The following is a 1017124-nucleotide window of genomic DNA, read 5'->3' as shown; positions in this document are numbered from 1 at the left end:
TCAATTCAAAACAGGAAATGGTCTGTTACAAGCAATGAACAGGCATCCCTAGCATCACCACAAAAAATAATTTGGTGAGCACACTCCTTTTATTGGCATCCTTCTGAAATACACCCACTGTAGAAGCATAGTGGTACTGAAGTTGCCAGGAGACCCAACAAATAGGGATGGAGCAGAGCACATGCAATTTCCCACCCGAGAAATTATCAAAAGATGGAAGGCCCCAGCTTAATTTCTGACCCAACACCACTGACACACTCACAAAATAGACAGACCGATTTGACTCCACCCCAAATACTCCACCACCTGACTCTAAGATCAACTCAAATATGAGTCTCATTCGCAATCTGCCCTCCTAACCTCATATTTGAAAGCCTCATCCTTTTAAAGTTCAGATCCAAGACAAATGACATAAATAAAGACGTGTATTTCCTTTTCAAAACCACAACAAAAGTTAAAAACAAGCACCCCCAATCTTGTCGACTCTGCAAAGTCCTCCTCACTAACATCTGGGGACTGGTGCAGTGTGTAATATCTACAGAATGCACAAGGAGAGCAAGCGGATGGGGCCATCAACTCCAAGTTCCACTCCAAGTCACACACCAATCACATTAGGACATATATCACCATTCCTTCATCATCGCAGCATCAAAATCGTGGCGCTCTCTACGAACAGCACCGTGGGAGTAACTTCATCACAGACTGTAGCTGATGACTCAGCACCACCTTCTCAAGGACAAGCAGGGATCCAGCCCTGTCAGCAACACCCACATTGAGAATGAATAAAAAGACATTGAATGACAACTATCTCAGCCCACTTTAGAAGTCCAATTCTCTCTGGGCAGAAGAGTCACACATGATCTTCATCCTCATAACGTCACCCCTAAGCAACAACTTGCATTCATACAGCACCTTTAACATAAACAAAAATCCAACAGCACTTCACAGGAGCGTTACGGAACAACATGAGACATTGGGCCAAATAAGGTGATAGTAGGCCAGATGAACAAAGGGTTGGTCAATGAGGCAGGTTTTAAGGAGTGTCATAAAGGAGGAAAGAGAGGAAAAGAGGAAGTTTTGGAAGGAAATTCCAGCACTTAGTGCCTTGGCAGGTAAAGGCACAACCACCAACAGATAAGTGATTAAAACCAAGAATGCTCAAGAGGTTAGAATTAGCAAAGTGCAGAGATCTGGCAGGGAGCAAAGCAGGGGGGGGGGGGGCAGGGAACTGCAGAGCTGGAGGAGGTTACAGAGATAAAGGAGGGGCGAGGTCATGGAGGGATTTGTAAACAAGGATGAGAATTTTAAAAATCAAGACGTTGCTTTACCGGAAGCCAGTGAGCATAGGAAAGATGGGTGAACAGGACTCAGTGCAAGTTAGAATGCAGCAGCAGAATTCTGAATTACCTCACATTTACAGAGAATGTGAGGAGGCCAGTCAGGAGTGCATTGGAATAATCAAGTCCAGAGACAACAAAGGCATGGATGAAGCTTTCAGCAGATGAGCTGAGGCAGGGCAGAGTCAGGCGATCTTAACGAATGGTGCCTGTGGATGGATGGTAGGAAGCTCATCTCAGATTTAAATATGACACTAAGGTTGCGAACAGTCTGGTTCAGCCTCAGACAGTTGTCAGGGAGAGAAATGGAGTCGGTTGCTACAGAATGGAGTTTATGCTGGGGACCAAAGACGATGGCTTCAGTCTTCATAATATTTAATTGGAGGAAATTTTTGCTCATGCACTACTAGACATTGGACGAGCAGTTGGACAATTTAGAGACCAAGGAGGGGTCAAGAGAGGTGGAGCAGAGGTAGAGCTGGGTATCATCAGCATACATACATAGAAACTGATACCATGATTTCAGATGACATTGCCAAGAGGCAGCTTGTAGATGAGAAAATTGGGGGGGGCAAGGATAGATCCTTGGGGGAGGTAACGGTGCAGGAGCAAGAAGAGAAGCCGTTGTTGGTGATTTGCTAACTACTACAGAATAGATGAGAATGGAACCAGGCAAATGCAGTCCCACCAAATGGACAACAGCATAGAGGCATTGGAGTAGAATTTGGAGATCAACAGTGTCCAAAGCTGCAGACAGGCCGAGAAGGATGAGGAGGGATAGCTTACCTTTGCCACAGTCACATAGTAGAAATAGGATCCAGAGAACAAGTAGGTTTCATCACAAGAGCTTGGAGAGGGCATGAGGGAAGATGGGAGAGAAACTAAAGATACAAGTTCAGGGTTAGGGCAAAGAGGCACCTGAGAGGAAGTTAGGCCTACTGAACTAGTGCAAGGGAAGGAAGCAGTTGAACAGATGGTCTCTATTTTGTAACATAAAACAATGCATGGGATCATCACACTTATTGTCGGAGGTGGAGGGGGGCGGGGGGGAGGCTAGGTGTTATCTTTGCCTTTAGCAATGTTCTTTGCAAAAGGGAGCAGTTTTAGTGATGGACAGCAGGTCTAGCCAGATCTGGCAATGAATGGTTAAACCCAGTGCTCACTCATGATGCTCAACTGTGTTCCTTAGACTTAAGGGAGCGGTGATGAGGGGTATGCCAGTAGCAACTATTAGGGTGGGAAACTGATGTCTTTGTCCCTACTAGAACCATTACTAAGGTGGTAGAGAAGAAGTGATTTAGAAAATCAATAGTTGCAAGATGTCTTGAACTAAAGGCCAGAGACTAGAGTTGGGAATTTGGACAAGCAGAAGTGAGTGACTTTGGGGAGTTTTATTTCCAGGATCAGACACAAAAGACAAGTGAACTTAACTTCAGTAATTACATAACAGCACACATATTTTCATAAATACTATCTGTTCAATGCCCAAGCCCAAACAGGGAAGTTAGCTTGGCTCTTACTTCTCAATCTCCAAGGCTGCCACTTTCCTTTTCTCATAGAGCTTATCATTGAGAGCCCGCACAATGTTGGAGGTGAGAGGAGCGAAGTCTTTCTCAGCGTTCATCCTGTTCTTAGAAAATTCCTGAATACTGGATCTTGTTCTTCACAAGCTGAGACAAGAAAAGAAAGAAATTAATGAGAAGGGAAACATGGACAGACATAAATGGGGAAGAAGGCAAGTCAATAGGTATAATACAAACGGGACGGCTTTGAAGAGTGACAGAAGGGACAACATGGAAAATATGAGGGAGAGATGAGATGTGGGGGGGGGGGGGGCGGTGGTGGAAGAGATGGGAGGGGGGGGTGAGGGAAGAGATGGGGGGGGTGAGGGAAGAGATGGGGGGGGTGAGGGAAGAGATGGGGGGGGTGAGGGAAGAGATGGGGGGGGTGAGGGAAGAGATGGGGGGGGTGAGGGAAGAGATGGGGGGGGTGAGGGAAGAGATGGGGGGGGTGAGGGAAGAGATGGGGGGGGTGAGGGAAGAGATGGGGGGGGTGAGGGAAGAGATGGGGGGGGTGAGGGAAGAGATGGGGGGGGTGAGGGAAGAGATGGGGGGGGTGAGGGAAGAGATGGGGGGGTGAGGGAAGAGATGGGGGGGGTGAGGGAAGAGATGGGGGGGGTGAGGGAAGAGATGGGGGGGGTGAGGGAAGAGATGGGGGGGGTGAGGGAAGAGATGGGGGGGTGAGGGAAGAGATGGGGGGGGTGAGGGAAGAGATGGGGGGGTGAGGGAAGAGATGGGGGGGGTGAGGGAAGAGATGGGGGGGGTGAGGGAAGAGATGGGGGGGGTGAGGGAAGAGATGGGGGGGGTGAGGGAAGAGATGGGGGGGGTGAGGGAAGAGATGGGGGGGGTGAGGGAAGAGATGGGGGGGTGAGGGAAGAGATGGGGGGGGTGAGGGAAGAGATGGGGGGGGTGAGGGAAGAGATGGGGGGGGTGAGGGAAGAGATGGGGGGGGTGAGGGAAGAGATGGGGGGGGTGAGGGAAGAGATGGGGGGGGTGAGGGAAGAGATGGGGGGGGTGAGGGAAGAGATGGGGGGGGTGAGGGAAGAGATGGGGGGGGTGAGGGAAGAGATGGGGGGGGTGAGGGAAGAGATGGGGGGGGTGAGGGAAGAGATGGGGGGGGTGAGGGAAGAGATGGGGGGGGTGAGGGAAGAGATGGGGGGGGTGAGGGAAGAGATGGGGGGGGTGAGGGAAGAGATGGGGGGGGTGAGGGAAGAGATGGGGGGGGTGAGGGAAGAGATGGGGGGGGTGAGGGAAGAGATGGGGGGGGTGAGGGAAGAGATGGGGGGGGTGAGGGAAGAGATGGGGGGGGTGAGGGAAGAGATGGGGGGGGTGAGGGAAGAGATGGGGGGGGTGAGGGAAGAGATGGGGGGGGTGAGGGAAGAGATGGGGGGGGTGAGGGAAGAGATGGGGGGGGTGAGGGAAGAGATGGGGGGGGTGAGGGAAGAGATGGGGGGGGTGAGGGAAGAGATGGGGGGGGTGAGGGAAGAGATGGGGGGGGTGAGGGAAGAGATGGGGGGGGTGAGGGAAGAGATGGGGGGGGTGAGGGAAGAGATGGGGGGGGTGAGGGAAGAGATGGGGGGGTGAGGGAAGAGATGGGGGGGGTGAGGGAAGAGATGGGGGGGGTGAGGGAAGAGATGGGGGGGGTGAGGGAAGAGATGGGGGGGGTGAGGGAAGAGATGGGGGGGGTGAGGGAAGAGATGGGGGGGGTGAGGGAAGAGATGGGGGGGGTGAGGGAAGAGATGGGGGGGGTGAGGGAAGAGATGGGGGGGGTGAGGGAAGAGATGGGGGGGGTGAGGGAAGAGATGGGGGGGGTGAGGGAAGAGATGGGGGGGGTGAGGGAAGAGATGGGGGGGGTGAGGGAAGAGATGGGGGGGGTGAGGGAAGAGATGGGGGGGGTGAGGGAAGAGATGGGGGGGGTGAGGGAAGAGATGGGGGGGGTGAGGGAAGAGATGGGGGGGGTGAGGGAAGAGATGGGGGGGGTGAGGGAAGAGATGGGGGGGGTGAGGGAAGAGATGGGGGGGGTGAGGGAAGAGATGGGGGGGGTGAGGGAAGAGATGGGGGGGGTGAGGGAAGAGATGGGGGGGGTGAGGGAAGAGATGGGGGGGGTGAGGGAAGAGATGGGGGGGGTGAGGGAAGAGATGGGGGGGGTGAGGGAAGAGATGGGGGGGGTGAGGGAAGAGATGGGGGGGGTGAGGGAAGAGATGGGGGGGGTGAGGGAAGAGATGGGGGGGGTGAGGGAAGAGATGGGGGGGGTGAGGGAAGAGATGGGGGGGGTGAGGGAAGAGATGGGGGGGGTGAGGGAAGAGATGGGGGGGGTGAGGGAAGAGATGGGGGGGGTGAGGGAAGAGATGGGGGGGGGTGAGGGAAGAGATGGGGGGGGTGAGGGAAGAGATGGGGGGGGTGAGGGAAGAGATGGGGGGGGTGAGGGAAGAGATGGGGGGGGTGAGGGAAGAGATGGGGGGGGTGAGGGAAGAGATGGGGGGGGTGAGGGAAGAGATGGGGGGGGTGAGGGAAGAGATGGGGGGGGTGAGGGAAGAGATGGGGGGGGTGAGGGAAGAGATGGGGGGGGTGAGGGAAGAGATGGGGGGGTGAGGGAAGAGATGGGGGGGGTGAGGGAAGAGATGGGGGGGGTGAGGGAAGAGATGGGGGGGGTGAGGGAAGAGATGGGGGGGGTGAGGGAAGAGATGGGGGGGGTGAGGGAAGAGATGGGGGGGGTGAGGGAAGAGATGGGGGGGGTGAGGGAAGAGATGGGGGGGGTGAGGGAAGAGATGGGGGGGGTGAGGGAAGAGATGGGGGGGGTGAGGGAAGAGATGGGGGGGGTGAGGGAAGAGATGGGGGGGGTGAGGGAAGAGATGGGGGGGGTGAGGGAAGAGATGGGGGGGGTGAGGGAAGAGATGGGGGGGGTGAGGGAAGAGATGGGGGGGGTGAGGGAAGAGATGGGGGGGTGAGGGAAGAGATGGGGGGGGTGAGGGAAGAGATGGGGGGGGTGAGGGAAGAGATGGGGGGGGTGAGGGAAGAGATGGGGGGGGGTGAGGGAAGAGATGGGGGGGGTGAGGGAAGAGATGGGGGGGGTGAGGGAAGAGATGGGGGGGGGTGAGGGAAGAGATGGGGGGGGTGAGGGAAGAGATGGGGGGGGGTGAGGGAAGAGATGGGGGGGGTGAGGGAAGAGATGGGGGGGGTGAGGGAAGAGATGGGGGGGGTGAGGGAAGAGATGGGGGGGGTGAGGGAAGAGATGGGGGGGGTGAGGGAAGAGATGGGGGGGTGAGGGAAGAGATGGGGGGGGTGAGGGAAGAGATGGGGGGGGTGAGGGAAGAGATGGGGGGGGTGAGGGAAGAGATGGGGGGGGTGAGGGAAGAGATGGGGGGGGTGAGGGAAGAGATGGGGGGGGTGAGGGAAGAGATGGGGGGGGTGAGGGAAGAGATGGGGGGGGTGAGGGAAGAGATGGGGGGGGTGAGGGAAGAGATGGGGGGGGTGAGGGAAGAGATGGGGGGGGGTGAGGGAAGAGATGGGGGGGGTGAGGGAAGAGATGGGGGGGGTGAGGAAGAGATGGGGGGGGTGAGGGAAGAGATGGGGGGGGTGAGGGAAGAGATGGGGGGGGTGAGGGAAGAGATGGGGGGGGTGAGGGAAGAGATGGGGGGGGGTGAGGGAAGAGATGGGGGGGGTGAGGAAGAGATGGGGGGGTGAGGAAGAGATGGGGGGGTGAGGGAAGAGATGGGGGGGTGAGGGAGAGATGGGGGGGGGGGTGGGAAGAGATGGGGGGGGTGAGGGAGATGGGGGGGGTGAGGGAAGAGATGGGGGGGGGAGAGGGAAGAGATGGGGGGGGTGAGGGAAGAGATGGGGGGGGGTGGGGGGAAGAGATGGGGGGGGTGGGGATGGTTGGGGAAGAGATGGGGGGGTGAGGGAAGAGATGGGGGGGGTGAGGGAAGAGATGGGGGGGGTGAGGGAAGAGATGGGGGGGGGAAGAGATGGGGGGGGTGAGGGAAGAGATGGGGGGGGGAGGGAGGATGGGGGGGTGAGGGAAGAGATGGGGGGGGTGAGGGAAGAGATGGGGGGGGGGGAAGAGATGAGATGGGGGGGGTGGGAAGAGATGGGGGGGTGAGGATGGGGGGGGTGGGAAGAGATGGGAGGGGTGTGGGAAGAGATGGGAGGGGGGGAGGGAAGAGATGGGGGGGGTGGGGGGAAGAGATGGGAGGGGGGGAGAGTGGGATGGGATGGGGGGGGAGAGAGATGGGAGGGGGGGGGAAGAGATGGGAGGGGGGGGGAAGAGATGGGAGGGGGGGGGGAAGAGATGGGAGGGGGGGGAGAGAGAGATGGGAGGGGGGGGGAAGAGATGGGATGGGGGGGGAAGAGATGGGAGGGGGGGGATGCGATGGGAGGGGGGGGGCGGATTGGCGGAGGGGGGGGGAAGAGATGGGAGGGGGGGGGAGAAGAGATGGGGGGGGAAGAGATGGGAGGGGGGGGAAGAGATGGGAGGGGGGGGGAAGAGAGAGATGGGAGGGGGGGGGAAGATGGATGGAGGGGGGGGGAAGAGATGGGAGGGGGGGGGAAGAGATGGGAGGGGGGGGGAAGAGATGGGAGGGGGGGGAAGAGTGGGGGGGGAGAGATGGAGGGGGGGGCAGAGATGGGAGGGGGGGAAGAGATGGGGGGAAGAGATGGAGGGGGGGGGAAGAGATGGGAGGGGGGGGGGCCGAGATGGAGTGGGAGGGGGGGGGAAGAGATGGGAGGGGGGGGGAAGAGTGGAGGGGGGGGAAGAGATGGGAGGGGGGGGAAGAGTGGAGGGGGGGGGAAGAGATGGGAGGGGGGGGGAAGCGATGGGAGGGGGGGGGGAAGAGATGGGGGGGGGGAGATGAGGTTGGGGGGTTGGCGGGGGGGAAGAGATGGGAGGGGGGGGGGAAGAGATGGGAGGGGGGGGGGAAGAGATGGGAGGGGGGGGGAAGAGATGGGAGGGGGGAGGGGTGGGGGGGGAAGAGATGGGAGGGGGGGGGGAAGAGAGATGGGAGGGGGGGGGAAGAGAGGAGGGGGGGGGGAAGAGATGGGAGGGGGGGGGAAGAGATGGGAGGGGGGGGGAAGAGATGGGGGGGGAGGCTGGAGGGGGGGGAAGAGATGGGAGGGGGGGGGGAAGAGATGGGAGGGGGGGGGGAAGAGATGGGAGGGGGGGGGGAAGAGATGGGAGGGGGGGGGGAAGAGATGGGAGGGGGGGGGGAAGAGATGGGAGGGGGGGGGGAAGAGATGGGAGGGGGGGGGGAAGAGATGGAGGGGGGGAAGAGATGGGAGGGGGGGGAGAGCTGGGAGGGGGGGGAAGAGAGGAGGGGGGGGGAAGAGATGGGAGGGGGGGGGGAAGAGATGGAGAGGGGGGGGGCGGAAGAGATGGGGGCTGGGGGGGGGGGAAGAGATGGGAGGGGGGGGGGAAGAGATGGGAGGGGGGGGGAAGAGATGGGAGGGGGGGGGAAGAGATTGGGGGGGAGGAGGGGGGGGAAGAGATGGGGGGGGGGAAGAGATGGGAGGGGGGGGGAAGAGATGGGAGGGGGGGGGGAAGAGATGGGAGGGGGGGGGAAGAGATGGGAGGGGGGGGAAGAGATGGGAGGGGGGGGGGGAAGAGATGGGAGGGGGGGGGGGAAAGAGATGGGAGGGGGGGGGAAGAGATGGGAGGGGGGGGGGAAGAGATGGGAGGGGGGGGGAAGAGATGGGAGGGGGGGGGAAGAGATGGGAGGGGGGGGCAGAATGGGAGGGGGGGAGAGAGGAGGGGGGGAAGAGATGGGAGGGGGGGGGGAAGAGATGGGAGGGGGGGGGGTGAAGACGCCGGTTTGGAAACACGGGTCTCCGCCGCTTTCAGACTGAAAAGGTTTTATTGCCCGACCCGAGAGCGGGGACCCGGATGCAAACGTCATCTATCTTACCCCCTGTCTGTCTGTCACTCCCTTCCCTCTCCGCTTTATCCCGCTCTCACCCTTGAGCTCTGCCGCGTCTGTTGAACCACCATCGTGAGTTGATCACATGACTCCGACAGGCCTGAGCAACTTACCCGGAAGACATCGAACTGTGAGAGGAGAGCAATCGAGCGCCGCTAGACAGGAGACCAGAGTGGGAGAGACCAGAAAGAGAGTGATGAAATGGGAGGGGTCAGATGCGAGGAGTGGGAGAGAGGGTATGGTTGGTGGGGGCTGGGGGAAATGGGGAAGGTTAGAGAGCCGAGAATGGGAGGGACCAAGGAGAGGGATAGTGGAAGAGTTAGGGAGGCGGAGTAGAAAGGGCAAGAGATGCAGTGGGAGAATTTACAGAGGGTAGCATGAGGGTTCTGGTAGGTCTTAGAAGGAGAGGTGGGGAGGCGGTTATTGAGAGTGTGTGGGAGGAGTTAGAGGTGAATGGGGGTTAGAGAGGGTGTGCGGGGGAGTGGGAGGTGTTAGAGTGGGGAAGTGAGGGGTTAGAGAGGGAAAGTGGGAGAGATGAGAGGGGTGGGAGAGGTCTGAGAGGGTTTGTGGGAGGAGTTAGGGACAGTGGGTAGGGGTCAGTGTAGAGGAGCAGGGGGTTGGGGGGTGGGAGCAGTTTGAGAGGGCGAGTGGGAGGGGTTTGGGAAGGGGAGGGAAGTGTGAGTGGTTTGAGAGGGGGCCTGAGAGGGATAAGAGAGAGGGGGGAGGGGGGGTGTTTGAAGAAGCATTTGTGGCAGGAGTTAGAGGGAGCAGTGCAACGAGATAGAGAGGAGTGGGAGGGATTAGAGAGAGTTTGTGGGAGGAGTTAGAGGGGGCAGTGGGATGGGTTGGTGAGGGGGTAGGTGGGGTTTGAGAGGGAATGGGAGGGATTTAAAGGGGGAGTGGAAGGGCTTTGAGAGGAGGCATGGAATTGATTAGAGAGAGGGGAGTGGGGGGGGGGTTGAGAGAGGGAGTAGGAGGGATTGCAGTGGCTGGGCGAAGAGATGAGGATGTGGGGCGCAAGAGTGGGGGAGTGGGGGAATGGGAGGGGGCAATTGTAGGGGAACTAAGAAAGGGAAAAGGAAGGAGCAAAAGAGAGATGGAATGGGAGGAGTAGAAAGGGGCAATGGGGAGGGAGGAATGGGTAGGGAGAATGGAAGGAGGAATAGAGGGGGATATGGTGGGACAGGGCAGCAAGAGGGGGAGACTGTGTATAAATCAAACTCCATTCTGTCCTCACTGGACCTCTCCATTCATAATAACTGCAACAGGGGCCACTCAACCTTCGGGAAACTGAAACAAACTGTCGTCCCCTCAACAACACCTGGGCAATGCCAGCAATAAGCTTATGCTGGGATAGAACCATGGACATTCCTGCCTTATGTGGCTCTGTACCTTGGTTATCATCTGGGGAATATTTAAGCATCTATCTCTATCCCCCACTCAATAATCTTCAATTCCTTACACGACCAGGTACTAATCGTGTCCCAAGTACTGTTAAATAACCTGCTCGCGCGTAAGTTGCATTTAACGCATTCGAAAGATTGAAGTTTGGTTCATCCATTCTCAATTAAAATTTTGTGTTTGCATGACAGAGTCACCTTCTCCCTTCTATGAATACCTTTAAAGGGGGGAAGATGGCAAAGCAGTTTCCCTTTGTTATAAATGAGAGATGCTTGAATTAGGTACCTAATTTTGCTTCTGTATAAACTTTTCTCCATCAGTAATGTTTGTATTTTAACCTGCCTATGTGGTCTGTCAGCACGATTCTTTTCAGTCTGTCTGAGAAATCTGCAGAATACAGAGCAGGCCGTACTATTTCAAATGGATGCAGCCAACAATATAAGGGTTTATTGTGCATTTTCATGCTCATGTTCAAATCCCTCCATGGCCTTGCCCCTCCCTAAATCTCACATCCTCCAACACGATCACCCTCTGAGAACTCTGCATTCCTCCAATTCTGGCCTCTTGTTGATCCACCACATTCCCCTCTCTCCCCTTCCTACACTCTACCGTTGGCGGCCGCGCCTTCAGCTGTCTAGTCCCCAATGTTACGACCAGGTGAGAAAGGTGTCTAGGGGTCTTTTTACTGTCTTCACCTGGTCTTATTGTAACAGGGTTTAATTTTAAACACACAGTGTTTTGAGCTCCCCCTTTGTGAATCCTTGTTCACAGCTTTCAAATTATAAGGCAAAGAAATGAGCACCCAGGTTTTCTTTAGGTTTAAAGAAGAAAAGTGAAATTTATTAATTAATTAACTCTAATCCGGTTAACGCCTACGGATATACGACGCGCCCACACTTGCATGCACACGCAATACACACGTGCAAATAGGGACAGAAAAGAGCAGAAGAAAAATAAAATGGAGAGGTTAGAGGCAGTCTCTAAAATGGGGTTTCTTATTACTGTTGCTTTCTTTCTTGCTCGCCATAGAGTCCATGATTGTAGACAGCTCTTACATTTTTTGTTGGGGCCCAGTATTCTTCTTAAACCTTGTTCACTGTAGGAGATTTTTCTCTATTGGGGTTCATAAGCCTTCAATAGTTTCCGAAGCTGGTGAGAGCGAGATGAGAGCAGACAGGAGAGACGTCTTCTCCGTCCAGGAGAAAAGTGTTTTCTGAGTTCAAAATTCCTGTTGGAAGTTCAAACTCAAAAAAAACGCCAACTGTCATGTGACCAAACTGGCCCAACTACGTCTGTTTGTGTATTCAGCTATCTTAGTAGTTAACCTGGAATGCTTCAACGTCTGGTAATCAAAAGTCCATTGTGGATTAAATTGGAGCAGGCAATAGCTTCTTTGTCCTTTGAAGTACTTGTCTGTTGATATGCTAATGTCTCTCTCCAGCCAAAGTCTCCAATTATTTTTTAAAGCAAGTTCTTTCTTCACCATCAATAGTTTAAAATCAATATTCATGTGACAAAATTAATTTTCCTCATTCTTGGCAGGTGGGGGGCTTGCCTGACACCAAGCTCTGGAATTCCCTCCCTAAACCTCTCCACATCTCTAACTCTCCTCCGTTAAGATGCTTCTTAAAACTTACCTCTTTGACCAAGCTTTTTGGTTGCCTGTTGTAATATCTTCTTGTGGCTTGGTGTCAAATTTTGTTTGATAACACTCCTGTGAAGCGCCTTGGGATGTTTTGCTATGTTAAAAGGGCTATATAAATGCAAGTTGTTGCTGTTCAAGACGCTGTATAAATGCAAGTTATTGTTGTTGTTGCCTTGAACCCAGAAAACACACCAAAGCACTGGGAATAGAAGTCCATTTTTTTGTGCACTGCTCTGTGTCTTGTGATGTGGAAGCACTCAGTCATTCAGTTTTTCATGAACAACAAACCAAACTAAGCTCCACCTCAATCCCAGCTTTGTTGTCTGATTTTAGACTTGGCACAAAATAACATCTCCAGTAATAAGCTGATCCTCACTGAACTGTAAATTACTATTCCTTCTGTTTGAAGGAGACTAAGCATTGCAAAGCATGTTCAATTTGTGCTTTGTTCCGTAAATGATACAATTAATGTGCCCTGGATTACAGAAGATGTCAATCAGCATTGCACAAATTACTTGTCAGAGGTTTATAGGTTGCAAAGGGATGATTCCTAAAAGGGTTTACAACATAAAATTATCTACTCGACAGTGAAGATGTGACTTTTTATATCTGATAATTTTGCATCTAATTTCTAAGGCAAGAATAGTTTGTTCTTTTGGGGATGTCGGTAATATTCACATTGAATCACTGGGTGTTAAGGTTGGTTTAACATGGACTTCACACAGGGGTATTTGTAGCACTGGACTAATTGGTTATAACTATCTGGAAAGATTGAACTGGCTGTGGCTCTTTGTCTAAAAAAGAGAATACTGAGGGGTCACCTGTTAGAGGTCTTTAAGATTATGAAGCATTTTTTCATTCATTTGTGGGATGTGGGCATCGCTGGCTAGGCCAGCATTTATTGCCCATCCCTAGTTTCCCTTGAAAAGGTGGTGGTGAGCTGCCTTCTTGTACTGCTGCCGTCCATGTTGTGTATGTACACCCACAGTGCTGATAGGAAGTGAGTTCCAGGATTTTGACCCAGCGACAGTGAAGGAATGGTTCCAAGTCAGGATGGTGTGTGGCTTGGAGGGGAACTTGCAGGTGGTGGTGTTCTCATGCATCTGCTGCCCTTGTCCTAGGTGATAGAGGTCGTGCGTTTGGAAGCTGCTGTCAAAGGAGCCTTGGTGAGTTGCTGCAGTGCATCTTGTAGATGGTACACACTGTTGCCACTGTGCATCGGTGGTGGAGGGAGTGAATGTTTAAGGTGGCGGATGAGGTGCCAATCAAACAGGCTGCTTTGTCCTGGATGGTATCAAGCTTCCTGAGTGTTGTTGGAGCTGCACCCATCCAGGCAAGTGGAGAGTATTACATCACACTTCTGACTGTTGCCTTGCAGATGATGGACAGGCTTTGGGGAGACAGGCAACTCGCTCACCACCGAATTTCTAGCCTCTGACCTGCTCTTGTAGCCAAAGCATTTAAGTGGCTGGTCCAGTTAAGTTTCTGGTCAATGGTAACCCCCAAGATGTTGCTAGTGGGAGATTCAACAATGGTCATGCCATTGAATGTCAAGGAGAGATGGTTGGATTCTCTCTTGTTTGAGATGGTCATTGCCTGTCACTTGTGTGGCACGAATGTTACTTGCCACTTATCAGCCCAAGCCTGGATATTGTCCAGGTCTTGCTGCATATGGACATGGACTGCTTCAGTATCTGAGGAGTCACGAATGGTGCTGAACATTGTGCAATCATCAGCGAACATGCCCACTTCTGACCTTATGATGGAGGGAAGGTCATTGATGTAGCAGCTGAAGATGATTGGGCCTAGGACACTATCCTGAGGAACTCCTACAGTGATGACCTAGGGTTCAGATGATTGACCTCCAACAACCACAACCATCTTCCTTTGTGCTAGGGATGACTCCAACCAGCAGAGAGTTTTCCCCGATTCCCTTTGACTCCAGTTTTGCTAGGGCTCCTTGATGCCATACTCGGTCAAATGCTGCCTTGATGTCAAGGGCAGTCACTTTCACCTCACCTCTTGAGTTCAGCTCTTTTGTCCATGTTTGGACCAAGGCTGTAGGGAGGTCAGGAGCTGAGTGGCCCTGGCAGAACCCAAACTGAGTATCACTGAGCAGGTTATTGCTGATTATTATGTAAAAGGAGGTAAGCATCAAATGAACAAGAATTGTGTGTGGCTCACTGCCCCCTACACCTACTGCACGATGCTCTGGGATCAAAATTGGTCTTGGGCAGTAGTGGAGAAGAGGCATAGGAAGGTAGAAGTTGCCGGACGAAGAAAGACCATGGTCCAAGGGGGCCTGGCATTGAAACACTGACACACTGATTGGCAGCATGCATGTAAATGAACAAGGCTTATTCTTAAGAGTGAATTCATCTAAAGAGATTAAATCTGAACTAAAGTGAGTCTCAACAAATGAGTGGGAGTTTATAGACCTGATGAAGGTCACCTGTGTCCAGTTCCAATTCAAGATAAAGAGCTAAAAAGCACAGCCTAAGTTGCAGGAGATTGGTTCACTCCAGGTGCTGGGCAATATGATATGTTCCTTCGGTGGGATTTTGCAGTAGGTTCATAGTATCATAGAATCATACAGCACAGAAGAGGCAAATCAGCCTTTCATGCCTGTGCTGTATCTTTGAAAGAGTTATTCAATTAATCCAGCTTCCCTCCTCTTACCCCATAGCCTTGCAAATAGTTCCCCTTAAGGTATTTATTAATTTTTTTTGATTCTGCTTCCACCAGCCTTTCCGGCAGGTTGTTTCTGATTGTTGAGGAAATGTGGCCAAACTCTGGGAGGGTGAGAAGGGGTGACACAAAGCTAGCACAATGAAAACAACACTCCAGCAAGCAGAGGTGTGTTGGGGGGGCGTTGGGGGATGCGTTTTATAGTATATGTGCACCTTGGTAAAATGCTCTGTCCCAATTAAGGAACATTAAGATCTAATCACCTACATCTCATATAACTTTTCATAGAAATCAGAAAATGTACAATGCAGAAGGAGGCCATTTGACCCATCGTGTCTGTGCCAGTCGACAAAGAGCTACCCATCCTAATCCCGCCTTCCTGCACTCGGTCTGTAGTCCTGCAGGTCACAGCTCTTCAAGTAGACATCCTAACACTTTTTAAAGGTGGTGAGGGTTTCTGCTTCTACCACCCTTTCAGGCAGTGAGTTCCAGGCTCCTACCACCCTCTGGATGAAAAAAATGTTTCCTCATTTCCCCTCTAATCCTCCTTCCAGTTACTTTAAATCTATGCCTTCTGCTTTTTGATCCCTCTGCTAAGGCAAATAGGTTGTTCCTATTTACTCTATCTAGGCCCCTCATAATTTTGTACACCTCAATTAAGTCACCCCTCAGCCTCCTGTGTTCCAAGGAAAACAACCCCAGCCTCTCCATTCTTTCCTCATAGCTAAAATTTTCCAGTCCTGGCAACATTCTCGTAATTCTGCTCTTCACCCTCTCCAGTGTAATCACATCTTTCCTGTAATGTGGTGATCAGATGTAGTCTCAACACCCACTGTCAACTTGTAACCCACTCGCCAGGTGTTTCCTCCAATCCCGATCTCAGAAAGGGAACATGGTGCAGCTGTTGCCCTAGAGATGGCCACGGGCAATGAAGACCATGCTGGGTTGTCACAGTAACTGTGTGGGAGGGAGTCATGACAACCTAATAAATCCCCCAACAGTCCTGAGTGAGCTCTGGTGACGTATTTGTTCAGCCTAGAATTTTTACTTACCAATCAGGGCAGAGTCAATGCTTATCAGCTCAGGGATTTAAACTCTGAAAGCTGGAAATCTGATCTAAAACCAAAGAATGTGACAAGTTGGAGTCAATGCAGAGTGAAATGGGTCAGGGTGTAAAACTGGCTTTTGACCAAACCAGTCCCATTCCTGCTGGCAGGTTAGGTTCAAATTGGGCCTTCCATTCCACTTGTATAAAAGAGCACAACATTTCACTCATCTCTTTTTCTGTCCCATCTACTTCCCTTGCTTCCCACCACTATTTTGTTCCCTTCCTCTCCTTGTCGCCGACGCTACTTCTGTAAAACAGGCAGGTTTGTGTTTTGGGTGCTGATCCTTCATGAATTTGTCGATGCTTACATGGCTATGGTAGGATGACATTCACTCTCTTGTTCCTCCCAATGCCTCTTGCTCATATACACACTCCTCTCCTCTCTGCATGATAGTGTTGAAATTAAAACTCTTAACATTTCCTCAAAACTGGAATTCCTGCGGGTAGTTTTCACTTCAGATGATATTGATTCACCTGCCATTGGTGTGAGTAGAACTGAGGATCTGGAAAGATGTATGACAGGCAGCTGAATTGCCATCAACAGTCTTGCACTGTTACCCAAAGTCACAATTCCACCCCCCACCTCCCCACCTTATCTTTCCTTCCACCTCCAGTGCTCAGGCATTTACAACAAAGCTAGATGGTGTCATCTAATCACTTCTTCCTGATTTATCTCATCTACACTTCTCAACCTTGATCATCTCCTGCCGGGGGGAGAGGGGGAGGATCCGGATATCCCCAAGAGAAACAAATATGTCTTTATTTATCCCTTTGGATGGCACAGGCTTGTGCTGTAACAGTTGATTCGCAGCTCAGGGTAGAAGATGACCGTAGAGCGACTGCTTCATGTTCTTTGTGCCGTTTGGCCCTAGGGCACGCTCCAGTTTTGCTCAAGGAGCAGACTGCCAGATCAGGAAGTACTCGAACACAGTACAGAGTCCCCTCTCCGAGCAAAGCAATGATGGTAAATAGTACCAGGAATGGGCTGGTTGTTAACATATGTCATTTTACCTCCAAGGTTTTGGGGTTGCTGTACTTTCTATTCACCAGTTTCTACAAAGGAAGAAAGACTTGCATTTATATAGCGCCTTTCGTATCCTCCGGACATGTCAAAGCACTTCACAGCCGATCAACTACTTTTCAAGTGTCATCACCTGTAATGTAGAAAACACTGTGTTCAATATGCACACAGCAAATCTCTACAGACAGCAATATGATAAATATTCAGTTAATAGTTGAGGTGTAAATACTGGTTAGCACACTGCAGCAAGCATTATCCTTTTGCATATGCTGATCCCTAAGCCAATCCTTCCCAATTGGTCCCCATAATACCTGGGCCTCCAATCTCTGGCCTGACCCCCAGACCCTCCCCAACATCTGAACCTGACCCCTTGCCCTGATCCCAAACCTGACCCCCAGACCCTGGTCCCTGGCCCGACCAATTCCCAGCCCGGACCTGACCACTAGATCCACTGTCCTGAGGGCAGTGCGATGTTAGCATATTGCCCAGCTCTTCCCCAATGTAGTTTATTGTTCATTTGATGCCACTGTACATGCTTGGTAACATGTACAGTGTGCCACGAGAGGGAGTTGATAAAGTTTCAGTTTACAGCAGCAATCCAGAAGGTAGTGCTGTGTGTTTCTTCCAGAGATTTACAATAGCAGATCTACACAGTGAGACCTGACTATGACTATGAGGACGGGATGTGCTTTTACTTTATAGTCAGGTATAATTCACTGTGCTTTTAGTCGTAAACTCCAGGTAATGCAGATTGTCAGTTTGGGACAGTGTTGGGGTTTGTGCACCAGATCTTGTATCTTTGTGTAGATAATGCAAGACAGCCATTTTGTCTCATACACCAATGCAAGGGTAGTTTGGTCTGCTTAAACCTTATAGAATAATTTATTGCAGGATTGGAGCCCCCCACTTCTTCCACCTGTCATTATTACTTTTGATGATGTCTGAGTGATTGTCCCTGCGGGATGCTATCCTGGATCCTTGGTCACACACTATCACTGCACTGACGATCAAGATGGCAAAGGCTATGCCCAGCCTGTCACATTTTGACGTGCACTCCGAGCCCTCATCTGTGTTCCCTCATTGGCAGAAGTGGCTTCGACGATTCGAAGGTGCAATGTTGGGCTTTGGATTCATCATTGATAAAAGAAAAAAGACCTTGCTTCTTCACTATGGAGGTGAGTAATTGGAAAATATTTTTGAGACACTTATGCCTGTGCAATACAACTACAACTCAGCAAAAAATGCACTATCAACTTATTTCACACCCAAGAAGATTGCAAAATAAGAAACAAGTACTTTACGATGAACCAAGCAAGAAGCAAATGAGACAATTGATCAATATTGCACATGATTGAAACAACTGGCAACCAAATGTAACTTTGATGATGTTGAACATGTCAAATGGGAAATCAAAACACTAATAATTGAAGGTTGCCTCTCCAGTCAAATACGCAGAAAAGCACTCGAGAAAGACAGAAAGCTGTCAGAGCTGCTGGGGTTAACAAGATCGCTATCCCTTTCAGAGTCCAGAGCTGCTGAAGTTGAGGCTACCAACAGATCTGCTACAATTCAAGATCGTTAATGCTTGCAGAACAATGATATTCGCAAACCGAGAGAGAAGTATTGTCAATCACATGGAGCATCCTACACTTTCATCTTACTTGTATGGAGCGAGTTTGAAATGATAACCGATCATAGGCCGCTAGTGAGCCTGTTCAACAATCCGCATAGCAAGCTACCTACTCAAATAGAGCATTGGATAAAACTTCAAGAGTATCCATTCCCTGTTGGGTATCAGCCAGGCAAGCTTAACCCAATGGATTACCTTTTGCGCCATCCTTTGCCGACAATCAGTCCTATCGGTCATGAAGAACCAGCTTCTGAACAACATCTTAACTATGTGAGCATAAATTTTGGTGCCAAAGTTGCTGAAATTAACTGACATCAAAGTGGCAACAAAACTAGATGAAGCATCACAGCTATGTATGACAGCTATGGAATCACAAAACTGGAAAGACATGATTGAGAGAGTGTCTGCAAACAAAATCGCTCACACACTACAAGGTCTTCACAATGTTCAAAATGAGCTCACAGTTGCAACCACTTCTGATCTCAGGTTACACAGCAATTGCATCATCATTCCACAGTCATTGAGAGAATGTGTAATGTGTTGTAGAAACAGCACATGAGGTCACCAGGGAATTGTCAAAACCAAACAACCTCTACCGGAAAAGTTATAGTTCCTGGGAATTGACCACATGGTGGAGCACAAAATCAGTCAGTGTTTGTCAAGCAACTATAATGTCAAATCTTTGTGAGCCACTCAACATGTCTGAGCTACCTGCAGGCCCATGGACTGAAGTTAGCGTAGACTTCGCAGACTTGCCCACTGATGAGCACTTGCTTGTTGTCACTGATGACTGCAGCAGATCCCAGTCTTAGGAATAGTTACATTTACCTGAGTCAAAGCCGTCGTCCTAAAGCTTAACCAGATTTTTGCTTTGTTTGGAGTCCCTCAAATGGTGAGACAATGGACCCCCATTCAACAGCGATGAGTTCAGTAAATTCGCGAACTACCTGAGCTTTACTCACTGAAAAATCACACCCTGTTTGCCAAGAGTTAATTGAGAAGTTGAGAGATTCATGTGTACCTTGACTCCCTTGAGGGGAGTCCAGAACCAGCGGTCATAGTCCGAGGATCGGGGGTAAACCTTTCAGGAATGAGGTGAGGAGAAATTTCTTCACCCAGAGAGTGGTGAGCCTGTGGAATTCGCTACCACAGAAGGCAGTTGAGGCCAAAACATTGTATGTTTTCAAGAGGGAGTTAGATATAGCTCTTGGGTCTAAAGGGATCAAAGGGTATGGGGTGAAAGCGGGAACAGGCTACTGAGTTGGATGATCAGCCATGATCAGAATGAATGGCCGAATGGCCTACTCCTGCTCCTATTTTCTATGTTTCTATGAAAAAGTGATCCGTGCAGCTACTGCTGAGAGCAAGTCATAGAAACACGAGTTGTATTGTTTTCTTCGCAATTGCAGAGTGACTCCTCACTCAACCACTGGAAAGCCTCCAGCTACGCTCATCTTCGCACATCCTATGTGCACATGTCATCCTGAGATACCCCGCAAAGCTAATGATCAACACGTATGTTAACGAGATCCATGACAGAAAGATCTCATGAAAGCAAAAGCAGAGCAAAACATGACATTCAGAACTGCACATCTAAAGCGAAGAGACAAAGTGCTCGAAAAATGTGATGGTAGTGTTGGAAAGCAAACAACCCTCTATGACATCCAGCCATTTGGTAAGACCAACACAAAAGGATCACTGTTCAATGATAAGTGTGATTCCAAAACATCAGACGAAATGCGTCATTCTTCAAAGTGTTGCAAACACATCTGCAAGAGTTGCCTCCGATCCAGACCGACACTTCAGATCAAGCATGAGTTAAATGACTGTATTGGTAGGAGTGACCACCGCACAGTCCTTGTGGAGATGAAGTCCCGCCTTCACATTGAGGATGCCGTCCATCGTGTTGTGTGGCACTATCACTGTGCTAAATGGGATAGATTTCGAACAGATCTAGCAATGCAAAACTGGGCATCCATGAGGTGCTGTGGGCCATCAGCAGCAGCAGAATTGTACTCAACCACAATCTGTAACCTCTTGGCCCAGCATATCCCCCACTCTACCATTACCATCAAGCCAGGAGACCAACCCTGGTTCAATGAAAAGTACAGGAGGGCATGCCAGGAGCAGCACCAGGCATACCTCAAAATGAGGTGTCAACCTGGTGAAGCTACAACCCAGGACTACTTGCATGCCAAACTGCATAAGCAGCATTCAATAGACAGAGCTAAGCGATCCCATAACCAACAGATCAGATTTAAGCTCTGCAGCCCTGCCACATCCAGTCGTGAATGGTGGTGGACAATTAAACAACTAACTGGAGGAGGTGGCTCCACAAATATCCCCATCCTCAATGATGGGGGAGCCCATCACATCAGTGCGAAAGATAAGGCAGAAGCATTTGCAACAATCTTCAGCCAGAAGTGCCAAGTTGATGATCCATCTTGGCCCCCTCCTGAAGTCCCCAGCATCACAGATGCCAGTCTTCAGCCAATTCAATTCACTCCGCGTGATATCAAGAAACGACTGAAGGCACTGGATACTGCAAAGGCTATGGGTCCTGACAATATTCCAGCAATAGTACTGAAGACCTGTGCTCCAGAACTTGCCACACCCCTAGCCAAGCTGTTCCAGTACAGCAACAACACTGGCATCTCCCCGGCAATGTGGAAATTTGCACAGGTATGTCCTGTACACAAAAAGCAGGACAATTACTGCCCCATCAGTCTACTCTCGATCATCAGCAAAGTGATGGAAGGTGTCATCAACAGTGCCATCAAGCAGCACTTGCTTAGCAACAACCTGCTCAGTGATACCCAGTTTGGGTTCCGACAGGGCCACTCAGCACCTGATCTCATTACAGCCTTAGTTCAAACATGGACAAAAGAGCTGAACTCAAGAGGTGAGGTGCGAGTGACTGCCCTTGACATCAAGGCAGCTTTTGACCGAGTATGGCAAGGAGCCCTAGCAAAACTAGAGTCAATGGGAATCAGGGGGAAAATTCTCTGCTGGTTGGAGTCATACCTAGCGCAAAGGAAGATGGCTGTGGTTGTTGGAGGTCAATCATCTGAGCTCCAGGACATCACTGCAGGAGTTCCTCAGGGTAGTGTCCTAGGCCCAACCATCTTCAGCTGCTTTATCAATGACCTTCCTTCAATCATAAGGTCAGAAGTAGGGATGTTCACTGATGATTGCACAATGTTCAGCACCATTCGTGACTCCTCAAATACTGAAGCAGTCCATGTAGAAATGCAGCAAGACCTGGACAATATCCAGGCTTGGGCTGATAAGTGGCAAGTATCATTTGCGCCACACAAGTGCCAGGCAATGACCATCTCCAACAAGAGAGAATCTAACCATCTCCCCTTGACATTCAATAGCATTACCATCGCTGAATCCCCCACTATCAACATGCTAGGGGCTACCATTGACCAGAAACTTAACTGGAGTAGCCATATAAATACCAAGTTCAGGTCAGAGGCTAGGAATCCTGCGGTGAGTAACTCACCTTCTGACTCCCCAAAGCCTGTCCACCATCTACAAGGCACAAGTCTGGAGTGTGATGGAATACTCTCCACTTGCCTGGATGGGTGCAACTCCAACAACACTCAAGAAGCTCAACACCATCCAGGACAAAACAGCCCACCCGATTGGCACACCATCCACAAACATTCACTCCCACCACCACCGACGCACAGTGGCAGCAGTGTATACCATCTACAAGATGCACTGCAGCAACGCACCAAGGCCCCTTAGACAACACCTTCCAAACCTGCGACCTCTACCACCTCGAAGGACAAGAGCTGCAGATGCATGGGAACATCACCACCTGCAAGTTCCCGTCCAAGTCACACACCATCCTGACTTGGAACAATATCACCATTCCTTCACTGTCGCTGGGTCAAAATCCTGGAACTCCCTTCCTAACAGCACTGTGGGTGTACCTACCTCACATGGACTGCAGCGGTTCAAGAAGGCAGCTCACCACCACCTTCTCAAGGGCAATTAGGGATGGGCAAAAATGCAGGTATTGCCAGTGATGCCCACATCCCATGAATGAATAAAAAAAATGAAACAACACCTGATGTCATATGTCGATATCCTACTCGTGAGTGGAACCATCTATCATACCTCAGCGGTTATGTTACAAAGTGAAGTAATCAGTGGATGGGTGTTTTTCTGAATGGAGGAATGTGACTAGTGGTGTTCTGCAGGGATCAGTGCTGGGACCTTTGCTGTTTGTAGTATATATAAATGATTTGGAGGAAAATGTAGCTGGTCTGATTAGTAAGTTTGCGGACGACACAAAGGTTGGTGGAGTTGCGGATAATGATGAGGATTCTCAGAGGATACAGCAGGATAGAGATCGGTTGGAGACTTGGGCGGAGAAATGGCAGATGGAGTTTAATCTGGACAAATGTGAGGTAATGCATTTTGGAAGGGCTAATGCAGGTGGGAGGTATACAGTAAATGGCAGAAGCCTTAGGAGTATTGACAGGCAGAGAGATCTGGGCGTACAGGTCCACAGGTCACTGAAAGTGGCAACGCAGGTGGATAAGGTAGTCAAGAAGGCATATGGCATGCTTACCTTCATCGGTCGGGGCATAGAGTATAAAAATTGACAAGTCATGTTGCAGCTGTACAGAACTTTAGTTAGGCCACACTTAGAATATTGCGTGCAATTCTGGTCGCCACACTACCAGAAGGACGTGGAGGCTTTGGAGAGGGTACAGAGGAGGTTTGCCAGGATGTTGCCTGGTCTGGAGGGCATTAGCTATGAGGAGAGGTTGGAAAAACTCGGATTGTTTTCACAGGAACGACGGAGGTGGAAGGGCGACATGATAGAGGTTTACAAAGTTATGAGCGGCATGGACAAAGTGGATAGTCAGAAGCTTTTTCCCAGGGTGGAAGATTCAGTTATTAGGGGACATAGGTTTAAGGTGCGAGGGGCAAAGTTTAGAGGGGATGTGCGAGGCAAGTTTTTTACACAGAGGGTGGTGAGTGCCTGGAACTTGCTGCCAGGGGAGGTGGTGGAAGCAGATACGATAGCGACGTTTAAGAGACATCTTGGCAAATACATGAATAGGAAGGGAATAGAGGGATATGGGCCCCGGAAGTGCAGAAGGTGTTAGTTTAGGCAGGCATCAAGATCGGCGCAGGCTTGGAGGGCCGAATGGCCTGTTCCTGTGCTGTACTGTTCTTTGTTCTTTTTGTTTGTTAATGTGCCAATATTGTGCCAATAGGAGTCGATAATAAAAGTTCAGTTTACAGTAGCAATCCAAAAGGTAGTGCCGTGTCTTTCTTCCAGAGATTTACAACAGTAGATCTACAATGTAAGATCTTACACCAAGTGGGCTCCATTATAATGAGGCTTGTGGTCCGATATCTGGGGAGCCTCAGGCCTCACCATTCAGGTGCAGGGAATTTACCTTGTACCCGCAGCACAACCAAACATGGGCACTCCAAAATATCTGGGCCCATAGGGTAAAAGTCACCTTTTCCTTCCTGAGTTTACATTTGTCACAGGTCATGCCTCAAATTACTCATTTATCATTCCTGAGCATGAACATACAGATACAACTGCTCTGTTCTATTGAAAGGCCAGCAACCTGATTTGTTAACTCTGTTTCTCTCGCCACAGATGCTGCTTGACCTGCTGAGTGTTTCCAACATTTGCTGGTTTTCGTCCTCTCATTCTAGATCCCTCAGCCATTGGAAACAATCTGTTTCTATCTCTTCTGTCCTGTCGCTTCATAATTTTAAATACCTCAATCAAATCACCCAATTCATCTCCTCTCTTCATGAAGTAAATATGAATTCCAATAATAATTCTGAACGGTAACTGTTGGTGATGATTTTGCTTTTCCCATTTACACCTCTTCTAGAACCATCTTTTGTTTCTTTATTTCTCCCATTGCTGCCACTTTTTGCCTTCCACCACCCTCCCTTTTGTCATTTAATCTGTCCTTTCTTGTACCCGATCACACACCTTCCCTTTTGTTCTTCCCCCTTCCTCCTTTCTCGGCCTCTATACTTGCTTCAAACCTGTTACATTTCTAACTTCCAGTTCTGATGAAAGGTCATCAACCTGAAATGTTAACTCTGTTTCTTTCTCCACAGATGCTGCCAGACCTGCTGAGTAGTTCCAGCAGATTCTGTTTTTATTTCAGATTTCCAACATCTGCAGGATTTTCCTTTTGTTGTAGTCGTGGATTATGTTTAACAAGTCGGACTCCAAACCACTTGGGTATTCCCATTGCATTTAGTTGGCTGATGTCACCAATTATAATATCCATCGTTCAGCCCTTTTATTCCTTCATAGAGGAAGTCGCCTTCCTTCTTAATCTCACCTGGCAGTCTCTAGCACCCTCCCTGGTATTAGTTTTACATATTTCACATGAAAGAGGGGAGATGAGGAGCAATTCTTTTCTGGCTGCACAGACACAATTGGCCGAATGACCTCCCTCTGTGCCATAAATTTTCTATGTTTCTGTGTCTTCCATTTCACAAGCACAGGATGTCTCAAAGCACTTTATAGCCAATAAAGTACTTTTTAAATGTAGACACTGTTGTAATGTAGGGAACACGGCAGCCAATTTGCACACAGTAAGTCCCCACAAATATCAATGCAATAACGACCAGCTAATCTGTTTTTTGTGATGTTGTTTGAGGGATAAATGTTGGCCAGGACATCGGGGATAACATGCCTGCTCTTCTTTGAATAGTACAATGAGATCTTTTACGTCCACCTGAGAGGACAGACAAGACCTCGGTTTAATGTCTCATCCAAAAAACAGCGAGCTAGGTGATTGTGATTAATTGGATAGCTCTTTCAAAGAACTGCACAGGTAGGTTGGGCCAAATGGCCTCCTCCTGTGTTGTATGATTCTATAATTCTATGAAAGATGTCCAGAATAACTCATGTATAAGTTTTCACCTCTCATGAGAATCACTTCTTTGACTTAACAAATGTCCCTGCACCACCTCCTTTCCTGCATACTCTATCTTTTCTGAGTACTCTATGCCTGTGTATGCCATTTACATTCCCATCCTCTGGGGCCAGTGTGTTTCTGATATTTCTGTTACATCCTGCTTCTGCATTGCCACAAGAGCATCCTGTTCAGGCATTTTATTCCTGATGCTTCTCTGAACATAGGAATTGTGAGTTGAAAAATGACCACTGTCCATCAAGTTCGCCTTCTACCACCCTGATAGTTGTGTGGATAAATGATAATGGAGTTATTGACTAATCACAGCAACCAATCTCTATTAATTATTCTAGAACAGACCCAGACATGACGTGAGGATAACCCCAGTGATGGAGAGCTTTGGGAACCATAGGTCCAAAGTCACCTGTTCCTCCCAGGTATGCGACACTTACCAGATGCTGTGTCTCAAATTACTCCATAATCTATCCTTGATTACTTTCTGAAGGAAATCTATCTGTTTACATTTCAATGAATCAATACTAATTGCTTCTACCATCTCTCTAGGGAGTTTGTTCCACAGATTAACCATTCGCTCACTGAAATATTGTTTCTGCAGATTAGTTTTGAATTTACCCTTGTGTCCTCTGGATCTACTGTTTATTTCCTGATTTGTGTTTAAACGAGGGTGTAACATTTGCAATTCTCTTGCACTACCCCTCCTCCCGTATCTAGGGAGGATTGGAAGATTATGGCCAGTACCTCCTCACGTCCCTCAGCAATCTAGGATGCATCCCATTTGGACTGGGTGACTTATCTACTTAAGGGCAGCCTGCCCTTCTAATACTGTCTCTTTATCATTTTTTATCCCATTCAGTGTCTCAACTACCTCCTCTTTTACTGTATCTTCATCCTTGGTAAAGACAGATGCAAAGTATTCATTTAGTACTTCAGCATTGCCCTCTGCCTCCATGTGGAGTTCTCCTTTTTGAGTCTTAATCGGCCCCACCCCTCTGCTTACTACCCTTTTATTATTTATATGCCTATAGAAGACTTTTGGATTCCCTTTTATGTTAGCTGCCAGTCTCTTCTCATACTCTCTCTTTGCTGTTTTTATTTCTTTTTTCACTTCCCCTCTGAACTTTCTATATTCAGCCTGGTTCTCACATGTATTATCAACCTGACATCTGTCATATGCCCTTTTTTCTGCTTCATCTTACTCTCTCTTCCATCATGCAGGGAATTCTGGCTTTGGTTGCCTTACCTTTCCCCTTTGAGGGAATGTACCTTGACTATACTTAAACCATCTCCTCTTTTAAAGACTGCCCATTGTTTGATTCCAGTTTTGCCTACCAATCTTTGATTCCAATTTACCTGAGCCAGATCCATTCTCAACCCACTGAAATCAGCCCTTCCCCAATTAATTATTTTTACTCTATATTGCTCCTTGTCCATTTCCATATCTAATCTAAACCTTATGATACCATGGTCACTGTTCCCTAAATGTTCTCCAACTAATGCTTGCTCCACTTGACCCACATTATTCTCCAGAACCAGATCCGGCAATGCATCCTTCCTCATTGTGCCAGAAACATACTGATCAAGAAAATTCTCCTGAGCACACTTCAGAAACTCTTCCCTCTCTTGCCCTTTATACTATTACTTACATTAGGATAGTTAATGTCTTCATTATAACTACTCTATAATTCTTGCACCTCTCTGCAATTTCCCTGTAAATTTCTTCCTCTATATCCTTCCTACTAGTTGGTGGCCTATAGGATATGCCCAGTAGTGTAATGGCACCTCTATTGTTACTTAACTCTAACCAAATTGATTTTGTTCTTGGTCCCTCTTGGACATCCTTTCTCCCTAGCACTGTCATATACTCCTAATCAATACTGCCACCCCTCCTCCTTTCTTTCCTTCCCTATCTTTCCTGAACACCTTGTATCCAGGAATATTTAGCCCCAAGTCCTGCCCTTTTTAAAGCCAGATCTCTGTTATCGTCACAAAAATCCCATGTGGTGTTTTGTGCCTGCAGCTTACCAACCTTATTTTGTGCGTTTAAGCACATGCACTGAAAACCTATCCTAGGTCTTCCTGTATTCCCTCTTACTCTGAGCCCATTCAATATCTTACTATTTTTTACTCTAGTGCTATCTGTCTCTCCGAATCGTTTGTGCTTCTCCTTTCTAATGCTACATCCTGGTACCCAACCCCCTGCCAAATTAATTTTAACCCTCCCCCACAGCACTAGTGAACCTCCCCATGAGGATATTGGTCCCAGCTCTTTTGAGGTGCACCCTGTCTGGTCTGTATAGGTCCCTCCTCTCCCAGAACTGGCCCCAATACCCAGGAGTCTAAAGCCTTCCCTCCTGCATCATCTCTGCAGCCACGCATTCTGTTCTAGCCTCCATTTTCTGTACTCACTACTGCATGCCACTGGAAGAAATCCGGTGATTGCTATCACTGAGGTCCTGCTTATTAATCCCTTTCCTAGCTCCCTAAACTCTGCCCGCAGGACCTCATCCCTCTTTCCTGCCCGCAGGACCTCATCCCTCTTTCCATCCATTAGCACTGATATGGATCATGAACTTTGGCTGTTCACCCTCTCACCTCATAATGTTCTGCAGCCACTCAGTCACATCCTTGACCCTGGCTCCAGGGAGGCAACGCTACCTTGCTGGATTCATATCTGTGGCTGCAGAAACGCCTATCTGTTCCCCTAACTATAGAATCTTCTATCACTATTGCTTTCCCGATCTTCTTCTTCCTCCACCCTATACATCTGAGCCACCCATAGTGCCAGGGTCCAGGCTGTATTCCCTAGGGGACATCATCACCCTCACCAGAATGAATTATGGTTAGAGAGCAAGATGTAATCAGGGGACTCCTGCACTACCTTCCTGGTCCTCCTTTCCTGCCTGGTGGTCACCCATTTCCTATCTGCTTGCACACTCTTGAAACATACTATCCAAGTAGCTGTCAGCCTTGCAGATGCACCACAGTGACACCAGCTGCCACTCAAGCTCTGAAACCTGCAGCTCAAGCTCCTCCAGCTGATGACACTTCCGTGCAAATGTGATGACATGAGAAGCGGCCTGGCGTTCCCACATAGCACAGGATGTGCATTCCACGGAACTGAGGTGCCCTGCCATACTGCTATGTATTAGACTACTAACTTAACATATCAGAAATAAAACTTAAGACTTAAAATGCCTAATAATTAAAACTTAAAACTTCACACTTTTAAACCTAGTTTAATTATTCTAGTTCCTGATCTTAGATCATAATCTCAATTTTTACACTCAATCACAATCTTAATTTCCTTGGGCTCAGCCCCTGCTCCTCGGTTATGATTTCACTTGTTCACTTTTTCACTCTGTGAAGATGAAAAGAATGACTTTTTAGTTGCAAAAGGGGATTCATTTGGGTGATTATAAAAGTGTCATTTTCTCAGTGTTTTGGAAAATGTAAATAAATCATTTCAATCATCTCCCTTTTTGCCTCCCGAATTCCAACTAGACATCAGCCTTGAAGAGAATGGTATGCCTAGAGTGGAAAACAAGCAAAGGGAATGAGATGTAGTTTTTTTTGACTGTGGGAATGATTTGTGTTTGCTGGGGTGGGGGATGGGGGGCAGTGTGTTCAGCATTGCTTAGCTTTCACACTCTCAAGTTATCTGAACTGTGCCTGGATGAGTCTGTCATGGGCTTCTAGGTGAATGGCTGTAGGCATCCTGGACACATCAGGCTCCTCCTCATCTTGCTCCTCCTCCTCTTTCTCCTCCTCTTTCTCCTCCTCTTCTTCCTCCTCTTCCATGCAAGGCACAACTGACCACTACCATTCTGGACACCCTTGCTGGTACGTTCTGAAGGGAGCCAAGAGATCTGTCCCAGCACCTGAATTGCATCTTCAGTAACTCAATGGCTTACTCATTGATCATCCTTGTGCTAATGTGGCTTGGATTGTAACTTTCCTGTTCATCAGTGGTAGGGTTCCTCACAGGTGTCATCAGCCATATCCTGAGACAGCAGCCCTTATCTCAAAGGAGCCATCCACTGGCTCCACTTGGAGGTACGAAGACCTGTGGGAGATGTGACTGGCGGAGACTGAAGGCATCATAGCAGCTTCCAGGATATCTTGCACAGACTTGCATGAAAACCTTCCAGTGGTCACAAATCAGTTGAACATTAATGGAGTGGAATCCCTTCAGATTGACAAAGACAGCTAGTTGATCTGAGGGTGTCTTGATTACCACATGTGTGCAGTCTATGACTCACTGTCCCGGTGGGAATCCAGCTACAGTAGCAAATTTGAGAGCTTTCTTGTTCTGATTGTCCTTGTCAGTGTAAAAATAGTGCCAAAAGTGGCAGCCCTGGCAAACATGGCAATGGTCACCTGGGAGATATATTTGTGGGCAGCAGTTTGTGAAATCCTGCAGATGTCACCAACGTATTTCTGGAAAGAGCTGGAGGCGAAGAAATTCAGGGCTATGGTCACCTTGACAGCCACTGGCAATGCAGGTCCACCTGGTCCATTGGGAAGGAGGTCTTGTTCTAGGAGGCTGCAGAGGTCAGCAATGACCTGTTTTAAAACCCTGAATCTCCTCGAGAAAGCTGATCCTCGATCTGTATACCCAGTGCGGAGGGTATCACCTTATTCGAGCTGGAGCTCTCTGTCATTTGGAGGGGCATGTGGCTAAGGAAAATGCAGCTCCTGCTGCTGCTGGTGTTGCTTCTGCTGTTGCTGGTGTTGCTTCTGATGCTGCTGGTGTTGTTGATGTTGGTGTTGTGTCTCCTCTTATGCCTCATCAAGGTAGAACTGCATCAGCTGTTCCCATGTTGCACTGAAGGCTGACAGTGGGGAACTGAAGATCAAGGTGAGTAAGGTCCAAGCTAGCACAAATGACTTCCAAAATGTTGGAAATTACCTGTGAAACAGTGAAAGCACACTTTCAGAACAAGTCCTGTGAGCACAAGCGTTTTACTTGTGACAGGGAAGCAGCTGTGCAGTTTCAGTCTTTAAAGGCTTTTCAGCCTGTCAATTTCACAGAGCAATGAATTTCCATTGTGCTCTTGCCTTGTTAACCTTCCCGCATACCATACAGCTCAGGAAACCCGTGCGCTGGCTATTAAAGCCAGAATACTGGGTTAAAGCCAGAATTAACTGGCTCTTTACATATTTAAATGAGACACCTGACATCTCCTTGAGGGTTTCCCATGCAACTCCAACCGTGCCCCTGTAGAAGCTGTAAATGAGTAGGATCATATCAGGTTTCTGACATGCCGGCAGTTTTGGGGATTTAATCACCCTGCCCACACCCAAACCCACCCCTGCCCATTATTTTCGCAAATTAGTATTGAATTTTCTCCCATCAATCACAGGCCATGTCCTCTGGTTCTACTGTTGTGGACAAGGTGAAATAGCTTGTCATGGTCGACATTATCTAGTTCCTTTAGAATCTTAAAAACAGCAAGCATATAATTCATGTATACATTTATGGAGAGAATGTTAACCTGCCAGGGTGGGTGGCGTCAGTATGTGTGGAAGGTTAAAACATCAAAAAATGCCAGTGTGTTAGAAAGTTGGCAGGAACCTGGACCACATTCATGAACACGCAGGAACCCCCGGGGACAGGTGAGTCTGCTATTAACATATGTTAAAACCAACTGATTGCATCTTCAACCATGGATTCCAGCTTAAACTGCCAGCAGATAGGTTTCCCCAGCTTCAAGGTTGAACAAGGTGAGAAGACAGTGAGGATTGACAGAGCTGAGCAACTGACAGGCTGTAAAGCCTTTTAATACAGAGGTACGATAGCTGAAGGACCACACACCAGCTCCTGACCTCCTCAGTCACTACCAGCCATGCCTGCTTCATCTTTGAGACAAGCTTCTTCCTCCCGTCTGCAGGGAACAGAATCTCTCTGCGGGTGCTTACAGCCTGCAATATGATGTCCAAGGATGCATCAGAGAACCATGGGGCAGCTTTCCCTCATTGAGATTCCATCACTTAAGTAGTTGTCTATCTCTCTCGACAGTTGTACAATGGATCCGTCCTGAATCTTGCAGGGTCCCTTTAAATAATGAAGCTTCAACAGTTAGGTGTGAGTCATCGACACGCCCGCCTGCTCTAATCGGTCAGGAAACCTGGAAGCGGGATGCTAATGATGTGGCTCAGTTAAAGAGCCACTGAAAAGCCCACTCCTCGATCTTGCGAGTCCATGGCCCGCTGCCGGCCTCCCACTGTGATCGGGTCCAAGAGTTAAAATTCAGCCTTATGTATCCCCAGTATCTCCTTGTCTCTGGTATCAGTCTCTCTTTGAGTTTCTGTGGCCATTTCCACTTGCTGACTACCTTCCAGTCTCATCCGGGATCTGGTTTTCTTCCCAACAGCCCCATTTGTCCAGTTTGAATGATTCTTAGCAGCTGCTTCCTTGTACCTGTTTGTTTAAGTGCAGAGACTGGATTGCCACAGTCCTTCAAGTCCTGAAAATGATCTTTGTTACTGAAAGTGGCACATTATTTGCCCATTAGATTGCCAGCCACTTATTTGCAGCCTCAGCTTTCTTGGCCAAATACCAGTAGTATATCTGAGAAAATTACTTTGAGCTTTGAGAAATTCTTCTTCTGCCTTTGTCATTTACCTCTACTTGGAGTATCAGCATTGTGTCCTCTGTGTCCCATCGTCTTCAGCAGCTGTTCTTCATGGACACTTTTCCAACCTGTGGGTGCCATTGAGACTTTGTTTGAAGTGACTGACTCATTCAACTTGCGTTCTCTTAAATTAAGAGGAGTTAGAAACTTTGAGGGAGAAATTGCCTGTGTGAGCTGTGGGCGCAGTTAGAGGCATAGTGTGTTTATGTGAACTGAGGAAAGACATCTTATTGTGAATATTTATAGTATTTGTAGAGATCTGTCTCTGTTCTTGTCCTGAGTATCAGACTATTGATCTCTCTTTCTCCCTCTCCTCTCTCTCTGAGTTTCTATGTCCTTCCTATCAATGATCAGCCCTGTTTGGTTCTCCCTCACTTCAAGCATTTCTGAATAATGGGTGGGTTGAAGAGCCAACACGTGTCCATGAACTGGGCTTATGTCTGAGAAATGCACCTGTGAAGCTGGATAGGAAATTAATCTAAGGGGAGGGCGAGTGACTGTTCAGGCAGTTTTGGGGGAATTGATGAAGAATAATCCTGGGGCATTAAACAATAATTTTTCCTTTTTTAACATTTTCATCTAATAGTTATAAAAATATTGGAGAATGATAAAAACAGGCTGATTGATGGAATGGGGTGGTTGGAGGTGGGAGATCATGTGATGAAACCTCTACAAATGCATCCAACTAAAGTTGGCAACCTCAGGCCTGGGTAATCTGTTGGATACAAATATAACTTAATGTTCCCGTAAAATTTTACATTCAATTAAAAAATCAGCCCTTCATGAAGCAGACAAAATAGTTTTAAAATGACCATTTGCAGCACAAAAATTAAAATTTTTTCAAAGGAGCGTGTCCTCCTTAGAAAAGAGCATATAATGGACAGGGGCAGGATGGGTGGCTTATCGCGTTTGGAAGGTGTGTGCAGAACTTTAAATTTAAGACCTACACCAATGTGTCCTGCACTGAGGCAAAAACCACCCGTTCCATTCAGCACAGAGGACACAGAGCCCCCCCCCCCCAGCCTATCCACCTCCCCCAGCCACAGTGAACAGGTTTGAGAAGTGGAATGGGTTTTGAAATGTGAAAAACTCTGTCGAAGTTGCATTGGCAGCTGCTTCCAGGAGAGGGAACTAGTACAACAGCTAACCAGAGTGAGGTCCTGCTGACCAGGAAATGTTAGTGCACAGCACGCTACATGAGCACATTTCAATCAAAGTTTGCAGCTGCACAGCTTAATTAAGGGGACAAAATGCAAAGCAGGGAGATGTTTAAAGCCAGGAAACATATCACTTGGAGAGACCAATATCCCACAAATCCAATATTTGTCACAGTACTTGAAATAAACAAATAGACAGTTGCAACAAATGACAGGTCTAATTTTTTTCCCCTCACGCCTTCCGACAGTATCTTGCGCGTGGCCCAAGCCCAGATTGTGAAGCGCAGGGGTCATCACAGCTCAGCCTGGTACTGCCCTCACCTGACATCCCATGTAGGCACTTTGCAGCCGACAGTGACCTGGATCTGGTTGATGCCCTCCTCTGGCTGAGGGGCAGAGGTGATGTAGAGCAACCTGGCTGACTTCAGTGAACACGGCACACACCAGATGCTGGTCATTGAATCTTCTTGGTTTGTGTATCATATCAGGCAGTGCTTTTCCACACCAAGTCACCAAGGCAGGCAAGATCAATCATCCTGACCCAAACGTTATTCCTGTAAACCAGGCTGATCACCTCAGATGTGAGTAGAGCATCTTCTGGGATCCAGAGAATGACAATAAGTCTTTGAAAGTACGAAATTGATGTCGCCTAAAGAGATGTTTCTTGTGTCAGGTTTTGCACAGTGCATCTACTTCATCGGGTCAGAAAGCTTGACAAAGAGGAAACCATATCAAATGCCACATGTTTGGAAAACAAAATAACAGTAAAATGTTGCAGTACACCTGTAAATTTAGGTGTATTTTTATAATTTTATGAAATGTCGAGAAGCATTACATGATCGTTAATTCAGTCAGCAAAGTATGACTGTTAATCTTATCTGGAAAATGTCATGATGTGGTTGTTAAATAATGTGGTTAAGCAAGCTATGATAAGGACAAAAGTTGTTAAATGTTTGACAAACTTAAACATGGCCTGTCTGACACCTTATGCTGAAATAGCAATTACATAGTATTGTGGTTTATAACGTGTTGAAGTTTAAGGGACAAATCATTATGTTGATAAGCGAATAATGGTCTGAGGTTACATATCTTGTAAAATGCTTAGAATGTGTTGGACTAGGAAACACTTTGAAATGCTATACAGAATTGTGACTTTTGGAATCGTTTGCAAGAACAGCTAAGAAGAACAGGAGAACCTGTAAGGCTCTGTGGACTGAAATGTAAAGAGATTATGACATCAGACTAAGTCAATCATGTTAGCTTGATTATTGTAAATCTAATTCAATCATGTTAGTTTAAGGTCATGGGGGAACAATGATATAACCCAAATCTAATCACGTTCATATGACAAGGTAGCAGCACCCTCAAAAGGATAAAAGTGAGACGCTTCGAGACATCGCTGCACACCAACAGAAGAAGAATCAAAGATCATCAATCACAGTGGTGTGACCCTAAACCTTCTAACTGTTTTTCTCCCTTCTTTTTAAATCCACAAAAAACAATATAAAAATGAAATCCGAAGAGTTCGAAAAACTGACTTTGTCTTTTAAAAATAAACTTTTATTTTAGAAAGTGAACAATGGTCCAAAATGGCTGTCAAAGAGAAAAGGGATTGGCCTTTGTGGATTCAAACTGTATGACAGGGACAAAGGAAAAATCTTCAAAGCTAAGAGGTGTCAATTGCACCCGTCCTAAAACGTTACAGCATTGAATGTCTTCTCAAACAAAGAAGATGTGAAGTAGCCATGTCCTGGGCCATTGTGTGATGACCATGGGAAGAGACCAGAGTGTCTCCTACCAGGAGGTGAGAAATAACACAGCTTTACCTTAAAAAAAGACAGCCTAGAGAGAGAGACTCCAGAGAGGAAGAGAGAGAAGAGAAGCAACATCCAACAGTTTTTTTTCCAACACACCAGAAGGCATGTGCCCTGCTGCAGAATCTTACATCTATGCTAGATAGTAGTGAACCAAAAGTGATCCACCATCTTTAACTGCACTTTCAAACAAGAGAGAAACTTACAATCATCTCAGGCCTGCACCCAACAAGAACTCCATTTCCAAGAGAATTCAACAGGTTTATCGTGACCCCCCCCCCCCCCCACCCCACTAAAAATCGCTTTCCCCTTCTTCCCTCTCTATCTGTCTCTTCTTGTGTTTTTACACGTGTGTGTGCGAGCGAATGCATGAGTGGATGCCGTTGTGACAATTTCGGGACAAGGCTTATTGATCAATAAACAAGTGATTTTTCTGTTTTAAACCTACAAGAAAGCCTGTTGCTGTCTGTTTATTTGAAAAGTAAAACACCAAGGAGCTAAACCCTAATAACAAAACACACTTGCTGCGGTCAGGTGGGGAGTTGAACAGTGGGAACCTCCCATATCTCACCCCGTGGCCATAACACGTGCCAAAGAAGATCAGACCCCCATGGACCAATGTTCAACTGAACTGACTGTATACCACTGCCTTTGTTAAGTATCACGCTTTGTACTTATCGTGAAATATTTCAATAGATCTGTTGGGCTTGTTTCAGCTCATCTGTACCCAGAATAGTCTGTGGTTAGGCACAAATGGTCTTTAGTCCGGATTTAGCAGGAAACTTATACACCACTGGTATACAGTGGCTGCAATATCTACTGGATGCGTTGCAACAACCTATCAAGGTTACTTTGAAAGCACCCCACAGCCTGTGACCCCTATCATTGGGGGTCAAAAACAGCCACCTCATGGGAACACCATCACCTCCAGGTTCCCCTCCAAGTCACACAGTCTTCTGACTTGGATATATATCACTGCCACTCCTTCACCAACGCTGGGTCAATATTTTATAATTCCCTATCTAACACCATTGTGGAAGCTTCTTCACCACATGGACTGCAGTGGTTCAAGGAGAAGGCCCACCATCACCTTCTCAAGGGTAACGCAGGATGGGCAATAAATGGTGCCTACATCCCGAGAATGAATTAAAGAAATTAATTGCTCCTATCTGAGGATGACCGAGATTATGGAGGGAGATTGTAAGAATTAAGAATGAATCTCAGGAATGGATGGTCTGTCACAGGAAGAGGAAAGCCCCAGATTGCTGTGTATTTCAACACTGGGGATGAACTCAGGGTGCAGGATGGACAGATTCAAGGGAGATCATCAAGTACGTATAACCCTCCATGTGACAGTGGAGTTCATTCAAGTCAAGCCAGAACCCAGTGTGATCTTTGGAGAGCAAGGGAAGTAATTTAAATACCTCTGCTGAACAAGGACGTAGAGACACATGTATGAAGGGGTGATATGTTCCAGCAGCTTCAAACCAAACAGTAATAATTGTTTATTAGTCATCGACTACCAGAATGGCCCTGAGATAATAAAGGGTGGAATCTGTTTGAATTGATGTCACTCAGGCTGTGAGTTCAGCCATTGCTCTGTGGGTAGCTCTCTTACCTCTGAGTCAGAAGGCCAAGGGTTCAGTCCTACTTAAGTATGAAAGTTGACACTTCAGTGCAGTACTGAAGGAGTGCTGCACTGTCTCGAGGTCCTGTTTTTGGATTAGACATTAAACCAAGGCCCTGTCAGGTGGGCCATGGCACGATTTTGAAGAAGAGCAGAGGAGTTCTCCCCGGTGTCCTGACCAATATTTATCCCTCAATCAACATCACAAAAACAGATGATCTGACCATTATCACATTGCTCTTTGTGGGAGCTTGCTGTGCACAAATTGGTTGCTATGTTTCCCACAGTGGCTACCCTTCAAAAGTACTTCAAGCGCTTTGGGACATCCCAAGGATATGAAAGGTGCTATATAAATGCAAGTCATTCTTTTCTTTCGATTAATCTGATTTTTTTGAAATAAACAGATTGATAAAAAGAAAAGTTAGAATGAAGATGAAAGCTGTTTTTGTACTATGGTAATCCAAATAACTTTCTATCAGACAATGGGTGACCATTTAAATAGAGAGACCTCTGACAGCTTGAACAGTTTGAGTTCAGACACATCACTAGCTCACCAAGATATTCACACTCAAATGGCAAGACAGAGAACGCTGTTGAAATTCCAAAAGCACATCGAGAGAACGCACACGTGTCTGGCACTGACTCTGACCTCACTGGTCCTGACTGGTAAAGACCTGAGGGAAGTCATAGATGGATAAGCAGAATGGCCAGATCGGTGAGAGGTGGAACAACAGCAACTTGCATTTATATATAAACATCCCAAGGCACCACCATTAAAATTCACTGTAGACAGTACATAAAGAAACACATTGTTGAAGGATGAACTGCGAAAGGAAACCCACCTTAAATGGTAAGATTTTAAATGGAGTAGAGAAGAGCATAGGAAGACAGGAACAGAAGTAGGCCATTCAGCCCCTCGAGCCTGTCCCGCCATTCAATGAGATCATGGCTGATCCGCGGCCTAACTCCATATACCTGCCTTTGGCCCATATCCCTTAATATCTTTGCTTAACAAAAATCTATCTCAGATTTAAAATTAACAACTGTTCTAGCTTCAACTGCTGTTTGTAGGAGAGAGTTCCAAACCTCTACCACCCTTTGCGTGATGAGGTGCTTCCTAACATCTCTCCTGAAAGGTCTGGTCCTAATTTTTAGACTATGCCCCCTAGTTTTAGAATCTCCAACCAGCGGAAATAGTTTATCCAGCCTGTCTTTTCCTGTCTTGAAGACTTCAATCATATCACCCCTTAACCTTCTAAATTCTGGCGAAACAGGCCTAATTTGTGTAATGTCTCCTCTTAACTTAACCCCTGTAGTCCAGGTATCATTCTTGTAAACCTACGTTGCACTCCCTCCAAGGCCAATATATCCTTCCTAAGGTGTGGTGCCCAGAACTGTTCACAGAACTCCAAGTGGGGTCTAACCAGGGTTTTGTACAGCTGCCGCATAATCTCTGTGTCTTTATACTCCAATCCTCTAGATATAAAGGCTAGCATTCCATTAGCCTTTTTGATTATTTTCTGCACTTACTCGTGGCATTTTAAAGATCTATGTACCTGAACCCCCAAGTCCTTTTGGACATCCACTGTACTTAACCTCTTTCCATTTAGAAAGTACCCTGCTCTATCCTTTTTTGGTCCAAAATGGATAACCTCACACTTGCCCGCATTGAAATCCATCTGCCACAGTTTTGCCCACTCACCTAGTCTGTCAATATCTCTTTGCAATTTTATGCTATCATCAAGACTGTCTACAATGCCGCCTAACTTTGTATCATCAGCAAATTTGGATATATAACTTACTATGCCATCAGAAGAAGAACTGTAAAGGTGGCAGCACAGTAGGAAAAAAGCCATTAAAAAGAATCCTGTATCTAGAGGCTTAGAATACAGAAGCAAGGAGGTGACGTAGAACTTGGATAAGACCTTAATTAGGCTGCAGATGGAGTATTGTGCAAAGTTCTGGGCATCACTGGGAGCTTATAGAAGTAATGGAAAGGGGGCAGTGCAGATTCACGAGGATGTTATCAGGGATGAAAGGTCATGGATGGAAGGAGAGAATTAAGAAGTTTGGGCTTTTTTGTCACTGACAACTCAGAAGGTCTACAATGACCTGATAGACGTAGTCAAGATTATGGAGAGTTATGATAACAGACCCCCAGCCCCTCTGACCCTGGTCAAGGACAGACCCCTCTTGCCTTCAGGTCCTGACATCAGACAGAATGTTCCACTCACTGGTGCCAATCTTGGACAGACCCTGCCCCCTCCCAATGACGTCCCCAAACCTTCTAAACCTTCTGACCGATGGGGATCATTCCCTCGGTTCCAGCCTGCCACACCCTGCCTCTGGCTCGTGCTCCTGCCCGCTGGCCAGGCTGGCAATCAGATCGGCTGTTGGGCGGGAGACTGCAGCATTTCATTAAAATGAGGTTCTGTTGTTGAGGTTGGCAGGGTCTCCACGTCCTTGGCCTTTTCTGAGCTCCTTGGCCGATTATTGTCTCCCCTGCATCCTGCCCTGTAAATATCACAGCCTGTGTCGGCAAATTGTTTTAAAAGAGAATTAGAGAGTAGCTTGAAGAAAGAGGAATATTAAAGGGTATGAGGAGTAGAGATTGGGGTTAGACTGGGTGACTTGGGAAGAAAAGCACAGCCACAAGCTTTATGGGCTTTTTCTGTGCTGTGCTGTCCTGTGATTCTATACTCCGCTCCAATCTGACATGATTAGATTAGATTAGAGATACAGCACTGAAACAGGCCCTTCGGCCCACCGAATCTGTGCCGAACCTCAACCACCCATTTATACTAATCCTACACTAATCCCATATTCCTACCAAACATCCCCACCTGTCCCTATATTTCCCTACCACCTATCTATACTAGTGACAATTTATAATGGCCAATTTATCTATCAACCTGCAAGTCTTTTGGCTTGTGGGAGGAAACCGGAGCACCCGGAGAAAACCCACGCAGACACAGGGAGAACTTGCAAACTCCACACAGGCAGTACCCGGAATCAAACCCGGGTCCCTGGAGCTGTGAGGCTGCGGTGCTAACCACTGCGCCACTGTGCCACCCTAACATGAATGCCTCCTTAGTGTACCAGTATGACATTTTTCTGTTTCCCACTCTGACTATCCTGAGGCCAGTGAGGCTGCCAATTTGTGTTGTGTTATGAGCAGTTTCATTTTGACCTTTTGGATCTGCAGTGACTATAATTGTGTTGACGTGCCCCAAACCCAATCCATTCTGATGTCCTTCCAGCCAGCAGACATTCATCCCCAGGTCTGGGCTGGCATCCTGAGATATGAATGAGCATTGTTCTCATCCACTGTCCCTTCAAGTGCAAGAAAGTAGAAGTCATTGATCACATGACTGGCAGGAAGTTATTACACAAAGTTTGTATAGTTAAGGATGGGAAGTTTTACAAGTTATTTTCACTGAGCAATGGTCTTGGCCAGAACAGAGTTCTATTTTCATAATACATCAACTCATTGACAGACATGGAAGGGAATGCAAAGTGAGAGCTGAGATGTATATTACATATCTAGAAGCTATCAGGATACAGATAGCATGAAGCTGAGTGATTGATAGTGGAGACATAAGCCCAAACTCATTACTGTAGAGTAATTCACTGCAAATGTAATCTTTAGCTGCATTGCAGGTGACCTTCGTGCCTGGTGTGTACCTGAGCCCGCAGCTTGGTCTGGTCCTGGCATGGTGCCAGTGAACGGACCTCAGCTGGGGGTGCTATATTTGACGTCAACAACCCTATGTTACAGGGAAGGATATCAGCCACGATTCCCACCCCTGATTGATGCCTGGTAACCCCTACCCAAAGTTCATGTGTGTGGTCACCAGACGAGGACAGGGTTGGGCTCCTAATGGTTAGAATAGTCTGCCAGCACTCAACATTAAGAATAAAAGAACTTGCATTTCTATAGCACCTTTCACTGCCTCAGGACATCCCAAACCACGTTCCAGAGACTTACATACATTTGAAATGCAGTTACTGTTGTAATGTAGAAAACACAGCAATTCTCACCCAGCAAGATCCCACAAACAGCAAGTGATAATGACCACATAATATTTTTAAGTGATGGTGGCTGACTGATAAGAATTGGTCAGGATACCAGGGAGAATTTTCCTGCTTTTCTTTGAATAGTGCCAGGGGATCTTGCACATCCAGCTGAGAGGGTAGACAGCCTCGGTTTAACGACTCAGCTGAAAGACGGCACCTCTGACAGTGAAGCACTCCCTCAGTACTGCTCTGGTGTGTTAGCCTAGATATTGCACCCAAGTCTCTGGAGTGGAAATTGAACCTTCAACCTCCTGATCCAGAGCACAGAGTGATATCATTGAGCCACGGTTGACATTCAATAAAGGCTCACACGTAGGGTATGGGCAGTTGGGCGGGAGCTGGCATGTGTAAAACCATACGCAACAAAGAGTCAACAATTTCAGTCAAGGAGGGGAGCAATTGTGATTAATACATAGCCGATTATTAACACAAGCTGGTGATTCTCCAAACAGCAAATTTCTAATCTCGAGGGAGGGAGAAGAATGAGAGAAGGGACATACCAAACAGAGGCCATGCTGCTTCCTCTGTATCAGACAGACAGTCTCCCTCCCTCCAGTAGGTCCCCATCCCCCAATCCATGGTATTTCCGACAGAGGTGTCTGAAAATCTCTGCAATGTCAACCAAACACCAATAGTGTTCGCAGTTTAATTTTCTGAACAGTTCCTTTCTGTTTGTGCTTGTAGGTCTTTGTAACGATTGAGGAATGGAGAGCCAAATCCGTGTCCTTGTTTGACGACCCACTGTGCGTGGGTACGGCAGCACCAAGTGGGTAAAATGGGGAAGTCGACAGGCAGCAGCAACCGTAGCTACAACTTGCCTAAAATTCCTATCACTGTCATGGGGGACTCACAGAGGAACAACGCTACAGGCTGGGGCAAAGTCTCCCTTGACCTCAGAATTGACCCGTAGAACACTCAGAATGAAATCCACACCATCAGAATTGATTTGCTGTCATTTTAGGGTGGAGGGATCATGATTCACGATTAGCCCGTGCCTGGTCCTGTTGAGGCAGGCAACAGGAAAACTTTGTGCTACCTCCTCATTTCCATGATTGTAGTGCTCAGCCACCTACAACCTGCACAGCTGGCTGTCTGAATGCTCAACAGGGGGACCATAAGTGTGTGTGACTAGCCTGCACCTCTTAAAGGCAGACTGCTCTTCTTAAAGGGAAGCTGCACTGATGGTAAGAAAGCTGCTGCTGACTGTCTCCGCAGGAATTGGTTGCAAAGAGAAGCACCCCAGATGCGTCTGCCATTCTGAGGGCCTCTGACTTCCGCAGCTCCAGCAGCACTGTGGAGCTGAATTTTGCAGTTCATAAATCTACTAAAAAAATTCCATCAACCTTACAATTAAATTCACCACAGTCTAATTTATTACAAATCCATTCCCTCTGAAGCAAATGCTTCAAAAACATTTCATTCACACAGTTCCTTGTTTTGCCCCCTTATACTTAGAAGGTGGGCGTTTTGGAGTCGGGTTTTTGAACGGTCTGGCCCATGGTTCATTTAGTACAGCAGCACAGGTTAGATCATGATTCAGAAATAATTTGAGGGATTATGGATCCTGCTACAGCTAAGTATGATCATTTCTCCAGTTGTAACAAAAATGTAGTTTTGCACGGGTGAGTGATAGAACTGAATAAAAACATAAGAAAGCATTTAAAGAAAACAGGCTATTCACCCCATCAAATCTGGGCCTTTGCCAGGCTGTGGCTATTCCCTACACATTTAATTTCCTGGGGAAAGGATCTACATCCCCAAAGGTTTTCTGATATAATCTGGAATATTGTTCAATCCCCATTATTTCAATCCTGGCCTCCTTTCCCTTACATGATAAATCCATCTCCACAGGCTGGCAGGAGTAAAGCATCGTGTGCAACCTGATCACTTTGGGCTGTACTCAATCCCTACAAGCATCAATCCTGGATCACTATCCAATTTTCCAGCTCCTCCTTAAATGAGCTAATCATCTCGATTTCAAGTGCTATTGCTGGAACTCAGTTCTGCATTCCGATCTTCTACGTGAGAAGTGGAGGGGGAGGGGAAGAGTTTCTAGTCTTTATTTTCTTTTAAGTTGCACCCTCCAGTAATGCTGGGGAGAAACCAAACAGTTTCAAGATCAGGCAGAGGAGGAGGTGAAACAACAGAAAGGGCACTCGCCTCATGTTTATAATCATGATTATATTTAACTTTCTTGCTCCTGGTCTGTGCTGATGTCAATTCCAAAGCAATGACAATTGACCTGATGTCCTTTAGTAAGGAGAAGGAAAGACCAGCTGTGATTCCTACTCCTGCTCACTACCCAAAAGCCCCAAGTGGAAGTGGAATTGAGTGAGTAGTGGGTGCCGCCTAGCGAGGATCAGCTCTGATGACCCACTCCATAGTTTCACAGAAGGCACCATGTAATGGCCACTTGAGCAAGGTATCAGAGGCACCTGTCAGATCCCATCCCAAAAACTCCTTCAGGGTACAGAAGGGGAAGAAGTTGGCAAGAAAGTGATAAGATATTTCATTTCTTTAGACTTTTGTCAAGAAAACATTATATACCAAATGAGAAATATAAATTAATTGTTTAGAAACTTGCATTAGACTTTTAATGGAGAAAATCTTACAGGTAACTTAAAAAAAATACTGGCAGCCAAGATGGCCACCACAATTTGCATCTGAAACACCTTTGCAAATTCTAAGGCCCAACTGGAGCCAGAAGTCTAACAAGAATCCCAGCCAGGACAATACTTTGGTTAACTGAGTAGATTATCAGATCAAGAAAACCCTGAGCGCAGTGGACCAGCTACAAAGTACACTTTGACCAGCCAAGGACTTAAAGAATACAACTTCAGCCAGAAGACCACCGAATCATACAACCCCACCAACAGTGTATTTAACTTTTACTTATTCCAGACTTTCATCCAATCAAAAAACCTACTTTCCACTTTCTAATCTATTTGTGCGTGTGTGATCCTTGTGTGAATGTGTGCATGAAAGTGTACTGTATATTATTATTTTAAATTAGATTTAGCTTGTTGAGTATAATAAACTTACATCTTTCTTGTTTAAACTCAAGAAAACCTGTCTGATTGGTCCTTTCACGATCACAGTAAAGGTAAAAGGTAAAACACTCGCTGAGGGGGTAAACACAACCACTGCTAAAAAGGAATAAACCCTGTTGCGGTCAAATAAGAGGAAGGGCAAGAGAGGCGACTGTGACCCCCACATCACCTTGGCCGTAACACTTTAATTGAATAAAAAAGCAGCCTTGGAGTCAGAGTTTAACTGTCAAACATCTTTATTGATATTAATACAGAACTAGTACCGTATGAAATTAATTTACGTACAAAACCTCAGGAAAGAAAAGAAAAACAGCTAAAGGGATCAGCAGTAACCACACAAGACAACAAAGCAAGTGTTTCTCAATGAACACAAAACAGTTATACTCAAAACATCACAATTCAGTCAAAGTTTTGGAACAAATTGAAAACAAGCCACAATCTTGGCTCCCATCATTATGATCTTACAGAAATCCTTCCCTGGTTGCACCGCGCAAATCTCCAATCCAATTGGAGTGTGAGGTCATTCTAAGCTGGTTCTTTATGAACTGGTAACCTGGATTGGGTAGTGTGGAAATCTGTGCTTAGCCAAAGAGTTGTGTTCAGAGTGCACAACATGGGGGAGAGTGACAACCTCATTCATAAGCTTATTGAAAGTCTCTTTCTCTAGTGTCTGGTTTAGGCTGATTCCACATTATATATTTCAATTATGCAACAGTTCCAAATGCAAATGGAGACACCAGTTCTACTGTTTGTTCCACTGAACACAACAAAAGCTGGACAGGATGTTCCATGGTGTCACAAGTGACCTGCTGAAAGATCAGAGCAGATGATGACATCAGAAAAGACCTATCCTCATATACCTTTATGTTGTAACCCCCACCAAGGTTACCTCCACACATTTGCCAGAAGGAGCCATTCTTGAGTCTCACCAGTGTTCAAAAACTTCATGATGCAGATTGCTAGTTGCTCCCTCAGAGAGGAGGGTACCATTTGCAGAAATAAAGGAGCATTGTCAAATGCGTCATAACTAATGTTGCAATTCTACCTCCAACAGTCTGCCTAGTATCAACGTATAGTGCAAAGTTAGACTTCTCTTACCAATATCGGGGCTGCCATTTTCAGGTGGGAGGCCAAACAGACAAACCTTGAACTCCAGACCCCTCCTCATGGACCCATTTTACTTACCTGGTCTAGCAGAAGGTTGCAATATACACTGCTAAAGCCAGACAGAGTTTGAATCCTTTGGATGGGGAAATAGATGTTGCCAATTCCATATTTCCCTGCTCTATGGGGAAGGGATAAGTGTGAAAGTTGGGAAAAGAGTTTCTGGCCTTTATAGTTCCTCACTGTTTTCACATATGAAATCCAACTCTACCCCCATGGGGGTACATTAATTACTCAAATAACACACCAACAGGTCCTTAGATAGGCACAAAACTCGGTGCCTACGTGAACAGTTACATACTCCAGATTGGAACCAATCCTATTGACTGTCTTGGATCAATTCACAGATGGGAGCTCTCATTTCTAATTATCTTTATTGTGCTTTGATAAGGTTCCGCACAAGAGATTAACAACAATAAGAGCACATGGATTGAAGGTAACCTTGTGACATGGGTTGGTAATCGGTTGGGAGGTCAGAGATAGAGAGCGGGGATAAAGGCTTTGTTCTTTGATTGTTAGGATGTGACAAGTGGTGTTTCCCAGGGATCTGCACTGGGGCCTCAGATTTTCATTATATTTATTATTGACTTAGATGAAATAATAGAGAGCAGCATATCCAAGTTTGCAAATGACACTAAGATAGGAGACACAGTAAATGATGTGGAAGTTAGAAAGGGATAAAGACAGATTAGTTGAATGGATAAAACTATGACAGATGGAGTTCAATATAGGGAAGTGTAAGTTCATCCACTTTGGATCTGAGAAAGACAAATTGGAGTTTTTTTTTTAATGTTGAGACACTGCGTCCTAGAGGAACAAAGTGATTTCGGTATCCATGTACAGAAATCACTAAAACCTAGTACACAGGTACCAGTAATCAAAAAGGCGAATGGAATATTGACCTTTATCTTAAGGGGATTGGAATATAAAGTGGAGGAAGTTATACTATAGTTGTATAGAGCCTTTATTAGATCCCATCTGGATCCCATCAGTTTTTAGCACTGATCCTCAGAAATATTGGCCCTGGAAAGGGGTACAGCACAGATTCACCAGAATGATAGCAGAATTTAAAGGGCTACATTATGAGCACAGGTTATATACACTTGGCTTGTGCTCCCTTAAGTTTAGAAGGCTGAGGGGAGTGATGCCAAAATGATAAATTAATTTTATAGGATAGATACAGAAAAACTATTTCCTCCAGTGGAGAGAATCATAAGAACATAAGAAATAGGAGCAGGAGTAGGCCATTTGGCCCCTCGAGCCTGCTCCGCTATTCAATAAGATCATGGCTGATCTGATTGTGGCCTCAACTCTACTTTCCTGCCCGCCCCCCATAACCCTTGACTCCCTTGTAGATCAAAAATCTAACTCAGCCTTGAAACTATTCAAAGACCAACCACCACTGCTCTCAGGTGAAGAGAATTCCAAATATTAATGACCTTCTGAGAGAAGAAATTTCTCTTCATCTCTGTCTGAATGGGGGACCCCTTATTTTGAAACTGTGCCCCCTAGTTCTAGATTCTCCTGCAAGAGGAAGCATCCTCTCAGCATCTACCCTGTCAAGGCTCCTCAGAATCTTAGATGTTTCAATAAGATCACCTCTCATTCTTCGAAACTCCAATGAGTATTGGCCTAACCTGCTCAAAGTTTCCTCAGGAATCAATCTACTGAACCTTTTGTGAACTGCCTCCATTGCAAGTATATCCCTCCTTAAATAAGGAGACCAAAACTGTATGCAGTACTCCAGGTGTGGTCTCACCAATGCCCTGTACTGTTGTAGCAAGACTTCCCTACTTTTATATTCCACCCTTCCTTGCAATAAAGGCCAACATTCCATTTGGCTTCCGAATTACTTGCTGTACCTGCATGCTTTTTGTGATTCATGTAAAAGGACACGCAGATCCCTCTGTACCACAGCATTCTGCCATCTCTCTCCATGTAAATAATATTCTGCTTTTCTGTTCTTCCCACCAAAGTGGACAACCTCACATTTTTCCACATTATACTCCATCTGTCAAATGTTGTCCACTCATTTAACCTATCTACATCCCTTTGCAGTCTCTTTGTGTCCTCCTCACAACTTGTTTTCCCACCTATCTTTGCATTGTCAGCAAATTTGGCGATAGTGCAAGTCATTAATATAGATCGTAAATAGTTGAGTCCCCAGCACTGATCCCTATGGCACTCCACTTGTTACAGTTTGCCAGCCTGACAATACCCCATTTTCCCAACTCTCTGTTTCCTGTTCGTTAGCCAATCCTCTATCCATGTTAATATATTGCCCCCAACACCATGAGGTGTTATATTGTGTATTAGTCTTTTATGTGGCACCTTATCGAATGCCTTTTGGAAATCCAAATACACTACATCTACTGATCCCCCTTTATCTACCCTGTTTGTTACATCCTCAAAGAACTCTATATATTTGTCAAACACGATTTTCTTGTCACAAAACCATGTTGACTCCACTCGATTGCATGATGATTTTCTAAATGTCCTCCGACCACTTCTTTAATAATAGATTTCAGCATTTTCCGAATGACAGATGTTAGGCTAACTGGCTTATAGATTCCTGCTTTCTGTCACACCCTCTTTATAGAATGGAGGTGTTACATTTGTAGTTTTCCAATCTGCTGGGAGAATTTCAGAATCTGAGGAATTTTGGAAGATTAAAACCAATCCATCTACTATCTCTGCAGCCACATCTTTTAAGACCCTAAGATGTGGGCATCAGCTCCAGGGGACTTGTCAGCCTGTAGTCCATTAGTTTTTCTAGTGCTTTCTCTCTAGTGATAGTGCTTGTTTTAAGTTCTTCCCTTCCTTTTGCCACTTGATTTTATACTATTCTTGGTATTTTTTTTGTGTCTTCTTCAATGAAGACAGATACAAAATAATTGTTCAAAGTCTGTGCCATTTCCTAGTTTCCCATTATTAATGCCCAAGTCTCATCCTCTAAGGCACCAATGTTTACTTTAGCTACACTCTTCCTTTTTATATACCTGTAGAAGCTCTTACGAACAGTTTTTATATTTCTTGCTGGTTTACTCTCATTCCAATTTCTCCCTCTTTATTACCATCCTTACTTAGCCATGGATGGTGCATCCTTTCTCAATGGTATATATCTTTGTTGAGAGCTATGAAATATCTCCTTAAATGTCTGCTACTGTTTTTATACTGTGTTACCTGTTAACATATTTTCCCAGTCCACTGTCATCAACTCTGTCTTCATACCATTGTAATTGCCTTTATTTAAGTTTAAGACACTGGTGCCAAACACAGGTTTCTCACCCTCAAACTGAATGTGAAATTCTATCATCTTATGATCACCTGGAGGATCCTTTACTATGAGATCATTAATTAACCCTGTCACATACCACAATACCTGGTCTAAAACAGCCTGTTCCCGGGTTGGTTCCGGAATGTATTGTTCTAAGAAACTGTCCCGAATACAATCTATGAACTAATCCTCAAAACCACCTTTGCCATTTTGATTTGCCCAACTGATTAAAATCACCGTCGATTATTGCAGGACGTTCCTTACAAGCCCCCATTATTTCTTGATTTATATTCTGTCCCACAGTGTGGCTACTGTTAGATGGCCTATAAACTACTCCACCAGAACACAGTGACATAATCTTAGAATTATTAGAGCCAGGTCATTTCGGAGTGAAATTAGGAAGCACTTTTTTACAGAAAAGGTAGTGGAAATCTGGAACTTGCTCACCTCAAAATGCCGTGGATGCTGGGTCTATTGGAACTTTCATTTTTTTTTGTTGGGTAAGGGTATCAAGGGATATGGAGCTGAAGTGGGTAAGTAGAGTTGAAGTACAGATCAGCCATGATCCAACTGAATGGTGGCAGAGGCTCGAGGGGCTGAAAGGTCCATTCCAGTTCCTATGCTCATATTCAGGACACCATGGAGCTGCAGCCACTGTGCACTGAGGTGAGATGAAGGACAGAGACAATTGGTGGGTCAGGCTAGTGTTTGCTGTGAAGATTGTGTGTGTAACTGTTGAGGGGTATACATTGGGTGAATAGAGTAGCCTTAACATGCAATGGCACTTGCATCTCATCTATCATCATTTCAGTTAAATTTTTACCCTTCAAGTCATTATCGTTGGATGACAAAGAGTTATTCAGGCGATTTTAATTAAACACCTTGTTACTGAGCTAGAATTTATTACAAACAAATAATATGACTACAAAAGCAAAAGTGAATTGAACAAAAAACTTTCAAGGACAAATGTGAGTACGGACGTCACCCCATCAGAACCAGCATAGAAGAAGGATGAATAAGGAAAGATCTGTGTGCAAACAGAACCATTAAAATTGTGAACACTGCTCAGCAGTGGCACCCAGCATTTGTACAAGAGTGTGTGGAGTGTCTAGGATCTTGCAACAGGTCATTTGGATTGTGGAAATTGCAGTTTAGATCCGTAAAACCCAGATTCCATCACCTTATTTGAGATGCTCCATTTTGCATGGGTCTTCCCAGATTCCTGCCCTGAGTTAAAGCCTGGACACAAGTATCCTGGGGCCTCTACAGGGTTGCTGAACCTCTGGAACTGTCCTGGATTCTTTGGAAATTGAAAATTAATCTCCAGGACACTGCTGGGAGCAAAGCCAGGTGAAAAATTATAGGGTGCTTTGAAGTAAATTGTAGGGTTGTTTCATTTTATTTTTGAACACTTTTGTTTATTAGTTATAAAAATATTGGACATGGGCTGCTTAACTGACAGTCGAGAATCATCCAATCATGTAATGAAGAGTTTGTTTGCTTGCCAGTTGGCTTGGAAGGTAGTGCACCATGATATGTGACCAATGGCAGGAGTGCGGGCTGGGAATGTTACAAAGGCCATGTGATGAAACCTCCAGGAATATGTCCAACCACAGATGATGAATTAGGCCCTTATGTAATGGGAGCTGGACAAGAATGCACAAAGCCATTTCACATTGGACCACTGAAATTAGCAGAGTGCAGAGAATGCTTTCCCATTAATCTGGGCTGTACTGTGATTTTTTTTTGGAAAATAGTTCTTTTGCAAGCAGTCTTATAAGAATAGCTGAATGATCTCTGGCTGGTCGACATTTACTCACGCTCCAGATGTTCCCAGGTCACAAATGAAGCATTCTGATCAGAAATGGGAAGTATTCAGGGCGGCACAGTGGCGCAGTGGTTAGCACCGCAGCCTCACAGCTCCAGGGACCCGGGTTCGATTCCGGGTACTGCCTGTGTGGAGTTTGCAAGTTCTCCCTGTGTCTGCGTGGGTTTTCTCTGGGTGCTCCGGTTTCCTCCCACAAGCCAAAAGACTTGCAGGTTGATAGGTAAATTGGCCATTATAAATTGTCACTAGTATAGGTAGGTGGTAGGGAAATATAAGGACAGGTGGGGATGTTTGGTAGGAATATGGGATTAGTGTAGGATTAGTATAAATGGGTGGTTGATGTTCGGCACAGACTCGGTGGGCCGAAGGGCCTGTTTCAGTGCTGTATCTCTAATCTAATCTAAAATCTAGATCCAAAGTTTATTATAGCAAAAGGGTGCCCCGAGAGTCTCGGCAGCTCGCAAGCTTTAGGTGGGTTGAGCTGAGGAGGGGAGGAGGGTGGGGAGGGGCAGGGGGATGAACCACAAGCTAAAACAAGCACTTCAAAACTATAAATAGTAAACTAAAAGGAACCAACACTGAACAATATAGTACATTCAAGTACACATAAAACATGTGCTCTGATTCCACACCTCCTCCTCCATGGTGTCACCCTGCTGTTGATTACAGCTAAGAACATGGTGGTGTTTAGACAAGAGAGCAACCTTATTCAGAGAAGCTATTACATTTTACAACTAGAAACTGTGGACCAAGTTTCAAAAAAAACTTTAAAATGGAAATCCTCAGCAAACATCTGGTCATATTTTTAATGACTCAGCTGCATGCCTTATTGTTCAATCCTTTGGCTCCTTGATTGGTGCTCTGAGATACCTGATCCTATCCAGCAAAATATACAACAAACTCCAAGTCAGTGTGACAGAATTGGTTTATCAATATCATTAAAAATCTTCTACCTGCAACAAGCCTCTCCCATTGCTGATTGGTCTGTGGTAATCACATGACACCCATGGACCGATTACATTATGTTGGGGGAGAGTGTGAGGTTTTTAACCCATGTTTGATGCCATGGACCCTGGGTATTTTGCCAACTCAGTTCTTCATCCGTCCCTTTCTCCCATTCAGCCATCCTGCTCTGCTACACAGTTTCACCAACACCGGTGCCTTCCCTGAGGTCTCCAGTTCCCACTCATTCCTACCTCCCAGGGCCATCCTGGGCGCTCCACTCTGTGGTGTGCTGATATTACACTAACAGGGGAAGTCTTTGATCAAGGACCCTCCAGTTGTGTACAGCATACAGTTGAGATCCATAGAAACTCCAGTGCCAGGCGAGAATCACTGATGGGAGAAAGAGTTAAATGCAATCATTTGACTCAAATACTGCCCAGCACTGCACTGGCTTCCCAGGCATTGCTTGTCACAGAATTTAAGACAAAACAGTATAGAAGCGGCCTTTCAGCCCATTGTGCCCTTGTCAGTGTGCACCAACAAGTCAAACTTGCACAGTAAGGTACTGTCAATATAGTGCATGAATATATGCTTGAGAAGGGATTGAAAGGTTATTAGAGCAGCAGGTGTAAACAGCTGGAAAACCTCAATCCCTTTATTACCACCATTACCTTACTGCTCGGCAAGACTGTGGTTTTTGTGCTTTTGAAAGAACATTTTTCCCCCCTGTATTATTGTATAGAATTTTGGTTAGATCCCATCAGGAGTACCATATTCAAGTTTGGGCACTGCACCTCAGGTGACTGGCCTTGGAAGGGGTGCAGCACAGATTCACCAGAATGCTACCGGGTAAAATTAGGAGGACAGGTTGCATAGACTAGGCTTCTATTCCCATTAGTATAGAAAATTAAGGGGTGATCTAATTGAGGTGTTTAAAATGATTCAAGGATTTGATAGTTTAGATAGAATCTATTCCCGCTGGGGGTGGAATCCAGAACAAGGGAACATATCCAATTAGAGCTGGGCCATTCAGGGGTGATGTCAGGAACTATTTACTCACACAAAGGGTAGTGGAAATCGGAAATTCTCCGTGCCTCCCAAAAAGCCATTGAGGCTGCGGGTCAATAGAAAATTTCAAAACTGAGATTGATAGATATTTGTTAGGTAAGGGTATTCAGGAATTTGGAACCAAGGCGGGTAAAGAGATTTGTGATACAGATCAGCCAGCATCTAATGGAATGGTGGAACAGGCTCAAGGGGCTGCATAGCCTTCTCCTGTTACTACGTTCCTTCCTCTTCCTTTCCTGTCAGTTTTCTCCCCTCATGAAGCTGCTCCGGTTGGAAATCCTGGGTTCTTGGTGTCGCTTCCAAGATCGTGTCATCTATGCGTGTGCTTCTACCACTGCACGGTGATCAGGAAAGGTAAGCGTGGCTGATATTAGTTCCCCCACCCCTCCCCAAACCAGGTGGCACTGAGGGCCAATCCCCGCCCACTTTACTGCCAGCCCACTAACAGTGCAGACTGAGGTTTAAACCTGGGGCCTCCCTGCTCCGTACAGCTCAGCTAGTTATCGCCTGAACTTGCTGAGACATCATGAAAAAAAGCAGAGCTCATTAGGAAGTACCAGCTGCCTGCAGAACACAGCCTTCATTGCCATGCAATACATGCAGCACCAAGCTAGCAGTCAACAAGAGGCCAGAAACATCATTACACAGAAAAAAAAAGACTTGCATTTCTATAGCATCTTTCAGCACCTCAGGAAGTCCCAACGCACTTTACAGCCAATTAAATACTTTTTGAAGTGTCGTCACTGTTGTAATGTTGAAAGCGTGGCAACCAATTTGTGCACAGCAAGCTCCCACAAACAGCAATGAGATAAATGACCAGGTAATCTGTTTTAATGATGGATGTTGAGGGACAAATATTGGCCAGGACACCGGGGAGAACTCCCCTACACTTCTTTGAAATAATGCCATAGGATCTTTTACATCCACCTGAGAGGGCAGATGGGGCCTCAGTTTAACATCTCATCTAAGAAACGGAACCTCCTATACTGCTGCACTCCCTCAGTACTTCACTGGAACTGTCAGCCTAGATTATATGCTCAAGTCTCTGGAGTAAGGAGCTCTCGACTTCTTTGTCTTTTTTGATTCATGCACCAGCTCTGAACACACGGAGGAGGAGGAGAAGATGCCCAAACAAGAAACAAGACAGCTAAAAAGGTTTCTTTTGTAAAGCGTTACATTCTCTCTTCACACCTACTTCTGAAAATGTCCCCAGTCCCCTACAAACCTAGAATGGTCATCATTGAAAACAAAACCCACAGGGACCAGGGAAAAAATTTTACAGCTATAATACAAGTGGGACGTTGGTCCTCCCAAACACAGTCGAGATCGGAAAAGGAAGAGGCGGAGTTTTCAGAAAAAGGCAGTGCGTGCCTCGCAGCTGAAGGTGAGTCGACATCAAACTGTCCAGAAGCTTCCGGACTCTGCCTTGTTGAGTGGAGTTGATGAAAGCTGCAGCTGCCTTTTTGCTTGTTATCTTGTTGTTGTCTGGTTTCCCTGTTGGCTGTAACTCACTGTAAACACAAGAGGGACAGTGACTGTCAGTGAATGGAAGTTTTACATATGATGGGAGGGAGAGAGAACATAGTGTTGTACCAGCAATGAAGATACTGCTGTGCCTTTTGCATCACCTTGTGTCACACAAGTTATGTTACTGATATATAAAGTCTGGTTAGACTCCAGCTGAATTGTTACATTCAGTTTTGGGCACCGCACCTTAGGAAGGATATACTGGCCTTGGAGGGTGTGCAGCGCAGATTCACCAAAATAATTCCTGGGCTAAAAACTATGAGGATAGATTGTATAGACTAGGCTCGTATTCCCTTAAATACACAAGATTAAGGGGATATCTAATTGAGATATTTAAGATGAAAGGTGGCGCAGTGGTTAGCACCGCAGCCTCACAGCTCCAGGGACCCAGGTTCGATTCTGGGTACTGCCTGTGTGGAGTTTGCAAGTTCTCCCTGTGTCTGCGTGGGTTTTCGCCGGGTGCTCCGGTTTCCTCCCACATCCAAAGACTTGCAGATGATAGGTAAATTGGCCGTTGTAAATTGCCCCTAGTATGGGGGATATGGGAATAGGTGGTAGGGTTAGTATAAATGGGTGGTTGCTGGTCGGCACAGACTCGGTGGGCTGAAGGGCCTGTTTCAGTGCTGTATCTCTAAAAAAAAATGATTCAAAGATTAGATTAAGCAATAGAGAGAAACTATTTCTTCTGGTAGGAGGAGTCTAGAACAAAGGGACATAACCTTAAAATTAGAACTAGGCCATTCAGGGGTGATGTCAGGAAGCACTGCTTCACAGAATGGGTAGTGGCAATCTGGAACTCTTCCCCCAAAAAGCTGTTGCACAAAGTCAATGGAGTATTTCAAAACTGAGATTAATAGATTTTTATTGGGTATGGATTTTAAGGGATATGGAACCAAGGCAGGTAGATAGGGTTAAGATACAGATCACATATGATCTAATTAAATAGTGGAACAGGCTCGAGGGGGCTGAATGACCTACTCCTGTTCCTATGTTGTACTAGCACTGAAGATACTGCTGCGCCTTTTGTGTCATCTTGCGCCAATCGGAGAGCCTTTTTCTTGTCAGTGATTGTTGAATAACGTTGGGGATGAGTGACAATAGCGAGCAGTTGTGCAGAATGATAGTGAGAAACAGAACTGAGCTGCAAATGCTGTCAATTGCCCTCACAACTCCTCAATAGTAACTGTTCTCTCCTTGAAATCATGTTGTTTTTATCCTCTTCCTTTCCTGGGCATACGATTGTTATACTTTTCTCCTGCCCCTTTGAGCTGTCTCATTCCCTGGCTGTGCCAATGGCACTTGGTAATGAGCTATATACAGGAGAGAAGAGCTGTCCCTGATGACTCACCACCCCATGACCTTCCTGAATTTAATAACAACAGGTTGTACATTGCAGACACAGAACATGGCTCTTATCTTTCAGTAGGACAATCTTATCAACACTCCCAATTGATGTCTATTCACCTGCCTGTCCTGGGGGTAGCAACACTTCTCCAAATTAGACCCCGCAGTCACCCCATGCAAGGATGAATCAAGCTTGGACATTCTGATGGCCAGGATTCCCCTCCAAAGACTCAATTGATCATGTTACATCTGTACCACTTGATTTCATACATGGAAAAGTTACGCAACACTGGATGGCAATCAAAAAATGGGAGGAGAGTCCCAGACACTAGATTGTCCAAGCTTTATTCACCCTGGCACAAAAGTACTGTGGGATCTCATTTATCAAAGCATTACTACCCCAGATCCAGACGCAACCTGGGAAAGCAGGCGGGGTGGGGGGGGGGGGGGGGTGGTGGGGGGGTGGTGGCGCCATGTCCTCATACAGTGACCAATAAGGGATTGTTGCTGCCTGGGACCCATGGCACTGAACACACATTCTGAATTCAGACAACTATGGGCTGAGCTAAGATTAACTGAAGGAGTCCTCAGCCTCAGCAATCACATCTGACTTGGCTGAATGACATGGAACTTGTGTGTTCAGGCTAAACCAGAAACTAAAACTCAAAAATTTAATCAAACTTCTTTGCAACTCTAGGGCCTAAAGGGAGGACTTAAATCTACCAATGACCAAAAAGCAAATTTGATAGATGGCAATTGCACTTTTCCTAATTTGGGAGATAATAAAACAGGAGAGAGAAAGGATCTGCCTTTGAACAAAATGGCGCAACAGGATCACTCAAGCACCTAGGCTGTGAATTTGCTTAAAAGAAAAAGTCTGTCCTAGATAGATATTGATACTGGCAGCTTCTGCACCTTCATAATTCACAGCCTAAGAGCGCATCGCAAGCATAAAAGCAGAAAACGTGAAGTGTGGTGCTGTGACCCGCGTTATAATATATCTAAACGAGAGCACTTGGGACTAGGAGGACAGATCACAGGAAGTGTCAAATAGCGCAAGATAACTTGGGTAACAGCGATCTTATGGTAGGAAATTGGTGGAAATGGTGTCTGATTTTAATTATTTGAACAGAGAGAAAATTCACATTGCAGCACTGTGTATGGTTTGGTTCAATCCAGATATGGAAGAAAATGATAACAAATTCTTACATTTCCATAACACCTTTCATGACCTCAGGATGCTCCAAAGCGCTTTATAGCTAATGAGGTACTTTTGAAGTCACTGTTATAATGTAGAAAACGTAGCAGTCAATTTGCACACTGCAAGCTCCCACAAGCAGCAATGTGATAAATAATTAGAAAATCTGTTTTAGTGATGCTAATTGAGGGATAAATAGTGGCTAGGACACTGGGGATAACTCCTCTGCACTTCTTCAAAATTGTGCCATTGAATCCTTTACATCCACCTGAAATGGCAGCCGGGGCCTTGGTTTAGCATCTCATCTGAAGGACAGCACCTCCGACAGTGCAGCACTCCCTCAGTACTATACAAGACTGTCAGCATAGTCTATGGGCTCAAGTCTCTGGAGTGGGACTCAAGCCCACAATCTTCTGACCACCAAGCCAAGGCTGACATCTAAATATAAGGGGAATTATCCAGTAATTATTTAGTGCAACTGCATGGCAGTCAGTAGTTTTGCAGATTAATTAAATGAGCAATTCTTGGATACAGTTCCCACTTCTTAATTAACTTATCCTTAGTGATTTACTCATCATCTCTGAATGCACTGACGTGTGGGGTTGAATTTTAAGCAGCCCTCAACACCGTGATCCATGGCGGGGGCTGGGGGCCTGAAGGTGGCTCCAGATGAGACCCACCACGGACCTCGCGCCAACAGGGCCTGGCCCGAACCTCCTGGCGGCGGCAAGACTCTGTGGCGGACCCCTGCCACTGGGCAATGGGAACCACAATTTGAATATTTAAATGGATAAAATTAATTAATTTAAATACACTCACTCACGATCTTGAGGGCATGGCAGCCAGCACTCCCACGCCATTAGATCCCCGTCCGGGGAAATGAGGTGCGATACTGATGGAGAGGGGGTGGATGAGGTAAGTTTATCAATGCGGAAGAGGGGGTGAGCGGGGTCAAATAAATGTCATGGGTGTAGGGAATGGTGGGGAGGGTTGTACTTTAAACTTTGTGCAGTTTGTGGGGGAGGGGGAAGGTCAGATGTTAAGGCTAAGTGTTTTTGGGAGGGGGGGAAAGGCCAAATAGTTCATGTAATTGTTATTTGGGGGGGTTAGGAAAGGAGCGTTGGAACTTTATTTGTGTAATTCTGGGAGGGCTATGTCTTTAAAAATTTAAATATCTTGGCAGGGCTGACTGCCCTTTAAAAATGGCGTCAATGTCTGCGCAAAGGCAGCTGGCGCCATTTCTGGGGATGGAGAGATCGTCCCCTCCACGTGATTGGGGTGGGGGTGTGGTGGGGGGGGGGTTGGTGAGCCACCCCGGCTATTTAAATGAGCCGCCGCGTTTAAGATTATGGCAGGTCGTTGGCGTGCCATTTTTTACGGCGAGTTCATAGCATAGTTGTTTGGATATGGGCTGGGCTTACTCCAGAATTGTGAGTGGGCTTACTGCTAACTTTCCCCATCTAATCTGGAGAGACTGGGGCCCATTGTTGCAGCGTATTCATAAGCCAGGTTGAGATCAAAATAACCATGGTGAGTCCTTTCAACTTGTTTCAGGGTTTTGCAAGGTCACAGAAGTACAACACCCATGAGATGCCACTTACGTTTTTATTTACTGACGAGAAGTAAGCAGAACTAATCCATCCTCATCCCTTTTATTTTCATGTGTTACCTTATGAAGCCACTTACTAGTTTTAGATTTCTAGTTTTTTTTTTAAAGTTGAGGTCACCTTCTCAAACAACTGAAGTCACATTCTCCAGACTATTAATGCAGGACTCTAGGTTAGTAGTCCAGCATCATCATCAGTACACTATTGTACTCTTGATTCTGGTTTTCTATCCCTTAGTTCTCCTCATCTCCTTTGTTCTGTTCATTTATAAAGAGCCTGAACTATCCTTCGTGAAATAAAAACAGAAAATGCTAAAAAATGCAGAGAAGGTCAGTCAGCATCTGTTGTGAGAAAAGATGGGTTAAGGGCATTTCGGGTGTGTACGTAAGACTGAAAATTTCTAGTATTTGTAGTTGTTTGGCGATGTTGACTGATTTCCTGCTTCCAGCACTTTTCATTTCAGAGCTCCAGCATCTGCAATTTTTTTTACTTCAATCAGTGTGCTTTGCTCAGGCTCATGCCTAAAAGATGGACACTTGGGCATGGAACTGAAGGACGTTAGGTGCCCATGCACTGGTACTCAGTAATGAGGCAACACCTTCAGACCCAATGGCTTTGGCATTACATGGTGGTTCTTCAACAGCACCTTCCAAACCAGCAACCTCTACCACCTAGAAGGACAAGGACAGCAGACACATGGGAACACCACCACCTGCAAGTTCCCGTCCAAGCCACACACCATCCTGACTTGGAAATATATCGCTGTTCCTTCACTGTCGTTGGGTCAAAATCCTGGAACTCCCTCCATAACTATGGGTGTACCTTCAAGCACACAGACTTCAGCTGTTCAAGAAAGCGGCTCATCACCACCTTCTCAAGGGCAACTAGGGATGAGCAATATATGCTGGCCTAGCCAACAACACACCCACCATTTAGTTGGAATTATTTCTGTATTTACATTCAACTAAATAGAGCTTACAGCACAGAAACAGGCCATTCACAGAATCGTAGAATGGTTCCAGCACAGAAGGAGGTCTGTTGTGTCTGTGCTGGCTCTCTGCAAGAGCAACTCACCTAATCACACTCCCCAACATTCTCCCTGTAGCCCTGCAAATTTTTTCTCTTCATATAATTACCCAATTCTCTTTTGAAGGCCTCGATTGAATTTGCCTTCACCACATTCTCAGGCAATGCATTTCAGAGAAAAAAGAGTTTCCTCATGTCGCTTTTGCGTTTTTTCCAGTCACCTTAAATCAGTGTCCTCTGGTTCTCGACGCTTCCACCAAAGGGAACAGTTTCTCTCTATCTATTCCATTCAGACACCTCATGATTTTAAACGCCTCTATCAAATCTCCTCTTAATCTTCTCTTCTCCAAGGAGAACAGCCCCAGCTTCTCCAACCTATCCACGTAGCTGAAGTTCCTCAGCCCTGGAACCATTTTCGTGAATCTTTTCTGCACTCTCTCTAATGTCTTCACATCCTTCCTGAAGTGTGGTGCCCAGAACTGGACGCAATACTCCAGTTGAGGCCAAACCAGTGTTTTACACAGGTTTATCATAACTTCCTTGATTTTTTATAAAGCCCCTTTTTATAAAGCCCAGGATCCCATAGGATTTATTAACTGCTTTCTCAACCTGTCCTGCTGCCTTCAATGATTTGTGCACATATATCCCCAGGTCCCTCTGTTCCTGCACCACCTTTAGCATTGTACCCTTTATTTTATATTGCCTCTCCTCATTCTTCCTACAAATATGAATCACCTCACACTTCTTTGCATTAAATTTAATCTGCCGTTTGTCTGTGCATTCCACCAGCCTGTCTATGTCTTGAAGTCTATCACTATCCTCCTCACAGTTCACAATACTTCCAAGTTATGTGTCATCCACAAACTTTGAAATTTTGTCCTATATACCCAAGTCTAGATCATTAATGTACATCAAGAAAAGCTGGGGTCATAGCACTGACTGTGGTTTATGCTCCATTTAATCCTCCGTCCACTCTAACTCAATTAATAGATCTTTCTATTCCTTTCTCCCTCATCTAGCTTCTCTTAAATACATATATGCTATTCACTTCAACTACTCCATGTGGTAGCAAGTTACACATTCTAACACACACCTGGTAAAAAAAAAGTTCCTCCTGAATTCATTATTGGATTTGTTAGTGACTGCTAGTTATGACTCCTAGTTTTGGGCACCCCCACAAGTGGAAACATCTTATTCACGGAATTCCGGGTTTAGAGGACTCTGAAGAAGTGAGGAAAGAAGACATTGACTTTGAGAAGGTCTGGGAGACCCAACCCATTGCAACTTGGAGGGGTTTGGGACTTTTAGCTGCAAGGATTTTACTTCAAGGAGGAATGTGTAACGTATAAATGTGATGTGAAGTTTTGAAGTGTTTTACTAAGTGAAGAAAATACCTTTCTCTATAATTTGGAGTATTAGCCACTTGCAAAGTACTATTTAGTTAATGGTAATTTTTTAGTTTAACTGTTGGAATAAAAAGTCTTAAAATGTGAAATCTTGTTGTGTGATTGGGTGGAGGCAGGTTCAATTGAAGCATTCAAAAGGGAATTAGACTGTTATATGAAAAGGAAGAATACGCAGGGTTACGGGGAGAAGGTGGGGGAATGTCAGAAGTTGAAATGCTCATTAGGAGAGCTGGTGCAGACACGATGGGCCAAATGGCCTACTTCTGTGCTGTAACAATTCTGTGATTCTGTAAAGTACATATCCAATTCCCTTTTATAAGTTACTACTTAATCTGCTCACACCACCCTTTCAGGCAGTGCATTCCAGATCATCATAACTTGGATCCATTTTTTTCCCTCATCACCCTGCTGTGCTTTTTGCCACCTATCTTAAATCTGTCCTCTAGTTGGCGACCCTTCAGCCGGTTGAAAATGCTTCTCCCTATCTATTCCGTCAAAAGCTTTCGTAATTTTGAACACCTCTGTTAAATCTTCCCTTAACCTTCTCTGTTTTAAGGGGAACAATCCCAACTACTCGAAATCTTCTAAATAACTGAAATCCTTTATTCCTGATACCAATCTAATAGATCTCTTCTGCATCCTCCCCAAGGCCTTGACATCCTTCCTAAAGTGCAGTGCCCAGAATTGGACACCATGCTCCAGTTAAGGCTTAGCCAAAGTTTTATCAAGGTTTAGTATAACTTCCCTGCTTTTATACTCGATCCTTTATTTATAAAGCCCATGAACTTGATGAAAGAATTATTGGTTGAAAGATCTTCCGAGCACATCTTCTGTAGGTGGCTAGTGTACATTCAAATAACAGAAATCCTTCCCTATCTCAGGCCTGGATGCAGAGAATGTCTACATGGACCAGGTATGACAGGCCAGCCAATGCCAGTTGAGGTGGACTGCAGCATGTGACAGAGTGGTGGGAGGGGAGAAATGGCAAGGTAGCAGCATGTTGCAAGGCCAGCCACCTACCTCTGTAAACTTCCCTCACTGGATCGTTTGTGGGGTGCATTTTAACCTATTTCAACAATAATGTCATTGCTTCCAGTGTTTCAGAGGAAATAGAACTTTATTTAGATATTATTTTGAAACCTATTTACTGAAACGTTTGCTGAAAGTCCACTGGGAGCCAGGTAAACATACAAAACAATTATAATGCTGGAAAGCATAAAGGCTTCATTTGGATTGCATCATGAATATTCATATGTATTATTAAATATAAAACATTCTTTGCATATTTATGCTTCTTACAGGATAAACAACTTGTAGACGTATTCTATTTCACCCTGTCGGAGGTATTTAAACTTGATTCTAAAGTGTTTACAGTATTCGTAGAGAAACACTTCCTAAATTCAAACAAGGTCCCATGACAAATAATTGGCCTTTTTGGTTTTTAAGGCTGGGAAGCAGTGAGGTGCTGCTCCCATTTCATTGCTGCTGGTTATACTAGCAAAAGTATCCAGGCCAGCAAAACGATATTTCCGACTCTTGGTCAAGATAAAACCAATGCCTTGAGTATTTCATCAAAAATCACAAGCAGCATCAGTAAACAGAGTTGTTGTTGGAGTCATAGAGTTATACAGTACAGAAGCAGGCCCTTCGGCCCATTGTGTCCATGCCGGCCATCAAGCACCTATCGATTCTAATCCCATTTTCCAGCACTTGGCCTGTAGCCTTGTATGCTATGGCATTTCAAGTGCTCATCTAAATACTTCTGAAATGTTGTGAGGGTTCCTGCCTCTACCACCCCTTCAGGCAGTGTGTTCCAGATTTCAACCACCCTCTGGGTGAAAACATTTTTCCTCAAATCCCCTCTAAACCTCCTGCACCTTACCTTAAATCTATGCCCCCTGGTTATTGACACCTCCGCTAAGAACAAAGAACAAACAAAGAACAGTACAGCACAGGAACAGGCCATTCGGCCCTCCAAGCCTGCGCCGATCTTGATGCCTGCCGAAACTAACACCTTCTGCACTTCCGGGTCCCATATCCCTCTGTTCCCTTCCTATTCATATATTTGTCAAGATGTCTCTTAAACGTCGCTATCGTACCTGCTTCCACCACCTCCCCTGGCAGCAAGTTCCAGGCACTCAACACCCTGTGTAAAAAACTTGCCTCGCACATCCCCTCTAAACTTTGCCCCTCGCACCTTAAACCTATGCCCCCTAGTAACTGACTCTTCCACCCTGGGAAAAAGCTTCTGACTATCCACTCTGTCCATGCCGCTCATAACTTTGTAAACCTCTATCATGTCGCCCCTCCACCTCCGTCGTTCCAGTGAAAACAATCCGAGTTTTTCCAACCTCTCCTCATAGCTAATGCCCTCCAGACCAGGCAACATCCTGGTAAACCTCCTCTGTACCCTCTCCAAAGCCTCCACGTCCTTCTGGTAGTGTGGTGACCAGAATTGCACGCAATATTCTAAGTGTGGCCTAACTAAGGTTCTGTACAGCTGCAACATGACTTGTCAATTTTTATACTCTATGCCCCGACCGATGAAGGCAAGCACGCCGTATGCCTTCTTGACTACCTTATCCACCTGCGTTGCCACTTTCAGTGACCTGTGGACCTGTACGCCCAGATCTCTCTGCCTGTCAATACTCCTAAGGGTTCTGCCATTTACTGTATACCTCCCACCTGCATTAGACCTTCCAAAATGCATTACCTCACATTTGTCCGGATTAAACTCCATCTGTCATTTCTCCGCACAAGTCTCTAACCGATCTATATCCCGCTGTATCCTCTGACAATCCTCATCATTATCCGCAACTCCACCAACCTTTGTGTCGTCCGCAAACTTACTAATCAGACCAGCTACATTTTCCTCCAAATCATTTATATATACTACAAACAGCAACGGTCCCAGCACTGATCCCTGCGGAACACCACTAGTCACATCCCTCCATTCAGAAAAACACCCATCCACTGTTACCCTCTGTCTTCTGTGACTGAGTCAGCTCTGTATCCATCTTGCCAGCTCACCTCTGATCCCGTGTGACTTCACCTTTTGCACCAGTCTGCCATGCGGGACCTTGTCAAAGGCTTTACTAAAGTCCATATAGACAACATCCACCGCCCTTTCCTCATCAATCATCTTCGTCACTTCCTCAAAAAACTCAATCAAATTAGTAAGACACGACCTCCCCTTCACAAAACCATGTTGTCTCTCGCTAATAAGTTCGTTTGTTTCCAAATGGGAGTAAATCCTGTCCTGAAGAATCCTCTCTAATAGTTTCCCTACCACTGACGTAAGGCTCACCGGCCTATAATTTCCTGGATTATCCTTACCACCCTTCTTAAACAAAGGAACAACACTGGCTATTCTCCAGTCCTCTGGGACCTCACCTGTAGCCAATGAGGATGCAAAGATTTCTGTCAAGGCCCCAGCAACTTCTTCCCTTGCCTCCCTCAGTATTCTAGGGTAGATCCCATCAGGCCCTGGCGGCTTATCGATCTTAATGCTTTGCAAGACACCCAACACCTCCTCCTTTTTGATAATGAGATGACTGAGACTATCTGCACTCCCTTCCCTCGGCTCATCATCCACCAAGTCCTTCTCCTTGGTGAATACTGATGCAAAGTACTCATTTAGCACCTCACCCATTTCCTCAGGCTCCACGCATAGATTCCCATCTCTGTCCTTGAGTGGGCCAATCCTTTCCCTGGTTACCCTCTTGCTCTTTATATACGTATAAAAAGCCTTGGGATTTTCCTTAATTCTGTTTGCCAATGACTTTTCATGACCCCTTTTAGCCCTCCTAACTCCTTGCTTAAGTTCCTTCCTACTGTCTTTATATTCCTCAAGTGCTTCATCTGTTCCTAGCCTTCCAGCCCTTACAAATGCTTCCTGTTTCTTTTTGACTAGGCTCACAATATCCCGTGTTATCCAAGCTTCCCGAAACTTGCCAAGCTTGTCTTTCTTCCTCACAGGAACATGCTGGTCCTGGATTCTAATCAGCTGACGTTTGAAAGACTCCCATATGTCAGATGTTGAGTTACCCTCAAACAGCCGCCCCCAATCTAAATTCTTCAGTTCCTGCCTAATATTGTTATAATTAGCCTTCCCCCAATTTAGCACCTTCACCCGAGGACTACTCTTATCCTTATCCACAAGTACCTTAAAACTTATGGAATTATGGTCACTGCTCCCGAAATGCTTCCCCACTGAAACTTCGACCACCTGGCCGGGCTCATTCCCCAATACCAGGTCCAGAATGGCCCCACCCCTAGTTGGACTATCTACATACCGTTTCAAGAAGCCCTCCTGGATGCTCCTCACAAATTCTGCCCCATCCAAGCCCCTAGCATTAAGTGAGTCCCAGTCAATATAGGGGAAGTTAAAATCACCCACCACTACAACCCTGTTACCTATACATCTTTCCAAACTCTGTCTACATATCTGCTCCTCTACCTCCCGCTGGCTGTTGGGAGGCCTATAGTAAACGCCCAACATCGTGACTGCACCCTTTCTATTCCTGTGCTCCACCCATATTGCCTCGCTGCATGATCCCTCTGAGGTGTCCTCCCTCAGTACAGCTGTGATATTCTCCTTAACCAGTAATGCAACTCCCCCACCTCTTTTACATCCCCCTCTATCCCGCCTGAAGCTTCTAAAGCCTGGAACATTTAGCCCTTCCCTCAACCAAGTCTCTGTAATAGCAACAACATCATATTTCCAAGTACTAATCCAAGCTCGAAGTTCATCTGCCTTACCTGTTATACTTCTCGCATTGAAACAAATGCACTTCAGACCACCAGTCCCGCTGTGCTCAGCAACATCTCCCTGCCTGCTCTTCCTCTTAGTCCTACTGGCCTTATTTAATATGTCCTCCTCATTTACTTCACTAGCTGTCCTCCTGCTCTGGTTCCCACCCCCTTGCCACACTAGTTTAAACCCTCCCGAGTGACGCTAGCAAACCTTGCAGCCAGGATATTAGTGCCCTTCCAGTTTAGATGCAACCCGTCCTTCTTGTACAGGTCCCATCTGTCCCTGAAGAGAGCCCAATGGTCCAGATATCTGAAACCCTCCCTTCTACACCAGCTACTCAGCCACGTGTTTAGCTGCACTATCTTCCTATTTCTAGCTTCACTGGCATGTGGCACAGGGAGTAATCCAGAGATTACAACCCCAGAGGTCCTATTTTTTAACTTACTACCTGACTCCTTAAACTCCCCCTGCAGGACCTCATCACTCTTCCTGCCTATGTCATTGGTACAGATGTGTACCACAACCTCTGGCTGTTCACCCTCCCCCTTCAGAATGCCCTCTGTCCGTTCAGAGACATCCTTGACCCTGGCACCAGGGAGGCAACATACCTTCCTGGAGTCTCTTTCACGTCCACAGAAGCGCCTATCTGTGCCCCTGACTATAGAGTCCCCTATAACTATTGCTCTTCTGCGCTTTGTCCCTCCCTGCTGAACAACAGTGCCAGCCGTGGTGCCACTGCGCTGGCTGCTGCTGTTTTCCCCTGATAGGCCATCCCCCCCCAACAGTATCCAGAACGGTATACTTGTTAGAGAGGGGGATAGCCACAGGGGATTCCTGCACTGACTGCCTGCCCCTTCTAGCGGTCACCCATCTATCTGCCTGCACTTTGGGTGTAACCACTTCTCTAAAACTCCTGTCTATGACACTTTCTGCCACCTGCATGCTCCTAAGTGCATCCAGTTGCCGCTCCAACCGATCCATGCGGTCTGTGAGGAGCTGCAACTGGGTACACTTCCTGCAGATGTAGTCCCCCGGAACGCTGGAAGTGTCACAGACTTCCCACATCTCACAGGTGAAGCACTTCACCCCTCTAACTGACATTTCTATCACTAATTAGTTAATTGATATAAAATAAATAAATACTTATTAAATCCTTACTAAATTATGATACACTTCACTATGTGGTCCCTGGTGCTAGATTTCTACAATAAATATTAAATGCTGTCTAAATACAGTAATCTCCTCCCTCTGGTTTAGTTACTCTACTTATTAATTAGTTAATTAGTCTTTTAATCAATTTTTATCAGTTTTATTTTCAAATTCGGTACAGATTCCCTACCAGCCAATCAGGTCACAGCTTTCCTGTGACGTCACTTTTTCAGTTTTTTTTCCCACCCGAGGTAACTTACTCTGTAAACTCACCGCTCTGAAACTCCGCCCTCCGAGTCTGCTCCGAGAATCCCCGAGGTAAGTTTTTTTTAATATACTCACCGCTCTGAAACTCCGCCCTCCGATTCTGCTCCGTGAATCCCCGAGGTAAGTTTTTTTATATACTCACCGCTCTGGAACTCTGCCCTCCAAGTCTGCTCCGAGAATCCCCGAGGTAAGTTTTTTATATACTCACCGCTCTGGAACCCCGCCCTCCAGGGGGAAACGTTTCTTCCTATCTACCCTATCTATGCCCCTCGTAATTTTCTATACCTCAATCAGGTTTCCCCTCAGCCTTCTCTGCTCTAAGGAAAACAACCCTAGCCTATCCAGTCTCTCTTCATAGCTGAAATACTCCAGCCCAGGCAACATCCTGGTGAATCTCCTCTGCACCCTCTCCAGTGCAATCACATCCTTCCTATAGTGTGGTGACCAGAACTGTACACAGTACTCCAGCTGTGGCCTAACTAGCTTTTATACAGCTCCATCATAACCTCCCTGCTCTTATATTCTATGCCTTGGCTAATAAAGTCAAGTATCCCATATGCCTTCCTAAACACCTTATCTACCTGTGCTGCTGCCTTCAGTGATCTATGGAATTATGGCAGTATAATTCCAACATTCGATAGGAGAACAGGAGATTTACTGGAGGTGGGGAGACATTTTCCATTGCACATTGACTGAAATTAAATTGCAAATTTATTTCTGAACAGCAGATTTCTGGTTTTTTGGCACAGGGAACACATCTCCATGGAGATTTGGTAAAATCTGGGGAAGCATCTCACCCTTAAATTTTTATTTATTTTTTTGTTGGAATTTTGCAGCCAAGATATTAGTGTCCTGGGATTCTGGGGACATACTGTCAGCATCGAACATTCTCAGGGCAAGTACAGCACAGGTTACATACAGAGTTTTACGAAAGGGAGATAGTGTTTGACAAATTTATCAGAGTTTTTTGAGGATGTAACTAGTAGGGTAGATAAAGGGAAACAAGAAGTAGTATACTTGGATTTCTAAAAGGCATTCGATAAGGCGCCACACAAAAGGTTAATAGGCAAGATAAGAGCTCATGGAGTTGGGGGTAATATATGAGCATGGAAAGAGGATTGGTTAATGGACAGGAAGCAGAGTGTAGAGATAATTGGGGCATATTCAAGTTGGCAGGCTGTAACTGGTGGAGTGCCACAAGGATTGGTCCTAGGGCTTCAGCTACTTACAATCTATATCAATGACTTAGACGAAGAGATAGAGAGTAATGTATCTACGTTTGCTGATGATACAAAGCTAGGTGGAAAAGTAAGCTGTGAGGAGGACACAAAGAGGCTGCAAAGAAATAATGAACAGCTTAAGTAAGTGGATAACAAGGTGGCAGATGGAGTATAATTTGGGGAAAGGTGAGGTTATTCACTATGGTAGTAATAGAAAAGCAGAATCTGTTTTAAAAAGGTGTGAAACTTGTAAATGTTGATGTTCAGAGGGACTTGGGTGGACACATACAAGGAACACAGAAAGTTAGCATGCAGGTACAGCAATCAATGAGGAAGGCAAATAGCATGTTGGCCTGTATTACAAGGGGATTGGAGTACCGGAATAAAGAGGTCTTGCTACAATTGTACAGGACTTTGGTAAGACCACACCTGGAATACCGTGCGCAGTTTTGGAGTCAGATTTTCAAAGGGCCGCGGGGTCGGGAGTTGGTGCGGACGCGATTTGAGGTTGTCTCTGGAATCTGCGCCTCTGGGACAGTGTGAAATTTCCAATGTCAGGGTGGGGGGAGGGGGGGGTGGTGGGGGTAGTGGTGGGAGTGGGGGTAGCGGTGAGGAAAAGGGGGAAGCCGCTCACCTCCAGTTATCGTCTGATTAAGCCAATGAAGGAACTCGTTAAGGGGCTGGTGGTGGCAATGGCAGTCCACACTGCAATTTTACAAGTGGTTCCAGCGAGCCCAACCAGGCTGGGGTATGACAATGCACAGTTGTCAGGCTCACAGCAGGCAAACTTTATTTATGCAGGATGAAATGTTTTGGGCCAACGGGATCTTGTGCTGGGCCAAGCATAGGAGTTTTTTTTTCCATTCTGGAATCGCTGCCTCACCTCTTTATTCTGCTGGCCCTCTTTGGAGCTGCCTGCTCAGAGGCATAGCAGCAGCAGGCCACAACACTCGTCACTTTGTCACTCGTGCTCTGCAGGCAGCTCAGCGCCACTAATTGGTCATCGAGCTCACCTCCTGCTCAATGAGGGCATTACCAGTTGAATATCGCATTGCGCTAATGACGCAGTTGAGGCATGGGGTCGGGACCTGGAAATCATCGCGTTCCTGACTCCATTTTGAAAATTCAGCTCTTGGTCTCCATACTTCAAAATATACTTGCATTGGAGGTGATATAGCGAAGGTTCACTAGATTGCTCCCTGGGCTGAGAGGGTTGTCCTATGATGACAGAATGAGTAAATTGGGTCTACTGTCTCTGGAATTTGAAAGAATGAGAGGTGATCTCATTCAAAATACAAGATTCTGAAGGGGCTGGATAGCATACACTGAGAGATTGTTTCCCCTGACTGGGGAATCTAAAACACGGGGGCAACTCACCAAGGCTCCTTCGACAGCACCTTCCAAATCTGCAACCTCTACCACTTAGAAGGACAAGGGCAGCAGATGCAGGGGAACACCACCACCTGCAAGTTCTCCTCCAAGTCACACACCATCCTGACTTGGAATTAGATCGCCGTTCCTTCACTGTCTCTGGGTCAAAATCCTGGAACTCCCTTCCTAATAGCACTGTGGGTGTACCTACCTCACATGGACTGCAGCGGTTCAAGAAGGCGTCTCACCACCACCTTCTCAAGCGCAATTAGGGATGGGCAATAACTGCTGGCCTAGCCAGCGACGCCCACATCCCGTGAAAGAATGAAAAAACAGCCGAAGGATAAGGGGTTGATCATTTCGGACTGAGATGAGGAGAAATTTCACTCAAAGGATTGTGAATCTTTGGAATTCTCTACCTCAAGGGGTTGTGGATGCTCCACGGTTGAATATATTTAAGGCTGAGATACACAGATTTTTGGTCTTTCAGGGAATCAAGGGATATGGTGACATGGCGGGAAACTGATGAAGCCGAAGATCATCCATAATCGTATTGAATGGTGCAGCAGGCTCAACAGGTTGTGCGGTCTAAACCTGTTTCTATTTCTTGTGTTCTAAGAGCAAAGTTCCTTCAACACTGTCCCACCAAACATTCCTAGGGCAGGTACAACACCTTCCGGTCGCGACACCATAATCGAGAAAAATGGCAATCAGGTATCCTATGGCAGTTGGCCTGCGCAAAGGTCATCCTGTTACCAAGAATGAGACCAGCCCAAGGCAGTGCCGTAGAAGAGGGCGCCTGATCAAGCACACCAAGTTTGTCAGAGATCTGATCCGTGAGGTCTGTGGTTTTGCTCCCTATGAAAGGCGTGCAATGGAATTGTTGAAGGTCTCTAAAGACAAGCGTGCACTCAAATTCATCAAAAAGAGAGTTGGTACGCACATCCGTGCCAAGAGGAAGACAGAAGAACTCAGCAATGTGCTGGCAGCAATGAGAAAGGCAGCTGCGAAGAAAGATTAATCTGTACAAAGTTGCTACCATTAAAGTTATTTTAAAGTTAAAAAAAAACTGGGTAAATGCAGACTAAAGCTTCCTCTACACTGTCCCATCAAACACTCCCAGGGCAGGTATAGCACGGGTTAAATGTAGAGTAAAGCTCCCTCTACACCAGGGATGTCCAACCTTTCCATGTGGGGGGGCCACATTACAATTTTTGTCCTATATAGGGAGCTGGTGAGCAAATTTCGAAAAGATAAAGGCATTAAAAAATTATCTTACTATTACTCAAAACAACAACAAATGTGCATTTTTGTGAAGAAGCTTTAAATGAAAAGACTAATTTATTGACTTACTTTCTCGTCACTATATTGAATACTGATTTAGTGACATACCTAGCATTGTTTTTGCTTGCATTAGTACTCAATCTCTGCCTGCAAACTTGATGTACCGATGCGGAGTATTCCAGAGAGATGCCCATCTGTCAGGAGAGATCTTGATCTCTCTCCCCTCTCTCTCCATGCAGCCCCTGAGTGTCTGCCTCTCTTTCCTCCCTCCCTCCTTCCCCCTGCCCTCTCACACCCTCTCTCTCTCCCTAACCCCTCTCCCTCTCCTCCCCCACTCTCTCTCCTCCACCCCCTCTCTCTCCACCCTCTCTCTTTCCTTCACCCTCTCTCTTCCCTCCTCTCTCTCTCCTATCCCTTTCTCTCTTCTTCCTCTCCCCCACTCTCCCCTCCCTCCCATCCTCCTCCATCTCCCCTACCCCCTGTCTCTCTCCCATCCCCTCTCTTGCTTCCCTCCCCCTCCCTCTCCCCATCCCCTCCCTCTCCCCATCCCCTCCTCCCTCCGTCTCTCTCCTCTCTGCCTCCCTCTCTCTCTCCCCTCCCCTCTGTCTCCCCTCCTCCTCTCTCTCTCCATCCCCCTTCTCCGTCTCTGTCCCCCTTCTCTCTCTCCCCCCTTCTCTGTCTCCCTCCCCACCTTTTCCTCCCCCTTCTCTGTCTCTCTTTCCCCCCCTCCTCTGTCTTTCTCTCCCCCCCCCTCTCGGTCTGTCTGCCTCATTCTCTGTCTCTCTCTTTCTCCACCCCCCCCATCTTTGCCTGTGTCTCCCTCACTCTGTGCTCCCCGGTCCGTGCTCCCTCACTCAGTGTTCCCAACTACCTACTCCCAGCTCCCCATAGCAGCCATTCCTACAACTGGATACCTACAATGCCTGTATTATTTAAGTTGGGGTGAGTGAAGGTGGGAACCTGCCCAGTGTGCAGGATACTGGACATTTAGTAAACCGTGCAAAACCATCAGGGGCAGCCAATCCCAGGGCGCCTGCGCCCCATTTCACCAATCAGTGCTAACCCCGCCCAGGCAGCGCGTCTGTCACAGGGAGTGACCAATTACAGACAGGGGTCCCCTGCTTGTCAGACACAGGTACCGCCTACCTCCTCTACCTGACATACAGGGGAGCCATCGATCAGAGCCGAACCATGGGCAGATTGGTGGGCCGGATTGTGGCTCGCAGGCTGTAAGTTGTTCAACCCTGCACTGTCCCATCAAACACTCCCAGGACAGGTACAGCACGGGTTAGATACAGAGTAAAGCTCCCTCTACACTGTCCCATCAAACACTCCCAGGACAGGTACAAAGAAAGAAAAATGGTTTAGATACAGACTAAAGCTCCCTCTACACTGTCCCCATCAAACACTCCGAGGGCAGGTACAGCACTGGGTTAGATACAGAGTAAAGCTCCCTCTACACTGTCCCATCAAACACTCCGAGGGCAGGTACAGCACTGGGTTAGATACAGAGTAAAGCTCCCTCTACACTGTCCCCATCAAACAGTCCCAGGACAGGTACAACATAGATGGGTTAGATGCAAATTAAAAATCTTTCTATCTGTGCCTCAGCTGCAACTTTTTAAGAGTGCTCCTTACTGTAGCAGTGTAAGATTCCCATCTCTGTAGCAGCCATCCTGTGTGCTCTCTGGATGAGACCGTTGATATGGTGTCAATTATCACTGAATGAGTGGCAGTTTTGTGCTGTGACTATGAGGCCTGTGACCAGCCGACTACTCAAACTCATTCTGCATGTCTCTCTTGCAGCCAAGTGACAGCGAAGAAGTCCCGCAGCAGTCTGGGCTGGATTTGAAGCAGGGTCAAAGGCCAGTGTGCTATCCAGTCCCCACAAAGGCCTGTGTCATAACACAGCCACTTCCAATATCTTTATGACAGTCTACCCCAGAAGAGTTTTGCCAGACATTCGCAATTCATATACTTCTAATTGGTCCTTTAGGGATGTCAGTTTATTCATTGCTTTGTGCAGAGTCTCTCCCCTCTCTCTCTCCTGAACTACTATTTTGCTGGGGTTCCAAGGCGTCCAGTGCCTTGGACAACGAGCCCTTCTTCCTGTGGAGGCTGCAACAGTGCTCAAAGTCCATTCCACCATGAGGACATGACATACATACAAATATACGAATATTCAACTTAGGAGCAGTAGTAGGCCACTCGGCCCCTCGAGCCTACTCTGCCATTCAACAAGATCATAGCTGATCTGATTGTAACCTCAACTGCACATTCCCACCTACCCCTGATAACATTTCACCCCCTTGCTTATCCAGAACCTATCTACCTCTGGCTTAAAAATATTCAAAGACTCTGCTTCCACCGCCTTTTGAGGAAGAGAGTTCCAAAGACTCACGGCCCTCTGAGAGAAAAAATTTCTCTTTCATCTTAAATGGGCTACCCCTTATTTTTAAACAGTGACCCCCTAGTTCTAGATTCTCCCACAAGTGGAAACATCCTTTCCACATCCATCATGTCAAGACCTCCTAGGATCTTATCTTTCAATGTTATGTTCTTATGTTTCAATCAAGTTGCCTCTTACTCTTCTAAACTCCAGCGGATACAAGCCTAGCCTGTCCAATCTTTCCTCATAAGACAACACGCCCGTTCCAGGTATTAGTCTAGTAAACCTTCTCTGAACTGCTTCCAATGCATTTACATCCTTCCTTAAATAAGGAGACCAGTACTGTACACAGTACTCCAGATGTAGTCTCACCAATGCCCAATATAACTGAAGTAAAACCTCCCTACTTTTGTATTCAATTCACCTCGCAATAAACAATAACATTCTATTTGCTTTCCTAATTACATGCTGTATCTGCATACTAACCTTTTGCGATTCATGCACTAGGGACACCCAGATCCCTCTACATCTCAGAGCTCCGCAACCTCTCACCATTTAGACAATATGCTTCTTTTTTATTCTTCCTGCCAAAATGGACAATTTCACATTTTCCCACATTGTACTCCATTTGCCAGATCTTTGCCCACTCACTTAACCTATCCATATCCCTTTGTAGCCTCCTTATGCCCTCTTCACGGTTTATTTTTCTATCTATCTTTGTGTCATCAGCAAAGTTAGCAACCATACCTTCGGTCCCTTCATCCAAGTCATTTATATAAATTGGAAAAAGTTGAGGCCCCAGCACAGATCCCTGTGGCAACCGCTCATTACATCTTGCCAACCAGAAAACGGCCCATTCATACCTACTCAGTTTCCTGTTAGCTAGCCAATCTTCTATCCATGCCAATATGTTACCTCCTACACCATGAGCTTTTATTTTCAGCAATAAACTTTGATGTAGCACCTCATCAAATGCCTTCTGGAAATATAAGTACAGTACATCCACTGGTCCCCCTTTATCCACAGCACTGGGCGACACAGTGGCGCAGTGGTTAGCACCGCAGCCTCACAGCTCAAGTGACCCGGGTTCAATTCTGGGGACTGCCTGTGTGGAGTTTGCAAGTTCTCCCTGTGTCTGCGTGACTTTCCTCCGGGTGCACCGGTTTCCTCCCACATGCCAAAGACTTGCAGGTTGATAGGTTAATTGGCCATTATAAATTGCCCCTAGTATAGGTAGGTGGTCGGGAAATATAGGGACAGGTGGGGATGTGGTAGGAATATGGGATTAGTGTAGGATTAGTATGAATGGGTGGTTGATGGTCGGCACAGACTCGGTGGGCCAAAGGGCCTGTTTCAGTGCTGTATCTCTAAAACTAAAGCTAAAAACATGTTACTACTTCAAAGAACTCCGATAAATTGGTTAAACATGATTTCCCTTTCACAAAACCATGCTGACTCTGCTTAATTACCTTGAATTTTTCTAAATGCCCTACTATAACATCTTTAATAATAGCTTCTAACATTTTCTCCGAGACAGATGTTAAGCCAACTGGCCTGTAGTTTCCTGCTTTGTGTCTTCCTCCCTTTTTGACTAAAGGAGTTACATTCGCAATTTTCACTAAGGGCTGTGATTTTTCTTTTAGAATTCTTTACCCTAGTGAGCTGTGGATACTCAGTCACTGAGTATATTCAAGACAGAGGTCGATAGATTTTTGGATACTAAGAGAATTGAGGGATATGGGGATAGTGCAGGAAGATGGAGTTGAGGTAGATGATCAGCCATGATCATACTGAATGATGGAACAAACTCAAAGGAAGACAGCCACGTCTGATCCTGCTCACGCTTGGCATTCATAGATGTGCATTTAAAGGACTTGGAACTTGCATGTATATCATGCCTTTTACATCCTCAGGATGTCCCAAAGCTTCACAGCCAATGAAGTATTTCTGAAGTTTAATCAGTGTTACAATGTTGGAAATGTAGCAGCTACTTTGCACAGCAGGATTCCACACAACAGAAAATAAGATAAATGACCAGATTATCTGCTTTTTGGTCATGTGAATTGAGGGATAAATATCGGCCAGGAGACTGGGAAAACTCCCCTGCTCTTCAAAATAGTGCCGTGGGATCTTTTACATCCACCTGAGAGGGCAGACGGTGTTCTCATTCGAAAGACAGCTAATTTAGCACAGTCAGTTAAAGATGATTAATCCGCTCGCACGTTTCAAAATTAGCCACAGCTCTTGGAATCTGCAAACAGCACACAGACCAGCTAACTGACAACAGGAAGATGACACAAACCTGAACCCTGCTGCTCACAAGGCCTGTATTTATTGTGTGTCTGATGTATCCGAAGTGTGATTATTCATCTAGAAGAAAGAAAAAATGAGGGGAGGATTGGAAAAATTACACACAGGTAATGCACAGGAAGAATCAGAGAATATGTGAAAGGAATAATTTGAGTGTAAATTCAGGACATTCCAGCAAAATCATGCAACACTGAAGCAGGAGAGGTGCATGTGTGGAAGCAGAATTGTATCTTTCTCAGGGTGATCATTGTTTCCCTTCCATTTACTCCCCTCCTCTCTTGGCTGGAAGTGTAAATTCCCACTGAGACATGGTTTGTTTTGTTGCTGGTAGCTTCCTGATACTTTGCTTGAGGGGCCACGTCACATGGCAAAGATGGCAAAGGAACAGAGGGGAGTGGCGATTTCCTCTGGTAGCTGACCAGAGCAGCCTCAACAGGAGGCTCCAACTCTCCCTGGGTTACAGAGGGCCACTCCTGACCACCATCCAATCACCAACCCCCACAACCCTCACCGCACAGGGGCCTCAGCTGAGAATAGGAATGGCACCCGGCTTAGAGGCTCCAGCATGACGAGGGGAGACTTTGTACTGCTGATGACACCTGCAGAACTACACCTCAGTGAGAGTCAGTACCTGCAGAGAGGGGAAGGAGAAAACTGGCAACAACGAAGTAAAACTCGCGAAATGTAACAGTTAAATGTCGACCAAAGACGGAATAAAATAGCAATTAAAATAAACCTCACACAGGGGGGAAAAAAACATTTAATTTTAGTTCATGCAATACTTTACGGCCCTACTTCTCATCAGCCAGGAAGAACAATTTCCTCTTCAAATTGCCCTCATGATGAAAGCTTAGCTTTAATAGCCTCAGGCTGCAAATTCCAACAGCGTATGTAAAACAGAGCTTATGGTCCAACAGATAAATCGCAGGAGAACCATCAAAGGCAAACATTGGCCCTTTATTAAATTCTTTTTAAATACCAACTGGTAGTCAGTGCTCATGCTGACTCAGTGTTCAAAATGTAAGTAATTTACAACTTCATTGGAAGGATTTAAATTAACACAACTGTAAGAGGATCTCATTCAGCTCCTCATATAATACTCCACTGAATGGAGGCTTATCTATGCTCTCCAGTGCGGGTGAACATGGAACACACTGACAATACTGAGGGGGCTGAGGACCTCTGATGTCGAAAAGGTTTTGATAATGGTTCCATGATGGCCCAATTGATAAAGGCAGTTTGTAAGACACAAAGCAGAGTGCTCTCTGGTTTGATTCTCGCTGGAATGTTGAATCAGTAGGTGTGTGGCCTCAGTGGCGCCAGAGCTGAGGAGGGGAAAATAAAAATATGCCAGGCTCCCTGCTCCTGATCGCTGACCAGCAACTTCCCTGGAAATGCAAATTGTGTGTTGCCAACTCAGGAGGGAACGCGGTCTGGCTGTAATGCACAGTCCTATAGTCGACTGTCTGCTCACGCTCATTATTTGGGTCTTGTGTGTCATTTATCTCTTGTGGGATCTTTCTGTGTATAAACTGGCTGCCGCATTTCCCTAGATCTCTATGACAGCACTTCAAAAGTGCTTGAATGGCTGTGGAGCATTTTGGGATGTTCTGAGGTTGTAAAAGGCGCTATATAAATGCAAGTTCTTGCTTTCTTTTATGTGTGAAAAATGGACTCTTGGATCAGTTACTTCAAGAAAGAACCAATGACCTTGCATTTCGATAGTGCCTTTTGCAACCTCAGGACATCCCAAAGCACCTTAGAGCCAAGTAAGTACTTTTGAAGTGTAGTCACTGTTACATAAGAAATAAGCGCAGGAGTAGGCCATTCAGCCCTTCGAGCCTGCTCCACCATTCATGCAATCATGGCAAATCTTGTACCTCAACTCCCACCTTCCTGCACTATCCCCACATCCATTAATTCTCTTAGTATCCAAAAATCTATTGATCTCTGTCTTGAATATTTTCAATGACTGAGCCTCCACAGCTCTCTGGGGTAGAGAACTCCAAAGACTCACAACCCTTTGAGTGAAGAAATTTCTCCTCATCTGAGTCCTAAATGGCGACCTCTTATCCTGAGATTGTGTCCGGAATTTTACTGGTCGACTAAGAGCACGGTTGGAGGTGTGGGGGTGCGGGGGGCTGGTGAGGGGGGTTCCGTTAAATGCGGTTGGGACACGTTGGCCTCAAGTCCAGCATCGTGATGTTGCTTCAGATTTTACCAGTGGTGGGAACCATTGGGAAAGGACTTCTGACACTTCTGTGGCCGTACATCAATTAAGGTATTTAAAAAGGGCAATTAACTCGGATTTTACTGTATTTCCAATTTTCTCAACGCGTATGGGACCATGGGGCTGCAGAGCCCCGTCTGGCCTAAAGGAGGCGGCAAGGAGGCGAGAGTTTAGTGCTGCCTCCGCCAGCCAGTCATCCAGAGAGCCAACATGCAGTGGAAGGGAAGGTGGTGAATGGAGGGTATCGCTGGGCGATGGCTGAAGGGGTGTAAAGGTGCCAGCACGGAGGGGGCAGCTGCAAGGGTCACAGAGGGACAGTGGCACTTGCTCCCATGGGACTAGCCAGGGAAAGGTGAAGGGGAAGGTGGGCTGGACAGAACGTGGAGGACTAGGAAAAAGCCCACCTGCTATTGGCCTAATCTGCCCAATCTTCGTGGCCTCCTCTGAGGAAGAGGAGCAGCTGAAAGGGAGGGGGGTTCCAGGCACTTGCGGGGCATATCAGGAATGTCAGGAGCAACAAGAGGGCCAGCGACCAGGCGGGAATGCCAGAGAAGCGTGTAGAGGGGTGCACCATTTGCCTCCTGTGCAAAGAAGGGCTAATCCTTGGAAGATAGTCTACCGTGCAAGGCTGAACTATCTCCAGATGTCTGAGTGGCTGTGTCAGCGCAGACCGAGGCTCTCCAGGGAGACAGTCACCATCCTCGGTGCCATGCTTCAGGATGTGCTGAGACCTGCGGGGGTTGGTGAACACCCAATGCCAACGGCTCTGAAGATCATCGTGGTTCTCAACTTCCATGCCTATGGATTTTTCCAGGGATCTACTGGGTCATTTGTGGGATCTCCCAAGCTGCAGCCCATTGTTGCATCAGGGAAGTGAGCAACACTCTGTTCGAGATGACCGCAACAATGTGTGCTACCGAACCAACCCAGATAGTCAGGTGGAGAGGTCCATCAGCTTCGGGGTCATCGCTGGATTCCCCCAGGTGCAGGCTGCCATCAAGCGTCCCATTGACCAGCCAGCGACCTTTATCAACAGGAAGAGCTTCCACTCGTTCAACGTACATGCGACCATTGAAAACGGATCCTTCAGGTGCGTGCAAGGTACCCAGCCACGACGCATACATTCTTCGGCAGTCCCAGGTGCCAGAGCTGTTCCAGCCCCCTGCAGGCCTTTAGGGATGGATTCTCAGGGGACAAGAGCTACCCATTGAAGACATAGCTGCGCACGCCTGTGCAGAACCGTCACACTGCAACAGAGTAGAGGTACAATACCTGCCATGGGTCTACCCGAGCAACGATTGTGACCCTGATGCCCTTTCACAATCAGTGCAATAAAGCCTCACTTTTATGTGGACCTGTTGTCACCACCTTCATCTGGCACTCCATCACCCAGCGCCCCAGTTCACAGTGCACACCGGCAAAGCTGAGGAGCTTACCAGATGTGGCCGAGTCCAACACTAGCAGCCTACTGAGGGAGCAAGGCTGCAAGAAATGAAAGGGTGACCAACAGCAGTAAGTAAAGCATTCATTGAGTGGCACAACAGAAGCAAGTCTTCATATGTACAAAATGTAAACACCTGTGACCCCCAAGTGCAGCTAGGTGCTCTTCCTAACGCTCTCACGGGTGCTACTACATGGTGCTCCCCCTGCACTTGCAGCTGAGGTGGAGGCAGGCTGCTGATCGTGCTGCCCTGTGGTTTGAGATGACCTAAGTGACCGTCCTCTATCTGCCTGAGGTGGAGAGGGGCCCAGCATGCTGAGGGGCTCCTGCACAGATGTAGAACTCTCCTCAGTCGTCGTGGTTACTGGAGGTGCAAGGGTCACTGGCAGAGGGGCTGAAGAGCCACTGTCCACACTCAGAGCGTCCTGAGAGGAGACCCCAGAAACAGATGTCAGCTGCTCTGTCGCCCTTGCAAGGCACACTTGTATCTCCCTGCTGACCTGAGAGGATGAGGACCTGGTACAGACTCCAGGTGCCTCATCCCCCTCTCACCTTGTCACTGCTGCTTTGAGCTCATGGACAAGGAGATGGCATGTAGGTCCACCCACATCTTCAGCATCCACTGAGTGGTTTGCTGGATCTGGCTCTCCATGAGTGCTGCCAACCTCTTGATGGAGGTAGCCATGCATGCACACACCTGAGACATGGCAGCACTCATGGCCTGGATGGACATCATCGTTCTGGCAGCTCCGCCAGATGTTCCATCACCTCCTGCTGCAGCTGCGGAAGTTGCCGTGTCTGGCCGACTCCAAAGGCATTTCATCAGCCTGGGGCTCAGGATGGGCCCGGTTTCCCACAATCCTCTGAGTGTCAGTGGCCTCAGCTGTCACAACCTCCGCAAGCTGCTTGGGCACATCTGTGATGTGCTCACCAGCTTGTGACCCTGAATCTAATTGCAAATGTATTCCCACCGACATGAGAGTATCTGCATTGGTGGAGGGTGCAGGGGGGAATGATGTGATGCTGCACCCTCTGAGGATCCCTCCTCCTCCACAGAGGTGGCCAGCTGGCCCCAGTCTCTAGAGTTCCGCGTCCTTCAGGAAGACCGAGACCTACTTGAGAGAACACAAACATTGAGGGATTAAGAGCTTCCCAACTCCTCATCCCAACCATGCCTGATGTGGAGCTCCATGTGTCTAGTGGTAGACACATGAGCACTGTGCCTCATGTGTGGCCCTGCACTTGTTCACTCACTCTCCTGTGATAACACTCCTGTTTCATCATCAGGGCTTGAATGGCTGCCCTGAGACCCAGACAGTGCCAAGGCTTCCTCCTCCATCAGGGTCAGGATATGCAGGTCCAGAACCTCTCCACCGGTCTTGATCCTCTCACTGCAGTTGTGTGCTCAGTTCTCCTGCAAGCACAAGGAGGAACACTGTTAACTTCCCCACAAAGACTAGCGCAATACCTATGCTGGTGGCAGCGCATTGGTCCATGATCGGGGCACATGAATGCCTTCTCCATGCAGCTGCTCGCGAGGGGCATTGTGGGGGTCACCAAAGACAGACGGGCACCTCTTGCCAAGATGCAGTCATGCCTCTGACAGGATATGCCACTTCCCAAGCCCTTTGCCACCTACTGGGTGCTCACTCCCTTCCCACCAAGCGCACCCTCTTGCATTTCTACATGTAGGCCCAAAGAAGAAAGCGGTATGGAGAACTCACCTTAGTGGAGTGAAGGAGATCATTGATGCATTTGTGGCACTGCACCCAGGCTCAAGGGGTGACCCCATGGCTGCTGACCTTCTCTGCAATCTCTGTGCAGGCTTGTTTGCTCAGTCAGGGCAGTCTCCTCTTGCTGTCCCTTGGGAAGAGGACCTCTCACCTTGCCCTGGCAGCCTGGAGGAGAACCTGCAGGGAGGCATCGCTAAACCATGGGGCCACCTGGGGTCTTCCTTCTGCCATGGTCGCTGCAGGCTGCTGTTCAGCTCCATGAGTGTCAGCTGTAATCTGGCAGGCAGAGGGGTCTTCAGGTCAGTCAGGCAGGCACTCCTTCAAACCAGGCAGCAGTGAATGCAGAATTGGCAGGCCTATAAATATGGTGCCAGTACCTGACATGGAGTCAGCTGACGCCACCATTGTGCCTTGTTTCCCGCCTCTGATCTTTAGTAGACAAGCCCTGCGCCTCTCCTAAGTTAATTGGCTGGCCGCCGCGTGATTGCATTCAGCTGGCCACTCAACGCCTGAATGAAAGCAGCACTCACTTCCGGTGCTGCTACTGGGGACCTGCGGCCTTGCAATAAAATTCAACCCTATGACTCTATGTTCCGGACTCCCCAGCCAGGGGAATCATCTTCCAGGAATCTACCCTTTCAAGCTCCTTAAGAATTTTATAAGTTTCAATGAGATCACCTCTCATTCTTCTAAACTCGAGGGAATATAGACCTAGCCTACTCAATCTTTCCTCATCGGACAATCATCTCAGCACAGCAATCATTATTGTAACATAGAAAACGCAGCAGCCAATAAGCGGACAGCCTGGAATGCGACTTAAACCCACAACCCTCTGACTCGGGTGGGAGTGAGCCAAGGCTGATATGTCAAATTGAAGCCAATGGAAAGGGAAATTGGACGGGTACATAATGGACGGCCAATTGGACATCACTCAATATGGGCTATTGCTGAAAGTTAAAATTACCCCAAGTGCCTGAAGGACAAAAACTCCAAATACAGGCATCATTCTTAATCATGAACTAATAGCTTCAGCCCTGCATTCACCAACATCCACCCGCCTCCCACCCTCCACCCCCGCCCCCTCCCCGCCCCGATTTCACACCCATGAGTAAGAATACCAGGAGCAGAAAAGCTGTCTGTACAGATGTCTATTACATGGTTCTTTTGATGTGACGTGAAATGCACTTGAATTAATTTCAAACACGTTTTCTATCAGGAACTGTTTCAACCAAGCCAACTGAAGATGCTGCAAAATTGACCTCTGTAACCCTTCCAACACCTCCTGGGTGGGCATCGGCACCTGTTAATTGAGTTGATTGCATATTGACTGCAGAGGCCACTGTGAAGTACTGATGCTCCATAATAACTGCAGGCAGCTAAAGCATTCTTGGAAAGGTGACATGCCATTGTGTCCTTTTTCTTCCCCCTTGGTGCCTTATGATAGGGACGAGTTAATAAGATTTTCAATTGGTTCCTATCAGCAACAATGTATGAATCAGAACTCAGGCCCCTCAGCCCTGCCTACCTCTCCATAATGCCTCCCCTGCTGTTTTGGACTGGCAGAAGGGCGGCAACTGAATGGTCATGGTACGGTGCCCGGATTACATTCGACATCAATTTAAAAATGGGCTTAGCTATCATCCTGATACCCCGTGACGTCCAGCACTTACCAGCTCATCTGTGCCTTCCTCATCAAAGTCATCCTCCACTCCGTCACCTTCCTCAAGAATCTCGTCTCCCTCCAGTTCTCCGCCATCCACCGTGTCGCCCTCCGTCTGCTCATCTGCTGTTGCATCATCAGCATTATCCTCCACTGCTTCGGTGAGGTTGCGTTCTGTCGTGGCTGCGCTCCCTGCCTTCACCTCTGCAAAGTGACAGCTGTTATAATTGATTTCCAGTCCCTCATTGCCTGAGACAGGCACAAAACCCATTACTGATAATAACAGAATTCCCGCCTCACAACAGATGAGCTTCAGTTTCAAAGTTCCAGCTATGCCAATGTCAAAAAGCTACTTCTGTGCTTATAGAGTTATACAGTTATACAGCCCAGAAATGGCCCTTCGGCCCATCATGTCCATGCTGGCCATCAAGCACCGATATATTCTAATCTCATTTTCCAGTACTTGGCCCGTAGCCTTGGAAGCTATGGTGTTTCAAGTGCTCATCTAAATACTTTGTCAGGCAAACCCCCATCTTCCAAGACTCAGGCACACATTATTTCGCCACATGAATATTAAAACTTTAAAAATTGCAATTTCTGATTGGAAAGACATTTCCATGGTAACAGACCATGCTGAAACAATGGAGACTCTGCAGTTGCTCTCCAATACACAGAAGTGGTCAGACTAGTTTTAGTCACATGGCTAGCAGAAATTTGAGCCTCCAACAAGGGATGTGAAGAGACTGTTCCATATAAGGAACTCGTCACATGACTAACCTGCTGAGCACCCTGGGAGCTTTTTGAATTTGAACTCCCAAACAAAGGAATTGCCAGGCAGAACACAATGTGCTCTCCTGGAACTAAGAACAAATGCAAACTCATGATTCTGAAAAACATTGAAGGAAGTGGAATAGAAGATTCAAGCGCTCCTAACAGTACACTGGACAGCGACAGATAACTTGCATTTGAATTTAATATCGTTGATTTATGAATATTAAAATTATATACCTCCTGCCCGCCTATCTCTCAGGGAACTGAAACTATTGAAGACAAGTGAAACACAAAGAGAGAAAGGTTTGTCACGTGAACAAAGTTTTAAGAAGATTACTGGGCCCCAACAAAATGCAAGAATATAATTTCAGTCAAGGACTACAGCGAGCTCGAAAAACAGTAACAAGATATTTCCTCAACTGTTCTACTTACCTCTTCTACTCTTTTCTGTCCCTATCTTGCATGTTTATATCACGTGTGCATGCGAGCATGAGCACGTCGTATATCTGCAGGCGTGAACCATATTAGAGTTAAGTTTAAAGTATCTTTCTGCTTTAAACCAAAGAAAGCCTGTTTGTACTCAGTTATTTGCCTGATAATTGGAAACTGTGAACACGGATTCACAAAAAGGGGAGCTCAAAACACAGTGTGTTTAAAATTAAACGGGAGAGCAACTGAGTAGATACTTAAAACAAGCTGCCACACTTCAAAGCCGGGTTGGTTTACCTTGTTTAATTAAGATGCTTGCTGAAATACGTAAGTTAATTAGTGTGTGGAAGTAGAATAGAAGTTACCTGTTACAATAAGACCAGGTGAAGACAGCAAGAAACCTCGGGACACATTGCTCACCTGGTCGTAACAGAAATTGGGTGCTAGCATCCGGATTGTTACCTACAGACAAATGATTCCCAATCAAAAAGAGCAAATTAATACAGGTTTTCTTGTGGTTATGTGTGATTGTATACTAGCATGTCTGCAGCTGAAACAAGTAGCTCTCCAAGCCAGGGTGAAGTAACCTGGGATCAGTTAAAAGCATTGTCTATGGAAGAGTTGAGAAGAATGGCTGAGCAGTGTGGGATCACTGTACGTGGCAAGGCTAGGAGGTCTGAACTCCTAAGGCTAGTAGCTGGCCATTTTTCCCTTGAATCTGATGAAGAAGAAGCAGGGTTAGAAGTAGACCCAGACAGGGTACTGCTAGCAAAGATACAACTGGAAAAGGAAAATTGAGTTAGAGGAAAAAGAGAGAGGCAGGAGAGGGAGAAATAAAGAGCCTTCCAAATGGAACGTGACGAAAAACAAAGACAGGAGAAAGAAAAAGAAAGACTGGAGAAGGAAAGAGAGAGAGAGAGGAGAGTGAGAGAAAGGAAATTCCAGAAAGAATGTGAAGAAAGGGAGTTACAGAGGCTTGAGTTAGCTAGGGGGCAACAGAGTAACCCTAGTGAAAGCATGGCCAATATGGAGGATCAGAATTCAGGCTTGGGTATAAGATTGCCAAAACTCGCCCAATTGATTCCAAAATTCAATGAAGAAAATGTGGAAGCGTTTTTCATGTCTTTTGAGAAACTGGCAAGGCTGTTCAAATGGTCAGCTGAGATCAAGTCTCTTTTACTGCAAAGCAAATTAACTGGAAAAGCCCATGAGGTCTATTCCTCGTTGCCAGATGAGAGTTCGTCAAACTATGAACTGAACAAAAATGCTATCCTCGGGGCATATAAATTAGTACCCGAAGCCTATCGCCAGAAGTTTAGAACCCTCAAAAAGCAAGCCAAACAAACTTATCTGGAGTTTGAAAGAAGCAAGCAGATGGCTTTTGACCAGTGCTCAGGGCTTTAAAAATACAGCTCAGCTATGAGACTCTCAGAGAAATAATCCTGTTAGAGGAATTTAGAAACTCTCTCCCATTCTCAATAAAAACTCATGTCGAGGAGCAACGGCTTCAGGGAGCCTGGCAAGCAGCCGTTCTGGCCTATGAATTTGATTTAATTTATAAGTCAGTTTCCCAGGGGAGAAGCTTTCCACATCACCCCCATAAATCCGAAAAGGACAAAGGGTGGGAAGGTGATATCCACCCAGGTAGTCCTGGAAGAGAAAGGAAAGCAGGAGACACAGGGAGCCCTCCTCCAGCCAAAAAGGAAGGTGCTGTGAGCAAGAGTGAGACCCGGGTGGCACAGTGGCGCAGTGGTTAGCACCGCAGCCTCACAGCTCCAGCGACCCGGGTTCAATTCTGGGTACTGCCTGTGTGGAGTTTGCAAGTTCTCCCTGTGTCTGCGTGGGTTTCCTTCGGGTGCTCCGGTTTCCTCCCACATGCCAAAGACTTGCGGGTTGATAGGTAAATTGGCCATAATAAATTGTCCCTAGTATAGGTAGGTGGTAGGGAAATATAGGGATAGGTGGGGATGTGGTAGGAATATGAGATTAGTGTAGGATTAGTATATAAATGGGTGGTTGATGGTCGGCACAGACTCGGTGGGCCGAAGGGCCTGTTTCAGTGCTGTATCTCTAAACTAAACTAAACTAAACCCAGAGACCTGTGCCCTTCCACTGTAACAAGGCAGGGCATTTAAAAGCTGACTGCTGAAAATAACAGGGGAAACTGGTAGAGTTAACCAGGGCACACCCGCTCAGTGAAGACGAGGGCCTGATGGAAAACACGGAACGGGCTGTGGCTTTTACTGCAGTAAGGGTGCAACCCATGAAGCGTACAACGGCCAGTGCAGGAAAAGTTAATAGGATTCCTGAAGGTTATCAGGGTTTTGTATCAGAAGGGAAAGTAACTCCATATCCTTCGAGTGGGCCAAGCAAGCCCATAGTGATTCTCAGGCACACAGGGCCACTAGATCCCTTTTACTGGGAAAAGGCCTGATCTTTCCCCCAGAGAGTGCAGTGAGCACCAAAATGGTGGTGAATAGTATTGCAGGGCAGTGTATGCCTGTACCTGTACACCGGGTGCACCTGGTGTGCGACCTAGTTTCAGGACCGGTGACTGTAGGGATTGTCCCTAGTTTGCCCGTGGACGGGGTTGACCTGCTCCTAAGTAATGATCTGGCGGTGGTGAAGGTGATAGCCCCCCCAGTAGTGAAAGAAAGACCGCAGGAGGTCAGAGAGACAGGGCAGTGACAGCAGACGGTCTCCTGCAGTATCCCTGAATGTGTAGTGGGTCAGGCCATGATCAAACTAGCTCCCTCAGAGGAGACTGAATTAACACTGCAGGCAAATGACCATGAGGTCTGCCTTTGAGACTTTCTTTAGAAAGTTAGGAGACCCAGCGAATTGATTAAATGGATTTTCTCTAGCTGAGGCTCAGTGAGCTGACCCAGTATTGTGAGAGTTAGCACAGGCTGCCCAATCTGAAAGTGAAGCAGAAGGAGTCCCTGATTGCTACTATTTAAAGAATGAGGTACTGATGAGGAAATGGAGTTCTACTCACAGACCTGAGAGCAAGGAGTGGACTGTCGTTCACCAGTTAGTGGTGCCACAGAGGTACCGGGGAGAAATTTTAAGAAGGGCCCACGAGACTACAGTAAATGTACATGCCGGTATACGAAAGACCAAAGCCCGTATAAGACAGCAGTTTGACTGGCCAAAACTCCACAAAGATGTGGTGGAGTACTGCAGGAGTTGCAACATGTGCCAGGTTGAGGGGAAGCCCCCACCTACAGTGGAACCTGCACCCCTAAGTCCTGTAACAGTGTTCGGAGGACCCTCCAGCAGAGCGCTGGTGAACTGTAAGGGACCCCTGCTGAGAACAAAAGGGGAGAGGCAGGCACTTGGCTGGCAAAAGTTTAGAAAGTGGGGGGGGGGGGGGGGTGGGGAAGTGACCAAGAGGGCAGGTTAAAGGAAGTCTGGGAAGAATCCCGGATGAAAACTCCAACGGCCCAGTAAACCAACCTAGCAAAATGTGAAAAATTAGACCCCACATCCTCCTATGTAAATGCAGACTCTAGAAGCACCCCACCAGAGATGCTAACAGCGTTCACAGGAACCTGCAGAGACAAAGCGAGACAAAGAGGGGGCAGAGAAAGGGTGAGGGCGATGCCTCATCTAGTCGAAGGGTCACCGGAAAATGCAGTTAAGTCTGCATAAATACTGCAAGTAGGAGTGCCTCAGAGAACAAAGGAGAGATTAACACAGACTCCTCCCCCACAGTCAGAGGGAAAGGGAACCAAAGTCAAAAGTCTTTGCATGAATCAGGGAGTTCAAGATTGAACCACCACCACCACCCCACCACCCCCCCCCCCCGACTCTCCTGGAGAAAAAAAGGGGGAAATTAAAGTGGTCCTGGCACCTCCCAGAACAGACCATTTTTAATGAGCTTCAAGAGTGGGAATGAATTAAAATGAATGAGAGAAATGCATGGTTTTCTTTCTGTATCTTACATTTCTCTCAAACTCTGTAATGAAATGTGCCATTTACTTCAAATCGCATTTCATTTCCCTGGGTGTGGAGGTGTCAGGCAAACCCCCACCTGCCAAGACTGAGACACACGTTATTTCACCACATGAATATTGAAACTTTGAAAATTGCAATCTCTGACTGGAAAGACATTGCCCTGGCAACAGACCATGTTGAAACAATGGAGACTCTGCAGGTGCTCTCCAATACACAGAAGTGGTCAGACTAGTTTTAGTCAAATTAAAGGCCACCTCGAGTCTGCAAATGAAACCTGACCCGAGCCCGACAGAACCACATCTGACCCGAGCCCGACCCAGCCTGAGTCCTTCCATTTTCTCCCGCACACGACCCGACCTGACCATCAGTTAACCTACCTTCTGTTTTACACTTTGTTGCTTATCTTCACAAGCTTAAAATAACTGTAACAAAACCACCTTTCAAGCCCGAAAAGTAAATGAACATTGGAGCCACTTACCTGAGGTTGTGGTAGAGCGTGTCCGATCCAGCCCGACCCGAGCCCGAATGCCAGACCCGGAAGTGCGACCCGACCCGATCCAAACCCGACACATGTCGTCAGGACCCGACAGGCTCGGCTCAGGTAGCCGGCCTTTAAGGCACATGGCTAGCTGGCTGGGGCAGAGAAATTTGAACCTCCAACAAGGGATGTGAAGAGACTGTTCCATATAAGGAACTAGTCACATGACTAACCTGCTGAGCACCCAGGGAGCTTTTTGAATTTGAACTCCCAAACAAAGGAATTGCCAGGCAGAACACCGTGTACTCTCCTGGAACTAAGAACACCTCCTGCCTGCCGATCTCTCAGGGAACTGAAACCATGTGAAACACAAAGAGAGAAAGGTTTGTCATGTGAACAAAGTTTTAATATGATTACTGGGCCCCAACAAAACGCAAGAATATAACTTCAGTCAAGGACTACAGTGAGCTCAAGAAACAGTAACAAGATATTGCCTCAACTGTTCTACTTATCTCTTCTACTCTTTTCTGTCCCTATCCTGCATGTTTATATCGCATGTGCATGCAAGCGTGAGTGTGTTGCATCTCTGCAGGCGTGAACTGTATTAGAATTAAGTTTAAGGTTTAATAAATTTCATTTTTCTGCTTTAAACCAAAGAAAGCCTGTTTGTCCTCAGTTATTTACCTGATAATTGGAAACTGTGAACATGGATTCGCAAAAAAGGGAGCTCAAAACACAGTGTGTTTAAAATTAAACCCTGTTACAATAAGACCAGGTGAAGACAGCAAGAGACCCCCTAGACACATTACTCACCTGGTTGTAACAACTTTTTAAATGTTGTGAGGGTTCCTGCCTCTACCAGCCCTTCAGGCAGTGTGTTCCAGATTCCAACCACTCTTTCGTTGAAAAACCCTTTCCTCAAATCTGCTCTAAACCTCCTGCCCTTTACCTTAAATCTATGCCCCCTAGTTATTGACACCTCTGCTAAGGGAAAAAGTTTCTTCCTATCTACGCTCATAATTTTTTATACCTCAATCAGGTCCCCCCCTCAGCCTTCTCTACTCGAAGGAAAACAACCCTAGCCTATCCAGTCTCTCTTCATATCTGAAATGCTCCAGCCCAGGCAACATCCTGGTGAATCTCCTCTGCACCCTCTCCAGTGCAATCACATCCTTCCTATAGTGTGGCAACTAGAACTGTACACAGCACTCCAGCTGTGGCCTAACTAGCGTTTTATACAGCTCCATCAAAACCTCCCTGCTGTTATATTCTATGCCTATTTATTTATTTATGCTTATTTCCCTTAATTACAGGAAGGTGGATGGGAGATAGTTACTGTGTATTGTTACGACCAGGTGAGAAAGGTGTTGATGGGTCCCTCTCAGGCTTCACCTGGTCTTGCTGGTATAATTTTAAAGACACCGTATTTTGAGCTTCCCCTTGGCAAATCCTTGTTCACCACTTTCCAATTATAAGGCAAAGAAATGAGCACAAACAGGCTTTCTGAGGTTTAAAGAAGAAAAGTGAAATTTATTAAACGTAAACTCTAATTTGGTTAATGCCTACAGATACATGACGCCCCCACACTAGCCTGCATACGCGATACACACATATAGATAGGGACAGAAAGGAGAAAAAGAAAAGATAAAGTGGGAAGGTTTGAGGTAATATCTGAAGAGTTTGTTACGGTTCTTTGAGCTCACTGTAGAGTCCTTTTGTAGGTTGATCTTGCTTTTCATTGGGGCCCAGTATTCTTGTTAAACCTTGTTCACTGTAGGAGACTTTTCTCTCTTGGGGTTCATGGGTCCTGGAGAGATGGGTGCAGACAGGAGAGGCTGCGGCAAGCCAGCCATGAGAGATCTTCTCCAGTCCAGGGGCAAACAGCTTTCTGAGTTCAAATTCTTTGTGGCAAGTTCAAAAAAACCCTGCAACAGCCAGTTAGTCATGTGACCAGCTGTCCTAACCAGTCCTGGCCCTTGTGGATTGTCTTGTCCGAGCAGACCTTCGCAGGTGGGGGTCTGCAGGACAGTATTATTGAATAATAACTTCTAGCCCTTGTGCAAGGGATTGGTGACTCGTGAAAGGTATAAACTTTCTCCAAATGTGAAAAATATGGCTCAGCCCCCATCAGCCAGCAATTATACAGAATTACTTCGAAATTACAGCACAGAAGCATGTCTATGTTTGTGTTTATACTTCACATGAGCCTCCTTCCACCTTCATCTAACCCTATCACCATATCCTTTGATTCCTTCCTCCCTCATGTACTTACCTAGCTTTCCCTTAAATGTATCATCAACAGTGCCATCAGGCGGCACTTGCTTAGCAATAACCTGCTCAGTGACGCACAGTTTGGGTTCCGCCAGGGCCACTCAGCTCTTGACCTCATTACAGCTTTGGTTCAAACATGGACAAAAGGCTGAACTCAAGAGGTGAGGTGAGAGTGACTGCCCTTGACATCAAGGCAGCATTTGACCGAGTATGGCATCAAGGAGCCCTAGCAAAACTGGAGTCAATGGGAATCAGGGGGGAAACTCTCTGCTGGCTGGAGTCATACCTAGCGCAAAGGAAGATGGTTGTGGTTGTTGGAGGTCAATCATCTGAGCTCCAGGACATCACTGCAGGAGTTCCTCAGGGTAGTGTCCTAGGCCCAACCATCTTCAGCTGCTTCATCAATGACCTTCCTTCAATCATAAGGTCAGAAGTGGGAATGTTTGCTGATGATTGCACAATGTTCAGCACCATTCGTGACTCCTCAGATACTGAAGCAGTCCATGTAGAAATGCAGCAAGACCTGGACAATATCCAGGCTTGGGCTGATAAGTGGCACACAAGTGCCAGGCAATGACCATCTCCAACAAGAGTGAATCGAACCATCGCCCCTTGACATTCAATGGCATTACCATCGCTGAATCTCCCACTATCAACATTCTAGGAGCTACCATTGACCAGAAACTGAACTGGAGTAGCCAAATAAATACCATGGCTACAAGAGCAGGTCAGAGGCTAGGAATCCTGCGGCGAGTAACTCACCTCCTGACTCCCCAAAGCCTGTCCACCATCTACAAGGCACAAGTCAGGAGTGTGATGAAATATTCTCCACTTGCCTGAATGGCTGCAGCTCCAACAAAACTCAAGAAGCTCGACACCATCCAGGACAAGGCAGCGCGCTTGATTGGCACCCCATCTACAAACATTCACTCCCTCCACCACCGATGGACAGTGGCAGCAGTGTGTACCATCTACAAGATGTGCTGCAACAATGCACCAAGGCTCCTTAGACAGCACCTCCAAATCCGCGACCTCTACCAACTCGGAGGACAAGGGCAGCAAATACCTGGGAACACCACCACCCGCAAGTTCCCCTCCAAGTCACACACCATCCTGACTTGGAACTATATCGCCATTCCTTCACTGTCGCTGGGTCAAAATCCTGGAACTCCCTACCTAACAGCACTGTGGGGTGTACCTACCCCACATAGACTGCAGCAGTTCAAGAAGGCAGCTCACCATCACCTTCTCAAGGGCAATTCGGGATGGGCAATAAATGGTGGCCTGGCCAGCGACGCCCACATCCCATGAATGAATAAAAAAATATCTATGTTCTTCACCTCAACTACTCCATTTGGTGGCAGGTTCCCCATTCTAACCACTCTGTATAAAGAAGTTTCTCCTGAATTCCCAATCTGATTTATTCGTGACTATCTATATATATGACACTCAGTTTTGGTTTCCTCCACAAGTGGAAACTTTTTCTCTACGTCAACCCTAACAAACTCCTTCATAATTTTAAAGACCTCTATGAGGTAACCCCTCAGCCTTCTCTTTTCAAGAGAAAACTGCCCCAGACCATTCTGTCTTTCCTTCTAGTTACAGTGATAAACAGATAAACATTCGACTGCAATGGTAAAATTAAATATTTCAGAATCCGGTTTAAATTTCTACATGAATGAAAATGCAGAATGCTTTTCAGGAAGCTTAGGATAAGATCCCACACAAGAGACTCATTAACAAGAATTAAGTCATGTGATATTAGAGGGCATGTCACTGCATAGATAGAGGGAGCACTAAGGGAGACAATGTAAAGGGTAAATGGATTTTTTTTCTGATTGACCACATTTGGATATTTGACTGGTGGGCTGACAAACTGTGGCAAAGACTGCAGGCGGAGATTGAAGGAAGTCACACTGGTGAGTGCAGTGGGCAGATAGGTGGCAGATGCAGTTCAAAATGTTGACAGAAAGAACATTGAGAAGAGATATAGGTTAAATGGTAAGACTCCTAACAAAGAGACCCAAGGGGTATAAATAGATAATTGAAACAGAAAATGCTTGAAACACTCAGCAGGTATGGCAACATCTGTGGGCAGAGAAACAGAGTTAATATTTCAGGTCTGTGACCTTCCATCAGAACTAGAAAAAGTTAAAAATGTAATAGGTTTTGAGCGAGTGAAAGGGGGGAGTGTGGGAAGGAGAACAAATGGGAAGGTCTGTGATAGGGTGGAGGGCAGAAAAGATTAAATGACAAAAGGTTTCATGTTGAAAGGCCAATGTGCATGGCAATGGAACAAGTAAAGAAGCAAAAGGAGGAGGTGTGAATAGCAGGATTAGCTGTCTTCTGAGCGCAAAGTGAAGGAAACGAGACAAATGAAAGAAAAAGAATCAAAGAAAAATGAAACAAAATCGGGGCGGAGGTTATGATCTAAAATTGTTGAACTCAATGTTGAGTCCAGAAGGCTGTAAAGTGCTCAGTTGAAGGATGAGATGCTGTTCCTTGAGCTTGTGTTGAGCTTCATTGGAACACTACAGCAGGCCAAGGACAGAAAGGTCAGAGTGGCAGCAAGGTTGACAACTAAAATGACAGGCAACTGGAACTCAGAGTTACACGTTTGGACTGAACAGAGGTGTTCCACAAAGTGGTTACCAAACCGTTGCTTGGTCTCTCCAATGTAGAGGAGACAGCATCATGAGCAGCGAATACAGTATATTAAATTGAAAGATGTACAAGTAAATCGCTGTTTCATCAGGAAGGAGACAGATCTTTAAAGACAGCAGAAAGTACATAAAACATAAAACAGGATTCTAGGTTTTATAAAAAGCACTTTGAACATAAAAGCAAGGAAGTGATGTAGAATTTATATGAGACACTGTCTAGACCACATTAGGATTGCGGCTTGCACATTTGGGGACTGTATTAGAGAAAGGATATTGGAAGTCTGGAAAGTGAAAATCCACTGGAATAATGTCAGGAATGAAAGTTACAGTTATGAAGGAAATACCGAAATGTAACAGCATGCAATGGAGGTCATCAACGTTCCGAAAGGTTTTGAGAGGGTATATAATGAAAAATTATTTCCACTGGTTGGGGAGTTGATAATGCAGAGATTGGCACTGGAAGAATAAAGAGAAAGTTAGAAGAGTTTATTTTTTTACATCGAGGATTAAAAAAATGGAATGTTTTACCACAAGTGGCTTTTGAGACAGAGACTGCAGCATCATTTAAAAAGATGCTGGATAAGTTTTAAAAAGGAGAAATATCAATGGATATGAAGAATGGGTCAAGGAATAGGGTTAGACAGCTCCAATGGAAGCATTAACACCAGAATAGGCATGATGGACTGAACTGCTTTCTTCCGTGCTGTAAATTGTCAGATTTGATGACCTCCCTTCATGATATGAACATATGAATTAGGGGCAGGAGTAGGCCACTCAGCCCCTCAATAAGATCATGGCTGATTTGATTGTAACCTCAACTCCACATACCCGCATACCCCCGATAATCTTTCACCCCCTTGCTTATCAAGAATCTATCTACGTCTGCCTTAAAAATATTCAAAGACTCTGCTTCCAACGCCTTTTGAGGAAGAGAATTCCAAAGACTCACGACTCTCTGAGAGAAAAAATTTCCCCTCATCTCTGTCTTAAATGGACGGCCCCTTATTTTTAAACAGTGACACCTAGTTCTAGATCCTCACATAAGAGGAAACATCCTTTCCACATCCATCCTGTCAAGACCCCTCAGGATCTTACATGTTTTAATCAAGTCGCCTCTTACTCTCCTAAACTCCAGCGGATACAAGCCTCGCCTGTCCAACCTTTCCTCATAAGACAATCCGCCCATTCCAGGTATTTGTCTAGTAAACTTCTCTGAACTGCTTCCAATGCATTTACATCCTTCCTTAAATAGGGAGACCAATACTGGACACAGTACTCCAGATGTGGTCTCACCAATGCCTTGTATAACTGAAGCATAATCTCCCTACTTTTTGTATTCAATTCCCCTCACAATAAACAATAACATTCTATTAGCTTTCCTAATTACTTGCTGAACCTGCATATTAACCTTTTGTGATTCATGCACTAGGACACCCAGATCCCTCTGCATCTCAGAGCTCTGCAATCTCTCACCATTTAGATAATATGCATCTTTTTTATACTTCCTACCAAAATGGACAATTTCACATTTTCCCACATTATACTCCATTTGCCAGATCTTTGCCCACTCACTTAACCTATCTATATCCCTTTGTAGCCTCATTACGTACTCGTCACAACTTACTTTCCTACATATCTTTGTGTCATCAGCAAAGTTAGCAACCATACCTTTGGTCCCTTCATCCAAGACATTTATATAAACTGGAAAAAGTTGAGGCCCCAGCACTGATCCCTGTGGCGCACAACTCATTACATCTTGTCTACCAGAAAATGACCCATTTATGCCTACTCTCTGTTTCCTGTTAGCTAGCCAATCTTCTATCCATGCCAATATGTTACCCCCTACACCATGAGCTTTTATTTTCCGCAATAATCTTTGATGTGACACATTATCAAATGCCATCTAGAAATCCGAGTACAGTACATCCACCAGTTCCCCTTTATCCACAGCACATATTACTTCTTCAAAGAACTCCAATAAAATGTTTAAACATGATGCCCCTTTCACAAAACCATGTTGATTCTGCCCAATTACCTTGAATTTTTCTTATGCCCTGCAATGACGTCTTTAATAATCGCTTGTCACATTTTCCCTAAGACAGATGTTAAGCTAACTGGCCTGTCGTTTCCTGCTTTGTGTTTCCCTCCCTTTTGAATAAAGGAATTACATTTGCTATTTTCCAATCTAACGAACCTTCCCTAAATCGAGGGAATTTTGGAAAATTAAACCAATGCATCAACTATCTCACTAGCCACTTCTTTTAGAACCCCAGGATGAAGTCCATCAGGACCTGAGGACTTGTCAGCCTGCAGCTCCAACGATTTGCTCAGTACCACTTCCCTGGTGATTATAATTTTCTTGAGTTCCTCCCTCCTTCCATTTCCTGACTTACAGCTATTTCTGGGATGTTACTTGTATCCTCTATAGTGGAGACTGATGCAAAATACCTGTTCAATTCATCTGCCATCTCCTTATTTTCCCTTATTAATTCCCCAGAATCACTTTCTTTACAACCTATGCTCACTTTGTTAACACTTTTCTTTTTACAATATCTATAGAAACTCTTATTATCTGTTTTTATATTTCTAGCAAGCTTTCTCTCGTACTCCAATTCTTCTCTCCTTATTAATCTTTTAGTCATTCTTTGCTGCTTTTTATATTCTGTCCAATCTTCTAACCTGCCACCCATCTTTGCACAATTATATGCTTTTTCTTTAGTCTGATACTATCTTTCACTTTTTTTAGTTAAACATGGATAGTGGCTCCTCCCCTTGGAATTTTTCTTTCTCGTTGGAATGTATCTATTCTGTGTATTCTGAAATATCCCCTTAAATGTCTGCCACTGCATCGCTGTTGACCTATTCCTTAACCTAATTTGCCAGTTCACTTTAGCTAGCTCTGCTTTCATGCCCTCATAATTGCCCTTATTTAAGTTTAAAATACTAGTCTTGGATCCATTCTTCTCTCCCCCAAATTGATTGTAAAATTGAATCATATTATGATCACTGCTACCTAGGGATGCCTTCACTATGAGGTCATCAATTATTCCTATCTCTTATGCAAAAGCAGGCCTAGTATAGCCTGCTGTCTGGATGGCTGCAGAACCTGTTGTTCTAAGAAACTATGCCAAAAACATTCTATGAACTCCCCTTCCTTTGCCAATCTGATGTTTCCGGTCTATATGTAGATTAAAATCCCCCATGATTATTGCCGTACTTTTCTGACAAGCACCCATTACTTCTTCCTTTATACTCTGTCCTACCGTGTGGTTACTGTTAGGGGGCCTATACACCAATCCCACGAGTGACTTCTTGCCTTTATCATTTCTCATCTCTACTCAAACCACTTCTACATCCTGGTTTCTTGAACTTAGGTGATCTCTCTCTAATATGCTAATACCATCATTAATTAACAGAGCCACCCTGCTACCTTTTCCTAGCTTCCTGCCCTTCCTTTATGCCGTATGTCCTTTAAGAGTCAGGTCCCAATCTATGCCATTCGGCAGTCATGTGTCTGTAATGGCTGTAAGATTGCGTTTATTTATTTCTACTTACACTATCAGTTCATCTGTTTTGTTTCGAATGCCAAGTGCATTCAGATACAGAGCTTTTAGTTTTGTCCTTTTATTATTTTTGTAACCTCTAGCCTTATCTGTTGATTTACTCTTAGATTTGTATGCTCTGCCCCTTCTTGTCACGGACTGTTTATCACTTCCCATATTAATACCTTTTTCTCTTGCCTTGTCTCTACTCTTTGATTTCCCACATCTTCCCAAATTTGATCCCTTGCCCCCACTATTTAGTTTAAAACCCTCTCTGCATCCCTAGTTATGCAGCTTGCTAGAACACCAGCCCCAGCATGGTTCAGGTGTAGACCATCCCAATGGTACAGCCCCCACTTTCCCCAGTACTGGTGCCAGTGCCCCACAAACCGGAATCCACTTCTACCAAACCAGTCTTTCAGCCACGCATTCATTTCTATAACCTTATTTGCCCTACTCCAATTTGCACGTGGCTCAGGTAATAATCCAGAAATTATTACCTTTGAGGATCTGCTTCTTAATTTGGTACCTAGCTCCTCATACTGACTATGCAGAACCTCCTTCCTTGTCCTGCCTAAGTCATTGGTACCTACATGGATCACCATGACTGGATCCTCCCCCTCCCACTGTAAGTGCCTCTCCATCTCTGAACAGACGTCCCAATGATGCTTGGATGGTTTATGTAAGTGGGTAATACCGGCCTTAATGCACTAAAGCAGCAACTGGAAGGCAAAGACAGAAGGTAATGTCACAACTGTCAATTATGTAAAACATTATTTCCTTTGATCATTCCACTGGATAAGGCAGTGAGGTAGTGGAGCCATCCAGATCAAGGAGGTTTGATCTAAGCGCCAATTGGTCTCAGATCACCTACATTAGGGAGGGAAAAATCAGCCAGGGGTCCAACCACTACTGACTGACTGTTGCTGGGTAGTGCGCATGTGAACACTGGCTGAGGAGAGGGGTGGGCTCAGTTGCAATGTCAAATAGGCTGTTGACGTTCAATGTATGGGCTCAGACTTTAAAGGGATGGATTTTGTAGTCCCGCTGCTGGGAGCGGCGGCGGGCACAGAACATGGCGGCTCTCCCGCACGGGACCCACGCAGCTGCACCTTCGCGATGACGCGGCGGGTGACCACTTACCATATTGCCGGAAGCCACCTCCACCACCCCCTCCCCCGCCCCCACCCCCGAATCATGTGGCAGGGGCGACATTGGCGACGCCGTTCATGGCATCACCTGATGGAGGAACAGGTGCTGGCACCATTTTTAAAAGACTGCCAGCCCTGAAAACAAAATGCAGGGTTGCCCCCTTCCCCGCCATCCATAAAATAAAGCAGAGTATCTTCCTTCCCTGCCTCAGTGGCACCAGCTTCTCGAGGACGGGAAGTGTAGGCGCAAGTGCCACACATCGAGCTCAAGATCAGGAATGGACAGGAAGATCGTGGCGGATTAAATTGGGATGTATGCAAGGGGGTATTTGTTTTTTATTCATTCATGAGATGTGGGCATTGCTGGCTAGGCCAGTATTTATTGCCCATCACTAATTGCCCTTGAGAAGGTGGTGGTGAGCTGCCTTCTCGAACCGCTGCAGTCAATTTGGGGTAGGTATACCCACAGTGCTGTGAGGAAGGGAGTTCCAGGATTTTGACCCAGCAACAGTGAAGGAACGGCGATATAGTTCCAAGTCAGGATGGTGTGTGACTTGGAGGGGAACTTGCAGGTGGTGGTGTTCCCATGCATTTGCTGCCCTTGTCCTTCGAGGTGGTAGAGGTCGCGGGTTTGGAAGGTGCTGTCTAAGGAGCCTTGTTGAGTTGCTGCAGTGCATCTTGTAGATGGTACACACTGCTGCCACTGTGCTTCGATGGTGGAGGGAGTGAATGTTTGTGGATGGGATGCCAATCAAGTGGGCTGCTTTGTCCTGGATGGTGTCGAGCTTCTTGAGTGTTGTTGTACTCTCCAGGCAAGTGGAGAGTATTGAACATATTTAAACTAGGGTCCGATCGCAGAGTGGCAGAGGTGCTGCCATGGAGCTTCCCCACCCCCAGGAAGATCGGGCCTGGCATTCCCAGCGCTGGGTTCCGTGGTGGCCACTTCCTCTCTGATTATCTGGCCATCGCCGCAGCTCTCCCCGCATCCCACCTTACCACGGAACCCACCGTTGGGAGAACAAGAAGATCCAGCCCCAAGAGTGGCCATTTAGGAAAGGTTCTAGAGGGGAGCCTTTGTAAGAATTGAACACTCAGTTGAGTTGAGGGTGGGCAGAAAAAAAAATCAGAGAAGAAGTAAAACAAAAGCTGTGGGCAATTGTTCAGGCACAAAAAGTAAACTGGGGCTGTACATTTATCTGCGGCTCAGTGGTTGAACTGTCTCTTCTGAGTCAGACGGTTGTGGGTTCAAGACCCACTCCAGAGCACATAATCCAGGCTGACACTCCAGTGCAGCACTGTCAGGAGGTGCCATCTTTCAGATAAGACGTTAAACTGAGGCCCAGTCTGCCCTCTCAGGAGCACATAAAAGATCCTATGGCACTATTCTAAGAAAAACAGGGGTGTTCTTCCTGGTGTTCTGGCCAATATTTATCCTTCTATCAATAGCATTAAAACAGGTTACGTGGTCATCTAACCCACTGCTTATTGTGGGAACTTGTTGTGCACAAATTGGTTACTGCGTTTCCTACATTACAACAGTGACCACACTTCAAAAAATTTCTAATTGGCTGTAAATTGCTTTGAGACATCCTGAGATCATGAAAGATTCTGTAGAAATGCAAGTTCATTCTTTAGTTTGTGTCCTCTTTGGGAAGCTATTCTATCTGCCATATATATAAATATGCTTGTAATATTCCTTCACTAGGTGGGTCTGACTTAAAACAATGAAAAATGTGAAAAAATTACCATACTTCCAAGCCACAAGTTTGCACGTGCTCAATGAGAGAGAAGCATAAAGTACGTACTCTCAATCGGACAACAGTCAGTTTCCATGGTGACGTGCAGTACCCAGTATTCCATGTCAGTTAAGCAAGGATGACCCAATTTTGAACTGCAGTGAGGCAATGGAATTAAATATTTTAATAATTATTTTGTCTGTATTGTTTCTAATTTATTGCTTCAGACCTACACTCAAAAGCTGGAACTAGTTCAGAGTCTTGCCACGATACATTGGCATACTTAACCTCCAGGGAAACACCACTTCTTAAGAATTGCTCCCATGCTACAAGTTGTTATCTGAGCAGTAGCAAGGTGTCTTTGCGTACTGGTATGAAAATATACTTTTATCTGGTCTCAGCTGAGGCAGCAGTAATGAGACATTTGGCCTTCATGTCCCAGTGCTAGTCTAGATGTGTTGCACCAAGTCCCATTTGCACATCACTCCTATCCTTGTTGATCTACATTGGTTTCAGTCCCTCATCCCTTCCAATTTAAAATGATCATCCTTGTCCCTCCCTATCTCTGTAACCTCCACCAGCCCTACAACCTCCCAGATGTCTTCATTTCTCTGGCCTCTTGTGCATTCCCCCTCCCTGTGTACCGCCAGGAGCGGCTATGCCTTCAGCCATTTAGATACTGTGCTCTGGAATTCCCCCCCCCCCCACCCCCCCAACCATTTGACCTCTCCAATTCCTTCTCAAGACCCTCCTTGAATCCCAACTCTTCGAGCGAGCCATTGAGCACCCCCTTTCCTAATATTTCCTTTGGCTCAGCATTCATTTTTGTCTGATCATGCCTCTGTGAAGTATTTTGGGATGTTATAGGTGCTATAACATCCAAACCCGCGACCTCTACCAACTAGAAGGACAAGGGCAGCAAATACATGGGAACACCACCACCTGCAAGTTCCCCTCCAAGTCACACATCATCCTGACTTGGAACTATATCGCCGTTCCTTCACTGGGCCAAAATCCTGGAACTCCCTTCCTAACAGCACTGTGGGTGTACCTACCCCACATGGACTGCAGCGGTTCAAGAAGGCAGCTCACCACCACCTTCTCAAGGGCAATTAGGGATGGGCAATAAATACTGGCCTGGCCAGCAACACCCACATCCCACGAATGAATAAAAGAAATATATATATGAATGCAAGTTGTTGTTCTTGTGTGGAAAGATGTCAGGGGTATTATCAGGCTCAGATGCGATTTCCTCCATCACCCCAGTCTGCCAACGCTCTATGCTAAGGGTCAGAACCTGAAAAGTGGCTACTTGAATGGAAGACATCAGGAGACTGCTGGTGTCTGTGGAGTCAGCACATTGACAAGCGGGATGGGAGAGACAAGCAGGAGAAAAACTGTACTTCATTAGATCTGAGTTATAAGTAATTGACACATTAGACACAATAAATTGGAAATTGAGTGTCGTTTGTGAGCTATTTGTGTGTAAATGAAAAGATCCTGCCTGCAGCAAACACCAGCGTGTGCTCCACATTCAAATTAATTTCAGCAATGGAACATTGTTTGAAACACGAAAACTGAAGGCACATTGCAGTGTTAGGGGGTAGCGTGGTTTAATGGATTAATAATCTGTTCTTACAGTTGTAAGAAAAAAAGGCTTGCATTTATATAACACCTCTTGCACCTCAGGAGTTCCCAAAGCGTTTCTTAGCCAAAGAAGTACTTTTGAAGTGTAGTCATTGTTGTAATGTAGGAAATACAGCAGCCAATTTCCATATCACAGGATCCCATAAACAGCATTGAGATAATGACCAGCGAATCTGTTTTAGCGATATTAATTGAGAAATAAATATTGTCCAAGACACTGGTGAGAATTCCCCTGCTCTTCATTGAAATAGTGCCGAGGGATCTTTTATGTTCACCTGTCCAATCTGGGTGAGCATCCAGAATTCACCCTATTCCACAGCACAGAGACCCCATTCATGAGCACGGAGATCCCTATTTGAGAGCACAGAGATCCTTATTCCAGAGTACAAATACTCTATTCCAGAGCACAGACCCCAAGTCCAGAGCAGAGTCCAACTATTCCACAGCACAGAGTTCCCTATTCCAGAGCATGGAGGCTCTATTCCAGAGGATGGAGTCCCACTATTCCAGAGCACAGAGACCCTATTCCAAAGCACTGAGACCCCTAATCCAGAGCATGGAGGCCTCTATTCCAGAGGATGGAGTCCCACTATTCCAGAGCACAGAGACCCTATTCCAGAGCACTGAGACCCCTAATCCAGAGCATGGAGGCCTCTATTCCAGAGCAGGAAGATCCCTATTCCAGAGCAGGAAGATCCCTATTCCAGAGCCTGAAGACCCCTGTTCCAGGGCAAGAAGACTCCTATTCCAGAGGACGGAGTCCCCTATTCCAGAGGATGGAGACCCCTATTCCAGAGCACGAAGACCCCTATTCGAGGGCACGAAGACTCCTATTCCAGAGCACGAAGACCCCTATTCGAGGGCATGAAGACCCGTATTTCAGAGCACGAAGACCCCTAACGAGGGCATGAAGACCCGTATTTCAGGGCACGAAGACTCCTATTCCAGAGCACGAAGATCCCTATCGAGGGCATGAAGACCCCTATTCCAGAGGATGGAGACCCCTATTCCAGAGCACGAAGACCCCTATTCGAGGGCATGAAGACCCGTATTTCAGAGCACGGACTCCTATTCGAGGGCACGAAGACTCCTATTCCAGAGCACGAAGACCCCTATTCGAGGGCATGAAGACCCGTATTTCAGAGCACAAAGACCCCTATCGAGGGCATGAAGACCCGTATTTCAGAGCACGAAGACTCCTATTCGAGGGCACGAAGACTCCTATTCCAGAGCACGAAGACTCCTATTCCAGAGCACGAAGACCCCTATCGAGGGCATGAAGACCCGTATTTCAGAGCACAAAGACCCCTATCGAGGGCATGAAGACCCGTATTTCAGAGCACGAAGACTCCTATTCCAGAGCACGAAGACCCCTATCGAGGGCATGAAGACCCCTATTTCAGAGCACGAAGACTCCTATTTCAGACCACAGATAATCCTTTTCCAGAGCACTAAAACACTTCTTCCAGAACAGTTGGACTACACAAACTGATGGGAATAAAACATCAGCCAAGTGACAGAACAGAAAGCGAGTAAATTGTTTGTATTAGGGAAAATAAAACGTGCCTTCTGTGGATGACTACCGCCAATAGATTCCAGCCTATGGATGAAGATGTTCACAAACCAAGATTCACAACTTCACTGTGATCACAGCAAGCTCAAGATCACTGAAAAATCACAGCAGCTTATTGGGAATCCCAATAGCCAGTATTTATAATAGAGGTATAAATGAACAGTACTACTAGCATGTACTTAATACAACAGCTTTCAATGCTACTGTAACTCCAGTGAAGTCTCACGCTGGGAGCATGATATCTTTTACACCATGTCCTTTTCAACTCTGAAAACAACCAGCAGTACAATTACAATATCTGTCTTTTAAACTTGGGATGTGTCTGCAGAGAGTATTTTGGGTTGCATAAACACTGGGATCATACTGGTGCTGATAGTATGCGAAGCAATTTCAGATTTTGTTTTCAGATGAAGAATTAAAAGCACACACAAGTGCATTGAAGTAACATTAAAGCATACTGGCCCACAAGTGTGATTTTTCTGATAAAACATTGGAACTGATACAAATAAATAAGCCTGCTGACATCAAAGGAGAGCAATTTTGGCTTTCAAAAAAACACCCACCTCACTGGTTGCTATCTATGTGGAACAGACAATAAATAAATAATTGGAGTCATAGATTAGAATTAGAAGATCAGCATTTGTATATAATGGGAGTTAATGGAAATGATGGAATCAAACCTGTTACTTGCATTCGTATTAGCATTCATTAGCATTATCTTCAATTATATGTCAATTACAGTTAAAGAGGCAGCTTGGAAGGGTTCAAAAGGTTCCTGGACCTGGCATCAAATTCAACTCAGACTAAAGGGATGCAAGTTTCTTCTCTTTGCTGACAGGTGCGAAGTGAAATGAGTTTGCCAGTCTCTATATAGTTCCCAAATGGGCAAAACTTCCCTCTAAACCAGCACTGAATGATAACATCACGCAAAGAGGCACACGGGAGAGCTGGCATGGGAAAAGGAAGAAATGTCACAAATACCACAGTCAGGAGATGAGGAATCTCATCAGGTGAATGGACAGATCATGGATAACTCAAGCAGAAGGGTGAGAATATAAAATTTATAAAATTCACCAAGGCAGTCATGGATAGTTTTGTCATACAACAGCTGAGGCAGGATAGTAGAGTGCAAGTTGTATTGGGCTTGGTGTTTAACAATCAACCTGAACTGTAGTTATGTGATAAGCGCCTGAGATCTTGTGATCATTTCATGGTTATATTTGATATTAGTGACAAAGTTAAGGCCAAAAACAATGATGTAGTAGTAGATTTTGAGAAATGACAGTATTAATCTGGAAACCACACTGACATGTAGAATCAAAGGCAAGTGGAATGTATCTCAGACATATTGCAGAGGGCAAAGAGAGAAAGTATATTCTGTTTAAAAGAAGAATGAGCCAAAGGAGTTCAAAAGATACAAGAAAACACAAGGTAGAGAGGACTGGGATTCCTACTAAAGGTAACTTAAGATTGTTAAAAGGAAGCATTAGGAATATCTAAAAGGGACAGAGATACAGATCACAGAAGACAAAAAGAGGGACTTAAAACATTACTAGCAGAAAGAAGGTCAAAGAACAGGTGGGTCTTAAGGAAAATAAATGGGGTGAAATTATTATAGATGACACAGTGGCACAGTGGTTAGCACAGCAGCCTCACAGCTCCAGTGACCCGGGTTCAATTCTGGGTACTTCCTGTGCGGAGTTTGCAAGTTCTCCCTGTGACCATGTGGGTTTTCACCGGGTGCTCCGGTTTCCTCCCACAGCCAAAGACTTGCAGGTTGGCAGGTAAATTGGCCATTATAAATTGCCCCTAGTATAGGTAGGTGGTAGGGGAATATAGGGACAAGTGGGGATGTGGTAGGAATATGGGATTAGTGTAGGATTAGTATAAATGGGTGGTTGATGGTTGGTGCAGACTTGGTGGGCTGAAGGGCCTGTTTCAGTGCTGTATCTCTAAATAGATAAATAAATGATCAGGATATGGCAGAAATTCTTCATGTCCTTTTTTTCAAAGGACTAAACTTAGGGCTGAGACACAGTGTTGGGATAGAGCAAAGCAAGCTGTACTTCCTATGTAGTCATGCTGTACTTGAACTGGGACTGCTGGGTGATGACTCTAGTTGCCTGAAATAAGCATTCCTCTACTGAGCACTAATATCCTCCACTTGTTGAGTATAATATTCACAAAAAATCTAGAGCAACAATGTAGTAGCTCAGAGCAAAATTAGTGAGTAAGATTATTTGTGTCTCTCCTTGCGTTCGCTCTTACTCACCTGGTGGAGATTTGCGCTGTTTCTCCATCCTCTCCAGACTGTCCAGCAAACCATCGATGCGATACTTTATCTGGGTCAGCTCTTTCTTTATTGTCTGCAGGTCATCAGCTTTCACTGGAAAACAAATAGCAGCAAACATCATGGCTAAGCATCTTCACAGCAAAGTGGCTACATTTTTTTTAAAGAGCCCATAGCCCCGGAGCAAGACTGAAGATGGGATATATAAAGACACGGTGGTCAGCTAACACCAACCTTGGCTTTGAGGAGCCGAGAGGTTGAAGGACAAAAGCAAGGTTGAGAGAATTATGGCATTCCACGATTTAGGGAACCTGGATGAGTGAAGGCAACAGAGTCAAGGGGATTAGTCCTGATTTCAACACAGTGAGGATGTGGAGGGGAGGGAGAATATGTAATAACACCTGAATGATATCACTATGATTGTGGCTCACACTCCTGGGCAGTCTGAAATTCAAAATCTCTAATCGTAAGCACATGCCCTTTTGCAAAAGGAAAGCCTTATCCATTAGGGCAAGTGCAAGTCCAGGAGGGCAAGTACAAGTACAAGAGGGCACATACAGGTAGAGGAGGGCAAGTACAGGTACAGGAGGGCAAGTACAGGTACAGGAGGGCACATACAGGTACAGAAGGGCAAGTACAGGTACAGTAGGGCACATACAGGTACAGGAGGGCAGGTACAGGTAGAGGAGGGCACATACAGGTAGAGGAGGGAACGTAAAGGTACAGGAGGGCACATACAGGTAGAGGAGGGAATGTACAGGTACAGGAGGGCACATACAGGTAGAGGAGGGAACGTACAGGTACAGGAGGGCACATACAGGTAGAGGAGGGAACGTACAGGTACAGGAGGGCACATACAGGTAGAGGAGGGAACGTACAGGTACAGGAGGGCACATACAGGTAGAGGAGGGAACGTACAGGTACAGGAGGGCACATACAGGTCGAGGAGGGAACGTACGGGTACAGGAGGGCACATACAGGTACAGGAGGGCACATACAGGTAGAGGAGGGCAAGTACAGGTAGAGGAGGGCACATACAGGTAGAGGAGGGAACGTACAGGTACAGGAGGGCACATACAGGTAGAGGAGGGAACGTACAGGTACAGGAGGGCACGTACAGGTAGAGGAGGGAACGTACAGGTACAGGAGGGCAAGTACAGGTAGAGGAGGGAACGTACAGGTACAGGAGGGCAAGTACAGGTAGAGGAGGGAATGTACAGGTACAGGAGGGCACATACAGGTACAAGAGGGCACATATACAGGTACAGGAGGGCAAGTACAGGTAGAGGAGGGCATATACAGGTAGAGGAGGGAATGTACAGGTACAGGAGGGCACATACAGATACAGGAGGGCAAGTACAGGTAGAGGAGGGAACGTACAGGTACAGGAGGGCACATACAGGTACAAGAGGGCACATATACAGGTACAGGAGGGCAAGTACAGGTACAGGAGGGCACATACAGGTAGAGGAGGGCACATACAGGTAGAGGAGGGAACGTACAGGTACAGGAGGGCACATACAGGTACAGGAGGGCAAGTACAGGTAGAGGAGGGAACATACAGGTACAGGTGGGCACATACAGGTACAGGAGGGCAAGTACGGGTAGAGGAGGGAACATACAGGTACAGGAGGGCACATACAGGTACAGGAGGGCACATACAGGTAGAGGAGGGAACGTACAGGTACAGGAGGGCACATACAGGTACAGGAGGGCACATACAGGTAGAGGAGGGAATGTACAGGTACAGGAGGGCACATAAAGGTAGAGGAGGGAACGTACAGGTACAGGAGGGCAAGTACAGGTAGAGGAGGGAATGTACAGGTGCAGGAGGGCACATACAGGTAGAGGAGGGAACGTACAGGTACAGGAGGGCACATACAGGTACAGGAGGGCACATACAGGTAGAGGAGGGAACGTACAGGTACAGGAGGGCAAGTACAGGTAGAGGAGGGCACGTACAGGTACAGGAGGGCACATACAGGTAGAGGAGGGAACATACAGGTACAGGAGGGCACACACAGGTACAGGAGGGCAAGTACAGGTAGAGGAGGGCACATACAGGTAGAGGAGGGAACGTACAGGTAGAGGAGGGCACATACAGGTAGAGGAGGGCACATACAGGTACAGGAGGGCACATACAGGTACAGGAGGGCAAGTACGGGTAGAGGAGGGAACGTACAGGTACAGGAGGGCACATACAGGTACAGGAGGGCACATACAGGTAGAGGAGGGAACGTACAGGTACAGGAGGGCACATACAGGTAGAGGAGGGAACGTACAGGTACACGAGGGCACATACAGGTACAGGAGGCCAAGTACAGGTAGAGGAGAGCAAGTACAGGTAGAGGAGGGCACATACAGGTAGAGGTGGGAACGTACAGGTACAGGAGGGCACATACAGGTACAGGAGGGCACATACAGGTAGAGGAGGGAACGTACAGGTACAGGAGGGCACATACAGGTACAGGAGGGCACATACAGGTACAGAAGGGCAAGTACAGGTAGAGGAGGGAACGTAAAGGTACAGGAGGGCACCTACAGGTAGAGGAGGGAACATACAGGTACAGGAGGGCACATACAGGTAGAGGAGGGAACGTACAGGTACAGGAGGGCACATACAGGTACAGGAGGGCAAGTACAGGTAGAGGAGGGCACATACAGGTAGAGGAGGGCACATACAGGTACAGGAGGGCACGTACAGGTACAGGAGGGCAAGTACAGGTAGAGGAGGGCACATACAGGTACAGGAGGGCACGTACAGGTAGAGGAGGGCAAGTACAGGTAGAGGAGGGAACGTACAGGTACACGAGGGCACATACAGGTACAGGAGGCCAAGTACAGGTAGAGGAGAGCAAGTACAGGTAGAGGAGGGCACATACAGGTAGAGGAGGGCACATACAGGTAGAGGAGGGCACATACAGGTAGAGGAGGGAATGTACAGGTACAGGAGGGCACATACAGATACAGGAGGGCAAGTACAGGTAGAGGAGAGCAAGTACAGGTAGAGGAGGGCACATACAGGTAGAGGAGGGAACGTACAGGTACAGGAGGGCACATACAGGTACAGGAGGGCACATACAGGTACAGGTGAGCACATACAGGTAGAGGAGGGAACGTACAGTTACAGGAGGGCACATACAGGTACAGGAGGGCACATACAGGTACAGAAGGGCACATACAGGTAGAGGAGGGAACGTAAAGGTGCAGGAGGGCACATACAGGTACAGAAGGGCAAGTACAGGTAGAGGAGGGAACGTAAAGGTACAGGAGGGCACATACAGGTAGAGGAGGGAACGTACAGGTACAGGAGGGCACATACAGGTAGAGGAGGGAACGTACAGGTACAGGAGGGCACATACAGGTAGAGGAGGGCAAGTACAGGTAGAGGAGGGCACATACAGGTAGAGGAGGGAACATACAGGTACAGGAGGGCAAGTACAGGTACAGGAGGGCAAGTACAGGTAGAGGAAGGCAAGTACAGGTAGAGGAGGGCACATACAGGTAGAGGAGGGAATGTACAGGTACAGGAGGGCACATACAGGTACAGGAGGGAACGTACAGGTACAGGACGGCACATACAGGTACAGGAGGGCACATACAGATACAGGAGGGCAAGTACAGGTAGAGGAGGGAACGTAAAGGTACAGGAGGGCACATACAGGTACAGGTGAGCACATACAGGTAGAGGAGGGAACGTACAGGTACAGAAGGGCAAGTACAGGTAGAGGAGGGAACGTAAAGGTACTGGAGGGCACATACAGGTAGAGGAGGGCACATACAGGTACAGGTGAGCACATACAGGTAGAGGAGGGAACGTACAGGTACAGGAGGGCACATACAGGTACAGGAGGGCACATACAGGTAGAGGAGGGAACGTACAGGTGCAGGAGGGCACATACAGGTACAGAAGGGCACATACAGGTAGAGGAGGGCACACACAGGTACAGGAGGGGAAGTACAGGTAGAGGAGGGCAAGTACAGGTAGAGGAGGGCACATACAGGTAGAGGAGGGAACATACAGGTACAGGAGAGCACATACAGGTACAGGAGGGCAAGTACAGGTAGAGGAGGGCAAGTACAGGTAGAGGAGGGCACATACAGGTAGAGGAGGGAATGTACAGGTACAGGAGGGCACATACAGATACAGGAGGGCAAGTACAGGTAGAGGAGAGCAAGTACAGTTAGAGGAGGGAACATACAGGTACAGGAGGGCACATACAGGTACAGGAGGGCATATACAGATACAGGAGGGCACATACAGGTAGAGGAGGGAACGTACAGGTACAGGAGGGCACATACAGTTACAGGAGGGCAAGTACAGGTAGAGGAGGGAACGTACAGGAGGGCACGTGCATATCCACGAGTGCAACTGCATGTCGAGGAGGACAAGTACGTATTGAGGAAGGCAAGTATGTGTCCAGCAGGCAACAGCATAGGGTGGGAAAGCAATTTGTGTGGAGGACACAGAGAGTGTAAAAGGATATAGATAGGTTAAGTGAGTGGGCAAAAAATTGGCAGATGGAGTATAATGTGAGAAAATGGGAGGTTGTCCACTTTGGCAGGAAAAATAGAGAAGCAGAATATTATTTAAATTGAGAGAGATTTCAGAAAACTGTGGTACAGAGGGATCTGGGTGTCTTTGTACATGAATCACAAAATGTCAGCATGTAGGTACAGCAAGTAATTAGGAAGGCAAATGGAATGTTTATTTTTATTTATTTATTAATGCAGCACTGAAACAGGCCCTTCGGCCCACCGAGTCTGTGCCAACCAACAACCACCCATTTATACTAACCCTACAGTAATCCCATATTCCCTACCACCTACCTACACTAGGGGCAATTTACAACAGCCAATTTACCTATTACCTGCAAGTCTTTGGCTGTGGGAGGAAACCGGAGCACCCGGCGAAAACCCACGTGGTCACAGGGAGAACTTGCAAACTCCGCACAGGCAGTACCCAGAATCGAACCCAGGTCCCTGGAGCTGTGAGGCTGCGGTGCTAACCACTGCGCCACTGTGCCGCCCCATTGGGCTTTATTGCAAAAGGGGATGGAGTATATAAGTAGGGAAGTCTTGCTACAACTGTACAGGGTGTTGGTGAGACCACACCCAGAGTACTGTGTACAATTTTGGTCTCCTTACTTAAAGAGGGATAGACTTGCAATCGAAGCAGTTCACAGAAGTTTCACTAGGCTGATTCCTGGGATGAAGGGGTTGTCTTATGAGGAAAGGTTGAGCAGATTGGGCCAATACTCATTGGAGTTTAGAATAATGAGAGGTGATCTTATTGAAACATATAAGATTCTGAGGGGGCTTGAAAGGTAGGTGCTGAGAGGATGTTTCCCCTTGTGGGGGAATCTAGAACTAGGGGGCACAGTTTCAAAATAAGGGATCTCCCATTTAAGACGGAGATGAGGTGGAATTTCTTCTCTCAGAGGGTCATTAATCTTTGGAATTCTCTATCCCTGAGAGCAGTGGTGGCTGGGTCATTGAATATATTCAAAGCTGAGTTAGACAGACTTTTGATCTACAAGGGAGACAAGGGTTATGGGGGACAGACAGGAAAGTGGAGTTGAGGCCACGCTCAGGACAGCCACGATCGTATGGAATGGCGGAGCAGACTTGAGGGGCCGAATGGCCTACTCCTGCTCCTATATCTTATGTTCTAATGAGGGTGACTGCACTATTGCAAATTCAAGCATCTATTTGACCCTTGAATCAGGAGATGGTGTGTGACATGGAGAGGCTATAATTAAGAAGAAACATATCTTTTTTTTTAATAAGTGGAACAGAGAGGGAGTGGGCCAATGACACTTGCCACTGTTGCATAAAGTCGTCAATCAGACAGAATTGAATATTCATCTGATTCCACATGTGATGAACATGCTCACAGTGCATTTGACAGCTACAAAATCTTCCTCAGCTATGCAACAGACTGCATTATAAGCTAATATTATGTGTCTACATCTGAATATTACCTATATGAAAAGATGGAATATGAAACAAATGCTCAGGGTGTGCTTGAAGAATAATAATGGACCATTATGCCAAATAAAAATTGGATCTGAAAGGATAACCTTGATTTCATCTGTCTACGCTCCAACCCTGTCCCAACTTCGCAGCACAATACTTGGAAGGAAGATACAGATTTTGTAAACATCCAAAATGGAAATGTAAGCTATTCCCTGTTAGCTTTAGCTGTTGGGTGTCTGACAGATATTCTGTTCTAAGAAGAAGATGCTGGTCTGGAGGTAAGTGACAGCAAGATAGCCTCCTCTCAGCTGCTTCTCTGCTTTCTGCCTCAATCATGTGGTTTGAGGGAGTGGTGAAACACAAGTGGCGGGTAAGCAGGCCCCCAGACCAGCTGGAATCAGTAATCGCAAGTATAAGGGCTTGTATCTACCCATGGTAGCAGTAAACTGCTTGGCAGCTAATCCATTGAAATGTTGGGGTGAAATTGGTCTTTGGTGGCAGCAGAAAACGGGCAACGGGGAATCAGCAGCTAGTTTTACATTCCGAGTAGTTTTCTCTCTGTTTACTTTAATTGGGCAAGCTATAGAATGGGCAATCGAGTCATAACTGCCTGTTTTGCGGTGCCAACCAAGACCAATTTCACTCCCTTTCGCTTAAATGAAATGCACAGACACTATAAAAATCTGTGAAAATAATTGACTACTATGTAAATACTGAACTGATCAGTGTTGTTTAAATGGGTCTGGAAATCATTTTTTTTTACCTCTGCTCCAGAAGGCACTGACGTTTGCTGGGATAGGGTCTGTGACCTCTTCTCCTAGAGACCCTGAACTTTTGCTATATTACACCTTGCCAAAGTAACTGTTATAGAGTCATTTACGGCACAGAAGAAAACCATTCGGTCCATGTCAGCTCTCCACAGAGCTATCTGTCAGTCCCACCTCTCTGCTCGATTCCTTTAGCCCTGCAAGTCTATTTCCCTCAAGTGTGAATCCAATTTCCTTTTCAACTCATTGATTGCCTCTGCTTCCACCACCCTTGTAGGCAGTGAATTCCAGGTCACTACCACTCACTGTGTAAAAAAGTTCTTCCTCACATCCCCCTGCATCTCTTGCCCAAAACCTTCAATCTCTGTCCGCTAGTTCTTGCACCATTTGTTAATGGGAACTGCTTTTCCTTGTCTAACATATCTAAGCCTTTCACAATCTTAAACACTTCTATTAAATCTCCCGTCAATGTCCTTTGTTCTAAGGAGAACAAACCCAGCCTTTCCAATCTAACTTTGTTAAAATCCTTCATCCCTGGAACCATTCTTGTAAATCTCCTCTGCACCCTCTCAAGGACCCTCACATCCTTCTTAAAGTGTGGTGACCAGAACTGGATGCAATACTCCAGCTGGGGTCTAACTTGAGCTTTATAAAGTTTCTTCAGTGTGAGCTGCGATTTCAAGTGCTGGCCAGCTTTTCAAACATGGGAGGCGTCACAACTGCATTTGATACTGTCCTTATTGAACACCCACATGCACTTTGCGGAAAGGCTGCTGGATAATGATCTGGCCTGGAGTTTTCTGTGCCTAGCCTAGGGTTGCTCAGGCCAATTGGAACAGCCTAACTGCTGCCCAGCTGAGATCGATTTACTCAGAGCAGACTGAGGATCAAACCTACAGCATTTCCCTTTGTGCAGTATAGTGCTTCATCAAGCACTACTTTTAGCCACTGAGAGCTGGATTGCAGTTGTTTTGACATCCCTCACATTTCCCTGATCATAATGGAGCAAGCTCCCCTCTTACTGGTACAGTTTCACAAGCATTGCCAATCCTTTGAAACTTCACCCAAGGGACCATCCTTCACATGTGAGCCCAAGCAGATAGGCCAATAACATTTTAAAGGAGAGCGCAGTTCAGTATATTGGCTATTTACTTTACAACAGCCATCTGTTTTGTGTAGCCCGGAGGTTTCCTTCAAGTCCAATTAATGATGCGCTAGAGTGATTTAATTCAAGCTGGCAGTATACTGGGTGTCCAGCATAGTGTGTTGAAACACTGAGAATTGGGCTTAAAACTAAACAGATGGGGTTGGTTTTCTCTCTTGAATGCCATTAAGCCAGCTTTCAATGGGCAAAAGTCCAGAGAATAGAATTAATGGCCCTTAAAATATATTGCATTACCTTTTTTTGGCAATATAAAAAGAGCTTGAAGTAAAGGTTCACTGGAAATCTTAAAATTAAACCATCCTAGGTAGAAAGGTGTCTGTCATGCCATAACATGCTTTGTGCAATACGGGCACTGGTATTTTGCCAATCTAAATACCTCAGCAGGGAATGGCTGACATACTGAAGCCTCCAAAAACAGCCCCAACTATAGGTGGGCAGTCTGCACTACATTGCAGGGTGGAAGATTTATTTTATTTTTTTATTGTACAGATACAGCACTGAAACAGTCCCTTCAGCCCACCGGGTCTGTGCTGACCATCAATCACCCATTTATACTAATCCTACATTAATCCCATATTCCTACCACATCCCTACCTTCCCTCAATTCCCCTACCACCTACCTACACTAGGGGCAATTTACAATGGCCAATTTACCTATCAACCTGCAAGTCTTTGGCTGTGGGAGGAAACTGGAGCACCCAGTGAAAACACACACAGGCGGTCACAGGGAGAACTTGTAAACTCCGCACAGGCAGTACCCAGAATTGAACCTGGGACGCCAGAGCTGTGAGGCTGCAGTGCTAACCACTGCGCCACTGTGCCACCCTTCAAAACAGAAGAGCAATTTAGAAGAGCAAAATACTGCAGATGCTGGAAATCTGAAATATAAATAAACAGTGCCTGACCTGTTAGGTATTTCCCACATTTTCTGTTTATATTGAAGATTTAAGAAGCACTGACCCTGAAATCCCTTGTGGGTGCTCCTGATCTCCTACTGTAACTTCAGCAGGAGATCAATGGTACCTCCCAAAGAGATGGACTCACAATTTCACCATGGGAGATTGGGAAGAAACACTGTTGAATTTCCTGGCCACGGTATTTTTCCCCATTCCCTTAAACCTTTCTTTTTATAACATTATAGTGGTTGTCAGAAAAGAGAGGAATGGTCCATTTTGAAAATAGCTCCAACCATGAATAAACCTGATGTGCCAGTGTTCCAAACGGGACAAAAGGTGTGGAAAGCAAGAGACCAGTGTTTGAACTTAAATGGGAAGTCTAAGGAAGTACTTTTTATTCAAAACAAAACCCCCTTCCCATTATATTGAAAAAAATGCTTTTTCTAAAAAAAATTGCTGGACTTTATTTCTTACCCTGCATGCAGGCTCACTCACTGGCCTAGATTTTTTGTAGATTTAGTGCCCATTTTGAGGCCAAAATGGGAGAGGTGCCAGGTACCCATTCTACTAGTTCCGCATTCTCCACTTCCTCCCAGGATAATCCTCTGGTGTCCACAGTGTTTGTTGAATGTTCCACCCACTGGTAGGGGTCGCCAATTCTGCTAGGCATATTCCTTGAGGTTTCATCACATGATCTCCCGCCTCCAATAGCCCCTCCCACCCTCAGCAGTCAAACAGCCTTTTATCCCCATCTCTCCATTATTTTTATAACACTAAACAGAAAGTCCTTAAAGAAAATGAATAAAACACACACTTTCATCTTTCCTACCCCAAACTTTGTTCTCTCAGAGATTAATGTTTAACTCCTGGGCCACTCTAGGACAGTATGGTGTGTGCTACAGATTGAATAAATGTTAAAAATCTTCCACAGGATGTGGGTGTTACTGGAAAAAACAGTTTTTTTTTCATCCCTAGTTGCCCTTGAGAAGGTGGTGGTGATCCTTCTTCTTTAATCACTGTAGTCTGTGTGAAGGTACTCGCACATTGTTGCGAGGTGAAGAGTTCCAGAATTTTGAGATGGTGTGGGTCTTGGAGGGCAACTTGGAGCTGATGAGTTCTGACAAGGGTCATCGACCTGAAATGTTGTCTGGATTTTGTGCAGGAGGTGGGGAACCGAGCCAAAAAGGAGAGGGGAACCCCGCCTTGGCCTTTTCATGCCACCCCAGTGCAATCCTCCGTTGTTCCGGAGGTGAGGCTTCTGGTGCTGGGATCTCCATCCCTGTAAAGATGGGGATCCCGCCACCATGAGCTGCTGGCCAATTATGTTTTCACTGGAACGACGGGGGTGGAGGGGCGACATGATAGAGGTTTACAAAGTTATGAGCGGCATGGACAGAGTGGATAGTCAGAAGCTTTTTCCCAGGGTGGAAGAGTCAGTTATTAGGGGACATAGGTTTAAGGTGCGAGGGGAAAAGTTTAGAGGGGATGTGCGAGGCAAGGTTTTTACACAGAGGGTAGTGAGTGCCTGGAACTTGCTGCCAGGGGCGGTGGTGGAAGCAGATACGATAGCGACGTTTAAGAGACATCTTGACAAATATATGAATAGGAAGGGAATAGAGGGATACGGACCCCGGAAGTGCAGAAGGTGTTAGTTTAGGCAGGCATCAAGATCGGCGCAGGCTTGGAGGGCCGAATGGCCTGTTCCTGTGCTCTACTGTTCTTTGTTCTTTGTTTGTTCTATGCCGACAGCTCAGGAGTTTCGGCAGCACCACCGGGAACAGTGGCCAGTGCTGGTACTGCAGAGGCTTTGGATCCAGACCTCAGGTAAGTGAGGCGGGGTTGCCGGGGCCAAACCCGAAGGCCCCGGTGAGCAGCGGGGGGGTAGGGAGGTGGTGGTGGAGTGGAGTGGTTGTAAAGTCCAGGAGGAGGGGTCCTGGGAGGTGCATTGTTTCCTGGCCGTGGCCCACCGTGGGCCAAAGACTGCCCAAGGAGGAAGGACCCTTCCCAAGCCCGCAGAGAGGGCGCCTCATTTTACAAGGCATCCTCCCCGCGTGGCGGAGGCCTGCCCACCCCCCCCCAACCTCTGCCGCTGGAGAAATCCCAGCAATGGGGGGTGGAGGGGGGTTGAAAATTGGTCTCTAGGCGGGATGGCTGTCGGCTGCCTATCCTGCCCCCGGGAAAATCGCTTGGTAAGGGGTGGCGACTGGCTCTCCGCCCCACCACCTGTCGTGATTCTAGGGCCTCCACGCCTCCAATCCGGCCTCGGGGTGGGGGGGGGCCACAAGATCCAGCTTGTTAACTCTATTTCTCTCTCCACAGATGCTGCCAAACCTGCTGAGTATTTCTAACATTTTCTGTTTTTTTGGAGGTGGTAGTGTTCTCATGCTCTTGCTGCCTTTGTTACAGCCAGGTGAGGAGGAGGTCACAATTGCCCCTCTTGCCCTTCCTCTTATTTGACCGCAACAGGGTTTATTCCTTTTTTTAAACAGTGGTTGTGCTTACCACCTCAGTGAATGTTTTACCTTTTACCCTTAATGTGATCGTGAAAGAACCAATTGGATAGGTTTTCTTGAGTTTAAACAAGAGGTAATTTTATTATACTTAACAAGCTAAACCCAATCTAAAATAATGAAAAGTACACGACACATTCATGCACACATTCACATGAGGATCACACACACGCACAAATAGATTACAAAGTGGAAAGTATTTTTCTTTGTTTGGATTGAAGTCTGAGGTTGCATGATTCGGTGGTCTTCTGGCTGGAGTTGTATTGTTGAAGTCTTTACCTGGTCAAAGTGCACTTCTTGGCCGGCCCGCTTGGCTCAGGTTTTTCTTGGAGGCAGTCTTGTAGGTGGCTCGCTTCCCCTGGTCTCTGTAGCAATCTGTAGGCTTGGAGGGTCCACAGTTCCAGATTGTTTTCAAACTTGATGTTTTCTGGAGAGAGAGGGAGGGAGAGAAAGGGAAGCACACAGCCTTCTCTGCTGCTGCAGTCTCAGTTATTGTTTATCTCTTTGTATGTAACAGAACTCCCAGTTTTACACAGCCTGGGGAGATGGTCACGTGGTTCTCTCAATCCCTTTTGTTTTTAATGAGGTCCAAAGTCTAAAACCCAAGACCTCTCTCAGGTGGTATTGTCAGTGTCTACCCCTGGAGGGATGTCTCCACTCATGAATGCCTCAAGATGGCTTTGAATGTCCCGCTAATGAGGGTGATCTGGCCAAAGCATTGTCCTGGCTGGGCTTCTTGTTAGACTTCTGTCTCCAATTCAATCTCCTGGTATTTCAGATGCAAATTGCAGCGGCCATCTTGGTTGACAGCTTTTTTTTTCAAAGTTAACTGCAGGATTTTTTCCATTAAAAGTTTAATTTAAGTTTCCAACTGATAAATTAATATTTCTCATTGGGCCATATTGTACTTTCTTGACAGTGGTATAGGTCACGAATTTGGGAGGGACTGCTGAAAAAGTCTTGGCAAGTTGCTGCAGTGCATCTTGTAGATGGTACTCACTGCAGCCAAGGTGCACTGGTGGTGCAGGGAGTGAATGTTGAAGGTGGCGGATGGCATGTCAATCAAGCGTGCTGCTTTGTCCTGGATGGTGTCCTGGATATGCACTCATCCAAGCAAATGGAGGGCATTCCATCATACTCCTGACTTAATTGTGCCTTGTAGATGGTGCACAGGCTTTGCAGAGTGAGGGGGTGAGCACTTGCGATAGAATTCCCAGCGTCTACCTGCTCTGGTAGACACAGTATTTTTGTGACTGGTCCTGTTGAGTTAATGTTGGGAACACTTTCTCATACTTTACGTTACTAATGCCTGGGGCAATGCTGCACGCCCGAAATGCCATTGTGCTAACGGTGCCCAGCACTGAGAAGGCACCGGGTGGGTTAAGAATTCAAATTTAAAGGACAGCCTTGCTTGGTGCAATCGATCAATCACAGCAGAGCAATTCACGACATGAGAAAAAGTGGAAGATTTTAACATAATTATGTGGTGTGAAGTGGGTGGCCACCACTGTTCAACTCCCCACCTGACTGCAAGTGTATTTGTATTAGAGTTTAGCCCCTTGGTTTTTATTTTTCAAATAGACAGCTGCAGGTTTTCTTGTAGGTTTGAAAAAAACAGAAAGTCAATTGTTTATTGATCACTACGCCTTATCCTGAAATTGTCACAACCGCATCTACTCACGTATTCGCTCGCAGGCACATACACAAGAATAAACCGATAGAGAAGGGAAAGAGGAAGGTGGTTCTTAGTGGGGAGAAAGGTTGTGATAAACCCGTCGAATTCTCTTGAGAATAAATTTCTATATGTATGTAGGCCTAAGATGTTGTAGATATCTCTCTTGATTGAAGGTTCTGTTGAAGATGGTGGGTAACACCTGGCTTTCAGTGCTGTATACTGTAGATGTCGGAATTTTTCAGCAGGGCACTTTGTGCTTCCTGGTTTGGCTGAAACTCAAGCTGTTGCAAGTAGCTTCACCTTCTGGGTCAGTCTCTCCCTCTCTCTTTCTGGCTTTCTTTTTTTAATGTAAGAATGTGTCACCTTTCATCTCCTGGTAGGAGACATTCTCCTTTCTTCCCCATGGTGATTGCACAATGGCCCAGGACATGACTATTTCACACCTCCTTTGTTTCAGAAGAAGACATTCAATTCTGCAATGTTTTTAGGATAGGTGTAAGAAGGGTTCCATTTACCACCTTTTGGCTTTGAAGATTTGTCCTTTGTCTGTCAGACTGTTTGAATACACAAAAAACCAATCCCTTTTTCTTCGGCAGCCATTTTGAACCATTGTTCACTTCTAAAAATAAAGGCTCATTTTTGAAAAGACAAAGTCCATTTTTCATAACTCTTCAGAGTTAGTCCATGATTGTTGTATCATCGCACTTCTGGTGTGTGTGACAATAAATAAAACCAAACAAATACATTTTTGGTCTAACAGCGGGCATTGGCAGCCATTCCATGTTGGTGCCACAACAACTTACTTCCCCCTACCCTGTTACAGGCAGTCCTGCTGGCAGCACAAATTGCACCAATTGCACACAATAGGCTTGACCCTGGCACATCTGATGGGGACTCGGATGGAAGGGCACACAGCCTGCCCCTAACCACCAATCCCATGGAATTCCCACCAGATCAGAAAATCCAGGCCAAGGGTGTCCTCGCATTTTGGATTTCTCTGTTATTGGGGATAAACCCCACTGTGCCTCTATTGACAGTAGAGGGGAGCAATGCTCATGGTCTGGGATTGAGAGCTGACCTTGACTATTTGACCAGTAGGGTTGCCAGCCTTCTAGAATTGTCTTGGGACTCTCCAGGAACTCAAGATTAATGTCAAGGATTCTGCTGCAAGCAGCCTGGGAGAAAAGAATCACAGAGCCATTAAAAAAATGTGTTTTTTTTCGTTTGCTTTGAACATTTTCATTTATTTGTTGTAAAAATACTAAGGATAATAAAAAGATTATTGGACTGGTAGTCAAGAATTATCCAATCGGTACTGAGGAGTCTGTTCACTTTCCAATTGGTGCAGGAAGGCAGGATATTCAGCCTGCAGCGCGTTTCGTTGAGGTCGATCGACTACAGATCAACTTGGGCTTGTTGAAGCAGAGCTTCTGTTGCAATTGATGAAGTCGGTAGAAGATGCAGCAAATAATCCATCAGTAAGAAGGCCTGAGGTGGGGCCTGTGTTCAGGCTAAGAAAATAAACGGCAGCAATATTTCATTAACTTCCACTGGCGATTCTGGAATTGCCACCATTTGTTCAAATTCTCTTTCCACCTGTTTATTTCTAACACTACTGTGCTCCAAGTGTTAACTATTAGTTTATTTTAAGCAACTAAATAAAAAATAGCTGACGTTTCTCCATTTTGCTATGCGCTATTAATTTTGTATAATTGCATTTCATAATAGATTTCTCTAAAAAAACACATGGATGAAAGTGAACATTTAATGAACGCACCATCTGGTTTCTCTGCAAGTGCACAGGAGCTTCTAATTAAGCCTCTTAAATTCCCATTTCAATTATGCAGCCTGAGTAAATCTGAAGTGCCACAGTTTCAGCATCGTGTTACAGATTCAATGAGGAAGGAAGAAGGTTGTTATAATGTAAATGGTTTCTTCTTTTGGGTTAGATCAGCAAAAGGTGCACAAAGTTTGAAAAAGCAAGGGCACTGAGGTAACTGCTGGTCAGAGGACTGGGTAGCTCAGTGGGTTAGAGACACTGGCCATTCACCTCTGGGACCCTGTGTTAAATCCAGCCCCAGCTGATGGAATGAAAGCCTTCTTCCTCAGTCAGCCAGCTTTAAGGGTTTGCACGTGAGCTAAGTCTCAATCCAGTTCCTCAGGATATGGCCCAAGAGGGTGAAGGTGCCCAGCAGCCCCTGCTCTCAGAAGTCAGGAAAAGCAACAACAGAAACAGAGAACTTTCTGAAAACTATAGGTGGGAGTGGTAGCGAGAGGGTTGCTCTGGTTGGAATGTATTCCTGGAGTTTTCATCACATGACCTCCTGCCTCCAAACTGCCCGCAGACTCCCGCCCTCATGGCACACCGCCATCCCAGGCCAATAGGAAAGCAAACAGACTCTTTGCTACCCGATTGGATGATTCTTGACCGTCAGTCAAACAGCCTTTTTACCCATTCCCAATAATTTTGGAACTGATAAATAAAAGTGTTCAAAGAAATTGAAGGAAAAAAAAACATTTCTTTGGTGATATTTCTCCCAGAGTTGCTCGCAGCAGTGTCTGGGACATTCATCTTAATTCTTGGAGACTCCAGAACAATTGTGGAGTATTGGCAACCCTTACAGGGGGAGGGGAGTGGGGGGAATGATAACTGATGTTATCGTGCAGGACCTGGGGCTTTAGACAAGGCAGGCAGCAGGGTATTGAGTTAAGAAATACAGAGGGATCTGTCAAAATATCGGATGCACACTAGGAAAGCAATCAATAATGAGATTAGGGTTGCCATCTCTGGTCGGGTGTATTCCTGGAGGCTTTATCACATAACCTTCCATCTCCAACAGCCTCGCCAATATTTTTGTTTCATAATTAATCAAAAGTGTTCAATGAAAATTAAAATTTAATACCCCTTAGATTTTTCTCCCAAGTTGCTCGTAGCAATGCCTAGGAGATCAATCTTTAATTCCTGGAGAATCCAGGACTACCCTGGAGGGTTGGCAACCATAGATGTGGTACAGAGTCAACTTAGAGAGGTTTGCAGCATTTGCAGGGCTGTAATTATGGGGGCTTCAAAAATCCTAAGGTAGGTCGGGGTCAGACAAAGTTGTGGTCAACACTAAGGTGCGGGGGAGTGATACAATACCTATTTTAGAAGTGGACATCAGGGACAAGATTTGTTTTCTAAAGGGTCAGTGAGAATGGCTCCCTCCTGATCTTTATCACTTACAGCAGACGCGTGACATATACACAGATATTTTATGATGTGTACACTACTTCATTATGTACAGAAAAATGGCATTTAATTAAAAGACACAAAGCTCATTCAATGAGTGCCTGAGCCATCAGAAGAGGATTATTGGCCAATCTGCCAATCCTAGGCCACCTACCAAGAACCAACCAACCAGCAGCAGCCGATCACCTGAATGTAGTCAATCAGCAGACACTGGCCAGCCTTAGTCAGCCAACCACGTATCAGGAGTTAGTCACCAGGAACTAATCAACCAACTGACGGGAACTAATCAACCAACCCCCTAGAGCTGATCAACCAACCGACAGGAACTAGTCAGCTCATAGTCATCCAGCCACGAGCAACTAACCAGCTACTCTGAGATCACTAGCACAAGTGGTTTGGGGCTCTGGTTTGTCAGGTTTGGGAGCAGGAGCAAGCGAACATTATGAGAACCAACTTTCTACATGTACATTCTGCTTCTCTCTCTTTCCCTCCTACTAGTTCTACCTGTATACTTGTCCTCTCCCTCCTGCCAGTTCTCTACCTATAGTTACTGCCTCCCCTACTCTCGCTCCTGCCAGCTGGATTTTTTTTGTTGCTGTTGGACCATCTCTTTATGTATCCCTGTGCTCAGGTTGGTCTTCACCTGGTGAATCTATTTCAAGGTGATTATACAGGAAGAATTGAAACAGATTGCCTTACATTTTGTCCCAGCTGATGGAGTTGGGGCAGCACTTGTCCGCGGGCCACTCTTGACAGGGAAGCTGCCCTTGCTTCTGCGTGGAATGGAGACCATGACACGCTGGCGTTTGACAGCTGGCATTGCCCGACTTGGTGGGGGGACTCTGTGGTAGTCGTACATCCTGTGAAATGAAAACAATGCTGAATCAGGGAACACTGGAACATGAGCAGAGAGCATAAAAGCTGAAAGGAATTGTCAGCCCAGGTCCTGGTAATTCAGGGCATAAATACATTAGCAGGACACCTTACAGGCCAGGCCACAGTCAGGTTGGCAGTAGCATAATGGGCAATCAGGAGATTATAACAGTGTTTCAATACACTGATGCAATGGCATACATGTATTGCACCTGAAATAGGACAATATGAATCATAGTACTCTCATATATATAGCAGCTGATCACACTGTGACATCTCAAAGCACTTCAAATGACAGATTCCTTTTTAAGCAAGTAAGCATGGCAGGCATTCGGAATCAGTATGTTCTCAATCAGCACTTTGCCAAATGGGCAGTTGATTCTTTTTTTTGGGTGGTGTTGATCAAAGGAGGAATGTTGGCCTCGATCTGCTTGCTAATACCTGTTCAACAAGACCTGCCAATCCTCCCACCTTCAACAGGTGATTTGTGCTTGAGAACATGTCTCATGACTGTATGACTGACTGTATGGACTGACTGTATGACTGACTGTATGGACTGACTGTATGACTGACTGTATGGACTGGCTGTATGACTGACTGTATGACCGTATGGACTGACCATATGGACTGATTGTATGACTGTATGGATTGACTATATCACTGACTGTATGGACTGACTGTATGACTGACTATATGACTGACTGTATGGACTGGCTGTATGACTGACTGTATGACCGTATGGACTGACCATATGGACTGATTGTATGACTGTATGGATTGACTATATCACTGACTGTATGGACTGACTGTATGACTGACTATATGACTGACTATATGACTGACTATATGGACTGACTGTATGATTGACTGTTCGGACTGCATTGGCTAATCTGGCACTCTGTTCTATATGTTTCCTCTCGCTGGAGAAATTAAGACAATCCGAGCCTCCACACTCAAAGCAAAAATCCTCCATTAAAACTCAAATTTTAATAGAGGGCTTTCATGGCCCCTTTGGGTGCTGGGACTTCCATTGTAACAAGAGAAAACACTCGGAAATTGTGACGCCAGATGCATTGTAAAGATAAAAAGGGAAGAATCTAAAAGGAGGAAACGGGGAAAAGAAAAAGAAAAAGATGAAGAAAAGGGAGTACAGTGGTACATGTGACAGACATTGCTTTTTTTCTTTAAACACATTCATATAGTATATGTCCTAACTCACACCGAGTCCCATTCACCCATCACCCCGTGTTTGTTAACCTACTCTGGCAATGCCTTGATTTTAAAATTTGCATCCTTGATTTCAAATCCCTCCATGGTCACGCCCCTCCCTATCTCTGTAATCTCCTCCAGTCCAGCCCGATAACCCTTTGAGATATCTGCACTCCTCCAATTCTAGACTCTTGTGCATCCTTGATTGTAATCTTCCATCATTGAAGGCTGGGCCTTCAGCTGCCAAGGTCCTAAACTCTGGAATTCCCTCCCTAAACTTCTCTGCCTCTCCCTCTCCTCCTTTAAGACAGTCTGAAAACTGACCTCTTTGACCAAGCTTTCGATCACCTGCCCTAATATCTCCTTAAGCGTCTCAGTGTTAAATTTTGTTTGGTACTGCTCTTGTGAAGCACCTTGGGACAATTTACTATGTTAACAGTGCTATATAAATACAAGTTGTTGTTGAGACTGAAAATCTGGGGCGTCCTCCAGATGAGATGTTATCCTGACTTGCCTGTTAGGAGCATGGGAGCAGGAGTAGGCCATTCAGACCCTCAAATCTGTTCCGATATTCAATGAGATCATGGTTGATCTAACTCCATCCACCCACTTTGGCTCCTTATATCCCTTAATACCCTTGGCTACCAAAAATTTATCAATCTTGGATTTAAAGTTATTAATTGAGCTAGCATCTACTACTTGTTGTGGGAGAGAGTTCCACACTTCTATCACCCATTGCATGAAGACATATTTCCTACTTTCTCTCCTGAAAGGCTCTGATTTTAAGGTTACGAACCTTGTCCTAGACTCCCCCATGAGCACAAAATGTTTCTCTCTATCTACCATATCAATTCCTTGAATTGAGATTACAAGCGCAGTTTATATCATCTCTTCCCATAATTTAACCCTTGGAGTCCTGGTAACATTCTGGTGAATCTGCACTGCACTCCTTCCAATACCAATACATCCTTTCTAAGGTGCTTTGTTCGGAACTGTGCACAGTACTCCAGTTGTTGTCTAACCAGAGCTTTGTAGAGCTGTAGCAAAACTTCCTCCCCTTCATATGCTGGCCCACTAGTTATAAAGGCTAATACTCCATTTAAGTTGAAGTTCACATCAGCAGTACAATTGAAGAAAAGCAATGAGTCTTCCTATACCTTGACCAACACTACCTCCTCAAACAACACTACCAAAGAAAAGAGATTACCTGGTCATTCATCTCGTTGCTGTTTATGGCTAATTGCTTTACATCACAATCAACACACTTCAAAGGAACTGATTGTACTGAGGCATTCACTGAACTCGCTGCATGATCTAACATATAAAAGCTACTCTTTGGATAACTCCAACTTCTACAGGTTAACAAATTTAATTCAAATATACAATTTTTTTTTCTCAGCCCTGCACAAAAAATGGTCACTTAGATTTTACTGAAATGTGAATGAATGCAGACTCGGTGAGAAATAAGCTGTTATAATTAGGGTGAGTGATGTGGTGCAGACTGACGTCCCATGACAGATTGTATGAATTTTCATGTTTGTTACGAGTTTCATTGTGTGATTTGTTGCTCCAGTGCTTCAACTCGATATACAGACCTCCCAGAGGCAGGCAAAATGCTGCTTTCAGAGTGGCTGTGAGCAATGACAAATTCCTTGCCTCGCTATAGCCCCAGGGGTTTAATCAGAGGTGATTTGGGGGCTGTAGGTTTGTGGCTAAGCAGTGACATTCAACACATGGCCCTGATTAGACTTGGAACAAAATGACTAAGTAATTTAAGGGAGTAAATGAAGGGTAAGTCATGGAGGGCAGCTCAGCAGCATAGAGTGCTCCTCCTGTGCAATGTGGGCAATCAGGAACACTTCCATTGTCCAGGGTGAATACGTGTGCAGGAGGTGTCTCCAACAGTAGCGACTGGAAATCCGCATTTTGGATCTGGAGCGGCGGCTGGGGACACTGTGGAGCATTCACGAGGCTGAGATCATCATGGATAGCATATACAGGGAGCTGGTCACATCGCTGGAAAAGGGAATGGGTGACCACCAGTCAGAGTAGAAGAAATAGGCAGGTGGTGCAGGAGTCCCCCGGGTCCATCTCCCACTCTAACAGATTTTCCGCTTTGGATACTGTTGAGGGAGATGGCTTCTCAGGGGAATGAAGCAAGAGCCTAGTCAGTGGCACTACGGGTGGCTCAGCTGCACAGGAGGGAAGGAAAAAGAGTGGGAGAGCTATAGTGAAAGGGGGTTCTATCGTAAGGGGTACAGATAGGCGTTTCTGTGGCCGCAAACGTGACTCTGGGATGGTATGTTGCCTCCCTGATGATAGGGTCAAGATGTCACGGAGCGGCTGCAGGACATTCTGAAGGGATAGGCTGAACAGTCAGAGGTCGTGGTTCACATTGGTACCAACGACATAGTTAGAAAGAGGGATGAGGTCCTGCAATAAGAATTTAGGGAGCTAGGTAGCAGATTAAAAAGCAGGACCTCAAAGATTGTAATCTCTGGATTACTCCCGGTGCCACGTGCAAGTGAGTATAGGAATAGGAGGATAGAGCAGATGAACGTGTGGCTGAAGGGATGGTGCATGTGGGAGGGCTTTAGTTTCCTGGATCACTGGGTCTGTTTCTGGCGAAGGTGGGACCTGTACAAGACCTGAATCCTTGCAGGGAGGATTGCTGGTGCTGTTGGGGGCGGGGGTGAAACATATTTGGCAGGGGGTTGGGATACAGAGTGGAGGTACAGTAGGGGGTGATGCACAGCCAAATATAGATGAGAAACTAAGTCAGTCTGGAAGGCAGAGCAAATATAGAGCTGTTAAGGTATAAGCAAATAATACAAGGCTGGATTGCATCTATTTTAAAGCAAAGAGTCTTACAGGTAAGGCAGATGAATTGAGGGTGTTGATTAACACATGGGAATATGCTATTATTGCTATCACAGAAACATGGTTGAGGGAAGGGCAGGACTGGCAGCTCAATATCCCAGGGTATAGAATCTTCAGGCATGACGGGGTTGGGGGGGGGGGGGGTTGTAAAAGAGGAGGTGGCATTGCACTATTGATCAAGGAGTCAATTACTGCAGTAAGGAGGGATGATATCTGAGAAGGTGCCTCAAATGAGGCCATATGGGTAGAACTTAAAAACAAAAAGGGGGCAATCACTTTGCCGGGAGTGTACTACAGGCCTCCAAAAAGTCAGGAAGAGATAGAGGAGCAGATATGTAGGCAAATCTCAAAGAGGCGTAAAAATAAAAGGATAACAATTGTAGGGTATTTCAACTTCCCCAATATTAACTGGGATAGTCTTAGAGCAAAAGGCTTAAAGGGGGTGGAATTCTTAAAGTGCATCCAGGAGAATTTTTTGAGCCAGCACGTAGAATGCCCGACAAGAGAAGGGGCAGTACTGGACCTAATCACAGGGAATGAAGCCGGTCAAGTGGTAGAAGTGTCAGTGGGGGAGCATTTCAGGGATAGTGACCGTAACTCTGTAAGATTTAAAGTAGTTATGGAAAAGGATAAAGATGGACTGAAAATAAAGGTACTGAACAGGGGCAAGGCTGATTTCAATATGATAAAACAGGATCTGGCCAAAGTGGACTGGAGCAACTACTTGTAGGAAAGTCTACATCAGACCAGTGGGAGTCATACAAAAAGGAAACAGTGGGAGTTGAGGGCCAACATGTCCCCATAAAGGTGAAGGGAAGGAACAACTCCAAGGAACCCTGGATGTCAAGGGATATAGAGGATTGGATAAGGAAAAAAAGGAGGCTTATGGCAGATTCAGAGTGCTGAAAACAGCGGAGGCACTAGAGGAGTATAGAAAGTGTAGGGGGGTACTTAAAAAAGTAATTAGGAGAGCGAAGAGGGGGCATGAAAAAACACTGGTGGACAAGATAACGGAAAATCCCAAGGCGTTTTATAAGTATATTAAGGGCAAGAGGATACCAGGGAAAAAGTAGGGCCCATTAGGTAATCTGTGTGTGGAGCCGGAGGATGTAGGTGAGGTTTTGAATGATTACTTTTCATCTGTGTTCACTATGGAGAAGGACGATGTAGGTGTAGAAATCAGGGAGGGGGATTGAGATATACTCGAACAAATTAGCATTGAAAGGGAGGAAGTATTAGTGGTTTTAGCGGGCTTAAAAGTGGATAAATCCCTAGGCCCAGATGTGATGTATCCCAGGCTGTTATGTGAGGCAAGGGAGGAGATTGTAGGGGCTCTGACACAAAGTTTCAAATCCTCTCTGGCCACAGGAGAGGTGCCTGAGGACTGGAGGACAGTGAATGTGGTACCATTATTCAAGAAGGGTAGCAGGAATAAACCAGGTAATTACAGGCCGGTGAGTCTAACATCAGTGGTAGGGAAACTATTGGAAAAAGTTCTGAGGGACAGGATTAATCTCCACTTGGAGAGGCAGGGATCAATCAGGGACAGTCAGCATAGCTTTGTCAGGGGGAGATCGTGTCTAACAAATTTGATTGAATTTTTCGAGGAGGTGACTCGAGGTGCAGATGAGGGTAAAGCAGTTGATGTAGTCTACATGGAATTCAGTAAGGCTTTTGATAAGGCCCCGCATGGGAGATTGGTTAAGAAGGTAAGAGCCCATGGGATCCAGGGCAATTTGGCAAATTGGATCCAAAATTGGCTTAGTGGCAGGAGGCAGAGTGTGATGGTCGAGGGTTGTTTTTGCGATTGGAAGCCTGTGACCAGTGGTGTATGGCAGGGATCAATGCTGGGACCGTTGCTGTTTCTTGTGTACATTAATGATTTAGATGTGAATATAGGAGGGATGATCAATAAGTTCGCACATGACGCGAAAATTGGTGGTTTCGTAAGTAAAGAGGAGGAAAGCCTTAGATTACAGGATGATATAGATGGGCTGGTAAGATGGGCAGAGCAGTGGCAGATGGAATTTAATCCTGAGAAGTGTGAGGTGATGCATTTTGGGAGGACTAACAAGGCAAGGGAATATACAATGGATGGTAGGACCCTAGGGAGTACAGAGGGTCAGAGGGACCTTGGTGTACTTGTCCATAGAGCACTGAAGGCAGCAGCACAGGTAGATAAGGTGGTTAGGGAGGCATATGGGATACTTGCCTTTATTAGCCGAGGCATAGAATACAAGAGCAGGGAGGTTATGATGGAGCTGTATAAAACGCTAGTTAGGCCACAGCTGGAGCATTGTGTACAGTTCTGGTCACCGCATTATAGAAAGGATGTGATTGCACTGGAGAGGGTGCAGAGGAGATTCAGGTTGTTGCCTGGGTTGGAGCATTTCAGCTATGAAGAGAGACTGGACAGGCTAGGGTAGTTTTCCTTAGAGCAGAGAAGGCTGAGGGGGGACTTGATTGAGGTATACAAAATTATGAGGGGCATAGATAGGGTAGATAGGAAGAAACCTTTTCCCTTAGCGGATGTGTCAATAACCAGGGGGCACAGATTTAAGGTAAGGAGCAGGATGTCTAAAGGGGATTTGAGGAAACATCTTTTCACCCAGAGGGTGGTTGGAATCTGGAACACACTGCCTGAAGAGGTGGTAGAGGCAGGAACCCACACAACATTTAAGAACTATTTCGATGAGCTCTTGAAACGCCATAGCATACAAGGCTACGGGCCAAGTGCTGGAAAATGGGATTAGACTAGATGGGTGCATGGACACCATTGGCCAAAGGGCCTGTTTCTGTGCTGTAGAACTCTATGACTGAGCTACATCTTGTCATGCTTATGAGAAGTTCACTAATGTCCTTTCGGGAAGGAAATCTGCAGTCCTTACCTGGTCTGGCCTACATGTGACTCCAGACCCACAACAATGTGGTTGACTCTTACATGCCTTCTGAAATGGCCTAGCAAGCCACTCAGTTGTATCTAACCGCCACAAAGTCAATAAAAAAGAATGAAACCAGACGGACCACCCGGCATCGTCCTAGGCACCAGAAACAACAACGGCAAATCCAGCCCTGTCGACCCTGCAAAGTCCTCCTTACTAACATCTGGGGATCTGTGCCAAAGTTGGGAGAGCTGTCCCACAGACTAGTCAAGCAACAGCCTGACATAGTCATGCTTACGGAATCATTCCTTACAATGTCCCAGACACTACGATCACCATCCCCGGGTATGTCCTGCCCCACAGGCAGGACAGACCCACCAGAGGTGGCGGCACAGTGGTATACAGTCGGGAGGGAGTTGCCCTGGGAGTCCTCAACATCGACTCTGGACCCCATGAAGTCTCATGGCGTCATGGTCAAGGAAACCGCCTTCTGATTACCACCGACCGCCCTCCCTCAGCTGATGAGTCAGTACTCCTCCATGTTGAACACCACTTGGAGGAAGCACTGATGGTTGCAAGGGTGCAGAATGTACTCTGAGTGGGGGACTTCAATGTCCATCACCAAGAGTGACTCGGTAGCACCACGACTGACCATTCTGGCCGAGTCCTAAAAGACATATCTGCTAGACTGGGTATACAGCAGGTGGTGAGGGAACCAACAAGAGGGAAAAACATACTTGACCTCGTCCTCACCAATCTGCTACAACACAGGACTACTTGCGTGCCAAACTGCGTAAGCAGCATGTGATAGACAGAGCTAAGCAATCCCATAACCAACAGATCAGATCTAAGCTCTGGAGTCCTGCCACATCCAGCCGTGAATGGTAGTGGACAATTAAACAACTAACAGGAAGAGGTGGCTCCACAAATATCCCCATCTTCAATGATGGGGGAGCCCAGCACATCAGTCCGAAAGATAAGGCTGAAGCATTTGCAACAATCTTCAGCCAGAAGTGCCAAGTTGATGATCCATCTCCGCCTCCTCCTGAAGCCCCCAGCATCACAGATGCCAGACTTCAGCCAATTCGATTCACTCCACGTGATATCAAGGAACGACTGAAGGCACTGGATACTGCAAAAGCTATGGGTTCTGACAATGTTCCAGCAATAGTATTGAAGACCTGTGCTCCAGAACTTGCCGCACCCCGAGCCAAGCTGTTGAGGTACAGCTACAACATTGGCACCTACCCCGCAATGTGGAAAGTTGCCCAGGTATGTCCTGTACACAAAAAGCAGGACAAGTCCAACCCGGCCAATTACCGCCCCATCAGTCTACTCACAATCATCAGTAAAGTGATGGCAGGTGTCGTAGAAAGTAATATCAAGCGGCACTTGCTTAGCAATAAACTGCTCAGTGACGCTCAGTTTGGGTTCCACCAGGCTCCTGACCTCATTACAGCCTTGGTTCAAACATGGACAAAAGAGCTGAACTCAAGAGGTGAGGTGAGAGTGACTGCCCTCGACATCAAGGCAGCATTTGACCAAGTATGGCATCAAGGAGCCCTTGCAAAACTGGAGTCAATGGGAATCGGGGAAAAACCCTCTGCTGGTTGGAATCATCCCTCGCGCAAAGGAAGATGGTTGTGGTTGTTGGAGGTCAATCATCTCAGCTCCAGGACATCACTGCAGGAGTTCCTCAGGGAAGTGTCCGAGGCACAACCATCTTCAGCTGCTTCATCAATGACCTTCCTTCAATCATAAGGTCAGAAGCGGGGATGTTCACGGATGATTGCACAATGTTCAGCACCATTCGTGACTCCTCTGATACTGAAGCAGTCCGTGTAGAAATGCAGCAAGACCTGGACAATATCCAGGCTTGGGTTGATAAGTGGTAAGTAACATTCGCGCCACACAAATGCCAGGCCATGACCATCTCCAACAAGAGAGAATCTAACCATCGCCCCTTGACGTTCAACAGCATCACCATCGCTGAATCCCCCACTATCAACATCCTAGGGATTACCATTGAACTGGAGTAGCCATATAAATACTGTGGCTACAAGAGCAGGTCAGAGGCTTGGTTTAAACATGGACAAAAGAGCTGAACTCAAGAGGTGAGGTGAGAGTGACTGCTCTTGACATCAAGGTGGCATTTGACCGAGTATGGCATCAAGGAGTCCTAGCAAAACTGGAGTCAGTGGGAATCGGGGGAAAACTCTCCGATGGTTGGAGTCATACCCAGTGCAAAGGAAGATGGTTGTGGTTCACTGCATCACATCACTGCAGGAGTTCCTCAGGGTAGTGTCCTAGGCCCAACCATGTTCAGCTGCTTCATCAATGACCTTCCTTCAATCGTAAGGTCAGAAGTGGGGATGTTCGCTGATGATTGCACAATGTTCAGCACCATTCGCGACTCCTCAGATACTGAAGCAGTTCGTGTAGAAATGCAGCACGACCTGGACAATATCCAGGCTTGGGCCGTTAAGTGGCAAGTAACATTCGCGCCATACAAGTGACAGACAATGACAATCTGCAACAAGAGAGAATCTGACCATCTCCCCTTGACATTCAATGACATTACAATCGCTGAATTCCCCCACTATCAAATCCTGGGGGTTACCATTGACCAGAATCTGAACTGGAGTAGCCATATAAATACCGTGGCTATAAGAGCAGGTCAGAGTCTAGGAATCCTGCGGTGAGTAACTCACCTCCTGACTCCCCAAAGCCTGTCCACCATCTACAAGGCACAAGTCAGGAGTGTAATGGAATACTCTCCACTTTCCTGGATGGGTGCAGCTCCAACAACACTCAAGAAGCTCGACACCATCCAGGACAAAGCAGCCCGTTTGACTGGCACCCCATCTACAAACATTCACTCCCTCCACCACCAACGCACAGTGGCAGCAATGTCTACCATCTGCAAGACGCACTGCAGCAATGCACCAAGGCTCCTTAGACAGCACCTTCCAAACTCACCACCTCTACCGTTTGTCGCTGGGTCAAAATCCTGGAACGCCCTTCCTAACAGCACTGTGGGTGTACCTACCTCATGTTGTCTGCAGTGGTTCAAGAAGGCAGCTCACCACCACCTTCTCGAGGGCAATTAGGGATGGACAATAAATGCTGGCCTAGCCAGTGATGTCCACATCCCATGAATGAATTTTTAAAAAGTGCAACGATGAAAAAAACTCAAACTAACTTTACCTTTTTAAAAAAATGGACAATGCTGCAAAAGATGGCCGCATGGAACCATAGAAACGTTACGGCATAGAAAGAGGCCATTCAGCCCATCTTGTCTGTGTCAGCTGAAAAAACTAGTCACCCAATCTAATCCCACCTTCCAGCACCTGGTCCGTAGCCTGGCAGGTTACAGCACTTCAGGTGCATGTCCAGGTACCTTTTAAATGAGTTGAGGGTTTCTGCCTCCACCACCGATCCGGGCAGGGAATTCCAGACACCCACCACCCTCTGGGTGAAAAAGGTTTTCCTCATGTCCCCTCTAATCCTTCTACCAATCATCTTAAATCTATGCCCCCGGTAATTGCAAGGGGAAACAGGTCCTTACCATCTACTCTATCTGGGCCCCTCATAATTTTGTACACCTCAATTAAGTCACCCCTCAGCCTCCTCTGTTCTAAGGAAAACAACCTTAGCTGATCCACTCCTTCCTCAGAACTGCAATTTTCAAGCCCTGGCAATATTCTTATAAATCTCCTCTGTACTCTCTCCAGCCCAAGTATGTCCTTCTCTAATGTCATGACCAGAACTGTGCACAATACTCCAGCTGTGGCCTAACCAGCATTTTATACAGTTCCAATATTACATTTCTGATTTTGTATTCTATACCTCGGTCAATAAAGGAAAGCATTCCATATGCCTTCTTCACCATTTTATCTCCCTGTCCTGCCACCTTCAGGGACCTGTGGACATGCACTTCAAGGTCTCTCACTTCTTCTACTGCTCTCAATATCCCCCCCGTTTATTGTGTATTCCCTCGCTTTGTTTGCCCTCCCCAAATGCATTACCTCACACTTCCCCGGATTGAATTCCATTTGCCACTTTTCCGCCCTCTCAACCAAACCATGATATCATTCTAGAGTCTCCAGCTATCCTCTTCACTATCAGCTACATGGCTATTTTTTGTGTCATCTGCAAATTTCCCAATCATGCCTCCCACATTTAAGTCTAAACCATTAATATATCACAAACAGCAAGGGACCAAACACTGAGCCCTGTGGAATGCCAATGGAAACCACCTTCCATTCACAAAAACATCTGTCAACCCTTTGTTTCCTGTCACTGACCCAATTTTGGATCAAACTCACCATATTCCCCTGTATCCCATGGGCTTTTATTTTTCTGAATAGTCGGCCATGCCAAATGCTTTACTAAAATCCATGTGGACAACATTCACTGCATCACCCTCATCAGTCCTCCTTGTTACTTCCTCAAAAAAATCAATTAAGTTAGTCAGTCACGACCTTCCTTTAACAAATCCATGCTGACTATCCCTGATTAATCTGTGCCTAAGTGATAGTTTATCCTAACTCTCAGAATTGATTCTAATAATTTGCTCACCACCAAGGTCAGGCTGACTGACCTATAATTATTTGGCCTATACTCGCACCCTTTTTAAACAATGATGCAGCATTCACAGACCTCCAATACTCTGGTACCTTGTCCCTGTATCTAGTGAGGATTTGAAGATCATTCTCAGAGCATCTGTTATTTCCTCCCTGGCTTCCTTTAACAGCCTGGAATACAATCCATCTGGTCCTGGTGATATATCCACTTTCAAGGATGTCAGACCCTCTAATACTTCCTCTCTCATTATGCTTATTCTATCTAATATTTCACACTCCTCCTCTTTAACTACAATGTCTGCATCTTCCCTCTTCTTTGTGAAGACAGAGACAAAAAACTCAGTAAGAACCCTGCCCCCATCTGCTCCATCCACTCATAAGTTCCCTTGTACATCTCTGATAGGCCCTATCCGTTTCTTTGTTATCCTCTTGCTCTTAATGTACTGATAAAACGTCTTTGGATTTTCCTTGATTTTACCTGCCAATATTTTTTCATGTCCTCTCTTTGCATTTCTAATTTCCCTTTTAACTTCACCCCTGCACTTCCTATACTCCTCTAGCTTTCTAAAGTATTACATTTTTTGTGACTGTCATAAGCTTTCGTTTTCTGCTTTATCTAACCCTGTATGCTTCGAGATAAGACAGGGGGCTCTAGATTTGGCAGTACTACCCTTTCTCTTTGTGGGGACATGTCGACACTGTGCCCGTACAATCTCGCTTTTGAATGCCTCCCACTGGTTTGCCACTGATTTTCCTTCAAGTAGCTGTATCCAGTCCACTTTTGCCAGATCACCTCTCAGCTTCATAAAATTTTCCTTCTCCCAATTTAGAACTTTTACTCCTGTTCTATCCTTGTCCTTTTCCATAATAATGCTAAGTCTAACTGTATTATGGTAACTAACTCCAAAATGGTCACCCACTGCTACTTCATCCACTTGCCCAGCTTCATTACTGAAGACTAAATCTAGAATTGTGCCCCCTCTCACTGGGCTTGTTACGTGCTGGCTATAAAAGTTCTCTTGAATGCAGTTCAAGAATTTTGTGCCCTCTGTGCCCTTCGCACCGTTTGTCTCCCAGTTGATATTAGGGTAGTTGAAATCCCCAACTATTATTGCCCGATTGTTTTTGCACTCAGAAATTTGCCTACATATTTGTTCTTCTATCTGCCTCTCACTATTTGGGGGTCTATAGTACACTCCTAGCAGTGTGGCTGCTCCTTTGTTTATTTCTGACCTCAACCCATATGGCCTCATTTGATGATTCATTTAGCATATCATCCCTCCTCACAGCTGTAATTGATTCTTTAAGCAATAATGCTGCACCCCCTCCTTTTTGTAATCCCCTCTCTATCCTGCCTGAAAACTCTACATCAGGGATGTTGAGCTGCCATTTTTGCTCCTCTTTAAGCCAAGTTTCCATTATAGTAATGATATTGTGTTGCCATGTGTCTGTCTGTGCCCTCAGCCCCTCGGCTTTATTTACTATACTCCTTGCATTTAAATAAATACCTTTTAACACTGCCAAATTCCTGTGCTGCACACTTTTTAACCTTTGCTTCTTCTGTCTTTCAGAGTCACAAGCTAATTTTCTGCCTCCCGTTCCCTGCTCTGAATTTGCCCTACTTGAAACTGCCCTCAGGTTCTCACCCCCCTGCCAATCCAGATTAAACCATCGCCAACAGCACTAGCAAACCTTCCTGAAAGGATATTCATCCCAGTCCTGTTCAGGTGTAGACCGTCCGGCTTGTATAGGTCCCACCTTCCCCAGAAATCTGAACCCTCCCTCCTGTACTATCTCTCCACCCATGCATTCATCTGGTGTATTCTCCTATTTCTCACCAGCACATGTGTATTCGAACATTGCCACACTGTCTGTTTAGAACAAAGGATGCCGAACTCGGTTGAGAGTGTCAATTACACCCATCATGAAACATTGCTGAATTGAATGGGTTCTACTGAAACAAAGAAGGTATGAAGTGGAAACATCATAACCAGATTATTCTCATCCTGGGCCGTTGTGTGATCACCATGGGGGAGATGCCAAGCGTCTCCCACCAGAATCTGATGTGACAACCTTTTACCTTAAAAGGCAGCCCGTGAGAGAGAGAGAGATCCAGAAAGAAGCATCAAAAAGCTTGTCCAGCTATGAGCTGGGAGGAAAATCCAAGAATCCAAGAAGGGAGGTACCCTGCTGTAAATCCTACATTTTTAACTTGTGCAGCAGTGAAGTTGGATGTAATCCTTACCTTCAAACTGAACTGTCATCCAAGAGAGAAATCGACAAACACCTCAGGCCTGCAACCAACAAGAACTTGACTTCCGAGAGAATTCACCAGGTTTACTGTGAATCCCAAAACCCTATCTCATTTGAAAACCACTCACCCCTTTTCCTCTCGATTTGTCTCTTCTTGTGTGTGTGTATGTGTATGTGTGTGCATGTGTGAGTGAATGTGGTTGGGACAAAGAACAAAGAACAAAGAAAATTACAGCACAGGAACAGGCCCTTCGGCCCTCCAAGCCTGCGCCGATCCAGATCCTCTATCTAAACATGACGCCTATTTTCCAAGGGTCTGTATCTCTTTACTTCCTGCCCATTCATGTATCTGTCAAGATACATCTTAAAAGACGCTATCGTGCCCGCGTCTACCACCTCCGCAGGCAACGCGTTCCAGGCACCCACCACCCTCTGCGTAAAGAACTTTCCATGCATATCCCCCCTAAACTTTTCCCCTTTCACTTTGAACTCGTGACCCCTAGTAATTGAATCCCCCACTCTGGGAAAAAGCTTCTTGCTATCCACCCTGTCTATACCTCTCATGATTTTGTACACCTCAATCAGGTCCCCCCTCAACCTCCGTCTTTCTAATGAAAATAATCCTAATCTGCTCAACCTCTCTTCATAGCTAGCGCCCTCCAAACCAGGCAACATCCTGGTGAACCTCCTCTGCACCCTCTCCAAAGCATCCACATCCTTTTGGTAATGTGGCGACCAGAACTGCACGCAGTATTCCAAATGTGGCCAAACCAAAGTCCTATACAACTGTAACATGACCTGCCAACTCTTGTACTCAATACCCCGTCCGATGAAGGAAAGCATGCCGTATGCCTTCTTGACCACTCTATTGACCTGCGTTGCCACCTTCAGGGAACAATGGACCTGAACACCCAAATCTCTCTGTACATCAATTTTCCCCAGGACTTTTCCATTTACTGTATAGTTCACTCTTGAATTGGATCTTCCAAAATGCATCACCTTGCATTTGCCCTGATTGAACTCCATCTGCCATTTCTCTGCCCAACTCTCCAGTCTATCTATATTCTGCTGTATTCTCTGAGTCCCCTTCACTATCTGCTACTCCACCAATCTTAGTGTCGTCTGCAAACTTGCTAATCAGACCACCTATACTTTCCTCCAAATCATTTATGTATATCACAAACAACAGTGGTCCCAGCACGGATCCCTGTGGAACACCACTGGTCACACATCTCCATTTTGAGAAACTCCCTTCCACTGCAACTCTCTGTCTCCTGTTGCCCAGCCAGTTCTTTATCCATCTAGCTAGTACACCCTGGACCCCATGCGACGTCACTTTCTCCATCAGCCTACCATGGGGAACCTTATCAAACGCAGTTTCGGGATAAGAAATATTGTTCAATAAATAGTTAATCTTCTGTTTTTAAACCTACAAGAAAATCTGCCACTCTCCGTTAATTTGACAGATAAAACACAAAGGGGTTAAACCCTAAAAACAAAAACACTTGCTGTGGTCAGGTGGGAGTTGAACAGTGGGAACCACCGACACTCCTCACCACATGGCTGTAACAATCTTGATTGCCTTCTGGGGCACAGTTGAAATCATAAGTTAAAGCAATTATGAGGTCTGTTTTCCTACTGCAAGAGATGGTACACACCTCGTTTAAATGAAGGACTGAAGATACCAAGAGGCCATTTTAGTGTTCATAATTGGACAGCACTGAAACAAGCAACAACTCCTGGACAACTCTATAGCAAGATTTCAACATTTAATTGTTACATTGCAACATAGGAGTTGTTAGATGAAACAACAATAATGGAGTTATTGACCAATCACAGCAATTGATCTCTATCAATTAGTCAACAACAGATCCTGACAGAAGGAAAATTCCAATGACGGAGAGCTTTAGGAACCATAAATCCACTGGTAAAGTCACCTCTTCTGCCTGAACTGAAATGCTTCAAGATTAATTTGGAAAGGCAATAAACAGAGTTGTTAATGCAACGTAAATGCCAGGTGTGAGATTTACTTAAGGCATCACCTTGCACCAGGCTTGGTTAAATGCCGTCAACTACATCCATCACCTTGCACCAGGCTTGGTTAAATGCTGTCAACTGCATCCATCACCTTGCACCAGGCTTGGTTAAATGCTGTCAACTGCATCCATCACCTTGCACCAGGCATGGTTAAATGCCGTCAACTGCATTCATCACCTTGCACCAGGCTTGGTTAAATGCTGTCAACTGCATCCATCACCTTGCACCAGGCTTGGTTAAATGCCGCCAACTGCATCCATCACCTTGCACCAGGCTTGGTTAAATGCCGTCAACTGCATTCATCACCTTGCACCAGGCATGGTTAAATGCTGTCAACTGCATCCATCACCTTGCACCAGGCTTGGTTAAATGCCGTCAACTGCATTCATCACCTTGCACCAGGCTTGGTTAAATGCTGTCAACTGCATCCATCACCTTGCACCAGGCATGGTTAAATGCCGTCAACTGCATCCATCACCTTGCACCAGGCTTGGTTAAATGCTGTCAACTGCATCCATCACCTTGCACCAGGCATGGTTAAATGCCGTCAACTGCATCCATCACCTTGCACCAGGCTTGGTTAAATGCCGTCAACTGCATTCATCACCTTGCACCAGGCTTGGTTAAATGCTGTCAACTGCATCCATCACCTTGCACCAGGCATGGTTAAATGCCGTCAACTGCATCCATCACCTTGCACCAGGCTTGGTTAAATGCCGTCAACTGCATTCATCACCTTGCACCAGGCTTGGTTAAATGCTGTCAACTGCATCCATCACCTTGCACCAGGCTTGGTTAAATGCCGTCAACTGCATTCATCACCTTGCACCAGGCTTGGTTAAATGCCGTCAAGTGCATCCATCACCTTGCACCAGGCTTGGTTAAATGCTGTCAACTGCATCCATCACCTTGCACCAGGCATGGTTAAATGCCGTCAACTGCATTCATCTTCTTGCACCAGGCTTGGTTAAATGCCGTCAAGTGCATCCATCACCTTGCACCAGGCTTGGTTAAATGCCGTCAACTGCATCCATCACCTTGCACCAGGCTTGGTTAAATGCCGTCAAGTGCATCCATCACCTTGATCCAGGCTTGGTTAAATGCCGTCAACTGCATCCATCACCTTGCACCAGGCATGGTTAAATGCCGTCAACTGCATCCATCACCTTGCACCAGGCATGGTTAAATGCCGTCAACTGCATCCATCACCTTGCACCAGGCTTGGTTAAATGCTGTCAACTGCATCCATCACCTTGCACCAGGCTTGGTTAAATGCCGTCAACTGCATCCATCACCTTGCACCAGGCTTGGTTAAATGCTGTCAACTGCATCCATCACCTTGCACCAGGCTTGGTTAAATGCTGTCAACTGCATCCATCATCTTGCACCAGGCATGGTTAAATGCCGTCAAGTGCATCCATCACCTTGCACCAGGCTTGGTTAAATGCCGTCAACTGCATCCATCACCTTGCACCAGGCTTGGTTAAATGCTGTCAACTGCATCCATCACCTTGCACCAGGCTTGGTTAAATGCTGTCAACTGCATCCATCACCTTGCACCAGGCTTGGTTAAATGCCGTCAACTGCATTCATCTTCTTGCACCAGGCTTGGTTAAATGCCGTCAACTGCATTCATCACCTTGCACCAGGCTTGGTTAAATGCCGTCAAGTGCATCCATCACCTTGCACCAGGCTTGGTTAAATGCTGTCAACTGCATCCATCACCTTGCACCAGGCATGGTTAAATGCCGTCAACTGCATTCATCTTCTTGCACCAGGCTTGGTTAAATGCCGTCAACTGCATTCATCTTCTTGCACCAGGCTTGGTTAAATGCCGTCAACTGCATCCATCACCTTGATCCAGGCTTGGTTAAATGCCGTCAACTGCATTCATCTTCTTGCACCAGGCTTGGTTAAATGCCGTCAACTGCATTCATCTTCTTGCACCAGGCTTGGTTAAATGCCGTCAACTGCATTCATCTTCTTGCACCAGGCTTGGTTAAATGCCGTCAACTGCATCCATCACCTTGATCCAGGCTTGGTTAAATGCCGTCAAGTGCATCCATTACCTTGCACCAGGCTTGGTTAAATGCCGTCAAGTGCATCCATCACCTTGATCCAGGCTTGGTTAAATGCCGTCAACTGCATCCATCACCTTGCACCAGGCTTGGTTAAGTGCCGTCAACTGCATCCATCACCTTGCACCAGGCTTGGTTAAATGCCGTCAAGTGCATCCATCACCTTGATCCAGGCTTGGTTAAATGCCGTCAAGTGCATCCATCACCTTGCACCAGGCTTGGTTAAATGCCATCAACTGCATTCATCACCTTGCACCAGGCTTGGTTAAATGCCGTCAAGTGCATCCATCACCTTGCACCAGGCTTGGTTAAATGCTGTCAACTGCATCCATCACCTTGCACCAGGCTTGGTTAAATGCCGTCAACTGCATCCATCACCTTGCACCAGGCTTGGTTAAATGCCGTCAAGTGCATCCATCACCTTGATCCAGGCTTGGTTAAATGCCGTCAAGTGCATCCATTACCTTGCACCAGGCTTGGTTAAATGCCGTCAACTGCATCCATCACCTTGCACCAGGCTTGGTTAAATGCCGTCAAGTGCATCCATCACCTTGATCCAGGCTTGGTTAAATGCCGTCAAGTGCATCCATCACCTTGCACCAGGCTTGGTTAAATGCCGTCAAGTGCATCCATCACCTTGCACCAGGCTTGGTTAAATGCCATCAACTGCATTCATCACCTTGCACCAGGCATGGTTAAATGTGGCCAACTGTATCCATCACGCGAGCAGCCAAGAAACTGCTCCTCTCCGCTTCCTATTTCTTGCTCCCCCTGTTGTTACCTCTGAGGTGTAGGTCGTGGGTATAAACTCCATTCCAGACTCTTGAGCACAAAATCCAAGCTGACACTCCCAGTGCAGTTCTGAGGAAGTGCTACTCTGTCAGGCAGGCCCTCTTTTGGATGAGACTGCCCTCTCAGAGATCCCATGGCACTCTTTCGAACAGGAGGAATTCTCCTTGGTGTCCAGGCCAATGTGTATCCCTCAACCAGCATTACTAAAACAGATGATCTGGTTATTATCTCATTGTTGCTTGTGGGAACTTATTGTGTGCCAATTATTTGCTACTTTTCCTACATTACAAGAGCTACGAAACTTGAAGAGTACTTACTATGCTATAAGGTGCTTTGGGACATCCTCGGAATGTAGAAGGCACTATGTAAATGCATGTTCTTTCTTTCTTCTGCGCCACCCATGGTGAGGTTACAATGGTGGTACAGGAGCAGCTTTGAACAAATTCCCATCCCTGGTTTCTGCCTAAACAACTAACCCTGGAAGTGAGTTCCACAGATTCACAATTCTCTGCGTGAAGAAGTTTCTTTTGGTCTCTGTTCTAAATCTCTTGTATTAAATCTCTGGCCCCTCGTTCCAGTCCCCGCAACTACTGGAAGCATGCAGCCTGTCAAGCCCCAAATGCCTTTATGTAGAAGGTGTTCAAGGTTGAGAAAAGCAGGGGAGAAGGTAGGAATAATTAGCACTGCACTTCCACTGAGACATGGGGGGAGCAGTATTCCCCTGAATTCGGTCACTACTGCTTCTCGTGTGAAATAGTACCACGTTTGGAAAGGATGAGGAGGAAGTAGAGGACGTGCACAGCCAGAATAAAGCTTAACAAGATTAAGAAGGAGGAATTTTCATAACACTGCTGAAAATAAAATGCCTTTATTCCCCAAGCACTGGCTTCCTCTGACATCTCAAATGCCTCAACACATCTGACAAGTCTCCCCAGTGACTGTCAGAGAATGGGTTCAACAACTTGTTATTGAATATATAATATACATGAATTAACACATAAATAGCACAAACTGTCAGGCCTATGATCCACACAATTTCTTAAAAAGGAACAGATTGTCTCTTTTTGATTTTTCATTAAAATAGGAAAGTATATACTTATATGCTCAATGAAGTAAAGTTTGTTAAGCAGTACTTAGAGGCACACACTGGGCTGGATTTTAACAGCCTGCCGCCAAAATCAAAAGATGGTGGCCCGCACGTCCGTGTCGCACGCCAAAGAGCTGCCGCAATGTCCTGCCCAGCATCACAGTTAAATAGCAGGGGCAGCCCGCCTGCCGTCCCCCCCAACCAATCATGCAGAGGGGTGGGCTGTCTGTTCCCAGCAATGGCGTCAGCTGCCTGTGCGCAGGCACTGGCACCATTTTTTAAGGGCAGTGAGCCCTGCCGGCAGTTAAAATTTTTTAATGCTAAATGCCCCCAAAATTTATCAAATAAATTTCTAATGCCTTTTTCCAACCCCCCCCCCCAACCACCCCCCGCCCCCCGCAATAACAATTACATTAACTCTTTGCCCTTTCCTCCCAAAACACGTACCTTTTAAATCTGACCTTCCCCCCCACCACAGATCGCACAAAGTTCAAAGTTCACTCCCTCCCACCATCCCGTACACCCATTATGTTTATTTGAGCCCAATCCTCCCACCTGCGCACTGAGAATCCTATCTCCTACCCCCTCCCCACCAGTGTCACGCTGGCTTTCCCCAGATGGGGAATTGAAGGCACGGGAGTGACGGCCACCGCACTGAGGATCATGGTGGGCCCGGAAGCTGGAAGGTCGGATTATTTAAATGTATTCATTTTATTGACATAAATATTGAAATTCAGGTCCCGTCGCCCAGTGGCGGAGAGGGTTGCCTGCCACGGAGCCTCACTGCCGCTGGGTGGATCGGGCCGGGCCCTCCCAGCATTGGCCACTGCCGGACCCATATTCTGGCTCCCCCTGCCACAGAGCCCGACTTGGTATAATCTAGCCCACTGGTTGTGTTCAGATTATTAGTACATCGTGCCAATCAATATGGAGGGAGAGAACAGAGTGAGGCCTGGCCTGTATTTGTATTAATATGAGGAACAGCACCTCATTTACCGATTAGGCACACTACAGCTTACTGGACTGAACATTGAGTTCAATAATTTTAGAACATGACTGGCCCCCTTTTTTTATTTTTATTTTATTTTATTTTAGTTTGTTTCATCTCTCGAGACAAGGAGGCCAAAGAAGATTTTAGTTTGTTTCATCGTTCAATTTTTTTATCATGTGCCTGCTCACTTTTCTTTTCATGTTTGTGCTTTTGGCTAGGGCTTTCATTATTCTGTCATTTAACACCATCTCTGCTCTAATACTTCGTCTTTCACCACACTATTAACATTCCCTTTTCCCCATGACCTCCTTGTCAGTTATTCTCTGTGACCCTCTGTCCTATCAACACCTTCCCTTTTGCTCTCTTTTGCCCCATCCCTGCTTTATTTGCTTAAAACCTATTACATTTCTGACCTTTGACAGTTCTGATGAAGGGTCACTGACCTGAAACGTTAACTCTGCTTCTCTCTCCACAGATGCTGCCGGACCTGCTGAGTATTTCCAGCACTTTTTGTTTTTATTTCTAGAATTCCATTAGCTTTGGTTTGAAAAATGACACTATTAACCTCATCTGCTGTCTTTAATGTCCTGTAAACCTGTACGCAATGCTCCCGCACTCACCCTGCTCTTCCATGGCATACATTTGCTCAGAGCATAATTATTCTTTTTTAAATGAAAATGTATCACCTCACACTTACTGACTGCATTCCACTTGATTTTTAGCCCATTTTCGCACCTTATCAGTATCTTTTTGCTGCCTCCTTTGGTTTTCTACAGAATTAACTACACCTCCTACTTCAGTGTCATCTGCAAACTTAGACACCTGTATCCTTCAGGCCTATATCCAAGTTACTGAGCTACAACAACAACTTTTATTTATATAGTGCCTTTAACACAATAAAGCATTCCAAGGTGCTTCACAGGAGCATCATAAAGCAAAATTTGACACCCAGCCACATAAAGAGATAGTACAGCAGATGGCCAAAAGCATGGTCAAAGAGGTAGGTTTTAGGGACAGTCTTATAGAAGGAAAGGGAGGTAGATAGTCTGGGAGGTTTAGAGAGGGAATTTCAGAGCTTAGGGGTCTTGGCAGCTGAAAGCACGGACACCAATGGTGGAGTGATTAAAATTAGGGATGCTCAAGAGGCCAGATTTAGGTGAGCACGGATATCTCGGAGCACAGTGGGGCTGGAGGAAATTACAGAGACAGGGAGAGGGATGAGACCACGGAGGGATTTGAAAACAAGGATGAGAATTTAAAAAAATTGAGGGGTTGCTTGACCGGGAGCCAATTTAGATCTTTGAGCACAGGGGTGATGGGTGAATGGAATTTCGGTCACGTAAGGACACGGCAGCAGAGTTTTGGATGACCTCAAGATCTACATAGAAAACAGAACTGGCCCCAGAACTGAATCCTATGGGCCACCACTACCACTTTGAAAAACTATCTTTAACTCTTACAGTCTTGCTTTCTGACTTCCAACCAATTTGTAATCTAGTTTGCTATCCACTCCCTAATACCATGCCTTTTAGTCTTCTCCAGTAATCTTCCATATCAAAGACGTTCCTAAAATCTACAGACACAATCCTCTGCATTTCCCTCATCTACCACATCTGGTACCTCCTCAAAGAATTCTGTGAGGTTTGTCAAGTGTGATTGTCCTTTTGAAATCTGTGCTGGCCACTGCGATCTATTGTCTGTATCTAAATTTTAATGAAGATATTAAACGACACAAAAGGCAATTCAATGGGTAAATTTAATCCAATTTTAAAATATTTTAAAATAGTTTTTTGATGTTTTACATATTTTAAATCCTATTTTGGACATTAGAATTTCAGTTCCCGAGAAACGAGGCAGCCATAATTTTTTTCAAGCAGTGTTTTGTGTAAATCGACAGCTTCAACCTTTCATTTAATAGACAGGATCTCACAAACGGCCATTCAGAATGAGTAATTTTCTTAGTTGTAGTTTCTGATTGGCACCTTTTTAGTTGCTTACCTTATGATCGATGCCGACATTCCCTGCTTGATCTGTTCTGGTTCACTGTATTTTACTTTGAACCAATTACACTTTTACAGCAAAGTGTTACAGCAAACATATGAAAAATAGGAAGTGAGCACTATATGCAGATGTTTTAATATATTATCAATAGTTCGATATGAATGATTTTAATGCATGTTACATATTTAGATTAGAGATACAGCACTGAAACAGGCCCTTCGGCCCTCCGAGTCTGTGCCGAACATCAACCACCCATTTATACTAATCCTACACTAATCCTATATTCCTACCAAACATCCCCACCTATTCCTACATTTCCCTACCACCTACCTATACTAGTGACAATTTATAATGGCCAATTTACCTATCAACCTGCAAGTCTTTTTGGCTTGTGGGAGGAAACCGGAGCACCCGGAGAAAACCCACGCAGACACAGGGAGAACTTGCAAACTCCACACAGGCAATACAATCAGATTAGGATGATCTGATGAGCGTTGAAAAGTGATACTTTTTTTTATAAAAGAGCAAGATTTTATTCCCACTACTGGAGCCTTCAGCTGCCTAGCTCCTGATCTCTAGAATTTCCACCCTAAACATCTCCACCTCTCTACTTCTCTCTTTCTTCCTCCAAGACTCTCCTTAAACCAATCTCTGTGACCAACTTTTGGTCACCTGTCCTGATTATCTCCTTCTGTGGCTCGATGTCAACTTTTGATTAATAACACTCTTGCAAAATGTCTTGAGAAGTCTTGTTACTTTAAAGGCACTATATGAATGCATGTTTTTGTTGTTGGTTTTGGTCCTTGTGGTTTACACCAACATGAATACAACACTTTATTCCGTGGAGTTATGTGCCACCAGATGGAGCTTTAAACAATAACTGAAGTGTGCTATGGAGAGACTGGTGATATGCCAGACTTCTAGGAATAAGTGGACACACATATCACAAGTACTTAAACTGGCCCTTCCCAAGGCTGAGACATAGACAAAGCCATTATTCTTCATTGTTATTCGTCCTAACGTTCAACTAGTTTAATGTTACTTTTCACTAACTGAAATTTATACACTTTGGTGCTTGGTAAGCTTGATTCTTGGTTTACCTTATCTATACCATGTAATAGTTTCTATACCTTAGTGAGGTCTTCTTTCTATACTGCAGAGTTTGACTTTTGCTAATCTTTCCTCATAATTAATCTATTTTGGTATCATCTTGTTTGTTGCTCTTTGCACCATCTCTAATCCCTGTGAGCAGAATTTTACACAGTACTCCAACTGTGTGCAGCTTGGCATAAACCTCCGCAAACTTTATGCTGCTAGGGTGTGGAGGTATAGCAGCATAGTGGTTATGTTACTGGGCTTATAATCCAAAGACCCGAACTAATAATATACATTCAAATCCCACTATGGTAACTTGGGAATTTAAGTTCAGTTAATTAAATTAAAAAGCTAGCACCACTAATGGTGATAATAGAACTACTTGATTGCTGTAAAAACCCATCTGATTCATTAGTGCCCTTTAGGGAAGGAAAGCAACTGTCATTGTCTGACCTAGCCTGATACCATCCAGGACCATGCAGCCTACTTGGTCAGCACCTCATCTGCCATCTTAAACCTTCACTCCTTCCACCATCAGCGCACTACAATAATGAGACTGTGTGGATGAAGTCATAGCTGCATTTTACATTTAATGACGGTGGGTCAGGTTTCCCAGGGCTCAGGAAACGCAGCAGTTGAAGGGAGGTGAGAAAGGCCAGGTCCACAGGACTGCTTGTGGGTCAAAGGAGCAGGAGTGCTGCCTCCCAGCCCTTCAAGCTAACCTGTCCGCGATCAGACTCCACATTCTCTCCCACAATTGGACCTGCAAGGTCTATGCACAGGCCAGTACGATCTCTCCAGCCAGTCATTCCATGGCCCAAAATCTACCCATGAACACAGACCCTACTCCACCTCACTCCAAACTTGGTGTCTCCAGCCCTCAGCTGATCTGTCCTCAGCTTCTAAGCTTTGTGCCAGCTGTGGCTCAGTTGGTGGCATTCACACTCCAGGACTTGAGCACAAAAATCAAGGCTGACAATCCAGTACAGCACTGAGGGAATGCTGCACTGTCAGAGGTGCTGTCTTTCAGATGAGACATAAAACCGAAGCCCTGTCTGCTCTCTCAGGTGGATGTAAATGATGCAATGGCACTATTTCGAAGAAGAGCAGGGGAGTTCTCCCTGGTGTCCTGACCAATATTTATCCCTCAATCATCGCGAAAACAGATTATCTGGTCATTATCGTATTGCTGTTTGTGGGATATTGCTGTGTGCAAATTGGCTGCTGCGTTTCCTACATTACAACAGTGATTACACTTCAAAAGTACTTCATTGGATTTAAAATGCTTTGAGACGTCCGGTAGTTGTGAAAGACGCTATATAAATGTAGGTCTTTCTTCCTTTTCATGAACCCTCTGCCCCAATCTCTCCAGCCCCACCCCTCGATATCTCTAGCCCTCCACCGACTGGCCATCCAACAGACACCCTGTTTCAATAGAATGGAAAATCACATGGGGTGGAGAACCAGCAACCCCCAGCTCACCCCACCCCCCACACCTCATGTCGACACTGCCTTACAATAGAGCAAAAATGCACACGTGTGGTTGAAGCTAGTTGCAAACTTGCACTTGGCCCCAACATCTATACTGCTTAACAAACCTTGATCTTTTTAGATGGTTTCTAAGGAGGAGAAATCTCTGCTGCAGCTCATTTCAAACTGAATAAAACATACTAAAGTATATTTGAGCTGACAGGTAAATATTCAAGCGTAAGAACAAGAGCTGTAACATAAATTGCACATTACAGCTTTAAAAGATGTGTCTTTATTAAGATGAAGCAGCCTAATGGCTAAGAGTTTCATGAAAAATGGATTATGGCACATGCGGGATTTATTAGCAGACTCCACTGGATTGTGCCAATAATCAACACATCACCTTTTCCATTAGGGTGATGGTGAGATGAATAAAATATGATGTGGAGCCAAATGCGTTTATATCTCCAATTATTTGTGACCAAAGGCAGCTCCTCTGGCACACCATCCGTCTCTTGTCCAAGTGGGCATCATTCAATGTGTGAGTGTATGCTGGCAAGTTACTTGGCTTTGAAGGGCATCAGAGTCTGCTTCTGTCACCAATCAATGCCTACTCAGGAACTTGCCAGCGGGATTCACAAGGTAGCTCTGAGGAGCAGGACCCATACCAATACTCCTCTCCATAGTAATGGAAATTGTGGCTCAGTGTCGCACCTCCGAGTCAGAACGTTGTGGATTCAAGTCTCACGCCACAGCATTGGGCCTTAAAATCTAGGTTCATTCCAGTGCAGTACTGAAGGCACGCTGCAGTGTCAGAGGTGCTGTCTTTCAAATAAGATGTAAAGCTAAAGTCCTGGTTAACCTTTCAGGTAGACATAAAGAATGCCATGGCATTATTCAAAGAAGAGCAGTGGAGTTTTCCCTGGCGCTCTGGCCAATATTCATCCCTCAAATCAACATCACAAAAAAAAAAAGACTATCTGGGCCTTATCACCTTGCTGTCTGTGGGAGCTTGCTGTGCATAAATTGATTGCTGCATTTCCTAGAATACACCTCAAAAAAGTACTTCATTGTCTGTAAAAAGATAGCGAAAGATGATATATAAATGCAAGCTTTTCTTTCTCCAGAACTGAAAGGCACTGAACCAACTGCAAAGCTCTTCCAATCATGGTGAAACCTGCCGAGACTATGGCTCAAATTGGGGATATTTCTGGTCTGCATGACTCAGCTGTCCACTTCCTTAAAACAGCGGCGTTATCGGAAAGCAGATCCAAGTAACTTAATTCTAGAATTAAGATGCAGATTTTTTAACATGGTGGCCATTTTAGGCATGTGGGCTTTTATTATGGGTTAATGTAAGCTCTTCATAAGAGCATGAACATGTATAAAGCAGTGAGGCAGTAGCCTCCAATGTTCCAATACACCAACAAGGCACTGAGATACTGCTGGGACCACGGACAAACTTCACATATGGTACTTTTGATCGACGCTGTATGAAACATTAGGGCAATATCACCAATGTACAAATCCTGTAATCTACTAAGAGTTGAAACAAATGGCACGAAACAGGCAAAGACACCTTGAGAAACAGCTTCAGAGCACACAATATCGTCACTGTTGACCAGGAGATGCTGGCAAACATTAGTGCGACAGATTGGGACCATCCAAACCACCTACCACTGTGAAAAGCGCTAGAAGAACAGTGCTTTCTGGATCAGGCTCATCAGTCACCAGGAGAGAGATCGGAGGACCCGAAAACTTTCCACGATCCAGTCAGTATTAATATGAGGGATAACCAGATGTGCAATGTACGCCTACTGGCCCCAATTGGGCTGCTGCTTTGGTCTAGTTAAGAAACAAGATAAGAAGTTGCTCATAGTCAATACCAAGCATCTTTGGTACTCAAAGGAGCTAATGGAAGGAACCGTACAACAGACAGACAAAGTGATAGAGCAAATGCCACTTTCTCAGACAGATTGACAGACTAGTCAAACAGCTGTGAGAATTCAATTGCTCTAGATGTGGTGTGAAGATGGATTAAGTGAGCTGAATATAAGTCATATTGATTAGCTGCCCAGTACGAAGACAAATATGCTGATATTGGAAAAACTTGGGTTGGCATCAATACAGCACTCAGCAAACACAAAGGGACATAAACTGCAATCCATCTCTAAAGCTCACACCAACACGGCCTACTCCATATTCACTGTTCCAGTGATCCCACTACCTGGCTTATTTGTGCAGGAATTGTAAATACACAGCACATATTTGAACATTCGTTGGGAATCGCACTGCATGGATTTATGGCTACAGACCAAGACAACCATTGTCGGTCATAAATACATCATGGGGTGGGCGGTGGGGGTGGGGGGGAGGGGGCTTGGGGAGGTCTAAACATTACATCGTTGCACCTTTTTTAGGGCCTAAATCGGATACAACAATAACCAATTTAGGAGGGCAGAGGCCTGCACCTAATCTACACGGGCGTTTCCAGGAGATTCCGGGTCACTGATTTGAGAAGCACTCATAGAACTTAAAGCCGATTCCTGCTCACAGAGACCTTAGTTCTCAGTGGCACTGGGACCTGGGCCTTGGGCTTAGGCTGGTGAATCATGTCGGGTCGAGAGTGAAGGCTTGAGTTGTCCTGAGAGAACCAGTTTTTAAATTTCACATGTACTTCACAAAATTTAATAACTGTAACGTTTTCAAAAGTACTTAATAAATTTAAAAGTTGGGTTCCTGCTCAAAGCAGCAGCCTAGCAAGGGAGCCAGGATGCCCAAGAGGCCAAGGTTAGCACATTACATCCTACCTGGGAAACGCAAAGTGGGCAGAACCTCATACAGTACCACAGTGGCACTTATATTGGAGATGGACACTGCAGTTACAAAATCAAACATTAAATGAACAGGAGTAAGGTCAAGCATTACAGAAAAAGCAGAATGAGAATAGGTGAAGTCCCCAGTAAACATGTTACATGCACAAGAATTGCACACGTGTGCAAGACTTTTTATATATTCAGTGGAGAGGTGTGGATCCCCCTTAGTGTTGCTCATGATAAATAAAATTATACACTGTTCAGAAGGGTAGATGTTATTCCACTAGTGTGATTCCACATTATATTATGCTGCCGCTCAACTGGATCTGTATCGCTTAAAGGTCACAGTGTGCAAGGTGTCAAATAAACAAAGCCTTCTGTCAATCAGAAGTCATACAGGATTTGGACCAAAATAAGAGAGCGTGAAAAGCTTTGGTCCAGCCTGGTTTGGACTTCTGTGTCCAGTTTTAGCTTCCCCATCACAGGGCCAACATCATGCCTCTGGAGAAGGTGCAGAGAAGAGTAACATGAAGTTCCCCAGTCTCAGAATGCTGAGCTATGGTTTTATACTAGCTGCTGAGACAGAGACTTAGAGGGGATCGGAATCAGCTATTTATAATTAATAAGCATGTGAAAATGATGAAGTATTTAATGTGATGGAGTGGGGTAGATCAAGGAGCCATCTTACAGACTGAAGAAGCAGGAAGTGAGATTGGATCTCCAGAAGTTTTACTTCTCCGAGAAGGTGGCTGCCTTGGGGAATAGGATACACCAAGGAGGTGATGAAGATTGATTTATTATAGTTCTTCAAGACATCAACAACAACTTATATTTATATAGTGCCTTTAACATAATAAAACATCCCAAGGAGCTTCACAGGCGCATTATAAAACAAAATATGACACCTAGCCACAAAAGGAAGTATTAGGTCAGATGACCAAAAGCTTGGTCAAAAAAGTAGGTTTTAAGGAGTGCCTTAAAAGGAGGGAAGCAAGGCGGAGAGATGTACGGAGGGTATTCCAGAGCTTAGGACCTTGGCAACTGAAGGCGCAGCCACCAATGTTTGAGTGATTCAAATCAGGGACACACAAGAGGCCAGAATTAGAGGAGCGCAGATATCTTGGAGGATTGTGGGGCTGGAGGAGATTACCGAGATAGGGAGAGAGTGAGGCCATGGAGGGATTTGAAAAAGATGAGAATTTTAAAATCAAGATGTTGCCTGACTGGAAGCCAATGTAGGTTAGTGAGCACAGGGTTGACAGGGGACAGGACTTGATGTGAATTAAGACACATGCAACAGAGTTTTGGATAACCTCAAGTTTATGGAGAATAGAATGTGGGAGACCAGCCAGGAGTGCATTTGAATAGTCAAGTCCAGAAGTAACGAAGGCATGAATGAGGGTTTCAGCAGCAGATGAGCTGAGACAGGGGCAAAGTCGGACAATGCTATGGAGGTAGAAAATTGGCAGTCTTAGTGATGGCGTGAATATGAGGTCAGAAGCTCATCTCAGGGTCAAATGTGACACCAAAGTTGCAAACAGACTGGCTTAATCTCAGACTGTTGCCAGGGAGAGGGTGGGAGCTGGTAGCTAGGGAACGGGGTTTGGAGCAGATACCGAAAACAATAGCTTCAGTCTTCCCAATATTTAATTGGTGGTAATGGTAGTGTTGTGCTCGCTTCTTAAGTCTTCATTAAATGATGACCACAGGCTTTATAATCATATTTAACACAAACACTATTTATTGTCTTACTTATTTAGATTGCATGATTTCAGGTCCCGGTCTTTTCCTCACTGGTATGTGCCTGTTATCTGCAAAGCCATGTGCTGAGTGAGTCTCTCAAAATGGTATTTCCTCCTTATATATGTCTGATGATGTCATCAGTTGCATCAGTGGCCTGATCTCTTAAAAGTAAAGTTACCACTGCACTACATTACATTACCCTTTTTTTAAATTTGAAGTTCCCCCTTTTCTTTAAAAATTAACAATTACTCTCTAGCTACATAATTATGCAAAATTATTGTGAACAAAACTAGGTTGGGCTGAAGTTTGAAACTTGGAGGGGAGAGGTTTCAGGCACGTCACCCTCAATACCGGACTTTGTTCCCGCCTGGCTCCCTTCATCATCGATACATGACAGTCTTAAATCGACAGGTAATCGGTGAGGTCTTGATAATCTTCTCTGTGGATCTTGCAGTATTGATCTCCGCTGTGCTTGATTTGGCAGAGCTGCTTCTTGAGTTGTCGCAGGCATGAAATGATCAAAGTCATCTTTGTCACTTTCTTCTGGAATTGTTATAGTATTGATTTTTTTGAAGAAGCTTACATTTCTCTGCAGGATGTAGTTACCTCTCTTCGCTATGATCATGTTGCCGTTTCTCTGAACTACCGTAAGCACTTTCGGATCAAATGGTGAGCTAATTTTCGATGTTTTCTCTTGCCAAACCAAGGCTTTGTCTCCTTCTTTTATCTCGCTCTCTTTTGCGTGCATTCGTTGGTCTGCATGTGTCTTTATCTTCTGTTTTTGACTCATCTCTATCCCTCAAGCTTTCCGTTGAGTGTGTGTAGGGTTGAGTAGGCGTGAAATGTGGCAGTTCGCGCTTTCTCTATCTTCCGTGTAGAGTGAAGCTTGGTGATATATTTGTGGTTGAATGAAGGGTTGCCCTGCAGGCTCTTAGAAATCTAAAGAATCGTTGTTTCCAGCTCTTTCCTTCAGTGTGAGCTGTTCATATGGTTTTCATTAGGATGCGACTAAAACGTTCTACCTCTGCATTCGCTCTTGGCCATAAGGGTGTGATTCTTCAATGGGTGAATCCTAAATGGGTAGTAAATTTGACAAATTTGTGACCGTTAAATGGCGGGCCATTGTCTGTTCTTAATGTATCGGATATCCCTGTCTTGTGAAGACAGCATCAAATTTGGGTAGAGTTGCTCTTGCAGATGTCAATGCCACTATTTCTCTCTCTGGATATCTGCTGTAATTGTCTACTTTGATTAAAATGTATTTACCAGAGGGAAAAGGTCCTAAAAAAAAATCAGCTTCAATTCGCTGGCAGTTTTGAAACTTAGCAGATTTCCCTTGCTTCAGTCTATAACATGGAACTCAGTCTGACATGTGGACCCATGGGAGGATTTGAGAGTAACTTGGATCATCCCTAGGACTGGTAGAGGGGTATCTGATCCGTAGGAGAAGATTTTAGGTATCGGCTTGTTCAACTGCAGTTTCTGTTTTCTCTGTAACCTGTGGAATGTTGGGACATCCATTACGTTGACTGTTGCTCCTGAGTCAATTACTGCAGAGATTGCTGAATTGCCTATAAATACATCACCTCCAGGCGCGTATCCATTGTCTCTCGAGATAAGGAGGCCCAAAAGACAGAGACATCACACATGGGCAGGCGTCAGTACTTGTGGTTGTGAGCAACAAAAATCTTCTCTTGTGCTGCGAAGATGTAATCTTCCTTCTGGCATTCAACTCTATTAATGTCTTTTGCAGACTTCGATTGTCATACTCTTGCGAAATATCCCATTTTTCCAAAGGCATTACACTTGCAGAACAAATTTTGTAGTGAGGCTACGCACCACCGCAATGATTGCATGTTTAAATGTGAGGTGATTGTAATCTGTCTTGGTCGTCCTTGATGTGCCTTGGACTTTTCTCCGGGTTTCCTTTGTGCCCTTGTGTTCAACTGGTAAAACCTTCCTCTTGTGGCCTTCATGGATTCTGTTGCTGATCCTGACCTGGCCTCAGGGGATTCTCATCTTACGTTATTTGCCTCTTTCCCTAAGACATCAGCTTGTCTTTTGCTGGCTTCCAGCATTCTGCCAATATCGAGTAACCTTTGCAAGTTCAACGATTCTCCCTCTCTAAGAGCTTGCCTTCTTAATTTTGGTGATTGGCAGGTCATAATGATCTGGGAGATGATTTCTTTGTCCACGTCTGTGAAGTTGCAATTCTGGCTCAGATTTCTGAGTCTCGTCACGTAGTGGTCAAAGGTCTCACACTTACCTTGTTTGGCTTGCCTGAAGACATAAATTACCAAGTGAGGATTTGCCCACAGTTGAAAATATCTTGTAAGAACATTCTTCGCTGCAATCAAATCATCGTCTGTTCTGATGTCTGTCAGTGTATCGAAGATATTGCCAACTTTTGGGCCAGCATAGTGTCGGAGTAACTCTCTGTATCCTCGTGATGTAATGATATTGAGTGCCACCATTAGGCATTTGAATCTTGCTACCCATTTGCTCCAGTATGGCCCTGGGTTGCTTTGTAAAGGTTGGAAAGACTGGCAATTTTGCACACAGATGGTGATTTTTTTTTTTAAATCTGGAATCGTCAATGCAAATCTTCTGAATGCTCCTGGGTCGTCTGTGTAGTTTTCCTTCTCGTAAACCTTTTTTTACTTAAAATGGCTAGTGTGTTCAGGTTTGCGCCCTTTTAATAATTAATTTATGGCTGCATCACATTTATTTTCCTTATTTCTGTGTAGCTACAAAATGTTTTTATTTCCCTGTTTCGGCCTGGGTTTTCCTCTGCTCCAGCCCACAATTTCTCTCTGATCCAGTCCTGGTTTTCTCTCGACTTTTTTTTAGCCGGTCTTTGTTTTCTTAAACTTGGAACCTTCTGTGCTTCCTCATTTCTTTTTCTTTCTTTTTTTTCCTCCTTGTTGCCGGAAATTGTAGTGTTGTGCTGTGTTCTTAAGCCTTCATTAAATGATGACCGCAGGCTTTATATTTCAGTTCAACACAAACACTATTTATTGTCTTATGTATCTTTGTAAAACCATGTGCTGAGTACGCATTCAAAAATGGTGTCTCCTTATATATGCCTGATGATGCCATCAGTTGCCTGATCTCTGTAATGTACAGTTTCTTAAAGGCAAAGTCAGCACTGCACAACATGACAGAAATTTCTGCCCATCTGGCACTGGATGTCAGATAAGCAGTCTGATAATTTAGCAATAGTGGAGGAGTTGAGAGAAGTGCTGGTGACATAGAGCTGAGTGTCATCAGCATACATGTGAAAACTAAGACTGTGCATTCGGATGATGTTGCCAAGGGGAAGCATGTAGATGAGAAAGAGGAGGGGCCAAGGATAGATCCTTGGAGGACACCAGTGGTAATGTGTGGGAGCAGGAAGAGAAGCCATTGCAGGTGATTCTCTGTCTACGATTAGATAGATAAGAATGGAACCAGGTGAGAGCAGTCCCACCCAGCTGGATGACAGTGGAGAGACGATGGAGGAGAATGGTGTGGTCAACCGTGTCAAAGGCTGCAGACAGGTCGAGAAGGATGAGGAGGGAAAGTTTACCTTTGTCACAGTCACACAGGGTGTCATTTGTGACTTGGATAAAAGAGCTGTTTCAGTACTGTGGCAGGGGAAAAAACCTGATTGGAGGGATTCAACCATGGAGTTCTGGGAAAGATGGGAATGGATTTGGGACACGAGAACTCATTCAAGGACTTTGGAGAGGAAAGGGAGGTTGGAGATGGGATGGTAGTTTGCAAAGGTGATGGGGTAAAGGGCTGATTTTTTGAGGAGCGGTGATGACAGCAGATTTAAAGGAGAGAGGGACAACAGCCGAAGAGAGAGAACCGTTTACAATATTGGCTAACGTGGGGCCCAGGAGGGGAAGTTGGGTGATCAGCAGTTTAGTGAGAATAGGATCGAGGGAACAGGAGGTGGGTCTCATGAACAAGATGAGCTCAGAGAGGGCATGAGGGGAGATAGGAGGGAAACTAGAGAAAGGTGCGAGTACAGGCCGAGGGCAGGGGGAGCTTTAGATGAAGTTTGGCCAGGTGGGCTAGTGGAAGGGAGGGACTTGGCAGAGGCAGCTGATCAGCTGGTCTTGATCTTAGTGACAAAGAAGCTCTTGAGCTCCTCGCACTTCTTGTTGGAGGAGAGGGTGGAAGCGACAGGGGCTTAAGAAGATGGTTCACAGTATAGAAAAGAAGCCGGGGGTTATCTGTGCATTCCAAGATGATCCTGGAATAGTGAGCAGTTTTAGGAGACAACAGCAGGACTTGATAGTGCTTTATGTGGTCCAGCCAGATCTGATAGTGGATGGCTAAAGCAGTTGACCACCATATCCTTTCATGTCTGCATTCAAGGAAATTAAGGGAGCAGAGATGAGGACCGTATCGGGGTGAGAGAGAGAGAGACATGAGATGGATTTCTCCAAGACACATGGACGGCAACAGCAACTTATTCCTGGATAATAAATGGTGGGTCTGGGATACCCTGGGGTTAACCTTATTGTTTATAAGGGGTTGGAGAGGAAATTTTACCAGAGGACTCCGAAATTGGCTAAAGGACTTTTGCCTCTTCCTGAAGATGGTGGTGGTGGGCATTGAGGTGGTTGGGGGGTAGAATGTTTGGTGCATGGGGATGGACTCAGCCAATGGATGGGAGCGAGTATGTATGGGCCTCATGACCTTTTCTTGTCCAGGATACAAAAGACAAATATAGATGAAGGTTTTCTCCAGCCCTGCCTCAGCTCATCTGCAGCTGAAACCCTCAACCATGCCTTTGTTATGTCCAGACTCCATCATTCCAATACTCTATTCTAATACGGCTGGCCTCCCACTTCCGCCCTCTTCAAACTTCACCTCATCCAAAACTCTGCTGCCCATATCCTAACTCACCCTTGTGCTTGCTTTTATCTGATTACACTCCTGTAAAATGCTTCAAGACATTCTACTATTTTAAAGGTGCTATATAAATGTAAGTTTTGTTGTCTTTCCACAATTAGGTTCTGTCCACAGAAAGTATTTTGACCATCTCACACTGGGTGAAGTATTGAGGTTTACAGCCTGGTCATTGGCAATGGTGGAAGCCATCTGAGTTGATGGATTAAAAGTATTGTTTAAGGTGTATAGGAACAATTTTTCCTGGATACTTTAGGTGCTAAAGAGCCCCCAAGGTGGGGCCTTAAGCTGAAACAGCTTGTGTTTAGCGCAAGATACCATCTTAGTAAAGGAGTTGAAGCTTGCACTGGGAATGGCTATCTGGATGATTGTTAAGCAGCCAACTGCAACATAAATTGCCTGCTAATGTTTATTAATGCACTTGCACAACATTTTGACCTAATGCCCTCTCCTAACAGCAGCCAGCTGATTGGAAATATACTAGTTGTTACAGAGGATGGCAAGATTTGTCATCTTTTGCTGTTCACTTGCTGCTGGAGGTTTGAACAGGACTTTTGAAACACATTGGGAGGCTTTCCGGGCCACTTTGTCAAGACTTCACCGACACTCTTATCGACATTCATTCCAGAAATTCTCTGAAGATTTCCCTAAAAAGAATAAGTGCTGTTTTACTCTACATTATTGGACACCTTACAGGAGTTACCAGGGGAAAAGGAGTGCTTGGTCACTGGCATCTTGCTGGGAGTCCCCCTTGATCTGGATGTGGAATGGGAGGAGAACATGAGGCTAGACAGAGCACATGAGCTGCTGCAGGACAGAGGGATGGGATGGAGAGGAGGGACAGGTAAGGACTCCCACCCCTCTGCTGGTACAGGACGTCCCTCCTCCTCTGGGCCTCCTTCACCAGGACCTTCATAGCTGCACCTGAATGCTAAACCCTGCTGGCATATTTAAATCATGATAGTCATCAAATCAAATCAAAAATTGCACGTTAATTCCACACTTTCAAACAGGCATTTCTTATTAACACAGAACCATTTAGCGCCTGTTTTCATCCTTCAGTCAAAATAAGGCCCTTTGGGTTTAAGCCTAAGTTTCCTTGCAACATATTCTCTCAGATGTGTCAAATGTAGCAAGCGACAAGACTGAGGCGCTGTGAAATGAATGGTAATGCAAAGAAACCTGACCAAGTCCAATGAAAAGAGGAATTGCTATCCTGATACTAAGAAAAGAAGCAGTGGTTCTAAATTCACTTTGGCTTGTAGCACGAAGTGGGTGATACGAATTGCCAGCCTGTTTTATTACCCCTCTCATTATCTTCTCCATTGCCATCAACTGGATGGGATATAAAAGGGGTTGATGATTCATCCAAGGTTAATTCATTCCCAAAGACTGGACCAAGGTTTATTTATCTATATTGAAGTAAATGATGCTTAACTAATTTAACTACCATTTATATCTAAAATAAAAATGAAAAAGATACAGCTTTAAAGAACAGCTGCATGAACCGAGACTTTTCTGCATCGACAGGATAATGCACAAGTGTCAAATATCTATTTGAATGTAAATGACCAACACAGTAGCCACTTTTGAGTTCAAAGCTGACCCTCACCAGTGAAATACAATGGCCTTTTTCACTGCAGTTAAAGTTTTCTAAATAAAATAAGCCCAAAATCTTATATGTATATGTGAAATTAGACTTTGTTTTGTTGGGAAAGAGGCAGCATGGTGACCTAATTGATACTTTTTAAGAAAAGATTATGAAGTGAACTGACAAAGATGTTCCAAGAAAATTGTTCAGCAGGGCGAATGGTTCAGATGCCTGGAGCCATCAGTTCAAAATGAGGATGTTAGGAGTAAGAATGGAATCAGGCGAAAATGTTTCACCCAGAGGGCAGTAAGAGTTGGAGACTAAGGTGCTAAGGGAGGCCATTGAAGCAGACAGTACAAATAGGTTTAGGAGATAATTGGATGTGTTGGAGGTGCCATCGTTCAGATGAGATGATGTCAAGCTGAGGGCTAGGAAAGGTGGGGGGGGGGGGGGAAGGGAGGGGGAGTCAGTAAGGTTTGCCCACTCTTGATCACGGCAGTGCAGTGCTTGCAAGTCTGGTATCAAATGAACAAACAATTGAGCTGAGCTGTGGTGACTCTCATGGTTAACCCGCTAACAGCCACTGTCTAGCCTCACACATGAATAAAGGCCGTGCGGGGTTACGGGTGGGGAGAAAATGCCAGGGCCCGCTGAATCCCAACCAAATCAACATGCTTCAGGAAAAGGAGGAAGGAAAGTTGCAGATTGAAAGAGGAATTGCAGAAATATCAGCTCTACACTAAACAAGGATGTTTCATTAGAGCCAAGGAGATATTGTGAGAAACATAAAAACAGGAAGGAGGTTATTCAGCCCCTCAAGTCTGTTCTACCATTCAATTAGATCATGGATGATCAGCATCTTAACTCCATTTACCCACCTTGGTTTCATAACCCTTAATACCCTTACCGAAGGTGTCATCTTCAGAAACAGAAGCTTGTCAGGGAAAAAAAATACTCAGTACATTTTTACTTCAAAGTATTAAGCAGGAAAAGCACCAGTCCATGTAATAATCCTCAGTGCCCCTCCTTCACACACACACACACATACAGATTTTAATAAGAGTATTTACATAATTAACATTCAAGTGCCAGGGACCACATTAATGCCCAATTATTGAACGTCCTGGCACTGCCTGTTCAGCAGCATCCTTCCAGAGGCATCAAGTGTGCTGTCACGCACCATTAGGAACATCTTACAGCACATCATATTTCACAAGAATATGCTCGGAGACAGACTGTCTGGTAAGGGCCCTGGGACAACTGGTGCTAATGCAGCTCATTTCCACAAGCACAGAGGGTACATTCAATGTGCAAAAGCAGCGAGCAGTGCTTGGGATCTTGTGGTGGTCGTCGGAGAAGGGTGCGGTCGCTCTGACCTTCGCCTGCTGCCTCCCGGGCACTGATGAGTAACCTTTCCCTTGACAGTCTCCACACTACAAAAGCGACGTAGAAACACACGGTACTTTTAGCTTCTGATTATTATTTCCCACATCCCGTTCTGTGTGGCACACAAGAAATTACTAACTCGTGCAATATCCCTGCCCATCTGTCACTGTAATCATTGCTGCAAACCAAGATGGATTACAGCTGTAAAACCTCACCCAGATTAAACATCAGATTTTAAAAAAATTTGTTCATGGGATTTGGGTGTCACTGGCAAGGCCAGCATTTATTGGCCCATCCCTAATTTCCTTTGAGAAGGTGGGATTGAGCCACCTTCTTGAACCCCTGCAGTCAACATGGTGCAGGTATACCCACAGTACTGTTACGAAGGGAGTTCCAGGATTTTGACCCAGTAACAGTGATGGGACGATGATATAGTTTCAAGTCCGGATGGTGTGTGACTTGGAGGGGAACTTGCAGGTGGAGATGTTCCCAAGTCGGCAGTCCTTGTGCTGTCGAAAGAGGCGTGGTGAGTTGCTGCAGTGCATCTTGTAGATGGTACACACTGCTGCCACTGTGCGTCGGTGGTGGAGGGAGTGAATGTTTGTAGATGGGGTGCCAATCAAGTGGGCTGCTTTGTCCTGGACGATGTCGAGCTTCTTGAGTGTTGTTGGAGCCGCACGCATCCAGGCAAGTGGAGAGTATTCCATTATACTCCTGACTTGTGCCTTGTAGATGGTGGATAGGTTTTGGGGAGTCAGGAGGAGAGTTACTTGCTGCAGGATTCCAAGCCCCTGACCTGCTCTTGCAACCACGGTATTTATATGGCTACTCCAGTTCAGTTTCTGGTCAATGGTAGCCCCTAGGATGTTGATAGTGGGGGATTCAGTGATGATAATGTCATTAAATGTCAAGGAGAGATGGTTAGATTCTCTCTTATTGGAGATCATCATTGCCTGACACTTGTATGGGGTGAATGTTACTTGCCACTTATCAGCCCAAGCCTGAATCTTGTCCAGGTCTTGCTGCATATGGACATGGACTGCTTCAGTTACTGAGGAGTCACGAATGGTGCTGAACATTATGCAATCATCAGCAAACATCCCCATTTCTGCCCTTATGATTGAAGGAAGGTCATTGATGAAGCAGCTGATGATGGTTGGGCCTAGGACACTACCCTGAGGAACTCTAGCAGTGATGTCCTGGAGCTCAGATGATTGACCTCCAACAACCACAACCATCTTCCTTTGCGCTAGGTATGACTCCAGCGAGTGGAGAGATTACCCCTTGATTCACATTGACTTAATTTTAACGAGGACTCCTTGATGCCACACTCGGTCAAATGCTGCATTGATATCCAGGGCAATCACTCTCCCCTCACCTCATAGTTCAGCTCTTTTGTCCAAGTTGCCTGTAATGAGGTCAGGAGCTGAGTGGCCCTGGTGGAACCCAAACTGAGGAGGTTATTGCAGCTTAAGTGGCACTTGATAGCACTATCGATGACACCATATGTCATTTTGCTGATGATCCTGAGTAGACTGATGGGGTGGTAATTGGCTGGATTGGATTTGTCCTGCTTTTTGTGGGATAGGAAATACCTGGGCAATTTTCTACATTGTTGGGTAGATGCCAGTGTTGTAGCTGTACCTCAACAGCTTGGCTCGGGGTGCAGCTAGTTCTGCAGCACAAATCCTCAGCGGTACAGCCGGGATGTTGTCAGGACCCATAGCCTTTGCAGTATCCAGTGCCTTCAGCCGGTTCTTGATATCACATGGAGTGAATCGAATTGGCTGAAGTCTGGCATCTGTGATGCTGGGGACCTCAGGAGGAGGCTGACATGGATCATCAACTCGGCACTTCTGGCTGAAGATGGTTGCAAATGCTTCAGCCTTATCTTTTGCACTGATGTGCTGGGCTCCCCATCAGGATGGGGATATTTGTGGAGCCTCCTCCCCCTGTTAGTTGTCTAATTGTCCATTCACGATTGGATGTGGCAGGACTGCAGAGCTTAGATCTGATCCGTTGGTTGTGGGATCACTTAGCTCTGTCTATTGCACGCTGCTTCTGCTGTTTGGCATGCAAGGAATCCTGTATTGTAGCTTCACCAGGTTGACACCTCATTGTTAGGAATGCCGGGTGCTGCTCCTGCACTCCTCCTCATTTAAATGGCAAGAATAAAAATTCAGCTGCAAATTATAGGAGAATTCCAATTTGTCACAACAATCAAGGCTTTCTTCTTTAATGGTCTGTTGAAGAGCTTTTCTTTCCCATCTTTCTTCTCCTATTAATGCGATTCTTATTTGGCCACAATTCCACTGGCATCAGCAGCCCTTCGAGCTACTAGACCTTTAAGAGTTTCGTAGTTGGTTCTAATTTAGTCATCGTTGACAGCCAATCGGGTGATAGGAGAGTGATCAGGAGCAGATTTTCCTCCCCTTAGCCAGAAGCTCTGAGGTGAATTCTAGTAGACCCAATGTTACCCCAACAGATATCAGCCAACTTGGGACAGACCAAAGACTGAAATCCAAAACACTTCTGATGAAAGATTAATGACCTGAAACATTGGGCTGAATTATTTCAATGGTCCATGGTGGCAGGACTGGAGGTGGGGGTGGGGCCTGGAAACAGGAGGGAAATCCTGTCGGGCTGGCTCCCTGACACATTCCCACCTCCATGGGATTATGGAGGAGTTGAATTGACAGTGAGAATGGTTACCGACTGTGGCGGGTCACCAAGTAAATCCTTATAAGGGTAATATAAAAGCAAAATACTGCGGATGCTGGAAATCTGAAATAAAAACAAGAAATGCAGGAACCACTCAGCAGGTCTGGCAGCATCTGTGGAAAGAGAAGCAGAGTTAACGTTTCAGGTCAGTGACCCTTCATTGGTTACGATGAAGGGTCACTGACCCGAAACGTTAACTCTGCTTCTCTTTCCACAGATGCTGCCAGACCTGCTGAGTGGTTCCAGCATTTCTTGTTTTTAAATCCTTATAAGGGCTTAATTATGGGCACTCTCCCCATGCCGACTGGATTTTCGATCTGGTGCAGGGGCACCTGTTGCGTCAGGAGGCTGTCTATGAAACTGTGGTGGACAGACATTGGAGCCAGAGGCTCCAATCTATTTGGAGGCCTCCGCTCTGACAATCGACAGCAACCACGGCAGTGCCCATTACTGTGTGGGGTTTTTCCCCTGATTTCCAAAGGTCCTAACCCTCCTGGCCTCCTTACTTACCTGATTTCTGGCCGCTAACCAGGAATGGAGATGCTCTTGCCTCCCTACATACTTCAGCAGTTGCCACCTCTGACAGTGGGGCTACCAATCTTTGACAGCTGGAAGTCTCCTATTGGCCCTTCAGACCTGGGAGCCCGCCCCCTGTGCTGAATTGGATGGGGCTCCCGCAGGCGGCCACTTATTTGCCCGCCACCTTCAAAGTCGCCCTCTGGGTCCTGCCGCCAGCACCTATGGGTCTCCGACACACATTTCATCCTAACAGCGGGATCGGGACCCCCAGAATGAAAACTCAGCCCATTAACTGTTTCTCTCTCCACAAATGCTGCTGAACTGCTGAGTATTTCCATCATTTTTTATTCCTATGACTGAATTTGGGAGCTTCTGATCAGTAACTCTCAGTACTACACTGAGCTCCACTGGTACAATTTGTAGTGTAATACTGAAAGAAAAACTCTAAGCAGAACTATGACAGTGAGTAAGGAATAATTTTCAGATATTCACGAATGTAGGATAGGGGTATGCTGCAAATTATCATGACTTTTTTAAATGTAACAAATTTACAGCTTTTCTTGAAATTTCTTTCATAAGGAGTTTGGGGAAGTACTTTGGAAATAAAATACTCTCCTCAAACTTATCTTCTTTTAGTTTTCTGCTTCAGTTGTGGAAGTGATCACAGATCATAGAAGGATGCAGCACAAAAGGAGGCCTCTTGGCCTCCGCCAGTTCTTTGGGAAGAGCTATCCAATTCTGCTCACTCCCCTGCTCTTTCCCCATTGCTCTGCATAATTTTTCCTTTTCAAGCGTTTATCCAACTCCTTTTTGAAAGCTATTTCGAATCTGCTTCCACCATCCTGTCAGCCAGTGCATTCCAAATCACAACCACTTGCTACATAAAAGAAGATCTTTTCACCTCTGGTTCTTTTGCCAATTACCTGAAACCTGTGTCCTTCTGCCACTGGAAATAGTTTCTCCTCATTTACTCGATCAAAACACTTCATGATTTTGAACACCTTCAGCAAATCTCCTCCTAACCTTCCTTGCTCTAAGGAAAACAATCCACGTAACTGAAGACCTGCATCCCTGCTACTATGCTAGTGAATCTCCAGACATCCTCTCAAAGACTTGACATCCTTCCTAAAGTGTGGTGCCCAGAATTGGACACAACACTCCAGTGGAGGTTCAGCCAGTGATTTGTAAAGGGTTCACACAATTGTTTTGCTTTTGTACTCTATTCCTCTCTGGATAACAACTTTCTCAACTTGTCCTGCCACCTTCAAAGCATTGTGTTCATACACCCACAGGTGTCTCTAAGATCTCTTTTACATTCACTTATTCCCCCTCATTTCCATTTTAGGTCTCCTGCATTGTTCCCTAACTGGGGAGAGAGAGACAGCAGGTGTGCTCTGCACTTCGGGAGGGTCAAAAGAGTAACTGCTGTTAACAGGGACCTGAGTGCAGGTGGGGGAGTACTGCTCACCATCACTAGCTTCTCCTCCCTCTTTTGCCTTGAAGGACGTGAGATGCTCCCCTCTCCACTTCCTTCAATGGACCAAGCCTGGCAGGGATTGCAAGTGCTGATCTACGTCTGTGGCTCTGTGCAGTAGGTGTCGGCCCCTTAGCAAAGAAGGTTCAGCATTCTCAACTGCAACAATGTGCATTTATATAGCACCTTAAACACAGTAAAATAACTCAAGGTGTTTCACAGGAGTGTAGCGAGACAAGAATTGACATCAAGGTGACCGAAATCTTGGTCAAAGAGGTAGGTTTTTAAAGAGTGTCTTAAAGGGGGAAAGAGAGAGTGGCAGAGAGGCTTATGGAGGAAATTCAAGAGCTTAGGGTCTAGGCAGCTGAAAGGATGGCCATCAATGGTGAGAGATTAAAATCAGGGATGCACAAGAGGCCAGAGTTGGAAGGCGCAAAGATCTCAGAGGGTTGTAGGACTGGAGGAGATTACAGAGAAAGGGAGGGAATGAGGCCATGGAGGGATTTGAATACAAGAATGAGAATTAGATGGTGCAGCACATAAATGCACTGTATACACCTTCTTCTGGCAGGGCAGGGATCCTGAAGAACCAAGACAGCATGGAGTGGGCTTCGCCAAAAGAAACTCCTTGCTCAGCATGATAGAGCCTCCCTCAAATGGCTCGGAACGCATACTGTCCATCCGACTGCTCACCACCTCTGGTCCAGTACACCTACTCAGCATCTATGCTCCAACACTCTGCTCCCCACCTGAAGCTAAAGATCAGTTCTACGAGGAACTCCATAACATCATTAGCAGCATCCCCAACACCGAACACCTATTCCTGCTGGGAGACTTTAATGCCAGGGTTGGGGCCGACCATGACTCATGGCCCTCCTGCCTTGGGCGCTATGGCATTGGAAGGATGAATGAGAACGGGCAGAGACTGCTTGAGTTGTGTACCTATCATAACCTCTGCATCACCAACTCGTTCTTTCACACTAAACCCTGTCACCAGGTTTCATGGAGGCACCCAAGATCACGTTGTCGGCACCAGCTAGACCTCATTGTCACAAGGCGAGCCGCCTTAAACAGTGTTCAAATCACACGCAGCTTCCACAGTGCGGACTGCGACACCGATCACTCCCTGGTGTGCAGCAAGGTTAGACTCAGACCAAAGAAGTTTCATCATTCCAAGCAGAAGGGACACCCGCGCATCAACACGAGCAGAATTTCTCACCCACAGTTGTTACAAAAATTTCTAAATTTACTTGTAACAGCCCTTCAAAACACTCCCACAGGGGATGCTAAGACCAAGTGGGCCCACATCAGAGACGCCATCTATGAGTCAGCTTTGACCACCTACGGCAAAAGTGCGAGGAGAAATGCAGACTGGCTTCAATCTCATAATGAAGAGCTGGAACCTGTCATAGCCGCTAAGCGCATTGCACTGTTGAACTACAAGAAAGGGCCCGGCGAGTTAACATCCGCAGCACTTAAAGCAGCCAGAAGCACTGCACAAAGAATAGCCAGGCGCTGCGCAAACGACTACTGGCAACACCTATGCAGTCATATTCAGCTGGCCTCAGACACCGGAAACATCAGAGGAATGTATGATGGCATGAAGAGAGCTCTTGGGCCAACCATCAAGAAGATCGCCCCCTCAAATCTAAATCAGGGGACATAATCACTGACCAACGCAAACAAATGGACCGCTGGGTTGAGCACTACCTAGAACTGTACTCCAGGGAGAATGCTGTCACTGAGACTGCCCTCAATGCAGCCCAGCCTCTACCAGTCATGGATGAGCTGGACATACAGCCAACCAAATCGGAACTCAGTGATGCCATTGATTCTCTAGCCAGCGGAAAAGCCCCTGGGAAGGACAGCATTACCCCCGAAATAATCAAGAGTGCCAAGCCTGCTATACTCTCAGCACGACATGAACTGCTTTGCCTGTGCTGGGACGAGGGAGCAGTACCACAGGACATGCGCGATGCCAATATCATCACCCTCTATAAAAACAAAGGTGACCGCGGTGACTGCAACAAGTACCGTGGAATCTCCCTGCTCAGCATAGTGGGGAAAGTCTTTGCTCGAGTCGCTTTAAACAGGCTCCAGAAGCTGGCCGAGCGCGTCTACCCTGAGGCACAGTGTGGCTTTCGTGCAGAGAGATCGACCGTTGACATGCTGTTCTCCCTTCGTCAGATACAGGAGAAATGCCGTGAACAACAGATGCCCCTCTACGTTGCTTTCATTGATCTCACCAAAGCCTTTGACCTCGTCAGCAGACGTGGTCTCTTCAGACTACTAGAAAAGATCGGATGTCCACCAAAACTACTAAGTATCATCACCTCATTCCATGACAATATGAAAGGCACAATTCAACATGGTGGCTCCTCATCAGAGCCCTTTCCAATCCTGACTGGCGTGAAACAGGGCTGTGTTCTCGCACCCACACTTTTTGGGATTTTCTTCTCCCTGCTGCTTTCACATGCGTTCAAGTCCTCTGAAGAAGGAATTTTCCTCCACACAAGATCAGGGAGCAGGTTGTTCAACCTTGCCCATCTAAGAGCGAAGTCCAAAGTACGGAAAGTCCTCATCAGGGAACTCCTCTTTGCTGACGATGCTGCTTTAACATCTCACACTGAAGAGTGCCTGCAGAGTCTCATCGACAGGTTTGCGGCAGCCTGCAATGAATTTGGCCTAACCATCAGCCTCAAGAAAACAAACATCATGGGGCAGGACGTCAGAAATGCTCCATCCATCAATATTGGCGACCACGCTCTGGAAGTGGTTCAAGAGTTCACCTACCTAGGCTCAACTATCACCAGTAACCTGTCTCTAGATGCAGAAATCAACAAGCGCATGGGAAAGGCTTCCACTGCTATGTCCACACTGGCCAAGAGAGTGTGGGAAAATGGCGCACTGACACGGAACACAAAAGTCCGAGTGTATCAGGCCTGTGTCCTCAGTACCTTGCTCTATGGCAGCGAGGCCTGGACAACATATGCCAGCCAAGAGCGACGTCTCAATTCATTCCATCTTCGCTGCCTCCGGAGAATACTTGGCATCAGGTGGCAGGACCGTATCTCCAACACAGAAGTCCTTGAGGCGGCCAACATCCCCAGCTTGTACACACCACTGAGTCAGCGGCGCTTGAGATGGCTTGGCCATGTGAGCCGCATGGAAGATGGCAGGATCCCCAAAGACACATTGTACAGCGAGCTCGCCACTGGTATCAGACCCACCGGCCGTCCACGTCTCCGCTTTAAAGACGTCTGCAAACACGACATGAAATCCTGTGACATTGATCACAAGTTGTGGGAGTCAGTTGCCAGCGTTCGCCAGAGCTGGCGGGCAGCCATAAAGACAGGGCTAAATTGTGGCGAGTCGAAGAGACTTAGTAGTTGGCAGGAAAAAAGACAGAGGCGCAAGGGGAGAGCCAACTGTGCAACAGCCCCGACAAACAAATTTCTCTCCAGCACCTGTGGAAGAGCCTGTCACTCTAGAATTGGCCTTTATAGCCACTCCAGGCGCTGCTCCACACACCACTGACCACCTCCAGGCGCGTATCCATTGTCTCTCGAGATAAGGAGGCCCAAAAGAAGAAAAAAGATTTCTGGATGAGGATGGTTTAATTTATTAGTCAATGCTAAGTTAGCTGATCTGAGAACAGTGAGCAGTTGGAGGAGTTACAATCAGCTTCAGTATGCCTGGGTCAAGGATCGGAAAGCAAATGGGAGAGATTCCCATTCCTGCTCGCTAGTCAGTGCTTCCTGATGTAAACTGTGTGTGTTCGGACATTGAGCATTGAACGGCAGTGTTGGAGATTATGCACTTGATGGTTAAACACCCCACCGACGCTCTGTAACTTAAAGAAGGGGTCGGAGGGTTGCCCGATACCCTTGGAACTTTACCCCAGCAAGAGTCACTGGTTTCAGGGGAGGAGGGATTAACAAAAATAGTTCTGCACTAAAATAAATAAAAAGAAAGGCTTGCATTCATATAGTGCCTTTCACCACATTAGGATGTCCCAAGGTGCCTCACAGCCAATAAAGTACTTTTGAAGTGTCGTCACTGGTGTGAGCTAGGAAATGTGGCAATCAATTTGTTTCAGTAAGCTTCCACAAAAAGCAATGAAATAAGGTGACGTGAGAGTGACTGCCATTGACATCAAGGCAGCATTTGACTGAGTATGGCATCAAGGAGCCCTAGCAAAACTGGAGTCAATGGGAACCAGGTAGAAATCTCTCCACTGGTTAGAGTCATATTTAGCGCAAAGGAAGATGGTTGTGGTTGTTGGAGGTCAATCATCTCAACCCCAGGACATCACTGCAGGAGTTCCTCAGGGTAGAGTCCTAGGTCCAAACATCTTCGGTTGCTTCATCAATGACCTTCTCGCCATCATAAGGTCAGAAGTGGGGATGTTCACTGATGATTGCACAATGTTCATCAACATTCACAACTCCTCAGATAATGAAGAAGCCCGTGTCCATATGCAGCAAGACCTGGACAACATCCAGGCTTGGGCTGATAAGTGGCAAGTAACATTCGCGTCGCACAAGTGCCAGGCAACGACTATCTCAAACAAGAGAGAATCTAACCATCTCCCCTTGATGTTTAATGGCGTTACCATCACTGAATCCCCCACCATCAACTTCCTGGGGGGTTACCATTGACCAGAAACTGAACTGCTGTAGCCACATAAATACTGTGGCTATGAGAACAGGTCAGAGGCAGGGAATTCTGTGGCGAGTAGCTCATCTCCTGACTCCACAAAGCCTGTCTACCATCTACAAGACACAAGTCAGGAGTGTGATTGAATACTTTCCACTTGCCTGGATAGGTGCAGCTCCAACAGCACTCAAGAAGATCGACACCATCAAGGACAAAGCAGCCCACTTGATTGGCACCTCATCCACAAACATTCACTCCCTTCATCACCGACGCACAGTGGCAGCAGTGTGTACCATTTACAAGATGCACTGCAGCAATGCACCAAGGCTCCTGAGACAGCACCTTCCAATCCCACAACCTCTACCACCTAGAAGGACAAGGGCAGCAGATGCGTGGGAACACCATCACCTGCAGGTTCCCCTCCAAGCCACACACCATCCTGACTTGGAAATATATCGCCGTTCCTTCACTGTTGCTGGGTCAAAATCCTGGAACTCACTTCCTAACAGCACTGTGGGTGTACCTACCCCACACGGACTGCAGCGGTTCAAGAAGGCAGCTCACCACCACCTTCTCAAGGGCAATTAGGGATGGGCAATAAATGCTGGCCAAGCCAGCGACACCCACATCCCATGAACAAATAAAAAAAAATGCTCTTGGTTGAGGGATAATTATTGGCTATGACACTCGGAATAACTGCCACACTCTTCTTTCAATATTGCTGTGGGATTTTTATGTTCACCTGAGAAGGCAGACAGGACCACTGTTTAACGTCTCATCCCTCTGTACTGCACTGCATTGAGAGCCTGGAGCTTTGTGCTCAGGCCTCTGGAGCGAAATCACGATCTTCTGACTCAGAGGTGAGGGGATGACCCACAAAGCCACAGCTGACACCTTTTATTGTCACAAGATTGGAATTTGGACTTGCTTGATTGACTGACAATATTTTCTCCCAACGTCTTTTCCAATTTCACGTCACGGCAACAACGGAAAATTTCTTTCAAAGACATTGTAAGAAATGTGAGGGCACTTTGCAAAAGGCTCAAGCGATTCATTCCTCTGCACCATGCTGTGAACAGTTGCTCTGTAATTGCCTGCTCACCCAGGCTGCTCTCAGCAGAGGCTGTTTAACATCACTCAGCACAGCTGTCGTGAACAGTGTGCAGTAAGCAGAATATGTCTCAACAAGGCCGCGACCTCATCTAGTCGCTGTCAGCACCTCAAAGTGATGAGACAACATGGAGGAGGGGAGGCAAATCAGCCGGGCTCCTTGTCCTATTGAACTTTCCCATACACACAAATATAGAATCAATCTTGGAAATGGGAACCAAATTGTTTTACTTCTTTTGCAATCTGACACTCTTGTTACAAAAGGATTAAATATTCTGAATTGAGTGCCCTTTTAGTTTAACATTGGAACACTTCTGTGCAGACAATCACGTTCTTCAGCATTTTCCAGCTTTTAAAAAAAATTTGCTCACAGTATGTTGGCATCGCTGGCTAGGCCAGCATTTAATGCCCATCCTACTTGGCCTTGAGAAGGTGGTGGTGAGCTGCCTTCTTGAACCGCTGCAGTCCGTGTGGGGTAGGTACACCCACAGTGCTGTTAGGAAGGGAGTTCCAGGATTTTGACCCAGCGACAGTGAAAGAATGGCGATATAGTTCCAAGACAGCATGGTGTGTGACTTGGAGGGGAACTTGCAGGTGGTGGTGTTCCCATGCATTTGCTGACCTTGTCCTTCTAGTTGGTAGAGGTTGCAGGTTTGGAAGGTGCTGTTTAAGGAGCCTTGGTGCGTTGCTGCAGTGCATCTTGTAGCTGGTACACACTGCTGCTACTGTGCGTCGGTGATGGAGGGAGTGAATGTTTGTAGATGGGGTGCCAATCAAGCGGGCTGCTTTGTCCTGGATGGTGTCGAGCTTCTTGAGTGTTGTTGGAGCTGCACCCATCCAGGCAAGTGGAGAGTATTCCATCACACTCCTGACTTGTGTCTTACAGATGGTGGACTGGCTTTGGGGAGTCAGGAGATGAGCTACTCGCCACAGGATTCCTAGCCTCTGACCTGCTCTTGTAGCCATAGTATTTATGTGGCTACTCCAGTTCAGTTTCTGGTCAATGGTAACTGCACAACCCCCCACCCCAGCATGTTGACTGTGGGGGATTCAGCGATGGTAATGCCGTTGAATTTCAAGGGGAGATGGTTCGATTCAGTCTTGTTATAGATGGTCATTGCTTGGTACTTGTGAGTCGCGAATGTTATCAGACCAAGCCTGAATATTGTCGAGGACCTGCTGGATGCAGGCAGGGACTGAGGAACATCTGAGGAGGTGTGGATAGAACTGAACACTTTGCTGATAAGGCTGAAGCATTTGCAACAATCTTCAGCCAGAAGTGCCGAGTTGATGATCCATCTCAGCCTCCTCCTGAAGTCCCCAGCATCACAGATGTCAGACTTCAGCCAATTCGATTCTCTCCGTGTGATATCAAGAAACGACTAAAGGCACTGGATACGAAAAAGGCTATGGGCCCTGACAACATTCCAGCAATAGTATTGAAGACCTGTGCTCCAGAACTTGCTGCGTCCCTAGCCAAGCTGTTCTAGTACAGCTACAACACTGGCATCAATCTGGCAATGTAGAAAATTGCCCAGGTATGTCCTGTACACAAAACAAAGGACAAATCCAACCAGGCTAATTACCATCCCATCAGTCTACTCTCGATCATCTGTAAAGTGATGGAAGGTGTCATCAACAGTGCCATCAAGTGGCACTTGCTTAGCAATAACCTGCTTTGTGACGTTCAGTTTGGGTTCCGCCAGGGCCACTCTGCTCCTGACCTCATTACAGCCTTGGTTCAAACATGGACAAAAGAGGTGAACTCAAGAGGTGAGGTGAGAGTGACTGCCATTGACATCAAGGCAGCATTTGACCAAGTATGGCATCAAGGAGCCCGAGCAAAACTGTAGTCAATGGGAATCAGGGGGAAAATCCTCTGCTGGTTGGAGTCATACCTAGTGCAAAGGAAGATGGTTGTGGTTGTTGGAGGTCAATCATCTCAGTCCCAGGACGTCACTGCAGGAGTTCCTCACCATAGTGTCCTAGGCCCAACCATCTTCAGCTGCTTCATAAGATCAGAAGTGGGGATGTTCACTGATGATTGCACAATGTTCAGCACCATTTGTGACTCCTCAGATACTGAAGCAGTCCGTGTAGAAATGCAACAAGACATGGACAATATCCAAGTTTGGGCTGATAAGTGGCAAGTAACATTTGCGCCACACAAGTGCCAGCCAATGACCATCTCCAACAAAAGAGAATCTAACCATCTCCCCTTTACATTCAATGGCATTACAATCACTGAATTCCCCCACTATCAACATCCTGGGAGTTACCATTGACCAGAAACTGAACTGCAGTAGCCATACAATAACCGTGGCTACAAATGTGGGTCAGAGGCTAGGAATCCTATGGCAAGTAACTCACCTCCTGACTCCCCAAAGACTGTCCACCATCTACAAGGCACAAGTCAGGAGTGTGATGGAATACTCTCCACTTGCCTGGATGGATGCAGCTGCAACAACACTAAGGAAGCTTGACACCATCCAGGACAAAGCAGCCCGCTTGATTGGCACCTCATTCACAAACATTCACTCTCTCCACCACCGATGCACAGTGGCAGCAGTGTGTACCATCTACAAAATGCACTGCAACAATGCACCAAGGCTCCTCAGACAGCAGCTTCCAAACCCACAACCTCTACCATCTAGAAGGACACGGGCAGCAGATGCATGGGAACACCACCACCTGCAAGTTCTCCTCCAAGCCACACACCGTCCTGACTTGGAACTATGTCACCGTTCCTTCACTGTCGCTGAGTCAAAATCCTGGAACTCCATTCCTAACAGCACTGTGTGTGTACATACCCCACATGGACTGCAGCGGTTCAAGAAGGCAGCTCATCACCAACTTCTGAAGGGCAATTAGGGATGGGCAATAAATGCTGGCCTGGCCAGTGACGCCCACATCCCATGAACAAATAAAAGAAAAATCATCAGTGAACATCCCCACTACTGACCTTACGATGGAGGGAAGGTCTTTGATGAAGCAGCTGAAGATGGTTGGGCCTAGGACACTACCCTGAGGAACTCCTGCAGTGATGTCCTGGGGCTGAGATGATTGGCCTCCAACAAACACAATCATCCTCCTTCGTGTTAGGTAGACTCCAACCGGTGGAGAGTTTTGACCGATTCCCATTGACTCCAGTTTTGCACGGGCTCCTTGATGCCACGTTTTGGTGAGTAAATGAAGCCCATAGAAAGACTTCAAAAAGGGATGATTTTAGTGCTACCCACCTGGTGGAACAGGGCACTTAAACTGGCTGTGGATACTTATCCACTGCCTTATTGCGAGTTGGAATATTTGTCATGCCCTTTTGAGTGAGCGAGCAGGGTATTGCTTTAAGTGTGCCAATTGGGCCTGGATGAAATTATTGTGGCTTGATTGTAATTTTAACATGAGGTCTGAGGGGAGAGATCCCAGACCAGCCTAGCTGCAAACAGGAACAGGGCCAGAAGAGGCCAGTAAGGTGAGTGAATTCAATTGTTTTTTAGTTTCTTTGTGGACCAGGAAGAACAGGGCTGCTCCCCTGGGCCCCACAAAGAGACCTTGGGCCTCCTCTGGCCTTGAAGGTTTCCCAACCCTCCCAGATTAGGCTGGAGTCTGTCAAAATTGGAGGCTCCCCTCCTGAGTGCTGCGGCTGATGACACGGAAGAATGGTATCGCCGGTTTGTGCACATGCTTCGGCGCTGCAGTCTGTCCCTGTACAAGGTGAATAAACGCTGGGTCAGTGCTCTGTAAGAATATCGATATGTTTTTACAATGCTTTTGGTTTTAATAGAGGAAAGGATTTGTTTAAATTGCATTCTCAGAAAGTCTGCCTTTTCACATCTTGTTCTCAAAAACCCTTCTCGATACGGCTCATAAGAAAAGCTTTTGAGACACAGGCTTTTCATCAAAGCAGCAGGTAGTACGAGTGCATGCATTCAAGGCTGGCTCACAGCAGAGCCATGGTCTAGGCAAACAATAATAGGAACTAACAGTCTCATGTGAAAAGCACGGGGCTTTTCAACTCTGTCTGGCGAATGATTCAGCCAACTGGATAGATGCAATTCATGCAATAGGGTTGCATCTACCAGGAAGAGAACCATAAAACAAAGGATGATAAGAGAGATGCCATGTTTTTACCTAACTAGGAAGGAAGAAATTTCTTGCCACCTTCAAAACCCTGCAGTGTGAACAGGCTTGGAGAAGCCATTTTCACAATTTCTCACTAAATCCACGCAGAGTAAGTTTTAGATGCAGGGGTAAGGTGTTCTACTCTGTATGGGAGTTCAGTATATTAGGATCAATGTTTTGTCAATAATAAATGATGCGAATTATCAAACATCTTACTGTTTCTGGTTTTACAAATCTATTTAAAGGATGAGGTAGGAATTATCCAGCGAACTCTACCTCCCCTTCAGCTTTTATTTAGCTTCCGATTGTACTGGACGCTACAGTGTGCTGGAGTCTCTGGCCTGGTGACATTGGCCCCACCCACCTGGGGAGCGGGGGCTCAGGGAGGAGAGGGGGATACTGGGGAACAGGGCTGGGAAAAGAGATGGAGACGGGGGGCTGTGGGGAGTGGGGGTTGGGGTTTAGGCCTTGAGTGGAGGGCAGAGAGGGAGACTGGAGAATGAGTTGGACATAGGGATCAATATTTTCTGAAGAGCTGGGTGCAGCAGCAACGACATGGAGACTGAGAGCGACACAGAGGGAGAGGAGCCGGTAAAATGAGTGAGTGAAACCTTAAGGATGGAGACTGAGGATTGGCAGTGGAAGAACCAAAGGGGAATGGAGAAGCAACATTCTTGCACTCAAGGGTATTAAGACCATGGGATGTTTCACACAGCTATTAAGGCAAAGGAATTGGATAAATGTTTTAACGGGAGGATCTGGGAGGAATGGGGTGACAGGAGAGAGCAGCAGCACTAGGGACTGAATTCTACAGAGAATCTCCTTTATTGAAACTAAGCTCAGGGAGTGGTTTCGAAATGTTGGTGCGGAGCTGAGTTCAGGAAGATGTGCCCTGTGAGAAGTGGCCCAAACACTGAGCCTGCTGTCCTTTTTGTGATCTCTTGGTATGGTTCAGGTCAGTCTGAGTTGGCTGATTTTGGTGTGTGAATTCCAAGCATAGATTTGCTCTGACTGAGGTTCCAATTCAGAGTCATCACCTTCACATGGAACTGGACTCCAAACCAGCATCCAAGGAGATAGGGAGAGAGATCGGGCCTGTTAAACATGGCATCAACTGGGGAGCTTGACAACATCTTGGGCAGCGCAGGGGGCTTCCAGCTATGGTTTCAGAGTGAATAGCAGCAGATTATAGGATTACTAATAGTTACAGGGAGGATGTTGGACCATTACATCTATTACTACGAGTTACTTATAGACCATCAGTACATTATTTTTTATTATTGGTTATGAGGGGAATCGGTTTTCAATATTACCATCAGTTACTAATGGAATCAAAGTTTCTTCGACCTCTTGTTTCCCCACTGTGAATCACTCACCTGTCCTCGGTTTCTCCTCTTCACCTGCTGGGGTTGACCTACTCGTTCTCACAAAACCACAAGCAAATATACTCAACTATAGTGGACCCAACCGTTATACGGTAAATGCAGTAACATTTGTAGATGTCACGTGATCAAGCATCCTGTGATCTAACCTCCAGGAATGCTTCCAAACAAGTCGGCAACCAGCCTTCCCTTCCTCTCCCACTTGATCACGATGCCTTCCCCCTCTCCCTAACACTTATCTGACTCTTGGGGACTGTTCTGTCTGGTCCCCAGCGGTGGACTCCTGATGATCAAAATCCTGCTCCCGTCTGCTGACCAGATTTGAGTGGGAGACTGACATGGGCCATGCAGATGAGGCCCGAGAGTTAAAATCTTCCAAGGAAGGGCCAGACTATGTCCAATCTGTCTTGCTCACCCTCCTGCAAAATTCCTGCTGCAGCCAAAATCATGGCTTAAAAGCATATGGGATCCTTGGCTTTATCAACAGAGGCAAAGAGTACAAAAGCAAGAAAGTTATGTTAAACCTTGATAAAACACCGACTAAGCCCCTGCTCGTGTCCAGTTCTGGGCACCTCACTTTAGAAAGGATGTTCAGGCTCTGGAGAGAGTGAGAAGGAGTTTTACTAGAATTGTACCAGGATGAGGGACTTCAGTTATGCAGACGGACTGGAGAAACGGGGATTATTCTCCTTAGACCATAGAAGGTTAAGGGGAGATTCAATAGAAGAGTACAAAATTGTGATGAATTTTGATAAAGTAAATAAGGAGAAACTGTTTCCAGTGACAGGAGGGTGAGTAATCAGAGGGCAGAGATTTGTAAAATATGGAGTGATCAACAATATGATTTAGTGACACTGCCCAGCCATTATGTTTCCTAAATCTGCAATATATTTTTAATATTTTAAAGATCTTGCACTGTGTGCACTCCCTGTAAGTGTAACACTTAATTTATTCACACTTTGCACTTATCCTGCACAGTCACTCTTAATCATAGTCAAATGTATCATAACTATACCCAAATTTATTCTAATCTACCTGGATTTCTCTTACCTTATTGGCTGAGACTAATGTGATTAACTCACATCCCTGCCTTCCATTCTTTTGAAGAGCTGCAGCAGATTTGAGGTAAAACAAACTAAAAACTAACTGAGCAGTCTGAAGTGAAGATTTGCTGCAGAGAAGCCAAAACTTTCTAAATAATGTATTTTTACAATCAGGATATCTCAGTTTCTGCTTCCTGCACTTGACTGTCTCTCTTACAGATACAAAGCAATCTGAAATTGCACTGCTTCAGCACACACTCTCCAGCAACATACCGGTTCCACTGTCTCTATCGTGTTAATTAGCCTGTCAGTCATCCAAGCCCAGGATTATGATCTGCAGCCCGACTTAACCTGACTGCAGCATTCTTTTCAAGAACCCAGAACCTTAAAGCAACAAACGCCGATAACAACAACAGTAACTTGCATTTCTATTGCCCCTTTAACACAGTAAAATGTTCCAAGGCGCTTCACAGGACCGTTACCAAACAAAAGTTCACACTGAGCCACAAATGTAGATATTAGGACAAATGACCGAAAGCTTGGTCGATGATCTAGGTTGTAAGAAGCATGTTAAAAGAGAAAAGAGAGGCAGAGAGGTTTAGGAAGGGAATTTCAGAGTTTAGTGCCTAGGCAGCTGAAGGCACAGCCACTATTGGTGGCCTAGGCTCTAAACGTTGTAATTCCCTCTCTAAACCTCTCAGCCTCTCTACCTCACTTTCCTCCTTCAAGACACTCCTTAAAACCTACCTCTTTGACCAAGCTTTTGGCCATCTAATGTAATACCTCTATGTTGTTTTATAATGCTCCTATGAAGCACCTTAGAATGTTTTACTACATTAAAAGTATATAAATCCAAGTTTTTGTTGTTGACTGTCAGTGTCAGGGAAGTACAGTGTGTGACGTGGCTGTGACTGAATGCTTCACCTGTGCAAAGAGGACTTCCCTGCCTGAAATGAAAGAGACTGCTGAAGGGCAACTGCAGATTTTCACCTGACAAGATGTTATGAACTCTGGACTTTATAGTGTGATTATATTTGAAAAACTGTGATTTTAATGTATTGTAAAAAGGATTCAGAAGGTACATGACAGGAATAGTGCCGGAAGACTGGAGGATAGCAAATGTTGTACCCTTGTTCAAGAAGGGGAGTAGAGACAGCCCTGGTAATTATAGACCTGTGAGCCTTACTTCGGTTGTGGGTAAAATGTTGGAAAAGGTTATAAGAGACAGGATTTATAATCATCTTGAAAAGAATAAGTTCATTAGCGATAGTCAGCACGGTTTTGTGACGGGTAGGTCGTGCCTCACAAACCTTATTGAGTTTTTCGAGAAGGTGACCAAACAGGTGGATGAGGGTAAAGCAGTGGATGTGATGTATATGGATTTCAGTAAGGCGTTTGATAAGGTTCCCCACGGTAGGCTATTGCAGAAAATACGGAAGTATGGGGTTGAAGGTGATTTAGAGCTTTGGATCAGAAATTGGCTAGCTGAAAGAAGACAGAGGGTGGTGGTTGATGGCAAATGTTCATCCTGGAGTTTAGTTACTAGTGGTGTACCGCAAGGATCTGTTTTGGGGCCACTGCTGTTTGTCATTTTTATAAATGACCTGGAAGAGGGTGTAGAAGGGTGGGTTAGTAAATTTGCGGATGACACTAAGGTCGGTGGAGTTGTGGATAGTGCCGAAGGATGTTGCAGGGTACAGAGGGACATAGATAGGCTGCAGAGCTGGGCTGAGAGATGGCAAATGGAGTTTAATGCGGATAAGTGCGAGGTGATTCACTTTGGAAGGAGTAACAGGAATGCAGAGTACTGGGCTAATGGGAAGATTCTTGGTAGTGTAGATGAACAGAGAGATCTTGGTGTCCAGGTACATAAATCCCTGAAAGTTGCTACCCAGGTTAATAGGGCTGTTAAGAAGGCATACGGTGTGTTAGCTTTTATTAGTAGGGGGATCGAGTTTCGGAGCCACGAGGTCATGCTGCAGCTGTACAAAACTCTGGTGAGACCGCACCTGGAGTATTGCGTGCAGTTCTGGTCACCGCATTATAGGAAGGATGTGGAAGCTATGGAAAGGGTGCAGAGGAGATTTACTAGGATGTTGCCTGGTATGGAGGGAAGGTCTTACGAGGAAAGGCTGAGGGACTTGAGGTTGTTTTCGTTGGAGAGAAGGAGGAGGAGAGGTGACTTAATAGAGACATTTAAGATAATCAGAGGGTTAGATAGGGTGGATAGTGAGAGTCTTTTTCCTCGGATGGTGATGGCAAACACGAGGGGACATAGCTTTAAGTTGAGGGGTGATAGATATAGGAAAGATGTCAGAGGTAGTTTCTTTACACAGAGAGTAGTAGGGGCGTGGAACGCCCTGCCTGCAGCAGTAGTAGACTCGCCAACTTTAAGGGCATTTAAGTGGTCATTGGATAGACATATGGATGAAAATGGAATAGTGTAGGTCAGATGGTTTCACAGGTCGGCGCAACATCGAGGGCCGAAGGGCCTGTACTGCGCTGTAATGTTCTAATTCTAATTCTAATTCTAACTTGTGACCAACTCTGCCTAGAGACAAGAAAGGGATCTTGGTTACCATGACCACAAGGAACCCAGAGCAAAGACTCCTTTGAAAGCAGGGTGCAAGGTTGTAACACCTGACGGACAATGGGTTTCGCTCTCCCAGACTCTCAGATCACAAACAGGGAGCCGGGGCACTGACAATGCAAATTCAAGTTGCAATTGCTAACACCTGGAAACAAAGGAAGGCTCGGGTGGTTTTTCTATAGCCAGGCTTATGGGTTGGGATTTTATCTGGGCGACAGGGGTCTCAACGTCTGGCAAAAGCGATGTTGAGAACCCTGTTTTGCCTCTTCTGTGGGAGACCCACCGAATCATGTACTAATTAGGCACTTAACTAGACAGCAGCGGGCCTTCCATGGAATCAAGGACCCTGGCAATGGAAGTCCCGATCTCTGAGAGTTTCTGACCAATCAAAGGCCAGCAGCTCTTTAATTGAGCACCTATCCAAGACACAGGAGCAGCGCTGGACTCAGTCTACATGTAGGTCAGGGCGGGAGGGGTCTCAGGGGGTGGGGGTCTCATGGGGGAGGGGTGTGTGGGGAGTGGGGGAGTTGGTAGCAAGGGCAGGGGGTGGCTCTCAGCAAGCCCTCTCCTTCCCGATGCTGGGTCCCTCGTTCAGGAACGAAGTGCCTTTTAACGAGGCCCCTCCCCACACCCCACTAGAGCCAGCCAGCATGGTTTTTCCTGTTGTGCTTCCCATGCAGTGACAGGGCCGCCTGCTGCTCGGCTAATTGCAGTGCGGTGGATGACTCCCTTAAATGGGCATTAATTGCCCAGTTAAGGGCTGCAATTGGCGGCGGGGCGGGAAAGCAGTTCACCCCCCCATATCACCGCCCCCATCTGATTATAGGCTCTCCCCGCCTCCAAACTCGCGGCGGGGGAGAGCATAAAATTCCCCCCCCCCCCCCCCCCCCAAGGCCTCTGAATAGTGAAAAAGGCAAATGACTATTGACTTTTGTTGTGGATAAATTCAACAGGCTTTCCTATGTCTGACAGACTGTAAGGAAGAAAGGAAGACACGAAGACCAGCAGCGGCAGCCTCAGAAGAAAGAGAGAGAGAGAGAGAGAAAACTGCTCTCAGATCATTGCTGCAGCAAAAGGCTGATAAGACGTGAACCCGGTTCAAAGCTCGAGATTTGCGGAGGAGAAAAGACCAACAGGGTCACCAGAGATTGCCTTATTAACAGAAGACCAGTCGAGTGTGCATGGAAGAAGTGAGCGAAGAAGACATTGGCTTTGTTAAGGACACTTAACAACCTGTTGCAGCTGGCAGGAGTTTGGGACTTTCAACAGCAAAGATACCGATACGATGAGAAGACTGTAATGTACAAATGTGGTGTGAGGTTTTCAAGTGTTAATAAGTTAATGGAAAATACCTTTCTCTGTAATTTAGTATATTAGCTATCTACTAAGTACTGTTTAATCTCAATATTTAGTTTAGTTGTTATAGTAAAAGTCTTAAAACATGAAATCTTGTAAATTGGTCTGGGGAGTTCACATCTCTTGTTTTTAAGTTAACTGTCTCAACTGAGGTTGTAACACCAGACAACTGGGAGGCAGAGACCTTGACAGCTTTTCAGGTTCATAAACTGCTGTTTGCACCTCGGGTCTGCTCGTCAAGCTCAAAAGTGGCCAACCTTGGGGGGAAATTGACCAGGAGTCAAGTGTAACAATGGCCTGTTTCTGTGCTGTGAATTCCATGTAATATGTTAACTATTGTATCAAGCTAAATGCTCTGAGTGCTTTTTCAGATGAAGTGTTGACAACGGTTCGAGTAAAAGCTCCTTTGTGGAGGGCAGCTGTCTGATTGAGCTAAAAACAAGAAATGCTGGAAATAGCAAGTCTGGCAGCATCTGTGGAGAGAGAAGCAGAGTTAACGTTTCAGATCAGTGACCTTTCACCAGGCCCTGCCTCCTGTAAGGACTCCATTCCATTCTCCCAGTTTCTCCATCTCCGACGCATCTGCTCTGATGATGCAACCTTCCACGACAGTAGCAGTGGAAGGGTGCATTTCTGAATGAAGGGATGTGACTAGTGGTGTTCCGCAGGGATCAGTGCTGGGACCTTTGCTGTTTGTAGTATATATAAATGATTTGGAGGAAAATGTAGCTGGTCTGATTAGTAAGTTTGCGGACGATACAAAGGTTGGTGGAGTTGCAGACAGTGATGAGGATTGTCAGAGGATACAACAGGATATAGATCGGTTGGAAACTTGGGCGGAGAAATGGCAGATGGAGTTTAATCCGGACAAATGTGAGGTAATGCATTTTGGAAGGTATAATGCAGGTGGGAAGTATACAGTAAATGGCAGAACCCTTAGGAGTATTGACAGGCAGAGAGATCTGGGCGTACAGGTCCACAGGTCACTGAAAGTGGCAACGCAGGTGGATAAGGTAGTCAAGAAGGCATACGGCATGCTTGCCTTCATCGGTTGGGGCATAGAGTATAAAAATTGGCAAGTCATGCTGCAGCTGTACAGAACTTTACTTAGGCCACACTTAGAATATTGTGTGCAATTCTGGTCGCCACACTACCAGAGGGACATGGAGGCTTTGGAGAGGGTACAGAAGAGGTTTACCAGGATGTTGCCTGGTCTGGAGGGCATTAGCTATGAGGAGAGGTTGGATAAACACGGATTGTTTTCACTGGAACGACGGAGGTGGAGGGGCGACATGATAGAGGTTTACAAAGTTATGAGCGGCATGGATAGAGTGGCTAGTCAGAAGCTTTTTCCCAGGGTGCAAGAGTCAGTTACTAGGGGACATAGGTTTAAGGTGAGAGGGGCAAAGTTTAGAGGGGATGTGCGAGGCAAGTTTTTTACACAGAGAGTGGTGAGTGCCTGGAACTTGCTGCCGGGGGAGGTGGTGGAAGCAGGTACGATAATGACATTTAAGAGACATCTTGACAAATACATGAACAGGATGGGAATAGAGGGATACGGTCCCCGGAAGTGCAGAAGGTGTTAGTTTAGGCAGGCATCAAGATCGGCGCAGGCTTGGAGGGCCAAATGGCCTGTTCCTGTGCTGGACTGTTCTTTGTTCTTTGACAGCGCTTAGACCTGCTGAGTATTTCCAGCATTTCTTGTTTTTATTTCAGATTTCCAGCATTTCCAGTATTTTGCTTTTATTCTCGTGTTTGATTGAGTGCTGGAGCACCAATGCACTGGACGATGAGATATATGTTTGCAATCAATTCCCTCAGTCAGCTACCGACTTTATTGCAGGAAAGAGAACTCAATGGGCAGCTGAATCACCCTCCCACACCTCCTGGCTGCCACCTATACAGCACCATGAATAGAAGCCTTGGGGTAGGTGTTAGCAGCAAAAATAAAAATACATTTCAACAAAAAAATAAAAAAAAGCACCTTCTTCAATTCCAGAAGATTCTAGTTAATCATCCGCACTATAAGGTCTCAGCGTTCTAAACAATTAAGGGCTTCCTGAGTGTAATTGCTTGTGATGGAAAGTATTTGAATAAGATACCTCTATGTAATTGTGTATGCAATATTTGTAGTTATACTGATTAGATTTTTTTTTTAGATTAGATTAGAGATACAGCACTGAAACAGGCCCTTCGGCCCACCGAGTCTGTGCCGACCATCAACCACCCATTTATACTAATCCTACACTAATCCCATATTCCTACCAAACATCCCCACCTGTCCCTATATTTCCCTACCACCTACCTATACCAGTGACAATTTATAATGGCCAATTTACCTATCAACCTGCAAGTCGTTTGGCTTGTGGGAGGAAACCGGAGCACCCGGAGAAAACCCACACAGACACAGGGAGAACTTGCAAACTCCACACAGGCAGTACCCAGAATCGAACCCGGGTCCCTGGAGCTGTGAGGCTGCAGTGCTAACCACTGCGCCACTGTACCGCTGTACTGAAACCAAACACTAGAAATGTATGGAAAAGTCTAATGTTTGTCAGATGAAGAAACGATCAATGAGAGTTTCTGGAAATGTAAATTTGAACAATTTGAATTGGTGGCTCGCAAACAAAGCCATTGTGATTTTTTTTAACTCTGCAGAATTGAACACACAATGATAGCACACGGTCTAGAAGTATATTAATGAACCATGCTATTACATGGAATTGGGGGCAGGATGCAATATGTAAATGAAATGAATGATCTAAATGATCCACTGCAATATACACCCAGTTGGTCTGTGGCAACAAAGTGGCTGATAGTCATCATCGATGCTCAAGAATGAACTTGCCGAATGGGCGTATAATTGGCAAATGAATTTTAACACAGATACGTGTGAGGTATTACATTTTGGTAAGAAAAATAAAGTCACATATTACTTGGAAAATAAGACTCCAAATGGGGTTGCCATGCTAGGCTCCCACCTGCCAAGAATGAGGCACATTAACTTTGTCATGAACATTGATTTTTAAACTGTTCCTGGAGCGAGGAAATGACTTGTTCAACAGATCAGTCGTGTCTGGAAGAGACATTTGCACATTAACAGACAGTGCTTGGAAGGACAAAGGACCATTCCCTGACACATTCAACACATAATGGACCTTGATTACCAGGTATTTTGTGTAAGAGGTGCATTCCAGAGACTGTTAAGGTGACACAATCCCGGACTGGTTAGACCAGCTGGTCACAGGACTAACTGGCTGTTCCAGGGTTTTTTGAACTTGCCACAGCCAGTTTGAACTCAGAAAGACTGTTTGCTCCTGGACTGAGAAGATCTCTCCTGTCTGCTCCCATCTCTTTCTCATAAGCCTCTGAATCCACTGAAGACACATGACTCCCAAGGGAGAAAAGCCTCCTACAGCGAACAACGTTTAAGAAGAATACTCGGTCCCAACAAAAAGCAAGATCTACCTACACTCAAGGACTCTACAGTGAGCTCGAAGAACCGTAACAACAGCTCTTCAGATATTGCCTTAAACCTTTCCACTTTATCTTTTCTTCTGCTCTTTTCTGTCTCTATTTGCATGTGTGTATCATGTATGCATGCTAGCGTGGGTGTGTCGTGTCTCCGTAGGCGTCAACCGAATTAGAGATTAAGTTTAATTTTAATAAATTTCAACTTTTCTTCTTTCAACCTAAGAAAACCTGTTTGTGCTGGTTTCTTTGCCTTATAATTGGAAAGTAGTGAACAAGGATTCAATAAGGAGGAGCTAAAAACACAGTGTGTTTAAAATTAAACCCTGTTACGGTAAGACCAGATGAAGGCTGAAAGGAACCCCGAGATACCTTTCTCACTGGGTCGTAACAGAAATTTGGGTGCTAGCGTCCGGGATTGACCCACAGACAAACGAGAGAAATTGGAAGTGGGAAACTAAATTGTTCCCAATCAAAAAGAGCAAGATTAATACAGGTTTCTTGTGGTTGTGTGTGATTGAATACTAACATGTCTGCGACTTAAGGTAGTAGCTCCCCAAGCCAGGGTGAAGTAACTTGGGATAAGTTAAAAGCACTGTCTATGGAGGAGTTGAGGAAAATGGCTGAGCAGTGTGGGATCACTGTATGTGGCAAGGCTAGGAAGTCTGAACCCCTAAGGCTAGTAGCCAACCATTTTTCCCTTGAATCTGAGGAAGCGGGAACAGGGTTAGAAGTAGACCCAGACAGGGTATAGTTAGCAAAGATACAAATTGGAACAGAGGAAACTTGAATTAGAGGAGAGAGAAACAGAGAGACAGGAGAGCGAGAAAGAAAGAGCCTTCCAGAAGGAACGTAAAGCAAATGAAAGGCAGGAGGGAGAAAAAGAACCTTCCAGAAAGAATGACAAGAAAGAGAGCTGAAGCAGCCTGAGTTAACTAGGGGATGACAGAGTAAACCCAGTGAAAGCATGGCCAATATGGAGAAGCATATTTCAGGGCTGGGTACAACTAATCCCAAAATTCAATGAGGAGGATGTAGAAGATTTTTGTGTCCTTTCAGAAACTGGCAAGGCAGCTAAAATGGCCAGCTGAGACCTGGTCTCTTTTATTACAAAGCAAGAAAACTGGAAAAGCCCAAGGGGTTTATTCCCTGTTGCCAGATGAGAGTTCATCAAATTATGAACTAACTAAAAATGCTAACCTTGGGGCATATGAATTAGTACCCGAAGCTTATCACCAAAAGTTTAGAACCCTCAAAAAGCAAGATCATCAAACTTATCAGGAGTTTGAAAGAAGTAATCAGCTGGCTTTTGACCAGTGGCTGAGGGCTCTTAAACTACAGCTCAGCTATGAGACTCAGAGAAGTATTTCTGTTAGAGGAATTTAAAAACTCTCTACCACTCTCCATAAAGACTCATGTGGAGGAACAGCGGGTTCAGGGAGCCCAGCAAGCGGCCATTCTGGCCGATGAGTTTGCTTTAATTTGTAAGTCGGTTTCCTGGGGAGAACCTTTCCTAGTCACCCCCACAAATCCGAAAAGGACAAAGGGTGGGAAGGTGATAGGAACCCATGCAGTCCTGGGAGAGAAAGGAAAGCAGGAGACTCTAGTCAAAAAGGAAGGTGCTGTGAGCAAGAGTGAGACTTGGAGACGTGTGTTCTTCCATTGTAACAAAGCAAGGCATTTAAAAGCTGACTGCTGGAAACTAAAGGGAAAACCGGTAGGGTTAATCAGGGCACACTGGCTCAGTGAGGAAGAGAACCTCATGGAAAGCACAGCAGGACAAGCTGTGGCTTTAACTGCAGTAAGAGTGCAACCCAGGAAGTTTACTACTGCAAGTGCAGGAAAAGTTAATAGGATTTCTGAAGGCTATCAGGGGTTCGTGTTTGAAGGGAAAGTAACCCCATACCCCTCGAGTGAGGCAAGCAAGCCCATAGTGATTATCAGGGACACAGAGGCCACTAGATCCCTTTTACTGGGAAAAGGCCTGATTTTCCCCCAGAGAATGTAGTGAACACCAGAATGGTGGTGAATGGTATTGGAGGGCAGTGTATACCTGTACCAGTACACCGGGTGGACCTGGAGTGTGACCTAGTTTCAGGACCGGTGACCCTCGGGATTGTCTATGGACGGGATTGACCTGCTCCTAGGTAATGATCTCGCGCGGGTGAAGGTGGTAGCCCCCCAGTAGTGAAAGAAAGACCGCAGGAGGTCAGAGAGACAGGGCAGTGGCAGGAGACGGTCCCCTGCAGTTTTCCTGAATGTGTAGTGCCATGATCAGGCCATGATCAAACCAGCTCCCCCAGAGGAGACTGAATTGGCACTGCAGGCAAATGATCAGGTCTGTCAGTCTGAGACTTTCTTTGGAAAGTGAGGAGACCCAGGGAATGAATTAAATGGACTTACCCTAGCTGAGGCTCAGCGAGCTGACTTAGCACAGGCTGCCCAGTCTGAAAGTGAAGCAGAGGGAGTCCCTGATTGCTACTATTTAAAGAATGAGATACTGATGAGGAAATGGAGTTCTCCTCACAGACCTGAGAGCAAGGAGTGGACAGTAGTTCATCAGTTAGTGGTGTCACAGAGGTACTGGAGAGAAATATTAAGAAGGGCCCATGAGACTACAGTGGCTGTACATGCCGGTATACGAAACACCAAAGGCCGTCTAAGACAGTAGTTTGGCTGGCCAAAACTCCACAAAGATGTGGTGGAGTATTGCAGGAGTTGCCAAATGTGCCAGCTTGAGGGGAAACCCCAACCTACAGTGAAACCTACACCCTAAGTCTTGTACCGGTGTTAGGAGGACCCTCCAGCCGGGGGCTGATGAACTGTAAGAGAACCCCCGCTTAGAACAAAAGGGGACAGACAGACACATGGCTGGAAAATGGTTAGACAGGGAAGGTGAAAAAGTGACCAAGAGGGCAGGTTAGAGGAAGTCCAGGAGGAATCCCAGATGAAAACCCCTACCGTCTAGTCAGCCAACCCTAAAAAATGTGAAAAGTTAGACCCCACATCCTCCTATGTAAATGCAGACACTAGAAGCACCCCACCAGAGTTGCTAATAGCATTTACAGGAACCTGCAGAGACAAAGAAAGACCTCTAGGCACCAGAGAAACAATGAGAGTGATGCCTCACCTAGTCAAAATGCCACAGGGGGTGCAGTAGAGTCTGCACAAATAACTGCAGGCAGGAGTGTTCCAGAGAATAAAGGGGAGATTAACAAAAAATCCTCCCTCACAGTCAGAGAAAAAGGGAACCACCCAGCCCCTGAAGTCAAAAGGTTTTGCATGACTCAGCAAAGCACTGAAAGAGAGTCCAGGATAGACCCGCCCACTACTAACTCTCCTGAAAAAAAAAATTACCTCAGCAGGAACAAAGGCCCTAGACAGTCATGGAAATAGGTGAACTGAAGAAACACTTGCCCAAAGAACCACATGTTTACTGGGATGCCAAAAAGAGGACAATTAAAGTAGCACTGGCACCAAGAAAAGACAGGCAATTTGAATAAATATTAGGATTTGTGAATGAACGAGAGAAATGCATGTTTTTCTTTGTATCTTATATTTTTTTCTCGATCCTTTTAATGAAATGTGCCTTTTCTCAAACTGCATTTCATTCCCCTGGGTGTGGAGATGTCCTGCAGGCCCCCACCTGCCAAGAATGAGGCACATTAATTTCACCACATGGACATTAAATTTCAAATTGTTGCTGGAAAGAAGAGAAGGCCTGTGACAAGGAATTGCCAGGCCCCCTGGCTGGAAAGACATTTTTGCATATTAACAGACAGTGTTGGAACAAAGGAGCTATCCCCTGCTCTGAAACAATCCACAAACAGACGCAGTGAAACCAGTTAGTCACATGACTAACCTGCTTGGCAGTCTGGGTTTTTTTCTGAATTGTACAGTGGTTAAACTGGCAGAAAGCCCTTTGCTCCTGGATTGAAAAGAACTCTCCTGGCTGGCTCGCCACAGCCTCTCCTGTCTGCTCCCATCTCTTTCACATGGAACTCCAAAACCCACCGAAGACACATGAACCCCAAGAGAGAAAGGTCTCCTACAGTGAACAAGGTTTAAGAAGAATACTGGGCCCCAATGAAAAGCAAGATCCACCTACAATCTAGGACTCTACAAGGACTCTACAAGGTCTGTCCCTATCTGCATGTGTGTATCGCATATGCATGCTAGCATGGGCGCATCGTGTATCCATAGGCGTTAACCGAATTAGAGTTTAAGTTTAAGTTTAAGAAAATTTCACCTTTCTTCTTTAAACCTAAGAAAGCCTGTTTGTGCTCATTTCTTTGCAGGAAGCAAGGATTCACCACTGGGGAGCTAAAAACACAGTGTGTTTAAAAAAATACCCTGTTGTAGTAAGACCAGTTGAAGGCTGAAAGGGAACCCTAGACCTCTTTCTCACCTGGTTGTAACAATACGTAGGCACTGGAATGGGAGAAAAAAAGATTCAGAAGGACGATACCAGAAATGTGAGGTTATACTGATCAGAAAAGATGAACAGGTGGTGTCGCTTTTTGCTTGAAAAGAGAAGGCTGAGGGGTAACCTGATAAAAGTCTTTAAAATTATGAAAGCTTTTGATAGAGTAGACACTCAGAGAATGTTTCCACTTGTGGGGAACAGTATAACCAGAAACCATCAATATAAGATTGTCACCAAGAAATCAAATGGGGAATTCAGAAGAAACTTCTTCACCCAGGAAGTGGGGAGAATGTGGAATTCCTTACCATATGGAGTGATTGATGTGAATAGTATATATACATTTAATGGGGAGCTGGATAAACACATGAGGAAGAAAGGAATGGTAGGTTATGCAGATAGCGTTAGATGAGGAAGGATGGGGGAGGCCCGAGTGGAGCATATATGCATGGACTGGTTAGGTCAAACGGCTGTTTCTGTGCTGTATTTTCTGTGTAATTCTCTGACACATAACTAAAACTTTCAATGATTTTACGAACTTACGAATTCGGAGCAGGAGTAGGCCACTTGGCCCCTCGAGCCTGCTCCGCCATTCAATAAGTTCATGGCTGAACTGATTCCTCCACATTCCCACCTAGCCCCGATAACCTTCCACCCTCTTGCTTATCAAGAATCTATCTACCTCTGCCTTAAACATATTCAAAGACTCTGCTTCCACCGCTTTATGAGGAAGAGAATTCCAACGACTCACGACCCTCAGAGAAAAAAGTTCTCCTCATCTAGGTCACTAAATGTATTAAAGGAGGAGGTAGATAGGTTTTTGAAATCTTGGGGAGTCGAGGGTTATGCGGAGCAGGCCCGAAAGAGGAGTTGAGGTCTGGGACAGATCAGCCCTGATCTTATTGAATGGTGGGACAGGCTTGAGGGGCTGAATGGCCTACTACTGCTCCTATTTCTTATGTTCTTATGTTAAATGGGTGACGCCTTATTTTTAAACAGTAACCCCTGGTTCTAGATTCGCCCACAAGGAGAAACATCCTTTCCACATCCACCCTGTCAAGACCCCTCAGGATCTTATATGTTTCAATCAAGTCACTGATTACTCTTCTAAACTCCAGCAGATACAAGCCTAGCCTGTCCAATCTTTCTTTATAAGATAGCCCGCCCATTCCAGGTATCAGTCGAGCAAACCTTCTCTGAACTGCTTCCAACACATTTACATCCTTCCTTAAATAAGGAGACCAGTACTGTACACAGTACACCAGATGTGGTCTCACCAATGCCCTGTATAACTGAAGCATAACCTCCCTACTTTTGTATTTAATTCCCCTTGCGATAAACGATAACATTCTATTAGCTTTCCTAATTACATGCTGTACTTGCATACTAACCTTTTGCAATTCATGCACTAGGACACCCAGATCCCTCTGCATCTCAGAGCTCTGCAATCTCTCACCATTTAGATAATATGCTTCTTCGTTATTCTTCCTGTCAAAATGGACAACTTTGCATTTTCCCGCATTATACTTTATCTGCCAGATTTTTGCCCACTTACTTACCCACCTATATCCCTTTGTATCCTCCATATGTCCTTGTCACAACTTACTTTCCTACATATCTTTGTGTCATCAGCAAATTTAGCAACCATACCTTTGGTCCCTTCATCCAAGTCATTTATATAAATTGTAAAAAGTTGAGGCCCTGGCAGTGATCCCTGTGGCACACCACTTGTTACATCTTTCCAACCAGAAAATGACTCACTTATACCTACTTTCTGTTTCCTGTTAGCTAGCCAATCTTCTATCCATGACAATATGTTACCCCCTACACCATGAGCTTTTATTTTTTGCAATAACCTTTGATGTAGCACCTTATCAAATGCCTTCTGGAAATCTAAGTACAATACATCCACTGTTTCTCCTTCATGCACAGCACATGTAACTCCCTCAAAGAACTCCAATAAATTGGTTAAACATGATTTCCCTTTCACAAAACCATGTTGACTCTCCCTGATTACCTGCAATTTTTCTAAGTGCCCTGCTAAAATGTCTTTAATAATAGCTTGTAACATTTTCCCAAAGACAGATGTTAAACTAACTGGCCTGTAGTTTCCTACTTTTACTATGAAAGGAACAGTGATGGAATCTGGGATCACTTTCTCAATAGTAAACGTGGAGAGGCAATTCAGTCACTTCACTCACTGCATTATATTCATGTCAGAATGCTCCTCAGAACAGTGAGGTATTGCCGGTCCAGTCAAATAACCAAAGTGACTGGGGCTATAAGTCACAGCTTCAACAGCGTAGTCACTTAGGACTCAATAAATAGCAAGTGAAGAAAATGTTCTTACAATGTCCACTTTGAGCTTTGAAAAGCACCAAACAGTACAATTGTAGATTTCATCCTTCTGAACTGGAGTTGTGTCTAAAGGGAATATTTTGAGCTACATACCATTAGGGCAAAGAACGAATTAAGAATTGCGCACAACAAGTGTGCCACACAATGTTAAAGTGTCCCGGATTAAGTATGGCTTTCCCTAAAGTGAATTGGCACCAATACTCAGAACAAGCTTTGTGAAGACACTGGTCAGTCCAGTATGTGAATGCACCTGTCCCACTTGTACTGCAAGCACCCAGGGCGGAGGAGAAGGCAGTTACAGGATTGAGCTTGTTACTGCTTTATTTGAAGGACAGATGGAGAACTGTTCAAATGAAGAAATCAAACCGTTGTTTGTTGTTCGTGCTACATGGTCTCTGAATGGGGTCTGATCAGGAGCCTACCCAGTCATGAAGTTGGGATTGATTCTGTGTGCAGAATCTGAAGGGATTCCAATAGGAATCACAGGCTGAACCTTGGACTTGCAATTTCTTGAATCAACAGGGAACATGATAATTTATCAAATATATTAAGAAATCTGGTATTTACTAAATTTGCATTGAAAAGTAATGGCAAATTAATACTGAACCAATCATTCTTCTGACTGTCGGGTCAGGCTATCCAATTTGAATACTTTTAATCTTGGCTAACTGTACTCATCAAGTGTCCCCTTATGTAGAGATGGTGGATTCCACACTAATGGGGTTGCACTGTAGCAGAAATGACTTCTTGCATTTTCAACTCATACGAAGAGCGAGTAATTCATTTGAAGCTTCGGAATAGCACTGCACATCTTGCTGGTATATTGCAAACTAAACTGAAGACTGATGAATGGAAAATCGATGGAAGTACACCAATGATTTCCTGATACGTGTTTCTGTCATGTTCCGGTGCAAAACTGCCATTAAATATTGTGTTTCACTCTGTACCTTTCTTCCCCTAAGCTCCCTCTGCAACACACTGTGTCTTTCTTCATCCCTCTGCTTCGTTGGCCCTGATATCACCGGGAAGGTGGGAAGAGTGCAGAGGAACCTGGTAGTGGCTTGAGGAAGTGGAGGCTCTGCCAGTCTTTAAGGCACCTTTAAATAAATCATGGCAGACTTCACCCAGAAAGACTGCCTGGCCAGTAGGTGGCGGGGCAGATAGTAGCAGCAGAGGGTCACATCCAGGGTTCCATGGGAAGGGTGACCTCTAAATTTCCACGTCGGCCTTCTATAAACTCCAACTCATCAAAAATATGTTGGCTGCATTCTCTCCCACACAACTCCCGCTTGACCATCACCTCACATACTGTAGGATCAGAATCCCCTCTCACCCCAACTGAACTTTAAAACTGGACTTTGTGGAGTATGGGGAAAGAACCCCAACCCCCATGGACAATAGTACTGTGAATGAGAGCCAAACCTCAACACAAAGCACACAGAGGAAGGCTGCATTCCAAGGGGTCAATTTCAAACATTCCAACATCACAACAGAACTGATACTGTTAAAGGACTGGAATTTGGGACATTATCATAACAGTGACACAGGATAACTGTCATCATGTTAAGTAATTGGAGAGGTCATTGTTACAACTAACCAGTCCCAGATCACAGCATTCACTCCTGTCAAGACAGGACAGAAACCTTTGTCATGTATATCAGCTCTGGAGCCTGGGCTACCTCACCTTGGTTGAGTTCATTGTTCTCGTAATGGAAATAACATCAGCACTGAGTGGATCTATCTGGACCAGGCAGGTAACAAAGGAAAGAGATTAAAAGGTGCTAAGTGCTGACCATCCAGCAGGATGGCTTCAGGTGATGTGTTTATGATATTTCGATAAGGATCATCATGAAAAGGACAAGATCGAAGGGTTTGGCTCTGCAGTTATGTGAAGAAGGACAGGGACTGGTCATCTCAGGTCCAGGCCTACAATCAACATTGGTAATGACCAGCCGTATGGGAGATTGTAAGTTTTTCAGTCAAATCTTGAAGGGGTTTGTACTGTGGGGGCTGCAGGTGGAAGAAGGGTCGAGATTGGTCATCTTGACTCAGGACCTACAATCAACACCAGGACTGACCGGTCGTGTGGGTGATTGTAAGTGTTTTCAGCCAAATCTTAGTGATCTTGGCCTGAGGGATTGGGACAAAAGCATAGTGTTTTTGCCTGAAGTTTGTAAGTTTGAGCCAAGTCGTAGTGACTTTGTTTTGGGTAACTGGGAACAGTGGTCAAATCGCTGAAGGGTTCAGCTCGGAATTGGGGTGCCAATTTTAAGTTACTGCAGGAGGCTTTGTATGGAGGACAGTTTTGTTTTATTTCTGTTTCAAATAACCATGAGGTGCCTACATTAGGGATATTATTGGATTCAATAAAACAACAATTCATGGTTAAGCCAAACCCTGTGGCGTGTGCAATTTTGTTCTTGTAATCCCTGAAGTCCAAGAATTGCAGTACGTGGGTACAGGAATGGAACCTCTTACAAGTCTCAGTGATCTACACTGGCTCTCGGACCCTCAACACCTCAAATTAAAAATGTCCGCATCATCTTTAAAGCCTCCCATGGCCTTGTCCCCTCTATTTCTATAATGTCTTCCAGCCCACATTCCCTTGAGCTCTGTTCTGAAGTTCTGAAGAAGGGTCACTGACCTGAAACGTTAACTCTGCTTCTCTCTCCACAGTTGCTGCCAGACCTGCTGAGTATTTCCAGCATTTCTTGTTTTGATTATCCCCTTGAGCTCTGTTTCTCTGACTGCAGCCTCCTGTATAGCCCCCCTCACCTTCACCCCACCATGGGCCTTGAACCATTTCAGTTTCAGATGCTGGAATCTCCATCATAAACCCCTTTGCCTCGCCTCCTTCAAGCCACTCACCTTATCCATCAGCCCTTCTATTCTCACCTTCTTTGATATGGCATAGGTTTTCCTCGCATGTCTGTGAAGTGCATTGGAATGTTTCTGTACATTAAGTTTGCACTTTGTTGTTGCGTCACCATACTGATCCATTGTAACCTCCTAAATAACCTCAATGCGGAATTATGATTATTCTCAGACTTCTAAAACTGATTCAAGAGTAGAGAGTACAGGGAAACAAAATGGCCTTTGCTCCATCATGATTCCATATGCGGGGAGTACTACCTCACAGGAAATGTGTAATATGTTGCAATCTTAAACGAGACACTGTCTAATCACCCCTCTGTTCACTTATTTACATCGGCTTCCGGTCTGGCAATGCCTTGAAGTTAAAACTCGTCTCAATGATTTCAAATCCCTCCATGGCCTTGTCCCTCCCTATCTCTGTAACCTCCTTGAGCCCCACAACTCTCCGAGATTTCTGCACTTCTCCAATTCTGGCCTCTTGCACAACAGGAAGGTTGGTGGGTGGGGGAGGGGGTTGCGGGGGTGGGTGGGTGCAGTGTGGGGGGCAGGGCAGTGAAGAGAAAGAAAAATAAGATTCTGAAGCAGCACTGCCTTTTGGGAGGGGGCTATGGGGAGTGGGGGGAGGGCAGAGGGTGGGGGGAGCATTTCAGTACATTTGAGAAAGGCCAGACTTTTCATGAAGCTTTGAGTTACTGAGAGTAATTGTCACTGTCACATAAAAAAGCCAAAACAATTCCAGAAAAAAAAAGTGATGGCAAGCGGCTAAAAGGATCAAATTACACACAGGCAACATACCTGTCATAGAATCCGTCTCTGTAATAGTCGTAGTCAAAGTCATAGCCACTTCTGCAGAAAGAAAAGAAGCCATTCAGTTTGGAGCTAAGCGAGTGCTGACAGCATCTTAAATAATTCTAATGATTCCATGACAGCAGTTGTTATTTATCTTGATTCAGGTTAGCTGGCAGGCAGCACCAGTCCTGAAGCCCAGGCCATTGAGAAAGGAAACAGTCGGGAAAAGGCAGTAATAAGGACTGTGCAGAGCATCGAAGTAGGGCTCTCGGATCCCAGCTCTGACAGAATGCCTTCTGCTGTTGTTGAGCTCCAAATCAACTGCACGTCCAAACAAAACAATGACCGATCAGTCTGCACTGCCTTATATTTTTTCCAAATTAGAAATGACACCAATATTTTCTTCCATATTTTAAAAAAAATTCATTCTGGGGATGTGAATCTCGCTGGTAGGGCTGGCATTTATTACCCATCCCAAGTTTCTTTTGTGAAGGTGGTGGTGAGCCACCTTCCTGAACCCCTGCATTCCTTGCTGTATATATCACGCAGCCCATCTAGGGAGGGTCTAGATGGCACCCGCAGCCATTTTGTGCCAGGCATGGTCTCGTGCAGAACTCATTGTCGAAGGTTTCAATGGGAATTGCTTGCCTGAGAAATTAACTCCTTCCTGTGCTACAATGCATTTAAGATCAAAATAGTTCTCTCAACATTCAAAAGAAAAGCCCATTACTTTTGATAGAGTTAGGAACATAGCAACATTTACAAAGGGAGAATACCCTTCAACCAGTCGAGCCTATCCCATCATTCAATTAGATCACGGTTGATCTGCACCTCAATTCCATTTACCTGCCTTTATTCCATTTCTCTTCATACCCTTACAGGTTGAGACTGAAAACACACAAATGAATCCCATTGTAGAGGGTGTGATGACAATATTCCGGAGGGAAATGTGGCGAGGGCCAATGGCTGGTAATAGTTCAGCAGGGTCCGGGGTCAGGAGGAACATCACAGTGCTGTTAACCAATCAGGGAGAGATGCAGGCTCATGGAATTCCGGCTTACGTTCTGCACTTTTTATTTATTCATTCACGGGATGTGAGTGTCACTGGCAAAGCCAGCATTTATTGCCTATCTTTAATTGAGAAGGTGGTGGTGAGCCACCTTCTTAAATGTCACTGAGTGGCTTGATAGGCCATTGCAGAGGGTAGTTAAGAGTCAACCATGTTGCTGGAGTCACATATAGGCCAGACCGGGTAAGGATGGCAGATTTCCTTCAATTAGTGAACTAGATGAACTTTTATGATAATCTAATAGTTTCATGGTCATCATTACTGATAGTAGCTTTTGGATTTATCTTATTAAACAAATTTAAACTCCCCAGCTGTCATGATGGGATTTGAACTCATGTCACTGGATCATTAGTCTAGGCCTCTGGATTACTAGTCCAGTAACAAAACGATGCTCCTGTTACCCCCTCCCAACCCCCGCCCCTCCACCCCGTGTTTTCTGGGTTTCAGAACACTGGGTAAAATAGAAGTCCCTTGCCCATTTCAGATCCGTGGTACAGAATATCCCTCACACAAACATAGGAAACATGTTCTATACCCTTCAGAGCGTGGAAAAGTCCATCAGAGTGATTCTAGACCTCAGTACTGCCACGAGATATAGTGAATATATATAGAACCAGAGTGGGTAGCTAGGGAAATTTTCATGTGACTTCACTTAGCTGTGAAAAACATAGGAACAGGAGTAGGCCATTCAGCGCCTAGAGCCTGTTCCTCCATCCAATGGCTGATCTGCACCTCAATTCCATTTAGCTCCATATTCCTTAATACCCTTATGTCAGGCAAACCCCCCACCTGCCAAGATTGAGGTACACATGATTTTGCCACATGAACATTAAAACTTAAAATTGCAAGCCCCTGACTGGAAAGACATTTGCATAGTAACCGACAGTGTTGGAACAATGGGGACCCAGTTGTTGCTTCCCCAACACACAGAAGAAGTGGTCAAACCAGTTTTGGTCACATGACTGACTGACTGTTGGAGGTTTTGAATTTGAACTTCCAACAGAGGATTTGAATTCAGAACTCCTGGTTTGAGAACATCTCTCTCCTGTCTGCTCTCATCTCTCTCGCATCAGCATTGGAAATTTTGTGAAAACACACAAACCTCAAAGACAGAAAAGTCTCCTTCGTGAACAAGGTTTAAGAGGAACATTGGGCCCCGACGGACAGCAAGACTACCTACAATCAAGTAAGCTTGGAGCACAGTAAACAGGAAACTCTTCTGATATTGTTCAAACCCCTCTCGACTGTATTTTCCTCTCCTCTTTTCTGTCCATATTAGATTAGATTAGATTAGATTAGATTAGAGATACAGCACTGAAACAGGCCCTTCGGCCCACCGAGTCTGTGCCGACCATCAACCACCCATTTATACTAATCCTACACTAATCCCATATTCCTACCAAACATCCCCACCTGTCCCTATATCGCCCTACCACCTACCTATACTAGTGACAATTTATAATGGCCAATTTACCTATCAACCTGCAAGTCTTTTGGCTTGTGGGAGGAAACCGGAGCACCCGGAGAAAACCCACGCAGACACAGGGAGAACTTGCAAACTCCACACAGGCAGTACCCAGAACATTCAGCAGGACCGTAAATATGCAAGGACACTAGTTTTTTCTATTTTAAATGTTGTTTATATCTTAGTAGTGTTTAGGAATTTAGTTTTTCTAAATAAACAGTTAATTTGTTGATCAAAAGACACCTGGTTTGGTAAGCCTCATTTGGGGGTTAATGGATGGTACAATTTGGCTGGGTCTTTCTTTATTTTGGAAAGTTTGAAAATGATATGTTAGGCGATCTGTGGAGGGGCGGGATTGAATTAACAGTGCGTTTTTTCCACCACAATCCGAATTGTATATTTTGATTGGGGGCTTTGACTTGAGCAGTCGGTCGTAACAGACCACAACAGTGTTTATTTCTTTTAAACAGTGGATATGATTACTAATTCAGTGAGTGTTTAACCTTTTTATGTGCTATGGTCATAAAAGAGCCAAACAAACAGGTTTTTTTGAGTTTAAAGAAGAGGTTAGTTTATTTTACTCAAAACCAAAACCCGATCGAAGTAAAATAATAAACTATGCTCCAACTTTCATACACACACACACAAATAGGTTACAGAGTGAAGAAGAATAGATTGGTTGGATTAGAGTCTGGAACAATTCAGTTGTTTTCCTGCTGAACTCGTGGTCTTGTAGTTTCTGGCTGGTAGAGGTGGCCAACTGGTTCAGGTTTTCTTGCAAACAGTTATGCAGATAGTTTTCTTCCAGGGGTCTCTGCTTGCAGCAATGATCGACTTGGATGTCTGCAGCAAGCAGGCAGAGTTTGAACTTGCAGGGTGGCCTGAAGGGAGAGAGAGAGACAGACAGAGCCCAGTTGGGTCCTGAACTGGTCAAACTCAGGCTACTGTAGAGAGAAGGAACTGCAAGTTTTCACACAGATGGAGGGTTTGTCACATGATGGCCCAGTGTATTTTCTCTTTTGCATCTTAATTAGATCAGGTCGAAGAATTCCTAATCTCTCAGTGTCCCATTGTTCCAGGATTGCCCTTTGAGTGGCTTGTCTCCACCAGTATTAATGTTCCAAGTTTGTCTTGAATGTCTTGTTATTGAAGGCAAGGCAGGTAGCTCATTCAAACTGCTCAAGCCATTGTTCTGGTTGGAGATTTTACCATACCTATGTCTCCACCTCAATACATTGGTATGTAGATATTTAGATGCAAATTGTGGTGGCCATTTTGGCTGCTAGCAGTGATCATTTTATTAGTTTTTGTTTCCTGCTTTCTTTTGAAAGTTTAGCTCAAGTTCCTTGTCTCCTGCTTTCTTTTTAAAGTTTAATATTTGCATCTGTATATTGTGTGTGCATGCTAGCGTGGGCAGGTCATATATCCGTAGGCATCAACTATATTACAGTTTAAGTATAAGTTTCAATAAATTTCACTTTTCTCCTTTAGACCGGAGAAAACCTGGTGTGTTGGTTGCTTTGCCTTATAATTGGAAAGCTGTGAACAAGGATTCACAAAAGGGGGAGCTCAAGGCACTTTGTGTTTAGAAATCAAATCCTGTTACAATAAGACCAGGCGAAGGCTGAAAGAGACCCCTAGACACCTTTCTCACCTGGTTGTAACACGTAGCTAACAAAGATCTATCACTCTCAGTCTTGAAAGTTGCAACTAATCCCCACCACTCACCATCTTTTAGGTGAGAGTTCCATATTTCCACTACCATTTATGTGAAAACTTGATTTTGCTCCTGAATGGCCTGGCTCTGTTTCTAAGATTATGCTTCCCGGTTCTTGACGCCCGCCCCCCCCACCCCCACCAATGGATATAGTTTCTCTGTATGGACTCTATCGAATCATTTTACCATTTTAATTACCTTGATCAGATCACTCCTCAAATCTTCTAAACTCAAGGGAGTACATGCCAAGTTTATGCAAACTGTCCTCATAATTTAACCTTCTCAGTTCCAGAATCATCCAGCGGTACAACTTCAGCTGTCCTTTGCATTGTGTCTAGAGTGATTATTCCAAACTATATTAGAGTATGCAAAGGTGTTACTGCTCTGGGAACAACATGGCGTTGACAAACTGGGAACTTCACACAAGAAGCACATCACACCACATTGAGCCAACATTATGGGGGAGGCTTTGAGGTCTCTGCTCCTGGGGGAGGAAAATGGTGAGGTATGAACTAACACCCTGTACTCACCAGCAGTGTGGCCTTCCCTACCTTCACCAGAGCCTATTGCTGGGCGGTTAGAGTCTCGGTTAGGCAGTAGCGCCTTTTAATATGTAAATTTGGATTAATCATCAACAACAACAATTCAGGAACCTAAGATGCACACAGAACCCTGATCATCATATTAGGACAGGACTGGGCAGAGTGTGTGTCGTATTCGCTCTGCTCAGTATCAGAGGAGACCAATGGGTAAGTTTTAATTTATTTTCGTGGACTGAGAGGGGCTGGAATGTTCCTTCAGGCTTCAAAAAATCAACCTGCAGCCACTATCACTCCAGGTTCCCTGCCTACCACCACCCCTGCCCCCCTCCACCACCATCCAACCTAAGTCCCTGGGTGCCTGGGTGCTTGATTTCAGTCTGCTGAATAATTAAGTCACTTTTACATTGGCCTTCTATTAATTCGGATTCTGTGAGCCAGCTCGCCGTGTATATACTGTTAAATCCAAGTTCTGTAGACTACTGGCTAACTCAGAGTCCAGTTTGAAAGAAAATGTGCATTTATATAGCGTCTTTCACAACCTCAGAACATCCCAAAGTGCTTTGCAGCCAATTAAAGTACATTTGAAGTGTTGTCACTGCTCTATTGTATGAAACGTGGCAGCCAATTTGCACAAAGTAAGCTCCTGCAAACAGCAATGAGATAATGACCAGCTAATCGGTTTTCACTGATGTTGGTTGTGGGATGAATATTGGCCGGGACACCAGGGAGGACACCCTGTTCTACTTCTATAGTGACATGGGATCTTTTACATCCACCTGAAAGGGAAGATGGGGCCTTGCTTTAACATCGCACCCAAAAGACAGCACTGCTAACAGATTATGTGCTCAAGTCTCTGCAGTGGTACTTGAACATGCCATGAAGATTGAGTCTTCTGACTGAGAGGTGAGTGTGCTACCAACTGAGGCATGGCTGACCAGGGAATTAACGAGGATCAGACAAAACAGATTTAAACACCATAGGCACTGGCAACATGCTCACAGAGGCCAATTCCCAGAATCCAAATTAATCAAGTATATATCCAATTCCTTTTGAAAGTTATTTTTGAATCTGCTCCCACCATCCTTGCAGGCAGCGCATCCCAGATCACAACAACTCGCTGATTAAAACAATTTCTCCTGATTGTGCCCCTGGTTCTTTTGCCAATTATCTGAAATCTTAATCTCTTTACTTTTTCTGAAATGGGTCAGGACAACACCTCATAACCCCGTTCCCCAGCCCTCCCACCTCCAGCATTACATTTCCACAAGAAACTTGGCATTCAAATCCCTGGCCAATAAATGGAAGTATGGGAAACCACACCTGATTGTGGCCAATGGGAATTGTGGTGTAGCTGAACCTGGAGGAAGGTTTTGGATAACTGAATGGCACTCTCTGTTACAGATGCCATTAAATATGGATATCTTGGCACTTAAATCAATTTGGAACATAGTGTCAGTATACTGGGCCACTGCCAGCAATTGATGATATTGCGATGCTGCTTCCATGGATTGCAACACTGAGCTGTGAGATGCCACCAATCCCACAGCCATTCGACCCAATGAAAGGAAAAGGGTAGTATGTTGGCCTCCCAACGCTGAGTGCCATCATGAGGCAGCATGCCAATTTGAACCCACTGCTTCTCATGTGCCAAGCTCCTGCCTTGGGCATGCTGTCAGGGGAGAAGGTGGCGAGCAGATGTGCCTGTGTGATAAATCAAATCGAATGGCCCCTCTCATGCATCTCCTGAAAGCAGACTAAATAGCAGAGTCACAGATACACCTCTCAATCAACCTGTGATGCTAGTAATATCAACAATATTATTGGGATCATCTATCTTACCAAACCATTTTCAATGAGCTACCTTCCAGGATGGCAAATTTGCAACCACCGAGCATGTTGGGTGAGTACAAAGCTCCATTTTTGCAACTTCAGCATGCTGGGCACGGATCTTCCCTGCCATCAGAAAAGACTTCCACTAAATCTCCCCTAAACCTAACCAACTAAGTCATCTAATTTACAGCTTACCCCTATATCCCAAGAGCTTTCACTTTTGGCACAAGTCTCTTGTGAGGGAGCTTATCAAACGCTTGTGTAAATTCCTGATACATTATCAGTCATATTTGTCATCATGCACCGATTCTCTGCATCGACATTAGGTTTGCCAACCGTCCAGGATTGCCCTGGAGTCTCCAGGACACTGCTGCCCAGCAACCCCGGAAAAAAAAATGAAGTTTTTGAAACCAAATTTTTTTGAACATTCTTTTGTTCACTAGTTATAACAATATTGGAATGACCATCAAGTAACAGCTAACTGGGTAATGAAGACTCTATTCACTTTCCAATTGGTGTGGGGAGTGGTGCACTGTGATGATTGACATGTCAGGTGACCAATGGTGAGAGTGGGGGGGTGGGGGGTGGGATGTTTGGAGGCAGGAGCTCATGTGACAACACCTCCAGGAACATGCCCAATCAGAGTTGGTGACCCTGATTGACAGAGTTCCAATACATATCTTACACATGACATGTCTTTTACAAATGCGGGTTGGTTTATAATTATTGCTTTAGTTTTTGTTAAATGAGCTTGAATTGCTTCCTTTGGAACAGGCGATGATATTTTTACCAAGATAAATATGAAGCTAACAGACCTGCAATTCCCAGGACCATATTCCTGACCTTTGAAGATGAGAATCACATTAGATTTTTCCAGTCCTCTGGCATCACCTCTGGTGCTCAATGAACTGCAAAAATATTTCTGCAACTGCTCCCCACACTGCACCACCCCCCCTCCCCCAGCTTATCTCCACTCTCATTTCCCTAAGTACCTTTGGAAGCTTGCCATCTGGTGTACATGGCTTATGAATATTGAAGTGGCCCAGCTTTAGAAATGGGTGGTCTGTTTTCTCTATCAGAACATGTGTACTCTGAAATTCCTAAAGGCCTTTGAAGGTATTCAACTCTTGCACCTAAATCCCACATGTTGAGACTCCGTGCATTGTAGGATACAAAGGTATTAATGCTTGATTTAAGCAGTCAGCAGAAGAGGACTGTTGACATAGTATGAAGTATTGAAATAAATAGGGGAAAATTTTAACCTTCCTGTCAGGAAGCTGACTGGATCGGGTGCAATGATGTTTTTATGCCCTGCCCAGTTTCAGTCAATTAGAGAGTAATATTGGGCAGGATGTAAATCACACCAATAAACTTGGTCTCCAACCAGACCAGATAAAATTGCCCCCATTGATGACACTGTGGGCTGGATTTTAAGAGCCCGCCCAATCACGTGGAGAGGGTGGGCTGCCCACCACTGGCAATGGCGTCAGCTGCCTGTGCGCAGGCATGACGCCATTTTTATAGGGCAGCCAGGCCTGCTGGCAAATTTGAATTTTTAAAGTGAACCCCCACCCCAAAATTTACAAAATAAGATTGTAACATCCCTTTCCAACCCCCCAATAAAAATTACATTAGGTATTTGCCCTTCTCCCGCAAAATATTTACCTTTTAAATCTAACCTTCACAACCCCCCCAATGCACAAAGTTTAAAGTTCACCCCTTCCCACCATCCCCTACACTCATTATGCTTATTTGACCCTGTTCCCCCATCCCAACACTGAAAATCTTAACTCCTACCCCCTGCCCATCAGTGTCATGCCGGATTTCCCCAGATGGAATTGAAGGAGCAGTGAGGATCATGGCGGGCATGGAAGATTGCAGGTTAGTTGATTTAAATTTATCCATGTCATTAATTTAAATATTGAAATTGAGGTCCCGTCACCCAATGGCGGGGGGGGTGGGGAGGGACCACCAGGGAGCCTCGCTACCACCAGGACGGTCGGGCCAAGCCCTCCTGGCATCAGGCTCCATGGCGGGCCTCTGTCGGAATGATCTTCTGCCCCCCCACCCCCCCCCGCCATGGAGCCTGATATTGTGAGCTTGGTAAAATCCAACCCTGTGTGTGAAGACCCCTCTATATAGATCCAAATGTCTCAGGTTCACTTCCTGATCTACCAGTTAGTTGCCGAGTTACGAGTGACGCCGGCATCTCCAGGACAGGAGAGAAAACAGCCAAGGTTTTGGCCTCTGTTTGTTTTCAAGAGGCTCTGTCTGACTTCTCAGTGGTTGTAAAATATCCCACGACACTATTTAGAAGAGCAAGCAAGTTCTCCCTGGTATCCTGGCCTGGCCTAGATTTATTTCTCAACCAACATCACAAAAACAGATAATCTGGTCATTTTCATGTTGCTGTCCCTCCTGTGCATAAATTCGCCACCACATTTCCTACATTACACCAGAGACTATGTTTCAAAGTACTTCACTGGATGTAAAGTACTTTGGGATGTCCTAAGATCATGGGAGCTGCTATATAAATGCAAGGTCTTCCTTTCTTTCTGAGAGTGGTTAAATATGGATGTCTGGTGAGGAGAGGGTGGTTTTGGCTGTGGTGCCCCTTACGGGGAGATTGATGGCTAAAAATAGTTGTCTCACATGTGAAATTTGGATGAGGTGTTGGGAGCAGTAGCACGAGCCATGGAATCAAAGCTCAGCATTAGTGAGCACCTTAATGAGAGATGGGCAGAAGTGGGGAAAAACAGAAAGTGCTGAATTTTCCCACCGAGGCGGGAAACAGGAACCGGGTTTAGCTTCAGGTGAGGAACACCCCTCCAGTGGGAAACTGATTAAAGTCACCATTTTCATGTGGGTGAGCTATGGAGACAGACTCCCTGGGCAATTAGAGTCAATGTGGGTGGGAATGGAGGTGGGTCAGATGAAGTGTGGGACTGATTTGGACTCCCCTCAGCAGCCACGACTGAGGCTTCTGGTTGTCCTGAGGGAGAGATCTGCTGATTGTGCTAAAGCCTTCCACTGCACCAGAGGGAAGTGGGATGTCACAGCGTAGCCAGAGGCTTGGCACCTGGGACAGGGCAGACCCTCACTTCATCGATGCTGACCAGGATCTAGTGTTGGAGGCCATGAGGGAGGGTGGGTGGGTGGTCCGCTTCCTGGAGGGTGGCAGGAGGAGGGCAACAGATGAAACCAAAGAGGCTTGGGTCCAGATTGCTGCTGCCAGGCAAGACTAGGCGAAACAGGATTCAGTGCTGTAAAAGGCTCAACAACCTCAGACATTCTGGAAAGGTGAGTGCCACCCCCAGCTCCAGGTTAGTGTCCTAGGCCCAACCATCCTCAGCTGCTTCATCAATGACCTTCCTTCAATCATAAGGTCAGAAGTGGGGATGTTTGCTGATGATTACACAATGTTCAGCACCATTCGCGACTCCTCAGATACTGAAGCGGTCCATGTAGAAATGCAGCAAGATCTGGACAATATCCAGGCTTAGGCTGATAAGTGGCAAGTAACCACACAAGTGCCAGACAATGACTATCTCAAACAAGAAAGAATCTAACCATCTCCCCTTGACATTCAATGGCATTACAATCGCTGAATCCTCCCTATCAACATCCTGGGGGTTACCATTGATCAGAAACTGAACTAGAGTAGCCACATAAATACTGTGGTTACAAGAGCAGGCCAGAGGCTAGGAATCCTGTGGCAAGTAACTCACCTCTTGACTCCCCAAAGCCTGTCCACCATCTACAAGGCACAAGTCAGGAGTGTGATGGAATACTCTCCACTTGACTGGATGGGTGCAGCTCCAACAACACTCAAGAAGCTCAACACCATCCAGGCAAGTGGAGGACAGGACAAAGCAGCCCACTTGATTGGCACCCCATTCACAAACATTCACCCCTTCCAACACTGACACACAGTGGCAGCAGTGTGTGCCAGCTACAAGATGCACTGCAACAAAGCATCAAGGCTCCTTAGACAGCACCTTCCAAACACATGACCCCTACCAACTAGAAGGACAAGGGCAGCAAATGCATGGGAACACCACCACCTACAAGTTCCCCTCCAAGTCACACACCATCCCCACTTGGAACTAAATCGCCGTTCCTTCACTGTCGCTGGGTCAAAATCCTGGAACTTCCTTCCTAACAGCACTGTGGGTGTATCTACCCCACATGGACTGCAGCGGTTCAAGAAGGCAGCTCACCACCACCTTCTCAAGGGCAATTAGGGATGGGCAATAAATGCTGGCCTGGCCAGTGACGCCCACATCCCTGAATGAATAAAAAAAAAGCTCTAAGGGCAGGTCTCAGGGCTTGCACCCTCCAGCAGGCACACCAGCTGAGGAGCCCTCAGGGTGCATGCTGCTCCTGAACATGGAAGGGGTGTGTGACCAGGGCACTTACTCACCCCCTCAGAATGGCTCACAGCCAAAGAGCTGCCGAGGACCTGTCACTACTGAGACACACAGCTCCTAATGCATAGGCACAGATGACAGTAGACACAGATGACAGCAGCACCTTATCTCTCTCTCTTTTATCCTTGCAGGAGAAATGGGTGCACGATCCAAGGAGCGGGCCCAGATGAGAGGAGGGGTTCTGTTCCTCTACTGCATCACCCCGATGTAGCAGACAGCAATGGAGAGAGCCAGGATAGTGGAAGAGGAGGAAATCGGCCCTGGCGAAACAGGAGCTCATGGTGATTACAGAGGGCAAAATGGTCGTTAAGGAGTGCAGTGCACTCACTCCATCCAATAGCATGTTGCACACTGAGTAACATTGGGTAGCCTCAACACTGCAAAGGTTTCTATTCTCCTAGGCTATTCATCATCGCTTCATGTGTCTCCCACGGGTGCAAATGTCCAACCTACAGCACCCTGTCCCCGTCACTCCATGGGCCCAGAGCAACAAGGAGATGAAGAAGCACTGTCACATCTTAGAAGGGGAAGCAATGGTGTAGTGTCAATGTCACTGGGCTAGTAATCCAGAGCCCAAGTTAATGCCCTGGGGACATGGGCTTGAATCCCACCATGGCAGATGGTGAAATTTAAATTCAATTAATAAATCTGGAATTAAAAGCAAGTCTAATGGTGACCATGTCGATTGTTGTAAAATCCCATCTGGTTCACTATGTCCTTTACGGAAGGAAATCTGCTGTCATTACTTGGTCTGGTCTACATGTGACTCCAGACCCATAGCAATGTGGTTGACCCTTAAGTGCCAAATGAAATGGCTTAGCAAGCCACTCAGTTCAAGGGAAATTAGGAATGGGCAACAAATACTGGCCTTGCCAGCAATGCCTACATCCCACAAACAAATTTTTAAAAGTGCACCGTCCACCAGCACAAATACACACACCTCAGTGGGTTCTGGCGCATATGTAGATAGGGTGGCACAGGGTGATTGATGATCATTGCACTAGTGGGCAGGAAGAGGAGGCAGATGGTGCTGTGGACAGTATCCGTTGGAGGAAGGAGGACAGATACAGCCCTGTGCAGCTGGGACAAGGCGCAGGGCCCTCAGGAGTCACTGGAGAGGAGGCTCCACCTTGAACAGGTGCAGGAGATGTGTTCCCACATGTCAGAGTTCTCTGAAACAGTGTGGGATCTTGGGTGGGGGGTAGAGGAGTCTATCCAGCTATTGTGCACCACCATAGCTCAGGGTTATGGGCGCAGGAGTTCCTCCATAGAGTGGCCAACCTCTGGGTGTGCATGCAGGAACTGCGCAGTGATGTCTATAGGATGCATGAGATGCTGGGTCGTGTGTGGCGCTGGTGACACAGAGATCTTTGGAGGGGATGCCAGCTATGCCCAGCTGGTGTCCTCTGCCAGGCATCCGGAGCATCCTCGGTTCCTCTGAGTGAGGGGCCATCTGTGCAGCAGGGCCTAGTGGGCTGCCCCTGCAATGCTGCAGGTGCACAGCCTCTGGAGATGCCTCCATAATGAGGACGACCACCACATGCATCTCAGCCGTAAGCCAAGACAAGTCAGCAGGCTGCCCCCACCTCCTCCGAGGCCACTCCTCCGGGTCGGGGGACTCAAGTGAAATGTTCCTGAATCAGGAGATCCCTGACATTCGTGGCATCCTCACAAACCCGTCGCACTCCGAGCTGTGCCCGGCCACCTCTTTGTGCAGCATCATCTCCCTCTGCCTCCACTTCCTCCTCCTCTATTAGCTCATCGGGGGAAGAGCAGGAGCAGGAAGTGTCTCCTTCCAGGGCCTCAATGACCTCAAAGTCCACACCTCTCTGAAGGGCCATGTTATGGATGGTGTAGCGGAGCACCACAATGACCGAGTCCCTTGCAGGATGATATTGGAGGGCATTACCTGACTGGTCCAGGCACCAGAAGCGCACTTTGAGAAATCCAATGGCTTGTTCAATGGTTATCCCAGTGAGTGTTTATAACCTGTGCTCCCCTTTCAAAATTCCAACCTCCACCTCTAACAAGCTCTTAACGAGCTGTTTAAGTACTTTAATTGGCTTGAATCAGGAGGCGGACTGGATCGCTGTCCCAAAATTGACATGCTGCCCGGCTCCCCACCCCCTATTTTTGACCCCACCCCCACCCACCTCCATTCCTAACCTTGAGGGGCCTGAAAATTCAGACCAAAGAGTTCAACAAACATTTGCCTAAGTCACAGATCTGGTGTTCATTGGTGTTCAAGAGTTCATTGAGGCTTCTTCTGAGAAATGGCACGACTTTTAAACCTAGTTGCTACATTTCTGTTAAATATCCTTTTACACTGCTCACACTTCCTCCCTTTCTTAAAACATTTTATTTCACAGGTTTATGGTTGCGATTAGTTACTACATTTTTGTTAGGCCAAGGTATTGAGGGTTATGGAAACAATGCATGTAGATGGAGTTAAAATGCAGATCAGCAATGATCAAATGAATGGCGGAACAGGTTCAAAGAGCTGACGGGCCTCCTCCTGTTCCGACGTTCCTACCATTCTGGCCATACAGGAAAATTTTTCTTGATGCTGACAGAGACCGGATTAAATGTTAGTCATGATGTTGGGTCTGTTATGAATGTCCTCTCGGGGTCAGTGGCCTAAATTACTCCTATAAACACTTGTAGGGTAATATTTTTAAGGGAGCTGACGCTCACTCTCTTATATCTACTGCTACAATAGCAGAGTCTAAGGATGTAAGAGTAACCGCTTCTCTTCATCTGGGCTAGATACCTGATCAAATGTTTCTTCAATATCTCTGAAGGAGTACTGGATAAACACGAGGCAACACAATGCAAGCTTGGTTCAGCTAATTCAGCTGATCACGTTACCAAGCTCACAACTTTGGTCAGTTTGGATCTTGAACAACTGAACGTAACGTAAACAACTGAACTCAATTTTTTATCCACTGGCTGCCCCCATTATCCCCACCTTCAACCTCCTCCTGACCTGGAGTCAGTGACTGAACCTGTGATACTGTATTCATACAGAGGAGGCTAGTCAATCCTCCCGAGTGAGCCTGGACAACATTGGAGCCACTGGCAATAGGCTCAGTCTTACCTGGCAGATAGGGCAGAATCTTCCCGGTTCCGCAGGGGCGGGCTTGGAGGCAGGACCATGAGAAATTTCACAGAAGTTGGTGTCAGGTCACCAGACTAACATGATCCTGCCTCTGGGTGATCTTCCTGGAGGTGAGTCATCAGCTGCAGAGGCTACCCACCCAGCAATGGCGGATAGCCAATCTGCATAATTATCTGCCCACTTGTGAGCTGATTGGGGACTCCATGGGATCTTCCCGGCAGCAGCCAGGTCCCCCCGCTGAAGGCCCAGCAGGTGCCAGGAGGCTGGAGGTGGCTTGCCATTGGCTGGCTTAGGGTCCCGTGAGGCCTCCTACACTAACATCTCCACTGGAGCCGCAGCCATCAGTGGGCCAGAGCTGCTGCTGCTGAACGTCCTGTGGTGGCCTGGCAGCTGTGGTCACTGTTTATTTTAAACAAATCCAAACTGCTACAAGTTGGAGGCACCCTCACGGTCTCCCTCCTGCAGCAGCACTGCCCATCTCTGGCAGTGGGGCTGCTGTCCTTCCAAAGCTGTAGGCCCTCTGATTGGGCCTGCAGCCTTTAGGGATCTGCCTGCCGTCCTTAATTACACAGCGGATCCGCAAGCAGCCTCTTAACTGGCTGCCTCCGGGTAGATCTCACAGACAGGCATCCTGACAGAGCCGGGTCAGGACCTGGCAGTGGTCCTGAATCACTCTCATAAGAGCAGAAGATTTCACCAACATCAACCCTGCTGCGTGTTAGATTAGGGGCAGGAACCCTGGTCGACCTTTGGCCTTTAGTACAATATCAGTGTGTAAAAATAAACCATGGAGGGTGGGTAGGGGTGAATTGCCACTTTTCCGCAAGGTGGAAAATGGAAATGTAAATCGGACAGGAGGTCGATCTCCTTACTGTGACACTAAAAGTGAACATTTGCCCCAGGGCAAGTATTTGACACCAGATGTACTAAATGCTCTTTCAAACTAGGGTTAGGTCGTTTTGAGCTAGTCCATTGGAAGCCTCTAGTGGCCACAGTCACTTTCCCAGGACTTGTTACAGCCTCACACTCTCTCTCTTTATCTATCTCATATGGAAGCAGCAGAATTTTGGTTATCTAGGGTTCATTTCATTTACTGTTTAGAGAATATTTTGCTTGCCAACATCAACAGATAAACAGTGATAACATGTGAATTTGAGCGCACAGCAGGGATCTGAACTTATCCATTTCACACCAGGTCTATTATCAATCAGCCATACGATAAAAACCCAAGGCAGCAGGTACAAGAAGCAATGTGGAGCCAGTCAGCAAGATCAGGAAATAGGATCAGGAGCTGAGCAAGCAAGTGGAGAGCGAGGATACCGGGACCAACAGTGGGAAAGGTGGAATTTCATTCCAAGAAGGTAACTAAATATCAAGGAGAAGGATGAAAAAAAGGGAATGGAGGAAGAAGGAAAAGAGATTGAGTCTACAGTTAGATGACATAGTTAGAAGATGGGGAGTGCATCATTTTGGATCGATACTGCCCCAGTGTAACTTAAAGGCCCCTGTATCACCTTAAAGAACTCAAAAAATAAAATAATCTGACACGAGATGCACGGAGATCTTGTCTGTGAACTGCAACTTCATTTTTACAGGTGAAATGCAAGACTGTGACCGCCAGACATCCGATAACTACAACAAGCTGTATTTATATAACACCTTTAATGTAATAAAACATCCCAAGGTGCTTCACCGAAGCATTATAAAGCAAAATATGACACTGAGCCACATAAGGTGAGTTTAGGGCAGATGGCCAAAAGCTTGGTCAAAGGGGTAGGTTTTAAAGAGGGTCTTAAAGGAGGGGAAAGAGGCAGAGAGGCTTAGGGAGGGAAATCCAGAGCTAGGGTCTTGGCAGCTGAAGGCACGGCCACAAATGGTGGGGCGATTATATTTGGGGATACTCAAGAGGTCAGAATAAGAGGAGCATAGATATCATGGATGGTTGTGGGGCTGGAGGAGATTACAGAGACAGGAAGGGGCGAGGCCATCGAAGGATTTGAAAACAAGGATGAGAATTTTAAAATGGAGGCATTGCCTAACCAGGAGCAAACCGAGGTCAGCAAGCACAGGGGTGATGGGTGAACAGGACTGGTGTGAGTTAGGACAAGAGCAGCAGATGACCTCAGATTTAGGGAGGGTAGAATATGGGAGGTCAGTCAGGAATGCGGTGGAGTAGTCAAGTCGAGAGGTAACAAAGGCATGGATGAGGGTTTCAGCAGCTGATGAGCTGAGGCAGGGGTGAAGTTGGACGATGTTATGAGGGTGGAAAAAGGCTATCTTAGTGATGGCTTGAATATGTGATTGGAAGCTCATCTCAGGGTCAAATATGGCACAAGTTTGCAAATAGTCTGGTTCACCCTCAGACAGTTGCCAGGGAGAGGGGTGGAGTCGGTGGTCAGGAAACAGAATTTGTGATGGTGACCATTGGCAATGGCTTCAATCTTCTCAACATCTAAGTGGAGGAAATTTCTGTTTATCCAGTACTGGATGTCAGACAAGCAGTCTGATGATTTACACACAGTGGGTAGGTCAAGAATGGTGGTGGTGAGGTAGAGCTGGGTGTTGTCACGCTGATGGTAAATGCAGTGATGGAAGAACAAAAACAAAGCGGAGTTATAAAAAAAAACTATTTAAAAAGACTGGTACACTTGCCTTCAACAAGATGGAGGACAAAGTCACATGATACATACCTCCTCCTGCATTGAAATACACATTCACGTCTGCTAGAACTGAAACTCAATAGCTTCATCTGCATTGAAATCATAGCTTATCACACATATGTGAGCTATCCAAAAAGTGAGCTAAAACAAAGGCATTAGCAGATGCTCTATCTCCAGCTACAATTACTACGATAAGGTGTTAACATCACTCATCGTATCAAAATGGGCTGAGATCAGAAGCCATTGTACAGCCCCTCAGGAACCAAAAGCCTAAAGTCACATGGGCAAAACTAACCCTTTATGAATTTACCTTTAAAGGTAACTTTTTTGGAGAACAGAGGGAGTCATCAGTCATCAAAACATCAGAACAGTCTGTCTGAGATCTCCAGCCAGAGAGAGAGAACATCAAAAGCCATCTTGAATTCCAGCACAAGGCTGACAGAGAGAGATATATATCAATTTCAGCCAAGACTGTTGAACCCTGCTGAGACGAGTTGGCAACCAACTACAGCAGAGAAATAAGAGAGTCTCCTCTGACCAACTCCTCCACATGTGGAAATTTAACAAAGAAATACCAGCACTGTCTTAGAACTGAAGTGTTGACTGCCAGAAGACTACAGCAACCCAGCAAGGATAAAGCAACCAGCAAACAGGCCTGCAACTTTAAAACTTACCTTCCAAGAGGATCCCACAAGTTTTTCCTGAAAACAGACTTTTACACCTTGAACTCTTAAAGCCTTTTAACCTTTACCATCTATCTATCTACTCTTGAGTGTGCATGAGAGAGTAAATGCATGCGTGGGTGATGTTGCAAACATTTCGGGTGATTATTGTTCACTAAATATTTAATCTTCTGTTTTAAATACATTAGAAAACCTGTCACTGTCTGTTTATTTGGCCAGTAAAACACAGAGGCTGAAACATTAATTTAAACAAAAACACTATCTATGGTCAGTTAGGAAGTGACCAGTGGAAAGCAGCCACACCATTTCCCACCTGTCCATAACAGTGTCATCGGCGCAAATGTGAAATCTGATGTTGTGCTTTTGAATGAAAATCCATAATGGTTATTTCTTGCCCACCCTACATTCCCTCTGATGTCACCAGCAGGCTCATTCTGTACAGCAAGTGGAAGGCCCATAGTCCACGAGAGACCTGTGTGTGCTTGCTTCTGCTCAGACAGCCAAGGTTAATGATAACAGTGTTTGTGTTCCACACAGTGCAGCTGCAATTGGGAAAAATGTACAAGTGGAGTCACCTGATCCCCATTACATTGATCAAGATTTGATTCAGCACCCCTCCTCCCCCTTCCCAATCAAATGCAGTACCTAAAAGCATGAATTTGCTTTTTGCTGTGTTAGGTCATTTATTCTGCAATAACTGAATGCAATTTACACATTTGGAGCATTAGGCACAATGCAAAATATTTGTAGTGGTAGGTAATGGTGAACTGATTGACTGTATTAGCAACGCACCATTAGCATAACATCAAATGACTTTCGCAATGCTTCGAGCAGCTACACAGGGCTGACAGCATACCCATCAGATCTGTATCCAAAATTAGCTCAATGAATAATAATAAAAACCTTTTTGAATGTCCCTAGCCAACTGATAGAACTTTCATTAGAAATGATTAGGTTGGAGCTTGACTCAGCTGGGACTGTGCAGCATTTTCATAGATATTAGGGCACGCACTGTTAGTCTTGTTCATTTTTACCAGCAATTTTCTTCCTGTGAGGGCATTATCAGGGAATTGGTCAGGGGATGGAACACGGAACTTTTTTTTAAAAAACAGAGTGATCAGTGATGAGATCGAGGAGGTACAGAAAGAGTCGTACAGCAAATGCAAAACAAAACAGAAAACGCTGGGAATATTCACAGGGCTTGTCAGCAACTGAAAAGAGGAAAGTTAATTTTGTGGGTGAACACCCTTTTTTGGAACAGTACTTACCTAATGGGTCAACTCTTTAGTGCTGAGTGCACCAGTTGTGCATTTGCCATCATTTCCCATTACCTTTTGGAAGAAAAACTGAAGGAACTTATTCACTTGAGGCCTGTTAGGGCTTTTATTTCCCCCACTCCAGAGACTTGAGCACTTAATCTAGGCTGACTCCCCAAGTGCAAAACTGAGGGAGTACTGCATTGTTGGAGGTGCCGTCTTTTGGATGAGATGTTAAACAGATCTCTCGTCTGCCCTCTCTGTACTATTTTGAAGAAAAGGAGGCGAGATCTATCCTGATCAATATTTATCCCCCCACAACCAACATCACAAAAACAGATTATCTGGTCATTATCACATTGCTGTTTGTGGAGCTTTGCTGCGTGAAAATTGGCTGCTGTGTCTCCTCCATTACAAACAGTGACTACACTTCAAAAGTACTTCATTGGCAGTAAAGCATTTTGGGATATTCTGAGGTTGTGAAAGGCCCGATATAATGCAAATCTTTCTTTTTTTTACTAATTAGCTCCTTGTCTATTTGTGTAAAAATGCTGAAATTTTCCATCGCACAGCAGACATCACAAACCACCAACTCATCACAACTGAAAATAAGTGTTTAAAAGGGGAAAGGCACGGCACTCAAATGATTCTGTGTTGCTTTTTCTAACCTCCCTATAAGCACGGCACAGACTCGATGGACTGAATGGCCTCCTACTGTGCTCTACAATTCTATGATTCTAGAATTAGGCAGTTGCCAATCGAGAGGAACTTGCGATGATCATCATTATTCTCTGAAAGAAAAGCAAGCTGCTGCGAATTTGAAATAAAAACAAGAATATGCAGGAAACGTTCAGCAGGTCAGGCAGCATCTGAGGAGAGAAAAACTGAGTTAACGAGTGGAGGGGGATAGAGGGAATTTTTACTGGTCAGTGCGCTAGGAGCAGTTGTGGGTGGGTGGGGAGGGGTGGGGGGCTTGGCGTTGCTTTCGGGTAGCGTGTGAGAAAACCGGATGTTTCTCCGCATGCAGTGGAGTTTTGGACCTGACAGGTTTGTTGCCTCGATGTCAGCCTGACTGGCAAGTGGGTGGGGAGCACCCTGGGGGAGGCCACAGAACCTGGTAGATCTGATCTCAGGCCCTGGGAAGTTGGGGGTGGGAGGGGAGAATCTGATCCCAAAGGGGAGCTATCCCCAACCCTGAACAGTAGTATGATCCTGAAGAGCAGCCATCCCTGACTCCGGGGAAGGGACAGTGTATGGAGAGGGTATCTGATGATGGGGAGGATCTTGGTGTGTTTGGAGGAAGCACCTCCCCCTCCTCCTGGCCCACAAGTAGTACTGTGAAGGCACTTGCCTTCTCCCCAAGACTATCTTTGACGTACTGCAGCTGCCGGCTTTCCAGAGGCCTGGGAAACACAGCCGGCCACAGTTAAACATGCTATGCAGGTTAAATCCGAGGCTTCCAGCCTCATTAACTGAGTTAAAATGCCCATCCACCTCCTGGGAGCAGATGGGCTGCCCATCCTCTGTCCTGCCGCAGTGAAACATGGAAGTCAGTGGGGTGCAGCCAGGTTCCTGTGGCGCTCACTTGCACCCAATCCTACCCGCTCCCCCATGTTAAAAACCCACAATGTTTCAGACCATCGACCTTTCGTCAGAACCTCTAATTGACTACAGGATCTAAGTTGACTTCCTTAGAAGGAATGTCTGAGCAGTGGCCTTAAAGGAACAGGCCAGCGTTAGCACATAGACATTATAGCCTTTGATCCAAATCCTGGAATTGACAGGAAAGCAGTGTACATAACTGTACATCAGCCCTGGCCCAATGAGCAGCATTCTCTCCTCTGAATCAGAAAGTTGTGTGTTAAAGTCCCACTCCAGAGACTTAAGCACATCATCTAGGTTGATACTCCAGTGCAGTACCGAGGGAGTGCTGTACCATTGGAGCTGCCGGCGTTCGAATGAGAGGATAAACCAAGGCCCCATCTGCTCTCTCAGGTGGATGTAAAAGATCCCGTGGCACTATTCGAAGAAGAGCAGGGGAGTTATCCCCCACTGTACTGGCCAATGCTTATCCCTCAGCCAACATCACTGAAGCAGATTATCATGTCATTATCTCATCGCTGTTTTTGCTGCTGCATTTCCCACATCACAACAGAAGCTACATCTGAAAAGTTCATAATTGGCTGTAAAGTGCTTTGGTGACATAGAAGGTTTTTTTCATTCATGGGATGTGGGCATCGCTGACAAGGCCAGCATTTATTACCCATCCCTAACTGCCCTGGAGAAGGTGGTGGTGAACCTCCTTCTTGAACTACTGCAGTCCCTGTGGGGTAGGTAAACCCACAGTGCTGTTTAGAAGGGAGTTCCAGGATTTTGACCCAGCGATGGTGAAGGAATGGTGATATAGTTCCAAGTCAGAATGGTGTGTGGCTTGGAGGGGAACTTGCAGGTGGTGGTGTTTCCAAGTGTCTGCTGCCCTTGTCCTCCTAGGTGGTATAGGTCGCGGGTTTGGAAGGTGCTGTCAAAGGAGCCTTGGCGAGCTGCTGCAGTGCATCTTGTAGATGGTACACACTGCTGCCACTGTACATCAGTAATGGAGGGAATGAATGTTTAAGGTGGTGGATGGGGTGCCAATCAAGTGAGCTGCTTTGTCCTGGATGGTGTCGAGCTTCTTGAGTGTTGTTGGAGCTGCACCCATCCAGGCAAGTGGAGAGTATTCCATCACACTCCTGACTTTTGCCTTGTAGATGGTGGACAGGCTTTGGGGAGACAGGAGGTGAGTTACTCGCCGCAGAATTCCCAGCCTCTGATCTACTCTTGTAGCCACAGTATTTATATGCCTGGTTTCTGGTCAATGGTAACCCGCCCCCCCCCCCCCCCCCCCCCCCAGGGTGTTGATGGTCGGGGATTCTCTCTTTTTGGAGAAGGTCTGTCTTTTGTGTGGTGTGAATGTTATTTGTAAGTTCTGGAGAAATGCAAGTTTTTCTTCCTTTTAAAGAATTGTGATAACCTGTCAACTTAATGGCTATGATGGATTCAGGCTTGATGGTTAGAATGAGCCTAAAAATGGAAGAACATGATTCTGGTAGTGACTAGTTAAATAACAGTTTATACTTTTGCTCCAACATTTCATGGATAAAATGCCTGGGTTAAGGTGTTGCTGTAGTTATGGTATTGGAATACATGGTTTCAAATCCCAACATTGGCAAGTTGTGAAATCAGATTCAATAAATCTGGTAATTTGCTGCAAAAAAAATCCAACCCTCAATCAACGACAGAAAAAAAGATGGACTGGTCATTGTTCTTTTTGGGATCTTGCTATGCACAAATTGGCTGCCACATTTTCTACACAACAGTGACTACATTTTAAAGGCATGTTAACTGGCTGTGTAGAGTGCTGGGATGATTTGTTTTTGATGAGAAGGGAGCCTGTCATCCATACCCAGTCTATATGTGGCTCCAGTCCCACAGGGCCTGGTTGACTCTTATTAACCTAGCAAGCTAATCCGTTGCAAACAATTGCTTCAAAGTTCAAAAATAAGGAAAAATAATCAGGTAGACAGATGAATGTACAAAAATGTCAGGCATTGGGCTCATCTAATGGCTCACAGTACAACACTCCCCACCCACCCAGAACTATGCAATCTCCTGACCTAGCATGCCCAGGCATCGTACCTTAAGGCTTAGGCAGTCACAACTCAATCAACCCTGCAGTGTTCTCAGCTCGGGAGAACTGAACCATAAACTAGTCAAGCGATATCTTGACACAGCTATGACTCTGTCAGTACACCTATCAGCCAACGTCCCAGACCTCTCCATTACCATCCTTGGGTACGTTCTGTCCCATTGACAAGGTAGACTCACTAGAGGTGGGAGTGCAGTGGTATACATAGTGGAGGGGTCCTGGAAGTCCACAACATTGAGTCTAGACACCATGAAATTTCAAACAAGGTCAAATTTCATGGTGATCATAACCGACCACCCTCTCTCCCACTTGACTGATGGATCAGTATTCTTTCATTTAGAATATCAGTCAGGCGAAGCACTTGAGAGAAGAAAGGATACAAAATGGACTTTAGCTGAGAGACTTCAAGGTTCACCATCAAGAGTAGCTCAGTAGTGCCCCTACTGACCCAGCTGACCAAGTCCTGCATGACTGAGTTACCAGACTGGACCTGTGCCAGGTGATGAGAAAGAAACTACCTGACCTTGTCTTCACATCGGGACATGGATCCAGGGCCAGCAGAAGCCCAGCAAGGAAGTTAATTCTAATGTTTTGTACTTTCCTTGTGAGTCCTGGAGTAGTTTTTTTTATTCAGTTGTGGGATGTAGGCATCGCTGGCTAGGCCATCATTTATAGCCCATCCCTAATTGCCCTTGAACTGAGCAGCTTGCTAGGCCATTTCAGAGGGCAGTTAACAGTCAACCACATTGCTGTGAGTCTGCAGTCTCATGTAGGCCAGACCAGGTAAGGACAGCAGATTTCCTTCCCTAAAGAATATCAGCGAACCAGATGGGTTTTTACAACAATCGACAATGGTTTCATGGTCACCATTAAACTAGCTCCTTTGGGCCCTACATGAAGCCACGGGCCACATGAGCAACCCCCAACCTCTGTGTTTGGGCTTCAATTCCCCTGTCCCAACCCCCGTCCTGATCACTTACCTCAGTGCCGGGGACCATTCCTTTATGTCCTCCACTGTGGCCACCTGCTGCCTTTACTGGTTGGGAAATTGGCCAGTAGCATAATAACAAGGCCTGGCTGTTAACATCAGCAGGTCTCCTTGCTTGCTAGGCTGCATTCCTGCCTGGGAGCTAGGTACACAGCATAGATATGAAAAGTGAAAATGGCTAGTCTGTCCAGCAGGAAATTACTTCGGTAAAGTCTCACCTGATACTTGCTTTCCAAATAAAGGAAAAGCAAAATAACAGTTGGGAGTAATGATACCAAGGGCACATCTAGACTACAGCCAAAGGACTATGTTAAATTTTCTCTTGTGGGAAATGTAAATACATGAGGGGTGAAAATCATCTTGGAAAACAAAATGGGGCAGTGTGTAAAACGGACTGTCGATTTGGCATTGCCCATTTCATGCTACGGCCCATGACAACTGTCACCCCCATGGCCTTTCATAAAAAGTTTATGGAAAATGATTTTGGCCTGCCTATTTAGACTACTGAAAGGGAATAAGGAGAGAAAGATGGCACTCTCTGTTCCGCAGCTGTACTGGTGGGACAACTCACAAGGGCACAAAAGATACAATGGATAAACATGTCCTTTCCATTATATACTGTACTATCAAATATGCTTAATCCATAGAGCACCGTTGAGTGGATGATTTCCTTCACTATTCTCTTGCTGCCTGACAGACTGGACAGATTTAAACAATTCACTGTAAAGAAAATGGTCTATAATCAGTTGGAAGTGATTGTCCTTCAGTAGTTATACTTAAATGGTCTTTGACTCCAATTACTTGAAAACCCTTACAATCACAAAGCCCTACACCTTGTCCAAAATGATTCAGTGCAAACTGAAACTGCTGAATATAGAGTGAAATTAGAGCAAGATTGGGAGCTGTAGAGTGCCAGGATTCATATTGGCAGACAGATGCTCAGTGTTTGGTCAAAATTCTGGAACTCCCTCCCTAACAGCACTGTGGGTGTACCTACACCACTTAGACTGCAGTCAAGAAGGTGGCTCACCACCACTTTCTCAAGGACAATTAGGGATGGGTAATAAATGCTGGCCTTGCCAGCGATGCCCACATTCTAAGAATGAATAAATTAAAAAATTAACTGAGATAATAGGCATTGCTTCACGGGAAATGCCCAAAATGCTTGACCAAGGCTGACTGCAGCTTAACAGCAAAATCACAATCTTTTGTCACACGAAGAGTTTATGCTGATGTGCCCTTGCTCCTTTGATCTGGTTACCATACTCGATTTCAATTAAAAAAACAGCAAGCTTCTGATACTTCACTAGACTTCAGTAGGCTATTTGGCCTTGGGTTAAAAAGCAAAGAAAGACTTGCATTTCACAATCATAGGACATCCCAAAGCATTTTACAGCCAATGAAGTACTTTTGAAGTGTAGTCACTGTTGTCTTGTAGGAAATGCAGGCAGCCAATTTGTGCACAGCAAGCTCCCACAAATAGCAATGTGATAATGACTGAAGAATCTGTCTTTAGTGATTTTGGCTAAGGGATAAGTATTGGCCAGGACATTGGGGAGAACTCCCCTCTTCTTTGAAATAGTGCCATGGCATCCTTTATATTCACCTCAGCAGGGAGATGGGGCCTCGATTTAACGCCTCATCCAAAAGATGGCACCCCCGACAGTGCAGCACTCCACTGGACCGATTATGCACACCAGTCTCTGGAGTGGGAACATGCCAACACTCACTGTCAAGGTTCAAATATGAATACCTTAACTGAGGGAATGGTGGTTATAAAACCAAGCAAGGATCCAACGGCTTCAGAAAGCAGAGAAGACAGGAAAATTAAACATAAAATTTCTTGGCTAAGCTGAGATCTACCATGTCAGGTTTCCTCGCGTCTTTGCTGCTCTGCTGAAGGTCAGGAGCTCTGTGAGACTGAGAGTAGCTCCACTGATTGTAATGGAAACCTCAGCTTGGTTGGGGAATTTATCCTGGGTCTCCCAACCCTCAAAAGATGCGCTCCCTCAGGATACAACATTCAACATTTTTGAAGAATTGTTATTCTTTTTGAATGTGAAATGGGAGATATTTGAATAAAAAGTGATCCCCAACACGTTCACTCTTCTCTGATGGCCTACAAGACACATAGAGCTTAGCTTTGCCACTTATTACCTCAGGTACTTTCTTGCTAAACCTGCATAATTAAATCACAATGCCAATCATCTTGGGCAGTATTTAATGGAGGCGGCAGGGGTTTTGTCCGCTGACTGAAGAACCAGCCACAGCCCCACATTGCCTCTTTTTGGGAAGGCCCGCCGCATTACATGCCAATCAAACACTGACTTGGGCAGCAGCAGGACTTTCCTGGGATCAGGACCTTGGGGACCTTGAGAGCTGCCAGCCAATCAGAGGCTGGCGGCTCTTTTACTGAGCAGTGCCATCATGGAGGCAGTAGCTGCTGCCGGAAATGCACCCAACCAAAGCCCAGGATCGTCGATGGACCCAGGCCAGTGGTGAGCAATGGCGGGAGGGGTTTGGCAGGGTGGGGGTCATGGGGGAGGAGATTGTAGAGGTCTCTCGATCAAGCACTAAGTGTCTTTGAATGAGGGACCCTCACCCCGGGAGACCAAAAGCAACCTGCACGCGTTTGCATGTTGTGCTCCCCACGATGTGGCAACAGGCTCGCCTGTCACTTGGTTAATACCAACAGCAGGGGGAAGAGACCCTTAATCAGGCATTAATTGCCCACTTAAGGGCTTTAATTGGCGGCGGGTGGGAAGGCCGTTCGCAGACCATCCTGCTGTGGACTTAATTGGGGGTGGAGCAGAAAGGTGGCAGGGTCTCCACCTGCCATCATCCCACCCGATTAAATGCTCTCCCCTCCTCCAAACCCGCCACAGGGGAAAGCATTGAGTACAGCCCCTTGTGTGAACATCACCACACATTTATGCAGGAAGAAGAAGAAGAAAAAGAAGAAGCAGCAACAAAAACTTGCATTTATATAGTGCCTTTAATGCAGTAAAATGCCCCTGTGCTCTTCACAGGAAGTCATCAGACAAAATTTGCCACCAAGGATCAGCCATGTAAATGCATGGGAATTCTGTGTGTCTGGCTTACCCCCCGACTCCCTAAAGCCTTTCCACCACCTACAAGAGACAAGTCAGGAATACTCTCCACTTGCCCGGAAGGATGTAGCTGCAACAATACTCAAGAAGCTCATGGCCATCCAGGACAAAGTAGTCTGCTTGATTGGCATCCTATCCACCACCCCAAACATCCACTCCCTCCAACATCATTGCACTGTCGCTGCAACGTGTACCACCCTCAGGAATTACTGCAGCCACTTGCCTGTGTTTCTTTGACAGGGCCTCCCAAATCCAGAACCTCCATTACCTAGATGGACAGTACAGCAAGCAGATGGGAATACCATCACCTCCAGGTTCCCAACCAAGCCACATCCCATCTCGACCTGTGATTCTGTGAGACACAAATCACCATTCCTTCATCATCAGTGGGTCAAAATCCATAATTCCCTTCTTAGCAGTACTGTGGGAGCACCTTCACCACATTGACTGCAGCAGTTCAACTAGGAGGCTCACCACCACCTTCTAAAGCACAATTAGGGATGGGCAATAAATGTTGACCTTACAAGTGACACCCATAGCCCAGGAATGAATTAAAAAAAAACACATGTTCCTTCTTTCTTTCAATTATCTCTCATTATCAATAGTTTATCAGTTTGCCACCATGTAACACACTTTTATACATAGGTTACAAAAATATAGTTCCCTGAAGGCAACAAAAAACAGATGTTTTTACAATGTTATTTTTAAAATTATAGTTTAATTGAATTTGTGATATGATTTTGAACAGACTCAATGGGCTGCTTTCATTGAGTAATGTAGTTTTTGCAAGCTTCTGGGAAATAGTTTATAAATTGTTTTTTTTTATATAAAACTCATTTTTAGAACATTTTTGTCCTGGGGGAAAATCACTATTTCTCCGACTGGTTTCAATCAAGTGCAAACCTGACTTCTAGCCAAAAATGTTGGTTTTGGGTAGAATTGTTTGCCAGTTGTATTGCCTACTTCATCCAAAGCCGGACAGCAAAGTGGATGATGTGTTATAACTCTGTCCTGTCCATATTCTCCACCACAAGGGGTTACTGCCCTCAATGTCTGTAGGTCTGTCCTATTTGCTTCCCTCAAATGGTTATGTGCTGTTTAGAGGGGAATTAATGGCCTAAAAACAGAGAACCATCCTTAATCTCTGCCTGTTTTCAATGTGGAGGTTTTTAAGTGCTGTACCTCAAGCATCAAACCTTGGTCCTTTGTAACCTCGCTTTCCATTTTATCGATGCTATTCTGTAAACACATGAAAGGTCCTTCTCCTCCTGTATCTTTACTGTACTGAAATCGAAACTCATCACAAGTTCACAAGATAATTAATTATTGACGAGAAAGGCAATTCAGCCCACCTTCATTCATCCACTCAGAGATCCTAACATCCCCCCCATTGTAGCATCCGATAGTTGCTTCAATGAATTCCAAGGTTTATGCCCTCCTCTAATCCACATGATGATCACTCTCTTTGGGGAGGAATTGCTTGATATCCGTCTTAAAACTATGCTTTTCCAGTTTGAACCTGTGTGCCTTGATCTTGAAATTTAGTTTGAAGTAATATTCTGGGTTAAATTTTCGATATACCCTGATAAAAGCCCCCCTCAGAAACCTCCTTTTGCAGTCTGACAAGCCCGGGTTTCTCCATTTTCTTTCCATAAATCGTATACCTGACTGGAATCTGCCTTGTGGCTCTTCTCTGCATTGCCAATGGTACTTGAATGCCCCTCTTGTGTCTTCATGACTAGAACTGATGCAGGTGTAACCAGAGCACTATAAGTTTGATCATTACTTTCCTGTATCTCATAATATACTGTTTTGCTGATGTAGTTCAACATCCTATTGGATTTGCTGATTATTGCTCTGCATTGATTAGACCTGTTTAAGTGTCAAGTCTGTGAAGACTCCAGGATTGCTTGGAGCTTCGTTTTTAGCCTGTGTCTGGCCTCAGCATCAGCTGCCCACTTCTCCGATGGCATTGACTCATTGCCCAAGTATGGCCCCAGAGCACCAGATGTCTTCCTCTCCTAAGACCGCTGACTGCTTCTGCAAGTATAGCCCCACAGCACTGTGTTTCCCTCCAATAACTCACCCCAGTGGCCATTCTTCACGTGTGACCCCAGATACTGAACGTTTGCAAGGGGCTTCATAACTGAGCCTGCCCTCATCCAGCACACACACAAGCGCAACGCATGGACTTCCAGCAAGGATGGCAAAGACCAACAGGGCTTCTGGTTAATTTTTTATCTTCCTAGTTCACAAGTGCAAAGGTCAAATACAGTGCTGTTATTTCAGCTCCAGTGAAATCAACTAACCCTGGAGGTACTTGAAATAGAGGCACTTTTAACCCGGGGAGGAAATATATACTATTGGGGAACAGCTCTGGTTTTCTTCCCTCATGTTGGCCAATATTTTGTAAACTGTTGGAAGGATTTATTTTTCACGTTTCTTGCCCTGTCCAGCCATGCTTTTTATTACCAGTCTCACAATTTGCAGGGCAGGGAATGGGTTCATTGAATGATGGGGTTACAAGGCATTGGCTAGTTGAGATAACCTAATCAAGAGTAGGCTCTGCATTTTCTGTGTGATGGGCGCACCATGTGTGGCTGTGTGATCATTATACAATTTATATTGCGAAGAAACAGATGAACGGTAGCATATACCTTGGAGAATTTCTGCACTAATATTGGAGATAAAGCAGGAGTCTATTTATTTCAAGTATAATATATGTAAAGCTACATCAAAATGGCACAAGCCTCTTTCTTTCCTCCTTTCCAAGGCAGACTTGCTTCCATACCCATCTACATAAAGACAGAGAATACTAGAAATACGCAGCATGTTTGAAAGCATCTAACAGAGAATAGAATGAAAAGTTTCCACATGCCTTTTCTCTTCCAAATGCTGGTTGTATGTTTCCAGCATTTGAAATTTTCTGCACAATCTGCACTCTGCTAATTGGTTGGAGAGTAGGACCATGCAGTCCAAGGACATTTCCTTGGACAATGTCCACACCGCTCTTCAGTGAAGCCAACAAGGAGTGCTTTGGAAAAAGGACTTATGTGGCTGCCTGTCCGGGTGGTTTGCCATAGATTCAATAGAATCTGGCCAACTTGCCCTACAGAGAAGGCTAAGCCATGATTGTGGACAGTGCAATTCAAGTCATATAGAGGAGCAGTAACAACTCCCAAGTTGCTAGGAAGTGCAATTTGGTTCAGTATATTCTTGAAATATAAGGCATTGAATGCTGAAGAGAAATCTAAGTGCAGCTTTAACCCTACGTACCCAGTAGATATTGTTCTGGCGGGTAGTTAAAATGAATCACTCTGGAGCTACCAGAATCCTATTCTCTTAAGCAGGCAGTAAGGCCACCTGCTGAAATCCGAGTGAGGTCCTTCTTTACGTTTTAATTCACTGAGCAGGGAAGCAGTTTTGTCTCTCCAACTGGAGAGCATCAGCACCAGAGGAGGTTGATAAAGGTCAAGTGTTTTCCTTGCCTTGGTAAGGCCATGGGGAGCAGGAGACACACAAGGAAAGCTGAGTTTTCTGTCTCCCTCCAAACCCCTACAATGCACAGTCCTTGCCCTGACCCTTCCCACTTCCTGAACCCAATTCTCCCATCCCCTGCCCAGAATCCAATATCAACAATCAACCAATCTTGTGTTGGCCAGTGGCCTCTGGACTAGTTTTTCCACTGCTTCCTGACAACTTCTAGCTTGAAGAGGAGGGAAGTTGGCCAATGCAATATTCAACGAAGCCTGGTTGTTAAAACCAGCTGGGCCTCATCCTGCCGTGGCTGGGCAGAAAGGAACTCGTTAGCATAGATTCGCACCGGAAACCCACTGACAATTAAAATCAAGGCTGCGCACGTACCAGAAACCAGAAGAGTTCTTTCAATTAAGTCTTTTTCCTGCACGCTGAACCAATCCAAAGGTATGCAAACCAGTGAATTTTGATGCAAATGGAAAGTGTCAGCTGTGACTCGGTGGGCTGCACTCTTGACTCTGAGTCATAAGGCTGTGGGTTTAAGCACCAGTGCAGAGAACTGAGCACATAATCCAGGCTAACACTCCAGTGCTGTGAGTACTATTGGATAAGATGTTAAACTGAGGTCCCATCTGCCCTCTCAGGTGGATGTAAAAGATCCCATGGTAATAGTTAAAAATAAAAGCAGTTCTCCCTGGTGACTTGGCCAATATTTATCCCTCAATCAACACTTTAATACAGATTATCTGGCCATTAGCTCCTTGCTGTTTCTGGGACCTTGTTGTGCAAAACTTAGCTACCTGTGTTTCCTATATTATAATAATGGCTACACGCAAAAGTACTTTGTTGTGTAACGTGCTTTGGGAGGTCGTAAAAGCACAAAATAAGTGCAAATTTTTACATTTACACCAAGGTAACCCTTCAATAATATCACAGAGATGTGTTCAGACACCCTCTCATGATTATGGTAACCACAGATGTTGCTGGGACCTAAACCCAAACTGTACGTCCTGCACCAGAATGACAGCAATCATGAAAAGGCTGCAGCCACTAATCATGAGATGTGGTCTACAACATACTTCAGCAGGGATATCAAATGTCATCATTTGCCAAACTTGCCTGATGATCAGTGAAAAGAACTGCATTCTATCCCTGCATTCATGAGCTGGCTGGCAGCAGCATCACCTAGCCACGTGCAGAGACGAGAAAGTACATTTTAACTCCAATATGAAGGTGGTTACACAACAGCAAATTATTCGAATAAAAGCAAAATACTACAGATGCTGGTAATCTGAAATAAAAGCAGAAAATGCTGGAAATACTTAGCAGGTCTGGCAGCATCTGTGGAGAAAGAAGCAAAGTTAATGTTTCAGGTCAGTGACCTTTCATCAGAACTAATTATTAGAACTCCTTTAAAACCTCAAGCTCTGCTCTGTTCTGCCTGAACACAATGAAAGAGATTCAAATGGCTGCAATCAAAGAATCAATGTGATGTGTACTTGGGCTCGACTGAACCTGGCACTTGACCCTAGTATGGCAATATGGGTATCTGATGTCTACTATTGTAGGCGACCACCATCCAACCCATGAACTGTATATAACCTGGTACGTGGGGAAGTTGTGTGTGCGGCTAAAAGTGGTAAACAAGTCCACAGCAGGGACGTAGGATATGTGGTGAGATAGCAATGTGGTGTTACTGAACTGCTGAAGGGGAAGTGGATGTACTAACACCTGCGAGGTCTGATGAAGACATGTCTAATTTGCTGTTAAATTTGTAACAGATACGCCATGTGGGCTGGTTGCTTGGAGACCGGGGGTCGGCGGAGTGAAGTAATGCCTTGTTATCAGACTAGGGCTGGAGAACGGAGAACTAACTATGCAATGTGGTCGAAACTTGAGAGATGAGGCGACCAAAGATGTCAAAACCGGTGAAAGGTTGACTGACTGTGGTTGACACCCACGACGTTAGCAACAGCTGACCGACCAATCACTGTACATCGGGTAGTCAGGTCTGGCCCATCCCGAGCTGATCACGCAGGCAGCATGCATGAAACAGGGTATAAGAAAATGTGCTCCGCAGTGCTGGCTAGCTAGCTCAGTACTAAGTAGTCTGATCAACTACTTGGAGAATCAGAAGAAGGACTGATCATCTGCTCCGTTTTGACTCTTGGATAAACCTAAGTAACTTAGCTTACGTGGACGCATGAGCATAATCTCTGTTGAAGATAAGATTTTGAAACGCTGAATAAGCATGCTATGTGTGAACAATAATTAGTCTTGAGTCGTTGATACCCAGAGTAAACCTCCGGACCGGTAGTGGGGATAGACTACACTACCAGAGAACCTACATAGTACCAACTGGAAGGTAGAAAATCTTCCTTTACTGATTGTATACTTCAAAGAGCTCTGGAGAATCACTGGCTTTGAAAGGCTTTGAAATGGAAATAAAATCAATTTGAGAGTATCTGGGCTGCTTTGATAGAAACGTGTAGGAGGAATTAATCCAGTCTTGTTGTGGGGCTGCGGTTGACTACCCGATTCATTGCACAAAGCCTGAAGAACAAGGCTGTTCTGGCAAGAGTGTCAATAACAAATCAACTTTTCTTTTCTATTGAAGGTGAGTGATAGGACACATTTTTCTCCTCTCATAGTATGCAAATCAACTCCATTCTGTATCCAACCACTGACCACAAAACAAAAACGGTTACAAGACTATTCCAAGTAATTCTAACATGGAGATACCCGCACTCCACTCTGATTATTTATCTTTAAAACAGAGTGCACTACCAGCTTTTTAAAGGGAATAGATTTCCAAAAGAAAAAGCCTGTCTCTTATCCTCTTCAGCTTGCCCTCTGTTCTCCCTTTCCTTCCTATGTTTTGGTTAGTCCTTTGTCAATCGATCCTCCCTCTCGCCACTGGTTTTTATCTCACAGTTCTTTGTATGGGATTTTGCCCCTTCTACAGTTGTGAAGCCATCTAACAGCAATCGTATGACTATGCGCGAAATTTAGAAAACGGAGGACTTGCCCACAAGATGGCTCAGCTACCTTGACTTGGCTGTCTGGAACAACTTCAGATTACTTATCTGTAAAGAGCAGGAGAGTAGAACTAATTGAACAGCTCTTTCAAAGAGCAGGCACAGGCACGATGGGCTGAATGGCCTCCTTTTATGCTGTAAGTTTTTCTGATTCTATGAACTCAGGGCTGTTTCTCTTTTCCCTCTCTTAAGGGTCTTGGGTTGAAATTTGGAGTTTGCATCCAATTCAGAGTCAATCCTTCTATTACAATCTCCTTCGCTGTAGCTTTCAGCATCGATATATGCTTAATTGTCCCAATTGGCTTGTGCTGGAATAGACAGCAGGCACTTAGATGAATGACAATCTACAGCAAGATTTTACAGGTTAACAATTGTATGCATATCGTTCAAAGCCAGCGTTGTCAGTACTTTTATCATATCGGTGTCAGGATATCATGGGGAAAAATCACACTGAAGTCTGTACATTTTAACATTGTGCCTTAAGTCTGATGTTTTTAATTCACTACCTCAAATTTCTCCCACCACTACTGTCACTGGTGACAGATCTGTAACCATCAATGCTTCAGCCTGGGGTTACACAGCTCAAAATGCTCTTCCTGAGCTTGGAGAACCTAGCAATGTACTTCTGTTTGGTTTCTCGGTTCATTTGGACTTGGTATGAGAATTTCAGACTTTTATGCTGGTTTCAGTGATATGCAGAGTGCAAGTCAGTGCCTTTAAAGGGTCAAGTCACTCAGCACCTTTAGACCCACAAGGAAAACGCTATTTACTTAACTCCTAACCCGGCTACCGGAGCCAAACACATGAAAAGCACTGCACAGCATGTGGCCGAGTACTATTAGGAGCTGCCAATTAATGGCTATTGAATTTAAGCAAATCAGGATCCGTACAGGCAAATTAACCCTCCGAGTACAGAGTATTTGCTTCAGGATTCATAATACATTGCTGCTCTATTGCAAGCTCCAACTCGATGATAAAAAAAATGCTGGCAGAAGGCATCTTTAAGAAATATACAGAACTGGACTAGCCAGTGTTCAAATGTGCCTCCACAAAGGAGCGTCACTTGTAATTTCAGTGCAACCCTCAAACTGTTAATAAACTGTGGAACTATCCATTGTCTTTTTCTGTCCTTCAGTGAAAACAAGCTGATGCATTTGCTCGATAGGACTGTGTACTGTGTCTAATGCTTGTAAAGATTTCAGTCCCTGAGATCTGCTTCTTCACGAAGAGCTGGGCACCGTTCAGTTCAGCAGAATGCACCAGGCACTGGGTAATAGTCATTTTGCACATTAAAGAAAAAGTAAATCTCGTGATTTTCAAATTTCTTGCTGCATTGATAAAGCCACACATTTGCCTGAATTCACACATCAGACATTTGCCAGAACTATAACCGACAGACATTCAAAACTCCCTTACTCCGGCTAATAACCTACCTTATCTTCCGATTGTCCATTAGGCCGTGTAATGAGAACTGCCCCATGCATTCAATTGTGACTGTGGGTCAGCAGGCAGAGTCTTGTACAGAATTTATCTCTAAATCGTTCACGGGATTGCTGCAATAGATTCACACACACATGGGCTTGTGTTCAAAAAATGCTGTCTGGCAGAGGACTTGATCTTGTGATGCAGTATGCTTTACTGTATTGGTGCCACAAAATTAGGGGGCGGGAGGGAAGGACAGGGAGGGCCAGATGAAGTGATGGAGGAAAACGAAGGAATGGGGATGGGAAAGGGGAGAGAAATAACAAATCCCTATCCCACGCCAAGGCTTTAGGGTTTGGAAATACACCGGCGATTGGAAATTTGTTATACACAACAGCTGATAGTCAGTCCATTGCTGTTTGTTACCATTACCATCAAGGCTTGAACTGCTGGTGGCAAATACCAGTTGAGACAACTCGCTTGTGAGGAACAGGAGTAGGTCATTTGGCCCCTCGAGCCTGCTCTGCCATTCATTTAGATCATGGCTGGTCTGTATCTCTCCTCACCCAGTCAGCTACCAGGGGTCTTTGTGGGAGCCTCTGAATGACTGAGGTACTCGAAGGTCCACCGTTCTGAACCACCGCTCACCAGGGTTTGATGGCACAGCAGAGACTAGAACATGGTACACCCTCCACGGAGGAGCAGCTACTCTATATAGATATTATATATATAGAAAAAAGTAGTTGCCTCCAATGACTTCGGTGTTACCTTATTGTCTCTATAGCAAGAGCTGTGTGAAAGTGAACAATCTACACATAGACAGATTCATCCTGTCTGCTTTGTGAATTCTAACTAGGACTGTTGGGGGCTCAGTTTTTTTCCAGCAGATTTTGTCCCACTGTTGGGCGACCACACAGAATGTAAGGACCCAGGATCAAGCTTATTAGCCATACCATTCATTTTTAAACAAATCTGAAGAGAAAACCTGACAAGTTTTTGCTGCAAATTAAAAGGAATGAAAAGGTACCTTAAGTGAGAAATACCAAGATGTCTGACCGATAATCACCAGTTGTGAGTTGGAGTGAGTTCCAGCAGTTCTTGTGCTCTGTGGAAATCTGGAACTCTCTCCCCCTAGAGAGTGCAGATATTGGGTCAACTGAAATTTTCAAGACTGAGACTGATAGATTTTCTTTAGACAAAGGGCTCAAGGATATGAAGAGGGGCCAGGACAATGGAGCTGATAACAGATCATCCATGATCTCATAGAAAGATGGAACAAGCTCAAGGGCAAATGTTGCTCTGATAGTGATATGATCCTTAGGAACACCTTGTGCTCCAGGGAGAGAATATGAAGCCCACTCGTAAAGGGGGTTCATCATAGGTTGGTATGTAAATACCTTTGGTGAACTGCTTAGCCATACATATCAGGAAGGTGTCAGCTTCAATGTTCAGTCTGTGCTGAGTTAACTAATCTCATCCAGGAGAGCAACAGGGGGTAGGACAACTTGCCTCAGCATGCTTGGAGTAGGGAATGAGAAACCAAACAGCCTCCATTTTTGATTTGGTGTAAGCCATAGCTCAGTTGGTAGCACTCTCAGCTCTGAGTCAGAAGATTGTGGATTCAGGTTTCACTCCAGGACTTCAGCATAAAAATCAAAGCTGACACTCCAGTGCAGTACTGAGGGAGTGCTGCAGTACCAGAGGTGCTGCTTTTCATATGAAATGTTGAACTGAGGCCCCGCCTGCCCTCTCAGGTGAATGTAAATGATCCCAAGGCACTATTTGGAAGAAGAGCAGGGGAGTTCTCCCTGGTGTCCTGGCCAGTATTTATCCTTCAACCAACATCACAAAAACAGATTATCTGGTCATTATTACATTGCTGTTTGTGGAATCTTACTGTGTGCAAACTGGCTATCGCATTTCCTACATTACAACAATGACTACACTTCAAAAGTATTTAATTGGCTGTAAAGTGCTTTGAGATGTCCTGAGGTTGTGAAAGGCGCTATATAAATGCAAGTCTTTCCTTTTTTTATTGTTATCCAGTGACTATAGCTGGGAAGAGTGTGCGTGTGTCTGGCAGGGATCTTGTGGGGGTGGCAGGACTCCCGGCGCCGGTCTGAAAAGGTGGAGAAACGCTGCTTTAGCCTTTTCGCGCTCCCCCCCACCCGTCCCCCCCGCCGAACGCCAGCCGCCCCGGCGTGATCCTCCGTTGTTCCGGAGGCAAAGTTTCTGGTGCTGGGATTTTTGTCCCTTGTCAGAGCCCATGGGATTCCTGGGTAATTTGGCAAATTGGATGCAAAACTGGCTTAGTGGCAGGAGGCTGAGGATGATGGTCGAGGGTTATTTTTGCGAGTGGAAGCCTGTGACCAGTGGTGTACCACAGGGATCAGTGCTTGGACCCTTGCTGTTTGTAGTGTACATTAATGATTTAGACATGAATATAGGAGGTATGATCAGTAAGTTCACAGATGACATGAAAATTGGTGGTGTTGTAAATAGAGGGGAGGAAAGCCTTAGATTACAGGACGATATAGATGGGCTGGTAAGATGGGCAGAGCAGTGGCAAATGGAATTTAATCCTGAGAAGTGAGAGGTGATGCATTTTGGGAGGACTAACAAGGCAAGGGAATATACAATGGATGGTTGGACTTTAGGAAGTACAGAGGGTCAGAGGGACCTTGGTGCACTTGTCCATAGATCACTGAAGGCAGCAGCACAGGTAGATAAGGTGGTTAGGAAGGCATATGGGATCTTGCCTTTATTAGCCAAGGCATAGAATATAAAAGCAGGGAAGTTATGATGGAGCTGTATAAAACGCTAGTTAGGCCACAGCTGGAGTACTGTGTACAGTTCTGGGCACCACACTATAGGAAGGATGTGATTGCACTGGAGAGGGTGCAGTGGAGATTCACCAGGATGTTGCCTGGACTGGAGCATTTCAGCTATGAAGAGAGACTGGATAGGCTAGGGTTGTTTTCCTTAGAGCAGAGAAGGCTGAGGGGGGACCTGATTGAGGTACACAAAATTATGAGGGGCATAGATAGGGTCGATAGGAAGAAACTTTCTCCCTTAGCGGAGGTGTCATTAACCAGGGAGCACAGATTTAAGGTAAGGAGCAGGAGCTTTAGAGGGGATTTGAGGAAAAATATTTTCACCCAGAGGGTGGTTAGAATCTGGAACACACTGCCTGAAAAGGGTGGTAGAGGCAGGAACCCTCACAACATTTAAGAAGTATTTAGATGAGCACTTGAAACGCCATAGCATATAAGGCTACGGGCCAAGTGCTGGAAAATGGGATTAGAATAGATAGGTGTTTGATGGCCGGCACGGACATGATGGGCCGAAGGGTCTGATTTTATGCTGTATAACTCTATGGCTCTATGAAAGACAGGGAACCTGCCTCCAAGAACGGCCAATCAGGGCCGGCAGCTCAGCAGTATCGGCAGTACCACTGGGAGGAGTGGCCATTCCCGGTACTGCAAAGGCCTTAGACCCAGGCCCAGCACTGGAGACCTGGACCTCAGGTAAGTGAGGGGGGTTGCTGGAGGAGTCTGGAAGGCAAGGGCAAGGGGGTGAGAGGGTGGGCATTAAGTCCGGGGGAGGGGGGGGTTCCATGGAGGTGGATGTTTTGCTGCCGAGGGTACTCTGTGGGTCACAGATTGCCCACGGAGGAGGGATTCTCCCCCAAGCCCACAGAGAGTACGCTTTGTTTTATAAGGTGCCCTACCTGTGTGGTAGAGGCATGCCCCTCGCCCCATCACTGGTTAGATCCCAGCGGCAGTGGGAAGAGGCCCTTAAATGGCTGTTAATAGGTCACTTAGGGGCCTCAATTGGCCTTTGCACGGAGGGCCATCGTCAGCCTATCCCACCCCTGGCAAAATCGCTTGGCGACGGGGTGGTGACAGGCCCTGCGCCCAACCATCCATCACGATTCTATGGGCCCCCCCCACCACCTCCAAACCTGCCTCAGGAGGGCCCTAAAATTCAGCACTCTGTGTGTGTGTGTGTGTGTGTGTGTGTCACAAGAAAAGATTGGGTTTTGTTGTACTTCACACTGCTGACACGGAGTATCAAAAACTCTCATTTGGACAAGCCACCAAGGACTGTTGGTGCTGGTGGAATTGTACATCAGCAAGTGATTTCAGGAGAGGAGGAGAGAAATCAGGGGAAAATATGTATATTTTTAAGTACACGGCATATTAAAAGGTCAAAAAAACATACCATTTCTATATCAGCAGCACGAATTCTGTATCTGTCAGCAAGAGTTTCTGGTCTTAAGGCAATTGTGCATGTCAATATATGATTTATGATTTATTAACGTTTGTAACATTTGTTCGACTGAGTTTCTATCCATATCTGAGTGCAATCCCTTGGTTCCCTCAAGTATGACAGAGCTATTTGGCAAATACCTCAGGTTCTGTTGCACACAAGCAAGTCCTAATAGCTATTATATCCAGTAGCAAAAAGCTGAAATTGCTGCACTCGTCCCACTTCTGACAGGTCCACCGAGAATACTGGGAAGGATCATGGCATAGGGCAGGTGAGGAGTCCCTTACACAGAGCACTTCCCTCTCCAACCAAAGGATGTCACATAGAGGTGGGGGAGAAAGAGAAATACAACACTTGTAACAAGTGTGAAGTCCTGCATTTTGGAAGGAACAGCATGGAGAGGCAGTATCATCTAAATGGTGGGTTGCGGGGGGGGGTGGGGTGCGGAGTGTACAAGAACAAAGGGACCTGGGAGTCCTTTTTCACAAGCCTTTGAAGGTGGCAGGGCAAGTCGAAGGTGGTTAAGGAACACATGGGATATTTTGTAAATAGGGGCAATGAGTAGAAAAACAAGGAAGTCATGCTAAACCTTTACAAATCACTGGTTAGGCCACAGCTAGACTACTGTGTATAATTCTGGGCACCACACTTTAGGAAGGATGTCCCAACTCTGGAGAGGGTACTGAGGAGATTTACCAGGATGGTACCAGGGATAAGGGACTTCAGTTATGTGGAGAAACTGGAGAAGCCTGGATTGTTCTCAGAGCAGAGAAGGTTAAGGGGAAACATAATTGAGGGCTTCAAAATTATGAGAGGTTTTGACAAAGCAAGGAGGGAGAAAGTGTGTCCTCTGGCAAGTGGGCTGGTAACCCTTGGGCACTGATTTGAAATAATTGACATAAGAACTCGTGGGAAAATGAGGAGAATTTTTGGAACGCACTACCTGAAAGGATGGTAGAATCAGATTCCGTGGGAACTTTCAAAGGACAGTTGGACATATATTTGAAGAGGACCAATTTGCAGAGTTATGGAGAAAAAATGCTGTGGTGTGGGACTAAATTGGACAGCTGTATTAAAGACCTAGCACAAGCATGATGGGCCAAACGATCGCCTTCTGTGTTGTAAGATTCTTTGATTCTATAAATGATTCTCTCTCTATGGTCTACGTAGCTGATTATTAGTAGATTACAGGGCCACCATCAATAGCTGTTCAAGTTCAGTGCCATTACTGGAATACATAGGAAGTATCAGAAAAGATGTGGGCCATATAGCCCCTTCAGCCTATTCCATTGTTCAATTAGATCATGGCTGATCTGTACTTCAACTCCATTTATCTCATATCTATTGATTATCAATTGCATATCAAAAATCTATCAATCTCAGTCTTAAAACTTTCGCTTGAAACTTTCACTTTTCTGCGCAGGCTTGGAGGGCCGAATGGCCTGTTCCTGTGCTGTACTGTTCTTTGTTCTTTGAACCCCACAGCTACGGCCTTTTGGCAGAAAATATTTCCAGATTTCCAGGGTAAAAAAAAGTGCTTCTTGATTTTGCTCCTGTATATCTCAGCTCTAACTTTAAGAATGCGCTCCCTTGTTCTGGATTGCCCAATAGTGGAATTTGTTTCTCCCTTATCAAATCCCTCTAACATTTAGGATACCTCGATTAGATCACCCCTCAACCTTCTAATCACAAGGGACTACAAGCCAAGTTTATGCTAACTGTCCTCATAAGTTAACCCTTTAAGCCCAGTATCGTTCTGGTGAATCTGCACTGTACCCCTTCCCAAGGATAATATGTCTTTCCTGATGTCTGGTGCCCAAAACAGAACATGGGAGTTCAGATGGCTCTGTACAACTGAAGTATAACTTTCTCACATTTGTATTCTACTAACCCACCTTGAAATAAAGCCCATCATTCCATGAGCCTTTTTGTAACTGTGCACTAGCTTTTAATGATTTTGTATCTCAACACCTAAATCTCTTACTTCCTCCACAGTTACTAGTCTCTCACCATTAAGAAAAGATTCCAGTTTCTCTTTTTTGGATTCAAACCATACATTTCCCCATGTTGATCTCCATCTGCCACAGTTTTGCCACTAACTTAGTCTGTCTATATGCATTTAACACCATCCTTCCATCTATATATCTTATTGTACATCCTAACTTATTGTCATCTAGAAGAATTATTTGCATTATATAGCAGCATGGACAACCTCAGGATGTCCCAAAGTGTTTCACAGTAAATGAAGTATTTTTGATGTGTAGTCACTGTTGTAATGTAGGAAACACAGCAGTCAATTTGCACACAGCAAGCTCCCACAAACATCAATGTGATAATGACTAGATCATCTGTTTTTGGTGATGTTGCTGGGAACTATTGGCTAGGACACCAGGACTACTGTCCTGCTCTTCAAATGGTACTGTGGGAACTTTTACATCCACCTAAAAGGGCAGACTGGTCCTCAGTTTAACATCTCACCCAAAAGATGGGGGAGGTGATGGCGTCGTGGTAATGTCACTGAATTAGCAATCCAGAGGTCCAGGCTAATGCCCTGGGGACACGGGTTCGAATCCTACCACAGCAGCTGCTGGAATTTAAATTCGATTAATTCATAAAAAGTCTGGAATTGAAAACTAGTCTCAGTAATGGTGCCATGAAACTATCATCGATTGTTGTAAAAACCCATCTGGTTCACTAATGTCCTTGGGGGAAGGAAATCTGCTGTCCTTACCTGGTCTGGTCGACATGTGACTCCAGACCCACAGCAATATGCTGACTCTTAACTGCCCTCTGAAATGGGCTAGCAAAGACACTCAATTGTTCAAGGGCAATTAGGGATGGGCAACAAATGCTGGCCTTGCCAGCGACACCCACATCCCATGAAGGAATAAAAAAAAATGTCCAACAGTGTAGCATCAGTACTGCACTGGAGTGTCAGCCTGGATCAAGGCTCTGAACCCACAACCTTCTGACTCAAAGTGAGAGTGCAACCCACTGAGCCACAGCTGACACTGCAGCTGAAAGCTTTCTATTTCTTCAACTAATCATCAATAGAGAAAGGCCCAGTTCAGATCCCTGAGGAACACCACTTGTCACAGCCTGACAATCAGAGAATGTTCCTTTTAGTTCTACTGTCAGTCTCCTACCTTCCAAGTAATTACCAACACAAGTCACAAGGTTACCTGCAATTCCATGTGCTCTCATTTTTGCGAATAATCCCTTCTATGGATTATTGTAAAAACCTAACTGGTTCACTAATGACCTTTACAGAATTAAATCTTCCATCCTACATCTGACTTCAGTCCCACTCCAGTGTGGTTGACTCTTAATGTCTCCCTAAAGTGGTCTAGCCTGCCACCCAGTTGTACCAAAATGCTAAGAAGGATATGGACTGTAGCGATTTCAGAAGGCGACACAGAATCACTTGTGAAGAGGACATAAGGAGGCTACAAAGAGATATAGATAGGTTAAGTGAGTGGGCAAAGATCTGACAAATACAGTATCATGTGGGAAAATGTGAAATTGTCCACTTTGGCAGGAAGAATAAAAAAAGAAGCATATTATCTAAATGGTGAGAGATTGCAGAGCTCTGAGATGCAGAGGGATCTGGGTGTCCTAGTGCATGAATCGCAAAAGGTTAGTATGCAGGTACAGCAAGTAATTAGGAAAGCTAATAGAATGTTATTGTTTATTGTGAGGGGAATTGAATACAAAAGTAGGGAGGTTATGCTTCAGCTATACAGGGCAGTTATGAGACCACATCTGGAGTATTTAAGGAAGGCTGTAAATGCATTGGAGGCAGTTCAGAGAAGGTTTAATAGACTTATACCTGGAATGGTTGGCCTGTCTTACGAAGAAAGATTGGACAGGCTAAGCTTGTATTTGCTGGAATTTAGAAGAGTTAGAGGTGACTTGATTGAAACATATAAGATCCTAAGGGGTCTTGACAGGGTGGATGTGGAAAGGATGTTTCCCCTTGTGGGAGAATCTCGAACTAGGGGTCTCTGTTTAAAAATAAGGGGTCGCCCATTTAAGACAGAGATGAGGAGAAAACTTTTCTCTCAGAGGGTCGTGAGTCTTTGGAATTTCTTCCTCTTTGAATATTTTTAAGGCAGAGGTAGATAGATTCCTGATCAGCAAGGTGGTGAAGGGTTATCAGGGGTAGGTGGAACTGTGGAGTAATCAGTTCAGCCATGAACTGATTGAACGGAGGAGCAGGCTCGAAGAGTTGAGTGATCTACTCCTGCTCCTAATTCAAATGTTCGTATATACCTTCTCAGAATAATTAGGGATGCGCAATAAATTCTGGCCTTGCCATTGACGCCCACATCCTGGGGTATGGATGTTTGAAAAGGTGAATGAAGCATCAGATTCCCAAAGTGTACTACCTTACTGACTTGTATTATCACCTTCCCCCAGGAAGCTGAGTACTGTGACTGGATACAGGAGTGGACAAAGGGAAAGATGACAGTACATTAACGCTTTCATTGATGGCATTACTTTGAGAGTTGGAGAAATTCCTTAAACATGACATTAACCGACTGATACTGCAAGCTTCTCTTTGGCCAGAATCTTCTTAGTGCAGCAAGGGCCCCGACAATGGGCCTGAAAGTTGAAGGCAACACTGCCTTGGTTGTTTGTGGGACCCCTGCCGAATTTTTCGGCCATCCGGCAATTAATTAGTTTCCATCAGCACTCTTTTCCCTTTAAAGGACCCCCCCCCCCCACCCCCATACCCTGCCCCCAGGGGCTGCCAGCCTAATGGAGGGCCAGCAGCTCGGCAGTCTCAGAAGCACTACTGTGAGCAGTGGCAACTCCTGGGACTGTGCCTGGAAGAAGAGGACGCCGTGGAAGCAAGCAGACCTCCCAACCAGGTAATTGGGGTCTGGGGGTGCCAGGCCCAGTAAGGCAGGCCCAATTGTGGGGGCTGGTGATTGGTGAGGGCAGTGGGGTGGGGGTGGGGGGGGAATGGAGGTTGCTGCAGGGGAAGCCATTGCTGCTGGAGAGCCCCTCCGTGGGCCACAGAGTGCCTGAATAGGAGGCCCCCCCCCACCCCCCACCCCAAGCACACAGGGCAGCTGCCAGGGTTTACCAGGTGGTCTCCCCACACAGTGGTAAAATGCCAGTGGCGGTGGAAAGAGGCCCTTAATTGGCTACTTTGTGACTCAATTGACCTGTGGGCATGAGGGCTGTCCTCCACATCCCCCGCCACTGGCAAGATGGCATGGCGGCACAAAGAGGACGGGTACTCTATCCCCTGCCAGCCCTCGTCATTTTACAGGAACCCCCCTCCTCCCCTCCCAACTCCCAGCTGGTAAAATAAAGCCCTCTGTGCGAAATCTACAGCACTTCACAGCTGTGTCACACTCAATGAGTGAAGATTACATGCAATAGAAGCAGTTCAATCAAGACAAATAGACGTTCGCTCAGATTGGATTTCTTGTGACTTTCTGATTTGTATTCAGCTCCCTTTTGTGTTAGTATGCTGATTATTTTGCACCTTAGTCCTATTATTCATCACTAAGGAGCTTCTCACTTGTGGAGTAAAGTCCCACGGCTGCAATCTAGATTTTTATACATTGCTTGTGGCCTCTGGGACAGTTTGATAAAAATACTGTGAGACCACTGGGGTTCCCTTTAGTCTTTGCAAGTTGTGCAACATGACTACATTTCACTTTATTGCTTTCACTCTGAAGAATCAATTTTTTTTAAAAAGAAGAAGCTCATGAGGGCTGCATGGGTAAATGACCTGCCCAACGTAGCAGCAAGCCAGACAACAACCCCCATTTAGGTAGCGTCATTTACATTAAAAATGGCCCAAGGTGCTTCACAGAGGTTGTGTGGGTAACAGGTAGATTGTAACATTTGTTAGACTGAAGTTCTGTCCGACCTAGTCGGGAAACGAAAGATTAGGAAAAGTGACAGGAGATTTCAGGCTTTTAAAGGTGGAGAGAGGGTTGCAGAGGTGGAAGGGTTTCAGGAGAATAGGACCCAGGTGGGTAAAAGCTGTGCAAGAGTCTGGACGGAGAACTCAGAGAGCAGAATATAAAGAGGTATGTGGCAAGGGAATGGAAGGATTTAAAAATGAAGAAAAGAATTGAAACTTGAGGTATTAAGGGACAGGGAGCAAAATGTCGCTTCACAATGATGGGTGAGCAGCTTAGCGCAGGAAAGGAAATATGCAGAGTTTCGAGTTTATGCGGAAGATGGAAATAGGGAGGTCAGCTAGCTGGGCATTGCAGTAATTCAGTCTAGATTTGCCAAAAGTGTAAGTGTTTCAGCAGCAGGGAGTCTGAGGTAGCTTTGGACTTGGGCAATGTTGTGGAAGCAGAATTATTCAGTCCTTGTGATGGAAATTGTACACAGTCAGAAGTTCATCTCAGGGTCAAACAGGACATCATGGTTGCAAGCAGTCTGGTTCAGGTTGAGAATGACGTTTGAGTAGGGCTGGGGATGATGGTTTTGTTCTTTGCAATGTTAAGTCGGAGTTAAGACTCTTCCAAGACTGGATGCCAGAGACGCAGTCTGACAACACAGAGACAAGTGAGTGGTTGAAAGGTGTGGTGAAGAAATGGTGTCATCAACTTAGCTGACCTTGTGTTTTTGGATGGTAGCATGTAGATGACGAAGAGAAGGGAGCCAAGGATAGATGCTTGGCAGACCCAAAAGGAGACATCGAGGGAGTGGGAAGAGAAGTTAGTGCTACAGATGCTGTGGCTACATTTGGATAGACAGGAGTGGACCCAATCGAGGGCAGTTACATGGAGCTGGACAACAGAGGTGCTGGGTTTGAGAGCATCAAACACTGCACAGAAGTCAAAAAGGTTCTGTAGGAAATGTTGTTTGTGACTTTGGTACATACAAACAGTCTGCACTGGATTAGCTGATCTTACACAGGGCAGCAGTATGTGCCTCAACACCCTAGGCCAGAGAGCATAATATCAGCAACAACAGCAAGGATTTATATAGCGCCCTTAACAGAGAACCATCCCAATCTACGTAATCAGATAATAGTCAATGGCAAGACAAAGAAGGAGATATTAAGAGGGTTGGCCACACATTTAATTGAAGAGACTGGTTTAAAGAAAAATCTTAAGAAGGAGGAGAGAGAGGCAGAGAGGTTTAAGGAGGGAAATAGAAAGCATGGGGCCTAGACAGATGATAATAATGGGGTGAACTGAGCGGGGGATGCACAAGACTGAAGTTGGAGAATGCAGAGTTCTCAGAAGGCTGAAAGGCTGAAGAGAGTTAGAGTGATAGGGAGGGTTGAGGTCATGAGGTGATTTGAAGACAAAAATAATTTTAAATTTGAACTGTTGGGGGAGTGGAAGCCAATGTAGGTTAATGAGCAATAGGGGAATGAGTGATCAGGACTTGGTGTGGGATAGGACATGGGCAGTAGAGCTTTGGATGAGTTTGAAATGGGCTGAGACTGGGATGGAGACATGTGATTTTACAGACATGGAGGTAGGTTGTTCTTGTGGTAAGGGGATATGGGGTCTGAAGCTCAGCTTGGGATCAAATAGGATGCCACGGCTGCAAACACGTCTGGGTCAACCTAAGACAGTAGACATGGAGGGGGAAGGAATCAATGGCGAGGTCATGGAAACAATAAGCTCAGTCTTGCTGTTGTTTATCGGTCAGGATCCCCATGCAAATTGACTGATGCGCTACAATGACTGTATTTTTAAATTGGCCTTAAATTTTAAGTTCTGTCGTCAGCTTGGAGTTTGCTGCTGAATTCAATGTTTATCGCAGGTATAACACTGGCCAGATTGATTGCCTGCATATTAGATTCGAAATTGCAGCATTTATCAGTCTCAATAACAGATATATATTGCACACAGAGAGATCAAGTCCTGTGTAAATTGTTGACTCCTGTCAGGCTAGACTTGGTGTTTGGGTGGCAGGGTGGGGAAGGGGGAACAAAAGCATGAAAATACCTCCCAGGCAAAGAAATATTTCTCATTGCAAAGGCCCGAGGGGAATGGGTGAGTTGTTTCAGGAGGGCTTGCCAGGAATTCAACTTGCTTTCTAAAAACTCACTTCCCAGGGGTTATATAAATAGTGCCGTTCCCCCACCTGTTCTGCCATCTTTTTTTAGAGGCGAACATAATATTTCTGTTATGTAGATGTTCTGGCAAAGTGAGGGTGCATGTGGTACTGAACTTACATTGCTCACTGAGGCATATGAGTACATCTGTGACACTGTCAGATGATCCTGCTTCTGCTGGAATGCAGTCTACTGTAGTCTGACGATGTATGTCACAAAGAAAGGTCCGTGTTAATGGATTCCTGCTATAACTAATCAATCATGAACAAGAATCAATTGCCCATTGCTCTGATTTGTTTTAAAATCTGGGCCTGAAAATGCGGGAGTGCCCATTTTGGAGCGTTCCGGAGGTGGTGAGGTGGTGATGGTTTGCAGGGTATGATTCCCATAAATTAATAAGGAGACCCAAAGCACCCCTACCCCCGATATTCAGTTCCATAGAGCCAGCAAGTTGCATAGAGCTGAAGCCAAAGAGAAGGGAGCCAGATAGCTGCTTGGCAGAGACAAAAGGAGATGGTGAGGGAGTGGGAAGAATTATGGAGGCCTTCCTGTCCACCATATTGGGAGCTGAGCAGGCTAGTTAGCGACTGCTTTTCATGGGCACATTTCTAGCGCCTGATTATTTTTCTCTGCAATCTACAGTTTTCATGCATGCCCTGAAAGCACTGATTCCTGATCAAATAAAACTCCGATGGGATCTGGTAGGCTGCTGGTTCCTCATCCGAGTAATCCTTCTTCAAGGGTGAATCTGTATTGGTCGGCTGTTTGACCATGAAAGGCATCACCGCAGAGCCAAATCCTGTCCTCACACATCATCTACACTTCTGTATGTTTGCTAGGCAGTCTCAGTAGACAGATGTTTTTACCTGGCAGGGGCGAGACCATGATCAGTGGCCTTTGATCCTGTCCCAGGTATGCTTTGAGTAAAATGGCTGGAACCAATTCTGCAGCTTCAGGCCAGGGAGTGTGTAACACCGTTCGGGTGGTGGTGAAGGATAAGGAAGGAGGTGTTGACCGTACCTTCTTCATCAAGAAAATCCTCATTGATTGGTGTGGATTCCACGCTATGGACATCTTCTGTCTGCAGGACGTCCCCAGCAGTGGATATTTCGATGTGACGTTCAAGAATGTGGCGGGATGCATCAAGTTCCTGAAGGTGCTCAAGGTGAAGGGAAACCAGGCACCGCTGTCGATCCTCACAGTGGAGCCACTCTTCACATTGCCGTCACAACGGGACCGGGTGGTGACGATTCACCTCTACAATCCCCATGTTCCGGTGGTGGATGTACTCACCTTTCTCGCCAGGTGCGTCAAGGTGGCCGGCAGCAGCACTGATGTCAAGGACCCCTTTGGGATTTGGACCAGCAAGCGGCAGGTCAAGGTGACCTTGAAGGTCAATACCAACAGAGCCACCATCCACCCTCCCTCCAGCTTCGCTATCGGGGCAAGTCGAGGCTTCTTGGTCTATGCAGGGCAGCCCAGAGTTTGTCGTACCTGTGGCAAATCTGGTCACATGGCAGCTGACTGCAGCATGGTTGTTGGCAAGAACTGCAAGGAGGAAGGCTATCAGACCAAGGACTGTAAGCAGATTAAGTGTTGCAACTTGTGCGGTGCGGCAGGCCATCTCTACAAAACCTGCCCCAAACGCTGCCTCAGTTATGCTCAGGCGGCAAGGTCCAAGGAAAGGCCGGGAGAAGGAATAATGAATACGTCTGGTGCTGGGAAGGAGAGAAGCAACCCTCTCCGCAGCGAGGAAAGTCTACCTGAGAAGGAGAAGAAAGGGGAGGCAGCTGAAACCAGCAACCCAGCACCTACCCTGTGCCCGGAAACCCCTCCTCCACAGACAGAATCAATGGAGGAGGAGGCAGCAGAAGGACAAACAGGTCAGTGGCAAGTGATACAAAGAAAAACCACAAAGAAAAAACCTCCAAAAACGGAACAGGCCACCACCCAAACCAGTGGCAAGAGGAGACTACCGTCTGAGACAGACTACAACAGCTCCTCCTCACTGGACGAGCAAGTGCTGGAATGACGGCACCTTCAAAAGAGGCAGCAGAACTCAAAGGAGCTGGAAGATAAAGCCTCCCAGCCCCCGGGCACTGGAAGCTGTGATGGGCCCGGCATGCCCCAACCCCAAAGCGCCAAACCTAGTGACATGCCCATCGCATCCCAGCTCCGGAACACCGAGAGCAACGACACGTTTGGCGCACCTCAGCTCCGAGAAGCTGGGAGCAGTGATGTTTTCGAGGAGGAACAGATGGGAACAGGAGAGGACAGCCCAATCCTTGCTGCCTACAAGACCCCCACCGACCCCGATGCCACCCCAGTGGAACAAACCCTGCATGAAAAACCAGGAGGGGTTTCTGAGCCCAATGATCGTGAAACAGCTTGCGTACACTATGGGTTTGCAGGAACATCCCGACTGACTGGGACTAGCAAGGACAACTGGTATGGGAAGCAACAACTAACTTAAAAATGGATATAGAGATTGCTTCGATTAATATACGTAGCATTAAATCTACTACGCAATGTGTTTCAACCTTGGACTACCTCACCAAGGTCAAAACCGACCTACTGTTTCTGCAGGAGTGTGGAATACCACACCTCAGCACCTACAGGCAATGGTTGTGATGGTGGTCCCATGGGCCATCGATCTGGTCAGGGGGTAATGATTCCTGTTCCTCCGGCCTGGGTATTCTGCTGCGGGGAGGTAACTTCGCCATCTCTGAAGTTAAGGAGGTGGTGGGCAGTCGCCTCCTCATAGCAGATGTAATGTACAACAATGCTCCGCTCCGGTTGATCAACGTGTATGCCCTGGTACAATGCAGCGAGCGGCTGACTGTCTTCCAGCAGCTCCCACAGCTGCTGGCGATGTCCAGGCCAGTCATTCTAGACGGTGACTTCAACTGCATCATCGATGCAGCTGGACGATCCGGCAGTGACGACAGCAAACTGGACGCTACATCCAGATTCCTAATGGAAACAGTTAAAGATGCCAAACTGCACGACGTCTTCAGCAAACCTGCAGACGGAGCGCAGTGTAGATACACATGGTCAAGATCGGACGGGTCTGCCCGTTCCAGGATTGACTTCCTGTTTGTGTCCCGTGCTGTCACGGTCGGATCCACCGACTTCAAGCCGGTGTTCTTCTCTGACCATTGCCTCTTACTGGCCAACTGTCACTTACAGGATGACCAGCAGGTTGGCAGGGGGACATGGAAGCTCAATGCTACACTGCTAACCCCAGAGAACGTTGAGGAACTCAAAAGGGATTACAAAGGTTGGAAGACCGTGAAACCCCTCTTTGAGTCTCCAGTTCACTGGTGGGAGACGAGCAAGGAGAACATCAAGAGGTTCTTCATCCACAAAGGTGTTCAGAGGGCGAGAGAGAGACAGAGAGAAATGTCCCGACTCCAGAAAAGTATGCAAAATCTGCTCCGGCTGCAATCGATGGGGGTTGAGGTCAAGGAGGATCTCCATGAGGTGAAGAGCCAGCGGGCCTCGCTCTTTGCCAGGGAGACCTCCAAGATCATCTTCCAGTCCAGAGTCCGCTCCGTTGAGCAGGATGAGACGTGCTCGTGTTACTTCTTCCAAAAGGTACACGGAGAGCTCTGTGATCAGAAGCCTGAAGGGAGAGGATAACTCGGTAACGTCTTCGCAGTCCGACATACTAAGGATCAGCAAATCATTTTATGCTGGGCTGTATGACATGAAGCCCACAGGCAACAGAGCCTCCCAGTCCTTCCTGTCATCCATCACAGAGGTCTTAGATGACAGCATGAGGGAGAGACTGGACAAGCCACTAACTCTGGATGAGATGACAAAGGCCGTCAAGTCCTTCGAGACGAGTAAAACTCCCAGAAGCGATGGCTTACCGATTGAGTTGTATTCAGCCCTGGGGACTGGGTCGGCTCGGACCTGCTGGAAGTATACGAGAGTATGCTCCTGGCCGGCAACATGTCAGAATCCATGAGAAAAGGCATCATCACCCTCATTTACAAGCGGAAGGAGGAGAGGGCAGAAATCAGAAATTGGCGGCCCATCTCACTGCTCAATGTAGACTACAAGATTCTGTCCAAAGTCATAGCCAGTTGGGTCAAGTCTGCTCTGCAGTTGGTGATTCACCCTGACCAGACCTGCACTGTACCCGGTAGGAAGATCTCTCATAGTCCCGCACTACTCAGGGATACGATCGCCGATGTACGGGACAGGAGGGTGGACACCTGCCTCATCAGCCTGGATCAGGAGAAGGCTTTTGAAAGGATATCGCACACCTACATGATGGATGTGCTTTCCAAAATGGGGTTTGGGGAGGGAATCTGCAATTGGATCAAACTGCTCTACACAAACATCAGTAGCGCAGTCTCAATCAATGGGTGGGAATCGGAAAGTTTCCCGATCAAATCTGGAGTCAGACAGGGCTGTCCTCTCTCCCCAGTCTTGTTTGTTAGCTGTATTGAACCCTTTGCTGAGTCTATTAGGAAGGATGCGAGCAAAAGAGGGGTGACAATCCCAGGCAGTGGAGGCACTCAGGTCAAAACCTCCCTGTACATGGATGATGTCGTCGTCTTCTGCTCGGACCCGCTGTCCGTGCACAGACTGATGAGCATCTGCGACTAGTTTGAACTGGCCTCGGGAGCCAAAGTTAACCACGGCAAGAGCGAGGCCATGTTCTTTGGGAACTGGGCTGACCAATCCTTTGTCCCCTTCCCCGTCAGGTCAAACTACCTGAAGGTGCTGGGGATATGGTTTGGAAGGGCTGGCCTGGAAGGAGCGAGTAGCCAGGGTACACCATAAACTGAACATGTGGGGGCAGCGATCTCTCTCCATTGTGGGTAAGAACCTGGTCATCAGGTGCGAAGCGCTCACGTTGTTGCTGTACGTGGCGCAGGTCTGGCCCATACCCCACACCCCGTGGCGGTCACCCAAGCCATTTTCCGCTTCATCTGGGGATCTAAAATGGACCGGGTCTGGAGGGACACGATGTTCAAACCTCTGGATAAGGGTGGGAAAAATGTACCCAACATCGCCCTCATCCTGATGACCACCTTCGTGTGCGGCTGCATCAAGCTGTGCGTCGACCCCCAGTACGCAAACTCCAAGTGTCACTACGTGCTGAGGTTCTATCTGTCCCCGGTGTTGTGAAGGATGGGCCTGGTCACATTGCCGCGGAACGCTCCATCCAGTTGGACCGTGCCGTACCACCTATCCTTCGTGGAAAAGTTTCTGTGGAAAAGCAGCTTTGACCACCAATCCATCAGGCAGTGGTCTGCACGGAATGTCATCAAGACCCTACGGGAAAAGGAGATGGTGGATCCTGTCGGATGGTTCCCCGAGCAGACTGCCAAAGTCATTTGGCGGAATGCCTCATCACCAGAACTTTCAAACAAGCACCAAGATGTAGCTTGGCTGGTGGTGAGAAGAGCCCTCCCCGTCAGATCCTTCCTGCACGCCCGAAGTCTCACCCCCTCCACACAATGCCCCCGTGGTGGCTCTGGTGGGGAAGAATCAGTTGCCCACCTCCTTCTGGAATGTGTCTTTGCAAAGCAGGTGTGGAAAGAGATGCAGTGGTTTTTGTCGAGGTTAATTCCAAGCAGCTCTGTAACACAGGAGTCTGTCCTCTTCGGGCTGTTCCCAGGGATGCACACCGAGATAAACATCAACTGCTGCTGGAGGACTATCAATTCGGTGAAAGATGCCATTTGATCTGCCTGAAACTTGCTGGTCTTCCAGCACAAAGAGTTGTCCACGACTGAGTGTTGCAGACTGGCACATTCCAAGGTCCAGGACTACGTGCTAAGGGGCACACTAAAGCTTGGGGCAGCCATGGCAAAGGCTCAATGGGGAAAGACCACTGTGTAAGGTCCCCCCCACCAAGGTGAACTGAGGGGCTGGATCCATGGGAAACCCCTCGAACTGTGTCCAGAACATATGGGTTTGTTGCAAAATATACATGGCATGTTGACTTGGTGCTGTTTTGAAGTGTTTTGTATTGTATTTTTTACAAATTTTTATGAATAAAGTATATTTTGGGAAAAAAGTTTTTTCTCTTCCATGGGGTGTTGAAGCCAATTGTGATGCAATGAATGTCATTGTGGCTGATATTGGTTCATTCAGCACAGACCCTAATCAAACCTGGAACCTTCCAGTTTATATGGATTGGTGATACACTTGCTGCTCTTTTAGCAATGAAGGATTGTATAATACTCCGAGACTGAAAAGCAGTTCCTTTCAGAGACAGAACTGTCTGCTGAACTCTTTTGACAACATCAGGGATATTTATGTAAGAAAACTTACAACACCAAAGTCCTGATTCTTTTGGGCCTCCTTATCTCGAGAGACAATGGATACGCGCCTGGAGATGGTCAGTGGTTTGTGAAGCAGCGCCTGGAGTGGCTATAAAGGCCAACTCTAGAGTGACAGGCTCTTCCACAGGTGCTGCAGAGAAATTTGTTTGTCGGGGCTGTTACACAGTTGGCTCTCCCCTTGCGCCTCTGTCTTTTTTCCTGCCAACTACTAAGTCTCTTCGACTCGCCACAATTTAGCCCTGTGTTTATGGCTGCCCGCCAGCTCTGGCGAACGCTGGCAACTGACTCCCACGACTTGTGATCAATGTCACAGGATTTCATGTCGCGTTTGCAGACGTCTTTAAAGCGGAGACATGGACGGCCGGTGGGTCTGATACCAGTGGCGAGCTCGCTGTACAATGTGTCTTTGGGGATCCTGCCATCTTCCATGCGGCTCACATGGCCAAGCCATCTCAAGCGCCGCTGACTCAGTAGTGTGTACAAGCTGGGGATGTTGGCCGCCTCAAGGACTTCTGTGTTGGAGATGCGGTCCTGCCACCTGATGCCAAGTATTCTCCGGAGGCAGCGAAGATGGAATGAATTGAGACGTCGCTCTTGGCTGGCATACGTTGTCCAGGCCTCGCTGCCATAGAGCAAGGTACTGAGGACACAGGCTTGATACACTCGGACTTTTGTGTTCCGTGTCAGTGTGCCATTTTTCCACACTCTCTTGGCCAGTCTGGACATAGCAGAGGAAGCCTTTCCCATGCACTTGTTGATTTCTGCATCTAGAGACAGGTTACTGGTGATAGTTGAGCCTAGGTAGGTGAACTCTTAAACCACTTCCAGAGCGTGGTCGCCAATATTGATGGATGGAGCATTTCTGACGTTCTGCCCCATGATGTTCGTTTTCTTGAGGCTGATGGTTAGGCCAAATTCATTGCAGGCAGCCGCAAACCTGTCGATGAGACTCTGCAGGCACTCTTCAGTGTGAGATGTTAAAGCAGCATTGTCAGCAAAGAGGAGTTCCCTGATGAGGACTTTCCGTACTTTGGACTTCACTCTTAGATGGGCAAGGTTGAACAACCTGCCCCCTGATCTTGTGTGGAGGAAAATTCCTTCTTCAGAGGACTTGAACGCACATGAAAGCAGCAGGGAGAAGAAAATCCCAAAAAGTGTGGGTGCGAGAACACAGCCCTGTTTCATGCCACTCAGGATAGGAAAGGGCTCTGATGAGGAGCCACCATGTTGAATTGTGCCTTTCATATGGTCATGGAATGAGGTGATGATACTTAGTAGCTTTGGTGGGCATCCGATCCTTTCTAGTAGTCTGAAGAGACCACGTTTGCTGATGAGGTCAAAGGCTTTGGTGAGATCAATGAAAGCAATGTAGAGGGGCATCTGTTGTTTGCGGCATTTCTCCTGTATCTGACGAAGGGAGAACAGCATGTCAACGGTCGATCTCTCTGCACGAAAGCCACACTGTGCCTCAGGGTAGACGCGCTCGGCCAGCTTCTGGAGCCTGTTCAGAGCGACTCGAGCGAAGACTTTCCCCACTAATCAAACCTGAACCTTCCAGTTTATATGGATTGGTGATACACTTGCTGCTCTTTTAGCAATGAAGGATTGTATAATACTCCGAGACTGAAAAGCAGTTCCTTTCAGAGACAGAACTGTCTGCTGAACTCTTTTGACAACATCAGGGATATTTATGTAAGAAAACTTACAACACCAAAGTCCTCATTAATTCAAAGGTTACTGGGAACGCTTCATTTCAGTTGAGTCTCAGACGGCAGTGCAGATCAACAACCAAGGTTGTAAAGAGTAGTAGGCAGATCACAGAGTGATGATTAGGTGGGACCGACCTTGGATTTTAAAAGGATGAAAATTTTAGAAAGGAAAGGTTGAAGGAGGAAAGCAGTTTTGAGGTCCTGGGAAATAATGAGTTGGAGTTGATGACTGTGACAGGCTTTCAATTCAGCGAAGTGAAGAACGGGGATGAGGACGAACTTATTTGCAGGTTAGCCGGAAAGAAGGAGGAGATTTCAAAAGACCATGTTGGTAAAACAGAGACCAGGAAGAAAGGTTTCAAGGTCCTTCACTAATTCTGCTTTATAACTCGAAACATTGCAGGAAATCCCTTTTTGTCAGTAACTTGGAAACTGCAAAGATGTCCTGTACAAAGGTAAAGGAAGGTCGGGGCCAGGGGACACACACTGCTGACATCTTGCACCCTGAAGAACAATTTTAAGCAGTGGTTGAAACTGCATTTAACTGCATCCGCCCTAGATTACAACAGTGACTACACTTCAAAAGTACTTTATTGGGTGTGAAACACTTTGGGGTGTCCTGAGTTCATATATGGCACGATATAAATGCAATTTCTTTCTTTACTCTTATTTCAGTTCCCTTTGTTGTTTTTTCCAGTGGTTATGATCATGACCTGTTTGATGATAGGGGGCTAATTACCCTTTCAGGGAGCAAGGCGAAAGGCAGTGGGTCACTGCAACAGCCTAACTGTTACCTAATCCATGCCCAGGCTAATTGCAGGGTGTTGGCACAAGGAGAGTGTTCGCAGTGTGGCACCATTAGGGCTGATGGATATGTAACTGAGGATGGATCTGTGGGTGGAAGAGGGCAGTGGATAGGAAGGATGCAGAGTTGAAGGAGTGAAGCTGGAGGAGACTGCAGAGGTAGGGAGAGACTAGACCAAGGAGGAATTTATAGATGAGGAAAGGGGTATTGAATGTGACGCATTGCGGGAATAGGGAACCGATGGATGTAGCGAGTAAGGGGTTAGTACAGAATGGGATGCGGGCGGCAGAGTTTTGCATGAGGTCAGAGTGAGATTGACAGGGAGTTGGGAAGAGGCCAGAGTGAGAATGACAGAATTGGGATGAGGTCAGAATTAGAATGACAGGGAATTGGGACGAGATCAGAGTGAGAATGACAAGAAATTGGGAAGAGGTCAAAGTGAGAATGACAGGGAATTGGGAAGAGGTCAGAGTGAGATTGACAGGGACTTGGGAAGAGGTCAGAGTGAGATTGATGGGGAATTGGGAAGAGGTCAGAGTGAGAATGACAGGGAATTGGGAAGATGTCAGAGTGAGAATGACAGAATTGGGAAGAGGCCAGAGTGAGAATGACAGGGCATTGGGAAGAGGTCAGAGTGAGAATGATAGGGAATTGGGAAGAAGCCAGGGTGAGATTGACGGAATTGGGAAGAGGTCAGAGTGAGAATGACGGAATTGGGAAGGTCAGAGTGAGAATGACAGGGATTAGGAAGAGGTCAGAGTGAGAATGACAGGGAATTGGGAACAACCAGAGTGAGAATGACAGGGAATTGGGAAGAGGTCAGAGTGAGATTGACAGGGAGTTGGGAAGAGGCCAGAGTGAGAATGACAGAATTGGGATGAGGTCAGAATTAGAATGACAGGGAATTGGGACGAGATCAGAGTGAGAATGAAAGGGAATTGGGAAGAGGTCAAAGTGAGAATGACAGGGAATTGGGAAGAGGTCAGAGTGAGAATGAAAGGGAATTGGGAAGAGGTCAGAGTGAGAATGACAGGGAATTGGGAATGGGCCAGAGTGAGAATGACAGGGAATTGGGAAGAGGTCAGAGTGTGAATGACTGGGAATAGGGAAGAAGTCAGAATGTGATTGACAGGGAATTGGGAAAAGGTCAGAGTGAGAATGACGGAATTAGGAAGAGGTCAGAGTGAGAATGATGGAATTGGGAAGAGGTCAGTGGCAGAATGATAGGGAATTGGGAAGAGGCCAGAGGGAGAATGACGGAATAGGGTAGAGATCAGAGTGAGAGTGACGGAATTGGGAAGAGGTCAGAGTGAGAATGATGGAATTGGGAAGAGGTCAGTGGGAGAATGATAAGGATTAGGAAGAGGTCAGAGTGAGAATGACAGGGAATTGGGAACAGGCCAGAGTGAGAATGACAGGGAATTGGGATGAGGTCACAGTGAGAATGACAGGGAATTGGGAAGAAGTCAGAATGTGATTGACAGGGAATTGTGAAGAGGTCAGAGTGAGGTTGACAGGGAATTGGGAAGAGGCCAGAGAGAGAATGACGGAATAGGGAAGAGGTCAGAGTGAGAATGAAGGAATTGGGAAGAGGTCAGAGTGAGAATGACAGGGAATTAGGAACGGACCAGAGTGAGAATGACAGGGAATTGGGAAGAGTTCAGAGTGAGAATGACAGAATTGGGAAGAGGTCAGAGTGAGAATGACAGGGAATTGGGAATGGGCCAGACTGAGAATGACAGGGAATTGGGAAGAGGTCAGAGTGTGAATGAAAGGGAATTGGGGAAAGGACAGAGTGAGAATGACAGGGAATCAGAAAGAGGTCAGAGTGTGAATGAAAGGGAATTGGGAAGAGGCCAGAGTGAGAATGACGGAATTGGGAAGAGGCCAGAGTGAGAATGACGGAATTGGGAAGAGGCCAGAGTGAGAATGACAGGGAATTGGGACAAGGTCAGAATGTGATTGACAGGGAATTGGGAAGAGGTCAGAGTGAGGTTGACAGGGAATTGGGAAGAGGACAGAGTGAGAATGACAGGGAATTAGAAAGAGGTCAGAGTGAGGTTGACAGGGAATTAGGAAGAGGCCAGAGTAAGAATGACGGAATTGGGAAGAGGCCAGAGTGAGAATGACGGAATTGGGATGAGGTCAGAATTAGAATGACAGGGAATTGGGAAGAAGTCAGAATGTGATTGACAGGGAATTGTGAAGAGGTCAGAGTGAGGTTGAAAGGGAATTGGGAAGAGGCCAGAGTGAGAATTACGGAATTGGGAAGAGTTCAGAGTGAAAATGACAGGGAATTGGGAATAGTTCAGAGTGAGAATGATAGGGAATTAGGAAGAGGCCAGAGTGAGAAAGACAGGGAATTGGGAAGAGGTCAGAGTGAGAATAACAGGGAATTTGGAAGAGGCCAGAGTGAGAATGACAGGGAATTGGGAAGAGGCCAGAGTGAGAATGACAGAATTGGGATGAGGTCGGAATGAGAATGACAGAATTGGGAAGAGGTCAGAGTGAGAATGACAGGAAATTGGAAAGTGGTCAGAGTAAGGTTGACAGGGAATTCGGAAGAGGCCAGAGTGAGAATGACGGAATTGGGATGAGGTCAGAATTAGAATGAGAGGGAATTGGGACGAGGTTGGAGTGAGAATGACAAGGAATTGGGAAGAGGTCACAGTGAGAATGACAGGGAATTGGGAAGAGATCAGAGTGAGAATGACAGGGAATTGGGAAGAAGTCAGAATGTGATTGACAGGGAATTGGGAAGAGGTCAGACAGAGAATGACGGAATTGAGAAGAGGTCAGTGAGAATGATGGAATTGGGAAGAGGTCAGTGTGACAATGATAGGGAATTGGGAAGAGGTCAGCGTGACAATGACAGGGAATTGTGAAAGGGCCAGAGTGAGAATGACAGGGAATTGGGAAGAGGTAAGAGTGAGAATGACAGGGAATTGGGAAGAAGTCAGAATATGATTGACAGGGAATTGGGAAGAGGTCAGAGTGAGAATGACGGAATTGGGAAGAGGTCAGAGTGAGGTTGACAGGGAATTGGGAAACGGTCAGAGTGAGAATGACAGAATTGGGATGAGGTCAGAATGAGAATGACAGAATTGGGAAGAGGCCAGAGAGAGAATGACGGAATTGGGATGAGGTGAGAATTAGAATGACAGGGAATTGGGAAGAAGTCAGAATGTGATTGACAGGGAATTCTGAAGAGGTCAGAGTGAGGTTGACAGGGAATTGGGAAGAGGCCAGAGTGAGAATGACGGAATAGGGAAGAGGTCAGAGTGAGAATGAAGGAATTGGGAGGAGGTCAGAGTGAGAATGACAGGGAACTGGGAATGGGCCAGAGTGAGAATGACAGGGAATTGGGAAGAGGTCAGAGTGAGAATGACAGAATTGGGAAGAGGTCAGAGTGAGAATGACAGGGAATTGGGAATGGGCCAGAGTGAGAATGACAGGGAATTGGGAAGAGGTCAGAGTGTGAATGACAGGGAATTGGGGAGAGGACAGAGTGAGAATGACAGGGAATCAGAAAGAGGTCAGAGTGAGGTTGACAGGGAATTGGGAAGAGGCCAGAGTGAGAATGACGGAATTGGGAAGAGGCCAGAGTGAGAATGACAGGGAATTGGGACAAGGTCAGAGTGAGAATGACAAGGAATTGGGAAGAGGTCAGAGTGAGAATGACAGGGAATTGGGAAGAGGTCAGAGTGAGCTTGACAGGGAATTGGGAAGAGGACAGAGTGAGAATGACAGGGAATTAGAAAGAGGTCAGAGTGAGGTAGACAGGGAATTGGGAAGAGGCCAGAGTGAGAATGGCGGAATTGGGACGAGTTCAGAGTGAAAATGACAGGGAATTGGGAATAGGTCAGAGTGAGAATGATAGGGAATTGGGAAGAGGCCAGAGTGAGAATGACAGAATTGGGATGAGGTCAGAATGAGAATGACGGAATAGGGTAGAGGTCAGAGTGAGAATCACAGGGAATTGGGACAAGGTCAGAGTGAGAATGACAGGGAATTAGGAAGAAGCCAGAGTGAGAAAGACAGGGAATTGGGATGAGGTCAGAATTAGAATGAGAGGGAATTGGGACGAGGTTAGAGTGAGAATGACAAGGAATTGGGAAGAGGTCAGAGTGAGAATGACAGGGAATTGGGAAGAGGTTAGAGTGAGAATGACAGGGAATTGGGAAGAGATCAGCGTGAGAATGAAAGGGAATTGGGAAGAAGTCAGAATGTGATTGACAGGGAATTGGGAAGAGGTCAGACAGAGAATGACGGAATTGAGAAGAGGTCAGAGTGAGAATGATGGAATTGGGAAGAGGTCAGTGTGACAATGATAGGGAATTGGGAAGAGGTCAGCGTAAGAATGACAGGGAATTGGGAACGGGCCAGAGTGAGAATGACAGGGAATTGGGAAACGGTCAGAGTGAGAATGACAGGGAATTGGGAAGAGGCCAGAGTGAGAATGACGGAATTGGGATGAGGTCAGAATTAGAATGACAGGGAATTGGGAAGAAGTCAGAATGTGATTGACAGGGAATTGTGAAGAGGTCAGAGTGAGGTTGACAGGGAATTGGGAAGAGGCCAGAGTGAGAATGACGGAATCGGGAAGAGGTCAGAGGGAGAATGATAGGGAATTGGGAAGAGGCCAGAGTGAGAATGACAGAATTGGGAAGAGGTCAGAGTGAGGTTGACAGGGAATTGGGAAACGGTCAGAGTGAGAATGACAGAATTGGGATGAGGTCAGAATGAGAATGACAGAATTGGGAAGAGGTCAGAGTGAGAATGACAGGGAATTGGGAAGAGGCCAGAGTGAGAATGACGGAATTGGGATGAGGTCAAAATTAGAATGACAGGGAATTGGGAAGAAGTCAGAATGTGATTGACAGGGAATTGTGAAGAGGTCAGAGTGAGGTTGACAGGGAATTGGGAAGAGGCCAGAGTGAGAATGACGGAATCGGGAAGAGGTCAGAGTGAGAATGAAGGAATTGGGAAGAGGTCAGAGTGAGAATGACAATGAATTGGGAATGGTCCAGAGTGAGAATGACAGGGAATTGGGAAGAGGTCAGAGTGAGAATGACAGAATTGGGAAGAGGTCAGAGTGAGAATGACAGGGAATTGGGAATGGGCCAGAGTGTGAATGACAGGGAATTGGGGAGAGGACAGAGTGAGAATGACAGGGAATCAGAAAGAGGTCAGAGTGAGGTTGATAGGGAATTGGGAAGAGGCCAGAGTGAGAATGACGGAATTGGGAAGAGTTCAGAGTGAAAATGACAGGGAATTGTGAATAGGTCAGAGTGAGAATGATAGGGAATTCGGAAGAGGCCAGAGTGAGAAAGACAGGGAATTGGGAAGAGGTCAGAGTGAGAATAACAGGGAATTTGGAAGAGGCCAGAGTGAGAATGACGGAATTGGGAAGAGGCCAGAGTGAGAATGACAGAATTGGGATGAGGTCGGAATGAGAATGACAGAATTGGGTAGAGTTCAGAGTGAGAACGACAGGGAATTGGAAAGTGGTCAGAGTGAGGTTGACAGGGAATTCGGAAGAGGCCAGAGTGAGAATTGCGGAATTGGGATGAGGTCAGAATTAGAATGAGAGGGAATTGGGACGAGGTTGGAGTGAGAATGACAAGGAATTGGGAAGAGGTCACAGTGCGAATGACAGGGAATTGGGAAGAGATCAGAGTGAGAATGACAATGAAATGGGAAGAAGTCAGAATGTGATTGACAGGGAATTGGGAAGAGGTCAGACAGAGAATGACGGAATTAAGAAGAGGTCAGAGTGAGAATGATGGAATTGGGAAGAGGTCAGTGTGACAATGACAGGGAATTGGGAAGAGGTCAGAGTGAGAATGACAGGGAATTGGGAAGAGGTCAGAGTGAGAATGACGGAATTGGGAAGAGGTCAGAGTGTGGTTGACAGGGCACTGGGAAACGGTCAGAGTGAGAATGACAGAATTGGGATGAGGTCAGAATGCGAATGACAGAATTGGGAAGAGGTCAGAGTGAGAATGACAGGGAATTGGGAAGAGGCCAGAGTGAGAATGACAGGGAATTGGGACAAGGTCAGAGTGAGAATGACAAGGAATTGGGAAGAGGTCAGAATGAGAATGACAGGGAATTGGGAAGAGGTCAGAGTGAGGTTGACAGGGAATTGGGAAGAGGACAGAGTGAGAATGACAGGGAATTAGAAAGAGGTCAGAGTGAGGTTGACAGGGAATTAGGAAGAGGCCAGAGTAAGAATGACGGAATTGGGAAGAGGCCAGAGTGAGAATGACGGAATTGGGATGAGGTCAGAATTAGAATGACAGGGAATTGGGAAGAAGTCAGAATGTGATTGACAGGGAATTGTGAAGAGGTCAGAGTGAGGTTGAAAGGGAATTGGGAAGAGGCCAGAGTGAGAATTACGGAATTGGGAAGAGTTCAGAGTGAAAATGACAGGGAATTGGGAATAGTGCAGAGTGAGAATGATAGGGAATTAGGAAGAGGCCAGAGTGAGAAAGACAGGGAATTGGGAAGAGGTCAGAGTGAGAATAACAGGGAATTTGGAAGAGGCCAGAGTGAGAATGACAGGGAATTGGGAAGAGGCCAGAGTGAGAATGACAGAATTGGGATGAGGTCGGAATGAGAATGACAGAATTGGGAAGAGGTCAGAGTGAGAATGACAGGAAATTGGAAAGTGGTCATAGTAAGGTTGACAGGGAATTCGGAAGAGGCCAGAGTGAGAATGACGGAATTGGGATGAGGTCAGAATTAGAATGAGAGGGAATTGGGACGAGGTTGGAGTGAGAATGACAAGGAATTGGGAAGAGGTCACAGTGCGAATGACAGGGAATTGGGAAGAGATCAGAGTGAGAATGACAGGGAATTGGGAAGAAGTCAGAATGTGATTGACAGGGAATTGGGAAGAGGTCAGACAGAGAATGACGGAATTGAGAAGAGGTCAGTGAGAATAATGGAATTGGGAAGAGGTCAGTGTGACAATGATAGGGAATTGGGAAGAGGTCAGCGTGAGAATGACAGGGAATTGTGAAAGGGCCAGAGTGAGAATGACAGGGAATTGGGAAGAGGTAAGAGTGAGAATGACAGGGAATTGGGAAGAAGTCAGAATATGATTGACAGGGAATTGGGAAGAGGTCAGAGTGAGAATGACGGAATTGGGAAGAGGTCAGAGTGAGGTTGACAGGGAATTGGGAAACGGTCAGAGTGAGAATGACAGAATTGGGATGAGGTCAGAATGAGAATGACAGAATTGGGAAGAGGCCAGAGAGAGAATGACGGAATTGGGATGAGGTGAGAATTAGAATGACAGGGAATTGGGAAGAAGTCAGAATGTGATTGACAGGGAATTCTGAAGAGGTCAGAGTGAGGTTGACAGGGAATTGGGAAGAGGCCAGAGTGAGAATGACGGAATAGGGAAGAGGTCAGAGTGAGAATGAAGGAATTGGGAGGAGGTCAGAGTGAGAATGACAGGGAACTGGGAATGGGCCAGAGTGAGAATGACAGGGAATTGGGAAGAGGTCAGAGTGAGAATGACAGAATTGGGAAGAGGTCAGAGTGAGAATGACAGGGAATTGGGAATGGGCCAGAGTGAGAATGACAGGGAATTGGGAAGAGGTCAGAGTGTGAATGACAGGGAATTGGGGAGAGGACAGAGTGAGAATGACAGGGAATCAGAAAGAGGTCAGAGTGAGGTTGACAGGGAATTGGGAAGAGGCCAGAGTGAGAATGACGGAATAGGGAAGAGGTCAGAGTGAGAATGAAGGAATTGGGAGGAGGTCAGAGTGAGAATGACAGGGAACTGGGAATGGGCCAGAGTGAGAATGACAGGGAATTGGGAAGAGGTCAGAGTGAGAATGACAGAATTGGGAAGAGGTCAGAGTGAGAATGACAGGGAATTGGGAATGGGCCAGAGTGAGAATGACAGGGAATTGGGAAGAGGTCAGAGTGTGAATGACAGGGAATTGGGGAGAGGACAGAGTGAGAATGACAGGGAATCAGAAAGAGGTCAGAGTGAGGTTGACAGGGAATTGGGAAGAGGCCAGAGTGAGAATGACGGAATTGGGAAGAGGCCAGAGTGAGAATGACAGGGAATTGGGACAAGGTCAGAGTGAGAATGACAAGGAATTGGGAAGAGGTCAGAGTGAGAATGACAGGGAATTGGGAAGAGGTCAGAGTGAGCTTGACAGGGAATTGGGAAGAGGACAGAGTGAGAATGACAGGGAATTAGAAAGAGGTCAGAGTGAGGTTGACAGGGAATTGGGAGAGGTCAGAGTGAGAATGACGGAATTGGTAAGAGGTCAGAGTGAGGTAGACAGGGAATTGGGAAGAGGCCAGAGTGAGAATGGCGGAATTGGGACGAGTTCAGAGTGAAAATGACAGGGAATTGGGAATAGGTCAGAGTGAGAATGATAGGGAATTGGGAAGAGGCCAGAGTGAGAATGACAGAATTGGGATGAGGTCAGAATGAGAATGACGGAATAGGGTAGAGGTCAGAGTGAGAATCACAGGGAATTGGGACAAGGTCAGAGTGAGAATGACAGGGAATTAGGAAGAAGCCAGAGTGAGAAAGACAGGGAATTGGGATGAGGTCAGAATTAGAATGAGAGGGAATTGGGACGAGGTTAGAGTGAGAATGACAAGGAATTGGGAAGAGGTCAGAGTGAGAATGACAGGGAATTGGGAAGAGGTCAGAGTGAGAATGACAGGGAATTGGGAAGAGATCAGCGTGAGAATGACAGGGAATTGGGAAGAAGTCAGAATGTGATTGACAGGGAATTGGGAAGAGGTCAGACAGAGAATGACGGAATTGAGAAGAGGTCAGAGTGAGAATGATGGAATTGGGAAGAGGTCAGTGTGACAATGATAGGGAATTGGGAAGAGGTCAGCGTAAGAATGACAGGGAATTGGGAACGGGCCAGAGTGAGAATGACAGGGAATTGGGAAGAGGTCAGAGTGAGAATGACAGGGAATTGGGAAGAAGTCAGAATGTGATTGACAGGGAATTGGGAAGAGGTCAGAGTGAGAATGACGGAATTGGGAAGAGGTCAGAGTGAGGTTGACAGGGAATTGGGAAACGGTCAGAGTGAGAATGACAGGGAATTGGGAAGAGGCCAGAGTGAGAATGACGGAATTGGGATGAGGTCAGAATTAGAATGACAGGGAATTGGGAAGAAGTCAGAATGTGATTGACAGGGAATTGTGAAGAGGTCAGAGTGAGGTTGACAGGGAATTGGGAAGAGGCCAGAGTGAGAATGACGGAATCGGGAAGAGGTCAGAGGGAGAATGATAGGGAATTGGGAAGAGGCCAGAGTGAGAATGACAGAATTGGGAAGAGGTCAGAGTGAGGTTGACAGGGAATTGGGAAACGGTCAGAGTGAGAATGACAGAATTGGGATGAGGTCAGAATGAGAATGACAGAATTGGGAAGAGGTCAGAGTGAGAATGACAGGGAATTTGGAAGAGGCCAGAGTGAGAATGACGGAATTGGGATGAGGTCAAAATTAGAATGACAGGGAATTGGGAAGAAGTCAGAATGTGATTGACAGGGAATTGTGAAGAGGTCAGAGTGAGGTTGACAGGGAATTGGGAAGAGGCCAGAGTGAGAATGACGGAATCGGGAAGAGGTCAGAGTGAGAATGAAGGAATTGGGAAGAGGTCAGAGTGAGAATGACAATGAATTGGGAATGGTCCAGAGTGAGAATGACAGGGAATTGGGAAGAGGTCAGAGTGAGAATGACAGAATTGGGAAGAGGTCAGAGTGAGAATGACAGGGAATTGGGAATGGGCCAGAGTGTGAATGACAGGGAATTGGGGAGAGGACAGAGTGAGAATGACAGGGAATCAGAAAGAGGTCAGAGTGAGGTTGATAGGGAATTGGGAAGAGGCCAGAGTGAGAATGACGGAATTGGGAAGAGGCCAGAGTGAGAATGACAGGGAATTGGGACAAGGTCAGAGAGAGAATGACAGGGAATTAGAAAGAGGACAGAGTGAGGTTGACAGGGAATTGAGAAGAGGCCAGAGTAAGAATGACGGAATTGGGAAGAGGTCAGAGTGAGGTTGACAGGGAATTGGGAAGAGGCCAGAGTGAGAATGACGGAATTGGGAAGAGTTCAGAGTGAAAATGACAGGGAATTGTGAATAGGTCAGAGTGAGAATGATAGGGAATTCGGAAGAGGCCAGAGTGAGAAAGACAGGGAATTGGGAAGAGGTCAGAGTGAGAATAACAGGGAATTTGGAAGAGGCCAGAGTGAGAATGACGGAATTGGGAAGAGGCCAGAGTGAGAATGACAGAATTGGGATGAGGTCGGAATGAGAATGACAGAATTGGGTAGAGTTCAGAGTGAGAACGACAGGGAATTGGAAAGTGGTCAGAGTGAGGTTGACAGGGAATTCGGAAGAGGCCAGAGTGAGAATTGCGGAATTGGGATGAGGTCAGAATTAGAATGAGAGGGAATTGGGACGAGGTTGGAGTGAGAATGACAAGGAATTGGGAAGAGGTCACAGTGCGAATGACAGGGAATTGGGAAGAGATCAGAGTGAGAATGACAATGAAATGGGAAGAAGTCAGAATGTGATTGACAGGGAATTGGGAAGAGGTCAGACAGAGAATGACGGAATTAAGAAGAGGTCAGAGTGAGAATGATGGAATTGGGAAGAGGTCAGTGTGACAATGACAGGGAATTGGGAAGAGGTCAGAGTGAGAATGACAGGGAATTGGGAAGAGGTCAGAGTGAGAATGACGGAATTGGGAAGAGGTCAGAGTGTGGTTGACAGGGCACTGGGAAACGGTCAGAGTGAGAATGACAGAATTGGGATGAGGTCAGAATGCGAATGACAGAATTGGGAAGAGGTCAGAGTGAGAATGACAGGGAATTGGGAACGGGCCAGAGTGAGAATGACAGGGACTTGGGAAGAGGTCAGAGTGAGAATGACAGAATTGGGAAGAGGTCAGAGTGAGAATGACAGGGAATTGGGAATGGGCCAGAGTGAGAATGATAGGGAATTGGGGAGAGGACAGAGTGAGAATGACAGGGAATCACAAAGAGGTCAGAGTGAGGTTGACAGGGAATTGGGAAGAGGCCAAAGTGAGAATGACGGAATTGGGAAGAGGCCAGAGTGAGAATGACAGGGAATTGGGACAAGGTCAGAGTGAGAATGACAAGGAATTGGGAAGAGGTCAGAGTGAGAATGACAGGGAATTGGGATGAGGTCAGAGTGAGGTTGACAGGGAATTGGGAAGAGGCCAGAGTGAGAATGACAGAATTGGGATGAGGTCAGAATGAGAATGACGGAATAGGGTAGAGGTCAGAGTGAGAATCACAGGGAATTAGGACAAGGTCAGAGTGAGAATGACAGGGAATTAGGAAGAGGCCAGAGTGAGAAAGACAGGGAATTGGGATGAGGTCAGAATTAGAATGAGAGGGAATTGGGACGAGGTTAGAGTGAGAATGACAAGGAATTGGGAAGAGGTCAGAGTGAGAATGAATGGGAATTGGGAAGAGATCAGAGTGAGAATGACAGGGAATTGGGAAGAAGTCAGAATGTGATTGACAGGGAATTGGGAAGAGGTCAGAGAGAGAATGACGGAATTGAGAAGAGGTCAGAGTGAGAATGATGGAATTGGGAAGAGGTCAGAGTGAGAATGATGGAATTGGGAAGAGGTCAGAGTGAGAATGACAGGGAATTGGGAAGAGGTCAGAGTGAGAATGACGGAATTGGGAAGAGGTCAGAGAGTGGTTGACAGGGAATTGGGAAACGGTCAGAGTGAGAATGACAGAATTGGGATGAGGTCAGAATGCGAATGACAGAATTGGGAAGAGGTCAGAGTGAGAATGACAGGGAATTGGGAACGGGCCAGAGTGAGAATGACAGGGACTTGGGAAGAGGTCAGAGTGAGAATGACAGAATTGGGAAGAGGTCAGAGTGAGAATGACAGGGAATTGGGAATGGGTCAGAGTGAGAATGATAGGGAATTGGGGAGAGGACAGAGTGAGAATGACAGGGAATCACAAAGAGGTCAGAGTGAGGTTGACAGCGAATTGGGAAGAGGCCAAAGTGAGAATGACGGAATTGGGAAGAGGCCAGAGTGAGAATGACAGGGAATTGGGACAAGGTCAGAGTGAGAATGACAAGGAATTGGGAAGTGGTCAGAGTGAGAATGACAGGGAATTGGGAAGAGGTCATAGTGAGGTTGACAGGGAATTGGGAAGAGGCCAGAGTTACAATGACGGAATTGGGAAGAGGTCAGAGTGAGGTTGACAGGGAATTGGGAATAGGCCAGAGTGAGAATGACGGAATTGGGAAGAGACCAGAGTGAGAATGACAGAATTGGGATGAGGTCAGATGGAGAAAGACGGAATAGGGTAGAGGTCAGAGTGAGAATCACAGGGAAGAGGCCAGAGTGAGGATGACAGGGAATTGGGAAGCGGTCAGAGTGAGAATCACAGGGAATTGGCAAGAGGCCAGAGTGAGAAAGACAGGGAATTTGGAAGAGGTCAGAGTGAGAATGACAGGGAATTTGGAAGAGGCCAGAGTGAGAAACACAGGGAATTGGGAAGAGGTCAGAGTGAGAATGACAGAATTGGGATGAGGTCAGAATGATAATGACAGAATTGTGAAGAGGTCAGAGTGAGAATGACAGGGAATTGGAAAGAGGTCAGAGTGAGGTTGACAGGGAATTGGGAATGGGCCAGAGTGAAAATGACGGAATTGGGAAGAGACCAGAGTGAGAATGACAGAATTGGGATGAGGTCAGAAGGAGAATGACGGAATCGGGTAGAGGTCAGAGTGAGAATCATAGGGAAGAGGCCAGAGTGAGGATGACAGGGAATTGGGAAGCGGTCAGAGTGAGAATCACAGGGAATTGGCAAGAGGCCAGAGTGAGAAAGACAGGGAATTTGGAAGAGGTCAGAGTGAGAATGACAGGGAATTGGGAAGAGATCAGAGTGAGAATGACAGGGAATTGGGAAGAAGTCAGAATGTGATTGACAGGGAATTGGGAAGAGGTCAGACAGAGAATGACGGAATTGAGAAGAGGTCAGAGTGAGAATGATGGAATTGGGAAGAGGTCAGAGTGAGAATGATGGAATTGGGAAGAGGTCAGTGTGACAATGACAGGGAATTGGGAAGAGGTCAGAGTGAGAATGACAGGGAATTGGGAAGAGGTCAGAGTGAGAATGACGGAATTGGGAAGAGGTCAGAGAGTGGTTGACAGGGAATTGGGAAACGGTCAGAGTGAGAATGACAGAATCGGGATGAGGTCAGAATGCGAATGACAGAATTGGGAAGAGGTCAGAGTGAGAATGACAGGGAATTGGGAACGGGCCAGAGTGAGAATGACAGGGACTTGGGAAGAGGTCAGAGTGAGAATGACAGAATTGGGGAGAGGACAGAGTGAGAATGACAGGGAATCACAAAGAGGTCAGAGTGAGGTTGACAGGGAATTGGGAAGAGGCCAAAGTGAGAATGACGGAATTGGGAAGAGGCCAGAGTGAGAATGACAGGGAATTGGGACAAGGTCAGAGTGAGAATGACATGGAATTGGGAAGAGGTCAGAGTGAGGTTGACAGGGAATTGGGAAGAGGCCAGAGTAACAATGACGGAATTGGGAAGAGGCCAGAGTGAGGTTGACAGGGAATTGGGAATAGGCCAGAGTGAGAATGACGGAATTGGGAAGAGACCAGAGTGAGAATGACAGAATTGGGATGAGGTCAGAAGGAGAATGACGGAATAGGGTAGAGGTCAGAGTGAGAATCACAGGGAAGAGGCCAGAGTGAGGATGACAGGGAATTGGGAAGCGGTCAGAGTGAGAATCACAGGGAATTGGCAAGAGGCCAGAGTGAGAAAGACAGGGAATTTGGAAGAGGTCAGAGTGAGAATGACAGGGAATTTGGAAGAGGCCAGAGTGAGAAACACAGGGAATTGGGAAGAGGTCAGAGTGAGAATGACAGAATTGGGATGAGGTCAGAATGAGAATGACAGAATTGTGAAGAGGTCAGAGTGAGAATGACAGGGAATTGGAAAGAGGTCAGAGTGAGGTTGACAGGGAATTGGGAATAGGCCAGAGTGAGAATGACGGAATTGGGATGAGGTCAGAATTAGAATGACAGGGAATTGGGAAGAAGTCAGAATGTGATTGACAGGGAATTGTGAAGAGGTCAGAGTGAGGTTGACAGGGAATTGGGAAGAGGCCAGAGTGAGAATGACGGAATCGGGAAGAGGTCAGAGTGAGAATGAAGGAATTGGGAAGAGGTCAGAGTGAGAATGACAATGAATTGGGAATGGGCCAGAGTGAGAATGACAGGGAATTGGGAAGAGGTCAGAGTGAGAATGACAGAATCGGGAAGAGGTCAGAGTGAGAATGACAGGGAATTGGGAATGGGCCAGAGTGAGAATGACAGGGAATTGGGGAGAGGACAGAGTGAGAATGACAGGGAATCAGAAAGAGGTCAGAGTGAGGTTGATAGGGAATTGGGAAGAGGCCAGAGTGAGAATGACGGAATTGGGAAGAGGCCAGAGTGAGAATGACAGGGAATTGGGACAAGGTCAGAGTGAGAATGACAAGGAATTGGGAAAAGGACAGAGTGAGAATGACAGGGAATTAGAAAGAGGACAGAGTGAGGTTGACAGGGAATTGGGAAGAGGCCAGAGTAAGAATGACGGAATTGGGAAGAGGTCAGAGTGAGGTTGACAGGGAATTGGGAAGAGGCCAGAGTGAGAATGACAGAATTGGGAAGAGGTCAGAGTGAGAATGACAGGGAATTGGGAATGGGCCAGAGTGAGAATGACAGGGAATTGGGGAGAGGACAGAGTGAGAATGACAGGGAATCAGAAAGAGGTCAGAGTGAGGTTGATAGGGAATTGGGAAGAAGCCAGAGTGAGAATGACGGAATTGGGAAGAGGCCAGAGTGAGAATGACAGGGAATTGGGACAAGGTCAGAGTGAGAATGACAAGGAATTGGGAAAAGGACAGAGTGAGAATGACAGGGAATTGGAAAGAGGACAGAGTGAGGTTGACAGGGAATTGGGAAGAGGCCAGAGTAAGAATGACGGAATTGGGAAGAGGTCAGAGTGAGGTTGACAGGGAATTGGGAAGAGGCCAGAGTGAGAAAGGCGGAATTGGGAAGAGTTCAGAGTGAAAATGACAGGGAATTGGGAATAGGTCAGAGTGAGAATGATAGGGAATTCGGAAGAGGCCAGAGTGAGAAAGACAGGGAATTGGGAAGAGGTCAGAGTGAGAATAACAGGGAATTTGGAAGAGGCCAGAGTGAGAATGACGGAATTGGGAAGAGGCCAGAGTGAGAATGACAGAATTGGGATGAGGTCGGAATGAGAATGACAGAATTGGGAAGAGTTCAGAGTGAGAACGACAGGGAATTGGAAAGTGGTCAGAGTGAGGTTGACAGGTAATTCGGAAGAGGCCAGAGTGAGAATTGCGGAATTGGGATGAGGTCAGAATTAGAATGAGAGGGAATTGGGATGAGGTTGGAGTGACAATGACAAGGAATTGGGAAGAGGTCACAGTGCGAATGACAGGGAATTGGGAAGAGATCAGAGTGAGAATGACAGGGAATTGGGAAGAAGTCAGAATGTGATTGACAGGGAATTGGGAAGAGGTCAGACAGAGAGTGACGGAATTAAGAAGAGGTCAGAGTGAGAATGATGGAATTGGGAAGAGGTCAGTGTGACAATGACAGGGAATTGGGAAGAGGTCAGAGTGAGAATGACAGGGAATTGGGAAGAGGTCAGAGTGAGAATGACGGAATTGGGAAGAGGTCAGAGTGTGGTTGACAGGGCATTGGGAAACGGTCAGAGTGAGAATAACAGAATTGGGATGAGGTCAGAGTGAGAATGACAGGGAATTGGGAACGGGCCAGAGTGAGAATGACAGGGACTTGGGAAGAGGTCAGAGTGTGAATGACAGAATTGGGGAGAGGACAGAGTGAGAATGACAGGGAATCACAAAGAGGTCAGAGTGAGGTTGACAGGGAATTGGGAAGAGGCCAAAGTGAGAATGACGGAATTGGGAAGAGGCCAGAGTGAGAATGACAGGGAATTGGGACAAGGTCAGAGTGAGAATGACATGGAATTGGGAAGAGGTCAGAGTGAGGTTGACAGGGAATTGGGAAGAGGCCAGAGTAACAATGACGGAATTGGGAAGAGGCCAGAGTGAGGTTGACAGGGAATTGGGAATAGGCCAGAGTGAGAATGACGGAATTGGGAAGAGACCAGAGTGAGAATGACAGAATTGGGATGAGGTCAGAAGGAGAATGACGGAATAGGGTAGAGGTCAGAGTGAGAATCACAGGGAAGAGGCCAGAGTGAGGATGACAGGGAATTGGGAAGCGGTCAGAGTGAGAATCACAGGGAATTGGCAAGAGGCCAGAGTGAGAAAGACAGGGAATTTGGAAGAGGTCAGAGTGAGAATGACAGGGAATTTGGAAGAGGCCAGAGTGAGAAACACAGGGAATTGGGAAGAGGTCAGAGTGAGAATGACAGAATTGGGATGAGGTCAGAATGAGAATGACAGAATTGTGAAGAGGTCAGAGTGAGAATGACAGGGAATTGGAAAGAGGTCAGAGTGAGGTTGACAGGGAATTGGGAATAGGCCAGAGTGAGAATGACGGAATTGGGATGAGGTCAGAATTAGAATGACAGGGAATTGGGAAGAAGTCAGAATGTGATTGACAGGGAATTGTGAAGAGGTCAGAGTGAGGTTGACAGGGAATTGGGAAGAGGCCAGAGTGAGAATGACGGAATCGGGAAGAGGTCAGAGTGAGAATGAAGGAATTGGGAAGAGGTCAGAGTGAGAATGACAATGAATTGGGAATGGGCCAGAGTGAGAATGACAGGGAATTGGGAAGAGGTCAGAGTGAGAATGACAGAATCGGGAAGAGGTCAGAGTGAGAATGACAGGGAATTGGGAATGGGCCAGAGTGAGAATGACAGGGAATTGGGGAGAGGACAGAGTGAGAATGACAGGGAATCAGAAAGAGGTCAGAGTGAGGTTGATAGGGAATTGGGAAGAGGCCAGAGTGAGAATGACAGGGAATTGGGAAGAGATCAGAGTGAGAATGACAGGGAATTGGGAAGAAGTCAGAATGTGATTGACAGGGAATTGGGAAGAGGTCAGACAGAGAGTGACGGAATTAAGAAGAGGTCAGAGTGAGAATGATGGAATTGGGAAGAGGTCAGTGTGACAATGACAGGGAATTGGGAAGAGGTCAGAGTGAGAATGACAGGGAATTGGGAAGAGGTCAGAGTGAGAATGACGGAATTGGGAAGAGGTCAGAGTGTGGTTGACAGGGCATTGGGAAACGGTCAGAGTGAGAATAACAGAATTGGGATGAGGTCAGAATGCGAATGACAGAATTGGGAAGAGGTCAGAGTGAGAATGACAGGGAATTGGGAACGGGCCAGAGTGAGAATGACAGGGACTTGGGAAGAGGTCAGAGTGAGAATGACAGAATTGGGAAGAGGTCAGAGTGAGAATGACAGGGAATTGGGAATGGGCCAGAGTGAGAATGATAGGGAATTGGGGAGAGGACAGAATGAGAATGACAGGGAATCACAAAGAGGTCAGAGTGAGGTTGACAGGGAATTGGGAAGAGGCCAAAGTGAGAATGACGGAATTGGGAAGAGGCCAGAGTGAGAATGACAGGGAATTGGGACAAGGTCAGAGTGAGAATGACAAGGAATTGGGAAGAGGTCAGAGTGAGAATGACAGGGAATTGGGAAGAGGTCAGAGTGAGGTTGACAGGGAATTGGGAAGAGGCCAGAGTGAGAATGACAGAATTGGGATGAGGTCAGAATGAGAATGACGGAATAGGGTAGAGGTCAGAGTGAGAATCACAGGGAATTAGGACAAGGTCAGAGTGAGAATGACAGGGAATTAGGAAGAGGCCAGAGTGAGAAAGACAGGGAATTGGGATGAGGTCAGAATTAGAATGAGAGGGAATTGGGACGAGGTTAGAGTGAGAATGACAAGGAATTGGGAAGAGGTCAGAGTGAGAATGACAGGGAATTGGGAAGAGATCAGAGTGAGAATGACAGGGAATTGGGAAGAAGTCAGAATGTGATTGACAGGGAATTGGGAAGAGGTCAGACAGAGAGTGACGGAATTAAGAAGAGGTCAGAGTGAGAATGATGGAATTGGGAAGAGGTCAGTGTGACAATGACAGGGAATTGGGAAGAGGTCAGAGTGAGAATGACAGGGAATTGGGAAGAGGTCAGAGTGAGAATGACGGAATTGGGAAGAGGTCAGAGTGTGGTTGACAGGGCATTGGGAAACGGTCAGAGTGAGAATAACAGAATTGGGATGAGGTCAGAATGCGAATGACAGAATTGGGAAGAGGTCAGAGTGAGAATGACAGGGAATTGGGAACGGGCCAGAGTGAGAATGACAGGGACTTGGGAAGAGGTCAGAGTGAGAATGACAGAATTGGGAAGAGGTCAGAGTGAGAATGACAGGGAATTGGGAATGGGCCAGAGTGAGAATGATAGGGAATTGGGGAGAGGACAGAGTGAGAATGACAGGGAATCACAAAGAGGTCAGAGTGAGGTTGACAGGGAATTGGGAAGAGGCCAAAGTGAGAATGACGGAATTGGGAAGAGGCCAGAGTGAGAATGACAGGGAATTGGGACAAGGTCAGAGTGAGAATGACAAGGAATTGGGAAGAGGTCAGAGTGAGAATGACAGGGAATTGGGAAGAGGTCAGAGTGAGGTTGACAGGGAATTGGGAAGAGGCCAGAGTGAGAATGACAGAATTGGGATGAGGTCAGAATGAGAATGACGGAATAGGGTAGAGGTCAGAGTGAGAATCACAGGGAATTAGGACAAGGTCAGAGTGAGAATGACAGGGAATTAGGAAGAGGCCAGAGTGAGAAAGACAGGGAATTGGGATGAGGTCAGAATTAGAATGAGAGGGAATTGGGACGAGGTTAGAGTGAGAATGACAAGGAATTGGGAAGAGGTCAGAGTGAGAATGACAGGGAATTGGGAAGAGATCAGAGTGAGAATGACAGGGAATTGGGAAGAAGTCAGAATGTGATTGACAGGGAATTGGGAAGAGGTCAGACAGAGAATGACGGAATTGAGAAGAGGTCAGAGTGAGAATGATGGAATTGGGAAGAGGTCAGAGTGAGAATGATGGAAATGGGAAGAGGTCAGTGTGACAATGACAGGGAATTGGGAAGAGGTCAGAGTGAGAATGACAGGGAATTGGGAAGAGGTCAGAGTGAGAATGACGGAATTGGGAAGAGGTCAGAGAGTGGTTGACAGGGAATTGGGAAACGGTCAGAGTGAGAATGACGGAATTGGGAAGAGGCCAGAGTGAGGATGACAGGGAATTGGGAAGCGGTCAGAGTGAGAATCACAGGGAATTGGCAAGAGGCCAGAGTGAGAAAGACAGGGAATTGGGAAGAGGTCAGAGTGAGAATGACAGAATTGGGATGAGGTCAGAATGAGAATGACAGAATTGTGAAGAGGTCAGAGTGAGAATGACAGGGAATTGGAAAGAGGTCAGAGTGAGGTTGACAGGGAATTGGGAAGAGGCCAGAGTGAGAATGACGGAAATTGGGATGACGTCAGAATTAGAATGACAGGGAAATGGGACGAGGACAGAGTGAGAATGACAGGGAATTGAAAGAGGTCAGAGTGAGAATGACAGGGAATTGAGAAGAGGTCAGAGTGAGAATGACGGAATTGGGAAGAGGTCAGAGTGAGAATGACGGAATCGGGAAGAGGTCAGTGTGAGAATGATCGGGAATTGACAAGAGGCCAGAGTGAGAATGACGGAATTGGGATGAGGTCAGAATTAGACTGACAGGGAATTGGGAACAAGTCAGAATGTGATTGACAGGGAATTGTGAAGAGGTCAGAGTGAGGTTGACAGGGAATTGGGAAGAGGCCAGAGTGAGAATGACGCAATCGGGAAGAGGTCAGAGTGAGAATGAAGGAATTGGGAAGAGGTCAGAGTGAGAATGACAATGAATTGGGAACGGGCCAGAGTGAGAATGACAGGGAATTGGGAAGAGGTCAGAGTGAGAATGACAGAATTGGGAAGAGGTCAGAGTGAGAATGACAGGGAATTGGGAATGGGCCAGAGTGAGAATGACAGGGAATTGGGAAGAGGTCAGAGTGTGAATGACAGGGAATTGGGGAGAGGACAGAGTGAGAATGACACGGAATCAGAAAGAGGTCAGAGTGAGGTTGATAGGGAATTGGGAAGAGGCCAGAGTGAGAATGACGGAATTGGGAAGAGGCCAGAGTGAGAATGACAGGGAATTGGGACAAGGTCAGAGTGAGAATGACAAGGAATTGGGAAAAGGACAGAGTGAGAATGACAGGGAATTAGAAAGAGGACAGAGTGAGGTTGACAGGGAATTGGGAAGAGGCCAGAGTAAGAATGACGGAATTGGGAAGAGGTCAGAGTGAGGTTGACAGGGAATTGGGAAGAGGCCAGAGTGAGAATGACGGAATTGGGAAGAGTTCAGAGTGAGAATGACAGGGAATTGGGAATAGGTCAGAGTGAGAATGATAGGGAATTCGGAAGAGGCCAGAGTGAGAAAGACAGGGAATTGGGAAGAGGTCAGAGTGAGAATAACAGGGAATTTGGAAGAGGCCAGAGTGAGAATGACGGAATTGGGAAGAGGCCAGAGTGAGAATGACAGAATTGGGATGAGGTCGGAATGAGAATGACAGAATTGGGAAGAGTTCAGAGTGAGAACGACAGGGAATTGGAAAGTGGTCAGAGTGAGGTTGACAGGGAATTCGGAAGAGGCCAGAGTGAGAATTGCGGAATTGGGATGAGGTCAGAATTAGAATGAGAGGGAATTGGGACGAGGTTGGAGTGAGAATGACAAGGAATTGGGAAGAGGTCACAGTGCGAATGACAGGGAATTGGGAAGAAATCAGAGTGAGAATGACAGGGAATTGGGAAGAAGTCAGAATGTGATTGACAGGGAATTGGGAAGAGGTCAGACAGAGAATGACAGGGAATTGGGAAGAGGTCAGAGTGAGAATGACGGAATTGGGAAGAGGTCAGAGTGTGGTTGACAGGGAATTGGGAAATGGTCAGAGTGAGAATGACAGAATTGGGATGAGGTCAGAATGCGAATGACAGAATTGGGAAGAGGTCAGAGTGAGAATGACAGGGAATTGGGAACGGGCCAGAGTGAGAATGACAGGGACTTGGGAAGAGGTCAGAGTGAGAATGACAGAATTGGGAAGAGGTCAGAGTGAGAATGACAGGGAATTGGGAATGGGCCAGAGTGAGAATGATAGGGAATTGGGGAGAGGACAGAGTGAGAATGACAGGGAATCACAAAGAGGTCAGAGTGAGGTTGACAGGGAATTGGGAAGAGGCCAAAGTGAGAATGACGGAATTGGGAAGAGGCCAGAGTGAGGATGACAGGGAATTGGGACAAGGTCAGAGTGAGAATGACAAGGAATTGGGAAGAGGTCTGAGTGAGAATGACAGGGAATTGGGAAGAGGTCAGAGTGAGGTTGACAGGGAATTGGGAAGAGGCCAGAGTAACAATGACGGAATTGGGAAGAGGTCAGAGTGAGGTTGACAGGGAATTGGGAAGAGGCCAGAGTGAGAATGACGGAATTGGGAAGAGACCAGAGTGAGAATGACAGAATTGGGATGAGGTCAGAAGGAGAATGACGGAATAGGGTAGAGGTCAGAGTGAGAATCACAGGGAAGAGGCCAGAGTGAGGATGACAGGGCATTGGGAAGCGGTCAGAGTGAGAATGACAGGGAATTGGGAAGAGGCCAGAGTGAGAAACACAGGGAATTGGGAAGAGGTCAGAGTGAGAATGACAGAATTGGGATGAGGTCAGAATGAGAATGACAGAATTGTGAAGAGGTCAGAGTGAGAATGACGGGGAATTTGGATTAGGCCAGAGTGAGAAACACAGGGAATTGGGACTAGGTCAGAGTGAGAATGACAGAATTGGGATGAGGTCAGAATGAGAATGACAGAATTGTGAAGAGGTCAGAGTGAGAATGACAGAATTGTGAAGAGGTCAGAGTGAGAATGACAGGGAATTGGAAAGAGGTCAGAGTGAGGTTGACAGGGAATTGGGAAGAGGCCAGAGTGAGAATGACGGAAATTGGGATGACGTCAGAATTAGAATGACAGGGAAATGGGACGAGGACAGAGTGAGAATGACAGGGAATTGGGAAGAGGTCAGAGTGAGAATGACAGGGAATTGAGAAGAGGTCAGAGTGAGAATGACGGAATTGGGAAGAGGTCAGAGTGAGAATGACGGAATCGGGAAGAGGTCAGTGTGAGAATGATCGGGAATTGACAAGAGGCCAGAGTGAGAATGACGGAACAGGGAAGAGGTCAGGGTGAGAATGACAGAATTGGGAAGAGGTCAGAATGAGAATGACAGAATTGGGAAGAGGTCAGAGTGAGAATGACAGGGAATTGGGAAGAGGCCAGAGTGAGAATGACGGAATTGGGATGAGGTCAGAATTAGAATGACAGGGAATTGGGAACAAGTCAGAATGTGATTGACAGGGAATTGTGAAGAGGTCAGAGTGAGGTTGACAGGGAATCGGGAAGAGGCCAGAGTGAGAATGACGGAATCGGGAAGAAGTCAGAGTGAGAATGATAGGGAATTGGGAAGAGGCCAGAGTGAGAATGACAGAATTGGGATGAGGTCAGAATGAGAATGACGGAATAGGGTAGAGGTCAGAGTGAGAATCACAGGGAATTGGGACAAGGTCAGAGTGAGAATGACAGGGAATTAGGAAGAGGCCAGAGTGAGAAAGACAGGAAATTGGGATGAGGTCAGAATTAGAATGAGAGGGAATTGGGACGAGGTTAGAGTGAGAATGACAAGGAATTGGGAAGAGGTCAGAGTGAGAATGACAGGGAATTGGGAAGAGATCAGAGTGAGAATGATAGGGAATTGGGGAGAGGACAGAGTGAGAATGACAGGGAATCACAAAGAGGTCAGAGTGAGGTTGACAGGGAATTGGGAAGAGGCCAGAGTAACAATGACGGAATTGGGAAGAGGTCAGAGTGAGGTTGACAGGGAATTGGGAAGAGGCCAGAGTGAGAATGACGGAATTGGGAAGAGACCAGAGTGAGAATGACAGAATTGGGATGAGGTCAGAAGGAGAATGACGGAATAGGGTAGAGGTCAGAGTGAGAATCACAGGGAAGAGGCCAGAGTGAGGATGACAGGGCATTGGGAAGCGGTCAGAGTGAGAATGACAGGGAATTGGGAAGAGGCCAGAGTGAGAAACACAGGGAATTGGGAAGAGGTCAGAGTGAGAATGACAGAATTGGGATGAGGTCAGAATGAGAATGACAGAATTGTGAAGAGGTCAGAGTGAGAATGACAGGGAATTTGGAAGAGGCCAGAGTGAGAAACACAGGGAATTGGGACGAGGTCAGAGTGAGAATGACAGAATTGGGATGAGGTCAGAATGAGAATGACAGAATTGTGAAGAGGTCAGAGTGAGAATGACAGAATTGTGAAGAGGTCAGAGTGAGAATGACAGGGAATTGGAAAGAGGTCAGAGTGAGGTTGACAGGGAATTGGGAAGAGGCCAGAGTGAGAATGACGGAAATTGGGATGACGTCAGAATTAGAATGACAGGGAAATGGGACGAGGACAGAGTGAGAATGACAGGGAATTGGGAAGAGGTCAGAGTGAGAATGACAGGGAATTGAGAAGAGGTCAGAGTGAGAATGACGGAATTGGGAAGAGGTCAGAGTGAGAATGACGGAATCGGGAAGAGGTCAGTGTGAGAATGATCGGGAATTGACAAGAGGCCAGAGTGAGAATGACGGAACAGGGAAGAGGTCAGGGTGAGAATGACAGAATTGGGAAGAGGTCAGAATGAGAATGACAGAATTGGGAAGAGGTCAGAGTGAGAATGACAGGGAATTGGGAAGAGGCCAGAGTGAGAATGACGGAATTGGGATGAGGTCAGAATTAGAATGACAGGGAATTGGGAACAAGTCAGAATGTGATTGACAGGGAATTGTGAAGAGGTCAGAGTGAGGTTGACAGGGAATTGGGAAGAGGCCAGAGTGAGAATGACGGAATCGGGAAGAGGTCAGAGTGAGAATGATAGGGAATTGGGAAGAGGCCAGAGTGAGAATGACAGAATTGGGATGAGGTCAGAATGAGAATGACGGAATAGGGTAGAGGTCAGAGTGAGAATCACAGGGAATTGGGACAAGGTCAGAGTGAGAATGACAGGGAATTAGGAAGAGGCCAGAGTGAGAAAGACAGGGAATTGGGATGAGGTCAGAATTAGAATGAGAGGGAATTGGGACGAGGTTAGAGTGAGAATGACAAGGAATTGGGAAGAGGTCAGAGTGAGAATGACAGGGAATTGGGAAGAGATCAGAGTGAGAATGATAGGGAATTGGGGAGAGGACAGAGTGAGAATGACAGGGAATCACAAAGAGGTCAGAGTGAGGTTGACAGGGAATTGGGAAGAGGCCAAAGTGAGAATGACGGAATTGGGAAGAGGCCAGAGTGAGAATGACAGGGAATTGGGACAAGGTCAGAGTGAGAATGACAAGGAATTGGGAAGAGGTCAGAGTGAGAATGACAGGGAATTGGGAAGAGGTCAGAGTGAGGTTGACAGGGAATTGGGAAGAGGCCAGAGTAACAATGACGGAATTGGGAAGAGGTCAGAGTGAGGTTGACAGGGAATTGGGAAGAGACCAGAGTGAGAATGACGGAATTGGGAAGAGACCAGAGTGAGAATGACAGAATTGGGATGAGGTCAGAAGGAGAATGATGGAATAGGGTAGAGGTCAGAGTGAGAATCACAGGGAAGAGGCCAGAGTGAGGATGACAGGGCATTGGGAAGCGGTCAGAGTGAGAATGACAGGGAATTGGGAAGAGGCCAGAGTGAGAAACACAGGGAATTGGGAAGAGGTCAGAGTGAGAATGACAGAATTGGGATGAGGTCAGAATGAGAATGCCAGAATTGTGAAGAGGTCAGAGTGAGAATGACAGGGAATTTGGAAGAGGCCAGAGTGAGAAACACAGGGAATTGGGACGAGGTCAGAGTGAGAATGACAGAATTGGGATGAGGTCAGAATGAGAATGACAGAATTGTGAAGAGGTCAGAGTGAGAATGACAGAATTGTGAAGAGGTCAGAGTGAGAATGACAGGGAATTGGAAAGAGGTCAGAGTGAGGTTGACAGGGAATTGGGAAGAGGCCAGAGTGAGAATGACGGAAATTGGGATGACGTCAGAATTAGAATGACAGGGAAATGGGACGAGGACAGAGTGAGAATGACAGGGAATTGGGAAGAGGTCAGAGTGAGAATGACAGGGAATTGAGAAGAGGTCAGAGTGAGAATGACAGAATTGGGAAGAGGTCAGAGTGAGAATGACGGAATCGGGAAGAGGTCAGTGTGAGAATGATCGGGAATTGACAAGAGGCCAGAGTGAGAATGACGGAACAGGGAAGAGGTCAGGGTGAGAATGACAGAATTGGGAAGAGGTCAGAATGAGAATGACAGAATTGGGAAGAGGTCAGAGTGAGAATGACAGGGAATTGGGACAAGGTCAGAGTGAGAATGACAGGGAATTAGGAAGTGGCCAGAGTGAGAAAGACAGGGAATTGGGATGAGGTCAGAATTAGAATGAGAGGGAATTGGGACGAGGTTAGAGTGAGAATGACAAGGAATTGGGAAGAGGTCAGAGTGAGAATGACAGGGAATTGGGAAGAGATCAGAGTGAGAATGACAGGGAATAGGGAAGAAGTCAGAATGTGATTGACAGGGAATTGGGAAGAGGCCAGAGTGAGAATGACAGAATTGGGATGAGGTCAGAATGAGAATGACGGAATAGGGTAGAGGTCAGAGTGAGAATCACAGGGAATTGGGACAAGGTCAGAGTGAGAATGACAGGGAATTAGGAAGAGGCCAGAGTGAGAAAGACAGGGAATTGGGATGAGGTCAGAATTAGAATGAGAGGGAATTGGGACGAGGTTAGAGTGAGAATGACAAGGAATTGGGAAGAGGTCAGAGTGAGAATGACGGAATTGGGAAGAGACCAGAGTGAGAATGACAGAATTGGGATGAGGTCAGAAGGAGAATGACGGAATAGGGTAGAGGTCAGAGTGAGAATCACAGGGAAGAGGCCAGAGTGAGGATGACAGGGCATTGGGAAGCGGTCAGAGTGAGAATGACAGGGAATTGGGAAGAGGCCAGAGTGAGAAACACAGGGAATTGGGAAGAGGTCAGAGTGAGAATGACAGAATTGGGATGAGGTCAGAATGAGAATGACAGAATTGTGAAGAGGTCAGAGTGAGAATGACGGGGAATTTGGATTAGGCCAGAGTGAGAAACACAGGGAATTGGGACGAGGTCAGAGTGAGAATGACAGAATTGGGATGAGGTCAGAATGAGAATGACAGAATTGGGATGAGGTCAGAATGAGAATGACAGAATTGTGAAGAGGTCAGAGTGAGAATGACAGGGAATTGGAAAGAGGTCAGAGTGAGGTTGACAGGGAATTGGGAAGAGGCCAGAGTGAGAATGACGGAAATTGGGATGACGTCAGAATTAGAATGACAGGGAAATGGGACGAGGACAGAGTGAGAATGACAGGGAATTGGGAAGAGGTCAGAGTGAGAATGACAGGGAATTGAGAAGAGGTCAGAGTGAGAATGACGGAATTGGGAAGAGGTCAGAGTGAGAATGACGGAATCGGGAAGAGGTCAGTGTGAGAATGATCGGGAATTGACAAGAGGCCAGAGTGAGAATGACGGAACAGGGAAGAGGTCAGGGTGAGAATGACAGAATTGGGAAGAGGTCAGAATGAGAATGACAGAATTGGGAAGAGGTCAGAGTGAGAATGACAGGGAATTGGGAAGAGGCCAGAGTGAGAATGACGGAATTGGGATGAGGTCAGAATTAGAATGACAGGGAATTGGGAACAAGTCAGAATGTGATTGACAGGGAATTGTGAAGAGGTCAGAGTGAGGTTGACAGGGAATCGGGAAGAGGCCAGAGTGAGAATGACGGAATCGGGAAGAAGTCAGAGTGAGAATGATAGGGAATTGGGAAGAGGCCAGAGTGAGAATGACAGAATTGGGATGAGGTCAGAATGAGAATGACGGAATAGGGTAGAGGTCAGAGTGAGAATCACAGGGAATTGGGACAAGGTCAGAGTGAGAATGACAGGGAATTAGGAAGAGGCCAGAGTGAGAAAGACAGGGAATTGGGATGAGGTCAGAATTAGAATGAGAGGGAATTGGGACGAGGTTAGAGTGAGAATGACAAGGAATTGGGAAGAGGTCAGAGTGAGAATGACAGGGAATTGGGAAGAGATCAGAGTGAGAATGATAGGGAATTGGGGAGAGGACAGAGTGAGAATGACAGGGAATCACAAAGAGGTCAGAGTGAGGTTGACAGGGAATTGGGAAGAGGCCAGAGTAACAATGACGGAATTGGGAAGAGGTCAGAGTGAGGTTGACAGGGAATTGGGAAGAGGCCAGAGTGAGAAACACAGGGAATTGGGAAGAGGTCAGAGTGAGAATGACAGAATTGGGATGAGGTCAGAATGAGAATGACAGAATTGTGAAGAGGTCAGAGTGAGAATGACAGGGAATTTGGAAGAGGCCAGAGTGAGAAACACAGGGAATTGGGACGAGGTCAGAGTGAGAATGACAGAATTGGGATGAGGTCAGAATGAGAATGACAGAATTGTGAAGAGGTCAGAGTGAGAATGACAGAATTGTGAAGAGGTCAGAGTGAGAATGACAGGGAATTGGAAAGAGGTCAGAGTGAGGTTGACAGGGAATTGGGAAGAGGCCAGAGTGAGAATGACGGAAATTGGGATGACGTCAGAATTAGAATGACAGGGAAATGGGACGAGGACAGAGTGAGAATGACAGGGAATTGGGAAGAGGTCAGAGTGAGAATGACAGGGAATTGAGAAGAGGTCAGAGTGAGAATGACGGAATTGGGAAGAGGTCAGAGTGAGAATGACGGAATCGGGAAGAGGTCAGTGTGAGAATGATCGGGAATTGACAAGAGGCCAGAGTGAGAATGACGGAACAGGGAAGAGGTCAGGGTGAGAATGACAGAATTGGGAAGAGGTCAGAATGAGAATGACAGAATTGGGAAGAGGTCAGAGTGAGAATGACAGGGAATTGGGAAGAGGCCAGAGTGAGAATGACGGAATTGGGATGAGGTCAGAATTAGAATGACAGGGAATTGGGAACAAGTCAGAATGTGATTGACAGGGAATTGTGAAGAGGTCAGAGTGAGGTTGACAGGGAATTGGGAAGAGGCCAGAGTGAGAATGACGGAATCGGGAAGAGGTCAGAGTGAGAATGATAGGGAATTGGGAAGAGGCCAGAGTGAGAATGACAGAATTGGGATGAGGTCAGAATGAGAATGACGGAATAGGGTAGAGGTCAGAGTGAGAATCACAGGGAATTGGGACAAGGTCAGAGTGAGAATGACAGGGAATTAGGAAGAGGCCAGAGTGAGAAAGACAGGGAATTGGGATGAGGTCAGAATTAGAATGAGAGGGAATTGGGACGAGGTTAGAGTGAGAATGACAAGGAATTGGGAAGAGGTCAGAGTGAGAATGACAGGGAATTGGGAAGAGATCAGAGTGAGAATGATAGGGAATTGGGGAGAGGACAGAGTGAGAATGACAGGGAATCACAAAGAGGTCAGAGTGAGGTTGACAGGGAATTGGGAAGAGGCCAAAGTGAGAATGACGGAATTGGGAAGAGGCCAGAGTGAGAATGACAGGGAATTGGGACAAGGTCAGAGTGAGAATGACAAGGAATTGGGAAGAGGTCAGAGTGAGAATGACAGGGAATTGGGAAGAGGTCAGAGTGAGGTTGACAGGGAATTGGGAAGAGGCCAGAGTAACAATGACGGAATTGGGAAGAGGTCAGAGTGAGGTTGACAGGGAATTGGGAAGAGACCAGAGTGAGAATGACGGAATTGGGAAGAGACCAGAGTGAGAATGACAGAATTGGGATGAGGTCAGAAGGAGAATGATGGAATAGGGTAGAGGTCAGAGTGAGAATCACAGGGAAGAGGCCAGAGTGAGGATGACAGGGCATTGGGAAGCGGTCAGAGTGAGAATGACAGGGAATTGGGAAGAGGCCAGAGTGAGAAACACAGGGAATTGGGAAGAGGTCAGAGTGAGAATGACAGAATTGGGATGAGGTCAGAATGAGAATGCCAGAATTGTGAAGAGGTCAGAGTGAGAATGACAGGGAATTTGGAAGAGGCCAGAGTGAGAAACACAGGGAATTGGGACGAGGTCAGAGTGAGAATGACAGAATTGGGATGAGGTCAGAATGAGAATGACAGAATTGTGAAGAGGTCAGAGTGAGAATGACAGAATTGTGAAGAGGTCAGAGTGAGAATGACAGGGAATTGGAAAGAGGTCAGAGTGAGGTTGACAGGGAATTGGGAAGAGGCCAGAGTGAGAATGACGGAAATTGGGATGACGTCAGAATTAGAATGACAGGGAAATGGGACGAGGACAGAGTGAGAATGACAGGGAATTGGGAAGAGGTCAGAGTGAGAATGACAGGGAATTGAGAAGAGGTCAGAGTGAGAATGACAGAATTGGGAAGTCAGAGTGAGAATGACGGAATCGGGAAGAGGTCAGTGTGAGAATGATCGGGAATTGACAAGAGGCCAGAGTGAGAATGACGGAACAGGGAAGAGGTCAGGGTGAGAATGACAGAATTGGGAAGAGGTCAGAATGAGAATGACAGAATTGGGAAGAGGTCAGAGTGAGAATGACAGGGAATTGGGACAAGGTCAGAGTGAGAATGACAGGGAATTAGGAAGTGGCCAGAGTGAGAAAGACAGGGAATTGGGATGAGGTCAGAATTAGAATGAGAGGGAATTGGGACGAGGTTAGAGTGAGAATGACAAGGAATTGGGAAGAGGTCAGAGTGAGAATGACAGGGAATTGGGAAGAGATCAGAGTGAGAATGACAGGGAATAGGGAAGAAGTCAGAATGTGATTGACAGGGAATTGGGAAGAGGTCAGACAGAGAATGACGGAATTGAGAAGAGGTCAGAGTGAGAATAATGGAATTGGGAAGAGGTCAGAGTGAGAATGATGGAATTGGGAAGAGGTCAGTGTGACAATGACAGGGAATTGGGAAGAGGTCAGAGTGAGAATGACAGGGAATTGGGAAGAGGTCAGAGTCAGAATGACGAAATTGGGAAGAGGTCAGAGTGTGGTTGACAGGGAATTGGGAAACGGTCAGAGTGAGAATGACAGAATTGGGATGAGGTCAGAATGCGAATGACAGGGACTTGGGAAGAGGTCAGAGTGAGAATGACAGAATTGGGAAGAGGTCAGAGTGAGAATGACAGGGAATTGGGAATGGGCCAGAGTGAGAATGATAGGGAATTGGGGAGAGGACAGAGTGAGAATGACAGGGAATCACAAAGAGGTCAGAGTGAGGTTGACAGGGAATTGGGAAGAGGCCAAAGTGAGAATGATGGAATTGGGAAGAGGCCAGAGTGAGAATGACAGGGAATTGGGAACGGGCCAGAGTGAGAATGACAGGGACTTGGGAAGAGGTCAGAGTGAGAATGACAGAATTGGGAAGAGGTCAGAGTGAGAATGACAGGGAATTGGGAATGGGACAGAGTGAGAATGATAGGGAATTGGGGAGAGGACAGAGTGAGAATGACAGGGAATCACAAAGAGGTCAGAGTGAGGTTGACAGGGAATTGGGAAGAGGCCAAAGTGAGAATGACGGAATTGGGAAGAGGCCAGAGTGAGAATGACAGGGAATTGGGACAAGGTCAGAGTGAGAATGACAAGGAATTGGGAAGAGGTCAGAGTGAGAATGACAGGGAATTGGGAAGAGGTCAGAGTGAGGTTGACAGGGAATTGGGAAGAGGCCAGAGTAACAATGACGGAATTGGGAAGAGGTCAGAGCGAGGTTGACAGGGAATTGGGAATAGGCCAGAGTGAGAATGACGGAATTGGGAAGAGACCAGAGTGAGAATGACAGAATTGGGATGAGTTCAGAAGGAGAATGACGGAATAGGGTAGAGGTCAGAGTGAGAATCACAGGGAAGAGGCCAGAGTGAGGATGACAGGGAATTGGGAAGCGGTCAGAGTGAGAATCACAGGGAATTGGCAAGAGGCCAGAGTGAGAAAGACAGGGAATTTGGAAGAGGTCAGAGTGAGAATGACAGGGAATTTGGAAGAGGCCAGAGTGAGAAACACAGGGAATTGGGAAGAGGTCAGAGTGAGAATGACAGAATTGGGATGAGGTCAGAATGAGAATGACAGAATTGTGAAGAGGTCAGAGTGAGAATGACAGGGAATTGGAAAGAGGTCAGAGTGAGGTTGACAGGGAATTGGGAATAGGCCAGAGTGAGAATGACGGAATTGGGAAGAGACCAGAGTGAGAATGACAGGGAATAGGGAAGAAGTCAGAATGTGATTGACAGGGAATTGGGAAGAGGTCAGACAGAGAATGACGGAATTGAGAAGAGGTCAGAGTGAGAATAATGGAATTGGGAAGAGGTCAGAGTGAGAATGATGGAATTGGGAAGAGGTCAGTGTGACAATGACAGGGAATTGGGAAGAGGTCAGAGTGAGAATGACAGGGAATTGGGAAGAGGTCAGAGTGAGAATGACGAAATTGGGAAGAGGTCAGAGTGTGGTTGACAGGGAATTGGGAAACGGTCAGAGTGAGAATGACAGAATTGGGATGAGGTCAGAATGCGAATGACAGGGACTTGGGAAGAGGTCAGAGTGAGAATGACAGAATTGGGAAGAGGTCAGAGTGAGAATGACAGGGAATTGGGAATGGGCCAGAGTGTGAATGATAGGGAATTGGGGAGAGGACAGAGTGAGAATGACAGGGAATCACAAAGAGGTCAGAGTGAGGTTGACAGGGAATTGGGAAGAGGCCAAAGTGAGAATGACGGAATTGGGAAGAGGCCAGAGTGAGAATGACAGGGAATTTGGAACGGGCCAGAGTGAGAATGACAGGGACTTGGGAAGAGTTCAGAGTGAGAATGACAGAATTGGGAAGAGGTCAGAGTGAGAATGACGGAATCGGGAAGAGGTCAGTGTGAGAATGATCGGGAATTGACAAGAGGCCAGAGTGAGAATGACGGAACAGGGAAGAGGTCAGGGTGAGAATGACAGAATTGGGAAGAGGTCAGAATGAGAATGACAGAATTGGGAAGAGGTCAGAGTGAGGTTGACAGGGAATTGGGAAGAGGCCAGAGTGAGAATGACGGAACTGGGATGAGGTCAGAATTGGAATGACAGGGAATTGGGAACAAGTCAGAATGTGATTGACAGGGAATTGTGAAGAGGTCAGAGTGAGGTTGACAGGGATTTGGGAAGAGGCCAGAGTGAGAATGACGGAATCGGGAAGAGGTCAGAGTGAGAATGATAGGGAATTGGGAAGAGGCCAGAGTGAGAATGACAGAATTGGGATGAGGTCAGAATGAGAATGACGGAATAGGGTAGAGGTCAGAGTGAGAATCACAGGGAATTGGGACAAGGTCAGATTGAGAATGACAGGGAATTAGGAAGAGGCCAGAGTGAGAAAGACAGGGAATTGGGATGAGGTCAGAATTAGAATAAGAGGGAATTGGGACGAGGTTAGAGTGAGAATGACAAGGAATTGGGAAGAGGTCAGAGTGAGAATGACAGGGAATTGGGAAGAAGTCAGAATGTGATTGACAGGGAATTGGGAAGAGGTCAGACAGAGAATGACGGAATTGAGAAGAGGTCAGAGTGAGAATGACGGAATCGGGAAGAGGTCAGTGTGAGAATGATCGGGAATTGACAAGAGGCCAGAATGAGAATGACGGAACAGGGAAGAGGTCAGGGTGAGAATGACAGAATTGGGAAGAGGTCAGAGTGAGAATGACAGGGAATTGGGAAGAGATCAGAGTGAGAATGACAGGGAATTGGTTAGAAGTCAGAATGTGATTGACAGGGAAGTGGGAAGAGGTCAGACAGAGAATGAGGGAATTGAGAAGAGGTCAGAGTGAGAATGATGGAATTGGGAAGAGGTCAGTGTGACAATGATAGGGAATTGGGAAGAGGTCAGTGTGAGAATGATCGGGAATTGACCAGAGGCCAGAGAGGGAATGACGGAACAGGGAAGAGGTCAGGGTGAGAATGACAGAATTGGGAAGAGGTCAGAATGAGAATGACAGAATTGGGAAGAGGTCAGAGTGAGAATGACAGGGAATTGGGAAGAGGCCAGAGTGAGAATGACGGAATTGGGATGAGGTCAGAATTAGAATGACAGGGAATTGGGAACAAGTCAGAATGTGATTGACAGGGAATTGTGAAGAGGTCAGAGTGAGGTTGACAGGGAATTGGGAAGAGGCCAGAGTGAGAATGACGGAATCGGGAAGAGGTCAGAGTGAGAATGATAGGGAATTGGGAAGAGGCCAGAGTGAGAATGACAGAATTGGGATGAGGTCAGAATGAGAATGACGGAATAGGGTAGAGGTCAGAGTGAGAATCACAGGGAATTGGGACAAGGTCAGATTGAGAATGACAGGGAATTAGGAAGAGGCCAGAGTGAGAAAGACAGGGAATTGGGATGAGGTCAGAATTAGAATAAGAGGGAATTGGGACGAGGTTAGAGTGAGAATGACAAGGAATTGGGAAGAGGTCAGAGTGAGAATGACAGGGAATTGGGAAGAAGTCAGAATGTGATTGACAGGGAATTGGGAAGAGGTCAGACAGAGAATGACGGAATTGAGAAGAGGTCAGAGTGAGAATGACGGAATCGGGAAGAGGTCAGTGTGAGAATGATCGGGAATTGACAAGAGGCCAGAATGAGAATGACGGAACAGGGAAGAGGTCAGGGTGAGAATGACAGAATTGGGAAGAGGTCAGAGTGAGAATGACAGGGAATTGGGAAGAGATCAGAGTGAGAATGACAGGGAATTGGTTAGAAGTCAGAATGTGATTGACAGGGAAGTGGGAAGAGGTCAGACAGAGAATGAGGGAATTGAGAAGAGGTCAGAGTGAGAATGATGGAATTGGGAAGAGGTCAGTGTGACAATGATAGGGAATTGGGAAGAGGTCAGTGTGAGAATGATCGGGAATTGACCAGAGGCCAGAGAGGGAATGACGGAACAGGGAAGAGGTCAGGGTGAGAATGACAGAATTGGGAAGAGGTCAGAATGAGAATGACAGAATTGGGAAGAGGTCAGAGTGAGAATGACAGGGAATTGGGAAGAGGCCAGAGTGAGAATGACGGAATTGGGATGAGGTCAGAATTAGAATGACAGGGAATTGGGAACAAGTCAGAATGTGATTGACAGGGAATTGTGAAGAGGTCAGAGTGAGGTTGACAGGGAATTGGGAAGAGGCCAGAGTGAGAATGACGGAATCGGGAAGAGGTCAGAGTGAGAATGATAGGGAATTGGGAAGAGGCCAGAGTGAGAATCACAGAATTGGGATGAGGTCAGAATGAGAATGACGGAATAGGGTAGAGGTCAGAGTGAGAATCACAGGGAATTGGGACAAGGTCAGAGTGAGAATGACAGAATTAGGAAGAGGCCAGAGTGAGAAAGACAGGGAATTGGAATGAGGTCAGAATTAGAATGAGAGGGAATTGGGACGAGGTTAGAGTGAGAATGACAAGGAATTGGGAAGAGGTCAGAGTGAGAATGACAGGGAATTGGGAAGAGGTCAGAGTGAGAATGACGGAATCGGGAAGAGGTCAGTGTGAGAATGATCGGGAATTGACAAGAGGCCAGAGTGAGAATGACAGAACAGGGAAGAGGTCAGGGTGAGAATGACAGAATTGGGAAGAGGTCAGAATGAGAATGACAGAATTGGGAAGAGGTCAGAGTGAGAATGACAGGGAATTGGGAAGAGGCCAGAGTGAGAATGATCGGGAATTGACAAGAGGCCAGAGTGAGAATGACAGAACAGGGAAGAGGTCAGGGTGAGAATGACAGAATTGGGAAGAGGTCAGAATGAGAATGACAGAATTGGGAAGAGGTCAGAGTGAGAATGACAGGGAATTGGGAAGAGGCCAGAGTGAGAATGACGGAATTGGGATGAGGTCAGAATTAGAATGACAGGGAATTGGGAAGAAGTCAGAATGTGATTGACAGGGAATTGTGAAGAGGTCAGAGTGAGGTTGACAGGGAATTAGGAAGAGGCCAGAGTGAGAATGACGGAATCGGGAAGAGGTCAGAGTGAGAATGATAGGGAATTGGGAAGAGGCCAGAGTGAGAATGACAGAATTGGGATGAGGTCAGAATGAGAATGACGGAATAGGGTAGAGGTCAGAGTGAGAATCACAGGGAATTGGGACAAGGTCAGAGTGAGAATGACAGGGAATTAGGAAGAGGCCAGAGTGAGAAAGACAGGGAATTGGGATGAGGTCAGAATAAGAATGAGAGGGAATTGGGACGAGGTTAGAGTGAGAATGACAAGGAATTGGGAAGAGGTCAGAGTGAGAATGACAGGGAATTGGGAAGAGATCAGAGTGAGAATGACAGGGAATTGGGAAGAAGTCAGAATGTGATTGACAGGGAAGTGGGAAGAGGTCAGACAGAGAATGACGGAATTGAGAAGAGGTCAGAGTGAGAATGATGGAATTGGGAAGAGGTCAGTGTGACAATGATAGGGAATTGGGAAGAGGTCAGCGTGAGAATGACAGGGAATTGGGAACGGGCCAGAGTGAGAATGACAGGGAATTGGGAAGAGGTCAGAGTGAGAATGACAGGGAATTGGGAAGAAGTCAGAATGTGATTGACAGGGAATTGTGAAGAGGTCAGAGTGAGGTTGACAGGGAATTGGGAAGAGGCCAGAGTGAGAATGACGGAATTGGGAAGAGGTCAGAGTGAGGTTGACAGGGAATTGGGAAACGGTCAGAGTGAGAATCACAGGGAATTGGCAAGAGGCCAGAGTGAGAAAGACAGGGAATTTGGAAGAGGTCAGAGTGAGAATGACAGGGAATTTGGAAGAGGCCAGAGTGAGAAACACAGGGAATTGGGAAGAGGTCAGAGTGAGAATGACAGAATTGGGATGAGGTCAGAATGAGAATGACAGAATTGTGAAGAGGTCAGAGTGAGAATGACAGGGAATTGGAAAGAGGTCAGAGTGAGGTTGACAGGGAATTGGGAATAGGCCAGAGTGAGAATGACGGAATTGGGAAGAGACCAGAGTGAGAATGACAGGGAATAGGGAAGAAGTCAGAATGTGATTGACAGGGAATTGGGAAGAGGTCAGACAGAGAATGACGGAATTGAGAAGAGGTCAGAGTGAGAATAATGGAATTGGGAAGAGGTCAGAGTGAGAATGATGGAATTGGGAAGAGGTCAGTGTGACAATGACAGGGAATTGGGAAGAGGTCAGAGTGAGAATGACAGGGAATTGGGAAGAGGTCAGAGTGAGAATGACGAAATTGGGAAGAGGTCAGAGTGTGGTTGACAGGGAATTGGGAAACGGTCAGAGTGAGAATGACAGAATTGGGATGAGGTCAGAATGCGAATGACAGGGACTTGGGAAGAGGTCAGAGTGAGAATGACAGAATTGGGAAGAGGTCAGAGTGAGAATGACAGGGAATTGGGAATGGGCCAGAGTGTGAATGATAGGGAATTGGGGAGAGGACAGAGTGAGAATGACAGGGAATCACAAAGAGGTCAGAGTGAGGTTGACAGGGAATTGGGAAGAGGCCAAAGTGAGAATGACGGAATTGGGAAGAGGCCAGAGTGAGAATGACAGGGAATTTGGAACGGGCCAGAGTGAGAATGACAGGGACTTGGGAAGAGGTCAGAGTGAGAATGACGGAATTGGGAAGAGGTCAGAGTGAGAATGACAGGGAATTGGGAATGGGACAGAGTGAGAATGATAGGGAATTGGGGAGAGGACAGAGTGAGAATGACAGGGAATCACAAAGAGGTCAGAGTGAGGTTGACAGGGAATTGGGAAGAGGCCAAAGTGAGAATGACGGAATTGGGAAGAGGCCAGAGTGAGAATGACAGGGAATTGGGACAAGGTCAGAGTGAGAATGACAAGGAATTGGGAAGAGGTCAGAGTGAGAATGACAGGGAATTGGGAAGAGGTCAGAGTGAGGTTGACAGGGAATTGGGAAGAGGCCAGAGTAACAATGACGGAATTGGGAAGAGGTCAGAGCGAGGTTGACAGGGAATTGGGAATAGGCCAGAGTGAGAATGACGGAATTGGGAAGAGACCAGAGTGAGAATGACAGAATTGGGATGAGTTCAGAAGGAGAATGACGGAATAGGGTAGAGGTCAGAGTGAGAATCACAGGGAAGAGGCCAGAGTGAGGATGACAGGGAATTGGGAAGCGGTCAGAGTGAGAATCACAGGGAATTGGCAAGAGGCCAGAGTGAGAATGACAGAATTGTGAAGAGGTCAGAGTGAGAATGACAGAATTGAGAAGAGGTCAGAGTGAGAATGACAGGGAATTGGAAAGAGGTCAGAGTGAGGTTGACAGGGAATTGGGAAGAGGCCAGAGTGAGAATGACGGAAATTGGGATGACGTCAGAATTAGAATGACAGGGAAATGGGACGAGGACAGAGTGAGAATAACAGGGAATTGGGAAGAGGTCAGAGTGAGAATGAAAGGGAATTGAGAAGAGGTCAGAGTGAGGTTGACAGGGAACTGGGAAGAGGCCAGAGTGAGAATGACGGAATCGGGAAGAGGTCAGAGTGAGAATGATAGGGAATTGGGAAGAGGCCAGAGTGAGAATGACAGAATTGGGATGAGGTCAGAATGAGAATGACGTAATAGGGTAGAGGTCAGAGTGAGAATCACAGGGAATTGGGACAAGGTCAGAGTGAGAATGACAGGGAATTAGGAAGAGGCCAGAGTGAGAAAGACAGGGAATTGGGATGAGGTCAGAATTCGAATGAGAGGGAATTGGGACGAGGTTAGAGTGAGAATGACAAGGAATTGGGAAGAGGTCAGAGTGAGAATGACAGGGAATTGGGAAGAAGTCAGAATGTGATTGACAGGGAATAGGGAAGAGGTCAGACAGAGAATGACGGAATTGAGAAGAGGTCAGAGTGAGAATGATGGAATTGGGAAGAGGTCAGTGTGACAATGATAGGGAAATGGGACGAGGACAGAGTGAGAATGACAGGGAATTGGGAACGGGCCAGAGTGAGAATGACAGGGAATTGGGAAGAGGTCAGAGTGAGAATGACAGGGAATTGGGAAGTCAGAATGTGATTGATAGGGAATTGGGAAGAGGTCAGAGTGAGAATGACGGAATTGGGAAGAGGTCAGAGTGAGGTTGACAGGGAATTGGGAAACGGTCAGAGTGAGAATGACAGAATTGGGATGAGGTCAGAATGAGAATGACAGAATTGGGAAGAGGCCAGAGTGAGAATGACGGAAATTGGGATGACGTCAGAATGAGAATGACAGGGAAATGGGACGAGGACAGAGTGAGAATGACAGGGTATTGGGAAGAGGTCAGAGTGAGAATGACAGGGAATTGAGAAGAGGTCAGAGTGAGAATGACGGAATTGGGAAGAGGTCAGAGTGAGAATGACGGAATCGGGAATAGGTCAGTGTGAGAATGATCGGGAATTTACAAGAGGCCAGAATGAGAATGATGGAACAGGGAAGAGGTCAGGGTGAGAATGACAGAATTGGGAAGAGGTCAGAGTGAGAATGACAGGGAATTGGGAAGAGATCAGAGTGAGAATGACAGGGAATTGGGAAGAAGTCAGAATGTGATTGACAGGGAAGTGGGAAGAGGTCAGACAGAGAATGAGGGAATTGAGAAGAGGTCAGAGTGAGAATGATGGAATTGGGAAGAGGTCAGTGTGACAATGATAGGGAATTGGGAAGAGGTCAGCGTGAGAATGACAGGGAATTGGGAACGGGCCAGAGTGAGAATGACAGGGAATTGGGAAGAGGTCAGAGTGAGAATGACAGGGAATTGGGAAGAAGTCAGAATGTGATTGACAGGGAATTGGGAAGAGGTCAGAGTGAGAATGACGGAATTGGGAAGAGGTCAGAGTGAGGTTGACAGGCAATTGGGAAACGGTCAGAGTGAGAATGACAGAATTGGGATGAGGTCAGAATGAGAATGACAGAATTGGGAAGAGGCCAGAGTGAGAATGACGGAAATTGGGATGACGTCAGAATTAGAATGACAGGGAAATGGGACGAGGACAGAGTGAGAATGACAGGGAATTGGGAAGAGGTCAGAGTGAGAATGACAGGGAATTGGGAAGAGGTCAGAGTGAGAATGACGGAATTGGGAAGAGGTCAGAGTGAGAATGACGGAATCGGGAAGAGGTCAGTGTGAGAATGATCGGGAATTGACAAGAGGCCAGAGTGAGAATGACGGAACAGGGAAGAGGTCAGGGTGAGAATGACATAATTGGGAAGAGGTCAGAATGAGAATGACAGAATTGGGAAGAGGTCAGAGTGAGAATGACAGGGAATTGGGAAGAGGCCAGAGTGAGAATGACGGAACTGGGATGAGGTCAGAATTAGAATGACAAGGAATTGGGAACAAGTCAGAATGTGATTGACAGGGAATTGTGAAGAGGTCAGAGTGAGGTTGACAGGGATTTGGGAAGAGGCCAGAGTGAGAATGACGGAATCGGGAAGAGGTCAGAGTGAGAATGATAGGGAATTGGGAAGAGGCCAGAGTGAGAATGACAGAATTGGGATGAGGTCAGAATGAGAATGACGGAATAGGGTAGAGGTCAGAGTGAGAATCACAGGGAATTGGGACAAGGTCAGAGTGAGAATGACAGGGAATTAGGAAGAGGCCAGAGTGAGAAAGACAGGGAATTGGGATGAGGTCAGAATTAGAATGAGAGGGAATTGGGACGAGGTTAGAGTGAGAATGACAAGGAATTGGGAAGAGGTCAGAGTGAGAATGACAGGGAATTGGGAAGAAGTCAGAATGTGATGGACAGGGAATTGGGAAGAGGTCAGACAGAGAATGACGGAATTGAGAAGAGGTCAGAGTGAGAATGATGGAATTGGGAAGAGATCAGTGTGACAATGATAGGGAATTGGGAAGAGGTCAGCGTGAGAATGACAGGGAATTGGGAACGGGCCAGAGTGAGAATGACAGGGAATTGGAAAGAGGTCAGAGTGAGGTTGACAGGGAATTGGGAAGAGGCCAGAGTGAGAATGACGGAAATTGGGATGACGTCAGAATTAGAATGACAGGGAAATGGGACGAGGACAGAGTGAGAATAACAGGTAATTGGGAAGAGGTCAGAGTGAGAATGACAGGGAATTGAGAAGAGGTCAGAGTGAGGTTGACAGGGAATTGGGAAGAGGCCAGAGTGAGAATGACGGAATCGGGAAGAGGTCAGAGTGAGAATGATAGGGAATTGGGAAGAGGCCAGAGTGAGAATCACAGAATTGGGATGAGGTCAGAATGAGAATGACGGAATAGGGTAGTCAGAGTGAGAATCACAGGGAATTGGGACAAGGTCAGAGTGAGAATGACAGGGAATTAGGAAGAGGCCAGAGTGAGAAAGACAGGGAATTGGGATGAGGTCAGAATTAGAATGAGAGGGAATTGGGACGAGGTTAGAGTGAGAATGACAAGGAATTGGGAAGAGGTCAGAGTGAGAATGACAGGGAATTGGGAAGAAGTCAGAATGTGATTGACAGGGAATTGGGAAGAGGTCAGACAGAGAATGAGGGAATTGAGAAGAGGTCAGAGTGAGAATGATGGAATTGGGAAGAGGTCAGTGTGACAATGATAGGGAATTGGGAAGAGGTCAGCGTGAGAATGACAGGGAATTGGGAACGGGCCAGAGTGAGAATGACAGGGAATTGGGAAGAGGTCAGAGTGAGAATGACAGGGAATTGGGAAATCAGAATGTGATTGACAGGGAATTGGGAAGAGGTCAGAGTGAGAATGACGGAATTGGGAAGAGGTCAGAGTGAGGTTGACAGGGAATTGGGGAACGGTCAGAGTTAGAATGACAGAATTGGGATGAGGTCAGAATGAGAATGACAGAATTGGGAAGAGGCCAGAGTGAGAATGACGGAAATTGGGATGACGTCAGAATTAGAATGACAGGGAATTGGGAAGAGGTCAGAGTGAGAATGACAGGGAATTGAGAAGAGGTCAGAGTGAGAATGACGGAATCGGGAAGAGGTCAGTGTGAGAATGATCGGGAATTGACAAGAGGCCAGAGTGAGAATGACAGGGAATTGGGAAGAGATCAGAGTGAGAATGACAGGGAATTGGGAAGAAGTCAGAATGTGATTGACAGGGAAGTGGGAAGAGGTCAGACAGAGAATGAGGGAATTGAGAAGAGGTCAGAGTGAGAATGATGGAATTGGGAAGAGGTCAGTGTGACAATGATAGGGAATTGGGAAGAGGTCAGAGCGAGAATGACAGGGAATTGGGAAGAAGTCAGAATGTGATTGACAGGGAATTGGGAAGAGGTCAGAGTGAGAATGACGGAATTGGGAAGAGGTCAGAGTGAGGTTGACAGGCAATTGGGAAACGGTCAGAGTGAGAATGACAGAATTGGGATGAGGTCAGAATGAGAATGACAGAATTGGGAAGAGGCCAGAGTGAGAATGACGGAAATTGGGATGACGTCAGAATTAGAATGACAGGGAAATGGGACAAGGACAGAGTGAGAATGACAGGGAATTGGGAAGAGGTCAGAGTGAGAATGACGGAATTGGGAAGAGGTCAGAGTGAGAATGACGGAATCGGGAAGAGGTCAGTGTGAGAATGATCGGGAATTGACAAGAGGCCAGAGTGAGAATGACGGAACAGGGAAGAGGTCAGGGTGAGAATGACAGAATTGGGAAGAGGTCAGAATGAGAATGACAGAATTGGGAAGAGGTCAGAGTGAGAATGACAGGGAATTGGGAAGAGGCCAGAGTGAGAATGACGGAACTGGGATGAGGTCAGAATTAGAATGACAGGGAATTGGGAACAAGTCAGAATGTGATTGACAGGGAATTGTGAAGAGGTCAGAGTGAGGTTGACAGGGATTTGGGAAGAGGCCAGAGTGAGAATGACGGAATCGGGAAGAGGTCAGAGTGAGAATGATAGGGAATTGGGAAGAGGCCAGAGTGAGAATGACAGAATTGGGATGAGGTCAGAATGAGAATGACGGAATAGGGTAGAGGTCAGAGTGAGAATCACAGGGAATTGGGACAAGGTCAGAGTGAGAATGACAGGGAATTAGGAAGAGGCCAGAGTGTGAAAGACAGGGAATTGGGATGAGGTCAGAATTAGAATGAGAGGGAATTGGGACGAGGTTAGAGTGAGAATGACAAGGAATTGGGAAGAGGTCAGAGTGAGAATGACAGGGAATTGGGAAGAAGTCAGAATGTGATTGACAGGGAATTGGGAAGAGGTCAGACAGAGAATGACGGAATTGAGAAGAGGTCAGAGTGAGAATGATGGAATTGGGAAGAGATCAGTGTGACAATGATAGGGAATTGGGAAGAGGTCAGCGTGAGAATGACAGGGAATTGGGAACGGGCCAGAGTGAGAATGACAGGGAATTGGGAAGAGGTCAGAGTGAGAATGACAGGGAATTGGGAAGAAGTCAGAATGTGATTGACAGGGAATTGGGAAGAGGTCAGAGTGAGAATGACGGAATTGGGAAGAGGTCAGAGTGAGGTTGACAGGGAATTGGGAAACGGTCAGAGTGAGAATGACAGAATTGGGATGAGGTCAGAATGAGAATGACAGAATTGGGAAGAGGCCAGAGTGAGAATGACGGAAATTGGGATGACGTCAGAATTAGAATGACAGGGAAATGGGACGAGGACAGAGTGAGAATGACAGGGAATTGGGAAGAGGTCAGAGTGAGAATGACAGGGAATTGAGAAGAGGTCAGAGTGAGAATGACGGAATTGGGAAGAGGTCAGAGTGAGAATGACGGAATCGGGAAGAGGTCAGTGTGAGAATGATCGGGAATTGACAAGAGGCCAGAATGAGAATGACGGAACAGGGAAGAGGTCAGGGTGAGAATGACAGAATTGGGAAGAGGTCAGAGTGAGAATGACAGGGAATTGGGAAGAGATCAGAGTGAGAATGACAGGAAATTGGTTAGAAGTCAGAATGTGATTGACAGGGAAGTGGGAAGAGGTCAGACAGAGAATGAGGGAATTGAGAAGAGGTCAGAGTGAGAATGATGGAATTGGGAAGAGGTCAGTGTGACAATGATAGGGAATTGGGAAGAGGTCAGTGTGAGAATGATCGGGAATTGACCAGAGGCCAGAGCGGGAATGACGGAACAGGGAAGAGGTCAGGGTGAGAATGACAGAATTGGGAAGAGGTCAGAATGAGAATGACAGAATTGGGAAGAGGTCAGAGTGAGAATGACAGGGAATTGGGAAGAGGCCAGAGTGAGAATGACAGGGAATTGGGAAGAGATCAGAGTGAGAATGACAGGGAATTGGGAAGAAGTCAGAATGTGATTGACAGGGAAGTGGGAAGAGGTCAGACAGAGAATGAGGGAATTGAGAAGAGGTCAGAGTGAGAATGATGGAATTGGGAAGAGGTCAGTGTGACAATGATAGGGAATTGGGAAGAGGTCAGCGTGAGAATGACAGGGAATTGGGAACGGGCCAGAGTGAGAATGACAGGGAATTGGGAAGAGGTCAGAGTGAGAATGACAGGGAATTGGGAAATCAGAATGTGATTGACAGGGAATTGGGAAGAGGTCAGAGTGAGAATGACGGAATTGGGAAGAGGTCAGAGTGAGGTTGACAGGGAATTGGGGAACGGTCAGAGTTAGAATGACAGAATTGGGATGAGGTCAGAATGAGAATGACAGAATTGGGAAGAGGCCAGAGTGAGAATGACGGAAATTGGGATGACGTCAGAATTAGAATGACAGGGAATTGGGAAGAGGTCAGAGTGAGAATGACAGGGAATTGAGAAGAGGTCAGAGTGAGAATGACGGAATCGGGAAGAGGTCAGTGTGAGAATGATCGGGAATTGACAAGAGGCCAGAGTGAGAATGACAGGGAATTGGGAAGAGATCAGAGTGAGAATGACAGGGAATTGGGAAGAAGTCAGAATGTGATTGACAGGGAAGTGGGAAGAGGTCAGACAGAGAATGAGGGAATTGAGAAGAGGTCAGAGTGAGAATGATGGAATTGGGAAGAGGTCAGTGTGACAATGATAGGGAATTGGGAAGAGGTCAGAGCGAGAATGACAGGGAATTGGGAAGAAGTCAGAATGTGATTGACAGGGAATTGGGAAGAGGTCAGAGTGAGAATGACGGAATTGGGAAGAGGTCAGAGTGAGGTTGACAGGCAATTGGGAAACGGTCAGAGTGAGAATGACAGAATTGGGATGAGGTCAGAATGAGAATGACAGAATTGGGAAGAGGCCAGAGTGAGAATGACGGAAATTGGGATGACGTCAGAATTAGAATGACAGGGAAATGGGACAAGGACAGAGTGAGAATGACAGGGAATTGGGAAGAGGTCAGAGTGAGAATGACGGAATTGGGAAGAGGTCAGAGTGAGAATGACGGAATCGGGAAGAGGTCAGTGTGAGAATGATCGGGAATTGACAAGAGGCCAGAGTGAGAATGACGGAACAGGGAAGAGGTCAGGGTGAGAATGACAGAATTGGGAAGAGGTCAGAATGAGAATGACAGAATTGGGAAGAGGTCAGAGTGAGAATGACAGGGAATTGGGAAGAGGCCAGAGTGAGAATGACGGAACTGGGATGAGGTCAGAATTAGAATGACAGGGAATTGGGAACAAGTCAGAATGTGATTGACAGGGAATTGTGAAGAGGTCAGAGTGAGGTTGACAGGGATTTGGGAAGAGGCCAGAGTGAGAATGACGGAATCGGGAAGAGGTCAGAGTGAGAATGATAGGGAATTGGGAAGAGGCCAGAGTGAGAATGACAGAATTGGGATGAGGTCAGAATGAGAATGACGGAATAGGGTAGAGGTCAGAGTGAGAATCACAGGGAATTGGGACAAGGTCAGAGTGAGAATGACAGGGAATTAGGAAGAGGCCAGAGTGTGAAAGACAGGGAATTGGGATGAGGTCAGAATTAGAATGAGAGGGAATTGGGACGAGGTTAGAGTGAGAATGACAAGGAATTGGGAAGAGGTCAGAGTGAGAATGACAGGGAATTGGGAAGAAGTCAGAATGTGATTGACAGGGAATTGGGAAGAGGTCAGACAGAGAATGACGGAATTGAGAAGAGGTCAGAGTGAGAATGATGGAATTGGGAAGAGATCAGTGTGACAATGATAGGGAATTGGGAAGAGGTCAGCGTGAGAATGACAGGGAATTGGGAACGGGCCAGAGTGAGAATGACAGGGAATTGGGAAGAGGTCAGAGTGAGAATGACAGGGAATTGGGAAGAAGTCAGAATGTGATTGACAGGGAATTGGGAAGAGGTCAGAGTGAGAATGACGGAATTGGGAAGAGGTCAGAGTGAGGTTGACAGGGAATTGGGAAACGGTCAGAGTGAGAATGACAGAATTGGGATGAGGTCAGAATGAGAATGACAGAATTGGGAAGAGGCCAGAGTGAGAATGACGGAAATTGGGATGACGTCAGAATTAGAATGACAGGGAAATGGGACGAGGACAGAGTGAGAATGACAGGGAATTGGGAAGAGGTCAGAGTGAGAATGACAGGGAATTGAGAAGAGGTCAGAGTGAGAATGACGGAATTGGGAAGAGGTCAGAGTGAGAATGACGGAATCGGGAAGAGGTCAGTGTGAGAATGATCGGGAATTGACAAGAGGCCAGAATGAGAATGACGGAACAGGGAAGAGGTCAGGGTGAGAATGACAGAATTGGGAAGAGGTCAGAGTGAGAATGACAGGGAATTGGGAAGAGATCAGAGTGAGAATGACAGGAAATTGGTTAGAAGTCAGAATGTGATTGACAGGGAAGTGGGAAGAGGTCAGACAGAGAATGAGGGAATTGAGAAGAGGTCAGAGTGAGAATGATGGAATTGGGAAGAGGTCAGTGTGACAATGATAGGGAATTGGGAAGAGGTCAGTGTGAGAATGATCGGGAATTGACCAGAGGCCAGAGCGGGAATGACGGAACAGGGAAGAGGTCAGGGTGAGAATGACAGAATTGGGAAGAGGTCAGAATGAGAATGACAGAATTGGGAAGAGGTCAGAGTGAGAATGACAGGGAATTGGGAAGAGGCCAGAGTGAGAATGACAGGGAATTGGGAAGAGATCAGAGTGAGAATGACAGGGAATTGGGAAGAAGTCAGAATGTGATTGACAGGGAAGTGGGAAGAGGTCAGACAGAGAATGAGGGAATTGAGAAGAGGTCAGAGTGAGAATGATGGAATTGGGAAGAGGTCAGTGTGACAATGATAGGGAATTGGGAAGAGGTCAGAGTGAGAATGACAGGGAATTGGGAAGAAGTCAGAATGTGATTGACAGGGAATTGGGAAGAGGTCAGAGTGAGAATGACGGAATTGGGAAGAGGTCAGAGTGAGGTTGACAGGCAATTGGGAAACGGTCAGAGTGAGAATGACAGAATTGGGATGAGGTCAGAATGAGAATGACAGAATTGGGAAGAGGCCAGAGTGAGAATGACGGAAATTGGGATGACGTCAGAATTAGAATGACAGGGAAATGGGACAAGGACAGAGTGAGAATGACAGGGAATTGGGAAGAGGTCAGAGTGAGAATGACGGAATTGGGAAGAGGTCAGAGTGAGAATGACGGAATCGGGAAGAGGTCAGTGTGAGAATGATCGGGAATTGACAAGAGGCCAGAGTGAGAATGACGGAACAGGGAAGAGGTCAGGGTGAGAATGACAGAATTGGGAAGAGGTCAGAATGAGAATGACAGAATTGGGAAGAGGTCAGAGTGAGAATGACAGGGAATTGGGAAGAGGCCAGAGTGAGAATGACGGAACTGGGATGAGGTCAGAATTAGAATGACAGGGAATTGGGAACAAGTCAGAATGTGATTGACAGGGAATTGTGAAGAGGTCAGAGTGAGGTTGACAGGGATTTGGGAAGAGGCCAGAGTGAGAATGACGGAATCGGGAAGAGGTCAGAGTGAGAATGATAGGGAATTGGGAAGAGGCCAGAGTGAGAATGACAGAATTGGGATGAGGTCAGAATGAGAATGACGGAATAGGGTAGAGGTCAGAGTGAGAATCACAGGGAATTGGGACAAGGTCAGAGTGAGAATGACAGGGAATTAGGAAGAGGCCAGAGTGTGAAAGACAGGGAATTGGGATGAGGTCAGAATTAGAATGAGAGGGAATTGGGACGAGGTTAGAGTGAGAATGACAAGGAATTGGGAAGAGGTCAGAGTGAGAATGACAGGGAATTGGGAAGAAGTCAGAATGTGATTGACAGGGAATTGGGAAGAGGTCAGACAGAGAATGACGGAATTGAGAAGAGGTCAGAGTGAGAATGATGGAATTGGGAAGAGATCAGTGTGACAATGATAGGGAATTGGGAAGAGGTCAGCGTGAGAATGACAGGGAATTGGGAACGGGCCAGAGTGAGAATGACAGGGAATTGGGAAGAGGTCAGAGTGAGAATGACAGGGAATTGGGAAGAAGTCAGAATGTGATTGACAGGGAATTGGGAAGAGGTCAGAGTGAGAATGACGGAATTGGGAAGAGGTCAGAGTGAGGTTGACAGGGAATTGGGAAACGGTCAGAGTGAGAATGACAGAATTGGGATGAGGTCAGAATGAGAATGACAGGAAATTGGTTAGAAGTCAGAATGTGATTGACAGGGAAGTGGGAAGAGGTCAGACAGAGAATGAGGGAATTGAGAAGAGGTCAGAGTGAGAATGATGGAATTGGGAAGAGGTCAGTGTGACAATGATAGGGAATTGGGAAGAGGTCAGTGTGAGAATGATCGGGAATTGACCAGAGGCCAGAGAGGGAATGACGGAACAGGGAAGAGGTCAGGGTGAGAATGACAGAATTGGGAAGAGGTCAGAATGAGAATGACAGAATTGGGAAGAGGTCAGAGTGAGAATGACGGAAATTGGGATGACGTCAGAATTAGAATGACAGGGAAATGGGACGAGGACAGAGTGAGAATGACAGGGAATTGGGAAGAGGTCAGAGTGAGAATGACAGGGAATTGAGAAGAGGTCAGAGTGAGAATGACGGAATTGGGAAGAGGTCAGAGTGAGAATGACGGAATCGGGAAGAGGTCAGTGTGAGAATGATCGGGAATTGACAAGAGGCCAGAATGAGAATGACGGAACAGGGAAGAGGTCAGGGTGAGAATGACAGAATTGGGAAGAGGTCAGAGTGAGAATGACAGGGAATTGGGAAGAGATCAGAGTGAGAATGACAGGAAATTGGTTAGAAGTCAGAATGTGATTGACAGGGAAGTGGGAAGAGGTCAGACAGAGAATGAGGGAATTGAGAAGAGGTCAGAGTGAGAATGATGGAATTGGGAAGAGGTCAGTGTGACAATGATAGGGAATTGGGAAGAGGTCAGTGTGAGAATGATCGGGAATTGACCAGAGGCCAGAGAGGGAATGACGGAACAGGGAAGAGGTCAGGGTGAGAATGACAGAATTGGGAAGAGGTCAGAATGAGAATGACAGAATTGGGAAGAGGTCAGAGTGAGAATGACAGGGAATTGGGAAGAGGCCAGAGTGAGAATGACGGAATTGGGATGAGGTCAGAATTAGAATGACAGGGAATTGGGAACAAGTCAGAATGTGATTGACAGGGAATTGTGAAGAGGTCAGAGTGAGGTTGACAGGGAATTGGGAAGAGGCCAGAGTGAGAATGACGGAATCAGGAAGAGGTCAGAGTGAGAATGATAGGGAATTGGGAAGAGGCCAGAGTGAGAATCACAGAATTGGGATGAGGTCAGAATGAGAATGACGGAATAGGGTAGAGGTCAGAGTGAGAATCACAGGGAATTGGGACAAGGTCAGAGTGAGAATGACAGAGAATTAGGAAGAGGCCAGAGTGAGAAAGACAGGGAATTGGAATGAGGTCAGAATTAGAATGAGAGGGAATTGGGACGAGGTTAGAGTGAGAATGACAAGGAATTGGGAAGAGGTCAGAGTGAGAATGACAGGGAATTGGGAAGAGATCAGAGTGAGAATGACAGGGAATTGGGAAGAAGTCAGAATGTGATTGACAGGGAAGTGGGAAGAGGTCAGACAGAGAATGACGGAATTGAGAAGAGGTCAGAGTGAGAATGATAGGGAATTGGGAAGAGGTCAGCGTGAGAATGACAGGGAATTGGGAACGGGCCAGAGTGAGAATGACAGGGAATTGGGAAGAGGTCAGAGTGAGAATGACAGGGAATTGGGAAGAAGTCAGAATGTGATTGACAGGGAATTGGGAAGAGGTCAGAGTGAGAATGACGGAATTGGGAAGAGGTCAGAGTGAGGTTGACAGGGAATTGGAAAACGGTCAGAGTGAGAATGACAGAATTGGGATGAGGTCAGAATGAGACTGACAGAACTGGGAAGAGGCCAGAGTGAGAATGACGGAAATTGGGATGACGTCAGAATTAGAATGACAGGGAAATGGGACGAGGACAGAGTGAGAATGACAGGGAATTGGGAAGAGGTCAGAGTGAGAATGACAGGGAATTGAGAAGAGGTCAGAGTGAGAATGACGGAATTGGGAAGAGGTCAGAGTGAGAATGACGGAATTGGGATGAGGTCAGAATTAGAATGACAGGGAATTGGGAAGAAGTCAGAATGTGATTGACAGGGAATTGTGAAGAGGTCAGAGTGAGGTTGACAGGGAATTAGGAAGAGGCCAGAGTGAGAATGACGGAATCGGGAAGAGGTCAGAGTGAGAATGACAGAATTGGGATGAGGTCAGAATGAGAATGACGGAATAGGATAGAGGTCAGAGTGAGAATGACAGGGAATTTGGAACGGGCCAGAGTGAGAATGACAGGGACTTGGGAAGAGGTCAGAGTGAGAATGACAGGGAATTGGGAAGAGATCAGAGTGAGAATGACAGGAAATTGGTTAGAAGTCAGAATGTGATTGACAGGGAAGTGGGAAGAGGTCAGACAGAGAATGAGGGAATTGAGAAGAGGTCAGAGTGAGAATGATGGAATTGGGAAGAGGTCAGTGTGACAATGATAGGGAATTGGGAAGAGGTCAGTGTGAGAATGATCGGGAATTGACCAGAGGCCAGAGAGGGAATGACGGAACAGGGAAGAGGTCAGGGTGAGAATGACAGAATTGGGAAGAGGTCAGAATGAGAATGACAGAATTGGGAAGAGGTCAGAGTGAGAATGACAGGGAATTGGGAAGAGGCCAGAGTGAGAATGACGGAATTGGGATGAGGTCAGAATTAGAATGACAGGGAATTGGGAACAAGTCAGAATGTGATTGACAGGGAATTGTGAAGAGGTCAGAGTGAGGTTGACAGGGAATTGGGAAGAGGCCAGAGTGAGAATGACGGAATCGGGAAGAGGTCAGAGTGAGAATGATAGGGAATTGGGAAGAGGCCAGAGTGAGAATCACAGAATTGGGATGAGGTCAGAATGAGAATGACGGAATAGGGTAGAGGTCAGAGTGAGAATCACAGGGAATTGGGACAAGGTCAGAGTGAGAATGACAGAGAATTAGGAAGAGGCCAGAGTGAGAAAGACAGGGAATTGGAATGAGGTCAGAATTAGAATGAGAGGGAATTGGGACGAGGTTAGAGTGAGAATGACAAGGAATTGGGAAGAGGTCAGAGTGAGAATGACAGGGAATTGGGAAGAGATCAGAGTGAGAATGACAGGGAATTGGGAAGAAGTCAGAATGTGATTGACAGGGAAGTGGGAAGAGGTCAGACAGAGAATTACGGAATTGAGAAGAGGTCAGAGTGAGAATGATAGGGAATTGGGAAGAGGTCAGCGTGAGAATGACAGGGAATTGGGAACGGGCCAGAGTGAGAATGACAGGGAATTGGGAAGAGGTCAGAGTGAGAATGACAGGGAATTGGGAAGAGGTCAGAGTGAGGTTGACAGGGAATTAGGAAGAGGCCAGAGTGAGAATGACGGAATCGGGAAGAGGTCAGAGTGAGAATGATAGGGAATTGGGAAGAGGCCAGAGTGAGAATGACAGAATTGGGATGAGGTCAGAATGAGAATGACGGAATAGGGTAGAGGTCAGAGTGAGAATCACAGGGAATTGGGACAAGGTCAGAGTGAGAATGACAGGGAATTTGGAAGAGGCCAGAGTGAGAAAGACAGGGAATTGGGATGAGGTCAGAATTAGAATGAGAGGGAATTGGGACGAGGTTAGAGTGAGAATGACAAGGAATTGGGAAGAGGTCAGAGTGAGAATGACAGGGAATTGGGAAGAGATCAGAGTGAGAATGACAGGGAATTGGGAAGAAGTCAGAATGTGATTGACAGGGAAGTGGGAAGAGGTCAGACAGAGAATGACGGAATTGAGAAGAGGTCAGAGTGAGAATGATGGAATTGGGAAGAGGTCAGTGTGACAATGATAGGGAATTGGGAAGAGGTCAGCGTGAGAATGACAGGGAATTGGGAACGGGCCAGAGTGAGAATGACAGGGAATTGGGAAGAGGTCAGAGTGAGAATGACAGGGAATTGGGAAGAAGTCAGAATGTGATTGACAGGGAATTGTGAAGAGGTCAGAGTGAGGTTGACAGGGAATTGGGAAGAGGCCAGAGTGAGAATGACGGAATTGGGAAGAGGTCAGAGTGAGGTTGACAGGGAATTGGGAAACGGTCAGAGTGAGAATGACAGAATTGGGATGAGGTCAGAATGAGAATGACAGAATTGGGAAGAGGCCAGAGTGAGAATGACGGAATTGGGAAGAGGTCAGAGTGAGAATGACGGAATCGGGAAGAGGTCAGTGTGAGAATGATCGGGAATTGACAAGAGGCCAGAGTGAGAATGACGGAACAGGGAAGAGGTCAGGGTGAGAATGACAGAATTGGGAAGAGGTCAGAATGAGAATGACAGAATTGGGAAGAGGTCAGAGTGAGAATGACAGGGAATTGGGAAGAGGCCAGAGTGAGAATGACGGAATTGGGATGAGGTCAGAATTAGAATGACAGGGAATTGGGAACAAGTCAGAATGTGATTGACAGGGAATTGTGAAGAGGTCAGAGTGAGGTTGACAGGGAATTGGGAAGAGGCCAGAGTGAGAATGACGGAATCGGGAAGAGGTCAGAGTGAGAATGATAGGGAATTGGGAAGAGGCCAGAGTGAGAATGACAGAATTGGGATGAGGTCAGAATGAGAATGACGGAATAGGGTAGAGGTCAGAGTGAGAATCACTGGGAATTGGGACAAGGTCAGAGTGAGAATGACAGGGAATTAGGAAGAGGCCAGAGTGAGAAAGACAGGGAATTGGGATGAGGTCAGAATTAGAATGAGAGGGAATTGGGACGAGGTTAGAGTGAGAATGACAAGGAATTGGGAAGAGGTCAGAGTGAGAATGACAGGGAACTGGGAAGAAGTCAGAATGTGATTGACAGGGAATTGGGAAGAGGTCAGACAGAGAATGACGGAATTGAGAAGAGGTCAGAGTGAGAATGATGGAATTGGGAAGAGGTCAGTGTGACAATGATAGGGAATTGGAAAGAGGTCAGCGTGAGAATCACAGGGAATTGGGAACGGGCCAGAGTGAGAATGACCGGGAATTGGGAAGAGGTCAGAGTGAGAATGACAGGGAATTGGGAAGAAGTCAGAATGTGATTGACAGGGAATTGGGAAGAGGTCAGAGTGAGAATGACGGAATTGGGAAGAGGTCAGAGTGAGGTTGACAGGGAATTGGGAAACGGTCAGAGTGAGAATGACAGAATTGGGATGAGGTCAGAATGAGAATGACAGAATTGGGAAGAGGCCAGAGTGAGAATGACGGAAATTGGGATGACGTCAGAATTAGAATGACAGGGAAATGAGACGAGGACAGAGTGAGAATGACAGGGAATTGGGAAGAGGTCAGAGTGAGAATGACAGGGAATTGGGAAGAGTTCAGAGTGAGAATGACAGAATTGGGAAGAGGTCAGAGTGAGAATGACGGAATCGGGAAGAGGTCAGTGTGAGAATGATCGGAAATTGACAAGAGGCCAGAGTGAGAATGACGGAACAGGGAAGAGGTCAGGGTGAGAATGACAGAATTGGGAAGAGGTCAGAATGAGAATGACAGAATTGGGAAGAGGTCAGAGTGAGAATGACAGGGAATTGGGAAGAGGCCAGAGTGAGAATGACGGAATTGGGATGAGGTCAGAATTAGAATGACAGGGAATTGGGAACAAGTCAGAATGTGATTGAAAGGGAATTGTGAAGAGGTCAGAGTGAGGTTGACAGGGAATTGGGAAGAGGCCAGAGTGAGAATGACAGAATCGGGAAGAGGTCAGAGTGAGAATGACAGAATTGGGATGAGGTCAGAATGAGAATGACGGAATAGGGTAGAGGTCAGAGTGAGAATTACAGGGAATTGGGACAAGGTCAGAGTGAGAATGACAGGGAATTAGGAAGAGGCCAGAGTGAGAAAGACAGGGAATTGGGATGAGGTCAGAATTAGAATGAGAGGGAATTGGGACGAGGTTAGAGTGAGAATGACAAGGAATTGGGAAGAGGTCAGAGTGAGGTTGACAGGGAATTGGGAAACGGTCAGAGTGAGAATGACAGAGTTGGGATGACGTCAGAATGAGAATGACAGAATTGGGAAGAGGTCAGAATTAGAATGACAGGGAATTGGGAAGAAGTCAGAATGTGATTGACAGGGAATTGTGAAGAGGTCAGAGTGAGGTTGACAGGGAATTGGGAAGAGGCCAGAGTGAGAATGACGGAATCGGGAAGAGGTCAGAGTGAGAATGAAGGAATTGGGAAGAGGTCAGAGTGAGAATGACAATGAATTGGGAACGGGCCAGAGTGAGAATGACAGGGAATTGGGAAGAGGTCAGAGTGAGAATGACAGAATTTGGAAGAGGTCAGAGTGAGAATGACAGGGAATTGGGAATGGGCCAGAGTGAGAATGACAGGGAATTGGGAAGAGGTCAGATTGTGAATGACAGGGAATTGGGGAGAGGACAGAGTGAGAATGACAGGGAATTAGGAACGGGCCAGAGTGAGAATGACAGGGAATTGGGAAGAGTTCTGAGTGAGAATGACAGAATTGGGAAGAGGTCAGAGTGAGAATGACAGTGAATTAGGAACGTGCCAGAGTGAGAATGACAGGGAATTGGGAAGAGGTCAGAGTGTGAATGAAAGGGAATTGGGAAAAGGACAGAGTGAGAATGACAGGGAATCAGAAAGAGGTCAGAGTGAGGTTGACAGGGAATTGGGAAGAGGCCCGAGTGAGAATGACGGAATTGGGAAGAGGCCAGAGTGAGAATGACAGGGAATTGGGACAAGGTCAGAGTGAGAATGACAAGGAATTGGGAAGAGGTCAGAGTGAGAATGACAGGGAATTGGGAAGAGGTCAGAGTGAGAATGATCGGGAATTGACAAGAGGCCAGAGAGAGAATGACGGAATAGGGAAGAGGTCAGAGTGAGAATGACAGGGAATTGGGACAAGGTCAGAGTGAGAATGACAAGGAATTGGGAAGAGGTCAGAGTGAGAATGACAGGGAATTGGGAAGAGGTCAGAATGTGATTGACAGGGAATTGGGAAGACGACAGAGTGAGAATGACAGGGAATTAGAAAGAGGTCAGAGTGAGGTTGACAGGGAATTGGGAAGAGGCCAGAGTAACAATGACGGAATTGGGAAGAGGTCAGAGTGAGGTTGACAGGGAATTGGGAAGAGGCCAGAGTGAGAATGACGGAATTGGGAAGAGTTCAGAGTGAAAATGACAGGGAATTGGGAATAGGTCAGAGTGACAATGATAGGGAATTGGGAAGAGGCCAGAGTGAGAATGACAGAATTGGGATGAGGTCAGAATGAGATTGACGGAAAAGGGTAGAGGTCAGAGTGAGAATCACAGGGAATTGGGAAGAGGCCAGAGTGAGGATGACAGGGAATTGGGAAGCGGTCAGAGTGAGAATCACAGGGAATTGGGAAGAGGCCAGAGTAAGAATGACGGATTTGGGAAGAGGTCAGAGTGAGGTTTACAGGGAATTGGGAAGAGGTCAGAGTGAGAATGACGGAATTGGAAAGAGGTCAGAGTGAGAATCACAGGGAATTGGGAAGAGGTCAGAGTGAGAATGACGGAATTGGGAAGAGGTCAGTGTGAGAATGATCGGGAATTGACAAGAGGCTAGAGTGAGAATGACGGAATAGGGAAGCGGACAGAGTGAGAATGACAGAATTGGGAAGAGGTCAGGGTGAGAATGACAGGGAATTGGGAACGGGCCAGAGTGAGAATGACAGAATTGGGATGAGGTCGGAATGAGAATGACAGAATTGGGAAGAGTTCAGAGTGAGAACGACAGGGAATTGGAAAGTCGTCAGAATGTGATTGACAGGGAATTGGGAAGAGGTCAGACAGAGAATGATGGAATTGAGAAGAGGTCAGAGTGAGAATGATGGAATTGGGAAGAGGTCAGTGTGACAATGATCGGGAATTGGGAAGAGGCCAGAGTGAGAATGACAGAATTGGGATGAGGTCAGAATGAGAATGACGGAATAGGGTAGAGGTCAGAGTGAGAATCACAGGGAATTGGGAATAGGGCAGAGTGAGGATGACAGGGAATTGGGAAGCGGTCAGAGTGAGAATCACAGGGAATTGGGAAGAGGCCAGAGTAAGAATGACGGATTTGGGAAGAGGTCAGAGTGAGGTTTACAGGGAATTGGGAAGAGGTCAGAGTGAGAATGACGCAATTGGAAAGAGGTCAGAGTGAGAATCACAGGGAATTGGAAAGAGGTCAGAGTGAGAATGACAGGGAATTGGGAACGGGCCAGCGTGAGAATGACAGGGAATTGGGAAGAGGTCAGAGTGAGAATGACAGAATTGGGAAGAGGTCAGAGTGAGAATGACAGGGAATTGGGAATGGGCCAGAGTGAGAATGACAGGGAATTGGGAAGAGGACAGAGTGAGAATGACAGGGAATCAGAAAGAGGTCACAGTGAGGTTGACAGAGAATTGGGAAGAGGCCAAAGTGAGAATGACGGAATTGGGAAGAGGCCAGAGTGAGAATGACAGGGAATTGGGACAAGGTCAGACTGAGAATGACAAGGAATTGGGAAGAGGTCAGAGTGAGAATGACAGGGAATTGGGAAGAGGTCAGAGTGTGATTGACAGGGAATTGGGAAGACGACACAGTGAGAATGACAGGGAAATAGAAAGAGGTCAGAGTGAGGTTGACAGGGAATTGGGAAGAGGCCAGATTAACAATGACGGAATTGGGAAGAGATCAGAGTGAGGTTGACAGGGAATTGGGAAGAGGCCAGAGTGAGAATGACGGAATTGGGAAGAGTTCAGAGTGAAAATGACAGGGAATTGGGAACAGGTCAGAGTGACAATGATAGGGAATTGGGAAGAGGCCAGAGTGAGAATGACAGAATTGGGATGAGGTCAGAATGAGAATGACGGAATAGGGTAGAGGTCAGAGTGAGAATCACAGGGAACTGGGAAGAGGCCAGAGTGAGGATGACAGGGAATTGGGAAGCGGTCAGAGTGAGAATCACAGGGAATTGGGAAGAGGCCAGAGTGAGAAAGACAGGGAATTTGGAAGAGGTCAGAGTGAGAATGACAGGGAATTTGGAAGAGGCCAGAGTGAGAAACACAGGGAATTGGGAAGAGGTCAGAGTGAGAATGACAGAATTGGGTTGAGGTCAGTGTGAGAATGATCGGGAATTGACAAGAGGCCAGAGTGAGAATGACGGAACAGGGAAGAGGTCAGGGTGAGAATGACAGAATTGGGAAGAGGTCAGGGTGAGAATAACAGGGAATTGGGAAGAGGCCAGAGTGAGAAAGACAGGGAATTGTAAAGAGGTCAGAGTGAGGATGACAGGGAATTGGGAAGCGGTCAGAGTGAGAATCACAGGGAATTGGGAAGAGGCCAGAGTGAGAAAGACAGGGAATTGTAAAGAGGTCAGAGTGAGGTTGACAGGGAATTGGGAAGAGGCCAGAGTGAGAATGAAGGAATTGGGAAGAGGTCAGAGTGAGAATGACGGAATCGGGAAGAGGTCAGTGTGAGAATGATCGGGAATTGACAAGAGGCCAGAGTGAGAATGACGGAACAGGGAAGAGGTCAGGGTGAGAATGACAGAATTGGGAAGAGGTCAGAGTGAGAATAACAGGGAATTGGGAACGGGCCAGAATGAGAATGACAGGGAATTGGGAAGAGGTCAGAGTGAGAATGATGGAATTGGGAAGAGGTCAGTGTGACAATGATCGGGAATTGGGAAGAGGCCAGAGTGAGAATGACAGAATTGGGATGAGGTCAGAGTGAGAATGACGCAATTGGAAAGAGGTCAGAGTGAGAATCACAGGGAATTGGAAAGAGGTCAGAGTGAGAATGACAGGGAATTGGGAAGAGGTCAGAATGAGAATGACAGAATTGGGAAGAGGTCAGAGTGAGAATGACTGGGAATTGGAAAGAGGTCAGAGTGAGATTGACAGGGAATTGGGAAGAGGCCAGAGTGAGAATGACGGAATTGGGATGAGGTCAGAATTCGAATGACAGGGAATTGGGAAGAAGTCAGAATGTGATTGAGAGGGAATTGTGAAGAGGTCAGAGTGAGGTTGACAGAGAATTGGGAAGAGGCCAGAGTGAGAATGACGGAATAGGGAAGAGGTCAGAGTGAGAATGAAGGAATTGGGAGGAGGTCAGAGTGAGAATGACAGGGAATTGGGAACGGGCCAGCGTGAGAATGACAGGGAATTGGGAAGAGGTCAGAGTGAGAATGACAGAATTGGGAAGAGGTCAGAATGAGAATGACAGGGAATTGGGAATGGGCCAGAGTGAGAATGACAGGGAATTGGGAAGAGGACAGAGTGAGAATGACAGGGAATCAGAAAGAGGTCACAGTGAGGTTGACAGGGAAATGGGAAGAGGCCAAAGTGAGAATGACGGAATTGGGAAGAGGCCAGAGTGAGAATGACAGGGAATTGGGACAAGGTCAGACTGAGAATGACAAGGAATTGGGAAGAGGTCAGAGTGAGAATGACAGGGAATTGGGAAGACGACACAGTGAGAATGACAGGGAAATAGAAAGAGGTCAGAGTGAGGTTGACAGGGAATTGGGAAGAGGCCAGAGTAACAATGACGGAATTGGGAAGAGATCAGAGTGAGGTTGACAGGGAATTGGGAAGAGGCCAGAGTGAGAATGACGGAATTGGGAAGAGTTCAGAGTGAAAATGACAGGGAATTGGGAATAGGTCAGAGTGACAATGATAGGGAATTGGGAAGAGGCCAGAGTGAGAATGACAGAATTGGGATGAGGTCAGAATGAGATTGGCGGAATAGGATAGAGGTCAGAGTGAGAATCACAGGGAATTGGGAAGAGGCCAGAGTGAGGATGAAAGGGAATTGGGAAGCGGTCAGAGTGAGAATCACAGGGAATTGGGAAGAGGCCAGAGTGAGAAAGACAGGGAATTTGGAAGAGGTCAGAGTGAGAATGACAGGGAATTTGGAAGAGGCCAGAGTGAGAAACACAGGGAATTGGGAAGAGGTCAGAGTGAGAATGACAGAATTGGGTTGAGGTCAGAATGAGAATGACAGAATTGTGAAGAGGTCAGAGTGAGAATGACAGGGAATTGTAAAGAGGTCAGAGTGAGGTTGACAGGGAATTGGGAAGAGGCCAGAGTGAGAATGAAGGAATTGGGAAGAGGTCAGAGTGAGAATGACGGAATCGGGAAGAGGTCAGTGTGAGAATGATCGGGAATTGACAAGAGGCCAGAGTGAGAATGACGGAACAGGGAAGAGGTCAGGGTGAGAATGACAGAATTGGGAAGAGGTCAGGGTGAGAATAACAGGGAATTGGGAACGGGCCAGAATGAGAATGACAAGGAATTGGGAAGAGGTCAGAGTGAGAATGACAGGGAATTGGGGAGAGGACAGTGAGAATGACAGGGAATTAGAAAGAGGTCAGAGTGAGGTTGACAGGGAATTGGGAAGAGGTCAGAGTGAGAAACACAGGGAACTGGGAAGAGGTCAGAGTGAGAATGACAGAATTGGGATGAGGTCAGAATGAGAATGACAGAATTGGGAAGAGGTCAGAGTGAGAATGACAGGGAATTGGAAAGAGGTCAGAGTGAGGTTGACAGGGAATTGGGAAGAGGCCAGAGTGAGAATAATGGAAATTGGGATGACGTCAGAATTAGAATGACGGAATTGGGAAGAAGTCAGTGTGAGAATGATCGGGATTTCACAAGAGGCCAGAGAGAGAATGGCGGAATAGGGAAGAGGTCAGAGTGAGAATGACAGAATTGGGAAGAGGTCAGGGTGAGAATGACAGGGAATTGGGAACCGGCCAGAATGAGAATGACAGGGAATTGGGAAGAAGTCAGAGTGAGAATGACAGGAAATTGGGGAGAGGACAGAGTGAGAATGACGGAATTGGGAAGAGGCCAGAGTGAGAATGACAGGGAATTGGGTAAAGGTCAGAGTGAGAATGACAAGGAATTGGGAAGAGGCCAGAGTAAGAATGACGGAATTGGGAAGAGGTCAGAGTGCGGTTGACAGGGATTTGGGAAGAGGTCAGAGTGAGAATGACAGGGAATTGGGAAGAGGACAGAGTGAGAATAACAGGGAATTAGAAAGAGGTCAGAGTGAGGTTGACAGGAATTGGGAAGAGGCCAGAGTAAGAATGACGGAATTGGGAAGAGGTCAGAGTGAGGTTGACAGGGAATTGGGAAGAGGCGAGAGTGAGAATGACGGAATTGGGAAGAGTCCAGAGTGAGAATGAGAGGGAATTGGGAAGAGGCCAGAGTACGAATGACGGAATTGGGAAGAGGTCAGAGTGAGGTTGACAGGGAATTGGGAAGAGGCCAGAGTGAGAATGACGGAATTGGGAAGAGTTCAGAGTGAGAATGACAGGGAATTGGGAAGAGGTCAGAGTGAGAATGACAGGGAATTTGGAAGAGGCCAGAGTGAGAAACACAGGGAATTGTGAAGAGGCCAGAGTGAGAATGACAGAATTGGGAAGAGGTCAGAGTGAGAATGACAGGGAATTAGAAAGAGGTCAGAGTGAGGTTGACAGGGAATTGGGAAGAGGCCAGAGTGAGAATGATGGAAATTGGGATGACGTCAGAATTAGAATGACAGGGAATTGGGTCGAGGACAGAGTGAGAATGACAGGGAATTGGGAAGAGGTCAGAGTGAGAATGACAGGGAATTGGGAAGAGGTCAGAGTGAGAATGATCGGGAATTGACAAGAGGCCAGAGAGAGAATGACGGAATAGGGAAGAGGTCAGAGTGAGAATGACAGGGAATTGGGACAAGGTCAGAGTGAGAATGACAAGGAATTGGGAAGAGGTCAGAGTGAGAATGACAGGGAATTGGGAAGAGGTCAGAGTGTGATTGACAGGGAATTGGGAAGACGACAGAGTGAGAATGACAGGGAATTAGAAAGAGGTCAGAGTGAGGTTGACAGGGAATTGGGAAGAGGCCAGAGTAACAATGACGGAATTGGGAAGAGGTCAGAGTGAGGTTGACAGGGAATTGGGAAGAGGCCAGAGTGAGAATGACGGAATTGGGAAGAGTTCAGAGTGAAAATGACAGGGAATTAGAAAGAGGTCAGAGTGAGGTTGACAGGGAATTGGGAAGAGGTCAGAGTGAGAAACACAGGGAACTGGGAAGAGGTCAGAGTGAGAATGACAGAATTGGGATGAGGTCAGAATGAGAATGACAGAATTGGGAAGAGGTCAGAGTGAGAATGACAGGGAATTGGAAAGAGGTCAGAGTGAGGTTGACAGGGAATTGGGAAGAGGCCAGAGTGAGAATAATGGAAATTGGGATGACGTCAGAATTAGAATGACGGAATTGGGAAGAAGTCAGTGTGAGAATGATCGGGATTTCACAAGAGGCCAGAGAGAGAATGGCGGAATAGGGAAGAGGTCAGAGTGAGAATGACAGAATTGGGAAGAGGTCAGGGTGAGAATGACAGGGAATTGGGAACCGGCCAGAATGAGAATGACAGGGAATTGGGAAGAAGTCAGAGTGAGAATGACAGGAAATTGGGGAGAGGACAGAGTGAGAATGACGGAATTGGGAAGAGGCCAGAGTGAGAATGACAGGGAATTGGGTAAAGGTCAGAGTGAGAATGACAAGGAATTGGGAAGAGGCCAGAGTAAGAATGACGGAATTGGGAAGAGGTCAGAGTGCGGTTGACAGGGATTTGGGAAGAGGTCAGAGTGAGAATGACAGGGAAGTGGGAAGAGGACAGAGTGAGAATAACAGGGAATTAGAAAGAGGTCAGAGTGAGGTTGACAGGAATTGGGAAGAGGCCAGAGTAAGAATGACGGAATTGGGAAGAGGTCAGAGTGAGGTTGACAGGGAATTGGGAAGAGGCGAGAGTGAGAATGACGGAATTGGGAAGAGTCCAGAGTGAGAATGAGAGGGAATTGGGAAGAGGCCAGAGTACGAATGACGGAATTGGGAAGAGGTCAGAGTGAGGTTGACAGGGAATTGGGAAGAGGCCAGAGTGAGAATGACGGAATTGGGAAGAGTTCAGAGTGAGAATGACAGGGAATTGGGAAGAGGTCAGAGTGAGAATGACAGGGAATTTGGAAGAGGCCAGAGTGAGAAACACAGGGAATTGTGAAGAGGCCAGAGTGAGAATGACAGAATTGGGAAGAGGTCAGAGTGAGAATGACAGGGAATTAGAAAGAGGTCAGAGTGAGGTTGACAGGGAATTGGGAAGAGGCCAGAGTGAGAATGATGGAAATTGGGATGACGTCAGAATTAGAATGACAGGGAATTGGGTCGAGGACAGAGTGAGAATGACAGGGAATTGGGAAGAGGTCAGAGTGAGAATGACAGGGAATTGGGAAGAGGTCAGAGTGAGAATGATCGGGAATTGACAAGTGGCCAGAGAGAGAATGACGGAATAGGGAAGAGGTCAGAGTGAGAATGACAGGGAATTGGGACAAGGTCAGAGTGAGAATGACAAGGAATTGGGAAGAGGTCAGAGTGAGAATGACAGGGAATTGGGAAGAGGTCAGAGTGTGATTGACAGGGAATTGGGAAGACGACAGAGTGAGAATGACAGGGAATTAGAAAGAGGTCAGAGTGAGGTTGACAGGGAATTGGGAAGAGGCCAGAGTAACAATGACGGAATTGGGAAGAGGTCAGAGTGAGGTTGACAGGGAATTGGGAAGAGGCCAGAGTGAGAATGACGGAATTGGGAAGAGTTCAGAGTGAAAATGACAGGGAATTGGGAATAGGTCAGAGTGACAATGATAGGGAATTGGGAAGAGGCCAGAGTGAGAATGACAGAATTGGGATGAGGTCAGAATGAGATTGACGGAATAGGGTAGAGGTCAGAGTGAGAATCACAGGGAATTGGGAAGAGGCCAGAGTGAGGATGACAGGGAATTGGGAAGCGGTCAGAGTGAGAATCACAGGGAATTGGGAAGAGGCCAGAGTAAGAATGACGGATTTGGGAAGAGGTCAGAGTGAGGTTTACAGGGAATTGGGAAGAGGTCAGAGTGAGAATGACGGAATTGGAAAGAGGTCAGAGTGAGAATCACAGGGAATTGGGAAGAGGTCAGAGTGAGAATGACGGAATTGGGAAGAGGTCAGTGTGAGAATGATCGGGAATTGACAAGAGGCTAGAGTGAGAATGACGGAATAGGGAAGCGGTCAGAGTGAGAATGACAGAATTGGGAAGAGGTCAGGGTGAGAATGACAGGGAATTGGGAACGGGCCAGAGTGAGAATGACAGAATTGGGATGAGGTCGGAATGAGAATGACAGAATTGGGAAGAGTTCAGAGTGAGAACGACAGGGAATTGGAAAGTGGTCAGAGTGAGTTTGACAGGGAATTCGGAAGAGGCCAGAGTGAGAATTGCGTAATTGGGATGAGGTCAGAATTAGAATGAGAGGGAATTGGGACGGGTTTGGAGTGAGAATGACAAGGAATTGGGAAGAAGTCAGAATGTGATTGACAGGGAATTGGGAAGAGGTCAGAGTGAGAATGATGGAATTGGGAAGAGGTCAGTGTGACAATGATCGGGAATTGGGAAGAGGCCAGAGTGAGAATGACAGAATTGGGATGAGGTCAGAATGAGAATGACAGAATTGGGATGAGGTCAGAGTGAGAATCACAGGGAATTGGGAAGAGGGCAGAGTGAGGATGACAGGGAATTGGGAAGCGGTCAGAGTGAGAATCACAGGGAATTGGGAAGAGGCCAGAGTAAGAATGACGGAATTGGGAAGAGTTCAGAGTGAAAATGACAGGGAATTGGGAATAGGTCAGAGTGACAATGATAGGGAATTGGGAAGAGGCCAGAGTGAGAATGACAGAATTGGGATGAGGTCAGAATGAGAATGACGGAATAGGGTAGAGGTCAGAGTGAGAATCACAGGGAACTGGGAAGAGGCCAGAGTGAGGATGACAGGGAATTGGGAAGCGGTCAGAGTGAGAATCACAGGGAATTGGGAAGAGGCCAGAGTGAGAAAGACAGGGAATTTGGAAGAGGTCAGAGTGAGAATGACAGGGAATTTGGAAGAGGCCAGAGTGAGAAACACAGGGAATTGGGAAGAGGTCAGAGTGAGAATGACAGAATTGGGTTGAGGTCAGAATGAGAATGACAGAATTGTGAAGAGGTCAGAGTGAGAATGACAGGGAATTGTAAAGAGGTCAGAGTGAGGTTGACAGGGAATAGGGAAGAGGCCAGAGTGAGAATGAAGGAATTGGGAAGAGGTCAGAGTGAGAATGACGGAATCGGGAAGAGGTCAGTGTGAGAATGATCGGGAATTGACAAGAGACCAGAGTGAGAATGACGGAACAGGGAAGAGGTCAGGGTGAGAATGACAGAATTGGGAAGAGGTCAGGGTGACAATAACAGGGAATTGGGAACGGGCCAGAATGAGAATGACAGGGAATTGGGAAGAGGTCAGAGTGAGAATGATGGAATTGGGAAGAGGTCAGTGTGACAATGATCGGGAATTGGGAAGAGGCCAGAGTGAGAATGACAGAATTGGGATGAGGTCAGAATGAGAATGACGGAATAGGGTAGAGGTCAGAGTGAGAATCACAGGGAATTGGGAAGAGGGCAGAGTGAGGATGACAGGGAATTGGGAAGCGGTCAGAGTGAGAATCACAGGGAATTGGGAAGAGGCCAGAGTAAGAATGACGGATTTGGGAAGAGGTCAGAGTGAGGTTTACAGGGAATTGGGAAGAGGTCAGAGTGAGAATGACGCAATTGGAAAGAGGTCAGAGTGAGAATCACAGGGAATTGGAAAGAGGTCAGAGTGAGAATGACAGGGAATTGGGAAGAGGTCAGAATGAGAATGACAGAATTGGGAAGAGGTCAGAGTGAGAATGACTGGGAATTGGAAAGAGGTCAGAGTGAGATTGACAGGGAATTGGGAAGAGGCCAGAGTGAGAATGACGGAATTGGGATGAGGTCAGAATTCGAATGACAGGGAATTGGGAAGAAGTCAGAATGTGATTGAGAGGGAATTGTGAAGAGGTCAGAGTGAGGTTGACAGAGAATTGGGAAGAGGCCAGAGTGAGAATGACGGAATAGGGAAGAGGTCAGAGTGAGAATGAAGGAATTGGGAGGAGGTCAGAGTGAGAATGACAGGGAATTGGGAACGGGCCAGCGTGAGAATGACAGGGAATTGTGAAGAGGTCAGAGTGAGAATGACAGAATTGGGAAGAGGTCAGAGTGAGAATGACAGGGAATTGGGAATGGGCCAGAGTGAGAATGACAGGGAATTGGGAAGAGGACAGAGTGAGAATGACAGGGAATCAGAAAGAGGTCACAGTGAGGTTGACAGGGAAATGGGAAGAGGCCAAAGTGAGAATGACGGAATTGGGAAGAGGCCAGAGTGAGAATGACAGGGAATTGGGACAAGGTCAGACTGAGAATGACAAGGAATTGGGAAGAGGTCAGAGTGAGAATGACAGGGAATTGGGAAGAGGTCAGAGTGTGATTGACAGGGAATTGGGAAGACGACACAGTGAGAATGACAGGGAAATAGAAAGAGGTCAGAGTGAGGTTGACAGGGAATTGGGAAGAGGCCAGAGTAACAATGACGGAATTGGGAAGAGATCAGAGTGAGGTTGACAGGGAATTGGGAAGAGGCCAGAGTGAGAATGATGGAATTGGGAAGAGTTCAGAGTGAAAATGACAGGGAATTGGGAATAGGTCAGAGTGACAATGATAGGGAATTGGGAAGAGGCCAGAGTGAGAATGACAGAATTGGGATGAGGTCAGAATGAGATTGGCGGAATAGGATAGAGGTCAGAGTGAGAATCACAGGGAATTGGGAAGAGGCCAGAGGGAGGATGACAAGGAATTGGGAAGCGGTCAGAGTGAGAATCACAGGGAATTGGGAAGAGGCCAGAATGAGAAACACAGGGAATTGGGAAGAGGTCAGAGTGAGAATGACAGAATTGGGTTAAGGTCAGAATGAGAATGACAGAATTGTGAAGAGGTCAGAGTGAGAATGACAGGGAATTGTAAAGAGGTCAGAGTGAGGTTGACAGGGAATTGGGAAGAGGCCAGAGTGAGAATGAAGGAATTGGGAAGAGGTCAGAGTGAGAATGACAGAATTGGGAAGAGGTCAGGGTGAGAATAACAGGGAATTGGGAACGGGCCAGAATGAGAATGACAGGGAATTGGGAAGGGGTCAGAGTGAGAATGACAGGGAATTGGGGAGTGGACAGAGTGAGAATGACAGGGAATTAGAAAGAGGTCAGAGTGAGGTTGACAGGGAATTGGGAAGAGGTCAGAGTGAGAAACACAGGGAACTGGGAAGAGGTCAGAGTGAGAATGACAGAATTGGGATGAGGTCAGAATGAGAATGACAGAATTGGGAAGAGGTCAGAGTCAGAATGACAGGGAATTGGAAAGAGGTCAGAGTGAGGTTGACAGGGAATTGGGAAGAGGCCAGAGTGAGAATGATGGAAATTGGGATGACGTCAGAATTAGAATGACGGAATTGGGAAGAAGTCAGTGTGAGAATGATCGGGATTTCACAAGAGGCCAGAGAGAGAATGACGGAATAGGGAAGAGGTCAGAGTGAGAATGACAGAATTGGGAAGAGGTCAGGGTGAGAATGACAGGGAATTGGGAACCGGCCAGAATGAGAATGACAGGGAATTGGGAAGAAGTCAGAGTGAGAATGACAGGGAATTGGGGAGAGGACAGAGTGAGAATGACGGAATTGGGAAGAGGCTAGAGTGAGAATGACAGGGAATTGGGTCAAGGTCAGAGTGAGAATGACAAGGAATTGGGAAGAGGCCAGAGTGAGAATGACGGAATTGGGAAGAGGTCAGAGTGCGGTTGACAGGGATTTGGGAAGAGGTCAGAGTGAGAATGACAGGGAATTGGGAAGAGGACAGAGTGAGAATAACAGGGAATTAGAAAGAGGTCAGAGTGAGGTTGACAGGAATTGGGAAGAGGCCAGAGTAAGAATGACGGAATTGGGAAGAGGTCAGAGTGAGGTTGACAGGGAATTGGGAAGAGGCGAGAGTGAGAATGACGGAATTGGGAAGAGTTCAGAGTGAGAATGAGAGGGAATTGGGAAGAGGCCAGAGTACGAATGACGGTATTGGGAAGAGGTCAGAGTGAGGTTGACAGGGAATTGGGAAGAGGCCAGAGTGAGAAACACAGGGAATTGTGAAGAGGCCAGAGTGAGAATGACAGAATTGGGAAGAGGTCAGAGTGAGAATGACAGGGAATTAGAAAGAGGTCAGAGTGAGGTTGACAGGGAATTGGGAAGAGGCCAGAGTGAGAATGATGGAAATTGGGATGACGTCAGAATTAGAATGACAGGGAATTGGGTCGAGGACAGAGTGAGAATGACAGGGAATTGGGAAGAGGTCAGAGTGAGAATGACAGGGAATTGGGAAGAGGTCAGAGTGAGAATGACAGGGAATTGGGAAGAGGTCAGAGTGAGAATGATCGGGAATTGACAAGAGGCCAGAGAGAGAATGACGGAATAGGGAAGAGGTCAGAGTGAGAATGACAGGGAATTGGGACAAGGTCAGAGTGAGAATGACAAGGAATTGGGAAGAGGTCAGAGTGAGAATGACAGGGAATTGGGAAGAGGTCAGAGTGTGATTGACAGGGAATTGGGAAGACGACAGAGTGAGAATGACAGGGAATTAGAAAGAGGTCAGAGTGAGGTTGACAGGGAATTGGGAAGAGGCCAGAGTAACAATGACGGAATTGGGAAGAGGTCAGAGTGAGGTTGACAGGGAATTGGGAAGAGGCCAGAGTGAGAATGACGGAATTGGGAAGAGTTCAGAGTGAAAATGACAGGGAATTGGGAATAGGTCAGAGTGACAATGATAGGGAATTGGGAAGAGGCCAGAGTGAGAATGACAGAATTGGGATGAGGTCAGAATGAGATTGACGGAATAGGGTAGAGGTCAGAGTGAGAATCACAGGGAATTGGGAAGAGGCCAGAGTGAGGATGACAGGGAATTGGGAAGCGGTCAGAGTGAGAATCACAGGGAATTGGGAAGAGGCCAGAGTAAGAATGACGGATTTGGGAAGAGGTCAGAGTGAGGTTTACAGGGAATTGGGAAGAGGTCAGAGTGAGAATGACGGAATTGGAAAGAGGTCAGAGTGAGAATCACAGGGAATTGGGAAGAGGTCAGAGTGAGAATGACGGAATTGGGAAGAGGTCAGTGTGAGAATGATCGGGAATTGACAAGAGGCTAGAGTGAGAATGACGGAATAGGGAAGCGGTCAGAGTGAGAATGACAGAATTGGGAAGAGGTCAGGGTGAGAATGACAGGGAATTGGGAACGGGCCAGAGTGAGAATGACAGAATTGGGATGAGGTCGGAATGAGAATGACAGAATTGGGAAGAGTTCAGAGTGAGAACGACAGGGAATTGGAAAGTGGTCAGAGTGAGTTTGACAGGGAATTCGGAAGAGGCCAGAGTGAGAATTGCGTAATTGGGATGAGGTCAGAATTAGAATGAGAGGGAATTGGGACGAGTTTGGAGTGAGAATGACAAGGAATTGGGAAGAAGTCAGAATGTGATTGACAGGGAATTGGGAAGAGGTCAAAGTGAGAATGATGGAATTGGGAAGAGGTCAGTGTGACAATGATCGGGAATTGGGAAGAGGCCAGAGTGAGAATGACAGAATTGGGATGAGGTCAGAATGAGAATGACGGAATAGGGTAGAGGTCAGAGTGAGAATCACAGGGAATTGGGAAGAGGGCAGAGTGAGGATGACAGGGAATTGGGAAGCGGTCAGAGTGAGAATCACAGGGAATTGGGAAGAGGCCAGAGTAAGAATGACGGATTTGGGAAGAGGTCAGAGTGAGGTTTACAGGGAATTGGGAAGAGGTCTGAGTGAGAATGACGCAATTGGAAAGAGGTCAGAGTGAGAATCACAGGGAATTGGAAAGAGGTCAGAGTGAGAATGACAGGGAATTGGGAAGAGGTCAGAATGAGAATGACAGAATTGGGAAGAGGTCAGAGTGAGATTGACAGGGAATTGGGAAGAGGCCAGAGTGAGAATGACGGAATTGGGATGAGGTCAGAATTCGAATGACAGGGAATTGGGAAGAAGTCAGAATGTGATTGAGAGGGAATTGTGAAGAGGTCAGAGTGAGGTTGACAGAGAATTGGGAAGAGGCCAGAGTGAGAATGACGGAATTGGGAGGAGGTCAGAGTGAGAATGACAGGGAATTGGGAACGGGCCAGCGTGAGAATGACAGGGAATTGGGAAGAGGTCAGAGTGAGAATGACAGAATTGGGAAGAGGTCAGAGTGAGAATGACATAAATTGGGAATGGGCCAGAGTGAGAATGACAGGGAATTGGGAAGAGGACAGAGTGAGAATGACAGGGAATTAGAAAGAGGTCAGAGTGAGGTTGACAGGGAATTGGGAAGAGGTCAGAGTGAGAATGACAGGGAATTGGGAAGAGGTCAGAGTGAGAATGACAGGGAATTGGGAAGAGGTCAGAGTGAGAATGATCGGGAATTGACAAGAGGCCAGAGAGAGAATGACGGAATAGGGAAGAGGTCAGAGTGAGAATGACAGGGAATTGGGACAAGGTCAGAGTGAGAATGACAAGGAATTGGGAAGAGGTCAGAGTGAGAATGACAGGGAATTGGGAAGAGGTCAGAGTGTGATTGACAGGGAATTGGGAAGACGACAGAGTGAGAATGACAGGGAATTAGAAAGAGGTCAGAGTGAGGTTGACAGGGAATTGGGAAGAGGCCAGAGTAACAATGACGGAATTGGGAAGAGGTCAGAGTGAGGTTGACAGGGAATTCGGAAGAGGCCAGAGTGAGAATGACGGAATTGGGAAGAGTTCAGAGTGAAAATGACAGGGAATTGGGAATAGGTCAGAGTGACAATGATAGGGAATTGGGAAGAGGCCAGAGTGAGAATGACAGAATTGGAATGAGGTCAGAATGAGATTGACGGAATAGGGTAGAGGTCAGAGTGAGAATCACAGGGAATTGCGAAGAGGCCAGAGTGAGGATGACAGGGAATTGGGAAGCGGTCAGAGTGAGAATCACAGGGAATTGGGAAGAGGCCAGAGTAAGAATGACGGATTTGGGAAGAGGTCAGAGTGAGGTTTACAGGGAATTGGGAAGAGGTCAGAGTGAGAATGACGGAATTGGAAAGAGGTCAGAGTGAGAATCACAGGGAATTGGGAAGAGGTCAGAGTGAGAATGACGGAATTGGGAAGAGGTCAGTGTGAGAATGATCGGGAATTGACAAGAGGCTAGAGTGAGAATGACGGAATAGGGAAGCGGTCAGAGTGAGAATGACAGAATTGGGAAGAGGTCAGGGTGAGAATGACAGGGAATTGGGAACGGGCCAGAGTGAGAATGACAGAATTGGGATGAGGTCGGAATGAGAATGACAGAATTGGGAAGAGTTCAGAGTGAGAACGACAGGGAATTGGAAAGTGGTCAGAGTGAGTTTGACAGGGAATTCGGAAGAGGCCAGAGTGAGAATTGCGTAATTGGGATGAGGTCAGAATTAGAATGAGAGGGAATTGGGACGAGTTTGGAGTGAGAATGACAAGGAATTGGGAAGAAGTCAGAATGTGATTGACAGGGAATTGGGAAGAGGTCAGAGTGAGAATGATGGAATTGGGAAGAGGTCAGTGTGACAATGATCGGGAATTGGGAAGAGGCCAGAGTGAGAATGACAGAATTGGGATGAGGTCAGAATGAGAATGACGGAATAGGGTAGAGGTCAGAGTGAGAATCACAGGGAATTGGGAAGAGGGCAGAGTGAGGATGACAGGGAATTGGGAAGAGGGCAGAGTGAGGATGACAGGGAATTGGGAAGAGGCCAGAGAAAGAATGACGGATTTGGGAAGAGGTCAGAGTGAGGTTTACAGGGAATTGGGAAGAGGTCTGAGTGAGAATGACGCAATTGGAAAGAGGTCAGAGTGAGAATCACAGGGAATTGGAAAGAGGTCAGAGTGAGAATGACAGGGAATTGGGAAGAGGTCAGAATGAGAATGACAGAATTGGGAAGAGGTCAGAGTGAGATTGACAGGGAATTGGGAAGAGGCCAGAGTGAGAATGACGGAATTGGGATGAGGTCAGAATTCGAATGACAGGGAATTGGGAAGAAGTCAGAATGTGATTGAGAGGGAATTGTGAAGAGGTCAGAGTGAGGTTGACAGAGAATTGGGAAGAGGCCAGAGTGAGAATGACGGAATTGGGAGGAGGTCAGAGTGAGAATGACAGGGAATTGGGAACGGGCCAGCGTGAGAATGACAGGGAATTGGGAAGAGGTCAGAGTGAGAATGACAGAATTGGGAAGAGGTCAGAGTGAGAATGACATAAATTGGGAATGGGCCAGAGTGAGAATGACAGGGAATTGGGAAGAGGACAGAGTGAGAATGACAGGGAATTAGAAAGAGGTCAGAGTGAGGTTGACAGGGAATTGGGAAGAGGCCAGAGTAACAATGACGGAATTGGGATGACGTCAGAATTAGAATGACAGGGAATTGGGTCGAGGACAGAGTGAGAATGACAGGGAATTGGGAAGAGGTCAGAGTGAGAATGACAGGGAATTGGGAAGAGGTCAGAGTGAGAATGATCGGGAATTGACAAGAGGCCAGAGAGAGAATGACGGAATAGGGAAGAGGTCAGAGTGAGAATGACAGGGAATTGGGACAAGGTCAGAGTGAGAATGACAAGGAATTGGGAAGAGGTCAGAGTGAGAATGACAGGGAATTGGGAAGAGGTCAGAGTGTGATTGACAGGGAATTGGGAAGACGACAGAGTGAGAATGACAGGGAATTAGAAAGAGGTCAGAGTGAGGTTGACAGGGAATTGGGAAGAGGCCAGAGTAACAATGACGGAATTGGGAAGAGGTCAGAGTGAGGTTGACAGGGAATTGGGAAGAGGCCAGAGTGAGAATGACGGAATTGGGAAGAGTTCAGAGTGAAAATGACAGGGAATTGGGAATAGGTCAGAGTGACAATGATAGGGAATTGGGAAGAGGCCAGAGTGAGAATGACAGAATTGGGATGAGGTCAGAATGAGATTGACGGAATAGGGTAGAGGTCAGAGTGAGAATCACAGGGAATTGGGAAGAGGCCAGAGTGAGGATGACAGGGAATTGGGAAGCGGTCAGAGTGAGAATCACAGGGAATTGGGAAGAGGCCAGAGTAAGAATGACGGATTTGGGAAGAGGTCAGAGTGAGGTTTACAGGGAATTGGGAAGAGGTCAGAGTGAGAATGACGGAATTGGAAAGAGGTCAGAGTGAGAATCACAGGGAATTGGGAAGAGGTCAGAGTGAGAATGACGGAATTGGGAAGAGGTCAGTGTGAGAATGATCGGGAATTGACAAGAGGCTAGAGTGAGAATGACGGAATAGGGAAGCGGTCAGAGTGAGAATGACAGAATTGGGAAGAGGTCAGGGTGAGAATGACAGGGAATTGGGAACGGGCCAGAGTTAGAATGACAGAATTGGGATGAGGTCGGAATGAGTATGACAGAATTGGGAAGAGTTCAGAGTGAGAACGACAGGGAATTGGAAAGTGGTCAGAGTGAGTTTGACAGGGAATTCGGAAGAGGCCAGAGTGAGAATTGCGTAATTGGGATGAGGTCAGAATTAGAATGAGAGGGAATTGGGACGAGTTTGGAGTGAGAATGACAAGGAATTGGGAAGAAGTCAGAATGTGATTGACAGGGAATTGGGAAGAGGTCAGACAGAGAATGACGGAATTGAGAAGAGGTCAGAGTGAGAATGATGGAATTGGGAAGAGGTCAGTGTGACAATGATCGGGAATTGGGAAGAGGCCAGAGTGAGAATGACGGAATAGGGTAGAGGTCAGAGTGAGAATCACAGGGAATTGGGAAGAGGGCAGAGTGAGGATGACAGGGAATTGGGAAGCGGTCAGAGTGAGAATCACAGGGAATTGGGAAGAGGCCAGAGTAAGAATGACGGATTTGGGAAGAGGTCAGAGTGAGGTTTACAGGGAATTGGGAAGAGGTCTGAGTGAGAATGACGCAATTGGAAAGAGGTCAGAGTGAGAATCACAGGGAATTGGAAAGAGGTCAGAGTGAGAATGACAGGGAATTGGGAAGAGGTCAGAATGAGAATGACAGAATTGGGAAGAGGTCAGAGTGAGAATGACTGGGAATTGGAAAGAGGTCAGAGTGAGATTGACAGGGAATTGGGAAGAGGCCAGAGTGAGAATGACGGAATTGGGATGAGGTCAGAATTCGAATGACAGGGAATTGGGAAGAAGTCAGAATGTGATTGAGAGGGAATTGTGAAGAGGTCAGAGTGAGGTTGACAGAGAATTGGGAAGAGGCCAGAGTGAGAATGACGGAATTGGGAGGAGGTCAGAGTGAGAATGACAGGGAATTGGGAACGGGCCAGCGTGAGAATGACAGGGAATTGGGAAGAGGTCAGAGTGAGAATGACAGAATTGGGAAGAGGTCAGAGTGAGAATGACATAAATTGGGAATGGGCCAGAGTGAGAATGACAGCGAATTGGGAAGAGGACACAGTGAGAATGACAGGGAATCAGAAAGAGGTCAGTGTGAGAATGATCGGGAATTGACAAGAGGCCAAAGTGAGAATGACGGAATTGGGAAGAGGCCAGAGTGAGAATGACAGGGAATTGGGACAAGGTCAGACTGAGGATGACAAGGAATTGGGAAGAGGTCAGAGTGAGAATGACAGGGAATTGGGAAGAGGTCAGAGTGTGATTGACAGGGAATTGGGAAGACGATACAGTGAGAATGACAGGGAAATAGAAAGAGGTCAGAGTGAGGTTGACAGGGAATTGGGAAGAGGCCAGAGTAACAATGACGGAATTGGGAAGAGATCAGAGTGAGGTTGACAGGGAATTGGGAAGAGGCCAGAGTGAGAATGACGGAATTGGGAAGAGTTCAGAGTGAAAATGACAGGGAATTGGGAATAGGTCAGAGTGACAATGATAGGGAATTGGGAAGAGGCCAGAGTGAGAATGACAGAATTGGGATGAGGTCAGAATGAGAATGACGGAATAGGGAAGAGGTCAGAGTTATAATCACAGGGAATTGGGAAGAGGCCAGAGTGAGGATGACAGGGAATTGGGAAGCGGTCAGAGTGAGAATCACAGGGAATTGGGAAGAGGCCAGAGTGAGAAAGACAGGGAATTTGGAAGAGGTCAGAGTGAGAATGACAGGGAATTTGGAAGAGGCCAGAGTGAGAAACACAGGGAATTGGGAAGAGGTCAGAGTGAGAATGACAGAATTGGGTTGAGGTCAGAATGAGAATGACAGAATTGTGAAGAGGTCAGAGTGAGAATGACAGGGAATTGTAAAGATGTCAGAGTGAGGTTGACAGGGAATTGGGAAGAGGCCAGAGTGAGAATGAAGGAATTGGGAAGAGGTCAGAGTGAGAATGACGGAATCGGGAAGAGGTCAGTGTGAGAATGATCGGGAATTGACAAGAGGCCAGAGTGAGAATGACAGGGAATTTGGAAGAGGCCAGAGGGAGAAACACAGGGAATTGGAAAGAGGTCAGAGTGAGAATGACAGAATTGGGTTGAGGTCAGAATGAGAATGACAGAATTGTGAAGAGGTCAGAGTGAGAATGACAGGGAATTGTAAAGAGGTCAGAGTGAGGTTGACAGGGAATTGGGAAGAGGCCAGAGTGAGAATGAAGGAATTGGGAAGAGGTCAGAGTGAGAATGACGGAACAGGGAAGAGGTCAGGGTGAGAATAACAGGGAATTGGGAACGGGCCAGAATGAGAATGACAGGGAATTGGGAAGAGGTCAGAGTGAGAATGACAGGGAATTGGGGAGAGGACAGAGTGAGAATGACAGGGAATTAGAAAGAGGTCAGAGTGAGGTTGACAGGGAATTGGGAAGAGGTCAGAGTGAGAAACACAGGGAACTGGGAAGAGGTCAGAGTGAGAATGACAGAATTGGGATGAGGTCAGAGTGAGAATGACAGGGAATTGGGAAGCGGTCAGAGTGAGAATCACAGGGAATTGGGAAGAGGCCAGAGTGAGAAAGACAGGGAATTTGGAAGAGGTCAGAGTGAGAATGACAGGGAATTTGGAAGAGGCCAGAGTGAGAAACACAGGGAATTGGGAAGAGGTCAGAGTGAGAATGACAGAATTGGGTTGAGGTCAGAATGAGAATGACAGAATTGTGAAGAGGTCAGAGTGAGAATGACAGGGAATTGTAAAGATGTCAGAGTGAGGTTGACAGGGAATTGGGAAGAGGCCAGAGTGAGAATGAAGGAATTGGGAAGAGGTCAGAGTGAGAATGACGGAATCGGGAAGAGGTCAGTGTGAGAATGATCGGGAATTGACAAGAGGCCAGAGTGAGAATGACAGGGAATTTGGAAGAGGCCGGAGGGAGAAACACAGGGAATTGGGAAGAGGTCAGAGTGAGAATGACAGAATTGGGTTGAGGTCAGAATGAGAATGACAGAATTGTGAAGAGGTCAGAGTGAGAATGACAGGGAATTGTAAAGAGGTCAGAGTGAGGTTGACAGGGAATTGGGAAGAGGCCAGAGTGAGAATGAAGGAATTGGGAAGAGGTCAGAGTGAGAATGACGGAACAGGGAAGAGGTCAGGGTGAGAATAACAGGGAATTGGGAACGGGCCAGAATGAGAATAACAGGGAATTGGGAAGAGGTCAGAGTGAGAATGACAGGGAATTGGGGAGAGGACAGAGTGAGAATGACAGGGAATTAGAAAGAGGTCAGAGTGAGGTTGACAGGGAATTGGGAAGAGGTCAGAGTGAGAAACACAGGGAACTGGGAAGAGGTCAGAGTGAGAATGACAGAATTGGGATGAGGTCAGAGTGAGAATGATAGAATTGGGAAGAGGTCAGAGTGAGAATGACAGGGAATTGGAAAGAGGTCAGAGTGAGGTTGACAGGGAATTGGGAAGAGGCCAGAGTGAGAATGATGGAAATTGGGATGATGTCAGAATTAGAATGACAGGGAATTGGGACGAGGACAGAGTGAGAATGACAGGGAATTGGGAAGAGGTCACAGTGAGAATGACAGGGAATTGGGAAGAGGTCAGAGTGAGAATGACAGGGAATTGGGAAGAGGTCAGAGTGAGAATGACGGAATTGGGAAGAGGTCAGTGTGAGAATGATCGGGATTTCACAAGAGGCCAGAGAGAGAATGACGGAATAGGGAAGAGGTCAGAGTGAGAATGACAGAATTGGGAAGAGGTCAGGGTGAGAATGACAGGGAATTGGGAACGGGCCAGAATGAGAATGACAGGGAATTGGGAAGAGGTCAGAGTGAGAATGACAGGGAATTGGGGAGAGGACAGAGTGAGAATGACAGGGAATTAGAAAGAGGTCAGAGTGAGGTTGACAGGGAATTGGGAAGAGGTCAGAGTGAGAAACACAGGGAACTGGGAAGAGGTCAGAGTGAGAATGACAGAATTGGGATGAGGTCAGAATGAGAATGACAGAATTGGGAAGAGGACAGTGTGAGAATGACAGGGAATTAGAAAGAGGTCAGAGTGAGGTTGACAGGAATTGGGAAGAGGCCAGAGTAAGAATGACGGAATTGGGAAGAGGTCAGAGTGAGGTTGACAGGGAATTGGGAAGAGGCGAGAGTGAGAATGACGGAATTGGGAAGAGTTCAGAGTGAGAATGAGAGGGAATTGGGAAGAGGCCAGAGTGAGAATGACAGGGAATTGGGTCAAGGTCAGAGTGAGGTTGACAGGGATTTGGGAAGAGGTCAGAATGAGAATGACAGAATTGGGAAGAGGACAGTGTGAGAATGACAGGGAATTAGAAAGAGGTCAGAGTGAGGTTGACAGGAATTGGGAAGAGGCCAGAGTAAGAATGACGGAATTGGGAAGAGGTCAGAGTGAGGTTGACAGGGATTTGGGAAGAGGTCAGAATGAGAATGACAGAATTGGGAAGAGGACAGTGTGAGAATGACAGGGAATTAGAAAGAGGTCAGAGTGAGGTTGACAGGAATTGGGAAGAGGCCAGAGTAAGAATGACGGAATTGGGAAGAGGTCAGAGTGAGGTTGACAGGGAATTGGGAAGAGGCGAGAGTGAGAATGACGGAATTGGGAAGAGTTCAGAGTGAGAATGAGAGGGAATTGGGAAGAGGCCAGAGTACGAATGACGGAATTGGGAAGAGGTCAGAGTGAGGTTGACAGGGAATTGGGAAGAGGCCAGAGTGAGAATGACGGAATTGGGAAGAGTTCAGAGTGAGAATGACAGGGAATTGGGAAGAGGTCAGAGTGAGAATGACAGGGAATTTGGAAGAGGCCAGAGTGAGAAACACAGGGAATTGTGAAGAGGCCAGAGTGAGAATTACAGAATTGGGAAGAGGTCAGAGTGAGAATGACAGGGAATTGGGAAGAGGCCAGAGTGAGAATGACGGAAATTGGGATGACGTCAGAATTAGAATGACAGGGAATTGGGTCGAGGACACAGTGAGAATGACAGGGAATTGGGAAGAGGTCAGAGTGAGAATGACAGGGTATTGGGAAGAGGTCAGAGTGAGAATGACAGGGAATTGGGAAGAGGTCAGAGTGAGAATGACGGAATTGGGAAGAGGTCAGAGTGAGAATGACGGAATTGGGAAGAGGTCAGTGTGAGAATGATCGGGAATTGACAAGAGGCCAGAGTGAGAATGACGGAATAGGGAAGAGGTCAGAGTGAGAATGACAGAATTGGGAAGAGATCAGGGTGAGAATGACAGGGAATTGGGAACGGGCCAGAATGAGAATGACAGGGAATTGGGAAGAAGTCAGAGTGAGAATGACAGGGAATTGGGGAGAGGACAGAGTGAGAATGACAGGGAATTAGAAAGAGGTCAGAGTGAGGTTGACAGGGAATTGGGAAGAGGCCAGAGTGAGAATGACGGAATTGGGAAGAGGCCAGAGTGAGAATGACAGGGAATTGGGTCAAGGTCAGAGTGAGAATGACAAGGAATTGGGAAGAGGCCAGTGTGAGAATGACGGAATTGGGAAGAGGTCAGAGTGAGGTTGACAGGGATTTGGGAAGAGGTCAGAGTGAGAATGACAGGGAATTGGGAAGAGGACAGAGTGAGAATGACAGGGAATTAGAAAGAGGTCAGAGTGAGGTTGACAGGAATTGGGAAGAGGCCAGAGTAAGAATGACGGAATTGGGAAGAGGTCAGAGTGAGGTTGACAGGGAATTGGGAAGAGGCGAGAGTGAGAATGACGGAATTGGGAAGAGTTCAGAGTGAGAATGAGAGGGAATTGGAAAGAGGCCAGAGTACGAATGACGGAATTGGGAAGAGGTCAGAGTGAGGTTGACAGGGAATTGGGAAGAGGCCAGAGTGAGAATGACGGAATTGGGAAGAGTTCAGAGTGAGAATGACAGGGAATTGGGAAGAGGTCAGAGTGAGAATGACAGGGAATTTGGAAGAGGCCAGAGTGAGAAACACAGGGAATTGTGAAGAGGCCAGAGTGAGAATGACAGAATTGGGAAGAGGTCAGAGTGAGAATGACAGGGAATTAGAAAGAGGTCAGAGTGAGGTTGACAGGGAATTGGGAAGAGGCCAGAGTGAGAATGACGGAAATTGGGATGACGTCAGAATTAGAATGACAGGGAATTGGGTCGAGGACACAGTGAGAATGACAGGGAATTGGGAAGAGGTCAGAGTGAGAATGACAGGGAATTGGGAAGAGGTCAGAGTGAGAATGACAGGGAATTGGGAAGAGGTCAGAGTGAGAATTACGGAATTGGGAAGAGGTCAGAGTGAGAATGACGGAATTGGGAAGAGGTCAGTGTGAGAATGATCGGGAATTGACAAGAGGCCAGAGTGAGAATGACGGAATAGGGAAGAGGTCCGAGTGAGAATGACAGAATTGGGAAGAGATCAGGGTGAGAATGACAGGGAATTGGGAACGGGCCAGAATGAGAATGACAGGGAATTGGGAAGAGGTCAGAGTGAGAATGACAGGGAATTGGGGAGAGGACAGAGTGAGAATGACAGGGAATTAGAAAGAGGTCAGAGTGAGGTTGACAGGGAATTGGGAAGAGGTCAGAGTGATAAACACAGGGAACTGGGAAGAGGTCAGAATGAGAATGACAGAATTGGGAAGAGGTCAGAGTGAGAATGACAGGGAATTGGAAAGAGGTCAGAGTGAGAATGACAGGGAATTGGAAAGAGGCCAGAGTGAGAATGACAGGGAATTGGGTCAAGGTCAGAGTGAGAATGACAAGGAATTGGGAAGAGGCCAGAGTGAGAATGACGGAATTGGGAAGAGGTCAGAGTGAGGTTGACAGGGATTTGGGAAGAGGTCAGAGTGAGAATGACAGGGAATTGGGAAGAGGACAGTGCGAGAATGACAGGGAATTAGAAAGAGGTCAGAGTGAGGTTGAAAGGAATTGGGAAGAGGCCAGAGTAAGAATGACGGAATTGGGAAGAGGTCAGAGTGAGGTTGACAGGGAATTGGGAAGAGGCGAGAGTGAGAATGACGGAATTGGGAAGAGTTCAGAGTGAGAATGAGAGGGAATTGGGAAGAGGCCAGAGTACGAATGACGGAATTGGGAAGAGGTCAGAGTGAGGTTGACAGGGAATTGGGAAGAGGCCAGAGTGAGAATGACAGGGAATTAGAAAGAGGTCAGAGTGAGGTTGACAGGAATTGGGAAGAGGCCAGAGTAAGAATGACGGAATTGGGAAGAGGTCAGAGTGAGGTTGACAGAGATTTGGGAAGAGGTCAGAATCAGAATGACAGAATTGGGAAGAGGACAGTGTGAGAATGACAGGGAATTAGAAAGAGGTCAGAGTGAGGTTGACAGGAATTGGGAAGAGGCCAGAGTAAGAATGACGGAATTGGGAAGAGGTCAGAGTGAGGTTGACAGGGAATTGGGAAGAGGCGAGAGTGAGAATGACGGAATTGGGAAGAGTTCAGAGTGAGAATGAGAGGGAATTGGGAAGAGGCCAGAGTACGAATGACGGAATTGGGAAGAGGTCAGAGTGAGGTTGACAGGGAATTGGGAAGAGGCCAGAGTGAGAATGACGGAATTGGGAAGAGTTCAGAGTGAGAATGACAGGGAATTGGGAAGAGGTCAGAGTGAGAATGACAGGGAATTTGGAAGAGGCCAGAGTGAGAAACACAGGGAATTGTGAAGAGGCCAGAGTGAGAATGACAGAATTGGGAAGAGGTCAGAGTGAGAATGACAGGGAATTAGAAAGAGGTCAGAGTGAGGTTGACAGGGAATTGGGAAGAGGCCAGAGTGAGAATGACGGAAATTGGGATGACGTCAGGATTAGAATGACAGGGAATTGGGTCGAGGACACAGTGAGAATGACAGGGAATTGGGAAGAGGTCAGAGTGAGAATGACAGGGAATTGGGAAGAGGTCAGAGTGAGAATGACGGAATTGAGAAGAGGTCAGAGTGAGAATGACGGAATTGGGAAGAGGTCAGTGTGAGAATGATCGGGAATTGACAAGAGGCCAGAGTGAGAATGACGGAATAGGGAAGAGGTCAGAGTGAGAATGACAGAATTGGGAAGAGATCAGGGTGAGAATGACAGGGAATTGGGAACGGGCCAGAATGAGAATGACAGGGAATTGGGAAGAAGTCAGAGTGAGAATGACAGGGAATTGGGGAGAGGACAGAGTGAGAATGACAGGGAATTAGAAAGAGGTCAGAGTGAGGTTGACAGGGAATTGGGAAGAGGCCAGAGTGAGAATGACGGAATTGGGAAGAGGCCAGAGTGAGAATGACAGGGAATTGGGTCAAGGTCAGAGTGAGAATGACAAGGAATTGGGAAGAGGCCAGAGTGAGAATGACGGAATTGGGAAGAGGTCAGAGTGAGGTTGACAGGGATTTGGGAAGAGGTCAGAGTGAGAATGACAGGGAATTGGGAAGAGGACAGAGTGAGAATGACAGGGAATTAGAAAGAGGTCAGAGTGAGGTTGACAGGAATTGGGAAGAGGCCAGAGTAAGAATGACGGAATTGGGAAGAGGTCAGAGTGAGGTTGACAGGGAATTGGGAAGAGGCGAGAGTGAGAATGACGGAATTGGGAAGAGTTCAGAGTGAGAATGAGAGGGAATTGGGAAGAGGCCAGAGTACAAATGACGGAATTGGGAAGAGGTCAGAGTGAGGTTGACAGGGAATTGGGAAGAGGCCAGAGTGAGAATGACGGAATTGGGAAGAGTTCAGAGTGAGAATGACAGGGAATTGGGAAGAGGTCAGAGTGAGAATGACAGGGAATTTGGAAGAGGCCAGAGTGAGAAACACAGGGAATTGTGAAGAGGCCAGAGTGAGAATGACAGAATTGGGAAGAGGTCAGAGTGAGAATGACAGGGAATTAGAAAGAGGTCAGAGTGAGGTTGACAGGGAATTGGGAAGAGGCCAGAGTGAGAATGACGGAAATTGGGATGACGTCAGAATTAGAATGACAGGGAATTGGGTCGAGGACACAGTGAGAATGACAGGGAATTGGGAAGAGGTCAGAGTGAGAATGACAGGGAATTGGGAAGAGGTCAGAGTGAGAATGACAGGGAATTGGGAAGAGGTCAGAGTGAGAATTACGGAATTGGGAAGAGGTCAGAGTGAGAATGACGGAATTGGGAAGAGGTCAGTGTGAGAATGATCGGGAATTGACAAGAGGCCAGAGTGAGAATGACGGAATAGGGAAGAGGTCCGAGTGAGAATGACAGAATTGGGAAGAGATCAGGGTGAGAATGACAGGGAATTGGGAACGGGCCAGAATGAGAATGACAGGGAATTGGGAAGAGGTCAGAGTGAGAATGACAGGGAATTGGGGAGAGGACAGAGTGAGAATGACAGGGAATTAGAAAGAGGTCAGAGTGAGGTTGACAGGGAATTGGGAAGAGGTCAGAGTGAGAAACACAGGGAAGTGGGAAGAGGTCAGAATGAGAATGACAGAATTGCGAAGAGGTCAGAGTGAGAATGACAGGGAATTGGAAAGAGGTCAGAGTGAGAATGACAGGGAATTGGAAAGAGGCCAGAGTGAGAATGACCGGGAATTGGGTCAAGGTCAGAGTGAGAATGACAAGGAATTCGGAAGAGGCCAGAGTGAGAATGACGGAATTGGGAAGAGGTCAGAGTGAGGTTGACAGGGATTTGGGAAGAGGTCAGAGTGAGAATGACAGGGAATTGGGAAGAGGACAGTGCGAGAATGACAGGGAATTAGAAAGAGGTCAGAGTGAGGTTGAAAGGAATTGGGAAGAGGCCAGAGTAAGAATGACGGAATTGGGAAGAGGTCAGAGTGAGGTTGACAGTGAATTGGGAAGAGGCGAGAGTGAGAATGACGGAATTGGGAAGAGTTCAGAGTGAGAATGAGAGGGAATTGGGAAGAGGCCAGAGTACGAATGACGGAATTGGGAAGAGGTCAGAGTGAGGTTGACAGGGAATTGGGAAGAGGCCAGAGTGAGAATGACGGAATTGGGAAGAGTTCAGAGTGAGAATGACAGGGAATTGGGAAGAGGCCAGAGTGAGAATGACAGAATTGGGAAGAGGTCAGAGTGAGAATGACAGGGAATTAGAAAGAGGTCAGAGTGAGGTTGACAGGGAATTGGGAAGAGGCCAGAGTGAGAATGACGGAAATTGGGATGACGTCAGAATTAGAATGACAGGGAATTGGGTCGAGGACAGAGTGAGAATGACAGGGAATTGGGAAGAGGTCAGAGTGAGAATGACAGGGAATTGGGGAGAGGTCAGAGTGAGAATGACAGGGAATTAGAAAGAGGTCAGAGTGAGGTTGACAGGGAATTGGGAAGAGGCCAGAGTGAGAATGACTGAATTGGGAAGAGGCCAGAGTGAGAATGACACGGAATTGGGTCAAGGTCAGAGTGAGAATGACAAGGAATTGGGAAGAGGCCAGAGTGAGAATGACGGAATTGGGAAGAGGTCAGAGTGAGGTTGACAGGGATTTGGGAAGAGGTCAGAGTGAGAATGACAGGGAATTGGGAAGAGGACAGAGTGAGAATGACAGGGAATTAGAAAGAGGTCAGAGTGAGGTTGACAGGAATTGGGAAGAGGCCAGAGTAAGAATGACGGAATTGGGAAGAGGTCAGAGTGAGGTTGACAGGGAATTGGGAAGAGGCGAGAGTGAGAATGACGGAATTGGGAAGAGTTCAGAGTGAGAATGAGAGGGAATTGGGAAGAGGCCAGAGTACGAATGACGGAATTGGGAAGAGGTCAGAGTGAGGTTGACAGGGAATTGGGAAGAGGCCAGAGTGAGAATGACGGAATTGGGAAGAGTTCAGAGTGAGAATGACAGGGAATTGGGAAGAGGTCAGAGTGAGAATGACAGGGAATTTGGAAGAGGCCAGAGTGAGAAACACAGGGAATTGTGAAGAGGCCAGAGTGAGAATGACAGAATTGGGAAGAGGTCAGAGTGAGAATGACAGGGAATTAGAAAGAGGTCAGAGTGAGGTTGACAGGGAATTGGGAAGAGGCCAGAGTGAGAATGACGGAAATTGGGATGACGTCAGAATTAGAATGACAGGGAATTGGGTCGAGGACACAGTGTGAATGACAGGGAATTGGGAAGAGGTCAGAGTGAGAATGACAGGGAATTGGGAAGAGGTCAGAGTGAGAATGACAGGGAATTGGGAAGAGGTCAGAGTGAGAATGACGGAATTGGGAAGAGGTCAGAGTGAGAATGACGGAATTGGGAAGAGGTCAGTGTGAGAATGATCGGGAATTGACAAGAGGCCAGAGTGAGAATGACGGAATAGGGAAGAGGTCCGAGTGAGAATGACAGAATTGGGAAGAGATCAGGGTGAGAATGACAGGGAATTGGGAACGGGCCAGAATGAGAATGACAGGGAATTGGGAAGAGGTCAGAGTGAGAATGACAGGGAATTGGGGAGAGGACAGAGTGAGAATGACAGGGAATTAGAAAGAGGTCAGAGTGAGGTTGACAGGGAATTGGGAAGAGGTCAGAGTGAGAAACACAGGGAACTGGGAAGAGGTCAGAGTGAGAATGACAGAATTGGGATGAGGTCAGAATGAGAATGACAGAATTGGGAAGAGGTCAGAGTGAGAATGACAGGGAATTAGAAAGAGGTCAGAGTGAGGTTGACAGGGAATTGGGAAGAGGCCAGAGTGAGAATGACAGGGAATTTGGAAGAGGCCAGAGTGAGAAACACAGGGAATTGTGAAGAGGCCAGAGTGAGAATGACAGAATTGGGAAGAGGTCAGAGTGAGAATGACAGGGAATTAGAAAGAGGTCAGAGTGAGGTTGACAGGGAATTGGGAAGAGGCCAGAGTGAGAATGACGGAAATTGGGATGACGTCAGAATTAGAATGACAGGGAATTGGGTCGAGGACACAGTGTGAATGACAGGGAATTGGGAAGAGGTCAGAGTGAGAATGACAGGGAATTGGGAAGAGGTCAGAGTGAGAATGACAGGGAATTGGGAAGAGGTCAGAGTGAGAATGACGGAATTGGGAAGAGGTCAGAGTGAGAATGACGGAATTGGGAAGAGGTCAGTGTGAGAATGATCGGGAATTGACAAGAGGCCAGAGTGAGAATGACGGAATAGGGAAGAGGTCCGAGTGAGAATGACAGAATTGGGAAGAGATCAGGGTGAGAATGACAGGGAATTGGGAACGGGCCAGAATGAGAATGACAGGGAATTGGGAAGAGGTCAGAGTGAGAATGACAGGGAATTGGGGAGAGGACAGAGTGAGAATGACAGGGAATTAGAAAGAGGTCAGAGTGAGGTTGACAGGGAATTGGGAAGAGGTCAGAGTGAGAAACACAGGGAACTGGGAAGAGGTCAGAGTGAGAATGACAGAATTGGGATGAGGTCAGAATGAGAATGACAGAATTGGGAAGAGGTCAGAGTGAGAATGACAGGGAATTAGAAAGAGGTCAGAGTGAGGTTGACAGGGAATTGGGAAGAGGCCAGAGTGAGAATGACGGAAATTGGGATGACGTCAGAATTAGAATGACAGGGAATTTGGTCGAGGACACAGTGAGAATGACAGGGAATTGGGAAGAGGTCAGAGTGAGAATGACAGGGAATTGGGAAGAGGTCAGAGTGAGAATGACAGGGAATTGGGAAGAGGTCAGAGTGAGAATTACGGAATTGGGAAGAGGTCAGAGTGAGAATGACGGAATTGGGAAGAGGTCAGTGTGAGAATGATCGGGAATTGACAAGAGGCCAGAGTGAGAATGACGGAATAGGGAAGAGGTCCGAGTGAGAATGACAGAATTGGGAAGAGATCAGGGTGAGAATGACAGGGAATTGGGAACGGGCCAGAATGAGAATGACAGGGAATTGGGAAGAGGTCAGAGTGAGAATGACAGGGAATTGGGGAGAGGACAGAGTGAGAATGACAGGGAATTAGAAAGAGGTCAGAGTGAGGTTGACAGGGAATTGGGAAGAGGTCAGAGTGAGAAACACAGGGAACTGGGAAGAGGTCAGAATGAGAATGACAGAATTGGGAAGAGGTCAGAGTGAGAATGACAGGGAATTGGGAAGAGGTCAGAGTGAGAATGACAGGGAATTGGAAAGAGGCCAGAGTGAGAATGACCGGGAATTGGGTCAAGGTCAGAGTGAGAATGACAAGGAATTGGGAAGAGGCCAGAGTGAGAATGACGGAATTGGGAAGAGGTTAGAGTGAGGTTGACAGGGATTTGGGAAGAGGTCAGAGTGAGAATGACAGGGAATTGGGAAGAGGACAGTGCGAGAATGACAGGGAATTAGAAAGAGGTCAGAGTGAGGTTGAAAGGAATTGGGAAGAGGCCAGAGTAAGAATGACGGAATTGGGAAGAGGTCAGAGTGAGGTTGACAGGGAATTGGGAAGAGGCGAGAGTGAGAATGACGGAATTGGGAAGAGTTCAGAGTGACAATGAGAGGGAATTGGGACGAGGCCAGAGTACGAATGACGGAATTGGGAAGAGGTCAGAGTGAGGTTGACAGGGAATTGGGAAGAGGCCAGAGTGAGAATGACGGAATTGGGAAGAGTTCAGAGTGAGAATGACAGGGAATTGGGAAGAGGTCAGAGTGAGAATGACAGGGAATTTGGAAGAGGCCAGAGTGAGAAACACAGGGAATTGTGAAGAGGCCAGAGTGAGAATGACAGAATTGGGAAGAGGTCAGAGTGAGAATGACAGGGAATTAGAAAGAGGTCAGAGTGAGGTTGACAGGGAATTGGGAAGAGGCCAGAGTGAGAATGACGGAAATTGGGATGACGTCAGAATTAGAATGACAGGGAATTGGGTCGAGGACAGAGTGAGAATGACAGGGAATTGGGAAGAGGTCAGAGTGAGAATGACAGGGAATTGGGGAGAGGACAGAGTGAGAATGACAGGGAATTAGAAAGAGGTCAGAGTGAGGTTGACAGGGAATTGGGAAGAGGCCAGAGTGAGAATGACGGAACTGGGAAGAGGCCAGAGTGAGAATGACACGGAATTGGGTCAAGGTCAGAGTGAGAATGACAAGGAATTGGGAAGAGGCCAGAGTGAGAATGACGGAATTGGGAAGAGGTCAGAGTGAGGTTGACAGGGATTTGGGAAGAGGTCAGAGTGAGAATGACAGGGAATTGGGAAGAGGACAGAGTGAGAATGACAGGGAATTAGAAAGAGGTCAGAGTGAGGTTGACAGGAATTGGGAAGAGGCCAGAGTAAGAATGACGGAATTGGGAAGAGGTCAGAGTGAGGTTGACAGGGAATTGGGAAGAGGCGAGAGTGAGAATGACGGAATTGGGAAGAGTTCAGAGTGAGAATGAGAGGGAATTGGGAAGAGGCCAGAGTACGAATGACGGAATTGGGAAGAGGTCAGAGTGAGGTTGACAGGGAATTGGGAAGAGGCCAGAGTGAGAATGACGGAATTGGGAAGAGTTCAGAGTGAGAATGACAGGGAATTGGGAAGAGGTCAGAGTGAGAATGACAGGGAATTTGGAAGAGGCCAGAGTGAGAAACACAGGGAATTGTGAAGAGGCCAGAGTGAGAATGACAGAATTGGGAAGAGGTCAGAGTGAGAATGACAGGGAATTAGAAAGAGGTCAGAGTGAGGTTGACAGGGAATTGGGAAGAGGCCAGAGTGAGAATGACGGAAATTGGGATGACGTCAGAATTAGAATGACAGGGAATTTGGTCGAGGACACAGTGAGAATGACAGGGAATTGGGAAGAGGTCAGAGTGAGAATGACAGGGAATTGGGAAGAGGTCAGAGTGAGAATGACAGGGAATTGGGAAGAGGTCAGAGTGAGAATTACGGAATTGGGAAGAGGTCAGAGTGAGAATGACGGAATTGGGAAGAGGTCAGTGTGAGAATGATCGGGAATTGACAAGAGGCCAGAGTGAGAATGACGGAATAGGGAAGAGGTCCGAGTGAGAATGACAGAATTGGGAAGAGATCAGGGTGAGAATGACAGGGAATTGGGAACGGGCCAGAATGAGAATGACAGGGAATTGGGAAGAGGTCAGAGTGAGAATGACAGGGAATTGGGGAGAGGACAGAGTGAGAATGACAGGGAATTAGAAAGAGGTCAGAGTGAGGTTGACAGGGAATTGGGAAGAGGTCAGAGTGAGAAACACAGGGAACTGGGAAGAGGTCAGAATGAGAAGGACAGAATTGGGAAGAGGTCAGAGTGAGAATGACAGGGAATTGGAAAGAGGTCAGAGTGAGAATGACAGGGAATTGGAAAGAGGCCAGAGTGAGAATGACCGGGAATTGGGTCAAGGTCAGAGTGAGAATGACAAGGAATTGGGAAGAGGCCAGAGTGAGAATGACGGAATTGGGAAGAGGTTAGAGTGAGGTTGACAGGGATTTGGGAAGAGGTCAGAGTGAGAATGACAGGGAATAGGGAAGAGGACAGTGCGAGAATGACAGGGAATTAGAAAGAGGTCAGAGTGAGGTTGAAAGGAATTGGGAAGAGGCCAGAGTAAGAATGACGGAATTGGGAAGAGGTCAGAGTGAGGTTGACAGGGAATTGGGAAGAGGCGAGAGTGAGAATGACGGAATTGGGAAGAGTTCAGAGTGAGAATGAGAGGGAATTGGGAAGAGGCCAGAGTACGAATGACGGAATTGGGAAGAGGTCAGAGTGAGGTTGACAGGGAATTGGGAAGAGGCCAGAGTGAGAATGACGGAATTGGGAAGAGGTCAGAGTGAGAATGACAGGGAATTGGGAAGAGGTCAGAGTGAGAATGACAGGGAATTTGGAAGAGGCCAGAGTGAGAAACACAGGGAATTGTGAAGAGGCCAGAGTGAGAATGACAGAATTGGGAAGAGGTCAGAGTGAGAATGACAGGGAATTAGAAAGAGGTCAGAGTGAGGTTGACAGGGAATTGGGAAGAGGCCAGAGTGAGAATGACGGAAATTGGGATGACGTCAGAATTAGAATGACAGGGAATTGGGTCGAGGACAGAGTGAGAATGACAGGGAATTGGGAAGAGGTCAGAGTGAGAATGACAGGGAATTGGGGAGAGGACAGAGTGAGAATGACAGGGAATTAGAAAGAGGTCAGAGTGAGGTTGACAGGGAATTGGGAAGAGGCCAGAGTGAGAATGACGGAATTGGGAAGAGGCCAGAGTGAGAATGACACGGAATTGGGTCAAGGTCAGAGTGAGAATGACAAGGAATTGGGAAGAGGCCAGAGTGAGAATGACGGAATTGGGAAGAGGTCAGAGTGAGGTTGACAGGGATTTGGGAAGAGGTCAGAGTGAGAATGACAGGGAATTGGGAAGAGGACAGAGTGAGAATGACAGGGAATTAGAAAGAGGTCAGAGTGAGGTTGACAGGAATTGGGAAGAGGCCAGAGTAAGAATGACGGAATTGGGAAGAGGTCAGAGTGAGGTTGACAGGGAATTGGGAAGAGGCGAGAGTGAGAATGACGGAATTGGGAAGAGTTCAGAGTGAGAATGAGAGGGAATTGGGAAGAGGCCAGAGTACGAATGACGGAATTGGGAAGAGGTCAGAGTGAGGTTGACAGGGAATTGGGAAGAGGCCAGAGTGAGAATGACGGAATTGGGAAGAGTTCAGAGTGAGAATGACAGGGAATTGGGAAGAGGTCAGAGTGAGAATGACAGGGAATTTGGAAGAGGCCAGAGTGAGAAACACAGGGAATTGTGAAGAGGCCAGAGTGAGAATGACAGAATTGGGAAGAGGTCAGAGTGAGAATGACAGGGAATTAGAAAGAGGTCAGAGTGAGGTTGACAGGGAATTGGGAAGAGGCCAGAGTGAGAATGACGGAAATTGGGATGACGTCAGAATTAGAATGACAGGGAATTGGGTCGAGGACACAGTGTGAATGACAGGGAATTGGGAAGAGGTCAGAGTGAGAATGACAGGGAATTGGGAAGAGGTCAGAGTGAGAATGACAGGGAATTGGGAAGAGGTCAGAGTGAGAATGACGGAATTGGGAAGAGGTCAGAGTGAGAATGACGGAATTGGGAAGAGGTCAGTGTGAGAATGATCGGGAATTGACAAGAGGCCAGAGTGAGAATGACGGAATAGGGAAGAGGTCCGAGTGAGAATGACAGAATTGGGAAGAGATCAGGGTGAGAATGACAGGGAATTGGGAACGGGCCAGAATGAGAATGACAGGGAATTGGGAAGAGGTCAGAGTGAGAATGACAGGGAATTGGGGAGAGGACAGAGTGAGAATGACAGAGAATTAGAAAGAGGTCAGAGTGAGGTTGACAGGGAATTGGGAAGAGGTCAGAGTGAGAAACACAGGGAACTGGGAAGAGGTCAGAGTGAGAATGACAGAATTGGGATGAGGTCAGAATGAGAATGACAGAATTGGGAAGAGGTCAGAGTGAGAATGACAGGGAATTGGAAAGAGGTCAGAGTGAGTTTGACAGGGAATTGGGAAGAGGCCAGAGTGAGAATGATGGAAATTGGGATGACGTCAGAATTAGAATGACAGGGAATTGGGACGAGGACAGAGTGAGAATGACAGGGAATTGGGAAGAGGTCAGAGTGAGAATGACAGGGAATTGGGAAGAGGTCAGAGTGAGAATGACAGGGAATTGGGAAGAGGTCAGAGTGAGAATGACGGAATTGGGAAGAGGTCAGAGTGAGAATGACGGAATTGGGAAGAGGTCAGTGTGAGAATGATCGGGAATTGACAAGAGGCCAGAGAGAGAATGACGGAATAGGGAAGAGGTCAGAGTGAGAATGACAGAATTGGGAAGAGGTCAGGGTGAGAATGACAGGGAATTGGGAACGGGCCAGAATGAGAATGACAGGGAATTGGGAAGAAGTCAGAGTGAGAATGACAGGGAATTGGGGAGAGGACAGAGTGAGAATGACAGGGAATTAGAAAGAGGTCAGAGTGAGGTTGACAGGGAATTGGGAAGAGGCCAGAGTGAGAATGACGGAATTGGGAAGAGGCCAGAGTGAGAATGACAGGGAATTGGGTCAAGGTCAGAGTGAGAATGACAAGGAATTGGGAAGAGGCCAGAGTGAGAATGACGGAATTGGGAAGAGGTCAGAGTGAGGTTGACAGGGATTTGGGAAGAGGTCAGAGTGAGAATGACAGGGAATTGGGAAGAGGACAGAGTGAGAATGACAGGGAATTAGAAAGAGGTCAGAGTGAGGTTGACAGGAATTGGGAAGAGGCCAGAGTAAGAATGACGGAATTGGGAAGAGGTCAGAGTAAGGTTGACAGGGAATTGGGAAGAGGCGAGAGTGAGAATGACGGAATTGGGAAGAGTTCAGAGTGAGAATGAGAGGGAATTGGGAAGAGGCCAGAGTAAGAATGACGGAATTGGGAAGAGGTCAGAGTGAGGTTGACAGGGAATTGGGAAGAGGCCAGAGTGAGAATGACAGAATTGGGAAGAGTTCAGAGTGAGAATGACAGGGAATTGGGAAGAGGTCAGAGTGAGAATGACAGGGAATTTGGAAGAGGCCAGAGTGAGAAACACTGGGAATTGTGAAGAGGCCAGAGTGAGAATGACAGAATTGGGAAGAGGTCAGAGTGAGAATGACAGGGAATTAGAAAGAGGTCAGAGTGAGGTTGACAGGGAATTGGGAGGAGGCCAGAGTGAGAATGACGGAAATTGGGATGACGTCAGAATTAGAATGACAGGGAATTGGGACGAGGACAGAGTGAGAATGACAGGGAATTGGGAAGAGGACAGAGTGAGAATGACAGGGAATTGGGAAGAGGTCAGAGTGAGAATGACAGGGAAGTGGGAAGAGGTCAGAGTGAGAATGACAGGGAAGTGGGAAGAGGTCAGAGTGAGAATGACGGAATTGGGAAGAGGTCAGAGTGAGAATGACGGAATTGGGAAGAGGTCAGTGTGAGAATGATCGGGAATTGACAAGAGGCCAGAGTGAGAATGACGGAATAGGGAAGAGGTCAGAGTGAGAATGACAGAATTGGGAAGAGATCAGGGTGAGAATGACAGGGAATTGGGAACGGGCCAGAATGATAATTACAGGGAATTGGGAAGAAGTCAGAGTGAGAATGACAGGGAATTGGGGAGAGGACAGAGTGAAAATGGCAGGGAATTAGAAAGAGGTCAGAGTGAGGTTGACAGGGAATTGGGAAGAGGCCAGAGTGAGAATGACGGAATTGGGAAGAGGCCAGAGTGAGAATGACAGGGAATTGGGTCAAGGTCAGAGTGAGAATGACAAGGAATTGGGAAGAGGCCAGAGTGAGAATGACGGAATTGGGAAGAGGTCAGAGTGAGGTTGACAGGGAATTGGGAAGAGGACAGAGTGAGAATGACAGGGAATTAGAAAGAGGTCAGAGTGAGGTTGACAGGGAATTGGGAAGAGGCCAGAGTAAGAATGACGGAATTGGGAAGAGGTCAGAGTGAGGTTGACAGGGAATTGGGAGGAGGCCAGAGTGAGAATGACGGAATTGGGAAGAGATCAGAGTGAGAATGAGAGGGAATTGGGAAGAGGCCAGAGTAAGAATGACGGAATTGGGAAGAGGTCAGAGTGAGGTTGACAGGGAATTGGGAAGAGGCCAGAGTGAGAATGACGGAATTGGGAAGAGTTCAGAATGAGAATGACAGGGAATTGGGAAGAGGTCAGAGTGAGAATGACAGGGAATTTGGAAGAGGCCAGAGTGAGAAACACAGTGAATTGTGAAGAGGGAGAGTGAGAATGACAGAATTGGGAAGAGGTCAGAGTGAGAATGACAGGGAATTAGAAAGAGGTCAGAGTGAGGTTGACAGGGAATTGGGAAGAGGCCAGAGTGAGAATGACGGAAATTGGGATGACGTCAGAATTAGAATGACAGGGAATTGGGTCGAGGACACAGTGTGAATGACAGGGAATTGGGAAGAGGTCAGAGTGAGAATGACAGGGAATTGGGAAGAGGTCAGAGTGAGAATGACAGGGAATTGGGAAGAGGTCAGAGTGAGAATGACGGAATTGGGAAGAGGTCAGAGTGAGAATGACGGAATTGGGAAGAGGTCAGTGTGAGAATGATCGGGAATTGACAAGAGGCCAGAGTGAGAATGACGGAATAGGGAAGAGGTCCGAGTGAGAATGACAGAATTGGGAAGAGATCAGGGTGAGAATGACAGGGAATTGGGAACGGGCCAGAATGAGAATGACAGGGAATTGGGAAGAGGTCAGAGTGAGAATGACAGGGAATTGGGGAGAGGACAGAGTGAGAATGACAGGGAATTAGAAAGAGGTCAGAGTGAGGTTGACAGGGAATTGGGAAGAGGTCAGAGTGAGAAACACAGGGAACTGGGAAGAGGTCAGAGTGAGAATGACAGAATTGGGATGAGGTCAGAATGAGAATGACAGAATTGGGAAGAGGTCAGAGTGAGAATGACAGGGAATTGGGAAGAGGCCAGAGTGAGAATGATGGAAATTGGGATGACGTCAGAATTAGAATGACAGGGAATTGGGACGAGGACAGAGTGAGAATGACAGGGAATTGGGAAGAGGTCAGAGTGAGAATGACAGGGAATTGGGAAGAGGTCAGAGTGAGAATGACAGGGAATTGGGAAGAGGTCAGAGTGAGAATGACGGAATTGGGAAGAGGTCAGAGTGAGAATGACGGAATTGGGAAGAGGTCAGTGTGAGAATGATCGGGAATTGACAAGAGGCCAGAGAGAGAATGACGGAATAGGGAAGAGGTCAGAGTGAGAATGACAGAATTGGGAAGAGGTCAGGGTGAGAATGACAGGGAATTGGGAACGGGCCAGAATGAGAATGACAGGGAATTGGGAAGAAGTCAGAGTGAGAATGACAGGGAATTGGGGAGAGGACAGAGTGAGAATGACAGGGAATTAGAAAGAGGTCAGAGTGAGGTTGACAGGGAATTGGGAAGAGGCCAGAGTGAGAATGACCGGGAATTGGGTCAAGGTCAGAGTGAGAATGACAAGGAATTGGGAAGAGGCCAGAGTGAGAATGACGGAATTGGGAAGAGGTTAGAGTGAGGTTGACAGGGATTTGGGAAGAGGTCAGAGTGAGAATGACAGGGAATAGGGAAGAGGACAGTGCGAGAATGACAGGGAATTAGAAAGAGGTCAGAGTGAGGTTGAAAGGAATTGGGAAGAGGCCAGAGTAAGAATGACGGAATTGGGAAGAGGTCAGAGTGAGGTTGACAGGGAATTGGGAAGAGGCGAGAGTGAGAATGACGGAATTGGGAAGAGTTCAGAGTGAGAATGAGAGGGAATTGGAAAGAGGCCAGAGTACGAATGACGGAATTGGGAAGAGGTCAGAGTGAGGTTGACAGGGAATTGGGAAGAGACCAGAGTGAGAATGACGGAATTGGGAAGAGGTCAGAGTGAGAATGACAGGGAATTGGGAAGAGGTCAGAGTGAGAATGACAGGGAATTTGGAAGAGGCCAGAGTGAGAAACACAGGGAATTGTGAAGAGGCCAGAGTGAGAATGACAGAATTGGGAAGAGGTCAGAGTGAGAATGACAGGGAATTAGAAAGAGGTCAGAGTGAGGTTGACAGGGAATTGGGAAGAGGCCAGAGTGAGAATGACGGAAATTGGGATGACGTCAGAATTAGAATGACAGGGAATTGGGTCGAGGACAGAGTGAGAATGACAGGGAATTGGGAAGAGGTCAGAGTGAGAATGACAGGGAATTGGGGAGAGGACAGAGTGAGAATGACAGGGAATTAGAAAGAGGTCAGAGTGAGGTTGACAGGGAATTGGGAAGAGGCCAGAGTGAGAATGACGGAATTGGGAAGAGGCCAGAGTGAGAATGACACGGAATTGGGTCAAGGTCAGAGTGAGAATGACAAGGAATTGGGAAGAGGCCAGAGTGAGAATGACGGAATTGGGAAGAGGTCAGAGTGAGGTTGACAGGGATTTGGGAAGAGGTCAGAGTGAGAATGACAGGGAATTGGGAAGAGGACAGAGTGAGAATGACAGGGAATTAGAAAGAGGTCAGAGTGAGGTTGACAGGAATTGGGAAGAGGCCAGAGTAAGAATGACGGAATTGGGAAGAGGTCAGAGTGAGGTTGACAGGGAATTGGGAAGAGGCGAGAGTGAGAATGACGGAATTGGGAAGAGTTCAGAGTGAGAATGAGAGGGAATTGGGAAGAGGCCAGAGTACGAATGACGGAATTGGGAAGAGGTCAGAGTGAGGTTGACAGGGAATTGGGAAGAGGCCAGAGTGAGAATGACGGAATTGGGAAGAGTTCAGAGTGAGAATGACAGGGAATTGGGAAGAGGTCAGAGTGAGAATGACAGGGAATTTGGAAGAGGCCAGAGTGAGAAACACAGGGAATTGTGAAGAGGCCAGAGTGAGAATGACAGAATTGGGAAGAGGTCAGAGTGAGAATGACAGGGAATTAGAAAGAGGTCAGAGTGAGGTTGACAGGGAATTGGGAAGAGGCCAGAGTGAGAATGACGGAAATTGGGATGACGTCAGAATTAGAATGACAGGGAATTGGGTCGAGGACACAGTGTGAATGACAGGGAATTGGGAAGAGGTCAGAGTGAGAATGACAGGGAATTGGGAAGAGGTCAGAGTGAGAATGACAGGGAATTGGGAAGAGGTCAGAGTGAGAATGACGGAATTGGGAAGAGGTCAGAGTGAGAATGACGGAATTGGGAAGAGGTCAGTGTGAGAATGATCGGGAATTGACAAGAGGCCAGAGTGAGAATGACGGAATAGGGAAGAGGTCCGAGTGAGAATGACAGAATTGGGAAGAGATCAGGGTGAGAATGACAGGGAATTGGGAACGGGCCAGAATGAGAATGACAGGGAATTGGGAAGAGGTCAGAGTGAGAATGACAGGGAATTGGGGAGAGGACAGAGTGAGAATGACAGAGAATTAGAAAGAGGTCAGAGTGAGGTTGACAGGGAATTGGGAAGAGGTCAGAGTGAGAAACACAGGGAACTGGGAAGAGGTCAGAGTGAGAATGACAGAATTGGGATGAGGTCAGAATGAGAATGACAGAATTGGGAAGAGGTCAGAGTGAGAATGACAGGGAATTGGAAAGAGGTCAGAGTGAGTTTGACAGGGAATTGGGAAGAGGCCAGAGTGAGAATGATGGAAATTGGGATGACGTCAGAATTAGAATGACAGGGAATTGGGACGAGGACAGAGTGAGAATGACAGGGAATTGGGAAGAGGTCAGAGTGAGAATGACAGGGAATTGGGAAGAGGTCAGAGTGAGAATGACAGGGAATTGGGAAGAGGTCAGAGTGAGAATGACGGAATTGGGAAGAGGTCAGAGTGAGAATGACGGAATTGGGAAGAGGTCAGTGTGAGAATGATCGGGAATTGACAAGAGGCCAGAGAGAGAATGACGGAATAGGGAAGAGGTCAGAGTGAGAATGACAGAATTGGGAAGAGGTCAGGGTGAGAATGACAGGGAATTGGGAACGGGCCAGAATGAGAATGACAGGGAATTGGGAAGAAGTCAGAGTGAGAATGACAGGGAATTGGGGAGAGGACAGAGTGAGAATGACAGGGAATTAGAAAGAGGTCAGAGTGAGGTTGACAGGGAATTGGGAAGAGGCCAGAGTGAGAATGACGGAATTGGGAAGAGGCCAGAGTGAGAATGACAGGGAATTGGGTCAAGGTCAGAGTGAGAATGACAAGGAATTGGGAAGAGGCCAGAGTGAGAATGACGGAATTGGGAAGAGGTCAGAGTGAGGTTGACAGGGATTTGGGAAGAGGTCAGAGTGAGAATGACAGGGAATTGGGAAGAGGACAGAGTGAGAATGACAGGGAATTAGAAAGAGGTCAGAGTGAGGTTGACAGGAATTGGGAAGAGGCCAGAGTAAGAATGACGGAATTGGGAAGAGGTCAGAGTAAGGTTGACAGGGAATTGGGAAGAGGCGAGAGTGAGAATGACGGAATTGGGAAGAGTTCAGAGTGAGAATGAGAGGGAATTGGGAAGAGGCCAGAGTAAGAATGACGGAATTGGGAAGAGGTCAGAGTGAGGTTGACAGGGAATTGGGAAGAGGCCAGAGTGAGAATGACAGAATTGGGAAGAGTTCAGAGTGAGAATGACAGGGAATTGGGAAGAGGTCAGAGTGAGAATGACAGGGAATTTGGAAGAGGCCAGAGTGAGAAACACTGGGAATTGTGAAGAGGCCAGAGTGAGAATGACAGAATTGGGAAGAGGTCAGAGTGAGAATGACAGGGAATTAGAAAGAGGTCAGAGTGAGGTTGACAGGGAATTGGGAGGAGGCCAGAGTGAGAATGACGGAAATTGGGATGACGTCAGAATTAGAATGACAGGGAATTGGGACGAGGACAGAGTGAGAATGACAGGGAATTGGGAAGAGGACAGAGTGAGAATGACAGGGAATTGGGAAGAGGTCAGAGTGAGAATGACAGGGAAGTGGGAAGAGGTCAGAGTGAGAATGACGGAATTGGGAAGAGGTCAGAGTGAGAATGACGGAATTGGGAAGAGGTCAGTGTGAGAATGATCGGGAATTGACAAGAGGCCAGAGTGAGAATGACGGAATAGGGAAGAGGTCAGAGTGAGAATGACAGAATTGGGAAGAGATCAGGGTGAGAATGACAGGGAATTGGGAACGGGCCAGAATGATAATTACAGGGAATTGGGAAGAAGTCAGAGTGAGAATGACAGGGAATTGGGGAGAGGACAGAGTGAAAATGGCAGGGAATTAGAAAGAGGTCAGAGTGAGGTTGACAGGGAATTGGGAAGAGGCCAGAGTGAGAATGACGGAATTGGGAAGAGGCCAGAGTGAGAATGACAGGGAATTGGGTCAAGGTCAGAGTGAGAATGACAAGGAAGTGGGAAGAGGCCAGAGTGAGAATGACGGAATTGGGAAGAGGTCAGAGTGAGGTTGACAGGGAATTGGGAAGAGGACAGAGTGAGAATGACAGGGAATTAGAAAGAGGTCAGAGTGAGGTTGACAGGGAATTGGGAAGAGGCCAGAGTAAGAATGACGGAATTGGGAAGAGGTCAGAGTGAGGTTGACAGGGAATTGGGAGGAGGCCAGAGTGAGAATGACGGAATTGGGAAGAGATCAGAGTGAGGTTGACAGGGAATTGGGAAGAGGCCAGAGTGAGAATGACGGAATTGGGAAGAGTTCAGAATGAGAATGACAGGGAATTGGGAAGAGGTCAGAGTGAGAATGACAGGGAATTTGGAAGAGGCCAGAGTGAGAAACACAGTGAATTGTGAAGAGGCTAGAGTGAGAATGACAGAATTGGGAAGAGGTCAGAGTGAGAATGACAGGGAATTAGAAAGAGGTCAGAGTGAGGTTGACAGGGAATTGGGAAGAGGCCAGAGTGAGAATGACGGAAATTGGGATGACGTCAGAATTAGAATGACAGGGAATTGGGTCGAGGACACAGTGTGAATGACAGGGAATTGGGAAGAGGCCAGAGTGAGAATGACACGGAATTGGGTCAAGGTCAGAGTGAGAATGACAAGGAATTGGGAAGAGGCCAGAGTGAGAATGACGGAATTGGGAAGAGGTCAGAGTGAGGTTGACAGGGATTTGGGAAGAGGTCAGAGTGAGAATGACAGGGAATTGGGAAGAGGACAGAGTGAGAATGACAGGGAATTAGAAAGAGGTCAGAGTGAGGTTGACAGGAATTGGGAAGAGGCCAGAGTAAGAATGACGGAATTGGGAAGAGGTCAGAGTGAGGTTGACAGGGAATTGGGAAGAGGCGAGAGTGAGAATGACGGAATTGGGAAGAGTTCAGAGTGAGAATGAGAGGGAATTGGGAAGAGGCCAGAGTACGAATGACGGAATTGGGAAGAGGTCAGAGTGAGGTTGACAGGGAATTGGGAAGAGGCCAGAGTGAGAATGACGGAATTGGGAAGAGTTCAGAGTGAGAATGACAGGGAATTGGGAAGAGGTCAGAGTGAGAATGACAGGGAATTTGGAAGAGGCCAGAGTGAGAAACACAGGGAATTGTGAAGAGGCCAGAGTGAGAATGACAGAATTGGGAAGAGGTCAGAGTGAGAATGACAGGGAATTAGAAAGAGGTCAGAGTGAGGTTGACAGGGAATTGGGAAGAGGCCAGAGTGAGAATGACGGAAATTGGGATGACGTCAGAATTAGAATGACAGGGAATTGGGTCGAGGACACAGTGTGAATGACAGGGAATTGGGAAGAGGTCAGAGTGAGAATGACAGGGAATTGGGAAGAGGTCAGAGTGAGAATGACAGGGAATTGGGAAGAGGTCAGAGTGAGAATGACGGAATTGGGAAGAGGTCAGAGTGAGAATGACGGAATTGGGAAGAGGTCAGTGTGAGAATGATCGGGAATTGACAAGAGGCCAGAGTGAGAATGACGGAATAGGGAAGAGGTCCGAGTGAGAATGACAGAATTGGGAAGAGATCAGGGTGAGAATGACAGGGAATTGGGAACGGGCCAGAATGAGAATGACAGGGAATTGGGAAGAGGTCAGAGTGAGAATGACAGGGAATTGGGGAGAGGACAGAGTGAGAATGACAGAGAATTAGAAAGAGGTCAGAGTGAGGTTGACAGGGAATTGGGAAGAGGTCAGAGTGAGAAACACAGGGAACTGGGAAGAGGTCAGAGTGAGAATGACAGAATTGGGATGAGGTCAGAATGAGAATGACAGAATTGGGAAGAGGTCAGAGTGAGAATGACAGGGAATTGGAAAGAGGTCAGAGTGAGTTTGACAGGGAATTGGGAAGAGGCCAGAGTGAGAATGATGGAAATTGGGATGACGTCAGAATTAGAATGACAGGGAATTGGGACGAGGACAGAGTGAGAATGACAGGGAATTGGGAAGAGGTCAGAGTGAGAATGACAGGGAATTGGGAAGAGGTCAGAGTGAGAATGACAGGGAATTGGGAAGAGGTCAGAGTGAGAATGACGGAATTGGGAAGAGGTCAGAGTGAGAATGACGGAATTGGGAAGAGGTCAGTGTGAGAATGATCGGGAATTGACAAGAGGCCAGAGAGAGAATGACGGAATAGGGAAGAGGTCAGAGTGAGAATGACAGAATTGGGAAGAGGTCAGGGTGAGAATGACAGGGAATTGGGAACGGGCCAGAATGAGAATGACAGGGAATTGGGAAGAAGTCAGAGTGAGAATGACAGGGAATTGGGGAGAGGACAGAGTGAGAATGACAGGGAATTAGAAAGAGGTCAGAGTGAGGTTGACAGGGAATTGGGAAGAGGCCAGAGTGAGAATGACGGAATTGGGAAGAGGCCAGAGTGAGAATGACAGGGAATTGGGTCAAGGTCAGAGTGAGAATGACAAGGAATTGGGAAGAGGCCAGAGTGAGAATGACGGAATTGGGAAGAGGTCAGAGTGAGGTTGACAGGGATTTGGGAAGAGGTCAGAGTGAGAATGACAGGGAATTGGGAAGAGGACAGAGTGAGAATGACAGGGAATTAGAAAGAGGTCAGAGTGAGGTTGACAGGAATTGGGAAGAGGCCAGAGTAAGAATGACGGAATTGGGAAGAGGTCAGAGTAAGGTTGACAGGGAATTGGGAAGAGGCGAGAGTGAGAATGACGGAATTGGGAAGAGTTCAGAGTGAGAATGAGAGGGAATTGGGAAGAGGCCAGAGTAAGAATGACGGAATTGGGAAGAGGTCAGAGTGAGGTTGACAGGGAATTGGGAAGAGGCCAGAGTGAGAATGACAGAATTGGGAAGAGTTCAGAGTGAGAATGACAGGGAATTGGGAAGAGGTCAGAGTGAGAATGACAGGGAATTTGGAAGAGGCCAGAGTGAGAAACACTGGGAATTGTGAAGAGGCCAGAGTGAGAATGACAGAATTGGGAAGAGGTCAGAGTGAGAATGACAGGGAATTAGAAAGAGGTCAGAGTGAGGTTGACAGGGAATTGGGAGGAGGCCAGAGTGAGAATGACGGAAATTGGGATGACGTCAGAATTAGAATGACAGGGAATTGGGATGAGGACAGAGTGAGAATGACAGGGAATTGGGAAGAGGACAGAGTGAGAATGACAGGGAATTGGGAAGAGGTCAGAGTGAGAATGACAGGGAAGTGGGAAGAGGTCAGAGTGAGAATGACGGAATTGGGAAGAGGTCAGAGTGAGAATGACGGAATTGGGAAGAGGTAAGTGTGAGAATGATCGGGAATTGACAAGAGGCCAGAGTGAGAATGACGGAATAGGGAAGAGGTCAGAGTGAGAATGACAGAATTGGAAAGAGATCAGGGTGAGAATGACAGGGAATTGGGAACGGGCCAGAATGATAATTACAGGGAATTGGGAAGAAGTCAGAGTGAGAATGACAGGGAATTGGGGAGAGGACAGAGTGAAAATGGCAGGGAATTAGAAAGAGGTCAGAGTGAGGTTGACAGGGAATTGGGAAGAGGCCAGAGTGAGAATGACGGAATTGGGAAGAGGCCAGAGTGAGAATGACAGGGAATTGGGTCAAGGTCAGAGTGAGAATGACAAGGAATTGGGAAGAGGCCAGAGTGAGAATGACGGAATTGGGAAGAGGTCAGAGTGAGGTTGACAGGGAATTGGGAAGAGGACAGAGTGAGAATGACAGGGAATTAGAAAGAGGTCAGAGTGAGGTTGACAGGGAATTGGGAAGAGGCCAGAGTAAGAATGACGGAATTGGGAAGAGGTCAGAGTGAGGTTGACAGGGAATTGGGAGGAGGCCAGAGTGAGAATGACGGAATTGGGAAGAGATCAGAGTGAGAATGAGAGGGAATTGGGAAGAGGCCAGAGTAAGAATGACGGAATTGGGAAGAGGTCAGAGTGAGGTTGACAGGGAATTGGGAAGAGGCCAGAGTGAGAATGACGGAATTGGGAAGAGTTCAGAATGAGAATGACAGGGAATTGGGAAGAGGTCAGAGTGAGAATGACAGGGAATTTGGAAGAGGCCAGAGTGAGAAACACAGGGAATTGTGAAGAGGCCAGAGTGAGAATGACAGAATTGGGAAGAGGTCAGAGTGAGAATGACAGGGAATTAGAAAGAGGTCAGAGTGAGGTTGACAGGGAATTGGGAAGAGGCCAGAGTGAGAATGACGGAAATTGGGATGACGTCAGAATTAGAATGACAGGGAATTGGGTCGAGGACACAGTGTGAATGACAGGGAATTGGGAAGAGGTCAGAGTGAGAATGACAGGGAATTGGGAAGAGGTCAGAGTGAGAATGACAGGGAATTGGGAAGAGGTCAGAGTGAGAATGACGGAATTGGGAAGAGGTCAGAGTGAGAATGACGGAATTGGGAAGAGGTCAGTGTGAGAATGATCGGGAATTGACAAGAGGCCAGAGTGAGAATGACGGAATAGGGAAGAGGTCCGAGTGAGAATGACAGAATTGGGAAGAGATCAGGGTGAGAATGACAGGGAATTGGGAACGGGCCAGAATGAGAATGACAGGGAATTGGGAAGAGGTCAGAGTGAGAATGACAGGGAATTGGGGAGAGGACAGAGTGAGAATGACAGGGAATTAGAAAGAGGTCAGAGTGAGGTTGACAGGGAATTGGGAAGAGGTCAGAGTGAGAAACACAGGGAACTGGGAAGAGGTCAGAGTGAGAATGACAGGGAATTGGGAAGAGGCCAGAGTGAGAATGATGGAAATTGGGATGACGTCAGAATTAGAATGACAGGGAATTGGGACGAGGACAGAGTGAGAATGACAGGGAATTGGGAAGAGGTCAGAGTGAGAATGACAGGGAATTGGGAAGAGGTCAGAGTGAGAATGACAGGGAATTGGGAAGAGGCCAGAGTGAGAATGATGGAAATTGGGATGACGTCAGAATTAGAATGACAGGGAATTGGGACGAGGACAGAGTGAGAATGACAGGGAATTGGGAAGAGGTCAGAGTGAGAATGACAGGGAATTGGGAAGAGGTCAGAGTGAGAATGACAGGGAATTGGGAAGAGGTCAGAGTGAGAATGACGGAATTGGGAAGAGGTCAGAGTGAGAATGACGGAATTGGGAAGAGGTCAGTGTGAGAATGATCGGGAATTGACAAGAGGCCAGAGAGAGAATGACGGAATAGGGAAGAGGTCAGAGTGAGAATGACAGAATTGGGAAGAGGTCAGGGTGAGAATGACAGGGAATTGGGAACGGGCCAGAATGAGAATGACAGGGAATTGGGAAGAAGTCAGAGTGAGAATGACATGGAATTGGGGAGAGGACAGAGTGAGAATGACAGGGAATTAGAAAGAGGTCAGAGTGAGGTTGACAGGGAATTGGGAAGAGGCCAGAGTGAGAATGACGGAATTGGGAAGAGGCCAGAGTGAGAATGACAGGGAATTGGGTCAAGGTCAGAGTGAGAATGACAAGGAATTGGGAAGAGGCCAGAGTGAGAATGACGGAATTGGGAAGAGGTCAGAGTGAGGTTGACAGGGATTTGGGAAGAGGTCAGAGTGAGAATGACAGGGAATTGGGAAGAGGACAGAGTGAGAATGACAGGGAATTAGAAAGAGGTCAGAGTGAGGTTGACAGGAATTGGGAAGAGGCCAGAGTAAGAATGACGGAATTGGGAAGAGGTCAGAGTAAGGTTGACAGGGAATTGGGAAGAGGCGAGAGTGAGAATGACGGAATTGGGAAGAGTTCAGAGTGAGAATGAGAGGGAATTGGGAAGAGGCCAGAGTAAGAATGACGGAATTGGGAAGAGGTCAGAGTGAGGTTGACAGGGAATTGGGAAGAGGCCAGAGTGAGAATGACGGAATTGGGAAGAGTTCAGAGTGAGAATGACAGGGAATTGGGAAGAGGTCAGAGTGAGAATGACAGGGAATTTGGAAGAGGCCAGAGTGAGAAACACTGGGAATTGTGAAGAGGCCAGAGTGAGAATGACAGAATTGGGAAGAGGTCAGAGTGAGAATGACAGGGAATTAGAAAGAGGTCAGAGTGAGGTTGACAGGGAATTGGGAAGAGGCCAGAGTGAGAATGACGGAAATTGGGATGACGTCAGAATAAGAATGACAGGGAATTGGGACGAGGACAGAGTGAGAATGACAGGGAATTGGGAAGAGGACAGAGTGAGAATGACAGGGAATTGGGAAGAGGTCAGAGTGAGAATGACAGGGAAGTGGGAAGAGGTCAGAGTGAGAATGACGGAATTGGGAAGAGGTCAGAGTGAGAATGACGGAATTGGGAAGAGGTCAGTGTGAGAATGATCGGGAATTGACAAGAGGCCAGAGTGAGAATGACGGAATAGGGAAGAGGTCAGAGTGAGAATGACAGAATTGGGAAGAGATCAGGGTGAGAATGACAGGGAATTGGGAACGGGCCAGAATGATAATTACAGGAAATTGGGAAGAAGTCAGAGTGAGAATGACAGGGAATTGGGGAGAGGACAGAGTGAAAATGGCAGGGAATTAGAAAGAGGTCAGAGTGAGGTTGACAGGGAATTGGGAAGAGGCCAGAGTGAGAATGACGGAATTGGGAAGAGGCCAGAGTGAGAATGACAGGGAATTGGGTCAAGGTCAGAGTGAGAATGACAAGGAATTGGGAAGAGGCCAGAGTGAGAATGACGGAATTGGGAAGAGGTCAGAGTGAGGTTGACAGGGATTTGGGAAGAGGTCAGAGTGAGGTTGACAGGGAATTGGGAAGAGGACAGAGTGAGAATGACAGGGAATTAGAAAGAGGTCAGAGTGAGGTTGACAGGGAATTGGGAAGAGGCCAGAGTAAGAATGACGGAATTGGGAAGAGGTCAGAGTGAGGTTGACAGGGAATTGGGAAGAGGCCAGAGTGAGAATGACGGAATTGGGAAGAGGCCAGAGTGAGAATGACAGGGAATTGGGTCAAGGTCAGAGTGAGAATGACAAGGAATTGGGAAGAGGCCAGAGTGAGAATGACGGAATTGGGAAGAGGTCAGAGTGAGGTTGACAGGGATTTGGGAAGAGGTCAGAGTGAGAATGACAGGGAATTGGGAAGAGGACAGAGTGAGAATGACAGGGAATTAGAAAGAGGTCAGAGTGAGGTTGACAGGAATTGGGAAGAGGCCAGAGTAAGAATGACGGAATTGGGAAGAGGTCAGAGTAAGGTTGACAGGGAATTGGGAAGAGGCGAGAGTGAGAATGACGGAATTGGGAAGAGTTCAGAGTGAGAATGAGAGGGAATTGGGAAGAGGCCAGAGTAAGAATGACGGAATTGGGAAGAGGTCAGAGTGAGGTTGACAGGGAATTGGGAAGAGGCCAGAGTGAGAATGACGGAATTGGGAAGAGTTCAGAGTGAGAATGACAGGGAATTGGGAAGAGGTCAGAGTGAGAATGACAGGGAATTTGGAAGAGGCCAGAGTGAGAAACACTGGGAATTGTGAAGAGGCCAGAGTGAGAATGACAGAATTGGGAAGAGGTCAGAGTGAGAATGACAGGGAATTAGAAAGAGGTCAGAGTGAGGTTGACAGGGAATTGGGAAGAGGCCAGAGTGAGAATGACGGAAATTGGGATGACGTCAGAATAAGAATGACAGGGAATTGGGACGAGGACAGAGTGAGAATGACAGGGAATTGGGAAGAGGACAGAGTGAGAATGACAGGGAATTGGGAAGAGGTCAGAGTGAGAATGACAGGGAAGTGGGAAGAGGTCAGAGTGAGAATGACGGAATTGGGAAGAGGTCAGAGTGAGAATGACGGAATTGGGAAGAGGTCAGTGTGAGAATGATCGGGAATTGACAAGAGGCCAGAGTGAGAATGACGGAATAGGGAAGAGGTCAGAGTGAGAATGACAGAATTGGGAAGAGATCAGGGTGAGAATGACAGGGAATTGGGAACGGGCCAGAATGATAATTACAGGAAATTGGGAAGAAGTCAGAGTGAGAATGACAGGGAATTGGGGAGAGGACAGAGTGAAAATGGCAGGGAATTAGAAAGAGGTCAGAGTGAGGTTGACAGGGAATTGGGAAGAGGCCAGAGTGAGAATGACGGAATTGGGAAGAGGCCAGAGTGAGAATGACAGGGAATTGGGTCAAGGTCAGAGTGAGAATGACAAGGAATTGGGAAGAGGCCAGAGTGAGAATGACGGAATTGGGAAGAGGTCAGAGTGAGGTTGACAGGGATTTGGGAAGAGGTCAGAGTGAGGTTGACAGGGAATTGGGAAGAGGACAGAGTGAGAATGACAGGGAATTAGAAAGAGGTCAGAGTGAGGTTGACAGGGAATTGGGAAGAGGCCAGAGTAAGAATGACGGAATTGGGAAGAGGTCAGAGTGAGGTTGACAGGGAATTGGGAGGAGGCCAGAGTGAGAATGACGGAATTGGGAAGAGATCAGAGTGAGAATGAGAGGGAATTGGGAAGAGGCCAGTGTAAGAATGACGGAATTGGGAAGAGGTCAGAGTGAGGTTGACAGGGAATTGGGAAGAGGCCAGAGTGAGAATGACGGAATTGGGAAGAGTTCAGAATGAGAATGACAGGGAATTGGGAAGAGGTCAGAGTGAGAATGACAGGGAATTTGGAAGAGGCCAGAGTGAGAAACACAGGGAATTGTGAAGAGGCCAGAGTGAGAATGACAGGGAATTAGAAAGAGGTAAGAGTGAGGTTGACAGGGAATTGGGAAGAGGCCAGAGTGAGAATGACGGAAATTGGGATGACGTCAGAATTAGAATGACAGGGAATTGGGTAGAGTTCAGAGTGAGAATGACAGGGACTTGGGAAGAAGTCAGAACGTGATTGACAGGGAATTGGGAAGAGGTCAGTGTGAGAATGATCGGGAATTGAGAAGAGGCCAGAGTGAGAATGACGGATTAGGGAAGAGGTCAGAGTGAGAATGACAGAATTGGGAAGAGGTCAGAGTGAGAATGACAGGGAATTGGGGAGAGGACAGAGTGAGAATGACAGGGAATTAGAAAGAGGTCAGAGTGAGGTTGACAGGGAATTGGGAAGAGGTCAGAGTGAGAAACACAGGGAACTGGGAAGAGGTCAACTTGAGAATGACAGAATTGGGATGAGGTCAGAATGAGAATGACAGAATTCGGAAGAGGTCAGAGTGAGAATGACAGGGAATTGGAAAGAGGTCAGAGTGAGGTTGACAGGGAATTGGGAAGAGGCCAGAGTGAGAATGATGGAAATTGGGATGACGTCAGAATTAGAATGACATGGAATTGGGACGAGGACAGAGTGAGAATGACAGGGAATTGGGAAGAGGTCAGAGTGAGAATGACAGGGAATTAGAAAGAGGTCAGAGTGAGGTTGACAGGGAATTGGGAAGAGGTCAGAGTAAGAATGACGGAATTGGGAAGAGGTCAGAGTGAGGTTGACAGGGAATTGGGAGGAGGCCAGAGTGAGAATGACGGAATTGGGAAGAGATCAGAGTGAGAATGAGAGGGAATTGGGAAGAGGCCAGAGTAAGAATGACGGAATTGGGAAGAGGTCAGAGTGAGGTTGACAGGGAATTGGGAAGAGGCCAGAGTGAGAATGACGGAATTGGGAAGAGTTCAGAATGAGAATGACAGGGAATTGGGAAGAGGACAGAGTGAGAGTGACAGGGAATTTGGAAGAGGCCAGAGTGAGAAACACAGGGAATTGTGAAGAGGCCAGAGTGAGAATGACAGGGAATTAGAAAGAGGTAAGAGTGAGGTTGACAGGGAATTGGGAAGAGGCCAGAGTGAGAATGACGGAAATTGGGATGACGTCAGAATTAGAATGACAGGGAATTGGGACGAGGCCAGAGTGAGAATGACAGGGAATTGGGTAGAGTTCAGAGTGAGAATGACAGGGACTTGGGAAGAAGTCAGAACGTGATTGAGAGGGAATTGGGAAGAGGTCAGTGTGAGAATGATCGGGAATTGAGAAGAGGCCAGAGTGAGAATGACGGATTAGGGAAGAGGTCAGAGTGAGAATGACAGAATTGGGAAGAGGTCAGAGTGAGAATGACAGGGAATTGGGGAGAGGACAGAGTGAGAATGACAGGGAATTAGAAAGAGGTCAGAGTGAGGTTGACAGGGAATTGGGAAGAGGTCAGAGTGAGAAACACAGGGAACATGGAAGAGGTCAGAGTGAGAATGACAGAATTGGGATGAGGTCAGAATGAGAATGACAGAATTCGGAAGAGGTCAGAGTGAGAATGACAGGGAATTGGAAAGAGGTCAGAGTGAGGTTGACAGGGAATTGGGAAGAGGCCAGAGTGAGAATGATGGAAATTGGGATGACGTCAGAATTCGAATGACATGGAATTGGGACGAGGACAGAGTGAGAATGACAGGGAATTGGGAAGAGGTCAGAGTGAGAATGACAGGGAATTGGGAAGAGGTCAGAGTGAGAATGACAGGGAATTGGGAAGAGGTCAGAGTGTGAATGACAGAATTGGGAAGAGGTCAGAGTGAGAATGACGGAATTGGGAAGAGGTCAGTGTGAGAATGATCGGGAATTGACAAGAGGCCAGAGAGAGAATGACGGAATAGGGACGAGGTCAGAGTGAGAATGACAGAATTGGGAAGAGGTCAGGGTGAGAATGACAGGGAATTGGGAACGGGCCAGAATGAGAATGAAAGGGAATTGGGAAGAAGTCAGAGTGAGAATGACAGGGAATTGGGGAGAGGACAGAGTGAGAATGACAGGGAATTAGAAAGAGGTCAGAGTGAGGTTGACAGGGAATTGGGAAGAGGCCAGAGTGAGAAAGACGGAATTGGGAAGAGGCCAGAGTGAGAATGACAGGGAATTGGGTCAAGGTCAGAGTGAGAATGACAAGGAATTGGGAAGAGGCCAGAGTGAGAATGACGGAATTGGGAAGAGGTCAGAGTGAGGTTGACAGGGATTTGGGAAGAGGTCAGAGTGAGAATGACAGGGAATTGGGAAGAGGACAGAGTGAGAATGACAGGGAATTAGAAAGAGGTCAGAGTGAGGTTGACAGGAATTGGGAAGAGGCCAGAGTAAGAATGACGGAATTGGGAAGAGGTCAGAGTGAGGTTGACAGGGAATTGGGAAGAGGCGAGAGTGAGAATGACGGAATTGGGAAGAGTTCAGAGTGAGAATGAGAGGGAATTGGGAAGAGGCCAGAGTAAGAATGACGGAATTGGGAAGAGGTCAGAGTGAGGTTGAAAGGGAATTGGGAAGAGGCCAGAGTGAGAATGACGGAATTGGGAAGAGTTCAGAGTGAGAATGACAGGGAATTGGGAAGAGGTCAGAGTGAGAATGACAGGGAATTAGAAAGAGGTCAGAGTGAGGTTGACAGGGAATTGGGAAGAGGCCAGAGTGAGAATGACGGAAATTGGGATGACGTCAGAATTAGAATGACAGGGAATTGGGACGAGGACAGAGTGAGAATGACAGGGAATTGGGAAGAGGTCAGAGTGAGAATGACAGGGAATTGGGAAGAGGTCAGAGTGAGAATGACAGGGAAGTGGGAAGAGGTCAGAGTGAGAATGACGGAATTGGGAAGAGGTCAGAGTGAGAATGACGGAATAGGGAAGAGCTCAGAGTGAGAATGACAGAATTGGGAAGAGATCAGGGTGAGAATGACAGGGAATTGGGGAGAGGACAGAGTGAAAATGGCAGGGAATTAGAAAGAGGTCAGAGTGAGGTTGACAGGGAATTGGGAAGAGGCCAGAGTGAGAATGATGGAATTGGGAAGAGGCCAGAGTGAGAATGACAGGGAATTGGGTCAAGGTCAGAGTGAGAATGACAAGGAATTGGGAAGAGGCCAGAGTGAGAATGACGGAATTGGGAAGAGGTCAGAGTGAGGTTGACAGGGATTTGGGAAGAGGTCAGAGTGAGGTTGACAGGGAATTGGGAAGAGGACAGAGTGAGAATGACAGGGAATTAGAAAGAGGTCAGAGTGAGGTTGACAGGGAATTGGGAAGAGGCCAGAGTAAGAATGACGGAATTGGGAAGAGGTCAGAGTGAGGTTGACAGGGAATTGGGAAGAGGCCAGAGTGAGAATGACGGAATTGGGAAGAGTTCAGAATGAGAATGACAGGGAATTGGGAAGAGGTCAGAGTGAGAATGACAGGGAATTTGGAAGAGGCCAGAGTGAGAAACACAGGGAATTGTGAAGAGGCCAGAGTGAGAATGACAGGGAATTAGAAAGAGGTAAGAGTGAGGTTGACAGGGAATTGGGAAGAGGCCAGAGTGAGAATGACGGAAATTGGGATGACGTCAGAATTAGAATGACAGGGAATTGGGACGAGGACAGAGTGAGAATGACAGGGAATTGGGAAGAGGACAGAGTGAGAATGACAGGGAATTAGAAAGAGGTCAGAGTGAGGTTGACAGGAATTGGGAAGAGGCCAGAGTAAGAATGACGGAATTGGGAAGAGGTCAGAGTGAGGTTGACAGGGAATTGGGAAGAGGCGAGAGTGAGAATGACGGAATTGGGAAGAGTTCAGAGTGAGAATGAGAGGGAATTGGGAAGAGGCCAGAGTAAGAATGACGGAATTGGGAAGAGGTCAGAGTGAGGTTGACAGGGAATTGGGAAGAGGCCAGAGTGAGAATGACGGAATTGGGAAGAGTTCAGAGTGAGAATGACAGGGAATTGGGAAGAGGTCAGAGTGAGAATGACAGGGAATTAGAAAGAGGTCAGAGTGAGGTTGACAGGGAATTGGGAAGAGGCCAGAGTGAGAATGACGGAAATTGGGATGACGTCAGAATTAGAATGACAGGGAATTGGGACGAGGACAGAGTGAGAATGACAGGGAATTGGGAAGAGGTCAGAGTGAGAATGACAGGGAATTGGGAAGAGGTCAGAGTGAGAATGACAGGGAAGTGGGAAGAGGTCAGAGTGAGAATGACGGAATTGGGAAGAGGTCAGAGTGAGAATGACGGAATAGGGAAGAGGTCAGAGTGAGAATGACAGAATTGGGAAGAGATCAGGGTGAGAATGACAGGGAATTGGGAACGGGCCAGAATGATAATGACAGGGAATTGGGAAGAAGTCAGAGTGAGAATGACAGGGAATTGGGGAGTGGACAGAGTGAAAATGGCAGGGAATTAGAAAGAGGTCAGAGTGAGGTTGACAGGGAATTGGGAAGAGGTCAGAGTGAGAATGACGGAATTGGGAAGAGTTCAGAATGAGAATGACAGGGAATTGGGAAGAGGTCAGAGTGAGAATGACAGGGAATTTGGAAGAGGCCAGAGTGAGAAACACAGGGAATTGTGAAGAGGCCAGAGTGAGAATGACAGGGAATTAGAAAGAGGTAAGAGTGAGGTTGACAGGGAATTGGGAAGAGGCCAGAGTGAGAATGACGGAAATTGGGATGACGTCAGAATTAGAATGACAGGGAATTGGGACGAGGCCAGAGTGAGAATGACAGGGAATTGGGCAGAGTTCAGAGTGAGAATGACAGGGACTTGGGAAGAAGTCAGAACGTGATTGACAGGGAATTGGGAAGAGGTCAGTGTGAGAAAGATCGGGAATTGAGAAGAGGCCAGAGTGAGAATGACGGATTAGGGAAGAGGTCAGAGTGAGAATGACAGAATTGGGAAGAGGTCAGAGTGAGAATGACAGGGAATTGGGGAGAGGACAGAGTGAGAATGACAGGGAATTAGAAAGAGGTCAGAGTGAGAATGAGAGGGAATTGGGAAGAGGCCAGAGTAAGAATGACGGAATTGGGAAGAGGTCAGAGTGAGGTTGACAGGGAATTGGGAAGAGGCCAGAGTGAGAATGACGGAATTGGGAAGAGTTCAGAGTGAGAATGACAGGGAATTGGGAAGAGGTCAGAGTGAGAATGACAGGGAATTTGGAAGAGGCCAGAGTGAGAAACACTGGGAATTGTGAAGAGGCCAGAGTGAGAATGACAGAATTGGGAAGAGGTCAGAGTGAGAATGACAGGGAATTAGAAAGAGGTCAGAGTGAGGTTGACAGGGAATTGGGAAGAGGCCAGAGTGAGAATGACGGAAATTGGGATGACGTCAGAATAAGAATGACAGGGAATTGGGACGAGGACAGAGTGAGAATGACAGGGAATTGGGAAGAGGACAGAGTGAGAATGACAGGGAATTGGGAAGAGGTCAGAGTGAGAATGACAGGGAAGTGGGAAGAGGTCAGAGTGAGAATGACGGAATTGGGAAGAGGTCAGAGTGAGAATGACGGAATTGGGAAGAGGTCAGTGTGAGAATGATCGGGAATTGACAAGAGGCCAGAGTGAGAATGACGGAATAGGGAAGAGGTCAGAGTGAGAATGACAGGGAATTGGGGAGTGGACAGAGTGAAAATGGCAGGGAATTAGAAAGAGGTCAGAGTGAGGTTGACAGGGAATTGGGAAGAGGTCAGAGTGAGAATGACGGAATTGGGAAGAGTTCAGAATGAGAATGACAGGGAATTGGGAAGAGGTCAGAGTGAGAATGACAGGGAATTTGGAAGAGGCCAGAGTGAGAAACACAGGGAATTGTGAAGAGGCCAGAGTGAGAATGACAGGGAATTAGAAAGAGGTAAGAGTGAGGTTGACAGGGAATTGGGAAGAGGCCAGAGTGAGAATGACGGAAATTGGGATGACGTCAGAATTAGAATGACAGGGAATTGGGACGAGGCCAGAGTGAGAATGACAGGGAATTGGGCAGAGTTCAGAGTGAGAATGACAGGGACTTGGGAAGAAGTCAGAACGTGATTGACAGGGAATTGGGAAGAGGTCAGTGTGAGAAAGATCGGGAATTGAGAAGAGGCCAGAGTGAGAATGACGGATTAGGGAAGAGGTCAGAGTGAGAATGACAGAATTGGGAAGAGGTCAGAGTGAGAATGACAGGGAATTGGGGAGAGGACAGAGTGAGAATGACAGGGAATTAGAAAGAGGTCAGAGTGAGAATGAGAGGGAATTGGGAAGAGGCCAGAGTAAGAATGACGGAATTGGGAAGAGGTCAGAGTGAGGTTGACAGGGAATTGGGAAGAGGCCAGAGTGAGAATGACGGAATTGGGAAGAGTTCAGAGTGAGAATGACAGGGAATTGGGAAGAGGTCAGAGTGAGAATGACAGGGAATTTGGAAGAGGCCAGAGTGAGAAACACTGGGAATTGTGAAGAGGCCAGAGTGAGAATGACAGAATTGGGAAGAGGTCAGAGTGAGAATGACAGGGAATTAGAAAGAGGTCAGAGTGAGGTTGACAGGGAATTGGGAAGAGGCCAGAGTGAGAATGACGGAAATTGGGATGACGTCAGAATAAGAATGACAGGGAATTGGGACGAGGACAGAGTGAGAATGACAGGGAATTGGGAAGAGGACAGAGTGAGAATGACAGGGAATTGGGAAGAGGTCAGAGTGAGAATGACAGGGAAGTGGGAAGAGGTCAGAGTGAGAATGACGGAATTGGGAAGAGGTCAGAGTGAGAATGACGGAATTGGGAAGAGGTCAGTGTGAGAATGATCGGGAATTGACAAGAGGCCAGAGTGAGAATGACGGAATAGGGAAGAGGTCAGAGTGAGAATGACAGAATTGGGAAGAGATCAGGGTGAGAATGACAGGGAATTGGGAACGGGCCAGAATGATAATTACAGGGAATTGGGAAGAAGTCAGAGTGAGAATGACAGGGAATTGGGGAGAGGACAGAGTGAAAATGGCAGGGAATTAGAAAGAGGTCAGAGTGAGGTTGACAGGGAATTGGGAAGAGGCCAGAGTGAGAATGACGGAATTGGGAAGAGGCCAGAGTGAGAATGACAGGGAATTGGGTCAAGGTCAGAGTGAGAATGACAAGGAATTGGGAAGAGGCCAGAGTGAGAATGACGGAATTGGGAAGAGGTCAGAGTGAGGTTGACAGGGATTTGGGAAGAGGTCAGAGTGAGGTTGACAGGGAATTGGGAAGAGGACAGAGTGAGAATGACAGGGAATTAGAAAGAGGTCAGAGTGAGGTTGACAGGGAATTGGGAAGAGGCCAGAGTAAGAATGACGGAATTGGGAAGAGGTCAGAGTGAGGTTGACAGGGAATTGGGAGGAGGCCAGAGTGAGAATGACGGAATTGGGAAGAGATCAGAGTGAGAATGAGAGGGAATTGGGAAGAGGCCAGAGTAAGAATGACGGAATTGGGAAGAGGTCAGAGTGAGGTTGACAGGGAATTGGGAAGAGGCCAGAGTGAGAATGACGGAATTGGGAAGAGTTCAGAATGAGAATGACAGGGAATTGGGAAGAGGTCAGAGTGAGAATGACAGGGAATTTGGAAGAGGCCAGAGTGAGAAACACAGGGAATTGTGAAGAGGCCAGAGTGAGAATGACAGGGAATTAGAAAGAGGTAAGAGTGAGGTTGACAGGGAATTGGGAAGAGGCCAGAGTGAGAATGACGGAAATTGGGATGACGTCAGAATTAGAATGACAGGGAATTGGGACGAGGCCAGAGTGAGAATGACAGGGAATTGGGTAGAGTTCAGAGTGAGAATGACAGGGACTTGGGAAGAAGTCAGAACGTGATTGACAGGGAATTGGGAAGAGGTCAGTGTGAGAATGATCGGGAATTGAGAAGAGGCCAGAGTGAGAATGACGGATTAGGGAAGAGGTCAGAGTGAGAATGACAGAATTGGGAAGAGGTCAGAGTGAGAATGACAGGGAATTGGGGAGAGGACAGAGTGAGAATGACAGGGAATTAGAAAGAGGTCAGAGTGAGGTTGACAGGGAATTGGGAAGAGGTCAGAGTGAGAAACACAGGGAACTGGGAAGAGGTCAGAGTGAGAATGACAGAATTGGGATGAGGTCAGAATGAGAATGACAGAATTCGGAAGAGGTCAGAGTGAGAATGACAGGGAATTGGAAAGAGGTCAGAGTGAGGTTGACAGGGAATTGGGAAGAGGCCAGAGTGAGAATGATGGAAATTGGGATGACGTCAGAATTAGAATGACATGGAATTGGGACGAGGACAGAGTGAGAATGACAGGGAATTGGGAAGAGGTCAGAGTGAGAATGACAGGGAATTGGGAAGAGGTCAGAGTGAGAATGACAGGGAAGTGGGAAGAGGTCAGAGTGAGAATGACGGAATTGGGAAGAGGTCAGAGTGAGAATGACGGAATAGGGAAGAGGTCAGAGTGAGAATGACAGAATTGGGAAGAGATCAGGGTGAGAATGACAGGGAATTGGGGAGAGGACAGAGTGAAAATGGCAGGGAATTAGAAAGAGGTCAGAGTGAGGTTGACAGGGAATTGGGAAGAGGCCAGAGTGAGAATGATGGAATTGGGAAGAGGCCAGAGTGAGAATGACAGGGAATTGGGTCAAGGTCAGAGTGAGAATGACAAGGAATTGGGAAGAGGCCAGAGTGAGAATGACGGAATTGGGAAGAGGTCAGAGTGAGGTTGACAGGGATTTGGGAAGAGGTCAGAGTGAGGTTGACAGGGAATTGGGAAGAGGACAGAGTGAGAATGACAGGGAATTAGAAAGAGGTCAGAGTGAGGTTGACAGGGAATTGGGAAGAGGCCAGAGTAAGAATGACGGAATTGGGAAGAGGTCAGAGTGAGGTTGACAGGGAATTGGGAAGAGGCCAGAGTGAGAATGACGGAATTGGGAAGAGTTCAGAATGAGAATGACAGGGAATTGGGAAGAGGTCAGAGTGAGAATGACAGGGAATTTGGAAGAGGCCAGAGTGAGAAACACAGGGAATTGTGAAGAGGCCAGAGTGAGAATGACAGGGAATTAGAAAGAGGTAAGAGTGAGGTTGACAGGGAATTGGGAAGAGGCCAGAGTGAGAATGACGGAAATTGGGATGACGTCAGAATTAGAATGACAGGGAATTGGGACGAGGACAGAGTGAGAATGACAGGGAATTGGGAAGAGGACAGAGTGAGAATGACAGGGAATTAGAAAGAGGTCAGAGTGAGGTTGACAGGAATTGGGAAGAGGCCAGAGTAAGAATGACGGAATTGGGAAGAGGTCAGAGTGAGGTTGACAGGGAATTAGGAAGAGGCGAGAGTGAGAATGACGGAATTGGGAAGAGTTCAGAGTGAGAATGAGAGGGAATTGGGAAGAGGCCAGAGTAAGAACGACGGAATTGGGAAGAGGTCAGAGTGAGGTTGACAGGGAATTGGGAAGAGGCCAGAGTGAGAATGACGGAATTGGGAAGAGTTCAGAGTGAGAATGACAGGGAATTGGGAAGAGGTCAGAGTGAGAATGACAGGGAATTAGAAAGAGGTCAGAGTGAGGTTGACAGGGAATTGGGAAGAGGCCAGAGTGAGAATGACGGAAATTGGGATGACGTCAGAATTAGAATGACAGGGAATTGGGACGAGGACAGAGTGAGAATGACAGGGAATTGGGAAGAGGTCAGAGTGAGAATGACAGGGAATTGGGAAGAGGTCAGAGTGAGAATGACAGGGAAGTGGGAAGAGGTCAGAGTGAGCATGACGGAATTGGGAAGAGGTCAGAGTGAGAATGACGGAATAGGGAAGAGGTCAGAGTGAGAATGACAGAATTGGGAAGAGATCAGGGTGAGAATGACAGGGAATTGGGAACGGGCCAGAATGATAATGACAGGGAATTGGGAAGAAGTCAGAGTGAGAATGACAGGGAATTGGGGAGTGGACAGAGTGAAAATGGCAGGGAATTAGAAAGAGGTCAGAGTGAGGTTGACAGGGAATTGGGAAGAGGTCAGAGTGAGAATGACGGAATTGGGAAGAGTTCAGAATGAGAATGACAGGGAATTGGGAAGAGGTCAGAGTGAGAATGACAGGGAATTTGGAAGAGGCCAGAGTGAGAAACACAGGGAATTGTGAAGAGGCCAGAGTGAGAATGACAGGGAATTAGAAAGAGGTAAGAGTGAGGTTGACAGGGAATTGGGAAGAGGCCAGAGTGAGAATGACGGAAATTGGGATGACGTCAGAATTAGAATGACAGGGAATTGGGACGAGGCCAGAGTGAGAATGACAGGGAATTGGGCAGAGTTCAGAGTGAGAATGACAGGGACTTGGGAAGAAGTCAGAACGTGATTGACAGGGAATTGGGAAGAGGTCAGTGTGAGAAAGATCGGGAATTGAGAAGAGGCCAGAGTGAGAATGACGGATTAGGGAAGAGGTCAGAGTGAGAATGACAGAATTGGGAAGAGGTCAGAGTGAGAATGACAGGGAATTGGGGAGAGGACAGAGTGAGAATGACAGGGAATTAGAAAGAGGTCAGAGTGAGAATGAGAGGGAATTGGGAAGAGGCCAGAGTAAGAATGACGGAATTGGGAAGAGGTCAGAGTGAGGTTGACAGGGAATTGGGAAGAGGCCAGAGTGAGAATGACGGAATTGGGAAGAGTTCAGAGTGAGAATGACAGGGAATTGGGAAGAGGTCAGAGTGAGAATGACAGGGAATTTGGAAGAGGCCAGAGTGAGAAACACTGGGAATTGTGAAGAGGCCAGAGTGAGAATGACAGAATTGGGAAGAGGTCAGAGTGAGAATGACAGGGAATTAGAAAGAGGTCAGAGTGAGGTTGACAGGGAATTGGGAAGAGGCCAGAGTGAGAATGACGGAAATTGGGATGACGTCAGAATAAGAATGACAGGGAATTGGGACGAGGACAGAGTGAGAATGACAGGGAATTGGGAAGAGGACAGAGTGAGAATGACAGGGAATTGGGAAGAGGTCAGAGTGAGAATGACAGGGAAGTGGGAAGAGGTCAGAGTGAGAATGACGGAATTGGGAAGAGGTCAGAGTGAGAATGACGGAATTGGGAAGAGGTCAGTGTGAGAATGATCGGGAATTGACAAGAGGCCAGAGTGAGAATGACGGAATAGGGAAGAGGTCAGAGTGAGAATGACAGAATTGGGAAGAGATCAGGGTGAGAATGACAGGGAATTGGGAACGGGCCAGAATGATAATTACAGGGAATTGGGAAGAAGTCAGAGTGAGAATGACAGGGAATTGGGGAGAGGACAGAGTGAAAATGGCAGGGAATTAGAAAGAGGTCAGAGTGAGGTTGACAGGGAATTGGGAAGAGGCCAGAGTGAGAATGACGGAATTGGGAAGAGGCCAGAGTGAGAATGACAGGGAATTGGGTCAAGGTCAGAGTGAGAATGACAAGGAATTGGGAAGAGGCCAGAGTGAGAATGACGGAATTGGGAAGAGGTCAGAGTGAGGTTGACAGGGATTTGGGAAGAGGTCAGAGTGAGGTTGACAGGGAATTGGGAAGAGGACAGAGTGAGAATGACAGGGAATTAGAAAGAGGTCAGAGTGAGGTTGACAGGGAATTGGGAAGAGGCCAGAGTAAGAATGACGGAATTGGGAAGAGGTCAGAGTGAGGTTGACAGGGAATTGGGAGGAGGCCAGAGTGAGAATGACGGAATTGGGAAGAGATCAGAGTGAGAATGAGAGGGAATTGGGAAGAGGCCAGAGTAAGAATGACGGAATTGGGAAGAGGTCAGAGTGAGGTTGACAGGGAATTGGGAAGAGGCCAGAGTGAGAATGACGGAATTGGGAAGATTTCAGAATGAGAATGACAGGGAATTGGGAAGAGGTCAGAGTGAGAATGACAGGGAATTTGGAAGAGGCCAGAGTGAGAAACACAGGGAATTGTGAAGAGGCCAGAGTGAGAATGACAGGGAATTAGAAAGAGGTAAGAGTGAGGTTGACAGGGAATTGGGAAGAGGCCAGAGTGAGAATGACGGAAATTGGGATGACGTCAGAATTAGAATGACAGGGAATTGGGACGAGGCCAGAGTGAGAATGACAGGGAATTGGGTAGAGTTCAGAGTGAGAATGACAGGGACTTGGGAAGAAGTCAGAACGTGATTGACAGGGAATTGGGAAGAGGTCAGTGTGAGAATGACAGAATTGGGAAGAGGTCAGAGTGAGAATGACAGGGAATTGGGGAGAGGACAGAGTGAGAATGACAGGGAATTAGAAAGAGGTCAGAGTGAGGTTGACAGGGAATTGGGAAGAGGTCAGAGTGAGAAACACAGGGAACTGGGAAGAGGTCAACTTGAGAATGACAGAATTGGGATGAGGTCAGAATGAGAATGACAGAATTCAGAAGAGGTCAGAGTGAGAATGACAGGGAATTGGAAAGAGGTCAGAGTGAGGTTGACAGGGAATTGGGAAGAGGCCAGAGTGAGAATGATGGAAATTGGGATGACGTCAGAATTAGAATGACATGGAATTGGGACGAGGACAGAGTGAGAATGACAGGGAATTGGGAAGAGGTCAGAGTGAGAATGACAGGGAATTAGAAAGAGGTCAGAGTGAGGTTGACAGGGAATTGGGAAGAGGCCAGAGTAAGAATGACGGAATTGGGAAGAGGTCAGAGTGAGGTTGACAGGGAATTGGGAGGAGGCCAGAGTGAGAATGACGGAATTGGGAAGAGATCAGAGTGAGAATGAGAGGGAATTGGGAAGAGGCCAGAGTAAGAATGACGGAAATTGGGAAGAGGTCAGAGTGAGGTTGACAGGGAATTGGGAAGAGGCCAGAGTGAGAATGACGGAATTGGGAAGAGTTCAGAATGAGAATGACAGGGAATTGGGAAGAGGACAGAGTGAGAGTGACAGGGAATTTGGAAGAGGCCAGAGTGAGAAACACAGGGAATTGTGAAGAGGCCAGAGTGAGAATGACAGGGAATTAGAAAGAGGTAAGAGTGAGGTTGACAGGGAATTGGGAAGAGGCCAGAGCGAGAATGACGGAAATTGGGATGACGTCAGAATTAGAATGACAGGGAATTGGGACGAGGCCAGAGTGAGAATGACAGGGAATTGGGTAGAGTTCAGAGTGAGAATGACAGGGACTTGGGAAGAAGTCAGAACGTGATTGAGAGGGAATTGGGAAGAGGTCAGTGTGAGAATGATCGGGAATTGAGAAGAGGCCAGAGTGAGAATGACGGATTAGGGAAGAGGTCAGAGTGAGAATGACAGAATTGGGAAGAGGACAGAGTGAGAATGACAGGGAATTAGAAAGAGGTCAGAGTGAGAATGACAGGGAATTGGAAAGAGGTCAGAGTGAGGTTGACAGGGAATTGGGAAGAGGCCAGAGTGAGAATGATGGAAATTGCGATGACGTCAGAATTCGAATGACATGGAATTGGGACGAGGACAGAGAGAGAATGACAGGGAATTGGGAAGAGGTCAGAGTGAGAATGACAGGGAATTGGGAAGAGGTCAGAGTGAGAATGACAGGGAATTGGGAAGAGGTCAGAGTGTGAATGACAGAATTGGGAAGAGGTCAGAGTGAGAATGACGGAATTGGGAAGAGGTCAGTGTGAGAATGATCGGGAATTGACAAGAGGCCAGAGGGAGAATGACGGAATAGGGACGAGGTCAGAGTGAGAATGACAGAATTGGGAAGAGGTCAGGGTGAGAATGACAGGGAATTGGGAACGGGCCAGAATGAGAATGAAAGGGAATTGGGAAGAAGTCAGAGTGAGAATGACAGGGAATTGGGGAGAGGACAGAGTGAGGTTGACAGGGAATTGGGAAGAGGCCAGAGTGAGAAAGACGGAATTGGGAAGAGGCCAGAGTGAGAATGACAGGGAATTGGGTCAAGGTCAGAGTGAGAATGACAAGGAATTGGGAAGAGGCCAGAGTGAGAATGACGGAATTGGGAAGAGGTCAGAGTGAGGTTGACAGGGATTTGGGAAGAGGTCAGAGTGAGAATGACAGGGAATTGGGAAGAGGACAGAGTGAGAATGACAGGGAATTAGAAAGAGGTCAGAGTGAGGTTGACAGGAATTGGGAAGAGGCCAGAGTAAGAATGACGGAATTGGGAAGAGGTCAGAGTGAGGTTGACAGGGAATTGGGAAGAGGCGAGAGTGAGAATGACGGAATTGGGAAGAGTTCAGAGTGAGAATGAGAGGGAATTGGGAAGAGGCCAGAGTAAGAATGACGGAATTGGGAAGAGGTCAGAGTGAGGTTGACAGGGAATTGGGAAGAGGCCAGAGTGAGAATGACGGAATTGGGAAGAGTTCAGAGTGAGAATGACAGGGAATTGGGAAGAGGTCAGAGTGAGAATGACAGGGAATTAGAAAGAGGTCAGAGTGAGGTTGACAGGGAATTGGGAAGAGGCCAGAGTGAGAATGACGGAAATTGGGATGACGTCAGAATTAGAATGACAGGGAATTGGGACGAGGACAGAGTGAGAATGACAGGGAATTGGGAAGAGGTCAGAGTGAGAATGACAGGGAATTGGGAAGAGGTCAGAGTGAGAATGACAGGGAAGTGGGAAGAGGTCAGAGTGAGAATGACGGAATTGGGAAGAGGTCAGAGTGAGAATGACGGAATAGGGAAGAGGTCAGAGTGAGAATGACGGAATAGGGAAGAGGTCAGAGTGAGAATGACAGAATTGGGAAGAGATCAGGGTGAGAATGACAGGGAATTGGGGAGAGGACAGAGTGAAAATGGCAGGGAATTAGAAAGAGGTCAGAGTGAGGTTGACAGGGAATTGGGAAGAGGCCAGAGTGAGAATGATGGAATTGGGAAGAGGCCAGAGTGAGAATGACAGGGAATTGGGTCAAGGTCAGAGTGAGAATGACAAGGAATTGGGAAGAGGCCAGAGTGAGAATGACGGAATTGGGAAGAGGTCAGAGTGAGGTTGACAGGGATTTGGGAAGAGGTCAGAGTGAGGTTGACAGGGAATTGGGAAGAGGACAGAGTGAGAATGACAGGGAATTAGAAAGAGGTCAGAGTGAGGTTGACAGGGAATTGGGAAGAGGCCAGAGTAAGAATGACGGAATTGGGAAGAGGTCAGAGTGAGGTTGACAGGGAATTGGGAAGAGGCCAGAGTGAGAATGACGGAATTGGGAAGAGTTCAGAATGAGAATGACAGGGAATTGGGAAGAGGTCAGAGTGAGAATGACAGAGAATTTGGAAGAGGCCAGAGTGAGAAACACAGGGAATTGTGAAGAGGCCAGAGTGAGAATGACAGGGAATTAGAAAGAGGTAAGAGTGAGGTTGACAGGGAATTGGGAAGAGGCCAGAGTGAGAATGACGGAAATTGGGATGACGTCAGAATTAGAATGACAGGGAATTGGGACGAGGACAGAGTGAGAATGACAGGGAATTGGGAAGAGGACAGAGTGAGAATGACAGGGAATTAGAAAGAGGTCAGAGTGAGGTTGACAGGAATTGGGAAGAGGCCAGAGTAAGAATGACGGAATTGGGAAGAGGTCAGAGTGAGGTTGACAGGGAATTGGGAAGAGGCGAGAGTGAGAATGACGGAATTGGGAAGAGTTCAGAGTGAGAATGAGAGGGAATTGGGAAGAGGCCAGAGTAAGAATGACGGAATTGGGAAGAGGTCAGAGTGAGGTTGACAGGGAATTGGGAAGAGGCCAGAGTGAGAATGACGGAATTGGGAAGAGTTCAGAGTGAGAATGACAGGGAATTGGGAAGAGGTCAGAGTGAGAATGACAGGGAATTAGAAAGAGGTCAGAGTGAGGTTGACAGGGAATTGGGAAGAGGCCAGAGTGAGAATGACGGAAATTGGGATGACGTCAGAATTAGAATGACAGGGAATTGGGACGAGGACAGAGTGAGAATGACAGGGAATTGGGAAGAGGTCAGAATTAGAATGACAGGGAATTGGGACGAGGACAGAGTGAGAATGACAGGGAATTGGGAAGAGGTCAGAGTGAGAATGACAGGGAATTGGGAAGAGGTCAGAGTGAGAATGACAGAATTGGGAAGAGATCAGGGTGAGAATGACAGGGAATTGGGAACGGGCCAGAATGATAATGACAGGGAATTGGGAAGAAGTCAGAGTGAGAATGACAGGGAATTGGGGAGTGGACAGAGTGAAAATGGCAGGGAATTAGAAAGAGGTCAGAGTGAGGTTGACAGGGAATTGGGAAGAGGTCAGAGTGAGAATGACGGAATTGGGAAGAGTTCAGAATGAGAATGACAGGGAATTGGGAAGAGGTCAGAGTGAGAATGACAGGGAATTTGGAAGAGGCCAGAGTGAGAAACACAGGGAATTGTGAAGAGGCCAGAGTGAGAATGACAGGGAATTAGAAAGAGGTAAGAGTGAGGTTGACAGGGAATTGGGAAGAGGCCAGAGTGAGAATGACGGAAATTGGGATGACGTCAGAATTAGAATGACAGGGAATTGGGACGAGGCCAGAGTGAGAATGACAGGGAATTGGGCAGAGTTCAGAGTGAGAATGACAGGGACTTGGGAAGAAGTCAGAACGTGATTGACAGGGAATTGGGAAGAGGTCAGTGTGAGAAAGATCGGGAATTGAGAAGAGGCCAGAGTGAGAATGACGGATTAGGGAAGAGGTCAGAGTGAGAATGACAGAATTGGGAAGAGGTCAGAGTGAGAATGACAGGGAATTGGGGAGAGGACAGAGTGAGAATGACAGGGAATTAGAAAGAGGTCAGAGTGAGAATGAGAGGGAATTGGGAAGAGGCCAGAGTAAGAATGACGGAATTGGGAAGAGGTCAGAGTGAGGTTGACAGGGAATTGGGAAGAGGCCAGAGTGAGAATGACGGAATTGGGAAGAGTTCAGAGTGAGAATGACAGGGAATTGGGAAGAGGTCAGAGTGAGAATGACAGGGAATTTGGAAGAGGCCAGAGTGAGAAACACTGGGAATTGTGAAGAGGCCAGAGTGAGAATGACAGAATTGGGAAGAGGTCAGAGTGAGAATGACAGGGAATTAGAAAGAGGTCAGAGTGAGGTTGACAGGGAATTGGGAAGAGGCCAGAGTGAGAATGACGGAAATTGGGATGACGTCAGAATTAGAATGACAGGGAATTGGGACGAGGCCAGAGTGAGAATGACAGGGAATTGGGCAGAGTTCAGAGTGAGAATGACAGGGACTTGGGAAGAAGTCAGAACGTAATTGACAGGGAATTGGGAAGAGGTCAGTGTGAGAAAGATCGGGAATTGAGAAGAGGCCAGAGTGAGAATGACGGATTAGGGAAGAGGTCAGAGTGAGAATGACAGAATTGGGAAGAGGCGAGAGTGAGAATGACGGAATTGGGAAGAGTTCAGAGTGAGAATGAGAGGGAATTGGGAAGAGGCCAGAGTAAGAATGACGGAATTGGGAAGAGGTCAGAGTGAGGTTGACAGGGAATTGGGAAGAGGCCAGAGTGAGAATGACGGAATTGGGAAGAGTTCAGAGTGAGAATGACAGGGAATTGGGAAGAGGTCAGAGTGAGAATGACAGGGAATTAGAAAGAGGTCAGAGTGAGGTTGACAGGGAATTGGGAAGAGGCCAGAGTGAGAATGACGGAAATTGGGATGACGTCAGAATTAGAATGACAGGGAATTGGGACGAGGACAGAGTGAGAATGACAGGGAATTGGGAAGAGGTCAGAGTGAGAATGACAGGGAATTGGGAAGAGGTCAGAGTGAGAATGACAGGGAAGTGGGAAGAGGTCAGAGTGAGAATGACGGAATTGGGAAGAGGTCAGAGTGAGAATGACGGAATAGGGAAGAGGTCAGAGTGAGAATGACAGAATTGGGAAGAGATCAGGGTGAGAATGACAGGGAATTGGGGAGAGGACAGAGTGAAAATGGCAGGGAATTAGAAAGAGGTCAGAGTGAGGTTGACAGGGAATTGGGAAGAGGCCAGAGTGAGAATGATGGAATTGGGAAGAGGCCAGAGTGAGAATGACAGGGAATTGGGTCAAGGTCAGAGTGAGAATGACAAGGAATTGGGAAGAGGCCAGAGTGAGAATGACGGAATTGGGAAGAGGTCAGAGTGAGGTTGACAGGGATTTGGGAAGAGGTCAGAGTGAGGTTGACAGGGAATTGGGAAGAGGACAGAGTGAGAATGACAGGGAATTAGAAAGAGGTCAGAGTGAGGTTGACAGGGAATTGGGAAGAGGCCAGAGTGAGAATGACGGAATTGGGAAGAGTTCAGAGTGAGAATGACAGGGAATTGGGAAGAGGTCAGAGTGAGAATGACAGGGAATTAGAAAGAGGTCAGAGTGAGGTTGACAGGGAATTGGGAAGAGGCCAGAGTGAGAATGACGGAAATTGGGATGACGTCAGAATTAGAATGACAGGGAATTGGGACGAGGACAGAGTGAGAATGACAGGGAATTGGGAAGAGGTCAGAGTGAGAATGACAGGGAATTGGGAAGAGGTCAGAGTGAGAATGACAGGGAAGTGGGAAGAGGTCAGAGTGAGAATGACGGAATTGGGAAGAGGTCAGAGTGAGAATGACGGAATAGGGAAGAGGTCAGAGTGAGAATGACAGAATTGGGAAGAGATCAGGGTGAGAATGACAGGGAATTGGGGAGAGGACAGAGTGAAAATGGCAGGGAATTAGAAAGAGGTCAGAGTGAGGTTGACAGGGAATTGGGAAGAGGCCAGAGTGAGAATGATGGAATTGGGAAGAGGCCAGAGTGAGAATGACAGGGAATTGGGTCAAGGTCAGAGTGAGAATGACAAGGAATTGGGAAGAGGCCAGAGTGAGAATGACGGAATTGGGAAGAGGTCAGAGTGAGGTTGACAGGGATTTGGGAAGAGGTCAGAGTGAGGTTGACAGGGAATTGGGAAGAGGACAGAGTGAGAATGACAGGGAATTAGAAAGAGGTCAGAGTGAGGTTGACAGGGAATTGGGAAGAGGCCAGAGTAAGAATGACGGAATTGGGAAGAGGTCAGAGTGAGGTTGACAGGGAATTGGGAAGAGGCCAGAGTGAGAATGACGGAATTGGGAAGAGTTCAGAATGAGAATGACAGGGAATTGGGAAGAGGTCAGAGTGAGAATGACAGGGAATTTGGAAGAGGCCAGAGTGAGAAACACAGGGAATTGTGAAGAGGCCAGAGTGAGAATGACAGGGAATTAGAAAGAGGTAAGAGTGAGGTTGACAGGGAATTGGGAAGAGGCCAGAGTGAGAATGACGGAAATTGGGATGACGTCAGAATTAGAATGACAGGGAATTGGGACGAGGACAGAGTGAGAATGACAGGGAATTGGGAAGAGGACAGAGTGAGAATGACAGGGAATTAGAAAGAGGTCAGAGTGAGGTTGACAGGAATTGGGAAGAGGCCAGAGTAAGAATGACGGAATTGGGAAGAGGTCAGAGTGAGGTTGACAGGGAATTGGGAAGAGGCGAGAGTGAGAATGACGGAATTGGGAAGAGTTCAGAGTGAGAATGAGAGGGAATTGGGAAGAGGCCAGAGTAAGAATGACGGAATTGGGAAGAGGTCAGAGTGAGGTTGACAGGGAATTGGGAAGAGGCCAGAGTGAGAATGACGGAATTGGGAAGAGTTCAGAGTGAGAATGACAGGGAATTGGGAAGAGGTCAGAGTGAGAATGACAGGGAATTAGAAAGAGGTCAGAGTGAGGTTGACAGGGAATTGGGAAGAGGCCAGAGTGAGAATGACGGAAATTGGGATTACGTCAGAGTTAGAATGACAGGGAATTGGGACGAGGACAGAGTGAGAATGACAGGGAATTGGGAAGAGGTCAGAGTGAGAATGACAGGGAATTGGGAAGAGGTCAGAGTGAGAATGACAGGGAAGTGGGAAGAGGTCAGAGTGAGAATGACGGAAGTGGGAAGAGGTCAGAGTGAGAATGACGGAATTGGGAAGAGGTCAGAGTGAGAATGACGGAATAGGGAAGAGGTCAGAGTGAGAATGACAGAATTGGGAAGAGATCAGGGTGAGAATGACAGGGAATTGGGAACGGGCCAGAATGATAATGACAGGGAATTGGGAAGAAGTCAGAGTGAGAATGACAGGGAATTGGGGAGTGGACAGAGTGAAAATGGCAGGGAATTAGAAAGAGGTCAGAGTGAGGTTGACAGGGAATTGGGAAGAGGTCAGAGTGAGAATGACGGAATTGGGAAGAGTTCAGAATGAGAATGACAGGGAATTGGGAAGAGGTCAGAGTGAGAATGACAGGGAATTTGGAAGAGGCCAGAGTGAGAAACACAGGGAATTGTGAAGAGGCCAGAGTGAGAATGACAGGGAATTAGAAAGAGGTAAGAGTGAGGTTGACAGGGAATTGGGAAGAGGCCAGAGTGAGAATGACGGAAATTGGGATGACGTCAGAATTAGAATGACAGGGAATTGGGACGAGGCCAGAGTGAGAATGACAGGGAATTGGGCAGAGTTCAGAGTGAGAATGACAGGGACTTGGGAAGAAGTCAGAACGTGATTGACAGGGAATTGGGAAGAGGTCAGTGTGAGAAAGATCGGGAATTGAGAAGAGGCCAGAGTGAGAATGACGGATTAGGGAAGAGGTCAGAGTGAGAATGACAGAATTGGGAAGAGGTCAGAGTGAGAATGACAGGGAATTGGGGAGAGGACAGAGTGAGAATGACAGGGAATTAGAAAGAGGTCAGAGTGAGGTTGACAGGGAATTGGGAAGAGGTCAGAGTGAGAAACACAGGGAACTGGGAAGAGGTCAGAGTGAGAATGACAGAATTGGGATGAGGTCAGAATGAGAATGACAGAATTCGGAAGAGGTCAGAGTGAGAATGACAGGGAATTGGAAAGAGGTCAGAGTGAGGTTGACAGGGAATTGGGAAGAGGCCAGAGTGAGAATGATGGAAATTGGGATGATGTCAGAATTAGAATGACAGGGAATTAGGACGAGGACAGAGTGAGAATGACAGGGAATTGGGAATAGGTCAGAGTGAGAATGACAGGGAATTGTGAAGAGGTCAGAGTGAGAATGACAGGGAATTGGGAAGAGGTCAGAGTGTGAATGACGGAATTGGGAAGAGGTCAGAGTGAGAATGACGGAATTGGGAAGAGGTCAGTGTGAGAATGATCGGGAATTGACAAGAGGCCAGAGAGAGAATGACGGAATAGGGAAGAGGTCAGAGTGAGAATGACAGAATTGGGAAGAGGTCAGGGTGAGAATGACAGGGAATTGGGAACGGGCCAGAATGAGAATGACAGGGAATTGGGAAGAAGTCAGAGTGAGAATGACAGGGAATTGGGGAGAGGACAGAGTGAGAATGACAGGGAATTAGAAAGAGGTCAGAGTGAGGTTGACAGGGAATTGGGAAGAGGCCAGAGTGAGAAAGACGGAATTGGGAAGAGGCCAGAGTGAGAATGACAGGGAATTGGGTCAAGGTCAGAGTGAGAATGACAAGGAATTGGGAAGAGGCCAGAGTGAGAATGCCGGAATTGGGAAGAGGTCAGAGTGAGGTTTTCAGGGATTTGGGAAGAGGTCAGAGTGAGAATGACAGGGAATTCGGAAGAGGACAGAGTGAGAATGACAGGGAATTAGAAAGAGGTCAGAGTGAGGTTGACAGGAATTGGGAAGAGGCCAGAGTAAGAATGACGGAATTGGGAAGAGGTCAGAGTGAGGTTGACAGGGAATTGGGAAGAGGCGAGAGTGAGAATGACGGAATTGGGAAGAGTTCAGAGTGAGAATGAGAGGGAATTGGGAAGAGGCCAGAGTAAGAATGACGGAATTGGGAAGAGGTCAGAGTGAGGTTGACAGGGAATTGGGAAGAGGCCAGAGTGAGAATGACGGAATTGGGAAGAGTTCAGAGTGAGAATGACAGGGAATTGGGAAGAGGTCAGAGTGAGAATGACAGGGAATTTGGAAGAGGCCAGAGTGAGAAACACAGGGAATTGTGAAGAGGCCAGAGTGAGAATGACAGAATTGGGAAGAGGTCAGAGTGAGAATGACAGGGAATTAGAAAGAGGTCAGAGTGAGGTTGACAGGGAATTGGGAAGAGGCCAGAGTGAGAATGAAGGAAATTGGGATGACGTCAGAATTAGAATGACAGGGAATTGGGACGAGGACAGAGTGAGAATGACAGGGAATTGGGAAGAGGTCAGAGTGAGAATGACAGGGAATTGGGAAGAGGTCAGAGTGAGAATGACAGGGAATTGGGAAGAGGTCAGAGTGAGAATGATGGAATTGGGAAGAGGTCAGAGTAAGAATGACGGAATTGGGAAGAGGTCAGTGTGAGAATGATCGGGAATTGACAAGAGGCCAGAGTGAGAATGACGGAATAGGGAAGAGGTCAGAGTAAGAATGACAGAATTGGGAAGAGATCAGGGTGAGAATGACTGGGATTTGGGAACGGGCCAGAATGAGAATGACAGGGAATTGGGAAGAAGTCAGAGTGAGAATGACAGGGAATTGGGGAGAGGACAGAGTGAAAATGGCAGGGAATTAGAAAGAGGTCAGAGTGAGGTTGACAGGGAATTGGGAAGAGGCCAGAGTGAGAATGACGGAATTGGGAAGAGGCCAGAGTGAGAATGTCAGGGAATTGGGTCAAGGTCAGAGTGAGAATGACAAGGAATTGGGAAGAGGCCAGAGTGAGAATGACGGAATTGGGAAGAGGTCAGAGTGAGGTTGACAGGGATTTGGGAAGAGGTCAGAGTGAGGTTGACAGGGAATTGGGAAGAGGACAGAGTGAGAATGACAGGGAATTAGAAAGAGGTCAGAGTGAGGTTGACAGGGAATTGGGAAGAGGACAGAGTGAGAATGACAGGGAATTAGAAAGAGGTCAGAGTGAGGTTGACAGGGAATTGGGAAGAGGCCAGAGTAAGAATGACGGAATTGGGAAGAGGTCAGAGTGAGGTTGACAGGGAATTGGGAAGAGGCCAGAGTGAGAATGACGGAATTGGGAAGAGTTCAGAATGAGAATGACAGGGAATTGGGAAGAGGTCAGAGTGAGAATGACAGGGAATTTGGAAGAGGCCAGAGTGAGAAACACAGGGAATTGTGAAGAGGCCAGAGTGAGAATGACAGGGAATTAGAAAGAGGTAAGAGTGAGGTTGACAGGGAATTGGGAAGAGGCCAGAGTGAGAATGACGGAAATTGGGATGACGTCAGAATTAGAATGACAGGGAATTGGGACGAGGACAGAGTGAGAATGACAGGGAATTGGGAAGAGGACAGAGTGAGAATGACAGGGAATTAGAAAGAGGTCAGAGTGAGGTTGACAGGAATTGGGAAGAGGCCAGAGTAAGAATGACGGAATTGGGAAGAGGTCAGAGTGAGGTTGACAGGGAATTGGGAAGAGGCGAGAGTGAGAATGACGGAATTGGGAAGAGTTCAGAGTGAGAATGAGAGGGAATTGGGAAGAGGCCAGAGTAAGAATGACGGAATTGGGAAGAGGTCAGAGTGAGGTTGACAGGGAATTGGGAAGAGGCCAGAGTGAGAATGACGGAATTGGGAAGAGTTCAGAGTGAGAATGACAGGGAATTGGGAAGAGGTCAGAGTGAGAATGACAGGGAATTAGAAAGAGGTCAGAGTGAGGTTGACAGGGAATTGGGAAGAGGCCAGAGTGAGAATGACGGAAATTGGGATTACGTCAGAGTTAGAATGACAGGGAATTGGGACGAGGACAGAGTGAGAATGACAGGGAATTGGGAAGAGGTCAGAGTGAGAATGACAGGGAATTGGGAAGAGGTCAGAGTGAGAATGACAGGGAAGTGGGAAGAGGTCAGAGTGAGAATGACGGAAGTGGGAAGAGGTCAGAGTGAGAATGACGGAATTGGGAAGAGGTCAGAGTGAGAATGACGGAATAGGGAAGAGGTCAGAGTGAGAATGACAGAATTGGGAAGAGATCAGGGTGAGAATGACAGGGAATTGGGAACGGGCCAGAATGATAATGACAGGGAATTGGGAAGAAGTCAGAGTGAGAATGACAGGGAATTGGGGAGTGGACAGAGTGAAAATGGCAGGGAATTAGAAAGAGGTCAGAGTGAGGTTGACAGGGAATTGGGAAGAGGTCAGAGTGAGAATGACGGAATTGGGAAGAGTTCAGAATGAGAATGACAGGGAATTGGGAAGAGGTCAGAGTGAGAATGACAGGGAATTTGGAAGAGGCCAGAGTGAGAAACACAGGGAATTGTGAAGAGGCCAGAGTGAGAATGACAGGGAATTAGAAAGAGGTAAGAGTGAGGTTGACAGGGAATTGGGAAGAGGCCAGAGTGAGAATGACGGAAATTGGGATGACGTCAGAATTAGAATGACAGGGAATTGGGACGAGGCCAGAGTGAGAATGACAGGGAATTGGGCAGAGTTCAGAGTGAGAATGACAGGGACTTGGGAAGAAGTCAGAACGTGATTGACAGGGAATTGGGAAGAGGTCAGTGTGAGAAAGATCGGGAATTGAGAAGAGGCCAGAGTGAGAATGACGGATTAGGGAAGAGGTCAGAGTGAGAATGACAGAATTGGGAAGAGGTCAGAGTGAGAATGACAGGGAATTGGGGAGAGGACAGAGTGAGAATGACAGGGAATTAGAAAGAGGTCAGAGTGAGGTTGACAGGGAATTGGGAAGAGGTCAGAGTGAGAAACACAGGGAACTGGGAAGAGGTCAGAGTGAGAATGACAGAATTGGGATGAGGTCAGAATGAGAATGACAGAATTCGGAAGAGGTCAGAGTGAGAATGACAGGGAATTGGAAAGAGGTCAGAGTGAGGTTGACAGGGAATTGGGAAGAGGCCAGAGTGAGAATGATGGAAATTGGGATGATGTCAGAATTAGAATGACAGGGAATTAGGACGAGGACAGAGTGAGAATGACAGGGAATTGGGAATAGGTCAGAGTGAGAATGACAGGGAATTGTGAAGAGGTCAGAGTGAGAATGACAGGGAATTGGGAAGAGGTCAGAGTGTGAATGACGGAATTGGGAAGAGGTCAGAGTGAGAATGACGGAATTGGGAAGAGGTCAGTGTGAGAATGATCGGGAATTGACAAGAGGCCAGAGAGAGAATGACGGAATAGGGAAGAGGTCAGAGTGAGAATGACAGAATTGGGAAGAGGTCAGGGTGAGAATGACAGGGAATTGGGAACGGGCCAGAATGAGAATGACAGGGAATTGGGAAGAAGTCAGAGTGAGAATGACAGGGAATTGGGGAGAGGACAGAGTGAGAATGACAGGGAATTAGAAAGAGGTCAGAGTGAGGTTGACAGGGAATTGGGAAGAGGCCAGAGTGAGAAAGACGGAATTGGGAAGAGGCCAGAGTGAGAATGACAGGGAATTGGGTCAAGGTCAGAGTGAGAATGACAAGGAATTGGGAAGAGGCCAGAGTGAGAATGACGGAATTGGGAAGAGGTCAGAGTGAGGTTTTCAGGGATTTGGGAAGAGGTCAGAGTGAGAATGACAGGGAATTCGGAAGAGGACAGAGTGAGAATGACAGGGAATTAGAAAGAGGTCAGAGTGAGGTTGACAGGAATTGGGAAGAGGCCAGAGTAAGAATGACGGAATTGGGAAGAGGTCAGAGTGAGGTTGACAGGGAATTGGGAAGAGGCGAGAGTGAGAATGACGGAATTGGGAAGAGTTCAGAGTGAGAATGAGAGGGAATTGGGAAGAGGCCAGAGTAAGAATGACGGAATTGGGAAGAGGTCAGAGTGAGGTTGACAGGGAATTGGGAAGAGGCCAGAGTGAGAATGACGGAATTGGGAAGAGTTCAGAGTGAGAATGACAGGGAATTGGGAAGAGGTCAGAGTGAGAATGACAGGGAATTTGGAAGAGGCCAGAGTGAGAAACACAGGGAATTGTGAAGAGGCCAGAGTGAGAATGACAGAATTGGGAAGAGGTCAGAGTGAGAATGACAGGGAATTAGAAAGAGGTCAGAGTGAGGTTGACAGGGAATTGGGAAGAGGCCAGAGTGAGAATGAAGGAAATTGGGATGACGTCAGAATTAGAATGACAGGGAATTGGGACGAGGACAGAGTGAGAATGACAGGGAATTGGGAAGAGGTCAGAGTGAGAATGACAGGGAATTGGGAAGAGGTCAGAGTGAGAATGACAGGGAATTGGGAAGAGGTCAGAGTGAGAATGATGGAATTGGGAAGAGGTCAGAGTAAGAATGACGGAATTGGGAAGAGGTCAGTGTGAGAATGATCGGGAATTGACAAGAGGCCAGAGTGAGAATGACGGAATAGGGAAGAGGTCAGAGTAAGAATGACAGAATTGGGAAGAGATCAGGGTGAGAATGACTGGGATTTGGGAACGGGCCAGAATGAGAATGACAGGGAATTGGGAAGAAGTCAGAGTGAGAATGACAGGGAATTGGGGAGAGGACAGAGTGAAAATGGCAGGGAATTAGAAAGAGGTCAGAGTGAGGTTGACAGGGAATTGGGAAGAGGCCAGAGTGAGAATGACGGAATTGGGAAGAGGCCAGAGTGAGAATGTCAGGGAATTGGGTCAAGGTCAGAGTGAGAATGACAAGGAATTGGGAAGAGGCCAGAGTGAGAATGACGGAATTGGGAAGAGGTCAGAGTGAGGTTGACAGGGATTTGGGAAGAGGTCAGAGTGAGGTTGACAGGGAATTGGGAAGAGGACAGAGTGAGAATGACAGGGAATTAGAAAGAGGTCAGAGTGAGGTTGACAGGGAATTGGGACGAGGCCAGAGTGAGAATGACAGGGAATTGGGTAGAGTTCAGAGTGAGAATGACAGGGAATTGGGAAGAAGTCAGAACGTGATTGACAGGGAATTGGGAAGAGGTCAGTGTGAGAATGATCGGGAATTGAGAAGAGGCCAGAGTGAGAATGACGGATTAGGGAAGAGGTCAGAGTGAGAATGACAGAATTGGGAAGAGGTCAGAGTGAGAATGACAGGGAATTGGGGAGAGGACAGAGTGAGAATGACAGGGAATTAGATAGAGGTCAGAGTGAGGTTGACAGGGAATTGGGAAGAGGTCAGAGTGAGAAACACAGGGAACTGGGAAGAGGTCAGAGTGAGAATGACGGAATTGGGATGAGGTCAGAATGAGAATGACAGAATTGGGAAGAGGTCAGAGTGAGAATGACAGGGAATTGGAAAGAGGTGTGAGGTTGACAGGGAATTGGGAAGAGGCCAGAGTGAGAATGATGGAAATTGGGATGACGTCAGAATTAGAATGACAGGGAATTGGGACGAGGACAGAGTGAGAATGACAGGGAATTGGGAAGAGGTCAGAGTGAGAATGACAGGGAATTGGGAAGAGGTCAGAGTGAGAATGACAGGGAATTGGGAAGAGGTCAGAGTGTGAATGACGGAATTGGGAAGAGGTCAGAGTGAGAATGACGGAATTGGGAAGAGGTCAGTGTGAGAATGATCGGGAATTGACAAGAGGCCAGAGAGAGAATGACGGAATAGGGAAGAGGTCAGAGTGAGAATGACAGAATTGGGAAGAGGTCAGGGTGAGAATGACAGGGAATTGGGAAGAAGTCAGAGTGAGAATGACAGGGAATTGGGGAGAGGACAGAGTGAGAATGACAGGGAATTAGAAAAAGGTCAGAGTGAGGTTGACAGGGAATTGGGAAGAGGCCAGAGTGAGAATGACGGAATTGGAAAGAGGCCAGAGTGAGAATGACAGGGAATTGGGTCAAGGTCAGAGTGAGAATGACAAGGAATTGGGAAGAGGCCAGAGTGAGAATGACGGAATTGGGAAGAGGTCAGAGTGAGGTTGCCAGGGATTTGGGAAGAGGTCAGAGTGAGAATGACAGGGAATTGGGAAGAGGACAGAGTGAGAATGACAGGGAATTAGAAAGAGGTCAGTGTGAGGTTGACAAGAATTGGGAAGAGGCCAGAGTAAGAATGACGGAATTGGGAAGAGGTCAGAGTGAGGTTGACAGGCAATTCGGAAGAGGCGAGAGTGAGAATGACGGAATTGGGAAGAGTTCAGAGTGAGAATGAGAGGGAATTGGGAAGAGGCCAGAGAAAGAATGACGGAATTGGGAAGAGGTCAGAGTGAGGTTGACAGGGAATTGGGAAGAGGCCAGAGTGAGAATGATGGAATTGGGAAGAGTTCAAAGTGAGAATGACAGGGAATTGGGAAGAGGTCAGAGTGAGAATGACAGGGAATTTGGAAGAGGCCAGAGTGAGAAACACAGGGAATTGTGAAGAGGGCAGAGTGAGAATGACAGAACTGGGAAGAGGTCAGAGTGAGAATGACAGGGAATTAGAAAGATGTCAGAGTGAGGTTGACAGGGAATTGGGAAGAGGCCAGAGTGAGAATGACGGAAATTGGGATGACGTCAGAATTAGAATGACAGGGAATTGGGACGAGGACAGAGTGAGAATGACAGGGAATTGGGAAGAGGTCAGAGTGAGAATGACAGGGAATTGGGAAGAGGTCAGAGTGAGAATGACAGGGAATTGGGAAGAGGTCAGAGTGAGAATGACGGAATTGGGAAGAGGTCAGAGTAAGAATGACGGAATTGGGAAGAGGTCAGTGTGAGAATGATCGGGAATTGACAAGAGGCCAGAGTGAGAATGACGGAATAGGGAAGAGGTCAGAGTGAAAATGACAGAATTGGGAAGAGATCAGGGTGAGAATGACTGGGAATTGGGAACGGGCCAGAATGAGAATGACAGGGAATTGGGAAGAAGTCAGAGTGAGAATGACAGGGAATTGGGGAGAGGACAGAGTGAAAATGGCAGGGAATTAGAAAGAGGTCAGAATGAGGTTGACAGGGAATTGGGAAGAGGCCAGAGTGAGAATGACGGAATTGGGAAGAGGCCAGAGTGAGAATGACAGGGAATTGGGTCAAGGTCAGAGTGAGAATGACAAGGAATTTGGAAGAGGCCAGAGTGAGAATGACGGAATTGGGAAGAGGTCAGAGTGAGGTTGACAGGGATTTGGGAAGAGGTCAGAGTGAGGTTGACAGGGAATTGGGAAGAGGACAGAGTGAGAATGACAGGGAATTAGAAAGAGGTCAGAGTGAGGTTGACAGGGAATTGGGAAGAGGCCAGAGTAAGAATGACGGAATTGGGAAGAGGTCAGAGTGAGGTTGACAGGGAATTGGGAGGAGGCCAGAGTGAGAATGACGGAATTGGGAAGAGATCAGAGTGAGAATGAGAGGGAATTGGGAAGAGGCCAGAGTAAGAATGACGGAATTGGGAAGAGGTCAGAGTGAGGTTGACAGGGAATTCGGAAGAGGCCAGAATGAGAATGATGGAATTGGGAAGAGTTCAGAGTGAGAATGACAGGGAATTGGGAAGAGGTCAGAGTGAGAATGACAGGGAATTTGGAAGTGGCCAGAGTGAGAAACACAGGGAATTGTGAAGAGGCCAGAGTGAGAATGACGGAAATTGGGATGACGTCAGAATTAGAATGACAGGGAATTGGGACGAGGTCAGAGTGAGAATGACAGGGAATTGGGTAGAGTTCAGAGTGAGAATGACAGGGAATTGGGAAGAAGTCAGAACGTGATTGACAGGGAATTGGGAAGCGGTCAGAGTGAGAATGACGGAATTGGGAAGAGGTCAGAGTGAGAATGACGGAATTGGGAAGAGGTCAGAGTGAGAATGACGGAATTGGGAAGTGGTCAGTGTGAGAATGATCGGGAATTGAGAAGAGGACAGAGTGAGAATGACGGATTATGGAAGCGGTCAGAGTGAGAATGACAGGGAATTGGGAACGGACCAGAATGAGAATGACAGGGAATTGGGAAGAGGTCAGAGTGAGAATGACAGGGAATTGGGGAGAGGACAGAGTGAGAATGACTGAATTGGGAAGAGGCCAGAGTGAGAATGATAAGGAATTGGGAAGAGGTCAGAGTGAGGTTGACAGGGAATTGGGACAAGGACAGAGTGAGAATGATATGGAATTGGGAAGAGGACAGAGTGAGAATGACGGAAATTGGGATGACGTCAGAATTAGAATGACAGGGAATTAGAAAGAGGTCAGAGTGAGGTTGACAGGGAATTGGGAAGAGGCCAGAGTGAGAATGACGGAAATTGGGATGACGTCAGAATTAGAATGACAGGGAATTGGGACGAGGCCAGAGTGAGAATGACAGGGAATTGGGCAGAGTTCAGAGTGAGAATGACAGGGACTTGGGAAGAAGTCAGAATTAGAATGACAGGGAATTAGAAAGAGGTCAGTGTGAGGTTGACAGGGAATTGGGAAGAGGCCAGAGTGAGAATGACGGAAATTGGGATGACGTCAGAATTAGAATGACAGGGAATTGGGACGAGGCCAGAGTGAGAATGACAGGGAATTGGGCAGAGTTCAGAGTGAGAATGACAGGGACTTGGGAAGAAGTCAGAACGTGATTGACAGGGAATTAGAAAGAGGTCAGAGTGAGGTTGACAGGGAATTGGGAAGAGACCAGAGTGAGAATGACGGAAATTGGGATGACGTCAGAATTAGAATGACAGGGAATTGGGACGAGGACAGAGAGAGAATGACAGGGAATTGGGAAGAGGTCAGAGTGAGAATGACAGGGAATTGGGAAGAGGTCAGTGTGAGAATGATCGGGAATTGACAAGAGGCCAGAGTGAGAATGACGGAATAGGGAAGAGGTCAGAGTGAGAATGACAGAATTGGGAACGGGCCAGAATGAGAATGACAGGGAATTGGGGAGAGGACAGAGTGAGAATGACAGGGAATTAGAAAGAGGTCAGAGTGAGGTTGACAGGGAATTGGGAAGAGGCCAGAGTGAGAATGATGGAATTGGGAAGAGGCCAGAGTGAGAATGACAGGGAATTGGGTCAAGCTCAGAGTGAGAATGACAAGGAATTGGGAAGAGGCCAGAGTGAGAATGACGGAATTGGGAAGAGGCCAGAGTGAGAATGACGGAATTGGGAAGAGGTCAGAGTGAGGTTGACAGGGATTTGGGAAGAGGTCAGAGTGAGGTTGACAGGGAATTGGGAAGAGGACAGAGTGAGAATGACAGGGAATTAGAAAGAGGTCAGAGTGAGGTTGACAGGGAATTGGGAAGAGGCCAGAGTAAGAATGACGGAATTGGGAAGAGGCCAGAGTGAGAATGACGGAATTGGGAAGAGTTCAGAGTGAGAATGAGAGGGAATTGGGAAGAGGCCAGGGTAAGAATTACGGAATTGGGAAGAGGTCAGAGTGAGGTTGACAGGGAATTGGAAAGAGGCCAGAGTGAGAATGACGGAATTGGGAAGAGTTCAGAGTGAGAATGACAGGGAATTGGGAAGAGGTCAGAGTGAGAATGACAGGGAATTTGGAAGAGGCCAGAGTGAGAAACACAGGGAATTGTGAAGAGGCCAGATTGAGAATGACAGAATTGGGGAGAGGACAGAGTGAGAATGACAGGGAATTAGAAAGAGGTCTGAGTGAGGTTGAGAGGGAATTGGGAAGAGGCCAGAGTGAGAATGACGGAATTGGGAAGAGGCCACAGTGAGAATGACAGGGAATTGGGACAAGGTCAGACTGAAAATGACAAGGAATTGGGAAGAGGCCAGAGTGAGGTTGACAGGGAATTGGGAAGAGGTCAGTGTGAGAATGACAAGGAATTGGTAAGAGGTCAGAGTGAGAATGACAGGGAATTAGAAAGAGGTCAGAGTGAGGTTGACAGGGAATTGGGAAGAGGCCAGACTAAGAATGACGGTATTGGGAAGAGGTCAGAGTGAAGTTGACAGGGTATTAGGAAGAGGCCAGAGTGAGAATGACGGAATTGGGAAGAGTTCAGAGTGAGAATGACAGGGAATTGGGAATAGGTCAGAGTGAGAATGATAGGGAATTGGGAAGAGGCCAGAGAGAGAATGACAGAATTGGGATGAGGTCAGAATGAGAATGACGGAATAGGGTAGAGGTCAGAGTGAGAATCACAGGGAATTGGGAAGAGGTCAGAGTGAGGTCGACAGGGAATTGGGAAGAGGACAGAGTGAGAGTGACGGAATTGGGAAGGGGTCAGAGTGAGGATGAGAGGGAATTGGGAAGCGGTCAGAGTGAGAATGACAGGGAATTGGGAAGAGGCCAGAGTGAGAAAGACACGGAATTTGGAAGAGGTCAGAGTGAGAATGACAGGGAATTTGGAAGAGGTCAGAGTGAGAATGACAGAATTGGGATGAGGTGAGAATGGGAATGACAGAATTGGGAAGAGGTCAGAGTGAGAATGACAGGGAATTGGAACGAGGTCAGAGTGAGGTTGACACGGAATTGGGAAGAGGACAGAGTGAGAATGACGGAAATTGGGATGACTTCAGAATTAGAATGACAGGGAATTGGAAAGAGGTCAGAGTGAGAATGACAGGGAATTGAGAAGAGGTCAGAGTGAGAATGACAGGGAATTGGGAAGAGGTCAGAGTGAGAATGACGTGGAATTGGGAAGAAGTCAGAATGTGATTGACAGGGAATTGGGAAGAGGTCAGAGTGAGAATGACGGAATTGGGAAGAGGTCAGAGTGAGAATGACGGAATTGGGAAGAGGTCAGTGTGAGAATGATCGGGAATTGAGAAGAGGCCAGAGTGAGAATGACGGATTATGGAAGCGGTCAGAGTGAGAATGACAGGGAATTGGGAACGGGCCAGAATGAGAATGACAGGGAATTGGGAAGAGGTCAGAGTGAGAATGACAGGGAATTGGGGAGAGGACAGAGTGAGAATGACTGAATTGGGAAGAGGCCAGAGTGAGAATGACAGGGAATTGGGACAAGGTCAGAGTGAGAATGACAAGGAATTGGGAAGAGGTCAGAGTGAGGTTGACAGGGAATTGGGACAAGGACAGAGTGAGAATGATATGGAATTGGGAAGAGGACAGAGTGAGAATGACGGAAATTGGGATGACGTCAGAATTAGAATGACAGGGAATTAGAAAGAGGTCAGAGTGAGGTTGACAGGGAATTGGGAAGAGGCCAGAGTGAGAATGACGGAAATTGGGATGACGTCAGAATTAGAATGACAGGGAATTGGGACGAGGACAGAGAGAGAATGACAGGGAATTGGGAAGAGGTCAGAGTGAGAATGACAGGGAATTGGGAAGAGGTCAGTGTGAGAATGATCGGGAATTGACAAGAGGCCAGAGTGAGAATGACGGAATAGGGAAGAGGTCAGAGTGAGAATGACAGAATTGGGAACGGGCCAGAATGAGAATGACAGGGAATTGGGAAGGTCAGAGTGAGAATGACAGGGAATTGGGGAGAGGACAGAGTGAGAATGAAAGGGAATTTGGACAAGGACAGAGTGAGAATGATATGGAATTGGGAAGAGGCCAGAGTGAGAATGACGGAATTGGGATGAGGTCAGAATTAGAATGACAGGGAATTGGGAAGAGGTCAGAGTGAGAATGAAAGGGAATTGGGCAGAGTTCAGAGTGAGAATGACAGGGAATTGGGAAGAGGTCAGTGTGAGATTTATATGGAATTGGGAAGAGGCCAGATTGAGAATGACGGAATTGGGAAGAGGCCAGAGTGAGAATGAGAGGGAATTGGGACAAGGTCAGAGTGAGAATGACAAGGATTTGGTAAGAGGTCAGAGTGAGAATGACAGGGAATTGGGTAGAGTTCAGAGTGGGAATGACAGGGAATTGGGAAGAGGTCAGCGTGAGAATGATATGGAATTGGGAAGAGGCCAGAGTGAGAATGACAGAATTGGGATGAGGTCAGAATGTGAATGGCACAATTGGGAAGAGGTCAGAGTGTGCATCACAGTGAATTGGGAACAGGCCAGAGTGAAAATGATCGGGAATTGGGAAGAGGTCAGAGTGAGAATGACAGAATTGGGAAGAGGTCAGAGTGAGGTTGACAGGTAATTGGGAAGAGGTCAGAGTGAGAATGACAGGGAATTGGGAACGGGCCAGAGTGAGAATGACAGGGAATTGGGAAGAGGTTAGAGTGAGAATGACAGGGAATTGGGAATGGGCCAGAATGAGAATGACAGGGAATTGGGAAGAGGTCAGAGTGAGAATGACAGGGAATTGGGGAGAGGACAGAGTGAGAATGACAGGGAATTGCGAAGAGGCCAGAGTAAGAATGACGGAATTGGGAAGAGGTCAGAGTGAGGTTGACAGGGAATTGGGAAGAGGTCAGAGTGAGAATGACAGGGAATTGGGAAGAGGACAGAGTGAGAATGACAGGGAATTAGAAAGAGGTCAGAGTGAGGTTGTCAGGGAATTGGGAAGAGGTCAGAGTGAGAATGACGGAATTGGGAAGAGGTCAGAGTGAGAATGACGGAATTGGGAAGAGGTCAGTGTGAGAATGATCGGGAATTGAGAAGAGGCCAGAGTGAGAATGACGGATTATGGAAGCGGTCAGAGTGAGAATGACAGGGAATTGGGAACGGGCCAGAATGAGAATGACAGGGAATTGGGAAGAGGTCAGAGTGAGAATGACAGGGAATTGGGGAGAGGACAGAGTGAGAATGACTGAATTGGGAAGAGGCCAGAGTGAGAATGACAGGGAATTGGGACAAGGTCAGAGTGAGAATGACAAGGAATTGGGAAGAGGTCAGAGTGAGGTTGACAGGGAATTGGGACAAGGACAGAGTGAGAATGATATGGAATTGGGAAGAGGACAGAGTGAGAATGACGGAAATTGGGATGACTTCAGAATTAGAATGACAGGGAATTGGAAAGAGGTCAGAGTGAGAATGAAAGGGTATTTGGACAAGGACAGAGTGAGAATGATATGGAATTGGGAAGAGGCCAGAGTGAGAATGACGGAATTGGGATGAGGTCAGAATTAGAATGACAGGGAATTGGGAAGAGGTCAGAGTGAGAATGAAAGGGAATTGGGCAGAGTTCAGAGTGAGAATGACAGGGAATTGGGAAGAGGTCAGTGTGAGATTTATATGGAATTGGGAAGAGGCCAGATTGAGAATGACGGAATTGGGAAGAGGCCAGAGTGAGAATGAGAGGGAATTGGGACAAGGTCAGAGTGAGAATGACAAGGATTTGGTAAGAGGTCAGAGTGAGAATGACAGGGAATTGGGTAGAGTTCAGAGTGGGAATGACAGGGAATTGGGAAGAGGTCAGCGTGAGAATGATATGGAATTGGGAAGAGGCCAGAGTGAGAATGACAGAATTGGGATGAGGTCAGAATGTGAATGGCACAATTGGGAAGAGGTCAGAGTGTGCATCACAGTGAATTGGGAACAGGCCAGAGTGAAAATGATCGGGAATTGGGAAGAGGTCAGAGTGAGAATGACAGAATTGGGAAGAGGTCAGAGTGAGGTTGACAGGTAATTGGGAAGAGGTCAGAGTGAGAATGACAGGGAATTGGGAACGGGCCAGAGTGAGAATGACAGGGAATTGGGAAGAGGTTAGAGTGAGAATGACAGGGAATTGGGAATGGGCCAGAATGAGAATGACAGGGAATTGGGAAGAGGTCAGAGTGAGAATGACAGGGAATTGGGGAGAGGACAGAGTGAGAATGACAGGGAATTGCGAAGAGGCCAGAGTAAGAATGACGGAATTGGGAAGAGGTCAGAGTGAGGTTGACAGGGAATTGGGAAGAGGTCAGAGTGAGAATGACAGGGAATTGGGAAGAGGACAGAGTGAGAATGACAGGGAATTAGAAAGAGGTCAGAGTGAGGTTGTCAGGGAATTGGGAACAGGCCAGAGTAAGAATGACAGAATTGGGAACAAGTCAGAGTGAGGGTGACAGGGAATTGGGAAGAGGTCAGTGTGAGAAATGATAGGGAATTCGGAAGAGGCCAGACTGAGAATGACGGAATTGGGAAGAGGTCAGAGTGAGAATGACAGAGAATTGGGAATAGGTCAGAGTGAAAATGATAGGGAATTGGGAAGAGGCCAGAGTGAGAATGACAGAATTGGGGTGAGGTCAGAATGAGAATGACGGAATAGGGAAGAGGTCAGAGTGAGAATCACAGTGAATTGGGAAGAGGTCAGAGTGAGAATGACAGGGAATTGGGAACGGGCCAGAGTGAGAATGACAGGGAATTGGGAAGTGGTCAGAGTGAGAATGACAGAATTGGTGAGAGGTCAGAGTGAGGTTGACAGGGAATTGGGAAGAGGTCAGAGTGAGAATGACAGGGAATTGGGAACGGGCCAGAGTGAGAATGCCAGGGAATTGGGAAGAGGTCAGAGTGAGAATGACAGGGAATTGGGAAGCGGTCAGAGTGAGGTTGACAGGGAATTGGGAAGAGGACAGAGTGAGAATGACAGGGTATTAGAAAGAGGTCAGAGTGAGGTTGACAGGGAATTGGGAAGAGGCCAGAGTAAGAATGACGGAATTGGGAAGAGGTCAGAGTGAGGTTGACAGGGAATTGGGGAGAGGACAGAGTGAGAATGACAGGGAATTGGGAAGAGGCCAGAGAAAGCATGACGGAATTGGGAAGAGGTCAGAGTGAGGTTGACAGGGAATTGGGAAGAGGTCAGAGTGAGAATGACAGGGAATTGGGGAGAAGACAGAGTGAGAATGACAGGGAATTTGAAAGATGTCAGAGTGAGAATGACAGGGAATTGGGAAGTGGACAGAGTGAGAATGACAGGGAATCAGAAAGAGGTCAGAGTGAGGTTGACAGGGAATTGGGAACAGGCCAGAGTAAGAATGACAAAATTGGGAACAAGTCAGAGTGAGGGTGACAGGGAATTGGGAAGAGGTCAGTGTGAGAATGTTAGGGAATTGGGAAGAGGCCAGACTGAGAATGAAGGAATTGGGAAGAGGTCAGAGTGAGAATGACAGGGAATTGGGAATAGGTCAGAGTGAAAATGATAGGGAATTGGGAAGAGGCCAGTGTGAGAATGACAGAATTGGGATGAGGTCAGAATGAGAATGACGGAATAGGGTAGAGGTCAGAGTGAGAATCACAGTGAATTGGGAAGAGGTCAGAGTGAGAATGACAGGGAATTGGGAACGGGCCAGAGTGAGAATGACAGGGAATTGGGAAGTGGTCAGAGTGAGAATGACAGAATTGGGAAGAGGTCAGAGTGAGGTTGACAGGGAATTGGGAAGAGGTCAGAGTGAGAATGACAGGGAATTGGGAACGGGCCAGAGTGAGAATGCCAGGGAATTGGGAAGAGGTCAGAGTGAGAATGACAGGGAATTGGGAAGCGGTCAGAGTGAGGTTGACAGGGAATTGGGAAGAGGACAGAGTGAGACTGACAGGGAATTAGAAAGAGGTCAGAGTGAGGTTGACAGGGAATTGGGAAGAGGCCAGAGTGAGGTTGACAGGGAATTGGGAAGAGGTCAGAGTGAGAATGACAGGGAATTGGGAACGGGCCAGAGTGAGAATGCCAGGGAATTGGGAAGAGGTCAGAGTGAGAATGACAGAATTGGGAAGAGGTCAGAATGAGAATGACAGGGAATTGGGAATGGGCCAGAGTGAGAATGACAGGGAATTGGGAAGATGTCAGAGTGAGAATGACAGGGAATTGGGGAGAGGACAGAGTGAGAATGACAGGGAATTGGGAAGAGGCCAGAGTAAGAATGACGGAATTGGGAAGAGGTCAGAGTGAGGTTGACAGGGAATTGGGAAGAAGTCAGAGTGAGAATGACGGAATTGGAAGGAGGTCAGAGTGAGAATGACGTAATTGGGAAGAGGTCAGTGTGAGAATGATCGGGAATTGAGAAGTGGCCAGAGTGAGAATGACGGAATAGTGAAGAGGTCAGAGTGAGAATGACAGCGAATTGGGAAGAGGTCAGAGTGAGAATGACAGAATTGGGAAGAGGTCAGTGTGAGAATGATAGGGAATTGGGAAGAGGCCAGACTGAGAATGACGGAATTGGGAAGAGGTCAGAGTGAGAATGACAGGGAATTGGGAAGAGGTCAGTGTGAGAATGATATGGAATTGGGAAGAGGCCAGAGTGAGAATGACAGAATTGGGATGAGGTCAGAATGTGAATGGCACAATTGGGAAGAGGTCAGAGTGAGAATCACAGTGAATTGGGAACAGGCCAGAGTGAAAATGATCGGGAATTGGGAAGAGGTCAGAGTGAAAATGACAGAATTGGGAAGAGGTCAGAGTGAGGTTGACAGGGAATTGGGAATAGGTCAGAGTGAGAATGACAGGGAATTGGGAACGGGCCAGAGTGAGAATGACAGGGAATTGGGAAGAGGTCAGAGTGTGAATGACAGAATTGGGAAGAGGTTAGAGTGAGAATGACAGGGAATTGGGAATGGGCCAGAGAAAGAATGACAGGGAATTGGGAAGAGGTCAGAGTGAGAATGACAGAGAATTGGGGAGAGGACAGAGTGAGAATGACAGGGAATTGGGAAGAGGCCAGAGTAAGAATGACGGAATTGGGAAGAGGTCAGAGTGAGGTTGACAGGGAATTGGGAAGAGGTCAGAGTGAGAATGACAGGGAATTGGGAAGAGGACAGAGTGAGAATGACAGGGAATTAGAAAGAGGTCAGAGTGAGGTTGACAGGGAATTGGGAACAGGCTAGAGTAAGAATGACAGAATTGGGAACAAGTCAGAGTGAGGGTGACAGGGAATTGGGAAGAGGTCAGTGTGAGAATGATAGGGAATTGGGAAGAGGCCAGAGTAAGAATGACGGAATTGGGAAGAGGTCAGAGTGAGGTTGACAGGGAATTGGGAAGAAGTCAGAGTGAGAATGACGGAATTGGAAGGAGGTCAGAGTGAGAATGACGTAATTGGGAAGAGGTCAGTGTGAGAATGATCGGGAATTGAGAAGTGGCCAGAGTGAGAATGACGGAATAGTGAAGAGGTCAGAGTGAGAATGACAGTGAATTGGGAAGAGGTCAGAGTGAGAATGACAGAATTGGGAAGAGGTCAGTGTGAGAATGATAGGGAATTGGGAAGAGGCCAGACTGAGAATGACGGAATTGGGAAGAGGTCAGAGTGAGAATGACAGGGAATTGGGAAGAGGTCAGTGTGAGAATGATATGGAATTGGGAAGAGGCCAGAGTGAGAATGACAGAATTGGGATGAGGTCAGAATGTGAATGGCACAATTGGGAAGAGGTCAGAGTGAGAATCACAGTGAATTGGGAACAGGCCAGAGTGAAAATGATCGGGAATTGGGAAGAGGTCAGAGTGAAAATGACAGAATTGGGAAGAGGTCAGAGTGAGGTTGACAGGGAATTGGGAATAGGTCAGAGTGAGAATGACAGGGAATTGGGAACGGGCCAGAGTGAGAATGACAGGGAATTGGGAAGAGGTCAGAGTGTGAATGACAGAATTGGGAAGAGGTTAGAGTGAGAATGACAGGGAATTGGGAATGGGCCAGAGAAAGAATGACAGGGAATTGGGAAGAGGTCAGAGTGAGAATGACAGAGAATTGGGGAGAGGACAGAGTGAGAATGACAGGGAATTGGGAAGAGGCCAGAGTAAGAATGACGGAATTGGGAAGAGGTCAGAGTGAGGTTGACAGGGAATTGGGAAGAGGTCAGAGTGAGAATGACAGGGAATTGGGAAGAGGACAGAGTGAGAATGACAGGGAATTAGAAAGAGGTCAGAGTGAGGTTGACAGGGAATTGGGAACAGGCTAGAGTAAGAATGACAGAATTGGGAACAAGTCAGAGTGAGGGTGACAGGGAATTGGGAAGAGGTCAGTGTGAGAATGATAGGGAATTGGGAAGAGGCCAGACTGAGAATGACGGAATTGGGAAGAGGTCAGAGTGAGAATGACAGGGAATTGGGAATAGGTCAGAGTGAAAATGATAGGGAATTGCGAAGAGGCCAGAGTGAGAATGACAGAATTGGGATGAGGTCAGAATGAGAATGACGGAATAGGGTAGAGGTCAGAGTGAGAATCACAGTGAATTGGGAAGAGGTCAGAGTGAGAATGACAGGGAATTGGGAACGGGCCAGAGTGAGAATGACAGGGAATTGGGAAGTGGTCAGAGTGAGAATGACAGAATTGGGAAGAGGTCGGAGTGAGGTTGACAGGGAATTGGGAAGAGGTCAGAGTGAGAATGACAGGGAATTGGGAACGGGCCAGAGTGAGAATGCCAGGGAATTGGGAAGAGGTCAGAGTGAGAATGACAGGGAATTGGGAAGCGGTCAGAGTGAGGTTGACAGGGAATTGGGAAGAGGACAGAGTGAGAATGACAGGGAATTAGAAAGAGGTCAGAGTGAGGTTGACAGGGAATTGGGAAGAGGCCAGAGTAAGAATGACGGAATTGGGAAGAGGTCAGAGTGAGGTTGACAGGGAATTGGGGAGAGGACAGAGTGAGAATGACAGGGAATTGGGAAGAGGCCAGAGTGAGGTTGACAGGGAATTGGGAAGAGGTCAGAGTGAGAATGACAGGGAATTGGGGAGAAGACAGAGTGAGAATGACAGGGAATTAGAAAGATGTCAGAGTGAGAATGACAGGGAATTGGGAAGAGGACAGAGTGAGAAAGACAGGGAATCAGAAAGAGGTCAGAGTGAGGTTGACAGGGAATTGGAAACAGGCCAGAGTAAGAATGACAGAATTGGGAACAAGTCAGAGTGAGGGTGACAGGGAATTGGGAAGAGGTCAGTGTGAGAATGATCGGGAATTGGGAAGAGGCCAGACTGAGAATGACGGAATTGGGAAGAGGTCAGAGTGAGAATGACAGGGAATTGGGAATAGGTCAGAGTGAAAATGATAGGGAATTGGGAAGAGGCCAGTGTGAGAATGACAGAATTGGGATGAGGTCAGAATGAGAATGACGGAATAGGGTAGAGGTCAGAGTGAGAATCACAGTGAATTGGGAAGAGGTCAGAGTGAGAATGACAGGGAATTGGGAACGGGCCAGAGTGAGAATGACAGGGAATTGGGAAGTGGTCAGAGTGAGAATGACAGAATTGGGAAGAGGTCAGAGTGAGGTTGACAGGGAATTGGGAAGAGGTCAGAGTGAGAATGACAGGGAATTGGGAACGGGCCAGAGTGAGAATGCCAGGGAATTGGGAAGAGGTCAGAGTGAGAATGACAGAATTGGGAAGAGGTCAGAGTGAGAATGACAGGGAATTGGGAATGGGCCAGAGTGAGAATGACAGGGAATTGGGAAGAGGTCAGAGTGCGAATGACAGGGAATTGGGGAGAGGACAGAGTGAGAATGACAGGGAATTGGGAAGAGGCCAGAGTAAGAATGACGGAATTGGGAAGTGGTCAGAGTGAGGTTGACAGGGAATTGGGAAGAGGTCAGAGTGAGAATGACGGAATTGGAAAGAGGTCAGAGTGAGAATGACGTAATTGGGAAGAGGTCAGTGTGAGAATGATCGGGAATTGAGAAGTGGCCAGAGTGAGAATGACGGAACAGTGAAGAGGTCAGAGTGAGAATGACAGGGAATTGGGAAGAGGTCAGAGTGAGAATGACAGAATTGGGAAGAGGTCAGAGTGAGAATGACAGGGAATTGGGAAGAGGTCAGAGTGAGAATGACAGGGAATTGTGAACGGGCCAGAGTGAGAATGACAGGGAATTGGGAAGAGGTCAGAGTGAGAATGACAGGGAATTGGGGAGAGGACAGAGTGAGAATGACAGGGAATTAGTAAGAGGTCAGAGTGAGGTTGACAGGGAATTGGGAAGAGGCCAGAGTGAGAATGACGGAATTGGGAACAAGTCAGATTGAGGATGACAGGGAATTGGGAAGAGGTCAGTGTGAGAATGATAGGGAATTGGGAAGAGGCCAGACTGAGAATGACGGAATTGGGAAGAGGTCAGAGTGAGAATGACTGGGAATTGGGAATAGGTCAGAGTGAAAATGATAGGGAATTGGGAAGAGGCCAGAGTGAGAATGACAGAATTGGGATGAGGTTAGAATGAGAATGACGGAATCGGGTAGAGGTCAGAGTGAGAAACACAGTGAATTGGGAAGAGGTCAGAGTGAGAATGACAGGGAATTGGGAGCAGGCCAGAGTGAGAATGACAGGGAATTGGGAAGTGGTCAGAGTGAGAATGACAGAATTGGGAAGAGGTCAGAGTGAGGTTGACAGGGAATTGGGAAGAGGTCAGAGTGAGAATGACAGGGAATTGGGAAGAGGTCAGAGTGAGAATGACAGAATTGGGAAGAGGTCAGAGTGAGAATGACAGGGAATTGGGAATGGGCCAGAGTGAGAATGACAGGGAATTGGGAATATGTCAGAGTGAGAATGACAGGGAATTGGGGAGAGGACAGAGTGAGAATGACAGGGAATTTGGAAGATGCCAGAGTAAGAATGACAGATTTGGGAAGAGGTCAGAGTGAGGTTGACAGGGAATTGGGACGAGGTCAGAGTGAGAATGACGGAATTGGAAAGAGGTCAGAGTGAGAATGACGGAATTGGGAAGAGGTCAGGGTGAGAATGACAGGGAATTGGGGAGAGGACAGAGTGAGAATGACAGGGAATTAGTAAGAGGTCAGAGTGAGGTTGACAGGGAATTGGGAAGAGGCCAGAGTGAGAATGACGGAATTGGGAACAAGTCAGAGTGAGGGTGACAGGGACTTGGGAAGAGGTCAGTGTGAGAATGATAGGGAATTGGGAAGAGGCCAGACTGAGAATGACGGAATTGGGAAGAGGTCAGAGTGAGAATGACGGAATTGGGATGAGGTCAGAATGAGAATGACGGAATAGGGTAGAGGTCAGTGTGAGAATCACAGTGAATTGGGAAGAGGTCAGAGTGAGAATGACAGGGAATTGGGAACAGGCCAGAGTGAGAATGACAGGGAATTGGGAAGTGGTCAGAGTGAGAATGACAGAATTGGGAAGAGGTCAGAGTGAGGTTGACAGGGAATTGGGAAGAGGTCAGAGTGAGAATGACAGGGAATTGGGAAAGAGCCAGAGTGAGAATGCCAGGGAATTGGGAAGAGGTCAGAGTGAGAATGACAGAATTGGGAAGAGGTCAGAGTGAGAATGACAGGGAATTGGGAATGGGCCAGAGTGAGAATGACAGGTAATTGGGAATAGGTCAGAGTGAGAATGACAGGGAATTGGGGAGAGGACAGAGTGAGAATGACAGGGAATTGGGAAGAGGCCAGAGTAAGAATGACGGAATTGGGAATAGGTCAGAGTGAGGTTGACAGGGAATTGGGACGAGGTCAGAGTGAGAATGACGTAATTGGGAAGAGGTCAGGGTGAGAATGATCGGGAATTGAGAAGTGGCCAGAGTGAGAATGACGGAATAGTGAAGAGGTCAGAGTGAGAATGACAGGGAATTGGGAAGAGGTCAGAGTGAGAATGACAGAATTGGCAAGAGGTCAGAGTGAGAATGACAGGGAATTGGGAACGGGCCCAAGTGAGAATGACAGGGAATTGGGGAGAGGACAGAGTGAGAATGACAGGGAATTAGTAAGGGGTCAGAGTGAGGTTGACAGGGAATTGGGTAGAGTTCAGAGTGGGAATGACAGGGAATTGGGAAGAGGTCAGCGTGAGAATGATATGGAATTGGGAAGAGGCCAGAGTGAGAATGACAGAATTGGGATGAGGTCAGAATGTGAATGGCACAATTGGGAAGAGGTCAGAGTGTGCATCACAGTGAATTGGGAACAGGCCAGAGTGAAAATGATCGGGAATTGGGAAGAGGTCAGAGTGAGAATGACAGAATTGGGAAGAGGTCAGAGTGAGGTTGACAGGTAATTGGGAAGAGGTCAGAGTGAGAATGACAGGGAATTGGGAACGGGCCAGAGTGAGAATGACAGGGAATTGGGAAGAGGTTAGAGTGAGAATGACAGGGAATTGGGAATGGGCCAGAATGAGAATGACAGGGAATTGGGAAGAGGTCAGAGTGAGAATGACAGGGAATTGGGGAGAGGACAGAGTGAGAATGACAGGGAATTGCGAAGAGGCCAGAGTAAGAATGACGGAATTGGGAAGAGGTCAGAGTGAGGTTGACAGGGAATTGGGAAGAGGTCAGAGTGAGAATGACAGGGAATTGGGAAGAGGACAGAGTGAGAATGACAGGGAATTAGAAAGAGGTCAGAGTGAGGTTGTCAGGGAATTGGGAAGAGGTCAGAGTGAGAATGACGGAATTGGGAAGAGGTCAGAGTGAGAATGACGGAATTGGGAAGAGGTCAGTGTGAGAATGATCGGGAATTGAGAAGAGGCCAGAGTGAGAATGACGGATTATGGAAGCGGTCAGAGTGAGAATGACAGGGAATTGGGAACGGGCCAGAATGAGAATGACAGGGAATTGGGAAGAGGTCAGAGTGAGAATGACAGGGAATTGGGGAGAGGACAGAGTGAGAATGACTGAATTGGGAAGAGGCCAGAGTGAGAATGACAGGGAATTGGGACAAGGTCAGAGTGAGAATGACAAGGAATTGGGAAGAGGTCAGAGTGAGGTTGACAGGGAATTGGGACAAGGACAGAGTGAGAATGATATGGAATTGGGAAGAGGACAGAGTGAGAATGACGGAAATTGGGATGACTTCAGAATTAGAATGACAGGGAATTGGAAAGAGGTCAGAGTGAGAATGAAAGGGTATTTGGACAAGGACAGAGTGAGAATGATATGGAATTGGGAAGAGGCCAGAGTGAGAATGACGGAATTGGGATGAGGTCAGAATTAGAATGACAGGGAATTGGGAAGAGGTCAGAGTGAGAATGAAAGGGAATTGGGCAGAGTTCAGAGTGAGAATGACAGGGAATTGGGAAGAGGTCAGTGTGAGATTTATATGGAATTGGGAAGAGGCCAGATTGAGAATGACGGAATTGGGAAGAGGCCAGAGTGAGAATGAGAGGGAATTGGGACAAGGTCAGAGTGAGAATGACAAGGATTTGGTAAGAGGTCAGAGTGAGAATGACAGGGAATTGGGTAGAGTTCAGAGTGGGAATGACAGGGAATTGGGAAGAGGTCAGCGTGAGAATGATATGGAATTGGGAAGAGGCCAGAGTGAGAATGACAGAATTGGGATGAGGTCAGAATGTGAATGGCACAATTGGGAAGAGGTCAGAGTGTGCATCACAGTGAATTGGGAACAGGCCAGAGTGAAAATGATCGGGAATTGGGAAGAGGTCAGAGTGAGAATGACAGAATTGGGAAGAGGTCAGAGTGAGGTTGACAGGTAATTGGGAAGAGGTCAGAGTGAGAATGACAGGGAATTGGGAACGGGCCAGAGTGAGAATGACAGGGAATTGGGAAGAGGTTAGAGTGAGAATGACAGGGAATTGGGAATGGGCCAGAATGAGAATGACAGGGAATTGGGAAGAGGTCAGAGTGAGAATGACAGGGAATTGGGGAGAGGACAGAGTGAGAATGACAGGGAATTGCGAAGAGGCCAGAGTAAGAATGACGGAATTGGGAAGAGGTCAGAGTGAGGTTGACAGGGAATTGGGAAGAGGTCAGAGTGAGAATGACAGGGAATTGGGAAGAGGACAGAGTGAGAATGACAGGGAATTAGAAAGAGGTCAGAGTGAGGTTGTCAGGGAATTGGGAACAGGCCAGAGTAAGAATGACAGAATTGGGAACAAGTCAGAGTGAGGGTGACAGGGAATTGGGAAGAGGTCAGTGTGAGAAATGATAGGGAATTCGGAAGAGGCCAGACTGAGAATGACGGAATTGGGAAGAGGTCAGAGTGAGAATGACAGAGAATTGGGAATAGGTCAGAGTGAAAATGATAGGGAATTGGGAAGAGGCCAGAGTGAGAATGACAGAATTGGGGTGAGGTCAGAATGAGAATGACGGAATAGGGAAGAGGTCAGAGTGAGAATCACAGTGAATTGGGAAGAGGTCAGAGTGAGAATGACAGGGAATTGGGAACGGGCCAGAGTGAGAATGACAGGGAATTGGGAAGTGGTCAGAGTGAGAATGACAGAATTGGTGAGAGGTCAGAGTGAGGTTGACAGGGAATTGGGAAGAGGTCAGAGTGAGAATGACAGGGAATTGGGAACGGGCCAGAGTGAGAATGCCAGGGAATTGGGAAGAGGTCAGAGTGAGAATGACAGGGAATTGGGAAGCGGTCAGAGTGAGGTTGACAGGGAATTGGGAAGAGGACAGAGTGAGAATGACAGGGTATTAGAAAGAGGTCAGAGTGAGGTTGACAGGGAATTGGGAAGAGGCCAGAGTAAGAATGACGGAATTGGGAAGAGGTCAGAGTGAGGTTGACAGGGAATTGGGGAGAGGACAGAGTGAGAATGACAGGGAATTGGGAAGAGGCCAGAGAAAGCATGACGGAATTGGGAAGAGGTCAGAGTGAGGTTGACAGGGAATTGGGAAGAGGTCAGAGTGAGAATGACAGGGAATTGGGGAGAAGACAGAGTGAGAATGACAGGGAATTTGAAAGATGTCAGAGTGAGAATGACAGGGAATTGGGAAGTGGACAGAGTGAGAATGACAGGGAATCAGAAAGAGGTCAGAGTGAGGTTGACAGGGAATTGGGAACAGGCCAGAGTAAGAATGACAAAATTGGGAACAAGTCAGAGTGAGGGTGACAGGGAATTGGGAAGAGGTCAGTGTGAGAATGTTAGGGAATTGGGAAGAGGCCAGACTGAGAATGAAGGAATTGGGAAGAGGTCAGAGTGAGAATGACAGGGAATTGGGAATAGGTCAGAGTGAAAATGATAGGGAATTGGGAAGAGGCCAGTGTGAGAATGACAGAATTGGGATGAGGTCAGAATGAGAATGACGGAATAGGGTAGAGGTCAGAGTGAGAATCACAGTGAATTGGGAAGAGGTCAGAGTGAGAATGACAGGGAATTGGGAACGGGCCAGAGTGAGAATGACAGGGAATTGGGAAGTGGTCAGAGTGAGAATGACAGAATTGGGAAGAGGTCAGAGTGAGGTTGACAGGGAATTGGGAAGAGGTCAGAGTGAGAATGACAGGGAATTGGGAACGGGCCAGAGTGAGAATGCCAGGGAATTGGGAAGAGGTCAGAGTGAGAATGACAGGGAATTGGGAAGCGGTCAGAGTGAGGTTGACAGGGAATTGGGAAGAGGACAGAGTGAGACTGACAGGGAATTAGAAAGAGGTCAGAGTGAGGTTGACAGGGAATTGGGAAGAGGCCAGAGTGAGGTTGACAGGGAATTGGGAAGAGGTCAGAGTGAGAATGACAGGGAATTGGGAACGGGCCAGAGTGAGAATGCCAGGGAATTGGGAAGAGGTCAGAGTGAGAATGACAGAATTGGGAAGAGGTCAGAATGAGAATGACAGGGAATTGGGAATGGGCCAGAGTGAGAATGACAGGGAATTGGGAAGATGTCAGAGTGAGAATGACAGGGAATTGGGGAGAGGACAGAGTGAGAATGACAGGGAATTGGGAAGAGGCCAGAGTAAGAATGACGGAATTGGGAAGAGGTCAGAGTGAGGTTGACAGGGAATTGGGAAGAAGTCAGAGTGAGAATGACGGAATTGGAAGGAGGTCAGAGTGAGAATGACGTAATTGGGAAGAGGTCAGTGTGAGAATGATCGGGAATTGAGAAGTGGCCAGAGTGAGAATGACGGAATAGTGAAGAGGTCAGAGTGAGAATGACAGCGAATTGGGAAGAGGTCAGAGTGAGAATGACAGAATTGGGAAGAGGTCAGTGTGAGAATGATAGGGAATTGGGAAGAGGCCAGACTGAGAATGACGGAATTGGGAAGAGGTCAGAGTGAGAATGACAGGGAATTGGGAAGAGGTCAGTGTGAGAATGATATGGAATTGGGAAGAGGCCAGAGTGAGAATGACAGAATTGGGATGAGGTCAGAATGTGAATGGCACAATTGGGAAGAGGTCAGAGTGAGAATCACAGTGAATTGGGAACAGGCCAGAGTGAAAATGATCGGGAATTGGGAAGAGGTCAGAGTGAAAATGACAGAATTGGGAAGAGGTCAGAGTGAGGTTGACAGGGAATTGGGAATAGGTCAGAGTGAGAATGACAGGGAATTGGGAACGGGCCAGAGTGAGAATGACAGGGAATTGGGAAGAGGTCAGAGTGTGAATGACAGAATTGGGAAGAGGTTAGAGTGAGAATGACAGGGAATTGGGAATGGGCCAGAGAAAGAATGACAGGGAATTGGGAAGAGGTCAGAGTGAGAATGACAGAGAATTGGGGAGAGGACAGAGTGAGAATGACAGGGAATTGGGAAGAGGCCAGAGTAAGAATGACGGAATTGGGAAGAGGTCAGAGTGAGGTTGACAGGGAATTGGGAAGAGGTCAGAGTGAGAATGACAGGGAATTGGGAAGAGGACAGAGTGAGAATGACAGGGAATTAGAAAGAGGTCAGAGTGAGGTTGACAGGGAATTGGGAACAGGCTAGAGTAAGAATGACAGAATTGGGAACAAGTCAGAGTGAGGGTGACAGGGAATTGGGAAGAGGTCAGTGTGAGAATGATAGGGAATTGGGAAGAGGCCAGAGTAAGAATGACGGAATTGGGAAGAGGTCAGAGTGAGGTTGACAGGGAATTGGGAAGAAGTCAGAGTGAGAATGACGGAATTGGAAGGAGGTCAGAGTGAGAATGACGTAATTGGGAAGAGGTCAGTGTGAGAATGATCGGGAATTGAGAAGTGGCCAGAGTGAGAATGACGGAATAGTGAAGAGGTCAGAGTGAGAATGACAGTGAATTGGGAAGAGGTCAGAGTGAGAATGACAGAATTGGGAAGAGGTCAGTGTGAGAATGATAGGGAATTGGGAAGAGGCCAGACTGAGAATGACGGAATTGGGAAGAGGTCAGAGTGAGAATGACAGGGAATTGGGAAGAGGTCAGTGTGAGAATGATATGGAATTGGGAAGAGGCCAGAGTGAGAATGACAGAATTGGGATGAGGTCAGAATGTGAATGGCACAATTGGGAAGAGGTCAGAGTGAGAATCACAGTGAATTGGGAACAGGCCAGAGTGAAAATGATCGGGAATTGGGAAGAGGTCAGAGTGAAAATGACAGAATTGGGAAGAGGTCAGAGTGAGGTTGACAGGGAATTGGGAATAGGTCAGAGTGAGAATGACAGGGAATTGGGAACGGGCCAGAGTGAGAATGACAGGGAATTGGGAAGAGGTCAGAGTGTGAATGACAGAATTGGGAAGAGGTTAGAGTGAGAATGACAGGGAATTGGGAATGGGCCAGAGAAAGAATGACAGGGAATTGGGAAGAGGTCAGAGTGAGAATGACAGAGAATTGGGGAGAGGACAGAGTGAGAATGACAGGGAATTGGGAAGAGGCCAGAGTAAGAATGACGGAATTGGGAAGAGGTCAGAGTGAGGTTGACAGGGAATTGGGAAGAGGTCAGAGTGAGAATGACAGGGAATTGGGAAGAGGACAGAGTGAGAATGACAGGGAATTAGAAAGAGGTCAGAGTGAGGTTGACAGGGAATTGGGAACAGGCTAGAGTAAGAATGACAGAATTGGGAACAAGTCAGAGTGAGGGTGACAGGGAATTGGGAAGAGGTCAGTGTGAGAATGATAGGGAATTGGGAAGAGGCCAGACTGAGAATGACGGAATTGGGAAGAGGTCAGAGTGAGAATGACAGGGAATTGGGAATAGGTCAGAGTGAAAATGATAGGGAATTGCGAAGAGGCCAGAGTGAGAATGACAGAATTGGGATGAGGTCAGAATGAGAATGACGGAATAGGGTAGAGGTCAGAGTGAGAATCACAGTGAATTGGGAAGAGGTCAGAGTGAGAATGACAGGGAATTGGGAACGGGCCAGAGTGAGAATGACAGGGAATTGGGAAGTGGTCAGAGTGAGAATGACAGAATTGGGAAGAGGTCGGAGTGAGGTTGACAGGGAATTGGGAAGAGGTCAGAGTGAGAATGACAGGGAATTGGGAACGGGCCAGAGTGAGAATGCCAGGGAATTGGGAAGAGGTCAGAGTGAGAATGACAGGGAATTGGGAAGCGGTCAGAGTGAGGTTGACAGGGAATTGGGAAGAGGACAGAGTGAGAATGACAGGGAATTAGAAAGAGGTCAGAGTGAGGTTGACAGGGAATTGGGAAGAGGCCAGAGTAAGAATGACGGAATTGGGAAGAGGTCAGAGTGAGGTTGACAGGGAATTGGGGAGAGGACAGAGTGAGAATGACAGGGAATTGGGAAGAGGCCAGAGTGAGGTTGACAGGGAATTGGGAAGAGGTCAGAGTGAGAATGACAGGGAATTGGGGAGAAGACAGAGTGAGAATGACAGGGAATTAGAAAGATGTCAGAGTGAGAATGACAGGGAATTGGGAAGAGGACAGAGTGAGAAAGACAGGGAATCAGAAAGAGGTCAGAGTGAGGTTGACAGGGAATTGGAAACAGGCCAGAGTAAGAATGACAGAATTGGGAACAAGTCAGAGTGAGGGTGACAGGGAATTGGGAAGAGGTCAGTGTGAGAATGATCGGGAATTGGGAAGAGGCCAGACTGAGAATGACGGAATTGGGAAGAGGTCAGAGTGAGAATGACAGGGAATTGGGAATAGGTCAGAGTGAAAATGATAGGGAATTGGGAAGAGGCCAGTGTGAGAATGACAGAATTGGGATGAGGTCAGAATGAGAATGACGGAATAGGGTAGAGGTCAGAGTGAGAATCACAGTGAATTGGGAAGAGGTCAGAGTGAGAATGACAGGGAATTGGGAACGGGCCAGAGTGAGAATGACAGGGAATTGGGAAGTGGTCAGAGTGAGAATGACAGAATTGGGAAGAGGTCAGAGTGAGGTTGACAGGGAATTGGGAAGAGGTCAGAGTGAGAATGACAGGGAATTGGGAACGGGCCAGAGTGAGAATGCCAGGGAATTGGGAAGAGGTCAGAGTGAGAATGACAGAATTGGGAAGAGGTCAGAGTGAGAATGACAGGGAATTGGGAATGGGCCAGAGTGAGAATGACAGGGAATTGGGAAGAGGTCAGAGTGCGAATGACAGGGAATTGGGGAGAGGACAGAGTGAGAATGACAGGGAATTGGGAAGAGGCCAGAGTAAGAATGACGGAATTGGGAAGTGGTCAGAGTGAGGTTGACAGGGAATTGGGAAGAGGTCAGAGTGAGAATGACGGAATTGGAAAGAGGTCAGAGTGAGAATGACGTAATTGGGAAGAGGTCAGTGTGAGAATGATCGGGAATTGAGAAGTGGCCAGAGTGAGAATGACGGAACAGTGAAGAGGTCAGAGTGAGAATGACAGGGAATTGGGAAGAGGTCAGAGTGAGAATGACAGAATTGGGAAGAGGTCAGAGTGAGAATGACAGGGAATTGGGAAGAGGTCAGAGTGAGAATGACAGGGAATTGTGAACGGGCCAGAGTGAGAATGACAGGGAATTGGGAAGAGGTCAGAGTGAGAATGACAGGGAATTGGGGAGAGGACAGAGTGAGAATGACAGGGAATTAGTAAGAGGTCAGAGTGAGGTTGACAGGGAATTGGGAAGAGGCCAGAGTGAGAATGACGGAATTGGGAACAAGTCAGATTGAGGATGACAGGGAATTGGGAAGAGGTCAGTGTGAGAATGATAGGGAATTGGGAAGAGGCCAGACTGAGAATGACGGAATTGGGAAGAGGTCAGAGTGAGAATGACTGGGAATTGGGAATAGGTCAGAGTGAAAATGATAGGGAATTGGGAAGAGGCCAGAGTGAGAATGACAGAATTGGGATGAGGTTAGAATGAGAATGACGGAATCGGGTAGAGGTCAGAGTGAGAAACACAGTGAATTGGGAAGAGGTCAGAGTGAGAATGACAGGGAATTGGGAGCAGGCCAGAGTGAGAATGACAGGGAATTGGGAAGTGGTCAGAGTGAGAATGACAGAATTGGGAAGAGGTCAGAGTGAGGTTGACAGGGAATTGGGAAGAGGTCAGAGTGAGAATGACAGGGAATTGGGAAGAGGTCAGAGTGAGAATGACAGAATTGGGAAGAGGTCAGAGTGAGAATGACAGGGAATTGGGAATGGGCCAGAGTGAGAATGACAGGGAATTGGGAATATGTCAGAGTGAGAATGACAGGGAATTGGGGAGAGGACAGAGTGAGAATGACAGGGAATTTGGAAGATGCCAGAGTAAGAATGACAGATTTGGGAAGAGGTCAGAGTGAGGTTGACAGGGAATTGGGACGAGGTCAGAGTGAGAATGACGGAATTGGAAAGAGGTCAGAGTGAGAATGACGGAATTGGGAAGAGGTCAGGGTGAGAATGACAGGGAATTGGGGAGAGGACAGAGTGAGAATGACAGGGAATTAGTAAGAGGTCAGAGTGAGGTTGACAGGGAATTGGGAAGAGGCCAGAGTGAGAATGACGGAATTGGGAACAAGTCAGAGTGAGGGTGACAGGGAATTGGGAAGAGGTCAGTGTGAGAATGATAGGGAATTGGGAAGAGGCCAGACTGAGAATGACGGAATTGGGAAGAGGTCAGAGTGAGAATGACGGAATTGGGATGAGGTCAGAATGAGAATGACGGAATAGGGTAGAGGTCAGTGTGAGAATCACAGTGAATTGGGAAGAGGTCAGAGTGAGAATGACAGGGAATTGGGAACAGGCCAGAGTGAGAATGACAGGGAATTGGGAAGTGGTCAGAGTGAGAATGACAGAATTGGGAAGAGGTCAGAGTGAGGTTGACAGGGAATTGGGAAGAGGTCAGAGTGAGAATGACAGGGAATTGGGAAAGAGCCAGAGTGAGAATGCCAGGGAATTGGGAAGAGGTCAGAGTGAGAATGACAGAATTGGGAAGAGGTCAGAGTGAGAATGACAGGGAATTGGGAATGGGCCAGAGTGAGAATGACAGGTAATTGGGAATAGGTCAGAGTGAGAATGACAGGGAATTGGGGAGAGGACAGAGTGAGAATGACAGGGAATTGGGAAGAGGCCAGAGTAAGAATGACGGAATTGGGAATAGGTCAGAGTGAGGTTGACAGGGAATTGGGACGAGGTCAGAGTGAGAATGACGTAATTGGGAAGAGGTCAGGGTGAGAATGATCGGGAATTGAGAAGTGGCCAGAGTGAGAATGACGGAATAGTGAAGAGGTCAGAGTGAGAATGACAGGGAATTGGGAAGAGGTCAGAGTGAGAATGACAGAATTGGCAAGAGGTCAGAGTGAGAATGACAGGGAATTGGGAACGGGCCCAAGTGAGAATGACAGGGAATTGGGGAGAGGACAGAGTGAGAATGACAGGGAATTAGTAAGGGGTCAGAGTGAGGTTGACAGGGAATTGGGAAGAGCTCAGTGTGAGAATGATAGGGAATTGGGAAGAGGCCAGACTGAGAATGACGGAATTGGGAAGAGGTCAGAGTGAGAATGACTGGGAATTGGGAATAGGTCAGAGTGAAAATGATAGGGAATTGGGAAGAGGCCAGAGTGAGAATGACAGAATTGGGATGAGGTCAGAATGAGAATGACGGAATAGGGTAGAGGTCAGAGTGAGAAACACAGTGAATTGGGAAGACGTCAGAGTGAGAATGATAGGGAATTGGGAGCAGGCCAGAGTGAGAATGACAGGGAATTGGGAAGTGGTCAGAGTGAGAATGACAGAATTGGGAAGAGGTCAGAGTGAGGTTGACAGGGAATTGGGAAGAGGTCAGAGTGAGAATGACAGGGAATTGGGAAAGAGCCAGAGTGAGAATGCCAGGGAATTGGGAAGAGGTCAGAGTGAGAATGACAGAATTGGGAAGAGGTCAGAGTGAGAATGACAGGGAATTGGGAATGGGCCAGAGTGAGAATGACAGGGAATTGGGAATAGGTCAGAGTGAGAATGACAGGGAATTGGGGAGAGGACAGAGTGAGAATGACAGGGAATTTGGAAGATGCCAGAGTAAGAATGACAGAATTGGGAAGAGGTCAGAGTGAGGTTGACAGGGAATTGGGACGAGGTCAGAGTGAGAATGACGGAATTGGGAAGAGGTCAGGGTGAGAATGACAGGGAATTGGGAATGGGCCAGAGTGAGAATGACAGGTAATTGGGAATAGGTCAGAGTGAGAATGACAGGGAATTGGGGAGAGGACAGAGTGAGAATGACAGAATTGGGAAGAGGACAGAGTGAGAATGACAGGGAATTGGGAATGGGCCAGAGTGAGAATGACAGGTAATTGGGAATAGGTCAGAGTGAGAATGACAGGGAATTGGGGAGAGGACAGAGTGAGAATGACAGGGAATTGGGAAGAGGCCAGAGTAAGAATGACAGAATTGGGAAGAGGTCAGAGTGAGTTTGACAGGGAATTGGGAAGAGGTCAGAGTGAGAATGACAGGGAATTGGGAACGGGCCAGAGTGAGAATGACAGGGAATTGGGAAGAGGTCAGAGTGAGAATGACAGGGAATTGGGGAGAGGACAGAGTGAGAATGACAGGGAATTAGTAAGAGGTCAGAGTGAGGTTGACAGGGAATTGGGAAGAGGCCAGAGTGAGAATGACGGAATTGGGAACAAGTCAGATTGAGGGTGACAGGGAATTGGGAAGAGGTCAGTGTGAGAATGATAGGGAATTGGGAAGAGGCCAGACTGAGAATGACGGAATTGGGAAGGGGTCAGAGTGAGAATGACTGGGAATTGGGAATAGGTCAGAGTGAAAATGATAGGGAATTGGGAAGAGGCCAGAGTGAGAATGACAGAATTGGGATGAGGTTAGAATGAGAATGACGGAATCGGGTAGAGGTCAGAGTGAGAAACACAGTGAATTGGGAAGAGGTCAGAGTGAGAATGACAGGGAATTGGGAGCAGGCCAGAGTGAGAATGACAGGGAATTGGGAAGTGGTCAGAGTGAGAATGACAGAATTGGGAAGAGGTCAGAGTGAGGTTGACAGGGAATTGGGAAGAGGTCAGAGTGAGAATGACAGGGAATTGGGAAGAGGTCAGAGTGAGAATGACAGGGAATTGGGAATGGGCCAGAGTGAGAATGACAGGGAATTGGGAATATGTCAGAGTGAGAATGACAGGGAATTGGGGAGAGGACAGAGTGAGAATGACAGGGAATTTGGAAGATGCCAGAGTAAGAATGACAGAATTGGGAAGAGGTCAGAGTGAGGTTGACAGGGAATTGGGACGAGGTCAGAGTGAGAATGACGGAATTGGAAAGAGGTCAGAGTGAGAATGACGGAATTGGGAAGAGGTCAGGGTGAGAATGACAGGGAATTGGGGAGAGGACAGAGTGAGAATGACAGGGAATTAGTAAGAGGTCAGAGTGAGGTTGACAGGGAATTGGGAAGAGGCCAGAGTGAGAATGACGGAATTGGGAACAAGTCAGAGTGAGGGTGACAGGGACTTGGGAAGAGGTCAGTGTGAGAATGATAGGGAATTGGGAAGAGGCCAGACTGAGAATGACGGAATTGGGAAGAGGTCAGAGTGAGAATGACAGAATTGGGATGAGGTCAGAATGAGAATGACGGAATAGGGTAGAGGTCAGTGTGAGAATCACAGTGAATTGGGAAGAGGTCAGAGTGAGAATGACAGGGAATTGGGAACAGGCCAGAGTGAGAATGACAGGGAATTGGGAAGTGGTCAGAGTGAGAATGACAGAATTGGGAAGAGGTCAGAGTGAGGTTGACAGGGAATTGGGAAGAGGTCAGAGTGAGAATGACAGGGAATTGGGAAAGAGCCAGAGTGAGAATGCCAGGGAATTGGGAAGAGGTCAGAGTGAGAATGACAGAATTGGGAAGAGGTCAGAGTGAGAATGACAGGGAATTGGGAATGGGCCAGAGTGAGAATGACAGGTAATTGGGAATAGGTCAGAGTGAGAATGACAGGGAATTGGGGAGAGGACAGAGTGAGAATGACAGGGAATTGGGAAGAGGCCAGAGTAAGAATGACGGAATTGGGAAGAGGTCAGAGTGAGGTTGACAGGGAATTGGGACGAGGTCAGAGTGAGAATGACGTAATTGGGAAGAGGTCAGGGTGAGAATGATCGGGAATTGAGAAGTGGCCAGAGTGAGAATGACGGAATAGTGAAGAGGTCAGAGTGAGAATGACAGGGAATTGGGAAGAGGTCAGAGTGAGAATGACAGAATTGGCAAGAGGTCAGAGTGAGAATGACAGGGAATTGGGAACGGGCCCAAGTGAGAATGACAGGGAATTGGGGAGAGGACAGAGTGAGAATGACAGGGAATTAGTAAGGGGTCAGAGTGAGGTTGACAGGGAATTGGGAAGAGCTCAGTGTGAGAATGATAGGGAATTGGGAAGAGGCCAGACTGAGAATGACGGAATTGGGAAGAGGTCAGAGTGAGAATGACTGGGAATTGGGAATAGGTCAGAGTGAAAATGATAGGGAATTGGGAAGAGGCCAGAGTGAGAATGACAGAATTGGGATGAGGTCAGAATGAGAATGACGGAATAGGGTAGAGGTCAGAGTGAGAAACACAGTGAATTGGGAAGACGTCAGAGTGAGAATGATAGGGAATTGGGAGCAGGCCAGAGTGAGAATGACAGGGAATTGGGAAGTGGTCAGAGTGAGAATGACAGAATTGGGAAGAGGTCAGAGTGAGGTTGACAGGGAATTGGGAAGAGGTCAGAGTGAGAATGACAGGGAATTGGGAAAGAGCCAGAGTGAGAATGCCAGGGAATTGGGAAGAGGTCAGAGTGAGAATGACAGAATTGGGAAGCGGTCAGAGTGAGAATGACAGGGAATTGGGAATGGGCCAGAGTGAGAATGACAGGGAATTGGGAATAGGTCAGAGTGAGAATGGCAGGGAATTGGGGAGAGGACAGAGTGAGAATGACAGGGAATTTGGAAGATGCCAGAGTAAGAATGACGGAATAGGGTAGAGGTCAGATTGAGAAACACAGTGAATTGGGAAGAGGTCAGAGTGAGAATGACAGGGAATTGGGAGCAGGCCAGAGTGAGAATGACAGGGAATTGGGAAGTGGTCAGAGTGAGAATGACAGAATTGGGAAGAGGTCAGAGTGAGGTTGACAGGGAATTGGGAAGAGGTCAGAGTGAGAATGACAGGGAATTGGGAAAGAGCCAGAGTGAGAATGCCAGGGAATTGGGAAGAGGTCAGAGTGAGAATGACAGAATTGGGAAGAGGTCAGAGTGAGAATGACAGGGAATTGGGAATGGGCCAGAGTGAGAATGACAGGGAATTTGGAAGATGCCAGAGTAAGAATGACAGAATTGGGAAGAGGTCAGAGTGAGGTTGACAGGGAATTGGGACGAGGTCAGAGTGAGAATGACGGAATTGGGAAGAGGTCAGGGTGAGAATGACAGGGAATTGGGGAGAGGACAGAGCGAGAATGACAGGGAATTAGTAAGAGGTGAGAGTGAGGTTGACAGGGAATTGGGAAGAGGCCAGAGTGAGAATGACGGAATTGGGAACAAGTCAGAGTGAGGGTGACAGGGACTTGGGAAGAGGTCAGTGTGAGAATGATAGGGAATTGTGAAGAGGCCAGACTGAGAATGACGGAATTGGGAAGAGGTCAGAGTGAGAATGACAGGGAATTGGGAATAGGTCAGAGTGAAAATGATAGGGAAATGGGAAGAGGCCAGAGTGAGAATGACAGAATTGGGATGAGGTCAGAATGAGAATGACGGAATAGGGTAGAGGTCAGTGTGAGAATCACAGTGAATTGGGAAGAGGTCAGAGTGAGAATGACAGGGAATTGGGAATAGGTCAGAGTGAAAATGATAGGGAAATGGGAAGAGGCCAGAGTGAGAATGACAGAATTGGGATGAGGTCAGAATGAGAATGACGGAATAGGGTAGAGGTCAGTGTGAGAATCACAGTGAATTGGGAAGAGGTCAGAGTGAGGTTGACAGGGAATTGGGACGAGGTCAGAGTGAGAATGACGTAATTGGGAAGAGGTCAGGGTGAGAATGAGAGGGAATTGGGACAAGGTCAGAGTGAGAATGACAAGGAATTGGGAAGAGGTCAGACTGAGAATGACAGGGAATTGGGAAAGAGCCAGAGTGAGAATGCCAGGGAATTGGGAAGAGGTCAGAGTGAGAATGACAGAATTGGGAAGAGGTCAGAGTGAGAATGACAGGGAATTGGGAATGGGCCAGAGTGAGAATGACAGGGAATTGGGGAGAGGACAGAGTGAGAAAGACAGGGAATTGGGAAGAGGTCAGAGTGAGAATGACGGAATTGGGAAGAGGTCAGAGTGAGAATGACAGGGAATTGGGAATAGGTCAGAGTGAGAATGACAGGGAATTGGGGAGAGGAGAGAGTGAGAAAGACAGGGAATTGGGAAGAGGCCAGAGTAAGAATGACGGAATTGGGAAGAGGTCAGAGTGAGGTTGACAGGGAATTGGGACGAGGTCAGAGTGAGAATGACGTAATTGGGAAGAGGTCAGGGTGAGAATGATCGGGAATTGAGAAGTGGCCAGAGTGAGAATGACGGAATAGTGAAGAGGTCAGAGTGAGAATGACAGGGAATTGGGAAGAGGTCAGAGTGAGAATGACAGAATTGGCAAGAGGTCAGAGTGAGAATGACAGGGAATTGGGAACAGGCCAGAGTGAGAATGACAGGGAATTGGGGAGAGGACAGAGTGAGAATGACAGGGAATTAGTAAGGGGTCAGAGTGAGATTGACAGGGAATTGGGAAGAGCTCAGTGTGAGAATGATAGGGAATTGGGAAGAGGCCAGACTGAGAATGACGGAATTGGGAAGAGGTCAGAGTGAGAATGACTGGGAATTGGGAATAGGTCAGAGTGAAAATGATAGGGAATTGGGAAGAGGCCAGAGTGAGAATGACAGAATTGGGATGAGGTCAGAATGAGAATGACGGAATAGGGCAGAGGTCAGAGTGAGAAACACAGTGAATTGGGAAGAGGTCAGAGTGAGAATGACAGGGAATTGGGAGCAGGCCAGAGTGAGAATGACAGGGAATTGGGAAGTGGTCAGAGTGAGAATGACAGAATTGGGAAGAGGTCAGAGTGAGGTTGACAGGGAATTGGGAAGAGGTCAGAGTGAGAATGACAGGGAATTGGGAAAGAGCCAGAGTGAGAATGCCAGGGAATTGGGAAGAGGTCAGAGTGAGAATGACAGAATTGGGAAGAGGTCAGAGTGAGAATGACAGAATTGGGAAGAGGTCAGAGTGAGAATGACAGGGAATTGGGAATGGGCCAGAGTGAGAATGACAGGGAATTGGGAATAGTTCAGAGTGAGAATGACAGGGAATTGGGGAGAGGACAGAGTGAGAATGACAGGGAATTTGGAAGATGCCAGAGTAAGAATGACAGAATTGGGAAGAGGTCAGAGTGAGGTTGACAGGGAATTGGGACGAGGTCAGAGTGAGAATGACGGAATTGGAAAGAGGTCAGAGTGAGAATGACGTAATTGGGAAGAGGTCAGGGTGAGAATGACAGGGAATTGGGGAGAGGACAGAGTGAGAATGACAGGGAATTAGTAAGAGGTCAGAGTGAGGTTGACAGGGAATTGGGAAGAGGCCAGAGTGAGAATGACGGAATTGGGAACAAGTCAGAGTGAGGGTGACAGGGACTTGGGAAGAGGTCAGTGTGAGAATGATAGGGAATTGGGAAGAGGCCAGACTGAGAATGACGGAATTGGGAAGAGGTCAGAGTGAGAATGACAGGGAATTGGGAATAGGTCAGAGTGAAAATGATAGGGAAATGGGAAGAGGCCAGAGTGAGAATGACAGAATTGAGATGAGGTCAGAATGAGAATGACGGAATAGGGTAGAGGTCAGTGTGAGAATCACAGTGAATTGGGAAGAGGTCAGAGTGAGAATGACAGGGAATTGGGAACAGACCAGAGTGAGAATGACAGGGAATTGGGAAGAGGTCAGAGTGAGAATGACAGGGAATTGGGAATAGGTCAGAGTGAAAATGATAGGGAATTGGGAAGAGGTCAGAGTGAGAATGACAGGGAATTGGGAAGAGGTCAGAGTGAGAATGACAGAATTGGGAAGAGGACAGAGTGAGAATGACAGGGAATTGGGAATGGGCCAGAGTGAGAATGACAGGTAATTGGGAATAGGTCAGAGTGAGAATGACAGGGAATTGGGGAGAGGACAGAGTGAGAATGACAGGGAATTGGGAAGAGGCCAGAGTAAGAATGACAGAATTGGGAAGAGGTCAGAGTGAGGTTGACAGGGAATTGGGACGAGGTCAGAGTGAGAATGACGTAATTGGGAAGAGGTCAGGGTGAGAATGATCGGGAATTGAGAAGTGGCCAGAGTGAGAATGACGGAATAGTGAAGAGGTCAGAGTGAGAATGACAGGGAATTGGGAAGAGGTCAGAGTGAGAATGACAGAATTGGGAAGAGGTCAGAGTGAGAATGACAGGGAATTGGGAACGGGCCAGAGTGAGAATGACAGGGAATTGGGGAGAGTACAGAGTGAGAATGACAGGGAATTAGTAAGGGGTCAGAGTGAGGTTGACAGGGAATTGGGAAGAGGCCAGAGTGAGAATGACAGAATTGGGAAGAGGACAGAGTGAGAATGACAGGGAATTGGGAACGGGCCAGAGTGAGAATGACAGGGAATTGGGAAGAGGTCAGACTGTGAATGACAGAATTGGGAAGAGGTTAGAGTGAGAATGACAGGGAATTGGGAATGGGCCAGAGGAGAATGACAGGGAATTGGGCAGAGGTCAGAGTGAGAATGACAGGGAATTGGGGAGAGGACAGAGTGAGAATGACAGGGAATTGGGAAGAGGCCAGAGTAAGAATGACGGAATTGGGAAGAGGTCAGAGTGAGGTTGACAGGGAATTGGGAAGAGGTCAGAGTGAGAATGACAGGGAATTGGGGAGAAGACAGAGTGAGAATGACAGGGAATTGGGGAGAGGACAGAGTGAGAATGACAGGGAATTGGGAAGAGGACAGAGTGAGAATGACAGGGAATTAGAAGGAGGTCAGAGTGAGGTTGACAGGGAATTGGGAACAGGCCAGAGTAAGAATGACAGAATTGGGAACAAGTCAGAGTGAGGGTGACAGGGAATTGGGAAGAGGTCAGTGTGAGAATGATAGGGAAATGGGAAGAGGTCAGAGTGAGAATGACAGAATTGGGAAGAGGTCAGAGTGAGAATGACAGGGAATTGGGAATGGGCCAGAGTGAGAATGACAGGGAATTGGGCAGAGATCAGAGTGAGAATGACAGGGAATTGGGGAGAGGACAGAGTGAGAATGACAGGGAATTGGGAAGAGGCCAGAGTAAGAATGACGGAATTGGGAAGAGGTTAGAGTGAGGTTGACAGGGAATTGGGAAGAGGTCAGAGTGAGAATGACAGGGAATTGGGGAGAAGACACAGTGAGAATGACAGGGAATTAGAAAGATGTCAGAGTGAGAATGACAGGGAATTGGGAAGAGGACAGAGTGAGAATGACAGGGAATTAGAAGGAGGTCAGAGTGAGGTTGACAGGGAATTGGGAACAGGCCAGAGTAGGAATGACAGAATTGGGAACATGTCAGAGTGAGGGTGACAGGGAATTGGGAAGAGGTCAGTGTGAGAATGATAGGGAATTAGGAAGAGGTCAGAGTGAGAATGACAGAATTGGGAAGAGGTCAGAGTGAGAATGACAGGGAATTGGGAATGGGCCAGAGTGAGAATGACAGGGAATTGGGAAGAGGTCAAAGTGACAATGACAGGGAATTGGGGAGAGGACAGAGTGAGAATGACAGGGAATTGGGAAGAGGCCAGAGTAAGAATGACGGAATTGGGAAGAGGTCAGAGTGAGGTTGACAGGGAATTGGGAAAAGGTCAGAGTGAGAATGACAGGGAATTGGGTAGAAGACAGAGTGAGAATGACAGGGAATTAGAAAGATGTCAGAGTGAGAATGACAGGGAATTGGGAAAAGGACAGAGTGAGAATGACAGGGAATTAGAAGGAGGTCAGAGTGAGGTTGACAGGGAATTGGGAACAGGCCAGAGTAAGAATGACAGAATTGGGTACAAGTAACAGTGAGGGTGACAGGGAATTGGGAAGAGGTCAGTGTGAGAATGATAGGGAATTGGGAAGAGGTCAGAGTGAGAATGACAGAATTGGGAAGAGGTCAGAGTGAGAATGACAGGGAATTGGGAATGGGCCAGAGTGAGAATGACAGGGAATTGGGAAGAGGTCAGAGTGAGAATGACAGAATTGGGAAGAGGTCAGAGTGAGAATGACAGGGAATTGGGAACGGGCCAGAGTGAGAATGACAGGGAATTGGGGAGAGTACAGAGTGAGAATGACAGGGAATTAGTAAGGGGTCAGAGTGAGGTTGACAGGGAATTGGGAAGAGGCCAGAGTGAGAATGACAGAATTGGGAAGAGGCCAGAGTGAGAATGAGAGGGAATTGGGACAAGGTCAGAGTGAGAATGACAAGGAATTGGGAAGAGGTCAGACTGAGAATGACAGGGAATTGGGAAGAGGTCAGAGTGAGGTTGACAGGGAATTGGGAAGAGGACAGAGTGAGAATGACAGGGAATTGGGAACGGGCCAGAGTGAGAATGACAGGGAATTGGGAAGAGGTCAGACTGTGAATGACAGAATTGGGAAGAGGTTAGAGTGAGAATGACAGGGAATTGGGAATGGGCCAGAGGAGAATGACAGGGAATTGGGCAGAGGTCAGAGTGAGAATGACAGGGAATTGGGGAGAGGACAGAGTGAGAATGACAGGGAATTGGGAAGAGGCCAGAGTAAGAATGACGGAATTGGGAAGAGGTCAGAGTGAGAATGACAGGGAATTAGAAAGATGTCAGAGTGAGAATGACAGGGAATTGGGAAGAGGACAGAGTGAGAATGACAGGGAATTAGAAGGAGGTCAGAGTGAGGTTGACAGGGAATTGGGAACAGGCCAGAGTAAGAATGACAGAATTGGGAACAAGTCAGAGTGAGGGTGACAGGGAATTGGGAAGAGGTCAGTGTGAGAATGATAGGGAAATGGGAAGAGGTCAGAGTGAGAATGACAGAATTGGGAAGAGGTCAGAGTGAGAATGACAGGGAATTGGGAATGGGCCAGAGTGAGAATGACAGGGAATTGGGCAGAGATCAGAGTGAGAATGACAGGGAATTGGGGAGAGGACAGAGTGAGAATGACAGGGAATTGGGAAGAGGCCAGAGTAAGAATGACGGAATTGGGAAGAGGTTAGAGTGAGGTTGACAGGGAATTGGGAAGAGGTCAGAGTGAGAATGACAGGGAATTGGGGAGAAGACACAGTGAGAATGACAGGGAATTAGAAAGATGTCAGAGTGAGAATGACAGGGAATTGGGAAGAGGACAGAGTGAGAATGACAGGGAATTAGAAGGAGGTCAGAGTGAGGTTGACAGGGAATTGGGAACAGGCCAGAGTAGGAATGACAGAATTGGGAACATGTCAGAGTGAGGGTGACAGGGAATTGGGAAGAGGTCAGTGTGAGAATGATAGGGAATTAGGAAGAGGTCAGAGTGAGAATGACAGAATTGGGAAGAGGTCAGAGTGAGAATGACAGGGAATTGGGAATGGGCCAGAGTGAGAATGACAGGGAATTGGGAAGAGGTCAAAGTGAGAATGACAGGGAATTGGGGAGAGGACAGAGTGAGAATGACAGGGAATTGGGAACAGGCCAGAGTAAGAATGACGGAATTGGGAAGAGGTCAGAGTGAGGTTGACAGGGAATTGGGAAGAGGTCAGAGTGAGAATGACAGGGAATTGGGTAGAAGACAGAGTGAGAATGACAGGGAATTAGAAAGATGTCAGAGTGAGAATGACAGGGAATTGGGAAAAGGACAGAGTGAGAATGACAGGGAATTAGAAGGAGGTCAGAGTGAGGTTGACAGGGAATTGGGAACAGGCCAGAGTAAGAATGACAGAATTGGGTACAAGTAACAGTGAGGGTGACAGGGAATTGGGAAGAGGTCAGTGTGAGAATGATAGGGAATTGGGAAGAGGTCAGAGTGAGAATGACAGAATTGGGAAGAGGTCAGAGTGAGAATGACAGGGAATTGGGAATGGGCCAGAGTGAGAATGACAGGGAATTGGGAAGAGGTCAGAGTGAGAATGACAGGGAATTGGGGAGAGGACAGAGTGAGAATGACAGGGAATTGGGAAGAGGCCAGAGTAAGAATGACGGAATTGGGAAGAGGTCAGAGTGAGGTTGACAGGGAATTGGGAAGAGGTCAGAGTGAGAATGACGGAATTGGAAAGAGGTCAGAGTGAGAATGACGTAATTGGGAAGAGGTCAGTGTGAGAATGATCGGGAATGGAGAAGAGGCCAGAGTGAGAATGACGGAATAGTGAAGAGGTCAGAGTGAGAATGACAGGGAATTGGGAAGAGGTCAGAGTGAGAATGACAGAAATGGAAAGAGGTCAGAGTGAGAATGATAGGGAATTGGGAACGGGCCAGAGTGAGAATGACAGGGAATTGGGAAGAGGTCAGAGTGACAATGACAGGGAATTGGGGAGAGGACAGAGTGAGAATGACAGGGAATTAGTAAGAGGTCAGAGTGAGGTTGACAGGGAATTGGGAAGAGGTCAGTGTGAGAAGGACGGAATTGGGAAGAGGCCAGTGTGAGAATGAGAGGGAATTGGGTCAAGGTCAGACTGAGAATGACAGGGAATTGGGAAGATGTCAGAGTGAGGTTGACAGGGAATTGGGAAGAGGACAGAGTGAGAATGACAGGGAATGAGAAAGAGGTCAGAGTGAGGTTGACAGGGAATTGGGAAGAGGCCAGAGTGAGAATGACGGAATTGGGAAGAGGTCAGAGTGAGAATGACAGGGAATTAGAAAGATGTCAGAGTGAGAATGACAGGGAATTGGGAAAAGGACAGAGTGAGAATGACAGGGAATTAGAAGGAGGTCAGAGTGAGGTTGACAGGGAATTGGGAACAGGCCAGAGTAAGAATGACAGAATTGGGTACAAGTCAGAGTGAGGGTGACAGGGAATTGGGAAGAGGTCAGTGTGAGAATGATAGGGAATTGGGAAGAGGTCAGAGTGAGAATGACAGAATTGGGAAGAGGTCAGAGTGAGAATGACAGGGAATTGGGAATGGGCCAGAGTGAGAATGACAGGGAATTGGGAAGAGGTCAGAGTGAGAATGACAGGGAATTGGGGAGAGGACAGAGTGAGAATGACAGGGAATTGGGAAGAGGCCAGAGTAAGAATGACGGAATTGGGAAGAGGTCAGAGTGAGGTTGACAGGGAATTGGGAAGAGGTCAGAGTGAGAATGACGGAATTGGAAAGAGGTCAGAGTGAGAATGACGTAATTGGGAAGAGGTCAGTGTGAGAATGATCGGGAATGGAGAAGAGGCCAGAGTGAGAATGACGGAATAGTGAAGAGGTCAGAGTGAGAATGACAGGGAATTGGGAAGAGGTCAGAGTGAGAATGACAGAATTGGAAAGAGGTCAGAGTGAGAATGACAGGGAATTGGGAACGGGCCAGAGTGAGAATGACAGGGAATTGGGAAGAGGTCAGAGTGAGAATGACAGGGAATTGGGGAGAGGACAGAGTGAGAATGACAGGGAATTAGTAAGAGGTCAGAGTGAGGTTGACAGGGAATTGGGAAGAGGTCAGTGTGAGAAGGACGGAATTGGGAAGAGGCCAGTGTGAGAATGAGAGGGAATTGGGTCAAGGTCAGACTGAGAATGACAGGGAATTGGGAAGATGTCAGAGTGAGGTTGACAGGGAATTGGGAAGAGGACAGAGTGAGAATGACAGGGAATGAGAAAGAGGTCAGAGTGAGGTTGACAGGGAATTGGGAAGAGGCCAGAGTGAGAATGACGGAATTGGGAAGAGGTCAGAGTGAGAATGACGGAATTGGGATGAGGTCAGAATTAGAATGACAGGGAATTAGAAAGAGGTCAGAGAGAGGTTGACAGGGAATTGGGAAGAGGCCAGAGTAAGAATGACAGAATTGGGAAGAGGTCAGTGTGAAGTTGACAGGAAATTGGGAAGAGGTCAGTGTGAGAATGATATGGAATTGGGAAGAGGCCAGAGTGAGAATGACGGAATTGGGAAGAGGCCAGAGTGAGAATGACGGAATTGGGAAGAGGTCAGAGTGAGAATGACAGGGAATTGGGAATAGGTCAGACTGAGAATGATAGGGAATTGGGAAGAGGCCAGAGTGAGAATGACGGAATTGGGTGTCAGAATTAGAATGACAGGGAATTGGGACGAGGTCAGAGTGAGAATGACAGGGAATTGGGAAGAGGTCAGTGTGAGAATGATATGAAATTGGGAAGAGACCAGAGTGAGAATGACGGAATTGGGAAGAGGTCAGAGTGAGAATGACGGAATTGGGATGAGGTCAGAATTAGAATGACAGGGAATTGAGACGAGGTCAGAGTGAGAATGACAGGGAATTCGGAAGAGTTCAGAGGGAGAATGACAGGAAATTGGGAAGAGGTCAGTGTGAGAATGATATGGAATTGGGAAGAGGCCAGAGTGAGAATGACGGAATTGGGAAGAGGCCAGAGTGAGAATGACAGGGAATTGGGACAAGGTCAGAGTGAGAATGACAAGGAATTGGGAAGAGGTCAGAGTGAGAATGACAGGGAATTGGGAAGAGGTCAGAGTGAGGTTGACAGGTAATTGGGAAGAGGACAGAGTAAGAATAACGGAATTGGGAAGAAGTCGGAGTGAGGTTGACAGGGAATTGGGAAGAGGTCAGTGTGAGAATGATATAGAATTGGGAAGAGGCCAGAGTGAGAATGACGGAATTGGGAAGAGGTCAGAGTGAGAATGACAGGGAATTGGGAATAGGTCAGAGTCAGAATGATAGGGAATTGGGAAGAGTCCAGAGTGAGAATGACGGAATTGCGATGAGGTCAGAATTAGAATGACAGGGAATTGGGACGAGGTCAGAGTGAGAATGACAGGGAATTGGAAAGAGTTCAGAGTGAGAATGACAGGGAATTGGGAAGTGGTCAGTGTGAGAATGATATGGAATTGGGAAGAGGCCAGAGTGAGAATGACAGAATTGGGATGAGGTCAGAATGTGAATGGCACAATTGGGAAGAGGTCAGAGTGAGAATCACAGTGAATTGAGACAAGGTCAGAGTGAGAATGACGGAATAGTGAAGAGGTCAGAGTGAGAATGACAGGGAATTGGGAAGAGGTTAGAGTGAGAATGACAGAATTGGGATGAGGTCAGAGTGAGAATGACAGGGAATTGGGAACGGGCCAGAGTGAGAATGACAGGGAATTGGGAAGAGGTCAGAGTGAGAATGACAGGGAATTGGGGAGAGGACAGAGTGAGAATGACAGGGAATTAGTAAGAGGTCAGAGTGAGGTTGACAGGGAATTGGGAAGAGGTCAGAGTGAGAAGGACGGAATTGGGAAGAGGCCAGTGTGAGAATGAGAGGGAATTGGGTCAAGGTCAGAGTGAGAATGACAAGGAATTGGGAAGAGGTCAGACTGAGAATGACAGGGAATTGGGAAGAGGTCAGAGTGAGGTTGACAGGGAATTGGGAAGAGGACAGATTGAGAATGACAGTGAATGAGAAAGAGGTCAGAGTGAGGTTGACAGGGAATTGGGAAGAGGCCAGAGTGAGAATGACGGAATTGGGAAGAGGTCAGAGTGAGAATGACAGGGAACTGGGAATAGGTCAGAGTGAGAATGATAGGGAATTGGGAACAGGCCAGAGTGAGAATGACGGAATTGGGATGAGGTCAGAATTAGAATGACAGGGAATTAGAAAGAGGTCAGAGTGAGGTTGACAGGGAATTGGGAAGAGGCCAGAGTAAGAATGACAGAATTGGGAAGAGGTCAGAGTGAGAATGACAGGGAATTGGGAATAGGTTAGAGTGAGAATGATAGGGAATTGGGAAGAGGCCAGAGTGAGAATGACGGAATTGGGTGTCAGAATTAGAATGAGAGGGAATTTGGGACGAGGTCAGAGTGAGAATGACAGGAAATTGGGAAGAGGTCAGTGTGAGAATGATATGGAATTGGGAAGAGACCAGAGTGAGAATGACGGAATTGGGAAGAGGTCAGAGTGAGAATGATAGGGAATTGGGAAGAGGCCAGAGTGAGAATGACAGAATTGGGATGAGTTCAGAATGAGAATGGCAGAATTGGGAAGAGGTCAGAGTGAGAATCACAGAGAATTGGGAAGAGGTCAGAGTGAGAATGACAGGGAATTGGGAACAGGCCAGAGTGAGAATGACAGGGAATTGGGAAGAGGTCAGAGTGAAAATGACAGAATTCGAAAGAGGTCAGAGTGAGGTTGACAGGGAATTGTGAAGAGGTCAGAGTGAGAATGACAGGGAATTGGGAACGGGCCAGAGTGAGAATGACAGGGAATTGGGAAGAGGTCAGAGTGAGAAAGACAGGGAATTGGGAATGGGCCAGAGTGAGAATTACAGCGAATTGGGGAGAGGACAGAGTGAGAATGACAGGGAATTGGAAAGAGGTCAGAGTGCGACTGACGGAATTGGGAAGAGGTCAGAGTGAGAATCACAGGGAATTGGAAAGAGGTCAGAGTGAGCTTGACAGGGAATTGGGAAGAGGCCAGAGTGAGAGTGATGGAATTGGGAAGCGGTCAGAGTGAGGTTGACAGGGAATTGGGAAGAGGTCAGAGTGAGAATGACAGGGAATTCGGAAGAGGCAGAGTTTGAATGACAGAATTGGAAAGAGGTCAGAGTGAGAATCACAGGGAATTGGAAAGAGGTCAGAGTGAGGGTGACAGGGAATTGGGAAGAGGCCAGAATGAGAGTGACGGAATTGGGAAGGGGTCAGAGTGAGTTTGACAGGGAATTGATAAGAGGTCAGAGTGAGAATGACAGGGAATTGGGAAGAAGTCAGAGTGTGATTGACAGGGAATTGGGAAGAGGTCAGAGTGAGAATGACAGGGAATTGGGACGAGGTCAGAGTGAGAATGACAGGGAATTGGGAAGAGTTCAGAGTGAGAATGACAGGGAGTGGGAAGTGGTCAGTGTGAGAATGATATGGAATTGGGAAGAGGCCAGAGTGAGAATGACAGAATTGGGACGAGGTCAGAATGTGAATGGCACAATTGGGAAGAGGTCAGAGTGAGAATCACAGTGAATTGGAAAGAGGTCAGAGTGAGTTTGACAGGGAATTGGTAAGAGGTCAGAGTGAGAATGACAGGGAATTGGGAAGAAGTCAGAGTGTGATTGACAGGGAATTGGGAAGAGGTCAGAGTGAGAATGACGGAATTGGTAAGAGGTCAGAGTGAGAATGACAGGGAATTGGGACGAGGTCAGAGTGAGAATGACAGGGAATTGGGAAGAGTTCAGAGTGAGAATGACAGGGAGTGGGAAGTGGTCAGTGTGAGAATGATATGGAATTGGGAAGAGGCCAGAGTGTGAATGACAGAATTGGGACGAGGTCAGAATGTGAATGGCACAATTGGGAAGAGGTCAGAGTGAGAATCACAGGGAATTGGAAAGAGGTCAGAGTGAGGGTGACAGGGAATTGGGAAGAGGCCAGAATGAGAGTGACGGAATTGGGAAGGGGTCAGAGTGAGTTTGACAGGGAATTGGTAAGAGGTCAGAGTGAGAATGACGGAATTGGGAAGAGGTCAGAGTGAGAATGACAGGGAATTGGGACGAGGTCAGAGTGAGAATGACAGGGAATTGGGAAGAGTTCAGAGTGAGAATGACAGAATTGGGACGAGGTCAGAATGTGAATGGCACAATTGGGAACAGGCCAGAGTGAGAATGATAGGGAATTGAGAAGAGGCCAGAGTGAGAATGATAGAATTGGGAAGAGGTCAGAGTGAGGTTGACAGGGAATTGGGAAGAGGTCAGAGAGAGAATGACAGGGAATTGGGATCGGGCCAGAGTGAGAATGACAGGGAATTGGGAAGAGGTCAGAGTGAGAATGTCGGAATTGGAAAGAGGTCAGAGTGCGAATGACGTAATTGGGAAGAGGTCAGTGTGAGAATGATCGGGAATTGAGAAGAGGCCAGAGTGAGAATGACAGAATTGGGATGAGGTCAGAATGAGAATGACAGGGAATAGGGTAGAGGTCAGAGTGAGAATCACAATGAATTGGGAAGAGGTCAGAGTGAGAATGACAGGGAATTGGGAACGGGCCAGAGTGAGAATGACAGGGAATTGGGAAGTGGTCAGAGTGAGAATGACGGAATAGGGAAGAGGTCAGAGTGAGAATGACAGGGAATTGGGAAGAGGTCAGAGTGAGAATGACAGGGAATTGGGACAAGGCCAGAGTGAGAATGACAGGGAATTGGGAAGAGGTCAGAGTGAGAATGACAGGGAATTGGGGAGAGGACAGAGTGAGAATGACAGGGAATTAGTAAGAGGTCAGAGTGAGGTTGACAGGGAATTGGGAAGAGGTCAGAGTGAGAAGGACGGAATTGGGAAGAGGCCAGTGTGAGAATGAGAGGGAATTGGGTCAAAGTCAGAGTGAGAATGACAAGGAATTGGGAAGAGGTCAGACTGAGAATGACAGGGAATTGGGAAGAGGTTAGAGTGAGGTTGACAGGGAATTGGGAAGAGGACAGAGTGAGAATGACGGAATTGGGAAGAGGTCAGAGTGAGAATGACAGGGAACTGGGAATAGGTCAGAGTGAGTATGATAGGGAATTGGGAACAGGCCAGAGTGAGAATGACGGAATTGGGATGAGGTCAGAATTAGAATGACAGGGAAGAAAGAGGTCAGAGTGAGGTTGACAGGGAATTGGGAAGAGGCCAGAGTAAGAATGACAGAATTGGGAAGAGGTCAGTGTGAGGTTGACAGGAAATTGGGAAGAGGTCAGTGTGAGAATGATATGGAATTGGGAAGAGGCCAGAGTGAGAATGACGGAATTGGGAAGAGGTCAGAGTGAGAATGACAGGGAATTGGGAATAGGTCAGAGTGAGAATGATAGGGAATTGGGAAGAGGCCAGAGTGAGAATGACGGAATTGGGTGTCAGAATTAGAATGACAGGGAATTGGGACGAGGTCAGAGTGGGAATGACAGGGAATTGGGAAGAGGTCAGTGTGAGAATGATATGGAATTGGGAAGAGACCAGAGTGAGAATGACGGAATTGGGAAGAGGTCAGAGTGAGAATGATAGGGAATTGGGAAGAGGCCAGAGTGAGAATGACAGAATTGGGATGAGGTCAGAATGAGAATGGCAGAATTGGGAAGAGGTCAGAGTGAGAATCACAGAGAATTGGGAAGAGGTCAGAGTGAGAATGACAGGGAATTGGGAACGGGCCAGAGTGAGAATGACAGGGAATTGGGAAGAGGTCAGAGTGAGAATAACAGAATTGGGAAGAGGTCAGAGTGAGAAAGACAGGGAATTGGGAATGGGCTAGAGTGAGAATTACAGGGAATTGGGGAGAGAACAGAGTGAGAATGACAGGGAATTGGGAAGAGGACAGAGTGCGACTGACGGAATTGGGAAGAGGTCAGAGTGAGAATCACAGGGAATTGGAAAGAGGTCAGAGTGAGGTTGACAGGGAATTGGGAAGAGGCCAGAGTGAGAGTGACGGAATTGGGAAGGGGTCAGAGTGAGGTTGACAGGGAATTGGTAAGAGGTCAGAGTGAGAATGACAGGGAATTGGGAAGAAGTCAGAGTGTGATTGACAGGGAATTGGGAAGAGGTCAGAGTGAGAATGACGGAATTGGGAAGAGGTCAGAGTGAGAATGACAGGGAATTGGGAAGAGATCAGAGTGAGAATGACAGGGAATAGGGAACGGGCCAGAGTGAGAATGACAGGGAGTGGGAAGAGGTCAGAGTGAGAATGACAGGGAATTAGAAAGAGGTCAGAGTGAGGTTGACAGGGAATTGGGAAGAGCTCAGTGTGAGAATGATAGGGAATTGAGAAGAGGCCAGAGTGAGAATGACAGAATTGGGAAGAGGTCAGAGTGAGAATGACAGGGAATTGGAAAGAGGTCAGAGTGAGAATGTCGGAATTGGAAAGAGGTCAGAGTGCGAATGACGTAATTGGGAAGAGGTCAGTGTGAGAATGATCGGGAATTGAGAAGAGGCCAGAGTGAGAATGACAGAATTGGGAAGAGGTCAGAGTGAGAATGACAGGGAATTGGAAAGAGGTCAGAGTGAGGTTGACAGGGAATTGGGAAGAGGCCAGAGTGAGAATCACGGAATTGGGAAGAGGTCAGAGTGAAAATGACAGGGAATTGGGAAGAGGTCAGAGTGAGAATGACAGGGAATAGGGAACGGGCCAGAGTGAGAATGACAGGGAGTGGGAAGAGGTCAGAGGGAGAATGACAGGGAATTAGAAAGAGGTCAGAGTGAGGTTGACAGGGAATTGGGAAGAGGCCAGAGTAAGAATGACAGAATTGGGAAGAGGTCAGAGTGAGGGTGACAGGTTATTGGGAAGAGCTCAGTGTGAGAATGATGGGGAATTGGGAAGAGGCCAGACTGAGAATGACGGAATTGGGAAGAGGTCAGAGTGAGAATCACAGTGAATTGGGAAAAGGTCAGAGTGAGAATGACAGGGAATTGGGAACGGGCCAGAGTGAGAATGACAGGGATTTGGGAAGTGGTCAGAGTGAGAATGATAGAATTGGGAAGAGGTCAGAGTGAGGTTGACAGGGAATTGGGAAGAGGTCAGAGAGAGAATGACAGGGAATTGGGATCGGGCCAGAGTGAGAATGACAGGGAATTGGGAAGAGGTCAGAGTGAGAATGTCGGAATTGGAAAGAGGTCAGAGTGCGAATGACGTAATTGGGAAGAGGTCAGTGTGAGAATGATCGGGAATTGAGAAGAGGCCAGAGTGAGAATGACAGAATTGGGAAGAGGTCAGAGTGAGAATGATAGGGAATTGGGAAGAAGTCAGAGTGTGATTGACAGGGAATTGGGAAGAGGTCAGAGTGAGAATGACGGAATTGGGAAGAGGTCAGAGTGAGAATGACAGGGAATTGGGACGAGGTCAGAGTGAGCATGACAGGGAATTGGGAAGAGTTCAGAGTGAGAATGACAGGGAGTGGGAAGTGGTCAGTGTGAGAATGATATGGAATTGGGAAGAGGCCAGAGTGTGAATGACAGAATGGGGACGAGGTCAGAATGTGAATGGCACAATTGGGAAGAGGTCAGAGTGAGAATCACAGGGAATTGGAAAGAGGTCAGAGTGAGGGTGACAGGGAATTGGGAAGAGGCCAGAATGAGAGTGACGGAATTGGGAAGGGGTCAGAGTGAGTTTGACAGGGAATTGGTAAGAGGTCAGAGTGAGAATGACGGAATTGGGAAGAGGTCAGAGTGAGAATGACAGGGAATTGGGACGAGGTCAGAGTGAGAATGACAGGGAATTGGGAAGAGTTCAGAGTGAGAATGACAGAATTGGGACGAGGTCAGAATGTGAATGGCACAATTGGGAACAGGCCAGAGTGAGAATGATAGGGAATTGAGAAGAGGCCAGAGTGAGAATGACGGAATAGGGAAGAGGTCAGAGTGAGAATGACAGGGAATTGGGAAGAGGTCAGAGTGAGAATGACAGGGAATTGGGAACAGGCCAGAGTGAGAATGACAGGGAATTGGGAAGAGGTCAGAGTGAGAATGACAGGGAATTGGGGAGAGGACAGAGTGAGAATGACAGGGAATTAGTAAGAGGCCAGAGTGAGAATGACGGAATTGGGAAGAGGTCAGAGTGAGAATGACAGGGAATTGGGAATAGGTCAGAGTGAGAATGATAGGGAATTGGGAAGAGGCCAGAGTGAGAATGACGGAATTGGGTGTCAGAATTAGAATGACAGGGAATTGGGACGAGGTCAGAGTGGGAATGACAGGGAATTGGGAAGAGACCAGAGTGAGAATGACGGAATTGGGAAGAGGTCAGAGTGAGAATGATAGGGAATTGGGAAGAGGCCAGAGTGAGAATGACAGAATTGGGATGAGGTCAGAATGAGAATGGCAGAATTGGGAAGAGGTCAGAGTGAGAATCACAGAGAATTGGGAAGAGGTCAGAGTGAGAATGACAGGGAATTGGGAACGGGCCAGAGTGAGAATGACAGGGAATTGGGAAGAGGTCAGAGTGAGAATAACAGAATTGGGAAGAGGTCAGAGTGAGAAAGACAGGGAATTGGGAATGGGCTAGAGTGAGAATTACAGGGAATTGGGGAGAGGACAGAGTGAGAATGACAGGGAATTGGGAAGAGGACAGAGTGCGACTGACGGAATTGGGAAGAGGTCAGAGTGAGAATCACAGGGAATTGGAAAGAGGTCAGAGTGAGGTTGACAGGGAATTGGGAAGAGGCCAGAGTGAGAGTGACGGAATTGGGAAGGGGTCAGAGTGAGGTTGACAGGGAATTGTTAAGAGGTCAGAGTGAGAATGACAGGGAATTGGGAAGAAGTCAGAGTGTGATTGACAGGGAATTGGGAAGAGGTCAGAGTGAGAATGACGGAATTGGGAAGAGGTCAGAGTGAGAATGACAGGGAATTGGGAAGAGATCAGAGTGAGAATGACAGGGAATAGGGAACGGGCCAGAGTGAGAATGACAGGGAGTGGGAAGAGGTCAGAGTGAGAATGACAGGGAATTAGAAAGAGGTCAGAGTGAGGTTGACAGGGAATTGGGAAGAGCTCAGTGTGAGAATGATAGGGAATTGAGAAGAGGCCAGAGTGAGAATGACAGGGAATTGGAAAGAGGTCAGAGTGAGAATGTCGGAATTGGAAAGAGGTCAGAGTGCGAATGACGTAATTGGGAAGAGGTCAGTGTGAGAATGATCGGGAATTGAGAAGAGGCCAGAGTGAGAATGACAGAATTGGGAAGAGGTCAGAGTGAGAATGACAGGGAATTGGAAAGAGAAAAGAGTGAGGTTGACAGGGAATTGGGAAGAGGCCAGAGTGAGAATCACGGAATTGGGAAGAGGTCAGAGTGAAAATGACAGGGAATTGGGAAGAGGTCAGAGTGAGAATGACAGGGAATAGGGAACGGGCCAGAGTGAGAATGACAGGGAGTGGGAAGAGGTCAGAGGGAGAATGACAGGGAATTAGAAAGAGGTCAGAGTGAGGTTGACAGGGAATTGGGAAGAGGCCAGAGTAAGAATGACAGAATTGGGAAGAGGTCAGAGTGAGGGTGACAGGTTATTGGGAAGAGCTCAGTGTGAGAATGATGGGGAATTGGGAAGAGGCCAGACTGAGAATGACGGAATTGGGAAGAGGTCAGAGTGAGAATCACAGTGAATTGGGAAGAGGTCAGAGTGAGAATGACAGGGAATTGGGAATGGGCCAGAGTGAGAATGACAGGGAATTGGGAAGTGGTCAGAGTGAGAATGATAGAATTGGGAAGAGGTCAGAGTGAGGTTGACAGGGAATTGGGAAGAGGTCAGAGAGAGAATGACAGGGAATTGGGAACGGGCCAGAGTGAGAATGACAGGGAATTGGGAAGAGGTCAGAGTGAGAATGTCGGAATTGGAAAGAGGTCAGAGTGCGAATGACGTAATTGGGAAGAGGTCAGTGTGAGAATGATCGGGAATTGAGAAGAGGCCAGAGTGAGCATGACAGAATTGAGAAGAGGTCAGAGTGAGAATGACAGGGAATTGGGAAGAGGTCAGAGTGAGGTTGACAGGGAATTGGGAAGAGGCCAGAGTGAGAATCACGGAATTGGGAAGAGGTCAGAGTGAGAATGATAGGGAATTGGGACAAGGTCAGAGTGAGAATGACAAGGAATTGGGAAGAGGTCAGAGTGAGAATGACAGGGAATTGGGAAGAGGTCATAGTGAGGTTGACAGGGAACTGGGAAGAGGACAGATTGAGAATGACAGGGAATTAGAAAGAGGTCAGAGTGAGCATGACAGGGAATTGGGAAGAGGCCAGAGTAAGAATGACGGATTTGGGAAGAGGTCAGAGTGAGGTTGACAGGGAATTGGGAAGAGGTCAGTGTGAGAATGATATGGAATTGGGAAGAGGCCAGAGTGAGAATGACGGAATTGGGAAGAGGTCAGAGTGAGAATGACAGGGAATTGGGAATAGGTCAGAGTGAGAATGATAGGGAATTGGGAAGAGGCCAGAGTGAGAATGACGGAGTTGGGATGAGGTCAGAATTAGAATGACAGGGAATTGGCACGAGGTCAGAGTGAGAATGACAGGAAATTGGGAAGAGTTCAGAGTGAGAATGACAGGAAATTGGGAAGAGGTCAGTGTGAGAATGATATGGAATTGGGAAGAGGCCAGAGTGAGAATGACGGAATTGGGAAGAGGCCAGAGTGAGAATGACAGGGAATTGGGACAAGGTCAGAGTGAGAATGTCAAGGAATTGGGAAGAGGTCAGAGTGAGAATGATAGGGAATTGGGAAGAGGCCAGAGTGAGAATGACAGAATTGGGATGAGGTCAGAATGAGAATGGCAGAATTGGGAAGAGGTCAGAGTGAGAATCACAGAGAATTGGGAAGAGGTCAGAGTGAGAATGACAGGGAATTGGGAACGGGCCAGAGTGAGAATGACAGGGAATTGGGAAGAGGTCAGAGTGAGAATAACAGAATTGGGAAGAGGTCAGAGTGAGAAAGACAGGGAATTGGGAATGGGCTAGAGTGAGAATTACAGGGAATTGGGGAGAGGACAGAGTGAGAATGACAGGGAATTGGGAAGAGGACAGAGTGCGACTGACGGAATTGGGAAGAGGTCAGAGTGAGAATCACAGGGAATTGGAAAGAGGTCAGAGTGAGGTTGACAGGGAATTGGGAAGAGGCCAGAGTGAGAGTGACGGAATTGGGAAGGGGTCAGAGTGAGGTTGACAGGGAATTGTTAAGAGGTCAGAGTGAGAATGACAGGGAATTGGGAAGAAGTCAGAGTGTGATTGACAGGGAATTGGGAAGAGGTCAGAGTGAGAATGACGGAATTGGGAAGAGGTCAGAGTGAGAATGACAGGGAATTGGGAAGAGATCAGAGTGAGAATGACAGGGAATAGGGAACGGGCCAGAGTGAGAATGACAGGGAGTGGGAAGAGGTCAGAGTGAGAATGACAGGGAATTAGAAAGAGGTCAGAGTGAGGTTGACAGGGAATTGGGAAGAGCTCAGTGTGAGAATGATAGGGAATTGAGAAGAGGCCAGAGTGAGAATGACAGGGAATTGGAAAGAGGTCAGAGTGAGAATGTCGGAATTGGAAAGAGGTCAGAGTGCGAATGACGTAATTGGGAAGAGGTCAGTGTGAGAATGATCGGGAATTGAGAAGAGGCCAGAGTGAGAATGACAGAATTGGGAAGAGGTCAGAGTGAGAATGACAGGGAATTGGAAAGAGAAAAGAGTGAGGTTGACAGGGAATTGGGAAGAGGCCAGAGTGAGAATCACGGAATTGGGAAGAGGTCAGAGTGAAAATGACAGGGAATTGGGAAGAGGTCAGAGTGAGAATGACAGGGAATAGGGAACGGGCCAGAGTGAGAATGACAGGGAGTGGGAAGAGGTCAGAGGGAGAATGACAGGGAATTAGAAAGAGGTCAGAGTGAGGTTGACAGGGAATTGGGAAGAGGCCAGAGTAAGAATGACAGAATTGGGAAGAGGTCAGAGTGAGGGTGACAGGTTATTGGGAAGAGCTCAGTGTGAGAATGATGGGGAATTGGGAAGAGGCCAGACTGAGAATGACGGAATTGGGAAGAGGTCAGAGTGAGAATCACAGTGAATTGGGAAGAGGTCAGAGTGAGAATGACAGGGAATTGGGAATGGGCCAGAGTGAGAATGACAGGGAATTGGGAAGTGGTCAGAGTGAGAATGATAGAATTGGGAAGAGGTCAGAGTGAGGTTGACAGGGAATTGGGAAGAGGTCAGAGAGAGAATGACAGGGAATTGGGAACGGGCCAGAGTGAGAATGACAGGGAATTGGGAAGAGGTCAGAGTGAGAATGTCGGAATTGGAAAGAGGTCAGAGTGCGAATGACGTAATTGGGAAGAGGTCAGTGTGAGAATGATCGGGAATTGAGAAGAGGCCAGAGTGAGCATGACAGAATTGAGAAGAGGTCAGAGTGAGAATGACAGGGAATTGGGAAGAGGTCAGAGTGAGGTTGACAGGGAATTGGGAAGAGGCCAGAGTGAGAATCACGGAATTGGGAAGAGGTCAGAGTGAGAATGATAGGGAATTGGGACAAGGTCAGAGTGAGAATGACAAGGAATTGGGAAGAGGTCAGAGTGAGAATGACAGGGAATTGGGAAGAGGTCATAGTGAGGTTGACAGGGAACTGGGAAGAGGACAGATTGAGAATGACAGGGAATTAGAAAGAGGTCAGAGTGAGCATGACAGGGAATTGGGAAGAGGCCAGAGTAAGAATGACGGATTTGGGAAGAGGTCAGAGTGAGGTTGACAGGGAATTGGGAAGAGGTCAGTGTGAGAATGATATGGAATTGGGAAGAGGCCAGAGTGAGAATGACGGAATTGGGAAGAGGTCAGAGTGAGAATGACAGGGAATTGGGAATAGGTCAGAGTGAGAATGATAGGGAATTGGGAAGAGGCCAGAGTGAGAATGACGGAGTTGGGATGAGGTCAGAATTAGAATGACAGGGAATTGGCACGAGGTCAGAGTGAGAATGACAGGAAATTGGGAAGAGTTCAGAGTGAGAATGACAGGAAATTGGGAAGAGGTCAGTGTGAGAATGATATGGAATTGGGAAGAGGCCAGAGTGAGAATGACGGAATTGGGAAGAGGCCAGAGTGAGAATGACAGGGAATTGGGACAAGGTCAGAGTGAGAATGTCAAGGAATTGGGAAGAGGTCAGAGTGAGAATGACAGGGAATTGGGAAGAGGTCAGAGTGAGGTTGACAGGGAATTGGGAAGAGGACAGAGTAAGAATGACGGAATTGGGAAGAAGTCGGAGTGAGGTTGACAGGGAATTGGGAAGAGGTCAGTGTGAGAATGATATGGAATTGGGAAGAGGCCAGAGTGAGACTGATGGAATTGGGAAGAGGTCAGAGTGAGAATGACAGGGAATTGGGAATAGGTCAGAGTGAGAATGATAGGGAATTGGGAAGAGGCCAGAGTGAGAATGACGGAATTGGGATGAGGTCAGAATTAGAATGACAGGGAATTGGGACGAGGTCAGAGTGAGAATGACAGGGAATTGGGAAGAGTTCAGAGTGAGAATGACAGGGAATTGGGAAGTGGTCAGTGTGAGAATGATATGGAATTGGGAAGAGGCCAGAGTGAGAATGACAGAATTGGGATGAGGTCAGAATGTGAATGGCACAATTGGGAAGAGGTCAGAGTGAGAATCACAGTGAATTGGGAACAGGCCAGAGTGAGAATGATAGGGAATTGGGAAGTGGTCAGAGTGAGGATGACAGCATTGGGAAGAGGTCAGAGTGAGGTTGACAGGGAATTGGGAAGAGGTCAGAGTGAGAATGACAGGGAATTGGGAACGGGCCAGAGTGAGAATGACAGGGAATTGGGAAGAGGTTAGAGTGAGAATGACAGGGAATTGGGAATGGGCCAGAGTGAGAATGACAGGGAATTGGGTAGAGGTCAGAGTGAGAATGACAGGGAATTGGGGACAGGACAGAGTGAAAATGACAGGGAATTGGGAAGAGGCCAGAGTAAGAATGACGGAATTGGGAAGAGGTCAGAGTGAGCTGACAGGGAATTGGGAAGAGGTCAGAGTGAGAATGACAGGGAATTGGGGAGAAGACAGAGTGAGAATGACAGGGAATTAGTAAGAGGTCAGAGTGAGAATGACAGGGAATTGGGAAGAGGACAGAGTGAGAATGACAGGGAATTAGAAAGAATTCAGAGTGAGGTTGACAGGGAATTGGGAACAGGCCAGAGAAAGAATGACAGAATTGGGAAGAAGTCAGAGTGAGAATGACAGGGAATTGGGAATAGGTCAGAGTGAGAATGATAGGGAATTGGGAAGAGGCCAGAGTGAGAATGACAGAATTGGGATGAGGTCAGAATGAGAATGACGGAATAGGGTAGAGGTCAGAGTGAGAATCACAGTGAATTGGGAAGACGTCAGAGTGAGAATGACAGGGAATTGGGAATGGGCCAGAGTGAGAATGACAGGGAATTGGGAAGGGGTCAGAGTGAGAATGACAGAACTGGGAAGAGGTCAGAGTGAGAATGACAGGGAATTGGAAATGGGCCAGAGTGAGAATGACAGGGAATTGGGAAGAGGTCAGAGTGAGAATGACAGGGAATTGGGAACAGGCCAGAGTGAGAATGACAGGGAATTGGGAAGAGGTCAGAGTGAGAATGACAGGGAATTGGGGAGAGGACAGAGTGAGAATGACAGGGAATTAGTAAGAGGTCAGAGTGAGGTTGACAGGGAATTTGAAGAGGTCAGAGTGAGAAGGACGGAATTGGGAAGAGGCCAGTGTGAGAATGAGAGGGAATTGGGTCAAGGTCAGAGTGAGAATGACAAGGAATTGGGAAGAGGTCAGACTGAGAATGACAGGGAATTGGGAAGAGGTCAGAGTGAGGTTGACAGGGAATTGGGAAGAGGACAGAGTGAGAATGACGGAATTGGGAAGAGGTCAGAGTGAGAATGACAGGGAACTGGGAATAGGTCAGAGTGAGTATGATAGGGAATTGGGAACAGGCCAGAGTGAGAATGACCGAATTGGGATGAGGTCAGAATTAGAATGACAGGGAAGAAAGAGGTCAGAGTGAGGTTGACAGGGAATTGGGAAGAGGCCAGAGTAAGAATGACAGAATTGGGAAGAGGTCAGAGTGAGAATGACAGGGAATTGGGAATAGGTCAGAGTGAGAATGATAGGGAATTGGGAAGAGGCCAGAGTGAGAATGACGGAATTGGGTGTCAGAATTAGAATGACAGGGAATTGGGACGAGGTCAGAGTGGGAATGACAGGGAATTGGGAAGAGGTCAGTGTGAGAATGATATGGAATTGGGAAGAGACCAGAGTGAGAATGACGGAATTGGGAAGAGGTCAGAGTGAGAATGATAGGGAATTGGGATGAGGCCAGAGTGAGAATGACAGAATTGGGATGAAGTCATAATGAGAATGGCAGAATTGGGAAGAGGTCAGAGTGAGAATCACAGAGAATTGGGAAGAGGTCAGAGTGAGAATGACAGGGAATTGGGAACAGGCCAGAGTGAGAATGACAGGGAATTGGGAAGAGGTCAGAGTGAGAATGACAGAATTGGAAAGAGGTCAGAGTGAGGTTGACAGGGAATTGGGAAGAGGTCAGAGTGAGAATGACAGGGAATTGGGAACGGGCCAGAGTGAGAATGACAGGGAATTGAGAAGAGGTCAGAGTGAGAATAACAGAATTGGGAAGAGGTCAGAGTGAGAAAGACAGGGAATTGGGAATGGGCCAGAGTGAGAATTACAGGTAATTGGGGAGAGGACAGAGTGAGAATGACAGGGAATTGGGAAGAGGACAGAGTGCGACTGACGGAATTGGGAAGAGGTCAGAGTGAGAATCACAGGGAATTGGAAAGAGGTCAGAGTGAGGTTGACAGGGAATTGGGAAGAGGTCATAGTGAGGTTGACAGGGAACTGGGAAGAGGACAGATTGAGAATGACAGGGAATTAGAAAGAGGTCAGAGTGAGAATCACAGTGAATTGGGAAGAGGTCAGAGTGAGAATGACAGGGAATTGGGAACGGGCCAGAGTGAGAATGACAGGGAATTGGGAAGTGGTCAGAGTGAGAATGATAGAATTGGGAAGAGGTCAGAGTGAGGTTGACAGGGAATTGGGAAGAGGTCAGAGAGAGAATGACAGGGAATTGGGATCGGGCCAGAGTGAGAATGACAGGGAATTGGGAAGAGGTCAGAGTGAGAATGTCGGAATTGGAAAGAGGTCAGAGTGCGAATGACGTAATTGGGAAGAGGTCAGTGTGAGAATGATCGGGAATTGAGAAGAGGCCAGAGTGAGAATGACAGAATTGGGAAGAGGTCAGAGTGAGAATGACAGGGAATTGGGAAGAGGTCAGAGTGAGGTTGACAGGGAATTGGGAAGAGGCCAGAGTGAGAATCACAGAATTGGGAAGAGGTCAGAGTGAGAATGATAGGGAATTGGGACAAGGTCAGAGTGAGAATGACAAGGAATTGGGAAGAGGTCAGAGTGAGAATGACAGGGAATTGGGAAGAGGTCATAGTGAGGTTGACAGGGAACTGGGAAGAGGACAGATTGAGAATGACAGGGAATTAGAAAGAGGTCAGAGTGAGCTTGACAGGGAATTGGGAAGAGGCCAGAGTAAGAATGACGGATTTGGGAAGAGGTCAGAGTGAGGTTGACAGGGAATTGGGAAGAGGTCAGTGTGAGAATGATATGGAATTGGGAAGAGGCCAGAGTGAGCATGACGGAATTGGGAAGAGGTCAGAGTGAGAATGACAGGGAATTGGGAATAGGTCAGAGTGAGAATGATAGGGAATTGGGAAGAGGCCAGAGTGAGAATGACGGAGTTGGGATGAGGTCAGAATTAGAATGACAGGGAATTGGCACGAGGTCAGAGTGAGAATGACAGGGAATTGGGAAGAGTTCAGAGTGAGAATGACAGGAAATTGGGAAGAGGTCAGTGTGAGAATGATATGGAATTGGGAAGAGGCCAGAGTGAGAATGACGGAATTGGGAAGAGGCCAGAGTGAGAATGACAGGGAATTGGGACAAGGTCAGAGTGAGAATGTCAAGGAATTGGGAAGAGGTCAGAGTGAGAATGACAGGGAATTGGGAAGAGGTCAGAGTGAGGTTGACAGGGAATTGGGAAGAGGACAGAGTAAGAATGACGGAATTGGGAAGAAGTCGGAGTGAGGTTGACAGGGAATTGGGAAGAGGTCAGTGTGAGAATGATATGGAATTGGGAAGAGGCCAGAGTGAGACTGATGGAATTGGGAAGAGGTCAGAGTGAGAATGACAGGGAATTGGGAATAGGTCAGAGTGAGAATGATAGGGAATTGGGAAGAGGCCAGAGTGAGAATGACGGAATTGGGATGAGGTCAGAATTAGAATGACAGGGAATTGGGACGAGGTCAGAGTGAGAATGACAGGGAATTGGGAAGAGTTCAGAGTGAGAATGACAGGGAATTGGGAAGTGGTCAGTGTGAGAATGATATGGAATTGGGAAGAGGCCAGAGTGAGAATGACAGAATTGGGATGAGGTCAGAATGTGAATGGCACAATTGGGAAGAGGTCAGAGTGAGAATCACAGTGAATTGGGAACAGGCCAGAGTGAGAATGATAGGGAATTGGGAAGTGGTCAGAGTGAGGATGACAGCATTGGGAAGAGGTCAGAGTGAGGTTGACAGGGAATTGGGAAGAGGTCAGAGTGAGAATGACAGGGAATTGGGAACGGGCCAGAGTGAGAATGACAGGGAATTGGGAAGAGGTTAGAGTGAGAATGACAGGGAATTGGGAATGGGCCAGAGTGAGAATGACAGGGAATTGGGTAGAGGTCAGAGTGAGAATGACAGGGAATTGGGGAGAGGACAGAGTGAAAATGACAGGGAATTGGGAAGAGGCCAGAGTAAGAATGACGGAATTGGGAAGAGGTCAGAGTGAGCTGACAGGGAATTGGGAAGAGGTCAGAGTGAGAATGACAGGGAATTGGGGAGAAGACAGAGTGAGAATGACAGGGAATTAGTAAGAGGTCAGAGTGAGAATGACAGGGAATTGGGAAGAGGACAGAGTGAGAATGACAGGGAATTAGAAAGAGGTCAGAGTGAGGTTGACAGGGAATTGGGAACAGGCCAGAGAAAGAATGACAGAATTGGGAAGAAGTCAGAGTGAGAATGACAGGGAATTGGGAATAGGTCAGAGTGAGAATGATAGGGAATTGGGAAGAGGCCAGAGTGAGAATGACAGAATTGGGATGAGGTCAGAATGAGAATGACGGAATAGGGTAGAGGTCAGAGTGAGAATCACAGTGAATTGGGAAGACGTCAGAGTGAGAATGACAGGGAATTGGGAATGGGCCAGAGTGAGAATGACAGGGAATTGGGAAGGGGTCAGAGTGAGAATGACAGAACTGGGAAGAGGTCAGAGTGAGAATGACAGGGAATTGGAAATGGGCCAGAGTGAGAATGACAGGGAATTGGGAAGAGGTCAGAGTGAGAATGACAGGGAATTGGGAACAGGCCAGAGTGAGAATGACAGGGAATTGGGAAGAGGTCAGAGTGAGAATGACAGGGAATTGGGGAGAGGACAGAGTGAGAATGACAGGGAATTAGTAAGAGGTCAGAGTAAGAATGACAGAATTGGGAAGAGGTCAGAGTGAGAATGACAGGGAATTGGGAATAGGTCAGAGTGAGAATGATAGGGAATTGGGAAGAGGCCAGAGTGAGAATGACGGAATTGGGTGTCAGAATTAGAATGACAGGGAATTGGGACGAGGTCAGAGTGGGAATGACAGGGAATTGGGAAGAGGTCAGTGTGAGAATGATATGGAATTGGGAAGAGACCAGAGTGAGAATGACGGAATTGGGAAGAGGTCAGAGTGAGAATGATAGGGAATTGGGATGAGGCCAGAGTGAGAATGACAGAATTGGGATGAAGTCAGAATGAGAATGGCAGAATTGGGAAGAGGTCAGAGTGAGAATCACAGAGAATTGGGAAGAGGTCAGAGTGAGAATGACAGGGAATTGGGAACAGGCCAGAGTGAGAATGACAGGGAATTGGGAAGAGGTCAGAGTGAGAATGACAGAATTGGAAAGAGGTCAGAGTGAGGTTGACAGGGAATTGGGAAGAGGTCAGAGTGAGAATGACAGGGAATTGGGAACGGGCCAGAGTGAGAATGACAGGGAATTGAGAAGAGGTCAGAGTGAGAATAACAGAATTGGGAAGAGGTCAGAGTGAGAAAGACAGGGAATTGGGAATGGGCCAGAGTGAGAATTACAGGTAATTGGGGAGAGGACAGAGTGAGAATGACAGGGAATTGGGAAGAGGACAGAGTGCGACTGACGGAATTGGGAAGAGGTCAGAGTGAGAATCACAGGGAATTGGAAAGAGGTCAGAGTGAGGTTGACAGGGAATTGGGAAGAGGTCATAGTGAGGTTGACAGGGAACTGGGAAGAGGACAGATTGAGAATGACAGGGAATTAGAAAGAGGTCAGAGTGAGAATCACAGTGAATTGGGAAGAGGTCAGAGTGAGAATGACAGGGAATTGGGAACGGGCCAGAGTGAGAATGACAGGGAATTGGGAAGTGGTCAGAGTGAGAATGATAGAATTGGGAAGAGGTCAGAGTGAGGTTGACAGGGAATTGGGAAGAGGTCAGAGAGAGAATGACAGGGAATTGGGATCGGGCCAGAGTGAGAATGACAGGGAATTGGGAAGAGGTCAGAGTGAGAATGTCGGAATTGGAAAGAGGTCAGAGTGCGAATGACGTAATTGGGAAGAGGTCAGTGTGAGAATGATCGGGAATTGAGAAGAGGCCAGAGTGAGAATGACAGAATTGGGAAGAGGTCAGAGTGAGAATGACAGGGAATTGGGAAGAGGTCAGAGTGAGGTTGACAGGGAATTGGGAAGAGGCCAGAGTGAGAATCACGGAATTGGGAAGAGGTCAGAGTGAGAATGATAGGGAATTGGGACAAGGTCAGAGTGAGAATGACAAGGAATTGGGAAGAGGTCAGAGTGAGAATGACAGGGAATTGGGAAGAGGTCATAGTGAGGTTGACAGGGAACTGGGAAGAGGACAGATTGAGAATGACAGGGAATTAGAAAGAGGTCAGAGTGAGCTTGACAGGGAATTGGGAAGAGGCCAGAGTAAGAATGACGGATTTGGGAAGAGGTCAGAGTGAGGTTGACAGGGAATTGGGAAGAGGTCAGTGTGAGAATGATATGGAATTGGGAAGAGGCCAGAGTGAGCATGACGGAATTGGGAAGAGGTCAGAGTGAGAATGACAGGGAATTGGGAATAGGTCAGAGTGAGAATGATAGGGAATTGGGAAGAGGCCAGAGTGAGAATGACGGAGTTGGGATGAGGTCAGAATTAGAATGACAGGGAATTGGCACGAGGTCAGAGTGAGAATGACAGGGAATTGGGAAGAGTTCAGAGTGAGAATGACAGGAAATTGGGAAGAGGTCAGTGTGAGAATGATATGGAATTGGGAAGAGGCCAGAGTGAGAATGACGGAATTGGGAAGAGGCCAGAGTGAGAATGACAGGGAATTGGGAAGAGGTCAGAGTGAGAATGACAGGGAATTGGGAACAGGCCAGAGTGAGAATGACAGGGAATTGGGAAGAGGTCAGAGTGAGAATGACAGGGAATTGGGGAGAGGACAGAGTGAGAATGACAGGGAATTAGTAAGAGGTCAGAGTGAGGTTGACAGGGAATTTGAAGAGGTCAGAGTGAGAAGGACGGAATTGGGAAGAGGCCAGTGTGAGAATGAGAGGGAATTGGGTCAAGGTCAGAGTGAGAATGACAAGGAATTGGGAAGAGGTCAGACTGAGAATGACAGGGAATTGGGAAGAGGTCAGAGTGAGGTTGACAGGGAATTGGGAAGAGGACAGAGTGAGAATGACGGAATTGGGAAGAGGTCAGAGTGAGAATGACAGGGAACTGGGAATAGGTCAGAGTGAGTATGATAGGGAATTGGGAACAGGCCAGAGTGAGAATGACCGAATTGGGATGAGGTCAGAATTAGAATGACAGGGAAGAAAGAGGTCAGAGTGAGGTTGACAGGGAATTGGGAAGAGGCCAGAGTAAGAATGACAGAATTGGGAAGAGGTCAGAGTGAGAATGACAGGGAATTGGGAATAGGTCAGAGTGAGAATGATAGGGAATTGGGAAGAGGCCAGAGTGAGAATGACGGAATTGGGTGTCAGAATTAGAATGACAGGGAATTGGGACGAGGTCAGAGTGGGAATGACAGGGAATTGGGAAGAGGTCAGTGTGAGAATGATATGGAATTGGGAAGAGACCAGAGTGAGAATGACGGAATTGGGAAGAGGTCAGAGTGAGAATGATAGGGAATTGGGATGAGGCCAGAGTGAGAATGACAGAATTGGGATGAAGTCATAATGAGAATGGCAGAATTGGGAAGAGGTCAGAGTGAGAATCACAGAGAATTGGGAAGAGGTCAGAGTGAGAATGACAGGGAATTGGGAACAGGCCAGAGTGAGAATGACAGGGAATTGGGAAGAGGTCAGAGTGAGAATGACAGAATTGGAAAGAGGTCAGAGTGAGGTTGACAGGGAATTGGGAAGAGGTCAGAGTGAGAATGACAGGGAATTGGGAACGGGCCAGAGTGAGAATGACAGGGAATTGAGAAGAGGTCAGAGTGAGAATAACAGAATTGGGAAGAGGTCAGAGTGAGAAAGACAGGGAATTGGGAATGGGCCAGAGTGAGAATTACAGGTAATTGGGGAGAGGACAGAGTGAGAATGACAGGGAATTGGGAAGAGGACAGAGTGCGACTGACGGAATTGGGAAGAGGTCAGAGTGAGAATCACAGGGAATTGGAAAGAGGTCAGAGTGAGGTTGACAGGGAATTGGGAAGAGGTCATAGTGAGGTTGACAGGGAACTGGGAAGAGGACAGATTGAGAATGACAGGGAATTAGAAAGAGGTCAGAGTGAGAATCACAGTGAATTGGGAAGAGGTCAGAGTGAGAATGACAGGGAATTGGGAACGGGCCAGAGTGAGAATGACAGGGAATTGGGAAGTGGTCAGAGTGAGAATGATAGAATTGGGAAGAGGTCAGAGTGAGGTTGACAGGGAATTGGGAAGAGGTCAGAGAGAGAATGACAGGGAATTGGGATCGGGCCAGAGTGAGAATGACAGGGAATTGGGAAGAGGTCAGAGTGAGAATGTCGGAATTGGAAAGAGGTCAGAGTGCGAATGACGTAATTGGGAAGAGGTCAGTGTGAGAATGATCGGGAATTGAGAAGAGGCCAGAGTGAGAATGACAGAATTGGGAAGAGGTCAGAGTGAGAATGACAGGGAATTGGGAAGAGGTCAGAGTGAGGTTGACAGGGAATTGGGAAGAGGCCAGAGTGAGAATCACAGAATTGGGAAGAGGTCAGAGTGAGAATGATAGGGAATTGGGACAAGGTCAGAGTGAGAATGACAAGGAATTGGGAAGAGGTCAGAGTGAGAATGACAGGGAATTGGGAAGAGGTCATAGTGAGGTTGACAGGGAACTGGGAAGAGGACAGATTGAGAATGACAGGGAATTAGAAAGAGGTCAGAGTGAGCTTGACAGGGAATTGGGAAGAGGCCAGAGTAAGAATGACGGATTTGGGAAGAGGTCAGAGTGAGGTTGACAGGGAATTGGGAAGAGGTCAGTGTGAGAATGATATGGAATTGGGAAGAGGCCAGAGTGAGCATGACGGAATTGGGAAGAGGTCAGAGTGAGAATGACAGGGAATTGGGAATAGGTCAGAGTGAGAATGATAGGGAATTGGGAAGAGGCCAGAGTGAGAATGACGGAGTTGGGATGAGGTCAGAATTAGAATGACAGGGAATTGGCACGAGGTCAGAGTGAGAATGACAGGGAATTGGGAAGAGTTCAGAGTGAGAATGACAGGAAATTGGGAAGAGGTCAGTGTGAGAATGATATGGAATTGGGAAGAGGCCAGAGTGAGAATGACGGAATTGGGAAGAGGCCAGAGTGAGAATGACAGGGAATTGGGACAAGGTCAGAGTGAGAATGTCAAGGAATTGGGAAGAGGTCAGAGTGAGAATGACAGGGAATTGGGAAGAGGTCAGAGTGAGGTTGACAGGGAATTGGGAAGAGGACAGAGTAAGAATGACGGAATTGGGAAGAAGTCGGAGTGAGGTTGACAGGGAATTGGGAAGAGGTCAGTGTGAGAATGATATGGAATTGGGAAGAGGCCAGAGTGAGACTGATGGAATTGGGAAGAGGTCAGAGTGAGAATGACAGGGAATTGGGAATAGGTCAGAGTGAGAATGATAGGGAATTGGGAAGAGGCCAGAGTGAGAATGACGGAATTGGGATGAGGTCAGAATTAGAATGACAGGGAATTGGGACGAGGTCAGAGTGAGAATGACAGGGAATTGGGAAGAGTTCAGAGTGAGAATGACAGGGAATTGGGAAGTGGTCAGTGTGAGAATGATATGGAATTGGGAAGAGGCCAGAGTGAGAATGACAGAATTGGGATGAGGTCAGAATGTGAATGGCACAATTGGGAAGAGGTCAGAGTGAGAATCACAGTGAATTGGGAACAGGCCAGAGTGAGAATGATAGGGAATTGGGAAGTGGTCAGAGTGAGGATGACAGCATTGGGAAGAGGTCAGAGTGAGGTTGACAGGGAATTGGGAAGAGGTCAGAGTGAGAATGACAGGGAATTGGGAACGGGCCAGAGTGAGAATGACAGGGAATTGGGAAGAGGTTAGAGTGAGAATGACAGGGAATTGGGAATGGGCCAGAGTGAGAATGACAGGGAATTGGGTAGAGGTCAGAGTGAGAATGACAGGGAATTGGGGAGAGGACAGAGTGAAAATGACAGGGAATTGGGAAGAGGCCAGAGTAAGAATGACGGAATTGGGAAGAGGTCAGAGTGAGCTGACAGGGAATTGGGAAGAGGTCAGAGTGAGAATGACAGGGAATTGGGGAGAAGACAGAGTGAGAATGACAGGGAATTAGTAAGAGGTCAGAGTGAGAATGACAGGGAATTGGGAAGAGGACAGAGTGAGAATGACAGGGAATTAGAAAGAGGTCAGAGTGAGGTTGACAGGGAATTGGGAACAGGCCAGAGAAAGAATGACAGAATTGGGAAGAAGTCAGAGTGAGAATGACAGGGAATTGGGAATAGGTCAGAGTGAGAATGATAGGGAATTGGGAAGAGGCCAGAGTGAGAATGACAGAATTGGGATGAGGTCAGAATGAGAATGACGGAATAGGGTAGAGGTCAGAGTGAGAATCACAGTGAATTGGGAAGACGTCAGAGTGAGAATGACAGGGAATTGGGAATGGGCCAGAGTGAGAATGACAGGGAATTGGGAAGGGGTCAGAGTGAGAATGACAGAACTGGGAAGAGGTCAGAGTGAGAATGACAGGGAATTGGAAATGGGCCAGAGTGAGAATGACAGGGAATTGGGAAGAGGTCAGAGTGAGAATGACAGGGAATTGGGAACAGGCCAGAGTGAGAATGACAGGGAATTGGGAAGAGGTCAGAGTGAGAATGACAGGGAATTGGGGAGAGGACAGAGTGAGAATGACAGGGAATTAGTAAGAGGTCAGAGTAAGAATGACAGAATTGGGAAGAGGTCAGAGTGAGAATGACAGGGAATTGGGAATAGGTCAGAGTGAGAATGATAGGGAATTGGGAAGAGGCCAGAGTGAGAATGACGGAATTGGGTGTCAGAATTAGAATGACAGGGAATTGGGACGAGGTCAGAGTGGGAATGACAGGGAATTGGGAAGAGGTCAGTGTGAGAATGATATGGAATTGGGAAGAGACCAGAGTGAGAATGACGGAATTGGGAAGAGGTCAGAGTGAGAATGATAGGGAATTGGGATGAGGCCAGAGTGAGAATGACAGAATTGGGATGAAGTCAGAATGAGAATGGCAGAATTGGGAAGAGGTCAGAGTGAGAATCACAGAGAATTGGGAAGAGGTCAGAGTGAGAATGACAGGGAATTGGGAACAGGCCAGAGTGAGAATGACAGGGAATTGGGAAGAGGTCAGAGTGAGAATGACAGAATTGGAAAGAGGTCAGAGTGAGGTTGACAGGGAATTGGGAAGAGGTCAGAGTGAGAATGACAGGGAATTGGGAACGGGCCAGAGTGAGAATGACAGGGAATTGAGAAGAGGTCAGAGTGAGAATAACAGAATTGGGAAGAGGTCAGAGTGAGAAAGACAGGGAATTGGGAATGGGCCAGAGTGAGAATTACAGGTAATTGGGGAGAGGACAGAGTGAGAATGACAGGGAATTGGGAAGAGGACAGAGTGCGACTGACGGAATTGGGAAGAGGTCAGAGTGAGAATCACAGGGAATTGGAAAGAGGTCAGAGTGAGGTTGACAGGGAATTGGGAAGAGGTCATAGTGAGGTTGACAGGGAACTGGGAAGAGGACAGATTGAGAATGACAGGGAATTAGAAAGAGGTCAGAGTGAGAATCACAGTGAATTGGGAAGAGGTCAGAGTGAGAATGACAGGGAATTGGGAACGGGCCAGAGTGAGAATGACAGGGAATTGGGAAGTGGTCAGAGTGAGAATGATAGAATTGGGAAGAGGTCAGAGTGAGGTTGACAGGGAATTGGGAAGAGGTCAGAGAGAGAATGACAGGGAATTGGGATCGGGCCAGAGTGAGAATGACAGGGAATTGGGAAGAGGTCAGAGTGAGAATGTCGGAATTGGAAAGAGGTCAGAGTGCGAATGACGTAATTGGGAAGAGGTCAGTGTGAGAATGATCGGGAATTGAGAAGAGGCCAGAGTGAGAATGACAGAATTGGGAAGAGGTCAGAGTGAGAATGACAGGGAATTGGGAAGAGGTCAGAGTGAGGTTGACAGGGAATTGGGAAGAGGCCAGAGTGAGAATCACGGAATTGGGAAGAGGTCAGAGTGAGAATGATAGGGAATTGGGACAAGGTCAGAGTGAGAATGACAAGGAATTGGGAAGAGGTCAGAGTGAGAATGACAGGGAATTGGGAAGAGGTCATAGTGAGGTTGACAGGGAACTGGGAAGAGGACAGATTGAGAATGACAGGGAATTAGAAAGAGGTCAGAGTGAGCTTGACAGGGAATTGGGAAGAGGCCAGAGTAAGAATGACGGATTTGGGAAGAGGTCAGAGTGAGGTTGACAGGGAATTGGGAAGAGGTCAGTGTGAGAATGATATGGAATTGGGAAGAGGCCAGAGTGAGCATGACGGAATTGGGAAGAGGTCAGAGTGAGAATGACAGGGAATTGGGAATAGGTCAGAGTGAGAATGATAGGGAATTGGGAAGAGGCCAGAGTGAGAATGACGGAGTTGGGATGAGGTCAGAATTAGAATGACAGGGAATTGGCACGAGGTCAGAGTGAGAATGACAGGGAATTGGGAAGAGTTCAGAGTGAGAATGACAGGAAATTGGGAAGAGGTCAGTGTGAGAATGATATGGAATTGGGAAGAGGCCAGAGTGAGAATGACGGAATTGGGAAGAGGCCAGAGTGAGAATGACAGGGAATTGGGACAAGGTCAGAGTGAGAATGTCAAGGAATTGGGAAGAGGTCAGAGTGAGAATGACAGGGAATTGGGAAGAGGTCAGAGTGAGGTTGACAGGGAATTGGGAAGAGGACAGAGTAAGAATGACGGAATTGGGAAGAAGTCGGAGTGAGGTTGACAGGGAATTGGGAAGAGGTCAGTGTGAGAATGATATGGAATTGGGAAGAGGCCAGAGTGAGACTGATGGAATTGGGAAGAGGTCAGAGTGAGAATGACAGGGAATTGGGAATAGGTCAGAGTGAGAATGATAGGGAATTGGGAAGAGGCCAGAGTGAGAATGACGGAATTGGGATGAGGTCAGAATTAGAATGACAGGGAATTGGGACGAGGTCAGAGTGAGAATGACAGGGAATTGGGAAGAGTTCAGAGTGAGAATGACAGGGAATTGGGAAGTGGTCAGTGTGAGAATGATATGGAATTGGGAAGAGGCCAGAGTGAGAATGACAGAATTGGGATGAGGTCAGAATGTGAATGGCACAATTGGGAAGAGGTCAGAGTGAGAATCACAGTGAATTGGGAACAGGCCAGAGTGAGAATGATAGGGAATTGGGAAGTGGTCAGAGTGAGGATGACAGCATTGGGAAGAGGTCAGAGTGAGGTTGACAGGGAATTGGGAAGAGGTCAGAGTGAGAATGACAGGGAATTGGGAACGGGCCAGAGTGAGAATGACAGGGAATTGGGAAGAGGTTAGAGTGAGAATGACAGGGAATTGGGAATGGGCCAGAGTGAGAATGACAGGGAATTGGGTAGAGGTCAGAGTGAGAATGACAGGGAATTGGGGACAGGACAGAGTGAAAATGACAGGGAATTGGGAAGAGGCCAGAGTAAGAATGACGGAATTGGGAAGAGGTCAGAGTGAGCTGACAGGGAATTGGGAAGAGGTCAGAGTGAGAATGACAGGGAATTGGGGAGAAGACAGAGTGAGAATGACAGGGAATTAGTAAGAGGTCAGAGTGAGAATGACAGGGAATTGGGAAGAGGACAGAGTGAGAATGACTGGGAATTAGAAAGAGGTCAGAGTGAGGTTGACAGGGAATTGGGAACAGGCCAGAGAAAGAATGACAGAATTGGGAAGAAGTCAGAGTGAGAATGACAGGGAATTGGGAATAGGTCAGAGTGAGAATGATAGGGAATTGGGAAGAGGCCAGAGTGAGAATGACAGAATTGGGATGAGGTCAGAGTGAGAATGACAGGGAATTGGAAATGGGCCAGAGTGAGAATGACAGGGAATTGGGAAGAGGTCAGAGTGAGAATGACAGGGAATTGGGAACAGGCCAGAGTGAGAATGACAGGGAATTGGGAAGAGGTCAGAGTGAGAATGACAGGGAATTGGGGAGAGGACAGAGTGAGAATGACAGGGAATTAGTAAGAGGTCAGAGTGAGGTTGACAGGGAATTTGAAGAGGTCAGAGTGAGAAGGACGGAATTGGGAAGAGGCCAGTGTGAGAATGAGAGGGAATTGGGTCAAGGTCAGAGTGAGAATGACAAGGAATTGGGAAGAGGTCAGACTGAGAATGACAGGGAATTGGGAAGAGGTCAGAGTGAGGTTGACAGGGAATTGGGAAGAGGACAGAGTGAGAATGACGGAATTGGGAAGAGGTCAGAGTGAGAATGACAGGGAACTGGGAATAGGTCAGAGTGAGTATGATAGGGAATTGGGAACAGGCCAGAGTGAGAATGACCGAATTGGGATGAGGTCAGAATTAGAATGACAGGGAAGAAAGAGGTCAGAGTGAGGTTGACAGGGAATTGGGAAGAGGCCAGAGTAAGAATGACAGAATTGGGAAGAGGTCAGAGTGAGAATGACAGGGAATTGGGAATAGGTCAGAGTGAGAATGATAGGGAATTGGGAAGAGGCCAGAGTGAGAATGACGGAATTGGGTGTCAGAATTAGAATGACAGGGAATTGGGACGAGGTCAGAGTGGGAATGACAGGGAATTGGGAAGAGGTCAGTGTGAGAATGATATGGAATTGGGAAGAGACCAGAGTGAGAATGACGGAATTGGGAAGAGGTCAGAGTGAGAATGATAGGGAATTGGGATGAGGCCAGAGTGAGAATGACAGAATTGGGATGAAGTCATAATGAGAATGGCAGAATTGGGAAGAGGTCAGAGTGAGAATCACAGAGAATTGGGAAGAGGTCAGAGTGAGAATGACAGGGAATTGGGAACAGGCCAGAGTGAGAATGACAGGGAATTGGGAAGAGGTCAGAGTGAGAATGACAGAATTGGAAAGAGGTCAGAGTGAGGTTGACAGGGAATTGGGAAGAGGTCAGAGTGAGAATGACAGGGAATTGGGAACGGGCCAGAGTGAGAATGACAGGGAATTGAGAAGAGGTCAGAGTGAGAATAACAGAATTGGGAAGAGGTCAGAGTGAGAAAGACAGGGAATTGGGAATGGGCCAGAGTGAGAATTACAGGTAATTGGGGAGAGGACAGAGTGAGAATGACAGGGAATTGGGAAGAGGACAGAGTGCGACTGACGGAATTGGGAAGAGGTCAGAGTGAGAATCACAGGGAATTGGAAAGAGGTCAGAGTGAGGTTGACAGGGAATTGGGAAGAGGTCAGAGTGAGGTTGACAGGGAATTAGAAAGAGGTCAGAGTGAGGTTGACAGGGAATTGGGAAGAGGCCAGAGTAAGAATGACGGATTTGGGAAGAGGTCAGAGTGAGGTTGACAGGGAATTGGGAAGAGGTCAGTGTGAGAATGATATGGAATTGGGAAGAGGCCAGAGTGAGAATGACGGAATTGGGAAGAGGTCAGAGTGAGAATGACAGGGAATTGGGAATAGGTCAGAGTGAGAATGATAGGGAATTGGGAAGAAGCCAGAGTGAGAATGACGGAATTGGGATGAGGTCAGAATTAGAATGACAGGGAATTGGCACGAGGTCAGAGTGAGAATGACAGGGAATTGGGAAGAGTTCAGAGTGAGAATGACAGGAAATTGGGAAGAGGTCAGTGTGAGAATGATATGGAATTGGGAAGAGGCCAGAGTGAGAATGACGGAATTGGGAAGAGGCCAGAGTGAGAATGACAGGGAATTGGGACAAGGTCAGAGTGAGAATGACAAGGAATTGGGAAGAGGTCAGAGTGAGAATGACAGGGAATTGGGAAGAGGTCAGAGTGAGGTTGACAGGGAATTGGGAAGAGGACAGAGTAAGAATGACGGAATTGGGAAGAAGTCGGAGTGAGGTTGACAGGGAATTGGGAAGAGGTCAGTGTGAGAATGATATGGAATTGGGAAGAGGCCAGAGTGAGAATGATGGAATTGGGAAGAGGTCAGAGTGTGAATGACAGGGAATTGGGAATAGGTCAGAGTGAGAATGATAGGGAATTGGGAAGAGGCCAGAGTGAGAATGACGGAATTGGGATGAGGTCAGAATTAGAATGACAGGGAATTGGGACGAGGTCAGAGTGAGAATGACAGGGAATTGGGAAGAGTTCAGAGTGAGAATGACAGGGAATTGGGAAGTGGTCAGTGTGAGAATGATATGGAATTGGGAAGAGGCCAGAGTGAGAATGACAGAATTGGGATGAGGTCAGAATGTGAATGGCACAATTGGGAAGAGGTCAGAGTGAGGATGACAGCATTGGGAAGAGGTCAGAGTGAGGTTGACAGGGAATTGGGAAGAGGTCAGAGTGAGAATGACAGGGAATTGGGAACGGGCCAGAGTGAGAATGACAGGGAATTGGGAAGAGGTTAGAGTGAGAATGACAGGGAATTGGGAATGGGCCAGAGTGAGAATGACAGGGAATTGGGAAGTGGTCAGAGTAAGGATGACAGCATTGGGAAGAGGTCAGAGTGAGGTTGACAGGGAATTGGGAAGAGGTCAGAGTGAGAATGACAGGGAATTGGGAACGGGCCAGAGTGAGAATGACAGGGAATTGGGAAGATGTTAGAGTGTGAATGACAGGGAATTGGGAATGGGCCAGAGTGAGAATGACAGGGAATTGGGTAGAGGTCAGAGTGAGAATGACAGGGAATTGGGGAGAGGACAGAGTGAAAATGACAGGGAATTGGGAAGAGGCCAGAGTAAGAATGACGGAATTGGGAAGAGGTCAGAGTGAGGTGACAGGGAATTGGGAAGAGGTCAGAGTGAGAATGACAGGGAATTGGGGAGAAGACAGAGTGAGAATGACAGGGAATTAGTAAGAGGTCAGAGTGAGAATGACAGGGAATTGGGAAGAGGACAGAGTGAGAATGACAGGGAATTAGAAAGAGGTCAGAGTGAGGTTGACAGGGAATTGGGAACAGGCCAGAGAAAGAATGACAGAATTGGGAAGAAGTCAGAGTGAGAATGACAGGGAATTGGGAATAGGTCAGAGTGAGAATGATAGGGAATTGGGAAGAGGCCAGAGTGAGAATGACAGAATTGGGATGAGGTCAGAATGAGAATGACGGAATAGGGTAGAGGTCAGAGTGAGAATCACAGTGAATTGGGAAGACGTCAGAGTGAGAATGACAGGGAATTGGGAATGGGCCAGAGTGAGAATGACAGGGAATTGGGAAGGGGTCAGAGTGAGAATGACAGAACTGGGAAGAGGTCAGAGTGAGAATGACAGGGAATTGGAAATGGGCCAGAGTGAGAATGACAGGGAATTGGGAAGAGGTCAGAGTGAGAATGACAGGGAATTGGGAACAGGCCAGAGTGAGAATGACAGGGAATTGGGAAGAGGTCAGAGTGAGAATGACGGAATTGGGAAGAGGTCAGAGTGAGAATGACAGGGAACTGGGAATAGGTCAGAGTGAGTATGATAGGGAATTGGGAACAGGCCAGAGTGAGAATGACCGAATTGGGATGAGGTCAGAATTAGAATGACAGGGAAGAAAGAGGTCAGAGTGAGGTTGACAGGGAATTGGGAAGAGGCCAGAGTAAGAATGACAGAATTGGGAAGAGGTCAGAGTGAGAATGACAGGGAATTGGGATGAGGTCAGAATTAGAATGACAGGGAATTGGGACGAGGTCAGAGTGAGAATGACAGGGAATTGGGAAGAGTTCAGAGTGAGAATGACAGGGAATTGGGAAGTGGTCAGTGTGAGAATGATATGGAATTGGGAAGAGGCCAGAGTGAGAATGACAGAATTGGGATGAGGTCAGAATGTGAATGGCACAATTGGGAAGAGGTCAGAGTGAGAATCACAGTGAATTGGGAACAGGCCAGAGTGAGAATGATAGGGAATTGGGAAGTGGTCAGAGTGAGGATGACAGCATTGGGAAGAGGTCAGAGTGAGGTTGACAGGGAATTGGGAAGAGGTCAGAGTGAGAATGACAGGGAATTGGGAACGGGCCAGAGTGAGAATGACAGGGAATTGGGAAGAGGTTAGAGTGAGAATGACAGGGAATTGGGAATGGGCCAGAGTGAGAATGACAGGGAATTGGGTAGAGGTCAGAGTGAGAATGACAGGGAATTGGGGAGAGGACAGAGTGAAAATGACAGGGAATTGGGAAGAGGCCAGAGTAAGAATGACGGAATTGGGAAGAGGTCAGAGTGAGCTGACAGGGAATTGGGAAGAGGTCAGAGTGAGAATGACAGGGAATTGGGGAGAAGACAGAGTGAGAATGACAGGGAATTAGTAAGAGGTCAGAGTGAGAATGACAGGGAATTGGGAAGAGGACAGAGTGAGAATGACAGGGAATTAGAAAGAGGTCAGAGTGAGGTTGACAGGGAATTGGGAACAGGCCAGAGAAAGAATGACAGAATTGGGAAGAAGTCAGAGTGAGAATGACAGGGAATTGGGAATAGGTCAGAGTGAGAATGATAGGGAATTGGGAAGAGGCCAGAGTGAGAATGACAGAATTGGGATGAGGTCAGAATGAGAATGACGGAATAGGGTAGAGGTCAGAGTGAGAATCACAGTGAATTGGGAAGACGTCAGAGTGAGAATGACAGGGAATTGGGAATGGGCCAGAGTGAGAATGACAGGGAATTGGGAAGGGGTCAGAGTGAGAATGACAGAACTGGGAAGAGGTCAGAGTGAGAATGACAGGGAATTGGAAATGGGCCAGAGTGAGAATGACAGGGAATTGGGAAGAGGTCAGAGTGAGAATGACAGGGAATTGGGAACAGGCCAGAGTGAGAATGACAGGGAATTGGGAAGAGGTCAGAGTGAGAATGACAGGGAATTGGGGAGAGGACAGAGTGAGAATGACAGGGAATTAGTAAGAGGTCAGAGTAAGAATGACAGAATTGGGAAGAGGTCAGAGTGAGAATGACAGGGAATTGGGAATAGGTCAGAGTGAGAATGATAGGGAATTGGGAAGAGGCCAGAGTGAGAATGACGGAATTGGGTGTCAGAATTAGAATGACAGGGAATTGGGACGAGGTCAGAGTGGGAATGACAGGGAATTGGGAAGAGGTCAGTGTGAGAATGATATGGAATTGGGAAGAGACCAGAGTGAGAATGACGGAATTGGGAAGAGGTCAGAGTGAGAATGATAGGGAATTGGGATGAGGCCAGAGTGAGAATGACAGAATTGGGATGAAGTCAGAATGAGAATGGCAGAATTGGGAAGAGGTCAGAGTGAGAATCACAGAGAATTGGGAAGAGGTCAGAGTGAGAATGACAGGGAATTGGGAACAGGCCAGAGTGAGAATGACAGGGAATTGGGAAGAGGTCAGAGTGAGAATGACAGAATTGGAAAGAGGTCAGAGTGAGGTTGACAGGGAATTGGGAAGAGGTCAGAGTGAGAATGACAGGGAATTGGGAACGGGCCAGAGTGAGAATGACAGGGAATTGAGAAGAGGTCAGAGTGAGAATAACAGAATTGGGAAGAGGTCAGAGTGAGAAAGACAGGGAATTGGGAATGGGCCAGAGTGAGAATTACAGGTAATTGGGGAGAGGACAGAGTGAGAATGACAGGGAATTGGGAAGAGGACAGAGTGCGACTGACGGAATTGGGAAGAGGTCAGAGTGAGAATCACAGGGAATTGGAAAGAGGTCAGAGTGAGGTTGACAGGGAATTGGGAAGAGGTCATAGTGAGGTTGACAGGGAACTGGGAAGAGGACAGATTGAGAATGACAGGGAATTAGAAAGAGGTCAGAGTGAGAATCACAGTGAATTGGGAAGAGGTCAGAGTGAGAATGACAGGGAATTGGGAACGGGCCAGAGTGAGAATGACAGGGAATTGGGAAGTGGTCAGAGTGAGAATGATAGAATTGGGAAGAGGTCAGAGTGAGGTTGACAGGGAATTGGGAAGAGGTCAGAGAGAGAATGACAGGGAATTGGGATCGGGCCAGAGTGAGAATGACAGGGAATTGGGAAGAGGTCAGAGTGAGAATGTCGGAATTGGAAAGAGGTCAGAGTGCGAATGACGTAATTGGGAAGAGGTCAGTGTGAGAATGATCGGGAATTGAGAAGAGGCCAGAGTGAGAATGACAGAATTGGGAAGAGGTCAGAGTGAGAATGACAGGGAATTGGGAAGAGGTCAGAGTGAGGTTGACAGGGAATTGGGAAGAGGCCAGAGTGAGAATCACGGAATTGGGAAGAGGTCAGAGTGAGAATGATAGGGAATTGGGACAAGGTCAGAGTGAGAATGACAAGGAATTGGGAAGAGGTCAGAGTGAGAATGACAGGGAATTGGGAAGAGGTCATAGTGAGGTTGACAGGGAACTGGGAAGAGGACAGATTGAGAATGACAGGGAATTAGAAAGAGGTCAGAGTGAGCTTGACAGGGAATTGGGAAGAGGCCAGAGTAAGAATGACGGATTTGGGAAGAGGTCAGAGTGAGGTTGACAGGGAATTGGGAAGAGGTCAGTGTGAGAATGATATGGAATTGGGAAGAGGCCAGAGTGAGCATGACGGAATTGGGAAGAGGTCAGAGTGAGAATGACAGGGAATTGGGAATAGGTCAGAGTGAGAATGATAGGGAATTGGGAAGAGGCCAGAGTGAGAATGACGGAGTTGGGATGAGGTCAGAATTAGAATGACAGGGAATTGGCACGAGGTCAGAGTGAGAATGACAGGGAATTGGGAAGAGTTCAGAGTGAGAATGACAGGAAATTGGGAAGAGGTCAGTGTGAGAATGATATGGAATTGGGAAGAGGCCAGAGTGAGAATGACGGAATTGGGAAGAGGCCAGAGTGAGAATGACAGGGAATTGGGACAAGGTCAGAGTGAGAATGTCAAGGAATTGGGAAGAGGTCAGAGTGAGAATGACAGGGAATTGGGAAGAGGTCAGAGTGAGGTTGACAGGGAATTGGGAAGAGGACAGAGTAAGAATGACGGAATTGGGAAGAAGTCGGAGTGAGGTTGACAGGGAATTGGGAAGAGGTCAGTGTGAGAATGATATGGAATTGGGAAGAGGCCAGAGTGAGACTGATGGAATTGGGAAGAGGTCAGAGTGAGAATGACAGGGAATTGGGAATAGGTCAGAGTGAGAATGATAGGGAATTGGGAAGAGGCCAGAGTGAGAATGACGGAATTGGGATGAGGTCAGAATTAGAATGACAGGGAATTGGGACGAGGTCAGAGTGAGAATGACAGGGAATTGGGAAGAGTTCAGAGTGAGAATGACAGGGAATTGGGAAGTGGTCAGTGTGAGAATGATATGGAATTGGGAAGAGGCCAGAGTGAGAATGACAGAATTGGGATGAGGTCAGAATGTGAATGGCACAATTGGGAAGAGGTCAGAGTGAGAATCACAGTGAATTGGGAACAGGCCAGAGTGAGAATGATAGGGAATTGGGAAGTGGTCAGAGTGAGGATGACAGCATTGGGAAGAGGTCAGAGTGAGGTTGACAGGGAATTGGGAAGAGGTCAGAGTGAGAATGACAGGGAATTGGGAACGGGCCAGAGTGAGAATGACAGGGAATTGGGAAGAGGTTAGAGTGAGAATGACAGGGAATTGGGAATGGGCCAGAGTGAGAATGACAGGGAATTGGGTAGAGGTCAGAGTGAGAATGACAGGGAATTGGGGACAGGACAGAGTGAAAATGACAGGGAATTGGGAAGAGGCCAGAGTAAGAATGACGGAATTGGGAAGAGGTCAGAGTGAGCTGACAGGGAATTGGGAAGAGGTCAGAGTGAGAATGACAGGGAATTGGGGAGAAGACAGAGTGAGAATGACAGGGAATTAGTAAGAGGTCAGAGTGAGAATGACAGGGAATTGGGAAGAGGACAGAGTGAGAATGACAGGGAATTAGAAAGAGGTCAGAGTGAGGTTGACAGGGAATTGGGAACAGGCCAGAGAAAGAATGACAGAATTGGGAAGAAGTCAGAGTGAGAATGACAGGGAATTGGGAATAGGTCAGAGTGAGAATGATAGGGAATTGGGAAGAGGCCAGAGTGAGAATGACAGAATTGGGATGAGGTCAGAGTGAGAATGACAGGGAATTGGAAATGGGCCAGAGTGAGAATGACAGGGAATTGGGAAGAGGTCAGAGTGAGAATGACAGGGAATTGGGAACAGGCCAGAGTGAGAATGACAGGGAATTGGGAAGAGGTCAGAGTGAGAATGACAGGGAATTGGGGAGAGGACAGAGTGAGAATGACAGGGAATTAGTAAGAGGTCAGAGTGAGGTTGACAGGGAATTTGAAGAGGTCAGAGTGAGAAGGACGGAATTGGGAAGAGGCCAGTGTGAGAATGAGAGGGAATTGGGTCAAGGTCAGAGTGAGAATGACAAGGAATTGGGAAGAGGTCAGACTGAGAATGACAGGGAATTGGGAAGAGGTCAGAGTGAGGTTGACAGGGAATTGGGAAGAGGACAGAGTGAGAATGACGGAATTGGGAAGAGGTCAGAGTGAGAATGACAGGGAACTGGGAATAGGTCAGAGTGAGTATGATAGGGAATTGGGAACAGGCCAGAGTGAGAATGACCGAATTGGGATGAGGTCAGAATTAGAATGACAGGGAAGAAAGAGGTCAGAGTGAGGTTGACAGGGAATTGGGAAGAGGCCAGAGTAAGAATGACAGAATTGGGAAGAGGTCAGAGTGAGAATGACAGGGAATTGGGAATAGGTCAGAGTGAGAATGATAGGGAATTGGGAAGAGGCCAGAGTGAGAATGACGGAATTGGGTGTCAGAATTAGAATGACAGGGAATTGGGACGAGGTCAGAGTGGGAATGACAGGGAATTGGGAAGAGGTCAGTGTGAGAATGATATGGAATTGGGAAGAGACCAGAGTGAGAATGACGGAATTGGGAAGAGGTCAGAGTGAGAATGATAGGGAATTGGGATGAGGCCAGAGTGAGAATGACAGAATTGGGATGAAGTCATAATGAGAATGGCAGAATTGGGAAGAGGTCAGAGTGAGAATCACAGAGAATTGGGAAGAGGTCAGAGTGAGAATGACAGGGAATTGGGAACAGGCCAGAGTGAGAATGACAGGGAATTGGGAAGAGGTCAGAGTGAGAATGACAGAATTGGAAAGAGGTCAGAGTGAGGTTGACAGGGAATTGGGAAGAGGTCAGAGTGAGAATGACAGGGAATTGGGAACGGGCCAGAGTGAGAATGACAGGGAATTGAGAAGAGGTCAGAGTGAGAATAACAGAATTGGGAAGAGGTCAGAGTGAGAAAGACAGGGAATTGGGAATGGGCCAGAGTGAGAATTACAGGTAATTGGGGAGAGGACAGAGTGAGAATGACAGGGAATTGGGAAGAGGACAGAGTGCGACTGACGGAATTGGGAAGAGGTCAGAGTGAGAATCACAGGGAATTGGAAAGAGGTCAGAGTGAGGTTGACAGGGAATTGGGAAGAGGTCAGAGTGAGGTTGACAGGGAATTAGAAAGAGGTCAGAGTGAGGTTGACAGGGAATTGGGAAGAGGCCAGAGTAAGAATGACGGATTTGGGAAGAGGTCAGAGTGAGGTTGACAGGGAATTGGGAAGAGGTCAGTGTGAGAATGATATGGAATTGGGAAGAGGCCAGAGTGAGAATGACGGAATTGGGAAGAGGTCAGAGTGAGAATGACAGGGAATTGGGAATAGGTCAGAGTGAGAATGATAGGGAATTGGGAAGAAGCCAGAGTGAGAATGACGGAATTGGGATGAGGTCAGAATTAGAATGACAGGGAATTGGCACGAGGTCAGAGTGAGAATGACAGGGAATTGGGAAGAGTTCAGAGTGAGAATGACAGGAAATTGGGAAGAGGTCAGTGTGAGAATGATATGGAATTGGGAAGAGGCCAGAGTGAGAATGACGGAATTGGGAAGAGGCCAGAGTGAGAATGACAGGGAATTGGGACAAGGTCAGAGTGAGAATGACAAGGAATTGGGAAGAGGTCAGAGTGAGAATGACAGGGAATTGGGAAGAGGTCAGAGTGAGGTTGACAGGGAATTGGGAAGAGGACAGAGTAAGAATGACGGAATTGGGAAGAAGTCGGAGTGAGGTTGACAGGGAATTGGGAAGAGGTCAGTGTGAGAATGATATGGAATTGGGAAGAGGCCAGAGTGAGAATGATGGAATTGGGAAGAGGTCAGAGTGTGAATGACAGGGAATTGGGAATAGGTCAGAGTGAGAATGATAGGGAATTGGGAAGAGGCCAGAGTGAGAATGACGGAATTGGGATGAGGTCAGAATTAGAATGACAGGGAATTGGGACGAGGTCAGAGTGAGAATGACAGGGAATTGGGAAGAGTTCAGAGTGAGAATGACAGGGAATTGGGAAGTGGTCAGTGTGAGAATGATATGGAATTGGGAAGAGGCCAGAGTGAGAATGACAGAATTGGGATGAGGTCAGAATGTGAATGGCACAATTGGGAAGAGGTCAGAGTGAGGATGACAGCATTGGGAAGAGGTCAGAGTGAGGTTGACAGGGAATTGGGAAGAGGTCAGAGTGAGAATGACAGGGAATTGGGAACGGGCCAGAGTGAGAATGACAGGGAATTGGGAAGAGGTTAGAGTGAGAATGACAGGGAATTGGGAATGGGCCAGAGTGAGAATGACAGGGAATTGGGAAGTGGTCAGAGTAAGGATGACAGCATTGGGAAGAGGTCAGAGTGAGGTTGACAGGGAATTGGGAAGAGGTCAGAGTGAGAATGACAGGGAATTGGGAACGGGCCAGAGTGAGAATGACAGGGAATTGGGAAGATGTTAGAGTGTGAATGACAGGGAATTGGGAATGGGCCAGAGTGAGAATGACAGGGAATTGGGTAGAGGTCAGAGTGAGAATGACAGGGAATTGGGGAGAGGACAGAGTGAAAATGACAGGGAATTGGGAAGAGGCCAGAGTAAGAATGACGGAATTGGGAAGAGGTCAGAGTGAGGTGACAGGGAATTGGGAAGAGGTCAGAGTGAGAATGACAGGGAATTGGGGAGAAGACAGAGTGAGAATGACAGGGAATTAGTAAGAGGTCAGAGTGAGAATGACAGGGAATTGGGAAGAGGACAGAGTGAGAATGACAGGGAATTAGAAAGAGGTCAGAGTGAGGTTGACAGGGAATTGGGAACAGGCCAGAGAAAGAATGACAGAATTGGGAAGAAGTCAGAGTGAGAATGACAGGGAATTGGGAATAGGTCAGAGTGAGAATGATAGGGAATTGGGAAGAGGCCAGAGTGAGAATGACAGAATTGGGATGAGGTCAGAATGAGAATGACGGAATAGGGTAGAGGTCAGAGTGAGAATCACAGTGAATTGGGAAGACGTCAGAGTGAGAATGACAGGGAATTGGGAATGGGCCAGAGTGAGAATGACAGGGAATTGGGAAGGGGTCAGAGTGAGAATGACAGAACTGGGAAGAGGTCAGAGTGAGAATGACAGGGAATTGGAAATGGGCCAGAGTGAGAATGACAGGGAATTGGGAAGAGGTCAGAGTGAGAATGACAGGGAATTGGGAACAGGCCAGAGTGAGAATGACAGGGAATTGGGAAGAGGTCAGAGTGAGAATGACGGAATTGGGAAGAGGTCAGAGTGAGAATGACAGGGAACTGGGAATAGGTCAGAGTGAGTATGATAGGGAATTGGGAACAGGCCAGAGTGAGAATGACCGAATTGGGATGAGGTCAGAATTAGAATGACAGGGAAGAAAGAGGTCAGAGTGAGGTTGACAGGGAATTGGGAAGAGGCCAGAGTAAGAATGACAGAATTGGGAAGAGGTCAGAGTGAGAATGACAGGGAATTGGGAATAGGTCAGAGTGAGAATGATAGGGAATTGGGAGGAGGCCAGAGTGAGAATGACGGAATTGGGTGTCAGAATTAGAATGACAGGGAATTGGGACGAGGTCAGAGTGGGAATGACAGGGAATTGGGAAGAGGTCAGTGTGAGAATGATATGGAATTGGGAAGAGACCAGAGTGAGAATGACGGAATTGGGAAGAGGTCAGAGTGAGAATGATAGGGAATTGGGATGAGGCCAGAGTGAGAATGACAGAATTGGGATGAAGTCAGAATGAGAATGGCAGAATTGGGATGAGGTCAGAGTGAGAATCACAGAGAATTGGGAAGAGGTCAGAGTGAGAATGACAGGGAATTGGGAACAGGCCAGAGTGAGAATGACAGGGAATTGGGAAGAGGTCAGAGTGAGAATGACAGAATTGGAAAGAGGTCAGAGTGAGGTTGACAGGGAATTGGGAAGAGGTCAGAGTGAGAATGACAGGGAATTGGGAATGGGCCAGAGTGAGAATGACAGGGAATTGGGAAGAGGTCAGAGTGAGAATAACAGAATTGGGAAGAGGTCAGAGTGAGAAAGACAGGGAATTGGGAATGGGCCAGAGTGAGAATTACAGGTAATTGGGGAGAGGACAGAGTGAGAATGACAGGGAATTGGGAAGAGGACAGAGTGCGACTGACGGAATTGGGAAGAGGTCAGAGTGAGAATCACAGGGAATTGGAAAGAGGTCAGAGTGAGGTTGACAGGGAATTGGGAAGAGGCTAGAGTGAGAGTGACGGAATTGGGAAGGGGTCAGAGTGAGGTTGACAGGGAATTGGTAAGAGGTCAAAGTGAGAATGACAGGGAATTGGGAAGAAGTCAGAGTGTGATTGACAGGGAATTGGGAATAGGTCAGAGTGAGAATGACAGAATTGGGATGAGGTCAGAATGAGAATGACGGAATAGGGTAGAGGTCAGAGTGAGAATCGCAGTGAATTGGGAAGACGTCAGAGTGAGAATGACAGGGAATTGGGAATGGGCCAGAGTGAGAATGACAGGGAATTGGGAAGGGGTCAGAGTGAGAATGACAGAACTGGGAAGAGGTCAGAGTGAGAATGACAGGGAATTGGAAATGGGCCAGAGTGAGAATGACAGGGAATTGGCAAGAGGTCAGAGTGAGAATGACAGGGAATTGGGAACAGGCCAGAGTGAGAATGACAGGGAATTGGGAAGAGGTCAGAGTGAGAATGACAGGGAATTGGGGAGAGGACAGAGTGAGAATGACAGGGAATTAGTAAGAGGTCAGAGTGAGGTTGACAGGGAATTGGGAAGAGGTCAGAGTGAGAAGGACGGAATTGGGAAGAGGCCAGTGTGAGAATGAGAGGGAATTGGGTCAAGGTCAGAGTGAGAATGACAAGGAATTGGGAAGAGGTCAGAGTGAGAATGACAGGGAATTGGGAAGAGGTCAGAGTGAGGTTGACAGGGAATTGGGAAGAGGACAGAGTGAGAATGACGGAATTGGGAAGAGGTCAGAGTGAGAATGACAGGGAACTGGGAATAGGTCAGAGTGAGTATGATAGGGAATTGGGAACAGGCCAGAGTGAGAATGACGGAATTGGGATGAGGTCAGAATTAGAATGACAGGGAAGAAAGAGGTCAGAGTGAGGTTGACAGGGAATTGGGAAGAGGCCAGAGCAAGAATGACAGAATTGGGAAGAGGTCAGTGTGAGGTTGACAGGAAATTGGGAAGAGGTCAGTGTGAGAATGATATGGAATTGGGACGAGGTCAGAGTGAGAATGACAGGGAATTGGGAATAGGTCAGAGTGAGAATGATAGGGTATTGGGAAGAGGCCAGAGTGAGAATGACGGAATTGGGTGTCAGAATTAGAATGACAGGGAATTGGGACGAGGTCAGAGTGGGGATGACAGGGAATTGGGAAGAGGTCAGTGTGAGAATGATATGGAATTGGGAAGAGACCAGAGTGAGAATGACGGATTTGGAAAGAGGTCAGAGTGAGGTTGACAGGGAATTGGGAAGAGGTCAGAGTGAGAATGACAGGGAATTGGGAATGGGCCAGAGTGAGAGACAGGGAATTGGGAAGAGGTCAGAGTGAGAATAACAGAATTGGGAAGAGGTCAGAGTGAGAAAGACAGGGAATTGGGAATGGGCCAGAGTGAGAATTACAGGTAATTGGGGAGAGGACAGAGTGAGAATGACAGGGAATTGGGAAGAGGACAGAGTGCGACTGACGGAATTGGGAAGAGGTCAGAGTGAGAATCACAGGGAATTGGAAAGAGGTCAGAGTGAGGTTGACAGGGAATTGGGAAGAGGCCAGAGTGAGAGTGCCGGAATTGGGAAGGGGTCAGAGTGAGGTTGACAGGGAATTGGTAAGAGGTCAGAGTGAGAATGACAGGGAATTGGGAAGAAGTCAGAGTGTGATTGACAGGGAATTGGGAAGAGGTCAGAGTGAGAATGACGGAATTGGGAATAGGTCAGAGTGAGAATGACAGGGAGTGGGAAGAGGTCAGAGTGAGAATGACAGGGAATTAGAAAGAGGTCAGAGTGAGGTTGACAGGGAATTGGGAAGAGGCCAGAGTAAGAATGACAGAATTGGGAAGAGGTCAGAGTGAGGGTGACAGGTTATTGGGAAGAGCTCAGTGTGAGAATGATAGGGAATTGGGAAGAGGCCAGACTGAGAATGACGGAATTGGGAAGAGGTCAGAGTGAGAATGACAGGGAATTGGGAAGAGGCCAGAGTGAGAATGACAGAATGGGGATGAGGTCAGAATGAGATTGACGGAATAGGGTAGAGGTCAGAGTGAGAATCACAGTGAATTGGGAAGAGGTCAGAGTGAGAATGACAGGGAATTGGGAAGTGGTCAGAGTGAGAATGTCGGAATTGGAAAGAGGTCAGAGTGCGAATGACGTAATTGGGAAGAGGTCAGAGTGAGGTTGACAGGGAATTGGGAAGAGGTCAGAGTGAGGTTGACAGGGAATTGGGAAGAGGCCAGAGTGAGAATCACGGAATTGGGAAGAGGTCAGAGTGAGAATGACAGGGAATTGGGAAGAGGTCAGAGTGAGAATGACAGGGAATAGGGAACGGGCCAGAGTGAGAATGACAGGGAGTGGGAAGAGGTCAGAGTGAGAATGACAGGGAATTAGAAAGAGGTCAGAGTGAGGTTGACAGGGAATTGGGAAGAGGACAGAGTAAGAATGATAGGGAATTGGGAAGAGGCCAGACTGAGAATGACGGAATTGGGAAGAGGTCAGAGTGAGAATGACAGCGAATGGGGAATAGGTCAGAGTGAGAATGATAGGGAATTGGGAAGAGGCCAGAGTGAGAATGACAGAATTGGGATGAGGTCAGAATGAGAATGACGGAATAGGGTAGAGGTCAGAGTGAGAATCACAGTGAATTGGGAAGAGGTCAGAGTGAGAATGACAGGGAATTGGGAACGGGCCAGAGTGAGGTTGACAGGGAATTGGGAAGTGGTCAGAGTGAGAATGACAGGGAATTGGGATCGGGCCAGAGTGAGAATGACAGGGAATTGGGAAGAGGTCAGAGTGAGAATGTCGGAATTGGAAAGAGGTCAGAGTGCGAATGACGTAATTGGGAAGAGGTCAGTGTGAGAATGATCGGGAATTGAGAAGAGGCCAGAGTGAGAATGACAGAATTGGGAAGAGGTCACAGTGAGAATGACAGGGAATTGGGAAGAGGTCAGAGTGAGGTTGACAGGGAATTGGGAAGAGGCCAGAGTGAGAATCACGGAATTGGGAAGAGGTCAGAGTGAGAATGACAGGGAATTGGGACAAGGTCAGAGTGAGAATGACAAGGAATTGGGAAGAGGTCAGAGTGAGAATGACAGGGAATTGGGAAGAGGTCATAGTGAGGTTGACAGGGAACTGGGAAGAGGACAGATTGAGAATGACAGGGAATTAGAAAGAGGTCAGAGTGAGGTTGACAGGGAATTGGGAAGCGGCCAGAGTAAGAATGACGGATTTGGGAAGAGGTCAGAGTGAGGTTGACTGGGAATTGGGAAGAGGTCAGTGTGAGAATGATATGGAATTGGGAAGAGGCCAGAGTGAGAATGACGGAATTGGGAAGAGGTCAGAGTGAGAATGACAGGGAATTGGGAATAGGTCAGAGTGAGAATGATAGGGAATTGGGAAGAGGCCAGAGTGAGAATGACGGAATTGGGATGAGGTCAGAATTAGAATGACAGGGAATTGGGATGAGGTCAGAGTGAGAATGACAGGGAATTGGGAAGAGTTCAGAGTGAGAATAACAGGAAATTGGGAAGAGGTCAGTGAGAGAATGATATGGAATTGGGAAGAGGCCAGAGTGAGAATGACGGAATTGGGAAGAGGCCAGAGTGAGAATGACAGGGAATTGGGACAAGGTCAGAGTGAGAATGACAAGGAATTGGGAAGAGGTCAGAGTGAGAATGACAGGGAATTGGGAAGAGGCCAGAGTGAGGTTGACAGGGAATTGGGAAGAGGACAGAGTAAGAATGACGGAATTGGGAAGAATTCGGAGTGATGTTGACAGGGAATTGGGAAGAGGTCAGTGTGAGAATGATATGGAATTGGGAAGAGGCCAGAGTGAGAATGACGGAATTGGGAAGAGGTCAGAGTGAGAATGACAGGGAATTGGGAATAGGTCAGAGTGAGAATGATAGGGAATTGGGAAGAGGCCAGAGTGAGAATGACGGAATTGGGATGAGGTCAGAATTAGAATGACAGGGAATTGGGACGAGGTCAGAGTGAGAATGACAGGGAATTGGGAAGAGTTCAGAGTGAGAATGACAGGGAATTGGGAAGAGGACAGAGTGCGACTGACGGAATTGGGAAGAGGTCAGAGTGAGAATCACAGGGAATTGGAAAGAGGTCAGAGTGAGGTTGACAGGGAATTGGGAAGAGGCCAGAGTGAGAGTGCCGGAATTGGGAAGGGGTCAGAGTGAGGTTGACAGGGAATTGGTAAGAGGTCAGAGTGAGAATGACAGGGAATTGGGAAGAAGTCAGAGTGTGATTGACAGGGAATTGGGAAGAGGTCAGAGTGAGAATGACGGAATTGGTAAGAGGTCAGAGTGAGAATGACAGGGAATTGGAAAGAGGTCAGAGTGAGAATGACAGGGAATAGGGAACGGGCCAGAGTGAGAATGACAGGGAGTGGGAAGAGGTCAGAGTGAGAATGACAGGGAATTAGAAAGAGGTCAGAGTGAGGTTGACAGGGAATTGGGAAGAGGCCAGAGTAAGAATGACAGAATTGGGAAGAGGTCAGAGTGAGGGTGACAGGTTATTGGGAAGAGCTCAGTGTGAGAATGATAGGGAATTGGGAAGAGGCCAGACTGAGAATGACGGAATTGGGAAGAGGTCAGAGTGAGAATGACAGGGAATTGGGAATAGCTCAGAGTGAGAATGACAGAATTGGGATGAGGTCAGAATGAGAATGACGGAATAGGGTCGAGGTCAGAGTGAGAATCACAGTGAATTGGGAAGAGGTCAGAGTGAGAATGACAGGGAATTGGGAACGGGCCAGAGTGAGAATGACAGGGAATTGGGAAGTGGTCAGAGTGAGAATGACAGAATTGGGAAGAGGTCAGAGTGAGGTTGACAGGGAATTGGGAAGAGGTCAGAGTGAGAATGTCGGAATTGGAAAGAGGTCAGAGTGCGAATGACGTAATTGGGAAGAGGTCAGTGTGAGAATGATCGGGAATTGAGAAGAGGCCAGAGTGAGAATGACAGAATTGGGAAGAGGTCAGAGTGAGAATGACAGGGAATTGGGAAGAGGTCAGAGTGAGGTTGACAGGGAATTGGGAAGAGGCCAGAGTGAGAATCACGGAATTGGGAAGAGGTCAGAGTGAGAATGACAGGGAATTGGGAAGAGGTCAGAGTGAGAATGACAGGGAATAGGGAACGGGCCAGTGTGAGAATGACAGGGAGTGGGAAGAGGTCAGAGTGAGAATGACAGGGAATTAGAAAGAGGTCAGAGTGAGGTTGACAGGGAATTGGGAAGAGGCCAGAGTAAGAATGACAGAATTGGGAAGAGGTCAGAGTGAGGGTGACAGGTTATTGGGAAGAGCTCAGTGTGAGAATGATAGGGAATTGGGAAGAGGCCAGACTGAGAAAGACGGAATTGGGAAGAGGTCAGAGTGAGAATGACAGGGAATGGGGAATAGGTCAGAGTGAGAATGATAGGGAATTGGGAAGAGGCCAGAGTGAGAATGACAGAATTGGGATGAGGTCAGAATGAGAATGACGGAATAGGGCAGATGTCAGACTGAGAATCACAGTGAATTGGGAAGAGGTCAGAGTGAGAATGACAGGGAATTGGGAACGGGCCAGAGTGAGAATGACAGGGAATTGGGAAGTGGTCAGAGTGAGAATGATAGAATTGGGAAGAGGTCAGAGTGAGGTTGACAGGGAATTGGGAAGAGGTCAGAGAGAGAATGACAGGGAATTGGGATCGGGCCAGAGTGAGAATGACAGGGAATTGGGAAGAGGTCAGAGTGAGAATGTCGGAATTGGAAAGAGATCAGAGTGCGAATGACGTAATTGGGAAGAGGTCAGTGTGAGAATGATCGGGAATTGAGAAGAGGCCAGAGTGAGAATGACAGAATTGGGAAGAGGTCACAGTGAGAATGACAGGGAATTGGGAAGAGGTCAGAGTGAGGTTGACAGGGAATTGGGAAGAGGCCAGAGTGAGAATTACGGAATTGGGAAGAGGTCAGAGTGAGAATGACAGGGAATTGGGACAAGGTCAGAGTGAGAATGACAAGGAATTGGGAAGAGGTCAGAGTGAGAATGACAGGGAATTGGGAAGAGGTCATAGTGAGGTTGACAGGGAACTGGGAAGAGGACAGATTGAGAATGACAGGGAATTAGAAAGAGGTCAGAGTGAGGTTGACAGGGAATTGGGAAGAGGCCAGAGTAAGAATGACGGATTTGGGAAGAGGTCAGAGTGAGGTTGACAGGGAATTGGGAAGAGGTCAGTGTGAGAATGATATGGAATTGGGAAGAGGCCAGAGTGAGAATGACGGAATTGGATAGAGGTCTGAGTGAGAATGACAGGGAATTGGGAATAGGTCAGAGTGAGAATGATAGGGAATTGGGAAGAGGCCAGAGTGAGAATGACGGAATTGGGAAGAGGCCAGAGTGAGAATGACAGGGAATTGGGACAAGGTCAGAGTGAGAATGACAAGGAATTGGGAAGAGGTCAGAGTGAGAATGACAGGGAATTGGGAAGAGGCCAGAGTGAGGTTGACAGGGAATTGGGAAGAGGACAGAGTAAGAATGACGGAATTGGGAAGAAGTCGGAGTGATGTTGACAGGGAATTGGGAAGAGGTCAGTGTGAGAATGATATGGAATTGGGAAGAGGCCAGAGTGAGAATGACGGAATTGGGAAGAGGTCAGAGTGAGAATGACAGGGAATTGGGAATAGGTCAGAGTGAGAATGATAGGGAATTGGGAAGAGGCCAGAGTGAGAATGACGGAATTGGGATGAGGTCAGAATTAGAATGACAGGGAATTGGGACGAGGTCAGAGTGAGAATGACAGGGAATTGGGAAGAGTTCAGAGTGAGAATGACAGGGAATTGGGAAGTGGTCAGTGTGAGAATGATATGGAATTGGGAAGAGGCCAGAGTGAGAATGACAGAATTGGGATGAGGTCAGAATGTGAATGGCACAATTGGGAAGAGGACAGAGTGAGAATCACAGTGAATTGGGAACAGGCCAGAGTGAGAATGATAGGGAATTGGGAAGTGGTCAGAGTGAGGATGACAGCATTGGGAAGAGGTCAGAGTGAGGTTGACAGGGAATTGGGAAGAGGTTAGAGTGAGAATGACAGGGAATTGGGAACGGGCCAGAGTGAGAATGACAGGGAATTGGGAAGAGGTCAGCGTGTGAATGACAGAATTGGGAAGAGGTTAGAGTGAGAATGACAGGGAATTTGGAATGGGCCAGAGTGAGAATGACAGGGAATTGGGTAGAGGTCAGAGTGAGAATGACAGGGAATTGGGGAGAGGACAGAGTGAAAATGACAGGGAATTGGGAAGAGGCCTGAGTAAGAATGACGGAATTGGGAAGAGGTCAGAGTGAGGTGACAGGGAATTGGGAAGAGGTCAGAGTGAGAATGACAGGGAATTGGGGAGAAGACAGAGTGAGAATGACAGGGAATTGGGAACGGGCCAGAGTGAGAATGACAGGGAATTGGGAAGAGGTCAGCGTGTGAATGACAGAATTGGGAAGAGGTTAGAGTGAGAATGACAGGGAATTGGGAATGGGCCAGAGTGAGAATGACAGGGAATTGGGTAGAGGTCAGAGTGAGAATGACAGGGAATTGGGGAGAGGACAGAGTGAAAATGACAGGGAATTGGGAAGAGGCCTGAGTAAGAATGACGGAATTGGGAAGAGGTCAGAGTGAGGTGACAGGGAATTGGGAAGAGGTCAGAGAGAGAATGGCAGGGAATTGGGATCGGGCCAGAGTGAGAATGACAGGGAATTGGGAAGAGGTCAGTGTGAGAATGTCGGAATTGGAAAGAGGTCAGAGTGCGAATGACGTAATTGGGAACAGGTCAGTGTGAGAATGACAGGGAATTGAGAAGAGGCCAGAGTGAGAATGACAGAATTGGGAAGAGGTCAGAGTGAGAATGACAGGGAATTGAGAAGAGGCCAGAGTGAGAATGACAGAATTGGGAAGAGGTCAGAGTGAGAATGACAGGGAATTGGGAAGAGGTCAGAGTGAGGTTGACAGGGAATTGGGAAGAGTACAGAGTGAGAATCACGGAATTGGGAAGAGGTCAGAGTGAGAATGACAGGGAATTGGGACAAGGTCAGAGTGAGAATGACAAGGAATTGGGAAGAGGTCAGAGTGAGAATGACAGGGAATTGGGAAGAGGTCAGAGTGAGGTTGACAGGGAATTGGGAAGAGGCCAGAGTGAGAATCACGGAATTGGGAAGAGGTCAGAGTGAGAATGACAGGGAATTGGGAAGAGGTCAGAGTGAGAATGACAGGGAATAGGGAACGGGCCAGAGTGAGAATGACAGGGAGTGGGAAGAGGTCAGAGTGAGAATGACAGGGAATTAGAAAGAGGTCAGAGTGAGGTTGACAGGGAATTGGGAAGAGGCCAGAGTAAGAATGACAGAATTGGGAAGAGGTCAGAGTGAGGGTGACAGGTTATTGGGAAGAGCTCAGTGTGAGAATGATAGGGAATTGGGAAGAGGCCAGACTGAGAAAGACGGAATTGGGAAGAGGTCAGAGTGAGAATGACAGGGAATGGGGAATAGGTCAGAGTGAGAATGATAGGGAATTGGGAAGAGGCCAGAGTGAGAATGACAGAATTGGGATGAGGTCAGAATGAGAATGACGGAATAGGGCAGAGGTCAGAGTGAGAATCACAGTGAATTGGGAAGAGGTCAGAGTGAGAATGACAGGGAATTGGGAACGGGCCAGAGTGAGAATGACAGGGAATTGGGAAGTGGTCAGAGTGAGAATGATAGAATTGGGAAGAGGTCAGAGTGAGGTTGACAGGGAATTGGGAAGAGGTCAGTGTGAGAATGATATGGAATTGGGAAGAGACCAGAGTGAGAATGACGGAATTGGGAAGAGGTCAGAGTGAGAATGATAGGGAATTGGGATGAGGCCAGAGTGAGAATGACAGAATTGGGATGAAGTCAGAATGAGAATGGCAGAATTGGGAAGAGGTCAGAGTGAGAATCACAGAGAATTGGGAAGAGGTCAGAGTGAGAATGACAGGGAATTGGGAACAGGCCAGAGTGAGAATGACATGGAATTGGGAAGAGGTCAGAGTGAGAATAACAGAATTGGAAAGAGGTCAGAGTGAGAATGACAGAATTGGAAAGAGGTCAGAGTGAGGTTGACAGGGAATTGGGAAGAGGTCAGAGTGAGAATGACAGGGAATTGGGAACGGGCCAGAGTGAGAATGACAGGGAATTGAGAAGAGGTCAGAGTGAGAATAACAGAATTGGGAAGAGGTCAGAGTGAGAAAGACAGGGAATTGGGAATGGGCCAGAGTGAGAATTACAGGTAATTGGGGAGAGGACAGAGTGAGAATGACAGGGAATTGGGAAGAGGACAGAGTGCGACTGACGGAATTGGGAAGAGGTCAGAGTGAGAATCACAGGGAATTGGAAAGAGGTCAGAGTGAGGTTGACAGGGAATTGGGAAGAGGTCATAGTGAGGTTGACAGGGAACTGGGAAGAGGACAGATTGAGAATGACAGGGAATTAGAAAGAGGTCAGAGTGAGGTTGACAGGGAATTGGGAAGAGGCCAGAGTAAGAATGACGGATTTGGGAAGAGGTCAGAGTGAGGTTGACAGGGAATTGGGAAGAGGTCAGTGTGAGAATGATATGGAATTGGGAAGAGGCCAGAGTGAGAATGACGGAATTGGGAAGAGGTCAGAGTGAGAATGACAGGGAATTGGGAATAGGTCAGAGTGAGAATGATAGGGAATTGGGAAGAGGCCAGAGTGAGAATGACAGAATTGGGATGAGGTCAGAATTAGAATGACAGGGAATTGGCACGAGGTCAGAGTGAGAATGACAGGGAATTGGGAAGAGTTCAGAGTGAGAATGACAGGAAATTGGGAAGAGGTCAGTGTGAGAATGATATGGAATTGGGAAGAGGCCAGAGTGAGAATGACGGAATTGGGAAGAGGCCAGAGTGAGAATGACAGGGAATTGGGACAAGGTCAGAGTGAGAATGACAAGGAATTGGGAAGAGGTCAGAGTGAGAATGACAGGGAATTGGGAAGAGGTCAGAGTGAGGTTGACAGGGAATTGGGAAGAGGACAGAGTAAGAATGACGGAATTGGGAAGAAGTCGGAGTGAGGTTGACAGGGAATTGGGAAGAGGTCAGTGTGAGAATGATATGGAATTGGGAAGAGGCCAGAGTGAGAATGATGGAATTGGGAAGAGGTCAGAGTGTGAATGACAGGGAATTGGGAATAGGTCAGAGTGAGAATGATAGGGAATTGGGAAGAGGCCAGAGTGAGAATGACGGAATTGGGATGAGGTCAGAATTAGAATGACAGGGAATTGGGACGAGGTCAGAGTGAGAATGACAGGGAATTGGGAAGAGTTCAGAGTGAGAATGACAGGGAATTGGGAAGTGGTCAGTGTGAGAATGATATGGAATTGGGAAGAGGCCAGAGTGAGAATGACAGAATTGGGATGAGGTCAGAATGTGAATGGCACAATTGGGAAGAGGTCAGAGTGAGGATGACAGCATTGGGAAGAGGTCAGAGTGAGGTTGACAGGGAATTGGGAAGAGGTCAGAGTGAGAATGACAGGGAATTGGGAACGGGCCAGAGTGAGAATGACAGGGAATTGGGAAGAGGTTAGAGTGAGAATGACAGGGAATTGGGAATGGGCCAGAGTGAGAATGACAGGGAATTGGGAAGTGGTCAGAGTGAGGATGACAGCATTGGGAAGAGGTCAGAGTGAGGTTGACAGGGAATTGGGAAGAGGTCAGAGTGAGAATGACAGGGAATTGGGAACGGGCCAGAGTGAGAATGACAGGGAATTGGGAAGAGGTTAGAGTGAGAATGACAGGGAATTGGGAATGGGCCAGAGTGAGAATGACAGGGAATTGGGTAGAGGTCAGAGTGAGAATGACAGGGAATTGGGGAGAGGACAGAGTGAAAATGACAGGGAATTGGGAAGAGGCCAGAGTAAGAATGACGGAATTGGGAAGAGGTCAGAGTGAGGTGACAGGGAATTGGGAAGAGGTCAGAGTGAGAATGACAGGGAATTGGGGAGAAGACAGAGTGAGAATGACAGGGAATTAGTAAGAGGTCAGAGTGAGAATGACAGGGAATTGGGAAGAGGACAGAGTGAGAATGACAGGGAATTAGAAAGAGGTCAGAGTGAGGTTGACAGGGAATTGGGAACAGGCCAGAGAAAGAATGACAGAATTGGGAAGAAGTCAGAGTGAGAATGACAGGGAATTGGGAATAGGTCAGAGTGAGAATGATAGGGAATTGGGAAGAGGCCAGAGTGAGAATGACAGAATTGGGATGAGGTCAGAATGAGAATGACGGAATAGGGTAGAGGTCAGAGTGAGAATCACAGTGAATTGGGAAGACGTCAGAGTGAGAATGACAGGGAATTGGGAAAGGGCCAGAGTGAGAATGACAGGGAATTGGGAAGGGGTCAGAGTGAGAATGACAGAACTGGGAAGAGGTCAGAGTGAGAATGACAGGGAATTGGAAATGGGCCAGAGTGAGAATGACAGGGAATTGGGAAGAGGTCAGAGTGAGAATGACAGGGAATTGGGAACAGGCCAGAGTGAGAATGACAGGGAATTGGGAAGAGGTCAGAGTGAGAATGACAGGGAATTGGGGAGAGGACAGAGTGAGAATGACAGGGAATTAGTAAGAGGTCAGAGTGAGGTTGACAGGGAATTTGAAGAGGTCAGAGTGAGAAGGACGGAATTGGGAAGAGGCCAGTGTGAGAATGAGAGGGAATTGGGTCAAGGTCAGAGTGAGAATGACAAGGACTTGGGAAGAGGTCAGACTGAGAATGACAGGGAATTGGGAAGAGGTCAGAGTGAGGTTGACAGGGAATTGGGAAGAGGACAGAGTGAGAATGACGGAATTGGGAAGAGGTCAGAGTGAGAATGACAGGGAACTGGGAATAGGTCAGAGTGAGTATGATAGGGAATTGGGAACAGGCCAGAGTGAGAATGACCGAATTGGGATGAGGTCAGAATTAGAATGACAGGGAAGAAAGAGGTCAGAGTGAGGTTGACAGGGAATTGGGAAGAGGCCAGAGTAAGAATGACAGAATTGGGAAGAGGTCAGAGTGAGAATGACAGGGAATTGGGAAAAGGTCAGAGTGAGAATGATAGGGAATTGGGAGGAGGCCAGAGTGAGAATGACGGAATTGGGTGTCAGAATTAGAATGACAGGGAATTGGGACGAGGTCAGAGTGGGAATGACAGGGAATTGGGAAGAGGTCAGTGTGAGAATGATATGGAATTGGGAAGAGACCAGAGTGAGAATGACGGAATTGGGAAGAGGTCAGAGTGAGAATGATAGGGAATTGGGATGAGGCCAGAGTGAGAATGACAGAATTGGGATGAAGTCAGAATGAGAATGGCAGAATTGGGAAGAGGTCAGAGTGAGAATCACAGAGAATTGGGAAGAGGTCAGAGTGAGAATGACAGGGAATTGGGAACAGGCCAGAGTGAGAATGACAGGGAATTGGGAAGAGGTCAGAGTGAGAATGACAGAATTGGAAAGAGGTCAGAGTGAGGTTGACAGGGAATTGGGAAGAGGTCAGAGTGAGAATGACAGGGAATTGGGAATGGGCCAGAGTGAGAATGACAGGGAATTGAAAGAAGAGGTCAGAGTGAGAATAACAGAATTGGGAAGAGGTCAGAGTGAGAAAGACAGGGAATTGGGAATGGGCCAGAGTGAGAATTACAGGTAATTGGGGAGAGGACAGAGTGAGAATGACAGGGAATTGGGAAGAGGACAGAGTGCGACTGACGGAATTGGGAAGAGGTCAGAGTGAGAATCACAGGGAATTGGAAAGAGGTCAGAGTGAGGTTGACAGGGAATTGGGAAGAGGCTAGAGTGAGAGTGACGGAATTGGGAAGGGGTCAGAGTGAGGTTGACAGGGAATTGGTAAGTGGTCAAAGTGAGAATGACAGGGAATTGGGAAGAAGTCAGAGTGAGAATGACAGAATTGGGATGAGGTCAGAATGAGAATGACGGAATAGGGTAGAGGTCAGAGTGAGAATCGCAGTGAATTGGGAAGACGTCAGAGTGAGAATGACAGGGAATTGGGAATGGGCCAGAGTGAGAATGACAGGGAATTGGGAAGGGGTCAGAGTGAGAATGACAGAACTGGGAAGAGGTCAGAGTGAGAATGACAGGGAATTGGAAATGGGCCAGAGTGAGAATGACAGGGAATTGGGAAGAGGTCAGAGTGAGAATGACAGGGAATTGGGAACAGGCCAGAGTGAGAATGACAGGGAATTGGGAAGAGGTCAGAGTGAGAATGACAGGGAATTGGGGAGAGGACAGAGTGAGAATGACAGGGAATTAGTAAGAGGTCAGAGTGAGGTTGACAGGGAATTGGGAAGAGGTCAGAGTGAGAAGGACGGAATTGGGAAGAGGCCAGTGTGAGAATGAGAGGGAATTGGGTCAAGGTCAGAGTGAGAATGACAAGGAATTGGGAAGAGGTCAGAGTGAGAATGACAGGGAATTGGGAAGAGGTCAGAGTGAGGTTGACAGGGAATTGGGAAGAGGACAGAGTGAGAATGACGGAATTGGGAAGAGGTCAGAGTGAGAATGACAGGGAACTGGGAATAGGTCAGAGTGAGTATGATAGGGAATTGGGAACAGGCCAGAGTGAGAATGACGGAATTGGGATGAGGTCAGAATTAGAATGACAGGGAAGAAAGAGGTCAGAGTGAGGTTGACAGGGAATTGGGAAGAGGCCAGAGCAAGAATGACAGAATTGGGAAGAGGTCAGTGTGAGATTGACAGGAAATTGGGAAGAGGTCAGTGTGAGAATGATATGGAATTGGGAAGAGGTCAGAGTGAGAATGACAGGGAATTGGGAATAGGTCAGAGTGAGAATGATAGGGTATTGGGAAGAGGCCAGAGTGAGAATGACGGAATTGGGTGTCAGAATTAGAATAACAGGGAATTGGGACGAGGTCAGAGTGGGGATGACAGGGAATTGGGAAGAGGTCAGTGTGAGAATGATATGGAATTGGGAAGAGACCAGAGTGAGAATGACGGATTTGGAAAGAGGTCAGAGTGAGGTTGACAGGGAATTGGGAAGAGGTCAGAGTGAGAATGACAGGGAATTGGGAATGGGCCAGAGTGAGAGACAGGGAATTGGGAAGAGGTCAGAGTGAGAATAACAGAATTGGGAAGAGGTCAGAGTGAGAAAGACAGGGAATTGGGAATGGGCCAGAGTGAGAATTACAGGTAATTGGGGAGAGGACAGAATGAGAATGACAGGGAATTGGGAAGAGGACAGAGTGCGACTGACGGAATTGGGAAGAGGTCAGAGTGAGAATCACAGGGAATTGGAAAGAGGTCAGAGTGAGGTTGACAGGGAATTGGGAAGAGGCCAGAGTGAGAGTGCCGGAATTGGGAAGGGGTCAGAGTGAGGTTGACAGGGAATTGGTAAGAGGTCAGAGTGAGAATGACAGGGAATTGGGAAGAAGTCAGAGTGTGATTGACAGGGAATTGGGAAGAGGTCAGAGTGAGAATGACGGAATTGGGAAGAGGTCAGAGTGAGAATGACAGGGAGTGGGAAGAGGTCAGAGTGAGAATGACAGGGAATTAGAAAGAGGTCAGAGTGAGGTTGACAGGGAATTGGGAAGAGGCCAGAGTAAGAATGACAGAATTGGGAAGAGGTCAGAGTGAGGGTGACAGGTTATTGGGAAGAGCTCAGTGTGAGAATGATAGGGAATTGGGAAGAGGCCAGACTGAGAATGACGGAATTGGGAAGAGGTCAGAGTGAGAATGACAGGGAATTGGGAAGAGGCCAGAGTGAGAATGACAGAATGGGGATGAGGTCAGAATGAGATTGACGGAATAGGGTAGAGGTCAGAGTGAGAATCACAGTGAATTGGGAAGAGGTCAGAGTGAGAATGACAGGGAATTGGGAACGGGCCAGAGTGAGAATGACAGGGAATTGGGAAGTGGTCAGAGTGAGAATGACAGAATTGGGAAGAGGTCAGAGTGAGGTTGACAGGGAATTGGGAAGTGGTCAGAGTGAGAATGTCGGAATTGGAAAGAGGTCAGAGTGCGAATGACGTAATTGGGAAGAGGTCAGAGTGAGGTTGACAGGGAATTGGGAAGAGGTCAGAGTGAGGTTGACAGGGAATTGGGAAGAGGCCAGAGTGAGAATCACGGAATTGGGAAGAGGTCAGAGTGAGAATGACAGGGAATTGGGAAGAGGTCAGAGTGAGAATGACAGGGAATAGGGAACGGGCCAGAGTGAGAATGACAGGGAGTGGGAAGAGGTCAGAGTGAGAATGACAGGGAATTAGAAAGAGGTCAGAGTGAGGTTGACAGGGAATTGGGAAGAGGACAGAGTAAGAATGATAGGGAATTGGGAAGAGGCCAGACTGAGAATGACGGAATTGGGAAGAGGTCAGAGTGAGAATGACAGCGAATGGGGAATAGGTCAGAGTGAGAATGATAGGGAATTGGGAAGAGGCCAGAGTGAGAATGACAGAATTGGGATGAGGTCAGAATGAGAATGACGGAATAGGGTAGAGGTCAGAGTGAGAATCACAGTGAATTGGGAAGAGGTCAGAGTGAGAATGACAGGGAATTGGGAACGGGCCAGAGTGAGGTTGACAGGGAATTGGGAAGTGGTCAGAGTGAGAATGACAGGGAATTGGGATCGGGCCAGAGTGAGAATGACAGGGAATTGGGAAGAGGTCAGAGTGAGAATGTCGGAATTGGAAAGAGGTCAGAGTGCGAATGACGTAATTGGGAAGAGGTCAGTGTGAGAATGATCGGGAATTGAGAAGAGGCCAGAGTGAGAATGACAGAATTGGGAAGAGGTCAGAGTGAGAATGACAGGGAATTGGGAAGAGGTCAGAGTGAGGTTGACAGGGAATTGGGAAGAGGCCAGAGTGAGAATCACGGAATTGGGAAGAGGTCAGAGTGAGAATGACAGGGAATTGGGAAGTGGTCAGAGTGAGAATGTCGGAATTGGAAAGAGGTCAGAGTGCGAATGACGTAATTGGGAAGAGGTCAGAGTGAGGTTGACAGGGAATTGGGAAGAGGTCAGAGTGAGGTTGACAGGGAATTGGGAAGAGGCCAGAGTGAGAATCACGGAATTGGGAAGAGGTCAGAGTGAGAATGACAGGGAATTGGGAAGAGGTCAGAGTGAGAATGACAGGGAATAGGGAACGGGCCAGAGTGAGAATGACAGGGAGTGGGAAGAGGTCAGAGTGAGAATGACAGGGAATTAGAAAGAGGTCAGAGTGAGGTTGACAGGGAATTGGGAAGAGGACAGAGTAAGAATGACGGAATTGGGAAGAGGTCAGAGTGAGAATGACAGGGAACTGGGAATAGGTCAGAGTGAGTATGATAGGGAATTGGGAACAGGCCAGAGTGAGAATGACGGAATTGGGATGAGGTCAGAATTAGAATGACAGGGAAGAAAGAGGTCAGAGTGAGGTTGACAGGGAATTGGGAAGAGGCCAGAGCAAGAATGACAGAATTGGGAAGAGGTCAGTGTGAGATTGACAGGAAATTGGGAAGAGGTCAGTGTGAGAATGATATGGAATTGGGAAGAGGTCAGAGTGAGAATGACAGGGAATTGGGAATAGGTCAGAGTGAGAATGATAGGGTATTGGGAAGAGGCCAGAGTGAGAATGACGGAATTGGGTGTCAGAATTAGAATAACAGGGAATTGGGACGAGGTCAGAGTGGGGATGACAGGGAATTGGGAAGAGGTCAGTGTGAGAATGATATGGAATTGGGAAGAGACCAGAGTGAGAATGACGGATTTGGAAAGAGGTCAGAGTGAGGTTGACAGGGAATTGGGAAGAGGTCAGAGTGAGAATGACAGGGAATTGGGAATGGGCCAGAGTGAGAGACAGGGAATTGGGAAGAGGTCAGAGTGAGAATAACAGAATTGGGAAGAGGTCAGAGTGAGAAAGACAGGGAATTGGGAATGGGCCAGAGTGAGAATTACAGGTAATTGGGGAGAGGACAGAATGAGAATGACAGGGAATTGGGAAGAGGACAGAGTGCGACTGACGGAATTGGGAAGAGGTCAGAGTGAGAATCACAGGGAATTGGAAAGAGGTCAGAGTGAGGTTGACAGGGAATTGGGAAGAGGCCAGAGTGAGAGTGCCGGAATTGGGAAGGGGTCAGAGTGAGGTTGACAGGGAATTGGTAAGAGGTCAGAGTGAGAATGACAGGGAATTGGGAAGAAGTCAGAGTGTGATTGACAGGGAATTGGGAAGAGGTCAGAGTGAGAATGACGGAATTGGGAAGAGGTCAGAGTGAGAATGACAGGGAGTGGGAAGAGGTCAGAGTGAGAATGACAGGGAATTAGAAAGAGGTCAGAGTGAGGTTGACAGGGAATTGGGAAGAGGCCAGAGTAAGAATGACAGAATTGGGAAGAGGTCAGAGTGAGGGTGACAGGTTATTGGGAAGAGCTCAGTGTGAGAATGATAGGGAATTGGGAAGAGTCCAGACTGAGAATGACGGAATTGGGAAGAGGTCAGAGTGAGAATGACAGGGAATTGGGAAGAGGCCAGAGTGAGAATGACAGAATGGGGATGAGGTCAGAATGAGATTGACGGAATAGGGTAGAGGTCAGAGTGAGAATCACAGTGAATTGGGAAGAGGTCAGAGTGAGAATGACAGGGAATTGGGAACGGGCCAGAGTGAGAATGACAGGGAATTGGGAAGTGGTCAGAGTGAGAATGACAGAATTGGGAAGAGGTCAGAGTGAGGTTGACAGGGAATTGGGAAGTGGTCAGAGTGAGAATGTCGGAATTGGAAAGAGGTCAGAGTGCGAATGACGTAATTGGGAAGAGGTCAGAGTGAGGTTGACAGGGAATTGGGAAGAGGTCAGAGTGAGGTTGACAGGGAATTGGGAAGAGGCCAGAGTGAGAATCACGGAATTGGGAAGAGGTCAGAGTGAGAATGACAGGGAATTGGGAAGAGGTCAGAGTGAGAATGACAGGGAATAGGGAACGGGCCAGAGTGAGAATGACAGGGAGTGGGAAGAGGTCAGAGTGAGAATGACAGGGAATTAGAAAGAGGTCAGAGTGAGGTTGACAGGGAATTGGGAAGAGGACAGAGTAAGAATGATAGGGAATTGGGAAGAGGCCAGACTGAGAATGACGGAATTGGGAAGAGGTCAGAGTGAGAATGACAGCGAATGGGGAATAGGTCAGAGTGAGAATGATAGGGAATTGGGAAGAGGCCAGAGTGAGAATGACAGAATTGGGATGAGGTCAGAATGAGAATGACGGAATAGGGTAGAGGTCAGAGTGAGAATCACAGTGAATTGGGAAGAGGTCAGAGTGAGAATGACAGGGAATTGGGAACGGGCCAGAGTGAGGTTGACAGGGAATTGGGAAGTGGTCAGAGTGAGAATGACAGGGAATTGGGATCGGGCCAGAGTGAGAATGACAGGGAATTGGGAAGAGGTCAGAGTGAGAATGTCGGAATTGGAAAGAGGTCAGAGTGCGAATGACGTAATTGGGAAGAGGTCAGTGTGAGAATGATCGGGAATTGAGAAGAGGCCAGAGTGAGAATGACAGAATTGGGAAGAGGTCAGAGTGAGAATGACAGGGAATTGGGAAGAGGTCAGAGTGAGGTTGACAGGGAATTGGGAAGAGGCCAGAGTGAGAATCACGGAATTGGGAAGAGGTCAGAGTGAGAATGACAGGGAATTGGGAAGTGGTCAGAGTGAGAATGTCGGAATTGGAAAGAGGTCAGAGTGCGAATGACGTAATTGGGAAGAGGTCAGAGTGAGGTTGACAGGGAATTGGGAAGAGGTCAGAGTGAGGTTGACAGGGAATTGGGAAGAGGCCAGAGTGAGAATCACGGAATTGGGAAGAGGTCAGAGTGAGAATGACAGGGAATTGGGAAGAGGTCAGAGTGAGAATGACAGGGAATAGGGAACGGGCCAGAGTGAGAATGACAGGGAGTGGGAAGAGGTCAGAGTGAGAATGACAGGGAATTAGAAAGAGGTCAGAGTGAGGTTGACAGGGAATTGGGAAGAGGACAGAGTAAGAATGATAGGGAATTGGGAAGAGGCCAGACTGAGAATGACGGAATTGGGAAGAGGTCAGAGTGAGAATGACAGCGAATGGGGAATAGGTCAGAGTGAGAATGATAGGGAATTGGGAAGAGGCCAGAGTGAGAATGACAGAATTGGGATGAGGTCAGAATGAGAATGACGGAATAGGGTAGAGGTCAGAGTGAGAATCACAGTGAATTGGGAAGAGGTCAGAGTGAGAATGACAGGGAATTGGGAACGGGCCAGAGTGAGGTTGACAGGGAATTGGGAAGTGGTCAGAGTGAGAATGACAGGGAATTGGGATCGGGCCAGAGTGAGAATGACAGGGAATTGGGAAGAGGTCAGAGTGAGAATGTCGGAATTGGAAAGAGGTCAGAGTGCGAATGACGTAATTGGGAAGAGGTCAGTGTGAGAATGATCGGGAATTGAGAAGAGGCCAGAGTGAGAATGACAGAATTGGGAAGAGGTCAGAGTGAGAATGACAGGGAATTGGGAAGAGGTCAGAGTGAGGTTGACAGGGAATTGGGAAGAGGCCAGAGTGAGAATCACGGAATTGGGAAGAGGTCAGAGTGAGAATGACAGGGAATTGGGACAAGGTCAGAGTGAGAATGACAAGGAATTGGGAAGAGGTCAGAGTGAGAATGACAGGGAATTGGGAAGAGGTCATAGTGAGGTTGACAGGGAACTGGGAAGAGGACAGATTGAGAATGACAGGGAATTAGAAAGAGATCAGAGTGAGGTTGACAGGGAATTGGGAAGCGGCCAGAGTAAGAATGACGGATTTGGGAAGAGGTCAGAGTGAGGTTGACTGGGAATTGGGAAGAGGTCAGTGTGAGAATGATATGGAATTGGGAAGAGGCCAGAGTGAGAATGACGGAATTGGGAAGAGGTCAGAGTGAGAATGACAGGGAATTGGGAATAGGTCAGAGTGAGAATGATAGGGAATTGGGAAGAGGCCAGAGTGAGAATGACGGAATTGGGATGAGGTCAGAATTAGAATGACAGGGAATTGGGATGAGGTCAGAGTGAGAATGACAGGGAATTGGGAAGAGTTCAGAGTGAGAATGACAGGAAATTGGGAAGAGGTCAGTGAGAGAATGATATGGAATTGGGAAGAGGCCAGAGTGAGAATGACGGAATTGGGAAGAGGCCAGAGTGAGAATGACAGGGAATTGGGACAAGGTCAGAGTGAGAATGACAAGGAATTGGGAAGAGGTTAGAGTGAGAATGACAGGGAATTGGGAAGAGGCCAGAGTGAGGTTGACAGGGAATTGGGAAGAGGACAGAGTAAGAATGACGGAATTGGGAAGAATTCGGAGTGATGTTGACAGGGAATTGGGAAGAGGTCAGTGTGAGAATGATATGGAATTGGGAAGAGGCCAGAGTGAGAATGACGGAATTGGGAAGAGGTCAGAGTGAGAATGACAGGGAATTGGGAATAGGTCAGAGTGAGAATGATAGGGAATAGGGAAGAGGCCAGAGTGAGAATGACGGAATTGGGATGAGGTCAGAATTAGAATGACAGGGAATTGGGACGAGGTCAGAGTGAGAATGACAGGGAATTGGGAAGAGTTCAGAGTGAGAATGACAGGGAATTGGGAAGAGGACAGAGTGCGACTGACGGAATTGGGAAGAGGTCAGAGTGAGAATCACAGGGAATTGGAAAGAGGTCAGAGTGAGGTTGACAGGGAATTGGGAAGAGGCCAGAGTGAGAGTGCCGGAATTGGGAAGGGGTCAGAGTGAGGTTGACAGGGATTTGGTAAGAGGTCAGAGTGAGAATGACAGGGAATTGGGAAGAAGTCAGAGTGTGATTGACAGGGAATTGGGAAGAGGTCAGAGTGAGAATGACGGAATTGGTAAGAGGTCAGAGTGAGAATGACAGGGAATTGGAAAGAGGTCAGAGTGAGAATGACAGGGAATAGGGAACGGGCCAGAGTGAGAATGACAGGGAGTGGGAAGAGGTCAGAGTGAGAATGACAGGGAATTAGAAAGAGGTCAGAGTGAGGTTGACAGGGAATTGGGAAGAGGCCAGAGTAAGAATGACAGAATTGGGAAGAGGTCAGAGTGAGGGTGACAGGTTATTGGGAAGAGCTCAGTGTGAGAATGATAGGGAATTGGGAAGAGGCCAGACTGAGAATGACGGAATTGGGAAGAGGTCAGAGTGAGAATGACAGGGAATTGGGAATAGGTCAGAGTGAGAATGATAGGGAATTGGGAAGAGGCCAGAGTGAGAATGACAGAATTGGGATGAGGTCAGAATGAGAATGACGGAATAGGGGAGAGGTCAGAGTGAGAATCACAGTGAATTGGGAAGAGGTCAGAGTGAGAATGACAGGGAATTGGGAACGGGCCAGAGTGAGAATGACAGGGAATTGGGAAGTGGTCAGAGTGAGAATGACAGAATTGGGAAGAGGTCAGAGTGAGGTTGACAGGGAATTGGGAAGAGGTCAGAGTGAGAATGTCGGAATTGGAAAGAGGTCAGAGTGCGAATGACGTAATTGGGAAGAGGTCAGTGTGAGAATGATCGGGAATTGAGAAGAGGCCAGAGTGAGAATGACAGAATTGGGAAGAGGTCAGAGTGAGAATGACAGGGAATTGGGAAGAGGTCAGAGTGAGGTTGACAGGGAATTGGGAAGAGGCCAGAGTGAGAATCACGGAATTGGGAAGAGGTCAGAGTGAGAATGACAGGGAATTGGGAAGAGGTCAGAGTGAGAATGACAGGGAATAGGGAACGGGCCAGAGTGAGAATGACAGGGAGTGGGAAGAGGTCAGAGTGAGAATGACAGGGAATTAGAAAGAGGTCAGAGTGAGGTTGACAGGGAATTGGGAAGAGGCCAGAGTAAGAATGACAGAATTGGGAAGAGGTCAGAGTGAGGGTGACAGGTTATTGGGAAGAGCTCAGTGTGAGAATGATAGGGAACTGGGAAGAGGCCAGAGTGAGAAAGACGGAATTGGGAAGAGGTCAGAGTGAGAATGACAGGGAATGGGGAATAGGTCAGAGTGAGAATGATAGGGAATTGGGAAGAGGCCAGAGTGAGAATGACAGAATTGGGATGAGGTCAGAATGAGAATGACGGAATAGGGCAGAGGTCAGACTGAGAATCACAGTGAATTGGGAAGAGGTCAGAGTGAGAATGACAGGGAATTGGGAACGGGCCAGAGTGAGAATGACAGGGAATTGGGAAGAGGTCAGAGTGAGAATGTCGGAATTGGAAAGAGGTCAGAGTGCGAATGACGTAATTGGGAAGAGGTCAGAGAGAGAATGACAGGGAATTGGGATCGGGCCAGAGTGAGAATGATCGGGAATTGAGAAGAGGCCAGAGTGAGAATGACAGAATTGGGAAGAGGTCAGAGTGAGAATGACAGGGAATTGGGAAGAGGTCAGAGTGAGGTTGACAGGGAATTGGGAAGAGGCCAGAGTGAGAATTACGGAATTGGGAAGAGGTCAGAGTGAGAATGACAGGGAATTGGGACAAGGTCAGAGTGAGAATGACAAGGAATTGGGAAGAGGTCAGAGTGAGAATGACAGGGAATTGGGAAGAGGTCATAGTGAGGTTGACAGGGAACTGGGAAGAGGACAGATTGAGAATGACAGGGAATTAGAAAGAGGTCAGAGTGAGGTTGACAGGGAATTGGGAAGAGGCCAGAGTAAGAATGACGGATTTGGGAAGAGGTCAGAGTGAGGTTGACAGGGAATTGGGAAGAGGTCAGTGTGAGAATGATATGGAATTGGGAAGAGGCCAGAGTGAGAATGACGGAATTGGATAGAGGTCTGAGTGAGAATGACAGGGAATTGGGAATAGGTCAGAGTGAGAATGATAGGGAATTGGGAAGAGGCCAGAGTGAGAATGACGGAATTGGGAAGAGGCCAGAGTGAGAATGACAGGGAATTGGGACAAGGTCAGAGTGAGAATGACAAGGAATTGGGAAGAGGTCAGAGTGAGAATGACAGGGAATTGGGAAGAGGCCAGAGTGAGGTTGACAGGGAATTGGGAAGAGGACAGAGTAAGAATGACGGAATTGGGAAGAAGTCGGAGTGATGTTGACAGGGAATTGGGAAGAGGTCAGTGTGAGAATGATATGGAATTGGGAAGAGGCCAGAGTGAGAATGACGGAATTGGGAAGAGGTCAGAGTGAGAATGACAGGGAATTGGGAATAGGTCAGAGTGAGAATGATAGGGAATTGGGAAGAGGCCAGAGTGAGAATGACGGAATTGGGATGAGGTCAGAATTAGAATGACAGGGAATTGGGACGAGGTCAGAGTGAGAATGACAGGGAATTGGGAAGAGTTCAGAGTGAGAATGACAGGGAATTGGGAAGTGGTCAGTGTGAGAATGATATGGAATTGGGAAGAGGCCAGAGTGAGAATGACAGAATTGGGATGAGGTCAGAATGTGAATGGCACAATTGGGAAGAGGTCAGAGTGAGAATCACAGTGAATTGGGAACAGGCCAGAGTGAGAATGATAGGGAATTGGGAAGTGGTCAGAGTGAGGATGACAGCATTGGGAAGAGGTCAGAGTGAGGTTGACAGGGAATTGGGAAGAGGTCAGAGTGAGAATGACAGGGAATTGGGAACGGGCCAGAGTGAGAATGACAGGGAATTGGGAAGAGGTCAGCGTGTGAATGACAGAATTGGGAAGATGTTAGAGTGAGAATGACAGGGAATTGGGAATGGGCCAGAGTGAGAATGACAGGGAATTGGGTAGAGGTCAGAGTGAGAATGACAGGGAATTGGGGAGAGGACAGAGTGAAAATGACAGGGAATTGGGAAGAGGCCTGAGTAAGAATGACGGAATTGGGAAGAGGTCAGAGTGAGGTGACAGGGAATTGGGAAGAGGTCAGAGTGAGAATGACAGGGAATTGGGGAGAAGACAGAGTGAGAATGACAGGGAATTGGGAACGGGCCAGAGTGAGAATGACAGGGAATTGGGAAGAGGTCAGCGTGTGAATGACAGAATTGGGAAGAGGTTAGAGTGATGTGACAGGGAATTGGGAAGAGGTCAGAGAGAGAATGGCAGGGAATTGGGATCGGGCCAGAGTGAGAATGACAGGGAATTGGGAAGAGGTCAGAGTGAGAATGTCGGAATTGGAAAGAGGTCAGAGTGCGAATGACGTAAATGGGAACAGGTCAGTGTGAGAATGATCGTGAATTGAGAAGAGGCCAGAGTGAGAATGACAGAATTGGGAAGAGGTCAGAGTGAGAATGACAGGGAATTGGGAAGAGGTCAGAGTGAGGTTGACAGGGAATTGGGAAGAGGCCAGAGTGAGAATCACGGAGTTGGGAAGAGGTCAGAGTGAGAATGACAGGGAATTGGGACAAGGTCAGAGTGAGAATGACAAGGAATAGGGAAGAGGTCAGAGTGAGAATGACAGGGAATTGGGAAGAGGTCAGAGTGAGGTTGACAGGGAATTGGGAAGAGGCCAGAGTGAGAATCACGGAATTGGGAAGAGGTCAGAGTGAGAATGACAGGGAATTGGGAAGAGGTCAGAGTGAGAATGACAGGGAATAGGGAACGGGCCAGAGTGAGAATGACAGGGAGTGGGAAGAGGTCAGAGTGAGAATGACAGGGAATTAGAAAGAGGTCAGAGTGAGGTTGACAGGGAATTGGGAAGAGGCCAGAGTAAGAATGACAGAATTGGGAAGAGGTCAGAGTGAGGGTGACAGGTTATTGGGAAGAGCTCAGTGTGAGAATGATAGGGAATTGGGAAGAGGCCAGACTGAGAAAGACGGAATTGGGAAGAGGTCAGAGTGAGAATGACAGGGAATGGGGAATAGGTCAGAGTGAGAATGATAGGGAATTGGGAAGAGGCCAGAGTGAGAATGACAGAATTGGGATGAGGTCAGAATGAGAATGACGGAATAGGGCAGAGGTCAGAGTGAGAATCACAGTGAATTGGGAAGAGGTCAGAGTGAGAATGACAGGGAATTGGGAACGGGCCAGAGTGAGAATGACAGGGAATTGGGAAGTGGTCAGAGTGAGAATGATAGAATTGGGAAGAGGTCAGAGTGAGGTTGACAGGGAATTGGGAAGAGGTCAGAGAGAGAATGACAGGGAATTGGGATCGGGCCAGAGTGAGAATGACAGGGAATTGGGAAGAGGTCAGAGTGAGAATGTCGGAATTGGAAAGAGGTCAGAGTGCGAATGACGTAATTGGGAAGAGGTCAGTGTGAGAATGATCGGGAATTGAGAAGAGGCCAGAGTGAGAATGACAGAATTGGGAAGAGGTCAGAGTGAGAATGACAGGGAATTGGGAAGAGGTCAGAGTGAGGTTGACAGGGAATTGGGAAGAGGCCAGAGTGAGAATTACGGAATTGGGAAGAGGTCAGAGTGAGAATGACAGGGAATTGGGACAAGGTCAGAGTGAGAATGACAAGGAATTGGGAAGAGGTCAGAGTGAGAATGACAGGGAATTGGGAAGAGGTCATAGTGAGGTTGACAGGGAACTGGGAAGAGGACAGATTGAGAATGACAGGGAATTAGAAAGAGGTCAGAGTGAGGTTGACAGGGAATTGGGAAGTGGCCAGAGTAAGAATGACGGATTTGGGAAGAGGTCAGAGTGAGGTTGACAGGGAATTGGGAAGAGGTCAGTGTGAGAATGATATGGAATTGGGAAGAGGCCAGAGTGAGAATGACGGAATTGGATAGAGGTCTGAGTGAGAATGACAGGGAATTGGGAATAGGTCAGAGTGAGAATGATAGGGAATTGGGAAGAGGCCAGAGTGAGAATGACGGAATTGGGAAGAGGCCAGAGTGAGAATGACAGGGAATTGGGACAAGGTCAGAGTGAGAATGACAAGGAATTGGGAAGAGGTCAGAGTGAGAATGACAGGGAATTGGGAAGAGGCCAGAGTGAGGTTGACAGGGAATTGGGAAGAGGACAGAGTAAGAATGACGGAATTGGGAAGAAGTCGGAGTGATGTTGACAGGGAATTGGGAAGAGGTCAGTGTGAGAATGATATGGAATTGGGAAGAGGCCAGAGTGAGAATGACGGAATTGGGAAGAGGTCAGAGTGAGAATGACAGGGAATTGGGAATAGGTCAGAGTGAGAATGATAGGGAATTGGGAAGAGGCCAGAGTGAGAATGACGGAATTGGGATGAGGTCAGAATTAGAATGACAGGGAATTGGGACGAGGTCAGAGTGAGAATGACAGGGAATTGGGAAGAGTTCAGAGTGAGAATGACAGGGAATTGGGAAGTGGTCAGTGTGAGAATGATATGGAATTGGGAAGAGGCCAGAGTGAGAATGACAGAATTGGGATGAGGTCAGAATGTGAATGGCACAATTGGGAAGAGGTCAGAGTGAGAATCACAGTGAATTGGGAACAGGCCAGAGTGAGAATGATAGGGAATTGGGAAGTGGTCAGAGTGAGGATGACAGCATTGGGAAGAGGTCAGAGTGAGGTTGACAGGGAATTGGGAAGAGGTCAGAGTGAGAATGGCAGGGAATTGGGAACGGGCCAGAGTGAGAATGACAGGGAATTGGGAAGAGGTCAGCGTGTGAATGACAGAATTGGGAAGAGGTTAGAGTGAGAATGACAGGGAATTGGGAATGGGCCAGAGTGAGAATGACAGGGAATTGGGTAGAGGTCAGAGTGAGAATGACAGGGAATTGGGGAGAGGACAGAGTGAAAATGACAGGGAATTGGGAAGAGGCCTGAGTAAGAATGACGGAATTGGGAAGAGGTCAGAGTGAGGTGACAGGGAATTGGGAAGAGGTCAGAGTGAGAATGACAGGGAATTGGGGAGAAGACAGAGTGAGAATGACAGGGAATTGGGAACGGGCCAGAGTGAGAATGACAGGGAATTGGGAAGAGGTCAGCGTGTGAATGACAGAATTGGGAAGAGGTTAGAGTGAGAATGACAGGGAATTGGGAATGGGCCAGAGTGAGAATGACAGGGAATTGGGTAGAGGTCAGAGTGAGAATGACAGGGAATTGGGGAGAGGACAGAGTGAAAATGACAGGGAATTGGGAAGAGGCCTGAGTAAGAATGACGGAATTGGGAAGAGGTCAGAGTGAGGTGACAGGGAATTGGGAAGAGGTCAGAGAGAGAATGGCAGGGAATTGGGATCGGGCCAGAGTGAGAATGACAGGGAATTGGGAAGAGGTCAGAGTGAGAATGTCGGAATTGGAAAGAGGTCAGAGTGCGAATGACGTAATTGGGAACAGGTCAGTGTGAGAATGATCGTGAATTGAGAACAGGCCAGAGAGAGAATGACAGAATTGGGAAGAGGTCAGAGTGAGAATGACAGGGAATTGGGAAGAGGTCAGAGTGAGGTTGACAGGGAATTGGGAAGAGGCCAGAGTGAGAATGACAGAATTGGGATGAGGTCAGAATGAGAATGACGGAATAGGGCAGAGGTCAGAGTGAGAATCACAGTGAATTGGGAAGAGGTCAGAGTGAGAATGACAGGGAATTGGGAACGGGCCAGAGTGAGAATGACAGGGAATTGGGAAGTGGTCAGAGTGAGAATGATAGAATTGGGAAGAGGTCAGAGTGAGGTTGACAGGGAATTGGGAAGAGGTCAGAGAGAGAATGACAGGGAATTGGGATCGGGCCAGAGTGAGAATGACAGGGAATTGGGAAGAGGTCAGAGTGAGAATGTCGGAATTGGAAAGAGGTCAGAGTGCGAATGACGTAATTGGGAAGAGGTCAGTGTGAGAATGATCGGGAATTGAGAAGAGGCCAGAGTGAGAATGACAGAATTGGGAAGAGGTCAGAGTGAGAATGACAGGGAATTGGGAAGAGGTCAGAGTGAGGTTGACAGGGAATTGGGAAGAGGCCAGAGTGAGAATTACGGAATTGGGAAGAGGTCAGAGTGAGAATGACAGGGAATTGGGACAAGGTCAGAGTGAGAATGACAAGGAATTGGGAAGAGGTCAGAGTGAGAATGACAGGGAATTGGGAAGAGGTCATAGTGAGGTTGACAGGGAACTGGGAAGAGGACAGATTGAGAATGACAGGGAATTAGAGAGGTCAGAGTGAGGTTGACAGGGAATTGGGAAGAGGCCAGAGTATGAATGACGGATTTGGGAAGAGGTCAGAGTGAGGTTGACAGGGAATTGGGAAGAGGTCAGTGTGAGAATGATATGGAATTGGGAAGAGGCCAGAGTGAGAATGACGGAATTGGATAGAGGTCTGAGTGAGAATGACAGGGAATTGGGAATAGGTCAGAGTGAGAATGATAGGGAATTGGGAAGAGGCCAGAGTGAGAATGACGGAATTGGGAAGAGGCCAGAGTGAGAATGACAGGGAATTGGGACAAGGTCAGAGTGAGAATGACAAGGAATTGGGAAGAGGTCAGAGTGAGAATGACAGGGAATTGGGAAGAGGCCAGAGTGAGGTTGACAGGGAATTGGGAAGAGGACAGAGTAAGAATGACGGAATTGGGAAGAAGTCGGAGTGATGTTGACAGGGAATTGGGAAGAGGTCAGTGTGAGAATGATATGGAATTGGGAAGAGGCCAGAGTGAGAATGACGGAATTGGGAAGAGGTCAGAGTGAGAATGACAGGGAATTGGGAATAGGTCAGAGTGAGAATGATAGGGAATTGGGAAGAGGCCAGAGTGAGAATGACGGAATTGGGATGAGGTCAGAATTAGAATGACAGGGAATTGGGACGAGGTCAGAGTGAGAATGACAGGGAATTGGGAAGAGTTCAGAGTGAGAATGACAGGGAATTGGGAAGTGGTCAGTGTGAGAATGATATGGAATTGGGAAGAGGCCAGAGTGAGAATGACAGAATTGGGATGAGGTCAGAATGTGAATGGCACAATTGGGAAGAGGTCAGAGTGAGAATCACAGTGAATTGGGAACAGGCCAGAGTGAGAATGATAGGGAATTGGGAAGTGGTCAGAGTGAGGATGACAGCATTGGGAAGAGGTCAGAGTGAGGTTGACAGGGAATTGGGAAGAGGTCAGAGTGAGAATGACAGGGAATTGGGAACGGGCCAGAGTGAGAATGACAGGGAATTGGGAAGAGGTCAGCGTGTGAATGACAGAATTGGGAAGAGGTTAGAGTGAGAATGACAGGGAATTGGGTAGAGGTCAGAGTGAGAATGACAGGGAATTGGGGAGAGGACAGAGTGAAAATGACAGGGAATTGGGAAGAGGCCTGAGTAAGAATGACGGAATTGGGAAGAGGTCAGAGTGAGGTGACAGGGAATTGGGAAGAGGTCAGAGTGAGAATGACAGGGAATTGGGGAGAAGACAGAGTGAGAATGACAGGGAATTGGGAACGGGCCAGAGTGAGAATGACAGGGAATTGGGAAGAGGTCAGCGTGTGAATGACAGAATTGGGAAGAGGTTAGAGTGAGAATGACAGGGAATTGGGAATGGGCCAGAGTGAGAATGACAGGGAATTGGGTAGAGGTCAGAGTGAGAATGACAGGGAATTGGGGAGAGGACAGAGTGAAAATGACAGGGAATTGGGAAGAGGCCTGAGTAAGAATGACGGAATTGGGAAGAGGTCAGAGTGAGGTGACAGGGAATTGGGAAGAGGTCAGAGAGAGAATGGCAGGGAATTGGGATCGGGCCAGAGTGAGAATGACAGGCAATTGGGAAGAGGTCAGAGTGAGAATGTCGGAATTGGAAAGAGGTCAGAGTGCGAATGACGTAATTGGGAACAGGTCAGTGTGAGAATGATCGTGAATTGAGAAGAGGCCAGAGTGAGAATGACAGAATTGGGAAGAGGTCAGAGTGAGAATGACAGGGAATTGGGAAGAGGTCAGAGTGAGGTTGACAGGGAATTGGGAAGAGGCCAGAGTGAGAATCACGGAATTGGGAAGAGGTCAGAGTGAGAATGACAGGGAATTGGGACAAGGTCAGAGTGAGAATGACAAGGAATTGGGAAGAGGTCAGAGTGAGAATGACAGGGAATTGGGAAGAGGTCAGAGTGAGGTTGACAGGGAATTGGGAAGAGGCCAGAGTGAGAATCACGGAATTGGGAAGAGGTCAGAGTGAGAATGACAGGGAATTGGGAAGAGGTCAGAGTGAGAATGACAGGGAATAGGGAACGGGCCAGAGTGAGAATGACAGGGAGTGGGAAGAGGTCAGAGTGAGAATGACAGGGAATTAGAAAGAGGTCAGAGTGAGGTTGACAGGGAATTGGGAAGAGGCCAGAGTAAGATTGACAGAATTGGGAAGAGGTCAGAGTGAGAATGACAGGGAATGGGGAATAGGTCAGAGTGAGAATGATAGGGAATTGGGAAGAGGCCAGAGTGAGAATGACAGAATTGGGATGAGGTCAGAATGAGAATGACGGAATAGGGCAGAGGTCAGAGTGAGAATCACAGTGAATTGGGAAGAGGTCAGAGTGAGAATGACAGGGAATTGGGAACGGGCCAGAGTGAGAATGACAGGGAATTGGGAAGTGGTCAGAGTGAGAATGATAGAATTGGGAAGAGGTCAGAGTGAGGTTGACAGGGAATTGGGAAGAGGTCAGAGAGAGAATGACAGGGAATTGGGATCGGGCCAGAGTGAGAATGACAAGGAATTGGGAAGAGGTCAGAGTGAGAATGTCGGAATTGGAAAGAGGTCAGAGTGCGAATGACGTAATTGGGAAGAGGTCAGTGTGAGAATGATCGGGAATTGAGAAGAGGCCAGAGTGAGAATGACAGAATTGGGAAGAGGTCAGAGTGAGAATGACAGGGAATTGGGAAGAGGTCAGAGTGAGGTTGACAGGGAATTGGGAAGAGGTCAGAGTGAGGTTGACAGGGAATTGGGAAGAGGCCAGAGTGAGAATTACGGAATTGGGAAGAGGTCAGAGTGAGAATGACAGGGAATTGGGACAAGGTCAGAGTGAGAATGACAAGGAATTGGGAAGAGGTCAGAGTGAGAATGACAGGGAATTGGGAAGAGGTCATAGTGAGGTTGACAGGGAACTGGGAAGAGGACAGATTGAGAATGACAGGGAATTAGAAAGAGGTCAGAGTGAGGTTGACAGGGAATTGGGAAGAGGCCAGAGTGAGAATGACGGAATTGGGAAGAGGCCAGAGTGAGAATGACAGGGAATTGGGACAAGGTCAGAGTGAGAATGACAAGGAATTGGGAAGAGGTCAGAGTGAGAATGACGGAATTGGGAAGAAGTCGGAGTGATGTTGACAGGGAATTGGGAAGAGGTCAGTGTCAGAATGATATGGAATTGGGAAGAGGCCAGAGTGAGAATGACGGAATTGGGAAGAGGTCAGAGTGAGAATGACAGGGAATTGGGAATAGGTCAGAGTGAGAATGATAGGGAATTGGGAAGAGGCCAGAGTGAGAATGACGGAATTGGGATGAGGTCAGAATTAGAATGACAGGGAATTGGGACGAGGTCAGAGTGAGAATGACAGGGAATTGGGAAGAGTTCAGAGTGAGAATGACAGGGAATTGGGAAGTGGTCAGTGTGAGAATGATATGGAATTGGGAAGAGGCCAGAGTGAGAATGACAGAATTGGGATGAGGTCAGAGTGAGGTTGACAGGGAATTGGGAAGAGGTCAGAGTGAGAATGACAGGGAATTGGGAACGGGCCAGAGTGAGAATGACAGGGAATTGGGAAGAGGTCAGCGTGTGAATGACAGAATTGGGAAGAGGTTAGAGTGAGAATGACAGGGAATTGGGAATGGGCCAGAGTGAGAATGACAGGGAATTGGGTAGAGGTCAGAGTGAGAATGACAGGGAATTGGGGAGAGGACAGAGTGAAAATGACAGGGAATTGGGAAGAGGCCTGAGTAAGAATGACGGAATTGGGAAGAGGTCAGTGTGAGGTGACAGGGAATTGGGAAGAGGTCAGAGTGAGAATGACAGGGAATTGGGGAGAAGACAGAGTGAGAATGACAGGGAATTGGGAACGGGACAGAGTGAGAATGACAGGGAATTGGGAAGAGGTCAGCGTGTGAATGACAGAATTGGGAAGAGGTTAGAGTGAGAATGACAGGGAATTGGGAATGGGCCAGAGTGAGAATGACAGGGAATTGGGTAGAGGTCAGAGTGAGAATGACAGGGAATTGGGGAGAGGACAGAGTGAAAATGACAGGGAATTGGGAAGAGGCCTGAGTAAGAATGACGGAATTGGGAAGAGGTCAGAGTGAGGTGACAGGGAATTAGGAAGAGGTCAGAGAGAGAATGACAGGGAATTGGGATCGGGCCAGAGTGAGAATGACAGGGAATTGGGAAGAGGTCAGAGTGAGAATGTCGGAATTGGAAAGAGGTCAGAGTGCGAATGACAGAATTGGGAAGAGGTCAGAGTGAGAATGACAGGGAATTGGGAAGAGGTCAGAGTGAGGTTGACAGGGAATTGGGAAGAGGCCAGAGTGAGAATTACGGAATTCGGAAGAGGTCAGAGTGAGAATGACAGGGAATTGGGACAAGGTCAGAGTGAGAATGACAAGGAATTGGGAAGAGGTCAGAGTGAGAATGACAGGGAATTGGGAAGAGGTCATAGTGAGGTTGACAGGGAACTGGGAAGAGGACAGATTGAGAATGACAGGGAATTAGAAAGAGGTCAGAGTGAGGTTGACAGGGAATTGGGAAGAGGCCAGAGTAAGAATGACGGATTTGGGAAGAGGTCAGAGTGAGGTTGACAGGGAATTGGGAAGAGGTCAGTGTGAGAATGATATGGAATTGGGAAGAGGCCAGAGTGAGAATGACGGAATTGGGAAGAGGTCTGAGTGAGAATGACAGGGAATTGGGAATAGGTCAGAGTGAGAATGATAGGGAATTGGGAAGAGGCCAGAGTGAGAATGACGGAATTGGGAAGAGGCCAGAGTGAGAATGACAGGGAATTGGGACAAGGTCAGAGTGAGAATGACAAGGAATTGGGAAGAGGTCAGAGTGAGAATGACAGGGAATTGGGAAGAGGCCAGAGTGAGGTTGACAGGGAATTGGGAAGAGGACAGAGTAAGAATGACGGAATTGGGAAGAAGTCGGAGTGATGTTGACAGGGAATTGGGAATAGGTCAGAGTGAGAATGATAGGGAATTGGGAAGAGGCCAGAGTGAGAATGACGGAATTGGGATGAGGTCAGATTTAGAATGACAGGGAATTGGGACGAGGTCAGAGTGAGAATGACAGGGAATTGGGAAGAGTTCAGAGTGAGAATGACAGGGAATTGGGAAGTGGTCAGTGTGAGAATGATATGGAATTGGGAAGAGGCCAGAGTGAGAATGACAGAATTGGGATGAGGTCAGAATGTGAATGGCACAATTGGGAAGAGGTCAGAGTGAGAATCACAGTGAATTGGGAACAGGCCAGAGTGAGAATGATAGGGAATTGGGAAGTGGTCAGAGTGAGGATGACAGCATTGGGAAGAGGTCAGAGTGAGGTTGACAGGGAATTGGGAAGAGGTCAGAGTGAGAATGACAGGGAATTGGGAACGGGCCAGAGTGAGAATGACAGGGAATTGGGAAGAGGTCAGCGTGTGAATGACAGAATTGGGAAGAGGTTAGAGTGAGAATGACAGGGAATTGGGAATGGGCCAGAGTGAGAATGACAGGGAATTGGGTAGAGGTCAGAGTGAGAATGACAGGGAATTGGGGAGAGGACAGAGTGAAAATGACAGGGAATTGGGAAGAGGCCTGAGTAAGAATGACGGAATTGGGAAGAGGTCAGAGTGAGGTGACAGGGAATTGGGAAGAGGTCAGAGTGAGAATGACAGGGAATTGGGGAGAAGACAGAGTGAGAATGACAGGGAATTGGGAACGGGACAGAGTGAGAATGACAGGGAATTGGGAAGAGGTCAGCGTGTGAATGACAGAATTGGGAAGAGGTTAGAGTGAGAATGACAGGGAATTGGGAATGGGCCAGAGTGAGAATGACAGGGAATTGGGTAGAGGTCAGAGTGAGAATGACAGGGAATTGGGGAGAGGACAGAGTGAAAATGACAGGGAATTGGGAAGAGGCCTGAGTAAGAATGACGGAATTGGGAAGAGGTCAGAGTGAGGTGACAGGGAATTGGGAAGAGGTCAGAGAGAGAATGACAGGGAATTGGGATCGGGCCAGAGTGAGAATGACAGGGAATTGGGAAGAGGTCAGAGTGAGAATGTCGGAATTGGAAAGAGGTCAGAGTGCGAATGACGTAATTGGGAACAGGTCAGTGTGAGAATGATCGGGAATTGAGAAGAGGCCAGAGTGAGAATGACAGAATTGGGAAGAGGTCAGAATGAGAATGACAGGGAATTGGGAAGAGGTCAGAGTGAGGTTGACAGGGAATTGGGAAGAGGCCAGAGTGAGAATCACGGAATTGGGAAGAGGTCAGAGTGAGAATGACAGGGAATTGGGACAAGGTCAGAGTGAGAATGACAAGGAATTGGGAAGAGGTCAGAGTGAGAATGACAGGGAATTGGGAAGAGGTCAGAGTGAGGTTGACAGGGAATTGGGAAGAGGCCAGAGTGAGAATCACGGAATTGGGAAGAGGTCAGAGTGAGAATGACAGGGAATTGGGAAGAGGTCAGAGTGAGAATGACAAGGAATTGGGAAGAGGTCAGAGTGAGAATGACAGGGAATTGGGAAGAGGTCAGAGTGAGGTTGACAGGGAACTGGGAAGAGGACAGATTGAGAATGACAGGGAATTGGGAAGAGGTCAGAGTGAGGTTGACAGGGAATTGGGAAGAGGCCAGAGTAAGAATGACGGATTTGGGAAGAGGTCAGAGTGAGGTTGACAGGGAATTGGGAAGAGGTCAGTGTGAGAATGATATGGAATTGGGAAGAGGCCAGAGTGAGAATGACGGAATTGGGAAGAGGTCAGAGTGAGAATGACAGGGAATTGGAAATAGGTCAGAGTGAGAATGATAGGGAATTGGGAAGAGGCCAGAGTGAGAATGACGGAATTGGGATGAGGTCAGAATTAGAATGACAGGGAATTGGGACGAGGTCAGAGTGAGAATGACAGGGAATTGGGAAGTGTTCAGAGTGAGAATGACAGGAAATTGGGAAGAGGTCAGTGTGAGAATGATATGGAATTGGGAAGAGGCCAGAGTGAGAATGACGGAATTGGGAAGAGGCCAGAGTGAGAATGACAGGGAATTGGGACAAGGTCAGAGTGAGAATGACAAGGAATTGGGAAGAGGTCAGAGTGAGAATGACAGGGAATTGGGAAGAGGCCAGAGTGAGGTTGACAGGGAATTGGGAAGAGGACAGAGTAAGAATGACGGAATTGGGAAGAAGTCGGAGTGATGTTGACAGGGAATTGGGAAGAGGTCAGTGTGAGAATGATATGGAATTGGGAAGAGGCCAGAGTGAGAATGACGGAATTGGGAAGAGGTCAGAGTGAGAATGACAGGGAATTGGGAATAGGTCAGAGTGAGAACGATCGGGAATTGGGAAGAGGCCAGAGTGAGAATGACGGAATTGGGATGAGGTCAGAATTAGAATGACAGGGAATTGGGACGAGGTCAGAGTGAGAATGACAGGGAATTGGGAAGAGTTCAGAGTGAGAATGACAGGGAATTGGGAAGTGGTCAGTGTGAGAATGATATGGAATTGGGAAGAGGCCAGAGTGAGAATGACAGTATTGGGATGAGGTCAGAATGTGAATGGCACAATTGGGAAGAGGTCAGAGTGAGAATCACAGTGAATTGGGAACAGGCCAGAGTGAGAATGATAGGGAATTGGGAAGTGGTCAGAGTGAGGATGACAGCATTGGAAAGAGGTCAGAGTGAGGTTGACAGGGAATTGGGAAGAGGTCAGAGTGAGAATGACAGGGAATTGGGAACGGGCCAGAGTGAGAATGACAGGGAATTGGGAAGAGGTCAGCATGTGAATGACAGAATTGGGAAGAGGTTAGAGTGAGAATGACAGGGAATTGGGAATGGGCCAGAGTGAGAATGACAGGGAATTGGGTAGAGGTCAGAGTGAGAATGACAGGGAATTGGGGAGAGGACAGAGTGAAAATGACAGGGAATTGGGAAGAGGCCTGAGTAAGAATGACGGAATTGGGAAGAGGTCAGAGTGAGGTGACAGGGAATTGGGAAGAGGTCAGAGTGAGAATGACAGGGAATTGGGGAGAAGACAGAGTGAGAATGACAGGGAATTAGTAAGAGGTCAGAGTGAGAATGACAGGGAATTGAGAAGAGGACAGAGTGAGAATGACAGGGAATTAGAAAGAGGTCAGAGTGAGGTTGACAGGGAATTGGGAACAGGCCAGAGAAAGAATGACAGAATTGGGAAGAAGTCAGAGTGAGAATGACAGGGAATTGGGAATAGGTCAGAGTGAGAATGATAGGGAATTGGGAAGAGGCCAGAGTGAGAATGACAGAATTGGGATGAGGTCAGAATGAGAATGACGGAATAGGGTAGAGGTCAGAGTGAGAATCACAGTGAATTGGGAAGATGTCAGAGTGAGAATGACAGGGAATTGGGAATGGGCCAGAGTGAGAATGACAGGGAATTGGGAAGAGGACAGAGTAAGAATGACGGAATTGGGAAGAAGTCGGAGTGATGTTGACAGGGAATTGGGAAGAGGTCAGTGTGAGAATGATATGGAATTGGGAAGAGGCCAGAGTGAGAATGACGGAATTGGGAAGAGGTCAGAGTGAGAATGACAGGGAATTGGGAATAGGTCAGAGTGAGAACGATCGGGAATTGGGAAGAGGCCAGAGTGAGAATGACGGAATTGGGATGAGGTCAGAATTAGAATGACAGGGAATTGGGACGAGGTCAGAGTGAGAATGACAGGGAATTGGGAAGAGTTCAGAGTGAGAATGACAGGGAATTGGGAAGTGGTCAGTGTGAGAATGATATGGAATTGGGAAGAGGCCAGAGTGAGAATGACAGTATTGGGATGAGGTCAGAATGTGAATGGCACAATTGGGAAGAGGTCAGAGTGAGAATCACAGTGAATTGGGAACAGGCCAGAGTGAGAATGATAGGGAATTGGGAAGTGGTCAGAGTGAGGATGACAGCATTGGAAAGAGGTCAGAGTGAGGTTGACAGGGAATTGGGAAGAGGTCAGAGTGAGAATGACAGGGAATTGGGAACGGGCCAGAGTGAGAATGACAGGGAATTGGGAAGAGGTCAGCATGTGAATGACAGAATTGGGAAGAGGTTAGAGTGAGAATGACAGGGAATTGGGAATGGGCCAGAGTGAGAATGACAGGGAATTGGGTAGAGGTCAGAGTGAGAATGACAGGGAATTGGGGAGAGGACAGAGTGAAAATGACAGGGAATTGGGAAGAGGCCTGAGTAAGAATGACGGAATTGGGAAGAGGTCAGAGTGAGGTGACAGGGAATTGGGAAGAGGTCAGAGTGAGAATGACAGGGAATTGGGGAGAAGACAGAGTGAGAATGACAGGGAATTAGTAAGAGGTCAGAGTGAGAATGACAGGGAATTGAGAAGAGGACAGAGTGAGAATGACAGGGAATTAGAAAGAGGTCAGAGTGAGGTTGACAGGGAATTGGGAACAGGCCAGAGAAAGAATGACAGAATTGGGAAGAAGTCAGAGTGAGAATGACAGGGAATTGGGAATAGGTCAGAGTGAGAATGATAGGGAATTGGGAAGAGGCCAGAGTGAGAATGACAGAATTGGGATGAGGTCAGAATGAGAATGACGGAATAGGGTAGAGGTCAGAGTGAGAATCACAGTGAATTGGGAAGATGTCAGAGTGAGAATGACAGGGAATTGGGAATGGGCCAGAGTGAGAATGACAGGGAATTGGGAAGTGGTCAGAGTGAGAATGACAGAATTGGGAAGAGGTCAGAATGAGAATGACAGGGAATTGGGAAGAGGTCAGAGTGAGGTTGACAGGGAATTGGGAAGAGGCCAGAGTGAGAATCACGGAATTGGGAAGAGGTCAGAGTGAGAATGACAGGGAATTGGGACAAGGTCAGAGTGAGAATGACAAGGAATTGGGAAGAGGTCAGAGTGAGAATGACAGGGAATTGGGAAGAGGTCATAGTGAGGTTGACAGGGAACTGGGAAGAGGACAGATTGAGAATGACAGGGAATTAGAAAGAGGTCAGAGTGAGGTTGACAGGGAATTGGGAAGAGGCCAGAGTAAGAATGACGGATTTGGGAAGAGGTCAGAGTGAGGTTGACAGGGAATTGGGAAGAGGTCAGTGTGAGAATGATATGGAATTGGGAAGAGGCCAGAGTGAGAATGACGGAATTGGGAAGAGGTCAGAGTGAGAATGACAGGGAATTGGAAATAGGTCAGAGTGAGAATGATAGGGAATTGGGAAGAGGCCAGAGTGAGAATGACGGAATTGGGATGAGGTCAGAATTAGAATGACAGGGAATTGGGACGAGGTCAGAGTGAGAATGACAGGGAATTGGGAAGTGTTCAGAGTGAGAATGACAGGAAATTGGGAAGAGGTCAGTGTGAGAATGATATGGAATTGGGAAGAGGCCAGAGTGAGAATGACGGAATTGGGAAGAGGCCAGAGTGAGAATGACAGGGAATTGGGACAAGGTCAGAGTGAGAATGACAAGGAATTGGGAAGAGGTCAGAGTGAGAATGACAGGGAATTGGGAAGAGGCCAGAGTGAGGTTGACAGGGAATTGGGAAGAGGACAGAGTAAGAATGACGGAATTGGGAAGAAGTCGGAGTGATGTTGACAGGGAATTGGGAAGAGGTCAGTGTGAGAATGATATGGAATTGGGAAGAGGCCAGAGTGAGAATGACGGAATTGGGAAGAGGTCAGAGTGAGAATGACAGGGAATTGGGAATAGGTCAGAGTGAGAACGATCGGGAATTGGGAAGAGGCCAGAGTGAGAATGACGGAATTGGGATGAGGTCAGAATTAGAATGACAGGGAATTGGGACGAGGTCAGAGTGAGAATGACAGGGAATTGGGAAGAGTTCAGAGTGAGAATGACAGGGAATTGGGAAGTGGTCAGTGTGAGAATGATATGGAATTGGGAAGAGGCCAGAGTGAGAATGACAGTATTGGGATGAGGTCAGAATGTGAATGGCACAATTGGGAAGAGGTCAGAGTGAGAATCACAGTGAATTGGGAACAGGCCAGAGTGAGAATGATAGGGAATTGGGAAGTGGTCAGAGTGAGGATGACAGCATTGGAAAGAGGTCAGAGTGAGGTTGACAGGGAATTGGGAAGAGGTCAGAGTGAGAATGACAGGGAATTGGGAACGGGCCAGAGTGAGAATGACAGGGAATTGGGAAGAGGTCAGCGTGTGAATGACAGAATTGGGAAGAGGTTAGAGTGAGAATGACAGGGAATTGGGAATGGGCCAGAGTGAGAATGACAGGGAATTGGGTAGAGGTCAGAGTGAGAATGACAGGGAATTGGGGAGAGGACAGAGTGAAAATGACAGGGAATTGGGAAGAGGCCTGAGTAAGAATGACGGAATTGGGAAGAGGTCAGAGTGAGGTGACAGGGAATTGGGAAGAGGTCAGAGTGAGAATGACAGGGAATTGGGGAGAAGACAGAGTGAGAATGACAGGGAATTAGTAAGAGGTCAGAGTGAGAATGACAGGGAATTGGGAAGAGGACAGAGTGAGAATGACAGGGAATTAGAAAGAGGTCAGAGTGAGGTTGACAGGGAATTGGGAACAGGCCAGAGAAAGAATGACAGAATTGGGAAGAAGTCAGAGTGAGAATGACAGGGAATTGGGAATAGGTCAGAGTGAGAATGATAGGGAATTGGGAAGAGGCCAGAGTGAGAATGACAGAATTGGGATGAGGTCAGAATGAGAATGACGGAATAGGGTAGAGGTCAGAGTGAGAATCACAGTGAATTGGGAAGATGTCAGAGTGAGAATGACAGGGAATTGGGAATGGGCCAGAGTGAGAATGACAGGGAATTGGGAAGTGGTCAGAGTGAGAATGACAGAATTGGGAAGAGGTCAGAGTGAGAATGACAGGAAATTGGAAATGGGCCAGAGTGAGAATGACAGGGAATTGGGAAGAGGTCAGAGCGAGAATGACAGGGAATTGGGGAGAGGACAGAGTGAGAATGACAGGGAATTGGGAAGAGGCCTGAGTAAGAATGACGGAATTGGGAAGAGGTCAGAGTGCGGTTGACAGGGAATTGGGAAGAGGTCAGAGAGAGAATGACGGAATTGGAAAGAGGTCAGAGTGAGAATGACGTAATTGGGAAGAGGTCAGTGTGAGAATGATCGGGAATTGAGAAGAGGCCAGAGTGGGAATGACGGTATAGGGAAGAGGTCAGAGTGAAAATGACACGGAATTGGGAAGAGGTCAGAGTGAGAATGACAGAATTGGTAAGAGGTCAGAGTGAGAATGATAGGGAATTGGGAACTGGCCAGAGTTAGAATGACAGGGAATTGGGAAGAGGTCAGAGTGAGAATGACAGGGAATTGGGGAGAGGACAGAGTGGGAATGACAGGGAATTAGAAAGAGGTCAGAGTGAGGTTGACAGGGAATTGGGAAGAGGTCAGAGTGAGAATGACAGGGAATTGGGAAGAGGTCAGAGTGAGAATGACAGGGAATTGGGACAAGGTCAGAGTGAGAATGACAAGGAATTGGGAAGAGGTCAGAGTGAGGTTGACAGGGAATTGGGAAGAGGACAGAGTGAGAATGACAGGGAATGAGAAAGAGGTCAGAGTGAGGTTGACAGGGAATTGGGAATAGGCCAGAGTGAGAATGACGGAATTGGGACGATATCAGAGTGAGAATGACAGGGAATTGGGAAGAGGCCAGAGTGAGAATGACAGAATAGGGATGAGGTCAGAATGAGAATGGCAGAATTGGGAAGAGGTCAGAGTGAGAATCACAGAGAATTGGGAAGAGGTCAGAGTGAGAATGACAGGGAATTGGGAATGGGCCAGAGTGAGAATGACAGGGAATTGGGAAGTGGTCAGAGTGAGAATGACAGAATTGGGAAGAGGTCAGAGTGAGAATGACAGGAAATTGGAAATGGGCCAGAGTGAGAATGACAGGGAATTGGGAAGAGGTCAGAGCGAGAATGACAGGGAATTGGGGAGAGGACAGAGTGAGAATGACAGGGAATTGGGAAGAGGCCTGAGTAAGAATGACGGAATTGGGAAGAGGTCAGAGTGCGGTTGACAGGGAATTGGGAAGAGGTCAGAGAGAGAATGACGGAATTGGAAAGAGGTCAGAGTGAGAATGACGTAATTGGGAAGAGGTCAGTGTGAGAATGATCGGGAATTGAGAAGAGGCCAGAGTGGGAATGACGGAATAGGGAAGAGGTCAGAGTGAAAATGACACGGAATTGGGAAGAGGTCAGAGTGAGAATGACAGAATTGGTAAGAGGTCAGAGTGAGAATGATAGGGAATTGGGAACTGGCCAGAGTTAGAATGACAGGGAATTGGGAAGAGGTCAGAGTGAGAATGACAGGGAATTGGGGAGAGGACAGAGTGGGAATGACAGGGAATTAGAAAGAGGTCAGAGTGAGGTTGACAGGGAATTGGGAAGAGGCCAGAGTGAGAATGACGGAATTGGGAAGAGGCCAGAGTGAGAATGACAGGGAATTGGGACAAGGTCAGAGTGAGAATGACAAGGAATTGCGAAGAGGACAGAGTGAGAATGACAGGGAATGAGAAAGAGGTCAGAGTGAGGTTGACAGGGAATTGGGAATAGGCCAGAGTGAGAATGATGGAATTGGGACGATGTCAGAGTGAGAATGACAGGGAATTGGGAAGAGGCCAGAGTGAGAATGACAGAATAGGGATGAGGTCAGAATGAGAATGACAGGAAATTGGGAACAGGCCAGAGTGAGAATGACAGTGAATTGGGAAGAGGTCAGAGTGAGAATGACAGAATTGGAAAGAGGTCAGAGTGAGGTTGACAGGGAATTGGGAAGAGGTCAGAGTGAGAATGACAGGGAATTGGGAACGGGCCAGAGTGAGAATGACAGGGAATTGGGAAGAGGTCAGAGTGAGAATAACAGAATTGGGAAGAGGTCAGAGTGAGAAAGACAGGGAATTGGGAATGGGCCAGAGTGAGAATTACAGGGAATTGGGGAGAGGACAGAGTGAGAATGACAGGGAATTGGGAAGAGGTCAGAGTGCGACTGACGGAATTGGGAAGAGGTCAGAGTGAGAATCACAGGGAATTCGAAAGAGGTCAGAGTGAGGTTGACAGGGAATTGGGAAGAGGCCAGAGTGAGAGTGATGGAATTGGGAAGGGGTCAGAGTGAGGTTGACAGGGAATTGGGAAGAGGTCAGAGTGAGAATTACAGGGAATTGGGAAGAGGTAAGAGTGTGAATGACAGAATTGGAAAGAGGTCAGAGTGAGAATCACAGGGAATTGGAAAGAGGTCAGAGTGAGGTTGACAGGGAATTGGTAAGAGGTCAGAATGAGAATGACAGGGAATTGGGAAGAAGTTTGAGTGTGATTGACAGGGAATTGGGAAGAGGCCAGAGTGAGAATGACAGAATTGGGAAGAGGTCAGTGTGCGAATGACGGAATTGGGATGAGGTCAGAGTGAGATTGACAGGGAATTGGGAATAGGCCAGAGTGAGAATGACGGAATTGGGATGATGTCAGAGTGAGAATGACAGGGAATTGGGAAGAGGTCAGAGTGAGAATAGAGGGAATTGGGAAGAAGTCAGAATGTGATTGACAGGGAATTGGGAAGAGGTCAGAGTGAGGTTGACAGGGAATTGGGAAGAGGCCAGAGTGAGAATGACGGAATTGGGAACAGGCCAGAGTGAGAATGACAGGGAATTGGGAAGAGGTCAGAGTGAGAATGACAGAATTGGAAAGAGGTCAGAGTGAGGTTGACAGGGAATTGGGAAGAGGTCAGAGTGAGAATGACAGGGAATTGGGAACGGGCCAGAGTGAGAATGACAGGGAATTGGGAAGAGGTCACAGTGAGAATAACAGAATTGGGAAGAGGTCAGAGTGAGAAAGACAGGGAATTGGGAATGGGCCAAAGTGAGAATTACAGGGAATTGAGGAGAGGACAGAGTGAGAATGACAGGGAATTGGGAAGAGGTCAGAGTGCGACTGACGGAATTGGGAAGAGGTCAGAGTGAGAATCACAGGGAATTGGAAAGAGGTCAGAGTGAGGTTGACAGGGAATTGGTAAGAGGTCAGAGTGAGAATGACAGGGAATTGGGAAGAAGTTTGAGTGTGATTGACAGGGAATTGGGAAGAGGTCAGAGTGAGAATGACAGAATTGGGAAGAGGTCAGTGTGCGAATGACGGAATTGGGATGAGGTCAGAGTGAGTTTGACAGGGAATTGGGAATAGGCCAGAGTGAGAATGACGGAATTGGGATGATGTCAGAGTGAGAATGACAGGGAATTGGGAAGAGGTCAGAGTGAGAATGACAGGGAATTGGGAAGAAGTCAGAATGTGATTGACAGGGAATTGGGAAGAGGTCAGAGTGAGGTTGACAGGGAATTGGGAAGAGGCCAGAGTGAGAATGACGGAATTGGGATGAGGTCAGAATTAGAATGACAGGGAATTGGGACGAGGTCAGAGTGAGAATGACAGGGAATTGGGACAAGGTCAGAGTGAGAATGACAAGGAATTGGGAAGAGGTCAGAGTGAGAATGACAGGGAATTGGGAAGAGGTCAGAGTGAGGTTGACAGGGAATTGGGAAGAGGACAGAGTGAGAATGACAGGGAATGAGAAAGAGGTCAGAGTGAGGTTGACAGGGAATTGGGAATAGGCCAGAGTGAGAATGACGGAATTGGGATGATGTCAGAGTGAGAATGACAGGGAATTGGGAAGAGGCCAGAGTGAGAATGACAGAATTGGGATGAGGTCAGAATGAGAATGGCAGAATTGGGAAGAGGTCAGAGTGAGAATCACAGAGAATTGGGAAGAGGTCAGAGTGAGAATGACAGGAAATTGGGAACAGGCCAGAGTGAGAATGACAGGGAATTGGGAAGAGGTCAGAGTGAGAATGACAGAATTGGAAAGAGGTCAGAGTGAGGTTGACACGGAATTGGGAAGAGGTCAGAGTGAGATTGTCAGGGAATTGGGAACGGGCTAGAGTGAGAATGACAGGGAATTGGGAAGAGGTCAGAGTGAGAATAACAGAATTGGGAAGAGGTCAGAGTGAGAAAGACAGGGAATTGGGAATGGGCCAGAGTGAGAATTACAGGGAATTGGGGAGAGGACAGAGTGAGAATGACAGGGAATTGGGAAGAGGTCAGAGTGCGACTGACGGAATTGGGAAGAGGTCAGAGTGAGAATCACAGGGAATTGGACAGAGGTCAGAGTGAGGTTGACAGGGAATTGGGAAGAGGCCAGAGTGAGAGTGACGGAATTGGGAAGGGGTCAGTGTGAGGTTGACAGGGAATTGGGAAGAGGTCAGAGTGAGAATGACAGGGAATTGGGAAGAGGTAAGAGTGTGAATGACAGAATTGGAAAGAGGTCAGAGTGAGAATCACAGGGAATTGGAAAGAAGTCAGAGTGAGGTTGACAGGGAATTGGTAAGAGGTCAGAGTGAGAATGACAGGGAATTGGGAAGAAGTTAGAGTGTGATTGACAGGGAATTGGGAAGAGGTCAGAGTGAGAATGACAGAATTGGGAAGAGGTCAGTGTGCGAATGACGGAATTGGGATGAGGTCAGAGTGAGATTGACAGGGAATTGGGAATAGGCCAGAGTGAGAATGACGGAATTGGGATGATGTCAGAGTGAGAATGACAGGGAATTGGGAAGAGGTCAGAGTGAGAATGACAGTGAATTGGGAAGAAGTCAGAATGTGATTGACAGGGAATTGGGAAGAGGTCAGAGTGAGGTTGACAGGGAATTGGGAAGAGGCCAGAGTGAGAATGACGGAATTGGGATGAGGTCAGAATTAGAATGACAGGGAATTGGGAAGTGGTCAGTGTGAGAATGATATGGAATTGGGTAGAGGCCAGAGTGAGAATGACAGAATTGGGATGAGGTCAGAATGTGAATGGCACAATTGGGAAGAGGTCAGAGTGAGAATCACAGTGAATTGGGAACAGGCCAGAGTGAGAATGATAGGGAATTGGGAAGTGGTCAGAGTGAGAATGACAGCATTGGGAAGAGGTCAGAGTGAGGTTGACAGGGAATTGGGAAGAGGTCAGAGTGAGAATGACAGGGAATTGGGAACGGGCCAGAGTGAGAATGACAGGGAATTGGGAAGAGGTCAGAGTGTGAATGACAGAATTGGGAAGAGGTTAGAGTGAGAATGACAGGGAATTGGGAATGGGCCAGTGTGAGAATGACAGGGAATTGGGTAGAGGTCAGAGTGAGAATGACAGGGAATTGGGGAGAGGACAGAGTGAAAATGACAGGGAATTGGGAAGAGGCCAGAGTAAGAATGACGGAATTGGGAAGAGGTCAGAGTGAGGTGACAGGGAATTGGGAAGAGGTCAGAGTGAGAATGACAGGGAATTGGGGAGAAGACAGAGTGAGAATGACCGGGAATTAGTAAGAGGTCAGAGTGAGAATGACAGGGAATTGGGAAGAGGACAGAGTGAGAATGACAGGGAATTAGAAAGAGGTCAGAGTGAGGTTGACAGGGAATTGTGAACAGGCCAGAGTGAGAATGACAGAATTGGGATGAGGTCAGAATGAGAATGACGGAATAGGGTAGAGGTCAGAGTGAGAATCACAGTGAATTGGGAAGACGTCAGAGTGAGAATGACAGGGAATTGGGAATGGGCCAGAGTGAGAATGACAGGGAATTGGAAATGGGCCAGAGTGAGAATGACAGGGAATTGGGAAGAGGTCAGAGCGAGAATGACAGGGAATTGGGGAGAGGACAGAGTGAGGTTGACAGGGAATTGGGAAGAGGTCAGAGTGAGAATGACAGGGAATTGGGAAGAGGTAAGAGTGTGAATGACAGAATTGGAAAGAGGTCAGAGTGAGAATCACAGGGAATTGGAAAGAGGTCAGAGTGAGGTTGACAGGGAATTGGTAAGAGGTCAGAGTGAGAATGACAGGGAATTGGGAAGAAGTTAGAGTGTGATTGACAGGGAATTGGGAAGAGGTCAGAGTGAGAATGACAGAATTGGGAAGAGGTCAGTGTGCGAATGACGGAATTGGGATGAGGTCAGAGTGAGATTGACAGGGAATTGGGAATAGGCCAGAGTGAGAATGACGGAATTGGGATGATGTCAGAGTGAGAATGACAGGGAATTGGGAAGAGGTCAGAGTGAGAATGACAGGGAATTGGGAAGAAGTCAGAATGTGATTGACAGGGAATTGGGAAGAGGTCAGAGTGAGGTTGACAGGGAATTGGGAAGAGGCCAGAGTGAGAATGACAGAATAGGGAAGAGGTCAGAGTGAGAATGACAGGGAATTGGGAAGAGGTCAGAGTGAGAATGACAGGGAATAGGGAACGGGCCAGAGTGAGAATGACAGGGAGTGGGAAGACGTCAGAGTGAGGTTGACAGGGAATTGGGAAGAGGCCAGAGTAAGAATGACAGAATTGGGAAGAGGTCAGAGTGAGGGTGACAGGTTATTGGGAAGAACTCAGTGTGAGAATGATAGGGAATTGGGAAGAGGCCAGACTGAGAATGACGGAATTGGGAAGAGGTCAGAGTTAGAATGACAGGGAATTGGGAATAGGTCAGAGTGAGAATGATAGGGAATTGGGAAGAGGCCAGAGTGAGAATGACAGAATTGGGATGAGGTCAGAATGAGAATGACGGAATAGGGTAGAGGTCAGAGTGAGAATCACAGTGAATTGGGAAGAGGTCAGAGTGAGAATGACAGGGAATTGGGAACAGGCCAGAGTGAGAATGACAGGGAATTGGGAAGTGGTCAGAGTGAGAATGATAGAATTGGGAAGAGGTCAGAGTGAGGTTGACAGGGAATTGGGAAGAGGTCAGAGTGAGAATGACAGAATTGGGAAGAGGTCAGTGTGCGAATGACGGAATTGGGATGAGGTCAGAGTGAGATTGACAGGGAATTGGGAATAGGCCAGAGTGAGAATGACGGAATTGGGATGATGTCAGAGTGAGAATGACAGGGAATTGGGAAGAGGTCAGAGTGAGAATGACAGGGAATTGGGAAGAAGTCAGAATGTGATTGACAGGGAATTGGGAAGAGGTCAGAGTGAGGTTGACAGGGAATTGGGAAGAGGCCAGAGTGAGAATGACGGAATTGGGATGAGGTCAGAATTAGAATGACAGGGAATTGGGACGAGGTCAGAGTGAGAATGACAGGGAATTGGGACAAGGTCAGAGTGAGAATGACAAGGAATTGGGAAGAGGTCAGAGTGAGAATGACAGGGAATTGGGAAGAGGTCAGAGTGAGGTTGACAGGGAATTGGGAAGAGGACAGAGTGAGAATGACAGGGAATGAGAAAGAGGTCAGAGTGAGGTTGACAGGGAATTGGGAATAGGCCAGAGTGAGAATGACGGAATTGGGATGATGTCAGAGTGAGAATGACAGGGAATTGGGAAGAGGTCAGAGTGAGAATGACAGAATTGGGATGAGGTCAGAATGAGAATGGTAGAATTGGGAAGAGGTCAGAGTGAGAATCACAGAGAATTGGGAAGAGGTCAGAGTGAGAATGACAGGAAATTGGGAACAGGCCAGAGTGAGAATGACAGGGAATTGGGAAGAGGTCAGAGTGAGAATGACAGAATTGGAAAGAGGTCAGAGTGCGAATGACGGAATTGGGATGAGGTCAGAGTGAGATTGACAGGGAATTGGGAATAGGCCAGAGTGAGAATGACGGAATTGGGATGATGTCAGAGTGAGAATGACAGGGAATTGGGAAGAGGTCAGAGTGAGAATGACAGGGAATTGGGAAGAAGTCAGAATGTGATTGACAGGGAATTGGGAAGAGGTCAGAGTGAGGTTGACAGGGAATTGGGAAGAGGCCAGAGTGAGAATGACAGAATAGGGAAGAGGTCAGAGTGAGAATGACAGGGAATTGGGAAGAGGTCAGAGTGAGAATGACAGGGAATAGGGAACGGGCCAGAGTGAGAATGACAGGGAGTGGGAAGACGTCAGAGTGAGGTTGACAGGGAATTGGGAAGAGGCCAGAGTAAGAATGACAGAATTGGGAAGAGGTCAGAGTGAGGGTGACAGGTTATTGGGAAGAACTCAGTGTGAGAATGATAGGGAATTGGGAAGAGGCCAGACTGAGAATGACGGAATTGGGAAGAGGTCAGAGTTAGAATGACAGGGAATTGGGAATAGGTCAGAGTGAGAATGATAGGGAATTGGGAAGAGGCCAGAGTGAGAATGACAGAATTGGGATGAGGTCAGAATGAGAATGACGGAATAGGGTAGAGGTCAGAGTGAGAATCACAGTGAATTGGGAAGAGGTCAGAGTGAGAATGACAGGGAATTGGGAACGGGCCAGAGTGAGAATGACAGGGAATTGGGAAGTGGTCAGAGTGAGAATGATAGAATTGGGAAGAGGTCAGAGTGAGGTTGACAGGGAATTGGGAAGAGGTCAGAGTGAGAATGACAGAATTGGGAAGAGGTCAGTGTGCGAATGACGGAATTGGGATGAGGTCAGAGTGAGGTTGACAGGGAATTGGGAATAGGCCAGAGTGAGAATGACGGAATTGGGATGATGTCAGAGTGAGAATGACAGGGAATTGGGAAGAGGTCAGAGTGAGAATGACAGGGAATTGGGAAGAAGTCAGAATGTGATTGACAGGGAATTGGGAAGAGGTCAGAGTGAGGTTGACAGGGAATTGGGAAGAGGCCAGAGTGAGAATGACGGAATTGGGATGAGGTCAGAATTAGAATGACAGGGAATTGGGACGAGGTCAGAGTGAGAATGACAGGGAATTGGGACAAGGTCAGAGTGAGAATGACAAGGAATTGGGAAGAGGTCAGAGTGAGAATGACAGGGAATTGGGAAGAGGTCAGAGTGAGGTTGACAGGGAATTGGGAAGAGGACAGAGTGAGAATGACAGGGAATGAGAAAGAGGTCAGAGTGAGGTTGACAGGGAATTGGGAATAGGCCAGAGTGAGAATGACGGAATTGGGATGATGTCAGAGTGAGAATGACAGGGAATTGGGAAGAGGTCAGAGTGAGAATGACAGAATTGGGATGAGGTCAGAATGAGAATGGTAGAATTGGGAAGAGGTCAGAGTGAGAATCACAGAGAATTGGGAAGAGGTCAGAGTGAGAATGACAGGAAATTGGGAACAGGCCAGAGTGAGAATGACAGGGAATTGGGAAGAGGTCAGAGTGAGAATGACAGAATTGGAAAGAGGTCAGAGTGCGAATGACGGAATTGGGATGAGGTCAGAGTGAGATTGACAGGGAATTGGGAATAGGCCAGAGTGAGAATGACGGAATTGGGATGATGTCAGAGTGAGAATGACAGGGAATTGGGAAGAGGTCAGAGTGAGAATGACAGGGAATTGGGAAGAAGTCAGAATGTGATTGACAGGGAATTGGGAAGAGGTCAGAGTGAGGTTGACAGGGAATTGGGAAGAGGCCAGAGTGAGAATGACAGAATAGGGAAGAGGTCAGAGTGAGAATGACAGGGAATTGGGAAGAGGTCAGAGTGAGAATGACAGGGAATAGGGAACGGGCCAGAGTGAGAATGACAGGGAGTGGGAAGACGTCAGAGTGAGGTTGACAGGGAATTGGGAAGAGGCCAGAGTAAGAATGACAGAATTGGGAAGAGGTCAGAGTGAGGGTGACAGGTTATTGGGAAGAACTCAGTGTGAGAATGATAGGGAATTGGGAAGAGGCCAGACTGAGAATGACGGAATTGGGAAGAGGTCAGAGTTAGAATGACAGGGAATTGGGAATAGGTCAGAGTGAGAATGATAGGGAATTGGGAAGAGGCCAGAGTGAGAATGACAGAATTGGGATGAGGTCAGAATGAGAATGACGGAATAGGGTAGAGGTCAGAGTGAGAATCACAGTGAATTGGGAAGAGGTCAGAGTGAGAATGACAGGGAATTGGGAACGGGCCAGAGTGAGAATGACAGGGAATTGGGAAGTGGTCAGAGTGAGAATGATAGAATTGGGAAGAGGTCAGAGTGAGGTTGACAGGGAATTGGGAAGAGGTCAGAGTGAGAATGACAGAATTGGGAAGAGGTCAGTGTGCGAATGACGGAATTGGGATGAGGTCAGAGTGAGATTGACAGGGAATTGGGAATAGGCCAGAGTGAGAATGACGGAATTGGGATGATGTCAGAGTGAGAATGACAGGGAATTGGGATGAGGTCAGAGTGAGAATGACAGGGAATTGGGAAGAAGTCAGAATGTGATTGACAGGGAATTGGGAAGAGGTCAGAGTGAGGTTGACAGGGAATTGGGAAGAGGCCAGAGTGAGAATGACGGAATTGGGATGAGGTCAGAATTAGAATGACAGGGAATTGGGACGAGGTCAGAGTGAGAATGACAGGGAATTGGGACAAGGTCAGAGTGAGAATGACAAGGAATTGGGAAGAGGTCAGAGTGAGAATGACAGGGAATTGGGAAGAGGTCAGAGTGAGGTTGACAGGGAATTGGGAAGAGGACAGAGTGAGAATGACAGGGAATGAGAAAGAGGTCAGAGTGAGGTTGACAGGGAATTGGGAATAGGCCAGAGTGAGAATGACGGAATTGGGATGATGTCAGAGTGAGAATGACAGGGAATTGGGAAGAGGCCAGAGTGAGAATGACAGAATTGGGATGAGGTCAGAATGAGAATGGCAGAATTGGGAAGAGGTCAGAGTGAGAATCACAGAGAATTGGGAAGAGGTCAGAGTGAGAATGACAGGAAATTGGGAACAGGCCAGAGTGAGAATGACAGGGAATTGGGAAGAGGTCAGAGTGAGAATGACAGAATTGGAAAGAGGTCAGAGTGAGGTTGACACGGAATTGGGAAGAGGTCAGAGTGAGATTGTCAGGGAATTGGGAACGGGCTAGAGTGAGAATGACAGGGAATTGGGAAGAGGTCAGAGTGAGAATAACAGAATTGGGAAGAGGTCAGAGTGAGAAAGACAGGGAATTGGGAATGGGCCAGAGTGAAAATTACAGGGAATTGGGGAGAGGACAGAGTGAGAATGACAGGGAATTGGGAAGAGGTCAGAGTGCGACTGACGGAATTGGGAAGAGGTCAGAGTGAGAATCACAGGGAATTGGACAGAGGTCAGAGTGAGGTTGACAGGGAATTGGGAAGAGGCCAGAGTGAGAGTGACGGAATTGGGAAGGGGTCAGTGTGAGGTTGACAGGGAATTGGGAAGAGGTCAGAGTGAGAATGACAGGGAATTGGGAAGAGGTAAGAGTGTGAATGACAGAATTGGAAAGAGGTCAGAGTGAGAATCACAGGGAATTGGAAAGAGGTCAGAGTGAGGTTGACAGGGAATTGGTAAGAGGTCAGAGTGAGAATGACAGAATTGGGAAGAGGTCAGTGTGCGAATGACGGAATTGGGATGAGGTCAGAGTGAGATTGACAGGGAATTGGGAAGAAGTTAGAGTGTGATTGACAGGGAATTGGGAAGAGGTCAGAGTGAGAATGACAGAATTGGGAAGAGGTCAGTGTGCGAATGACGGAATTGGGATGAGGTCAGAGTGAGATTGACAGGGAATTAGGAATAGGCCAGAGTGAGAATGACGGAATTGGGATGATGTCAGAGTGAGAATGACAGGGAATTGGGAAGAGGTCAGAGTGAGAATGACAGGGAATTGGGAAGAAGTCAGAATGTGATTGACAGGGAATTGGGAAGAGGTCAGAGTGAGGTTGACAGGGAATTGGGAAGAGGCCAGAGTGAGAATGACGGAATTGGGATGATGTCAGAGTGAGAATGACAGGGAATTGGGAAGAGGCCAGAGTGAGAATGACAGAATTGGGATGAGGTCAGAATGAGAATGGCAGAATTGGGAAGAGGTCAGAGTGAGAATCACAGAGAATTGGGAAGAGGTCAGAGTGAGAATGACAGGAAATTGGGAACAGGCCAGAGTGAGAATGACAGGGAATTGGGAAGAGGTCAGAGTGAGAATGACAGAATTGGAAAGAGGTCAGAGTGAGGTTGACACGGAATTGGGAAGAGGTCAGAGTGAGATTGTCAGGGAATTGGGAACGGGCTAGAGTGAGAATGACAGGGAATTGGGAAGAGGTCAGAGTGAGAATAACAGAATTGGGAAGAGGTCAGAGTGAGGTTGACAGGGAATTGGGAAGAGGCCAGAGTGAGAATCACGGAATTGGGAAGAGGTCAGAGTGAGAATGACAGGAAATTGGGAAGAGGTCAGAGTGAGAATGACAGGGAATAGGGAACGGGCCAGAGTGAGAATGACAGGGAGTGGGAAGAGGTCAGAGTGAGAATGACAGGGAATTAGAAAGAGGTCAGAGTGAGGTTGACAGGGAATTGGGAAGAGGCCAGAGTAAGAATGACAGAATTGGGAAGAGGTCAGAGTGAGGGTGACAGGTTATTGGGAAGAGCTCAGTGTGAGAATGATAGGGAATTGGGAAGAGGCCAGACTGAGAAAGACGGAATTGGGAAGAGGTCAGAGTGAGAATGACAGGGAATGGGGAATAGGTCAGAGTGAGAATGATAGGGAATTGGGAAGAGGCCAGAGTGAGAATGACAGAATTGGGATGAGGTCAGAATGAGAATGACGGAATAGGGCAGAGGTCAGAGTGAGAATCACAGTGAATTGGGAAGAGGTCAGAGTGAGAATGACAGGGAATTGGGAACGGGCCAGAGTGAGAATGACAGGGAATTGGGAAGTGGTCAGAGTGAGAATGATAGAATTGGGAAGAGGTCAGAGTGAGGTTGACAGGGAATTGGGAAGAGGTCAGAGAGAGAATGACAGGGAATTGGGATCGGGCCAGAGTGAGAATGACAAGGAATTGGGAAGAGGTCAGAGTGAGAATGTCGGAATTGGAAAGAGGTCAGAGTGCGAATGACGTAATTGGGAAGAGGTCAGTGTGAGAATGATCGGGAATTGAGAAGAGGCCAGAGTGAGAATGACAGAATTGGGAAGAGGTCAGAGTGAGAATGACAGGGAATTGGGAAGAGGTCAGAGTGAGGTTGACAGGGAATTGGGAAGAGGCCAGAGTGAGAATTACGGAATTGGGAAGAGGTCAGAGTGAGAATGACAGGGAATTGGGACAAGGTCAGAGTGAGAATGACAAGGAATTGGGAAGAGGTCAGAGTGAGAATGACAGGGAATTGGGAAGAGGTCATAGTGAGGTTGACAGGGAACTGGGAAGAGGACAGATTGTGAATGACAGGGAATTAGAAAGAGGTCAGAGTGAGGTTGACAGGGAATTGGGAAGAGGCCAGAGTAAGAATGACGGATTTGGGAAGAGGTCAGAGTGAGGTTGACAGGGAATTGGGAAGAGGTCAGTGTGAGAATGATATGGAATTGGGAAGAGGCCAGAGTGAGAATGACGGAATTGGGAAGAGGTCTGAGTGAGAATGACAGGGAATTGGGAATAGGTCAGAGTGAGAATGATAGGGAATTGGGAAGAGGCCAGAGTGAGAATGACGGAATTGGGAAGAGGCCAGAGTGAGAATGACAGGGAATTGGGACAAGGTCAGAGTGAGAATGACAAGGAATTGGGAAGAGGTCAGAGTGAGAATGACAGGGAATTGGGAAGAGGCCAGAGTGAGGTTGACAGGGAATTGGGAAGAGGACAGAGTAAGAATGACGGAATTGGGAAGAAGTCGGAGTGATGTTGACAGGGAATTGGGAAGAGGTCAGTGTGAGAATGATATGGAATTGGGAAGAGGCCAGAGTGAGAATGACGGAATTGGGAAGAGGTCAGAGTGAGAATGACAGGGAATTGGGAATAGGTCAGAGTGAGAATGATAGGGAATTGGGAAGAGGCCAGAGTGAGAATGACGGAATTGGGATGAGGTCAGAATTAGAATGACAGGGAATTGGGACGAGGTCAGAGTGAGAATGACAGGGAATTGGGAAGAGTTCAGAGTGAGAATGACAGGGAATTGGGAAGTGGTCAGTGTGAGAATGATATGGAATTGGGAAGAGGCCAGAGTGAGAATGACAGAATTGGGATGAGGTCAGAATGTGAATGGCACAATTGGGAAGAGGTCAGAGTGAGAATCACAGTGAATTGGGAACAGGCCAGAGTGAGAATGATAGGGAATTGGGAAGTGGTCAGAGTGAGGATGACAGCATTGGGAAGAGGTCAGAGTGAGGTTGACAGGGAATTGGGAAGAGGTCAGAGTGAGAATGACAGGGAATTGGGAACGGGCCAGAGTGAGAATGACAGGGAATTGGGAAGAGGTCAGCGTGTGAATGACAGAATTGGGAAGAGGTTAGAGTGAGAATGACAGGGAATTGGGAATGGGCCAGAGTGAGAATGACAGGGAATTGGGTAGACGTCAGAGTGAGAATGACAGGGAATTGGGGAGAGGACAGAGTGAAAATAACAGGGAATTGGGAAGAGGCCTGAGTAAGAATGACGGAATTGGGAAGAGGTCAGAGTGAGGTGACAGGGAATTGGGAAGAGGTCAGAGTGAGAATGACAGGGAATTGGGGAGAAGACAGAGTGAGAATGACAGGGAATTGGGAACGGGACAGAGTGAGAATGACAGGGAATTGGGAAGAGGTCAGCGTGTGAATGACAGAATTGGGAAGAGGTTAGAGTGAGAATGACAGGGAATTGGGAATGGGCCAGAGTGAGAATGACAGGGAATTGGGTAGAGGTCAGAGTGAGAATGACAGGGAATTGGGGAGAGGACAGAGTGAAAATGACAGGGAATTGGGAAGAGGCCTGAGTAAGAATGACGGAATTGGGAAGAGGTCAGAGTGAGGTGACAGGGAATTGGGAAGAGGTCAGAGAGAGAATGACAGGGAATTGGGATCGGGCCAGAGTGAGAATGACAGGGAATTGGGAAGAGGTCAGAGTGAGAATGTCGGAATTGGAAAGAGGTCAGAGTGCGAATGACGTAATTGGGAACAGGTCAGTGAGAGAATGATCGGGAATTGAGAAGAGGCCAGAGTGAGAATGACAGAATTGGGAAGAGGTCAGAATGAGAATGACAGGGAATTGGGAAGAGGTCAGAGTGAGGTTGACAGGGAATTGGGAAGAGGCCAGAGTGAGAATCACGGAATTGGGAAGAGGTCAGAGTGAGAATGACAGGGAATTGGGACAAGGTCAGAGTGAGAATGACAAGGAATTGGGAAGAGGTCAGAGTGAGAATGACAGGGAATTGGGAAGAGGTCATAGTGAGGTTGACAGAGAACTGGGAAGAGGACAGATTGAGAATGACAGGGAATTAGAAAGAGGTCAGAGTGAGGTTGACAGGGAATTGGGAAGAGGCCAGAGTAAGAATGACGGATTTGGGAAGAGGTCAGAGTGAGGTTGACAGGGAATTGGGAAGAGGTCAGTGTGAGAATGATATGGAATTGGGAAGAGGCCAGAGTGAGAATGACGGAATTGGGAAGAGGTCAGAGTGAGAATGACAGGGAATTGGAAATAGGTCAGAGTGAGAATGATAGGGAATTGGGAAGAGGCCAGAGTGAGAATGACGGAATTGGGATGAGGTCAGAATTAGAATGACAGGGAATTGGGACGAGGTCAGAGTGAGAATGACAGGGAATTGGGAAGTGTTCAGAGTGAGAATGACAGGAAATTGGGAAGAGGTCAGTGTGAGAATGATATGGAATTGGGAAGAGGCCAGAGTGAGAATGACGGAATTGGGAAGAGGCCAGAGTGAGAATGACAGGGAATTGGGACAAGGTCAGAGTGAGAATGACAAGGAATTGGGAAGAGGTCAGAGTGAGAATGACAGGGAATTGGGAAGAGGCCAGAGTGAGGTTGACAGGGAATTGGGAAGAGGACAGAGTAAGAATGACGGAATTGGGAAGAAGTCGGACTGATGTTGACAGGGAATTGGGAAGAGGTCAGTGTGAGAATGATATGGAATTGGGAAGAGGCCAGAGTGAGAATGACGGAATTGGGAAGAGGTCAGAGTGAGAATGACAGGGAATTGGGAATAGGTCAGAGTGAGAACGATCGGGAATTGGGAAGAGGCCAGAGTGAGAATGACGGAATTGGGATGAGGTCAGAATTAGAATGACAGGGAATTGGGACGAGGTCAGAGTGAGAATGACAGGGAATTGGGAAGAGTTCAGAGTGAGAATGACAGGGAATTGGGAAGTGGTCAGTGTGAGAATGATATGGAATTGGGAAGAGGCCAGAGTGAGAATGACAGTATTGGGATGAGGTCAGAATGTGAATGGCACAATTGGGAAGAGGTCAGAGTGAGAATCACAGTGAATTGGGAACAGGCCAGAGTGAGAATGATAGGGAATTGGGAAGTGGTCAGAGTGAGGATGACAGCATTGGAAAGAGGTCAGAGTGAGGTTGACAGGGAATTGGGAAGAGGTCAGAGTGAGAATGACAGGGAATTGGGAACGGGCCAGAGTGAGAATGACAGGGAATTGGGAAGAGGTCAGCGTGTGAATGACAGAATTGGGAAGAGGTTAGAGTGAGAATGACAGGGAATTGGGAATGGGCCAGAGTGAGAATGACAGGGAATTGGGTAGAGGTCAGAGTGAGAATGACAGGGAATTGGGGAGAGGACAGAGTGAAAATGACAGGGAATTGGGAAGAGGCCTGAGTAAGAATGACGGAATTGGGAAGAGGTCAGAGTGAGGTGACAGGGAATTGGGAAGAGGTCAGAGTGAGAATGACAGGGAATTGGGGAGAAGACAGAGTGAGAATGACAGGGAATTAGTAAGAGGTCAGAGTGAGAATGACAGGGAATTGAGAAGAGGACAGAGTGAGAATGACAGGGAATTAGAAAGAGGTCAGAGTGAGGTTGACAGGGAATTGGGAACAGGCCAGAGAAAGAATGACAGAATTGGGAAGAAGTCAGAGTGAGAATGACAGGGAATTGGGAATAGGTCAAAGTGAGAATGATAGGGAATTGGGAAGAGGCCAGAGTGAGAATGACAGAATTGGGATGAGGTCAGAATGAGAATGACGGAATAGGGTAGAGGTCAGAGTGAGAATCACAGTGAATTGGGAAGATGTCAGAGTGAGAATGACAGGGAATTGGGAATGGGCCAGAGTGAGAATGACAGGGAATTGGGAAGTGGTCAGAGTGAGAATGACAGAATTGGGAAGAGGTCAGAATGAGAATGACAGGGAATTGGGAAGAGGTCAGAGTGAGGTTGACAGGGAATTGGGAAGAGGCCAGAGTGAGAATCACGGAATTGGGAAGAGGTCAGAGTGAGAATGACAGGGAATTGGGACAAGGTCAGAGTGAGAATGACAAGGAATTGGGAAGAGGTCAGAGTGAGAATGACAGGGAATTGGGAAGAGGTCATAGTGAGGTTGACAGGGAACTGGGAAGAGGACAGATTGAGAATGACAGGGAATTAGAAAGAGGTCAGAGTGAGGTTGACAGGGAATTGGGAAGAGGCCAGAGTAAGAATGACGGATTTGGGAAGAGGTCAGAGTGAGGTTGACAGGGAATTGGGAATGGGCCAGAGTGAGAATGACAGGGAATTGGGAAGTGGTCAGAGTGAGAATGACAGAATTGGGAAGAGGTCAGAGTGAGAATGACAGGAAATTGGAAATGGGCCAGAGTGAGAATGACAGGGAATTGGGAAGAGGTCAGAGCGAGAATGACAGGGAATTGGGGAGAGGACAGAGTGAGAATGACAGGGAATTGGGAAGAGGCCTGAGTAAGAATGACGGAATTGGGAAGAGGTCAGAGTGCGGTTGACAGGGAATTGGGAAGAGGTCAGAGAGAGAATGACGGAATTGGAAAGAGGTCAGAGTGAGAATGACGTAATTGGGAAGAGGTCAGTGTGAGAATGATCGGGAATTGAGAAGAGGCCAGAGTGGGAATGACGGAATAGGGAAGAGGTCAGAGTGAAAATGACACGGAATTGGGAAGAGGTCAGAGTGAGAATGACAGAATTGGTAAGAGGTCAGAGTGAGAATGATAGGGAATTGGGAACTGGCCAGAGTTAGAATGACAGGGAATTGGGAAGAGGTCAGAGTGAGAATGACAGGGAATTGGGGAGAGGACAGAGTGGGAATGACAGGGAATTAGAAAGAGGTCAGAGTGAGGTTGACAGGGAATTGGGAAGAGGTCAGAGTGAGAATGACAGGGAATTGGGAAGAGGTCAGAGTGAGAATGACAGGGAATTGGGACAAGGTCAGAGTGAGAATGACAAGGAATTGGGAAGAGGTCAGAGTGAGAATGACAGGGAATTGGGAAGAGGTCAGAGTGAGGTTGACAGGGAATTGGGAAGAGGACAGAGTGAGAATGACAGGGAATGAGAAAGAGGTCAGAGTGAGGTTGACAGGGAATTGGGAATAGGCCAGAGTGAGAATGACGGAATTGGGACGATGTCAGAGTGAGAATGACAGGGAATTGGGAAGAGGCCAGAGTGAGAATGACAGAATAGGGATGAGGTCAGAATGAGAATGGCAGAATTGGGAAGAGGTCAGAGTGAGAATCACAGAGAATTGGGAAGAGGTCAGAGTGAGAATGACAGGAAATTGGGAACAGGCCAGAGTGAGAATGACAGGGAATTGGGAAGAGGTCAGAGTGAGAATGACAGAATTGGAAAGAGGTCAGAGTGAGGTTGACAGGGAATTGGGAAGAGGTCAGAGTGAGAATGACAGGGAATTGGGAACGGGCCAGAGTGAGAATGACAGGGAATTGGGAAGAGGTCAGAGTGAGAATAACAGAATTGGGAAGAGGTCAGAGTGAGAAAGACAGGGAATTGGGAATGGGCCAGAGTGAGAATTACAGGGAATTGGGGAGAGGACAGAGTGAGAATGACAGGGAATTGGGAAGAGGTCAGAGTGCGACTGACGGAATTGGGAAGAGGTCAGAGTGAGAATCACAGGGAATTCGAAAGAGGTCAGAGTGAGGTTGACAGGGAATTGGGAAGAGGCCAGAGTGAGAGTGATGGAATTGGGAAGGGGTCAGAGTGAGGTTGACAGGGAATTGGGAAGAGGTCAGAGTGAGAATTACAGGGAATTGGGAAGATGTAAGAGTGTGAATGACAAAATTGGAAAGAGGTCAGAGTGAGAATCACAGGGAATTGGAAAGAGGTCTGAGTGAGGTTGACAGGGAATTGGTAAGAGGTCAGAATGAGAATGACAGGGAATTGGGAAGAAGTTTGAGTGTGATTGACAGGGAATTGGGAAGAGGCCAGAGTGAGAATGACAGAATTGGGAAGAGGTCAGTGTGCGAATGACGGAATTGGGATGAGGTCAGAGTGAGATTGACAGGGAATTGGGAATAGGCCAGAGTGAGAATGACGGAATTGGGATGATGTCAGAGTGAGGTTGACAGGGAATTGGGAAGAGGCCAGAGTGAGAATGACGGAATTGGGAACAGGCCAGAGTGAGAATGACAGGGAATTGGGAAGAGGTCAGAGTGAGAATGACAGAATTGGAAAGAGGTCAGAGTGAGGTTGACAGGGAATTGGGAAGAGGTCAGAGTGAGAATGACAGGGAATTGGGAACGGGCCAGAGTGAGAATGACAGGGAATTGGGAAGAGGTCACAGTGAGAATAACAGAATTGGGAAGAGGTCAGAGTGAGAAAGACAGGGAATTGGGAATGGGCCAGAGTGAGAATTACAGGGAATTGAGGAGAGGACAGAGTGAGAATGACAGGGAATTGGGAAGAGGTCAGAGTGCGACTGACGGAATTGGGAAGAGGTCAGAGTGGGAATCACAGGGAATTGGAAAGAGGTCAGAGTGAGGTTGACAGGGAATTGGGAATAGGCCAGAGTGAGAATGACGGAATTGGGATGATGTCAGAGTGAGAATGACAGGGAATTGGGAAGAGGCCAGAGTGAGAATGACAGAATTGGGATGAGGTCAGAATGAGAATGGCAGAATTGGGAAGAGGTCAGAGTGAGAATCACAGAGAATTGGGAAGAGGTCAGAGTGAGAATGACAGGAAATTGGGAACAGGCCAGAGTGAGAATGACAGGGAATTGGGAAGAGGTCAGAGTGAGAATGACAGAATTGGAAAGAGGTCAGAGTGAGGTTGACACGGAATTGGGAAGAGGTCAGAGTGAGATTGTCAGGGAATTGGGAACGGGCTAGAGTGAGAATGACAGGGAATTGGGAAGAGGTCAGAGTGAGAATAACAGAATTGGGAAGAGGTCAGAGTGAGAAAGACAGGGAATTGGGCATGGGCCAGAGTGAGAATTACAGGGAATTGGGGAGAGGACAGAGTGAGAATGACAGGGAATTGGGAAGAGGTCAGAGTGTGACTGACGGAATTGGGAAGAGGTCAGAGTGAGAATCACAGGGAATTGGACAGAGGTCAGAGTGAGGTTGACAGGGAATTGGGAAGAGGCCAGAGTGAGAGTGACGGAATTGGGAAGGGGTCAGTGTGAGGTTGACAGGGAATTGGGAAGAGGTCAGAGTGAGAATGACAGGGAATTGGGAAGAGGTAAGAGTGTGAATGACAGAATTGGAAAGAGGTCAGAGTGAGGTTGACAGGGAATTGGAAAGAGGTCAGAGTGAGGTTGACAGGGAATTGGTAAGAGGTCAGAGTGAGAATGACAGGGAATTGGGAAGAAGTTAGAGTGTGATTGACAGGGAATTGGAAGAGGTCAGAGTGAGAATGACAGAATTGGGAAGAGGTCAGTGTGCGAATGACGGAATTGGGATGAGGTCAGAGTGAGATTGACAGGGAATTGGGAATAGGCCAGAGTGAGAATGACGGAATTGGGATGATGTCAGAGTGAGAATGACAGGGAATTGGGCAGAGGTCAGAGTGAGAATGACAGTGAATTGGGAAGAAGTCAGAATGTGATTGACAGGGAATTGGGAAGAGGTCAGAGTGAGGTTGACAGGGAATTGGGAAGAGGCCAGAGTGAGAATGACGGAATTGGGATGAGGTCAGAATTAGAATGACAGGGAATTGGGAAGTGGTCAGTGTGAGAATGATATGGAATTGGGTAGAGGCCAGAGTGAGAATGACAGAATTGGGATGAGGTCAGAATGTGAATGGCACAATTGGGAAGAGGTCAGAGTGAGAATCACAGTGAATTGGGAACAGGCCAGAGTGAGAATGATAGGGAATTGGGAAGTGGTCAGAGTGAGAATGACAGCATTGGGAAGAGGTCAGAGTGAGGTTGACAGGGAATTGGGAAGAGGTCAGAGTGAGAATGACAGGGAATTGGGAACGGGCCAGAGTGAGAATGACAGGGAATTGGGAAGAGGTCAGAGTGTGAATGACAGAATTGGGAAGAGGTTAGAGTGAGAATGACAGGGAATTGGGAATGGGCCAGTGTGAGAATGACAGGGAATTGGGTAGAGGTCAGAGTGAGAATGACAGGGAATTGGGGAGAGGACAGAGTGAAAATGACAGGGAATTGGGAAGAGGCCAGAGTAAGAATGACGGAATTGGGAAGAGGTCAGAGTGAGGTGACAGGGAATTGGGAAGAGGTCAGAGTGAGAATGACAGGGAATTGGGGAGAAGACAGAGTGAGAATGACAGGGAATTAGTAAGAGGTCAGAGTGAGAATGACAGGGAATTGGGAAGAGGACAGAGTGAGAATGACAGGGAATTAGAAAGAGGTCAGAGTGAGGTTGACAGGGAATTGTGAACAGGCCAGAGTGAGAATGACAGAATTGGGATGAGGTCAGAATGAGAATGACGGAATAGGGTAGAGGTCAGAGTGAGAATCACAGTGAATTGGGAAGACGTCAGAGTGAGAATGACAGGGAATTGGGAATGGGCCAGAGTGAGAATGACAGGGAATTGGAAATGGGCCAGAGTGAGAATGACAGGGAATTGGGAAGAGGTCAGAGCGAGAATGACAGGGAATTGGGGAGAGGACAGAGTGAGGTTGACAGGGAATTGGGAAGAGGTCAGAGTGAGAATGACAGGGAATTGGGAAGAGGTAAGAGTGTGAATGACAGAATTGGAAAGAGGTCAGAGTGAGAATCACAGGGAATTGGAAAGAGGTCAGAGTGAGGTTGACAGGGAATTGGTAAGAGGTCAGAGTGAGAATGACAGGGAATTGGGAAGAAGTTAGAGTGTGATTGACAGGGAATTGGGAAGAGGTCAGAGTGAGAATGACAGAATTGGGAAGAGGTCAGTGTGCGAATGACGGAATTGGGATGAGGTCAGAGTGAGATTGACAGGGAATTGGGAATAGGCCAGAGTGAGAATGACGGAATTGGGATGATGTCAGAGTGAGAATGACAGGGAATTGGGAAGAGGTCAGAGTGAGAATGACAGGGAATTGGGAAGAAGTCAGAATGTGATTGACAGGGAATTGGGAAGAGGTCAGAGTGAGGTTGACAGGGAATTGGGAAGAGGCCAGAGTGAGAATGACAGAATAGGGAAGAGGTCAGAGTGAGAATGACAGGGAATTGGGAAGAGGTCAGAGTGAGAATGACAGGGAATAGGGAACGGGCCAGAGTGAGAATGACAGGGAGTGGGAAGACGTCAGAGTGAGGTTGACAGGGAATTGGGAAGAGGCCAGAGTAAGAATGACAGAATTGGGAAGAGGTCAGAGTGAGGGTGACAGGTTATTGGGAAGAACTCAGTGTGAGAATGATAGGGAATTGGGAAGAGGCCAGACTGAGAATGACGGAATTGGGAAGAGGTCAGAGTTAGAATGACAGGGAATTGGGAATAGGTCAGAGTGAGAATGATAGGGAATTGGGAAGAGGCCAGAGTGAGAATGACAGAATTGGGATGAGGTCAGAATGAGAATGACGGAATAGGGTAGAGGTCAGAGTGAGAATCACAGTGAATTGGGAAGAGGTCAGAGTGAGAATGACAGGGAATTGGGAACGGGCCAGAGTGAGAATGACAGGGAATTGGGAAGTGGTCAGAGTGAGAATGATAGAATTGGGAAGAGGTCAGAGTGAGGTTGACAGGGAATTGGGAAGAGGTCAGAGTGAGAATGACAGAATTGGGAAGAGGTCAGTGTGCGAATGACGGAATTGGGATGAGGTCAGAGTGAGATTGACAGGGAATTGGGAATAGGCCAGAGTGAGAATGACGGAATTGGGATGATGTCAGAGTGAGAATGACAGGGAATTGGGAAGAGGTCAGAGTGAGAATGACAGGGAATTGGGAAGAAGTCAGAATGTGATTGACAGGGAATTGGGAAGAGGTCAGAGTGAGGTTGACAGGGAATTGGGAAGAGGACAGAGTGAGAATGACGGAATTGGGATGAGGTGAGAATTAGAATGACAGGGAATTGGGACGAGGTCAGAGTGAGAATGACAGGGAATTGGGACAAGGTCAGAGTGAGAATGACAAGGAATTGGGAAGAGGTCAGAGTGAGAATGACAGGGAATTGGGAAGAGGTCAGAGTGAGGTTGACAGGGAATTGGGAAGAGGACAGAGTGAGAATGACAGGGAATGAGAAAGAGGTCAGAGTGAGGTTGACAGGGAATTGGGAATAGGCCAGAGTGAGAATGACGGAATTGGGATGATGTCAGAGTGAGAATGACAGGGAATTGGGAAGAGGTCAGAGTGAGAATGACAGAATTGGGATGAGGTCAGAATGAGAATGGTAGAATTGGGAAGAGGTCAGAGTGAGAATCACAGAGAATTGGGAAGAGGTCAGAGTGAGAATGACAGGAAATTGGGAACAGGCCAGAGTGAGAATGACAGGGAATTGGGAAGAGGTCAGAGTGAGAATGACAGATTTGGAAAGAGGTCAGAGTGCGAATGACGGAATTGGGATGAGGTCAGAGTGAGATTGACAGGGAATTGGGAATAGGCCAGAGTGAGAATGACGGAATTGGGATGATGTCAGAGTGAGAATGACAGGGAATTGGGAAGAGGTCAGAGTGAGAATGACAGGGAATTGGGAAGAAGTCAGAATGTGATTGACAGGGAATTGGGAAGAGGTCAGAGTGAGGTTGACAGGGAATTGGGAAGAGGCCAGAGTGAGAATGACAGAATAGGGAAGAGGTCAGAGTGAGAATGACAGGGAATTGGGAAGAGGTCAGAGTGAGAATGACAGGGAATAGGGAACGGGCCAGAGTGAGAATGACAGGGAGTGGGAAGACGTCAGAGTGAGGTTGACAGGGAATTGGGAAGAGGCCAGAGTAAGAATGACAGAATTGGGAAGAGGTCAGAGTGAGGGTGACAGGTTATTGGGAAGAACTCAGTGTGAGAATGATAGGGCATTGGGAAGAGGCCAGACTGAGAATGACGGAATTGGGAAGAGGTCAGAGTTAGAATGACAGGGAATTGGGAATAGGTCAGAGTGAGAATGATAGGGAATTGGGAAGAGGCCAGAGTGAGAATGACAGAATTGGGATGAGGTCAGAATGAGAATGACGGAATAGGGTAGAGGTCAGAGTGAGAATCACAGTGAATTGGGAAGAGGTCAGAGTGAGAATGACAGGGAATTGGGAACGGGCCAGAGTGAGAATGACAGGGAATTGGGAAGTGGTCAGAGTGAGAATGATAGAATTGGGAAGAGGTCAGAGTGAGGTTGACAGGGAATTGGGAAGAGGTCAGAGTGAGAATGACAGAATTGGGAAGAGGTCAGTGTGCGAATGACGGAATTGGGATGAGGTCAGAGTGAGATTGACAGGGAATTGGGAATAGGCCAGAGTGAGAATGACGGAATTGGGATGATGTCAGAGTGAGAATGACAGGGAATTGGGAAGAGGTCAGAGTGAGAATGACAGGGAATTGGGAAGAAGTCAGAATGTGATTGACAGGGAATTGGGAAGAGGTCAGAGTGAGGTTGACAGGGAATTGGGAAGAGGCCAGAGTGAGAATGACGGAATTGGGATGAGGTCAGAATTAGAATGACAGGGAATTGGGACGAGGTCAGAGTGAGAATGACAGGGAATTGGGACAAGGTCAGAGTGAGAATGACAAGGAATTGGGAAGAGGTCAGAGTGAGAATGACAGGGAATTGGGAAGAGGTCAGAGTGAGGTTGACAGGGAATTGGGAAGAGGACAGAGTGAGAATGACAGGGAATGAGAAAGAGGTCAGAGTGAGGTTGACAGGGAATTGGGAATAGGCCAGAGTGAGAATGACGGAATTGGGATGATGTCAGAGTGAGAATGACAGGGAATTGGGAAGAGGCCAGAGTGAGAATGACAGAATTGGGATGAGGTCAGAATGAGAATGGCAGAATTGGGAAGAGGTCAGAGTGAGAATCACAGAGAATTGGGAAGAGGTCAGAGTGAGAATGACAGGAAATTGGGAACAGGCCAGAGTGAGAATGACAGGGAATTGGGAAGAGGTCAGAGTGAGAATGACAGAATTGGAAAGAGGTCAGAGTGAGGTTGACACGGAATTGGGAAGAGGTCAGAGTGAGATTGTCAGGGAATTGGGAACGGGCTAGAGTGAGAATGACAGGGAATTGGGAAGAGGTCAGAGTGAGAATAACAGAATTGGGAAGAGGTCAGAGTGAGAAAGAGAGTGAGAATGACAGAATTGGGAAGAGGTCAGTGTGCGAATGACGGAATTGGGATGAGGTCAGAGTGAGATTGACAGGGAATTGGGAATAGGCCAGAGTGAGAATGACGGAATTGGGATGATGTCAGAGTGAGAATGACAGGGAATTGGGAAGAGGTCAGAGTGAGAATGACAGGGAATTGGGAAGAAGTCAGAATGTGATTGACAGGGAATTGGGAAGAGGTCAGAGTGAGGTTGACAGGGAATTGGGAAGAGGCCAGAGTGAGAATGACGGAATTGGGATGATGTCAGAGTGAGAATGACAGGGAATTGGGAAGAGGCCAGAGTGAGAATGACAGAATTGGGATGAGGTCAGAATGAGAATGGCAGAATTGGGAAGAGGTCAGAGTGAGAATCACAGAGAATTGGGAAGAGGTCAGAGTGAGAATGACAGGAAATTGGGAACAGGCCAGAGTGAGAATGACAGGGAATTGGGAAGAGGTCAGAGTGAGAATGACAGAATTGGAAAGAGGTCAGAGTGAGGTTGACACGGAATTGGGAAGAGGTCAGAGTGAGATTGTCAGGGAATTGGGAACGGGCTAGAGTGAGAATGACAGGGAATTGGGAAGAGGTCAGAGTGAGAATAACAGAATTGGGAAGAGGTCAGAGTGAGAAAGACAGGGAATTGGGAATGGGCCAGAGTGAGAATTACAGGGAATTGGGGAGAGGACAGAGTGAGAATGACAGGGAATTGGGAAGAGGTCAGAGTGCGACTGACGGAATTGGGAAGAGGTCAGAGTGAGAATCACAGGGAATTGGACAGAGGTCAGAGTGAGGTTGACAGGGAATTGGGAAGAGGCCAGAGTGAGAGTGACGGAATTGGGAAGGGGTCAGTGTGAGGTTGACAGGGAATTGGGAAGAGGTCAGAGTGAGAATGACAGGGAATTGGGAAGAGGTAAGAGTGTGAATGACAGAATTGGAAAGAGGTCAGAGTGAGAATCACAGGGAATTGGAAAGAGGTCAGAGTGAGGTTGACAGGGAATTGGTAAGAGGTCAGAGTGAGAATGACAGGGAATTGGGAAGAAGTTAGAGTGTGATTAACAGGGAATTGGGAAGAGGTCAGAGTGAGAATGACAGAATTGGGAAGAGGTCAGTGTGCGAATGACGGAATTGGGATGAGGTCAGAGTGAGATCGACAGGGAATTGGGAATAGGCCAGAGTGAGAATGACGGAATTGGGAAGAAGTCAGAATGTGATTGACAGGGAATTGGGAAGAGGTCAGAGTGAGGTTGACAGGGAATTGGGAAGAGGCCAGAGTGAGAATGACGGAATTGGGATGAGGTCAGAATTAGAATGACAGGGAATTGGGAAGTGGTCAGTGTGAGAATGATATGGAATTGGGTAGAGGCCAGAGTGAGAATGACAGAATTGGGATGAGGTCAGAATGTGAATGGCACAATTGGGAAGAGGTCAGAGTGAGAATCACAGTGAATTGGGAACAGGACAGAGTGAGAATGATAGGGAATTGGGAAGTGGTCAGAGTGAGAATGACAGCATTGGGAAGAGGTCAGAGTGAGGTTGACAGGGAATTGGGAAGAGGTCAGAGTGAGAATGACAGGGAATTGGGAACGGGCCAGAGTGAGAATGACAGAATTGGGAAGAGGTTAGAGTGAGAATGACAGGGAATTGGGAATGGGCCAGTGTGAGAATGACAGGGAATTGGGTAGAGGTCAGAGTGAGAATGACAGGGAATTGGGGAGAGGACAGAGTGAAAATGACAGGGAATTGGGAAGAGGCCAGAGTAAGAATGACGGAATTGGGAAGAGGTCAGAGTGAGGTGACAGGGAATTGGGAAGAGGTCAGAGTGAGAATGACAGGGAATTGGGGAGAAGACAGAGTGAGAATGACAGGGAATTAGTAAGAGGTCAGAGTGAGAATGACAGGGAATTGGGAAGAGGACAGAGTGAGAATGACAGGGAATTAGAAAGAGGTCAGAGTGAGGTTGACAGGGAATTGGGAAGAGGCCAGAGTGAGAATGACAGGGAATTGGGAAGAGGTCAGAGTGAGAATGATAGGGAATTGGGAAGAGGTCAGAGTGAGAATGACAGGGAATAGGGAACGGGCCAGAGTGAGAATGACAGGGAGTGGGAAGAGGTCAGAGTGAGGTTGACAGGGAATTGGGAAGAGGCCAGAGTAAGAATGACAGAATTGGGAAGAGGTCAGAGTGAGGGTGACAGGTTATTGGGAAGAGCTCAGTGTGAGAATGATAGGGAATTGGGAAGAGGCCAGACTGAGAATGACGGAATTGGGAAGAGGTCAGAGTTAGAATGACAGGGAATTGGGAATAGGTCAGAGTGAGAATGATAGGGAATTGGGAAGAGGCCAGAGTGAGAATGACAGAATTGGGATGAGGTCAGAATGAGAATGACGGAATAGGGTAGAGGTCAGAGTGAGAATCACAGTGAATTGGGAAGATGTCAGAGTGACAATGACAGGGAATTGGGACAGGGTCAGAGTGAGAATGACGGAATTGGGAAGAGGTCAGAGTGAGGTTGACAGGGAATTGGGAATGGGCCAGTGTGAGAATGACAGGGAATTGGGAAGAGGTCAGAGTGAGAATGACAGGGAATTGGGAACGGGCCAGAGTGAGAATGACAGGGAAATTGGGAAGAGGTCAGAGTGTGAATGACAGAATTGGGAAGAGGTTAGAGTGAGAATGACAGGGAATTGGGAATGGGCCAGTGTGAGAATGACAGGGAATTGGGTAGAGGTCAGAGTGAGAATGACAGGGAATTGGGGAGAGGACAGAGTGAAAATGACAGGGAATTGGGAAGAGGCCAGAGTAAGAATGACGGAATTGGGAAGAGGTCAGAGTGAGAAAGAGAGTGAGAATGACAGAATTGGGAAGAGGTCAGTGTGCGAATGACGGAATTGGGATGAGGTCAGAGTGAGATTGACAGGGAATTGGGAATAGGCCAGAGTGAGAATGACGGAATTGGGATGATGTCAGAGTGAGAATGACAGGGAATTGGGAAGAGGTCAGAGTGAGAATGACAGGGAATTGGGAAGAAGTCAGAATGTGATTGACAGGGAATTGGGAAGAGGTCAGAGTGAGGTTGACAGGGAATTGGGAAGAGGCCAGAGTGAGAATGACGGAATTGGGATGGTGTCAGAGTGAGAATGACAGGGAATTGGGAAGAGGCCAGAGTGAGAATGACAGAATTGGGATGAGGTCAGAATGAGAATGGCAGAATTGGGAAGAGGTCAGAGTGAGAATCACAGAGAATTGGGAAGAGGTCAGAGTGAGAATGACAGGAAATTGGGAACAGGCCAGAGTGAGAATGACAGGGAATTGGGAAGAGGTCAGAGTGAGAATGACAGAATTGGAAAGAGGTCAGAGTGAGGTTGACACGGAATTGGGAAGAGGTCAGAGTGAGATTGTCAGGGAATTGGGAACGGGCTAGAGTGAGAATGACAGGGAATTGGGAAGAGGTCAGAGTGAGAATAACAGAATTGGGAAGAGGTCAGAGTGAGAAAGACAGGGAATTGGGAATGGGCCAGAGTGAGAATTACAGGGAATTGGGGAGAGGACAGAGTGAGAATGACAGGGAATTGGGAAGAGGTCAGAGTGCGACTGACGGAATTGGGAAGAGGTCAGAGTGAGAATCACAGGGAATTGGACAGAGGTCAGAGTGAGGTTGACAGGGAATTGGGAAGAGGCCAGAGTGAGAGTGACGGAATTGGGAAGGGGTCAGTGTGAGGTTGACAGGGAATTGGGAAGAGGTCAGAGTGAGAATGACAGGGAATTGGGAAGAGGTAAGAGTGTGAATGACAGAATTGGAAAGAGGTCAGAGTGAGAATCACAGGGAATTGGAAAGAGGTCAGAGTGAGGTTGACAGGGAATTGGTAAGAGGTCAGAGTGAGAATGACAGGGAATTGGGAAGAAGTTAGAGTGTGATTAACAGGGAATTGGGAAGAGGTCAGAGTGAGAATGACAGAATTGGGAAGAGGTCAGTGTGCGAATGACGGAATTGGGATGAGGTCAGAGTGAGATCGACAGGGAATTGGGAATAGGCCAGAGTGAGAATGACGGAATTGGGAAGAAGTCAGAATGTGATTGACAGGGAATTGGGAAGAGGTCAGAGTGAGGTTGACAGGGAATTGGGAAGAGGCCAGAGTGAGAATGACGGAATTGGGATGAGGTCAGAATTAGAATGACAGGGAATTGGGAAGTGGTCAGTGTGAGAATGATATGGAATTGGGTAGAGGCCAGAGTGAGAATGACAGAATTGGGATGAGGTCAGAATGTGAATGGCACAATTGGGAAGAGGTCAGAGTGAGAATCACAGTGAATTGGGAACAGGACAGAGTGAGAATGATAGGGAATTGGGAAGTGGTCAGAGTGAGAATGACAGCATTGGGAAGAGGTCAGAGTGAGGTTGACAGGGAATTGGGAAGAGGTCAGAGTGAGAATGACAGGGAATTGGGAACGGGCCAGAGTGAGAATGACAGAATTGGGAAGAGGTTAGAGTGAGAATGACAGGGAATTGGGAATGGGCCAGTGTGAGAATGACAGGGAATTGGGTAGAGGTCAGAGTGAGAATGACAGGGAATTGGGGAGAGGACAGAGTGAAAATGACAGGGAATTGGGAAGAGGCCAGAGTAAGAATGACGGAATTGGGAAGAGGTCAGAGTGAGGTGACAGGGAATTGGGAAGAGGTCAGAGTGAGAATGACAGGGAATTGGGGAGAAGACAGAGTGAGAATGACAGGGAATTAGTAAGAGGTCAGAGTGAGAATGACAGGGAATTGGGAAGAGGACAGAGTGAGAATGACAGGGAATTAGAAAGAGGTCAGAGTGAGGTTGACAGGGAATTGGGAAGAGGCCAGAGTGAGAATGACAGGGAATTGGGAAGAGGTCAGAGTGAGAATGATAGGGAATTGGGAAGAGGTCAGAGTGAGAATGACAGGGAATAGGGAACGGGCCAGAGTGAGAATGACAGGGAGTGGGAAGAGGTCAGAGTGAGGTTGACAGGGAATTGGGAAGAGGCCAGAGTAAGAATGACAGAATTGGGAAGAGGTCAGAGTGAGGGTGACAGGTTATTGGGAAGAGCTCAGTGTGAGAATGATAGGGAATTGGGAAGAGGCCAGACTGAGAATGACGGAATTGGGAAGAGGTCAGAGTTAGAATGACAGGGAATTGGGAATAGGTCAGAGTGAGAATGATAGGGAATTGGGAAGAGGCCAGAGTGAGAATGACAGAATTGGGATGAGGTCAGAATGAGAATGACGGAATAGGGTAGAGGTCAGAGTGAGAATCACAGTGAATTGGGAAGATGTCAGAGTGACAATGACAGGGAATTGGGACAGGGTCAGAGTGAGAATGACGGAATTGGGAAGAGGTCAGAGTGAGGTTGACAGGGAATTGGGAATGGGCCAGTGTGAGAATGACAGGGAATTGGGAAGAGGTCAGAGTGAGAATGACAGGGAATTGGGAACGGGCCAGAGTGAGAATGACAGGGAAATTGGGAAGAGGTCAGAGTGTGAATGACAGAATTGGGAAGAGGTTAGAGTGAGAATGACAGGGAATTGGGAATGGGCCAGTGTGAGAATGACAGGGAATTGGGTAGAGGTCAGAGTGAGAATGACAGGGAATTGGGGAGAGGACAGAGTGAAAATGACAGGGAATTGGGAAGAGGCCAGAGTAAGAATGACGGAATTGGGAAGAGGTCAGAGTGAGAAAGAGAGTGAGAATGACAGAATTGGGAAGAGGTCAGTGTGCGAATGACGGAATTGGGATGAGGTCAGAGTGAGATTGACAGGGAATTGGGAATAGGCCAGAGTGAGAATGACGGAATTGGGATGATGTCAGAGTGAGAATGACAGGGAATTGGGAAGAGGTCAGAGTGAGAATGACAGGGAATTGGGAAGAAGTCAGAATGTGATTGACAGGGAATTGGGAAGAGGTCAGAGTGAGGTTGACAGGGAATTGGGAAGAGGCCAGAGTGAGAATGACGGAATTGGGATGATGTCAGAGTGAGAATGACAGGGAATTGGGAAGAGGCCAGAGTGAGAATGACAGAATTGGGATGAGGTCAGAATGAGAATGGCAGAATTGGGAAGAGGTCAGAGTGAGAATCACAGAGAATTGGGAAGAGGTCAGAGTGAGAATGACAGGAAATTGGGAACAGGCCAGAGTGAGAATGACAGGGAATTGGGAAGAGGTCAGAGTGAGAATGACAGAATTGGAAAGAGGTCAGAGTGAGGTTGACACGGAATTGGGAAGAGGTCAGAGTGAGATTGTCAGGGAATTGGGAACGGGCTAGAGTGAGAATGACAGGGAATTGGGAAGAGGTCAGAGTGAGAATAACAGAATTGGGAAGAGGTCAGAGTGAGAAAGACAGGGAATTGGGAATGGGCCAGAGTGAGAATTACAGGGAATTGGGGAGAGGACAGAGTGAGAATGACAGGGAATTGGGAAGAGGTCAGAGTGCGACTGACGGAATTGGGAAGAGGTCAGAGTGAGAATCACAGGGAATTGGACAGAGGTCAGAGTGAGGTTGACAGGGAATTGGGAAGAGGCCAGAGTGAGAGTGACGGAATTGGGAAGGGGTCAGTGTGAGGTTGACAGGGAATTGGGAAGAGGTCAGAGTGAGAATGACAGGGAATTGGGAAGAGGTAAGAGTGTGAATGACAGAATTGGAAAGAGGTCAGAGTGAGAATCACAGGGAATTGGAAAGAGGTCAGAGTGAGGTTGACAGGGAATTGGTAAGAGGTCAGAGTGAGAATGACAGGGAATTGGGAAGAAGTTAGAGTGTGATTAACAGGGAATTGGGAAGAGGTCAGAGTGAGAATGACAGAATTGGGAAGAGGTCAGTGTGCGAATGACGGAATTGGGATGAGGTCAGAGTGAGATCGACAGGGAATTGGGAATAGGCCAGAGTGAGAATGACGGAATTGGGAAGAAGTCAGAATGTGATTGACAGGGAATTGGGAAGAGGTCAGAGTGAGGTTGACAGGGAATTGGGAAGAGGCCAGAGTGAGAATGACGGAATTGGGATGAGGTCAGAATTAGAATGACAGGGAATTGGGAAGTGGTCAGTGTGAGAATGATATGGAATTGGGTAGAGGCCAGAGTGAGAATGACAGAATTGGGATGAGGTCAGAATGTGAATGGCACAATTGGGAAGAGGTCAGAGTGAGAATCACAGTGAATTGGGAACAGGACAGAGTGAGAATGATAGGGAATTGGGAAGTGGTCAGAGTGAGAATGACAGCATTGGGAAGAGGTCAGAGTGAGGTTGACAGGGAATTGGGAAGAGGTCAGAGTGAGAATGACAGGGAATTGGGAACGGGCCAGAGTGAGAATGACAGAATTGGGAAGAGGTTAGAGTGAGAATGACAGGGAATTGGGAATGGGCCAGTGTGAGAATGACAGGGAATTGGGTAGAGGTCAGAGTGAGAATGACAGGGAATTGGGGAGAGGACAGAGTGAAAATGACAGGGAATTGGGAAGAGGCCAGAGTAAGAATGACGGAATTGGGAAGAGGTCAGAGTGAGGTGACAGGGAATTGGGAAGAGGTCAGAGTGAGAATGACAGGGAATTGGGGAGAAGACAGAGTGAGAATGACAGGGAATTAGTAAGAGGTCAGAGTGAGAATGACAGGGAATTGGGAAGAGGACAGAGTGAGAATGACAGGGAATTAGAAAGAGGTCAGAGTGAGGTTGACAGGGAATTGGGAAGAGGCCAGAGTGAGAATGACAGGGAATTGGGAAGAGGTCAGAGTGAGAATGATAGGGAATTGGGAAGAGGTCAGAGTGAGAATGACAGGGAATAGGGAACGGGCCAGAGTGAGGTTGACAGGGAATTGGGAAGAGGCCAGAGTAAGAATGACAGAATTGGGAAGAGGTCAGAGTGAGGGTGACAGGTTATTGGGAAGAGCTCAGTGTGAGAATGATAGGGAATTGGGAAGAGGCCAGACTGAGAATGACGGAATTGGGAAGAGGTCAGAGTTAGAATGACAGGGAATTGGGAATAGGTCAGAGTGAGAATGATAGGGAATTGGGAAGAGGCCAGAGTGAGAATGACAGAATTGGGATGAGGTCAGAATGAGAATGACGGAATAGGGTAGAGGTCAGAGTGAGAATCACAGTGAATTGGGAAGATGTCAGAGTGACAATGACAGGGAATTGGGACAGGGTCAGAGTGAGAATGACGGAATTGGGAAGAGGTCAGAGTGAGGTTGACAGGGAATTGGGAATGGGCCAGTGTGAGAATGACAGGGAATTGGGAAGAGGTCAGAGTGAGAATGACAGGGAATTGGGAACGGGCCAGAGTGAGAATGACAGGGAAATTGGGAAGAGGTCAGAGTGTGAATGACAGAATTGGGAAGAGGTTAGAGTGAGAATGACAGGGAATTGGGAATGGGCCAGTGTGAGAATGACAGGGAATTGGGTAGAGGTCAGAGTGAGAATGACAGGGAATTGGGGAGAGGACAGAGTGAAAATGACAGGGAATTGGGAAGAGGCCAGAGTAAGAATGACGGAATTGGGAAGAGGTCAGAGTGAGGTGACAGGGAATTGGGAAGAGGTCAGAGTGAGAATGACAGGGAATTGGGGAGAAGACAGAGTGAGAATGACAGGGAATTAGTAAGAGGTCAGAGTGAGAATGACAGGGAATTGGGAAGAGGACAGAGTGAGAATGACAGGGAATTAGAAAGAGGTCAGAGTGAGGTTGACAGGGAATTGGGAAGAGGCCAGAGTGAGAATGACAGGGAATTGGGAAGAGGTCAGAGTGAGAATGATAGGGAATTGGGAAGAGGTCAGAGTGAGAATGACAGGGAATAGGGAACGGGCCAGAGTGAGAATGACAGGGAGTGGGAAGAGGTCAGAGTGAGGTTGACAGGGAATTGGGAAGAGGCCAGAGTAAGAATGACAGAATTGGGAAGAGGTCAGAGTGAGGGTGACAGGTTATTGGGAAGAGCTCAGTGTGAGAATGATAGGGAATTGGGAAGAGGCCAGACTGAGAATGACGGAATTGGGAAGAGGTCAGAGTTAGAATGACAGGGAATTGGGAATAGGTCAGAGTGAGAATGATAGGGAATTGGGAAGAGGCCAGAGTGAGAATGACAGAATTGGGATGAGGTCAGAATGAGAATGACGGAATAGGGTAGAGGTCAGAGTGAGAATCACAGTGAATTGGGAAGATGTCAGAGTGACAATGACAGGGAATTGGGAACGGGCCAGAGTGAGAATGACAGGGAATTGGGAAGTGGTCAGAGTGAGAATGATAGAATTGGGAAGAGGTCAGAGTGAGGTTGACAGGGAATTGGGAAGAGGTCAGAGAGAGAATGACAGAGAATTGGGATCGGGCCAGAGTGAGAATGACAGGGAATTGGGAAGAGGTCAGAGTGAGAATGTCGGAATTGGAAAGAGGTCAGAGTGCGAATGACGTAATTGGGAAGAGGTCAGTGTGAGAATGATCGGGAATTGAGAAGAGGCCAGAGTGAGAATGACAGAATTGGGAAGAGGTCAGAGTGAGAATGACAGGGAATTGGGAAGAGGTCAGAGTGAGGTTGACAGGGAATTGGGAAGAGGTCAGAGAGAGGATGACATGGAATTGGGATCGGGCCAGAGTGAAAATGACAGGGAATTGGGAAGAGGTCAGAGTGAGAATGTCGGAATTGGAAAGAGGTCAGAGTGCGAATGACGTAATTGGGAAGAGGTCAGTGTGAGAATGATCGGGAATTGAGAAGAGGCCAGAGTGAGAATGACAGAATTGGGAAGAGGTCAGAGTGAGAATGACAGGGAATTGGGAAGAGGTCAGAGTGAGAATGACAGGGAATTGGGACAAGGTCTGAGTGAGAATGACAAGGAATTGGGAAGAGGTCAGAGTGAGAATGACAGGGAATTGGGAAGAGGTCATAGTGAGTTTGAACGGGAACTGGGAAGAGGACAGAGTGAGAATGACGGAATTGGGAAGAGGTCAGAGTGAGAATGACAGCGAATTGGGAATAGGTCAGAGTGAGAATGATCGGGAATTGGGAAGAGGCCAGAGTGAGAATGACGGAATTGGGATGAGGTCAGAATTAGAATGACAGGGAATTGGGACGAGGTCAGAGTGAGAATGACAGGGAATGGGGAAGAGTTCAGTGTGAGAATGATATGGAATTGGGAAGAGGCCAGAGTGAGAATGACGGAATTGGGAAGAGGCCAGAGTGAGAATGACAGGGAAATGGGACAAGGTCAGAGTGAGAATGACAAGGAATTGGGAAGAGGTCAGAGTGAGAATGACAGGGAATTGGGAAGAGGTCAGAGTGAGGTTGACAGGGAATTGGGAAGAGGACAGAGTAAGAATGACGGAATTGGGAAGAAGTCGGAGTGAGGTTGACAGGGAATTGGGAAGAGGTCAGTGTGAGAATGATATGGAATTGGGAAGAGGCCAGAGTGAGAATGATAGGGAATTGGGAAGAGGTCAGAGTGAGAATGACAGGGAATTGGGAACGGGCCAGAGTGAGAATGACAGGGAAATTGGGAAGAGGTCAGAGTGTGAATGACAGAATTGGGAAGAGGTTAGAGTGAGAATGACAGGGAATTGGGAATGCGCCAGTGTGAGAATGACAGGGAATTGGGTAGAGGTCAGAGTGAGAATGACAGGGAATTGGGGAGAGGACAGAGTGAAAATGACAGGGAATTGGGAAGAGGCCAGAGTAAGAATGACGGAATTGGGAAGAGGTCAGAGTGAGGTGACAGGGAATTGGGAAGAGGTCAGAGTGAGAATGACAGGGAATTGGGGAGAAGACAGAGTGAGAATGACAGGGAATTATTAAGAGGTCAGAGTGAGAATGACAGGGAATTGGGAAGAGGACAGAGTGAGAATGACAGGGAATTAGAAAGAGGTCAGAGTGAGGTTGACAGGGAATTGGGAACAGGCCAGAGCAAGAATGACAGAATTGGGAAGAAGTCAGAGTGAGAATGACAGGGAATTGGGAATAGGTCAGAGTGAGAATGATAGGGAATTGGGAAGAGGCCAGAGTGAGAATGACAGAATTGGGATGAGGTCAGAATGAGAATGACGGAATAGGGTAGAGGTCAGAGTGAGAATCACAGTGAATTGGGAAGACGTCAGAGTGAGAATGACAGGGAATTGGGAATGGGCCAGAGTGAGAATGACAGGGAATTGGGAAGTGGTCAGTGTGAGAATGACAGAATTGGGAAGAGGTCAGAGTGAGAATGACAGGGAATTGGAAATGGGCCAGAGTGAGAATGACAGGGAATTGGGAAGAGGTCAGAGTGAGAATGACAGGGAATTGGGGAGAGGACAGAGTGAGAATGACAGGGAATTGGGAAGAGGCCTGAGTAAGAATGACGGAATTGGGAAGAGGTCAGAGTGCGGTTGACAGGGAATTGGGAAGAGGTCAGAGAGAGAATGACGGAATTGGAAAGAGGTCAGAGTGAGAATGACGTAATTGGGAAGAGGTCAGTGTGAGAATGATCGGGAATTGAGAAGAGGCCAGAGTGGGAATGACGGAATAGGGAAGAGGTCAGAGTGAAAATGACAGGGAATTGGGAAGAGGTCAGAGTGAGAATGACAGGGAATTGGGAACGGGCCAGAGTTAGAATGACAGGGAATTGGGAAGAGGTCAGAGTGAGAATGACAGGGAATTGGGGAGAGGACAGAGTGAGAATGACAGGGAATTAGAAAGAGGTCAGAGTGAGGTTGACAAGGAATTGGGAAGAGGCCAGAGTGAGAATGACGGAATTGGGAAGAGGCCAGAGTGAGAATGACAGGGAATTGGGACAAGGTCAGAGTGAGAATGACAAGGAATTGGGAAGAGGTCAGAGTGAGAATGACAGGGAATAGGGAAGAGGTCAGAGTGAGGTTGACAGGGAATTGGGGAGAGGACAGAGTGAGAATGACAGGGAATTAGAAAGAGGTCAGAGTGAGGTTGACAGGGAATTGGGAAGAGGCCAGAGTGAGAATGACGGAATTGGGAAGAGGCCAGAGTGGGAATGACAGGGAATTGGGACAAGGTCAGAGTGAGAATGACAAGGAATTGGGAAGAGGTCAGAGTGAGAATGACAGGGAATAGGGAAGAGGTCAGAGTGAGGTTGACAGGGAATTGGGAAGAGGACAGAGTGAGAATGACAGGGAATGAGAAAGAGGTCAGAGTGAGGTTGACAGGGAATTGGGAACGGGCCAGAGTGAGAATGACAGGGAATTGGGAAGAGGTCAGAGTGAGAATAACAGAATTGGGAAGAGGTCAGAGTGAGAAAGACAGGGAATTGGGAAGAGGCCATAGTAAGAATGACAGAATTGGGAAGAGGTCAGAGTGAGGGTGACAGGTTATTGGGAAGAGCTCAGTGTGAGAATGATAGGGAATTGGGAAGAGGCCAGACTGAGAATGACGGAATTGGGAAGAGGTCAGAGTTAGAATGACAGGGAATTGGGAATAGGTCAGAGTGAGAATGATAGGGAATTGGGAAGAGGCCAGAGTGAGAATGACAGAATTGGGATGAGGTCAGAATGAGAATGACGGAATAGGGTAGAGGTCAGAGTGAGAATCACAGTGAATTGGGAAGAGGTCAGAGTGAGAATGACAGGGAATTGGGAACGGGCCAGAGTGAGAATGACAGGGAATTGGGAAGTGGTCAGAGTGAGAATGATAGAATTGGGAAGAGGTCAGAGTGAGGTTGACAGGGAATTGGGAAGAGATCAGAGAGAGAATGACAGGGAATTGGGATCGGGCCAGAATGAGAATGACAGGGAATTGGGAAGAGGTCAGAGTGAGAATGTCGGAATTGGAAAGAGGTCAGAGTGCGAATGACGTAATTGGGAAGAGGTCAGTGTGAGAATGATCGGGAATTGAGAAGAGGCCAGGGTGAGAATAACAGAATTGGGAAGAGGTCAGAGTGAGAATGACAGGGAATTGGGAAGAGGTCAGAGTGAGGTTGACAGGGAATTGGGAAGAGGTCAGAGAGAGAATGACAGGGAATTGGGATCGGGCCAGAGTGAAAATGACAGGGAATTGGGAAGAGGTCAGAGTGAGAATGTCGGAATTGGAAAGAGGTCAGAGTGCGAATGACGTAATTGGGAAGAGGTCAGTGTGAGAATGATCGGGAATTGAGAAGAGGCCAGAGTGAGAATGACAGAATTGGGAAGAGGTCAGAGTGAGAATGACAGGGAATTGGGAAGAGGTCAGAGTGAGGTTGACAGGGAATTGGGAAGAGGTCAGAGTGAGGTTGACAGGGAATTGGGAAGAGGCCAGAGTGAGAATCACGGAATTGGGAAGAGGTCAGAGTGAGAATGACAGGGAATTGGGACAGGGTCAGAGTGAGAATGACGGAATTGGGAAGAGGTCAGAGTGAGAATGACAGCGAATTGGGAATAGGTCAGAGTGAGAATGATCGGGAATTGGGAAGAGGCCAGAGTGAGAATGACGGAATTGGGATGAGGTCAGAATTAGAATGACAGGGAATTGGGACGAGGTCAGAGTGAGAATGACAGGGAATTGGGAAGAGTTCAGTGTGAGAATGATATGGAATTGGGAAGAGGCCAGAGTGAGAATGACGGAATTGGGAAGAGGCCAGAGTGAGAATGACAGGGAATTGGGACAAGGTCAGAGTGAGAATGACAAGGAATTGGGAAGAGGTCAGAGTGAGAATGACAGGGAATTGGGAAGAGGTCAGAGTGAGGTTGACAGGGAATTGGGAAGAGGACAGAGTAAGAATGACGGAATTGGGAAGAAGTCGGAGTGAGGTTGACAGGGAATTGGGAAGAGGTCAGTGTGAGAATGATATGGAATTGGGAAGAGGCCAGAGTGAGAATGACGGAATTGGTAAGAGGTCAGAGTGAGAATGACAGGGAATTGGGAATAGGTCAGAGTGAGAATGATAGGGAATTGGGAAGTGGTCAGAGTGAGAATGACAGCATTGGGAAGAGGTCAGAGTGAGGTTGACAGGGAATTGGGAAGAGGTCAGAGTGAGAATGACAGGGAATTGGGAACGGGCCAGAGTGAGAATGACAGGGAAATTGGGAAGAGGTCAGAGTGTGAATGACAGAATTGGGAAGAGGTTAGAGTGAGAATGACAGGGAATTGGGAATGGGCCAGTGTGAGAATGACAGGGAATTGGGTAGAGGTCAGAGTGAGGTTGACAGGGAATTGGGAACAGGCCAGAGCAAGAATGACAGAATTGGGAAGAAGTCAGAGTGAGAATGACAGGGAATTGGGAATAGGTCAGAGTGAGAATGATAGGGAATTGGGAAGAGGCCAGAGTGAGAATGACAGGGAATTGGGGAGAGGACAGAGTGAAAATGACAGGGAATTGGGAAGAGGCCAGAGTAAGAATGACGGAATTGGGAAGAGGTCAGAGTGAGGAGACAGGGAATTGGGAAGAGGTCAGAGTGAGAATGACAGGGAATTGGGGAGAAGACAGAGTGAGAATGACAGGGAATTATTAAGAGGTCAGAGTGAGAATGACAGGGAATTGGGAAGAGGACAGAGTGAGAATGACAGGGAATTAGAAAGAGGTCAGAGTGAGAATGATAGGGAATTGGGAAGAGGTCAGAGTGAGAATGACAGGGAATTGGGGAGAGGACAGAGTGAAAATGACAGGGAATTGGGAAGAGGCCAGAGTAAGAATGACGGAATTGGGAAGAGGTCAGAGTGAGGAGACAGGGAATTGGGAAGAGGTCAGAGTGAGAATGACAGGGAATTGGGGAGAAGACAGAGTGAGAATGACAGGGAATTATTAAGAGGTCAGAGTGAGAATGACAGGGAATTGGGAAGAGGACAGAGTGAGAATGACAGGGAATTAGAAAGAGGTCAGAGTGAGGTTGACAGGGAATTGGGAACAGGCCAGAGCAAGAATGACAGAATTGGGAAGAAGTCAGAGTGAGAATGACAGGGAATTGGGAATAGGTCAGAGTGAGAATGATAGGGAATTGGGAAGAGGCCAGAGTGAGAATGACAGAATTGGGATGACGTCAGAATGAGAATGACGGAATAGGGTAGAGGTCAGAGTGAGAATCACAGTGAATTGGGAAGACGTCAGAGTGAGAATGACAGGGAATTGGGAATGGGCCAGAGTGAGAATGACAGGGAATTGGGAAGTGGTCAGTGTGAGAATGACAGAATTGGGAAGAGGTCAGAGTGAGAATGACAGGGAATTGGAAATGGGCCAGAGTGAGAATGACGGAATTGGGAAGAGGTCAGAGTGCGGTTGACAGGGAATTGGGAAGAGGTCAGAGAGAGAATGACGGAATTGGAAAGAGGTCAGAGTGAGAATGACGTAATTGGGAAGAGGTCAGTGTGAGAATGATCGGGAATTGAGAAGAGGCCAGAGTGGGAATGACGGAATAGGGAAGAGGTCAGATTGAAAATGACAGGGAATTGGGAAGAGGTCAGAGTGAGAATGACAGGGAATTGGGAACGGGCCAGAGTTAGAATGACAGGGAATTGGGAAGAGGTCAGAGTGAGAATGACAGGGAATTGGGGAGAGGACAGAGTGAGAATGACAGGGAATTAGAAAGAGGTCAGAGTGAGGTTGACAGGGAATTGGGAAGAGGCCAGAGTGAGAATGACGGAATTGGGAAGAGGCCAGAGTGAGAATGACAGGGAATTGGGACAAGGTCAGAGTGAGAATGACAAGGAATTGGGAAGAGGTCAGAGTGAGAATGACAGGGAATAGGGAAGAGGTCAGAGTGAGGTTGACAGGGAATTGGGGAGAGGACAGAGTGAGAATGACAGGGAATTAGAAAGAGGTCAGAGTGAGGTTGACAGGGAATTGGGAAGAGGCCAGAGTGAGAATGACGGAATTGGGAAGAGGCCAGAGTGAGAATGACAGGGAATTGGGACAAGGTCAGAGTGAGAATGACAAGGAATTGGGAAGAGGTCAGAGTGAGAATGACAGGGAATAGGGAAGAGGTCAGAGTGAGGTTGACAGGGAATTGGGAAGAGGACAGAGTGAGAATGACAGGGAATGAGAAAGAGGTCAGAGTGAGGTTGACAGGGAATTGGGAACGGGCCAGAGTGAGAATGACAGGGAATTGGGAAGAGGTCAGAGTGAGAATAACAGAATTGGGAAGAGGTCAGAGTGAGAAAGACAGGGAATTGGGAAGAGGCCATAGTAAGAATGACAGGGAATTGGGAAGTGGTCAGAGTGAGAATGATAGAATTGGGAAGAGGTCAGAGTGAGGTTGACAGGGAATTGGGAAGAGGTCAGAGAGAGAATGACAGGGAATAGGGTAGAGGTCAGAGTGAGAATCACAGTGAATTGGGAAGAGGTCAGAGTGAGAATGACAGGGAATTGGGAACGGGCCAGAGTGAGAATGACAGGGAATTGGGAAGTGGTCAGAGTGAGAATGATAGAATTGGGAAGAGGTCAGAGTGAGGTTGACAGGGAATTGGGAAGAGGTCAGAGAGAGAATGACAGGGAATTGGGATCGGGCCAGAGTGAGAATGACAGGGAATTGGGAAGAGGTCAGAGTGAGAATGTCGGAATTGGAAAGAGGTCAGAGTGCGAATGACGTAATTGGGAAGAGGTCAGTGTGAGAATGATCGGGAATTGAGAAGAGGCCAGGGTGAGAATGACAGAATTGGGAAGAGGTCAGAGTGAGAATGACAGGGAATTGGGAAGAGGTCAGAGTGAGGTTGACAGGGAATTGGGAAGAGGTCAGAGAGAGAATGACAGGGAATTGGGATCGGGCCAGAGTGAAAATGACAGGGAATTGGGAAGAGGTCAGAGTGAGAATGTCGGAATTGGAAAGAGGTCAGAGTGCGAATGACGTAATTGGGAAGAGGTCAGTGTGAGAATGATCGGGAATTGAGAAGAGGCCAGAGTGAGAATGACAGAATTGGGATGAGGTCAGAGTGAGAATGACAGGGAATTGGGAAGAGGTCAGAGTGAGGTTGACAGGGAATTGGGAAGAGGTCAGAGTGAGGTTGACAGGGAATTGGGAAGAGGACAGATTGAGAATGACAGGGAATTAGAAAGAGGTCAGAGTGAGGTTGACAGGGAATTGGGAAGAGGCCAGAGTGAGAATGACGGAATTGGGAAGAGGTCAGAGTGAGAATGACAGCGAATTGGGAATAGGTCAGAGTGAGAATGATCGGGAATTGGGAAGAGGCCAGAGTGAGAATGACAGGGAATTAGAAAGTGGTCAGAGTGAGGTTGACAGGGAATTGGGAAGAGGCCAGAGTGAGAATGACGGAATTGGGAAGAGGTCAGAATTAGAATGACAGGGAATTGGGACGAGGTCAGAGTGAGAATGATATGGAATTGGGAAGAGGCCAGAGTGAGAATGACGGAATTGGGAAGAGGCCAGAGTGAGAATGACAGGGAATTGGGACAAGGCCAGAGTGAGAATGACGGAATTGGGATGAGGTCAGAATTAGAATGACAGGGAATTGGGACGAGGTCAGAGTGAGAATGACAGGGAATTGGGAAGAGTTCAGAGTGAGAATGACAGGAAATTGGGAAGAGGTCAGTGTGAGAATGATATGGAATTGGGAAGAGGCCAGAGTGAGAATGACGGAATTGGGAAGAGGCCAGAGTGAGAATGACAGGGAATTGGGACAAGGTCAGAGTGAGAATGACAAGGAATTGGGAAGAGGTCAGAGTGAGAATGACAGGGAATTGGGAAGAGGTCAGAGTGAGGTTGACAGGGAATTGGGAAGAGGCCAGAGTAAGAATGACGGAATTGGGAAGAAGTCGGAGTGAGGTTGACAGGGAATTGGGAAGAGGTCAGTGTGAGAATGATATGGAATTGGGAAGAGGCCAGAGTGAGAATGACGGAATTGGGAAGAGGTCAGAGTGAGAATGACAGGGAATTGGGAATAGGTCAGAGTGAGAATGATAGGGAATTGGGAAGTGGTCAGAGTGAGAATGACAGCATTGGGAAGAGGTCAGAGTGAGGTTGACAGGGAATTGGGAAGAGGTCAGAGTGAGAATGACAGGGAATTGGGAACGGGCCAGAGTGAGAATGACAGGGAAATTGGGAAGAGGTCAGAGTGTGAATGACAGAATTGGGAAGAGGTTAGAGTGAGAATGACAGGGAATTGGGAATGGGCCAGTGTGAGAATGACAGGGAATTGGGTAGAGGTCAGAGTGAGAATGACAGGGAATTGGGGAGAGGACAGAGTGAAAATGACAGGGAATTGTGAAGAGGCCAGAGTAAGAATGACGGAATTGGGAAGAGGTCAGAGTGAGGTGACAGGGAATTGGGAAGAGGTCAGAGTGAGGATGACAGGGAATTGGGGAGAAGACAGAGTGAGAATGACAGGGAATTAGTAAGAGGTCAGAGTGAGAATGACAGGGAATTGGGAATAGGTCAGAGTGAGAATGATAGGGAATTGGGAAGAGGCCAGAGTGAGAATGACAGAATTGGGATGAGGTCAGAATGAGAATGACGGAATAGGGTAGAGGTCAGAGTGAGAATCACAGTGAATTGGGAAGACGTCAGAGTGAGAATGACAGGGAATTGGGAATGGGCCAGAGTGAGAATGACAGGGAATTGGGAAGTGGTCAGTGTGAGAATGACAGAATTGGGAAGAGGTCAGAGTGAGAATGACAGGGAATTGGAAATGGGCCAGAGTGAGAATGACAGGGAATTGGGAAGAGGTCAGAGTGAGAATGACAGGGAATTGGGGAGAGGACAGAGTGAGAATGACAGGGAATTGGGAAGAGGCCTGAGTAAGAATGACGGAATTGGGAAGAGGTCAGAGTGCGGTTGACAGGGAATTGGGAAGAGGTCAGAGAGAGAATGACGGAATTGGAAAGAGGTCAGAGTGAGAATGACGTAATTGGGAAGAGGTCAGTGTGAGAATGATCGGGAATTGAGAAGAGGCCAGAGTGGGAATGACGGAATAGGGAAGAGGTCAGAGTGAAAATGACAGGGAATTGGGAAGAGGTCAGAGTGAGAATGACAGGGAATTGGGAAGAGGTCAGAGTGAGAATGACAGGGAATAGGGAAGAGGTCAGAGTGAGGTTGACAGGGAATTGGGGAGAGGACAGAGTGAGAATGACAGGGAATTAGAAAGAGGTCAGAGTGAGGTTGACAGGGAATTGGGAAGAGGCCAGAGTGAGAATGACGGAATTGGGAAGAGGCCAGAGTGAGAATGACAGGGAATTGGGACAAGGTCAGAGTGAGAATGACAAGGAATTGGGAAGAGGTCAGAGTGAGAATGACAGGGAATAGGGAAGAGGTCAGAGTGAGGTTGACAGGGAATTGGGAAGAGGACAGAGTGAGAATGACAGGGAATGAGAAAGAGGTCAGAGTGAGGTTGACAGGGAATTGGGAACGGGCCAAAGTGAGAATGACAGGGAATTGGGAAGAGGTCAGAGTGAGAATAACAGAATTGGGAAGAGGTCAGAGTGAGAAAGACAGGGAATTGGGAAGAGGCCATAGTAAGAATGACAGAATTGGGAAGAGGTCAGAGTGAGGGTGACAGGTTATTGGGAAGAGCTCAGTGTGAGAATGATAGGGAATTGGGAAGAGGCCAGACTGAGAATGACGGAATTGGGAAGAGGTCAGAGTTAGAATGACAGGGAATTGGGAATAGGTCAGAGTGAGAATGATAGGGAATTGGGAAGAGGCCAGAGTGAGAATGACAGAATTGGGATGAGGTCAGAATGAGAATGACGGAATAGGGTAGAGGTCAGAGTGAGAATCACAGTGAATTGGGAAGAGGTCAGAGTGAGAATGACAGGGAATTGGGAACGGGCCAGAGTGAGAATGACAGGGAATTGGGAAGTGGTCAGAGTGAGAATGATAGAATTGGGAAGAGGTCAGAGTGAGGTTGACAGGGAATTGGGAAGAGGTCAGAGAGAGAATGACAGGGAATTGGGATCGGGCCAGAGTGAGAATGACAGGGAATTGGGAAGAGGTCAGAGTGAGAATGTCGGAATTGGAAAGAGGTGAGAGTGCGAATGACGTAATTGGGAAGAGGTCAGTGTGAGAATGATCGGGAATTGAGAAGAGGCCAGGGTGAGAATAACAGAATTGGGAAGAGGTCAGAGTGAGAATGACAGGGAATTGGGAAGAGGTCAGAGTGAGGTTGACAGGGAATTGGGAAGAGGTCAGAGAGAGAATGACAGGGAATTGGGATCGGGCCAGAGTGAAAATGACAGGGAATTGGGAAGAGGTCAGAGTGAGAATGTCGGAATTGGAAAGAGGTCAGAGTGCGAATGACGTAATTGGGAAGAGGTCAGTGTGAGAATGATCGGGAATTGAGAAGAGGCCAGAGTGAGAATGACAGAATTGGGAAGAGGTCAGAGTGAGAATGACAGGGAATTGGGAAGAGGTCAGAGTGAGGTTGACAGGGAATTGGGAAGAGGTCAGAGTGAGGTTGACAGGGAATTGGGAAGAGGCCAGAGTGAGAATCACGGAATTGGGAAGAGGTCAGAGTGAGAATGACAGGGAATTGGGAAGAGGCCAGAGTGAGAATCACGGAATTGGGAAGAGGTCAGAGTGAGAATGACAGCGAATTGGGAATAGGTCAGAGTGAGAATGATCGGGAATTGGGAAGAGGCCAGAGTGAGAATGACGGAATTGGGATGAGGTCAGAATTAGAATGACAGGGAATTGGGACGAGGTCAGAGTGAGAATGACAGGGAATTGGGAAGAGTTCAGTGTGAGAATGATATGGAATTGGGAAGAGGCCAGAGTGAGAATGACGGAATTGGGAAGAGGCCAGAGTGAGAATGACAGGGAATTGGGACAAGGTCAGAGTGAGAATGACAAGGAATTGGGAAGAGGTCAGAGTGAGAATGACAGGGAATTGGGATGAGGTCAGAGTGAGGTTGACAGGGAATTGGGAAGAGGACAGAGTAAGAATGACGGAATTGGGAAGAAGTCGGAGTGAGGTTGACAGGGAATTGGGAAGAGGTCAGTGTGAGAATGATATGGAATTGGGAAGAGGCCAGAGTGAGAATGACGGAATTGGTAAGAGGTCAGAGTGAGAATGACAGGGAATTGGGAATAGGTCAGAGTGAGAATGATAGGGAATTGGGAAGTGGTCAGAGTGAGAATGACAGCATTGGGAAGAGGTCAGAGTGAGGTTGACAGGGAATTGGGAAGAGGTCAGAGTGAGAATGACAGGGAATTGGGAACGGGCCAGAGTGAGAATGACAGGGAAATTGGGAAGAGGTCAGAGTGTGAATGACAGAATTGGGAAGAGGTTAGAGTGAGAATGACAGGGAATTGGGAATGGGCCAGTGTGAGAATGACAGGGAATTGGGTAGAGGTCAGAGTGAGAATGACAGGGAATTGGGGAGAGGACAGAGTGAAAATGACAGGGAATTGGGAAGAGGCCAGAGTAAGAATGACGGAATTGGGAAGAGGTCAGAGTGAGGTGACAGGGAATTGGGAAGAGGTCAGAGTGAGAATGACAGGGAATTGGGGAGAAGACAGAGTGAGAATGACAGGGAATTATTAAGAGGTCAGAGTGAGAATGACAGGGAATTGGGAAGAGGAAAGAGTGAGAATGACAGGGAATTAGAAAGAGGTCAGAGTGAGGTTGACAGGGAATTGGGAACAGGCCAGAGCAAGAATGACAGAATTGGGAAGAAGTCAGAGTGAGAATGATAGGGAATTGGGAAGAGGCCAGAGTGAGAATGACAGAATTGGGATGAGGTCAGAATGAGAATGACGGAATAGGGTAGAGGTCAGAGTGAGAATCACAGTGAATTGGGAAGACGTCAGAGTGAGAATGACAGGGAATTGGGAATGGGCCAGAGTGAGAATGACAGGGAATTGGGAAGTGGTCAGTGTGAGAATGACAGAATTGGGAAGAGGTCAGAGTGAGAATGACAGGGAATTGGAAATGGGCCAGAGTGAGAATGACGGAATTGGGAAGAGGTCAGAGTGCGGTTGACAGGGAATTGGGAAGAGGTCAGAGAGAGAATGACGGAATTGGAAAGAGGTCAGAGTGAGAATGACGTAATTGGGAAGAGGTCAGTGTGAGAATGATCGGGAATTGAGAAGAGGCCAGAGTGGGAATGACGGAATAGGGAAGAGGTCAGAGTGAAAATGACAGGGAATTGGGAAGAGGTCAGAGTGAGAATGACAGGGAATTGGGAACGGGCCAGAGTTAGAATGACAGGGAATTGGGAAGAGGTCAGAGTGAGAATGACAGGGAATTGGGGAGAGGACAGAGTGAGAATGACAGGGAATTAGAAAGAGGTCAGAGTGAGGTTGACAGGGAATTGGGAAGAGGCCAGAGTGAGAATGACGGAATTGGGAAGAGGCCAGAGTGAGAATGACAGGGAATTGGGACAAGGTCAGAGTGAGAATGACAAGGAATTGGGAAGAGGTCAGAGTGAGAATGACAGGGAATAGGGAAGAGGTCAGAGTGAGGTTGACAGGGAATTGGGGAGAGGACAGAGTGAGAATGACAGGGAATTAGAAAGAGGTCAGAGTGAGGTTGACAGGGAATTGGGAAGAGGCCAGAGTGAGAATGACGGAATTGGGAGAGGCCAGAGTGAGAATGACAGGGAATTGGGACAAGGTCAGAGTGAGAATGACAAGGAATTGGGAAGAGGTCAGAGTGAGAATGACAGGGAATAGGGAAGAGGTCAGAGTGAGGTTGACAGGGAATTGGGAAGAGGACAGAGTGAGAATGACAGGGAATGAGAAAGAGGTCAGAGTGAGGTTGACAGGGAATTGGGAACGGGCCAGGGTGAGAATGACAGGGAATTGGGAAGAGGTCAGAGTGAGAATAACAGAATTGGGAAGAGGTCAGAGTGAGAAAGACAGGGAACTGCGAAGAGGCCATAGTAAGAATGACAGAATTGGGAAGAGGTCAGAGTGAGGGTGACAGGTTATTGGGAAGAGCTCAGTGTGAGAATGATAGGGAATTGGGAAGAGGCCAGACTGAGAATGACGGAATTGGGAAGAGGTCAGAGTTAGAATGACAGGGAATTGGGAATAGGTCAGAGTGAGAATGATAGGGAATTGGGAAGAGGCCAGAGTGAGAATGACAGAATTGGGATGAGGTCAGAATGAGAATGACGGAATAGGGTAGAGGTCAGAGTGAGAATCACAGTGAATTGGGAAGAGGTCAGAGTGAGAATGACAGGGAATTGGGAACGGGCCAGAGTGAGAATGACAGGGAATTGGGAAGTGGTCAGAGTGAGAATGATAGAATTGGGAAGAGGTCAGAGTGAGGTTGACAGGGAATTGGGAAGAGGTCAGAGAGAGAATGACAGGGAATTGGGATCGGGCCAGAGTGAGAATGACAGGGAATTGGGAAGAGGTCAGAGTGAGAATGTCGGAATTGGAAAGAGGTCAGAGTGCGAATGACGTAATTGGGAAGAGGTCAGTGTGAGAATGATCGGGAATTGAGAAGAGGCCAGGGTGAGAATGACAGAATTGGGAAGAGGTCAGAGTGAGAATGACAGGGAATTGGGAAGAGGTCAGAGTGAGGTTGACAGGGAATTGGGAAGAGGTCAGAGAGAGAATGACAGGGAATTGGGATCGGGCCAGAGTGAAAATGACAGGGAATTGGGAAGAGGTCAGAGTGAGAATGTCGGAATTGGAAAGAGGTCAGAGTGCGAATGACGTAATTGGGAAGAGGTCAGTGTGAGAATGATCGGGAATTGAGAAGAGGCCAGAGTGAGAATGACAGAATTGGGAAGAGGTCAGAGTGAGAATGACAGGGAATTGGGAAGAGGTCAGAGTGAGGTTGACAGGGAATTGGGAAGAGGTCAGAGTGAGGTTGACAGAGAATTGGGAAGAGGCCAGAGTGAGAATCACGGAATTGGGAAGAGGTCAGAGTGAGAATGACAGGGAATTGGGACAGGGTCAGAGTGAGAATGACAAGGAATTGGGAAGAGGTCAGAGTGAGAATGACAGGGAATTGGGAAGAGGTCATAGTGAGGTTGACAGGGAACTGGGAAGAGGACAGATTGAGAATGACAGGGAATTAGAAAGAGGTCAGAGTGAGGTTGACAGGGAATTGGGAAGAGGCCAGAGTGAGAATGACGGAATTGGGAAGAGGTCAGAATTAGAATGACAGGGAATTGGGACGAGGTCAGAGTGAGAATGATATGGAATTGGGAAGAGGCCAGAGTGAGAATGACGGAATTGGGAAGAGGCCAGAGTGAGAATGACAGGGAATTGGGACAAGGCCAGAGTGAGAATGACGGAATTGGGATGAGGTCAGAATTAGAATGACAGGGAATTGGGACGAGGTCAGAGTGAGAATGACAGGGAATTGGGAAGAGTTCAGAGTGAGAATGACAGGAAATTGGGAAGAGGTCAGTGTGAGAATGATATGGAATTGGGAAGAGGCCAGAGTGAGAATGACGGAATTGGGAAGAGGCCAGAGTGAGAATGACAGGGAATTGGGACAAGGTCAGAGTGAGAATGACAAGGAATTGGGAAGAGGTCAGAGTGAGAATGACAGGGAATTGGGAAGAGGTCAGAGTGAGGTTGACAGGGAATTGGGAAGAGGACAGAGTAAGAATGACGGAATTGGGAAGAAGTCGGAGTGAGGTTGACAGGGAATTGGGAAGAGGTCAGTGTGAGAATGATATGGAATTGGGAAGAGGCCAGAGTGAGAATGACGGAATTGGGAAGAGGTCAGAGTGAGAATGACAGGGAATTGGGAATAGGTCAGAGTGAGAATGATAGGGAATTGGGAAGTGGTCAGAGTGAGAATGACAGCATTGGGAAGAGGTCAGAGTGAGGTTGACAGGGAATTGGGAAGAGGTCAGAGTGAGAATGACAGGGAATTGGGAACGGGCCAGAGTGAGAATGACAGGGAAATTGGGAAGAGGTCAGAGTGTGAATGACAGAATTGGGAAGAGGTTAGAGTGAGAATGACAGGGAATTGGGAATGGGCCAGTGTGAGAATGACAGGGAATTGGGTAGAGGTCAGAGTGAGAATGACAGGGAATTGGGGAGAGGACAGAGTGAAAATGACAGGGAATTGTGAAGAGGCCAGAGTAAGAATAACGGAATTGGGAAGAGGTCAGAGTGAGGTGACAGGGAATTGGGAAGAGGTCAGAGTGAGGATGACAGGGAATTGGGGAGAAGACAGAGTGAGAATGACAGGGAATTAGTAAGAGGTCAGAGTGAGAATGACAGGGAATTGGGAAGAGGACAGAGTGAGAATGACAGGGAATTAGAAAGAGGTCAGAGTGAGGTTGACAGGGAATTGGGAACAGGCCAGAGTAAGAATGACAGAATTGGGAAAAAGTCAGAGTGAGAATGACAGGGAATTGGGAATAGGTCAGAGTGAGAATGATAGGGAATTGGGAAGAGGCCAGAGTGAGAATGACAGAATTGGGATGAGGTCAGAATGAGAATGACGGTATAGGGTAGAGGTCAGAGTGAGAATCACAGTGAATTGGGAAGACATCAGAGTGAGAAGGACAGGGAATTGGGAATGGGCCAGAGTGAGAATGACAGGGAATTGGGAAGAGGCCTGAGTAAGAATGACGGAATTGGGAAGAGGTCAGAGTGCGGTTGACAGGGAATTGGGAAGAGGTCAGAGAGAGAATGACGGAATTGGAAAGAGGTCAGAGTGAGAATGACGTAATTGGGAAGAGGTCAGTGTGAGAATGATCGGGAATTGAGAAGAGGCCAGAGTGGGAATGACGGAATAGGGAAGAGGTCAGAGGGAAAATGACAGGGAATTGGGAAGAGGTCAGAGTGAGAATGACGTAATTGGGAAGAGGTCAGTGTGAGAATGATCGGGAATTGAGAAGAGGCCAGGGTGAGAATGACAGAATTGGGAAGAGGTCAGAGTGAGAATGACAGGGAATTGGGAAGAAGTCAGAGTGAGGTTGACAGGGAATTGGGAAGAGGTCAGAGAGAGAATGACAGGGAATTGGGATCGGGCCAGAGTGAAAATGACAGGGAATTGGGAAGAGGTCAGAGTGAGAATGTCGGAATTGGAAAGAGGTCAGAGTGCGAATGACATAATTGGGAAGAGGTCAGTGTGAGAATGATCGGGAATTGAGAAGAGGCCAGAGTGAGAATGACAGAATTGGGAAGAGGTCAGAGTGAGAATGACAGGGAATTGGGAAGAGGTCAGAGTGAGGTTGACAGGGAATTGGGAAGAGGTCAGAGTGAGGTTGACAGGGAATTGGGAAGAGGCCAGAGTGAGAATCACGGAATTGGGAAGAGGTCAGAGTGAGAATGACAGGGAATTGGGACAGGGTCAGAGTGAGAATGACAAGGAATTGGGAAGAGGTCAGAGTGAGAATGACAGGGAATTGGGAAGAGGTCATAGTGAGGTTGACAGGGAATTGGGAAGAGGCCAGAGTGAGAATGACGGAATTGGGAAGAGGTCAGAATTAGAATGACAGGGAATTGGGACGAGGTCAGAGTGAGAATGATATGGAATTGGGAAGAGGCCAGAGTGAGAATGACGGAATTGGGAAGAGGCCAGAGTGAGAATGACAGGGAATTGGGACAAGGCCAGAGTGAGAATGACGGAATTGGGATGAGGTCAGAATTAGAATGACAGGGAATTGGGACGAGGTCAGAGTGAGAATGACAGGGAATTGGGAAGAGTTCAGAGTGAGAATGACAGGAAATTGGGAAGAGGTCAGTGTGAGAATGATATGGAATTGGGAAGAGGCCAGAGTGAGAATGACGGAATTGGGAAGAGGCCAGAGTGAGAATGACAGGGAATTGGGACAAGGTCAGAGTGAGAATGACAAGGAATTGGGAAGAGGTCAGAGTGTGAATGACAGGGAATTGGGAAGAGGTCAGAGTGAGGTTGACAGGGAATTGGGAAGAGGACAGAGTAAGAATGACGGAATTGGGAAGAAGTCGGAGTGAGGTTGACAGGGAATTGGGAAGAGGTCAGTGTGAGAATGATATGGAATTGGGAAGAGGCCAGAGTGAGAATGACGGAATTGGGAAGAGGTCAGAGTGAGAATGACAGGGAATTGGGAATAGGTCAGAGTGAGAATGATAGGGAATTGGGAAGTGGTCAGAGTGAGAATGACAGCATTGGGAAGAGGTCAGAGTGAGGTTGACAGGGAATTGGGAAGAGGTCAGAGTGAGAATGACAGGGAATTGGGAACGGGCCAGAGTGAGAATGACAGGGAAATTGGGAAGAGGTCAGAGTGTGAATGACAGAATTGGGAAGAGGTTCGAGTGAGAATGACAGGGAATTGGGAATGGGCCAGTGTGAGAATGACAGGGAATTGGGTAGAGGTCAGAGTGAGAATGACAGGGAATTGGGGAGAGGACAGAGTGAAAATGACAGGGAATTGGGGAGAGGACAGAGTGAAAATGACAGGGAATTGTGAAGAGGCCAGAGTAAGAATGACGGAATTGGGAAGAGGTCAGAGTGAGGTGACAGGGAATTGGGAAGAGGTCAGAGTGAGGATGACAGGGAATTGGGGAGAAGACAGAGTGAGAATGACAGGGAATTAGTAAGAGGTCAGAGTGAGAATGACAGGGAATTGGGAAGAGGACAGAGTGAGAATGACAGGGAATTAGAAAGAGGTCAGAGTGAGGTTGACAGGGAATTGGGAACAGGCCAGAGTAAGAATGACAGAATTGGGAAGAAGTCAGAGTGAGAATGACAGGGAATTGGGAATAGGTCAGAGTGAGAATGATAGGGAATTGGGAAGAGGCCAGAGTGAGAATGACAGAATTGGGATGAGGTCAGAATGAGAATGACGGTATAGGGTAGAGGTCAGAGTGAGAATCACAGTGAATTGGGAAGACATCAGAGTGAGAATGACAGGGAATTGGGAATGGGCCAGAGTGAGAATGACAGGGAATTGGGAAGAGGCCTGAGTAAGAATGACGGAATTGGGAAGAGGTCAGAGTGCGGTTGACAGGGAATTGGGAAGAGGTCAGAGAGAGAATGACGGAATTGGAAAGAGGTCAGAGTGAGAATGACGTAATTGGGAAGAGGTCAGTGTGAGAATGATCGGGAATTGAGAAGAGGACAGAGTGGGAATGACGGAATAGGGAAGAGGTCAGAGTGAAAATGCCAGGGAATTGGGAAGAGGTCAGAGTGAGAATGACAGGGAATTGGGAACGGGCCAGAGTTAGAATGACAGGGAATTGGGAAGAGGTCAGAGTGAGAATGACAGGGAATTGGGGAGAGGACAGAGTGAGAATGACAGGGAATTAGAAAGAGGTCAGAGTGAGGTTGACAGGGAATTGGGAAGAGGCCAGAGTGAGAATGACGGAATTGGGAAGAGGCCAGAGTGGGAATGACAGGGAATTGGGACAAGGTCAGAGTGAGAATGACAAGGAATTGGGACAAGGTCAGAGTGAGAATGACAGGGAATAGGGAAGAGATCAGAGTGAGGTTGACAGGGAATTGGGGAGAGGACAGAGTGAGAATGACAGGGAATTAGAAAGAGGTCAGAGTGAGGTTGACAGGGAATTGGGAAGAGGCCAGAGTGAGAATGACGGAATTGGGAAGAGGCCAGAGTGAGAATGACAGGGAATTGGGACAAGGTCAGAGTGAGAATGACAAGGAATTGGGAAGAGGTCAGAGTGAGAATGACAGGGAATAGGGAAGAGGTCAGAGTGAGGTTGACAGGGAATTGGGAAGAGGACAGAGTGAGAATGACAGGGAATGAGAAAGAGGTCAGAGTGAGGTTGACAGGGAATTGGGAACGGGCCAGAGTGAGAATGACAGGGAATTGGGAAGAGGTCAGAGTGAGAATAACAGAATTGGGAAGAGGTCAGAGTGAGAAAGACAGGGAATTGGGAAGAGGCCATAGTAAGAATGACAGAATTGGGAAGAGGTCAGAGTGAGGGTGACAGGTTATTGGGAAGAGCTCAGTGTGAGAATGATAGGGAATTGGGAAGAGGCCAGACTGAGAATGACGGAATTGGGAAGAGGTCAGAGTTAGAATGACAGGGAATTGGGAATAGGTCAGAGTGAGAATGATAGGGAATTGGGAAGAGGCCAGAGTGAGAATGACAGAATTGGGATGAGGTCAGAATGAGAATGACGGAATAGGGTAGAGGTCAGAGTGAGAATCACAGTGAATTGGGAAGAGGTCAGAGTGAGAATGACAGGGAATTGGGAACGGGCCAGAGTGAGAATGACAGGGAATTGGGAAGTGGTCAGAGTGAGAATGATAGAATTGGGAAGAGGTCAGAGTGAGGTTGACAGGGAATTGGGAAGAGGTCAGAGAGAGAATGACAGGGAATTGGGATCGGGCCAGAGTGAGAATGACAGGGAATTGGGAAGAGGTCAGAGTGAGAATGTCGGAATTGGAAAGAGGTCAGAGTGCGAATGACGTAATTGGGAAGAGGTCAGTGTGAGAATGATCGGGAATTGAGAAAGAGGCCTGGGTGAGAATGACAGAATTGGGAAGAGGTCAGAGTGAGAATGACAGGGAATTGGGAAGAGGTCAGAGTGAGGTTGACAGGGAATTGGGAAGAGGTCAGAGAGAGAATGACAGGGAATTGGGATCGGGCCAGAGTGAAAATGACAGGGAATTGGGAAGAGGTCAGAGTGAGAAAGTCGGAATTGGAAAGAGGTCAGAGTGCGAATGACGTAATTGGGAAGAGGTCAGTGTGAGAATGATCGGGAATTGAGAAGAGGCCAGAGTGAGAATGACAGAATTGGGAAGAGGTCAGAGTGAGAATGACAGGGAATTGGGAAGAGGTCAGAGTGAGGTTGACAGGGAATTGGGAAGAGGTCAGAGTGAGGTTGACAGGGAATTGGGAAGAGGCCAGAGTGAGAATCACGGAATTGGGAAGAGGTCAGAGTGAGAATGACAGGGAATTGGGACAGGGTCAGAGTGAGAATGACAAGGAATTGGGAAGAGGTCAGAGTGAGAATGACAGGGAATTGGGAAGAGGTCATAGTGAGGTTGACAGGGAACTGGGAAGAGGACAGATTGAGAATGACAGGGAATTAGAAAGAGGTCAGAGTGAGGTTGACAGGGAATTGGGAAGAGGCCAGAGTGAGAATGACGGAATTGGGAAGAGGTCAGAATTAGAATGACAGGGAATTGGGACGAGGTCAGAGTGAGAATGACAGGGAATTGGGAAGAGTTCAGAGTGAGAATGACAGGAAATTGGGAAGAGGTCAGTGTGAGAATGATATGGAATTGGGAAGAGGCCAGAGTGAGAATGACGGAATTGGGAAGAGGCCAGAGTGAGAATGACAGGGAATTGGGACAAGGTCAGAGTGAGAATGACAAGGAATTGGGAAGAGGTCAGAGTGAGAATGACAGGGAATTGGGAAGAGGTCAGAGTGAGGTTGACAGGGAATTGGGAAGAGGACAGAGTAAGAATGACGGAATTGGGAAGAAGTCGGAGTGAGGTTGACAGGGAATTGGGAAGAGGTCAGTGTGAGAATGATATGGAATTGGGAAGAGGCCAGAGTGAGAATGACGGAATTGGGAAGAGGTCAGAGTGAGAATGACAGGGAATTGGGAATAGGTCAGAGTGAGAATGATAGGGAATTGGGAAGTGGTCAGAGTGAGAATGACAGCATTGGGAAGAGGTCAGAGTGAGGTTGACAGGGAATTGGGAAGAGGTCAGAGTGAGAATGACAGGGAATTGGGAACGGGCCAGAGTGAGAATGACAGGGAAATTGGGAAGAGGTCAGAGTGTGAATGACAGAATTGGGAAGAGGTTAGAGTGAGAATGACAGGGAATTGGGAATGGGCCAGTGTGAGAATGACAGGGAATTGGGTAGAGGTCAGAGTGAGAATGACAGGGAATTGGGGAGAGGACAGAGTGAAAATGACAGGGAATTGGGGAGAGGACAGAGTGAAAATGACAGGGAATTGTGAAGAGGCCAGAGTAAGAATGACGGAATTGGGAAGAGGTCAGAGTGAGGTGACAGGGAATTGGGAAGAGGTCAGAGTGAGGATGACAGGGAATTGGGGAGAAGACAGAGTGAGAATGACAGGGAATTAGTAAGAGGTCAGAGTGAGAATGACAGGGAATTGGGAAGAGGACAGAGTGAGAATGACAGGGAATTAGAAAGAGGTCAGAGTGAGGTTGACAGGGAATTGGGAACAGGCCAGAGTAAGAATGACAGAATTGGGAAGAAGTCAGAGTGAGAATGACAGGGAATTGGGAATAGGTCAGAGTGAGAATGATAGGGAATTGGGAAGAGGCCAGAGTGAGAATGACAGAATTGGGATGAGGTCAGAATGAGAATGACGGTATAGGGTAGAGGTCAGAGTGAGAATCACAGTGAATTGGGAAGACATCAAAGTGAGAATGACAGGGAATTGGGAATGGGCCAGAGTGAGAATGACAGGGAATTGGGAAGAGGCCTGAGTAAGAATGACGGAATTGGGAAGAGGTCAGAGTGCGGTTGACAGGGAATTGGGAAGAGGTCAGAGAGAGAATGACGGAATTGGAAAGAGGTCAGAGTGAGAATGACGTAATTGGGAAGAGGTCAGTGTGAGAATGATCGGGAATTGAGAAGAGGCCAGAGTGGGAATGACGGAATAGGGAAGAGGTCAGAGTGAAAATGACAGGGAATTGGGAAGAGGTCAGAGTGAGAATGACAGGGAATTGGGAACGGGCCAGAGTTAGAATGACAGGGAATTGGGAAGAGGTCAGAGTGAGAATGACAGGGAATTGGGGAGAGGACAGAGTGAGAATGACAGGGAATTAGAAAGAGGTCAGAGTGAGGTTGACAGGGAATTGGGAAGAGGCCAGAGTGAGAATGACGGAATTGGGAAGAGGCCAGAGTGAGAATGACAGGGAATTGGGACAAGGTCAGAGTGAGAATGACAAGGAATTGGGACAAGGTCAGAGTGAGAATGACAGGGAATAGGGAAGAGGTCAGAGTGAGAATGACAGAATTGGGATGAGGTCAGAATGAGAATGACGGAATAGGGTAGAGGTCAGAGTGAGAATCACAGTGAATTGGGAAGAGGTCAGAGTGAGAATGACAGGGAATTGGGAACGGGCCAGAGTGAGAATGACAGGGAATTGGGAAGTGGTCAGAGTGAGAATGATAGAATTGGGAAGAGGTCAGAGTGAGGTTGACAGGGAATTGGGAAGAGGTCAGAGAGAGAATGACAGGGAATTGGGATCGGGCCAGAGTGAGAATGACAGGGAATTGGGAAGAGGTCAGAGTGAGAATGTCGGAATTGGAAAGAGGTCAGAGTGCGAATGACGTAATTGGGAAGAGGTCAGTGTGAGAATGATCGGGAATTGAGAAGAGGCCAGGGTGAGAATGACAGAATTGGGAAGAGGTCAGTGAGAATGACAGGGAATTGGGAAGAGGTCAGAGTGAGGTTGACAGGGAATTGGGAAGAGGTCAGAGAGAGAATGACAGGGAATTGGGATCGGGCCAGAGTGAAAATGACAGGGAATTGGGAAGAGGTCAGAGTGAGAAAGTCGGAATTGGAAAGAGGTCAGAGTGCGAATGACGTAATTGGGAAGAGGTCAGTGTGAGAATGATCGGGAATTGAGAAGAGGCCAGAGTGAGAATGACAGAATTGGGAAGAGGTCAGAGTGAGAATGACAGGGAATTGGGAAGAGGTCAGAGTGAGGTTGACAGGGAATTGGGAAGAGGTCAGAGTGAGGTTGACAGGGAATTGGGAAGAGGCCAGAGTGAGAATCACGGAATTGGGAAGAGGTCAGAGTGAGAATGACAGGGAATTGGGACAGGGTCAGAGTGAGAATGACAAGGAATTGGGAAGAGGTCAGAGTGAGAATGACAGGGAATTGGGAAGAGGTCATAGTGAGGTTGACAGGGAACTGGGAAGAGGACAGATTGAGAATGACAGGGAATTAGAAAGAGGTCAGAGTGAGGTTGACAGGGAATTGGGAAGAGGCCAGAGTGAGAATGACGGAATTGGGAAGAGGTCAGAATTAGAATGACAGGGAATTGGGACGAGGTCAGAGTGAGAATGACAGGGAATTGGGAAGAGTTCAGAGTGAGAATGACAGGAAATTGGGAAGAGGTCAGTGTGAGAATGATATGGAATTGGGAAGAGGCCAGAGTGAGAATGACGGAATTGGGAAGAGGCCAGAGTGAGAATGACAGGGAATTGGGACAAGGTCAGAGTGAGAATGACAAGGAATTGGGAAGAGGTCAGAGTGAGAATGACAGGGAATTGGGAAGAGGTCAGAGTGAGGTTGACAGGGAATTGGGAAGAGGACAGAGTAAGAATGACGGAATTGGGAAGAAGTCGGAGTGAGGTTGACAGGGAATTGGGAAGAGGTCAGTGTGAGAATGATATGGAATTGGGAAGAGGCCAGAGTGAGAATGACGGAATTGGGAAGAGGTCAGAGTGAGAATGACAGGGAATTGGGAATAGGTCAGAGTGAGAATGATAGGGAATTGGGAAGTGGTCAGAGTGAGAATGACAGCATTGGGAAGAGGTCAGAGTGAGGTTGACAGGGAATTGGGAAGAGGTCAGAGTGAGAATGACAGGGAATTGGGAACGGGCCAGAGTGAGAATGACAGGGAAATTGGGAAGAGGTCAGAGTGTGAATGACAGAATTGGGAAGAGGTTAGAGTGAGAATGACAGGGAATTGGGAATGGGCCAGTGTGAGAATGACAGGGAATTGGGTAGAGGTCAGAGTGAGAATGACAGGGAATTGGGGAGAGGACAGAGTGAAAATGACAGGGAATTGGGGAGAGGACAGAGTGAAAATGACAGGGAATTGTGAAGAGGCCAGAGTAAGAATGACGGAATTGGGAAGAGGTCAGAGTGAGGTGACAGGGAATTAGAAAGAGGTCAGAGTGAGGTTGACAGGGAATTGGGAACAGGCCAGAGTAAGAATGACAGAATTGGGAAGAAGTCAGAGTGAGAATGACAGGGAATTGGGAATAGGTCAGAGTGAGAATGATAGGGAATTGGGAAGAGGCCAGAGTGAGAATGACAGAATTGGGATGAGGTCAGAATGAGAATGACGGTATAGGGTAGAAGTCAGAGTGAGAATCACAGTGAATTGGGAAGACATCAGAGTGAGAATGACAGGGAATTGGGAATGGGCCAGAGTGAGAATGACAGGGAATTGGGAAGAGGCCTGAGTAAGAATGACGGAATTGGGAAGAGGTCAGAGTGCGGTTGACAGGGAATTGGGAAGAGGTCAGAGAGAGAATGACGGAATTGGAAAGAGGTCAGAGTGAGAATGACGTAATTGGGAAGAGGTCAGTGTGAGAATGATCGGGAATTGAGAAGAGGCCAGAGTGGGAATGACGGAATAGGGAAGAGGTCAGAGTGAAAATGACAGGGAATTGGGAAGAGGTCAGAGTGAGAATGACAGGGAATTGGGAACGGGCCAGAGTTAGAATGACAGGGAATTGGGAAGAGGTCAGAGTGAGAATGACAGGGAATTGGGGAGAGGACAGAGTGAGAATGACAGGGAATTAGAAAGAGGTCAGAGTGAGGTTGACAGGGAATTGGGAAGAGGTCAGAGTGAGAATGACGGAATTGGGAAGAGGCCAGAGTGAGAATGACAGGGAATTGGGACAAGGTCAGAGTGAGAATGACAAGGAATTGGGACAAGGTCAGAGTGAGAATGACAGGGAATAGGGAAGAGGTCAGAGTGAGAATGACGGAATTGGGAAGAGGTCAGAGTTAGAATGACAGGGAATTGGGAATAGGTCAGAGTGAGAATGATAGGGAATTGGGAAGAGGCCAGAGTGAGAATGACAGAATTGGGATGAGGTCAGAATGAGAATGACGGAATAGGGTAGAGGTCAGAGTGAGAATCACAGTGAATTGGGAAGAGGGCAGAGTGAGAATGACAGGGAATTGGGAACGGGCCAGAGTGAGAATGACAGGGAATTGGGAAGTGGTCAGAGTGAGAATGATAGAATTGGGAAGAGGTCAGAGTGAGGTTGACAGGGAATTGGGAAGAGGTCAGAGAGAGAATGACAGGGAATTGGGATCGGGCCAGAGTGAGAATGACAGGGAATTGGGAAGAGGTCAGAGTGAGAATGTCGGAATTGGAAAGAGGTCAGAGTGCGAATGACGTAATTGGGAAGAGGTCAGTGTGAGAATGATCGGGAATTGAGAAGAGGCCAGGGTGAGAATGACAGAATTGGGAAGAGGTCAGAGTGAGAATGACAGGGAATTGGGAAGAGGTCAGAGTGAGGTTGACAGGGAATTGGGAAGAGGTCAGAGAGAGAATGACAGGGAATTGGGATCGGGCCAGAGTGAAAATGACAGGGAATTGGGAAGAGGTCAGAGTGAGAATGTCGGAATTGGAAAGAGGTCAGAGTGCGAATGACGTAATTGGGAAGAGGTCAGTGTGAGAATGATCGGGAATTGAGAAGAGGCCAGAGTGAGAATGACAGAATTGGGAAGAGGTCAGAGTGAGAATGACAGGGAATTGGGAAGAGGTCAGAGTGAGGTTGACAGGGAATTGGGAAGAGGCCAGAGTGAGAATCACGGAATTGGGAAGAGGTCAGAGTGAGAATGACAGGGAATTGGGACAGGGTCAGAGTGAGAATGACAAGGAATTGGGAAGAGGTCAGAGTGAGAATGACAGGGAATTGGGAAGAGGTCATAGTGAGGTTGACAGGGAACTGGGAAGAGGACAGATTGAGAATGACAGGGAATTAGAAAGAGGTCAGAGTGAGAATGATATGGAATTGGGAAGAGGCCAGAGTGAGAATGACGGAATTGGGAAGAGGCCAGAGTGAGAATGACAGGGAATTGGGACAAGGCCAGAGTGAGAATGACGGAATTGGGATGAGGTCAGAATTAGAATGACAGGGAATTGGGACGAGGTCAGAGTGAGAATGACAGGGAATTGGGAAGAGTTCAGAGTGAGAATGACAGGAAATTGGGAAGAGGTCAGTGTGAGAATAATATGGAATTGGGAAGAGGCCAGAGTGAGAATGACGGAATTGGGAAGAGGCCAGAGTGAGAATGACAGGGAATTGGGACAAGGTCAGAGTGAGAATGACAAGGAATTGGGAAGAGGTCAGAGTGAGAATGACAGGGAATTGGGAAGAGGTCAGAGTGAGAATGACAGGGAATTGGGAAGAGGTCAGAGTGAGGTTGACAGGGAATTGGGAAGAGGACAGAGTAAGAATGACGGAATTGGGAAGAAGTCGGAGTGAGGTTGACAGGGAATTGGGAAGAGGTCAGTGTGAGAATGATATGGAATTGGGAAGAGGCCAGAGTGAGAATGACGGAATTGGGAAGAGGTCAGAGTGAGAATGACAGGGAATTGGGAATAGGTCAGAGTGAGAATGATAGGGAATTGGGAAGTGGTCAGAGTGAGAATGACAGCATTGGGAAGAGGTCAGAGTGAGGTTGACAGGGAATTGGGAAGAGGTCAGAGTGAGAATGACAGGGAATTGGGAACGGGCCAGAGTGAGAATGACAGGGAAATTGGGAAGAGGTCAGAGTGTGAATGACAGAATTGGGAAGAGGTTAGAGTGAGAATGACAGGGAATTGGGAATGGGCCAGTGTGAGAATGACAGGGAATTGGGTAGAGGTCAGAGTGAGAATGACAGGGAATTGGGGAGAGGACAGAGTGAAAATGACAGGGAATTGTGAAGAGGCCAGAGTAAGAATGACGGAATTGGGAAGAGGTCAGAGTGAGGTGACAGGGAATTGGGAAGAGGTCAGAGTGAGGATGACAGGGAATTGGGGAGAAGACAGAGTGAGAATGACAGGGAATTAGTAAGAGGTCAGAGTGAGAATGACAGGGAATTGGGAAGAGGACAGAGTGAGAATGACAGGGAATTAGAAAGAGGTCAGAGTGAGGTTGACAGGGAATTGGGAACAGGCCAGAGTAAGAATGACAGAATTGGGAAGAAGTCAGAGTGAGAATGACAGGGAATTGGGAATAGGTCAGAGTGAGAATGATAGGGAATTGGGAAGAGGCCAGAGTGAGAATGACAGAATTGGGATGAGGTCAGAATGAGAATGACGGTATAGGGTAGAGGTCAGAGTGAGAATCACAGTGCATTGGGAAGACATCAGAGTGAGAATGACAGGGAATTGGGAATGGGCCAGAGTGAGAATGACAGGGAATTGGGAAGTGGTCAGAGTGAGAATGACAGAATTGGGAAGAGGTCAGAGTGAGAATGACAGGGAATTGGAAATGGGCCAGAGTGAGAATGACAGGGAATTGGGAAGAGGTCAGAGTGAGAATGACAGGGAATTGGGGAGAGGACAGAGTGAGAATGACAGGGAATTGGGAAGAGGCCTGAGTAAGAATGACGGAATTGGGAAGAGGTCAGAGTGCGGTTGACAGGGAATTGGGAAGAGGTCAGAGAGAAAATGACGGAATTGGCAAGAGGTCAGAGTGAGAATGATGTAATTGGGAAGAGGTCAGTGTGAGAATGATCGGGAATTGAGAAGAGGCCAGAGTGGGAATGACGGAATAGGGAAGAGGTCAGAGTGAAAACGACAGGGAATTGGGAAGAGGTCAGAGTGAAAATGACAGGGAATTGGGAAGAGGTCAGAGTGAGAATGACAGAATTGGTAAGAGGTCAGAGTGAGAATGACAGGGAATTGGGAACGGGCCAGAGTTAGAATGACAGGGAATTGGGAAGAGGTCAGAGTGAGAATGACAGGGAATTGGGGAGAGGACAGAGTGAGAATGACAGGGAATTAGAAAGAGGTCAGAGTGAGGTTGACAGGGAATTGGGAAGAGGCCAGAGTGAGAATGACGGAATTGGGAAGAGGCCAGAGTGAGAATGACAGGGAATTGGGACAAGGTCAGAGTGAGAATGACAAGGAATTGGGAAGAGGTCAGAGTGAGAATGACAGGGAATTGGGAAGAGGCCAGAGTAAGAATGACAGAATTGGGAAGAGGTCAGAGTGAGGGTGACAGGTTATTGGGAAGAGCTCAGTGTGAGAATGATAGGGAATTGGGAAGAGGCCAGACTGAGAATGACGGAATTGGGAAGAGGTCAGAGTTAGAATGACAGGGAATTGGGAATAGGTCAGAGTGAGAATCATAGGGAATTGGGAAGAGGCCAGAGTGAGAATTACAGAATTGGGATGAGGTCAGAATGAGAATGACGGAATAGGGTAGAGGTCAGAGTGAGAATCACAGTGAATTGGGAAGAGGTCAGAGTGAGAATGACAGGGAATTGGGAACGGGCCAGAGTGAGAATGACAGGGAATTGGGAAGTGGTCAGAGTGAGAATGATAGAATTGGGAAGAGGTCAGAGTGAGGTTGACAGGGAATTGGGAAGAGGTCAGAGAGAGAATGACAGGGAATTGGGATCGGGCCAGAGTGAGAATGACAGGGAATTGGGAAGAGGTCAGAATGCGAATGACGTAATTGGGAAGAGGTCAGTGTGAGAATGATCGGGAATTGAGAAGAGGCCAGAGTGAGAATGACAGAATTGGGAAGAGGTCAGAGTGAGAATGACAGGGAATTGGGAAGAGGTCAGAGAGAGAATGACAGGGAATTGGGATCGGGCCAGGGTGAAAATGGCAGGGAATTGGGAAGAGGTCAGAGTGAGAATGTCGGAATTGGAAAGAGGTCAGAGTGCGAATGACGTAATTGGGAAGAGGTCAGTGTGAGAATGATCGGGAATTGAGAAGAGGCCAGAGTGAGAATGACAGAAATGGAAGAGGTCAGAGTGAGAATGACAGGGAATTGGGACAAGGTCTGAGTGAGAATGACAAGGAATTGGGAAGAGGTCAGAGTGAGAATGACAGGGAATTGGGAAGAGGTCATAGTGAGGTTGACAGGGAACTGGGAAGAGGACAGATTGAGAATGACAGGGAATTAGAAAGAGGTCAGAGTGAGGTTGACAGGGAATTGGGAAGAGGCCAGAGTGAGAATGACGGAATTGGGAAGAGGTCAGAGTGAGAATGACAGCGAATTGGGAATAGGTCAGAGTGAGAATGATCGGGAATTGGGAAGAGGCCAGAGTGAGAATGACAGGGAATTGCGACGAGGTCAGAGTGAGAATGACAGGGAATTGGGAAGAGTTCAGAGTGAGAATGACAGGAAATTGGGAAGAGGTCAGTGTGAGAATGATATGGAATTGGGAAGAGGCCAGAGTGAGAATGACGGAATTGGGAAGAGGCCAGAGTGAGAATGACAGGGAATTGGGACAAGGTCAGAGTGAGAATGACAAGGAATTGGGAAGAGGTCAGAGTGAGAATGACAGGGAATTGGGAAGAGGTCAGAGTGAGGTTGACAGGGAATTGGGAAGAGGACAGAGTAAGAATGACGGAATTGGGAAGAAGTCGGAGTGAGGTTGACAGGGAATTGGGATGAGGTCAGTGTGAGAATGATATGGAATTGGGAAGAGGCCAGAGTGAGAATGACGGAATTGGGAAGAGGTCAGAGTGAGAATGACAGGGAATCGGGAATAGGTCAGAGTGAGAATGATAGGGAATTGGGAAGTGGTCAGAGTGAGAATGACAGCATTGGGAAGAGGTCAGAGTGAGGTTGACAGGGAATTGGGAAGAGGTCAGAGTTAGAATGACAGGGAATTGGGAACGGGCCAGAGTGAGAATGACAGGGAAATTGGGAAGAGGTCAGAGTCTGAATGACAGAATTGGGAAGAGGTTAGAGTGAGAATGACAGGGAATTGGGAATAGGTCAGAGTGAGAATGATAGGGAATTGGGAAGAGGCCAGAGTGAGAATGACAGAATTGGGATGAGGTCAGAATGAGAATGACGGAATAGGGTAGAGGTCAGAGTGAGAATCACAGTGAATTGGGAAGACGTCAGAGTGAGAATGACAGGGAATTGGGAACGGGCCAGAGTGAGAATGACAGGGAATTGAGAAGTGGTCAGAGTGAGAATGACAGAATTGGGAAGAGGTCAGAGTGAGAATGACAGGGAATTGGGAACGGGCCAGAATGAGAATGACAGGGAATTGGGAAGAGGTCAGAGTGAGAATGACAGGGAATTGGGGAGAGGACAGAGTGAGAATGACAGGGAATTGGGAAGAGGCCAGAGTGGGAATGACGGAATAGGGAGGAGGTCAGAGTGAGAATGATAGGGAATTGGGAAGAGGTCAGAGTGAGGTTGACACGGAATTGGGAAGAGGACACAGTGAGAATGACAGGGAATTGGGAACGGGCCAGAGTGAGGATGACAGGGAATTGGGAAGAGGTCAGAGTGAAAATGACAGAATTGGGAAGAGGTCAGAGTGAGAAAGACAGGGTATTGGGAACGGGCCAGAGTGAGAATGACAGAGAATTGGGAAGATGTCAGAGTGAGAATGACAGGGAATTAGAAAGAGGTCAGAGTGAGAATGACAGGGAATTGGGAAGAGGTCAGAGTGAGAATGATAGGGAATTGGGAAGAGGTCAGAGTGAGGTTGACACGGAATTGGGAAGAGGACACAGTGAGAATGACAGGGAATTAGAAAGAGTTCAGAGTGAGGTTGACAGGGAATTGGGACGAGGCCAGAGTAAGAATGACAGAATTGGGAAGAGGTCAGAGTGAGGGTGACAGGGAATTGGGAACTGGTCAGTGTGAAAATGACAGAATTGGGATGAGGTCAGAATGAGAATGACGGAATAGGGTAGAGGTCAGAGTGAGAATCACAGTGAATTGGCAAAATGTCAGAGTGAGAATGACTGGGATTTGGGAATGGGCTAGAGTGAGAATGACAGGGAATTGGGAAGAGGTCAGAGTGAGAATGACAGAATTGGGAAGACGTCAGAGTGAGGTTGACAGGGAATTGGGAAGAGGTCAGAGTGAGATTGACAGGAATTGGGAACGGGCCAGAGTGAGAATGACAGGGAATTGGGAAGAGGTCAGAGTGAGAATGACAGGGAATTGGGAAGAGTTCAGAGTGAGATTGACAGGGAATTGGGAAGAGGTCAGAGTGAGAATAACAGGGAATTGGGAAGAGGCCAGAGTGAGAATGACGGAATTGGGAAGTGGCCAGAGTGAGAATGACAGGGAATTGGGAAAAGGTCAGAGTGAGAATGACAGGGAATTGGGAAAAGGTCAGAGTGAGATTGACAGGGAATTTGGAAGAGGTCAGAGTGAGAATGACAGGGAATTGTGAAGAAGTCAAAGTGACCTCAGCAGAGGTTATTGAACATGTTCTCGTTCCATACTGAAGCAGGCCTTTATTCTGAACTCAACATTGAGTTAAATAATTTTAGATTATAACGTCTGCCCCGTTTTTTTTCTTTACTCGTGTTTTTTTGCTACTTCATCATTTCTCTCCTCTTTTTACTTTCTTAATCCCTTTACTTTGGACAGCTGCTCTCCTGCCATTTACATTTCATGCAGACATATCTTTTGTTTCTTTACTTGTCTCATTACCACACTCCTTGGCTTTGTGCCATGAAGCCTTTTGTCATTTAATCTCTCCTGTCTTCCATTCTTCCATTCTATCACAGCCCTTCCCTTTTGTTCTTCCTCCCCTCTCCCCTTTCACTTTCTCAAAGTCTATTACATTTCTAACTTTTGCCAGTTTTTATGAAAGGTCACAAAGACCTGAAATGTTAACTGTTTTTCTCTCCATAGATACTGCCTGACCTGCTGAGTATTTCCAGCATTTTCTGTTTTTGTTTCTGGATGCATTACTCTCGTCCTCTTAATTTAAGTCATTAATACATATCGTAAGTATCTGAGGCCCCAGCACAGCACTCCACAGTTACAGCCTGCCAACCTAAAAATGTCCTGTTTATCCCTACCCTCTGCTTCCTGTCCATTAAACAATCCTCCATCCATGCTCATGTATTCCTCAGATTTTTCTTCCCTTTTTAAACCCGTTTTCTCATTACCCCTCCTAGATCCCTCTCTCTTGTCATCATGTCTTCTTTCATTTCTCACCTCTCAGATACTTTGCCCTCCCAAATCCCTCAACTAACCCTGCAATTCTCTGTGACCTTTCTACTCTCCTTCTGTCATCCCAGGCTTGACTCCCTCTTAAGCCTACATCTTCCGTCTGTGCCTCTCTTAGCAGCCTTTCAAGGATCCATTGAGGCACTCGTCACTGCCTCCTTATGAGCAGCAACCCCAACTGCACCACCCTACTCTCCTGCCGACCTTTTCACCCAGTGTGCCTGCTGGGGGCTAACCCTGCCAATCTCCTTCTTGCCCAATTTACACTTTCCACTGCTGACCCTGTACACTCTGCCAGCAGATCATATCTCACCACCCCTCTATGTGTCTCCCTTCAAAATGTCTGATCACTTGTGAACAAGGTCCTTGCCATCCAGGATCTTATTGTGGATGATTGCATCAATATCATGGCCTTGATGGAAGCCTGGCTTTCCCCTAAGTGAAGCCTCCCTGCCTGGCTTTACCTTCCACCTCTTGCTCCGTCCAAACTGTCCCCCTTACTCCTTTGGCACTTACTCCTCCTTTCAGCATCTCTCTTTCTTCCACCCCCTGTCACCATCACCCCTCATTTCAAATCCTCATTCTGTTCTGCCCACCCTAGTACCATAAACATTTTCTCACTGTTTTCCTCCCTCGTGCACTGCACCGAGTGACTTCTCATTCTTGGGGATTTTATCCTCCATCTCAATTCATCATGTTCTCCCTCTCTCAGTTCACTTCCCTCCTATTCCCCCTTAATCTCTCCCTCCATGTAAAATCCCAACTCATATTGCTGGCCACTCTCTTGACTTTGCCATCCCACGTGGCCTCGCTACTCTTATGTCGTTTCCTTGTATCGGTTTCCATCCACAACCCCCTTCCTCCTCACAAACCTACTTCCTTCTGTATCCACCCCAGAAAAAAAAGCTCTCTCTCAATTCACTTGCTAATGCACTTTCAAAAATGTCTGGCCTTTGGCCCTCCATTCACGACAACATTTCTGCAGCTACAGATCTAATCAACTATGCCCTCACCTTCACCTTGGATGCCCTAGCCCCCTTTAAAACCTTTACTCTCTCTCACCCTGGCTGTTCCCCCAGTACGGTTCTTAGTTCCTCTCCCTTATGTCCAAGGGACGCAGAGTTGAACGGATAAGGAAGGCACTGATTTAAATATTCACTGCCAAATCAGGGTGGGCTACATAAAGCACTATCAGCTCCTGCACTCATCCACTGAAAGTTCTCACTATTCCAGGGTCATCCTGGAATGTAAAGCTAACCGTCAGCTTCTTTTCTCTATTGCAAACCATCTTCTTAAACCCCTCACCCTTGTCTCCTCTAACCGCACCTGCAACAAGTGCGAGGAGCTCATGGGCTTATTTGTCACTAAGATTGAAATGTCCAATCAGCTGCTGCTGTCAATTCCCTCCTTTTTCCTAGTCCACTGGACCAAACTTTCTCTCAGGTAACCCCTTTCCCCCTGCCCTAGCCCTGAACTTGTATCTTTCTCTAGTTTCTCTCCTATCTCCCCTCTTGCCCTCTCTGAGCTACTCTTGCCTATGAGACCCACTTCTTGTTCCCTAGACCCTATTACTATTAAACTGCTGATCATCTAACTTGTCCTCATGGTCCCCTTGTAAGTTAGTATTGTTAACAGTTCTCTCTCTCTTCAGGTGTTGTCCCCCTTTTCTTCAAATCTGCCATCATCTTCCCTCTCCTCAAAAAAAAACCCTAGACTCCTCCACCCTTGAAGACTACCACCTCATTCAATCTCCCTTTCCTCTCCAAAGTCCCTGAACGTGCTGTCGCCTCCAAAATCCATGCACAAGTTTCCTGGAAATCATGTTTGAATGCCTCCAATCAGGTTTCTTGCCCGCCACATTACTGAAACAGCTCTTACCAAAGCCACAAATGACATCCTATGTGACTATGACAAAGATAAACTATCCCTCCTCGACCAGTCTGCAGTCTTGGACACAGCGATCACACCATCCTCATCCAATGCTTCTCCACCATCATCCAACTGGTTGGGATAGTTTTCACCCAGTTCCATTCTTACCTGTCCAGTTGTAGCCAGTCGTAACCTGCAATGGCTTCATTTCCCACAACCACTCTATTCGCTCTGATGTTCCCCAAGGCTCTATTCTTGGCCCCCTCCTATTTCTCATCCACATGCTGTCCCTCTGCCACCTCATCTGAAAATCAGTTTTCACATGTACGCTGATGACAACCAGCTCTACGTCACTACCACTTCTCACAAATCCTCCACTATCCCAAATTATCAATCTGCTTGTCTGACATCAAGTACTGGATGAGCGGAAATTTTTTCCAGTCAAATATTGGGAAGATTGTCTTCAGTCCTCACTACAACCTCCATTCCCTATCAACCGATTTCATCCCTCTCCTTGGCAACTGTCTGAGTCTGAGCCAGACTGTTCGCAAACTTGACATCATATTAGACCCCGCGATGAGCTTCCAACTACATATCCATGCCATCACTATGACTGCATGCTTCCACCTCCGTAACATCGTTTGACTTGGCCCTTGCTACAGCTTTTGCCTCAGTTCATCTGCTGCTGAAACCCTGACCCATCTCTTTGCTACCTCTGGACTTGACTATTCCATCATACTCCTGGCTGGTCTCTCACATACTGCCCTCACTAAATTTGAGGTCATCCAAAACTCTGCTGCCCGTGTCCTAACTGTCACCAAGTCCCGTTCCCCTATCAACCCTGAGCTCGCTGACCTACATTGGCTCCTGGTCAAGCAATGCCTGATTTTAAAATTCTCATCCTTGTTTTCACATCCCTCCATGGCCTCACCCCTCCCTAGCTCTGTAATCTCTTCCAGGCCTACAACCCTCCGAGACATCTGTGCTCCTCTCATTCTGGCCTCTTGAGCATCCCTGATTTTAATCGTTCCACCATTTGCGGCCATGCCTTTATCTAGCAAGGCCCTAAATTCTGGAATTCCTTCCCTCAACCTCTCCCCCTTGCTTTCCTCTTTTAAGATGCACCTTAAAACCAACTCTTTGACCAAGCTTTTGGTCATTGGCCCTAATATCTCCTTACGTGGCTCGGTGTCAAATTTTGTTTGATAATGCTCCTGTGAAGTGCCTTGGGGCATTTTACCATCTTAAAGATGCTATATAAATACAAATTGTTGTTATTATCTCTGACAATAGAGTATCCTCTGCCAGCAAACTGCATTTGTCAGCTTTCTTGTAGCTCAACATCTAATTCTAAATTTTAATTAAAATACTGACAGACTCTTTGCTAAGCCTTTTTCCCACAATGAACACGTTTTAATTATGTTCCCTGTGCTGCATGTCACAGGCTATGGACCAGCGCACAGAGTTGTGCAGCTGGAATCACGAATAACCTCAGTGCCCAGACGTGACATTGCAAACCATATTTAACTGGGAGCCAGCAATCTCCGTTAGCAGGTAATTAAAGATCCTCTTTAATGCTCAGAGTCACGTTGAGAGCACCTAACTGAACCAACTGCAAATATAATAGGAGATTATCATAAATATTCCATTTTCAGCAGATAATTACAGTGGATTCCATCCCGTTAGTTCAGGCTTTGTATCTGCCCTTGACCAACTGAGGTTGTATACAGTTCGACATGCATCAACATCAATCCACATGGCCAAGGGAGGATTTGACCAAAGTATTAAGCAAACGTGCTGGAGGAATTCATTCATTCAACCTCAGCCAATCAGCTGAATCAAGCAACTTGACATTCAACAGAGACTTGCATGCGTGAGCTTGAATAGTTGTTCCATCAAGTGCTCAACATATGAGGCAACGGGGACGTTGAAACGAAATAAGTTGTAGTCTTTGCCACTGTTTTAGAAGTGCTTGCTCCCTACACCAATTGTACGCTGGTTAACACAGAGTTCTTTACCTCCAGTTTTTCTCTCTCCTGTCCCTCTCCTGAAGGTGGGAAATGTTCCCTGTTGGGGAAATGGTTCCATGTTTGGTTATGTTCCACATTGTGGAATGGTTCAGTATTGGGGAATGTTTCCAAGGGTTTAATCAGCGCTCCATTAACTTATGCCAAATGCACATTCTTCGTGGGTGAGGCCAGCTATTGAGAATGAGCAGACCGGCTGATCATGGAGAGAAACTGCTTAAAGCCTTCCATTCGTGCCCAGTGACCACACACTTTTCAGCCAAGATTATTCAACAGGGTTCAGAGACAGAAATATTGGAAAATTTTCCCCTTCCTATTTCAGTAGTACTGAGACCAGTTGTAATAACCCAAGGTGAGATGAGAGTGATTGCCCGGGATATCAAGGCAGCATTTGACCGAGTGTGGCATCAAGATGCCCTCATCAAACTTAAGTTAATTTGAATCAAGGGGAAAACTCTCCACTGATTATTGGTTGGAGTCATACCTAGCTCAAAGGAAGATGGTTGTGGTTGTCGGAGGCCAATTATCTCAACCCCAGGACATCACTGCAGGAGTTCCTCAGGGTAGTGTCCTAGGCCCAACCAACTTCAACTGCTTCATCAATGACTTTCCCTCCATCATCAGGTGAGATATAAGGTAAGTGGAGATGTTCCCTGATCATTGCACGATGTTCACAACTCCTCAGATACTGAAGCAGTCTGTGTCCATATTCAGCAAGATCTGGACGGCATTCAGACTTGGGCTGATAAGTGGCAAGTGACACAAGTGCCAGGCAATGACGATCTCCAATAAGAGAGAATCTAACCATCTCCCCTTGACGTTCAATGGCATTACCATCGCTGAATCCTTCACTATCAACAGCCTGGGGGTTAACATTGACCAGACACTGAACTGAAGCAGCCACATAAATACTGTGGCTACAAGATTAGGTCAGAGGCAGGGAAATATGTGGAGAGTAACACACCTTCTGACTCCCCAAAGCTTTCCACCATCTAAAAGGTACAAATCAGGAGTGTGATGGAATACTCTCTACTCGCCTCGATGAGGGTGGCTCGAACAACTCTCAGGAAGTTCGACACCATCCAGGACAAAGCAGCCCACTGGATCGGCACCCCATCCGTCACCTTAAACATTCACTCCCTCCACCACCGACGCACAGTGACAATAGTGTGTACCATCTAGAAGATGCACTGCAGCAATTTGCCAAGGCTACTTCGATAGTACCTTCCAAACCCATGACCTCTATCACCTAGAAAGAAAAGGACAGCAGATGCATGGGAACACCACCACCTACAAGTTCCCCTCCAAGCCACACACCTTCCTGACTTGGAACTACATCACCAATCCTTCACTGTCGCTGGATCAAATCCTGGAACTCCCTTCCTAACAGCACTGTGGGTGTATCTACATCACAAGGACCGCAGTGGTTCAATAAGACAGCTCATCACCACCTTCTTAAGGGCAATTAGGGATTGTCAAGAAAAGCTGGCCTAGCCAGCAATGCCCACAGCCCATGAAAGAATTTAAAAAAATATGCTGGTTACACCAAATTGTTTTGTTGAATGATAATTTTCTTTAATCCTCTAACTGGACATCTGAATTAATATTTTTTGAAGAAATTTAAAAAAGAACAGATGAAAAGAAAATGACTTTGCTGGAGCTTAGGATGGTCACCGAATTTGCAACACTGTATCCTACACTGCAAGGCCTGTGAGGAGGGAGACAAAATGTCTTCTCATTCCCCAGCAAGGACCAAGACCCAGGAGGTTTAAGGGAACTACCTGCTCTTTTTATCAGGAAAAGAAACACTGCTACCCTGTTTGAATCACTGGGTGAATGCCATGTGACAAGCCCCTCCCCATCTGTCGTTTTAAGCTTGTGTCTTTCTGCAGCAGAGAAAGGAGAAGCTTCTGGACTCTGACATGTGCAGACCCTCTCTCTCTCTCCATTTCAGCTTACAAGCTTCGAACTCTGCCTGTTCACTGACCACCTTTGCATACTCCAGCTACAATCGGAAACCCCATTGGAGGAAATCTTCTGCATCGTGGTCTCCAAGAGACCGATCAAACCAGTCATCTACCTCTTCAAACTAAAAGCATCAGGACCGCCGAATTCAGCTAGAAGCCAGCTGAATCACCAAACCCCTCAGACTGTATACCCCTTTTTTTCTATTGACTTTAACTCAACTGAATTACCTTTCCCAACCTGTAACCTATTTGTGTCTGTGTAAGCCTCTAGTATGTCTGTGTGAGTAAAAGTTGGTGCATAGCCTGTTATTTTTATTAGTTCGGTTTAGGTACAATAAAGTTAACTTCTTTCTTTGTTAACCTCAAGAAAACCTTTCTATTGGTTCTTGTTATGATCATAACAAGTAAGTAATCAAGCACCTACTGAATTGGCCCGTACATCCACTTAAAAAAGAATTAAACCTGTTGTGGTCAAACAAGGTGAGGGAAAAGAGGAAATCCCTTCGACCCCTCCTCACTTGACCGTAACATCCTTGATGAGTACAGCTTACTCATATGTTGATCATGGGTTTTGATGTGCATACTTCTAACAGATTAAGGCTTGGCTTGGAAATAGCTCTCTCATCTCTACGCCAAAAGGTTGTGGCAGAACCATAGAGAGGAGAGCATCATGATGAGCTGATTGTTCTGACACGAAAACAAAATACTACAGATGCTGGAAATCTGAAACAAAAACAGAAAATGCTGGAAATACTCAGCAGGTCAGGCAGCATCTGTGGAGAGGAAGACAGAGTTAAAGTTTCAGGTCTGTGTGACCCTTCATCACAAATCTTTCTGATGTTGACTAAATTCTCTATAAATAACCAAACATGTTAAGTACACCCTGTACCTGTGGGGATCTTGCTGCTCACAGTGAAAGTTCACAGTGCCTACATATTGCTTGGTAATGTCCAAAGAGGATATAAATTGTAAAGCACACTTGAATGGAGAATATGTTATCCCCTTGACGTGGGAATGCACTGATTCTGTGACTGAGGTCACCTGAGGTTGCTTGGAATGACTCAGTGGCATTGAAATTCAGTCCTGTAACCATCATTGGAAAGGCCATGCTAGCTGTTTGATGTGGGAACTCAGCACCTCAGGAAGCTTTATGCCAGTATTGGCAAGGACAGATACAGCCAGAAGCTGGTCCTTCAGAGATAGCAACTGCACTGAGGCAAGTCACTTTAATCTGCATCCTTATAATGAATTGTCCCATGGAAACATCAAGGTAAGACCTTCAAGGTCTGTAAATCATATTGCGTGCTGGAAACAAATATCTTCTGTGCTGCCTGGCTCTGCATTCCTCCAAAACTATCTTCTTTCATATTCAATCCTCCTCCTCTTCATACCACAGAACAAGAGGGATTTCCATTGTCCTAAATTTTAATTTCCCCAGATCATGCTGTAAATGGCAGGAGTTGTCTTTGACAATGCTCCAAAGCTCAATCACCCAAAAATCATGATCTGCGTAAGTCTCAAAAACACAGGAACTTAGGAGCAGGAGTAGGCCATTCAGCTCATCAAGCTTGCACCGCCATTCAATTAGGTCATGGCTGATCATCTACCTCAACACCACTTCCCCAAATTATCCCCACATCCCTAAATGCCATTACTATCTAGACATGCCATAATGTTCTCCAACCACAGCCTCTGCTACATGGTATCTACCTTAGGGACACTAATTTTTCCTCCTATGGCCACTTTTATTAAGGCATTAAGGTAGATTTTTCACTTGGCGTCCGGGTGCAAACATTGTCATTGTGCATTGGCCATCTGTTATAGATGCCGCCTGATTTCCATTGCTGCTTGTTTCCCTGACCCACGTTAGGTTAAAATTATCTCCCATCATAACCATTCTGCTTAAACTGATCTCTGGAAAGTGCTGATACAGAAGACACCAGGACTTAAGAAGCTGATGACCCTTTTCAGGGTTCAGATAAATTGCACCAATCTGCTCGAGCAGATTGTGGATCAGTGAGATTCTCTCGTCTCCTGCCATTGTTGAGTCTTGCACCTCCCTCCTACCTTGATATAATGGACACCACGGCCTTGAAGACTTGTGCTCTTCAGCTCAAAGGTATACAGTAACCCCCTCCACCTCTCCCCCACTGGAACAGTAGCACAACATCTGCTCAGAGTAGATAGTTTGTACTTCTAGATTGATTTATTTTCAGATAATATTCATGTAGAGAAAGCTAACCACACTGCAATAAATCATACTGGAGGCCTCGTGTCAGTGTTAATGGTGTGTAAATTTGATTTCCTGCCGCCTCAGCTGTTCAGAAATCGATAAGTGTGAGATTAATGCTCTGTTACGCTTCCACTGGAACCTCATGTCAAGACAACTTTGAGTTTTGTTTTAAATCAAAGCAGTTACTGTCAGACTGTCGGTGTCATGGCTTATATCTGAGAGTAGCTTCATGATGTCGGTTTGCATTAGTCACACCTGTCTCCTGAGACGCAGGCGTTCTTGTATTGTCAGTTTTGCGTGGGATTTAACAAATCATAACTTTATGTCATCACCTGTTCTTTTTCCTCTCCATCCCCAATTGGACGAGCCTGCAGATTGCTCAAGATCCCACCCCTCCCCCCCCTCCCTCACACCCCCACCTCAACGACACTGTGTCATTGGAAGCAAGGGGCATAATTCAAGCAAAGTGAGATTGATGTAATTGATGAAATGAGGGCCCTGGAACAATAGAAAAGAACATGCATTTCTATAGCACCTTTCACAACTTCATGATGTCCCAAAGCGCTTGACAGCCACATTGAAATATTTTTGTCATAGGATCTTTTATATCCACCTGAGAGGGATGATGGGACTTTGGTTTAATGTCTGGTACTTTTTGTATGACCTATACTTATCGAGCACCTTTAAAATGCCTCAAGGCACTTCACAGGAGCGTTAGCAGACAAAAATTGACAGGAGCAAAAGAAGGTGATATTAGGACACTTTTTTTTATTCATTCACGGGATGTGGGTGCCGCTGGCTAGACTAGCATTTATTGTCCGTCCCTAACGGCCCTTGAGAAGGTGGTGGTGAGCTGCCTTCTTAAATTGCTGCAGTCCTTGGGGTGTAGGAACACCAACAGTACTGTGAGGAAGGGAGTTCCAGGATTTTGACCCAGGTATCAAAGAGGTAGCTTTTAAGCAGCATCTTAAAGGGGGAGAGGGAGGTAGAGAGGCAGAGAGATTTAGGGAGGGAATTTCAGAGCCAGGGCCTAGACAGCTGAAGGCACACTGTCTCAGTCAAGATCAACTCATTAACGCACACTAGGAATTAACCATAGGACCCTTTCTGTACAACACCCACACAGTGCCGTTACTCATGGGGTCATGGGGTCATTTGCTTTGTTGAGTTTATAGAAAAATATAAACTGGAGATTGGTGCAGCAGCCTTCTGGTATCGAGTCAAACATCCGATGATTTCTGACTTTCTAGCATTTCCAATTTCCCACCTTAAGCTCTCCAAAACAAATAAATATCACCGGTCATTGTTTTCACAACTCATTCTCTTCAGGGCTGTCAGTTTGGCTCACCACTCAGTAAGAAGTCTGTGGGTTTGAACCTTGCTCCTGGACTTGAGCACATAATCTTGGCTGACACTCAGTGCACGACTGAGGGAATGCTGCCCTGCTGGAGGTGCTGTCTTTTGATAAGACGTTAAACTGAGGCTTCATCTGCCAGTTCAGATAGGCATACAAGATCCTGTGGCACTATTTGAAGGACAATCAGGAAGGTCTCCTCGGGTCCCAGCCAAAATTCACCCCTCAACCTGCACCCCCCCCAAAACAGATTAACTGGTCTTTTATCGCATTGCCATTTGTGGGATCTTGCTGTGTGCAAATTAACCACTGCATTTGCCTATAAAACAACAGGTACTATACTTCTAAAGTAATAAGTGGCTGTAAAATTCTTTGGGACATCTAGAGGATGTGAAGGATGGTACACAAGTGCTCTTCCTTTCTTTTATTGTATAATATTCTATGCTGCAACATTCTACGATTCCATGAATATTAGAATTAATATCTAACTGTGGTTAACACCATCCTGACTTGGAGCTATATCGCCATTCCTTCACTGTCGCTGGGCCAAAATCCTGGAACTCCCTTCCTAACAGCACTGTGGGTGTACCTACACTATATGGATTGCAGTGGTTCAAGAAGGCAGCTCACCACCACCTTCTCAAGGGCAATTAGGAATGGGGAACAAATGCTGGCCTTGCCAAAAACACTCACATCCCATGAAAGAATTTTTTAAAATCAGTCCAGTTCTCTTTTGAATGCTTACAAGAGGTTAGGTAACTGTTTATACCATTACAATGAAGATGTCTCAAATTTTTTTTGCTTCTTTCACACTGCTTTCTTGCCCCAAGTCATAGCTCCTTGCTGAAATATGCTTCCATGGGCACCTTCTGGTACTTTGCCCAAGTCCCCATTGGTCACATGTGAGCTTTGAAGTCCCAATCCAGAGACTTGAGCGCATAATTTAGGCTGTCACTGCAGTGCAGTACTGAGAGAGTGCTGCACTGTTGGAGGTGCCAGCTTTAGGATGAGATGTGAAATCAAGGCCTCGTCTGCACTCTTAGGGGGACTTAAAAGATCCCATGGCACTATTTCAAAGAAGAGCAGGGGAGTTCACCTGGTTTGCTGGCCAATATTTAACCTTCAACCAATGTCACTGAAGCAGATTATCTGCTCATTATCACATTGCTGTTTGTGGGAGCTAGGTGTGTGCACATTGGCTGCTGTCCTTCCCTACATTGCAACAGTAACTACACTTCAAAAGTACTTCATTGGCTATAAAGTGCTTTGGCACCTGCTAAAGTTGTGAAAGGCGCCACAGAAATGCAAATGTTTCTTTTTTACTATCATAGAGCGATTCAACACCTCACAGCAGACCCTAGTCCTGTCTCACCTTGTGTCCACATGCAATAACAATGAGCGTAACTGGCCAGCCATCAGGAGCCAGAAGCATGGATGCATTCCCGAGTCTAAAGGAGAGAAGTGCTCAGAATAAGTAAAATGCTGTGTCACTGCTCCAACTGCTACCACGGTTGAGAAAATTGCCGATGTCACAAAGTTAGGCAGCGTTGTAAGGGTCTGAAAGGGTTAATGTTTGGCACAGTGTGAGTAATTCCTCCCACTGTGATGAAGTCACAGATCACATGTGGTTGAGACCCAAGAGAGAGAAACAGCATCATGTCAGCAATGAGTTAGACTTTCTTAAAAGTGTAAATAGTTCCTGAAATGTAATAAATGAGTTATTGTTTAAACCTTACAACGACTCAGTGATCACTACAAGCTGGAGGAATCAAACTTATCTCCTAGTAGCAACAATATACAACAGTAAGCAGTGCAGATGGAAGCAAAAAATTATCAAGAGTTATTAATAGATTAAGTGAATAGGCAAAACTTTGGCAAATATATTTCAATGTAGGCAAATGTGAGGTCATTGACTTCGGACCTAAAAAGAGTAGAACAGGGTACTTTCTAAATGGTGAAAAGCTAGAAACAGTGGAAACCTAAAGGGATTTGGGGGGGGGGGGGGGGGGGTGTTCCAGGCACATAGATCATGAAAATGTCGTGAACAGGTACAGAAAATAATCAAAAAGGCTAATGAAATGCTCACCTTTATGTCTAGAGGAATAGAATATAAGGGGGTAGAATTTATGCTCAGCTATATGAAACCCTGGTTAGACCACACCTGTAGTACTGCAAGCAGTTCTGGAAACCACACCTTAGGAAGGATTTATTGGCCTTGGAGGGAGCGCAGTATAGATTTACCAGAATGATACCTGGACTCCAACGGCTAAATTACGCAGAAAGATTACAATCTAGAGTTGTATTCCTGGAAATTTGCCCAAGTTTTCAAGATATTACGGAGAACAGATTGAGTAAATGGAGAGAAACTATTTCTGCTGATTGGGGAGTATCGGACTAGGGGGCATGGTCTAAAAATTACAGCCAGACCTTTCTGGAGTGAAATTAGGAAACACTTCTACACACAAAAGGTGGTGGAAGTTTGGAACTCTATTCAACAAATAGTATTTGATGCGAGATCAATTGTAAATTTTAAATCTGAGATTGATAGATTTTTGTTAACCAAAGGTATACAGGGATAAGGGGCAAAGATGACGAGAGGAGTTAGGTCAGTGATCAGCCATGATCACACTGAATGATGGAACAGGCTTGAGGGTTAAATGGCCTACTCCTATTCCTGGAATCACTTACTCAACCTAGATTGCAAATTGAACTTAGGGTTTAGCGCTACACCTGTAGTACCTCTACATACCAAGTCTTTGGAGAAACTACATAAAGTAAACATGTAGCAAAGAATATTATTAGGACGTCCCAGTATGAGTGTGGCTGTTGTTTCTGTATCTTCAAAACGTTCCATTGGAGAATGGTATCAAGTACAGAAAGCATTCTCAGGCTGATTAACAGTCGAAACATGCCATGACGGGAATACTCCAGCTTTGACTGTAATCATCAGGGAGAGGGATGGAGTCGGTGGTGAGGGAGCGGAGTTTGTGACGGGGACCAAAGACAATGGTTTCAGTTTTCCCAGTATTTAATTGGACAAAATTTTGCTCATTCAGTACTGGAAGTCGGACAAGCAGTCTGACAAGTTAGAGACAGTAAAGAGGTCAAGAGAGGTGGTGGTGAGGTAGAGCTGGGTGCTGCTGGCATATATGTTATGAAAGTGCTTCCATTTTTGTTAAACTTTTTTGAGGACTTGGGTTTTAAAAGTGAAAAGCATTCCGTAGATGCTGGACTTAGTGTTTTTTTTTAAAAAGAGGTCATCGGAAGGTCTTTTGGACTTGGTTTGTACACAACCCTTACTGGGAGTCATCTGTCTTCAGATAAGTACCCAGTGGGGCGTTTTGACCTGGGGAGGATGTTTACAGAGAAGTGACAGGTCAGGATTTATCAGGGTCAGGAGGCTTGACTCTCGGGATATTATTTTTGGTTTCACTTTGGACAGGGAGTTGGAGTGTGGGCAATGTTTTGAAAGGAGTTTAAAAATCAACCTGCCAAGGACAAAACCCCAACTCAGCCTTTTCCATCTCTTTGCAAATCAAGTGCAAGAAATAGAGAAACTGATGCTGCATTTCTCCTGGAAAGCCTGCCAAACTGATCTTCAACATCGCCTGAAAAGAACTGTTCGAGAAAGACCCCAGTGACAGCCATCTACACGTATTTGGGATGCCAGAATAAAGGGACAACTGTTATCGTTCCATATCTTCTCTATTTTCTTCAAGAATTAGTAAGTATTTGGCCAAAGTATTTTTTTTGTCTTTTTTTGTAGCAGAGCTCTAAAGAGAAAATCTCTCTATTTTTCGGTTAATCGGTGTGTTTTTATGTTGTTACGACCAGGTGAAAAAGGTGTCTAGGGGTCTCTTTCAGCCTTCACCTGGTCTTATTGTAATAGAGTTTAATTTTTAAACACACTGTGTTTTGAGCTCCCCCTTGGTGAATCCCTGTTCAGGGCTTTCCAATTATATGGCAAATAAATGTGCACAAACAGGTGAAAAGGTTTAAAGAAGAAAAATGAAATTTATTAAAACTTAAAACATAAACTCTAATTTGGTTAACACCTACGGATACACGCCATGCCCCACCATACGCGATATGCACATGCAATTAAAGACAGAAAAGAGCAGAAGAAAAATAAAGCAGAGAGGTTTGAGGCAAAATCAGAAGTGTTTCTTGTTACTGTGCTTCGAGCTCACTGTAGTCCTTTTGTAGGTAGTTCTAGCTTGTAGGTAATTCTTGCTTTTCGTTGGGGCCCAGTATTCTTCTTAAACCTTGTTCACTGCAGGAGACCTTTCTCTCTTGGGGTTCATACGTCTTCAATGGTTTCCAAAGCTGGCGAGATTGAGATGACAGCAGACAGGAGAGAGGTCTTTTCAGTCCAGGAGCAAACAGCTTTCTGTATTCAAATTCTCTGCGGCAAGTTCAAATTCAAAAAACTCCACCAGCCAGTTAGTCTTGTGACTAAACTGGTCTGACCACCTCTGTTTGTGTATTCGGCCATTTTAGCAGTTAATCTGGAATGTTAGCCTCTCCACCTTCAAGTCTGGTAATCAAAAGTCCATTGTGAATTAAATTGGAGCAGGGAGTGGCCCTTTGTCCTTTCTAAGCACTATCTGTTACTATGCAAAATATCTTTCCAGTCAAGGGTCTGGTATTTCTTTTTAAACAAGTTCTTTCTTTACTCCAGTAACAGTCTAAAAATCAATATTCATGTGGTGAAACTAATGTGTCTTATTCTTGGCAGGTGGGGGCCTGCATGACAATGTGTGTTTGTGTGCGTGTGAGAGGGGCCAAGGTAAAAAGGGAACTTTCAAATTTCAATCTGCGTGTTAATGCTTTGCTTCTTTACTAATTAACTCTTGTCTTATAATAAACTGATAATAAACACTTTATTAAGGAAACTTGGTAGATGTATTTTATTCTGGCATAAAAATAGAGACTCTGATTGACCTTATCGGTAACTGGGTAAACATTTAAATATATGTTGTAACTTATGGAGAACAAAGAACAAAGAACAGTACAGCACAGGAACAGGCCATTCGGCCTCCAAGCCTGCGCCGATCTTGATGCCTGCCGAAACTAACACCTTCTGCACTTCCGGGGCCCATATCCCTCTATTCCCTTCCTATTCATATATTTGTCAAGATGTCTCTTAAATGTCGCTATCGTATCTGCTTCCACCACCTCCCTTGGCAGCAAGTTCCTGGCACTCACCACTCTCTGTGTAAAAAACTTGCCTCGCACATCCCCTCTAAACTTTGCCCCTCTCACCTTAAACCTATGTCCCCTAGTAACTGACTCTTCCACCCTGGGAAAAAGCTTCTGACTATCCACTCTGTCCATGCCGCTCATAACTTTGTAAACCTCTATCATGTCGCCCCTCCACCTCGTCGTTCCAGTGAAAACAATCCGAGTTTATCCAACCTCTCCTCATAGCTAATGCCCTCCAGACCAGGCATCATCCTGGTAAACCGCTTCTGTACCCTCTCCAAAGCCTCCACGTCCTTCTGGTAGTGTGGCGACCAGAATTGCACGCAATATTCTAAGTGTGGCCTAACTAAAGTTCTTTACAGCTGCAGCATGACTTACCAATTTTTATACTCTATGCCCTGACCAATGAAGGCAAGCATGCTGTATGCCTTCTTGACTACCTTATCCACCTGCGTTGCCACTTTCAGTGACCTGTGGACCTGTACGCCCAGATCTCTCTGCCTGTCAATACTCCTAAGGCTTCTGCCATTTACTGTATACTTCCCACCTGCATTAGACCTTCCAAAATGCATTACCTCACATTTGTCCAGATTAAACTCCATCTGCCATTTCCCCGCCTACGTCTCCAACCGATCTCTATCCTGCTGTATCCTCCGACAATCCTCATCACTATCCGCAACTCCACCAACCTTTGTGTCGTCCGCAAACTCACTAATCAGACCAGCTACATTTTCCTCCAAATCATATATATTTACTACAAACAGCAAAGGTCCCAGCACTGATCCCTGCGGAACACCACTAGTCACATCCCTCCATTCAGAAAAACACCCTTCCACTGCTACCCTCTGTCTTCTATGACCGAGCCAGTTCTGTGTCCATCTTGCAAGCTCACCTCTGATCCCGTGTGACTTCACCTTTTGTACCAGTCTGCCATGAGGGACCTTGTCAAAGGCTTTACTGAAGTCCATATAGATAACATCCACTGCCCTTCCTTCATCAATCATCTTTGTCACTTCCTCAAAAAACTCAATCAAATTGGTGAGACACGACCTCCCCTTCACAAAACCATGCTGCCTCTCGCTAATAAGTTTGTTTGCTTCCAAATGGGAGTAAATCCTGTCCCAAAGAACCCTCTCTAATAATTTCCCTACCACTGATGTAAGGCTCATCGGCCTATAATTTCCTGGATTATCCTTGCTACCCTTCTCAAACAAAGGAACAACATTGGCTATTCTCCTGGGACCTCACCTGTAGCCAATGAGGATGCAAAGATTTCTGTCAAGGCCCCAGCAATTTCTTCCCTTGCCTCCCTGAGTATTCTGGGGTAGATCCCATCAGGCCCTGGGGACTTATCTACCTTAATGCTTTGGAAGACACCCAACACCTCCTCCTTTCCGATAATGAGATGACTGAGACTATCTACATTCCCTTCCCTCGGCTCATCATCCACCAAGTCCTTCTCTTTGGTGAATACTGACGTAAAGTACTCATTTAGTACCTCGCCCATTTCCTCTGGCTCCACACATACATTCCCGAGTGGGCCAACCCTTTCCCTAGTTACCCTCTTGCTCTTTATATACGTATAAAAAGCCTTGGGATTTTCCTTAATCCTGTTTGTCAATGACTTTTCATGACCCCTTTTAGCCCTCCTGACTCCTTGCTTAAGTTCTGGAGTTCTGTGAACTTGCAGTCTTCACACCCCCGAAATTCAGAGAACACAAAGTGTTCACACTCCTGAGTTCAGAGAACACACAGTGTTCACACTCCGGTGTTCAAAGAGGATACAGTCTTCACAATCCTGCGTTCAGTGAATACACAGTGCTCACACTCCCGAGGTTAGAGAACACACAGTGTTCACACTCCCGAGTACAGAACACACAGTGTTGAGACTGAATTCAGTGAACACACAGTGTTCACACTCCCTGTTCAGTGAACACACAGCATTCACACTCTGGAGTTAAGACAACACACAGCAATCATACTCCTGAGTTCAGAGAACACAGAGTGTAACACTCCCGAGTTCAGGAAACACAGTGTTCTCACTCCCGAGGTTAGATAACACAGTGTTCAAACCCCCGAGTTAAGAGAACACACAGTTTTCATGCTCCCTACTTCAGTGAACACACAGTGTGCACCCTGCTGAGCTCAAGGAACAAAGAGTGCTCACACACCGGAGTTCTGTGAATATACGGTGTTCACACTCCAGGTTCAGTGAATGCACGGTGTTCACACTCCAGGTTCAGTGAATGCACGGTGTTCACACTCCAGGTTCAGTGAATGCACGGTGTTCACACTCCAGGTTCAGTGAATGCACGGTGTTCACACTCCAGGTTCAGTGAATGCACGGTGTTCACACTCCAGGTTCAGTGAATGCACGGTGTTCACACTCCAGGTTCAGTGAATGCACGGTGTTCACACTCCTGTGGTTAGGGTACACAAGGTGTTCAGACTCCGAGTTCTGAACACTCACTTTCACAGTCCGAGTTCAGAACACACAGTGTTCACAGTCCCGAGGTTAGAGAACACACAGTTTTACACTGCCGAGTTCTGGAAACACAGTGTTCTCAATCCCGAGGTTAGAAAACACACAGTGTTCACATTCCTGAGTTCAGTGAAGATGCAGTGTTCACACACTTGAGGTTAGGGAACATAGAGTGTTCATACTCCCACGTTCAGTGAACACACAGTGTTCACACTCCCGACGTCAGGGAACACAAAATGTTCACACTCCGCGTTGAGAACACACAGTGCTCACACTCCAGAGCTTAGAGCACACACAATGTTCGCACTCCCGGGTCCAGAGAACACACAGTTTTACACTGCCGAGATCAGGAAACACAATGTTCTCAATCCCGAAATTAGATAACACAGTGTTCAAACTCCCGAGGTCAGAGAACACAGTGTTCACACTCCTCACTTCAGTGAACACACAGTATTTACCCTCCTGAGCTCAAGGAACAGTGTTCACACTCCCGAGTACAGAACACACAGTTTTCACACGTCCGTGTTCAGAGAGGACAGTGTTCACATTCCGAGTTCAGAGAACAGGCAATGTTCACAGTCCTGGGTTCACTGAACACACAGATTTCACACTCCGGGTTCGGTGAATACACGATCTGCACACTCCTGATTTCAGAGAACACACAGTTTTCACATTCCCCACTTCAGTGAACACACAGTGTGTACCCTCACGAGCTCAAGGAACACACAATGTTCACACTCGGGTTCAATGAACACACAGTGTTCATACTCCTGACGTCAGGGAACACAAAGTGCTCACACTTCGGGTTCAGAACACACAGTGTTCACACTTCTGTGTTCAGAGAGGACATAGTGTTCACACTTCGCATTCAGAACACACAGTGTTCACACTCCCAGGTTCAGTGAACAGACAGTGTTCACAGTTCCGAGTTCAGTGACAACATAGTGTACACATTCCTGAGTTCAGGAAACACAGTGTTCACACTCCCCATTCAGTGAACACACAGTGTTCTTCCTCTGAGATCTGAACACAGTGTTCACACTCCCGAGTTCAGAGAGCACACAGGGTTCAAACTCTGAATTTAGTGAACACACAGTGATCACACACCCAAGGATAGAGAACACACAGCGTTCACACTCCCGAGTTCAGAGAACACACAGTGCTCACAATCCGGATTCAGTGAACACATGTTTACACTCCCGAGGTTAGGGAACACACAGTGTTCACACTCAGAGATCAGAACACACAGTTTTCACTCTCCTGAGTTCACTGAACACACAGTGTTCACAAACCTGAGTCTAGAGAACACACAGTGTACACACTCCCCACTTCAGTGAACACACAGTGTTTACCCTCCGAGCTCAAGGAACTAAGAGTGTTCACACTCGCGAGTACAGAACACAAGAGCTCAGAGAATTCACAGCGTTCACATACCCGAGTTCAGTGAACACACAGCGTTCACACTCCCGATTTCAGGAAACACAAAGTGTTCACACTCTGAATTCAGTGAACATACAGTGTTCACACTCCCGACGTTAGAGAACACAGAGTGTTCACACTCCAGAGTTAGTAAAACACACAATGCTCACACTCCCCACTTCAGCGAACACACAGTGTTCACACTCTTCACATCAGTAAACACACAGTGTTCACACTCCTGAGCTGAGAGAACACATAGTGTTCACACTCTGAATTCAGTGACCATACAGTGTTCACACTCCCGAGGTTAGAGAACATACAGTGTTCACACTCCCGATTCAGTGAACACACAGTGTTGTCCCTCCCGAGCTCAAGGAACAAATAGAGTTCACACTCCTGAGTACAGCACACTCAGTGTTCAAGTTTCACACTCCCGTATTCAGGGAAGACAGTGTTCACACTCCTGAGTTCTGGAAACACACAGTGCTCACACTCCAAGTTCAGTGAACACACAGAGGTCTCACTCCCCGTTCAGTGAACACACAGTGTTCACAATTCCTGTTCAGTGAACACACAGCATTTATAATCCTGAATTCAGAGAACACTGCATTCACACTCCCGAGTTCAGAGAACACCAAGCGTTCAAACTCCCAAGTTCAGTGAACACACAGCGTTTACACTCCCGATATTAGAGAACACACAGTGTTCACATGCCCGTGTTCAGTGACCACACAGTGTTCACACTCCCGAGGTTAGAGAACACACAGTGTTCTCACTCCCGCGTTTAGTGACACACAGTGTTCATACTCCCGAGGTTAGAGAACACACAATGTTCTCACTCCCGCATTTAGTGACACACAGTGTTCATACTCCCAAGGTTAGAGAACACACAGTGTTCTCACTTCCGCGTTCAGTGAACACACAGTGTTCATACTCCCAGGTTCAGTGGACAAACAGTGTTCACACTCCAGAGTTAGGAGAAGACAGTGCACACACCCCCGTGTTCTGAGAACACACAGTGTTGACACTCCCGAGGTTAAACTAGTGTAACAGGGGGGTGGGAACCAGAGCAGTAGGACAGCAGGAGAAATAAATGAGGGTGAACTAGTAAATAAGGCCAGTAAGACTAAGAGGAAGAGCAGGCAGGGAGATGTTGCAGAGAACAGTGGGACTGGTGGTCTGAAGTGCATTTGTTTCAATGCGAGAAGTATAACAGGTAAGGCAGATGAACTTAGAGCTTGGATTAGTACTTGGAACTATGATGTTGTTGCTATTACAGAGACTTGGTTGAGGGAAGGACAGGATTGGCAGCTAAATGTTCCAGGCTTTAGAAGCTTCAGGCGGGATAGAGGGGGATGTTAAAGTGGTGGGGGAGTTGCATTACTGGTTAAGGAGAATATCACAGCTGCACTGCGGGAGGACACCTCAGAGGGGTCATGCAGCGAGGCAATATGGGTGGAGCTCAGGAATAGGAAGGGTGCAGTCACGATGTTGGGGGTTTACTACAGGCCTCCCAACAGCCAGCGGGAGGTAGAGGAGCAGATATGTAGACAAATTTTGGAAAGATGTAAAGGTAACAGGGTTGTAGTGGTGGGTGATATTAATTTCCCCAATATTGACTGGGACTCACTTAGTGCTAGGGGCTTGGATGGGGCAGAATTTGTAAGGAGCATCCAGGAGAGCTTCTTGAAACAGTATGTAGATAGTCCAACTAGGGATGGGGCCGTACTGGACCTGGTATTGGGGAATGAGCCCGGCCAGGTGGTCGAACTTTCAGTGGGGAAGCATTTCGGGAACAGTGACCATAATTCCATTAGTTCTAAGGTACTTGTGGATAAGGATAAGAGTAGTCCTCGGGTGAAGGTGCTAAATTGGGGGAAGGCTAATTATAACAATATTAGGCAGGAACTGAAGAATTTAGATTGGGGGCGGCTGTTTGAGGGTAAATCAACTTCTGACATGTGGGAGTCTTTCAAACGTCAGCTGATTAGAATCCAGGACCAGCATGTTCCTGTGAGGAAGAAGGATAAGTTTGGCAAGTTTCGGGAACCTTGGATAACGCGGGATATTGTGAGCCTAGTCAAAAAGAAAAAGGAAGCATTTGTAAGGGCTGGAAGGCTAGGAACAGACGAAGCCCTTGAGGAATATAAAGACAGTAAGAAGGAACTTAAGCAAGGATTCAGGAGGGCTAAAAGGGGTCACGAAAAGTCATTGGCAAACAGGATTAAGGAAAATCCCTAGGCTTTTTGTACGTATAAAAAGAGCAAGAGGGTAACCAGGGAAAGGGCTGGCCCACTCAAAGACAGAGGAGGGAATGTATGTGTGGAGCCAGAGGAAATGGGATAGGTGCTAAATGAGTACTTTGCATCAGTATTCACCAAAGAGAAGGACTTGGTGGATGATGAGTCTAGGGAAGGGAGTGTAGATAGTCATCTCATTATCAAAAAGGAGGAGGTGTTGGGCGTCTTGCAAAGCATTAAGGTAGATAAGTCCCCAGGGCCTGATGTGATCTACCCCAGAATACTGAGGGAGGCAAGGGAAGAAATTGCTGGGGCCTTGACAGAGATCTTTGCATCCTCATTGGCTACAGGTGAGGTCCCAGAGGACTGGAGAATAGCCAATGTTGTTCCTTTGTTTAAGAAGGGTAGCAAGGATAATCCAGGAAATTATAGGCCGGTGAGCCTTACGTCAGTGGCAGAGAAATTATTAGAGAGGATTCTTCGGGACAGGATTTACTCCCATTTGGAAACAAATGGACTTATTAGCGAGTGGCAGCATGGATTTGTGAAGGGGAGGTCGTGTCTCACTAATTTGATTGAGTTTTTTGAGGAAGTGACAAAGATGATTGATGAAGGAAGGACAGTGGATGTTGTCTATATGTACTTCAGTAAAGCCTTTGACAAGGTCCCTCATGGCAGACTGTACAAAAGGTGAAGTCACATGGGATCAGAGGTGAGCTGGCAAGATGGATACAGAACTGGCTCAGTCATAGAAGACAGAGGGTAGCAGTGGAAGGGTGCTTTTCTGAATGGAGGGCTGTGACTAGTGGTGTTCCGCAGGGATCAGTGCTGGGACCTTTGCTGTTTGTAGTATATATAAATGATTTGGAGGAAAATGTAGCTGGTCTGATTAGAAAATTTGGGGACGACACAAAGGTTGGTGGAGTTGCGGATAGTGATGAGAATTGTCAGAGGATACAGCAGGATAGAGATCGGTTGGAGACTTGGGCGGAGAAATGGCAGATGGAGTTTAATCCGGACAAATGTGAGGTAATGCATTTTGGAAGGTCTAATGCAGGTGGGAAGTATACAGTAAATGGCAGAACCCTTAGGAGTATTGACAGGCAGAGAGATCTGGGCGTACAGGTCCACAAGTCATTGAAAGTGGCAACGCAGGTGGATAAGGTAGTCAAGAAGGCATACGGCATGCTTGCCTTCATCGGTCGGGGCAGAGAGTATAAAAATTGGCAAGTCATGCTGCAGCTGTACAGAACTTTATTTAGGCCACACTTAGAATATTGCGTGCAATTCTGGTCGCCACACTACCAGAAGGACGTGGAGGCTTTGGAGAGGGTACAGAAGAGGTTTACCAGGATGTTGCCTCGTTTGTAGGGCATTAGCTATGAGGAGAGGTTGGTTAAACTCGAAGTGGTCATTTTCCGGGTTTAGTGAACACACATTGCTCACTCTCCGGTTTCAGTCAAAACACAGTGTGTTCTCTAACCTCAGGTATGTAAACACTGTGTGTTCACTGAACTCAGGAGTGTGAACATGGTGTGTTCTCTAACTTCTGGAGTGTGAACACCGTGTGTTCACTGAACTCTGAGAATTTGCGCTGTGTGTTTCCTGAACCCGGGAGAGTGTACACTGTGTGTTCTCAGAACCTGGGAGTTTGAACACTGTGTTTTCCAAACTCTGAAATTGAACACTGAATGTTCTGTGAATTGGGGAGTGTGAACACTGTGTCCTCCCTGAACACTGCAGTGTGAACACTGTGTGTTCTCTAGGTTCGGGAGTTAGAGAGAGTTAGTGTTAGAGTTCAGAGAACACACAGTGTACACACCCCCGAGTTCAGAGAACACATAGTGTTCACACTCCCAAGTTCAGAGAACACACAGCATTCACACTCCCAAGTTCACAGAACACAGCTTTCACACTCCCCAGTTGACAGAGCACTGCATTCACATTCCCAAGTTCAGAGACAGAGCTTTCACACTCACGGGTTCAGGGAACACACAGCGTACACAGTCCCAAGTTCGGTGAATACACAGTGTTACACTCCCGAGTTCAGAAAACACAGTGTTCTCACGCCCAAGTTCAGAGAACACACAGTGTTCACACTCCCGAGGACAGAACACAGAGTGTTCACACTCCCGAGGACAGAACACACAAGCTACACACACCTGAGTTCAGAGAACACTCAGTGTTCACAATCCCAAGTTCAGAAAATTCACAGTGCTCATACTCCAGGTTCAGTGAACACACAGTGTGCAAGCTGCTGAGGTTAGGGAACACACAGAGTTCACACTCCGAGTTCAGAACACACAGAGTTCACACTCCGAGTTCAGAACACACAGAGTTCACACTCCGAGTTCAGAACACACAGAGTTCACACTCCGAGTTCAGAACACACAGAGTTCACACTCCGAGTTCAGAACACACAGAGTTCACACTCCGAGTTCAGAACACACAGAGTTCACACTCCAAGTTCAGATCACACAGAGTTCACACTCCCGAGTTCAGTGAACACACAGTTTTTACCCTCCCGATCTCAGGGAACAAACAGTGTTCACACTCCCGAGTCCAGAGAATTCACAGTGTTCACACTCCTGAGTTCCGAGAAGAGACAGTGCTCACACTCCGGGAGTATTGACAGGCAGGGAGATCTGGGCGTACAGGTCCACAGGTCACTGAACGTGGCAACGCAGGTGGATAAGGTAGTCAAGAAGGCATACGGCATGCTTGCCTTCATCGGTCGGGGCATAGAGTATAAAAATTGGCAAGTCATGTTGCAGCTGTACAGAACCTTAGTTAGGCCACACTTAGAATATTGCGTGCAATTCTGGTCGCCACACTACCAGAAGGACGTGGAGGCTTTGGAGAGGGTACAGAGGAGGTTTACCAGGATGCTGCCTGGTCTGGAGGGCATTAGCTATGAGGAGAAGTTGGAAAAACTCGGATTGTTTTCACTGGAACGACAGAGGTGGAGGGGCGACATGATAGAGGTTTACAAAGTTATGAGCGGCATGGACAGAGTGGATAGTCAGAAGCTTTTTCCCAGGGTGGAAGAGTCAGTTACTGGGGGACATAGGTTTAAGGTGAGAGGGGCAAAGTTTAGAGGGGATGTGCGAGGCAAGTTCTTTACACAGAGGGTAGTGAGTGCCTGGAACTTGCTGCCGGGGGAGGTGGTGGAAGCAGGTATGATAGCGACGTTTAAGAGACATCTTGACAAATACATGAATAGGAAGGGAATAGAGCGATACGGACCTCGGAAGTGCAGAAGGTGTTAGTTTAGACAGGCATCAAGATCGGCGCAGGCTTGGAGGGCCGAATGGCCTGTTCCTGTGCTGTACTGTTCTTTGTTCTCTGTACAGAACAGACAGTGTTGACACTCCGAGTTCAGGACACACAGTGTTCACATTCCTGGGTCCAGAGAACACAGTGTTCACACTCCGAGTTCCGAACACACAGATTTCACACGCCCGTGTTCACTGAACAGGCAGTGTTCACACTCCCGAGTTCAGAGAATACACAGTGCTCTCACTCCCGATTTCAGTGACCACACCGTGTTAACCCTCCTGAGCTCAGGGAACAAACAGTGTTCACACTCCCGAGTACAGAACGCACAGTGTTCAAACTCCCAAGTTCAGTGAACACACAGCGTTCACAGGCTTGAGTTCAGACAACACAAAGTGTTCAAACTCTGTATTCAGTGAACACACAGCGTTCACACTCCCAAATACAGAACACACAGCGTTCACACTCCCGAATACAGAACACACAGTGTTCACACACCCGAGTTCAGAGCACCCTCAGTGTTCACACTCCCAGGTTCAGAAAATGCAGTGCTCACATTCCAAGTTGTGTCAACACACGGTGTTCACACTCCCGAGGTTAGAGAACACACAGTGTTCACACTCCCGAGTACAGAACACACAGTGTTCAAACTCCCAAGTTCAGTGAACACACAGCGTTCACACTCCCGAATACAGAACACACAGTGTTCACACACCCGAGTCAGAGCACCCTCAGTGTTCACACTCCCAAGTTCAGAAAATGCACAGTGCTCACATTCCAAGTTGAGTCAACACACGGTGTTCACACTCCCGAGGTTAGAGAACACACAGTGTTCACACTCCCGCGGTCAGTGAACACACAGTGTTCACACTCCCGCGGTCAGTGAACACACAGTGTTCACACTCCCGCGGTCAGTGAACACACAGTGTTCACACTCCCGCGGTCAGTGAACACACAGTGTTCACACTCCCGCGGTCAGTGAACACACAGTGTTCACACTCCCGCGGTCAGTGAACACACAGTGTTCACACTCCCGCGGTCAGTGAACACATAGTATTCACGCTGCTGAGGTTAGGGAACACACAGTGTTCACACTCCGAATTCAGAACACACTGTGTTCTCACTCCAGAGATCAGAGAACACACAGTACTCACACTCCACGTTCAGTGAACACACAGTGTTCACACTCCGAGTTCAGAACAGAGAGAGTTCACACTCCCGAGTTCAGAGAACACGCAGTGTTCACCCTCCGGAGTTCTCAGATCACACATTGCTCATCTCCAGGTTCAGTCAACACATGGTGTTCACATTCCCGATGTTAGAGAACACAATGTGTTCACACTCCTGCGTTCAGTGAACACACAGTGTCCACAGTCCCGAAGTTTGAGAACACACAGTGTTCACACTGCAGTGTTCAGGGAGGACACAGTGTTCACAATCCCCAGTTCACAGAACACTCAGTGTTCACTTTCCAAGTTCAGAAAACACAGTGTTCACACTTGGAGTTCAGCGAACACACAGTGTTTACGCACCAGAGGTTAGAGAACACACAGTGTTCACCATACCGACTTCGGTGTTGGAGAACAAAACGTATTCACTCTCCCGCGGTCAGTAAACATGCAGTGCTCACACTCCTGAAGTCAGGGAACACACAGTGATCACACTCCGAGTTCAGGACACACAGTGTTCACACTCCCGATGTAAGAGAACACACAGTGTTCAAACACCTGAAGTAAGAAGATACGCAGTGTTTACTCTCCCGAGTTCAGAACCCAAAGTTTTCACACTCCCGAATACAGAACAGTGATCACACACCCGCATTTACAGAACACATAGTGCTCACACTCCGAGTTCAGTAAACACACAGTGTTCACACTCCCTGGGATAGGGAACACACAGTGTTCACACTCCCTGGGACAGGGAACACACAGTGTTCACACTCCCTGGGACAGGGAACACACAGTGTTCACACGCTCGAGTTCAGAGAATACACAGAGTTCACACTCCCGATGTAAGAGAACACACAGTGTTTACACTCCAGAGTTCAGAAAACACACAATGTTCACACTACCGAGTACATAGAATTCATAGTGTTCACACACCCGAGTTCAGAGAACACACAGTGTTCACACTCCTGAGTTCAGATAACACACAGTTTTCACAGTCCCCACTTCAGTGAATACACAGTGTTTACCCTCCTAGGTTCAGGGTACAAACAGTGTTCACACTCCTGGGTTCAGAGAATACACAGTGTTCACACTCCCGAGCTCTGAGAACACAAAGCGTTCAAACACTGAATTCAGTGAACAGAAGTGTCCAGTCCCCGAGTTCAGAAAACACAGTGTTCACACCACGTGTTCAGTGAACACACAGCTCTCACACTCACGAGTTCAGAGAACACTGCGTACACAGTCCCGAGTTCAGTAAACACACAGTGTTCACACTCCCTGGGATAGGGAACACACAGTGTTCACACTCCCTGGGACAGGGAACACACAGTGTTCACACTCCCTGGGACAGGGAACACACAGTGTTCACACGCTCGAGTTCAGAGAATACACAGAGTTCACACTCCCGATGTAAGAGAACACACAGTGTTTACACTCCAGAGTTCAGAAAACACACAATGTTCACACTACCGAGTACATAGAATTCATAGTGTTCACACACCCGAGTTCAGAGAACACACAGTGTTCACACTCCTGAGTTCAGATAACACACAGTTTTCACAGTCCCCACTTCAGTGAATACACAGTGTTTACCCTCCTAGGTTCAGGGTACAAACAGTGTTCACACTCCTGGGTTCAGAGAATACACAGTGTTCACACTCCCGAGCTCTGAGAACACAAAGCGTTCAAACACTGAATTCAGTGAACAGAAGTGTCCAGTCCCCGAGTTCAGAAAACACAGTGTTCACACCACGTGTTCAGTGAACACACAGCTCTCACACTCACGAGTTCAGAGAACACTGCGTACACAGTCCCGAGTTCAGAGAACACACAGCATTCACATTCACAAGTTCACAGAACACAGCTTTCACACTCACGAGTTCAGGGAGCACACAGCATACACAGTCCCAAGTTCAGCCAACACACAGCGTGCACATTCCCGAGTTCAGAGAACACACATTGTTACAGTCCCGAGTTCAGGAAACACAGTGTTCTCACTCCCAATTTCAGAGAACACAAAGCGTTCAGACTCCAGAGCTCAGAAAACACACAGTGTTCACACTCCCAAGTTCAGTAAGCAAACAGTGTTCACACTCCCGAGGTTAGAGAACACACAGTGTTCACACTTGTGTGTTCAGAGAACACAAAGTGTTTAGACTCCAGAGCTCAGAAAACACACAGTGTTCACACTCCCAAGTTCAGTGAACAAACAGTGTTCACCCTCCCGAGGTTAGAGAACACACAGTGTTCACAGCCTCGCGTTCAGTGAATACACGGTGTTTACAATCCCGACGTCGGAGAACACACAATCCTCACATTCCCAACTTCAGTGAACAGACAGTGTTTACACTCCCGCATTCAGGGAACACAGCATTCACACTCCCAAATTCAGGGAACACAGCATTCACACTCCCGGGTTCAAAGAACACAGCTTTCACACTCCCAAGTTCAGAGAACACACAGCATTCACATTCCCAAGTTCACAGAACACACTGTTACACTCCCAAGTTCAGAGAACACACAGTGTTCACATTCCCCACTTCAGAGAACACACAGTGTTCACATTCCCCACTTCAGTGAACACACAGTGTTTACCTTCCCGAGCTGAGGGAACAAACAGTGTTCACACTCCCGATATACAGAACACACAGTGTTCACACTCCCGAATACAGAACACACAGTGTTCACACTCCCGAATACAGAACAGTGTTCACACTCCCGATTTCAGAGAATTCTCAGTGTTCACACTCCTAGTTCAGAACACACAGTGTTCACACTCCGAGTTCCAAGAACACACAGTGTTCACATTCTCCACTTCAGTGAACACACAGTGTTTACCCGCCCGAGATCAGGAAACAAACAGTGTTCACACTCCCGAATAGAGAACACACAGTGGTCACACTCCCGAGTTCAAAGAATTCACAGTGTTCACATTCCCAAGTTCAGAGAACACAGCATTCCCACTTCTGAGTTCAGTGAACACACAGCTTTCACACTCACGGGTTCAGGGAGCACACAGCACACACAGTCCCAAGTTCAGAGAACACAAAGTGTTTAGACTCTAGAGTTCAGAAAACACACAGTGTTCACAGTCCTGAGTACAGAACAAACAGTGTTCACAATCCCAAGTTCAGAAAATACATAGTGCTCACACTCCAGGTTCAGTGAACACACGGTGTTCACACTCCCAAGGTTAGAGAACACACAGTGTTTACACCCCCGTGTTCGGTGAACACACAGTGTTCACACTCCGAGTTCAGAACACACAGAGTTCACACTCCTGAATTCAAAGAACACACAGCGTGCTCACTCCAGAGTTCAGAGAACACACAGTACTCACCCTCCGGAGTTCAGAGAACACACAGTGCTCACCCTCCAGGTTAAGTGAACACACGATGTTCACAGTCCCGATGTTAGAGAACACACAGTGTTCACACTCCCGAGTTCAGAGAATACACACTGTTCACACTTCTGGTTCAGAATGCACAGTGTTCACACTCCTGAGTTCAGAGAATACACATTGTTCACACTCCTGAGTTCAGAGAATACACAGTGTTGACACCCCCGTGTTCAGTGAACACACAGTGTTCACACTCCGAGTTCAGAACACACAGAGTTCACACTCCTGAATTCAGAGAACACACAGCGTGCTCACTCCAGAGTTCAGAGAACACACAGTACTCACTCTCCAGGTTAAGTGAACACACGATGTTCACAGTCCCGATGTTAGAGAACACACAGTGTTCACACTCCCGAGTTCAGAGAATACACACTGTTCACACTCCTGGTTCAGAATGCACAATGTTCACACTCCCGAGTTCAGAGAATACACAGTGTTCACACTCCCGAGTTCAGAGAACACACTGTGTTCACACTCCCGAGTTCAGAGAACACACTGTGTTCACACTCCTGGTTCAGAATGCACAGTGTTCACACTCCCGGGTTCAGAGAACACACAGTGTTCACACTCCTGAGTTCAGAGAACACACAGTGTTCACACTCCTGAGTTCAGAATACACAGTGTTCACACTCCTGGTTCAGAATGCACAGTGTTCACACTCCTGGTTCAGAATGCACAGTGTTCACATTCCCGAGTTCAGAGAATACACAGTGTTCACACTCCTGGTTCAGAATACACAGTGTTCACACTCCTGGTTCAGAATGCACAGTGTTCACACTCCTGGTTCAGAATGCACAGTGTTCACACTCCTGAGTTCAGAGAATACACAGTGTTCACACTCCTGAGTTCAGAGAAGACAAAGCGTTCAAACTCTGAATTCAGAGAACACACAGTGTTCACACTCCAGAATTCAGAGAACACATTGTGCTCACACTCCGGGTTCAGTGAAAACAGGGTGTTCACACTCAAAGAACAAGAACAAAGAACAAAGAACAGTGCAGCACAGGAACAGGCCATTCGGCCCTCCAAGCCTGCGCCGATCTTGATGCCTGTCTAAACTAAAACCTTCTGCACTTCCGAGGTCCGTATCCCTCTATTCCCATCCTATTCATGTATTTGTCAAGATGCCTCTTAAACGTCGCTATCGTACCTGCTTCCACCACCTCCCCCGGCAGCAAGTTCCAGACACTCACCACCCTCTGTGTAAAGAACTTGCCTCGCACATCCCCTCTAAACTTTGCCCCTCTCACCTTAAACCTATGTCCCCTAGTAACTGACTCTTCCACCCTGGGAAAAAGCTTCTGACTATCCACTCTGTCCATGCCGCTCATAACTTTGTAAACCTCTATCATGTCGCCCCTCCACCTCCGTCGTTCCAGTGAAAACAATCCGAGTTTATCTAACCTCTCCTCATAGCTAATGCCCTCCAGACCAGGCAACATCCTGGTAAACCTCTTCTGTACCCTCTCCAAAGCCTCCACGTCCTTCTGGTAGTGTGGCAACCAGAATTGTACACAATATTCTAAGTGTGGCCTAACTAAGGTTCTGTACAGCTGCAGCATGACTTGCCGATTTTCATACTCTATGCCCCGACCGATGAAGGCAAGCACGCCGTATGCCTTCTTGACTACCTTATCCACCTGCGTTGCCACGTTCAGTGACCTGTGGACCTGTACGCCCAGATCTCTCTGCCTGTCAATACTCCTAAGGCTTCTGCCATTTACTGTATACTTCCCACCTGCATTAGATCTTCCAAAATGCATTACCTCACATTTGTCCGGATTAAACTCCATCTGCCATTTCTCCGCCCAAGTCTCTAACTGATCTATATCCTGCTGTATCCTCTGACAAGCCTCATCACTATCCGCAACTCCACCAACCTTTGTGTCGTCCGCAAACTTACTAATCAGACCAACTACATTATCCTCCAAATCATTTATATATACTACAAAGAGCAAAGGTCCCAGCACTGATCCCTGCGGAACACCACTAGTCACATCCCTCCATTCAGAAAAGCACCCATCCACTGTTACCCTCTGTCTTCTATGACAGGTTAGGGAACGCACAGTGTTCACAGTCTTAGTTCAGAACACACACTGTTCACACTCCTAGTTCAGAATTCACTGCGTTCACACTACCGCGTTCAGAGAACAGACAGTGCTCACACTCTGGGTTCAGTGAACACAAGGTGTTCACAGTCCCGAGTTCAGGGAACACACAGTGTTCACATTCCCCACTTCAGTGAAGACAAAGTGTTTACCATCCTGAGCTCAGTGAACAAACAGTGTTCACACTCCCTATTGCAGAACACACAGTGTTCACACTCCCGAGTTCAGAGAATTCACAGTATTCACATTCCCAAGTTCAGAGAACACAGCATTCCCACTCCTGAGTTCAGAGAACACACAGCATTCACATTCCCAAGTTCAGAGAACACACAGCATTCCCACTCCCGAGTTCAGAGAAAGCAGCTTTCACACTCCCGAGTTCAGAGAACACAGCTTTCACATTCCCGAGTTCAGGGAGCACACAGTGTTACACTCCTGAGATCAGGAAAAACAGTGTTCACAGTCCAGAGAACACAGTGTTCAAATTCCCCACTTCAGCGAACACACAGTGTTTACCCTAACGAGCTGAGGGAACAAACTGTTCACACTCCTGAATACAGAACACAGTGTTCAAACTCCCAATTTCAGAGAATTCTCAGTGTTCACATTCTCGAGTTCAGTGAACACACTGTGTTCACACTCCTGAGTTCAGAGAACACAAAGCGTTCACACTCTGAATTCAGTGAATACACAGTGTTCATACTCCAGAGGTTAGAGAACACACTGTGTTCACACTCCGGGTTCAGTGAACACATGGTATTCACACTCCCGGGGTTAGGGAACACATAGTGTTCACAATCCGTGTTTCAGAACACACTGCATTCACACTCCTGAGTTCAGAGAACACGAAGCGTTCAAACTTTGAATTCAGTGAAAACACAGTGTTTACCCTCCCGAGGTGAGAGAACAGTGTTCACACTTCCGAATACAGAACACACAGTGTTCACACTCCTGAGTTCAGAGAAAAACACAGTGTTCACATTCCCCACTTCAGTTAACACACAGTGTTTACCCTCCCGACATCAGGGAACAAACAGTGTTCACACTCCCGAATACAGAACACACATTGTTCACACTCCCGAGTTCAAAGAGTTCACAGTGTTGACACTCTCGAGTTCATTCAACACACAGCGTTAACACTCCTGAGTTCAGAGAACAGCAAGCATTCACACTCCTGGGTTCTGGAAACACACTGTGTTCACACTCCTGGGTTCTGGAAACACACTGTGTTCACACTCCTGGGTTCAGTGAACACACGGTGTTCACACTCCCAAGGTTAGAGAACACACAGAGTTTACACCCCCGTGTTCGGTGAACACACAGAGTTCACACTCCTGAATTCAGAGAACACACAGCGTGCTCACTCCAGAGTTCAGAGAACACACAGTACTCACCCTCCGGAGTTCAGAGAACACACAGTGCTCACCCTCCAGGTTAAGTGAACACACGATGTTCACAGTCCCGATGTTAGAGAACACACAGTGTTCACACTCCCGAGTTCAGAGAATACACACTGTTCACACTTCTGGTTCAGAATGCACAGTGTTCACACTCCTGAGTTCAGAGAATACACAGTGTTCACACTCCTGAGTTCAGAGAATACACATTGTTCACACTCCCGAGTTCAGAGAACACACTGTGTTCACACTCCTGGTTCAGAATGCACAGTGTTCACACTCCCGGGTTCAGAGAACACACAGTGTTCACACTCCTGAGTTCAGAGAACACACAGTGTTCACACTCCTGAGTTCAGAATACACAGTGTTCACACTCCTGGTTCAGAATGCACAGTGTTCACACTCCTGGTTCAGAATGCACAGTGTTCACATTCCCGAGTTCAGAGAACACACAGTGTTCACACTCCTGGTTCAGAATACACAGTGTTCACACTCCTGGTTCAGAATGCACAGTGTTCACACTCCCGAGTTCAGATAACACACAGTGTTCACACTCCTGAGTTCTGGAAACACACTGTGTTCACACTCCTGGGTTCTGGAAACACACTGTGTTCACACTCCTGGGTTCTGGAAACACACTGTGTTCACACTCTCGGGTTCTGGAAACACACAGTGGTCACACTCCCTTGTTCAGTGAACACACAGCGTTAAGACTCCAATGTTCAGAGAATACACAGTGTTCACAGTCCCGAGTTCAGAAAACACACAGCGTTACACGCCCAAGTTCAGGAAACACAGTGTTCACAGTCCTGAGTTCAGAGAACACAGAGTGTTTACACTCCAGAGTTCAGAACACACAGTGTTCACAATCCTGAATTCAGAGAACACCCAGTGTTCACACACCCAAGGTAGGGAGCACACAGTGTTCACACTCTGAGTTCAGAACACAAAGTGTTCACACTCCCTGTTCAGAGAACACAGCTTTCACACTCCCGAGTTCAGCTCACACTCCCTGTTCAGAGAATACAGAGTGCCCACACTCCGAGTTCAAAGATCGCACTGGATTCACACTCCCGAGATCAGTGAACACACAGTGCTCACACTCCCGAGTTCAGGAAACACACAGTGTTCACAATCCTGGGTTCAGAACACTGCGTTTTCACACTCCAGAGTTCAGAGAACACGCAGCGTTCATACTCCCGAGTTCAGAGATCACTGTGTTCACACTCTCGAGTTCTCAGAACACAGTGTTCTCTCTCCCGAGTTCAGAGAAAATGCAGTGTTCACTCTCCCGAGTTCAGGAAACACACAGCGTTCACATTCCTGAATTCAAGAAACACAGAGTGTTCACACTACCGAGTTCAAAGAACACAGCGCTCACACTCCCAAGTTCAGAGAACACAGTATTCACACCCCCGAGTTCAGAGAACACACAATTTTCACACTCCCGCGTTCAATGAACACACAGCGTTCACACTCCCACCCTCAGTGAACACACTGTACTTAATCTCCCGAGTTCAGAGAACACACAGTGTTCATATTCCAGCATTCAGTCAACACACAGTACTCACAATGTCGAGTTCAGTGAACACACACTGTTTACACTACCGAGGTTAGAGAACACACAGTGTTCAAACACCTGAGTTCAGAGAACACACAGTGTTCACACTCCAGAGTTCAGAGAACAAAACACTGACACTCACTAAATCAGAGAACATGGCGTTCACACTCCCGAGTTCAGAGAACACACAGTGTTCACAACCTGAGTTCAGAACACATGGTGCTCTCACTCCTGAGTTTAGAGAACACACAGCATTCACACTGCCGCGTTCAGAGAACATACACAATTCATATTCCCAGGTTTAGAGAACACACACTGTTTACACTACCGAGGTTAGAGAACACACAGTGTTCACACTCCCGAGTTCAGAGAACACACAGCGTTCACACTCTCGCGGTCAGTCAACACACATCGTTCATGCTTCCGAGTTCAGAGAACACACAGTGTTCACACTCCCGAGTTCAGACAACACACAGTGTTCACACTCTCGAGTTCAGGAAAAACACCGTGTTCACATTCCTGAGGTTAGAGAACATACAACATTCACACTCCCGAGTTTAGAGAACATGCAGCGTTCACATTTCGGAGTTCAGAAAAGACACAGTCTTCACACTCCCGAGTTCAGAGAGTGCAGCATTCACACTCACTAATTCAGAGAACACAGAGCTCACACTCTCACGTGCAGTCAACACACAGTGTTCACAATCTCGAGTTCAGTGAACACAAAGTGTTCACACTGCTGCGTTCCGAGAACATAAACTATTCACATTCCCGGGTTCAGTGAACACACACTGTTTACACTACCGAGGCTAGTGAACACACAGTGTTCACCCACCCGAGTTCAGAGAACACACAGTGTTCACCCACCCGAGTTCAGAGAACACACAGTGTTCACCCACCCGAGTTCAGAGAACAAACAGTGTTCACACTCCTGATTTCAGAGAACACACTGTGTTCACACTCATGCGTTCAGTGAACACACAGCGTTCACACTCCCGAGTTCGGGAAGCACACAGCGTTCGCACTCACGAGTTCCGAGAACGCACGGTGTTCACAATCCCGAGTTCAGGAAACACTCAGTGCTCACAGTCCCGAGTTCAGAGAACACACAGTGCTCACACTCCCGAGTTCAGAGAACACAGCATTCACACTCATTAATTCAGAGAACACAGCGTTCACATTCCCGAGTTCAGAGAATACTGCGCTCACACTCCCGAGTTCAGAGAACGCACAGTGTTCACAATCCCGAGTTCAGGAAACACTCAGTGCTCACACTCCCGAGGTTAGAGAACACACAGCATTCACACTGCTGCGTTCAGAGAACATGCACTATTCACATTCCGGAGTTCAGAGAACACACACTGTTTTACACTACCGAGGTTAGAGAACACACAGTGTGAGCACTGACGCGGTCAGTGAACACACAGCGTTCACACACCCGAGTTCAGTGAACACACAGTGTCCACCCACCTGAGTTCAGAGAACACATCGTGTTCAAATTCCCAAGGTTCGAGAACTCACAATGTTCACACTCCAGGGCTCAGAGAACAGACAGTGTTTGCACTCCCGAGTTCAGAGAACACACAACTTTCATACTCCGGTGTTCAATGAACACACAGTGTCCGTGCCCCCAACTTCAGTGAACACACCGCGCTGAAACTCCTGAGTTCAGAGAACACGCAGAGATCACACTCCCGCATTCAGTCAACACACAGTGTTCACTATGTCGGGTTTAGTGAACGCACAGTGTTCAAATGCCCATGTTCAGAGAACACACAGTGTTCACACTGACGCATTCACAGAACATACACTATTCTCATTCCAGAGTGCAGAGAACACACACTGTTTACACTACCGAGTTTAGAGAACACACAGTGTTCACACACCAGCATTCAGTGAACACACAGTGTTTACACTACCGAGTTCAAAGAGCACAATGTTCATACTCAGAGTTCAGGAAGCACACAGCGTTCACACTCGCGAGTTCCGAGAACGCACAGTGTTCACAATTCCGAGTTCAGGAAACACTCAGTGTTCACAGTCCCGAGTTCAGAGAACACAGTGTTCACACTCCCAAGTTCCGAGAACGCACAGTGTTCACAAACTGAGTTCAGAACACACAGTGTTCACACTCCCCAGGTTAGAGAACCCACAGCGTTCACACTGCCGCGTTCAGAGAACATGCACACTCACACATTCCGGAGTTCAGAGAACACACACTGTTTACACTACCGAGGTTAGAGAACACACAGTGTTCACACTCACACGTGCAGTGAACACACAGCATTCACATTCCCGAGTTCAGAGAACACACCGTGTTCACACTCTCGAGTTCAGTGAACACACAGTGTTCACCCACCTGCGTTCAGAGAAAACATCGTGTTCACATTCCCAAGGTTCGAGAACTCACAGTGTTCACACTCCATGTTCAGTTAACACACTGTGCTCGCAATCCCGTTTTCAGTGAACATATCGCATTCACACTCCCGAGTTTAGGAAACACAGAGTCTTCACACCCCCGAGTTCAGAGAACACAGTGTTCACACTCCCACATTCAGTCAACACACAGTGTTCACATTCCTGAGTTCAGAGAACACACACTGTTTGCACTACCGACATTCAGTAAAAACACAGTGATCACACTCCCGAGTTCAGAGAACACACAGAGTTCACAGTGCTGAGTTCAGGAAATACATAGCTCTGACAATGTTCACACTCCCGAGTTCAGTGAACACACAGCATTCACACTCCCGAGTTCATGAAACACAGACTCTTCACACTCCCTAGTCAGAGAACACAGCATTCACACTCACTAATTCAGAGAACACAATGTTCACACTCCGAGTTCAGTGAACACACAGCATTCACACTCACTAATTCAGAGAACACAATGTTCACATTCCCGAGTTCAGAGAACACAGTGTTCACACTCAGAGTTCAGTGAACACACAGCATTCACACCCCCGAGTTCAGAGAATGTGCCGCAGTCACACTCTTGATTTCAGAGAAAGCATAACACTCTCACTACAGATTTCAAAGAACGTGCAGTGCTGATACCACTGAGATCCGATAGGAAGGGGTGAGGGATGGAGTGAGGGAGGGATTTCAACCTGAGGAGGAGAATTTAAAATTGAGGTGTTGCTAGATTGGGAATCAATGTAGCTCAGCAAACACAGGGTGACAGGACAGCGGGACTGCTGAGTGTTGGGAAATATACAGCAAACTTTGAGATGGCTCAAATTCTTTGAGGTGTGTAAAGATGGGAAGGTGACCTGGCAACTAACACATAAGTGCAATGTAATGCATGTTAGTAGGAATACAGAATACACTCTCATTTTTTAAGGAGAACAACCCTAATTTCCCTAGTCTCTCCATGTAACTGAAGTCTTTCATTTTCGGTACCATTCCAGTAAATTTCTGCACCCGAATTGGCCAGAGTGCCCCAGCTGATGCCTAACCCAGTGTTTATGAAGGATTAGAGTAACTTTCTTGCCTTTGTACCTTGTGCTTCTATTAATAAAGCCAAGGATCCTGTAAGCCTTTTAACAGCCCTTTCAACATATCCTGCCATCTTCAGAGACTAGTTTACACACACTTGCAGGTCTCGTTTTCCAGTGCCCCTTTGAAAATTGTACCATTGAGTTTATATTGCCTCTCCTCATTCTTCCTATATCCAGTCCACACGGAGTTCTTGATCTACTTCCACACGCCGCGGCCCCACCCCACCCCGATTTCTTGTTACTTCCCCCGATTTCCTGACTTTCTTCCACCAAGCCCCCAATTTCCTGTCTCCCGCTCCTGACCTTCTCCCTTTAACAGTGAGTTCATGACCTCTGTTGCGTTGTTGGGTTTGTATTAGTAGCATTATTGGACGTTCTAGAGAAAGTCCACTCTCCGCAAGCCACGTAAGCTAGCATCCTTCATGCTGCTATACCTTCTTCTTCTCGAGCCTATCATATCTAACTTTTACATCATCGCTCGTACAGTGAGAGCGGTCTCTCTTACTGTCTTCAGTATTAACCCTTTATATCCTTATACAACAACCTTCTCCCCACGTTCAAAGTTCCCGACCTTTTCCCTCCCCCTCCTGGAGATCCTGAACTTCCCCCTCCTCCTCCCGGAGTTCCTGACCTTCCCCCTCCTCCTCCCGGAGTTTCTGACCTTCCCCCTCCTCCTCCCGGAGTTCCTGACCTTCCCCCTCCTACTGCCGGAGTTCCTGAACTTTCCCCTCCTCCTCCCAGAGATCTTGACCTTCCCCCTCCTCCTCCCGGAGTTCCTGACCTTCCCTCTCCTCCTCCCAGAGTTCCTGACCTTTCCCCTCCTCCTCCTGGAGTTCCTTCCCTGCCCGCTCCTCCTCCCAGAGTTTCTGACCTTCCCCCTCCTCCTCCTGGAGTTCCTGACCTTCCCTCTCCTCCTCCCAGAGTTCCTGACCTTCCCCCTCCTCCTCCCGGAGTTCCTGACCTTCCCCCTCCTCCTCCCAGAGTTCCTGACCTCCCCTGCCTCCTCCTGGACTTCCTGAACTTCCCCCTTCCCGGAGTTCCTGACCTTCCCCCTCCTCCTCCTGGAGTTCCTGACCTTCCCTCTCCTCCTCCCAGAGTTCCTGACCTTCCCCCTCCTCCTCCCGGAGTTCCTGACCTTCCCTCTCCTCCTCCTGGAGTTCCTTCCCTGCCCCCTCCTCCTCCCAGAGTTCCTGACCTTCCCCCTCCTCCTCCCAGAGTTCCTGACCTCCCCTGCCTCCTCCTGGACTTCCTGAACTTCCCCCTTCCCGGAGTTCCTGACTTTCCCACTCCTCCTCCCGGAGTTCCTGACCTTCTTTACCTCCACCCCGCCCCCAAGTTTCTATCTTTCTTCCCCCCCTTCGAGATTCTAACCTTCTTCCCTCCCTCACTGCCTCCTTCCTCCCGGAGTTCCTGACCATCTTTTCCTCTGCTCCAAGTTTCTGACCTTCTCCAGCCAAAAACAGCTGGGAGGAAACATGGTTTAGGCTGCAGACTCTCGATAGGCACTTGCAAATCCACATATGATGTGTGCATGCGTGGCTCCAGTGGGGTGGGACGGTTTTCAGGCTCGACCCCATAATGGGAGTGCGTGCACAGAAGGATGGCTGATACACCTTGCAAGTAATCACTCTGTTTGCCATTTACACCTCTGATAAATCCATTATCTGCTTCTACTTTTCCCATTACTCTTTTGCCTTCCACCATCATTCCTTTTGTTATTTACTGCATTCCAAGCTGTCACAGACCTTCCCTTTTGTTCTTTCCTCCCCTTCACAATTCCCCTGCCTCTGTACTTGCTTAAACTAACTAGCTTTCTAACTTTTCCCAGTTTTGATGAAAGGTCACTGACCTGAAAGGACAGCTTCTCTCTCTCACAGATGTTATCAGACCAGCTGAGTATTTCCAGCACTTTCTGTTTTTATTTCAGATTTCCAGCATCTGCAGTATTTTGCCTTTGATTTGGCCAATAGTTACCCAAATTCATTCTCTCTCTCTCTTTATATTTAGGAATCGTATTGGCTGTTCACCAGTCCTCTGGCACTATTCTTTTCTGGATAAATTTTTATTTGTGTGTAATCGTGCCTCTTCTATCTCTTCCCTAACTTTATTTAATATGTGTGGAGGCAATCCACCTGGACTGGGGTTTAATCTTCTCTAAGTTAGATTAGTTTATCAATTATCTTCCCCCTTTCTATCTTAAATGTCTTTATATCTTTTTTGATAATTTCTTCCAACATCCTCCTTGCGGGGAGGTTTGCAGTACTACTCGGGAGTGTTTAAACTAGTCTGGCAGGGGGGTGGGACCCAAAATGGTAGTCTCTCCAATGAGATAGTTGAGATAGTTAAAGCAAGCAAGTCCAGTAGGTAGTCCGGGCAGGGGCAGGACAGGGAGCGTGGAAGGTCTGGTAGGCTAAACTGCATTTACTTCAATGCAAGAAGCCTTACAGGTAAGGCAGATGAACTCAGAGCATGGATCGATACATGGGATTGTGAAATTATAGCTATTACGGAAATGTGGTTGAGGGATGGGCAGGACTGGCAGCTCTCAATGTTCCGGGGTACCACTGCTTCCAGCGTGACAGAGGTGGAAGTAAGAGAGGAGGGGGAGTTGCACTATTGATTAAGGAGGACATCACGGCAGTACTTAGAGAGGATATCCCGGGGGGAATGTCCAGCGAGGCCATATGGGTAGAACTTAGAAATAAGAAAGGGGTGTTCACTTTGATGGGATTATACTATAGGCCCCCCAATAGTCAGAGGGAATTGGAGGAGCATATATGTAGTGAAATCACAGATAGGTGTAGGAATTATAGAGTTGTAATAGCAGGTGATTTTAACTTCCCTAATATTGATTGGGACTGCCTTAGTGCTAAGGGATCAGATGGGGAAGAATTTGTTAAGTGTGTCCAGGATAGTTTTCTGAAGCAGTATGTGGATGGCCCTACTAGAGAAGGGGCTACACTCGATCTCCTCTTAGGAAATGAGGATGCGCAGGTGGTTGATGTGTCAGTGGGGGAGCAGTTTGGGACCAGTGACCATAAACTCTATCAGCTTCAAGATAGTTATGGAAAAGGATAGGACCGGTCCTCAGGCTGAAATCCTAAATTGGGGGAAGGCTAATTTCGATGGCATCAGACAAGAACTCTCAAAAGTTGAATGGGAGAGGCTGTTTACAGGTAAAGGGATGTCTGGGAAGTGGGAAGCTTTTAAAAGTGAGTTAGGAAGAGTTCAGGGCCGGCATGTTCCTGTTAGATGGAAGGGCAATGCTGGAAAGTTTAGGGAACTTTGGTTGACGAGGGATATTGAGGGTTTGGTCAGGACAAAGAAGGAGGCATATGACAGGTATAGGCAGCTGGGATCAAGTGAGTCCCTCGAGAAGTATAGGGGATGTAGGAGTACACTTAAGAAGGAAATTAGGAGGGCGAAAAGGGGCCATGAGATTTTCCTGGCAGATAAGATAAAGGAGAATCCTAAAAGATTCTATAAGTATATTAAGAGTAAAAGGATAGCTAGGGAGAGAGTAGGTCCCCTTAAGAATCAGTGTGGTAATCTATGTGTGGAGCCACGGGAAATGGGCGTGGTCTTAAATGAATACTTCTCGTCTGTATTTACCGTGGAGAAGGTCATGGAAGCTAGTGAGTTCAAGGGAGGGAACAGCGATATCCTGGAGCATATCAACACTACAAAGGAGGAGGTATTGGAGGTTTTAAAGCGCATTAAGGTGGATAAATCCCCAGGGCCTGACCAGGTGATTCCTAGGATGCTATGGGAAGCAAGGGAAGAGATCGCTGGGGCCCTGGCAGAGATTTTTGTATCGTCATTAGCCACGGTTGAGGTACCGGAAGACTGGAGGATAGCTAATGTTGTGCCTTTATTTAAGAAGGGCAGCAAGGATAAACCAGAGAACTACAGGCTGGTGAGCCTTACATCAGTGGTGGGAAAGTTATTGGAAGGGATTCTGAGAGACAGGATTTATATGCATTTGGAAAGGCAAGGTCTGATTAGGGATAGTCAGCATGGCTTTGTGCGTGGGAAATCATGTCTCACGGTTTTGATTGAGTTTTTCGAGGAGGTGACCAAGAGGATCGACGAGGGCAGGGCAATGGATGTTGTCTACATGGACTTTAGCAAGGCGTTTGACAAGGTCCCGCATGGTAGGCTGGTCCAGAAGGTTCCAACACATGGGATCCAGGGTGAGCTAGCCAATTGGATACAAAATTGGCTTGGTGATAGGAGGCAGAGGGTGGTAGTGGAGGGTTGTTTTACAGATTGGAGGCCGGTGACCAGTGGTGTGCCGCAGGGATCTGTGCTGGGCCCTCTGTTGTTTGTCATATATATTAATGACTTGGATGTGAATGTAGGGGGCATGATTAGTAAGTTTGCAGATGACACCAAAATTGGTGGTATAGTGGACAGTGAAGAAGGTTGTCTAAAGTTACAACAGGATATAGATAAACTGGGAAAGTGGGCAAGGGATTGGCAAATGGAATTTAATGCAGACAAGTGCGAAATGATGCATTTTGGGAAATTAAACCAGGGCAGGACATATACAGTGAATGGCAGGGCCCTGGGGAGTGTTGTTGAGCAGAGAGACCTTGGGGTGCAAGGCCTGAATGTGGCAACACAGGTAGACAGGGTGGTGAAGAAGGCCTATGGCATGTTTGCCTTCATCGGCCGAGGCATTGAGTACAAGAGTTGGGACATCATTTTACAGTTGTACATAACGTTGGTTAGGCCGCATTTGGAGTACTGTGTGCAGTTCTGGTCGCCGCACTACAGGAAAGATGTGATTAAGCCAGAGAGGGTGCTGAAAAGATTCACAAGGATGTTGCCTGGTTTGGAGGGCTTGAGTTATAAAGAGAGATTGGATAGGCTGGGTCTGTTTTCCCTGGAGCGAAGGAGGCTGAGAGGGGACATGATAGAGGTATATAAAATTATGAGAGGCATAGATAGGGTAGATAGCCAGAGTCTGTTTACCATGGTAGGGGTGACTAAAACTAGAGGGCATAGATTTAAGGTGAGAGGGAGGAGGTATAAAGGGGATCAAAGGGGTAAATTTTTCACACAAAGAATAGTGGGTATCTGGAATGAGCTGCCAGAGGAGGTGGTGGAGGCAGGAACAGTCACGACATTTACGAGGCATCTGGACAGGTATTTGAATGAGCAAGGCATAGAGGGATATGGAATTAATGCAGGCAGGTGGGATTAGTATAGATAGGCATTATGGTCGGCATGGACGCGGTGGGCCGAAGGGCCTGTTTCTATACTGTACGACTGTATAATTCTATCATGCCCACCATGTTAGTCTCCCTGGTAAATACAGAGGCAAAGTAATTATTTAATATTTTTCATTTTGCCATCATGACCTGTGAGTTTATTGTGTGTTTTCCTCAGTGGGCCTATCCTGAGCCTAATGTTTCTTTTGTTATTTATGTGTCTGTAGCATATTTTTCTATTACTTTTTATATTCCTTGGCAATTAATTTTTCTAGTTTCACTTTGCCTCTACTTGTTGTTGCAACTTGATTTCTGATCTTTTTGGATTTCCATTTGTCATCCCCTCTTTTCTTGTCTGTGTGCTTAGTGTATGCCTTTTTCTTCAGTTTCAATCTTGTCCTTATTTCTTTATTCATCCATGGTGTGTCATTACTGGCTAGTTTGTTCTTGCGTTTTCGTGGGATATATTTCTCTGGGGCTCTGATGATCACTGTTTTAAATGTTTCTCACTGCTGTTCAGTTTCTATGTTTGTCAGTGAATATTTTCAGTAAATTGGTATATAAGGATTCCTGGCCTGCTCCAGTAACAGCAGAAAGGCCTCCATATTGCTTTCTAAATTGAAATACTGCATGATCTAGAAGAATGATGCAAATGGAATGTTAAGGGTTAAGGGTGAAGATGGGCAAAGAGAATTATTGAGAAAAATGCAAACATCTCATGATTTTAGCAGTGATTTGGGCCATAGTCAAAAAGTGTTACTTAGCAACCCCATTGGCCAGTCAGCAGGAGTTCCAGTTCAATAGCTCAACAGTTACTAAAATATTGCACCTTACAGCAAAACAAAGATTCGAAAATTCATGGACACTGACCTGCTTCGGGCCATTCCTCCAGAAATACATCGAACCCTATAATGATGTCAACTCTTCATAGTGGTGGGGTTATCCTTCCTGACCTTGCAGTCTTGTGAACATTAAGCAGCTAACTCCATTATGAGCTGTGGTCTTTCATGAAGCTAAAACTAATGACAGCAATATGACAGAATGCCCTGATGTCAAAAAGCAGCAAATCAAACATGGAGTCTGACACGGGAGCTCAGTCTGGATTCTGAATACAGGATTCTCAAACAAAAGCTCAAAAAAACCTACCTTTGCAACCCTTCAAAAGCATCTCCTTCTCAGAGACGTCTGGCACACTCGCAGATATATTAACTTCTGTCTCACAAACCAAAAACAACTTCCAACTAAAACATTTCTGGCCAACGCACAAATCAAGCATTAACAACCTGATAGTCCCCTCAGAAGTACTGTACACACATGCTATGCATTTCAGAAAAAGAAAACAAAAATAATGAAGTGTTGTACCACTTAATTAAAGAAAGCAGCTCCAGGTTATAATTAAGGAAAAACTGGGAAGCTCCAATAATTTCACACAAGTACCAGTGAAAGTACAATCTTTATATCAGTGCAGCAAATAAACACAAAGACCGTAGAGAGTGAAGATGTTAATAATTGTAATAAATAACAAATTCATATTGCACATTTAACCCATAAAGAGGGCAATTCTAATCCCCCCAAAACAGGTGGGTTTGGGTCGGGTGGGAAATTAGAATTTAAAAAATTTAAAACAGGACCCAACCTGTCGCGTTCCTACCCACTTCCAGTTTTAACCGAGGCGGGACGAGGGGGGAGTGGGGAGAGGGTAGCCGACCAACCTGGTCTCAGGTGGTCTTCCCAAACTTCTATCCATGATTTTCCTTTCTGATCTACCCTATCTGACCTTTCCGATCTCTCTGACCTTTCTGATCTCTCTGACCTTTCCGATCTCTCTGACCTTTCCGATCTCTCTGACCTTTCCGATCTCTCTGACCTTTCTGATCTCTCCACTCTGGCCTTTCCAATCACCACATCTCCAGTTATTCCCATCTCCCCCTTCACCTTCTCTCCGGTCATTCCTATCTGCCTGCCCCTCCTCTGGTCTTTCCCCATCTCCCCACCTTCACTGGTCTTTCCCCACCTTGCCGCCAACCCTCCTCAGCCTTTACCATCTCCCCAGCAACACCCCCGGCTTTTCAGACTTACCCATCTGCCTCTGCCCACCTGGTCTCTGAGATCTCTCCCTCTCTCCATCACCTCCTCTCTGCACCCCAACTCGGCATACTAGCACAGGCATTCCTGCCAAGCAGTCTGCCAGCCTGTCATTCTGGCTCACTGCCCGGTGGGAAACAAATTAAAAAACAAATCCAAACACTTTGTGGAAACTCCTACCCCTTGTCCAAGATCAAGCCTTGGTAAATATCAGGGCCAAAATATCCCACAACACTTTTCAATGAAGGAACGGGCTCTGAGATATGGAGGGAGAGGTTGGTCAAACAATGGATTTTCAGAAGGTTTATAGAGGGAGTGAGAGAAGTGGAGAGACGGAGAAGGTTAGAAGGGGAATTTCTTGGGCTGGAGCTGATTTGGTGGCTGGATACTGTGCCACCAATGGTGGGATGCAGGGAGAGTTTGATGCACAAAAGGACAGGTTTGAAGGACCAAAGTGTACAGGCAGGGAGATAAAGAGGGGGATAAATAAACCACTCGTCAGCTGTGGCTCAGTGATAAAACTCTCACCTCTAAGTCAGAATGAAATTTGAGTGCATAATCCATGCTCACACTGGAGTGCAGTGTTGAGGGAGTGCTGCATTGTCTGAGGTGCCATCTTTTGGATGAGATGTTATACCATCTGCCCTCTTAGGTGGGCATAAAAGATCCAATATTTGTTCCTTAACCGACACCAAATCAGATTATTTGGCCATTTATCACATTGTTTGCGGGATCTTGCTGTGCACAAAATGGCTGCTATGCCTCCTTCAATTGAAAGTATTTCAATGGCTGTAAAGCACTTTGGGACATCTGGAGGTTGTGAAAGGTGAGTTTTTCTGCTGTCTTTTTTTTATAAGGCTGGGTTGCAGAGTAAAACATTTTTTTTTAACTGTACTTTAAACCTACCTCTAACTAATTGGCAGAAATTGTGTGCAACGAGACTTTTTATGCAGATTCCAGTCTTAGTGGGACTGCATTTCGAAGGGAGATGACATGAAAGAGACAGAGGGCTAGATTTTCAAATGCCGGAGGGGTCGGGACCATGTGAGGACATAATTTAAAAATCGTAGTCCCGAACGGTGTCTCCAGGACAGACCATAATTTTTAGTGAGGGTGAAAGGGGAGAAAACAGGGAACCCGTTTGCCTCCAATTAATGGACCATTAAGCTCCGAGAGTAGCCTGTTAAGGAGCTGGGAGGTCGGGACTGAAATTTTCAATTTGGATTCTGGCCACCCTGAATAGTCTGGTGCACGTTAATGCACAGCTCTTGAGTTCAAAGCGGAACGAAGAGAAACCTTTTTTTTTTCTAAGGAGCTGCCTGCTCTCTTCGGCAAGGCAGCGGTATGCCACATCCTGGCTGCAGTCTGCCTTTGCCACTCGTGCTCTGCAGGCAGATCCCTCCTCCTGGAGACACTTGGCCGTGTAATGAGTTATTTTATGTTGTCTGATGCAACATAAATGAGATGTGTGGAGTCCAGTTATGCCGAAGATCTCAGACAGGTTTCTTACAGCTAAACTATTATACTGTACAAAGCTAACTATTTACAGAACCTTCCTCTAGGTGTTACAGTTGCAGAGTGACTCTGGCTTTGAGTCACATGACTGTGTCCTGGTACTGAGCTTATTAGCATACTGAGATCTTAAAGGGACATCACTCTTAAGGCAATCAGACAACATCTCCTTTCTTTACAAAGTTAAGTCTCGTAAGCTAAAGGTAAAAATACATAAACTCAGACAACATCAAAATTAGTTACACGGAATATAGATTACAAAATTCATAAATATGGAGGCTCAAAAGACCATATATTGTCTCGGTGATTTGACAGCTCTTGCTCAGGAAATTTGCATCTCATCTGTTGCTGTTCTTTCTGAAGTTTCTCCTTCTCTGCATTCAGTTTCTGTTGCTCTGCCTTCAACCTGCTAACATACTCTGTCACTTTTCTCAGGATGACCACCTTTGAGGCCTTGCCATTCTTGGAAAGTTCTGGCACCTCATCTCAATGAACCAAAAGACAATGTTTCAATTCATTCCTCCTCTCCCTCCTCAGGACATTGCATGTCCGTCGCCTCTCCTCATCCTCCGCATCTGAAGGTGTTCATCTCAAAGTCGAGGACTTGTTGAGGAAGGAGTACTTGGCCTTATGGAGGTACCTGTTCTGGCTCATTGTGGTGCTGGCAGTTCTATATAGAGCAGAAGTGAAGACGTGGCATAGTTGTGCTGTTCCTGGGTTTCCAGACTGCACTGTTTGATGCTGGTCAGAGTCTGCAAGCGAGTTCCAGTCCTTGAAGATTTCCCCTTGGCAATGCTTTCATGGATAGTTATGATGTCGAGGTCCTTACACGCTGGTAGTCCTGCCACTGCTGGTCCACTCGTGTCTACTAGGTAGAACGTTTATGGTTTTCATGCTGACTTGTCATAGCTGCACTGCATTGTTAGTGTTCCACTGCAAGGGATGGGTGATCCATTATATGCAGATAACTTGGCAGTTGTCAGTTGTATCATTGACTTCCAACGACTCCAGTACATATCTTTGAGGATTCAGACTGGTAGGATAGTTTCACTAGTGCTGGTGTTAATCGCGATCTTGAGTGTATGTTTGCCAGCTTTCTTTGGGTACATGATGTTAATAGCGGTGAAAGCTTCTAGTTGACTGACTTCATCAAAGTTATGTGCCAGATTCACAATGTGGAATGCCTGTTTGTCTTCTGTCCGAGAACGACTCCTCACTGAATGTTGTCTCAGGTCTGTTTTGCTGTGGACTTTGTGTATTGGCTTGCGTTTACGCAGGTCTCTGGTGCTCTCCTTGCTGCTGTTGCCCTGTTGCTGTGCCTGTCGTCTGTTTGTCTATGTCCTGCCATGACTTCTGGCCACGTCTTTGGAGCCAGATTTCTTGCCTGGTGGGCCCAGTGTCCTTTTGCACAGGTCTCAAAATGCAGGACAACTTCGCCGTGAGTGGAACCAACCACAATTCCCACACAGCTTGCTTGTTCTTTTCAACCTGGTTACCGTGCCGATACTTTTGGCTGCACCTAGTGCTTGCAGGAGCTGTTGTCCAGCTACAATGGCTTCATATTTCCTTCCATCTTCCAGCAGGGCATCAATGCTGTGACCTTCCTTTTTCCCCCAAGAGGTCTTTCTGGAACGCTTCAAAAGGTGTTGAGACAATCACTTCGGTCCAACAGCACAGTTTCCGAGAAATCACATTTGTTGCCCTTACCACAGCACCTACTGACAAACTGATCTATTGATTCCTGTGGCTGTTGCCTGTAGGACATCAATTCCGGGTGGTGAATTCTAAAATTCACTCGTAGTCGCAGCTGATCTTCTAGCACATTCCATATCTCTGCGAGATCTTTCTGGTCCTTGTCAGATAGACAGCACAACCAATGGATCAGATCTAAGCTCTGCAGTCCTGCCACATCCAGTCGTGAATGGTGGTGGACAATTAAACAACAAGGAATAGGGAGAGAGAGGAGTTGAACACGTGGCTGCAGGGATGGTTTAGGAGGGAGGGTTTTGGTTTCCTGGATAATTGGGGCTCTTTCTGGGGTAGGTGGGACCTCTACAAACAGGATGGTCTTCACCTGAACCAGAGGGGTACCAATATCCTGGGGGGGAGATTTGTTAGTGCTCTTCGGGGGGGTTTAAACTAAATCAGCAGGGGAATGGGAACCTAAATTGCAGTGCCAGTGTACAGGCTGTTGAGAGTAGTGAGGTAGGGGATAAGGTTACAGGGACGCAAGAGGGCACTGGCAAGCAAGAACTTGGTTTAAAGTGTGTCTACTTCAACGCCAGGAGCATCCGGAATAAGGTGGGTGAGCTTGCAGCATGGGTTGGTACCTGGGATCCTGATGTTGTGGCCATTTCGGAGACATGGGTAGAGCAGGGGCAGGAATGGATGTTGCAGGTTCCGGGATTTAGATGTTTCAGAAAGAACAGAGAAGAGGGTAAAAGAGGGGGGGGTGTGGCATTGTTAATCAAGGAAAATATTACAGCGGCAGAAAGGACGTTTGAGGACTCGTCTACTGAGGTAGTATGGGCCGAGGTTAGAAACAGGAGAGGAGAGGTCACCCTGTTGGGAGTTTTCTATAGACCTCCGAATAGTTCCAGAGATGTAGAGGAAAGGATAGCGAAGATGATTCTCGACAGGAGCGAGAGTAACAGGGTAGTGGTTATGGGGGACTTTAACTTTCCAAATATTGACTGGAAATACTATAGTTCGAGTACTTTAGATGGGTCTGTTTTTGTCCAGTGTGTGCAGGAGGGTTTTCTGACACAGTATGTGGACAGGCCAACCAGGGGCGATGCCACATTGGATTTGGTACTGGGTAATGAACCCGGCCAGGTGTTCGATTTAGATGTAGGTGAGCACTTTGGCGATAGTGATCACAATTCGGTTAGGTTTACCTTAGCGATGGGCAGGGACAGGTATATACCGCAGGGCAAGAATTATAGCTGGGGGAAAGGAAATTATGACGCGATTAGGCAAGATTTAGGATGTGTAGGATGGGGAAGGAAACTGCAGGGGATGGGCACAAACGAAATGTGGAGCTTATTCAAGGAGCAGCTAATGCGTGTCCTTGATAAGTATGTACCTGTCAGGCAGGGAGAAAGTTGTCGAGCAAGGGAGCCGTGGTTTACTCAAGAAGTTGAAGCGCTTGTCAAGAGGAAGAGGGCGGCTTATGTTAGGATGAGACGTGAAGGCTCAGTTAGGGCGCTTGAGAGTTACAAGCTAGCCAGGAAGGATCTAAAGGGAGGGCTAAGAAGAGCAAGGAGAGGACACGAGAAGTCATTGGCGGATAGGATCAAAGAAAACCCTAAGGCTTTCCATAGGTATATCAGGAATAAACGAATGATAAGAGTTAGAACAGGGCCAATCAAGGATAGTAGTGGGAAGTTGTGTGCGGAATCAGAGGAGATAGGGGAAGCGTTAAATGAATATTTTTCGTCAGTATTTACAGTAGAGAAAGAAAATGTTGCCGAGGAGAATACTGAGATTCAGGCTACTAGGCTAGATGGGATTGAGATTCACAAGGAGGAGGTGTTAGCAATTTTGGAAAGAGTGAAAATAGATAAGTCCCCTGGGCCAGATGGGATTTATCCTAGGATTCTCTGGGAAGCCAGGGAGGAGATTGCAGAGCCGTTGTTGTTGATCTTCAAGTCGTCATTGTCGACAGGAGTAGTGCCGGAGGACTGGAGGATAGCAAATGTTGTCCCCTTGTTCAAGAAGGGGAGTAGAGACAGCCCTGGTAATTATAGACCTGTGAGCCTTACTTCGGTTGTGGGTAAAATGTTGGAAAAGGTTATAAGAGACAGGATTTATAATCATCTTGAAAAGAATAAGTTCATTTGCGATAGTCAGCACGGTTTTGTGAAAGGTAGGTCGTGCCTCACAAACCTTATTGAGTTTTTCGAGAAGGTGACCAAACAGGTGGATGAGGGTAAAGCCGTGGATGTGGTGTATATGGATTTCAGTAAGGCGTTTGATAAGGTTCCCCACGGTAGGCTATTGCAGAAAATACGCAAGTATGGGGTTGAAGGTGATTTAGAGCTTTGGATCAGAAATTGGCTAGCTGAAAGAAGACAGAGGGTGGTGGTTGATGGCAAATGTTCATCCTGGAGTTTAGTTACTAGTGGTGTACCGCAAGGTTCTGTTTTGGGGCCACTGCTGTTTGTCATTTTTATAAACGACCTGGATGAGGGTGTAGAAGGGTGGGTTAGTAAATTTGCGGATGACACGAAGGTCGGTGGAGTTGTGGATAGTGTCGAAGGGTGTTGTAGGGTACAGAGGGACATAGATAGGCTGCAGAGCTGGGCTGAGAGATGGCAAATGGAGTTTAATGCGGAGAAGTGTGAGGTGATTCACTTTGGAAGGAGTAACAGCAATGCAGAGTACTGGGCTAATGGGAAGATTCTTGGTAGTGTAGATGAGCAGAGAGATCTTGGTATCCAGGTACATAAATCCCTGAAAGTTGCTACCCAGGTTAATAGGGCTGTTAAGAAGGCATATGGTGTGTTAGCCTTTATTAGTAGGGGGATCGAGTTTCAGAGCCACGGGGTCATGATGCAGCTGTACAAAACTCTGGTGAGGCCGCACCTGGAGTATTGCGTGCAGTTCTGGTCACCGCATTATAGGAAGGATGTCGAAGCTTTGGAAAGGGTGCAGAGGAGATTTACTAGGATGTTGCCTGGTATGGAAGGAAGGTCTTACGAGGAAAGGCTGAGGGACTTGGGGTTGTTTTCGTTAGAGAGAAGGAGGAGGAGAGGTGACTTAATAGAGACATACAAGATAATCAGAGGGTTAGATAGGGTGGATAGTGAGAGTCTTTTTCCTCGGATGAGGATGGCAAACACGAGGGGACATAGCTTTAAGTTGAGGGGTGAAAGATATAGGACAGATGTCAGAGGTAGTTTCTTTACGCAGAGAGTAGTAGGGGCGTGGAACGCCCTGCCTGCAACAGTAGTAGACTCGCCAACTTTAAGGGCATTTAAGTGGTCATTGGATAGACATATGGATGTAAATGGAATAGTGTAGGTCAGATGATCGGCGCAACATCGAGGGCCGAAGGGCCTGTACTGCGCTGTAATATTCTAATTCTAACTAACTGGAGGAGGTGGCTCCACAAATATCCCCATCCTCAATGATGGGGGAGCCCAGCACATCAGTGTGAAAGATAAGGCTGAAGCATTTGCATCCATCTTCAACCAGAGGTGCTAACAGGATGATCCATCTTGACCTCCTCCTGAAGTCCCCAGCATCACAGATGCCAGTCTTCAGCCAATTCGATTCACTCCACCTGATATCAAGCAAAGGCTATTTGTCCTGACAACATTCTGGCAATAGTACTGAAGACCTGTGCTCCAGAACTAGCCGTGCCCCTACCCAAGCTATTCCAGTACAGCTACAACACTGGCATCTACCCTGCAATGTGGAAAATTGTCCAGGTATGTCTTGTGCACAAAAAGCAGGACAGATCCAACCCGGCCAATTACCGCCCTATCAGCCTACTCCCGATCATCAGTAAAGTGATGGAGGGGTCATCGACAGTGCTGTTAAGTGGCACTTGATCAGCAGTAACCTGCACACTGCCGCTCTGTTTGGGTTCCGCCAGAGCCATTCAGCTCCTGACCTCATTACATCCTTGGTCCAAACATGGAGAAAAGAGCTGAACTCAAGAGGTGAGGTGAGAGTGACTGCACTTGATATCAAGGCAGCATTTGACTGAGTATGGCATCAAGGAGGACTAGCAAAGCTGAAGTCAATGGGAATTGGGGAAAGCTCTCCACTAGTTGGAGTCATATCTAGCACAAAGGAAGATGGTTGTGGTAGCGTAACCAGTGATGCCCATATCCTTCAAATTAATAAAAAAAAGTCCAGAGGTGTTGATTCTGTATAATCCCTCATTTCCAACTGCAATGAGTATTCTTACAGCCTGTTTTTCTGGTTCTACAATTATTTGATCTGTGAAGAATAACTGCATTCTTTGTTTGAATATCTAAGGCTTTCCAATTCATGCTGGGAAATTTGGTATCCATATTTATGTTGTTCTTTTGCTTTAAAACTTGCTTTAAGACTTGTTTCCCTTTTAAGAGACTCTATGTTATTTATCGCTGCTTTGATTGACAGGAGCAGGTGTTTGCTAGTGCCTGTGTGTTTATCTTGCTTCCAGCACTTAAGCCTGTTCTGTTTGCACAGCTGCTCACTAGCTGTTAGAGTTTATGTTCTTCACACTCAAGTGGTTTTAATGTTTTCTTTTACTGTAGCTTAGTGAATGGAAGCTCTTGTTCATGCTCAGGTAGTTTAATTTTTTTTTATCTTTGTCTGCATGGATGATGGCTCTGCAGTGATCTGGGTTTTCCCGTGTTTTTTCTAACAGGCACCTCCTGTAATGGCACTGACCTTGATCAGCCTGGGAGGGGAGTCAGGTCTTCTCTGTTTTTTTTACACAGAGCTTTTGAAAATTAAACGATCTTTTGAAGGACTTCAAAGTTTTTATTTAAGCAGTATCCCTTGACCGTCAACACAATAACTCACCCGATTTCCTTGCAACCTGTTGTTCTGAGCTTTGTCTGCTACAGCTGGAAGTAAGTTCCTTTCTGTTGTACTGTTTGAGTCAGTATTTTTGAACATTCTCTCCAGTGGCAGTAGGAAAGTTGTTTTCAGAGCTGTTGGCCTGTGGTCTTCAAACTGAGACTTTCCTGACCACAGCTGCCACCATGTAATGAGTTCTTTATGTTGTCTGATGCAACATAAATGAGATGCATGGAGTCCAGTTTGCTCAAGATCTGAAACAGGTTTATTACAGCTAAACTATTATACAGTTGAGTTCACTATTTATAGACCTTTCTCTGGGTGTTACAGTTGCAGAGTGACTCTGGTTTCAAGTCACATGACTGCATCTGGGTACTTAGTTCATTAGCATACTAAGATCTTAGAGACATAGAGTTATACAGCACAGAAACAGGCCCTTCGGCCCACCATGTCTGTGCTGGCCATCAAGCACCTATTTATTCTAATCTCATTTTCCAGCACTTGGCCTGTAGCCTTGTATGCTATGGCATTTCAAGTGCTCATCTAAATATTTCTTAAATGTTGTGAGGGTTCCTGCCTCTACTACCCCTTCAGGTAGTGTGTTCCAGATTCCGGCCACCCTCTGGGTGAAAAAGGTTTTCCTCAAATCTCCTCTAAACCTCCTGCCCCTTACCTTAAATCTATGCCCCCTGGTTACTGACCCCTCCGCTAAGGGAATAGGTTTCTTCCTATCAATACCCCTCATAATTTTGTATACCTCAATCATGTCCTCCCTCAGCCTTCTCTGCTCTAAGGAAAACAACCCTAGCCTATTCAGTCTCTCTTCACAGCTGAAATGCTCCAGCCCAGGCAACATCCTGGTGAATCTCCTCTGCACCCTCTCCAGTGCAATCACATCCTTCCTATAATGCAGTGACCAGAACTGTACACAGTGCTCCAGCTGTGGCCTAACTAGCATTTTATATAGCTTCATCATAACCTCCCTGCTTTTATATTCTATGCCTCGGCTAATAAAGGCAAGTATCCCATATGCCTTCCTAACCACCTTATCTACCTGTGCTGCTGCCTTCAGTGATCTATGGACAAGTACACCAAGGTCCCTTTGACCCTCTGTACTTCCTAGGGTCCTACCATCCATCGTATATTCCCTTGCCTTGTTAGTCCTCCCAAAATGCATCACCTCACACTTCTCAGGATTAAATTCCATTTGCCACTGCTCCGCCCATCTTATCAGCCCATCTATATCGTCCTGTAATCTAAGGCTTTCCTCCTCACTATTTACGACACCACCGATATTCATGTGGAGGGGAAAGAGAGCTGAGAAAGGCAGAGAGGAGGACAGGAATGGTGAAAGAGGGAGATGGGGATGGGAGGGGAAGAGGGAAGGGATAAAGAGAAGAGATAAAAGTAGGAAGTAGAGAGAGGAGAGGGTAGAGGGAGAGAAGGGAGAGGGTAAAGGAAAGATTGGAGAGAGGGGAGAATGTAATTCAACGAAAAGATAACTAGTTTCAGATCTACAACTCTTACATTCAAAAGCCATGCTTATCATGGATGCACACAGAAAATAAGCCAAATGTGAAGGGATTTAAAATGTGACCTTCTGGCGTTTAGTACAGGTTACGCTATATTTCCACGCAGCATGCACAGATGCAGAATTGATTGACGTCCTGCATGAATGCACCCAAAAATTCAGCACAGATCATGACTGTATCTCTGTGCAAATTACCCAAAGGCAGCTTAGCCTCTAGAAGTAACTGTGTTGAGAGAAAGAGAGCGAGAAAAGGAGAAATGATCACATAGCTCAGGGCTTATGGATGTGGAGCAGAAGTCAGCTCTATAATGCAGTGCATGACTGCAATTTTCCATTGGTAGAACTGTATTATCTAGCTTTTTCTCCTAAAATTTAATTTCCTTCACTTCTCCTGGCCAGTCTAGCAGGGAAGTTCCAGGCGTACAATACGTTATTGAGACAGTTTGCCAATAAAGTTATGTCAGAATTGCTCTGCCATTGAAGCTGCAATTTTTGAAATTTTCCACCACAGTGTCAGGGTCACTAAAGGGTTTCTAAAAGACGGAGGAAAGGGTGGATACTTACCTTTTGCAAATTATTGATCTGTTTCAGGTGCTTCATGGATCTGTCTCTGCCATTTATATTCATCAGAGGCAGTACAATTGAAACTGGGGAAACTAATACAGCACTTTGATTTGAACTATCCCTGTGCACAAGCTATGGTGAAGGTGACTGGTTACAGGTTTTGGGTAACCCATCAGAGCTGTCTGGGCTAGAAGACACCAGGCTTCCATCCCCAGGCAGGACTACGTTAGTTGGTCTCCACTGGCAGTGCAATAACACTTCCCTCAGTGCCCCTGGATTAGCCAAGGTACTTCCTCCTGCGAGGATGGGGGATGGGCATGGCCAACGGTTCACCCATGATAACTTGGTTCATACGGTAGAGTGGCCTACCAGCTTTCACTGGCGAGACTGACTCATGAGGAATTGCTCTTTTTATTACTTTTTTAGTAACCCTTTATTGATCTTTGAAAGTTTCCCAATCTTCCAGCCTGCCACTGGCCCCTGCAATATGGTATGCCTTAGTTTTTGTCTTTATGTTATCCTTAACTTCCTTGCTTCGCCATGGATGTTTTGTCCCCCTCCTAGAATCTTTCTTCCTCTCTGGAATATATTTTAATTGGGATGAATTGAATATCTCCTTAAACATCTGCCACTGCTCGTCAACTGTCCTATCTTGTAGTCTTCCTGCCCAGTCCACTAGGGCCAAATCTGTCCTCATGCCCATATAATTACCTTTAACTCCAGAACGCTCGTGTGGGACTCCAGCTTCTCCCCCTCAAACTGAATTTGAAATTCTAGCATGCTATGATCACTTTTCCCTAGAGGATCCTTAACAATGAGATCATGTATTAATCCCACCTCATTACACAACACCAAATCTAGAATAGCCTGCTCCCTGGTTGGTTCCACAACATATTGCTGCAAAAAACAATCTCTAATGCATTCAATGAACTCTCCCTCGAGACTATCCTTGCCAATTTGACTCATCCAATCTATATGCATATTAAAATCACCCATGATTATTGCCTTACCTTTCTTACAAGCCCCCAGTTTTTCCTGGTTTATACTGTGCCCCACTGCAGAACTACTGTTTGGGGACCTATAGATTACTCCCACCAGGGTCCTCTTTCCCTTGCTATTTCTTATTTCTACCCAGACTGATTCTACGCCTTGATCTCCAGAGCCTATATCGTTTCTCACTACAGCACTGATCTCTTCCTTCACTAACAAAGTTACACCACCTCCTTTTCCTTCCTGTCTATCCTTCCGAAATATTGAGTACCCTTGGATATTCAATTCCCAAACCTGGTTTCCCTGCAACCACGTCTCAGTAATCGCCACTAAATCATACCCAATATGCTACGGGAGTAACAACGCAGAGGTTGTGGATTGAAATCTCACCGTGGCTAATTGGTAATTTGCTGGCACTGGAACATGACCAACTCAGACCCTTCAGCTCCTGGTGTGGCCTACATGTGACTCCAGTCCCATGCTACTTCATTGACTAAATGTCCCCCCCTGGGCAATAAGGGATGGGCAAGGAATACTGCCTTGCTGAGGTTGCCCACACTGCAAGATCAAATAACGAAACATTTGCACATGGTGAGGTGTGATCAGGGATTACCTGGGTTTGCCAGGGACAGGAATGGGCAGACGGGAGGAGTATTCCAAACAGACAGGGGAAGTGAGTCAGTTGTTCTTATGAACAAAGGGTGAGTTGTGATTAATCCATCGCCCAACGTCCAGCTGACACTCAGGCAATAAATTTTCTGCACAATAAGAACAAATGCGCTCCCTTTTTTGGAAGCAAATATTTGCTCTGTGAAGTAGCTTTGGCAGTCTGAACAATCAAGGGCAGCCAGCGATTACTAGGAAGCTCATTCCAGTGCAACTTCTCATGAACGCTCAAAGTGCAGCAGAAACTATTCATTGAACAGTTTCCAATTTTCCACCCAGCGCATGCTGGCTCACCCACAATAATGTCATTGTTATCCTAAGTTTAGCTACAGCAGTTTTTAAATTCCTTAAGCTCTGTGAAGATACTTATATAATCACATGCCCACTAAATGTAGTTAAAAACCTGAGAACTTTCATTTCTCCAAAACTGAATTGGGATTCTCCCCCATGCATCCAACCTCTTTTGAAAAAAAAACCATACCTTTAGTCTGATTTCCTCTCACTTGGACTGAGGAGATTTGGGTGAGGAAAATTATGTGGTTATGATTGCCCATAGAGACAGAAATTCCTCTTGTGCTGCATGGAATTGACTGCACATTGGGTTTCCCGTTCAATGTTCATTTCCATTGACCAACAGAACAGAAGGTCGAGCGGGCTGGAGAGCGGGCAACCCAAGGGATACCCCACATTTCACATCTCCGCCCAATTCGAATTTCACCTTCTTAATCTGCACACCCACATGGGGTGCATGGATCATGCATGCACTGACAAATGGGACGCAGCTTTCTCCTATTTTGCAATCTGTGCACAAAGCTGGCACTACCATAAGTACAAATAACTCTTCAGAAACAACACCCCCCTCACAGCAACTTCCGGCTTGGATGCAGTCTCGACAGTTTATAGCTAACTGAAAAGTGACCGTTTCCCCAATTTCTCACTCCTATTTTGGGTTCAAATCCCTCCATGGCCTCACCTCTCCCTGTAATGAGAAGCTTTTTATCTTGTCTGATGCAACATAAATGAGATGCATGGAGTTCAGTTGGGTTGAAGATCTCAAACAGGTTTATTAACAGCTAACAAATGTATACAGTGCAGAGCTAACTATTTACATGATTTACCTCTTGGTGTTCCAGTTACAGAGTGAGACTGGCATGTCGTCACATGACTGCATCCTGGTACTCATCTCATTAGCATACTAAGATCTTAAAGGTACATTACTTTTAAAAGTAATCACACAACCCTCCCTACCTCTGTAACTTTATCTAGCCCGATACTCTCTCTGCGTTCCTCCAATTCTGGCCTCTTGCACATCCCTGATTTCCTTCTACTCTCCATCGGCAGTCTCGCCTGAGCCCAAGCTCTGAAATTCCCTTCCTAAACAAGTCCGCCTCTCTCTCTTTCATCAAGAAGCTCCCTAAAAGATACGACTGTCCTAATATCTTCTAATGTGCCTCAGTGTTGACATTTGTCTGTGAAGAGCCTCAGGATGGTTTTACCACATTAAAGTCACTATATAAATACAAATTATTGTTGTTGTTGTATTAGCAACATGACCTAAAGAGGTTTCAGGCAAGAGTCTGTTAAAAAAAAAATCTTGAGGGATTGGTTACACTGAACAGCCTTAAAATATTCACAAACCTGTCCCCAGTTGAAATTCTGTATTTCCGATTCATTTTGACAAGATCTGCAGCCTGGTAATCTGTACGTGAGATCAGTCACTTTGGGAGAGTGCTGAGGGCCACAGCTGGATGTGTAGATAAATGTTCCTTTTATCATTGGGAGCTTGCTTATTATCTTGCACGTCTTGTCACAATGAACATGAAACACAAAATGTGAACTGAGGACAAGGTTTCAACCATGCAGGATTGAAAAGCTGCTGTGTGCTGCAGTCGTTATCGAATTATTTTTCAGCTCCACTGCCCGCACCCCCTGCCCCGACCCTCTGTGTAGGTAGGCTGAAGTTGTCAACTTAAAAATTCCCTGAGCATTATCCGTTAAGAGGACGATGAACAATTCTCCTACAGGGAGACTATTCGGTGGAATATGATAAACTATGGCCTATCACCCACTGGGACCTGAGAACAAATCAAGCAAGACTAATGGGGAAAGGAGTTTAGAGCAGTTTCAAAAGTGACTGTCCCTTTAAAAATTTTATCCATTCCCTCCTCTCTTGAAGCCACTGACTTGCTGTGGTGCAATCCCGGGATAATTTTCTCCATCCTCCACCACGTTAGGGAACTGATATCAACTGCATTGCTCCTGATTGGTGCAGGATTAAACCTCAAACCTGCCCAGTCTGTATAGTCCAGCAACACACCAAGTGGTGAATTTACTCATGAGATAAAGAGCTATTCATACTTTGATGAGAACAAATGTATAATTATAGGTTTAACTTCACTGCTGCAAGACACAGATCTATGTTTGTATGTATGACTGTGCGCGAGTGTGAGTGTGTGTGTGTGCATGCACAGTCTCAGCTGTGGCTCTGGGGTAGCATCTGAGTCAGATGGTTACATGTTCAAATCGCAGTCCAGGGAGTTTGCTGTGTGCTTTTTGGCTGCTGCGTTTCCCACATTACAACAGTGACTGCACTTCAAACGTACTTCATTGGCTGTAAAGTGCTTTGGGATTTTCTGAAGTTGTGAAAGGCGCTATAGAAATGCAAGTTCTTTCTTTACATGCCTGTGTGTATGTTTATATTTCTTTGTGTGTATGTCTGTGTGTGTGTATGCATGTGTGTATACACGCAATAAAGAGTATTAGTCACTTTTGCCTCAGCACATAAATCCATCAGCAATCATGAGAGGAAGGATTTCTGGAGATCTGGTGCAAGTTTATCGAGACTAACCTATTATCTGGCTGGCATCACTAGGGAGCAGGCAAACCTGATCTGCTTTCTGGAATAAAGACTGTCATAACTGAAGTCACAGTCAGTCTGAGCAGAGGCCGGGCCAGGGTATCATGAGCACTGATATTGAACTTTACAAATTAGTAACTGAAATCATAAATGAGAAGCTTCTCATGCTATGTGTACTCTGTGTCATTTTAAATAAAGATCCAAAAAATATGCTGCATAAGATGGGAAAAGAAAAGAGCAAACTGGCTCTCAGACACAGATCCCTTTCTCTTGTCTTCACTTCTAAAAAAATAACAGAAGGCAGTTATCATCCAAACACACATTGTCAGTTTCCACATGTACGGTGATGACCCTCATCTCTACTTCACCACCACCTCGGGATTGTCAGACTGTTTATCTGACATCCAGTACTGGATGAGCAGAAATTTCCTCCAACTAAATATTGGGAAGACCAAAGCCATTGTATTTGGTGCCCGCTACAAACTCCACTCCTTTGCCACCAACTTTATCCCTCTCCCTGGCTACTGTCTGAGGCTGAACCAGACTGTTTGCAACCTTGGTGTCATATTTGACCCCAACATGAGCTTCTGGCCACATATCTGCGCCATCACTAAGACTGCCTATTTCCACCTCTGTAACATTGCTCAACTCTGTCCCTGCCTCAGCTCATCTGCTGCTGAAATCCTCATCCATGCCTTTGTTACCTCCAGATTTGACTATTGCAATGCACGCCTGACCGGCCTTCCACATTCTACTCTCTGTAAACTTGAGGTCATCCGAAGCTCTGCTGCCCCTATCCTAACTCATACCAAGTCCCATTCATCCAGCATTGACCTACACTGGTTCCCAGTTAAGCAGTGCCACAATTTTTAAAATTCTCATCCTTGTTTTCAAATCCCTCCAGGGCCTCACCTCTCCCTATATCTTTAAGCTCCTCCAGCTGCACAAACTTCTGAGATATCTGCACTCCTCTAATTCTGACTCCTTGAGCATCCCCAATTTTCATCACTCCACTATTGGTGGCCACGCTTTCAGCTGCTAAGGCTTTAAGGTCTGGAATGCCCTGCCTAACTCTCCCCGACTCTCTACCTCACTCTCCTCCTTTAAGATAATCTTTAAAACCGACCTCTTAGCTTCTATCCACCTGCCCTAATATCTTTGTGTGTGCCTTGGTGCTATATTCTGTTTTATAATGCTCCTGTGAAGCACCTTGGTATCAAATTTTGTTGGACTATGTTATAAATATACGCAAATAGTTGCTGCCAGTCTGTGAACACGGACAATGGACAAGGTAGGGGTAAAATTCAAGGCTGGTACAAAGCTAACGGTAGCACATTGCCCACCCATTACACACCCTGCCTGTGATACACCCCTCTTATTACTCACCCGCCCATTTCTCACCCACCTGTTACTCACCCGCCCGTTACTCACCCGCCCGTTACTCACCCGCCCGTTACTTACCTGCCTGTTATTCACCTGCCTGTTTCTCACCCGCCCGTTATTCACCTGCCCGTTACTCACCTGCCCGTTACTCACCTGCCCGTTACTCACCTGCCCGTTACTCACCCACCCGTTACTCACCTGCCCGTTACTTACCTGCCTGTTACTCACCCACCCGTTATTCACCTGCCCGTTACTCACCTGCCCGTTACTCACCTGCCCGTTACTCACCTGCCTGTTACTCACCCACCCGTTACTCACCTGCCCGTTACTCACCCACCCGTTACTCACCCGCCCGTTACTCACCCGCCCGTTACTCACCTGCCCGTTACTCACCTGCCTGTTATTCACCTGCCAATTACTCACCCACCCGTTACTCACCTGCCCGTTACTCACCTGCCTGTTACTCACCCACCCGTTACTCACCTGCCCGTTACTCACCCACCCGTTACTCACCTGCCCGTGCCCGTTACTCACCTGCCTGTTATTCACCTGCCAATTACTCACCCACCCGTTATTCACCTGCCTGTTACTCACCCACCCGTTACTCACCTGCCCGTTACTCACCTGCCTGTTATTCACCTGCCAATTACTCACCCACCCGTTATTCACCTGCCTGTTACTCACCCACCCGTTACTCACCTGCCCGTTACTCACCCACCCGTTACTCACCTGCCCGTGCCCGTTACTCACCTGCCCGTTATTCACCTGCCTGTTACTCACCCACCCGTTACTCACCTGCCCGTTACTCACCTGCCTGTTATTCACCTGCCAATTACTCACCCACCCGTTATTCACCTGCCTGTTACTCACCCCCCTGTTATACACCCACCCGTTACTTACCCACCCGTTACTCACCCTACTAGTTATACACCCTGCCCGTTACACCCCTGCCCATTGTACACATTGCCTGTTACATACTTCCGTCCATCACACATTCACTCATTACACAGCCACCTGTTACAATCCATCATTTATACACCCGCCTGTTAGACACTTGCTCGTTACACACCCGCCTGTTACACACCCATCCTTTATACATCCGCCTGTTACAAACTGGCCTATTACACACCTGCCTGTTACACACTCGTACGTCACACACCCGCCCTTTATATATCACACCAGTTACACACCTGCCCCATATAAACCCGCCTGTTACACACCCACCAGTTACACACCACACTTGTTCTGCACTCACCCAATACACACCATGCTTGTTACAGATCTGCTCATCATACAAGCACCCATTTTCCACTCTCCCATCATAAACCTGCCCGTTATACACCCACTCATTATGCACCTGCCTGCTACACACCCAGGTGTTATACAATGTGCCCATTACACACCTGCCAGTTACACACTCACCTGTTACATACTCTGCCATTACACACTCACACTTTACACACCCGCCCGTAACACATTCCCTGTCATACAACCACTTGTTATACACACGCCCATTATACACCCTGCCCGTTACACACCTTCCTGTTATACACCCTGCCCGTTACACACCTTCCTGTTATACACCCACCCATTATACACCACGCCGTTATACACCCTGTCCATTACACACCGGCCTGTTATACAACCCTCCCATTCCACACTCGCTTGTTGTATACCCACACGTTTTACACCCCACCCATTATACACCTGCCTGTTTTGCACCCCATCTTCTAGACAGCCCAAGAGTCGAGCATCGCAGGAACAAATCTTACTCCTTCCCTTCCATGTCACCTCTCATTCGAAAAGGAAGAATGTACATTTTCATGCTTCTTACTCTGCGGCTGTTATGTAATCAAGGGAGATGCCAGATGAATAGAAAAGCCGATAACGCACAAATGGGATTGTAATCTTGGCCCTCGGCACATGTTTTACAAAATTAAATATACAGGCTCCTCGCCAGTGGCTTGGGGTAAAATGCCTCCTGGCGTGGTACTAGGGCGCACAGACCAGCAAGGTACAGAAGTAGAATCCAAGTTTTTATTGAGTTAGTAGTACTCAGGTGTCAGCTGTGGCTTAGCTGGTAACACTCTTGCCTTTGACTCTGAAGGTTGTGGGTTCAAGCCTCACCACAGGGACTGAAAGTATAATTGAGGCTGACATCCTAATGCAGCACTGGCGGAGTCTGCTTTCTCAGGCAGACATAAAAAACTCTGTGGCACTATACCAAAGCAGGGGAATTATGGCCTATGTTTTGCCCTCAACCAACACTACTAAAAGCAGATTATCTGCTCATGACCACTTTGCTGTTTGTGTGATCTTACTGTGTGCCAATTGGTTGCTGCATTCTCCAATGTTACAACTTTGACTACACTATTGGCTACAAAGCACTTTGGGATGCCCTGATGTCACAAAAGATGCTAAAGAAATGCAGGTCTTTCTGTTGATGTTGGAAGGATTCTTCCATTATTAAGACCATAGTCACCTGCTACTGCTCTTGCTCCCACACAGGAGAATAATGCTCGATTTACACCCAGTGCCATGTTTTCATTAATCTTTAATTCCGCAACAGAAAATGTTTCAGGCAAAATGAAACTGTCTTGTGTGGGGGGCCACGGACTACACTTTTAGGTAGAAGGAAGGCCATTATTTTTATTCCTCCTATTACAGTGGAAAGCTGTCTCCCAGTGCCATGATGATGGTAACAAACTCAGAATGGACCAGTGGACTCAATGCTGCAAGTAGGAGCTGCCATTTTTACAGGGGCCTACCGCTGGGTGAGGCAAGGTGGAGGGTTCACAACTCTGGTTGGACATATTGCAGGGGTTTTCATCACATGTTCCCTCTCCTCCAACTGCTCGGCCCCCAGGTTCCTGCCATTGGTGGCCCAGTTGTCATTACAGGACAGAACTGGTCTGAGCTCGTGCCCTGCACTCTCTGTCCAGTTTTAGTGAATTTATAACTGAGGAGGCCCCAGAAAGGTAGATTTTAAATTCTTCCAAATGCTCCTCTGGACCATGGAAAAATAATCTGGGCCACTGCCACCGACAAGTTAAAGCCTACCTCTGTGAATGTTAACTGAATGTAGAGAACTGAATGTCCGAGTCTCATTTCATCTTCCCTCCCCGTCCTCCTGACTTCAAAGGCCTATCTGCCTGGTGTCAGCATGAAGCCTGCAGCTCAATTTCTGCAGCCTCCGAGCAGCAGGAGGAAGTGAGGCAGCAGTGCTACAATCAAAAGCGGCTACCTAATTACCAAATCATCTGTGGACAGTGGATAACTCGGAGTGATTATAAGGCAAAAATTTGAACCTGGACTCAGACCTAGACCATGTCAGAAAAACTGAACCTCAGCTCCATGACCAAATTACAGGCCTGAAATCGCTCCGGGGGCCTTGTGTTGCTAACTTGGGTTGGACATAATCCCTGAGATTTCGATGTCTTGCCTCCCTTCTTACTCAGTCTAAACTGTTCTTTCTTCCCCCTCCAGTATTTGCACAACAAATAAACAAAAGTGTTTGAAGAAAATTTTAAAAATATTTTTGTAATGCACCTCGAATTTATTAATCAACAGCATCCGCGATATTAATCTTTAATTCCTGGAGACCCCAGGACAATTCAGAAGTTTTGGCAACCCTCAAGGGACCTATTTTTCTTATTGCATGGACTGTTTCGATGACCAGTTTCTTTTCAGTACAGTGTGGTTACGAAGGATGACAAGGAGTGCATTCCATTCTCATTTTGACATGAAAACAGGATACCGTCTGCACTGAAGGATTAACGTTCGTCATAATTTATTGAAAAATAATTTGCAGCCGATTATCAGAAGACAACTTCATAAGCACAGCTATACTGGGACTGCATTAAATATATGACAGTGCAACAGAGTTAATAGAAACTCCGTTAATGGGAACATTAATTTAAAAGGAACATTTGCTCAGGTCGGATTCGCTCCCCATGCATTCAATTGTGTTTAATAGAAACAATCAGCTCAATCATATACAGGCAATAACACTGAGCGTCTTTCACCGTCACGGGATGATCCCTTGCAAGGTAATGGGGAAGCGGTAGCGTAGTGGTATTGTCACCGGCCTAGTAACCCAGAGACCCAGGGTATTGCTCTGGGGACATGAGTTCAAATCCCACCACAGCAGAAGGTGGAATTTGAATTCAATTAATAAAAAATCTGGAATTTTAAAAAAAAGTTAGTCTAATGATGGCCATGAAACCATCGTCGATTGTTGTAAAAACCCATCTGGTTCACTAATGTCCTTTAGGGAAGGAAATCTGCCGTCCTTACCTGGTCTGGCCTACATGTGACTCCAGACTCACAGCAATGTGGTTGACTCTTACATGCCCTCTGAAATGGCCTAAGCCACTCATTTAGGGCAATTAGGGATGGGCAATAAATGCTGGCTTGGCCAGCGACACCCACATCCCATGAATGAATAAAAAAAAACGTGTAAAGGATACATTGCACCATTGTTTTAAGGTGAGGTACAATTTGAACTGGAAAGCTTACTGAAATGTCTCCTGAAGGGATTACCACAAATTATGGTTGCCCACCCTGCAGGATTATCCCAGAGTTTCCAAGCATTAAAGACAGATCTCCTGGATACTGCTGCAAGCAACTCCAAGAGAAAAATAAGAGGGTGCATGAAACAAATTGCATGTTTGTGTTCGTTTTCTTTGGACACTTTTGTTTATTAGTTACACAAGTTTTGAGATGGAAAATATAGGCAGTTTGTTAATGTGGAGTGAAAGCTGAGGCACATGAAACCTCCAGCAAGACACCCAACCTCTAATGGCCTACACAGAATTCTTGCAGGTTGTGGTAGGTCTAATGTGAAGCCTGCTGCTAATGGCACACTATCAGGGATTGAATAAGTTCAATTCTATTTTTAATGCATTGCATTTACAGCCTAGAAACAGGCCATCGGCCCACTTGGCCAATCCTGGTGTTTATGCTTCACATGAACCTCTTCCCACCTTACTCCATCTCACCTTATCAACATTATCCTTCTAGTCCTTTCTCCCTCATGTACCTATTTAGCTTCCCCTGGAACGCATCTATGCTACTCGCCTCAGCTACTCCCTGTGCCAACGAGTTCCACATTCTAACCACTCTCTGGATAAAGAATTTTCACCTGAATTCCTTATTGGATTTATCAGTGAGCATCTTATTTTTATGGCCCCTGACTTTTGGACTCTGCCATTTGCTCTACGTCTACCCTGTCAAATATTAGGTATGATGGTGGAATTTTAAACTATTGTTTAAGGCATTGCAATGCAGCTCTTTGCCCAATTATAATGTAGACAGAGGAAACAATGCCAGGTCTGCTGCATTATCTGGGTTGCTGGGTTGTTTCTCACATGATAGTTTTGCAGTAAAATCTGTTTCTTTAGGATTTGTTAATGAAGTCACCTGGATGTTCATCCAAGAGGTGGCCAGTCTTTAAACTCAAATCTTTTTAAAATTAAACTGAGAAAAGATCTTACTTGATTATCAAGGGATTGCCATAAAGAAAAATAAAATTAAGGCCCACCATGACTGAATCTATTACTTGGGATCCTGCGATAACAACCGGTGTTTTGGGGATTTGTATTCCTCCAATCAGCCTGCCTTTGTGCGAAGGTGATAAATTAATTCCCTCGCACATCAATGCGAAAACACCTTAGGTTACACCGCTGTACATGAACATCAGGCGTAGAAACCTTCCTTTTCTGGTAGACAGTGCCAGCTGGAAAGCATTAATTAATTCCTGCCCTTCCTCCCGCAAGACTTTCTCTTAATTAATTGCATGATAATTGGAGTTTTGAAAGCTTCACTTCACAAAGACGTTTAAAGCTAAGGATAAGGTATTGCAAAGTTGGGGAGGGCAGTTTAGGGAACCAGGGAAACTAGGCAAATAGCCGTTAAATAGGTCCTTATTTAATTTACTGTAATGATATAAGCTGGCTTTGCTGCGTGGATTATCCATGATCAAGCTTGTGACAACAGCTGCTGCAGATTTTTGTCACTGTGAATCAGTGAGGGCCAAAAGAGGAAATCCTTGTCATGCTAATACAGCTGTCCTAATGTCATTCTTCCAAGAATTCCCATTATAAATCCACTCTGGCTTCATAATAGATTTATATAAAATTACATTGAGTTTACAGCACAGGAACAGGCCATTCGGCCCATCTGGTCTATGCCTGTGTTTACGCTCCATGCGAACCTCTTCCCGCTCCATCAATATGCCCTTCTATTCCTTTCTTCCTCATGTGCTTAACCAGCTTCTCCTTAAGTGCATTTATATCTTGCAACCCTTGCTGGTAAGTGCACACACCCAAGTACCGAACAAACACAGGAATTGAGCTGGGCACTGTTGGCCTCATGCAATCAAGTAGCTTGGTTCCACTCACATCCAGGTTTGCATATGAAGAACAGTTACTACTGAGCTGTGATTGGGGGAATGAGTCATCTATAGAATCCTATTCCAATGGGAGTCTCAGACTTCAGGACCAGAGGAGACTACTTAAGGGAATAAATATAGGGATGGATTTTCCACTTGTCTCCCAGCCATTAAGACTGGATCGCTGCGTCAATTAAAGAAACCACCCGATTTTCCACTTCCACTCTTACAACAGGCAGCTGATTCACAACTCTAGCCTTTCCTTTCCACTGCGACTTGGCTGGGGAGGCAAGTTTGAAAATCGAGCGCATCATTTTGAATTTACATGGAGTTAAATAATCATTGTAAATGTAGAGTCCCCCTGAACCTTAGCTCTTTCTGTACCACTTCTCAGTCCTCCTGCTGCCAAACATCTGCCAACGCCATGACTGGCTTCAGATGAGTTGACTCTCCCAACAATTATCGTCCTCCACACACTCCTTCCTGCTAACATCCGGCTTCCAACCAGGCACAGCCCTGCCCACCACTTCTTCCCAAAGCATGGATTTGTCACACATAAAATCAGAGGTGCAAACCATGCCAATCACTTCCTGGCATGGCCAGTGAGCAGCCATTTCTCTTCATCATGACATTTGACTCGAAGTTTCCATTCTTAGATTCGGGGCAGCTGGCTGAAAATGTAAGGCTCAAAAACATGACTGACTGACCTCCCCTGTTTGAATATTTGACCCAGGAATCAAGCATGCTCCAGCAGTCAGTAAATCACAGAAGATTCCAGCAACAATCCTTCCTTCGACCCTGTCACTCAGAGTTAACAACCTATTCTTGATAAATTACACAATCAAACCAGCCCCATGACTGCAGATATATCTCGTTGACCCACAAAGAAGCAAACCAGACCCACAGCCTCTGCTACTGTCAATAAACTCATAATAATCTTGCTACTTTAAAAAAAATGACCAAGAAATGAATTAGGTTGTAGTGAACAGTGTTACATGGGTTTTGGTTAGGGTTCCCAATGCTGACTGGATATAATCCTGGAGGTGTCATCACATGTCCTCTTCCCTCCAAATGCTCTGGCCCCACACTGCCTTCCCTGTTTGTCAACATGGTCATTCTCATGGGGCAATATCTTCCCACACCATTTGGAAAGCAAACAGACTCCACATTACCCAATTAACTATCAGTCAAACAGCCTTTTCTTTTCAAACTGCAATATTTTAATAACAAATAAACAAACGGATTGAAAGAACCCTGGCTGGAATTTTACACCCCGCCAGAAGCCGGCTGGGAGGCGCGGGGGAGGGGGCGTAAAATTGGGTTGGATGGCGGGAGCAACATGCACGGTGCCCACCCCTCTCTACTGTTATTTTACTAGCGGCGGGGGAGGTTGTGGGCAGCATGCCTGCCCTTTGGCCAATTGGGGTCCTTAAATGGCTAGTTAATGGTCACATAAGGGCCGCTTTCCACTGTTGCTGGTATTTTATCAGAGGCAGATGGGCACTTAGCCACCCGGGGAGGCTGCCCGGTAAAACCTACCTACCTCCCTGTGGCCACAGTGGGGAGGGTCCCTCCTGATTGGGTACATTGTGCTCCACAGAGGCCACCCCCCTCTCCCTGTAGCAAGTGCTGCCCCCTCTGGAAGATCACCACTCCCGGCCCTCACGATCAACCTGCCAACCCCTCGCCGGGGCCTGCCTGATTGGTCTCAGCAATCCTCGACCCCACTTACCTGCACTCCGGGCCTCCTCAATGGCTGCTGCTTTGGGGACTGCTGCAGTCCCAGCAGTGGCCATCGCTCCTGGTGTTGCTGATTGCCTGGCAGTTCTCTGAGGTCGGACATCTTGCCTTAGAGGGGCAGAAGCCACAACCTCAGGCAATTAACTGCCTGAGGACTGCAAAATACAATCATAGCTTCCAGGGCTGGTGGAGGTGGGCTTGTCCCTGACTAGTAAGGCAGATGAATTGAAGGGTGTTGATTAACACATCGAATATGATATTGTTGCTACCCACAGAGACATGGTTGAGGGAGGGACAGGACTGGAAGCTCAATATTCCAAGATATAGAATCTTCAGGTGTGACAGGGGAGGGGATAAAAGAGGAGGTGGCATTGCACTGTTGATCAAGGAGTCAATTACTGCAGTAAGGAGGGATGATATCTGAGAAGGTTCCTCAAATGAGGCCATATGGGTAGAACTTAAAAACAAAAAGGGGGCAATCACTTGGCTGGGTGTGTACTGCAGGCCTCCAAACAGTCAGGGAGAGATAGAGGAGCAGATATGAAGGCAAATCTCAGAGAGGTGTAAAAATAAAAGGGTAATAATAGTCGGGTCTTTCAACTTCCCCAATATTAACTGGGATAGTCTTAGTGCAAAAGGCTTAAAGGGGATGGAATTCTTAAAGTGCATACAGGAGAGCTTTTTGAGCCAGTACGTAGAAAGTCCAACAAGAGAAGGGGCAGTACCGGACCTAATCCTAGGGAACGAAGCTGGACAAGTGGTAGAAGTGTCAGTGGGGGTGCATTTCGGGGATAGTGACCATAACTCTGTAAGATTTAAGGCAGTTATGAAAAAGGACAAAGATGGACCAGAAATAAAGGTACTGAATTGGGGGAAGGCCGATTTCAATATGATAAACAGGATCTGGCCAAAGTGGACTGGGAGCAGCTACGTGTAGGAAAGTTTACATCAGACCAGTGGGAGTCATTCAAAAAGGAAATAGTGAGACTTCAGGGCCAACATGTACCCGTAAAGGTGAAGGGTAGGACCAATAAGTCCAGTGAACCTTGGATGTGAAGGGATATAGAGGATTATATAAGGAAAACAAAAGGAGGCTTATGGCAGATTCAGAGGGCTGAAAACAGCGGAGGCACTAGAGGAGTATAGAAAGTGTAGGGGGGGTACTTAAAAAAGTAATTAGAAGAGCGAAGAGGGGACATGAAAAAACACTGGCAGGCAAGATAAAGGAAAATCCTAAGGTATTTTTAAAGTATATTAAGAGGTTAACCAGGGAAACAGTAGGGCCCATTAGGGACCAAAGTAGCAATCTGTATGTGGAGCCGGAGGACATAGGTGAGGTTTTAAATGATTACTTTTCATCTGTGTCCACTATGAAGAAGGACGATGTAGGTGTAGAGATCAGGGAGGGGGATTGTGATATACTTGAACAAATTAGCATTGAAAGGGAGGAAGTATGAGCTATATTAGCAGGCTTAAAAGTGGATAAATCCTCAGGCCCAGATGAGATGTATCCCAGGCTGTTATGTGAGGCAAGGGAGGAGATAGCAGGGGCTCTGACACAAATTTTCAAATCCTCTCTGGCCACAGGAGAGGTACCAGAGGACTGGAGGACAGCGAATATGGTACCATTATTCAAGAAGGGTAGTAGGGATAAACCAGGTAATTACAGGTTTGTGAGTCTAACATCAGTGGTAGGGAAAATATTGGAAAAAATTCTGAGGGACAGGAATAATCTCCAGTTAGACAGGCAGGGATTAATTAGGGATAGTCAGCATGGCTTTGTCACGGGGCGATCGTGTCTAACAAACTTGATTGAATTCGTTGAGGAGGTGACTAGATGTGTAGATGAGGGGAAAGCATTTGATGTAGTATACATGGACGTCAGTAAGGCTTTTGATAAGATCCTGCATGGGAGATTGGTTAAGAAGGCAAGAGCCCATGGGATCCAAAATTAGCTTAGTGGCAGGAGGCTGAGGGTGATGGTCGAGGGTTGTTTTTGAGAGTGGAAGCCTGTGACCAGTGGTGTACCGTAGGGATCGGTGCTGGGACCTTTGCTGTTTGTAGTGTACATTAATGATTTAGACGTGAATATAGGAGGTATGATCAGTAAGTTCGCAGATGACACAAAAATTGGTGGTGTTGTAAATAGTGAGAAGGAAAGCCTTAAATTACAGGACGATATAGATGGGCTGGTAAGATGGGCGGAGCAGTGGCAAATGGAATTTAATCCTGAGAAGTGTGAGGTGATGCATTTTGGGAGGACTAACAAGGCAAGGGAATATACAATGGATGGTAGGACCCTAAGAAGTACAGAGGGTCAGAGGGACCTTTGTGTACTTGTCCATAGATCACTGAAGGGAGCAGCACATGTAGATAAGGTGGTTAGGAAGGCATATGGGATACTTGCCCTTATTAGCCGAGGCATAGGATATAAGAGCAGGGCGGTGATGATGAAGCTATATAAAATGCTAGTTAGGCCACAGCTGGAGTACTGTGTACAGTCCTGGTCACCATGCTATAGGAAGGATGTGATTGCACTGGAGAGGGTGCAGAGGAGATTCACCAGGATGTTGCCTGGGCTAAAGCATTTCAGACATGAAGGGAGACTGAATAGGCTAGGATTGTTTTCCTTAGAGCAGAGAAGGCTGAGGGGAGGCATGATTGAGGTATACAAAAGTATGAGGGGCATTGATAGGGTAGATAGGAAGAAACTTTTTCCCTTGGCGGAGGGGTCAATAACCAGGGGGCATAGATTTAAGGTAAGGGGCAGGAGGTTTAGAGGGGATTTGAGGAAAAAGTCTTTCACCCAGAGGGTGGTTGGAATCTGGAACACACTGCCTGAAGGAGTGGTAGAGGCAGGAACCCTCACAACATTTAAGAAGTATTTCGATGAGCACTTGAAATGCCATAGCATACAAGGCTACGGGCCAAGTGCTGGAAGGTGGGATTAGAGTAGATAGCTGCTTGATGGCCAGCACAGACATGATGGGCCAAAGGGCCAGTTTCTGTGCTGTATAACACCAGGACTCGATGACCCTTGTTAAATTAGGGCTGTCCCTGTGTTTTTTTTCTTTTGGGTTGCTCCCAGCAGTGTCCTGGAAATTAATCTTCAATTCTTGGAGACTCTAGGACAATCCTGGAAGGTCGACAACCCTCGTTTTGGGAAAGGGTTGGACTCTTTCTCAGTTAAACCACCATATTCCAGGTGACCCCCCTTTCCAGTCCCCACCCTCTCCCCTGTGGGTAGTGATAACTAATAGATAATTGAGAGCTCTAAAGAGTTGCAAGAAGGCAGCAAATCTCCAGGCATGTGAATGATGACAAGCACAATACAAATAACATCAATAAAAGTCAATCTTCTCTGGCCTGTGAAGTTTCTTTTATTTGGGCAGGAAGAGACTGACATTAGCAGGCTTCTATCCAATGAGGTGTTGCATCAGGTAAGACCTGGATGTATATTAACTCCAGCTCAGCCTTGGGAAGACTGAAGTGTCAGGAAAACATGATATGTCGAATGATAATTTTTAATCCACTGGCTGGAAACCTGAATTGAATTTGTAACAAAAACAGATAAAAGGTGACTCGATGCTGGCAGCTAAAGATGGCCACCCCAATTTCCATCACTGTACTTTCCACATTCCAAGGCATTGAGATGGAGACATCATGTCTGCACAGACCCATCAAGAACAATAACCTGGGGAATCTGAGTGAACCACCTATCCTGCTCCCATTAGCAAGGCGTCAAGGCCATTACCTGACTATTCAAGTAGTAGAGACAAACCACTCAAACCTAATCACTTGAACAATGGGACCCAAGCCGTGAGAAGGAAATTCCTAGACATGGACTGATTAAGTTGCAAGAGGGAATATACACTGGTAACCACCATGCTTGAATCACTGGGTGACAGTCATGTGGCAGGCCCACCCACTGTGTGCTTAAGCTGGTGTTTTATTTGCAGCAAGTAGACAAGCAGCTAGACGCTGTAGAGAGAAGACCCGAGTGGGGACCCTCCTTTCTTTCTCTCTTTCCAATCCACGTTGCAAGCTTCAAACCCTGCCTGCTCACTGTGACCACCCAGGCATCCCCTGCTGCACAGAGACTCCTTGAAGGAAATCAGCTGCACTACTGTCTCCAGGTGAACCACCAAATCAGCTGTCCACATCTTCAGATCAGAAGCCTCAGGACCACCAAAGGAAAGTCGCATGACCACCGAATTCAGCCTGAAGCCAGCTGAGTCACCAATCTCCACAGACTGTATACCCCTTTTATTTCTCTGGACTCTAATTCGACCAATCTATCCTTCCCCTCTCTGTAACCTATTTGTGTCTGTGTGAACTTCGAGTGTGTGTGTGCGCGTGTGTGTGTGTGTGAAAGTTGGAGCATATTTTATTCACAGAATCACAGAATAATACAGTGCAGAAGAGGCCCTTCGGCCCATCGAGTCTGCACTGATGCATTAAAGACACCTGACCTGTCTACCTAATCCCATTTGCCAGCACTTGGCCCATAGCCTTGAATGTTATGACGTGCCAAGTGCTCATCCAGGTACCTTTTAAAGGATGTGAGGCAACCCGCCTCTACCACCCTCCCAGGCAGTGCATTCCAGACCGTCACCACCCTCTGGGTAAAAAAGTTCTTCCTCAAATCTCCCTTAAACCTCCTGCCCCTCACCTTAAACTTGTGTCCCCTTGTAACTGACCCTTCAACTAAGGGGAACAGCTGCTCCCTATCCACCCTGTCCATGTCCCTCATAATCTTGTACACCTCGATCAGGTCACCCCTCAGTCTTCTCTGCTCCAGCGAAAACAACCCAAGCCTATCCAACCTTTCTTCATAGCTTAAATGTTCCATCCCAGGCAACATCCTGGTGAATTGCCTCTGCACCCCCTCCAGTGCAATCACATCCTTCCTATAATGTGACGACCAGAATTGCACACACTACCCCAGCTGTGGCCTTACCAAAGTTCTATACAACTCCAACGTGACCTCCCTGCTTTTGTAATCTATGTCTCGATTGATAAAGGCAAGTGTCCCATATGCCTTTTTCACCACCCTATTAACCAGCCCTTCTGCCTTCAGAGATCTATGGACAAACACGCCAAGGTCCCTTTGTTCCGCGGAACTTCCCAGTGTCAGGCCATTCATTGAATACTTCCATGCCACATTACTCCTTCCAAAGTGTATCACCTCACACTTTTCAGGGTAAATTCCATCTGCCACTTTTCTGCCCATTTAACCATTCTGTCTATATCTTCCTGTAACCCAAGACACTCAACTTCACTGTCAACCACTCGGCCAATCTTTGTGTCAGCCGCGAACTTACTGATCCTTACCCCCACATAGTCATCTATGTCGTTTGTATAAATGATAAACAATAGGGGACCCAGCACAGATCCCTGTGGAACGCCACTGGACACTGGCTTCCAGTCACTAAAACAGCCGTCTGTCATCACTCTCTGTCTCCTACAGCTAAGCCAATTTTGAATCCACCTTATCAAGTTACCCTCTATCCCATGTGCATTTGCTTTCTTGATAAGTCTCCCATGTGGATCTTGTCAAAGGCTTTGCTGAAATACATGTAAACTACATCAACTGCACTACCCTCATCTATACACCTGGTCACATGCTCAAGAGATTCAATCATATTTGTTAGGCATGACCTCCCTCTGACAAAGTCATGCTGACTATTCCTAATCAAATTTTGCCTCTCCAAGTGGAGATAGATTTTGTCCTTCAGAATTTTCTCCAATAGTTTCCCTACCACTGACGTGAGACTCACTGGTCTGTAGTTCCCTGGCTTATCTCTGCAACCTTTCTTAAATAGTGGGACCACATTAACTGTTCTCCAGTCCTCTGGCACCTCCCTTGTGGACAGAGAGGAATTAGAAATTAGGGTCAGAGCCCCTGCAATCTCCACCCTCACCTCCCACAGCATCCTGGGACACAAATCGTCCAGACCTGGAGATTTGTCCACTTTTAAGCCTTCCAAAACCTCCAATATCTTGTCACTCCCTATGACAATTAACTCAAGAACCTCACAGTCTCTCTCTCTGAGTTCCATATCTACATCCTCATTCTCTTGGCTGAAGACAGATGTGAAGTATTCATTCAACACCCTACCAATGTCCTCTGGACCCACAGATTTCCCCCTTGGTCCCTAATGGGTCCTGCTCTTTCCCTGGTTATCCTCTTCCCATTGATATACTTATAGAATATATTGGGATTTTCCCTACTTTTACCAGCCAGAGCTTTCTCATATCCCCTCTTTGCTCTCCTAATTGCTTTCTTAAGCTCCATCCTACACTTTCTGTGCTCCACTAATGCTTCTGTTGATTTGCTCTCCTTGTATTTTCTAAAAGCCTTTCTTTTCCTTCTCATCGTACCCTGAATGTTTCTGGTCATCCATGGTTCTCTGGGCATGTTGCTCCTACCTACTACCCTAGAGGGAACATGTTGGGCCTGTACCCTCCCCTTTTCCTTTTTGAATGCCCCCCACTGCTCTTCTGTAGATTTCCCAACAAGTAACTCTTTCCAGTCTACCTTGGCCAGATCCTGCCTTATTTTACTAAAATTCACTCTCCCCCAATCCAAAACCATTTTTTGCAACTTGTCTATTTCTTTCTCCATAACAAGCTTAAATTGTACCATGTTGTGGTCACTATCACCAAAATGCTCCCCCACCAACACATCAACCACCTGTCCGGCTTCATTCCCCAGAATTAGGCCCAGCACTGCACCTTCCCTTGTTGGATCCTCTACATATGCCGTACCACCTATCCTTCGTGGAGCAGTTTCTGCGGGAAAACACCTTTGACCACCGGTCCATCTGGCAGTGGTCTGCACGGAATGTCCTCAAGACCCTACGGGAAAAGGAGACGGGGGATCCTGTCGGATGGTTCCCCGAGCAGACCGTCAAAGTCATTTGGCGGAATGCCTCATCACCAGAACTTTCAAACAAGCACCAAGATGTAGCTTGGCTGGTGGTGAGAAGGGCCCTCCCCGTCAGATCCTTCATGCATGCCCGAAGTCTCGCCCCCTCTGCACAATGGCCCCGCGGTGGCTGTGGTGGGGACGAGACGGTTGCCCGCCTCCTCCTGGAATGTGTCTTTGCATAGCAGGTGTGGAAAGAGATGCAGTGGTTTTTGTCGAGGTTCATCCCAAGCAGCTCTGTAACACAGGAGTCTATGCTCTACGGGCTGTTCCCAGGGACGCACACCGAGAGAAACATCAACTGCTGCTGGAGGACTACCAATTCGGTGAAAGATGCCCTTTGGTCTGCCCGAAACTTGCTGGTCTTCCAGCGCAAAGAGTTGTCCACGACCGAATGTTGCAGACTGGCAAATTCCATGGTCCAGGACTACGTGCTGAGGGACGCACTAAAGCTTGGGGCAGCTGCAGCAAAGGCTCAATGGGGAAAGACCACAGTGTAAGGTCCCCCCACCAAGCTGAACTGAGGGGCTGGATCCATGGGAAACCCCTCGAACTGTATCGGAGAAATTTTGTGTGCTGTAAATGTAAAAATGTATATGGCATGGCAATGAAATGGAAGGGTTGTGAGGCAACTCATGATTGTATTGAAGGTAACTGATCACCTTTGCACTGTTAGTATTTTTTGACTTGATGCTGTTTTAAACTGTTTGGGAATGTAATTTTTACAGATTTTTATGAATAAAGTATATTTTGGAAATTAAAAAAAAAAAATCCTCTACATATTGAGCTAAAAAGTTCTCCTGTATACATTTAAGAACTCCACTCCATCTCAGCCCTTAACACGATGACTATCCCAATTAATGTTGGGAAAGTTGAAATCATCTGATATAATTACCCTATTATTATTATTACACACCTCTGTGAATTGCACACATATTTGCTCCTCAATTTCCCACTGAATTATCTGGGGGTCGATAATAAACACCTAGCAATGTGGCTGTCCCTTTTTTATTCCTAAACTCTACCCTTAAAGCTTCATTTGATGCCCCCTCCAAGATATCATCTCTCCTTACTGCAGTAACTGACTCCTTAACTAATATTGCAATGCCCCCTCCTCTGTCTCGCTTGAAGATTCTATATCCGGGATATTGAGCTGCCAATCCTGCCCCTCCCTCAACCATGTCTCCGTGATGGCTACTATATCACAATTCCACGTGTCAATCTTTGCATTTAACTCATCCATTTTACCTGTAATACTCCTGGTATTAAAGTAGAGGCCATCCATCCTGGTCTTACTCCCTTGAAACTTACTTCCGCTGTATTCCCTCTGACTTGTTTGCTTTCCTGTGTTTAGCTGTGTCCCTATTCTGCTAGGAGTCTGCGTCCCTTCCCCCTGCCAAATTAGTTTAAACTCCTCCCAACAGCACCAGCAAACCCGCCAGGATGTTAGTCCCCCTCTGGTTCAGATGTAATATTTTACTTAGATCAGTTTAAGTACAATAAAGCAAACCTTTTTCTTTGTTAAACTCAAGAAAACCTTTCCGATTGGTTCTTTTTATGATCGCAGCATGTAAATTGCTAAACACTCACTGAATTGGCAAGTTGATCCATTTAATAAAGAAAGAAATCTGTTGCGGTCAAACAAGGAGAGGGAAAAGAGGGGAGCCCTTTGACCCCCTCCTCACCTGATCGTAACAGAAGTCATCGGCCCTCAACGCAAGCTCTGCTCCTCGGCACTGATTCCAACACCCTCCCGAGCCACTGTCTCAGTCCAAACCAGAGTATTTACAGCGTTGGTGTTGTGTTCAATCCTGAGCTGAGTTTCCGACCCCATCCTTTCCCAACACTAAGAATGCCCAGTTCATCTCATCAATGTAGCCCTACTCCACCCATATACCAGCTGCTAAAGCACTCATACATACCTTTATCATCTCCTCATTCAGTCGTGGACCACTCTCACTTCCGAGTCAGAACACTGTGAGCTCAAGTCAAAGAAAGGTATGATGTTTAAACAAGTTTTTTTAAAACCTTCCCTTGGAGCCAGGATGAGCAAATAGTTCTGCTGATTCCACACTTGCTGTGATTGCACCCCCACCTACTTCCCCCCACAACCCCTGTTGTCCACTCCAAGCCCCACCCTCCATCCCGGCACTAATCTTTGTGTGGTTCAAATGTGTGAATTGATTGGGGACGAGTCAGCAGCTCCTGCGTAAAATGTTAATTAGACTTAAGGCCCAATTTCAGATTGGCATTGGGCACACACAACCGACAAATTCTCACTCCCGCATTTTGAACTTTCACCTCTTCTTTGACCGTTCAGGTTGTCAATCGATTCGGCTTTGGGCTGGGCAATGGGCCATGTGGTGGAATAGTCAATTGAGTTGGGGTTTCCAACCCTCCGGGATTGTCCTGAGTCTTCAAGGAAAGAAAGATGAACCTGCAGGACAGTGCTGTGAGCAACTCCAGGAGAAAAATCCTCAGGAGATTCAAAACAAAAATTGTTTTTTGCATTTTCTTTGAAAACTTTTATTTATTATTAGTTTTGCACTATTGGAGATGGGGACAAAGGGCTGTGACTTTCAGTTAAGATTTACTTTCCAATTGGCATTGGGAACGTGGCACACCCAGAGGATGGACCAAGGCTGGGATTTTACAAAGGTCCCGCCACAGGCTCCGTGGTGATGGTGGGGGATTGGTGGGGGGAGGGGGCCGGATGATTGTTCCAAGGAGCCCGGTACTGGGAGGGCCGGGCTCGATCTTTCTGGCAGCGCCGAGGCTCCACGACGGCAACCTCGACTCTGGATGACAGGACCCGGATTGAAATTTTCAAATGAGCAGAATTCATACATTACATTGAAATAAAATTGACTCCAGTCTTACCACAGTGGTGGGGAAGCGGGGAACATACATAAGAACATAAGAACTAGGAGCAGGAGTAGGCCGTCCGGCCCCTCGAGCCTGCTCCGCCATTCAATAAGATCATGGCTGATCTTTTCGTGGACTCAGATCCACTTACCCGCGTTCTCACCGTATCCCTTAATTCCTTTATTGTTCAAAAAGATATCTACCTTAGCTTTAAAAACGTTTACTGAAGAAGCGTCAACTACTTCACTGGGTAAGGAATTCCATAGATTAACAAACCTCTGGGTGAAGAAGTTCCTTCTTAATTCAGTCCTAAATCTGCTCCCTCTAATCTTGAGGCTATTCCCTCTTGTCCTAGCTTCACCTGTCAGTGGAAACATCCTCTCAACTTGTATCTTATCTATTCCCTTCATGATTTTATATGTTTCTATAAGATCCCCCCTCATTCTTCTGAACTCCAATGAATATAATCCCAATCTACTCAGTCTCTCATCATAAGCCAACCCCCTCAACTCCGGAATCAACCTCGTGAACCTCCTCTGCACCCTCTCCAGTGTCATTACATCCTTTCTCAAGTAAGGAGACCAAAACTGCACACAGTACTCCAGGTGCGGCCTCACCAGTACCTTATACAGCTGCACATAATCTCTCTGCTTTTAAACTCAATCCCTTCAGCAATGAAGGACAAAATTCCATTTACCTTCCTAATTACTTGCTGTACCTGCAGACCAACCTTCTGCGATTCATGCACAAGGACACCCAGGTCCCTCTGCATAGCAGCATGCTGCAATTTTTTACCATTCAAGTAATAATCCTTTTTACCATTACTCCTACCGAAATGAATGACTTCACATTTATTAACATTGTATTCCACCTGCCAGACCTTTGCCCACTCACTCAATGTATCTATGTTCCTCTGCAAAGTTTCACAGTCATCTGCACACTTTGCTCTGCCACTCATCTTAGTGTCATCTGCAAACTTTGACACCCTACACGTGGTCCCCAACTCCAAATCATCTATATAAATTGTAAATAATTGCAGTCCCAACACCGATCCCTGAGGCACACCACTAGTGACTGATTGCCAGCCAGAATAGCACTCATTTATCCCCACTCTCTGCTTCCTGTTAGTCAACCAATCCTCTATCCATGCTAATACTTTACCCCTAACGCCATGCATCCTTATCTTATGCAGCAGCCTCTTGTGTGGCACCTTGTCGAAGGCCTTTTGAAAATCTAGGTACACCACATCCACTGGGTCTCCATTGTCCACCTTGCTCGTAATATCTTCATAGAATTCCAAAAGATTTGTCAAGCATGATCTGCCCTTCATGAACCCATGCTGTGTCTGCCCAACGGGACAATTTCTATCGAGATGCCCTGCGATTTCTTCCTTGATAATAGACTCAAGCATCTTCCCCACTACAGAGGTTAAGCTAATCGGTCTATAATTCCCCATCTTTTGTCTACCTCCCTTTTTAAACAGTGGCATCACATCTGCTGTTTTCCAATCTGCTGGGACTACCCCAGAGTCCAGTGAATTTTGGAAAATTACCGCCAGTGCACCTGCTATTTCTCCCGCCATCTCTTTTAGTACCCTGGGATGCATTCCATCAGGGCCAGGAGACTTATCAATCCTTAGCTCCATTAGCTTGCCCAACACTACCTCTTCCGTAATAATGATTGTTTCCAGGTTCTCACCTACGTTCGTCTCTTTGTCAATTACTGGCATGTTATTAGTGTCCTCCACTGTGAAGACCGATACAAAATACCTGTTCAATGCCTCGGCCATTTCATCATATCCCATAACTAAATTCCCCTTCTCATCCTCTAAAGGACCAACGTTTACTTTAGACACTCTTTTTCGTTTTATATATTTATAGAAACTTTTGCTATCCGTCTTTATATTCTGTGCTAGTTTTTTCTCATGTTCTATCTTACTTTTCTTTATCGCTCTTTTTGTGGCTTTCTGTTGACCTTTAAAGTTTTCCCAATCTTCTAGTTTCATGCTGCTTTTGGCCACTTTGTATGCCTTCTCTTTTAATTTGATAGCCTCCCTTATTTCCTTAGACACCCATGGCAGATTACCCCTTTTCTTCCAGTCCTTCCTTTTCACTGGAATATACTTTTGCTGAGCACTTTGAAAAATTGCTTTGAAAGTCCTCCACTGCTCGTCAACTGTCCCACCATAAAATCTTTGTTTCCAGTCTACTTTAGCCAAGTCCTCCCTCATTCTATTGTAGTCCCCCTTGTTCAAGCGCAGGACCCTGGTATTGGATTTTATCTTCACACTCTCCATCTGTATTCTAAATTCAACCATACTGTGATCACTCCTTCCAAGAGGATCCCTAACTCTGAGGTAATTAATTATTCCTGTCTCATTACACAGGACTAGATCTAGGATAGCTTGCTCCCTCGTCAGTTCCATTACATACTGTTAAACAAAACTATCACGGATACACTCAACGAACTCCTCCTCAAGGCTACCCTGACTGAGCTGGTTCGACCAATCTACATGTAGATTAAAATCCCCCATAATAATTGCCGTACTGAAGATTTTTAGTGCAGGGGAGGAAAACGGGGTCAAATTTACATCATTACTGTAGGGGATGGTGGGAAGGGGTGATCTGTGCACTTTGTCCAGTTTAGGGTCGGGGAAAGGTCAAGTGTGGAAGATGCTTTGTCGGGGACGGGGGTGGGGGGAAAAGGCAAATAATGAGTGTTAGTGTAATTGGGGGGTGGGTAAGGGGCAGCAGATTTTTACTCAGTACAGCGGGGGGGGATATAACTTAAAACATTTAAATTAGCCGGCAGGGCTTTAAAAATGGCGCCAGTGCCTGCGCACAGGGAGCTGACGCCATTGCCGGCATCGGAGAGCACCCCCCCCCCCACCATGTGATTGTGGGGGGGGGGTGCGAGGGTTGGCCCGACTGGCATATTATTGTGGGCCAGCACGAGGAAGATCGCAGCGGCATGGCGGCATGTGGCATGTGCCTGCGAGCTGCGATCTTTTTTGCCCGCGCCATGAGCGGTGGCAGGTGCATAAAATCCAGCCCCAATGGTGGGAGTGTAGGGTGCAGGGTGGTTGGAGGTGGGAGGTCATGCGATTAAACCTCCAGGAATGCACCCAACCAGGGTTGGCAACCCTGAACTGAGGTCGGACTGATGAAAATAAAGCCTGTTCTACTTGCTGGCTGTGGGGGCCTATGTGAAGTGAGTTTAGATACTTTGGGTGCATCGGTAACTGAGTGTGTAGCCACTGTATAAAGCAATCTCACTCCAGGAGGCCACAATATCATTATTGTGGGAAACAGAAGACTTTGCAGTTGTGCAGCTGGGAAGGTGGAGGTACATTGTTGGGGCAGAGTAGAAGGACTTTTCCTGCACATTTAACTAGGCTGTACATGACCTGTGAGTGTTCCATTTCTCCAGCACCAACACCCTTCAGCTTGTTCAACATCATAAATACTCCCACAATAAAAAGGGACATTAATTATTTTGTAAAAAAGAGGCATCCTAATCAGTTGAAATTTTATACTGAAATTTTGAAATTGAATTTTCTCCACAAAAAATCTGCCAAAAAAACTTAAAGAACCACAGGTGCACAAAGAATTAGCAATTCAGCCAACATTACATCCTCTCAACTCTCGAAAATGAGGAAATATGATCCAGTTGTTTACCCTCAAACAGATTATCTGGTCATTTATCTCATTGCTGTTTGCGGGAGTTTGCTGTCTGTAGATTGGCTGTTGCATTTCCTACATTACAACAGCGACTATATTGCAAAGGTGCTTCATTAGCTCATTGAGTTGCCCTGATGTGGTGAAAAGTGCTGTACAAATGTAAGTTTTTTTTTCTTTTTCTTCAGAGTATCTCATTGCATAACAGCTTTGAATTATTCGTCTGAAAAGGCCTACATGGGAGGAAAGTAGAGAGCTTAGCCTCAGCCCACAGAACCACAGCCCAGCAACAAACAGTGCCTTTAGCAGAAGAAAGAAAACTAGATAAGGACAATTTTCCCTGTTTTCACACAGGGCAGCCTTCATTTCAGACATGGCAGTGATTCACAGCAGCTGTAAGCACTGCTTCTACCACTACCCTTCAATATTGCCTTGACACAATCTACCACACAGTTTCCCTCCCACTACCTTGTGCTCAGACGGCTAACTCACTCCATGAATAAGCTGCCGCTTAGCTCTACAAAGGTAATGTTTGAGTGTGCCTGAATATATGTACACGCAATCTCTGCATCGCACTCAGGCGTGACACTGAACAGCTCTGACATTCTGTAATTATACTGTGTGTCTGGGGAGCACATTTTAATAAAAACTATACAGGTTTTCGGTACCATTGTTAAAAAAAAAGCTACCACACTACGCGCAATCCAAAATGCAATCAATGTGCATTTGAGTGATTTACTTTTTGAAACTGAGATTCAATTAGTTGACGAATGATATACTGCCTTTCACCTCATTACAACTGCCAGCTATATTACATCATTTCATTACTTTTGCCAAGGCAATTTCATGCTTTGCACTTAGTAGACTTTATTGGAGGCTGTTAAGTAAACGTCATAGTGTTGATTCTCATATGACTGAAGGTCGGAGGCCAAGGATGAACTGCAAAGGATGCAGTGACCTGAAATGGACTTGCAATTCATCTAAAGACTGACAACAGGTTTATATCTTAGCCTTGTTACCAATCTGTCGTGGGAATAACTGCACTTAGATTTTAATGTTGTGTGATGCAACATTGCCCGTCTCCCTCTCTGCCTCAGTTTACCTGCTGCTGGAACCCTCATCCATGTCTATGTTACCTTCAGACTCAACTATTCCAATGCTCTCCTGGCTGGCCACCCACCTTGCACCCTCTTTTCTCTGCTGCCCATATTCTATGTCCTGTTCACCCATTCACTATGTTCACTGACCTACATTGGCTTCCAGTCTGGCAACGCCTCAATTTTAAAATTCTCTTCCTTGTTTTCAAATCCCTCCATGGCCTTGTTCCTCTGTATGTCAATCTCAGTAACCTCCTCCAGCCCTACAAATCTGAGATATCTGCACTCCTCCAATTCTGGCCTCTCGCATATTCCTAAATCTCACTGCCTCTCTCTCTCACTCTCTCCTCCTTTAAGATTCACCTTCAAACCTACCTCTTTGACCAAGCTGTTGGTCACCTGTCATAATATCTCCTTATGTGGCTCAGTGTCAAATTTTGTCTGATAATGCTCCTGTGAAGTGTCTTGGAATATTAAGGGTACTATGTTAATGCAACTGTTACTGTTGTACATATTTTGCAGTCCTTGATCATTGGCTTTGCCATCCTGCACTTAAGCTGAGTAGACTTGGTGGAATGTGCTCCAATGGGAAGAGAGTGTATACTCCATATTGGGCAAACTGAACGACGACAGGTGGGTGTAGATTTCTCAGTAGCTTAAATTGTAATCTCTTAAACATGGTGACAGGTTTCCATGCATGTCAGACACCTGAATGGCCAAAATAAAACTGCTCATGTTACTACTGCCGGTGGTTTCAATAAGGAAGCCCCCATTAGAACATCTTCATTTGTTTACTCTATCTAAACTAGTGCCAATTCTGGCTTTGCTTCTGTCTCTGCTTTCTGCCACATTTAGACTGCTTGCCTACTTATTGGGCTAAGTGTTGACTTTGCGTGGTGGTGTCAGATGTTTTACATCTCTCCTGACTGTTATTTCCATTACAGTCAATAGAAATGAACATCAGGAGCAAAGAGACGTAAAGCAGGCTGCTGATTCACTATCACTCATTTTATACCATTTCAAAGAGCTAACATCTGCCCCACAGTGTGGAGTGTTGACAACAGCAAGAGCAGCGAACCCTATTGTTGTGACAGTGGATAAACACTGTGACCATCTACAGCTCTTAAGCCAACTTAATCAGACTTGCCTTCAGTTTGGTTTCTCTTTGCATTGTTATAAATGGAGCCAAAACATTACAACTTAAAAAAAATCCTTTTTGAAAAAGTAATTTGATTACAGGATATCGGCAAAGCTGGCATAAACCGCATTTATTGCCCATCCCGAGCTGTTATGCGAAGGTGGTGGTGGGTCTTCCTGCCAATTTCCTGACATGCTGACGGTCTATTTCCATTTGTGAATCTTTTGAACTTACCTACATTTTCCAAAATTCAATTTTCCGTGATGCAAAGAGGAGACAAACTGAATGCATGTCAATTAAGGCACTCAAAGAGCAGACAGGACAGAAGCGGAACATGTGGGAGGACAGGTAGGCTACTAATATATATGATAAATATCCACTGCCAATTCAACTGAACAGTCTTTCCCAATGCTCACTAATCACCTTGGTGTCAGGTTTCAGCATTTATTTGACCATTTCTCCACAGAGCAGATCGGGGAAAGGAGTGACATTTGATGTCCAGTTCCAAAAACAAAGTGTATGCTCACAACTATTTTTTTTAAAAAAGAAACTTAGATGAAAGGTGATTAAAATGCTAATGGTAGTTTCCCAAAGACTGTGAACACTAAGCATATCACTAGTTTGTCTCAGTAATCGACAATCACCTCATGCTCATTGTGTTGGGAAGTCTATGATTCCTTTCTAGCTGTGAACAGTGAGAGGTAAAACACTGAGACAAAGCCACAACCAGGTTTATTTTAAAGAAAAAAGCTGCAAGGGCTATTGTTATTATTATTAAGGCTAAGAGGTTATGGTTTCTAGGGGACAATTAAAAGTCATCTTGTTTGAGTTGAGTAAGATCACCCAGTGTTGTGTGGAAGCATGGCATATTCTTTATTTGGTGTTATTACACAAAGATAAGTTGTACTGATTACATTACGTGACTGCAATCATAATTACTGCGCTGTCTGCTCACCTTACTGAGAAATAAAGATTCATATCAGGCCTCAGCTCATCAAGTGTTTGCTTGTCCTCCTTTCAGAGAGATTGAAAGAATATATGACATGAGTGTCCCACTCAGCTCACAGGGGATTGCCATTGTTATACCCCAAGTTATACTGTTGTACTTGTACATGTTGGGCAGTCTGAGTTAACTGCTATAATAATAAGATACTCAGAGCTTACAAAAGAGACTGATCTCGCTGACCCGATAAGGTATGTACGACAGACCCAAATGTGTATCTAATGTTTTAGCAGTCTTTTCACAGACAGAGAAATGTGAATGCTGTACCTTTTTATTTGTTGCTGTCGATTATGATCACATGATTTATCCAATATGAATGTAGCAGTCGAGTTGCAAAATTCCATTTTATATATTTCGGATAAGCCAAGCTTTAGCAAATTTAACAACTTCCAAGAAATTTTAGCTCTCTTTAAAGCCCATGTCTATCTAAGATTTGAATATAGTTTCCATAGGTCTTCATAAAATGTGGACAAAATAAAAGAAAAAAGCCTGTTATTTGATAGGTAATCTCTCTCTTACCTCCAGTCTCGAACCTCTCTCAGTGTCACAGCTTTTCCTATCTCTTGCCACCTTATTAATATCACTATAAACATTGATCTATTTATTTGGCTCAGCCTTAGTTGTAAGCACACTCTGTCCTTATGCGTTCTCACTGTGTTGAAATTAAGACTCACCACACTATCTCTTCCTGCAGTTCATTCTTTCCCATGAATTTTAAACTGTGAAACTCCTAATCTCTCTCCCTACATGTTTTTAAAGTAGCAACAACACCTAATCTCCTTTCCTTCATTCATTTTGTCTTTTATACTATGCCATTCGACCTCAGTGGTGCCTCACACAATGGGTCCAACCCTTGATCTAGGAAAGGTGAACTCAGAGAACGAGCAGCGAGACCGAGAGAATAGGGAAAGAGGCAAACTATTAGACTGAGGAAGAGGGACAAAGACAGACAGAATGAAAAAGGGGGAATGTGAGAAGGAAATGTAAAACAGTCACATAAGCACTGTTCATTCTGAATAATGAGCAGGAGTAGGCTCATACCAAGTAATCAACTGGCTGGGTTGATCTAGTATCTGGTTATTATCTCATTGCTGCTTGTGGGAGCTTGCTGTGCGCAAATCGGCTGCTGTGGTTTTCTACATCACAACAGTGACAACTTCAAAAGTGCTTCATCGGCTGAAAGATACTTTGGCATGTTCTGAGACTATTAAGGCATGATATAAATGCAAGTCTTTCTTTTTTATTACCAGTTTGTGGGACAACTAACTTCCTAGTTGACAGTACAGAAATAACAACTGCGGCCTTCTGGCCTGTCTGGCTCAGCTACTCGCTGGAGGAAATGGTTTAGTTTTTGGAAAGCTAGACCATGTCTTTCTATTTGCTCAACTTTTGAATGGACATTAGGATTCAGTATTCTTCATATAAAAAGGAGAAAAACTGCATATGTGCAGGAAAAAGAGAACATGTACTGGTGAAAGGATTCACCATAATAAGGACTGATTTTCAGCTTACCACATTAATAATTAGAGGGTAGCTGGCCTTTAAGATGTCAATACAGCCCACATGCTGTGCTTCTGACTGGCGGATAGGGGTGATCTTCCAGTAGTAATTGTACCTCTGTTCTTCACAACTGTGACAGCCTTTCTGCAAACGTCAACTTACGCTTTCATCCACAGAAAGACACCACTTTGAGTTATACAATTTGCTCTTTCTCCATAACTAGAATGAATGCCAAACCTTGTGCTAATTCTATGCTATAGGTTTGTCATTTTTGCTATTGTGGGTTGTGTTTACTGCTGCACGGTAACAAGCCACAAAGAGATCTAAAAGAAGGACTTTCTTTTTGATTCAAAAGAGGAAATGGAAGCTTTCTTTGTTAAGGCTCCATTATACAGCATTTTTCACAAGTCTTTGGGGTGACAATTCTCTCCTGTATAATTTTCAGCCATTACCTTGAAAAATAATTTTAGGGAACAGGAAATTGTGTCACTTGATTAGATAATAGAGAACTTGCATCTATGTAGGTCTTCCATGCCCTCAGGACATTGTAAATGCTTTACAGCCAATGAAGTACTTTTGAAGAGTAGTCACTGTTGTGATGTAGGGAATGCGGCATGACAGAGCAATCTCCCACAAGCAGCAATGTGATAATGACCAGATAATCTGGTCTTAATAATGTTGATAACGGTCATTTGAACTGCCATTCTCCTTCCCACCTTAGTCACCAGTGGAATTCTACAGGAACTTTCCATTACTCAAGTGTAAAGAGAGAACTCTGTCAAATGTTGCTTTTGAAAGTAAGAAGGAGGCAGCGCTTATGCACCAGTTCTGAAAGTAATCCAGCATTTTAATCAAGAACTATTGGGCTGTAGGAGTGTAAGAACAGGAGTAGGCCATCTAGCACTTCGAGCTTGTTCCGTCATTCAATTCGACAAGGCTAGATTTCCACCTTGTCAACTGGGTATAAAACTATCAATGGAAATTAAAGTGAAAATTGTGTGGCTTCTGCAACGAGTGGCAGGTTGAAATCTATCTCACTGTCTAGTTTATTTAATGGATGTTATTCTAACCAGAAGCTATGGAAAGCTACAGTTTAAACATATTTGTTATAAGTTTTCCTGGCTAAATCTATCTCACTGCAATAACACAAAATAGTGTGCACCCATGATCTTGTTGGTTACTGCCAAGAAAATGGCCAACTTAGACCTCCTTGTTTGATTAGACCAAAGCAAGTAGGCTGGGAAAGACAAGCATTGGTTAAAAAAATTCCAATCGATTATAAAGGAACCAATCAAAATTCACAAAACAAACTAATCAAACCTCTCAAAAAATGTTTCAAAAGCCAGAACATTACAAATATGTTTTTACAAATACAAAAAACTGTAGCTTTTCCATATTTTGAAGATGGAATAAAAAACATCCAATAAACTAGACAATGGGGTAGATGTTCCACATTTTGCCTGGTGTAAAACTGTCTCCCTTTGTCTATAGCTCAGTATCAATCTTATCCTCCATTACTTCCTTCTGTTATTCACAGAGCCTTGGGGCTGGGTAGCACTCGTTCTCCAGGCCCTCTTAGACCTCGCCCTTCAAGCATGTATATAAGTGCAACCACAGTTTCAACTCTTTGTGCTTGGCATTTAGCCCTTGTGCTCACTCCTAATCCTCCTGAAGCTCAGCCTTAGCCCTGGGCCACCTCTCATATCATGCATCTGCCTTCTCTCTGTCACTCTTCTAAACTGAGGACAATTTGGAGCAAGTTGCTTTAGGCAGCTTCTACAGATTAGAAGTTCAGAAACATGGAGGAGGCCATTCAGCTCCTCAAGCTGGTTCCGCCATTCAGTTTGGGCATGGCTGATCGATGCTTCAACTCCATTTACCTGCCTTTGGATCCATATCCCTTGATACCCTTAGCTAACTAAAATCTATCAATCTCAGTCTTGAACATTTCAATTGACCCAGTATCTGCAGTCTTCTGCGGGAGCAATTCCACATTTGTATGAAAAATACTTTCTGATTTCACTTCTAAATGGCCTAGCTCTAATTTTAAGATTATATTCTCTTCTGCTGGATTGACAGTTGCTCATAAATCTTTGGCACCTACCTCAAGGAGGGGCCAGATTAATAAGATCAAAAAACACTTTCATATTTCAACTTTCTTTTGATCTTTGAGGAGATGTTTCAGATGCAGGCTCGGTACATTCCAACACGGGCAAAAGGTAAGGGAACCAAAGCGATGACTTCTTGGATGGCAAGGGAGATGGAGAATATGATGAAACAAAAGAAAATGGTGTATGATGCATATCAGGTGAATTCTTCAAGTGAGAACCAGGCCAAATACAATAAGTTGAGAGGGGAAGTGAAGAGGAAAATAAGACTGACAGAGATAGGAAAATAGAATAGCAGCTAACACAAAAGGGAACCCAAAATTCTTCTACCATCGTGTAAATAGTAAGCATGTGTTAAGAGGCGAGATGGGGCTTATTAGGGACAAAGAGGGTGCGATATGCTTACAGGTATAGGGCAAGACTAGAATACGTAATGAGTACTTTGTATCAGAAATCACAAAGAAACAGGAATCTGGCAAAATATTGGCAGAAGTGGAGATGGTAGAGGTAATGGATGGGGTGAAAATTGATGGAAAGGATGTACTGGAAAGGCGGGCTATGCTTAGATTGGATAAGTCGCTTGGTCAGGATAGCTTACATTCCAAGTTGCTAAAGGAAGTGGGGGTGGAGATAGCGGAAGGGCTTGTCATAACCTTGCAATCTTCCCTGGATGTGGGGGAGGTGCCAGAGGATTGGAGAGTGGCAAAAGTGACACCCTTATTCAAGAAAGGGTGTAAGGATAGTTCTAATAACTACAGGCCAGTTAGTTTAACATCAGTGGTGGGTAAGGTTTTAGGAACAATAATCAGGGAAAAAATCAACACGCACTTGGTGAGGTTTGAGTTAATTAAGGATAGCCAGCATGGATTTGTAAAAGGCAGATCGTGCTTGACTAATCTAATTGAATTTTTTGATGAACTAACAGTGAAGGTTGATGAAGGGAATGCGGTGAATGCTGTCTATATAGATTTTAAGAAAAATCTGACAAAGAACCACATAAAAAGCTGGTTAATAAATTAAGGTTCATGGAATAGGAGGGTTAGTGTCAGCTTGGATAAAAAAATGGCTTAAGGACAGAAAACAGCGAGTTGTGGTAAATGGTTGTTTTTCAGACTGGAGAATGGCACACAGTGGTGTTCAGTGCTAGGACCACTGCTTTTTTGAAATATATCTAAGACTTCGATATTGGAATACAGAGTAACATTTAAAAATTTGCCGATGATACAAAACTTGGAGGTCCGTCAGAAAGTGAAGATGATATGAACAGCCTGCAATAGGACATAGATAGGCTTGCACAACAGGCAGATGAGTGGAATTTAATACAAAGAAGTGTGAAGTGATGCATTTTGGCAGAAGGAATAGGGAAAGACAATATCGACTAAATGGTGAGTTCTAAAGAGTGTACACATGGACCTGGGAGTTCATGTGCATAGATTTCTGAAGGTGGCAGGATATATTGAGAGAGTAGTTAGCAAAGCATATGGGATCTTGGGCTTCATAGATAGAGGTATTGAGTACAAAAGCAGGGAAGTTATGCTGAACCTTTATCTGCTCACCACACTTTAGTAAGCATGTGAGGGTCCTTGAGAGGGTGCAGAGGAGATTTACCAGAATGGTTCCAGGGATGAGGGATTTTAGCTACAAGGTCAGGTTGGAGAAGCTGGGGTTGCTTTCTTTGGAGCAAAGGAGATTGAGGGAAGATTTAATAATGGTGCACAAGATTATGACAGGTTTAGATAGGGTAAACAAAGAAAATCTGTTCCCATTAACTGATGGTACAAGGGCTAGGGGGACACAGATTTAAGGTTTTGGGCAAGAGATTCAGGGGGGGGGGGGGTGTGAGGAAAAACATTTTACGCAGCGAGTGGTAATGACTTGGAACTCGCTTCCTACGAGGGTGGTGGAAGTGGAGATGATGAATGATTTCAAAAGGAAATTGGATGACCACATGAGGAAAATAAAGTTGCAGGGCTCTGGGGATAGAGTAGGGGAATGGGATTGATTGGATTGCTCTAAAGAGAACTGGCATGGACTCGATGGACTGAAAGGCCTCCTTCTGTGCTGTAGTAGCTCGATAACTCTATAAAAAGGCTACTTTGGACCTATGGTTCCCAGCTCTCTCCACCACTGGGGTTTTCTTCATGTCATGTCTGGGTCTGTAGTGGATTGATTGATTGAGATTGATTGCTGTGATTAGCCAACAATTCTATTTCCATGCATTTACCATGACGGTGGAAGGGGAACTAAATGAACCATAGTCTTAATTTGTTAAGCGATTCCTATATTTCTCTGTTCAGCTAACAATGATGTTTGAAGGCTGACAACACCCATTAGATACAAGACATATATCTATATATATCAACAACACCCAATCTTCAAGAGTAAGGGGGCCAGATCCATGGAACATAACCAGTGAGTGACTCACATCTGACTTAAGATTGAACAGAGAATAAGCCGTCAGTTCTTACTTTCTATTCTGAAACAATGAATGATCTAACATAACTATTTAAGGCTCTGCATTGCCAGTGTTTGCGATTCACATGCTTATCCAATGACTGTTAGACTGCGACTTGTTAACATTCACGATGCACACAGGAAATGTGAACTTGGAAAACAACGTCTTAAACTTCCTGTTTGAGTCAAATTACTTCCAAAGATCACAAAAGTTGGGAATGCTAGGAAACTGTTCCCATTTGAGACTCACGGTTAAAAAGAAAATCAAACTGACGTATGAATTCTGAGAAGCTTTTTAAACCTCCCAGGCCTAGGCGGTTGGTGGAGCCTGCTCTCTAGTTAGTGTTAAAAAGACTCTAACTTCGCCAACCATGGAGCAGCCTTTTCCAATTCTTCAATCACAGGAAGATTAAACACCCGAGACTGTAAAGGTTATGCACGTAAACAGGTAAATAAGGAAGAATCCTAATAGGTAATGGGAGCTCACAAGCCAAATTCGGTCCCTGGCCAGACACTGGCCACTCCCCCCCACTCACCCCCCTGCTCATAGATAGATTGTATGGTCTTGCCCAGTTCAGCACCAATAAATAAGCAACTAATTGAATGCTTCAGAATACTTTATATCTACATTCCCCCCATGCTACAAAAAGCATCACTTCATTTCCTAAATACAGAAAGAACATACTGATCAAAAATGCCTCGGCACATAACCTGTATAAGATTTCCATCACTTTTAATATCATAAAATGCCTGTGCTTATTTCTCAAATGTTTTAGCTGATTTTCATCACTGTGTCTTAAAGATGCTGTGAAAGATATGGAGACAAAAATTTTAACCTCCACAAATGGTGAGTCTGGGACCAGTGGAGTGTAAACATTTTTGTAATCTCAAAACTGAATCCAGCCCACCTTGAACCTGCCCACTTCTAGTTTTAATGGAGTGGGGCAGAGGAGAAGGTGATCAATTGGCTCCTAGAAAGCAGGTCACCATTTAAATATCTACATGAGGCTGCCTTCCTCAGATTTTAACTCTCTTCCAGGTTTAACCCTGGTCGGTCTGGTTTCCTGGGCCTCGGGAAACACGGCAGCTAAAGGGAGGTGAGGACTGCTGTGTGGAAGAGGTAAGTGTTTTTCCAGCACTGCTTGTGGGCTAGGATGGACACCCAAGATAACCTGTCCCCCTCCCCACCCCATGATTGGACCCTCCCCATGTGATATCACTCTCCCCTGCTGGCTCCACGGCATCACCAACTCACCCCCACAACCACCAACCCCATTTTGTTCGTTGACTCCCTTGGTTGTTGGTAACTCCTCCCCCAAAATCACTGCAGCCCCCCCAAGATTGAACCACCCTCACGATCACTGAAGATCCCCCCCCCACGCCTGCTTTTGAGCACTCCCTATTGCCCTCACTGTGATTACCCCCAGCCCTACAAGCCCCACTGTACCCGCCCCTCCCCCTTTGCAATCTCCACCAGAGCAGCAGGATAGCTACCTGTGCCCTTTACTGCAGTGTTCCCCGCTCAACAGGAAGCCAAGTCCGTCAATTGGGCTGCCTTCCAGACTGTGATATCGTGGAAAAAAAAAACATGCACGCATTTGCAAACTCCTCCCCTTTCCCACCCCTCCTCCCCTGGGTGTGGCTTGGATGATCAGGGCCAGTGTTCCACAAGCATGCAGAGTGGGAGACATATGTCAAAGAGCTGAGACAGAGCGAGATAACACTGAAAAACAGACAAGGAATAGAAAGTGTGAAAAATCAGAGACAGACATAAAAATAGGATGAGAAACTGTGTGACAGACAGAAGGAGAGAGAGAGAGGGACAGAGAGACAGAGAAAAAGAGAAACAAACAGACCACGGAACATACAAAAACAAAGCAAAAGAGGACTAGAGGCTGGGAAACCAGACCAAGAACATTTACGAGAATTTTTTTGTTTTGTTTGTGACCAATGTAGCTGGAAATCAGAAAATCAGTTTCCCAAGAGCTACAAAGAGCTTTTCATGTTCAGCGTGTGAGTGAGGAATCAGTGTCCAAGAGTGCCTCGCTGATGATCAGCACTCTGAACATTTGCTACATTTCCCATGAATGTGGAGACCCTTTCTAGCAGGTTTCTCTGGTAAGCACAGACCAACAGCTAACTCTAACAGTGTCACTACTGTAACACTGGCCCAGGCACGTACAAATGAAAACACAATGTTAGCTGTTATTTGCTGAATCCAGTCTCTCCAGCTACACTCAATTGGAAGATGCCCAAATGTGAATGGTGTAGGAGGACAGGATTAAGCATTTTTAAATTTAGAAATCAGGCTGAAAGTTTGAGGCTCATCGTGCAAGACACCACAAGGCTGAAAAGAGTAGGAGCGAAGTTGAGATTAGTCACGATGCAGTAAGTAAGTGATGCTAAAGTTGGGTTTTAAAAGCCTGAAATTGTAGGAGGAAAGACTCAGGGAGGGATGGAGTTCCAGTTATGTAGTCCCAGGAAAGAGCGAATTAGGTAACAGATAGTATGATGACTTCTAATGTGCGATGGAGTCTTGACTTGAACACAATGAGTTTGGATGGAGGAAAAGAGGCTGCAGAATGACCAAGATGTAGCACTGAAGGAACAAAAGAGGAAGTTCGGAGCGACAATGATCACAACAATATTGTTAAAATAGAGCAGGACTAGAAAGGCGATGGCAGAGCCATAGGTTGGAGCCAAGCATTTTGACAGGGATTGTCTATCATAACTTATGCCTTTTCTTATATTCTGCCCAGAAGCCCAAGAGAAGGGCCACCCCGCACAAACTATTCAAGTCTTGGACAGGATTGGTGTTTAGTGAGTGGTAACAGTTGATGAGGGGAAAAGCTATGCTTGGCATGTAGGTAAAAATAATTTCTTGTGCAGCTTTAGCAATGGAGAAGATGAGAGAGCTCCACTTGAGGTCAGGAGCATCAATAGATAGAAAGAAAGAAATAACTTGGATTTCGATAGCACCTTTCACGACCTCAGGATATCTCAAAGATCCCTGAAGGTAGCAGGATAAGTACATAAGGTTCAGAAGGTATACAGGATACTTTCCTTCATTAGCTGAGGCATAGAATATAAGAGCAGGAAGGTTATGCTAGAACTGTATAAAACACTGGTTAGGCCACAGCTAGAGTACTGCATACAGTTCTGGTCACCACATTACAGGAATGATGTGGTTGCTCTAGAGAGGGTACAGAATAGATTTACGAGGTTGTTGCCAGGAATGGAGAATTTTAGCAATGAGGAATGACTGGATTTCCTGGGGTTGTTTTCTTTGGAACAGGGGAGGCCGAAGGGAGACCTAATTGAGGCGGATAAAATTTTGAATGGCCTTGATAGAGTAGATAGGAAGGACTTACTTCCCCTGGTCGAGAAGTCAATAAGAAGGGGACATAGATTTAAAGTAATTGGTAGAAAAATTAGAGGGAGTTGAGGAGAAATGTTTTCATCCAGAGGGTGGTGGGGTCCGGAACTCACTCAAAAAATACTTGGATATGCACTTGTAGTGCTGTAACCTGCAGGGCTACAGACCAAGAGCTGGAAAGTGGGATTAGGATGGAGCACTCCTTTCCAGCAAGCATGAACATGATGGGCTGAATGGCCTCCTTTTGTGCTGTAATTTTCTATGATTCTATACAAACAATGAAGTAATTTTGAAGCATAACCAATGCTGTAATATAGGAAACGTGGCAGCCAAGTATAGCACAGCAAAGTCACACCAACAGCAATGTGATAAAGATCAGGTAATCTGCTTTTTTAAACGATGAAGAACTAAGGGTGAAACCATGAAAATGATGGATATTATTGAGGGAAACTGCAACCCATGAGGTATAAAAATGCCTTCAAGAAAAGAAGGGGAAAATGGGGCTGTGGATAGTCAATAATATCTAATATTAATTCACCAAACTAATCTCCTCTGAAATTTGAGCACAATATTTGCCTTAAAGCTACATGATGTCCTAGTGGAGATGTACCCTGTGCCAAGTAGGAAACCAGACAGAAACAGATGTCCCAGGTTTGATTTCTCATCTGTGCTGAGTTAGGTCATTTCAGTCAGGACATCACCTTAGGTGCTAAATTGTCTCGGTTGTCTTCATCCCGCAGTTAAAAGAAAGGGGGGAAAAATCAGCCAAAGGTTGCAGTTAGAAAGTGCACATATGCTGAGGTTAGTAGAGAACAGCTTGAGCTCTCTGATGATGCTGCCCAACACCCCTCAATCATCAAATAAACTGCCTTTGCTCACATTAAAAAAGATGCATTTCTATAGTACCTTTTATATCCTCAGCATGTCCCAAAGCACTTTATAGCGAAGTACTTTTGAAGTGTCATCACTGTTCCAATGTCGGAAATGCAGCAACCGCACCGCACACAGCAAGGTCCCAGAGACAGCAATGTGATAATGACCCAATTTCTATTTTAGTGACGATAGTTAAGGGATAAATATTGACCAGAGCACTTAAGAGAACTCCCCTGTTCTTCAAAGTAATGCCATGGGGCCCCTCAGTTTCACTTCTCATCCAAAGCTTGGCACCTCCAACAGTGCAGCCCTCCCTCATTGTTGTACTGAGAGTGTCAGCCTAGATTTTGTACTCAGGTCTTTGGAGTAGGGCTTGAACACACAAACTTCTAACTCAAAAGTGAAGGTGCTACCCACTGAGCTACAGCTGACACTTTAAATAGGAACAGAGCCCACTTGGATGGAATAGTAAAGGGCTGTTAAGGCTGTAGACCCATAACCCAACAGGCTTCTCCAGAAGCATCTGAAGGGCAATTAGGGATGGGTAATAAATGTTGGGCTTGCCAGCGATGTCCAAAATCCCTTGAACAAATAATTTGAAAAAAGAAGGGATGAAAAGGGGTGAAGACTGTGGAGGTGTGGGCGGAGCTATTTTTCTCTGTATAGATACCAGTTTTACACATGCACTGATGGGTTACCTGAGCTACAAGTCTGCTGAGATATCAGAATATTCCAGTAAAGTGGCATGTGACCTTGAGGTAAATTAAAATCATAGACCTAGGTATACTGAAGCCAGGTTTGCAGTCCCATTTTTCATAGAATCACAGAGTCACAGAATGGTTACAGAACAGAAGGAGGCCATTTGGCCTATTGTGTCCATGCTGGCTCTTTGCAAGAGCGACTCACCTAGTCCCACTCCATGGCCTTTCTCCCATAGCCCTGCAAATTCTTTATCATGAGATAACTGTCCAATTCTCTTTTGAAGGCCTCGGTTGAATCTGCCTCCACCACACTCTCAGGTAGAGCATTCCAGGTCTTAACCATTCTTTGTAAAATGGTTTTTGCTCATGTCAACACTGGTTCTTTTGCCAATCACCTTAAATTGGTATTCTCTGGTTCTGGATCCTTCGGCCAGTGGGAACAGTTTCTCTCTATCTATTCTGTCCAGACTCCATGATTTTGAACACCTCTATCAAATCTCCTCTTCATTTTCTCTTCTCGAAGGAGAACAGCCCCAGCTTCTCCAACCTATCCACTTAACTGAAGTTCCTCATCCCTGGAACTATTCTCGTGAATATTTTCTGCAACCTCTTAAATGCCTTAACATCCTTGCTAAAGTGTGGTGCCCAGAACTGGACACAATATGCCAGTTGAGGGCAAACCAGTGTCTTATACAGGTTTATCATAACTTCCTTGTTCTTGTACCCTATGCCCCTATTTGTAAATCCCATGATCCCGTATGCTTTATGAACTGCCTTCTCAACCTGCCCTGCCACCTTCAATGATTTGTGCCCATATACCCCAGGTTCCTCTGCTCCTGCACTCACTTTAGAACTATGGCCTTTAATTTATATTGTCTCTCCTTGTTCTTCCTACCAAAATGAATCACTTCACACTTCTCTGCATTAAATTTCATCTGCCACTTGTCCGCTTATTCCACCAGCCTGTCTGTATCCTCTTGAAGTTTATTGCTATCCTCCTCACAGTTCACAATACTTCCAAGCTTTGTGTCATCTGCAAATTTCGAAATTGTGCCCCGTACGCTCAAGTCTAGGTCATTAATATATGTCAAGAAAAGCAGGGGTCCTAGCACCGACCCCTGGGGAACCCCACTATATATCTTCCTCCAGTGGAAAAAAAACTTTCACCACTACCCTCTGTTTTCTGTCACTCAGTCAATTTTGTATCCATGCTGCCACCTTCCCTTTTATTCCATTGACTCTAACTTTGCCAACAAGCCTGTTCTGTGGCACTTTATCAAATGACTTTTGAAAGTCCATGTACACCACATCAACCACATTACCCTCATCAACCTCTGTTACTTCATCAAAAAACTCGAGCAAGTTAGATAAACACGATTTGCCCTTTACAAATCCATGTTGGCTTTCCTTAATTAATCCACATTTGTCCAAATGATTGTTAAATTTGTCCCGAATTTTCATTTCTGAAAGCTTTTCCACCACTGTAGTTAAACTGACTGGCCTGTAGTTGCTGGGCTTACCTTTACACCCTTTTTTGAACAAGTGTGCAACATTTGCAATTCCCCAGTTCGCTGGCATTATCCCTATATCTAAGGAGGATTGGAGAATTATGGTCAGTGCCTCCGTAATTTCCACCCTTGCTTTTCTCAGTATCCTTGGGTGCATCTCATCTGGTCCTGGTGGCTTAACAACTTTAAGTGCAGCCAGTCTATCTAGTAACTCCTCTTTATCAATTCAACTACCTCCTATTTCACCATGACTTGGACAGCATCTTCTTCCTGAGTAAAGACAAATGCAAAGTACTCATTTAGCACCTCAGCCATGCCCCCTGCCTCCATCCTTAAATCCCCTTTTAGGTCCCTAATTAGCCCTGCTCCTCCTTTATCACCCTTTTGCCTATGGAAGACATTTAGGTTCCCTTTTATGTGATGTTAGGAGAGGCGATGGCGTAGTGGTATTGTCACTGGACTAGTAACCCAGAGACCCAGGGTATTGCTCTGGGGACATGGGTTCAAATCCCACCACAGCAGAAGGTGGAATTTGAATTCAATTAATAAATCTGGAATTAAAAAGCTAGTCTAATGATGGCCATGAAAACCATTGTCGATTGTTGTAAAAACCCATCTGGTTCACTAATGTCCTTTAGGGAAAGAAATCTGCTGTCCTTACCTGGTCTGGCCTGGCCTACATGTGACTCCAGACCCACAGCAACGTGGTTGACTCTTGCATACCCTCTGAAATGGCCTAGCAAGCCACTCAGTTGTATCTAACTGCTAGCACTGTGGGTGTACCTACCCCACATGGACTGCAGCGGTTCATGAAGGCAGCTCACCACCACCTTCTCAAGGGCAATTAGGGATGGGCAATAAATGCTGGCCTGGCCAGCGTCGCCCACATCCCATGAATGAATAAAAAAAAAGCTGTTAGTCTCATTTTACACTGTCTCTTTGCTTCTCTTATTTCCTGCCAATCTTGATTGCAATTTATTTGAGCCTGATCTGTTCTCATTCCTTTCAAGTTGTCTCTCCCCAATTCATTATTTTTGCTCTGAATTGCCCCTTGTCATTTTCCATAGCCAACCTGAACCTCATGATGAGATGATCACAGTCCCCTAAGTACTTCCCCACTGCCAATGGATCCACTTGACACAATTCATTCCCCAGAACCAGATCTAGCAATGCCTCCATCCCCTTTGTTCTTCTTGTAGCTGTGTCATGGGCCTATTTGAAACCTATTAAAAAGAGATAAAGTGCATTGTCCTTGCACTTGGATGCCTTTCATGTTTTTTGCATGTCCTTTTTAAAACGTTATTTAAATTTTACTGCAGTAATCTATTTACTGGCAGCTGGAATTTCAATTCAGGCAAAAAGCACACAAGCTGCTTTGTCACAGGGCTGAGCAGGCTATTGGAAAAATGATATTGAAAAGTTTCAGAAAATCTCACAATTTAGGGAAAAAAAAAGAAACTTTAAATTAGAGGCTGCTGCTTGGTGTGTGCTGCCGCAAATTGCACTTTCAGCTCCTGTTACAGGGGCTCCGATTTAATTTTATTCATAGGCAAGCACATTCTCGCTTGCAGTTATAGCTATTATCGGTAAATTTGCTCCCTACCAGCATTACTTGGGTTCAGCAAACTGCAAGCAGAGCAGAAACAAATCATGCTGAGTAGAAACAAGTTATAGGTCCCTGTAGGAGACACAGTGCATATTGTTGACTTTTCTAAAAAGGTTAGCAATTTCAGAGAAACTGGTTAATACATGAATATGCTAATAGACAAATCAATTCAGAAGGGCAAGGCCAATTTTACTAAGCTGAGCAGTGATTTAGCGAAAGTTGACTGGAAACAGCTACTTGAAGGTAAATCAGGGTCAGAGTAGTGAGAGGCATTCAAATGGGAGATTCACAGGGTTCAGAATAAACATGTTTCCACGAAGAAAAAGGGTGGGACGGACAAATCTAGAGCCCCATGATAGTCAAGGAGCCTACAGGGTAAGATAAGGCAGAAAAAGAAAGCTTATGTCCGACACCGAGAACTCAATACTACAGAAAGCTGAGAGGAGTATAGAAAGTGGAGGTTGAAATCAAAAAGGAAATTAAGGAAGCAGAGAGGGCATGAAAGAATATTGGCAAGCAAAATCAAGGAGAACCCAAAGATGTTTTATCAATACATTAAGAGTAAGAAGATAACTAAGGAAAGAGCAGGGCCCATAAAAACACCAAAAGGTAACCTATGTGTAGGGGTGGAAGACATTGGTACGGTTCTTAATGAATACTTTGGGCTGAATTTTATCAGTATGCCGTGCTCCATGGCGGCACGCAGTCTTCCGCCACGGGAGCGCCACCGCTGAGCCCCCACGATATTATGTGCGGGGGCTCATTTAAAAGGAGGGGGCAGAGAGGCTGCCCCCGATGATGGAGAGGGAATGGCCACCGTGTAACCGGCAATGGCGTCCGGTGTCACCGCGCAGGTGCCGGCGCCATTTTTAAAGGGCTTCCAGCCCTTCAGGAGAAATTAAAATTTTTAAAGGCACTGCTTCTATGAAAATTTAAATATTTGCCCACACTTGCAATCCCCTCTGGTTGTGAAAGGTGCTATAGAAATTCAAGTCTTTTACTTTCAAGCTGGAGAAATGAAGCCAGCACCAACTGGTTGGTGTCAGGTGGGTCTACTGGTTCCTCCGAATCCATTCCCTCTGTTTTTCTTACTCTCACCCTTCAGAAAGCTAAAGCCACGGATGAACCATGTGTGGTGTTATCCCTGGTAAGTGAGGGGGTGGAGGTGTGGTGGTGGGTGGAACATCCAACTCCCATGAGTATATTTTTCCTGGGATTCTTGACGTTTCTGTCCAGTGAACAAAGAAAATAACCACTGGAAAGGAGAAGGAACCCAAATCAGAAATCTAAGGAAGTTGTTTAACACAATCAGGCGTGAGGTAGAAGAGGAACACGACATGAATAACCACCTAATCTCTTTAGAAGCTGCACTGAACACAAACCTAGACCAATTTTATGCTTGCATCTACTTTTGAACTAAAACAAAATCTCCAGCTGATGTTTCAGCCCCATTGTTCCTCAACATTGAAAAGTTATGTTGACTTTATTTTAACTAACCTAACTTTTCCAGTTCCAGTGATTCACCCAAGGTGACGATATAACCCATATGGTAATCCACATTCAGACAACAGGTTGCGTTACTCAGGAATCTACAGCTCTTGCAGCATGGCAAGATGCAGAGAACAACCTTTCAGGGTTATAGATACACAACCATCAGGATTTAGCAACAAGCTTTTACCTCTGGAGGAGGATTCTTAGTGACCCCCTATGCTTGTGCTGTGACTAAAATATCAGTCTATTAACAATTACCATTCAATGAGCTTGGAGACACTGGTTAAAAACTAAAAATCACCAGAGAAAATAGCAATAGATGTTGACAACAAGCACTTGTGACAGATGGCTGAGATAAATTGGAGCCCAGGGAAAGCACATAATAAGAGAAGAGCATACGAGAGGATAGGTTAATCAACAGTGACACAGAGGATCAAGGAAAGGAGGTTGATATGGGCAGAACGTATTGGAATGATGGTTGTGAAATTGCCTGGGAAAATATTGTGGAGGAGGAACTGAGACTCTGAGTATTGATGACCAGAGAGGTTAAGAGAAAGGGTTGGAGATGCACAGAGGAGACAAAGGGCTGTTGCAGCACTGATGGTAACTGCTATGTTCAGTATCGTCACCAGACTTAGACAGTGCTGGTAGTAATATAGGACACAAAAAAAAAATTCACACTTAAGTCAAGTTTGAAAGGGGAAAAAAATCTATAGTCATGCTGTTGGGTGTTTTAGCACACTCCTCATGGATATTACACAAACATTTCACACTTTTACCATGACTCTTTACTGAGATTCTAGTGACAGCTCTGATGCTGGTAATGCTTCTGGATGAATGTATTGCCTTTAGGTCAGGGATAATCCAAGCTATACTCTTAATGTACTGCATAGAGGCTCTAGTGACACATATATAGTTTCAATCATGTTCCCTCTAATTTACATAGTAACATTAGTAAAAGGACTAGGCTGTCGAAAAGCTGCAGCCTGCTCCACCATTCAATTATATCATGGCTGATCTGGACCTCCACCTCATTTACCCATTTTAGTGCAATATTCTTTGATATCCTTACCTAACAAAACCTATCTTGAAAGTTCCAATCGTCCCCCAATATTCACAGCCTTCTGGGGAGAGAGTTCCAGATTTCCACTAACCTTTGTGTGAAAAGGAGCTTCCTGATTTCACTCCTGAATGGCCTAGCTTTAATTTTATAGTAATGTCCCCTCATTCTGGATTCCCCCACCAGAGGAAATGGCTTCTCCATATCTATCCTATAAAAGCCTTTAAACACCTTGATCTGATCATGCCTTAATCTTCTAAACTCAAAGGAATACAAGCCTAGTCTGTAAACCTGTCATCATAATCTAACCCTCTGAGGTCTAGTATAATTCTGCACTGTGCCCCTTCCAAGGCCAATGTATCTCTCAAGACGTCTTTGAGACACTTCCACCTGAGAAAAATGACCGGCTCAGCAAAAAATACGCTGACGACCTACTTTATGTCTAAGAAAATTGCCATATATGAAACCATTGTCTTCTGACACATTAAGCAAGAAGCAAATGTGACAATTGACCAATATTGCATGTGACTGAGGCAACTAGCAACCAAATGTCACTTCAGTGATGTTGAACATGTCGAACGGGAAATCAAAACACAAATTATTGAAGGCTGTCTCTGCTGTCAACTATGCCGAAAAGCATTCGAGAAAGACAGAAAGTGGTCAGAGCTGTTGGAGTTAGCAAGATCACTATTACTTTCAGAGTCCAGAGCTACTGAAGTTGAGGCTGTCAACAGGTCTACCATAGTCCAAGTTCAACTCCTGTGAACACTATTCATTGCTCATGTTCCAGGAAACCACCTGCAAAGCAACAACAGCTGTCTCACAGAGTAGTGACTTATCCAAAGAACGTTTCCACTGTGGCGGTGCTTACCCTCACCGGACAGTGTGTCCTACTACTGGTAAACAGTCCAAAGCCTGTGGAAAATTCAACTACTTTGCTCGTGTTTGTCGCTCATCAGCAAAATCAGCTACTAACATCAATATCAACAGAAGGGTGTCATGTACACGTACCACCGCAAAAAGGCAAGAGAATGTAGCTAATGTAGAGGCAGATGACCCTGAACATACTTTTGAGCTCTCTCTCAGACACAGCAAACAGCCAAGTGAGACTGTGACCATTGACTGCTCGGACGTAGATGCCCTTGCGGATACAGGAGAGTCTGTCAATGTCATGGGAGACAAAACATTCAACAAACTTCAGAATTGTTCCATTCTCTGCAAACCAGGGAATACAGATAGTTTTCCTTACAACAGTGACAAACCGCTGAAAATCCTCGGAACTTCCGAAACACCAGTCTCATTCAAAGGCACTAGAACAATAGCTCTGTTCTATATCATACCTGGAGAATGTGACTCGCTTATCAGTTTCCACACAGTAACATATCTGCACATGATTGCAGTCATATACGCAATTCCTTCGCAAAACAAAAACATTCTCGATCTGTATGCTGATCACTTCACTGGTATCGGAAAACTGAAAGGTGTTACATGCAAGCTGCATGTTGACCCTAATGTGCCCCCACTTGTGCATCAAAGGCGACGAATCCCATTTCATGTCAGGAAACAGACAGAGAAGGAACTTCAATGCCTATTTGTCATTATTGAGAAAGTTGGGGATGAAGCTACCCATTGGGTCTCACCCATACAAGTCAGCAAGAGTGAGAACCAGATTAGAATCTGCGTTGATATGCGATCACCAAACCAAGCCATACAACGAGAAAGACACTGACAATTGATGACATCATAGAGAAAGTGATGGTGCTAAACACTTCGCTAAACTTGACCTCAATGCAGGTTACCATCAAATCGAGCTTGCAGAAGAATCAATATATCTTACTGTATTCTCTACTCAAATCGGACTTTTCAATATAAGAGACTCAACTTTGGAGTCAGCTCAGCAGCTGAGGTATTTCAGCACATGATTCAATCTGCATTTCAAGGACTTGAAGGCACACTGATGTTCAACAATGACATTCTCATCTATGGACGAACTGAAAACGAACTCGAGACACACCTACATGTATGCCTACAATGTCTCAGAGAATACAACCTCACCTTGCACAAAGACAAGTGCTTGTTTAATGAAAGCAGAATTGAATTCTTTGGTCATGTGTTCAGCGGTGAAGCAGTATCACCACATCTACAGAAAGTTGAAGCTGTTGCAAATCCTGCAGGATCTACGAACGTCCAAGAAGTCCGGAGTCTGCTAGGACTTGTCACGTACTGCAGTCGTTTTATTCCTGACCTTGCTACGCTGTCAGCCCCCTACACGATCTGACAAAAGAGACCACCAAATGGGAATGGACGAAATCACACAAACAGTTGGTACACCAGATCAAAAAACTATTGTCAGCAAGTTGCACAAATGCCTGTTCCAACCCTGAGAAAACCATCCAGCTCGTTGTGGATGAAAGCCCGGTTGGCTTAGGTGCAGTTCTGGTACAGAAAGACAAGACAGGTAACACATCAATCGTTGCGATGGCAAGCAGATCACTAATGCCTATAGAGCAATGTTATTCACAAAGAGAGAGAGAAGTGCTCTCAATCACATGGGGTATCTTACACTTTCATCTCTACCTATATGGAAGCAAATTTAAAGTTATAACCAATCATAGACCACTAGTGGGCTTAATAATCCACATCGCAAACCACCCACCTGAACAGAACGGTGGATACTCAGACTACAGGAGTATGAGTTTCAATTTGAGTATCAGCCAGGCAAGCTCAACCCAGGGGACTATCTTTCACGACATCCACTGCCGACAGTTGGTCCTACTAGTCGTGAGGAAAAGGTTGCTGAACAACATCTTAACAATGTAAGCATAAATGCAGCGCCAAAATTGCTAAAACTAGCTGACATCAAAGCAGCAACAAAATAGATGAGGCTTTGCAACTATGTATGAAGGCTATGGAATCACAAATTGGAAAGATGTAAACGAGAAAGTTTCAACAAATGAAATTGCTCACACACGGCAAGGTCTTCACAATGTTCGAAATGAACTCACCATTACAACCACATCTGGTGTCAGACGATATCCTACTCACAAGAGAATTCATCCACCATACTAAAGTGACTATGTTACGAGGTGAACTATTTATGTTTAAGTATGTTGTTTACATTTTTGGAAACAAACCATTGAAACATGATAGGTCTCTCATTTACTAAGAAGGGGAGGGATGTAGTGTTTTGAAAATTGCATTGTACATACTGTTCACTTGAGGCTACCATGTACACATGAACCAGCAGAGGGAGCTGAAAGTGAAAGTAAAACAGAATAAAGAAGACTCCATTATGTTCAGCAGCATGCTGTCTCAGTCTCTGCCTCATATTTCTTACTAAACTCTGCTAAACCTTGCTTCAGTCCCGAGAACATCACAATCTTGGTATTCTGATTCACCATTGTAGCAATGTACTAAAAGCAGCCCTCTTCAACTCCAGACCCATGAAATTCAAACAGGACAAACCAGCCAGTAAGATGCAAAACGGGCCAAGTTGCCAGGACCCGGAGGGCCTGATTATCAGGATGTGGGGCCTCCACATGGACCATGGGCCGCAGATGGGGCATTTCGAGGAAAAAATTCATACCCAAAAGGGGCAGCAACTTGGTTGAGCGACTGCTGCACGCGATGGTCCATGCTGGTCAAATTCCAGCATTGGGTCTCACTGCGGGTGCCAAGTAGGTGTCCCTGCCAGTCAGGGCCTGACATATACCGGCTGGGATGAGGGGAGGCAGAAATGAAGCCGAGGTGGGGGGGCGAGAGCTCAGGCTGGCAGTGGCCTGCAGTTGTTTTTCTGCAGCTAGGTGGAGCACCCACACTTCTATTGATTCCATTTTGTTTGAGTGGCCTCCAAAAGTCACTTTAAGGACCAGTGGTTAGGTGGCTCAGGATCTGGTACAACTAGGGTGAAGATTGTCAGGCGCAAGCTTATCCACTAAAATAAAAGCAAAATACAGCAGATGCTGGAAATCTGAAATAAAAACAGAAACACTCAGCAGGTCAGGCAGCATCTGTGGAGACAGAAACAGAGTTAACGTTTCAGGTCTATGACCTTTCATCACTTCATTACGCTCATTTCCCGGCGGAGCAGCAGGAGAAGGTAGCGACTCTTCGGTGGGTGAGTGAAGGCATCAGGAGCTGTGTTTTAAAAGTAAGTACTTACTGTTTTACTTACTGTTTTCCTTGTCTTTGAGTTTCTTTTGGCGCCGGAGGAACCGGAAGCTGGTCGGCAGCGAGGACTCCTGGGTAGGTATTTTCCTTAAAGGTGCGGAGCTCCGTGGACTCGGCCTCATTTCCCGGCGGAGCAGCAGGAGAAGGTAGCGACTCTTCGGTGGGTGAGTGAAGGCATCAGGAGCTGTGTTTTAAAAGTAAGTACTTACTGTTTTACTTACTGTTTTCCTTGTCTTTGAGTTTCTTTTGGCGCCGGAGGAACCGGAAGCTGGTCGGCAGCGAGGACTCCTGGGTAGGTATTTTCCTTAAAGGTGCGGAGCTGAGTAAACCCGAGCCACTACACATGTAGTGTCTCCCGCCCATCCTCCTCCTCTAACCTAATAATAAGACCCTTTTTACCCTCCTCCTCTAGCCAAAAAGGACTGAACAGGTAAGCTATTTACTGTTTTTGTTAATATCTATAGTTGTACTTAACTAAGGGGTAATTGAATAAAAGAAATGGCAGCCAGTGTAGTGTCTTGCTCCTCCTGCAGAATGTTCGAGGTGAGGGAAACCTCCGGTGGCCCTGCCGACTTCACCTGCTGGAAGTGCATCCGTCTCCAGCTCCTATCAGACCGTGTTAGGGAATTGGAGCTGGAGCTGGATGAACTGAGGATCATTCGGGAAGCTGAGGGGTTGATAGATAGAAGCTACACGGAGGTCGTTACTCCACAAATCAAAGGCAGCTGGGTAACAGTTAGAGGTGGGAAGAGGTCAGTGCAGGGATCTCCTGTGGTCGTTCCCCTCAACAACAAGTATACAGTTTTAGATACTGTTGGGGGGGACGGCCTATCGGGGGCAGGCTGCAGTGACCGGGCCTCTGGCACGGGGTCCTGCACTGTGGCTCAGAAGGGAAGGAGGGAGAATGGGAGAGCACTAGTCATCGGGGACTCGATGGTGAGGAGTACGGACAGGCGGTTCTGTGGGCGCAGGCGAGACGCACGGATGGTTTGTTGCCTCCCTGGTGCCAGGGTCCGTGATGTTTGTGATCGCGTCTTCAGGATCCTTAAAGGGGAGGGGGAGCAGCCAGAGGTCGTGGTGCACATTGGCACCAACGACGTAGGAAGGAAGGGTGGCACAGATGTTAGAAGTGAGTTTAGGGAGTTAGGCTGGAAGCTGAAAGCTCGGACGGACAGAGTTGTTATCTCTGGTTTGTTGCCGGCGCCACGTGATAGTGAGGCTAGGAATAGGGAGAGAGCACAGCTGAACACGTGGCTGCAGGAATGGTGTAGGAGGGAGGGCTTCCAGTTCTTGGATAATTGGACTGCATTCTGGGGAAGATGGGACCTGTTCAAACAGGACGGGCTGCATCTGAACCAGAGGGGCACCAATATCCTGGGAGGGAGGTTTGCTAGTACTGTTCGGGAGGGTTTAAACTAGTTTGGGAGGGGGATGGGAACCGGACTTGTAATCCAGGGACCAGTGGGTCCACTCAGAAAGACAAAGAGTGTAGTGAGGTATTGGGGAAGGTAGCACTGTCACAGAGGACAGATGGGCACGGAGAAGGGTTAAAGTGCGTATACTTCAACGCAAGAAGCATCAGGAATAAGGTGAGTGAATTGAAGGCGTGGATGGGCACTTGGGACTACGATGTTGTGGCCATCACTGAAACGTGGATAGGTGAGGGGGAGGAATGGTTTTTGGAGGTACCTGGTTATAGATGTTTTCATAAGATTAGGAATGGTGGTAAAAGAGGTGGGGGGGTGGCATTGTTAGTTAGAAATAGTGTAACAACTGCTGAAAGAATTTTCGAGGAGGATCTGCCGACTGAGGCACTGTGGGTTGAGGTCAGGAACAGGAAAGGAGCAGTCACCTTGATGGGAGTTTTCTATAGGCCCCCCAATAGCAGCAGGGAGGTGGAAGAGCAGATTGGGAAACAGATTTTGGAAAGGAGCAGAAGTCACAGGGTAGTAATTATGGGGGATTTCAACTTCCCAAATATTGATTGGCAACTCTTTAGATCGAATAGTTTGGATGGGGTAGTGTTTGTGCAGTATGTCCAGGAAGCTTTTCTGACTCAGTATGTAGACTGCCCGACCAGAGGGGAGGCAATATTGGATTTGGTACTAGGTAATGAACCAGGGCAAGTGATAGAGCTGTTGGTGGGCGAGCACTTTGGAGATAGTGATCACAATTCTGTAGCATTCACTGTGGTAATGGAGAGGGATAGGTATGTGCAACAGGGCAAGGTTTACAATTGGGGGAAGGGTAGATATGATGCTGTCAGGCAGGAACTGAGGAGCATAAGTTGGGAGCATATGCTGGCAGGGAAGGGCACGGTCGAAATGTGGAACTTTTTCAAGGAGCAGATAGTAGGGGCCATTGATAAGCATGTCCCTGTCAGACAGGGAAGGGATGGTCATGTGAGGGAACCGTGGTTGACAAGAGAGGTTGAGAGTCTTGTTAGGAAGAAGAAGGATGCGTATATAAAGTTGAGGAAAAAGGGCACAGGCATAGCTCTGGAGGGATACAAGTTGGCCAGGAAGGATCTGAAGAAAGGGATTAGGAGAGCTAAGAGAGGGCATGAAAAATGCTTGGCGGGTAGGATAAAAGAAAACCCCAAGGCCTTTTACGCGTATGTCAGAAATATGAGGATGACTAGGGGGACCATAGGTCCGGTCAAGGACAATAGCGGGAGACTGTGTGTTGAGCCGGAAGAGATAAGTGAGGTTTTGAATGAGTACTTCTCTTCGGTATTTACGAATGAGAAGGGGTGTATTACTGAAGAGGACGGTGGGAAGCAGACTGGTAAGCTCGAGGAAGTGCTCGTTAGGAGGGAAGATGTGTTGGGGTTTTTGAATAACTTGAAGATAGACAAGTCTCCCGGGCCTGACGGGGTATATCCAAGGATGTTATGGGAAGCAAGGGATGAAATTGCAGAGCCGCTGGCAATGATCTTTTCATCTTCTCTGCTGACGGGGGTGGTACCAGGTGATTGGAGGGTGGCAAATGTTGTGCCCCTGTTCAAGAAAGGGAATAGGAACAACCCTGGGAATTACAGGCCAGTTAGTCTTACTTCGGTGGTAGGCAAGTTGATGGAAAAGGTGCTGAGGGATAGGATTTCTGAGCATCTGGAAAGACACTGCTTGATTCGGGACAGTCAGCACGGTTTTGTGAGGGGTAGGTCTTGCCTCACAAGCCTGATTGAATTCTTTGAGCAGGTGACCAAGCAAGTGGATGAGGGTAAACCAGTGGATGTGGTGTACATGGATTTTAGTAAGGCATTTGATAAGGTCCCCCATGGTAGACTTATGGAGAAAGTCAGGAGGCATGGGATAGTGGGGAATGTGGCCAGTTGGATTAAGAATTGGCTAACTGATAGAAGGCAGAGAGTGGTCTTAGATGGTAAATACTCAGCCTGGAGCCCAGTTACCAGTGGCGTGCCGCAGGGATCAGTTCTGGGTCCTCTCCTGTTTGTGATTTTTATTAACGACTTGGATGAGGAAGTCGAAGGGTGGGTCAGTAAATTTGCAGATGATACAAAGGTTGGTGGAGTTGTGGATACCGAGGAGGGCTATTGTCGTCTGCAAAGGGACTTGGATAGGTTGCAGTGCTGGGCTGAAAAGTGGCAGATGGAGTTTAACCCTGAAAAGTGTGAGGTCGTTCATTTTGGAAGGACAAACATGAATGCAAAATACTGGGTTAACGGTAGGGTTCTTGGGCATGTGGAGGAGCAGAGAGACCTTGGGGTCTATGTGCATAGATCATTGAAAGTTGCAACTCAAGTGGATAGGGCTGTGAAGAAGGCATATGGGGTGTTAGCGTTCATTAGCAGAGGGATTGAATTTAAGAGCCGTGAGGTGATGATGCAGCTGTACAGGACCTTGGTAAGGCCTCATTTGGAGTACTGTGTGCAGTTCTGGTCGCCTCATTTTAGGAAGGATGTGGAAGCCTTGGAGAGGGTGCAGAGGAGATTTACCAGGATGTTGCCTGGAATGGAGAATAAGTCTTACGAGGAAAGGCTGAACATTCTAGGCCTCTTCTCATTAGAAAGGAGAAGGATGAGGGGTGACATGATAGAGGTTTATAAGATGATCAGGGGAATAGATAGGGTAGACAGTCAGAAACTTTTTCCCCGGGTGGAGCAAAGCGTTACAAGGGGTCATAAATTTAAGGTGAAGGGTGGGAGATATAAGGGGGATGTCAGGGGAAGGTTCTTTACCCAGAGAGTGGTCGAGGCATGGAATGCCTTGCCCGGGGAAGTTGTTGAGTCAGAAACTTTAGGGACTTTCAAAAGGCTTTTGGATAGGTATATGGATAAAGGAGAATGATGGGGTATAGATTAAATTGTCCTTGACAGAGGACAAAGGATCGGCACAACATTGTGGGCCGAAGGGCCTGTTCTGTGCTGTATGTTCTATGTTCTATGTTCTATTACAGCAAGAACAACTGGTTACATTTGCATCCAGGGCGTTAACGCAAATGGAATAACGCTATGCTCAGATTGAGAAAGAGTGCCTGGCCATTGTCTTTGCTTGTGAACATTTTCATCAATAACTACTTGGAAGAGACAAAGCAACAGTCGAATCCGACCACAAGCCACTTCAAAGCATTTTCCTCAAGCCGCTAATATCTGCTCCAAAGCGTCTGCAGAGAATGTTACTCCGGTGACAGAGATATCTTCTGGACGTGACATACAAGCAAGGGAAACAGATGTACATCGTTGACATGCTGTCGAGAGCAGCACTCCCTATGAAGAAAGTAGAGGATGCTAGGACAGAGTGTGTGATCTTCGAGATCCAACGTGAAGCTGCAGTTCAACATGCTCTGTAAGTTATCAACCCAGCAGAGACATTGAATATGACAGACAAGCGCCTTGCTCAAATCAAGCCAACTACCCAACAAGATCCAACTCTACAATTGTTGCAAGAAGTAGTGATGAAAGGATGGCCTGAAAGCATCAAGGACACTCCTGTAGTCACAAGAGTGTATTGTGTGTACAGAGATGAATTTACAGCCCAAGATGGCATCTTGTACAAAGGAAATAGAGTCATTATCCCTAAGGAGTTGAGAGGAGAGATGCTAAAGTGCATCCATGCAAGTCACCAAGCAATTGAGTCAAGTCTGAAGAAGGCAAGAGAAGTGGCCAAACATGAACAATGAAATCAAGGACCACATCAGCCAGTGCAGTCCGTGTAACGAGTACCAAGCTAAACAAGCTAAAGAGCTGCTGATGACACATAACATCCCAGACAGACCATGGATAAAGCTGGGAGTCGACCTCTTCACTCTCAGAGGAACTGATTATCTTGTCACTGTAGACCACTATTCTGACTACTGGAAGGTAAACCAGCTGACCTCAAAGACTACCAGTGAGATTGTAGAAAGCCTGAAAGCACACTTTGGTCATTACAGCATTCCAGACATTGTGATGAGCGACAGTGGCCCTCAGTTCATGAGTGAAGAATTCAGCCACTTCATAAAGGCTTGGGAAATTCAACACCATCTGCACAGACCACGCATCAACCATCAGCCCCAGAGGTCCACAGCAACCCAACAACAGAAATGGAACAACAACAGTTACCTTAGCGAGAAGTGACACGGGAACGACACTCCCTGGCGAATGAAGATCACCCAGATGAACAGCCAATGCGTATGAGCACCATTAAGAGACCGGCCCGATTTAAAGACTTTGGCCGGAATTTTATGGCCCCCAAACGAGTGGGCTGGTGAGAGGGAGACATAAAATTGAGTGGGAGGTGGTGGGGGGGGGGGGGGGGGGGCTGTTCCCGCCCCGCTGCAATTTTACACGAGGTGGTGGCAGCGAGAAATGGTCGACCCGCCCGCCCCAGGCCAATCAAGGCCCTTAAGTGGCCAATTAATTGGCAATGAGGGGCCTCCTCCCGCCACTGCACGTATTTTACCCTCGGTGGCCGGACAGCAGAAGCCTCAAGAACCCCGCTTGGTAAAACCAGGCGGCCTTCTTGCAGGCTGGAGAGTGGCCCCTCCTGATTGGGCACCCTGTGCCCCATGGAGGGCCACCCCCGACGCCACTACCGCTTCCAACACATAACACTTCCCCCACCCCCCTAACCGACCCCCTTGCCTCGCCGGGACCTGGCCGATTGTTCCCGGCAAGGCCCTTAAAACTTACCTGTCTTTCGGGGCCTTCCTTTACCTTGCTTGCGATGGCTGGGTGTAGTCCTAACAGTTGTCAGTGCTCCCGGTGGCACTGTTGGGACTAAAAGCTGTCGGTCCGCTAATTGGCCAGCAGCTCCATTAGGCGGGATTTCCTACCTCAAGGAGGTGGCAGTCCCGTCCAAGACCAATCAAGGGCCTCAGGACCGAAACATCCTGGCCTGGCTCCCCAGGCCTGGTAGAGGTAGGCTCGCCACCGACTTTTCGACCAGTGGGTGGGGCCTCCTGCCCAACAAAATATTCTGGCTTATGCCGTGCAATGCATGTGCAGAGACTGACAAGAATAATGAACTGCTAATGCATGAAAACAGTTATGTGCATATTGGGTAACTTGGGCAACTCACAGTATAAATGATATTGCATGTAAATAGTTTTGTGTATGAGAAGGGGGAATGCTTGGGGGAGAAATGCAATACTGTACTAATCTGCCTCCTGGCTTACTGTAGTCATGTGATCCCTACTTTGAGGCACTCACTGCAGGCATCCATCAGAGGGCAGTTCAATGAAGACACAGTACAAGCAAGACTGTTGTCCTGTGAGCTCGTAACACTGCTATTCAGACACTGAGAGAAGTGATTTATATCACACCACAGCACTAACTAGAACTCGTTTGTTGAATGTAAAGAAAATTGTGTGTTTATTTAACACCTTTCATGACATCATAGCAAGCTTTACAGCCAATGAAGAACTTTTGACATGCCATCCGTGTTGCAATCTAGAAAAACGCAACAGTCATTTGCGCACAGCAAGCTCCCAAAAACAGCAACGTGATAATGACCGGGTCATTGGTTTTGGTGATGTTGGTTGAGGGATAAATATTGGACGAAATACTGGGGAGAACTCCCCTGCCCTACTTCAAAATAGTGCCTTGGAATCTTTATGTCCACCTGACTGGGCTGATAGGGCCTTGGTTTAAACACCTCATCAGAAAGATGGCACTTCTGACAATGCAGCACTCCCTCAGTACTGCACTAGAGTGTCAGTCTAGAATAAAGGCTCAAGTGTCTCGAGTGGCACTTGAATCCATGACCTTGTGATATCCACTCAGCCACACAGCTGACACATTCCGAGATATCACTCTGATCTTCAATACGGCCATGCAACCAGCCATCAGCACTTCAAGCCATGTGAGAACTTGCCAGAAGAATCTGTCAGAAGAAAAATCAACTGATTTCACTGGGGATTGGAAGCTGCCGGAAGTAATCATGTCTGCTAAAAGACAAGACATGTAGGCTGACGGAACCAATCAGATCGACTGGAGGGCGGGACTGAAGGCTGTTAGAACCAATTGTGTATTATTATTATTCACAGTTGGTTGCTTATCAACTTGAGCAAGAAGTTTTTAAGATAAACTGATGAATATAGGTGTTTATTTGGTGTTTACCCCCACTGACGTTACATAAGAAACAGCACAGATTGCACCAAATTAACTGCAGGAATGCAGCATTTAAACACATTCTGTTTTGCTCAAGGTATTTTTCCATGAAGTGTCCAGCTATTGTTCTACACAGAGATTACTGAAGGCCAGTTGTGATGAGCAGACTGTTCTCCAGTATGATTAAGCTGGCTTTATTTTAGTCTTCCTGCCACAGCATGGAATGGACATAACTTAGGCAATTGCACCAAGATTTTCATATTTAGGATTTTAGTGTTAGACACCATTGTGAGTGAGTTGCAGTGCTTGCTTATATTATGTAACTTTGAAAGATTTTATGTTTCGGTTTGTTCACATGCTTGCGGGAAGTATACTGTAACCAAGGCGAGTGCTTTCACTGTCTGTATTAGGGAGGTCAACATCTACTATGAGGAATATTATTAATAATCAATATTAGATTGCAAATTCTGTACTGGGGTTGGCTAGTCAGGTGCACCCTAGGGCAAAAAGTTCAACTCTCCATGCAAACCACATTTCAACAACTGCAACAGCAACTTGCATTTATCTAATACTTAAACATAATACAATGTTCCAACGCGCTTCACAGGAGTATTATACAGCATGACTTAACACCAAACCACATAAGCAGCTATTAGAGCTGATGACCAAATGTTCAGTCAAAGAGCTAGGTTTTAAGGAGTGTCTTAAAGGTGGAGAGGTTTTGGAGGGAATTCCAGAGCTTAGGGCCTCAGTTGCTGAAGGCAAGACCACCAATGGTGGAGCGATTAAAATCAGGGATGCTCACGAGGCCAAGTAGAGGAGTGCACATGTCTCGGAGGGCTGTGGGGCTGGAGGAGATTACAGAGACGGGGAAGGACGAGGCCATGGAGGGATTTGAAAACAAGGAAGAGAATTTTAAAATCAAGGTGTTCTTTAACTGGGAACCACTGTAGGTCAGCAAGTACAGGGTGATGGGTGAACAGGACTTTGCGAGTAAGGACACGTGGAGCAGAGTTTTGGATGACATCAAGTTTACAGAAAGTAGAATGTAGGAATACGTAATTGTTCTTGTTTTTATTGATTCATGGGATGTGGGCGTCGCTGGCTAGGACAGTATTTATTGCCCATCCCTAATTGCCCTTGAGAAGGTGGCTATGAGCTGCCTTCTTGAACTGCTGCAGTCCTTGGGGTGTAGGTACATCCACAGTGCTGTTAGGAAGGGAGTTTCAGTATTTTGACCCAGCAATAGTGAAGGGTGATATAGTTCCAAGTCAGGATGGTGTGTGGCTTGGGGGGGAACTTGCAAGTGGTGGTGTTCCCATGCAACTGCTGCCCTTGTCCTTCTAGGTGGTAGAGCTCACGGGTTTGGAAGGTGCTGTCAAAGGAGCCTTGAGGAGTTGCTGCAGTGCATCTTGTAGATGGTACACACTGCTGCCACTATGCGCGGTGGTGAAGGGAGTGAATCTTGAAGGTGGTGGATGGGTGCCAATCAAGCGGGCTGCTTGTCCTGGATGGTGTTAAGCTTCTTGAGTGTTGATGGAGCTGCACCGATTTTCAGGCAAGTGGAGATTATTCCAAAACACTCCTGACTTGTGCCTTGTAGATGGTGGACAGGCTTTGGGGAGTCAGGAGGTGAGTTACTCGCAGCAGAATTCCCAGCCTCTGACCTGCTCTTGTAGCCACAGCATTTATGTGGCTACTCCAGTTCAGTTTCTGGTCAATGGTGACCCCCAGGATGTTGATAGTGGGGGATTCAACGAAGGTAATGCCATTGTACGTCAAGGGGAGATGGTTAGATTCTCTCTTGTTTGAGCTGGTTATTGCCTAGCACTTGTGTGGCACGTATTTTCAGTATTAGAAAATAAACCACTTTGATGATTAGAATAGACACTACATTGCTGTTTTCGATGATCACAGATAAAAGCTTAATACGAATAATGATCCCCTCTCTCCTATTGTAACAGATGTGTTCATCTGTTTATTGTAAATGGGTTGCTGCTCTGTTAAAGTAATATACAGAGGAATGAATAGCACATGAATGAGTTAGGTGTTTGTGCACTGTTTTGTCAAGAGGAATTTCTAAGTGTTGTGTTTTTTTCAGACAAGTGAATATTTTGAAATACACATCAGGTTGATCAATATCTAAAAGAGGTGAAGATGGATTAATGCTTCAGTGTTTGCTGACCCTTCACCTGAATTCTCACTAAGGTTTGCTTCAATATTAACTCACTTTGATCCTGCCTGAAACAAATAAAAAATATATTATTTGAAATAATTAAGCCAGTACAATCTCAATGTGGACATTCCTCTGGGCTACCATGGATCCAGGACAGGCACGGAGTCGATAGCTAGCCAGTTGTATCTGGTTACTGTAGAATGTGCTACTGATTACAGTAGGTATATATTGTAAGCAGTTTCATTTCACACCTTAATGTGATGTATCTGGGATGAGATATCAATGAAATGTACACCTGTATCTCTCACCTCCTGTGTATCAATTTCAAAATCCTTGCCTTCATCTATTAACCCTTCACTGTCTTATCCCACTCTATGGGCTGAATTTAATGAACCCGTTGCTGGTCTGGTGGCGGACTTGGAAAAGGGCTCCATTCCCATCCATCAAGGAGGCAGCTGACCCACCCTGATTAGGCGGTGGATGGCCACTTTGCATCATGGAGGCGCGGTCTCCGCTCCCCCCGCAATCACGTGGCGGGAGTGGGAGGCGAGTCAGTGATTGTGGTGTTAGATGATTCCAGAGCAGGTGCTGGCTCCAGATTTGTGTTGCATTGTGTTGCCTGCCTGTGTTCCATTCACTCCTGCCTTCGAGTCATAGTCAGCTTTGTGTAGCTTAAAACGCTGCCTGACTGGTTCCTGGAACCACGCCACCCTCACTCCCCCCACAAAGGAGAACAGCATAGGACGGCTGAGGCAAGACAAAGGGTGGCCCCACGGTACAGTGATGCCTCCTGGCAGATTTTCCTCCAGGCTGCAAGGGAAAGGCGGGAGATTCTCCTCCTCAGCGATGGCAACAAGAGGTCCTCCCGCCCGACAAAGCAAACCTGGGTGGATATCGCAGAGGAGATCAGCAGCCGTGGGGACACCCACTGGAACTGCGTCCAGTGCAAGAAGAGAGTCAACGACTTCCTGTGTTCTGCCAAGGTGAGTGCTCCATACCTCTCTCCTTTCTGAGGATTACATGTGACTATGCAGGAGAGTGTGAGACATGGGGAGGGCAGCACTGCTGCGGCTTCCCCTCCACCAGGTCACGAGGGGCAAATCCCCGGGGCTGGATGGGTTGACCATGGAGTTCCTCAGGGCATTCTGGGACGTCCTGGGGGCAATTATACACAGGTCCTGGGGGAAACCCTGGCAAATCTCATGGTGCAGGGCGGTCATCGTCCTTCTGCCGAAGAGGGGCGATTTCCGCTTGGTGTCCTGTCTCCCTCCTCAGCACAGATTATAATATCTTTGTCCGGGCTACGTCGGCCCGCCTGGGCTCCGTGCTGGCCCACATGATCCACCCTGACCAGTCCTACACAGTCCCAGGCCAGTCCATCCAGGACAACATCCATCTAGTCCAGGACCAGATCCATCTTTCCCAGAGGACTGATCTGTCAGTTGCCTTTCTCTCCCTCGATCAGGAGAAGGCGTTTGACAGGGTGGATCATGGATATCTTTCCGGGATTCTGCGCGCGTTCGGACTTGGGCCACATTTTGTGGCCTGGGTCTGATTTCTATACGCCGCTGCAGAGTGTCTGGTCAAAGTTAACGGCTCCTTGATGGCTCTCCTTCGCTTTGGGAGAGGGGTACGTCAGGGATGTCCCATGTCCGGCCAATTATATACTACCCGCGTGGAGCCATTCCTGTGCCTGCTTCGCAGGAGGTTGACGGTTTTGACTCTGCGCGGGCCGGGCATGCGGGTCATCCTCTCGACCTACGCCAATAACGTGCTCTTCACGGTCACAGATCCTGTTGACTTGCGGAGGATGCGCTAGTGCCAGCAGACCTTTTCTGCCCCGCCCTCCACGAGGATCAACTGGGAGAAATGTTCCGGTATCCTGGTGGATTACTGGCAAGTGGACTCCCTGCCGGAGGAGTAAACACCTTTTCTGTGAAGCACCACACACCTCCTCTATCTAGGAGTCCACCTGAGCCCCGCTGAGGAAGCCTGGCCGGTAAACTGGCAGGAGTTGGAGGCGAAAGTCACCACTCGGCTAGGCTGCTGGACAGGACTGCTTTCCTACAGGGGTCGAGCATGGTCATAAACCAAGTGGTGGCCTTGATGTCGTGGTACCGGTTGGTCACTTTGTTCCCACCCCCTGCATTTGCCACCAAGATCCAGAAGAAGCTCGTCAATTTCTTCTGGGGCAAGAGGAAACACTGGGTCTCTGCTGCGGTCCTGAGTCTCCTGATTGAGGAGGGTGGCCAGTCGCTGGTGTGTGTCCGCACCCAGGTTGTGACAGTCCGCCTTTGGACCTTGCAGAGATCCTTGAACGTCAAATGTCCTCCCAGATGGTGTGTGCCAGTGACATAATTTTTCAGCTGGGGCACTGTCTTCAAGACGACACGCTGCACCTGGCAGCAAACGTCAGCTGTGCCTTTCTGAGGGAGTTGCATGTCTTTGACCGGGATCTATTCCGGGAACATGGTTGCCTCCAGTCAGGGCACTCCTCCTTGGGTGGAGGAGAGGGCCCTGGCTGTCCAGGTGACCGGCTCTGGGCACGGACCGACAGGCGGAGGAGTAGCCAAAGTCTCTGGGATGCCCCTCACTGCGGGTGACGAGGGGGCTTGGGAGGGTGTTGCGCTCCCAGCTGAGCTGACTCCCTCTCGGCCAAAGCTGCTCATTGGACTTAGGCACCAAACCACTCCTCAGGAGCTGGTCCAGCACAACCTGAGCTGCCTCTCAGAATTGCCCTCTGTGCCATGCCACACGGCACAGAGGGGTTTCCTGTACAGGCTGCTCCTGCACACTCTCCATCTCCTCGCCCTCATCTTCTGCCCGGACACGCCTTGGCGGTCCGTGTTGCCATCTGGTGGCGAGGGGAAACCCTGGTGGAGGTCTCTCTATGCAGGAGTCCTCCCCCGTTACATCAGGGACCTGGGGTGCTGTACAGATCAGTCCCATGCACTTCTGAGTAGGTGCACGGGCTCCCAGGTCGCTTGTAATTTCTGCAGCCTGGATGAGTCCGTGTTCCATGTTTATGTGGAGGGTACAAGGTTGCAGCCCCTCTTTGAGTAGTTAAGGGGGCTGCTCCTCAAATTTGGCTGCATTTCAACCCCATGCTCCTGATCTTTGGGCACCCGGTGCGGAGCAGGGTGGGTCGGCAGGAGGATCTCTTTTGTCAGTCTGCTCCTGGGCCTGGCCAAGGTGGCAATTCACATATCCAGGCAGCAGGCCGTCAGGGGGTCCGTCCGCCCTGACTGCCTGCCTCTTTCCGAGGTTACATTCGTGCCCAGGTGTCCCTGGAGAAGGAGCATGCAATGTCCGTCAGTTCGCTTGAGGCCTTCCGTGACCGGTGGGCACTGTAGGGGCAGGAGTTCATCACAGATGCAGAGAATTGCATTTTAACTTGAGTTCTGTTTTATTTATCTGATTTTAAATAAAGTTATTTATTTAAATGCATATAAAGGGGGCCTCGGGAATAAAAGCTCCCTCAACAAAAAATAAAAGGGGCCTTGGGTATAAAGGCTTCCTAGAAAAAAAAACGGGGTTAGATACAGAGAGAAAAATAACTGCTGCAGCTTTGGCTGAGGGGCTAGACTTTCATCTCATCCTGACAGATGCATAGCTGCCTCTCGGCCACAGGCCACCCTCCTTCATAGCTCATCCCCCCCTTAACTGCCCTGACAGTAAGTGTCAGTATGAGATACATCAGTAGGGGAAGAGGGGCTGACATCAGTATAAATGTCATGTTGATCTGTCTGCCATTCGCTATGATCTCCATCCTTCCTCTTGCAGGACAAGAGGGCCCTTTGATAGGGGGAGACGGTCTGGACTGGCGGAGGACTCCCAGATCTATGTCCACTCACCTCCGCTGAGGAAGAGGCATTGCAGCTAGCAGGCAACCAGGGTGGCCACACTATATCGGATGGGGAGATTGGAGTTCCTACACAAGAGAGTGAGGATTGGCTCCCGTTGGCATGTGCATTAATGTTGGAGACTCATATCACGCTTGGTTGGCATCAGGAGATCCTCACAGCCTAACCCACATGTATCTGTGTTCTCCCATGCAGGCAGCAGTTCGTATGGGGGAAAAGTCATCCACCTCTGAGGAGGAGGACCACTCAGAGAATGCACGGTCCCATGACTCTCTTGCACCCTCCACCAGCGCTGATACATTCACCTTGGTGGGTACCCGCTCAGCATTAGAATCAGGGTCACAAGCTGGCTAGAGCACAACACACATGTCCGAGCAGCTGGTGGAGGCTGAGACAGCTGAGGCTGTGAGTTGCCAGGCTCATCTGAACCCAGAATGTTGACGAGATACCAAAGGCAATGCACAGCCATGAGTGGACGATGGAGGAGTCCATCCATGCCAATAGTGCTGCCATGTCTCAGGCATGTGAGTGCGTGACTTCCTCCATCAAGAGGATGGCAATCCTCATGGAGAGCCAGACCCCACAGATATGCGCTGACCTGCACACCATCGCCTTGGCCATGAGCTCAACGCAGCAGTGACAAGGCAAGAGAAGGAACAGGAGCCTAGAGACTTCTCCCATTCATGGTCCTTCTCTGGTCAGCAGGGAGGCTCAAGAGAGCCTTCAGAGGGAGGAGGAAAGGCTGCCCTCCACATCTGGAAGTTCTCTTCAGGGTGCTCTGAGTGTGGGCACCGGCTACTCAGCCCCTCTGCCAGTGAGCCCAGCTCCAGCAGCCATGATGCCTGAGGAGAGTCCTGCACCAGTTGAGGAAACCCACAGGAAGCTGGGACCTTCCTGGTCTCAGGCATCCAGAGGACATCTGTCGAAGTCATCACAGGCCAAGGGACAGCCTGATCAGCAGCCTGCCTCCAGCACAGCTGCTGTCACAGGGATCACACCAAGTAGGAGCACCTTCAAACGTATTAAGAAGAGCACTTGGACACACTTTGGGTCTCACAGGTGTACCAGATAGGTTTTGTCGTAAATAATTAAAATAGTCTTTGTTCAAATCATTAGCCAACATTGTATGAAAGCCATATTCCATTATGCCTTAATTGTGAGCTGTTGACTTCCCCCTTAGTGCAATGCCAATATGACCACAGACCTCATTAACATACAATGTGTGAAAAAATGTTCCCTTGAATCGCCTGGAAACTTCCTACCTCTTAGCCTAAACCTAAGTACCCTGGTTATGGACCCTCTTAAACAGAGGCAATAGAGCCTTTCTATCCATTCTATTCAGACCCCACATAATTTTATACACTTCTACTAGGTCTCCTACAGAACGGGCAGGAAAGTGGAGTTGAGGCCGAGATGGGATCAGCCATGATCATATTGAATGGCGGAGCAGGCTCAAGGGGCTGAATTGCCGACTCCTGCTCCTTGTTGTTATGTTCTTATGTTCTCCCCTCAGCCTCCTCTGTTCCAAAGAAAACAACCCGAGCCTATTCAATCGTTCCTCATAACTAAAATTCTCACATAAATCTCCTCTGTATCCTCTCCAGTGCAATCACATCTTTCCTATAGTGTGGTGACCAGAACTGCACACAGTATTCCAGCTGTGGTATACCTTCTTGACCACTTAATCTATCTGTTCTGCTACCTTCAGGGATCTATACTTCAAGGTCCCTCTGTTCCTTTCCACTTCTCAGAATCCTACCATTTATTGTGTATTCCTTTGCCTTGCCAGTCTTCCCCGTAGGCATTACTTCACACTTCTCTGGATTGAACTCCATTTACCACTGTTCTGCCCACCTGACTAGTCCAATGATATCTTCCTGCAGTCTACAGCTTTCTTCGTCATTATCAACCACATGGCCAATTCTTTTATAAAAGCAAAATACTGCGGATGCTGGAAATCTGAAACAAAAGAAGAAGGGTCACTGACCCGAAACGTTAACTCTGCTTCTCTTTCCACAGATGTTGCCAGACCTGCTGAGTGATTCCAGCATTTCTTGTTTTTGTTGGCCAATTCTTTTATTGTCTGCAAATTTCTTAATCACTCCCCCTACACTCAAGTCCAAATCATTGATATATACCACAAAAAGCAAGGGGCTAATACTGAGCCCTGCAGAACCCCATTGTCACAAAAACGCCATTGACCATTATCCATTGCTGCCTGCCTCTGAGCAAATGTTGGATCCAACTTGCCATTTTGTCTTGAAACTCATGGGCTTTTACTTCCGTGACCAGACTGCCATGTGGGAATTTATCAAAAGCCTTGCTAAAATCTAAGTAGACTATATCAAATGTACTATCCCCATCAACCCTTCTTGTTGCATCCTCAACAGATTCAATCACATTACATAGAATTTACAGCACAAAAACAGGCCATTCGACCCAACTGGTCTGTGCTCGTGTTTAGGCTCCACATAATTCTCCTCCCACCCCTACTTTATCTAAGCTATAAACATTACCTGTGTTTCCTATCTTCCCATTGCCTGTGTTTCGAAACATAGAAAATAAGAGCAGGAGTAGGCCATTCGACCCTTCGAGCCTGCTTCGCCATTCATTATGATCTTGGCTGATCATCCAACTCAGTAACCTGTTCCCGCTTTCGCCCCCATAACCTTTGATCCCTTCAGACCCAAGAGCTATATCTAACTCCTTCTTGAAAACATACAATGTTTTGGCCTCAACTGCTTTCTGTGGTAGTGAATTCCACAGGCTCACCACTCTCTGGGTGAAGAAATTTCTCCTCGTCTCAGTCCCGTATCCTTAGACTATGACCCCTGGTTATGGACTCCCCCACCATCGTGAACATCCTTCCTGCATCTACCCTGTCAAGTCCTGTTACAATTTTATAGGTTTCTATGAGATTCCCCCCTCACTCTTCTGAACTCCAGCGAATATAATCCTAACAGACTCAATCTCTCCTCATACGCCAGTCCCACCATCCCTGGATTCAGTCTGGTAAATCTTCGCTGCACTCCCCCCATCGCAAGAACATCCTTCCTCAGATAAGGAGACTAAAACTGCACACAATAATCCAGGTGTGACCTCACCAAGGCCCTATATAATTGCAGCAAGACATCCCTGCTCCTGTACTTGAATCCTCTCGCTATGAAGGCCAACATACCATTTGCCTTTTTTACCGCCTGTTGCACCTGCATGCTTACCTTCAGCGACTGGTGTACGAGAACACCCAGGTCTCGCTGTATATTTCCCTCTCTCAGCTTACAGCTGTTCAGATAATAATCTGCCTTCCTGTTTTTGCTACCAAAGTGGATAGCCTCACATTTATCCACATTATACTGCATCTGCCATGCATTAACCCACTCACTCAACTTGTCCAAATCACCTTGAAGCCTCTCTGCATCCTCCTCACAACTCACCCTCCCACCCAGTTTTGTGTCATCTGCAAATTTGGAGATATTACTTTTAGTTCCCTCATCTAAATCATTAATGTATATTGTGAATAGCTGGGGTCCTAGCACTGATCCCTGCGGTACCCCCCTAGTCACTGCCTGCCATTCGGAAAAAGACCCATTTATCCCTACTCTTTGTTTCCTGTCTGCCAACAAATTTTCTATCCATCGCAATACACTACCCCCAATCCCATGCGCTTTAACTTTACATGCTAATCTCTTATGTGGGATTTTGTTGAAAGCCTTCTGAAAATCCAAATAAACCACATCCACTGGCTCCCCCTCATCAACTCTACTAGCTACATCCTCGAAGAATTCTAGTAGATTTGCCAAGCATGATTTCCGTTTCGTAAATCCATGCTGACTCTGCCCGATTCAACCACTGTTCTCCAAGTGCTCTGCTATAAAATCTTTGATAATGGACTCTAGAATTTTCCCCATTACTGACGTCAGGCCGACTGGTCTATAATTCCCTGCTTTCTCTCTACCTCCCTTTTTAAATAGTGGGGTTACATTAGCTACCCTCCAATCTGTAGGAACTGTTCCAGAGTCTATAGAATCTTGGAAGATGACCACCAATGCATCCACTATTTCTAGGGCCACTTCCTTAAGTACTCTGGGTTGCATACCATCAGGCCCTGGGGATTTATCAGCCTTCAATCCCATCAATTTCCCCAACACCATTTCTCTACTAATACTGATTTCTTTCCGTTCCTCTCTCTCACTAAGCCCTGTGTTCCCCAACATTGCTGGTATGATATTTGTGTCCTCCTTTGTAAAGACAGAACCAAAGTATGCATTTAGTTGGTCAGCTATTTCTTTATTCCCCATAATAAATTCCCCTGTTTCTGACTGTAAGGGACCTACATTTGTCTTCACCAATCTTTTTCTCTTCACATACCCTATAGAAACTTTTACAGTCAGTTTTTATGTTCCCCGCAAGCTTGCTCGCGTACTCTATTTTCTCCTTCTTAATCAATCCCTTGGTCCTCCTTTGCTGAATTCTAAACTGCTCCCAATCTTCAGGTCTGTTGTTTTTCCTGGCAAATTTATATGCCTCTTCCTTGGATCTAATGCTATCTCTAATTTCCCCTGTAAGCCATGTTTGACTACCTTTCCAGTTTTACTTTTGCGCCAGACAGGGATAAACAATTGTTGCTGTTCATCCATGCGCTCTTTAAATGTTTGCCATTCCCTATCCACTGTCATCCCTTTAAGTAACGTTTCCCAATCCGTCATGGCCAACTCGCGCCTCATACCTTTGTAGTTTCCTTCACCAAGATTCCGGACCCTTGTCTCAGAATCAAATAAGAATTCTATCATATTATGGTCGCTCGTCCCCAAGGGGTCTCGCACCACTTGATTGTCAATTATTCCTCTCTCATTACACAATACCCAGTCTCGGATGGCCTGTTCTCTAGTTGGTTCCTCAACGTACTGGTCCAGAAAACCATCCCGTATACACTGCAAGAATTCCTCCCCTACGGTATTGTGACTAATTTGATTTGCCCAATCTATATGCAGATTAAAGTCACCCATAATTACAGGTGTTCCTATATCGCATGCATCTCTAATTTCCTGTTTAATGCCATTCCCAACATCATCACTACAGTTTGGGGGTCTATATACAACCCCCACTAACGTTTTTTGCCCCTTAGTGTTTCTCAGCTCCACCCATACAGATTCCACATTATCAGAGCTAATATCCTTTCTCACTATTGCATTAATTTGCTCTTTAACCAGCAATCCAACTCCACTGTCTTTTGCTTTTTGTCTGTCCTTCCTAAATACTGAATATCCCTGGATGTTCATTTCCCATCCCTGGTCACCTTGCAGCCATGTCTTCGTAATCCCGACTATATCATACCAGTTTACATCTATTAATTCATCCACTTTATTGCGAATGCTCCATGCGTTAAGGCACAAAGCCTTAAGGCTTGTCTTTTTAACATTACTTGTCTCCTTCCCACTATTTTTCACTGTGGCCCTGTTTGATTCTGGCCCTTGATTTCTCTACCTATCACTTTTCTTATTCCCCTTACTGTCTTTTGTTCTTGTCTTTGATTGCCCCCTCCTCTGACTCTTTGCAAAGGTTCCATCCTCCTGTCATTTTAGTTTAAACCCTCCCCAACCACTCTAGCAAATACTCCCGCGAGGACATCAGTCTTTGTCCTGCCCAGATGTAACCCGTTCAGTTTGTACTGGTCCCACCTTCCCCAGAACCGGTCCCAATGTCCCAGGAATCTAAAACCCTCCCCCTCACACCGTCTCTTCAGCCACGTATTCATCCGATATATCCTGCTATTTCTACTCTGACAGGCACGTGGCACTGGTAGTAATCCTGAGATCACTACCTTTGAGGTCCTACTTTTCAACTTACTTCCCAGCTCCTTATCCTTTGAATGAACAAAGAATTACCCAAGTCTGGGTCGGAACAAGTGCTTGTTAGGCAAACAGAAATACAAAGACAAAGGCACACCAAAATAGAGACAGACAGCACAGTAAACATCGACAGAATGTGCCAGTCAATATCTGCTGAGATCTGGCTCCAGTCCAGCTTGTCAACTTGTTCACAGATTGGAGTGCTAAATATGGTAAGCCAAGCAATGGAGGTTTACAAACATTGTGAATACAATTACACCAGAGACTGAGAAACTACAAAGTGAGAAAAAAAAATTACAGAGGGCCAGTTCCTGCCAGTATTAAAACAGAACTTCACTTAACGAATAGAACAATGGAGAGCTCTTCAACCCTTCATCCTACTGCTTCTACTACAGGTTAAGGGCCTTTAGGGTAGTCACCAAACCAGGCTGTTTGACCTTGGGACTGTTTAAAATTTAAATTTGTCTTTAACATATTTTTTAAATTGAGCACAGGGTTGTCTTTTTCAGTTAAAGTCTGACTCGTGAAAATGTTACAGGAAAGACCTAGCTTCTAACACCTAAATGTGAAAGCACAGTCCTCAAGTATGATGGCTGGCCCTCGGGCCTCTTACTCTTTGATCAGACCTCTGTGTCTGCAGGCACGCTGCAGTTTTTAATACCAACTCTAGGTACTTGAATTGCCCAGCAACTGTAAGATACATACCTTTACAGTAACTGGTGTCCATCCCTGTTTAACCATTTTGAACTAAAAACAGAAAGTGCTGGAAATACTCAGCATGTCTGGCAGCATCTCATGGAGAGAGAAACAGAGTTAATGTTTCAGGCTTGTGACAGACCTGAAATGTTGGCCGGAATTTTACAGTGACTGAAGCGGAGCCATCCACTGACCGAAAAGTCAGTGGTGATCCCGCCTATGCCAGGCCTGGGGATCCAGGCCAGATTTTACAGTCCCCAGGCTCTTAATTGGTCTTGGACAGGACTTCCACTTTATTGAGGCAGGAAGTCCCGGCCAATGGAGCTGCTGGCTAATCAGTGGTCCGGCAGCTGTTAGTCCCAGCATGCCACCAGAAGCGATGGCCACTCCTGGGACTGCAGCCCAGCTGAAGAATGAAGAAGTTGGGGAGCAGTGGAGAACTGTTTTTGGGGCCTCGCCGAGGGTGATCGGTTAAGCCCTGGCAAGGCAAGGGGTGTTGACTGTGGGGGGCAGAGGGTGTATTGGGTGTTGAGGGTGGTTGGGGCATTGGGGACGGCCCTCCATTGGGCACAGGGTGCCCCATCAGGAGAGCCCCCACACCCCAGGCCGCCTACTTTTATCAGGTGGCTGCCCTCCTGCCAACCGTAAAATCCCCATGGCAGCGGGCGGAGGCCCTTAAGTGGCCATTAATTGGCCTCGGGCAGGCGGGCCGTTTCTCCCCGCTGCCCCATGTAAATTGGCGGCTGAGGCGGGAGCAGGTCGGGAAGGGCCCCCCGAGCTTCCCACTCCATTTTACACCTCCCCTCCCCCCACCCACCCTTGACACCAGCCCACTCTTTGCGGGGGGATATGTAAAATTCGGGCCGGTAACTCTAATTCTCTCTCCATAGATGCTGCCAACACTGCTGAGTATTTCCATCATTTTCTGTTTTTATTTCAGATTTCCAGCATCTGCAGTATTTTGCTTTTATAACCATTCTGAACCCCTGGTTAGAGACTACCTGAAACAGATATCTTATAAAACTTCATTTTACTTTTTGTGACCTTAACGAGGGGACCAATAGAATGTGTATCAACTCCCTATTCACCTTGCATAACATACTGAGAGGTCCTTCCAAAATGTCTGTCTCACACCTGCAATTTGAGCATCAATATACTTAATTCTCTGTCATTCTTTCTTGCATGTTGTTAACTGAACAGGAGAGGACCCCCCACCCCCTCCCTCCACTGCTCCCCCCCCCCCCAAGTGAGCAAGCAGCCTGGAGTAAGTACAATTTGGGGTATCCTCATCCTTGGTTATGTTGATATAGAAGCAGCCATTACACAAGCACATCAACTGGAATGTTTATTGGAGTTCAGTAACAAAGGGATGACTGAAACACTCCACTAGGTCTACAGATATCTCCTATTCTAACAGTCAGAAACTGAAAGTCATATTTACCCTTTCAGCAGGCACTGTGACTTGCAAGAAACAGGGCCTCTGTTAACCTGCACCATTCCATGCCCGGAATTTATGCCAACGCTCTATTTAGTTCTGAGAGCTCTTTCCTTCTGCTAAAACTTTAGATCCACTGCGTTTTTGGATACTTTTCTCTTCAAATAAAAATGACACAGGGTGGCCTGGGTTTGCCGAGAGGAGGGCATTTAATTAGTTGGCATGTGAAAGACTGCCCACCCTCCTACCCCACCCCATCTTTCCTCTGTTTGGAAGCCAGTTCAATCCACTTATTGATCCTACTACACCGTTCGACTGTGAGATTTGTTTTTATGGCAGTCAAGGCAGTCAACTCAGATAGTGAATCACAGTTAACACATTTTACAGAGCCATAGGTCAAGTAATGGAAACTGGGGGGATACATCAGTGGTTCTCAGAGTGCGGTCTGTGAGGGTCCTGCAGGTGGTCAACGGGCTGGCCCAAAATGCGAGTGCAATGCCACGGCTGACGCCATACGAGAGAACAGGCCAGATCCCTCATCCCCACCGATCATGTGACGACACACAACCAGACTGGCTCTTGCATGTGCAGCACGAGGTGTCATAAGTGCCAGCAACAACAGTGTAGTTTTATAAGCAAGATTTATGTTATAGTTGATTTTGTTTGATTAATGTAGATGTAGGATAAGCACTCATTTCTCAGGAGATTATTGTGATGATTTTATAACATACTAGAATGTTTCAAATAAATGTGATCTCTTGTAGCATTAATGCTTATAGGAAAATGTTCTGGCATGAATTAATTACTTATGATATTTAATTTAATAAAATAATGCAGGTAAATTTATCACCTTTAATGGTGAAAAATCAGCAAAAATCAGCAGCCTCCATAACTTCCCATTATTTCTGATGAGTTTTTTTTCTGCTGGCAAGTGAAGGTGGATGGGGTAGGACCAGTAGGTGGTCCACAGGGGCTTTTGCCCCGCTTAAGTGGTCTGCGAACGAAGAAGTTTGAGAACCACTGTATTAGGACAGGTGACCCAAAAGCTTGGTCACCTGGTTGGTTTCCAGGAGTGTCTTAAGGGAAGAACGAAAGGTGAAGGAACGGAGGGGCTTAGGAGAGAATTCCTGAACTTCGGGTCTAGGTAGCTGGATACCAATTGTCAGAAATAACCCGCTCCAGTGGAAGAGCCTGCCGATGAGCCTCGTCCATGAAGAATGGGGGAGGGTTCCTGGAGGTGCCCAGTGCCTGTGGAACTGAAGGCTGGCAATGGTGGTGCGAAGGAAATCAGGGATACACAAGAGGCCAGAATTGGAGGAATGCAGAGTTCTCGGAGCGTTGCAGGGCTGGAGGGGGTTTCAGAAATAGGGAGAGGAGAGGTCATGAAGAGATTTGAACACGTGGATGAGAATTTTACATTTGAGGCACTGTTGTAAAAGAAGCAAGTTTTTAAATTAGTCCTGTGTTCCACCAAATGAATAAAATAGATACTGTTTGAAAATCAGGAATAAGACTGATTGGATGGTGCAAATACTTGCTCCCCATCCTGACAGCTGCACGTTTTTAATGTGGACCAACAATAAATTGCTCCCCCATCTGCTGCTAGAGCATTTAAAGAACAAGGCGCACGTGCTTCACGTCACTGCAGGTTGCAAAGATCCAACTGCAGTGGGACCTTTCTTTCCTTTCAATTTTCTTCGGGGCAGTTTTCTCTCCTCTCCTTAGAGATGCAGACTCCTTGCTGAAGTATAATTCCACAATGTCAGTCACCCTCCAATACCATGTCTGCGTCACTGGTATCTGCCAAAACATGCGTTCGTCAAAACATCGGTTTTGGCTGGCTATTTGACTGTGAGGGGCATCACAGACAATCTGAATCCTGTCCTCACCTGGCATCCACATCAGCTGGATCATTGGGGATTGCTCAGGAATAGGAAGCCTGGATGATTTATCCTTGTCAGCAGCCATTCTCAGGGAAGTCCTGGGAGGAGGGTTGGAGCAGGTTATGGGGGTGGTTTGAGGTTGTGGGTGCAATGGTGTCAGCTGTAGTGTTGGTGGAGCACTCCCATTCTTCCTGGCTCCACAGGGAGGTTTGAAAACATTTGTCTAAACTTATCTGTAATTGGCATTCCGCTCATCAATAACTAATTTTACAGAGTGGTCCTAGGCCTGTTATTAACATATTCAAAGGAGAGTTTTCTTGATGTCTTCGACTCACCAAACACCCAAAACAGATTATCTGATTACTGTTTCATTGCTGTTTGTGGGAGCTTGCTGTGCACAAATCAGCTGCTGCGTTACCCACATTACAACAATGAGTACACCTCAAAAATTCTTCATTGGCTATAAAGCACTTTAGGATGTCTTGAGTTACTGAAGGCGCTATATAAATGCAAGTTCTGTCTCTCGGAGCCAGTGAGCTAGGGAAGATTGGCCAGGATTCCCGCTCCTGATCCCAATCCAATAATTCCAGTTAGGAAGTGCATGTGCGAATGCTGGGTGAGAATAAGATTGGGCTCAGTGGATCAGCATGCTCACTATAGACTTAACAACTCTTCCAAACTGATCACAGGCGATGCAATTTCTCATTCAAATTCAGCTTCACTCACAATCTCACGAGTGGGTTCTGAAAACCTGGGATTTTTAACAGTCCTTCTGCGCATGTGCATCCCATTGGTCACGCTCCACATGCCTCCAAGAGCGGGATTTCACGCAGGTACTGAGCAGAGATGGTACCGAATGTCCAGGTGCTTCTCCTTGAGGGTAAGAGTGAGGGTAAGAGAGGGAGACCCAACTCAGAGAACCCACTACATGAGCCGCCGCAATCTCCCACGTGGTGGCTCATTTAAATAGCCAGGGTGGCCCACCAGCACTCCCCACTCCTCCCCCCCCCAACAATCATATTGAGGGGGCGGGCTGTCCGTCCCTGGCAATGGCGTCAGCTGTCTGTGCGCAGGTGCCATTTTTAAAGGGCAGCCAGCATTGCTGGCAGATTTGAAGTTTTAAAATGAATCCCCCCCCCCCCACCAAAATTTACAAAGTAATATTGTAACACCCCTTTCCAGCACCACCCCCCTGTAAAAATGACAGCATTGCCCTTTCCCCCCAAAACACTTAGCTTTGAATTATGACCTTCCCCCACCCCCGCCAAGACTGCACAAAGTTGAATGTTCACCCCTTCCCACCATCCCCTCCACTGATGATGCTTATTTGACCCCATCCACCCCACCCGCACTAAAAATCTTAACTCCTCCACCACCCCTCCCCAGCAGTGTCCCAGGGAACTGAAGGCGCGGGAGTGCCGGCCGCCATGCTGTAGATCACGGCAGGATTGGAAGATTGCCGGTAAGTATATTTAAGTGAATTTGTTTTAATGATTTAAATATGGAAATTGAGGGTCCCATCACCCAGCGGCACCGGGTTGGGGGGGGGGGGGTGTGCTGCCACGGAGCCTCGCTGCCGCCAGGTGGATCGGGCTGGGCCCTCCTGGGACCCCCAGTCACGCAGCCTGCGTTGTGGGCTCAGGGGAGGAGGTGGTGTAGTCACTGGACCAGTAATCCAGAGCTCAGGCTAATGCTCTGGGCACATGGCTTCGAATCCCACTATGGCAAACGGTGAAATTTAAATTCAATTAATAAATCTGGAATTAAAAGCTAGTCTAATGAACACCATGAAACCATTGCCAATTGCATTAAAAACCCATCTGGTTCACTAATGTTCTTTAGGGTAGGAAATCTGCTGTCCTTACCTGGTCTGGCCTACATGTGACTCCAGACCCACAGCAATGTGGTTGACTCTTAAAATGCCCTCTGAAATGGTCTAACAAGCCACTCAGTTTAAGGGCAATTAGGGATGGGCAAAAAATGCTGGCCTGGCCAGCGACGCCCACATCCCACAAATGAATAAAAAAACACCTCTGCTGGTTGGGGGAGAGGAGACGACTAAGCCTTCCAAGAGAGATCTTCCACATACCCCGACTGGAGGGAGACACCCCCATTGGTGGGAGCAGGTCTGACATTTGGACAGCCTGGTTTCCCCGAGAGGTCCTAAATCAGGCATTAAGCCCATCATTGGTCTATTCAAGGGGCTAAATGACCATCTTAGGCAGACACTCTGGACGCCTGAAAAATGGCCTGACACAATCTCGGGTCGTATATTCTTCAGGCGTCCTTGGGACGGATGATGTTGGTTCCTGAAAGTAGGCCTCATTACACCCAAATCGGATGGTAGCATAGTTTTTTGTAAAGAAGTCTGACCTGTTAAAGATTAAATAAGCCGCCGATGAGGTTTATAAACCGACTGTCAGTCGATGTTATGTTTATGTTTGAAAAAATTGCAAGTCATGATTTTTATATCTCAAGCATTTGTCTCCTGATTTATAAGACAGTGGGATTGGTATGTCTGTCATTATCAGGGCTCAGAAGCAAAACAAGGAGATGAGTGTGAGTTTAGAGAGCCAATGATTTCCATATGGGGAGGAGGGGAGGGTAGCAGCATCTTTTTATAAATCTAAACGTTGAATTAATTTTAATTCATTTCTGCTCAGTTCCCCCCTGGTTTCCATTAAAATTGTCAAGTGTTGGTAATTAAACAACGAGAGCTGATGAAACTGAGGACAAATGCCATATCGAAGAGGAGTCACTGAGCCCAGCAACCCGCAGGAGCTGAAGATCGGAGGCCATTAACTGAGAACACTTCAACTATCATGTAACTCCAACTGTGCCTATTCATTTAGAACTCACACTGTCTCTGCCTCATCAACTCCACCAAGCCAGTTCTCCAGATCGTTATTAACATTCATTACTTAAACTCAACAGACAAGTTGAAATCAAATAAGAAAAGTCCATCATAATACTTTACAACCATTTCGGTCATTCAAAGCAGCCTTTAAAACCCTCACTCATTTCTGAGAAAGGTTTTTTTTTCTGCATGGCATATTACTTTTGCACAATCCCCTCCTTCCATTCTCACTAATTAAATACGGAATTACCTGTCCCATCTGCTAGTTTAATCATCAAACTCGGAAGTTCTTCAAGCAGCTCCAAGCTGCTGTATTCTAAATATAAAGCAGCATGACTCCATTAAACCCCTGCTGGTTCAGTTGATAGAAAGAAAGAACTTGCATTTGTGTAGCATCATATTGTGCCTTCGGAGCATCCCAAGACATTTCAAAGACAACAAATCACTTTTTGAAGTGCAGTTACTGTTATACTGGCAAACATGGCAGGCAGCTAGTTCGCAACAAGCAAATGAACACATAGGGGAGAAATTCATTTTCAGATTTCCTGGGGGTGGGCAGCACCGAGGGTCGCTGCCTACATGGCCCCAGCACCATTCCTCAGTGAGGGCAGAATCAGGCTCAGCTCTGATGCCCCCATGGTAAGCTCAAGGAACAGTACCTTATCTTTCAATTCGGCACTCTACAGCCTGCCAGACTCAACATTGAGTTCAACAATTTCAGGCCACAATCTTTGCCCTGTCTTTTGTCATTTAATCTCTCCTGTCTTCCACCCTATCACAGACCTTCCGTTCTGTTCTTCGTCCCCCCCCCCCACCCACCGACTTCCCCTTGCTTAAAACCTATTACATTTCAAACCTTTGCCAGTTCTGATGAAAGGTCATTGACCTGAAACGTTAACTCTGTGTCTTTCTCCACAGATGCTGCCTGACTTGCTGAGTTTTCCCAGCGTTTTCTGTTTTTTTTTTGTCAAATTTCCAGCATCTGCAGTATTTTGCTTTTGTATTAGTGTAGAATTCCCACTCTTACCTCAATGATCAAACATGGACCTGCCTGTCCATGTGGTTTAGTTCATCACCATGTGGAACATTTACCCACAGAGCCAGCAGGGCAAGGTGACAGAATTCAAATCTTTTAAGTTTCAATTCTTTATTTCTTCACATTTAAAGAACCAGACAAGGAGATCAGGAGAATTTTCTTTTTTATGCAGTCAGTCGTTGTGATCTGAAAGGCATTGCCTGAAAAGGAGGTGGAAGCAGATTCAATAATAACATCCACAAGGGAGTTGGGTATATACTTGAAAAGGAGAAATTTGCAGGACTACAAGGAAAAGGCGGGGCAGTGGGACTAATTGAATAGCTCCTTCAAAGGGCTGACGGGCCGCCTTCTGTGTTATATGATTCTATGAAGGGTGATGGGGTGGGAGGATTGTACTGGAATCCAGGGCTTCCATTCCTAAACACCGCAACTGGAAAGGGCATGAGGGGCACATGCAGAGCATAGGATAAGGCTTGACTGTGATGATCTCCACAGTCGAGCAGTCTGCCCAGTATTGATGGTTTAGGCAACACACATGAAGAATGGCCAACTGGACAAGGTACCGGACAAGGGATGGAACCTGCTGCCTAACATGAATCAGCAGGTTTGGGAAAAGAGGGGAATAAGAATCGGTGAAAATAAACATATAAAAGGAAGTGGGTAGACTTTCTATAGAAACCACAATTCCTTCCACAGTAGAATGCAGCTCTATCGGCTGTCATTGGATTTAAACCAGATTCGTCCCTTCAGCTGCTGAGGCCCTGAGCTCTGGAATTCCCTCCCTAAACCTCACCGTCTCTTTACCTCTCTTAAAATGCTCCTTAAAACCAACCTCTTTGACCAGGCTTTTGCTCACCTGTCCTATTTTGTTTAATAACACACCTGTGAAACATCTTGAGACTATGTTAAAGATGCTATATAAATTCAACTTGTTGTAAAGAAAGGAATATTATAACTCAGAAATCATGCAAAGTATAATATTATCTAAAACACTATGGCCGGAATTTTACACCCCCCAAACGAGTGGGCTAGTGGCAGGTTGTGGGGGGGCGGGGGGGGGGAGCGTAAAATGGAGTGGGAGACTGGGGGGGCCCTTGCCAACCTGCCCCGCCTCCACTGCCAATTTACGGGGCCGGCGGCAGTGCCCAACACTCCCCCTGTCCCCCTAACTGACCCCCTTTGCCTCACCGGGGCCCTAAACACCCGTTTTCTGAGGGCGTCCTTCATCTTCATCCTGGAGCTGAGTGTAGTCCCAGCAGTGGTCACCGTTCCCGATGGCGCTGTTGGGACTAAGAGCTGCCGGCCCGCTGATTGGCTGGCCTGCTCTATTAGGTGGGACTTCCTGCCTCAGTGAGGTGGCAGTCCCACCCAATACCAATTAAGGGCCTGGAGACTGTAAAATCTGGTCTGGATCCCCAGCTCTGGTGGAGGCGGGATCTCCACCGACTTTTTGGCGTGTGGACGGGATCCCCCACCCACCGTAAAATCCAGCCCTATGTGAAAGTTAAAATCATAGTCAGGAAATAACAATAAAAATGTGATTTTTCAACAGTGAGATGAGTTAGCACAAACTTTATGCTAAACATTACTGAAACAGATTGTCGTCCACATTTGAGACTTCCTGTGGACGACTTTCTGTGGGTATTTCCTCATGCAACTTTCATGGGAAACTGGCATAAACAGCAGGCTTCAGCCATTTCTCCAGGACTTCTGCCGATCTCCTGCTGAAGTTGCAAAGAAAGGCTTGCCTTTATATGGCGCCGTTCACAACTTCAGGTCTTCCCAAAGCACTTTACAACTCATAAAGTACGTTTGAAATCTGTCACTGTTGTAATGTTTAACGCAGCAGTTAATTTGCGTGATATTTTGAGAGAATCCCACCTTCCCTCCCCCCATCGTCGCACAAGAGAAATTTCGAGCTCCAATTTAGGGTATCAATTAAAGCTGTTGAAACTCCTATTATGCAGTGTTAAACAGCTGGCCTACTGCACACTACTGGGATGAGATTTATTATTGCTGGCAAGAAAATCTTTCTGGAATTAAATTGTGCTGGTAAGGCGTCAACTGTTCTTGTACACACGCTGAAAAAAAATTTAATTAAACAAAATATTGTTAGCTTCAGGTAGTAACGGAGAGTAGACTAGAGTATATGAGTTTACTTCTTTTGTTTTTGGCACCAAGTAAATGGGGGAATATTGAGTGTACCCACTTTTAATCTCTGGAGTTGAGGTATGAATGAGGTTTGAAGACGATAGGGCCGATAATATGACACAATTTGTCTGAGGTGCCCAGAGCAATGAGAGCCAGGAAACAAGATGGCTCCTGAAAAATATTAAAGTTAGGGAGCCTCTCTACAAGGTCACCGGAAGGTGCACCTTTGCCCCTGAGTCAAAGGTTGTGGGTTCAAGTCCCACTCCAGTGGCCTGAACATAAAATCCAGACTGACGCTCCAGTGTAGTACTGTTGGAGATGCCATCTTTGGGGGAGACATTTAACCGAGGCCCCACCTGCCCATTCGGATGGACGTAAAAGAACCCTGTGCACAATTTTGAAGAAAAGTAGGGGAGTTCTTCCCGTTGTTCTGGCCAATATTTATCCCTCAACCAACTTCACCAAAACAGATTATCCGTTCAGTATCACATTGCTGTTTCTGGGAGCTTGCTGTTCCAAAGGGGTTACTGTGTTTCCTAAAATACAACAGCGACAATCCTTCAAAATAACTTATTTGGCTGCAAAACACTTTGGGACATTCTGAGGTTGTGAAAGGTGCAATAGAAATTCAGGTCTTCCTTTCTTTTATCACAGTACAGGTAATCATGTTAACTCCTGCTAACTGATTTGGTTATTTTACCCAGTACTAATGTGAGATTATGGGCCTGTAGTTGCCAGGATTTTCTGAAGATTTTCAAATTATGATAGGTTTTGCGAGCATGAATAGGGAAAGACAATTTCTCCCGACTGGTGAGTCAGTGGGATGGGATCATGAATTTACACTTGTCACAAAGAGAGTGATGAAAGAGGATAGAAGAAATTCTTTACATTAGTTGGAACATGGAACGCTTTGCCACAGAGAGTGGTTGAGACAGAGACCATTGCATCTTTTAAGCAGAAAATAGATAAATAATTGAAGCAGGAAAAGGTATGGGGATAGAGCAGGGCAGTGGTATTAGACTGCTACAGCTAAGATCTAGCACAGATACAATGGGCTGAATGACCTCCTTCTGTGCTATAGCGTTTTATGGTTCTTTAGCATATTTGGAAGAAGGAATCATTTATTATGTTAACTATCTTGTGCTCCTCCTTGGTTTCAGCCCTGTCTTCAGTTGTCCCCTTACTATTATAGTGCAAAAGGATTTCTCCCGGAAAAGTTTTGCATCTGCAGCTCTATTTTTTTTTAACCAACTTTGTCCTTTGGTCTGCCATTTTACTATGATTTTGCATGCTTCTTTATTGATCCCAGTGGACCGCTTCACTGTGGAAACTGTAGAGGTCAATTTTCAACCATATTTCTTTGATTAATTTAGGCCACAAGTAATTGTTTATGCAGTGCTTGCCGATCCTAGCTGTGTATTTATCCTCCATTATGCCTTTAAAGGTGTGTCCCACTTGCTGTCTGGAGAATTGCTGCTGAAAAAAACCCTTGCCTGGTTAAGTCAGCTCTTTAAAAGTTATCTAGACTGGTTCCTGATCATCAGTATTTGTGGATGCTTGATCAGCTCAAACCTACAAGTGGCAAACAATTCCTGTGTGCTATCTGGGTCAGTTAGCATTACTAGGTCAGAAGGCTGAATATTGCCGGGGTGGTGGAGGGCCCGCGACAGGCCTAAAGGTCAGTGGAACCCCTGCCTCGGCTGTTTCCGGGATCCCTGGTTGTATTTTGGGCCCATTGCCAGCAGCCTCCAAAAGCTGCCGGCCAATCGGAGGGCTGGCAGCTCTTCAATCTCAGCAGTGCCACCAAGAGCAATGGCCACTGTTGGGACTGCACCCAGCTTAGAGGACATGGCGATGCTTTCACAAGGTGAGTGGGGTCAAGGGTCGCTGGGGCCTGTCATGCAGGCCCCAGTGAGGGGGGGGGAAGGGCAGGTGGTTGGTGTAGGACGAGGGTGTGTTGCCAGGGAGGTGATCATTGCCTCGGGGGCGGGGGGGGGGGTGGGGGGAGGAGGGCCTCTATTAGGATGCCCCTCCAGAATTCACCAGGCGGCATCTCCATGCGGCATAAGGCCTACCCGTCACTGGTAAAATGCCAGTGGTATTGGAAGGAGGCCCTTAATTGGTCACTTAAGTGGCACAACTGGTCTCTGGGTGGGAGGGCCTTCCTAAGTCCTCCCTGCCGCTGGTAAAATGCCAGAAAGGTGATGGGCACGCCACCTTCCACTGCCTTCCCTTGCCATTTTATGGCCCCCCCCCCCCCCCCCCCCACATCTCCCAGCCTGTCCCTAGAAGACTGGTAAAATCCAGCCCAAGATGTGCACTGCCTCTTGTGGCTTCCCTGATGCACTGGGTCATGCAGAAGTCAGGCATTACATTTTACAATACCAACTCAACCACTTTGGCATTCCCAATTTCTATCCAGCTGATTTAGGCCCCATTAGAATAACCTTTCACAGATCCTTTTTACCTCTTCACAGAGCAAACAGTCTTACTGTCACCTGGAAGTCTATAGAATGCCCCTAGTGTTAGCATTGCTTTTACACTCTAAACCAGGCTAGCTCATTGTGTATTTCCCATAGCATTAACTTTGTGGAAAAGAGAAATCTGAAGGGTGATCTGATAGAGATCCTAAAGATAATGAAAGGATTTGATAAGGTAGACATTGAGAAGATGCTACCACTTGTGGATGAAACCAGAACCAGCGGCCGTAAATATAAGATAGTTACTAATAAATCCAATAGGGAATTCAGGAGAAACCTTTTTACCCAGAGAGTAGTTCGAATCACTACCAGAAGGAGTAGTTGAGGTGAATAGAATAGATCCAATCTCAAGGAATACAAGGATATATTGATGGGATAAGATGAAGAGGGGTGGAAGAGGCTTGTGTGGAGCACAGTAAATACTTTGTAATTACTTGGTAATTCTATAACATCCCATAGATCCCTGACATACAAGTTTATACAACCTGCCATCCTATTGAATCTATCTCTCCTGGAATTTCTCTATTTATAATCATAATCATGATTTGGTGTCAGCCATATTTCTGATATTCCACTTGGACAGCAATTCCTTACTGTCAACAACTGCTTTGAGGATTTTATCCTAAATACTCTACTGTCCAGCACATATTGATGTTAAAAATCCTTGTGGATGAAAGGATCACTAAAATACTGTCGGGAATGGGGGAATTCAGTTACATGGAGAGACTAGACAAGCTGGAGTTAAAGCAGAGTAGGTTAATTCAGGTGTTCAAAATTTTAATAGAATAAATAGGGAGAAACTGAGAAACTGTTTCCACTGGCAGGAGGGTCAATAAATACAGATTTAAGATGATTGGAAAAAAAGCCAGTGGGAAGTTAAGCATATCTTTTAAACAGCTGGTTCTTATAATGTGGAATGCATTGCCTGAAAGAGTGGTAGAAGCAGATTCAATTATAACTTTTAAAGGCGAATTGGATATGTACTTCAAAATGAAAAATTTACTTTTTATTTATTTGCTTTTTTGTGGGATGTGGACCTCACTGGCTAGGCCAGCATTTATTGCCCATCCCTAATTGCCCTTGAACTGAGTGGCTTGCTAGGCCATTTCAGAGGGCATTTTAAGAGTCAATCACATTGCTGTGGGTCTGGAGTCACATGTAGGCCAGACCATGCAAGGATGGCAGACTTCCTTCCCTAAAGGATATTAGTGAATCAGATGTTTTTTTTTACAACAATCGACAATGGTTTCATTGTCACCATTAGACTAGCTTTTAATTCCAGATTTATTAATTGAATTCAAATCTCACCATCTGCCGTGGTGGGAATTCAAACCCATGTCTCCAGATCATTAGCCTGGGTCTACAGATTACTAGTCCAGTGACATTACCACTACACTACTGCCTCCCCTCAGTGCGCTACTGTGCTATGAGTAAAAGTTAGGGGAGTGGGACTAATTGGAAAGCTCTTTCAAAGAGCTGGCACAGGCAGGATAGGCCAAATGGCCTCCTTTTGTGCTGCATGATTCTATGAGTGTAGGTATGTGCCGAATAGGTGACCGAGCATCTTGTGAAGGCTGCTCACCCTTGGACTGCAATGGCCCAGAATGGCGTTGGCACTAGATTGGGAAAGGTTGAGGCAGGGAGCAAAGGTCGAGGAAAGAAAAATCCCCTACTTAGTAAAATAAACTAAAGAACAATCAAACACATCTTTTAAGGTATGGAACAAAGCAATAAACCCAAAGTGGAGAATAGAAATATCCCATACAACCCCAAACACCATGTTAAATGTGTGTGACAAAGGAAGCACATTACATAGAATTTACAGCACAGCAACACACTCTGGTGTTTATACTCCACACAAGCCTCCGCCCACTCACATTTACTTCATCTCACCCTATCAACATATTCACATTGAAATATAATAAATGAAGGAGGGGAAAAGCACATATAAATACCAAGTGAAACATAACTTACATAAATTGTTATCTGACAATATTCATCCAGCTCATATTGGGATAATTTCAATACTTTGACAATTACTTGGCTCTGGGTCTGTGGGAGAAATACTGTACCTTAGAGACTAGTATGGAGTCGGCATCTGCATGTGGTGAGTCTCCGGGCATGAGCGGGCTGTACCCAGGCTAAGGGAAAGGACAGTGTGTGCGCCAGCTCCCTGGAGGGGAGGTCGCAGACAAGTTCTGCTACAGGGGACTCAGATAAGGACTTCAATGGAGTGGCACACAGGGGAACACTGATGAAAATGCACACCAAGATGCTTGGTGCATTGGCTGGCCTGCCAGATAGCTTGTTGTCACTGTCAAGGAGCATGGAGGAGTCCAGCTCCAACTCAGCACAGGGCTTCGTGCAGAACTTGGAGCCCATTCTTTCCAACTTGGAAGTGGTGGTCAACTCCATGGCAGCACTTGCAGACCCAGCCATGATGCAGTGTGTAGTGTTTGAGTGATCTGGCTTTGTTTGATTGCTTAAGCCTATGGGTGCAGCCGAAGAGTTTGAAACTGAAACTGAAAAGAGACTGTGTTCTGAGAAGGCACTGTACTGAAATCTTGTAAGTACTGAAATACTTTAATGTACTGTAAATAAACCAGTTGGTGACTCAATACAAGTGTGGTATCTACATTGCTCTGAGATAAATCTGATATTATAAAACATAACAATAACTTGAGGATGGGATCCGAACCCACGCGTGCAAAGCACAATGGATTAGCAAAAGCATACTTTGACAAACGTACAGGTGCAAGGGAACCACAATTTAAGTTCGGAGAGTGGGTTCGAATCAAATGGCCAAATCATGACCTTAGAGACTAGTATAGAGTTGTCAGTATCGGGTCCAAAGCAGATTAAATGTTTGCTCGGTACCAATGCTTAATCTGTTGGGTGACAACACCAAGTGGAATGAGAGACATTTGATAGGGAGCAGACCAGGATATTTGGAGGATAGTGGTTATGAGGATACATTTCCTTTTCCTACAAGTAATGTTAATAATCTGCCTCATCAAGCTGATCAAACAGATCCATAACATCAAATTCATAAATCTAATCGCAGACCTAAACGACCTTCTCAAAGACTAATTCTGTACTTAGAGAAAACAGACAAGTTGAATACTTGGAAATAGCTTGATGTATATATATTTGATGTTTAGAATATTTTAATTCAAAATAATGTCTTTAGTTAAAAAGGGGAAAATGTGGTGTTTGATTGTATTAGTCTGTCCACTTATCTGTGTTCACTGTGTTTGATTGCTTAAGTCTATGGGTGGAGCTTAAGAGTTTGAAACTGAAACTGTGTTCTGAGAAGGCATTGTACTGAAATCTTCTAAGTGTTGAGTTATTTTAAAGCACTGTAAATAAAGCAGTTGGTGATTCAATACAAGTGTGATATCTGCATTGGTTTGAAATAAATCAGATATATATATATCCAGCAAACCGGCGTGAACGTAACAACAACGTAAGTCATAACTTTTGCATGCCACTGACTATTTTTAAGCCATCTCGACCAGTTAATGAGAATGTCAGAGTGAAAGCAGATGAAACTGCAAAGTGACAACGTAAAGCAAAAGCCTAAATGAGAACAGAAAGTGTTGTAAATACTCAGAAGGTCTGGCAGCACCTGTGGAGAGAGAATCAGAGTTAACATTTCAGGTCTGCGACCCTTTTTTAACTGGCAAAAGTTAGAAATGTAACAGTCTTTGAGCAAGTGAAAGGGGGCAGGGGGAAGAAGAACAAGAAAGAAGCACTGTGATAGGACAGAAGGGGGAGAGATTAAATGGCAGATGTCATGGAACAGAATGCAAATGGAGTGCTAAATAGTTGTAGCGAAAGACAAAGCACGAGTCCAGAGAGAGAGTGCTAATGGCAGAATAGTGAACAGATCTGTATGAAAGCAAAAACATGAAAAATAAGTTTAAGACTAGAACATGGTTTAAAAGTAAATAATTAAAAAGGAAGAATACATAATAACGTAATATGAAATAAAAATAACAAACAAAAATAATGGGGCTCATGGTCTGAAATTATTCAACACAATAAATGTACCCAATTGGAAGATGAGGGGCTGTTCCTTAAGTATACGTTGAGCTTCACTTGAACAATGCAGCAGGCCGAGGATAGAAATGTGGGTATGGGAACAAGGTGGAGAATTAAATTGGCAAGCAACCAGAAGATCAGGATCATGCTTTTGGACTGAGTGGAGGTGTTCTGCAAAGCGGTCACTCAATCTGCGTTTGGTCTTCCAGTGAAGAGGAGACTGCACTGTGAGCAGCAAATGCAGTATACTAAATTGAAAGAAGTACAAGTAAATCACTGCTTTACCTGGAAGGAGTGTTTGGGGCTTTGGATGGTGAAGAGAGAGGAGGTAAAAGGGCAGGTATTACACCTCCTGCGATTGCAAGGGAAGGTGCCATGGGAAGGGGATGAGGTGTCAGGGGTAATGGAGGAGTGGACCAGGGTGTCGTGGAGGGAATGATTCCTTCGGAATGCTGACAGGGAAGGGAAGGGGATGATGTGTTTGGTGGTGGCATCGCGCTGGAGGTGGCGGAAATGGCGGAGAATGATCCTTTGGATGTGGAGGCTCGTGGGGTGGAAAGTCAGGTCAAGGGGAACCCTGTCGCAGTTCTGGGAGGGAGGAGAAGGGATAAGGGCAGAGGAGCGGGAAACGGATCGGACACGGTTGAGGGTCCTGTCAACCACAGTGGGGTTATCCTCGGTTACTCCTCGGTTAAGGAAAAAGGAAGACACATCAGACGCACTGCTGTGGAAAGTTGCATCATCAGAACAGATGCATCGGAGATGGAGAAACTGGGAGAATGGAATGGAATCCTTACAGGGGTCAGGGTGTGAGGAAGTGTAATCGAGGTAGCCGTGAGAGTCCTTGGGCTTATAATAAATACTAGTGGACAGCCTATCCCCAGAGATGGAGACAGAGAAATCGAGGAAGGGAAGGGAAGGGAAGCTTCGGAGATGCACCATATGAAGGTGAGGGAAGGGTGGAAATTGGAAGCAAAGTTGATGATGTTTTCCAGTTCGGGGCGAGAGCAGGAAGCAGCACCGATACAATCATCAATGTACCGGAAAAAAAGTTGGGGAAGGGGGCCTGAGTAGGACTGGAACAAGGAATGTTCAACATATCCCACAAAAAGACAGGCATAGTTAGGACCCATGCAGGTACCCATAGAAGTGAGTAGAGTTGAAGAAGTTGTTGGAGGAAGGTGGTGGTGAATGGGGATTGGTTGGGCCTCTGATCAAGGAAGAAGCGGAGAGCTCTCAGACCATCTTGGAGGGCGATGGAGGTGTAGAGAGACTGGATGTCCATAATGAAGAGGAGACGGTTAGGGACAAGAAACTGGAAACTGTCAAAATAGCGTAAGGCATCAAAAGCGTAACGGATGTAGGTGGGAAGGGGAGAAAAAATGGAATCAAGATAGGAGGAAATAAGTTCAGTGGGGCAGGAACAGGCTAAAATGATGGGTCTACCAGGACAGTCCTGTTTGTGGATTTTGGGAAGAAGATAGAAGCAGGCTGTCTGGGGTTGCGGGAATGAGGTGGGAAGCTGTGGAGGGAAGATCTCCCGAGGAGGTGAGGTCAGTGACAGTTCTGTGGACAGTAGCTTTATGTTCGGTGGTGGGATCATGGTCCAGGGGAAGGTAGGAATAAGTTTCTCAGAGTTGACAGTCAGCCTCTGCAAGGTAGAGGTCGGTGCACCAGACAACAGCACCACCCTTGTGAGTGGGTTTGATCACAATGTCAGGGTTAGACCTGAGAGAACAGAGTGCGGGAAGTTCAGAGGGAGAGAGGTTAGAGTGAGTGAGGCAGGCAGAGAAATTAAGATGGCTGATTTCATGCCTACAGTTTTCAATGAAAAGATCAAGAGCGGGTAAGAGGCCAGAGGGAGGCGTCCAGGTGGAGGGAGAGTACTGGAGCTGGGTGAATGGGTCCGCTGGTTGGGGAGAGGACTCCTGGCCAAAGAAATGAGACCAGAGGTGAAGGCGATGGAAGAAAAGCTTAACATTATGTCGTGCGTGAAATTAATTGAGGTGGAGGCGTAATGGTATGAAACTGAGTCCTTTGCTAAGTATAGATTGTTCAGCGTCTGAGAGGGGAAGGTCAACGGGTATTCTGAATACAAAGCAAAAGCATACTTTGACGAACGTTCATGTGCAAGGGAACCACAACTTAAGGTTGGAGATTGGGTTTGAATCAAACAGCTAAATCATGACCACAAACTTCAGTATCAGGTCCAAAGCAGATTAAATGTTTTCTAGGTACCAATGCTTGTTGGATGACAACACCAAGTGGAATGTGCGAGTTACAACCTACGTTTTTGTTATGTTTATGCTGGTTTGCTGTGTATAATATATATATATATTTATATATGCTGATATACTTGTATTAAATCACCAACTAGTTTATTTACAGTACTTTAAAATATCTCAGCACTTACAAGATTTCAGTACAATGCCTTCTCAGAACAGTCTCTTTTTAGTATCAGTTTCAAACTCTTAAGCTGCACCTACAGGCTTAAGTAATCAAACACAGTGAACAAGTGAACACTGATAAGTGGACAGACTAATACAATCAAACCCAGATCAGTCAAATCCTACACAGTACCTGTTGGATTATGTCTCAGCTTGCACTGCAGCACAGGCAGAATGAACTCAAGATCTCAGTGCTGCAATGGAAGCTCAGACCTGAGGTCATGAGAACCTTGATTGTTGTCATGCAGACTCAGATTGCTGCCAGCATGGCTGTAGATCTTAGTACTCAAAAGAGGCTTTCAGGCTCTCACAGCCATCCACCAATCTGTGCTTCAGCAGATTACTGGGATTGCTGAAGCACCGCCCTGGGAGAGTGGCAGTGGCTTATTGGAGCACAAGCCTGCTGCCCTCTCTCGGAATGACAGCATTCATGCCCCCACCACTGTCACTGCCTTAGAAGCTATTTGACTTCAGGGCCTGCTGACACAGCATGCTTCTGCCATACACAGCCTGCCCACCCCAGCATGTTACAAGCATGTGCACTGCACAGGTCGGTGAGGTATGTGACCAGAAGCGGTGCGCCACCATTTTCAGCTGCTCCCGTGGAGCCAGGGAGCAGGATTTTTTGAGTCTGTGCTTTTGTTTAGACAGGAAGGGCATAGTACACTTGCAATATGTTTCACTGGATAAAGTATAAAAACAAAGTTTAAGTACATGAAAGCATACAAAACCTACTGGTGAAATGTTACCTGTGCACTTAAAAGATAACCACCTTGAAACGTTGTGCTCCATAGAAAGAACAAGGTATGTCAGAGCTACATCAGCGCTGAAATATTTCAGAGATTTGTTTTAGGAGATCACAGGTGCCATCCATTCTGTTCCATCTGTATCTAATTTGTACAGCAGTTACTCAGCTAATTGCAGCAGGTGGCTTGAAGTTGTTAAAATGAAATTATTCCTTTCCACTGATTTATTTAAAAATTTGTCAAATCTTAACAGTCGAAAAGAAGCTTCAACTCGAGTGACAAGGACCTTCCTCTGACGGCCGAGTGAGGTACAGTCACTGCCTTGCTGTACAACAAATCCGAGCAGACCAGAATGTCCAGGGCTGTCCCCTGGTCTTTGCTGAGCATAGGCAAGGCAGCAGTTGGGGGTGCTACAGTTGACCTTGGCTCTCCGGTGCTGGGTATTGGTGGTGGCAAATCAGCCAGGGATGGTCTTCTGATTCCAAAGTATGCATGGCTCGCATGGGAACAGGATCAGGTTTAGCTCCAATGCCTTCCATTGTTGAATGATATGACAGCACTTAATGTTTAGGCTAATTGGATTGGATGGTTCCCAGTTTCTATGGAACTGTACCCCAGCAGCACACAGGAGAAGGCAGGAGTATGTTTGGGGGATGAAGTGTTCTTTTGTTCCTCAGAATATAGGCAGATCATTAATTTTAGTTGCAATCAAAACTATAGGGCGTGCCAGTGCAGGAAACGTGGGAAAGAACCCTTAAGTTTCCAGTGCACAGAGCAAGCTGATGAAGGGGTCCCCTAACCTGCTGGTCAGCAAGAAAATCTCAAACAGCAAGTTCCTAATATGAGACAACATCGAAGCTTTGAATTAAACATCTAGATAGATGTTCATCAAGTTCGCCCTTGATCATCCTGCACAATCTGGCTCTTTTCCAGCAGTTACTAATCTGCTCATTTGCACATAGTTCATCACAGAAACCAGCAACAATAAATCATACAAGCTGCCTCCCTCTTTAATTAACATCTGCCGACACCCAGTGTACAGGCAAGAGAGGCACGATGCAGTTTGAAGAACATTTTGGGATCCAGTATTTGAATAATTTGAGACATACTATGTGGTAAGTGTAGCATCTTCAGGAGGAAGAAGTGACTTTGGACCTACGGTTCCCAAAGTTCTCCATCACTGGGGGTTTCCTCATCTCATGTCTGTGTCTGTTATAGACTGACTGATGGAGATTGATTGCTCTGATTAGTCAAAAACTTCCTTATTGTTGTATCATGTGAATACCAGGATGGTAGAAAGTGAACTAGATGGACCTGAATCTCAATTTGCCCTGCAACTCCTATATTCCTTGCTGGATCAATGCCAGCACCCAATGGCTCTGCGAATAAATGCAAACACCTAGTGCACTTCTGAGCCGTTTCGAGCGGCAGCATCCCAACTTTGACCCTTGAGTTAGCTGAGTTCAGCTGTGTGGCAATGAAGATGGTGCAACTGGCCTCAATATTGCCTGATTTGGAATGGCGTGACTGTGCTCACTGGACTCAGAAACAATGGCTACCTGGGCGAGATGTTGGAGAGATGCTGGTGCCAGTCAACTAACACTCCAGCAGAAGCCAACATCATATGCAGAAAGCAGTTGAAAAAGATGGTCTTTCAAGTGTTGGGGTGGGAGAGTATATGAAATATGGGTTCCGCCAGGGCCACTCAGCTCCTCACCTCATCTCAGCCTTGGTTCAAACATGGACAAAAGAGCTGAACCCAACAGGCGAGGTGAGAGTGACTGCCCTTGACATCAAGGAGGCATTTGACCGAGTATGGCATCAAGGAGCCCGAGCAAAACTGAGGTCAATGGGAATCAGGGGGAAAACCCTCTGCTGGCTGGAGTCATACTTAGCGCAAAGGAAGATGGTTGTGGTTGTTGGAGGTCAATCAAGTGAGCTCCAGGGCATCACTGCAGGAGTTCCTCAGGGTAGTGTCCTAGGCCCAACCATCATCAGCTGCTTCATCAATGACCTTCCTTCAATCATAAGGGCAGAAATGGGGATGTTCGCTGATGATTGCACAATGTTCAGCACCATTCATGACTCCTCAGATACTGAAGCAGTCTGTGTAGAAATGCAGCAAGACCTGGACAATATCCAGGCTTGGGCTGATAAGTGGCAAGTAACATTCGCGCCACACAAGTGCCAGGCAATGACCATCTCCAACAAGAAAGAATCTAACCATCTCGCCTTGATATTCAATGGCATTACCATCACTGAATCCCCCCACTATCAACATCCTAGGGGCTACCATAGACCAGAAACTGAACTGGAGTAGCCATATAAATACTGTGGCTACAAGAGCAGGTCAGAGGCTGGGAATCCTGAGGCGAGTGACTCACTTGCTGACTCCACAAAGTCTGTCCACCACCTACAAGGCACAAGTCAGGAGTGTGATGGAATACTCTCCACTTGCCTGGATGGGTGCAGCTCCAACAACACTCAAGAAGCTCGACACCATCCAGGACAAAGCAGCCCGCTTGATTGGTACCCCATCTACAAACATTCACTCCCTCCACCACCGACGCACAGTGGCAGCAGTGTGTACCATCTACAAGATGCACTGCAGCAACGCACCAAGGCTCCTTCGACAGCACCTTCTAAACCCGCGACCTCTACCGATTAGAAGGACAAGGGCAGCAAATGCATGGGAACACCACCACCTGCAAGTTCCCCTCCAAGTCATACACCATCCTGACTTGGAACTATATCGCCATTCCTTCACTGTCGCTGGGTCAAAATCCTGGAACTCCGTTCCAAACAGCACTGTGGGTGTACCTACCCCAAATGGACTGCAGCGGTTCAAGAAGGCAGCTCACCACCACCTTCGCAAGGGCAATTAGGGATGGGCAATAAATGCTGGCCTGGCCAGTGACGCCCACATCCCATGAATGAATAAAAAAAAATCTGCTCATATACCGTTTTTACTTCTCACCTGATTTAACACGACATTAACTTCAACGGGTGGATGATCTGATCCTTCTGTTCCCGCTGAGTCAGTTAGGTTAAAACGAAACCCAGAGAGAGAGAGAAAATGCATTCACTTTCTACATTTAACATTGGCATATTCTGTAACTCTATTAAATCTTGAAAGCTTGATGTTTATTTCAGAAATCTGAGAGAATATGAAAACTGAGCAATCTTCTCTAACAATAAAGTTTGTATCTGACTTTTATTTTCTAATTTAGTTCCAAAATATCATTCTAACAGTAAAAGGGGAGGAAGGACTAAAGGGAGAAAATAGTCTTGAGTTGAATTTTTTTGTGACTGTCCTTTCAAGTTTGTTACTGGCATGGAGACCCTCAGGTCAGAGTGCCTCCATTGCTGCAACACTATATTGTCTCACTGATGGGTAGCACCCCCTCATTCTGGAATACATGGACAAGGGAATGATACTTCAGTTATATACAGCCTTGTGTACTTCTCATGGAATGTTATTTTTTATCTCAAGGGGGCTGAAATGGGTTTGTTGGTTATATAAAGCTCTGGTTAGACTTAATTTAGTGGACTGTGTTCGGTGTTGGTACCGCACCTCAGGAAGGATATATTGACCTTGGAGGGGGTACGGTGCAGATTCACCAGAATTATACCAGTGCCTAATGGGTTGAATTTTGAGGACAGGTTGCATAGACTAGGCTTGTATTTCCTTGAGTTTGCAAGGTTGAGGGCTGATCTAATTGAGCTCTTTCACATGATAAAGGGATTTTGATAAGATAGATACAGAGAAGCCAATTCCTCTGGTGGAAGAATGCGGAATAGGGGGGCACAATCTCAAAATTAGAGCTTGGCTATTCAGGGTGAAATCAGGGAGCATTCTTCGTACAAGAACAGTTAAAATCTTTCCCCTAAATGACTGTGTATGCTGGTTCAGTTGGAGATTTCAAGACTGAGATGGTTATATTTTTGTTAAGCAAGGGTATCAAAGGATATGGAGCAAAGGTGGGTAAATGGGATTGAGGTACAGATCAGCGTTATGTAATTGAATGGCAGAGCAGACTTGAGGGGCTGAATGGCCTACTCCTGTTCTTATGTCCCACAGTGTCTCCACAGAAAGCAGCACAGTGCACCATTATACAGGTTGGAGATGAAGGTATCTTATGCCGATTCCTGTGAAGATGCTCTGGTGACACTACCAGAGTGTTCAGGGTACTCCATGACGTGACACTTGAGGTTTTTATAAACAACACTAATTGGAATATAATTTATTCTTTAAAATCAACTTTAAACAAAAGCTGCTTCCCTTTCATTTATCAGAGGTATGCTTACCAAAACATAATTTAAGGAGTTGAGATATTCCATTGCTGCTTTCTGAATGTGTATATAGGGTTGAATTAATAGATAAAATATTGAGAAATAAGATTAAGGATGCCTTTCCATTTGGTGACTGTAATTCTGGGCACAGGACAGTAATATCTCTGAGAGGCAGCCTCATTCTCTCAGCCAAGCCACCACACACGCAGCCCACAGTCACCCTACCCCTCATACTTGCCTTGCTGAAACTGGCTCTCTTACCCAATGAAGGGATTGTCAACCCTGTGAAGGGTTTCCAATGCCCATGGAAACTTACCCCAGGTGCAGTCAGAGCATTGGAAAGAAAAAGGAAAATAAACATTCTGCATTCTTTATAACCAGCGCCATTGAAGAATTTGACTTAGTTTTGCAGTCTGATAGAAAGGACGATAATTTTGATTGAGCAGTTTATTGAAACAACATGAAAAAATTCTTCTCTGTAAGCGAAAAATTCCTGACGATGGTGACACTTTGTAGGTTCCACACCAGTGGTATCAAACCTGGTGTGTTTAATACTGTACAAGGTTTGGGAAGAAAGCTGAATAGAGTTTTATTTTCTTTCCAAACAAAGAAACCTGTGAAAAAGCTTACCCAAGCTCTGCTAACAAAATGCCTCGGTGCCATCTGACATCATCGATAAATATTTCTGCCAAATTTCCAGCGACAAAGCACTGGAGGGCCCTACCTTGTGCACCAGTGTCATCAAGGCAACGGTCGATTAGAGTCTTAATAGACTTTTGGTCGCTCGATGCTGAAGGCAGCATTTTATATAATTCAATGTGCTACAGATTTACAACTTCTACCACAGTGACTAGTGAGACAATAGCTCAATCAGCAAAGTGTAAATCATTCCTTTCTGTATTAATCTCTGTAGAAACTGTCAAATTAAAACATGCCTACAGATAATAAAGGAAAAATCTGGCCTAGTTTTCTTCACAACTGCAGAATGGTTGGAAGGGTTGAACTACTGAAGACTCCAATAAGTTTTTCAATATTACACAAGTAAGACATCGGGGAGTTACATGTTCTGTGGATAACAGGGAACCGATGGATGTATTGTACTTAGATTTCCAGAAGGCATTTGATAAGGTGCCACATCAAAGGTTATTGCAGAAAATAAAAGCTCATGGTGTAGGGGGTAACATATTGGCATGGATAGAAGACTGGCTAGTGAACAGGAAAGAGAGTAGGCAAAAATGAGTCATTTTCTGGTTGTCAAGATGTAACGAGTGGTGTGCCACAGGGATCTGTGCTGAGGCCTGAACCTTTTACAATTTATGTAAATGACATAGATGAAGGGACTGATGGTATGGTTGCTAAATTTGCTGATGACACAAAGATAGGTAGGAAAGTAACTTGTGAAGACGACATAAGGAGGCTACAAAGGGATATAGATAGGTTAAGTGAGTTGGCAAAGAACTGGCAAATGGAGTATAATGTGGGAAAGTGTGAAATTGTCCATTTTGGCAGGAAGAATAAAAAAGCATATTATCTAAATGGTGAGAGATTGCAGAGCTCTGAGATGCAGAGGAATCTAGGTGTCCTAGTATATGAATCACAAAAGGTTAGTATGCAGGTACAGCACATAATTAGGAAAGCTAATAGAATGTTATCATTTATCGCAAGGCGAATTGAATACAAAAATAGGGAGGTTATGCTTCAGCTATACAGGGCATTGGTGAGACCGCATCTGGAGTACTGTGTACAGCACTGGTCTCCTTATTTAAGGAAGGATGTAAATGCGTTGGAGGCAGTACAGAGAAGGTTTACTAGACTAATACCTGGAATGGGTGGGCTGTCTTACGAGGAAAGATTGGACAGGCTAGGCTTGTATCCGCTGGAATTTAGAAGATTAAGAGACGACTTGATTGAAATACGTAAGATCCTGAGGGGTCTTGACATGATGGATGTGGAAAGGATGTTTCCCTTTGTGGGAGAATCTGGAACTAGGGGTCACTGTTTAAAAATAAGGGGTCGCCCATTTAAGACAGAGATGAGGAGAAAGTTTTTCTCTCAGAGGGTCATGAGTCTTTGGAACTCTGTTCCTCAAAAGGCGGTGGAAGCAAAGTCTTTGAATATTTTTAAGGCAGAGGTAGATAGATTCTTGATAAGCAAGGGGGTGAAAGGTTATTGGGGGGTAGGTGGAAATGTGGAGTAATCAGTTCAGGCTTGAACTTATTGAATGGCGGAGCAGGCTCGAGGGGCCGAGGGCCCTGCTCCGAATTCGTATGTTCGTATGATGATGGACTGCAACTCAGTTGGTACTGTTCAACAGCCAGACTCATATATTTGGTTGAAGCGCTGGAGAGCTGCGAGTATTTGCAGAACCATGTGGCAGTATGAGTCACCATCTTCAGGACAGCAGGGATAGGAATTCACACTGTTATCTGCCATGCCAGACTGCATCCAATAGCTGGCAACACTCATCTGGATTGCAAATTATTCTCGGATTTCCGGCAATAGCATTCACTAATCAACTGGAGCCGCAATTCTACACAACAGCAAGTAATCTCAACTGTTTCTATCCCCATCCACAGGACCCTCCCCATACCAAAGCGCAACCTCCCTATTTCCATTCAGCCATTAATCAGTACATCACCCTCTTGAATGGCAATTCCATTCCCTTCTGCACCTAATACCAGTGAAATCTTCTCAACTGACCTGAAGGTAGGAACTTTCCAGAAGACTGCCCAATACAAGCGGCAGGTTATAGAATCATAGAATTACGGAATAATATAAAAATAGAATGGTTACTGCACAGAAGGAGGCCATTTGGCCCATCGTGTCCATGCCAGCTCTCCGTAAGAGCTACTCTGCTAGTCCCACTACCCAGCCTTTTCCCCGTAGCCCTGCAAACTTTTTCTCTTCAGATAATTATCTAATTCCCTTTTGAATGCCTCCACTCAACCTGCCTCCATCACATTCTCAGGCTGTGCATTCCAGATCCAAACCACTCGCTGCGTTAAAAAGTTTTTCCTCATGTCGCCTTTGAATCTTTTGCCAATTGCCTTAAATTGGTGCCCTCTGGTCCTCGACCCTTCCACAATGGGAACAGTTTCTCCTGTCCAGACCCTCATGATTTTGAACACCTCTATCGAATCTACTCTCAACCTTTAGTTCTCTAAAGAGGACAACCCCAGCTTCGCTAATCTATCCAAGTCTCTCATCCTCAGAACCATTCTTGTAAATCTATTCAGCACTCCCCAATGCCTTCACATCCTTCCTGACGTGTGGTACCCAGAATTGGACACAATACTCCAGTTGAGGCTGAACCAATGTTTATGCCAATTTTTGGAGGCATTTTATACAAACTGTTGGTTTGTGCCAGCAATGGAATTATTACTAGGGTTGCCAACCCTCCAGGATTGATCTGGAGCATTTGGGAATGAAACATTAATCTCCTGGTCCCTGCTCTGAGCAACCCAGGAGAAAAATCATAGGGGCACTAAAAGATTGTGTGCTTTTTGTTACATTTTGCTTGAGCATTTTCATTTCTTAGTTATAAAAGTACTGGAGATGGGGAAAGCAGCTGTTTGACTGCACGAGGCAGCTGGGGGTTGGGTGTGGGGGGGGTGCGGTCAAAAGGTCATGTGACAAAACCTCCAGGAATATGTCTAGCCAGAGTTGGCAGCCATAGTACCTACTAGGGGAGCACAATTCCCTCAGCGTTGGTTCTGCCGCCTTTGAACAAGGTTTTCATCATTCAGGTGAGCAGCAACATCTATACAGATGCTGATAATTAAATGATAATGATCTCATTTCTCAAAACAGAATCCTGCTTGTCCCCGACCTCCTCCTCTTTGTGTTCTACTGGCCCAGGGCAACGCAATACTTCCTTGCTTAATATTTTCGGTCGTGAAATAAATGTTCCCAATTTCTGACAGTTTCATATCTCGTTTTCTCTTTCTCCCCGAACCTCCAGGCAGTCAGATGAAATTGTGTTTCATTTTTAACACCCTAAGGGAATTTTGATTAGCCCTGCTTTGACTGATATTAAGAGAATAACTGAACTTACAAGCCCCCAAAGAGGAAACAAATTCCTTCGACATAGTGATAAGAACAGAGCTACAGTGAAAGAGAGGAAGAAATCTCTTATATGGGGAACACCAATCCCGACAATAAAGCGACAAGAGATTTGTAAAATATTATCAGAAAAGCACACTACCCCTGAGTATCCCAGTTGAGAGAAAAATAATGAATTCAAAACTGGTGCAGCCTTGGGATGAAAGACACGGAAATTGGTTTTAAAAAGGATTACACAAAAAGTATATAAAAATCAATAGCTTAGGGATTTTCAACTTCATTCCATTACGCTCTGTGATTTCTCAGGTGTACCAACGTTCGAATGAGAAAGTCCAGGTCAGGATTCCTTTGGAGAAAACAGTTAGAAGACAAATATTTAAGTCATTTGGAAGCTAAGGTCATATAAAGGTTAACAGTGGCCAAAGGTCACGTATGAGCCACAAAGATCAAAGACCCCAGTAGATCCCCAGTCTTTCCGAATTAAGTTGACCTCAGCTGCAATAGTTGGCCTGCATTCCTCATTGGTGGGGTAATCTTGGGATACTGCTCCAGACCACTAGAGTCTCCTGTTGGAAAGTGTGGGTGATGGTGGGTCTGGGACAGTCAGACTCAGCTCTGACACCCTCCATGTAGGATTGCCAAACCTCCAGCTTTGCCCTATTTCTACAGAAATTAAAGCCTAATCACAAGAACACAAGAAATAGGAGCAGGAGTAGACCGTATGGTCACTGCTGCAAGCAATTCGGAGAAAAACTATAGGAGCGATTAAAAACAGTCCTTAAACATTTTTGACTATTAATCATTAAACTGTTCAACATGGGAAGAAAGGCAAGAATTAGTCATAGAGAGATACAGCACTGAAACAGGCCTTTCGGCCCACCGAGTCTGTGCCGACATCAACCACCCATTTATACTAATCCTACATTAATCCCATATTCCTACCACATCCCCACCTTCCCTCAATTTTGCTACCACCTACCTACACTAGGGGCAATTTATCTATCAATCTGCAAGTCTTTGGCTGTGGGAGGAAATGGGAGCACCCGGCAGAAACCCACGCGGTCACAGGGAGAACTTGCAAACTCCACACAGGTAGTACCCAGAATCGAACCCAGGTCGCTGGAGCTGTGAGGCTGCAGTGCTAACCACTGTGCCACCCATTAAGAGTCAAGAATCATCCCATCAGGCACTAAAGATTCTATTTAGTTTCCAATTGGCATGGATAGGCAAGATACATACTGCAAATGTGGCGGTCAATGGCGGTTGGAGGCCAAGAGGTCATGTGACGGCTCTTCCAGGAATATGTCCAAGCAGAACTGGCAACCCTACTGCCAACATACAGTCTGTGGACTCGAACACTGCCAAATAGCCAGACGGGTGAGGTAACTGTGGCTGTCCAGTATCCGTGGAACCATAGTTAGCAAGTCCTGGAGCCTTCAGGAGACTCGGGGAGAACATTAGAGGGGCAAAGATCGCATGCAGGTTAGCCTGAGAACAGTTTGTAAAATATCCTTTAGTAAAAAATAATGAATTGGTGTTGTTTTGAACTTCAGCTGTGTTGGGTTTGCCTTGGTCTATCCCTTCCCACAAATCACATTGAGCAATAGCTAGTAATATATGTGCATCTGGTACTGTTTCAGGCATTTCTATATGCTTTACGTTTCATTTATGTCTTGATGTCTAGTGTCATATGTGCGGCATCAGCACGCTGCAAATTGGATGCCAGTTACTGAATAGAAGCCAGTACATGAAAGGGGAAGACTTAAGATTCAAGATGGAGGCAACGGTAGTCAACCGTCTGGGGGTCCAGGATGGCCACACATGCCTCCCATAGTTACATGCTTCCAAAAGCTGTTGAAGGATTTACAAAATGCAAATGTGAGTCATTTATTAATAATGAAAACCACTTTGGCCAACTAATGACCAGTGATAATTAAGAAGACAGATGAATAAACCATCTAAGCAAGATACAAGTTTCTCAGTTCCTCCAATAGCTCCGGAGACTGAGACAACAAAGAACTGACACAGCAGGGGCCCAGGTTTGATCCCTCATCTGTACTCAGGCAGCTGATTACAGCCAGGCCCTGAATTACAGTCCAGAGGAGAGGGGAGGGGAGAAAGTTGCCAAAATATTGTGCGAGATAGTCATAACAGAGCAGATTGATTATGACATTCCTGAATCAGGCACCCCATACAGAATTCAAATTTGATTTTAGTTAATCATTGTCTATTTCTCAACCAACAACAAGACAGTGAGACTAATACAGCAACAAATTCCATTTATATAGTGCTGGTAACAGTAAAAACATTCTAAGGCACTTCACATGAGCATTATCAGATAATATTTGACACCGGGTGTCAAAAATAGGTATTAGGACAGGTGACCAAAACTTAGTGAAAGAGGCGAGGAGCAACTTATAGGAGAGAGAAAGATAGAGAGGCAGAGATGTTTGTGGAGGGAATTCCAGAGTTTAGGGACTAGACAGCTGAAAGCACAGCTGGGAATGGTGGAGTGAAGGAAATCGGGGATGTGCAAGAGGCCAGGATTAGAGGAGCACAGAGGTCTCAAAGGTTGTGGGGCTGCAGGCTCTGGGGTACTTTTCCCTGAGTGCTAATTCTCATCCAACTAATCATTCTTTATGTGTGAACTTAAACTGTAAGTGACGGCAGGCAGTTTGACGATGGAGGGAGTCACCAGCAAGTCCTACCTTCCCTCACCAGGCACCCCACTAACTCACATCCATTAGACTCACCAGACAGTGAACAGGATCTGCAGTGATTGCTGATGTCCCCACCCTACAAGGCACTGAAACTAAATATAGCACCAGTCTCTGTCCTAGCTGAGAACATGTAGCTCAGGAATCAAATCTGGTATAACAGTGATTTCAATCTCATTCAGTCCATCTACTAATGAAGTAATTGAGGTAAGCTTCTAAGAGATGGTTGGGGGTGAACAGAAGACGCATAAAATATTCGTTGAAACACAATGACAATAAAATGGCAAAGGGTCAATGTCCCCACAAGGCTCTATAGTGCAAACAACCTAGAGGAAAAACCTCACCTAAGACAACACACTTTAATGCGACATACTTCTTGTGTGTACCACTATCATGTTCAGTGACAGACCTGTAACCACCAGTACTTCACTCCGGTCTAGCACAGCTCAAAATACTCCTCTAGATGCAACCCAGGTTTGGAAGGTCATCCAAAATTCCACTCCAGAATATTTTTCACAATTCAAGTAAGATAGAGATAATAAGTCACTTGTGCACTGCTACACTTACTGAAATTCTGGAGACATGTAGCTGGATTTTACCCGCTCTCCAGGGACAGGCTGGGAGGCAGGAGAGTGGGGAAATGGTGAGGTAAGGTGGGGGGGTGGGTTGCCTATCACCTTCCCGATACCGTAGAATTTTACTGCAGTGGGGAAGGTCGAAGATGGTCTTCCCACCCAGAGGCCAATTGAGGCCCAAAAGTGGTCAATTAAAGGCCACTTTTGGGCCTCTTCCCACTCTCACTATTTTACCAGTGGTGGGATGGGGTCCTCCGCCATTTGGGGAGGTCGCCCAGTAAAAGATGCTTGCTTCCCTGCAGGCTCAGGGTGAGGGGGGACCCATTCTTGATCAGGCATCAAGGGTTTCCCCCTCAGAGAGATCACCTGCCCGCCCTCACAACTGAAACCCCCAAACCCCTTCAAGGCTCCAGCAAGCCCCACAACTCACCTCCATTCCAGGGCCTCCTCCATGTTTGCTGGTCCAGGCCTGCTGCAGTCCCAGCAGTGGCCACTGCTTCCAGTGGCACTGGTGGGACTGAAGAGCTGCCGGCCCTCTGATTGGTTAGCAGCTCTTAGAGGCAGGATGGGGCAGAAGCCCTGATGGCAGGCAGTGAACTGCCTGTTTGCCACTGAATTCCATTGGAGCTTCCGAAAATGGCCGAGACGGGGTTGCCCCCGGCTTTCCAGCCCGGCATCGGGACCCTCGCCATGGGGCCAAAATCCAGCCCATGGTGTCACGGTGGTATCTATTTCTGCAGGGAGGCTTGAAGGTTATGCCTAATGCACAGTACTGTTGAATTCACAACGACAATTTCAGTCATATACAATATGTACCACAATTGAAGATCATGCAATATTTTTAGAGGCACCATGCAAGGCGGGTGAGGGACAAACTCGGAAATGTATACTCACATGGAATATGGTGCTCTGATACATTGGGCCGTGGACTGATCATTTTTAAATTCACACCGGCCATTCTCCAAAGTCTGAAATGTTCTTGGGTGGGGGCCCAGAGTGAGCTTAGCTAAGGGTTGGCATTTTCCCGTGGAAAGAGGGAGAAACTACCAGGCCAGTGATTAGATATCACTACTGCTTGTTGTTGACCAGCTGAACTGGATGTGGCACATGCTTGACTCCTGGAATACTAAGAAGTATAAATTGCATTGCTTGAGGCTGAGCAGGGGGTTTGCCATGAACTCAGGGAGTATGGATGCAATTGAGCCACATAGTTACACAGCCTTGTGTGCGCTGGGGAGTTCTAGGTTTAAGAAGGTGGGCCAGAAGGCCAGATTCCTGTTCCTCTGACAGGTCAGACTGACCAAATTCAGAGTCAACTGACTCAACTTTGCTAAGAGGAAAAAGGAAGCATACATAAGGTCTAGGCGGCTGAAGAAAGACGAAGCTTTGAAAGAATATCGGGATTGTAGGTGCAATCTGAAACGAGGAATTAAGAGGGCTGAAAGGGGTCATGAAATATCTTTAGCAAACAGGGTTAAGGAAAATCCCAAAGCCTTTTATTCATATATAAGGAGCAAGAGGGTAACTGGAGAAACGATTGGCCCACTAAAGGACAAAGGAGGAAAGTTATGCGTGGAGTCAGAGAAAATGGGTGAGATTCTAAACGAGTACTTTGCATCGGTATTCACCGAGGAGAGGGACATGACGGATGTTGAGGTTAGGGACAGATGTTTGATTACTCTTGGTCAAGTCGGCATAAGGAGGGAGAAAGTGTTGGGTATTCTAAAAGGCATTAAGGTGGACAAGTCCCAGGTCCGGATGGGATCTATCCCAGGTTACTGTGGGAAGCGAGAGAGGAAATAGCTGGGGCCTTAACAGATATCTTTGCAACATCCTTAAACACGGGTGAGGTCCCGGAGGACTGGAGAATTGCTAATGTTGTCCCCTTGTTTAAGAAGGGTAGCAGGGATAATCCAGGTAATTATAGACCGGTGAGCCTGACGTCAGTGGTAGGGAAGCTGCTGGAGAAGATACTGAGGGATAGGATCTATTCCCATTTGGAAGAAAATGGGCTTATCAGTGATAGGCAACATGGTTTTGTGCAGGGAAGGTCATGTCTTACCAACTTAATAGAATTCTTTGAGGAAGTGACAAAGTTGATTGATGAGGGAAGGGCTGTAGATGTCGTATACATGGACTTCAGTAAGGCGTTTGATAAGGTTCCCCATGGTAGGCTGATGGAGAAAGTGAAGGCGCATGGGGTCCAAGGTGTACTAGCTAGATGGATAAAGAACTGGCTGGGCAACAGGAGACAGAGAGTAGCAGTGGAAGGGAGTTTCTCAAAATGGAGACGTGTGACCAGTGGTGTTCCACAGGGATCCGTGCTGGGACCACTGCTGTTTGTGATATACATAAATGATTTGGAGGAAAGTATAGGTAGTCTGATTAGCAAGTTTGCAGATGACACTAAGATTGGTGGGGTAGCAGATAGTGAAGGGGACTGTCAGAGAATACAGCAGAATATAGATAGATTGGAGAGTTGGGCAGAGAAATGGCAGATGGAGTTCAATCAGGGCAAATGTGAGGTGATGCATTTTGGAAGATCCAATTCAAGAGTGAACTATACAGTAAATGGAAAAGTCCTGGGGAAAATTGATGTGCAGAGAGATTTGGGTGTTCAGGTCCATTGTTCCCTGAAGGTGGCAACGCAGGTCAATAGAGTGGTCAAGAAGGCATACGGCATGCTTTCCTTCATCGGACAGGGTATTGAGTACAAGAGTTGGCAGGTCATGTTACAGTTGTATAGGACTTTGGTTCGGCCACATTTGGAATACTGCGTGCAGTTCTGGTCGCCACATTACCAAAAGGATGTGGATGCTTTGGAGAGGGTGCAGAGGAGGTTCACCAGGATGTTGCCTGGTATGGAGGGCGCTAGCTATGAAGAGAGGTTGAGTAGATTAGGATTATTTTCATTAGAAAGACGGAGGTTGAGGGGGGACCTGATTGAGGTGTACAAAATCATGAGAGGTATAGACAGGTTGGATAGCAAGAAGCTTTTTCCCAGAGTGGGGGATTCAATTACAAGGGGACACGAGTTCAAAGTGAAAGGGGAAAAGTTTAGGGGGGATATGCGTGGAAAGTTCTTTACGCAGAGGGTGGTGGGTGCCTGGAACACATTGCCAGTGGAGGTGGTAGACGCGGGCACGATAGCGTCTTTTAAGATGTATCTCGACAGATACATGAATGGGCAGGAAGCAAAGAGATACAGACCCTTAGAAAATAGGCGACAGGTTTAGATAGAGGATCTGGATCGGCGTAGGCTTGGAGGGCCAAAGGGTCTGTTCCTGTGCGGTAATTTTCTTTGTTCTTTGTTCTTAATGGGTGCATTCATGGAATAATACCATTGGCCTCCCCCCCATCAGGGGAAGGGAAAATCAGCCAGTCTTCCTGCTTGTTATGATCTCAGTGAGACCATTAATGTTAAAAACATGAGATATGTATCCTCAGACCAATTTAAAGAATTACACAAGATTTCATGTTTTAAGCCTTTTATTATAACAACTAAACTAAAAGAAATTCCCATGAATAAATAGTACTATGTAAGTAGCTGATACATCAAATTACAAAGAAAGAACATAAGAAATAGGAGCAGGATTAGGCCATGCGGCTCCTCAAGCCTGCCTCGCCATTCAGTAAGATGATGGCTGATCTGCCCCAGACCTCAACTCCTCTTTCAAGCCAGCTTCTCACAGCCCTCAACTCCCCGATATTTCAAAAATCTATCTACCTCCTCTTTAAATACTTTCAGTGATCTAGCCTCCACAACTCTCTGGGGTAGAGAATTCCAGACATTCACTACCCTCTGAGAGAAGAAATTCCTTCACATCTCAGTTTTAAATGAGTGTCCCCTTATTCTGCAACTTTGTCCCCTAGTTCGAGATTCCCCCACAAGTGGAAACATCTTCTCAACATCTACCCTGTCAAGCCCCCTCAGAATCTTGTACTTTTCAATCAGACAACCCCTCATTCTTCTAAACTCTAATGAATAAAGGCCTAACCTGTTTAGCTGTTCTTGATAAGTCAACCCCTTCATCCCAGGAATCAGCCTAGTGACTCTCTTTTGAACTGCCTCCAATGCCAGTATATCCTTTCTCAAATACAGGGACCAAAACAGTACACAGTACTCTAGGTGCGGCCTTGCCAACACCCTGTACAGTTGCAACAAGCCTGCCCTATTTTTAAACTCCAACCTCCTAGCAATAAAAGCCAAAATTCCACTTGCCTTCTTAATTACTTGCTGTACCTGCATGCTAACTTTCTGCACAAGAACACCCAGATGCCTCTGTGCTACACTTTTTTGAAGTCTCTCGCCATTTAAATAATAGTCTGCCTTTTGATTCTTCCTACCAAAGTGCATGAATTCACACTTTCCTACATTAAACTCCATCTGCCAAGTTTTTGCCCACTCACTCAACCTGTCTGTATCCCTTTGCAGATTCCTTATGTCCTCATCACAACATGCCCTCCCACCTATTTTTGTAGCATCAGCAAATTTGGATATATTACACTCTGTCCCCTGTCTCCAAGTCATTAATATAGATAGTAAATAATTGAGGCCCTAGGACTGATCCTTGTGGCACTCTACTAGTAACGACTTTCCAACCTGAAAAAGACCCATTAATCCCGACTCTGTCTTCTGTGAGATAACCAATCCACAAACCATGCTAATATATTACTACCAATACCGTGAGCTCCTATCTTGTGTAATAATCTTTTATGTAGCACCTTATCGAATGCCTTCGGGAAATCTAAATACACTACATCTACCGGCTCCCCTTTATCAACTCTGCTTGTTATATCCTCAAAGAACTCTAGAAAATTTGTCAAATGTGATTTCCCTTTCATAAAACTATCTTGACTCTGTTTGTTTGCATTAAGCTTTTCTAAATGCCCTGCTATTTCTTCCTTAATAATGGACTCTAGCATTTTCCCAACAACCGATGTTAGGCTGACTAGTCTATAGTTTCCTACTTTCTGTCTCCCTCCCTTCCAATCCACTGGAACCCTCCCAGATTCTGGTGAGTTCTGGAATATTTTGACCAATGCCTCCACTAACTCTACAGCCACTTCCTTTAAAACCCTTGGATGTAGGGCATCAGGTCCTGGCCATTTGTGTGCCTTCAGTTTGTCAAATACTTTGTCCCTCGTGATAGAGATTGATCTTTCCTCCCAAAAGCTCCTTGCTTATCTGATATCTGTGGGATGTTTATAGTGTCCTCCACCATGAAGACTGATGCAAAAAGGTATTTTCTTTACTTATTAAAACCTCACACCACACTTATACATTACACGGTCCTTTTTGAGGGTGAAATATTTACGGTTAAAACTCCCAAACTCCTCCCACTTGCAATGGGTTGGATCTCCCAGATCTTTTCTTTAATTCATTCATGGGATGTGGGCATCGCTGGCGAGGCCAGCATTTATTGCCCATCTCTAATTGCCCTTGAGAAGGTAGTGGTGAGCTGCCTTCTTGAACCGCAGCAGTCCATATGGGGTAGGTACACCAACAGTGCTGTTAGGAAGGGAGTTCCAGGATTTTGACCCAGCAACAGTGAAGGAATGGCGATATAGTTCCAAGTCAGGATGGTATCTGACTTGGAGGGGAACTTGCAGGTGGTGGTGTTCTCATGCATTTGCTGCCCTTGTCCTTCTAATAGGTCAAGGTCGCGGGTTTGGAAGGTGCTGTCGAAGGAGCCTTGGTGCGTTGCTGCAGTGCATCTTGTAGATGGTACACACTGCTGCAACTGTGCGTCAGTGGTGGAGGGAGTGAATGTTTGTGGATGGTGTGCCAATCAAGTGGGCTGCTTGGTCCTGGATGGTGTCAAGCTTCTTGAGTGTTGTTGCAGCTGCACCCATCCAGGCAAGTGGAGAGTATTCCATCACACTCCTGACTTGTGCGTTGTAGATGGTGGACAGGCTTTGGGGAGTCAGCAGGTGAGTTACTCACTGCAGGATTCCTAGCCTCTGACCTGCTCTTGCAGCCACTGTATTTATATGGCTACTCCAGTTCAATTCTGGTAGCCCCTAGGATGTCGATAGTGGGGGGATTCAGCAATGGTAATGCCATTGAATGTCAAGGGGGAGATGGTTAGATTCTCACTTGTTGGAGATGGTCATTGCCTGGCACTTGTGTGGCACGAATGTTACTTGCCACTTATCAGCCCAAGCCTGGATATTGTCCAGGTCTTGCTGCAGTTCTCCACGGACTGCTTCAGTATCTGAGGAGTCGCGAATGGTGCTGAACATTGTGCAATCATCAGCGAACATCCCCACTTCTGACCTTATGATTGAAGGAAGGTTATTGATGAAGCAGCTGAAGGTGGTTGGGCCTAGGACACTACCCTGAAGAACTCCTGCAGTGATGTCCTGGAGCTGAGATGGTTGACCTCCAACAATCACAACCATCTTTTGCACTAGGTATGACACCAACCAGCTGAGAGTTTTCCCCCTGATTCCCACTGAGTTCAGTTTTTCTAGGGCTCCTTGATGCCATACTCGGTCAAATGCTGCCTTGATGTCAAGGGCAATCACTCTCACCTCATCTCACCTCTTGAGTTCAGCTCTTTTGTCCATATCTGAACCAAGGCTGTAATGAGGTCAGGAGCTGAGTGGCCCTGGCAGAACCCAAACTGAGCGTCACTGAGCAGGTTATTGCGAAGCAAGTGCCACTTGATGGCACTGTTGATGACATCTTCCATCACTTTACTGATGTTTGAGAGTAGGCTGATGGGGCAGTAATTGGCCGGGTTGAATTTGTCCTGCTTTTTGTGGACAGGACATACCTGGGCAATTTTCCACATTGCAGGGTAGATGCCAGTGTTGTTGCTGTACTGGAACAGCTTGGCTAGGGGCGCGGCAAGTTCTGGAGCACAGGTCTTCAGTACTATTGCCGGAATATTGTCAGGGCCCATAGCCTTTGCAGTATCCAGTGCCTTCTGTCGTTTCTTGATATCACGCGGAGTGAATCGAATTGGTTGAAGTCTGGCATCTTTCCTCTTTGCTCACTTCTCCGAGCACTTCCTGCCTAGACATCCATGAATAAGATGATTCCTGGTGGTCCTGTTGGTCTTTTCCTTTTTCTCAAGCCTCAACTTTCAAAACAGGTTCAAGTCTTCGCAGCCTCGACTTCTGAGAGCAGGTATTCCTTCTGTCCCTCTCAAGGCTGCCACTGCTGGTTGTCTTCCTTACAGACTGCTCTGAGGCTGCAACCACTGGGTTCCCTTCTTACAGCCTGTCTGCTTCCAGAAAATCTATTAAATTTATCTGGACTCAAAAGTAAATAGCTTATTGTCCTCTTCCAATACACAAAGTCGAGAAGTTTGGTTTCACAGAGCCACCTGGGCCTTCCATTGTTCTCAGGTGTTAACAGCTGCTCAATATATTTGCATCTTCAGAATCAGGCTCCTTATTTACGACCCAAAGGTCTGGGAGGGTGAAATCCTTTGCTCTTCAGCTGTTACACCTGCGGTCTCTGATTTTTGAAAAAAGTCTTTGATTTGTGTTCACTGTTGTCCTGGTAACCAAGATTTCTGTTTTGTCCTTTTGCAGAGTAGATGTGAGATCTCCATCTTAAACTTTTAAAATCACAGTTTTTAAACCATAATCATATTAGAAAGTCCAGCGTTCATAACACTGCTCCTGATTGCTACGGAGTTAAAAGTGCCTCCCCATTTGTATACTCACTGTTCAGGTTCCAAACAACAACAACAACTTGCATTTATACAGCGCTTTTAATGTTTTAAAATATCTCAAGGCGCGTCACAAGAGCAGTATAAAGCAAAATTTGACACCGAAGCACTAGGTCAGATTACGAGGTTGGTTTTAAAGTGCAGACAAAAGGAGGAAAGCATGGTAGAGACTATTAGAGGTTTTGGTGGGGGCAGTGGAATTCCAGAGCTTAGGTCCAGGAAGCTGAAGGCATGGCCACCAATGGTGGAGTGATTAAAATTGGGGATGCTCAAGGGGCCAGAATTAGATGAGCGCAGATATTTCGGAGGGTTGTGGGGCTGAAGGAGATTACAGAGTGAGGGAGGGGCGAACCATTTGAGAACAAAGATGAGAATTTTAAAATCAAGATGTTGCTTAACTAGGAGCCAACGTAGGTCAGCGAGCACAGGGTAATAGGGAAACGGGATTTGGTGTGAGCTAGGACATGGGCAACAAAGTTTTGGATGACCTCAAGTTTGCTGAGGGTAGAATGTGGGAGACCAGCCTGGTTTGGGTTTGAATAGTCAAGTTTAGGGGTAACAAAGACATGAATAAGGGTTTCAGCAGCAGATGAACTGATACAAGGGTGGAGTCAGGTGATGTTACGAAGGTGGAAATAGGTGGTCTAAGTGATGGCGCAAATGTGAGATCAGAAGCTCAGCTCAGTGTCAAGTATGACACCAAAGTTACAAACAGTCTGATTCAGCCGCAGGCAGTTGCCAGGGAGTTGCTAGCTAGGGAACAGAGTTTGCAGTGGGGACCGAAGGGATGGTTTTGGTTGTTCTAATATTTAATTGGATGAAATTTCTGCTCACCCAATACTGGATGTCGGATAAGCAGTCTGATAATTTAGTTACAGTGGAGGATTAGAGAGAAAAGTGGTGGTGAGGTGGGGCTGGGCATCATTGGAGTACATGTGCAAACTGATGCTCTGCTCTCAGATAATGTTCCACCTGAAGAATGGTCATTTGGAAAGGAGATAAGGGAGGGGGAATAGAAAAGTTGAGTCCGGTTCCTGATTGCTATCAGTGATCATAGAAACATAGAAAGATAGAAAATAGGAGCAGGAGTAGGCCATTCGGCCCTTCGGGCCTGCTCCGCCATTCAAAAAAGATCATGGCTGATCATCTAATTCAGTACCCTGTTCCTACTTTCTCCCCATATCCCTTGATCCCTTTGGCATTAAGAAATATATCTATCTCCTTCTTGAATATATTTAATGACCTGGCCTCCACTGCCTTCTGCGGTAGAGAATTCCACAGGTTCAGCACACTCTGAGTGAAGCAATTTCTCCTCATAATAAAAGCAAAATACTGCGGATGCTGGAAATCTGAAATAAAGACAAGAAGCGTGAAAATACTCAGCAGGTCTGGCAGCATCTGTGGACAGAGAAGCAGAGTTAACGTTTCAGGTCAGTGACCCTTCTTCAGAACCTCATCTCGGTTCTAAATGGCATACCCCTATCCTGAGACTGTGACCCCTGGTTCTGAACTCCCCAGCCCATCGGGAACATCCTCCCTGCATCTAGCCTGTCTAGTCCTGTTAGAATTTTATAGGTTTCTATGAGATCCCCTCTCATTCTTCTAAACTCTACTGAATATAGTCCTAGTCGACCCAATCTCTCCTTATACATCAATCCTGCCATCCCAGGAATCAGCCTAGTAAATCTTCTTTGCAATCCCTCCATGACAAGAACATCCTGCCTCAGATAAAGAGATCAAAACTGCACACAATACTCCAGATTTGGCCTCGCCAAGGCCCTGTATAACTGCAGTAAGACATCCTGGCTCCTGTACTCAAATCCTCTTGCAATGAAGGCCAACATACCATTCGCCTTCCTAACTGCTTGCTGCACCTGAATGCTTGCTTTCAGCAACTGGTGTACAAGGACACCCAAGTCTTGCTGCACCTCCCCCTTTCCCAATCTATCACCATTCAGATAATAATCTGCCTTTCTGTTTTTACAACCAAAGTGGATAACCTCACATTTATCCACGTTACACTGCATCTGCCATGCATTTACCCACTAACCAAACTTGTTCAAATCACATTGGAGCCTCTTTGCATCCTCCTCACAGCTCACATTGCTCCCCCCCAGCTTTGTGTCATCTGCAAACTTGGAAATGTTAAATTTAGTTCCCACACCCAAGTCATTCATATATATTGTGAATAGCTGGGGCCCAAGCACTGAACCCTGCAGTACCCCACTAGTCACTGCCTGCCACCCGGAAAAAGACCCGTTTATTCCTACTCTGTTTCCTGTCTGTCAACCAATTCTCAATCCATGCCAGTATATTACCCCCAATCCCATGTGCTTTAATTTTGCACACTAACCTCTTAGGTGGGACCTTATCAAAAGCCTTCTGAAAATCTAAATACACCACATCCACTGGTTCTCCCTTATCTATTCTACTAGTTACATCCTCAAAAAACTCCAGTCAATTTGTTAAGCATGATTTCCCTTTTGTAAACCTATGCTGACTTTGTCCAATCCTGTTTATGCTTTCTAGGTGTTCTGCTATCATATCCTTTATAATAGACTCTAGCATTTTCCCCACTACTGATGTAAGGCTAACTGGTCTGTAATTTCCTGTTTTTTCTCTCCCTCATTTTTTAAATAGTGGGATTACAGTTGCCACCCTCCAGTCTGGAGGAACTGTTCCAGAGTCCATAGAATTTTGGAAGATGACCATCAATGCATCCACTATTTCCAGGGCCACTTCCTTTAGTACTCTGGGATGTAGATTATCAGGCCCTCGTGATTTGTCAGCCTTTAACCCCACTAATTTCCCTCACACTATTTTTTCACTAATACTGATTTTCTTCAGTTCCTCCCTCTCATTAGACCCTTGGTTCCCTCACATTTCTGGGAGGTTATTTGTGTCCTCCTTTGTGAAGACAGAACAAACGTATGTGTTTAATTGTTCTGCCATTTCTTTGTTCCCCATTATAATTTCCTCCGTTTCTGACTGTAATGGATCTACATTTGTCTTCACTAATCTTTTTCTCGTCACATATTTATAGAAGCTTTTACAGTCAGTTTTGATGTTCCCTGTAAGTTTACTCTCATACTCTATTTCCCCCCACTTAATCAACCTCTTTATCTTCCTTTGTTGAATTTTAAACTGCTCCCAATCCTCAGACTTGCTGCTTTTTCTGGCAATTTTATATGCTTCCTCTTTGGATCTAATACTATACCTAATTTCTTCTGTAAGCCACGGCTCAGCTCCCTTCTCGGTTTTATTTTTGCGCCAGACAGGAATGAATAATTGTTGTAATTCATGCACACGTTCTTTAAATATTATCCATTGCCTATCCACCGTCAACCCTTCTCGTAAAGTTCCCCAATCTACCATAGTCAACTTGCGCCTCATACCTTCGTAGTTTCTTTTATTTAGATTTAGGACCCTAGTTTCGGATTCAACGACTTCATTTTCCATCTTAATGAAGAATTCTATCATGTTATGGTCGCTCCTCCCCAAGGGACCCCGCACAACAAGATTGTTAATTAATCCTTTCTCATTGTACAATACACAGTCTAGGATAGTCTGTTCTCTAGTTAGTTCCTCAACGTATTGGGCTAAAAAACCGTCACGTACATACTCCAGGAAATCCTCCTCCACAGTATTATTGCTAATTTGGTTTGACCAATCTATATGCAGATTAAAGTCACCCATGATTACAGTTGTACCCTTATTGCATGTGTCACTAATTTCCTGTTTAATGCCATCCCTTACATCTCCACTACTGTTTGGGGGCCTATAGACAACCCCCACCAATGTTTTCTGCCCCTTGGTGTTTCTTAGCTCCACCCATACAGATTCCACATCATGATTTTCCGAGCCAATATCCTTCCTCACTATTGCAGTGATTTCCTCCTTTACTAACAATGCTACACCACCTCCTTTCCCTTTTTGCCTGTCCTTCCTAAATATTGATTACCCCTGAATGTTCAGTTCCCATCCTTGGTCACCCTGCAGCCATGTCTCCTTAATCACAACTATATCATAACTGTTTATATCTATTTGCGCTGTTAATTCATCTAAAGTATTGCGAATGCTCCACACATTAAGACACAATGCCTTTAGACTTGTCTTTTTAACATTGTTAGTCAACTTAGCTTTATTTTGCACTGTGGCCCCATTTGTTTCTCGCCCTTGTTTTCTCTGTCTTCCACTTTTGCTTCTTACCTTTCTGTCTTTCATTTCTATCCTCTGTCTCCCTGCTCAGATTCCCGTCCCCCTGCCATTCTAGTTTAAACCCTCCCCGAGGAAATTGTTCCCGGTCCTTCCCAGATACAACCCGTTCACTTGTACTGGTCCAGGCATCCCAGAACCGGTCCCAATGTCCCAGGAATCTGAATCCCTCCCTCCTACACCATTTCTCCAGCCACGTATTCATCTGATATATCCTGCTATTTCTGCTCTTGCTGGCACATGGCACTGGTAGGAAAGTGTGTATAAGTTTACATCCAGATAGGGACACGTACAGGCTAGGCTGGGTTGCCCAGAGCAGTGAAATAACCAGTCGGCATTCAATGCCGAGGCTCCCCCATGGAGATTGACCACTTGGACCAGGTACCAATGGGTGCCAGTTAACCTGTGAGACTTTCACCCCACAGAGAAGAAAAAAAACCAATTCTAATCTCCCTCAACTTCACTCATTTATTTGATCTCCATGAGAAACAGAAATTAGCGAATGACACTGCTCAGAAGGAGGCCATTCGGCCCATCAAGCCTGTGCCGGCTCTTTGAAAGAATGATCCAATTTGTTCACTCTCCTGCTCCTTTCCCATAGACCTACAATTTTTTCCCTTCTAGTATATATATATATATATATTCACTTTTGAAAGTTATTATTGAATCTGCCTCCACCACCCTTTTTGGCATTGCAGATCACAACAACTTGTGTCGTAAAAAAATGTCTCTTCATCTCTCCTCTGATGCTTTTATCAATTATCTTAAATCTGTGATAACCTCTGCTTATCAACCCTTCGACAAATGGAAACAGTTTTTCCTCATTTACTCTATCAAAACCCTTCATGATTTTGAACACTTCAATTAATCTCCCTGTAACCTGCTCTAAGGGAAACAATCCCAGCTTCTCTAGTCTCTCCACATAACTGAAGTCCCTCATCCTCAAGATCTATGGCTTTGTGTAATGTACGCATGAAGCTAAAAATTCTGGGCTTGTTGCAGCCCTATTAGCGAGTACGCCAGTTGGAGAATATAAAACAGGCTGTGGATGACAAGCCGCTTTTTTTCTGAATTGTAATTTTTGTTTCAAATACAAAGATTAGAACACGATAATAAACAAGCTTTAGTGCATTGTACCATCGCAACAAACAGTCTTTGAGGAATGCAGGTCCCTGCTTCAAGTGAGAAGGTGGTAAACGTAGATAAAGGCAAACATGCTGATCCTTTCTCTTTTAAATGAATGCTTTCATGTGCTGGCTGCACATAGAGGGTACTCCACCAGAAAAAGCAATTTAGAAACTAATTGCAGTTCATAAATTATCTCCCCGTAGCACAGAGCCCAAGAACGATGTCATTTTTCTTACTTCTCTTTGTTTGTTTAAGTCATATTCTCTCCTCCACGCACTGCACCCTGCCACCACACACACCCTCAACTGGTTGCCACAGTAACAATAAATCAATTTGCTATGCTAATGGTTATAAATCAAGGGTGTTGTGTTGCCCACCAGAAACCTAACTGACAGTAAGGATAACAGCATCACTCCTGGGACAGATTACAAACAAGCTTGTGTTGATGCACTGTGATACAGGGTAGGTGGCAATGTTTGTACACCATGCTGTACTCACCCATACAAAGCAGTGATGGGTCTCTTCTGTCCCGCTTTGGGTCGGTATGATTTGGGTTCCCCAGCCATGTTTGTATCTGCAAATAAAGAACACACAGACAAGAAAAAGACATTTATTTACATCATTATGTGTATAATAATCTGTCTCCCCTACTTCCAGGGGTTTGAGATGGCTTGAGGAGGTGGCACAGCTCCCGATTGCCCAGATAATCCAACCACAGGCTCTACATTATATGGAGCAAAATGTTAACCACTCCTCCTCTTTTGAAGGCACTGAATGGTGTAAGGCACCAAATCCCATTCATCTCTCTGCTCGCTGACTTACATTAGTTCCCGGTGCAGCAACGCCTCGAATTTAAAATTCTCATTCTTGTGTTCAAATCCCTCAATGGCCTGGCCCCTCCCTATCTCTGTAACTTCCTCCAGCCCTACAATCCTCTGAAATCTCTGCACTCTTCTAATTCTGGCCTCACATACATTCCCGATTTCCAGTGGCCCACTTCTGGTGGCCGTGCCTACAGCTGCCAAAGCCCTAATCTCTGGAAATCCCCTTCCAAGCCTCTCCATCTCTCTCTCCACCATTAAGTTGTTCCTCAAAACCTAACTCTTTGAACAGGTCGCCAAGCTTAATATCTCACCATGTGACTTGGTGTCAATTTTGGGTCCGATAACGCTCCTGTATAGCGCCTTGGGGGAGGTTTAACTTTGTTAAAGGTGCCATACAATTGAAAGTTGTTGTTGTAAATTCAACCGACTCCATTTGTCCACTGGTATTTTACACTTGGGTCCATTCTTTGTGTGGGAGCCTTGAAGGTGATTATTGACAGGCAACTCTGCAATGGAGGTTGGCGGGTGGGGGGAGGGGGGGCGTCGGAGAGGGACGGGCTGCTGGTGTGTGGCCCAGCCAGATCATGTCCTCAATATATATCATGGCAGGCACATTTCCAGCAGATTGTGGCCAGGAATAGGAACCCCACTGATTTTCCTTGCAGGACAGTATACTTCAAGGGACTTGACAGCAAAATCTGCAAGCCCAGAACAACTAAAGGTAAATTTAATAGAATAATCGCCTGAGACTTCAATCCACCAATTTAACATCCATTCCTTTCACATAAAATCATTTTACTGCACTGAAGAGTAATTTGCATCAGATTTATCTAGAGATTAAGTACCAACTCATTATTTGCATATCATGCTACCATTGGGATGCTTGTCATTTATTTGTGATTTCAGAAAGTCTCCATTTAAATGGAGCTCGCCTAATCACATGATCATGCCAGTCCTGACTGAATGGGGTGAAAGATAATGGGGCCAGACAATCTCATTCAATTGTAGGGCAAGGGGTCACAAGTTCAAAGGCAAATTTAAGAAGTTCTTCTTTTCACGCAAAGAATGATCAAAATGTGGAATGGATTCCCGGAAAGAGTATTGGTGAGGCAAAAACTTAAGAATCATTTATGAACTATTTGGTGTTGCAATGACAGGACCTAAGGAAGGATGTGATTGCACTGGAGAGGGTGCAGAGGAGATTCACCAGGATGTTGCCTGGACTGGAGCATTTCAGCTCTGAAGAGAGACTGGATAAGCTAGGGTTGTTTTCCTTAGAGCAGAGAAGGCTAAGGAGGGAACCTTATTGAGGTATACAAAATTATGAGGGGCATTGATAGGTTAGCTAGGAAAAAACTTTTTCCCTTAGCAGAGAGGTCAATAACCAGGGGGCATAGATTTAAGGTAAGGGGCACGAGGTTTAGAGAGGGTTTGAGGAAAAAAATTTTCACCCAGAGGGTGGTTGGAATCTGGAACGCACTGCCTGAAGAGGTGGTAGAGGCAGGAACCCTCACAACATTTAAGAAGTATTTAGATGAGCACTTGAAACGACATCGCATCCAAGGCTACGGGCCAAGTGCTGGAAAATGGGATTAGAATAAATGGGTGCATGATGGCCGGACCAGACACGATGGGCCGAACGTCCTGTTTCTATGCTGTATAACTCTATGATTCCATGACTCTATAAGGTCATTCTGGATGCATGAGCTAAGATGGGCTTATCTTATGATTTTACAAACAGAGCAGACTTTCATCCCATTGTTCTGTCATAGAGTCATAGAGTTGTACAACACAGAAACAGGCCCTTCGGCCCATCGTGTCTGTGCTGGCCATCGAGCACCTAACTATTCTAATCCCATTTGCCAGCACTTGGCCCCTAGCCTTGTATGCTATGGCATTTCAAGTGCTCATCTAAATACTTCTTAAATGTTGTGAGGGTTCCTGCCTCTACTACCCTTTCAGACAGTGCGTTCCAGACTCCAACCACCCTCTGGGTGAAAAAAATCTTTCCTCAAATCACTTCTAAACCTCCTGCCCCTTACCTTAAATCTATGCCCCCTGGTTATTGACCCCTCCGCTAAGGGAGAAAGTTTCTTCCTATCTAACCTATCAATACCACTCATAATTTTGTATACCTCAATCAGGTCCCCCCTCAGCCTTCTCTGCTCTAAGGAAAACAACCCTAGCCTTTTCAGTCTCTCAAATGCTCCAGCCCAGGCAACATCCTGGTGAATCTCCTCTGCACCCTCTCCAGTGCAGTCACATCAATTCCTATAGTGTGGATTTGGACCAATTTCGCGGAGATGAAATCCCTGACAGACCCCTGATTAATCACTTATTTTATCTTAATCGGGATTGCACACTTGAGATAATGCATAAAATCATAGAGCCTTGGAGCACCGAAGGAGGCCATTCAGTCAATCATGACTGTGGCGGTTCTTTGAAAACGCTAGGCAATTAATTCCACTCCTCTGCTTTATCCCCACAGCCCTACAATCAACTTCCTTTCATGTGTTATTTAATTACCATTTGAAAGTTATTATTGAATCTTCTTCCACTGCCTTTTTAGGCAGTGAATTCCTGATCACAACAAGCTGCAAATTCTGCTCAGCTCAACTCCAGCTCTTTTGCCAATCACCTTAAATCTGTGTCCTCTGGTTACTGACCCCTCTGCCAAAGAAAGCAGTTTCTCCTTATTTACTCTATCAAAACTCCCCAAAACTTTGAATGTCTCTATTAAATCTCTCCTTAACCCTCTCTGTTCGAAGGAGAACAAACACAGCTTCTCCAGTCTTTCTATGTAACTGGTGTCCCACATCCCTGGTACTATTCCAGTAAATCCCTTCTACACCCTCTCAAAGGAGTCGGCAGCTTTCCGAATTGTCTGAAACCCTAGAGCCAAGACCTGCGGAAAAACACCAAATACATTTTATGGGGAATGCACAATACCCAAAAAGGAAGGTAAAATAAACTGCAAAAGAACTTTGCATGATTCAGTCACTGAGAATGCCTTCACTAAACAACTCACTGCACTGTAAGGCTTAGGATATCTACAGCATTGGGGGAGATGGACAATAAATCAGAAATGTTTTCTAAGCTTCCCCCTGACCTGCTTAAGAGCTCAGTTGACAATATAAACAAAAAGCAAAAAAAAACTTCAAATGCTGAAATCTGCAATGGAAGCAGAAAATGCTGCAAACACGAGGCAGGTAAATCAGCATCTGATGGAGCGATGCAGCAGATAATGACTGAGAGGTCAGGTGCAGAGTTACATCTGAAACATGAAATTGCCCGTTGTTTCCAAAGATGCTGGGATAAAATCAGTCTCAGGGCAGGTGGTGGCGTGATGGTATTGTCACTGGACTAATAAACCAGCGACCCAAGATATTGCTCTGGGAACATGGGTTCGAATCCCACCATGGCAGAAAGTAGAATTTGAGCTCAATTTATTCAATTCAATTAATAAAGCTGGAATTTAATGATGGCCATGAAACCATTGTTGTAAAAACCCATCTGGTTCACTAATGCCCTTTAGAGAAGGAAAACTGCTGTCCTTATGTGTTAAGGGCTAGCCTACACGTGTCTCCAGACCCACAGCAACGTGGTTGACTCTTTAAATGCTCTCTGAAATGGCCTAGCAAGCCACTGAGTTGTATCAAACTGCTACAAAGTCAATAAGGAATAAAACCGGATGGACCACCCAGCATAGACCTAGGCACCGGAAATGACAATGGCAAATCCAAGCCTGTCGACCCTGCAAAGTCTTCCTTACTAACATCTGGAGGCTGTGCCAAAGTTGGGAGAACTGTCCCACAGACTAGTCAAGCAACAGCCTGACATAGTCATACTCACAGAATCACACCTTACAGACAATGTCCCAGACACCACCTAATCCTGTCCCACTGGCACGACAGATCCAGCACAGGCTGTGGCACAATGGTATACAGTCGGGAGGGAGTTTCCCAGGGAGTCCTCAACATTGACTTTGGACACTATGAAGCCTCATGGCATCAGGCCAAACATGGGCAAGGAAACCTCCTGCTGATTACCACTTGGCAACCCCTCCACCGTCCCCCTCAGCTGATGAGTCAGCACTCCTCCATGTTGAACAGCACTTGGAGAAAGCACCGAAGGTGGCAAGGATGCAGAATGCACTCTGGGTGGGGGACTTCAATGACCATCCCAAGAGTGGCTTGGTAGCACCACTACTGACTGAGCTGGCCGAGTCCTAAAGGACATAGCTGCCAGACTGGGTATGCAGCAGGTGGTGAGGGAACCAACAAGAGTGAAAAAACATACTTGACCTTGTCCTCACCAATCTGCCTGCCACAGGTGCATCTGTCCATGACAATATTGGTAGGCAGTGGCGTAGTGGTAATGTCACTGGACTGGAAGCCCAGAGGCCCAGGCTAATGCTCTGGGGACGTGGGTTCGAATCCCAACACGGCAGATGGTGAAATTTGAATTCAATTAATAAATCTGGAATTAAAAAGCTAGTCTAGTGTGACCATGAAGCCATTGTCGATTGTTGTAAAAACCCATCTGGTTCACTAATGTCCTTTAGGGAAGGAAATCTGCCATCCTTACCTGGTCTGGCCTACATGTGACTCCAGACCCACAGCAATGTGGTTGACTCTTAAAATGCCCTCTGAAATGGCCGCTCAGTACAAGGCAATTAGGGATGGTCAATCAATGTTGGCCGAGCCAGTGAGGCCCAAGTCCCACGAACAAATAAAAAAAAAGGACTGACCATTGCACAGCTCTTGTGGAGACAAAGTCCCACCTTCACATTGAGGATACCGTCCATCGTGTTGTGCGGCACTACCACCTTGCTAAATGGGATAGATTTTGAACAGATCTAGCAATGCAAAACTGGGCATCCATGAGTTGCTGTGGGGCAGCAGCAGAATTATATTCAACCACAATCTGCAACCTCATGGCCTGGCATATCCCCCACTCTACCATCAAGTTGGGGTAGCAACCTGGCTCAATGAAGAGTATAGGAAGGCATGCCAGGAGCAGCACCAGACATACCTCAAAATGAGGTGGCAACCTGGTGAGGCTACAACCCAGGACGACTTGCGTGCCAAACTGCGTAAGCAGCATGCGATAGACAGAGCTAAGCGATCCCATAACCAACGGATCAGATCTAAGTTCTGTAGTCCAGCCACATCCAGTCATGAATGCAGTGGACACTTAAACAACTGACAGGAGGAAGTGGCTCCACAAATATCCCCATCCGTAATGATGGGAGAGCCCAGAATATCAGTCCAAAGGATAAGGCTGAAGCATTTGCAACAATCTTCAACCAGAAGTGCCGAGTGGATGATCCATCTCGGCCTCCTCCTGAAGTCCCCAGCATCACAGATGCCAGTCTTCAGCCAATTTGATTCACTCCACGTGATATCAAGAAACGGCTGAAGACAGTGGATACTGCAAAGGCTATGGGACCTGACAACATTCCGGCTATAGTACTGAAGACATGTGCTCCGTAATTAGCTGCGCCCCTAGCCAAGCTGTTGCAGTACAGCTACAACACTGGCATCTACCAGGCAATGTGGAAAATTGCCCAGGTATGTCCTGTACACAAAAAGCAGGACAAATCCAATCCAACCAATTATCGCCCCATCAGTCTATTCTCAATCATCAGCAAAGTGATAATAGTGTCATCGACAGTGCTTAGCAATAACCTGCTCACTGATGCACAGTTTGGGTTCTGCCAGGGCCACTCAGCTCCTGACCTCATTACAGCCTTGGTTTAAACATGGACATGAGAGCTGAACTCCAGAGGTGAGGTGAGAGTGACTGCCCTTGACATCAAGGCAGCATTTGACCGAGTATGGCATCAAGGAGCCCTCGCAAAACTGGAGTCAATGGGAATCAGGGGGAAAACTCTCTGCTGGTTGGAGTCATACCTAGTGCAAAGGAAGATGGTTGTGGTTGTTGAAGGTCAATCATCTCAGCGCCAGGGCATCACTGCAGGAGTTCCTCAGGGTAGTGTCCTAGGCCAACCATCTTCAACTGCTTCATCAATGATCTTCCCTCAATCATAAGGTCAGAAGTGGGGATGTTCACAATGTTCAGCACCATTCGCGACTCCTCAGATACTGAAGCAGTCCGTGTAGAAATGCAGCAAAACCTGGACGATATCCAGGCTTGGTCTGATAAGTGGCAAGTAACATTCGCACCAGACAAGTGCCAGGCAATGACCACCTCAAATGAGAGAATCTAACCATCTCCCCTTGACATTCAATGGCATTACCATTACTGAATTCCCCCACTATCAACATCCTTGGGGTTAGCATTGACCAGAAACTGAACTGGAGTAGTCATATAAATACCGTGGCTACAAGAGCAGGTCAGAGGCTGGGAATTCTGCGGCGAGTAACTCACCTCCTGACTCCCCAAAGCCAATGCCACCATCTACAAGGCACACGTCAGGAATGTGATGGAATACTCTCCACTTGCCTGGATGGGTGCAGCTACAACAACACTCAAGAAGCTCGACACCATCCAGGACAAAGCAGCTCGCTTGATTGGTACCCCATTCACAAACATTCACTCCCTTCACCACCGACGCACAGTGGCAGCAGTGTGTACCATCTACAAGATGCACTGCAGCAATGCACCAAGTCTGCTTCGACAGCAACTTCTACCACCTAGAAGGACCAGGGCAACAGTTGTATGGGAACACCACCACCTGCCAGTTCCCCTCCAAGCCACACACCATCCTGACTTGGAACTATATTGCCGTTCCTTCACTGGTGCTGGGTCAGAATCCGGGAACTCACTTCCTAACAGCACTGTGGGTGTAGCTACCTCACATGGACTGGAGCGGTTCAAGAAGGAAGCTCACCACCACCTCCTCAAAGGCAATTAGCGATGGGCAACAAGTGCTGGCCTAGCCAGCGATCCCCATATCCCATGAACGAATGAAAAAAAGCTACCCTGGGCTAAGGACGTGGGATGGGGTTGACGGGGAGCGGGGGTGAGAACAGTTGTTGTCCTGCTCTTATTTGTTATCAGTGTATACACAAACTGAAGACTCTTTTCTACAAGGCTCCTTTCTCTAAAAAAGAGCAAGCTGAGGGAGGACCTGATAGAGGTCTTTAAAATTATGAATGGGTTTGATAGGGTAGACATAGAGGGGATGTCTCCACTTGTTGGCAATGTCCAAAATCAGGAGCTATAAATATAAGATAGTCACTAATCAATCCAATCGTGAGTTCAGGAGAAAATTCTTTATCCAGAGAATGGTGCAGATGTGGAACTCACTACCACATGGAGTAGTTGAGGTGAATAACACTGATGCACTTAAGGGGAAGCGAAACACATGAAGGAGAAAGGAACAGACGGATGTGCTTATAGGGTGAGATGAAGTAGGATGAGAGAAGATCTGTGTGGAGCATAAACACAGACCAGTTGGGCCAAATGACCTGTTTCAGTGCTGTAAATAGTATGTAACATTGCAACGTCCAGCCTGCATTCAGAGAGTAGCAGCAGCATGAAGGGCTCAAAGATCAGCATGTAGATCAAAGGAATTGAGCTTCACCGAAAGTTGTTGTAGAATTGCACAATTGTATTCTTTGACAGATGAATCCAAACAAAGCCACAATTGATTTAGACTGTTAATTCCTTATGGAGGAAAGCCGAGTTTTCATGTTCTCTTTAACTTGCTATTGATCGCTCTTGTGCGTCTCCTCCTGGGCTTACGGGTAAAGAGACTGCCTGCTGCAGCATTAAGCAATACAGATGAGGAGAACATAGGAATTCATGGACGTAAAAATGCCCAAGGTCCATCCAGATTGCCTTCTACCATTCTGATAGTCACATGCTACAATGATACTAATCAAAGCAACCAATCTCTATCAATTTGTCTATAACAGACCCAGACATGAAGTGAGGATAACCCCAGTGATGGAGAGCTTTGGGGATCATCAGCCCAAAGTCACCTATTCCTCCCAGGTATGTAACACTTACCATATGTCGTGTCTCAAATTACTCACAAACTTAATCCTAAAATATTATTTTTTGAAGGAAATCTAACCATTTACATTTTAATGAATCAATACTCATTGCTTCCACTATCTCTCTAGGGAGTTCACTCCATAGATTAACCACTTGCTCACTGAAATATTGTTTCCATAGATTAGATTTGAATTTACCCCCTTTTAGTGCAGGCCATGTCCTCTGTTCCTTTCCTGATGTGTTTTTAATTGATCTCAGACTGTAATCGTTGGGAAGGCTACAATTAACTTAGAATCATAGAATCATACAGCACAGAAGGAGGCCATTCTCCCCATCGTGACTGTGTTGGCTCTTTCCCCTTAGGCCTACAAATTTTTCCTTTTCAATTATATAGCCAATTCACCCTTAAAAGTTACTATTGAATCTGCTTTCACCACACTTCCAGGCAGGGCATTCCAGGTCATAACAACTCACTGTGTTAAAAAAAGATTCATTTCCTGCTAGCTTTTTTGCCAATTATCTTAAATTAGTCTTCTGGTTACCAATCTTCCTGGCCCTGGAAACAGTTTCTCCCGATCCACTCAACACAACCCCTCATAACTTTGAACACCTCCATTAAATCCCCTCTTAAAAGAACAAGTACAGCTTCTCCACATCACTGAATGGCCTGTTCCTGGAACCATTCTGGTGAATCTCCTCTGCACCCTCTCCAAGGCCTTGACATCCATCCTAAAGTGTAGTGTCCAGAATCGAATACAATCTCACTGCCCTTGTATGCAAGCAAGGGTTAGGCAGGGCACCACTACCCAGCAAGACTGACTGCTACCCAGAACTGAGAGGTTATAACTATCAGGAAAGATTGAACAGGCTGGGGCTCCTCGCTCTAGAAAAGTGAAAACTGAGGGTGGCCTGTTAGAGGTCTTTAAGATAATGAAGGGTTTTGATAGGGTAGATGTAGAGAAGATGTTTCCACCTACAGAGGAGACTAGAACTAGGGGCCATAAATACAAGATAGTCCCGAGAAAATACAATAGGGAATTCAAGAGAAGTTAGAGAGTAGTTACAATGTGGAACTCACATCAGGCATAGATGTATCTAAGAGGAAGCTAAAGACATGAATGATAGAGGCATAAAAGGATATGTTGATAGGTTGAGATAAAGAGGGGTGGGAGGAGGTTCATGAGGAGCATAAACACCAACATACAGCTGTTGAGCCAAATGGCCTGTTCTGCTGTACATTCTATGAAATTCTATGCATGTGAAGAGAGGCCCATCTATTCTGCCAGGCACTGGGCAAAGAGAACACAGAGCCCACTTGCATGAGCCAGTGGTGTCGTTTTTAGTGATGAAATGCTATGCACCTTTGCTCCAACAATTTGTAAGCTCCGCAGCAGAAAGTTAAAGTGGTGAACTTAACAGCTGCTTTCACATCCTGACTAACTTCTGAACAAAGCTGCAGCTGTTGGTCTGAAAACTGCTGTGCAATTCACGCAGGTACGAGCAGTCTGAACACATAGTAGAACCAGGTCCCAAAGAGATATTTATGAGGATGTCGTGCCTATATCCTTATAAGGATAAACATAAAATATGTATCATTCTTTTCTGCCAACTTTTGAGAGGATTTAAAACATGGGCCCTGAAATTCCTGGCGTTCCAATCCCAGTGTTTACACTGCAGTTTGCAAGATCAACGGAAAGTCACCATGAGCGTGGTGCAGGTGGGTGCAAGGCAAGCTTCTGACAAAACTCTGGCATCCACTTGTCCCATGCCAATGGAAAGCCTGGCATTGCTCTGCCTATGGGAAGGGGGGAGGGTTTCTAGAACCCCCTGACCCTGACAATTACCTCCATCAGTCCGCTAAGCAAGGAGGCCATTTGCTGACCATTGTGACAAAGAAAAATGAGTGCAGTCTTTAGGGTCGAGGTTGTTTGCCTGGCCTGGGCCCTCACTAGTGGAACCCATGTGCGCCCTGTACATTTTTTTTAATTCATTCATGGGATGTGGGCGATGCTGGCCAGGCCAGCATTTATTGCCCATCCCTAATTGCCCTTGAGAAGGTATCACTCGATTGCTAAGGTTTCACTCGATTGAAGTACCTGCTTCCACCACATCATTGTGGATCAGAAGCAGGAACTCCTGGCTTAGAAGTGGTTCTGCAAACCTCCACTATTTTCCTTGTCAGGAATGGAAGGAAGTTTCGTCCCTTACAAATTAATGAGGAAACTCTCAAAATCTGCAGGGACGCGGTGTTATCATGGTGTCTGCTGTTTCCCTGGGGGTTCCGATGCACTCCCACTGGAGTTTCGGTGGGAGGTTACTGCAGAACTTCCAGATGGTCTAAATGTGACAAAGCAGAATGCAATATTGCAGCCAGTATTTTTTTATCATTCGGGGGATGTGGGCATCGCTGGATAGGACAGCATTTCTTGCCCATCCCTAATTGCCCTTGAGAAGGTGGTGGTGGGCTGCCTTCAGTCATTGGGGTGTAGGTACACACACAGTGTGGTTAGGAAGGGAGTTCCAGGATTCTGACCCAGTTACAGTGAAGGAATGGCAATATAGTTCCAAATCAGGATGGTGTGTGGCTTGGAAGGGAACTTGCAGGTAATGGTGTTCCCATGCATCTGCTGCCCTTGTCCTACTAGGTGGTAAAGGGTTTGGAGGGCACTGTAGAAGGAATCTTGGTGCATTGCTGCAGTGCATCTTGTACATGATAAACACTGCTGCCATTGCATGTTGGTGATGGAGGGAGTGAATGTTTAAGGTGCTGGATAGGGTGCCAATCAAGTGAGCTGTTTTGTCCTGGATGGTGTCAAGCTGCTTGAATGTTGCACCGATCCAGACAAGTGGACAGTATTCCATCACACTCCTGACTTGTGCCTTGCAGATGGTGGACAGGCACCGGGGAGACAGGACGGGAGTTACGCGCGACAGAATTCACAGCCTCTGACCTGCTGTTGTCACCATAGTATTTATGTGGCTGGTCCAATTCAATTTCTGGTCAATGGTGACCCCCCCCCCCCCCGACTGCAGGATGTTGAAGTGGGGGATTCAGCAATGGTAATGCTATTGAACGTCAAAGGGAAATGGTTAGATTGTCTCTTGTTTGAGATGGCCATTGTCTGGCACTTGTCATAGAGTCATAGAATCATAGAGAGATACAGCACTGAAACAGGCCCTTCGGCCCACCGAGTCTGTACTGACCAACAACCACCCATTTATATTAATCCTACATTAATCCCATATTCCCTACCACATCCCCACCACTCTCCTACCACCTACCTACACTAGGGACAATTTACAATGGCCAATTTACCTATCAACCTGCAAGTCTTTGGCTGAGGGAGGAAACCGGAGCACCCGGCGGAAACCCACACGGTCACAGGGAGAACTTGCAAACTCCACACAGGCAGTACCCAGAACCGAACCCAGGTCGCTGGAGCTGTGAGGCTGCGGTGCGCGACTTGTGTGGTGCGAATGTTACTTGCCACTTATCAGCCCAAGCCTGGATGTTGTCCAGGTGTTGCTGCATTTCTACACGGTCTGCTTCAGTATATGAGGAGTCGGAAATGGTGCTGAACATTGTGCAATCATCAGCGAACATCCCCACTTCTGACCTTATGATGGAGGGAAGGTCATTGATGAAGCAGCTGAAGATGGTTGGGCCTAGGACATTACCCTGAGGAACCCCTGCAGTGATGTCCAGGATGATGGACCTCCAACAACCACAACCATCTTCATTTGTGCTAGGTATTACTCCAACCAGCAGAGAGCTTTCCCCCTTAATCCCATTGTCTTTGCTAGGGCTCCTTGATGCCATACTCGGTCAAATGCCGCCTTGATGTCAAGGGCTGTCACTCTCACATCACCTCTTGAGTTCAGCTGTTTTGTCCATGTTTGGCTCAGTTTGGATTTAGTTCCTGACTTTTTTTCAAACAAGATGCACTGCTGCAATGCACAAAGGCTCTTTAGACAGCACCTTCCAAACCCTCAACCTCAACCACCCAGAAGGACAAGGGCAGCAGTTGCTGGGAACACCACCACCTGCAAGTTCCTGTCCAAGTCACACACCATCCTGACTTGGAACTATATTGCCGTTCCTTTACTGTCAAAATCCAGGAACTCCCTTCCTAATAGCACTGTGGATGTACCTACCCCACCTGTACTGCAGTTCAAGAAGGCAGCTCACCACCACCTTCTCAAGGGCAATATGAGATCGGCAATAAATGCTGCCCCAGCCAGTGACGCCCACAACTCATGAATGAATAAGAAAAATTTAGGAAGCCCTTTTTTGTGGAAAGGGCAGTGGAAATCTGGAATTTTATTCCCCTAAAAGGCTGTGGATGCTGGGGGAACAATTGAATCAAGACTGAGATCAACAGATTTTTGTTACATAAGGTATGAAGGGATTTGGAGCAAAGGTAGGGAAATGGAGTTGAGGTTCACATCAGCCATGATCTAACGGAATGACGGAGCTGGCACGAGGGGTTGGATGTCCTACTCCTGTTATTATTGTCTTAAATGGTGCCAGTTGACCACACCCGGGAAGAATCAGTGTCTTGAAGAGAGGACAGAAGATTAGAAAAACACAGATTTTGGGTAGTCTACATCCCAATGACCTCTTCCCAGAAAGAGAATCTTTGTGATCACAGATAGTTAAATCAGCAGGCCCTCCATAAGCAAAAGCAACGCTGTCCCCAGTTATGAAAGGACAGTTATATCCACTTGTGGAGCAGACTGCATTCATGCAACAATTTGTTACCACTGTGTTCCCCCATCAGTTGTAAACCATAAGCCATTTCTCACAACCGCCCATTGTGACAGTCCTATGGAAGAAAGAAGCTGTATTATTATTTAGCGCCCTTCATAACCTCAAAACATGCCAAAGAGCTTCCAAGCCAACCAAGTGTTTTTGAAGGGTAGTTGCTGCTGTAATGTAGGAAACATGGCAGTACAGTCAGCGCCATAAAAACCAATAATGACCAGATAACCTGCTTTTAGTGATGTTCATTGAGGAATAAATATTGGCCCAGACACCGTGGATAACTCCCCTGCTTCTCTTCAAAAATGCCAGGGATCTTTTATGTCCACCTGAGAGGACAGCCGGGTCTTGGTTTAACATCGCATCCAAAAGATGGCATCTCTATCTGGAATTTGTGCTCAAGTCTCTGGAGTGGGACTTGAATCCACAGCCTTCTGGTTAAGAGTGAGTCATGATAGATGCCTATCACTCGACTATATTTCTGCAGCATCAAGCGAGGACAGGGCTGTTCTCTTCCTAGTTGAAGGTGTTTGCTGATACTCATTCTCTGGGTTCTGATATGCAGAATAGCCATGGCAGAGAGGTATCAGAGGGTTGTGGCCACCTCTGCACTCAAACCTCAGCACAAGGAAAACAGAGAAAATCAAGGGAAAAAATCATCAAACTGCCCCTCCTTCCTAACAAAACTCCTTACGACGTTTTAGCATTGACTTGAACCTTGTTACTGAACTACTGGTTTGCAGTCTTCCTGAAGCTCTATTCCTTGGTGAGTTTATCTTTTAAATTAAGCTATTCAATTTCCACCCCCTCTCCTCCCCTTCTGAACAGAAGAGCTGAAATGAGCATTCAACCTGCAACCTTCTCCTGCCTCCTTGGTCTCCTTAATGACAGTTCATTTAACGCTAACACCTTCTTCCAAAGGAACCAGTAATTGGGTATTTATCTCCTGCGTTCCCTGGAGAACGTGACCAACCGATTGAGCAATGCTTCAACAGTCATCCCCTTCTAATTCTTGAGACACGACTCTCGTATTCTATAGCAGCATTCCTCATCTAAAAGGATTTAGATAGAGAATAAATAATCAATCCATGAATTATGGCGACTTTCTAACTAAGAATGATATCTTTAACAGGGTATTTAACTTAAAGAAAGACTTGCAGTTATAGAGTGCTTTATCGCATCTCTCAGAGTGCTTCGCATGAAATAAATCTTAGGTGCAGTCGCTGTAGGCAAAAGTAGCAGTAATTTTGCACACAGCAAATTCTCACAAAGAGCAACGCGATAAATGACTACTTAATCTGCTTTTTTTGATGGCATTAGTTAAGGGAAAGATGTTGGCCAGGACATTGGGGAAAACACACTGCTGGCTGTCAGATAGGGGATCTTTAACATCCACCTGAACCAGAAGTGTAGGGGAGCATGGCCTCTGATCAACACCTTAAACAGAGGAGTTGAATTAGTAAATTTCTTCCCCCAATACTACCATACCTGGGGATGGGGGAGGGGAGTAGTGCAGGGGAAGAGGAGAATGCCAGGACAGACAAGCATAAAAAAAATTAGCCTCATCATTGGGGCTTCCCCAATGGCTCTTTGGACAATGACTGTAATAAGGCACTGATACAGATCGGAAGGTCTGTGGTCCGATACCTGATGTGTACAGAACGCTGCTACCAACCTCAGCAAAGGAGGGGGAAGCAGTTTACCAATGGACTGACCCTTAGTGAAAAGTCTACATGTGTAGAGAGTGGGTAAGGATGGGATATGGTTGTGATGCTCTTTATAGCACAGTTGAATCACTATGTAGACTCATTTCACAATGGTCACATTCCTTGGGTGAGGTATCAGAGGGTTGCGAGTCTGCATAGAATTGTACACAGCACATTTAAGAAAGAAGGGGAAACTATCAGACAGGGGGAATAAAATCCAAAGCATTTATTTGAAAAAGGTTAAACTATATATTATTCACTAAAATAGTTTAGATAAAGAAAGTTCTACACCACGTTTAGTACTGCAAGAAACAGAGCTTCCACAATAATGTGCAATGCCTCAGCACAACTTTACCTCTGGGCTGAAAAGAGAGCGGTTTGCCAAGGAAGGTCTAGTTGAGTGAATCTCTGATTGGCCTAGCCTGGAAGTGGTGTCCCTGGGATTTTAAGTAGGATCTGCCGTTGTTTTTTGAAGCTTTCCAGTACTTGCACATGCTCTTGGTGAGCAAACAGAGCTCCTTTGTCTGTTTCTGCGAGCCAGGGCAAAACGCTCGAGACTTCGGAGCTGTAAGTTGATGTGACACTTCTGGAACATTTGTGGACCGTTGCAGTAAATTCACTGCCTGGCCCAGGTCATCCACACTGGCTCACACTTTGTTTTTCATAAAAGGCAGAATCAAGTGGAAGTTACCCCAACCTGGCTGACCTGTGCCTTCACAGTCTTCGGCTTGCGTGTTCAGAAACACATAAAGCACTCCCTATAACTGACACTTCTTATTCCATTATATCTGAGTTACTACAATTCCTCGCCAGGATGAAATGGAACTTTGACCTGTCATGGGGACTTGTGCATTTAGTCTGCACACGATATTTGGCCAGGAACTGCCTAAACAGAATACTTCAGAAGGATGGGGGATAAACACTAGTCATGTAAAGAAAGAACTTGCACAGGATACCCCAAAGTGCTTCCCAACTAATAAAGTATTTTTGGAGTGTAGTCACTGTTGTAATGTAGGAAATGGGGCAGCCAGCGGCAGTAAACTCCTACAAACAGCAATGAGGTAAGGACCAGATAATCTGCTTTAGTGATGATCTGTAAATATTGTCATATTTATCCCACCACCAACATTGCTAAAACAAAATATCTGAGTTATCACATTGCTGTTTGTGGGAGCTTGCTGTGCGTAAATTGGCTGCCAGTTTCTTACATAACAACAGTGACTGCACTTTAACAGTACTTCATTGGTTGGAAAGGGCTTTGGAATATCCTCAGGTTGTGAAAGGCTTTGTATAAACACAAACACAAATCTTTCTTTCTCAGCAGTTGGAAATCCCACTTACTCAAGGCCCAGATGAGATTTTGAACTCAAACTCCAGGTTTTAAATGAATGGGTTTCTTGATCCTTTTCAGAGCGTTTTAGTTATTTGTCACATTCTGAGCATTACTTTTAATTATACCGGGTGTTTATCAAGCCCTTGTGAAACTTTCAACTTTGATAATGTTTTGGATGTATACGATTGAAGCAAACTGTAAATAACATATGAAAGCATGTGTGGAATTTTACCAGCCCCCAAGTGGCGGGAATGGAGGTGGAGAGGTGGGGGGGGCGGGTGCAGTAAAATGCCAGGGAGCCACGTTGGGATGGTTCCCCAATGCAACCCTGCCACCAGGGATGTTTCCCAGGGCGGGAACAGCAGCAGCTCAACTGCCCACCAGATGGAGGCTGGCATCCAGTTTGAATGATTAATGGCCCAAGTAAGGGAGATTTTCCTGGGCCTTTGGCATTTTGCCAGTGGTGAAGCAGCCCCCCATCGTATCGGGAGGCAGTGCCTCCCAGTGGCTTCTGGGGGGCGGGGCGGACATCGGAGTCGGAGGCTCCAGGGCACAGGGAGGGGGCTGCCTGCAGCAAATGATGCCTCCGCGGCCTCAACGCTGCCACTGGAGGAGTTTCCCCTCCGTTCTCCGGGCCCCGCCTGCTTGGCCCACATAAACATTTATAATGCTCACCCTTCGAGGGCATCTCAAAATGGAGGTGCCCTTGCATTCTCTTTGCTGCCTGAGCAGCAGCCCCTTCTTAATGGTGCTGCCAAGGCTCCAGAGCTGCTGACCATCTGATTGGGCCGGCAGTGTGGCAGACCCACATGCCGATATTAATTGGCTGCTTGCCCTGCCTACTGGCTCTTTATTGCTTCCTTCAGGCAGTATCGCGGGGAAAGTCCCACCTCCCACCCGAGTGTGCCGGCCACCCGAAAACCACCCTGACACTGGGACCTCCACTTCTTCATCCAGATTTGTTGCTGTTATTAATGCTGTTATTAATGATTTCCTGATTGAAAATGGTAGAAGAAAAAGACTGTGTTATGGCTAGCAGAACTGAATGGCAACACAGCTGGAAGAAGAAAACTCACTGCTCATTATAGGAAAATTGTACTACATAGGAACTGAATTAACAATTGAATGAAAACATTTCTCTGTCGTGTTTACATCCAAAGTTATTAACGTTTAAAATTACATAAGAACTTCATTAACATCCTGGGCTAGAAATTCATCTTGGGCGGCGGCATGCAACAGGCAGTATTGGATTGGACGCCCATTCTACACAGTGCCTGATATTTAATCCCATTTAATCCCAAAAAAGGTGTCAATCAATTGATTCTTTCGCCTTGAGATGCAAGATACTGTGGCGGGGCATCATCCTCAAGTGTGATGCTTCACAGGTGGGCCTAGCTTTCAGGTGTGACAAATTGGACAAATGGCCTTCCATCATAGAACTGGACAGATGCTCCCAAATAGAATGCTGGTAATTCCTATTTGCACATGAAAGTTGAATGAATGAAGAAAGATGCTAGTCTCCTCAGCACTCCTACCTCTCATTGAATGAATTCCCACACTAAAATTCATTCACACTCCATCATTACCTGTTGTTAACAATGTCAATAGAAACCACCAGTTCTGTTGACAATTAAATTATTCGTTGCAGAGAAAGTCTAACGTGAAACATTGACTCCAAATTTCCACCAGAATCAAGTCAGCTGAAAAATAAACTGCCACCACCCTCCCCCACCCCCCCACCCCCCACCCTCCTCCTGATTACCAGAGGAACATAGCTTCCAGCACAAATCATTGCACAATTGATGAAACAATTACTGTAATGGATTGGACACTTGCACAACCTGGAGACTGAAAATGTGAAAAAAAAACAAGACTGTACTGATTCACAGCAGGCAGGAATTGTTAAGTGGGATGTTTGGGACATGTTTTACTTTAAAAGGTGGTACATAAATGCAGGCTGTCACATCAATGAAACACATAAGCAAAAGGCTACAAGCTCCAGGTGTTAGAGTGAAGCCATAACTTTAGTCTGTGTGGAGATGCCTTACATTCCTAAACCTAAGCAATTTAGGGTGAAGAGTCAAGTCCTGTAATAAAGAAAAGAAAGGACTTGCCTTTCACAAGCACAAGACATCTCGAAACACTTTACAGCAATGAAGTGCTTTTGAAGTGTAGTCACTATTTTAATTTGGGAAATACAGCAGGCGATTTGCACACAGCAAACTCCCATAAACAGTAATGTGATAATGACCTGATCATTTGTTTTTAGTGACATCGCCTGCAGGGCAAATGTTGCCCAGGACACTGGGCAGAACTCCCCTGCTCTTCATTGAAATATTGCCGTGGGATCTTTTGGGTCCACTTGAGGGGGAAGACGGGGCCTTGGTTTAATGTCTAATCTGAAAGATGGCACCTCCGACAGTTCAGCACTCCCTAAGTACTCCACTAAGGTGTCAGCTTACCAAGGTTGGTAAGATTCGGGAAGCTGATGAAGTCAATCAAGCAAGTGGTCAGTTGACTGCCAAGCTTGAGATTTAAACATGTGTAAACTGAGGGAGCAAGAGAGACCGAGGGAGATAAGATGCCTTCTAGTTTTGAGTTCCTAGAAAGGAGTGATGTTTGCCTCGGGGATGGGGGGTCAGGGGACTCCATGCAAAGACTTGAGGGACCACATAGTTTAATAGAAAATGATACTAAAGGCATACCTAGTTAATGTGGTGTCAAGCCTAGACACATACGATTATGAAAAACATGTTTGTAATTGGGATTAGATAAATAGTTGAGTGATAGTTTAAAATCATTTTTAAAAAGGGAAAATGAGGAGAATTTTTTTTTTAATGCAGCGAGTTGTTACGATATGGATTGCAGAGCCTGAAAGGGTAGTGGAAGCAGATTCAATAGTAATTTTCAAAAGATATACTTGCAGGGCTATAGGTAGATAGCAGGGGAGTGGAACTAATTGGACAGTTCTTTCAAAGAGTTGGCATAGGCAAGATGAGCAGAATGGACTCCTTTAGATTTGTCTCATTCTATGAATTAATGAGGGATCAGCTGCGACTATTAATTGGATCCTTGCACTGGATCCACTTAGGACTTGGTGCAATTGTTCAGTCCCAATGCTGCTCCTGCTCCTAAAAAAGTGTTAGTCGGAGATGGTGTGGTGAGATTAAATTTCAAAGTGAGGAATGTAGGGGTGGGGGACATATCTGCAGGATGGCGTATTTGGAATTGAGAAGGAGCAAGGGAGGAAGGAGAATTCAGAGCAGCACGGACGCACGAGTAGGATTAAACAGAATCACAGCACAGAAACAGGCATTTGGCCCAACTGGACTATGTTGGTGTTTAAGTTCCATACGAGCTTCTTCACATCTTACCACATCAACAGATCCTTCTATTCCTTCCTACCACCCTACGTCGCGATTGTCGGGCCCAATCTTCCTGGTGGCGGGGAAGCTCCGTGGCAGCTCCTCCACCACTCTGCGACGGGACCCGAGTTTGCATATTTAAATTACGTGTTTGCATTAATTAAAGTCTAACTCGCAGCGATCTTACCTTCAGTTCCCAATCTTCAGCGTGACATGCGGCACTCACACGCCTTCACTTTCCTGTCCAGGGAAAGCTGGCATTACCAAGGTGGGGAAGGGGTCAACCCTGCACTCTATTCTGTATTTGAGGGGGGGGGGGGGGGGTAACGGGTCACCTCTGCATTATGTTGTGCCGTCTGCAGGCCTGGCAGCCTTTTAAAAATGGTGCCAGCACCTGCTCCTTCAACAGGTGATACCATGAACGGCATCGCCAAGGCCACCTGCGCCACATGATTGGGAGGGGCGGCTACAGTCAATATGTAAAGTGGCGCCTGCTGCATAATTGTAGTGGCGCGTGAGGGACAGCTGCCATGCTCCACGCCCACCGCCGCTCCCGGTGGCGGGACTACCAAATCCAGCCCCAGAGACCTGAGCACAAGAATGAAAGCTGACACTCCAGTGCAGTATTGAAGGAGTGCTGCACTGTCAGAGGTGCTGTATTCCAGATGAGATGCAAAAGATCCCATGGCACTATTTCCGATAAAAAGCTGCGGAGTTCTCCCTGGTATCCTGAACAATATTTAACCCTCAATCTCACAAAAATGATAATCTGGTCATTATCATATTACTGTTTGGGGGAGCTTGCTGTGTGCAAATTGGCTACTACATTTCCTAGATTATAACAGTGACTATACTTCGAAAATACTTCATTGGCTATAATGTGTTTTGGGACATTCGGAGGACATGAAAGGTTCTTTATCAATGCAAGCCTTTCTTTTTCTTTTAGCTTCCCCATGAATGCCTTTATGCCATTCACCTTAACCTAATTTAATTTAAAGCTGATATTATCTCAGTCCCCGTTCACCCCCTTCCATTTCACAGTGTTTATAAATGACTGTGCGTGGGGGGAAATGCCTTGCCACCCACTGTTAAGTGTTGTTATGCGGAACGTTTTTCAAGCTGTCCTGCTAAGAAACGACAGGGAAATTGAACTGAACTGAACTTCCAGTGTTAATGAAGTGAAGTTCACAGATGAGGGGGTAAACAGGGGGATAGCTAGTATTAAGTCAATGAATGAAGATGTCGCAACCTAATGATGCCACAAGCATCATCACACAGAATTGCCATTAAAATCTGGTGTAATGGCTGCATTCGTACTTATCAGGCCAGCCATCCAGTAAAACTCTGCAGTGGGCAAGCCGCATCACAAGGTGTATGGGTCATAAAGATTTACATGAAGGCACAATACATTTAACATGTGCCCTCACCCTGGGGTTATTCACTGAAACATCAATAAAACAATTTAACGGCTGACTTGTGTTGCAGAACTGCTCGTGGAAATGGTTCTGCAGTAAGGGCTGAGTGGCTGGTGGCTGGAAATGCAGTTTCTTTTCATTATGGGGTGGTTCCCCCAGAAACACGAGCATTCGCAGTCCCACTAAAGTCAGGAGCTGCAGTTTTATTTTCTGGCTGCCAATAGGCTGAGCAAGGAACATAGAAGGATCAATTGCACGCACAATGGACAGCAGCCAGAAATGTTGGCAGCTTCCAACACTGCCAATGTTTAGATTGCTGCCAAAATACCCCCACCTTTTCAACTGGGTCTCAGAGCCAGTACCAGCTTGTTTACTTTATAATGGACACCAAAATAGGGCGATCATCTTTTTAAAAAAATATTCATCCAGGATGCAAATGGCTCTGGCAAGGCCGATATTTATTGCCCATCCCTATTTGCCTTGAAAATATGCCCCAGATTTTAATGGCAATTTGATGATGCTTAACCTAATTTAGTTTTAAGCAGCTAAAAAAACGTGAAAAATGCCATTTTGAAGAGGAGCAGTGGAATTCTCGCCATTGTCCTGGCCAATATTTATCCCTCAGCAACACCTAAAACAGATGATGTGGTCACTTTTGTCATGGCTGTTTGGGGGATCTTGCTGTGCATAAAATTGACTGCTACATTTCCTGCATTACACAGTGCCTGCACTTCAAATGCATTTCATGGCTGTGATGAACTCTGCGATGCCCTGGGGTCATGAAAGGTACAACGTAAAATCAAAGCCTCTCTTTTTCACTTCTTAGCCCAGGGACACGGAGGCTGATCGTAGTGTCCCAAGTGCCACTCAGGCAGAAGTCAGCTAACTCAGCACAATGAAGATTTGGAACCTACCGCCTACCTGGTGTGTGTAGCTCTGTCCCCCACCATGGGGAACATTCACCCACGGAGCAATGAGCCGAGCACGTTCAGTTTAATACTTGAAGAATATTGAAATTTAAACCATAGGACAATGGGAGCTGATCCCCAACGGGAAGTGAAGTGTTATAATATATTATCCCCCACTCATGAAAGCTGCTCTTAAAAGAACTTGATTTCACTTCAGGGACACCCATAGATAATTTGTGCTTCTGCTTTTAAGTGTGCTTAGCACTTAAAAAGTTAGGCAGGTCGGAACCATATTTGTAAAGTGTTTTATATCTTTGGCAGATCTTGTTAAGATGCAACAAACTTCTTAAGTTTGAAGAAATATTCTTTCGAGATCCTGAACCCTTGTTCAGTGGTGTGAAGGATTACTGTTTTACCCTTGATTCTGCCTCTTCAGAAGGCATTAACAAAGCTCAAGGGGTGCCTGCAGTCCTCCAATTGTCATCGGAACATAGGAGCAGGAGTGGTCAGCCCATCAAACCTGCTCCGCTATTCAACATGATCATGGCTGATCTTCCAGTTCAATGCCTTTTTCCCACACTATCCCCATATCCCCTTATGTCATTTGTATTTAGAAATCTGTCAATCTCTGCTTTAAGCATCTTCAATGACTGAGCTGCCACAGCCATCTGGGGTAGAGAATTCCAAAGATTCACAACCCACTGAGTAAAGACATTTCTCCTCATCTCTGTCTTAAGTGGCTTCCCCCTTATTCTGAAATTGTGTCCCCTGGTTCCAGACTCCCCAACCAGGGGAAACATCTTTGCTGCATCTACCCTGTCTGTCCCTTCAAGTATTTTGTAGGTTTCAATGAGTTCACCTCTCATTCTTCGAAACGCTAGAGAATACAGGCCCAGTTTCCCAAACTCTCTTCAAAGGATAGTCCCGGTGAACAAGTCTGGTGAATCTTCATTGCACTCCCTCTATGGCAATAATATCCTTTCTAAGGTAAGGGAACCAAAACTGCACTCCAAGTACGGTCCAACCAAGGTTCTAAACAATTGAAGCAAGACTCCTGTACTCAAATCCTCTTGCAATAAAGGCTAACATACCATTAACCTTCTTAATTGCTTTCTGCACCTGTATGTTAGCTTTCAGTGACTTATTGACAAGACACCCAGGTCCCTTTGTACATCAACACTTTCTAATCTCTTACCATTTAAGAAATACTCTGCACATTTGTTCTTCCTAAAAAAGTGAATAATAGCACATTTTTCGACATTATATTCCATCTGCCATGTTCTTGCCCACTCACTAAGTCTGTTAAATCCCCTTGAAGCCACTTTGCATCATCCTCACAACATAGATTCCCACCTAGTTTTGTCATCCGCGAACTTGGAAATACTACATTTGTTCCTCACATCCAAATCATTGATATATATTGTGAACAACAGGGCCCCAAGCACTGATCACTGCGGTACCAATACATCCACTATCTCCATAGCTAACTCTTTTAACACTCTGGGATGTAGAGTATCAGGTCCTGTGGACCTATCAACCTTCAGCCCCATTAATTTCTCCAATACAACCTTCTTACCAATATTAATTTCCTTCTATTCCTCATTCCCCTGAATCCCTTGGATCTCTAATTCTAGGAGATCTCTAGTATCTTCCTCAGTGAAGACAGACACAAATTAATCATTTAGATTCTCTGCCATTTTCTATTTCCCATTATAAATTCTTGTGACCCTGCCTGTAATTGAGCCAAACGTTTCCTTTTTACGTACCTATTGAGCTTTTATGGTCTGTTTTTATATTTTTTGATAGCTTATATTCATATTCTATTCTCCCTTTCTTTATCAGTTTCTTTGTCCTCCTTTGCTGTATTCTAAAATCCTCCGAATCCTCAAGTTTACTACTATTTCTGGCAATTTTATAGGCCTTTTAATATTATACAATGCTTAACTTCCTTTGTTATCCATGGTTGACTGCCTTTACTTTTGGGGTTTTTGTGCCATAAAGGAATATATAATTGCTGTAAACTATGTAATATTTCTTTAAAGACTATCCATTGCCTAGGTACTGTCATACCTTTTAATGTATTTTCCCAATCCACCCCACCACCTTCTCAAGGGCAATGAGGGATGGGCAGTAAATGGCAGTTTTGTTAGTGCCTGAGAATGAATAAACAAAAGGCTTGGAGTAAATGAGGCATGGCCCTGGAGGGGATAATGTGCACTTAATGGGCAGAATCTTTTCCCTTTAAAAAAATAATCAAGGAGCGGGACCTCTGGCCACAGTTGTGGCCAATTGAAAGCTGCGGCCCCCATGGATGGATGAACTGAAAGAAACCCTTGTGGCACCGCACCGCCCCCCCTCCCCAGTCAGCTGTCGGCAAGCAGTCTCTGCAGTATAAGGGTTTGAAAGGGTTAATGTTTGGGACAGTGTGAGAATACCTCCCACTATGATGATGTAAGAGACCCACATGAGAGAAGGCTTGAATGACAAGCAGCATGGCATCAGTGGAGTTAGACATAATTGTGTAAATCTGTATATAGTTCCTTAATATGTAATAAACTGGTTATTGTTAAAACTTACCAAAGACTCAATAATCTCTCCCAACTGGACAAGTCAAACATACAACAGTTTCCAGGCATCTGTCAGGCTTGGTCCTCAGTGGAGTCATGCCTGCCACCAGGAAGATCCTGATGGTGTTCCCAAACCACCCATAAATGAGCCGTTAATTATTCACATTGGCTACCCGTTACTGCCGGGCCTGCCTTCAAGCCCACCCTCATGGGACCAGGAAGATTGCACCCTATGTTTGCCAGACAAAACAAGCAAACCTGGAACTGAACCTTGGACTTTCTGACGTGCACAGCTCAGTACCACAATAGGTACATTAGCCCACTCGGGAAGCTCAGGACACAGTTCAACACTCATTTATACGTTCTCTAAATATGAGAATGGAGTTTATACACAAACCTTTATGGTAACTGTGCCCAATTAAATTTGCAACTACTATTTAAACAGTCTGAAGACTAAATCCCATAATCAAAGTGAAATTAGTGCATCATACAGTCTAATTGCTACTTTCAGGAACTTATCAACATACAAAGTGATATTCCAGTCAGGATCTTGCAGCTCAGTTTTTGCAATACAAAGCACAGTATGGTGCAGAATATCAAAAGATATTTTTGGTCATTTCATTTTGTTGCCAGTTTTTCTTTCTCTTGCTCCTCTCCTTCTGAACGTTTCAGTAGACGGCCATGATCCAGAAAGGATCATTGAATGGCAATCAGGGAACGGGGAACCATTTCCCTTCTCCCAAGCTCAGGGAGATCAAGTCCAATTATAGCAACATCATCATATCTCAGATCGGATAACTTGACCCAAATCAGGCATCAAACGTGGGATCTCATGGTCTGCATGGCTCAGCCAGATGTCAGCTTTACCAACTAAAGATTCAGAAACCAGCCATCATTTTTAATCTGTTGAGCAATAAGCACATGGAAGAAAAACAACATAACCTAGAAGAATGACCATGTGGCACAAAACAAACATATCATTATGGAAAACAATGAACCCCAGAAAACTGCACCATTTTTATGATGAATTAACCTTTAAAATAACTGACCAGACAACTTGAAGGCTAAAGTAATCCATTGGCACTGTGGTATTTAGCACAATACATTACCATCTGCACTTCACAATTCCAAAATATTGCCACAGGATAGTCCACCACACAGCAGAAGATTTACATTCTCTAGGAATCTACTGCAAAAATGTTATGTTGTGCACGTTAACTAAAACACATGTATAGCTTTCAAACTGAAAGCTTGAAAATTAACATGTATAAATATATTGGCAGATTTAGCATATATAAATAGATTTAGAATATATCAGATATAGATTTGATGTTAATATATCTAGATTTAGGATATATAGCACACACACTGAGAATATCATTTTCTTGTTTAGAATAATTTCTCATTGTTGCGGCCTGCCCGATTTACATTATTGACTGAACATTAAAGCCTGCGAGTAGCTCTCAGCAGTGAGTATCCTTCCTCAAAATAATGCCTTTGTGTGCAGAAGAATCTACATCTGGAACCAAAATAGAATCTTTTGAATTAATAATTAATAGAAGGGTTTCTGTTCTTTGCGAGACACAATATTTTGGATCTGCTCCAATTTGAGCTGCCAGTGTCACCTGACTGGTGTAGCTCAAAAGTTGTAAAATGAAAATCAACACCAGATATCCGAACCATTAGTTAAGGCTTCAAAATAATTTGTGGCACATGGCACGCACACATGGCCTCCTGGGCATTGGGCTTGTGGTACATACGAGGAATTCCCATCCAGTGGGCATATGGCATACACAAAGGACATTGAGCAAGTGGCACCTCACCTCTGAGTCAAAAGGTTGCGGGTTGTGTTCAAGTCTTGGAGTGGGATTTCAGCACAAAATCTACACTCCAGTATATTACTGAGGGAGCGCTGCACCATTGGAGGTGCTGTCTTTTGGATGAGATGTTAAACCGAGGTCCCGGCTGCCCTCTCAGATGGACATAAAAGATGCCGAGCACTATTTCAAAGAGGAACAGGAACGTTTTCCCCAATGTCCTGGCCAATATTTATCTTTCAGCCTATGTTGCTTAAACAGATTAACTGGTCGCTATGTCATTGTTGTTTCTAGGAGCTTGCTGTGTGCAAATTGGCTGCCACTTTACCTACATTACAATAGTGACTACATGTCAAAAGGATTTTTTTTGACTGTAGAGCACTTTAGGCCATCCTGAGCTTGTAAAAGACACTATAGAAACTTCTTTCCATCTTTAAAAGATTTCATTGCAGTGTGTGATTCAGTGAGTAATACAATGCATTCATGTTGTGCAATATTTATTATTATGTCCAAACTAATGTCCACCTGCAATGGATTCAGTTTAAGATAATGAATAATGTACTGTATTGTAATCATTGTCAGCTATGGGGATAGTAATAATTGTCAGCAACGGTTACTGGATCTTTGAAAGGACCACATGTGAAGGAGGTTCAGAAAAGAAATGGGTACACTGGCTCTTTTGTTTTGGGAGTGCAATAGACTCATACCATTTATGGAAAGAAATGCTTGCAACAGTTATGCTGACCTAAATACCACTGTCCCCTCACATGGTGACCTTAATTGATCTGAAAGAGATCAACAAACAAGTCTTTATTATGGTCTGAGAACCAATAATTCGTGCCAATGGTGTGGTGCGGGTGGAACTGGGGTGGGGAAGTGATGAGGAAAAGACTGCTCCAACTGCTCCAGTTTAAGTGTTGGGCTCAGCCAGTAAGAACAGTTAAATGTTTGATGACTTTTCACGACGATATTCCATTAGATATTGGGACAGATTTCATCTGCTATGTTTATATGTTCTCCAATCAAGTTGTGTGTGAGTATAGGGAAATATTATAAACAACAGGAAGGCAACTGCTTCCTTCTCTCAATAATGCAGTTCTACTGATCACACACATGTATTTATTCCTACTTTAGAGGCACTTGTGAATATAAAATGACCTAACTTTAGAGACCAAAGGATATTCCTGTGGTTCTCATGATTTGTTATGGGGTCATGTTTATAAGTAAATGCACGGAGCGAGATTCCATCCCTTTTCGTCACGATAATGGCCATCTCCTGCTCTTTGATCTCTGAAAATGTAATTAAGTTAGTCAAGCTTTGCCCTTTACAAATCCATGCTGAGTGTTCCATATTCATCCATCTCTCTCTAAGATCAAAAGATAGTATTCTGATATGCATTGCCTAAATCTCCTCTCATGATACATCTTAATGTAACATACAAGTAGCAAACTGGCTGTGGCCCGCACCATGCATGAAGCACTGTCATTCATCAACACAGCTTTAGCCCCCATAACAACATTGCTTAACCTGGGGCTGCTGTTGGCTAAATGTATGAACTCCTGCATGGTCATTCCTGCTATGAATCCTTCGCTATAAGACAATTAGCAACACACCCTGACACACACCCCTGACACACCCTCTGCTTAGCGCCTCTCAGTCCCAGCTTTATTGAGAATCTCTCCTAAATCCCATCACCCTGCATCTCTGCTCTGAGCTCTTCATCTTCCAGCAGCCTTCTTTCATGCACTTCCACAAATCTCATTTCCCAGAGAACCGTCAACTCTGCTATGTTTACATTGCACGGGGCATATTCAATGACCCTGCACCCCCAGCACAGAACCTCGTCAGATGGGAGTACAGGTTGGAGAAAGGATACCAGAACTGAGAGGGTACAAACATCAGGAAACACTGAACAGGCTGGGGCTCTTTTCTCTGAACTGAGAGGTGATCTGACAGAGGGCTTTAAAACTTTTAAGGAATTTCATAGGGTAGAAATAGAGAAGATGCTTCCACTTGTTTGGGGGGTGGGTGCGGGGGGGGGGGGGGGTGGCAATAACATGATTGACAAGGACCACTTTAAGCTAGCCTGCATCTATTAAAATGGGAGATGCAGTGTGGCTGGAGCAGGTGGTGGCAGTTATGCGGGAAGTGTTTCTGACCTGGGAAACATTGAAGCACAGCACAACATGTGAGAGAACAAGCTCCAAGGTTTTCAGGTGCAGCACTGGAGACTTTGGTGGAGGAGGTGGAAAGGAGGAGAGATGTCCTGTATCCATATGAGGGGTGGAGACCCCCAGACATATGGTCAAAAGGCAGTGGGAGCAGATAGCCATGGAGGTCAATGCCAGGAGTCTAGCCCTGAGGACCTCGATGCAGTGGTGCAAGAGGTTCAATGACCTCATGAGTGGTCAGACTCAGTTAATACATCTTTAAATGCCATATACTACCACTAGCCTCAGATACTGCTTAAATTACTACAGCAACAACTCCTATCAATCAGGCTCATACCTAACATTCATATGCTAGCACTGTGTCCTCACAAACATAGCACTTCTGGCAGCCTCAGACCAGGGGGGTGGCAGTGGCTCCATCATTCTTCCTCCTATCCCTGTCATTCTGCTAGCGCCCTTGCTGTTGCCTGTCAGTCAGTTAGTTCAGACTGCTCCTGCCCATGCCGAGGTGGTGCAGTCTGCAGATGGTCTTTCTCAGCCCAGAGTTGCTCAAAGCCATCCTCCAGGGCCATCTGGAGTCTCCTCCACTGAATATAGGCAGCCTTCCACTAGCCATGCTGCAGTAAAGGCCTCACAGGTCTGCAAAAAAAAAAACCCGACGGAACCACATCTGACCCGAGCCCGACCCGGCACGAGTCCTTTCATTCTTTCCCGCGCCCGACCCGACCCGACCATCAGTTAACTTACCTTCCATTTTTCCCTTTGTTACTGATCTGTACAAGCTTAAAATAACTGTAACTAAACCGCTTTTCTAGCCCAAAAATTAAATTAACATTGGAGCCACTTACCTGTGATAGAGTGTGTCTGACCCGGCCCGACCCGAGCCCGAATGCCGGAACCGGAAGTGCAACCCGACCCGACCCGACCCTAACCCGACACATGTCGTTGGGTCCCATCGGGGTTGGGTTGGGTAGCAGGCCTTTATGCTGCAGCCACTGGGGTAGCACTGCGGTAGGAGCGCTCGGACAGGCAAAGGCACATGGAAGACAGGCACTAAGGCAATGAAGTAAGGGTGATTAGTTGACTATTGTATGCGATATGGCATGATTTCATTTATAAACTTGGCTTGGAAAATTAATTTTGTGGTGGTTTTTATTTTTGCATTGTGGTCAAGTGGCTACTATGATGGTCAGTGACAGAGGGAAGTAAGGGTGCGACTATTGGTAAATGGGGAATTGGGGTGTGATCACTGGCATCGCATTTGGGTAAGCTTTTCACAAACAGTCTTCCTCCTCCGGCTCCTGCTCCTCAGCTTCTCGCCATATAACTGGTGGCAAGGGCTGTCTCCTCATGATGATGAGGTTGTGCTACATGCTACAGACCATGACAAATCTTGACATCCACTCTGTCTAGTACTGCAGGGCTCCTCCAGAACGGTCCAGTTGGCAGAAGCGTTGCTTCAGTACGCCAATGATCTTCTCTATTGCATTTCATGTCGCAGCATGGCTTTCATTGTATGCATGCTGCACATGTGTGTGTGAGTTGTGCACCAGAGTCATCAGCCATGTTGTTAGCAGATAGCCTTTATTTCCCCGTAGCCATCTTTTGGTTTGCTCCGATGGTTCAAATGCAGTTAGTATAGCGGACTGCTGTCAGGGCATCGATCCTCATGATTCGCTGCCGAAGGTCACACATCAGCTGAATGCTAAGAGAATGGAATCCCTTTCAGTTCCAGTGTAGGGCAGAATTGACCAGCGGCGCCTGCAAAGTGACATGCATGCAGTCAATGACACCCTGCACCTTGGGAAAGCCTGCAATCCTAGTGAATCCATAAGCTTGCTCCACCTGTTTCTCTTTGGCAAAAAAGTTTGTGGCCACGGTCACCTTCACGGTCACTGGCAATGCAATCCTTATCCTGCTCTAAGGTTGCTGTAGTGACTGTAGCAGGTGGCAGATTTCAGTGAGGATGTCCTTATTGTAGGGCAGATATTCCCAGCTGAGGTACAGGTAGGAGGGTCCTTCTCCCCCTCCTCCTCCCTCTTCCAGCAGCATATCCTGCTCTACGTGGCCTTTGTTCATTCTCCAACTCATGCTGTATTCCAGGGGTAATGCCGAATCGTGCACCCATGCCTGGGAGCAACTGGCTTGTGCAAAGGCATTGAAGTCAGCAAAAACACCTTGAACACCTGTCACACCACTCCCTGTAGACTTTTGAAACAACTATAGAACACAGCAACCATTTGTAGAATTGTACAAACAGCCAGAAGAAATCAACCAGCAACTAACCTGTAAGTATTTGATAATCCCTTTAAATAGTGCTGGTATGGGTTCCATTCTCTTGCTGAACATGTGTTCAGCTGTGTGAGGTTAAGAGAGGGCATAAGCTGGAGTGTTGATCTCCAAAATGGCAGGGCTGGCATCAAATCAGCGTTGCAGGCTGATTGACATCATGATCTGTTTGCTCTGCATACTTCTAGCAGCTATTCACTGCGGCACACTAACCATTTTGGAGATATAAGGGCACTCAGCGCCCAATAAATGTGCGCAAGCGATCTCAATTTCGCATCCTGAAACTCGAACCACTAAAAAAATTTTACCGACAAAATACTAACCAATAAAGTATGCCATACTTTACCTGAAGCTTCTCGTATTGTGTGTGATGTCCTCGGGACTTGACTGAAGTTTAGCTGAGTTCAGTATAAGGAACAGACAGAGAGACAAAGACAGCAGCAGCTGAACACAAAGGCTTCTCCTTTAAATTCCGTCCTAGTTTCACTTTCACTTTGCAAGCATGTTCTGCAGCAGACTGCAGAGTACACAATGCACAATGCAATTGCAATTTCAAAACACTTCAATATTACATTGTGATGCCACTTTTCTTTTGTCTGTTTCAGACTCACCGTTTCACTCTCAAACCACTTCATACTGGGTGGCATTTTGTTCTCTCACTACTTTACACTGGGCCAGGTCCCCGTTCTTGCGTTGCTTCACACTTATGAAGTATATAGAATGACAGGAGGCTCGTGTGGAGCATGGATCAGTTGGGCTATATGGCCTGTTTCTGTGCTGCAAATTCTGTGTAATACTATGGCACTGATTCTGTGAACAAGTGTATGGGTACTGCAACTTCCCTGAATAAACTCCAATGCATGCTATAGCGCCAAACTCAACCTCAGATTATTGCTTACGACCGACACCACATCTGTGCACTGTGGCCATCTTAAAGATCAATATACCTTGAAAACAGCAAAAACGAGGTCTGATGAAACATTAAAGTTGTTTCTCTCTCCACAGATGCTGCCTGAGGGTTTCTGCATTTTCTGTTTTTATTTCAGCTTTTCGGCATCCACGGTATTTTGTTTTTGTTTTGGAAAAGCAAGGTCCTGTTACTTTTTTTATTGCATGCAGAAGTGGTGCTGCATTTCTAATAGGTTTTGAAGATGAACTTGGAAAGTTTAAATAACGCCCAGTTTGAATTGGGATTGTTCTCGGCCTGTCACACTTGCTTCTGCCTATTCGGCTCCCCTTCTGGTTACACAGCACGACAGCCTCTGTAGCTTGCCGCAGCCCCGTCCACATTGATTTTTATTACCACGCACCTCTGATAACTGTCACTTGGTTCTTACAAGCTATTTCATCACTGAGACATGTTGCCATGGCAGCAGAATTAGCTGCCATTCACAGCTGAACCTCTTTCCACTCAAAGGGAACCGTGTTGATGAGCATGTCATTGCACTTGCACACGAGCTCTCTGAGAGTGCGCACGGACTGCTCTGGTGTAATCTGACTAATTCAGCATTTCAACCACACATTCTATATGACAGGACCTGTGGGATGTTGTTTTGGAGTCAGGCCTGTGCGTTAACATCAAGGCAGCACCAGCTGAATGTAAGTGTAGCCTGTTAATGTCTTGTGTTTTGTTTCTTTTCGATAATTTAATAAAACACAACAAGGTAAATTTTTGTCTTTGTTTGGGCTGTGATCTGGTTGAGGTGATTGTCTGCCCTTTCTAGAACACACTCCGCTCTCATTACATTCATTCCAGAGCCAACGACTTATAAGACTACTTACTCCTGGTGATACCACTCAGGCCCCAGCTGAAGTATTGCGTTCAGTTCCAGGCCCTGCATCTCACTGGCCGCGGAGAGGGTGCAGCACACATGCATCAGAATAATACTTGGGCTCAGAAAGAAAGATGTGCATTTACATAGCACCTTCCACGAATGTCCCGATCTTTAAAGATAATGAAGTACTTTTTTTGAAATGTAGTCACTGTTGTAATGTAGGAAGCGTGGCAGTCAATTTATGCACAGCAAGATGTCACAGCATTGCGATAATGACCAGATAATGTGTTTTTGTGATGTTGATTGAGGAAAAAAGATTGGACAGGACACCAGGGATAGCTGCTCTGCTTCAAAGTAGTGCAGTAGGATCTGTGAGAACAGACAGGGCCTCAGTTTAATGCCTCATCTGAAAGATGGCACCTCTGACGGTGTCGCACACCCTCAATGCTGCACCACAGCAAGGTGCTAGACTTTAATGCTCACGTTTTGAAGTGGGACTTGAACCCACAACTTTCTGACCCAATGGTGAGAGTATTAAAGCCTGGCTACCTGATCCGAACCCGACCAAACCTGACTACGTTCGTCTGCGTCGGGGTCGGGTTAGGGTCGGGTCGATATTCTGTGTCCAGCATTCGGGCTCGGGTCAGGTCAGGTTTGGCTTGGCTGTGCTCAGGTTTTGTTTTGCATTATTTCCTTTTTAATCCACGTTTTGAAGTGATTTTTTTTCTGTGCAATAACAATATTTGATACTTTTGGGTCGGGTTGGGCATGACAAAAATTGAAGGACTCGTGCCCAGGTCGGGTTTTAATTTTATACCCGAGCCAGGCTTTAGAGAGTACTACCCAATGAGCCATGGCTGATACCAGCTAAGACCATTAGTTCATGAGGGCAGGCTGTATGAACTTACTCATACACCCTTGCGTTTAGAAGATTGAGGGGTGATCTGATTGAGCTGTTTAACATCATAAAAGGATTTGTTAGGATAGACAGAGTCATAAAGTCATAAGGTTATACAGCACAGAAACAGGCCCTTCGGCCCACCGTGTCCATGCCGGCCATCAAGCACCTAACTATTCTAATCCCATTTTCCAGCACTTGGCCCCTAGCCTTGTATGCTATGGCATTTCAAGTGCTCATCTAAATACTTCTTAAATGTTGTGAGGGTTCCTGCCTCTACCACTGCTTCAGGCAGTGTGTTCCAGATTCCAACCACCCTCTGAGTGAAAAATTTTTTCCTCAGATCCCCTCTAAACCTCCTGCCCCTTACCTTAAATCTGTGCCCCCCGGTTATTGACCCCTCCACTGAGGGAAAACGTTTCTTCCTATCTACCCTATCTATGCCCCTCATAATTTTGTGTACCTCAATCATGTCCCCCCTCAGCCTTCTCTGCTCTAAGGAAAACAACCCTAGCCTTTTCAGTCTCTCTTCATAGCTGAAATGCTTCAGCCCAGGCAACAGCCTGGTGAATCTCCTCTACACCCTCTCCAGTGCAATTACATCCTTCCTATAATGCGGTGACCAGAACTGTACACAGTGCTCCAGCTGTGGCCTAACTAGCATTTTATACAGCTCCATCATAACCACCCTGCTCTTATAGTCTATGCCTCGGCTAATAAAGACAAGTATCCCATATGCCTTCCTCACCACCTTATCTACCTGTGCTGCTGCCTTCAGTGATCTATGGACAAGTACACCAAGGTCCCTCTGACCCTCTGTACTTCCTAGGGTCCTACCATCCATTGTTTAGTTTAGTTTAGAGATACAGCACTGAAACAGGCCCTTCGGCCCACCAAGTCTGTGCCGACCATCAACCACCCATTTACACTAATCCTACACTAATCCCATATTCCTACCACATCCCCACCTGTCCCTATATTTCCCTACCACCTACCTATACTAGGGGCAATTTATAATGGCCAATTTACCTACCAACCTGCAAGTCTTTTGGCATGTGGGAGGAAACCGGAGCACCCGGAGGAAACCCACGCAGACACAGGGAGAACTTGCAAACTCCACACAGGCAGTACCCAGAATTGAACCCGGTCGCTGGAGCTGTGAGGCTGCGGTGCTAACCACTGCGCCACTGTGCCACCCAGTATATTCCCTTGCCTTGTTAGTCCTCCCAAAATGCATCACCTCACACTTCTCAGGATTAAATTCCATTTGCCACTGCTCTGCTCATCTTACCAGCCCATCTATATCATCCTGTAATCTAAGGCTTTCCTCCTCACTATTTACAACATCACCAATATTCATGTCATCTGCGAACTTACTGATCATACCTCCGATATACACATCTAAATCATTAATGTACACTACAAACAGCAAGGGTCCCAGCACCGATCCCTGTGGTACACCACTGGCCACAGGCTTCCACTCGCAAAAACAACCCTCGACCATCACCCTCTGCCTCCTGCCACTAAGCCAATTTTGGATCCAATTTGCCAAATTGCCCTGGATCCCATGGGCTCTTACCTTCTTAACCAATCTCCCATGCGGGACCTTATCAAAAGCCTTACTGAAGTCCATGTAGACTACATCAACTGCTTTACCCTCATCTACACACTATTCACTGCCTCGAAAAATTCAATCAAGTTAGTTAGACACGATCTCCCCCTGACAAAGCCATGCTGACCATCCCTGATTCATCAGAATTGTTCTGAAGAAAGGTCACTGACCTGAAACGTTAACTCTGCTTCTCTCTCCACAGATGCTGCCAGACCTGCTGAGTATTTCCAGCATTTCTTGTTTTTATACCAAGAATTGCAGCCTGGAATAGTACCTCATTATATAGTGCATTTTCAGGAGGGGAAGGGAAGAAATGTTAGAGGAATAACATCATTAAAATGATCATCCTGAGTTGAATGAATTGGTTATGCTGTGCACAGAATTAATTCTGAAGTGATAATTATAGCTAATTGTTATGCACCATTTCTGCTGGTGCAGCATTACCACTTCTGTAAAAAGGCACGATGGCTGACGTGGACCTTCACTAATGCAGGATTCATTTAAGAGACCCGTTGTCCTTGCCATAACTCTGATATATCACTGCCTCTGGGAACAGCAGTAAAGCTAATGGCTCCCTCTCCAATACACTAACTATAAAAAACAGTCTCTGCTCATTGTTCATAACTCAGTGAAAGGCGCCCGGGGGAACTGGTTCTGGTCCCAGGAGAAGCTGTATATATCTTGATTTGACCCAGACTAGGTGGCTTGGATACTCTCTGCACCCCCTCCCCTGCCCAAGTTCTCCTGCTGCAGAGGGATCTACGAATCTTTTAGCATGTTATTCTCCCCAATACTGCATACTTTGTGATTGCAGCTGGAACTTGTTGATATATCATGCTTTCCCTGTATTGCTCGGGCTTGCTAGTTCTGACTTTATTTTGACTGAAAACCTTCAACTGTAAAGGAAAAGTCCCTTCATAATACAATATACCTCTTGCCACAAGTATGGGTTTCATACGGCTGTTGAACGCAAGGACAGAGAGAGAACCTCCTCTGCAATGCTTTTGTTCCTTTTGCATTCAAAATCATGAAGGTTTTTCACAAAATAAATAAGGAGGAACTGTTTCCACTGGCAGAAGGGTTGGTAACCAGAGAACACAGACTGGAGGTAATTGGCAAAAGAACCAGAGGGAAGATGATGAGAATTTTTCACGGAGCGAGTTATTGTGATCTGGAATGCACAGCCTGAAAGGGCGGTGGAAGCAGATTTAACAGTAGCTTTAAAAAAGGAATTGGTTAAATACTTGAAGGGGAGAAAATTACAGGGCTATCGGAAATAGCTGGGGAATGGGATTAATTGGATAGCTCTACTAAAGAGCCAGCACAGGCATGATGGGCTGAATGGCCTCCTTCTGTGCTGCAAGATCCTATTCTTCTATTTTCTCCTTTCCTCTTTTGAAGCTGTTGACTCACGCTGGGATACAGTTACATGGGTGGCTCTCCAGTACTTTACCCAAGTGGCCACTCTTATCCCTGTGGCAAGATGGGTGGGTAGGTTATTCATCTGTGAAGACCAATATAGTCAAGTCTATTCCTGACCTCTACTAACATCTACATGAGCACAATTGCGAGAGGGGTCACTGAATAGTAATGAGAAGCTAATTTCAGTGACCTGAGGACCTGCAGCTAACTGTAACATTACAATAGCTGCCCCAGCTGAGATCGGCTCACTCACCAGAGACCAAGAATTGAACATGCAACCTTTATTTGATACCACTTAATGCTTCACTGGGTCATGTCTTTACACAGTAAAGAACCAGGGGGCATGTGTCCTGTCTAATGCTGACACCAAATTAGGAGGTACATTAGGTTGTGTGATGGGAGAAGGCAGTTACAAAGGGACATAGAGAGATTAAGAGAGTGGGCAAAACTAGGATAGATGGAGTTTAATGTGGGGAAGTGTGAGGTCATCCGCTTTGGATCTGAGAAAGAGGAATCAGAATATTTTCTTAATGAAGAGAGGGTAGGAGATGTGATGGGGTTTGTCCCCCCCACCAAGCTGAACTGAGGGGCTGGATCCATGGGAAATCCCTCGAACTGTATCGTTAATATTTTCATTTGCTGTATATGTAAAACTGCAATTGGCATGACAATAGTGAAATGGAAGGATTGTGAAGAAACTCATGATAGTATAGAAGGAAACTGATCTCCCTTGCAATGTTTGTATTTTTTGGTGCTGTTTGAAACTGTTTGGCAATGTAATTTTTACAGATTTTTATGAATAAAGTATATTTTGGAAATTTAAAAAAAAAAATGTGATGGGGTTTGGGTGTAACCAAAAAGCTGAATGGTTTATCTCAAGGAGTTAGGACCACTAAAGCGAGGAAGCGATGCTCCAGTTGTACAGAGCCTTGGTCAGATCTCAGGTGGAGTACTGTGTTCAGTTTTGGGAACTGCATCTCAGGAAGAATAAATTGCCCACGGAGGGAGTACATCGCAGGTTCAGCATGAAATTGGAGCTAAAAGGGTTAAATAATGATGGCAAGTTGCATAAACTTGGCTTATATTGCCTTGGTTAAGTACTTCAGATTTGGTCTGTAGTCAGGGATGGGGGTGTGACTACGAGTGAGGCAGATATGGAGATCCAGAAGGTAGCACTGCAGTAGCCTCAGCCCTGCACTTGTCTCACAGGTTCGAGGATCTTGCAGCTTGTGTGGAAAAAAGCAGGGACTGCAGGGAGGATGAGCAAACTGACCATAGCACTGTGGTGCATGGGGCCATTCAAGTCGGGGGAATAAAAAGGAATGTAGTAGTAGTAGGGGACAGTGTAGTTAGGGGGATAGATTCTGTTCTCTGTAGCTGAGGGTGTGAGTCCCGAAGGCTGTGTTGTCTGCCCGATACCAGGGTTATCTTCTTGGGGCTGCAGAGGAACTTGGAGTGGGAGGGGAATGATCCAGGGGAATGGTCCACGTGGGTATCAATGACATAAGAAAGAGGTTCTGCTGAGGAAATATGAGTAGCTAGGGGCTAAATTAAAAAGCAGAACCACAAATTTAATAATCTCTGGATTACTACCTGAGCCATGAACAAATTGGCATAGGGTGAATAAGATCAGAGAGTTGAATGCATGGCTCAAAGATTGGTGTGGGAGAAATGGGTTTTATTTCAAAGGGCACTGGCACCAGTATTGAGGAAAGAGGGAGTTGTTCTGTTGGTCTTCACTTGAACCGTGCTGAGACCAGTGTCCTGGTGAATCAAATGACTAGGTCTGTAGGGAGGGTTTTAAACTAATAGTTGGGGGGAGGTTTCAGGTGAGGGGAAATTTTGAAAGTTAAAGGGAAAGGACAAGGCAACAGTCCAGGGTGGTGATATGGGTAATAAGTGTGACAGGAAGGTTCGGAGCATACAAATGTAAGAGTATATCAGCAAATAGGGTCAGAGGAGGGAAAAGTGGTAAAATGACAGAATTAAAGGCTCTTTATCTGAATGCGTAACACGATAGAAGAATTTCTGGCACAAAGAGAAATAAATGGGTATGATCTGATAGCCATTACAGAGACGTGGTTACAAGGCAACCAAGGGTATTTGTCAGTTTGGAAGGATAGGAAGAAAGGAAAAGGAGATGGGGTAACTCTGTTCATAAAGGATGAGGTCAATACCATAGTGAGAAATGAACTTGGCTTGAAAGATCAAGATGTAGAATCAACTTGGCTGGAGCTAAAAAATAGCAAGGGAGAGAAGTCACTGGTGGGAGTAGTTTATAGGCCACCTAACAGTAGCTGCACTGTCGGACATAGTATAAATCAAGAAATAATGGGGGTTTGTAAGAAAGGGACTGCAATAATTGTGCGCAATTTTAATCTTCACATAGATTGGTCAAATCAAATTGGTAAAGGTAGCCTTGAGGATAAGTGAGGATAAGTTCATAAAGTGTATTCGGGACAGTTTCTTGGAACAATACATTATGAAACCAAACAGGAACAGGCTATTTTAGGCCTAGTAATGTGTAATGAGACAGGATGATCTCATAGTAAAGGTTCCTTTAAGCAAGAGTGATCATAATATGATAGAATTTCACATTCAGTTTCAGGGTGAGAAACTTAGGTCTGAAACTAGTTTCTTAAACTTAAATAAAGGCAATTACAAATGTATGAAAACAGAGTTGGCTAAAGTAGACTGGGAAAATAGGCTAAAGGGTGAGGCAGTAGATAAGCAGTAGCAGACCCTTAAGTAGATATTTCATAACTTTCAACAAAGATATATTCCATTGAAAAAGAAAGACTCTACGAGAAGGATGAACCATTGTGGTTAACTAAGAAGTTTAAGGATAATATCAAATTGAAAGAAAAGGCATGCAATGCTGTGAAGATTAATGGTAAGCGAGAAGATTGGGAACAATTTAGAAACCAGCAAAGGATGACTAAAAAAAAATAAAGAGGGAGAAACTAGAATATGAGAGTAAACTAGCAAGAAATACAAAAATAGATAGTAAGAGCTTCCGCCAGTATATAAAAAGACAGCAGCTAAAGTATATGTTCGTCCCTAAGAGGATGATATTGGGGAATTAATAATGGGAAACACGGAAATGATGGACTTTGAACAAGTATTTTGTATCTGTCTTCACTAAAAGCATCCCAAGAATAGTAGAAAACCAAGAGGCAACATGGAGGGAGGAACTTGAAACTATCACTATCACTAGAGAAAAAGTACTAGGAAGACTCATTGGACTAAAGGCTGACAAGTCCCCTGGACCTGATGATCTGCATCCTAGGATCTTAAAAAGTGGCTGCAGAGATAGTGGATGCATTGGTTGTCATCTTCCAAAATTCCCTAGATTCTGGAAAGGTCCCAGTGGATTGGAAAACTGCAAATGTAACACCCTTATTCAAGAAAGGAGGGAGACAGAAAGGAGGAAACTCTAGGCCAGTTAGCCTAATGTCTGTCCTTGGGAAAATGCTGGAATCCATTATTAAGGAAGTAGTAGCAGGACATTTAGAAAATCATAATGCAATCAGGCAGAGTCAACATGGTTTAATGAAAGAGAAATCGTGTTTGACAAATTTATTAGAGTTCTTTGCAGATGTAAGAAGCAGGGTAGATAAAGGGGAACCAGTAGATATAGTGCATTTGGATTTCGAAAAGGACTTTGATACGGTGCCATATAAAAGGCTACTGCACAAAATAAGAGCTCATGGTGTTGGGGGTAATATATTCGCATGGATAGAGAATTGGCTAACTAACAGGAAACAGAGTTGGGATAAATAGGTCATTTTCAGCTTTGTAAATTGTAACTACTGGGGTGCTAGATGGATTAGTGCTGGGGTCTCAACTATTTACAATTTATATTAATGACTTGGATAAAGGGACCAAGTGTATTGCAGCCAAATTTGCTGACGATACATAGATAGTTGGGAAAGCAAGTTGGAAGGAGGACACAAAGCATCTGCAAAGGGATATAATAGGCTAAATGAGTGGGTAAAAAATTGGCAGATGGAATATAATGTGGGAAAATATGAGGTTGTCCACTTTAGTAGGAAGAATAGAAAAGCAGAAGGTTATTTAAATTGAGAGAGATTACAGAAAGCTCAGGTACAGAGAGATCTGGGTGCCTCATACATGAATCACAAAAAGTTAACATGCAGGTACAGCAAGTAATTAAGAAGGCAAATGGAATGTTGGCCTAAATTGCAAGGGGCTTGGAGTATAAAAGTAGGGAGGTCTTGATACAACTGTACAGAGCGTTGGTGAGGCCGTACCTGGAGTACTGCACACAGTTCAGGTCTCCTTACTTAAGGAGGCATATACTTGTATTGGAGGCAGTTCAGAGAAGGTTCACGAGGTTGATCCTGGGATGAAGGGGTTGTCCTATGAGGAAAGGTTGAGCAGGTTGGGCCTATACTCATTGGAGTTTAGAAGAATGAGAGGTGATCTTATTGAAACATACAAGATTCTGAGGGGGCTTGACAGGGTAGATGCTCAGAGCATGTTTCCCCTCATGGAATCTAGAACTAGGGGGCACAGTTTCAAAATAAGGGAGCTCCCATTTAAGACGGAGATGAGGAGGAATTTCTTCTCTCAGAGGGTCGTTAATCTTTGGAATGTTCCACCCCGAGAGCAGTGGAGGCTGGGTCATTGAATATATTTAAGGCTGAGTTAGACATATTTTTGATCTACAAGGGAGTCAAGGGTTATGGGGGGCTGGCAGGAAAGTGGAGTTGAGGCCTCAATCAGGTCAGCCATGAACTTATTGAATGGCGGCACAGGCTCGAAGGGCCGAGTAGCCTATTTCTTATGTTCTTACGCTGAATTTAGAAGCTACTCAGTTTTTAAATGATAAAGGGATTTGGTAGGGTCGATAGAGAGAATTCCCTCTGGTGGGGAAGTCCAGAACAAGGGGGCATAACCTTAAAATTAGAGCCACACCATTGAGGAGTGATGTCACTTTTTCACACAAAATGTAGTGGAAATCTGGAACTCTCTCCCCCAAAAGGCTGTGGCTGTTGGGTCAATTGAAATGTTCAAGATGGAGATTTTTGATACGTAGGGGTATCAAGGGATCTGGAGCTAAGGCAGAGTTGAAGTGCAGAGCAACCGTGATCCGACTGAATAGTGGAGCAGGCTTGAGCGGCTAACCCTATTTCTATGTTCCTAAACTGACCTGTGTGTGTGCTTTTCCCACTTGTCCTGTGCCTCTACCTTCCTGCAGGCCTGATATTGTGCAAGTAGCTGGCCTAAGTGTGTATATCACAAAGTGCTGCTTGTTAACCTTGTTCTATATTTACTGATGACCCAAGCCAGCCTTCACACAACCTTACAGCTTTCATTGCTAACCTCGCATACCCATCCTCCTGTATGACACACATTTAAGCTGCAAATTAAAATTCAAAAGGTCCTGACACACAGACATCTTCAAAAGGCTTCACACATGGAAATAATCTATCACAACATAGCATAGTCACGTAATAACACATTGGATGGGTTACAGGATGAACACGTTTGACACTGTGCACGCGCTCTTTCAAGGTACAGCATTTTAAGACTACTGCACTGCTACATAATGTGATGGTAAATGCCACAAAGAAGGAGAATTGAACTGGAGGAGAGCTTAGATATTATGGGCACTAGATTCACTTGGATGACGTCCTTGGACATTCCTCCCGAACAGAATCGTTTGCCCTTTGTACTCACTCCCACCCAGGATATATGTATCAGCATTCAAAGTTAGTACCTTGTAATGAGACCTTTGCTTACAGTTGTCACTTAGTCCTCGCATTCTAACATTTGTTGTCTTTTTTTTTATCTGTTTAGGCCTGTCAGGAGAGCCTGCCAACAGCCTACAACTAGATGGCAACTTACATCACCAATGTTCCTCCTTCCAACACCCTCAAGAGCCAGCACAGCTGCACACATCCTGGAGCTTGAGGATACAGCACAGGCTGAATCCGAGTATACAGGCGAGGAGGTGCACATGGTGTTGGCAGAGGAGGAGCAGGAAACCTGCTGACCAGGCAGCCACATGGTTGATGATAATGTACTCTCTGCTTTGGGAAAGGCATCAGTTTGGGAACACAGGGCAACCGTGTAATGCTGCAGTGGAAAAGAAGTCGAAGTGTTGATCATGCTGCTCAATGTGTCCCTTAGCTGGGTGATACATGTGGGGGCAATGCAAGATACAGCAGTTGATCCTGACATTAACCTAGAAGAAGATGGAGGGCATTGGTGGGTTTGATGATTTTTTTCAATTCATTCTCAGAATGTGAACATTGCTCGATATGCCAGCATTTATTGCCCACTCTAGTTGCCCTTGAGAAGGTAGCAATGAGCAGCAGTCTTTGTGGCGAAGGCATTTCCACAATGCTGTTAGGTAGGGAGTTCCGGGATTTTGACCCAGTGACAGTGAAGTAATAGTGATATATGTCCCAAGTCAAGATGGTGTGTAACATGGAAGGGAACTTGCAGGTGATGGTGTTCCCATGGACCTGCTGCCCTGGTTCTTTTAGGTGTGCTGGTTGTGGGTTAGGGAGAGGCTGCTGAAGAAGCCTGGGTGAGTTGCTGCAGCGAATCCTGTAAATAGTACACTGGAGCCACGGTATGACGTTGGTGGAGGGAGTGGATACTTAAACCACTGGACAGGCTGTCCATCAAGAGAACTGCTTTGACCTGGATAGTGTTGAGCTTCTTGACTGCCACTGAGCAGGTTGGCTACAGGTGTGTTTGCAGTAGATGACACAACTCTGCAACTGGCTCCACATCTACTCAAAACATGCTGAGGTAGTTCCCCTTAGTCATTGCACAGCAGGTGTTCCAAAGCATGCAGATATGGTCGGCAGCATAACAGTGAGGCAGGCAATCCAGTCTCAATCTTTTTCAATCATGCACACCAACTATAAAGTGGCACCTCTGCCGTACTCCCATCATAACTGTGACAGAACGTCTACTAGAAGGTCACTAATTAGAACTAGATCTGGCTGTGCCTTGCGCTGTAGTTTCAGCTTCCGAATCTTCCAAACAATGTCATTGGTGCAAGGGAGTGGGGCCAGGGGCTCTGTATCTCAGGAGTTACCACTTCTGCAGCCCTCAGAGGGACCCTCAGAGTATATATAATAAAACCATGCATACTGGCAGGCCATCAACAGAGAGCAAACAGCTTGATCCTGGTGAAAGCCCAGGGTATCCTGCCCTCATACTGGCACATTCAATGTGTGAGCACTCTCAGGCAGCAATATTTCCGAGCTGCAAAATGATGCGTCACACAAGAATTGCGCCTGGGACCCGTTTGCCTGATCTCCCTAGCCCTGGCTCAACCAGTCTGCGCTGGCACATTTGGCAAAGCAGATCAGAAAATCTGTCACAGTGCACCACCATGAAGCAATTCCCAGATCAAGCTAGGATTGGGTTAGTGCATACCCAAGTCTTTGGTGTTCCCCCAAATGAATTGTGGAATAAATGCAGGGTATTTAAAAATTCCATCGTCACAGATCAGTCCCAGCAAACGGCTTGTTAGTAGATCAGCCAAAGCATTTGACCCATGACCTTAGAAATGTCACTCCAAGTTGCACCAATGTGACATTTCAATTTCCCAGAACAGGCACCCGGACAGCCTCTCTGACAGTAAGTTGTCCATTAAGTGCCACACAACCAGCGGTTTTGTGCTGAGCTTGTCCCATGGGAAACTGGCATGAGGCTGTCGAAAGATACAATTTAGATCTCTTAGTAGCTCCAGGAAAGAGATTTTCTTTCAGTTGCTGTCTTTTGCTAATCTTCTCTCAAGAGATCCTGGGAAAGACTGTTCCGGTTACTCTGCACAGCAACACTGTAAATTGATTCTTTTGGAAACAGTTCTGCTACACATTGTAGCCAGTGAAAATCTTAAGTCACTGCAGTTAATTTTCTTCCCCCAGCTGGCAGTAACTTCTGCTGGGTTATAGTTCCGCAGGTGTCTCCCGCCCTCCAGTACCTTCAGGTGCGAACTTAGTATTATCCTTGTGTTTAAATCCCTCCATGGCTTTGCCTCTCCCTATCTCTACAATCTCTTCCACCATACAACCCTCCAAGATCTCTGTGCTCCTCCAATTCTTGCCTCTTGTGCATCCCCACTTCCTTTAAAAAGAAAAACTTGCATTTAAATAGCACCTTTCACTACTTTAGGATGTCTCAAAGTGCTTGACAGCCAATGAAGTACTTTTGAAGCGTAGTCACCGTTGTAATGTAGGAAACACAGCAGCCAATTTGCACACAGCAAGCTCCCACAAACAACATGTGATAATGACCAGCTAATCTGTTTTTGTGATGTTGATTAAGGGATAAATGTTGGTCAAGACACACGAGGAGAGCTTCCCTACACTTCTTTGAAATAGTGCCAAGGGTTCTTTGACATCTACCTTCGAGAGCAGACAGGACCTCAGCTTAACGTCTCATTCAAAAGACAGCACCTCCAACAGTGCAGTTCTCCCTGAGTACTGCACTGGTGTGTCAGCTGAGACTATTGTGCTTAAGTCTCTGGAATGGGACTTGAACCAAGAACCGTCAGACTCAGAGGCAAGAGTGCTACCAATTAACCCACAGCTGACATGCCTTCAACCACCTTGGCCCTAAGGTCTGGGATTCCCTCCCTAAACTTTTCCATCTCTCTCTGCTCCTTTAACACACTCCAAAGAGTCTATTTCTTTGACCTTGGGGCATTTTACCATGTCTAAGACATCATATAAATGCAAGCAGTTGTTGTTAAAGGCACTATAGAAATACAGGTTGTTGTTACTGTCGGTTGCAAATGAGGGGGCATTGCAATTGAACACGATCCTTTCCTTGCAGCTTCTCAATGGGCAAGTGTGAGCAAATGGGGAGTTGAGGGTGGAGGGGTTACCAAATATTGGTCAGGAGCAGGGGACTTTTTTTAAATTTATTTTTTATTTATTTAAAGATACAGCACTGAAACAGGCCCTTCGGCCCACCGAGTCTGTGCCAACCAACAACCACTCATTTATACTAATCCTATATTAATCCCATATTCTTTACCACATCCCCACCATTCTCCTACCACTTCCTACACTAGGGGCAATTTACAATGGCCAATTTACCTATCAACCTGCAAGTCTTTTGGAGGTGGGAGGAAACCGGAGCACCCGGCGGAAACCCATGCAGGCACAGGGAGAACTTGTAAACTCCGCACAGGCAGTACCCAGAACTGAACCCAGGTCGCTGGAGCTGTGAGGCTGCGGTGCTAACCACTGTGCCACTGTGCCGCCCATTAACCTTTACTCTTTCCAACTTAGTGACAATGATGCCAATTGTAGTGCACTGGCTGCTGCCCCACCTGAAGTCAGATGACTCAGTACAGACTGGGGAGATGGAGCCGCAGAACTGTACAGAGTAGTATTATGTTGGCAGGTAGATATACAGTGTTTACCATGGGGGAAGGGTCGGCTTAAGAGGTCCTGTGTGGTCATCAGAAAGAGAGAACAACTGTGCAGCACTCCCATTGGTGATGCCACTTGAAAGTAATGGATTGGCACTCTGAACAACCCAATATATGTTGTGGTCTAAGCTGCACCATGAAGTCACGTGTTTGGCTGGTATAGGCGACAAAGAACTAACAAATATTTCTTAAATGATGACAAAAGCAGAGCCAAACTACAGCAGGAAGGTTGCAAGGTTTTTAAAGGTCACTTTACTCCAAAGAAAGTACTTGAGCAGCAATCTCCCATAGGAGGTCGACTACTGAATTAGTCTAAATGTAAATTAATCAGAAAGGCAATTAAAGATAAGAGCATTTTTTGGTTTTTGCAAAGGCTTTTAATATTTCGAGCAATGCATATCACAGTGATCTGCACATCAATGAACCCCTTGTCAGCAATCCCAGTGTCAGTCAGCGATCCCAGTGTCAGTCAGCGATCCCTGTGTCAATAAGTCATCCCTGTGTTTCAGTGATCCTTGTGTCAATTATCCCACAAATATCCCCATCCTCAATGAAGGGGGAGCCCAGCACATCCGTGCGAAAAATAAGGCTGAAGCATTTGCAACAATCTTCAGCCAGAAGTGCCGAGTTGATGATCCATCTCGGCCTCCTCCTGAAGTCCCCAGCATCACAGATGCCGGACTTCAGCCAATTCGATTCACTCCGCGTGATATCAAGAAACGACAGAAGGCACTGGATACTGCAAAGGCTATGGGCCCTGACAATACTCCGGCAATAGTACTGAGGACCTGTGCTCCAGAACTTGCCGCGCCCCTAGCCAAGCTGTTCCAGTACAGTTACAACACTGGCATCTACCCTGCAATGTGGAAAACTGCCCAGGTATGTCCTGTACACAAAAAGCAGGACAAGTCTAACCCGGCCAATTACCGCCCATCAGCCTACTGTCAATCATCAGTAAATTGATGGAAGATGTCATCAACAGAGCCATCAAGTGGCACTTGCTTCGCAATAACCTGCTCAGTGATGCTCAGTTTGGGTTCCGCCAGGGCCACTCAGCTCCTGACCTCATTGCAGCCTTGGTTCAAACATGGACAAAAGAGCTGAACTCAAGAGGTGAGGTGAGAGTGACTGCCCTTGACATCAAGGCAGCATGATTGCACAATGTTCAGCACCATTCGTGACTCCTCAGATACTGAAGCAGTCCGTGGAGAAATGCAGCAAGACCTGGACAGTATCCAGGCTTGGTCTGATATGTGGCAAGTAACATTCGCGCCACACAAGTGCCAGGCAATGACTATCTCCAACAAGAGAGAATCTAACCATCTCCTCTTGACATTCAACGGCATTACCATCGCTGAATCCCCCACTATCAACATCCTAGGGGCTACCATTGACCAGAAACTGAACTAGAGTAGCCATATAAATACCGTGGCAACAAGAGCAGGTCAGAGGCTAGGAATCCTGAGGCGAGTAACTCACCTCCTGACTCCCCAAAGCCTGTCCACCATCTACAAGGCACAAGTCAGGAGTGTGATGGAATACTCTCCACTTGCCTGGATGGGTGCAGCTCCAACAACATTCAAGAAGCTCGACACCATCCAGGACAAAGCAGCCCGCTTTATTGGCACCCCATCTACAAACATTCACTTCCTCCACCACTGACGCACAGTGGCAGCAGTGTATACCATCTACAAGATGCACTGCAGCAATGCACCAAGGCTCCTTAGGCAGCACCTTCCAAACCAGCGACCTCTACCAACTAGAAGGACAAGGGCAGCAAATGTATGGGAACACCACCACCTGCAAGTTCCCTGCCATGTCACACACCATCCTGACTTAGAACTATATCGCCGTTCCTTCACTGTCGTTAGGTCAAAATCCTGGAACTCCCTTCCTAACAGCACTGTGGGTACACCTACCCCAAATGGACTGCAGCGGTTCAAGAAGGCAGCTCACCACCACCTTCTCAAGGGCAATTAGGGATGGGCAATAAATGCTGGCCTGGCCAGCGTTGCCCACATCCCATGAATGAATCAATGGGGATCACTGATAGACACGGAGATTAATGATTGACATGGGGATCATTGATTGACATGGGGATGAATGATTGACATGGAGATGAATGATTGACATGGGGATCAATGATTGACATGGGGATCACTGATAGACACGGAGATCAATGATTGACATGGGGATCATTGATTGACATGGGGATCAATGATTGACACGGAGATCAATGATTGACATGGGGATCGATGATTGACATGTTCCAAAATCTGGAACACCGAGCATTCTGTTGGGCTGATCGCCTGAGAGGCATATGAATAGCGTTAAGGATCGCTGGATTGGAGACTGGTAACCCACGTTACTGCAAAATGTAATTACAACCAAACCAATGTGCTACAGACAGACGACGCCAACAGCTGTAGCAGGACCAGGGGAGATGTCAATAAAAGGCAGAAACAAATCATCTATTGGAAAAGAAGAGGGGGGCAGATGGCACCCTTTGCCACCCTGGCAGTACATCTCTTCTGCTCTGTGTGTTCACAAATGCAAAAAATTGCCAGCGAGCCATTTGTAGTCAATTTAATGAGAGCAAATCCAAGCTCCCTGGCAATGCTACCACTGCCACTGTGTTGAGGTCTTGCAGCAATGAGAAAAATGATGCTAGCACTAAGGTACAAAACTGAGGTTTTGGAGTTGGCTAATTATGGTACAGAATGCATTTTTTGAAGAGGTGACAAAAGTAGTGGACCGGGCAACGTCTATGGGATGTTATTTATATGGACTTCCAGAAAGCATTTGTTAAGGTCCCTCATAACAGTCTCTTAGCTGTAGCTGGAGCTCTTGGAATTGAAGGCAAATTATTAACTTGATTAGGAAATTAGCTGAGTGGAAGGAGACAGAGAGTGAGGATAATGGGCAGCTACTCTGATTAGCAGGATATGACTAGTTGTGTCTTGCAAGGATAAGTTTCACAGTTTCACTGGCTACTAGCCTGCTCGCTACATACTAAGATGCTAAGCTCAGTATTGGTGCATTCTTCAAAACTGCACTTCCTACACTCAAGTCCAGGTCATTTATATGTAACAAGAAAATTAATGGTCCGAATAACAATTCTTGGGGACCCCACTGCATACTTTTCTCCAGTCAGAAAAACGTCCTTTCGTCACTACTCTCTGCCTCCTATCCCTTAGCTAATTACATACCCAAGTTACCACTTTCCCTTTAACACCCTTAATGAGTGACAAGGCCCTGTGACAGGTTAACCATTGAATCTTTAAGCCCTGGTCAAACCAGTACTGGCTACCAACTGGTAAGGAATGCCACCAGTGGCCCAGCCAGGGTTAAAAATATCTGCAAAATTTGAAGTTAAAAGATGCCTGTGCTTGTGGAGGACTTCAGAATTTATTGCAATTTTCAGAGGCAATGTTGAGGCGCAGTATAGTACAGAATATCACATCTCACACTCTGACCTATGACAACATTGTTTCATATATATATAATGAAAGGTCATGAGATATTATGACCTATTTCTTTTCTAAATCCTCTCAATTGTAGCATCAGTAGCAATTCGCAGAAATGAGAGTGCGTTGGGAATACCTGCCCATTCAGTCCTGGAATGGGGGGAGGAGTCATTGTGATTGAAGGTCATCTTTAATCCAGCAGACCCTTGGAATGTGTTTTCCTTTTTATTAAAACTGATTGTCGGGATGTGGGTGTTATTTATCAAGCTGATAGTATTTGCTCATCTCTTGCTGTCCTGAGGAGCTGGTGGCGGGGCTTTTTCTTGAAGTCTCAGCAGTGGCAGCACTCTTACCCCTATGTTAGAAGGTTGTGGGTTCAAGTCGCACCCCAGAAACTTGTGCACAAAATCAAGAGTGACTCCCTATCTGCCTTCTGGATGAGACATTAAACCAAGGCCCCATCTACCCTCTCAGGTGAACATCAAAGACCCCAAGGTACTGTTTGAAGAACCAGGGGAATTCTCCCCGGTGTCGAGGGGACCATTCATTCATCAACCAATGTCATGAAAACAGATTATCTGATCATTTATTTCATTGCTGTTTGTGGGATCTTGCTGTCCACAAATTGGCTGCTGTGTTTCCGACATTACAGCAGTGACTACATTTCACTGGCTGCTAAGCGTGTCAGGACTTCCTGAGGTCATTGCATGGCGGTACGTAATGCTTCGCTGCTTAACTGTGACTTGAATTTAGCAAGTAGTGACTTATTGAATATGGTTTCTCTCACTACCACTTATCAGGCCGAGTTAATTCAAATTCTTTCCTTTCATTAAACATTATGTCACAGCCAGACATGTGAAATGATAAATTGAGTGAATCAAGTTGAGAGATATCTTGGTAAACAGAACACTTTCCACTTTCAGGCATTCATTATAATTATCAAGTACTCCAGGGGCTGGATTTTCAAATGCCGGTGAGATTGGGAACCGGAAAGGATGCGATTTGAAAATCAAGATCCCGGAGGTCGTCTCCGGAACCTGACACCTCTGCGACAGTCCGCAATTTTCAAAGTGAAGGTGGGCGGAGGGAACGGGGCTGCTGCTCGCCTCCAATTAAAGGCCCATTAAGCTCATGGAGGAGCTCGTTAAGGGGCCAGTGAGGGTGGGGGAGGGGTCCGCACTGTAATTTTCAATTGGGATTCTGCCAAGCCCAACCGAGTCTGGTGCATGATAGCACACAGTTGTCACATTCACAGCGAGCATGGGGCAAGCTTTACTGTTGGAAGATGAAAGGTTTCGGGCCAATGGGGATCTTGCGCTGGGCCAAGCACAGGACATTTATTTTTATTTTGGAAGCGCTGCCTCACCTCTTTCTTCCGCTGGCCCTCCATGGAGCTGCCTGCTGTCTTCAGCAAGGGAGCAGCAGGCCCCAACATAGCTGCTGCCTGTCTTTGCCACTTGCGCTCTGCAGGCGGCTCCCGCCATTAACTGGGCGCTGAGTTCACTTTCTGCCTAATTAGGGCATTACCATTTAAAGATCGCACCACGTTAGCAATGCAGCTGAGGTGCGGGGTAGGGACCCGGAGATCATCTGGGCATCATGCTCCCGACCCAGTTTTGAAAATTCAGCCCCAGGTCTCTAACCTCGTCCAGTCCTACAACCGCCTCCCCCAAGAACTCTGCATTCTTTCAATCCTGCCCTCCCTTCGTCCCACCAGTGCAGGCCATTCCTTCAGACACCTAGGCCCCACATTCTACAGTTTCCTTATTAAACCCCGATACCTCTCCAGCTACCACTCCTCCTTAAAACCCAACTCTTTGACCTCTCCTCTTCATATTTCCTTCTCTAACTCGGTGTCTGTATTTTTCCTATTTTGTGCTGAATACACCTCTGTGAAGCAACATGGGACATTTTTCTACTAAAGGTATTTATAAATGCAAGTTGTTGTTGAAAGCACAGCTGCCAGCAGTGAGGGGATTGGAGGGCCGGTACACAAGAGACAGAATCAGAGGGCGTGGTTGCAACACTAGAGGAGTGACTCAAACCTTACAGAGAGTTTCAATATAATTTGACTTCTGTCATAATAATTTGTTATTTTATGATTGGAAATATGGGACTGTTTCCCCAAAAGACTGTGAATGCAAGGTCAGTTGAAATTTTCAAGTCTGAAATCAATAGATTTTTGTTGCGAAGGGTATCAAGGGATATGGAGCAAAGGCTGGTAAATGGAGCTGAGATGCAGATAACAGAATGGGCTTGAGGGCCTGAATGGCCTACTGCTGTTGCTATGTTCCCATGAGCCTGCATCTGTCTTAGAGACAGTATGAATGCTGTGTGATTTTCCTCATGGTCAAGCAGCTCGGAGGACCTGTGCTGAATGGAACAGGGACTGGCTGGTGATGTATCTAAAAACCATCTTAGTGAGAGAAACTATATTCGATAAGTCACTACATGCTAAATCTGAGTCACAATTAAGCTTCATTTACCGCCATACAATAGCTTATTGCTCTATTTATCAAGTCAATGAAAGGAGCTGGATTCACTGAAATGATACCCTCATTATAGCTCCCTGTCTATTCAGTGAGAAAGTCTGGCAAGCTTGCACATCCTATTATTACCTGCTAACAGATTAAATACCTGAGTGTCAGAATAATAATGTCGGCCTTGGCAATTAGGCTCTGAAATGTACGTAGAGTAAAAGGCATGTTAATGAAATGCCTGAGAGTACAGCTAATGGTTTAAGCTCTTCAGCTCATCAGTGAAAAGGCACATCTCTTGGTATTTGTTCTGCCCACTTGTGCCATCATTAAAGAAATGAGCCGATTCTTAGAAATAAAAAGTGATTCTATTAAATTAGGAAAAATCTAAACAATTTACCCACAATTTCTATTTAAGAAAAGTGCTCCCAAAATCAATCAGCATAGCTTACCCAGTGAGCAGCTGAGCCATGTAGAGAATTAAGGTCACAGGTTTGAGCCCTGCTCTGTCCTGAGGTCGCTTGGTGATTGGTAGGGGCAACCCAGGGGTGTGGAAGGGGAAATCAGGCAGGGTTCCTGCTCCTGTTTGCTGCATGTGATATCAAGAAACGGCTGAAGGCACTGGATACTGTTGTGTGATTACCTTTTAGAGTGATGTCCCTTTAAGATGTTAGTATGCTAATCAGTTAAGTGCCAGGACATAGTCTTGTGACTACAAGGCAGTCTCACTCTGCTACTGTAACACCAAGAGGCAAGTCATGTAAATAGTTAGCTCTGCACTATATATGCTTGTTAGCTGTTAATAAACCTGTTTGAGATCTTTCAATCAACTGAACTCCACGCATCTCATTTATGTTACATCAGACAACATAAAAAGCTTCTCATTACAGATACTGCAAAGGCTATGGGTCCTGACAACATTCTAGCAATATTACAGAAGACCTGTGCTCCAGAACTTGTCGTGCCCCTAGCCAAGCTGCTCCAGTACAGCTGCAACACTGGCATCTACCCGACAATGTGTAAAATTGTCCCGTCCACAAAAAGCAGGACAAATCAACCCGGCCAATTACTGCTCTATCAGTCTGCTCTCGATCATCAGCAAAGTGATAGAAGGGGTCGTTGACAGTGTTATCAACCTCACTTGCTCAGCAATAACCTGCTCACTGATGCTCAGTTTTGTTCCCACCAGGGCCACTCAGCTCCTGACCTCATTACAGCCTTGGTCCAAATATGGACAAAGGAGTTAATCCAGAGGTGAGTTGAGAGTGACTACTCTTGACATCAAGGCAGTATTTGACAGACTATGGCATTATTGGGCAGTTGTTACTGTACAGACACTATTAGGCAGATGGTGTTGTACAGATACTACTGGGCAGGTGTTATTGTACAGACACTATTGGGGAGGTGCTATTGTACAGACACTAGCAAAACTGGAGTCAATGGGAATCAGGGGGAAAACTCTTCACTGGTTGAAGTCATACCTAACACAAAGGCAGATGGTCGTGGTTATTGGAAGATAATCATCTCAGTCCCAGGACATCACTGGAGGAGTTCCTCAGGGTAGTGTCCTAGGCCCAACCATCTTCAGCAACTTCATCAATGACCTCCCCTTCATCATAAGTTCAGAAGTGGAGATGTTCACTGATGATTGCACAATGTTTAGCAACATTCAAGACTCCTCAGATACTGAAGCAGCCCATGTCCAGATGCAACAAGACCTGGATAACATCCAGGCTTGGGCTGATAAGTGGCAAGTAACATTTGTGCCACACAAGCGCCAGGCAATGACCATCTCAAACAAGAGAGACTCTAATCATCTCCCCTCGATGTTCAGTGGAATTACCATTGCTGAATTCCCCACTATCAACATCCTGAGGGTTATCATTGATGAGAAACTGAATTGGACCAGCCACATGAATGTTGTGGCTACAAGAGCAGGTCAGAGACTAGGAATCCTGCGGTGAGTAACTCACCTCCTGTCTCCCCAGTGCCTGCCCATCATGTATAAGGCACAAGTCAGGAGTGTGATGGAATACTCTCCACTTGCCTGGATGGGTGCAGCTCCAGCAACACTCAAGAAGCTCGACACCATCCAGGATAATGCAGCCCACTTGACAGGCATCCCATCCACCACCTTCAACATTCACTCCCTTCACCACCAATGCACAGTGGCAGCAGTGTGTACCATCTACAAGATGCACTACAGCAATGCACCAAGACTCCTTAGACAGCATCTTCCAAACACATGACCTCTACCAACTAGAAGGACAAGGGCAGCAGATGCATGGGAACACCACCACCTGCAGTTCCCCTCCAAGTCACACACCATCCTGACTTGGAACTATATCGCCGTTCCTTCATTGTCGCTGGGTCAAAATCCTGGGACTCCCTTCCTAACAGCATTGTGGGTGTACCTACATCTCAAGGACTGCGGCAGTTCAAGAAGGTGGCTCACCACCACCTTCTCAAGGGTAGTTAGGGATGTGCAATAAATGCTGGCCTAGCCTACATCCCACGAACGAAGAAAAAAAATTCATTCTTTTTGGAATTGCAGTTACAAAGCTATGAGATGGGGATATGATCCAATTCATCTGTGATGGCTCTTGCTGTCAAATAGCCAAAACTGTCCACCCACCTACACACATGTCCATGTGGGTGAGGAACGGGAGTGCGAATGGTGCCTGTGGAATTACAACAAGCCATTTGCAAATGAGAGAGATTAACAAGAAAAACACACAAGTATGAGGTGGGAACAGAAATTTAGTCAATCGAGCATGCTCTGTCCAGTTACATTCTACCCCATTTACTCTATTCATTTAATTTCCTCAATGAAAAGAAAAATCTATATTGTATTTCTTTGGTACTTTATTCCATCTCTCAGGAACCTCCCATGACTCTTTATGTGTTGCATACAGTAAGATCCCACAATGATGAGGTGTATGGCCAGGTGATCTGTGTTTTAGTGAGGTCAGTTGTGAGATGAATGCTGACTAGGACAGCAAGGGAATTCCCCGCTTTTCTTCAAATAATACTGTGCAGCCTTAACCCTAGTTTATCTCATCCGAAGGGTGGCATTGTCCAATGTAGCGCTCTCTCAGTACCATGTAGGAGGTTCAGCCTGAATTGTACTCTGAAGCCCTGGAGTAGGGCTGGAACCATACAGTTCTAATCCAGAGATAATTAGTATAAAGCACTCAGTCGAAACTCCAGATTATCAATTCACTCCCAATACTCAATCCCAGTTTACTGATTGACAGAAAAGTCCCCTTCCCCTATATTAGCATTATATCAGTCCTTAACTATCACAAAGATCTCCAAGGTGTCAGTCTAGGTGCCGTAAATAAAGGCTCTGGCAGTCGCCATTTTATACGCCGCATGGAATATGGTGTCAAAAGTGAGTAGCTGGGATTTGAGAGGATTCTGTTAGTTGCAAGAGAGACAGCAGATATGCAAAACATCAAAGTTTAAAACAACTCTTGTCTGCAACTTTGCACAGGACATCGACAACTGGGTAAGTCATTATAGCTTGTAATTTTCAGTACTGCTCCGATGGAAATGAAGGGAGATTTCAGAGGGAATTGGCAATTCTTCCAGTCTCAATGGCAGAATTATGAGACTGCACAGAGCTGGACAAGAAACCAAACAGATAAGAATAGCAACTCTGTTATCGCTGTGTGGGGAAAAAGTGTTCCAAGCTGTACTGTACTCTAGATCACAGGAGAAGAAAAACAAGACTTGGGAGATTTTTGAGATCTTGAAGACCCACTTTGAACTCTCTACTCATGTCATTTATGAACGCTATGTAGTTAACACTATAGCCCAGGAAGAGTATCGATCAGTATGTGACTGTACTAAGTCATCTAGCTGAGCCTTGTGAATTTGGGCAACTGATGGATAATCTGATCAGAAATAGTATTGTCTTCGGAACAAGAGATCCTGCTGTGAGAGCATGTCTGCTGAGAGAAGAGAAGCTGACTCTCAAGAAAGCTATTGACATGTGCAGAAACTCTGAGGTGGCTAATCAACAGTGAAGAGTATTGATGGGAGAACTGACGAGGCTGTGCACTATACTGAGAGGCAGTCCAAGTCTTCCAAGTGCAGGTCAATGATGAAATAGAAGGACAACTTTCAGACGGGCCAGCAGAAAGATCAAGGTCAGAGTGCAGGATATAAATACTGTAGGGGCAACATAGGAAGGAAACAGAAGTGTATCCAGCATGGGGAACACAGTGCTCAAACTGCAAGAAGCTGAACCACTTTATATATAAATGTTTTGTCAGAAAGAAGACAAGAAAGCCTGTAAAGATGGTTGATGGAGAGATGTTGGATGATGATTCTGCCGAACCACTCTACACTCTAGAACATATTGGTGCTGTCAGGTCTCAAGGTAGAAAGTGGTTTGTGATTATTGGAATGATGACTGCAGAAGGAGAGCATCAAGCTAATGTGAGGTGTCAGTTAGCCACTGGCTCTATATGCAACATCATGAGGTTTGCCATGAAATTGCACAAGATGGAAGCTGTCAAAGGTAAAGTTGAGGCTCTCTGATGGAACGATGCTCACCCCAAGAGGACAAACCAAGCTGAGAGTCCAATGCAATGGGAAGAAAGAACAACTTCAGTTCCAGTGGACACTGAGCAAACTCTCCTCATCTCAGCTGAAACAAGTCAAAAGTGGTCACCCTCCACGTACCAGAAGAGATTTTTAGTGTTTCGCATGACACCAAGCCATTGACTGCTCAACAAATACTGACAGATTACAAAGATGTGTTCACAGGTCTTGCATGCCTTCCTGGTGAATATCATCTTGTGGGAGATGAGAGTGTGAGGTCAACGCAACATCTTCCCAGGAGAGTTCCAGCTGCCCTCAAGTCCAGCCTGAAAGACAGGATGGAGGAGCTCGAAAAGATGGGAGTAATCCTACAGACTGGATTAGCAGCATGGTAATAGAGAAAAAAATTGCAAAATTGAGAGTGTGTTTAGATCCAAAGGACCTCAAAAAAGCTTTGAAGAAATCTCACTATCCTTTACTAACCATTGAAGAGATTCTGCTTCAACTGGCCAAGGCAAAGGTCTTTACTACCCTAGATGCTAAGGATGGATACTGGCAAGTGAAGTTGGATGAAAGCAACACCTTTCTGACTACTTTCCAAATGCCATTTGGGAGGTACAGATGGTTTTGCATGCTATTTGCTATTTCTACTGCTCTGGAAGAGTACCAACACAAACAGCATGAGATAGTCAATGGTGTACTAGGAGTGGAAGCGATTGTGGATGATCTTCTAGTCTATGGAAGACACCATTGCAGACCATTATCGGAATCTAGTCAGACTACTAGATAGAGCTCGCCAGATGAACCTGAAGCTGAACAAGAACAAGCTGCAGCTGAAGATGAATGAAGGGCACATACTGGCATCTAAAGGACTTCACCCTGATCCTGACAAGGTGCAAGTTGTAGCAGAGATGCAGCAACCAACAAATACAAAGGCAGTTCAATGATTTGTTGGATTTGTGAACTACCTAGGCAAGTCATTGCCCAATCTGTCATCAGAGGGTGAACCTCTATGCAATCTCACTATGCAAAGGATGTTCTGTGGTATTGGGGCACAGAACAAGAAGCAGATTTCACTCACATCAAACAACTAGTGACAACAATGCCAGTGCTGAGGTACTATGATGTCAATGAGGAAGTCACTCTGCAGTGTGATGCCAGTGAAACAGGACTTGAAGCCACCCTCATGCAGCAAGGACAACCAGTTGCATTTGCATCCAGAGTATTAACGCAAACTGAATGACACAATGCACAGATCAATAAGAAGTGTCTGTCTATTGTCTTTGCTTGTTGGCATTTCAACCAGTACCTGTTGGGAGAGAGAAAGTGATGGTAGAGTCTGACCACAAGCCACTTCAGAGCATTTTTCTCAGACCGCTTCGATCTGCTCCAAAGTGTTTGCAAAGGATGTTACTTTGTTTGCAGAGATGCCAGTTGGAAGTGAAATACAAGCAAGGAAAACAGATGTACATCACCGACATGCTGTCAAGAGCTGCACTCCCCTTGAAGGAAATTGATGGTGCTATTACAGAGTGAGAAATCTTTCAGATTCAACAAGAAGCAACTGCATGACATGCTCTGGAAATCAACAGAGACACTGAATCTGACAGACAAGCACCTTGCTCAGATCAAGCAAACTACGCAATGAGATGCAACTCATCAAGGTCACACCTGTTGCTGTAAGAGAAAATTGGGCATACAGAGATGAAGTTACTGCCCAAGCTGGTATCTTGTACAAATGACAAGGATCATTATGCCTAAAGAGCTGAGAAAAGAGATGCTGAATCGTGTCTATGCAAGCCATCAAAGAATCAAGTCTAGTCTGAGGAAGACAAGAGAAGTGCTCTACTGGCCAAATATGAGCAATGAGATTAAGGACCACAGCAGCCAGTGTAGTGCTTGCAATGAACATCAAGCTGAGCAAGTTAAAGTGCCCCTTGTAACTCATGAAATCCCAGACAGACCATGGATGAAGCTTGGAGTAGACCTCTTCACTCTCACCGGAACTGATTATCCCCTCACAGTTGACTACTAGTCACTGGGAGTTAGTCCAGCTGACATCAACAATTACCAGTGAGATCGTAGAACACCTGAAAGCACACTTCAGGTGTCATGGCTTTCCCGACATTGTGACAAGCGACAATGGCCCTCAGTTCACGAGTGGAAGAATTTAGATGTTTCATGAATGATTGGGAAATTCAGCTCTACACATCATCTCCACACTATCTCCAATCAAATGGAAAGGCTGAGGCAGTGGTGAAAATTGCCAAAAGGATCATAAAGAAATCTTCTAGATCCGGCACAGATATGTACAAGGCAATCATAGAGTGGAGAAACACACTTACTGAAGGCATGGGAAGCAGTTCAGTCCAGCGACTAATGTCACACCGCACGCAGACGACTCTTCCAACAGCTAAGAAACTACTGAAGCCAGAAGTGGTAACAGGTTTGAGGGGCAAGATCATACAGAAATGACAGAAAGTCAAATGTCACTTTGATAAAACTGACAAATCGTTGCCAGAGCTGAGAGTTGGAGAGCCGGTCAGAGTACAAACATTCAACAGACTCAAGAAAAATGAGCCCACTTGGCAACTTGGGACTTGCATGAAGAAGCTGTCATCTCGATCATACCAGATGAAGGTGAGCAACCAGATCTATTGTCACAACTGCAGACATCTATGCTCAACTGGAGAAGCTGCTCCTTCACAGCTAACAGCTGATGAGACAGATCTGAGTTCACCAACTGAACATGGAACTCAACGACCATCAGTCCCAGAGATCAACCATACTCCAACTGGTACAACAGATGAGCAACAATCACCAGAGTAGTAATGCTCACCACAGCAACAAGAGTCCCCAGAGATGGAATACCAGCAAAATCATCCAAAGAACCAGCACACACAAGGTGAACAGCCAACCACACGTACCATAACACAACCTGAATGCTTTAAAGATTGTGTGAATCACGTGTTGAGACAGACAAATATGAAAGGACAAGAAAAAAACAGACCTTTTTTATGAAAAGGGGATGTTCAGATAGACACTTTTGTACACTTTGGCTTGCTGTACATGTGATCTTTGATGTCATGATATGTAAATAAAGGCTTTTGGCAGTATATATGCACCACATAGTACAAGCATGCAATCCAAATTGATAATCCAATGCAGTACTGAGGAAATGCTACATTGTCAGAGGCGTCATCTTTTGAATGAGATGTTAAACTGAGGCCCTGTCTGCCCTCTCAGATGGATATAAAAGATCCCAGTGCCCTGTTTAATATTTATCCCTTGAACAACATTACAAAAACAGATTATCTCAGAATCTTGCTGAGTGGAAATTGGCTGCTACATTTCCTACATTACAATAGTGACTACACTTTAAAAGCATTCATTAATCGTGACCAATACAACTTGCATTAATATATCAACCAAAATTTGACTCCGAGCCACATAAGGCAGCTGACCAAGAGCTTGGTCAAAAAACTAGGTTCTCAGAAGGTCTTAATGGAGGATACAGAGGGGTAGAGAAGTTTAGGGAGGGAATTCCAGAGCTCAGGGCCTTGGCAGCTGAAGGCACGGTCGCCAATGGTAGAGTGATGAGAATTAGGATTGTGCAAAATGGATTTGAAAACAAGGATGAGAATTTTTAAATAGAGGCGCTGCCAGATTAGCAACTGATGAAGGTCAGTGAGCATAGGGATAATGGGTGATGTTTTCAGCAGAAGATGAATAAAGGCAAGGGCAGAGATGGGCACCGTCAGGGAGATGGAAGTAGACAGCCTTGATCGAGATGATATTGTGTCAGAGGCTCTGTACAGGGTCAAACGGGATGACAAGATTGTGAACTTTGTTCAGCTTTGGGATGTTCTGTGGTTATGAAAAGAGTGATATAAATGCAAACTTTTTCTGTCTTTAATTATTAACTTATTTCGAATTACACAGCACAGAAGGAGGCCATTTGGCCCATTGTCTCTGTGCTGGCTCTACGAAAGAATTATCCAATTAGGCCTACTCCCCCTGCTCTTTCGCCATAATCCTGCAAATTTTCCTTTTTAAGTAGAGATCCGATTACCTTTTGAAAGTTACTACTGAATCTCTTTCTGTCAGCCCTTTAAGGCACGCTGCATAAAACAAATTTTCCTCATTTGACTTTTTGCCAATTATTATCTGTGTCCTCTGGTTAGCAACCCTCCTGCCAGTGGAAACAGTTACTCCTAGTCTACTAAAACCTTTCATAATTTTTAACACTGCCATTAAATATCCCCTTAACATTCTCTGTTCTAAGAACAATCCCAGCATTTTTAGTCTTTCCACATAACTGAAGTCCCTCATCACTGATATCATTCAAGTAAATCTCCTCTGAACCCTCTCCAAGGCCTTGACATCCTTCCTAAAGTATGGTGCCAGATGCAATACTCTGGCTGGGACTGAACCAGTGATTTATAAACATTCAGTATAACTTCCTTGCTTTTATGTTCTATGCCAAGGATTCCGTATGCGTTAGTTTTCAGCTTTATCAACTTGTCCTGTCACCTTCAAAGATTTGTGTATGTGAGCCCCCAAGTTTTGCTGTTCCTGCTCCTGCTATAAAATAGTACTGTATTCATTTTTCCTTCCAAAATGCATCATTCATACTTCTCTTATTAAATTTCATCTGCCATGTGTCTGCCTATTTCACCAGTCTGTTTATGTCCTCCTGATTTTGCTACTATCCTTCTCACTGTTCTGAGTTTTGTGGCAAATGTAAACTTCAAAAATATGCCTTTATACACAAATCCAGGTTATTATATCAAAAAAAGGCAGTGATCCTAATACCAACCCCTGCAGGCACCACTGTACACTTCCCTCCAGTCTGAAAAGGAACCGTCCACCACTACTCTCTACTATCAGTCTCACAGCCAATTTCATATCCACACTGCCACTGTTCCTTTAATCCCACGATCTTCAATTTTGCTAGCAAGTCTATTATGTGGTACTTGATTGAACACTTTGGGCTGGATTTTACCAAGCCCATGATGCGGGCTCCGTGTCGAGGGGTGGGGGGAGGGGGGAGAGCTTGGCCGGAAGATGGTTGCGACAGAGGCCTGCCACGGAGCCCAACGCTGGCAGGGCCTGGCCTGATTCTCCCGGCAGTGGCGAGGCTCTGTGGCGGCCCCCCCCCACCACTGGGTGACGGGACCTGCATCTACAATATTTTATACCGGTATGGTTGAAGTAGATCGCCCTGAAAACAATTTTGTGAACATGCAAGAATTGGGGCTAAAAGGTATATCATTCGGAGATCTTTTTAAAAAGTAAGTATTGCTAATGTGTTCAGAAACTTGACAGCTGATAACATTCCCAATCAGAAATAATGACTACACTGGCACCAGCGCAAACAGGTCAGTATTCTAGGAAAGTGCCATGCAGTAAACCAACAAAATCCATCCTATTCTGGCCACAGATCACTACAGACAACCAGGGACTACATCAAGATGTTGAAAAATGCTGGATTGGGAATGGGCAGTTTGGTGCTGACTGTTTTGGATTGCCTTTAAGAATGATGTCCCTTTAAGATCTCAGTATGCTAATGAGCTAAGCACCAGGATGTAGTCATGTGAATTGAAGCCAGAGTCACACCCAGATGAAGGTTCTGTAAATAGTTTGCTCTGTTCTGTATGTAATATTTTAACTGTTAATAAATCTTCAGCAAGGGGACTCCATGCATCTCATTTATGTTGCATCAGACAAGATAAAGAACTCATTACACTGACAACACTCTACACTCTACGAATACAGGCATCAATATATTAAGAGCATGATAAATAGGCAGATATATCTCAGTGTTAATTTTTCAAGACTAAGTTGCCCGAGTAGAGTTTCCTTCGACACAAGCACAGACTGGGGAACTAGCTGCACTGACCTCTGCACATGATTCTCCAAGTGGTGCTCCCATCAAGTGAGAGCTCCATTCTGGGAGTGGAATCTCACAAAATTTACCTTATTGCATGCTCAGACCAACATAAAAACATTGGACTGTCGAAATTAGAGGAGACCCCATCATTTCACTTCACTTGGCCTATTTTGGATCATGAACAGAAGTGACTTAATAAGAACCATTTACCACACAGTGAGAAGTATAGTATCAGACGTGTGTATAAGAGTTGATCTCATTTCATGAATGGACCTTTTAGGGTGAAATGCACCATTGGGACTTTTGCCCCACCACTGACAGTCATGCCTGCAGTCTTCCCGGCCCCACGCACTGGAATTTTTTCCTTGTACCCCTCCATTTTGCCTCCTTTAAGACCATCCTTAAAAAACATGTTTAATATCAAACTTTCAGTCTCCCTTCTTTATTTGGCTTGCCGTCAGTTTTGTTCTTACACCTCGGTGACGCACCTTGGGATGCTTTTTGGATGTTAAAAGTGCTACATAAATATAAGTAGTTGCTGTTGTTGAGAAGGATGATCAAGGGGTGAAAGTATTGAGCTCAATCCCAATTCACAGATCAGCCAATTGTTAAATATCCAACTCCCCCCGACATGGAAGAAAACTAACTCAATTTCAAACATATTTTCAATTACTTCAGGACAAAATAAATATGTACAAGCTTACTTCCCTGCTGTGGATGCCACAAAGAGAACAACATTTGGAGCTTTTTAAAAGCAAATGACCCAGATTATAAAGGTACTTCCTGCCGAGCACAACAGATGAATTTTAATAGCAGAGATCTATCATGCAAGCTGTCAGTTTTGCTGCTGAGAGCAAATCCGAAAATTGCTGGTGGGAATCACCTCGAAGAAAATAAAAATTCTTTGAGAAACTTCCCAGGGTGGACTTTCTGAGTCCTTACCCTAGACAAGCTACTGCACCCATAGCTGACCTAGCTCAGAAAATCACAGGACACATGGACATGATTTTCCACCGCAGGCAAAGACATGGAAAACTTGCCGATTGGCTTCTCAAGCTCCAAAAACACCGGCAACGGGGACAAAGGAAATGCAGACAATGGAACCATCGGAAATCAGTATTAGTAGAGAAATGGTGTTGGGGAAATTGATGGGATTGAAGGCCGACAAATCCCCAGGGCCTGTTAATCTACATCCAAGAGTACTTAAAGAAGTGGCCCCAGAAATAGTGGATGCATTGGTGGTCATCTTCCAAGATTCTATAGACTCTGGAACAGTTCCTGCAGATTGGAGGGGAGCTAATGTAACCCCACTATTTAAAAAGGGAGGTAGAGAAAAAGCAGGGAATTATAGACCAGTCAGCCTGACGTCGGTAGTGGAAAATTCTAGAGTCCATTATCAAAGATTTTATAGCAGAGCACTTGGAGAACAGTGGTAGAATTGGGCAGAGTCAGCATGGATTTACGAAAGGGAAATCATGCTTGACAAATCTACTAGAATTCTTCGAGGATCTGTCTAGTCGAGTTGATGAGGGGGAGCCAGTAGATGTGGTTCACTTGGACTTTCAGAAGGCTTTCGACAAAGTCCCAGATAAGAGATTAGCATGTAAAATTAAAGTGAATGGGATTGGGAGTAGTGTATTGCAATGTATAGAAAATTGGTTGGCGGACAGGAAACAAAGAGTAAGGATAAATGGGTCTTTTTCCCGAATGGCAGGAAGTGATTAGTGGGGTACTGCAGGGATCGGTGCTAGGACCCCAGCTATTCACAATATATATTAATGATTTAGATGAGGAAATTAAATGTAATATCTCCAAATTTGCAGATGGCACAAAACTGGGTGGGAGGATGAGTTGTGAGGAAGATGCAGAGAAGCTTCAGGGTGATTTGGACAAGTTGAGTGAGTGGGCTAATGCATGGCAGATGCAGTATAACGTGGATAAATGTGAGGTTATCCACTTTGGTAGCAAAAACAGGAAGGCAGATTATTAACTGAACAGCTATAAACTGAGAGAGGGGAATATGTAGCGAGACCTGGGTGTTCTCGTACACCAGTCGCTGAAGGTAAGCATGCAGGTGCAACAGGTGGTAAAAAAGGCAAATGGTATGTTGGCCTTCATAGCGAGAGGATTCAAATACAGGAGCAGGGATGACTTGCTGCAATTATACAGGGCCTTGGTGAGGCCACACCTGGAATGTTGTGTGCAGTTTCAGTCTCCTTATCTGAGGAAGGATGTTCTTTCTATAGAGGAAGTGCAGTGAAGGTTTACCAGACTGATTCCTGGGATGGCGGGACTGACGTACGAGGAGAGATTGAGTCAGTTAGGATTATATTCGCTGGAGTTCAGAAGAGAGGGGGGAATCTCATAGAAACCTATAAAATTGTAACAGGACTTGACAGGGTAGATGCAGGAAGGATGTTCCCGATGGTGGGGGAGTCCAGAACCAGGAGTCATAGTCTAAGGATATGGGGTAAATCTTTCAGGACTGAGATGAGGAGAAATTTCTTCACCCAGAGAGTGGTGAGCCTGTGGAATTCGCTACTGCAGAAAGCAGTTGAGGCCAAAACATTGTATGTTTTCAAGAAGGAGTTAGATATAGCTCTTGGGTCTAAAGGGATCAAAGGGTATGGGGCGAAAGCAGGAACAGGTTACTGAGTTGGATGATCAGCATGATGATAATGAATGGCGCAGCAGGCCTACTCCTGCTCCTATTTTCTATGTTTCTATGTTTCTAAACGCAGGCAACGGGAAGATAGGAAACACAGGCAATGGGAAGATAGGAAGCACAGGCAACGGGAAGATAGGAAGCACAGGCAACGGGAAGATAGGAAAATAAAAACAAAAGCAAAATACTGCAGATGCTGGAAATCTGAAATAAAAACAAGAAATGCTGGAAATACTCAGCAGGTCTGGCAGCATCTGTGGAGAGAGAAGCAGAGTTAACGTTTCAGGTCAGAGACCCTTCTTCAGAACTGACAAATATTAGAAATGTAAAAGGTTTTAAGCAAGTAAAGCGGGGGTGGGGCAAGAGAGAACAAAGGTGAAGGTGTTGATAGGACAGGGTCACAGAGAATAACTGACCAGAAGGTCATGGAACAAAGGCGAATGGTATGTTAATGACGTGCTGAAAGACAAAGCGCTAGTACAGAGAGGGTGTGAATAGACTGTAAAGCACAAAGCACTCCAAGCACAACTTTAAAAAAAGTAAAAAAAAACAGTAGGTAGGCACAGTAGAAACATACTAAACACGCTAAAAAACCTAAGATAAAATAACCCAAATAAAAAAGAAAACAAGACTAACTAAACATAAAAAGTGGGGGGGGGCATCATGCTCTGAAATTATTGAACTCAATGTTCAGTCCGGCAGGCTGTAGTGTGCCTAATCAGTAAATGAGGTGCTGTTCCTCGAGCTTGAGTTGATGTTCACTGGAACACTGCAGCAATCCCAGGACAGAGATGTGAACATGAGAGCAGGGGGGGTGTTGAAATGGCCAGCAACCGGAAGCTCGGGGTCATGCTTTCGGACTGAGCAGAGGTGTTCCTCAAAGCAGTCACCCAATCTGCGTTTGGTCTCCCCAGTGTAGAGGAGACCACATTGTGAGCAGCGAATACAGTATACTAAATTGAAAGAAGTACAAGTAAATCACTGCTTCACCTGAAAGGAGTGTTTGGGGCCTTGGATAGTGAGGAGAGAGGAGGTAAATGGGCAGGTATTACACCTCCTGCAATTGCAGGGGAAGGCGCCGTGGGAAGGGGACGAGGTGATAGGGGTAATGGAGAAGTGGACCAGAGTATCGCGGAGGGAACGAGCTCTTCGGAATGCTGACAGGGGAAGAGAGGGGGAGATGCATTTGGTAGTGGCATCACGCTGGAAGTGGTGGAAGTGACGGAGGATGATCCTTTGGATCTGGAGGCTGGTGGGGTGGAAAGTGAGGACAAGGGGAACCCTGTCGTGCTTCTGGGAGGGAGGGAAAGGGGTGAAGGTAGAGGTGCGGGAAATGGGCCGGACATGGTTGAGGGCCCTGTCAACCACAGTGGGGAGGAATCCTCAGTTGAGGAAAAAGGAAGACATATCGGAAGCGCTGTCATGGAAGGCAGCATCATCAGAGCAGATGAGATCAGAGCAAATACCTGCCCATTTACCTCCTCTCTCCTCACTATCCAAGGCCCCAGACACTCCTTTCAGGTGAATCAGTGATTTACTTGTACTGCCGGACTGAACATTGAGTTCAATAATTTCAGAACATGACGGGTCCCCCTTTTTATGCTTAGTTTTTTTTCTTTTTCCTTTTTTATCGGGTTATTTTAGGTTTTTCAGTTTGTTTCCACTGTGCATACCCACTGTTTTTTTTTAATGTGTTTTTTTATGTTAGTGCTTGGAGTGCTTTATGCTTTACAGTCATTCACACCCTCTCTGTACTAACGCTTTGTCTTTCAGCACCCCAGTAACATACCATTCGCCTTTGTTCCATGACCTTCAGGTCAGTTATTCTCTGTGACCCTGTCCGATCAACACCTTCTCCTTTGTTCTCTCTTGCCCCACCCCTGCTTTACTTGCTTAAAACCTTTTACATTTCTAATATTTGTCAGTTCTGAAGAAGGGTCTCTGACCTCAAATGTTAACTCGACTTCTCGCTACACAGATGCTGCCAGACCTGCTGAGTATTTCCAGCATTTCTTGTTTTTATTAGGGAAGGTAGGAAACACAGGCAATGGGAAGATAGGAAACACAAGTTACAGAACCATCGGAAACACAGGCAATGGAAACATCGGAACCATAGTGTACAGTATTGGTCTCCTTATTTAAGAAAGGATGTAAATGTATTGGAAGCAGTTCAGAGAAGGTTTACTAGACGAATACCTGGAATGGGCAGGTTGTCTTATGAAGAAAGATTGGACAGGCTAGGCTTGTATAAGCTGGAGTTTAGAAGAGTAAGAGGTGTCTTGATCGAAACATATAAGATCCTGAGGGATCTTGACAGGGTGGATGTGGAAAGGATGTTTCCCCTTGTGGACAAATCTGGAACTAGGGGGTCATTAGGGGTCACCAGTTTAAGACAGAGATGAGAATTTTTTTCTCTCAGAGGGTCATGAATCTTTGGAACTCTTCCTCAAAAGGCAGTGGAAGCAGAGTCTTTGAATATCTTTAAGGCAGAGGTAGATAGATTCTTGATAAGCAAGGGGGTGAAAGGTTATTGGGGATAGGTGGGAATTTGGAGTTGAGGTTACAATCAGATCAGCCATGATCTTATTAAATGGCGGAGCAGGCTGGAGAGGCTGAGTGGCCTACTCCTGCTCCTAATTCGAATCTTCATATGTTTGTATGTACAGGCAATGGGAACCATAGGAAACACAGGCAAGGGAACATAGGAAACACAGGCAATGGAACCATAAGGAACACAGGCAATGGGAACATAGCAAACAGAGGCAATCGGAACATAGGAAACACAGGCAATGGGAACATAGGAAACACAGGCAATGGGAACATAGCAAACACAGGCAATGGGAACATAGGAAACACAGGCAATGTGAACATAGGAAACACAGGCAATGGTTCCATAGCGAACACAGGCAATGGAATCATAAGGAACACAGGCAATGGGAACATAGCAAACAGAGGCAATGGGAACATAGGAAACACAGGCAATGTGAACATAGGAAACACAGGCAATGGTTCCATAGCGAACACAGGCAATGGAACCATAAGGAACACAGGCAATGGGAACCATAGCAAACACAGGCAATGGAACCGTAAGGAACACAGGCAATGGGAACCATAGCAAACACAGGCAATGGAACCATAAGGAACACAGGCAATGGGAACATAGGAAACACAGGCAATGGAACATAGGAAACACAGGCAATGGGAACATTGGAAACACAAGCAATGGAATCAGAGGAAATACAGGCAATGGAACATTCAGCTAAGATTCAAGACTGGCACCCCTCGATGCTCAGCTGGAAAACAGTCTGTCTGAGCCAGACAGATGAGACAGATCCCAGATTCAATCCTCAGTCTGTGTTCAGTTAGCTGTTCTCAGTGATATTGGTACTATTCTGAATTTCCTGATATATGCGGTTGACAGTTTATACTTCAAAGAGTTGGATTTAAAGCCCATTAATCTCTCCCATCACTGTTTCAGCATTCAGGTAGCTCTATGGGTTGCTGCTCCGCATGCTAAAATTGGAGTCTGCTATAGCTCCCAACTCTCTTTATGCCTCTCGCCTAGTTAGTTCAACACTATTTATTGAGTAAGTGGCCTTCTTTCTTCCAATGCTTAATACCTTGTGCTTAACTGCATTGTGTTTCATCTGCCATAATTCAGCTTACTTGCAGATTTTGGCTCTGTCTTACTGGAGTTCATTGTCTACTTTAGCAGACTCGCATGTCCCTCCCCCACCCCCCGTTTAGTGTTATCTACGAGTATGACCACAAGTTCCTTGTTTCTGAATATGGGTCTTTTATGGAGGTTAGGAATGGCATAGGCCCCAGTGGTTAATCCTGGGGCACTCCATTCATCACATTTCATCAGCCCTCAAGTCACTCCTCCACTATTTCCTCAAATTTAAACAATTCCTAAATTAACTGCAAGTTTTACTTTGGATATCCATTTCCTTCAGTTCATGTAGCAGCATTTCATGTGGAGCTATATCAAAGGTTTCTGGGAATCTAAATGGGTTTCTCCTTCTCAGCTTGGGATCAATGTTCCCTCTAGGCCACACAGCCATGCAGCAACCTGCAAGTTCCCACGCAGACTGGGTACAAGTCAGCCTCTTTAAGCTACTGTCTGTGCATGGCCATGCAAAAACAATTCAAGGGGCCGTGCACTTAAATTGTCTGTGAACTCTGAAAAAACAATAGAAGGACTGTTGCTTGAAATGTCACTTACAAATATAGAAACATAGAAAATGTATGACATAGAAGGAGGCCATTCGGCCCATCATGTCTGTGCCGGACATAAAGAGATATCCAGCCTAATCACTCTATCCAGCTCTTGGTTCCCAGTCTTGTAGATTACAGCACTTCAAATGCATATCTAAGCATTTTTTTAAATGAGATGATGGTTTCTGCTTCTACCACCCTTTCAGACTCCCATCAACTCTGGGTGAAAAACTTTCTCCGCAACTCCCCTCTAATTGTTCTATACTCCCTGGTTATTAACCTCTCTGCTAAGGAAAATAGGTCTATCTTATTCACTCTATCTGGACCCCTGGTAATTTTATACACCTCAATTAAATCTCACCTCAGCCTCATCTGTTCCAAAGAAAACAACTCCAGCCTACCAATCTTTCCTGATAACTAAAATTCTCCACTCCTGGAAACATCCTTTTAAATCTCTTCTGTACTCTCTCCAGTGCAAACTCCTCAAAAAAACTCAAGAAGTTTAGTCAGGCAGAATATCTCATTTCTGGAGCAGTTTCGAAAGCCATTCACTAGGTTATTTAAATAGGACATTTAAATGGTTTCAACGCCAAGAGATCATCGGCCGGATATAAATGAGCAGGGATCAGAGATTTTAAAAAAGCAGCAAGAGATCGGAGGCTGACTCGAAAGGAGCGGGAGCCAAATCAAACAGAGGAGAAATCAAAAAGTGACGTCAGACTGACATCACAATCAATGGAGAGAGGGAGGAAAAGCAGAACCTAAGGTTATTTTTTAGGCAAGTGTATAAGTTCAGTTTCAGTCTACCACTTGCGTGTTTAGTATTTTTTAGCATCTGATCAATTAGTTCAAAAATCAGAGAACCCAGAGGTAAAGGAGTGCAAGCAGCAGAGAGAGAGATAAAAACAACTGAGGTAATGTATACACAAGGGACACAGCTAATTTGTGAGTCCCTGGTGAGTGTCTATTTAAAGTCTTAAGTTTATTTCTGTGAAGTCAGTTAATAGTGTAATAAGTAGAGGCATGGCAGGGCAGCATGTTTTGCCATGTGGGAACTCCAGGACACTTCTCATGTCCTGGACAACCACATATGCAGGAAGCGTTGTCAGCTGGAGACGCTGGAGCTCTGGCTTTCGGAGCTTGAGCAGAAAGTGGCATCATTGTGGTGCATCCATGAGAATGAGAGCTTCATGGACAGCACACTTACAAATGTGGTCACCTCACAGCTCAAGGGTATGCAGGCAGAGAGAGAATGGATGACCACCAGGCAGTCAAGAAGGACCAGGCAGGGGTCCCTTAGTGCATCTCACTCACCAACCAGTATTCTGTTCTGAATACTGGTGAGAATTATGATTCCTCGGGGGTGTGCAGCAAGAGCCGAGTCCATGGTAACATGGCTGGCTCAGCTCTACCGGGGTGCAGGAGGAAGACTGGAAAAGCATAAGTGCCAGGGGATTCTAGAGTTAGAGGAACAGGGCGGCACAGTGGCGCAGTGGTTAGCACCGCAGCCTCACAGCTCCAGGGACCCGGGTTCGATTCTGGGTACTGCCTGTGCGGAGTTTGCAAGTTCTCCCTGTGTTTGCGTGGGTTTCCTCCGGGTGCTCCGGTTTCCTCCCACATGCCAAAAGACTTGCAGGTTGATAGGTTAATTGGCCATTATAAATTGCCCCTAGTATAGGTAGGTGGTAGGGAAATATATAGGTGGGGATGTGGTAGGAATATGGGATTAGTGTAGGATTAGTATAAATGGGTGGTTGATGGTCGGCACAGACTCGGTGGTCCGAAGGGCCTGTTTCAGTGCTGTATCTCTAAACTAAATAGGCGTTTCTGTGGCCACAGGATGGTATATTGCCTCCCTGGTGCCAGGGTCAAAGGTGCCATTGAAAAGCTGCAGAGCACCCTGAGGGCGAAGGGTGAAAAGACAGTGGTTGTTGTCCATATTAGTACCAACGACAAAGGTAGAAAGAGGGATGTGGATCTGCAGGCAATGTTTAGGAAGCGAGGAAGGAAACTATCAGGAACTCAAACGTAGTAACCTCTGAATTACTCCTGGTGCCACACACAAGTGAGTGTAGAAATAAGAGAATAGACTGGATGAGTGCATGCCTACAGAGATGGTACAGCAGAGAGAGACATTGGGACCAATTCCGGGGGAGATGGAACCTGCACAGGCTGAACAGGTTGCCCCTGAATTGCTCGTGCAATTGGGAAGGGTTTAAATTAACTTGGCAGATGTATGGGAATCAGAAGGTGATATTAGAGAGGAAAACCAAGATGCACAGAGAATTGGGAGAGACAGATAGCACTAGAGTAGGAAATAGTAATGTATTAGGTGGGGTTAGAGTAGAAATAATGTACTAAATTCTAAATTATATTTACTGTGCATGTATGTGAATGCGGGGAGTATGGTAAATAAGGTTGGTAAACTACAGGCACAGATAGCCATGTGGAAATATGATGTTGTGGCAATAACGGAGTCCTGGCTCAAAAAAGGCAGGACTGGGTACTAAATATTCCTGGATACATGGTGTTCAAGAAAGATAGGGAAGAAAAGAAAGGAGGAGGAGTAGCAGTATTGATTAAGGAGAACATTACAGTGCTGGAGAGCGAGGATTTACCAGACGGGTTAAGGACAGAATCTGTTAGGTTACAGCTTTGACACAATAGAGGTGCTGTTATATTGCTGGGTGTATTCTATAGGCCACCAACTAATGGGAATGATATGGAGGAACAAATTTGCAAAATTACAGAGAGGCGCAAGAATTATAGAGTTGTAAAAATGGGGAACTTTAATTATCCTAATATAGACTGGGATAGTAATAGTGTAAAGGGCAGAGAAGGGAAAGAGTTTGTGAAGTGTGTTCGGGAGAATTTTCTACATCAGTATGTTTCCAGTCCAATGAGGAAGGAGGCATTGCTGGATCTGGTTCTGGGGAATGAGGTGGGTCAAGTGGATCAAATGTCTGTCGGGGAACATTTAGCAAACAGTGATCATAGTATCATAATTAATTGGCGAGGGCCAACTTCAATGGGATGAGAACGAATCTGGCCCAGATAAATTGGAATCAAAGATTGGCAGGCAAAACTGTAATGGAACAATGGGCTGCCTTTAAAGAGATAATTTAGGTACAGTCAAGGCAAATTCCCACAAGGGGGAAAGGTAGGACAAACAAATCCAGAAATCCCTGGATGACAAAAGAGCTAGAGAGTAAGATGAAGCAGAAAACAGGTGCACATGACAATTGTCAGGCGGACAGTATAATTGAGAACCAGGCTGAATATGGAAGGTTCAGAGGGGAAGTGAAAAAACAAGTAAGAGAAGCAAAGAGAAAGTATAAGATGAGACTGTCAGCTAATGTAAAAGGGAAACCAAATGTCTTCTATAGGCATATAAATAGTAAAAGGGTGGTAAAAGGAGACGTAGGGACAATTAGGGATCTAAAATGGAATTTATGCATGGAGGTATGGGGCATGACTGAGGTAATAAATGAGTACTTTGCACCTATCTTTACCGAGGAAGAAGATGCTGCCCAAGTCATAGTGAAAGAGGAGGTAGTTGAGGCACTGGATCGGCTAATAATTGATAAAGAGGAGGTATTAGATATGCTGGCTGTTATTAAAGTTGTAAAGTCACCAGGATTGGATGAGATGCATCCAGTGTACTGAGGGAGGTAAGGGTGGATATTGTGGAGGCACTGGCCATTATCTTCCAATCCTCCTTAGATACAGGGGTAGTGCCAAAAGACTGGAGAACTAAAAATGTTACACCCTTGTTCAAAAAAGGGTGCAAGGACAAGCCCAGCAAGTACAGGCAAGTCAGTTTAACCTCAGTGGTGGAAAAGCTTTTAGAAATGTTAATCCATGATAAAATTCTCAATCACTTGGACAAAAATGGATTAATCAGGGAAAGGCAGCACAGATTTGTTAAAGGCAAATAGTGTTTAACTAACTTGATTGACTTTTTCGATCAGGTAGCAAAGCGGGTTGACGAGGGCCATGTAGTGTACATGGACTTCCAAAAGGCGTTTGATAAAGTGCCACATAAAAAGCTTGTCAGCAAAGTTAGAGCCCATGGAAAAAAAGGGATAGTAGAAGCATGGATATGGAATTGGCTGAGTGGCAGGAAACAGAGATTGAATGGTTGCTTTTCGGATTGGAGGACAGTATACAGTGGGATTCCCCGGGGTTGGTACCACTGCTTTTCTTCATATATATTAATGACCCAGGTTTGGGTGTACTGGGCACAATTACAAAATTTGCAGATAACACAAAACTTGGGAACTGTGAGGAGGACAATGATAAACTTCAAAAGGACGTAGACAGGTTGGCAGAATGGGTAGACAAGTAATAGATGAAATTTAATGACAAGAAATGGGAAGTGATTCATTTTGGTCGGAAGAATGAGGAGAGGCAATGTAAATTAAAGGGTACAAAGCTAGAGGGGGTGAAGGAGCAGAGGGACCTGGGGGTATATGTGCACAAATCATTGAAGGTGGCAGGACAGGTTGAGAAAGCAGTTAATAAAGCATATGGGACCCTGGGCTTTATAAACAGGGGCATAGAGGACAAAATCAAGGAAGTTATGATAAACCTGTATAAACTACTGATTCGGCTTCAACTGGTGTATTGTATCCAGTTCTGGGCACTACACTTTAGGAAGGATATGAAAGCTTTAGAGTGCATGCAGAAAAGATTTACGAGAATGGTTCCAGGGATGAGGAACTTCAGTTACAATATGTTACTGAGATTACAATATGGGATAGGCTGGCGAAGCTGGGGCTGTTGTCCTTAGAGAAGAGAAGATTAAGAGGAGATTTGATAGAGGTGCTCAAAATCATGAGGGGTCTGAACAGAGTGGGTAGGGAGAAACTGTTCCTGTTAGTGGAAGGATTGAGAACCAGAGGGCACCAATTTAAGATGATTGCCAAAAGAAGCAATGTCAACATGAGGAAGAACCTGTTTATGCAGTGAGTGATTAGTATCAGGAATGCACTGCCTGGGAGTATGGTGGAGGCAGATTCAATTGAGGCCTTCAAAAGAGAATTGGATAATTATCTAACAAGAAAGAAATTTCAGGACTACGGGGAAAAGGCAGGGGACTGGGATTTGATGAGTTGCTCTTGCAGAGGGCTGGCACAGACATGATGGGCTGAATGGCCTCCTTCTGAGCTGTAACCATTCTTTGATTCTATGATCACTGAAGTGAATTCAATCCTGTTACAGCTGATTCTTCCGAGCACATCAGCAAGTAAAACCAATATGTTACTGAGATTACAATATGGGATTTTGAACTTGCTTCAGTTATTCTGTCTGCTGATATCTTAATTGACCGATAATGGAATTTGTTTTTGAAGAGTATGTGTTCTATTTCTATTTTTCTTTTGCATTGCCTTTACTTAAATAGATTTTTTTTAAATTCTCCTTTCTCTAGCAGTATTCTCCCCACCTTTCCTTGCAGGAGTTCTAAAGCATACGGCATGCTTTCCTTCATCGGACGGGGTATTGAGTACAAGAGTTGGCAGGTCATGTTACAGTTGTATAGGACTTTGGTTCGGCCACATTTGGAATACTGCGTGCAGTTCTGGTCGCCACATTACTAAAAGGATGTGAATGCTTTGGAGAGGGTGCAGAGGAGGTTCACCAGGATGTTGCCTGGTATGGAGGGCGCTAGCTATGAAGAGAGGTTGAGTAGATTAGGACCTTTTTCATTAGAAAGACGGAGGTTGAGGGGGGACCTGATTGAGGTGTACAAAATCATGAGAGGTATAGACAGGTTGGATAGCAAGAAGCTTTTTCCCAGAGTGGGGGATTCAGTTACTTGGGGACACGAGTTCAAAGTGAAAGGGGAAAAGTTTAGGGGGTATATGCGTGAAAAGTTCTTTACGCAGAGGGTGGTGGGTGCCTGGAACGCGTTGCCAGCGGAGGTGGTAGACGCGGGCACGATAGCGTCTTTTAAGATGTATCTAGACAGATACATGAATGGGCAGGAAGTAAAGAGATACAGACCCTTAGAAAATAGGCGACAGGTTTAGATAGAGGATCTGGATCGGCGTAGGCTTGGAGGGCCGAAGGGCCTGTTCCTGTGCTGTAATTTTCTTTGTTCTTTGTTCCTTGCTGGGCTATGGCTCGACAGGCATTGGCTGTCGTCTAGAACCTCAGGCAGCCATCCTTCATGTGTCATCCAGAGTGCCAGTGCCACAAGCCCACCCAACTGCAGGGGCATCACAGTCAAGCCTGGCTCTGTCCACTCCAACACCCCGTGCACTAGCAGGGGCCACAGAATGGTGGTCAGATATGGGAACTCGCAAAGGATTTTCCCCTTCCTAACCCAAAGGCACTGAGGCCAACCATGACAGAAATCTACAAACTTAAACATAAAACAGACATCAAACCTGGCTGTATGGCTCTGCTACTGACCGTTTAACCAACTGAATTCTTGTACCTCCCCATCAAGTGCACTACATAGATTTTCTAACAGACCTCCAGTCGGGTGTTAGTGGGTCATTGCATTATTAGCGTCTGCCTGAATATTGTTGTGCTGACTCTGCTTGATTTGTTAGCTCAGTTCCATTTAATTAATAACTCGAGAATGAAATGCTACTTATTATTTATTTATTAGAGATACAGCACTGAAACAGGCCCTTCGGCCCACCGAGTCTGTGGTATGTTGGCCTTCATAGCGAGAGGATTCGAGTACAGGAGCAGGGATGTCTTGCTGCAATTATACAGGGCCTTGGTGAGGCCACACCTGGAATATTGTGTGCAGTTTTGGTCTCCTTATCTGTGGAAGGATGTTCTTGCTATAGAGGGAGTGCAGCGAAGGTTTACCAGACTGATTCCTGGGATGGCGGGACTCACATATGAGGAGAGATTGAGTCGGTTAGGATTATATTCACTGAAGTTCAGAAGAGTGAGTGGGGATCTCATAGAAACCTATCAAATTGTAACAGGACTTGACAGGGTAGATGCAGGAAGGATGTTCCCGATGGTGGGGAAGTCCAGAACCAGGGGTCATAGTCTAAGGATACGGGGTAAACCTTTCAGGACTGAGATGAGGAGAAATTTCTTCACCCAAAGGGTGGTGAGCCTGTGGAATTCGCTACCACAGAAAGCAGTTGAGGCCAAAACATTGAATGTTTTTAAGAAGGAGTTAGATATAGCTCTTGGGTCGAAAGGGATCAATGGATATGGGGTGAAAGCCGGATCAGGTTACTGAGTTGGATGATCAGCCATGATGATAATGAATGGCGGAGCAGGCTCGAAGGGCCAAATGGCCTACTCCTGTTCCTATTTTCTATGTTTTTATGTCTCCACAACATTCTGGCTGATGTCCAGAAGACTTGTGCTCCGGAACTAGCCACACCCCTAGCCAACCTGTTCCAGTACAGCTGGCATCTACCCGACACTGTGGAAAATTTCCCAGGTATGTCCTGTATACAAAAAGCAGGATGAGTCCAATCCGGCCAATTACCGCCCCACTTCATTCATCAGTAAAGTGATGGAAGGTGTCGTTGATAGTGTAATCAAACGGCACTTACACAGCAACAGCCTGCTCAACAATGCTCAAGTTGGGTTCCGCTAGGGCCATTCAGCTCCAGACCTCATTACAGCCTGGTCCAAACATGGACAAATGCGCTGAATTCCAGAGGTGAAGCCAGAGTTACTGCCCTTGACATCAAGGCAGCATTTGGTCAAGTGTGGCATTAAGGAGCCCTACTAAAATTGAAGTCAATGGGACTCAGGGGGTAAAACTCTCCACAGATTGGAGTCATACCTAGCACAAAGGAAGATAGTTGTGGTTGCTGAAGGCCAATCATCTCAGCTTTAGGACATCACAGCAGGAGTTCCTCAGGGTAGTGTCCTCAGCCCAACCATCATCAGTTGCTTCATCAATGACCTTCCGTCCATTATAAGGCAAGAAGTGGGGATGTTTGCTGATGATTGTACAGTGAATCCTCAGATACTGAGGCAGTCCATGCCAGCCTGCAGCAAGACCTGGACAATATTCAGGCTTGGGCTGCTAAGTGGCAAGTCATATTCACACCACACAAGTGCTCGGCAGCAAGAGAGAATCTGCCCATCTCCCTTGAGATTCAATGGCATTATGATTGCTGAATTCCCCACTATCGACATCCTGGGGGTCACCATTGACCAGAAACTTAACTGGACCGTCCATATAAATACTATGGCTACAAGAGCAGGTCAGAGGCCGGGAATTCTGTGACAAATAACCCGCCTCCTGACTCCCCAAAGCCTGTCCACCATCGACGAGTCACAAGTCAGGCGTGCGATGGAATACTCTCCATTTGCCAGGATGGGTGCAGCTCCAACAACACTCAAGAAGCTTGATTGGTACCCATCCACCACCTTCAACATTCACTTTCTCCATCACCGATGCACATTGGCAGCAGTGTGTACCATTTACAAGATACAGCAGCTCACCAAGGCTCCTTCAGCAGAACCTTCCAAATCATGATCTCTCCAACTAGAAGGACAAGGGCAGCAGATGCATAGGAACAGTACCGCCTGCAAGTTTCCATCCAAGTCACTCACTATCCTGACTTGGAACTGTATCGCCATTCCTTCACTGCCGCTGGGTCAAAATCCTGGAACTCCCTTCCTACCAGAATTGTGGGTGTACCTACCCCACATGGATTGCAGCGGTTCAGGAAGGCAGCTGACCAGCACTTTCTGGGGCAATTAGGATATGGGCAATAAATGCTGGCCTGGCCAGCAAAACTCACATTCCAAAAATGAATAAACAAAAGAAACGTACATAGTGTGGGAAGACTTCAGGCCTACTTTTGGCCTGGCTTTAGGAGGCCATCAGAGGGGGACAAGGAAAACATATGTAGCAACCCTTAAAAAGCTGTATTGTTGGTCATGATACATTGAAAGGGATGCCCCAGTTAAAAGATAAATAGCTATATACGCAGATAAAAATGTTGATAGCCTTTACAAAGGCTACAATTAATTTTAATATATATACATTTCAGCTTCTCCCTGTGGCAAAGAATTGCATGTTTTAACAAGTCTATGCACAGACAGAATTCTCCTGACCTCTTCTTCTCATTCTCTAGCTAACAATTTTAAATAGATGACACTTTTTACTGATTCCCCACTCAGATGAACTACCCATTCCATCAAAACCTTTCATAATTCTTACAAAATCTCTCCCGAATCTCCTTTTAACTTTCTCTGCTGCAGCGAAAATTGTCCCAGTCCTTTAAGTGTCTCCTCAGAGCCATATTTTCTCAGTCCTGGCTCTGGTATCTCATTAGAAAAAGTTACATATGCCTTCTGTTGCAGCAAAGTTGTTATCACAATGTGATTTCTGTTCCTGAATTGCTACCAGTGATGTTTTGGAGTTAATGCCAATGACCAGAACAGTTCCACTAGCCACCTGATGTGTGACCTGGCTGAGACTGGCAGCAGCAGACCCTAGTGAATTGGTTCCCTTGCATTGCTTCATGGAGTGGGTGTAGGAGTGGGCCATTGAATGGTTGACCTCTTGCAGTGAGCTTTCTGAGGCAACCATGAATGGGGTTCATCACATCAGGCACAGTGACTAAGGGCTGCTGATAGTGAGTTCAGTGAGGGAACACTCAGGGTAGTTATGGTTGGCCTCAAAATGTTATAGTCTTGCTTGTTTACTTCCGAGCACTTCTATGCTCATGGGTCAACTCAGTTGTTTAGGCCAGCTTGGTATTCAATTCCTTTCAGTATCATGGCACTTGTACGGCTTTTATTATGTTTTACATTATTTACATTTTATTTGGAGAATTATAGACGTACCAAGTACAAAACAATTCAGGTTTGTACTTCTATCGATCTTGACACTTCACTGGCAACCTATGGAGGTGAGATACTAAACCGCACACTTCTCAGAGAATGGCAAAGACTCTCTATTCTCATCAAGGTGATGGATGTCAGTGCTGGAAAACCTTTGCTACCAGCCACAAGCACTCCCAGATCAGCTTTACCACAGGGTAGATGCAGACTCAAGCCCTGCCTATTTCTCCCCAACAATATGACTGCAGTCCAACTTCAACTTGCGCTAGGTGACATTTGCATTCCCCGTAACCAACTATCCATGCAGTCTAAGCAAGGAGATTGGCAATTTAGTACCAACTGCTGCTGACCTGTGAAACAAAGCATAAACTTCCTCTTATAGCGGCCTTTTTAAGTGTCAGCCATGGTTCAATTGGTAGTACTCTCACCTTTGAGTCAGAAGGTTGTGGGTTCAAGTTCTCACCTCTTCAGAATATCCCAAAACACAGTTGTGTGGTGCTGAAATGCAGCAACCAATTTGGGTGCCACAAGGTCTAGCACACAAAAACAAAGAGCTAAATGAGCAGTTTATAGAATAGAATCATAGAAAGTTTAAGACACAGAAAGAAGCCATTTGGCTCATTACGTCTGTGCCTGCCGAAATATGATCCACCCATTCTAATCCCACCTTCCAACATTTGGTCCGTAGCCCTGCAGATTACGGCACTTGAGGTGCATATCCAGACTCCTTTTGAATGAGTTGAGGGTTTCTGCCTCAACTATCATTTCAGGCAGTGAGTTCCCGACCTCCACCATCCTCTGGGTGAAAATGAATTTCCTTATCTGCCCTCTAATTTTTCCATCAATCACTTTAAGTCTATGCCCCCTCATCACTGACCTCTCTGCTGAGGTGAATAGAACCTTCATCTCCACTCTATTCATGCCCCTCAAAACTTTGTGCATTTCAATCAGATCTCCCCTCAGCCTTCTCTGTTCCAAGGAGAACAACCCCAGCCGATCCAATTTTTCCACATAGCTGCATTTTTCCAGTCCTGGCAACTTGTAAATCTCCTCTGTACCCTCTCTATTGCAATTACATCCTTTCTGTAATGAGGTGACCAGAACTACAAACAGGACTAAAGTTGTGGCCTAAACCGATGGGTTATACAGTTCCAGCATAACCTCCCTGCTCTTATATTCTATACCTCAGCTAATAAAGGAAAGGATTCCATATGCCTTCTTCACCACCTTATCGACCTGTCCTGCTACCTTCAGGGATCTGTGGACATTCACCCCAAGGTCCCTCACTTCTTCTACAACTCTCAGTATTTTCCCATTAATCGTGTATTACTTTGCCTTGTTGGTGGAGTTGCGTATAGTGATGAGGATTGTCAGAGGATACAGCAGGATATAGATCGGTTGGCGACTTGCGCAGAGAAATGGCAGATGGAGTTTAATCCGGAAAAATGTGAGGTAATGCATTTTGGAAGGCCTAATGCATTTTGGAAGGTCTAATGCAGGTGGGAGGTATACAGTAAATGGCAGAACCCTTCGGAGTATTGACAGGCAGAGAGATCTGGGCGTACAGGTCCACAGGTCACTGAAAGTGGCAACGCAGGTGGATAAGGTAGTCAAGAAGGCATACAGCATGCTTGCCTTCATCGGTTGGGGCATAGAGTATAAAAATTGGCAAGTCATGCTGCAGCTGTGCAGAACTTTAGTTAGGCCACACTTGGAATATTGCGTGTAATTCTGGTCGCCACACTACCAGAAGGACGTGGAGGCTTTGGAGAGGGTACAGAAGAGGTTTACCAGGATAGTGCCTGGTCTGGAGGGCATTGGCTGTGAGGAGAGGTTGGTTAAACTCGGATTGTTTTCACTGCAACGACGGAGGTGGAAGGGCGACATGATAGAGGTTTACAAAGTTATGAGTGGCATGGACAGAGTGGATAGTCAGAAGCTTTTTCCCAGGGTGGAAGAGTCAGTTACTAGGGGACATAGGTTTAAGGTGAGAGGGGCAAAGTTTAGAGGGGATGTGCGAGGCAAGCTCTTTACACAGAGGGTGGTGAGTGCTTGGAACTTGCTGCCGGGGGAGGTGGTGGAAGCAGGTACAATAGCGACGTTTAAGAGGCATTCTGACAAATACATGAATAGGATGGGAATAGAGGGGTACGGTCCCCAGAAGTGCAGAAGGTTTTAGTTTAGACAGGCATCAAGATCGGCGCAGGCTTGGAGGGCCGAATGGCCTGTTCCTGTGCTGTACTGTTCTTTGAACCAGATGTGTTTTTACAACAATCAACAATGGTTTCATGGTCACGATTGGACTAGCTCTGTTTCTCATTCCAGATTTATTAATTGAATTCAAATTTCACCATCTGCCATGGTGGGATTTGAATCCATATCCCCCGAGCCTTAACCTGGGCATCTGGATTACTAGTCGAGTGACATTACCAGGTAAGGACAGTAGACATCACTGCCTCCCCCTGTCAGGGATGTCAGGGTGTACAATGTTGAAGGGCTTTTCTCAAAAAGAGGCCTTGGAATTTTCAAACAGGACCTTCCCTTTCTGAACCCATGTTAGCTGATGTTTGGGAGGTTATCTAGCCGGTAATCCCCAAAACTGGTTTCGTTATTTAATCTTGGCACAATGGGCATTTCAGCCAAGTTTAATCCCATCTTCATCGATAGACATACACTTTCAAGCATGGGTCACTGAGTCCACAGACAAACCCCATTAGGTTTTTTCTCTCCCTAATGCAGGGGCACTGAGACAAAATGAGATGCCTACCCAGGGTTGAACAGCCTGTCAGCAGCCACTTGGGCCCTGGTGACTGCCACCTGTGGAATGTTACCACAGCAGGGCAATGCTTTCAGATAAGGGGGAAGGGAGGGGAGGAAAGCCAGAAAGAAAATATCTACAAGGAAAAAGAACCGGGTGGGGCGGGGAGATGAGGACAACTTTTTTCACGCAGCAAATTGTTATAATCTGGAATTCACTGCCTCTGAAAGGGTGGTGGAAGTAGCTTCAACAGTAACTTTCATAAGGAGAATAAATACTTGAAAAGGAAAAATCTGCAAAGCTATGGGGCAAGAACACGAGAGCAGGATTAATTGGATATCTCTTTGAAAGAGCTGGCATAGGCATGAAGGGCCAAATGGCCATCTTCTGCACTGTGTGATTCTATGATTTTAATTTACCTTGGAAAAGAGAGGAACGTTATGCCAACAAAAGAAACTTCAATTAATTAACTATCATTTGGTTCAGATCAGCAACCTCAATTAGCACTGAAGTCTGAATTCTTGGTCGTGAGCTGTCAGCCGGTAATGCATATTAAGTGTCAATTCTGAATTTCTTTGTTGGGCTTGTCTCCAGGGAGCATCTCAATGTGTAAATCACACTATAAAATTTGCTTCTCTTGGCAGTTTGCGCTACCATGCTATGAAAGATTCTCTAAATACTTTCAGCCTTGTGCAACAGGGTGTCTGAAATATTCTGCTGCAGAGAAACTCCATCAATATTTAAAACACCTCTGCCGAAAGATACGACAGAGTATAAGCTGAAGGGAAACACTGTGAAGGTACAGGTGGCACTTCAGCTGGGAGCTTTTGATGAAGCCTGGGCAGCGGGAGAACTTTGGCAGTTTCAAACTCCAAGCTTTTGGGACTCTCTGATCAGAAAGTAAGTGGCAAAGCATTATGGCAAAGATCCAGCATTACTGAGTCACAGCCATTCTTCCAGCCAGTAACACCAATTAACAGGTTGGTACCTGCCCCTGCCTCCACTCACCTGCCGCTAAAACCCTCATCCATACTTATATTACAATGCTCTTCTGTCTGGCTCCCACCTTGGACCATCCATAAACTTCGGCTCATCTAAAACTCTGTGGCCAGTATCCTAACGCACACCAAATGCCGTTCATCCATCACCCCTGTGCTCATTGACCTACATTGGCTCCCGGTCCGGCAACATCTCAATTTAAAAATTCTCATCCTTGTTTTTAAATCCGTCCATGGCCTCACCCCTCACTGACTCTGTAATCTCCTAAAGCCCCACAACCTTCCCAGATTCCTGCACTCCTCCATTTCTGGCCTCTTACACATCCCCAATTTTCTTAGTGCCACATTGACGGCCATGTCTTCAGCTGCTGAGGCTCTATGTTCAACAATTCCCTCCCTAAACCTCCCCACCTCTCTCTTTAAGACAATCCTTAAAACTCACCTCGTTGACCAAGATTTTGGTCACCTGTCCCTAATATCTCCTTCTGTGGCTTGGTGTCTTACTTGATAACATTCCTGTGCAGTGCCCTGGAATGTTTTACTACGTAGAAGGCACTGTATGTATAAAAGCTGTTATTGTACCTGATTGGAGTAATATTAATAAATAGGGAGGCAAAACCAAGGCTAAAGTTAATACAACATTAAATGTAATCTTCTCAGTAAAATCTGCATTGATTTTGCTTTTATTAATACCATTAGAGGATATAAATAATGAACAAATGCTTTGCCTCTGTTATTGGACATTAACTTGATGGCAATAATTCTTTCTAATCATTTTACTCCATGGTGAGGAGAGAAAAAGGTAATTATTGGTCCATTACTTTCAACATTTATCTCTGCAATGTGCAAGGCACAGATTGCTGCTATGCTGTTTCAAGACAGGGAGGCAAGGAGTACAGCAGATTTGAGGTCCTGGGGATATTCATGTAGTGCCTTTCATGGTTTCAGGATATTCAAAAGCACTCGACAGCCAATGAGGTACTTTTGAAGATAGTCACTGTTGTAAAGTAGGAAACGTGGTAAGCACTATGAACAAAGATCCAGGGTTATCGATTCACACAAACAGCAATGTGATAATGATTAGCTCATCTCTTTTTAGTGATGTTGGTTGAGGGATAATTGTTGGCTAGTACACCAGGAGAATTCCCCTACTCTTTTTTGAATAATGTCGTGGGATCTTATACTTCCATTCAAACGATGCCACTCCTGACAGTGCAGCACTCCTTCTGCGCTGCACTGAAGTGCTAGCCTTGATTTTGTGTTCTAATGGGGCTTAAATCAATGGATTTCTCAGTTACAGATGTGATGGAATATAGGTATAATCGGCTTAATTAGGTAGCATTTAGATATAGTTAATATATACCTTTTAGAATTAAAGATTGAATAAATGGTCAGTTTTTAGAACTCACTGAAATTCCCCTTTAAGAAGGTAGAGTTAAATATTTCAAGAGTAGAATTTCTGTTGCCAGGGAATTGGAAGATAAACACACACATTGCAATATCCTGTGTGACATCAGTAAGAGGTAGCAATAAACTTAATTAGTTTATGGGGTTGTTGATGCAGACAAATCGGCTGCGGAGGTTGCTTTGGGGTGCCATGGAAAGGGCAATTAACAATAAATGGAATGTACTTACAGGAACAAGAGGTCAAGTAAACACAATTATAAACATTTTGACCAGGTAAAGGCTCACAACTTCAAAAAACAGCAAAGCGTTTCCAGTAAAACATTAAGTGGAGAGTTAGTTCATGATACCACCAAATATGGATTTTAAACACACACAGATAGGTAGCACCTGTATGCTAAGAGGTTATATGATATCTTAGAAGTAGTATAAAAATGAAAGGATTTGAAAGCAAAGATTAGAAGCGTTGAATCCTCAAACAACGCTTCTCAACTTTAAATTTTGATGGATAATCTGGATATTCTAAGATAATTTTGCTGTAACATTAGCAAGGTTAAACTTTTGCATTATATGTTAGAAATAAGAATATGTGTTACATCTCTCAGTAATATTTGATATTATGATATACTTATCCACTTAAGTTTATTGCATGTTAAATTCTTCAATAAATATATAAAAGTTAATACATCGTCTAAGTAGCATTCTGTATACAACTACAAGAATGCTCGCTCTCTGTCTCTCTAAGTGGAGAGATATGTATTGAAGAGAGTTTCCCAGACCCTTATATCTGGGATACTTATGACTTAGCCATAATTATTTAAAAATAAAGGCATCCGAAAGATGGTAATATTCTCTGCTGGTTTTCTTTTTTTGAGGGAAAGCTAGTACAATTCTTTGAACCCAAATAAGTGTCCGAGAATTTGTCTGATTTGAACTTGATTAAAGGAGATTCATAGGGATGTACTCCTGATTTCCAGCACAAACCTGGAAAATGAGGCCTTCGATATCTACTATGGGATTTCCAGTCTCTCTGTTGGCCAAGCTCAGTTCTGCTCCTGAGGAAGGTCAGGCTTTCTATCTCAGAAGATCACCAAACATGGGTGAGATGTGCTCAGAGCCCCCCCAGCAAATAGCTGAAAACACATAGGTGATTGCTCACCCTCAGGGTATACTATATAGTAAAAAAGTCAACTAGCCACGAGGCATCATCTTTTTTTATTTAAAGAGCGGCAGTTTAGAACTCTCTTCCTCAGTCTAGTGTGGCTGCTGCATCGGGGAAATCTTGTCAGAGCTTTAAGAGATGAGTAGATGTCAAAAACTGAATAATCACATACATTACTTAATCTTTGTGTCATTGATGTCCAGCGAAGCTATATTTTCATGCTTCCATTTTGCATTTACCATTATTTATTGTGGTGCCATTTATTGTTTGGACAAAACAAATTAGGAAAAGGTTGTTCAGCTTCTGGGTAAATGCATGAAGAGAGGTGGCTCAGCCATACACATGCCTACCCACTAACTCTCACTCATTTAGACTTTATTTATATTGGCATGGTAAACCTGTGGAGAAGGAAAGGTTTATAGTTTTCACAGATGTAGTGAGCAGTGGAGAGCTTCCTCTCTCCCTTTTGTTGTGTGCAGTCACATGCTACATCTTTGTAAATCTCACTCCTGACAGTTCCCAAATGTTGGAAAAATGCTCAAGCATCAAGGAATAAGGTCTATACACCCCAATGTCAGTCCTTCAGTGTAAGGATAATTATGCAGCTAAATAAATACTAACACATTTTATGCCAAATGGAATTTCTACACAATGCCTCACTTCCATCTGCAATTAGATGGGCGGGTCAATATTATCAATTTTCCACCAAATGTAATTAAAATAAGTATTCCAATTTTCTTGTTAATTTCAATATATCTCCTGTTTTCTAACATCAATAAATTACACTATAAACAGGAGGAATTCAGTAACACAAGGAGATCAATAGTGGATCGTTAAATGTGGCTGGAAATGAATGGCTGTCTTTAACTCGGCCACCCTGCTTCTCTCTCTGTCTCCCTTTCAGAAACATGCAATGTTCACACTCCCACTAACACATAGTACTCAACTGTCTCACTCTAACACAGCCCCCTTACTTTCTCTGTCAGTCTCTCTCTCTAACACGCAGCACTCCCTCTCTTTCTGACACACATACACACACACACTCACTCTTTCACTCTAGCACAAACTGTCTCATTCTCTGCCGATGTCCCTCACTCTAATGCACAGCATTCTCTTTATCTAACATCTATTACTCATTGCCTCTCTCAAACATACAACACTCACTTTCTGTCCTTCTGACCAATACATTACACTGAAACAGAAAGATTCACCCTCAGATTCCAGGTGTGAAGAACTCTATTATATTCTTTGATCCTTTCCCAGATAATATTCTACCTAATAGAAGAGAAAAGAAATCATAAACATACTTCCAAAGTTACAAGTGACTTTTCACATCAATTCCAAAATTGTACCCTGGGCCAAACTCCACCTGCTGAGATCATTCATATTTATTCCATATCTCCAAGCTCAGTCCATCTCTCTGGTCGACATCCTTGAGATCCACTTTCCTTCACATGCCTGTATCTCCAAAATTCCCTCTTCCTGATTCCATCTAACTTGTCTAGCTCTCCCCTTGTCTCTGGAATTCCTCTTCCTCTCCCTAACCAAACTGTCTCCTGCTCTGTGTGTTCTCTGTACTCTTTCAGCAACCACGATACATGCATACATGACTTGGCTTTTGGACTAAGCAGTTCCAGCAATACTGTGACTCTAATGGAGGACACATTTACACACTGTACTACTGAAATAATCACCTGAGCTGCCTTTGTTAAATCAGCCTTAGGAGGCCAATGGAATATGTAACAGTTGGGGAGGTGGTGGTGTAGTGGTAATGTCAATGGACTTGTAATGCAGAGCCCAGGCTAATGCTCTGGGGACATGGATTCAAATCCCACCATGACAGATGGCGAAATTTGAATTAAATAAATCTGGAATTAGTCTAATGGTGATCATGAAACCCATCTGGTTCACTAATGTCCTTTAGGGAAGGAAATCTGCTGTCCCTACCTGGTCTGGCCGAGATGTGACTCCAGACTCACAGCAATGTGGTTGACTCTGAAATGGCCTAGCAAGCAATTCAGTTCAAGGGCAATAAATGCTGGCCTAGCCAGCAACACCCACATCCCACAAACAAATTTTTAAAAAAAATTAGCTTGCAATTCAAAGTGACAAGGTGGGGCTGTGAGCTGGAACACATTGAATATCCACCCACAGTATTGGGGAGACAAAGCACTAACTGCCTACATTACAGTTGGTAGCCCTGTCTAACAGCCATCAATTAAAAATTAAAAATACCTGACGACTTAAATTTTTGCTGTCACAACTTTATTCAGCAAAAAAGTGTATCATGAGAATATATAACTCCATAGGGATACCAAACTTGGAGGCATGGCAGTGAGGATGTTACGAATTGCCTGCAATAGGACATAGATAGGCTAGCAGAATGAGCAGACAAGTGGCAAATGGAATTTAATACAGAGAAGTGTGAGGTGGTACATTTTGGCAGAAGGAATAATGTGACGTAATAAATACTTAATAGCACAGTCCTAAAGAATGTGCAGCTACAGAGGGACCTGGGCGTGTATGTGCATAGATCCTTGAAGGTGGCAGGACATATTGAGAAAGTGGTTAGCAAAGCATTTGGGATCTTGGGCTTCATAAATAGAGACATTGAGTACAAAAGCAGGGAGGTTATGCCGAACCTTTATAAAGCTCTGGTCAGACCCCAATTAGAGTACTGCGCCCAGTTCTGGTCACCACACTTTAGGAAGTGCCATGCGCACAAGAAGTGCAATGATACGCCTATCAAGAACAAAATCTGAAGAACTATAAAAACTGACTTTGTCTTTTAAAGAATGAACCTTTCTTTTAAAAAGTGAGCAATACTATAAAATGACTGCCGAAGAAAAAGGTTTGGCCTTTGTGCATTCAAATTGTCTGACAAGGACAAATCTTCAAAGCTAAGAGGTGTCAACTGAACCCATCCTAAAATATTCCAGAATTGAATGTTTTCTTCTGAAACAAAAAAGGTGTGAAGTAGCCATGTCCTGGGCTATTGTGTGATCACCACAGGGAAGAGACTAGAGCATCTCCTACCAGGAGGTGAGAATTAATACAGCTTTACCTTATAAAAAGACAGCCAAGAGTGTGAGACTCCAGAGAAAGAGAGAAGCCAAAGCACCATCCAACAACTTACTGTCCAGAAAACTAGAAGGCACATGTCCTGCTGTCGAATCCTACATCTACACTAGACAGCAGTAAACTGGAAATGATCCCCCGTCTTCAACTGAACTTAAAATCAAGAGAAAAATCTACAATCATCTCAGGCCTGCATCCACGAACTTGATTTCCAAGAGAAGTCAACAGGTTTATTGTGACCTCCCTCCACTAAAAATCACTTTCCCCTTTTTCCCTCTCTATTTGTCTCTCCGTGTGTGTGCGTGCACGAGCTAATGCATGAGTGGATGTGATTGCGACAATTTTGGGAAAAGGCATATTGATCAACAAACAATTGATTTTCTTTTTTAAACCTACAAGAAAACCTGTTGCTGTCTGTTTATTTGAAAATAAAACACCAAGGGGTTCAACCCTAATAACAAAAGACACTTGCTGCGGTCAAGTGGGGAGTTGAACAGTGGGAACCACCCACATCGCACCATGTGGCTGTCACAGAAGCATGTGAGGGTCTTTGAGAGGGTGCAGAGGAGATTTACCAGAATGGTTCCAGGGATGAGGGATTTTAGTTACAAGGTTAGGTTGGAGAAACTGGGGTTGTTCTCCTTGGAGCAAAGGAGATTGAAGGGAGATTTGATAGAGGTGTACAAGATTATGACAGGCTTAGATAAGTCAGACAAGGAAAATCTGTTCTGATTAACTAATGGTACAAGGACTAGGGGACACAGATTGAAGGTTTTGGGCAAGAGGTGCAGAGGGAATGTGAGAAAGAACTTTTTTACACACCGGGTGGTAATGACCTGGAACTCGCTGCCCACAAGGATGGGTGAAGTGGCGACAATCAATGACGTCAAAAGGAAATTGGATGGGCATTTGTAGGGTTACGAGGATCAAGTGGGGGAATGGGACTGACTGGAGTGCTCTGTAGAGAGCCAGCATGGACTTGATGGGTAAAATAGCCTCCTTCTATGTTGTAAATGGCTCTATGACTCTATATACCTAGCTATGTTGTAATGGAAGGCTTTAATGTAGTGCCATGCACTGTAGTTGGATGGGACCCATGCTGATGGTGGCACTCTTGCACAAAAATCTAAAGAGGCCAGAGTAGACACACACTCTTGGGAACATGAGCTGTAATGTAAAAGAACCTTGGGTTTCTGGATTAAACTCTTAATTCAAAAACAAGAAACGCCGGATTCACCCAGCAGGTCCGGCAGCATCCGCGGAAAGAGAAGCAGAGTTAACGTTTCGGGTCAGTGACCCTTCTTCGGAACTGACCCGCAACGTTAACTCTGCTTCTCTTTCCGCGGATGCTGCCGGACCTGCAGGGTGAATCCGGCGTTTCTTGTTTTTGTTTCAGATTTCCAGCATCCGCAGTGTTTTGCTTTTATTAAACTCTTAATTGTTGGTTATCCCAGCCCTGAAGTTACCAACCAGTGCTTAGTTTGGAGAGCAGTGATAGAGCGTGCGAAGCTGTTCTGATTGTAATAATATGCTTTGAAGCATTTGGAGAGTTCCTTTGCTTCAGTAAGTGTCAATGTTTTGTAACTGTTTTAAGTATGTAAGTTGGAAACATTCCCTGAGCAATCAGTGTCTGACATTGTTTCAAAGGCCCAATGGGTTTGAAGCCGTCTGCTTCAGAAAGGAGAAGATGGAGTCTGCAGGCAGAGGCTGAGAGCTGCTATGAGCTTCAGTAGATAATGTTGTTTAAAACTAGAAATTAGTCCTTTCTATTCAATATTGGATTATAAAGAACCCTGCAGCAAGTTCAGTGGAACATTACGTGGTCCTACTGCATTCATGATTATAAATAGAAGAGCAGGGGCTTTTTTTATTCTTTCATGGGATGTGAACTTCACTGCAAAGGCCAGCATTTGTTGCCCATCCCTAATTGCCCATGAGAAGGTAGTGGTTAGCCACCTTCTTGAACTGAGGGGAGGCGGTGGCATAGTGGTATTGTCACTGGACGAGTAACCCAGAGACCCAGGGTATTGCTCTGGGGACATGGGTTCAAATCCCACAACAGCAAAAGGTGGAATTTGAATTCAATTAATAAATCTGGAATTAAAAAGCTAGTCTAAGGATGGCCATGAAACCATTGTCAATTGTTGTAAAAACCCATCTGGTTCACTAATGTCCTTTCGGGAAGGAAATCTGCTGGCCGACATGTGTCTCCAGACCCACAGCAATGTGGTTGACTCTTACACGCCCTCTGAAATGGCCTAGCAAGCCACTCAGTTGTATCTAACCACTACAAAGTCAATAAAAAGGAATGAAACCAGACGGACCACCCGGCATCGACCTAGGCACCAGAAACAACAACAGCAAACCCAGCCTTGTCAACCTTACTAACATCTGGGGGCTTGTACCAAAGTTGGGAGAGCTGTCCCACAGGCGAGTCAAGCAACAGCCTGACATAATCATACTCACGTAATCATACCTTACAGACAATGTCCCAGACAATGCCACCACCATCCCCGGGTATGTCCTGTCCAACTGGCAGGACAGACCCACCAGAGGTGGTGGCACAGTGGTATGCAGTAGGGAAGGAGTTGACCTGGGAGTCCTCAACATTGACTCTGAACCCCATGAAGTCTCATGGCATCAGATCAAACATGGACAAGAAAACCTCCTGATGATTACTACCTACCGCCCTCCCTCAGCTGATGAGTCAGTACTACTCCATGTTGAACATCACTTGGAGGAAGCACTGAGGGTGGTGATGGCACAAAATGTACTCTGGGTGGGGGACTTCAATGTCCATCACCAAGAGTGGCTCGGTAGCACCACTACTGACCAAGCAGGTCGAGTCCTAAAGGCCATATCTGCTAGACTGGGTATGCGGCAGGTGGTGAGGGAACCAACAAGAGGGGAAAATATACTTGACCTCGTCCTCACCAATCTGCCTGCTGCAGATGCATCTGTCCATGACAGTATTGGTAGGAGTGACCGCCGCACAGTCCTTGTGGCGACAAAGTCCCGCCTTCACATTGAGGATACCCTCCATCGGGTTGTGTGGCACTACCACACATGTGGGCCATCAGCAGCAGCAAAATTGTACTCAACCACAATCTGTAACCTCATGGCCCGGCATATCCCCCACTCTACCATTACCATCAAGCCAGGAGACCAACCCTGGTTCAATGAAGAGTGCAGGAGGGCATGCCAGGAGCAGCACCAGGCATACCTCAAAATGAGGTGTCAACCTGGTGAAGCTACAACACAGGACTATCTGCGTGCCAAACTGCGTAAGCAGCATGCGATAGACAGAGCTAAGCGATCCCATAACCAACGGATTAGATCTAAGCTCTGCAGTCCTGCCACATCCAGCTGTGAATGGTGGTGGACAATTAAACAACTAACTGGAGGAGGTGGCTCCACAAATATCCCCATCCTCAATGATGGGGGAGCCCAGCACATCAGAGCGAAAGATAAGGCTGAAGCATTTGCAACAATATTCAGCCAGAAGTGCTGAGTTGATGATCCATCTCGATCTCCTCCTGAAGTCCCCAGCATCACAGATGCCAGACTTCAGCCAATTCGATTCACTCCACGTGATATCAAGAAACGACTGAAGGCACTGGATACTGCAAAGGCTATGGGCCCTGACAATATTCCGGCAATAGTACTAAGACCTGTGCTCCAGAACTTGCCGCTCCCCGAGCCAAGCTGTTCCGGTACAGCTACAACACTGGCATCTACCCTGCAATGTGGAAAATTGCCCAGGTATTTCCTGTACACAAAAAGCAGGACAAGTCCAACCCAGCCAATTACCGCCCCATCAGCCTACTCTCAATCATCAGTAAAGTGATGGAAGGTGTCATCAACAGTGCCATCAAGCGGCACTTGCTTGGCAATAACCAGCTCAGTGACGCTCAGTTTGGGTTCTGCCAGGGCCACTCAGCTCCTGACCTCATTACAGCCTTGGTTCAAACATGGACAAAAGAGCTGAACTCAAGAGGTGAGGTGAGAGTGACTGCCCTTGATATCATGGCAGCATTTGACCGAGTAAGGCATCAAGGAGCCCTAGCAAAACTGAGGTCAATGGGAATCAGGGGAAAAACACTCCGCTGGCTGGAGTCATACCTAGCGCAAAGTAAGATGGTTGTGGTTGTTGGAGGTCAATCATCTGAGCTCCAGGACATAACTGAAGGAGTTCCTCAGGGTAGTGTCCTCGGCTTAACCATCTTCAGCTGCTTCATCAATGACCTTCATTCAATTATAAGGTCAGAAGTGGGGAAGTTCACTGATGATTGCACAATGTTCAGCACCATTCATGACTCCTCAGATACTGAAGCAGTCCGTGTAGAAATGCAGCAAGACTTGGGACAATATCCAGGCTTGGGCTGATAAGTGGCAAGTAACATTCGTGCCACACAAGTGCCAGGCAATGACCATCTGCAACAAGAGAGAATCTAACCATCTCCCCTAGACATTCAATGGCATTACCATCGCTGAATCCTCCATTATCAACATCCTAGGGGCTACCATTGACCAGAAACTGAACTGGAATAGCCATATAAATACCGTGGCTACAAGAGCAGGTCAGAGGCTAGGAATCCTGAGGCAAGTAACTCACCTCCTGACTCCCCAAAGCCTGTCCACCATCTAAAAGGCACAAGTCAGGAGTGTGATGGAATACTCTCCTCTTGCTTGGATGGGTGCAGCTCCAACAACACTCAAGAAGCTCGACACCATCCAGGACAAAGCAGCCCACTTTATTGGCACCCCATCTACAAACATTCACTCCTTTCACCACTGACGAACAGTGGCAGCAGTGTGTACCATCTACAAGATGCACTGCAGCAATGCACCAAGGCTCCTTAGACAGCACCTTCCAAACCCGCGACCTCTACCAACTAGAAGGACAAGGGCAGCAAATGCATGGGAACACCACCACCTGCAAGATCCCCCTCCAAGTCACACACCATCCTGACGTGGAACTATATCGCCGTTTCTTCACTGTCGCTGGGTCAAAATCCTGGAACTCCCTTCCTAACAGCACTGTGGTACACCTACACCAAATGAACTGCAGCGGTTCAAGAAGGCAGCTCACCACCACCTTCTCAAGGGCAATTAGGGATGGGCAATAAATGCTGGCCTGGCCAGCGACGCCCACAACCCATGAATCAATAAAAAAAATGCAAACATAACAAAAACATATATTTTGAGATTTTGCTGATTTTTGACTACATGATTGAATATACCTAATGACTAGTGTATTTATCATTATAACTTAATGTCCATAATCCCTCCAACATTTTGTTCCCTTGATAATTAGTTGAAAAGCATAAATAATAACGACTGGATTTTGCAGTCAGTGGTGAATAAACGGTGCTTGGCGAACATTACACTGACACCTGTCCAGTGATTCTCTATGGGTTTTTGACTTGGAACTTGCTATAATTAGAGGGCAAAAACAGTGCGGTGTCCTCTGCAGGGGAATAGAGGCTCTACAGACCTTCGGGGGTCATCAGCAAAGCAGTGCTTATACAGCAGCAGTGGGAAATGTGCGGACAACTATCAGGGTTCCCAGAGGCTTGTCACTCCCATGCACACACAATGGAGGAGTCCATCCATGCTATGAGCGGTGCCATATCTCTGGCTTATGAGTGCATGGCCTCCATTGAGAGAATGGCAACTCTCATGGAGAACCACATGCGGTAGGCCACCGAGTGGATGCAGGGGGCATGCAGCGGCCTCCACAGTATGGCAGTTGAGCAGTATTCAGTGCTGGGTTGGCATGATGGCTCAGAGACGCCTGGAACTGTTGCCAGGAGCCGGTCTGCTCCTGCTAAGTAGGGGAGTGCAGGTGGTCCATGAAAGGGTTGGGGGATGGATGGCTGAAGGTGATGGGGGCTCTGCTCAACATGCCTCAGGCTTTGACTCTGGTCCCTCAGCCCCTCTGACCATGACACAAATGTTGCTCCCTGCAATAACAGAGGCAGCCCCTGCACAGATGCAGGTGGCACAGCGTTTGCCAAGCTCCTCAAGGGCCCTGCAACCAGAGGTCATCCATCACAAGGACTTTGGAGTGGCAAGGCCGGAAGGCTGCTCCCACATCAGCTCTAGCTGCAGCGGCAACAAAATGTAGAGGTACCTGGAACCGAACGTATAAACGTACCTGGTTGCACAAGTGATTTCAAGGGGTTGCCTTTATTTCATGAATGGCACTGTGTTTGATTTGTTCACCTGAACCTCTCAAGTGATTCTTACTCCCTCAGGGGTCCATGACCAGATGGAAGGGCATGGAGCTGGACCCCATGAAAGGCGTGCCAGTGATTGTTGGGCAAGGATGGATGGTGGACTTGGAATTGGTTCCTCAGGGGGCCCGTGACATTGTCATAGCATGGCACCACATGTTACCCGGGCATCCACAGGGAAGCGACTGGCTCTGGTCCAGTGGCGGCACGGGGAGGCTCAGCTGAAGCTAGTGTGAATGAGAGAGTCACAAGTTTCTTTGTGTGCAAGTCAACAGACACAGCCATCGGCACCTCCTGTGAATGGCCCGTGTCTGTCGGTTCTAGCTCCACTTCCCCCTCATTCTCCTCATAGGAGGAGGCGATGCACTCAAGAGAATCATCCAGTGCCAGTTCAGCTCCTCTCTGCTGTGCCAGGTTGTGCAGAGCACAGGACACCACCAAGATACGGGAGACCCTTGAAGGACTACATTGGAGGGCTCCCGCAGAGCGGCTTAAACATCTGAAGTGCATTTTCAGAAGGCTAATTGACTGCTCAATGGTCACCCTTGTAGTTAGATGGCTAAGGTTTTAAGGCTCTTCCCCCTCAGTGTTGGGGTTCCACACTGGTGTGAACAGCCCTGTCCTCAGTAGATGTCCCTGGTCACCCAGGATCTATTCACGAAGGCTTCCCAGTGGAGTGAATAACTGAAGCACCTGGGACTGTCTCAGAATGAAAGATTCATGGCAGCTTCCCGGGAACCTAACCCACACTTGCTGGATCCTTTTACAGTGGTCGAACCCCTGCATGTTGATGAAAGCAACTGGAACACTGAGGGAGCCTTGATGGCCACATGCATGCAGTCTATGACCCCCTGGACCTGAGAATCCTGCCATGGCTCTGAAGCTGATGGCCCTTTCAGATTGACTTACATTATCATTCCGGAACATTATGTACTTACCTACCCTCACAAACAAGGCATCCGTCACCTGCATTATGCAATGATGGGTCTCAGACTGCGAGATCCCACAAGTGTCCCCAGCCGATCCCTGAAATGACCCTGTAGTGAAAAGTTTGAGTGGCACAGTCACCTTCACTGCCACAGACAATGGGTGCCCACCACAGCCAAGTGGCCACATCTCCTCCAGCGTTCCGCATAGGTCAGCGACCACCTGTCTTGATATGACACTGGTGCTCCGGCAGGTCTATGAAGCTGAGCCTTTGTAGACCCTGAGTGCTGGATAGTGCCTTCTTTGAGCATTCGACTGCTGCTCGACTGCCCCATGAGCCCTCCACCTGTGCATGCCAGCACAGCATCATGCCACTGGTACTCCTCTGCCCACTGCAGCCCATTCCCATGTGGCTGCTGAAGTTCCTCTCTCTCATTCTCCTCCTGACTAGAGCAAGCAAACTCTGAGTGCACGGCTCCCATCTCGCTTTGCAGTCTTCAACCCTTGACGGATGTCACCCTCCTTGCCTTGCCTGGGCTCACTGCACAGGACGTGGGAGAAAAGCTTCTCGTTACTGGCCTCCGCAGCAGTCCTTCCACACGGTAATCTTTTTAAAGTACGCTCCCTTCTAATGGCAGCCCAAGCCTTTCAGCTTGGAAATGCTGCATGACTTAATGCCTCTCAGCTGCAGGCAACAATTATCTCCTGCTGTACTCTTGCCTCATGTGAGCTGGTGAGCCGTTGAAGCTCTGTTGGACCTTTGCGCCTTCAACAAAATTCAAATGACTGCGCAAAATCGCCATTTATGACTGCCAGCCAGCAGGCTCCCATTCCCGATCCCCGGCTGCCCCTGGGAAATTTGTCCGGTGGTGGGAAGGCATCTCCCAACATAGTATTCCTCTATTTTCCAGGCCCCCTAATCGCCTCCAACCCTATCTCCAAGGGGCTATGAAAACTCAGCCCGCTGAGTCTAAACTAGGATGTGTAAGTTAGAATAGTGAATTCAATGCCAAATCATCCACAGAAGGCAAAATAAAGAGAGGGAAAGAAAGATGGGATGAAGAGAAAAAGATAATTGGGACACGAAAAGTAAAAGAAAAAAATGAGTTTTTAAAAATCTCCAACAATACTTATAAACTGATGGAATAAGACTCCACACTTGTAAAAGTTAGGTTTCAGGGTCTGAGAGGTTGTATGACAGCATGACATATTACACCATTAAAATTCACTTACTCTTGAATAGACAAGGCCTAACTTTTTCTTGTGTATTTAATTGGTACCTAATGGGTAAGGACCACAAATTCAAGCCATTCAATGAGTTTCAATGCTGAGTCTTTCAGAGGAGCAGAGCAACTCAGACAGTAACTTCCCAATTTCCTGTTTAACTGCTCATGTGTGGATGCTGAAGGTTGCAGCCCAATTTACTGCTTAATAATGGTAAGCACTGACAGCTTCACCATTATTTCTACCACAAAAACAGGGCCTTTATTTTCTGATGCCTTCCCTAGTTTGTTTGAAACTAAGCTGACTACCAAATGCTGCCTGCAGTCCGAACTGTAAGTAGCTCACGTTGGGCGGAATGTTATACCCTTTAAAAAATAATGGTGGGTCTCGACCACTTCCAGGTCCCAACCCCGCACTTGCCGGCAATGTGTCACTGGTGCGATCGTTTGGGAGGCGGCCTCCTAACTGGCTACCTCCTCATCTGCTGCTGCAGCCCCTATCATTGGCCGCCATCTGGAGGCACCCTCTGACCAGGTATTAACTGTTTAAAAATTAACTGTGGCCACCTCCACAGGGTGATCTGTGGTGCAGCTGAGGCCCCCTGTTCCCTGTATCTCCAGTGGGGAGGAAGGAAACTGAAAGAGGGCTCATGCCCCTCTCAGCCAGCTGCCGGCAAGTCGCCTCCAGGCACCTGCCGAGCTTTAGCCTCACTGGGAGGCCCGTCAGCTGCAGGGTGTCCCCAATCTTACCACGATTATGCACTTAATTATGTAGATTGGTTACCTGCCGGTGCCAGGCAGGTACCCCTTGTCATTTTCACCCTGCCTCCGGCAAAATCGGCTGGAGGCAGGAATGCATTTGACTACTGACCTGACACGGTCATTTCAATATTTCCCCCTGGTCCTGCCTTCTAGCAGGCCTCTGTGGGACCAGGAAGATTCCGCCTACTGAACTGGACTGTTCTAAAGTAAGATACAGAAAAAAAAACCCTGGAAGGTAGAAAAAGAAAATCCTACACCTACACAGACGTCTTCACTGACACTCAAAACCTACCCTAAGCCAATCAATCAAATACAGATCTTGTACTAATTTATCAACTGTACCCTGCTCCATTTGACTGCATCGTTGAAAAGCTAATTAAAAATGGAAAAGTAAAATATTAGGCAATGGGACTACAGCGAAAATAAAGTTCTGCAAATTTATTATTCAAAAATGCACCATTCTCCACAAAACCAGAGGAGACAAAACGTCAAGCAAGCAATTGTGAACAATTATGAGATTGCATCACAGTTCATTAAGCAACCAAATAATGTCAGAACTGTTACACTAATTACTAATACGTGCAGAGAGGCACTGAAAGCAATTGACAGTCTTCAGATGAATACAAAACTGATTTATATCCTGCTTTTAGCAAGATGGAACAATTCATTTGTTAGAATGACAAATGAAACCTACGAGTCCTATACTTTCAACGATTGGGACCTCTGCATCTTAACTAGACCATGCAACCGTGGAGTCTTGAAGAAAGCCTAATCATAGATTGAGCAATGGTCCCTGACAGACTTTTACAAGAACCAAATACTGACACTGAAAGCTTGTATCCACATGTAAAACTAGTGCATCGACAGGAAAGTGGTTAAAGAAAGAAGCACTCAGAAAGAAGTGCAATATTTCGCATAGGAAATGGAAAAATGACTCCATATGTGAAGCCCAAGACCATAAATACTGTGGAACACAGACCATAAATACTGTGGAAAATACCATGTCATAAAAAAAACAATTTTCCCTGCATGGGATTATAGGGAACTGACCCATTTCTCAGTGTCTAAAGATCACAAATAGGAACAACGGTGGCATACTGCAGATGAAGCTGATAGTGACTCAGATGTAGATTAAATTCTCTCTCTCAAAGCTGCTGGATCTGTAGAAGACCAGTCTGCTGCAAATTGCTTGCCAATGTGTTCATAAAAAACAAGCAAGTCAGATTTCAGCTAGACTTTAGTACGACTGTTAGTGTTCTACCCTGGGAATGGATACCCAAGACTATTTGATGATCGAAGCGATAGAGTGCTTCTGGATTCTGCTGCTTCACTGCTCAAGTTCAACAAGACAGTTATGAATCCAATGGAGATAAGAAGCGTCAGTTTTATAAGCCAAAGAACAGGATGCATAGTATTTACTTCTTAATGGTCCCAAGTGGGTGTAAACCTGATTTACATGTTTGCAACATTCAACATCTGCAACTTGTGACAGTGAATCATGAGAACATAAGGATAATGAAGGATTCATCAAAACTCACAAAACCAGAAGTAGTGACTCGATATCAGGATGTGTCAAAGGAAAAGGGATGTTAGAAGACAACCTGCACCTTTAAATTGATCCCTGAGTCCCAACTACACAATTGCCAGCCAGGAAACTAGTGATAGATGTAAAATAACTTGACAAGAAGAACTTCCATGCGTTTGTTGAGTAGTCCTAACTCACATCAAGTCCTGTTCACCTAACACTCCTTGCTTGCTGACCTACACTGGTTTCCAGTTGAACAATGCTTCTATTTTAAAATTCTCATTCTTGTTTTCAAATCCCACCATGGGCTCACTCCTCCCCATCTCTGTAATCTCCTCCAGCCCCACAACCCTCTACGATATCTGCGCTTATCTAATTCTGGCCTATTGAGCATCCCTAATTTCAATCACTCCCACAGTGGTGGCCATACTTTCAGCTGCCTCGACTCCAAGCTCTGGGATACTCTCCCTATACCTCTCCTTCCTCCCTTAAGATGCTCCTTACAATCTAGCTCCTTGACCAAGCTTTTGGTCATATGCCCTAATAAGGGGAGTCAGCGGCGTAGTGGTAATGTCACTGTGCTAGTAATCAGCTGGTGGCATCTCAATTAATTAATAAAAATCTGAAATTGAAAGCTAGTCTCAGCAATGGTGCCATGAAACTCCCATTAATTGTTGTAAAAACCCATCTGATTCACTTAATGTCCTTTAGGAACAGAAAGCTGATGGTCTGGTGTACATGTGACTCCAGACCCACAACAATGTGGTTGACTCTTAACTGCCCTCAGAAATGGCCTAGCAAGTCACTCAGCTGTCAAGGGCAATTAGGGATGGGCAACAAATGCCAGTGATGCCCACATTTCATAAAAGAATTTTAAAAAATCTCCTTATGTAGCTCAGTGTCAAATCTTGTTTTGTAACACTCTTGTGTAGAATCTTGTGAGATTTTTATTACATTAAAGGCACTATATAATATCAATTGTTGTTGGTTTTGAAAGGTCCTGCAATGATCAGTGTTTCAACTGACTGAGCCTTTACAATGGCAGTGATGATGAAAACAAATGATAGACTGCACCTGTACATCAATCCAAAGCCACATGCAAAGCTCTCAAACATAAGTGCTATCTAGTTGTAATGCATGATATTCTGTGTGAATGAATGAAAGGGAAAACTGTGGATGAAAAGAGCAAGTTTTGGCATGTCGTCTTCAATGAAGAATTGAGTGTCCTGACTACTTTTTCAGTTCCTTTGGAAGATACAAAACGTTTGCACATGCTTTTTTTGGAATCTCTGCAGCTCCTGAGGAATTTCGAAGAAGACTTATAAGGCACATGACAATCTAGAAGTGGCAATTTTCCTGATGGAAGACATTTTGGTCTACGGTATAGATGGACAGGATAATGAGCAAAAACTGAAGGGCTTGATGCAACGATGCCAACAAAAAGGTATAAAACTGAAGAAGAAAATTAAATTGAAGGAATAAAGAGTGAAATATTCAGGTCATAGACACTCTGAAGATGGACTTCAACCAGACTCTGATAAAGTTGAAGCAGCACTTAAAATACCTTCACCAACCACATGCAAAGTGCCCAGAGAATTCTTGGAATGACTAACTATATCATTTTTCCCTAAAGGTTGGTGATCTAACTACTCACTCCTCTCCATGACCTACTGTAGAAAGGAATGTCACCATGAGAAATGTGTCAAAGATCAAGATGATTATATGGTTTCAGCCTTGGCTCAGTGTGAGCCCTCTCACCTCAGAGTCAGCAGGGTGGGAGTTCAAACTCCATTCCAGGAACCTCAGCACATAATCTCAGCTGATGCTTCAGTGCTTGAGGGAGTGCTGCACTGTTGGAAATCCTGTCTTTCAGATGAACTGTTAAACTGAGGGCCCATATGTCTTTGTCAGGCGGATGTAAAAGATCTCATGTCACAGTTTGAAATTAGAGCAATGGAGTTCTCCCCAGCATGCTGTCCAATAATTACTTTTCAAACAACATCTTTGAAACAGGTTATCTGGTTATTTATCTCATTGCGCTTTGTGGGGACATGCTGTACACAAATTTAATACTATGCTTTCCTATTACAATGGTTGGTTTTAAAGTGCTTTGGGATGTCCTACGGTCATGAAAGGCTCCAGATACTCCCAAGTTTGTCTTTCTCTAACTCACAAACACCAATAGCAAAACAATTTAACATCGATGACAATGTATTTCTACAGAGATGATCTTATGAAAGCGGGTCAATTGTTAGGTGATGCCTATACATCTCCATTTTACACAGCGATAAACACAAGGTCAACAAAGAACTCTTAACCATTGTTTTTTGTTTCGAGAAGTTCGAATATTATGCGTCAGGAAAGAAAGCTGAGCAGAGATTATTTACCTCATGCTCATAAAATACATAGAACATACATACAATTCAGAAACAGGCCATTCAGCTCAACCAGTCCGTGATGACATTTACCATCCATGTGGGCAAATAATCCTAACTATATTTACCCACCTTGTTCCTATATCCCATCATCCACCTATTCAATCTAATCCTTAATGTTCACAGTTATTGCCTCAATCACTAACCCTGAATTCCACAGCCTCACAACCTTCTGTGTAGAGAAATTTCTCCTGTTCTCTGTTCTAAATCTCTTAACGTTTAATCTTCTTTCTACGGCCCCTCATTCTTGATCCTTCAACTAATGAAACCAGTTTGCTTCCATCTATCCTGTTCATTCCTTTCAGAGTTTTAAAACACTCTTATTAAATCAACCTATAATCGGCATTGCTCTAACTAAAAAGACCCAATTCTTCAAGTCTTTCTTCACATTTGTATTTCCTCGTCCCGGCAGCATCCTAGTGAATGTGTGTGTACTTTCTCTGAAGCCTCAATATCCATCCCTTAGTGATTGTGTAGACCAATACTGCCCACTGTGTGCTAACCAAGGTCTTTTTAAGGTTTCATATAAATTCATCCTTACATCTTGGCTTTCATGTAAATCATATCAGTTGACAGGTACTCAAACAGAAAAAGAGATCAAAGAGATCAATTATGAGGTAAAATTTACCCCATCTAAAGATTTAATAAGCTACTGGAATGGATGCAGGTCCGTAATTATTGATAGTGGCAATTAGCAAATGATGGCCTGATATAAAGGAAGTACTGTCCAAGATTGTTGGGTATTGCAAGATTGCAGCTGAACTATATATACAGGATGGACTGGTAACAAGGGAGATGGAGTAGTTATAACAGTGCCACAGAAGGGATCACTGAAGCCACACTGGAATCCAAGGTTGGCTTTGGAGAGCTAGCGAAGTGATTTATTGGCTTCGGGCAAACAAGGGACATCAAGACATATGTATGAAGGAGCGATGCATGTCAGGGGTTTCAAATCAAACAGCAAAAGAGAACTGTTTATGAACCACTGAATACCAGAAAGGCCCTGGAGTGGAAAAAGGGTGGGATCTGTTTGAAGTTAGTGGAAGCAACACTCTCATATATTCTGACTATTAATCTGATTTCTTTGAAATAAACAGATAATTGAGAAAAGGGAAAGTACTTATAGCAAAGATGAAAGCTGTTTTAGTACCATGGTAATTCAAATGACTTTCTATCAGACAATGGATGACTATTTAACTTGAGAGACTTCTGACAGCTTGAACAGTTTGAGTTTAGACACATCACTAGCTCACCAAGATATCCACACTCAAACGGCAAGGCAGAGATTAGATTAGATTAGATTAGATTAGAGATACAGCACTGAAACAGGCCCTTCGGCCCACCGAGTCTGTGCCGAACATCAACCACCCATTTATACTAATCCTACACTAATCCCATATTCCTACCAAACATCTCCACCTGTCCCTATATTTCCCTACCACCTACCTATACTAGTGACAATTTATAATGGCCAATTTACCTATCAACCTGCAAGTCTTTTGGCTTATGGGAGGAAACCGGAGCACCCGGAGAAAACCCACGCAGACACAGGGAGAACTTGCAAACTCCACACAGGCAGTACCCGGAATCGAACCCGGGTCCCTGGAGCTGTGAGGCTGCGGTGCTAACCACTGCGCCACTGTGCCGCTGTTAAAATTCTAAAAGCACATCGAGAGAACGCACACGCATCGGGCACTGACTCTGACCTCACTGGTCCTGACTGGTACAATATACCAAGTGAAACACTGGATAAATCACCAGCTCAAAGGACTATTTGGCAAATGAACCAAGACACTCCCTTCACGACAGCAAAACACCTTCTGAAACCCAGGCCAATAAGTTATGTGAAAGAGAAGTTATACCTCAGTAAAGCCAAACAGACCCGGTTATGCAATACAAGATTACATAAGCACAGAAAAGTCATAATTCAGCCACTGGAACGAGAGTAGATGTCAGCACAAGTGGATATCTAATCCTAGAACACGAGAACTGAAAGTAGAAAACATCTGGGAAAACATAACCATCCTTTGTGGAGAGACACGGTAGGGCAGTTACGCACTTTGTAACACAGGTGGATCTACACAGGCAGTCCACTATAAATAAACAACAGCCATAACAGAAAAAGAAAGGTTTTCATTTATGTATCACCTTTCACAACCTCAAGACATTCCAAAGCACATTACAGAAAATGGAGTACTTTTGAAGTGTAGCCACTGTAGGAAATATGATAATCAAGTTGCGCACAGCAAGGCCCACAAACAGAAATGAAATAATGACTGGATAATCTGTTTTAGTCATGTTGCTTGAGGAATAAGCAGAATGAACCAGAGCAAACTCCCCTCTGTCACACACACTAAAGGTGTGATAATACAAATTATGGACGAACTCTGAAGAGTTAGGAAAAACTGACTTTGTCTTTTAAAAACATACCTTTATTTTAAAAAGTGAATAATGCTCCAAAATGGCCAAAGGAAAAAAGGGCTTGGCCTTTGTATATTCAAACAGTCTGACAGGGACAAAGGAAATTCTTCAAAGCTAAGAGGTGTCAATTGAACCCATCCTAAAATATTCCAGAATTGAATGTCTTCTTCTGAAACAAAGAAGGTGTGAAGTAGACACATCCTGGTCATTGTGCAATCACCCTGGGGAAGAGATCAGAGTGTCTCCTACCAGGAGGTGAGAAGTAACACAGCTTTACCTTAAAAAAAGGTAGCCTAGAGAGAGAGAGAGAAAGAGAGAGAAGCAGCAGCTTGTTTTCCAATATGTCAGAAGGCACATGCCCTGCTGTAGAATCCTACACCTACCCTAGACGGCACTCGGATTTTGTTGCCAGTGGAGAAATAGCACCTCACATTTTATGGTGTCATCATATATTCTGCTGCAATCTAAATGAATTATCATTAAATACTGATTGTGGTGTGGGGAGAGGCGAAGGGAAGAATGAGGAGGTATGACCAGTAATGCCCAAGCACTTGTTAAGTGCCAACACCACTGTTGCTTGATGTTCCCCTCCATACAGTGCATAGAAGTCAAAACACAGCAACAGGCTATTTGCTCAATCACTCTGTGTTATCGTTTACCCACCACATCAGCAACTAGTATTAATCACATTCCTGATTCCATATCCCTTCAACCACTTTCGTTTCGAGTACCAGTCTGCATTTATCTAGTCTGGTCCATGCTTTCAGAATTTTAAAGACTTCTATTACCATTGCCTGTAATCTGCATTGTTTTAATTAAAAAAAAACAATTTTTCAAGTCTTCCTTTACATTTGTTTGGGGTCCAATTTCAGTTTGGATTCTAGTGTGGAAGATGTGATCTATTTTCTATATTTGGAGCAGGAATAGGCAGGTCCAGATAGGCAGTCCGAATATTCCTGTAAATCTGCTAGTACTTGTAGCATGTACCTAACAATAAAGGGAAGCCAAAACAAGAAATGCTGGATTCACTCAGCAGGTCTGGCAGCATCTGTGGAAAGAGAAGCAGAGTTAACGTTTCGGGTCAGTGACCCTTCTTCGGAACTGAGTTCCGAAGAAGGGTCACTGACCCGAAACGTTAACTCTGCTTCTCTTTCCACAGATGCTGCCAGACCTGCTGAGTGAATCCAGCATTTCTTGTTTTTGTTTCAGATTTCCAGCATCCGCAGTATTTTGCTTTTAATAAAGGGAAGCCTCCTTTTATAATGCAAAAATAGCTTTTCTTTAAACTGTGGTAAGATTGGCCTCTATGTTCATACCATGCTGTGCGAGGAGGCTATTTCCTCTTGTGATCCTGCCTGGAATGTCAGTCTACAGACATAGAAAGCACAGCAGAAACTGTGACAAATTGCCCGATCTACATCCATTCAAGTATGGAATGAAAAAAAGGGCCAATTGATCCATCAAATCCATTCCTTCCATGGACCACAAACAATCCACTCCATCAATGACTCTACCCAACCTATTTAATCTTTTGAAAAACAGTTATGTAACGTTTCATCTGGCCCTTCACCATGCAAAAGCAAATTATGCAAAACTCCACAACAGTTCGTAACCTAATGACAGCAACTTGCATTTATATAGCGCCTTTTAACATGGTAAAACATCCTAAGGTGCTTCAGAGAACCGTTAACACAGATAATGTGACACCAAGCCACAGAAGGAGATAATCAGCCTGGTCAATGAGGTATGGATTAGCGAGTGTCTCAAAGGAGGACAGAGAGGTGGAGAGGCTTTGGGAGAGAATTCCAGGCAGCTGAAGGACAGCTGGCTAAATGCATTCCACAAACTAGATCAGCTGTTTCTTTGGCATGTTATTTTCCACAGACCCAACAACTCCAGAGCCATGATGCTCCATGTCAGCTTTCAATTATCTCAATCTGGACCTTTCCTTATAAAACTCATAACTCACTGGATTCACCTAGTTCCTTGCCAAAATTGCTATTTAATACAGCACTATTTATTTTGCTGAGTGTATATTTCCATACATTTAATGCTATGCAAGGGTGGAAAAGTTCCCTCAAATTGTGCTGTTCTGGAGCCACAGTCCAGGCTCAAATAAATGACTCTCAGAACATTGCAGACCTGAATTATACCCCTCAACCTTTTTCCTCTCCTGTCAAGATAAGTTCCAACCAGTGAGTCTCTTGCATAACTTAAGAGCCCAAGTACCAAAATTTCCGGTTCGCTCCTTTTGAAGGTTCCCAAACCGCACACGGTTATTTTTCAACACATATATGGTCCAGATAATTTGGCCCCACAAGCCTCATAAATTGAGGAATGAAATTAGTGAAACGGTAAATGACATTTTTTGATGAGTTTATTAAATGCAGCAGAGATTCCAGGGAATAGGAAAGTGGCTAGCATAAATCCATTATTGAACATGCCAGATCTGATTCACTCGCAGACAGATGCACTTATTCAGGTTTCACCTATTTTGCTGTGTCTTATGCCTAATAGCAAACAGAGCTGCAGCTGTTTAAATAGGCTTGTGATCTCCCTTACTCAGTTTGATGACAAATTATATTTCCATGAAGCTGACAACTGCGCATTATTCATGGATTAAGAGGCAGACTTGGAAAGTTCAGACTCGTAAATATATAGGTAGTTGTCGGGGGAATTCTGAACCGATTGAGAGATTTGGTGGGTGAATATTTGGCAAAGCAGAATTAGTTAAAGGGCAGGATTTGGAAAGGAGCACCATGTTTAACCAACACACTTGGATTTAAAAACAAAAAGGTGCTACTAATACAGATGCAGGGAGAAATGCACCTGATATTACATACTATACCAGCTAACCGCCTGCAGCGGCAGCTCCTGTGGCACAGGTAGTCTGTGATCAAGAGCATTGCTGTGATTGTTAGTGTAAGATCTCACATATCTCACATTGTAGATCTGCTATCGTAAATCTCGGCAAAAAACACATGGCACTACCTTCTGGATTGCTGCTGTAAACTGGAACTTCATTATCAACTCCTCTAGTGGCACACTGTGTCTGTTACACCAAGCAGGTTCACTGGCATCAAATGAACAATACACTATATAGCAAATGAACAATAAATGAACAATACACTACAGTTAGCTATGGATGTGGCCTTCCCCTTTAAGGCCACTGCTTATGTATTTAAAGTGATCTAAATAGGTCAATTATGGTCTAATTGCTGTTCAAAGTTTCTCTAGACTCAGCTCCTTTTCTTGAGCAGAAGCCAGGTTATCTGATGCTCAGAGAAAAAAAAACAGGAAATAGTTTGCTTCCTTTCACCATTTTTGTAATTTTTTAAAGATTGCTGAGGTGTGATTTTTATGATGTTTTATAGAAATATAGGAACAGGACAAGGCCAGTTAGCCGCTCAGGCATGTTCTGCCATTCAACTGGATCATAGCTGATCTGTGTCTTAACTCCATTTACCCGCCTTTGCTCCGTGTTCCTTGTTATCCTTTCCTAACAAAAATCTATCAAACTCAGTTTTGAAAGATCCAATTGACCCCAACATCCTCAGCCTTTTGGAGCAGAGAATTCCGGATTTCCACTACCCTTTGAGTGAAAAAATGCTTGCTGTTTCCCTCCTAAATGGCCTGTCTCTGACTTTAAGATTATGTCCCCTCATTCTTGATTCCCTCACCAGAGGAAATACCTTCTCCGTATATCTCCTATCAAATCCTTTCAACATTTTAAACACCTGGATCAAATCGCCCCTCAATCGTCCAAAGTGATGCATTAAAGTGTGTTCGCTCAAGTGTGACAGATACGTTAAGCACAGATTCTTTATACACAGGTCCCGAGGGCCACAGTCTGATATTGATGTGAATTTTGAAGATTCAGGTGGTTGACATGGCATACAGTTGCTTGCAACCAATGTCCTATCCATGAAAAAAACCCAGAACAAAAAAAATCAGAGTGAGGTATGAATTAATTATCAGTTTCTTTGTAGCATGGTTATTGCACAAAAAATAAGGGAAATCTAAAGAATTCAGATTAGCTATATGCACATCTAGTACGTTTAAATAGTAGAACAAAAATAGTCCTTAAAATTCCATGGAGGTTCATCCGGTCTGACCAATTCTTGAAAATCCTGTCAATTTCGGCCTCTTTCCTGCTTCTTCAGGGTGTTCCTGGGATCCATGAAGACCCTTCGCCATGTTTATTGGGGTACGCTACAGCAAGAGGATAATGAGGTGAGAGGGTCAGGAAGCCCCTCCTCCCTCACTAACATTCTGACCCTTGACCTGCACCAATTAAAACTGCAGGACCTGTTAAGCAATCTTGGAAAACCCCATAAATCCAGGCAGGGGCAGCTTTCTGTGTGGTAGGTGCCGGGGAGGGGGAAGGGGAAGGGGAGAGGAAGGGGGAAGAGACCTGAGGCAACTAGTCTCCATCCCACTTCCTCTTCGCTGAGCATTTCCTAACCACGACAAAGAGGAAAATCTTCCCCATTGTGTCTCCAAGTTTACTAAGATTTTGCCATACTTAAGTTAAGGCTAGATTCTGCTGCCAATGCAAAAGGGCAAACTCCAATGATGTAAATGGAACAAGAGTTTGCAGTTCATATGAATTCGGAGTATGTGATACACGTGATATGTACCAGACACACAAGTTTTGAATGAAAGTCCAGCCTTTTCATTGGAATATGTGCATTCCAATTAAGAGTGGAAAAAAAGTGATTGAGTGGCACTAGTTATATGGGTAAATTCAGTGCTCCCAACATTGAGCTGCACTTGAATGGAGCACGAGACTTCTACCACTTCCATTCTACTTCTCCAACACACGGTCCCTTTGAGAACAGCTCAACACAGAATGTGGGAAAGCTGCATTTAACCTAATTCAGGCTGAACATGTCAATAGATTTACCTTTAATGTGAATTCCTCGCAATTTGATCTGTATCAGAGACATCAAATTCTAGGTTAAAATAATAGTGTGATTTGCTGTCAAAGTAGACGTGAGTTGTGTTGTTAACTAGAAATGGGAGTGAAGCCAGCTTTGATATACTAGCTGGCATCAGTAACTGCTGCCACAAGGGCAAGTGGTGGCAAATAAGCTGCGGCCTATCTGTATCCTTTCTTGCTCAGATGCTGTGATTTAACATTCCTACCCTATGTAGAATGTGGCCTCTGGTCATAAAAATAGAGTACTTTGGATTTTCAGAAACCTTTTCAAAAAGATTCCAAACTAGTTAACATGAAAGATTGTGGAAAACTGGTTTTAAAATGGGAAACAGAGGGAAGCCATAAATGGGAATTTTTCATGTTTGTGTAACATAAAATCATAATTTTACCTTGGGTCCGAATCATAACTGCTGTTGATCAAAGTTTTTCATGTTTCTGATATATAGTATATATGATTTGGCCTGACACGGAACACAAAAGTCCGAGTGTATCAGGCCTGTGTCCTCAGTACCTTGCTCTACGGCAGCGAGGCCTGGACAACGTATGCCAGCCAAGAGCGACGTCTCAATTCATTCCATCTTCGCTGCCTTCGGAGAATACTTGGCATCAGGTGGCAGGACTATATCTCCAACACAGAAGTCCTTGAAGCGGCCAACACCCCCAGCTTATACACACTACTGAGTCAGCGGCGCTTGAGATGGCTTGGCCATGTGAGCCGCATGGAAGATGGCAGGATCCCCAAAGACACATTGGACAGCGAGCTCGCCACTGGTATCAGACCCACCGGCCGTCCATGTCTCCGTTATAAAGACGTCTGCAAACGCGACATGAAATCGTGTGACATTGATCACAAGTCGTGGGAGTCAGTTGCCAGCAGTCGCCAGAGCTGGCGGGCAGCCATAAAGACAGGGCTAAATTGTGGCGAGTCGAAGAGACTTAGTAGTTGGCAGGAAAAAAGACAGAGGCGCAAGGGGAGAGCCAACTGTGCAACAGCCCCAACAAACAAATTTCTCTGCAGCACCTGTGGAAGAGCCTGTCACTCCAGAATTGGCCTTTATAGCCACTCCAGGCGCTGCTTCACAAACCACTGACCACCTCCAGGCGCGTATCCATTGTCTCTCGAGATAAGGAGGCCCAAAAGAAGCCTATTGAAAGCAACATTTTAAAATCTGTCAACGATGTCAAAATAGGAGGCAGAGCAACTAATGAGGAACAAAGCAATCAGATTCAAAATGATTCTTTTTGATAACTGGGCTAATAGGTGGTCAATAAAGTTCAAAGTGATTAAACCTAAAGCAATGTGTATATGAACAAGGATCTAAAAATGGGAGATAAAAACAGAAAGTGCTGGAAATACTCAGCAGGCCTGGCAGTGTCTGTGGAGAGAGAAGCAGAGTTAACGTTTCAAGTCTGTGACCTTTCATCAGAACTGCTTCTCTCTTCACAGATGCTGCCTGACCTGCTGAGTATTTCCAGCACTTTCTGTTTTTATTTCAGATATCCTGCATCTGCAGTATTTTGCTTTTAACTAAAAATAGGAGTATGTGTTGAATAGACAGTGATGGTATTGATAATCTGAGAGACAAGATGGCTTTAAGAGTAGACAAGATACAGAGAAGAAAATCTTGTGTGGTGTATAAGGGACTGCCAAATCACTCTGAGCCTTCTTCATGCTCCTGGCAATGACAAATTTCATCCCCAATATCTTCAAGACATTAGGGTAGATTTTCAAGTTGCCACTCAGGCATCAAGCTGGCGTATCAGATTGACCACATCAGAGAGACCACCCACACGTCAGAGGGACCTCCCACACGTCAGAAAGACCTCCCATATGTCAAACAGAATCCTACCTCACTGAACATCACAGGTACAACCCCCCGGAATGTCACAGAGATCCCCCCGCACCCCCCCCCCCCACCACCTGAAAGTCAGAGAGACTGCCCAAATGTCACAGAGACGCCCCCTCTCCGAATATCACAGAGACGCCCCCGGGAACATCACAGAGACACCCCGGGAACATCACAAAAACACTCCACTGAAAATCACAGAGAACCCCCTTTCGCACATAACAGAGACCCCCCACTCTCCAGACTGAGAGTCCCCTCCGAACATCCCAGAGACCCCCTCTCCAAAGTCACAGAGACCTTCCCGAATGTTACAGAGACCGCCCAAACATCACAGAGCCACCCCAAACCTCCCATCACAGAAACCTCCCAAATGTCAGAGAAATGCCTGAATATCACAGAAACCCTCAAACATCACAAAGACCTCCCGAGCATCTGAGAACCCCACACACACATCGCAGAGACCCCACCGAACATCAGAGAGACCTCCCGAATGTCACAGAGACCCCACACTCCCTGAACGTCATAGAGACAGCCCCCCAAAGTCACCGAGACCTCCCGAGTGTCATAGAGACCTCTTACGCACATCACAGAGACCTCCTAAACAGCATAGAGAACCAACTCCCCGAACAAAGACCTCCTGAACATCAGAGACCTTCTGAATGTCACAGAGAAACGCCCGCACATCACAGAGACCTCCACACATATTAGAGAGAAGCTCCCCCTCGCACTTCAAAGAGAGCCCCCAAAAGTCACAGAGACCTCCTAAACAGTATAGAGAACACCACCCCCCGAACATCACAAAGACCTCCTGAACATCAGCAACATTCCGAACTTCACAGACACCCCACACACATCAGAGAGAACTCCCCCCTGCACTTCATAGAGAACATCCCCCACACTTTACAGAGAGCCCCCAAAAGTCAGAGACCCTTCCGAACCTCACAAAGATGCCCTGAAAGTCACAGAAATGCCCAAAACACCATAGAGACCCCCTCCTCCAAACCTCACTGAGGCACCCAAACACCACAGAGAGCCCCTTCTCCGAACATCACATAGATGGCCTGATCCTCACAGAGACTGCCCTGATTTTCGTTTCCATTGCTTTGAATAGTAATGAAAACTGAATGTGTTCTAAAACAGGCAGCTGATCCCCAATGCCAGTCTCATGTCAAGGTAGTGAGTTGAAAATATGCTCACATCTAATCACTGTGACTGAAGTAGGAATCCATCATTTATCAGGATGCAACACACTTGCCATTAATAAAGTAAGCTAAAGATTTGCCTCAAAGGGCACATGAACATTAATTCCGACTCAACATTTTGTCTCTTTTAACTCAATTTCCTCTAATAGTTTTAACTGGAACATTTATCTTTCATCAATTATACATTCTCTGACCCTTTTATATTGATATGCTCCACGTTTCAATTTGTACTTCTCTACTAACACATATAGAGACTGATGGATATTCCTCCGGGAATTCTAAAGTCGTTGTTCATTGATGGCTCTGAAACTGTAAGACTGTGTATCGAGTGGTTTACGGAAATCAGTGATCTACATATGAATCAAGCGAGGGCAACAATGGATGGGTTATAAAATGTTGGCCTTGCCGGCGACAACTACATCCTGAGAATTTTTCTAAAAATGCTAATTTGTTACTTTTATATGTAATTTATGGATACATCTTGGACATATATTATGTTCCACTCCAGAATGCTTGTTATGGAAGGATAATGCTGGAGCCTATCTTGACTCAGTTTCACATTTATTGGACAGAGTAAAAGGATTACAAACATGTAGCTCCTCACTGAAAACGCTCCACCAGTCTCAGTGAGTGTCTGCTTATAAGTGCTCAAGTAAGGCCCCAATTAACACCCTCCACCTGCATATAAGCAAACAATTGATATACAATTAACTGATTCTCTTCTTTCTTTTACAATACAACGTGGAATAATACGCTCAAACAACATTTCAAAACAAATTCTATATTATGCACAAATTATTAGCATGCTCAAAGAACATTTCAAAATAAATTAGAATAAATTCCATGTTGGGTACAAAGTAATAGATTGTGAGATGTCCCTCCTCTAGCACCCCTAACAATTTCTTTGCACTTATATTTCTCTTTGTGAAACAATGACTTGCATCTACCCATTTAAGTTTGGAGATTTTCTTTCTCTCCAGCATTTGTTTCAAATCAACAAGGTCAAAACATAATGTTTTCTCACTTTTTGTGAAGTGTACATTGTCCCACAGGGAATGATTATCCATATAACATTCAATGGGTATCCCATCTTCAGGATGTCCCTTGTTCAGAATTTCACCCACAATATTTGACAAATAGAACCTCACATCCACTGCCTCCACATGATCCAGTGTTTCTGCAGCCAAAGTGCTTTTAATGACCCATTTTATTTTCTTAGCCTCCCAAGCTAAAGGACAGCATTTCCCATTTTCACCCATCGGAAATATTATGAAACCAGCTGCACTCGAACACCCATCAGCAAGATTAGCATGTGAAGCATCACTAGAAATTATTAGCTTCATGTTCTTTGGGTCACTTAAGCATGGGAACTTCAGTACATATTTCTCCAGATTTAGTTTTTTAAATGTTTTATTTGCCCTTAAAACATTCCCAACTTTTAGATGGTTCATCATCTTGTTTAACTCCAGCACATCAAAACTAGCATCAGGCCTAGTCTGAGAGCCCAACCATTTTAATTGACCCATCAAGCTTTGTAATTGCTCAATCTCTGCTTTAGATATGTCATGATCTTTCTGTGATGACCCAACATGATTAACTGGGATGGGAGTAACACTCTCTAAATAGGATTGTTGATTTAAAGTTATTCCAGACTTAATCTGCTTAATATCTAAACCAATATATTTAAAGACCTCACAAGCCTAACTTCCAATCTTAAGTTCTACCCTAATCTCATTAATAACATATTTCTCAGAATCTGCAGTACCACCCCATAAGAAATCATCAACGTGCATCATGAAGATGTCTGAAAGTTTCCCTTTGATACCAATAAAACATTGTAGGTACTGCTTTTAGTTGAACACAACCAATTTTCAACAAAACAGATCTCAGCAAGAAATACCACACCCTGGAAGCATCATTAAGGCCAGAGACACATTTGTTCAGTTTCCTTAGTTTTCCTTCTGCATCTGCTGCCTCTTTACATGGTTTCAGAAACACTTCTCTCTGAAAAGTATCACCCTTCAGAAATGCAGCTTTTATGTCAATGGATCTGCACTCCCATGAATATGTGGCCAAAAGAGCTAAAAGGATTTTCAAGATTACTTTTACAGCTGTAAGGAGAGCCCACTCTAACATCAGTATCACCCAGTTGCTCTTTAAAACCACTTGCAACAAGCCTCGCTACAAGTTCCATCAGTACAAATTCATCTATGTGACAAGGCTGGCTGTCCCCTATCTGGTACCTCAGAATAAATTTCAAACTCTCTCCAACTTTCTAATTCCTTATGTTTTGCTTCTCTTATTACTTTATCCTCAAGTTTATTGGCAGCTACTAGAACTTCAAGGTCATGATGACTTCTGCTTCTAGTTTTATTCCGAGACTGAACTCTAGTCTTCATTTAATTGTGGAATCTTCTCAAAATATGGTCTCTATTAGCACTTTGATGTCTTTCGGGTGGAAGATCTCCCTCGCACATTATCGGATGCTCTTTCTCCAGCATGTGATCATTTCCTGACACAAGAGACTTCCAGACCCACTATTAGAACTTGCACTGTGCTTTCTTACCCTCCACTCTTTCACCACATTCTGCCAGTCCATGGACCTTTCTTCTTGAATATTTAACCAACTTTTAAACTTGCCTGTAGATTTTCCTGTATGTCCCACAATTGTTGCATCCCACCATCTATTAGACCCCTCTGGAATATATGTTACCTGAGTACCTACTTGGGGCAATTGTCCTTTGGACGCGATAGCTCTTTCTTCCCTCACATTACTATCCAACACTTGATCTACCTCATTCTGTTCCTCAGGACCTTCATCACAAAACACGAGTATTTGAGGTACAAGGTGCATCGTTTCCCTCGATCAGCTGTTCAGATTCTAAGGTTTTGTAATCAACCCTCATCAATCACGAGGGTTGAATCTTAACAGTTTGATTTCCATGTTTGATAACTACGGTCTTACCATCACGTGATTACCTTACCAGGGTCCTTCCATTCCCTATGGCCCTCTCTTTTATAATAGACCAAATCTCCTGAACTAAATTCCAACTCAGATGGCCTTATATGATGCCTCAGAGCTCTGCAAATTTTCCCAGAGTCCTCAGCCTTGATAAAAGCCCATCTCCCTGCATGTAAAGCATTCAAATGTGCAAACAAAACTGAACTAATTGTAGAGCTCATACTGAAGATAGGATACCCATACAATGTTATGTGGATAATCATTCTTTGTGGGACAATGTACACTCTGTAAAGTGTGAGTGAGAAACGACTATGTATCAACCTTGCTGGATTAAAACAAATTGTTTCACAAAGAGAAATGCTAGTACAAAGAAATTGTTAGGGGTGCTAGAGTAGGGACGTATCACAATGTAATACTTTGTACCCAACCTTCTAGAGCAGGAGCACTGTCAGACAGTGTAGAAGGCAATTTGGATTCTGCTCATGGATCAATTGATAGGGACTATATTCTCCAACCATCTGAAACAAATTCTTCGCATGAACCGCCCATGCCAGGGCAGTTGGCAACTTGCAGTTTGGCTGGTCAGCTAAGATTTTATGCAGCACATCATCAACCACTGTGTGATTCCTTTCAGAGAGCCCATTGCTGAAAGGATTTTCAGCTGCAGTATTCATAACTGTAATGTTTATGTCTGACACATGGCAAATTCCCCTCCATTATCAGTCAGAAACTTAGCTGGTGTCCCAAGTCCAATCCCTATTGATTTCTCCATAATTTTGTCTATAATCACCCTTTTGTCCTTGCTATTTATTATTGTAGAAAGACTAAATCTAGATGCTAGGTCTATAAAATGCAGAATGAAAATATTCTTGTCTTTGTCCCATATCTTTAAATCCATGGCAACTGCCTTGTTAAAGTCACATGTCAATGGAAGGATAATAATATGTCATGATGGTGTACTCCGATACCTTTTACAAATTTCACACTTTTCACTAATCTCTTCTATTTTCCTTGTATTCTCTCCATCAATCACACCTGCATCTTTTAGAAGGGTTTTTAATCTCTGACAAGAAGGGTGAGCAAATTGTCTCTGTAACTTTAGGACAATTTGCTTTTTATCTCTGATTCATAACACCTGATGCTATTAATACTTCTTGAACACTCTGAATAGAAATATCAAGTTTTGTTAAGGGGATTCAATAATGCCCTGACTGGGCAAATTGCAAATTCACTGGCTTCCCAAAAACAATTGCCTTATCATGCTCCATATCAAGTTTCATTCGTGCCTTTGCATTGAAGGCTTACTCAACAGTAAAGGTTTCTCACTAGAGACTACATCAGTACTGATAAAGTGGCTCACTCCAGCTATTTTACATGGAAGTGCTACTCTCTTCAGTGACTTCAATGTGTTGTCATCACCAAATCTCAAGCTGGGTTTTATACTCCTTACTTTGCGTCGATCCTCACTACTACGTGAATCCAGAGAACATTGTAACTAACCAGTTCTACATACTGTCTACGTGCACGCACTATCCAATACAGCACAGTTGAATGAATCCACAATTTACACATTCATCACAAGACTAAAACTCCTTGTGACCAATACAATTCATTCAGATTCATCAGTATCTTCCTCTTCTGTCTCAGAATTATCTGTGTTGTGTTTTATTTCGAGGACTCTGCCCCTCCACTTCAGGCAGTCCATTGCATATTGATACTTTGAGTCACATCTGAAGTGCCTATTAACTGTTCCTTGGGCATTCCTGGGATTCATTTGCCGATGATTGCTGTTACAATTCTGTCTTCTACTATAATAGTCTGACCTGCTAAAGGTGCTTTCATCCTCATTCCTCCTGTTTTACCACTCCCATTGTACTTATACCTGCTTCCAGTATCTGGACCATTTTAAAATCTAGTAAACATTAAGTCCTCCATTCTTTGTCATTACAGAATGTCCTGTTTGTTCTACCAGGGCTGCAGGAAATGATTGTTTCCCCAGGAAATTCTTTAAGGTAGCAGACATTTGATCCAATAAGGAGTTTTTGTCCAAGAACCGTACCCTAGTTAGAACCAGGATCCTGTCCATATGCTACACCCTAGCACAATCTAGCAATTTAAAAGCTAGCACTGAACTAGGGATCTCCAAATTGAATTTCCTCGATCTTCAATACAGTCTGTTGAAGTCCACGATATATTCCTCCATTAAATAACCAGCTATTTTCCAAAATCTATCAAAGTCTGACCAATACTCATATGCATTCAATAGGTTATCTTTCTTGTAAATTTCATCCAAGAATTCTAACAGAAAATCCAACCCTTCATCTCTATCCAACTGACGAGCATCCAGCTCACAAAACACTTTACTGCTGATTTTACTTTGGGAGGAAGTGACAACGCCTTGTTTCCTCTTCAGTAGAGATATAACCCGTGTCCACATATCCACTTCATTCTTCCACTGATCATATGGTTCAGACTCAGAACATCAGAGGTTAATCATACCCTGACAACTTACACTTGCTTTGTGCTATATTTTCCACAATAGCCTGTGAGATTTTACCTTTCTATGTAAAAAAAAAATCTTATTTTCCATCCTTCAGCTTTAGGCAAACATCCTCTGCTGCTGTGGTCAACTCCAGAAAGCTTGTTATGGAAGGATAATGCTGGAGCCTATCTTTACTCAGTTTCACATTTATTGTACACAGTAAAAGAATTGCAAACATGTAAATCCACACTCAAAAACCTCCACCAGTCTCAGTAAATGTCTGTTTATAAGTGCTCAAGTAAGACCCCAATTTACACCCTCCACCTGCATATAATCAAACAATTGAGACACAATTAACAGATTAACGTATTATCCCCTGCCAGTTCTGGAGGTGCTGACTCTTGCTTATGCATGGTTCCATAGGCCTATCAGATCCCTGTGTGCATTAACCAAGAGGCCACTTTTCCTCCAGTTTGAGTTAAGTGACAGTAGAAAGCATGCGCCCATCAGGAGAGGGCAGAATCAGGCTTGACGCCATAACACACTCTGCAAAAGCTAGTCAATACTCACTGCTTAGTGCCTCACACAAAGAATGGCCTCTTAGGGGAGGGCTGCAACCCTGTGGAACCACATACCAGAACCTTCAGGAGAGGAGTGGAGCAACTTTAGGGAAAAAATAAATTTGCTGTGGTTTTGGCTGTCACACAGGGATAGCAGCAACTCAGAAGCATTAACGGAGAGAACTTTGTACCTTTAAAACAAATCCACATCCCTCCAGCATGATCAATGGAGTAAATAGCAATGACATTAAGCGCATTTACTGGCTGCACGACACTATCTGAGAAAGATCAGCCCGCTCATGAGCATCAAATACCGGGGCTTTCAAGAAATGAACAGACCATTTCCAGCTGTATCTGTCTGATGCCTTGCTGGGATTTGGCCCTGGGCCCTGAAGCTGAGCAGTCAGCTGGGAAACACCGGACTACAGTTCAGACTTTGCCAATATGACCCTGTGGGCAGCTGTGAGGAGACTAAAATGCATAGCAATGTGCAATCTCTGATAAATCTCTTGCCACTGTCACATGACCCCTGACCCCTGCTCACCTTCCTTAGAGTAGCAGCAAGCTATCTGGGAAACAGAAAGCATGAATGATGTCAAGCAGGCGAGGAAGTATCAAGTATTTCAATGGAATCTCTAAATCTCTTGGTCTGCCACAAAGTACATCAATATATCTCTTTACCGACACACATTCTATTCAGCTTCCAAACTATTGCATGTCATTTATTTTATTTTATTTTATCTTAGTTTGTTCAGTTTGCCTACCCACTGTTTTTTTCATGTTTGTGCTTGTGACTGTTCAATTTTCAGTCCATTAACACCCTATCTGTACTAATGCTTTGTCTTTCAACACACCATTAACAGATGCTGCCAGACCTGCTGAGTATTTCCAGCATTTCTTGTTTTTATTTCAGATTTCCAGCATCCGCAGTATTTTGCTTTTATATTATTGCATGTCATTATATTACAACTGCTTTCACATAGACTAACACGCTTGACTTGATGTTCTAAATGTTCCAACCATACAATGAAAAGAAAGACATGCATTTATATAGCGCCCTTCACAATCTCAGTACATCCCAAAGTGTTTTATATTCTTTTTTGTAGTATAATCATTGTTGTAACGTAGGACAACACCCCCAGCTTATACACACTACTGAGTCAGCGGCGCTTGAGATGGCTTGGCCATGTGAGCCGCATGGAAGATGGCAGGATCCCCAAAGACACATTGGACAGCGAGCTCGCCACTGGTATCAGACCCACCGGCCGTCCATGTCTCCGTTATAAAGACGTCTGCAAACGTGACATGAAATCGTGTGACATTGATCACAAGTCGTGGGAGTCAGTTGCCAGCATTCGCCAGAGCTGGCGGGCAGCCATAAAGACAGGGCTAAATTGTGGCGAGTCGAAGAGACTTAGTAGTTGGCAGGAAAAAAGACAGAGGCGCAAGGGGAGAGCCAACTGTGCAACAGCCCCAACAAACAAATTTCTCTGCAGCACCTGTGGAAGAGCCTGTCACTCCAGAATTGGCCTTTATAGCCACTCCAGGCGCTGCTTCACAAACCACTGACCACCTCCAGGCGCGTATCCATTGTCTCTCGAGATAAGGAGGCCCAAAAGAAAGAAAGAACGTAGGAAACGCGGCAGTGGCCTATGCATACAGCAAGATCCCAAATACAGAAATGTAAATGACCAGCCAATCTGTTTTTACTGATGTTGGTCAAGGGGTAAATATTGGCCAGGAGACCAGGAGTATCCTACTGCTCCCTTTCTAAAAGTGCTCTGGGATCTTTTACATTCACCTGATTGTGCAGACTGGGCCTTGGTTTAACATCTCATCTGAAAGATGGCACCTCCACCATGCAGCACTTCCCCAATACTGCACTGGGAGTCACAGCCTGGATTTTGTGCTCAAGTCCCTAGAGTGGGATTTGAACTCACAACCTTTGACTCAGAGGCAACAGTATTATCTACAGAGCCATGGCTGACACCTCATCTGTACATTTCAACCTCATCACCTTCCCCAGCAGCCCACAGAGTCACAGTGTTTGAAGGACAAGGTGAATTTTCAGTGGAAACCTGGTAATCCTTGTCGATGAGGGCAGCCTCCAAGCATGTGACCTCCACCTTCTAACTGGTCACAGTGGCATTTATTGCTAAATGCTGCTGGGTTTGATTTCAGAGAGGCTCATAAATGAACAACAACTTGTAGCTACATAGGGCTGGATTTTACTGAGATCATCAGGGCTTCGATGGGCTCAATTCCGAGTCGGGAACCCAGAAGTGCCTGTGGCGGGACGGTTGCTATCTTCCAGGAGACGGGCAATTAAGAAACCGCCTCCTGGAACCCTGTCCAATTAAGGATGGCAGGTAGACCAGGGAACCAGCACACCCAATAGGAGGGTCTGCAGTGATGTCCCCATTCACAGGATGGCCTGCGGCCCAGCTGTGGCCCTCTGATACCTGTGGTTCTGGGGGGATTTAAAGGGGGCATCGATAGCTCCCGGCCTGCTGCTGGGAGACTGCCTCCAGGCGACAGCCGGGCTTCGGCTTCAGTGAGGGGGGGGGGGCCGTCTACCATTGGGAAGATCCTGGCGATGTCATCAATTTGACTACAAGTGAGGATTTAATTGAGCCTAATTAGCTATCTGCTGCTGTTGGGTGGGTAGCCGGTGCTGGTCAGGCTGGCCCTGCCTCCACCAAGATTGCTCGGAGTCGGGATCGCCTCTGAGCAACACCGTGATATGAGATTCTCCCATTATGCTCCTGATCCCGCCTCCAAACCGGTTTCTGCATGGCTGAGAAAATTCAGCCCATAGTGTTTTTAACTAAGGAAAACATTAAGGTGCTTCACAGGAACATTATCAAATAAAATTTGACACCGAGTCATACAAAGAGATATTACAACAGATGACCAAAAGCCTGGTAGGATTTAAAGAGGTAGAGAGGCAAAGACGGAATTCCAGAGCTTAGGGTCGAGGTAGCTGAAGGCACAGCCACCAGTGGAGGGAGTGATGAAAATCAGGGATGCACAAGAGGCTAGATCATCCAAGTTCAGAGCTGTTTCATGCACAATGAAAGTTATTCTGAAAGTGCAGCAGCATCATAAGGCCCACACTACAGTAATAACTTTTTAAAAGCATACACAGTAAAGGAAATATAGCTCGCTATTCAAACCATTTGCTTGTGTTTTGATCTGCTGCGCTGCAACTCTAGCACAATCTAACATCACCAAACTGCTCTTTAACTACAGATTACTCTTGCATGAAAGAAAATTGTTCAAGAGGGAAGATTGCAGAAGCAATTTACCCCCTCTGAACCAAATTATGCATAAGAAACAGCAACAGTGGAAAAACAAAATTCTCCTTGTAGTAATTTTGGTTAACAGCAGTCACACTGCTGGAAGTCCTCACCTGGTTCCATGGAGAAACTGACTGCTTTTTTAAACCTTCCCAAGAATTGTTCCAGATAACAGTCGTGCTGTAAACAGCCAAGTAGCTAAGTAGAGTGTGTATTTGCTGCGGAAAATCACTTGAGTGGGTGGGATTTTGGGACTGAGGTGGACTCTGGTGTGAATAGCAGGAAGAGGGAGGGAGGGATCAGGAGCACTGCTTTCCAAGGCAAATGGTATGTTGGCCTTCATAGTGAAAGAATTCGAGTACAGGAGCAGGGAGGGATGTCTTGCTGCAATTATACAGGGTCTTGGTGAGGCCACACCTAGAATATTGTGTGCAGTTTTGGTCTCCTTATCTGAGGAAGGATGTTCTTGCTGTAGAGTAAGTGCAGCGAAGGTTTACCAGACTGATTCCTGGGATGGCGGGACTCACATATGAGGAGAGATTGAGTCGGTTAGGATTATATTCGCAGGAGTTCAGAAGAATGAGGGGGGATCTCATAGAAACCTATAAAATTGTAACAGGACTTGACAGGGTAGATGCAGGAAGGATGTTCCCGATGGTGGGGGAGTCCAGAACCAGGGGTCATAGTTTAAGGATATGGGGTAAACCTTTCAGAACTGAGATGAGCAGAAATTACTTCACCCAGAGAATGGTGAGCCTGTGAAATTCGCTACCACAGAAAGCAGTTGAGGGCAAAACATTGAACGTTTTCAAGAAGGAGTTAGATACAGCTCTTGGGTCTAAAGGGATCAAAGGGTATGGGGCAAAAGCAGGAACAGGTTACTGAGTTGGATGATCAGCCATGATCATAATGAATGGCAGAGCTGGCTTGAAGGGCTGAATGGCCTACTCCTGCTCCTATTTTCTATGTTTCTATGACCCTGGAACACCACCCCCCCTCCCACCCCCCACCATCCCCACAATCTGCCCAAGGGCCCACCAACAGAATCACAGAATCACAATTATTACAGCGCAGAAGAAGGCCATTCGGCCTATTGTGTCCTCACTGGCTCTCTGAAAGAGCAACTTGCTCAGACCCATTCCCCTACCTTCATCCCATAATCCTGCACATTCTCCCTTGTCATATAACTGTCTAATTCTCTTTTGAATGCTTCAATTGAACCTGCCTCCACCATGTTCTCAGGCAGCACATTCCAGACCTTAACCACTCGCTGTGGGAAAAAGTTTTTCCTCGTGTCACTTTTACTTCTCTTACTAAATACTTTAAATCTGTGCCCTCTCATTCTCGATCTTTTCACAAATGGGAACAGTTTCTCTCTATATACTCTGTCCGGACCCCTCTTGATTTTGAATACCTCTATCAAATCACCTCTCAGTCTTCTCTTCTCCAGGGAAAACAGTCCTAACTTCTCCAATCTATTTTCAAAACTGAAATTCCTCATCCTTGGAACAATTCTCGCGAATCTCCTCTGCACTCTCTCCAATGCCCTCACGTCTTTCCTAAAGTGCAGCGCCCAGAATTGGACGCAGTACTCCAGTTGAGACCGAACTAGTGTCTTATACAAGTTCAACATAACTTCCTTGCTCTTGTACTCTCTGCCTCTATTAATAAAGCCCAGGATACTGTATGCTTTATTAACTGCTCTCTCAACCTGTCCTGCCACCTTTAGTGACTTATGCACATATACACCTAGGTCCCTCTGCTCCTGCACCCCCTTTAGAATTGTACCCTTTATTTTATATTGTCTCTTCATGTTCTTCCTACCAAAAAATGAATCACCTCACATTTCTTTGCATTGAACTTCATCTGCCACCTGTCTGCCCATTCCACCAACTTGTTTATGTCCTTTTGAAGTTCTACTTCATCACAGTTCACAATGCTTCCAAGTTTTGTATCATCTGCAAACTTTGAAATTGTGCCCTGTACACCAAGGTCTAGGTCATTAATATATATCAGGAAAAGCAAGGGTCCCAGCACTGATCCCTGGGGAACTCCACTATAAACCTTCCTCCAGCCCGAAAAACATCCATTAACCACTACTCTTTGTTTTCTGTCACTCAGACAATTCCGTATCCATGTTGCTTCCGTCCCTTTTATTCTATGAGCTACACATTTGCTCACAAGTCTGTTGTATGGCACTGTATCAAATGCCTTTTGAAAGTCCATGTACACCACAGCATTGCCCTCAACAACCCTCTCTATTACCTCCTCAAAAAACTCCAGCAAGTTAGTTAAACATGATTTTCCCTTAAGAAATCCATGCTGGCTTTCCTTAATTAACTTGCATTTGTCCATGTGACTATTGATTTTGTTCCGAATTATTTTTTCTAGAAGTTTTCCCACCACGTAAGTTAAACTGACTGGCCTGCAATTGCTGGGCTTATCTTTACACCCTTTTTTGAACAAGGGTGTAATATTTGCAATTCTCCAGTCCTCTAGCACCACCCTGAGTCTAAGGAACACTGAAAAATTATGGCCTCTGCGATTTCCACCTTCACTTCCCTCAGTATCCTTGGCTTCATCTCATCCAGCCCTGATGCTTTTTCCACTTTAGGTTCAGACAGCCAATCTGATACCTCCTCTTTATCAATTTTAAACCCCTCTAGTGTCTGACTTACCTCCTCTTTCACCATTGCCTGGGTTGCATCTTCTTCCTTTGTAAAGACATATGCAAAGTATTCATTTAATACCACATCTATGCCCTCTGCCTCCATGTGTAAATCCCCTTTCTGGTCCCTAATCGGCTCCACTCCTCCTTTTATCACCATTTTACTATTTATATGCCTATAGAAAACTTTGGGAATTCCTTTAATGCTAGCTGCCAGTCTCTTCTCATGCTTTCTCTTTGCTTCTCATTTGCTTTTTCACTTCTCCTCTGGACCTTCCATATTCAGCCTGGTTCTCAATAGTATTTTCTACCTGGCATCTGTCATAAGCACACTTTTTCTTCTTTATCTTCATCTCTCCCTCTTTTGTCATCCAGGGAGCTCTGGATTTGTTTGCTCTACTTTTCCCTTTCGAGGGAACATGCCTTGACTGTGCCCGAACCATCTCTTCTTTGAAGGTAGCCCATTGTTCATCTACTGGATTTCCTGCTGGCTTTTGACTCCAATTCATTCGCCCCAGCCCCATTCTTACCCCATTGAAGTTGGCCTTCCCCCAGTTAATTATTCTTAGCCTGGATTGCTCTTTGTCCTTTTCCAGTCAGCCTAAAGCTTATGATACAATGATCACTGTCCCCGAAATGCTCTCCTACAGACACTTGATCCACTTGGCCCACCTCATTCCCAAGAACCAGGTCTTGAAGTGCCTCCTTTCTCGTTGGACTAGCAACATACTGTTATAGAAAATTTTCCTGAACACACTCTGGGAACTCTTGCCCCTCACTGCCCTTCACACTACTATCTCAGTCTATGTTTGGATAATTAAAGTCCCCCATTATAACTAACCTATAATTTTTGCACCACTCTGTAATTTCCTTGCAAATTTGTTCCTCCACGTCCTTCCCACTAGCTGGTGGCCTATAGACAACACCAAGCAATGTAACTGAACCTTTTTTGTTCCTTCGCTCTAGTGAAATTGATTCCGTCCTGGACCCCTCTGGGACATCCTTTTTCTCCAATACTCCAATGATCTCCTTAATCAATACCGCCACTTCTCCCCCTTTTTTCCCTTTCCTATCTTTCCTGAACACCTTGTATCCAGGAATATTTAACACCCAGTCCTGCCTTTCTTTGAGCCAGGTCTCTGTTATCGCCACAACATCATATTTCCACATGGCAATCTGCACCTGTACCTCACCAATCTTATTAAACATACTCTGTGCATTCACATACATGTACATTAACCCTGGTTCATATTTTATTACTTCCTCCCTTACTCTCACCCCACTTAATAACGTACTGTTCCCTACCCTCGTGCTATATATCTCCCCCAGTATTCTGTGCACCTAGATATTCCTCTCTGATACTTGCCCCTGGTTCCCACATCCCTGACAAGTTACCAGTTTTGCTTCCCTCCAATCTGAGCTCCCTCTCAGGTTCCCATCCCCCTGACAATTTAGTTTAAACCCTCCCCAACAGCACTAGCAAATCTCCTTGTGAGGATATTGGTCCCAGTCCTGCTAAGCTGCAACCCATCCATCTTGGACAGGCCTAACCTGCCCCAGAGCCAGTCCCAATGTCTCAAAAATCTGATGCCCTCCCTCCTACACCAGTTCTCCAGCCACCTGTTCAATGCTCAATTCTCCTATTCCTATGCTCACTTGCACGTGAGACTGGGAGTAATCCTGAGATTACTGCTTTTGAGGTCCTGCTTTTTAATCTCCTTCCCAGCTCCCTAAAATCTGCTTTCAGGACCTCATCCCCCTTCTTACTTATGTCATTGGTACCAATGTGGACTATGACTTCTGGCTGTTCACCCTCTCCCAGAAGAATGTCCTGCAGTCTCTCCATGACATCCTTGACCCTGGCAGCAGGGAGGCAACACACTATCCTGGAGTCACGTTTACTGCCACAGAAATGCCTGTCTGTTCCTCTAATTAATGAATCCCCTAGCGCTACTGCTCTTCCACTCCTTCCTCCCCTCCTGTGCAGCTGAGCCACCTGTGGTACCACAAACTTGGTTCTGACTGCCCTCCTCTGAGGAACCATCACCCTCACCAGTATCCAAAATGGAAAACCAATTAGCGAGTGAGATCATATCAGGGGACTCCTGCACTACCTGCCTGGCTCTCTTAGACTGCCTGGCAGTCACCCATTCCCTTTCTGCCTTCATGCTCCTAACCTGTGGCGTGACCACCTCCCTAAACGTGCTATCTATGTAGTCCTCTGCCTACGGTGACTCCAGCCTCCGCTCAAGTTCCGAAACCCGGAGCTCAAGCTTCTGCAGCCGGTGACACTTCCTGCAGATGTATTTGTCTAGGACACATGGTGCGTCCATGACTTCCCACATACCACGGTCTGTACATTCCACTCGGCAGAGCTGCCCTGCTATACCTTATCTTTACAGACTATTTATTATAAGTAGAATAGCTTACCAGGTACTCACCAAACAGCTCCTTCCACTGCACCAAAGCAAGAACCAAATACTGAAGGGTTAAAAAAGTAGAAAAAAAAATGGAGACCCCTTCACCAAACTCGCCACTCATCAAATCAAATCTCCACATTCAGCTTGCAATCTGCACACCGGGAGTCTAATAGATCTTACCAATGATAATAACGCTTTGCCAATACTAATAAACCTTACTACTATTAGTAAACCTTACAAATACCGATAAACACTAATAATACTTCATATAGCTTATGTATTAAGTTGTCCCAATTTGAACAAATGCATTCCCTACTGGTCTCTCTCTCTCACTCTATTATAAATTATAAAATCCACTTTAGTTTTTAGTTTATATACTGATAAATCGATCAAGTCTTATTCTAAATTTGATTTAAATGAAATTAAATTAAAAGCTTACTTGTATACTCACCCTGGCTGCTTTCTCTGTCTCCGCTCTCATTGTTGATTGTGACGTCACTCTGATGTCACTTTCGATTTTTCCCCTGCTCCTCTCTCGATTGGTCTGTCTCCGGCCTCAGACTCTGTCCTTTTTGGCACGCTTTTTAAACCTCCGCTCCCACTGTGCTATCTCTCTCTTTTGGTCTGTCTGGCTCCGGCCTCCCTGGCCGCAAGATTGGCTGGTCACAGTTTGCTGTTGTCGGAGCCACTGCTGTTTGACTTTGTCATTTCAAAACAATGCTAGGAGCACATACATTTGCAAAGACACGGAGAATTCTTATTATTAATTACTTGAGAGTATCTGAGAAGAAAACAAACCCATACCTTACTTTTATATTCCTCCCCACTACAACAAAATACAACAACATGGCGCTGCTTGCAATAAGGAAAGGAGCAATCACAGATTTATTTTTTAAACTGTGAAAAAAAGCTATTAAAGCACTCAAAAAGATTCAAATTTGGGTGCAATCTGTCAATCTGTCTTAGTTATTCGATCTGTCTACTGAACCTACTGTAAATGAGGGTGAACTGGGAATAAATAGATAAAGCAACAGTAGTTGGTAAAATTATCGATCTCCTGGATAGGGTTTATTTGCCTGAGGGGGTTGGAGATAAATTTTCCAGTGTCACAAAAATGTGCTAGGTTGAGGATGATTTTTTAATCCACTGGCTGGAAACCTGAATATTAAACTGGTGGAGATGAACCACTCAAACTTGCAATCTTCAAACTCTATCTACTGACTGTACTTACTTACTTAAGCCTGACGGGGGAGTTATTGTGGGCAGAGAACTTTCTGAAAAGAACAGACAGAGATCTCCCTCAAAGGAATTCAGTCACATTGCTGTCTCCTTGATAACTACTGAATCAGTGTCCATGTCTTCAAACCGGAAGACGCAGGATCACCGAATTCAGCCTGAAGCCAAACGAGTCATCAACCTCCACAGACTGTATACCCCTTTTATTACACTGGACTCTAATTTGACCAAACTATCCTTCTCCACTCTGTAACCTATTTGTGTGGGTGCGTGTGTGTGTGAAAGTTGGTTCGGGTTAAGTACAATAAAGCTAACTAACCTCTTTCTTTGGTTAAACTCAGGAAATCTGTCCGATTGGCTCTTCTTATGATCACAGGGCATAAACAAGTAAATACTCACTGAATTGGCAAGTGCATCCACTTAAAAAAGAAATAAAAACCTCGTGATCAAACAAGGAAAGTGAAAAGGGGGGAGCCCTTCGACCCCTCCTCACCTGAGTATATTTCCCCTTACTGGCACTTGGTTTACTTTTGGTTTTTTTGCATCTCCCGCCCTCAGTTTTGTATGATAGGAACATGAGAATGGGATGAATAGTAACATGCTTACCCAGGAGGACTGGAGGTGGACAATGGGGGAAGGGCATCCGATTGGCTCAGTACATCGAAGCACTGCTTCCCTAGAGGTACAGGTTGGCACAGTGGGTGAAGGTGCTATCCCTCTCATGGGTTTCAGTCCAGCACAGACTTTCGGTGAGTCTGGGCCATCTTGATCCAGACCCAGAAACCTGACATAACACAGCATGAGCTGCCACTATAAATTAGGAGCCCCAAGTTGGAAAGGTCATAAGGAGAAAGGCTCATGAGGAAAACAGAGATTTCACTCTGACACAACAGAAAGCACAGTTCTCAGATTTGAGGCATTTAATTTATAGAATTATAGAATGGTTACAGCACAGAAGGTGGCCATTTGGCCTGTCCTGTCTGTGCTGGCTCTCTGGAAGAGCAACACATCTTATCCCACTCCCCCACCTTTTCCCAATAGCCCTGCAAATCTTTTCACTTCAGATAATTATCCAATTCCCTTTTGAAAGCCATGATTGAATCTGCCTCCACCACACTCTCAGGCACTACATTCCAGATCCTAACCATGCATTGCATAAAAACGTTTTTCCTCATGTCACCATTACTTCCTTTACCAATCACCTTAAATCGATGTCCTCTGGTTCTGGATCCTTCCGCCAACAGGAATAGTTTCTCCCTGTCTACTTTGTCCAGACTCCTCATGATTTTGAACACCTCTTAATCTTCGCTTCTTCAATGGGAACAGTCCCAGCTTCTCCAATCTATCCGTGTAACTGAAGTTCTTTCATCCCTGGAACTACTCCCATGAATCTTTTCAACACCCTCTTTAAAGCTTTCACATCTTTCCGAAAGTGTGGCACCCAGAATTGGATATAATGCTCCAGTTGAAGCTGAATCAGTGTTTTATACAGGTTCAGCATAACTTCCTTGATTTTGTACTCGATACCTGCATTTATAAAGCCCAGAATCCTGTATGTCTTTTTAACCACTTTCTCAACCTGCTGTGCCACCTTCAATGATTTGTGCACATATACCCCCAAGTCTCTCTGTTCCTGTACCCCTTGAGAATTGTATCCTTTATTTCATATTGCCTCTCCTCATTCTTCCTATCAAAATGAATCACCACACTTTTCTGCATTAAATTTCATCTGCCACTTGTCCACCGATTCCACCAGCCTCTGAAGTTTATCACTATTCTCCTCACAGTTCATAATACTTCCAAGTTTTGGATCATTGCAAATTTTGAAATTGTGCCCTGTATACCAAACCTAAAGGTCATTCATGTAGATCAAGAAAAGCAGTGGTCCTAACACTGACCCCTGAGGAACCCCACTATATACTTTCCTCCAGTCCAATAAACAACTGTTTACCACTACTCTCTGTTTCCTGTCACTCAGCCAATACCTTATCCATGCTGCCCCTGTCCCATTGGCCTTTAACTTTGCTGACAAGCCTGCTATGTGGCACTTTATCAAATGCTTTTTGAAAGACCATGTACATGACATCAACCGTATGACCCTCACCAACCCTCTGTTACCTCATCAAAAAACTTGATGAACGCAAGAACACAAGAAATAGGAGCAGAAGTAGACCATATGGCCCATCGAGCCTGCTCTGCCATTCAATAGGATCATGGCTGATCTTGGGCTTCAATTCCACTTTCCTGCCCGCTCCCCATATCCCTTGATTCCCTGAAACCTAACTCATGCCAGCAGCAGCCAATCATAGGAGCGCATCACCCTGATAAATGAATGCCACACTCTCCTTGGTCTAGAGATCTGAGGCATGACAAAGATTGATGTTTCAGCAGACCAATGAATATTTGGGGAAGAGTTTTCTGAAATGAGGACTCTTCCAGGGACATTGTTTTCCCCAGGGACACAGTAACTCATCCAGAGACTGTCCCCAGAAAACAGGGGTGTATGCTCAACCCTAACTAGGATCTTCTGGTGCTGCAGCTGTGATTCAACTAAGTAAGCTGCTGAATGCAGTGATGCTGCTTTGGAGAGCTGTCGATGGGGAGAGGAGCATTCGTTCAAGGGTGGGGGAAGAGAAAAGTGGAAAGATGACAGCCAGACATTGGCAGATTAATGGCAGCAAGTTGACTGCAGAGTCTGGGGAGGAGAGAAAAACAGAGGCACCGACCAGCAGCTGTGCTGCCTTAGTGCAGGAAATGGTGGGTAAGTGGAAGAGAAACTAAAGGGGATGGTCATTTCTTCGTAGGCTCTGGAGCCCAATTATAAAGGAACAGTGGTGGCAGCTTGTGAGCGGCTGAAACGCACACCCTCCAGGTCGCAGATGGTAGGCTTTAACTCTGCTAGACAATTGTCCAGTATATAAATGAGCTGTTCTTTATTTTTAGATCTGTTAAAACAGAAATAAGCAACCAAAGCCAGTGAGCTAACAAAGGACACAATGGGGGTGGGTTGGAAATGGTATGCATGGATGAATTTCAGTTCATGTAGCAGATAGGACTATTGACTTAATAGGGATCCAGCAAAGTGGAATGAGCAGTGTACATAGCACATACTAGCATCCTCTAAGTACTCCAGAGATCAGCAAAAGCCAACAGTTAGAAGGGTAAAGTGAGTGAAGGACACAACAAATCCTGACTTCCTGAATTGCTCCCCCAATAAGCATGTGATCCCTATAGGGCGGGAAGTTCCAGGTATGATCCCTGGTCTTTGATGAGTGAGCTGATCTCAGCCTGGGCAGAGGCAGGAACTACAATTAGCCTCAGAACCTCATGGTTCAGGATGGGAAAAATAATCCTAATCATTTGTCCAGAATGATATCAGGGATAAAAGGGTTTAAGTTATGAGGGCAGGTTGCACAGTGGCTCCCAACAACCCCCACCTTTCCTCCAGCATCTTTCCATGCAAGTGCAGGAGATGCAACACCTGCCCTTTTACCTCCTCCCGTCCCACTGTCCAAGGCTCCAAACATTCCTTCTAAGTGAAACAGCGACTTGCTTGTACTTCTTTCAATTTAGTAAATTGTGTTCACTGCTCACAATGTGGTCTCCACGACAATGGGGAGACCAAATGCAGGCCAGGTGACCACTTTGCGGAACACCTCCGCTCAGTCCGCAAGCATGACCCTAAGCTTCCAATCATTTGTCATTTTATTTCTCTACCTTGCTTCCACTCTGACCTTTCTGTCCTTGGCCTGCTGCAGTGTTCCAATGAAGCTCAATGCAAGCTCGAGGAACAGCATCTCATCTTTCATCTGGGCACTTTACAGCCTTCTGGACTCAACATTGAGTTCAATAATTTTCGATCATAACCTCTGCCCCCATTTTGTATTGTGTTTGTTTGCTGGTTTGTTTTTTTCACTCATTCCCCTCTTGTTTCCTTTACTTTGTGTCTGGACGGCTGCTATCCTGCCATTCACACCACATCCAGACACATCGTTTGTTTCTTCATGTGTTCCATTACCACTCACTTTGGCTTTTCACTATGAAACCTTTTGTCGTTCAATCTCTCTGGCCCTCCAGCTCATCAGAGACCTTCCCATTTGTTCTTCTTTCCCTCCTCCCTCCTTCCTTTCACTTGCTCAAAGCCTATTACATTTCTAAATTTCCCCAGTTCCAATGAAAGATCATTGACCTGAAACATTAACTCTGTTTCTCTCTCCACAGATGCTGCCTGACCTGCTATTTTCATCATTTTCTGTTTTTATTTCAGATTTCCAGTATCCGCAGTATTTTGCTTTTGCACAGACTAGGCTTGTCTTTCCTTGAGTATAGAAGATTAAGGAGTGATCTAATTGATGTGTTTGACAATTAAAGGGTTTAATAGGGTCCATAGAGAGAAATTATTTCCTCTGGTGGGGCAGTCCCGGGGCATAACCTTAAAATTAGAGCTAGGTCATTCAGGGCTGATGTCAAGAGCACTCCTTCACAAAAAAGGTAGTGGAAATCTGGAACACTCTCCCCAAAAAAGCTGTTGAGGCTGGGAGTCAACTGAAAATTTCAATCCTGCAATTGATAGATTTTTGTTATGTAAGGTTTATGGAACCAAGGTGGGTCAATGGTGTTGAGGTACATATCAGCCATGACCTAAATGAATGACATAACAGACTAGAGGGGCTGAATGGCCTCTTCCTGACCCCTACTGGAAGTGTAGGTGTGTGAATGTCTCATTGGGGTAGGATTGAGCAATACTGTGATACCCACCACAGTCGCACGGCCCACTGACATGAACAGCTGGGCCACTAACACAGAGAATGGTGAATTGGATGAAGGAGCAAAGGAACACTTGGAGCTGCACCAAGGAGAGGGGGAGGGAGAGAGCTAACAAGGAAAAGATCACAAAGCAATCAGGTAAATGGAAGTGTTTTGTACAGACAAGGAAGAAATGCATCTACGTGTAGGAACAGAGAACTCTTTGATCTATGGGTCCCACGGAGGATAATAGATGCCTGGCACTGAGTTTGAAGCATTAATTCAATCAAGTGTGCCTCATAAACTATGGCAGCAAAGCTAAAGCGTCAGCAGAAATGATCAATTGAATCACTACCTTACTTAACGCAGCATTGTGTGCTGGCTGCTCCCTAAAACATAAAGGGGTTAGCCTTGTGAGCATGTGCTCACAGAGAGGAATCTAACCCAATGCCAACAGGCACTGGAGAGAAGAAAGGGAGTGGGACAGGACAGGAAGGAATCACAACCCCTGTAAATACTGACACAGTCTGGGGAAAGTGTATACTCCCTGGTACCCCTGTAAATATTAACTCACTCCCAGAGATCCATGGAAGTCAGAGAATGAATCATAGAATGATGTCAGCACAGAAGGCCATTTGGCCTATTGTGCCTGTGCCGCCTCTTTGCAAGAACATAAAATGTAAGCACAGACAGAGTCTGGAGACTATCTGAATGTTGCATTGAAGTATCAACCTATAGTATCTGCTCAAGTCCACAACTTTCAAAAACTACCTCTGCCACTATGGGGCGGCAATGAGAGGAGAATGTGTGGGTGGGGGGCAGGTGCATTTGTACTGCACCTCGGCATTGCCTGTGAGAAGCTTCTCATACAACAAATGACTTTGAATTGTGGTCACTGTTATTATGTTATGTTATTAGGTGGATGACCAGTTAATCTGTTTTTGGAAGTACAGATTGAGGGAGAAATGTTGGCCAGCCTATCAAGAAAACTCCCTGCTCTTTTCTCAATCGTGTCATGGATCTTTGTGAACTGCAGAGAGTGGAAGACAGGGTCTCAGTTTAACAATGTATCCAACTTAAAAGTCAAGGGAATATGGCCAAGGACCCGTGGTTCCTATAATACAGTGCACTCCTCCCTCCAATTGATTCCCCATCTCTCCTGGAACTGACTCTTATGGGTCTACAGTGCCACAGGCATCAGCAGCCAGGTGATCAGTCCTCGCATGTGAGCCCAGAAGATGAGCATCAGAAGGCTATTCAGCTGTGGAGGCAACATAGCCCAGCCCGATCCTGTCCTCAGTAAACATCTGCATCTTGAACTTGGGAATGGGAGGGGTGGGGAGTGGGGGGGGGGGGCGGGGGGGGGGGGGGGGGGGGTGAAATTACTGAGTAACAGAGAAGGAGAGACCCCAGCTGATTTTCTCCCCTCCCTCCCAAGCCCAGCACACAAATGCCAATTAGAACACCTCCAGTGCTGGCCTACTGAGAGTAACTAACTAAAGCACTGGTGTAAGATTGAACCAATGATCAAGTTGGTGCAACTCAGTAACACATCGGGCAGGGCATTCAAATCACTGAGCCACTCAGGAAACGTCACAGGATTAACAGCTTTTATTTTGGAAATGAACAATGAGAATAGGTACCATATATTACACTGTTTGCACAAACTATACATTGCCAACTGTATTTATCTAGTGATTCTACACTCACATGAGGCAGCCTTGTTCAGTAGGATAAGGAATCAGCACTACACCTTTGTACACCAATCTGGAACCACTCTTCAGCTGAGACCCCAGTTCCCTGACTGGGGATACAGGGTCACGCAATTTATATTTACTGGCCCTGGGCTTTTTTCCCAGGTGATTGCACGGCTGTCAGGGGTAGTAGGGAGAGGGGTTAAACATCTGGTCATGATACTCCAGCCATTATGAATGTGGGGTAGGCTCAATGGAGCAGCTAGTCTTTTCCAAGGTGTCATTCTCCAATGTTCATATATAAATAATACTCGACATGATATATATTATACCTTTAATATGGAGTATCATACATTACAAAAGGAGGCTATTCATAAGGACAGACGAACATATGAATTAGGAGCTGGAGTAGGCCACTCGGCCCCTGGAGCCTACTCCGCCATTCCATATGTTCATGACTGAACTGATTACTCCACATTCCCACCTACTCCCGATAACCTTTCACCCCCTTGCTTAACAAGAATCTATCTACCTCTGCCTTAAAAATATTCAAAGACTCTGATTCCACCGTCTTTTGAGGAAGAGAATTCCAAAGACTCACGACCCTCTGAGAGAAAGAATTTCTCCTCATCTCTGTCTTAAATGGGCAACCCTTTTTTTTAAACAGTGACCTCTAGTTCAAGATTCTCCCACAAGGGGAAACATCCTTTCCACATGCACCCTGTCAAAACCCCTCAGAATCTTATATGTTTCAATCAAGTCGCCTCTTACTCTTCTAAATTCCAGTGGATACAAGCCTAGCCTGTCCAATATTTCCTTGTAAGACAGCCCACCCATTCCAGGTATTAGTCTCGTAAACCTTCTCTGTATTGCCTACAACGCATTTACATCCTTCCTTAAATAAGGAGACCAGTACTGTACGCAGTACTCCAGATGTGATCTCACCAATGCCCTGTATAGCTGAAGCATAACCGCCCTACTTTTGTATTCAATTCCTCTCGCGATAAACAATAACATTCTATTAGCTTTCCTAATTACGTGCTGTACCTGCATATTAACCTTTTGCGATTGATGCACTAGGACACCCAGATCCCTCTCCTTCTCAGAGCTCTGCAATCTCTCACCATTTAGATAATATGTTTCTTTTTCATTCTTCCTGCCAAAGTGGATAATTTCCCACTTTCCCACATTATACTCCATTTGCCAGGTCTTTGCCCACTCACTTTATCAATATCCCTTTGTAGCCCCCTTATGTCCTCTTCACACGTTACTTTCCGACCTATCTTCGTGGCATCAACAAATTCAGCAACCATACCTTCGATTCCTTCATCTAAGTAATTTGTATAAATTGTAAAAAGTTGAGGCCCCAGCACCGATCCTTGTTGCACACCATTCGTTACATCTTGCCAACTAGAAAATGACCCATTTATGCCTACTCTCTGTTTCCCGTTAGCTAGCCAATCTTCTATCCATGACAATATGTTACCCCCTACACCATGAGCTTTTATTTTCTGCAATAACCTTTGATGTGGCACCTTATCAAATGCCTTCTGGAAATCTAAGTACAATACATCCACTTGTTCCCCTTTATTCAAACCACATGTAACTCTCTCAAAGAACGCCAATAAATTAGTTGAACATGATTTCCCTTTCACAAAACCATGTTGACTCTGCCCAATTACCTTGAATTTTTCTAAATGCCCTGCTATAAGGTCTTTAATAATAGCTTCTCTAACATTTTCCCTAAGACAGGTGTTAAGCTAACTGCGGTTAGCAGTTTCCTGCTTTCTGTCTCCTTCCCTTTTTAAATAAAGGAGTCACATTCGCTATTTTCCAATCTAATGGAACCTTCCCCGAATCTGGAATTCTGGAAAATTAAAACTAATGCATCAACTATCGCACTAGCCACTTCTTTTAACACCCTAGGATGAAGTCCATCAGGACCCGGGGTCTTGTTGGCCCACAGCTCCAACAGTACCACTTCCCTGGTGATTGTAATTTTCTTGAGTTCCTCCCTCCCTTCCATTTCCTGACTTACAGCTAATACTGGGATGTTACTTGTATCCTCTATGTGGAGACCAATGCAAAATACCTATTCAATTCATCTTCCATCTCCTTATTATCCATTATTAATTCCCCAGACTCACTTTCTATAGGACCAACACTCACTTTGTTGACTCTTTTCTTGAAATATCTATAGAAACTCTTACTATCTGTCTTTATATTTCTAACTAGCTTTCTCTCGTGCTCTAATTTCACCTTCCTTATCAATCTTTCAGTTATTCTTTGCTGTTTTTTATATTCTGTCCAATCTTTGTGCAATTATATGCTTTTTCTTTAAGTTTAACTATCTTTAACTGTTTTAGTTAACCATGGATGGCAGGTCCCATGCTTGGAATTTTTCTTTCTCGTTGAAATGTATCTATTCAGTGTCACTTGGAAATTTCCCCTTAAATGTCTGCCACTGCATCTCTATTCACCTATCCATGGTGCTAGGGTCAGGTTGCTCATCTACCCTGCAGCCCCCACTCTCATCCAAACAAGCTGAAAGAACCTCAAACCTGTTGGACAATCACAAAAGCTGAGGCTCCTGCACTGCTGTCCTTTGGGTCCTCTTACCTGCCTCAGCTGCAGCCACATTCTCCTGTCCCTGACCACTAACCAAATCAGAAGCCTCTATCCTCAGGGGTGAGACCGCCTCCTGGTAAAAATGTCCAGGTAACTTTCCCCCTCCCTGATGTGTCGCAGTGTCTGCAGCTCGGACTCCAGTTCAATGACTCTGAGCCAAAGCTCTTCGACTCATCTGCTCTGTGATAGCTCTTCGAAAGAGTTGTCAAATTAGTCCTACAACACTGCTCTTTCTCCAGAGCCCTGCAAAATCTCTCCCCTTCCAAAGTATTTATCCAGTTCCCTCTTGAAAGTTACTATTGAATCCACTTCTACTGACCTTTCAGACAGTGCATTCCAGATGAATAAATATCCAATAAATGTACATGTCATAATTTAGCCTAAATAACTTGTTACTGAACTTCCAAGTAGCTTATTGTACATGACTGACTCCTTTTCTGATGAAGGACTTAAATATTGTACACATTCAATAATGATTAATAGACAGTGCAATATATACTAAACAGACCTCTGTAAGGATGTGTTCCATGTAATATGTCAGATATGAATTTGCTGTTACAGTTTTATAATAGTTCACAGATTTTGTCCTGTCAAAATGCAAGGAAATGTTGTACAAAGTAAAATGACAAAATACCTATCATTACTGCAGCCCTCTTTTAAAGGGGCATTACAAAATTCAGAATCCTCTGCCTGCCTCTGTCGCTTGTATGTTCTAAGGTGCATGCCAGTTACAATGCCTATTGCCTGGAGTGTGCAAGTTAAAAGGCAATGTAACTGCAAATGTGTTTGCAACATGCTGTCCTCATTAAGCATGCAGGCAGCTTTCCCAAAAAATAGGTCCCAGGTATGTATGTCTTTATTTATTTATTACCCCTTGATATTGTTCAGTGAGCCAGAAAACTATTGCACAGATTTCCTGAAAGCTCACTGTAGCTCTGGGTAGTGACAACACTGCAAAATCTACAAGGCACCTCTCTCTCTCTCTCACATACACACACACAAGGCACTTTCTCCTCAAACCTCCTCAGCTGCTTTACTCATGAGGCAACTCCTCCTTTCTCTGCAGCTTCCATATACGTACTATGTGAAGAGACAGAGGGAGAGAGAGAGAAAAGGAAGGAGAGACAGGGGAGTGAGGGAGGAGAGAGGGAGAGGGATTTGTATTTCTGCCTACAACCCAGCATGCAGCCCCATCCTGAGTTTAATATGTCCCCTGCAGAATGAATGCCTTTGGCATGACATGGAAATACTCACGTCTCTGGTTGCGACGCTTGCTTTTAAACAGAGTCATACCAAGCACTGTGCTGTTGTGTACACGGGCTGCTGGAAGCTGTTACAAATCACAGGGTGAACTGTACCGTGGCTTTCAAGCTTCCCAGCAGCAATCACTCTCTCTCCCTCTCTCTCTCTCACATACACACACTCACACAGAGACTGTCACCAGTACATCACTGCTGGGCATAACACACGGACTGTACCACATCCAGTTCTCAAAGCGGGGAGGACACTGGGCTGTGCTATAAAAGACTGTGCCTGCCTGTGGGAAGCTAACACAATCTCCCAACTCCAGGCATGCAGATAATCCTTTCAGTCTCAATTAAATTTAAAGCTGACAATCTCTTGATCTGTAAGCCACAGTACGCTCAGTTCCTAAATAAATAATGCCACACCTCCCATCTACTAAACGTCTCACTGAATTTATTTCAAACATGCAGGCCAAGAGAAGGAAAGAAACAAAGTCAAAGGCCAAATAAATACATGCAATTTGTCTCCTTCAGTTGCATCTGATTCCTCCTGTTATTGTACTATTCAAATACTGCGGTGTCAATGCTGAGCAGGCCCCGAGTGGAAGATTTTTGCTCATAGATCAGGCTGACATTCAAAGCACAGCCTTGCATTAAAAACCAGAACTATGGTTAAAATCAGCAAACTGTATCCAACACATGGAACCACCAGTGTGGCCCTTATCAGCATGTCATACTTTCATCTCTCCAATTCTTTCCTCCTTTGAGTGCCTCTCGTACCATTTTCCTTAAGATCCTCATTTTATACCATACCTCCCAGTCCCAACCCAAGTTTATCCCTAAAATATCTTCCGTCCACTCCTCTATCAGCCTCTAGACTGAGCAATTCCTCATCGTGATTGATTTCAATCTGCTTCTCAGCTCCCTTTGCAATGGCTTCTCTTCGCACGCTTTCACTGTTACCTTTGGAGTTTTCCAAGCATCTATCCTGGTTCCCTTTCCCTCATCTACATGCTGCCCTTAGCGGCATCATCCGAAAACACAGGAAGTTCCACATGTTAACTGACGATGCCCAGCTCTACTTCACCACCATCTCTTTGAATCTCAACAACAACTTGCATTTTGTAGCTCCTTCAACATAATAAAACATCCCAAGGCCCTTCATAGGAGCATGAGCAAGCCAAATTTGACACAGATCCATGTAAGGAGATCTTCGGACATGTGACCAAAAGCTTGGTCAAAGAGGTAGGTTTTAAGGAACAGGAGAGAGAAGTGGCCAGGCAGGAAGGTTCAGAGAGAGCATTCCAGAACCTGAGGCCGAGGCAGCTGAAGGCACAGTTGCCAATGGTGGAGTGATGAAAATCGGAGATTAGCAAGAGGCCAAAATTGAAGGAGGGCAGAGATCTTGGAGGGTTGTAGGGCTGGAGGTAGTTAGAGGCACAGGAAGAGGGGAGGGCATGGAGGGTTTTGAAAACAAGGATGAGAATTTTAAAATTGAGGCATTGCCAATATAGGCCAGCAAGCACAGGGGTGATGGGTGAACGAGACTTGGTGCGACTTACAAAGAAGTGCTTTAATCTGGGTTCTTAAATGCTGTGAACCTGTGGTCCATTACTTTGAAAAGGTTCAGCTCTCTAATCAACCTCTGCTTGTAAAGGGACGGATGAGAGTCCACCATGATGAAACCTTGTAGCTGTAACATTTAGTGGGAAAATTTATACTGTGCACTGTTCTGGTCTCTATATTACACAAAGGATAAAGAGGTTCGAAAAAGATTTACAAAGATTATATCAGAACTGAGAGGTTACAACTATCATGAAAGACTGAACAGGCTGGGGCTTTTTTTTCTTTAGAATAGAGATTTCTGAGAGGTGAACTAATAGAGGTCATTAAAATTATGAAAGGATTTGATTGGATAGCTGTAGAAAAGATGTTTCCACTTGTGCAGAGTTCAAAACGAAGCCATAAATATATGAAATTCAGTAGAGAATTTAGGAGAAATTCTTAACCCAGAGAGTGGTGAGAAAGTGAAACTTGCTACAAGGAGCAGTTCAGGCGAATAGCATAGATGTATTAAAGGGGAAGCTAGATAAATACATGAGAGAGAAAGGAATAGAAGGATATGTTCATAAAGTGAGATGAAGTAGTGTGGGAGCATCAACACCAATATAGAGCAGTTGGGCTGAATGGACTCTTTCTGTGCTGTAAATTCTATGTAATTTATCAGTGATTTGTCTTTCTTTATAATTACATTTTGTACTTTGCCATCATTTAGATTTTACATTAACATTGTCTGGTAAAATCGGCTAACATAGAAACATAGAAAATAGAAGCAGGAGGAGGCCATTCGGCCCTTCGGGCCTGCTCCGCCATTCAAAAAGATCATGGCTGATTGTCTAATTCAGTACCCTGTTTCCACTTTCCCCCCATATCCCTTGATCCCTTTGGCTAGGAAGTCATAGTTAAGCTGTATAGTGTTCAGATCAGATCATACCCGAATATCTTGGCACTTCTGGTCATCAAAGCATAAGGAAAACATTCAAGCCCTGGAAGTGATATGGAGAAAAGTCACGAGATTGACCTTGGATGCCAAGAGGAAAACACAAGGGAAATATGGGCCTTTTAGTCTTGGAAGGAGCCAACTGAGATTAAATGGCGATGGGTCAGATACTGCAGCGTGTCATTCATTTGTATGCTGAAATGTTAAAGTTTGTTAAAAATTGTCTGTTTTCCACTTCAAAGAAGCTTCATCCCACATCAAAGAAATGAAGTGGATAAAAGCCAAAGTCTTTCTGGTGTTCTGCATTCCATGTTACATTATGAAGGCCATTTAGACAAAAGAGCTGCATGACCATATGCCTTCTGTATTCCACAAGAAACTCCTCAGGTTAAGACAAAATTTTGTTGCTGAGAGGCATTAGTTGATGGAATTGTTCACATTTGCCTGACTAGTTTCCCAGTTTTATTCCAGGAAAATCAACTGCTGGAGAAGGGCTGATGAGACCTCTTGTCTTGTACTCCAGTGTCTGTTTAATGCTCGGTATCTTATGAATTCCATCTAGTTACGTAAATAAATCTGTTCCATTGTTTCAGTCTGTTGAATCTCTGACCTGTGTGTAGTATGCCTAAAGTGTGTGTGATCATGTAGCATGAGGCTCGATTTTATCTACTTCAAGTTCCGCTAACAGTTGGATCTGGGTTTGTAAAATTTGCAGAGGAGAGCACAGTAAAAAGAAGCAGATTGCAGAGCGTGAGGGATCTAGTCTCACTTATAGAAACTGTCATACCACTGAAGGAGAAAATGCCACAGGAGAATCCAAAACAGTAACTCACCCAAGAAACTTCAGCTCTTTAAATTAAAGTATAGCCTGAAGGGTATGCACCATCATTCAATAAGGCTGCTCCAGCATTTCTTAAAAGAAAATGAGATAATCAAATTGTTACAGCGATGTCCATCAGTATCTCACGATGCTGTAGGACAGATCTCCAGTACAGAGTGGGTACGCAGTAAATATAACAGAAGCCTGCATGTTTAGAAAGGTCTGCCTGCAGCATAGGAGGGACCACAGCACTGTGTGGCACATAAAGGAGATTTTTTTTTATTCGTTCACAGAGATGTGGGGTGTTGCTGGCAAAGCCAGCATTTATTGTCATAGTGTCCTAGAGTCATAGAGTTATACAGCACAGAAACAGGCCCTTTGGCCCATCGTGTCTGTGCTGGCCATCAAGCACTTATACATTCTAATCCCATTTTCCAGCCCTTGGCCCATAGCCTTGTATGCTATGACATTTCAAGTGCTCATCTAAATACTTCTTAAATGTTGTGAGGGTTCTTGCCTCTACCATCCCTTCAGGCAGTGCGTTCCAGATTCCAACCACCCTCTGAGTGAAATTTGTTTTCCTCAAATCCTCTCTAAACCTCCTGCCCCTTACCCTTAAATCTATGCCCCCTGGTATTGACCCCTCTGATAAGGGAAAATGTTTCTTCCTATCTAACCTATCAATGCCCTTCATAATTTTGGATACCTCAGTCAGGTCCCCCCTCAGCCTTCTTTACTCTAAGGAAAACAACCCTAGCCTTTTCAGTCTCTCTTCATAGCTGAAACGCTCCAGCCCAGGCAACATCCTGGTGAATCTCCTCTGCACCCTCTCCAGTGCAATCACATCCTTCCTATAGTGTGGTGCCCAGAACTGTACACAGTGCTCCAGCTGTGGCCTAACTAGCGTTTTATACAGCTCCATCATAACCTTCCTGCTCTTATATTCTATGCCTCAGCTAATAAAGGCAAGTATCCCATATGCCTTCCTAACCACCTTATCTACCTGTGCTGCTGCCTTCAGTGATCTATGGACAAGTACACCAAAGTCCCTCTGACCCTCTGTACTTCCTATGGTCCTATCATCCATTGTATATTCCCTTACCTTGTTAGTCCTCCCAAAATACATCACCTCCCACTTCTCAGGATTAAATTCCATTTGCCACTGCTCCGCCCATCTTACCAGCCCATCTATATCATCCTGTAATCTAAGGCTTTCCTCCTCACTATTTACAACACCACCAGTTTTTGTGTCATCTGTCCTTGACAAGGTGGTGGTGAGTTACTTTCTTAACAACTGTGTAGTTTTCCAGGACATTTCAGAGGGTAGCTAAGAGTCAACCACATTGTTGTGGGTCTAGAGTCACACGTAGGCCAAATCAGGTAAGGAAAGCAGATTTCCTTCCTTAAAGGACATTTGTGAACCAGATGGATTTTTATGACAATCCAGTGGTTACATAGTAACCACTACTGAAACAAGCTTTCTATTCCAAATTTATTTATTTAACAGAATTTAATCCATAGCTGCCATGGTGGGATTTGAACTCATGTCTCCAGATCATTAATCCAGGCCTTTGGATGGCTAGTCCACTAATATAACTACTACGCTACCATTCTGGCAAACTGCCACTCCAGAGCAATCTTAGCTGTTCAGCCAGCTCCGATAGTTTTGTCCGATAGGGAGGCACCAGCAGGTCAGGAGCGATGATACAAGAAGTGAGGGAACAATGAGAAAATTGCTGAATAACACAGATGATTGACCAGATCGGGGTGGATTTTAACTGATCCTGCTGGGAGGGAATTGGACAGCAGTGGGTCAAAAATCCATTTTACACACCACCTGATATCCCTTTCCATTGAACTCAATTGGAAGAGCAGTTGGGTGGGACATAAAGTGGGAGGCCACTCCTCTGCTGTCTGTTTCCTGCTTGGCTGGATTGTCAATTAGGCTATTCACTGTGTCGTGAAGGTGCTTGCATTATTGATATTTTTGAGAACTTTTGTTTAAAAGACAGTGGAAAATACCTGAGAAGATGCCTGGACTTGGTTTTTTTTTTAAAGGGTCACTGGAAGGACAGTTGGGACTTTGTTCAGAAACACTTACTGGAAGTCACATGTCTTAAGCTAAGTAAACAGCCACAGCCTTCTTGACTATGGAACTGTTTGGACTTAGAAACGTCACATGTCTGGATTTATGGCTGTCAGAAGTTTTGTTTTTGGGTATTGTTTGGAGTTGAGTTGGGGTTGCAGCCTGCTGAGAGACAGAAGCAATCAACTCATCCTGTTCCACCTCTTTGAGAAACCCTGAGAATCCAGTGTGAGAGCTGGAGAAACTGATGCAGCATTTCTCCTGAGAAGCTTCTGGAAGACCTCCTCTCGACATCGCCTGAATGAACTGCTTCTGAAAAGATCCCAGTGACAACCGCATGTGCCTAGTGACACCTGTCTATGTGTACCAGGACACCAGACCGAAAGTCATCTGGAACATTCCATATCTTATCCTTTTTCTTCAAGAATAACTTGGCCAAAGTATTTTTTTAAAAAGATTTATCTCTGCAGCGCCAGTTTTTTTCATTTTTCTTTATTTCTTTCTTTAACTGGTATGCGTGTGTGTTACATTATTTTAGAAGGGTATATATTTATACTTTAGTATTTCAAATAGTGTGTTAATAAGCTTTGCATCTTTCTTGAATAAGTCTTGTTTTATAATAAATCAACAATTTTCTTGTTTATTAAAGAAACCTGATTGGTGGATTTTTATAAAGTATATCATTGGCCGTATCGGTAACTGGGTAAACATTTAAATATACATTGTGACCAGTGGAGTAGTGGAATGAGAGAAAGACAGTGCATTCCTCCAGCCTTGGTCATAACAACTGTCAGATTACTTCACTAATGTCCTTTTGGGAAGGACATCTGCTGTCCTTACTCGGTCAAGCCTACATGTGACTCCAGACCACAGCAATGTGGCTGACTCTTACCTGCCCTGTGAAATGGCTGAGCAGGTCACTCAGTTCAAGGGCAATTAGGGATGGGCAACAAATGCTGGCCTGCCAGCGATGCCCACATCCCATGAAAGAATAAAAAAAAGGAGCTACCAGCCATGCATGTAACTGAACCAGTCACACCATACTGCTTAGTTCCTCTCTCAAGCAAAGTAACCCAGAGATAATCTGACAAATTCAGCAACATTTGTATCAAGTTAGTTTGATGGGGGTGTGTGGTGGTTGATTCTGACTGTCACTGGTTTTTAAAGTCTTTGGGTCTGACATTCCACTTTTGTTCTTGCCAACCCATGTGTTTCCCTCCATTAAAGTGAATGGGTGGAAAATCAAGGGCCAAAACTTCAACCCCTTCTTGTATTGTGACTGAACTTTGGTCACAATAAGTATGTAATGAACAGATGAACAGAATTCAATTAGCAGAGGGAGACTGGGAGAAGCGGCTTGAAATGCAAAAGGAACTCTAGGATATATAGCCAGAAAAATAGAATGCAAATCGACACAAACTACACAAACTAGGTTTTACAATATTCCCCACAATTTAGGAGAATGAGAGGTGATCTCATCGAAACGTGTAAGATTCTTAAGGTGTTACGAGACTGCTTCTATTTTTTGTAAAATATCTTTTTAAGGACATAGTTGAATTATGGACATTGATTCATCAGGAAGCTTGAAGAGATGCTGAACTTTGTGTTTTTTTAAGGGAGGTCACCAGAAGGTTTTTAGACTGAACTTGAAAATAAACAATTATTGGAAGGCAGCTGTCTGCTGATTATTCCCCAGCAGGGGTTGTTTTTGATTTGGGGAAAGATATTTGCAGAGAAGTGACAGGTCAGGATTTATGGAGGTCAGGAGGCTTGTTTCTTGTGACATTGTTTATGGTTTCATTTTGAACAGTGAGGTGGTATATGGAAAATAGTTTTAAACAGACAGTTGGAATGTAAACTGCTTGGAAGACAGTTGGTTTTTGCCTGCCAAGGAAACCCAGCTCATCTCTTTCTCTCCCTTTGAAAGAAACCCTGCATATCCAGTGTGTCAGTCACCAGTTTCCTCCTGCATTTGAGCAAACCCTGCATATCAAGTGTGTGGGAAATGAAAGCCCTGTTGCTGCATTTCTTCTGTAAGGCCTATCTGAAACCTCTGCAGCTGCATTTCTTGGAAAGGCCAAACTGATCTCCAACATCACCTGGAAAGAACTGTTCCAGGAAGATGCCAGTGGCAGCCGTCTATACGTATTTGGGATGCCAAACCAAAACAAAGGACATCTTTCCATATCTTCTCTTTCTTCTTCAAGAATTAGCAAGTATTTAACCCAAGTGCTTTTTATTTGTCTGTTTTTTTGTAATAGAACTCTAAAACGCAAACCCCTTTATTTTTTCTGGTTAACCGGTGTATCATCAGTATAAAAGGTAAGGCTGAGGAAGTTGCAACAATATTCAGCCAGAAGTGCCGAGTTGATGATCCATCTCGGCCTCCTCCTGATGTCCCCAGCATCACAGATGCCAGTCTTCAGCCAATTCAATTCACTCCACGTGATATCAAGAAACGACTGAAGACGCTGGAAACTGCAAAGGCTATGGGCCCTGACAACATTGCAGCAAAAGTACTGAAGACCTGTGCTCCAGAACTTGCTGCACCCCTAGCCACGCTGTTCTAGTACAGCTACAACACTGGCATCTACCCGGCAATGTGGAAAACTGCCCAGGTATGTCCTGTACACAAAAAGCAGGACAAATCCAACCCGGCCAATTACCACCCCCATCAGTCTACTCTCGATCATCAGTAAAGTGATGGAAGGTGTCATTGACAGTGCTATCAAGTGGCACTTGCTTAGCAATAACTTATTTAGTGACGTTCAGTTTGGGTTCCACCAGGACCACTCAGCTCCTGATTTCATTACAGCCTAGGTTCAAACATGGACAAAAGAAGTGAACTCAAGAGGTGAGGTGAGAGTGAATGCCCTTGACATCAAGGCAGCATTTGACTGAATATGGCATCATGGAGCCCTAGCAAAACTGAGGTCAATGGGAATCAGGGGGAAAACTCTCCACTGGTTGGGATCGTACCTAGCCCAAAGGAAGATGGTTGTGGTTGTTGGCGGTCAATCATCTCAGCTCCAGGACATCACTGCAGGAGTTCCTCAGGATAGTGTCCTAGGCCCAACCATCTTCAACTGCTTCATCAATGACATTCCTTCAACCATAAGGTCAGAAGTGGGGATGTTCGCTGATGATTGCACAATGTTCAGCACCATTCGCGACTCCACAGATACTGAAGCAGTCCATGTAGAAATGCAACAAGACCTGGACAATATCCAGGCTTGGGCTGAAAAATGGCAAGTAACATTCGCACCACACAAGTGCCAAGCAATGACCATCTCCAACAAGAGAGAATCTAACCATCTCCCCTTGACATTCAATGGCATTACGATCTCTAAGTGCCCACTATCAACATCCTGGGAATTATCATTGACCAGAAACTGAACTGGAGTAGCCATATAAATACCGTGGCTACAACAGCAGGTCAGAGGCTAGGAATCCTGAGGCCAGTAACTCACCTCCTGACTCCCCAAAGCCTGTCCACCGTCTACAAGGCACAAGTCAGGAGGTGTGATGGAATACTCTCCACTTGCCTGAATGGGTGCAGCTCCAACAACACTCAAGAAGCTCGACACCATCCAGGACAAAGCAGCCTGCATGATTGGCACCCCATCCACAAACATTCACTCCCTCTACCAGCGACGCACAGTGGCAGCAGTGTGTCCCATCTACAAGATGCACTGCAACCATGCACCAAGGCTACTCAGGCAGTACCTTCCAAACCTGTGACCTCTACAACCACATAGACGGACAAGGGCAGCAGATGCATGGGAACATCACCACCTGCAAGTTCCCCTCCAAGCCACACATCATCCTGACTTCGAACTATATCGCCATTCCTTCACTATCGTTGGGTCAAAATCATGGAACTCCCTTCCTAACAGCATTGTTGGTGTACCTACCCCACATTAACTGCAGCAGTTCAAGAAGGCGGCTCACCACCACCCTCTCATGGGCAATTAGGGATGGGCAATAAATGCTGGCCTGGCCAGCGACGCCCACATCCCATGAAAAACGAATAAAAACAAATGTGAGTGTGAGGGGTTAAGGTAAAAAGGGAACTTTAATATTTCACTCTGTGTGTTTATGTTTTACTTTATTACTGGTTAAGACTTGTTTTATATTAAACTGATAATTTTGTTGTTTATTAAAGAAACCTGGTTGGTGTGTTTTATTCTGGGATAAAATGGAGTATAAGATTGATGGCATCAGTTATTGGGAAAAATTTAAATTTCTGTTCTGACCCATGGAGAAGTAGAACTAGAATAAACAGTGTACTCCTCCCGCTTCAGTCGTAACAAAGGGGCTTGACAAGGTAGATGCTGGGAGGATGTTTCTCCTGTCTGGGGAGTCACAGTCTCTGAAAGATGGATCGGCCATTTAGAACTGATACGAGGAGAAATTTCTTCACTCAAAGGGACTGAATCTTTGGAAGTCTCTACCCCAGAGGGTTGTGGATGCTTAGTTGTTGAGTATATTCAATATTCAAGACTGAGATCAATAGATTTTTGGATACTAAAAGAATTAAGGGATATGGGGATCGTGCAGGAAGGTGGAGTTGAGGTAGAAGATCAGCCTTGATCTTGTTGAATGGAAGAGCAGGCCCTAAGGGCCAAATGACTGACTAGAGCTCCTATTTCTTATATTTTTACGTGCCACTTGCCCAATGTTCAGGAGTTCATGTGTGCGTGCCGTGTGTCCACAAATCCTTTTGAAGCCTTAACTAATGCTTCTGACTTTTGGTGATCAGCTATGATCTTACTGAAAGGCGGAGTAGGCTCGGAGGTCTGAATGACCTACTGTTCACCTACTTCCTGTGTTCTTATGTAAAACACTGGTCAGACCAAACGTGCAGTACAGTGATTAGTTACACTAAAAAGAGTACAGAATAGAGCAGCCAGTCTGATCCCAAGAGTGAAGAGAATACATTATGAGGAAAGATTATAAACAATTAAGCTTAGCAGTCTGGAGAGAAGATAGTTCATGGGGAACCTCATGGAAGTACCGAAAATACTAAATGGTACAGATAAGGTAAACCTATTGCTTCAAAGTAAGCTGGGGGAGGAGCAGCAGATAATGATGGAAATTAGAGAGAAGTAAATTTAGAAGCATAAAACTGATGGGAGAAAAATGTCTTTCCACACAGTGAGAAATGTTTGGAACAATCTACTAAACAAGGGATAGAGGGAAAACACTGGGATAATTAAAACCCATGTGAACCTGGAGAGTGAGTGCTGGCAGGTCAGCTGTTACTCCTCACTGATGTGCACGTAATGGCTTGGGTATCACTGGGTATTAATTCGGCATGGGAACCCCTTTCTTAGAGTCTCTGAGGTCAATAGCAGCAGCCTCACCCTGAATCTATTATTAGCTAACAGTACAGACTAGGGATTGATTCTGGGATCTTCTTGGCCACTGAGTCAGAAAGTCATGAATGCAAGTCCCACTTCAATGACTTGAACACATAATCTGAGCTGAAACCCCACTGACCGAGTGCTGCATTGTTGAAGGTGCTGCCTTTCGGATGAAATGGTAAGCCAAAGCCCTGTCCGCCCTTTCAAGTGAATGTAAAGGATCCCATGGCACATGCTGAAGAAGAGCAGGAGAGTTCTCCTGGTTAATATTTTTCCCTCAACAAACTTCATTAAAACAAATTATCTGGTCATTATCACGTTGTTGTTTGTGGAATCTTGCTGTGCGCAAATTGACTGCCACATTTCCTACATTGCAACAATGACTACACTTTACAAGATGGGTGTGGCACCTTGCCACTGGTGTGTATTTTGAAAATATACCCCCATCTCTAACCACTAGCAACACTGCCCATTTCTGGAAAAGATGAACATGCCAATATACTTCATCTTTATCAAATCTTCCTTGCACATCAAGGTGAAGGGTTCAGTGCTAGGGAATGGAGACATTTTCTGCTTTTTTTCACCCAGTGTCAGCATCAAGCACTCCTTGAATTATCCTCACTGCTCTTCCCTGAACTCTTCTCAATGTCCTTTTGACTGTAGGATGCCCATAAGTATATACTACTTTCAATGCTGGACTCACTAGGTGAGGACAACTTACTTAGATTTCCAGTCAAGTGCCCTTCAGATGCACCCGTTACACAATTAGTCTCATTGATTACAGCCTCGCATTGACTGTGTTTTCAGTGATGAGCTGGAAGCTCCACTCACTACAGCCAGATGGATGCACCCTTTGAGACACAGTATAAACCAGGTGTTAGATTGGAATGTCATCCAGTCCTGACAATATGATCTTATCAGGACCAGCATCAGGTCAGGAAAACCAACAAAAGCTGGAAAATATACCTGCTGGGAAGAGATTCAAAACTGTTGCCTCCTCCATACTGAACATTGCTTGCTGTGGTTCGATTTGCTGTCCTCTGTGACTGATTTGATGAGGAGAATGAATTTTGTTACAGGCTGTGCTGAATTGAATGAGACTCTTGTACTGCTCTTTTAGAGAATGTCACATAAATTCATGGCGATTGCACAAACAATGCAAGTCCAAAATATGAGTACAGCAAGTTGTTGTGATCTGAAAAGATAAAATTGCAGGGCTGTGGGGAAAGAGCAGGGGAGGGGCTAACTGAGTAGATATTTCAAAGAGCCAGCACAGGCATGATGGACTGAATGGGTTCCTTCTGTGTTGCAAGATTCTGTGGCTGGAACTTTATCAAAGGGCAGGATAGAGTCATAGAGTTTTACAGCACAGAAACAGGCCTTTCAGCCCAACGAGCCTATGCCGACCATCAAGCACCTGTCCCAACTAATCCCATTTCCCCGCACTAGGCCTGTAGCCTTGTATGTTATGGCGTTTCAAGTGCTCATCTAAATATTTCTTGAATGTGGTAAGTGTTCCTGCCTCTACCACTCCTTCAGGCAGTGTGGTCCAGATTCCAATCACCCGCTGGGTGAAAAAATTCCTCCTCAACTCCCCTCTAAACCTCCTGCCCCTTACCTTAAAACTATGCCCCCTAGTTATTGACCTCTCCGCTAAGGGAAAAAGTTTCTTCCTATCTATCCTATCAATGCCCCTCTTAATTTTGTATACCTCAATCAGGTCCCCCCTCAGCCTTCTCTGCTCCAAGGAAAACAACCCAAGTCTATCTAGTTGGTCTTCATAACTGAAATGCTCCAGCCCAGGCAACATCCTGGTAAGTCTCCTCTGCACCCTCTCCATTGCAATCACATCCTTCCTATAGTGTGGCGACCAGAACTGTACATAGTACTCCAACTGTGGCCTAACCAGCGTTTTATACAGCTCCATCATAACCCCCCTACTCTTATATTCTATGCCACGGCTAATAAAGGCAAGTATCCCGTAAGCCTTCCTAACCACCATATCTACTTGTGTTGCTGCCTTCAGTGATCTATGGACAAGCACCCCAAGGTCCCTCTGACCCTCGGTACTCCCTAGGGTCCTACCATCCATTGTATAATCCATTGTTTTGTTAGACCTCCCAAAATGCATCACCTCACACTTCTCAGGATTAAACTCCATTTGCCACTACTCCGCTCATCCTACCAGCCCATCTGTATTGTCCTGTAATCTAAGGCTTTCCTCCTCAATATTTACGACACCACCAATTTTCATGTCATCTGCGAACTTACTGATCATACCACTTATATTCATGTCTAAATCATTAATGTACACTACAAACAGTAAGGGTCCTAGCACCGATCCCTGCGGTACACCAGTGGTCACAGCCTTCCACTCGCAGAAACAACCCTCGACCATTACCCTCTGCCTCCTGCCACTAAACCAATTTTGAATCCAATTTGCCCAAATACCCATGGTCCCATGGGCTTTTACTTTCTTAACCAATCTCCCATGCGGGACCTTATTAAAAGCCTTACTGAAGTCCATGTAGACTACATCAACTGCTTTACCCTCATCTACACCTCTAGTCACCTCCTCGAAAAATTCAGTCAAATTTGTTGGACACGATCTCCCCCGACAAAGCTATGCTGACTATCCCTGATTAATCCCTGCCTCTCCAAGTGGAGATTAATCCTGTCTCTCAGAATTTTTCCAATAATTTCCCTACCACTGATGTTGGACTCACAAGCCTGTAAATACGTGGTTTATCCCTGCTACCCTTTTTAAATAATGGTACCACATTCGCTGTCCTCCAATCCTCTGGTACCTCTCCTGTGGCCAGAGAGGATCTGAAAATTTGTGTCAGAGCCCCCGCTATCTCCTCCCTTGCCTCACATAGCAGCCTTGGATACATCTCATCTGGGCCTGGGGATTTATCTACTTTCAAACCTGCTAAAACAGCTAATACTTCCTCCTTTTCAATGTTAATTTGATCAAGTATATCACAATCCCTTTCCCTGATCTCTACACCTACATCGTTCCTCTCCATAGTGAACACAGATGAAAAATAATCATTCAAAACCTCACCTATGTCCTCCGGCTCCACACACAGATTGCCTCTATGATCCCTAATGGGCCCCACATTTCCCCTGGTTATCCTCTTGCCCCTAACATACTTATAAAACCCCTTGGGATTTTCCTTTATCTTGCCCACCAGTGTTTTTTCATGCTCCCTCTTCGCTCCCCTAATTACTTTTTTTAAGCACTCCCCTACAATTTCTATACTCCTCTAGTGCCTCCACTGTTTTCAGCACTCTGAATCTGCCATACGCCACCTTTTTTTTCCTTTTTCAATCCTCTATATCGCTTGACATCCAGGGTTCTCTTGACCTGTTGGTCCTACACTTCACCTTTTACAGGAACATGCTGCACCTGAACCCTCACAATTTCCCTTCTAAATGACTCCCACTGGTCTGATGTAGACTTTCCTGTAAGAAGCTGCTCCCTGTTCACTTTGGCCAGATCCTGTTTTATCATATTGAAATCTGCCTTCCCCCAATTCAGTACTCTTATTTCCAGAGCCTCTATGTCCTTTTCCATAACAATCTTAAATCTTACAGAGTTATGGTCACTATCACCGAAATGCTCCCCCACTGTCATTTCTACCACTTGTCCAGCTTCATTCCCTAGGATTAAGTCCAGTAAAGCCCCTCCTCTTGTAGGACTCTCTATGTGCTGGCTCGAAAAGCTCTCCTAAATACACTTGAAGAATTCTGCCCCCTTTAAGCTTTAAGCCTCTAATACAGGGGAAGTTGAAATCCCCTACTATTATTACCCTATTATTTTTACACCTCTCTGAGATTTGCTTACATATCTGCTCCTCTATCTCTCCCTGACTGTTTGAAGGCCTGCACTACACTCCCAGCCAAGTGACTGCCCCCTTTTTGTTTTTAAGTTCTACCCATATGGCCTCATTAGAGGAACCTTCTAGGATATCATCCCTCCTTACTGCAGTAATTGTCTCTTTAATCAACAGTGCAATGCCACCTCCTCTTGTACCCCCTCCCCTATCACGTCTGAAGATTCTATACCCTGGAATATTGAGCTGCCAGTCCTGCCCTTCCCTCAACCATGTCTCAGTAATAGCAATAATATCATATTCCCATGTGTTAATTAACGCCCTCAATTCATCTGCCTTACTAGTAAGACTCCTTGCATTAAAATAGATACAATCCAGCCTTGCATTATCTGCCTGAGTCTTAACAGGTCTACATTTACTCTGTCCTCCAGACTGACTTAACTTCACAGTAATATTTGATTGTACAACACCCCCTACTGTGCATCCACTCAGTATCCCATCCCCCTGCCAAATCAGTTTAAACCCCCCCCAACAGCACTAGCAAACCTCCCAGCAGGGATGCTGGTCCCGTTCTGGTTCAGGTGCAATCCGTCCATCTTATACAGATCCTACCTACGCCAGAAACAGGCCCAGTGATCCAAGAATCTAAAGCCCTCCCTCCTGCACCTTCTCCCCAACCATGCATTCATCTGCTCTAACCTCCTATTCATATACTCACTAGCCCATGGCACCGCAAGAAACCCAGAGATTACAACCTTGGTAGGATGTCCTACCAATGGGACCGAAAGTGGGTTCCAAGCCCAAGCGCGCGGGTGGCGGGAACTTGGGCAGCATTTTACCAATGGTGGCCACTTAAGAAGCTGCTGTCGAGACCGCTGTCCAATTGAAAATGGCGTCCTGCCTCCCAGAGCTGCCGGCCCAATCAGAGGGCCGGTAGCTCAGTGACCTGGGCAGCACCACCGATAGAGGCTGCAGGAAGAAGAGGAAGACACCTTCATGTTGATGAGGCCTCGAAGGCCCAGGTAAGTGTTTTTATTTGTTGTGCTGACAGGCAGGCCCTGGTTATCAGGGGGTACATTCCAGTGCCGGCGTTGTGACCCCTGGGGTGACCATTGCTGCCAGGGGGCCGCTCCTTGTCACATGGAGCGGCCATAAAGGAGGCCCCCCCTCCCTCGGGAACCTGCTGGGAGGCTGACATGGTTTACCTGGTGGTCTCCCCATGTGGCGGAGGCCCCTCCTTGTGCCAGTAAAATGCTGGCAGGGACGGGAAGTGGAAGATAATTGGCCAATTAATTGGTTTAATTGGCTGCCCGCCTCCAGTTGGTGGGCAGCTGTGCTGCCGAGGTTCCTGCCGCTGGTACTATCCCTTGGTGGTGTGAAGATGTCAGGCTCCCCTCCTGCACCTTCCACCACCATTTTACGAGGCCTCCTGCCTCCCAGCCCATCTCCAGAGGGCTGGTAACTTCCACCCCTATAATTCTGAGAACACAAAAACTTTTAGGAAGAGGAAAAGGTCCTTAAACCCAAAAAGGCTTCCACGTTTTCATAGATTAATCCCATTCATCTAACTTGGCATCACAATTCTCAATCCTTTTTCTCTCCAGAAACACATTCAATTCTCTCCCGAGTCCACTTAGGTATCCCGCCCTTCAAACTTGTTCAGCTTTGTAAAGCCGCAATCCAAGTGCAAGTTGTTCACTTAGTTTCCTTCCAGCTTTCTCCTCTCCTGTTCTTAGAGAACCTGCAACACTCCAATGATCAGTTAGCTGAGAATCCTGCCAGCACTTGTGTACCTCAACAAAGGGGCATGATCTTAAAATTAGAACCATGACAATCAGGGGTGGTGTCAGGAAACACTTCTTCACACAAAGGATAGCTGAAATATGGAACTCTCTCCCAAAAAGCTGTTGAAGCTGGGGGTCAGTTGAAAGTGGCAAAACTAAGATTGACAGATCTTTGTTTGCCAATGCTATTAAGGGATATAGAGCCAAGAGGGATACAGATCAGCCATGACCGAATTGAATGACGGAACAGATTCGAGGGCTGAATGGCCTTCTCCTCTTCCTATGGGACCGCAGCATGAGACAGAATGTTCAAAAATAGGCAAGATTATCAGAAAAATTAAATACATCATGAGATACGCAGAAAGGAGACTGGAGCAATAATGCACCATGTTAGCATATTGTTACAATCACCTAGTTCGTGGTTTATATTAATATTTTAGAGATCACTTTTAGTTTTGGGGAATGAAATATGTAGCTATAAGAATTTCAAAAGGTTATAGACCACCCAAGATTTAAAGTTCAAAGATCTTTCCATGAGTGCTGACAGAGACAGAGTTAGAGAGATGAGAAGCATAAACAGCAGGTGGACTCGTTTAGTCGGGCAGTTGGAATCATAAAGTCTAGAAGAGATTGCTCTGGCATTGTTAGCAATATCAATTCATGTGGCTATCAGGAATCAAAGAGATTTTTGGGAGTTGGAGGTAATTAGCTTGAATTGCTATCTGGGACGTCCCACTAGTACCACATGCTGCGGAGATAGATGATGCAGGGGGTGCCTGTTGGTCTTTTGATCTGTGTGCTTGCTGACAGATAAGCAGTGGACTTTTGGAAAGCTGTTGGCTTCAGACAAGCTGTTGGTCACAGAGAAAGCTGTTGGCTTTGGGAGCAGCTGGGCTGAGGTGCAAAGGGGCCATCAGGAATCAGGGGCATTTCTGTTCTGAGTAAGGCCCGAGCTCAAGCTGGGAAGTTCAGATTGGAAAGGTGCTGGAAGAGAACTGGAGGATCTGTTTAGCTGAAGCTAAAGGTAGAATCCCTGGGAGGTCTCAAACCTCGGAAGACAGCTGAGAAATTGATAAAAGTAGAAATGAATTCCTAAGACTTTGGATTGGTCCCACAAGAAGTGAACAAACCGCCAAGATCCTGCAACGTTTAGGGGTGTGGAAGTAAAAGGCAAATGGGAGTGTGCTAAGATTTTACATTTAAGGTATGTGTTTCCAAATTGTAGTGTTAGTAGTGTTTTGCCTTGTTTAGCTTTTGTACAGTAAAGTTTTTGTTTAAAACATGAAATCTTGTGGAGTAATTCTTTCATTAATAACTGGGAATTCGACTTTCTCTTTTTAAGCATTAACAGTTCCTAACAGGATCGTAACAACGTTGTAAAAATGTGATACCACATTTCAAAGTAACCAATAAAAAGATTTAAAAAGCTATGCAAAAGTTAATATCCCTTCCTTCACTGTCTAAGATGCTTTTGCAATTTGTGTTCTCTAACAGAACATTAGCAACTTCATTGCTGCCACTTAAAGATATAGACAAAATTACTCTGCTGGCGACTCAATTGGCAACTGCACTACCCAATGTGGAGCTGAAACATACAGACCAGAAAGATTCCAGATTCAGTTCCCAATAGACCATAGCTGGGATGTCACCTCTGGTGTAGGTGACCCTGGGTTATAGAGATAAGATACAATCTGGGTTCCTGCTTCTATTTAATACCGAGTAACCTCAGCTGGAAAATATAGGCTGAATTTTATAAGCCTGCCATCAATGGGGCCACATGCCAAAGAGCCACCGCGATTCCAAGCACGGTGGCTCATTTAAATAGCTGGGCGGGGTGCCCCCTTCCTCGATCACGTGGAGGGGGTGGGCTGTCCATCCCTGGCAATGGCATCAGCTGCCTGTGCACAGGGGCTGACGCCCTTTAAAAAGGGCGTCAACCCCATTGGGACATTTCAATATTTAAAGCGACGTTGAATTAAAATAAATACATTTCTTTTGCCCATCTCCTACCCCCCAAATCAATTAAATTAATTATTTGCCCTTCACCCCCGTCAAAACACTTAACTTCACAATCTGACCTTTCCCTCCAAACTGCATAAGCTTTAAACTATAACCCTTCTCACCACCCCCTACACCCATGACTTTCATTTGACCCCATTCCCCCCCTCCCGCACTGAGAAACATACCTCCTCCCCCCTCCCCATCAGTGTTGCGCCTCATTCCCCCAGACGGGGTCGAAGGCGTGTCAGTGCCGGCCGCTGGGGTGAGGATTGCAGCGGGACTTCAGGAGGCGAGGGGAGACTCATTTATTCAGATAAGTTAATTTATTTAAATATTTAAATGGCGTCCCCTAGCAGCAGTGGGGGGTGGGGGGCGGCTGCCACGAGGCCTCGCCGCCGCCAGCAATATCAGGCTGGGCCCTGCCGGCGTTGAGGTCCGTGGCGGGCCTCATCTGGGGCAATCTTCATGCCCCCTCCTCACCAAGGATCCCAATGTTGAGGGTTCGATTAAATCTATCCCTATATGTCGGATGAGGACTCAATGGAGTTTTTAATTATTAATTCTTGGCATGCGGCCAGCTCAGGCAAGGCTGGGGTTTATTGTCCCTCCCAAGTTGCCTTTGAGAAGGTGGTGGTGAACTTTCTTCTTGAACTGTTGCAGTTCCTGTGGTGAAGGTACACCTACAGTGTTGTTATGTAGGGAGTTCCTGGATTTTGACCCAGTGATGGTGATAGAACGGTGATAGACACCCAAGTCAGGATGTCACGTGTCTTGGTAGAGAACTCAGAAGTGATGGAATCCCCATGCACCTGCTGTCCTTACACTTCCAGGTAGTGGAGGTTAAGTGGAGGTTATGAGAAGCTTGCTCACTGTGATTTCCCCTCTAACATACGCACGCGCACACACACATAGCACTTAATGTCTAAATTCACAGGTAAAGATTGGCCATTTGGGTAAGGGAATTGGTGCTACCTGGAAATCATACTGCTGCATGAATTAACAATTCAAAAATAGGAGGTGAATTTTTTTTTTATTCGTTCGGGGAATGTGGGCGAAGCTGGCTAATTGCCCTTGAGAAGGTGGTGGTGAGCTGCATTCCTGAACCGCTGCAGTCCTTGGGGTGTAGGTACACTCACAGTGCTCAAAAATTGAGAGGGATAAAAAAAATCAGGGCAATCAGCGGCATACTAGGGATTTGGTATGCATGTCCAAATATTGGTTGACCTGCATGTTGCCCTGCTTGGTTACAGACGATCCTTTAAATCAGAGGTACTGGTGGCAGACTTGAAACAGATACACTAGGTATAAAAATAGGCCATCAGGACCCCATCCATTATGATCTGCTGCCATCACTTCTGATTCCCAGGCCTGCCAGTTCTGAACATGTGCACATCTCTCTAACTGGGAATTGGAAAGAATGACTTGATGGAGGTGGAATTTATTGCCGGTTCACAGATGTACACGAGATTGTGACATCAATTTCTCCTCTATAACAGCACTGACACTCCATGCTATTCTAAACACATTACATCATATCTTAGTCTCATCAATTCAAATTTGGACACTGCCCTGTCCTACTCTCCCAGATTTATTTCTTTCCATCTCATTCTTACTGCAGCACAAATAATTTAAAAAATATGGTAGGCTGAGCTCACACACCATTCACACCCCTCTCATTCTCTACCAATAAACTCAAATAAATAGTGTGGGTTGAAATTGGGGAAGAGCTGCTTCTGAGTGCCATCTGTTTCGGACTGACGAGCAGCTGGGTCTTCATAATCAGATTCTTGCGTTCAAATGAGGAGTATATAACAGGTTCCCTTGCAGCCACAAATCAGTGCTGTGGAACTGCTGGCCCTGGTGTATGTGAAGGAGTGATAACTATGAAGCTGGGGCTACCTTAACATGCACAATGCAGCCAGATATTTTGCCAAACCCTCCCAACCTAAGGTGCATACATTCTTTTCCCAGGACAAAACTATAAAGGTGTGGTATTTATAAACGGGATGAATGCAAAAAGAGATGTGACCACACGTACACAAAACGGCTCGTTTCATGTTTGCACAAGGGTGTCGGACCTATTCTTATATGCGATGATAGGAACATAGGCAGCCCCTCTGCCATTTAATTAGATCATGGCTGATTTGTATTAGCGTGTAAAATTAAAGCGCATGGGATTGGAGGTAGTGTATTGCGATGGATAGAAAATTGGTTGGCATACAGGAAACAAAGAGTAGGGATAAACGGGTCTTTTTCCGAATGGCAGGCAGTGACTAGTGGGGTACCACAGGGATCGGTGCTAGGACCCCAGCTATTCACAATATATATTAATTATTTAGATGAGGAAACTAAATGCAATATCTCCAAATTTGCAGATTACACAAAACTGGGTGGGAGGGTGAGTTGTGAGGGGGATGCAGAGAGGCTTCAGGGTGATTTGGACAAGTTGAATGAGTGGGCAAATGCACGGCAGATGCAGTATAATGTGGATAAATGTGAGGTTATCTACTTTGGTAGCAAAAGCAGGAAGGTAGATTCTTATCTGAACGGCTATAAACTGAGAGAGGGGAATATGCAACGAAACATGGGTGTTCTCGTACACCAGTCACTGAAGGTAAGCATGCAGGTGCAACAGGCGGTAAAAAAGGCAAATGGTATGTCGGCCACAGCGAGAGGATTCGAGTACAGGAGCAGGGATGTCTTGCTGCAATTATACAGGGTCTTGGTGAGGCCACACCTGGAATATTGTGTTGGGAGGCAGTGGCATAGTGGTATTGTCACTGGACTAGTAACCCAGAGACCCAGGTATTGTTCTGGGGACATGGGTTCAAATCCTACAACAGTAGAAAGTGGAATTTGAATTCAATTAATAAATCTGGAATTAAAAGATGGCCATGAAACCATTGTTGATTGTTGTAAAAACCCATCTGGTTCACTAATGTCCTTTAGGGAAGGAAATCTGCTGTCCTTACCTGGTCTGGCCCACATGTGACTCCAGACCCACAGCAATGTGGTTGACTCTTACATGCCCTCTGAAATGGTCTAGCAAGCTACTCAGTTGTATCTAACCGCTATGAAGTCAATAAAAAGGAATGAAACCGGACGGACCACCCGGCATCGACCGAGGGACCGGAAACGACAATGTCAAATCCAGCCCTGTCGACCCTGTAAAGTCCTTCTTATAACATCTGGGGGCTTGTGCCAAAGTTGGGAGAGCTGTCCCACTAGTCAAGCAACAGCCTGACATAGTCATATTCGTGGAATCATACCTTACAGACAATGTCCCAGAACTGCCATTACCATCCCCGGGTATGTCCTGTCCCACCGGCAGAACAGACCCACCAGAGGTGGTGGCAGAGTAGGGAGGGAGTTGCCCTGGGAGTCATCAACATCGACTCTGGACCCCATGAAGTCTCATGGCATCAGATCAAACATGGACAAGAAAACCTCCTGCTGATTACCACCTCTCGCAGCTGATGAGTCAGTACTCCTCCATGTTGAACAGCACTGAGGGTGGTGAGGGCACAGAATGTACTCTGAGTGGGGGACTTCAATGTCCATCACCAAGAGTGGCTCAGTAGCAACACTGCTGACCGAGTCCTAAAGGACATATCTGCTAGACTGGGTATGGGGCAGGTGGTGAGGAAACCAACAAGAGGGGAAAACATACTTGACCTTGTCCTCACCAATCTGCCTGTTGCAGGTGCATCTGTCCATGACAGTATTGATAGGAGTGACCACCGCACAGTCCTTGTGGAGACGAAGTCCCACCTTCACATTGAGGATATCCTCCTTCGTGTTGTGTGGCACTACCACCGTGCTAAATGGGATAGATTTCGAACAGATCTAGCAATGCAAAACTGGGCATCCATGAGGCACTGCGGGCCATCAGCAGCAGCAGAACTGCACTCAACCACAATCTGTGACCTCATGGCCCGGCATTTCCCCCACTCTACCATTACCATCAAGCCAGGAGACCAACCCTGGTTCAATGAAGAGTGCAGAAGGGCATGCCAGGAGCAGCACCAGGCATACCTCAAAATGAGGTGTCAACCTGGTGAAGCTACAACACAGGACTATCTGCGTGCCAAACTATGTAAGCAGCATGCGATAGACAGAGCTAAGCGATCCCATAATCAACGGATCAGATCTAAGCTCTGCAGTCCTGCCACATCCAGTCGTGAATGGTGGTGGACAATTAAACAACTAACAATTAAACAAATATCCCCATCCTCAATGATGGGGGAGCCCAGCATATCAGTGCGGAAGCATTTGCAACAATCTTCAGCCAGAAGTGCCGAGTTGATGATCCATCTCGACTTCCTCCTGAAGTTCCCCAGCATCACAGATGCCAGACTTCAGCCAATTCAATTCACTCCGCGTGATATCAAGAAATGACTGAAGGCACTGGATACTGGAAAGGCTATGGGCCCTGACAATATTCCGGCAATAGTACTGAAGACCTGTGCTCCAGAACATGCCGTGCCCCTAGCCAAGCTGTTCCAGTACAGTTACAACACTGGCATTTACCCTGCAATGTGGAAAATTGCCCAGGTATGTCCTGTACACAAAAAGCAGGACAAGTCCAACCCGGCCAATTACCGCCCCATCAGTCCACTCTCAATCATCAGTAAAGTGATGGAAAGCGTCATCAACAGTGCCACCAAGTGGCACTTGCTTAGCAATAACCTTCTCAGTGATGCTCAGCTTGGGTTCCGCCAGGGCCACTCAGCTCCTGACCTCATTACAGTCTTGGTTCAAACATGGACAAAAGATCTGAACTCAAGAGGTGAGGTGAGAGTGACTGCCCTTGACATCAAGGCAGCATTTGACCGAGTATGGCATCAAGGAGCCCTGGCAAAACTGAGGTCAATGGGAATCAGGGGGAAAACCCTTCACTGGCTGGAGTCATACCTAGCCCAAAGGAAGATGGTTGTGGTTGTTGGCGGTCAATCATCTCAGCTCCAGGACATCACTGCAGGAGTTCCTCAGGGTAGTGTCCTAGGCCCAACCATCTTCAGCTGCTTCATCAATGACCTTCCTTCAATCATGTTCGCTGATGATTGCACAATGTTCAGCACCATTCGTGACTCCACAGATACTGAAGCAATCCGTGTAGAAATGCAGCAAGACCTGGACAATATCCAGGCTTGGCCTGATTAGTGGCAAGTAACATTCGTGCCACACAAGTGCCAGGCAATGACCATCTCCAACAAGAGAGAATCTCACCATCTCCCCTTGACATTCAATGGCATTACGATCTCTGAGTCCCCACTATCAACATTCTGGGAGTTGCCATTGACCAGAAACTGAACTGGAGTAGCCATATAAATACCGTGGCTACAACAGCAGGTCAGAGGCTAGGAATCCTGTGGCGAGTAACTCATCTCCTGACTCCCCAAAGCCTGTCCACCATCTACATGGCACAAGTCAGAGTGTGATGGAATACTCTCCATTTGCCTGGATGGGTGCAGCTCCAACAACACTCAAGAAGCTCGACACCATCCAGGACAAAGCAGCCCGCTTGATTGGCACCCCATCTACAAACATTCACTCCCTCCACCACCGACGCACAGTGGCAGCAGTGTGTACCGTCTACAAGATGCACTGCAGCAATGCACCAAGGCTCCTTCGACAGCACCTTCCAAACCCGCGACCTCTACCAACTGGAAGGACAAGGGCAGCAAATGCATGGGAACACCACCACCTGCAAGTTCGCCTCCAAGTTAAACACCATCCTGACTTGCAACTATACTGCCGTTCCTTCACTGTCAAAATCCTGGAACTCCCTTCCGAACAGCACTGTGGGTGTACCTACCCCAAATGAACTGCAGCGGTTCAAGAAGGCAGCTCACCACCACCTTCTCAAGGGCAATTAGGGATGGGCAACAAATGCTGGCCTGGCCAGCGACGCTCAAATCCCATGAATGAATTAAAAAAAAGTTTTGGTCTCCTTATCTGAGGAAGGATGTTCTTGCTATAGAGGGAGTGCAGCAAAGGTTTACCAGACTGATTCCTGGGATGGTGGGACTGAGTGGGTTAGGATTATATTTGCTGGAGTTCAGAAGAGTGAGGGGGGATCTCATAGAAAGCTGTAAAATTCTAACAGGACTTGCCAGGGTAGATGCAGGAAGGATGTTCCCGATGGTGGGGGAGTGCAGAACCAGGGGTCATAGTCTAAGGATATGGGGTAAGGTCATAGTCTAAGGATCTCAGGACTGAGATGAGGAGAAAATTCTTCACCCAGAGAGTGGTGAGCCTGTGTAATTCGCTACCACAGAAAGCAGTTGAGGCCAAAGCATTGTATGTTTTCAAGAAGGAGTTAGATATAGCTCTTGGGTTTAAAGGGATCAAAGGGTATGGGGGGCGAAAGCAGGAACAGTTTACTGAGTTGGATGATCAGCCATGATCATAATGAATGGCGGAGCAGGCTCGAAGGGCCAAATGGCCTACTCCTGCTCTTATTTTCTATGTTTCTCTGTATTTTAACTATAACTACCCACCTTTCTTCTCTAACCCTTAAATACCCTTGCTTAACAAAACCTATCAAACTCCATTTTGAAATTCTCTGTCATCCCCAAGCCTCAACAGCTCTTTGGGGGAGAGAGTTCCAGATTTCCAGTGCCCTTTATGTGATGAAGTGCTTCCTGACATCAACCCTGAATGAGTTTACTGAAATTTTTAGGCCATGCCCTCTTGTTCTGGACTCCAACAATGTGGGCTCTATAAAATCCATTATTAGAAAACAGGGCTTTATCCATCCATTTTCATGAATGAAATGAAGAATTGTCGCTGATCATTAGCTGGTCAGCCTTTCCCAGATTTTCAACCATTTTGAGTCATCTGTAATTTCCAGAAATTAATATTTATTCCAATCAGCTGTCAGGGTCACTACTGGATAGCTCTGCACTCAACAGAAATTATCAGATAAAACTGATTTTTTGTTCAACAGGAGTAAGCTACATTTGCCCATTAGTGCATTTGGCACGTCATAATATAGTTTGCAGCTTGAAAACAATCAGCCAGCTATAACCAATTTTAGCCTTAGATGTATCAAGGAAAAGGAAAACAATGCACCATCGACAAGAGTGCTTAATTTTAGCTATAGTATACATACATGTACAGGCACAATGGATGTACACATTGTGCATGATTGCGCAAACATACTGCTTTGCTGAAAGCTGGTGATATAATGGACATATTTTCAAGGAATGAGTCTTGACTGCGATACTCACTTTCAACAGAGCCATGGAATAATTCACAACACAATTTTCACTGTTCCAAACGGCTCTCCTTCAAAGAGATCTATTGCTTTGCACTCTTGACCCAAATGGAATATGTTGCTCACATTTGTCAGGGTTAAGCACACCGAGTAGAGACAACTGCCAAAACCCACTGAAAGATGGTAGCATATAGTGTACACAAGGCAGTGAATATCCCTCTGATTCTCTATCTGGCAATTGTGCGGTTCTTGGAACACTAATTCGACATTGCTTCAGCCCAGCATCAGAAAATCCTCATTGGGTGTCAAGACCATGTTAGCGACTTGTCTTTCATCTCTGAGATCCAACCCAGTCCAGGCTGAATCTATCCTCTGGTTATAAGAGTCTGACATGAAATGAGTTTTGCAGTTGTCTCAACGCAATTCCTCTGGATGTCGACCCCTAGTACAATATAACCCATTCAGCACTGATCTTGTTCAGTGTTGTTAATGTGGGAAATGGAAATATCACACTGGTGTTTCACTGAGGTTGCGGCTCAGTCATGATGCTGGGGCACTGCAGAGGACATTTTATTCTCCAGCTCGCTAGCCTATACCTCACCTGGGAGTGCTTGATGCAGACATTGCGTGCCTGGAATGAGAAAGTGTTGCATTTCCCATTCTCTTTGATGGACACAAAGAAAATCCTTTTTTTGCAAGTTCCGTCCCTTGTGACATCTTGAACCAAGGGTGCAACGTGAAATGAAAAGAAGTGGCTGTAAAAAAAAATCACACAATTGCCTGTAACTTAGTGTTTCTTTTTAACCCTTCCAATTGTCACCACTCTTCTCCTAAAAGGGTTTATTTTTCCTGGAGTCTGGTCAATGAACACTGGCATCTCTTTGTGACCTTATGAAAATGGCCATTCTTCATGAGATCCTGGACTGTGAGGTCAGCAGGTTAACATACTTCAGGCACATCACAGTCAAGCTTGAACCTGTCATAAGCTGGCGTCCATTTATTAGTGGGAATTACTGCATAGTGAGACATACAGAATCCATATGGATTGAGTTAAAAGACAGGAAGGGACCCATCAGTCTAATAGAGGTATACTATAGCGTCATAGAGTTATTTACAGCACAGGAGGAGCCCATTTGGCCCATCAAGTCCATGCTGGCTCTCCATGGAGCTATGCTGCGAGTCCCAGTCCCCGGCTCGATCCCTGTAGCCCTGCAAGTCTATTTCTCTTAGGTGACCATCCAACTTCTTCTTGAAGTCATTGATTGTCTCCTCTTCCACCACCCTTGTGGCAGCAAGTTCTAGGTCTTTACCACCCACTGCGTAGAAAAAGTGCTTCTTCATATTCCTCCCTGCATCTTCTGCCCAAAACTTTCAATCTGTGTCCCCTAGTCCTTGCACCATTTGTTAATGGGAACTGATTTTCCTTGTTTGACATATCTAAGCCTTGCATTATCTTAAACACTTCTATTAAATTTCCCCTCAATGTCCTTTTTTGTAACGAGAACAAACGCAGCTTTTCCAACCTAACTTTGTAACTAAAATCCTCCATCCCGGGAACCATTCTGGTAAATCTCCTCTGTACCCTCTCAAGGACCCTCACATCCTTCCTGAAGTGTGGTGACCAAATATATATATATATATATATATATATATATATATATATGAGCTCCAAATAGTGGAAGAGAATTGGAGGAAGAAATATGTAGACAAATCTATGAGTTCAACAGCAGGCATGAGAATAATAATCATAGATTTCAACAACCCCCAAATAAACTGGCAGAAAGAAGTAGGAAAGGAGAAAAAGGCATTGAGTTTTTACAATTTATAAACAAATTGACACCTATCTCTCTTTTATTTATTGTTTCATGGAATAAGGGCGCCACTGGCAAGGCCAGCATTTGTTGCCCATCCTTAATTGCCCTTGATCAACTGAGTGGCTTGCTAGGCCATTTCAGAGGGCAGTTAAGAGTCAACCACATTGCTGCTCTGGAGTCACATGTAGACCAGACCAGGTGAGGACGGCAGATTTCCTTCCCTTAAAGACATGTGCAAACCAGATGGGTTTTTACAACAACCATTGATGGTTGCATGGCCGAGACTAGCTTTCAATCCAAGATTTTTATTAATTAATTGAATTTATTAATTATTTGAATTTAAATTTCACCAGCTGCCATGGTGGGATTTGAATCTGTGTCCTCAGGGCATTAACCTGGGCCTTTGGATTACTAGTTTATTGATGTTACCAAGAATGTAAGAAGTCCATCAGGAAAAGAATCACTGCTGGATCTTGTAATGGGTAATGAATCAGAATGGACAGGAGAAGCAAGAGTAAGAGAGCATCTTGATAGTAGTAATCATAACATAGTAAAGTTCACGATTAGGATCAGAAGTGACATAAGCAGGCCAAAGCATAAAGGCTCAGGAAAGAAGAAATTATGAGGAAGTGAGGGTGAAACTAAAAAAGGTAAACTGAGAGAAAGTCTGGAACGCAAAGAAACAGAAAAACAATGAAAAATCTTTAAAGGGTAATCAACAGAGTTCCACTAAAAGGCAAAAATTAAGCTTCTAATAATAGGCTCAATGAGGAGTGCAGGAGAATACACCAGGAGCAGATCCAGCCATACCTAAAAATGAGGCGGCAACCCAGTGAAGCTACAACACAGGACTACGTGCATGCCAAACAGTGGAAGCAGCATGCAATAGACGGAGTTAAGAAATCCCAGAATCAATGAATCCGATCAAAGCTCTGCAGTCCTGCCACATCCAGTCGTGAGTGGTGGTGGACAATTAAACAACCAACAGGAGGAGGAGGCTCCACAAATATCCCCATCCTCAATGATAGGGGAGTTCAGCACATCAGTGCAAAAGAAGAGGCTGAAGCATTTGCAACCATCTTCATCCAGAAATACCAAGTGGATGATTCATCCTGGCCTCCTCCTCAGGTCCCCAAAATCATAGATGCCAGTCTTCAGTCAATTCGATTCACTCCACATGATATCAAGAAGCGACTGAAGGCAGTGGATACTGCAAAGGCTATGGGTCCTGACAACATCCTGGCTGTAGTACTGTAGAACTAGCGCACCACTAGCGAAGCTGTTCCAGTACAGCTACAACACTGGTATCTACTCGCCAACTAAGAGAAGTGTGCAATACTCCAATTGTGCACAGCGGATTGAAAGAACACACTCTGACAATGAGGGTGTGACGGAACAACAGGACAACAACTCACAACATGCTTGCAAATCCAAAACAGCCAAGGGTGAAATCCATATACCCATAACCTTAACCAGATCTGAAAGAGTTGTCAAACCACCAAAATGATATATGGACTCCTAAGCTTCTATACTTGTAAATTTTATAATCTACATTCCATATAACTAGTTTTGATGTTATCTAATTTTGTGTGTTTTTTACTTTTAGCATACAAGTCTTAACTTTGGAAAGAAAGGGGATGTTGTATGATCGCCTTTCAGAGTGATGTCCCGTTAAGCTCTGAGAATGCTAATGAGCTAAGTCCCAGGATGTAGTCATATGACTCGAAGCCAGAGTCACTCTGCAACTATAACACCTAGAGGAAGGTTCTGTAAATAGTTTGCTCTGAACTGTATATAATAGTTTAGCTGTAATAAACCTGTTGGAGATCATCAACCAACTGGACTCCACGCATCTCATTTATGTTACATGAGACAACATAAAGAACTCATTACAGGAGTTACCTGTGTACTTTGCTCAGTTTGGAGCAGGGGGAGAAGGTCAAGTGTGGAAGGTAAGCGCTTTGGTGGGGGCGGTGGGGGGGGGGTGGTGTGAGAGGTCAAATAATGAATGTTATTGTTATTGGGGGGTGGGCAAGGGGTGATAGAATTTTAATCAGTACAGTGGGGGGGTATTTAAAAATTTAAATTTGCCAACAGGGCTTTAAAAGTGGCACCAGCACCTATGCACAGGCAGCTGACGCCATTGCCGGTGTCGCAGAGCCCACCCCCTCCATGTGATTGGGGAGGGGTAGCCCGACCGGCATATTGTTATGGGCCGCCGTGAGGAAGATTGTGGCGCGTGGCACCATTTTTTTCGCCCACCGCCATCCAGCCCAATAAGTGTTCTACAGACTCGTAAATAACAGAATGAAAACTAAAGTAGGGGTAGGACCACCAAAGGATGAGCACGATAAACTCACAAATAATGACAGAGAAATGGCAGAAGAATTGAATAACTATTGTGCCTCAGTTTTTTACAAAAGAATTTACAAAGTTGACACTCTACCAGAGGATTACAGCTGTGATAGAACGGGAGAAAACAATTAACAAAATAGCAAAACTAAATGAGGACAAAATGCCAGATCTGATGATTTGCACCTACGTATACTCAAGGAAACTAGGGAGCAGGGGACAAATAGTTGAATGGGTAGCAAAACTAGTTAAAAAATAGAAAGCAGAGTAGGGATAAAGGGAAGTTATTCAGATTGGAGGAAGCTGGAAAGCGGTGTTACAGAAGGATCAGTTCAGGGAACACTGAACAATTTACATCTATGGTTTGGATTTAGGAATAACTAACTCAATATTCAAATTTGTAGATGATACCAGACTATGGTGATGGTGACGGGAGAGTGGGGTGGGTGGGTGCAGGGGCGGTGGGTTTATAGCTAACACTATAGAACCCAATATAATACAAGAAGACATTAGAAAATTTGCAGATTGGGCAGTTAATTGACAAATGAACTTGAATATTGAGAAATGTGAGGTGATGTACTTTGATAGGAAAAGCTGAAACAACACCTTCAATGTAGAAAATAAGAAACTGAACGGGGTAGAAGAACATAAGAACAGAAGAAGTAGGAGCAGGAGGAGGCCATTTGGCCTGCTCTGCCATTTAATAAGATCATGCCTGATCTTCTATCCCAACTATACCTTCCTGCACTATTCCCATGTCCCTTAATTCCTTGAGTACCCAAAAATCTACAGACCTTTGTCTTGAATATACTCAATGACTGAGCATCCACAGCTTTCTGCGATAGAGAATTCCAAAGATTCAAAATCATCTGAGTGAAGAAATTTCTCCTCATCTTAGTCCTAAATGGCCAACTCCTTATCCTGAGACTGTGACCCTTTACTTTAGACTCCCCACCCAGGGAAAACATCAGGCTGGATTGTATTGTGGGCTTCAGGACCTTAATGTTGGGACCATATGGGGATCCTGAGCCCACACATGCCAGCAGCATGCCCTCTGACACAATTTTTCCATTGAAATGGCAGCCTCCATACACAATTGGGGGGGGGAGGGGGCAACTCTGCCAGTGGTAAAATGTCAAGGAACCCTCTAAATTGGCCATAATTGGGGCCTTAATCATCACTATTGGCTGCCTGCTTCCATGGATTGAGCCGCCGATCCTACTCCCCACCCATTCCTGGAAAGGTGTCCTAGCGGTGGGAATACATTGTGGAGCACCCCCACTCCCCACCCCTCACGTGGCTCCCTCCTATTTCCCAGCTCCCGTGCGCCAAGCCCGCCACCACAGAACCAGGCAAATTCAGACCATCCTTTCAGTATCTACCCCGTCAAGCCCCTTAGAATTTTATTTGTTTCAATTAAATCATCTCTTATGCTTCTAAACTCAAGGGGCTATAGGCATAGTCTACTCAATTTCTCCTCAGAGGACACTTCCTTCATCACATGAATTAGTCTAACGAACCTTTGCACAACTCCCTCTGAGGCAAGTATATTATTCCTCAGGTACAGAAACCAAAACTGTCTAGGTGTGGTCTCACCAAGCCGCTATACAATTGCAGAAAGACTTCTTTACTCTTATGCTCCAATTTCTTATTTTAATAAAGGCTAACATACCATTTACCATTTACTTTCCTAATTGCTTGCTGTACCTGCATATGATTCATAGGCATGGACACCCAGATCCCTCTGAATACCAACATTTCACCTTTCAACTTTTAAAACATGTTCTGCTTTTCTATTTTTCCTATTAAAGTGGATAACTTCTCATTTCTCCAAATTATATTCCATCTGCCACGTTCTTGCTCACTCACTTAACCTGTCTAAATCCTTTTGCAGTCTCTTTGCATTCTCCTAGCTACTTACTTTCCCACCTATTTTGTAGCATCAGTAAACTTGGGTACATTGCACTTGGCCCCCTCATCTAAGTCATTAATATTGGTTGTTAATAGCTGAGGCAAAAGCACTGATCCTTTCAGTACCCCACTAATTTCAGCCTTCCAAGATGGAAATGCGCTGTTTATTCCTACTCTCTGTTTTCTGTCCGTTAACCAATCCTCAATCCATAGAGTCAGTCCAAAGAGCAAAAGGATCGAAGGATAGAGGTGAACAAATCATTAAAATCAGCATCGTAGGTCAGTAAAGCAATTCAACATCTTAACAAAGGACTGGGATTTATTTCTAGGAGTATCGAATTCAAAAGTAGTGAAGTTGTTTTAAACTGTAAATGACCCTGGTCAGGTCACATTTAGAATACTGTGCATGGTGCTGGCTTCCAAACTATAAAAATGACACAGAAACACTGGAGAAAGTGCAAAAAGAGATTTACAAAGATGGTACCTGAACAGAGAGATTACAGATATTGGGAAAGATTGAACAGGCTGAGACTTAAAGGAGACCTGTTGAGATCTTTAAAATTATGAATGGGTTGGGCAGGGTAGATGAGGAGTGAATGTTTCCACTTGTAGGAGCATTCAAGACTAGGGACCATCAACACACAGTAGTTACTAATAAATCCAATAGGGAAATAAGAACAATTTTTTTACTTAGTGAGTGGTTAGAATGTGGAATTTGCTATCATGGGAAGTAGTTGAGGTAATTTGCTTGGAAGCTTTCAAAAGGAAACTGGGTGAAGACACGAGAGAAAAGGGAATAGAAAGATATGCTGAAAGGCTGCAATAAGGTAGATGGAATGGGAGGAGACTCGTGTGAAGTATAAACACCATCACAGACTGGTTGAGCCAAATAGCCTGTTTTCATGCTATACATTCTATGTAATCAGGAGCAGAAACACCAGGCCAAAGGAACTGAGGTGAATTGTAGTGATCCAAATACTGCCCTATCTGAGATCAGCTCATTCCACACAGCTCATTCTGCACAGATCAGCAGTCAAAGCTATGACTTTCTGGTCATTACTACACTGGGCATTGCCTTTACCCACCTGAGACTGGGAGATCTCTCCTGTTATGAAGATGTTGAGCTCCAACCATTCATGCTTGACTTTTCCTAATTAGGACATGAACAGGACCTTTTTGACTGGATTACTCCCTTGTAATTTGCCTGAGCAGCATCCTGTTATCCTCTGAACACCTTGCTCATACCTGCTTATGAAGGCCAGGGACAGTGATATATTAGGTGTAGTTTTGATTAAGCCTCAGCTGTGGAATGAATGGCTAAATGGGATAAGGCACAAATTGATCTTTTTAAAAAAACTGGCTGAAAGGAGCCTTAATCCAAGGATAATCTTGATCAAAGCGAGATCGGCGATTACAAAGCTTCAAACTTCTCTACATTAGCCCCAACTAATTATGGCAAAGATTGATGGAAAGTATTCCTTTTCTCATTTCCGGGGGTATAAAATTCAAAAGCAGTGAGTTATGTTAAACTTGTATGATGGTCCTGGTGGGATCTGTGCACATTTCAGGCCTACATTCTACATAAAGGACATAGAAGCATTGGAGAAAATACAAAATAATTTACAAGGATGGTTCCAGGACTTAGAGATTACAGCTATCAGGAAATACTGGACAGGTTGGGGCTTCTATCTTTAGAAAACAGAAGAATTAAAGGAAACCTAATACAGGTCTTTATAAATAAGTTTTTCCTTTTCCCAACAAGATCCTCAATGCAGGACTCGGTAGGAACAATTTTTTTTTAATACCAATGATTTAGAGTCATGTAGAGTCATAGAGTTATGCAGCACAAAAACAGGCCCTTCGGCCCATCGTACCTGTGCTGGCCTGCAAGCACATATCTATTCTAATCCTATTTTCCAGTACTTGGCCCGTAGCCTTGTATGCTATGGCGTTTCAATTAGTAATTTCGATTTAGTTAGCAAATGGACCACATGATGTGATACCAGGCGGTACATAGAAAAATATTCCAATCAAGCTGAGCAAACAAAATTTGGCACTGAGCCACATCAGATATTAGGACATGTAACCAAACACTTGTTCAAAAGGATAGGTTTTAAGGAGGAGAAGTAGAATGGTGGAGATGTTTGAGGGGGGTTTGGTGGGGGGGGGTGGGGAGTCCAGAGCATAAGTCCCAGGGAGCTGAAGGCATGGCCAGCAATAATGGAGCAATGGAAATCAGGGAGCACAAGAGGTCACAATTGAAGGAATGCAGGGAACTGGGAGGGTTGTAGGACTGGAAGCGGTTAGAGAGACAGGAAGGGGCAAGGCTATGGAGCGAATTGAAAACAAGGGTGAGAATTTTAAATTTGAGGTTCTGCCGGACCAGGAACCAATGTAGGTCAATGAGCACAGGGATGATGGGTAAATGGGACTTGGTGTAAGTTAGGATCGGGTAATAGAGTTTTGGATGAGTAGTTGAAGTTTGCAGAGAGTGGAAGGTGGGAGGCTGGTTAGGAGAGCACTGGAATAGTTGAAGAATGTCCTAGATTCATTCCCTGCTTTGTGCTGAGTTAGTTGATCTCAGCCAACACAGCGGTGGGGGGGTGGGGGGGGCAGGGGGACAGGGTGTGGGGGGGTGGGGATGGAGGGTGCGGGTGTGATGGGCACTGCAATTAGCTGAGTTGCCCCCAGAAAAAGGGAGGCTTGCATTTCTTATCACAATCCAGTGACTCATGCTGGAAAGTGCAGGCGAGAATCTCAAAGGAAGAAGAGATTAGCATTGATTGCATTGCCTCCCACGGTCGAATGGCCTTTCAATGTTTAAGCTCACAGAAAAAACAGTCATCCACTTAAGGTGACAGAGCCACCTACAGAACCGTACTGCACCAGAATGGTAGGGAATGGTAACATAGTGGTAATGTTACTGGACTAGTAATCCAGAGGCCTGCACTAATGCTCCAGAGATGAGCTCAAATCTCAATGGGGGAATGTATGGTCTATCAATTAGTAAATCTTGGATTAAGAAGCTACTATCAGTAATGATGACAATTAAACGACTGGATTGTTGTAAAAACCTCTCACGTTCGCTGATGTCCTTTAGGGAAGGAAATCTGCCATCCTTAACTGGCTTGGCCTACTTGTGACTCCAACCTCACAGCAATGTGGTTGACTCTTAACTGCTCTCTGAAATGGCTGAGCAAGTCATTGAGTTGTATCAAACTGCTACAGAAAAGATGAATAAGAATAAAAGCAGATGCAGCACCTGGCATTGACTTAAGTACTGGAAACGACAAAGACACACCCTGCCCGGTCAACTGTGAAAAGTCTTCCTCACCAGCATCTGAGGACTTGTGCCAAAATTGGGAGAGCTGTTACAGCCAAGGCCCCAGCCTCCTCCATAGCATCCCTGGATATGTCCTGTCCCACTGATTCCACAAATCTACCATCTACAAGTATGATGGAATACTCTCCACTTGCCTGGATGGGTGCAGCTCCAACAAAACTCAAGAAGTTCAATACCATCCAGGACAAAGCAGCCACCACCTTCAACATTCACTCCGTCCACCATCAGATTGAATTAACACTAGATGAGACAAGGTGTACCATCTACAAGATGCACCGCAACAACTTGCCAAGCCTCCTTCGACAGCACCTCCCAAACCCAAAATCTCTCAAGGGCAGCAGACACATGGGAACACCACCACCTGCAAATTCCATTCCAAGTCACACACCATCCTGACTTGGAACTACATCGCTGTTCCTTCACTGTCAAAAGCCTGGACCTCCCTCCCAAATAGCACTGTGGGTGTACCTGCATCACGTGGTCTGCAGCACATCATGAAGGCAGTTCACTACCACTTTCCTAAGGGCAATTATGGTTGGGCAATAAATGCTGCCTTTGGCAGTGATGCCCCCATATCATGAATGAATAAAAAAAGGCCAGTGATGTCACACTGTTGTGCCAAGTAATGCCCTTTTACTCTGTTTAATCACAGACTGGCCAATTCTCATCTATCTCCAGATGGATTTATTCTGCACGTGGAGTTCAGGTGGGAAGGGGTGAGGGGGAGATAATGACCTCTTTCTGTGCAAAATTCCCAAAATTCAAACCCTGCTCTGGCTTTGTCGAGGGTTTGAAACTGATCTATCAGCTTTCCTTGGAATATATATGCTTTAGACAGTGGCCTGACCTCAGCAGATATTTGATATTGACATATATGTAAATATAACCTAAGGCAGATATCCTGGATTCTTGCTCAATCAAGGGAAAGGGTCTTTTTTGAAAAGATTTTCCCCCCAGAACCCAGCCAACTGTCATTAACTCGGAACAGATAGTTTTGGGTGGGATGAGATAGAAGATCATTGCACCTGCTCATCTACCTCATAGCTTGTCTCTGCCATGCCCCGAATGAAAGAAAGACTTGCATTTATATAGCGCCTTTCATAACCTCGGGGCATCCGAAGACACTTTACAGTCAATGAAGCACTTGTCAAGCATAGTCACTGTTGTAATGTAAGAAATAATGTAAATTGACTTCAATCCTATTAATACTGGAGAAAGTGAAATGGGAAATCAAGTCCCAGATGGTAACAAATAAAGAAAGAACTTGTCTTGAAGTGTAGACAAGCATGACAGCCAATTTGTACATAGCAAGGTCCCAAAAACAACGAGGAAATCAATGTCAGAGTTTATGCTCCACACGAGCCTCTTCCCATGTCACTTTATCTCACCCTTTCAATGTATCCTTCTATTCCTTTCTCCCTCATGTATTTATCTAGATTGCCCTTAAATGTATCTTTGATATTGACCTCAACCACTCTGTGCAGTACCTGGTTTGACACTCTCACAACTCTAGATCCGCTTACATGATGTGCTCCATGAATTTATCAATCTTCACTAACCTCTAGGACTGACCAAGGTTACAGTTCTTGGGACGATTTTACAGATAATGCAGTTGGTTTCTTGTCCCATCTCTTGAAAGTGCCTTGTCATGTTTCCAGACTTTTTGACCAGTTCTTCATGGAAAGAACCAGCATACAAGTTATTTCAAAATGTGTTAAATTGAGTTAAAATTTGATTTAAAAGGGTGAGTTTCTCAGGACAGGCCCATTTTGGTTCTAAATCCAAAGTCAGATGAACTGCGGTTGATCAGAAGCTGTGGTTTCCAGAGACCAACAATGAGCAAGTCGAAGGTTTGTCTCCATTAGTGCATTTATTGTGTCGGGAAAGTTATGATTGCTTACTGAATGTGAGTAATCAGGAATAAAGCAAAATCCATTACTCTTGGAAAAAGTAGTCAGGCTTTTGGAAACAGGGATGGCAGAGTCAGTCAGTGTTGCTGGAAGGTTAAAAAAGACAGGAGGTTATAAGGAGGGACTTTCTGCCCTGGACTGTAGGACTGAATGCAGAGAGATTATTCTGTTTAAATGAAGTCAGATGACCCAATGGAGTAGGGGCACCATTCTTCGTTTTATATGATGTGAAAATAAGTTGTGCCAATTTAACTAAGTGACTCTAATCATTCCTATGGCATTGTGCATTTCACGTTCTTCTTTCTTTCTTCTTTTGGGCCTCCTTCCGGAGCGGAACCCCGTAGGCGGTCATGTGTCACCTTTGGCATTTCACGTTATTGTGGAGTAAAGCAGCTTATGATTCGAACCAAACCTTGTCTCATCTAGTGTTAACTCAATCTGCCTTTGGAGAGATTGAAGAAACATGCTTGTAAAAGACATGGATATCCACTTCGGGTCACAATGGGGGTATTATTGTTAATCCCTTGTGATATGTGATCATGTGAGTAGATTTAGGACAGTGTGAGTCAAATCCCATAAATCCCATACCAGTCCCTTAGCTGATTTACAGGAGTGACTGGTACCACTGAACTCTAGAAGGTGTCCACAGCAGACCCAGATTGTTACATTCCAATCCCTGCAAATACTTCTTCTTGAGGAGCCCATATCTCTAAAGCTCAATTAAGTATCTATAATACAATCAGTGGGCTATTTGCAACCCACAAGCCCTGCCAACACAACCCATGAAACACAAACAATTCAGCCCTATTTCCACTGCCACTGCTTACTTGCAGATTTTTCCTGTTTGAAGTTCATAAGTCTGGAAGTTTGGAAAGGGCTGTTCATGATGCCTCATTAGTGGATAAATCTTAATTCAGAATACCAAGAGCTGTCAGTAGCTGCAGTTTGAGAAATATACAAATTAATGAGAACATTACATGTTGTATACATGTTCCTAAGGTTCAAGGCATATGCACTGAGTTGGGCAACAGAAATGAAAAGCTTGGGCACGCCTGATGCAAGTGATGTAACATACCTCAATCAGCCATTGGAGACGAAGAAATTCAGGGCTAAACTTACCTCGATTATAAATAAAAGAGAAAGACTTGCATTTATATAGCACCTTTCACAACCTCAGGATACCCTAAACTACTGTACAGTTAATGAAGCACTCCAGAAGTGTAGTCATTGTTGTCTAGGAAATGCAGCAGCCAATTTGTGCACAGCAAGCTTCCACAAACATCAATGTGATAATGACGAAATAATCTGTTTTTGTGATGTTGATTGAGGGATAAATAAATGGCCAAAACACCGGGGATAACTCCCCTGCTCTTCTTCAAATGGTGCTTCGGGATCTTTTACATTCACCGAGCAGGGCAGACAGGACCTCAGTTTAATGTTTCATTTGAAAAACAGCATTTCCCACAGTGCTGCACTGGAGCATCACCTTTGATTTTTGTACTCAAGTCCTGGACTGGGTCTTGAACCCCCCAAACTTAGAGGTAAATGCATTACCAACTGAGCCACAGCTGACACTAAACACTGTCGGAGTGTTTTGATCCAATTTCTTAAAGATACTGATGATGATAACTTACTGCAGTCCTAAAACCCTAATATCTTTCTCTGATTATTGGCCTCATCACTTCTTGGACATTTCTCAGAGTATTAACTCAACAATGTCACAGATGTTGGTGTATACAATCCACCAGGGCTAGAATGGCCCTGCTGCCGTTGTTCCAACTTTATCTTCCTCTGGTTGCCGATATTGCAGATTTTAACAGTTGCAACACTTTATAGGGACATAAAAAAAAATGAACAAAGCAACCACTTAGCTGAATGGGTCTTAGCTAATGAGCTCAAACACAATACGGCCCAAAGGAAATAAGAACCTGTTGTGTTTTCTGCAGAGCATCTGTTGAAACATGCCGTTAATTTAGTGTTTGCCTCTTGTACTGATGGGTTTTCTCTGCATGAATCTGCAGATGGCATGATGGTCTTCATCTCACTCTCAACACCTTCCAGTCTTAATATCAAATGAACCTACAATCTACCCAACACCAGCTAAACAGAAACCTCATCGGAAGTTCAGGAAAGTCCACTGAAATATTTATTTATGCCCGGCAGCTCTCACAATGCATAGAACTCGGAGTTAAAAATGCCCAATTGCTTTTGTGGTAATGATTCAAATGGTTCTCATTCAGCATTCATGACATGCCATCTTATAAGTGGGTGATGTCCTTCCCCATGCCCCACACTCCCCTCGTCATCTGTAGGCTAGTTCCTGATTGTGTTGAGCATCCTGGTTCTTCTGCAACTTGTTTGGTGTAAGCTGGTGCCTTTTTAGTTCCTACAGGTGTTAACCTGGGTTCTTCTGCAGGGTTGTTGAGTGTAGGTTGCTGCCTGTGTAGCTTCTGTTGAAGACTGGAGTCGTAGTTCTTCTACAGCTTGTTGAATGGAGGCTGCTTGGTTCAAACATGACTCAGGTGGGGATCATTTTGATTGATCTGCATTATTTTTGAGGAGCTTTTTCTGCCATGCTTTCACAAGTTATAGATAGAGTCATAGTCATAGAGAGATACAGCACTGAAACAGGCCCTTCAGCCCACCGAGTCTGTGCTGACCATCAACCACCCATTTATACTAATCCTACATTAATCCCATGTCCCCTACCACATCCCCACTTTCCCCCAATTCTCCTACCACCTACCTACACTAGGGGCAATTTATAATGGCCAATTTACCTATCAACCTGCAAGTCTTTGGCTGTGGGAGGAAACCGGAGCACCCGGCGGAAACCCAAGCAGCCACAGGGAGAACTTGCAAACTCCGCACAGGCAGTACCCAGAACCGAACCCGGGTTGCTGGAGCTGTGAGGCTGCGGTGCTAACCACTGCGCTGCCCAACAGCGCCACTGTGCCGCCCCTAAGTTCTAAATCTTTTGAGTGTTATCTAGAAATCGAAGTCAGAGCAGTAAGTGAGACTTAATTATGTGGAACATCACATTATCAACAACACTCAAGAAGTTTGACACCATCCAGGATAAGCAGCCCACTCGATTGGCATCCCATCTACCACCTTCAACATTCACTCCCTTCACCACCGACGCACAGTGGCAGCAGTGTGTACCATCTATAAGACGCACAGCAGCAGCTCACTAAGACTCCTTTGACAGCACCTTCCAAACTCACAACCTCTACCACCTAGAAGGACAAGGGCAGCAGATGCTTGGAAACATCACCACCTGCAAGTTCCCCTCCAAGCCACACACCATCCTGACTTGGAACTATATCGCCGTTGCTTCACTGTCGCTGGGCCAAAATCCTGGAACTCCCTTCCTAACAGCACTGTGGGTGTACCTACATCCCAAGGTCTGCAGCGGTTCAAGAAGGCAGCTCACCACCACTTTCTCAAGAGCACTTAGGGATGGGCAATAAATGCTGGCCTAGCCAGCGATACCCACATCCCATGAACAAATAAAAACAAATCTTTCATGACGGGCAAAGGTAGAGCTCTGAAACACTTGTATCATACTAGTGATATCAGGCTGCCCCCAGGGGAACACCCATAGCATAAATATACCCATCCATTATGCATATATAATAAACTATGCTCAGTAAAGAGTTTGGAATTATCCTATGTAATGGAATCCACAGAGCAAGCAAGATTAAAAATCACCAGGACAAAAAAGAGAATTTACATCCTGTCACTTTCTGCTTACTTCAATTCTCATGGAAGGAGCACACAATGTTACCCTTGTGTATTGAGTAACCCTGATTAATTGTCCATGCTAGCTTATTCCTCTGTCAGTTTTACAATTGCTGTGCATTCCAAATGAATCAGTGCAAAGACTGCTACTAGTTGAATTATTTGGCAGTAGCAATCTGCATTACACATACCTTTTTGAAATTAGACAATATTTTTAATTCAGTAATGCCACTCTTTGATACATAAATCTGATTTTTATTGATCCACTGTCTCATTGAAAACAAAATGGCCACCTGTAAAGTTCAACCACATGGACAGCCAAAGGTTATAGAGGACGGGCAGAACTTCCAGCTGCAGCACCCATCTGCTTCACGAATGTCCTTTAGGGAAGGAAATCTGCTGTTCTTACCCAGTCTGGCCTACATGTGACTCCAGACCCACAGCAATGTGGTTGACTCTTAACTGCCCTCAGAAACGGCTTAGCAGGACACTCAATTGTATCAAACTGTTACAGAGAAGTCAAATAAGAATAAAACTGGACGGACCACCTGGCGTCATCCTCGGCACTGTGAACAACAAATGCACACCTGTCCCGTCGACCCTGCAAAGTTCTCCTCACTAACATCTGGGCACTTGTGGCAAAATTGGGAAGCTGTTTCATAGACAAGTCAAGCAACAGCTTGATATAGTCATACTCACAGAATCATATCTTATAGCCAATGTCACCATCCCTGGGTATGACTTGACCCACCAGCAGGACAGACCCACCAGAGGTGGCAACACAGTGGTATACAGTTGGGAGGGAATGGTCCTGGGCACCCTCAACATTGACTTCAGGTTCCATGAGGTCTCATGGCATCAGGTCAAAAATGGGCAAGAAAACGTCTTCCTGATTACCACCTACCACCCTCCCGCTCCCTCAGCTGATGAAATCGATCATCCTCATGTTGAACACTACTTGAAGGAAGCACTGAGTGTAGCAAGGGCACAGAATGCACACAGGGTGAGGCACTTCAGTGTCCATCACCAAGATTGGCTCAGTAGCATCACTACTGACAGAGCTGGCCAAGTCCTGAAGGACAAATATGCCAGACTGGGCCCACGAGAGGTGGTGAGAGAACCAACTGAAGGGAAAAACATACTTGACCTCATCCTTGCTAATCTACCTGTCGCAGATGCATCTGTCCATGACAGTATTGGTAGGAGTGACCACCACACAGTCCTTGTGGAGACGAAGTCCCACCTTCACACTGAGGAGACCCTCTGTCATGTATTGTGGCACTACCCCCGTGCTAAATGGGATAGATTCAGAACAGATCCAGCAGCTCAAACCTGGGCATCCATGAGGCGCTGTGGGCCTCAGCCGCAGCAGAATTGTATTCAACCACAATGTGTAACCTCATGGCCCGACATAACCCTCGTCCTACATTTGCCACCAAACCCAGGGGCCAATCTTGGTTCAATGAGGAGTGTAGGATAGTATGCCAGGAGCAGAACCAGGCATACCTAAAAATGAGGTGACAATCTGGTGAAGCTACAACACAGGACTACATGCATGCTAAACAGCGGAGGCAGCATGCAATAGACAAGGCTAAGCAATCCCACAACCAATGGATCAGGTCAAACCTCTGCAGTCCTGCCATATCCAGTCATGAATGCTGGTGGACAATTAAACAACTAACAGGAGGAGGAGGCTCCACAAATATCTCCATCCTCAATGATGGGGGAGATTGGAACATCAGTGCAAAAAAAAAGGCTGAAGCATTTGCAACAATCTTCAGCCAGAAGTGCCAAGTTGACGATCCATCTCGGCCTCCTGCTGAAGTCCCCAGCATCACATATGCCAGTCTTCAGCCAATTCGATTCACTCCACGTGATATCATGAAACATCTGAAGGCACTGGATACTGCAAAGGCTATGGGCCCTGACAACATTCCGGCAATAGTACTGAAGCTCCAGAACTTGCCATGCCCCTAGCCAAGCTGTTGCAGTACAGCTACAACATTGGCATCTACCCGGCATTGTGGATAATTGCCTAGGTATGTCCTGTACACAAAAAGCGGGACAAATCCAATCCGGCCAATTACTGCCCTATCAGTCTACTCTCGATCATCAGCAAAGTGATTGAAGGTGTCGTCGATAGTGCTATCAAATGCCACTTAAGTAGCAATAACCTCCTCACTGTTGCTCAGTTTGGGTTCCACCAGGGCCACTCAGCTCCTGACCTCATTACAGCCAACATGGACAAAAGAGCTGAACTCCAGAGGTGAGGTGAGGTGAGAGTGATTGCTCTGAATATCAAGGCAGCATTTGACTGAGTGTGGCATCAAAGAGCCCTAGTTAAAATGAAATGAATGGGAATCAAGGGGAAAGCTCTTCACTGGTTGGAGTCATACCTAGCGCAAAGGAAGATGGTTGTGATTGTTGGAGGCCAATCATATCAGCCCCAGGTCATTGCTGCAGGAGTTCCTCAGGGTAGTGTCCTAGGCCCAACCATTTTCAATACTTCATCAATGACCTTCCATCCATCATAAGGTCAGATTTGGGGATGTGCACTGATGATTGTATGATGTTCAGCACCATTCGTAACTCCTCAGATATTGAAGCAGTCCGTGTCCATATGCAGCAAGATCTGGACACCATTCAGGCTTGGGCTATAAGTGGCAAGTAACATTCACTCCATACAAGTTCCCGGCAATGATGATCTCCAATAAGAGAGAATCTAACCATCTTCCCTTGATATTCAATGGCATTACAATTGCTGAATTCTCCACTATCAACATCCTAGGGGCTACCATTGACCAGAAACTGAACTGAAGCAGCCACATAAATACCGTGGCTACAAAAGCAGGTCAGAGGCTGGGAATTCTGCAGTGAGTAATCCCCCTCCTGATTCCCCAAAGCCTGTCCACCATCTACAAGGCACAAGTCCGGAGTGTGATGGAATACTCTCCACTTGCCTGGATGAGTGTGGCTCCAACAACAGTCAAGAAGCTCAATGCCATCCAGGAAAAAGCAGCCCGCTTGATTGGCACCCCATCCACCACCTAAAACATTCACACCCTCCACCACAGACACACATGGGCAGCAGTGTGTGCCATCTACAAGGTGCACTGCAGCAACTCACCACACCTCCTTCGACAGCACCTTCCAAACCGCGACCTCTTCCACCTAGAAGAACAAGGACTGCCGACTTGGGAACACCACCACCTGCAAGTTCCCCTCCAAGTCACACACCATCCTGACTTGAAACTATATCATCGTCCCATCACTGTCACTGGGTCAAAATCCTGGAACTCCCTTCGTAACAGTACTGTGGGTATACCTGCACCATGTTGACTGCAGGGGTTCAAGAAGGTGGCTCAATCCCACCTTCTCAAAGGAAATTAGGGATGGGCCAATAAATGCTGGCCTTGCCAGTGACACCCAAATCCCATGAACAAATTTTTTTAAAATCTGATGTTTAATCTGGGTGAGGTTTTACAGCTGTAATCCATCTTGGTTTGCAGCAATGATTACAGTGACAGATGGGCAGGGGTATTGCACTAGTTAGTAATTTCTTGTGTGCCACACAGAACGGGATGTGGGAAATAATAATCAGAAGCAAACGTACCGTGTGTTTCTACGTCGCTTTTGTAGTGTGGAGACTGTCAAGGGGAAGGTTACTCATCAGTGCCCGGGAGGCAGCAGGCGAAGGTCAGAGCGCCGCACCCTTCTCCGACGACCACCACAAGATCCCAAGCACTGCTCGCTGCTTTTGTACATTGAATGTACCCTCTGTGCTTGTGGAAATGAGCTGCATTAGCACCAGTTGTCCCAGGGCCCTTACCAGACGGTCTGTCTCCGAGCATATTCTTGTGAAATATGATGTGCTGTAAGATGTTCCTTATGGTGCGTGACAGCACACTTGATGCCTCTGGAAGTGTGCTATGGACCCTGACAAAATACCAACTATGGTACTGAAAACTTATGCTCCAGAACTAGCCATGCTCCTTGCCAAACTGTTCCAGTACAGCTACAACACTAGCATCTACCCCACACTGTGGAAATTTGTCCAGGAATGTCCTGTCCACAAAAAGCAGGACAAATCCAATCTGTTCCATCAATCTACTCTTGATCATCAGCAAAGTGATAGAAGTTGTTGTCGACAGTGCTATCTAGCGCCACTTACTCAGTGACTACCTGCTCAACAATGTTCAATTTTGGTCCAGGCAGGGCCACTTGGCTCCAGACTACATTACAGCCTTGATCCATAGACCAGAAAATTAACTGGACCAGCCATATAAATACTGTGGCAACAAGAGCACGTCAGAGGCTGGGAATTCTGCGATGAGTAACTCACCTCCTGACTCCCCAAAGCCTGCCCACCAACTACAAGGCACAAGTCAGGAGTGAGATGGAATACTTTCCACATGCCTGGATGAGTGCAGCTCCAACAACACATGGACAAAAGAGCTGAACTCCAGAAGTGAGGTGAGAGTGACTGCCTGCGACATTGAGGCAGCATTTGACCGAGTATGGCATCAAGGAGCCCTAGTAAAATTTAAATGAATGGGAATCAGGGGGAAAACTCATCACTAGTTGGAGACATACCAACCACAAAGGAAGATGGTCGTGATGGTTGGAGGTCAGTCATCTCAGCTCCAGGACATCACTGCAGGAGTTCCTTAGGGTAGTGTCCTAGGCCCAACCATCTTCAGCTGCTTCATCAATGACCTTCCCTCCAAGATGAAGTCAGAAGTCAGGATGCTTGCTGATGATTGCACAGTATCCCCAGATACTGAAGTAGTCTGTGTCCGAACACAGAAAGACCTGAATAACATTCAGGCCTGGTCTGATAAGTGGCAAGTAACATTTGTGCCACACAAGTGCCACACAATAACCATCTCCAACAAGAGAGAATCTAACCATCTTCCCTTGACATTCAACAGCATTACCATCATTGAATCCCCCACTATCAACATCCTGGAGGTTACCATTGATCGGAAACGGAACTGAAGTAGCCATATAAATACTGTGGCCACAACAGCAGGTCAAAGGCTGGGAATTCTGCGATGTGTAGCTCACCTCCTGACTCCCCAAAGCCTGTCCACCATCCACAAGGCACAAGTCAGGAGTGTGATGGAATATTCTCCACTTGCCTGGATGGGTGCAGCTCCAACAACACTCAAGAACCTCAACACCATCCAGGACAAAGCAGCCTGCTTGACTGGCACCGCATCCACCACCTTAAACTTTCACCACCACCACCGGCACACAGTGGCAGCAGTGTGTATCACCTCAAAGACATAATACATCAACTTGCTCCTTCAACAGCACCTTCCAAACCTATGACCTCTACCACCTAGAAGGACAAGCACAGCACCACCACTTGCAATTTCCCTTCAACTCGCACACCATCCTGACTTGGAACTATATCGCGATTCTTTCACTGTCATTGGGTCAAAATCCTGGAACTCCCTTCCTAACAGCACTGTGAGCATCCATACATTCCAAGGACAGCAGCGATTCAAGAAGGCAGCTCACCACCACCTACTCAAGGGCAATTAGGCAATTAATAAATGCTGGTCTTGCCAATGACACCCACATCCAATGAATGAATAAAAACAAAACAACATAGACTTTAGTTGGTGCAGCATTACTGTAATCTAAATTTTAAAAAAGGAAAAAAGAAATCCAACAAACATTGAGCTATAATAAGGAAAAATGGCAGGTCTTTAAAATGCCTGAGGCCCAAATTAAAGCACAAGTCTCCATCAACATGGTGCAAGTGAGAAATGATTCATGGCAACCTGGAAAAGTAGCAAACGTTAACCAACAATAGTTTCAAAAAAGCTGACAACTCAACGACATCCTGGTGCATAAGCCGAAAATAAAAACCACAATTGGTGTGAAAGTCTGGGGACAAATTGAAATGTTAAAGGGACAAAATTGGTGGTATATCTCTTGGGGGTTTCAGGAGCCATTGACTCCTCGAAAATTTTTAATTTTTGTCTTAGGAAATGATACATGCTGGTTAATTTCAAGCATTTTCATACTTCACATTCGATATACTTTAAACTAGAATTTCTCAGCAGATGAAGGAGGCCCACAGAACCCAAAGAGTATCCTTTACATTCAATTCCACCCTGTCCCAGTTCAGAGTCAATATCATTCAACCAATTCTCCAACCTTTCACAGAGACACCTTTTCCTCCAATACAAACCTCCCCAATGATATTGGCACATTCTTCCCTCTCCCTTCCCCACAAATCAACCTGATACTATTTCTTTATCCCACCCCAACCCTACCTCCCTCCAAAGAACTTGCCACTCTTCCTGAAGACACTGAAGCTGAAGCTCTGCTTCCACCTAAATTCAAGCCACTGCTTGTCCCCTCTCTCAGTTATTCCCTGCATTCTTCCCCACAACCACGCCCATTCATGCTGCTACTCTTTCTGCCCCCACTCTCTCAGTCATCTCTTGTTCCCCTTCCACCTCAAAGGGTCACTCCCAACCTCCTTCTAAGCATCACTCCAAGCTTCGACCCACTTCATTTCTTTCTTTCCTCTCTGCTTCATCGCCTTTCAGGTTCCTTTCTCTTTTACCCCACCCTTTAAATCTTTCATTCAATGCCATCAGTTTCCCTTTCCCCTCTCCTGCTCATTGCAACCCATTTTCCATTTCCCTTTCCCCTTCATTGGCATCCATTCCCCCAATTCCCTTTGGCACTTATTTCCATCCAAAGTTCAGAGGGAAAGTGAAAAAAGAAAAGAGAAGCAAAGAGAGAGCATGAGAAGAGACTGGCAACCAACATAAAATGAAATCCAGAAGTCCTTTATAGGCATATAAATAGTAAAACAGTAGTAGTAGAAGGAATGGGGCTGATTAGGGATCATGATTTTCATGATTAATGACCTAGACTTGGGTGTGCAATGCACAATTTCAAAATCTGCTGTTAAAACAAAACTTGGAAGTATTGTGAACTGTGAGGAGGATAGTGATAGACTTAAAGAGGATATAGACATAGGTGGAATGGGCAGGCAGATTAAATTCAATACAGAGAAGTGTAAAGGAAAACATTTTGGTAGGAAGAATGAGGAGAAGCAATATAAAATAAAGAATACACTTCTAAAAGCAGAGCAGGAGCAGAGGGACCTGAGGATGTATGTGCAATTCTGATGAAAGGTCACAGACCTGAAACGTTAACTCCGTTTCTCTCTTCACAGATGCTGCCTGGCCTGCTGAGTATTCCCGGTACTTTCTGTTCTCATTTCAGAGCTCCAGCATCCGCAGTATTTTGCTCTTATTATAGCAACATGAAGAAAACATTTTTATGCAGTGAGTGGTTAGGATCTGGAATGCACTGCCTGAGAGTGTGATGGAGGCAAATTCAATTGTGGCTTTCAAAAGGGAATTGAATAATTATCTGAAGAGAAAAAAATTGCAAGGTCATGGGGAAAGGGCGGGGGCATGGGCCTAGCTGAGATGCTCTTGCAGAAACCCAGTTTGGACACAAATGGGCTGAATGGTTTCCTTCTGTGCTGCAACCATTCCATGATTCTATTTCCACCTTTCCTATCCATTTTACCATCACTCATTCTCCCTTTCTTCCCCTTTTGGCTCATCTGGTTCACAATCCCTACTTCATTGTCATTCATTTGCTCTTCCCCATCATGCTCATCCATTTCCCTTTTCCCACTCCTCTTTATTGACAACCATTACCCCTTCCTCCTCCCCTTAGTTCTCATCCATTTCTTCCCTTGGCCCTTTTCCCTCTCCACTCAGCACTACACCTATCCAAATTATGCTGCGAACAACAGGTATTCGAGCCACTACATGTTCAAGTTGACAATTCCCGTTCTTCCAAGAATTCCTGTAGTATGCAGAGGGTTGGATCACTTTCATTTGTACCAAGGTTTGGCTATGAGCAGCACAGATGGGGAGGAGTCATACACTGACCAGGCTCCCAAAATGCTGAATGCCAGTGTGGAAAATCCGTCCAGCACAGGAGGAAACAAAAAAAGACTTGTATTTGGAGAGCACCTTTCATAACATCAGAATATTCCAAAGTACTTTGCCGCCAATGTAATACTTTTTCTTTGCTGCAATGCGGGAAATGCAGAGGACAATTTGGGCACAGCAAACTCCCACAAACTGCAATTTGCTTATGACCAGGTAAATGCTTTTTAGTGATGTTGACTGAGGGATAATATTGGTCAGGGCACTGAGGAAACCTACCCTACTCTTCTTCAAATAGTACTATGGGATGTTATATGTCCACCTGAGAGGAGACAGCATCATGTTTTCACATCTCATTTGAAAGAGAGCACCTCTGGCACTGCAGCAGTCACTCGGTACAGCATTGGAATACAGCCTGGGTTATGTGTTCAACGCTCCAGAGTGGGATTTAACCTACAACCTTCTGACTCAGAGGTGAGAGTGATACAACCTGAGCCATAGCTGACACCGTGAAATGCACAAAACCTATTGCAACAACAAGCTGATGTGGCAGTTAGATTTCAAGCATCCTAGAAGCATGCTGTGGCCAGGGTTGTTACTTTGATCAATTAAATTCAAGTTTGATACACTAGTTTACTACAATGTAAGTACAGCCTGCCAACACAGTACATTTTGTATTTTCCCCTTGTCAATTGAATCATCAGAATTTAACAAACAGAGTTTATAACCAGGTCTACAAATGCATATATCTGGAAGGAGACCCTATTATTTTTAAAGACATCACAGATTTTGACAGAACTTGCATTTAAATTTAACATCTGTTTAAGTGGTTTATGATCAGTTGTGGAGGAGACTAAATATAGAACAGTACAGACAGGCTGCAGTGGGTGTAATAGATTAGTACACTGCCTGGAGTGAATGTAATACATTAGTACATTGGCTGCAGTGGGTTTAACAGATTAGTGCAGTGGCTGCAGTGGGTAAAATTGATTAGCACACTGGCTGCAGTGGGTATACTACATTAGTACACTTCCTGGAATGGGTGTAATAGATTAGTACACTGCCTGGAATGGGTGTAATAGATTAGTACACTGCCTGGAATGGGTGTAATAGATTAGTACACTGCTTGGAATGGGTGTAATAGATTAGTACACTGCTTGGAATGGGTGTAATAGATTAGTACACTGCCTGGAATGGGTTTAATAGATTAGTACACTGCTTGGAATGGGTGTAACAGATTAGTACACTGCCTGGAATGGGTGTAATAGATTAGTACACTGCTTGGAATGGGTGTAATAGATTAGTACACTGCTTGGAATGGGTGTAACAGATTAGTACACTGCCTGGAATGGGTGTAATAGATTAGTACACTGCTTGGAATGGGTGTAATAGATTAGTACACTGCCTGGAATGGGTGTAATAGATTAGTACACTGCTTGGAATGGGTGTAACAGATTAGTACACTGCCTGGAATGGGTGTAATAGATTAGTACACTGCTTGGAATGGGTGTAATAGATTAGTACACTGCCTGGAATGGGTGTAACAGATTAGTACACTGCCTGGAATGGGCGTAATAGATTAGTACACTGCTTGGAATGGGTGTAATAGATTAGTACACTGCCTGGAATGGGTGTAATAGATTAGTACACTGCTTGGAATGGGTGTAATAGATTAGTACACTGCTTGGAATGGGTGTAATAGATTAGTACACTGCCTGGAATGGGCGTAATAGATTAGTACACTGCTTGGAATGGGTGTAACAGATTAGTACACTGCCTGGAATGGGCGTAATAGATTAGTACACTGCTTGGAATGGGTGTAATAGATTAGTACACTGCCTGGAATGGGTGTAATAGATTAGTACACTGCTTGGAATGGGTGTAACAGATTAGTAGACTGCCTGGAATGGGTGTAATAGATTAGTACACTGCTTGGAATGGGTGTAATAGATTAGTACACTGCCTGGATTGGGTTTAATAGATTAGTACACTGCTTGGAATGGGTGTAATAGATCAGTACACTGCCTGGAATGGGTGCAAAAGATTAGTACACGACCTGGAATGGGTGTAATAGATTAGTACACTGCTTGGAATGGGTGTTACAGATTAGTAAACTGGCTGCAGTGGGATTAACAAATTAGTACACTGGTTGCAGTGGGTGTTACAGATTAGTACACTGCTTGGAATGGGTGTAATAGATTAGTACACTGCCTGGAATGGGTGTTACAGATTAGTACACTGCCTGGAATGGGTGTAATAGATTAGTACACTGCTTGGAATGGGTGTAATAGATTAGTACACTGCCTGGAATGGGTTTAATAGATTAGTACACTGCCTGGATTGGGTGTAATAGATTAGTACACTGCCTGGAATGGGTGTAATAGATTAGTACACTGCTTGGAATGGGTGTAATAGATTAGTACACTGCCTGGAATGGGTGTAATAGATTAGTACACTGCCTGGAATGGGTGTAATAGATTAGTACACTGCCTGGAATGGGTGTAATGGATTAGTACACTGCCTGGAATGGGTTTAATAGATTAGTACACTGCTTGGAATGGGTGTAATGGATTAGTACACTGCCTGGAATGGGTTTAATAGATTAGTACACTGCCTGGAATGGGTGTAATAGATTAGTACACTGCCTGGAATGTGTTTAATAGATTAGTACACTGCTTGGAATGGGTGTAATAGATTAGTACACTGCCTGGAATGGGTGTAATGGATTAGTACACTGCCTGGAATGGGTTTAATAGATTAGTACACTGCTTGGAATGGGTGTAATGGATTAGTACACTGCCTGGAATGGGTTTAATGGATTAGTACACTGCCTGGAATGGGTTTAATAGATTAGTACACTGCCTGGAATGGGTGTAATAGATTAGTACACTGCCTGGAATGTGTTTAATAGATTAGTACACTGCTTGGAATGGGTGTAATGGATTAGTACACTGCCTGGAATGGGTGTAATAGATTAGTACACTGCCTGGAATGTGTTTAATAGATTAGTACACTGCTTGGAATGGGTGTAATAGATTAGTACACTGCCTGGAATGGGTGTAATGGATTAGTACACTGCCTGGAATGGGTGTAATAGATTAGTACACTGCCTGGAATGTGTTTAATAGATTAGTACACTGCTTGGAATGGGTGTAATAGATTAGTACACTGCCTGGAATGGGTGTAATAGATTAGTACACTGCCTGGAATGTGTTTAATAGATTAGTACACTGCTTGGAATGGGTGTAATAGATTAGTACACTGCCTGGAATGGGTGTAATGGATTAGTACACTGCCTGGAATGGGTTTAATGGATTAGTACACTGCCTGGAATGGGTTTAATAGATTAGTACACTGCCTGGAATGGGTGTAATAGATTAGTACACTGCCTGGAATGTGTTTAATAGATTAGTACACTGCTTGGAATGGGTGTAATGGATTAGTACACTGCCTGGAATGGGTGTAATAGATTAGTACACTGCCTGGAATGTGTTTAATAGATTAGTACACTGCTTGGAATGGGTGTAATGGATTAGTACACTGCCTGGAATGGGTGTAATAGATTAGTACACTGCCTGGAATGGGTGTAATAGATTAGTACACTGCCTGGAATGGGTGTAATGGATTAGTACACTGCCTGGAATGGGTGTAATAGATTAGTACACTGCCTGGAATGGGTGTAATAGATTAGTACACTGCCTGGAATGGGTGTAATGGATTAGTACACTGCCTGGAATGGGTGTAATAGATTAGTACACTGCCTGGAATGTGTTTAATAGATTAGTACACTGCTTGGAATGGGTGTAATAGATTAGTACACTGCCTGGAATGGGTGTAATGGATTAGTACACTGCCTGGAATGGGTTTAATGGATTAGTACACTGCCTGGAATGGGTTTAATAGATTAGTACACTGCCTGGAATGGGTGTAATAGATTAGTACACTGCCTGGAATGTGTTTAATAGATTAGTACACTGCTTGGAATGGGTGTAATGGATTAGTACACTGCCTGGAATGGGTGTAATAGATTAGTACACTGCCTGGAATGTGTTTAATAGATTAGTACACTGCTTGGAATGGGTGTAATGGATTAGTACACTGCCTGGAATGGGTGTAATAGATTAGTACACTGCCTGGAATGGGTGTAATAGATTAGTACACTGCCTGGAATGGGTGCAAAAGATTAGTACACTGCTTGGAATGGGTGTAATAGATTAGTACACTGTCTGGAATGGGTGTTACAGAATAGTACATTGGCTGGAATGGGTGTTACAGAATAGTACATTTGATGGAATGGGTGCTACAGATTAGTACACTGGCTGCAGTGGGATTAACAAATTAGTACACTGGTTGCAGTGGGTGTTACAGATTAGTACACTGCCTGGAATGGGTGTTACAGATTAGTACACTGCCTGGAATGGGTGTTACAGATTAGTACACTGCTTGGAATGGGTGTTACAGATTAGTAAACTGGCTGCAGTGGGATTAACAAATTAGTACACTGGTTGCAGTGGGTGTTACAGATTAGTACACTGCCTGGAATGGGTGTTACAGATTAGTACACTGCTTGGAATGGGTGTTACAGATTAGTAAACTGCCTGGAATGGGTCTTGTAGATTAGTACACTGCCTGGAATGGGTGTTACAGATTAGTACACTGCTTGGAATGGGTGTTACAGATTAGTAAACTGCCTGGAATGGGTCTTGTAGATTAGTACACTGCCTGGAATGGGTGTTACAGATTAGTACACTGCCTGGAATGGGTGTTACAGATTAGTACACTGCTTGGAATGGGTGTTACAGATTAGTAAACTGCCTGGAATGGGTCTTGTAGATTAGTACACTGCCTGGAATGGGTGTTACAGATTAGTACACTGCCTGGAATGGGTGTTACAGATTAGTAAACTGCCTGGAATGGGTCTTGTAGATTAGTACACTGCCTGGAATGGGTGTTACAGATTAGTACACTGCCTAGAATGGGTGCAACAGGTTAGTACATAGGCTGGAATATGTGTAGTAGATTAGTGCACAGGCTGGATGGGTGTAACGGATTAGTACACTGGCTGGAACATGTATAATAGATTAGTACACTGGTTGGACTCTTAGTAATGTATTTGTATATGGTGGAGCAATAGACTAGTACACTGGCTGCAGTGAGTGTGACAGATTAGTACATTGTCTGGAATGGGTGTAATAGTTTAGTACACTGGTTGCAGTGTGTGTTGTAGATTAGTACACTCTCTGCAGTAGATGTAACAGATTAGTACACTGCCGGAACAAGCGCAATAGATTAGTTGGACACTGGTTGGACTGGGAGCAATGGATTAGTACGCTGTGGAGTGGGTGTAATACATTAGTACACTGGCTGCAGTGGGTATAATAGATTAGTACACTGCCTGGACTGGGTGCTAGAGACTAGTACAGTGGCTTCTGTGTTTGTAACTGATTACTTCTTGGCTGGAGTGGGTGTGATAGATTAGCACACTGGCTGCAGTGGGTATAATACATTAGTACACTGGCTGCTGTGGGTGTAGCTGATTAGTATACTGGCTGGACTGGGAGTAATGGATTAGCACAGTGGCTGCAACGGTTTATGCAAAGTATATGCACCTTTTCTGCTTGGCTAATACTGTGTCTTGGCAGATTGCCCACTCTTTATAGAATCCACTGTACTTTCATTTCCATCCAAGTAAATACAAATGTGAATTGTGTGGTGTCTATCACAGCTGATGGATTCACTCTGCCAGTTTACTCCTAGGACCATGGCAGTGATTATTTCCCCCAGTGAGTTTCTCTGCTGGTTACTGCAGATGAGGTCACTGGGGCTTAGACAACCACAGATAAACCTCCCGAGGATTCTCCTCATCAAATCCTCCACCTCAAAATGATGCTTTGTTCCATGTCAAGCACTTTGAATACCCACAGTGACAGGTAATCAACATGTCCAACCAGCTATCAAGGACGCGGCAGGGGAGATTTTAATGTAACATTGTGAAACTGGTGGGATCGGGTGCAAATGCTCATTTTACAGCTCGCCCAAAAATCAATGGATAGTCATATTCAGCGAGGTATCAAATCAATGTTTCACCCGATCCATGGGTTTGCTGTCTGGTGAGTTAGTTTAAAATTATCTCTCACTGTTCAACAGAATGATACCATTAGGTTCAGCCAAAGGGTGCAGGGCTGAAACATGAACACGTCTGTTCTCTCCACAGATGTTGCCTGACCTGCAGTATACTTCCAGAATTTTCTGCTTTTTGTTTAAGATTTCCAGCAGTTGCAGCTTTTTTTTCACTTTTCAGCTTGAATGATTCTGCATCCAATGAACACTTTTTGACAGAAACAAATCACAGACTTTCTGATATATATCTAATAACATCATCGATTCCCATCTCGGCAGCTTGTCTGGGTTTCATGCTGAACATGAATTGAACAGACCAATCATTTCCTATGTGAAATTTGGTTATTAACCCCTCACATACTGACACTGGTAACATGTGTCAGGCAAGACCCCTCCACCTGCCAAGGATGAGGCATATCATTTTTGTCATATGAACATCGGTTTGAAAACTGTTGCTGAAGTGAAGAAAGTGATTAAAAAATCACCAGGCCCTTGGCTGGAAAGACATTTGCATATTAACAGACAGTGCTTGGAAGGACAAAGGGGCTATTCCCTGCTCTAATTTAACCCACAATGGACTTTGAGCACCAGGTATTGTGTGTAAGAAGAAACATTCCAGGGTTATCTAAGACCAGAGAATCCACAAACAGATGTAGTCAGACCAGCAAGTCACATGACTAACCTGCTTGGCAACCTGGGTTTTTCTGAATTGTACAAACAGCTTGAACTCAGACTGTCTGTTTGCTCCTGGAGTGAGAAGACCTCTCCTGTCTGCTCCCATCTCTTTATCACGGAACTCCAAATCCACTGAAGATGCATGAACCCCAAGAGAGAAAGGTCGCCTACAACCAAAAAGGTTTAAGAAGAATACTGGGCCCCAATAAAGAGCAAGATCTACCTACTATCAAGGACTGTACAGTGAGCTCGAAGAACCGTAACAAAAACCCTCTTCAGATATTGCCTCAAACTTTTCCACTTTATTTTTCTTCTGCTCTTTTCTGTCTCTATTGACATGTGTGTATCGCGTATGTAAACCTAAGAAAACCTGTTTGTGCTGGTTTCTTTGCCTTACAATTTCACTAAGGGGGAGCTAAAAATATGGTGTGTTTAAAATTAAGCCCTGTAACGGTAAGACCGGGTGAAGGCTGAGAGGGAACCCCTAGACCCCTTTCTCACCTGGTTGTAACACATGAAATTCAAATCTACTATCTAAGACTGCACAAAATACTTTTTTCTTACAATCCACAAAGATGATTATTTGACTCAAAATTGGTGAGTTACAAGACGCTGATATAATTGTACTCACTGAAGAAAAAAAAATGGGGCAGTGATTTGATTGGGACTTTTAAAAATGCTTCAAGAGATGTCCAATGTGTACGTCAGTAGCTCATTTACTGAGAACTGTTATTGTAGAACTGGAGGGCACATAAATAATAGTGGTAAGCTTCAAGTAATATTGCAGACTGGAAGAATTGTTGTTGTCACATGTATGAAACAGATTCTCATCAAGCATAGCTCATGCTGTGCCAATTAACTCCATTAAAAAGGAACTGCTTGACCCTCTAGTCAAGAACAAGAGGAAACATTTCCTTCTGTAGCTGTTCTGTCTATTTTACAATCTCCTCCACTTTCCTCTGAAGATCTTGACTTCATGAGGGAGTAAGGCTCTGTAGGTGTCAGACAACCTCTGGTATCTTGACTGAGCGCCATTATTTCTGTCTGAGTCTGGACGATAACTGTTCCCAGGCTATTTGATTTTAGGGCCCATACCTGAGTCCATCAACATTCACACACATGAAATAGAGATCAGGAGCACATCTACCCATTCCTATCACAGCTGCATTGAGTCCATGAAGCATGAAGCAAAAGGAATGGGACTTAATGGATAACTCTCTTAGAGGCATGATGGGATGAACAAGGTCCTTCTATATAAGATGCTAAAATTTTGTGAACAGAGGATCCTTGAATGCTGCCCTGTCCCTCTGCGACACCCTGGTCCACTCCTCAATCACCCCAACACCCCCTCCCTTTCACACGACACCTTTCCATGCAAGCACAGAAGATGCAACACCTGCCCTTCTCTCCTCACCGTGGAACACCCCAAACACTCCTTCCAGGTGAAACAGCGATTTACTTGCACTTCTTCCAATTTTGTATGCTGTATTCGCTGCTCACAATGCAATCTACTCTACATTTGGGAGACCAAACGCAGATTGGGTGACCGCTTTGCGGAACACCTCCATTTAGTCCGCAAGTGTGACCCTGAATTTTGGGTCATCTGTCATTTTAATTCTCCACCTTACTCTCAAGCTGACCCCTCCGTCTTCGGCCTCCTGCAATGTTCCAATGAAGCTCAATGCAAGCTCGGGGAATAGTGCCTCATCTATAGACTGGGCACTTTACAGCCTTCCCGATTCAACAATGAGTTCAACAATTTCAGACTGTAATTTCTGCCCCCATTTTGTTTCCTTTTCCTTTGCAGGTTCTGGTTTTACTTCCATTTTTTCCTTATTTTTGATTTTGGATGCAGCTGTTCATCATTCTGCTATTCACACCTCCTCTTGATACATCTTTTGTTTCTTTTCTTGTCCCATCACCACTCCCATTGGCCTTGCACCACAAATTTGTTTGTCTTTTAATCTCTCCTGCCTTCCACCCTATTACAGACCTACCTTTTGTTGTTTTTCTATCCTCCCCCCTTTCACTTGCTTAAAAACTGTTACATTTCTAACTTTTCCCAACTTGAAATGTTAACTCCGTTTCTCTCTGCACAGGTACTGCCTAACCTGCTGAGTATTGCCAGCCTGTTCTGTTTTATTTCAGATTTCCAGCATCCACACTATATTGCTTTTGCATCTTGCAGATATGTTTTGATTGGCAACTCTTTTGGACTTTGAGACACATAACACTGAAATTTTCTCTGCCTCAAGACATTTTTTGAAAATGTATTTCTCAGTCTGACTTGTTAAAACTGACTGGAGTAGTTCATCTGAAGTCATCAGCAGGAAATAAACAGACTAGAAAGACACTTTAGATGATCAGCAGCAAGCTCCCTGAAGCTCAGGGGGCACCCGTTACACACCCCATATTAGAAAGGAAAATCCACTTTGTGAAATTGAGGACAGAATGTAACTAAGAGCTAAATGCCATAACAAGAGTTTTCTATTCAGCCCTGGGCTCGCTGCAAATTAGCTAAATATCAGGCAGATAAAAGTCAAACAGCACGTTTATAGGAGGGGTCTCTGATGCTGAACCCAAGCAGAATATTTGAAGTAAAGCTCCAAAAACAAAACAGAACCTTCCCACATCTGGATGGCTCAGCTACTCACTGGATAAAGTCAGAAAAGATATCACAAAGTAGGGGATTACAGTGGGAAGGCTAGATTTTCTGATTGACAATATTTTAACGTTGCTGGAAACCTGCTTATTCTAAATGGGTTAATGCAGGCATTAAAGTAATGCCAATCAAAAAATCTAGAACAGATGGCCATAGAGTGATGATAAGACATGTCCTTTTTGCCTGCAGGTGTAACTATGATTAGAAATCATTTTCCTTCCGTTTCAGCTGGATGTGAGGTGATGTAAGGTCCCAGTCACTCATGTTACCATCGCTGTGTTATCTAACACAAAACAGAAGCTATGATTAATGGGATTTGACTGTCACAGATTTTAGGTATTAAAGCAGATGTTGCTTACATTTGATTTTGCTCCCTGGTTCCAGCAGTGTATAACATTTCGAAGATTACACAGATTTGGCACTGATTTGCCTTTTATTTAAACCCCAAATCCAACTGGATGAGATGGAAAGAAATCGGGGGGTGGGGGATGAGGGAGAAATTCATCTCAATGCTTGGACACGTAGTATTGGATCGGCTACATATGATACCCAATGCCAGATATTTATGGAACTAACAGGCGCTGTGGATAGTGGGTGTCAGATCTGATACTACCCGTTTTACACCACACACCCAAATGAATTTGTAGCCCTACGCCTCTGATTTATAGACACTAGTCACACCTAAATAGTAAAAGCAACAAAAGAGATACTGTAGACGGTGTTTTATGGAAAGATTCCACTGGAACACCCAACTCTCCTATTTCTGTTAAAGTTCTAAAGGGCCAAGCAACCCAATTTAAAATGATGGTGATATATTATGTTACAGTGGGGGGAACAGTCTGCCTGTTTGTGGATGGCAGGAAGATCTGTGCAAGTGTTGGGGCGCTGGATTAGAATAGTGATCCAAGTGGATCTTGAGGTGATGGGGGAGTGAACCCATGTGCGGCAAATTACATTTTATGTAAATAGATGTAGTGTTATGGATGTGGGCAGGTTGAATGGCAAATATACTTATGCTCCCAAGGTACTTATGTCTGTCCGGAAGGAAAGCGATCTCAGTATTACTGTACATAATTCCCTTCAGCTGCCATGAAGGAATAGCCAGAGCAACTAGAATATTCAGTTGCATTCTAGAATGATTCAGTACAAAACAAAACATACCATCTTGTCCTTGTATAAGTCTTTGGTTGCTGGGTCTCAGTTAGAATACCATGTCCAGTTTTGGTCACCTCGCACTGTAGGTGATATCGAGGCCATGGAAACAGTTCAGAGGAGGCTCACAAGAATGATACCCATCTTAAAAATTTCAAAATTTTCAGATGACACAAAACTTGGAAGTATTGTGAACAGTGAGAAGGATAGTGATAGACTTCAAGAGGACATAGACAGGCTGGTGGAATGGGCGAACACGTGGCAGATGAAAGTTAATGCAGAGAAGTGTGATGTGGTACATTTTGGTCAGAAGAACAAGGAGAGGCAAGATAAGATAAAGGATACAATTCTAAAGGGGGCGGAGGGGCCTGGGGGTATATGTGCATAAATCATTGAAGGTGGCAGAGTAGGTTAAGAAAGTGGTTAAAAAGGCACATGAGATCCTGGGCTTTATAAATAGAGGCATAAGAGTACAAAAGCAAGGAAGTTATGGTGAACCTTTATAAAACACTGATTCAGCCTCAACTGGAGTATTGGGTCCAGTTCTGGGCACCACACTTCAGGAAGGATGTGAAGGCTTTAGCAAGCATGCAGAAGAGATTTACAAAATTGGTTCCAGGAATGAGGGACTTCAGTTACGTGGATAGATTGGAGAAGCTGGGGAGAAGGTTGAGAGGAGATTTGATAAAGGTGTTTAAAATCATGAGAAGCCTAGACAGCATCGATAGAGAGAAATTGTTTCCACTGGGGAAAAGGATTGAGAATCAGAGGGCACAGATTTAAGATGAATGGCAAAAGAACCAACGGCGCTATGAGGAAAAACATTTGTATGCAGCGAGTGGTTAGGATCTGAAACACACTGACTGACTCTATTCTTAAAACACCTTAGTTATTGAGGTAAACTTAGAAAGTTGAGTCTATTTAATTTAGAGAAGCACATACTCCATTGGGTTGGAAGTATTTAAAATAGTGAAGGGACTAGACTGTATTCACACAGATGCTTTATTTCAATTAGCTGGGTCAGGAAGAAGCAGAGGTTATGCTTTTAAGCTGCACATGGATAGAACTAGACGACATGTCTGGATGTTCCACTTTTCTCAGTGGATAGTAGACAACAACACATTGCATTTACAGAGTGACCTTAAAGTAATAAAGCATCCCAAGGCACTTCACAGGAGCATAATCAAATGCAATGTGATGCCATGCCACATAAGGAGATATTAGGATGGGTGAGCAAAAGCTTGGTCAAAGGGGTATGTTTTAAAGAGTATCTGAGTATCTTAAAGAAGAAGAGAGAGATAGAGAGGCAGAGACGTTTAGGGAGGGAATTCCAGAGCTGAGGCTCGAAGCAGTCGAAGGCACACCCACCAAAGGTGGAGCAATGGAAATCAGGGATGCTCAACAGATCAGAATTGGAAGAGTGCACAGCCTACGAAACAAACTGCTGGCTCGTCCAGTGTGTGCAGGTTCACTGCTTACCTTCAGAAGGGAATTGGACAGTTCCTGGCAGGGGTGGAAATCATGACACAGAAAAGGTAGGCTGAATAATAAGCATTATAAATGGAGGTCAGTGTGTTCTTCATGATTGTTTCAATCCCTTAAGGGAATTGGAGAGGAATTTTCTAGATTTTGTGGTCCCAAAAATGGCCCTTATTATCTGATTGTTACATTTTATTATCTGTTTTCTTTTGCCTCCTTCAGGAGATCATGTGGTTGCTGGTGAGGTGGTAGGTATTGTAAATTATAATTCTTAGAATAATGTGGTTGTGTGGTACAGGCTCGATGGATCTGGATAGTCCTTTCTTGTCATCATCTTTTGTAGGTTTGGATGTGTAGTGAATGAAGAAATTCAAGTGAATTTGGAATGAAATATTCTTTCTTTCTTTCTTTCTTTTGGGCCTCCTTATCTCGAGAGACAATGGATGCGCGCCTGGAGGTGGTCAGTGGTTTGTGAAGCAGCGCCTGGAGTGGCTATAAAGGCCAATTCTGGAGTGACAGGCTCTTCCACAGGTGCTGCAGAGAAATTTGTTTGTTGGGGCTGTTGCACAGTTGGCTCTCCCCTTGCGCCTCTGTCTTTTTTCCTGCCAACTACTAAGTCTCTTCGACTCGCCACAATTTAGCCCTGTCTTTATGGCTGCCCGTCAGCTCTGGCGAATGCTGGCAACTGACTCCCACGACTTGTGATCAATGTCACACGATTTCATGTCGCGTTTGCAGACGTCTTTATAACGGAGACATGGACGGCCGGTGGGTCTGATACCAGTGGCGAGCTCGCTGTACAATGTGTCTTTGGGGATCCTGCCATCTTCCATGCGGCTCACATGGCCAAGCCATCTCAAGCGCCGCTGACTCAGTAGTGTGTATAAGCTGGGGGTGTTGGCCGCTTCAAGGACTTCTGTGTTGGAGATATAGTCCTGCCACCTGATGCCAAGTATTCTCCGAAGGCAGCGAAAATGAAATATTAACATCATGGTAAAAATGCAACATTTTGTTGTTACCTCTTGTGTTTTATCATCAAAGTGTAGCAATTTGTGAAGAGAAGCTTTGGTCAAATTGATTGTAGCGCTTTGGGTTAATACCAAACAAGATTAATTCTAATCGGATTCCTTGTTCTTAAAGTAGCCAATTATTCAGCATTTCTTTTCCATTTACACACAACATGGAATATGCCATTACGATTAACTCACTGCTTTGTAGCATTTTGCATCACTTTTGATGTTAATTAACTGACTCATGGCTCCCTAGATAATACAACAATTGCAGTCAGTAGCTGAGCCTTACAATGAAGGTCTGAGGCTTGGGGATTGATGCTCTTGTTGAGGCAAATAGTGAGATTTCCTCTTGCCATGTCAACTCCGCCGGGACCCCGGTGCATTTTCTGGGGGTGGGGTCGGGGAATTGTTATCCATGCAGCAGGCTTCTGGTGGGATCCCTGCAGCCACAAGGGAGCCTTCCAAGGGGCCCAAATTGCAGGAAGGGGAAGATCCTATTACGTTACTTCCTTCCATTAGTGGAGATCAGGCCACTCTAATTACTACCCTGGGCCTACTCGCACCTTCCGTCAGGCACTCTCAGGGAACAGTGATAAAGAAAGACTTGCATTTATATAGTGTCTTTCACAACCTCAGGACACCCCAATGAAGTACTTTTGAAGTGTAGTCACTATTGTAATGTAAGAAATACTAGAGCCAATTTGCGCACAGCAAGATCCCACAAAGAGTGATGAGATAATGACCAGATCATCTGTATTTTTAGTGATGTTGTTTATGGAATAAATATTGGCCAGGACACAGGGCGAACTCCCCTGCTCTTCTTTGAAATAGCAACCACAGGACCTTTTATATCCACCTGAGGGGGCAGATGGGGCCTCGGTTTAACATCTCATCCGAAAGACAGAAAAGGAAGAAGAATGGGCTGGTGGGGGAGAGAGGGTGGCGTGTTTGGCAGCTGTAAGTTCCACATTTTAACCACTCTCTGGCAAAGAGTGTCTCCTGAATTCTGTATTTGGTTTATTAATGACTATCTTATATTTAAGGTCCTAGTTTTGGGTCTCCTCCACAAGTAGAAACAACTTCTCTACATCTACTGGTTAAAGCACCCCGCTAAACACTCTTTGAAATCAGACACAAAAGTAAGCCCTGTGCGGGCATTTAAAACTCGGATTCTGGACACATGTCGAAGAATGAGCCATAAAACAGTCATTTAATACTGATGCTGAGCTAAACAGATAGCTCCAAGTTCTATGGAAATTTAACACCTTGATGCCTGGAAATGGCACACTTGACCTTTGTCAAGAGTCAGACTTATTGTGCGCCAGCAACATGAAAAAATAGAGCACAGAATACCAAGTGATACACAATATAGCTGCTAATATAAAAATAAAGAACTGAAAACATCAGTCAAACTAAAACAACTTTTTCACTCCTGAGAGTGCGGTGGAGGCAGGTTCAACTGAAGTATTCAAAAGGGAATTAGACTGTTATATGAAAAGGAAGAATGTGCAGGGTTATGGGGAGAAGGCGGAGGAGTGGCACTAGGTGAATTGCTCATTCGGAGAGCTGGTGCAGACATGATGGGCCGAATGGCCTCCTTCTGTTCTGCAACTGTTCCGTGATTCTGCTGCTGTGAACAATTCACTAAACGGAAAGAAAACTGGTTTCTTCCAAGAAAGTACTAATCTCTTTTGAGGTGCAGGAAGGAAGCATTAAAATCACTTGAGGTAGAAACATATCACAGCGTCCTGTATCATCAGGTGTTTCTGTTACTTAAAGCAACTGATTAACCAGACCCGGCCATACAGTGCTTAGGTTGTCACTGAGAGGCTCTGATAAAGGCAATACTGGTGGAGCCATGCCATCAAAACCGTTGTGAGCAGAGCTGAGGAGGTTCGTGAGAAGTATACCTGTTGGCAAAGACGGTACCCATGGAGTTGGAATTGAAGGGGAACTGCTGTCGGAAGAGAATCAGTGGATACATCTTTGAAGAAGCTGGAGATTTGCCTGAGAAAGTTCAGAGCTTTGAAGAACTTTGTGGCTGTTATTGGTGCCCTATATACTGAGTGGACTTCCCAGTAGATCCGTGAGATCTACCTTTGTTGTATCTGATAGTTAATGTGCAATTTGTAATATCTATACATTGACCGTGATCTGTTTAATTTATGTTGATTTTGGTTTGATTGTTAAAGTAAAAGTTATAAAAGTGACATCTTGTCGATTTGGTTTTTCTATTGGGGTCGTTTTATAAATTCTGTTCTTTGATTTCCACGGAGATCATAACAATAGTAAAACTTCCATATTTTATACTTAATATCATATCATGCAGTGCTGTTGCATATCAACCATAATATAATGGTAGTACTGAGACCCCATCTGGAGTCCTGAGTTCAGTTCCGAGCACTGCACCTCAGGAAGGATACATTGGCCTTGGAAGGGGTGTAGCTCAAATTCACTAAAATGATACCAGCTTGAGAGGATTAAATTATGAGGATGGATTGGGTAAAGTTGGTTTGTATTCCCTTGAGTTTAGAAGGTCAAGAGTGATCTAATCGTGGTCTTTAACTTCATAAATGCATTTGATAAGCGAGATAGAGAAGCTATTGCCTGTGGTGGGAGAATCCAAAACAAGAGGACAGAATCTTGACGCAGTGAAATCAGGATGCACTTTTCACACAGAGGGCAGTGAAAATCTCAAACTCGCTCCCCAAAATACTGTGGATGCTGGGTCAATTTAAATTTTAAAGATGGAGATCGACAGATTTGTATAAGATAAGGGTGTCAAGGGATATGGGTCAAAGGCAGGCAAATGGAATTGATGTACAGCCCAGTCATAACTTAACTCGATGGCAGAATAGCTGGCATGAGAGTGGCGCAGTGGTTAGCACCGCAGCCTCACAGCTCCACCCACCCAGGTTCGGTTCTGGGTACTGCCTGTGCGGAGTTTGCAAGTTCTCCCTGTGACTGTATGGTTTTCCTCCGGGTGCTCTGGTTTCCGCCCACATGCCAAAGACTTGCGGGTTGATAGGTAACTTGGCCATTGTAAAAAAAAAAATTGCCCCTAGTGTAGGTAGGGGGATATGAGAGGGAAAAAAATGGGATTAATATATAGGAATAGTATAAATGGGTGGTTGATGGTCAGCATGGACTTGGTGGGCCAAAGGGCCTGTTTCGGTGCTGTATCTCTCTATGACTAATAGGCTCAAGGGGCTGAATGGCATTCTCCTGTTCCTATGTCACATCACTTTCAGATACTTCAATGCACGTGCATAGATGATTGTCCATTTACCCCTGTAGAAAGTTTTAGATGGAGTTCAATACCTTATTAAGTGGTTCTTGAAAATATCCTATTCAGATGACACATAAACCACGCCAGACATTTATCATATATTTCATGTGCTTTCAGTGGAACTACACTAAGTACTTTGGCATGTCAGCCTAGGCATCCTGCGCTGCCTATATTAACTTGGTCACTTTTCCCAGAGGTGCGACTGCATGGAGATGCACCAGCCATCCAACCACCTTTTCAACTCAGGGGTACTAAACGACAAAGTGGAGGTTCCCATTCCCCTATCAGTCTCTGCTGAAAGGGGGATGGGAGTAAGTGTGTGGTTGTATATAGACTCGGTGCTGCCTGCAAAATGGCCTTTTTTTGTTACATTTCTCAGACATTGGCATTCCAATTCTGGAAGATTCGATCCCTCCCTTTATCTCAGAATCAAGGCATTCATCAGAAACAGTGATGGGTTCTTCATGCAGTGATTTTTCGGCAGTTTGGGATATGAATGGAAGGATTGTGTCTGGGATTTTTTGCCTCTCTGCTCACCAGCCCCCAAATTTCCACCCGTTAAAGTAGGCATGGCAGGCTAGATTTTCCACCCACTGATAATAATGAATAGGTGAAAAATCAGAGGGGTGTAAAATTGACAATTGCCTTGGTAATGTCAATGATAATTTAATGTCAATTGCTGTTTTGTAGCTGGGCTTACCTGCATCTAGACAGCGTGGGCTTGTGGTAATTACTACAAGTGTTGTATTAGCATGGAGGAGGCATACCACCACAGAGGTCAAGCATTAGAGATGGGCCACAAATGCTGGCCTAGCCAACGACGCCCACATCCCATGAATGAATAAAACAAAATGCACTGACATTGCCACACGTAGGATGATCCTGGTACAACTTATTTGTTGGTTTCAACTTCACAGCAATTCAAAAGTGTAACTCTGGAATTGATTCCAAACTAGATCATAGAAATTTACAGCACAAAAGGAGGGCATTCAGCCCAGTGGCACAGTGGTTAGCACTGCAGCCTCACAGCTCCAGGGACCTGGGTTCGATTCTGGGTACTGCCTGTGTGGAGTTTGCAAGTTCTCCCTGTGTCTGCGTGGGTTTGCCCCGGGTGCTCCGGTTTCCTCCCACAGCCAAAGACTTGCAGGTGATAGGTAAATTGGCCATTGTAAATTTCCCCTAGTGTAAGTAGGTGATAGGGAATATGGGATTACTGTAGGGTTAGTATAAATGGGTGGTTGTTGGTCGCCACAGACTCAGTGGGCCAAAGGGCCTGTTTCAGTGCTGTATCTCTAAATAAAAAAATTAATTAAAAAAATAACTTGTGTCTGTGCTGGCTGAAAAACAGCTATCCATCCTAATCCCACTGCCCACCTCTTGGTCTGTAGCCCTGCGGGTTACAGCACTACAAGTGTGTATCCAAGTAGTTTTTAAATGTGATGAGAGTTTCTGCCTCTACCATCCTTTCAGGCAGTGAGTTCCAGACCCCCACCACCCTCTGAGGGAAAATATTCTCCTCAATTCCCCTGTAATCTTTCTACCAATTATTTTAAATCTATTCTCCCTGGTTATTGACCTCTCTGCTGACAGTAAATGCTCCTTCCTACCCATTCTGTTTCAACCCCTCAATTTTATATACCTCAATTAAATCTTCCACTAAAAGCATCCCAAGGGTGGCACAGTGGTGCAGTGGTTAGCACTGCAGCCTCACAGCTCCAGCAACCCGGGTTCGGTTCTGGGTACTGCCTGTGTGGAGTTTGCAAGGTCTCCCTGTGACCGTGTGGGTTTCTGCCGGGTACTCTCATTTCCTCCCACAGCCAAAGACTTGCAGGTTGTTAGGTAAATTGTCCATTGTAAATTGCCCCTAGCGTAGGTAGGCGGTAGGAGAATGGTGGGGATGTGGTAGGGAATATGGGATTAATGTAGGATTAGTATAAATGGGTGGTTGTTGGTTGGCACAGACTCAGTGGGCTGAAGGGCCTGTTTCAGTGCTGTATCTCTAAATTTAAAGAAAAAGCAGAAAATCGAGGGGCAAAAGGGAGGGAGGAACTTGAAACTGTCACTATCACTAGGGGAAAAAAGTCACAGGAAAACTCCTGGGACTAAAGGCTGACAAATCCCCTGATGACCTGCATCCTAGGATCTTAAAAGAAGTGGCAGCAGGGATCGTGGAAGCATTGGTTGTAATCTTCCAAAATTCTTGAGATTCTAGAAAGGTCACAGCAGATTGGAAAACTGCAAATGTAACACCCCTATTCAAGGGGGGAGACAGAAAGCTGGAAACGATAGGCCAGTTAGCCTAACATTTGTTGTTTGGAAAATGCTGGAATCCATTATTAAGGAAGTAGTAGCATGATATTTAGAAAATCATAATGCAATCAGGCAGAGTCAACATGGTTTTATGAAAGGGAAATTGTGTTAGACAAATTTGTTAGAGCTCATTGAAGATGTCAAGAGCAGGGTAGATAAATGGGAAACCAGTAGATGTAGTGTATTTGGATTTCTAAAAGACATTGGATAAGGTGCCACATAAAAGGCTACTACACGAGATAAGAGCTCATGGTGTTGGGAGTAATATATTAGCATGGATAGAGAATTAGTTAACAAACAGGAAACAAAGAGTTGAGATAAGTGGGGCATTTTCAGGTAGGCGACTGGAGTGCCATTGGGATCAGTGGTGGGACCTCAACGACTTAGCATCTATATTAATGACATGGATGACGGGACCGAGTGTATTGTCGACAAATTTGCTGATAATACAAAGATAGTTGAGAAAGCGAGTTGCGAGGAGGACACAAAGGGCTGAATTTTCAAAATGGAGTCAGGAACCTGACACTCGGATGATTTCTGGGTTGACGCGATCTTTAAATATTAATGCTCTATTTGGGCAGAAGTTGAGCTTGGCACCCAATTAAGCCCACCTTAACTTGTTTGAGGAAAAGTGAGCCCTAACGGATGAGTAAAACTAATTCTGCAAACATCTCAACAACAACAACCACTTATATTTATATAGTGCCTTTAATGTAATAAAACTTCCCAAGGCACTTGAACAAGAGCATTATAAAACAAAGTATGACACGGGGCCACAAAAGGAGCTATGAGGTCAGATTTTAAGGAGTGCCTTAAGGGAGGAAGGTGAGGTGGCGAGGCAGAGAGGTGTAGGGAGGGTATTCCAGAGCCTAGGCAACTGAGGGCACAGCCACCAATGGTGGAACGATTAAAATCAGGGATGCACAAGAGGCTAGAATTAGAGGAACGCAGATATCTTGGAAAGTTGTGGGGTTGGAGGAGATTACAGAGATAGGGAGGGGCGAAAAATCAAGATGTTGCTTGACCTGTCACCAATGTAGGTCAGCGAGCGCACAGGTGATAGGGGAATGGGACTTGGTGCGAGTTAAGACATGGGCAGCAGAGTTTTGGATGACCTCAAGTTTACAGACAGTAGAATGTGGGAAACCAGCCAGGAGTGTGTTGGAATAGTCAAGTCTAGAGATAACAAAGTAATGAATGAGGGTTTCAGCAGCAGATGAGCTGAGACAGGGGCGAAGTCGGGTGATGTTACAGAGAAAGAATTAGGCGGTTTGAGTGATGGCACGAATATGAGGTCAGAAGCTTATCTTGCAGTCAAATGTTACACCAAGATTGCGAACAGACTGGCTTAATCTCAGACTGTTGACAGGGGGAGGGATAAAGTTGGTAGCGAGGGACTGAAAACAATGGCTTCGGTCTTCCCAATATTTAATTGGAAGAAATTTCTGCTCATTCAGTACTGGATGTCAAGTAGGCAGTCTGATAATTTAGCAACAGTGGAGGAGTCAAGAGAAGTGGTGGTGAGGTAGAGCTGAGTGTCATCAGCGAACATTCTCAAGCACTTGGGAATAGCTAACAATGCTTTCTGTCAGGGATGAAGTGGACAGTGATGAACAAAATGGTTGCTTTCAAAGGCATCGACGCACACACATATAATTCCCTTTTAATACAAAAGGAGAAATGCTCGGCTGCTGCACTGGCAGCAGTAAACACAAGAAAGAATCAGACATCCAGACCCAAGTTATCAGTTGCTTTGCCTAAGCCTCTGAACACCTTGTCCAGCTTAGCTTCCAAAGCAGGTTACAAAGCTGTCGCAGCCTGCAGGAATAGTTTGTTCTGCACATGACTGTTGATCATGAAAAGTCGCCAGTGAAGAGAAGCAGACACCACAAAATAGCAATTCTGTTAAACCCTATTAAATAGCATCTTAATTTCCAGTTGGGAATAAAGACAGCTGCATGGTTGTTATAGCAATGCTAGCTAAGCCTCCAATCTGCAGGACCACCATGCATGCTATGAATTATGCTGCCTACAGATTTCTGGCTTTTAGCAATACCAAGTTAAAAATATATATAGCTATGCAAGACGGTCGCAGTAAAAATTTCATCCTTAAAGGAGCAATGTTGCAGCTGTAACGTTGTTGGGTTAGTTTGATAGCGACCATCTTGGAATGCTGCAAGATTTGCTTGGATGTAATGGTACCATTGAGAGAATTGAGCAGGGTGCTCCTCACACGTTCTCCTCCCCTAACACAGTTCTGCCCCTGTCATTTATGCACTATTGTACCATTTAAAGTCACCATAACAAGAAAGCATACAAGCAGAAAGACTGCTCATCCCACTCAAGCACACTCATTCCCCAGATCTACCGAGAGCCTCTATCGAAGCCAATGAGCCAGCTGATGGAAAATTCTGCTCCCTGATCCCCAAGTATAACAAAGCAAAAGTCCAGAATATTTATCCGTCCTCACAAGTCCACTGTTCAACCCTGGCCTACTGCCCTCCATGGACTCCTAACCCCCATACACAGGAACCGCCAGGTCCCATGTATCATGGCATAATTTCATCTCCATCATTTTCAATACCAATTCTTGATCTATTCTCAGGTAATTACTGAGAGAGGAGGGGAGAGGAGAAAGGAGGAGAGAGGATGAGAGATAGAGAGAGACAGCGAGAAGTATGGGGAATACAAACAATCTGAAGGCAACCTGAAGGCTGGTTTTGTAAAAATAAAACAAAAACTAAAAATAGTTTTTGAATTTCATGGTTTAAACATTATATCCAAAAATGTTCTGCAAAATATTGACGATTGTACAGTTGAGAAAAATGCGGTAACATTAGGTTTGAATGTGGGAATCTACTCAGACCAGAAGCATCAGCTGTCCTGACACACCACCATACCTAAAGCCTACTTTCAGAAGCTAAAATCCTCGCAGAGAATAATTGTCAAAAGAAAGTCACAGAAGTCAAATTTACCTTGTTACAAGTTAGAGGCACTTCCTTGTCTAAAGTGATGTTAAGTGACCTGAGTTAGCAACCTTTGCCATGAACGTAATCTTTTCAGCGAGAGGGGAGGGGGTCTGTGACCTACCAATGTCAAAGGATCAGTCTTCTTGGGCAGTGTTGTAAAATGTAGAGGGAAAGCTTTTCCTGATGACTGAATGAGTAAATGCATCACATGATGCGATACTGCACTGTACGGATTTGGAAGCTCCCTTTATGCCTCGATGCAATGATCCATTTGATCTCAGTGAGGCAAATGATGTCTGTGACAATTAGTTTCAATGTCGCCTTGGTAGGGAAGGGCAAAATTAGCTCAGGATCCTGCTTCTGATGGTTATCAAATAAACTGTCATCTTCAGGAGATCAGGTAAGGAGGAAGGGAGAGGTTATGGATGTTAAGGATCTACCCACTAAACTTAATTACTATGGTTGGGCGAGTTGCATATATCTTCAGCTATCACCAACAACCTCACCAACCCAAATTGGGTGGGTCTGGGCTAACAGACTACCATGTAGAGGTGAAGGGTGTGTCCATCTCGGGGAGGGAGACTGGGAAGAACTCTGGGAAGGGTGGGGAGGAGGCAAAGAAGACAAAAATGGACGAAGTTCAACTCACCTTGCTCAAGTCTCACGTCCCGCCAGCTGATTGCAGAGTGGCACTGAAGATGGTAGAGATGTCGCCAGTCCAAAGCTTCCCGCCCTCCTGGCTGGAGGCGGATGCGTGGTGGGAAACAATCTGCAAGAAGAGAAAGATGGAGAGAATAAAGTAAATCTCACAAAAATAAAGGAAACTGGAATGGCACAATAAACTGACCTCAAATATTCTTGAAGAAAGACCCACAAGTGCCAGCCATATTGGCGAGAGGCTTACATTGTTGCATGAACTGAAATGGGCCCCAATGGCTCCTTTTACATGCCAGTGGAATAAGAGAGAGCTTTATAATAACTGAACTCTCCCACCAGAAGTCATGAGATTTCAAGAGGGCAGGAAAGCTCCATCTGGAAAGATAAACATGGAACATCCGCTGTCAACATTCTCACTGTTGTCAACTCAACCCAGGGAAAAGAGCAGGATGGGTGCAGAACTCCATTGCAGTCTTGTGAACTGACAGATAATGTTGCATTGTCAGCTATGGCTCAGCTAGTAGCACTCCCACTTCCAAGGCAGAAAATTGTGGGTTCAGATTGCACTCTGGAGGGTTGAGCCCATGATCTAGGTTGACACTTATAGTACAGCTTTGACAAAGTGCTGCACTCTCAGAGCGTTGTCTTTCAGGTGAGCTGTTAAGCCAAAGCCCTGTCTGCCTTATCAAATTGATATAAAAGATCCCATGGCACTATTTGAAGAAGAGTAGGGGAGTTGTCCTTGGTGTCCTGGCCAATATTTATCCTTTAACCAACATCACTATATAAATGCAATTTCTTTTCTGTTTAGTTTATCTTTTGGAAATTTCAGGACAGCCCAGGACAAAGCTGGACTGATACCAACCCGAGGCTCCCTCCTGAATGGTCTTTTTTTTGGTACAATTGCCTCAACTGTGTTATTTCACTCTTCCTCCCCATTTCCTCCGAAATACGACAGCGCTGTAATGAATCTATGGAATCTGGAGCTTACCCAATCTTTGCAGAACTACAGAGGCCGTTTTACAGCATTGTTAGTTTAAACACAAATGGGTGGTGGGATGACGGGTTAGGGGAATCCAAATGCCCACGGCCCTTGCAGCTCACTTGCAACCCTGCCGAGCCCAGGTCTTCCTCGGCAGTTACTGCGGGGAATTATGTGAGGTGGAATCCTCAGTCTGGTGCCAAATCGGCCACCCAAATTTGAAGGGCAGTTGTCAGCATGGGGGAGTGGATACCCAGACTGGGAGTGTCCTTGTACCCAGCCTCCTGGTACAGATGTGGTAGGTATGGTCAATGAACAGAGGCAGGGAAGTCAGTGCAGGGGCACATAGGGCCTACCTGGGGGTTCAAAGTCTGGATCTTGGCCTTGATCCTCCGAGAAAGCTTAATCCAAGATTATTTTATTCAGTCTCTATATAAAGGGTACGATGAGGAACTCTGTGTGATGTTTTGGGGTAGGAAGGGACAATTTCCACTTCACTTTGCAGCTTTTCACCGCATCACCCCAAGCAACTCCCCCAGTCTCCTGCACTCCTGTAAGCATCTACCAGGAACATATAGATGAGGAAATGTTCCTTTGATCCCACAAACCGGAGGAGTTGGGGAAGAGGCTCCATCATGTACATCCCAGCACTAATGCTGGAGTGTGACCTCCCCCTGCCCCACCAAAGATTTTCAGGGGCCATTGTTATTACATGTGGTTAATCAAACAGAAGATCATTTTGCACATTAATGGACTTCCTGAGCTGAGACAAAGGAAATTAACCAAATAATATGAAAATGTGGAAGTAATTCCTGTCAGGAATCTGATGCAGTCATCTAAAAAAAAACTTTCATTCTACAGTGCCTTTCACATCATCAGAGCATCCTGAAGCACTTTACAGCCAATAAATTATTCCTAAAGTGTAACCATTGTTGGAATGCAGGGACAAATATAGCAGGCAACTTGTACACAGCAAGATCTCACAAACTACAATGAGATAGATGGGCAATTAAATCTGTGAATTGATGGTGTTAAATCAGAGATGAATGTTGACCAGGCTGCTAGGAGCACTCTTCTTAATAAATATTTCATAAAAGTGTCAAAATACAGATTGGACCCCAAAGTTTTAATAATAAAAGGCATCAAGTACTAAAGCAAAGAGGTAATACAAATAGTCTTTTGGTAGTACAGAACTTGAGTATTATTCAAAATAGAGACATGTTGTCGAAGCTTTTCATCTTGCACTCATCAGGACAATCTGCAAGAATAACCAATGTAAGGGAAAACAGCAACTTTATACTGTATGAGAAGAGAGTGCTGATTGGTTGGCAAGTGAATTCTGATTGGTAGAGGCGTTGCCATGGAGAATGCACCAGTTTACGGTGACTGACCGTTAACTGCCAAGCTTTGTTTGAAATTTAAACCAGGCAGCTTGACTCTGATTGGTCAAGGCATTGCCCTGAGGAATAAACCAGCAATTGGCTGTCACTTATTTTGTTTAGCTGAAACAGGCGCAATGCTTGTACATGTTCTTTCTGTCTGCAAAGAACAGGGCCCTGTGCATTAATATTTGTAGCTTCCAGTACATGCAAGTGCGCCACACTGCGAGCCCTACTGACAATCTTAAATTGGTTGTCAGCATAATTCTTAGCACACTAAGGATTATTTAGCAAATGTTGTTCAATCGCGGAATCACATCTAATGTTGGACATTGGTGAGCAGGTTATTGTAGTATAATGTAATATAGTGGACACTGGGTTGTTACTCGGCAAATTATGTAAATAGACTGTGCATCATCACAGGAAGTGATGTAATGTAATCTGTACAGAATGTCGTGGAGAGCTGTAGAGGAAACCATAGATACAAGACGTGTCTAATAAACTCCCATTATTTTAACTGTCAGACTCTTATATATTCTATACTAAGCCTTCATAGTTATCAGAATATTACAGTTATTCCTGAGTAAGTGCCACTTAATAGCACTGTGCCAACACCCTCCATCATTTTGTTGATGATTAAGCGTAGATTGATGGGGTGATAATTGGCTGGAGGGACTTATCCTGCTTTTGGTGGACAGGACATAGCTGGGCAATTTTCCACTTTGTCACGTAGATGCCAGTGTTGTAGCTATACTGAAACAGCTTGGCTAGGGGCACGGCTAGTTCTGGAGCTTAAGTCTTCAGTACTACAGCCGGGATGTTATTGGGGCCCAAAGCCTATGCTGTATCCAGTGCAAGCAGCTGTTTCTTGATAACATGTGAAGTGAATCAAATTGGCTGAGACTGGAATCTGTGATGCTGGGGACCTCAAGAGAAGATGGAGATGGATCATTCACTTCGCACATTTGGCTGAAGATGGTTACAAATGCTTCAGACTTGCTTTTTGCGCTCATGTGTTGGGCTCCACTACCATTGAGGATGGGAATGTTCATGGAGCCTCCTCCTCTTGTTAGCTGTTTATTTGTCCACCGCGATTCATGACTGGATGTGGCAGGACTGCAGAGATTTGATCTGATCTGTTGGTTGTGGGATCGCTTTGCCCGGTCTTTCACATGCTGCTTACTCAGGCATGCAAGTAACCCTGTGTTGTTGCTTGACCAGGTTGGCATGTCATTTTTAGGTATGCTTGATGCTGCTCCTGGGATGCTCTCCTTCACTTCTCACTGAACCAGGGTTGATCCCCTGGCTTGAGGATCATGGTAGAGTGAAGGATATGCCAGGCCATGAGGTTACAGATTGTGGTTGAATACAATTCTGCTGCTGTTGATGGCCCACAGCGCCTCTTGGATGTCTAGTTTTGAGCTGTCAGATCTGTTCTGAATCTATCCCATTTAGCACCATGGTAGTGCCACACAACAGACGTACGAACATATGAATTCGGAGCAGGAGAAGGCCACTCGACCCCTTGAGCCTGCTCCACCATTCAATAAGATCATGGTTGATCTAATTGTAACCTCAACTCCACATTCCCACCTGGCCCCAATAACCTTTCGCCCCCTTGCTCATCAAGAATCTACCTAAATTTGCCTTAAAATTATTCAAAGACTCAGCTTCCACTGCCTTTTGAGGAACAAGAGTTCCAAAGACTCAAGACCCTCTGACAGAAAACATTTCTTCTAATCTCTGTCTTAAATGGGCGATCCTTTTCTTAAACAGTGATCCCTAGTTCTGGATTCTCTCACAACAGGAAACATCCTTTCCACATCTACCCTGTAAAGACCCCTCAGGATCTTATGTGTTTCAATCAAGTCGGCTCTTACTCTTCAAAACTCCAGTGGATACAAGCCTAACCTGTCCAACCTTTCCTCATAAGACAACCCGCCCATTCCAGGTATTAGTTTAGTAAACCTTCTCTGAACTGCTTCCAACGGATTTACATTCTTCCTTAAATAAGGAGACCAATACTGTACACAATACCTACTTTTGTATTCAATTCCCCTCACAATAAATGACAACATTCTATTAGCTTTCCTAATTACTTGCTGAACCTGCATACTAACCTTTTCCAATTCATGCACTAGGACACCCAGATCCCTCTGCATCTCAGAGCTCTGCAATCTCTCACCATTTAGATAATATGCATCTTTTTTATTCTTCCTGCCAAAATGGACAATTTCACATTTCCCACATTATACTCCATTTGCCAGATCTTTGCCCACTCACACAACCTATCTATATCCCTTTGTAGCCTCCTTATGTCCTCTTCACGAGTTACCTTCCTATCTATCTTCGTGTCATCAGCAAATCTAGCAACCAAACCTCGATCCCTTCATCCAAGTCATTTATATGAAGTGTATAAAGTTGAGGCCCCAGCACTGATCCCTGCGGCACACCACTCGTTAAACCTTGCCAAACAGAAAATCCATGCCACTATGTTACCCCTACACCATGAGCTTTTATTTTCCGCAATAACCTTTGATGTGGCATCTTATCAAATGCCTTCTGGAAATCTACGTATAGCACATCCACTGGTTCTCCTTGTCATGACTGAGGTGGGAGGAGTGCATTGTTAATTCAGTCCCACTTCTCCACAGGTCACAGCATATCAATAAGTTTTCCCAATTACCAAAACAGCCAATTAGATACTCTATTTGTCTCCAGAATAAAGCACACCAACCAGGTTTCTTTAATCAACAACAAAATTAACCATTTATTATCAACCAAGTCTTAACCAATAATGAAGTAAATATATATATGAATTGAGATATTAAAGCTCCTTATTTTTCCCTAGCCCTCACGCACACACACATACATCCAAAAACCGGTTAACCAGGGAAGAAAAAAGGGATTTTGGTTTACAGCTGTTTCAAAAGGAATGAATAGAATAATAAACCTCGACTGTCATGATCTGGAAGGAAGTTCTTCAGTTTGGCGAGGTGTCCAAAGGCGAATTGTTAGATGCCACGCGAAGTCTTTCCAGGCAAGGTTAATGAACAATGATGGGTAGGCGTTCAAAGAAATTCAACTGCAGCAGGCATCACATAGGTCTTCCATCAGGGGTGTAGCAACAGGTGTCAGTTATCACATTCCATGCAAAAGTACTTTTTTTAAAGATGCAAGATTTTCTGCAAATTCAGGGTTTCTTCAAAATGCAGGAGGCAACAGTACCATTTCATACAAGCATTTGTTTCTCCAGAGCAAGGATTCTTTACACAGAAGTAATACTTTTTCCTGGTTCTTCTTCTGATCTCCAGGCAGGTCAAAATCAAATTTCAGAATGCCTGATTTAGTCCAAACCCACTGGCTTTTAAAGTTCAAAAATGAAACCAAAACCTTCCATAAACACATCACATGCCCAGCCATCAATTCTCTCATCATAACAGAGGGTAGCTCTGAGGTCAACCCCCTGCTGGTTTCCTTGAAATTACCTGCATTCCAGTCCTTGTTTACCAGTTCAGCTTTTGTTGAACTTCCTTTCAAAACACCCATAAAGTTCAGCTATTTCGAGATGTCTCAATGTCCACTGAAATCTTTTTCAGTTTTTAAAAGCACAGAATCCTAAGTTTTAATACAAAAAAACCTCGTAGCACGCTTTATCCACAGCACATGTTACGTCTTCAAAAAACTCCAGTAAACATGATTTCCCTTTCACAAAACCATGTTGACTCTGCCTGATTACCTTGGATTTTTCAAAGTGCCCTGCTATAACATTTTTAATAATTGCTTCTAATATTTTCCCTATCACAGATGTTAAGCTAACTGGCCTGGCTTTCTGTCTCCATCCCTTTTTGAATAAAGGAGTCACATTGGTTATTTTCCAATCTAATGGAACCTTCCCCAAATGTAGGGAATTTTGGAAATTAAAACCAACGCATCAACTCTCTGACATGATGGAGGGTGTCTTCAATGTCAAGACAGGATTTTGTCTCCACAAGGTCTGTGCAACAGATGTATTGGTGAGGACGAGGTCAAGTAAGTTTTTACCCTTGTGTTGGTTCTCTCACCACCTGCCACAGGCCTAGTCTGCCAAATATGTCCTTTAGGACTCAGCCAGCCTGGTCAGTAGTGGTACTATCGAGCCACTCTTGATGATGGACAATGAAGTGACCCACTCAGAGTACATTCTGTGTTCTTACTATCCTCAGTGCTTCTTCCAAGTGGTGTTCAATATGGAGGAGTACTGATTCATCAGCTGAGGGATGGTGGTAGGTGTCAATCAGGAGGAGGTTTCCTTGCCCATGTTTGACCTGATCGCAGCAGACCTCATGGGATCTGTTGCCAATGTTGAGGACTTCAGGACTGCTCCATCCTGATTGTATAGCACTGTGCTGCTACCTCTGGTGGGTCTGTCCTCCTGGTGGGACAGGACGTATCCAGGGATGGTGATGGAGGAGTCTGGGACGTTGGTTATAGGTATGATTCTGTGAGAATGACTGTGCCATGCTGTTGCTTGACGAGTCTGTGGAACAGCTGTCCCAATTTTGGCACAAGTTCCCAGATGTTAATGAGAGGAACTTTGCAGGGTTGACAGGGCTGAGTGTGATTTTGTTGTGTCCAGGTGGTCAGCCCGGTTTACTATAGTTTAGCATAGAGGTTTTATACAACTGAGTGGTTTGCTTGGCCGTTTTAGAGGGCAGTTAAGAGACAACCATATTGTTGTGGATCTGGAGTCACATGACTGGGACTGATGACAGATTTCCTTCCCTAAATGACATTGTTGACCTGATTGGTTTTTATGAAAATCTAGAGGTTCATTGTCAGCATTACTAAGGCTAATTTTTTTTCCAGTTTTATTTCAATCACTGAACTTTAAGTTCCCAGCTGCCTAGTGGAATTTGAACTGATGTCTCTGTATCATTAGCCCAGGCCTCTGAATTACTAGTCTAGAAATATAATCACAGTAAGAAATGATAGATTTGAGAATCCTGCAGCATTAGCAGTCATAGAAGGAATGCTGGAATTGTGGTCTCCGAGCAGAAAATTTTTGCTCTCTCTCTCTCTTTGAAAACAATTTCTTTGCAGCCAGGGACAGAGATAACAGCCAGATGGGCATATCAAAGTCCCAAAGCTCCTCCTGGTACAAGCCTCCATGTAGACATTCCTGAGTTGATAAGAATAGAGCCTCATAACCTCTTATCTAGACAAATGCCTGGCACAAGTTAACAAACTGTACCTAGCAAGGGTTAGGCCAGAAGATGACTGCAGGGGCAGAGTGATGGACAGGAGAGGAGTTACCTTGAGTACCTATTCCTCCATGATTGGACAAATGGGATCGAAGAAGTGATTGAAATGGGATACCCATCAGCTTCTAGAAATAAAGCATTTCTAAGTAGGTGCTTGGGAGCGAAGTCTTCAGTCTTCTTTGGACAGAAGAAGACCGAAGGAGAGTTGCATAATACTTTGATTAGCTAAAAAAGACAAAGAGCAGAAGAAGGGTCACTGACCCGAAACGTTAACTCTGCTTCTCTTTTCACAGATGCTGCCAGACCTGCTGAGTGGTTCCAGCATTTCTTGTTTTTATTTCAGATTTCCAGTATCTGCAGTATTTTGCTTTAATACTATTAAAGAGCAGAAGGGACTGCCAGCACCAACTAGGGAGATTAGCACTCACACTGTGTCATCTGTGTGTTCATCCTCCAGGACCAGTAAACCGTTCTCACCTGTCATGGGTTGTATGTTTTTCCTTTCTATTTAGGATTTAACTTATGCACCATACTTAAACTGTTGCTTCTTAATAAACGGCTTTAAAATCACATATATGCTTGACCCCTTTTTGGGTAATCTGTGACTCCCCGACCAAACCTTTCATCACTATGCTACCGGACCCAGTTATGTGCTGATAAATTCCATGAAAAACTGCCATGGGATTTTTTTACATCCACTCAAACAGGCAACCAAAGGCTTTGAACTGATGTCTCATACAAAAGTCAGTGCAAACAACTGTGCAGCATTCAAGTATTGGACAAGATTATGTGCTCAAGTCGCTAGACTTCTGACTCACAGGCAATGGTGCTACCGACTGAGGCAAACTAGAATCAAAATGCTCCTAACAGTCTCTTTGTAGTACAGATAGTTGCGTCTTTTTCTGTGCCGTTCTTGAAGGTAATTTGACACTGGAGGGAAATCCTGTGTGTTAAACAGAAGCCAGCTTGAATTTCCCCCCTGAATAAAGTTCAGTGATTTGTGAAACAGTCTTTGAACGGAGCCCAGAAATGGATCAAAACGAAAGTTAAGCCAGATAAGCTGTGCCAAGTTGGTTGTTCCCAGCTCGGACTGCAGTGAAGGAGCTACAGTTAGCTGCTGTATTTCTGTGTGACATGGGAGCAGCGGCAAAATCAGCCAAGGATCCAGTGCCTGATCATGGCCCACTGAAATACAGTTGGAAAGTGCACACGCGATAGTGTTGTAGTGTTGCCAACCCTCCATGATTGCCCTGCAATTAAAGACTAATCTCCAGGACACTGCTGCAAAAGGGAGAAACATCACCGGGACAGTCAAAAGCCATGGTTATTTAAAAAATAACCTTGAAAACAATATCGGTCATGGGGGAAAGGGGCTTTTTGACTTTTGGTCAAAAGTCATCAAATCAGGAAATGCAGAGTCTTATTGCTCTGTAGTTGATGTGGGTAAGCGGGGCACTGCCAGGATGGACATGTCGGGTGACCAATAGCGGGAGTGTGGGTCGCGGCAATTGGAGGTAGGAGGTCATGTGCTGAAACCTCCAGGAATACGCCCAAACAGAGTTAGTAACTCTAACACGGGAGGAGACCAGCTGAGGAAGGGTTGGGCTCACTAGCCAAAGCTCATTGACAAGATCCCTAAATGAAAAATGGGCACACTCAGGTGAAGTACTGGAGGGGTTAATGTGGGGTTCGGGAAGGAACATTTATTTAACAGTACTCCAACACAAACAGGTACCCCATTCAGGAGAGGAGAAATATGAAGAACTGTGAAACAAAAGATAAATTTGATCAGTCCATCACTAGAAAAACAAAGTGAAGCCTGGAGCCTTCTTGTACACACATTCTCTCACTGTCAAGGGAATAATAGAGGGAATATATCTGAGAATAAAAAACAAATGATAAATCAGATGGAGACAGAGAAAGAACTTGGACCTGCTATGAAATGTACTCCCTGATTCGAGTATTTATAGAACACTTTCAAGTGCTACAGTAATCGAGCAGAGTTTAATTTTAAATAATGCTGTCAGACCCACAGCGAGCTGGGAGCTGTAACTACTCCTTACACACTGATTCCACTCACAGCAAGGAATTCATCAACTGCCTCTCAGACTACCTCATTTTTCCTCTGGTATGCGTCTAAAATCCATCTTGCTTTTTGTTCCTTTGGCACCGTTCAGCAGTGCATTTTAACCCGATGAGCTATTGGAGGTTGCAAACAGGGCAACAAGTGCTCAAGCAGTTTTCTAGAGAAATAGTTTGACCAATAATTAAAAGAAAAGGGCAACAAACATCTCCCCCCCTTGCATAAACTACTGTCCCCAATATTTAAAGAGGCATTGCCATGATAGACCCACATTTTTCTTTTTCAGGTCAGTGTCGGATGTCGATGTTGAGGTCTGTATATCAAGTACAATGGGCGGGCAATAGGCTCCACACTGCCCAACACCATCAGCAAGTGACTCGATCCATTTTAGTTCATGCCTCAATATGAAGTAAATGGCCCAGTTAACAGCGTTCAAAGAGTGCAGACACTGATCGGAGGGAGGACGGGTAATCTGGAATCTCCTCTGCGGACCTTAGCCGGCAGGGCCACCTTAAATACAGGCAGCAATGCTGGGGGAAGGGATTGGGCTATGGAGGGACTGGCAGTAGGTGAGACAAACATTGTGGAGCTAGGAGGAACATCCCTTTAAGGACAGCTGGGCAGGCTACTATATGTTCAGTTCCGCATTCACTCTGTACAATGGAAGCCCACAATTAGATCCATAGAGACTTCAGAACAGGAATAGGCCATACCTGGTCAGGGCTCATTGTTCTTCTTAAACCTGTTCTGCCATTCTGCTGGCTGATCTGTATCTCAACTCCATTTACCCACCTTTGCTCTATATCCCCTGATACCCTTACCCAACAAAAATCTATCAATTTCAAATCTTCAAAGCTCCAATTGTTCCCCAGCATCCACAGCCTTTTGGGAGAGGGAGTTCCAGATTGTCACTACTCTTTGTGTGAAAAAGTATTTTCTTACTTCCCTCCAGACTGGCCTTGCTCGATTTTTTAGATTACATCCCCTTGTTCTCGATTGCCCCAAACAGGGGAAATAGTTTCACTGTATCTACCCTATCAAATCCTTTTAAATTTTTAAACACCTCAATCAGATCACCCCTCAGCCTTCTAAACCATAGGGAAAGCAGCCAAGTTTATGCATAAGTTAACCCTCTAAGCCCAGATATACTTCTGGTAAAACTGTGATGTTGCTCATCTGAGGCCTTCTTTAGGTCATAGGATTCCTACTTAAGTACCTAATAAAGAAAGACTTGCATTTATATAGTGCCTTTCACAATCGCCTGTTATGATGAGGTGAGAAATGTGTCTAGGGGTCTTTTGTTGTCTCTACCTGATCTTATTGTAACAGGGTTTTATTTTTAAACACACTGTATTTTGAGCTGCCTCTTTTGTGAATCCTTGTTCACAGCTTTCCAATTATAAGGTAAAGAAACCAACACACCAAGTTTTCTCACGATTAAAGGAGAAAAGTGAAATTTATTAAAACTTCGACTTAAACTCTAACACAGTTGATGCCTCCGAATAAATGACGCACCCACGCTAGCATGCATACATGATATACACATGCAAATAGGGACAGAAAAGAGGAGAGAAAAATATAGTAGAGAGGGGTTTGAAGCAACATCAGAAGAGTTTCTTGGTGACTGTGCTTTGAGCTCACTTGATTGTAGGTAGTTTTGCTGTTCGTCAGGGCCCAGTGTTCTTCTTAAACCTTGTTCACGTAGGAGACTTTTCTCTCTTTGAGGTTCATGTGTTTTCACAGGATTCAGTTCCATGGGAAAGAGATGGAGGCAGGCAGGACTGGAGAGGAGATTCTGTTCCAACCGGGAGCACATGGCTTTCTCTTCGCTTTTCCTGTTGGAAGTTCAAATTCAAAAAAACTCCAGCTGGCTAGTCATGTGACTAAAACCGGTTTGACCACTTCTTCTGTGCATTGGCGAAGCAAAAGGCTTTGCTCCAACACTGTCTGTTACTATGCAAATATCTTTCCAGTCAGGGGCTTGCAATTTTACGTTTTAATATCATGTGGCGAAATAATGTGTGCTTCAGTCTTGGCAGGTGGGGGGGTTTGCCTGACACAGCGGATGTCTCAAAGCGCTTTACAGCCAATGAAATACCTTCGAAGTGTAGTCACGATTGTAATGTAGGAAACAGGGCAGCCAATTTGTGCACAACAAGCTCCCGCATACAGTAATGTGATAATGACCAGATAATCTGTTTTTGTGATGTTGATTGAGAGATAAGTATTGGCCAGGACACCAGGGATAGCTCCCCTCTTCTTCAAAATAGCACCATAGGATCTTTCCACCCAAGCAGGCAGATGGGGCTTCAGTTTAAGGTCTCATCCAAAAGGTGGCACCTCTGACAGTACAGCACTCCCTCCATGCCGCACTGGAGTGTCAGCCTTTATTTTTGTGCTCAAGCCCTAGAGTGGACTTGAACCTGGAACCTTGTGATTCAGAAATAGAGTACTACCAAATGATCCACAGCTAATTAACACCCAGGTATTTGGGGCCTGAAAATTCACAAGGGTTGCATAAATGGCGCTAAGACTGTCAAGTTCCTTTCTGTGATTTTTCATTGAGTTCTTTCCAGTTTCCCAAGAAAAGATGAGGCAGTGACAAGACAAAAATCACTTCCGTCATTTTCAACATGTACAAGAGATCTGGCAACATGAGCTATATCATTGCGTTTCACATTATGAAACGGAAAAAGTATTGCCAAAGATTTTTATCATGCAGGGCAAAGTGAGACCGAAGGGAGGAAGGGAATAAGTAGAAAGAGTAAATATAAATCTTTGGAGAGTGAGTGTTCACAGGCTGTAGGAGAGGATGGAAGAACATCACAGGCTCCCTCACTACATCAGCAATACTGAGGCCCAATATAGTACTCTGACAACCATGCTGCATCAAAGCAGTCAACTCAGCATAGACCCAGGAGTAATTCTTAGACCTTCTGGTCTGTCTTTTTCTCCAATCCAACTATAATAGGCGATCAACAAATAGCTGTAAGCCCAGTGAGTCCCACAGCTATCTTGATTACACTTCCTCCTATCCTGCTTCCTGTAAGGACGCTATTTGATTCTCCCAGTTTCTCCATCTCCATCACATTTCTTCTAACAATGTCACCTTCCTCAACCAAGGATTCCCCTCTATATTGGTTTGTCAGAGCCCTTGACCATGTCTGTCCCATTTCCCACACTTAGGGCTAGATTTTGTGCAGGAGGCAGGACACAAGGCACCGGACAGAAAAAGCGGGGGGGGGGGGGGATATTACCTCCTATCCCGTGTGCTTTAATTTTGCTAACCAACCTCCTGTGGGGGACTTTACCAAAAGCCTTCTGAAAATCCAAGTATACCACATCCACTGACTCCCCTTTATCAATTCTGTTAGTAACATCCTCAAAAAACTCCAACAAGTTTATCAAACATAATTTCCCATTCATAAATCCATGTTGACTCTGCCCAATCATTATTATCCACGTGTCCATTTATCACATCCTTTAGAATAGATTCCAGCATTTTCCCTGCTACCGATATAAGGCTAACAGGTCTGTAGTTCCCTGTTTTCTCTCTCCCTCCCTTCTTAAACAGTGGGGTGACATTTGCTACCTTCCAATCTGCAGGAACTGTTCCAGAATCTATAGAATTTTGGAAGATGATCACCAATGCATCCGCTATCTCCATAGCTACCTCTTTCATCACACTGGGATGTGGAATATCAGGTCCCGGGGACTTATCAACCTTCAACCCCACTAATTTCTCCAAAACAACCTTCTTACTAATACTAATTTCCTTCAATTCCTCATTCTCTCTAGTCCCTTAGTGCTCTAATTCTGGGAGATTTCTTGTATCTTCCTCAGTGAAGACAGACAAAAAGTAATCATTTAGCTTTTCTGTCATTTCTCTATTCCCCATTATAAATTCCTTCTGACTCTGCCTGTAATGGACCCACATTTGTCTTAGCCAAACGTTTCCTTTTTACGTACCTATAAAAGCTTTTACAGTCTGTTTTTATGCTTTTTGCTAGTTTACATTCATATTCTATTCTCCCTTTCTATATCAGTTTCTTGGCCCTCCTTTGCTGTATTCTAAAATCCTCCTAATCCTCAGGTTCACTACTATTTCTGGCCCCCTATAGGCCTTTTGTTTTAATCTTATACAATCCTTAACTTCCTTTGTTAGCCACAGTTGACTGCCTTTAATTTTGTTTTTTTTTTGCCTTGAAGGAATGTAGAGTGCTGCATATTATGTAATATTTCTCTGAAGACTATCCATTGTCTATGCACTGTCATACTTTTTAATGTATTTTCCCAATCCACCTCAGCCAATTTGCCCCTCAAACCTTCATAATTTCCTTTGTTCAAATTTAACACCCTGGCTTCAGATTGAACTACCTCACTTTCAAACATAATGTAAAATTCTATCATATTATGGTCACTCATCCTTAAAGGTTCTTTTACAACAAGATTATTAATTAGCCCTTTCTCATTACGTAATGCCAAATCTAAAATATCCTGTTCTCTAGTCGGTTCCTCAACATACTGCTCTAGAAAACCATCCCTAACACACTCCAGAAACCCGTCCTCCACAGCTTTAGTGCTCATTAGGTTTACCCAGTCTTTGTGCAGATTGAAGTCACCCGTAATTACTGTATGACCCATGATACATGCTTCTCTAATCTCCTGATTAACACCATGTCCCACACTACCACTACTGTTTGGTGGCCTGTAAACAATTTCTACCAATGTTTGCTGCCTCTTGCTGTTTCTTAGTTCGAGCCAAACACATTCCCTTCTGATTAGAGCAAAACCATCTCCCTTTCCTTTTTTCCTGTCCTTCCTAAATCATCCCAAGTCCCATCCCTGTTCAGGTTTGGATTGGGCAAACCTGGCACTATGTATTCGTACTGACCAAATGTTGGCAATTATGGCACTAACTTGGTATTACTTAGTGCTTAGACTGGGCTATCTAATGTGCACCCTGTTACACAGCAAGGCATCTAGTGAAACCAAACAAAAACATTGGAGCAAATAGCAACATATAGCTTTGCATCATGTGCATTGGGAACACTTAGCTGTTTACATAGCGGGTTCAACATGAGTTGGTCCAAGATCCAGAGCAAAAGGGTGTGTTACAACCAAGGTGGGAGTAATGCACTGTTAATTCAGTCCCACTATCCCACAGGTCATATAGCATATCAAATAAGGTTTCCCACCTACTGAAGAATAGCTAAATTAAACACTCTATTTGTCCCCCAGAATAAAGCACACCAAACCAGGTTTCTTTAAATAACAACATCAACTATTCATGAGAAAAGAAATAATAAGTCTCAGCTATTAACGAGATAAATCTATATATCTGAAAAACTCCTTCATGCACACACAAATACATTCAAATAAAAAATTGGTTAAGCGGGAAATACGATTTTTGGTTTATAGCTGTTTCTTAAGAATAGAAGGAATAATAAAAATAATTGAGTTTATCACGTTATGGTCGGATATTTTCGGTATGATGAGGTGTCCCAGAGTCGAATAGTCGTAGGCCACTCGAAGTCTCTCCAGGCGAGGTTGATGAACAGTCTGTGATGGGTAGGCATTCATTGAAACTGCAGCAGGCATCACATAGGTCTTCAACCAGGGATGTAGCAACAGGTCTGCTTAGGTCAGCAGCATTCTAGCAGTAGAAAAATTCTTCAGATTTCAGGATTTCCTAGCACACAGGAGGCAGCAGGAACCACACTGGATGCTGTGTTTCTTCTCAAGAGATGTAGGATTCCTTTACAGAGAGAGGTAACACTTTTCTGGGTCTTCCTCTCTTGCTCCAGGCAGATCAAAGCAAAGATGTCAAATGCCTGTTGTTTGTCCAATTCACTGACTTTTTAAAACGTGGAAAACATGGAAAAACCTTCATGAACATGGTCACATGTCCAGACATGGTGTTTCTAGACATTCAAAAAAAAACTGCTCTGAGGAAGACCAAACTCCTGTGGTTTCTTTGACATTGCCTGCTTTCCTGTCCTTGTACAAGTTCAACTTTCTTTCAAAGCACTCATAAAGTACAACTTTTGTTGTAACCTTCATTTCAAAACATTGCAGGAATTCCAACTATTTGCAGGTGTCTTCCACTGAGCAAAAATTCCTTTTCTGAGTTTTTAAAACACACAGATTTCTAATTTCTGAGTACAAAAAAAACTTTGTAACAGGTGACAGAGTCATAGAGTGAAGAAACAATGTAGTATCAGCTCCCATTGTAACAGCCTAATGCATTTCTGAGACATACAGGCCAGACCATTCACAGGCTTCAACTTTGCTGGGGCTTTGGAGGCTTACACGCTTATTCTATATACAGCAGCTTGCGGCAAGTTGCAGGGTCATACATGTGCTGGGTCACTGTTTGAGGGCAGAGTTCCTGTTCACATCAGATACTGTCAGGCTTTGAAAATCGTGAGAGCCCTGCCTTTTGGTAAGTGCAAATTCCATGGAATAAAAAGCCTTGGAGAATATTGCCTGAAGTGTAGCTCACTATTCAGTTCTGATTAAGCATATTATCTAACTGGTGACAGATTGCAGAGCTCTGAGATGCAGAGGGATCTGGGTGTCCTTGTGCATGAATCGCAAAGGGTTAGTATGCAGGTACAGAACGTAATTAGGAAAGCTAATAGAATGTTATCATTTATCACGAGGGGAACTGATTACAAAAGTAGTAAGGTTATGCCTCAGCTATACAGGGCATTGGTGAGACCATATCTGGAGTACTGCGTACAGTATTGGTCTCCTTATTTAAGGAAGGATTAAATGCTTTGGAGGCAGTACAGAGAAGGCTTACTAGACTAATACCTGGAATGGGTGGGCTGTCTTACGAGGAAAGATTTACAGGTTAGGCTTGTATCCGCTGGAATTTAGAAGAGTAAGAGATAACGTGATTGAAACATATAAGATCCTGAGGGGTCTTGACAGGGCGGACGTGGAAAGGATGCTTCCCCTTGTGGGAGAATCCAGAATCAGGGTCACTGTTTAAAAATAAGGGGTAGACCATTTAAGACACAGATGAGAATATTTTTTCTCTCAGAGGGTCATGAGTCTTTGGAATTCTCTTCCTCAAAAGGCGGTGGAAGCAGAGTCTTTGAATATTTTTAAGGCAGAGGTAGATAGATTCTTGATAAGCAAGGGGTTGAAAGGTTATCAGAGGTAGGTGGAAATGTGGAGTAATAAGTTCAACCCTGAACTTATTGAATGGCGGAGCAAGCTCGAAGGGCCGAGTGGCCTACTCCTGCTCCTAATTCGTATGTTCATATGTAACTCTGCCTCTCCATTTTATCAGCCCCCAATGGCGATTCTCCGGTCTTTTGGGGCGGGATCCCCGTCCCTTTAATGACTTAAAAGGGACAGGAATCCTGCCCCCAAGAGCTGCTGGGCAATCACAGGGCGGGCAGTCCAGCAGTATCAACAGCACCGCTAGAAGCAGTAGCCACTGCTGATACTGCAGAGGCCTTGGACCCAGGCTCAAGCGTGGAACCCCAGAACACAGGTAGGTGAGGCGTGGCCGCCAGGGCCAGTCTGGAAGGCCCTGGTGAGGAGGGCTGTGGGGAGCGAATGGGCATTTGGTGAGGGGTGAGGGGTCCCAGGGGATACAGTTGTTCCCAGAAGGTCCTCTGTGGGCCACAAAGGTGGGCCCCGCACAAGTCCTCAAGGAGGGCACCTAGTTTTATTAGGTATCCTCCCTGCGTGGCGGAGGTCCCCCGCCCCCCCACCACTGGCAAGATCCCAGCAGTGGCGGGAAGAGGCCCTTATTTGGCCTCTGGGCGGGAAGGTCTTCGTTGGCCTATACCTTTCCCGGGAGAATCGGAACCTGGATTCCCGGCATCGGGATCCGTGGCAGGCGATTCTGCCCCAATTCTCCACATCGTCCCTCCCCCATCCTGCCACGAAACCCGCCGTCAGGATGAGAACAAAATCCAGCCCTCAGAAATAAAGCAAGAAAAAAATCGGAGCAGGAGTAGGCCATTCACCCCCTCGAGCCCGTCCCGCCATTCAATAAGATCATGGCTGATCTAATTCTGGCCTTATTTCCACTTTCCCGCCGGCCCCCCATAACCTTGGACTCCCTTGTATATCAAAACTCAGTCATGAATACATTCAATAACCCAGCCTCTGCTGCTCTCTGGGATAAAGAATTCCAAAGATTAACGACCCTCTGAGAAAATAAATTCTTCCTCATCATCGTCTTAAAAGGGAGACTATTTTGAAACTGTGCCCCCTAGTTCTAGATGCCCGACCAGGGGAAACATCTTCTCAGCATCTACCCTGTCAAGTCCCCCCAGAAAATATGTTTCAATAAGATCGTCTCTCATTCTTCTAAACTCCAATGAGTATCGGCCCAACCTGCTCAACCTTTCCTCATTAGACAATCCCTTCATCCTAGTAATCAGCCCAGTGAACTTTCTCTGAACTACCTCCAATGTTATGATCTCAGTGAGACTGTTAATGTTAAAACATGAGATATGAACTCCCCAGACCAATTTAAAGAATTACATGACAAGATTTCACATTTTAAGACTTTTATTATAACAACTAAACTAAAAGAAATCCCTGTGAACTCAATAGCACTTTGTAAGTAGCTCATGCCCCAAACTATACCGAAATGTACGTTCTTCAATAATTAAAACACATGAAAACCTCACACTACTCTTATCCGTTACTTGGTCCTCTTTGATGGCAAAATCTTTGCAGTTGAAAATCCCAAACTCCTCCCGGTTGCATGGGTTGAATCTCCCAGACCTTTCTCAAAGTCAATGTCCTCTTTGCTCAATTCTCTGAGCACTTTCAACCTGGACTTCCATGAATAAGGCTATCTCTGGTGATCCTGTGGCCTTTTACTTCTCCACAAAACTCAACTTTCAAAACAGGTTTAAATCTTCACAGCCTTTCATTGTATCAGTCTTCTGAGAGCAAGTGTTCCCTCTCTCAGGTTGCCACTGTTGGTCTTCTTCTGGCCTTCCTTACAGCCTGTCTGTCTTCCGAAGATCTGTTGAATTTATCTCGAACCAAAAGTCAATAGCCAACTGTCCTTTTCTACTCTGCTAGGTCCATAGGTCTGGCTACAGCAGACCCACCCAGGCTTTCCATTGTTTCCAGGGGCTAGCAACTGTTATTTGTATTTAGATTTTCAGAATCACTGACTCCTTGTTTACGATCTGAAAGTCTGGGAGGGTGAAACCCATTGTTCCTCAGATGTTATACTCCTGCAGTCTCTGCTTTTCAAAAAGGTCTTTGATCTGGGTTCATTATTGTCATGGTAACAAGGTCCCTGTCTTGTCTCAGCAGAGTTGGTGAAGTCACCTGACTTCTCTGACTCCATCTTAAACTTTTAAAAATCTCAGTTTTAAAAATATGATCATACTACAAAGTCCAGCGTTCATAACACCCTCCTTAAGAAAGGAGATCAAAACTGTAAATAGTACTTTAGGCACAGTCTCACCAATGACCTGTAAAGTTGTACTAAGACTTCCCTACTTTTATACTTCATCCCCCTTACAATAAATTCCAACATTCCATTTGCCTTCCTAATTACTTGCTGTTCCTGCATGCTAACTTTTTATGATTCATGTACAAGGCCACCCAGATCTCTCTGTACCACAGAGTTCTGCAGACTCTCTCCATTTAAATAATATTCTGCTTTTCTATTCTTCCTGCCCAAGTGGACCTCACATTTTCCCATATTATACTCCATCTGCCAAATTTTCTGACTGCTCATTTAACCTATCTATATCCCTCTGCAGTCTCTTTGTGTCCTCCTCACAACCTGCTTTCCTACCTATCTTTGTATCATCAGCAAATTTTGCTACAATATATTCGGTCCCTCCGTACAAGTCATTAATATAGATTGTAAATAGTTGAAGCCCCAGCACTGATCCGTGTGGCACTCCACTAGTTACAGATTACTCTCATCCCTTCCCCTCCCTCCCAAAACCATGATAGGGTTCCCGCTTATCCTCACCTTCCACCCCATCAGCTTCCGTATTCAATGGATCATCCTCTGCCATTTCCGCCACCTCCAGTATGATGCCACCATCAAACAAATCTGCTCCTGTCCTCCCCTTTCAGCATTCCGAAGGGATCGTTCCCTCCATGATGTCCTGGTCCATTCTTCAATTATTCCCAACACTCCTTCCCCATCCCATCACACCTTCCCTTGCAAATGCAGCAGCTGCAACGCCTGCCCTTTTACTTTCTTCCTACTGCCCAGGACTCCAAACATTCCTTCCAAGTTGAACAGTGATTTACTTGTACTTCTTTCAATTTTGTATACTGTATTCACTGCTCATGATGTGGTCTCCTCTAGATTGGGGAGACCAATTGCCTGTCATTTTAATTCTCCACTCTACTTCCACTCTGACCACTCTGTCCTCGGCCCCCTACACTGTTTCCATGAAGTTCAACGTAAGCTCAAGGATCAGCACTTCATCTTTGGATTAGGCACTTTATAGCTTCTGGACTCAATATTGAGTTCAATAATTTCAGATCATAACCATGGCTCCCATTTCTTGGACAGCAGCTGCTCTTGTTTACATCTCCTCTAGACCCATCTTTCTTTTCTTTGCTTCCTCCATTACCATCTCCTTTTGTCTTGCCCTATCATCCCTTTCCATCATCTCTTTTGTCAACTAGTTATTCCTGCCCTCCGTCACATCACAGACCTTCCTTTTTGTTCTTCCCCACCTGCGCCCCCCTCACTTTCCCTGCCTCTGTATTTGCTTAAAATCTGTTACATTTCTACCTTTTCCAGTCCTGATGACAGGTCATCAACTGGAAATGTTGGGGGAAGAATTGGACAAGGCCAATCTTCAGATATGGGGATCGCAATTATCCTGCGCCCGATCCTGTTGAGGCAGGCAGCATGCAAACCTCATGTTGCCTGTTCATCTAACTGATTTCAGCAAGCAGTCCATCATGGAACCTGCCACTGACTGGCTGCACACTCAACAGGGGGCCCAGCAGCTTCATGGCTAGCACGACACACAGCTCGCCGGCACCTCTTAAAGGCAGTTTGCCCTCTTAAAGAAGCTGCTGCAAACGTCTCTGGAAGGCTTGGCTGGAAGGAAAAGCCCAACAAATGGAGCAACAGGCAAGAGAGAGGGCTCGCAGGTTTTCCAATGGGCACTGAAGGCATTAGTGATGGAAGTGGAAAGGAGGAGAGACACCATGTTCCAACAATGAGGCCAAGAGACCCTTGAGGCACATCTTGAGAAAGGAATGGCAGCAGGTAGCCAGGGAGGGCCTGGCTGCAGTGCTGCAAGAAGTTCAATGACCACACGTCGATGATCAATGTCAGTGAATGCACCTTTACGTGACGTTTCCTACCCACTACATCACCGACTATTCACACTGGTCAATGCATCACATTCCCAACACACAGCCAGTAGCAATCAGGACTCATGCCAACAATTAAGTACTCCATCTTACCCTCACACAAGTACCAAAGCTGCTAGCCTCACAGCCCACTCTTGTAGCTTCCACATATCTCCAGCTATTCAGCTACAGCAGGCAGATCACCCAAACACAGTACACACAATCACTGACATTCCTCCCTTCTCTAGCAGGATGAGATGGCCCAGAACCATAGGGAGCAGCAGAGACCCGGCGGGGACAGGCACATCCACATCACCTGAACTCGCTGGAGGAGACTATGCCCTGCAACATAGGGCCGGCTATTACTGCAGCCATTGCATCCCATGCTGCTGAGACCATTCAGGGTGACAGTATCTTTCCTTCTCAAATCCCACCTCACCCTCATTCTGCTATCTGGCATGAAGTGAAAGCTGCAGATGGTGTGACCATGGACCTCTTGCTTTCCATCCCACCCCCTTCCCTCACACCAAACCTCTTCTCCTGATTTTCTGCTCTCAAATACCTAAGAACTGCCACCTGGCGAGCCACTGCAGCCCCAGGAGGAAGGGGGAGAGCTGCACTTGGCCTCTGATGAAGAAGCACCATCACTAAATCTGACACTCACAGCACCAGCTCAGATACTGACACTGCATGTACCTTAGAGACTAGTATAGAGTTAGGATCAGCACGTGGTGAGTCACCGGGCACGAGTGGGCTGCAGCCAGGCCAGGAGCAAAGGATAGTTTGTGTGCCAGCTCACCCGAGGGTGAGATCACAGATGAGTTCCGCTACAGGGACTCAGATGAGGCTTTTGATGGGGCAGTGCACACCAAGATGCTAGGTGCAATGGTTGAGCTGCCAGACAACCTCTTGTCACTATCAAGGAGCATCGAGGAGTCTGATTTCAAATTGTCACCAGGCTTTGTGCAGAGCTTGGAGCTCATCCTTTCCAGTTCTGAGAGGTCGATGTCTCAGCTTCCAATAGAGCATGGCTGGAAACCACCCAACATCTGAGTGTTGCAGTGAAAGCTCAGATTGTGGTCATGTGATCCATGCTCATTGCCGTGCAAGTCCAGCTTGGCTGCGGATCTCAGTGCTCAAAAGGACCATGCACAGCTGTCCCACAATCTGTCCTCCATCAGATTACTAGGATTCCTGAGCTGCTGCTTGGGGAGTGTCGGTGGTTCCACGGAGCACGACCCTGCTGTCCTCTCTCAGGATGACAGCATTCATGCTCCCACCCTCCTAACACTGCCACTCTGCCAATGGCCTTACCATTCCCTTTGAGCCAGTGGGCCAGACTGCTGCCTGTGCTGCAAGTCCCTGTTGTGCTGCAGCCCAAGAGGGAGCACAACTCGTCCCCATTAGTGATAGCAGGCTTTCGGCTGACAGGCCTTCAGACCCCACTGAATTACTTGGCAAAGTCCAACAACATGCCTTTCTGACTCCAACAACTTCTCCAAACTCCTCCAACAACACTCACTCTGCAGCAGCAAAATAAAGTCAAAAACAACTCACCTGAAACTCCCATGATGGTGCCTTGAAATAGTGCTAGTGGTTGGAGGTTGGATGGGGGGGGGGGGGGGGGGGAATCTCTTATGCAGCTGCAAGCACATTCTGCTGGGAGTGTTTAAGTGCAGATGTTAAAATGGCCTGTGAAGTCCAAAATGCCTAATCAGCAAGAGATGCTGCTGGCATCACCATCTGCCCACTCTGCACACTTCCATGTGCACACAGCAAGCCTGTGCTAGCTCCCTGTCAGTCATGGAGTATCACGGGGGCCACACTAGAAGTGGTCACTTTTTAATGCTTTTAATTCAGATTTCCAACATCCACAGTATTTTGCTTTTGTACTAATACTTTATAATAGAAATCCAATTTGCACTAAAATTACTTTAGCCTATCCTGCAACAATTGGAAAATATTGAGATCCTGTGGGGTAAGGGTCAGTGTTGACTAACAGTCTGCCTGCTGGACCTGGGGTAAGGGTCAGTGTTGGGTAACAGTCTGCCTGGTGTCTGGAATTCTCTACCCAATTCCTTTGCCTCGCAATGTCCTTGTTGCTTTTCAAAACCCTTTGTTTGTCCGTTGTAGACTTTCCATTCCCCTTCTCTTCCCCGATACTTAGTATCCACAGTGCCTATTTCAACCATTGTAAAGCACTCTGAGACATCTTTCTGAGGTTGAGGAGCACAGTATGAATGGAACTTATTGCTGTGTGTTAGGTAACCTCTCCTTCACCCCTCCACCATCATTTCCACCTCTTTGGTGTGGGGAGGTGGCTCCCTGACAGCTCAATGGGATTTGTGGTTTGAGGCACAGAGCTATACACATCAGCGCATATATTTTTTAAACTGATGTTGTGTAACATTTTGTAAGCACCAACTAACTGATATATTAAATATTAATAGCACATTTGTACTGAGGCAGAAAAGTCTTTTAAATTCATGGCAGTTTCTCAGGGGTTGGCTGCATGCATTATAAATTGCCATACAGAGACTTTGCAAGCACTGAATATCTGGAGTGGGGACTGTAAATTTGGAGGACATGCCTTGCAACTTACTTCCAGTGGACACATAGACGGTTAATTATTGTCAAGGGCCAAAATCATCCTGCTTTTGTGCACATTCTGTCAGTAACAGGAGGTGTCATTAAAGCAGGGCGGGGGGAGAATTAAGGGAGGGGCGATTAATGGGGTGGAAAGAAAAAATTAGTGGGCAACAGGCTGAGACAGTTATCCTCCTTCATCATTAAATCACCCACATTTATGCTACTGGGAACTTTCTTCCCCTACAATTTGTCCTCTCTCTCCTGAAGGTCTCATGCCTGCGACAAATAGCTAGCCTCCAGAATCACACTTCAGCAGCCATTGTTCATGTAGGAAGTGAGACAGGGTGATGGGGGGGGGAACCGAGCCTGGCCGGGGGGGGGGGGGAGGGTGGGGTGGTAACAGAGGCTGGGGGATGGTGCTGAGGGCGGGGGAGAAGCTGGAGGGCATGGCGTTGGGAACTGAGGGCAGGGGGTGGGGAAGGGGCTGGGGGGGGTTATGGAAGTGAGTGGGGGGTGTGGAGGTGGGTGCAGGGGGTGGGGGGGTGGTGAGGGGAGGGGAAGGGGGGTGTGGAAGAGGGTGGGGGGGGGTGAAGAAGTGGATGAAGGGTGGGGGGGGCGTTGAGGAAGTGGCAGGAGGGTTGTGTGGGGAAGTGGTACGAGAGGGTGGGGAGGTGGGGAACTGGTGGGGGGAGGTGACCAAGGGCTGGGGGAGAAACTGAGCGCGGCAGGAGAAATGAAGGACAGGGAAGGGGGGAGGGGTGGAGGAGAAGGAGGGAGGAGGAGAGGAGGGCGGAGGAGAAGGGGGGAGGAGCGGAGGCGGTGGAGAAGGGGGGTCGGAGTGGATGGCGGGGAACGGGGGGGGAGAAGCGGAAGGGTAGGGGGTAAGGCTAAGGGGGGAGGGCGAAGGGGTAGGGCTAAGGGGCATAGGGCGTAGGGGTAGGGGGTTGGAACAGAGGGTGGAGAAGGGGGAACGGAATGTGGGGAGGGACGGAGGAAACTGAGGGCCAGGGGGGTGGTAAGGGGAACCGAGGCAGGGAGTGGGGTGGGAGAAACAGGCTGGGGAGGGGGGAGAAACCATGGGTGGGGAAGGGGGGAAACCGAGCCATAGGAAAGGGATGAGGGGAACTGAAAGTGAGGAAGAGAGGAGAACTGAGGGTGGGGATGTGGGAAAAATCGACTTCCCTTCTGTCCAACTTCATAACTGATATTGTTAATGGTTCTCTCCCCTCAGGTACTGTCCTCCTCCCTTTCAAATCTGCTGTCATCACCCCTTTCCTCAAAATAGGCACCCTTGACCACACTGTACTTGCAAACTCCCGCCCCATCTCCACACTCCCTTTCCTCTGCAAAGTCCCTGAACGCTTCATCGCCTCCCAAATCCATGTCCAACTTTCCCAGAACTCCATGTTTGAATCCCTTCAATCAGGATTCTTTCCCTGCCACAATCTTGAAATGGCTCTTATCAAAGCCACAAATGACATCCTATGCAACTGTGATAAAGATAAACTTTCTCTCCTTGTCTTTCTTGCTCTGTCTGCAGCCTTTGACATGGTTGACCACACCATCCTCCTTCAATGCCTCTCCACCATTATTTAACTGGGTGGGTCTGCACTCACCTGGTTCCATTCTAATCTTTCCAATCATAGCTGGAGAATCACCCGCAATGGCTTCTTTTCCTGCTCTTGCACTATCAGGTTCCCACAACAACCTGTCCTTGGTTCCCTCCTATTTCTCATCTACATGCTGTCCTGCAGTGATATCATCTGTTTCCACATGTATGCCGACGACACCCAGCTCTACCTCACCACCACTTCTCTTGACCCCTCCTTTAAATTGTCAAACTGCTTGTTTCAAATTTCTTCCAATTAAATATTGGGAAGACGGAAGACATTGACTTTGGTCCTTGCCACAAACTCCGTTCCCTAGCCACTGACTCCATCCCTCTCCCTGGAAACTGACTGAAACTGAACCAGACCATTCACAACCTTGATGTGATATTTGATCCCAAGAGGAGCTGCCCAACCACTTACCCACTCAATAAGCAAGACCGCCTACTTCTACCTCCATAACAACATCCAACTCCTCCCCTGACTCAGCTCATCTGCTGCTGAAGTCTTCATTTATATCTTTGTTACCTCAATGCTTGACTATTTCAACGCACACCTGACCAGCGTCCCACATTTCGTAAACTTGAGCGCATCCAAAACTCTGCTGTCTCTGTCTTTACTCGCACCAAGTCATGTTCACCTATCACCCTTGTGCTCGCTGACCTACACTGGCTCCTGGTCCGGCAACATCTCAATTTTAAAATTCTCATCCCTGTTTTCAAATCCCTCCCTTAGCCTCATGTCTCCCTATCTCTATAACATCCTCCAGCTCTACAACCCTCTGAAATCTCTGCGCTTCTATAATTCTATCCTCTTATGCATCCCCTATTTTAGTTGTTCCACCATTGGTAGTCATGCTTTCAGCTCCATAGGCCCCTGAATTTCCTCCCTAAATCTCTCCTCCTCCTTTAAGACGCTCCTTAAAAGATACCACTTTGACCAAGCTTTTGGGCAACTGTCCTAATATCTCCTTCTGTGGCTCAGTGTCAAATTTTATTTGATAATGCTCCTGTGAAGCGCCTTGGGATACTTTAAAATGTAACTATATAAATGCAAATTGTTGTTATTGAGATCAAGGGTGGAAAAGAGGGAAGACTGAGGGGGGGAAGAGGGGAGACTGGAGGGGGGGGGTGGAGGAAACAGGGGGGAACAAGGTTGTAGGGGAGCAGAGGATACCGAGGTGAAGAAGACAGGAGACTGGGGCGGTGGAGTGAGGGTGGGGGGATGGTGGTGGTTGGGGAAGCAGGGGAGACTAGGAGAATGGAAATCCGAAGATAGAGGCAATGAATTGCAGAGGGGAAACTGGAGGTGGGAGGAACTTTAATTCCACTAGTAACTGTTGATAACTCACTGAAATTGTACTGATAACTAATAGTAATACTGTTAACATTGAGGTTTACCTCTGAACAAACAGCAATGCAGTAACTCATCGATAACCTATATGTAATCTGTGCAACACCCTGATAGCCTACTTGTATCAGCAGTAATCCTGTAACTTGCTGTTATTCACCCCAAGACTGTAGCTGCAATTCCCCTGCATTGCACAAGGTACTGTCAGGCTCCCCAATTGATGCCACTTTTAACAGGTCTGATCCTCCCTATCTCCTTGGACACTAGTTTAGACTCCCGTTTCCTGTGAAGAAACTCTAAAATGGGAACCTCAGTCACAGCCGATCTGTATTTGGACTTTAAACGTCAAAGCCAGCTGGTATAGACTGACCTGAACTAAAGCGAGAGATTGTACCATGGGCATAAGGCTCAGTGTTCATCGGGCATATCATCCTAAACTCAGCTCGGCACTAACATTTTTAACCCACTCCTTGAGCTCAGTCTCGATAAAGGACAGCTTTCATCAAATTATAGAAATTAGAGCACAGGAGGAGGCCATTCAGCCCCAGTGTTGATGCTCTCTTCTGTAACACCATTCCACCCCCCTCCACCTGCAACCCCCTAAAGATCTTTTGATATTCCTCCATTTCAAAAAAGTATCCCATTCACTTTGAAATTAAGTTTTAGTCTGTATCTCAATTATCACGTGTGGTTAAGTATCCCACAGTCTATAGCATCAGTTCAAAAACCTTCCCTTCCCCCTTGTTTCTTCCAGAGAGAATCCTTGTTTACCATTCCCTAGTTCCCCATTGGCCCACCAATGGAACTAACCTTTCAATATTTACCCACAAGGTACTCAGTTTTCACTCACTCCTTTACTGACTGCTCCTCTCCCAGTGCCACTCCCATTCACCACCTTGCTGTAACTGCTCCCCGCTCTGTGGGAAATGCTGGAACCAACACTCAAGCACTCACCCCCATTCTCCCCCACTCACCTGAGCCCCAATTCCCAACCACTAGTCCCCTCTGTCCCACAGACTCCCATCCCCATAAATTCCCCATTTTCCTTGAGCCCCCATTCTCTATGCACCCTCACCCACATCGGTTTCAGAGCCCTCATGAATTCAGAGAAACCCCAAATACTGATACTCATGATTCCCGAGCCTCCTGTTTGCCATCTCGCAAGCCCCTGCTGACTGCATTCCATGCAGTTGCAGTTCTCTGCGTTGGGGGCTGGGTGATATCATGGAGCAGCGGAGTGGGGTGCTACACTGTGGCGTGAAATTTAAATCACTGTTAGGCTGCTGCAGGTACTGCTTGGGAGAGGTACCCCGGATTCCTGGAGGGTTGAGTTCTCTAAGACACTGCTATCTTTCTTACAGTTAGTTTCACAGTTTGCATTGTTATGCTTTTATTACGCAATTAGTGCATCACAGCACCAAGTACATCAGCAGACAACAGCACCCTGTTACATTGCAGCTCACCACATCGACCTGGCTTTACTGCTCTGATAATATATTATTGGATACTAGGTCCATACCCTCACCCAGATCCAGCACAACTCCCAAGCATGGACCACATAGCAAAAAGTCATGAATATCTATGCTATTGTCATGAACGCTGTAACATAATTATGTTTTAGGAACTGTGATTTTTAATGCAGTGTAAGGAGGAGTCAGAAGTCATGTGACCTCAAGTCAACTCTGCTTAAAAACAAGACAGGAATCTTGGTTACCAGGATGACAAGGAACCCAGATCAAAGACCCTTTTGAAAAGCAGAGTATTCAAGAACAATGGGTTTCACCTTCCCAGACTTTCAGATTGTAAACAAGGAGCCAATGGCTCTGAAAATGTAAATGTGAACTGCAATTGCTAATACCTGGAAACAAAAGAAGGCCCAGGCGGTTTAGCTGTGGCCAGACTTGTGGGCTTTGCATATGGAAAAAACAAATGGCTGTTCACCTTCTGATTCTGGATAAGTTCTACAGACTTTGAGAAATCTAGAGGCTGTAAGGAAGACAACAACCAGTGCTGGCAGCCTCACAGAGGAGAGAGAGAAGGAATACCTGCTCTCAGAAAACTGATAGAGAAAGGCTGTGAAAATTCAAGCCTGATTTAAAAGTTGAGGTTTATGGAGAAGGAAAAGACCAACAGGATCACCAGAGATGGCCTTATTCACGGAAGTCCGGGTTTAGAGGACTCTGAAGAAGTGAAGAAAGAAGACATTGACTTTGAGAAGACCCAACCCATTGCAACTTGGAGAGGTTTGGGACTTTTAGCTGCAAGGATTTTGCTTCAAGGAGGAATGTGTAACGTATAAATGTGGTGTGAAGTTTTGAAGAGTTTTAATAAGTGAAGAAAATACCTTTCTCTATAATTTAGAGTATTAGCCACTTACAAAGTACTATTTAGTTAATGGTAATTTTTAGTTTAGTTGATATAACAAAAGTCTTAAAACATGAAATACTGTTGTAATTCTTTAATTTGGTCCGGGGAGTTCATATGTCGTCTTTAACATTAACGGTCTCACTGAGGTCCTAACACTGGAGAGAGACTGTAAGCAGTGTTTTTGGTTTCACTTTGCTTTAGTCACCTCTGAGTCACAATGCCATGGGTTCTCAGATTTACCCACAAACGTGAGCCCATAATCTGGGTTGACACTCCTGTGCAGTACTGAGCGAGAGTTGCACCACCAAAGGTGCCGTCTTTCGGATGAGACGTTAAACTGAGGCCCAGTCTGCCCTCCCAGTTGTGTAGAAAATATCCATGGCACTATTTCGCAGAGGAGCAGGGGAGTTCTCTCTGGTGCCCTGGCTAGTACTTATCCCTCAATCAACACCTAAAAACAGATTATCTTGTCATTTTGTCTTATTGCTGTTTGTGGAACATTGCTTTTCACAAATTCACCATCACTAACAGGAGAAGGGTCCATGAACATCCCCACTGTCAATGATGGCGGAGTTGAGCATGCGTGCAAAAGCATTTGCAACCATTTTCAGACAGACGTACCGAGTGGATGAGTCAGCCTCCTCCTGAGGGCCCCGGCATCACAGATGCCAGTCCTCAGCCAATTCAATTCATTCCATATGATATTAAGAAACAGCTGAAGGTGCTGGATACTGCAAAGGCTATGGGCCTTGACAACATCCCCGCTGTAGTACTGAAGACTTCTTCTTCAGAACTAGCCACACCTCCAGCCAAGCCGTTCCGGTATAGCTACAACACAGGCATCTACCTGACTAAGTGAAAAAATTGTCCAGGTATGTTCTGTCCACAAAAAGCAGGAAAAATCTTAATCCAGCCAATTACTGCCCTATCAGTTTACTCTCAAGTCATCAGCAAGGTGATAGAAGGTGTGGTCGACAGTGCTATCAAGCGACAATTACACAGCAATAACCTGCTTACTCATGCTCCGGTTGGGTTCGCCAGGATCACTCAATTCCAGACCTCATTACAGACTTGGTCCAAACAATGGAGCCTTAGTAAAACTGAAGTGAATGGGAATCAGGGGGAAAGTTCTCCATTGGTTGGAGTCATACCTAGCACAAAGGAAGATGGTTGAGGTTGTTGGAGGTCAATCATCTCAGCCCCAGGTCATTGCTGCAGGAGTGCGTCAACGTAGTGTCCTAGGCCCAACCATCTTCAGCTGCTTCATCATAAGGTCAGAGGTGGGGAGGTTCGCTGATGATTGCAGCATTTGCAACTGCTCAGATAATGATGCAGTCTGTGCTCACATGCAGCAAGACCTGAAAAACTTTCAGGGTTAGGCCGATAAGTGGCAAATCACATTCGTGCCATACAAGTGCCAGATAATGCCCATCTCCAACAAGAGACAGCCTAAACACCTCCCATGACCTTCAATTGGGTTACCATCGCTGAGTCCCCCACCATCAACATCCTAGGGGGTCACCATTGACCAGAAACATAACTGGACCAGGCACATAAATACTGTGGCTGCGTGAGTTGGTCAGAGGCTGGGAATTCTGTGCAGAACTAACCCCATGATTCCCCAAAATCTGTCCACCATCTATAAGGGACAAGTCAGAAGTGTGAAGAAATACTCTCCACTTGCCTGGATGAGTGCAGCTCTAACAACTCAAGAAGCTCAACACCATCTGGGACAAAGCAGCAGCTTGATTGTCACCCCATTGACTCCCTTCACCACCAAGGCACAGTGGCAGCACTGTAGCAACTCGTCAAGCCTCCTTCAACAGCACCTTCCAAACCCGTGACTTCTACCACCTAGAAGGACAAGGGCAGCAGACACATGGGAACACCACCACCTGTAAGTTCCCCTCCAATTCCCACACCATCCTGACTTGGAACTATATCGCTGTTCCTTCACTGTCGCTGGATCAAAATCCTGGAACTCCCTCCCTAACAGCACTGTGGGTATATCTGCACCACGTGGACTGCAGTGGTTAAAGAAGGTGGCTCACCACCACCATCTCAAAGGCAAAAAGGAATGGGCAGTAAATCCTGGTCTTGCCAGCAATGTCCACATCCCATGAACAAATCAATAAAAAATGCTTCCTACATTACAACAATGACCTCACTTCTAAAAGAACTTCATTGGCTGTAAAGAGCTTTGGGATGTCCTGAGATTGTGAAAGGCACTATATAAATGCAAGTCTTTCTGTGCATCAAATGATTTCAACGAATCAAGAAGTGCAGGCAGCACACCTGTGATTTATTTCCTTTGAAATGTGATCAACTTCGAGGCCCATGCCCCATGGAAGGTTAATGGATCAGAATAATTTCCAAAATATTCTTGGGCCCAGCAGAAAGCAGGAAACTAAAGGTCAGTTAGCCTAACATCTGTCATTGGGAAAATGCTAGAATCCATTATTAAGGAAGTAGTAGCAGGACATTTAGAAAATCATAATGCAATCAGGCAGAGTCAACATAGATTTATGAAAGGGAAATCATGTTTGACAAATTTATTAGAGCTTTTTGATCTACAAGGGAGTCAAGGCTAATGGGGGACAGGCAGCAAAGTGGAGTTGAGGCCAAAATCAGATCAACCATAATTTTATTGAATGGTGGAGCAGGCTCGAGGGGTCAAATGGCCTACTGCTCTCCTATTTTTTATGTTCTTCATCATGCTTTATGACATCATGTGAATGAATCCAGCACTAACTCACTCCTGCAAACCACATGGTATCTGTAGGCACAAGTACATCACGTTCACTGCTGTTTCTGTGAAAATTGTGAAACTGTCCGGGGGTTCATGCAAAACTCCAGAGAGCTGGATTTCTGCCCTAGGCTGGGACATCAAAGGGAAGTTAGTCAGAAGAAAATGAAAATCTATCCAGGTCTTTCAACAGATGTGTCTGGCTATCCCAAATATAAACAACAGCAAGTTGCATTTATGTAGCACCTTTGATGTATTAAAATATTCCAAGGTGCTTTACAGAAGCGATATGGAACAAAATGTGACACTGATAAAAGGAGCTGTTGGGCCAGATGACGAAAGGCTTGGTCAAAGAGGCAGGTTTGAAGGGAATGACCGAAAAGAGGAAAGTGAGGTAGAGACAGAGAGGTTTAGGGAGGGAATTCCAGAGCTTAGGGCCCAGGCAGCTGAAGGCACAACCACCAATGGTGGAGCAATTAATATTGGAAATACTCAAAAGGCCAGAATTTGCAGAGTGCAGAAATTGAAGGGGGGTTGTAGGGCCACAGAGAGATTTGAAAACAAGGATAAGAATTTTAAAATCAAGGCATTGCTTAACCAAGAGCCAATGTAGGTCAGTGAGGATAGGGATGATGGGTGAACGGGACTTGGTGCAAGTTAGAACATGGACAGCTGAATTTGGATGACCTCAAGTTTCTGGACAGTAGAATGTGGGAAACCAGCCAGGAGTGCATTGGAATAATCAAGTCTAGAGGTAACAGAGGCATGGATGAGGGTCTCAGCATCAGTTGAGCTGGGCCAAGATCGAAGTCGGATGATGTTATGATGTGGAAATAGGCGGTCTTGGTTATATATTTATGAATTTGGATCCCTCAACATCTCTCTAATGCTCTATATTTGTCTCAGCCCCAATATGGACCAAATTTTGCCACAAACTGACAAGTCCTCCAAAGGTGGGAGGTGACCCCCGCCTCGGCAGGTGGCAGGACCCGGGCTGGGATATTGCCGGTGGAGGCCAATTAACAGGCTGCTGCCAGGACCACTACCCAATTAAGGATGGCGACTCGTCCTGAAGAATTGCCAGCCCAATCAGAGGGCCGGCAGCTCAGCAGCGCCCCCACTAGCGGTGGCCATTGCTGAGGCTGCAGCTCTAGGGACAGGATGCCTCAATGGCAGGGCGCCCTTGGAGAGAGTTGAGGTAGGTTAGGGGAAGCCAGAGCCTGTGGCAATCAGGGGGTTGGGGTCAGCGCCATTGCCGCTAGGGACCCCTCTATGGGCCATGTAGTGGCCATAAAGGAGGGCTCCTTCTTGGATCTCGCTGGCAGACCAGCAGGTTTCACTGGGTGGTCTCCCTACATGGCAGCAGGCCCTCCTGATGTGGGTCGAATGCTCGCGGAGGTGGAAGGTGGCCCTTAATTGGCCACTTAAGTGGCTCAATTGGCTACCCAGGGGGTGACCAAGCCACCAACATTCCCACCACTGACAATAAGGTATGGCGGCAGGAAGATGTCAAGCTCCTTTCCCAATGCCTTCCCCCACCACTTCTGTCAGCCCTTCCAGCTCCCAGCCTGTCACCAATGGGCCAGGGAAAGTCAGCCCTATATCTGCATCTGTCGCTATTTATCTACTTGAATCTGGTAAATATTTTACCACACAATTTCTATTACATAAAATGAAATTCATTTTTGGCACTGAAGGAGGGAATATTTTGTGGGATGGAGTGAGGGCGAGTCCAAAAATAAAACGGCACAATTGGTCCTGCACCATGTAATTGTATACATAATTAGTAATGACTAGAATAAGCACTTATGCAGCACTCTAACACATCCCTCGGAAATACCCCAAAGTGCTCCACATATAATAGTGTGAAGTGAAAACAAAAGTTATTGTGTATGCAGTTAATATCCCACAAACGTCAAGTAAGATAAATGGCAGGTTAATCTCTTTGGTGGTGTTGGCTGAGGGAGAACTGTTGGCCAGGACATTCAGGAGAACTTCCTGCTCTTCAAATGTGCCAAAGGTTCTTTCTCACCCACCTCAACTGGCAGACAGTTTAAAAACACACTTGAAAGATAGCAGCATTTTACTAGCACCACCCCACCAAATGATGTGGAAGGGGCGGCATTTTCTGCGCCGTGATTGGCGTTGGGTCAGCTGAGGAGCAGGTGCTGGGGATCGATTTAAAGGGCCCCAGCAACTGCTTATGGCCAACTTGCAAATAGTAACTCTGTTTTGGCTCAGAGCCAGTGTTCTGTGCAGTTGAGACCCTCTTCTTCCACTCAAGTTCAACACTTTTTCTTGTAGGGCTACTGCACCTGGGTGCATAATCTTAATTTTGCACATAATGTGAAATTGAGATAGAATTCCATCAGAAGATAGGCCTTTCATTTCCTGAATGTAAAAAGCTGCAGACTACAATGCACGTTGAATCTGTATTCATTTTTTCATTGAAATGGTATCTGAAAATACATGTCACTAGAATTATAAGCATTTGTCAAAGAACTAGGAAAATATGTTTCTCTTTTAGTTGCATTGCAAAACTGAAATTTTAAATAATTATGATAAACTGGTACAGAAGCAAAGTCAACATCTACATCTGTGTCTATCTGTCGTATATGAGAAACTAGATTTCCACCCTAGTCCTGCATTAGTTTTAAAACCTGAAAAAAAACTTTGCAGCCAGAAGTTCGAGCAGTTGGACTGTGGAATAACTGTTGCATTTAAAGGACCAGACAAAAATCTGAAGGTGGCAGAGGGGCGCTCCAGTATGGCCCCATGGTTCAGCGATGCCTCCATGCTCACTCTCCTCCAGGCTGTGCGGGCAAGGCGGGAGGTCCTTTTCTCCAGCGATGGTAAGAAGAGGTCCTTCCGCCTGACCAAGGCAGCCTGGCTGGAGGTGGCAGAGGAGGTTAGTAGCCGTGGGACCATCCGGCGTGACTGGGTCCAATGCCGGAACAGAATGAACATTTGTGCCACTGCCATGCCGAAGACAGGGAGGTTGGGCATGGAGCAATGACGTGAGAAGAATGGATGAAAGTGCTCAGCCTTGTCTGCTATTCAGGGCATTGCACCTACATGACAGGCTCACTCAGTGGTGTACACCGAGCATTCCCCACCTTTGGGCCCAGAACCCCTGTTGTGACATGCGTTGTCTTGTTGCCTTGCCATGCTTAATCTCTGCCTACTTGCTCCCCCAGGCAAAGAGGGCCCACAATGCTCAGGAGGCAAATGGGACTGGTGGAGGAGTGCCAAATCTCCGAATGCTGATACAGGCTGAGGAGGAGGACCTGGAAATGGCAGTGATACATGTGGACCACTCAGTCAGTGATGTAAAGCTCCGGGTCCTGGGTGAACATACAGCCATTTGATATACACAATGATCACTGTGAAAATCTTATTGTTTGAGGAAATGCGGTCATATTCGTTACATGCACACCATAAAGACTAACAGTGTGATCTTCACATTGTATCTTGCAGGTCAATGCTCTGAATTTAACCCGCCAGCCCAGGACACCTCCTGCACCTCAGAGGAAGAGACATCCTCAGAGGATGCAGAGTCCCATGGCATTCCTGCACCTTCCACCAACGCAGTTACAGTCACCTCGGTGGGAATCTGATCGGCTTTAGAGTCTGGGTCACAAGCTGGTGAGAGCACTGCACAGGCGCCCAAGCAGCTGACTGAGGCTGAGAAAGCCGACGCCCTAGATAGTCGGAGGGCTGTGGATGGCCAGGCCCATTCTGAGCCCCAGGCTACTGATGACCCTCTGTTGTTGATAGCACAGGGCTTGCTGGAGCTGCAGCAGCAGTCATGACAACATCTGGTGGAGATACCACTGGCCATGCGCAGCCTTGAGCAGCCGATGGGGGAGTCCATTCAGACCATGAAAGCTGCCATATCCCAGGCATCTGAGCACATGGCATCATCCATGGAGATGCCGGGGGCCCTCCTGGTGAGCCAGATTCCGTTACACCATGCTGACCTCCAATCCCTCGCCGAGGCTGTCAGATCCATTAATCAGTGGCAAGATGAGCGAGGGACCAGGGACATAGAAACTGTCTCTGCCCCTGGTCCTTCCCGAGATAGCAGAGGGCTTCAAACGAGCCCTGAGATGGAGGAGGCAAGCCTGCGCGCCATACCTGGTGTCGCCCCTCAAGGTGATTCCAATGTGGACATCGGCCCCTCCGCCCCTCTGCCAGTGTGTCGAGCTCCAGCAGCCACGACGTCTGAGGAGAGTTCTGCACAGACACAGTATTCCCCCAGCCAGCTGTGGCCCTCCAGGCCTCATATGCACAGAGGATGACCACCAAAGTTACCCACAGCCAAAGGGCAATCTGATCAGCAGCCTTCCTCCAGGCAGGCTGCTAGTGCAGAGGTGGAACCGCAAAGGAGCAACCGAAAGCATCTAAAAAAAAAACACCATGACGCAAAAGGGGATGATGCATGGGTGACATAACACTGTAAAAAGTTGATTCACAAAATCTTTTTCACTAACGTGTGTTGTTTTGAATGACGTGTGCCAGCATGTACCGATCATGTCTCCCCCCATTACACCAGTGACCTCTCAGAACTGCCAATATATGGCATAACATTATTGCCATGCCAGTATTACTCATGTGCGTCTCCACGGATGCAGTAACATGGACAATGGCTCAGTCTGCTGCTGCCAGTAATGGAGGAAATAAAGAAATTGCAGATGCGGGGTACTTCACAATCGGTGAACGAGAGTGCTGTGTGGCTTGCAGAGCACACGCTGGTCGTTATGGTGTAGAGAACCGTTGATCAATAAGACATTGCCGTGCATCTCTTGCTCGCTGCTCACCTCGCATGCGGCGCCTGGATGCTCTCTGTCCTCCCATGCGCCTTTCCTGCTGTAAATCCTCAGCGACCTCATCGTCCGAGGATGAGTCGTGCTCACGTCTCTCCTCATCCTGCAAGTCTCCCCCGCCGCATAGCGTGTGTAGTTGGGCAGAGCACAGCAAACAGCAATGATATGAGCTGCCCTTTCCGGTTTGTACTGCAGGGCACCACCTCATCTATCCAGGCAGCAGAAGTGCATTTACAGCATGGCAATCGCCTGCTCAATGGTGACTTTTGCAGCTGGCGTTGTATCGCTTGTCTACATCACTGGTGGGGTTTTCTCTCCCTTGTCTCCAAGAAGGCACCCCTTGATCTGAGCCAGTTCAGTGAACAGCAAGGGTACTTGGGACTGGCGCAGGATGAAGTGTCATGGCAGCTGCCTGGAAAGCAGGCACAGATTTGCATAAAGCGCTTACGGTGATCACAGACTAGCTGCACGTTGAGCGAGTGGAAGGCTTTTCCTTTTATGTATGCAGCTGGTCGCCCGGCAGGACCCTTGCACCTGTGGGAATCCCGTGATGGAACCAAAACCGATGGCCCTCTGGGCCTGGCTCTCAGGGTCTGTCCTGAAGCGGACATAGTCACCGGCCCTCCAGGACAGGGCATTGGTGACCTCGCTGATGTAGTGGTGCACTGCAGAACTGTGTCACCCCACATAGGTTGCTGTTGGGCCCCTGAAATGATGCAGAGGCGTAGAAGTTAACAGTCGCTTTCACTTTGAGGGCCACAGGCATAGGATGTCCGCCGAAGCCCATCAGTTGCAGTTCATCGTTGAGCAGGGCACAGAGATGTGTCATCGTCTCTCTTGACATCTGCAGTCACCTCTGACACTAGCACTCAGACATCTGCAGGTATGTCATGCGGAACCTGTAGATGCACGGCGTTCTATAGTGCCCAGTCTGCCTTGGGGCTTCTGCATGGGCTGCTCCTGCCTCTTGTTTTTGCCTACGGTGCATATGGCTCCTCACGTCGAGTGGATCAATGAATATAGAGTGCACCATCCCCAACTCCAAGTTGTAATTAGACACGGTTCCTTCTCTTCTTCAAAGACACCTAACAGGGCAGAGATTGATGTTAACTGGCACATCAGGTGCTTTCATGCATCAACTATGTGGCGTGTCATGGCATTGCCCGTTTTAACTTCCGTTAAGAGTAGCACAGCACAACCACATTCAGATTGTAGCAGCTGCATTGATTGGCCCACCAGCCAGATTACCTTTAAACGCCCACCATTTGTGACACCCTCCCCACACACAGGGCTCCCAGAGTGCCATTGCTCCTTCACTCACAGAAATATTCAAAGACGCAGAGTGCCCCCCTTTACGGAGGGAGGGTACGCAGTTGCTCCCTTGATGCCTGCAGAGTTGTGCCCCCAGTAATACCATCCCCCCCTCCCATCTCCCTACACACGTATGCAGAGTTGAGACCCATCTCGTAAGACTTACCTTCACAGGCTCTGAGCACTGCAACCTCTATTCTGCCAGCTTAGATCAGTTGGGAATGGGACAGCACGCGAGCGATGCCCATTCACCAGAATATGCAGAACTGTTGACTAAAAGGCATTTTCCGGCCACCCCCCCCCCCCCACCGCCATGACCGCCGATGTCGGGGGGGGGGGGGGCTGGTAAAATTCAGCCAAGCGTGTCCAACAATGCAGCATTCTCTCAGGGCTGTACTGTGTATGGTAGGGTAATGCAATGGTTCTGGTAGTGGGCTAGAAACCCTGGAGATTGAGTGCAAATCTTGCCTATGTTGAAATGAATTACACCAGAAAATGATATTGCAGCATGAAAGCTGCCAGATTGTTGCAAAAATCTAACAAGTTCACTAAAGGGAACGTACCATCCCTACCTAGTCTGGCCTACAAGTGACTTTGGTCCATTCTAATGTGCTCAATTCTGATTGCCCTCCAAAGTGTCTTAGCACCATCATCGCAACACTGAAAAAGACAATCAACACAGCCTTGACAGCCCACATCCTCAATACAAATTTTAAAAAAGTCAAGCCTAGATTATGCTTTGATTCTTGGAGTGGGCCTTGATCACCCAGTCTTCTGACTGAGGAGGGCAATATCATTCGCTTAAGGCAGAGTTCGGCAATCTTAATAACAAGAGGAGCCATTTTTAAAAAGGTAGTCAAAAACGCAATATCTAAAGAGCCACAATGCTGTGACTTAAATGCCAATAATATTGAAAAACAAGAGAGACATATTTCAACATCTTAAATATTTTTCTAAAAAATATGTTAATTGATACTCTCTCCTAAGTACAATGTTAATAAAAGTTTAAAAAAATAAAAGAAGCCACTTAATTACCATAGAGTCATTTATGGCACAGAGGAGGCCATTCGGCCCATCGAGTCCATGCCGGCTCTCCATGGAGCAATCTGTTCAGTCCCACTCCCCTGCTCAATCCCTGTAAGTTTATTTCCTTCCAGTGCCCATCCAATTTCCTTTTCAAATCACTGATTGTCTCCGCTTCCACCACCGTTGATTTACTGTATGATACAGTGTGTAGGGACCGGCTACAGAGGGAGACTGTCATCGGGGTTACACTTTTTACCAGTTCTGAGGGCAGCCAGCACCTGTACAACCAATCCCAGCGTGAGGCAGCTCCTCGGGCCCCCAGCACCCATAGAAACATTCCCAGCGTGAGTCAGCTCCTCGGGCTCCCAGAACCCAAAGAACCATTCCCAGCAGGAGGCAGCTCTGAGGGCACCCAGCACCCATAGAACCATTCCCAGCAGGAGGCAGCTCTAAGGGCGCCCAGCACCCATAGAACCATTCCCAGCAGGAGTCAGCTCTGAGAGCGTCCAGCGCCCATAGAAATATTCCCAGCAGGAGTAAGCTCCAAGGGCACCCAGCACCCATAGAACTATTCCCAAAGCAGAGTCAACTCCAAGGGCACCCAGTACCTATTGAACCACTCCCAGAAGGAGTCAGCTCCTTTAGGAATGTGAGGAGTGAACTGCAGGGTTAAAATTGTTGTCTAACTGTGACACAAATACTGCAACATAAACGTCAATGTTGCCAAGTAAGAACATCAAAAACAGTCGATTTGTCACTAAACTTGCTCAAAAGGAAAAAAACATTCTCTTTTTATTTTAATCTTCCAAATATTTCAGTTTGATGCACAGCACTTCCTCTACCTTAATGTTGCTCGATGTCAAGACAACCAGCACTGCTCTTTTCCCCTTTCCCCAAGGCAGCAGAGTGATTCAAACTCATTAACATTTGGTAGTTGGCCAACTATTGCATTTCCTGGAAACCCTCCCTCAACCAGTTAGTGTTAAAACACTTTCTCAATCAATTTGTCAGTACTGGATATTCATGTGAAGCATGTAATCAGGCCACTCAATCTGCAGGCTGTCACTTTAAATGGACAACGTTATGTAAGTGGTGTAAACATCCCCAATTTATATTGTTGGGTGCAGGCCCAGGATAAATGAGTGTTGCGTGGGGAGAGATGTGTCTCATTTTGTGAAGTGTGAGACTCTGGTTCCTAACATATTTTGGAAGAGGATGAAAACCTTTCCTTAGACAAAACAAATCTTGCCAATATATCTTTCCCCTCCTGGTTGCAGATAAAAGGGAATGTTTTTTTCTCCCCTGCTCCTGAATAGCACCTAAAAAAGTGCAATGTAGAGGAAGAAGGGGTGACAGTCCTTTGCTCCTGAGCAGTACTGTACCCAAATTTCCTTTTTGGTGTCTGCACCTGACTGTGCCGACAGGAGGCATAGAAACATGCAACCTTTGGGCTGAATTTTCCCAGTCCCATAGAGGCAGAGAGTTAGGAAAGTAGAGGGAATCCCATCGAGACGGCTTCCTGATGCTGTTCTGCCTCCAGGCAAGTGTCACAGGGGAATCGGCAACCTGCTCCACAGAGGCGGGCAGCCAATTCAGGCAACGAAGACGCCACTTAAGGGCCATTTTCCCACACAGATGAAACTTCCCCAGCGTCACATGTGTCACCCAATGGGAGGTCAGAGGGCCTTCGCAGCCTGCTCTCTATGCCCCTATGTTGGAGCCTCAAGGCTGAAATGTCCACAGGCGTTGCCAAAATCATTCTTGCGGAGGAGCTCTCCATACCCACCCCCCTGACCCACCCCACTGATGGCCCTCACAGCTCTGGCCCTTCTTTATTATGGAACCTTCTGTGGCCTTTCGAGAGCACCTCTGTTTTGATGCTCCCTGTTGCTCACCTTCTGGCACAGCAGTGCCCACCTCTCCCAGTGGGGCTGCTTGCCAGCCAGTCCTGTGGGCCCTCTCAATGGATCTCCCACCTCTGTGTCCACCGCCCCCCCCCCCCCCCACCCCACCCCCTTCACCGTCCTTAATTGTCAATTAGGAGGCCACCCAAATTAAGTTGTGTCGACTGGCCATTCTGCCAAAATGCATGGGCCTAGGACCTGCCTATAGTTCCGATGCCAGGTTCCCGACACCCATGGTAAATTTCAGCCCTTTATGGCGCAGAAGGAGGCTATTCAGCCCATCGTGTCTTAACCAGCCAAAGAAGAGCAATCCAGCATAATCCTACTTTCGAGCTCTTGGTCCGTAGCCCTGCAGGTTACAGCACTTCAAGGGCATATCCAAGTATATTTTAAATGCATTTTTGCCTCTGATGCCCTTTCAAACAATGAGTTCCAGACCCCCACCAGCCTCTGAGTGAAAAAATTACTCAACTCCCCTCTAATCCACCGACCAATTACTTTAAATCTATGCTAGCTTTTATTAAAAGGGGAGGCGGTGGCGTAGTGGTATTGTCACTGGACTAGTAACCCAGAGGCCCAGGGTATTGCTTTGGGGACATGGGTTCAAATCCCACCACAGCAGAAGGTGGAATTTGAATTCGATTAATAAACCTGGAATTAAAAAACTCGTCTAATCATGGCCATGAAACCATTGCTGATTGTTGTAAAAACCCGTCTGGTTCTCGAATATCCTTTAGGGAAGGAAATCTGCTGTCATTACCTGGTCTGGCCTACATGTAACACCAGACCCACAGCAATGTGGTTAACTCTTACATGCCCTCTGAAATGGCCTAGCACAGCCACTCAGTTGTATCTAACCGATATGAAGTCAATAAAAAGGAATGAAACTGGACGGACCACCCGGCATCGACCTAGGCACCGGAAACGACAACGGCAAACCCAGCCCTATCGACCCTGCAAAGTCCTCCTTACTAACATCTGGGGGCTTGTGCCAAAGTCGGGAGAGCTGTCCCACAGACTAGTCAAGCAACAGCCTGACATAGTCAAACGCACGGAATCATACCTGACAGATAATGTCCCAGACTCTGCCATCACCAACCCTGGGTATGTCCTGTCCCACCGGCAGAGCAGAGGTGGTGGCACAGTGGTATATAGTAGGGAGGAAGTTGCCAAGGGAGTCCTCAACATCGACTCTGGACCCCATGACGTCTCTTGGCATCAGGTCAAACATGGGCAAGTAAACCTCCTGCTGATTACCACCTACCGCCCTCCCTCAGCTGATGAGTCAGTACTCCTCCATGTTGAACAGTACTTGGAGGAAGCATTGAGGGTGGCAAGGGCACAGAATGTACTCTGGGTGGGGGACTTCAATGTCCATCACCAAGAGTGGCTTGGTAGCATCACTGCTGACCGAGTCCTAAAGGACATATCTGCTAGACTGGGTATGTGGCAGGTGGTGGGGAAACCAACAAGAGGGGAAAACATACTTGACCTCGTCCTCACCAAGCTGCCTGCTGCAGATGCATCTGTCCATGACAGTATTGGTAGGAGTGACCACCACACAGTCCTTGTGGAGACGAAGTCCTGCCTTCACATCGAGGATTCCGTCCATCGTGTTGTGTGGCACTACCACCATGCTAAATGGGATAGATTTCGAACGGATCTAGCAATGCAAAACTGGGCATCCATGAGGCGCTGTGGGCCATCAGCAGCAGCAGAATTGTACTCGACCACAATCTGTAACCTCATGGCCCAGCATATCCCCGACTCTACCATTACCATCAAGCCAGGAGACCAACCCTGGTTCAATGAAGAGTGCAGGAGGGCATGCCAGGAGCACCTCAAAATGAGATGTCAACCTGGCGAAGCCACAACACAGGACTATCTGCATGAAAACTCCGTAAGCAGCATTCGATAGACAGAGCTAAGCGATCCCAAAACCAACGGATCAGATCTAAGCTCTGCAGTCCTGCCACATCCAGACGTGAATGGTGGTGGACAATTAAACAACTAACTGGAGGAGGTGGCTCCACAAATATACCCATCTTCAATGATGGGGGAGCTCAGCATATCAGTGCGAAAGATAATGCTGAAACATTTGCAACAATCTTCAGCCAGAAGTGCCGTGTTGATGATCCATCTTGGCCTCCTCCTGAAGTCCCCAGCATCACAGATGCTAGACTTCAGCCAATTCGATTCACTCCGCATGATATCAAGAAACGACTGAAGGCACTGGATACTGCAAAGGCTATGGGCCCTGACAATATTCCGGCAATAGTACTGAAGACCTGTGCTCCAGAACTTGCCGTGTCCTTAGCCAAGCTGTTCCAGTACACCTACAACACTGGCATCTACCCTCAATGTGGAAATTTGCCCAGGTTTGTCCTGTACACAAAATGTAGGCCAAGTCCAACCTGGCCAATTACCGCCCCATCAGCCTACTCTCAATCATCAGCAAAATACTGGAATAATTCACTGACCAACATATAAATAGAACAGCAGTATGATGTATTTAAAATTAAGATCATTTGGGTCTAGAAGAAATATATCCCACTAAAAAGCATGAAGAAACTAACCAATAATGACATACCATGGACAAATAAAGAAAAATAAGGCAGCATTTAAACTAAAGAAAGAGGCATAGACTAAGTACATACACAACAAAGGAGAGGATAATAAAAGTGAACGCAAAAAGGTCAGGAAAGAAGTTAAAGAAACAATTAGGAAAGCAAAGCGCAAACACAAAATAGATTACCAAGGAATATAAAAATAACAAAGTATTCTACAGATGCATAAATGACCTGAGACAGGTCAGGAGAGGGTTAAGGCCACTAAGGGGAACACATAATAAACTCACAAGCAATGATGGCGAAATGGCAGAAATATTAAATAATTACTTTGCCTAAATATTTACTAAGGAGATCAACATGGTGGACATGACATTAGATGAAGAGATCAAAAAAGATGCAACGACATTTAAGATAGAAAGGGGGAGATCATTGATAAACTAATCAAACTTGGAGAGGATAAAACCTCTGGTCCAGATGGATTGCATATGCATATATTAAAATATGTTAGGGAAGAGATAGCAGCGGCACCATTACACACACATATATAAACTCATCAGAAAAGAGAATAGTGCCAGAGGACTGGCAGACAGCTAATGTGATTCATGGACATAAAAATGGGCATTGAAGAAGTTCAGGAAACTATAGACCAGTTAGCTTAACGTTGGTGGTCGGAAAGATAATGGAATCTTTATGCAAAGATACAAGAGAAAAACATCTTGAAACTGAAAATATAAAGAGTAGTCAGCACAGATTTCAAAAAGTAAGGTCATGTTTGAATTATTGAATTATTTGTAGAAGTAACAGAAAGGGTAGATAAGGGTAATGTAGTAGATGTAATATATTTGGATTTCCAAAAAAGCCTTGGATGGTGGATTCATTACTAAGATCAGAACATGTGGAGTCAGGGGACAAGTAGAAGAATGGATAGAAAATTGGTGACAAAACAGAAAACAGAGAGTAGGGGTTAAAAGTAATTACTCAGATTGGCAAAAGATGGGAAGTGGTGTTCCACAAGGATCAGTGCTGGGCCAACAATTGTTTACCATTGACATAAACAATTTGGACTCAGGAATCAGAAATACAATTTCAAAATTTGTCAATGACACTAAATTGCAGCGTAGTTAATACAGAAGAGGACTTAGAAAAAATACAGGAAAACATTAATAAACGAGCAGAATGGGTGTGTAGTTGGCAAATTAACTTCAATATAGATCTATGTGAGATGATGAAGTTTGGTGGGAAGAATAAGGAGGCCACATACTCTGTGGAAAATAAGGGCAAGATTTTAATTCACATAAAACTCATCCACTGGCCCAGAGTTAAAATCAGGCCCTAAGTGTCTAAATGGGGTAGAGGAACTGTATGATCTGATGATTAAAAGTAGCGACATAGGCTAATAAGGCCATACAATAAGAAAAGAAAGCACTGTGATTCATTTCTAGAGGGATAGAATTGAAACGCTGAGAAGCTATGTTAAACTTGCATCGAACCATGGTTAGACAACATTTGGAGTAATGTGAACAGTTCTGGCCTCCATATTTATAAAAAGGATATAGAGGCATAGAAGAATGTGCAAAAAAGATTTACTAGAATGATACTATAACTAAAAGATTATACCTATCAGAATAGATTAAAAAGGCTGAGTTTCTTTTCTCTGGAAAAGAGAAGACTGAAGGCAGACCCGATAGAGGTCTTGAAGATTATGAAAGCGTTTGAGAGGGTAGATATAGAGTATGTCATGCTAGGCCCCCACCTGCCAAGAATGAGGCACATTAATTTTGTCATGAACATTGATTTTAAACTGTTACTGGAGTGAAGAAAGGACTTCTTAGACAGATCAGCCGTGGCTGGAAAAGACATTTGCATATTTATAGACAGTGTTTGAAAGGACAAAGCAGTCATTCCCTGACACATTCAATCCACAATGGACATTTGATCACCAGACGTTGAAGGTGGGGGAGCTTGCATTCTAGGTCGACTGCTTAGATGGCCGAATACACAAACGGACATGGTCAAACCAGCCAGTCACATAACTAACCTGCTGGGCAACTTGAGTTTTTTGAATTTGTACAAACAGTTTGGGAGAAAGTCTGTTTGCTCCTGGACTGAGAAGATCTCTCCTGTCTGCTCCCATCTCTTTCTCACAAACCTTTGAATCCACTGAAGACACATGAACCCCAAGAGAGAAAAGTCTCCTACAGTGATCAGGTTTAAGAAGAATACTGGGCCCCAACGAAAAGCAAGATCTACCTACAAGCAAGAACTCTACAGTGAGCTTGAAGAACCATAAAAACAACTCTTCAGATATTGCCTTAAATCTTTCCACTTTACTTCTTCTGTTTTCTTTCTGTCTCTATTTGCATGTGTGTATCGTGTGTGCGTGCTACCATGGGCACGCCATCTATCTGTAGGTGTTAACCGAATTAGAGTTGCAGTTTAAGTTTCATAAATTTCAGCTTTTCTTCTTTAAGCCGATGAAAGCCTGTTTGTGCTGGTTTCTTTGCCTTATAATTGGAAAGCGGTGAACAAGGATTCACCAAGGGGGAGCTAAAAACATGGTGTGTTTAATAATTAAATCCTGTTACAGTAAGACCAGGTGAAGGCTGAAAGGGAATCCTGGACCTCTTTCTCACTTGGTTGTAACAAGATGATGTTTCTACTTGCGGGTGAGACCAGAAATAGCGGCCATAAGGATAAGATAGTCATTAATAAATCCAATAGAGAATTCAGGAGAAATGTCTCACCCAGAGAGTGGTTAGAAAAAGAGCTTGCTTCTACAAGGAGTATTTGAGGCATAAATGCATTTCACAGGAGGCTAGATAAGTACATGAAGGAGAAAGGAATGGAAGGATATGCTGGTGAGATGAAGTAGGCTGGGAGGTGGCTTTATGTGGAGCATAAACAGTGGCATGGACCTGTTGGGCTAAATGGCCTGTCTCAGTGCTGGAAATACCTTGTAACAATGACTTAAACCCACTGATAAGTCCAATAAGTGTCTTCATTGTCATGAACGTGCTTCCATTATTAATATTTTTTGAGGACTCGTGCTGAAAAGATTGTGAAAACAGGTTCTTTTGAAAGACCGAGGAGATGCCTGCAGTCTTTTTTTAAAGGGTTATTGGAAGGACAGTTTGGATTTTTTTTAAAAACACTTATTGGAAGAGACGATGAAGTGCTCAAATAAACATTAGGAGCTTTACTGGCTATTGGAGTTGTTCACAGAGAAGTCACATGTCTAGGTTTATGGTTGTCAGGAGTTTTGGCTTTTTGATTTGGCTTGGACTGTTTGAATGTTCAGTTGGTGTGTAGCCTGCTAAGAGAGAAGCTCATCATTTTCCACCTGCTTTGGAAAATCTGAGAATCCAGTGTGATAGCTGAAACCACTGATGCAGTAAATCTCCTGAAAAGCCTGCAAGACTACACCTCGAAGGCTCCTGACAGAACTGCTCCAGAAAGATCCCAGTGACAGCTGTCTCCATGGAACCAAATGCCAGACTGAAGGCCATCTGAAACATTCCATATCTTTGGCGGCACAGTGGCGCAGTGGTTAGCACCGCAGCCTCACAGCTCCAGCGACCCGGGTTCAATTCTGGGTACTGCCTGTGTGGAGTTTGCAAGTTCTCCCTGTATCTGCGTGGGTTTCCTCCGGGTGCTCCGGTTTACCTCCACAAGCCAAAAGACTTGCAGGTTGATAGGTAAATTGGCCATTATAAATTGCCCCTAGTATAGGTAGGTGGTAGGGAAATATATAGGGACAGGTGGGGATGTGGTGGGAATATGGGATTAGTGTAGGATTAGTATAAATGGGTGGTTGATGGTCGGCACAGACTCGGTGGGCCAAAGGGCCTGTTTCAGTGCTGTATCTCTAAATCTTATCCTTTTTTTCAAGAATTGACAATAACTTGGCCAAAATATTTTTTTAAAGTTGATCTCTGCAGAGCCAGATTGTTTTTCATTTTTCTTTATTTTTTTCCTTCAACCGGTGTGTGTATTAGGTTATTTTAGAAGGGTGTATATTTATACTTTCATATTTCAAACTGTGTGTTAATAAGATTTTCATCTTTATTGAATAAGTCTTGGTTTATAATAAATTAATAATTTTGTTGTTTATTAAAGAAACCTGGTTGGTGTATTTTTTTATTTTGAAACTAATATAAAGGATAAAATCAGCTGCATAGGTAACTGGGTTAAACATTTAAATATATGTTGTGACCAGTGGAGAAGTGGAACTAGAAAAAGACAGTGCATTCCTCCAACCTCGGTCATAACATCATCTGCAATATTATCACTCAACTCCCAGAAAGGCGTTTTACCTAGACAGTTCAAAAATGATGTTTTCCATTTTGCTTTTGTTCATTGTTTATTTTTTGGTTTTTCAGCTTCAAGTCATATTCTTGCTTTCTTGTGGTTGGCTTTGCGATGAATTGATAGTGTGTGAAACTAAGCATTGCAATGCATTTTAATACAAATCCTCCCTGAGTCTTGAAAGCTTCCAGACACTTTTATTTTATAGTACGAACTGGCTTCAGCCTGCCAATGTATCCCGCAGAGGTGCTGGCATTCTGTCAATATGGATTGGGTCACGATGAAAGGTCACCCAGTCAAGAAAATCAAATAAACTTTGAGGCTGAACTACAGGGAATCCATTGAAGTCTGGTACATATTCCCGACCCACCAACAGCAGCTGACTGATCAATGGGTGACACATCAGGGGGATGGGTGGGGGGGGGAGGGTAAGTTATCTGGACACTTTGTACCAGGAGGCGGTCACACCCAGAGGATATGGTATTCTGATTTGGTCAATGGTCAGGGACAGGAGAGTGTGGCTGCAGCTGAGGCAGGTAAGGGGACCCAGAGGGCAGGAGTGCAGGAGCCTCCGCCTTTGCGATTGTCCAACAGATTTGAGGTTCATTCAGCTTGTTTGGATGAGAGTGGGGGCTGCAGGATGGATGAGCAACCTGACCATGGCACCATGGTACAGGAAGGCATTCAAGTGGAGGGAGAAAAAAGGAATGTAGTGATAGTAGGGGACAGTATAATTAGGGGGGTGGACACCGTTCTCTGCAGCAATTAGTGAGAGTCCAGTAGGCTGCGTTGCCAGGGTTCGAGACATCTGCTCAGGGTTGGAGAGGAACTTACAGTGGGAGGGGGAGGATCCAGTTGTCGTGGTCCATGTAGGTACCAATGACATAGGCAGGACAAGGAAAGAGGTTCTGCATAGTCAGTATGAGGAACTAGGCGCCAAATTAAGAGGCAGAACCTCAAAGGTAATAACCTCTGGATTATTACCTGAGCCACGTGCAAACTGGCAGAGGGCAAATAAGATTAGAGAAATTAATGCGTGGCTCAAAGACTGGTGTGGTAGAAGTGGGGTCCGGTTCGTGGGGCACTGGCACCAGTACTGGGGAAAGTGGTGGCTGTACCATTGGGACAGTTTACACCTGAACCATGCCGGGGCCGGTGTTCTAGCGAGCCACATTACTAGGGAAGTAGAGAGGGTTTTAAACTGAATAGTGGGGGCAAAGGATCAATTTGGGAAGACATGGTAAATCAAGGAGTAGAGACAAGGCAAAAGTGAAAGGTATTAATATGGGAAATGAGAAACAGATTGTGACAGGAATGAATAGAGCGTACAAATTTATGAGTAAATCAACACATAAGGCTAGAGGTTACTAACATAATAAAAGAATAAAGGTAAAGGCTCTGTATCTGAATGCACATAACATTTGAAACAAAACAAATGAACTGAGAGGGAAAATAGAAATAAATATGATCCGATAGCCATTATAGAGACATGGTTGCAGGCTAACATAGATTGGGACCTGAATATTGAAGGGTACATGGCATTTAGGAAGGACAGGAAGCTAGGAAAAGGTGGAGGGGTAGCTCGGTTAATTAATGATGGTTTCAGCGCAATAGAGAGGGATGACCTAAGTTCAGGAGACAGGATGTAGAAGCGGTTTGGGTAGAGATGAGAAATCATAAAGGCAAGAAGTCACTTGTGGGAGTGATGTACAGGCCACCTAACATTAACCACACTGTAGGACGGGGTATAAAGGAAGACATAGTGGCAGCTTTTCAGAAAGGTACAGCGATAATTATGGGGGATTTTAATCTACATATAGACTGGGAAAATCAGATGGGCAGAGGTAGCCTCGATGAGGAGTATATAGAATGTTTTTGGGATAATTTCTTGGAACAATACATTCTGGAAACAACCAGAGAGCAGGCTATACTAGGCCTGGTATTGTGCAATGAGATAGGATTAATTAATGACCTCATAATTAAGGCGCCCCTAAGTAGCAGCAATCATAATATGATTGAATTTTACATTCAGTTTGAGGGAGAGAACAGTGAGTCCAAGACTGGTACTTTAAGCTTAAATAAGGGCATGAAAGCAGAGCTGGCTAAAGTGAACTGGAAAATTAGAACAAAGAACAGTACAGCACAGGAACAGGCCATTCGGCCCTCCAAGCCTGCGCCGATCTTGATGCCTGCCTAAACTAAAACCTTCTGCACTTCCGGGGACCATATCCCTCTATTCCCATCCTATTCATGTATTTGTCAAGATGCCTCTTAAACGTCGCTATCGTACCTGCTTCCACCACCTCCCCCGGCAGCAAGTTCCAGGCACTCACCACCCTCTGTGTAAAGAACTTGCCTCGCACATCCCCTCTAAACTTTGCCCCTCTCACCTTAAACCTATGTCCCCAAGTAACTGACTCTTCCACCCTGGGAAAAAGCTTCAGACTATCCACTCTGTCCATGCCGTTCATAACTTTGTAAACCTCTATCATGTCGCCCCTCCACCTCTGTCGTTCCAGTGAAAATAATCCGAGTTTTTCCAACCTCTCCTCATAGCTAATGCCCTCCAGACCAGGCAACATTCTGGTAAACCTCTTCTGTACCCTCTCCAAAGCCTTCACGTCCTTCTGGTAGTGTGACGACTAGAATTGCACGCAATATTCTAAGTGTGGCCGAACTAAAGTTCTGTACAGCTGCAGCATGATTTGCCAATTTTTATACTCTATGCCCCGACCGATGAAGGCAAGCATGCCGTATGCCTTCTTGACTACCTTATCCACCTGCGTTGCCACTTTCAGTGACCTGTGGACGTGTACGCCCAGATCTCTCAGCCTGTCAATAGTCCGAAGGGTTCTGCCATTTACTGTATACTTCCCACCTGCATTAGACCTTCCAAAATGCATTACCTCACATTTGTCCGGATTAAACTCCATCTGCCATTTCTCTGCCCAAGTCTCCAACCGATCCATAACCTGCTGTATCCTCTGACAATCCTCATCACTATCCACAACTCCACCAACCTTTGTGTCGTCTGCAAACTTACTAATCAGACCAGCTACATTTTCCTCCAAATCATTTATATATACGACAAACAGCAAAGGTCCCAGCACTGATCCCTGCGGAACACCACTAGTCACATCCCTCCATTCAGAAAAACACCCTTCCACTGTTACCCTCTGTCTTCTATGACTGAGCCAGTTCTGTATCCATCTTGCCAGCTCACCTCTGATCCCATGTGACTTCACCTTTTGTACCAGTCTGCCATGAGGGACCTTGTCAAAGGCTTTACTGAAGTCCATATAGACAACATTCACTGCCCTTCCTTCATCAATCATCTTCATCACTTCCTCAAAAAATTCAATCAAGTTAGTGAGACACGACCTCCCCTTCACAAAACCATGCTGCCTCTCACTAATAAGTTCGTTTGCTTCCAAATGGGAGTAAATCCTGTCCCAAAGAATCCTCTCTAATAATTTCCCTACCACTGACGTAAGGCTCACCGGCCTATAATTTCCTGGATTATCCTTGCGACCCTTCTTAAACAAAGGAACAACATTGGCTATTCTCCAGTCCTCTGGGATCTCACCTCTAGCCAATGAGGATGCAAAGATTTCTGTCAAGGCCCCAGCAATTTCTTCCCTTGCCTCCCTCAGTATTCTGGGGTAGATCCCATCAGGCCCTGGGGACTTATCTACCTTAATGCTTTGCAAGACACCCAACACCTCCTCCTTTTTGATAATGAGATGACTGAGACTATCTGCACTCCCTTCCCTAGGCTCATCATCCACCAAGTCCTTCTCTTTGGTGAATACTGATGCAAAGTACTCAGTTAGTACCTCACCCATTTCCTCTGGCTCCACACATAGATTCCCTTCTCTGTCCTTGAGTGGTCCAACCCTTTCCTTAGTTACTCTCTTGCTCTTTATATACGTATAAAAAGCCTTGGGATTTTCCTTAATCATGTTTGTCAATGACTTTTCATGACCCCTTTTCGCCCTCCTGACTCCTTGCTTAAGTTTCTTCCTACTGTCTTTATATTCCTCAAGGGATTCATCTGTTCCTAGCCTTCCAGCCCTTATGAATGCTTACTTTTTCTTTTTGACGAGGCTCACAATTTCCCGTGTTACCCAAGGTTCCCGAAACTTGCCAAACTTATCCTTCTTCTTCACAGGAACATGCTGGTCCTGGATTCTAATCAACTGACGTTTGAAAGACTCCCACATGTCAGATGTTGATTTACCCTCAAACAGCCGCCCCCAATCTAAATTCTTCAGTTCCTGCCAAATATTGTTATAATTAGCCTTCCCCCAGTTTAGCACCTTCACCCGAGGACTACTCTTAACCTTATCCACAAGTACCTTAAAACTTATGGAATTATGGTCACTGTTCCCGAAATGCTCCCCTACTGAAATTTTGACCACTTGGCCAGGCTCATTCCCCAATACCAGGTCCAGTACAGCCCCATCCCTAGTTGGACTATCTACGTATTTTTTCAAGAAGCCCTCCTGGATGCTCCTCACAAATTCTGCCCCATTCAAGCCCCTAGCACTAAGTGAGTCCCAGTCAATATAGGGGAAGTTAAAATCATCCACCACTGCAACCCTGTTACCGTTACATCTTTCCAAAATTTGTCTACATATCTGCTCCTCTACCTCCCGCTGGCTGTTGGGAGGCCTGTCGTAAACCCCCAATATCATGACTGCACCCTTCCTATTCCTGAGCTCCACCCATATTGCCTCGCTGCATGACCCCTCCGAGGTGTCCTCCCGCAGTACAGTAGTGATATTCTCCTTAACCAGTAATGCAAGTCCCCCACCCCTTTTACATCCCCCTCTATCCCGCCTGAAGCTTCTAAATCCTGGAACATTTAGCTGCCAATCTTGCCCTTCCCTCAACCAAGTCTCTGTAATAACAACAACATTATAGTTCCAAGTACTAATCCAAGCTCTAAGTTCATCTGCCTTACCTGTTATACTTCTCACATTGAAACAAATGCACTTCAGACCACCAGTCCCGCTGTGCTCAGCAACATCTTCCTGCCTGCTCTTCCTCTTAGTCTTACTGGTCTTATTTACTAGTTCCCCCTCATTTATTTCACTTGCTGTCCTACTGCTCTGGTCCCCACCCTCCTGCCACACTAGTTTAAACCCTCCCGAGTGACGCTAGCAAACCTCGCAGTAAGGATATTTGTGCCCCTCCAGTTTAGATGCAACCCGTCCTTCTTGTACAGGTCCCATCTGTCCCTGAAGAGATCCCAATGGTCAAGATATCTGAAACCCTCCCTTCTACACCAGCTGCTCAGCCACGTGTTTAGCTGCACTATCTTCCTATTTCTAGCCTCACTGGCACTTGGCACAGGGAGTAATCCCGAGATTACAACCCTACAGGTCCTGTCTTTTAACTTTCTACCTAACTCCCTAAACTCCCCCTGCAGGACCTCATCACTCGTCCTGCCTATGTCATTGGTACCAATGTGTACCACAACCTCTGGCTGTTCACCCTCCCCCTTCAGAATGCCCCCTGTCCATTCAGAGACATCCTTGACCCTGGCACCAGGGAGGCAACATACCATCCTGGAGTCTCTTTCACGTCCACAGAAGCGCCTATCTGTGCCCCTGACTATTGAGTCCACTATAACTATTGCTCTTCTGCGCTTTGTCCCTCCCTGCTGAACAATAGTGCCAGCCGTGGTGCCACTGCTCTGGCTGCTGCTGTTTTCCCCTGATAGGCCATCCCCCACAACAGTATCCAAAACGGTATACTTGTTAAAGAGGGGGATAGCCACAGGGGATTCCTGCACTGACTGCCTGCCCCTTCTAGCGGTCACCCATCTATCTGCCTGCACCTTGGGTGTAACCACTTCTCTAAAACTCCTGTCTATGACACTTTCTGCCACCTGCATGCTCCTCAGTGCAACTAGTTGCCGCTCCAACCGATCCATGCGGTCTGTGAGGAGCTGCAACTGGGTACACTTCCTGCAGATGTAGTCGTCCGGAATGCTGGAAGCATCACGGACTTCCCACATCTCACAGGTGAAGCACTTCACCCCTCTAACTGTCATTTCTCGCACTAATTAATAAGTTAATTTACGATAAATAAATACTTATTAAATCCTTACTAAATTGTTGTAATAACTATATGGTCCCTATTGCTAGATTCCTACTATAAATATTAAATGCAAACTAAATACAGTAATCTCCTCCCTCTGGTTTAGTTACTCTACTTATTAATTAGTTAATTAGGGTTTTAATCAATTTTTATCAATGTTTTATTTTCAAATTCAGTAAAAAAAAATTCCCTAGCAGCCAATCAGGTCACAGCTTTCCTGTGACTCACTTTCAGTTTTTTTTCCCAGAGGTAAGTTTTTTATACTTACCGGTCCGGAACTCTGCCCTCCGTGTCTTCTCCCAGTCAGCTGTGCTCTTTGGAAGCTCTCAACTCCCCTCACTGAGGACAGGTCGGAAATGAAAGGAGCTCCTCACTCCCTCCTTACCGAACTTCCTCAGTTCCCAAACTTCCACTGTAGCACTCCAATGCAACCCAAGTCAGCACTCCAATGCAAACAAAGTCAGCACTGTAAGATGGCTTACTTTTATACTGACTGACTCTAGCCCCCTGAAAACTGGTTTAAGCCACTTCTCTAATTAACAAGGTGCAGCTGCAAGCAGAGCCTGAGTGAACCCTGTTCAAAGCTGATCTAAAACTCACCTTCTCCAACCCTAACAGCAACTGTTAAGTTGATCTGCTCAATAAAAGACAGATTAGATTTAAGATAAAATTAACCCTTAATTATCCTCAGTTACCAAACTTCCACTGTCGCACTCTAATGTAACCCAAGTCAGCACTCCAGTGCAAACAAAATTAGGTTAAGGGATAGGTGAATAGAGATGTAGCGGCAGACATTTAAGTGGACATTTCAGAGCACACAGAATAGATACATTTCAATGAGAAAGAAAAATTCCAAGCATGCGAGTCGCCATCTGTGGTTAACTAAAACAGTTAAAGATAGTATCAAACTTAAAGAGAAAGCCTATATTTGCACAAAGGTGGGAGGCAGGTCAGAAGATTGGACAGAATATAAAAAAACAGCAAAGAATGACTAAAAGATTGATAAGGAAGGTAAAATTAGAGTATGAGAGAAAGCTAGCTAGAAATATAAAGATAGATTGATACTATAGAGTTTCTATAGAGGAATTAATAGTGGATAATAAGGAGATGGCAGATGAATTGAATTGATATTTTGCATTGTTCTTCACTACTGAGGATCCAAGTAACATCCCAGTATTAGCTGTAAGTCAGGAAATGGATGGGAGAAAGTAACTCAAGAAAATTACAATCACTAGGGAAGTGGTGCTGAACAAATTGTTGGAGCTGTGGGCTGACAAGTCCCCAGGTCCTGATGGACTTCAAACTAGGGCGTTAAAAGAAATGGCTAGTGAGATAGCTGATAGTTTTAATTTTCCAAAATTCCCTAGATTCGGGGAAGGTTCCGCTAGATTGGAAAATAGTGAATGTGACTCCATTATTCAAAAAGGGAGGGAGACAGAAAGCAGGAAACTACAGGCTAGTTAGCTGAACAGCTGTCTTCGGGAAAATATTAGAAGCTGTTACTGAAGATGTTATAGCAGGGCATTTAGAAAAATTCAAAGTAATCAGGCAGAGTCAACATGGATTTGTGAAAGGGAAATCATGTTTAACCAATTCATTGGAGTTCTTTGAGGGAGTTACATGTGCTGTGGATAAAGGGGAACCGGTGGATGTATTGTACTCTGATTGCCAGAAGGCATTTGATAACATACCACATCAAAGGTTATTGCAATAAATAAAAGCTCATGGTGTAGGGGCTAACATATTGGCATGGATAGAAAATTGGCTAGCTGATGAGAAACAGAGAGTAGACATAAATGGGCCATTTTCTGGTTGGCAAGATGTAACGAGTGGTGTGCCACAGGGATCAGTGCTAGGGCCTCAACTTTTTACAATTTATATAAATGACTTGGATGAAGGGACTGATGGTATGGTTGCTAAATTTGCTGATGACACAAAGATAGGTAGGAAAGTAAGTTGTGAAGACGACATAAGGAGGCTACAAAGGGATATAGATAGGTTAAGTGAGTGGGCAAAGATCTGGCAAATGGAGTATAATGTGGGAAAATGTGAAATTGTCCATTTTGGCATGAAGAATGAAAAAGAAGCATATTATCTAAATGGCGAGAAATTGCAAAGCTCTGAGATGCAGAGGGATCTGGGTGTCCTAGTGCGTAAATCACAAAAGGTTAGTATGCAGGTTCAGCAAGTAATCAGAAAGCTAATAAAATGTTATTGTGTATTGAGAGGGGAATTGAATACAAAAGTAGGGAGGTTCTGCTTCAGTTATACAGGGCACTGGTGAGACCGCATCTGGAGTACTGTGTTCAGTATTAGTCTCCTTATTTAAGGAAGGATGTAAATGCGTTGGAAGCAATTCAGAGACGGTTTACTTTACTATTACCTGGAATGGGTGTGTTGTCTTTTGAGGAAAGATTGGACAGGCTAGACTTGCATCTGCTGGAGTTTAGAAGAGTAAGAGGCGACTTGATTGAAACATATAAGATCCTTAAGGGTCTTGACAGGGTGGATATGGAAAGGATGGTTCCCCTTGTGGGAGAATCTAGAACTAGGGGTCACTGTTTCAAAATAAGGGGTCGCCCATTTAAGATACAGATGAGGACAAATTTGTTCTCTCAGAGGTTGTGAGTCTTTGGAACTCTCTTCCTCAAAAGTCAGTGGAAGCAGAGTCTTTAAATATGCTTAAGGCAGAGGGGGATAGATTTTTGTTAAGCAAGGGGGGTGAAAGGTTATCGGGAGAAGGTGGGAATGTGGATTTGAGGTTACAATCAGATCAGCCATTATTTTATTGAATGATGGAGCAGTCTCGAGGGGCCGAGTGGCCTACTCCTGCTCCTAATTTGTATTTTCGTATGTGTGTATGTATTCATATTTGCTCGAAGGCTGCCACTCTGCTCAGCAACTTTCAATGAGGAGGTAATTTTAGTATGGCAGCTTGCAAATGGACTTTGATAGCAAGGGGATACTCTAAGGCTGACACATTGAGGAATATGATTTTAAACTTTCAAATCTCTTTTACACACTTGTCATTCCTGTGTTATCTGTCCCTTGGATGATGTCATCAAGGACACAAGTTCTAGTCCATCTTCACAGGAGCTGTGAAATGGAGATCATCCATCAGAGATTGCAACAACTATTTTCTTAATCAAAAAGTGACAAAGGGGGACTTTATATTAAGGGATAATATTGTGTGCTAATACAGTTATCATGCAGGCCCCCACCTGCCAAGACTGAGGCATATTAATTTTGCCACAAGAACATTGATTTTAAACTGTTACTGGAGTAAAGAAAGAACTTGTTTTTTTAAAAAAAAAACAGATCCTTGACTGGAACGGCATTTGCATATTTACAGACAGTGCTTAAAAGGGACAAAAGACCATTCCCTGACACATTCAATCCACAATGGACTTTTGATTACCAGACGTTGAAGGTGGAGGAGCTAGCATTCCAGGTTGACTGCTAAGATGGCCGAATACACAAACGGATATGGTCACACCAGCTAGTCACACGACTAACCTGAGTTTTTTGAATTTGAACTTGCCACAGAGTTTTTAACAGAGAGAAAGCTCCTGGCTCCTGGATTAAGAATATCTCTCTCCTGTCTGCTCTCATATCCTTCTCATCAGCTTTGGAATCCATTGAAGACACAGGAACCCAAGAGAGAAAAGTCTCCTGCAGTGAACAAGGTTTAAGAAGAATACTGGGCCCCAACAAAAAGCAAGAATTACCTACAAGCAAGAACTACCTACAAAAGGACTCGACAGTGAAGTTGAAGCACAGTAACAAGAAATTCTTCAGATATTGCCTCAAACCTCTCCACTTTATTTTTCTTCTGCTCTTTTCTATCTCTATTTGCATGTGCATATTGCGTATGCATGCTTGCGTGGGGTGCGGCAATGTGTCTGTAGGCATTAACCGAATTAGAGTTTAAGTTTTAATAAATTTCACTTTTCTTCTTTAAATCTAAGAAAGCCTGTTTGTGCTCATTTCTTTGCCTTATAATTGGAAAGTGGTGAACAAGGATTCACCAAGGGGGAGCTAAAAATACAGTGTTCTTAAAATTAAGCCCTGTTACAGTAAGACCAGGTGACGGCTGAAAGGGAACCCTAGATACATTTCTCACCTGGTTGTAGCACAATCTTGAGGTTTGCATTCTAGGATGTGAGTCTCTGGCTAAGGCTCAGTCTGGGGGTACAGGAAATGGGCAGGTGTGGGAATGCATTGCCGTGGTGAAGGAAGATGAGAACAGCCAGTTCATCCTTCACTGCAACCAGGGTGGTATTGACAATCGCCCTGAAGCAGTCTGCCCCCTTACCCTAATAATGCTGCTCTCTCACCGAGAAAGGTATGGCGTACTGTTCCGCAACTTTGTCGCGTATCAGAAATTCTCGTGTCAAGTATGTCTTCTGTACTCAAAAAGATTAGAGGAGGTGTTTGTGGCAGTGTGTCTTTCCTTAGGAGAATGGATGGACCTACTCAGTTCTTGTGAAGTCAATTGCTTTGAAATCTCTGCTGCAACTCCCATTCTTGGTCCCTCCAAAGTAGGTGGAGTTCTGTGTTCATAAGAACATAAGAAATAGGAACAGGAGTAGACCATACGACCCCATGAACCTTCTCCACTATTCAACAGGATTATGGCTGATTTTCGACCTCAACTCCACTTTCCCACCCAACCCCCATATCTATTGATTCCCTTACAGTCCAAAAAACTATCGAGCTCTTGTCTTAAATATATTCACTGACTGAGCATCCAAAGCCCTTTGGGGTTCACTTGAATTGATAGTTAAAAAAACAAATGATGAATTTGCATTGTCCTACGTTCCTATGTTCCTAATTGATGCTGCAATTACATAGCTGTTCCAGTACAGCTGCAACACAGCATCTACCTGACAATGCAGAAAATTGCACAGGTATGTCCTGTCCACAAAAAGCAGGACAAATCCAATCCAGCCACTTACCTCCCAATCAGTCTACTCTCGATCATCAGCAAAATGATGGAAGGTGTCATTGACAGTACTATCAAGCAGCACTTACACAGCAATAACCTGCTCGCCAATGCTCAGTTTGGGTTCCTCCAGGGCCAATCGGCTCCAGACCTCATTACAGCCTTGGTACAAACGTGGACAAAAGAGCTGAATTCAAGAGGTGAGATCAGAGTGGCTGCTCTTGATATCAAGGCAGCATTTGACCAAGTGTGGCATCAAGGAGCCCTAGCAAAATTGAAGTCAATGGGAATGAGGGAAAACTCTCCACTGGTTGGAGTCATACCTAGTACAAAGGAAGATGGTTGTGGGTGTTGCAGGCCAAACATCTAAGCACCAGGACATCACTGCTGGAGTTCCTCAGGGTAGTGTCCTTGGTCCAGCCATTTATAGCTACTTCATCAAAGACCTTCCCTCCATCATACGGTCAGAAGTGGGTATGTTCGCAGATAATTGCACAGTGTTCAGTACCATTCACAACTCCTCAGATAATGAAGCAGTCTGTGCCCACATGCAGCAAGACCTGGACAACATTCAGGCTTGGGCTGATAAGTGGCAAGTCACATTCGCGCCACACAAGTGCCAGGCAATGACCTTCTCCAACAAGACATAATCTAACCATCTCCCCTTGACATTCAACAGCATTACCATTGCTGAAATCCCCCAACATCAACATCCTGTGGTTACCATTGACCAGAAACTTAACCGGACCAACCATATAAATACTGTGGCTACAAGTGCAGGCCAGAAGCTGGGAATTTTGCAGTGAGTAAGTCACCTCCTGACTCCCCATAGCCTGTCCACCATCTACAAGGCACAAGTCAGGAGTGTGATGGAATACTCTCCACTTGCCTGGTTGAGTGCAGCTCCAACAACACTCAAGAAGTTCGACACCATCCAGGACAAAGCAGCCCACTTGATCAGCACCCAATCCACCACCTTAAACATTCACTTCCTCCACCACTGGTGCCAGCAGTGTGTATCATATGCAAGATGCACTGCAACAACTCGCCAAGCCTCCTTCCATAGCACCTTCCAAACCTGTGACCTCTATCACCTGGAAGGACAAGGGCAGCTGTTGCAAGTTCCCGCCCAGGTTACATAGCATCCTGACTTGGAACTATATCGTTGTTTCTTCACTGGGTCAAAATCCTGGAACTCCTTCCTAACAGCACTGGGGTGTACCTACACCAGATGAACTGCTGAGGTTCAAGAAGACGTCTCACCACGACCTTCTCAAGGGAAATTAGGGATGGGCAACAAATGCTGGCCTTGCCAGCGACACTCACATCCCATGAAGGAATAAAAAAAAACTGTACAAGGAACCACACCACAGTCTATCTTGGAGTACAAGGACGGTAATGCCTTTTTCACCATGGTAACGATATCCATTTAAAGAGCAGCCTCAGATAACAAGGTTGATAGTGAAAGAAGGTACTGCAATGTTATTTGTTTTCTGACGAGTCACGGTGGGATGCCTGTTTAAGATAATCAAACTCTGGTGCCAATAAATCCAGAACTGAAACACAAGGATATTAAGATGAATCTAGGCAATTTCCCCTTATTTCAGCTCCACTGTGAACTCAGTCATCTCACTGTAAAAGGAAGACAAGTAAACACCAGTTGTATATAAATCACAGCAAAATATTTAAGTCTTGAATTGATGAAAACAAGAATTGAAAATCTCCCTGGGAAGAGGCAGCAGGAAATTCTCAATGTACCAGGAGCGTTATGAAGACGGCAGTAACATGGGAGAAGGAATAAAGGAGAGAAGAGGCCTAAGGTTAATTCAGGAAAATCTCCAGGAAATTCCTCTCTGATTCACTAAAGCTCCAGGAGACCCAGATTGCACATGATCTCAGCTAACGAGCATCTTATATCCCCATAATTGGAAATGCCTTCACTCAGAACTTATCCAGTTCCTTTTTACAGAACTGTAATGACTCCAAACCCATTTTCTGCTGCCTGTTCCATTGGGTGATGACCCTCGGTGAAATAAACTACTTCCTAGTGTCCAGCTTAACTCTCTGCATGCCTACTTTTTTATCCAATTCAAATAATCCAGCCAACCAAACTGAATCCAATTACTTCATCATTTTAAAATACTGAAACATAACCACTCTGAGAATAAATAATCCCGGAGTCTATTGACTAACTGGGAACCAGAATGTTACCGGGGCTTAGAGGATTAAATTATGAGGACAGGTTGCACAAGCTTCACTTGTGTTCCTTTGAGTTTAGAACATTGAGGGTATGATTTTATTGAAGTGTTTAAAATGTTGAAAGGGTTTGATAGCTTAGATGCAGGGAAACTAAATCTTCTGCTGGGTGAATCAAGAAGAACATTGCTCTTAAAATAATCTTAAAATTAAGAGCAGGCCATTGAGAATCAAAATTAGGAAGCACTTTTTCACTTAAAGGGTAGAAGAAATCTGGAACACTATGCCCCAAAAGACTGTGGAAGTTTGGGGCAACTGGCGCTTTCAAGACAGAGAGTGATAGATTTTTGTTAGGCTAGGGATAGGGAGCAAAGGCAGGTAAATGGATTGATGTGCTTCATGATCCAATTGAATGGTGGAGCAGGCTCGAGGGTTTGAATGGTTTACTCCCGTTTTGAATAATCTTTTGAGCCATCCTGGTCATGCGCTGCACCTGCCCAATATCCTTCACCGCGTGGGGGAACCAAAGCTGGACAAAGTCCTCCAAGTTTGGACCTGCAGCAAAGAATAACGAAATGTTCTGATTTAAGTTTGGAGGAGAGTGCTGGCTGCCTCTTTACCAATCCTCAGTTTGAAAGGGTAGCCCCACAACCTCTACTGCTCAGTCTGCACAGGTGTTCTTCCTGCCAGGTAGCTGTCCTGCAGAATTCTCAGAAAATGTCACGGAAAATACTAGGATATCAATTTCATGCTATTGAAATACTCCCAACTATTTCTGCAGTGAGAAGTCTTTTATGTTGTTTGGTGCAACATAAATGAGATGCGTGGAGTTCAGTTGATTGAAGATCTCAAACAGATTTATTAAACAGCCAACTTATATACAACACAGAGCTAACTATTTACAGAAGCTGCCTCTTGCTGTTACAGTTACAGAGTGAGACTGGCACATAGTGTCATGACTGCATCCTGGTACTCAGCTCATTAGCATACTAAGATCTTAAAGGTACATTACTTTTAAAGGCAATCACATAACCGTTTCGATTGGCACCTTCCCACTTCCACTGGCAGGCTTAAGGAGAGGCCCAAATACAACAGGGCACAAACCGGGCAATAGCGGCCTCTGCTCCCAATTACTATCCCTAATACCTTGCGACCGGGTGCGCAAGGAGCATTAGGCAGAGGAAAAGTGTCCTCTCAAGTCCCCCAAGATGAGATTGATTTACCTCTGTCTATTTTAACTTGTGATGGGGGGGTGGCTCTCCAGATACTTTTCTTGAACTCAGAGCACAACGATTTCTTCCACACACAAGCCCACACCACCCATGAATTGAAACATGCTATTACACACTTAGGTGTTGGTGTGTCCTATACTCTGCAGGTCTCGCTGACTGATGGAGAAAATACTCTGATCTCTTACTTTAGATTTCAGTGAGCCCTCAACCTTCACTATGTAAATTAGGACCATGTCTAGGGATCAAACAGGGAATTATCTTCACCTTATATTGCTTTTCTAGTTTTATCATGTGCCCTCACATGACCTTCCTTGACTTTGGAGAATGGAAGAATAACACTACACAAGAACGTGGCTTAGACTTTAACTGCAATGAATAAATGATCGGGAGCAATAACACAACCTAGATTTTACAGTTTCTCTGAAACTGAACTATCTCCCTGAGTAAGTAGAAAACAGCAAATACTCTTGACAAGTGCATTAAACTATCCACTTTTATATGACTATTCTTTTGTTCTCTCACCATCCATGGATGTTATCTGTCCTGACTATAACTCTCCGAGTGCTTCAGGCAAACTCTACAATTTCAACAAACTAGGCTGATAAAGTACTTTCCACTAAATGACCAATCAAATTTAAATAACTGTCTGTTCAATTTTATCCAGAGAATAGTTGAACAAATCTCACAGAGATTTGTATTTGAATTGAATGCTCCGGGTCCTCCTTTGGACACCTAGTTGGGACTAAATGGCTAAAATCTGTATCGTTTATCCAAAACAAACTAGAGCATTTAGTCCTGTCAGTGAATCTGTTTTTAAACTCCTGAAATGTCGCAACAGAGCTAATGAAGTCAAGAGCCTATACAATCATTTATTTTTGTCACAACCATTATCTCTCAAACTATAATGAATTGGGTTTATTAAGAAGTAGAATTCAACAGAAGGAAGAAGTACAAATACAGCACATTTAACAGGATTACAATAGGATAGGAAGACAGGACTTTATTTCTTACCAGCATCTTTAACCCATTTAAAGAATAATAAATGGCTCAAAACGTTGATATTTCCCATAACTTGGAACACATTTGTGAACAACAACTTATATTATTTTTCTCTACACCTCCATCCCCCACCAGGATGGTCTGAGGCCTCTGCTTCTTCCTTGAACAGAGGCCCAACCAGTCCCCATCCACCACCACCCACCCCCCACCCCCCCACCCCGCCTGGCTGAACTTATTCTCACATTGAACAACTTCTCCTTCAACTCCACTCACTTCCTCCAAACAAAGGGTGTTGCTTTGAGTACCTGCATGGGTCCTAGTTATGCTTGTCTTTTTGTGGGGTATGTTGAACATTCCTTGCTCTAGTCCTACTCAGACCCTCTCCCCCAACTCTTTTTCCAATGCATTGATGACTGTACCAGTGCCACTTCCTGCTCTCGTCCTGAACTGGAAAACTTCATCAACTTTGCTTCCAATTTCCACACTTCTCTCACCTTTACATGGTCTATTTCTGACACTTCCCTTTCCTTCCTTGACTTCTCTGTCTCCATTTCTGGGGATAGACTTTCTACTAATATTCATCATAAGCCCACCGACTCCCATGGCTACCTTGACTACATTTCCTCACATCCTGTTTCCCGTAAGAACTCCATCCCATTCTCCCAGTTTCTCCATCTCCAAAGCATCTGTTCTGATGATGCAACCTTCCACAACAGTACTTCGGACATGTCTTCCCTTTTCTTCAACCAAGGATTCCCCCCCATTGTGGTTGACAGGGCCCTCAACTGCATCTGACCCATTTCCCGCACTTGTGCCCTCACCTTTTCCCCTCCCTCCCAGAACCGCAACTGGGTTCCCCTTGTCCTCACTTTCCACCCCACCAGCCTCCACATCCAAAGGATCATCCTCCACCATTTCAACAACCCCAAGCATGATGTCACTACCAAACGCATCTTCCCTTCCCCTCGCCTGTCATCATTCCGAAGGGATCATTCCCTCTGCGACACCCTGGTCCACTCCTCCATCACCCCTGACACTTCGTCCCCTTCCCATGGCACCTTCCGCTGCAATCACAGGAGCTGTGATACCTGTCCTTTTACCTCCTCTCTCCTCACTATCCAAGGCTCCAAACACTCCTTTCAGGTGAAGCAACGATTTACTTGTACTTCCTTCAATTTAGTATACTGTATTTGCTGCTCACAATGCAGTTGCCTCTATATTGGGGAGAGCAAACACAGACTGGGTGACCCCTTTGCGGAACACCTCCGCTCAGTTTGAAAGCATGACTCCAAGCTTCCAGTCGTTTGCTATTTCAACACTACCCCCCCACCCCCCGCACCACCCCCACTGCTCTCATGCCCACATTTCTGTCTTTGTCCTGCTCCAGTGTTCCAGTGAACATCAACGCAAGCTCGAGGAGCAGCACCTGATCTTTCCACTAGGCACTCTACAGCCTTGTGGACTGAACATTGAGTTCAATAACTTCAGAGCATAACTGGCCTTTTCAAAATATTTTAATATTTTTAATTTAATTTAATTTAATTCTTTAACCATGTGCTTGTTTTTCATGTAGACACAGCTGCTCATTATTCCACTATTAACACTCTCTCTGGACTAATGCTTTGTCTTTCACCACAAGCATTAACACACTCTTTGCCTTTGTCCCAGGACAGCTTTGTTATTTAATCTCTCCAACCCTCTGCCCAATCACACACCTCCCCTTTTGTTCTCTTCCCCACCACCACCACCCACACCCTGCACAACCTCCTTCGCTTGCTTAAAACCTAATTCTTTTCTAACCTTTGCCAGTCACAGACCTGAAACGTTAACTTTGCTTCTCTCTCCACAGATGCTGCCTGACCTGCTGACTATTGTCAGCACTTTCTGTTTTTATTTTATATTTATAGAGCATCTTTGATGTAATAAAACATCCCAAGGCGCTTTACAGGAGCATTATACAACAAAGTATGATATTGAGCTACAAAAGGAAATAATGGGTCAGATGACCAAGAGCTTGGTCAAAAAGGTAGATTTTAAGGGTGACCTGAAGGAGGAAAGTGATGTGGAGAGGTGGCGAGATTCAGGGAGGCTATTCCAGAGCTTGGGGCCTAGGCAACTGAAGGCATGGCCACCAATGGTAGAGCGAGTAAAATGAGGGATGCACAAGAGGCCAGAATTAGAGGAGCACAGATATCTTGCAGGGTTGTGGAGATGGAGGAGATAGGGAAGGGCGAGCCCATGGAGGGATTTGAAAACAAGGATGAGAAATTTAAAATTAAGACCTTGCTTGACCTGGAGCCAATGTAGAGAACAGAGATGATAGGAGAATGAGACTTGGTGTGAGTTAAGACATGAGCAGCAGTGTTTTGGATCACCTCAAGTTTACGGACATTAGAATGTAGCAGACCAGCCAGGAGTGCGTTGGAATAGTCAGGTCGAGAAGTAACAAAGGCATGAATGAGGGTTTCAGCAGCAGATGAGTGACGAGAAGCTTAAACATGAAATTGGATATCCATGAGTGTTTCTATTATGTTGAATACATCAACTGCCTCATGAAACAGGAATGCACCAAAGGAACTTTGCTGTGGCACTCCAATTATACTGCTGTATTATTTGGAGGTATAACTAGGATCCTGGGCTTTATAGATAGAGTCATCGAGTTAAAAAGCAAAGAGGTTATGATAAACCTTTATAAAACACTGGTTCGGCCTCAACTGGAGTCTTGTATTCAATGTTAAGCACTGCACTTTAGGAAATACGTGAAGGCCTTAAACAGGGTGTGGAAAAGATTTACAAGAATGGTTTCAGGGATGAGTTACGCGGATAGATTGGAGAAGCTGGTTCTGTTCTCCTTGGAGCAGAAAAGGTTGAGAGGAGATTTGATAGAGATGTTCAAAATCATTAGGGGTCTGGAGAGAGTAGATAGAGGCTGGAATTTTACGCCCCCCCCCCCACCCACAGCAGCGAGCTGGTTGCAGGGGTGGGGAGGGCTGTAAATTTGAGTGGAAGGCCGGTGGGGGGTGGAGGCACTGTTCCCGATGCCTTCCTGCCCCTGCTGCAATTTTACTGGGGCAGCGGCGACGAGAATGGCCCGCCGGGCCCAGGCCAATCAAGGCCCTAAAGTGGCCAATTCACTGCAACTTAAGGGCCTCCTCTCATCGTCGCTGGTATTTTACCAGCAGCCGGTGGGCACTTCAGGTCCCCAGAATGCCGCCAGGTAAAACCTGGTGGCCTCCTTGCGGGCTAGGGTGGCCCTCTTGATCAGGAACCCTGTGCCTCATGGAGGGCACCCCCCCCGAAGCCCCAACTGAAATAAAATCCCCGCCCTCAACCAACCCCCCCTTGCCTCACCGGGGCCCAGCCAATTGTCCCCGGCGAGGCCCCAAAAACTTACCTTTCTTCCAGGGCCAGCATCCACGATCATGCTGAGCCTGGGTGCAGTCCCAGCAGTGGCCACCACTGCTGGTGGCGCTGCCGGGACTGAGAGATGCCAGCCCACTGATTGGCTGGCAGGTCCATTAGGCAGGACTTCCTGCCTCAGATGGGTGGAAGTCCTGCCCAAATCCAATTAAGGGCTACTCCCATGCCGAGGTGAAGACTGGCAACAGGGAAGTGCAGGTCAAGGTGAGTGAAATGCTGGACAGGTGAAGTGCCTTCCAAGAGGTAAGCAATCACCTGTCAAGCAATGAAAGCACTCTGAGAGAAAAAGTGCCTTGGCGAGTTGATGATAGCTCAGGAAACAGGTGCTCTTACTGCTAAAGCCAGAATTCTAGATTAAAACAGAGGTACCTATGATAATATTTAAATGCCTTACCTGACAGCTGGACAGTGTTTTCCCTACTCGTCTTGAATCCTGACCTGGTGAAACCCGGAAGAGGATGGGATGATGCTGGGATCCCAAACCAACGTCACTTTTAGGGGATTTAACACTCTGCATGGCCCAAACCTGCCTCCCCTTGCCTGGGAATATTCCACTCTATGATTCTACAACAGAAGATCAAATGCAATCTGTTGTATGGTCGCCTTTAAGAGTGATGTCCCTTTAAGATCTAATGAGCTAAGTACCAGGATGTAGTCATGTGATTCAAAGCCAGAGTCACTCTGCAACTGTAAACCGAGAGGAAGATTCTGTAAATAGTTTGCTCTGTACTGTATATAATAGCATACCTGTTAATAAACCGATTTGAGATCTTCAATCAACTGGACTCCACGCATCTCATTTATGTAGCATCAGACAACATAAAGAACTCATTACAGGTTCTTTCACAACACAGTAAGATTCAGGGAATCAGATTGATCTCCCTGAAGCCTGTCACCAGCACAAAGCCAAGATCTGAGCGTTTAGCTTGTTGGGCCCCTAATGGAGCAAACACAGATAATGACATAGACTCTCTTTAACAAGTGTGTCTGAGGCACCAACATCAACAAAATGTGCTGGAAAGACACAGCAGGATCAGTCAGCACATGGAATGAGGAAAGCCAGGTTGGGATGTTTCAGGTAAGCACCCCTCATTAGAACTGGGTTCACACCCAAAAATCTGTAACAATTCTCACCACAGATGCTGACTGACCCCTAGTGTATTTCCAGCATTTTCTGTTTTTACTTCAGATCTAGACTTCATTTTTCTTTTCATCGACCTCATGAGTGGCTGTAGAGTGAAAACCAACTCCTTTGAAGTGGCTACTACATGCAAGAAAGGATCTGAATTATGATTAAAACAAACCCTCCTGTGAACAATAATCAACTTAAAGATGCTGCAACACTGACACATAATAACATCAATCACCTGCATTTAAAAAGCGCATTTGTTCTTGGGGTTTGGGTGTCCCTGGCAAGGTCAGAATTATTACCCATCCCTAATTGCCCTTGGGAGGTGGTAGTGAGCGCCTTCTTGGACCACTGCAGTCATGTAGTGTAGGTACACTCAGCGAGCGGGAAACAGCGAGAGCGGAGCCGGAACATAAAGAGACCAGAAGAGAGCGAGAGAGAGAGAGTTTGAAAACAAAGTGAACAGTGATGTCACAGGAAAGCTGCAAGGTGATTGGTAGATGAGTAACTGCTGTTAGGGAATAACTCGAAATAGCTGGGTTAGTTACTAAAGTAAAGTAAAGAGAAAGGTAAGGTCTACAGTTTTTTATTTATACAGTAAGTAGCGTTTTTCAGGGAATCAAGGTCCCTCGTGTAAATGATCTCTAATTTTTGAGCAATTTAAGGGAGTAAATTAAGGGTAAGTCATGGCAGGGCAGCTCAGCAGCATGGAGTGCTCCTCCTGTGCAATGTGGGAAGTCAGGGACACTTCCAGTGGCCAAGGCAGGAAGTGTCCCCAGCTGCAGCTACTCGAAATCTGTGTTTCCGATTTGGAGCGGCAGCTGGGGTCACTGTGGAGCATCCGCACGGCTGAGATCATCATGGATAGCATATACAGGGAGGTGGTCACACCACAGGTAAAGACTGCTCAGGCAGAAAGGGAATGGGTGACCACCAGGCAGAGTAGAAGAACGAGGCAGGTGGTGCAGGAGTCCCCTGGGTCCATCTCCCACTCTAACAGATTTTCTGCTTTGGATACTGTTGAGGGGAATTGAGGCTTCTCAGGGGAATGCAGCAAGAGCCAAGTCTGTGGCACCACAGGAGAACTGGAAGGCAGTGAATGTGGTACCATTATTCAAGAAGGGTAGTAAGGATAAACCAGGTAATTACAAGCCAATGAATCTAACATCAGTGGCAGGGAAACTATTGGAAAAAATTCTGAGGGACAGGATTAATCTCCACTTCGAGAGGCAGGGATTAATCAAGGATAGTCAGCATGGCTTTGTCAGGGGGAGATCGTGTCTAACAAATTTGATTGAATTTTTTGAGGAGGTGACTGGTTGTGTAGATAAGGGTAAAGCAGTTGATGTCGTCTACATGGACTTCAGTAAGGCTTTTGATAATGTCCCACATGGGAGATTGGTCAAGAAACTAAAGGCCCATGGGACCAAGGGCAATTTGGGAAATTGGTGGTGTCGTAAATAGTGAGGAGGAAAGCCTTAGATTACAGGACGATATAGATGGTAAGATGGGCAGAGCAGTGGCAGATGGAATTTAATCCTGAGGAGTGTGCGGCAATGCATTTTGGGAGGACTAACAAGGCAAGGGAATATAGAATGGATGGTAAGACCCTAGGAAGTACAGAAGGTCGGAGGGACCTTGGCGTACTTGTCCATAGATCACTGAAGACAGCAGCACAGGTAGACATGGTGGTTAGGAAGGCATATAGGATACGTGCCTTTATTAGCTGAGGCATAGAATATAACAGCAGCTGTATAAAATGCAAGTTAGGCCACAGCTGGAGTACTGTGTACAGTTCTGGTTGCCACACTATAGGAAGGATGTGATTGCACTGGGGAGGATGCAAAGGAGGTTCACCAGGATGTTGCCTGGGCTGGAGCATTTCAGCCATGAAGAAAGACTGGATAGGCTAGGGTTGTTTTCCTTAGATCAGAGAAGGCTGAGGGAGGACCTGATTGAGGTATACAAAATTATGAGGGGCATAGATAGGGTAGATACGAAGAAGCTTTTTCCCTTAGTGGAGGTTTCAATAACGAGGGGGCATAGATTTAAGGTAAGGGGCAGCAGGTTTAAATGGGATTTGAGGGAAGAAAATTTCACCCAGAGGGTGGTTGGAATCTGGACCACACTGCTTGAAGGGGTGGTAGAGGCAGGTACCCTCACAACATTTAAGAAGTATTTAGATGAGCACTTGAAATGCCATAGCATACAAGGCTACAGGCCAAGTGCTGGAAAATGGGATTAGAATAGATAGGTGCTTGATGCCTGGCACGGCCACGATGGGCCGAAGAGCCTGTTTCTGTGCTCTATAACTCTATGACTACATCCACATTGCTTTTAGGAAGGGAGTTCCAGGATTTTGGTCCAGCGGCAGTGAAGGAACGGCGATATAGTTCTAAGTCAGGATGGGGTGTGATTTGCAGGGCAATTTGCAGGTGGTGATGTTCCCATGCATCTGCTGCTCTTGCCCTTCTAGGTGATAGAGGTTGCGGGTTTGGAAGGTGCTGTCGAAGGAGCTTTGGTGATTTCCTACAGTACGTCTTGTAGATGGTACACATTGCTGCCACTGTGCGCCGGTGGTGGAGGGAGTGAACGTTTAAGGTTGTGGATGGAGTGTGAATCAAGCGGGCTGCTTTGTCCTGGATGGTGCTGGAGTTGCACCCATCCAGGCAAGTAGAGAGTGTTCCAACCTGACTTGTGTATTGGAGATGGTGGACAGGTGTTGTGGACACACGAGGTGAATTACTCGCTGCAGGATTCCTAGCCTCTGACTTGCTCTTGTAGCCACAGTATTTCTATGGCTGTTCCAGTTCAGTTTCTGGTCAATGGTAACCATTGAATGTCAAGGGGAGATGGTTAGATTCTCTCTTGTTGGAGGAGGTCATTGCCTGGCACGAGTGTGGCATGAATGTCACTTGCCACTTATCAGCCTAAGCCTGAATGTTGACCAGGTCTTGCTACATGCAGGCACGGATTGCTTCATTATCTGAGGAGTTGCGAATGGTACTGAGCACTGTGCAATCATCAGTGAACATCCCCATTTCTGACCTTATGATGGAGGGAAGGTCATTGATAAAGCAGCTGTAGATGGTTGGGCCTAGGACACTACTCTGAGGAACTCCTACAGTGATGTCCTGGGGTTGAGATGATTGGTCTCCAACACAATTATTGTGCTATTTTTCGTGCTAGTTTTGACTCCCATTTTCCTCCTGATTCCCATTGACTTCAATTTTACTATGGCTCCTTG

General features: G+C 46.0%; 3 protein-coding genes across 8 annotated transcripts in view; 1 reads left to right on the top strand and 2 right to left on the bottom strand.

Annotated features, from left to right (window-relative positions):
- The window catches only part of vac14 (vac14 homolog (S. cerevisiae)), a 444921-nt gene extending 435993 nt beyond the window's left edge, over positions 1-8928 (bottom strand). For 2 of the 3 annotated variants that reach the window (XM_068049760.1, XM_068049758.1), the window contains exons 1-2: positions 8794-8885; positions 2858-3007 (exon numbers count right to left, since the gene is read on the bottom strand). In XM_068049760.1, the coding sequence (XP_067905861.1) occupies positions 2858-2961 (104 nt within the window). In that variant the 5' untranslated portion in view covers positions 2962-3007; positions 8794-8885. Of the gene's footprint in view, positions 1-2857; positions 3010-8793 lie in introns of all 3 variants that reach the window. The other variant, XM_068049759.1, reaches the window with a different exon arrangement.
- A 34950-nt stretch (positions 8929-43878) lies between these two features.
- On the bottom strand, positions 43879-875416 carry LOC137379093 (RNA-binding Raly-like protein). 4 transcript variants are annotated; one of them, XM_068049754.1, is made up of 8 exons: positions 875282-875416; positions 737579-737654; positions 194113-194163; positions 121240-121400; positions 104302-104415; positions 81819-82012; positions 74737-74804; positions 43879-53401 (listed from the first exon to the last, which is right to left on the bottom strand). In XM_068049754.1, the coding sequence occupies exons 1-7, from the start codon at positions 875316-875318 to the stop codon at positions 74766-74768; spliced, it is 672 nt and encodes a 223-aa protein (XP_067905855.1). In that variant the 5' UTR covers positions 875319-875416; the 3' UTR covers positions 43879-53401; positions 74737-74765. The 4 variants fall into 4 exon arrangements, with proteins under 4 accessions (XP_067905855.1, XP_067905856.1, XP_067905858.1 ...); XM_068049755.1 differs by lacking the exon at positions 74737-74804; XM_068049757.1 differs by lacking the exons at positions 737579-737654; positions 875282-875416 and adding an exon at positions 610259-610339.
- On the top strand, positions 69450-69797 carry LOC137379248 (large ribosomal subunit protein eL36-like). Its single transcript, XM_068049960.1, has one exon. The coding sequence runs from the start codon at positions 69465-69467 to the stop codon at positions 69780-69782; it is 318 nt and encodes a 105-aa protein (XP_067906061.1). The 5' UTR covers positions 69450-69464; the 3' UTR covers positions 69783-69797.
- Positions 875417-1017124: the final 141708 nt, after the last annotated feature.

Source organism: Heterodontus francisci, chromosome 17, assembly GCF_036365525.1.
Source record: "Heterodontus francisci isolate sHetFra1 chromosome 17, sHetFra1.hap1, whole genome shotgun sequence".
In the NCBI taxonomy this organism is placed as follows: domain Eukaryota; kingdom Metazoa; phylum Chordata; class Chondrichthyes; order Heterodontiformes; family Heterodontidae; genus Heterodontus; species Heterodontus francisci.
This window is presented reverse-complemented; position numbering and strand designations above follow the sequence as displayed.

Bases quoted from the DNA above. Each gene is read 5' to 3' on its own strand.
- LOC137379248 (XM_068049960.1), top strand. From the start codon at position 69,465: ATGGCAATCAGGTATCCTATGGCAGTTGGCCTGCGCAAAGGTCATCCT.
- LOC137379093 (XM_068049754.1), bottom strand. From the start codon at position 875,318: ATGACTCTGTTTAAAAGCAAGCGTCGCAACCAGAGAC. The intron at 121,401-194,112 runs GTATGTTGCCTG...TTCATTTCACAG, and splicing joins AGAGACGGATTCTATGACAG to GATGTACGACTACCACAGAG. The intron at 104,416-121,239 runs GTAAGGCAATCT...TTTGTTTTCCAG, and splicing joins TCCATCAGCTGGGACAAAAT to TGAAAGCTGATGACCTGCAG.